General features: G+C 42.1%; 7 protein-coding genes and 2 pseudogenes across 21 annotated transcripts; 5 read left to right on the top strand and 4 right to left on the bottom strand.

Annotated features, from left to right (window-relative positions):
* Positions 1–141,682: 141,682 nt before the first annotated feature.
* CD109 (CD109 molecule) lies at positions 141,683–261,744 on the bottom strand. The gene is made up of 33 exons (XM_077811619.1): positions 261,644–261,744; positions 253,822–253,982; positions 223,993–224,021; positions 217,884–218,114; positions 217,641–217,766; positions 202,405–202,444; positions 201,265–201,349; positions 197,111–197,207; positions 195,700–195,838; positions 195,187–195,296; positions 192,719–192,958; positions 191,015–191,116; positions 190,851–190,913; positions 189,435–189,611; positions 186,071–186,223; positions 185,259–185,333; positions 184,629–184,689; positions 182,641–182,773; positions 179,820–179,937; positions 178,148–178,261; positions 177,342–177,560; positions 175,619–175,763; positions 174,561–174,737; positions 171,310–171,391; positions 166,577–166,805; positions 165,767–165,932; positions 164,794–164,984; positions 159,667–159,822; positions 159,513–159,578; positions 152,091–152,233; positions 146,354–146,510; positions 145,832–145,934; positions 141,683–141,888 (listed from the first exon to the last, which is right to left on the bottom strand). The coding sequence occupies exons 1-33, from the start codon at positions 261,742–261,744 to the stop codon at positions 141,683–141,685; spliced, it is 4,395 nt and encodes a 1,464-aa protein (XP_077667745.1).
* Positions 261,745–314,424: 52,680 nt separating this feature from the next.
* Positions 314,425–355,567, top strand: SLC17A5 (solute carrier family 17 member 5). 3 transcript variants are annotated; one of them, XR_013345582.1, is made up of 12 exons: positions 314,425–314,584; positions 325,647–325,843; positions 327,377–327,610; positions 328,258–328,345; positions 330,085–330,171; positions 331,920–332,038; positions 335,146–335,304; positions 341,398–341,530; positions 345,563–345,710; positions 350,957–351,260; positions 351,744–351,834; positions 353,867–353,913. XR_013345582.1 is itself a non-coding variant. In XM_077812696.1 (11 exons), the coding sequence occupies exons 1-11, from the start codon at positions 314,500–314,502 to the stop codon at positions 354,002–354,004; spliced, it is 1,479 nt and encodes a 492-aa protein (XP_077668822.1). In that variant the 5' UTR covers positions 314,425–314,499; the 3' UTR covers positions 354,005–355,567. The 3 variants fall into 3 exon arrangements, 2 of the variants coding, with proteins under 2 accessions (XP_077668822.1, XP_077668823.1); XM_077812696.1 differs by lacking the exon at positions 350,957–351,260 and having other exon boundaries at positions 353,867–355,567; XM_077812697.1 differs by lacking the exons at positions 351,744–351,834; positions 353,867–353,913 and having other exon boundaries at positions 350,957–351,731.
* Positions 355,568–417,239: 61,672 nt separating this feature from the next.
* EEF1A1 (eukaryotic translation elongation factor 1 alpha 1) lies at positions 417,240–421,827 on the top strand. The gene is made up of 8 exons (XM_077812695.1): positions 417,240–417,388; positions 418,150–418,339; positions 419,209–419,388; positions 419,486–419,782; positions 420,018–420,168; positions 420,405–420,661; positions 420,843–421,077; positions 421,426–421,827. The coding sequence occupies exons 2-8, from the start codon at positions 418,196–418,198 to the stop codon at positions 421,548–421,550; spliced, it is 1,389 nt and encodes a 462-aa protein (XP_077668821.1). The 5' UTR covers positions 417,240–417,388; positions 418,150–418,195; the 3' UTR covers positions 421,551–421,827.
* Positions 421,828–431,541: 9,714 nt separating this feature from the next.
* Positions 431,542–443,253, bottom strand: MTO1 (mitochondrial tRNA translation optimization 1). Of its 5 annotated transcripts, none has more exons than XM_077812694.1 (12): positions 442,986–443,253; positions 441,452–441,651; positions 440,462–440,579; positions 439,063–439,352; positions 438,391–438,503; positions 438,042–438,232; positions 437,603–437,733; positions 435,467–435,671; positions 435,215–435,386; positions 434,345–434,463; positions 433,643–433,800; positions 431,542–433,384 (listed from the first exon to the last, which is right to left on the bottom strand). In XM_077812694.1, exons 2-12 carry the CDS (start codon positions 441,644–441,646, stop codon positions 433,199–433,201), a joined length of 1,878 nt encoding a protein of 625 aa, XP_077668820.1. In that variant the 5' UTR covers positions 441,647–441,651; positions 442,986–443,253; the 3' UTR covers positions 431,542–433,198. The 5 variants fall into 5 exon arrangements, with proteins under 5 accessions (XP_077668820.1, XP_077668817.1, XP_077668818.1 ...); XM_077812691.1 differs by having other exon boundaries at positions 442,752–443,122; XM_077812692.1 differs by lacking the exon at positions 442,986–443,253 and adding an exon at positions 441,775–442,650.
* A 12,571-nt stretch (positions 443,254–455,824) lies between these two features.
* CGAS (cyclic GMP-AMP synthase) lies at positions 455,825–478,622 on the top strand. Its single transcript, XM_077811618.1, has 5 exons — positions 455,825–456,546; positions 470,423–470,645; positions 473,593–473,847; positions 476,079–476,181; positions 478,219–478,622. The coding sequence occupies exons 1-5, from the start codon at positions 455,887–455,889 to the stop codon at positions 478,571–478,573; spliced, it is 1,596 nt and encodes a 531-aa protein (XP_077667744.1). The 5' UTR covers positions 455,825–455,886; the 3' UTR covers positions 478,574–478,622.
* A 1,876-nt stretch (positions 478,623–480,498) lies between these two features.
* Positions 480,499–544,769, bottom strand: DDX43 (DEAD-box helicase 43). Of its 5 annotated transcripts, none has more exons than XM_077812687.1 (17): positions 544,345–544,769; positions 542,737–542,792; positions 539,695–539,827; positions 537,266–537,418; positions 535,984–536,065; positions 533,990–534,146; positions 533,782–533,900; positions 533,328–533,438; positions 530,671–530,812; positions 525,517–525,617; positions 512,396–512,483; positions 509,687–509,814; positions 500,017–500,130; positions 499,120–499,254; positions 494,673–494,760; positions 481,378–481,515; positions 480,499–481,023 (listed from the first exon to the last, which is right to left on the bottom strand). In XM_077812687.1, exons 1-16 carry the CDS (start codon positions 544,724–544,726, stop codon positions 481,402–481,404), a joined length of 2,103 nt encoding a protein of 700 aa, XP_077668813.1. In that variant the 5' UTR covers positions 544,727–544,769; the 3' UTR covers positions 480,499–481,023; positions 481,378–481,401. The 5 variants fall into 5 exon arrangements, 3 of the variants coding, with proteins under 3 accessions (XP_077668813.1, XP_077668814.1, XP_077668815.1); XM_077812688.1 differs by having other exon boundaries at positions 537,266–537,415; XR_013345580.1 differs by lacking the exon at positions 494,673–494,760.
* A 9,616-nt stretch (positions 544,770–554,385) lies between these two features.
* KCNQ5 (potassium voltage-gated channel subfamily Q member 5) lies at positions 554,386–1,070,342 on the bottom strand. 5 transcript variants are annotated; one of them, XM_077811612.1, is made up of 15 exons: positions 1,069,981–1,070,342; positions 693,655–693,745; positions 664,853–664,979; positions 620,644–620,819; positions 619,226–619,351; positions 606,266–606,376; positions 601,600–601,695; positions 595,693–595,787; positions 593,505–593,531; positions 590,159–590,215; positions 584,167–584,387; positions 575,939–576,047; positions 557,259–557,390; positions 555,787–555,913; positions 554,386–555,333 (listed from the first exon to the last, which is right to left on the bottom strand). In XM_077811612.1, the coding sequence occupies exons 1-15, from the start codon at positions 1,070,340–1,070,342 to the stop codon at positions 554,386–554,388; spliced, it is 2,805 nt and encodes a 934-aa protein (XP_077667738.1). The 5 variants fall into 5 exon arrangements, with proteins under 5 accessions (XP_077667738.1, XP_077667739.1, XP_077667740.1 ...); XM_077811613.1 differs by lacking the exon at positions 590,159–590,215; XM_077811614.1 differs by lacking the exon at positions 593,505–593,531.
* Positions 658,302–658,867, top strand: LOC144261867 (mpv17-like protein 2 pseudogene; annotated as a pseudogene).
* Positions 910,955–911,880, top strand: LOC144263353 (18S ribosomal RNA; annotated as a pseudogene).
* Positions 1,070,343–1,153,433: the final 83,091 nt, after the last annotated feature.

Raw genomic sequence — 1,153,433 nt, 5'->3', positions numbered from 1 at the left:
CCATTGAGTTCAATGGAATTGCTCACATTGATGTTGTTGGGTTTTGCATCAAACACTCAATGAATGAGCTGAGGGGGAAATTTTTATGTTTCCATTACACAAGAAAAGTGTGCACAGGAAAAAAAATGGTTACATTAGAACGAGAAGAGTGTCAGGCAGAAGTGAACAAGTCACAACCAATCTACTACACCTCACCTATGAAAGGATAAGAGACAGTGGTGCTTGCAGCACAGTATGGCGTAATGGCAGCCTCAGGAATATCTCTTTCCACCTGTGACATTATTGACATGAACAGTGACCGTATAGATCATTGTTGCAACCAAGGTCCTATAGTTGCACCAAATCTGGTACAAAGGAGGTCCAGTAAAGTGTCTATGAAAAGGTTGCAATTTGCTCATTATGATTACACTATCTGTATGCATGTATCATTTTTATATTTGAAGTTATAAATATTGGCTATGTACTTGTATCTCAATGTGTTTGATTCTAAGTAGCACCAGTGAAGCATTTGGCCAGCTTATTGAGAAGGGACTCTTCAGATTAAGTGCCCAATCAAGAAACACTTGTATATTGACGTAGGTCTGGGGCTTGGTCCTGTGGGATCAGGAGAACCTTTTTTCTTTTACTGGGGTGCTGTTTTCATAAGCATTCCTCCCCATAAGGAGTGGTGCTGGTGGTGTACTGGGAAACTGGAGTGTCTAAGGGAATTGCTTGTATGACTTCAGGTTAGCCAGTGGGGTAAAACTGAAGTCCTCTCTGTTAGGTTGGTTTGGTGTGCCTTTGTACTAAAGGACACCCAGCTTTGGGCTGGGACTGCCCTGCTCTAAGCAATTTGTCCGGAATTGATACTCTAGTGTCCTGCCAGAGGCTGCATCGTTACACCACCATGTCCCCCTCTAATATTACAGGGTACTCCATTTTCTCCCTTATTCTCTGAGTCACCCTTTGCTTAATAATGTCAAATGAGCAACTAATTGGGGCAAATGCTGGCAGCAGCAGTAGTACTGCTGTCTGACAAAAGGGTAAAAGGTTCAGTGAAAACATCTGCAAGTAGTTGATGCAGTGAAGGAAACAGTGAAAAAGTCTCCCTCACATTGGATTTGCAGTTATATTCTGAACTGTGTGAATGTAATCGCATAACAAATGAGTACTTCTATGCCAAACAGTGCTATTGACTTCAGTGGGGCTGACACATGCAACTGAAAGCATGATTTGGCACAGTGCATGTGATTGCTATAGATAGTTTGCACCATGATACTTTCTTTTGCTATGTCTGGATTCATTCTCGAGTGTTCTTCTAAGTGGCAAGAAAATTTAAATGATAGCAAAACCGGAATAATTTGCTCTCTCCCCAGACCTGAACATACAGTCTATTCAAAGTGTAAATAATAATGTAAAGCAAGAGCAGATCCGTTCTTCCCTTCTTCAAAGCCACTGACCTCAATGACATTGAAGCTTCTTCAACTGAATTTGGCCTCAGATCCCTACGAATGCACAAACACAGTGACTTCTCAAAATTCAGTTTCCTTTTTTATTCTCAAATCATTTGGTATAACAGGTTCGTAAACTTCACTCACAATTCACATGATCAGTTCTCATCTAAGGTAGGACTTACAGAATAGAACACACCATCAAACATTTTTAATTAATTGTTTTTTTATAATCAGATCAGAATTTACTAGTTTGTGAACTGCTCTGAATATTTACTCTTGAGCTGCTGTCCATGTCATGTGATTGGTCACTTCATTCCGATGCCATTTTTGTCTGTGCCCTGATTGGTTGAACTTACCTTTCATAAGTGATAGGAGTCACTTTTTCTGTCCATGAGTTGCCCATAAATAGATCAAGCTTTTCAATAATTTGTCCTATGTTTGTAGTTCAGGAAATCTTGTGTGTATAATAAAAAGAACTTCCCAAAATGTCCATGAAAGCACTTCCATAACAAATAGTATCACAAGGAGTTATTTTTGCTAGTAACCATGACACTTTGGCTTTCCACAAACATTCCTGTGAGTAAACACTTGCCCATCTCAATGTTTGTGAATAGGCGAATAAAAGGGGTCACAAAAGCAGCAATTGGAATCAGTGGGTTCTAACTGCAAGTATATTCATAAATTCTTTATTGTGGTATACGCACTGTACTAGTCACTCTCTTGATCTTTCCTCTTGATTCCTGTATGAGCAGCCTCTCATATCCACCTCTTCTGTTACGCTGTCTCATAATTGCTGATCACATGGGTAAGAATGTAAGTAAAACACATTTCCAAACAGGGGGCATTCACCTCTTAATCCTTAGCTCTCACTGAGAGCTGATAAAGACCTTTGTGTTCACTTAAGGCAAACAGCATCCAAACTGCACAAATGAAGAGTGATTATTTTCTTGCCTTTCAGAAAAGAGACAAAAAAAGTTATACATTTTGATTTATGAAATTTTGACGCATATACCAAAAAAAAAAAATCAAATTTCCTCTAGAGAGAGCACATTTTGTTACAGTGGTGCTAATCCCTGGAATTCATTGCCTAAAGTTGTTAGAGATTTTAATCTGTTTCTGGTTTTAAATCTTATTTGAAGTTTAATTTTTTGGATGTGCCTTTTTATAAATATCTGTCTGTTTGTACTTGCTTCTAAGGTTACCTGTACTTTATTTTTAAATGAAGATTAAGATTAAGCATTTGATGTCTGATTCAAAAGCCATTGACGTTAATGGAAAGATACCTGCTGACTTAATTGGGCTTTAGATCAAAGCTCTAAAGAGGTTTCTCCTTGAAAGTCACAATGGGCCAGACCCTCAACTGGTGTAAATCATCATTGATTTAAGTGGAGCTACACTGATTCATGCCAGTTGAAGATCTGACCCTATATTTCAAAATTTATTTTTTCCATCATTTAAATCAATGGCATTGCACAGAGATTTTAATCTTAAATATTTTTTACATTGTGAATGGAACTGTCTCCAACAATGAATGAAAAAATCATCAAGACCTGCCAACAGTATGGGTTTTCAGACCCAACAAGCATCTGAGGGGAAAACCCCATGGATAGGTTGCTCTTCCCTGTATTCCACCTCACCTTCTGTGAAAAAGCAGACAATCAGAGCTACTCTGTGTGCTGAAGAAACAGTCCTTGTAGCCATCTGAGGAGCAACTGCTCCTCCTGGCTGTGTAACCATTGATCCATCTTTGAGTACTGCATCCACAAGCCACCCTCCTTGAGGCCTGGGAACAGCATGAAATGAAGAAAACAGCCTCCTAGGGGTGAGGGAGAGGGAGGAAGAAAAAAGAATCTCCAGGAGCTGCCCGGGGCCTCCTAAAGATAAATTTGTGCAGGGAGGGGAACGGGGTTAGAATGTTCCATAGTTCAGGTTGCAGTGGAATTTGGATTATAAACTTAAATTTGGCAAGCTTCCAATAATTATAAAAAAAATCTTGTCTCTACCTCAAAATTTGGTAAGGAAGAGGCAGCACATTCAGGGGAGCAGGCGGAGTGGAGGTGAGCGATGGTGGAGGGGAGAGCAGGAAGTAACGGGGGGAGGTAGAGGAACCGCTCCCCACCCCAGCTCACCTCCGCTCCACCACCACCACCTCCCCTGACCGCATGGCAATGTGTATACAGGAAGTTGGAGGTGGGCAAGACAGGAGTCTCTCGGGTGACTGGCAGATAGGGAGGACAGCATTCCTAGAGCTAGCTGACATCTGAAATCTAACTTTCTTCTCAAATAAAAGGAAATTGAAACCACTCAAGAATCTGAAATATGAATACTGCTAGAGGTTACCAAGCCAGGGCTGCAACATGCAGAATCACCAGCAAAACACTAAAGTATGCATCATAAATTAATCCCACTGACTTCAAGATACATTGACTTCAAGGAGTGAGCCCTCAATTCCTTTCTAGTTTCAATTTTTAATTCAAAAAGACATTTCTTATTCAAAAGTAACATATTCACCTTCATCTCCTGGTTTTTGCACCAAATCAGCATTTTACATTTTCCTGGATTATTCCAATCATTAATGTTCCAACTAAATATTATTCATGCAAGGTTTTTTGGCAATAAAATTTTATGCATGGCTTGTGTCTGGAATTTTTAATTTTAGATATAGTACCACGAAGAAGACATGAAAGATTTTTTAATATTAGAAAGGAGCAAGAGGGGTTGTGTTAGTCTCATCTCTACAGAAGCTGTAGATGGGAGGCAACAATGTCACAATCTCCTTAGAATGGGGAAATACAGATGGGAAACAATTGAAAGACAAAACTTTTATCTCTGCATAAAACAAAATCCCTCACACTCTGATGTGCAGCATTTAACAGAAGGTACCATGGGGCAAGCTTCTCAAGTGTGAACGGTATATCTACATCTTTTTTCAACCACCTACCCTTTACAGTTTACCTTTGAAACACTGTTTACTCTGCAGTTACAATTACTCTGCTTTATATTTTGACTCAGCAAGTAGCACATCCAAGAAAACAATAATGGGATCGATATGATGATTATGAGAAGACTGTCCAATATTTTGTGAGACTCCCTGTTTCTTAATCATAAATCTGTATATATCCCTAGATGTCGTAGGAATGGACAGCTGTACTGACTCAGAGAAAATAACACTGTGTTTGTGTCAAAACCTAATAAATCACCAAAGAATTTTTGGAAGATTCCGAGTAATATAATACTAAATACCAAAATATTGAATAGAACTACTGCTAAGACATTTGGAGTCTAACTCCAGTAAGTATTGAGCAGCTAAAATTCTAAGCACCACCTCGCAAAGTTACCTCAGGCTGTTCAACCCTAAACTTCCAAGACTTACTGAGACTGTATTGAAAAAAATGATATTTTGCATTTTCATATAGTTCCACTGATGTCATATATCTGTATTTTTATTCTCCACACGTCACTGTTAGTAAAGATATTTGCATGAAAAACAGAATAATCTTTGCTTTTAAGGACTCATCTGCTTCACCTACCCTTCTCCCCACACCAACACCCCGTCCCCAACCTTAAGTCATCTTCCTCTGTTTAGGATAACAACATTTGTTATACTAGTTATTACTGCAATAAAAGAATCACAAACAGAGGAATATGACTTCATCTTGCAGTAGACCTGTAGTCTAAAGACTTCACCACACAGCTGGCAGAGCAAGGGTTAAACTAACCCACTCTCTGCCCAGAGAACCTTTAACAGGTGTCTGCCTGCAGGCAGTTCAATTAAGGGTGTGGGGAGAAGGGTGAGTATGTTCCTGGATTCAGCTGTGGCTAATTGTGCTTTTGGGGAGGAAACCCAGGAGCTATAAAAAGCAGACTTTAGGAAGCTGTTTTTTCTGTGGGTGTACACTGATTTAAGAGCTAGAATTTCTCTGGGATGGGAGGGGACCAGTTTTAGGAAGGTTGTTATACATCTATAAACTTGAAGATGCTGTGTTTATTTAAACAAGACCACTGATTCCAGAATTGTGGGTTACTTCTTTTGCATTTGGTCTCTCCTTCCCTGATCTGTCACAGTGTTTTGAAAGTGAGATATACCTGGTGCTTTCCTATCCCCATACTAGAAAGAGTGAGTGGAAATTTATACGAATTACAAGAATATCCAGAACTGTTACAGTTAATCTTTTAAAAACAAAAGATGTTGAAAGGGATGTAAAACCTTGTGTTTCAGGACTTAACACATTTTTTACTAAGAGTGATTAGAATGAGACCTTTTTGGTTCGGGGGGGTTATCCTACGTCTGCCTATGGTGGGGTTCTTGTACTTTCCTCTAAAGCATCTAGAACTTCTCACTAGTACAGAAGGGTTATTGGGATAGATATAACACAGGTCTGATCCAGTGTGGCAATTTAGTCTACCTATGCCTCAGTTCCTCACCTGTAAAATGGAGATAAATACTTCCCTACAACACAAGGGTGGTGTGAGGATAAAATCAATTAATGATTGTAAGGTGCTCTGATCCTATCATGATGAGGGCTAAGGTGCTCTGATCCTATCATGATGAGTATCATAAATACTTAGACAAACAGAATTTATATGAACAGAAAATGGCAAATATTGACCTTGCTGCCATCAGTGGTTCACGCAAAATTAATCTCAGATCTCTCATCCCACAGCAAAACACTTATAAAGAGGTTAGTCCCTGTTACCCATGGGGTTGGAGTGTTACAAGTTAATGCAAGCGACATTCATTTTGCCTCTGTCACTCCCTGCACTCTACAACAGTTCTTGATTTCCTTAGCCACTTAGTACAATCAGTTATTTTATTGACATTAAAAGCTTCTGTGGATTAGTTGATTTGTGTAGTTGATGAAATGACACTCCAGCATAGCAGTACATGCTTTAAAAGCAGTCAGTAAAGTGTGCCACAAAAGTAGTCTGAAGCCCAAGCCTTTCACATCTACAATATGACACATTTAACTGCAGTTTAGTCCCTAGTATACGGATAAGTGGATTTCCTTTCCATACGCTGTTTTATGTGGCCTTGATTTAGGACCCAAGTATTGGCTGTCCTCAGGAATGCAAACTGTACTGTAACGTATGCAATGTAATCTGCGCTCCTTAGATTCATCATAAAATACATCCTTCTGGGTTTGGTAAGATTAATATGCACCATGATAATTAATTGGAGCAGAGTGCGGCATACAGAGAAGTGTATGAGATTCAGTCCCCAGGCCACCCAGAGCAGCTAGATTGTCTCACAATGTAATAGGTTGCAAATCATTTTGCATTAGTGCTTTTGTAGCTATTGCAGAAGCCACAAATCAGATTACTTCCCAGTTTTGCAGCATGATGCCATAATTAAGAGTCTACACCTTGTACATTGTGAATGGCATGCCATTAAAATAAGTGACTTCAAGTAAGCGGTGTTTTGAGTTTTATCTAGGGGAATGTGTGCCACCTGTACTACAAAAACTGCTACATAAATGGAAGGGAACATCTATGGGGTTTGTACGTTTATTATTTCTTCATGTATTTACTCTACAATAGATCCTGGAGACCACAACTGAGATCAGGTTGTGATAAAATTCACAAGACACTCAGGATTTCCAAACATCTTAATTATGCCTGTGAGGAGTTTGAAAACTCGTCAGTAATAAAGAAGGGCCCACTGCAGTGCATTGGGTAGTATCCCTTTAAACAAATAGTCTGTAAACCCTCTGGTAGTGCTCATGATCTATGTTGAAGCCACCAGAACCCTGCCAGAGTAGCAGTGTATATATGTAGGTGGGCCCAAGTCGTATATAGTTTGCAAAAATGGTTATTTGGACCCTGCTGTGCCCATGTAGTTTCTTTCATATTATGTTTGTAGTGCAAAGAGCAAAAGGAACACATTCACCCCTCCATAATAGCGACTCTAACCCATGGCATTGGTTCATTAACACATTTTTGGATCAGGGTAATCCCTGTGGTCCAGATCCTCAGAGGTATTTAGGCACCTAACTCCCATTGACCCGGGTTTGAATCTGCCTGAGCAGCTCTAGTAACTACATAGGTTCTGGGCTAGCACACGAGCTGCTATTACTTTAAGAGAGTGAGCTAAGTAGAAAAATGTGTTTAATATTTACTCTTACAGGTATTGTAACTATCTTCGTCCGAAGGATACCAACATTATTCAGTGAACATTCACACAACCCATAAATATAAGTAATATTTAAAAACAAGATTTAAAAAAGTGTGCGTTCCGGGAACACTTGGAAGGTTTAACCTTGAGAATTAAATCAAAGGAAAGCAGATTTGCTAATGAGCCATAGCACTTTTACTGCTCTTGAAAAGAAACCAGTTATCAGTTGCAGCTACTAACAGATGGCTTTGATCAAAACTTTTATTAACATTTTGAAAGGTAATGAGTTACGAGTTTAATCTCACAAGCTGAGTGAGCCCATTTCCCCTCATTGTTGAGACTTTTTAATGGCATGATCTGTTTAGAAAACATTGTTTTCCATTTATTGGTTTACAATTATTTTACATAAAGAAATTTCCAGAAAGGATTGTTTTACTCCAAGCAGCTGAGTAAAAAAATGTGGGTAAATACAACAGCCAGAGAAACTTAGAGCGATTGGTAGTTACAAAACAGTTACCCTCACTTACTCTAGTATGCTTTTTAAATTCATACTGCCATCACTACAAATACTTTAATTCTAATCCCAAACTGTATGCTAATGGTTGGCGATACAATACTTATTTGAACATATTTAAAACTGTATACTGCCAACAAAATATCAAAACAGCTTATATGCTGATGACAACTTTTCTCCTGTCATTTCCTTCTGTTAAGATAATATCTGTCAGTCCCTATCTTTTTTGGAGTAAACTAGGAAGAAAATTAGAGGAGAATCTTCACCTGTCTGACTAACATTGTCACTGTGCACGCTTCTAAGATAGTGTGACTTCAAAGGCTATCTAAGGTTTTATTTTATTTTTATTATTTATTATTTATTATTTATATTTTATTATTTATTTTATCTAAAGGTTTTATTTCTTTGGCAACTCCAAAACCATTGACAATGCTTGTAATCTTTTCCCACTTTCTTTTTTCCTGAAATCATTAGTGCTGCTATTTTTGTTTGTGTTTTTGGAAATATTTTTCATAACCATGTTGATTTATTTTTTAAAATATATAAACTGTTTTCCTCTCCTATCTAGTCGGTGGGTGCATACAAAGGGCTACTGGGAAAACCTATGTTCAGTGGACGACATAGAATATGGAGGTTCAAGCTAAAAGGACAATGAACTTTCTCTTTTTACCTTTCCTGAGACGTATCAATACTATGTTGATTAATGTTTACAGTTGATAAATGAAGTGTTGCGAGAATTTAGAATAAGAATGTTAGAGCCTTGGGTATTAAAAAGATTGTTGTAACGTGTATTGTTCTGACCTTAAAGGCAGATTCTGCCACCCTTACTACTCCCCTTGAGTAGTATCTTACTCCACAGACAGTCCCATTGGCTTTACTGAAACTATCCATGGGCTAGGAGGGTGCTGAAGAATTTGTCTCTTTGTTTTGACTTAGAAGAACTGGATGTAATAGGTTTGCATCCTGACTCCAGCTGGAAGGAGGGTCATGGAATACCTGGAGAGACCTCTAAAATCATGAGATTGGCTAACAAATGAGATTTAAAATAAAAAAATGTTGAGAGCTTTTGTATTTACCTTCTGATTTTTGAACCTTCAGGTTGCACTCAGGTCACAGTAAGGCTTTCCTCCACAACCATGAGGGCTGTAAACTTCCTCTTTTCATGAAAGCTGAGAACCTCACATGATTCCTGGAGATAGTGCTTTAAGAAACACAGCAAATATCATAAGACTCAAGAAAAACATTGTGAATTGGCAACACTGCTCACCTTTCCTGCAGACCACCTCTGCAGTGAGGAACCCTCCTTTAGGCAGGGTCTTGGGGCAGCCAGGGGAGAAGCTGGTGGTGTAATTGCACTGAGAAAGAATGACTCTAGGGCTCCAGTACCTGTAAAGAGGCATAGTATCTACATGCAGATGGATCTCACTTACAGCAGATTCTGTGGAATCCACAGGGTTTATGGCCTAGACCAGTGGTTCTCAACCTTTCCTGATGACTGTACCCCTTTCTGATTTGTCTTCAGTGCCCCCGGTTTCACCTCACTTAAGAACTAGTTGTTTACAAAATCAGACATAAAAATTCAAAAATGTCACAGCCCACTATTACTGAAAAATTGCTGACTTTCTCATTTTTACCATATCATTCTAAAATAAACCCACTAGCATATAAATATTGTACTTACATTTCCGTGTGACATGGAGCCTTTTTTTCACTTGTGAGCCTTGTCTGAAGCCCAAACCCTGTCACTGGGCTGAAGCATGTAACTTAGCTTTGCGGGGGGCCCTGTGGTGGGGAGCCCCAGACAACTGCCCTACTTGCCACTTCTTAACGCCAACCCTGCATTTGCAACCCCCCTAAACCCATCCCATGACCACCTGAGGGGCTGCAAGCCCCAGATCGAGAAACACTGATCTAGATTAGTTGAATACACCCTAGAGGACCTCTGAGTACCCCCAGGGGTACGCATACCCCTGGTTCAGAGCCAATGGCCTCGACCACTAACTCATTTGGGTGAGGGAGGAACCCTCTAACAGAAAAATCACAGAAGTGCAGGGATGGAAGGGATGACAAGAGGTCATCTAGGCTATCCCCACACACTGAGGGAAGATTAAGTATGCCTGTGGTAGTATACAGAGGTTTCTTCCATGCTTTCTGGGATTTTCTCCCCTAAATGACCCTTTTCTGAGAGGTTTTTACCATGCTGAGATGGGAAGAACTAGCCCCTAAGATATTAATTAACTGTAAAAAAAAATACAGAAAAAGCAAAGTTAAAGGGAATGGGAGGGCATAGCACAGTGTATAGAAATATAGATCTATACTGCACTATAAATCAAATTGTACCCAAATTGCTAAATATTCCATAATAAACCAGCTTTCTGAGACCAATGTATCTTTTCCCCTACATACCACACATTATTCATTTTCCCTTTGCACTTCTGGACTGTTTTTCTCCAGACAAGAGGTCCTTTGCATCCCTGCCTAGCTAAATGCTGCTCTTGCTTTTTCTAAAGCCAGCAGAAGATGCTTTACTCTTCCAACAGATGTTTCAGGGTTTACAGTTAGAAATGTATGTGGTCTCCAAGATAACATGCCACAATCTCAGCATCTAGACAGCCAACTTGTGGGGACCGTCATTTAACAGCTCTTGGATGGGCTGTCTAATTTATCTCCATAAGACCTTTGTTCTGATTAGCTAGTGATGTAGATCTGAAGCAAAAGTAAAATATTTAAATTGTATTAAGAACTAAAACTGTCTCATTATTATTCTAAATGATAAAGAAAAATATTTGGTAATTAGTTAGACGAGTGCAGAGAAACTGGAGTCTTCAGAGCTGCTTGGTCCATCAGGGAGGGGTGTGCAAAGAGACACTGATAGGACAGAGAGTAGGTAAATCAAGGGGTTGTAGAACACTTCTGGTACTAAATGACCCCCCCTCCCTCTAAAACAGACCTTGCTGTGGGCTCTCAGAAATGGTAAGGGGCCTGAGACACCAGCAAACAGTCTTTTGTGTTCTGTATTCATGTGACCCGAAAAGTTAAAATATTAAGATCTGTAGAATTTGCAAAGTTTAACGAACAGTCCAAAAAGCCCCATTATCTTGTGCAAGAGATTGTACCACTTTTTATTTTTAACTACACTCATAAGGCTTCCTGAAGAGGGCTGCCTCTCAGTAGGTGTGTTCCGATACTCCCTTTAAGATATTTTGGAACTCCCACTTGTAGGCCCTTTGGAGGGACTAAATATGAAAGGCAATGTATTAGGGTAAAAATCTCTGTGTATGCACAGCACATGCATACTTTAAAAAGCACAGCTATGTCATTGCCTCTAAGATGTATTAGTACGTTACCTGTTGCAGAAGTTGCCTAACTTTTTCATAATGTGGACCCCCATTTTAATAAAGAGATTGTTACCAATTTAGATCATGCAGTCCACCTCACCTCCCATTTGTGGCAAACCCCCAGGGTGACTCTAGCATATGCTGATCTGAACATGTGAGATCAGGAAAGAATTGTTGTATTTTTTCCTGTATTTAATGCAATGTGTTATGTCCTTCTTGAAAAAAGGAAATCACACTGTATGGCTTTTGGTTTTCTTTGTTCTTTCCCCCGTCCATCTATTCTGTTCTTCTCTCTCCTTCAGCTTCCTGAATGTGCATCCTACCAGTTGCTCCCCGTCTCAGCAACTTCCCAAGCCTGACATTTGCTCTCCTGCCACTTCAACTTGCTTCCTGGGACATGTTACCCAGCCATCTGGTTTTCTTCTTACTGCTGCTCCCTGGACATATTGCCTTATGCTTTGCTTCTCGTGATGTTTGCCCCCACCTGCACTCCCACTTATGACCGGTAGCTCCAGTCCCTCACAGTTCCCTTTCTTCCTCATCTTATGTAGCAATGGCCTTGGTAAAGGCAGTTAGATCTGCTCATCCATTTTGTTCCCAATGCTCTAGGCTCTTCTTTGCAATGAAGAGCCTAGACACCGGCAGCCACATCTGGAAATCAGAAAAGTCAACTATGGGGCCAGCCAGCGAAATACCATTAGTAAAGTTTGGGAACTCCTCACCTAGGTCATTGCCACTTAGACCCAGATCCAGCAAAAAGACTTATACTTAACATTGAAGCATGTGAGTTGTTCCATTGAGTTGGGGCTCTTGTGCAACTAATAATTTGCTTAAAGTTGAGCACATGCATAAATCTTTGCAAGATTGGGGCCATAAATATTACTCCGTCATGAGGGGGAGTTTTTCTCCCCATCCCCAGGACAGTGACTTTATAAGGTACAGATATAGATAGCTCTACTTTCGTTACACAGTAGTACAGGACCAGAAAGCCCATTATTCTTTGTCTTGGACCAGTCTGGTATCAGCTCTGCCACTTCTAGCCTGACAGCCTGATATCCATCTCTAAGAGATATTTAATGTGGGCCATAATCATAGGGGTATATCAGAAAATTATCCCAATCACAGGCACAATATGGGGCTCTCTTAGCAGGGAAACTTCCTGTCTCAGCAGACAGAGCTAAGCATTTGAAAGGAGGCTATTTAGCATCCCCTAGGCCCAAGGACTTTCTCCTGTTTCCTAAACAATCTCCAGCAGGATGGGGGAATGCTAAAGTTTACCAACACCTATTGTGTGTGTTTCCCTTCAGAGGACTACTTGAGAAAGAGAGGGGCTGTCTGGGACAATAGTGAACTGGAAAAACCCTTTATACTTGAAAAATAGAAGCCTGAGTTATGTGTGGAAGAACCCTGTGGCAGAGTAGGGAGAGGCTATTGACCAGATGGGATGGACAGTGAAGGGGATGGACCAAGAGATGGAAGATTTTCTTGATTCTGTAACTAAGCTAAGAGGAAACCACTGAATTCTTTAACTAACCTGGCAGCGCACTGAATATCTAAATGAGGTATGTTATGCAACCCAATTATTTTGTTCTACAATTTTATCTTTATATAAATCAACCTTCTTGTTTAGAAGACAAATGGGTTATTTCACATAGACCATCTGTAATAGTTCTCAACGTACCCAGGACTGTGAATCCCCTCATTACTCCCTGCCTCTACCAAGAGGTAGTCTTTACAATAGGTGCATCCCATCCTGAGTCCCTTTGAAGCATTTCTTTGTGATATTCAGCTCTTGACATTGGCTACTCACAGAAGTCCCAGATCTTCTGTCCCGAAAGGAGCAATGTACCCCCAGTTTACCAGTTTTATCTTAAATCACCGCTCCTGTATAACACAAAACACTTGTAATTAAAAAAAGAAATTTTATATAAGATGGAATGGAGAGTTAACTAGAAAAAAGAGAGAGTTGTGGAAACAATGGTTACAATACAAAATTAAAACTTGAACCATAGAATCACAGAGTTAGAAGGGACCACAAGGGGTCATCTAGTCTTACCCCCTGCCAAGATTCAGGATTTGTTGTGTCTAAGCCATCCAAGACAGATGGCTATCCAGTGTCCCTTTGAAAACCTCCATCGAAGGAGCTTCCACAATCTCCATAGAAGATCTGTTCTATTGTCCTACTGTTCCTAAAGTTCGAAAGTTTTTCCTGAGATTTAATCGAAATCTGCTCTGCTGTAGTTTGAACCTATTGCTTCTAGTCCTGATCTCTGTGGCAAGAAAGAACAATTTTTCTCCATCTTTTTTATGGTAGTCTTTCTAGTATTTGAAGACTATCATGTCTCCCTTCAATCTCCTCTTTTCCAAACTAAACATACCAAGTTCCTTCAGCCTTTGCTCATATAGCTTGCATTCCATCCTTTTGATCATCTTTGTTGCTCACCTCTAGATCCTTTCCAGTTTCTCTACATCCTTTATATATATTGGTGACCAAAATTGGACACAGTGTTCCACCTCTGAGGCCTAACCAGCACTGAATAGGGTGGTATTATCACCTCCAGTTACTTGCATGATATGCCTTTGTTAATGCAACTTAAAATTGCATTTGCTTTTTTTGCAACAGCATCGCATTGCTGACTCATGTTGAGGTTATGATCCACCACAACTCCCAGATCCTTCTCAGCAGTGCTGCTGCTAAGCCAGTCATCCCCCATTCTGTATTTGTGCATTTGGTTTTTCTTCCCTAAGTTATAGGACCTTACATTTGTCTTTGCTGGATTTCATTTCGTTGTCTATAGCCCAGTTCTCCAACTCATCAAGATCCCTCAAAATTTTAGCTCTACCCTCCAAAGTGTTGACAACCACCCACCCCCCAGATTTGTGCTATCTGCAAATTTGATCAGTAAGCTCTCTATTCCTATATCCAGGTCATTAATGAAGATTTTAAACAACAGTGGACCCAGAACAGATCCCTGTCAGAATCCCACTTGAGATCTCCCTCCAATCTGACATCATTCCATTAATAGTTACTCTTTGTTTGCAATTGTATAACCAATTATATATCCACTTAATGGTAGTTCCACCAAGCCTGAATTTCTCGAGCTTACTTATCAGAATGTCATGTCAGAAGCCTTGCTGAAGTCCAGATATATTCTGTCCACTGCATTTCCCCATCCACCAAACCAGTTATCCTGTCAAAGAAGGAAATCAAGCTGGTTTGGCATCATTTATTCTTGGTAAATCCATGAACCTGGGTCTACACTTCATAATTACCTTTCCTACCTAATTAATTATGGTGTTCCTTCCCCCCAGCCCCCCCTACCCCCCAAAAAAATCGGTCTGTTGCAGAGCTGGCTGGCTTCACAGGAAACAGGATCCAATTTTTTTCATGAGAATACCCTCTCTTCAAGTTGTCTCCTCAGTGAAAGGTGCCTTTCCTCACCCTGTATAATACTGAAACGGCCTTTTGACTTTATTCAAAGGCAGGGTAATTCTCTGTCTGTTATGTTCTTTTTTTACCTCCAAGAGATTTTGATTGCTCACAGGTGTCTCTGATGTTCTTCCATAGAAAGTCTTGGGATGGAGCAAGGCTAGATAATTGAGCTGTGAATTGCATCCTCAGTTATCCAGGGTGGGGTGACAACTCCCTCCGGCTTGAATGGAACACCACTGAGACATGTTCTCCGATGGTGACTAATTTTAGTCCAAGTCCATAAAGCATACTTTCCTTATAAATATAGTATTTCTTAAATATTATCTATGCATACATCCTTCAATTATTATGAATTTTGACAAGTTATGAGCTTTCTGTAGATACCTTTCACATGACTCTTTGTGGAGAAATACCCTGAAAGACATGTGTAGTGAGTTTATCAGGTTTGAGGTGTGAGTTGTTTGCAAAGAACAGGGAATATAAGATTATGAGAATGGCCATATTGGGTCTTCTGATAGTGGCTGGTGGCGATGCTTCAGAAGGAATGAACAGAACAGGGCAATTCAGTCCCAGCTTCTGGCAGTCAGACGTTTAGGGACACCCAGCACATGAGGTTGCATCCCTGACCATCTTGGCCAGTAGCCATTGATGGACCTATCATCCATTAACTTATCTAATTAGTTTTTGAACCCAGATATACTTTTGGCCTTCACAGCATCTCCTGGCAATGAGTTCCTCAGATTGACTGTGCATTGTGTAAGGAAGTACTTCCTGCTCTTTGTTTTAAACCTGCTGCCTATTATTTTCATCAGGTGACCCTAGGTCTTATATTATGTGAAGGGCTAAATAATACTTCACTATTCACTTTCTCCACACCATTCATGGTTTTATATAATTTTCCCCCCTTAGTCATCTCTTTTCTAAGATCAACAGTCCCAGTCTTTTAATCTCTCCTGATACAGAAGCTGTTTCATCATCCTAATAATTTTTAAAAAAAGAAAAGGAGTACTTGTGGCACCTTAGAGACTAACCAATTTATTTGAGCATAAGCTTTTGTGAGCTACAGCTCACGTCATCGGTTGCATCCGATGAAGTGAGCTGTAGCTCACGAAAGCTTATGCTCAAATAAATTGGTTAGTCTCTAAGGTGCCACAAGTACTCCTTTTCTTTTTGTGAATACAGACTAACACGGCTGCTACTCTGAAACCTAATAATTTTTGTTGCCCTTCTCTGTACCTTTTCCATTTCTAATATATCTTTTTGGAGATGAGTGGTGGGATGGAGATACTGCACACAATATTAAAGTTGTGGGTGTACCATGGCTTTAGATAGTGACATCATGATATTTTGTCTTATTGTCTATACCTATCCTAATAGTTCCTGACAATGTTAGCTTTTTTGACTGCTCCTGCACATGGAGCAGATGTTTTCAGAGAACTGTCCATTTGTTCCCTAGTCACCCAGTTTAGTGAGATCCCTTTTTACCTCTCCACAGTCAGCTTTGGAGTTAGCTATCTTCAATTTTCTATTATCTGCAAAATTTGCCACCTAACTGTTCACCCCCATTGCCAATGAGCCTCTATGTCACACCAGCCCCCCTCCAAAAAAGAAGTATCCTTCAATCTTCAGAGAGGTGGTGAAGTGAGGGATTTCTGGAGCCTCAATTCCCACTTGAGGGGCAAAGACACAGATATCCTCTCCCCTTAAGATATGCCACCAGTGAGTTACTGTCAGGCAAACAAACAAGGATCATGGAGGAGGTGAGAGTTGGCCTGGCTGCACTTGACCATCAATTTAAAATCTTCTTGTGCCATTGGAGAGGGGAAAAAACATAAATTAAATTGTCCCCCTAATCCCAGAACGAATTGTCAGTTTCTGCTAAGCATTAAACTGTCTATCTTTTTAGCTTATTAAATTCCACACATCCTACATTTCTATGATTCTGTGAATGTTAACTTTCATTTATTTGTTACTTGTGTTCATCTAGTACTGGCAATCCTTTTTGACCCTATTCTGTACATTAACCCTTACTGAAAGCTCAGAGACATGTTTAAAAGGTGTTTTTTTTTAACAAACATACATTAAGTACAGCTATTTGAAAAGCCTTGTCAGGAAAATTTGATTGTTATTGCAGACAGACAGGAATTACCCTTCTCCAGACCATGAAACGTACAAGCACTACTTGTTCCAAAGGGAAAATGTCCCTCTGCTCATGGGCTCTGGTCTAAGAGGTGAACCACTTGGTAATAGCAAATTCAATGTAATTAAATTTAACATCCTCATAGGGGGAACATACCAAAGAAGCCCACCACAGTAGCATTTAACTTCAAAAAGGGGAACTACACAACAATGGGGAGGCTAGGTAAACGGAAATTAAAAGGAACAGTTACGAGAGTGAAATGCCTGCAGGCTGCTTGGAAACTTTTTAAAAATACTATAATAGAGGCTCAAACTAGATGTATATCCCAAATAAAAAAGAACAGTAGGAGAACCAAAAAATGCCACCATGGCTAAACAACAGAATAAATGAGGCAGATAGAGGAAGAAAATCCTGTTTAAAAATCCATCCTTTAAAAATTGGAAGTCAAATCCTAGTGAGAAAAATAGAAGGGAACATAAACTCCGGCAAGTTAATTAAAAGTATAATTAGTCAGGCCAAAAAAGAATCTGAAGAGCAACAAGTAAAAGACGCAAAAACTAACGGCAAAATATTTTAAGCACACCAGAAGAGGAAAGCCTGCCAAACAATCAGTGGGGCCACTGGACCAACAAGATGGTAAAGGAGCAGTCATGGAAGACAAGGCAGTTGTAAAGAAGCTAAATGAATTATTTTCATTGGTCTTCATTGCAGAGGATGCAAGAGAGATTCCTACACCGCAGCCATTCTTTTAAGCGACAAGTCTAAGGAACTGTCCTAGACTGAGGTGTCAGTAGAGAAGGTTTTGGACCAAACTAATAAATTAAACAGTAATAAGTCACCATGTCCAAATGCAATTCACCCAAGAGTTCTGAAGGAATTCAAACATTAAACTGCAGAACTACTAACTGTGGCATGTAACCTATCGCTTAAATCAGTCTCTGTACCAGATGAGCTAGCTAATGTAACACTAATTTTTTTTAAAGGCTCCAGGGGCAATCCTGGCAGTTGCAAGCTGTTTGCAGCCCCTACAACAAAGGTCTATAGTTCGAGTTTTTTTAACTTTTTATAAAGGCAAAATTACAACAAAATATTAACATTAAACTGTACATTACTTACTCAGGATCAGGCTAATATTCAAAGAATCTGTCTGAAGATTTTGGCTTGCTGGCTGGGGAGCCCTCTTCTGAGTATGCTAGAAAGTGTGACCAAATTTACTCTGTGGCTTTGAGTTTAAACCAATCCCAAGCACAAAGCAAAACAGGGATGCAAACCCAAAAGAAATTAAGGAATGTTCACATGGACTTCTGTTTAATTGAATTAGCCTATAATTGTGGTATGTTACACAACCAAAATTATTAAAGCTAGTTCGCCTACAGACTTTATTCATCTGCCTTTGCCTCAAAAAGTACAAAGAAAGAGATTATGGCAAATTTTTCTTTTTATATGATTAATTAACTAACTTAAAGCTGTCACCTGCATTATTTAGCCATCAGCAAACAGAAAGCACTGAACTTCACCCAGCTTTACTATAGTGTATAGGAAAAGAGATGTGTCCCTTTAATAGTTGTTGAGTCCTCAAGTGGTGATCTGTTTTGAAAACATCAGCAACCAGGCAAAGAAGCAGGTTGTATATAGTTAAGCCTTGCGTATTTGTGTATAGTTAATAAACATTGCTATTTGAAACCCAGCTTTGCCTGCCTGGTTTCTTCATGCTTTTCCTGTTATGTAAAGAGCAAAAATTCAACATATTTTGAGATTACTTTATAGTAGAAAGAGATACGCAGGGAACCCTTATAAATAAAACACTATATTTTATTCCTCCACAAGAAGAGTGTGATATAAAAGTCCAGCATTACGCGTTAAGAAAAATGGGTGCAATTTTCACTAAGGTTACAGAACCTTTAGGGTCATGAATGAGAAGGATCTCAGTTTGCTGAAGTCTGAAGAAATTCTTTCCATACTCTCAAGTGTGGGTTTGGTAATTCTTTGCAAATGGTTTGTGCAAATTCTTTAGACGCTCAGATCATCTCATAGCATTACAATCCATGACAGTTTATGCAAAAAGTAAAACTCCAGTTCCTCTTAATATAAACATTTTACACAAGAGAGGGAATGTCCTATGTATGTTGTTAACCTCTCTTCTCTCTCTGCACCACTGCCTTCCTCATGTTTAATTTTGACTTTCACGTTTTCTGTCTGAAAACAGCCAGCCTCATTTATCATTTTGATTAACAGTGACTTTGTGAGTTATCAAAGATCTCTTCACTTCAGAGCAACAACATATTAGCCTAGAAGTGCCACATGTGAGTAATGCATAGTTGATTAATATTGTGTTAGCCATAGTTCTGAGAAGGCTCCAGTTTACTGCTAGTAAATTACATTTCAAGTAAATTGGCTCATGGGATTAAAAAAAAATAGTTTGGTGAATGGAAATAACACAGCTGCTGGTAATATCTGATGGATGTGATATAAAATTTTAACTGTTTATAGGATATGTGGTATCAATTGAAATGCTAAAAACAAACTAGTTCATGATTATCATTTGCCAATTCTATCTTAAATTCTCATTAAAATAAGTCTGAAGCATCATGTATCCCACAGTGACATATGTCACTACAGTCATCTTAGCTTTTCACTGAGTAGAGAGTATAGATATACACTGAGTGCTGTAGTGCATAGATAAATACTGTAGGGGGATTACCCTGAGGGTTGAAAAAACAGTAATCAAAACGAATGTAGGAAACTACAGGCTGACAGTATTAGTGTTCGCTGAAAGTCACTTTTCAACTCACAGAGAAAAAGCTTCTTAAAAATAGAAGCAAAAACTGAAGAAGAGGAGAGAAAGAAGCCTAAGAATGGCCAAACTGTGTCAGCCCAGTGGTCCACTGTGATGGGGTGGTGCTCTCAACACCATAGCCCTCCCTCTGGCTACATACCTAAGTCTCCTACACAACTAGTTGTGCAATTATGCATTTCAAAATATGGGCTAATAGGACTGATATACTCACTGTACTGAAGTAGCAGGAAGACATTTTGGTCCAGATTCTTGGTTGCCTTCTGGTCCTTTTGCAGAATCTGAATAGTGCAAAGTAACTAGAAAGTCATCTTTTCTACTCAGCTAAGAATTTGCCCAGTATAGGGTGCCCTCATTTGGCAAAGAACCAGCATACCAAGCTCCTGCACCACCCATCCATTTGGCTTTGCAAAAGAAGTTGCCAAGGTGCCAAGAACTCAGAGCTCTGTACTAAGTCACTGCAGCTACTCCACACCTCTGAAAACTCAGGCCATGACTTTCTTATTGTGTTTTCCACCATTGTGTTTTCCAGCTTATCTTTCAGGAAGATACATACTTGTACTGGGACTGATTTTCAGAGGTGCTGATTGCATACACCTCTCTGAGGTCAGCTGGCAATGCAGGTGCTCAGAACTTAATGAAAATCAGGCCTATAACAGGCTCAGACACCTTCTCGGCACCCCCTGATGGCAAAAGGTCACTCTGCAGCACTCTGCCTGTTACCTCCTTCAATGGCCCTTTAAGAACTGCACACTGCCACTCCAAAGATAGTTTAAAACATTTCCCTCCTGGGGTCCAATTTATTTAGGCATTACACAACCTGGCCCTCCAGCTCCCAGGTCTAGCTCAGTCTCAATCTCTCTCTGGGCTAGAAGTCAAAGAGGGATCTTCTAGAATCTTCATCTTGATAGAGGAAACTTTGAAGCCCATCTGTAAGAAACCCACTTGAAACCTACATTTTAAATTTAATATTTGGGTCTCTATTCCCATGTTAGCTATTCCCCTCACAATCTGGGATACAGCTGACTTTAAAAAGTAAGTGCCCAAGAACAAATTATTGGACTTCAGACATCCCAGTTGTCCTACAATCCACAAAATTTTGATATGTTAAGCATGATTAATAGCTTCCACAAAGAGGTTTCCTGAGCCCCTATAAAAGGTCTAGTTTCCTGAGTTGATGATTACATATCAAACAGGATTTTATTTGTTGTAGTTAAAGAAAACTATGATGGTCCCACATTGCAATTTTGGAACCAATATTTTAGAGAATACTTCCCTATTTTGTAAACGAAGTGGTGGCTAAAACAATTTTTGAATTGTTCTGTGTATCCCAGGAGTCCATCTAGTACTAATTGCCCTCACAGAGGACTGGGCCAATATGATACTTATCATGATGACACAATACAGCAACAAATTCAAACAAAATATTACACTTAGCCAGCAGAGTCACATAATTTTCAACCCCAGTGCCGTTGGGATGCCATTATGTAACACTTATTAACTGGATGAGATATCAAGGATTATCAGTGAGCTTTATTATTTCTTCATTGAAATTGTTCAGATTCTTTCATTGCCAGAACGAGATGCTGAACTTAATCTTGTGGGATTATTTTTATGTGATTTGTCTCTGCACCTTGTTTATAACTCCAAAGACCTCAGCAAGGTAGCTATATGCTTAATTGCTTCCCATGTAAGGACATTTCCTTAGGAAAAGGACAAGATAAGTATTTACCTAGAGAGAGGAGGTGAGAATTTATCTCTTTCTCCATTGCCATCACTCTCAGATAAATACACACACAGGGCTTCTGCTGAGGTTCCTTTTGCTGCCCGGATTGTACAACCAGCCCTTTTCTTCAACCCCAACATCTGTGCTCAGGTTGTTGCCCTTTGCTGTAGCCTCTTTTCCCTTATCAATGGAAAATTGTACTGTAGGTAAGCGGTCACTTACTCCTCATTTCTTTGTTGTCATATGATTACAACCCAGTCATACACGAAGGCACAAAACTGCCAGCTAAATCAGAAATGTGTCTATAAAGGGATAATAGATATATTTTTAAAAGACTATGTATGGGGGGAGTACAAAACCGTGTAAAAGTTCATTTTAAAAGGACTTGTCATCTCTATAGTTTCCAGAAATCTGAGGGCCAAGTTCTTAGCAGAGCTCTGTTGAAGCCAAATGGCTTTGTAAGCTTAAATAACTTGCTCTGTAGTTGATGTTTGCTCCCGTGAAGGTTTTTCCTACACTAGTCTACTCTGGTGGTGTAACATTAGGCTTATGGAATAGAATCAAACTAAAGTTCATTGATTTGTAGTCTGCACAAAACAACGAGGGATTGCATTATAAAAAATAAATTATATTATAATAACTGAAAGTGAGAGAAGCAAAGTTCATGCAAATCTTTCCTTTTCATTGTTCTGAACTGTATAGCAATCCAAAAAAATAAAATGTGATAATCCCAGCCAATTCCAGACTCAAAGAGGGTAAAGACTTCCATAACTAGAGAAAATACAATGCAGCCAACACTTTTACTGTATCACATGGTCCGTGGTTTGTTAGAGACCTGCTTGCCCTTTCAGACTCCTAGAGACATTTCTATGAAAATACCTTACTCTCAGGAGTTATCATAGGTGATACACATCCTAGGGTCACTTTGCTTGGGGACACTTTCAACTACTCTCGCACATGTATGTTCTCAATTTTTGACTCACATTCTGAGGGGGACTTAATCATACAGGACATAAGGGATTCATGGTCAGTCCCATCATCTGCAAATGATTCATTTTAGGATCCTCTCAGATGAATGGCACTATAAAAAGTGAGATTTGTTGTAATTATTGGAATTTACATGTAACTTTTACTATTTATTATTTGCTAATGGTAAAGTAAAAATAGTAAGAGTAATTTTCACAAAAGCATTTGACACTGTGCTATTTAATGAAAGGGGATGCAGTCATGAGCAGCAAGCCAACTTTCATCACACTTTAGTAATGAAAAGTACAAGAGTATTTACGAGTGCTGTTGATTCTTATGAGATCAGGGACTATACAAAGAGCTCATTTTGTATTTTTCTCTGCAATATATTGCACCAATTAATATACTGCAAATGGCCATTTAAAATCTTAGATTATAATTGCATTTTTATTGCTCTCAGTTTTACTTGTTTACACTTAAAATGAAATGTTATCAAATGGTTATTTTAAAATAAGATTCCTGCTCTGCGTTTTGTTTTGTTATTAATACATGTTTTGTACTAAATGTGTAACTCTTCTGTGGTTTTAAAGATCCAACTGTGATCTCTTTGTTTTTCTTATTTGTTTAATCTCAGTTACAAAGAACTGCAATTAATTTTAAACGTAATGAGGAAATAAAATAAAACTGGCAACACAATTGATTTTAACAACTACAATGTCCAGAGCTCTCTCCCCTTCCTTTGAGCCTCAACCTGAGTTTTCCCAAGGTAAATTAGCCATCTGTTCAATGGGATTTCTTATCATCATGCTGGCATTTTTTGCCTTTAGTTTAAAAGATTGTATTGTGTCCTGCTGTGTGATTTATGATTGAAACAATTTGCCTGTAGCTATTATTGTTCTAGGGCAAAAACGTTTAGTTTAGTAACATGTAGTTTTTCGTTGGAGGCTGAAACTTTGGAAAGTCCTTAGCTTTAAGTATGTTGAATGTGAGATTTATGAGAAGTTGAGTAAGAATGTACAGCAAATTGTACTGGCTTTTCTAATATTATGGGTTCAAATGCTTTTGTCATGCTATTTTAAAATGAAGAACAATTCTCATATGGTATCATCCCCTACAGTCAGAATTCAAAATGACATATAAAGTACTGCAAGAAACTTTTTGTGATGCTTTGGAGCTTCATTGTGAAGAAGTCTTACTGATTCAAGCAGCAACATATTGTTGAAAAGCTTCAGAAAAGAGGGACTATCTTTTGAGACAGTCCTGTTTTTATTAGTGGATATTTATGTGCATTAGGCATTATGGGATTTGTCTGTATAAATCCCCATAAATGGAGATAACAAATGGATGAACAAATCCTGTGGTCCACCCCCATCCATTTGTTGCATTCATTTGGTGCATCTTGTCATGTACTTAGATTGTAGTCACTTTGGGGCAGGGACTGCCTTTTTCTTACATGAATACATATGTAGCACAGTAGCGCCTCAATCAGAGAGTAGGTTTGTTAGGTGTTACTGCAATACAAATAATTAGTAACAAATCAGTTCTTATAAAAGAAGCACTGCTTGAACCTTCATCCAACACTCCAACCAAACCACAGCAAAACTTTTCTGAGATTCCATGTAGCTTGATTAAATTTATTTTTCTTTTACCCGCCTCAGAATTTGTTGGGGTTTTTTTTTGTGGGTTTTTTTTTTTTTTTTGAGGGTGGGGAGGGCTAGAAATGGCAGTACAGAAATATAAGAATTCTCATGAGGGAGTCTGAACTCGTGATCTTGCCAGCCTACTTTCTAAAACCACAAGCTTCAGATAGTCATCCAAACCTTTTGGATACCCTTTTGACATGATCAAAATGGAACAGTCTAGGCCAAATCCTAACATAGTGTAGAGCAGCTTAGTTACATTTGCTTCTGGCCAATTTACACTGATTGAGGAGCTGGCTCACTATTCACAGTGAGGATGTGCAAGGTATTTATACAGGATAATACCATTACTGTTGTTTTGTTGTCTGTTTATACAGCACTTAGCACAAAGGGGTACTCATCCGTGACTAGGGCTCCTAGGCAATCCAATAATACAAATAATTATTAATAACTATACAATATTTCTGTAATACCCTACGTGATCCTACTTTATACAGCCTAACACCTTAGTATTTTGACCACTACATATCATTCAGTATATGTCTTCATGACTCAAATCTTTCTCCTGCATTGAAAAACTGGTTAGAAAATTATTGTTGAAAATAATTTTGACGAAACAAAGAAAAGATGGACAATGGTTTTTGTTGTGATTTGGATTGTTTGGGGGTTTGTTCGTTTGTTTGTTTAATTTTATGAAAAATATTTTCCATTTTAGCCCATCTCTGCTGAACAGGAATGGTGCATCTTGTCATGTACTTAGATTGTAGTCTTCACAGGCCACTTCAGTGACTATTGTGTCACACTTCAGGTGCATTTATAAGTCTGTGTCTTGAATCCTGCATGATATTGATGACCTAGAAAGGGAAAGATCTTCATTATCATCAACATATAAAATATCCTGTTTATTTAGGAAGTTTTTAAAAGGTTTATAGGTCATGGCCATATAAACATCAGAAATAAAATATTGTTCTAACTTATTTAAAAATCTAAAGCAACTTTGGCCCTCTCTCCCTTTGTAGCAGTATGTTCAAGTTAGGCATTGTGTTTCTCAACTTTCTAGCACTGTCATTCTACACAGAAAGGTTACTGTAATAGAAGAGATGGCTTCTAGTCAACTAGGAAACAAAAAATTATATGTAATTTATATCAATCTTTGCAGACACCTTTCCGACCACAGAAATGTCTGTATTTGACACAGGGGGGAAAGGATTTGGATAGACAAATTACCGCAGAGGAATGGGCTGTTATGTGAAAAAGAGGACCAGCAATAGTACAATAAAAGAAAATGTCTTTGATACTCTTTCAATGGTACCTCATACCTGGTACCAATGGTACCTCTGGTTAAAAAATACACATAAACCAAATGGGAATAAGTGTTGGAGAAATTGTGATGAAAAGAGGAGATTTTGTTTAACCACCTTTGGAAAGGCAGAGCCTCCCCTTATGAGTCCTGTTAACTCAGATTCCTCCATCAACACAAGAGAAAAATACCCCTTTCCTGGGAGATCTGAATACAACTACATTGTTACCACATTATTACAATTGCCATTTTAAGAAATGAGAAAGTTCTTGGAAATTGCATATTGTAAAATTGGCAATGACTACAGGTTTTCAAATATGGAGGAATATGCCAGGCCACTCTTAGAAGACACTCTAAAAAACATTTAAGATGATTTAAGATATGGCAGATGCCTTAGAGATGATTTTTAAAGCATTGCCTGGATTAACAGCTGAGTTCATTTGATTGTTATCTGTTTAAAAGCTTAAATAAATTTGTAATTCAATTTCACATCTATGCAGTTTCTTTGTTTTCAGAAATTTTATATGATGTATCACAAAACACTTTACTAACAGATAGAAACTAATGTGGTAACCAAGCATTTGCAGATAATCTTATATAATTAGGGAAGTCAAATATAATTTGAGAACTCCCATGTTTTTCTCTTTGAATTCCTTGGCAGTTCTGTTGGTTAGAGCTAATTACCATCTGTACTAACGTGTACTGCGGTGTAACTGCAAGGATATTTTAGCTCCCTTACTCTTGCAGGACAATATATGTTTCTTTTCATCAGTTTTCAAGGACTCTCCCTTCAAATGAATGGAAAACAGGGATGTATCTGAGGAACAGCAAATGCAATCGCAAAAAAAAAGCATGTTTCTTGAAGATATCTATAGCAGATAGAAGAAATGTGTTTTTTCCATTGTGTCTGATTGTGTTTGGGAGAGACTGATAATGTCCTGAATGAACTTTATTAATGTAGCTAAACTTTATTGCATTATGATTGACATTATCGAGGTCCACTGTATTAAAGTGAAATTGTGTATGTGTTACTGTGGAATTGTATGTCTGTACCTTCTCTAGGACATTGTGGGCTTGTCTACGTTTGAAACACGACAGTGACACAGCTGCAACTGTAGCATTTTCAGTGTAGACACTATCAATGCCAATAGGAGGAGTTCCCTCTAGTAAATCTACCTCCCCTCTAAGCAGTAGCTAGGTCAACAGAAGAATTCTTCCACTGATCTACACTGGGAGTTAGGTCAGCTTAACTACATCATGCGATTTTTCACGCCCCCAAGTGACATAGCTGGATGACCTAACTTTTTAGTGTAGGCCAGGCCTGACTAATGCACTCTCTGGAAGGTATAAGGAATTTCAAAGGACTTTAGTACCTGGGGAATGCAAATGACCGACTTCAAATCCTCCCTTTTCAAGCAATAGCCTGTGGAGGAAAATCCACTGTCTATTAATTACCTGCTCCTTGAAACTCCAGCTCAGAGACCCCTGAACTGTATAAAGGGTGAACTAAATGTGTTATGAGGGTACTTGTTCTGAGCTGAAGCTGTTATGAACTTGTAACCATAAGGAATCCCCTTGGGTGGGAATGTTGAAGGACTGCCCCTGCCAGAATCCATGTTAGGGCGGGGGCTAACTCTGGTAAGCTTATTAGCAAGTATGTAGTTTCTTCTATTGTTTTTCATGTTTTCTATGTAATGCTTTTTACCTTAAGACTAAAATAAGCTTCATAGGAAGTGCTGGGTGGTAACTTATATCTGTAGCAATTGCACCTATTAACTGTCTCTAAAGAGAAAGTAAGCAGGTTCTGCTTGGGCAGCCTGTCTTTTGCTGGGAATAACACAGGATGGGCAGGGAACTGTGCATCCTAGAAATATCCAGATCAGAAGGGAAAGGGACATGTGTCCCCAACCTTGGAGGGGCAACAGCGGGGGAGGGGGCGTGGAAGCCTGAGTGTGCGTGCCCTTGCTGGACCACTGAGGGAAAATACAGTTTCCCAGAACTGTGACTATGTCAAGTTAAGTACAGGTTTCAGAGTAGCAGCCGTGTTAGTCTGTATTAAGTACAGTACATCCTCCTTTGTGGATTTAAATATGAGCTCTGTAAAAACTGTGGCCATTCCAGCCCAGTAGTCTAATGTTATTACGGTTTGCCGCATTCCTATGTGAGAGAGAAGGAGGTTCATTTTTCAGTTGCTGCCTGACTCTCTCCCTGCATCAAATGGGTTTGGAAGCTCCACAAAAGCAGGAGGGGTGGATGTGAGGTAATCAATTCCTGTACAGCGTGAATACTTTGGTCATGTTAACAGTGGTACTTTCAAATAATAGGACTCAGAGAGCTACTCAACCAAATGTATGGTCTCCACAGCAAAGTGCCTTCAGAGGATAAAATGCATGGTGATATTCAGACATGGTCTTTCATCAATAATGATGTTAAATGCGCTCTTTTCATTTGAAGAAGTCATGCAGAGATCACCTTAAATAATATTAATCATCCTCTGGCATTGCAGCAGGTTATCTTCATACATTATGTATACTCAGGGCCAAATTCACTGTTGATGTAACAGGATACACCTCCACTGAATTCAGTGACACACCAGCAGTGAATTTGCCGCTTGGTAGTTATTAACGAATGCATTGCACTATTAGTACTCTAAATATTTCTCTCTCCACCTACAGAAACTGTAGGATGACTAGGTATATCAGCATTTTGAAACTCTGTAGGTTTTTTGGGTTATGGAGTAGTTGGATAATTTACTCTATATAACTACAGTCAGCCTGTGGAACTCTTTGCCAGAGGATGTTGTGAAGGCCAAGACTACAACATGGTTGAAAAAAGAACTAGATAAATTCACGGAGGAAGGTTCATCAGTGGCTATTAGCTATTGTCCCTATCCTCTGTTTGCCAGAAGCTGGGCATGGACGATGGATCACTTATGTTCTTATATGTCATGCTGCCATGGCTTAGCACTCAGGTGATGAGTAACAGTAGCATATGGGCTGAAAATATCCTTGCTTTTCTCAGTTTCTCTCCCTGCCTTAATTGTAATCTACCATATTTAATATATTCTAATAGTGTGTGTTTTTCCACAGTGTCCTGAGCTTTTACTGTCATATTCAGAAACCTGTATAGATTTTATCCTTTGTGTCCTCTCCCCTGATTTGCTATAACTGAAGATGTGCCATCAAGGATGTCTCATATAGTGTAAGCAGTTTCTCTTGAGTGATAGGGTGGAGAGTACCACAAAGAGAAGCTAAGTGATGCTGGCAATAGGTACCACAAATGAGAATAGATTCTTATACCATAAAACACAGTCATAGAGTTTAAGGCCAGAAGGAAGCAGCAGATCATCTAGTCTGACCTTCTGTGTATCACATGCCCTAATACCACCCAGCACCTACACACTAAACCTGACAACTGAAATGAGACCAAAGTATTACAGCCCCCAGGAGATTGTGCCACAGCAGAGAATAGGAGGGACCAAGGTGCCCCAGTGCCCAAGGCCCCCACAATGGCAGGGAAATGATTAAGTGAGAGATACCTAGATAATCCTGGCAAGTGACTTGGACCTACACGCTGCAGAGGAAGGCAAAAAATCCCTGAGGTCTCTGCCAATCTGACCCCACATCAGTTAGACCCTGAGCACATGAGAAGAACCAGCCAACCAAACACCTGAGAGACAGAATGCTTGGTGCCTCCTCAGAGCCCCTGGTCCACCCCATCAATGTCCCATCTCCAGCCGTAGCCATCTTCAATGCTTCAGAGAAAGGAGACAAAAAAATACATTGGGCAGAGGAGGGAACCCCTTCTTGACCCCTGCAGATGGCTGGCTGTGAAACCCTGAAGCACAAGTTTTTAGGACCATAAGACATAAACCAGAAGTGAGTCCCAGGACTGTACAACCCTGCCCCCTGCCATCACAAGCAACCCCATTATACAATCACGATCAGAAATTTGTCCATCTCTCTCTTAAATTGAATTAAGTTGTTTGCCCCCCCCCCCCCAACTCCTGGTGTAAGGCTGTTCCAGAACCTCACTCATCTGCTAGTTAGAAACCATCTTCTAATTTCCAGCATAAATTTGTTCATGGAGGGATGGATGAATGAGCCAATCAGATACAATAATAAACCACCTCAGCTTTTTACCTCATCTTTTAATCCTGAGGAAGAAATCAATACATTTTACCACTTATATGTGGGAGTTAGTTGCCTAAATGCCTTTAAAAATCTAGCCATAAATGGCTAAATCCTGGTGCTAATGAAACCAGTGGCAGATCAGACTAGGATATGATCCAAAGAAGCCACCAGCTCTATGAAAAGCAGGCCTATGAAAAGACAGAGACTTCATATCCTACTGTCATTATATGGTAGCCAAAAATAAGAAGATTAACCTTATGAAAAGTGTTTTCCCCACCTTCACCCCCACATTTTCAGTCATCAACCAAATAACCACATCCCTTGCGGACCTAAACAATATTTAAGAAGTGGCTGCCCATCCACTTGTGTCTTATTTAGTTGCTATCCTGGTACTGGCCAAATGTTTTTCTTAGGCTAACAGTATGGGGCAGGCTTTTCTTTTATGAAGGTGTTGCTTTCTACTGTGTTATTTTCCTCACTGGTGACTGCAAAACTGTGATGCACACTTGATGCTTTTAATTATTTGATTTAAATTAAATGACCACAAAGATCATTGCCAGGATGACTACCACTGATAGTTACACTATTTCTTGGCTTAGTGTCTGCAGAGGAACAGATGCCACAATAATAGACATGCTATAAAATGATTGATACATAATCATTTAGAATGGGAAGTTAACATCGTTACAAAATGTTATAAAAAATAACCACTGTATTTTCCCAGTAGCTATTGTTTTAACACAAGTATCTAGTCTAATTTTTTAAGTCAACAGAAAATGACAATATTACTAAAATTCAAACTTATCCAGATGCGGTGCGATACTCCTGGGATGCTGGAGCAGAGCTGTAAATCAATTCTGTTGCTTGCTTGTCTGGAATCAATCTGATTATCTCTAGTAGTTTTAAAATTCAAGAAAGGAGATAGAAATACTATATTTATGTGAAACAGTCTTAGTGTGAACATGATGCTTTGTCTGCTATACCAGAAGCCAGAGATGTGACGGAGATTTAAATTCCCTCCCATACTCTTCCACGTGCGCTCCAGCTCACCCAAAGTAAAACATAGGAGGGAAAGAGTCTTGTGGTTGAAATAATAACTAGCACACTACATACATAAAGAGAGTCACAAGCTATTTACATACACATTTTCTATGGTCTTGCTAATGAGAAGAAGCCTGTGGCTATTTATACCAGATCAATGACAGATTAAATTTTTCAACCTTAGGCAAAGACTAATTCTCTATTGACTGGTACCTTCTCTAGTCATTTACACCTGTGTATTTTGAGTGTTAATTGCTGATCAATGTGGTAACATCTCACACATCATTTACACTCACTTTGCACAGAAGTATATGACTACACAAGGTGTGCAGCAGTGGAGAATCTGTTGCCTTCTGGCTTGCACCATCTTTGTCCAGGAAGCAAAGCCGTTGACCCTGATCCAGCCCCTGTAGGCTCCCTAGATATCTGGCACTACATTCAGAAATGTAGCAATAGTTCCCACTTATGCCATTTCAGAATGCCATGCAGTGACCCATATCAAATTAAATCAAAACTAGAACAAGTATATGAAAGATTGTCTGTTTATTTCTTCTGTCTCTCTCTCTTTTGGACTGCTGGATATTGTTCCTCACTTACTGTTGCCTTGGCCCAACAAACTCCTCAGTTAATATGACCCTTCACTAGCTGGCTGTCCTAGCCACTTCTTATCCCATCTCATTCTACCCCTACTGTTTAGCCTGCAGCCTAGCTCAAGATCACTGGAAGCAACTTGCAAAAACAGATTTCAGAAAAGCAATTTGTTTACCTTACAGTTCATACCTTGACAAGTGTCTCTTCACTGGCTGCTGCTTTTATTCATTTTGTTGTTTTTATTTTATTTTTTTGCCTGTGTTTTGAATTGTTCAGCTACTATATTATACAGGCTACTAAAATTGTATCCTTGTCATTCCTTCGGAGGAGTACAATAGTCTCCTATTAAAGGTTAAAGTCAAAGTGTTAGAAGATTCCTGGTTCTCCCATAAACACTGTTCTCCCTCTACATCCTGGGATATCACTTGAGCTCTTGGTGTCTCCATTTCCCCAGCTGCAGAAGTAATGATAATGAAACTTACCTACCACACAGGTGTGTTGTGAGTCTTAATAAATTAATGTTTGAAAAACATTTTGGAGATCCTTTAATGGAAGGCACTGGAGAAGTGCCATGTGTTTATATGTATATACCGGTTACTGGTTACAAATAAATAAAGCTTTTCTTTGGCTGTTTTTTGAGTGTGAGTCCGCACTTCCCCTAAAAAGAGAAAGCACGTAGGTAGATTGGAGAGAGTGAGTGCGTAAAAGATGCTATCATGTTTAATTTATACAGCATATTTGGATTCTATTCCTGTTGATCAAGAAATGTATTTAAGGCAGTCAAGAAAAGGTTTCCAAATAGCTTCATCTTTTAATGTGTTCTGCAATTTGCATGAATTTCTTGTATGCAGCTGTTTCCTCTAGTGATCTATTCAGTCTCAGTGGGTGGTGTTTGTATTTCCAAGGCCACGCTACTGACAGAAGCCTTGCATTGTCTCACTGAACTTAGTGCCTGCAATGGACATGGTTATGGCAATCCAAGTTGCTTCAAATATACACAGAATGTTATTAAACAATGCACAAAGCCACGCAGAATATCAGTCTTAGATAAGTGTGAATGCACCATCAGTCAGAAAGACATAATATAATAACATTCATTTTCAAAATAATATAATAACATTTTATATTTATAGAACCTCTTCCAAACAGGAGAGTCATAATGTTTCACAAACTACATGCAAAGACTGCCACTGAACTTTTAAGGTCTTTCTCTTCCATGCCTGTCAATGCTTTTTCCAAAGTCAGATACCCTATTCCCAAACCTCCTCATGTAACTAGAGGACAAAGCTTTAACATAATCCAATGCCTAGAGCTGATGTCAGAAAAATTCAAACTGAAATAAGACTTCACAGTGCGATGCTGTAGCTAAGGGCTAATGTGATCCCTATGAATATCAAGTAGGAGTAGGGATGTGGAGTTACCTCTGTATATAGCATTGATGAAACCTTTGCATTGCTAAGTACCACACTTAAGAAGGAAAACTCAAATGCACAAATGGGAATAGCTGGCTAGGCGGTAGAACTGCTGAAAAGAACCTGGGGGCATAGCAGATCACAACTGAATATGAGCCAACAATATGATGCAGTTGCAAATAAAGCTAATATCATTCTGGGATATATTACCAGGAATGTCATATGTAAGATGTGATAAATATGACAATATCCTGGATAAGCCTTATTGAATTCAATTAAATGTTATTGAATTAATTTTAATACCTTTGAAGCCCATTGTATTCAAAATGCAATTGTTAGTGTTATTGTGAAGTTGCTTGTTTCTTGGAGGAGGGATGATAACGTAATTCCTCTTGTTTATCATCCATCTGAAGCTTTGCTCTAGGGAAGGGCCTTATTGTCTGTCTGATTACTCACTCACGGTCTCTTCAAAGGTTCAAACTGGATTCTCTAGAGACCAACAGACAAAGAAAGGACATTGGGATAAATCACCTGAGTTTATCTGACTCAGGCCTTCCTCCTGATCCATCAACTGTACAGGACCTCCAAAGTCCCACAATCCTTAGGGAAGGGTTGGAAGGATTTAGACTACTGAGGCCCCATAGGGTGTATGATACTTCTGATCTGAAGCTGTTATGAATTTTTGACCACAAAAGAGACCACTTTCTGGGGTTTGATAGGTTAATCATCTGCCAGAGTGCCTGGTGCAGCTGGGGTGACCTCTGGTAAGCTTATTAGCATATGAGCAGGTTCTTTTATTGTTTTTAAGGTTTTTTCTGTAGTTCTTTTACCTCAAGAATAAAATAGGTTTGCTTAGAAAGTGTGATAACGTATAACTGTAGCAATTACAATGTGTACCATCTCTGAGGAGAGAAGCGAAGCAGGTCTGCTTAAGCAGGCTGTCTTTTGCTAGGAATAACATAGTAAAGTCAGGGAACTGGTCAGTCTGGAAATACTCCAAACACATGGGAGAGAGAGACGAGTCTCTACCCAACAAAAGCTACAGCTAGGAAGCTGGAAACCTGAGAGTGAGTGCCCTTGCTGGACCATAGAGAGAGAATACAGGCACAGTTGCCCTAAACTGTGACATAAGACATGTGCGGTAATTGTCTCACTCTACATGACACTAGTAAGGTCTGAGCTGGAGTACTGTGTCCAGTTTTGGCCACCACACTTTAGAAAAGATATAGACGAATTGGAGAAAGCCCAGAGGAGAGCAACAAAAATGATAAAAGGTTTAGAAAACCTGACACATGAGGAAAGTTTAAAAAACTGGGCATGTTTAGTCCTGAGAAAAGAAGACTGAGGGTGGGAGGACCTGATAACAGCTTTCCAATATGTTAAGGGGTGTTTTAAAGAGGATGGTGATGTATTGTTTTCCGTGTCCACTGAAAATAGGATAAGAAGCTATCCACTTAATCAGCTGCAAAGGAGATTTAGGTTAGATATTAGGAAAAGCTTTCTAATTATAGGGATAGTTAAGTACTTGAATAGGCTTCCAAGGAAATTGTGGAATCACCATCGATGGAGGTTTTTAAGAACAGGTTAGAGAAACACCTGTTAGGGATGGTGTAGGTATATTGGTCCTGCCTCTGCACAGGGTGTTGGAGTAGATGAACTCTCAAGGTCCCTTCCAGCCCTACAGTTCTATGATTATATGTTTACTGGAATAGTGTGGCCATTCCTGGTGTCCATATTTTAAAAAGGACATTGATAAATTGGAAAGGGTACATCAAAGAGATATAAATAGGATTCAAGGTCTGGAAAATGTATCTTAGAATGAGAGACATAAGAAGCTAATCTATTTAGCCTGTCCAATAAAAAGACTAAGAGGTGACTTGATCATGGTCCATATGTGTCTACATGGGGACACTTTTTCTGACAGCAGAGAGCTATTTAATCTGGCAGACAAAAGCATAAGAAGATCCAGTGCTTGAATGGCTGGAAACTATTTATTTTCTGTACTGATTGTGAGTCTAAATTGTTATTTTACATTAAGAAAACCAACAATGAAAGCAGAAAGTCTCCCCTCTGTGTTATAGGCCGCATCAGAAATGAATGGAAAATGCCAGCTGCCTCCAGCAAAGAACAGACTTCTAGACATAGAATCATAGAATCATAGAATATCAGGGTTGGAAGGGACCCCTGAAGGTCATCTAGTCCAACCCCCTGCTCGAAGCAGGACCAATTCCCAGTTAAATCATCCCAGCCAGGGCTTTGTCAAGCCTGACCTTAAAAACTTCCAAGGAAGGAGATTCCACCACCTCCCTAGGCAACGCATTCCAGTGTTTCACCACCCTCTTAGTGAAAAAGTTTTTCCTAATATCTAATCTAAACCTCCCCCACTGCAACTTGAGGCTATTACTCCTCGTTCTGTCATCTGCTACCATTGAGAACAGTCTAGAGCCATCCTCTTTGGAACCCCCTTTCAGGTAGTTGAAAGCAGCTATCAAATCCCCCCTCATTCTTCTCTTCTGCAGGCTAAACAATCCCAGCTCCCTCAGCCTCTCCTCATAAGTCATGTGTTCCAGACCCCTAATCATTTTTGTTGCCCTTCGCTGGACTCTCTCCAATTTATCCACATCCTTCTTGTAGTGTGGGGCCCAAAACTGGACACAGTACTCCAGATGAGGCCTCACCAATGTCGAATAGAGGGGGACGATCACGTCCCTCGATCTGCTCGCTATGCCCCTACGTATACATCCCAAAATGCCATTGGCCTTCTTGGCAACAAGGGCACACTGCTGACTCATATCCAGCTTCTCGTCCACTGTCACCCCTGGGTCCTTTTCCGCAGAACTGCTGCCTAGCCATTCGGTCCCTAGTCTGTAGCGGTGCATTGGATTCTTCCGTCCTAAGTGCAGGACCCTGCACTTATCCTTATTGAACCTCATCAGATTTCTTTTGGCCCAATCCTCCAATTTGTCTAGGTCCTTCTGTATCCTATCCCTCCCCTCCAGCGTATCTACCACTCCTCCCAGTTTAGTATCGTCCGCAAATTTGCTGAGAGTGCAATCCACACCATCCTCCAGATCATTTATGAAGATATTGAACAAAACCGGCCCCAGGACCGACCCCTGGGGCACTCCACTTGACACCGGCTGCCAACTAGACATGGAGCCATTGATCACTACCCGTTGAGCCCGACAATCTAGCCAGCTTTCTACCCACCCTATAGTGCATTCATCCAGCCCATACTTCCTTAACTTGCTGACAAGAATACTGTGGGAGACCGTGTCAAAAGCTTTGCTAAAGTCAAGAAACAATACATCCACTGCTTTCCCTTCATCCACAGAACCAGTAATCTCATGATAAAAGGCGATTAGATTAGTCAGGCATGACCTTCCCTTGGTGAATCCATGCTGGCTCTTCCTGATCACTTTCCTCTCATGCAAGTACTTCAAGATTGATTCTTTGAGGACCTGCTCCATGATTTTTCCAGGGACTGAGGTGAGGCTGACTGGCCTGTAGTTCCCAGGATCCTCCTTCTTCCCTTTTTTAAAGATTGGCACTACATTAGCCTTTTTCCAGTCATCCGGGACTTCCCCGGTTCGCCACGAGTTTTCAAAGATAATGGCCAATGGCTCTGCAATCACAGCCGCCAATTCCTTCAGCACTCTCGGATGCAACTCGTCCGGCCCCATGGACTTGTGCACGTCCAGCTTTTCTAAATAGTCCCTAACCACCTCTATCTCCACAGAGGGCTGGCCATCTCTTCCCCATTTTGTGATGCCCAGCGTAGCAGTCTGGGAGCTGACCTTGTTAGTGAAAACAGAGGCAAAAAAAGCATTGAGTACATTAGCTTTTTCCACATCCTCTGTCACTAGGTTGCCTCCCTTATTCAGTAAGGGTCCCACACTTTCCTTGGCTTTCTTCTTGTTGCCAACATACCTGAAGAAACCCTTCTTGTTACTCTTGACATCTCTCGCTAGCTGCAGCTCCAGGTGCGATTTGGCCCTCCTGATTTCATTCCTACATGCCCGAGCAATATTTTTATACTCTTCCCTGGTCATATGTCCAACCTTCCACTTCTTGTAAGCTTCTTTTTTATGTTTAAGATCCGCTAGGATTTCACCGTTAAGCCAAGCCAGTCGCCTGCCATATTTACTATTCTTTCGACTCATCGGGATGGTTTGTCCCTGTAACCTCAACAGGGATTCCTTGAAATACAGCCAGCTCTCCTGGACTCCTTTCCCCTTCAAGTTAGTCCCCCAGGGGATCCTGGCCATCCGTTCCCTGAGGGAGTCGAAGTCTGCTTTCCTGAAGTCCAGGGTCCGTATCCTGCTGCTTACCTTTCTTCCCTGCGTCAGGATCCTGAACTCAACCAACTCATGGTCACTGCCTCCCAGATTCCCATCCACTTTTGCTTCCCCCACTAATTCTACCTGGTTTGTGAGCAGCAGGTCAAGAAAAGCGCCCCCCCTAGTTGGCTCCTCTAGCACTTGCACCAGGAAATTGTCCCCTACGCTTTCCAAAAACTTCCTGGATTGTCTATGCACCGCAGTATTGCTCTCCCAGCAGATATCAGGAAAATTAAAGTCACCCATGAGAATCAGGGCATGCGATCTAGTAGCTTCCGTGAGCTGCCAGAAGAAAGCCTCATCTACCTCATCCCCCTGGTCCGGTGGTCTATAGCAGACTCCCACCACTACATCACTCTTGTTGCACACACTTCTAAACTTAATCCAGAGACACTCAGGTTTTTCTACAGTTTCGTACCGGAGCTCTGAGCAGTCATACTGCTCCCTTACATACAGTGCTACTCCCCCACCTTTTCTGCCCTGCCTGTCCTTCCTGAACAGTTTATAACCATCCATGACAGTACTCCAGTCATGTGAGTTATCCCACCAAGTCTCTGTGATTCCAATCACATCATAGTTCCTTGACATTACCAGGACCTCCAGTTCTCCCTGCTTGTTTCCAAGGCTTTGTGCATTTGTATATAAGCACTTGAGATAACCTGTTGATCGCCCCTCATTCCCAGTATGAGGCAGGAGCCCTCCCCTCACAGACATTTCTGCCTGTGCTTCCTCCCGGTATCCCTCTTTCCCACTTACCTCAGGGCTTTGGTCTCCTTCCCCCGGTGAACCTAGTTTAAAGCCCTCCTCACTAGGTTAGCCAGCCTGCTGGCAAAGATGCTCTTCCCTCTCTTCGTAAGATGGAGCCCGTCTCTGCCCAGCACTCCTCCTTCATGGAACACCATCCCATGGTCAAAGAATCCAAAGCCTTCTCTCCGACACCACCTGCGTAGCCATTCGTTGACTTCCACGATTCGACGGTCCCTACCCAGGCCTTTTCCTTCCACGGGGAGGATGGACGAGAACACCACTTGCGCCTCAAACTCCTTTATCCTTCTTCCCAGAGCCACGTAGTCCGCAGTGATCTGCTCAAGGTCATTCTTGGCAGTATCATTGGTGCCCACGTGGAGAAGCAGGAAGGGGTAGCGATCCGAGGGCTTGATGAGTCTCGGCAGTCTCTCCGTCACATCGCGAATCTTAGCCCCCGGCAAGCAGCAGACTTCTCGGTTTTCCCTGTCAGGGCGGCAGATAGATGACTCAGTCCCCCGGAGGAGAGAGTCCCCGACCACCACCACCCGCCTTCTCCTCTTGGGAGTGGTGGTCGTGGAACCCCCAACCTCAGACATTTAAAGATAGATAAATTATAACCACTACACACACCATTAGTTGCCTTATATTTTTGAAATCTGTACACAGGGATGTTACAGGGGTCCAGGAGGGTAATGTGTCCACAGGTATGTTTGATTCTTGACCAGTTCTACTAATTTGAATTTCTATATGTGCCTAGGGCCTGATCCAAAGACCATTGAAATATATCCTTGGATTTCATTGGCCTTTGGATCAGGACCTAGGCATATAGATATCTAAATTGTTAGTCGCAGACCTGATTTAGACATACCTCTGAATGCTTCAGAGGGTTTTTGATCAAGCGTCTAGTCACAATTTAGATTTCTGCTGGTGGTAAAGTTGCTCCCTAGTAGAGGCTCCACCTAGCCACAATGCAGCTGTGACCTTGCCCACTTTTTACTAAAACACCCAGTTTCAACAATAAAGTCTGGGGTTGTGATACTGCTACAAACCTCTGTGTCATCTGTCAGGTTCTGGGAACCCCTTGATCTAAAATAACAACCCTCTACTGCTTAATTTAGAGGAACACGTTTGTTAGTTTGGAGATAGTATTGGACTCTTAAACCTCTTATATGGGCCAACCACTAGCAGGGGGACAAAGACAGTTGGGAAGTATGTTCTCCTTCCTTACAACGCAACTCCCTTTCCACAATAGTTACACAGTAACAGAACCGAAGCTATGTAGAGAGTGGGGGCATTTCTCACTTCATTTTCTCCCTTTGCACACAACAGATCCTCTTCTACCCACAAGGTGTCAGGGAACTGGGCTCTGTTCTTTTTTAATCTGTATTTGACCTTCATTTCCCTTTTGTCTAATTAGAGAATCGTGCTGCCTTTACTAAAAATGCTCTTCTTACTTGGTTAAGACTAGATACCACAGTTTCAGGGGGACAACACTTTAAGTGTTTTATGCAACCCCTATTAAAAGTTGGCTAAAAGAAAATCTATAACCTGGAGTCCCCTCTAAGTTAAGCTTTTTTTAGTCTCAGCTTTTAAAACATAGTTTGGTTTTGGACATTATATCGCTAATGTAGCATTTAAAACACTGCCACTAAAGAATTTTTATAGTTCTAAATTAGAGATGCAACTACAAAAAGTAAGAAACAAAGAGTACTACTCAGAAAACCTTACAAGCAAAAATGTGTAAGCTGATGTAGAGCTGTGACTACAAGCAGTGAAAATGCAAATACTTATCTTTCTCGGGGATTTGCTTGAAAAGATACTTTCACTTAGGCTCTATCCTGCAAAGAGTTAGGGTTTGTCTACATGAGAAAAAGCTCTCAGTAGCTGGTGCGTACTAGCTACTCCACACTAACTCCCTGTGGAGATACTTTTCTGTGTACTAAAAGCTCGTCTACATGGTGAATTAATCCACACAAGGGGTGTAAATTCTAGGGCACACTAGCATGTCGCTGTGATGTTAACTGATTAAACTATGACCATGTAGAGCATTGTTGCTACCGCTGTTATATAATTGCAACTGATCTTGTGCAAAATGTGGCATGAAAGATGTCTATGCAAAGGTTATGATTTGCTGAATATGGTTATGCTATTTGTATACATGTATCATCTTTGTAGATGAAGTTAGGAGTATTAACTATGTGCCTGTATTTCTAAGGTGTTTGCTTCTGGGTAGCACCAACAAGGTGTTTAGCCAGCACATTGTGAAGGAACTATTCAAATAGATAGGTCCATTAAAGAACTTAACTCACAATGGAAGATGCCTATCTACTCTTAATGGAATTTCCTGCTATGACTAAGCGAAGTCATGCATGGACATGTAACTTGCTCCTGTGACTCCAAACTCCATCTTTTACCTGTAATTTTCCACTAGCTGTGCTGAGGGCTTTGTTTGAAACAATGGATTTCCCTCCACATGGCAGAAGCTATAAAAAGCGCTGGAAATACCTTCATTTTGCCTCTTTCCTACTCAAGCCCCTTTCCTGCTCAAACCTCTGGACTATGGACTTATACTAATGGGAACATTCTAACCAAGGGACTGAGGACCTTCCAATGATTTGGAAACAACTAGAGACTTGACTTAAGCCAGCAGTTTATTCCATCACTGCTATAAGCCTTAACCAAGAACTCTGCATGTTCACTGTATGTATCTGATTCCTTTAAACAATTTTAACTCTCACCTTTCTTTCTTTTTATAAATAAACCTTTAGATTTTAGATACTAACGGATTGGCAACAGCATGATTATTGGGTAAGATCTAAGCTGTATATTGACCTGGGTGCGTGGCTGGTCCTTTGGGACAGAAGAACCTTTTATTTGATGAAATTGGTTTTAAAGAACCACTCATCTTTAAGTCTCGTGTTTTTGGTGGTGATGCAAGGACTGCAATACCTAAGGAAACTGCTCTTTTGACTTCTTGTTAGCCAGTGTGGTGAAACAGAGGTTTCCTTTTGTTGCTGGTTTGGTATATCTTAAGGAAGAACAACTGCCAGTTTGGGGGTGTGTCTGCCCTATTTCTCAGCAGTTTGTCCTGAATTTGGTATTCTCAGTTGTGACCCATGGAGGCATGGTGACAGTCACATACTAACTTGCCCATGTGGAGCCTTCTGGCATGCACTAGGGAACTTTAATGTGCACGAGGAAACTTTTAGTGTATACCAGCAGGGTCCACAAAAGCTGTTCAGTGCACGGTATGCTAGCGTACGCTAGAATTTACACCCGGGCGGTGCAGATCAATACACCATGTAGACAAACCCTGAAAGTGCCTTAGGGTGCCTCTGCCTGTGGCGCCGAGTCTCAGAGCCTGCGTCAATTGGCTCAGGTTTGCAGGACTTGGGGTGCAAGGGTAAAAATAGCAGTGTCGCCATTACAGCGTTTCAGAGCCTGGGCTCCAGCCCGAGCCCAAACATCTGTGCTGCAGATTTTAGCCCAGCCCAAGCCCATGAGCCCAAGTCAGCTGATCAGGGCCAGCTTCAGCCCTGTCATGGGTCCTTTACTGCAGTGTAGGTGTACCCATGGTGCACTTCCAAAATGCAGTAAGCTAAATCATAGCAGGGCACTACTAGTGCGCAGTAGAAGTGTCCACACAAGGAGCTGGTGTGGAGTAGCTGGTACACTTTAAATTCCTGCCCTAGCTTACTGCGAACTAACTTCCCTGGGTAGAAAAGCCCTTACAAAGGTGCTTAGCTTTTTATGCACTGTGAGGAGTCCCACTCACTGTGTGATGGTAAGAGTGTGTTTAATTTCCTTTCTCAGGGGAAGAACAGGCAAATTGAGAAAATCACTAGTATTTTTTCCATATCGTCTACCATGGGCATGACATGTTCCCATATTAACAACAGGTGAAAAAAATTCAAGGTGCACTAACAGTGGCATCCAACTTCTAAACAAAAGGAGCTGGAGCAGATCCTCAGCTGGAGTAAGCTGGAACAGCTCTATTGAAGTCATTGGAGCTGTGCTGATTTACACCAGCCGAGGATTTGGAGAACTATGTAGAGCAAACACAAAGATAAGTGCCATGATAGTATGTATGTAGGGGAAGAGTCCTCAGAGGCTTTCTGCTTCTCTCTGAACAATTCTCTTCCTATTCAAAGAGACAAAATGCTCCTTCTTACTTTAGTAAAATGACTCTATTTTGGAATTGCTTCTCTATAGTAAACTCTTACAAATCCTCCACCCTGTGGCTGTTATCTGGTGTGTGGGTTCCTGGCTCAACAGAGCAGAAAATAAACCAAGTCAATTAGGAAAATCACTAATACATAGTAAAACTGCCAAGAGAATTGTTTTGTGAGTTCTGTGTAGTGAAGTCTGATAGTGGAACCCATATACTTTAAGGAATTTGGTCAGTTCTGTTGTTCAGGTTTTTGGCACAGCTCTGCATCAACTGTGCTTAAAGCACTTTAGGACAGCCATAATACGTTTCCTAGTACAGTAAAATGCAGCAGAGTACATGTTATCATCATTTGTTTGGAAATAACAAAGGGCCAAATCAGCTTTCAGCTACATGAGTACAAATCTGAAGTAACTCCTTTGACATCCAACTCTGCTCTCAGATTGGCATTGTGTAGTTCTCATTTATTTAATCTCATAATTTATTCAAGTGAAAGGCTGAAACATTTTCATAGCAAACATTTTAATTTACATCAGCTGTGCTGTCAACCCTAATGAGTACATAGTCAGCCCTGCAAACTTTCCACGTTTCTGGTAAATGATCAATAAGTTTGCAGATTTCAGACCCACTCAAATCTGGCACCAGCTTTATCCTCTGGAGAGCCCCCATAAAGCTCCAATAGATCCATATCTCCTACTTAAGGCCAGAGCTCCTACTTAAGGCTCAGCAAAGAGCACCTTTACCCAGAGGCATGTGACTGGGGGGCCTTTGATGAAAATGTTACATCAAAAATTCCTGTTGATTATTTTTGTAATATTTAAATATGTTGCCATCTTTAAAGTAATTTTCAGTGACAGAGGGGTCTTTGAAGTTACAACACATGACACTTGAAACTCTCCAAGTAGAGCTGGTCCTGTACTACACCCTTGGTCCAAGAGCTCTTCTAAAAACTGGTCATTCATATTTGTCCCTTATGAGGAAATATTTGCTGCTTATCCAAATCATGGAATAGTTATCTTAACCAATTTGAATAGTATTCTTCTCCGCTTCTGGATTAACACCAAGTTCCCACAGATCAAGGCCTTCTGGTGGTCTGAATTTATGAAACTGTAGTAGTAAAGTGCATGTTAAGCATGATGGTATAATTGCCTAATTGTTCAAAAGCTGGGGATAACATGCATCCTATTTATTTTTTGGTCGAACTCTGCTGAGCTGCTGTTTATCTTAGTGCTCACAGACCACAAACTCTCAAAACAACAGGCCCAGCTGCTTAATGTCAGTAATGACCTTCCATTGGTCCCAAATGCGTTCCGGAACCCGAAAGGCTGTGGGTCATAGAATGTCATCCTTTGGAGGTTTAGTAAACATCAGCTGTCTGTATTAAACTTTAAAGTTCCACTGATCTGTTGGAGGTGGATGAATAATTCCATGAATCCCAGCCCAAATGTTTTATTTAGATGTCTTTGAGTGATTCTCAGTCCCTTGCTGTCCATGAAAAACATCAGAGCCCTGTGTGGGGAAGTGGTGGGAGAACATTGAGAAGCATTATCCAAAGCTTCTCCCAGCTGGAAACACATTTTCAGTGGCCAACACACTGCCAGACCATGATCATTTCAGCAGAGAGCAAACTATGAATCTTACATTTTTGTTATTTTTAATCCCATCGCTCACTTTCAAAATAGGTGGAGATGTACTTACTGATATTCTGTTCAAATCCAAATAGGGGAAGCATGTCAGTCTTCAAGTGAATTTTTTCCAAGATTTCACTTTTGTCAGAAAGGGGGAGATTTTTCATTTTATTAAATTTTACTAGGATGTTCTGCTAGTGCGGAGTATATTAAATCCCAAAGTGCCATTTCAGTAGTAGTATTGTGACACAAGATGGGCATTCACAACTAACATAGTCATTACATTTCTCTCAATGAAAACTGAAGCAAACCTATTGCTTGCAAAGGATGAAACAATAAAATATAAACCAACTTCTTGGGCACTTGCAGGAATTACATGCTGCCAGAACCAGGGTAGAAGCTGCACCTCTGCAGTTCATGTGGCTTCCGCTGATGATTTACAATTACTTGTTGCAACTTGCTTACCAAAATGATACAGCAGCTATTGAGTCTGGATTTCCATTAGCCACTTCAACTGTCTATATGACTCCATTCCTATAGAGGGAGTACTCGGCTGAGGTATTAGTTCTCTGACTCCACATACCATGCGTAAGAATTTCATTCTTCACAAGAAGTCGGTTGGCTCCCACTTGTTTGGAAAGCCTTTTCCATATGTACTGCAGAGTCCAAATTTCAACATGGGATGCCTAAATCAGAGCCCCTAACTCCACATACTTCTTGAAATGACACTGACATGCCCAGATACACACCATACAGGCTAACGTAAGCAGTCACATTTGAAAATTAAGCTCATAACATAAAGCAATAAGTCTTCAAAGTAAAAGTAATATAGCTCTGTCACTAAAATTGTTATAGAATGCCAGAAGCTGAAAGCTCTTCTATTCCAAGGGCAATATTTTACACAGTTATTGCTCAACAAAAAAAGTCAGTTGTTTTATCACACTTATCTAAACATAGGAGGGAAAGGTGGTGTAGTGAGGCGGTGTGGTTCCCCGCCGCCCCGGAGAGAGATGAGTCCCTCCAGACACCAGAGTGAGCGGAGCCAGGGAGCTCTGAGCACATCCCCCCAGAGGGTCAGGAGTGGCACAGGAAGTATAAAGGCCCGACCCCAGAGCTCACTAGGAGAGCAGCCACCAGGGAGGCCAGATGCTGTCGGCCTAGCTCGCAATTGGGAAACCCCAGCGGCCTGCAGTAAACCCAAAGGCTGGACCGATCTGCTTTGCGCCAGCTACCGGAGGAGTTGCCGAGCCTGCCCCACGCCAGCTGTCTCGAGGAGTTGCTGAGCCTGCCCTTCGCCAGCTATGCCGAGGAACCCATGGTGCTGGACCCCCCTGAGGACACCAACCTGACCCAGGTACCTCAAGAGGGGGAGTCTGGAAGTAGCCCAGGGGCAGCCGACCCTAGTCTGGCTGCAGCACTGCCAGAGCCCACGTCAGTGTGTTGCGGCCAGGATCCCCACTGACACAGTAGCAGGTCTTCTGCCGCTGCTAGGGCCCCGGGCTGGGACGCAGTGGAGTGGGAGGCCTGCGTCCCCCCTGCCACCCAACTCGCGGATGGCAGTCTCCCCCTCTCCTGGGCCCTTCGGAGCCAAGGGCCTGGGCTTACTGCTTATATACTCAAAAAGAAAAGGGGGACTTGTGGCACCTTAGAGACTAACGAATTTATTTGAGCATAAGCTTTCGTGAGCTACAGCGCACTTCATCAGATGCATCCGATGAAGCATCCGATGAAATGAGCTGTAGTTCACGAAAGCTTATGCTCAAATAAATTCGTTAGCATCCGATGAAATGAGCTGTCGCTCACAAAAGCTTATGCTCAAATAAATTCGTTAGTCTCTAAGGTGCCACAAGTCCCCCTTTTCTTTTGATGGATACAGACTAACACAGCTGCTACTCTGAAACCTGCTTATATACTGTTATTGCTCAGCTCCTGGCTGAGCACCTGACTCACCATTGCCCTGCCCTGACCTAGGACCTGGGCTTATTGTGTTTATTTCTGCCCTCACAAAGGCCGCAGAGGAAGACTCCCGTGACTGAACTAATTCCCCACAAGACATTTTCCCAAGTTTAGTGAGGCAGTGTGGTTCCCCGCCACCCCTGAGAGAGAGAAGCCCTGGCTAACCTCTCTACAGATGGTAATAGTAAATGTTAAAACAGGTCTACTGAATGGAATGTGCCACTGCAACACGGTATCTTAGCAAATTATAAAATGTATAAAGCTTAGTATGTGCAATAATCTACCGATTTGCCAGGCAATAAAACAAAAGTATAACAATTTTTTAAATATGACTTTACCCAGAAAGTTTAGAGGGAAAAATGAACTCTGGGATCTGGTGTGTGTATGTCGGTGTATGCGAGAGATGGAGAAGATTGGGGCTGTCACATTTAGAGAGGAGATGAATGAAAGAGGACAAGCTAGAAATATACAAAGTAATTCAAAGGCATGGAGCAGATGTTCCCAAACTGTGATGTGCAAAGCACATGCTGGTAGTCCATGGAGAACTGGCTGATCACGTGATGCTGGCTCCCACTTATTTCAAGTTCCTATACTGCATTAAAGAGAGTTAGAGATACATTAAGAGTACATTTTTCAAAAATGCCAACATGATTTAGGAGCCTAAATCCCATTGAAAGTCAATGGCTTCTCAGACCGTTCATCCATTGCAGCCTTTGTCTGCACCCCTGTACCAATACTGAGGTCATGGGGATGTAGGTTCCAGAAACTCTTTAACCTTTAGTTCCTCTCCTTTCGAGGTTAGGGAGTTCTCGTGGTCTCAGGGATATCTGCATAAAATTACTGAGGCAACAGTAATTTTAATAAAAGCAAGATTTATTAAAAACAGAGAGAAAATGTAATTAAAGCAAAAGAAAGTTTACTTAATATAGCTAGATTTACACTTTTCAAAAGTTAAATTAATAAGGCATTGATTTGCAATAGAGAAAACAGAACAGTGAAGAACTTACAGCTCATGAAATCAATCCCCCTCTAAATGGCTATGGTGGTTTGGCCATGTCATCAGGCTATTCTGAGGCAGAAGCACAAGGTATGCTTCAGTTGGATTCCATCTGGAGGGAAGAGAAGGCATGAAGGACAAAGACACACCTATTGCAGGACATGGAAAGGATACTATCCTTATGGAGAAACCTTATGATGGAGTCAAATGTCTTCCTCTGGACAGACACCAGTGGAAAAAACTGGTTACCTCATGTACCACTGGGCACGGGAGATTTAAAGTCTAAACCAATTGGGCAGCAGTAGTGTCCCTAGTCTCTGTTTGCCAGAAGCTGGGAATGGGCGACAGGGGTGGATCACTTGATGATTACCTGTTCTGTTCATTCCCTCTGAAGCAGCTGGTATTGGCTAATGTCGGAAGCCAGGATACTGGGCTAGCTGGACCATTGGTCTGACCCAGTGTGGCTGTTCTTATGGTCAACCTGTCAGCACCACATTGTGTCTATAAACAACTCTACTAGCAGTATCTAGAGATTGCCTGTAATCAAGCCCCACAATACATGGCTACTACCCCGGCTTTCCAACCAGTTTTCCCCAGTTACCTACACACATAATAGGGTTTGACTTCCTGCTTTCTCTAAGAAATGGGCCACTGAGGATACAAAAACCCTTTAACAATTATTAATAGCCATCTTTAAAAGGTTTAAAGGCTTAGCTCAAGTACCACCTTTCATGGATCATGTTGGCTTTTAGATTCATTCAGGCCTCTTATTAAAACAAGAAAAATGCCCATCTAATATTTAAATAATTTTAATTGACTCGTGGGTCTCATTGCTACAAGATAGCCCTGAGGCCAAGAACTGCTGCTTATTTTGATTATTATTCTTGTTGCACCCAGAGACCCTAATCACTTTCTGGCCCTGTGCAAGATTCCATACGGACATAGAAATAGTCATTACCTCAGCCCTCAAAAAGCTTGAAATACACACAGACACACAGAGGTACTGTATGCAGGTCAGAATAAAACTCCTGATTTTTTTAATTGATAGAGTAAGAGAATACTATAGGTTCTCACATGTTGTTTCTGTTGTTGCCTGGGTGCTTAAGAAGAATGTTGACTACTTTTAGATGCACCAAAAATATGAAAATAGGAGTGGCTGGATTACCAAACTGCACAAAAATGTCTAGCTGGTTCATCTTTCTCCCCAAAGGGCTCTTACTTCCAGCATTTTTATACTACTTTCTTTAATACATTACTTAAAGATGAATGTCTGAAGACATGGAATTTTACAGGATCTGAGAGTCAGATCAGGTTGTGATGTTTGTTTAGGAAAGGAAATGATCCCCAGCTGTGTCTGATATTTTGAATGCTCTGAGTAAAATTTTCTCTGATCCACAGTGCAGGCTTGTATTAAATATTCTGCAAACTGAATTCCCAATGACGTCAACTGAAGACCTGTACCCAGAAGAAGAGTGAAACACACAATAGAGGTCTGCAGTGGAGGGGAAAGATCCTCAGTGTAGATAATGGAATTTAGTGCTATTTTGTTTGAAGGTCTTGTAATAATACCTCCACAGCATGCCTCTAGCCAAAACAGCGATGTATTTTCATTAGAAATGGACACAAACCACAAAACTTGGACCCTGATTTCAAACACCCCAAAGCTTGAATGCAATCAGATTTGGGGCAATGGTTATTTTTAGACTGTTTTTTTGTTTTTTTTTTTCATTTTACTGTTCCAGTACTTGGCCTCTCTGGAGCAGAGACTGCCCCTCATACTGATTGTGTGTGATGGTTTTGCAATGTATAAATCCAAATCCCTTTTTATTTTTGCCCTCCAGAATGTGACCTACTTCCATTCCATAATAGCCCCTCACAATTAAATTAGATTGCCTCTGTTTGATTTCTTCCTTCTCTGATAGTCTGCATCTTTTAATGTTGTGTATGAGATTTGATATCCAACCCTCCCAACTCTTCTTTCTTTTCCAAATTCATTCCCTAATAAAAATCCGCATCAGTAAATCAGAGAGTTGTATCCTCTTCTCTTTATGGAGATTCCATCCAGGTTTATAAACCTTAATCTGGACTCTACCTGTAGTAGTAGAAAGTTTCGCAAAAACCATTGAGACTTATTGAGGGGAAAGGAAATGTGACAATGCCATTGGTGTTTTGATGTACACTCTTTTGTTACCTGCAGGCCTTTGTAAACCATGCAGTAATCCTTGATGTAACTCAGACTCAGAATAGTGTACTGTGAGTACTGTTCTCACTTGAGTGGACATAGAATCCTACAATCATGGAAGATTAGGGTTGGAAGAGACCTCAGAAGGTCATCTAATCCAACCCCCTGCTCAAAGCAGGACCAACCCCAACTAAATCATCCCAGCCAGGGCTCTGTCAAGCCGGGCCTTAAAAACCTCTAAGGATGAAGATTCCACCACCTCCCTAGGTAACCCATTCCAGTGCTTCACCACCCTCCTAGTGAAATAATGTTTCCTAATATCCAACCTAAACCTCCCACACTATAACTTGAGACCATTCTTGCTTCTTGTTCTGTCATCTGCCAACACTTTGAACAGCCTAGCTCCATCCTCTTTGAAACCCCCCTTCATGTAGTTGAAGGCTGCTATCAAATCCCCCCTCACTCTTCTCTTCTGAAGACTAAATAAGCCCAGTTCCCTCAGCCTCTCCTCTTAAATCATGTGCCCCAGCCCCCTAATCATTTTTGTTGCCCTCCCTTGTTAGAGAGCTTATTCCTTCACTCTCCCACTTCCCTGGTCCTTCTCACATGAACAGAGAGCAACAATACCCGAAGTCCGAAGGTGCAAACAATTCGATGTTTATTGGGGTGAACTTCCAGCAAGCTTAAATACAAGTTCCTTTTCCTTATTTCTGAATCCCAACTTACTTCCTGTTTGCCCCTAATTTATATAGTAATATTCTTAGCTATACCTTAATCAATCATTCTACTAAAATTTAACTAACCAATCCTAACATATTGTAACATGATTATGTAACCAATTATATCCCACCACCTTAATTAGTTTACACCCAGCAAAATTAATTATACAGAAGACAGGAACAATCACAGAACCAGACAGAGATTATACAGACAAACAATAGCAAAGTGGGAACTATAATGGCAAGACAATACAGAAGTGAGGATTTCACATCCCAGCTATTGATAAGTGAGTTCTTGCCAGACAGGATGCTATCAAACTAAGTTTCCTTTTACATTTTCTAGGCACTTCCCTTTCTCTGGAGGTGATAGGAACACAATCCTGTCCTGATAGTGCCTAACAGCCCAATAGCACCTTATTTCAATGTGACTAGTTTGGAATGTGAGGATGTGACCGGTCGCTTCCCAGCTTATGGCTGCCTCTGCTGCTTAGTCAAAGGCCTTAGCCTAAGAACAGGGCCTCAGACTGTCACAGTAAGAGAAGGACCTTACATTGGCAGACAGTGATTTTGATTCTTTCTTTTATACCTCTAACTAGCCAAGTGATAAGAATACACCTAAATTCTTAGAATATAGGCCTTTACAGACAGGCCTGAATATCTATATCCTAACACTCCACCCCTTTTTTTTTCTTTTTCTTTTGGGATCCTCCTGCCCAGGTATCCCTGGAAAAGCACAGGACATATGGCGACACATTTCCTGATAGGGCCAGGCATCAAGGTGGAAGGTGTCGATGCTCCATCTGTCCCACTGCCCCTTGTGTAGTACCATGCCCTGCACCTTCTCTCGTACGGGCATACTACACCTATTCCAATTAGTGTCCCAGACTTCCCAGTATAGTGGGCCCGAGAAGGTTGGGTCCGGGTTGTCTAGTACACATAGGTGGGGGGGGAGGGGCTTACTACATTACTTATAGGTTATAATTAGTGGCTGTTCTCTAGGGGGTTGTGCCCCCCTTGATCGTTTCCATATGCAATGTAACACACATATAGTTAACAATACACTAGCTGCTATGATAATCCACAGCAACACCGAGAGTCCTGACCACTGCAGTATGGTCCAACATCCTGGCCACCACCAAAAACACTGCTTCTCCTCCTTTGATAAGGTTAAAATTTTGTCAGCGCCATCCTGTAGTGTGTATTGTAAGTGTGTCCAACTGTTGGCGCTTGCAGCAAGTTGCTCTTGTAATCTTTGTGTACTTTTGTCCATATTGTGTGTCCATTGAATATCCACAGTGAAATTTGGTATTGTCCAAACCAATTCAACTACTTGGTACGGCATGGGGTAGTAGGTGCCGGTTCGATTGTTTACAACGATGAAGTCCACTGATCCATTGGTACACCATAGTCCAGGTGGCAGTGTATAGAAGTTTATAATTTGGTCATACACTGGAAGGATTTTGCCTCCCAGTGTTATGTTGCAGGATTGCATACATTCCCAACAGAATACACCGTACCCCATATACATTACCCCTAAATGCCCCCCCTTTGCAATAGGCCATTGATCCTGTTCCTCCATAGTCATAGGAGAGGGGCACATCCATATTCCTCCTCTGGATATACAACTGCTTAATGTGATGACAGTCCAATTTACACCATTCCAGCCCCCCCACCTATTCCCTAGTGGCTCCCAACGTGCTCCCCCTTCCCTACTAACTCCCATAGGGTTCAAGGGAGGTTCAACCTTATTTGCATTTCCTTCCCATGGTATCATAGTAACAATTACACAAGAACTGTCCCCACAGGTCGGGGATGTTATTTTCCAGGTAGATGGGTATGTTTTTGCAATTGTGGATAGATATGGGCTAGCCTCCCGATTTAATACTGAAGGCCATTGTTCTGACCAAGCATCTCTCATAATATCCATTAACATTATTAACTGAGCATTTTGAATACCTACGCACACTTCTCCCCATGTTAGTCTTCTGAATCCATCCTCTACCCATGTCAACAGGTCCCCTGCCCAATGAGTTAACTGCAAGTTTACCTCTACTGCTGTCCTCCACCCTGTGGCAACTGCTGATAGTTGCTGTGCCATTAATTCATTAATTTGTTGTTGAAATTTCACATTTTGGCTTACTAATTGTTTGGTTACCCACTCGTCCCCCAGATTCCATGTATCCAGCATAGTGTTCCCCGCTGCCCACAACCCCCTTTTCCGACGACGATTCCAGGTGTGTCCCCTCACCCATGCATTGAATTGTTGTTTCAATCCTTTTATGTACATACTACAATTAGGATGGATTTGGTCCACCCACCATTCCTTGGGGCGTACCACCCATGTAATAGAGTGAAAGGACACGTTAAAAAGTGCTGGCTGCACCTGCTCCCACAATGGCTCCCATACATTTGCTCGTCGGGGAATATTCTTGGCTCCAGGCTGTGGCCACTTTAAATTTGGATTCTTCCAACTTGGCATCCATATCACCTGTAGGGTTACATTCTGTAAAATAGTTAACTCATCATACACCCAGCGTCCCAAAGGGGATTTTACGCCTAATGTAATATGTACATAACAATCACACCTTCGGGGATTATCTTCCATGGAAGTACCATTGTGGTTACATATGGTAACATCACACCCTAAATGTGGGGCCCTATTTTCCCAAGAGGGTTCATTTGCTCCAGGAGACCAGAGGGTTATATTCTTTGGACCCTCTGTAACAAACCACATAGCTGGGTAACTGTGTTTTCCACTATCGTTAATCATGGCAGCACCCAGGGAGTACCATGCGATATTTCCTGATAAATTTGATATTCTCCACCTGGTTGGGATTCCCCCATCTAATCCATAAACCATATACCAACACTGCCAAATTCCTGTTGGAGTATTAGTGGTACATCTTTCTATGGGGAGATTCTCATAGTCTTCATTAGCTTTATTACCACAGGTTGCATGTGTAGCCGTCCATGTGTTTCCTCCTTTTGACACTTCACATCGTGGGATCTGAATAGAATTTGTAAATGTGACAATTGTGATTAGCACTAGTAATTGTTCCATCCAGGGCCAGGGAATTTTCATCCTTTTCTCCTTTTTGAATTAACCTGTAATACACACATAACAAAATTTACACGTCCCCTTTCCCAAACCCCTGTTTGTACCTTTTTATTTGCGTGCAGTGGACCCACTCCCGTCCTCCATTCTCTGTACCCAGTAATAGCAGACTGGGCCCTAATTGGTCAAGGACAAGATAGGGGCCCTTCCATTTAGGAGCTGGGAATGGATGGTGTTGACCTGGAATCTTGTACATCACTAGATCTCCCACCATGGGTAGATTACGCTCCCCAGGCAGGTCATACCATGCTTTAACTCTTGCTGCTCCTTGCTCGTCTTGCCAGGCCACCGCCTGCTGTACTTGTTTTACATGGTCAATTAAAGTTAAAATCCATTCTTGTGTTAAGCCATGTGTAGTGACTTCCCCAGGTACTGGGGTAAGTAGATTTTCCCACCGTTCCATAGGCCTTCCCATGAGAGCTTCATATGGAGAAAATCCTGTGCCCTTTGATTCTCGGGCCCTTATTCTCATTAAGACAAAGGGCAGTAACTGTGACCAGTTTTTTCCTCCGACTTCCACTCCCTTTCTTAGCTCACTTTTAATGGTGCGGTTCATGCGTTCCACCTGCCCCGCAGCCTGGGGGTGATAAGCAATATGGAACAACTGTGTGATTCCAGTGAGGGCTGATAGCTCCCCTAACAGATCTGACCGAAAAGCAGCTCCTTGGTCTGAGTCAATCACCTTCGGAACCCCCCAGCGAGTGAATACCTCATTTACCAGTATTGCAGCAGTTACCCGGACAGTTTGATACTTTGTGGGGAAAGCTTCCACCCACCGGCTGAAAGCATCCACTACCACCAACATGAATCGGTTTTTCCTGTGATCTGGTGGTAGGGGTCCTGTGTAATCAATTTGTATTCTTTCCCATGGTCCCCTTGGGGCTTGTCTCATTAATTCTCCCCTTAGCACCTTGTGAGGTGGGCTGTGCCTGGCACAGTCCAAACAACGTTCCAGATGTGATTTTAAATCAGCTGCCATTCCTGGCCACCAGCACAACCTTTTTAAAGTTCCCAGTGCCTCCTCAAACCCGGGATGTCCCCCTGCCAAGCTCCCATGCACCCAGCTTAAGAAAGCCGTCCGACTTCCCTGAGGGCACAACATTACCGGTCCCTCAGTTGTTAAGACACACCAAATCCCTTCCATTAGTTCCACCTTTGGCACATGCCTGTCCCCAAGTTTCATGATGCCTTCCAGTCCTGGGTCAGATTCCTGTAACTCTCGAATTCGCCCTCCCCGATCTGTATCCACCCCGCTTCTTGTTAACACTGTGACAGGCACACTCTCTTCTGGCTCCCAGGGCCATGGGGGTGCCTCTGTTGCAGCCCGCTTGGCCTCTACATCGGCCAGATTATTCCCTTTGCTTAGGGGTCCTGTTTTCTTGTGTGCCTTTACCTTTACCACATTGATCCGTGTAAAACAGTGACTCAGCTTCTCCACTCGCTTCCACCAGATAGCATGCTTGATTGTGGAGCCGTCTGTTGCCCTGAAATGATTATCTGCCCACCATCTCAGCATTAATGTGGCACCACGAAATACATAATCTGAATCTACCACCACCCAACATTCTGGCTCAAATTTGGGATCCACTTCATTTAAAGCTGTTAGCAAGGCTGCCAGTTCTGCCTCCTGAGCTGACTTTGCTTCTAGTGAGAAACCAATGGTGCTGACTGACTCATTGCCTCTGATTCCCACAACAGCTAAGCCTGCAGTTTTCCGTCCCCCTTGATACATACAACTTCCATCCAAAAACCATACCAGTGTCCCCTCCTTTACCTGATTGGGGTTAGCCGCCCGAAACACCTGATGTTGGGTTTTACCTGGGCTGGCTTCACATTGGTGTGGGGTGCCAGCCAGATGTAATCCAGCTACCCAGACTATGGGTTCCTTTAACACCTCTGCTTTAATGTTTTCTGCCTGTAGAGCCAGCAACCATTTAGCAATACGCTGCCCACTCACTTGTCCCTGTAAGATAGTGTGCATGTTTAACAGCCGCAGGGGGTCATGATGAGATCGGACTATGACTTTCTGCATTCCCGTAAGGTATTTAAATTTCCCTACCCCCCAGTAGGAGCACAACAGCACCTTTTCACACCACCCATACTTCAATTCCACAGCACTCAAAAGTCGAGAGGCAAAGGCCACAGGTCGGTCCTTTGCTCCATACTCCTGTGTTAATGCACAACCAATGGTAGTGTCTGATACCAAAGGATACAGATAAAAGAATTTCTCCCCATCTGGGGAGGCCAGCACTGGAGCACTGGCCAGGTTTTCCTTTAGCACTCTCACTGCCTCAGTACACTCTTCTGACCACTCCCAAGTTGAGGCTCGGGTTAGGTCAAATAGAGGCTGGGCTATTTCTGCATAATTGGCCACAAAATCCCTGCAAAATCCAGTTAGACCCAGAAAACTTTGCAAGCTTTTAACATCCGTAGGCAGTGGCAGGGACTGGATCAGTTGCACCCGTCCCTTATCGATTTCCCTTCCCATCTGAGACACTTCCACTCCTAAGTAGGTCACTCTTGTCTGTCCCATCTGAGCCTTTTTCCCATTGACCTTCAATCCTGCTCTTGCCAAAGCTTGCAGGACCTGCTCGGTTAGTTCCCTGTCTTCTTCCTCTGTCCCTGACATTAGCAACAGGTCGTCTACATATTGTATGCACCTTGCTGAATCCACCCCCTCCAGAGCCTGTCTCATGTATCTGTGAAAAATTGCAGGGGAGTCCCTATATCCCTGGGGTAGGACTGTCCAGCAGAACTGTCTGCCCTCCCATGTGAATGCAGTTTTATACTGACATGAGGTAGCTAGTGGCAGAGACCAAAACCCATTAGCTATGTCCAAAACAGTGAAAATTCGGAATTGGGGTCCAATACGGGCCAACATTTCAGGGTACGCTGCCACCACTGAGGCTGGTGAATTAGCCAGAGCATTTAGTGCCCTGTAATCCACAGTGAGACGCCAGGTACCGTTTGGCTTCCTCACGGGCCACACAGCAGCATTACAAGGGGATGCAACTGCCCGAATCAGTCCCCTCTGTTCCAACTCCCCAATAGTTGCCCCCACCTCTGCCAATGCCTCCCGAGGAATAGGGTACTGTTTCTGTGGGGGAGGGTCCCCTCCCTCCATCAGTACCTCCATGCTGCCCCTCCCACAATCCAGGTTATCCTTCGCCCACACAGGGATGTGTTCCCACCCAGCCGGGGGTGGTGGGAGGGCATGTGCCGCCTTAATGGTCATAGTGGCTATCCCCATGGGAATGGTAAAGCCCTGACCGTCCTGCGTTTGCCCCAGTAAACACACCCAATTGGCTAAATCCAGTACGAGTCCCAGTTTGTGTAAATCTCCTGCCCCCAACAGATTAAGCATATCATTACAACCCCACATAATCTCCCCTTCCCCCCAGATTCCTTTGATTTGTCCCCGCCTCAGGGTTAACTGTGTCTCCCCTCCCGTTGCCCCTACAATTGTCACAGTCCCTTCTGAGGGTCTCCCCTGCCCCCATGTGGTTAAACTGATGGCTGCTCCAGTGTCTATCAAAAAATCCCTCATGGGACTCCCTTCGATTGCCCCCTGGAGCGTAGGGCGACCAGACGCATCCCGTCCTAAACTGAGAACATGGACAGGACGCCTCCCAGGGCACCCCTAAGTTGCAGCACCCACCTCTGTCCCTCCCACTGGTTCATGAGGGGACCGGGGGTCCTGGCACCGAACGCATTCCTGTCTCCATGCAAAATTGTGTGTCTGACATTTCAGGCAGTCCCAGTCCCTTGGCCTCCGGGACCACTTTCCCCCTGATCTGGTAAGATCGTGGGTAGTCAGTTTAGCCTGCAGTCTCTGGATCTGTTGCTCTATAGCTGCCCGCTCGTCCCTGACTAGCCCCCCAAAGCCACGAACTCTCCCTCTACCTCCTCCTCTCCAGGCTGACCCACTCCTTTCCACCTTGTATTGATCCCCCGCAGTAATAGCATGGACTGGCTCTTCCCCCTGATGCATCTGCCTCCACACATCTGCCTGTTCCAGAAACTGGGGTAGCTGATTGGGAGCAAGTTCAGGGTGCTGCAACCTTAAATGCCCCACGAACTGCGGATTGCTCAGCTCCAACCATTTCTCCAGCAATTCCACACCCCTACCCTGCTCCATACCCCCACCAGGTCCCGGTGCCCCTGCCTGTGGCAGCACCCATGGACCATCCAGGGGATCCACCCAACACCGTGCCCATGCCTGTATGCGATTAAGTGTATCCCGCCCTGTTTCCCCAGGGATTCGCTTCATCTTATTCATCCCTGCAGTACGAGAGTACACCCCAAACAAGTGTTTTGCCACCTGTCCGGGGATTAGAAATGGGTGTGCCACTCCTGCCACATCGATTCCCAAGGTACCTCGTCCCAAAAGACTACGCCATAAGATCACCTGGTCCTCACGAGTTAGACCCTCCATCTCCCTGCCCACCTCCACTAGCCACAGTACAAACTGATCCCAATCATTCCGGGGTACCTTTCCCAAACGGCCCAGTACTGCCTCCCGGTCCTTCAGGGACAAGGGGCGGATTTCTGCCTGTTCTACTACTTGTGGGGCATGGTCCCCCCACCCTGCAACCGGGGCCACTATTCCTGCCTCCTGCAGTTCCTCCCGGGTAGCCTCTCTCGCAGGGGCGGTAACTGTGGATCGCCGGCTTACAACATCCACCGGCAGTGGTGGGTACAGTGTTTTTTCAGGGTAGGGTGGTGGAGGTGTCTCCTTCAGTTCCATTAGTGGGGCGGATGGTTTGGGGTCCCTAAGTCCATTGCCCCCATGTTTACAATGATACAATTCCTCCTCTAAGTCTCCTACTCTCCCCAGCAGTTCATCCCTCTCTCTCCGGATTGCCTCACAAGACTCCTCTGTCCGTGCAGCATCCCTTGCCTTCAAATCCGCTACCTCTACTGCTAACACAGATTTTTCTGTTAAAATCCGTTGCTGATCCACAATCCCCTCCAAATCCTTAATGTGTTGGAGGAGATCAGCTTCCCTTTTTACCCAGTATGCCATCCCAGCACACAAACCTTGTAATACCATTCCCTTTTTCCTACACTCCTTTCCCTTGGGGTCTCCCAAAACCTCTCCCATCTCCTTCTCAATCTCATCCCAGGTGAGCCCCTGCACCTGGTATGGGCCCTGATTCTTTCTTATCCATTTGTTCAAAAAATCCGTTACCCCAGCTTGCCAGAACCCGCAACTACCATCATGAGAGTTCGCCATACCCCCTCCAAGCAGCTGCGCGGACTGTTGGGGAGGGGGACTTACAGGCTGCCACTCACCTATCCAATGTGATGTATCCGAGTCACGGCACCAAGATGTTAGAGAGCTTATTCCTTCACTCTCCCACTTCCCTGGTCCTTCTCACATGAACAGAGAGCAACAATACCCGAAGTCCGAAGGTGCAAACAATTCGATGTTTATTGGGGTGAACTTCCAGCAAGCTTAAATACAAGTTCCTTTTCCTTATTTCTGAATCCCAACTTACTTCCTGTTTGCCCCTAATTTATATAGTAATATTCTTAGCTATACCTTAACCAATCATTCTACTAAAATTTAACTAACCAATCCTAACATATTGTAACATGATTATGTAACCAATTATATCCCACCACCTTAATTAGTTTACACCCAGCAAAATTAATTATACAGAAGACAGGAACAATCACAGAACCAGACAGAGATTATACAGACAAACAATAGCAAAGTGGGAACTATAATGGCAAGACAATACAGAAGTGAGGATTTCACATCCCAGCTATTGATAAGTGAGTTCTTGCCAGACAGGATGCTATCAAACTAAGTTTCCTTTTACATTTTCTAGGCACTTCCCTTTCTCTGGAGGTGATAGGAATACAATCCTGTCCTGATAGTGCCTAACAGCCCAATAGCACCTTATTTCAATGTGACTAGTTTGGAATGTGAGGATGTGACCGGTCGCTTCCCAGCTTATGGCTGCCTCTGCTGCTTAGCCAAAGGCCTTAGCCTAAGAACAGGGCCTCAGACTGTCACAGTAAGAGAAGGCCCTTACATTGGCAGACAGTGATTTTGATTCTTTCTTTTATACCTCTAACTAGCCAAGTGATAAGAATACACCTAAATTCTTAAAGTACAGGCCTTTACAGACAGGCCTGAATATCTATATCCTAACCCCCCTTCATGTAGTTGAAGGCTGCTATCAAATCCCCCCTCACTCTTCTCTTCTGAAGACTAAATAAGCCCAGTTCCCTCAGCCTCTCCTCTTAAGTCATGTGCCCCAGCCCCCTAATCAATTTTGTTGCCCTCCCTCCACTGGACTCTCTCCAATTTGTCCACATCTTTTCTGTAGTGGGGGGTCCAAAACTGGACACAATACTCCAGATGTGGTCTCACCAGTGCCGAACAGAGGGGAATAATCACTTCCCTCAATCTGCTGGCAATGCTCCTTCTAATGAAGCCCAATATGCCATTAGTCTTCCTGGCAACAAGGGCGCACTGTTGACTCATTTCCAAAATAGGCAAACTTTAAGATCCAGCTGCGAATATATGTAGAGATACCATTTTATGTCCTCACTTACTGTTTTCTCTAAGTGCCACGGTCTCGTTCAATTCGGAAGCAGTTATAGAAAATAGACTCAGCATGGGAATTCAAAACGACTGCTACAGTTTACTGATGGTACATGCTCAGCAGGTAATGCCATAATGTTGATAGATTGTTTCATTTGCTTTGAAATAGGGCAGTGAGGAGAGATCCTGTAAACCTTGCTTTGAGAAACTGACATGCTCACATGCCATGGCCATGCCAGTCACATGATCACCAGTGGCAACACAAGCACACCTGTGCAACACAGAAACGCAGCTGGAAGGCTGAAGATACCCAGTGCAGATTGGCAGGCTGAACCAGCTCCCGAAGTACTCAGCATCATTAGGGTACTCAGTACTCAGCATCATCCTTTCACCCCAACTACAGAGAGATCCCTTCTTTGCACCCATTGCAGCACTCACTGAAATCAATGGAAAGACTATCACAGAATTTACTGGATGGGAATCAGGCCCAGACAGCCAGACTGCCAGAGCTGAATCACTGGTTGCTGAATTGCTGGAGTTCATCCAAGAAGGGATGGCCACTAACAGCACCATACCAGCTGCTCCAGTCACTGCACAGAATTCTCTTTCAAAAGGGACAGGTAGCATGTACAAGTACAAAAGCATGAGAGAAAAAGAGTTGTAAATTTTGAAACATATTTCCTGTACCCAGCAAGCTTTTAAAAGCCTGCAGAAGTAGAAACTGTTGTCATTCTAGAGAAATATGCCTCGTACAATCCTGACACACAAGAATTTACACCATCTGTTGCTTCTGTACACGTCAGAAAAGGTGACAGCCAGTCAATGCGAAGCACTGGCTAAAAACCCTAACCAACAAAACGAAATGTAGAGGAGTGGACTGCATCATCATAGTGCCACTGGTAGGTCACTACATTTCAGCATTATTCACTCTCAGGAGCAAATTAATATAAACTCCATACCCCCATCCAAGCATGTGCTAGAGTTTGTAAAGTCAGCTATCAGCACATCTAATTATCTTTGAACAGCATCCTGGAACAAGAGTGCTCTGCAGCTCACCCCAACACATTGATAAAGCAGCATTGGTGTTTGGGCTTAATTTTACTGCTTATAACTCAATCCTTGAAATGTTATCAACCATTGACTGCCACATAGACTGTCAATGTGAAGAGCTCGGCTATAGTAATAATGCCTCTGCACAGTGATGTATGTCATAGGGCTACACATTTATCAGACATGATTCTCGTTTTGGTTCATCATATATTAACGTGGAGAGTCTTAGGCTCCGCAGGTACTAACAAACATTCTCAACGTGGCCTCAACCACTTTCCATCTGTTGTTTTTGGTCCTGTGAGCATTATTCCTGGTGTCAGTGGAACCCATGAATGTGTTGGTTATCAGCAGTTAATTTTAACTGCTCAGTATTATATGCCTCTCTCTTTAATTCCTCCCTGCTGTTTAGTGTGAACAGCACTAGCATCCTCACTGGTTTCTGAAGGTCAGGAGAACTGAGAGGGACAGCTGGAGGGACATTGCCCAGCCTAGGCTGCTGTCTACATGGAGATCCAGAAAGTGATCCTATTATAGTGCTGTTTCTTCACAACCACAGAAGCAGTGAAGAGTCACCCCTAGATTGTTTCATCACATCCCCATTTCCAGAGAAAGCTTGTCCAGTGTTCGGGGAATTTATGTGGGATTGTAAATTACCTTCCATAACTAAATGTGAGAGCATACAAATCTCTCTCTCTCTTTTTTTTTTTTTTTTGGTGCTTACAGGTTCCTGATATAAAATGAGCTGGTGCTTTATCCCCTGAGTCTGACTGAAAATAAATCATTCCAAGATACTGTTATACACCTCGTGAAATTTATTGTTATTTGAAGAAAAATGGGTGGTATTTCACTTATACTGAGAATTGTTTTAAGGGAGTATACACTGTCCAGACTGATCAGTAACACCTGAGTTCCTGTGAGCATTGGAAAAAAACGGTGCACATTTGCTATCCCTCTCTATTCCACTGAGCTACAGAAACCAGCATATAACTTTTACATGCATACAGTGGAGATTATCTATGTGAAATTCAATTGCTCCTGTAATAGGCTTCCGACACACACTGAATATTGGCTTTCTAGGATGCATTAGACAAAGGGCGATGGGTCCTTATTAGGAAATGTGTGGGTACTGATTCAAGGACTGTTTATGAACATATATTACAAAATGTACAGAAATATATTTTAAAAGTACTGCTCTAGCATATGGAAGTGTAAATGAGTGAGGACAATTAAATGAAGCATTAACCACCTTGTGCAGCAGAAAGTGACATGTATATAGCCTTTATGGCTTTGTACAGACCACAACAGAAAATTTATTTTCATAAGAAATACAGAGAAGTAATATGTCGGTATGCACATAAGCTCACTAGCATTAAACTGGATAAACAATATACAGACTAAATGAACTGTGGAGCTATTTTGCACATTTCACAGATTTAAAAGTACTTCATAAGTAACATCAAATGCTAGTTAACAGATCCATTCCCAGGAGTTTTATATATTGATTCATATGTTTCATTTACTTAGTAGTTCATTAGCACATTGCTTACACGGAACAGAATGATACAATAAATGTTTTGTACAAAGTTGGTATGGTGTTTGTTATCCTTTTCCCCTCCCCCCCCCCCCAAAATAATTTAACTGCTGTCATTTACATACTATAAAAACTTCACAGTAGATACCTCTGTCTTACTGCACAATTTACCCAATGCAGTTAGAAGTGTGGTCAGTAAAATTCTAAATTCAGAATGCCAGGAAGATCAGATAAACTTGATTACTGGCAATCTTAATATGATAAAATTATTCATATATTTTCTAAAATCTGCTTCGCTCTAACTCATTATTAAAAATAATTCTGCAATGTGTTTGGAAAATGGTAAACATAATCATGTTAACACAATCGATTTAGCTGTACATCTCATACTGTTACCCTATTTCATTTCATCCATAAGTAAAATGATATCAATGAATGGCTTGTATTATGAATGTAAACATGATGCTTCCCCATAACAGCCTTTTCTTGGGATCAAAACATTAATATGACATTTTCCCCACTGTGGCCATGATTTGGGGGAAATCAATACAAATAAAATATCATTTTGGCCACTGGGATTTGAATATGAAATATTGTGCTGACAACATGAATGACTGGGGATTGCAATGGAGGCTTTTGATGCAAGTGGGCTCTTCAAAACAAGCTTCGGAATTCTTGTTCTGCTCATTGAACATAGATTTCTTTTAAATAAAGAAAAGCTACATAAAACACTGAAACCATCAGCAGCTATAATTTGAAGCCACTCTGCACCATTCTAGCTGGTGGTCTTATGTTTGTAAATATTGCAGAATGCAACAGGTGTACTTGAATCATACACAGAAGAATCTTTCCATGGAAGAGAAGAAAATAAATCAATTTTGATTCTTACAAACTTCTACTTAGGATACCACTGTCCTCCTTCACTAATTTCCTGTTGCCTCAGTGCGACTCTAGGTATTGATCTTGGATACATCCACACCTTCCTCATCTGTCCACAGCATTGGCTAGTCTATCCAGACTGCCACATAGTCAGCCAACAGATTCAACACCAAAACTTTGGAATTTGCTCTCACTTGTGTCTAACTGCTGTGCTGGTGTATTTTACGTTTTCCTGCTGCAGCTCAAGTACCCTGATTGGCCCCAATTTGTCTGTGTTTACCAGGAACAAGCAGTCCAGTGGAATGAGTTCAGAGAAATGAACAGTGTGAGTAAAGAGAAAAGTCAATGAGTGTAGAGAATGTCAAAGTTATTCTTTTGCTCCAAGTGGAGGAGCACTCGAACAATTTTTAAGATGAGGCTGCTGAAAGCCATTGAACAAAACTCTAACCCCTGTATAGGTTGGAAGACATGACTTTGGTTGCTATTATTACTTCAAGCCTGGGGGATTTGCCGTACCCCCACACTCCGAGTTCCAGCACCCCAGAAATCTAACCCCTTGTTCCATATTCCATGATAAACTCATTTAGATACTAAGTTACTTGGAAAAAAATTCTCCCTACTAAGTCAAGAGCTGGTGGTAGTGACAGCCACACACATTTTAAAAAGCATACTTAAGAATTTCATGGCCCTAAAAATATCACATTTAAGTTAGAAAATATGGTCACCTTAAGCGGAGAGAGTTTTATGCCACCTTTCTAAACCCTTTGAGTGAAATCTTGGCCCTACTAAATCCGGGTCTCATTGATGGCAACAAGTTCATTGACTACTAAAGTCAATGAACTTGTTGCCATCAATGAGACCCGGATTTCCTCCCGATCCTTGCAGCCAGGCCCAGCAGCACAAGTCAGAGCAGCCAAAGCAAGGGCTGAGCTATGCATATGAGCTTGTAGGAGCAGAGCCTAGAGTTCATCCCTGATGAAATGTTGGAAAAAGGAAAACGTTGAACACAAACGTTTACATCTATGGAGACTCATATTTTTATCATAAATTCTATTAAGACTATTAAAAAAAAAACACTTACTAGTGAGCATACCGCTTACTACCATGAATAACCCCAGTGGTAATATTTGCAGTAAAAAGCCCTACATTTAGACATGAAAGAAGAGTGATACCCAAGGAGGGACAAGAGGGTACTAAAAAGGAGGATGAGTGCTATACTAAAAGCAAATGTGTGAACGTATAAAGATAATAAGAATGGCCATGTCTCCATAAATTTACCTGGTAATCTCCCTCTACAATTGTCAGATAGTTATGAAAACCAACACAGGGAAAGATGAGCAGAGTTATGTGGAGCAATATAATGCCTAGATTAAGCCTTAAGGTTTTACAAGATCATAAATTCCTAGGAACGCTTGTGCTCCCAAGTGGTAATCTGTATACTGTTACTAGAGGCTTGGCACATTTTGACACTCTGTTTACATCAGATATGCAACAATCAATTTGGTTTCCTTTATAAAAATCTGAAAATGAACATGATTTAGCCTTGATTGGTCCAGTTACTTTCTTAAGAAAATTGAGTAACCCAATCATGTAATATAATAAAAGGAATTGGAATGGAAGTCTTTGCTGAGTAAACAATCATCAGAGAATAATAGCAGTCATTTATCAGATATAATGTCAAAATCACAATAAACTATAGATCTTCTATTGCCATAACTCCTGCTCTCAGCCCAACCCCTTCATAGCATATTTCTCCATTTGATTCCCATAATATGTTTTTCAGAGAATTACAGCAGAAATTTACACAGGAAGGTTCACCAGGTCAGATCTATCATCATTATTAAACATAATCCTGACCCTCTTGTAGTATCTTCCATAACCTCTCTATCTCCGCAGCCCACAGTATCAACCATTTACATGTCTAATTGCAAAAATACGCTATCTTAATGGTGGTCAGCAAATCGGTCATTTAGTAGTGGCGAGATGCAGTTTGTTTATGATTTTAAAAAATGTAGAATGCACACATGAAGCCTCTATGATATAGTATCCTGGTGTTGGAGGAGTGGTTCTTCAATGGGGCTGGAGGCTTTTATAGGTGGCCTCTCAATTCATTTGCAGTCTCTGGTCCAGTAGGGGCCAGTTTCAGGTCCAACAAATGTGCAGCTGGCAGGAGTGTGAGGCAGAGAGGGGCAGATGAAGTGAAAGCAGTCAGGCTGCTGCTGCAGGCTGTGAGACGATATCTCCCTGCTCATACTTCTGGAGCAGCTACTTTCACGATCGCAAGTGGGCTAAGAGGAGGAAGAACAGAGGAGCCCTAATCTCCTGTCTGCTACTTGGCTGCAATAGAACACTCTTCAACTGTGTGGCAGGAACAAGTAAATCTCAGACTCAAGTTTATTGTCTGATCTGAATGGAGTTCAATTATTCCCCGAGTAACAATACATATCAGCGTGCTCACAGGGTGCCCAGCCATTTGATGGCATCATCATCAGCCAGGTGGGAAGTCAGTAGCCTGCTTTTGAAATAAGTCAGTGGGCAATCAACAATGATATGCAACATAGTCTGAAGTTGAGCAAAGCTGCATTGTGGGTCATTAGAAAAATCCCGTTCTAATGAGAGACTGGCAACATAGTTGCCCTGTCCTGTTCAAAATTGGTTCAGAGGTGACCACAGGAGCCTTGGCAAATCAAAACCTTGTGGACAGATGGTTGGGTCAGTGGTGAGAGAGTGATAAATGACTGTCATCACTGATGACTCGTGCCAATCAGATTCCACCGTCACTTCCTGTGGTGGCATAAATGACCATAAAGGGTGTCTAGAAGACAGGCCAGCTGGCAGGTGGTTGAAGAGGTCTGCATACAAAAGCAGGTCACTATTCTCATGGATCTTGGCTGGCAGCATGACAGCAGTTTTCTACAAAATGTAAAGATGGCAGCTGTCTTTTTGGATTTGACCACCGTGTATGACACAGTTTGGCACAGAGGCTTTTTGTTTAAACTCTCTCGAGTTGGCCCATGTTGGGTGGTCAAGGTAGTAGAGCTCTTTTTCCAAAACCAGCGGTTTAGAGTACATGTAGGAAACTGGTGTAGCTCTCAGAAGTTTCAGATCTATGGCCTTCCTCAAGGCTCAGTTCTTTCACCGATTACTGTTTAATGTGTACCTCAACAACCCGACAGCTTTCATGCAAGTTTATCTGTGCCAATGACATCGGCTGCAGCTACCAAGCTTGGTCCTTCTCAGAAATTGACAAGGCCTTGAATGATGATATGAAGCTCATGGCAGACTACTGTTGTCAAAGGCACCTTCAACCAAGCTTTTCCAAGATGGTTTCTAGTAACAACCAAGATTATTCAGTGGCTTTACCTGCATTCTCACTGATAAATTGTCCTAGGCCAAGAAGGAACCCATTATTCCATCATTGCTTTTGAGGTTGATCAGTTACAAATATTTATTTAATGTGTTTGCAGGAACCCATTTTCCAAAAGATACCCCAAGTTACAATGAGTGGTCATTCTAACAGCAGAATGAACACGGACGTCATTTCTTATAATTTTCATCTGTGTTCACCCTTATTTGGGTTTCCCCTTTCATCTGCTTGGTCATTCCATACAACTAAGACAGTTCTTTATCGTATTGCCAGATTGCCTTCAGCTTGTTTATCTTAATCTTGATAACTTTCATTTTATTTTTGGATTACTCAACTATAGTCTCCAAGATGTAAACTAGTTATTAAGCTCTGGATGGGGCATGATGGTATGAAGCAGAGTAACAGACAGAATGCTGTTCAATTATATTCCGGAGAAACACTTATTAAAAAGACAGAAAAAACTTTGTTTAGATATTTTTCTCCCAGTTTGCTGCTAGCAAGTTCCAAAACTTAACTATATCCAAATAAATACAAGTTAGAATTCAGAGGAAAGCACAAAGTATATAGGGCCTGACCTAAAGTCCATTGAAATCAATAAGGGTCTTTCCACTGACTTAAGATCTGGCCCATAGTCCCTGTAGTTCTTCAGGTGCCAGCTAAGTTTCTGAATTTAGATCATTCAAATCTTTCATATCATCATCCTTTATCATACAGGAAAAAGCCCTTTCATTAAAAAAGTCATTTCTCCAACATTTTAGCCTTTTACTTCAAATAAAATAATAGCTCTCTTTCCTTAAAGCCTCACTGAGAAATCTGACAGATTTGTTTTGAAACTTATTGCCATACTTGCTTTATCTTTAACTAAACTTTTAAGCTCTTGTGATGCTTAAACAGCCAGGGCCAATGGTGAACTCTATTCTAGAAATTCTGATAACACACTCTATGTGACTCAGTTGCCATCTTGCTAACACACTGGAGATTGAACTGGGTACCTCCAGAGCTAAAAGCATGAATTACCACAGCTTGAGCTAAAGAGTCATAGAAGATTGATAGCCTCTGAGGACTGAGCACAGAGGAGAAGGCATTACACACTGACCAGTGGGTTACGTAGAGCTGAACTTGTGTTGCCTTTTCTACTTTTAAAAAAACCTGTTGTGGAGATTGGGGAGATTTACTAAGTTATTTTGAAATGAATCTCACTCAAATAGAGCACTTCAGAGAAAGGGAAATTGACCAAATTCCATACTATACTGGAGTACTTAGGGCAGAAAGAAAGGGAAGAATACCTAGTGCTGGGCACGAAACAATTTTCCTATTTCATGACATATCAGAAAAAAAGCCCTGTCCTGAATTGGGACAAAAAGTAAAAATTTCATGAACCAAAACTCGAGGAAAAAAATGGTTTGGGTCAGTCAAAACCTTTTGTTTCAATAATTTGAAACATTTTGTTTCAATTTCAACCATTTTAATTAATTATGTTTTGCTATAATTAGCTTATATTTCTAAATAAAAAGTCATTTTGAACGGGAAGCCAGAATTTTGCATTTTTAAAACTTAAAAAAAAATGTTTTCACAATTTGCAAAACTTATTTTCAAATGTTTGTATTCCTCAATAAAAAACAGTTTTGATGAATAAGCATTTACAAAGAAAACAAAAGTTTTGACAAAAAATTGCTAACCAGCTCTAAAAATAACATGAAGAGAAACAATGGATGGAAGGCAAAAAAGACCATATGGGCAGCTACACATCTTGGAGTTAGTATGTGGGAGGCTACAGGGCAGGAGACAGAAACTATTAAGGAAGTTGAGAGGTGAGGTGACAAAAGTCAGACAAACAGAAGGTGGAGAAAATCTATTGTCACAGAAACAGCATTTGCCAGTGTCTTAAAAATAACTTATTTAGACTCAGAAAGAATGTATAGAGAAGAGCTGGTTTTCCCAATTGAATTTACAAAAAAATAAAAATGAAAAAAATGGAGGGGAAAAGTTGTATTATGGATTTGTCTCTATTTTTTTTAATTAAAATGCCAGGTTCTGCACTCAGTTATGTACTATAAAACCAGAATAACTGCACTGAATTCAATGGAGTTATTCTGGATTTACAACAGGATTTATGAGAACAGAATTTGAGTGATTCTACAAGTTAGAAGACTAGGTTTCTTGTTCGTTTCTATTCTGTTCTATTCAAATTCTTATACCATGCTTAGTGTCTGAGCCCCTTCCAGAAGTGCATTAAACTCTGTAACTGGAATTTGTCATGTGATTCCCTTTCTGCCTTTTTCTCTTCAACAGCAAAATTATGTACATATTATTATTATTATATATTATCTGTGAATTTAAATCGTACCTACAGGAAAACTGGACCTTTTTTGCTTAGTCCAATAATCTTTCAGTTTAAAAGGCAAGAGGCATTTCTCATGTGTTTGAAAAGAACTGCATTTTGAGCTACTCTGGATTTATACTTATGAAACTGGGTGAAATTTGATCCTTTACAGTCAGAATTTTAATTCTGTTGGCAGTGCCCAACTGGATGAAAATTGATATAATTTTTGACAAAGTAACAAGCGGCCTGTTTTCAATTGCTGAGAAGAGTCTTACCTTATAGCCATTCAAGCTGATAAGCTAAGAAAAATGGTGGCAATGTCCTTTTAAAAATAAAATCAGTGGTCACCATGACTTCCTCAGTTTATCAAACAAAGACCCGTTGGAAAGACACAAATCTGAACACTTGCCTGGGTAATGTGTTCATGATTTCCAGGGTAGTAATGGACTGAATAAGTAATTTTTCAAATTACAAGCTATAGTTACGCTTACTTTGTGGAAGTTACCACAGAAAAGCATACTATGATGAGAAACACCAATTCTTATAACTACACAGTAATCACAATCATTGCTGCTCGTATCATAGGTTACATTCCTATTCAGAAATTTAAATTATAGTAGAGATGAGTTTCATGTCAACATATGCAGACATTTTTCCCATGAGTAATAATTGCTGTAGCAACAATGAACCACAATTGGTATAAATATCTTTTGATGCTTGTTTCAAAGCACCAAGGACAAAGATTTGGATTAATGAGAACGAAAGATGGTCAACTGTTTACCTCTTTCGTAAAGGAGCCTCTCAATGCTTTCTCAGCTAATCGGTATCATTGGCATTTATCTGGCGCTACTATTTGTCAAATGTCTTTTTTAGGACTCAAGTGATGATCCCAGAGTTACACTGGCAAAACTTGTCATGCTGATCACTCTCAAATCCCAGTGAGGTCAAAAGTTGCACCTTCCAGCACTGGTACATGAAACAAAGAGGGTGACAGTCACCAAAAGTGGGAATGAGGCCGGACCCTCAAAAAGCCCTTTTAAAGAGACTGGTCAGGATGGACAGACTAGGTCTCTTTTCGTTCCCTCAGTGAGTCATTTAAAAATCACACATTTCCTCTCTCCAATTAATCACTGCTTCAGTGACTGATCTGAGAGAGAAACATATGTGTGAAATCATTAATATCTATAAGAAATTAGATGGAGGGAAATTCAAACTTGGGGCCAAAGCATCTTGTCAATGTTTCTAAATGAGTGAGATGGAAAGATAAGGGAACTGAAAAATAGCTCATTTTAAGCAGAGCAACCTTTATGAAATATTTGGGTTTGAAGGCAAACTAAAAAACTTCAGTGCAAGAAATTTAGTGAACCTGAAGGCTTTCAAATGTCTCATCATGTTGTTATAATGCTGTTAAAATTAGCTTGTCCATGGGGAAAAAGTCTACAAAGTAAGAGAGTTCTGCCTATAACTATGCTATATGGACTACCTGTCTTCTATAAAAAAAAATGGTATGTACCCGTCTCTCTGAACTTAGACTTTGGTGAACCCCAAATAAGAATATTGACAGACGTATGAATTGGGCTGTGAGTTGTCTCCTGTTCTGTCTCTCTACCACCCTTCCCTGAGTAGGGAAGTCAGGTCAGCTTTGGCATTGCCTTGTACATGTGGAGCCAAAATTACGAGGCCCCAAGCAGCCATTTGTGTTGCTTACAAATAAGGCAGTCATGATCCATTTGTACTTGGCCTCAGCTCAGCATCTTCTAAGAGAACCATTCATAGTTTTTCTTTGTAGCCTATGGCAATGATTTATGTTAAATGACAACATGTGGGAAGATGCTGAGAAGTGAGGGGTGCACGCTGTTTTCGGCTCTGCCCATGGAAGCTGGTAGCTTTACATGTCTTCAGGGGTTGCCCAGAGCTGCTGAAATGTTGCCAGTTTCTGGGGTAACAACCAGAAATTCTTCAACATTATCTCTTAGGAAAGAGGAAATTGTTTACAAGAGGCCAAGTGATCTACTTCATTACACAATTCAGCCTCTGTCGGTTATCATCTATAAATAAATCATGTAGGGAAATGCTCTTAGCAGTCAGATACAATGAGCCCATTCAAATATGCTGTGTCATTTTTGCCAGACACCATACTGTGCTGCAAGGAGCTGGAGAAAAGTTCTGTTTGTACTGAGCAGAAACAGCATAGTGTATTTGTGAGTCTAAATGTACCCTTGAACTGTAACTAAACTCCATAACTGATAGTCTGTCCACAAGGCAGCAATATATACAAATGATGGTGCAGAGGCATAGGGTGATTATAAGACTTTAATTCCATTGAGGTTCAGCCAATGAATTAAACTAAAAAGGCAAAATGTTGGTAATACGTACACTATGAAACCGTCAGAATGTATAGCGGGTTCATGGAGGTTAGGTCCATCAATGGCCATTCTTATATTCCAATCACTATAAGTTATAATCATGGTCTCATGGATGTAATGTACGTTTTTTGAACACCCATGCAAAAATTTGGGCCACCAGTTTTAAGTTAGATGAATGAAGTTTAATACATTCTATATGGTTTTCAAATTTTTAGCACTTGCACACTATAATGCAAACACCTCCATTTTTAAAAATCAAATTTAGCAGCCAATTAGCCCTTAATGAGAATCAAATCTTCTCCCTGTTTTTAAAAAGCCATTTAAAATAATGACTTTATGCTGACACACATTTTATAATTCTGCTCTGGGAAAATACATTATGTAACATTCCATTTGAATTTTTGTGGTTGTCGGAGACAGAATGTCAGATTGAAAATATAGCCTCTGAGAAAATCTATCTGGGTGGCTATTAAATTCAACTCTGCCGCAGAGAGTTTATTCACAGATGCCATTTTGAAGCCCATATTCTCAACTGGTGATAATCAATGACTTTGTATTGTCCCATCTTTTATATTTATTTTATTAAGTGTCAAATGTTGGAAAATTCACTATTCTGTCATTGACATTTAACAGGGGATAGGCCATTAAATCTTGAGACCTTTCTATGTTTTGTAAAGTATACTATAGTCTCTCATGAGTTTACGGTAAAATTCTCATTCACCTTAGTGGTAGACAAGATAGGGCAAGAATGAACACTTTTGAAAATCTCACCCTATAAGTTTTAATCATAGTGAGCACCGCTCAGGAATTTTGCCCAACAGTTAATAACTCTTCTTGGCTTTGTAATGTTTTAATGTAAGCACTTTTTAAAAAAATTGTTGTCTATGCCCCCGGCTGAAGTACACCAGCCAAGGATCTTTATCATGCATTGGGAACGGAAGTAGATTAATGGTCATTCTAGTTTCTTACAGAAGACAAAAGTTCAGATGCTCAGCTGGTGTAAATTAGCATAGCTCCACTGCAGTCAAGTGCCAGTAAACACAATAGATCTATGACCAAATCTGGGAGAAGCCATGACTTACGTGCTGTTCTGTTTAACACATGTGACCCATTTCATATTGGTGAGCAGGACACTTACTGATGAGCCTTTTCCTTATGTGTCACTTGATCGTCTTTGTGCCTACTGCTATCGTGTTTCAGGCTTCTTTTTTTTTTAAAAAGCTGTAAATAGCCCGATTTAATAAAGGGCAGTGAATCTTATAGCTGTCTTGAACTGTATCCAACTCAGAAAAGCAACTTAGGACTTCTGAAAACTTTTAATCTGCTCCAATCAAACCATGTGTTATGACATCATCTGAAAGCCTAAAATATTGTTACTTCACTGTAACTCACGCCAAACTATGTCCGGCTACTAATCCATTTAGCATTCAGGCTCCTAACACTTGTCTGAACCAACAAATCCATAAATGTCTTATGTAAAGGAATATCATTGGATCAGGGCCGGCTCTAGGATTTTTGCCGCCCCAAGCAAAAAAATGTTTGGCCGCCCCCGCTTTTTTTTTCGTGCCCCCCACCCCCAGCTCCACCCCAACTCCACCCCTTCCCAACCCCTTCCCCAAATCCCTGGCCCCATCTCCTCCCTCGGGCGTGCCGCATTTCCCCCCCGATTGGTTCCTGCGGCTCCCCCCCCGCAACACCCCGCCCTAGCTCTCCTCCGCTCTGCCTGCTCCCCTGAACTCGCCGCCGCTCCGCTTCTCCCCCCTCCCTCTCAGGCGCGCGTTCAGGGGAGCAGGTGGAGCGGAGGTGAGCAAAGATGGGGGGGGCAGGAAGTAAGGGGGGGGTAGAGGAAACACTCCCCACCCCAGCTCACCTCCACTCCACCGCCGCCGCCTCCCCCGAGCGCGCCGCCACTCCGCTTCCCTTCCCTCCCAGGCTTGCCGCGCCAAACAGCTGTTTCGCACGCTGCACACCTGGGAGGGACGGGGGAGAAGCGGAGCAGCGGAGGCAGAGCAGAGATGGGCTGGGGCACATTTCTAGGGGCGGCATGGCCGGCGCCAGAATGCCGCCCCTAGAAATGTGCCATCCCTAGCACCTGCTTGTTTTGCTTGTGCCTAGAGCCGGTCCTGATCATTGGGGAAATCGGTTCTGTCCTTGGAGTCTCATCACAATCCTCCTACACTACTGGCCAGCTAAGGCCACTACTAAAAAGATTACCTCAGGCTATCACATTTTATTCACCCAGAATAAAACATTTTTGTGTTAACTGGGACAGATCAAAGCCTTGATTCTTCACTCCATCCAGGCTCTGCTCAAAGAAAGGGGACCTGCAAATAGCTTGCTGCAGCTCAGTGACTGAGGGCTGCCCTAGCCCCAGCATGGGTTAGAGCTGCTCCTTCCCCTTATCAGGAGCAGGAGAGCTGTTGACAAGTAAGTAGCAACGCTGCCCCTGCAAGTTCTCCACCAGCAAGAGTTCCTCTGCTCAGGGGACAAGTCTCCACCAGCTGTCTCTAGACAGTGCAATGACACTTTTCACTGCTTACATAGAGCAAATGGCCTCAGTGGAGCAGAGAATCTTTCCTCAGTACTTTTACAAAGTGAGCAGCACAAATGCTTGGCTAAGCGTTTCCCCCTCCTTACTACCCACTCTGCTTATGGTTTTGTTTCCTTCCATATTGTGCAGTGAGGAGCCCTTGTATCTAACTTACAAATGATGATGGTGTTGGTAGGCATGGCCAAATCTCAGAAAGGTTGGGTTCAGTTTGTTTAAGCATCCAAAAGTTGCAATTAATTTTGGATAAGAATCGGGACTGTCCAAACTGCTAGAAACTGTGAAATTAGACTAGAAATCTCTCAGGAACGTTCTTTCTCATAGAATCTTTTAGCTTTTCAAGCTCTGGCTATGTATTTTTACCTAATGATGAAAAATGATTTTTACAGAAATGAAAAGCACCCCTAGGAGACATTTCACAACCTTAAAGTTTGGTTTAAGTTAAATCTAAGTGTGTGAAGGTCTCAGAAAGGTCTTTTATTTTTTTCAGAATAGGTTTGTCTGGCCTTTGCTGCAGGAATCCTATTTTAGGATCTCCTGGACAAACAGACAGAACTAGGTAGATAACACTGAAATTGACACTCTTTTAGACACATGCAAAGGGTCACGAAGAACAAGATACTTAACAGCTAAAGGACATAGGTCTTGCCACACACAGAAGAGGACAAAATGGTTCTTAGTTATACACATTAAACAGGTCTTTATTCAAGCATACATTTCTGTACTTGACTTCAGTGGAGCTACTCACATGCTTGAAGTTAAGCATGTGCTTATGCTGGATTGGGACCTTAATGCTATACCTAACAAATCATGAAGTCAATATTTGTTTACAAAACCACAGAAGTAAGATTTTTTTAGATAGAGGGTACAAGATTACATTCTTAATTACAGGAGAAAATAAGGGTCGAGCATAAGACAAGAGACAAAGAAATGGGAAATACTAGATGGACCTTGAAATATTCTTTTAATCCATTGATATTCACTTTGTTTTATATTTGTTTCATTACTTGCACGTGTTATGTCTACAAGGATCTCCTAATGCATGAAATGCTGTGCTGTGTTTTGTCTTCTAAAAGTGGCAGATCTTGCACTGAATATCTTGAGATGTGAGTTTTACTTAGTACAGTTCATGCAGTAATATTCTTTTCAAACTGACAGCAATCCAGCCGTAGCTTTAGGCAGCAGTAGCTTTTAGTGTTGTTGCCAGCAATGTATTCACTGCCTTTGCCAGCTCCAACTTTTAAATACTGCAGCATTGTTTAGGGTGCAAAAATAGTATTTACTGGGCAATTTTAATTGAAAAGAGCAGCCTATAATCAATAGAGGTTGCATTTATTGCAACCATATCCCTTATTTATTAATATGCAGCTTTTCAGCCTCCTGCTAACATCTCTTATTATTTTTCATCATTAGGTAAAAATGGAAATAAGTATTTATTAAACACTCTAAAACTGGCAGGCATGATAAATCAGTACCGTAACAACACATTATTGCTTATGCCTGTTTAAAAGTCCTGGATGAGCTATTGTATTTGGATAGTGAATATTATGACATAACTTTCCGCATACCAGTGTTCTGCCACTACACTCAATATCCCATAATCAAACACACTGTGGTACATCATACAAGTACTGATGATTGAATACGTTGAGACATTGTGTCTCTGAAAGCAGAGTGTAATATTGAAATTGTAATATGTATGTAATATGTAATTTTTGTAATCATCTACCCAGTAAATTTACTTCAGATTGTTCTCAATGGAAGTCAGATAAATAGAACTAGTAACTACCAGATGACACTTTCTGGATACTTTCCTTGTAGCTATTCAGAATCATGCACTCCTGGCTTTCAATTTTTGTCATGAGACTTGAGTCAATCAATGAATACTGAAAATGAAGCTGCATCCCACACTAACAAATCAAATCAGCAGCATTTATTGTGACTTGTTTAAATCAGCAGTGTTGAAACTGTCATTTTAGTGGGGGTGATATAATTTGGTAATGGCATTGGCAGGGCGTATGGTGGCTAACAGCTGGGGCCTAGATCTTTGCTGTGGCAGAGCTATGCTCTCAAGGCTTCTATTGCAGGGTTTCTGACACTCTAGAGAGTGAAAGAGCACTGCTCAATCAGATCAGTCTCAGGGGGCTGAATGCCAAATTGTATTTACTTATGTGGGACTAAAATTTAAATTAATAATGTCTTTTTGCATCAGATCAGATTTATTATTTTGTCTGCCATCGATTTAGCTAAATTCCTCTTATTTCAGGCAGAAACTTGGTTCTGCTTGCAAGAGACTTAATAGAAGAAGTAGAAAAGCTACTTTTGTCTCTTCTGTACAAAGTTCCTTATGATTAAAAACCTTTTGTTTTCATGTGGACAAGTTTTATTGGTTGTCTAGTGGATTGAGCAGAGAAGGGGGAATCAGAGATTCTGGGATCTGAGCCTAGCTTGCTTTGTGATGTTAGGCAAGATGCTTCTTGTGCCTATTTTCCCATCTTTAAAACGGGAGTGAACTGTTACCTAACCGCCTTCACATATATATAGACAGACTTAATTAATGTTTGTATAGTTCTTTGAGATTGTCAAATAAAAGAGAAAATAAAAATTAGTGCTAAACACCATTCTATCTTTTAATTCTTCTACCATGTCCCAAAAACTCCATCCTTTGAAGATGGTTTCTTATAAGCTAAAGATAAATGTAAGTGGGGGAATAGACCCTCTATTGTGGGGAACTTTCCTGGCTTCTGCACTACCCCGGTGAAGTGGGCTAGCGAAAGGATCCGAGTCCCCCTCGGTCTCCCCAGCTGCTCACCGCATCCAGCTCCCGACTGCTCCAGCCCCAGCTCCACCACTCTGTCTCAGCACTGCTGCTGCTGCTGCTCTGCCTCCAGCTCCCTGGGCTGCTTCTTTGGCCCCTCTGCCTCTAGTTGCTACAGCTCTGCTCCCAGGACGGGTCTGCTCTGCAGGCTGCTTCTGTGACTCTGCTCCCAGCACTGACCTGCTTCCTGGGCTGCTTTTCTGGCCCGTCTGGCTCTGGTTGCTGCAGCTCTCCTCCCAGGGCAAGTCTGCTTTCTCTGGGCTGTGCCTCTGGCTTTGGGGCTGCAGCTCTGCTCCCAGGACAGGGTCTGCTCTCTCTGGATCTGGCCCAGCTCTGCTCCCCAGCTTAGCTTGGGCCCCTGCTTTCTCCTTAGCTCGGCCCCACTCTGACCCAGGCAATTCCAGCTCACACAGAGGATGGGACCTCCCTGGCCTCCTGACTCCCTGATTAGCCTGCCCGCCCTATCATTCAGGCTGACCTGGAGCATTGGCCTCTCCCCATTGTTCCTGGGGACTGTCAGTCTCAGGGTCCTGATTCCCCATCGACCCTTCCCCTTTGAGTACTGGGAGCTAGCAACTAAAACACCCCCACTGAATGGTAGTAAGGGGGCAACAGTCCCCTTACATTAAGCAACGGAGGTGAAAAGATTTTGCTCATATCCCTGGAGTAGATGCACTAGTCTAGGAAGCAGGAAATCTAAGGTAGTACTAGCTGAATGAAATTCAGGGAAACTGAGATTTTGAATCTAACAAGCCATTTGTGAACCAGTCCCTGGCTTTGCAAATACACCATGTTGGGTATTTGAAAATACTGAATAAATAAGACAACTGAAGAACTGGCAGTCTGCAAGTCATTGTGTAGCATCCGATATTGATATTCAGTTTGTGAGTTAGAAGTTGGTCATTTTCTTGTTTTTAACTAGTTTACTAAAACTCTTTAAAAATAAAGTAACAAATTACAAATGGCATACAATGAATAATGCACTTCTAATAGAAACCTGCAAAACCTTAATCAGTATCAGTGGCCATTCAAGTATTTGCAAATTCAGAAAACTCTGACTTCATGAACACCAGTGAATCAAATCTGAGCTGTTTTTTCATTAATATATTTGTGATTCAATTTTTGACATTACTTAACCATCCCTGCCCTGGCCTGGATTCCCCTGCATCAGTGACATGATCTAAGCCACTGCACAGTTCCGAAATATATTCCATAGCTTAGAAAAAATGCCTATAATTATTACAGTTAACCCAGGAAGACTAGCATAAGGTCTGTGAAGTAACCTTATACAGTCAATGTTATTAAAATCTTCTTCTGCACTGTGGTGTGTGAAGCATAAACTATACTTAAAATGGAGAATGCTATTAATAATGTGGTTAATTTAGCTACCTCAGGTAATAAATATCAAGATTTTAATGGGACCCTCCGTATTTGGATAGCGTTTTATAATAAAATGGCTAACAATCTGACTGTGTGCCCAGTGGAGTCAATGGAAACGTTCCCGTTAACTTTAATGGTGCAAGATCAGGCCCTAAAATGTCAACAATTCTTTGTCTTGAAAAACATTTTTATCTAGGACATCGAGATATTTGGGAGCGGAAGGGCAAAATGTCTTGCATGATTGTCATAGGCTGTGTCAATTTGTTTTAAAATATTTTGTATCAAAAAAGCTTCTGTTTGTGGAATTCATTGTGGTTTAGATCTCATGTAAGACAGGACCATATGTCAAATAGAAAACACATGCTGCTTGTATTATAAAAGTGAATAATTCAAAGGGTTTTCAGTAAATGTGCAATTTTTAAATGTTTCCCTTAATCTCTGGTAATTTAGATAAAACAGCAGAACATTTTTGCAGACACCAGGGGAGTCACTGATGGTGAATGATTTTTCTTTGAAAAATAAATGGCAATAAGAAACAACAAATTCAGTTACAATAGGGATGAGCATTTGTCAGACTCATTGATTCCGACGTCTTACTAGACATATCAGCCTCCTTACCTTGTGTGAGAAATTTGCTCAGAGAGAAATTCTCTGATTCAGCACCTTACTATTTCTTTCCATAGCTGGAATTAGGTGGAAGCACTGAAAGATGTACTTTTTTTTTTTTTAAGCCATGAACATTTCTTCTTAGATTTCACCCCATTGCCTTTTCCCAGAATGTGTGATATAGCTGTCACAACCCTTCTGTAGTAATCAGAGGACATAGGGACATACAGATATTGGCCAAATGAAGTAACCGCAATGGCCGTTTGCCAGATGGCTGATTGATGTAGCAAGTCTGCAGAAAAAAGTGCAAATCGAAGCCAACCTGACTTCCATATTAAGAGTAAAGGACAGCTGAGGGATAAACACCTGGGGTTGTGTTTGGTGTTCAGCCTTCACTTGACCACCCCTGTAAGGTCTTGTAAGTTCAAAATTCCTTTTCCTTTTCAGGGATGAGATTTCTACTTTTCCTCTTGGATAAGCAAACCGGTCTGTAATATTTGTATTTAGAATCATGCAGCTAGACAAATTTAGGGGGACTGTGATTGTTTAGTCACGCTAATATTTTTATTGAAAAAGAATGAAGTTTAAATGAAGAGTCCAAGCTTAGGTTAATGGTTACATGTACATACATGGAACTTAATGGAAATTCAGTTGTCACAAATTCTAAGGTGTTCTGAGTAGCCAGGCCATAATAAAGGAGAATCAATCTCCACCTGATTCACCTCTTCAGGATCAGGATATAAAGACCATATATATATATATAACTGAACACAGTCAGAAAAATAGCCCTAATATCTGCATCTGATTTAAAGGTTACTCCCACCACTGCTCCATTTTGCTTTGTGGTGCATAAAAGCAACATCAGCCAAATCATTTACACTCAATTTCTTGTAAATCCCAATTATTCAAGTCACTTATTTACTGTTATATAGTTTCCATTCTGACACATTGTTAAAATACATAAATCCAGAGCATAAAGTACATGTATAAATGTATATCTCATACAAATCCTGAATAAATACTTGCCTCTAACCAACAAATTGGCAGATCAGCATTAAGCAAGCTGCCACTGAAAATATACATTGAAAAATAAAATATAACTGAGCTCTTCTCCCCAGCCCTATAAATTACATGAACATCAGGGCTGGAGACAACTTCCAATCCTCATAAAGATCATTTTTAAAGGCTTCAGACAAGCAGTAATGTATGGGAACAGTCAGGGAGCCAGATCTTCAGCTGTTGTAAATTCAGCTGGCTTAACTTAAGGTCAGACTAGATGATCTAATGGTCCCTTCTGGCCCTAGCTGTATGAAATGAAATCTCTGAAATTCCATGGAGGATCTCCTGCAGCTGGGGATTTAGCCTATGGTGTTCTTTATAATATCAGGAGAGAGAGATTTTCAATTAGGGGCAAGGGCTGCACTGGTTATACTGTATGTCTAAAGAGACAAGGAACCTCTGCTGAAACAGCTCCTGAAAGCCTTCCCCAAGAGTCAACACTAGTGGACTCTAAAAACATGGGGTGGAATTGTGCCCATGGTTATTGAGGCACTTTTGAAAGTCCCACCCATGATCAGTTCTGAATGCATCAGTCTAAAATGAGTGGTTGGTGAACGTGCATAAGAGGTTGTTATGAACTGAGGCTTGAGAAATATCAGCGCAGATCTCACAGCTCTACCTCAGAGGCAAGACACTAGTGCCTCACAGCCATTTTTAGCAACAGAAATAGGGCCCACACCTTTTTTCAGTGTTGATGAGATGTTTTATTACACTTAGAACCCACTGCACAGGTCTCTGATCATTTGGACATGTATCCAATGCTATCTGTCTCTCTAGTATACTATATTTGGCATCAATATTTTAGGCAGCCTCCAAAGTGAGTAGAGAAAGTGATTTTGTGTTGGTCTTGTGCTTCCAACTCATAAGCGGATCAGCCCAGGGGGCAACATGTTTGGTACTAGTTAGAGCAACAGAACATGTTATTAAATCACTGGTCCCAAGAAAACACCAAGACTCAATGTTTGGCACAACAGAATCCAGACTGATTATTTTATTGTCATTTGAGTTAGCGCACCAGGGATCTAGCAGGCACAGTCTACTAGAGTAAGATGATAGGACAGCCTGAATGCAGTGTTCAGGCAAAGCTTATATGGTAAGAGCAGTAGTGTATATGACAGAGAGGAGTGAACTTTGAAGAACAATTAAGAAATAAAATCTCTTCTGCCAGATAACATCTGTTTCAGTATCTGAAATTTAAGTCAATAGTGTCACCTACTGACCAAATAGCAAAGGATTTTTTTTAATGTAGCAATATAGCTGTGTAGTGTATGTCTAAAGAAATATCCTTTCTGTAGTATGGGACATTCCCACCCATCCTCTCGCTCTGTTGCCTCAAGTTATTATTGGTAGCAATTATTTTCTAAACTGATCTCCCACAGGTGTCATTCTTTTAACAATATTTACTATATGTGATTAAGACATAAAATAGAAAACCAGAACAGTTTCACAGCATGTCAGAAAAATTTCCCCTTGGTATTGAGACATTTTACATAAGCCATTTGAACATGTATCGGTTTATCTTGCGGTTAACCTGGAAACTGTCAAAAAATCAAGAAGAAATTCCTAAACCTAAAGGAAACTCCCAGACTCTGTAATTCTCTCACCTTTACAGGCAGTTCTCTTTTCTGTAATGTTAGGTTTGGCTGCTGTAAACTACCAGAAAGGGGTCAGTAAATTAAGGAAACGTTTTATGGAAAATCCTTGGAAAAGTGTATTTTGTGCATTTGGCCAGCACAGCTTCATCACTCTGTAAGCTGCATAAGGGAACCAATTTGGTGCTTGCTTGCTTATATTTGTGGTTCTTTGGGCTTTCACCCAGTCTTGCAATGAAACCTAGCTAGCTTCAAGACTGAGCTTGATAAATTTATGGAGGGGATGGTATGATGGGACTGCGTACAATGGCATGTGGCCCATCAGCGACTGCCAGTAGCAAAAACCCACAATGGCCAGAGATGGAGCACTAGATGGGGAGGGCTATCAGTTACTACAGAGAATTCTTTCCCAGGTATCTGCCTGGGGGTCTTGCCCACATGCTCAGGGTCTAACTGATCATTATATTTGGAATTTTCCCCCAGGTCAGACTGGCAGAGACCCTGGAAGTTTTTCGCCTTCCCCTGCAGCATGGGGCACATGTCACTTGCATGTTTAAACTAGTGCAAATGGTGAATTCTCTGTAATGTGAAGTCTTTAAACCATGATTTGAGGACTTCAGTAACTCAGCCAAAGGTTAGGGATCTATTACAGGAGTGGGTGGATGAGGTTCTGTGGCCTGCAATGTGTAGGAGGTCAGACTAGATGATTACTATGGTTCCTTCTGACCCTAAAGTCTATGAGTCTATGAGAGCTGAAAATTGCAATATTGAAGCTTGGTGACTGGTACAGATGAGAAGATAACATAAATTGGTTAGTCTCTAAGGTGCCACAAGTACTCCTTTTCTTTTTGCGAATACAGACTAACACAGCTGTTACTCTGAAACACTGAGTAATAAGTAAGTTGTTTAATAAAGTCTGGAAATCTAATTATATTATAAAGATGCATCATAATATCCTTAAATATGGAAAAAGCAGCAAAAAGAAAACAATTTGCAGTTTTGCAAAATATTGTGGTTTCACCTCCAAATAGTTCATCAGCTTAACGAAAGTGATATGCATTCTTTATGTGTGGGGCAAATAAGCATCGCTGAAAAAAATGTCTTTGTGAAAATGTTACCATGTTCAAAGGAAGAAGCCATTGTTGCTGGCAGAAATTCTAAGACTTCATAGTTCTGAATTCTGACAAAACACAATTTTTCAAAGAGAGGGCAAATTTAATTTTGCTTGGATCTAATTATCAAAAGAGCCCAATTTAGCCTTTCATTAACTTCTTTCAATATCTTATGCGGAATGAGTCAGTTTTAGGCTACGTCTACACTTTGAGCTAGAGGTGTGATTCCCAGCTTTTCTACACATGCTCACATTTCTACACATAGCTCAGCATTTCTCAAACTGGAGTCAGCGGGCCCCTAGGGGTCCCCATGGCTTCTGAAGCCAAATCAGGAGATTTTAGGTGCTAAAAGTCTGATGGCACAGTGGGGCTAAGGCAGGCTCCCGGCCTGCCCTGGCTCTGAACTGCTCCCGGAAGCGGCCAGCACGTCCCTGTGGCCCCGGGGTGGGGGGTGGGGGTGTCCACGGGCTGCCTCAGCCCTGAGCGCCAACTCCACAGTTCCCATTGGCCAATGGGAGCTGTGGGGGCAATGCCTTCGGGCAGGGGCAGCGCACGGAGACCCCCTGACCCCACCTCCACCTAGGAGCCACTGCCAGAGAGACGTATTGGTCGCTTTCAGAAGCTGCCCAAGGTAAGTGCCGCCCAGCCAGTGCCCGCACCCCTCACCACCTCCCGCACCCCAACCCCCTGCCCCAGCCCTGCCCCCCGCACACCCAAACTCCTTCCCAGAGCCCACACCCCCTCCTGCTCACCAACCCCCTGCCCCAGCCTGGTGAAAGTGAGTGAGGGTGGGGGAGAGTGAGCGACGGAGGGAGGGGGGATGGAGTGAGTGGGGGGCAGGAAGAGGTGGGATAGGGTGGGGCCTTCGGGGAAGGGGTAGAGTGGGGGAAGGGCCTAAATCAAAATGGGGGTCCTTGGGTTGCTAAAATTTGAGAATCGCTGCTCAATGAGAGCTAGTGCGAGGATAGATAGTGGTATAGCCAAGGTAACATGGGTAGTGGTGGCACAGCTTAGCCATGCTCAGAACAAACCCACCTCAGTCCCATGGATATGTACTCACTGCTCATGCTGCCATGGCTATACTCCTATTTATAATCACATTAGCTGTCACTGAGCTAGTGAGAGTACATGTCTACCAACAGATCGAGGGATGTGATTGTTCCCCTCTATTCGACATTGGTGAGGCCTCATCTGGAGTTCTGTGTCCAGTTTTGGGCCCCACACTACAAGAAGGACGTGGAAAAATTGGAAAACGTCCAGCGGAGGGCAACAAAAATGATTAGGGGACTGGAACACATGACTTATGAGGCGAGGCGGAGGGAACTGGGATTGTTTAGTCTGTGGAAGAGAAGAATGAGGAGGGATTTGATAGCTGCTTTCAACTACCTGAAAGGGAGTTCCAAAGAGGATGGATCTCGACTGTTCTCAGTGGTAGCAGATGACAGGACAAGGAGTAATGGTCTCAAGTTGCAGTGGGGGAGGTTTAGGTTGGATATTAGGAAAAACTTTTTCACTAGGAGAGTGGTGAAACACTGGAATGCGTTGCCTAGGGAGGTGGTGGAATCTCCTTCCTTAGAAGTTTTTACGGTCAGGCTTGACAAAGCCCTGGCTGGGATGATTTAGTTGGCCTGGCTGGGGATTGGTCCTGCTTTGAGCAGGGGGTTGGACTAGAAGACCTCCTGAGGTCCCTTCCAACCCTGATATTCTATGATTCTATGAGAATCACACCACTAGTTCATCGTGTAGACTAGCCTTAGACCAAGTTCCTAGTGGACAAATGTCCATGCTACAGAAACCACCACCATTTCTATTACTTTCAATTCCATACTGACAGTCTCAATAGAGAAAAAGATTGAATGGACATGAAAATTGAACTGCCCTCTCCCCTTTATATAAATGAGTTTTCTTAGGGTTGAGGCATCCTGGTGAGGAAGCTTAATCTGTCACTTGATCTCAGGAGTGTCTGTTTTGTACATTTCACAACCGGTCAGGGACACAGTCTAGTCCTGTCAAAGTCAGTGGCAAAATTCCCATTGACTCCAGTGAGGCCACAATATAGTCATATTTCACAGTTCCTCAGTCCCTCATAATGGAGAAGAGACAAGACTCCAGAGCAGTAAACACAATGGCTCTCCTTAATTTAGGACACTGGACACACAGAGTCTGCAGTTCCTTGGCTCTGAACTGAAGACTCAGGAATGCAGTTTATGCAAGAATCCTGACCCAGATTAAGTAATCATGGACTGGATTGCTCACTGTGTTACACACATGAAAAATGAAAAAAACCTCAGTTTATATTCAGTGCATTAAGCAGGATATATCTAGGAAATTTACTGCACACAAAGCCATCAGCTTACTGCATGGAGCCAGCTGGTATCATGCTCCATTTTGTTACTTGTGGAATTAGTTTAGTCTAATTTCGGCCACCAAAATTTGAAACTTGTTGGATTTGGTGCTCTGGAAACTGAGAAATGAGTAAGTACTGATTAAAGCTAGGCAAAGCACAAGCTAATATTATTCAAGCTTCCCTACTCTGTTCTAAGGTGCTGATATTTGCATCTTCTTTTCTGGATCATTTTGGAGATAAGCAGTTGCTGAACTCTGGTGAATCTCAGCATTTGTTAAAAATTCATTCCATTTAATACCTAGCATTTTCCTGAGGCATTTGTTTTGAAAGCATTTAGACATCTGTCTATACCTTTAGTGGATTTCCAGCTTTCAGGGTACAAATAATTAGTTGAAGATTTGTAGTTTGGCCTTTAAATTGTAGATTTTAAGCTGGTAACTGCAACTGCTGTCTTTCTAGTTCATTTCATTATTTCCTTCCGGATACCCCCAATGGCTTGCACCATTACCACCAGAGTATGTGAACTGACTCATTTCTGGTGTTCCTTTGCCTGCTAAGGTAATGCTTGAGTTGGGAGTTGCTGGAGTTTTTTTTTCACAACTAGTTATTGACCCCTGTTTTGTTTCATGTTGGACAGTCGCTCATTCTTTGCTCGCATGTTGGTTGAACTGTCACTTAGAAGAGCTATGTTGTCAGCAAAATTTAAATATTTTAGTGTACTGCTGAGCCATGTGATGCCTGCTTTTCATCCATCTACACTTTTTCTCATAATGAAGTCATGGCAATGTGAAAGAATGCATCCTTGTTTGACAACAGTGTCTATATTAAACCATTTGCTGACGTCTGCATTCAATTTAACTGTGCAAGCTGCATCTTGATATAAAGCTTTGATGATGTTAATTATTTTTGTTGCCATACCGTAACATTTCAAAATGTTCCAGAGTGAATTGTGTTGGAGGCTGTCAAATGCTTTCTTAAAATCAATGATGTTTATGAAGAGTGTTTTTTGCTATTAGACCTTCTATTTCATGATTATTCTTAGGCTGGAAACCTGGACGGCACACAATCTTCCTGATCAAAATCCAACCTGCTTTTCCCTTAGCTTCACCCCAACTGCTTCCTTTATTCTCTATAAGATGATACTGCAGAAAACTTTGCTGATCACTGAAAGAAGTGTATCATTTGCCATTTATTGAAGTTGCTTAGGTCACCTTGCTTTTGTATTTTGACTACAATGCCATTTTCCCATTGCCCAGGGGGCTTCTCCTGTCTCATATTTTGTTGAAGAGTTTGGTGATTGAATTGATGCTCTGATGATCACAAGCTTCCAACACTTCCTGGGTGACTTGTTCACCTACAGCTTTCCCAGCTGTTTTATTATATCTTTCACTTTGTGATGTGAGATGTTACAATAGGGTATGTCTCCACTATGGAAACTACACCAGCACAGCTATCCCACAAGGCCCTGTTGTGTAGATGCAGCCTACACTAACACAAGGGGTTTTTCTGATGGTGTAAGAACACAACCACCCCTCATAATGTTGGTTACATCTTCTAAATCAACTCACTAAATCAACCGCCAGTGGATCGATCTCAGAGCATCGATCCCAGCTGTCGTGTAGATGTAGCCATTGACAGAAGCACTCTTCCATTGACATAGGTGCATCTACACTGCTGAGTGTGTCAGCATGGCTAGTCAGTCAGGTGTGGTTTTTCAAACCCCAGAGCAATGTAGCTATGCCACTATAACTTTCAAGTGTTGACCAAGCCTAATTTTGAGAGTTTTTTACCTTTGTCAAAGTCATTAGTTTCTTGGGATGCTCTATTTAGCTCCTCTTAAAAGTGCTTCTGTCCATCACTCTCTTTGTTCTTTTTTCTGTTGTTTAGATCTTTGCTTGTTTATCCTAACAGATCCTTTGGCTGGTGCAAACTTGCCAGTTAGAACCTTGTTGATTTGATAACATGTTTTACTATCACCTCTTTCAGCAGCCACTTCAGCTTCTTTGACGATGTTATCCATGTATTTCTGTGTCTCTTCTCACTCTGCTTTTTACTGGCTTGTCCTTTATTTTATATCAATTTTTGCTGCTTTTTCTGGAGGTGTTTTTGGAGAGCTGATGTTTGATTTGGCTTGTTTCCTTTTTTTCACACAGTTCCACATACCTTCATTTATCCAGAATTTAGGTTTTCTTGTCTGGAAGCCAACTACAGTTATTGCTGCATCTATGATACTGTCACATAGAAAGGACCATGCCATATCAATGTTGACTTCTTGTGGTGGATCTAATCTGTTCCTCTGTTTAGTTTGAAATTCCTGTTATAAAGTCTTGTCTGTTAGCTTTTTGCTGGCAATTTTCTTGGTGCTCTGGGGGCTTTTGTTTTTCTTAAGTTTGACCTTCAATCATACATATATTGTGGTCATTTCCAATGTCAGCTTCTCCTTATGCTTTGACGTCCTAGAGAGTTGATCTAAATGTTCTTTCAAGCTTAAGCAGGCTCAACCTCAATGATAATTCAGGGATGAATCTTCACATCCTGCCAAGCCACAGTCCAGTATGTTGACATACTCTTTGTCAGAACAGCTATCTTGTTGTGTTTCTATAACATCACCTTTTTTTCGAGAATAGGTTGTTGACCTATCACTCAACCCCCAACCTGAGGGAGCAGTGGGCTTCTTTTTGTCTGATCCTACTCTTTGACCTGTCCAAATTCGTTGATCCTACCAAGAGTTAAAACTCCTTTTGACATAGTTTTCAGGGTCATTGAAGCATACAAGTATTCCCACCATGTCAAGGGGGAGTCCACATGAAAGAGGTCAGCACAATATGTAATAAAACCAACAGACAGAATAGGGTTATATTTATAGCATGTCTACTAGCTGGTTTCCCCAGGGAAGTGAAAATCAATGTATGATTAAGCGGGGAAATAATGTATTATAATAAAGTTTTCTAGAAAAAGGTCATTTTTTTCTAATTCCCAACCCCAGAGCCAAATCTATTAATAATTATTTAGATGGCAGCAATATATTTTTGAACAAGACATTGAAGAACCCAGTGTGCTTTTGTCAAGAAATTCTGATCCCAGATGACTCCACATCCAAAGCCTAACCTTGCTGGCTGACTAAAGGGAAACTTGCTTCCAGATGTAGCAGAAACTTCTGAAGCCAAAGCTGCTATAAGCTTCCAACTCATTGAGGTCTGATCCCACAGACATAAGGAGTGAAAGTTTTCTGGTGTTATGGTCATGCAACAGAATAAGGACACATGTACAGTAGATTTTTTCCCACCGTACAGTACACAATATTTAGCTGCTTGAACATTCTAATTCTCTGTTTCAAGAACTGAGAAATATAGTCAACAGCAACCACCAGTCAAATGTTCATGGGCCCTAAACAACTAATAACCTCTTTTCGTGAGTTACAATACATATGAGCTGCTGCAATTATAGGGAAAATGCCATGTGGGGGGAGACACTGATGGCTTGTAGGTAAGTGGTAGTTTAGAACAAATTAAATTATGGCAGCTTCCAAGTGGAAATACCTCCCTTTTAAATACAAATATGTTCTATCTTATAATAACTGGAGAAGACCAAGGTCTTCCAGTGAACATCATGTGTTAAATCTCGATAGGCAGTTTTATCTAATTTCTTTTGATCTCTGCTGTCTGGAACACAGTACACCTGTGAAATACACCCTATGTGCAAAGCAAGACTCATAAAGGAAAGACAAATATGTCTAGAATTAGTACTCACAAGTTACAACATGTGTTTAGCTAGTTCTTTCTTCTGAGCCATTGCTGCTGCCTTCTTTAAGCTCCATCTTAGTGAGCTGTGTGTAGAAGGCTCCTTGCATTTCATTACTAAAAAATTTATTTTCAATGAGTTGCTGTCTGCACAGAGAAGCTCAGTCTATTAACTGGCTCAAAGTGTATGATCTGCCTCTTTACACAACCTCCTTTGTGCCAACCAAATCTCTTGGCAATAGGGAAGCAATTTAATGTGCATAGAATAGTCACAGTAGCTTGCTGTGGCTTCAGCAATAGTAATTTCTTGGGCTTCTGTGGTTATCTGCATGCCCTGGGGTCACATAATCAGTGCCCCCATCCTTTGTACACCTACCTCCCAGATACTTCAATAATATGAAGAATGACAGAATGTCTGACAAATCTAAGGACCTGAAATGCATTCCCTCTGCAGATTAAAGGTATATCTTTACATGGTTATGGATTTGCACTGGCCTTCCCTGTAAGGGGATTTCAGGCCGGCTGAAGTCCAAACATTCTTTTTGCAGGCCAAATTTGCACCCACAAAATTTGTGCCTGCATTTCCACTTTTGAAAAATAAATTGAAATCTCAGATATGAGTTTCTGCACCTCTGATTTCCTGGTTTGAAGCTGCAATCAGGCACCTAAAGGTACAAATACTCAGATGTGCACCTGCAATTCAAAGGAAAAATTCATGGCTCAAATTGAAGATACAGAAAGGGATCCCTCCTCCTAAAAATGTACCAGCCATCTTTGTAGTCTATTAACACTGTGTTTTCTGTGAATAGGACTGAATCTTGATTGACTATAGGGAACTTGCCTGGACCATGATGACTGGACTGGACCTTACACAACTACCTATGTGTTCTACACTGAACATTTTCACTCGGCTTATGTAGCTCAGAAATGTTAAAAGCTGAGTTGTCCTTGGTGGGATATGAATTTGTGCTGCCATGGAGCCTACATAGATGGAAATTTTATGCATATACTTACAGAAAATCCACTGGACCTATATGTTGTAATGGATTATTTTTATTAGTGTCACAGATAGTTACATGCATATGTGGAATGGAATCTAGACACAAAAATACTTTAAGGCTCTACATCACCAAGGAAAGCATGTAAATAGTCCCATTGAAATAATGAGGTTAAAGTTAGTAATGTACTTAACTACCTTGCTGAACTGGGACCTAAATGATCTATTCCGTAATGTCCAGTACAAGGAGGTAAAAGCTCCCTACATTTTTCTTTGAATACAAAGGGTGCTGCTGGCAAACACAAGTGAGAAACAAATGAAATAAACTGTGGGGGAAATTAACATATCTAGCCAGACAGAAAGTATACCGACAGTTAGAGGCATAGGGCTAATTCTCTACTAGTCTATGTAGGTAAGTCAATGGATCTATGCCAATTAACAGCAACAGAGAATTCAGTCCCAAATGTAATTACTGGCAAGAATATAATTTTCCACACACATTTCCCACTAATGCGTTTTTTGTATTTGCTACGGGCATCTACAAGTCAAATAAAACCACTGACAAGTACAAGATCATCTCAAAATACTCCCCTTAAATGGTTTGTTTCACAGACTATACCATCAGAGACAAGGTAGGTGAGGTAATTTTTTTTTTTTTTTTTGGGACCAACTTCTATTGATGAGCGAGTCAAGCTTTTGCTAACTAATAGAAGGTGATCCAATAAACGATATTACCTCACCCACCTTGTCTCTCTAATATCCTGGGACCAACATAGTTACAACAACAGAGCATACAGAGTATATCATCGTCATTCAACTGCTGATTTGAGAAAGAATGAAGATTCATTCCAAGTATGTCAAAATCTTCGAACAGTTTTATAAGGTACACGTGTACCTCCTCTAAAAAAGATCCTGTGCAAATTCCTTCTCTCTGTGATTAGAGAAGAAGTAATATCATAAACTGCTTTTGTTAAAACCTCCTTGTATACTAGTAAGACATTTATTTAAAAGTTGTTGAAGATCTGGTGAATTGAAGGTCAGTCTGGGGCTAGATGTAGTAGTGGAAAAATATCTGGCTGGCATATTCCATAGAATGTGTTGCAATCGCTTTGAAAAACTCTGGAAAGCTAGAGCTGAGGAATTTTATAGAAATTAAGGCATTATTGGCAGCATTTGTGACTGAAGACAGCTCAAGTGGACATATCCCCATTCTGGAAAACTCCTGATGAAAGTCCTGGGTTTTCTTTTTTTCATTATATGGCAAAATGCTGACACCTAGTGGATATGATACTCCTAGGGGAAATTGTGATGAAATCTGGCCAATATTTTCCATCTCAACTCTTTTTCAATGGAAAATTGGATTTTTAACTAAACAAAAAAAAATTATGGAAATTATCTACTTTCCTACTTTTTTGGTCAGAAAACCAAAAATCCTAGCATGAATTTTTTTTTTCAGTTTTCATACAAATTTTTCAGTTTTTGATTGAAAGCCAAACAGCTTTTCCTTTTCATTTCTTCAACAAAGGATGTTTTTTTTTCATTTTTGTCAAATTTTTCTATGGAAAAAGCTCCATTTTGCAACCAGCTATACTAGTGACATTCACACCTTATAGCTTTCTGTTACCGCTTCTCTTTTGTAAACCAGTCTCATTATCCTATGTAAGCTCAATGGGAGTTCAGCTAATGATAGTTAACCTCCGCTCTGAACAGAGATTGCCTGATGATGGATGGCAGTGCTAACCATTGTTTGTCTTTGCTTAGGTAAACCATGGCTAGCATCAGTTCAATTAAACCACTTGCTGAGTGGTGCGATTTCCAATATAGAGATTTCAGCAGGTTTGTGAGCTTAATTACAGTAGTTAATGTAAAACACTATTGTCCAAGTCCTGATCAGCAGCACACATCTTGAGTTAACCATTGTACACTGTTGTGTCCTGCAGGGGCAGGAGGGAAGGACTTCTCCTTCTACCCAGATTGCAGAGCAGTTGAGGCATTCCACATTCTGCTGGGATCCTCATGCCCTGGTCCAGCTCCATCATTATCATCACCCTGTGTGCCAATGTCTAGGGGCCTCCCTTATTTGGACTCACACAACACTCCACCTTCAAACAAGCTTTTCTTCCTACCCAATGTGTCTTCCAATAGTAGTGTTAAAGTGACAGACCCTAAAATCTATCGTTTTCTGTTTAACGTCCCCTCATCAGCTGGGTCTCTCTTTTGAGACCCAAGAAAAACATATTAAAATAAAAATTCCCAACGTCTATTGCCAGCCTGCTCACAGCTGCACATTTCCTTCCCAGGCACTGTGTCTCCCTTTGAGCCATGATTTAATAAATCCATTTCTAATTAAAGTCATCTTTTCCTTTTGCTCTCCCCTTCTGAGCTGCACATTCCCATCCCTAGGGGTGATAAATGCATTTGCTTTACAAAGTGCTCTTGTCTTCCTCCACCTTCCTCTTCCAGCTGCAGTTTCCCACTAGTGATTTTCCTAGTCACAAAAAGATTGAAAGGAAAAATCCAACCACTCCCTGTGTTTCTGAGCCAAATGCCACTTTCTGTGCTCTTTTTACACGACGGCTTTAAACCCAGACCATCCCAGAGAGTGATTATGTCAGCCATGTCTTTCTCCCGCACCTGACTACAATAATCTGAGAGAAGAAGCAAAGCAAGCTGGACATGAGCCTAATGTGCACAGCAAGGGATAAACCCTCATTTTTCATGTGAGACTACAATGACTTTTATGTGCTAGTGTTCACATTTCCTGTAAACTGTTCAGTGCAACTACACATTAGAGACAGGCTTTCAGGCTGAATTCCACTGGCCTACAACTACGTCTGTGAAATTCACACAGTAATCCAAACTGTGGGGCCATTTAGCCAAGCCCTGAGCATTAAATTGTTGTCCTGTATGTTTTTATGTTGTTGTATCTGATCTGAGGGGTTTAGTAGGAAGTTCAGTCATGCTGGTGATGCTGAAGTTGTTAATTGCAGTAAAAACTTTTGATATCTATAAGCCTTACTTAGCATACATATTCCTTGTTGAGTTACAGTATGGAATCTACAGCCTTGTTCACAGTGGGATTAGAAGAACCATGCTAACTGTAACTATGTTAAAACATGGTTGCTGCTAGCTGGATTCTGACATGGTTTCCCTGAGGTCTGTGGACAAGAATTAGTAGGGGGGAGAGGCATTCTTATGAAAATGTAAAACCGCACATAAGTCTAGGCTTAAGAAAGGAAGCAGACTCTATAGTGGTTCAGGTCCAGGAATGAGAGTTAGGGAATTAAGGTTCGAGTATTGGCTCGATCACACAATTTGCTGTGTGACCTTAGGTAAGTCATTCATTTCTGTGCCTCAGTTTCTCAGATGGGGACAATACCACTTTAATGAATTAAGCCAAAACTGTGGCAAAGAGTTAATGCTGGTGAAACACTGTGAGGCTTCATAGAAGTGCAAATTAGTAGGAGTAGTCTGTGCATAGTTTTATAACACAATTAAAGGAAGGACAATCCCTGTCCACACTCTGGTCAGAGAAACCTACAAGCCACAATGGTGTTTACACATGGTTGTAGCTAGTTTTGTACTGATCTGGGTGAACAGGATGTACAGGAAAGCCCTGATTCATCAATTCTTTTTTGCCCTCTGCAACTTTCAGTTTGACTCCTATAGTATCTCTATTTTAAACGAGTAACATAGTTACAGTATGGATTATAAAAAGGATCTTACATCCCATTACTCATCTGCCCAGTAAATCTGAGCAATAGAGGTGTACTCAGATATTATGGTGTATAAAATCCCAGAGTGAATAATTTGTAACGTATAATTTATATTATGAATTTAGCTTCTCTTTGAGGCTGTGGAATATCACTAAGCACATCATGTTTTCTTCAAAAAATATTATTTTTCAAATTTATTCAACTAATATTTGACACTTGACAGCATGATTCTGGATATTTTGAATTCAAGATTAATTTTGGTGGCCAGATAAGTCATTATGTGATATTGTTTCTGTTCCCTGATTTTAGGTGAGCACAGAAACAAATTCGTTGGTAAACAAATACATGAACATTTACCACAGTATAACTCAGTAATTCAAATGTTTCTGGAAAGTGAATCCAAAAGAAACTTATGCATGGCCAAATTGAATTCACTTAAAATTTGAGTAAATATTCACAGAAAGTATTCGCAAAAAGAAAAGGAGTACTTGTGGCACCTTAGAGACTAACAAATTTATTTGAGCATAAGCTACAGCTCACTTCATCGGATGCATACAGAAAGTAGTGTGGATCATTCACTCTTCTCTCCTGCAAGCCATACCATGTGATATTTTTCAATGCCTGTTGTGCATCTGTTGCTTAACTTATTTGAACCCAGGGAAAAAAAGGTTGGGGACCAATTCTCCACACCCCTGTAGCTGAGGAGAATTTGGCTGTGGTAAAGCTGCTAAACTGAAGAAAGGGTTGCAATGAGCTAGGCAGGAGGGCTACCAGGTGCTTAGCCCCTAACTCAGAGTAACTGAAAGGAAGCCACAAGTGAACAAGATCTGGATCCTAAGTTTATTTGAAAATGTAAGTAAATATGATAGAAAGACCAGTTTTTTCATATGATGTCCCACACACATTGGGGACACCTTAGTTTTCTTGGCTTTTCATTATGTGACTCATTTGTCCTGTTCATTCCAGGCATAGTATTATACCAGTTCGAATTTGCACCTATTATTATTACCAGCAATTATGTTATAATGAAAAATACTAGTGGTCCTAAAAACCTTGGTCACAAATATCCTTTAAATGTACCAGACCTAGCATTCTCTTGGACGAAGTCAGTGAATGTCTAAAACTGATCAGTACAGGCTGGAAAGCTCTCCAGCATTCCAGGCCACCCGCTATACCAGACAGTCCATTTGCACTTAAATTTTCATCTTTGGAATTTCACTGTAGCCTTCAGAGTAGGAAGCTTGCATTTCATTGTATTGAAAGACAGATTGTCTTTGCTGTTTGGCTCCCATCCCTACAACAGCAGGGTATTCTAATTATTTCTGCAGACAGAGAGCAAAAATATTTTGCCATCACTGGAGGCCTTATTAAAACTGACTGATGGGTAGTACACAGGTTAAGTGAGGCTACTGTCTGTGTGCTCTTTTCCTCTCTCACAGTGCTAAATGTGAACATTCTGAGGACACATTTGTAAAGAGAGCTTAGTGCAGAAATCAATGTCATACCAAGACTTGCAGATTAGAAGCTAATAGGGACCTTTAAATGGTGTGAATAACAGCCATCACTTCGGACTGTTTTGATTGCTGTAAATCCATACCATTTAACCAATGGGCAGTGTGCCAGGTGACCACAAGCCCAAAGGCAAATGTTGTAGATGCTTAAACACAAGCCCCTTTATTACTTTATAAGTTTCCAATAATCACTCCCACAGGGATCAGACGGGAAAGGGTCTTTCTAAAGGCTTGGAAAAAGAAAGAGGGCAAATACCCTGGATACACAAATGTTGCAGTTGGTACCGTTTCTTGCTAAATCCCTGAGAAAATAGTCAATGCAAATAAGAGAGATCAAGGAGATGGGGAATCCAGCATTATTGCTTTGAAAATACCAAACACAGGAAGTATATTTTTAGTTTTGCCTAGAATTAGTTACTCCTCCATAACGCTTAACACTAAAAATAGGTGCCCTATTTATGAACAAATTTATAGGCAAAAAGTAGGAAAATTCTTTCAGTTGCTTTTTGTTAAAGCAAAATACCCAAAAAGAAGTGTGATTTGCATGGTATTTGGTCATACATGTAGACCCCATGGCACATTATACATGTAGTACCTAATTATTAATTTTAAAGTGCCTGTAAAAATTATACTAAGAGCAATTTTTTTAATTTATTTATTTTTTTAACTTACAAAGGGCTAATCTGGCTACACAACATTTGATGTCCCTACATCCTATTGACATGGAAAAGAAATCCTCTGTTGACTAAAATTCCGGACTAAGCAGATGTGTCGTGGCCGAATGCTGTAAAACTCTGGCTTTGGCCACACCTTAAGTGGGATCAAGTTCCAAAGAAGAGAGCTGTCTGCCAGGAATAGCACCCAACACCTAGAGTTCAACTCTGGGGACAGATAGCTAAAGCGCACCAGCCAAGTGCAACAGCTGCAAAAGGAGAGGCAATTGCAGGAACTGCTGAGTCCCAAGGTATTTAGGCTTTTATAAAGCACCATTATTACCTTAAATATCACCTAGAAAAGAAAAGGCAGCCAGGGAGAGACTGGAGTACAGGTGTTATATGCTCACATCTCCCTGCCCTACTTACCAAGCAGCAACTGGGGTTATGAGATAGCTTTGAGCAGGCAATATAATCTAAGAATGTTAGATTTCAAACAGAAAGTGACTGGCAACCCCTGTCTCCACTGAGGGCATATGTCAGAACCACCGCTGCAGGTCACTCGTTTTTTACTCATGGTAAGGGCTACAGATTCTATTGCCGCTCATTTGGAGCAACCTACACTGCTCACTTGTGGCTTTGCTACTCATAATTAAAGGGTGGGATGTGCTTTTCATATATGTTATGTTGCTGTGTTCACCCACAAGAGCTTAGGTACTAATTCGTGCAGTCCTTTCTCAGGCAAAACCCACATTAGCTTAAAAAATGTGGATCCTAATCAATATCAAATCTCTCAGGGTTTGCTCATCACTACCATTCTCCCTGGATGTATACATATAGGGAGCAATCAAGATTCCATTGAAGTCAATGCGACTTTTGCCATTGACTTCAACAGAGCCAGGCTTTCTCCCATCATTCCTGAGATTCAGAGGTGCAGAGAACTGCAACTCCCAATGGCTTCAACTGTTTATGGGGTCACTGGGAAGATTAGCGAGGATGCATGGTGTGAACTGACTTCAATATGCTGATTACCAACTCCTCCATATCTGTATCTCCTCTGACCTGGCGGGAACTGTCAATTGCATGACTCCATGTGTAGGCACATGGATGTGGGTGAACCGGCTGAGACTAGCTGATGTTGGTTGGTTGCAGGGTTATTGTGGTTATTTCTGCCATTTTTATTACAGGTGTTTGCCCATCCTTTGATGATTGGGTTTGCAGTCTAGGGGGTCTGGTTAGACCTCTGGCTGCTACTAGGTGATCAAGTAACAGCTACAACCAAATATTTTTTTTCCCCTGTGGATGGCTAGGAGGTTGAACCCACTTCTTTTGGATGTGGATCTGGCAACTGTCCTTTGTGCCTTTGTCATTTGGAGATTAGGCTACTGCAATGTTCTCCACTTAGGGCTCCATTTTAAACGGACTCAGAGACTGCAGCTGATGCAGAATTCAGCATCCTGCTTCTTCAGCAGTGCTTCTCTCCTGGAACATACCAAACCTGTGCTCTACAATCTGCACTGGCTGCCTGTTGGTTTCTTGACTGATGTTAAGCTGCCCCACTTTCATGTACCAATGGGGCTTCTGAGCAGGCACCGCTGCTAATGCCAACTCTGGCAGTATGTCATGGGGAGAAAGGCAATATCTTGGTTAGGTATGTTCCAGGCCATATTGGTCCCAAGACTCATTTCCCCCCCAAGTCTATAACAGTCCAAATTGTTAGCTTCTGAGATTCACTGCAAGGCTCAGCTTTCTTCCTTGCCTATGAGGAGACGGGTATGGGATAGGACTGTTTAGTGGTAGTGGGGGACTCTTGGAGTTGTGTGGCATGAATTCATTTCAGCCATATTTATGCTGTTGCTGAATATTTGAGTTGATCTGGGGGAATAATGGGCCTGTGTATTTTAGTATATTTTGGTGTTAGTCAAGGGCCCTCAGCATTAGATGGGTGCTCTCTTCTCAGAGTTTGTATAAATCCAAATAAATAAGGTGAAAATGGAGATGTGGGTTCTCAGCACTTCTGATGGTTTCTCCTTCACTGGTAATTTTAAAACCAAGTTTGGATCATTTAAAAAAAGATATGATCTAGTTCAAACAGGAATTATTTTGAGGTAGTTCTATGGTCTGAGTCACACAGGAGGTCAGATTAGATGATCAGTATGGTCACTTATGGCTTTGAAATATATGCAAATCAGGCTTCTGCTCTTGCTGCTTATTGGTGTTCGTAAATATTACATGTCCACACTGGGCCAGTTATGCCCTCAAATAGGCACATACAACTCCCATGTGTTCTAATGGGAGTTGCTTGAATGTATCCACAGTCGGGATTTTGGACCCATTAAGAGTAACATACACACTGAGGATGAACAACTGGCCCTTTTGAAGTCAATGGCTAAACATCCACTGACTGCAATGGGGTTGGGATTTCACATAAAAAGTTGTTTATTTAAAAAAGCTACATTAATAGGAAGTCACTTGTTCAAATGAAGCTTTGTAATTTTTTCTACTTCATTAAATGTATTAGCAGTTTAGTTGCAATGCTAAACCTACATAACTTCAGATACTTAAACCAAGAAAAGAATGCATTTTTAATTATCACTGTCAAATAATGGCATAATAGATATAAATGGTAAGAATCAAGTATTAAAGCTATACATGCAACAACCAGATAGAACAGTGCAGGGAATAAAGCAGAGGGAAAATATTTCATGGGGTGGATGGTACTTACTCATTCTTCAAAAATGTCTTATGTTTTTAATTTGTGGACTATCTTTATTAATAATCATGTTTATTTAAAACATCTTTAAAAATATAAAATGCCATTTCAATGGAAAAAACTACTAGAGTTCTGTTGGAATCTTTCCATTAATGTTTCAGCTTTAAAGTCTGCAGCCGACTGGGAAGAAGGGAAATTAGTAAAACTGAAATGCACTCACAACAGGTGAGGAAAAAATGGAGCAACGCAGCTCCAACTCCCTGTCCACTAACCAATGCCAGGAAAAGATAGATCGGTATTACAGCATGCCCTTAAGGTCGATACACATGGGCTATCTTGGAGCAAGGAGGGGAGTTGCATAATCGAGGGCCTCTCATGGAAAATGCCCTTTCTGAAACCTTGTCTCTTTTAAAACAACAGGGCTCCAGCTCCAACACCTTAATTGATTACAACTGCAGCAATACGGCACCAGGAGAGAGAGAGAGTCATTCAGGTAGGAAGATTCTATTTAGGACATTATGGAGCAAATCCAACAACGCTGTCCTTCACTCAGAAACGAAAAGGCAGCCAATACAGTCGTCAAACCACCAGTGTATTGTGCTCTGTTAAGACATTTCAGTTAACAAGCATGCAGCCACATTCTGCAGCAGCCTTCTCAATAGCTATAAGGTGCAGTTCCATATAAAGTTCATTTGCAGTAATCTAATCTGGTGGTATTGAAAAGGAAAAGTACAGTCACATCCGAAAACAAAGGGCAGAACTTGCTGGCTAGCAGTAAACAGAAATGAGCAATCCTGACCACCAGAGCTGTCTAGTCATCTTTCTGCAGCTCTGCACCCAACACGACCCCCACTTGCTAACTTGTAAAGCAATTGGTAGGTGACCATTCTTTCTCAGAGTGGCTGATAAATTGCTGTGATCTCTTCAGGTTGCTTCCCTCAACCTATCAACAGCTTCTCAGTCTTATCCTGATTAAGGGCAAGTTTGTCCCTTTCCCTTAAGCCGGTGCAAAACCCCTTGCTAGGCCTGCCTGGATTGCCTTGGGGCCACCACAAGTTCCTTTCTGACTCCTAGATGAAGTCCATGGGAGCTGCAGGTGCTCAGCACCCCTGAAATTCTGGTCTTGAATTCTGGGCATGCAAAATGAGTGGGCACTGTAAACTTAGCGAGAGATTTAAAAGGCACCAACGGGAGGCACACAGCTCCCACTGAAAGCCAGCAGGGCATCTAACTCCCATTTAAAAAAGGAGTACTTGTGGCACCTTAGAGACTAACCAATTTATTTGAGCATAAGCTTTTGTGAGCTACAGCTCACTTCATCGGAGCTGTAGCTCACGAAAGCTTATGCTCAAATAAATTGGTTAGTCTCTAAGGTGCCACAAGTACTCCTTTTCTTTTTGCGAATACAGACTAACACGGCTGCTACTCTGAAATCTAACTCCCATTTGTAACTTACAGTATTTCTACACTTACCGTGGATCGATGTTCTGGCGATCGATCCACCGGAGGTCGATTTAGCGGGTCTAGTGAAGACCTGTTAAATCGACCAAAGATTGCTCTCCCATCAACTCCAGTACTCTACTGGAACAAGAAGCATAAGGTAAGTCAACAGGAGAGTTTCTCCCGTCAACCCAGCGTGGTGTAGACACCGCAATAAGTCAACCCAAGCTACATCGACTCCAGCTACATTAGTCACGTAGCTGGAGTTACGTAACTTAGGTTGATTTAGCCCCATAGTGTAGAGCTTCCCTTAATCTCCCCTTTAAGCCTTGATCTTTCTCCTTTGCTTTCCCCCTTTGTAAAGTGGGGTAAAAACACTCATTAGCCCCATGGGGATTTTGTGGTGATTAATGTTTGAAAAGCCCTGAATAGCTGCTAAGTATTAGAATAAGTGGCGTAAACAGTAGTACAATGTGGGAGAGAAAATTATTGAAGAACATTTTTCAAAATTGGCAACTATGAACCATTATCTGGGCTCCTTTCCTTCTACAGAGAATGCTGGTGACAACACAACAATCCACAGCTCCTCTTTCTATAAAATGAGTCATATGAGCTGTGGGATGGAGGAGAAACAAAGAATCATCTTGTTGACCTTCCCAAAATCCTAAAGTCGCATCTCTGCATTGCAGTCTGATCTCAGTGTACAGAAGCTGTTTTTGTTGGTGGAGAAGGAAAGTATTTCATCGGCCTACCCCAAAAATGCTAAGACTGGCTATGCCTAAAGATCATGAATCAAGAAATACAAATTTGAAGATGACAAAATGAGGAAGACCAAAGAAAGGTGAAAACTGTATCCAAATGGATCAAAATAAAATGGAGATATGGGCCACCAAACAAATTATTACAATACAGTAGTTTTATTGCGCATAGAATCTTTCACATTCACTGTATTCCAGAATCATTTACCCAGTTAAATAACTACACCAAGAGAGATAAATAAAAGTGTGTTTTCAGATTATATTTTAAAGGAGACAGGGTCCACATTGTGAAATTGACAGAAAAGAGAGAAAGGGAAAGAAAAAAAATACAAAATGCTGGAGGTAGGCCAGAATATTTGTTCTTAAAAATAACTCTGACCATGTAGGGTAGATTCAAGAAATAACTAATTCCTTTGAGGAAAAGCATAATTTCTGAACAGTGACATTTGTTTGATGCCAATATGTTCTCACAAAGAAGTGGTAGAAGCCCCAATACTTAGTCATTTAAAGCTAGACAGGACAAAGCACTGCAGAATATAGGAGGGAGCAATCGTCTGCTGGCCTCCTCAAAGCTAAGAATATACACCCAGTTGTTACTGAAGGAGACACTGAAAAGACTGGCAGAGAACAGGAACTGAGAAGATAAAAGTGTTGAAGGAAACAGTGTATAAGGAAATATTATAGGGAATAAATAGATGCTTCCTGGAGCAATGGAGAGTAGATGGCAATAATATTCTGGTTGTGTCAGTACACAGAGAATAGCTACAAAAGAGGAGAGGGAGAAATTGCCCTCTTTAAGATAAAATTAATTTAACCTAAGTACTCTGGCTTTATGTGGATGAAGAGTGTGGGAGGTGAAGAGATGGTGGATGGATGAAGAGTGAAGAGGTGGTGGCAATGAAACCCACCCTTGGCTCACCGAAGAGGGGCTCTGATTTTCATTCTGAAATGTATTAACAAGCACTTAGAACATTCATCAGCTGTCTTTTATCTTTAGATTATTTACAAGTCCGTAGATCGAAAGGTCTGTTAGAAATGGGCCAGTGGCCTCAAGCAAAACTGGTGCTTTTCAATCTTGTAGGTGTCATACTTACGTAGTAGCTAGTAAATGTATTTCCACACAAGGGGAATTAGAGCCTTGTATTAACCTTCACTCCCCCAGGAATCAACACACCAATATTTCTCCCTCAATCTGAAGCTTATAAACGTCTCTCTTCCACAACTCGTATATAATATATTTTTGACAAGAACGTGACAGCATTTGTGGTTCTAACTATTGTGTGCATTGTAATGCAATTCCAATATTAAATGCAATAAGAGATCTAAAAGGAAGAAAAAAGCTCCCTTTCTAACCACGGCAGATTGCTGCTGTCTTCCACCTGGCTGACTGGTGGCTTTTTAAATTTTTATATGAGGACAATGTAAGGGTTTGTCCAGCAATTCTTAAGCAATAAAAGGCCAAAGTGAGAGAAATGAACCTTTGGTTCCATGCCAGCCCTGTATTGTCTCCACAGCAACCCAAGCTAGTCTAGCTACTCAGTAATTCAGCAAAGAAAAGTTACCACCTTTACAGAATGAAAATTGTAACATCTTCATGAAGACCTAATGCTTTATCATCTTGCTACTCTAGATGGGTAGCATGACACCAACGAGGCAGGAAAAAATGATAAACATGTATATAGACCTAGAGGGCAGCACAACAGCTGTCTTCTACATCCAGCACATCACTGAACCAGCCTGCAAATATTTCAGATTGTTCTGCAGTGGCACAGATCAAAAGTTTACTCTACAAGAGTCCCACCCTGCAAGGTTCTGAGTTCTCGTAACTCCAGTTGATGTTGCTTGCAGTTGGGGGTGCTCAGCACCTTTCAGAATCAAACCTTCAGGTACAGTAGCATTTAGCTGCACCTTCCCTTGGAGGAAGTACTGTTTGCTTGGTTACAGGACAAATGCGGAAGGTCTGATATTTAACATGCTGGGACCAGTTGATCTGTTGTGCAAGTTTTATGGCTAGATGCTCTTTAAAAAAAAATTTGTGAGGCAAAGACTTCTGTTGTGAGGGTAGTGATAAATTTCAAATTCGGTAAGAAAAAGTAAGAAAGAGGGTGGTTGGCTGAAATAACATAGTAGTGTTAACAGTTTAGTTTGTGCTTCAAAGCTACAAACCACTTCTATAATCAAATCTGTGTACAGAAGCCTGAAATACAATCATCGGCATTCAAGCATGATATTTGCTGCCACTGCCATTATATTTAAATGTTCTTGATTACTTCATGGTTGCCTTGACCAAAAGAAGTGAGTTGCTAGCTTTTATTTTCCAGTACATAACTATCCTGTCTGAGTCTATGTTTTAATCTATAGGCACCTCACAATGGCATGTGCATTGTCAGCACTTAACAAATGATAAATAATGATGCAGGGATAAGTGAGAGATTCTGCTTTGCCTAAGAAAATACAAGCTGGAGCCAAATTTCCTTAGCTAACTCCTTAGGACCTGCCTTGAGACATGAACCAAGGAAACTTAACATGTCCATGAGTCATTGGCTTGGGTGTCTGCTGCATGGCACAAGGGAATTCACTGTCTGGGTATAAGGGCACAAAACTAATCCAGCAAACAAGTAGCTGATTCTTCTGCAGCAACCTTATTGACAATTGTCTTTCATCAGAATCTACAATTTTACCTGAATTCAAGTGCTTGCTCTTGCAATCTTAACGTGATACTTGTGTTAATCTTTTTTAATTTAATTTCCTTGAGGTTTTTAAGGCCAAAAGAAAAGCTGTTGCTAACCATGAAGCGCCACTTCCAAGCTTTATCGGCTTTGCTACCAGAGCTCATTAGATCTTTGAACTAGATAGTTAATGGTGATAACCAACTAAAACTTAGGGCCAGCTCCACAGTTGCTGTGAATTGGCATAGCACCATTAACTTGAATCAGTGGTGCTATGTCGGTGAGGGGTTCACTGGTGCTAATTACATAGGCACAGAGGGCCTGATCCTGAGAACAAATGAGCACCATCAATGCCTTTGGCACTGTGGGCTTTGGGGATTTTGACATCTCCAAAATCAGAGAGCTTCTATGTAAGCAATTATCAAGATATTTCATTCCTTCCCATATGTGTGAAGCACAAATTTTCACATATCTCTCTGGTGTCTGATATTATAGAACTCACTTTTGTGCTGTGGAACTAGTGTCACAAAGAGGGAGCCAGAAAATTACCGGATGTGATTTGTACAGAGTAGTTAGTCTGCATATGTGATATCATCCTACTCTTTGGGGCAACTACTTGTTTATTGTTCCTAGTTAGGTGCCCAGACACCAACTACACTTTTTTATTGGTCATTTCTTCTTACTGAATATTTTTGAAAACATCCTATTTTCTTTTCTTTATTCTCCTGCACCCTCAGGTGCACAGGGTGTCCACCAGATTCTGCAACTTATTTCGGTCTTGTGCTGGCCTATTCAGGCTTCTGAATGTCATGCTGATGGAATTAGCTTGTTTCTCTAGGTTGCTCACTAGGTTCTCTTTTCAGGTGATGTCCATATTATCCTTTGATGTGGAAGTCAGGTTGGTAGCATCGTTAAAACACGTCATAAATATTCTGATCATTATCTTCTTACCATATCTGCTGCTTTAGGTTGGTTTGCTCTCCTTAGAATTTCTGATGTTCCAAGAAACCCTTTCCAGTGAACTCTGAAGATCTTTTGCAGATACTTATTTTGGAATTAGTTAATCATCTAATCAATTTCTGTTATAGATTTCTATAACTTTGCTCTATGAAAGACAGATATGACACCAGTGTTAAAAATTCATTGTTTTTTGTCAGTGACAATCATGCTACTTTTCCAAATCTTTTCAAGTTTATGAAAGTTATTTGCTGCTTTTAGAGTAGCAGCCGTGTTAGTCTGTATTCGCAAAAAGAAAAGGAGTACTTGTGGCACCTTAGAGACTAACTTAGTCTCTAAGGTGCCACAAGTACTCCTTTTCTTTTTGCATGCTTTTTGCTCGGCATCTAGCATGGTGTCACTGTCAGTGCACATTTCACTCCCTAGGTAGGTAAAATAATGTACTTCTTCTAGTATTTCTCCATCTACTCTTATGGTTGCTTTGAAGACATTGATAGCTACATATTTTGTCTTCCCTTTGTTAATGAACAAACTTCTTTTGTGGTGCCTGCCAAAAACTGAGTCTTTTCTTCCACTAACTGATGTGTTGAACTAAGCAGGACAATGTCATAACCAAAAATGAGGTCATCAGATTTTGATTTATCATTTTCCATAAAATTCTTTCATTGCTCTCTGCAGTTTCTTTCCTCATTACATGGTCAATAAACAGTGCAAACAATAGAGGGGACATAATACATCCTTGTCCTACTCCAATGTCACTACAAACCATTGGCTGATGGTGTCACCGTCTCTGACTGAATGTTTAGCATTATCCTGTAGAAAACATCTTGATAGACTATTATTGGCATGTTTTTCCTCATTAGCCATCTCCCATTGAGGTATATTCACAAACAAGTCATAGTTATCTCAGGCTGCAAGTGATTTTTTTTAAAGAATACCCAATAAGAAGATACAAATAATACTAAAGAATAATATCCTCTCCTATGTAACCCCCTGCAAAATTATGAATATAACATATCTTTTGTTGTCATCATCTTATGCACACTGCTTATTATACCTCTTCCCCTACTCTGTGTTTATCCTGTCTATTTAGATTGTAAGCTCTTTGGGGCTGGGACCATTTACTACTCTGTGTTTGTACAGTACATAGCACAATGGGACCCCATTCTTAAAGGGTCTTTAGGCATCACTGTAATAAGCATGGTTAATGTAATAGACTAGGAACATCTTGCAGAATGACAGGACATATGCAGGGGACAACTGTCTAGCTTAGGTTTCACTTTATCACTGTACTACTGCTGAACACATCCAAGATCTATAACACATTGTCCAGAGTGAAATCTGCTCATCACCTTTCCCAAGTTCTAGGCCTTTCTTCTAGGCCTTTGTTTAATCTCCCCATGTTGTTATTTCCCCGTCTTCCACTGAAGTCAGTAAGCCTACTCATTTGTTTAGCATTACGCAAAGGGGTAGGCCTTTGATGTATTGGGGCAGAGTGCTCATCACAAAACACTATCTCCACATCAGATAAAGAAATTTCTTCAATTTCAGCCGGCAGAGAAGTGGGAGGAATGTGGTCCTTTCCATATATGGGGATAAATCAAATTTATCTATAATCACTTGCATAAAAGTCCATTGTTTTGAAGATTATATCCTTTATCTGTTTTCTTGTTTTTCCAGAAGGTTAATGTAATGTTTACAGAAGACAGCTTCTCTTCACTCCCCTCAGGGAGGGTCCCTCCTTTAGATACTATTTAAAATATTGGTGAAAACTAGAGAGGTGCTGTAAATTTAAGATCCAGATCTGAATGCAAACCTATCCAAAGCTTGGAGCCTAGATTTCTGTTTGGGCCAATCCTGAGTTAAAACAAAAAAATATTTCTAAACATTTGAAAAAAAAAGATGGTCTTCTGGTCAAGACACTGCATAGTGAATCTGCGAGATGGGTTCAATTCCCAGCTGTGACCTTGGGCAAATCACTTAAGCTGTGTCTGTCTATACTGGGGTATTTTGCAGTGGTGCAAACCCCCAGTGTATATGTACTGTACCAATGTAAAAAGTAACTTGCACTGATGCAGCTTTACCCTGGTTTGAAACCAAAAGCCCAAAGGTAGAGAAAGCCTTAACCTCTCTGTCCTTTAGTTCCCAATAGTCAAAATATTCCCTTTCTCCCACGCTTTGACTGTCTTGTCTCTTAAGAGTCAGGGACTGTCTCTTGCTATGCCTACCATAATGGAGCTCTGACCTCAACTGGGGGCTCAAAGAACTTCCATAATAAAAATAACCCATGTCCTTCTTTTCTCACAGACGCATCAGAGGGGTTGAGAGGCACTTAAAGAGGCCCCCCGCCCCACCCAAAGGGTCAACCCAAACTTCCTCAAGATGCTTCAAAACTGAATTAATATTGGATTTAAGAGTTTTATTAACAGAGGATGTGGAAAAAGCTAATGTACTCAATGCTTTTTTTGCCTCTGTCTTCACGAACAAGGTCAGCTCCCAGACTGCTGCGCTGGGCAACACAGCATGGGGAGTAGGTGGCCAGCCCTCTGTGGAGAAAGGTGGTTAGGGACTATTTAGAAAAGTTTGACGTGCACAAGTCCATGGGGCCGGATGCGTTGCATCCGAGAATGCTAAAGGAGTTGGTGGCTATGATTGCAGGGCCATTGGCCATTATCTTTGAAAACTCATGGCAATCGGGGGAAGTCCCAGACGACTGGAAAAAGGCTAATGCCCATCTTTAAAAAAGGGAAGAAGGAGGATCCTGGGAACTACAGACCAGTAAGCCTCACCTCAGTCCCCAGAAAAATAATGGAGCAGGTCCTCAAGGAATCAATCCTGAAGCACTTACACGAGAGGAAAGTGATCAGGAACAGTCAGCATGGATTCACCAAGGGAAGGTCATGCCTGACTAATCTAATCGCCTTCTATGATGAGATTACTGGTTCTGTGGATGAAGGGAAAGCAGTGGATGTATTGTTTCTTGAGTTTAGCAAAGCTTTTGACATGGTCTCCCACAGTATTTTTGTCAGCAAGTTAAAGAAGTATGGGCTGGATGAGTGCACTATAAGGTGGGTAGAAAGTTGGCTAGATTGTCGGGCTCAATGGGTAGTGATCAATGGCTCAATGTCTAGATGGCAGCCGGTATCAAGTGGAGTGCCCCAAGGGTCAGTCCTGGGGCTGGTTTTGTTCAATATCTTCATAAATGATCTGGAGGATGGTGTGGATTGCACTCTCAGCAAATTTGCGGATGATACTAAACTAGGAGGAGTGGTAGATACGGTGGCAGGTAGGGATAGGATACAGAGGGACCTAGACAAATTGGAGGATTGGGCCAAAAAAAATCTGATGAGGTTCAACAAGGATAAGTGCAGGGTCCTGCACTTAGGATGGAAGAATCCAACGCACCGCTACAGACTAGGGACCGAATGGCTAGGCACCAGTTCTGCGGAAAAGGACCTAGGGGTGACAGTGGACGAGAAGCTGGATATGAGTCAACAGTGTGCCTTTGTTGCCAAGAAGGCCAATGGCATTTTGGGATGTATAAGTAGGGGCATAGCCAGCAGATCGAGGGACGTGATCGTTCCCCTCTATTCGACATTGGTGAGGCCTCATCTGGAGTACTGTGTCCAGTTTTGGGCCCCACACTACAGGAAGGATGTGGAAAAATTGGAGAGAGTCCAGCGAAGGGCAACAAAAATGATTAGGGGTCTGAAACACATGACTTATGAGGAGAGGCTGAGGGAACTGGGATTGTTTAGTCTGCAGAAGAGAAGAATGAGGGGGGATTTGATAGATGCTTTCAACTACCTGAAAGGGGGTTCCAAAGACGATGGCTCTAGACTGTTCTCAGTGGTAGCTGATGAGAGAACAAGGAGTAATGGTCTCAAGTTGCAGTGGGGGAGGTTTAGGTTGGATATTAGGAAAAACTTTTTCACTAGGAGGGTGGGGAAATACTGGAATGCGTTACCTAGGGAGGTGGTAGAATCTCCTTCCTTAGAAGTTTTTAAGGTCAGGCTTGACATAGCCCTGGCTGGGATGATTTAATTGGGGATTGGTCCTGCTTTGAGCAGGAGGTTGGACTAGATGACCTCCTGAGGTCCCTTCCAACCCTGATATTCTATGATTCTATGATTCAGGCCAGGATAATCATTTAGAAAAAATGATCACAGCTCAATGATTCTGGAATGTTTTAATCAAACCTGAACTTTATTATTAAAATTTCCAACCTTCAGCTGGATAAGCCAATAAAACCAAAGGTTCTACAATTTATGCATTTTCTGATATTTTCACTAACTTTATAACAATGTACAGCTTTTACAGAATGAAATCATTGTCATAAAGTACTATATGATGACACAACAAAGAAATGTAATGCAGTGAATTATTGTCAAAAGTGGAAATCTTTTTACACTAGTTACATTTGAAAGTTCAGGCTCAGCATCAAAGGTGGAGAGAGAGAGAGATCTGAAGCTCTAAAAATTCCCTCAGGAAATTGGCTGCATTTCACTAATACTAGGGACAAATCTGCCTAGACTGCACTAGGATCAGCTTTATTTACCTTGAGTCCAAATTAACAATCTGAATCCAATTTTGAAACCTCTCCCCCTGTCTAGTGTCACCGTGCATAATAAGCATTTGTCTAAACTGCAGGTGTAAAGTATGTACACTGCATGTGCATAACAAAATTACATAACGCATCTTGCTTATGTTTTCATTACAAATACACGCTCAGTTTGAATACTTGATCCATCAGTCTACCTAGTGACTTCATATGATAAACCAGCACTGTCTGAAATGGACATCAGAAAATAATACCTATTAATACCAGAACAATATTCTGTTCAGGACACCCAGACCTGTGAGCCACTGTGTGTTACCCAGCCTGAGCAAGAGAGAGCTTTGCTGGAGATTAGACAGTGTGTCAGCTCCCTGACACAACAATCTGACTACCTCACCAGCAAACTCCTCAAGACTCTGACAGTCTAAATCTTGTCTTGCAGGTAACAGTCAGCAAACCCCAGTTCCCAAGTTCCCCAGAGAGTTTCTCTTCAGCATCCAGTCCCTCTCACTATGACATTTCCAAAAATTATTAAGTTCACTGCCTCCAAAGAAACAGTGCACATTCAAACCTGTTAACTTAGCCAAAGACTCACACTTCACTTTACTATGCCACACTGATTTAGTTTTACTAAAAATAATCTTGTTAATGAAGACCAGAGATTTAAGTGGTACTGAGCAAGAGAAAAAGAGACAAGATATGGTTACAAACAAAACAAAACACTTTCTGGTGAGTGAAACTTAATTCTACCAACTTCTATTTTTGCCTAAAACAGTTTCTCACTTACAGAAAGTTATCAACAGCTCCTGCCAAGAGGATCCAACTTTCACAGACTCAGAGAGTGCTGTTCCCCATGTCCCACAAGACTAGAAAGTCTTTTTGCTCCCCCTATATTACCCAAAATTCATGGTCTTTGCCTCAAGAGCCAGGAAAGCAGCCTAGCCTGCAGTCTCTGACCGCAGAGTACTTACTAAGTTGTCTCCTCCGCTCATTAGCTCAATGGCTTTGTTTACCTTTTATGTAAATGTACTTTCATTGTCCTCTGCCTGTAATCAAGCCAGTCTGACAGGCAAATTCATATTCCTTTCTCGAGGCGTGGTCAGGCTGGATATACGCACTGCTTCCCAAACATATTTTAAGAACCTATTTCCAGCACACATCCATAACTCTTTATACCCAACCCAGACAATAATTTTCAGGACCAGTGTGTTATCAGTTTACAAATGATACCTTACAGGACACCTTATAGATACATATTATAACAACAGTGTGCTGTGGGTAACAAGGCTGTCAGACTTGGTATGTGTTACAGTATGGTGGGCCCTTTACCAGTTGCGACTAAGGGGCTCTTAGGGTCACAATCAGATACAATAAAAGCAGTTGATACAGAATTTTGAACAGTCAGTTTTACATAGAGCTTTCTTACTTATATCCAGATGTACTCTTTATCCAGACCCACACATTACCCAGTATAGTTGGCTGACAAAGATTTTCCCAGCCCCAAAACACACAGTTTCCCAAGCCCCTGCAATGAAGTCAATCTCCTGAAGGTATAAAACTGCTGGCATTAATACAGTAGTCGGCAGCATGTGTGCCTGGGAGCTCCTTGGAATTGACTCTGAATGGAGCTGCTTTACTAGCCCTCCCAATGCTTTGAAAAGTCAAGTATTAAACCACTGGAGGAAGTGTACAAAAATGACCGAAACTCGGAAACTTTAATGACATTCAGGTTTGATTCAGATGTTCCAATGTTATTAAATCCTGGAATCCTCTCTCTCTTTTTCCCCAAATAGTTCTCTTGGCCCTAGTCTGTTTCTGAATTACCTTTTGCATAGCAGAATGATGCCAAAAGCTAATGGTAATCCATTCTATATATGAGCTGCACACACAATATTTGCTGAACAGGAAACACAGCCAACAATTTGAGGGTGTTTTTAATTTCTTTCATTTCTTTGTTTTGTGTCTTGCTTTTCCACTGAACAGTTCTCCTCACAGAAGGTGGATCTGAAAAGGGAGGAGAGCTAAATGGAAGAGTAGCCATTTTATTTAATCAGCTTATTAAAAGGCACAATGAATACAGCTGCAGATCTTTTACCGTGTTATTAAATTAAAAGTATATTATTTTCCTTAGAAAAAATGAGTAAGATGAAACTTCTCCTATCGGGCAACATTCCTTTTTGAATATATATTTAATTATTATTTACAGAATTAATTCAGTTACGTGTGTAAGCGGGGGAATAGTCCCGCTCTTGTGGGGAACTTTCCTGGCTTCTGCACTACCCCGGTGAAGTGGGCTAGCGAAAGGATCTGAGTCCTCACTCCCACTTCCTTTACCCAGTGGCCTCCCTGCCCTTGAGGACTCCCCTTCCACTCTCCTGTCTGGCAGAGTCCTCGTAACCCTAACAAGGCTGGGCCCAGGATTCCTGGGGGGCTCGACCCCGAACCCTGCTGTGGTCACCTAGGACAGGGGCTAGGTTGTCCCTACTCCGGGATACTCTCTCTGCACTGGGCACTTCTCTGATCCACTGAGCATTACATACAAGTAAAAGCAAATGCAAGTTATTTAATCAACAATTAATTTTAAAAAGAATAAGGAAAAATGGGAACGGTTAAAGGAAACGCATCACCCCGCTCTGTGGCAGGGAACATCACAAACAGTGTCTCTGGAATGTCAGGGCAGTTCACAGTCTGTCCCTTGTAAGTCCCAGGCCTCCTTCTCAGGCCCTGGCTGTGCTGTAGGGATGCTGTGGGTTGGACACTTGCTCTGGTGGTGGCCACACGCTCTCAGGCTCTAGGTGGTAGGACCCTTCTTCCCAGTGTCGCCCCCGGCCTGTCGGGGTTACGATCCAAGCCTGGCCTGCAGAGCCCCTTGGCTGAGGCGTCTCCCTGTGCTGGGCCTGCTGCCCAGGGTCCCCCTTGGTCTCCCCAGCTGCTCATCGCACCCAGCTCCAGACTGCTCCAGCCCCAGCTCCAGCTCCACCACTCTGTCTCAGCACTGCTGCTGCTGCTGCTCTGCCTCCAGCTCCCTGGGCTGCTTCTTTGGCCGCTCTGGTTGCTGCAGCTCTGCTCCCAGGACGGGTCTGCTCTGCAGGCTGCTTCTGTGACTCTGCTCCCAGCACTGACCTGCTTCCTGGGCTGCTTTTCTGACCCCTCTGGCTCTGGTTGCTGCAGCTCTCCTCCCAGGGCACGTCTGCTTTCTCTGGGCTGTGCCTCTGGCTTTGGGGCTGCAGCTCTGCTCCCAGGACAGGGTCTGCTCTCTCTGGATCTGGCCCAGCTCTGCTCCCCAGCTTAGCTTCGGCCCCTGCTTTCTCCTTAGCTCGGCCCCACTCTGTCTGACCCAGGCAATTCCAGCTCACAGGGAGGATGGGACCTCCCCGGCCTCCTGACTCTCTGATTAGCCTGCCCGCCCTGTCATTCAGGCTGACCTGGAGCATTGGCCTCTCCCCATTGTTCCTGGGGACTGTCAGTCTCAGGGTCCTGGTTTCCCATAGACCCTTCCCCTTTTAGTACTGTGAGCTAGCAACTAAAACACCCCCACTGAATGTTAGTAAGGGGGCAACAGTCCCCTTGCACATGGACAAGTAATACAACAAAGGAAGAAAAGAATTTAAAAATAAACCACCTGACAGACTATAACCCAAACACTCACGACCATTTACAAACTTAAACCAGATTTAAGTCCAAGATGATTCCTTCCTGAGGGAAGATTCTCATCTTCTAAGGGCCCAATTCAAGTCAATTTGAATATTCTTCTATGCGTTTTTAAATACTGAGGGCCAGATTCATTCCAGTTGCTTTGCACTGCTGCAGCAATGCAAAGCAGCCATAGACCCAGTTTAACGAGGCAGTAAGAAAGGTTTATGAATGCATCACTCTGATGAATCTGGCCCTGAATTGTTATGTACTCTTGGAGCTTATGATAGACATGTTGCAGAACAACTGAATACCAAGACCCTAAACTAAAAAAGCACTTCAAAAATGTAACAGGCAAAATTACTGACAAGGCTTTTTAATAATTTACAAGCATGATGCTAAAGTTTGAGCAAAAAATTCCCTGAAATTTGGAGAAGATAAGATATGTTGACCTTAAAGGTCATGATGTTCCCCATTACTCTCCTGCTCAAATAAAAAAATAAAGGTTAATGAATAATTTAGGCTGGTAGACATGATACATACTACTGAATTTTGATACTGAAATATAAAGATGAGGAATTGTTGATTGTTAAAAATAAGGGTTTTGTTATTTTAATCTAACAGTTCATAATTATGGATAGTGAATGAGTTTGGAAGGGATAATACTTATGCCAGGCTTTGGCCTAGCTGTTGCCTGACATGAGTGTTCTCTTACCAATCTTTCTTTTTATATAGACTAATTTAAATAACGCTTAAAACCAACAGGACAGAGGTGATGTTTTGTTATTGTACTGGAGGATTGAGCTAAGAGGAAGTTAATTAGTATAATAAAGTACACAGCACATCATGCTAAAAATCCCCATATTGGTAAAAACAGGGGTAAGGTAACATGAAGACATAATGACATGAAAACAGTGTAGACAGCATATGGGAGTTTCAGGTTTCAGCTCTGTCCTTCACAGCAGAGCTGTGCGGGTTATTAACTGCTATCCATAAAGAGCTCTGAGATCCTTGGATAGGAGAGGCTCTGCCAGTGCGAAGCTCTGGGAGATGCTCAGTGTTATCATTCAGCCACCTAGCAGTAAATTAAAGTTTGCAAATTCGGACTGTACAGGTTATGTAACACGCAATGCTTAACATTGATTGGAAAAAGGCTAATGAATATGTAATATGAAAAGGTATAAAACCCAGAGAAGAAAGGGGCCAACTCAGAGAAATACCAGATCGGAAACTAAAGGAACAAGACTGAAGGACCCGATGAAAGATAAAAGCTGAACTGACCCTCATACAGTGAAGAAGAGCTTCCCCAGAACTTGGTAACCCTACCTGTTCCCTCCTATCTGTTATTGTCTGGTATAAATATATGTTCAGAAACTATGTAACAATGATTTTACAAATTTTAAAAATAAAGGTACCAATTAATTAAGCCCGAATTGGGTGGACTTGTAACTCTGTTTCCCACCAAAGGTACATACTAGAAATCAAAATGCATAATTTGACTGTCTCATTGTACTTATTGCATTGTTTCCTTATACTCCCCCATCAGTCTGCCTGTAGTCTCTAATCTTATGGGTAAGTCTTTACTAGCAACGGTAAAGCGCTGCCGCGGCAGCACTTTAACATGGCTGTGTAGTCGCAGCACCAGGGCTCGGAGAGAGCTCTCCCAGCGCTATCATAAAACCACCTCCATAAAGGGAATACCGACCAGCGCCTGTGCTCTGTCTGAAACTTGCAGGGCTCAGAGGGGTGTTTCTTTGGGTAGGGACCATCTTTTTGTTCTGTGTTTGTACAGCACCTAGCACTATGGGGATCCTGGTCCCTCACTGGGGCTCTTAGGTACTACTGTAATACAAATGAATAATAATAACTAATAATAATATAATGTATGGTACCACATTCTGAGATAGATAGAGCCCACGCAAGTGCCATTTGTCATTCACTCTACACCTACATATTAAGGACGTAGATGTGCAGTAAGATCAGAAACAGACCTGAGTGAGTGGAGAGATTCTATGACTGGAGTTAGACAAGGGTGTGTGTTATCACTAACCCTCTTTGCATTAATAACAGACTGGCTAAGGAAGCAACAAAAGACATCGTGTAAGGTGTAAAACAGGTTAGCAGAGATGAATTACATGACCTTGCCTTTGCTGAAGACATTGCTGGAATGATTGCTCATACATCAGAAGTAAAACAGGAAGCTGTGAAAATGGGATTGAAAGTAAATGAGAAAGTAAAAGAGATTAGGAAGGTAGGAAACTGGATAACCGATGCAAAGGCGTATGTGGATGCAAAAGAAATTGAACATGTAGAAGAGTTCTGCTAGTGATCACATTTGAAGGTGGCTGCAATAAAGATATTCATATAAGAGTAGGAAAAGCAGTTACCCCTTTTGGAAGATTGAACAACATCTGGTCAAGTAGAGATCTCCCCACCAAACTAAAGTCTCTGTACAATCCGGTTATACCATGTGATTGTACAGAGCATGCTGTTGTATGGAGCAGAGACTTGGCCATTGGCAGTGGCTAACAAAAAAGAAATTGGAGGCTGCTCATAACAGATGGTTGAGGACGATACTACACATTTCATGGAATAAGTGTGAGAGCGAGGGAAGTGACAGAGCAGAATATGATAGAAAATATCATCAAAGAAAGAAGGCTTAGGTGGTTTGGACATGTACACTGCATGGAAGATGGGAGACATGCTAAACAAACATTGTATTGGGTACCCAAGGGAGGAAAGAGACAGCAAGTAAGGCATGGAAAAGCTAGTAGAAGACAGTGACAGAGGATACTGAATGTGCTGGCATCACTTGGGAAGAAGTATCACAACTAGTGACTGTAATCAAATGAGGAACTAGAGTACCTGATGGGTCAGCAGCACAGGAGGAACTAAGGCTGATGCTGAAGCCGAAGCCTGAGCCCCGCTGCCTAGGGCTGAAGCCCTCAGGCTTCGGCTTTGAGCCCAGATGGTAGGGCTCTGGCTTCAGTTTCAGCCCTGGGCCACAGCAAGTCTAACACCAGCCCTGGTGACCCCCCGCAACCCACTTTGGGGTCCCAACCCAAAAGTTTGAGAACCCCTGGTCTAAGGTGCAGAAGTAGGGTCCAACAGTGGTAATGGTTCTTTTCAGAAAATCTGTACTAAAGACCATCTTGAAAGAGATTTCCAAAGGCACAAATGGCAATTGGATGCCCATTCACTTCCAGTGGTAGTGAGGGACCAAACTGCTGTTTGTGTCCTTGAAAATATCCTTCTTTAGAAGGTTTTATTGAAATACTAGGAGCACTTGCTGATATTGCTCTGCATTACCAGCTACCAACAGTATTTATAGCTGTACTTTAAAAGTACAAAACTATATATTTCAGTCCTGTCAATGTGACTTTTCAGACAGCTGAACCTCGGAAGCATTTCTTGAATTCAAGCATCTCCCTTTCTTTTCACTTGCCTGCAGGATAATTATTGAAAAACTGGTAGATCATTAGGAACTTGGGGAAAAATTGGTAAATTCCTGTGTGTAGTGGATTTGAGACTCTGTTGCTGGAGGAATTATGGATCCAACAAAAAGGAATCGTGAGGTCTGAGGATCTAAGTGAAATTTCACATCAAAGCGAAGAAACAACATGTTCAATCACTAACCACACCTGCACCTCTTCTTCTTGATCATCTGCATCATTCACAAAACATTGCAGTACACCAGTTTCATTTACTCAGCTGTAAGTCATAAAAGGGAAATCTAACATCATCTTTTATAAATGAAACCTTCTGCGTCCTTTATCTGCTGTGCTTAAATTCCCATATGTTGAGCTCATACAAACAACTAACTAACCACTCCAACTGTCCCCAGGTAATGGCCAGATAAAGTCAAGAACACTGCTCCACTGACTAAAATAGATTTGCATCGTGCTATTTGTTGGAATCAGGGGAAAGCTGACAAAAACTTTTGGAATCTGGCTGCCAGATTCTTTAAGGGCTCATTTTATGCTGGCCAACCTATATCAATAACTTATGTCTAAATTCTTGTATGGGCCATGATTATTGTCTAAACTTTTCAAACTTGAGCATGTAAAGTTAGACTGCTAAGCCTTGTTTAGGCAGCTGTGTAGCAGTGGGCTAACTTTCAAAGGAGCAGAACACATGTAGCTCTCACTGACTCCAGGATTTTCCGAAAAGGGGATCTGAAGTCAGGCTTCACGCATCTGAAAAATGTCAGTCTAAATTCTGAAGGATACATACCTAAATCAGGCGTTGTGCATCCAGGTGTTTGCTTCATGCACTCACATTTGGGAATGTCTGCCTCAGTTTAAAATGTTTCCCAGGACTAGCGAAGAAATCCCAAGGCTGTCTTTGTAGACACTCTTTACCTACAAAGTGGGCAGATTGCTATTTTTCCACAGATAATTAAAATGAATAACCAAACCTGATGTTTTTTAAAAACGTATGTATTCAAACATTCCCAGCTTTCAGAAGGCTAAAATGGCTCCAGGGCCGTAACTCATCTGGCATGTTCTCTAGCTTACGTTTCTTTCAAGGGCATCTGCATCCCAGAACAGTGAAAATAAAAAAAAGTAATTGATGCGTTCCCACACCTCATCAAAGCTCGTTGGAGCTTCAGCCATAATGTAGACCCCATGACCATCTGTCATTTCATTTCACTCATGTGGGCTCAGAACAATCTTAAGCGTACAGTCAGTGTTTATCCATGCAGCTGCAAGCTGTAGAACACAAAAACAACAAACTGCTGTGGTGATGTGAAAGCCTCACAGATATGGATATGTATTACTACTAGTAACTTGCAGAGGGCCCAAAGCTTTCCATACAGCTGTTGCTGTCAGTGTGTAAGTATGCTGATGTGCTCAGCAAGAGTGGCCTTTATTCTTAGATGCGGTTCAACACAGCCACAGAATATTCTAAATTGTATACTTCCTCTCTCTTTTGCATGATCTGGAAATGGCTTTTAACAGGAGCTGATTGTACACAGCCTCAGCAAGGTGCTGAGTATCCTCACTTCCCATTCTGATTTATGGACTGACTTTTTCAGAGACCCAGAACACTTTCAGAAGCTAAAGGGTTTACCTGGAGATGTTAGTCCAGGGACTCTATCCTTGCTCTGTCTCTCTCTAGCTTTTGCTTTATGAAATAAATGACCATTCATTCATCCTTAGGGGGTACACAGCAGCTGTCCTATTTGGTACATGATAAATGTTATTAATCTGTTCCTTGTAATTGCACTAGACCTTCTGACAAGGACTTCGGTAGATGAAGAAGCTGATGAACAATTTGATTAGGACCACTTTAGTACAGTTTTACCATTCATCCATTTTGTGTTTGAGCTGTGGATGGTTCTACTTTGAACAATTTGCACAATGGATTGTTGTGTGTCTTGGTTATCATTCATAATAGCTGTGGCAGAAAAATAAACCCACCTTCCCTGGATTATGGAATAAGAAATCGTCCTGTCAATTATTGTGAAATTGTTATGATAGGGCACCACATAATAATGTGAATTATGATCGAGCCCCTAGAGTACCATATCATATATGGACGGGGGATCTGTGCATAGTAATAGGATACTGTATTTTATTTATAAGTATAAAGCAAATTATACTGCCTAGACTTACACTGCATGCATCCTTAATGAAATGAATGTATGGTAAGACAAACCAAGCCCTGACTTCAGACACCTAATACTTTGGCTAAAATCTCCTTTCCAGTATGTTAGTACAATGCCACTGAGGTCAATGGGACTGTTCCAGGATAGTACAGTAGTTTTTTGTCCCATGTGTCTCATTTGCTACCACATCATCGGCTTTCTTCTTGGGAGAAATGTCTGCAGTGTCTGAGACTACAGTGTTGATTTCAAACATAATTGTAAGGCAATCAGTGGCTCATTCTTATTTGGGTGCTGTTATTTTAGGTTGTAGAATGCCATATGCAACATTTATTTGCATGTTTTATTGCCATTCTCATAATTAAAAGAAAAAGGTGACCTCTTGCCATGCAGCCATAGTACCCGTAATTAATGAGTGGCAAGGTAAGCCCTGGATATGTCCAACACAGAATGCATTCAGAGCTATTGTCTGAACCAAGAGGCAATTTGGAGCTGCCAAGCTGCACCTCCTGTCCCTTTTGTCTGTCTGACTCCCCCAACAACTCCCCCTTTTTAAACTACCAGAATTAATTTTGTTCTCAGGGGCCACTCTAGCTCTGAGCAAATAGGGGTGGCTGAGTCAAACCTGAGTGTCGCTGCAACCCCAATCATAACACCACTCACTCACATTTGGCTTGGGGGCCACCTCCTGTCATAATGGGGCCAGCCCAAACTTGGTACTGCAACATGGCACTTAGTCTCCCCACTTCTGTCATGACCATCAAACCATCAGAAGGCTCACCTCACCAGGCCACTCCTGAAAGTGCAACAGACCACCCTTCACCCCAGTTGAGAATCTCTATTCTAGAGCAGAGGGGCAGTACACTGACGTTTTGGCTGGGGTGGCAGGTTGTCTCGAGCAGCCCTTGCTTGTTTTTCTGTAATCCCAGGCTTTGGCCCTTTGGGACAAAACTAGTTTTGCAGGTTGACTGGGGAGGGGATAAAATCTTCAAAGCTAACAGCTCAGGCCAGTCTCCCCGTCCCAGCAGCTCATCATCTGATCTCAGCGTTTCCCCTCCCAACCAACAACTGACACCCAGCGTCTCCTTCCAATTTTCCTCACCAGCCTTGAGTCCCAGCTTCTCCCCCGGCTCCCAGTTCAAGTCTTCTTCCCCAATCATTCCCAGCCTTCTCAAAGAAACAGTCACCAGATACCCAGCATGGAAAATGTCAGGCCACATGTTTAAAGTTTGGCAAAGTTATAAACAACTGAAAACAGGGTCTTATAATAGGAAGTATAACGGGCAGCTTTAATAATGGGCAGTGTTATCAAATATCTACACTTAATAGGGACCACAGTAATGCTCTGTACTTCCACATTGTGGGCTGAATTCTGCCCTTGGACACATGATCAGTGCTAATGAATGCAGTATGGCTTGCACACAGATAGAGGACAGAATCTGACTTCATAGTACATCCGATGAAATGATAAAGTGGTAAAACATCAGAACAACAGCTTTGAAAAGCAGAAATCTGCTCTTACTTCATAAGAACATAATACCATACTGAGTCGGACAATGGTCTATCTTGCCAGTATTCTGTCTCCAACAGTGGCCCATACCAGAGCTTCATGGGGAGTGTACAGAATAGGGCTATTATGGGATGATCCACCCCATCTTACACTCCTAGCTTCTGTTAGCCAGAGGTTTAGGGTTGCCCCGAGCATGGGGATGCATCTCTAAACATCTCGGCTAATATACATTGATGGACTTATCCTCCCTGACTTTCTCCAGTTCCTTTCTGAACCCAGTTATACTTTTGGCCACCACAGCATCCCATGGCAATGAGTTCCACAGGTTAGTTGTGCGTTCTGTGAAAAAATACTTCCTCTTGTTTTTATTAAACCTTCTGCCTGTTAATTTCATCAGGTGACCTCTGTTTTTTGTATTCTGTGTTAGCATAAATAACACTTCCCTATTCACTTTTTCTCGCCATTCATGATTTTGTAGACTTCTATCATATCCCTATTTAGTTGTCTCTTTTCTAACCTGAACAGCCCTATCTTTTAGTGTTTCCTCATATGGACGCTGTTCCATACCTTTGATCATGTTTGTTGCCCTTCTCTGAACCTTTTCCAGTTCCACTATATTCTTTTTGAGATGGGATGAGCAGAATTGCATGCAGTATTCAAGGTGCGGATGTACCATGAATTTATCTAGTGTCATTGTGATATTTTCTGTCTTATTTTCTATCCCGTTCCTAATACTTCCTAACATACTGTTAGCCTTTTACACCACTGCTGCACACTGAGCAGAAGTTTTCAGAGAACTATCTATGATGACTCCTACATCTCTTGGGAGGTAATAGCTTATTTAAACCCATCATTGTATATGTATAACTGGGATTATTTTTTCCAGTATGCATTACTTTGCACTTATCAACATTGAATTTCATTTGCCATTTTTTTGCCCAGTCACCCAGTTTTGTGAGATCCCCTTGTAGCTCTTCACACCCTGCTTTGGACTTAGCTATCTTGAATAATTTTGTATTTGCAAACTTTTCCGCCTTACTGCTCACCCTCTTTTCAGATCATTAATGAAAATATTGAACAGCACTGGTCCCAGTACAGAGCCTGGGGGGACCCTGCTATTAACCACTCTCAATTTTGGAAACTGATCATTTATTCCTACTCTTTGTTTCCTATCTTGTAACCTGTTGCTGATCCATGAGAGGACCTTCCCTCCTATCCTAGCTACTTACTTTCCTTAAAAGCCTTTGATGAGGGACCTTGTCAAAGGCATTCTGAAAATCCAAGTACACTATGTTGACAGGATCACCCTTATTCACATGCTTCTTCACCCCCTCAAAGAATTTTAATAGATTGGTGAGGCCTGCTTCCCTTTACAAAAATCATGTTGACTTATCCCCGACAAATCATGTTTAATTATGTGTCTAATAGTTCTGTTCTTTACTATAGTTTCTACCAATTTTCTCACTACTGAATTTAGGCTCACCAACCTGTAATTGCCAGGATTGCCTCTGGAGCCCTTTTTAAAAATCAGCATTGCATTACCTACCTTCCAATCATCTGGTACAGAGGCTGTTTTCAGTGGTAGAATCATAGAATCATAGAATCATAGAATATCAGGGTTGGAAGGGACCCCTGAAGGTCATCTAGTCCAACCCCCTGCTCGAAGCAGGACCAATTCCCAGTTAAATCATCCCAGCCAGGGCTTTGTCAAGCCTGACCTTAAAAACTTCCAAGGAAGGAGATTCCACCACCTCCCTAGGCAACGCATTCCAGTGTTTCACCACCCTCTTAGTGAAAAAGTTTTTCCTAATATCCAATCTAAACCTCCCCCACTGCAACTTGAGGCCATTACTCCTCGTTCTGTCATCTGCTACCATTGAGAACAGTCTAGAGCCATCCTCTTTGGAACCCCCTTTCAGGTAGTTGAAAGCAGCTATCAAATCCCCCCTCATTCTTCTCTTCTGCAGGCTAAACAATCCCAGCTCCCTCAGCCTCTCCTCATAAGTCATGTGTTCTAGACCCCTAATCATTTTTGTTGCCCTTCGCTGGACTCTCTCCAATTTATCCACATCCTTCTTGTAGTGTGGGGCCCAAAACTGGACACAGTACTCCAGATGAGGCCTCACCAATGTCGAATAGAGGGGGACGATCACGTCCCTCGATCTGCTCGCTATGCCCCTACTTATACATCCCAAAATGCCATTGGCCTTCTTGGCAACAAGGGCACACTGCTGACTCATATCCAGCTTCTCGTCCACTGTCACCCCTAGGTCCTTTTCCGCAGAACTGCTGCCTAGCCATTCGGTCCCTAGTCTGTAGCGGTGCATTGGATTCTTCCGTCCTAAGTGCAGGACCCTGCACTTATCCTTATTGAACCTCATCAGATTTCTTTTGGCCCAATCCTCCAATTTGTCTAGGTCCTTCTGTATCCTATCCCTCCCCTCCAGCGTATCTACCACTCCCCCCAGTTTAGTATCGTCCGCAAATTTGCTGAGAGTGCAATCCACACCATCCTCCAGATCATTTATGAAGATATTGAACAAAACCGGCCCCAGGACCGACCCCTGGGGCACTCCACTTGACACCGGCTGCCAACTAGACATGGAGCCATTGATCACTACCCGTTGAGCCCGACAATCTAGCCAGCTTTCTACCCACCCTATAGTGCATTCATCCAGCCCATACTTCCTTAACTTGCTGACAAGAATACTGTGGGAGACCATGTCAAAAGCTTTGCTAAAGTCAAGAAACAATACATCCACTGCTTTCCCTTCATCCACAGAACCAGTAATCTCATGATAAAAGGCGATTAGATTAGTCAGGCATGACCTTCCCTTGGTGAATCCATGCTGGCTGTTCCTGATCACTTTCCTCTCATGCAAGTACTTCAAGATTGATTCTTTGAGGACCTGCTCCATGATTTTTCCAGGGACTGAGGTGAGGCTGACTGGCCTGTAGTTCCCAGGATCCTCCTTCTTCCCTTTTTTAAAGATTGGCACTACATTAGCCTTTTAGGCTTTTAGGCTAATTAGGTAGGTTGCATACTATGGTTAGTAGCTCTTTAATTTCATATTTGAGTTCCTTCAGAATTCCTGAGTGAATACCATTTGGTCCTGGTGACTTATTACTGTTTAGTTTATCAATGTGTTCTAAAAACTCTTCTATTGACCCATCAGATTGGAACAGTACTTCAGATTTGTTGTCCACAAAGAATAGATCTGATGAGGGTATCTCCCCCATATCCTCTGCAGTGAAAACTAATGCAAATAATTCATTTAACTTCTTTGCAATGGCCTTGTCTTCCCTGAGTGCTCCTTTAACATTTCATGGAAATGGGTGACTTAGTGACGACAAGCTTGTTTTTGATTATTGCCATTTGTGCACAGTATATACTGTATTATTTTTCTATTGTTGTATATACTAATCCTCCAGTTTTACTCTTGAAAAATAAATCTTAAAAAATCTTGAGTTGTTGGGGAGGAAGAACAAAAAGTGGGCGTGCAGAACGCTTACTAATGACAAAATTTGGCATGTAGCTGAAAGCCACTAATGAGAATACCCACTGTGCAGTCTGTCCGTATTCTGAGTGGTTAATTCTGCAGACTGTAATCTAACAGCACAAATATAACCAGCAAGGCCACAAGAGATCATTCAAACCTGTTTACAAGGGCATGATGGGGAATTGAACTTTACAACAGCCTACGATGAGATTTGGCTCGGCCCTAGATATAGCCTGAGAACGTGGCATCTGGTGTATGTTTATATAACTCAGAAAAAGGCTGCACACATTTAAATTGCACACAAATATTCATTAGGAATGGGTGAACATTGAAAGATTCAGAAATTCTGTTTGGTTCAGGTTATGCCCTCAGGCACATTTCTTATAAGATTTCTGATACGTTCCAGTCAGGCCTCCTCAGTAATGATTAGATCATTTTTCAATACTGTGAGACTCTTCGCAAACCCGTGTGTGGAAATCTGGTCCAATAATGATTTAAAGAACCAGAACTCATTTACCTTGGGAACCAGGGGCCTGATTCGCCTTTCATTTAAACCAGCTTTACCCTGGTGTAATTCCACTGACTTCAGAGGAGTTACTCAACACTTACATCAGTGCAAATCACAAGAGATTTAGGATTTGTATGTCTCCTTTAAATATAGCCTTATGTTTTGTTCCTGCAGCAAAGACCATTGCCATCTTCAATCTTTATAGGCTTAAACATATACCATACAGCTCTCAAACTTCCAAGACCCAAATGTATGATGCAATGAGAAACCCAATAAACTAATATGAGTGTTTCAGATATATGGGTTTGTTTTTTTAACAGACATAATACTTTCTATGATATCAGTTTCCAGAGAACACTGTTGATAGATCATACAACATATGCATGGGATAGAGACAAATATTGGTCTGCAGCCCAGGATTGGGAGTTGGGTTTTATTCCCAAATTGATACAGATTTGTGTGCCACCCTGTACAAATCATGTCACTTCTGTGTGCCTCATTTTCAGTGTCTTTAAATTGGGGACAATATACACAGTACAAACCATTAGAAACTGATCATTTGCCAACAGTTACCACAAAAGTATCATAGATATTTCCATTGTACGTTCAGGGAAACTGTAGTAATCTCAGAAATGTGGCACTCTAACTGTGGCTAATATTGATTTTTTAATGGTACTCCCAGAGTGCTTGAGAATTCAGGCAATAACATTTGTGGCATTTTGACATCTTAGAAGCACATTCAAATATGTGATCACCTACCAGATCAATATTCATAAGAGACACTCGTGTATCAGGCCCCAAACAGAAGAAAACTACGATAGAAAATACTTTATTGTTTGTTTCAGTCTATGGGTTGGTATACAGGAGTGAAATAGATGCTATCACGTCGCTCCTCAATAAATGAAAAAGAAGAAAACAGCATCTTTGGGGAGTAGCTGAGAAATAGGTACTCTGTCCTGGTGAGAAACAGAGAAGCCCTGAGACTGACCGCAAGAAGAAAGTAAATCTGAAAGATAAGTGCGGAATTACACTGATTTTTCTAGGCCTACATACTTAAACAAATTCCTTTACTCGACTAAACCAGAAAAATAATGTACTATATGAAAAGTGAATCTCATTAACTGATGAACCCCAGACATTTGGACAACTGATATCTGCTGAATTAAAAAACAGAAACAAAGCAACCCTGGAAACAAAGTTGACACATGAAGAGCAGCATTGGTGCTGTGTATTCATTAACATCACTGCACTTCCATTTTTTGTAATGTTATATGAATACTGTCACTGTTTGAAACGAAGAACTGAAAAAAGATTAAAAAATGGGGAAAAAATAAGTGGTGTATGTAGCTCTTTAACTATGATTTTTTTCAATGCATTGCCTCTAAATTTCTAAACCTATCCAAGTTAAAGGTGTCATTTTGTGATTCAGAGTTGATGCATCATATTACTGAAGCTACATACAGTGTACTCCGTCCTAGAACCTTACATTTATTCTTTTTTGTTTTATTGTTTCCTATATCCCATAATAAAATTAATTCAGACTGATAGCATGTGGCTGCTCTTTATGTACAGGAAAACACAGGAAAAACTCATAAAAAATCCAGCACCCATTTCTGACTGGAATGAGCAAAATGCTCAACGACATACTTATTCCTTGCAAAACTCTTTACAACTCACTGGTATGTTCAGTCAACCCTTAACATAATTTAATGTCATGCTAATGATAAAAAATTTTGCATGCTTTTTATTTTTCCAAGTTTCACTGAAATCCAATTAATCATAAACTAGAAGAAACAATAGTCTTAAGCTGGATGTGAAGAGGAAGATTCATTAATCATAATGATGCTCAGCTAAAAGTCAATCAACTCATTCCTCTTTAATAGAATTACCATTACAATGAATTTAAAATCATATCTGAAATCAAATTACAAAATATAAACTGAAAATTGCATGACAGCTCAGTTATACAGACTCTGAGAGTGTGTTTTCACTGCCCAAAAAAAAAAAAAGTCTGTTCTTAACTGGGGTTAGCTAACCTAAAGGTTCTCAACCAGGAGGTACATCATCTTATCTAGATATTTGCCTAGTTTTACAACAGGCTACATAAAAAGCCCTAGCAAAGTCAGTACGAACTAACATTTCATACAGACAATGGCTTGCTTATACTGCTCTATATAGTATACACTGAAATGTAAGTACAATATTTATATTCCAATTGATTTACTTTACAGCTGTATGGTAAAAATGAGAAAATAAGCAATTTTTCAGTAATAGGGTGCCATGACACCTTTTTATTTTTATGTTTGATTTTGTAAGCACGTGCTTTTTAAGTGAGATGAAGCTTGGGGATAGGCAAGACAAATCAGACTCCTGAAAGGTGTAGAGTCGTCTGGAAAGGTTGAGAGCCACTGAGCTATCCCACTTTAGCTAACTCAAGTTAAAATAGCAGTGAAAACAAAGTAACTCAGGATTTATTGCTGGTTAGCAGTTTGGGTTCAAGTTTATAAGGAAGCCTGAGGTTGAGCAGACAACCCAAGTTGCCACATCTTCACTGCTATTTTAAGCAGAGTTAGCTCACACTTTATTATGACAGACTACACCTTTATTATAGCAGTGAAGCCATCGCCTGATATTGAACCTGAGAACACAATGTACTCTAAAACTTATGGCTTCATTAATATCCTGCTGAGCTAGGGGTGGCTGCCATCTTTTTCCTCATGCAAAACCACAGAGATTTTTCAGTACATTACTTCCACATGTGCACATACTACTATCCTTTCCCTTTTAACCAGATTTTTAATAAGCATTTCTCAGTAAGATATCTATCCTCTTGCATCAAGTGTCTCTGAACCGGATCCTCCTTTCACACCAGCGCACACCAGAAGTACTGCAACTGAAGTCGGTGAAGCTCCACTGGTGTGAAGTTGTGAATCAGAACTAAATCAGGCCCTTTTTCTTAACTCCTTCATTTCTTGGTTACCAGATGCACAATGTTCCATTTTCCTCCTCAGCAGTTAATGCCCTTTCTGTCCTAAATAGCAATGACTATTCCAGGCCTATTTTCAGGGTAGATTATACCAAATCAAATTTATTTAGGTGATGACCACTCTCAGATCTGAAGATCTTTGTTCCTTTATCACCCAAATACAGACATGCCTGAAAATAGGCCTGGAATAGTCATTGGGTGTGAGGCATGTCTGTATTTGGGTGATAAAGGAACAAAGATCTTCAGACCTGAGAGTGGTCATCACCTAAATAAATTTGATTTGGTATAATCTGCAAGTTGTAACAGATGAAAAAGGTGTCATGCATCAAGAAGAATATTGATTGAGTGTAATTTTGGCAAGATGATGTTTTGGGATCTTCACCCACTATCCACTGTGGTAGTGATTTTCTTCATCTATAGGACAGACAGAAATCTGCCAAACTCCTCCATATATAGATGGTCACCCCGGGAACCGCTGAAGCACAATCAAGAAGTATCTTCTAAATAAAATCCATCACCTCTTCAGATGAATTTTATGCCTTATTTTCCATTTAAAAAAAAAGTGGGCTTACTTTGAGCACTGCTTAAAAGCAGCTGGTACCAAATGCCTCCTAGGAAGATGTAAAACTTCCATAATGGAAGCTAACATTATTCAGCGCTTGGAAGTTCCATCAAGGAGAATAGGCTAAATTATGTAAACATGTCTCCTCAGCATTAAATTAACAGCTGAGATATGTCTGTTAAATCCAAAGCTGACTGCAAAGAGTTACAAATAGATCTCAATTAATGGGGTAAAAAAATGGCAGATGAAATTCAATATTGATAAGCACAAAGTAATCCACATTGGAAAACATAATGCCAACTATATATTCAAAATGATGGGATCTAAATTAGCTGTTACCACTCAAGAAAGAGATCTCAGAGTCATCATGGATAGCTCCCTGAAAACATGCACTCAGTGTGCAGCAACAGTCAAAAAAGCTAACAAAGTGTTAGGAATCATTAGAAAAGGGACAGATAGCAAAATAGAAAATCTCATAATGCTACTCTGTAAAACCATAGTAAGCCCACATCTTGAAAACTGTGTGCAGTTCTGGTAGCCTCGTCTCAAAAAAGATATATTAGAATTGGAACAGGTTCAGAGAAGGGCAACAAAAATGATTAGGGTTATGGAACAGTTTCCATAAAAGAAGAGATTAAGAAGACTGGGGGCTGTTCATCTTAGAGAAGATCTAACTAAGTGGGGATATGATAGAGGTCTATCTATGCTGTGGAGAAAGTGAATAGAGAAATGTTATTTACCCCTTCACAAAACAAAAGAACTAAAGGTCACCCAATGAAATGTATAGGCAGCAGGTTTAAAACAAACATAAGGAAGCATTTCTTTACACAACACACCATCAACCCGTGGCACTTATTGCCAGGGGATATTGTGAAGGCCAAAAGTACACTGGGTTCAAAAAAGAATTATATAAGTTAATGGAAGATAGGTTCATCAATGGCTAGAGATGCAACCCCATTCTTTAGACTTCCTAGACTAAACCAGAAGATTGGACTAGATGACAGGGAATCACTCAAAATTACTGTGTTCTGTTCATTCCTTCTGAAGCATCTGGCACTGGCCACTGTCAGAGACAGAATACTGTGCTAGATGGACTATTGGTCTGACCTATTATGGTTGTTTTTTGTTCTAATAAATAAATGATAAGTCATGAGCATAGATGGCATAACGCACCCAGTCTACCCTTTTTAATAAACATGCAACAAAAAGGAATTCAGTAGAGATGGACAGATAGATGGAAGAGCAAAACATGGCCCATTTTTGGGGACATTTGAAGGGTCCTACAAACTTTTTCTTAATGTGGATCCCATTTAAACAGAGTGCTTATATTGTGGAATATTCATCTCACCTCCTATTCATGGCCATATAGACCATCTCCCCTCCAATTCGCAATCAGACAATCTTTGTGACAACTACAGTAACTGCTTATATGGAAAAATATTCCTCCCTCTTCTTCTGACACCACTGTTCATTCTGATACCAGTGTCACCTCTTTTGCTGAATGATAGCAGAGATCTGGGGACTTGCAAGTTGCTTTCTCAATGGAGGAGAAATCAGTGATGTTGAGTCTGGGAATATTCTTATGTGTACCTCCCTTTATTTATACACATACACCAGTCCTGTAATGAGATGGTCAAACAGCATGAAAGACAATCTGTTAGGAATTTCAGCCCAGCACCAGTGCCAGGCTCCCAGGAAGCAATTCTGCTTCAAGTTGGACTCTGATCAGAACCAAAGGCAGACAGCAAACACTCGTGCTGCTCACAGAACAACCTCTCTTCCCAGGCTGCCTAGTCTAGATAAAAATCTTGCATAATCCAAAACCAACCACAACACAGCATGGATGTCTTCCTGGGAGTCAAAATTGGCTCGCTTGTTAAGAAAAAGAACTGAGAAGACCATATGTAACAGCACCACCTGGTGATGCACGCAATAATAGTATGTAGAAATATTTATGCATTTTAAGCTATCTTTTCATGCAATTTAGCTAATGGAAATGAAGAAGAGAAGTCAGCACCATGTGACCAGCCAGCTGTCCAGGGAACATAGTTTCTCCAATCACAAATTCTTTCCATTCACCATTTTCTATGTTTCATTTAATGCATTTTGAAAGAGAATGGTATGGAAATCTCTGTAAAATTGAAAATGAAGGTTACCCGCAAAATATATAGGTATGTTGTTTTAAAGGTGAAAATGGCACCTTGATTTACTTGGAAAATAATAAGGTTTGCATAATGGAAGCCATCTCACGGTAGTAATGAAATCTAACCAAAACCCCACTCTGCTGCAGAACAACAATCTTGTGCAGTAACTATAGTGTTTCATTTTTAACACACGTCAGGCTTTAAACAGTTGAAACGTTTGCACTTTGTACATTTAAATGTCCAGAGTTAAAAATGACGCAAGGGCAACAGCTGCTGTTTCAGTCCTCTACTCCAGCCAAGCACAACAACCACTGTGTGAAAAGTAAAGTACTGTGCAGCACTACTCCTGTTCCCACTGAAGCCAATGGGAGGGATCAGGCCCACAATTTGGAACAAAGAGAAAACAAGCCAATAGACAAACAATAAAATGGAACATAGTGGTTTCTGAGGGGACCTACTGTGCTCACAGTAGAGATTTGAATTGGAATTTGGATTTATCAGGAGGAATTCCCTTTTCCTCTGCTGAATTTTTCCTCAGCCAAAGTCATTGCAACCTGATAGCGGTATGTTCTTTGCTGTAGTGTGATTGGCGTCCCTGTTGATTTTAGCTACAGAAATGCAATAACAACCTAAATCACTGCATAATCAAGGGCTGTGTGGTGTGCTGGTGAGCTGTGGTTGCATTTTCATGCAAAATAATAGAACTCCTAGTAATATGGAAGCAGCACGTCAGCTCAATATCAGCTATTTATAATCTTTCCATTTTCACAGTCAAGCTCCACTGGCAATTATGGCATAATCAGTCATTTATAATTATAATAATATCTTATATTTATATCATATGACTAATCCAAAGGATTGAAAACCAGGCTATCAATGTAAACTTTGTGTTGCCGGCTGTACCAGATAGGAGACTTGAGATGGTTTTAATCCGGCTGCAACTTTATTATTAGATGTCCGGGACTACCACAGATAAACCTGTACAGTGCAGGTAACTCCAAGTTCATTCAATAACTAGCCAGGGGGCTTCTTCCAGCCCCTTCCCCCCTGCATTTTTCCATCCATTTCCCCCAGCCAACCCATTGCTGGGACTTTACCATCCCCCGCAATGAGGGTTAAGGGGGGGCTATAAGGAAGGGGCGTTGGCTCCCTGCCATGCCAGTCATAGGAGCCCTAAGCACTAGCCCCATTCTGCTCCTTAAAACAACACCTCCTTTTTAAGTCCTTTGCCAAGCAATTTATCTGGTCAGTGTATCCCTTCCCAATGGTGTACCTCCCTGGGGCATCCTCCCCACACTTACATAACAAGTTGCGACACCATAGCCTAACTCCCTTTCCTACTCACCCTAACAACCCCCATGCTTCAGGGCACGGTGCAGTCATTTATGTTACTCGGAATCTGTTTTCTATATGTTTCATCCTTAAATGCAAGAAGTGACTACGTTCAAGGTAGCAAGAAACACTGTTACTGAGTGAGTAACACACTGAACTGTTTGTTCTCCTGGAATTCTTTCTTAGCTTTTTGTTGTCCACATTCTGAAATGTAAGCCATCCAGATTGAACGTATATGTTTTATTTGGTGTCTGCAAAACAAATGAAACTTTACTTTAAAAACCCCTGTTTGTACAGCACTGTGTCTCCAGCTTTTGCAAGGTGAAACCATCTTGAGGAAAATGATACCAGTCAGGCCCCTCCCCAGCCTGCCAGATGTTGTTATTTGCACCTAATTTCTAGTCTGCATTTGTCTAGATACATCTTCCAGCTACTGGCTCTTGTTATGCCCTTGTTTACTCGACTGAAGAGCCCTCATCTATCTGGAATCTTCTCCCCCCCGTAAGTACTTCTAGACTGTGTAACATATTACTGTTATCCCGCTCGTGGCTAAGCTAAATGAGTTTCTTAAGTTGCTCACTGTAATACCGGGCTTTTAGACTTCAAATCATTCTTGTAGCTCTTTCTTGACTTGTGTACCATTAGGTAACACCCTTTTTAAAGTGTGGATACCAGAACTGGACACAGTATTCCAGTAATGAGTTTCACTAATGCTGTATACAGTGTTAATACCATTTCCCTACTTCATTAATACAGTGAAATGGTATTAACACTGTATACAGCATTTATACGTCCAAGGATCATGTTTATACATCCAAGGATCGTGTTTGCTGTCTTAGCTACCACATGGCACTGGGAGCTCAGGTCTCAATTGGTTATCCATCTAAGGCTCTTCCACAAACACTGCTTCCCAAAATACAGTCCACATCCCAAAAGGGCTGGCCTACATTCAGTATGCCTAGATGTCTGGCCTTGCTTTTGGCTCTATTAAAACACATGTTCAAGTAAGCCCAATTTACCAAGCCATTCAGATTGCTCTGTAGACCAGACCTGACATTATTTATCACCCCACCCATTTTTGTGTCATCTGAAAATGCTACTGGACATGATTTTATATTTTTTTCCAAATCATTGATAAAGATTTTGAAGAGTGTTAGGCAAGAACAGATCTTTTCTGGACCCCACTTTCTTACAAGTGGGGGTGATCAGTGAAAGTGTTGACATTTAAAGTATCATTATTAACATATAAGTTAACCCCACTTGAAATGAATGGGCAGTTCAGATGCCAAAGTCATTGCTTCAAGCTCTCTCAAACTCAAGTAGACATCACTGTATCAGTTATATTCTGGTCATGTTTTGAAACATTTCTCTGCCCCCATAACAAAAAGTGACAATTTTTTTAAAAATAGAAGCAAAGACTCTGGAGAATATTAAAAAACACTGTCTACAGACCCCAGCTACTCTTTTACGCTAGGCACTTGGGGAAGATTGCTGGACAGGTTGTTTGAGAATTGGTTTGTCAGGGTAACTGCAGTGCAATGCAACTTTATAAGTAACCTGTCAAAAGATCTACACTACAGGATGCATGCCTTTCCAAAAAAAATCCCACCTAGGAGGTGCAGTGAAGTGGAATTATTTATTTATATTGGTGGAGCTTTCCTGGTTTAGTCTGTATATCTGTGTTCAATCCAGGTTATGAGAGCTGTATTGAGTTTTTAATAACGGTAAGAAAAAATTGTGGCCTAAAGGATATATATTGATATGCTACTTAACTTAACCTGGTCATACATCAGCTGAGAGTTTTGGTGATATACTACCATATGAAGCAATCTGTGGATTGCTTTCTCCTGTGCAAGTGCCCCTTATATTCAGTCACATTCTCTCTCCCTTGATGCACACTCAGTTCCAGGAAAAAAGTGACATATTACACCAGGAAAACGTTGTTTGATCTGAATATTCCAACCACAGATATTTAGAATTACACTTTCTGAAATAAACACAGCTCTCCACAAAGTATTCAATCATTGGTCTCAGATTCAACAGTTTAGAGCTGTGAGTTACTTTTAAAGCAGGCTGTGAAATCATATGAAAGTGTCAGATAATGGTACAGAGATACTGCCAGTAATGTGTCCTAATTCATGAAGTAGAGGCCCAGTAAATATGAGATTTACAGCCGTTTCATAAGATGTAAATTAATTAGCAGCTCTCCTCATTATAATGTACAGAACCAAAAATACACTCCCTCCAATACAAGGAAACACGTAAGTATATGCTTAATTTTAATAGGCTAGGAGGGGGAGCGGAGAGAGTGGCTGTTTACCAATGTGATGAACACATATTTCTGAAGAAAAACATACATTGTTTTCCATTTTTATCTTTCTAATTAGACTGGTATTTTTCTGAGCTGGAAAGTCCATTAAGAGGAAAGGGGACAAGCAAAACACAGACGGATTTAAAAACAGAAAGGGTAATTTATTATTGAATTGGAACCATATAAACAGGGTTAGTCACTCTGAGCCTTGTACAGATGCAGGCTTGTTTACAAACCCAGAGTGCTGGTTGAAAATATATCAAAAATGGCTGCAGAAAGCTGGCATGCTGGCTGAATAAAACAGGGCTTGTATTGGCTCCTGCAGCAATCACAGGCACTTATTTTAAACCATAAGCTCGTCAACAAAAACAAAGCCGAAGGGTCAGAATATGACTTGAAGGCACAGGCCTGCAAGGGGGATGGTGCAGTGATACCTTCTCACAGATCCTGATGGGGGGCAATGTGGGCAATAGCTCAAATGCACACAAGGGAATTAAAAGTGTGTGCAGCACACATCTCCCTTCTGCAGCCAGCCACCAATACTGGCCAGGCCAAAGGCTAAGCCTCCACACTCCCCTTACCTTCTCTGGGATGGTCAGAGTCCCAGTGCAATCCCTTTACTCAAAGGGACTTTAATTCTGCCTGGCTCCTTATACCCTCCTTCCCCACGTCTGCACTGTGCAATGGCCAGGCACATAACACACAATACTCCTTGTTCTGGAGCACCAAGCTGAGAAGTAACAGCTGCTCTAGATTTTTAGGACACCTTTCACAAATATAATTGCGCTTTACAATGGAAAGCAGTGAAGCCTAATGGTTAGAGTCTGATACAAGGCATCTGAGGTTCTATTTTGGCCCTGCCACTCTTTCTCTCTCTCTCTCTCTCTCTCACCTGGGTCATCTTTCTTTACCTCAGTTTGCCCATCTATGAAGTTATATGGCACAGGTATGAAATGAGGCGTAATAACAGAACTCCAGCTAGCTAGAATAAAAAATGCTTGAAGGCAAACTTGGAAGGAACTAAAAAAATCAACAATATAGATTTCATAGGTGAGTTAAACAAACTGAAGCCAAATGAGGAAAAAACTAGATTCCAAATGCAGCATGCTGTATGTAAAATACAAGATACAAATTAGAAACAAAATGTAAATTGCAAGCAGGAACACAAAGCAAGTTCTGTATATAAATAAATCTATTCCTCATTGCAACTGTTTGATCAAATGCTGGCTCTGGCCTGGACCAATGGAATCATACCCAAATATCATGGAATCAGAGGGACTGAGGAAAAAAAACTCATGGGCTATTCAGTCTTTCCTCCTGCAGAACTGTCCTCTATTGTCATAGACTTTAAGGACAGAAGGGACAGTTATGATCAGCTAAGTTGACTTGCTGCACAACCCAGGCCAGACAATTTCACTCAGTAATTTCTGCAGTATAAAAACATAGGCTTTGCCATTTTGGATCAGATTCAAGGTCCATGGAGCCCACTATCTCTGATAGTGGCCAGTACCAGATGCTTCAGAGGAAGGTACAGAAACAATCTTCCCCCGCATGTTAGATTTTCTCCTGATCTCTGTTAGTCAGAGATTGATTTGATGCATGAGGTTTAATATCCATTTAATAAAATTTGCTGTAATTAATTATGATTCACTTGATGGTATGATCAAACCCAGTAACGCGTGGTTGAATTAGAGCACATCTCTATGAAAGTCCTGCCTCAGTGTAGGGGGCTGGACTTGATGATTTCTCAAGGTCCCTTCCAGCCCTACATTTCTGTGATTCTATGAAAAATTCACTCTATTTTCTTAGTTCCTTTAAATGTGCATTTGACGGTTTTTTGATGTATAATCCATTTCACTGTTTTAGCCCCTATTTTGTGAGTCTTGCATACAGCAACTGGGGAAAGAAAAACATTAAATAAGAACATGCCCATTATGGCTGTTTTGATAGCTACAGCCTGTTTACATGGCTCAATTTTCCTGTTTCTGAAGGCTAAGGGGAAGATTTCCCTATGGTAGGCACTGTAGAAGACAGCCATAAGTCTGCCTCCTTAGATCCTCAGGTAAGCTCCGCTGTGAGGTCATACCATTGTCAAGGCAGGGGGTGGGAGGGACATGTCAAGGGCCAGGGCCACAGCATGCAGCTATGCAGAGATTGCAGGCAGCCCTCGGCCCAGAGGTCAATCCAGGGAGGCTGCCATAATTTATACTGTCCCTTAGGACTGTCTAAGCCAGGGATCTCAACCTCGAATCACCACAAGGGCCACATGAGGACTAGTACATTGGCCCGAGGGCCGCATCACTGACACCTTTTCATATAAAGGTACAAAAGCCTGCCCTGGCCCCACCCCCACTCCACCCCTTCCATGAGGCCCTGCCCCTGCCCTGCCTCTTCCCACCCCTTCCCCACCCTGATTCCAACCCCTTCCCCAAAGTCCCTGCCCCAACTCCGCCTCCTCCCTGCCCCTATTGCAACCCCTTCCCCAAATCCCCGCCCCTGCCCCGCCTCTTCTCCACCTCCTCCCCTGAGCACGTGGCTCCCTGCTCCTCCCCCCTCCCTCCTGGAAAGCACTAAGTGCCGCCAAACAGCTGTTTGGTGGGAGGAAGTGCCTGGAGATAGGCAGAGGAGCAGGGACGCGGTGTGCTGAGGGAGGAGGAGCGGGGTGGGGGGAGCTTGGCGGCCCACAGGAAATAACTCCGGGGAGGTGGAAGGGATGCGGGAAGCTTGGCAGGCCGCAGGAAATAACCCCGTGGGCTGCGTGTTTGAGACCCTTGGTCTAAGCTATACCGGGAGCCACTCCAGAGTTTGTCTACACTGCAATTAAATGCCCATGGGGTCCCAAAGCCCAGGCTCCAGCCTGAGCTGTAATGTCTATGCAGCAGTTTTACAGCCCCTCAAGCCCAAGTCTGCTGATGTGGGCCAGCCGCGGGTGTTTAATTGCAGTGTAGACACAACCTTTAAGTCAGTTTAGCTCTTCCACCCTCTTCATCCATCTTACAGGTGCAGCACGGAATCTTACCCAAACTACTTTGTGGTAGATGCAGGTCTGCAGATTCTAAGTTCCTGTGCCCACACAATACGTGTTGCTTGATAACAAGAAGATCAAATGCAGTACTAAAAGGAAAAGCTTTTGAATGCTAGTCTTTGGCTCTGAATAGAATGGCAACAAGTTGGAATCCAATGGTGTGTTGATGGCATAGGGTTAGCAATTGCCTTTAATTATATGTGCTCATCTCCCGTTGCACATAAACTGTAGTTAATCAGTTAGGTCTTTGTCCTACATGTTGCACTAGTCATTAGACTATTCTGTTCATGCTAGGATTAAAGCAGTACAACACAGACAGAGAACAAAATCAAAATTACAGGTACACAAACTAAAACAGGGAAAAGATGATTTGCAGAACATGCATTTTAACGCGTAAATACGGTATCCACTGTTTTTATTAGTAGTAAATAAACATTCCACAAATTTTAAGATCACTGTCTGCTAAAGTTCTCATTGACCTTAAAAATTACCACTGTTTACTTCCCAAAGTACAAGTAATGAGGAACATTTAGGCATTTGGGGGAGGGGGACTCAAAAGGCAGACATTTGGCATTAGAAAGATAGAAAAATACTGTAAAGACAATGGTTCTCTTGGGTTTGAGAAAAAAATATTTTTAGAAAACCGAAAACTATGAAACCATCTACCACTCTGGGGATGTTTCCCTCTGTTATAAGAAACAAATTTGTAAGCATAAGTTATGTGTTAAGGATAAGAACACAACTAAAAAACATATGGGGAAAGGATTAAGCACAGTATTTTAATTATTTTATTATTAATCTTCTCATAGTGGATGAAAATATCTTCAGCCCTGCAACATTTATACCCATGGAATGAAAATACAAGAAATAATTTAGACATATTCTGAGTTTCTCTAATCATCTACTGCCATCTGATGGTAAGTATGTTTTCCGTAAGTTGTTAATTATCCCAGTTAAAGCTCCAGGTAATATATTGTTTTAAAACCAGCACTGTATTTTTGAAAGCTTTGAACTGATCTGGTGGATTCATTGATTTTTACCTCCAGGACAGCTCAAGTTTAACAACTTGAAGTTTTAACTACTTTCAAAACTAAGGACTGCTTTCCAGCTGGTTGTAATTCCCCATGGGAAAAAAGTTTTCTAAAGCATGGGAAATCTGAAAAATCAGTTGAATTAATTCTATTATTATTTCATAAAATACTGTAGTACAGTGTAAGGATTGAATTGTGTTCCCTTGCTGCCAGCATAAGCCCCAGTCCTGCAATAAACTCTGCATGGGAAGATTTCTGCATCTACTCAAAGAAACAGTGTCATTCATGGGGCTCATTATTAGCACTTAGACCCACATGCAGTGAACTCCATATGGATCTGTTTCTGTTGAAGACAATGGCAACACTCCCACTAATTTCAGCGTGAGCATGATCACATCATTGTTGAATGATGTCACCCTAGCAGAATTTCTTTGGTTAGAATAACTAGGCAAACAACTTGTCAAAAATTAATGTAATCTTTAATAGAATTTCCAGTGGGCATCATAATTTGTATCTGAATAAAAATAAAGCAATTTTAATCTCTAAAATTCTTACTTAGACTAGTCTATATTTAATCCCATAACATTCACCATAAAGAACTTATACATTTCAAAAACCAATTGGCCGCAGTCTTTGCACAATAGTTTTAAAAAGCAAAGATTTTCTTTTAGAAATCTATGATTTGACTAGAAGTGAAAATATGCACATGACCTCAGTATAGATCAAAGCAGATACTTGCCCATATCTCAAAGCAACAAGAATTCTGGAACAATTGGCTATGGCCTCAATACCTAAATCAGTTGAGATGCAATAGACCAAGACTGATGTGCAGTAGCAAAGCTGGGAAGAAATGTATAGTACATCTGCCTATACTATGCTGCTCGTTAGCCAGTGCTTTTATAGTTCCTTATTTACATTAGCATCAAACTCACCTAAAATATTAAAAACCACAATAAAAATTGATTCATAAAAAATGCCTGACATGAGAGCTGAGCATTGTTCATTAAGATTTTGTGAAATTACCAAGAAATACAGAAACAAACGCATTATGTAAAGCTAAAGAGAATTCTTCATTCAGCATCTCTGGTTATATATATATATAGTACTCTGCAGTACAGTTACAAATTAACACTTTACACATCAGAAATCAAATAGTGACAACAAGAAAGAATAAGATATTTGGAATGGTCAGATACACTAAAGCTATCAGACTTCATTGCATAAAATAGTAATGCAACGATGTTGCAAAATGGCATACAAAATCGGAATAAACTTCCTCTAAGAAGTACTGTTGAAATCAAACATATGGAGCCTAATAGCTTTTTTTACCCAGGGGGAACTAACAAGAGAATGGATCAAGTAGACAATAACTGCTGTTGTATTCACATCCATAAATTACTGGGGACATACAGTCCTTGAAAACCTTGGAAGCAGGACTATGGGTAAGTGCTATGTAATTTAATATGGATTAAAACAATAGGCTTCTATAGAAAATATAAATCTGCAGAATTCAATTGACTAGCAAGTAAAATCCTTTCCATATGTTTTTGGACCATCCTATATAAATTCTTTAATAGGGATATAATTCTCTATTAAATTCTATAGCTTCAAAATGATTATACAAAGGTCATTGTTTTCTTTTAAATTCTATAGTACTTTTCCATAATGCTGTAGTTAATAATATTCTTCTACCATGTTCCAAAACAGGCAGGAGAAAAACATAAACACTGCCCTGTATAAAGGGAGAAAGTATCTATAGAAAATGTAATGGCCACATTAGAAAAGGATAAACTATTATGATGGCCAAATTAAGCACAATACAATAAGAGTGAATTTGACCTCTCTCCTCAGAGTTTGAGATGGAAAAGGGAGCAAAGTAGCCAATAACCTTAGTGACTTTAGCCTTTCATACAGTCAACCCTTTTCAAATTTAGCTCTCATTTTACAAATTCTGCAAATTAAAGCTATTAATATATTACATATTCTTAACAGACTATTCTTCCTACACTGTACTGTAGTTACACCGTATACACATACAGAGTCCCTGGACCTATTTAAATCCATTCAAGTCAATGAGTTATGCAACATGCTCCAGGAGTAGAATTTTGAAAAGTGTCTAAAAATGACTGAGGGTGCATAAACTCCATTTTCATAAGTCACTTAGGAGCCCAAGTCCCATTGGAAGTCAGTGATAGTTAGGTGATTTTCAAAATTGTACCTTTCAGCTAGATCTCTCTCTAAGATGTATCACGATGTTTGTATGGCGAAGTCTGACAAACTGTAGTCGCTGTAGTGGCAGGGGGGTCCTGGCTGGGAACCCTGGCAGTAACTGAACTGCCCCCGTGAGCAAACTTCACAGTCCATGTATAGTCATTATGAAGTACTCACAGCTAAGGGGAAACATTGCCCAGTTGACCCTACAATGATATAATCCAACATATACAAGCCTTCTATATGAGATACATACAAAATTTTAAACATATAGGTCCAAAATCTTCCCTCAGCTATCACCATGCAGCTTCATTGCTTAGAGTGAGATTGTATGGATGAAAGTGAGTGTAGAATTTGGCCCCAAATGTTTTAAATACATTGTATGGTCACTTCTGGGAGCTTCAAAGAATACTGAAACACAGAATGTTTTTCAAACGCACAGCAACCGTCAGACAACACACAACAGGACTCCTGTTCAAAAGCATTGTCTGAACAGTGCTCTTTAAGAGAGTCCACTACTGTGATTGCCTCAGCTACATCCACTGCAAATATAAAACACAAGATCAAAATTATCCCATGACTCTGATACAAAACTATAGGCATTAGCTATGAATAAAAAGCAATGTGGTGACATCATTCTTGTCAATGGAGTGTACAGATTAAAGATCCCTCAGAGTCAATATTCTGTTTTACATGGCAAGTTACGTGCTGTGCATGTTCATGCCCCATCAATATTCTTTAGTGCGGAGACAGATTTGGATTTTTTTTAATGATGTCCCTGCTGTACATAAAAAAGGACTGTTCATATACTGATCCTGACACTTTTCATGACAGGATGCACATGACTGATGCTTCTTAGTGTTGTTCATTAGACAGCCAAGAACTGTTTAAAACATGTGTAGTTTCTGAGAAAACAAAGTTAAGTGAACACTAATACAAGCTACACTGCAAAAAAATTAGACAAAAGCAATCTGAACCTGTGTTTCTGGAGAGTATTTGGGAAGCTACGATTCACTGCAAAAAATTCAGGGTTTTTTCCCCACCATCTACTGATAGAAAGTAGTAGTTCATCTCCAGTACTTTTCCACTGGAAAACAAGCCTCTTTCTCATAATATTAACCACATATCAATTTTCCTCTTGATAGCTTTATGTACAGAAGCCAAAAGTAGCGGGCTCTGTGTTCTGGAAATTTAGAATAAATCTGAGGAACATGACATGTCAACAGACCCAATGGCTGCCCACCAGAACCAGAGTGTGAGGTGAAAGAAGAAGTGTTCTTGAAGTTCACCGAGTCAGTATATTCCAATACAAAGTGAAAAAATAACTTCCACAGCATACACTATCTGTGACTGCCCATGCTCTATACTTGGGACCAAAGAGCGGACTGATAAACTGGACTTGGTAGGCACAGGAAGCGGAAGAATATTTATACTGGGGTCTTGATTTCCTATTAATTTTGGGTCCCACTAAAACAATGGAACTGCTCACAGATTCCAGACCTTTATTCAGGAGCATGGTATTGTACTCAGAAGGAGCCTCATTGATTTCAATGGGTAAGATACAAGTGAGACACAATCCAGCTCAGAGTAAAATACTATTCAATTACTCAGTGACCCGGATACAACACACATCAAAATCAATGGGAAGGCACACACTGACTACAATGAGCATTGGATCAGACCCAAAATGAGACCCCACATTTATGAAAAATTTTAAAAAACTCTCTCTCTCTGTGTATATATATATATATATACACACACACACACACGGTTTAGGCAATTTTTGTATATTCCTAAGCTACAATTTGATTTTAAAGAAAATCTCAGCAGGTAACACCCTGTGCAGAAAATCCTTATATCCCTCTACACAATGCGGCTCTGAACTAATCCCTTTTCTTTAAAAAATATTACAAAAATATATACATTTTAAGCAATAGCAATAGTTGGATGAAAACAATACTCAAGAAAATCAAAACGACTCTGTCAATTAATTACACACAGAGAGACTTAATACACAAGAGTGTGTATGAAGGGCAAATAATAGCCGTAACTTTAAAATTTTGTCTTGTCTCTATTTCTGTCACAACTGCAGTTGCTCTGTATTTATAATAACTGTTATCATTTTGGTTGCTTTAAAAAAACAGTCAAATTAAATACTATGGGCAATTTTGGTAAGGATGGGATGGGGGCATAACTACCCAACAAACAGGTGCTCACAGCAAAAGCAGAAACGGATCCTATCGTCCAACTCTGGCAGAACTTTCAAAGACTACACATTGAATTCTACCTGAGTATGGAGTGCAGATTTAGGCCTAAATGCAGGTCCATAATCTGGAATAAGGAGCTCCTACCCTCCCTCCCTGGAGTCCCAATCTAGTAAAGCACTGAAGCATAGGCTTATATGCTTAAAGATAAGCATATACACACACACACTCACTCACTCCACTTAATCTACTCCTACAAGCCCTTCCTGCAATCAATAATGGGAGTTATGGTTTGCAGGATCAGATACTAAAACTGTGCAGCAGCAGGTGTTTCTTTGCATAGCTGTTGCTGGCTAAGGATGCCTGTATCGTTAACATAAGGAACACAGGCCCGAGCACCCCTGTTCAGTCAGCCAATGCTTCCTGTAACAGAGGTCCTCCAGAGTGGCTTTTCTACAAGGCTCAAGGACACCAGAACTGGGTCAAGCCAACTTTGATCCTGGACTCCTGCTGCTACCCACAGGTTTGCCAGTCGGCACCTGGGTATCAATCACATTTCTTTGCCACTTCCCAGAGTTCAATGGCTAGATCATTCACTATGAGGAGAGAAGTTGTGTTTATTATTATTATTATTTAGGATATTCAGAAATAAAGTCCCGGGGTAGAGTCCCTGCTTGCCAAATTTCACTGTAAGAATCAAAGCCTTCTTTCAATGTAAAGAGTTTTTAAAATGTCTGAAACCTTTGAATAGCTTATTTTTAAAAAATATATAACTTACAAACTGGCAAAAGCTCTCTTCTTTGCCATGATAAAAAGATTTGATGGTTTCTTGATTATCAGCCATTTGTGAATGCATCATTTCCTGGCTCCCATAATGGCTTTGTAGATAGCTCCATTTACTTTTCCGATTGTCCAATCATGAACGTGTACAATGGAGTTCAGTATTAAGTAGCCTTAGGTGTGCAGAACAGAACTGAGCAGGGTACTGATACAAACCCACAGTTATGCTTACTGAAAGTCAAATCAAAGGGTAGATAATTTTTCTGAATAATTCCAGAAACTAACATTATTCCTTAATGTTTAACACCCATCCAAAAACAGTACGCAAAACAAAAATAATGCTGAAAGGAGAAAAAGAACATTTGGAAAATAGAAAGTTAGTCTTAATTGTTTTCTCACTTAATCTAATTCTGTATTTCTTTAGAAAATGTAAATAACTACAGCATGAAAAAAAGCATTTAAGAATTTGTTAAATTTGTCCAGTAGAAACACACAACATTTTTCTGACCCAGCGAGTTAGCCTATGGGCCCAATCCTGCTTCTACTGAACACAATGGGAGGCTAGTCTCTGATATCTCTGGGTGATGCTTCAGCCCTTATTAATATAAAACTTTCTTTGGGTGATTTATGGAAATCTCAGAAGTGCTACATAAACGTGTCTTCTTACACCATCCAACTCTGTAGCAAGCCTGCCTGGATCACAAACAATAAGCAGAACAGGGAAATAGCTGAAAAGTGCTGGTGCATTCCTGGAGAGCCATTACCGGAGTCCGTATCTCTTTTGCAAAGACTGCAGTCATTTTCACAGAAGACACAAGATGTCAAGCCTTGCATCACTTCTGAATTGTAGCTTCTCGTTGCTCTTCTCCCTGTCCAAAGAGGTTAGTAAGCATCAGCTTCTGATCTTAATGGAAATCATTGTCAAACAAACAAATATTTAGCCTGCATTTTCATAGCTGGTTGAGATATTTTGTTCAGGTTTCTTTCTTAAAATAAATACTTGGGATGAACCAAGCCACTGAAATGCTATGACTTCTAGTGGAATCTAGAATGCAAGAGGAAAACAATGTTTTTAATTCAAATCCATCACCACCAGTTGGCCAATGCTTCAGAAAAAAATAATAACTTACAGCTGTATATTGCAGCTACAAACAATAATAGCAAAGAGATTATTTAACTTCAGAGGGACCAAACACTAATGCAGACTGGGGCAAATACTGCAAAAATTCCTTGTATTTGCTCAAATTTAGACATGAATCTTTGCCCCTTTTTATGTTCACTTTCTGCCATCCCTGAAGTTTTTGCAATGTACTTGCACAAACCCTTACAAAAAGGTAGTTTGAACTGCACATGTTCAGGTATCCACAATCACAGAGAAAACTAGGGCTGATTGGAAATCTTCTGACTATTCTTCCATTGGAAAATGCCAATTTGTCAACACTGAAACATTCTGCCAGAACATGCTGATTCCTAAGCAACCCACCTAGCAGGCCACTGAGCTCACAAGCAGGAGCCCGGAAGCCCCGGGACCCCAGCTCCCAAGCTCCCTGGCTCCTTGGCAGCTCTCCTGCTGGGCTGCCAGGCTGCAACCCATGTGATGGGGAGCTTGGGAGCCAGGGTTCCCAGGCTCCTTTGAAGCCCACCAGAGCCAGGTCTCCCGGGGAGCCTGAGGCGCACATTTTGCCTTGGAGACAGAAAACCGTACCAGCTGTATGGTTCAGTAATTCTGAAATGAAATGCTGCAGGATTTCGTGTCTGCAAAAAATGTGATGGTTTTGTCTTTTCATCCCAATTCAGGATGGAAATTTTTCCAAAGCCTCAAAAAAAATTTTGCAGAAAGGAAATGTAATGTCATGGCCAGCTGTAGATAAAACATTGCTTGACACATCCAGAAGATAAGAGCTCTCCAAGTTCCTCATCAGAACCCTGGCATAGAGACAGTTAGTCAGATTAGACAAGGTTCTGCTCACACCCTTACAACCAACGTGCACATTCAACGTTTTTCTCTCAGCAACTGTGGGTGAGGATAGAAAATTCCAGAGCACTTAATGCACTAAAGCACCTGGCATATGTCATATGGGATGGAACTCTGCTTATTAACACAGCATGGGGAAAGATTCACAAAACCCCTTGCCAGAATCCTGGCACAGAGGCTATTGTACTGTCTATGATACCTGATTAATGAACACCATGGACAATATTACTTTGACTGTAATCACATGCACTGGCAAAATTGCTGCTTCACTAATTTATATTGGTGATTTCCTACACAGCACTCGGAATGGCCTGCTTCTAGAATAATATGCAAAGCAATCTTTTTCTTTGTTTAGGGTTAACACTGTGGAGTATTTGTGGTTTATACTGTAGTTTTTATACAACAGTACAAGATGTAATTGTACATTACACCTTCACTTTTTATGCCACTAAGTGATGCCTTGTTAAACAGTCAGTGTGTTCAAACCTAGAGGATAATAAGCAAAGTGATAGCCAACATGGACTTGTCAAGAACAAATCCTGGCAAACCAACCTAATTTCCTTCTTTGACAGGGTTAACACATAGGAGGGCAGCAGTAGACATGATACGTTTTGGTTTTGGCAAGGTTTTTGACATAGTCTCACATGACATTCACATAAGTAACCTAGGAAAATATGGTGTAGATGAAATCAGTATAAGGTGGATGCACAGCTGGCTGAAAGACCACACTCAAAGAGCAATTATCAGTGGTATGCTGTCTAACTGGGAAGTCATATCAAGTGGGGTCCTGCGGGGCTCTGGTCTGCAATATTTCCATTAACAACTCGGAGGACAGAATGGAGAGTATGTTCATGAAATTTGCAGATGACACCAAGAAGGGAGGGGTTGCAAGCACTTTAGAAAACAGGATTAGAATTCAAAATGATTTTCATAAATTGTAGAATTTGTCTGAAATCAGTAAATACAAGTGCAAAGCATTGCACTTAGGAAGGAAAATCAAATGCACAAATGTAAAATAAGGAATAACTGGCTAGGCAGCAGTTCTGCTGAAAAGGATAGGGAGGTGACAGTGGATCGCAAATTGAATATGTGTCAACTGTGTGATGTGTGGCAAAAAAGGCTAATGTTATTCTGGGATGTGTTAACAAGAATGATATCCATAAGACACAGAAGGTAATTGTTCCACTGAGCACTGGTGAGTCCTCAGCTGGAATACTGTGTCCAGTTTTGCGCACCACACTTTAAGAAAGATATGAACAAACTGGAGAGAGTCCAGAGGAGAGCAACCAAAAATATGAAAGTTTTAGAAAAATCTGACCTATGAGGAAAGGTTGAAAGAATTGGGTATGTTTAGTCTACAGAAGAGAAAGCTGAGATGGACATAACAGTATTCAAATATATAGAAGGTTGTTTTAAAGAGAACAGTGATCAATTGCTCTCCATGTTCACTAAGGGTAGATCAAGAAGTAATCAGCTTAGATTGCAGCAACAGAGACTTAGGTTAGATATTAGGGAAAACGTTCTGACTGTAAGGATAGTTAAGCACTGGAACAGGTTACCTAGAGAGGTTTTGGAATCACTGTTATTGGAGGGGTTTAAGAATAGGTTAGACAAACACCTGTCAGGGATGATCTAGATATACTTAATCCTTTCCCAGCATGGGTGGGAGAGTGGACTTGACATCCTGTTGAGTTCTCTTTCAGCCCTACATTTCTATAAGTCTACAATTTATTTATGCACTGTAAATTCAAAAATATTAAACATTCACTATGTCATTTTTGGAGATTAGCTCATCATCAGTGTTACACATAAAAGGCTAAATCCTGTAGAACTCAGTCAGTCCTGAAGGTTAATGGAAATTTCACCAAAGTAAGGACTGCAGGAGTTAGCCCACAGATTCCAGCTATTATGTATTCATGTCATGTACAAATTGTTACAATGAGTTAATTAACACCTTACGACTTAAACGCTCTTTAGATTGCCAGGATAAATTAATTACTTTTGCCACTTCCTCATTTTAATTTTGATCCCTAGGATTTGATTATATTTATTTAATATAGGCTGAATTAATTACCTCCATCCAGATAGAGTACTTTGTAAAAGAACACTCTGCCATGGAGTATTTGGATTTCCTCTGGGTCTACTAAGGGATGGACAATAAAAACTGTATACAACCCAAATCTTTATTAAAGTTTAGGTCAGTTTGTAATAGGAGGACCCAGCCCCCTGCCATTTTCTCTGGCTTATCTTAAGCTCTTCTCCCCACCCCCCCACCTCACCCCTCCACATGATTCCCCACAGCCTCCAACTTTACCCAAGGGTTTTATTCATTGCTGAATTTCGTCAAAACACATGCCACACCTAAAACAGAACCTGAGAAATATTTCTGCATGTACATCTTTTACACATAACTATTGAAATCAAAATACTGGCACCCTCTCCTCTAATGAACTCTGTATTTAAATAAGAAACAGATGGAAGGGCCACCTGAAGATAATCATTAACTTGGTAACTGAACCACACCAGAGTTCATACTTCATTTTGGTAGTTTTGGAAACACACTAGGCCAGATTCTCCAGATTCTGGTATAAATTGGCTTCAATAGGGTTATGCTGATCTACACCAGCTGAGAACTGCTCCATTAAGACTAAAAGAGTTAATAGTAATTCATTATAACTCTTGACACATTTGCAGATAACTGGAGAGTAACCTATAGCATTTGTAAAGTATCAAGTGGCTTTTCCTGGTCTTCACATCTTCTCTGCTTTCATGAATACAGTAATTGCATATTTTAGCTTGTGAATCACAGTGATCTATCAAGAATGACTAACACTTACTAGGTTCATAGTAATCCACTATAGTCACTGAGGCACTTTGAGTATTTGCTACTTTGAAGTCTCTCATAGCAGGAATATCCACACAAACCTGTGTTTCATTTAGCTAGAAAAATACAAAAAAAATACATTCAGAGAATTCTAGATAGGGTGTTGTGAGGGAAGGGATGGGGACTAGATGGTTGGCTAATGGTCTAAAAACTCACCTCTAAAGACCAGAGTCTGAATTTAGGTCATTAAACTGATCTCTTTAGTGGAAATTTAGCCAAATCACAGATCATTTAAGTAAGCAAACAATTTACTAAGGGCTCAATCCAGCAAACCCATACTGATCTAAGTAGTCCTTACCTACACATGCAGTCCCATTGACAACAGTGTTGTGAGTAATGGTTTAGCCATACTGACTCCCCAAAAGATGTAATTATGATTTTTATAAAAGTGTCCTTCTGAATTTGAATCAAATAGCTGGTGAGTTGAGGTTAGCACCTGCCATTACAAATGGATTTTCTTGTTTTTTCAACTTACAGAGTCTAAGTATAGGTTGACTTTCCCATTGTCCTTTTCCACCTTCTTAACGGGATCATCTAATGAAATGAAATCTGGTGATACAGAGAAGCCACTAAGTAAATCAACCTCCATGAGGGCCATACCACTCTTGGAAGATGCACCGGACCCCAAGTACCTTTTAAAAAAATGGAGACAGGAAAACTTTTAATAGAAATCAAATATTCTAACATTAAAATGAAATGCTCTGCTATTTATATTCCACATTATAATATAGAAAGTATAGAATTTGGGAAATGAAGGAAAGATGATATGTTTGAGGACAGATGTTGAATTTCTAAGGTTTTAAGCGAATCATTTAACATACTCTGAAAATTAACAATTTAGACAAACATTTATATCTCAATTCCCCCTAGCAACCTCAAACACATGGCCAAGGAGTAGATTAACCTCTGAGCAAAGAAAAGTATTGCAGTTATTTACCATTTGCAGGAGCCTAATTCTGATCCCACTGAAGCCAAAAGGAGTTTTGCCTTTGGCTGCAGTAAGAGTAGACATGGGCCCCAAAAATGCAGAGTAGTAATATAATTATCTGCAACTTTTAAAGGAGGCCTACAAGAAAAGCCAGACTGTACATTGCTAGGATTCTAAAACTATATCACTTGGTGCTACCATTTTCTGGTATTTTTGTGTAAATTTATAGATTGAAGAGTCTATTGAATTTACTCCCTATTTCTCCAATAAGGGTCCATAATTCACTTAATGGAATCACTTGATTACCTCTCCAACCTTCAATACAATTTTAAAATGTTCATTCCGTATTAGCCATCTGGTTTTGGAAAGAGAAAGTTTAGCAAGTTGAATTTTTCCATTTCCCCCTGAATATTGCTTATTATAGCATCTTCTGCCAGTTTGAGTATCACATGGTGGACGTGAAAACTTTTCTCTTCAGCAGAAGTGTAACATACCATGGTACACAATGAAACTATCAAAATATATGCAAAAAGAAAAGGAGTACTTGTGGCACCTTAGAGACTAACGAATTTATTTGAGCATGAGCTTTCGTGAGCTACAGCTCACTTCATCTGATGAAGTGAGCTGTAGCTCACGAAAGCTCATGCTCAAATAAATTCGTTAGTCTCTAAGGTGCCACAAGTACTCCTTTTCTTTTTGCGAATACAGACTAACACGGCTGTTACTCTGAAACCTATCAAAATATATGTATGGCTTTCTCTTCTACATGTAACACTTCCATGTCCAGCCAAGACTGCTTCTTTAAATAAAGTAGGTGGCACAGGCTGTTTCCTTGGCACTGAGGCTAAACCACCATTGTTACTGAGGATGGAACATGTCTCTAATCTGCATTTTGAATGCCTGACAGTAGTTGAAAGTAATTGAATAAACTATTTCTTTGTAGATTTGGATGGGTTTAAAAAAGGGGAAGACTTGCTTTTCACAAAGCAATGCTATTAAGCCTGACAGCATGGCTGATTGAACACAGATAGGACTTTGAAAGAAATACAGCACCACTGCTGACTTCGGTTGGCTTATGAGATTAGAAACAGAGGAAACCATCTGTTGGATGAGGCACTGTGCCAAAGTAGCTGCTATTGAAAACAAATAACTGAATTGGAACTGGATGTAATTAGGTCTGTGTTTATAATTACAGCTGAGAGGATATAGAAACATCCAAGCTATCTATCTAGCCTGGGTACCACTAAAATAACAATGGGCAACCCAAACTACCTGGTACTCCCCCCAAAAAAGTGAGTCAGATCTACCCCCTAACAATTACACATGTGCCTTCCTCCAAAAAAACAGAGAGAGGCAGGGGATAGTCCCAGCTATTGTCTCCTCTGTAACATGGGCCCTTAAAAACACACACACATATATACACAGCTAAGAAAATGGCAAGTGATAGAAGGAAAGAAGTGAAAAGAAAAACGTGTCTCTTAACTGAATTAAGGAGACCCTGGGCTGGAACTTTGGGTTATGTGATCATTCCTCCAGCAGTCTAGGAGCTGTAGCTCCCCTCTGCACCATGCAGCAGAGGGCAGCAAATGAGCACAGACATCAAGCATATGTAGCCAGTAAGCACAGAGGGCAGAGTGAGTAGAGCTAATGGAGCATGCCTTCCTATTCCTTAGAGACATCAGAAATCCCACTGCATGCAGAGGCAAGGCCATCCAGAATTAGCAACAACAGCACATGCTCCTCTACCAATCCTGCAAGTTTTCTAACTAAAAATCCATCACGCCGCTGTCACAGTTCAGGGCAGCTGCACCTGCATTCCCCTTATATGGTCCAACAAGGGCACCCAATCTCAGGCTTCCATCACCCCTCTTGAGTGGAGACACAGTTCTCTTTCCTTTTGGACCTGGGGATCTCCAGGCTGAACAGTTCCCTGCCATCACTGTGTTATTCCCAGCAGAGGCAGGCTGCCCAAGCAGGCCTGCTTGCTGTCTATTCAGGGATGGTTAACAGTGGGACTGCCCATAGTTATATTTACCACACAGCTTTTTCTATGCAGCCTATTTTATTCTTAAGGTCGAAGGACTATGCAGAAAAAATATTACAAACCATGAAAGAATCTACACGCATGCTAATAAAGTTTACCAGAGATCACCCCAGCACTAACATGGGCTCTGGCAGGAGCAGTCCTTCAACACCCCACCCGCAGGGTTTCCTTGTGTTACCAGTTCATCTCAGCTTCAGCTCTGAACAAGCACCCAGTCTTATGGAGCCTCAGTGGGCCCAGTCCTGCCAACCATTCCCTAAGGATTGGGGCCCTCTGTGGACCACGGGTCCTGTCCGTTTGCTGGATCAGGAAGAAGGCAATGAGCCTGTGTAAAACCAAGCTATTTATCCAAAAATTCTTTCTTTGTCTCTTGGTCCCTGGGAAATCTAGTTTGAATGAATATTTGGGCACCTCTCCAGAAGGTAGCTTCAAAGAGTCTGATAACTGAAAGAATTACATTAGCATCTCTCTCCTCCTTGAGGAGTTATATACAGTGCCACAATAACAGACACAGTAGCATTTTGAGTAAAATAGGCCCCAAAATTTTTGAACCTAATTCAATAAGCTTTAACTTAATTCAATAAAATGTATCTTAATTCTGTAAGGTTCATCCAGGAGGTTGCAGGATATTGTCAGCCTGGCACAGTTTCCACTAGGAGATTTTGTGAGACATAACAGGCTCAAAGGTCAACAGCATGCAGATGACACATGGTGGGCAAATGTTATTCTGTTAACCTAGTGCTTTTTTGCTCAAGAGCTGGCTGAAGCAATACAGAATTTCTGCTGGCTGGTATTGGAAAAAACTTTGAGGTGTTTGCAGCCATTGACCAAAGATGCACACCCATAACTACTCAAACCAGTCCACAGCTTAGGAATTCTCCTGAACTAACAACCTGCATCTTGCTATGATTTCTAGATTATGCTGAAATGGAAAATCACATCATGTTATATGGATTCCAAAATGACTAACAGTAAAATTATTTAGGCATTCAGTACACATGGCATGAACCGTGTCCCATTAATCAGAGAAAAAACATCTGATTATCAGATCCAGGCACATATCTGTTACTCTAAGGGTCAAATCCTGCCCAAGGTGCATTGGCCCAGAATCATCAGGACTCATGTGGACCACCTTAGGCTCCAGACTGATGGAGATTGGTCCTGAATGACCATGTACCATTCTGAAGTGGCTGCACAAAGAAAGATGTCAAAAGTGGCAGTGCCTTTCAGCATCCCAGAAGAGGAGAGAGATGGGGTCCTTCCAGGCTGTATCATTGGTCAAGAGCTCTGAATCAGATATCTCAGCCAGGGAAAGAAAATGGGGACATCCAGCTAAGATTACCCCCAAGCCCGTGGTGTAACTTAGCATAGAATATGTCGCTGAAGTGCCTACAATTTGTGCTGGAGTTCACTTCACAGAAAACTTTGAAAAACATTCTGTTTACAGACAGCTCTGCTTATACACTGCAGTGTCCCTGACCCCCTCCTGTATCACTGGGGTTATTACCAGAGACATATACATGTAATCAGGACTTTTGTTTCAAGATTTTATACGCTCGTGTTGGTTATTACCCAATGAAGTCAATCTTCTATGCACTGACCTCATATCTGGCTATATTTATATATATATATATATTTTATACATATATATATATACACACATACACACACACGTATTATTATCTGTATTATGGTGAAGCAAGAAGTTCCAACTGTGATCAGGGCCACATTGTGCTAGGCACTGTACAAACAGAGTAACACACAGACATTGTCCTGAAGAGTTTACAGTTAAAATAAATAACATACAAAGGGTGTACAGAGAAGGGGTATAAAAAATAAGCAGCGTGAACAATGTGATGGTTTGCAAAGGTCACGTTTGCATGGAAATGATTATAATGTCACAAGGGAGCTGCAATTTCAAGGGAGGAAATATTCAACAGGAACAGATAAGTGCTTAAAGATTGTTTTTCTCCCAGTGTCCTTGGTAGTAAAGCACAGAAAGAAGGGAAAAATGTAAATATATAATATACAAGTACAATGTCCTTCAGGGTTTTCTGTGAAGTATCCAGAGCTCTTTAACCACAACAGGATGTGTCTAATGAGAAAACTGCTACAGAAAGATTTTTCTTTAAATGTTTCCCTTTAATATATATATTCAGTGTCATGCCAAGTAACAAAGAAAGCCAGCAAAGGAATTAAGAACACAGTTCTCTTCTCTGACTGGATGGCTCAGAGGTAACTAATGAGATATGGCAGTTCTATGCCACCTGTTCACTGCTAACCCAAATATAAAAGCTAATAATATCCTATGGCTGTTCAGTGGCTTACAGGAAGTGATTCTGATGATCTCAGTCCACTTCTAGTGGACATGTATTCACATCACAAAAAACACTTTTCACAACTGGTACCCTTTGTTCCATGTTGGAATGAAAACAAAACCTTTTGATGTTTTTGCAAGAACAATGTCCATTTTCACACAGAAACCAGAGCACTTTTCAATATGGGAAATGGCAGGGGGCTGTGTGTGTGTCAGTCATGCTCTGCAGCCTGGTACTTAGGGCACTGGCCTGGGTTTAAGTCCTTGCTCTGTCTGACTCAGAGCAGACAGGTTTTTTCATTGCAGATCACTCTGAATCAGGCAGAGCAGGGACTTGAACTTGGGTCTCAGATATACCAGGCTACAGAATATGAGAGCCTTGTTCTCCCTACACCTAACAAAATTTTTCTCAAAACCAATCGCCACAAAATGTTTCAATTTCAACAAAACAGCATATTGTGACAAAATTTCATTCCGTCAAAAATGTTCTGCATCAGCTCTACTTATTCACAAATTGCTCGGAGATAAAACCTGCAGATATTCTATTGCTGAGCAGCACAGATAACCAGAAACCTTTGAAACTTCAAATGATATTATTGTGCATATAAACACTTCCATATATCTCTAACCTTTATGAAACCCTCATACTTCGAAAAAATGAGATGACAAATGGCAGCTTTGTTTTTTATAATTATGTTAATTAATAATCTGTTCAGATCTAATAAGATATCTCTTTGTTCATTTAAATATTTGCTTCTGAATTTAATAATTGGTCTCTTCTATGAAGTCATTAATTTGTTCTGTAGTAGATATAAATCTAAATCACAGGCATTAAAAAATACATACAGTACTTCACTCCTCTTAAATAGTATCAATACCGTACAGATCAAGAGAAGCAGCGAAGCACCAAATGAGTTACTTACCTTGTACATACATTTACGGTAAAATGGTTTATGTCATTTTTGTCATCTTTTACGACAACATCTAAGTCAAAAGCTTCTTGACTTTGGACAGATCTGCGCCTTCTACCAGTGACTGAATGTTTCACATTGTAAATAATGTTGAGCTATGAGAGTACAAACACAAAACATAGATGAAGTCTGTACAGCAAAAATGAGTTCAATAAGACGGTTGGCTTGATCTCAAAGTCTATAATGGTAGAACTCTAGAGAACAGATCATATTAAGTGTAGTGATTGTCTAAAATCTGGATTCTCAAAATTCTCTGTTTGTGGTCCAGTGTCAGCCATCAGTAGCCACTGAATACTTTTTGTTGACAGATCAGTATGTGATATTCAAAGGAATACAGGAAGTGTCAGAAAGCTACAAGTGCAACACTCTGATTGTCTTATGATACAGTGCCATCCACTAAGACCTTAGCAGGGCCTGACTGAGGAAAATGTGTGAGTTCTGTGAAATGCAGGAATTTTCTAACTAGCTTCTACCGTTTGATAATGTGCACTGCTGCAGATATTTCCTGTCAATTCTGAAATGCAATGAAAAAAACTCTGGACAATGACACTAATAGAGTTAGAAAGGAAAAACAGTCACATACCTGGGAATATGGAAGGAGAGCAAACAGGAATTTTTACTCACAAAGTAGTTTTATTTACGAAATTTACCTTGATCCTATGTGTGATATATTATAGCAATTCTACATTCAAAATAGATGATGGTTAGCATTTTACTCTAGGCTCAGTGTAATAGAGAGATGTATTTATTTAAACCTTAATAAGGACCAATTTATCACATCAGCTAGTTCATTAATAAAAAGACACCATGACAGTCATCAGCTAAACACAAATCAGAAATATCAGTAACTGATCTTTCACCTGCCAGTTCAACAAATGCAGGCCTCTGCCAGGTGAGCTACACAAGGAAATGTGACAGTGTGTCTAGCAGAGGACAGTGGTATACATATAAAAGAAGCCCATACACTGGACACCACTGCAGAGGATTCCTGATGTATTTAGTGTAGGAGATGTGCATCAGTAGCTTGAAACAGCTGGAGAAGGGTTGTAGAACAAGAATTTCTTCAGGAAGGTCTGACTAATCAGGTGATGATCTGATTATCACAACATTTTAGGAAAGTATAAATGTGAACAGCCAAACCAAAGATGCTGAGGTCAGGATTAAATGACCATGAGCACTTTCATGTGACAGTCATTAGAGAACATTCACCAAGGAAGGGAAGTGACTGGTGTGGTGTAGAGAACCAAACATGCCAGACACAAAGCATTTAGAAGTTGCTGAAAGTTAGACATAAATGTCAGATGCCTTAAGACTGAGAACCTTGCCATGTGATATTGATTTATAATGGCAATATCTTCCCACCGAAACACAGTACACCAGCGTGGTTGGCAGGACAAGGTATCTGGAAAGGGACCAGAGGAAGAGTTTATAATTCAGCACCTCAGGGAGAAAAGCACTTGGTACAATGAAAAGCTCAACTTTGAAATTCCTAGAACAACAAAAACAACTACAAGATGGTGAGAAAACTTTTACTATTAAGTGCTAATAAACATTGGTTTGACAGATTTGTGATTATACCCAACAAAAGGAAAGACTTGTCATTATACCCCACCTTCCTTTTAGATACAAACCGATACTCTCTCCCTGTCTTCTTAGCCTTCTAGATAAATCTCTGGGAACAGCAAAAAGAACTTTACTTTCTGCTTATTATATGAAAATAGCAGAGTTGGTTCATCTTTTCAAATACAACTAACTACCAACATCACTATATCCTTCACTACAACAGTACAATAGGAGAGGATGTAGGAAATTGTACTCCATTGCCATACAATCATTTAGCATGATGCCAGACAATGAAAGAAAAGATGTTATTCTAAATTCAAAGGTACCACAAAGCGTGGTACAAGTAAGTCAGCACAAATAGAGGGGCCTTTAATTTTCTGTGAGCTGCTTTTCCTGCTCTATCTTCTGACCCCTTCTTGTAAGTTACACCATGTACTCCAACTTACAGATGTTTACTCCTGTCACTCTGTATAGCACCTCTGAATTTAGCACTCAAGTACAGAGATGATTCAATAAAGACACCACAAAGATGGCAAAACACCACTGGCTCTGAAATGAAAACTTATCTTGAACAACAACGTATCCCTAGGCAACTGAACAAGTTCAGGAATAACACAGAGGATAGAGTGGTCAGTTTATTGGAGACATGTCGTAAGTTTGGTATAATCAAGCTGGAACCCATACAGCAATTTGTCATCACAGGAACAATGTTGTTTTAGCTTTTGCCAGGAAAAACAAATTCATGAGAATTTACCACCAGCACATGGACATCTGAAGCAACATACTGAACAGGTCAATTAGTAAACATTTTACTGGAATGAGTTACTGCTGCTAAGGTCTGACTTTCCCTTCCTCCCTTCTCATGGGTGAGGGGAGGTTCGCACAGAAATGGAAACAGTTCTTAATATAAAAAGGTTAACTGAAGCCACCTTCCTTGGTGCAGCCTAACTAAGTAGCAGAGAATCAGTTAAAGGCAGACTTGTCCACTCTTCTTATAACACAGGGGAATACCAGAGAGGGGCAGGGAGAGGAAATTGAAATTTAATATTTTGCATCCAAAAGAACTTTAAGAAAATAACTTCAATGGTATCATGTCCAAAAATATGTGAGTTATTTTGAAGGTCTCCATACAGCCAAGGACAACTTCCTCTCCCTTTCTTATTCTTAAACTATCACCATAACAAACATGTATTTGGCTGAGGGCATTTGTTGAAGGAAATATTTGCAGCATTTTCTCTCTTTTAATTATTATCCTTGGTGAAAACACGTTGGGAAAATGCACATCTTAGCCCAGATCCTCAGCTGGTGTAAATCACTGTGGCTCCATTTCAATGGAGATAGGCTGATTTACATCAACTGGGGATCTGGCCCTTTGTCCAAAAGGCTTAAGGAGAGGAAAGATACATTTCTTTAGGACACGGACACCGTCTGCCCAAACCAGGCCAGAGCTACCTTCCTTTTCAAATTATAGGGATGGACTAATCCTGCTCCTCTCCAAGCCAGGCCAATAGCTTGATGTGCAAGTTTATCAACTGCAAGACCAAGAGACTACAAGAAAAATGTTGGCCTCTGCAATTTTCATGGCAACCTAGAGAGTCTGGAGTAGAGGCAGCTGAAACTCATTTACAGTCCACTGAGACCAACGTCAGAGAAGGTTATAAAGTATCAAGCAGAGTCATCAAGAATTACACAGGTTTTTCTAAGAATCTATCTTGTGGAGAACTAAAGCTCTTCCAATAATGGCCAGTCCTTGAGATCCCAACAGGAGATGGTATGGGACTTTCTGGTATTTAAATGAATCAGTGTGTGACATGCTACATCTGGAGGTAAAGTCAGATCCGCGGAATAGAGTGTCTGACTACTGCACTCTGATAAGGTGTAGGACAGTGGAACCCAGCTGAAGAAATACAATCAAGCTGTCATATGCTATCTGATTTAGCAGACAAGATCCAGATCCTGCTTGCAGCTGGGGAAAAGTGAAATCTGATTTGAACAATATCAGAGCTCCTTCCTGAAAAGCAGCCCCACCAAGGAAAGCAGGAGGAAAGAGGTGGTCCCGCCTAGGAATAGTTTTATTGGATGAAATGCCTTACTCCAATGCCTTGTCTTTGCTCTGCCAAGCTGCAAGAAGGTAAGGATAAAATTGTGGCATCTCTGTCTCTAAGCTACAAGAAGAAATACAACCTAAGGCTGATTTAGATCAGTGGTTCTCAACCAGGGATCCAGGGCCCCCTGGGGAGCCATGAGCAGGTTTCAGGGGTCCGCCAAGCAGGGCCAGAGTTAGACTCACTGGGGCCCAGGGCAGAAAGCTAAAGTCCCACCACATGGGGCTGCAGCCCAGGCCCTGAGCCCCATCACCTGGGGCTGAAGCCAAAGCCTGAGCAACTTAGCTTCATGGGAACCCTGTGGCTTGGGGCCCCGGGCAATTGCCCTGCTTGCTACCTCCTAACGCTGGCCCTGGCTTTTACATGCAGAAAACCAGTTGTTGTGGCACAGGTGGGCCGTGGAGTTTTTATATCATGTTGGGGGGGCCTGAGAAAGAAAAAGGTTGAGAATCCCTGATCTAGATGAAGCAGATGAACTGGATCCAGCAATGTAGACCTTTGTACATCTGTTTGGTTTTTGAACCTTAGGTCTCGTGGTAGTCTATTAAAAATGTATATTATACAGTATTTCTCATTAAGTTCCCCTCCCCCAGCCCTTTTGATATGATGGATGAACAAATGTTGCCCCACTGAGATATTAATTCTCATCTTGGCCCACTGTGTGGAATCTAAAATTATTCTCTAACATATTGGAACTTTGTTGTAAACACAACTAGCATTTATGTCAATGCATAAAAAAGACTGATGATTTATGAGTCTGCAGGCATTGCAGCTTGATGCTGAATGAACAACATATATACCTTTAACTGCTGTTCATTGGTAATGTCCAGTCATGCAAATTTCTTTGTGAATGTCATTTATCCATATGTATATTTATCATTTTAAAGAACAAGCTCTCAGTTCTCTTTCCTGGTCTCCTAGATGTGTCAGGACATCAAAGAGAAGATCAAACAGATTATAAGAAACTGGAATTGGAATTTTGCTGACTTAAAACTTATGGCAAGGATAGATTAAGCTCTATTTTCCTGAGTAGGCATAGTAATGGTGGGAGCCTTTTAAAGCATTGTGGTAAAACAGCCTATAACTACCAGATATACAGTGATCTATATTTTTAAATAAAGAAGAATGAGCTTAATCCCCATGCTAGATAAGATCTAGCTTTTCCATACTGTCTACTAGAGGTTTCTTGCTTCTTCCTCTGAAGCATCTCGCAGTGACTACTGTCATATAGGATATTGGACTAGATGGACGGGAGGCCTGATTCAGAATGGCAATTCCTATATTCCTACTTTTCCCTACATAAATTGCCTCTGAAATTTCACTGAACATAATGAACAAGATTCCCTTCAGCAGCTGAGCTCTGCAAGCTAGGAAACTGAGAAGCATAAGGGAGCAAGTTACTGGTCCCTCTGAGGACCAATCAGTGCCAGCCCTAGTTTGAGACACAGCAGACAAAAGTTAAGTTAGGGCTGCCTGAATTCATACCATAAGGTCCTTTGGATCCCAGCAGAGGTGTGGCAAAGTGAAGTTCTGCTATACTTCTTTCACTTCTTTTCTTTCCCTCTTCCTCCCTGACATCAGTCAGCTCTGTGTTTTTGGGGAACCAGGACACAGTATCTAGCCTGTCTGATTTATGAAAGATACCTCCCCACCATCACCACCACCTATCTCTTCTTGAACCAAAACCGATCAGAGAAAAGGCTTGCAGAGAGCAGCGAAGAGCATTAGGAGACACACCTAGACCCCTCCTGACAAGGGTGACAAGATTAAGACATCTCCATTAGCATACAGAATGGAAAACAGAGACAACTCCCCTAGCCTCATCTGCATGAAAGATGGGACAGGGAGACATCTCAATTTGCATACAGAGTGGAGAACAGAGAACCACACTAAACTCTGAGATCAGAAAAGCAGGGAGGCACTGCATCATGGGAATCTCTGCTCCAGATGTTAATGAACCTACACCTGTACGCACCCAGCTCAGAAATTATCAGACCAATTCTAGTAATAAATCCTTGATTGATATCCAAAATACTGAAGCAGCCTAATTGCATTGTGAGCTCCCTGGAAGAAAACACCACCCATAAGCAAGAGTGATCAGCTCCTATTGTCTAGCCTAAAGAAAACCCCTAAGTCATCAGTTTACCCATAAACAAATCTAGTGTTCTCCCTTGAACCATTGTATTTTCTCTACAAAAACCCCTACCTATGCCCAAGTAAGTGTTCTGATGCTTAGATCTAAGCATCAGACAGGCTCTGCCTGTCTCCTGCCCTCAGGGCCCTGAGTTACCACCATCACCTGGGAACCCCGACCAGTTCAAGCTTCAGGGAATGGTGAGATCCCCTTCTTTCTCTCTCTCTCTGTTTTCCTTTCTACCTCAGGTATTAACCTTTAATAATGTATGTTTTGTTGGTTTAGGCTCTCCTTGTGTAGTTATCACTATCATTCAAAAAATAACTTTTATGGTTAAGCTGGTTGCTTCTCTCTCACTCTCTCTGAACTTTACTCTTTTGTGTTTTTAGCTTCCCCCATTTGCTCTGCAGCAGCGCTTCTTTTACCTAAACTAAAGATCCCTGTAGTGCTCAAAAATACTGTGGGGTTTACTCATCAAGTGGGTTACTACCAGTACAATTGTAACATGAAAGTGGGATAGGGATGTGTTAAACCTGTGGCACATCAGAGGGGGGCAGCTGAAAGTGCTGCTCAGCCCAGCCTGTTGAGACCAGGGGCACATATAAGGGTGACAGCTTGAAGGTGCTGTTTAACCCAGCCCATTGAGTACAGGGACATAGGAGGGGATCAGCCTGAGAGTCCTGATTGACCCGGTCTGCTCAGACTTGCTTGTTTGTGTGTGTGTGTGTGTATGTTCATCTAGTTCTAGGGCTGGAGGAACCCAGTCCTGGGGAACCGAGGTCCTGCAGGACAGCTCCATTGGGAGGGGACTTGCAGAAGGAAGGAGTTGAGCTCCATATGAACACAAGTACATTAACAGAATTACAGAAACCCCCCCAAAAGAGTAATCCTAATAAATGAGCATACCCCAAAGTAACGGGCACATCTGGTAACATCCCCCATATTTCCCTTATACTGGGGTACGGGTGGTTGGTGCAAAGCATTCCCTACTGGCAGATTGCAAGCAGATTCTGGCCTCTTTGTGTTGTCAGAGTAGCACAAAACAGCTACATCCTGCTTAAGAGAACTTGGCCTTCTTCCCTTTCTGCCCTAAACAGTATTTAAACAACTGTGACAGTTCAGAAGTGGGAAAGGTAATCTATACATTACTAAGAGTGTACCCATGTTCTGCACTGATTTACAACCTATCCAATCACACTGGCTTCAGTGATTGTGCAGGGGAAAAGTCTGCACAGAATTTGACCCACATCATTTTGGCAATTAGTAGAGTGCCTTGGAATTCATTTAAGGTGCTATATAAATACAAGTTGTGTGCAATCTTGTTTTGTGCAGTCATATGGTCCCAGGATATGAGAGAGACAAGGTGGGTGAAGTAATATCTTTTATAGAACCAACTTCTGTTGATGAGACAAGTATTACCTCACCTGCTTTGTCTCTTCTCATATAAATACAAGATTCTTCTTCTTATTGATCTAGTTTTATGAAATTTCCTATTAACATTCTTTCTTCAAAAACCACATTTAAAAAGGGATCTTAAAAAAAGGAGTAAGTATAAAATATCTTCCTGCGTACCTGAAAGATGGCAAACCCAACACCCTCTGCTGAAACTGAAATGGCCGTCGGTTGCATAGGTGAAATCTGAAAGAATGACATGGTGATTTAAACATATTCAAAATATCTTCAAGTGACAGGATTGATTAGAATTCTTCCTCATTTTCTACAATACCTCTTTGGTCTGAAGAAGAAAACGGTTTTGAGTATCAACGGAAAACGTTACTGGAGCTTCCGGACTAGGTCCAGTCACTGTTAGATCAATTCCTGTTTTTCTGGAAGTAATGAGAGCTGCGAATATACTCAAGGCTTGCAGGGCCACGACGGTGTCCTGTTGAGAGAAACAAATGCTTTTGTATTAAATATAATACAAGAAGTCTGCAAACTAGGTGAGCACCAGTATCTGTTAAACTTTGTCTATACACAAAAGTTGCATTAAATTAATGACAGGTTTCAGAGTAGCAGCCATGTTAGTCTGTATCCGCAAAAATTAAATGAGACCTCTTAGCATGGACACTCTTAACCTGATTTCAGAGTATATACATAAGGGTTGCATCAATTTAATAAAATAATCAGTTCTTAACTAATTCAGTAAGTCATATGTAGGCAAGGTCTTAGATAATTGGGGCTTCCTGACCCTTACTGTGCAGACTGCACTGTCCATCCAGCTGACAGTTTGGTAATGACAACCATTTCTGATGGAATATTACTACTGCTTCCTCCACAGATAAAATGAGATACTAGTGATAGTCACAATGGGCCACATGCCAAAGTCCTTACTCAGGGCCAGATCACCCTCTCCCATAGTAAACCCAGGAAAGAGGAAAGTCCTGTGAGGATTACCTCACAGTTACTGCCACATCATTTTGTCATGGAGGTTGGGATTTCCCCCCAACTCCAATCCCCTGAGATATGCAGATAGCCAGGATCATCCATGGAGAGATCCTGTATCTCTGCTCAGACTGTTGGTCCCTGGTGCTCCCCTGCCATGTTCTCTGGCATCACAGCTCTACTGAAAGGCTTCACTCCCATCAGAGCCAGGAGGTCATAGTAAAGGAAATGCAGCCCCAGATACTTCTGGAATTTTCTTCTGGGGCTGTCTCTGGACTGCAGCTTGATTTTTATTTGTAGATGCCATGGAGGTCTGTGGAGTTTTGAGCCAGGCTCACACTTTTATAAAGGCCTTGGCCAGTAGGAGGACAAGTTAAGGAGGAAAGGCAATGAGCCAGCCACAATGTGGCCTAACAAGAAATAACTGTAAATAGCAGACATTCTGCATCACTTTTCCACAGCAGCTCGATCACAGGAACAAAAAAGCTGTACCTTTGAGAAACTGCAGATGTTAAAAAAAAAAAAAAAAAAGTAAAAATAATTTTTTCCCAGTGTTACAGCCAACTTTTCAAAGAGGATTCCCCTCAGCTTCTATATCCAGCTACAGACCTTTTGTTCCCAACATTTTCTGCAATCATCTGAACCCACTAAACACAGTATGTGTTTGTACATCAGCATTCTGCAGGCACACAAATTCTCCTTTTTTGCAGGTGCAAAATATCAGGGTGTGCAAAATTGTAGCCCTAAATTAAAAGGCAGTTTTTGGACATTTGGACCTCTTGAGTTTAGTATGGGAGCTGAACAAGACAACGACTTAATCTGAGTCTTTACATTGTCAGAGAATGGATTAATCTTAAAGCATTAGCTATTCTCTTTGCAAATATTGCAACAATAACAGATTCATAAACTGTAATGTCCTGTTCTCATTATAATTGTGTCATGATTATCAGAATTTTAATAACTCATATTCTGAAAAGTATGGTGATGAGCTGTATTTCTTTGACCTTTTCATAATTCAGTTATTTGATTTATTGTTTATTCTTAGCTGTTGGTAATAGGAACACTGGGCCCTGCGGGTTTGGCACACAGAGGTTTTAATTATTCAATCTTAGGTCACCTTCTAGTAATAGGAAATTTGTTATATGACAGCAAACATTCATTAACAATGCAACTCTGACTGTGCCAGTCATAAATATAATAGTACTTGCTGACTAGTCAATCAAAAATCTCTATCTTTTTTTCTCCTCACTGTGTTCTCAAATTATCTACTTCACTGATTCCTTAAAATCTGGAAAATTCAGATTGAGTGGTGAAGTTGCCCAAGTTAACAGAAGACTGAATCACTAGCAGTTGGAATTCCAACCTGAGGACTTAGATGAAATGTTATGGTAGAGAAGATGCAAATTATGGACTACAGGGAGAAAATCAATGGTAGGTTGCAATGGGCAGACATTTCTCAGGAGAGGGCCAAGATTTACCCTACAAGAACACTGTCTGGTCTCTCATTCTTAAGAAGATGGTCCCTTTATAGTAGCAGAGCAATCAATAACAAAAAAATTGGATAACTGCCCCCACGCTACTCAAATTTCAGGTGTTTTGGACCTACTGATTAAAGGCCAGATCTTACAAGACCTGTATCATAACTGAAGTGAATGGAACTGTACATCGTATTAAGGACTAGAGGATCAAGCCCATAAACTCCATCCTGAATGCAACTGCAACACACTGGTAAACTAACAAGCTGTCATGTCAACATGGATAAACTGTTATTGTGGTGCCATGCAGATTGAACAACAAGGATATGAAATATTTGAGGTTACTTGTAAGCAAATGGCTAGGGAAAATAGTAGAAGAGAATATTAATTCCTTAATAGAATTTCAGCAATTCATATATCAAACTGGAGCATGATGTCCATGTGAGAGGTTATAAATATATTATTCTTTGGTTGAATTGAGCATTATTTCTTTATAATTGTCCACACTACTCTTTAAACATGCACACGCACACATAAATTAAAAACATTTTAAAATAAAACATTCTGATCATATTTTATATATTGCAAACATACAAATTAGAAAGTAGTTTATGATAGTTCAAGTTAGAAAAGTATGACACAGACAGCCAAGAGCTGTCTAACCTCACTGTTTGATAATGGCGCAAACTCCCCAATATGGAAATCTCTTACAAGTCAGGGAAAAACTCTAGCTAATATAAAATAATTCATTCTTTAAATGTAACAAATATGCTTTGGGGTCACACACAAAAGTTAAATAAGAGCAAGCTATAAAGACATTATTTTCTTTGGAGAAATGTCAAAATTAAAATAGATTAATCTAGCCTTTATTGTGAGAAACAGTGGATAAAGGGATGGATTAAATTCATTGGTGAGCTTCACCATGATGGTACTATAGTGACATGCTACTAGATTTTCAAACTCCAGAATAAAAATACCATCTGGAAAAAAATCTGAAAGCTATTTGCAACTGAGATATTGCTTTAATCAGTCTCTTCAATTAATAATAATAGAAGTAATGTATTACAAAGAACAACCTGGAATCCCAGGGAAACTGTACTGGTTTTACAAATTTATTCTTCATTTAACAGAACTAATATCTCTCAGATTACTGTCAACATTTGAACAATTGAATTGAATATGAAGCTTGGAAAAGACAATGAGAATGAGATAAGGCATTGTACTTGACTGAGACCACGTTTTACAATAAACAGCTAGCTTAAACTAATGCATTCTCAAGTACTATATAGATCCTGTTGGATACCAACACACAACTTGGGTGATGTGGTCTCAGTAAAATGATACCTGCGAGAGGTAGAGAAGGTCTTCCATATTTACTGGGGATTCAGAAATTCTGACAATACTGGGGATCTACTCCAGATGCCATTCAGAACAACTGTAATTTGACAACAACTGGCTATTCTTCATGACTATTCATTGACTCCAAAAACAGTAACAATTTTCAAAGAGAGTTTGGCAGATGCACTTGTGTGAAATGTCCCTTATTGTTGCTCGTAATTAATAAAAACAATAAAGGGCCAGACCATGTCACATTGATTTATACCTAAAGTGAGCCCTGCCAGTGCGGAAGGTAGGGTCAGCTGATTACCGGGCACCAGCTCCTCTGGCCTGTTTCCACAGATACCCTGTCCAAGGGTCCAAGCTCCCACACATAGAGCGGGGAAGACTAAGGGAGGAAGCATCAGGAGCAGGGCCAGGGTAGACATTCATCATTCTCCCACAAACCCTGGGGAATCTGCAGGCCAGCAAAAGCCACTGGATGCCATACTTTTCTGCAGCATCTCCATGCTGGGTACCCGTATTTTCAGGTATGTAGTGGGGCAGCCACAGGGAGAATCACACTGCCCAGAGCTGAAAGGAGGGGCACAACAGTCCTCAGAACCAGTGCAGAGCCAGTGCAGGGACGCTACATGCATGGCCCTGTGCATCCCCTGGATCTCCTGATAGCAGCAATATTCAAGGGCCAACCCCTTCTCACCGTACAGTGGGAAAATTTCACCTCTACCCCTAAGAGGAATGCAGAGGAAACCCTAGAAGGGGAGCCTCCATGGGCTCTCCCACACCTCCACGCAACTCTCCTCTGTGGCTTTCTCAGCAGAAGGAGTGACCTGGCCTAATAATGACCTCTTGCATTTAGAGAACATCTTCCAGCTGAGGGTCCCAAACACTTTAACTGAGGTCAGCCTCACAACAACCCTGTGAAATAGGGCAATACTACAGAGACCAAAAAAGAGAGATCTCAAAAATGTTACCAACAAAACAGGGTGCAGATATGGTGTGAGATGCAGAATGCAGCACAATATGCAATCATTTAATAAAATAACGGATTTTGTTTCAATATCATCCTCAATAGGAAAGATCTAAAAATGCAGGTGAGATTTTTTTTTTTAGCTGAAAATATCACTTCCTCCACTTAATTTCAGTTCTTGTTGCTTTCCTTTTAATATTCGCCCTTTAAAAATATTTGAACTGCTCTTCTTTTTCTTTGTTTAATATGTTTATTGGATAAAATATATAGTCTGTGTTTAAGACCTAATCCAGCAGAGAATTTAAGTATGTGCTTAATGAGAACTATTTGTTACAGAATAAGAAACAATCAATGTATGCTATAGAAACATTTAAAAAAATTAGAAGTGAAGGCCCAGCTGTTTGAAGGTATTTAGGTGTTGCCACACTCAGCATTGCAGTGCCTAACTGAGGAGCCTAAGACTCATTTTAAAAAGTGATTTAGGCACTTCAGTCTAAATCCCATTGACCATCATTGGCATTTAAGCCTCTAAGTGCCTATATCACTTTTGATAATCAGACTTAGGCATTACAGTGCTGAGTGCAACAACACCTAAAAACCTTTCAACATGTGGGCTAACACGTCGATTTGTAAAGTACATTTATATATAGCAAAGCATCAACAATGCTTCTAAAGGTGACGGTCTGACCTGAGTCGATGAATAACCTCCAAGATGGTTTCTTTGCTGGCTTAACCATTTCATAATAGGGATCCCCTCGGATAGTCTATCTTGCTGAAAGTGAGAGAGCAGAGCATAAGCTGAAAGCTCAATGTCTACGGAGCGTGGCTGCCATGAGTCAGACAGTTGAGGGGCTGGAGACGTCCAGAATCGAATATCTCCTGAAAGAGAGATCATCACTGATGTCAGAGCCGAAGACATGAATAAACGCTCAATAGCGGAGGAAAAACCTGCCTATTTATGTTTACCTATAGGATCCAGCAAAGCACTTCAGAACATGGTTCACATTAAGCATGTGTTTAAATGCTTGGCTGATTAGAGATGGACTTGGTCATGTGTTTAAACGCTTTACTGAACTGGGGCTGAACGCCAGAAACAAAACCCACCAGAGTTCACGCAATGACTCCTACTGACTTCAAGGGATTTTGGATCTGCCCTTTATGTATAATTATAGAAGGACCCAATTCAGAGAACACTTACTAAAGAGGCATAGTGCTCAGTACCAGAAAGAATCCCACTGAAGTGAATGGGACTGACCATAGTAGTAAGCATTACGCTTGGTAGTAAGAATTTGCTGGGCCAGGCTCCTTTAAGGCTTATCATCAGAATAATTGACCAGGCCTGACCCTGTTGAGCTAGCGAGATCTGATGGGCACTCATAACAAGGTGGGATGGCAGCAAGCTCATGTTTTGCAATAATATAATCACACTGCACACAAGTGAACACTGTCATTAAGGCTGAAACCCCACCTTTGTAACAGACCCTATTCACTTGCATATAGTTTTCATCAGGATTACTGCTCTTCAGGGTTCTATTCTATTCTAAATAGATCCCTATATAGCACTAACAACCAATGTCTGTATGCAACCAAACAGTGATTTCTTTTTTTTAAGTTGGAAGAAAATCCATTCATACTACTGCATAAAGAGCTTCTTACAGTACCTTGCTGCTCTGATCTCTGGTTTAGAACATCCAGGGCATCCTTTGCTTTTATACTCTTTGCCAATGACAATGCATATGTCACAAGTGTCAGCGTATAGTTATCTGAAATTCCTTCTTCTAATTTAGTTTCCAAGAAGTTTGCAGCATTTGCTACAGCAAGGGCATTCTGGGAATAAAGATTGTATTGAAAGATGTTAATTTAATACTACCAAGAATTTAAAAAAGCAGTTAACAAAAGAATGAATGTAGGCAACAGCAACATTAAATTGCAATATTAGAATTTATAAGAAATATGTATTAAGGAAGAGAAATAACATTTTTAATATAAAAGAAAATATAAAAAAATCTCTTTCAGAGTCACAGACATGGAGGCAGACATGGCAGAGTCACAGTCATAGAGGCATTAAGGCCTCAGCCAACAAAACACTTACTTAATTTGAAACATGTGAGCACTCCTGTTGAAGTCAATGGGACTGCTCAGACCCTTAAAGTTAAGCACATGCTTATCTGCTGTGCAGGATCTGGGGCCTCAGCTACAATATATTTGCCTCTTTTCCCCCCAACTTTGTTAAGCTTTTGGAAAGGCCCACTGAGACTAGATGTTCCTCAGTTTTAACACAACTCCTTACTACCAGTAGACAGGAAAGATGCCATCAGGCCAAAGTGTAGCAAAGTTTAACCCAGTCATGTGTTATTGTCCTTGTTATGATATCCCTCAACTTCTTTAAAAACTGCAAAATGATTAAGAATTATTGGGATAGTTTGGGAGGTATTTTATTAACTACAAGCAACACCAAAGTATTCTAATACCTCATCATTTTGGTAACCAAATAAAGTTGTCATAATGTAAGCTGTGAGAGTGATTGGGCTACTACTGCCTCCTTGAAGTTCACTGTGTATCACTCTTCCAGGTTCCCAGAATTCACCATTAGGCTTCTGATGTTTGACAATCCAATCAGCTGTTTTCTTCAGTACGTATGGATCAATATCTATGAATGGACGAGCTTGCAGGAAACATCGTAATACAAAAGCTGATAACCTTGGGGGAAAGGTTAACCAAATACAAAGAATTAATGATATATTACAGCTTCTTCTATTAAACATGTTTTATTATTCAGACTGCTGTAGTGCCCTAAGTGTGCTAAACACTTTCCAAATACAGAGGAAGACACATGCCCTGAAGAGTGAGCATTAATCGGCAAGGAACAGCTAAGAACCACTAACTGGCAAAGAAAATAGTTATTTTTCCTGTCCATAAAACAACCCTTTCTTTATATCTTCAGCATTTCAAACCTACATACAGATTAGAGGCTCCAATTCTGCCAGCACATGCTAACTTTTAGTCAGCTGTTGCTCATAAATTAAGTGTGTGTACATGTTTGCAGGATTGGGGCCTAAATTTGTCAAAGAACTTTATAACTATATTATATGAAGTAGAACAGCAATAAATGTGATTTTAACAAGACACACAGAATCATAACATCCCACAGAATCATAATGTCAGAACAACCCTCTGTGGCTTAACTGTGAATATTTTGAAACTTTTGATTGACCTCTTCTTATGCCGTATGTACATCCTAATACTGCACTATTTATGTACCAAGGTTCACAGTCTTGATAGCACCATGCAGAGAATCTTATTTTCTCCATTCTATCAATATTAAGCCTGATCCAAAGCTCACTGAAATCAGTGAAAAGACTCTGACTGACTTCAGAGAGTTTTGGATCAGGCCAGTAATTTAAATCATTCTTATTTAGATGAGTTAGATGAGCTGCATGGAGCAGTCACTATCTGTCTATCAAGGTACTTTTACAGGACCCATCATCATAGTATCCGAGCACTTCAAGAGGAAATTCAGTCCTTGAAGAGGGCTAGAACAAGCCCTATGTACCACTTCAATCCCACTTAAGACCTCAAGAGATAACTGGGATCTAAGTGGATGGGATAGGCTGCTGTTAGCAGCTATCAAGAGAGCATTTGGAAGTCAGCACCCTAGCAGGCAGGGTATGGTTAGAGCGGGAGTGGGTTTGGTAGGTGAGACGGATCACTCACACCTGTAGAGAATCTGATGAGCTAATGACGTATTTAGCTCCCCTGTTGGATAGCTTGGAGAAGACGACAAGCAGTATAAAAGGCTGAGCCATGGAGCAGGATAGAGAGAGGCTCTGACTCTATCTAAGTCCAACTGCTGCTTGTTGGTGGTATACCTGGAGCACAAGACAGAAAATAATAATTAAAAAAAAAAGACACCTAGTGGACTGTGTGTGCTGTTTAGTTTGTTCAGATGGGTTACCAGCCAGGGCTTCCAAGTGCTGAAGACACCTGTTTACAAGCAGGGTCTTGTCTGAGATCTGCTGGTCAGCCAGAGCCAGGAAGGTTGAGAGGCAGCCAATGTGAGGATAGGCTGAATCAGGGGGGGAAATGGAGGTGCTAATGCAGTGGCTCAGCAACAAAAGGAGAAGCAGAGGATGTGGCAGGCATTTCAGCAGACAAACCAACAAGCTCTGCTGGGATGGCAGGCGGAGCAACAGTGAGTGTTTCAGGTATAGCAACAGTTAGTACAAACTGTGACAAGTCCTGCCACAAGGTATGGAAATCAGTGGGCTGGGACCCTGTAAAATGGGCCCCAAGGATGATCCCAATGAAGTCTTACTGACTTCTGAAAGAACTGTTACTGGTGCAGCTGGGATAAAGGATTAAGGGCCTACAGTTAGCACCTTATCTGGCAGGAGAAGCCCAAGCCACTTATATGGCATTGGGCAAAGAGCAGGCCAAGAATTATGAGATATTATAAGCGATTATGCAGGATCAGGTAGACTTGTCAGCCGAAAGATACAGACAGAAATTTAGGATGGCCAGGTGGACTTATGAGGTAGGGCTCAGAACAGTCACTCAGAAGGCCAAGGGGGGGCAAGATATAGAAGTGGTAATGGAGGTGTGATATTAAAGCACTGGACTGGAGTGATCTGAAGCTCTCAGAAGGGAGTAAAAACAATTCCTGTAAGAGTTAGCCAAAGACAAGAGATGGGTATTATTGATTCAGCAGCTGATTGCTCGCTCCGGCAGAGCAGGCTAGTTAAATCACAGTGGGTTCGGGAGGGGAATGCTCTAGGCATAGAGTGCACGCATGAGGAGAAAAAAACTTATCTGGGGGTGCTAGTGCCATTAGAGGTACATGGGAAGTTCTGATGGAAAAGGGTCAGAGTAGGGGGAACTTTGCCCCATCCTGTGGTCCCAGGGATGCATTGGAACCCATTCCATTTAAGTAGGAGAAGAAAGGCCCAGGAGAAGGAACCTCATTGGATGGCAGGAAAAAGGGGACCCCAGGCCCACAAGGGTTTATAAGAGTAAACCTTAGATGGGAACCAACAAGCCAAGAAAATGGGACCAAGGTAGACAATACTGGGGTAGAGGAGAAGCAGGAAAAGGGGATGGAGGAGCAGAGGTCACCTGTACAAGGACAGGCCGAAGAAAGAGTGGGAGGTGAACCCAACATACCGCAGAGAAAGAGAAAACCCCTGAGAGTTTAACACCTCAGGGGGAGGAGAGGCCACCAGACAGTGGGGTGCTGGTGGGGCAGGATGACTGAGAATGCTCTACAAAGGATGGGACAGATCCAGGGCCAAAGTCTGTGGGTTTGTCCCTGTTGCGATGACCTGTGGGATGAAATGGAATTGTGGGGTACACCCCCACCTAAGGAGTTCTTATTCTGTGGATAGAGAATGACGAATCCTCACAGCTGACCCACAGAAAGTCACACTAAGAGAACTCCAGAGGCAATGAGGCAGAGGCAATCACCCCCATAAGGAAGATGAAACATGTCAGGGAGAAAACTGGAAAAGGGAGCCCTAACTAGGAGAAATAAAGGGGGAGGTATGTGACATGGTGCCATTAGCAGTTGGGTCACTTATAACAACCACTAGTATAATCAGAGTAGGAGCAGGTTTGGAAGGTGGAGAAGAAATCACTTGCACCTATGGAGAGCCTGATGAGCAAATGCGATAATTAGTTCACTGGCTGGATAGCTGGGAGAAGACAAGTAGTATAAAAGGCTGAGCCAGGGAGCTGGAACTGCTGCTATGTTGGTGGGACCTGGAACACAAGGCAGAAGACAATAATAGAGCCACTTGGTGAAGGTACCCTGGTGAACTGTGTGTGCTGTTCGGTTTGCCCAGAGGGCTTACCAGCTGGGGTCTCCGGGAGCTGACAGGGGGACCTGTTCAGAGTGGGGCATAGCCCTTGTGCTGGCCCTCTGCACAGGGTCTAATTTCACCCTCGGAGAGACTGTTCATCCAATGGGCCTTCAGTAAAGAAAGATTTAAAAGATGTTCAGAACTTTGATGACAAATAATCCTAAATGTATTTGAACAGCTTCAAGGCTGATGAGTGGCTCAACAGTACAGCTACAATTTATTTGCTGAGCATGGACAGAACAATGCTCAGAGCTATCCCTATTTTTTGTAATAGCATGAAATTATCTTTAACACCACAAGACTTTGGGAGGGATTCTCCCTCCTGCTCCAGTCCTCATACACTGCTGCAGGAGCAAACAGGGATCCTAAAAGCACTTCATCCTGCTGGGGTGACCCCCCCACACACACACACACACTCCCCCAAGCAAAGGCACTGTGAAGGACAGCAACAGGCTGCAGTGCCCCTCACAAGCCCTGGAGCAGCGATTCTCAACACGTGGGCCGCGGGCCGCATGTACCCAAATTAGCACACAACTGCAGCTCAGATGTGTGCTAAAGGCCACCAGGCCATGCAGAAGGGTCTGGGTTCCCAGCTGCCTGGCCACCCCGCCTGGCAGCCCACAACAATAAATAGGTTGAGAACCACGGCCCTAGAGTATGGCACGTATTGGGAATGGAAGAGGGTGGCACTATGGCACCCAGCATTACAGCCATTCTGAATAGTTGTGATGAGCAAGGAGCTCCTCAGTGTCAGCCCAGCCAGGTCTGCCATAATTTAAAATAGCTCCCTAAATTATGCTGGGAGTTTCTCTGACCCCAAAGCAGCCTGGAATTGAGAGGATGCAATGGTGGCTTAAAGGCTGAGGACACTGTGGGTTTCACAGCACAAAATTTCACCCTTTGTGTTGAGTCTAGCAACCAAATGTGCAGTGTACTTCATTGGTTCCATTATAAAAAGCTTTCTGTTCTAGTGAGCTATTCTCTGGGATAGAAGAATCACCTCCAAGCATTTAATTCAACAAATCCCATGCTGAAAGTGACTCACTACTCATCTTTTGTGAAGCTAAAAAACTCTGTCCTAATAATGGCCTTAGATCATCTAAGCTAAAAAGACAGTACATTCTGTGTAAGCTCAAAAGCTTGTCTCTTTCACCAGTAAAAGATATTACCTCACCCACCTTGTGTCTTAGAGAATCTTACAAGTTGGCCTAAAGACATACCGAAAACCAGACTGCAGCCATATCTGGGCATTTTTACCAGTTTCACAAACGTTTTAGTCCCAATGAATTATGCAAATATTTGACAAAATTCCAAACTGAATATTTTCTTTTTCTGGCAAAATTACTTACCACGTGCTCCCAGAGGAGTCACTGTTTCCAAAGGCACTGAAAGAGCCATCATCCCTTTGGTAGAGAAGCTCTCTTTGGTAGCCTGAAGAGACCAAAGCAAAGACAGGTATTGTATAAATTACACCTGAGTAGATCCAAACTGGAATTTCTTTCTGGGGGCTATGGGAAAGGAGCTTTCAGACAGTGGAGAAAGAGAAGTGAGATTGCTCCAGCAGAGTATATTTATGTAGATTTTAAATCTCATGTTTCAAAACATTTCTGCCAAATGTGCAGGAGTAAATATGAGTGAGAGAATTAAAAAAAACCCAAAAACTAGGTTGCAATAACATTAAGGATCTGTTTATGGAAACTGAGGTGCATAGCTCCCACTCCATCTTTAACCCTCCTGTCATCAAGGAACATCAGATCGGTACACAACTGTACATTTTCACATAACTCCACTGCTGCACTACCTATGCATAAGAATGAATTCAAGGCTCAGTGAGATGTACCAGCTTCTGAATAATAGGAAAAATGGAAAGCAGAAAGGAAAATATGTACCAGCTAGAAAGGCAGAAGATGCAGCGAAAAGTAGCTATGTTAGAGTTGCAACTGCTCGTCTCTGCCAAATTTAAAGGACCAGCTAGCTGTCAAAAAAGTTTGCTGGAAAAAGTTCCCCTGCAAGGGTGGCCCTCCAATGAGGTGGTTTAGCAGTGACCAGCCAGCCATGAAGAGAAGTGCATTAGAGCAGAGGTTCTCAATCTTTCCCTTTCTGAGGCCTCCGCAACATGCTATAAAATCTCTATGGCCCACCTGAGCCACAACAACTGTTTTTCTGCATATAAAAGCCACGGCCAGCGTTAGGGGGTAGCAAGCAGGGCAACTGCTTGGGGCCCCAAGCCCAGGGAGCCCTGCAAAGCTAAGGTGCTCAGGCTTTGGCTTCAGCCTCAGGTAGGGGCTCAGAGCCTCAGGCTTCAGCCCAGAGCGGGGAGGTTAGGCTTTCTGCCCTGGGCCCCACTGAGTCTAATGCGGTTCTGCTTGGCGGACCCCCTGAACACTGCTTGCAGCCCCCCCAGGAGGCCCCAGGACCTTGGTTGAGAACTGCTGCTTTAGAGGAAGGCTCTGGTTAAAAGATATCCCTAGGTTTTCCAAGATATTTCCTGGTGTTTGACACATATATGTCTTTTTGTTGATAATATGTATCTTTAAAAAAACCTCAGGTATAGTTTGATATCAACCACTTACTTAGTGTCCCATCACAACAACTAATAGCAGTACAACATCCTTTTCTTCATATTTTTAACTGCAGTGCAAAATCAGTTTACGTAGATTTTTTTTAAAATGAAACGAGTCTTTTAGTTGAACTGTTTTGCTTCTCCACTGACTCTTTAATGTCTCTGAAACCTTTCGTCTAGATTTCACATGCTAAGAACACTATGCAAAACCCCATCCTGACTGTCTGTAAGCCATATCAATAATAATAATATCTATTGATTAATAAATAGATTAATATTAAAGATTAATAAAAAAATGTTGAATTAATGGAAAAATGTTTTTGTCACTGCTGCAAATATCTTCCAGGGTTTTGCAAAGAATAAAATGGACTTGCACAGTTCTTTCAATGGCACTGTGACAATATATATTGTATACAGAGGTCTGGATACATACAGTAGTTTCGTTGAGATCCAACTATCAGCTTGAATACATGCTTGGTGAGCTAGTCAAGTATGATATAGTTAGAAAACTATAATACAGACAGCACAATTTTAATAACCAGAAAAGAAAACTACCATTATGGAATACTGCAGTGTTCTCCAGTGGTGTTTTACAAGCTTACAGATTACTTAAACATTACTGCTGTGTTTTGGATCACAGCCTGCCCACTGACTTACTGTATGACCTTCAGGATATCATTTAACCTCCATTATCCCATCTGTAAAATCTGTAAAATAACAGTGCCTCCTTTTCTCTTAACCCCCTCTGTGGACACTCTTATTCCACTATAAGAGTGCCTTTTTGGGGAGTTTTTTTAGAGCACTTCAGGAAATTGCTTACAAACTTGAGAATAGCTGTTAAAATAACAGCTGTCTCTCTTTTCCCCCTCTTCCCCTGCAACCAAACTATGTAGTAGAGCTGGTTGAAAATTTTCAGTGTAACTTTTGTTTGACAGAAAATTGGGTTTTTAAGAAAACAAAGTTTATTGTGAAAAGTGTACTTTCCATGGAAAACTTTCAACTTTTCATTGAAAAATCAAACACTGGAAAACGAAAGAATTTCGGCCAAAACCAAAAAAAAAAATTACATTTAGAAATGCCATCACGATGCCTTATGGGAGGTGTAGTACCTCATGCCCCCATTATCCTCTATAGGCCTGGTTCCCCAGGCAGACTACATCTCCCATGATGCACTACAGTGGCTAAACAAGAGAGGACACTGTGGTGCATCCTAGGAGCCGTAGCCTGACCCTTAGAGCAGAATGGAGCCATGAGGCACCCAGAGTATAACTTTCACTGCAGCAGCATTTCCAAATTAAAATTATTGGTTTTCAGCTAAAATTTTTCAGTTTTCGATTAAAAAAAACAAAAAAAAAGTCCATGAAAAATTTTGCTGAAAACAAAAAACAAACAAAAGACTGTCTTCATCTAAACTTTCTGCAGGAAAGAAAATTTCTGACAAGCTCTGCTGTGTAGCTCTGGGGTGACCAAAGTCTAATAATCAGGCCAAGAAGAACTCCTGGAAGCTACACCATTGAGAATATTTCTATTCGCAGGGCTATTTCTCCCTCTAGTGCCAGATCAGTCTAGGAAGCTAGGTCAAATTTAGACCTAGTATCTACTTTAGTCAAAGGAGTTCTCTTGGGGATTAATCTGGTTCATTGTGTTTTCTAACTAACTTGCAACCCTTTATGATGCAAGGAGCAGTCAGAAATATTCAGACTTGTGCTGTTTTATTGGCAAGAGATAACCAGCTCCAAGAATGATGATATGGATCACCTTTTACAGAACAATTTTACCCTGGAAAGTTACTTTATACAAATGGCATCTTCATACTCAGCAGATCTTACTTTAGAAACAAATGTAAAATTGTCTGACTTTTTAGTATTGTCAGCCCTGGAGAACCAACACAGCTACAAATAAGTGGGCTTCTCATCTAGCTCACACGTCATCAAAAGAATGGCGAATCAAATTCCAAATGCAGGGCCACAAATGAAGTATTTTCTGTGAGTATGATATTTTTTTTAAATCTAGGCTCTTCCCTGAAAGTTTACAGACCTTCTCTCATAAATGATGTAGCCTTCAGTTTAATATCTTCCTTCAATTGTCTTGTGTTAGTCAGGTATTCCAAAACATAAATATTAGGAGCAAAATTTATCATGTTCTGTTCACCACAGCCATAAGGCATCTTAATCAGTGATTCCAAGCCATTGATAGAAGGCCCAAGAATATCACCTGAAAGATAAAATTAAAGGTCAGTGCACATAAATGTATGCATACCACACAGAGGATGGGGTTACTTACACTGTGGAAGCATGTGATATGTTACACTTTTCATGTCCCCTTTAGCCATCTCATCTGCCCACTGCCCACTCACCTATCTGCCCAGGGACTTATTCTAAGATTTCAAGTTGCTCAGCAGTCACTGTTTTCAAAAACAAAACAGAACCTCCCATCCCGGGCCATGTTTCATTAATTGTACACATTTGCAATTTCTGTCCCAGAATTATACTGGCCTAGAGCTTCCTTATTAAAGGCTGAATCTCTAACCATATGAAAGAGACCCCTACATGATGAAAACACTAACTACCATAATATCCAAGTAAGATTCAAATTCCTCTGTCTTAAACAGTCTCCACAGAAACCTCATTCTTAGCCCAATGGATGATGGGAGAGGACTTTGGGAGTTAATCAGAGCAGTATCCATCCCAACAGTCTAACATTACATTAAGCCAATATGAGTATAAACACAGTGTCATTAAAACCACAAATCAGCAACCACCTGGGACCAAATCTTGTTCACTTTACTCACACTAACCTCCCCACTGATTTCAGTGAGATTAACCGTGTGAGGCAGGAGAGCAGACCTGGGCCCAAGAAAGAACTCTGCTATATGGAGAACCCGTCTGATAGTTTGGTAGGGGAATTGGGTAGACTGGCTTCTCAAAAGCAGTTGTCATGACACAGTGTTACACTGTACCACGTCTTGGAAGCTATGTGAGTTGACTGTAAATCCAACACAAGCCCAGCAGACAGTTTTATATTTACAGTGTGCAAAAGAGTAAGAGGTTGCTAGAAAATAAATGAAGGTGTAAATAGGATAAAATAATCCTTACCAATGACAGTGACTTGCACTCTTTCACTGCCACTTACTACATCAGGAGGGAAGGTGAAATCCAAAGTTTCTGATACAGTTGGTGGGTTATTCCCAGTCAAATCTAAAAGACGTGTCTGTGAATAAGACTGTTCCAGCCCCTCAGCCTATCAAAATAAGCAAAAAGGATCACTTTAATCTCCAACACTTTACATGCTGTCTTTAAATTTCTCTTTGTGCTAGTACAAAAGTGTTTGTCGGACTGCAAGATCTAAACTGCTGCTAACAAATGATTTCTGCTACTTGCTAACACAGCAAGAAGTAGAGTATTGACTCATCTGAGCTGATGCACATGTTTGTGTTTCTTTAAAACAGCAGGCACTTCTATCTGTAGTAATGGCTTATCAAGATGAATTGCTAAGAACAAACAATAATATACAGGGCCTGAGACAAAGTCCACTGAAGTCAGTGAGAATCTTTCCATTGACTTCAATGGGTTTTGGATCAGGACCATGGAGCAGAGCATTCTAAGACAAAGGTGTGTTCTTTCACACAACATGCAACACTGTAATGCTCAAAGAATGAAATTTTGTTCTCGGGGGAGAAATTCACCCCTGTGGAGAGGGCAAAGTGGTGGGAGGAAGGATAGTTTCAATGGTTAGGGAGATGGCCACAGACGCAGGTTCAAGTCTTTACTCCGCTACAGACTTCCTGTGTGACCTTGGGCAAGTTGTCTAGCCTCTCTGTGCCTCAGTTCCCCACCTGTAAAATGGGGATAATAATATTTCCCTACCTCTCAGGGTGTTGTGAAGATAAATACATTAAGGATTGTGAGGTGCTCAGACACGACAGTAATGGGGGCCATATAAGTACCTTCAGGTACGTCTACACTGCAGCTGCAAGCATGACTCCCAAACAGACTCGCACTACCTCTGCTCAAGCTGCCGCACTAAAAATGGCAATGTGCATGCTGCAGCATGACTGGTGTCACGCGCTAGAGACCAGAGCTTAGACCCAGGGGATCAGGCAGGCCCAGACTCAGGTGGCTAGTTCCAGCCACTGCCCATACTGGAACATCCACACTGCTATTTTTAGCATGCTAGTCTGCTTGAGCTAGCACGAGTCTGTCTATCTTGGCTGCATGGCTGGCTCCCAGCTGCAGTGTAGACATATCCTTAGACAGTGCCAGCACAAGTCTGTTTAGAGTATGATGTGTTTGTCCTCTATATCGGGGTAAATTTCACCCTTAGAGCCCAGGCCTGAAGCCTTACTACATTTCACTGAATTTAAAGGGACTACTCTTGCGAGTGAAAATAACTTGTTTGAGCAAGTGATATAGGATTGGGCACTTATACCTCACTTAAATAGAGTCACAGTGGTGTAAAACACACAGAATTTGGATGAGAATTTTAGTTCCTTTATTTTATTTATGAATAACTTTTTGGCTAACTTTCTCCCCCTCCCAGAATACAGAATTTGTCATGTTAAAGCTCTGTTGAAATAAAATCAACTGTGTCAAATTTAGCTATATTTTTGTTTATATTTCTTAAAAGGCAGTCTAAACCATGTTAAGGAAGGAGTTCTTTAAAAGATAAACTTTCTGATAACATTTACCCATTCTGAAAGCTTCAGGTCAAAACGCAGATGAATAAATATTCCATTGGTCTGCCTTTTCACAACATTCTCCTGTTTAAGGGGATACCATCTCTGAATGCTTGACATGACCTACGCCTTTGAATATTTACCTTCACTAAAACTTTCTGGAGGATGGCATCCGAAGCAGTGGGTGATATTGCTGCCACTTTAATAGGAATCTCTCCCAGCTGTTTTGGTTTGATTGGAAAATTAACAGTCTTTGCATCTTCACTTGGTACCAACACAGATTGCTGGTTTCCTGTAGCATTTATTTCATTGGATGTAATAAGAATTTCAAATGTGTCACTGAGGTCAAGAGTCACCATAACCTATAAAAAGACTGCAATTAATATTTTTAACTGGAAAAAGGGTGTTAATCTTAGGAACTCCCTTTTATAAACTGTCATTTTCTGTGTGTATTTAAAAATATGTCTTAGTTGTACCATTTATCACTGAAGAAACAGTAAGGATCTCAAGGAGATATGATCACTATAGTATGTATAAGCCTTGCAGTGTCTGGGCAACATCCAAGAATCAGAGCAAGAAAACATGGACAAGAGGAAAAGAAGAAAAAAAAAGAATTGGAAGTCGATGGGAGCTGAAGATATCCAGAACCTCACAGGGACTGCCATTCACCAAATGGAAGGGCTCAGGAAAACACTATATGTCATACCAGATCCAACCATCAAACCGAGTAGCCTATTTCTGGCCAATCCCATTCAGAGGAAGCCAAAGACAAACAGTCCATTTGACTAATTTGGGTGCAATGATTTACATGTAGGAAACTAGATTTTTCCTGACTCCTGCAGCATATAGTTCGTATATTAAAGAGTACCTCTAGAAGAGCTGACAAACTTCAGAGCGTAGCAAAATGGTAAGGAAAAATACTAGCAAAAAAGAGTTTGCCTATATTTACCTCAGTTGCTTCTTTCAAATAATTGAAGATGTTTACTTCCAAAATAAACTGCTCTCCTCTGGTAACCGAGTAAGGAAGGTTCAAGGAAATAAAAAAGGGTTGAAAAGCTTCTAACTGGAAAACAAAATCATTATACAACAGTGAACCCCGGTGGTCATATATTAGCTATTAAATTGGCTACAGAAAGTTTAGATTCAGATCTGTTCTAATTAGACTTTCCCATTGGTAAACCTGGACTAGAGAACAAATTTACTTATATTGGACAATTAACATTGGGTAATATGCAGGGTTTCTGATTTTTGGTTTTAACCAATAAAACAGCCAATAAAAAAATGAAAACAGTGTTTATCCAAAAAATCACCAGACAAACACCAGAAATAGTTACTTGTAGTTAACGGCTTGTCTATGTAGATCAGTAATGTGGACTAGAGAGGCATGATTTCTAAAACACACTAATGTGTTGCACATTAATTGGTCTGTGTGGATCATGCTGATGCACACTAAAGATTCTCTACTGAGCTTTAACATAGTGCTGTTTGAAACAGTGTGACACTACAGCACGCTAGGGAACATTACAAAAAGATTACTCAGTACAACACAAAGAGAGAGCCCCCAAAAACCCCAGTTTTTAGACATCTACATAGAACTGAAAAACTGCTAAAATAAGCCTCAAAAAATGAAATGAACAAACCGTGAAAAACAGAAGCCCTAGTAATATGATAGGACTGAAGCATGAGCCAAATCAACTATTAGTACAATAGCAAATGCCTTTTTCCGAGGACTCTCTGGGTATGTTTACACTGCAATAAAACACCTGTGGCTTCCCAATGTCAGCTAACTCGGGCTCCTGGGCTCATGTTGCAGGGCTATTAAATTGCAGTGTAGATGGTCAGGCTCAGGCTGGAGTCTTGGCTTGGACCAGCCACAGGTGTTTTACTGCAGTGTAGACATACCCTCTAGCCCTGTTCACACGGGAGTAGCTGGGTTCTTGGCATTTTCATATCTTAGGTGCCTAGAATGATTTAAAAGTCTAACTTCAGACATCCAGGTTTGAAAGCTTTGACCTTTCCCATCATTTGGGATCCTGTTAAATCATGACTTTCAACTGTTTTGGATGCTTAAGCAATGGATGATTTAAAAACTTGTCTCTACATGGCGCTATCTTCATGCCAATCGGGAAGAATATATTAGAAAGCAAAATAATGGGCTCATCTAATAATCTATTTTTTCTTCCTTATGTATTGCTTTCTGCAAGTGCTGTAATTTGGGTTTGTATTTTTAAGATTTATCTATATTAGGTATATTTTTGAAAATGCAACATTTTTTAACTAAAGCTGTGAAATAAAGAAACGAAAGGAGGCAGCAAGCAGATGCACATATAATCCAACAAAGACAGACGCCCAAAGGCACAGAATCACTGTATATCATTCTGCAGTATTGAAGTTATTTATGCGTACAGGAGAAGGAGGAATATGGTACCATAGATTTTAAAAGAGACCTCTCCACTGATTTCAGTGTGCAGCTCTGCTTAAAATTTGATTGTATTTAATGAGTCTTGTTTTCCTTATTAAAATAATCAGGTTGCTACTGTTCTTGTTACAATATAAAACTGAAAATAATAAACTGGGGTGTTACCACTAACATAAACTGGAACTATATTGTACTATGTTACCACAACAGGTGCAGTCGTAATTCCAAGTCCAAGGTTTTCAGATATTACAAAAGCACTGGCTACCCAAGAAGTGATGGTATCAGGTACTATAACTTCCATTGTTGTATCTCTGCTGGATCTAACAAGAGAAAAACACATCCGAATTTCAAAAGCATTAATTTAATGCTCAGTAAATAAAATGTTTAAGACAGATCATAAATGTAGTCTGAATTCTTAACTGGAAAGATTGTTGTTTACCTTTTCTTCTTCTCCAAACTTTCTGTAAAAATGTTTTTGTTAGGCCCCAAAGTAATAATTAAATGGTGAATTAAAAATTACTCACTTTAAGACAATAAATCCCTCCATATTCTATAGAAATACCCTCCAGATGTCAGCTGTTTTCCTAAAGCTCCTGATATTAATGCTTAGTTAAATGAGTGTCATGTATTGACGCACAGTACGGGTCAGATTGTGTCACCAATTTAGCAATTTTGGATCGTCTCATTGTTAAGACACCGGACTAGGGCCCAGTAAAGTAGGATTTAATTTCTGCATCTACCACAGATTTTAGTGTCATAGAATCATAGAAATGTAGAATATCACGGTTGGAAGGGACCTCCAGAGGTCATGCAGTCCAACCCCTGGCTCAAAGCAGGACCAATCCCCAACTAAATCATCCCAGCCAGGGCTTTGTCAAGCCTGACCTTAAAAACCTCTAAGGAAGGAGATTCCACTAGCTCCCTTGGTAACCCATTTCAGTGCTTCAGTTTTTCCTAATATCCAATCTAAACCTCCCCCACTGCAACTTGGGACCATTACTCCTTGTTCTGTCATCTGCTACCACTGAGAACAGTCTAGATCCATCCCCTTTGGAACCCCCTTTCAGGTAGTTGAAAGCAGCTATCAAATCCCCCCTCACACTTCTCTTCTGCAGACTAAACAAGCCAGTTCCCTCAGCCTCTCCTCATAAGTCATGTGTTCAAGTCCCCTAATCATTTCTGTTGCCCTTCGCTGGACGCTTTCCAATTTTTCCACATCCTTCTTGTAGTGTGGGGCCCAAAACTAGACACAGTACTCCAAATGAGGCCTCAACAATGCCGAATAGAGGGGAATGATCATGTCACTCGATTTGCTGGCAATGCTCCTACTTAAACAGCCCAAAATGCTGTTAGCCTTCTTGGAAACAAGGGCATACTGTTGACTCATATCCGGCTTCTCGTCCACTGTAATCGCTAGGTCTTTTCTGCAGAACTGCTGCCTAGCCACTCTGTCCCTAGTATGTAGCAGTGCATGGGATTCTTCTGTCCTAAATGCAGGACTCTGCACTTTTCCTTGTTGAATCTCATCAGATTACTTTTGGCCCAATCCTCTAATTTGTCTAGGTCCCTCTGTATCCTATCCCTACCCTCCAGCGTATCTACCTCTCCTCCCAGTTTAGTGTCATCTGCAAACTTACTGAGGGTGCAATCCATACCATCCTCCAGATCATTTATGAAGATATTGAACAAAACCGGCCTGAGGACCGACACTTGGGGCACTCCACTTGATACCGGCTGCCAACTAGACATGGAGCCATTGATCATTCCCCTTTGAGCCTGACAATCTAGCCAACTTTCTATCCACCTTATAGTCCATTCATCCAATCCATACTACTTTAACTTGCTGGCAAGAATACTGTGGAGACCATGTCAAAAGCTTTGCTAAAGTCAAGAAACAACACGTCCACTGCTTTCCCCTCATCCACAGAGCCAGTTATCTCATCATGGAAGGCAATTAGGTTAGTCAGGCATGATTTGCCCTTGGTGAATCCATGCTGAATGTTCCTGATCACTTTCCTCTCCTCTAAGTGCTTCAAAATTGATTCCTGGAGGACCTGCTCCATGATTTTTCCAGGGACTGGGGGGAGGTTGACTGGCCTGTAGTTCCCCAGACCCTCCTTCTTCCCTTCTTTAAAGATGGGCACTACATTAGCCTTTTTCCAGTCATCCGGGACCTCCCCTGATCGCCATGAGTTTTCAGAGATAATGGCCAACGGCTCTGCAATCACATCCGCCAACTCCTTTACCACCCTCGGATGCAGTGCATCTGGCCCCATGGACTTGTGCTCGTCCAGCTTTTCTAAATAGTCCTGAACCACTTCTTTCTCCACAGAGGGCTGGTCACCTCCTCCCCATGCTGTGCTACCCAGTGCAGTAGTCTGGGAGCTGACCTTGTTGGTAAAGACAGAGGCAAAAAATGCATTGAGTACATTAAGTGCAACTCCAAGTGTGATTTGGCCTTCCTGATTTAACTCCTGCATGCTTGAGCAATTATTTTTATACTCCTCCCTGGTCATTTGTCCAATCTTCCACTTCTTGTAAGCTTCTTTTTTGTGTTTAAGATCAGCAAGGATTTTACTGTTAAGCCAAGCTAGTCGCCTGCCATATTTACTATTCTTTCTACACATCAGGATGGTTTGTTCCTGCAACCTCAATAGGATTTTTTAAAATACAGTGTCACCAGAGGTAAATCATCAAATCTCCCTTTGCCTCATTTACCCATCTGTATAAGGGACCTAATACTACTTCCCTTTCCCCACCCTTTCTCTGTGTTGTTCATTTAGATTGTAAGCTCTTCAGGCAGAGATTGTCTCTTGAAATGTATTTGTACAATGCCTAGCACAGTGGACCTCCAAACTTAGTTACTGCCTCTAGGTGGTACTGTAATATAAATGGTAATAGGGATCAATGCAGAATACTATTTAAAAGGTACTAGTGCAACATGCCCCTGGAAAATAATTAAAGTATGTCAGAAATCCAGAGCAAGTAAGAGTAAAAATCTCTGTTTTTCTCTAAGTGTTTACCTAGTATTGGTGTCAATCCAAAGCCAAGTCTCCGGGAAATTTTTCCTTACATGTGGACTACTGAAAGCAGGAAATCCGCCTGCAGTACCTAGATAGTCATCAAAATCTGCACTATAGGGTATCATCTCATCATCTACAAAATTAAAAATATTGTCAAATATCAGAAAACTACGTAGCAAAACAAAATCAAATTAGCACCCTGTTTCATGAATAATTATTTACAAACCCACAAGAAGTTTGGTGACAGTACACATGGTATTTCTGAATTGAATTTAGTGTTATGGCACTGTTATTTTCACTTAAACACAAAAGCATTGCACACAAAATTTAAGTTTGACAGGTCTCTATGTCTATACAGCGTTTTGGAGCAAAAAGGAGCAAGCCTCCCAGCTAGGTTATCAGACTTAGGCTAGCAGGTCTTGTGCTACACTCTAAATGTAGCTGTATAGACAGGACTTTGAAGTTGCAACTCTGGCTGGAGCTCAGGCTCTGAAGGCTAGGGAGGAGGGTGGGCTTCAGACCTCAAGCTCCACCCAAACCACAACCTCAAAGCGCTGTTTAGAGCACTAGTGTGAGCCCCACTAGCCCAAGTCAATCAACCCAAGGTGGGGGCCTCACTCCCATTTGCTTCCAAATGCTGTGTAGACATACCCTAGATGGCCTCTTTAGGGGTATATACTCCATATAGTCTGAATATAACTATACTAGGGGTGCTGAGCCATTGCTGTTTAACTCAATGAGAGTTCAAAACACAAAGCACCTCTCAGGTCCAGTACCCTTTCAGCCACTTCGTGTCAGCAGTGGCATGGACAGAAACCATAGAGTCCATGGGGAAAAAATGCAAACTAGCCTAAGTCCCATTTTCAAAAGCACCTATGTTGATTAGGAGCCTAAGTCCCATCAATTGATTTAAGTTCTTATGAAAGTGTTACCCCATATTTATACCCAAGAATCTTAGGGTGCAGTCCTGCAAACACCTATTCATGAGGGTAGTCAGAGATTAATTCAGTGGGCCTTGTCACAGTGGTTAAGACTGCTCATGTGAGTAAGAATTTGCAGGATCGGACTCTTAAGGCTTAATCTTGTGACCAGAATCTGATTTAGCCGGGCTGGGTGCAGCATAAATGAAAGAAATTCTTCTCCCTAGATTGTAAAGTAGCTGCAGAGATGTTCCGCAGAGATTATTCAGTCATATGAAGTAAGGTCTTATGTACCCACACATATAAGACAGAGGGGGAAAGGATCTGTGTAGTAGCCCTGCAGGCTCAACGCAATGAGCTCATGCAGAGTGCAACTCACATTGCACACAAATCTAGTCACCCAAGCTGCACAGCTGAACCACATTGGTTCCGCTGCAAAGGGACCCTCTCCATCTGTGGAGGAAGGGTCTGTATTTGAAATATCTATTTCAGGAATTTGTCTTCAAGCCCCGATGGATCTTTTGTCACCTCAGACAACAATGTAATCCTGACAAATATGCAAAATACATGCTGTTAAAGAAAGTGATTCAAATAAAAGAAAAGGAGTACTTGTGGCACCTTAGAGACTAACCAATTTATTTGAGCATGAGCTTTCGTGAGCTACAGCTCACTTCATCAGATACATACCGTGGAAACTATTCTCTGTGTATATATAAAGTCTGCTGCAGTTTCCACGGTATGTATCTGATGAAGTGAGCTGTAGCTCACGAAAGCTCATGCTCAAATAAATTGGTTAGTCTCTAAGGTGCCACAAGTACTCCTTTTCTTTTTGCGAATACAGACTAACACGGCTGTTACTCTGAAACCTATCAAATAAAAGATAAAACCTGTAGGCCAAATTCTCCCATATTACAACATCTTACGTACAGGTAAATCTATGACTTCTGTGGCGTGACTCTGGGTTTTTCTTGGTGCAACCAACCAGAATTTGGCCCTGTTTGTTTATCTTTAACCCTCCTGGACCTAGCAGATAGCAATGGTTTGGTTATGCCAATTTTTATTACTTACAGAGAACATTATTCTTGTCTTCTGGAAGGTTTGCATCAGTCAATACCCAAAGGTTGCATTTCTGGATAAAAAAGACATACAATATATTTCAGTACAGGACATGTAAAGTACTCATTCTCTTATTTTTCCTTTCTTTCATTCTTTTTAAATGTCTTTCTTTCTTTTTTAAATTAAACTCAATTTAAAATAAAATGAAAGTCAATTTTTAGCAACTCAAATGCATGGCACAACAAATGCTATTTTCTGACTTTGAATCCTTACCACACCATCAGACGTCACTTAGGGTGGCATGATGTTTTGGCTTAAAGAAAAAAAGAATTAAGTACAAAGACTTCAGTGGACTGCTAGTTCATCTGCATGCTTTCATTTTGAAATGGGCACATAGTGATGAATTTCACTATTATCTATTAAAATTCTGTGAATACTTTCATTTTTAGACTTTTGTAAAGCAAAATTAAATTCTCCCCCAAAACAACTTGATGCTGTCTTGACAAACACAGTAGAAACTATGAAAACAGTGGATTGTCTGCAGTTTTCAAACTTTACAAGGAGTATTTAATATATTTTCCTTCTGCAGAGTATGTACAATTAAAGAGAAAAAAATCCAACTTCTAGATTTAAAAATGATACCTGAAAGACACTGAGAGGACTTCTGATTGCGTCAAAATATTGTACTGTGTTGTACAAATGTAGTTCATGGAGCACCTAAGAAAAGAAAAATAAAAGAATGCGAATTGTGAAAGCAGGGTGCAATTCTTTAAATAAAATGTACTATACAGGATGTTAATTTGCAGAGCTATCCCTCAAATAGTAGATCTCTTGCCTCTGGAAAATTGGAGTTACCATATGAATGGCGTTAGGCAATAATGGCTTACACCAGTGGTGGGCAACCTGTGGCCCATCAGGGTAAGCTGACTGCGGGCCGTAAGACATTTTGCAGACGTTGACCGTCCGCAGCCACAGCCCCCTGCAGCTCCCCGTGGCTGCGGTTCGCCGTTCCTGGCCAATGGGAGCTGTGGGAAGCGGTGGGCATGTGTGAAGAGCTTTCCTATGTTGTTTGTTTCTAAAAGAAAAATGATTTGACTGTGAGCAGTTTGATGGACAAAGTTCAGAAGTGTTGGAAAAAGATGAAATGCCGATTGGAATATTAGTCCGCTAGCATATCTAAGGAATGAAAATTTACAGGACAGAACAAGTATAATTCCAAATAAAGGGGCTCATCTTACAAACAGTATATTCCTAAGCAGCTCACTAATGTTGATAGACAACTTGAATGAGTAAGAACTGTTCACACAAATAAAGGTTGCAAGATCAGTCCCAAAGTTGCATTCTATACTTATCTATTTATATCTATATAAAATAAAACATAAAAACTGTTACATTTCCATAACCTTACACTTTTCAGAAATACACTGTATACAAAGCTTTTTTCTTTTACTTACACTGTCTTCTGTAATGTCACTACTTTCTCCAAGGAGCTTTGTACTTTTGTCAACAACTGAAAGTCCAATTACAGAACTGGGTTCAGTTACACTGATTTTAAGGGAGACTTTCTCAGATGGATTGACTTTATCTTTATTCCAAGATACTTTGATCTAAGAAAAAGAAGAAAATTATGATGGTTTAAATTACACATTAATATTTCAGGGTCAGCCAAGAGCTTTCAATCATGAGCTTTTTATTTTAATTAGTTGTGGCTGAGAATCTGGTTTGGCTGGGGAAGGCATGGTTCCCACCAACTCTTGGAAGGCGCTAAGGGTTTACATGCTGCTCCCTAAACCCTCAGATTCCTTCAATCTGTAGTTGGTAAGCGCCAGCACCCCCATGGACATCCTTTGTTTCTGTGATGGCCACTATCTTGGCCAATAACGAGTATTCAAGGGACCACTAGAGCTAAAAGGATGAGTCTGAACTAAAGTGCCAGATTCGGTAGCTGGAGCAGTCACACTCACATCCTCTGTGGGTTGGGCACAGAGGGGGTTGTGTAATACACTCTGACCAGTGGGTTACACTTTCAATCTGCAAACCAGCCCCACAGGTTCCAACTGGCCCTTCTACAGCTATCCCAGTATTTGCATAGGGGGTTGAGGAACAGATGGCCGTTCAGTACTCCTGTTTCAGATGAATAATTTTGCCCTTTTCTTCATTGGAGAACCAAATTTTACTCTAAACTCTTGACTGGAAAAATGCATTTAAGGAGAGAAACAGGTCTTCCCAGAACTACATTCACGGCGAAAAGTCTGGGCCAGTGGCAAACATACTATCAATGGCTAAGGTAAATGTGATTATCACCATAGGCGCCGACTCTGTGGATGCTCCGGGGCTGGAGCACCCATGGGGAAAAACTGGTGGGTGCTCTGCACCCACCGGCAGCTCACAGCCCGCCCCCCCACCCCAGCTCACCTCTGCCTCCACTCAACCTCCGCCTCCTCCCCTGAAGCATGCCTGCTTTTCCCCCTAGCTCCCAGCGCTTGCCGCCGCAAAACAGCTGTTTTGCGCAGCAAGCGCTGGGAGGGAGGGGGCAGGAGCAGGAATGTAGCGCACTCGGGGAGGAGGCGGGGAAGAGGTGGGGCCGGGGAGGGGATTTGGAGAAGGGGTCCAGTAGGGGCAAGGAGGGGGCGGAGTTGGGGCAGGGACTTTGGGGAAGAGGTTGGAATGGGGGCGGGGCAGGGGTAGAGTGGGGCGGGGGAGGTCAAGCACCTACCGGCGCGGGGAAAAGTTGGCGCCTATGATTATCACTGCTTATTATGCTGTAAATAAGACAACAGACTGATTCATGAAGAGAGATGGGTTTGGATTAAATGACATTTAAAACACTGTTGTCAAGTTATTTATTGAAATGAAATGCAAGAACAGGCTATAAATTACTCCCAGAAGTAACTGATCACGTTTCTGCTGCACTTAGGAAATTTCAATAGCTACGCCTCACAAAGAGAAGTAGAAATAGTTTGGAATTTTTGTAGCTTTGAAGAAGATCAATTATTTCATTATATCCCATTGGTTTCCAAATCTGAAGTTTTCAGTGGCTGAAACCATTAGGCTAATATTTAATTCCCATTAATTCATCTTCCCAATTTTCCATCATCTCTGTATTTAAGATTGCCTGGTTTTCTCATCTTTAAATTGCACTTTAATCAGATACTTCGATTTTGGCCTGTTCCCACAAACCCATGCTCACAAGACTAGTAAGGTTTGCAAGAACAGGCCCTATCTCTGTAATATAAATTATACTGTAATCTTCACTAGGAGCCTAATACAGCACCACTGAAGTCAATGGAAAGACTCCCATTGACGTCAATGGAGCTGGATAAGGCTCTATATGCTTTCTTGTTACAAATATCTTCTCCTGCTTCTGATCTTAAACTTCTGAGTTTTAGCTCTCAGCTACATTACCTTTCTTTATTGCTATTTTTAATTTATTGAACTTTTAAGGAAACAGATATGCAACACAGCAGGAATGTGTCACATGTAGGGTATGAACTGCAGCTTTCTGACTACCTTGCCACACAACTGCTTATAACGCCACAAACAATGCTCAGCTCCCAAGGATGGGATAGCATTGTGAAGAGAATGGAGAATAGCTAACCAATTCACAAGCACGAGCCAGATCAAGTTCCACCCGATTCCTGGTTCCAAATAAAACTGTTCAGCATATTCATAGGTTCCAAGGCCAGAAGGGACTATTGTGATCGTCTACAACACAGGGCACAGAACGTCCACAAAATAATTCCTAAGGCATATCTTTGAGAAAAACATCCAATCCTAATTTTAAAATTGCCAGTGATGGATAATCTATTATAACTCTTGATAAATTGTTCCAATGGTTAATGACCCTCACTGTTAAAAATATACACCTTATTTCAGATATGAATTTGTCTGGCTCCAACTTCCAGCCATTGGATTGTATCCCACCTTTATCTTCTACATTGAAGAGCCCATTAACAGATATTTGTTCCCCATGTAGGTACTTACAGATTGTAATTAAGTCACCCCTAAACCTTCTTTTTGTAAGCTAAATATATTGAGCTTCTATGAGGATTGTTTTCTAATCTTTTAATCATTCCCATAGCTCTTCTCTGACCCCTCTACAACATCCTTCTTGAATTCTGGACAACATAACTGGATGCAGTATTCTAGCAGTGGTTGCACCAATGCCAAATAGAGAGGTACAATATCCTCCCTACTCCTACTCAATTTCCCCTGTTCATGCATCCAAGGATCACATTAGCCCTTTTAGCCATAACGCGTTTGACTCCATTGAACAGGAGAAAAATTTCCACTGGCCAACCTTGTCCTAAATGCCACTTCTGTATTGCCACAAAGAGAACTGACTGTACTCATGATTCATGGAGGGAGGGGAAAACAGTCCCTCTATGCAGCCTTTCCACAGTTTGGTTCCTCTCCACACAGCAGAAACGTGTTCATTCCATTCTGTTTTCTACCTTCCGGATTCATAACATAGCTGGGAGTATTGCTCCTCTGAGAAGACAACACTTGTATGTTCTGAGTATGGCCCTTCTGAATCTTTCTCTAGTCCAGTTCTGGGGGAATCATAGTTGAAGCAACTCTCTCCTGGTTTACTATGATACCAGTATCTTCCCAATGTCTCCTCCAACAGTCTTTCACTTATGGCCTGAACCAACTGCCAATGAAGTCAGTGAGAGTTTTCCACTAAATTCAGCGAGCTTTGAATCAGGCCTACATTGAGGAGGACTTTTTTATCAGCAAATCTTCCATTCTGAACTATTACTTAGTATGTAAGACACATAAAGAAAGTCATCTCAAACTCAGTCTTTGATTTACTACCTTGTTTTCAAGAACAGGCTGAATTGGCAGAGTCAGGGCATCATTTACAACTTCCCCATTCTCATCAATATAAAAGATACTTATACATGCCACAGGAGCCCAGGAATTTTCTGGTTTTAAAGTGAACGTTGTTAAAACCTCTGTGCCTACAGCCACAATCTGTTCTTTAGCTACCACCTGAAAGGGAAAATAAAATGTCCAAGTTATAATAAGATACTATCTGTATTACAATCACAAATTGCCCCTAGTTTTGCAATAAATTTTAAAGACAGCTCATATTTTCTATGGAAGGTTATCTGTGCCCTTTTTTGGAGAAGGCCCGAGAAGGCTGGTTGGCTTTTGCGGGGGAATATGGAGGAGAGGGCAAATGGATTGTTTTAAATTAGAAACTCACGTCTTGACTAGCCTTTTTTTCTGGAAGACTCTCCGGACAACTGGGGAAATAATAGGATTATGACATTGCAGATATCAAGCAACTGAAATCTAATTGAGAAGGGAGGTAATTTTAACTAGACAGATTGAACATGGAGGGGGGGCTGTTTCTTTGTGACATCTAGCGCTAGTAGAAAATTTTCAAATGTTTTGAAAAAAGTGGGAGAAATTTTTAAAAAATTGTGACATTTCCCCCCTGTTTTTTGACCAACTCTTTTAACACCACAAACAGTTTCCCTATAAACATTTGGAGGAAAAGCGCTGTTTGTTAATGTTTCAACACCATTCTTCATTTCAGTGCTGGGAAAGCTCACCGAATATACATTTCAGACCTCCAACCCCAACAAAACCAACAAAAGACCATACTTAACACTCCTCTTATTCCTAAGACATAAAAAACAAGGAGAACCACCAGACTTCCAAACTGTTCATTTTTTTAAAAAAAGTAGCATTCTTTTACGTTATAAAAAAGGGCACAAATCTATTTTTTCTATTTCAGGTCAAATGTGAGATTCTAAGGTCACGCTTGGTCAGCTTGCTGTTAATAGAAATCAATGCATCTAACACCAAGCATCTTGATTATCAGGGGTTAGAATATGCTGTGACCCCATGTGGATTCTTGGGGTGGAAGGGTCGGAAATGCACCCCTGCCCAGTAGATGGGCACAATCTAATTGATGAGATCTGGCACTGCTACTAAGGCTCATCAGCTAACAGAGCTGGCCTGAAACAGAGGGGAACACACTCCTCCCTTTAAAAGAATGGCAGAGCAGCCTCTCCCATACAGCTCCAAGGAGGCAGACAGTGGGGCTCCCTCTGAGTAAGGACTGAGCAAATACAAAGGACTGGATCCATTGTTTTTACTGAGCAAATCAATAATAATCAAATCTCTCAAATACTTAACCACATTTTTTTACTCCTTTGAATTTATCTCAGGTTGGTAACAATCACCTCAAGTCATACACATGTAAAATTGGTAAGTTACCAGATAACTGATCTCCTTTATTAGCTTGTTGCTTGCAACACTCAGCTCAAAAGGAATCCCAACCTAGAGAAATAACATGATGATAGGAATAAATAGGTGTCCATGATGAATACCTGACAGAAATGTTTTATTGGCAAGTATAGCTTCATCTGAACATGTGTTACCTTTACATCTTGTCTTGGTTTTTTTATCTGGAGGTAAGTCATGCTGGGGGAGTTGAATACACCATGAATTGCTATGTTAGTTTCACTATTAAGAAAACTAGCCTGTAAGACAATACAAAAAAGGCTGTTACTAGAATTATAAAATTTATTTACTGCTCATGTATATACTATCATTATATACGGTATGATACAGACTGAAAATGTTATATATATTATATACATAATGGTTTCAACACAGTTAGGGTGGCCAGATTATCGAAGTGAAAAACCAAGACATGAGGCATGGGGATGGGTGAGTTCATGGCGAAGAGCATGGGCAGGAAGGTACACCTGGGACTGGCTTGGCAGATTAAAGAGAGGGCGTGAAGGTGCCTCTTCCCTTTCTGTAGCAGCTCAGCAGAGCTGGGCGCAGCTCTGAAGCAAGTTTACAAAACAGGGGGGAAAGATTTTTCGACAACCTTACTGCAAGCCAGGAATAACCTAAGAAACTGGGAGATTCCTGGTTTTGGGGGACAACATACCAGAGGTGGTGGGAAGGGGAAAGTGGCAACATGAGACTGGCCTGAGATGTGCTGATCCCTGATCCCCATACGTGCTGTCATTCTCACCAGTCCAGCTGCCCACAGTCTCTGACCAGGCAGTCAGCTTTTGCAAGGGGGTTACATAACACCTTTTTTTTTTTTTCACCAAAACTGCAGGGACCCTAGAAAGGCCCTTGAAAAAGGACATTCAGGACCATGTGGTTGCCATTCTCATAATACTCATGTATGGCATGTCACTTAAAGCAATGACTCAATAAGCAATTGAGTGCTGATCAGTTTTCAGGTTTTCTTAAAGCACTAACAGTAATAACATTAGTAATTCCTTGGTTGGTCATATCTCCCATTAGTTTATATCAACTACAGTTATTCTCATTGTAGCCTGTTTCCATTCAGTTCTACTGGTATAAAATCCAGAGTAACGCTACTGAAGCCAATAAAGTTATTCCAGATTTACAGTGGTATGATTTATAGCAGAACCTGGCCCCATGAATTTCATCTAGAAATGCAACAGCTGGTGAGATAGCTCAAACTCAAACCAGGTACAATCACAATTTTCCAAAGATCTCAGAAGCTTGTCACTACACACGGCCTTGACCTGAATATTAATCCCACTTCTTATTTTAACACCCTGTTCTCCCTTACCCTCCTCAGAGGGGATAGCATTCACTGTGCCCTTCATCAAGTGAGCTATGCAAACAAACAGACACGGAATCACCTGATGTACAAGTAGATTTATACCTTCCCTCTTCTTCCTCTAGGGCTAATCACCAATATCTTCAAGCTCCCACATGAAGACCAGAATTCTGACAGCACAGTCAAGTGGATAAGGCACTAACCTACACAACAGAAGACCTGGCTTCTATTTCTGGTTCTGCCACTGACCTAGTTGAGACACTGGGTGAGCCATTTCACCTTTCTGTGCCTCTATTTCCTTCCCCATCATTGTCTGTCTTGTATACTTAGTGTCAGGCACTCTCTCTCGCTGTGTATGTGGTGTCTAGGACAATAGCCTAGGTGCTACTGTAATACAAACAATAAATAATTGCTCCCCACACCAGCTGTTGCATAAGTCAGAGGCAATGTACTGTTGAAAAGCCACTATAGTCTCATTCTTTGAATTGTGCTGGATTAATGCTTTGAGTTTTCATGATGTAAACACTACCTTAATAAGCAGATTCATCGTATTAGTCAGAACCGGGACCTCAAGGTGAATGATTCCATTTTCTGGGACAGTGTAATTTAGGATATGCACTGTCTCATTTCTCTGCTGCACTGCTCCATTTTTGTACATAGAGAACACACCGTGGTGAGGAACAGTGTCTGACTGTTCTGCAGTGATTGTGACATAATTTTGTCTCTCTTCGGCAGTCAGCTGATTTTTGTCGGAACGTGTTACTTTTAGCTAATAACAAAAAACAAGGAAGTGTTCATAAGACAGGCCACAACATAAATCCAGGATTCATAAGATGTAACCATACATTCGTTTTTATGACATGATTATATTTTTTAAACAGCAGTTATCTTCAGGTTTGTAATATGTCTATCAGGACACCTCAACTCCATAACTCAAATTCCAGGTCTGAAACTTCACATAGGGAGTGTCCAGAGAAGAGCAACAAAAATGATAAAAGGTTGAGAATACCTGACCATGAGGAAAGGTTAAAAAAAACAGTCATGTTTAGTCTTGAGAAAAAAAAAGACTTAGAAGGGACCTGATAACAGTCTTCAAATATATTATAGGCTGCTATAAAGAGGACAGTGATCATTGTCCTCCATGTCCACTGAAGATAGGAAAAAAAGTAATGGGCTTAATCTGCAGCAAGGGAGATTTAGGTTAGATATTAGGAAACACTTCCAACTGTGAGGGTAGTTAAGCTCTGGAATAGGCTTCCAAGGGTGGTTTAGAATCCCCATCACTGGAGCGTTGTAAGAACAGTTTGGACAAACATCTATCAGGGATGAGTCTAGGTTTACTTGTTTCTGCCTCAGCACAGGGGGTTGGACTAAAAGACTTCTCTAGGTCCCTTCCGGTGTTTCTACGATTCTACAATACTGACTCTGACTGATAAATGGAATGGGAAGCAAGACAAAACAGGCACGATGGGAAACCTTCCCCTTTCCAACTGTGAAGATTACTAGTGTTCTTGTGAAACCACCGCAGCATCCCACAGCTAAGTATGCACATTGAGCCCCAGTAGCAACAAGCATTAGTCCAATGTCTAAGTCACATGTAGGAGGAACAGAACTGATTCAGACATGGGCTCATCAAAAAGCCAGAGGAAAAGAAACTGCACAAAATTTGCATCGAGTACCAAAATGAGCACCTCCCAGTACACAACTTCTCCATTTCAAATCCCTCAGTTACCTTCACATATTATATCAGTTCTCACATTCCATCAATCCCTTCACCCATAGCATATCCAGTCTTCTCTCCATCCCACACTCCATAAATTCATCCCCCCAACACATACAATTCATCTCTCTCCCTCCCTCCCTAATCTAAAAGCCTATCCCTCCCACTAGACTGTTAATTTTCCCTCACCCCTCAGTCCATTAATTTGCCTTCCTCTGTGTGTATCTCATATTCAGAGCTCCACTTATCAGTAGCTGCTCCTTTTGTGTGGATAGCTGACAATCCCTCTCTTCGCTTGTCAGCTGCTCAGCACTGGTACCAGCTTCATCCAATACCTCCCTCTGTGTCTTGCTTTGGAGGATAAAGTGTGTGAGGGCTGGGAGCAAGCTGAGAGGATGGTAAGGGAAGGGAGAAGAACCAAAAGCCAAAGACACCTGTTGTGAGGCCGTAATCTTCAGCTAAATGGTGAGGTTAGGCTGGTCTGCTGTGAATGCTCATATTAAGCACTTGCCATTTATCTTTCTGGATCCAAGTTTTACACAGCTTCAGCAAAAAAAAAATTCACTTGGCTCATTTCAACAAGCTTTAAAGTATTTCCCTTTCATGTGGTGCAATTGTGGTTGCCTGTTAAATGCTGACATTGTCATAGAGTAGAAACCCTTTTATCTGTCTAGAATTGGGAACATGAGATTTAGTTAGATGACAGGGCTTTAGATAAAAAGAAAAACACAAAGGACATAGCCCAATTTCAGAAACCAGGAGGTTTTTACATAAGGAGGTGTTTGGATAAATAAGTTTTATAAGATTCTATAAAACAGCTAAGTAATAAGCGTATGTTAGTAAAAACACGAGATTCATTAGCTAACAGAGTTATTTAAAAAATCCAGACTAGCTATAGAGTGTTCTGACTGAACAAAAATAGGTATCAAAATGGAAAATAATCAGCCCTGATGCAAATCCTAAAGACTCTGTGAAAAATTTCTTTTCCTCAAGAGCTCTCACCAACCATCTCCAAATATATTCCACGTACCTGAGGCAATGTCCATTCTACAACATTTCCCTATTATTTTATAATTTTCTAGAGCAAATGACACTCATGCTAAAATTGCTGGCATGAATACAATGAAATAAGAGGTGTCCTTAGAATAAATTTGTAAATTCCCCCTAACACTCAGCAGACATTTTTAGCTAAGCAGAACAATAAAAGGAACACTGATTATTTTTCTTACACAAGAACTATCTTGATGAACAAACCATAATTAAATAGAAGAACTTACAGTAGCTGTGAAGTTCAGAGAAGGCTTTAGAGCTCCAGCATAGTCAGAAAAGTCAATGATGTAGTCATTCTGCTTTGGAAATACAGTGGTGCTTGCATTCTGAGTGATTCCTGTTGGAGTAATCATGAGTGTTCAAAAGACATGATTTCATGTATAATCCTTCTGAAAGGCTTCTCCCAGCTCTTCACGATACTGAGAAAACTCTCTTTATTTAAAATATTAATTCCAATCACCCCCATTTCTACTGTTGTCACTATCCTTCCCACTGGGGACTCCAGTTTTCTGACAATCCAGGCATACGCACTGGTACCCTTTCCCTCAGCACCAGATCCCGGAGGCTGCACAGTACTTCCATGAGTTACACTGCTCCATTCCACACATTTGCCATCCTCCCTACTCTCTCCCATGATTTGAAGAGTACAGCTTTTCGAGCCCTTCTGCATATAAACAAACTGCTAGGATATGGCTTGATCATTTGTTTTCTATAGCAACATCACATTGCAAGTAACATACCTGTAAGTGATTCTGTAACTACAGCTATAATTTCTGTTGGCCCTCTGTAAACTATATCACGCTGATACCGTGCATGTTGGACAGTAGATAAGTTTTCAAACTCTAAGTAATTAAAAGTGAAGTTCACAGATCCATTTATCTATAACGAGAAAACAAAGATCTTAATTTGTTTGACTGGATTTTTTCCAATGGAGTCATCAAAACTCAAAGCACTTAAAATCAGAACAACTTTTTTTATCCATTATTTCTAGTTAAATTGGATAGTACCCTCAATAAAAAACTACAATTACAGTTCATGAATTAAGATATTAACAAATGACAAGTCCCTGCCCAAGAAGCTTAGAACTGGAGAATATGATCCTGTAAAAGGATGTGGTTAATTCTCCATCACTTGAAGTCTTTAAATCAAGATTGGATGTCTTTCTAAAATATATGACCAGCTCAGCCACAAGATATGGGCCTGATGCAAGAATTACTAGGTCAAATACTTGGCCCATGTTATACAAGAGGTCAGGCTAGATTATCATAATGGTCCCTTCTTGCCTTAAAATCTATGAATAAAGTGCTGAGCACCTACTGAGACATAGCATAGTGAGAGATTATAGTAAACAAAAAGTGAGGGGGGAAGGATAGCTCAGTGGTTTGAGCATTGGCCTGCTAAACCCAGGGTTGTGAGTTCAATCCTTGAGGGGGCCATTTGGGATCTGGGGCAAAAATTGGGGATTGGTCCTGCTTTGAGCAGGGGGTTGGACTAGATGACCTCCTGAGGTCCCTTCCAACCCTGATATTCTATGATTCTATGAGCAGAGATTAACAGAATGACAAAGGTTACAATGGTGAAAGACTGTGGGATATGCTTATTAGTTATTAATATCTGTATGATGGTAGTACCCAGTTGTACGATTATGACTGTGGCCCCAATGTGCTGGCTGCTGCACATAACATAATTGAGACAAGATACATATATCTTGTTAGTCCCATATAAGGGTGAGGGAGTTTCTGTTGGCTTTTTCTTTTCAATTTATTGAATGCATTAAAATGTTGGGAGAAAAACAAGCAGGTATGGGGACCAGCAATGGAAGAGTAACAGGAAGAAATGACTTTAGATGAAAGGTGTGAAGGAGAATGTGGATGATTGTCTCAGGGTCAGGAAAGATGCTTCAAGTACAGAGGGCAATATAAAAAAAGGCCTGGTGTGGTTTATGAGAAAAGAACAGGAGAATCAACAAAGAGCAGTGTGTGAGCAACACAATAGGAGGCAACAGGAGAAAGGATTCCCAGTGGGGACAGAATGTGTGTTGATAATTGCTGATGAGGGTTTATTCCAATAATTCATCTTGGCAGTGAAGTGGATGCAGAAGCAAAGTTCTTACGTTCATAAGAACTCTACAAATTGTCAACAAAGACTCACCTCCAATGTTTTAGTAACATTTTTCTTGCTCCCCCAATAGGACACAGGAATGCAAGTGACTGTTACACTTCCTCTCACTGGCTTTCCATAAGTATACCTGAAACATGACAAGAGAGATCATATGAACCATTATCACATGGCTTTGGATTTCTGAAGAATGTACAAGACCGAAGAATAAAGAAAAAAATGTACCTGAGGGCATTAAATAAAACTACAGCACATTTGTACTTTGAAATGATTAGAAGCTTTTAAAACTGGCATCAGTTGAAATTCATCAAGGGCATGAGCCCCAGATTGTGAGTGGGGGATGTGCACAGAAGTGGAAAGTACTGCCCTTTTCCCCCACAGCCACTTGGAAGTCCATTATTATTATAAAACACTATTCATACATAGCAAGGTGCTGGACAATCTGAGATCAATCAACATCAAAATAACTACAGAAAAACAATAATTGGTCAGACTTTTTACATTTTATCATTTCATAATAATTATGACATTAACCCACAAGAAATATGAAAATGTCAAACTTTTAAAATTCTATTGAACAAAATGTGAATGTTGCACAATTTTAGTGCAGTAGAGTTTAAAGGCTGTGAGGGAGGATCTTGTGTGCCCTTTGAGGATTGCACTAATCTTACTAGATGGAGCTAATACAGATGGAGACCCCAATTTATAAAATATGCCTGGAAAAGTAACCATAAAGTAATAAATTGATCTAGGATTCTTCCAAAAAAGTCCCCAGGCAAACATAATTAAAAACAGTAAACAAGTCTTTTCAATTTTAATCTGAAAGCTAGAACAAATTCAGGTTTTTGAATGTCATTGGGAAGCTTAGTTCAATTATCGTGAAGCACAGATACTAAACTGCTTTTCCGCAAATGCTTCCAGATTATGTTTAAGAAAAAACAATAGCTCATCAGACTCAGACCTCAAACAACAGCAAGGGAAATTAAAAAGAGCAAATCAAAGAGTGACTCTGGGCCAATATTGTTAGTAAGGCTGCAAGTAAGCACTTTTAGTATTGTACAATCAATAAGGAATTACACTGGCAACTGTTACAGAGATTTTAAAACAGAGACGCTGGGAAAATATCATCAAATATCCTAATTCCAGGAAAAACTTTCACAACAGTCTGCAGCAACTGCAGTCTTTTTAGAGGACAGGCTGGAAGACCTAAAAATACAAGTTACATTAATCAGCTATAATTAAGGCTAAGATTTTGTCATGATTATTTTTAGTTAAAGTCACAGACAGATCACAAGAAATAAACAAAAATTCAAGGAAGCCATGACCTCTCTGTGACTTCTACTGCTGAGGCTCCCTGGTTTCCCCCACCACTGTGGAAACTGGAAGCTGTTGGGGGGTGGGAGGAGGGCCTCCGCCCACAGCAGCTAGGAACTGCAGGGTGACCATATTTCCCAAAGAGAAAACGGGACACCCCCAGCTGCTTGCCCAAAGCATCCCCCTCGCAAGACTGTCACTCGTGGCTGAAACTCTGAGGAGGGCCCCCTCAGGAGTCTGTTCCTGTCGCTGGAACATTGCAGGGGGCCCCCTGTTGCTGCTGTCGCCTGCCGTTGGAGCCCTGCCAGAGCTGCTGCCAGCTCCACAGCCCTGCACAGATTCCATGACTTCCAAAGAGACCTCCGTAACATAAATGTACCCTTCGCTATAATCAAGCCTAGAAATGACAAAGTCATTGGGCAACACCATGCCTAACTAATCTAATTGCCTTCTATGATGAGATAACTGGCTCTGTGGATGAGGGGAAAGCAGTGGATGTGTTGTTTCTTGACGTTAGCAAAGCTTTTGACATGGTCTCCCACAGTATTCTTGCCAGCAAGTTAAAGTAGTATGGATTGGATGAATGGACTATAAGGTGGATAGAAAGTTGGCTAGATTGTCAGGCTCAAAGGGGAATGATCAATGGCTCCATGTCTAGTTGGCAGCCGGTATCAAGTGGAGTGCCCCAAGTGTCGGTCCTCAGGCCGGTTTTGTTCAATATCTTCATAAATGATCTGGAGGATGGTGTGGACTGCACCCTCAGCAAGTTTGCAGATGACACTAAACTGGGAGGAGAGGTAGATATGCTGGAGGGTAGGGATAGGATACAGAGGGACCTAGACAAATTAGAGGATTGAGCCAAAAGTAATCTGATGAGGTTCAACAAGGACAAGTGCAGAGTCCTGCACTTAGGACGGAAGAATCCAATGCACCGCTACAGACTAGGGACCAAATGGCTCGGCAGCAGTTCTGCAGAAAAGGACCTAGGGGTTACAGTGGACAAGAAGCTGGATATGAGTCAACAGTGTGCCCTTGTTTCCAAGAAGGCCAATGACATTTTGGGATGTGTACGTAGGGGTATTGCCAGCAGATCGAGGGACGTGATCGTTCCCCTCTATTCGACCTTGGTGAGGCCTCATCTGGAGTACTGTGTCCAGTTTTGGGCCCCACACTACAAGAAGGATGTGGAAAAATTGGAAAACATCCAGCGGAGGGCAACAAAAATGATTAAGGGGCTGAAGCACATGACTTATGAGGAGAGGCTGAAGGAACTGGGATTGTTTAGTCTGCGGAAGAGAAGAATGGGGGGGGATTTGATAGCTGCTTTCAACTACCTGAAAGGGGGTTCCAAAGACGATGGATCTAGACTGTTCTCAGTGGTAGCTGATGACAGAACAAGGAGTAATGGTCTCAAGTTGCAGTGGGAGAGGTAGATTGGATATTAGGAAAAACTTTTTCACTAGGAGGGTGGTGAAACACTGGAATGCATTACCTAGGGAGGTGGTGGAATCTCCTTCCTTAGATATTTTTAAGGTCAGGCTTGACAAAGCCCTGGCTGGGATGATTTAGTTGGGGTTTGGTCCTGCTTTGAGCAGGGGGTTGAACTAGATGACCTCCTGAGGTCCCTTCCAACCCTGATATTCTATGATTCTATGATTCTATCCCTGTGTCTTTCATATCTCAATCTGGTAATATTACAAAGATGATAAAAAGAAACTGACAAATCTGAAGACAGTGTAAATCTCAATGCTTTTTTATCCAGACAGTATACTTGAATTATCATAAAAATATCACTGGGGGAAAGCCATGCCCAGTATACAGCTAGGACCAATAAAACTTCAGAATTGCAAGGGATTCAAATTCACAGAATCCTCTGACATCCAAAACTGACTGCCTTGCAACCATCAGTCACAACTGTAACCATTCTATCACGGTTAAATGGAAGAGTTAAGTAAACTTATATACATAACACTGAACCCCAACTCACACTGGCAAATTCTAGACATCAAAGTATCTTAGCCATCTATCTTATGGGTTTCTAAGTCCACTCATCTCCATAGTATGCGAGTGTCTTCCATGTAACATAGATTGGCAACAGCAAAGTCCCTTGTAAACTTCATGGACTCTCTAGTTCATCTGCCTTTGGGAATTACAGAAAACTCTATTTGGGATGTTTTGGTATGAGGGTTTTTGAGAGGGATGGGAGGACTAGATCTTATTTTCACTCCCAGCCCAGTGACACTATCACAGATCAGTGAAAGAGCCTGTCACAGTGCATAACTGTCCTGGGCTGTCGAACAGTGGACTGTAACAGATTTAAAATAATGAATAACAACAACAAACACTGCTAAATGCTCTAAAGCAAATGAAAGAGAATCAGCTGCAATTAACAAATATTTATAAACCTTTAATAGTGACAATACCTAGCACTACTGTAGCAACATGCATCTAAGAATTTCAAAATGCTTTACAAATGTTTATTACATTTCAGTTCCTCCCTGATCACTTGCAATTTCAGTTCTCTTGAAATCCAGACTGAACTGTTTCAAATAAAATGGAGCTATACGTGAATATTATTCCTCCTTTAATCTCCTTTTCCCACCACTTTAGGAGAAGGAATCTGCCATTTTTAAAAGTAGATTCTAAATTCTCTGGTCATACACCATGTTTGTGCCACACTAAGCACACTCTCATGTTCAATAAATAATAATATCTAAATTAGAAATGGGATGAAACACTCATTTGTCACCTTTTAAAATCCATATTATGATTGATTTATAACTTTATAACTACTTTATAACATAAAGTAACATGAATATATATGAATTATATTAATCCAGTGAGAGAGTTGTGTAAATTTATGATTTACTTACTTTGCAGTGACAATACCAGTAAAGTCCTTGTCTTTCAAAGGATAATATAATGATGTTGTAAGAGTAACTTCAAATTTTGGTAACACTACAAAAAAATCAAAAGCTAACATTAAAACATATCAGAAGTATTAAATTCATACTCAGGAGAGCAAGTATCAATTTTTTAAGTAATAGGGGTATTTCAGTGTAATGATGATAGATTCTCCCATCAGTCTGATGGACGAGTGATTTCACTGTAATACAGATTGCATTACTACAGCTTCCTAAAGGACATCAGGTAGGACACGTATATTGAACCAAAATTGGTATGCATCTAAGGCTGATCCTGCACTGAGAACCACACACAGACTGCTGCACCCATACAGAGCCAAACTGACTTTGATAAGTCTCCAAGCAGACATGGAGGTCCATTTGTGCAGAGATACTTTCAGGACTGAGAACTAAGGTATCATTCCTTTCTCTCTCAGGTCAGACCTGAAAAAAAAAAACTACTCATCAATTCAGTCTTTACAGTACTATCAGTGAACTTAAAAGACTACACAGATGATAGGGTTTCATTTGCTCTAGTTCAGTTCACACTGATCATCATTTCAAAGTTAAGAATGCCTCCTCACGGCATATTAGCAGTGACTTCAGCTGGAGTTATTGCCTTTGTTCACAGCACAGAGCAGGAATCATGCATTCAGATAAGCAGGGAACATCCCGCACAATCTATATCCTCTAATTGCTGTTGGTGAGATACTGGCAAACTGAAGTCCTCACTATTTTTTCTACCACTTTTCCAATTTTTATCCAAAATATCATTGATTAAACTACTAAATGACATCCTGATCCTGCAAGTTGTGGGTCAGTTTCAGAGAGGTAGGAGATGCAAGTGGGGTTTCATGTTCATATGTCACCAAGTAATTGTTTATCTCCAAGTGTTTAATGCCAGATATTGATACCTGAAGAATAGAACGACACTCTTCCACAGGAATCAATTTGAAGTATGGGAATTATTGTGATGTGCACTTAAAAAAAGACACCCATCAATGTAGTATTTGAGCACCGTTGTCATCTTGACACAATACAATACTTTCCCATTCCCAGAAAAGAAGGATTACAATTTTCTGTCTCTGAGTGCACATGGACCACACTTACCATATTCCATCACAGTAAATCTTTGATAATGAGTTTGATCCTATAGAAAAACAAAACAAAGTATATAAAATTGTGCTTAGATTATTTGGTTCATTATATCTACTCTAGCCCAGTCCCACACTCATTCAAGTCAAAAAAAGCAAGATTTCAGCCTACAAGTTAAGTTATAGTCATTGAAATTGTGTCATTTTAAATAATGACATAACATAGAACCAGATATTGATTTATGTCAGTGAAGATAAGTATTATTTATTTATTTATCATAGAGAGACCACCAATCAAGAATCACAAGCTCCATTATGCTAGACGTCGTAAATACACACACTGAAAAGATGATCCCTGCCCCAAAGAGTTTATAATCTAAATCTAAGACAAGAGAGCAGAGGTATTCAAGTAATCTTAAAGTTCTTCATTAACTCAGTAAATCTGAAAGATTCTATTAGCCCTGTGTGTCCTGAACTGCTTAGTTTCCTTAATAAATACTACTACTTAGCTCTTATATAGCACTGTTCATATTTTAGATCACAAAGCACTTTACTAAATAGACCAGTATCATTTTACATCTCCACTGGCTTCAACGGAGATACATCAGGGCTGAACTTAGCTCAGTTACTTTTGTTTATTGGATTAAAACAAATGGATGGAAGAACTAAGTTTTCTGTACAATATATAAAATTGCTCAAGGCCTCTCCTTTCTATTTTCCGTCTTTCTAATTCCTTCTGTTGCTTCCTGATTTTCTCCAGGATCACAGTTTAAAAAAGTAACCCTTATGTGGCACATTTAGCTATGTGACTGTAATGTTTCGGTTTTCTGTGCACTGCACTTTTAAACTTCTATTCTGGTATTTAGAAATCAAAAGCCATTTTTGTTCTCAGAGACTAGGGCAGACTGTCCAAAGAGACACACAATCTGTGCTCTCCCTCTGAGACTTTACTTTTTATTTCATTTATTCTATTGTTCTCTTAATCTAAAATGAAAGTAATTGCAGCTGATAGTACAATGTCCGTTGCCTCTTTGCGCACATAACCCTTGATGGAACTTTTAACTTGTGCATTGTTACGCTAAAAGACACTGCCAACATTGCAATGGTCTGACTGCTGATTTACTGACGGTGACTTACAGTCTATAAAGTTCAGGATGACCTGCAAACAAACACGTGGAATAACATGATTAAACTTTCTTTCAAGACAGATGCATTAATCACTCATATTTCTGTTTGCTCCTTTCTAAACCATATGGGATATATTAATAAGCATTCTCTGATGATAAACAACAGATCAGTTAAAGAAACATTAAGACAATTGCTAAGTTAATATGTCTTGTATCCTGGATCACACTGATCATTCGGCTTTCCAGAGCCAATAAACAGATGCTATTGTGGAAAAGAGGCTTAAAACATGATGTGTGGAATGAAATATTCCTAATTTGTCTTATCTGAAGCAAAAGTATACCAACAAGCCATTGGTTAATATACACTTGTAATGCCAGAGATCATCTGAAAATGTAAAACAAATGTAGGTATTTGTTCTGTCCAACTAATTGTCCACGGCTTGGCTTTGATGGCTTTGAAGTAAGATTTCAAGAGAATGTTGTTGCCTTATATGAAATCTCAAGAGTCAGTCTCAAAGATTCTGAAGCTTAGTGGGAGTTGGAGCCTATCTGAATGGATTCCACAGCCCTTGTCATTTGGTGGAATCTAGAAGGGAAGGTCAGATCTGGACTGAATGGAGCTGTGGTCCCAACAACTATATGAGTTCCTGCATTCATCTAGAAGTAGTTCATTAAATCCTCACTGTCTGATAGAATATGGGTGAAGATATTGGGCCACAACGGAGTGGCCGCCCCTAAAAGTCTCAAATGCTAAGTAGGGCAGGGGAGGGGAGAATTAAAAGGCTCACCCCTAACAGTTTACAGGACTCCAGTGGAGAGTCCAGTGGAAAGTCTGAGCTGGGCTGGGTGGAAGGGGCCTGATTTAAAGGTCTTACATCCCTACTGCTTAATAGATTCCAGGTGAAATTATGTTATCTTATTGTTAATTTCTTTGTTAATAAAGCCAAGCCCCAGAAGGAGCAAGCTTCTGATGTATCTTTATATATAAATACTTACTTTTCCTAGCGAGTTATCTCTAGCACAAGGTAAACTCAGATTGTCTGAATTCTGAGCAATCAATCTGAAAGCAATGACCAGTGGAATAGCTGCCTTATACCTTACTAAGGACTTGGCTACACTTGCAAGTTACAGCGCAATAAAGGAGCCCCGGGCGCACTAGCTCACTACCCATCCACACTGGCAAGGGACGTAGATCGCTCTGACTCCGCGGCTACAGCGGTGCTGGTACTCCACCTCGGTGAGTGGAATAACATTTGCTGCGCCCCCACTGGAGAGCCATGGTGCCAGTGTGAATGAGGTGCTGCATTACTGCGCTCTGATCAGCCTCCAGAAATGTCCCATAATCCCATTAAGTCAAGTGGCCACTCTTGTCCCGTTAAGTCAAGTGGCCACTCTTGTCATTGTTTTTGAATCACTGCAGGAATGCGGATATGCCCTTTGAAAGCACCGTTTCTGACAGCCAGCTGCTTATCTGCTCAGAGACAAAGCAAGCCATTAGTGTGGAATGCTGTGTGTGAAAGAGAGAGGCGGGGGAGTGAGGGGGGTTTGCTGCTGTTTGAACTTACAAGACAGCATGCTGACATGCTCTCAGCCCCCCAAAAACCCATTCTCTCTCCCCTCACATACACACAACACACTCTCTGTCACACTCCACCCCACCTCCCCCATTTGAAAAGCATGTTGCAGTCACTCGCATGCTGGGATAGCTGCCCACAATGCACCACTCCCAATGCCGCTGCAAGTGCCGCAAATGTGGCTACGCCAGTGCACTTGAAGCTGTCAGTGTGGACAGACTGCAGTGCTTTCCCTACCATGCTCTCCGAAGGCTGGCTTACCTCAAAGCGCTCTACCTCTGCAAGTGTAGCCATGCCCTAACACTCCATGTATGTATCACGGCCTGCAATTTCCACAGTATTAGGTATCTTAAAGAAATGACAGATACTGCATTTTACTGTATGCCCGATGCTTATTAAAGACGTAAACCTATTCTAGGAATTAAATTAAATTTTACCCATACACAGTCCATTTTGCTGAGCTAAGCATTAGCAGTTCACTGCTTTTAAAGCCAGGAAAGGGGAGGTATTTTCCTTCTTGAAATAAGTTTTCTGTGCACCCCAATGCACCAGTCTGGGATTGAAAGAGTTACTTGTCCCCGCTAGCAGCAGAAGACATAGATTAAAGTGAGTTTAGAGCCTTTGGCAGCAATTTCTTTAAGTTGACAACTTCCCTGGCAGCAATATCAAAAAGTCAAAGATTCATAGAATCATGGAATGAAAAAGACCCTACTAGGTCATCTAGTCCATCTGTCTGTCAAAGTGGATTGTTCCCTAGTGTGCATTTACTAGTGATTTGTCCAATCTAGTTTTAAATATGCCATGCAAAGGGACTTCCATCACTTTCCTTAGGAAACTATTTCGTAAACTAATAAATCTTACTGTCAGGAAATTTTCCTCATAATCACATCCATTTTCTCTGAATCTCACTACCATACTCCTAGCTAAAACGCCTTAAACTATGCTAAATAATTCCTATTCCTTTTTGATGTTTATGCCCTTTAAATATATATTACTTAGTAAATGCAAGTATAATCCTTCTTTCCAACTCCAAACCTACTGACTAAAGGATTCCATCCAGCCCACTAGGGATATTTTTAACTCTTCTTTGAATTCCTTCCCATTTAATTTGTTTCTAGTAATCAAATGTACAAAAATAAACACAATATTCCAGGTGTATTCTCAGCATGGCTACAGAGAGAAATTATTTCTTCCCTGACCCAAAACTGCTTGCTTTGTGCATGCAACCCAAAACTACATTGGCTTTTTTTTTCCTACCATACCATATTCCAGGCTCATATCTTGTAAATTGTTCATGGCAAGGACTGTCTCTTTTGACATATATTTATAGTGTGCCTTGAACAATGGGGCCCTCGATTCTAAGCTCTATTATAATATAAATAAATAACAAAACAATCATAATGCACTACCAACTGTCACCCCTACTTCTCTTTCAGCATTACAACTTTCCAGATTTTTCCTTCTTCATTGCATAGCTGTGTTTTGCTGGAAAACATGCAAGCTGAAACATGTGGAGAAATATAATTCAAAGTTGAATTCCATTTTGTTATTCTCTGCCTGCAATAGGCTGGCAGTGTTAGCAAGTAATGACCTGGCTAAAGAGAGATTAAATAAAGTAGAGCTGACTGCTGCAGCTGATGCTAGCCTACCTGATACAAGGGTACACCCCTCGGATAGAAGAAGCTAGGGATTAGAAGAGATCTGTTTACTGGTAAGGCATTCTCTGTGGAATCCTAAGGAAAAGCTTCAGGCTGGAAGGGTTTCCTGTAATTACTGTGGGTTAAATCCTGGCTCCTCTGAAATCAATGGGAGTTTCGACACTCATTTCAATGGTGTCAGGATTTCACTCTGCATGTTGTGCACCAGAGTATAGTAGTGGTGACTTTACTTTGAGACTGTAGTAGCTGTGTTAAACCAGACTCAGGAGGGCTGAGATGTTTGGATTGGGGTAGGGAAATAGCACTTTACAGTTTACAATTTGTTTCTAAATATTAGTAGGTCCTTTTCTATTATCTGTAGTGTCTGCATCTCCTTTCAAGTCAGTAATAACTTCAAATGTCATTAACATTATGTCTGCTCACTCTTCTAGTTCATTCATATCTTATTTAATAGGACAGGACCTAACACAGAACTCTACAGTTCCCTGCTAATCACCTCCTTTCAACTCAGTATTTTGCTGTTTATCCTAATCCTTATTTTGTGGTCCCACAGCTCGTTTTCTATCTATTATAGAGTGCATATCTTATTTAGGTTGAAATAAGTGAGAACATGATTTCATAAGACAGTATTTCAAATGCTTTGCTGATATCAAAATATTACATCTATGGCTTTCCACTAAATTTTTATTCTGTTCCCATAAAAATTTGGTTGTTTTTTTTAATTCATGCTTCGTACTACTGTTCATGTTTGTGTTCCATTGTTTTCCTTGAGATAGAAGTTAGAATTGTGGGGAAATAAATGCCAAACATTCTTCTTTTTTTTTAAATTAGTGTAACATTTGCCTTTCTCCAATCTTCTGGTGCTCTGGTCACCATTTAAAACTTAGCATTTACCAAAAGTAAAAACTGAATTACTACAGTTATAATCCTGCTCGGAGTAACAATTGTTGTATGTCAGAAACCATTATGTGATAACACTTAGTAAATGTCCTGAGAATTTATAATCTAATTTGAGATAAGATGTAAGGAGAGTGTGATAGTAAGAGGGAAGGAGGAAGAGAAGTAAAGTACATGTGAGCTTTGCTCTGTTAGCAATTCTCAAACTGTAGTATGTGTAGCACTAGGAATGTGCAGCCCACAATGCGATGGTACAAGTGTCAATTAAAAGTATAGTGTCAAAACAAGAATCCATTAGAACTACATTGATTAAAATCATGAAGGTTGGGCACCGAGTAATTTTGACTCTTAGATACAGTAGGCTTGGTCTTGAAGTCTGAAAACCTCTATTCTAGGGGGTAATTTTTGTTAAGGGGAGGGGCAGCAGTGGTGGTAAACAACAACAATAATGCTGGCAGCTATAGCATGCAGATTCCCTCAGGCACCAGCCTGATCTGGACCTAGAGACTTTTGTTCTTCTGATTGTATGTTTGATGGCGCTGAGGTAAGGGCCTTATGAACTTCAATAAGATGCTCCTTCCCCAACCTAACACCTAAGAGAAAGGAAGAAAGCCTGCTTGCCTCCTAATGACAATAAGAGATCTAGGCTCTCTGCCAGGTGGAATCAGTTTGGAGGCCTTCTTAAATGGGACATGGATTATTATATTTTTTTAAATTTTGGTTTTGGCATTCCCCTTCCATATTCTTGTACAGATCCTTGACCCATACTACCTGAATGGGGCTGGGGAATAAAGATTAGTCTTTTCACACAGACCACTATCCACTAACTCAAGTAGCTATTGTGGCATCACACTCCCATCCCTCTTTCCTAAATCAAATGCAAATCAAACATTAACCAAAGATAATTAGAACAAAATAATAACGCTAATTAATAACATACACAGAAACATCTAGGATACCGGACATGGTAGAGGATCTGAACACCTATGAGAGAAGACAGGACTGCAGGACTAAAGTGAAATCTAAGTGATTAATTAATTTCTAAATAGATTTTGGCATGAAAAACTTAGAAGAAATGTAGGGAAATGTGAGTAATTTGACAGCAACGTAATATCTATCATAAGGGCTTCAGACTGTAGATACTGAAGCCAAATTAATGTAATTATACAAACTGTCAGGCATACAGGAGCCTACAACAAAACACAGCAGAATGCCTAGCTGTTCAAAAAGTTTTTTCAGTTGGAAAATGCCATTTCATAGCATTTGTGGCCAGAAGGGACCACCAGATTATCTAGTCTGCCCTCCTGTATATCAAGGTCACCAACACCACTCAGTACCAGCACACTAAACCCAGCAACCAAAATTAGACCAAAGTATTACAGCCCACAGGAAACCAGACTGTTATGTGCCACTGGCAAACAACAGAAGGGACTGAGGCCCCTACAATCGCTGGGGAAAGATTAAGTGAGATATTCCCAGATAATCCTGACAAGTGACACATTCCCCTGACAATGCAGGGGAATGGGGGAAAAAAACAATGTTCCTTCCCAAGCTCACATACAGGGATTAGTTAGGGACCCTGAGCATGTGAGTAAGAACCATCCACCCAAGCACCTAAGAGAATACTCAGAGACACCTCATAGCCCTGGCCTTAACCCTACCCAATGTCTTATCACCACCCCTGGCCATCCCTGATGCTTCAGAGGAAGGAGATAAAAAATAAACCCTCCCAGAATATACTGGGGGAGGGGGAGAAAGCCTTTTAAGACCCCTGCCAGTGGCCGACTGAAACCCTGAAGCATGAGGTTTAGGAACACAAAACATAATCCAGAAGTGAGCCCCAGGACTGCTAAGCTCTGTCCCTTACCATCACAAGCAACGTCATCATACAATTGCACTCATAAATCTGTCCAGCTCTCCCTTAAAACTAATTCAGTTGTTTGCCCCCACAACTCCTATTGGGAGGCTGTTGCAGAACCTCATCCCTCTCTCTGATGATTAGAAACCATCTTCTAATTTCCAGCCTGAATTTGTTCATGGCCAGTTTATATCCACTTATTCTTGTGCCAACATTGTCCTTTAGCCATATCCCCTCTCAGCCTTCTTTTTGCTTGACAAAACAAGCCAAGCTCTTCCAGTCTCCTCTCATAAGACAAGCCCTCCATTCCCCTGATCATCCTAGCTGCTCTTGTTCCAGTTTAAATTAATCTTTTTTGAACATGCATGCCCAGAATTGTACCTAGTACTCCAAACAAGGTCTACCAGTGCCTTGTACAATGGCATTAATGCTTCTCTATCTACCGGAAATGCCTCACCTGATACATCCTAGTATCACATTTGTCTTTTTCACAGCCACATCAGACTGGTGGCCTGTAGTCATCCTGTGATCAACCCACACACCCAGGTCTCTCTTCTCCACTGCCACCTGCAACTGATGAGCCCCCAGCTTGTGGCAGAAATTCTTATTATTAAACCCTAAGTGCATTACTTTGTACTTTTGTACTATTGAATTTCACCCCATTTCTGTGACTCCAGTCTTCAAGGTCATTCAGATCTTCCAGTATAATATTCTGATCCTCCTCTGTACTGATGATGCTTCCCAACTGTGTATCATGAGCAAACTTCATTAGCACACTCCTACTTTTTGTGCGATGGTCTTTGTCAAGGTTCCTCCCCCACTCTGAACTCTAGGGTACAGATGTGGGGACCTGCATGAAAAACCTCCTAAGCTTATCTTTACCAGCTTAGGTCAAAACTTCCCCAAGGTACAAAGTATTCCACCCGGGGTCCTTGGAATGGCCGCTACCACCACCAAACTAATACTGGTTACTGGGGAAGAGCTGTTTGGACGCGTCTTTCCCCCCAAAATGCTTCCCAAAACCTTGCACCCCACTTCCTGGACAAGGTTTGGTAAAAAAGCCTCACCAATTTGCCTAGGTGACTACAGACCCAGACCCTTGGATCTTAAGAACAATGAACAATCCTCCCAACACTTGCACCCCCCTTTCCTGGGAAATGTTGGATAAAAAGCCTCACCAATTTGCATAGGTGACCACAGACCCAAACCCTTGGATCTGAGAACAATGAAAAAGCATTCAGTTTTTTACAAGAAGACTTTTAATAGAAAATAGAAGTAAATAGAAATAAAGAAATCCCCCCTGTAAAATCAGGATGGTAGATATCTTACAGGGTAATTAGATTAAAAAAACATAGAGAACCCCTCTAGGCAAAACCTTAAGTTACAAAAAGATACACAGACAGAAATAGTTATTCTATTCAGCACAATTCTTTTCTCAGCCATTTAAAGAAATCATAATCTAACACATACCTAGCTAGATTACTTACTAAAAGTTCTAAGACTCCATTCCTGGTCTATCCCTGGCAAAGACCAGCATACAGACCGACACAGACCCTTTGTTTCTCTCCCTCCTCCCAGCTTTTGAAAGTATCTTGTCTCCTCATTGGTCATTTTGGTCAGGTGCCAGCGAGGTTACCTTTAGCTTCTTAACCCTTTACAGGTGAGAGGAACTTTCCCCTGGCCAGGAGGGATTTCAAAGGGGTTTACCCTTCCCTTTATATTTATGACAGTCTTTTAATAAAAATATTGACTTAGATTGGTCCCAAGATGGATCCTTGAGGAACTCCACTAGTAACCTTCCTCCAATGTGATAATTCACCTTTCAGCACAACCCGTTGCCTTCTCCCCTTTAGCCAGTTCCTTATTCACCTTACAATGCTTGTACTGATCCCCATCTTCCCTAATTTAATTAATAATTTCCCATGTGGTATTGTGTCAAATGCTTTACTGAAGTCCAAGTATATTAAATCTACTGCATGCAGTCCCCTTATCTAAAAAAATCAGTTATTTTCTCAAAGAAGGAAATCAAGTTAACCTGACATGATTTACCTCTAGTAAATCCATGTTGCATACATCACCTTTACCATTTACCTCTCTGAATTTAATTATTCATTCCTTCACAATTTATTCTAAAACCTTGCATACTGCTGAGGTCAGAATAATGGCTCTGTAATTGCCCGGGTCACTTTTCTTCTTTTTCTTAAATATAGGTACAATGTTAGTTATTCTCCAGTCATATGGTCCTACCCATGAATAGATAGATTTATTAAAAATCCTTGCTACCAGACTAGCAATCTTATGTACCAGTTCTTTCAGTATTCTGGGATAGAAATTACTCAACCCCGCAATTTGAGCGCATTGAACTGAAAGTTTTTCTTCCATCTTGAATGTGCTAATTTCCATTTCTAGACACCCATTCCACCAGCCGTACTGCCTTAATGCACATGTTCCATATTATCATCCTTACTGACTACCAAGGCAAAGTATTCATCTAGGTTTTGGGCCATACCTAGACTATCTTTAATCTCCTTCCCATCTACACTGCCCAATGGCCCATCCCCATCTTTCCATATTCTCTATTTACATAACTAAAAAAAGTACTATTTATTTTAATTTCCTTGGCAAGAGTTAATTCAGCTTGACTTCTAGCCTTTTTCACTTTATTCCTACATTTTGTAACCTACACAATGTAGCTTTTTTGTGAATCAACCCCTTTTTCCATTCCTCATAGGCACTCTGCTTACTCCTGTTAAAAATTTTTTAGGTGATTATTCATCCAGCTGGGTATGGAGCCCTTCCCTACAAATTTTTTCCTATTGCTGGGGGTGCAAATTTTCAGATAGTTTTTGTATAACTGATTTGAAGAAATTCCTAGCCTCCTCCACATTTAAGTCCTTGAACTTCAATCTAGTTGATTTCTTTAATTTCCCAAAGTCTGCCCTTTAGAAATCAAAAACCATAATTAACTAACTGGTTTTGATTACCCTTCCATTTAATTTAAACTCAATCATTTAATTGAAATTAAAAATTTCCATGGGAACGTGTTAATTTTGACAATATTTCATTTAGAAAAAATAGAAACTAAGTTTTTTTGATATGGTTGAAATGTTCTGTTTTGACCTTATTGGAATGGAATGTTTCAACTTTAACGAACACTTCATTTTGATTTTTTCTAAACAAAATTTCATCAGAATTGACAGGTTCCCACAGAAGCTCTGTTTCAATAAAAAAGCATTTTCTGCAGAAGAACACTGTTGAAAAATTTTCAGTCAGCACTATTAGTAAATGAATACAGAATACTACGAATTTGTATATTGTTTCCCCCTGTGGGAATAGAATGTACACTTAAAATTTTGTCTCTGCTGTCAAGGAGAAATAATGCTAAAGCCCTGTATTAGGGCAAAAAACATCATAGGACTTTTCTGTTGCAATGCCTGAAGCATGCAGATTTCAGTGCTTTTATCCTAGTTTTCTATTATGGCTTTTTCTTGGTTATACTGACATCTAGTGGGCAACATTTTTTTAAAAAACTCCACTTCTTTCGCATTGCAACTGACTATCCAGCTGATCTCTGTGTGTATATAATGTCTGCTGCAGTTTCCACGGTATGCATCCGATGAAGTGAGCTGTAGCTCACGAAAGCTCATGCTCAAATAAATTGCTTAGTCTCTAAGGTGCCACAAGTACTCCTTTTCTTTTTGCGAATACAGACTAACACGGCTGTTACTCTGAAACCTATCTAGACTGAGTGAATTTATAGTAACATTTTATGATTTTGTAAAAAATCATTTTTGTTTTTAATTATGAAGTACATATTCTCTTAAAGATGTACTGTAAAAGCTCCCAATCCTGCACTGGAAGCTGCTAGGGGATGAACCCCTGCAGTCATGCAGAGTCCTATTAATAGGGACCTATGAAAATCAAAATTTCATGGACTGTTCAGAAATAATGAAATTAGTCCAATACCATGATTATTCCAACAGCAGGGAGGCGGAAGCAGGCATCTCCATTTTCACCTGCCCGCTGAGGATGCAGCTACTTGTGGGTGGTTAGCTGGCCAGTCCCATCCCAGAGCAGTGGGGTATGGGGTGGTGATAGACTAAACCTACCCTGGGGAATAAGGTGCAGGCTGGGGAAAAAATGTCTCATCGATGGCCAGGGTGCTGAATGGCACCTGAATAAACATCGAGAACCAGCTCAGCACATAGATGACCCATATGGTGCTGGCCAGTCCAACGCAGCTCTGACCCAGGCCACAGGTCTGTGCAGCCAGCAGGGAGAAGAGGTAGCACTGACAACATAGAGATTAGGAGGCCTTGCCCAGTCCAGCCCACGGCAGACCCTGCAGGCCCAGGGAAGATGTAGCATTGCTGGCTGGTGAAGAGCTGAGACTATCAGCAGGGAGATGAGAGTATGAGCGGGCCTTGCCCCAGCAGAGGGCTCAGAGTGTGAGGGGGCCCTGCTCTGACAGGGGGATTGGAGTGGGGGGATGGATCCCAGTCTCAGCTCCTTGCCAATCAGATCCAAATATCAATCCAGATCTGAATGTTGCAAAAGGCCTTTATGTGTACAACAGGCCAAACTAAAACCCAAATCTGAATACCCTAGAACTCTGGGAAAGTTCTGATCATGCTCAGTATTCAGATCTTACCATTTGAGCCAATCTCTATATCCTGCAGCAACTAAGTTTTCCCTAATGGTACACATAAGTTCTGTGTAACCCTGCTTGGAAGGATAGCTGGTGCATTTGTATAACTTTACATATAAATAGATAAAACAATTTTTTTCTTTGAACACTTAGACGCAAGGGACCTCTTCTTCTTGAGGCAAATCCAGCTCCACCATCTGTAGCCAAATCAGTGCAGTTCCATTGCACTAGGGTGGAATCTCCATGGGAGCCATACAAAAGGTGTTCACCCTCTGCATAGTGTGGAACACAGCTCCATGCTGACTTGGGGCACAATACCACACAGGAGGCAGGTGGGAGCAGGACATTGGCTGGCCAGGGACAGAGTTGGAGCAGAGGGAAGCATGATAATCATCTTACATGTGAAAGCTGTTGACTCCAGGAAGAGAGAGGTGGCACAAATTTGGGGTGGCACAAATAAGTGTATAAGAACAATGGGGATGAGCAAGAGATTAAAGAGAATATTTAGCCTGAGTAACAGCAAAATTTTCCTAAGCAGTGAGACTTATCAGATTGTTCAATAGTCTGCAAGGAAAGTTGTGGATGCCTTGGATTTCAGGACTTCTAACAACAAACTGGACAAAGCACCAGAAAATATAGTACAGGGACCAATCCTGCATTAGCAGGGGTTGGTATGTTCCACAGACCTCTGATAATCCATGAAGCACTTGCTAGTGGTCTGCAGAAAGACAATCTCTGTATTTAAATGTGGTCCACACTATGAATACCTTTTGGAACTCCTGAATTAGATAGCTTCAAAGGTTTTTATCAAAGCTAACTTCTATGATTCTATAATTATAGGGATAACAGGTAAAATTTTCAAAAGATTTAGGAGCCTAAGTTCCACTGAAAGTCAATGGGACTTAAGCTCCTAAGTGACTTCGGCACTTTTGAAAATTTTACCCAAGAGGAACATCCAGAGTTACAGTAATAAAGATTTTTTTTTAAGGCCAGATTCCGATATCCTTACTCTGTTTGATTACTACCTTACTCCTGGAGTGATGCCATGGAAATAAATGAGAGCATTTCATGGAGCAAGGTGTTACTTAGCATAAGGGGGTCAGAATCTGGTCCCAAGAGTTTTGGAAAGGAAAATGAACTCTCTTGCTTCAGGGCATAAGCCAACTCCTAACTAATGGAGTCAAGAAGAAACTTTTCCTGGAGGCAAGTTACTCTACCATTGTCTTCTGCAGGGTTTCCTGCACAGTCCTCTGAAGCATATGCTATTAGCTGCTGTTAGAGACAAAATATTGGATGAGATAGTCCACTGGATGGATCCAGTATGATAATTCCCTTCTTCCTATACAAATTCAGAAGTATATTCATTGATATTTAGTGTTCTGAAAACATAAGACCTTCATCAACATAAGACATCTCCATAATATGTGAGCATGGGCTCCCTCACACAGAAATGCTGCAAAATATTCTATCATTGTACAGTGTGAAGCTCAAATCTGAGCATGCATGAGAGCCAGAAGGGAAAAGAGAATTATTATGGAAAATAATACACATGCTTGAATCTGAGGTTTGTGTTGTGTTGTCTCCAAGATACGAGCACAATGAGCTAAATGGCTCAGGCTTTACCAAGCCACAGCCAATGTCTTTCAAGACGGACCTGACATTTGGGGCTCACTGAAATTCCCCTTCTTGCTCAGGCTTATATAGTCCCTAAAGCTTATTTGGCTAAGCAAGTTGCATATGTTTTGTGCTAATTTGCTTTGTGAACTGCTGCCAGTCATTGGGATGACACTAAATAGTGTCCTAATTTTCTCTCTGCAGCAATATGTGATCTCATTCTCTTTTTCATATTGCGTTTGTATCCAGTGCCATGCTAAGCCCTATGTGTGAAGCTCCAAGCAGTATATGCTTTCCTTGAACTTTGCTGTAGATTCCTAAATTTCAAAACTTCAGGTTTTTGGGAACACTACATTTTTACTGAGATTTATTCATATCCTGTAATATGTGTTGGGTGGCTTACCAGTTGCAGAACGAGTTCTTATAATCTGACAAGAACTCACCTCCCCTGTATGGCTTTTCCTCTGTTCTCTTAGAGCTACCACATTAGTCAAAACAGAAGCTAAGGAATTTTTCTTTTTTCCTTCCCAATAAGGAGCTTTCCCAACTTTGTCTTTTATTTTCTCCCTCATAGACAGTTACAAACCAAAGGCCCAAACCCGAAATCATTGCTACCGAGAACAGTGCTTACAATCCTGATTTCAGTGGATCTACTAACAGTAGGGAACACCATACTCAGTAGTAAATGTTTGCAGAATCAGATCCTTAAATGTATCCATGACTGCTACTATTGCCCACTTTAGACTATATGAATCTCTAAACTTTTGTGAACAGCAAACTAAAACTAAAATTACGCACTTTTAAACCAGTCTTTAAACTTGAGCCCCCAACCCCCCACCCTGTCCAAAACTCATTTAGGTGAATGGGATTCTTTCTATTGACTTCATTGGGCTTTGGAGCAGGCCCTGAATTTGTATGTACACAAGCAATAATTTACATACCCAGATGGGAATTTGCAAGCACAAACTGGATAGGAAACATGAAGCTGAATTTCTGAGAGCCATATTAGAGGAAATTTTGGAAATGTGACTACAAAACTGTACACTTTTAGAGCAATCATTATTAACCTCTATGACATGTACATTTACAAAATATACATTACGTTTACTGGTATCCCATGGAATATTGTAAACAGTTAGAACCTATTATAAATTACAACTTACCAACTAACCAAAGTTTAGTGACACATTTTGTGATGCCTTATCATTGCTTTATTACTCACTTATTTGCTTTGTGCATAACTCAGTCATTTTTAATGGCTCTCCCAATCACTAGTGTAAATTACTGAGGTTCTGCTGAAATAAAACTATCCAGCCCTTTTTAAAATTACAGCTCCAGTGTTTGATTCTATGGCCTCTTTAGCCAGTGACTGGCTGCATACCGTGTTGACTTTTTGTAAACTTGCCTGTCATTAATAAATCTAAGTGTGCCTCTTCTCAAGACACCAGAATAGTCTGCTTGTAACCTTCCATGACTTTTTTCTTTCATGAAGGAACATTTATTAAAAAAAAATGTAAACAACATTTAAGTTGTAACGTTATCTGTCAAAACCAAAACTCAAAGCTCAGGATGAAATATGCACCTTAATTTAGAATGTCCAGAATTCTAGTTTGCTACAAAACCATATACTATTAAAACCTTTACCTAGGTTTTGTTAATTATCCCAGCCTATAGCCTCAGTCCTGCAATGAGCTCTGTACAGGCAGACCCACATTGACTTCAAGAGGGCTCAGCCTCATTGCAGGATCAGGGCTTATACTTGTTTCTGTTTTGTCTCATCATTGCAAATGTAGATTTCATTCTTAAACTGTGGGGAATTTCACTGTCTGGCAGGAGGAACTTACCTTCTATACAATTCAACAGTGTTAATACTCACATTGACTTGTACTTGTATTGACCAGTCTCCAAGTAGAGGGCTTGTTGATAATTGAAATCTTCTGGAAACCATACCCAAATCACCTTTCTCTGACAACCATTGCTGAATCAAATTCCCTCGAGGGTCCTAAAGTAAAACCCATGTTGCATGTTAAATGTGAGCATACTCAGGAGCATGACTTGACTGGAAATTCAAATGTCAAGCTGATTCCAGTTCATTGCTAGATTTCCAATGTGTACTCACCCGGATGTATATGCTTAGAGAAGTTTTGAAGGGTTTGAGATCAGGATCAACAGTGACAACCCGAAACTTCACTTCTTGGCCTGGTTTATATAGCGACTTGTCAGTCTGGATGAAGACAGAGATACTCTTGTGCTCAAATAACAGGCTGGTGCTGTTAGAGAATAACAGCCGGCCCTCGGCATGGCCTTTCACCAGTAACTCATAACTGCCAGCCCTGCTGTTCAAAGGCAGCTGAAAGAAAAAGAGTATCTCTGTTACAGTCTCATGTACTGCAGTTTGTAAACATGGAAGGTAAGCGTGTTTCATAAAGACATGTCATGTACACCCTGACACCTTTAGGAGCAGGTCAACTGACTTAGTTCACAAAAAGAGAAATATGTTTTCAGTGTGAAAACTGTCCCATTCTTGTGAATATGTACTTCTCTGAGAGGCCTCCTGTTTTCAAATAGTGCTTGCTAGGTACATTTCCACCCAGCTAGTTTGGCCTTTAAATATATCATTTTGGAGAAATCTGAAACAAATGGCTCACTCCAGCAGAAAGCAATCTCCTCAGTAAGTAGCTCTGCAGACTGCCTGGGATATACAGCCACTTGGACTACTTCTGATTGCACAGAGGTACTTTTCCCTTGTGAGCAAAATCCTGAAGTGATAGTGATGAGCAGCCTACCATTCCTCCCCATAGGGAGATCCTTAGCTGTTTGGATGCAGAGTTGATTGTTGGACTTCCATAACAAGCCAACCTATTTCCTGTGTAGTTTGGCCTGTTATGGAACCAACATCCATAATTTTCCATAGACATGCCCCAGCAGGCTGAAGAAACATTGCACTTGGTAGCTAGGAGTCTGACTCTAAAAGTGTCATTCCTTGCAATTACCCGCTAGTTGTCTGAGAACTTGCATTCAGATGTGCCTTTCTGAAACCTTTTCTTCTTATTCCTGCCTATAATCAGACTCAACCAAAATGCAAGCAGGAGGCTTTCTATGTATGTATATATATAGCTGGAGCACTGAGAAAAATTTATAGTTAAAGTTGCCTAAGCATTTCCACCTAACTCGCCCCACTCTCCTTTTTTTTAGTTCAATTGCTTAGCAATTTCCACAATTTTCACTTTGGGGGCTGAAATTTTCCCGACTTGGTCATTGTCTGCTAATGAATTTTCCTGGAAAGTTTGAACAAAAGGCCTGATAAGGAGAGTATGCCGGATTGGATGGGGGAGGAGGATTAGGCACTTAAATAGCATTGGGGAACTGGGCCATCACCCTGGGAAGAGTGCCTTTCAGGGAAAACTGGGTTTTATTTGGCCATGTTACAGTGGCTTAAAAGTTTGTATGTAGCGCACACACTATAATTTTTCTAATAATACTTTTCAAAATAATTATCCCCCTCCCCCCAATACTTTAAGGAAAAAACAATAATAAATGTAAATCTCCAGGCTCCGCCCCCCACTGGCCGCCATCATAGCTTTCTATGCAGGTTCAGAGCAGAAATCCTTTCAGCAGTACCTAGCAGATATGCATGTCCTATGCAGGGCCTGAGTAGTGTAGAGAGTCAGGTGGTACACAGGGGAGTTTCACCCTGAATGAGGCATTGCATAATGAGTGAGCCTCAGGTACTGTGAATCCTTGACCCATGCTAACCCAAATTCTGGGTCCTGTTGTGCCATCAGATTTTTAAACAAAACACCCAGATGATTTCTGGTTTAAAAAAAAAAAAAAACTTATGGTGTGACATGGCCTTTTGTTTGCAGTTAGAAAGGTGTAAATATGGAATCTGAAATCAAATCAGTTTAAACGCAATAGATTGACATTTTTCAGTAAAACATACAGGAAATTAAGTACACACCTCAAACTGGTAATGAGAATTGCATCTGTTAATTCACCAGGCCCAGCACTGAAAAATGTCGTACCATATTCTGTAAATAAACTCTCTCTTGCTTTTAAAATTTGTTTTAAGGTCATATGAGTGAATGGAATTTCCAGGGTGGGGAAAATGCCATACAATGACCATACAGATTAAATCGTATGTCTATACAGAATGTGTATCTATACGTGCATGCACACAGAAATCAATAATTTTTATTCTCCTTTATAAATTTTCTATTTATATAAGCAAGTAAAAAAAGTGAAAATCAGGAGTTCAGCATGAAGGAAAATATCTTAAAATATACAGTAGAACCTCAGAATTATGAACGTCTCAGGAATGGAGGTTGTTTGTAATTCTGAAATGTTGGTAACTCTAAACAAAACATTATGGTTGTTCTTTCAAAAGTTTACAACTGAACATTGACATAATACAGCTTTGAAACTTTACTACGCAGAAGAAAAATGCTGCTTTCCCCTTTTTTTTCAGTAGTTTACATTTAACACAGTACTGTACTGTATTTGCTTGCTCTCTCCGTCTCTTTCTGCTGTTGCTGCCTGGTTGTGTACTTCCAGTTCCAAATGAGGTGTGTGGTTGACTGGTCAGTTCGTAATTCTGGTGTTCGTAACTCCGAGGTTCTACTGTACTCTCTTTGCTCTCTCTAGTTATATCTTTGTTTCCTATGCCAAATGCACATTTATCACAGAAACCAAGATGATCATTCAAATGAGGACTTACCAGACTACATCTTTGAAAAGGAATGCCACACTAAACTTGGTGCTTTTTTTTTTTTAAACTGGAGTTTTTAGTAGACTCACTGCCAAGAACATATGATTCATGTCTTCTAAACCTCTCACACTTCATGGACAAATATTCTAGAAAATGTTAACTAAAGGGACACAGCCCCACTTATAACTTTTGTCAAAAAATTGGCTCAATATGTAAAAAAAAAATTAAGTTAAATATATGAACATTTTAATATATTTAATGATATGGTATTAATTGTGGAAACAGGCAAGATCCCCTAAGAAAAAGTCCAAGAAATATTCAGAGCATTCAAAACAATGGATAAAACAAATAAAGAGCTTGCTCCCTTTTATCATAGCAATTGAAAACATTTCTAACAATTATTATATGAGCACACTTGCAAGGATTTAGTTTGATTTTTTTTTTACTGAAAAATACACATTGTTTATTTGCAGTTCCCAAATACATTTTTCATAGATTTTATTATTATTAACAAAATGGATTACTCTATCACTTTTTGACTTCCCAATAATGCTAACACATCCTGAAAAAAAAAATCATTTTTTTCTTCCTGTCACTTCCCTGGCTATTTCATCCTTCTTGATGCTGATGTCAGAAGTTATCAGGCTTGTGAAGTCAGCAATAGGGAAATAAGGTAGCATAACTGTTTTGCTAAAAGTAACTTGAGTCCTTTGTCACATTTCTCAGCTGACAGAGACCACAAGCTCAGGAAGTCACTGCTAAAATAATGGTAGCCATTGACTCCAACTCCTCAGCTCCATAAAAAACTACTCTAAAAAGGGCATTTCCTGACCAAATGGGAGTTACTCAACTCTTGGGTGCTGTCCAATAGGAGCTTATTATGTGCTTTCCCACTTACACTCTCCATCTTTTTTTCATGATTCTCTCCTCCCTCAGCCATGACAAAAATCATTCTCGCTCACAAATGGTATTCTTGTCCTCACTTTCTTTTTCTTAACAATAACAGTAATAATAATAGCTGGGCTATGAATAAAAGAAGTACAGCTGTAAATCACATCAGTTACTGTCATGAGCTCTCACCTCAGCCCATGAAGTTACTGTTTCTTTCGGAAAATATGACAATCAAAAATAGTAACTCACAGTAACACATTATGTAGATTGTATTACCAGACAATTACACTGTAGATAATATGGTTGACTACTGTAGCCATGCTAATGAAAAAGAACATTCTCACCTTGAAAGAATGAATTAGTTATCATTAATGCTACAACTTAGTCACAGAGGTCACGGCAGTCACGGATTCTGTGACTTTACCAGACCTCTGTGACTTCTACACTTCAGGAGGCTGTGCGCCCCTGCCCTGCAACTGAGGCTAGCTGGAACCAGGACCCTGCAGCCCCAGCCTTGTGGCTTCTACCGGTGGCTGCAGCCAGGCCACAGCCGAGGCCATGCGCCCTAGCCCCACAGCTTCCACCAAGGGCTGCAGCTATGTGCCCCTGCCCGGCGGCTTCTGCCAAGACCGTGAGCCCTAGCCCCGTAGCGTCCCGGGCTTGGCGGGGTCTGCAGACACGGCCGTGTGCCTCAGCCCCGCACTTCCACCAGGGGCTGCAGCTGGGGCCGTGTGCCCTAGCCCCACAGAGTCCCGGGCTTGGTGGGGCTGCAGCCAGGGCCACACAGCCCTCTTGTGGCTTCCCAGGACTGTGCATCCCTCTCCGGCTGTGGCCAGGGCTTGGCGGGAGCTTCAGTCAGGTCTGCACACCTGTCCCACAGCTGCAGCCAGCTCTGGAGCGTGGGCTGTGTGCCCCGCGTGGCTGCATCCCCCGCTGCGGCCACTGGAGCCAGGTCAGCCTGTCAATCCCCCCATGGGACTCCAGTCCTCCCCCTATCTAGCCCTGCCCCCTGGTTATTTTTAGTAAAGTCATGAACAGGTCACAGGCTCCATGAATTTTTGTTTATTGCCCATGATCTGTCCGTGACTTTTACTAAAAATAACCAAGACAAAATCTTAGCCTTAGTTATCATAGCTTCAGATAGTAATTAAAGACACTATAAGCTGAACTCTACAGACTCCTTGGGTGTATCAGAGCCACCTTTAGATCTAACACTTCCTGGAACTGGCCAGTACACAGTTTCAGTCTTCATCACAAATTAGCACAGCCTCAGGGCTGCTCTAAATTGTGCAAGCTTGTACTAGTCCCCTAGAGGCCACTACGGTGGGTGGGGATCACCAGGAACTGAAGAATGCACTGGTCACACTCATATCTCCCCCAGCAAAGCCCAGGCTTCAGCAATACAGCTTGGAAGAGTGCCTTAGAGTTGCTGTAGGGATTTCCCCACCAGGAAAGAGTCCCACTGGCCTGTTAGGACAGCTTTAAGGCTGCTTTGTAGCACTGGAGCATCACAAATCCACCTCTTCATAGGCTAGAATCTGGCTCAAAATCAGTTTTCTTCTCTTTTTATGTGGTTATTCACTATGTATTAAAATACGTTAGTAACCACAGCAACTACCTCCTTTCAAAGCTTGTGGGAAATAATGGGATTTAAGATGGGAGTGGTTTGAGGAGATGTAATGGCTCTTTAAGAAGTGAGCCAATAATTCATAACAATTAACATAGCCAGTGAATTAAACTCTTTTCTGTTCATGAAGTATCCATGAATGGGCTTCAATTCTTAGTCTGTTTGCTGAATGAATGTTTTGTGCAAATATATTGCAACCTATGGATTTCTCACAATTCACAAACTGTTCACTGTGAGTGTTGCTTCAAATATTTGATATTTGCCAGTCACATTCAGTTGTTTTGATTGAGTATTCATGTTATTTGGGGTCTGAATATCAAAGATGCTTAGCATCTGCATCTCCAATTGACTTCATTTGGAGTTGCTGATGCTCAGAACCTTTGAAAACTAGCCCTTGGTAAAATGTGTTCCTTGATAGGATAGCATAGCTCTTAAAATCAGGTTTCCAATGTGAATACTTATGATTACAAATTCAGAATGCACTTTCCACCTCTCACACATTCTGCAATATCTGATTAACATATTGTTTGAAGTTGGAAAATTTGTTTGCTAGAGAATGTAATTCCAACAGAGTACTGTGTATGAACACAATCAATGTGAAATTGTTTAAAATTTTGATCTAATATTTGTGGATGGGGGTTTTGGCACTATTCACCTAGCATTCACAGTGTGTTGGGAAGAATGATGTCTACCAATCATAAATTAATCAGTGTAAATGCTGTTCAGATATTAGAGTCCTATGCCAGCTGATGCTGGGACTTGCCTTCTAAACCCCTCAATTATTCTATAACAAGCTACAAAAACATTTGGAATGGGATCTCCCTGGCTCACTGGTCAGCTGCGGCATCCACTCCATGAGTATCAAAATAATTTGCACCTTGCACAACACTAAAATATATCATGTCATCAACCTAAGTCAATAAAAGAAGCATTGAGAGACTGCAGTTATCCAACACAAACATTTGCTATGAAAGTCAGGTAGTACCAGAAAAGAATACTTACTGCTGGAAGAACAAGAGTTCCAAAGGAACCTAAATTAAGAAGGGAAGAGAAAAATAAAATAAAGTTCTGCCAGCAAGCCTCATTTTATCAAAAACATCAATATTAAAAAGATTGTAGCTCTTAGTGACTTGCATCCTCAGCAACAATTAACTAACAATCCTCACAGAGCATTCACTTTCCTGCAGTTCCTGACCCAGAATAGGTGGCATTCCAGGCTGAGGAGAAGGTGTGTCAGAGCTTGAAGGGGCAGAACCATAAAACCATGCACTGGCTAGTAAAGCAGCTCCTTGGGGGCCTATATCAACTATTGCAAGTTAGAACAGCTTTGTGCCAAGGCAAGTTCAGGCCCTGATAGGTCCCAGGACCAAGAGAGCAGAAAGGTGGCATATAATCCCATCTCTTCTCTCCAGATGTCTTGACCACTGCTCTAGCACACCAACAGCTATGGACTAATATTCTTTCTTCCAAATGCTTCATTCCTTCATTTAGTTCTTGTGTATCATTTTGGAAAATTTGAAAACTTGAACAGCTATTAGTAGGGACAGGCATAGGGTGGTCTAAGAGACACAGCACAAAATCTCACCCTTGGTGTTGTGCCAAATGTTTAGTGCACTTCATTAGTTTCATTATAAAAGTGTTTGAAATGCTTTCTATACTGGTGAGCTCTCTCTTGGATAGAAAAATCACCTCCAAGCATTTCATTCAACTGAACCCATAGTGAAACTAACTCACTACTCAAAGCTAAAGAGCTCTGTCCTAATAATGGCCTTAGATCATCTAAACTAATAAGACAGTGAGCTCCCTGTAAGCTCGAAAGCTTGTCTCTCCCACCAACAGAAGTTGGTTCAATAAAAGATATTACATCACCCACCTTGTCTCTCTAACAAAAAGCAAATCAGAGAAACCAACAAATAAAAAACAAACTGCCCAAAATGAGGAGTTAGCACTAGCAAAAATAAGCAAAGAAGCATGCCAGTTAAGGGCTAATACACAAAGGGAGGAGAGGGCAGGATGAGATTCCAACCCACACAAACTGTTAGGTAGCATCCCCCTCTAGCATACAGGAATGCACTCAGTGGTACACCAACCTAAGGGGGCATGGCCTGCAGATCAGAGAGCATCATCACCATCTAATGAGCATGCACCATGATCCTGCTCAGTGGAGCAGCAAAGTGACCCTTACAGAGCATCACCTTGGCCTGGGTCCCAGGGAATCCTGCTCTGTCTTGCAGTAGCAGGATTCCTGTGGAAGAGGGCGCAGCAGGAATACCCCTCTGCTCCCTCTTAAATTCAGCCATTGGTTTGGCCCTAAAGCAGTCACAGAGCTTATTGAATTCATCTGATGACAACAGAGCTCGCTATTCTCTCCCACATTATTATCATCATTTTGTAGTCTGATTACTGCATGGAAATACAGGAGAAAGAGGTCCATGGAAAGAGGTCCATCAGTGGCACTCCCTGTAACTTAATTATATGGCACAGGCAAGTCTGAGGAAAATGAGTACAGTTTTGCTTTACGTAATGTGAATACGGGGCTACCCACACAAAATTCTCTGAGGAGTCCTTGTGGCACCTTAGAGACTAACAAATTTATTTGGGCATAAGCTTTCGTGGGCTAAAACCCACTTCATCAGATGCATGGAGTGGAAAAAAACAGAAGGCAGGTATATATACACAGTACATGAAAAGATGGGAGTTGCCTTACCACGTAGGGAGTCAGTGCTAACAAGACAATTCAATTAAAGTGGAAGTGGGCTATTCTCAACAGTAGAATACCAAGAAAGGAAAAATCACTTGTTAGCACTTCCCACCTCTTCCAATCAGTTCCCCAAGAATGCAGTTTGACTCCAGTCTCATCACTTAGTTTCCTTTATCTGGCATGTAGCAGAGCTACTCTGAGCTGATGAGGCTAAAGCATGGGGCATCAGGGGGTAGGGCATACCACACATCCAAAGTTACACAGCAAACCTCTCCCTTCCATATACATTTACACATCTCATTGCATTAACTATACACTACATAACACATTTTGTGATTGGCTTGGTTACTTTGTCGGAACCAATCCCTGTACAGCATGCTCTGTACAGTTCTGCCTCTTAGCTTACTAATCCATTTACTTATCTTAGCACAAATATTCTGTTTTCAGCCTGCTAATTAATTTATCCCCCGTACTCCTGTCTTCCAAGAAATAAGGCCTCCCCCATGTTTAATTTAGTCAGCCTACATTCCTACCATGTGTAAGGCATAGTAAACACCACATTAATAGGTATTACATGCATGGTATTAATATAATATACATTACATACCTAAAGTGTTGGGAAGTTATACTAAATTAATGTATTATGCTCTTCCCACAGTTCCATTCACCATATCCCACTACACTTTGCAAAACTGAAGTCAGCTTTGGCATTAGAATCATAGAAGTGTAGAACTAGAAGGAACCTCGAGAGGTCATCTAGTCCAGGAAAGGAAGGAATGCCCAGTCAAAAAGGGACCCTGGTGGCTCTGGACGGCACTGCCGGCCAGGCCATTAAAAGTCCAGTCAGCGGCGCAGCAGGGGCCCGGGGCTAGGGCAGGCTCCCTACCTGCCCTGGCCCCTCACTGCTCCTAGAAGCAGCCACAGGTCCCTGCAGCCACTAGGCGGGGACAGCCAGGGGCTGGAAGGCTCCACACACTGCCCCCCGTACTAAGTACCACCCCCTCACACACACCCTACACCCCAACCCCCCTGGCCTAGCCCGGAGTCCCCTCCCGCACTCCAAACCCCTCATCCCTGGCCCCAGCCCCAGCTGGAGCTTTCACCTCCCCACACATCCCAACACCCTGGCCTAGCCCGGACCCACCTTCTTCACCCCAAACCCCTCATCCCTGGCCCAGCCTGAAGCCACTTTCTGCGTCCCAAATCCCTTATCCCTGGCCCCACCCCCAGCCGGAGCTTTCACCTCCCCACACACTGCAGTGTTTTCAATGTAGACATATCCTAAGTTGTAACATTAACATTGTAGCATTCTAAAACCTAGTGTCCTCAAGGCTTCTACTCTCAGCCAGGTGCTAGCCACACAGATCTGCCCTGCAGTGCTCTTTGTTTTCAATGTATGGTTGAGGAAGCCTGCATGAGGCTGTTTGCAGGGCCACACAAACTATGGAATATTAATCAACTGTTTCCTTTACTCTTATGCAGTGCTAAAGTAATGTCACCCCTTTGCTGAGAGGGAGAAGATGTTGAGTCTGCAGGTCATTTTCGAACAGGAGGAGAAATCACTGCTGTGGAGTCTGGGCATTTTCTTAGTGTAATTAGTTTTATTTGCACATTCTAAGGAATGGTAGGAGGGAGAACAGCAGAATAAATATAATGAATTTCAAGAAGCCAGATTTTAGCAAACTCATGGAGTTAAGTAGGTAAGATCCCATGGGAAGCAAGTCTAAGTAGAAAAATATTTGAAGACAGTTGGCAGTTTTTCAAAGAGACATTATTAAGAGCACAAGATCAAACTATCCCACTGCATAGGAAAGATAGGAAGATGGAAAGAGACCACCCTGGCTTAACCAGAAGATCTTCAATGATCTAAAAATAAAAGAAGAGTCCTACAAAAAGTGGAAACTAGGTCAAATCACAAAGGATTAATATAAACAAATAATACAAGTATTAGAAAGGCCAAGGCACAAAACAAGATGAAACTAGCTAGAGACATAAAGGGTAACTTGAAAACATTCTACAAATACATTAGAAGCAAGAGGACAAGGTAGGCCCATTACTCAATGGGGGAGGGGGGGAAAACAAAAACAAAAAATATGGAAATGGCAGAAGTGCTAAATGACTTCTTTGTTTCAGTTTTCATCAAGAAGGTTGGTGGTGATTGGACATCTAACATAGTGAATGCCGGTGAAAATGAGTTAGGATCAGAGGCTAAAATAGGGAAAGAACAAGTTAAAAATTACTTGGACATATTAGAGGTCTTCAAGTCACCAGGGCCTGATAAAATGCATCCTAGAATATTCAAGGAGCTGACTGAGGAGATATCTGAGCCATTAGTGATTATCTTTGAAAAGTCATGGAAGACTGGAAAAGGGAAAATATCATGCCAATCTATAAAAAGGGAAATAAGGACAACCCGGGAATTACAGACCAGTAATCTTAACTTCTGTATCCAGAAAGGTAATGGAGCAAATAAGATAAGTAACAGTCAGCACGGATCTGTCAAGAACAAATAGTGTCAAACCAACCTGATATCTTTCTTTGACAGGGTAACAAGCCTTGTAGATAGGGGGGAAATGGTAAACGTGGTATATTTTGATTTTAGTGAAGCTTTTGATACTGTCTCGCATGACCTTCTCATAAATAAACTAGGGAAATGCAAACTAGATGGAGCTACTATAAGGTGGGTGCATAACTGGTTGGAAAACAGTTCCCAGAGAGTAGTTATCAGTGGTTCACAGACATGCTGGAAGGGCATAACGAGTGGGGCCCTGCAGGGATCAGTTCTTGGTCCGTTTCTGTTCAATATCTTCATCAGTGATTTAGATAATGGCATAGAGAGTACACTTATAAAATCTGAGGATGATACCAAGCTGGAAGGGGTTGCAAGCGCTTTGGAGGATAGGATTATAATTCAAAATGATCTGGACAAACTGAAGAAATGGTCTGAAGAAAACAGGAGGAAATTTAATAAGAACAAATGCAAAGTACTCCACTTAGGAAGGAACAATCAGTTGCACACATACAGAATGGGAAATGACTGCCTAGGAAGAAGTACTGTAGAAAGGGATCTGGGGGTCATAGTGGTCCACAAGCTAAATATGAGTAAAGAGTGTAAAACTATTGTAAAAAAAGCGAACATCATTCTGGGATATATTAGCAGAAGTGTTCTGAGCAAGACACAAGAATTAATTCTTCCATTCTACTCCATGCTGATTAGGCATCAACTGGAATATTGTGTCCAATTCTGGGCACCACATTTCAGGAAAGATGTGGACAAATTGGAGAAAGTCCAGAGGAGAGCAACAAAAATTATTACAGAAAGAAAAGGAGTACTTGTGGCACATTAGAGACTAACCAATTTATTTGAGCATGCTCCTTTTCTTTTTGCGAATACAGACTAACATGGCTGTTACTCCAAAAATTATTACAGGTCTAGAAAACATGACCTATTAGGGAAGATTGAAAAAATTGGGCTTGTTTAGTCTGGAAAAGAGAAGACTGAGGGGGGACAGGATAACATTTTTCAAGTACATAAAAGGTTATTACAAGGAGGAGGGAGAAAAATTGTTGTTCTTAACCTCTAAGGATAGGACAAGAAACAATGGGCTTAAATTGCAGCAAGGGAGGTTTAGGTTGGACATTAGGAAAAAATTCCTAACTGTCAGGGTGGTTAAGCACTGGAATAAATTGCCTAGGGAGGTTGTGGAATCTCCATCCTTGGAGATTTTTAAGAGCATGTTGGACAAACACCTGTCAGGGATGGTCTAGATAATACTTAGTCCTGCCATGAGTGCAGGGGACTGGACTAGATGACCTCTCGAGGTCCCTTCCAGTCCTATGATTCACACCAGTCCTTGAACTGAGATTGCCTGCATGCTGTTAGTGACTATCTCCTCTTACAGAATTCTCAATCCAAACACTAATGCCCACTTATCAAGAAGTAACTCTGCACCAACTTGGAGAGATCAAGGCTGAGATCAAACTATCTTGCTGAGATCAAAAGACTCTACAACACAATATTAACACCAATACCATATTTCTTCAAAAACTGAAAATCCCTTATGTGTGACAGCACCTTCTAGTGACTCCCTCCATAACAATAAATTTAACTGCATCATATGAACCATCCTAATTGTTGTTTCTTCAGTGGATAATTTTTCCTTTATAAGTTAGCATTTTATAATGTGTACAAATATACTGAAATATTTTCACAGCCTGTCCAAGTCCATATCTGGTCTGACTCTGAATTCAATTGAATTTGCAACTCAGACAAAGTTTTAAATTTTCCAAGCAGTGCAACAGATTTAAAACCCGTTCAAATTAATGGAAGATGTGGGACTAAATATCCAGCACTACTTTGAAAATCCCAACCAAAAGTTCCTCCCAAAATAAGCATGCTCTCTCTCACTCATACTTTGCCCATACACATGCCTAGACACGCCCAAAGTCTTACATCTACCTACACTGTTCTTAGCAGGAGCAATGCCTGTTATTCAGACATCAGAGTAGGCTAAACCTCTATTAAGAAAAAAATCTAATTATCCCTGGAAATGATGTCTTTACATTTTCTAGATTTCTACTTTTTTCATTTCTGTATGTTTTCAAATGTAAGGCCCTTCCTCATCTCATCCAAGGTTGCAGTGGTTAGTCTAAAAAAGTAAATATTTACCTTATCAAGACATTGACCTTACTGCAATAAATTGAGATATCATCCTATTCCCATATCAACACTGCTTATGAAAGGAATAAAATCATATTAGAAATGAAGATCTATACAGTAAGGAAAAAAAATCCACAATCAAAAATATTCTCTACTTTTTTGTTATGCACCCATCTGTCGTATGGGCCCTGTCGAGGGCCTCGCAAACAATAGTGACATTGTCCTCACAACACCCAGTGAAGTATGAAAGTATTGTCTGAATTTTTACAGATGAGGAACTGAGGAACTCTTCTAAGACCACAAAGAAAGTCTGTGGCAAAGCCAGGAATTGAAGCCAACTCCTCCTGAGTTCCTAGCCCATCATCTTAACCATAAAATGTTCCCCTCTTGACAGGAAATTTCTACTGAAAACCAAATTCTAATCTGTGCAAAATTCTGCTTAGTACCTAATCTTTTACTTAATTTGATTGAAAAAGGTCAGGTAATCGCAATGTGACCACAGAGTGATCGTTTCCGGTTCCCAGCGTAAATCAGTTCGAAAACCATGGAAACGTGGGGAATTCAAAGAACATTGGTGCTAGTATTGATCCATTTTCATTATTTACTTCATGATTTTTCTTCAATTAAAGTCAGTGACAAATCTCTCACAGATTTCAATGGGAACAGGATCAGGCCCTTATGGACCTATCTACACATTCAAATCTAAGTTGTTCACAGATTGTGTTATAAAACGATAGTCCCCATCTGTGTTATAGATAGTCTTGCCTTGTAATTGGGACCAAAACATGTTACTAAATTGTGATACGCAGTTGTCTATAATATAATGCTGTAATATGGTTATAACACAGTTTAGTAATGTGTATGCAAGCAAGACTATTCCACTTTATAGTATGGTTGGGAGATTATATATGATAGGCTGCGATGGGCTGTACCAACTCTGCACTGGAGCCTCCAGGGGCAGACTAATCATTGTGGGCCCAGGTGGCCATGCCTCCTTTCCCCTGCTGCACATGCTCCAGGTGGAAAAGCCAGATAAAAGGAGGCTGCACAGCTCAGTTGGGGTGGAAATGGAGGAGGAAGGACGTACCATGCTGGTTCCTGCAACGCTCCTGGCAGTAGAGCCTGAAGACCCAGACTACACTCCAGGTGAGTCGCTGACTGCAGATACTGCCAGGGAAGCCAAGCCACTGCCTGCTGAGGAAGCTGCTGCCTGTTCTATGTCCCAGCCCAGAGTGTAGTAAGGCCGATAGACTGTTTGTTTGATTTGCCCCACCCAGGGGCCATAGAATGATTGATATTTAGCCCTGCCCAGTGGGCTAATTCCCCCAGGGCAACTGCCTGCCCCAGCCAGGAGGTTGCAGGCCATAGACTTTGTTTGCTTTGCCCCGCCCTCGGGCTGCAATCTGCTTGCCGTTTTGCCCCTCCCAGGGTGCTTATTCCCCAAGTGTTGCTGCCTGCCCCACCCAGGAGACTGCAGGGCTCCAGACTGGTTGTTTGTCTTGCCCCAGCCAAGAGGCTCCACGGCTCCCGACTGTTTGTTTTGCCCACCCAGAAACTACAGGCTATTTGTCTAAGTGACCCCGTCAGGGGCTGGGACCACTTGGCCGAAATCACCCGCTTAACGTGGGGACCCTGATGATGGGATGCACCAACCCCGCACTGGGCTGACGGGGACACCCTAGCTCGACACAGGGCACCCTGTCACATAGGCATATTCATTTAGAAGCACTGATAGACCTATTATAACCTGATCCATCAAACACAGTAAATTTCCCATTAAGGGCCATAAGAAGTGAATAGATTAAAGAGTGTCTCCCCTTTGTTATCAAAATTACGAAATATATATTTAATATATATTCTCTCCTCCCTTCTTTCAAAAGACCAATTACATGATTTTCATAACTCTGATATCCAGCAATCTAGGAAGCCCAGTTTCTAAGGTCATGGTTGAACTCATCCCCCATTACATTACAAAAAGCCTTGTGCATTCTCTTTATATACTAGATGGAAGTCCAGCTTTGAAAATAAACTCATGCAATATTTTAATACTTATATACATTTAAAGTCAAGACCTTGTTTGAGGGACCCTAATAATCTGGATGGACTGTTTGGAAACCAGACCATGAATCTGCCAAAAGAATGATGTTGATGTAACTAAACATAAGTTAGTTAATGTAACTAAAACTAATAAAGGCACAGTATGGTTTACATACCTATGTCAATACTTACTATTGTTATAAAGATAATGATGTGATCCATAGATGTATGGTACTAAAACAAGCTCCATTCATTAGAGAAAGTAGTTGTAATACTGTATAATTTTACTCAATTTATTTCTCAGGAGAATTAGTTCTATCAGACATAATATATTTCTGATTGATTTCAGTTAAAAATCAAATAGCCAGAATAATCCCATTAAAATACATTTCACATATTCTTACTCTTTTCATTTAAAAAGAAAGTGGAACACAGGAATTGCCACACTGGATCAGACCAGATATCCATCTAATCCAGTATCCTATCTGACAGTAGCTAGTACCAGATCTTTCAAAGGAAGATGTGAGAAACCCTGTAGTGGACAACTATAGAATAACCTGCCCAGGGCAAAAGTTTCTTCCTAATCTCCGTGAGTTAGTGGTTGGCATGAGCTCTGAAGCAGGAGGTTTATATCCATTTATTTTTAAAACATTTTCCTATATAATGTGACTATGAATGTTCTTGTGATCCATATAAGCATTCAATCGTTTTACAAATCCTGCTAGGCTCTTGGGCTCAATATTTATTGTAGCATTGAGTTCCATATTGTTTCTTTTATCAGCTTTAAATGTGTTGAAAATCAATTTCATTGGGCATCTGCTTGTTCTTTGTTATGAACACTGAAAACACAGCTTCATAAAACTGGCACTTCCTTCATAACATGTGCATCCTGTGTGTATTGAGTCATATGGGCTGATTTTAGTGACAAAAGTAAGTTTTTAGTACTTTTTTCCTATTAGCACTGCACAAGTTACATCACTTAAAAGAGAGGGAGAAATGGATAACATTTTCATGTACATCACCAACAGAATTGTTCACTAAATTCTATTCAGGTACACCTGTGTAAACTTATTAAAAGACAGTGGGTTTGAAGCAGTGTCACAAAGGCATAATTTTAGAACAGTGTTGTTGCATTGACATAGCTAATGGCTTAATTTGGCCTGAAGAACCTTTATTACCCGTGGTGATCATTCATGAGAAGGAAAAAAACGTAATTTGACTCTCAATTGTACTTGTTTCTTCTCCCTCCTGAAACATAAATTCAGGTCCTGAAGTCTTTACTCAGGCAAATCTGCTTCTGATATCAATAGGAGTTTTGCCAGAAGTAAGTACTTAAGGATTGTGCTTCCTTATATTTCAAAAACTAAGTTTTCTCCTTACTGAGCTCCTGGACAAAATGAAAAAAAACAATCAAATGTTCACCCAAGTCCAATATATTTTAAAAGATACAGCATTAATTCTCCTGATTCTTTTTTCTTTTTTTTTAATGAGGTAAAACCAGAATAACTCAGCTGACCTGGGATGGGCAAAGGAAAAACCCTACCTAGTATATGCCACCCATTAGAATTTAAACATGGGTTCAGCCACATGACTCATAACCACCAGGCCTTCTTGTAGAGAAACACATTCCAAAAGCCAAGTCTTCAGAAGCACCCAGGTTTTAATGGCAGCTGCTTATATACATCTGTGTGTAGAATTTGGCCTCAAGCAACTTAGAAGTTCTCTCAGTGTTGTGTTTGTTCTACCTTTAGAGTGACAACCTTTTTGGAGAGTGAATTTGTGTGGGGGGGTGGAGGGTGAGAAAACCTGGATTTGTGCTGGAAATGGCCTAACCTGACGATTACTTTAGATAAGCTATTACCAGCAGGACAGTGGGGTGGGAGGAGGTATTGTTTCATATTCTCTGTGTATATATAAAGTTTGCTGCAGTTTCCACGGTATGCATCTGATGAAGTGAGCTGTAGCTCACGAAAGCTCATGCTCAAATAAATTGGTTAGTCTCTAAGGTGCCACAAGTACTCCTTTTCTTTTTGCGAATACAGACTAACAGGGCTGTTACTCTGAAACCTTTTTTTCTTAATGTCTCTAGGAGTTCTCATCAGCTGAAAAGTAGTTTATGCAGCCGCTCCCCAGGCCTCTTAGTTTTCACAGCCACAGAGGCTTCAGGAGTTCCAGGCAATAAGCAAATAAATATTTTTCTTCTCTTTGGCAACCGACAAGCACAGCATTTTAGAATTCTGGCCCACCTCACCACAGCTGGAAGCTTGCCATTCTCCTTGATTGCCATATATGGGAGGAACTTCAGGGAGTCCTTCAAAGTACTTGACATGTGAGTGGGCAACCTCTCTTCTGATCAATGATATACTCCTCTTGAAAGCTTCTCTCTCTCACCAACAGGAGCTGGTCCAATAAAAGATATTACCTCATCCTCCTTGCCTCTCTGTTGATCTATTCCTGACATTAGCCATGGAACTCTATTAAGAGCAGTATAAGCTTATCTACAGGAAACCTGGTTCTCCCAGAGTGGCATAAGGAAAAGATTTCAGAGTAGCAGCCGTGTTAGTCTGTATTCGCAAAAAGAAAAGGAGTACTAGTGGCACCTTAGAGACTAACCAATTTATTTGAGCATAATGCAACCGATGAAGTGAGCTGTAGCTCACGAAAGCTTATGCTCAAATAAATTGGTTAGTTTCTAAGGTGCCACTAGTACTCCTTTTCTTTATAAGGAAAAGACTTATCAGTAAACCAAGAGGGGTTTTTTAAAAGGAACTCTGGTATTTGAGTGATGACTGAGGCAGGTTTTAGAACAACATATGTATTTAACTAACAAGAAGAAATAATTTATAAACAGCTGTAATGTAGCCTAGCTGTATCTTCTGTCTCCGTCCTTACAACTCATTCCTGTCTCTGTATGCGAGTGACTCATTGTGAGTTGACAGGTAGCATAGCATTGCCTGCAGTCAGCAAGGACAATGCTTCTCCGTAACATGCCCAAATACATCCATTATGATAGTAACTGCTTTGTATTTAGCACCTTTTACAAGAATCTCAAAGGGCTTTATAAACATAAATTAATTAAGCCTCATTATTACACCCACTTTACATATGTTTTACCTGAAATACAAGGTGGTAAGTGATTCACTGAGGGTCACATCAAGTCAGTGTCAGAGCTAGGAGCAGAAACTACAGTGGAGCCTTATCTACACTAAGGAATTTAAACGAATAAATCCTTACTGTTACTAACACCATTTCATCTGCACTGGTGTTGGCATTTTGAGAGCCCTACTGAAGATGGCTCCCCGGGTCCAGCACCTATTTTCATCACTATGTTGATTAGGCTCATTAAGCAGGTTTAACTGACTTGACCCTGGCAATCCATCCACACAATGCATTGTTAACAATGGTGCAACTGAACTGGGGTTAGCAACAGTGTGAGTTATTTTTGTAAAAGTTCTCTAGTGTATCCATTGCTTAGGAGTTCTTACTAGCAGGACCATTACCCTACTATCCATTGTTCCCCCCTACCATAAGGAATAAAACTGAAAATGTTAACTTCAAATTTTTCCAAGTCGAAACCATAAATAAACCATCTGTGGCATTAGGTCACATTTAGATTCTGATCACTGCATAATGATCTTGTTAGGAACTTAACACAGCCAAGTCTGAGATTTTACTTTTAAGTGTTAATGTGAGCTGCCTTGCCAGGAAGGTTTTCCCACATTCTCACTGCTCTAATAGTAATCCCTTCAAACTCCAGCCAAATTTCATCCTGAATGAGCTAAGGACTTTCTCAACTGAGATTATGATTCAAAAGTGCTTCTGTATGCTAGTATGCTGCTAAAACGTGTATCACACATTTTTTTCAAAGCTTTGCTTGTAGACAAAATTAATTAATTAACAAAATTCTGCAGACAGAGTAAACACCAATCCCGCAACCACTGCTTTGGTATGAAACTGCAATAGAATTTTGCTGCAGACACATAAGGTTGCTTTATTTCTGGCTTTAAAAGATTAGTGTGATTCCTCCAAGGGCTTGAACATTTTGGGCCAGATTCTCACCAGGTGTAAATCAGCATATTTCTAATAGAGCTATGCCAGTTAAAGACCTGGTCCTTTATGCAACTATGGAGCATGACTAGAGATATCGAGAGCATTTTCCATGGCCAAATCTTAAATCTCTTACTCAGTCAAACCTCAGATTGAAGCCAAGGAAAGTTCTGTAAAAGTAATAATGACTAAAAACTGAGGACCTTGTGCTGTAAACAGGGTGGAGCCAAAACTCCCGGACACCCAAACCTGTAAGGCAAAACAGTGCACATCACCACAAACGGTGGGCCTGATTCTCCAGTTCCTTGCACCTTGTGCAGTCACTTACACCTGTACAAGAGGTATATAAAATGCTACCATGCTGATGTACACAATGTACAAATGAGGCTGTGAAAAATCAGGCCCATTGTCTTTAGTAAGCGGTACAAGATCCCCCTCCCTTCCATGAGTTCTGAGGCATCAGCATTCAGGAGAGCCCCTGGCAGCATGTTCCCACACCAGCTGATACAAGATGGTAGGGAGGTTGGGGGCAAAGTGGAGGGGTGGCAATATGGAACAGAAAGGTCTACATGCAGCTGTCCCTTACTGCTGGCAGCTTTTAACACCCTACCATGTCTGTAGGGCAGAATGCAGTGGGCAACCTTCTTGTTCTTAGGAGGAGAATTAGGAAGAACCTCATGGGGTTTCTGTTAGAGCTGATGTAAAGTCATTTTTAGAGCACTTCAACAAGTTTTATTGGTCTGTGACAAATGCAGCGAATGAACGGGTGAGCTCTGCACTCTGATTACTTAGATGCCAACTAGTTCCCCAGAGAAAGATGATAAAAGTAATTACATAATCAGGCTGCTGAGCTGGGTAAGATAAAGAGCAAATTATCCCATCAGCCCAAAACTGACAAAGAGGCAGAAGAAATGCCAAGAGGAAGGGGCGGGGAAGGGGGAGGGAACAAGGCTAGCTGAGCTCAATCACACAGAGGCTTCACGGAAGGAAGACCTCTGTTCCCCTCAGGTCCTGACGGAGGGCCAAAATAAATGGTACTGTGAATGTACAACCAAGGGAATCTGCACAGTTTCCAGGGGGAAAGAAGACAGGAGCGGAGGTGCACCCTGTTGCATGGTCCTACCGAACCCAGGAGCCTATGTTACCTATTCTTGAGCCCCAACTACTGGCACTAGAGCTGGTTGGGAATTTTCTATCAGAATGTTTTTCTTATCAAAATTGTCCATGTTTCATTTCAGCTCAGTTCAGCATTAAACTCCATTTCTGGTGTCACATTGCTTCATGGGAGCTGTAGTTCAGGACTCCATTATCTCCTATGAGCCTGGCTCCCTGGCCAGACTACCTCTCCCAGGATACATCAGTCTTTCCTCTGACTGAGTGGTGTGCTGCATCGCCTGGTGGGTGCATCACGGGTGTATGGTCAATAGGGAAAATAGGGGCATCAGGCAACCCAAATTACAGCTCTCATGAGGCAATGCACCACAATAGGACACTACAGATTAGTGTTGAACTGACTTGAAACAAAGCATTTTAGGTCAGTTAACAAATGGAAGCAAAACATTATTATTTGGGAAAATCAAACTATTTTGTTTTGACTGAAAATGCCAAAAGAAAACATTTAATCATTTCTGAATGCAATTTTTTTTTATTTTTTGTTCCATGAAAAATTGATATTTTAACTTTTCGTCCCAATTTTGGATGAACACAAATGTTGAGATATCGACATTACCCCTGGGATGGAAATTCCCATTTTTGCTCACCTCTAACTGGCACCTTATACAGAGGCAACACATAACCCTTGGTAGTGGGGGGGCATGTGACCGCCCCACACGTCGCCTCTGGTTCTAGAACCCAGGAGGGTGTGGAGGAGCATTTGTGGGGGCAAGCTACACCAGAAAGCTGGGGCGGGCGACACCAGGCAGCTTGGACCAGCCCCATGCAGTGGGGCTCCGGGAGAGAGAGCCACCTCCATCCTGACTCACCTTAGAAGCTGCTGCTATATGGAAGGCAGGACAAGTCCAATGCAGTGCGAGGCCCTGAGCAGAGCCCCTGCTGTAGGAGTGGGAGAGTGGCCTCTGCCCTGGGAAAAGGCACGGGGCATTCACTCCAGGGAAGTCTGAAAAGTAGGCAGCAGGAAGTGCTGGCACTCCAGCAGCGGGGAAAGAAGCAGCCCCATGTAGCGGGGGGGGGACTTTGCCCACAGTCAGGCACCTGGCTGCTTTCTCCCTCCCTGCGCTGCACGGACACATGGTGAGAGCCGCCACCAGGGGAAATTACTAGCTACTCGCTGCTGGGCATCCTGGCAAGAGGCAACCCAAGTACTTGCCTATCCCCACTGCCCTATGGGGCAGACTGCAGAAATCTGTGACCTCACTGCCCCCCCCCCACCATGTTGCCTCTGCGTTATTAGTTACCTATTTACATATATATACAGATATAGAACACTCCTGTAACTATTTTGTCTCATCTAAAAGGGGGCATGGCGCCCTCATTAAGGATTTCATGATTTGGCCCAATGGAACAGAACTTCAGCTAGTATGAATCAGTGTACCACCGCTGAAGTGAATAGCTAACCTATATACCAGCTAACAAGCTGGCCTTATATTCATGTTAATTTGGAAGGTGTTGCTAAAAATAGTCTCTTCCTTCAACTTTCCCTACTAGCTGTCCTCATCTGTTCTTTATCCTGTTAGGGAAAGGAAAACTTAGGATGCCTGCAGGTTGAAATGATTGAAATTACTTCATTTCTTTCTTTTGGCAGCTGCGTTTACATATGCTTGTTCATGACATATTTACAGGTTTTTTCTTCAAAGTAATAGATGAAAACCCTTTTTCCTGAACAGCATGTTTCAAAGCAGCTTAATACCAGAGAAACCAAGAAAATTTGTTCTGCAAAGTTCTCCTGGTTTTTGTATTTCCACAAAACCTATATTACTGTTATTGTTACCTCGTTGAAAGAATCCTCATCAGTTGCTATGACAAAGATAAACAAGATTCCACAGCCTAAACAAAGAGCAGAGGCTAAAATATTCACAGAAAGGAAATTAATTTTCCACTGTGAAAGAAAACCTAGAAAATTATTTTTATATGTTGATTTTGTGGTTTTATTTAAAGTATGTTAAAATTCTTATTCTATATAGTAACTGAAATTGTACCAGGCTTATACAATATAACTATAGTGTTGTGTTTTCTGCCAATGGGGTTAAGTCATGGAAGAATTAACACACTGGACCCAAGCCCCAGAGGCTCCGCAAGGATAGTGCTTGGGGTCTACTACAGATCCCAGGATCTGATTTGGATATGGATAGAGACTTCTAATATGGAGACCATATCTTTAATATTTTTGATTAAATACATTCTATTAGGAATTGTGTAATTATGGGAAACTTTAATTTCCCAGGTATAGATTGGAGGACTGGTGCTACTAATAATGGCAGGCCCAGATATTCCTGGATGTGATACTTGACAGATTTCTTCACCAAATAGTCACCAACCAACAAGAGGTGATGCTATTTTAGATTTAGTATTGTTAAGTAGTGAGGATCTCATAGAAGAACTGGTTGTAGAGGACAGCCTTGGTTCGAGTGGTCATGAGCTAATTCATTTAAACTAAATAGAAGAATAAAGAAACAAAGGTCTGCAGTTAGGGTCCTTGATTTCAAAAGAGTAAACTTTAAAAAATTAAGGGGATTAGTCAGAGAAGTGGACTGGACTGAGGAACTCAAGGATCTAAATGTGAAGGAGGCTTGGAATTACTTTAAGTCAAAGTTGTAGAAGCTATCTGAAGCCTGCATCTCAAACAAGAGGGGCAAAAATGTAGGGAAGAGTTGCAGTCCGAACTGGATGAGCAAGCCTCTCCAACAGGTTATTAAGAGAAAGCAGAAAGCCTACAAGGAATGGAAGATAGGAAGGATCAGCAAAGGAAAGCTACCTCCTGGAAGTCAGAAAGTGTAGGGAAAAGGTAAGAATTTGCAGAAGTCAACCAAAGTTGGACCTTGCAAAGGAAATTAAAACCAACAGTAAAAGGTTTGATAGCCATATAAATAAAAAGAAAACAAGGAAAGAAGTGGGACCAGAAGAGAAGAATGAGGGGGGATTTGATAGCTGCTTTCAACTACCTGAGAGGTGGTTCCAGAGAGGATGGTTCTAGACTATTCTCAGTGGTGGAAGAGGACAGGACAAGGAGTAATGGTCTCAAGTTGCAGTGGGGGAGGTTTAGGTTGGATATTAGGAAAAACTTTTTCACTAGGAGGGTGGTGAAACACTGGAATGCGTTGCCTAGGGAGGTGGTGGAATCTCCTTCCTTAGAAGTTTTTAAGGTCAGGCTTGACAAAGCCCTGGCTGGGATGATTTAATTGGGGATCGGTCCTGCTTTTGAGCAGGGGGTTGGACTAGATGACCTCCTGAGGTCCCTTCCAACCCTGATATTCTATGATCCTATGATTCTATTCTATGACCACTAAACACTGAGGATGGGGTGGAGATTAAAGATCATCAAGGAATGGCCCAACGCCTACATGAATACTTTGCCTCCATTTTTAATAAGTGTAACGAGGAGCTTGGGGGTACAGGCAGAGTGGCTAATGGAAATGAGGATATCGAAGTAGAAATTACCACATCCGAAGTGGAAGTCAAACTCAAATAGCTTAATGGGACAAAACTGGGGGAGGGGAGGGGCAGATAATCTCAATCCAAGAATATTAAAGGAACTAGCACATGAAATTGCAAGCCCAGTACCAAGGATTTTTAAGGAATTTGTAAACTCGGGAGTTGTACCCTATGATTTGAGAATTGCTAATATAGTACCTATTTTTTAAGAAAGGGAAAAGAACTGATCTGGGAAAGTACAGGCCTGTTAGTTTGACCTCAACTATACACAAGGTATTGGAACAAATTTTGAAAGAGAAAATAGTTAAGGATTTAGAAGTAAACAATAACTGGGATAAAATACAACATGGTTTTACAAAAGTTAGATCATGCCAGACCAACCTGATCTCTTTCTGTGAGAAGATAACTGATTTTGTTTAGACAAAGGAAATGCAGTAGATCTAATCTACCTGCATTTCAGTAAGGCATTCGATACAGATCCATATGGGAAATTATTAGTTAAAATGGAGAAGATGGGGAATAATCTGAGACTTGAAAGATGGATAAGGAACTTGTTAAGGAGGAGACTACAGTGAGTCACATTGAAAGGTAAACTATCAGGCTGGAGGGAGGTTACGAGTGGAGTTCCTCAGGGATCGGTCTTCGGACCAATCTTATTTAACATTTTTATTCATGACCTTGGCACAAAAACTGTGAGTGTGCTAATAAAATTTGTGGATGACACAAAGTTGGGAGGTATTGCCAGTATCATACAAGAAGATCTGGATGACCTTGAAAACTGGAGTAATAGAAATTAGATGAAATTTAATAGTGCAAAGTGCAAAGTCATGCACATAGGGACTAACAAGAAGAATTTTTGCTATAAAATGGGAACTTATCAGTTGTAAATGACAGAGGAGGAGAAAGACCTGGATATATTGGTTGATCACAGGATGACTGTGAACTGCTAATGTGATACAGCTGTGAAAAAGGGCTAATGAGTCCTAGGATGCATGAGGCGAAATATTTCTAGTAGAAACAGTGAAGTGTTAGTAACATTATACAAGGAACGGTTGAGACCTCATCTGGAATACTGTGTGCAATTCTGGTCTCCCATGTTTAAGAAAGATTAATTCAAACTGGAACAAGTACAGAGAAGGGCTACAAGGATGATCAGAGAAATGGAATATCTCAAAGATCTTTGCTTGTTTAGCCTAACCAAAAGAAGGCTGAGGGGAGATATGATTGCTCTCTATAAATACATCAGACAGATAAATACCAGGGAGGGAGAACAGTTGTTTAATTTAAACACCAGTGTGAACACAAGAACAAATGGATATAAAGCCATCAACAAGTTTAGGCTTGAAATTAGACAAAGGTTTCTGACCATCAGAGGAGTGAAGTTCTGGAACAGCTTTCCAAGGGGAGCAGTGCAGGCAAAAAACCTAACTGGCTTCAAGATTGAGCTTGATAAGTTTATGGAGGGGATGGTATGATGAGATGCCTACAATGGCATATGGCCAATCTGTGACTGCTAGTAGCAAACATCCTCAGTGGCCAGGAATGGGGCACTAGACGGAGAGGGAGCTGAATTACTACAGAGATTCTTTCCCTGGCTGCCTAGTGCCTCTTCCTCCAAACTCTTCCCTCCTACCACCTGTGCTCCTCCCTCCAAGTTTCATGCAGGTTGCTGCAGGATTGGCCCTCCCTATGCATTACCTTCCTCCATATCCACATCCCACTGAAATAATGAAACTGTCAATTTACAGAGGATGGCCTATTGGCACCGGAAACTGTAGTTTCTTGACATTTGGACGTAGACTGAAAGAGATAGGAATCACCACAGCTCTCATCGCTTTCAAACCGGGGTGCAAAACTCACTTCCTTGACTCACTTTTCCGTCAATGACTAGACAAACATGTGCAAACTTGAACTCAGGCCTTATCTCCAAGGATTTCAGGCACTGGTGACCAGCCATCAGTTTAGCTACACTAGTGTGAACCCCCAGCATAGACAGGGAAAGATGCTATTTGCTGTTCATTGTACTGATGCAGTTATCACTGCTTGAAACTGGAATAAAATGCACGAGTACGAATTGCAGCTTAACCTGTTCAGGATTTGCTCTGGTGCAGCTACACAGGTGGCTGGCACTGATGGCTGTGATGGGTACATTTCCAGTCTAGACAAGTCAACTCAACTCACTCCTTAAAAACACAAAGCATCCAAATATTTATTCAAGTTTCCTCTTAAAGGTGGTGAGACAAGTGGTGTTTTTTTGTATTGGTCTTGTTGAATTATTTGGAAGGCCCTCAGACACTACAGAGGTGATGCCATATAATAATCTACAGATGGGTTTAAAAAAATACTGGGAACCCCTTACACAGGTCAACAAAGACTAAGCAATTTCCTGCCCACAGGAAACAAGCACCTCTCACACAACAGCATGACATATTCACAGCATATCTGTACCAAATGGGAAATGGGGGGAAGCAGTTAGGGATCACCCATTATATACCACATTTCCCCATGCAAATGCTTAATCTACATTGGAATGCATCATGGCTGAATCACTACCATCTCCTGATAGGCACACTTTAACCCTCCCTAAATAGGTCACATGGATGCCTCCACAAGTAAGGAGCCAATGGCAGTAGGGCATGGAAGTCAGCCATGCTGCCAAATGCTGGGTGTGCTTCTAGGAGTCTCACAAACGCATCAAGGACACCCATGTATGTTTGAAGTTCCCTAGGTTTTCTGATGACTTGCTAGCTGTCTAGGTATTTCTATAGCACCTAACACTTCAGGATGTAAGTGGACAGATCTGTCTCCTGCCTGTTTTGCCCAACCACTAATCCTGTACCTCCAGGGGAAATATACGGTGCAATTAATTTCAAGAAGCCACAGATTTTTCCATTGCAATATTGAGATGTGCTGGCAAAATCCCTATGCATCTCCTGCGGGAGTGCAAATGCACTCTGCTTCCAAGCAGTGTGTTTCTCAATAGACAGTAAAAGCAACTGTACATTCAGCACATGGCTGCAGAACCAGCTGCACAGCCTGCATGTGCTGCCTAGGGGATCTCGTCATGAGTCAGATAAAAAGGGAAGGTTTAGGCAGAAAAGAAGTTGCGTTTCCACATTCATGACTAGAACAAATGAGGGTGTAGCAGAAGTAGCAGGGATTAGCAGTAACTACTCCAGTCTCATAGTGTGAACAGGTTAGAAACAAGCTGACTTCAGAATTCTGCTATTTTCTCTCTCATTCGACAGAGCCATGAAGGACATCACACAGGATAATGATAGGATCCACTCTCTCCTCATCTGCATGGGCCAATGGCCAGTTTACTAGAATCAAACCGCTCAACTGTAGCAGCTCAGTCAAAATGCCCAAGTCTGTGAATATGCTGGGCCTGAAATATACAGCGTGGCTGATGTCAGCCCAGCGTGGGAAGTGTAGTAATTCCAGTGGGTATTGTGTGTTCGCCAAGGGTGGGTGTGGAGGTGGTGATGCTGGTTACAGAGCTACTGGAAAGCCCTAGAAATGAGTGCTGTGTAACACCCGTTACCATGCTAGTGGTTGTGCCACATCATCATCCCTTCTGCCATAGCTGACATCCTCTATAGCCGTGCTTCTCAAAGCCGGTCCACCGCTTGTTCAGGGAAAGCCCCTGGTGGGCCGGACCAGTTTGTTTACCTGCCGCGTCCGCAGGTTCGGCCGATCGCAGCTCCCACTGGCCACAGTTCACTGCTCCAGGCCAATGAGGGCTGCAGGAAGGGCGGCCAGCACGTCCCTTGGCCCTCACCGCTTCCCGCAGCCCCCATTGGCCTGGAGCGGCGAACCGCAGCCAGTGGGAGCCGCGATCAGCCGAACCTGCAGAAGCGGCAGGTAAACAAACCGGCCCGGCCCACCAGGGGCTGTCCCTGCACAAGCGGCGGAACAAGTTTGGGAACCACTGCTCTATAGCTATTCAGTTCCCTTTCCAATAGTCTGAGACAACATCCTAGTAACACTTGTAGGACTATATAACTGTTACCAAGGGTGTATGTTAGGCCAGGGAGTGAGGATAGGTTGCCAGCCTGGACAGAGTCATGTGTGATTGGATACTTCTCAGTCATATGCAGGTCTCTTCCCCTTGAAGCCCCAAACATCACCTTCTTAAGAATATACAGCTGCTGGCAGCCAATGGAAGTGAACAGACCTACACTAGTACCTCCTTGCAGGGAGAACTGTGGGAGGTTCAGCTCCCTGGGACTTCTGACTATTGGGACTCTACCAGACTTGCTGAGGACACAAGATGTCTGGACCATCAGAAGAGGTGAGATTTACCTTGGATTTATTTTGTTTAATGTTCACCTTTCTCCTTGAAGAGAAGTGGTCTGGCAGGGAGCAAACCAGGGAAGCAATGGTGCAGCACCTTGGGAGTGCATTAACTGTGTAATTATTGCAGCTGCTCAGTGCTGGAGTACACCAACCCCTTAGGTGCCAGTAGCATGCCAAGCGTACCATGACTTGGAGGCAAGCATTGTACATGCTTCAGCAGCTAGGCCTTGTAGGCAGCTAGCCCTGGTGGGTCCCAGTAACCACACAGACTTATGGCTAAGGGGAAGGTTATTTTATCAGGGCTGTCAAGAAATGTTGCAAATACCCTAGATACAGAGTTATAGTCCAAAGCGAGAAACAGTGGTTCTTATTTTAGCCCCTGGGCGATCCAGTCAAGGGTTAGGTCTCTTCAGGCCTGGTGCCTGGAGTGCCCTCTCCAATCTAGTCTCTGTTCAAACAGCGGCTTGCAGGTTTCCAGGCTAGATTCTGATAGTGTCTCTCACTGGGGTCCTTCTGCACTGACTAAGGGAAGATTAAAAAACCTGGGTATGTTTAGTTTTGAGAAAAGAAGACTGAGAAGGGGACCTAATAACAGGTTTCAAAGATGTTAAAGGCTGTTAAAAGAGGACAATGATCAATTGTTCTCCATGCCCACAGAAGGCAGAATAATAACTAATGGGCTGTAGCAAGAGAGATTTAGATTAGATATTAGGAAAATTTTTCTAACTATAAAGGATAGTTAAGTTCTGGAATAGATTATCAAGGGAGGTTGTGGAATCCCCCTCATTGCAAGTTTTAAAAAGAGGTTAAATACCTGTCAGGGATGGTCTAGGTATATTTGGTCCTGCCTCAGCACTAGGGGCTGAACTAGATGATCCCTTGAGGTCCCTTCCTGCCCTGCTTTCCTGTGATTCTAAGCTACCTTCCCTTTATTCATGACTGCATTGTAGAAGTTATTCTAATTGCACTGCACAGTTGGAGTATTGCACAGGAATGTTACCCGTCTTTCTGCAAAAAACTCATCACAGTTCATTATCATTTAGCTTTAGGTTGTTCAACAACTGTACAATCCCGTAATACTTTTTTTCGTAAAGAGTTGGAACTACTTCTCGCCTGTTCTATTTTTGTTTTAAACCACAGTCACTCAGAGAACTGAGGATGTATGAGTCTCACATCGCCCTACCCAGATGCCATTGCCTCTCAATTTCATAGCAACCACATTTCAGATTTTCAAGTATATCCTCTGCAACCATCAATGAATCACTTGGCACAGCTGAAGAATATTAGCTATACTGAAAAGAAACACTGTGATATGTTTATGTTAACACAAGGGATTCAGCATATCTAGTATTTTCATCCTTACTAAATTGTTCTTTCACAACTTACCATTCATCAGTATTTTCCACTGTTTCACGTCAGAGCCATATTGTTAAGTATGCAAAACAACTTCTGGCAAGAACTATTTTTCCAGTATTGACATGGATGACATTGTACTTGTCTGAGCTTGCTAGTCATTCTCACAGCCTCTGTCATGTTTAGCAAATATTCGTTTGGAAGATAATTTGTATAGCTCTCTAGTTCACAGTTAATTCTATTAACAGTTGTTTCTTTCACTACAGAGGAGATGTACAAACAATGCATATAAATTAATTTACTATTCCAAGAAATTTACAGTTAATGCATACAAATAATGAAAGCTGTTTTCAACCAGATTATAAGAATCACCACACTGGATCAGACCAGTGGTCCATCTAGCCCAGTATCCTGTCTTCCAACAGTTGACCGGTGCTAGATGCTCCAAGAGGGAACAAACAGAATCAGTCAATCTATTCAGTGATCCATCCTTTATCATCATCGTATCCCAGCTTCTGGCAGTCAGAGATTCAGGGACACTCAGAGTATGGGGTTGCATCCCTGACCATATTGGCTAATGTCCTCCAATGGACCTGTCCTCCATGAACTTATCTAATTAGTTTTTGAACCCAGCTACACTTTTGGCCTTCACAACATCCCCTGGCAACAAGTTCCATGGGTTGACTGTGTGTTGTGTGAAGTACTTCCTTTTGTTTGTTTTAAACCTATTGCTTATTAATTTCATTTGGTGACCCCCCTTGTTCTTGTGTCATGCGAAGAAGTAAATAACATTTACCTATTCACTTTCTCCACACCAGTCACAATTTTATACACCTCTATCATATCCCCCATTAGTCATCTCTTTTCTAAGTTGAACAGTCCCAGTCTTTTTAACCTCTCCCCATAGAGAAGCTGTTCCATACCCCCAAACTGTTTTTGTTGCCCTTCTCTGTACTTTTTCCAATTCTAATATATCTTTTTTGAGATGGGGCAACCAGTCGTGCATGTAGTATTCAACGTGTGGACATACCATGGATTTATACAGTGGCATTATGATATTTTCTGTCTTATTATCTATACCTTTTCTAATGGTTCCTAATATTGTTAGCTTTTTTGCTGCCGCTGCACACTGAGCCGATGTTTTCAGAGAACTATCCACAATGACTCCAAGATCTCTTTCTTGAACTGTAACATCTAATTTAGACCCCCAGTATTTTGTATGATCCTCTGTTGATAAAGCAACTCTACTTCATTTTGGCTCAAACAAATAAAGCTTAACCTAAGTCCTATTTTATGAATCAAAATGTTTTTTCAGTTTCCTTAAATTCTAACATATGTTATTATAAGTAAATGTATTTTTAAAATTGAATATTCTTTCTATACTTATGCTGTACATTGACTTTTTTCACATCATTCAGTATTGTACAGATAATGAAAACAGACTGTTGGTTTTCACTCTAGCTTAAAGTCAATTTCATAATCAAGCTCTGTTGTTTTAATTTAGATGGACTATAGGGGCCCTGGTGTTAGCATAAGCCAGCTATTGTCCAACACGAAAAATTGTTAAACAAGGTCCAGAATTTGATATACAGTGGCCTTGGGCTGCTTAGTACCATGGCAAACACACCATTAAGGTTTTTTTTTAATCTTTTATTAAAGATAAAGAAGGGGAAAACCAGTTGGCTGGAAACAGTGAACTGCAGCCACTGGGAGCTGCGGGGGGCCATGCCTGTGGATGGTCAACATAAACAAAATGCCAAGCGGCCCACCAGCAGATTACCCTGATGGGACTCATGTCAAAAGTTGCCAATCCCTGTTATAGGTGACCTCTTATTAACTTACATGTATTTGTTACAGTTAAGCTCACAATTTGTAGGCCCAATTATCACAACCGTTCTCATGCACTAGAACGTATTGCAATGTGTAGATGGCAAACCCTGCAAAGAGAATGTTTTTGTTTCCAGTTGACTTTTTATTTTCTTTTTCTTCTTCTTTAATTAATGGAAGCATTTCTGTTGAGCTTACATTTTGAAAAATTTATTTGGGTCAGTAAAACTCATTAGGCACGGCTATTGTTAGCATTCCCCTGGGATTTTTTCTTCCAACTGCATTTGTAAGTAAGCTTGGCAGGACTCAATTTCAATAACCTTTTGCCTGGTAAAGAATCAAATAAATGTTAACTACGAGGAAGGATATTGTTCTGCACATAAGACTGGATTTAGAGTCACTTTGAAACCACCCCAAATTCTCTTTTAACTTAAGCGCTGGAACAATGCCAGTTGCTCATTGTCTATGCATGACACAACTCCTGTCTTGACTAGACTTTCCAGATCTGTTTTGATGATCTGATGGCATATGGCAAACTCACGCTCTCCTTGTAACATTAGGGTGGGCTGCCTGGCTCATTGGACAGCTTTTACAGTGAAATATTACATGCTCTCCATTTCTCCTTTGAAAACCAAAGCATGTTCCTTTAATACTCTGGCTAGACGGCTATACTTTCCTCCATCAAGTGAGCTTTTCGCCAATTCAGCTGGATCTTTTTGACCCATCACTGGCTTCTCATGTATGGGAATAAAGACCATAATCAGAGACATTGGAGCTCTCTATCTATGGAGTTTAACCTGCATGTCTGTAGTCCCCATCATTGTCAGTGGCTCTCCCATGAATGTCAACAGAGCAATTCATGTAGATTGGAAGATACGTCTTTTCTGATATAAGCAATACTGACACTTCTATATTCACCTCCATTCAACTTGAAGGTTCTTCTAATAGTGGTGTTACCCAGAACCTGTAGCAAGGCCCTAATGTCATGAGGATGTGCATGGTCATATCTTCTCCAGAGCTATTCTTTCTATATTCTTCTTAGTTTTACTGCAGAAAATACAAGCTCCTTCTCTTCCCATGTCCCAGGGGCATGTTTTTGTCCTGTTTACTCATATACGTTTTTCCTCTAGACATGTGTTTCTACTTGCAGACATATTCAGTGTGTCCCTTTCTACCCCAATACCAGGAAGGTAGGTCTCCAAACCAAAGCATCACTTCTAAATAATCTCACTTGCTGCATCAGTGTCTGATATTTTGCTTCTGGTACATGAAGCCAGGCTCAGGTGAGCAGCACTTTTGTATTGTCTCTCTGCATGGATCACAGACCAGTGTGTCATCAGTATATGTCTGTTTCATTTGTTACATTACTTAGTAAGCAAGGCAAAGATGTGAACCTAGTCATACTGCCACAGTATTTATCTCATGACTCATCTCAAAACTCCATAAGGAATCAAAATTTTAATTATAACATATTTAAAACTACAAACCTGTCAACCGTTAGAGAATAGAGTTGTCTATTCTATTTCTTACATAAAGCAAGAGTTATGTTAAATAAGGAACAAATTCTCATGCCAACTGAGGCCCTGATTAAGCAAAGTACTTAGAAATATACTTATTAAGTTTATGCTTAAAGTTAAGCATATGCTTAAGTACCATGAGGCCCAAATCATTTGAGCACATGCTTAACTTTAAGCGTGTGCTTTGCTGAATAGGAAGTGATTACTCACACGTTTAAAGTTAAGCACATGCTTAAGTACCTTACTGAACTGGGGCCTTCAGATTACATTGCACTGATGAATACAAGGAGAACCACTCCCAGGTTGTGGGATACATATTATGGTCAATAGCTTCAGGTACCCCACCAAAACGTGTCCTGCCCATAAGTAACATATCAACAGCTGCCAGCCTATCACTGTAGGTAACAGCACCGTAGAAACAGTATATCTCAAAATGATGTCACCACATCAGCCAGTTGGCATGATCCAATGTGTCAACACCACTAACAGAAGCAACAATTTCAGGCCAGTATATTCAACCGTGACATAGTTTAACACAAGATTGTTTTGCTGTCCAGAGGGTAGTTGAAGAGGTTTAATCTGATAGGCTATTTTATCTCTGAGTCACAGTAGTTCCATACTAATAGTTAAGGCCCTACCAAATTTACAGCCATGAAAAAAATGTCACAGACCGTGAAATACGATCATTCCCCATGAAATCTGGCTATTGTGGGGGGGGGTCTACTGTTGGCTGGGCTCCAGCGGCTAGTCCTGGCCAGGCTGGGCAGGGACAGGATTTCCTCCTCCCCCAGCTGCAGGAAGCTCTGCGGATGTGCTGTCTTCAGAGCTGGGCTCCCAGTCAGCAGTTGTGGAGCTTCCTACTACAGCTTCCAGCGTGCTGCCCTTACTTCTGTGCTGCCTTCAAAGCTGAGCTGAAGTGAGAGCAGCCACTGAGCTTCCTGCAGCCAGGGGAGGCTCCTGGGGGTTGGGGGGGGGTCTGACCCAGCCCCAGGAACAGCCCCTGCAGGGGAAGAGGAAGTCCTGTCCCAACACAGCCCGGTTGGGACTAGCAGCTGGACCCCGGCGCACAGTAGGAGCCCCCAGCTTGAGCATCCCTAGCCCTGTCCCTCCCCAGCTCTGGGCCCAGTGGGAGGGGACCACAGCAGCCCCCTGACTATGGGATCCTGGGCAGTTGCCCATCTGTAAGGCTGACCCCACCCCCACCTCAAAAGCGACAACCCCGCATACCCTGCAACCCTCACTTCTGAGCTGATGCCCCCACTAGCAGCAATGCAGAAGTAAGGGTGGCAGTCCCACAACCCCCACCCCATCTCCCCCTTTTGGTCAGAACCCCCACAGTTACAACACTGTGAAATTTCAGATGTAAACATCTAAAAGCGTAAAATTGACTATTTTTAAAATCCTATGACTTTGAAATTGACCAAAATGGACCATGAATTTGGTACGGCCCTACTTATAGTCTTCGGTGCTACCAGGACAGAACTCCTCCAATTCCCAACAAGCCCTGCTCTGAGAGCAAGAGCCTGGTACAGCTTGCTTGCTTCTGGCCCTGCCACTTTCTCAACCCTTTATCTCCAGTGCCTGTTTTTTTGCCTTTCCATGTATCAAACAGAAAATCAGGAAAAGTATCATAAGTGTCCAACAAATCTTTTCTAAAAGCCATGTTAGCTTCACGTCCAACAATTTATAGCTGGATGAGGTCTCTGTTGAAGGTAGACAAATTCATACTTTCACTTGTGACCTCATAAATCATTACTGCACACTTATACGTTCCCTGAACTGATTTTTCCAGAGAAGAGAGGGGAGAAAATAGTCAGCCTCCTATTACCCAAACTGAAATATCCCACTGCCCATCATTATACTGTGTAGTTCTGTGTGATGATGTCACATGACAAAGTTTTACTCAGCATGGGTTCATATCTATATTATATTGTAGTGTGTGGGAAAGTTTTGAAATAAGAGGAGAATCAGTCACTATAATGAGGAAAATCAGGGCTATAGTTTTAAGCAAAATGATCTTGGGGAATGGTTTGGATGATTCAGGGACTTCATAGTGGAATGGGGCCTTCTATGTTTGTGGCAGCTATTCTCAGCCACCCTCTCATGGAATGAGTTTGGGGTGTTCAGCCTATTTTCTAGTGAATATGTGCTCTGTTCTACATCTCCAAGGTCCTGATCCAAAGTCCACTGAAATCAATGGGAGCCCTTCCACTGACTTCAATTAACTTTGGGATCTGGGCCCAAAGGTGGGCAATTTAACAATAACAATGCTCTTTTGGAGCAGATCCAAGGTATGAAGCACCTCAGTGCTCCAGCTATTCCTAGCTGCCAGACTTGCCAGCATTGGCTATAGCCACCTGAGCATACATTACAGCAGCTCTCAAACTACTCTAAACTTACAACATAAACAGGAGCAGTCATCAGCCAGCGCCAGAATTCAGGAGTCATAAAGGTGGCCTTCACCCCTTTAGCCATACAGCTCAGACTCTGGGCCATAGCCTCAAAACAAAGAGAAAAGGAGTACTTGTGGCACCTTAGAGACTAACCAATTTATTTGAGCATGAGCTTTCGTGAGCTACAGCTCACTTCATCGGATGCATACCGTGGAAACTGCAGCAGACTTTATATATACACAGAGAATATGAAACAATACCTCGTCTAACCTGATGATTACTTTAGATAAGCTATTACCAGCAGGACAGTGGGGTGGGACGAGGTATTGTTTCATATTCTCTGTGTATATATAAAGTCTGCTGCAGTTTCCACGGTATGCATCTGATGAAGTGAGCTGTAGCTCACGAAAGCTCATGCTCAAATAAATTGGTTAGTCTCTAAGGTGCCACAAGTACTCCTTTTCCTTTTGCAAATACAGACTAACACGGCTGTTACTCTAAAACAAAGAGAGACTTTCTCACTCAACTCTTCTGAGTGATAGCCACCTCATTATGTGATCAGGGCAGCCTCCTCCCCACACTGGCCCCACACTTTTTCTCAGTCTGCCTAATATATATAAAGCAATGGGGCTTGGTTGCTTTATGAGAGGCTTTGACACTTCATATGCTCCTGCCTGGTCTCTGAATCCTTCCAATAAATATAGGAAAGAGAGTGGGTTTCTGTACTGGACTCATGAGGTCCTAGTGTCCAGAGTCCTTTAAAGATCCACACAGGTACCATATAAAATGACACTCCCCTACTACACATATTATTTTCAAAGTGCTTATAATGAGTTAATGGGTGCACACACACACAAATCATTAACTATTCAGCAAACGGTTCCACCTTTAACTATATTTAGATGGAAATAGGATTTTTCTTCTTTGATTGACCATACTTGGTAAAACAAGTCCAATAAAATTCATGTTTTAATGTATTTTTAACAGCCCTGATATTTCGGGGAGGAGGGGAAGAATAATCTTCATGTAAATCTCTCTAGGCCAGTGATTCTCAACTGGGGGTATGTGTATCTCTGTGGTTATGCAGAGGTCTTCCAGGGGGTACACCAACTCATCGAGATATTTCCCTAGTGTTACAACAGGCTACATAAAAAGCACTAGCAAAGTTAGTACAAACTAAAATTTCATACAGACAAAATGAGAAAGTAAGCAATTTTTCAGTAATATTTCAGTAATACACTTTTGTATTTTTATGTCTGATTTTGTAAGCAAGTAGTTTTTAAGTGAGGTGAAACTTGGGGCATGCAAGAAAAAATCATCTTCCTGAAAGGGGTACAGTAGTCTGGAAAGGTTGAGACCCACTGCTCTAGGCTGTTCCTGCCAACTCACCTTTTTCAAAGGTAACTTCTCCATGTAGCACGGTATCATTCCCTCTGAGTACTTCACCTCTCACTGTGACTTGTGGAAGGCTGTCTGTCAGCAGAGCTACCCCGATTGTCACATTTGCACCAGGCCTAATGTTCCGGGGACCTGTCACCAGAAATGTGGGTCTGGAAAACATAAAAGGGGAAGAGGAGTAAATCAAATCCACTCATCACAGTCTGGTATTTAATAATCTTGTTTTACAAAAGGCAATAACTATGTTGGTGACAAATTCTATATTTCTGCTGTTACACACACACCCTATTGTTCTTATATACCAATGCTAGAAGTCTAAATAATCAGATGGGTGAACTAGAGTGCCTTGTATTAAATGAGGATATTGATATAACAGGCATCACAGAAACTCGGTGGAATGAGGATAGACAACGAGGCACAGTAATACCAGGATACAAAATATATTGGAAGGACAGAACAGGTCGTGCTGGTGGGGGAGTGGCACTATATGTGGGAAAAAAACATAGAATCAAATGAACTAAAAATCTTAAATGAACCAAACTGTACCATTGAATCTCTATAGTAATAGTAATTCCATGCTGGAATAATAAGAATATAGCAGTAGGGATGTATTACCAACCACCTGACCAGGATGGTGATAGTGACTGTGAAATGCTCAGTGAGATTAGAGAGGCTATTAAAATAAAAAACTCAATAATAATGAGGGATTTCAACTATCCCCATATTGACTGGGTACAAATCACCTCAGGACAGGATGCAGAGATAAAGTTTCTTGACAACTTAAATGACTGCTTCTTGGAGCAGCTAGTCCTGGAACCCCCAAGAGGAGAGGAAATTCTTGATTTAGTCCTAAGTGGAGCACTGAATCAGGTCCAAGAGGTGAATATAGCTGGACCCCTTGGTAATAGTGACCATAATATAATTAAATTTAAATTCCCTGTGGCGGGGAAAAGACCACAGCAGCCCAACACTGTAGCAGTTAATTTCAGAAAGGAGAACTACACAAAAATGAGGAGGTTTGTTAAACATAAATTAAAAGGTACGGCACCAAAAGTAAAATCCCTCCAAGCTGCGTGGAAACTTTTTAAATAGATTTTATTTAAATACATTTAATAGAGGCTCAACTTAAATGTATACCCCAAACTGAAAAACATAGTAAGAGAACCAAAAAAGAGCCACCATGGTGAAACAACAAAGTAAAAGAAGCAATGAGAGGCAAAAAGATATCCTTTAAAAAGTGGAAGTTAAATCCTAATGCGCCAACCAGTGACTCCGCCACAGAGGATTGCCCAAAAAAAAAGAAAGCTGGCATTCAATAAATTTTAAAGTTGTAAACTTTTAAAGTGCTGTGTGGCATTTTCCTTCCCTCCTCCACCACCCCTCCTGGGCTACCTTGGTAGTCATCCCCCTATTTGTGTGATGAATGAATAAAGAATGGATGAATGTGAAGCAACAATGACTTTATTGCTTCTGCAAGCAATGATTAAAGGGAAGAGGGGAGGGTGGTTAGCTTGCAGGGAAGTAGAGTGAACCAAGGGGCAGGGGGTTTCATCAAGGAGAAACAAACAGAACTTTCACACCGTAGCCTGGCCAGTCATGAAACTGGTTTTCAAAGCTTCTCTGATGCGTACCGCGCCCTCCTGTGCTCTTCTAACCGCCCTGGTGTCTGGCTGCCCGTAACCAGCAGCCAGGCGATTTGCCTCAACCTCCCACCCTGCCATAAACGTCTCCCCCTTACTCTCACAGATATTGTGGAGCACACAGCAAGCAGTAATAAGTAATAAGAGTGGGGTGGGAGGAGGTATTGTTTCATGGTCTCTGTGTATATAATGTCTTCTGCCGTTTCCACAATATGCATCCAATGAAGTGAGCTGTAGCTCACGAAAGCTCATGCTCAAATAAATTGGTTAGTCTCTAAGGTGCCACAATTACTCCTTTTCTTTTTGCGAATACAGACTAACACGGCTGTTACTCTGAAACCAGTAATAACAGTGGGAATATTGGTTTCGCTGAGGTCTGAGCGAGTCAGTAAACTGTGCCAGCGCGCCTTTAAACGTCCAAATGCACATTCTACCACCATTCTGCACTTGCTCAGCCTGTAGTTGAACAGCTCCTGACTACTGTCCAGGCTGCCTGTGTACGGCTTCATGAGCCATGGCATTAAGGGGTAGGCTGGGTCCCCAAGGATACATATAGGCATTTCAACGTCCCCAACAGTTATTTTCTGGTCTGGGAATAAAGTCCCTTCCTGCAGCTTTTGAAACAGAACAGAGTTCCTGAAGATGCGAGCGTCATGTACCTTTCCTGGCCATCCCACGTTGATGGTGAAACGTCCCTTGTGATCCACCAGAGCTTGCAGCACTACTGAAAAGTACCCCTTGTGGTTTATGTACTCGCCGGCTTGGTGCTCCGGTGCCAAGATAGGGATATGGGTTCCGTCTATGGCCCCACCACAGTTAGGGAATCCCATTGCAGCAAAGCCATCCACTATGACCTGCACATTTTCCAGGGTCACTACCTTGATATCAGCAGATCTTTGATTGCGTGGGCTACTTGAATCACAGCAGCACCAACAGTAGATTTGCCCACTCCAAATTGACTCCCAACTGACCGGTAGCTGTCTGGCTTTGCAATCTTCCACAGGGCTATCGCCACTCGCTTCTCAACTGTGAGGGCTGCTCTCATCTTGGTATTCATGCGCTTCAGGGCAGGGGAAAGCAAGTCACAAAGTTCCATGAAAGTGCCCTTACGCATGCAAAAGTTTCGCAGCCACTGAGAATCATCCCAGACCTGCAACACTATGCGGTCCCACCAGTCTGTGCTTATTTCCCGAGCCCAGAATCGGCGTTCCACAGCATGAACCTGCCCCATTAGCACCATGATGCATGCATTGGCAGGGCCCATGCTTTCAGAGAAATCTGTGTCCATGTTTTCATCACTCACGTTACCGCGCTGACGTCGCCTCCTCGCCCGGTATCGCTCTGCCAGGTTCTGGTGCTGCATATACTGCTGGATAATGTGTGTGGTGTTTAATGTGCTCCTAATTGCCAAAGTGAGCTGAGCAGCCTCCACGCTTGCCTTGGTATGGCGTCCGCACAGAAAAAAGGCGCGGAACGAATGTCTGCCGTTGCTCTGACGGAGGGAGGGGCGACTGACGACATGGCTTACAGGGTTGGCTTCAGGGAGCTAAAATCAACAAAGGGGGTGGCTTTACATCAAGGAGTATTTCAGGCAGGACTTCACGGAGGGTTCCAATAAGAAATGGTGCACCTAAGTTATTGTTTTTATTGGAACAAGGAGGTTAGTCTGGCCTCTGATTGATACGTGGCTAGATTTACCTCGCTGCACCTTCTCTGTGAGTGACTGCAGTGTGACCTAGAGGAATGAGTCCCCTAGACAGGGGTGTGGGGGGAAGCAAATGAGTACAAAACAAATCTGGTCTATTTCTTGTTTTGATCCACTCCATCTATCTTTTACATCTTTGGCTGGCAGCAGACGGTGCAGAAGGACTGCATGCCATCCACATCTCATGGCTGCCTGGCAGAAGATGATGCAATAGGACTGCTAGCAATCCTTATTGCCTGCCTGCTCACCATAACACGGTTCAATAGGACTGACTGCAGGACTAAAGAGAATGACCTGGTCAAGTCACTCCAAACTTAATCCCTGCGCCCATGTCTGTCCAGGCGCTCCCGGCCGACGTGGCCAGGAGCACCTCGGACATGACGATGATGGCTACCAGTCATATTGCACCGTCTGCTGCCAGAAGGCAATGGGTTGCTGCTACTGTGTAGCAATGCAGTACCGTGTCTGCCAGCATCCAGGAGACATACGGTGACGGTTACCTGAGCGGGCTCCATGCTTGCCGTGGTATGGCATCTGCACAGGTAACTCAGGAAAAAAGGCGCGAAACGATTGTCTGCCCTTGCTTTCACGGAGGGAAGGAGGGAACGGGGGCCTGACGATATGTACCCAGAACCACCCGCGACAATGTTTTAGCCCCATCAGGCATTGGGATCTCAACCCAGAATTCCAATGGGCAGCGGAGACTGCGGGAACTGTGGGATAGCTACTCACAATGCAACACTCCGGAAGTCGACGCTAGCCTCACTACTGTGGAAGCACTCTGCCGAGTTAATGCACTTAATGCACTTAGAGCATTTTCTGTGGGGACACACACACTCGAATATATAAAACCGATTTCTAAAAAACCGACTTCTATGAATTCGACCTGATTTCGTAGTGTAGACATACCCTAATGGAGCAATCAAGGACAATACGGCCATTGCAGAGAAACTAAATGAATTCTTTGCATCGGTCTTCACGGTTGAGGATGTGAAGGAGACTCCCAAATCTGAGCCATTCTTTTTAGGTGACAAATCTGAGGAACTGTCCCAGATTGAGGTGTCATTAGAGGAGGTTTGGGAACAAATTGATAAACTAAACAGTAATAAGTCACCAGGACCAGATGGTATTCACCCAAGAATTCTGAAGGCACTCAAATGTGAAATTGCAGGACTACTAACTGTCGTCTGTAACCTATCATTTAAATCAGCTTCTGTACCAAATGACTGGAGGATAACTAATGGGACGCCAATTTTTAAAAAGGGCTCCAGAGGTGACCCCGGCAACTACAGGGTGTTAAACCTGACTTCAGTACCGGGCAAACTGGTTGAAACTATAGTAAAGAACAAAACTGTCAGACACATAGATGAACATAATTTGTTGGGGAATAGTCAACATAGTTTTTGTACAGGGAAATCATGCCTCACCAATTTACTAGAATTCTTTGGGAAGTGGGGGTGGTCAAGAAGCACGTGGACAAGGGGAATCCAGTGGATACAGTGAATTTAGATTTTCAGAAAGCCTTTGACAAGGTCCCTCACCAAAGGCTCTTAAGAAAAGTAAGCAGTCATGGAATAAGAGGGAAGGTTCTCTCATGGATTGATAATTGGTTAAAAAATAGGAAACAAAGGGTAGGAATAAATGGTCAGTTTTCAGAATGGAAAGAGGTAACTAGTGGTGTCCCCAGGGTCTGTACTGGGCCCAGTCCTATCTAACATATTCATAAATGATCTGGAAAAGGGGGTAAATAGTGAGGTGGCAAAATCTGCAGATGATACAAAATTATTCAAGATAGTTAAGTCCCCGGCAGACTGCAAAGACCTACAAAAGGATCTCTCAAAACTGAGTGACTGAGCAACAAAATAGCAGATGAAATTCAATGTTGATAAATGTAAAGTAATGCACATTGGAAAACATAATCCCAACTACACATATAAAATGATGGGGTCTAAATTAGCTGTTACCACTCAAGAAAGAGATCTTGGAGTCATTGTGGATAGTTCTCTGAAAACATCCACTCAATGTGCAGCAGCAGTCAAAAAAGCAAACAGAATGTTGGAAATCATTAAGAAAGGGATAATAATAAGTTAGAAAATATCATATTGCCTCTATATAAATCCATGGTACACCCACATCTTGAATACTGCATGCAGATGTGGTCGCCCCATCTCAAAAAAGATACATTGGAATTGGAAAAGGTTTAGAAAAGGGCAACAAAAATTATTAGGGGTATGGAACGGCTGCCGTATGAGGAACAATTAATAAAACTGGGACTTTTCAGCTTGGAAAAGAGATGACTAAAGGGGAATATGATAGATGTCTATAAAATCACGACTGGTGTGGAGAAAGTAAATAAGGAACTGCTATTTACTCCTTCTCATAACACACGAACTAGGAGTCACCAAATGAAATTAATAGGCAGCAGGTTTAAAACAAACAAAGGAAGTATTTTTTCACACAACGCACAGTCAACCTGTGGAACTCCTTGCCAGAGGATGTTGTGAAGGCCAAGACTATAATAGGGTTCAAAAAAGATCTAGATAAATTAATGGAGGCTATTAGCCAGGATAGGGAAGGGATGGTGTCCCTAGCCTCTTTTGCCAGAAGCTGGGATTGAGCGACCGGGGATGGATCACTTGATGATTACATGTTCTGTTCATTTCCTCTGGGGCACTTGGCATTGATACTGGGCTAGACAGACCTTTGGTCTGACCCATTATGGCTATTCTTATGTTCACCCTACTGCATGATGAGTCAGAGGCTTATACAAACAATGTAGGCCAAAAGCCTAATGGGTAGAAATTGCCTCAAGTAAATTGTACTCCATTTTGCTAGCCTTGAATTAGTAAGAAGAAATAGTTCTGAGTTTATTCTTTGCTGGGTGTGTGTGTGTGTGTGTTACTAATTAACTGAAAAAAGACAACTGGGCTGGATGGTCAAGAGGGGAGTGGAGGAGTCAAGAGGCAACAACTTTATTAGATGGCAGATTGATGACCCTAAAGCAAAGGCATACACCCCAAGGACAAGATAAGGAGTTGAGCCAGAGGGACGAGATAAGAAACAGCTGCAGATACTCCTGGTAACAACTCAAAATAATGCTGATTAAGAACAACCTTGAATACCTCATGATTGACAGCTCTGGTGTGACACAGCAAGGTCCATAGGTTTGTATGGGAACTTATTATGATAAAAGAAGAGTGTGTTGCCATGGGACTTTGGGTTTGTTCTGCATCAACACTGGAGCTTTGAATGCATTTAACAGAGACCCAGCTCCCCTCCCTTGTGTGCAGTTTCAGCTGGGCACTGGAACTGACTGAGCAACACTAAGGACTGGTAACTTTTAGATCCACCTGCAGAACCTTGGGGGGGTGGGGGGGTGAATGGAAGCATATGCTGATATTAATGCTTAAATTGTACTCTCAGTAAACGCAGCGTATTGCCTTATCCCCTTTTAAAAGATTGTGTGTGCTGCTTATAAGCATAACAGCATTACTGTACAAGCCCAATCATTTCACCTCCCTCTAATAGAGGAAAATTACACTGAAGATACTTTATTGATAGGGTAGTGTCAGTGCCAATGTCCAGTTTAACTCATTCATTCTTTGCTACCTACCAAAATGGGAATCAAGTCCGGAAGCAAACTTACAAATTAATTTCTGGTAACACAGAAGTTACTCTTTGCAGGCAAACCTCAATGCCAGTGCAGAGACCCATTAATGTCAATGGAACCTTAGGCGGGCACAGGGGGTCCACCCGCACAAAGGAACCTGCAGGATCGGGGCCTGTTGTGCCTCATCTTCCTCCACCGACTTCAGTGGGAGGAGGCTAAGGCCCCAAGCTTAAAAAAATGCAACTTAAATCCCAAAGAAGCACCTAAAAGCTGTGGTTTGTCTGTGAAACTCCTAGAAAATAAACAAGAAAGAAAACAGGGGAAGCCGCACACCCATCTCAATGCTGCAGGCTCAGGTAATTTTGTGTCACAACAGATTTAGCATGGGAGAGGGCAAATCACAGTGAAACACAAGAGGAGATCCAAAAACGCATTCCCTATCTGGGAGGTTATTGAACATAAAGCACCCTTCCCTCGCACAGAAAAGCAGAGGGATTTCTCTGGTTCCTCCTACCCATGACTCACTGCCTATGGCGGGGGGGGGGACACATTAATGTTACACGCAGTGCATGTGAAATGCACCGTACAGCAGTCGGAGTGGGCAAGCAGCTGGCTATAAAGTTTGCTCCATTTATTTGCAGGGCTGTGATCACCCTGGGAGGGAACGTCTCGGCGGGCCCCAGCTGAGGCCAATGACTGGCCATCGCTTTCTGCGGCCCCGATCCTGCTCCACTGGAAACGGGAGGATCCGGCCGCCGCAGCACCGCGTTCAGGCCTGAGTGGGGCACCGCAGGCACGGCGCCTTGCCTCCAGCCAGCCCCCCTCTTCCCGCCCCCCGCGGCTCGCCCTCGTCCATACCCCGCCGCAGCGGCAGCCGACGCTGCCAGGAGCCACGAGACGAGATGAAGGAAGGAGAGCGGAGCGGAGCCGCTCGGTGCAGCCCGGCCTGGGAACAGCATCCTGCTCCGGGAGTGTGCAAAGCGGCTCGCGGGATGCTGCTTGCCTCCTCCCCTGGCTCCCGTCCCGCCGGAGCTGGCCGCAGGGCGGGGCGTGCCCGCTCGGGGAGTGAAAGAAGCTCCTTATTGCCGCCCCACCCCTCCCTCTCGCTTCACGCCGGGCTCTTCCCAACCTTCCTCCCTGCCGCGAGGGCTGCGGGCTCCAAAATAGACCGGCCCGCTCCCCCCGCCCTGACACGGCCTCTGGCCCTTCCCTGCCAGCAGGGGCGGCTGCAGAGCGCGGGGAAGGGATGTGGCGGCGTTTGAAGCCTGCCGGCCAAAGTGCGCTAGTCTCCATGAAGTGAGCTGTAACAGCTCAGGAAAGCTTATGCTCAAATAAATTGGTGAATCTCTAAGGTGCCACAAGTCCTCCTTTTCTTTTTTGCGAATATAGACTAACACGGCTGCTACTCTGAAACCCCACCAGGATGCCCCTGGTAGCCAGCCCCACCTCTCCACCTGTCTAAGCCCTGCCAGCCGCCCCCAGTTAAAGACGAGTTCAAGCTTGAAAGAAACTGGGCTGAGTGGAAAACATGCAATCATTGTCCTAGACTGTGAGTCAGACTTTCAGAGAGACGGCAACCAAATAGGCATCTCGCAGGGGCGTTTCCTACAGGCGTGTGTCAGATATAGATGAGATCTCTCTCTCTCTCCAGACAGGGCTATTCTAAGGGGCTGTGTTCTGATCTAGTTCCCACCTCTTGCCCTTCCTGAAACAAAAACAATATTGACGCTATTCTCGTACACCCCAGCCTGAATGTAAAAACCAAAAATAATCGTGATCGATGTGTTAAATAGACAACTGTGACTGGCAACTTCACTTGGCTTATTTGCGAAGCTGTGGATTGGGCTTGGCCCCAGTCAGGTTCAGCCCAGCGGCACTTGTCACGGGATTCAAGTGGGATCCAAAGTAATTGGAAGTCATCTTTCCACACTCCCACCCCCGCTCCTGGATCTGGCCATGGGGACAGTGGGGCCCTTTGCACAAATTAGAGCCACTTTAGGGCTAGTTTAACTTGTGCTGATTCACAGAATCATAGGACTGGAAGCGGTGGTGCAAGTAGGGCAGTACCCTCCAGTACGCAGTACCGGGAGGACATTTTTAGCGGGTATGGGATACCGGAAAGACTTGGGGCTAGCCCCCTTGCCCCCAAGAGGTGGAGCTAGGCTCTGCTCCTTAAAGGAGCAGAACATGGCTAGAGAGGGCATTTATTCTTTATATGACTTTAACAGCACAATACATACGCTAATAAACTTAAACAAAGGCTTTAAGTTTGTTAGCATATGTATTGTGCTGTTATTTGGTCAGGAGTTCTCAAGAGGGGAAGGGAGGGGGGACGGAAGATGTTTAAACAGTGTTTTTGATTCTGTTTCTCCCCATTGGTCTGAATTATCCGTGACATTCATACTGCATCATAGAATCATAGAATATCCGGGTTGGAAGGGGCCTCGGGAGGTCATCTAGTCCAACCCCCTGCTCAAAGCAGGGCCAATCCCCAATTTTTTCCCCAGATCCCTAAATGGTCCCCTCAAGGATTGAACTCACAACCCTGGGTTTAGCAGGCCAATGCTCAAACCACTGAGCTATCACATCAAATCCAAATCATTAGAGAAATGCCTCTGCTTGCACTGACCAGAGGATGTTTGGATTCTGATGTCAGCCCAGTTCTGCAGCCTGACAGGAATCAGGTGTTGTCCCCAGTGTACATAGAATTCTTCTTTGTTGCCAAACTAGTCTAACATGCATTTTGTTAACTGAAACTGAAGCAACAAAACAAAGAAAACAAATGCCTCATTTTCCAGCTTTGAGGGTGAGAGAACTAAAGTGAAAATTATAATGCCGGACATTGATGACCTTAAACTAGCTGCCTCAGGAATCTGCCAAGAACTTTGCTGAAAATAGTTTCCTCGTCTTAGCAATGGAGCTAAGACTTATCACACATCTGCCCACCTTTATTCAAATGAACCTCCTTCTGATCTGACAGCTCAGGCATTCTCAGTTTCATCCAGAACAATTTACAAACCTGTAACCTAATCCTGTAAACCCTTGATCAATCCCATTGAAGACAATGGGACTGTCTGTATGACTATGGACCATTTTTGTAGTAAGAGTTTCAGGAGTCTGTTCTGTTCCTATAAAGGAAGTTGAATCTCCCATTGAAATGCAATGTTTGGGTACTATACCATAATGCAGTTTAGAATACAGTTCTACTTAAAATTTGTCTTTTAATAAATCATATATATGCTGAAATGGCTCATCAACCAACTCCCATAGTCCATATAAACAGACAGAAATACTACATATGTGGGGGGAAAGTGAGTAGTTAAGCATGTTGATGTTTGTATATACAAACCCCCATTTCATCATTGTACTGGAAAATATAGTTAAACTTAATTTTCTATGGAATTTGAAGAAAGTTTAAGAGCACCAATTGTTGTCCGTGTCAATCAGTGTGTACCTGAAAAAATTACATGCCTTCTAAGAGAAAAGAATCATTCCACACTTACTGAAAAAAAAATTTCTTCCAACTGGTGTTCAGAAGAGTACTACAAGACACATACATAACCTCATGAGCAGAGGGCGGAGAGGATACCCTCCCACATTATGACCAGCAAAAATAAATAAATAATAAAATCTCTAGGAAACAAAGGTTCACAGATTTGCAAACGTAAAGACTTTTGTTATGCTTTAAACCACCTCAGCACACACCAGGTTTATGAACATTAAATAAGTTAACTGAAAAGGAACACTGAAGCCCATTAACCTGAATGTGTGCCAGCCAGTATGCCCTCACTGACTAAAGGCTCAGTCACACTTGAACAGCTAAAAATTAACCTTGCCCTTTTAGACTAAACAGAGTTATGTCACTGGCTCCAGCTCTGTTGTTACATAACAGATAACAAAACTCTAGTGGTGCATGGTGCTGGCACATAGGGTCTCAGGTATGTGGTGTGACTTTTCAGAATCTCTTTTGGGAATAGTCATGTACGTGAAATAGCTGGTACTTATGATTATGCTATTTTTATACGTGTAGTATCTTGGTATCTGAAGTTATGAATATTAGCTATGTTTATTACATGTTTGCTCCTGTGGTAATACCCACAAGGTATTTAGCCAGCACATGAAGGGACAAGTCAAGTTGAATGCCCCATTAACAATGGACCCTGGAAAAAGCCTATCTACACTTAATGGACTTTTCCTGTGAACATTCTAACAAGAATATGGGTGGAGGTGATGGACATGTAACTTGCCCATGTGACACCAAACACCATCTTTCACAGTGAGAACAGATTTCCCTTCACTTGGCAGAAGGTGGGGCCCTTGGCTGAAGTCACATGGAGGGTCACGTGGGGAGATCACATGCCCCCCCTTGTGTCCTTCCCATGAGTGCAGTACCAGCAAGAAATGATTTCTACTTGCACCACTGACTGGAAGGGACCTCGAGAGGTCATCTAGTCCAGTCCCGTGCACTCATGGGAGGACTAAGCATTATTAGACCATCCCTGACAGGTGTTTCTCTAACCTGCTCTTAAAACTCTCCAATGATGGAGATTCTACAACTTCCCTAGGCAATTTATTCCAGTGCTTCACCACACTGACAGGAAGTTTTTCCTGATGTCCAACCTAAACCTCTCTTGCTGCAAATTAAGCCCATTGCTTCTTGTCTTATCCTCAGAGGTTAAGAAGAACAATTTTTCTCCCTCCTTGTACCTTTTATGTACTTGAAAACTGTTGTTATGTCCCCCCTCAGTCTTCTCTTTTCCAGACTAAACAAATCCAGTTTTTTCAATCTTTCCTCGTAAGTCATGTTTTCTAGACCTTTAATTGTTTTTGTTGATCTCCTCTGGACTTTCTCCAGTTTGTCTACATCTTTTCTGAAATGTGGCACCCAGAAATGGACACAATGCTCTAGTTGAGGCCTAATCAGCACAGATTGGTAGCATTGGCCTGACCTGGTTGAACTCTAGGTATACTGCAATATAACTGTTAAATACAATAGTCCCTTATTTATTATTTTATCATCTGAGGACCTCTGGAGCACTGTTCTCTGCGCACACATTCTTCCTGGGGCACACACCTGCCATGTGTTCCTATACCAACTCTAAACTACAATGTTTCCACCAAGTTGAGGTGCCTACATAGGACAGCTTCATGGGCCCTTTGCACCACTCCATAATGGAGATGAAGATCTGGTCCACTGTAGTAATAATAATACCTAGCATTTTATACAGGGCTTTTCATCGGTAGACTTCAAAGCACTTTACAAAGGAGGTCACTATCATTATCTAAATTTTACAGATGGGGCAACTGTAGATAAGTAAGTTATCTTTCACCCATGGGTTTGCATTATTAAAAGTCAAACGTACTAGAGCTGCCCATCAGTAGCTGGGAATTGAAGGCCCTGGTTCAGCAGGAGACTTAAGCATGTGCCTAAGTTTAAGCAGTCCCATTGGGAGCTTTTCAATTGCTTATCTTTTATTTAGGCACCTAAATAAGGGCCTGATTTTCAAAAGTCCTCAGTCCCATTGTGCCACTGGCTTGGATTTTCAAAAAAACCTCAGTGCCTGACATGCTTGCTGGTTCTTTTGAAAACCTGGCTCCTGTTTTGGTGGCTAAATGGAGCAGAGTTCATTTGAAAATCTGTCCCTAAGCATAGTCTTCCACACAGATCAGCAATAAGTCGCAAACCTCCTGTGCATTCACTCCCTTATTTGCAAGTGCACATGGCAAAAATGATTCGGGATGCGTGGTGGAAAATGAGCAAGTCCAGGACACTAGGGCTTAACCACTGTCCCCTTTATGCTAATGAGGTACAAAACTATGTGTTCTGTTAGGCTTAACTTCTGCTGTGGGTAAGAGTAAGTTGCCAAGGTTTATCACAACAAATCTCAGAATGTGGCCACCATCTCTTGCTCGTGGCCACACTGACACTTTTTCCTAAAATACTTAATTAACTTTAGGAAAAACGAATATACATATCCAAATCATTGTCATTTATTTACGTAGGGTTTCTGGGGGGGGGTTGCGGACTCAGTAATAAAAATAATGCTGTGAAAAGTAACATTTGTATGTTTGTTAATATCACTTCACAGCACACTAAGTAGCTAGCTGGGAGTCTGTGATAAGTGATAACTGTAGGTTTGTTAATATCACTTATCGCAGCCTCCCAGTTAGCTACTAAGTGTGCTGTGAAAAGTAATACTTGCATCTTTGTTAATATCACTTTTCTCAGCAAGCCCCAGGACAAATTAAGCCTTGGATGGGGGGCTCTGAGGGGGATGCAGTGGGGGCCTGGCACGAAGGGAAGGGTGTGAGCCCCGCTGCCGCAGAGGTGGGGGTTGGCACCCAAAGTCCCGCTGCTGTAGCCTGCAGTCCAACCAACCCAGGGATGAAGCCTGAGCCCTACCACCCCACCGCCCCCAAAGGTGGATTGAGAACTCACCTTGCTGCTGCAGCATTGTGCCCCACCTATCTCCAGAGGCGGTGCAGGACGGTGCATCTAGGAGCAACCGGGAGGGCACGGCTGCAGGAGGCTGTCGTGGCTGCATAAAAAGCCCCTGGTGGACGCATTTGAGACTCACTAAATTAGAGCACTATCAGGTTCCTCTACACTCCCTCATCTGGCATGTCTATTTTTACCTTGCAGTTAGGTTTTGTTTAGACTAGGATTTAAAGGTGTGTTGTTGAATTGTATTATGCTTATACACTAGAGATTTAGGCTGATGTAAGGCAGCTTATGTAGACCTAACTCTGTTAAGTGTCTACATTACAACGTTGCTTTTGCCGGAGTAAGTTGCCCACTACACTGACCTAATAACTGCACCTCCATGACAGGAATAGTGCTTAGGTCGATGTAGTTAGGGCGATGCGCTGTCTGCATTACTTACATTGCCTGTTGGTAATGAAGTGTCTGCGTTACTTACTTTGCCCGTTGGCTGTCAGCACAGTTAAGTCGAGGGAAGCTCCTGCAGAGGATACACACCACCGACAGAGGGGGAATAGTGTGGACATGGCCTGTCTGGGCAGGTCTACACTCCAAACGTGCCCGGGCGCAGCTACACCGATGCAGTGGCACCACTGTAGTGCTTCTGGTGGTGCAGTTACACCGAAGTAAGTGTGTAGTGTAGACTTGGCTTCTGTGAGTACTTCTACTGTGCTAACAGTTCTCATGGCAATAATCCGATGTAACTGATTATAATGGTATTATTAAACTGCTAAGAGATTTGTGTTCACCCAAGAAAAATGTCTCAGCTGGGGGTATAGTTTCCAAGACCATAGAAATACCCATTTGGAAAAGTCTCAGTCTATAAGCCCATTTTAAATGCTTGGCTCCTAGCAACACCTTAGAGATTAATTTGTGCGTGCAACTAGAAGCTGGGCACTGCACAGCAAGTTACTGAGATCACTCTCTGAGGAAAGTTGTCCTGGGCCAGAACTCTGTCCTTTTAGAATAATTTTGAAAGCACAGAATGCAACATGAAAGGATTTAATAATCCTCAGATGCTTCAGCCCAACAAAGTGGACACACTGAGGGTTGCATTTGTGAGGTATAAGAAGTCATCACTGCATTCAGAGCAGTGGGATTGCCAGCCAGCAAAACCAGTGGAAAAATCCATTTCTGTTTGTTTTTGTGTTCTGGAGTTGGATACACACTGCAGACCTAAAGATTTACACACTGCTGATATATCCCTCATAGCGGACATTCCATATGTAACAGTTTCATTAGCCGCCAGCTGAACCATTTACTGTTACTCTTCCACATCCTCAAGAGCCTGAAACAAATTGTAGAAACTGAAAAACCTGTGGATTTAAATGAATACAGCTTGTGAACCAAATGCTGCTCACTTTCCTCAGGCAAGCAGTCCAATTGACATCAATGGCATGAGTAAGGTTTGTGAACATCAACAGCCATAATACTTGGTAATGCTGAATTGCTATGGTGCAAAGACTAGAATGGAGCTTCCAGATAGTATGGCAGGAACATCTATTCTTCTGTAAAATAGTAGAAGCTGAAATAAAAACAATTTAACTTTGAACACAGTACAGTAATTCTGAAAACATGTTTGCCACACCAGTTAGAATTTCTGGGGGAAATGCCAGCAAAAGTGAAATATTGTATGGATTCAAATGGTCAATACACTTGGCATAACTGCCAACTATCCTGATTTTATGAGGAAAAATTAACTTTGGAAGCTGAATTTAGGTTGATTAGGTATTAACCAAATTACTGACCCAGTAGAAGTATTGTGTTCTGTGTTCAAAGGTTTGGGTTCTATTAAAAGGAATGAGATAGATCAAGGAAGCTCTTGGCCTGTGCTATGTAGGAGGTCAGACTAGATGATCACAGTGGTCTCTTCTGGCCTTTTAATCTAGGAATATATTAAAACTATTCAGCAAAATAAAAGTTTAAAGTTCATTTTATTTGAGTTTACCATTTTATTCTGTTTGCAAAATATTTAATTGTTCCAACAATGGAATATTAAAACATATAAAAGTGTACTATTTTTACCAGGGTGAGATATTTTAAGAGATTTTACTAATGGCACAAGGTTGTCATAAAAAATTGCCCCATTGAAATTTATTCATGAAACAACAACAAAAAAAGTATTTGTTTATTTTTATTTCCTTTCAATTGTACTTTATAAAATTCCATTTATACCAAGTTATATTAACCTTTTCATTTTAGCTTAAGTTCTGTTCCCTTTGTTGTAGTGGTTTACATAAGATCATTTCTTCCCTCTTTTGTTGTGAACACAGTAGAAAGAGCCAAGAAAAGTCCACTTTCATTAAACTCTTTAGTGTGCATTAGTACTGATTCATCATAAAGAATGTGACTTCTCTGAGAATTCAATGATGTCAAACTTTATCCCACAATTAAAGTGTTCATTTAAACTTCAGTGTTAAAAAGGAACTTCGAAAGCCAATGTTTCCATAATGTCATAAAAGACATTATTACCTTTTGCAGTACATGCATTCATATGTTATTACTTCAGTTACAATTAAATACATTAAAAAACTGGTGGAAACATTTTTTATGAAAACATTTTTCTCTAACAATTACTTAGATTTGGAAGGATTAGATGTTTATCAGTAAATGTTGGTCAATGTCTATTTCACTGTTACACACAAACTGATGAAAAAATATTTCCATAATCAAAATTTACAGATAGTCAAAGAAACAAAAATGCTCTGGATAAGTTATTAGAATTTGATTTAAGGATATTCGCTGTGACTATTTTGACATGTGATGGTGACAACTTGTATTTCAATGGTTATAAAGCTTTAACTTTTTTGAATCTCAACATTTACTATTATTAAATAGTTTTTGTTGGACCCCTCTTTTGCCTGACCGCTCCGAAATTTCCTGCAATTGTAAAAATATTGATTGATAAAAATAGAAAAAATCCTTATAAACCTGTAATTATGCACAACTGTGAAAATTTAAATCAATAAAACTTGGAAAAATGCTTAAAAATAAATATATTATCTACCAAAATTATTTTAAAAAAATCAAATTCTGCCAAGCCTATTTATTAGATTATTTTATCCAGAAATATGGGAAGTTCTATAGCTCAATATGTCCTTATAACATAGTACAGCCAGGCGTAACTCGTTATCTAACTATTATATGTGATAGTTCTAAAGCACATACTACCTTACAAAATTAAGAAGGATCAGAGTCTTTAAAAAAATGATGCTATTACTCTCTATCATATTGAATGTCTGAATTTGGGTTTGAGGTTTATTCATTTATAATTAATAGGTGGGAGATGTCTTTCGGTTATTGTTCACAGGCACCATTCCTGGAGGAAAGGCTCTCCTGAAAAAGCAATCTAGACCTAATTACTGGCAAGCTCAGGCTTAATTTGATCTCTTCAGGCAAAAAGTTCCATAAACATAGGTCAGACATCCATGTGATAGTACCGATCACTTACAGTAGTTTTCATCCATAGATCTCAAAGCATTTTATAAAGGCAGGTAAGTATTAAGACCCACATTTCACAGATAGGTGAACTGAGGTAGAGAGGTTAATGCCAAAATTTTAAAATGTCTGTGAGTGCTAATAGTCATTTTGCTATTGCAGGCCAGCAGGACTGCAAGCAGGAAAGGGGCAGCTAGGGAATTCTGAAAGATGGTTACTGAGAGCACACAAGTTTTCTGAATGCCCTGGGGCTTGAACACACCAAAGCTGCAACTAAAAACCTGGGGCTGGTCCATGCCAGCTGCTTTGGGCTCATGGGGCCCTAGCTAAGGGGCTGTTTATTTGCGGTGTAGGCTCAGGCTGGAGCCCAGGCTCTCGGACCCTGCAACGTGGGAGGGTCCCAGAGCTCCGACTACACCCTGAACCTGAATGTTGACACTGCAATTAAATAGCCGGGAGCCCAAGTCAGCTGGCACAGGCCAGCTGCAGGTGTCTAATTGCAGTGTAAACATACTTCAAGTGTCTAGTTGGGGGTATAATCTAGGTGATAGGCAGCCAAACAGAATTTTCTAAATAAAGTGGTACAGGCTCAGCTGCCCAAAGCAGCAGGCCCTCACGGGTTGCTTGACAGTCTCTACATGCTTAATATAGACAGTTTTCAGGGAAATGATTCCCAGGCACATACACATGAGAGAAAGAGACAAACAGGATTTTCTGAAGGTTGCTAGAGTTGGTTTAGTGAAACATGGAGAGTCAGAGGAGTAGGATAGAGGTTGGCACCGGTCAGGAGATTCGGCTTCCCTGTCTGGACCCTTTATGGGCCATTAAAAGCCCATAAAGGATCAGGGGAGAATTGCCTGGCATAGGCACTGTGTTGGGCTGCCATACCAGGTGCAGCACAGACTCTGACATGCTGTGCTTTGACACCAGTAAGGGCTGACATTGTATCTAGCTCCCATTATACAAAAAATGACATAAAGCAGATCAATACCACCCCAATCCATAAACCCACTCCCCACATACATGCACGTAGTACTGCCTAGCACAACGAGGGTTATACTTGTACTGAACAAGTGCAACCCCTTCTATTAGTATCTGCATTTCCCCACCAAAATACATTTATTAGGTTCTGAAGAAGGGAGTCCCTGAATGGGAGGCTGTCTGAGAGAGGTGCTGACATTATATTTTAGTTTAGGTGGATCAGTTTGTAATAGCCTACATGACTCAAGCATCTTCTGATCAGATAGCTGAGAAAGCTCAGAACTCCAATGAAATTAACTGAGTTATAAAAACTCAGTTCCTGTAGGATTATTGGTATTACAAGCTTACAACATTTTTGACTTTGTAATTTTTCCCAAAACATCCACAATTAAATAAACAGACGTATGTGTCATTGTATTACCTCATAGCTTGATCCATGCAGATCAAGGGATACTATCCATATGTTATGCATTGGTGCATAACATAGGTAATTATGTTCTTCCACTCTCAAAGTGCCTAGTGTCTGGAGCAGAGAAAACAAAAGCCTAATAATTACTTCAGCCATTCAGATATTAATGTGGTCATTGTTGAATTTATTATTATTAAGATTAAAGTCTACTAGTACTGCCGTGAGCATAAGTAAAGCCAGTTGGGACATTGTAACATGGTGTATTCCAAAATAGTAAGGAACATAACTATAGACTCCAGAGGTCTGGTTCATCTAACCCCATTTCAGGAGGAAAGAAATACACATCATCTGTCTATATTCAATAGTAGCCACCATTTATCTGGACCATGAGTAATCTACAGGTAAAGAAGAAAGCAGAGGAAAGAAAAAGGTTAAGCTCCCAGACATGTGCCTAGAGGCCAGGTAAGCCAAAGAGAGTGAGCCCACATCCTGAAAGCAGGGTCTATAATGCCTCTGGAGTTTTCTGACACAGGAAATAGTAATCCACAGGTACTAAATCAACTCCAAATATTCTGCTCCTCTGACAGGGTTCCTTCCCCACTCTGAACTCTAGGGTACAGATGTGGGGACCCTCATGAAAGACCCCCTAGGCTTATTCTTACCAGCTTAGGTTAAAAACTTCCCCAAGGTACAAACTTTGCCTTGTCCTTGAACAGTATGCTGCCACCACCAAGCGTTTTAAACAAAGAACAGGGAAAGAGATCACTTGGAGACGTCTTCCCCCAAAATATCCCCCAAGCCCTACACACCCCCTTTCTTGGGGAGGCTTGAGAATAACATCCTAACCAATTGGTTACAAAATCATCAAAGACCCAAACCCCTGGATCTTGGAACAATGGAAAAATCAGGCAGGTTCCTAAAAGAAGAATTGTATTTAAAAAAAAAAAAAGGTAAAAATCATCTCTGTAAAATCAGGATGGAAAATACTTTACAGGGTATTCAGATTCAAAACACAGAGGATCCCCCTCTGGGCAAAACCTTAAAGTTACAGAAAACAGGAATAAACCTCCCTCTTAACACAGGGAAAATTCACATAAAACAAAAGATAAACTAATCCGCCTTGCCTGGCTTACCTATACTGGTTGCAATATTGGAGACTTGGATTAGGATGGGTTGGAGAAGATGGATTTCTGTCTGGCCCCTCTCAGTCCCAGGAGAGATCAACCACGTAAACAAAGAGCACAAAACAAAAGCCTTCCTTCCCCCAAGATTTGAAAGTATCTTGTCCCCTTATTGGTCCTTTGGGCCAGGTGCCAGCCAGGTTAGCTGAGCTTCTTAACCCTTTACAGGTAACAGGATGGTGCCTCTGGCCAGGAGGGATTTTATAGCACTGTATAAAGAAAGGTGGTTACCCTTACCTTTATATTAATGACATCCTCTATCAGGGCCGGTGCAAGGATGTTTTGCACCCTAGGAGAAACTTCCACCTTGCACCCCACCTCCACCCTTAAGCACCGCCCGCCCACCCTGAAGCGCCCCCCCCGCGGCAACTCCCCACCACCCCCCCTCCGCCCTGAAGCACCCCCACTGTGGCAGCTCCCCACTGCCTCCTCGCCCCTTGGGGAGCCATGCAGCAACTCCCCTCGGCCCGGGGAGCCATGCAGCAACTCCCCGCCCCAGCTCACCTCTGCTCCGCCTCCTCCCCGAGCACACCGCCGCTTCTCCCACCTCCCAGGCTTGTGGCGCCAATCAGCTGTTTGGCACGTAAGCCTGGGAGGGAGAGAAGCAGAGCGGGGCGGCATGCTCAGAGGAGGAGGCGGAGCAGAGGTGAGCTGGGGCAGGGAGCGGTTCCCCTGTGCGCCACCCAGCCCCCACCCCCCATTACTTAAGGCAGGCGGCCCTCCCCGTGCCCCTCTGCCCCAGCTCACCTCCACTCCACCGCCTCCCCAGAGCGCACTTTTGGCCGCCCCCAACCACTTGGTGCCCTAGGCGACCTCCTAGTTCGCCTAGTGGTTGCACCAGCCCTGTCCTCTATGATGTGTTACAACAGGATTCGGCAAGCCAGAGAAACAGAATCTATTATCTACCCAAGTTGGTCAAAGTGGCCATCACTCTGGAGTTCCTAACAATGGAACAGATATTTGCTGTTTGAATTGTGTGAATGGATTACCTACAATGACACTAGTGTAGAGCCTAGTTTATTTAGAAATTATATCCTTCAGTTGGTGACCTGGATTGTGATACATTTACTCCTGATCGAACCACCAAAATCTAACTCTTCTCTTAAAATGGACTGGCCCACCTGCTTTTCCTGTGGGCAGCAAGAGGTGATAATTAAATCTCAGAAAAGGCAAGGAAAATTAATGGTTACTTGTCTAGGGAGGTTTCTGACTAAAATAAATAGATATAGTTTGCTTTTTGTGACTGTGTCATTGGTTTCTGGGTGCAACAGCCATTTTGGACACAACAGGGACTGATATCATTCTGTAAGCGACACCTTAAGGGGCAGGAGCTGTATGGACACTTGCATGTCATTTACAAGATTGTCAAGATGAAAGGCCATATGAAATGGAAGGGAGTAGGTCACAACTGTGCCTGGATTCCTGATCACATCAGCCTGATTTACTATCACAACAGCCTGGCCTGGACACATACCATTGTCCCTTGATTACAGAGTATAGCTGTTTGGAAAATGAGGAGATTGTTTCACAAAAATAAATCAGCTTTTTGTTTAAAAATCAAAAACTCAAAATACCAACAAAGTTCAGTTTGGGGCAACCAATTTTCTGCCAAAAATGTTCAGTTTTCTGACAATAAATTGAAAGTTTTCTAAGGAAGCATATGCAGCAAAAAAAAAAAAAAATCATTACATTGAAAACCCAATAATTCACTGAAAAAGTTTCCACAGAAATTTTTCACCCAGCCCATTCCCAGAGCATCCAAGCAGGAGAAAAGCAGAAGAGTAACAGTCTGTTTCAGAGCAGTGTCAGCCCATCCCTTCCCATCTTGGCAGCTGGCCCTGGTATGTTTACTTGTGACTAGAATCTGGCTCTGCCCTTTGTGCAACACATTCCTCTGTGTGGATATGTGACCATGGCCTCCCTACTCAACAGCAGCTTTCTAATGGATTTGTGTCAGAGATTCACAGAGTTTAAGGCCAGAAGATGCCATTACATCATCTAGTCTAACCTGCTATGTAACACAGGATGTAGTGTTTCACGCAGTGTCCCCTGTATTGAGCCCAATAACTTGTGTTTGGCAAAAGCATATCTTCCAGAAATGCATCTAGTCTTGATCTGAAGACAACAAGAGATGGAGAATCCACTACTTCACTTGGTGGTTTGTCCCAGTGGTCAATTACCGTCACTGTTAAAATTGTGTGTCTTATTTCTAATTTGAATTGTCTGCTTTAACTTCCAGCTATTGGCTCTTCTTATGCTTTTCTCTGCTAGACTAAAGAGCCTTATGATGAGGTATCTACCCCACACATGTGAACAAAGGGTAAACAGAAGTAGAGAGCTTCTGGCCAGGCCTAATTAATGATGCAACCCATCTGGAAAGGAGCCAGGTGATATTATAAACAGAGGACATTGGGAGCAGAAGGGTGATGTAGAGAAGAACTTTGTAGTTGCTCTTCTAGGTTTAGTAAAAAGTAGTCCAGCGTGGTGACAGCAAGGAGTCTGATGGAGTGAGTCTTGACTGTCTGTCCTAGGTCCTTGGACTGGAACGCATTGTAGAGGGTGAGCCTGGGTTCCCCTACCAGCCATTGGTAAGGTGGCGTGAAGCCCCTGAGAAGGGGATATGGACTACTGGAAGCCCTGAGAAAGGGGTGTACAAAACCACTAAGCCCAGAATTGAGGGAGGCACACAGGATGCAGAGGTTGGCCATTTGTTTTGACTGGACTTTGTTACCCTGAAAGGTTGGGGCGGGGGGGTGAAGTGAGACCTGACTACAAGGATGAGTCTCAAGAAGAGGCAGATCACCTTGGGCTGGAGTGACCATCAGCAGGGGTTCCTAGAGAGGACAGTGATGCCACACCCAGCCATGAGGAGACACTCCAGCAGTGAGTCCACTCTTCTACAAGCTCTTTTGTACCCAATATGTTGTCCGCATAAAGATACTTATACACTATAATTATGTGTTCTCTCAATCTTCTTTTTGATAAACTAAACAGATTAAGTCTCTTACTGGAAGGCATTTTGTCTCGCCCTCAAATCATTTGTGTGGCTCTTTTCTGCATCCTCTCCAGCTTTTCAACATCCTTTTTAAAATGTGGACAGCAACACTATGTATTCCTGTAATGGTTTGTCGCCAGTGCTGTATACACTGGTAAAACCACCTTCCTGCTTCTACTCACTACTACCCTGTTTATCAATCCAAGTATCTCAGTAGCCCTTTTTGCCCAGCATTACACTGGGAGTTCATGTTCAATTGCTTCTCCAGGATTATACCTAAGTCCTTTTCAGAATTGCTGCTTTCCAGGATGCAGTCCCCCATTCTGTAGGTATGGCCTGCATTCATTGTTCCTAAAGATGTGACCTTGCATTTGGCTGTACTTATATGCATTTTGTTTGAATGGGTCCAGTTTACCAAGTGATTCAGATTACACTATATGACTGGCCTATCCGCATCATTCTTTATCATTTCATCAATCTTTGTGTCATCTGCAAATTTTATCAGCCATGATTTTGTATGCAAGACCATTGATTAAAACCTTGAATAGCATCAGGCCTAAAACCAATCCCTGGGGAACCCCACCATAAACACCCCCAATTAGTGATGATTCCCTATTGACAACTACTTTTTGAGATCTATCAATTAGTCAGTTCTTGATCCATTTAATAAGGGCTCTCTTGATATTGTATAGTGCTCGTTGTTTAATCAGAATACATGTGGTGCTAAGTCAAATGCCTTACAAACGTCTAAATACATTACATTTATGCAGTTACCTTTATCAACCAAAATTATAATCTCATCCAAAATATGAAATCAGGTTTGTTGGACAAGACCTATTTTCCATAAAACCATGTTGACTGGTATTATATTCCTGTCCTTTAATTCTTTATTGGCTGAATCTCTCATCAGCTTTCCAGTATTTTCCCTGGAATGGATGTCAGGCTAATTGGCCTATAATTACCCAGGTCATCCTGCTTTCCTTTTTTTTAATATTATTTCCTATTTTTAATATTTTAATATCACATTGTTAGCACTCTTCCCATCTTCTGGAATTTTCCTATTATTCCTAGAATTATTAAAAATTAATATCAGTGGGCCAGAAATCTCCTCAACCAACTCTTTTTAGGACCCATGGGTGCAAGTTATCTAGGCCTGTGGATTTTAAAATGTTTATCCTTGGCAGATGATATTTAACATCCTCCTTTGTTACTACAGGATTGTATAGTATTTCATCATCCTCATATGGTAAGAATGCATCATCCTGCTTCTCTCAAATGCAGAACAGAAATTTATTGACCACATCAGCCCTTTCTGCATCATTAACAATTTTGCCATCTCCAGCTAGTAAGGGGTCTATACCATTGTTATATTGATTTCTTTTGTTCCTGATACTCTTTGCCCCTCTATCCTTAGCCTTGCAAGCCATGGATTTCTGATTACCTTGGCTAGTATCCTGGGACCTGCTATGATTGTTTTATTACCCACTCCTGCCAGTTATCACATCCACAGATTTTGTCCTCAGCATATATTGTTGCACTTTCAAATTTAGAGTTTTGAAGCTGTTGCCCCAATGAGAGATAAACAGAACACAAACCTCTCACAAGGTTACTGAAGAAAATCCAAACATCAAATAAACAATATGTAGCATTGTTCATTATTAAATCCTGCATGGGAAACTTGAAGTGAGCTGTAGCTCACGAAAGCTTATGCTCAAATAAATTGGTTTGTCTCTAAGGTGCCACAAGTACTCCTTTTCTTTTTGCGAATACAGACTAACACGGCTGCTACTCTGAAACCTGTTTATATAACAGTAGAACATAAATGGGGAAAGGGAAAAGAAGAGTATGTTGTGTATTATATTTGAGCAACTTTTATCCAAATCTGACTTGTAAGGAGTCACTGAAGAGTCACATTCTAGTCAACTTCTCAGGGGAAAAAAAATCCTAAATGAAAAATTTAAAGCCGTGACCCACTATAGTAAAGACAGGAAAATTATTATTAATGAGAGTTTACAGCTACTGTGGGAGAATACTAATCCTATAAATTTACCTCAGAGTATAGCCAAGCAGGACAATATCGTCTTTGTGGCACAGGTCCACCAATGGCCTAAACCCTTTTGGGTTGGCCAACATGGCGAAAGAAAGAAAAGAGTCAAATACTATGCAAAAATTTCAGATTAGGAGTCAATGCTACTAAGTTCTACTACAGCAAAATCAATTTTGTTTCCCTGAAATCTAGAGGTGGGTGAAATTTTTCAGACAAATCATTTATTTGCCAAAATATGCAGCTTTGGTAGACCCAAAATTATTGGCAAATTTGACACTAATTTGCCAAATAGTTTCAGCCAAAAAAAAATTGGAGAAGAGGATGTCATTCACAAGGGGATTTTCCAGCTATTCAGAAAATGGCTGGAGGAGGTGAGCCATCTCCCAACTTTTAGCCCCGCAGTTAAGACATTCACCTTCAATGTAAGAGAAATGGGTTCAATTCCTACCTTTAGCTGATGTAGAACAGAGAGTGTAACATAGGTTTTCTGCCTCTCAAGTTAATGCCATAGCCACTGAGCTATAGGATATTCCAGGGCAGGGGCCTCTCAATTTCTGCTGTTGAAGCAATTTCACTTGGTATAAAATACCTGAATATTCACTGTAGTAGCAAGTGAGTGTAAATAACTCAACAGCCTGATGAGAAGGGCACTGAGTGGGGAGGCCCAAGTTCAAGTCCACTGGTGATTTAATTAATTATACATGGAACAGCTTTGCAAAAGTTGTTGGTCAATTTGCTGAAATATTCCAGAATGTTTCACTTTCAGTTTGACTGGAACCAAAAACTTTTTCAATTTTTTGCAGTTGCCAGCAAACCAAAAAATCAGTTCTTCGCTCTGCTCTACTACAATTAAATTGATTGCTCAAATACCTACTTGCTTATAAAAGAAAACTATGGGGCTGATTCTGCTCTCACATCTGTTTCATTGTAGTGTAACTCCACTTACTTCACTGGAGTTATTCGTGATTTACACTGGTGTAAGTGAAGTCAAAATCAGATCCACAGTCTCTCTCCCAAGGCACCTGTATTACAAAAGTGCCATCTTAAGTTGTATTACAAAAGTGCCATCTTAAGTTCTACAGGTATATATAGCAAATAAATAATCATCTAAACATAATTATCAGTGTAATAGTAAAAATTTTAAACAAAGGAAACTTAAGATAATGCAAATCTTATCAAGATATAAAAGAGTGGGAACAAAGCTAATGGCCCTCTGCTGGGGAGGGAAAGTTGTCTTTTCAAAGTGGGTTCGGCTCAGCACCTTTTGTGACTAGTTACCAACTCCCAGGAGTTGGATTTGGGTTTAGGCCTAGGCCTAGCCTGTGGTTGAGTTAGGTGACCAGATGTCACATTATAGCCTGTGCAGGGTCTTCCATAAGATGGAGTCTGCTCTCAGAACGAGAGGGAGCCCAGGGGCTAGGAAAGGTCCAAAACCTGGTATTTGACTGCCACAGTTTCCCTCAGAGTGGGCTCTGCAGACTGGAGAGAAACCTGGACCCTGATGATCTGAAACAAGGGGACGAAGGACAGAAATGTGTGGGAAATCTAGATGGTACCTGGAGTGAAGAAGGACTGGGGAAGAAGCTCTCTTTATCAGCTAGAGAGACAGACCTGGCTGGAACTACCTGCACTGAGGGGTGGAGCAAAAACATTTAGAAGGGAATTAGGAGCCCATGAGGGGCTTAGTGGACTGCTGACCAGTATAAGGAGGCTGGTAATCTCTAGTTCTGAGTTAAATTGTTCCCTTTGTTAGTAAAGCAAAGTCACTGCAAAGCACCAGTTGTGACCACTTTGTTTGCCTCTGGAAAGATGTCACCTGAGGCAGTGGCAGGCTCTGATGCCGGATGAAGTAATACTGAACCACAGGTCCTAAGTAAAAACATTCCCAGAAGAGTTCATGTATTAGGCTGTGTCAAAGACTAAACTTTCAAGCAGTGATTCTGAAATGGATTCGAACTTCCTCATGGTTGCCCAAAAAAATCTCTCCTTCTGGGTATGTCTACACTACGAAATTAGGTCGAATTTATAGAAGTCGGTTTTGTAGAAAGCGGTTTTATACAGTCGATTGTGTGTGTCCCCACACAAGTGCTCTAAGTGCATGTAGTCGGCGGAGTGTGTCCACAGTACAGAGGCAACCGTCGACTTCCGGAGCGTTGCACCATGGGTGGCTATCCCACAGTTCCCGCAGTCTCCGCCGCCCATCTGAATTCTGGGTAGAAATCCCAGTGCCTGATGGGGCTAAAACATTGTCGCGGGTGGTTCTGGGTACATATCGTCAGGCCCCCGTTCCCTCCCTCCCTCTGTGTAAGCAGGGTCAGATAATCGTTTTGCGCCTTTTTTCTTGAGTTACCTGTGCAGATGCCATACCGCGGCAAGCATGGAGCCCACTCAGCAAACCATCACCGTATGTCTCCTGAGTGCTGGCAGACGTGATACTGCATTGCTACACAGCAGCAGTTAATTGCCTTTTGGCAGCAGACAGTGCAGTATGACTGGTAGCCGTCATCGACGTAGTCCTGGGTACTCTTTTAATCTGGCTCCTGGGCAAATATGGGAGTGACTCAGCCAGGTCATTTCCCTTTTAAGTTTCGTCTTGTGGCGATTCAGTCCTACCGGCAGTGCACTGTCTTTTAAACTCCAGCCAGCAGAAGATGATGGCTAGTCGTCATACTGAACAGTCTTCTGCCGAGCACCCAGGAGATGATGACGGCTAGCAGTCGTACTGCACAGTCTGCTGCCAGCAAGATGTATAAAGATAGATGAAGTGGCTCAAAACAAGAAATAGACCAGATTTGTTTTGTATTCATTTTCTCCTCCTTCCCTCTGTGAAATCGATGGCCTGGCAAACCCAGTTTTGAGTTCTATCCTTGAGGTTTTGAGTTCTATCCTTGAGGGGGCCATTCAGTTTCTCACAAAGCCAACCCCTTTGTTGATTTTAATTCCCTGTAAGCCATGTCGTCAGTTGCTCCTCCCTCCATCAGGGCAACGGCAAACAATCGTTCCGCTCCTTTTTTCTGTGCAGACGCCATACCACGGCAAGCATGGAGCCCGCTCAGATCACTTTGGCAATTAGGAGTACATTAAACACCACGCGCATTATCCAGCAGTATATGCAGCACCGGAACCTGGCAAAGCGATACTGGGCGAGTAGGTGATGTCAGCGCGGTAACGTGAGTGATGAGGACATGGATACAGACTTCTCTCAAAGCAGGGACCCTGGCAATGTGGGCATCATGGTGCTAATGGGCCAGGTTCATATGGTGGAACGCCGATTCTGGGCCCGGGAAACAAGCACAGACTGGTGGGACCGCATAGTGTTGCAGGTCTGGGATGATTCCCAGTGGTTGCGAAACTTTCGCATGCGTAAGGGCACTTTTATGGAACTTTGTGACTTGCTTTCCCCTGACCTGAGGCGCAAGAATACCAAGATGAGAGCAGTCCTCACAGTTGAGAAGCGAGTTTCAATAGCCCTGTGGAAGCTTGCAACGCCAGACAGCTACCGGTCAGTCGGGAATCAATTTGGAGTGGGCAAATCTACTGTGGGGGCTGCTGTGATGCAAGTAGCCAACACAATCAAAGATCTGCTGATATCAAGGGTAGTGACCCTGGGAAATGTGCAGGTCATAGTGGATGGCTTTGCTGCAATGGGATTACCTAACTGTGGTGGGGCCAAAGACGGAACCCATATCCCTATCTTGGCACTGGAGCACCAAGCCGGCGAGTACATAAACCGCAAGGGGTACTTTTCAGTAGTGCTGCAAGCACTGGTGGATCACAAGGGACGTTTCACCAACATCAACGTGGGATGGCCGGGAAAGGTACATGACACTCGCATCTTCAGGAACTCTGTTCTGTTTCAAAAGCTGCAAGAAGGGACTTTATTCCCAGACCAGAAAATAACCATTGGGGACGTTGAAATGCCTATATGTATCCTTGGGGACCCAGCCTACACCTTAATGCCATGGCTCATGAAGCCATACACAGGCAGCCTGGACAGTAGTCAGGAGCTGTTCAACTACAGGCTGAGCAAGTGCAGAATGGTGGTAGAATGTGCATTTGGACGTTTAAAAGCATGCTGGCGCAGTTTACTGACTTGGTTAGACCTCAGCGAAACCAATATTCCCACTGTTATTACTGCTTGCTGTGCGCTCCATAATATCTGTGAGAGTAAGGGAGAGACGTTTATGGCAGGGTGGGAGGTTGAGGCAAATCGCCTGGCTGCTGGTTTTGCACAGCCAGACACCAGGGCGGTTAGAAGAGCACAGGAGGGCACAGTGTGCATCAGAGAAGCTTTGAAAACCAGTTTCATGACTGGCCAGGCTACGGTGTGAAAGTTCTGTTTGTTTCTCCATGATGAAACCCACCGCCCCTTGGATCACTCCATTTCCCTGTAAGCTAACCACCTTCCCCTCCTCCCTTCGATCACCACTGTCAGAGGCAATAAAGTCATTGTTGCTTCACATTCATGCATTCTTTATTCATTCATCACACAAATAGGGGGATAACTACCAAGGTAGCCCGGGAGGGGTGGTGGAGGAGAGAAGCACCAGGAGGGGTGGTGAAGGAGGGAAGGACAAGACCACACAGCACTTTAAAAGTTTAAAACTTTAAAACTTATTGAATGCCAGCCTTCTGTTGCTTGGGCAATCCTCTGGGGTGGAGTGGCCGGGTGGCCAGAGGCCCCCCCACCGCGTTCTTGGGCATCTGGGTGAGGAGGCTATGGAACTTGGGGAGGAGGGTGGTTGGTTACACAGGGGCTGTAGCGGCGGTCTGTGCTCCTGCTGCCTTTCCTGCAGCTCAATCATACGCTGGAGCATATCGGTTTGATCCTCCAGCAGCCTCAGCATTGAATCCTGCCTCCTCTCATCACGCTGCCACCGCATTTGAGCTTCAGCCCTCTCTTCAGCCCGCCACCTCTCCTCCCGGTCATATTGTGCTTTCCTACACTCTGACATTGTCTGCCTCCACGCAGTCATCTGTGCTATGTCAGCACGGGAGGACACCATGAGCTCAGAGAACATTTCATCACGAGTGCGTTTTTTTCGCCTTCTAATCTTCACTAGCCTCTGGGAAGGAGAAGATCCTGTGATCATTGAAACACATGCAGCTGGTGGAGAAAAAAAAGAGGCAGTGGTTTTTAAAAAGACACATTTTCTAGAACAATGGCTACACTCTTTCATGGTAAACCTTGCTGTTAACATTACATACACAGCACATGTGCTTTCATTCCAAGGTCGCATTTTGCCTTCCCCCACCACGTGGCTAGCCCCTCACCCCCCGCCTAACAGCGGGGAACATTTCTGTTCAGCCACAGGCAAACAGCCCAACAGGAATGGGCACCTCTGTATGTCCCCTTAAGAAAAGCACCCTATTTCAACCAGGTGACCATGAATTATATCACTCTCCTGAGGATAACACAGAGAGATAAAGAACGGATGTTGTTTGAATGCCAGAAAACATACACTGCAATGCTTTGTTCTACAATGATTCCCGAGTATGTGCTACTGGCCTGGTGTGGTAAAGTGTCCTACCATGGTGGGTGGAATAAGGCTGCCCTCCCCAGAAACCTTTTGCAAAGGCTTTGGGAGTACATCCAGGAGAACTGCAAATGCCAGGGCAAATTAATCATTAAACATGCTTGCTTTTAAACCATGTATAGTATTTTAAAAGGTACACTCACCAGAGGTCCCTTCTCCGCCTGGCGGGTCCGGGAGGCAGCCTTGGGTGGGTCCGGGGGGGACTGCCTCCAGGTCCAGGGTGAGAAACAGTTCCTGGCTGTCGGGAAAACTGGTTTCTCCACTTGCTTGCTGTGAGCTATCTACAACTTCATCATCATCATCTTCCTCGTCCCTAAAACCTGCTTCTGTGTTGCCTCCATCTCCATTGAAGGAGTCAAACAACATGGCTGGGGTCGTGGTGGCTGAACTCCCTAAAATGGCATGCAGCTCATCATAGAAGCGTCATGTTTGGGGCTCTGACCCGGAGAGGCCGTTTGCCTCTCTGGTTTTCTGGTAGGCTTGCCTCAGCTCCTTAATTTTCATGCGGCATTGCTTCAGGTCCCTATTATGGCCTCTGTCCTTCATGCCCTGGGAGATTTTGACAAATGTTTTGGCATTTCGAAAACTGGAACGGAGTTCTGATAGCACGGATTCCTCTCCGCATACAGTGATCAGATCCCGTACCTCCCGTTCGGTCCATGCTGGAGCTCTTTTGCGATTCTGGGACTCCATCATGGTCACCTCTGCTGATGAGCTCTGCATGGTCACCTCTGATGAGCTGCAGGTGACCATGCAAACAGGAAATTGAAATTCAAAAGTTCGCAGGCCTTTTCCTGTCTACCTGGCCAGTGCATCTAAGTTGAGAGTGCTGTCCAGAGCGGTCACAGTAGAGCACTCTGGGATAGCTCCCGGAGGCCAATATCTTCTAATTGCGTCCACAGTACCTCAAATTCGACCCGGCAAGGCCGATTTAAGCACTAATCCACTTGTCAGAGGTGGATTAAGGAAATCGATTTTAAGAGCCCTAAGTCGAAAAAAGGGCTTCATCGTGTGGATGGGTACAGGTTTACATCGATTTAACGCTGCTAAATTCGACCTAAACTCCTAGTGTAGACTAGGGCTCTGACTCTAATGTGGTCCAGTGGATAGAACACTGGACTGAAAGTCAAGAAGGGTGAGTTTTATCCAGAGGCTTGCTTTGTAACCTTGAGCAAGTCAGTTACTTATCTGTCTGTTTTCCCATCTGTAAAAAGGGGGTAATAACTGCCTACATTAGCAAAGTGGTTTGGAATCTATGGACAAAAAGTGCTATACAAGAGATAAATATTATTACTACCAGAAACCATGGTTAATTTCTGAGTGCAACATGCTAAACTGGAATTGTAAGTCTTGCCAGGGCCAATCAGAGGCGGGGCCAGAAGGGCCATTTGGCCTGGGCCTCAAGTTCCAAGGGGGCCTCAAATTTAGACACCTGTTAATTTTTTGGCATTTGATAAGTTTCGCAACTGATTTTTATGTGCATCCCTATCGGACCAAAATATGACATGATGATTTAACTGGGAATTGGTCCTGCTTCGAGCAGGGGGTTGGACTAGATGACCTTCAGGGGTCCCTTCCAACCCTGATATTCTATGATTCTATGATTCTATGACACACACTCTCAGTTTAGAGCTGCAAATTTAAGCAAATAAGAGATGTGATTTGGTAAAAGACATAATTTTGGGGTTAACTGATATAGATATTGTCATATTAAAGAGTTTAAAATCTTCATAAATATTAATAAAAATATATTGGTTCTGATGGCATAAGAATAGACCATGTGTCGTCATTTTTTATTTTCATTATGGCTAGGGACCTCAAAAGCTGGAAGTGGCCTGGGCCTCTCTGGACCTGTGAGCGGGCCTGAGACTTGCTTCTGTTGTAAAAGCCATTACATCTCTTGATTAAAAGTGCAGAATGTTCAGGGTAAATCCCAATTTTGAAATAAATCATCAAATGAGTAATCTCTTTTACAATTGAAAGATCATTGTTTCTGCTTGCTAGACTCTTGCAGATGATTATAGAATCTTCAGATCTGAAAACTTTCTCCCTGGAAGTCTCCTGGTAGAGATTAAAGAAAAAGGTTTCCATTCCTCCAGCCAGTTTGAGATCCTGACCACCACTGCACTAGGACTTCAAGTTTCCTGGATTCAGCATTGTCTAGGAGTGAAACAGTACTTAGATTCCTAATTCACAAGTTAATCCTTCATAAACAGCATTGTTTTGTCTTCGACATAGTTAGACGTGCCATCCTGGCCTGTGGGGCAGGTTTACAGCTGTTATCTTTTATTTATCCTCCTGTAGTCTCTGCAAAAAGGATTCTTCTTAGCAATAGCAGAAACAGAGTCTCACCTCTTCTGCAATGTGGCCATACTCTACATAACAGCTTTTTTGAGATCAAACAGAACTGTTTCTCAACTGAGAGAATTCAAAATAGCAACAGCCACTCCCACTGAAGATTCCACCTTCAGCAGAGCTGCATTTTTAGGAGCAAAATAAGTGTCCTTAAGTGGCAGCTGCAACTTCTTGTTGGGCATTTTCAGTCCTTGGCATCTTCATTTTCCTATCCCAGCTCCCATCAGGCTTTCCCAGCAAGAAGAAAGAGAAAATCTATTCAGATACCTTGTCAGGAGCTCAGCAGCACGTCAGTGCTCCAGAACTCTCAGGGCTGCCCCACCACCCCCACACTCTTCTTTAATTATAATACAATGTATTCTACTGAGATTTACTTGCAGTGACATGGGTGTTATGTGGTAGGTTCAGATAAGGCACTAATGCATTGAGATAGTTAGGAGATGCAGTGCTTCAGCGGTAACTCCTGAAGGTGTGGTGCTTCAGGTACCACAATGTCTCCAGGGACCCCAGGGGAGCACTGCTGCTGCACCATCTTGGAGAGGGTGCCGTGTATGTTCCCCTATCCCCCATCCCAGCATTGCTGACTGGGGTAAGGGCAGGGGGCTCTTTCCCAAGCTTTCTGACGCCCCAAGCAATGCCACTAACGTTACTGCCACTCCCTGCATGACAGGAATGCAAGGAGGGCCATTAAAATGAGCTGGAGAGAGAGTACATGAAGCACAAAAAAGGAGGCACACCATGATGGCCACATAACTTGTGAGACAGGCTTCCTTCTAATGAGCTTTTGGAAGGACCAGGTAACTCTGCCTCCGAACTTTATAGAAGACAGCATTGACCCAGAACCCGCAGGAGCCCTGTGCATCTGCGATCAAAGAGCAGAGAGAGTGGGTGTGGGGGCATCCTCTCCCTTCCCAGCCTAAATCCACAGGCAGCAAAATCTCTGGTGATAGGGAGCCCTGAGTCATCTGGAGCAGACAGAATGCCTCCAGACAGCTGGAAAACACATTGTACTGCCAGAGTCACATAAGCCAATTCTAACTTGGTCAGCATTACCTTACGCATGATTTAGTAATATTTTGTATGCTGCTTTCTGATGTGAGCAGGCTGCACTGGCCAATTGCTTTCAAACTCTGCTCTCCTTTTGATTGCCTCTGCTCTTCCTTCCCCTTAACCCCACCATCACTGTTGGAGCACAGGGACTGCTGGCACCTACATAGGGAACATGCCTCCTAACCAGGGCCGGATTTACACCTTACACACCCCTAGGCACAACATCTTCAGCGCCCCATCTCCCACGTTCCCATGCGGCCCCCCAGCAGCCCTGCATGACCCACTCTGCCTCCTAATCTAGCTCCAAGAAGGCTGCTGTGATTTTTTCACTTGAGGAAAAAATGCACCCCCTGGCTACCTGTTTGCCGCTGCCCACCACACAAGTCAGTCTCAGCCAGCTCAGGCTGTTCTGGCCCCACAGCAGCCTCTGGTTGGGAAAAAGGCAGAACTGCAGCACATTTTCTGCAGGGGAAAAAAAAAACTGCCTCCCTCAGACAAGAGTTCTATGCGTGCTGCAAATGTCACCTAATGGGACGAGGGCACAATGTGAGACAAGCAGCGTGTGCGGCATCTCGGGGGGGGGCGGGGGGCAGATCAGGAGGCTTCCTCCCTCACGAGAACTCCCACGCAGTGAGGCCAGCAGCCACAGGGCAACAAAATAGCCCCAAATACTGCAATTCGCAACTGCTAAAAAAAAAAAAAAAAAAAAAAAACACCCTGGCAACTGACAGCTAAAAATAGCCCAGTGGGGCTAGAATCACATACTTGGCAACTTTTGAGCACGCCGGCAACCCTAGGCATGTGCTTGCTGTGCCCACTTGGAAATTCAGCCCTGCTCATAACTGCTTTTCTTCTCCTAATTATCTTACTATCTTGACTCTTCTCCTCCCCACCCCCCAGGCTGTGCAAAAGAGGTAACTGTCTGTCTATTCTGCAAAACTGTATAATCGTCCTAACATGAGGTACATTTAAATAGTCTTACTAGCAGATATACTAATCTTTATTTGGTCTCATATCTTTAAACTATTTATCTTGTTCTTCTGAGATGTCTGGCTGTTTCCATTACTGAGAAGTCATAAGTTTTGTAACTTTATTCAAATACATAATGTTTTCCTGTTTTCCTTGATTAAATCTAACCACAAAAGTTAAGCTCTCTCTAAGGACATAGTAAACATGACTATTCTGTAATATGAGTTCCTGAAGATCAAAATAAAGAGACTTGTGGGTGCATGGAAAATCCTAAGAGACAGACCATTTTAAATCATGTCCTCATAAAACTCCAGAGCCTGAGAGAAAACTATTACAGTACTATATACAATTTGTGAATTAGATTGGCACTGTTTGTCCCTGATAAGACATCCTCCCTGGCCTGAAGTGGAAATTTTACCCATTTCCGCACCGTCTGTACAATGTACTGTAGTAAAAACAGGCAGTGCTTAAGATGCACTGGAAAACAGGAAAACAAGCACTCATCTGCCTATACAGATCAATGCAATGGAGCCTTGTTCATGATGTATAACTACACAGCTGCACAGAGCTCTTCTTAAGGTGAGACCAACAGGATACAAGACAACACAGCAACAATGTCACATGCTTTCTCCGGCCCAGGAAAGACTCAAATATGCAATCCTTCTTTCCAATTAGAACTTTAAATGAAACAATGCCACCTGCTGCTCTATCTAAGGTATGTCAATAAAGCGTCTTTTTATGTGGAAGTACAATGCAATTGTGGTAGGAAACCTTAAACATGAATGATGTTAAATAATCTTCACAGCATGACAAAGAAATAGACAGAAAAATGTGGAAACTAAAATATCTTGTGGCAACAATGGATCCAGGTGTACCTAACCAGGGATGACAGAAGACCTGAAGAAGAGCTCTATGTGGCTAAAAAGCCTGTCCCTCTCACCAACAGAAGTTGGTCCAATAAAAGATATCACCTCACCCACCTTGTCTCTCTAATATCCTGAGACTGACACGGCTACAACGACACTGCATATGTAACACCAGCAGACCCCCGGCAGGATTGAACTTGGGACCTCTGGAGCTAACTACATGAGTCTCTGCTACATGAGCTAAAAGCCAACTGCCTCTTAGCTAAGGCTGTCGAGCAGACTCATTTAACTCTCTCTAAGTGGTTTTGGTGCCACTAAATGGGACAGAACACCACACCCAGAAGGTGTGTGGGTTACACATACATGGGAGATAGATTTAGTCATGTTGCTTAATCCATTACTGGAGAGCAGTCACATGCTACGGTGATGAAGGCAGTATACCTCTACCCTGATATAACGCGGTCCTCGGGAGCCAAAAAAATCTTACTGCATTATAGGTGAAACTGCGTGTCAAGGTTCCTCCCCCACTCTGAACTCTAGGGTACAGATGTGGGGACCTGCATGAAAAACCTCCTAAGCTTATCTTTACCAGCTTAGGTCAAAAACTTCCCCAAGGTACAAAATATTCCCCCCGTTGTCCTTGGACTGGCCGCTACCACCACCAAACTAATACTGGTTACTGGGGAAGAGCTGTTGGACGCGTCCTTCCCCACAAAATACTTCCCAAAACCTTGCACCCCACTTCCTGGACAAGGTTTGGTAAAAAGCCTCACCAATTTGCCTAGGTGACTACAGACCCAGACCCTTGGATCTTAAGAACAATGAACAATCTTCCCAACACTTGCACCCCCCCTTTCCTGGGAAATGTTGGATAAAAAGCCTCACCAATTTGCATAGGTGACCACAGACCCAAACCCTTGGATCTGAGAACAATGAAAAAGCATTCAGTTTTCTTACAAGAAGACTTTTAATAAAATAGAAGTAAATAGAAATAAAGAAATCCCCCCTGTAAAATCAGGATGGTAGATATCTTACAGGGTAATTAGATTCAAAAACATAGAGAACCCCTCTAGGCAAAACCTTAAGTTACAAAAAAGATACACAGACAGAAAGAGTTATTCTATTCAGCACAATTCTTTTCTCAGCCATTTAAAGAAATCATAATCTAACACATACCTAGCTAGATTACTTACTAAAAGTTCTAAGACTCCATTCCTGGTCTATCCCCAGCAAAGACCAGCATACAGACAGACACAGACCCTTTGTTTCTCTCCCTCCTCCCAGCTTTTGAAAGTATCTTGTCTCCTCATTGGTCATTTTGGTCAGGTGCCAGCGAGGTTACCTTTAGCTTCTTAACCCTTTACAGGTGAGAGGAGCTTTCCCCTGGCCAGGAGGGATTTCAAAGGGGTTTACCCTTCCCTTTACCCTGTCTGTGTATCTTTTTTGTAACTTAAGGTTTTGCCTAGAGGGGTTCTCTATGTTTTTGAATCTAATTACCCTGTAAGATATCTACCATCCTGATTTTACAGGGGGGATTTCTTTATTTCTATTTACTTCTATTTTTTATTAAAAGTCTTCTTGTAAAAAAACTGAATGCTTTTTCATTGTTCTCAGATCCAAGGGTTTGGGTCTGTGGTCACCTATGCAAATTGGTGAGGCTTTTTATCCAACATTTCCCAGGAAAGGGAAGGACGCGTCCAAACAGCTCTTCCCCAGTAACCAGTATTAGTTTGGTGGTGGTAGCGGCCAGTCCAAGGACAACGGGGGGGAATATTTTGTACCTTGGGGAAGTTTTTGACCTAAGCTGGTAAAGATAAGCTTAGGAGGTTTTTCATGCAGGTCCCCACATCTGTACCCTAGAGTTCAGAGTGGGGGAGGAACCTTGACATGGTGGCATAGTGGTGGGATTAACCTGAAATCATTTTGAGATCCAGTTGAGATTTTTTGAACTAGAAATACAGATTTTAAAAAGGAAATTTTTTTTTCCTTTGGAAAGGAAGTCCAGAAAGCAGCTGAAACTGAAAGCTGAAACTGTGGCCAAGCAGAGACAAAAGGGGATTATCCTTGTGAATTGCAGGTTTTCTTTGCCTGGAGGCAGGGTACTTAACTCCTGCAGGGAAATTCACAGTCTTCCAACCCAGAGTTTTTTTTTCTTTTCTTCCTAAAAGTAAATAGGGGGTGTGTGTTCTACCCATTTGCTTTTCTTTGGGCTGGGTAAGCAGGTTTCCAAGTAGTTGGAGGTTTTTTGCTTTAATTTGGGCCCAGAGCAGAGACAAGGGAATTGTCTTTTTCTGTAGGCTGACAATCACTATCAGAGAATAGGTATTCTATTCCAGCACAGCAAAATTTTACAGCCAAGTTTTGTTTGTTTATTTCTAAACCTCGGGTGTAAAGTTAGTTAAAAACAGAGAGGTTAGAATGGCAAAATCCGCGGCTCGACTACAGCTCGAATTAGCCAAATTTCAGGCTGAGGAAAGACAAAGGGAACATGAAAGACAGATAGAACTCATGCGGCTGAAGAAGGAACAAGAAAGGGAGACAGCGAGAGAAGCAGAACAACACCAAGCGGCTGCTCACAGGAGAGCTATGGAAGCAAGGGACAAAGAACTGGAGGAGAAGGAAAAAGAGAGGAAGTATGTGGAGGAGATGGAGAAGATAAAGGCTCAGCAGAATATCCCAACAAACCCTAGTAATCCTTCTCCAGGTACCACTTCCCATCCCAGAAAGTTCCCCACCTACAAGGCAGGCGATGATACTGAGGCCTTCCTAGAAAACTTCGAAAGGGCCTGCCTTGGGTACAACATCTCTACTGACCAATACATGGTAGAGCTGAGGCCGCAGCTCAGTGGACCCTTAGCTGAGGTGGCAGCTGAAATGCCTAAAGAACACATGAACAAGTATGAACTGTTTAAATCCAAGGCAAGAGTCAGAATGGGGATAACACCCGAGCAGTCTCGTTGGAGGTTCAGAGCCCTAAGGTGGAAACCAGACATGTCATTTACCCGACATGCCTACCACATTGTGAAACATTGGGATGCCTGGATATCAGGAGCAAGTGTTGAATCTCCAGTAAATTTGCCCTTCCTAGTGCAAATGGAACAATTCTTAGAGGGTGTTCCTGAGGAAATAGAAAGATACATCCTAGATGGGAAACCCAAAACTGTAATTGAGGCAGGAGAGATTGGAGCCAGATGGGTGGAGGTGGCAGAGAAGAAGAAAACTGGTCACAGTTGGAGCGGAGACCAGAAGGGACCACCCCAGACCACACCCTATTACCGGGGGCCGCCCAAAGCCCCACCTACCTCCCAAAGAACCCTCTAGACCCCTTATCGTCCCACCACCCCGTTCTCCAGCAACCCTCCTCGCCCCAGTGACCCGTCAGCTGGACGATGTTTTAAGTGTAACGAGCTGGGGCATGTAAAGGCCAACTGCCCCAAGAACCCCAACAGATTACAGTTCATTGCACCGGAATCACACCAGAGGTCCACAGGCCCAGATACCTCCCAGATACCCTTGGAGCGGAGGGAAACTGTGAGTGTGGGCGGGAAGAAGGTCACCGCGTGGAGGGACACCGGAGCACAAGTGTCAGCTATCCATGCTTCCTTAGTGGACCCCAATTTAATCAACCCAGAGATCCAAGTGACGATTCAACCCTTCAAGTCCAACTCTTTCAATTTGCCTACAGCCAAGTTGCCTGTCCTGTACAAGGGCTGGTCAGGAACATGGACTTTTGCAGTCTATGATGATTATCCCATCCCCATGCTGTTGGGGGAAGACTTGGCCAATCATGTGAAGCAGGCCAAGAGGGTGGGAATGGTCACCCGCAGCCAGGCTAAACAAGCCGTGAGGCCTAGCTCTGTTCCGGAAACTTCTATCAGGACCCAGTCAGAGGTGATGGACCCGGACCCCAGGCCAATGTCTGCAACAGCAGTAGTGGATCCAGTCCCAGAGACCCAGACGGAACCAGTCCCAGAACCGGAACCAGCCAAACAACCAACACCAGACCCTGTGCCAGCACTGAATCCAGTACTTGCAACCTCAACACCAGAGGGCCCCACTGAACCTGAACTGGCAGCAGCCAATAACCCTACACAAGAGGCTCAGCCGGAGCCTGAATCCCAACATAGTGCACCAGCGGAGAGCGGTTCACAGTCAACAGAAACAGCTCCATCCCCTATATCGCTTCCAGAGGGACCAAGCCTAGGTCCACTATCCAATGAGGAACTGATGTCCCCAGCATCAAGGGAACAGTTCCAGACCGAACAGGAAGCAGATGAAAGCCTCCAGAGAGCTTGGACAGCGGCACAGAGCAACCCACCGCCTCTCAGCTCTTCTAATCGATCCAGGTTTGTTGTAGAAAGAGGACTTCTATACAAGGAAACTCTTTCTGGTGGACACCAGGAAGACTGGCATCCTCAGAGACAGTTGGTAGTTCCAACTAAATACTGGGCCAAGCTCTTGAGCTTAGCCCACGATCACCCTAGTGGCCATGCTGGGGTGAACAGGACCAAAGACTGTTTGGGGGGATCATTCCACTGGGAGGGAATGGGCAAGGATGTTTCTACCTATGTCCAGTCTTGTGAGGTGTGCCAAAGAGTGGGAAAACCCCAAGACCAGGTCAAAGCCCCTCTCCAGCCACTCCCCATCATTGAAGTTCCATTTCAGCGAGTAGCTGTGGATATTCTGGGTCCTTTTCCGAAAAAGACACCCAGAGGAAAGCAGTACATACTGACTTTCATGGATTTTGCCACCCGATGGCCGGAAGCAGTAGCTCTAAGCAACACCAGGGCTAAAAGTGTGTGCCAGGCACTAGCAGACATTTTTGCCCGGGTAGGTTGGCCCTCCGACATCCTCACAGATGCAGGGACTAATTTCCTGGCAGGAACTATGAAAAACCTTTGGGAAGCTCATGGGGTAAATCACTTGGTTGCCACTCCTTACCACCATCAAACAAATGGCATGGTGGAGAAGTTTAATGGAACTTTGGGGGCCATGATACGTAAATTTGTAAATGAGCACTCCAATGATTGGAACCTAGTGTTGCAGCAGTTGCTCTTTGCCTACAGAGCTGTACCACATCCCAGTTTAGGGTTTTCCCCATTTGAACTTGTATATGGCCGTGAGGTTAAGGGACCATTGCAGTTGGTGAAGCAGCAATGGGAGGGATTTACACCTTCTCCAGGAACTAACATTCTGGACTTTGTAACCAACCTACAAAACACCCTCCGAACCTCTTTAGCCCTTGCTAGAGAAAACTTACAGGATGCTCAAAAAGAGCAAAAAGCCTGGTATGATAAACATGCCAGAGAGCGTTCCTTCAAAGTAGGAGACCAGGTCATGGTCTTAAGGGCGCTCCAGGCCCATAAAATGGAAGCATCGTGGGAAGGGCCATTCACGGTGCAGGAGCGCCTGGGAGCTGTTAATTATCTCATAGCATTCCCCACCTCCAACCGAAAGCCTAAGGTGTACCATATTAATTCTCTAAAGCCCTTTTATTCCAGAGAATTAAAGGTTTGTCAGTTTACAGCCCAGGGAGGAGACGACGCTGAGTGGCCTGAAGGTGTCTACTACGAAGGGAAAAGTGCTGGTGGTGTGGAAGAGGTGAACCTCTCCATGACCCTTGGGCGTATGCAGCGACAGCAGATCCAGGAGCTGTGCACTAGCTACGCGCCAACGTTCTCAGCCACCCCAGGACTGACTGAACGGGCATACCACTCCATTGACACAGGTAATGCTCACCCAATTAGGGTCCAACCTTACCGGGTGTCTCCTCAAGCTAAAACTGCTATAGAACGGGAGATCCAGGATATGTTACAGATGGGTGTAATCCGCCCCTCTGAAAGTGCATGGGCATCTCCAGTGGTTCTAGTTCCCAAACCAGATGGGGAAATACGTTTTTGCGTGGACTACCGTAAGCTAAATGCTGTAACTCGCCCAGACAACCATCCATTGCCACGCACAGATGGACTATTAGAGAAACTGGGACGGGCCCAGTTCATCTCTACCTTGGACTTAACCAAGGGGTACTGGCAAGTACCGCTAGATGAATCTGCCAAGGAAAGGTCAGCCTTCATCACACATCTCGGGCTGTATGAATTTAATGTACTCCCTTTTGGGCTGCGAAATGCACCCGCCACTTTCCAAAGACTTGTAGATGGTCTCCTAACGGGATTAGGAGAATATGCAGTCGCCTACCTTGACGATGTGGCCATATTTTCGGATTCCTGGGCAGACCACCTGGAACATCTACACAAAGTCCTTGAGCGCATAAGGGAGGCAGGACTAACTGTTAAGGCTAAGAAGTGTCAAATAGGCCTAAACAGAGTGACTTACCTTGGACACCAGGTGGGTCAAGGAACTATCAGCCCCCTACAGGCCAAAGTGGATGCTATCCAAAAGTGGCCTGTCCCAAAGTCAAAGAAACAGGTTCAATCCTTCTTAGGCTTGGCCGGTTATTACAGACGATTTGTACCGCACTACAGCCAAATCGCTGCCCCACTGACAGACCTAACCAAAAAGAAACAGCCAAATGCTGTTCAGTGGACCGAAAAGTGTCAGAAGGCCTTTAACAAGCTTAAAGCAACACTCATGTCTGACCCTGTACTAAGGGCCCCAGACTTTGACAAACCGTTCCTAGTAACCACAGATGCGTCCGAGCGTGGTGTGGGAGCAGTTTTAATGCAGAAAGGACCTGATCAAGAATTCCACCCTGTAGTGTTTCTCAGCAAAAAACTGTCTGAGAGGGAAAGCAACTAGTCAGTCACTGAAAAAGAATGTTACGCCATTGTCTATGCTCTGGAAAAGCTACGCCCATATGTTTGGGGACGGCGTTTCCACCTGCAAACCGACCATGCTGCACTGAAGTGGCTTCACACCGTCAAGGAAACTAACAAAAAACTTCTTCGGTGGAGTTTAGCTCTCCAAGATTTTGATTTCGACATCCAACACATCTCAGGAGCTTCTAACAAAGTGGCTGATGCACTCTCCCGTGAAAGTTTCCCAGAATCAACTGGTTAAAATCGTCCTTGAGATGTGGAAAATATTGTTAGTCTTTATGTACTTGGTGGTATATTTAGAGATGCATGTGTCTTATTAACTCTGTTTTTCCTAGAGCTCCAGAAAGAAATCCCAGCCAGTGTTTCACCCTAGCTGAGATTTGGGGGGCGTGTCATAAATATAAAGGGAAGGGTAAACCCCTTTGAAATCCCTCCTGGCCAGGGGAAAGCTCCTCTCACCTGTAAAGGGTTAAGAAGCTAAAGGTAACCTCGCTGGCACCTGACCAAAATGACCAATGAGGAGACAAGATACTTTCAAAAGCTGGGAGGAGGGAGAGAAACAAAGGGTCTGTGTCGGTCTGTATGCTGGTCTTTGCCAGGGATAGACCAGGAATGGAGTCTTAGAACTTTTAGTAAGTAATCTAGCTAGGTATGTGTTAGATTATGATTTCTTTAAATGGCTGAGAAAAGAATTGTGCTGAATAGAATAACTCTTTCTGTCTGTGTATCTTTTTTGTAACTTAAGGTTTTGCCTAGAGGGGTTCTCTATGTTTTTGAATCTAATTACCCTGTAAGATATCTACCATCCTGATTTTACAGGGGGGATTTCTTTATTTCTATTTACTTCTATTTTTTATTAAAAGTCTTCTTGTAAAAAACTGAATGCTTTTTCATTGTTCTCAGATCCAAGGGTTTGGGTCTGTGGTCACCTATGCAAATTGGTGAGGCTTTTTATCCAACATTTCCCAGGAAAGGGGGGGTGCAAGTGTTGGGAGGATTGTTCATTGTTCTTAAGATCCAAGGGTCTGGGTCTGTAGTCACCTAGGCAAATTGATGAGGCTTTTTACCAAACCTTGTCCAGGAAGTGGGGTGCAAGGTTTTGGGAAGTATTTTGGGGGGAAGGACGCATCCAAACAGCTCTTCCCCAGTAACCAGTATTAGTTTGGTGGTGGTAGCGGCCAGTCCAAGGACAACGGGGGGAATATTTTGTACCTTGGGGAAGTTTTTGACCTAAGCTGGTAAAGATAAGCTTAGGAGGTTTTTCATGCAGGTCCCCACATCTGTACCCTAGAGTTCAGAGTGGGGGAGGAACCTTGACAGGGGTCATATAGCTGGGTCCTGGACCTTTTAGTGTTTTTTAGAACATTACCAATATTTTGAACTGCATCCAGAAGCAAATGGGTAGCCTTTACAAGTCACTGATATGGTGTGTTCATAACTTGTTCTTACTCAGGAGGTGAGCACTATACAGAAGTGCATACTAAGGCAACAATGTGGAATTGTCACAGGTTGCTGGCCCCTTTAAGGGGAGTCTGGGCTCAGTCTACCCACGTTGAGCTAACTTAAGGGGAAGGAGGTTATTTAGGCAGCTAATTGAGTAACAAGCTCCTGGACCTCCTAAAAGGCCATTGGGGCTCAGTTGGAGGGTGGTGCTGCTCCTCACAGAAAGAGAAGTTCTGTAAAGGAAGAGGAGCTCCAGAAACAAAAGGCTCCAAGGATGAGAACTGTGCAGCTCTTGAGCCCAAGGGGAAAGATGGGTTTTTTCTTCAAGTTTATCTGTATTTATTAAAGTACAACCTCAGCAGGGGAATTCTGTCTTACCCCAGGGTTGGGCAAACTTTTTGGCCTGAGGGCCACATCGGGGTGTGAAACTGTATGGAGGCCCAGGTTGGGAAGGCTGTGCCCCCCAAACAGCCTGGCCCCCGCCCCTATCGATCCCCACCCACTTCCTGCCCCGTGACTGCCCCCCTCAGAACCTCCAACCCATCCAACACTCCCGCCGCTCCTTGTCCCCTGACCACCCCCTCCTGGCACCCACCGCCCCAACTGCCCCCCGGACCCCACCCCCATCCAACTCCCCCTGCTCCCTGTCCCCTGACTGCCCCAACCCCTATCCACATCCCCATCCCCTGACAGGCCCCCCCAGGTCTTCCACACCTATCCAACCCCCCCTGTTCCTGTCCCCCCGACCCGTGTCCACACCCCCTCCCCCTGAGAGGCCCCCTGGGACCCCACCCACTATCCAACCCTCCCTGCTCCCTGTCCCCGGACTGCCCCGACCCCTATCCACACCCCCATTCCCTTACAGGCCCCCCCCCACCGTTCCCTGACCACCCCACCCCAGAACCTCTGCCCCATCCAACTGCCCCCTGCTCCCTATCCCCTGACTGCCCCCAGGGACCCCCTACCCAACCCCGCTGCCACGTGCACGCCACCACCACCCCCTTACCATGCCGCTCAGAGCGGCAGGAGTTCACAGCCCCACTGCCCTGACGGAGCCAACTGTGCTGTCCACGCAGCAGCGTGACTGCGGGGGAAGGGGACAGCACGGGTGGGGTTGGGTGCTAGCCTCCCCAGCCAGGAGCTCAAGGGCCGGGCAGGGCGGTCCCGCGGGCTGGATGTGGCCCGCGGGCCATAGTTTGCCCACCTTTGTCTTACAGGCTACTGGGCTGCATGGAGTCCCTTTTCTGAGAAGGCCCCTTGCAGCACTCTGTCATTAGAGGGTGCTACAGGTCAGGCATGCCTTGTGACAGGAACAATCAACAGTGTCTAATGCAGTAGTTCTCAAATGTTTGTACTGGTGACCCCCTTCACATAGCAAGCCTCTGAGTGTGACCCCCCCCTTATAAATTAAAAACACTTTTTTATATATTTAACCCCATTAGAAATGCTGGCTGCAAAGCGGAGTTTTGGGTGGAGGCTGACAGCTCGCGACTCCCCATGTAAAAACGTCGCAACCCCCTGAGCGGTCCCAACCCCCAGTTTGAGAACCCCAGTCTAATGCCTTGGTAGCATGGTGATTGGTCTCCCTAAATAAACTGACAGGAAGGATTCTACAACTATAGAAATATAATTGCTCTTCTTGTCCTAAGCACAAGATCTAGAACAAATCCCAAATCTATTTCTAGTTTGCTTCATGCTCTTGGACTACTCTAACACCAATGTGGAACAGAACTGTTGTTATTCCACTGACACCTGCAAGCTCAACTTCGTATGTGATGATGCAGTTGGCATTAATATCAGGATTGTTCTGATTTAACCCTGTACTTACTAGTGCTGCAGCTCTTCCAGGCAGCTATGTTTTACACAGCTATAAAGATAAGGGCATTGGGCAGCCAGGAGAGCAGGATGTTCTAAAAGGATTACCAGTGGGGTCATTAGTCTGACTCAGCAGCACTCCAGCCTTGCAAAGGGCACAGAAGAACAGATGTGATTTCATCAGCTTCCTCTTGCAATCTGCAGTCTTGTGTGATGTATTCAGCCACAGGTTTCTGAGCAAGCTTTTTTTTTGCTTCCAAAGGGGAGAAGTGGGGCTCAGGCACTTTCATGATCTCATGCTATTTTCTTATCCACTTGAAATTGTGCAACTATGGCGAGCAAAGTGACTTGCTCCAGTCAGATTTTTATAAAGCCTGAGAGGTTTTGGGCACAGTCCGCTAAAAGGTTTTTTGGGTTGTGTTGGTGTATGGTGTTTTTTGTCTACCCCTGAAATTTAAATCTTAATAGTCAGAGATTTTTTGTCAATAAGGATTACTCTCATATTTGCATACATATTTCAGTGTTCACAAAGATCCTAATTTTCTGAAGTGCTGATCACCCACAACTGCCATTGGGCTATAGCCCTGGAATAAATACACTGAAATCAATGGAATTGTGCAGGTTTATGTCATTGATGTATTTTGCCCATGGTCTTCAGTGGGAGCTGTGGAGGCTAAAAAATTTTCAGGATCAAGCCTACAGCTCTACAAAACAAAAGAAAGAAATGACAGCACGAGATTATGCCACCTTTACTCATGTGGAACAGTAATTTACAGTGTACATAGTCCGAGTGATTTCAGTGTGATTACTTGCATAAGGTACAACTCACTGAAAGTAAAGATGGCAGAATCTAGCCCTTAAATATAGAGAGCTGCTTTAAGTTGTTTGAACCAACACAGAGGAGCTTTACCTGCAACTATCTCTGGATAAGTGACATTATAGCAAGAAGCTACAACAGTGCACATGTTTTGTTTGCAGTTAGAGGCCCCAATCCTGTAAATCGCTGTGCTCGTTCAGATCCCTATGACAGAGTTCCATGACTTCAATGGCAACCCATGCGAGTGCTAGGTACATTCACAGACTAGAGACCATAGTACGGCTCATTAATTTAACACATCATTTTAAACAAAGCGTTCTTAAAACAGCTATTTTGGTTTGGGGGTTTTGCAGGATTTATATGTATATGGTTTGTTACTGAGGCTCAAGCTGCCAGCTGCAACAGGCAAATGTAATTGTTGGGCTATGGCCGTGGTCAATGACACGAGACCATCTAAGAAATGTGGAGAGACCAAACTGTCTGTCAGATGACATAAGGCAGATTTAAAGGGTGACATGTCTATGGCTCTCTGTGAGGACATTTTCACATGAGGTAATAGGATTGTAAGCAGTTGTTTAAAGATTGCTATTATAGGGCCCAGGCCCAGGCCCTTGGACTCAGGCAAAACTCCCATTTCACTGGGAGTTTTGGCTGGGTAAAGACTGTAGGGTCTGACCAAGAGCGAATAAATATTAAACCTGATCTAGAAATTGAATCTCTCAAATTGACCATCTTTCCTCTGCACAATAAAGATGTTTGAAATGTTTCTCACCTCTCCAGCCCTTAGTGCATAGGGCCTGGTCAGGAAGGAGAGAGAGAGAGAGGTGGGTCTCTACCCAGAAAGGCAACAGTTGGGGAGCTAGAAGCCAAGAGTTGGGTGCCCCTGCTTAATCACTGAGGTGAAATACAAGTGCAGTTGCCCTTAACTATGATATGTATGGTGTAAGTGTCAACAGCAGTAAAAGCAAGTACTGTGGAATAAAAAGCACAGAGAAAAAAGTCTGAATAGTCTTTCTGGGGAAAAGAATAGCAAAAAGAGAGACATGGAAAGATAACAGCTAACAGAATGTTAGCTAACAGAATGTTCGGAATCATTAGGAAAGGAATAAATAATAAGACAGAAAATATCATACTGCCTCTATATAAATTCATGGTAGGCCCACATCTTGAATACTGCGTGCAGATGTGGTTGCCCCATCTCAAAAAAGATATATTGGAATTTATTTGAGCATAAGCTTTCGTGAGCTACAGCTCACTTCATCGGATGCATACTGTGGAAACTGCAGAAGACATTATATACACAGAGACCATGAAACAATACCTCCTCCCACCCCACTCTCCTGCTGGTAATAGCTTATCTAAAGTGATCACTCATACTGTTTCCACAGTATGCATCCGATGAAGTGAGCTGTAGCTCACGAAAGCTTATGCTCAAATAAATTGGTTAGTCTCTAAGGTGCCACAAGTACTCCTTTTCTTTTTGCGAATACAGATTAACATGGCTGTTACTCTGAAACGTGTCATATTGGAATTGGAAAAAGTTCAGAAAAGGGCAATAAAAATTATTAGGGGCATGGAACAGGTTCCATATGAGGAGAGATTAATAACACTGAGACTTTTCAGCTTGGAAAAGAAACAACTAAGAGGGATATGATAGAGGTCTATAAAATCATGACTGGTGTGGAGAAAGTAAATAAGGAAGTGTTATTTACCCCTTCTCATAACACAAGAACTAGGGATCACCTAATGAAATTAATAGGCAGCAGGTTTAAAACAAACAAAAGGAAGTATTTCTTCACACAACACACAGTCACAGGAACTCTTTGCCAGAGGATGTTGGGAAGACCAAGACTATAACAGGGTTCAAAAAAGAACTGGATAAGTTCATGGAGGAAGGTCTATCAATGGCTATTAGCCAGGATGGGCAAGGATGGTGTCCTTAGCCTCTGTTTGCCAGAAGCTGAGAATGGGCGACAGGGAATGGATCACTTGATGATGATCTGTTCTGTTCATTCCCTGTGGGGGCACCTGGCATTGGCCACTGTCAGAAGACAGGATACTGGGCTAGATGGATCTTTGGTGTAACCCAGTATGGCCACACTTACGTTCTTATGAAGAGGGAATTCTGCTCACCTTGACTCTGTGTGTGGGGAACAAAAGGCCAGACCAATGGGGTGGGGATCAATACTCCTCCCCCAAACAACCTGAGGTTAGACCAACAGAGTCCCTGGGTGCTGACCTCAGGGGACATGGAGCAGAGAGAGGAATTTGGCTATGGGGGAGGCTTGAAGACTCTCCCTTGCCTGACTCTTCTGCTGTGAAAAGCAGTGCGTGGTTGAGAGCCGTTGCACAGGGAGGCAGCCCTGATATTTCTCCCTTTGGAACAAAGAATGGCTGCTTGTAATATTCCCGGGGGGAATGGGGAATCTCAATCCAGTTTTCAGGCGACAGACAGATTGAGGAACCACAGGATACCATACACACTGCCTAGAAAGGCAGGTGGAAGGTAGAAGTTGGAGAATCAAGTCTCAAGTTTACACCCTGAGGTTTTGGGTAACAAGGGTAAGAAGAGGCATGTGAAAGCTCAGCTCCATAGGTTCTAAAGAAGAACTTTTTTTACAGGATGTTTTTCAGACAATTCAGTACAGAGTTTTAAAGGCTTGCTAGCAGGAGATTTGTTTTCTGAACAGATGAAATGTGAAACTGTGAAAAGTAATGGCAAAATTGACATCCAGGGAATAAACCTGTCCAGGCAATAAGTCAGTGGTTCCCCTAGGATGCTGGTCACTTTTGTAGGGGCAGATGAGACAGACTGACAATATCCTGTAATATCTTGAACAAACTTATGGAATTAAGATACTGTACATTTTATTGAATTAGGGTTAATACCTTTGGGGTATGTTGTATTAAAAATGCAGTTGTGTGTATGTTGGTGCATTGTATGTAATGAACTTTCTCCATTATTAGCTTTTGCAGCCCCCCACTCCTGGAGGGAGATATGCATATATTAGCTCAAACTGGATTCTCCAGATACCAACAGACAAATAAAAGACTTTTGGATAAAAGCTTGGATTTTAAACTGACTTGGGGCCTTCTTCCTGATCCTGCAAACAGACAGGACACCCTAGTCCTCAGAGGGACCCACTCCTTTTGGGGAGGATTGAAAGGACTTGGCTTACTGAGGCCCCATAAGACTGTGAGCTTGTTCTGGGCAGAGGAAGATATAAAGAACCTTTCTCACTCAATTAGATCTTTCAGAGCTGAACAAGGCATCAGGTACCTCTACCATTGGGTTGCCAACCATGGGCAGCGGATATAATAGGCCAGGGGAGGCTAAGCCTCCCCGAACAGGATGCGGCACTCCTCCCTTTGGTGTGCCACTGTCGAAAGGGTGCCAAGGCTGTGGCCCCACCCAGGCTCCGCCTCGAGGTCCCACTCCTGGGTCCCGCTCTTACCCCGTGGCCCCACCCACGCTGCTCCTCTTCCCGTCCCTGCTCTGCCTCTTCCCCCAAGAGCCACTCCCCGCCCACCACTCGCACTTCGCCACCCCTTCCCCCCACAGCCCCACCCCCACCCCCCTCCTGCCCCCTGAGAGGCAGAGAGGCATAGGCATCGGAAGGGGAGGCTCGGGAAGGGTGAGCAGAGGCGGGCCTTGGGGCGGAGCAGGGGATGGGGCCACAGTCCAGGTGCTGGTGGGCCCACACACACTTCTAAGTGCTTCTGGCTCTCAGGCCCAGCCTCCCGAAATGTGGGAGTCATGCATCCACGTTGCCAACAAGAAGGGACGTCTTTATTTCTTCATCTCTGTACAACAAGATCGGGAGTGCAAAAAAGCAGCAAGAAATACACCCTGGTGAAGGTAGGCGAGTACTGCTTACTATTATTAATAATAATAATGAAGATAATAATAATTAATATTGGGAGGAGAGGTGAGGCGGGGCAGGAGTGCTAAGAAAACAGTCCTTTGTTTTTGAAATACCACGTTGAGAGTCCTATCTACGAAACACACTCCTTAGTGCAGCCAAACTCTGACTCAAAAGGTATGCGGGGGGGCTTAGTAGAGGCTACGGAGAGTCAGAAGAAGCTGCCACAGAAGGAGGAAGGTAAGAGTGCGACTTGCCTTTCCCCAAACCAATGGAAGGAGATTTCAGGCCACAGCAGGGCTGTGCTAAGGGAGGTTCAAACGGTTCCAGTGGAACAAGGCCTGGGCCCATACAGGACCCTTTTGGAGGGGAGGTTTATTTCTCGCTATTTCCTCCTGTCATGGGGCCCTAGCCTTCTCTATGTAATGCCACAAATGGAGCATTTGGGAGCTCCCACTTAGTGCCCTGAATGATGTATTCAGCAGCCTCTGCTTAGTGCTTTATAGATGTCATTGATATCCACCCCAAAACAGCGGAGTCTCTCTTTGCAGATGGGGCTACAGTGAGATTCAGTGGGGTTGAAGTCTCTCTGGGACGGGAGGCACAGTGACAGTGGGGATGGGGTAGGGTGACCAGACGTCCCGATAAAATTGGGATTGTCCCGATATTGAGCAGTTTGTCCCGCGTCCCGACCAAAGTATGGTCGGGACGCCATTTGTCCCAATATTTTGTTTCAGGTGCATCTTTTCTTCCCCCGCCCTTAGGCGGCGGTGACAGGCAGGGGGCGCGGCTTTTTAATTGTTACACTCACCCGACACATCCAGGTCTTCGGCGGCGTTTCAGCAGCGGGTCCTTCAGTCGCTGATGGACTTCGGTGGCATTTCGGCAGCGGGTACTTAAATCTTCGGCGGCAAGATTTATTTCCCACCACTGAACATGAGTGTAACAATTGAAAAGGCGCTCCTCCTGTGGCAGTCCCAATATTTTGTATTTAGCATCTGGTCACCCTCGGATGGGGAAGGGGGTCTCTCGGAGTCCCTGGGGCCTGTGCCAGGCAGGGTGACCAAGTGTCTGGTTTTCGACCGGAACACCTGATCAAAAAGGGATCCTGGTGCTCTGGTCAGCACCACTGATTGGGCCGTTGACTGTCCAGTTGGCGGTGCTGTGCAGCAGGGCTGGCAGGCTCCCTGCTAGCCTCCACGCCACACGGCTCCCGGGAAGCAGTCGGTATGTCCCGCCTCCAGCTCCTACACGTACTTGCAGCCATGGGGCTCTGCACGCTGCCCACGACCCAAGCACAGCTACCGCAGTTCCCATTGGCTGGGAACTGTGGCCAATGGGAGCTGCGGGGTGCCTGTGGATGGGGCAGCATGCAGAGCCACCTGGCCACGTCTCTGCGTAGGAGCCGAAGGGCAGACATGCTGACTGCTTCCAGAAGCTGCTTGAGGTAAGCGCCACCCGAAGCCTACACCCCTGACCCTCTGCTGGGTCCCAAGCCCATGCCCCAGCCCTGATCCCCCTCCTGCCCTCCGGTCAAGGTTCCTTCCTCACTCTGAACTCCAAGGTACAGATGTGGGAACCTGCAAGAAAGACCTCCTAAGCTTATTCTTACCAGCTTAGGTTAAAAACTTCCCCAAGGTACAAACTTTGCCTTGTCCTTGAACTGTATGCTGCCACCACCAAGCATTTTAAACAAAGAACAGGGAAAGAGCCCACTTGGAGATGTCTTCCCCCAAAATATCCCCCCAAGCCCTACACCCCCTTTCCTGGGGAAGGCTTGATAAAAATCCTCACCAATTTGCATAGGTGAACACAGACCCAAACCCTTGGATCTTAAGAACAATGAAAAATCAATCAGGTTCTTAAAAGAAAAATTTTAATAGAAGAAAAAGTAAAAGAATCACCTCTGTAAAATCGGGATGGTAAAAACCTTACAGGGTATTCAGATTTGAAACTCAGAGAATCTCTCTAGGCAAAACCTTAAGTTACAAAAAGACACAAAAACAGGAATATACATTCCATCCAGCACAGCTTATTTTACCAGCCATTAAACAAAAGGAAATCTAAAGCATTTCTAGCTAGATTACTTACTGCATTCCTGATCTGTTCCTGGCAAAAGCATCACACAGACAGACCAACCCTTTGCTCCCCCCACTCCAGATTTGAAAGTATCTTGTCCTCTCATTGGTCATTTTGGGTCAGGTGCCAGCGAGGTTACCTTAGCTTCTTAACCCTTTACAGGTGAAAGGGTTTTGCCTCTGGCCAGGAGGGATTTTATAGCACTGTATACAGAAAGGAGGTTACCCTTCCCTTTATATTTATGACACCTCCAAACACCTCAATACCAGCCCAGAGCACCCTCCTACACCCCAAACCCCTCATCCCAAGCCCCACCCCAAAGTCTGCACGCCCAGCCAGAGCCCTCAAACCCTCCCGCAGCTCAATCCCCTGCCCCAGCCCAGACCCCCCTCGAAACCCCTCGATCCCAGCACGGAACATTCCAAACCCCTCATCCCCAGCCCCACCCCAGAGCCTGCACTCCCAGCCAGAGCCCTCGCACCCCACAGCCTGCCCCTGCCCAGAGCCCTCTTCCACCCTCCAAACTGCTCGGTCCCAGTCCGGAGCACCCTCCTATATCCCAAATCCCTCATCCCTGGCTCCACACTAGAGTCCGCACCCCCAGCCAAGTGACGGGGGGGGGGGGGGATGGAGTGAGGGGGGGCCTTGGAGGAGGGGCAGAGCAGAGACCGGCAAGGGTGTTCAGTTTTGTGCGAGTAGAAAGTTGGCAAACCTAGTGCCAGTTAGGATGGCCAACACTGTGTTTCAAAAATAAGGGACTGTTTTCTTAGCACCCCTGCCCCACTCCTTCTTCCAATTCTATTATTATCATTATTATTAATAATAATACTAATAATAAATACTAAAAAGCAGTACTCACCTACATTCTCCAGGGTGTATTTCTTGCTGCTTTTTGCAGCACTCAGCAACTCCTGGTCTTGTTGTACGGTGATGAAGAAATAAGGGACATCCCTTGTAATTAAGGCTTGTTGTCTTTACTCTCCCAACTCTTTCCCTCTGTGCTGGCCTTGTCCATGCTCGCCTTGCTCAGGGCCTGGCTCAGAGATTGTCTCATGGTGCTGGGCAGCTGTCACAGGAGGTTTCAGAGTAACAGCCGTGTTAGTCTGTATTCGCAAAAAGAAAAGGAGTACTTGTGGCACCTTAGAGACTAACCAATTTATTTGAGCATGAGCTTTCGTGAGCCACAGCTCACCTAACCTGACGATTACTTTAGATAAGCTATTACCAGCAGGACAGTGGGGTGGGAGGAGGTATTGTTTCATATTCTCTGTGTATATATAAAGTCTGCTGCAGTTTCCACGGTATGCATCTGATGAAGTGAGCTGTGGCTCACGAAAGCTCATGCTCAAATAAATTGGTTAGTCTCTAAGGTGCCACAAGTACTCCTTTTCTTGTCACAGGAGGGTCAATGTCCCCTGCAGCTTCTACCGGCCCCTCTCCAGCTTCTGGGCTGCACTGTGCCCCACTCCGAGCTGCTACCTCTGCTGCTCCCCAGGCATCACCCATTCCATATGTGCTGAGGGATGGGCCAATGAGTGGGCGGTGGAGCAGGAGCCAAGGGAGTTGTATGAGGCAGCAGCTCTAGAAGAAGCTCTGTATGGGCTTCAGCAACCCTTCATGAGCTTAAAAAAAATAATTGGGGGGTCCACCACTCTCCTACACATGGCCTCCCCACTTTAAGCACTGGCTATAGCTCTCAGTTTCACAGAGATATTATGATCTTTCATCTGATTTCTCTCAGTTTCGAGGACTTATTAGTTAGTTCTTCCACATGCTACCACAGTCATTCCAAACCTCAGAATCATTTGTGAAGAACTTGGTAGGTGAATTCTTGTAGTCAACTGTGACTTCCACCCTGAGTGTCTACAAACACATGCACATGAGTGCTGCTCAAAAATGCAAGCTGCAGCAAGCCTGTGAAAAACAGGATCAGAAAAATGTGAGTGATCTACAAAGTTTCTTGAAACATGAGAAATGTGACCATGTTCCTAGTGAACAACCTGCAGATGGTTCTGCTACTCACACTTCTGAGCCTTCCTTAGCAAGAGAGGATGTTGATTTGGGTTTGCCAGTCTTGTTGGGTGCCGAAATCTGATTCTGGCACAGAGCTTGGTGCTGAATTGCTGGGTCCTGGCATCTCTGATTCCAGGACAGAGTTGTTTGTTGGGTGCTAGTGCAATTGTCATGGATGTGGATGCTGAAAATGGTTCAACTATTGAAAGTATGTGGCAGAATTTTTACTTTGACAAAGCAGATCTGGCTACCTGACCACAAATGATGGATTCTGTTTTCTGGTTTTTTGCTAGAAAACAATCTAAGGCTATGTCTACGACTTTCGTCGGTATAACTCATGTCACTTGGGGTGTGAAAAAAACATCCCCCTGAGCAACATACAAGTCACAGCAACAGAAGCACTGGTGTGGACAGCACTATGTTGGCAGCAGAGCGTCTCCCGCCGACATAGCTACTGCTGCTCGTTGAGGTGGTTTAATTATGTTGATGGGAGAGCTCTCTCCCATCAGCATAGAGCGGCTACACAAGAGATCTTACAGCGGTGCAGCTGCATTGGTACAGCTATGCCACTGTAAGCTCTCTAGTGCAGATATGGCCCTACTGTTAATTTAGAACAAGACTTTAGCCTCACAAATGCAACAGAAGGCAAGTATTAAAATCATGGTTCTTTGTCAAAATTCCTGATGGGGAGTTACGCCAGCGATCTTAGTTAAAATACAGTTCAGCTCTTGCCTCCATGTTCAGCTTAACTTGTTTGCTTTTCTATCCAAATTCCTGATCTGCCTTTGCAAACCATAACACTTGGGTCACTATCTCTTTCCACTTTTGTGTTGGCATACTTGCACATTAATGTTCAAGGGAACACATGGAGGCAATTGCTTGCAGGATGTAACTTGCATAATAATTGGAAAAGGGTTGCACAATTGACAGGTTTGCAAACCTGCTATCAGATGCAGAAGGACATGTGGTGCAATATTTTATATAATCACTTGGATATTTTGCTGTACTTAGGTGAGAGGTGGTTAGTTTGAAAGGTTCAGATGAGAAACGGCAATTCTCATAATGGTAATTTTTTTAGATTTATTTGAATTACTTGCAAGGTATAAAAAGATAGACTTGTCTACACTTACAGCACTGCAGCAGCACAGCTGCAGTACTTAGTGGAGAGGCTACCTACACCAACAGGGGAGTTTCTCCTGTCAGCACAGGTACTCCACCTCCCTGAGAGGCAGTAGCTATGTTGACTGGAGAACCCCTTCCGTCAACATAACACTATCTACACTGGGGGTTAGGTTGGTAAAACTACATCACTCAGGGGTGTAGATTTTCCACATCCCTGGGCAACGTAGTTATACCAATATATGTTTGTAATGTAGACCAAACCAGTATGTCTATACTTAAAACACTGCAGCTGCACCACTGTAGCGTTTTAAGTATAGACACTACTTATCCTGACTGGAGAGCACTTCTCCCATTAGAGTAGGTAAACCATCTCCCCCCGAGAGATGGTAACTAGGTCAACGGAAGAATTCTGTCTACACCGGGGGTTAGGTCAGTATAGCTGTGTCTCCTGGGGAGGTGGATTTTTCACACCCCTGAGCAACATAACTATACTGATGTAAATTCCTAGTATAGACCAGGCCATGCTGCGAGATCATGTGGAAGCTATTAAGGCTGGTACCACAAAGAGGTAATCATAAAAAGATTAGGGTTGGAAGGGACCTCAGGAGGTCATCTAGTCCAACCCCCTGCTCAAAGCAGGACCAACACCAACTAAATCATCCCAGCCAGGGCTTTGTCAAGCCAGGCCTTAAAAACCTTAGGAATGGAGATTCCACAACCTGCCTAACCCATTCCAGTGCTTCACCACCCTCCTCGTGAAATAATGTTTTCTAATACCCAACCTAAACCTCCTCCACTGCAACTGGAGATCATTACTCCTTGTTCTGTCATCTGCCACCACTGAGAACAGCTGAGCGCCATCCTCTTTGGAACCCCCCTTCAGGTAGTTGAAGGCTGCTATCAAATCTCCCCTCACTCTTCTCTTCTGCAGACTAAACAAGCCCAGTTCTCTCAGCCTCTCCTCGTAAGTCATGTGCCCCAGCCCCCTGATCATTTTTGTTACCTTCCGCTGGACTCTCTCCAATTTGTCCACATCCTTTCTGTAGTGGGGGGCTGTCATAAATATAAAGGGAAGGGTAAACCCCTTTGAAATCCCTCCTGGCCAGGGGAAAGCTCCTCTCACCTGTAAAGGGTTAAGAAGCTAAAGGTAACCTCGCTGGCACCTGACCAAAATGACCAATGAGGAGACAAGATACTTTCAAAAGCTGGGAGGAGGGAGAGAAACAAAGGGTCTGTGTCGGTCTGTATGCTGGTCTTTGCCAGGGATAGACCAGGAATGGAGTCTTAGAACTTTTAGTAAGTAATCTAGCTAGGTATGCGTTAGATTATGATTTCTTTAAATGGCTGAGAAAAGAATTGTGCTGAATAGAATAACTCTTTCTGTCTGTGTATCTTTTTTGTAACTTAAGGTTTTGCCTAGAGGGGTTCTCTATGTTTTTTTTATCTAATTACCCTGTAAGATATCTACCATCCTGATTTTACAGGGGGGATTTCTTTATTTCTATTTACTTCTATTTTCTATTAAAAGTCTTCTTGTAAAAACTGAATGCTTTTTCATTGTTCTCAGATCCAAGGGTTTGGGTCTGTGGTCACCTATGCAAATTGGTGAGGCTTTTTATCCAACATTTCCCAGGAAAGGGGGGTGCAAGTGTTGGGAGGATTGTTCATTGTTCTTAAGATCCAAGGGTCTGGGTCTGTAGTCACCTAGGCAAATTGGTGAGGCTTTTTACCAAACCTTGTCCAGGAAGTGGGGTGCAGGGTTTTGGGAAGTATTTTGGGGGGAAAGACGCGTCCAAACAGCTCTTCCCCAGTAACCAGTATTAGTTTGGTGGTGGTAGCGGCCAGTCCAAGGACAACGGGGGGGAATATTTTGTACCTTAGGGAAGTTTTTGACCTAAGCTGGTAAAGATAAGCTTAGGAGGTTTTTCATGCAGGTCCCCACATCTGTACCCTAGAGTTCAGAGTAGGGGAGGAACCTTGACAGGGGCCCAAACCTGGACGCAATACTCCAGATATGGCCTCACCAGTGCCAAATAGAGGGGAATGATCACTTCCTTTGATCTGCTGGCAATGCTCCTACTAATGCAGCCCAATATGCCATTGGCCTTCTTGGCAACAAGGGCACACTGCTGTCTCATGTCCAGCTTCTCATCCACTGTAATCCCCAGGTCCTTTTCTGCAGAACTGCAGCCTAAAGCTGTGCATGGAATTCTTCCGTCCTAAGTGCAGGACTCTGCACTTGTCCTTGTTGAACCTCATCAGATTTCTTTTGGCCCAATCCTCCAATTTGTCTAGGCCACTCTGGACCCTATCCCTACCCTCCAGCGTATCTACCCCTCTCCCCAGTTTAGTGTCATCCTCGAACTTGCTGAGGGTGCAATCTATCCCATCGTCCAGATCATTAATAAAGACGTTGAATAAAACCAGCCCCAGGACCGACCCCTGGGGCACTCCACTTGATACCAGCTGCCAACTAGACATCAAGCCATTGATCACTACCCGTTGAGCCCAGCAATCTAGCCAGCTTTATAGTCCATTCATCCAATCCATACTTTTTTAACTTGCTGGCAAGAATACTGTGGGGAGGTCATATGAAAAGCTTTGCTAAAGTCAAGATACCTTCCGTCCACCGCTTTCCCCATATCCACAGAGCCAGTTATCTCATCATAGAAGGCAATCAGGTTGGTCAGGCATGACTTGCCCTTGGTGAATCCATGTTGACTGTTCATGATCACCTTCCTCTCCTCCAAGTACTTCAAAATGGTTTCCTTGAGGACCTGCTCCATGATTTTTCCAGGGACTGAGGTGAGGCTGACCGGTCTGTAGTTCCCCGGTTCTCCTTCTTCCCTTTTTTAAAGATGGGCACTATATTTGCCTTTTTCCAATCGCCCGGGACCTCCACAAATCGCCACAAGTTTTCAAAGATAATGGCCAATGGCTCTGCAATCATATCAGCCAATTCCCTCAGCACCCTCAGATGCATTAGATCTGGACCCATGGACTTGTGCATGTCCAGCTTTTCTAAATAGTCCTTAACCTGTTCTTTCACTATTTAGGGCTGGTCACCTCCTCCCCATACTGTGTTGCCCAGGACAGCAGTGTGGGAGCTGACCTTGTCTGTGAAGACCAAAGTAAAAAAAGCATTAAATACTTCAGCTTTTTCCACATCATCTGTCACTAGGTTGTCTCCCCCGTTCATTAAGGGTCCCACACTTTCCCTGACCTTTTTCTTATTGCTAACATTGCTTTTTCTTATTGCTTATTGCTAATACCTGTAGAAACCCTTCTTGTTACCCTTCACTTCCCTAGCTAGCTGCAACTCCAGTTGTTTTTGGCCTTCCTGATTACACCCCTGCATGCTTGAGCAATATTTTTATACTCCTCCCTAGTCATCTGTCCAAGTTTCCACTTCTTCTAAACTTCCTTTTTGTGTTTAAGCTTACCGAAGATTTCTCTGTTAAGCCAAGCTGGTTGCCTGCCATATTTGCTAATCTTTCTGCACATCAGGATGGTTTGTTCCTGCACCCTCAATAAGGCTTCTTTAAAATACAGCCAGCTCTCCTGGACTCCTTTCCCCCTCATATTAGCCTCCCAGGGGATCCTGCCCATCAGTTCCCTGAGAGAGTCAAAGTCTGCTTTTCTGAAGTCCAGAGTCTGTATTTTGCTACTCTCCTTTCTTCCTTTTGTGAGGATCCTGAACTCAACCATCTCATGGTCACTGTTGCCCAGGTTGCCACCCACTTCTGCTTCCCCTACCAATTTTTCCCTGTTTGTAAGCAGCAGGTCAAGAGGAGAACAGCCCCTGGTTGGTTCCTCCAGTAGTTGCACCAGGACGTTGTCCCCAACACTCTCCAAAAACTTCCTGGATTGTCTGTGCACTGCTGTATTGCTCTCCCAGCAGATATCAGGGTGATTGAAGTCCTCCATTAAAACCAGGGCCTGTGTTCTGGAAACTTCAGTTAATTATCAGAAGAAAGCCTCATTTATCTCATCCTCCTGATCTGGTGTGGTGGTCTATAGCACCCACCCACCACGACATCACCCTTCCTGTTCTTGCTTCTAAACTTAACCAAAAGACTCTCAGCAGGCTTTTCTCCAGTTTCATACTGGAGCTCTGAGCAATCATACTGCTCACTTACACGCAGTGCAACTCCTCCACCTTTCCTCTCCTGCCTGTCCTTCCTGAACAGTTTGTACCCATCCATGACAGTGCTCCACTCATGTGAGCTACCCCACCAGTCTCTATTATTCCAATCACATCATAGTTCTTTGACTGTGTCAGGACTTCCAGTTCTTCCTGCTTGTTTCCTAGGCTTCTTGCGTTCAGGTACAGGCACCTAAGATAACTAGCCGATTGCCCTGTTTTCTCACTGTGAATCAGGAGGCCTCCCCTGTTGCACCCTCCTCCTTGTGTTTCTTCCCGGTGTCCCACTTCCCCACTTACCTCAGGGCTTAGGTCACCATCCCCTGGTGAACCTAGTTTAAAGCCCTCCTCACTAGGTTAGCAAGTCTGCCTGCAAAGATACTCTTCCCTCTCTTCATTAGGTGGCTCCCATCTCTTCCTAGCAATCCTTCTTCCCAGAACAACATCCCATGGTCTAGGAATCCAAAGTCCTCTTTCCGACACCACCTGCGTAACCACACATTTACCTCCACAATTTGACGCTCCCTAACTGTACTTATCAAACCTAATGCAAAATGAATTTATCAGTTTGAGCACAAGAAAAATATAACAGACTATTTTTGACAAAGTTGGGAAAGATAACTACTGCTAGCGTTTATTTTGCTGGAGGAAATGCTTCCCAGTAGCTGCTTAGTGGATATAAATTGTGGGAATTAAGTTCTGAATGAGAAGCATCTCTTCCAAGTAAGTTTTGTCTATTAGTTTTCACATGGTTGTCCTTTATTTCCTTCAGTTAGGCATTTTAGTTATTTATGAATCCAAAGCAATAAAATAGAGAAGTTAAATGTCTGTCTCCAACTGAACTCAGGTCTCAAAGTAGCAGCCGTGTTAGTCTGTATTTGCAAAATGAAAAGGAGTACTCAGGTCGGAGAAGCTGTGATCCGTGCCCACAGCTCAGAAGGGGCTGGGATTTGGGTCCCCCTGTGCATGTAAATAGAGGGGTGTCTTGGAAATTTCAGCCTAATCCCCCTCCCCAACACACACCACTTCCACGTGGGCCTGAAGAGGAGAGACTTGCAAACGGTAGGCGCAAGGTAGATGCAGGAAAATACTGCCCACGCCCAGAGGGAGAGACTGTGTGAGCCCCCACCCTCCAGCCCGAGTCGCTGCCAGCACCAAAGATGGCGGCTGAGGGCTAGCTCAGGGCCGGGCGGCGCCGCTAGGGAGGCAGCTTCCGCCCGGCGTCAGTCACGTGGCCGCCGCCCTCCCCTGGCTGTGCCGGGCTGGCTGCAGAGCCCTGGCCGGGGCTCGGGTCCACTTCGCGGTGGCTACGGGCGGGCTGGCGCTGGGCGCGATGCGGGCCCCGGCGGGCCGCGAGGCGGAGCCCGAAGACGCGGCGGACCGCACCCCGCTGCTGGGCGAGTCCCAGCCCGGCACAGGTGAGCGCCGGGATGGGCCAGCAGTTGCCCCGGGCGCAGCAGCGTGTGAGGCGGCCTCCCTCCGTTGCTATGGAGCGGGCGGGGGGCCGGGGCCGGGGCGCCCCGGCAAGGCTCTGGCAGCGGGAGCAGCTTGGCCCAGCGGGGCTGGGAGCCCAGCTCTCCTGGCAGGGACCGAGCCGGCCCTCGGAGTCCGCTGTGCCGGCCCCTGCCTGCCCTAGAGCCGCTGCCGGGGTGCCCTGTCCCCTCTCCCCGCCCCAGTGGGCGCCTCCTGGGGCATGGCGAGGCGCTGTGCCCGGCTCAGCTGTCTTTGCGGAGCGGGGCTCCTCGTCCACACCTTCCCTCAGCTACGCCGGTGATCACGGGGACGGCTGGCCATCCTGGATCACGCGGCGTCCCAGCAGACTGCTGCTAAAAGCCACTCTCAGGGAACTGAAATATCCCGCAGTGTCCCAAATCTTTGTAAAGGTTTGATCATTTCTCCACTCGGTATCTTAATCTTCATCTGAGTCTGTGGGCCTTTATGCACTATTAACTAGTTGCTATGGGAGCATTGTATTGTGAGCTGTGCATACAGGTGAAGAAAAAAATCAATAGGGCAGAGGAAACTCTAAAACACAGGTCATTTTAAAGAATGAGGTAGGAGAAATAAATCAGTTCTGACCTTTTGAGCAGCTTTCTCATTTTTATTTAAAATGATTATTACCATAGCACACTAGAGACTCTAGCCTTTGTGATATGCATTGTACGAGTATATGGTACAAAACAGTCTCTACCCCAAAGAGTATACAATCTTGGACCCTGATCCTGTAAAGACTTACATGTGTGCATAATTTTAAGTACAAGGGTGGCCCTGTTGATTTAAAGTTAAGCAAATGCACAAGTCTTTGCAGGATCAGGTTGTGACCTAAACACTAACTGGTGGGAAAAGCAAGCAAATGGATTTCAAGAGAAGAGGAGGTTAACAGAACTGGGGGAAAAGATTTTTCCGTTTGTTGGCAGTTTCAGAAAGTGGAAGAAAAATTGTTTGGGGTTGAAAAAATGTTTAGTTTTGACAAAAATCAGTGTTTCAGTTTTGAACATTTTAAAATATCTTTGATTTTAAAACTAAAGGATTTTTTTAAACAGTTATAGTAATACTAATACAACCACGTCTTTTAATAGCTGAACTGTGTAGACAACCCTGTAGATACAAAGTAGATGTATAGGTGGGGGCATTGGTTTGCTTACTAATAGAGACAAATGAGCAGTCCTAACACTTTTTTCTGCCTAAACTATTATCAGCTGACAGTGTTCCACAGGAGTCATGGTAGACATTAGTTGTAAGGAGGATTGGTAGTTGCTTTACAGCTTTTGGGGAACGGGGGGGGTGGTTCCACCCATAAGGGGCGTGTGGAAGAAGGCATGATGGCGTTCATGGGAGCACCAGACACTGTGGCTTTTTATTTGTCAGTTGTTAAAGCAATACATTCTTAAGTTTGCACAATGTGCCATACTCTAGTTTGAGTGGCTCACCTCACCCACAAGAACAAATGCAAGAGAACAACACGTCCTTAAACTGCAAAAGTACAGTGTCAGGGAACTTTCAGTACAGACTTTCTCTTAAAAAAAAGAAAGGGAGGGGAGGGGGCAGACTATTTACAGTTCTAACCGAAAGACAGGAAAGCATGTTTTTGAAAGCAACAGAAGTAGGAGCTGAAGGCACTGTTCAAGGTAAGGAAATGAACCTTGTATCTGACTGCGTTGGACCCTGCAGTGGCCTTCTTCCTCTTCATAATCATTTTAAAAGGTGGAAGGAGAGTGAGATGTATCTTAAAAAAGTAAGTCTTGAGCTTTCTGTGCTTTGAGTCAGGGTTCCCTCCCCACTCTGAATTCTGGGGTACAGATGTGGGGACTCGCATGCTTATTTCTACCAGCTTAGGTTAAAAACTTCCCCAAGACCTGAATCCTTCCTTGTCCTTGGATGGGTACTGCTGCCACCACCACCAAATGAGTTAGACAAAGATTCAGGAAAAGGACCACTTGAAGTTCCTGTTTCCCTAAAATACCCCCCTACCCCCGCAACTCCTTCGCCCCCTTTCCTGGGGAGGCTTGAGAATAATCTACCAACCAAATAGGTAAACCAGGTGAGCACAGACCAGACCCTTGGGTTTTTAGGACACTAAAATACAATCAAATTCTTAAAAAAACAGAACTTAATTATAAAGGAAAAAAAAGTAAAGAAGCACCTCTGTAAAATCAGGATGGAAGGTAACTTTACAGGGTAATCAGATTCAAAACACAGAGGATTCCCTTCTAGGCAAAACTTTAAAGTAACAAAAGACAGGGATAAACCTCCATCTTAGCACAGGGAAAATTCACAAGCTAAAACAAAAGATAATCTAACGCCTTTCCTTCCTATTACTTACAATTTGTAATCTTAGATGCTTAGTTCAGGTACGGCTTTAGGAGATGTATTTTCCCTGCCCTGGTTCCTCACTGACCCGGAGAGAGCATAAAGAAACACAAAACAAAAACCTTCCCGCACAGATTTGAAAGTATCTTCTCCCCTTATTGGTCCTTTTGGTCAGGTGCCAGCTAGGTTATCTGAGCTTCTTAACCCTTTACAGGTAAAGGAGGGATTTTATGCTACCCTTGTCTGTATGTTTATGACAGACTACCTGATCAAGCATTCTCAAATAATGCATCTACCTGTTGATCTATATGTTAAGCAAAATATATGGTGGAGTCATATGTTTATTAGGTTCCCTCACCTTAATTTCTTAGAGTTTTGTATAGTGCATTCATTTTCCAGACTTTATTTCTAAAGGAAGAGTAATAGAAATTCCAGTTAACCTATATTTCCAAGGGAGTGTTAGATCATAAAAATGTGAAGCTTCCATTACTATCATTTGTTTAACCTTTCTATTAACCATAATGTCCAAACAGATTTAGCCACAGTTGTACCCATTCTTTAGAAACCTTCATGATCAATCAATTTATATTAAGGACCTATTGCTTCCAAAGCAATTTGAGAGAGGATAAAGTTGCTTGACTAGTTTTGCACACTGAGGACTTCCTGAAGAATTATTTTTTAAGTCCCCAATACATCTCAATTATACTCCTTGATCTCACTTAAAAATGAGATGTGCCTCTTTCAAATACTGTTTAAAAATAAGATTTTCAGAATGATCACATCCTGGTAAAGATTGCCCTGTGTTTATCTTTTGCACTGAAGTTTTAGTTTTTTCTTTTGTATTTATATTTTTAATATATGCAGAAAAAAGAAGTGATCAGTATACCCCAGCACAGCATTTTGAGGTGGGGGTCACCAGTCTACACTTACATTTCATGTGCACTGTTGATAAAATCTCCATTAGCTCCAGACTTAGCCACCCATTGTCCTACAACCTTTTACAAATTCAGCATAATCCTTATTTATTTATTTAACTCCTTGAAACTTCTATCTATAAACGTTGGGCATCAGTTCACATTCCTCTAGCAAAGTAGCAATATATTTCCCTGGTGTGTTTCCAGGTTTCTTTGATGAGCCTGTCTTATAATACTAAACGCTTCCCAGGAAGCAGTGTACACTCTGGTATGTCTGCAGAGAAGATTATTTTCTCCTTGTGTCCTGCTCATTGTATAATTTTAGTTATTCACTACTGTAATCCATTGTTTTTGAGTAAGCAGGTGTGCAGTTCCTGTTCTTCCTCTATTACCTTTTTTTCTGCAAGTGTTGCTTTGAAGGTCTAGCCCAGGGGTGGGCAAACTTTTTAGCCCGAGGGCCACATCAGGGTTGCGAAACTGTATAGGGGACCGGATGGGGAAGGCTGTGCCTCCCCAAACAGTCTGGCCCCCAACCCCTCCCACTTCCTGCCCCCTGACTGCCCCCCCCAAGAACCCCCGACCCATCCAATCGCCCCTGCTCCTTGTCCCCTGACCGCCTCCTCCTGGAACCCCCACCCTTAACCGCCCCCTGAGATCCCAGCCCCTATCTAACCCCCCCCCAGCTCCCTGTCCCCTAACTGCTCCGATTGCTATCCACACCCTGCCCCCCGGTATCCCACCCCCTATCCAACCCCTCCTTTCCCCTGACTGCCCCGACCCCATCTACACCCCCCTGCTCCCCATCCCCTGACTGCACCCCCCACAATCTCCGCCCCATCCAACTGCCCCCTGGGACCTCCTGCCCCTTATCCAACCGTCCCACTCCACGCCCCCTCCTTACCATGCCTCTCAGAGCATCAGGAGCTCGCAGCCATGCCGCCCAGCCAGAGCCAGCCACGCTGCCTGGCAGGAGTGTCGAGCTGAGGCTGCAGGGGAGGGGCGACAGCAGGAGAGGGGCTTGGGTCTAGCCTCCCCGGATGAGAGCTCAAGGGCCTGGCAGGATGATCCCACGGACCATAGTTTGCCCACCTCTGATCTAGCCACACAACAGTTGATTTTTTTCGACTATTACCTCTCTTTCCCATTCTCTCTATGATTGATTAGTCCATGTTCTGGTCTAGTGGCCATGCTTTTGAATGTTAGTGATTTTGGAAGGAGACGTAAGTTCAACTTACTTTTAAAGATGTATATCTTAGAATTTATTCTTAACATTTATTCTACCCTGTATCAGATATGTTTTTAATTGGTCCATAATTCAGTCTTTCACAAATGTTGTCTCTTCTAGATTTCTTACCAAAAAATACTTGTTTGAATGTGTTTTCTTGTCCTGGGAATACTTTAAATTGTATTCATTCTTGTCTTTTATCTCAGCATTTTATCCACCAGCTCCCTAGGTAACCCATTCCAGTGCTTCACCACCCTCCTAGTGAAAAAGTTTTTCGTAATATCCAATCTAAACTTCCCCCACTGCAACCTAAGACCATTACTCCTTGTTCTGTCATCTGCTACCACTGAGAACAGTCTAGATCCATCCTCTTTGGAACCTCCTTTCAGGTCGTTGAAAGCAGCTATCAAATCCCCCGTCATTCTTCTCTTCTGCAGACTAAATAATCCCAGGTTTCAGAGTGGTAGCTGTGTTAGTCTGTATCAGCAAACAAAAAAACCCCAAAAAAACGAGGAGTACTTGTGGCACCTTAGAGACTAACAAATTTATTTGGGCATAAGCTTTCATGGGCTAAAACCCACTTCATTGGATGCACGCAGTGGAAAATACAGTAGGATCTTGGGAGACAGACTAGTCCTCGCTTACAAACAGCCCCCCAACCTGAAGCAAATGCTCACCAGCAGCCACACACCACACAACAAAAACACTAACCCAGGAACCTATCAACAAAGCCCAATGCCAACTCTGTCCACATATTTATTCAAGCGACACCATCATAGGACCTAATCACATTAGCCACGCCATCAGGGCTTCATTCACTTGCACATCTACCAATGTGATATATACCATCATGTGCCAGCAATGCCCCTCTGCCATGTACATTGGCCAAACCGGACAGTCTCTACGCAAAAGAATAAATGGACACAAATCTGACATCAGGAATCATAACATTCAAAAACCGGTAGGAGAACACTTCAACCTCTCTGGCCCCTCAGTAAAAGATTTAAGGGTGGCAATTTTGCAACAGAAAAGCTTCAGAAAGAGACTCCAACGAGAAACTGCTGAGCTTGAATTAATATGCAAACTAGATACCATTAACTTGGGTTTGAATAGAGACTGGTAGTGGCTGGGTCATTACACATATTGAATCTATTTCCTTAAGTATCTTCACACCTTCTTGTCAACTGTCTAAATGGGCCATCTTGATTATCACTACAAAAGCTTTTTTTTCTCCTGCTGATAATAGCTCATCTTAACTAATTAGCCTCTCACAGTTTGTATGGTAACTTCCAACTTATCTGTGTGTGTGTGTGTGTGTATATGTGTGTGTGTGTGTGTGTATATATATATATATATATATATATATATATGTTTCAGAGTAACAGCCGTGTTAGTCTGTATTCGCAAAAAGAAAAGGAGTACTGGTGGCACCTTAGAGACTAACCAATTTATTTGAGCATGAGCTTTCGTGAGCTACAGCTCACTTCATCAGATGCATACCGTGGAAACTGCAGCAGACTTTATATATACACAGAGAATATGAAACAATACCTCCTCCCACCCCACTGTCCTGCTGGTAATAGCTTATCTAAAGTAATCGTCAGGTTAGGCCATTTCCAGCACAAATCCAGGTTTTCTCACCCTCCACCCCCCCACACAAATTCACTTTCCTGCTGGTGATAGCCCATCCAAAGTGACAACTCTTTACACAATGTGCATGATAATGAAGTTAGGCCATTTCCTGCACAAATCCAGGTTCTCTCACTCCCTCACCCCCCTCCAAAAACCCACCCCCATACACACACAGACTCACTCTCCTGCTGGTAATAGCTCTGACCACTCTCCAAGTTTAAATCCAAGTTAAAACAGAACATCTGGGGGTGGGGGGGTAGGAAAAAACAAGAGGAAATAGGCTACCTTGCATAATGACTTAGCCACTCCCAGTCTCTATTTAAGCCTAAATTAATAGTATCCAATTTGCAAATGAATTCCAATTCAGCAGTTTCTCGCTGGAGTCTGGATTTGAAGTTTTTTTGTTTTAAGATAGTGACCTTCATGTCTGTGATTGCGTGACCAGAGAGATTGAAGTGTTCTCCGACTGGTTTATGAATGTTATAATTCTTGACGTCTGATTTGTGTCCATTTATTCTTTTACGTAGAGACTGTCCAGTTTGACCAATGTACATGGCAGAGGGGCATTGCTGGCACATGATGGCATAAATCACATTGGTGGATGTGCAGGTGAACGAGCCTCTGATAGTGTGGCTGATGTTATTAGGCCCTGTGATGGTGTCCCCTGAATAGATATGTGGGCACAATTGGCAACGGGCTTTGTTGCAAGGATAAGTTCCTGGGTTAGTGGTTCTGTTGTGTGGTATGTGGTTGTTGGTGAGTATTTGCTTCAGGTTGCGGGGCTGTCTGTAGGCAAGGACTGGCCTGTCTCCCAAGATTTGTGAGAGTGTTGGGTCATCCTTTAGGATAGGTTGTAGATCCTTTATAATGCGTTGGAGGGGTTTTAGTTGGGGGCTGAAGGTGACGGCTAGTGGCGTTCTGTTATTTTCTTTGTTAGGCCTGTCCTGTAGTAGGTAACTTCTGGGAACTCTTCTGGCTCTATCAATCTGTTTCTTTACTTCCGCAGGTGGGTATTGTAGTTGTAAGAAAGCTTGACAGAGATCTTGTAGGTGTTTGTCTCTGTCTGAGGGGTTGGAGCAAATGCGGTTGTATCGCAGAGCTTGGCTGTAGACGATGGATCGTGTGGTGTGGTCACTACATGTTCCATTCTATGCATCCGATGAAGTGGGCTGTAGCCCACGAAAGCTTATGCTGTAATAAATTTGTTAGTCTCTAAGGTGCCATAAGTACTCCTGTTCTTTTTTTAGTAGGAAGATATATAAACACAGAGACCATGAAAAAATTGGCTGTTGCCATAGCAATTGTAACGAGACCAATCAATTAAGGTGGGCTATTAGCAGCAGGAGAAATTCTGCTGCTGCTAATAGTCCACCTTAATTGATTGGTCTCATTACAGTTGGTATGGCAACTCCCATTTTTTCATGGTCTCTGTGTATATATATCTTCCTACTGTATTTTCCACTGTGTGTATCCGATGAAGTGGGTTTTAGCCCACGAAAGCTTATGCCCAAATAAATTTGTTAGTCTCTAAGGTGCCACAAGTACTCCTCATTTTAAATAATCCCAGTTCCCTCATCCTTTCCTCATAAGTCATGTGCTCCAGCCCCCTAATCATTTTTGTTGCCTTCAGCTGGATGCTTTCCAATTTTTCCACATCCTTCTTGTAGTGTGGGGCCCAAAACTGGACACAGTACTCCAGATGAGGCCTCAACAATGCCGAATAGAGGGGAATGATCACGTCCCTCGATCTGCTGGCAGTGCTCCTACGTATACAGCCCAAAATGCCGTTAGCCTTCTTGGCAACAAGGGCACACTGTTGACTCTCATCCAGCTTCTCATCCACTGTGACCCCTAGGTTCTTTTCTGCAGAATTGCTGTCTAGCCACTCGGTCCCTAGTCTGTAGCAGTACATGGGATTCTTCCGTCCTAAGTGCAAGTCTCTGCACTTGTCCTTGCTGAACCTCATCAAATTTATTTTGGCCTAGGGGTGCTGCTGATCTTTTTAAAATTTGTAAGCTACAAATGAAAAAAAAAAAAAAGTGGCAGGTCAGGGTGGTGGTGGGGAACCTGGAAGGGAAAAGAGGGGTTCTGGCTGATGGTTGTGGTGGGATTGCTGGGAAGAGAAGTGTTGGGGGGGGACCCCTGGATGGGGAAGAGAGGGATCAGGGTGAAGTGGGGCTTCTGGGAGAGGCCTGGCTTCTCAGGATCCTTTCTGGGGTTCAGCTCATCTTTGGCTCATTCTGCTACCTATAGGCAGTATTGGTGTCATGAACCATCAGAGCCATGGTGTCCTCTTCAGTGTCCTGGTATTTGGCCATCATGGTATCCAAGTCCACCAATCATCCCAGGGGGACAAGAACCAGCTTTCCTGCTCGCTTGGCTGCTGATGCCAAATGCTGGAATCGGTGTCTCAGCGTCAGTCCTTTGATTCAGCTCAAATTTATATCTAGATCCATCCCAGACTCAGTGCCCCTTTCCCTTAGGAGCTGGTAAAGTTCCTCTCTTAGCCCTACCTATTTTTCAAAAGGCAGCAAAGCATCTCTGGCTCAGATATCTAATGTACTTGCTGTTTTCTAAGTTGTATGGTCTCCAGAAAGTTCTGCTTTCATCAGGAACCCTTTCCACTAGAGCTGGGGAGCCAGCTGGACTTGGTCAAGTTCATTTCTAAGTCACGTTTCATAGATACACCCAGGCAATTAGCCTACTTAGCAAATGTTTCTCAGAACAAAATGAGAGAGTGAATATTAGATTTATTTTAAAAATCAAATTGCCATGTATCTTGAAATCAAATATTCTAGCTTTATTAGTATATATTTAATATAATAAAATATATTTCGTATAATATTTTAAAGTATTCAATCTAATAACTAATAATTGGAGACGTTCTCATGTTTATAACTGTATATCATTTGGTCTGTCTTCTCCTGGGGGAATTCTGCGCTGCCAACAAGTTAAAAATTCTGCACACTATTTTAAAACTCTGCATATTTTATTTGTCAAAATAACACAGTATAATCACACCAGTTTCAATTATTTTTAGTCATTTATTTCAAAATATCTGTCAGCAAGTATGTGTAGCAATACGGACAACAAAAAATTCAGGAAATTTTTTTTGACAAATAGATTCCTTATTAGGCATATTAATACACAACTCTGAGTAATAATTCATTTAAACCTCAATACAGAGCAGTATTTCCTGCACCCCTCAGAAGCAGTGCAAAGGGTTGGAGGAGCCAGGGATAACGAAGGAGCTGAGGGAGGGGGAAGTAAATTGCTGGGAGGGACCCTGGGGTGTGAACTTGTAGGGTTGTTGGGTATGGGTGGGAAAAATATGGAACAGGTTTTTATGGGGGGCGGGAAGGGATTGTTAGGGAGCTTCCTCCATGCTGGCTGACCCCTAGCCTCTCCCATTCAGTCAGGCACATCTGTCCCTGTCCCATGTGTCTTTGTACCACTTGTCCACCCACCCCCACTGAGACAGCCCCCCATCCCCATGTGTCTCTGTGCCCCTACTCAACCATCCCCCGTCCCTGTGTCCCTGTACCCCCTCCACTTCTCCCCATGTGTCTCTGTGCCCCCACTTAACCACTCTCCTGTCGTTATGTAGCTCTGCACCCCTTCCTCAGTCACCATATAGCCCTGCGCTTCCATTCCCATTCAGCCCCTGCACCAGTCTGTCCTCCCCTACTAGCCCTTGTAAGTCCCTGTCTGACACCCCCCAGCACCCAATGCTGTCTGTCTCCCCATAGCCCCCATCTCTTGACCTGGCCTGACAGAGCCTGCCTTCATCACAGCACCTTTCTCTTCCCTAGCTGGCCAGGAGCTGCTACTGTGTTCTATCACAACGCCCTCAGGTGGGCATAAGGCAGAACTGCATCAACATTTCAGCAGAAACTTTTTTTTGCACAAAAAAATAAAAATATGCATAGCTCATTAATTGTGTGTGCACGCAGTAGCTCAGAATTCTCCCAGGCGTATCTGTCTGGCTTAAGGAAGGTGAGTAGTCCCCAATTTCCATAGTGTACATAGCCAAAAAATTATTTTATCTGATGCTGGGTGTATAGGGGTTGCACAATTTGAGCTGCTGGAGATATCTCTCTAGATGTAAAGGAGAGGGTAAGATTTTTTTCCATGAGTGGCAATCAGATTTTTTCACTTTACTGATCCAAAAGATACATTTTTACTGCTCTTCAATCCGATCAGCATTGAGAACGTGAGCTGGACTTTCACGGGTCACATTTTCAATTCTGTTGACGATGCCATGTTCTCTACAGAATCTATATTAGTCCTCGTGAAAGGCAGAACCTGCTTGACTTCCAGATCCAAGGCTGAGTTCATTGGAGAGTTAGAAATCTCACCTTGTTACAGAGTAACATCTAGAGCAAAATTTGTCCTGGAAGCTATAGAGATGTGACAAACATGGAACCCCATGGTGGCCATTCTATAGCAGCACTACAGGAGTGTATCTTAAGTCACAAAGAGAAGCAGGATACTGCACACATTTTCAAGTATATAGCATACTTGCCACTAATCTTGGGGTTTTTTTTATTGTGAAGTTTCAGTTTGAATAACCATGTTTCAGAAGACCTCTTGAAACCTTTGTAACCATACTGCTAAATCCCCTTTGTAAAAACCTTGCACAACATTTACACTTGAGGATCAGCCCTTTGACCAATAGGTATATATGCTCTTATATATATGTGGGAGAGGTTTACATATCAGCAGGGAACTAGGTCAAAAACTTTTCTTCCCACTCAGTCACTCAATATCTAAAATATGTTTTTCAGGGTAAATAAACTTGTTTTCTCACTTCTTATATATAAATATCCAAGTTATCGTGACTAAAATGCTTTTTATCCTTTTTTGCAGCAAATAACTTTTAAAAATCTCTTATTGCAGTGCCTACATGCTGCTCTGCTCGCTACAATTTAGCATTACTGGCCTTTTTTGGATTCTTCCTGTTGTATGCATTACGTGTGAATCTAAGCGTTGCTCTTGTAGACATGGTAGAACCTAATACAAGTTTAGCGAAGAATACAACTTCCAAAGTGTGTCCAGAACATTCTTCTGCCCTAAACATACCTCGGAATACAACGGTAGGATTTAATATATGTTTTCTAAAATATGTGATGTTATTTTCAACAGCATGCTGCGATTGAGTTTGATGTTTCATGTTTAACTGCTCTATTAACAGTGGAGGAGCGGTGCACTGTTTTGCTTTTGTTTTTTTTAACCAGCAGACCTTCTCAGAATATAGATTGGCTCTCTTAGAACTATTCTGAGACCTTAGGTGACTAATGTTGTGCTGTCCTAAAGGACAGACTATATTACATCCATTCTAAACTATACTTAGCAAAATGGCTACACTGACCTTGTAGGTCTAATATGACTCACTCTGAATTGTGTGTGTGAAGTGGACATTTCTTGTTGTATCTGCGTCAGAGCAATTGAGAACTCAGTGTCTCTGCCATATTATTAAGCTACATCTGTTTTTCATAGTCTTGACTTTGTATGGAATTTTGTTTTAATGAAAGGGACAAGTTTCATTAGATCTTTACTGCATACATAATATTCTTTATCTCTTCACTTATGATCTCTCTCACAATTCTGATTGGTCCTTTATATCCATCCTCTTTCTTTGCTCCCCTCTCTCCGACCTTTGAAACTACCTTCCCTGATCTATTTCTAAAAATCACATTGACTTTTCCTTTCTGTTTCCTACTCTTTTCCATATCTCTGCTTTTTTTCCATTCTCCCCTGGAACACCAATTTTCCAAGCCGTCTCTCTTCACTGAACCTCTTCCTTGAAACTTTGTCATATTTCCTATGAGAAATGAGTTGATTTAAAAAAATAAAAAAAATTGAGAGCCCATGAAAATGTGTGCGTGTCTTAACTGACAACTATGCATCTTATTAGTGTAAAACTCATCCTGACTCACCTTTTTGACTCATTTAGGACTTGCTTATTGAGTCGTGACTGAATTTAGACCAGTAGCTGTTTGAGGCAGGGACCAGATCCCTCCTTGTTTCTTTGAAGTGCCTGGCGTACACTTGGATTCTCAGAAATAATTAATGATGATTCAGAACTTCTATGTCTCATGCTCTCCAAAACCACCACCTCTGCATCTGTCAGTGGCATTCCATCTCTTACCTTTATAATTGTAAAATTCACCTCTCTGGTCTCTTCTTTTACCGCTCTGTCCTCCAGTCTTCTACTAAGGTCATCTGCCGATCCCATTACTCTGATCTCTCGCGCACACACACTAGTGCAACCCTGTCTCTTCTTGAATTTAGTGGACTTGTAACATTCTCCTTTGCATAACCTTGCTGCTCCTGTATATGTTTGTCTGCTTTTCCATCTGCTGCTTGTCCTGCCCCATATAATCTTTTTGTCTCACTTCTATTTTCCTTTCCTTCTATCTCTTTGCATTTTGGCTTGCATCAGGGTATGCCTATTCCAAAAACTGTCTGCCTGAGTAAAGGCCAAGATGAAATGCAGTGAGACCTTCAAAGTTTAGTCATCAGGACTAAATAATGAGCCATGGTTTAATTACATTCTTTGCTGATATTAGGTATTGCATGATGCAGAAAGAGTGTTAGTTAAGCCCTTTTCTTTTTTCCTTCCTCAGGGGAAAAAGTATTCTTGGGATGCGGATACTCAAGGATGGATTCTTGGTTCCTTTTTCTATGGCTACATCATTACTCAGATTCCTGGTGGATATTTTGCACGTAAAATAGGAGGGAAGCTGTTGCTGGGGTTTGGCATCCTGGGTACCGCTGTCTTCACTCTGTTCACTCCCTTAGCGGCAGACTTGGGGGTTGGATACCTCATAGCAGTCAGAGCCTTGGAGGGACTCGGAGAGGTACACCAAATTGTCTTGTTTTACCCTTAATCCAAATTAGTCATTTCCTGTATCAAAATAGTATTGTTCTTCTAGCACAGCAGTTCTCAAACTGTGGGTTGGGACCCCATTTTAATGGGGTCCCCAGGGCTGGCGTTAGTCTTGCTGGGGGCTGGGGCTGAATCCCAAGCCCTGCTGCCCAGGACCAAAGCCCAAGAGCTTCAGGTTATAGGCCCCCTGCCTGGGGCTGAAACTCTTGGGATTTGGATTTGGCCCCACTGCCCAGGCGGTGGGGCTTGGGCAGACTTAGGCTTCGGTCCCCTCCTTCTGGGGTTGCGTAGTAATTTTTGATGGCAGAAGGGGGTTGCGGTACAATTAAGTTTGAGAACCCCTGCCTAGCATATGGGGAACCAAGAGTGAGTTATAAAGAGAGTTATTTTATTTGTACTTTTGCGTCCTCTTCGTGCACAAGGCATATTCACAAGCAAAAGCTTAATTCTGCTTAACTACCCGTGTGCATTTTTTGTCAAAACAGCTTCCTGTTGATTCATGAGACTAATAGGTTGTGCTGCTGTTCTGAAGTATATGATTTAATTGGCACATGAAAGTTTGAGTAGATAATTCTGGAATTACCATATATTTCAACAGAATAAAAAATTGTTTTCCAGGGTGTTACCTTTCCTGCTATGCATGCCATGTGGTCGTCTTGGGCTCCACCACTGGAACGCAGCAAGCTCCTTAGCATTTCATATGCAGGTGAAAGAGAATGAAATGTCCAGATTGGTAACAGGCTTATAAATGTTTAGTCTATTAACACTTTTAAAAACTATTCGTGTATCTAGTTAAAAACATAATTTACCCTCATTATGCAAGCTATTGTTTACTCTTTCGATGTCTGTTCTCAAATGTGTCTTCAGGATAATGACTTAAGAAAATAGCCCATAATAACAAGATAAAGACTCTCCTTACTATTTGCTCCACACATGAAAGTACAGTGCAGTACAACTTGTCTCTGTGGTCCTAAAACATTTGAACATACTTATGTTATATACGATGATGCAACAAATGGCTGAAAATTATGCTGCAGAGATGCTGTATAGTAAATAAACTAAAACATTCAGGAACCAAGGAGGAAAGATAGTCACAGGCAAGAGTAAAAAGAGAGAATTTTTGAGAGTCGATAGAGTCCAAAGAAGTTAACAAAGTTACAATGGCATAAGCAAGGTGTATAAGTGAGAGGAGAATCAGTCTATCAGTTGCAAACCCTGTTCAGTGGGCAGGAACGATGCTGGATAAGACACCTTATATGTAAATTCAGAGAACAATCTATTTTCTTCTTTGTTCATATTTTCATTCTTGGCAGTCCTGTGATTTTTGGGCTTATTTTCTTTTGTCAACACTTAATGTTAAAGTAAGATATAGTTCCCATTTAACTATCCATGGAATTATTATTTTGACGTGTGTTTTATGTGAATGTTGTATTTTGTTTAATTAGCCAATTTGTGGTTGAAGCTCCCAGTGTGAACATGATCTCTTAATATTGCCCTGTTTCAGCGAGAACACAGTTCGGACACCTTAAGCTGTTCTTACTTTTTGAACCTGTCTGACCAACAGATCAACACAATGATATCTGCTGGTTTCAGACTAGGTTTGGAAAGTGATCTTGTAAAATGACGTTTTGAGGTTCTGTACTGATTGTGTTTAAATGATTCCCAGGTTATATTTCCTTAGTTTACAAATACTATGATGGCTTTTTGCCCCCTAACTGCCGTCTCTTTGACCTGAATCTTGGATTGGAAAGTCAAGAAAGGTTCTTTCCTGCTCATGAAGCATCACCAGTAATAGCTTTGCACATGAAATTCTTCTGTTACCTACACAATCCTACTGAGGTTAATAGGATTTGCCTTGCATAACTGAGAGCAGAAGGTGGCCCTACAAATGGAACCTAGTTAACAGTTCTGGGAATACTATCCAGCTTTCACATTCATAGGCATGCAAAGGCAGCACAGCTATGAGCAGTTAAGAGCAGTAAAAACCGAGTGGGGGAATCAGTTGATGTGACTCAGAAGATTTGTAGGGAACAGATCTTTGACTAAGAAAAGTGCCCTTTTGTATGCTGTCACTTTTCAGAGTCAAACTATGTTTTTAATATGCCTCCATTTCACATTTGGAGCCCTCCAGTTTATCAGAGATCAGTAATAGGCCAAGAACTCACCTATATTTCTTACTCTTTCATAGATCTTTCATTGGTAGTGTTGAATGTTATGAGTCTTTACAATTCCATTTTTTCATTCTATTGAAGCAGTTACAGTAGCTGAAATGACCACCCTCTAGTGGTGGTGAAAATATTTATCTGCAAACTTCCTTTTGGTAAATCAGTGCAGCAACAACAAAATCTGACTGGTAATTCCAGCTGTTGTATGTTTTCTTGGATCAATCCATATGCCACTTACATGTGTATTTGGTAAATTGAAAAACAAACTGTTTTCTTCTAGGTGCACAGTTAGGAACAGTTGTGTCTCTTCCATTGTCTGGCTTAATTTGCTACTATGTGAACTGGATTTATGTATTCTACATATTTGGTAAGTATTTAGACTTTTTAAATTCCAAACATACTCCTCTAGTGAAGATTTCCTTTTCCATTTCTGTGACACCTCTTACCTTAGGATTACAAATAAGTGATCAAATACTTCTAAAGATGTGCTTGTCCATATTCTGAAGCTGCTGATGCAGTGACATTTTCCGTCATGGGAAATCTAGAGGCACTTCCCCTGCTTTACAAGAACAGTGATTCACAAGGACTTCCTGAGGGAAAATATAATTATATATATTATATATTTCCCAGGAGAAATATAAGGCTTATTGTTTCAAAACTTCTAAACGCATTTTTATTCTGATCCAGGCTTCCCAAAACATTAAAACATTGCTTCACTTGTTGCTTGATTCTTCAGAGAAACTGCCGCCTTTAATACAAGTAAATTCCTGTAGGAGGCTGTAAACTATGCCTTCACTATGCAAATTTGTCCTTAAATTGTGCTAAATGCTGTTACCCAACAAATAGTCTGAGGTCAATCAATTTAGAAAAACCTAAGACTTTAAGTTCTTGTTTGCTGTGTGAAATTGAGTTAACTTTGATCCCTGGAACATGGTCTTAGCTGAAGAGCTTCTCAAAAGTAACTTGCCTGTGTTCTTCATTTACAATGTGAAACTTTCAGTGTTTCGCTAGCAAAGCCACAGGAGTTGAGCTAGGGATTCACTAAAGAATGCCTTGAAAAGTGGGATGCAGTCGTCTTACTGAGAATCACGTCCTAAAAGCTGATAACAGCTCAGTGCACACACCTCAAGGAAAGAGAGAATGTATTTGAGATGACCACCACAGGTTCAACTGCTGCTTTCAACAACCCTTCGCCTGCATCTGTCCTACTTCCAAATCTACCTTATATTTGGGAGAGGAGACGAGGAATAAATTACGAAGTATTAAACAGCTCCTGATTTCATGTTTCTAAAAAAGACCACCAACCCTAACCTCCAAGCAAAACAAAACATGGATAAACTAGTGCAGTGGTTCTCAAACTTTTGTACTGGTGACCCCTTATAAATTAAAAATACTTTGTTATATATTTAATACCATTATAAATCCTGGGGTTTGGGGTGGAGACTCCCCAATGACAGCTCGCAACCCACCATGTAATAACCTCACAACCCCTGAAGGGTCCCGACCCCCAGTTTGAGAACCCCTGAACTAGTGGAAAGAGAAGACCATTTTTGTTATATAAAAACAAATACAATTGAGTGATCTGGTATTCCACCACAGAAACTGTTTTCCATAGTTTATAGTGTAGTATTTATTGCTGCTACTGCCAATTTTATTATTTAACATTTTTTAAAACAACCCTAGTTTACTATCACTTGGGCTTTTCAAAACTGTGCATCTTCTGTATTTTTTAGATTAAAATTTCTTATATATATATGTTACTTCCTTCCTGTGTCATCCAGATACCTTGTCCTGTAGCTGTTCCATGTAGTGGACTGACAACAGATTCATTATTTACCGTTATTGCAAATAAGGTCACTTTGAAGTTGTCTCCATACTAGGTCATTCATATGAATCCTTGCCCACACTAAATGTTAAGGTCCATTCTCCGTCCTCACCTACAGCTGAGGGACTGTTGGTATGAGGGTGGAGTTTGGCCCAGACAGTGTAATACCATTTTTATTTGCTTGAGAATCATTTCCCCACTTTGTGGTTCTAAGTGTTTGTATCTGTGTAGTACCTGAGGGCTTTCTTCAATTTAATGTGCAGCTTTTATTTATTTATTTTCAATGGAAGGTGCACTTGGAGTATTCTGGTTCCTCTTCTGGATCTGGTTGGTGAGTGATACTCCGGAAACTCACAGAAGAATCTCTCCCACTGAAAGGGAATATATACTTTCTTCCCTCAAAGATCAGGTATGTAGCTTTGTTGCAGCTTTTCTTATTTAAATAAGAACAGGAGCTACTGAGGGACAAGACCTGCCATAATGTTGAAGGAAAAATTGAAGTTTACATCAACATTCTTAATCTGAAGCAACTGAGTAAACGTTAATAAAAATAAAAAAAGTCAAATAAAACAAAGTATGTTAAGATGCTGGACTGTTAGATCAGTGAGAAACAATCATTAGTCATTAAAAGAGAGATACCTGGGGGGGAAAAAAAGCAAGTTTACCCTTGAATATGTTTAATCAAAAAGTAATGTGAATGCATGTTAATTTTTTAAATATCCCCAAAAAGTGAATGCAGTATGACAACATACACAGGTGCATGCCATCCAAATTTTCTAGCAACATGGGTCTCTGTTAATGCATTGATTTGCATTACAACATACCTTTTTCTGCCTGGACAGTGTAGGGTATGTATAATTTGTTACCCGAAATTGGGCCAGCTAATAAACTTAGGGAGGACTAGTGACCCACCAGAGTTTGGCAGAAAGCAGCACATTTATTATTCTGATAGCTAAGCTCAAAATAAAAGGGCGGGGGGGTGTCACACTCGTGTACTCTCTCTCCCAGGACAGGCATGGAACTGGAGATGTCAGGATCCTTCAAGGTAAGTGTTCCACAGTGCAGCAATGATTATTAACTACAAGACGTGCAAGCATTATCTGTTGAGAGTCTATGGTGCTCTCAACGCTCAAGATCTCAGAATAGGAGAGATTCAGTTCACATGTGTTTGAGGAGTGATTTTAAATCCCTAATTGTTGATAGCAGTAAGGAGGGAGTAATTAAGTTGTTGCAGGAGGACAAACATTCAGAAAAAAATTCTGATTCCAAAACTACTTGAAATCATTGTCCGTTTGCAACATACCAAATAGAGGAACATTTTTCCTTGTCCTATATGTTTTTAGTGCTTTTTCAATGAAGCCTGAACATGGAAAAAAATAAGAGTTTTGCCTGCTGTAACCATGCCTTTGTGGGTCAAAACTGAGAATACCAAATTCAGGACAAACTGCTGAGAAATAGGGCAGACACACCCCAAAACTGGTGGTTATTCTCCCATAAGATACACCAAACCAGCAACAAAAGTAAACTTCTGTTTCACCACACTGGCTAACAAGAAGTCAGAAAAGCAGTTTCCTTAGGCATGCCAGTCCTTGTATCACCACCAAAAACACTAGACTTAAAGATGACCTAAAACCAGTTTCATCAAATAAAAAGTTCTTCTGATCCCAAAGGACCAGCCACGCACCCAGGTCAATATATAACTCAGATCTTACCCAATAATCATGCTGTTGCCAATCCTTTAGTATCTAAAATCTACAGGTTTATTTATAAAAAGAAAGAAAGGTGAGAGTTAAAATTGGTTAAAGGAATCAAATACATACAATAATTTCAAAGTTCTTGGTTCAGGCTTATAGCAGTGATAGAATAAACTGCTGGCTTAAGTCAAGTCTCTGGTTGCTTCCAAATCATTGGAAGGACCTCAGTCCCTTGGTTAGAATGTTCCCATTTGTATAAGTCCATAGTCCAGAGGCTTGAGCAGGAAAGGGGCAAAATGGAGATGTTTTCAGCACCTTTTATGTCTTCTCTCAAGGAAAGGGAATCCCGTTGTTCTTACTGTGGAAAATTACAGGTAAAAGATGGAGTTTGGAGTCACATGAGTAAGTCAAATGTCCATGCATGACTTCGCTTAGTGATAGCGGGGAAAGTCCATTAGGAGTAGATAGACGTCTTCCATTGTAAGTTAAGTTTCAGAGTAACAGCCGTGTTAGTCTGTATTCGCAAAAAGAAAAGGAGTACTTGTGGCACCTTAGAGACTAACCAATTTATTTGAGCATGAGCTTTCGTGAGCTACAGCTCACTTCATCGGATGCATACCGTGGAAACTGCAGCAGACTTTATATATACACAGAGAATATGAAACAATACCTCCTCCCACCCCACTGTCCTGCTGGTAATAGCTTATCTAAAGTGATCATCAGGTTGGGCCATTTCCAGCACAAATCCAGGTTTTCTCACCCTCCACCCCCCCACACAAATTCACTCTCCTGCTGGTGATAGCCCATCCAAAGTGACAACTCTTTACACAATGTGCATGATAATCAAGTTGGGCCACATGCACATTGTGTAAAGAGTTGTCACTTTGGATGGGCTATCACCAGCAGGAGAGTGAATTTGTGGGGGGGGGTGGAGGGTGAGAAAACCTGGATTTGTGCTGGAAATGGCCCAACCTGATGATCACTTTAGATAAGCTATTACCAGCAGGACAGTGGGGTGGGAGGAGGTATTGTTTCATATTCTCTGTGTATATATAAAGTCTGCTGCAGTTTCCACGGTATGCATCCGATGAAGTGAGCTATAGCTCACGAAAGCTCATGCTCAAATAAATTGGTTAGTCTCTAAGGTGCCACAAGTACTCCTTTTCTTATTGTAAGTTAAGTGTTCTTTAATGGGCCATTCTACTTGAATAGTTCCTTCACAGTGTGCTGGCTAAACACCCTATTGGTGTTACCCAGAAGCAAACATCTTAGAAATACAGGTATGTAGTTAATATTACTAACTTCAGCTACAAAAACGATACATGCATACAAATAGCATAATCATATTCAGTGGATCATAATGTTTCCATAGACATCTTACATGCCACATTTTGTACAAGATCTGTTGCAATTGTATAACAGTGGTTGCAATTGTATAACAGTGGTAGCAACAATCTATGTGGTTATAGTTTAATCAGATAATGTTACACCTACATACCAAAGTAATTGAGGGAATAAACCCACTTTTTTATTATTGGTTTCAGTAGGGTTTCAGCTGCAATAGCTTTTTAAATATAAAGGCAAAAAATATGGCATAATAAGTGACTCCATAATAGATTTCTGACTTTCCATTTGCTTCCTAATTTGTCAAATTTTGTTTAGTTCAGTTACTATAATTAGCAATAAAGAACACACATCTAAGGAGTCAGGCTGACTTTGAATGTGCTCTTCAGAATGCAAAATAATCAGATTTAGGTAGGGTCAAAAGTCTAGAATAAATATTCCTAGGAGTTGTCCTGATTATTTCCCTCCATTTTCCTAGCTTTCTACTCAGAAGTCTGTACCATGGGAACCCATGCTGAAATCCCTTCCACTCTGGGCTATTGTTGTGGCACACTTTTCTTATAACTGGACTTTCTACACTCTTCTCACACTATTGCCTACGTACATGAAGGAGATCTTGCGGTTTGATGCACAAGAGGTGAGATAAAACAAAAATATTCCAATCCATTTCCTGTTATAGTTCATGACTTAGTTTTCCTCTGTGTAGTAGAGTGGTGATACAGTCCAGTGTTTAGAACAGGGTACTCAGTCGGGAAGCTTGGATTCTACCCCAGATTGTCATTGACATGTCATCGCTAGTCTCCACACACTGAATTTTTCCTTCTGATGTCCATTAAATCATTCCATAGCTACTAACATTGCTTAATTGCACTCTCTCTCCACTGTTCTTTTTGTTTTTGTTTGCATTCTGTCAAAGAATTTTTTTTTGTTTTGTTTTTTTTAAGAAAAGGACAAAGTAGGAGCACAGTGAAACAGGGAAGGGGAGCAAATAGAATTCCTGAATAAATACTTCTCTTGATTTCTTAGCCCCGACAGAGGAAGGAAGAATCAGTGTACTGAAAGTGACATGAATCTGAGGAAAAAGAGGAGGCTACAAGTGCAGTTAGAAAATAGTGAAGTATCAGCTAATAAAATGTATATCTCTGGGACTAAATGGTTACATCTGAGATCCAATCTATGCTGTAATATTTTCTGTGCCAAGGGACTTGGTTAAAGGGGCATCTCTAGGGCCCTACTAAATTCATGGCCATGGAAAACAGTGTCACGGACCATGGAATCTGGTTTCCCCCCCGTGAAATCTGGTCTCTTATATGCTTTTACCCTATACTATACAGATTTCACAGGGGGGACCAGTGTTTCTCATATTGGGGATCCTGACCCAAAAGAGAGAGTTGCAGGGAGGCCGCAGGGGTATTTCAGGGGGTTGCGATATTGCCACCCTTATTTCCGCACTGCCTTCAGAGCTGGGCTTCCAGCCAGCAGTCGCCACTCTCCAGCTGCCCAGCTCTGAAGGCAATGCTGCTGCCTTGTGGACCCCATAACATCTCTTTTTTTGGGTCAGGACCCTACAATTACAACACTGTGAAATTTCGGGTTTAAATAACTGAAATCATGACATTTACAATTTTTAAAATCCTATGACTGTGAAATTGACCAAAATGAACTGTGAATTTGGTAGGGCCCTAGGCACCTACTACCAAATCCCTTTTTCTGTTGGAATTTTTTACCTGTTACTAGAACATCTAAGATTACTGTAATTGAAAGATTAGTTGGGAAAATACATTTTCTCTGAATTCTTTTGAGCTTATTTTTGTTGTGTATTTGTTAGTGCTTTGTGTGCAGTCAGTTTCATAGGTTCCCCAGCATAGTCAGTTTCTCTTTGAGGTGGAATTGTTGGGTTTTTTTTTTTTTGGTTTGGTTAGGTGGCAGGTGTGTAGGTGTGTGTGGAAGAGGGGTTGATGGGTATTCCACCTGACAACAAAAAAAAGAGGGAGAGAAATGGTAAAACAAAAAAAGGGGGGGGGGGGTTGGTGTGCAGGTATAGCAAAAAGGGACTCGGTGCAGATGACAGGGTTCCAGATCCAGGGCGAGCCCGTCATCCCCCTGGCAGAGGGGAAAGCGTACCAGCACCTCAGCATGCCAACGGGTTTCCATGTCCAGCAGACACCCGAGGACACCATCCAGGAGATCTTACAGGATGCCGCCAAGATCGACACCACTTTGCTAGCACCGTGGCAGAAGATAAACGCCCTGAACACTTTCCTGATCCCCTGCATCTCATTCATCCTAAGGGGATCCATCGTGGCAAAGGTACCCCTCAACAAGGCAGCCAAGATCGTCCAGCAGCTGGTGAAAAAGTGGCTGTTCCTTCCCCAGAGAGCCAGCAACGAGCTGGTCTACATCGCCCACAGGCATGGTGGTGCCAATGTCCCCCATGTGACGTTGCGGTGATCACCCACGCCTTCCGCCTGCTGACGTGTCCCGACGCCATGGTAAGGACCATCACAGCAAACGCCCTCCATGACGCAACAAAGAAGCGGATCGGCAGAACCCCCTCCAACCAAGACACCGCCAACTTCCTGAGCGGTTCCCTGGATGGCGAATTCGGACGGGACGGGCGCGACATCGCTTCACTGTGGTCCCGCACTTGCAATGCCACGCGTCACCTGGGGAAGTGCATTGGCTGCCGCTGGGAGTGGTGCGAGGAGCGCCAGGAGCTGGGAGTCCTGGTGCTGCAGATCAGGTCTGACGACAACACCATCATCACCCAGAGCGCCAGGGGCATGCTGGAGAGGACCCTGAAGGCAGCCATCCACTCACTGTACATGGAAACCCTGAAGCGTAAACCGGACCAGGATAAAGCCTTTGAACTGACCAGCAAGTGGGATGCCAACAACCACGTGGCTTCACCCGTTTCGCCGACTAGCGGTTCATCCACCATGCCCGGCTCAACTGCGTCCCGCTCAACGCAGCCGTCCGCCATGGGAACCGAGACAAGTGTTGCAGGAAGTGCAGCTACTCCAGCGAGACCCTGCCCCACGTCCTGTGCAGCTGCAAGCCCCACTCCAGAGCCTGGCAGCTGTGCCACAACACCATCAAGAACCTCCTGGTGAAAGCCATCGCACTGCGCCTGGGGGAGGTTGCTGTGAACTGCGCCATCCTTGGTACTGACAGCCAGTTGTGACCTGACGTGGTAGTCCCCAACGAGGCCCAGAAAAAGATCATCCTTGTCGACATCACGGTCTCCTTTGAGAACAGGACCCCAGCCTTCTGCGAAGCCCGAGCTCGTAAGCTGGAAAAATACGCCCCCCCTTCCCTCCAGCCGACACCCTGAGAGCAAAGGGCTGCAAGATGCAGATGGATGCCCTGATTGTCACATTGGGCACTTGGGACCCCTGCAACGAGCGTGTGCTGCAGACCTGTGGGATCAGTCAATGCTACGCACGGCTCATGCGGCGCCTCATGGTCTCGGACACCATCCAATGGTCCAGGGACATCTACATCAAACACATCATCGGCCACCGACAGTATCAGGAGGTGTGAGCCGGTACGACATCGTGCATCAACTATGGGAAAGGGACTTAGAGACTTCTTCCGTTGGACCATGTGAACTGAAACCATAAACTCACTGAACATTAAATCCTACCAAATGAGGGTAAATCCATCCTCATCCTCGTATCCACTCATTATACTCCACACCTGAACATAGCCATTATATGGACAACGTACCCCCATATCTCAACGTCTGTACTTTGACCCATTAAACTTTTACCCCCAATCGGGGAGATTGCAGGTTATGTATTCCTTACGCCACCCGTTCCTAAACCGAATTTCGCACCCCTTGATAATCTGTACTTTATTCCCTGATAACCAGAAACTTCTATGCTTAAACTCTGTACCATTTTCTCTTTACTTCAACATCTTAATAAAATTATTAAATTTGAAACTGTTCATTCCTTCTGAAGCACCTGGCATTAGCCACTGTTAGAAGACAAGATACAAAGCTAGATGGACCATTAGTCTGACCCAGTATGGCTGTTCTTATAATCTTAAATTAGTAGTAACTCTTTTCTTTGAAATCTAGGCAACTTTTTTTAATCTGATGGGATCCCTTTTAAAACATGGTATTCCTTTTCCCCTTCTTCTCAGGAGAAGTAGAATACAAACCATTGTTGCAATGTAGGATTTAGTTGTGCTACAGCCCAGTTGAAGTCCAAAAATTAGCATAATTCAGGAATATAATGACAGGACATAAGATAAGATGATAAAGTAATTGAAATTATTTATCCTGAAAGGGGGAAACATGTTTATGCTGTGTAAATACCTAAATGAGGGTTATATGAGAGGGAAAACAGCATTAGACACATCTTAAAACAAGATTGACTGGCTGAAGTTGAACAAAAGGAAAATATAATTTAGATCAGTGGTTCTCAACCAGGGGTCCAGGACCCCTTGGGGGCTGCCAGGCAGGGCCAGTATTAGACTTGCTGGAGCCCAGGGTAGAAAGTCAAACCCCCACCGCATGGCACTGAAGCCCATGGCACTGAGCCCCGCTGCCTGGGGCTGAAGGCAAAGCCTGAGCAGCTTAGTTTTGCGGGGCCCCCTGTGGCGTGCGGCCCCATGCAATTGCCCTGCTTGCTACCCCCTAACATCGACCCTGGCTTTTATATGCAGAAAACGAGTTTTTATAGCGTGTTGTGGGGGGCCTCAGAAAGAAAAAGGCTGTGAACCCCTGATTTAGATTTAATTTATTTGTATTACTGTTGCACCTAAAGGTTCCAACTGTGATTGAGGCCTACTTTGTTTACAGAGGTGAAATTTTCAAAGCCACAAATGGGAGCCAAGCACCTTTGAAAAATCTCTCTCAGAATCCAAACAGATGAGACAGACCAAGGGAAACAGGTGAAGTGGCTTGCCCATATTCATGCAGCAGGTCAGTGACTGAGCTCAGCACCCAGGTGTCCTGATTCCTAGGCAGGTGCCCAAGCCACTTGACTGTGATGCTTATATTAAGAAGAAAGTTCCAGCATCACTGTTGAAACAGTTTGCCAGGAGAAGTAGGCAGGGAACCAATTCAGAGGTGCCCAAAGTTAAATAAGAGCTTGGAAAGCATAGCTTAGTGTCCTTCCTATTTAACAAAGGCGGTTGGATCAGAGGTCTCAGGAGCTGTTCAAGCAAGCCCATGACAGAGGTGTCTGCCACCACAACCTTGAATTTGGCTACTTTGTATAAAACTGTTGCTTAAACGTTAGCAAGTTTTACTGTGTGGAGTGCAGCTTTCCTGTATCCCTGGCATTTTTAAAGCAAATTGACTTCAGATTGCCACATGTTTGACATTTAAAAAAAAAAAAAAAAAAAGCTTGCATCAGAGTGTCATTTTAGCCTATTGCCGCACTTTCAGGTGGGAATTGCATTAACATTTAAAATGCAAAGCTGCTACATAGTGTCAACGCTATTCCCGTATCCGATTAATTGTCTGACTAGTTAAAAGGGAATTTGTTAAAATGCTGATTAGATATTTGAAAGGCACTTCAAAGGGGGATCTTTATTGCTGAGACTCTCTTAATTTTGGGTGTTTTTACTTATTGCTCTTCTTAAAAGCAGAAGTTTAAAAAATAATGGGCAGCATCTTTGAGTGTTGATTTGGAGGATGAGACTTTTGTGCTTTAGTTCTCAAATATAGCAATACGCTCTGATTTAAAATTAAATGTCATACAGAAGTTTTTCTTGTTCCCTGATTTATTTTACATTTAATGAGTAACATAACAATATTTCCACAGTATGCATCCGATGAAGTGAGCTGTAGCTCACGAAAGCTTATGCTCAAATAAATTGGTTAGTCTCTAAGGTGCCACAAGTACTCCTTTTCTTTTTGTACCCCATCCAGTGGACATCCAAACACTTCTTTAAGTAGGTCAGATACTTGCAAATTACCCTGCCCCTACAGATAATCAGCTGTCAAGTTAAATGAAAAGGCAAAAAAGTTGAGTTAATTTGGGACCCATATAACACAGTTCAGTAGTTTAGATTTCCTACATCAGATGAACCACTTGGAATAGTACAAGGGCATACTAAGGACCTAATCCTGCTTCTGTGGAAGTCAGTATCTGTGTGTTGCAGTTGGTTTAGTGGCAACACTGTAAGGGCATGTAGGGATGTAGGAATTGCCATACTGGATAAGAAACCCCACAAAAGGCAGATTTGGGATAATCTGACCCGCCCACATTAGGTCTCAACTGGATCTCTAATAGTTAGATATTGGATTACACTCTGAACCATGAGGTTTAATATCACTTTCAAAATGTTTGTTAGCCTTAAGAATTGTTACTTGGCCATTTGGTGTATGTTAACCTGACTATATAGAGGTTTTTCTTCTACTTTTCTCTTTTGTCCTTTAAATTGTTGGCTTTCATCTGACAATTATTTCCAAGCCCATTTTTGTTAAACGGAATATTTATCAGACTGACTTTATGTGATGGCCTCTGAGCAGTATTCATGCACTGGTACATTTTAAAATGTAATAAAATAATTGTGTAAAAAATGTAATGATCTGCCTACCTTATCACCAGATATCTGATTGTCTTATGAAAGAACAGATGGCTATCCTGTTGGCTTACTTGACATTTTTAGTAGAGCTAAAACTTCCTATCGCTGCAGCACAAGTGCTTTTTCAGAATATTTTATGTTTATTTCAGTATTTTAACTTAACCACCTTTTTTCTCCTCTCCAGAATGGATTGTTATCTGCACTGCCTTATTTTGGATGTTGGCTGTGTATAATCATGTCTGGTCAAATTGCTGATTACTTAAGGGAAAAACAGAACTTGTCCACTGTGTGCGTGCGCAAAACATTTACCCTAATAGGTAGGTAAATTAGGTGAATAATGTGCATGCTTTTTCTTCAGTTTAGAACACTTAATGGTGCCTAGTTAGGGATAACGCAGGCATCATGAGTTTGACTCCTTACAGATGGTCTGCTGTCAGTCCAAGTATATGTGTGTTTGGGGTGGGGTGCTGTTCGTCAGTGCTGGTGATTTCCGAGAGTTGCAGGACACATGCAGAAGTTGTACCAAAATGTATGTATGTGCTTGCTGGACAAAATATCAGTATTATACTATTTCTTAGGGTTCCTTTGGACCTATGTGTCTTTAGTTTGACTGGTTTGATATGCACTAATCATACATTGGCCATTTTAGCTTGGTTTGCCTTATCTTTTTCTGTCTAGCTTTAAAATAAAAATCCCTCTTCCTATTTTAAATTCCTACTCTGCTCTAAAAAGGTGAGCTGCAAATGTTTTTACAAATTCCTCCAACTACTGGATGTGCTTATTGTCCCCAGCAATGGATGGGTTAAGAAGTGTGTTTGGCACATTTTAAGTTTAGAAATCTTCTAAACAGTTGTCTGCCGCACTGTTGAGGATACATTATATATACATGACTGAAGAAATTAAATGTCAGACCTTTTTTTCTAATAATAAACCTGCTGTTTTTTTCCACTGATCTGCACTGAAATATCTTCTGGGAAAAAAGTTTATCGTTCCACTATGTTGTCCTCTAACAAGCAAAGATGAACATATCTATGTAAAGCAACTTTTGTCATCTGATTTCTCAGAAAAACAGATTCCGCTGGAGTAGAAATTTCTTTTACAGTGCTCGCATCAAAGGGTAAAATTTTCAAAGTCACCTAAGTGACTGAGGGAGTCATTAAAAGTCAGCGAGACTAAGGGCTTGTCTACACTGGCACTTTACAGCCCTGCAATTTTCTCGCTCAGAGCTGTGAAAAAACACCCCCCGAGCGCTGCAAGTTTCAGTGCTGTACAGTGCCCGTGTAGACAGTGCACCAGCACTGGGAGCTGTTCCCCTCCTGGAGGTGGGGATTTTTATAGCGCTGGGAGAGATCATTAATGAAGACAATCCCTTAACCCTGGTCTACAGTATGAACTTACGTCAGTATAACTACGTTGCTCCTGGGTATGCAAAATCCACACCCCTGAGTTATGCAGTTTCACTAACCGAACTCCTGGTTAGACAGCACTATGTTGATGGGAGGGCTTCTCCCATCGACGTAGCTACTGCCTCTCGGGAAGAGTGCCCATAGATAGTGTCGGAGAAAAACACAGTTCTCACTCTCAGGTTGGGTGCAGCAAGTCAGATACACTTTATTTTCTCAAGCAATTGCACAGAGGGAGAGAGTGCACTAAGACACAGGGTTTCCCCCACCTAGGCAGGTCTCTCTAAAGATAAACAATTAGAGCAAGCATTTATACCTTTATTACAGACAATAATGAGCAACAGCTGCATATTATTTATACATATTCCTTCATGATATCTTATTTTTCTCACCAATTTCTCTTATAGTCTACATTCTATTCTTATCTAATACAAGGTCACAACAGCCTCTCTCACAGTTCTTTTCCCACTCACTTCGCACAATCCCCACTTCTACAAATCTCGCGTTATTAAAGCTAGAGTTAGCCTGACTCCTACTCATTTCAGAGGCCTGCATCCAAATTCCCTTTATGTACTTCCACAGTAGCATCTTCACTAAGCTAAGCTGCAACGCTGCAGTGCTGTAAGTGTAGACGAGCCCGTAGACTCGTAAATTACTATCTGTAATTCAGTGCACCTTAGAATATGTTATGAAGTGGTTCTCACAGACTAATCTTGGTATCTTGCAGGTTGCAGTACCTGGCTGATTTTAGTCACCCATGCCCAAGAAAATCTGTAATTGTTGCAATTTTTGTACGTGCCTGTAAATTAGAGAGAAAACAGCTAATTAACGAAGCTGAGGAAGGGGTAAAAATTCTGACAGGACATTTTGAAATCCAGGCCAGCAAAACTCAAAATGAAAAATCCAGAAATACGCGTTTTAAAAAGAAATTCTCTGCTTTCCCTAAGACTCCTTAACAAGATACGTATGATGTCTTTTTCAAACCAAAAAGACGTCTTCATCCTTTTATGCAACCACATCTATCTGTGGTAAAGAGGACAAGGAAGTATTCATAGTTTCCAACTGTGTCAGCAGAGCATATGTTTTAACTTTTTTACAACTGATTGCCATCTTTTCAGTATCCAAGTGTTGTGGCATATCAGTACATTGACAAAACTCACATAAATCCAGAAACTTGTGATTTGGTTGCATGCTCCAGAAGTTACCTATTGTAAAGAGCCCATTGGAAAGAGCTGTGACAAAATACTGCATCAAAATGTTCTGAAGCTAACACTTTTGAGGAACATATGGGGTCACCATTTCAAACTGACTATCTAAAGTAATGTCTTGTAATAGCAAGCTGTTCCATCAGAGTGTATTTACAGATAGTATAATGTCTGAATCCCACTACAGAATTCATAATCTCTTGTTCCTCCTTGTTTCAGAGTAGCAGCCGTGTTAGTCTGTATTTGCAAAAAGAAAAGCAGGACTTGTGGCGCCTTAGAGACTAACAAATTTATTTGAGCATAAGCTTTCGTGAGTTACAGCTCACTTCATCGGTTCCTCCTTGGTATCTGATGGTTTGTAAAGCTCAGACTATTTTGACTAATTACACAGAGAGTTGCTTGAAGACCAGAAAGTATTTGCAGACGTTCCTTTGAATTTGAATGGTGGTTTGGTTCACTTATACCCACCCTTATTTCCTATTTGCAAATATTCATGCAAATAGATTTTTGGTCACTCAAATGGTTCTCGAATGGCTGTTCTCCACATGAAGACCTGTATTTGCATTTGAATGGGGATATTTGTGCCCAAACATCAGTATTCATTATTCACCTTTTGTTGTTCATTATTCTCCTGTCTTAAAAGGTTTGTCACCCCTGATGGAGCAGAAACAGTACCATGTGACTTAAGTGACCAATTCTGATAGTGGACAGTCAAACTAAACAGCTGACAAACACCCACAGGCTGAAAGTTGGTCAAATCATCTGTTTACACAATTACAAATAATGAATACATGCAGAAGTCAGGATCAGTTCATCAGAAGAAAAAAGTGTTCAATTTGGATAAAAAGAAAAGGAGTACTTGTGGCACCTTAGAGACTAACCAATTTATTTGAGCATGAGCTTTCGTGAGCTACAGCTCACTTCATCGGATGCATACCGTGGAAACTGCAGCAGACTTTATATATACACAGAGAATATGAAACAATACCTCCTCCCACCCCACTGTCCTGCTGGTAATAGCTTATCTAAAGTTATCATCAGGTTAGGCCATTTCCAGCACAAATCCAGGTTTTCTCACCCTCCACCCCCCCACACAAATTCACTCTCCTGCTGGTGATAGCCCATCCAAAGTGACAACTCTTTACACAATGTGCATGATAATCAAGTTAGGCCATTTCCTGCACAAATCCAGGTTCTCTCACTCCCTCACCCCCCTCCAAAAACCCACCCCCATACACACACAAACTCACTTTGCGAATACAGACTAACACGGCTGTTACTCTGAAACCTGTCAATTTGGATAACTTATTCATCACATATAATTCACACAGCTCTAGTCTTCCCCCATTTTATCTGCTGTTGCGGCCTCTGTTAATTTTATCATAGTACATACATAAAATTGACCTGATCTGATAAGACTAGGCTGATCAGTATCAGTTACTTTCTGATGACCTTTCATCCAATTAAAGCTTGCTCTCCTGTCTGCCACCGGTATGGACTTCAGTGGGCTCATGCAGCACAGACATCCTGGATTCTTTTCTAATGGAGCCATAAAATTGCAAATCTCCATTTTAATTTAAAAAGTACCATGCTATGTTTTGTGCACTAGGTGGCAGTAGTAATATAGAAAATACACCTAAATACATAACTTAGTTTTAGGTTCTTTGTATGATAAATAATGGTTAAGCATCTTTGTGGTGGTAAGTGTCTGGAGGTTTCTAAATGATGTTGTTGTTTTTAGGAATGATCGGGCCTGCAGTATTTTTAGTAGCAGCTGGATTCATAGGCTGTGACTACACATTGGCTGTTGCATTCCTAACCATATCAACAACACTAGGAGGCTTTTGTACATCTGGTTTTGGCATCAACCACCTGGACATAGCACCGTCGTAAGTATTGCTAAAGCTAGTTTTAATACAGATGACATTTTGATAACTTCAACATGAATTAACACTGTTCCATTTAGTGTTAAATGTTAACAATGGTGAAGCGTTATAACCTTTTAGAAAGGTTATTTGCATTTGAAAAACATGCTGTATAAATTGGTCAGATGTTACTTGTCATAAGCAGGCAGTATGTAGTCACTGGCTATGGGCAGATCAATCCTTATGTACAATCATTTTTCAGTAATGGTGTAATTTTTCAAAAGAGAAGGCTAGATTCTCATCTGTGTTTCTGTGCCTTGTACAAGACCAGAGCCCGGCAGATCTCTCTCTTTCCTGAAAGATTTATCTGTACTCTTTAGATGTCCACATAAATACAGAATAATGACCAGTTGGAGAACTATTCAGCTCTGAGTTTGATTTACCCTCATACACAGGACACTAGTGAAGTACAAGATTTCAACACTTATCAGGGCAGATTCTCTTCTGTGTAAGGCTCCTGGGCACAGAATGGGCTGCTCTAGCTTGTGCTAGCTGTCTGTGATCCCCCAGCTTCAAGGAGCTGTGGATTAATGGTTTGAGCACTGTACTGGGAGTCTGGTAGTTTTAGTTTCTATTCCCATGTCTGCCACAGGAACCATAGCCAGATTCTGGTCACTCTCCCACCCCAACCTTTATGCTGGTAGCCAGCCTCCCACCGCTCATTTAACAGTCAGCTCTATCAATTCTGTCCCCTCTGGGGATTCCCCACACTGGGGACTTGTGGGTGGTTTCTGCTTCCTTTGCACCATCTGATTATTTGCAGATGTCAGGAAGGAATTTCCTCTCTGACAGTCTACTGCACAGTTGTTGTTTTGTTTGGGGTTTTTTGTTTTGTGTTTGTTTCCCCATGCTTTTGCCTTCCTCTAACTTAGCAGCAGGGTGAGACTTAGATTCTGTTGGGGTCATCCTCAGCTATGCATGTTTATAAAGACTATATGCATGGAATCTATTGAAGGGTCATGGCTGATTCCAGTAGGCCGTATCGTCAGTCTTTAAGGTGGTATTACTTACTGTTGTTCTTCAAAGATGCAATTCACCTGTCTTCCCAAAGTGGAGAATTAATTGTCAGAGAGGTGGTCAAGATAAAAAAAAAAAAAAGAAATTCCTGAAATTTCCTTCTTTTTAAACAAAAGAGTAATCTAAGTGTTCAAAAGGAAATCAGGCGATGTGCAGGATTCTGGGCTACACGTTGAACTCCTCAAACCAGCTCCACAGTTTACCATTGGAGAAAGATTTCAGTGATGCTCTCTGCTTTCTTAAAAGTCAAAGATTTGGTATAAACCTCTTGGAGAGAAGTGAATTATAAACAAAGGAGATCTAGACTGAGGAGCACTCTCTTACACCACAATCTTTCTAGATGGCTGGCTGGCTCTCTAAATTAATAAATAAATAAATTAAATTAAAAATACACCAAAAAAACTACATTAAAAATATTAGGATTGCAAAGTAAGGCAATGACAGAATTAAGATTGCCTATACAGCCATAGTGCAGGCCCCTGGTATTATATGTGATCATGTCATTAAAGACTATACTATCTTTTCCACAGGACCCCTGCCTCATTAATTCCACAGAATGGACAGTGCTCACTTAATGAGCAGCTATTCAATATTTTGTTTTGTCCCCACTCTTCAGATCTCAGGCTTACATTCAGCACACCATTCAGACCCTGCTCCAAAGAGGAGAATTAATTTCCTCCTGGGCTTTTCTGTGGTGCTCATCACTATAGTTTCTGAGTTTTTCACATTCGCTAATTACTTTATCTTCACAACACTCCTGTGAGGTAAAGGCATGATATTACTCCATTTTAGAGATGGAGAACTGAGGCACAGAAAGATAGGGTCTAAAGTATTTAAAAAATGTGGGTACCCAATTAGAGAGACCTAAGATCTGATTTTTTCAAAGAATTTGTCATTTTATAGCTTTTTCTACATGGAGAGCACAATTCCTGTTGACTTCCATGTGAGTGCACAGCACTTCTGTAGATCAGACCCCAGGGATACCCAGAAAATAAGGAATTAAAATCACAGTGAGTGACAGTGTGGAAAGTTTAGCTTAAGTGACTTGCCCAGTATCACATAGGTACTCTGTGGCAGAGCAGGGATAGAATCCATGTATCCAGTGCAGCATTTAATTGCCTTAACCGTGAGCCATTCTTTCTGTTTCTGCAATCCCCTGCCTCAGTCACTACACACCTTCCAATTTCTGCAACAAGTGAGGCTGGGGTCCTGGAGACCAATCTCCTTCCCTACCCAACCCTGATTCATCCCCAGAGCAGGTCCATCCTGTGCAGTGAATAAGGCAGAAGTCCTTTGCAAAAAAATATTATGTAATCAGATAATGAAAGACTGTATTATAATGCATACACACAAGGGGGCCGAATTAAGGTTACATGGACATTCTTAATTCTGGCTTTGTCTAAGTTTTGAGTGTTTGACTTAGCAATTTAATGTTTTTAAACGTAGCTTTTGTATGTGTAACTTCCTAAGTTTTAAAAAAAAGCAAACGGGGAAAAAAACCCAAGTACCATCATATTGACCCCCACATGGGCCATCAGCAAGATTGGAACTGTTAGATCAATCACACAGGTATCTGCCACTTGAGCTAATGGCGTAACAAGGGGTAATAGTAGATTGTCATCCTTTGGATAACCAGCGCTAGAGGGGGATGTCAGTGGGTTTCACATATATTTTCTGGGAGTGGGGGAATTACCAGACTTAGGATACCTTGGGTTCCATTCTAGGCACAGTGGAGGGAGTGGTACTAATGGGTACAGAATCTTCTGTTCATTTTCCCCCAAGCATGACCCCTTTCACCCTATCCCATCCAACCTGTCCTGTCTCTTTCTACCCCTGAATTCTTGTCCCAACCTCACTTCCCCACCTAGCCAGCCCCAGTCTCCATTCCTTGGGCTTCTGTTCCCAGTCTTTTTGCCTAGCACATCCTATTCTCAGTTCTCTGGACTCTCCATTCCAAGTGTCCTTGCCCACTCAGTCCCACTTTTCCCCCTACTCCCCATCCTGCTGAGAATGCCCAGTGTAGATGGGAATCTTCAGGAAATTTAGCTGCTATCTAAGAAGCCTGTAGTGAGCACGTGAAAACTGCTCTTTTTACCCAAAGGTTATATTTGGGCAGATATTCCTAGAGGTGGCGAAATGATCATTCCAGAAGCAACGGCACCACCATCGCCGTGCTTTCTCTCTCTCTCGATCACATTTCAATACCCTACTCCAAAGCAGGGAAGTCTTAGCACTTTTCAAAGAAAAGGTTGCCAGAATTTTTTGACGTGCTCAAAATGAGACCCAGGAAAAATAAGTCATGCTTGGAAACAGCTGAACCATTTTGTCTGAAATCTTCCAAAAAAAACCTTCAGACTGAGGCAGACACCCACCATTGAAAGGGGAGAAAATGAATTGGGGCATTACTGTGGGCATATAAAAGAACATAGTGATGAGCTTGCTGGCTATTACCATAAGGGCCTTTTGCTATTCAAAAAATTGTAACATGCCACAGCAGGAATTTGTATAATAAATTTAAGTTGCAGGAACTGTTTCCTTAAATGAACAAAAATCTTCACATCCAAGTAGAAAACATGAATTATAATATAAAAATGTAGGTGTGTGTCTTCCCATTATGTTGTTAACATTTGAAATTATTGGGGAAGGGGCAAAATTATCTGTGTGGGGGGAAAATATATTCACTTCTGGCTTCTTCCCTGAAATGTTGGCTAATTCAGCCAATTACAGTAATATATTTCCTTAATGATGATGATTCTTAATATCTCACTCATCATAGATCCCTCATATTGTTCCCCTCGCTCTCTGATGTGCTGACCACATCATGTATCTTGCGTTGTCTTCTCATTCTGCCCCTTACTTAATCAGTGAGTTCACTGTATTCGTGCATCCCCTACTATGTTATAGAAGATCTTCGTCAATGTTTGGACTGTCTTGCTTTGCAGATTTGTCATATTTAGCTTTCTCTTTCATGCTGGATTCTTTACATTGTACAGAGAGTTGCACCATGGTTATCTGCATCAGACTGTGTGTTATCAAGTGCACAATCTATGTCAGAAATACTAAAAATGAAAGACAAGTAGCCAGGAATGAGCTGCAAATGTTTCTCTGGGGCCTAGATGAGCTTTGAAAGTGCATATTAATATTGTTGCAGTGCTTAAATGTTTTAAGGAAGAAATGCTGCATGTAGGTCCATTAAGGGCTTCATAGTGTTTTGGTATATACACTTATCTGCCCCTAGAGGCTTTTACACTTGGGCTCTATGAAGCTGAATGTCATATTAATTTTTATGCACTTTCAAGTTGCCAAAGGAGTATAAATACATACCTTGTTTAAAAGAAATAAGTATCACTGTAGTCAAAATTTCAAAGTTTAAAGTAAAATACAGTGCACTGCCTTAATAAGGCTTCGTGAGTGTGTTGACTTTAAATAAAAATCATCCAATAGGCTCGATGCTTGAATTTGTAGCTCCCTTGTAAATGCTTTATTCAGAGAACACACACACACACACACAGAGCTAATCCCATCTGATTGTACGCATAGGTGCTGGAACAAGGGTAGCAGAGGCTGGGGGGAGGTGCTGCACCTACCCCTCCACACCCACCCCCCAGCGTGAAGTGGTTTCCATTATATACAGAGTTTGGTTCAATGGCTGTCAGCACCCCCACTATAAAAATTGTTCCAAAACCTCTGATTGCAACATATGCATCATCGCCTTTTATCTGCAGTATGAGATTCCTTCTAGATTCTCCTATTTCAGTAAGTAAAATGCCAGGGCTGTGCATATCTCTTCAGGAAGGCTATAGGTTCCATGGAGTGAAATACTGAAGCCACCAGGAATTCTGCCATTGTACTCTGGGGGGCCAGGATTTCATCCCATTGTGTTAAACGGTGAGTTAAACCAATACAGCTATTAGGAATATCTCCTTTCCCTTTTATTAGCTCATGGCTGACCTCAGTTAGTGATTTTTATATGGCTTCTGGGGGCAGCAAATCCAGCCTGCAAATCTTGCCCTGTTACTCCTTTCTGCTTCTGCGATCCCTGGGCTCTGAACTGGAAGATTACAATTTTTAGTTCTAGTCTCACTTCTGCCACTGACTTGCTTTAATGTTCTGCACTGGTAGAGCATTTTGCAAGCATGGCATCCATATGCCTTGCAACATCCCTATAAGTGATAAATATATTCATTTTACAGCCACAGGGAGGAGAAACTCAGGCTCAAAGAGGTTAAGTGAGTTTCTCGAGATTACGGAGCAAGTCGTCATCTCAGACTGCTGCTGTGTGTGTTGAGAACAGCACACCTTGGGATCCCAGAGAGATCCAAATGTCTGCAAGTGGACCTGCAAAAGTGGGTGTGGCAACCAGAAACATGGGTGGTCTTAGTTAAACCCACCCGCCATTTGTGTGCTACAGCCACAACCCATACAAATCTGAAGGGAACAAATGGAGCATGTGTTCTAAAGCCCTGTGTTGGTGGAACTTATGCTGTGAAGTAAAAGGTAAATGGAGAAATCCTTAATGCCTCCTGTCTTATTAGCAATGGCATCTGCATCGTCTTTGTCTATCCCACACATCACCCTGTCATGCGCCACACACTACCCACCTCCACCTTCCATCCCCTTTTTCTCCTCACCTCTCCAATGGATCCATCCAAGGCAAATTGGTTGATGCTTACCAAAGAGGGCATAGTTTGCTGTAAGAGGCTGGGTGAGACTCTCGGCAGTTCGCTGGTTTTGGCCTAGCCGAAAGGTGGCAACCCTATAACATGAAGCATGTAAACCAGTAACTCATTTTAAGGTGACACTTAGTTGCTCTTAAAATAAATAAATGGGAGCCATTCCCACGCAAGTACTAACTTGTCTTGGCTTTTAGTTCATGTGATCTGACAAGACTACAGCTGAAGGTGGTTTGGCTCCTATATCAAGCAGTTTCACCAAATACGGGAATAAGTTAATAAGCAGTGTGAACAATTTCTTCTACAGATATGCTGGGATCCTGCTCGGAATCACAAATTCATTTGCAACTGTCCCAGGAATGGTGGGGCCAGTCATTGCAAAAAGCCTGACTCATCATGTAAGACTGTTTGTTTGTTTGTTTGTTTCACTGATAAAATTTCATATGCCCTCTTCTAATGGACATTCTCCATTCTGAGATGCTGTTTTATATAAGGATAAAACGTGATGTATATGCGAGTCTTACTCTTAAGTTGTGATAAAGCTCTATGCCCTGGATTTTATTTTGGTGGCTGTTATACTGGCAGTAAAATGTGAGGTTGCATTTCAAAGAGCCACATAGGGCTTTAGGTATTTGGCTGTCAGTGGCATAGGCCTTGCCTTCACTAAGAAAAAGAAAGGTGCGTATATTTTATCACGAGTTATCTAACACGTGAATGACTATCGTGGTAAAATCCTAGTGTGGACAAGGCCATTATAGTTTTAACACGTTAGCAGGTAAACACTGCCTTGGTTAGTTATGGAAGAATGATGGTGTTTGAATCCTGAATTAAAAACTTGTCAATTAAACAAGGAAAGAACTCCTTTCAATTGTATTTATTTGTAATGTGTGTCCTGGGATTTTAGTGTATAGTATAAAATACTATACAGTTCCTCAGAGACTTGAATTAGATACCCAGTCTGAGACTTTTTATTCCCAGCACTACTTAGTCATAAAATGAGAAACAGTGATATACAGTAAAAGCTATATCATCTGGCACTTTACCAGCCTGAAAGCTCTATAAACCGGCATTTCTGATCTTCATTGAAAGTCCGGTTTACGGTCCAGTTAGTGCAGAGCTGTAGGCTCCCAATCTGGCTTCGCGCAGCTCCCTGGAAGTGGCGACATGTCCCTGCTGCGGAGGCGTGGTTAGGTGGCTCTGCGCACTGACCTGGCTCCACAACTGCGGGGGCGGCACCTGCAGGCAGAGGCAACATGCTGAGCTGCCTAGTTGCACCTCCGCCTAGGAGTATAGGGACTTGTTGCTGCTGCTTGCGGGGAGCCGCCCAAGGTGAGCGCCGCCCTGATCCAGCACCCCAACTCCCTTCCCAGAGCCCCCTCCCACACCCAAACTCCCTCCCTCTTAGTTAACCGGAATTTTTCACTTACCAGCACCTCCCATTCCCCCAACATGCTGGATAACAAAGCTTTTACTGTACATAACCAAAATGCTTTTCTTTTAGAATTATTGATAGAATTATTTAAGAATACTTTAGGGAGGGCAAGTGGGATGAGTGACTTTGCTAGTACAATTGGTGAATTGAGTAACCTAGTAATAAATCGCTCCAACCGTTGCTTTGAAAAACACTGAAGTATTATTTAATGCTGTGGGTCCAAACAGATCAGCTTTGTCTGGACAGCTTAACAAAAATTCTCTTATACTGTTTAGTCTGGTGTTAATACAGTCTCGTTCAGCTACCCTTTTCCTTTCTTTACCAGTAAAGACACTTTGTAAGCTTGTTTGAATAGTCACCTGCAATTTAAAAAATGGCTTTTTAACCTTAAAATGTTTACATATATGTAAACCTCAGTATTTATTTTTATTTTTTTAGAAATGTATTAGCTAATGCCATTAATGCATCCTAGACTTTTTTTAGACTACAAACCTTCATCCTGGTTTCAGTGACATCCCTTCACTGCCAATAGTAAACTTCTCTGTGGGCCAAAATCAATCCAGGGCTGAAATGTTTATGTAAAACCCATGGCTGGAACAGTAATATAGTAACAAATAATCAAACTGATTACCCATAAAGCATAGGAAAGATTTGTGCTGCTCTGAAAACTGAGTAGTCCTTTCCATTAGGTTCATTCTCCATGCATTGGGTTAGCCCAAATACAATTTTGAGACAATATATTTGGACTTTCTCACTTTGTTAAATGACAAACTGGGTGGAACAGCCCTTATCACAATGTTAATTGCATGGTTTTAAAATGTATTTGACTTCTACTGCTATTTAAGTTGTCCTTTTGTATTTGTAATGCTTTTGATGTCAACGTGAAACTGCACTGTGTAGAATTTTCAATTGACAAGAAAGAGTGTGTCTTTTTAGCAACTTTTCATTCTAAGATATGACGCTGTAAACTCATTGCTTTTATTTTTTTCTCTTGGCAGAATACTGTGGGAGAATGGCAGACTGTTTTCTATATTGCTGCTTCTATTAACTTATTTGGAGCAATTTTCTTTGCATTATTTGGCAGTGGAGAAGTGCAGGACTGGGCACTCAATGGCCGCCACTTGCATAGAAACTGAAGGAGTTATTGAGATATCAAGGCTATACTGAATCACTGTACTAAAGTCATGTGACCTGAAAAGTGCCTTTCATATTGATGCCCAGAAAGCTACAAAAGCTTTTCAGTTTAACTATTTTATCTGTGTACTGTTTGTACTGGAAGTCACTTGACAATGCATGTATGTTATTTCTGTAACAAGAAACTACTTAGCTCTAGTAGAATAGCCTCATGCTAAGACTTTATCAGATACTTGATCTAAAACCTAGAATTTTAAATCAGTGTGCTGGGCACCATTTTCTGCCACCTCTTAATATTTTCTGAATTAAAACGGGTAGGAAGATGTCTTCTATCATTGACAGGGCGCAGGAGAGAGAAGGGATTGTATGTGGTGTTGGGAGGAGGAGGAATGGTATGTAATAAGGAACCTTTTTTTAATTTTTATGATGAAGTTAATATGCTTCTACCATTTTAATATCCAGGAACTTTCTGGTTTTCTAGAGGTTTTTATTATATTTTAATTTTTCTTTTTACCAATATTTTAATTGGTGTTATAGGGCTCTGTTTTACTACACACATTTCCCATATGTAAATGTTCCATGTTCAAGAACATGGCTTCACAATTAATACAGAGTAATTAGAGAGCAATTTAACAACAAGCAGCTTACATTTGAGACAGACACACAGAAGGAGTCCTTCTGCTCCCCCCTCAGTGGGGTAAGATATTGACATACCATACATTCAGTGTCCTATGCATCAACAAAGGAGTACGTTGCTATGGTTTGAATTCTAATGTGAAGATTGCACTAGAAACGGAATAGCTGGGTGTGTGTATTAAAATGATTTTCAATCTGGCAACCTCTTTTTTTTCTCCATGACAAAAAGCATTCAAAGCAAAGGAACTCTCAAATTCTTCTGCTAATGTTGTAAATTTGCCAGTAGAAATGTACTAAAATGAGGCCAGTGCAGAGATTAAGGATAATACTTTTTAGTTCTCTTCTATAGTTACTCTAGCCCTGTTCACAGGTTAAAAATCAGTGATATTGGGGAAAGAACCAGTGCAACTTCATTTTTGGAAGTTGCCCCAGGCGCTTGCTGTTCTGAGTCTGAGAGAATTGTGATGTTAGTACAGAATTCACACTTGGAGCATTCTTTTACTATAAATGTACACTTGGATGCTACACACCCGACTAAACCCAATTATGAGTGAAAATTGTAGTCTAGAAGGAATCGGTGATTGAAAATCAGAGGGACTCTACTTAGAGTATTCACCATGTAGAAAGGGAAAAAATCCCCTTTCCAAAGATTCCTGGATTGGAGCAGGTTGGCGAAGGACACTTTGCTTTCTTTTTTCCACCTACCACCAATACAAAAAGAGAAGCCTGGCCACACCTGCGTACTTGTGCTCCAGGGGAGTCTGGCTGACTTCATTTCTAGGAAATGGCTACTGCCTCTCTTTACCAGCTTTAAGAACCTTTGTGTTTTCACCTGCGTTGAAGTGTCATGTCTTACTATAGAAGTATGTTAAAGCTGTGCTGTATCATCAATTTGTTTCTACAATAAATGGTGCCAGATTCATATGGAATTTATATTTGCACATGTGACTATTATTGGAAATGATACAATTCTAATTTTTGGGAAGTGATCCTCCAGTTAAACAGAGAATGTACCAACTGTGGGTGATGGATGGATTAGGGGATTGTGAATGGGTTTCTGAATCCCTAACCACTGCAGCAGTCTCAAATCTAGCAGAGACAGGTGAGTACTGTCTGCATGAAAAGAGGTAGCTTCGTTTTGTGTTCACAAAGCAATTGGGCTTTTTACTGGTCTCGGCAAAAATGGTGCTAAATAGTCCAAAGAATTGTTTGGACATAGACTGAACTAGCCTCTTCCCCTACCACCTCGGGACCATGCTCCAGATCAGAGGTGCAGTAGGATGAGGAGAGGCTTGCATGGCCACTACTTTTTTTTTTTTTTTTTTTTTAAATTGACAACTGTTCTGTAGACAGAGCTTTAGATTCCAGTGTTGTCAGTCTGGCGTCTTGGTGACCACGAACATGGAATTTCCAGAAGAGAAATGGAATCAGAACATTATTTTGATTGTTTTTATCTGTGAGTTAAGACAGTAAACATTAAATAGATCCAATGTCACTGATTCTATTTGACAGGTTTCAGAATAGCAGCCGTGTTAGTCTGTGTCCGCAAAAAGAACAGGAGTACTCGTGGCATCAAATAAATTTATTTGAGCATAAGCTTTCGTGGGGTAAAACCCACTTCATCGGATGCACGCAGTGGAAAATACAGTAGGAAGATTTTATATACACAGAGAACATGAAACAATGGGTGTTACCATATACACAATAACAAGAGTGATCAGTTAAGGTGAGCTATTACCAGCAGGAGAGGAAAAAAACCTTTTGTAGTGATAATCAAGATGGGCCATTTCCCACAGTTGACAAGAATGTATGAGGAACAGTGGGGGGAATAAACATGGGGAAATAGTTTTACTTTGTGTAATGACACATCCACTCCCAGTCTTTATTCAAGTCTAATTTGATGGCGTCCAGTTTGAAAATTAATTCCAATTCAGCAGTCTCTCACTGGAGTCTGTTTTTGAAGTTTTTTTGTGGTAATATTGTGACTTTTAGGTCTGTAATCGAGTGACCAGAGAGATTGAAGTGTTCTCCGACTGGTTTTTGAATGTTATAATTCTTGACGTCTGATTTGTGACCATTTATTCTTTTACGTAGAGACTGTGCGGTTTGGCCAGTGTACATGGCAGGGGGGCATTGCTGGCACATGATGGAATATATTCTGTTTGACTTATCCAAGCCAGACTGAGGAGTCTTGGAATTTCTGGTTTTCATACCTATTTTGTTCTTTTAATATCATGCATAATTGACACAGGTGCTCTGTGTTCCATTAATTTTGAAGTGAAAAGCTTGGCTGGAAAGCAGGGACAGAAAAATTATAGTAGGTCCTCATGTTTATTTCTAGAAAGCAGACCAAGGCTAGCTGGGGTCCTTATTCTGAAGCAATCATAACATTTGATGATAGAGTTTGATCCACAAGGCGTTAAGCACTCTGGCCCCAATCCAGCAAAGCATTGCAACATATGCTTGACTTTATTTTGTAGGTTCAAACCCATAGAATAGAAAAACTATATTAAAATGTCAAAAATAATTTAAATAATTATTGCCCTTCTGCCTCTTTACCATGCTGCTGCTCGCTCTCCCTTCTCAATTTATCTGTTTACTTGCTTCCTTGTATTGTTTCAGAATGTTTTGGGTGCCCAGCTTGATACCTTAAAGGGTCTTGATTTTTCAGAAAGTGCTGGACACCCAATCAGGCCCTGTTAAGAAGTTTCAAGTTGAACACCCAAAATTAAGAATTAGTTTTAAAAACATTGTATTTTTTTTATATTTTATATTTATATTCATTTTCTTCCTTATCCTGCGTAACTGGTTCCTTACTTCATTTTGTCAACTTATATTAAAAATAGAAGTAATGGTGTTCTGTGCTTCCCTGAGTCACACCTTACTGCAGTCTTCCCCTAGTACCTAGTCACCAGGCTCTGAGCTGATCACTTTCCCAGGGGCTGAACTGTTACTGTTGAACACCCTCCCAGGCTGTAGCTCCTATTCTCAAAAGAGATTTTTTCCTTCCCATCCTGGAATAGTTTGTTTCCACCCTGTATAACTGGTAATTGAGTCTAATTGACATCTAACTATTTTCAGAATTTGTCATGAAGGGAATAAAATGTTAAGACCTGGATATTGTGACCTAAATCAGGCTACCTTTACATCTTAAATGTTCTTCCTCCATATAAACACTTCTGTACTGGAAAGGTCTACTGTCCACTACTATATCTTTCATGTGTCTCAGTCACATCTCCTATAAACAGCTGGTTGGTTGGCCAAGTCCTGTTTTGGGAGCAATAGGATAAACAGAAACGAGCTGCCTTTACAAAGAGAGTTTAATAGCCAGGCTACACTTGCAAGGTTATATCAATGATATACTATTTCTGCTGTACTGTGACCATGCTGACCAATACCAAATTGATAAGTGTTAAATAAATTAGAGCATTATGCTGCCAAGAAGCCAACACTCCATCAGTACCAAGTTTAGCAACAATGAATTAAATGGTCTAGGACAAAGCCTACTCACTTGGCAAAATATTCAAGTGGCGGAAACGGCCTTCTATAATGTCTTTCCTAACATGCGGATTAGTGATAGACATTTTTAAAACAATTCACAAGAGTCAGTATGTACTTCTCACCATCCCTGGAAACTTCCTGTCTTCTTCCCTTACCACCTCCAGTATCCTGTGCTGCAGAATATCACAATTGGGCTGCTTCAGGATGCTGGTCGCGCAAGGAGAGATTACAAAAGGGCATTTCTTTCCATGCCAGCCAGCCCATCCTTTTCCTTCCGATGTACAGCACCACTCAGAATTGTGCCTTAATGATCAAAGATCAGCTGCCCCAAAGGAAATCTTGGGAAATACTGCAAAGAGTTATCCAAAATCCAGATAAACATTTAAGAAAGTAAAGTTGGATAACTTAAAGTCAGTCTGCATGGTAATGAACGAGCAGGTGGTCCATGAAGGTATTTAGGCAGCTTAATCCTGTTTTTAGGCACCACTGCATGCCACAAAACTCTTGCTTGGCTGCTACCTCACCCTGTAAGTACCTAAATTCACTTGGCATCTAAGTTTTTGCAGTAAAAGTTCCCTAGGTGCGTATGTTTCAGTCTCTGGGCATTTGCACTGCTGCCAGGTGTCAGGGCACCTATCTCCCACCTAAGCTCTAGAGCGATTCACAAAGCAGGAAAGCTGGATGTTTGACTGCCTAACTTGCATGTGCGCCTGATCTGGGAGGCATGATCAGAGGCCAACTCTTGGATCAGGTCCCTCTGGTAAATTCACACAAAACAGCTGGGGGGCAGGAGAAGGAAGAGAACCTCCCTTGTAATCTTTAGCCTAGTGGACAGGGAATTCACCCGGGATGTGTGCCACACTCCTAACCACTAGGCTGCAGAGTCAGTCCAACTCTTTCTCTAGCTCAATTAATATGTTCAATATTAATATTCAATTAGTAAAAGTGGAACAACTTCAATGGGAGAGACTGAGGGAGCCCTACCTCAGAATATCCCATAGCCTAGTGATGAGAGCACTCACTTGAAAGATGGTCTATCCCTGTTCAAATCCCATCTCCCCGTCAGGGGGAGGGGGGGTTCTCAGACATTCTGGGTGAGTATCCTAGCCACTAAGCTAAAGATTACAAGGAGGGGCCTCCCCTACCCCTCTCAGCTCCCTGGTGGTTTTGTTCTGGGCCCTGCATGCAACTAGGCCACTGAATGCCGATCTTTTTTGGTTCCTGGATCGCAAGCTGAGCTTGGCATCTATCTCCATCAGAGGGACGGGGCTTAACACACCCCCCTCTGGTCACTGTCTCCCATTCGCTAATAGACCACGATCCACAAAGACAGCATGCTAAGCAGGGAGCTGCCTAAGACACCTAGGTCTCCCTATTCATTGTATAGGGTGCCTACGTGCCTAACAGACTTTGTGGGTCACAGTGATGCCCCTGTGGTGTTGTTGTTTCTAGGCGCCTAAAAGTTAGGTGTTGCCACACTGAACATCACAACACCTAAGTCCCTTTGAGGATCCCACCCACAGTGACTATCAATTCTTTCAGGTATACCTATTTAACCCACCAACAGCCTACCAGCTGCAAAGAAACTACTGCTTTGCATCTGAATTATTTTGGCCGCCTGTTTTATTTGGATGCTCCTGTACGCAGAGACCTTGTCTTCCTCTGGGTTTTGTACAGTACTGAACATGCTGTTCATTTTGAAATAAGTGCCTTTAATGCCAAAGTAACCCAAATTGCTTCTAAAGGAAATATATAATCTCTCTAGACATCCCTTACCCATCACCATTCGAGTGTAGCCACCAGAACAGTAGCTAGGGAAAGAGTTTCAGAATAACAGCCGTGTTAGTCTGTATTTGCAAAAGGAAAAGGAGTACTTGTGGCACTTTGGAGACTAACCAATTTATTTGAGCATAAGCTTTCGTGAGCTACAGCTCACTTCATCATGGCTGTTACTCTGAAACCTATCTCACTATAGAATTCTATTTTATTCCATAAGAGTATTTGCCTGTAAGGAAGAATGAAGATTCCTTCGTGATCCTAGTCCATCAGCAAACTAGTACATTGATATTGTAGACAGATATATGCACTTAGTACATTACATACAAACAAGCAAATAAATACGGACATAATCCACACTAAATTCAGTGCCAGTGCCAAGGCCCTCGGTGAGCGTTGTTTGAAGTAAACCACTTTAATGAGGGGCAAATGCAATCAGTTGCCTCTAGGCTGTTTTCTTCTCAGACTTCCTTCTTCTCTGGCTGTTTGATTCTTACAAGATGTTAATTTTTAACTCTATGACAAATCAGACCTAGATCAATTATTGGAGTTATAATTTTTTATTTAACGGAGAAGGCTAAGTAATGTCTCGTCATTTTAGTTTTAAATTAAATCTGGGAGTACTTTGTACATAGCACCATGTAAATCAGGAAAGTTAACCTCTTCCGTGACAATCAAAACAATCTTTGGTGTTAATAAACAATGTGTGGTATAGTAAATAGCCTGGTGACAGTAAGGCCTTGTCTACACTACCACTTTATGTCAGCAAAATCTTATGTCGCCCAGGGGGTGTGAAAAAAAAACAACGCCCCTCTGAGCAATGTAAGTTTTGCACAAGAGGCAGTGTGCACAGCACTATGTGGGTGGGAGAGCTTCTCCTGATGACATAGCTACCGCCACTCGTGGTGGTGGTTTTATGATGTCAGTGGGAGAGTTCTCTCCCAGAGTGGCTACACGAGCGATCTTATAGGGGCACCACTGCATCGATACAGCTGTGCTGCTGTAAGCTCGCTCGTGTAGACATGGCCTAAGAAAGCAATGACGTTCCAACTTAAGTCTGCCATGCACCCATTTGCTCTTCCTTCTGTGGCTTTTTAAAGTAAAGTGTTTTGTACAGTATGAGCCTACTGAGGCCGAACACCAGCTTGTAACGTTTTACAGAGACATCTCACTAGCTGAGTAGAATTAGGCCAGCACAGGTCGAGGCTGGGAGAATTCCAAGAAAAAGCCCCCGAAAGCTGTTCACAGTGGTGCGGCTGAGGCAGCATAGACAGTCCCTTCCCCGGGCAGTCTTGTTGTTTGTGTTTGCATGGTGCCTAACACAAAGGGGCCCAGGCACTATTGCAATACAACTGGTAAACAATAACATTATTGCTACGCTAGAGCATTAGTTCAAAGAAGAATGTGATGCTCAAACTGCCATCTCTAGGGTGTGATAGAAAGCCTTCAGCCAAAGCACCCGCAGCTGTTGCAAAGTCTCCTGTGCCTTTTGTTAAGACAGGGGCATAAATGCTGCGGTATATCTGAATCGCAGATATTCTGTAGGTCTCAGATTTCCCCTGTAGCTTCAGTTGTTGTTACACGTGTCTTCACTCTTTCCCTAAAAGAAAATGAGTACTTGTGGCACCTTAGAGACTAACCAATTTATTTTGAGCATAAGCGTTCATGAGCTACAGCTCACTTCATCGGATGCACATTCCCTGTCTCAAAGAGTTTACAGTTGGCAGTGGTGTTTTATACAACTTTAGGTACAGGACTGAAAGATGAAAAAATTAGCTCTTTACCATGTTTAAAACAATGGGTCAGATTTAATACAACACTCAGTAACCTCCTCCCTCTACCCCCCCTCACCCCGGCTTACACTCCTACACACCTGGCTAATTCAATCTTCAAAGGGTTGTAACTCGATACAATCAAATTTCATTGGGAGAATTAGTTTCATGGTGAATTTCAATTGTTTATCTCCAGCTATTTCAACAGAAGGGCTGCTTAAAAAAAAGTCATAAGAATTACTTTATAATGAGAAACATATTTCCCCCTTACTCTTCTGGAACTTAAAAATTGCTGAATAGTTTGCTTAAATTTTCACATAAGTGTATGCACACAAAAAATATTCACATTGGCAGTGTCCAAGCCTGGAAAACTTCAGCCTGAAATGTGAAAAATCAAGTAGGTGTGAGTTACTGAAAGGATTAATGCAAGCCTGTAACCTTAGCTTTAATGGTAGCTGCAGCTCTTATTAGATGTATGGGTGGGATTGGGCTGCTGGAATATGCCTAGCATCGGAGCTTGCTGTATCACCCCCAGAGCATCTCTGGAAATGAAGTGTGGTTTCAAAAGCCAGAATTTCCTTCCTACCCTCACCTTCCTCCACAGGATGGTGATTTGCTGCTGACTGGAACTGGGCAAAGGATACAAGTTCCGTTTTGAGAGAGGTTTTGAAATTTAGCTTAGCTTCAAATTGGAACAAAAACTAAAAATGTTTAAAATCTCGGCAAAGGAAATTTTAAAAAAATAGGTTTTGTTTTGATTTTGACTTTTTTTTTTAAGTCTGTTCTATATAATAGAAGTGACAATAAAACAATTGAGAAGTCATTCTAAAGCCCGACAAACCTTTTGTTCCAACAATGATGAAAGGGAACATTGTTGAAATTTGGGCGGGGGGGTTCCTGCCAAAATGAAATTCTGACCCAGGCAACCCAATGTCATGAAGGATTTCAGTTTTGGTAGAACTGCATTCCAATAGAATCTGGTTCCATCAAAGGTTTCAGCCAGCTCATCTGCTGATTGGCACCAGAAGCAAATCACTAACCTTCCCCTGCTGTCTCAGCTCCACTGGCCTGTGCCTGTTGGGCAGATCTAGGACTCTGCTCATTCCCCATCCCCCTCACACTCCTAGGGATTAGTCAGTGAATAGTGCCTACTTACCTCTGCAAGCCCAGCCCCAAAGTCTATGTGGGGTGTAAGGAGGAGCATGGGGGCTTACCCATCCATGTAAAGGTGTGAGGCCAAGGGACAATCCTGCTTTAAGTGATAAGCCAATGATTTCTAAATGTTTCCTTTCTTGCTGTGCTACAGTTCACATCCTAAAGGACAATGGGCAAATAATTGCTGCTATGGTGAACTCTGTTTATAAACTGCGGATTTAAAAGGGAAATGAAATGAAGCACATTTGAGCACTGGTTTGAATTCCAGGCCTCATTCTGCCATTCTTACTCAAAGCTGTCTAAGCGATCCAATGGTGCTTTTTTGGTTTTGTTTTGAAAGATTAAGCAAAAACACTTCAGCTATTTCAAGTAAAGGGGACTGGGAGTTAAAAAACAACCTCCTTTTTGCATTATTTAAAATGCATGCATCTTTTTTTGAACAGTTCTAAAGGAAAAATGGCTAGGAGTAGAAACTGAAATTTGGTACAGAAAGAACTCTTCAAATAAAATTTGGTTTTTATCTGACCATGGCCGAACCCTTTCAAAGTTACATGTGCAGTACACATTGCATAGGTTGTTTGTTTTTGTTTTTGCTTGGCTAGAAAAATACATAACATAAAAAAGAGTTACACTCACCAAAAGAAATATTTAGAGAGTAGGGCACTACTTGACATAATTAAGGTGGCCCAAATCAGCCCTTGGAGTAATGAGAAATTGGTTTTTTACCAGAATCCAATTTCCTCTTGGTTTACCTCAAGTCTATGTCACTCACCACTACTGTCAGTAAGTTTTTGTACATTTAGGCCCTGATCCGCCAATGGGCAGACCCTTATGTGCACCGAGTCCCATTAAAGCCAGTCTAGGTCTGCCAGTCCACATAATTGAGGGTTTAGACCAAAGGTGGGCAAACTATGGCCTGCGGGACCGTCCTGCCTGGCCCTTGAGCTCCAGGCCGGGGAGACTAACCCCCAGCCCCTCCCCAGCTGTGCCCCCCCCACCCCACAATCACACCGCCACGCGGGCAGCCCTCTGGGCAGCGTGGTTGGCTCCAGCTGAGTGGCGCGGCTCCCAGACGTGCTGCTCTGAGCAGCATGGTAAGGGGGCTGGATAAGGGGCAGGAGGTCCCGGGGGGCAGTCAGGGGACAGGGAGCAGGGGGCGGTTGGATAAAGGGTGGAGGTTTGGGGCGGGGGGGCGGTTCGATAGGGTGGAAGTTCTGTGGGGGGTGGGGAGCGGTCAGGGGACAGGAAACAAGGGGGATTGGATAGGTGTGGGAGTCCAGGGGAGCCTGTCAGGGGTGTGGATAGGGGTCGGGGCAGTCAGGGGACAGGGAGCAGGGAGGGTTGGATAGGGGGTAGGGTCCCGGGGGGGGCAGTTAGGGGCAGGGATCCTGGGAGGGGACAGTCAGGGGACAAAGAGCAGGGGGTGTTGGATGGGTGGAGGGTTCTGAGGGGGGCAGCTGGGGGCAGGAAGTGGGAGGGGGCGGGGCCCAGGCTGTTTGGGGAGGCACAGCCTTCCCTGCCCTGCCCTCTGTACAGTTTTGTAACCCCAATATGGCCCTCGGGCCAAAAAGTTTTCCCACCCCTGGTTTAGACTAAAAAGAGACTCTCACAGTCTGTAATTTGTTCTATAAATCGTTTGGAAATGTTCATGAAAATGAATAACTCACTGTCCAGAATATTTTTGTTAGTGTTTTTTGGCTTTTGTATCATGAAGTTTAGTTACATAATTTTTACATAATCTTTATTAATATTCCATTCATGGTTATACGAGCCTACAAAAAAACCCTGTTTCTGTTAAAAAAACCTCTATGGGTAAAGAGTGGGAGACTAAAATATGTCAACCAATCGCTGTCAGCTATATGATTACATAGCAGATGGGATTGCTGAATACTTCTGGTGGGGGAGCGGGGAAGTGAAGCACAGGAAATGTACAAGTGCCAGTAGAGAGTTGAAGAAACAGCAAAAAGAAAAGGAGGACTTGTGGCACCTTAGAGACTAACCAGTTTATTTGAGCATGAGCTTTCGTGAGCTACAGCTCACTTCATCGTATGCATACTGTGGAAAGTGTAGATCTTTTTATACACACAAAGCATGAAAAAATACCTCTCCCCACCCCACTCTCCTGCTGGTAATAGCTTATCTAAAGTGATCACTCTCCTTACAATGTGTATGATAATCAAGTTGGGCCATTTCCAGCACAAATCCACGGTTTAACAAGAACGTCTGGGGGGGGGGTAGGAAAAAACAAGGGGAAATAGGTTACCTTGCATAATGACTTAGCCACTCCCAGTCTCTATTCAAGCCTAAGTTAATTGTATCCAATTTGCAAATGAATTCCAATTCAGCAGTTTCTCGCTGGAGTCTGGATTTGAAGTTTTTTTGTTGTAATAATGCAACTTTCATGTCTGTAATCGCGTGACCAGAGAGATTGAAGTGTTCTCCGACTGGTTTATGAATGTTTTAATTCTTGACATCTGATTTGTGTCCATTTATTCTTTTACATAGAGACTGTCCAGTTTGACCAATGTACATGGCAGAGGGGCATTGCTGGCACATGATGGCATATATCACATTGGTGGATGTGCAGGTGAACGAGCCTCTGATAGTGTGGCTGATGTTATTAGGCCCTGTGATGGTGTCCCCTGAATAGATATGTGGGCACAGTTGGAAACGGGCTTTGTTGCAAGGATAGGTTCCTGGGTTAGTGGTTCTGTTGTGTGGTGTGTGGTTGCTGGTGAGTATTTGCTTCAGGTTGGGGGGCTGTCTGTAGGCAAGGACTGGCCTGTCTCCCAAGGGGTGGGGGGAGGTATTTTTTCGTGCTTTGTGTGTATAAAAAGATCTTCTACACTTTCCACAGTATGCATCCGATGAAGTGAGCTGTAGCTCACGAAAGCTTATGCTCAAATAAATTGGTTAGTCTCTAAGGTACCACAAGTACTCCTTTTCTTTTTGCGAATACAGACTAACACGGCTGTTACGAAGAAATAGCAGTAGAAAAGGGTCAAATGTAGAGAAATATTCACACGGGGTGATGGTAACCATCAAATGTATGGAAGTCTGCAGTGCTGTTGCAGTCGTGTTGGTCCCAGGATATTAGAGAGACAAGGTGGGTGAGGTAATATCTTTTAGTGGACCAACTTGTGTTGGTGAAAGAGACCAGCTTTCGAGCTTATGCTGACCTGAAGAAGAGCTCTGTGTAAGCTTGAAAGCTTGCCTCTCTCACCAACAGAAGTAGGTCCAATAAAAGTTATTACCTCACCCACCTTGCCTCTCTCAACTATGGAAGGACAGGTATGACTCAGTGGTTGCAAAGTGCTTTAAAGATCATCAGCTGTAGGTAAGTCAGTCTCTTTAGCTACTTGTGCAGCCTCCTCCCACACCTCAGAGCACTTCACAAAAAATAAGGGCATGGCTACACTGAACTGATACAGCTGCACCACTGTAAGCTCTCTAATGTAGCCGCTCTAAGCCAACGGAAGAGAGCTGTCCCATTGGCTTAACTACTCCAGCCCATGAGGAAAGGTCAAGTAGGAAATTATGGCAGAGCTGGAAATCAAGACCTCTCGAGTCCTAGGCCTTGTCTAAATAGGAAAGTTGCATCAGTTTAACTTAAATCAGTTTTTATTTGAATGTAATTTACTTGGTGCACACCTCTGCATCAGTTTCAAAGAGAGGCATTTTTGTTTTAGTTTAAGTCTGCTCCAAAGCAACATAAATTAAACTGCATAAGACTCTCTTAAACTGAAATAAGACTGTCCACAAAGGGGTTTGCACCAGTTTAATTAAATCAGTTTAAAATCATACATTAGCTTAAACCAGTGCAACCTTCTCATGTAGGCAAGCCCCTAGCCTGCTTGCTTAGCCATTGACTCCTATGGGGCTGCTCATATGGATGCATTTATTCACGTGGTTAAGTGCTTGCAAAATCAGAACTGTCAGGCTTTGCTCTTTATCAGGTTTCAGATAAAATATCACATACAACAATAATGTTGCCACTTCTTGCAGTTATATTGTAAGTATCATGATATTTGGTATTTTTCTGAAAGTCCCAGTACCTGGAATCCTTGGATTATCTGAGTATATCAGTTTTCATTTAAAAAAAAGTTTCTAGCCCTTGTGGTTGTGAAGGAAATAATTAATAATGATGATATAATATCCCCTAGCTCTTACAGAGTGCTGTTCATCAGTAGAGCTCAAAGCACTTTACTGAGGAGGTCCACCTCATGAAACACATTTTACAGATGGGGAAACAGAGGCACAGAGCACTGGGTGACTTGTCCAAGGTCACTCAGCAGGCCAGTAGAATAGAAACCGGGTGTTCTGAGTCCCTGTCCTGTTTTTATCACCTTAATGGTTCAAAAATCAAAGAAGCCAGAAAAATAAAAGGCCCAAATGTTTGCCTAAAAATCATGAGCTTTTTAAAACTATCTCATGGCTTTTGAATGTTTGCAGTACTGACAGCAATATCAATATCAGTAAGCAAGCTAGCAGTATGCTGCCAGAAACTGTTCCATTCCTTGCTCCTTGAAAAAAACATCTTGGTTTTATGAGAGTCATGGAGAGGCAAAAATGGCATAAAATGCTGTTAGCTCAGATTAAGACACAATCAAAACCAATATTTTTTGCGGACGTAGGCTACATTCTGCAGGTTCATCATTTTCATTCTACAAGTGCTTAGAGTACCTTCTTGTTGCAAACATAGAAAATCAATGCACATCAGTCTTGTTTCATCTCCATAAGAAGAGACTGAAACCACAAGGCCACTGAACAGTGGTGTTTCCCCCCACACTCCTTCACAGGGTGCTAACTTCAAAACTTCCTTTTGGCCATTGAAATGCCAACTCTGTTAAGCAAGTGGTCAAACCACCAACATCCAGTTTGAATCGCTCACTGACTTTTAATTATAAGGAGCAGCTGCCTTCACTTCTGACTGAGGACCTATTGGAAAAACACAAACATGCCAAACACGAGTCAAAACTAGGCCCTGCTGTCTGTTTCTGCTCCATGAAAGTACGTCATTTCTATCTAGGCTTCAAAGATGAACTATTTCAGAGCATGTGCAACTTTAGGCATGCTGAATAAACACACTTTTACAGGGGCAGATGTTTTTCTACGGAGAGCAAAACAATCCCTTTGCAAATCCCCCTGCCCACCCCCAGCCTGTTTGAACTCTTCTGAATCATAATGTATGATTCAGGAATCAAACAAGAGTGGGGGTTTTCCAGATATCACGGTTAATGTGCAGCTCCTGTTTCTCTCAGGAGAGTTCCGTTTGATTCATATCTTTTTAGCTGAGTCATGAGTCATAACTATGTAGTTGTATGTTTCTTTGTCTCAATGCACTAGGCAAGGAGGTTACTGTTTAGAGCCGCTGCCCCTGTTCGCGGAAAACACAAAGGAAGGGATTTAGAATGACTGAAAACACATTGCTGAGCTGGTGCATGCCTGTGGAACAATAGAAAGAGCTGGCAGGCCCCCCCATGCTATATAGAAAAGCTTGCAGTACATTCAGTGCCCCCTCCCCCTCCCTCAGAATGCCATTATGTTCTGAAAGACTCTCAGAGGCAAAGAAGAAGGTATACAGTGGAGTATTATAGGAATTTAAGGCACACAGTTATTCAAGGTGCAAAACACTTGGACCAAATTACAAGGGCTGTTAAAACACTGATCCATTAAAGGTTTCAGAGTAGCGGCCGTGTTAGTCTGTATTAAAGGATTTTTGGATCTGAGTCAAAATGAAACAGCAGAGCAGATAATACATTAGTTCAATAATAACAACGTATTATTAGTTGCAGCTCATGATGTGTATAGCACCATAATTTTGATTTCAGTGCTATCCTTAAAAGAATGTTCTTGATTTTGATTTCAGTGCACTTGATTTTGATTACAGTGCTATCCTTAAAAGAATGTTCAAGACCTTTCCAAACAGGTCTCAATCCTCTCCTTGGGAGGGCCCCTGCACCCACATGCAGCACACTGCATGATTAGCACCTTACACTGTTAGGTTTTAAAGCATAATGGCTTCAGGCTGAATTTTGACACCCCTTCCTTCAAAATCAAAGGGGAAAAGGCTATGTAAGACTTGACAAAAATCCTCGAGCTTGGCCTGCAAAGGGTTTGACTAAATGCTACTTGATTCTCTGAGCAAGGCGGTGACCAGGAATTTAGTGGTTGGTAAAGTATAACTCTTATTAATGGTGTGATAATAAAGCATGAATAGCCATGCTCTATGCTTATCTAGTCCTTTCTGTCTGCAGGTCTTAAAGCAAGTTACAAGCATCCAGTCTGACCTCACCTCTGTTAGGAAGGGAAGTATTAGGGTATGTCTACACTGCAATCTCACACCTGCCTGCTGACTCGGGCTTGGGTGAAGGGGCTGTTTAATTGCAGTGTAGATGTTTGGGCTCAGGCTGGAGCTTGGACTCCAGGACCCCGCAAGGAGTGAGGGTCCCCAAGCTTGGGCTGCAACTTGAGCAGGGGCAGGCTGGGAGTGGTGGCAGGGGATGGATCACTTGGTGATTGGTGATTGCCTGTTCAGTTCATTGCGGCTGGGGCACCTGGCATTAGCCGCTGTCAGAAGACAGGATACTGGGCTAGATGGACCTTTGGTCTGACCCAGTATGGCTACTCTTATGTTAATTAAAGAGCCCGTTAGCCCAAGCCCTGTGAGCCTGAGTCAACTGGCTGGCAAGGGCCAACTGCGGGTGTCTAACTGCATTGTAGGCATATCTTAACTAACAAGGCTGGCCTCTGGAGTTTGGGGTAGGCTAATATGATTATTTAATGCCCCTCTAAATGCAAACACAGCCCAACAAAATGGTGGATCAGTAGCTCCTGGTTCCTTAGCCCCAAAAGCTTTAGGAAGGACTGTGACCAGTTCCTGATTGTCAGGAGGCGTGTACATTTCCGATTTCAGCCATCAGTTCAGGTTCTGAAGATAGTCTGTGCAGTGAAAATGGTTAGAAGCCTTCCACCTTTTCAGAGCTATGCTAAGTATGGACACTAAAGAGCTCTACAGCTTGGAAAACCTGTGTACCACAAAGGCTGAATCCCAAAGCCATTTTACAGTGCTGAGGCACACAGACACAAAAGGACAGGCTTGAATCTAGGTCAGTGGCTGAGCTGGAAGTAGACCCCAGGTTCAAACCACCAAACTGTGGTGTCTCGCTGTCTCCCCAACAAAAATTGTGATAGTTTGCAATTCCATTTGAAGTGACAAAATTAAAATGACTTCACGCTCTTTGTAGTTGAGCAAAAGAAGATGCATTAGTGAAGATACTGGTATGATGTTGTTTTAAAAAAAAAAGAGAGAGAGAGAGAGAGAGAAATTGGCAGCTATTGAATCCCTAATATAGTCTAGTCCTGCCTGATACTTTGAAAAAGACAAATATTTAAGTATATGGAGCAACTCTTTGGCAAAAGGTATCTGTATAATGACTCTCACAGTTGCAGCTGAGAATTTTACTAGGTTTTCTTTTTTAAAGACAGGTTTATAAAGGCAATGTCCTGAGGGGCAGCCTCTGGAGCAGATTGCCTGCATGCTGGGTGCAGACTTCATCATTAAGTTCAGAGATTAAAGGCAAGGAGGTTTAGAAAAAGCCAGGTACAGTTGTGGTAGACTGAACTTTCTCATTAACAAGGAGGGAAAAAAGGATACTGGTGAGAGTGTGCGTTACACAGACTGTAGGCTGAATTGCTCCCAAAGTAGAAACCACCTACACAATGCATGATGACAGGTTTCAGAGTAGCAGCTGTGTTAGTCTGTATCCACAAAAAGAAAAGGAGTACTTGTGGCACCTTAGAGAGCAACATGCATGCATCCGATGAAGTGAGCTGTAGCTCACGAAAGCTTATGCTCTAATAAATTTGTTAGTCTCTAAGGTGCCACAAGTCCTCCGTCACAATGCATGATGAGTTTTTTGGGGAGTTTGTGTAGATTTCTGAATTCAAGAGCTGAGGAATGAGTTTCTCTTGTATATTTATCTCATTTCATCTTCTCTTGCTATCTAGTCCCTGTGATCAAACCTGCTGTCAGTCAATCCAGACAGAGCTACTAATTTGAGAAACTTCATGCCACCACACCTGCAGCTGGCTCTATATTTATATCTTCTCCCTTTGATCTCACATTCACCGAAATTAATGACTTTCTGGCAGCCCGTGCTTCCCGCATGCTCTGCGTTCTTTTTTTTTTCCTAATGGAAGAGACCGGTGTTCCGAAAGTCTGGTTATTCAGTTTTCTTAGCCAAATAGAAAAGGTTCTATCACTCGTAGCTTGTATGTACTTGACAAACGTGATAACCACTTCTGTGTTCCATATAGCCTACAAATTAACAAAAGAAGGCGAATGTTCTGCACTTCTACAAATGCTTCATTTATAACCTCAGCTGCTATACTATGGGGTCTGCTTATTTTATCCACTGGGAATTTTGATTATTGGAAGAGAAACAAGAATGGTGCAGTGCCCCTGTTAGACTTGCTGGACTAGTAAAGGGGTTCACTTTCCAAAGAAGGTGAGCTCTTTGGGGCAGAGCTGTGTGTGGACAGTGACTATTACTCAATTATAAATCATGATCCCATATTTCATTGCCAAGGTTTAGTCATATCGCTGGAAGCCTGCCCTGTGAGTGCCTGGGTAGATGAAGTGGAAGTGGTTCAGGTCTGTTGAGTGGATTGAGGTAGAAGAGCCTGCACGTGGAGAGCTACTGCCCACCTGCATGTCATAGAGTGGTGCCTCAGGGAAGATGGTCCTAAGAAAGTCTAACTTGGCGGAGCCACTAGCCAAATCCTCCAGACCCTGCTGTAGGGAGGGACGCTGTCTGCAGAGGCTATTGATGACAATGAGCTCTAGTAACTGCTATGGAGTTGCTTTGCTGGAGTTCCATGGCCCATCCAGAGTTCCCCTACACAAAAAATCAATTTATTCTGTCTTTGCCCAAGGAGAGATGATTTGGATGCAAGGTAGTGAGCACTTTGGTGACAACTTCTTGCTATATGGTACACTTGGCAATACAGTAGAGTCGTCTTAATTAACATACGCTGGTGGATGGTGAGTCAAGCCGCTGCCCTTTTTCATAAAGAGGTGGAAGGATTTTCTTGTCGTTAAAGCACTGGACTAGGTCTCAGGAGACCTGTGTTCAGTTCTGGTATTGTATGTCCTTAGTGTCTTTGTGCCTCCGTTTCCTGCCTGTAATATGAGAATAAATACATTAGTGTCTGGGAGATGCTCATATACCATGTTGATGGGCTGGAGGGGAGGTTTCTAAATAGAAGCCCTTAAATATAAAAAATATTTAAAAGGACATAAAAATTGTACTGCATAACATGCTGATATTATAATAGTCACTGCCTTTCACCTTGTTTATTCCTCTTATCTCTAGCAGCTTCTGTAGTAATATACAGAGTTTAGAAAGACATACTTCTTTAATAACTGGTTACGTGCCTCTTAACTCCTTGGCACTGGTTCAATGCATTCCTGTTAAGCAAAACTTGTGTTAATTCTGTATTGAATTAGCAGAAATTCTTGCTATTCGTTCTGTTGGAGAATTGATCAGTCTAAAGACAATGTCTGTCCCTGTTAAATGGATTATACTTCATTATCACATGCGCAGTTATTAGTCTCCATTAAGCAGAGATTTCAGTACAATCACATTCAACCAAACACTTTCAAATTGTGCACTGGTTTGGAGAGAGGTGTATTCAGAGCAGAGACTAGGAGCAAGAAATTTCTTAGTTCCAATCCCAGTTTTCACACTGATTTTGGGGCTTTGGTAGAGTCACTAGCCTCTCTGCCTTTTGTCTTCCCATATTTCAAAGAAGAATGGTTTGTGTCTACCTCACAGGCACCTGTAGATTTGAAGTTGAAAATAACACAGTGCTTCCATAGCACTTTACAAGCAGTAACAGTTAGTGTGAGGTAGATATCATTATCCTCATCTGAATCATAGAATCATAGAATCATAGAATATCAGGGTTGGAAGGGACCCCTGAAGGTCATCTAGTCCAACCCCCTGCTCGAAGCAGGACCAATTCCCAGTTAAATCATCCCAGCCAGGGCTTTGTCAAGCCTGACCTTAAAAACTTCCAAGGAAGGAGATTCCACCACCTCCCTAGGCAACGCATTCCAGTGTTTCACCACCCTCTTAATGAAAAAGTTTTTCCTAATATCCAATCTAAACCTCCCCCACTGCAACTTGAGACCATTACTCCTCGTTCTGTCATCTGCTACCATTGAGAACAGTCTAGAGCCATCCTCTTTGGAACCCCCTTTCAGGTAGTTGAAAGCAGCTATCAAATCCCCCCTCATTCTTCTCTTCTGCAGGCTAAACAATCCCAGCTCCCTCAGCCTCTCCTCATAAGTCATGTGTTCTAGACCCCTAATCATTTTTGTTGCCCTTCGCTGGACTCTCTCCAATTTATCCACATCCTTCTTGTAGTGTGGGGCCCAAAACTGGACACAGTACTCCAGATGAGGCCTCACCAATGTCGAATAGAGGGGGACAATCACGTCCCTCGATCTGCTCGCTATGCCCCTACTTATACATCCCAAAATGCCATTGGCCTTCTTGGCAACAAGGGCACACTGCTGACTCATATCCAGCTTCTCGTCCACTGTCACCCCTAGGTCCTTTTCCGCAGAACTGCTGCCTAGCCATTCGGTCCCTAGTCTGTAGCGGTGCATTGGATTCTTCCATCCTAAGTGCAGGACCCTGCACTTATCCTTATTGAACCTCATCAGATTTCTTTTGGCCCAATCCTCCAATTTGTCTAGGTCCTTCTGTATCCTATCCCTCCCCTCCAGCGTATCTACCACTCCTCCCAGTTTAGTATCATCCGCAAATTTGCTGAGAGTGCAATCCACACCATCCTCCAGATCATTTATGAAGATATTGAACAAAACCAGCCCCAGGACCGACCCCTGGGGCACTCCACTTGACACCGGCTGCCAACTAGACATGGAGCCATTGATCACTACCCGTTGAGCCCGACAATCTAGCCAGCTTTCTACCCACCCTATAGTGCATTCATCCAGCCCATACTTCCTTAACTTGCTGACAAGAATACTGTGGGAGACCGTGTCAAAAGCTTTGCTAAAGTCAAGAAACAATACATCCACTGCTTTCCCTTCATCCACAGAACCAGTAATCTCATGATAAAAGGCGATTAGATTAGTCAGGCATGACCTTCCCTTGGTGAATCCATGCTGGCTGTTCCTGATCACTTTCCTCTCATGCAAGTACTTCAAGATTGATTCTTTGAGGACCTGCTCCATGATTTTTCCAGGGACTGAGGTGAGGCTGACTGGCCTGTAGTTCCCAGGATCCTCCTTCTTCCCTTTTTTAAAGATTGGCACTACATTAGCCTTTTTCCAGTCATCCGGGACTTCCCCGGTTTGCCACGAGTTTTCAAAGATAATGGCCAATGGCTCTGCAATCACAGCCGCCAATTCCTTCAGCACTCTCGGATGCAACTCGTCTGGCCCCATGGACTTGTGCACGTCCAGCTTTTCTAAATAGTCCCTAACCACCTCTATCTCCACAGAGGGCTGGCCATCTCTTCCCCATTTTGTGATGCCCAGCGTAGCAGTCTGGGAGCTGACCTTGTCAGTGAAAACAGAGGCAAAAAAAGCATTGAGTACATTAGCTTTTTCCACATCCTCTGTCACTAGGTTGCCTCCCTCATTCAGTAAGGGGCCCACACTTTCCTTGGCTTTCTTCTTGTTGCCAACATACCTGAAGAAACCCTTCTTGTTACTCTTGACATCTCTCGCTAGCTGCAGCTCCAGGTGCGATTTGGCCCTCCTGATTTCATTCCTACATGCCCGAGCAATATTTTTATACTCTTCCCTGGTCATATGTCCAACCTTCCACTTCTTGTAAGCTTCTTACAAGCTTCTTTACTGAAGTGAAGATGGGTGGCTTGCCCAAGGACATTTAGGAAGTCTGTGGTCATCTGGAATAAGACCCTGGTTCTTACTGTTACCAGTCTTACAGTATTAATCACAAACACATCTTTCTACTCTATGGCTCACTCCCTCTCTGTGCTATGAAAAGCATTTCCTTTGTTCACACTGGGGAAAATTTGCAGGGATTTCCCACTGTAGCTAATACTGGTTCAACTCCACTGGAGTTGACAATTCTGGTAGCCCTTGCATAAATGGGCCACGAACTGCTGGCATTAGGGTGACCAGACAGCAAGTGTGAAACATCAGGAAAGGGTTTGGGGTGTGTTAGGCACTACATAAGACAGACCCCCAAATATCAGGACTGTCTCTATAAAATCGGGACATTTGGTCACCCTAACTGTCATTGTGTAAAGCACTAAGTCAGTTAGACCTGCGCTGAGCTCATTTAGATGACAGTGCTTGAAATGCCAGCATTTGTAATGTTGCTTACACTGGAGGAGCTGGAGTGGTATGAGTACGACTGTGAAATTATTGCAAAATTTCCCTGTAATAGACAAGGCTTTGAAGTGCCATGTGTTTTAATAGGGATTTTCACATTGTATTTTAAAGTAGTCCTGAAGCTGCTGGTGGTGGTTGTCCAGAGCCATCACTGCTATATTCTTCCATGCAGTGACTCTCCAGCTTATTTTAGGCACTATTGTTGGGCCTCAAAATGTAGCCATCTGGACAATGCATTCCAGTAAGGTAAGGAAACTAAAAATGGGGATAAGACTTACACAGCCAGCCACTGCTTGTGAAGTACATTGAATACTTTGCATAATGACAGGTTTCAGAGTAACAGCCATGTTAGTCTGTCTTTGCAAAAAGAAAAGGAGTACTTGTGGCACCTTAGAGACTAACCAATTTATTTGAGCATGAGCTTTCGTGAGCTACAGCTCACTTCATCGGATGCATGAAAATCCAGGTTTTCTCACCCACACCCCCATACACATACAAACTCACTCTCCTGCTGGTAATAGCTTATCTAAAGTGATCATTAAGATTTGTGCTGGAAATGGCCCACCTTGATTATCATGCACATTGTAGGGAGAGTTGTCACTTTTGATAAGCTATTACCAGCAGGAGAGTGAGTTTGTGTGTGTGGTTTTTGGAGGGGGGTGAGGGAGTGAGAGAACCTGGATTTGTGCTGGAAATGACCCACCTTGATTATCATACACATTGTAAAGAGAGTGGTCACTTTGGATGGGCTATTACCAGCAGGAGAGTGAGTTTGTGGGGGGGGAGGGGCGGAGGGTGAGAAAACCTGGATTTGTGCTGGAAATGGCCCAACTTGATGATCACTTTAGATAAGCTATTACCAGCAGGACAGTGGGGTGGGAGAGGGTATTGTTTCATGGTCTCTGTGTGTATATGAAGTCTACTGCAGTTTCCACGGTATGCATCCGATGAAGTGAACTGTAGCTCACGAAAGCTCATGCTCAAATAAATTGGTTAGTCTTTAAGGTGCCACAAGTACTCCTTTTCTTATTGAATACTTTGTATCCAAATTGTTTCCTTTTAGACCTCAGACAACAGCCCTTGCTATAAGACTTGCTATAACCATAGCAATCTGGTTATTGTCTAATTTTAGTATGTTCTTTGGTCAGTTTCATTGAGATTATTGCATGAGGTCTTCAGAGGTTAAGTGAACCTAAGGACAGTCTTAATCTTCATGTCTCAGAACTGATTGCCTTGTCCCCTCTTTCTTTCACTCTTCAAGCTCTGGTGTGTGTATGTTTGGGGATGGGGATAGAATTTCCTTGCCAAGATTCTCTATTGGCCTTGCATATCAACCTATCTCCTATGACTAATCATGGAGAAAGGAGAGACTTTCAAAAGAAAAGGGGATGTTGTGGTTGGGTAGTAGCTGATATAATTACTACCTTCTTCAAAGACAATGAATGTAATGCTTCATGGATACATAAATGATTAGCTCTGTCTCTTTGCGACCCCAAAGCCTATTGGTATTATTCTAGACTCTGTATACAGACACCTTATAGCCTGTGGGTAACACTTTCAAAAGCCCCTAAGTGAAATGTAGTGGGACTTAGGGCTAGATTCACAAAGGGGCTTATGCATTGCAAAGTTCAGCATTTAAAATGCTTAACTCTTAGGTGCCCTGCAGTCTAGTGAAATTCCTTCCTCAGAGCTAGGCGGGTTCCCCATGTGTTGTATGGGGAGAGTTAGAAGATCCCTGATTGACTGGCTGGAGGGTGGCACCTCTCAGCTGTAAACCATCTCCTGGAATTAGGCCACTAAGCCAGGTCAGCCCTTTCTTGTGAAAAACTGGAGTAAGAGCTGTCCCATAATGAACTCCAATATAGCCAGTAACCCAGTGGTTGGGGCACTCACCTGGCATGTAGGAGACCCAGATACAAATTCTGCTCCACCTGATTTGGAGCAAGGACTCAAACCCACCTCCCAGGTGAGTGCCCTAACCACAGCAGGGTATTAAATGTTGGGAAGTGGGAGGGAGGGGGGAATCTCTCCTGTTGAAGCTGCTCTACTTTGTATGAATAATTAAATATTCATTGGGCGGAGCGGGGGGAGTGAGCGACACTAGAGCCCAGTGATTAGGGCATGCCCCTGGGATGTGGAAAGTCAGGTTCAAATCCTTGCTCCAATATATATGTTATTAATGACAGAGTGGAACAGCTTCAACAGGAGAGTTTGAGAGGGCCACACCCCAGAATACCCAATTCCCTGGGCCGGGATTCTCAAAGGGATTTAAGCATCGCAATGCTCACCATTGCCAACCTAACTTTCCAGTGTAGACCAGCCTTTAAAATTAGATTGACCCAGTTATGTCACTCTGGGGTGTTAAAAATCCCTGAGTGACACAGTTAAGCCAACCACTGTCCCTGCGTGGATAGTGCTAGGTCAATGGAAGAATTCTGTCATCGACCTAGCTACCACCTCTCCGGGAGGTGGATTACCCATGCTGATGAGAGAGCAGCTCCCATCAGTGCAGATAGTGTCTACACTGACCTGCTACAGCAGGGCAGCAGCAGCTTTGAAATGCTATAGCAGAACATGTAGACAAGCCCTTAGGCACCTAGTCACCCAGTACAAAGCCTGGGTTAGTACCTGGACACCTTCCCACTCCTCACCCCCATTCAATGCCAGGGGCCGGGGAGGAGGGATAGGCATCTTAGAATGGAATTCACAAAAGCTAGCCTGCTAAGTGGCCAGCTGCATAAACTAACCAATAACAGATGCTGAGAAAAGAGGTCTGTCCTAAGCCCCACCCCTTTCAGGGTGTTAGGTGTCTCCTTCCAGATTGGATTTAGGCCTCTATCTCCACATGGGACCCACAGCCACTTTTGGGGTTTTTTGTCGAAGCTATTTCTTGCCAGATCAGTGGCCATGTGCACCGAACTCGACATAAAACAGCCCCCGGGGTGATGAGGGAGGAGAGGAAGAAGAGATGGTGGCACCAGAGCTATCCCTTTTAACCTTTAGCCCAGTGGCTAGGGAAATCACCCAGGATGAAGGAGATCCTGGCTCAATTTCCCCCCCTCTGCCTGAGGAGAAGAAGGGATTTGAACAGGGGTTTCCCATGTCTCAGATGAATACCCTAACCATTGGACATCACTATGATTATGTTGCATTTTGGCACCAATAAATTCAAAGGTCCAACTCTCTACTCCCTATCGTTACTTATTTGTGTTGTGGTAGAGCTTGTAAATCCCAGCCCCATTGTGCTAGGCACCGTAAAGGGATATAACAGAAGGTCCCTGCCTCAAAGAGGTAACAGTCAAAGGACAAGATGAGGGTGAGAGCACAGGGTAACAGTAAAGATTATGGTGCCTTGCACATTGTTCAGCCACTTACACTGTGAGAAGTGAGTGTAAAAACTATCAAATTAGAATCCTCAACTTGCATGTTGCACATCCACTTTGCACAGGTGAAATGACTGTGTAAGGTATGCCAGTGGGGGTTCAGTGATGAGTTGTTATAATTTTCAGACCTTAGAAAAAGTGAATACCTTTTTGCAAGGTACAAGTATTCAGTTATGAACCAGCCTGACTTTTTTACAGAAATATGTTTCTGTCTGACCTGTGGATCACAAGCGGTAATCAGGGGGGTGACATGCAGGTCAAATCATAAGAGTTCATTTTCACTTCAAAATCTCTGACACAAAAAGTGCTATGGAATTTGCAGATTTAGGTCCAAAGAAAGTGACATCAAAAAGTTTACTTTGGGGTACCTTGTACCCTTTACTGTATTGGTTTGTGATGAGGATTACTGGATTGTCTGCATATACTGTCAGAACAGCTCATTACATTGAATTTTTGGTCACTATGTTAACTTTAAGGTCAGGTCATGATTGGTGGGTAGGAAGATGGAGTGCTATCCCATAGGTTTGCTGGTCCATTCCAGTTTCTTTGGACTAAGTGATCTTGTGGTTTGGTTGCACAAGTGTTAATGGGGAAGCAAGCAGAGAGGTGGGGGAGGGGAGGGGACAGAATCACACATCACTCCTGCTTACAAAAAGCACATTTATCTATTATTGTGACACTCCTAGACTTTAAGGCCAGAAGGGACCATCACGATCATCTAGTTTGACCTCCTGCACATCACAGGCCACAAAACCTCACCTTCCCACTCCTACAAAAGACCCATAACCTCTGGCTGAGTTACTGAAGTCCTCAAATCATGGTTTAAAGCCTTAAAGCTACAGAGAACCCACCATTTCCACTAGTTTAAATCTGCAAGTGACCCACGCCTCATGCTGCAGCTGAAGGCGAAGGCAAAAAAACCCCAGGGTCTCTCCCAATCTGACCCAGAGGGAAATTCCTTCCTGACCAGAAATATGGCAGTCGGTTAGACCCTGAGCATTTTGGTGAGATCCACCAGCCAGCCACCAGGAAGTGAATTCTCTGTAGTAACTAGGAGCCCTCCCCATCTAGTGTCCCATCACCGGTTGTCAGGGATATTTGCTACTACCAATTGCAGATCATGCCACTGAAGGTTTCAGAGTAGCAGCCGTGTTAGTCTGTATCCGCAAAAAGAAAAGGAGTACTTGTGGCACCTTAGAGGCTAACAAATTTATTTGAGCATAAGCTTTCATGAGCTACAGCTCACTTCATCTGATGCATTCAGTGGAAAATTCAGTGGGGAGATTTTATATACACAGAGAACATGAAACAATGGGTGTTACCATACAGACTGTAAGGAGAGTGAACAGGTAAGGTGAGCTATTACCAGCAGGAGAGCGGGGGGGGAAGAGGGGGAAGGGGGCGGGGACTTTTTGTAGTGATAATCAAGGTGGGCCATTTCTAGCAGTTGACAAGAACGTGTGAGGGACAGTCGGGGGTGCGGGGGGGGGAATAAACATGGGGAAATAGTTTTACTTTGTATAATGACAGTCTTGTCACACCATCCCCTCCATAAATTTATCATGCTCAGTCTTGAAGCCAGTTAGGTTTTTTGCCTCCACCGCTCCCCTTGGAAGGCTGTTCCAGAATTTCATTACTCTGATGATTAGAAAACCTTTGTCTTATTTCAAGCGTAAACTTGTTGATGAACAGTTTATAGCCATTTGTTCTTGTGTCCACACTGACACTTAACTTAAATACAGGAACTCCTCACTTAACGTTGTAGTTATGTTCCTGAAAAATGCGACTTTAAGCGAAACGAGGTTAAGTGAATCCAATTTCCCCATAAGACAATGTAAATGAAGGGGTTAGGTTCCAGGGAAATTTTTTTCACCAGACAAAAGACTAATATATATATAATATATATAATAATATATATATTGTGACAGGGTCGGGCCAGATGGCTATAGGAGAGTAATAGAAGGCAGATATATTAGCCCCAGGCTAAGTAGGTCCCTTTTCCCTGGGTAAGGTAACAGGGAAGGTTCCAGAAAAATCAAGAACCTTCTGGAGACAATTAAGACAGGCTGATTAGAACACCTGCAGCCAATGAAGAAGCTGCTAGAATCAATTAAGGCAGGCTAATCAGGGCACCTGGGTTTCAAAAAGGAGCTCACTTCAGTTTGTGGTGTGCGTGTGAGGAGCTGGGAGCAAGAGGCACTAGGAGCTGAGAGTGAGAACGCGGACTGTTGGAGGACTGAGGTGTACAAGCATTACCAGACACCAGGAGGAAGGTCCTATGGTGAGGATAAAGAAGGTGTTGGGAGGAGCCCAGGGGGAAGTAGCCCAGGGAGTTGTAGCTGTCGTACAGCTGTTCCAGGAGAAACTCTAGACAGCTGCATTCCACAGGGCCCTGGGCTGGAACCCAGAATACAGGCAGGCCCAGGTTCCCCCCAAATCTTCCCAACTCCTGGTCAGACACAGGAGGAGTCGACCTGGACTGTAAATTCAGAAAAACGGCCAAGCTGAGGGCCGCTGTGAAGCACACACACAAAAAACACAGTGTACGTTTTGGTCAAACTGGACAGTCTCTACGTAAAAGAATAAATGGACACAAATCAGACATCAAGAATTATAACATTCAAAAACCAGTCGTAGAACACTTCAGTCTCTCTGGTTACTCGATTTGTGACCTAAAAGTGACTATTCTTCAACAAAAAAACTTCAAAACCAGACTCCAACGAGAGACTGCTGAATTGGAATTAATTTGCCAATTGGATACAATTAACTTAGGCTTGAATAGAGACTGGGAGTGGTTGAGTCATTATACAAAGTAAAAAGAAAAGGAGTCCTTGTGGCCCCTTAGAGACTAACCAATTTATCTGAGCATGAGCTTTCGTGAGCTACAGCCACAAGGACTCCTTTTCTTTTTGCGAATACAGACTAACACGGCTGCTACTCTGAAACCTATACAAAGTAAAACTATTTCCCCTTGTTTATTCCTCCCCCCCCCCCAAACTGTTCCTCAGATGTTCTTGTTAACTCCTGGAAATGTGCTAGAAATGGCCCACCTTGATTATCACTTCAAAAGGTTTTCTCTCCTCCCACCCCACTCTCCTGCTGGTAATAAAGCTCATCTTAAGTGATCACTCTCCTTATAATGTGTATGATAAACACACATTTTTTCATGGTCTGTGTGTATATAAATCTCCTCACTGTATTTTCCACTTTATGCATCCGATGAAGTGATAAATTGGTTAGTCTCTAAGGTGCCACAAGTCCTCCTTTTCTTTTCACTTAAAGTCGTCCAGGTTAATGTTGTTTTGTTACTGATCAGTTAGGTTTCAGAGTAACAGCCGTGTTAGTCTGTATTCGCAAAAAGAAAAGGAGTACTTGTGGCACCTTAGAGACTAACCAATTTATTTGAGCATGAGCTTTCGTGAGCTACAGCTCACTTCATCAGATGGCCTAACCTGATGATTACTTTAGATAAGCTATTACCAGCAGGACAGTGGGGTGGGAGGAGGTATTGTTTCATATTCTCTGTGTATATATAAAGTCTGCTGCAGTTTCCACGGTATGCATCTGATGAAGTGAGCTGTAGCTCACGAAAGCTCATGCTCAAATAAATTGGTTAGTCTCTAAGGTGCCACAAGTACTCCTTTTGATCAGTTAGGGAACATGCTCTTTTAAAGTTGTGCAATGCTCCCTTCTAAAGTCTTTTGGCAGCGGCCTGCTTTGTCCACTGCTTGCTGGAAGAGCAGCCTGTTGCAGCTAGTTGGTGGGTGGTTGGAACCAGGGTGGACCGGCAGCCCCCCTAGCAGCTCCCCTAAGTTCCCTGTGCAGCTGCTGCTCAGCAGGCTATCAATTGCCAGCAGTTCAGCTGTCCCTCCCACCACTGTCCTGTGCTGCTCCTGCCCTCTGCCTTGGAGCTGCTCCCCTAGCCTCCTGCTTGCTGTGGGTGAGGTGGGGGGTGGAGCGGTGGGGGGGCGGAAAGAAGAGGGGGGCTAATGTCAGGATGTCCCCCTCACCCCGCTCCTGCACCCCTTTTACGCCATCTTCCATAGAGCAGGAGGGACACAGGGATGGAGGGAGTGTTCTGGTCTCAGCTTGCTGATCTAATTAACAAGGCAGTGTACTTCTGACCCCACTCTTCATACTTAAAGGGAAAATGCGCATCTCTATCTCTCAAACACACACAGGGTGTGTGTCTCTGTCTCTGTCTGCCCTCCCTCCTTTTCTGCTGCCTTGTAGAGTATGAGAGTTAACCCTTGAGGGCTCAGCCAATTGCTAGTTCATCACTGAGCAGTAAGGCATTTCCTGGGAAATATCCCACCCTCTGACTCCTCCACCTGAACCAAGCATCACAATCATCATCACTGGTTTCAGAGTAGCAGCCGTGTTAGTCTCTATTAGCAAAAAGAAAAGGAGTACTCGTGGCACCTTAGAGACTAACCAATTTATTAGAGCACAAGCTTTTGTGAGCTACAGCTCACTTCATCAGATGCATACAGTGGAAAATATAGTGGGGAGATTTTATATACACAGAGAACATGAAACAAGGGTGTTACCATACAGACTGTAAGAAGGGTGATCAGGTAAGGTGAAAAGAAAAGGAGTACTTGTGGCACCTTAGAGACTAACCAATTTATTTGAGCATAAGCTTTCGTGAGCTACAGCTCACTTCATCGGATGCATACTGTGGAAAGGTAAGGTGAGGTATTACCAGCAGGAGAGCGGGGGAGAGGGGGAACCTTTTGTTGTGATAATCAAGGTGGGCCATTTCCAGCAGTTGAAAAGAACAGTAGGAGGGGAAATAAACAAGGAGAAATAGTTTTACTTTGTGTAATGACCCATCCACTCCCAGTCTTTATTCAAGCCTAAGTTAATTGTATCCAGTTTGCGAATTAATTCCAATTCAGCAGTCTCTTGTTGGAGTCCCGTTTTGGAAGTTTTTTTGTTGAAGAATTGCCACTTTTAGGTCTGTAATTGAGTGACCAAAGAGATTGAAGTGTTCTATGACTGATTTTTGAATGTTATAATTCTTGACATCTGATTTGTGTCCATTTATTCTTTTACATAGAGACTGTCCAGTTTGGCCAATGTACATGGCATAGGGGCATTGCTGGCACATGATGGCATATATCACATTGGGAGATGTGCAGGTGAACGAGCCTCTGATAGTGCGGCTGATGTGATTAGGCCCTATGATGGTGTCCCCTGAATAGATATGTGGGCACAGTTGGCAACGGGCTTTGTTGCAAGGATAGGTTCCTGGGTTAGTGGTTGTGGTGTGTGGTTGCTGGTGAGTATTTGCTTCAGGTTGGGGGGCTTTCTGTAGGCAATGACTGGCCTGTCTCCCAAGATTTGTGAGAGCGATGGGTCGTCCTTCAGGATAGGTTGTAGATCCTTGATAATGAGTTGGAGAGGTTTTAGTTGGGGGCTGAAGGTGACGGCTAGTGGCGTTCTTTTATTTTCTTTGTTAGGCCTGTCCTGTAGTAGGTGACTTCTGGGTACTCTTCTGGCTCTGTCAGTCTGTTTCTTCACTTCAGCAGGTGGGTATTGTAGTTGTAAGAATGCTTGATAGAGATCTTGTAGGTGTTTGTCTCTGTCTGAGGGGTTGGAGCAAATGCGGTTGTATCGTAGAGCTTGGCTGTAGACAATGGATCATGTGGTGTGGTCAGGGTGAAAGCTGGAGGCATGTAGGTAGGAATAGCGGTCAGTAGGTTTCAAGTATAGGGTGGTGTTTATGTGATCATCGCTTATTAGCACCGTAGTGTCCAGGAAGTGGATCTCTTGTGTGGACTGGTCCAGGCTGAGGTTGATGGTGGGTTGGAAATTGTTGAAATCATGGTGGAATTCCTCAAGGGCTTCTTTTCCATGGGTCCAGATGATGAAGATGTCATTAATATAGCGCAAGTAGAATAAGGGCATTAGGGGACGAGAGCTGAGGAAGCGCTGTTCTAAGTCAGCCATAAAAATGTTGGCATACTGTGCGGCCATGCAGGTACCCATAGCGGTGCCACTGATTTGAAGGTCTACATTGTCCCCAAATGTGAAATAGTTGTGGGTGAGGACAAAGTCACAAAGTTCAGCCACCAGGTTTGCCGTGACATTGTCGGGGATAGTGTTCCTGACGGCTTGTAGTCCATCTTTGTGTGGAATGTTGGTGTAGAGGGCTTCTACATCCATAGTGGCCAGGATGGTGTTTTCAGGAAGATCACCAATGCATTGTAGTTTCCTCAGGAAGTCAGTAGTGTCTCGAAGGTAGCTGGGAGTGTTGGTAGCGTAGGGCCTGAGGAGAGAGTCTACATAGCCAGACAATCCTGCTGTCAGGGTGCCAATGCCTGAGATGATGGGGCGCCCAGGATTTCCAGGTTTATGGATCTTGGGTAGCAGATAGAATACGCCAGGTCAGGGTTCCAGGGGTGTGTCTGTGCGGATTTGTTCTTGTGCTTTTTCAGGGAATTTCTTGAGCAAATGCTGTAGTTTCTTTTGGTAACCCTCAGTGGGATCAGAGGGTAATGGCTTGTAGAAAGTGGTGTTGGAGAGCTGCCGAGCAGCCTCTTGTTCATATTCCGACCTATTCATGATGACAACAGTACCCCCTTTGTCAGCCTTTTTGATTATGATGTCAGAGTTGTTTCTGAGGCTGTGGATGGCATTGTGTTCTGGATGGCTGAGGTTATGGGGCAAGTGATGCTGCTTTTCCACAGTTTCAGCCCGTGCATGTCGGAAGCACTCTATGTAGAAGTCCAGTCTGCTGTCTCGACCATCAGGAGGAGTCCACCTAGAATCATTCTTTTTGTAGTGTTGGTAGGTAGGTCTCTGTGGATTAGTATGTGTTGGAAATATTCCTTGAGTCGGAGACGTCGAAAATAGGATTCTAGGTCACCACAGAACTGTACCATGTTCATGGGGGTGGAGGGGCGGAAGGAGAGGCCCCGAGGTAGGACAGATTCTTCTGCTGAGCTAAGAGTGTAATCGGATAGATTAACAATATTGCTGGGTGGGTTAAGGGAACCATTGCTGTGGCCCCTTGTGGCATGTAGTAGTTTAGATAGTTTAGAGAAGCAAAGTGTGTGTTGTAAATGGCTTGTCTAGTTTTAGTAAAGTCCAGCCACGAGGAAGTTTGTGTGGAAGGTTGGTTTTTTATGAAAGTATCCAGTTTTGAGAGCTCATTCTTAATCTTTCCCTGTTTGCTGTAGAGGATGTTGATCAGGTGGTTCCACAGTTTCTTTGAGAGCGTGTGGCACAAGCTGTCAGCATAGTCTGTGTGGTATGTAGATTGTAACGGATTTTTTACCTTCAGTCCTTTTGGTACGATGTCCATCTGTTTGCATTTGGAAAGGAAGATGATGTCTGTCTGTATCTGTACGAGTTTTTTCATGAAGTTGATAGATTTCCACTCCATACGGCTAAATGCAGTGCCTTGCATAATGACAGGTTTCAGAATAGCAGCCGTGTTAGTCTGTATTCACAAAAAGAAAGGGAGTACTTGTGGCACCTTAGAGACTAACCAATTTATTTGAGCATAAGGTTTTTTAAATGAGCAGTTCCTGTAACTCCTCTCCCTCCCTGGCATCTGTCCCTCTGATGTATTTATAGAGAGCAATCATATCTTCCCTCAGGCTTTGTTTGGTTAAGCTAAACAAGCCAAACTCCATGAGTTTCCTCTCATAAGGTAGGTTTTGCATTTGTCTGCTCATCCTAGTAGCCCTTCTCTGCACCTGTCCCAGTTTGAAATAGTCTTTCTTAAACAAGGAGACCAGAGTTGCACACAGTATTCCAGATGAGGTCTCACCAGTGCCTTGTATAATGGTACTAAAAATTCCTTATCTCTACTGGAAATACCATGCCTGATGTATCCTAGGACTGCATTAGCCTTTTTCATGGTCGCATCACACTGGCGGTTCATAGTCATCCTGTGATCAACCAATACATCTAGGTCTTTCTACTCCTCTGTCACTTCCAACTGGTATGTCCCCAGTCTGTAGCAAAAATTCTTGTTGTTAATCCCTAAGGGCATGACTTTACACTATTAAATTTCATCCCATTTCTATTACTCCAGTTTTCAAGGTGTCCAGATCTTCTTGTATGATATTCTGATATTCCTCTGTATTAGCAATACCTCCCACCTTTGTTTCCTCCAAAAATTTTATTAGCACACGCCCGCTTTTTGTGCCAAGGTCATTAAGAAAAATGCTAAATAAGATTGTTCCCAAGACTGATCCTTGAGAAACTCCACTAGTAACCTCCTTCCAGCCTGGCAGTATGACCCACTGTAGTCGCCCCTTTAACCAGTTCCTTGTCCACCTTTCAATTCTCATATTAATCCCCATTTTATTCATTTTCACTAATAGTTTCCCATGTGAAACTTTATCAGATGCCTTACTGAAATCGAGTAGATCAGATCTACTGCATTTCCTTTGTCTGAAAAATCAGTTATCTTCTCAAAGAAAGAGATCAGGTTGGTCTGGCATGATCTATCTTTTGTAAAACCATGTTGCATTTTATTCCAATTCCCATTTTCCTCTGTCCTTAGTGACTTTTTCTTCCAAATTTGTTCTAAATTGAGGTTAATCTAACAGGACTGTAGTTCCCCAGATCACTTTTTTCCCCTTTCCCTTTGTCCGATGTTTTATAAGCAAAGAAGATGCATTTCTGCCCTGCAGAATTTACACAGTAAATTATATTCATTAAATTAAGTAGTTCACAATATGTAATCTGTTGCTAAGAGATCCCTTTTTGCAAACTATAAGAGTAACTGCAGGATCAATACAGTGGAAATTCAGCCAAACCTTTCACCCTTGAGACAGTCTTAGGGCTAGTCTATACTACACCAATGCAGCTGCGCCACTGTAGTGTGTCCGGTGAAGACGCTCTATGCCGACGGAAGATGGGACAGTGATGCTTAGGTCAGTGTAATTTACGTCACTCAGAAGGGTGGCTTATTGACACCCCTGAGTGACAGAGCATAACCTGTAGTGTAGACAAGCCCTTACTGTTTAAGAAAAAACACAAACAAAACACACCCCAAATAGCACTGTCACTTTTTACTTTTGTTAATTCTGCTCTCTTTCCTCTTTGTATTGGCTTACAGTTGCCACACTATACTAATCCTGGGAGATATAGCCAATGCCAAGACAAGTGACATTGGGTAATGTGTATACAACAGCTCCTGCCCCGTAGTTGAAAATAGGAATCACCTACTACAGCTTTTGTTGAATGTGGTGTCAATGGTTGGGGGAGAGGGTGATTGATAGATTTATTTCACCCCTATCAAAGGAATAGTATGTAAAACAATTTATAATTATCTTTGCAACTAGTTTCACCTCAAAAAATTAATCCTGAAAACACTCTACAGAGTACTTCATTGGGACGGTCTTTATTCTGAGCTATTGCTGGCCAACACTGCTTCCCAGAAAGTTTCCCCCCTCTTTATATGATGATGGCAAGTGAGAAACAGTTTCCACTTCTCTATCTTATTTAGGAGTTAAAGCATATCTAGGCTACCGTGACTCTCTGTACAGCACTATGAAGTAAATGTTTGTGAATGCAGAAAGTAGCCTACAAATTAAATATAAGCTATTTCCCTTCAGATCACCTTTGTGACTCTGAAATGTTGAATTTAGTGATGAAGTTGTCGGAGAAACCACAGTTCTCACTCTCAGGTTGGGTGCAGCAAGTCAGATACACTTTATTATCTCAAGCAATTGCACAGAGGGAGAGAGTGCACTAGGACACAGGGTTTCCCCCACCTAGGCAGGTCTCTCAAAAGGTAAACAATTAGAACAAGCATTTATACCTTTATTACAGACAATAATAAGCAACAGCTGCATATTGTTTATTCATATTCCTTCATGATATCTTATTTTTCTCACCAATTTCTCTTATAGTCTACATTCTATTCTTATCTAATACAAGGTCACAACAGCCTCTTTCACAGTTCTTTTTCTACTCGCTTTGCACTATCCCCGCTTCTCCAAATCTAGCGTTATTAAAGCTAGAGTTAGCCTGACTCCTGCTCATTTCAGAGGCCTGCATCCAAATTCCCTTTATCTACTTCCACAAAGTGTAAAGTATTTAAAATAGTATGTAGGGCAGCGGTTACCAACTGGTCAATCGCAATTGACTGGTCGATCCTAGAGGATCTCCCAGTTGATCACAATCTCCGGCAGTGCAGCAGGGCTGCTGCTAAGACAGGCTCCCTGCCTGCTCCAGCCCCTTGCCACTCCCAGAAGCAGCCAGCACGCCCGCGGCCCCAGGGATGGGGGACAGGGGTCTCCCTCTGCACGCAGCTCCTGCCTGCAAGCACTGCCCCCGCAGCTCCCATTGGCCGGGAATGGGAAGTTGTGCCCAATGGGAGATGCTGGAGCAGTGCTTGCAGAGAGGGGCCGCGTATGGAGCCATGGGCTGCTCGCCCCCTGCCGTAGGGGCATGTTGGCCCCTTCCGGGAGTGGCGTGGGACTGGAGTAGGAAGGGAGCCTGTCCTAGCGGCAGCCACGCTGCACCACTGACTGGGAGCCACCAGAGGTAAGTGCTACCCGGCAGGAGGCTGAACCCCAGCCCTAAGCCCCCTTATGGATCCAGCCCCCTGATTCCCCTCCTGCACCCTGAACCCCCTCCTGCACCCCAAGCCCCAGCCCTGATCCCTCTCCCAGAACCCTCACCCCCTCCTGCACCCCAACACTGCCCCAGCCCAGAGCCTCCTCCTGCACCCAAACTCCCTCCCAGAGCTTGCACCCCTCACCCCCTCCTGCACCCCACCCCCTGCCCCAGGCTGAGCCCAGTGCCCCCTCCCACACTGTGAACCCCTCGGCCCCAGCCCAGAGCCCGCACCCCTACCCAAACCCCAACCTCCTACCCCATCCCGGTGAAAGTGAGTGAGGATGGGGGAGAGTGAGTGACAGAGAGAGAGGGATGGAGTGAGTGGGGCAGGGCTTCGGGGAAGGGGCAGGGCCTCGGGAAAGGGGTGGGGTAGGATCTTGGGCGTTAAAAGGTTGGAGACCTCTGATGTAGGGTAATATTTTGTATCAAAGTATTCACTTGCTGTATCAGTTTTGTCCCCTTTTTCTGCACCAAAGAACCATTCTAATTTTAGTGCATATGTAATAGAAAAATAGTGCAATCTGTGGGTTTAATACTGAACTGTAAAACATGTCTAAAGTTTAAATTTTTTATGTTCCTAAATCAGTCTAGAGATTTGTGTAATTTAAAATTTCTAAACGTATTTGACACTTTGGTACATTGTACTTTTTTTAAAGTTTCAGTGTGCTCTGTGATCTTAAATAGAGCTGATCAGGAAATGTTGTTTCCTCCCTCCCGGCGCAAACAATTTTGACGAAAGCTTTATAAAAGAGTTTTTGCTGAAATTTTGTCAACATCTTGTTTTCATCCAAAAATGAAACATTTTTCAGCAAGCAAAACACTTTGGCCCATCTGGTAAAAGTTTTTGGTTTTACTCAAAACTTACAGCACAGAAGATGAAATTTTTCAGTTGCCATTCCTTTCAATGGAACCTCTAACCTCAAAAAAATAAATAAATAAAAAGTTCTGTTTTAATTAACAGGCGGTGGGAGCTTTGACTAAAAGAATTCAATCAGTGCTAATCCTAACTGTTTGCAGTCACCTTTAAAAATAATTGTGTTAGTACTGGAATAAAGTATTACTTTGATTACTAATTATTTGTACCTCGGTAGCTTCAATAATATGCATCAAGGAGCTTAAAGCTATGATCGCTTTATGACTTCAGCTGTCACTCTGCTGCAAAAAGTGTCACATTTGAGTATCCAGCAAGGATAGAACTTATAACCTCCTGCTGTACCTACAATTTACGCTAAAGTAGAGCCTTGATTCTACGTAGCAGTATTAGTACTATACACAGTGGAATAGTTCCAATTCCAGCCAGTAGAGGGTAATAACACATGACTCACTAGGCAGTTTATTATCAGCTGGCCTCTTTCTAAACCACTGTCCTTGGGCATGTTTGATTTGTGTAACGATTCCGTGTCTGTCATAGCACTGCTCATTTCTCCCACTTCCTCCTTCACCCAACTTCTAAATCCTCTCTATCTGTCACATTAGAGCTTGGCAGAGTCTGACGGTTTGGCATGTCAGTCTTGGCTGACATTCATTCTTGAATTCCGCTTGAATGCCATGGAGCTGACTCACATGATCTCACAGTTCAAAGTTTACTTTTTGCAACCTTTAATACAGGCTTTTAACTTCTGAAGTGCCATTCCTCCACGCAAACATGGCTGTTATTTTCCACAAGTATTAAAACCGAATAAACCAGGGAGGCAAGTAGTATATGTGAATCCACTCCCATGATGCTACATTATTTAACAGTTCAAAACACTTTGCCAGCAGCCATGTCTATTTACTACCTTCTGTGGGAAATCACACATGTTGTTGTGAACACATTTTTGATCCTCAGTCAGGAACATAGGAATTGCCAGATGAGTTATTATGTATTATTGTACTTTTCCATCTAGTCCAGTATCCCTTTCTTCAGAGTGATCAGTACCAGATGCTTCAGAGGAAGATGCAAAGAACTTCATAATAGACAATTGTGGAATAAGCTGCTCCTGGCACAGACTTTTCCTCATCTCCTCTCCCCCTTCTAAAGTACAGACCTAACCTTTCCTTTGCTAGAGCTTGGAACAGAATAACCGTGGTTCCCTTCCACAACTTAAGTTTTGTGTAGAGTCAATTTTTTTGATTCTGAATAGTGTTACATGCTGGGGAGATATTGCTGCTGCATTATATTGCCAAAAATGGGGTGCATGGGGGGGCAAGACAGCTTATACAGCAGCATCGGGTTCCTCTACACTATTAGTGACTTTCGTGTTGTTGCAGCATGTTATAAATTCATAGTTTTTAGGTCAGAAGGAGCTACTATGATCCTCTAGTCTAACGTCCTGCGGAATGCAGGCCTTTGAATTTCTCCCAGGAATTCCTGCTTCAAGCTCAATAACTTCCGGATGAACTATGGCATGACTTTTAGAAAGACATTCATTCCTGATTTAAAAACTCCAAGTGATGGAAAAGCTGCCACTTCCCCCCATAAGCTGTTGGAGTAGTTAATTACTCACTGTTAAAAACTTGGCCCTTATTTCAGGTTTGAACGATTCTAGCTTCTACTTCAAGTCATTGGATCTTCTTATCCTTTTGTCTCTAGATGAGATTCTTCTAGTATAGGATTCAGTCTGCCTGTGTAGGTCCCTATAGACCGTGGCCTGATCTACACCTAAAACTTAGGTCAACCTAGCTACGTCACTCAGGGCTGTGAAAAATTTTGCTGTGAAGCTGCAGTGTTATAGCTGTTCCTCTGTAGCATAGATGTACCCTATAATTGGGTTACCTCTTAACCTTCTCTTTAGTTAGCTAGATGGATTGAGCACCTCAAATCACTGTAAGGCATGTTTTCTAGACCTTGAACTGTTCCCACAATGGCTCTCTGAATTCTTTCCCATTTTCCAGCATCCTCCTAGATGTTTGCAAATGGCTTGATGTGGTAACCATGGTTACCAAAGTGATGCAGGTGGCAGGCAGGCAGTGGACATGCAACGGTATTCGACTGACAGATTGAATGTTACACAGTGCCACAGCCTCAAGACAGGCTGAATGAAGCTAAGAGGTAATACTGGAGTTGAGCAAGCTGCTTGGCATAGCATTTCCTTACCAGACTTTCCTGGAAGGAAAAGGTTAATCACTTGGTTAAATTATCACTAGGGCGGTCAGGTGATTAAAAAAATTAATTGCAATTAATCACACTGTTAAACAATAATAGAATACCATTTATTTAAGTATTTTTGGATGTTTTCTACATTTTTCAAATATATTGATTTCAATTACAACACAGCATACCAAGTGTACAGTGCTCACTTTCTATTTATTTTTAATACAAATATTTGCACTATAAAAAACCAAGAAATAGTATATTTCAGTTCACCTAATACAAGTACTGTAGTGCAATCTCTATCATGAAAGTTGAACTTACTAATGTTGAATTATGTACAAAAATATAACTGCATTCAAAAATAAAACAACGTAAAACTTTAGAGCCTACAAGTCCATTCAGTCCTACTTCAGCCAATTGCTCAGACAAACAAGTTTGATTACATTTGCAGGAGATAATGGTTCCTGCTTCTTGTTTACAATGTCACCTAAAAGTGAGAATAGGCGTTCTCCTGGCACTGTTGTAACTGGCGTTGCAAGACATTTACATGCCAGATGCACTAAAGATTCATATGTCCCTTCATGCTTCAACCACCATTCCAGAATCCCTGATGATGACATGTTCTGTTCGATAATAATCCAAAGCAGAGCAGACCAATGCATGTTCATTTTCATCATTTGAGTCAGATGCCACCAGCAGAAGGTTGATTTTCCTTTTTGGTGGTTCGGGTTCTGTAGTTTTCGCATCGGAATGTTGCTTTTTTAAGACTTCTGAAAGCATGCTCCAAACCCCATCCCTCTCAGATTTTGGAAGGCATTTCAGATTCTTAAACCTTGGGTCGACTGCTGTAGCTATTTTTAGAAATCTCACATTGGTACCTTCTTTGCGTTTTGTCAAATCTGCAGTGACAGTGTTTGTAAATCAAACAACATGCTGGGTCATCATCAGAGACTGCTATAACATGAAATATGTGGCAGAATGCGGGTAAAACAGAGCAGTGGCCATACAATTCTCCCCCAACGAGTTCAGTCACAAATTTAACTAACACACTACCTTTTTTTTTTTTTTAAATGAACATCATCAGCATGGAAGCATGTCCTCCAGAATGGTGGCCAAAGCATGAAGGAGCATATGAATGTTTAGCATATCTGTCACGTAAATACCTTGCAACACCAGCTACAAAAGTCCCATGCGAAAGCCTGTTCTCACTTTCAGGTGACATTGTAAATAAGAAGCAGCCAACAGTATCTCCCATAAATGTAAACAAACTTGTTTGTCTTAGTGATTGGCTGAACAAGAAGTAGGACTGAGTGGACCTGTATACTCTAAAGTTTTACATTGTTTTGTTTTAAGTGCAGTTATGTAACAAAAAAAAATCTACATTTGTAAGTTACACTTTCACGATAGAGATTGCACTACAGTAGTTGTATGAGGTGAATTGAAAAGTACTATTTCTTTTGTCTATCATTTTTACAGTGCAAATATTTGTAATAAAAAATAATATAAAGTGAGCACTGTACACTTTGTATTCTGTGTTGTAATAGAAATCAATATATTTGAAAATCTAGAAAAACATCCAAAAATATTTAATAAATTTCAATAGTATTGTATTGTTTAACAGTGTGATTAATCGCAATTAATTTTTTTAATAGCAGTTAATTTTTTTGAGTTAATCGCGTGAGTTCATTGCAATTAATCAACAGCCCTAATTATCACTTAACAGCATGAGAGGCAAGAGATTTAAACATTTTTTTTAAAATGCACTTCGGGGGTCAGAGAGTCCATTATTGAGAAAAATCAACCAGTCTGACTCCACCCAGCAGACTTCTGTACACGTTCACTGCAGTCTGTCATTGTGCACAGTGAATGCACGTATCTTTCTGATGAGTTCCTTGGACATGCTTTACAGTGAATAAGGGGTGCATGGGGTATCTGTATTTTGGGGTCCCTTTATGATTTCCATAGAAAGTGGTAAAATAAAATATCAATGTTTATTTCACCACAAAATGTATCCACCAGAATGAGACAGGAGAATGTTGTAACGTACACACACCAAAAATATTCAGGCAAAACCACAGAACAGTTTAACACTAACAAATTATACTGTAGTGGGTATTCCTCAACTTCCTCTCCTGTTTACCTGTCTCTGACATGCATTGTTGGTTGGTCACTGTTTGAATGCCTGGAGCCATGTCGTCAGCGGATTTAGCAATACTAAAGTAAATGAAGCTATGTCAGTTTATAGCAGCAGAAGATATGGTGGCTGGTCCGCTATGCTGGGAAATAAGAGGTTGTAGTAAAGTAACCTATAGCGATCCCTGGTCTCTTCCCCATTCTCTATCCTGCTCCAGAAGAGCAAGCGTACTAAAATGGCCACCTCTAGACAGGAATTCTATTTCCCATGCTGACTTGGGACGTGTAGTAGAGACAAGCTACGAGCAAGCCCTTTTTCCTTTTAAAATGGGAGTGGGCAAGCTGCCCACCCCACCCCCCATCCCGGCACTATTCTCTCCAGCATAGGTAAGCTATAGAAACATTGAAAGAAGTTCAGCATCAATGAGTGTCATTCCACACAAACACATTCCTTGCCCTATTTTTCCTAGTCACTGGCTTTTGATCAGACTGGGGGCATTTACCAGGGATTGACAGTCTAAGACGCTCCCATCAAGTAGCTTACACATAACCTATTTCCCTCTTCTAACTCTGTAATTCACAACTCACCAAAACACATCTTTGTAGGAGTAGTTCAGAAAAGAAAGGAGGACTTGGAAACAGCTGTTAATCTGGGAAGAGTTATGTGGGAAGCTTGTGCACACCTGCACATACTATCTGATTTAAACCAGTATTAGTCCACTTTCATGAATAAAACATTCACATATGTAGAATCCTGTTTATTGAGAAGTATAGACATTCTATGCCCTGCTGCTATGGCACTAATCAAGTCAGGATGCCTTGGTACAATAACTGCTGGGATTTATTAATAAGTTGCTCAGCTAGAGGCTGTTCTCACTGATCCAAAACTTCCCTGTGATTTGATAGTAGATATATAAGGTTTCAGACCTGGAATTCTTACTCCTGAGTTTTATGAGGGGGTAGAATGGTTAGCTTCTGTCTCTGACTAAAATGGACTTGCTGGTTGGCTTAACAGTTTAATAATGAAGAATAAATCACTCAACAACTGAGCTGAAAATCTCAAGAATCAATATAATGTATGGATCTTGTGTTTTCCCAAAGGACTAGGTAGTAAAGTCTCTTTTAAGTCTTCAGAAACAGGTTTTTTTCCCAATCTCTTTCACCTATATTATGGGCAGCTATCCCACAGAGCACCTCTTCCCATTCTGGCACTATGGCTTGTGGGAAGGGGACAGGGGTTGCGGGGCATTCTGGGTCCTATCCCAATGCCCCGTGATGCATTGGTTCGCATCCCAGCAATCCCTGTGCTTCCGTCCACATTTGGCGCCATCTTTCAATGTTTTTTGTACTGTGCGCTCTGTCTTCCCTTTCAGTCTGCGGGAATGGAGCCCGAACTGCTGAGGAGTATGCTGACGAGTCTTGCCAGTACGTCACGTTTGGCAGTCAAGTTATTCCTTATGATCCAAAGTGACAGCGAGGGCTCCGACAATGATATCGACTCGAGTAATGCATATGACATGAGTTTGCTTGTGGCATTCACGGACATGCTCACCACTATGGAACGCTGCTTTTGGGCTTGGGAAACAAGCACTGAATGGTGGGATCACATCGTCATGCAAGTCTGGGATGACAAGCAGTGGCTGCAGAATTTTCAGATGATAAAAGCCACTTTCATGGGACTGCACGAGGAGCTCGCCCCCACCCTGCAGCGCAAGGACACGAGATTGAGAGCTGCCCTGATGGTGGAGAAGCGGGTGGCTCTTGCAATCTGGAAGCTGACATCTCCAGACAGCTACCAGTCGGTCGCTAGCCAGTTTGGAGTGGGGAAGGTGACCGCTGGAATCGAGTTGATGCAAGTTTGCAGGGCCATTAATCGCATCCTGCCCAGAACCGTGACTCCGGGTAACGTGCATGACATTATGGCTGGCTTTGAACAAATGAGTTTCCCTAACTATGGAGGAGCGATAGATGGCACGCATTTTCCACATCTGGCACCAGCCCACCTAGCCTCTGAGTACATTAATCGGAAGGGGTATTTATTTCTCTATGGTTCTCCAGGCGCTTGTGGATCACGGTGGGCGTTTCATTGACATTAACGCAGGCTGGCCCAGAAAAGTACATGATGCATGCATCTTTCGGAACACTGGCCTGTTCAGGAAGCTGCGAGCTGGAACTTTTTTCCCAGACCAGAAGATCGCTGTAGGGGAAGTCAAAATGCCCATTGTGATCCTTGGAGACCCCGCTTACCCTTTAATGCCGTGGTTCATGAAACCCTACACAGGGAGCCTTGACAGCAGCGAGGGGCAGTTCAACAACAGGATGAGCTGGTGCAGAATGACTGTGGAGTGTGTTTTTGGCTGTTTAAAGGGTCGCTGGCGCTCTCTGTATGGGAAGCCGGACCTGGCCGATGACAGCATCCCCACAGTTATATCCACGTGCTGTACCCTCCATAACATTTGTGAAGGGAAGGGTGAATGATTCACTCAGGCATAGAACTCGGAGGTTCAACACCTGAAGGCTGAATTTGAACAGCCAGAGAGCAGGGCTATTAGAGGGGCCTAGCGCAGGGCTGCAAGGATTAAGGATGCCTTGAGGAAGCAATTTGAGGCTGAAAGCCACTAGTAATGTCTGGTGCCCTGCACAGGAGTGAAGTACAGTGGTTCCAATGTTAGTAGGAATCTGTGTTTGCTACGCTGACTTGCAGTGCCTGTTTCTTTCCTGGGCTAAGGTATCTTTTACTTAATGCAATAATAAAGAATGTTTTCAAAGCCAAAAAATCCAGTTATTGAAAAGAAAATTCATTTATTGAAAAGAAACACAACTGTTTGGGAAACAGAAAGGACAAGGGGGTGGGGTGGGGAATGGTACAATCACAGATTTGCATATGTCCTGTTATCATACTCAGCCTTCCTGTCTGGAGTGCTGTGCAATGAGTGCTGCACTTCAGGATGGCTATATACTGCATGGTGATGGGGGTTGAGTGCAGTGGGTAAGGGTCATAGTTTTCAGGGCTGGGTGGTGAAGCTACAGGTCTTGGAGGCAGCTGGTGGCAGTAAGAACCCGGATGTTGGGGAAAGTGGGTTGGAGGTGACATGGGGGCACAAGGGAAAGAGATTTGGGACAAGGACTGCAGGGGGGTCGGACATGGTAGTGTTCCGCCTGCATGACTATGAGCGCCTGGATTGAGTCCGCTTGGTGTTCCGTTATGCTTATCATCCGATCCGTGCTTTGCTGCCGGAGCACCGCGCTTTTGTGCTGCCGCTCCTCATTCTGCTGGCAGATCCTCCTTTCACTGTCCCGCCACTCCTGCACTTTTTGATTTTCATTATTGAATGCTGCATTACTTCATGCAACGTCTTCCTTGCTTTTACATGGCCTCTTTCTGATTCGTTGGAGTCTTTCAGCCAGTGATAACACAGATGGCTGAGATTTCAAGGTTGCATCTGTAAAGGCAAAATGCAACACTTAACAGAGGCAGCATTGTTCACACCAGACAGAGCAATGATTCCCCCGTTCTTAAGGGCAGCACAGTCTACACAATAGCATAATTTGCCTGTCCCAAAGCGAGCACACATAACCCACAGGACCCCAAAATGGTGAGTAAGCACAGGGTTAAGCGTGACTGATTGTTTCATGGCTGTACTGTCCTCTGGGTTTCTGTGCCTTGGGGAGAGCCAACAGTGGCAGGGGGCCCTATACTGAACACTGTCCCCACATTTTCCACAGGAGTTCATCCTGGAAGATATCTCACTGCTGAGGGTGACTTAGGACGCAAAGGAGGGTCTTCTATGGCAATGTGGCTTCTGCCCTGGCCCATATGCAGCTTGTCTGTGTACAGCAATGGTCCACCCGCCCCTTACGACACAGTGGCCCAGACAAGTTAGCCTTACAGGGACAAGGACCACAATGGCTCTTCCAAGAAACCTGCGCAAGCGCATTGCCCAAGTTCTGGATGAGACCTTTCAAGAGATCACAGAGACTGATTACCGTGATGTGAGAGAGCACATCAACACCCTATTCTGCGTCTAGGCATGCATGCAGCCCTAACCCTCCTCACCCCAAGAGTCAGCATGAAATAACTTCCTTCCAAAAATTAAAGCTGCTTACCGAGGACCTCCTCTGGTGTTTGTCCTTCCCCAAGCACCGGCCTCCGCGACTGGCTACCCTCCTCCTGGCTTGAGAACAGCTCCTGGCTGCATGTATCTAGTGATTCCGGGGTTTCTTCCTCCGCCTCAGCACCCTCGCTCCCACTTTGCTCCTCTTCCTCCTCCTGCCTTGTTGTCCATGGTGGTACTGGAAGTGGAGGTGGGGTCGCCCCCAAATATCGCGTCGAGCTCTTTGTAGAAACGGCAGGTCACAGGGGCAGCACCAAAATGGCTGTTTGCCTCGCGGGCTTTGTGGTAGGCATGCTGCAGCTCCTTCACTTTAATCCTACACTGCGGTGCGTCCCGGTCATGGCCCCTTTCCATCATGTCCCTTGATATCTGCCCGAAGGTATCGTAATTCCTACAGCTGGAGCGCAGCTGGGACTGGACAGCTTCCTCCCCCCAAACACTGATGAGGTCCAGCACCTCGCCATTGCTCCATACTGGGGATCGCCTGGCACGTGGAGGCATGGTCACCTGGAAAGATTTGCTGAGAGCACTCCACGCCTGGCTGAGCAAACAGGAAGGGGATTTTCAAAATTCCCAGAGAATTTAAAGGGTGGATCTGACGGTTGGTCACCTGAGGGCAGGGCAGTAGAATTCAAAGTGACGATCAGAGTGGCTAGAACAGGCATTGTGGGACACTTCTGGAGGCCGACCAGGGTGTCCACACTGGCGCTGTCGTGCTCCAGCAGGGGCGCAGCAAACGTTATTCCACTCGCCGAGGTGGAGTACCATCAGCGCTGTAGCTGCGGAGTCAGAGCGCTCTACGTGCCTTGCCAGTGTGGACGGGTAGTGAGCTAGCACGCCTGGGGCTCCTTTATGGTGCTGTAACTCGCAAGTGAAGCCAAGCCCTAAGTGCTTGTCTACACATGGAGTTATTCAGGAACAGCTATTTGTGTGGACAATCTTATTCCAGAACGAGAATACCTTGTACTTGTTTAGTTTAACCTACTTGCTTAGCGTATGTCTGCATTGGCAGAGTTACAGCGCCACTCAGAAAGCGCTGAAGGGAAATCACTGTTGTGAGTTCACACTGTCAGCTGTCTGCGCAATAGCGTGTTTGCACTTGCAGCGGTATTCAGAGCGGTGCACTCTGGGCAACTATCCCATAGAGCATCTCTTTCTCTTCTGCTGCTAAGAGTTGTGGGAAGGTGGAGGGGGTCACGGGGCATCCTCAGTCCTGTTGCAATGCCCTGTGATGCATTGCTTCGCATCCCAGCAATCCCTATGCTTCCGTCCGCATTTGGCACCATCTTTCAATGGTTTGTGTATTGCGCGCTCTGCCTCTTCGGTCTGCAGGAATGGATCCCGAACTGTTGACCAGTGTGCTGCTCGGTCTGACTAGCATGTCACGAGTGGCAGTGGAGTTATTCCTTAAACTACAAAGGCAAAAGGAGTTTGGCATTGATCTGGCCATGTGTAGTAGCTACAACGTGAGATTGCTTGTGGCATTCACAGAGGTGCTGACCACAGTGGAACGCAGCTTTTGGGCTCAGGAAACGAGCACTGAGTGGTGGGATCACATCGTCATGCACGTCTGGGATGACGAGCAGTGCCTGCAGAACTTTCAGATGAGGAAAGCCACATTCCTGGGACTGTGTGATGAGCTCGCCCCAGCCCTGTGATGCAAGACACGAGAATGAGAACTGCTGTGCCATTGGAGAAGCATGTGGTGATTGCACTGTGGAAGCTGGCTACTCCAGACTGCTACTCATCGGTTGCTAACCAGTTTGGAGTGGGGAAGTCGACTGTTGGACTCATGTTGACGGAAGTGTGCAGGGCCATGTATCGCATCCTGCTCTGAAAGACTGTCACTCCAGGCAATGTGCATAACATTGTGGCTGGCTTTGCACAAATGAGCTTCCCTAACTGCAGCGGGGCGATAGATGGCACGCACATTGCAATTCTGCCAGAGAGAGTTAGAATGGCTCTATTCCCAAGTGGTTGGGGTACTCACCTGAGAGACTGTAGATCTCTGTTCAGATCCCTTCTCCCACTCCAGAGTGGTGGGGATTTGAACTGGGGGTCTCCTGCATCCTGGGTGAGTGTCCTGACCAGTAGTTTTCAACCTTTTTACATTTGCAGACCCCTAAAAAAATTCACATGGAGGTGAGGACCCCTTTGGAAATTTTAGACAGAGTCTGTGGAGCCCCATGGTCTGTGGATTACGGGCTGAAAACCACTGGGCTAAACTAAAGGTTGTAAGGGAGGCTGCTGCTTCTCCAGCTGTTTGTTTGAGGCTCCACATGCAACTTAGCTAGCTGTCAATGCCTCTTCCCTTGGTTCATTGATCACAAACAGAGCTAGGTACCTATCTCTGTGAGGGGGTGGCGTTTAGCACAGACTCCTCTGGTCAGCATCTCCCATTGGCTAGCTTAGGCACCTCACCAATAACATACGAGCTTTGTGGATCGCATTTTAAGGTGTCCATCTCTCCCCATTCATTGTACAGGGAGACTAAGCACCTAACTTAGAATTTATGGACCACAATGCTGCTCTTGTGATGGTTTTTTTTTCTTCTCAATCTTGCAACACCTACCTTGAGTAATTACAAAGGTGTCTCATAAAGGAGCACGTAACTGGGGACAGGTACTTTTTAACTTCAAGTAGACTTGCCATGCAAATAACACATTTATCTGGGCTTTGGGCCCCTTCATGGTCTCTCAAATTGGATGCTGAAAAAATGAGACACCCAAAATTACTCAAAAAGAAAAGAAGTACTTGTGGCACCTTAGAGACTAACAATTTATTTGAGCATAAGCTTTCATTAGCTACAGCTCACTTCATCGGATGCATAAAGTGGAAAGTACAGTGAGCAGATTTTATATATACACACAGACCGTGAAAAAATATACATTGTAAGGAGAGTGATCACTTAAGATGAGCTATTACCAGCAGGAGAGTGGGGTGGGGGGAGAGAAAACCTTTTGAAGTGATAATCAAGGTGGGACATTTCCAGGAGTTAACAAAAACGTCAGAGGAACAGTATCACTCTTGGAAAGCTTGGGCCTTTGCCACTATCACTTTGCTTCCCCTTCTGAAATGTCTGGCAACAGAAGTGGAGGGAGTGGTGTGGGGAGAGGCCAAGAGCTTTAATGTATTAGGCACTGTGTGACGGAGCTGGGGTTAAATGTGAGGCTATCAACACACATTTTCATTCTGCTCCTAATAGATTTCCTGATTCTGGCATTGATAGACTGTATGGAAAATGAATTTACTAACCTCCTAAAGTACATAAATGTTCAGCTGATCTAGCAGTCTAGGCTTTTGTCTCCATGGCAGCCCTGGCAATCCCATTAGCATAATAAAATATCTGATCTTTAATTCTCTATGTCAACGACTTAACAGAAGCCGTTTATCTCAAGTAGAAACAGAACTGCTTCCTTCTTGACTTATTCAATCCACTTTTGTTTGTAACGTACCCTACCTCCACATCCCCAAAATGTCAGCACCTTGGTTTCAACTGTAAGACTTTCACTGTGACATAACCATAGGATGTAAAGGATCACCATTCTAACACATGCAATTCACATGCAGTCCCCAGTTCCTACACTCTATGTCATGAAACAGACTAATGCTGACTTTGTTTAGCAAGTGTGAATAATCTTCAAAACGTATGTGCAGAGTGACTCGGCAATAGTGCTTAAACATATACAGTAGAAGTGAAACATACACACTAAGATTTTTACCTGAGTTAGGAACTGTTTAAACACAGTTTGTGCCAAACCAGTTTCTTAACAGTTTGATTAGCCAATGTGGTTCTAGTTTCATGCATAATGTTTTAACTTGATTATGCTTTAGCCAAGCTTGCAAGGGCTGGGTTAACTGGAACCATATTCATTAGCCGCATTTAAATACAATGAAAAAGGCCCTCATCTGCACAGGCTATCTGCACATGTGACCTACAGCCATAATTTGAGAGATGCGGCATGGGTCAGTGGATATGGCATTGGACTAGCAGTCAGGAGATATGGATTGTCGTCCCAGCTCCACCACCAATCTGCTTTAGGACCTTCGATGAGTCGTTTTCTGTGCCTCTGTTTCCCCTTGTGTCCTTTTTCTTGTCTATTTAGATAGTTCCTGCCCTTACATATGTCGGAAGACTGGATACTGAGCTAGATGGACCTTTGGTCTGGCACAGTATAGCAGTTCTTATGAGTGCTCCAGCTGGAGGTGTGGGCTCTGGGGGGGATGGGAATGAAGTGTTTGGAGTGTGGGAGGGGGCACTGGGCTGGGGCCAAGGGGTTTGCATGGCAGGACGGGGTGTGGGCTCTGGGAGGGAGTTTGGTTGCGGGGGGTGGGGGGCCCTCGGGGCAGGGGGTTGGAGCATGGGAGGGGGTTCACTATGTGGGCTCCGGGTGGCACTTACCTCAGGCAGCTCCCGGAAGAGGCAACATGTCCCTCTGGTTCCTAGGTGCAGGGTTGGCCAGGGAGTTCTGCTCACTGCCCTATCCACAGGTGCTGCCCCCGCAGCTCCCATTGGCCAGGAACCACAGCTAATGGGAGCTGCAGCATTGGCACTTGGGGAAGCGCCTGTGCCATGGGCAGGGGCAGCGTATGGAGCCCCACGGCAGCCCCTGTGCCTACGAGTCGGAGGGACATGTTGCTGCCTCCAGGAGCCACGGAGAGCCAGCTGCTGTGGCCAACCGGACTTTTAATTGCCTGGTCAGAGGTGCTGACCGGAGCCCCCAAGGTCCCTTTCCGACTGGGCGTTTCAGTCAAGAACCGGATGCCTGGCAACCCTAGTGCTGCTAGATGACAAAGAATAGTCATATTAGTACCCATATTGTGTTATGACACACTCTGATCTTAGCTATGTGTATGGGGATGGGAGGAATACTGTATTATGTTGCAATTCTGTAGAGTCTTGCACTTCTGACCAGGCTGTACTGTGATTAGAGCATGATTTGGTCCAGTTCATTCAAGCAAGACCGAAGCATATTGTAAAACAGTGTGGGACTAACTGTGTTGTTACGTGTTTTCATGGGGGGGAGGGATAGCTCAGTGGTTTGAGCATTGGACTGCTAAACCCAGGGTTGTAAGTTCAATTCTTGAGGGGGCCATTTGGGATCTGGGGCAAAAATTGGGGATTGGTCCTGCTTTGAGCAGGGGGTTGGACTAGATGACCTCCTGAGGCCCCTTCCAACCCTCATATTCTATGATTCTATGAACATAGTAATGTCATTCTGTGAATAGGCAAGTTTGTCAGGGAAACTTCATAGTTATTTTCCAAAGATTTAACATTAGTTCTGCAGCTGTCAAAACTAACTGATTATATGCAGAGCTGGTAATGCTGTCCATAGTTAAGGTTGCCTGACACTTCCCACTATAAGATCCTGCTTTCAGTTGCCAAACTTTAACCATGAAACTTACTATACTGGCTATCTGTCTCAGACAGAAGCAGGGGTCCTGTGGAATAATAGTAAGTGATCATGTAATTAAAGGTTGTAGCATAATGCATACTCTCAAAAGGGCAGAATTAAGATTGCACAGGCTACTTTAATTCTGGCATTTCATTTCTAAGTGCTTTACTTTGCAACCATAACATTCTTTTCATGAACTTTTTCAATGCAATGTTAAAATATGGTTAAATTGTTCTGTATGTAATAGTACGGTTAGCTATTGTGGTAGATGCTCCCATATTTAACATTTGATTTACATGTGGTTATGGTAAATGGAAGATTGCTATAAGACATGGTTTTCTTATGACTCATTAAAAATTAGTCTCTGTTCAGTCCATTGTTCTGTGTTCAAGTAAATAGAAAAACATAGTTTATAGAAAGTCTGCTTTTCTTGTACGCTGCCAACATCTGAACGGATCTTTTGCCTCAAAGCATTATTAACTTTCATTGGCTCCAACAATATATTGGATAAAAAGAAGGAAATGGTTCTTCAAATATGTTTTGCTAAAGCATTAATATTTACAAATACATTAGAAGCAAGAGGAAAAACAAGGTAGGCCCATTACTCAATGAAGATGGAAAAATATGAACAGAAAACATAGCAACAGGTAAAGTGTGAAGTGCACCTTTTGTTTGTTTTCACCAAAAAGACAACTAACACGGTGAACATCAGTGTAAATGGGGTACGAAAACCCAGGGAATTATACACCACTCAGCTTAACTTCGGTACCCAGAAAGATAATGGAGCAAATAATCAAACGATAAATTTGTAAGTACCTAGAAGATATTATGGTGATAAATAACAGTATTCGTCAAGAACAAATCATGTCAAATCAACCTAATATCCTTCTTGGGTTATTTGGGGAATAAGCCTTGTGGATAGACGGGAAGCAGTAGATATAGCACATCTCATCTTTAGTAAGGTTTTTGATACTGTCTCTCAAGACCTTCTCATAAACAAAATAGGGAAATACAATCAATTGCACAAATACAAAATGGGAAATGACTGCTTAGGAAGGAGTACTGCAGAAAAGGATCTGGGGGCTATACTGCATGACAAACTAAATATGGATTAACAATGTAATACTGTTGCGAAAAATTACAAACACATTCAGGGTCATGTTAGCAGGAGTGTTGTAAGCAAGACACAAGAAGTAATTCTTTCACTCTACTCAGCACTGATAAGGCGTGGAGTACTTTGTCCAGCTCTGGGCACCACACTTTGAAAAAGATGTGGACAAAAGGGAGAAATTTCAGAGGGGAGCAAAAAAAATTATTAAAGATCTAGAAAATATAACCTACGAGGCAAAGCCATAACCAGGGCGGAGTGAGCAGGGCAGCCTCCCAGCACACAAAACCGACGGGGGGTGGAAAAATGGGGTGAGAGGCCAGCAATGTGGGGACCCATCTGGGGTCACATGCCCCCAGATATTTTGGTTGTGCCCCCCCCCCCCCCACACACACCCAGACATGCTGGGTGGCTCGCTATGGTGAGTCAGGGGGTGGAGGTTGCCCTCCCTCCCTGAGCACCTCCAGGAGGGGCTCCCCCACACCCCGCATGTTCCTCCGTACCCTCCCAGAAGCTTGCTCCCCACAGGTTTAAAACCTCCATGGGACGGTAATATGCCCCTCCCAGAACCTTTAAATTGTGCCCCTACCCCACTATCAACAGTTGTGTGTTGCCTCTGAACGGGATGATGAAAAAAATGGTAGTGGGTGCACGTACACTTGCTCACCTCAGGCTCTAAAATACCTCCTTTCATAGATTCATAGATATTAAGGTCAGAAGGGACCATTATGATCATCTAGTCTGACCTCCTGCACAACGCAGGCCACAGAATCTCACCCAGTTCTGCGATAAACCTCCCACCTATGTCTGAGCCATTGAAGTCCTCAAATCATGGTTTAAAGACTTCAAGGAGCAGAGAATCCTCCAGCAGGTGACCCGTGTCCCATGCTACTGAGGAAGGCAAAAAACCTCCATGGCCTCTGCCAATCTGCCCTGGAGGAAAATTCCTTCCCAACCCCAAATATGGCGATCAGCTGAACCCTGAGCATATGGGCAAGATTCACCAGCCAGATACCCAGGAAAGAATTCTCTGTAGTAACTCAGATCCCACCCCATCTAACACCCCATCACAGGCCATTGGGCCTATTTACCATGAATATTTAAAGATCAATTAATTACCAAAATCATGTTATCCCATCATACCATCTCCTCCATAAACTTACTGAGTTTAATAATAGTTACGGCTCTGCTACGAGGAAAGATTGAAAAAACTGGGTTTTCTTTAGTCTAGAGAAGAGAAAACTGAGGGAGACATGAAACAGTTTTCAAGTACATAAAAGGTTGTTATAAAGAGAAGGGTGATAAATTGTTCTCCTTAACCACTGAGGATAGGACAAGAAGCAATAGGCTTAAATTGTAGCAAGGGAGATTTAAGTTAGACATTAGGAAAAACGTCCTAACTGTCAGGTTAGTTAAGCACTGGAATAAATTGCCTTGGGAGGTTGTGGAGTCTCCATCATTGGAGATTTTTAAGAACTGGTTAGACAAACACCTGTCAGGGATGGCCTAGAATAATACTTAGTCCTGCCTCACTGCAGGGGACTGGACTAAATGACCTGTCAAGGTCCCTTGCAGTCCTATGTTTCTGTGATTAAGGGCCTGGTTTCTAGAGGCATTGGACATGTACAGTTTCCACAGACTTCAACAGGATTTACAAGAGCTCAGCACATCTGGAAATCTGACTCTAATTTTCTAGAAATTACTGTTTTCTTAGTATATCTATCAAGGATGAGCCCAAACTGGTGAATACCTATAGCATTGTTGGTACTGTACATGGCCAATGTATAAAATTATATGCACCAAAGCAAAGTTATTTAACCTTAAAGTGCTTTGGAAAAAAAATTGAGGACTTATTTGAAAATATTTTACAAAAATATTTTGAGGAGGCTTTATTGTGTGTTGCCTCCCAACTTTGCACCTAAAAATATATAAGTTGTTGGTTCTTTCCCATAAATATCACTCCACATTACTTCAACTCACTTGGCCTAGTCCTGGGTATTTCATCATAACTTGGGTGTGTCTGCCATTTTGACCGGATCTGCAACATCCCAGAAGTCATTTTAAAATGTAATTTCTAGTCCTTTGTTCAGAGAAAGGACCTTTAGATAAATCCTGTCCACGGTAGCACAATGCTAAACAGTTAACAAAATCATCTTAAAGTAGCTTAAAGTAGCTTAAATTATTTAACCATGTTAAATTAAACCAGTTGGCAGAAGCAAGTTCTCTTTATGTAATCTCTTGATACTTGCATAGCCCCAATGAGTCTATTAAAAGATCCATAGGTTTGATAAACACAGTTCATTAGAATGTGCAGTTTCCAAAGATAATGTACCTGTGAGGGACAAGAGGGAATGGTATAACAGTTCATCCATTTGTGTGAAGTTTGGAATTTTTCCTAGGAATGAACAAATTAAAATACATTTCTGACTTGAATATGCAGTATTAGTTATATTTTAATGCAAGCTTAGCCATTCTCAGTCTCTACTAACACTTACCCCCTCCTGTATGTAAATATTTTAGTTTAAGGGGAATCTCTGGCAATAGAGAGATTGGATAAATATAGTTCACTGAGGCCCTGAGCCTGTGAAGACTGTATTTGCCCTTATGCATGTGAATGGCCTTGTTAACTTCAAAGGGACTTGCCATGTGTAAAATTTAAGAGCATAAGTGTTTACTAGATGGACCCTAAACTTATGCCATTTTTACATATATGGTGGAATGGAGCATGGTAATTTTTTTGGTGGGGTGGGGGAGAGGAGTGCTGAGGATGACAGAATATGTGAATTCATCTTTATCTTCTGGTGTGTGTCTGATGATTTAATGTGTTTAGAGTTGGGGTGGATTTTATAGAAAATCAATTGCTTTATTTTACAATGACACGCATGAATTTAAAAGTGTAACTTCAGGAACTGGTCAGGGGGAGGGGGAAGACTAGCCTGATTTTAAATTTTAAGGTCAATCAAATATTTGATCTAAAGATATGCTGACAGCAGAGACAACCCATGCCTGCCAACAGTCGGGGGAGGGGGATAGAGTGAGGGTAGCTGGCTTCAGCAGTGTTACTGAACATGGTCAGTTCGTGTGAGCACGCTCACACCAAGCCAAGCAGCAAATCTGGGTGGGGGGGCACATAACACCCCTCCCCCCCCGCCGTCCATGACTCCTGCCGACGCGTCACCTCAGGTTGATAATGTCGTTTTAAATAAAAATGGTTGATCTGATAGGAAATGAAAGATCTCTTGTAAAATGTCAAATACTCCACAGGTTTCCAGAACACAGGAACATTTTCTAAGATGTATCTGTGTTCTCTTATACTGTGCACATGAGTTACCTTACACATGCACTCTCGCAGGTGCACAATGGAGGACTAACTGTTCTTGCAAAATAAAATCTCACTGCTTTGGAGATCAAGCTGGATTTAACAAAGTGATACTCCAAAATCTCTTCACTCTATCAAGGAATAAACTAGATGTTTAAAGACAGCCTGCCAAGAAAGTAATTCTACACATTCATCTCTTACTTAATAAACAAGGTTTAAAACTTTGCAGTAACTTTTACTAGTCAGGTTTATAGACAAAGGAATTAGTCTTGTCAACCCTTGCCCGTGTTAATCACTTAACATCTCATCCTGAGGCTATTTGCACACAGGAATAACCTCACTCATGTGAATAGTCCCATTGACTTCTGTGATGCTACTCATCTGCCTGAAACTACCAATTACAAATATATTTGCAGGATAGAGTCCTTAATAGGGAAGATCTGGTAGTGCTTTGGGCAATGGAAGATCCAAAGGTAGCAGAGAGACTTTAATAAGAGTGTCGGGGGAGAGAGAGAGGGATGGCAAAACCCACTTAATTGTTATCAGTTTCATAGCATGTCATGTGCAGTGCTGTAAGTGTGCAAGGTACTTTGGAGACATGCAATACAAGGTCCCTGTCCCAAAGAGCTAACATTCTAAAATAAAATATTTTCTGTAATTGAAATAATGCAGCTAACAAAAATGTAGAGAGGATGTTTTTGTGTTAGGGCACTGGACAGGGACTCCTGAGATGTGGGTTTGGTTTCTGACTCTGCCACAGGTTTCCTGTGTGATTGTGGGCAATTCACTTCATCTCTCTATTACGAAGATTAGGGGTAGTGTGAGAGGGGATGAACCATTAATGTTTGTGAGTGCACACCACAGTGATGTGGGCCATAGAAGTGCTTAGGTGGATTTTAGATCCATGTTGAGCAGGAGGCAAACATTTTTGGGTGCCTTAGACTGGACATATTGCATATCTGCCCACTATCTCCTTTCTGGGATGGTTGGATGTTTTATAGTTTGTATGTAGAAAACCACCTTCTGTGTAATTCTGTACTAGTAATTCTGTTCATACTAGTCTCAGTTAAATGATGCAAGATGAGAACTGCTCATCTCCACCTCTAGTCTTGCCCAAGCAATTGTCCATATGATGATGCTCCAGAACACAAAGGTCATCCAAAGCAGTGCTGTAATACATTGCATGTGTTGCTAAACCTTCTGCAGATGTCCCAGAGAGCGGCTTCAAAGCTACCTCTACAAAATGTGTTCTGCTGCTCATTCCAGAGCTTCAGCCAACGTTCAGAATTGGCTTGGTTTTAAAGTTCATTGATTTATCCACTGGCAGATTCAGAGTCACAAAAGAGCTATCAAAGCATCCCAGCCTTAACAACTTTATAGCTATGAAGATTATAATTCATTCTTTCCTTCCATTCTGGTATCCCATTTGGCCAGGAAAACATCCAGTAACATCCAGAGACCATAAGTATGCCTATCAAAACCTATGGGGTAACAATTGCTGGCTGCCCTTGTACACAAAGCAATTTCTGAGTCTTCTTCTACGTGTACATTGCCTTCTGTCGCCAATGTTTTATGAAATGGCCCTTTCTGTTTTGAGTGGCAGCTGCCCTTCTTAAATAGGGCATGATACAACTGCCATTCATGTAACTGGAGAGACTACTATTTACTCATTCAGGCAGGTCCATAGTTAAAAAGATATTTCTCATGAAGTCCACAGACCTTCAGCTGTATTGCAGAGGTTGTTGCTGTCTGCAGGAATATGACTTCTAGTTCAAAATGCCTTTATTGCTCCAAATACAACTGCCTTTATAATTTTGGTATAACACTTGGAGATGTTTGATTTATAAAGGGCTATAGAGAGAAATAAACCAGAGGTTTTTTGCCCAATGTGAAACAAAAGTTACTGATTATCCCTTGCAAGATTGAAAATGAAATGTTTGCAATCCAAATTCACACTTGCTTCAGATATTCTCGTTTGTGAAAATTTCTGCCAGCAAACTCACACTGGTTGACTTGAAGGGAAGATGCCAATTTCTACCTACAGTGTCCACTACAGGAGGAAAAGGGTTCCATTTTTGAAAGTAGATCACGTAAATCTTTTGCACCTGTTTAAAGATAATGCTTAGTTTCATTGTCAATTAGAATTTTTGTCGGTTGTCTTTTTAACTCGTGTTATCAGATGGATAGAGGGAACTGAAAGATCAGTCTATTGGAAACACTTTCCTATTTGTTTTTTATACTAAATTTACAAAAAAACTGTCTTTAAATCATCTTTAATAAAGCTTTTTCAGATTCCTTTGAAAGTAAAGTCTAGAAATGGTGTTCAACTTTCTGACCAACCATCACCCTCTCGACCCAGATTTCAACCTTTGCCTCTGTTAACAATAAAGTGTGTTATCTTTTGGCTTAGAAAAGGCACAGAATTTCATTTCAGGGACATGATCCATTTCTCTCTCCCAATATTACATGTGCTCTTAGATGATTATTTGATGTGACTGAATTTATTTTTTACCTCTGTGGTATGATATGTACTGTTAACATTCTGAGAAATAATTGAACTGTATTTAAATTATCCTGCTTTTCTTTGTATACATTTTTTTGAGAACATGGAAATTACCAACCTTTTACACTTCTCTTTCCCTCCTATAAATCAGTGAGTTAATTTAATATTATCTGAATCTGTCTTACAGGTTTTTATTTAGTGTGCTTTTGCCTTTCTTTCCTTCTTAGTTTAGTCAATTATGTACTATATTAAATAAAAATATTTTAAAATCATTTAACTTTTGGGAAAAGCATGCTTTCAAACTTTAAAAATTCCTTTAATTTTGGCCAGAACTGTGTAAAATATTTTTACACACACACACTGGATGCATTTAATTGGGGCAAACCCATCAAAAATTATGTGAACTTCACTTATATGTTAGAATCAAACTCTGGCCTGTAATCATTTCAATATTTTTTAAAAAATGAAACACTACAGTTTGCAGTGAGTTTCATGCTGGGTCTGTCTGAGTTGGAGAAACTTACAGTAAGGTTGGAGTGCAAAGATCTTTGCAGCACAATGCTACTCTACTGTTTTATAGCCCCAGTCCAGTAGGCACATGCTCATAAGAATATGAGCAGTGTCATTGACTTCAGTGGACATTACTCATGTACTTAGAGTCACACTTGCTTAAGTGCTTTGCTGCATTGGTGTGGGGCTTTTTGGTTGGTTGGTTGGTTGGTTGGTTGGTTTGGGGTTTTTTTGTGAATGAACTTCTAATATAGATGCTTAAAGTCACCTAAGAATAGTTATGGGTGTGGAACAGTGAGCGCTGCAATTAACTGCTCCCACCAAATGGGAAAATTGCTGAAAGTGGGTTGGGCATGTTTCTTTAAATAATTTCCCTCATCCCTATTGTGAATGCTGTATTAATTTTTCTACTAATTTTCCCTATTCTTTCTCCCCCAAATGGGAGCCAAAGGAAGCTGCAGCCACAAGGAATCACAGGCAGTTCAGCTCCATTGGAGTCGTGGAAGACTGCATTGTATTGGACATGAAGTGAAAGCTTTCTCACTGTGACCAGGGTCTCTAGACTGTGTGTATATGTATGTATATTTGTGTATGCACCACACTCAGAGACCGTAACACTTCAAGGCCTTCTCTGTACAGCATGAAGAAGGAAATAGGGCACAAGCTGTCCCCTTCTCCCTCATTTGCAGGTCACCTTTAAAAGTGACAAATAGAAAAATATTTGTTGTTGCCTTCAAGTAGCTTCTGTTCAAACTGAATTTCCCTCTCTTACATTGATATGAATCTTGGAATATTTCTGAGCTTTCTTATATTCCTTCTGATTTCTTACTCAGATTACTCAAGTGAATAGGCCAGAAAATAATTAAATCCATGTAAATCATGAAGGTTTTATCCCTAACAATATCCTCTTTTGTGAGCTGTTTTACACCCCACAGTTGACATAATTTGAGAACTAATTTGTCAGGGTTATCAATGCATTCAGTGGTTCTCTTGGCCAAGATAAATTTTTGACCTATAAATAGAATATACTATTAGTCCAGATTTTTGTAAATCTGATTTCTTGCATTTTAGTACATTTTAGACCAACGGTGGGCAACCTGCGGCCCGTCAGGGTAATCTGCTGGCAGACCACCAAACGGTTTGTTTACATTTGCACAGCTGCCCACAGCTCCCAGTGGCCACGGTTCACCATTCCCAGCCAATGGAAGCTGTGGGAAGCAGTGTCCAGAACATCCCTGCGGCCCACACCACTTCCCTAAGCTCCCATTGGCCGGGAATGGCTAACTGCGGCCACTGGGAGCTGTGGGCAGCCATGCAAATGTAAACAAACTGTCTGGTGGCCTGCCAGCAGATTACCCTGACGGGCTGCGTGCAGTCCACGGGCCGCAGGTTGCCCACCACTGTTTTAGACGCTCAAACATCTCAGCTCAGACTTTAAACTTTTTGTTTCTTATGCTTGTTTCTCTTATACTACTAAAGATTCAGCGGCAGTTGCAAAAAGGAGGGACAATAGACTACCTTAACAAATGCCCTTTGGAAGTTTGGCCTGTCTTGATGTAACTTTGAAGGTGTGTGTATAAAATGTCAATCACCTTTTGTATTTTTTTGTAACATTAGAAGAAACGTCCACTAAACTAAAACATACTGTACCCCTACAACTGCATCCACTGTGATAAGGCTGCTTTGATATTTGCCATTCCTGTGGGGTTCCTAAGATAATGAAGGCTTTTCTTAAATTCTGGTGTGTTGAGCAACTGCAGACAAATACAGGCTCATCAGGGTATGGATTGAACAACATTTTCCTATTTCCATGCTGAAGATTGTTGCATCTGTATTAAGGAGCACAATTGGTCTGTCTGAGGGCATTCTCTAGGGGGTTTGTTTATCTTACAGCACAGTGCTCCCTGTTCTGTAGAGAATATGGCAATGATCCAGTTTGCACAACTTGTGCCTTCTCAGTGGCACAAATATGTCAGGAGGTGGTGCATGTTTAATTTATATTGGATAAGCAAATCTGCCCCATCCTATGATCTTTTTACGAGAGGAGAGGGAGATTGCAGCAGTATCCTGCTGAGAGGAGCTCACGTTGATGTCTGTCTGGCTGAACAAACCCACCTATAATGCCCCTGTGTAGATGCAGCTTTGTCAACAGAAGAAGACTCCCACTGACACAGCTAACTTTGTTTAGAGAGGTGGTGTTCCTAGTACACTGACAGAAAGAGCCCTTCTGTTGGTATAGGCTGCATCTACATTATAGGGCTATGCCAATTATAGGCTCTGTAGTGTAGACATACCTTTAATCTTGTCCTAGGAAAAGAAATAAATCCTGATCCTTCTCAGAAGTTTTAGGTAGGGAAGTGCAGGACTGCTCGGGCGGAGGGAAAACAGGCTGCTTTTATGTCCCACCATGGAAACCAAGTGGCAGTTATTTGCTTCTGGAATGGAGTCAGGAAATCCTATCTACAAATAATCCAGATCAGCTGACCCCTTTTTCCTCTCCCAGCTTTCTGTAGCTCTTTTCACTGTTCACCCAAAGCAACTGGCAGGGGAATCAGAAGAGGGTTGAGAGAGGAAGTCTGGAAGGAGTAGTGGGGTGGGGAGTACGGAGGGCCAAGATGTTAGTGTCACAACAGGTGTTCCATCCCCCTTTTGGTGCCTAATGTCACACATCCCATATCAACCAACCTAGGAGACACTTTCTCTTGTTTTTTGTTGTTTTTCTTTTTTAATGTTAAGAATATGGGTGGAGGTGGCAGCAAAGGGGTCCCTTAAAATGAGATGATGTGTTTTGATAGTTCTTCATTTGTTTCAAAAGAAGGTGGTCACCTTAATTTCTCCTGCCTTCACACCCCAATGCTAAAGCAATGGCAAATCATTGACTGCTGCAACTGTCTTTCCTGAACAAATGTCACCTAGGAGTAAGAAACAATATGGGAAATTGAACAGAAGGGAGTAAAACAGTTCAGTTTCACTTAAAATGTGTTGATCAATATCTTCTTGTTCATTGCTGACACACTTCCTTATTAGGTTCCTGGTAGGGCCAGTCATGGAGAAATATTGCACAGTGTGTAAACTTTCTGTATCTTTTCATTAAAAATGTAAGACTTGCCATAATGGATCAGCTCAGAAGTCCATCTAGTCCACTGATAATGGCAAGTACCATCTACTTCAGAGGAAGGTGCAAGAAAGCCTGTGGTGGATAATTATGAAATAACCTGCCCACAGAAGTTTCTTTTTAGCACAATCAGTTAGTGGAGGAAGAAAGATTTTGAATGAGGGATTGTGAATATTTGAATGGCCAGACCCGAATGATTAGACTATAAGAATACTTTGCACTTACATTATATATAGTAGCATTTGACTAATGTTATCCCCATTATTTCAGATGAGGAAACTGACATGAAGAGATTGCAGAACGTGACTGGATGTTGCACAGTGAGCAGCTTGCAATAAACTGCTCCTAGAAGACCCAAAATCTAGCTAAGCTCACTCTCTGTGTTCATGGAACCTTCTATTTCCCACCTTTCATCTTTCTCAGCCATCTCTGCCATCAACCTGAATGCTGAGACACACAAGCCTTGTCTACACTGGCAAGTTTCTGCGCAGTAAAGCAGCTTTCTGCACTGTAACTCCCAAGGTGTACATGCTGCCAAGCCACTTAGTGTGCAGAAACCGTGCAGCTGAAGTGCTGTAAATAAAGCACCCCGATGAGAGGCATACAGTTTTCTCCGCCGGGGATACAGTGTTGCGGTGCCAGTGTAGACCCCCTAGTCGATGACAGCACTGCAATTGGCCTCCAGTAGGTGGAGCTCATATTAAGTGATCGCTCTCCTTACAATGTATATTTTTTCATGGTCTGTGTGTATATATAAAATCTCCTCACTGTACTTTCCACTTTATGCATCTGATGAAGTGAGCTGTAGCTCACGAAAGCTTATGCTCAAATAAATTGGTTAGTCTCTAAGGTGCCATAAGCCCTCCTTTTCTTGTTACTGCATGTGGTGCATGAAAAAAGCCCAGCTTGACCCTGAATGAGGGGAAACTGATAAGAAAAAAATCTCTTCATTTCTAAGAGCTTGTCTACACATGGAGTTGTTCAGAAATTACTATTTTGAAAGAGTAATTCCACACATGGACACTTGAATTTCTGAAATTCCAGTTTAGCTCAATTCATGCAGTAACCAGAAACAAGGCACACTTATTCTGGAGTAAGCGTGTGCATGCATGGATTTACTCAGAAATTGGGTTTTAAATTTACACCTTCCCTTAATCCAAATTAACGTTCAAATGTTGACAAGCCCTACAGTAAGCACATGTGATACAGAGAGACAATTAACATGGAACCTTAAAATGTCCTTTTATAGAAATGTTGTAGTAACCATGATGGACCCAGGATAGTAGAAATAAGAGGTAATATCTCTTATTGGACCAACTTCTGTTGGTAAGCATATGTAAGCTTGAAAGCTTGTCTCTCTTTCACCAACAGAATTTGATCCAATAAAATAAAATTACCTCACCCACCTTGTTTCTCCTTTTACAGAAATGCTTTTCAGAGGAGAATCACACTTTAAACTCAAGATAGCCCATTTAAAGCAAGTTGTTCACTGTCTTCCAGATGAGTAACATTCTGCTAGCACAGCCACAATGAACGACTGGGGACAAAAACAGTTACCGGTAAGTGAAGTGTGCCCGCCTGGCCTAGACTGAGGGTTACTCTCTGTGGGCCAAACAGCTGGCATTGGCTTAGAGAACAAAAATTCACCTCTTGCTCTCTGAGCACTTGGGAGAGGTCAGAGGGAGTTTGTGTGAGCTTGTGGGGGAGAAGAAGGTGTGTGTACACAGGTGCATAGGAGGCTAAAGGCATATGGTGTTTGCATCAGATGTGTAAAGAAAGAATGATAGAGATGCACAGGTGGTGGTGGAGGTGACTTGAAAACATGGGAGGAAATGACAGGATTGACAGGGACCAGGAATTATGTCTGGGATGGGAATGGGCGTGTGGGTATCTGAGGGCGTAGGGCAGTTTCGGGGGGATGGGGCAGTAGGTGGGAACTTAAGGAAGGTGGGAGATGAGGGGTAGGTTGTACATACACAAGCTGGGTAGGAGAAATGGAGAACGTTTTAAGGGGAAAGGCAGCATCTATGGTGACTAGAAAAGAGGACTGAGCTGCAAGCAAAAGGGTCCAGGAGTTTGTGTGGCGTGCGAAAGTGACAGGCTTGCTGAGGAAGGGGGTGGGGTGGGGGCAGGGAGCAGGGCTGGATGGGGAGAGGCAGAGTGCCCAGGGACTGGCTGGCTGTGTGTGAGGGACAGGCTGAGGTGAGGGTGTGCGGCTGTTTGGGGGAAGGGCAGTGTGGGGGAGGGGCAGCTATGTGGCTGTATGGAAGCGATGCGGGAGGGGCCGGCTGCAGGGGGGAGGGACAGGTTCAGGGGGCAGTGTGGGGGGGATGGGCCTATGGTGGCCACACGATGTGTGGCGATGTGGGGGAGGGCAGGGAGCAAGGGGAAGGGGGGGGGATGGGCAGAGGGGACAGGGGGCAGCGTATGGGGATCGGATGGGAGGGGCAGAGAGCTCTAGCTCTGCCCCCCCCCGGCGGTGACTCTGCCGCTGCCCCCGGCAGCCGGGGCTGGAGCGAGCGAGTGACACTCAGCGCTGGCGGGTCGGGAGGGGCGGCAGCGATTCAGGCGAAGGCCGGAGTCCGCTCCCTGGGCAGGCGGGAGGGGCCGTCCCCAAACTCCCCGAGGGGAGACCCAGCGGTGCAGCGCGAGGGATGGCCCCTCCTGCAGTCGGTAGCGGGGCTGCGGCCGGCAGCGCCTCCCCCGTTTCGGGGGCAGCAGAGCACTTTGTCCCCGCTCCCTGCCGGGCCCGACGCTAGGGGCGGTGGGAGCGGCGGGGAGGAGCGAGTTGAACGCTGGAGTGGTGACGTGTCCCGCACGCCCCGCCCCCGCGCAGGATATATAAGCGCAGCGGCTCACGTTGTCGGTCTTTTTCGCAACGGGTTTGCCGACGCCTCGCAGGTGAGAGCCGGCCGCGTGGTGCAGGCCCGCTGGGGGAGGGGCGGGCCCATGTGGCTGGAACAGTCGGGCCCGAGGGGCAGGGTGGGCGCGTGCGGCCCCGCGCGGAGAAGCTGCGGCGCGTGCGAGGGTCCGGGGCTGGCGGTGGGGAAGGGACACGAGGGGGGAGGGAGAGGGCCCCACAAAATGGCGACGTGTCCCTCGCGCTGCCTCTTGCGTGCGGGGTCTGGGCCCCGGGGGGGAGGGGCTGCTACATGAGGGGCCTTGGAACCCCCCCCCCCGGTGACTCTGGGGGGATTGTCCCTCCTCCCCTCGGCCTGGTGGCGCGGGCTGGCCGGCGGCGCGGCAATGGGGGGGTGGAGAATAGGGTCGCGCTCCCCGGTGCAGGGCCGCTCCCATTCCCCGCCGCCCGCTCAGCGAAGATGGCCGCTTCCTCTCTTCCCCTCCTCCCCGAGCGCCACAAAATGGTGGACGCGGCGGGCCGGGCGGAGTGTTAGTTACACAAAGGAGCCGGGCCTGGCCCCGGCTCTGCGCGCTCCGGCCGCATGGCAGCGCCTCGAGCCCGCGGGGGACCGAGCCGGCGGCGAGGGGGGCTCAAGCGCTTCTCGCGTGTGGAGCCCCCCCGCGGTGGGCGGAGCCGTGGCCCTCGAGTACCGCCTGGGCCTAGTCACGGCCTCGAGGCCGCCCCGCCCTGGGGCGGGCGCCTCCCCCCGTTAGCGAGGCTCTGGCCCGGGGTGATCCCTGCCATGTTTTCTCTTCTCTAGGTGTTGATTTTGTAACGAGCGAGCCGGACGCCGCGAGCCACCCATCATGGGCAAGGAGAAAACCCACATCAACATCGTCGTCATCGGCCATGTCGACTCCGGCAAGTCCACCACCACCGGGCACCTCATCTACAAGTGCGGGGGCATCGACAAGAGGACCATCGAGAAGTTCGAGAAGGAAGCTGCGGAGGTACCTTCGCTGGCCCAAAAGATTTAATTAGCCCAGTAGCCTGGTTTAAGTGCAAAATGGAGGCTCTGAGAGCAGCCTGGTTTGGTTACTCCAGGTCACTGTTGATGAAATAGCACCGTGCTCCTTAAGCAGCGCTTTTCAACTACTCTGCAGGCAGTAGATCTACACCCATCTGTCAGGACAGGGAGAAAATACCTGATTTATCCAGAGACTTCAATAACAGCAGGGATTTTCAGAGTTCTCAGCCTCTGAATGGGTGTTCAGTCGGACAGGCAATGCTAAACAGTTTTGTGTAAGCAGCTGCTGCATTCAGGTTTTTCGCTAATGGTAGAGGAATACATGGCTCTTCTTATATCAAGTTGAAAAACATTTGTTACTACCTGTGCCTGCTCCATATGTTCATCAGTGTACATTCATTTCTATGTAGTAGAAGAGACTACATTTCAAGTAAAAAAAAATATACTTTGAGTGACATTAATTATACTAGCTATAAAAATTGCCTGTGGGTGAATAGCACATCTTCTAGATGTGGAAGAGATTACAGTGGTATGAAAACAACTTGGAGCAGACACTTGATATGAGGGCTTGTATTTGTAAGGTCTAATGTTAAAAGATCTGTTAATATAATTAACAGACTGAAGGCTAAAGTGTCATTAGGTTAAATAACTGAGAAGAGATGGAATCTCTCACCAGTTGTGCCAAATGTGTTCAAGCCAAAGCTGTATTAGCATTACAGAAAACTAGCTGCAACAGAAGCCTTGTACTATTTTAGATATTTTCCTCTGTTCACTAACATACAAATTGTTTTAAACAGTCATTTAGAAAGCAGTGCAAAATATACTAATGTTACACTTTTTAACCATCTGTAGATGGGCAAAGGTTCCTTCAAATATGCCTGGGTTTTGGACAAGCTGAAGGCTGAGCGTGAGCGTGGTATCACAATTGACATTTCTTTGTGGAAATTTGAAACAAGCAAGTACTATGTCACCATCATTGATGCTCCTGGACACAGAGATTTCATCAAAAACATGATTACTGGCACCTCCCAAGTATGTAAACACTATGAATTCAGTGGAGGATTTTAGTGTTTTCTGACCTATATTTGTGGTCCATGCAAAAGAAACTAATGAATCTTTTTCCCCAAAGGCTGACTGTGCTGTCCTTATTGTTGCTGCTGGTGTTGGTGAGTTTGAAGCTGGTATCTCGAAGAACGGGCAGACTCGTGAACATGCCCTTCTGGCCTACACACTGGGTGTAAAACAGCTGATTGTTGGTGTGAACAAGATGGATTCCACTGAGGCACCGTACAGCCAGAAGAGATACGATGAAATTGTCAAAGAAGTCAGCACCTACATTAAGAAAATTGGCTACAACCCAGACACCGTAGCTTTTGTACCAATTTCTGGTTGGAACGGAGACAATATGTTGGAGCCTAGCTCTAACGTAAGTTTGTTTATCTTGTATATTAGAATTAAATTGGAGGGACTGCCAGAGTGAATTGTCTGGATTAAGAAACAATGCATTTGAGTGGAGTTTATAGCTGTTTAAAACTGGATCAGATGAGGTTTCGTGTTTCACAAACTACCTTAAGATATCAAGGAGGAAATGTATTTGTCCTTCCTATTTCTACATCACAGTATTTCTAAACGCAAGTTACATTTGTGCTGCTTTTTGTTAGATGCCCTGGTTTAAGGGATGGAAGGTTACTCGTAAGGATGGCAATGCCAGTGGAACTACCCTGCTAGAAGCTTTGGATAGTATACTGCCACCAACTCGTCCAACTGACAAGCCTCTGCGTTTGCCTCTGCAAGATGTCTACAAAATTGGTGGTAAGTATTTTGTGTGAATAGTTCTGTAACTTTTTCTCCATTAGTAAGCTTTTTAAAATATAACAATCAGATTGACCGTGATAGTCTATCCCTTTAAAAAGCAGAAATGCCAACATTTGCCAGAATGTTTTTCTTTAGCAGGAGAAAGGTATGACACTTAAAAACCCACCAGTTTGTATAAAACCTTAGTTAAATTGGAAGGAGTAAAAACCTAGAGTTGCTTCTTTTCTTTTCAGGTATTGGTACTGTTCCAGTTGGTCGTGTGGAAACTGGCATCCTGAAGCCAGGCATGGTGGTAACATTTGCACCTGTCAATGTAACAACTGAAGTAAAATCTGTTGAGATGCATCATGAAGCTTTGAGTGAAGCTCTGCCTGGTGACAATGTTGGCTTCAATGTCAAGAACGTGTCTGTGAAAGATGTTCGCCGTGGTAATGTTGCTGGTGACAGCAAGAATGACCCCCCAATGGAAGCTGCTGGCTTCACTGCCCAGGTACTTTTCAGAACCATTTGAAGATCTCTGAAACGTATTTATGGATTGATGCAAATATTGGTTCATCTTGTTTGGAGTGAATACTTTGAAATTTTCTCTAAAAGATAATTACTCTGTCTTTTTAACCAGCTTAACCCAACAAGTTATGCTGAGAGAGGTTACTTTTTTAATATACTTACAGGTCATCATCCTGAACCACCCAGGCCAAATTGGTGCTGGTTATGCCCCTGTGCTGGATTGCCACACTGCTCACATTGCTTGCAAATTTGCTGAACTGAAAGAGAAGATTGATCGTCGTTCTGGTAAGAAATTGGAAGATAGTCCTAAATTCCTGAAATCTGGAGATGCTGCCATCGTTGACATGGTCCCAGCCAAACCCATGTGTGTCGAGAGCTTCTCTGACTACCCTCCTCTGGGTAAGTGGTTTTCTAAAATGACTGCTTGTACATTCATGGTATGTTAGTGCCATGCTCTTTTAGAAATCTGTCCTAGCTTCTTGGGTGGTATCCACTTTACTTTGTTAGGTGTCATTGACACTTTAAGCTTGCTATAAATAAGAATTTGTGCAGTGCTCCATAACCCTTTTAAAATGGATGGAGGCCAAATTCCAGTTTACCTTCAGATACTTCCAATTTCATTTGCAGTTGGTTTTATTTTTACTTCCTGCCATATCATGAGTGGTATTGTCATACGCACTCTTAATGAGGCAACCTGTGTATCTGTATACTCCCATACAAAATTATAAAATATCATTTTGTTTCCAGGTCGTTTCGCTGTGCGTGACATGAGACAGACCGTTGCTGTTGGTGTCATCAAGGCAGTTGATAAGAAAGCTGCTGGAGCTGGCAAGGTCACAAAGTCCGCCCAGAAGGCTCAGAAGGCTAAATGAAAATTCTGTACATCAGCTGCCACCTCAGTCTTAATCGGTGGAAGAACGGTCTCAGAACTGTTTGTCTCAATTGGCCATTTAAGTTTAATAGTAAAAGACTGGTTAATGATTACAATGCATCGTAAAAGCATCAGAAGGAAAGGAATGTTTGTGGACCATTTGTTTCGTGGCAGTTTAAGTTATTAGTTTTTAAACCAGTAAATTTTTTTAATGGAAACAACTTGACCAAAAATCTGTCACAAAATTTGAGACCATTAAAAACAAAGTTTAATGCTAAGTTTGTGTGTTCTTTGGATTAATATTGACTCTATAGGAAAACTATATATCCAATTTATTAGAGTAAAATTCACCTTTAACTCACGCAAATATAAAATATTAATTGAATTGCAAAGCAGAAATAAAAATTAAGTCTCTTTTGAATGTCCTGAACGGTACAGGAGGATTCAGTTTCAAAATTTTGTATCCATTTTACACATACTTAAACAATTTCTCATTGACTGAAGATACCTGCTGCACTGCACAAATCAGATGCAGTAATGTATTGCAGAGTAGTGCATTCTACAATATGTTCAGTAAACAGATTTTTTTGGACTGAGGAAAGTGGGATGGACAGTTAACATCAAAGGGTAAATTTTTGTTTTGTCCATGTACCATTAGATTAGTTGGGACATCTTGCACACACTTGAGCTCAATTTCCACTTTGTTTTCTAGTTTTCTAGTTTGTCCATAAACTAAATGGATAGGTATGTAACAGTACATTCATGCATTTGCTTAGGTCATTTATTAATTTGAATTCTATGTATTCCAGATCATAATTCTGAAAGCTGCAGTGAACTTACCTAAATTCTGCTGCTGAAATCAGCCTGTGTAAAACTACTTGCAAAATCTTAGTCATGAATAAATGTGGAGAATAGAACTAGTATGCATTTTAGTCACACTGGTTTTAAAACTAAATAAGAACTTTCTTAAATGTTAGAAGGCACATCTATACTTAAATATGGCTGGGGCTCTGAAATCTTCACTGAAGCTTGAGAACTGCTTGCTTGTCTAGTTGAATGGGATATTAGACTGCCAAAGAAGCCAAATTTTAAACCTGGGGAAGAATTTCTTTGAAGTCCAAAGGGCTTGTTAACATAGTCTGGATCTGGCCCAGTTCTCTGTAAAAGCACACTGTAACAGAAGAAAAGGATTATTGGGGCTGTGATGGGTTCAGGAAAAATAACATTAACTTGGAGCTGTATAATCCATTCCCAGCAAGGTTCTTTTTGCTGTATGAAATACAAACCAATGAGATTTGAGTTACAATTAGTTTCACAGGGGCCTGTAAAGTATACAAATAGGGACAATGCAAGTTAATCGAGGTTTCAGTTGCACAATGATGCAAGATAATAAATCAGTCTTCCACATACATTCTTTCTACAGCCTCAACAAACAAGGTAGCAAAGATCACTAAACTTTGTGGCTGGTTAGTATTGCTTAAAAAAAAAAATTAGCACCAACTTTACAGTCAGACCAGTGCACCTCTATATTTTATCTGCAACAACCTTTTTTCCTTCACTTAAAGACCCCTTGAAATGTGGTAGGAAGGGCCACTGTAAATAGTGAAAGGCTGTTTTTCTGTATTGACTTCATTTTCCCCACCCATCCCTCATTAATCTAATTGTTAGATAAACAATTAGTTTCACACCTTAGATATATTTCCTGGATAATACCAAGCTCTTCATACCTTTTTGTCTTAACCCCATGCTTTCTGCCTAACATCAACTATGTTTCTACAGAGTCTTTACTCACCTCTGCAAGGTAGAGCTTCCCCACCCCAGTGCATTAATCTATTCCTTCAGGTAATATTTAAAAGGGAATAATGGAAGTATCTCAATTTTCAGTGTTGACTGAGTTTAAAGGTTAATGTAGCTATCACTAATAGCTGGAAGATCATTTGTTAAAATTATCACAAATGTAAAATTCTAGATAGTGTATACGTTTCCCATAAGCTGTGTGCAAATTCTGGCTAAAATAAAATTGTCCTCCAACCATGCCACTTCAGGAATTGTCACTAATTCAATAAAAGAAAAATACTGCTGCTGGTAGAAATAGGGTCCTGTTCAATTAGAATGAAAAGCCTAGTAAAACTACCACAGCTCCAGTGAGCTATCTTTAAAGTCTACTAAAGCATGTGAACTGAGGGAAGATCTTGCATATTCATATTACAAATTCCTATCAACTAGCCATCAGGGTGTAGCTGCTGGTTTTGCATTGATACCACTTTAGGACACAGTACAGATATAACATGTCACTTTGTTGTCCTGTCACCTTTCTCTGCATGTTGAAAGCTCCTTAGTTTCCACCAAGCTGAGTTTTCCATTACAAACCTTGCTCTTAAAATCTGCAGGGTACTGTCTTAAACTGAGTCCTTGCTGCATAGTGGCTTGGAAATGAGTTTGTGCAAAGGCGGTGATTCAACATCAGAAGTTTCTGTAGAGGCAAAAAGACTGCCAACAGATTTAGCTTGCAGCCTAGCACTTACTGGCAGATTAAATGTGGCTAGCTGATGAACAACTGGCAGAGAAGGAGGGCAGAAAGATGGACGCTTGCGGTGGAACTTTGTAGGATCCTATTTTCACATGGTCTGTAAATTCTGAAATAAAAGTCATTTCCCTCAAATAGAAAGAATGTTGCAGCATGTGAGAAATGCAAAGACTTGTGGGAGGAGAATTCAGAGATAAGTCTATGCCTGAGTTACTAAAACGTCACCTTTGATTATTAAAAGCAATTTACAGTTTAACTTTTCACCATTTATGCTGGGACTTTATTTTTGAGCACGTTCAGCTTTGACAGTGTAATTAGGCTAGTTTTGCTTTCTTGTTTTTATGATCTAATACACTGCTGTGGGGGATACTTTTCTAGAAATCTATGAACATATGTAAAAGCATATCTCTGATTTTATAAGCAAAATTTTGGGTTTAAACTACTTACGTCAACCCTCTAATAAATTCCATAGCTGAGAACTGCAACTGATCTCTGATTCTTTATTTTCCAAAATGTGTTCTTCCCAGCTGTCACACTGTCATTTAACTTAATATTCAAATTATCCCACAGTATTTGAGATTTGTTTGTGTGCAATGCTTTGATAACCCTACTTAAATCGTAAACATTATTACACTAGCCTATGGAGAAAGTGGTAAAATCCCACTGTCAAATTTATTTCAAATTGAAATGGTCAGAGTAGTAAATAACGCTTGGATACTGACCTACATTGGAAGAATGAAACTAGCGCTCAAGTTAGGAGAGCTAGTGCTCGTTCTAATTTCTGTTGCACATCCTAGATTTCTAGTTTTTAATAGAAAAACAAACATAAAAATGTAAATATTTTTTAAAAATCACCAAAGCTATGGATCAAGCATTGTGTTTAACCTCAGGCTGGTGCCTCCCTAATTACTGTAACCCGATGAAACAGTTTTAACGAATGTGGGCAGACGCACCAAAAATGAGAAAACAGGTCATTGTTAGAAAATTTGTGAGTGGACTGCTGCTCTCTTAAGGGTTCTTGAAATTTCTCTCCACTTATGGCAGGCAACTAGCAATGACCTTTGTTAGGGCTGACCTGCAGCTATTTAACTGAAGGTGTTACATGAAACAGATTTTTGTGAAAGGCTAAAGTACATCTGGTTTAAACTGAAAGAAGTTGAGTTTAACTCAGGAACAAGTCTGTGCTAAACTAAAATAAACCACTGTTAAACTGAAATAATCTTTTACCCAGGGATGAATTCCAGTTTAACCAAACCAGCATAATTAAAGTAGTGCAAGTTTGTGTATAGCTCACTGGTGGGCAACCTGCAGCCAGTCGGGGTAATCCACTGGCGGGCCATGAGACAGTTTATTTACATTGACTGTCCGCAGCTCCCCGTGACTGTTCGCAGCCAGTGGGCGCTGCGGGAAGTGGTGCAGGCTGGCTGCCGCGTTCCACAGCCCGCATTGGCCAGGAATGGTGAACCGTGGCCAATGGGAGCTACAGGCAGCCGTGCCTGTGGACCGTCAATGTAAACAAACTCTCGCAGCCTGCCAGCGGATTAGCCTGATGGGCCTCAGGTTGCCCACCACTGTTACAGGCAGAGGCTCAGATTAACTTTTTCCCAATATAGTTCTTACAGCAGAGGTTTTCTAAGTAACTGTGGGGCAGAGGGTCACAGCAAAAAGTTCGGGGTGGCGAGCGGTGACGCCAGGCAGCTTGGGGAGGGCCCACCACCTCCAACGCAACTCACCTCAGTGATAGAGGTGGCGCTGTGGGTCAGTGTCAGCAGCCGCCATGGCCACACTGTTGTTCACTCCTGGTAGCTTCTGCACCTAGTACTGGCTCTGCCTTAGGGCCCATCTCTCATGTGCCTGCCTCCACCCTGAAATCCAGAGGAGGGAGGGGTGGATATTGGGGGGGGGGGGGGGAGGGTGCTCAGCGCAAAACTTTGAAAGCGGCTTCCTTACCATAATAGGCTAGGCTACAGGATAAGCGCGCAAGTGTAAGATCCAAGTAAGATGGAGGGGAGATGTAAACTTCCAAAGGCCAGCTAACCTAGCTGCTGATGGGCTTGGCCATTAGCTGAGCATATAAAGGTGTGATCTTTTGCTGATGGATGGTAAATGAGGAAAGTTATATTCTTTGGCTATCCCTTGATGTGAGGATGATGTCTGCCAAGGGGTTCATTGGTGGGGGGGGGTCTTTGAGGAGCCCAATTCGTGCCCTGCAGCTTTTCCCACAGAAGTGATAGGTGTAAGCTTGGAGGAGACATACAGTAGTTGTTGGCTGGACTGTTGTGGCCTTTCTTTCCTCCTTTGTTGCTTCTCATGAGCATGTCTGTTCTCCTCAAAGTGAGCGGGTGGAAGCATTAACATGGGCGTGACCACTGGAGCCTTTTTGCCATCCAGTTAATTAAAAATCATTTTGCTGGGAAAGGTGACATCTGGTTTTCGCAGCCCCTTCCGGTCCTAACCTGGGCGTGTGTGTGGAGTGTTAACTGGGGTCCTGCTACTTGTGAGGCAGCCTGAGGCTGCCTCACAGAACCCCACAGTTAAGCGTTTGCCCTTTGGCTTGCATTCTGGGCTACTGAATAGAAGGAGGCCCTGTGAAACTGGGCCTACATCCCTGCAGGCAGCCAAGAAGCTGTAAGGATGACAAACCTTGCATAGGGTGAGGCAAGCCGCTTTGTCTGCGTGAGACTGGAGAGACTTTATAGGAGGAGCGAGAATAAGAAAAAGCTTGTCTTGAATCCTCTGTGAGTCAGACGATTGAAGCCCAGGGGCCTATCCATTACCAATGGCCTTGGGTTAACACAGGCTCAGACACATCACAGAGCCACTTCCCCATTGGTAAGACTGCCCTGGCCGGGGATGGACACACAGGAGGCGTCAAATGCAGGGCAAGGAAACTGATCTCAGGCCTGGAAAGAGAACCTCACGGCAAGCAGGCACAGCGCTGGATGGTGGCAAAAGGCTGGAGCCCTGCGAAAGGGAGGGGGTGAGATACGGTTCTGCCTCCTTGCGCAAAAAGCTGGCACCGTTAGTAGGTGATAAAAGGACTACACTGTGATCTCTTCACCTTTGCCACGCCTCATTCTGCGTGTCTAGGATGCTGCCTCTCAGCCCTCACTGTGCTCTGGCACTGAGACATATATGAGGGCTGTGACATGTGTCTCCACCATGCAGGCAGAGGCAGAGTAAGGTTTCCTGGGGCCCTGGGCCAGAGCAAGTGTGAAGGGGGGGGCTACCCCCTTTCCACCCCTTCTGCCTGCAGCCCCCCCCAGCTCCACCCCTTTCTGCCCCCTTCCCCCTGGCTCACCCCTGTTCCACCCCGAGTTCCCCCCTCATTCTCACCCTCCCCATCCCACAATCCCTTTTGTGCCTTCCTGCCCCCCCCGGCAGCCCCAAGACCAAAGAAGTTCCTCCAGTCCCAGGGCTGCAGTGTGGAGTCAGGCGTGGGAGGGGTCTTCCCCTGCCCCCCCCTCCATGCTTCTGGGGGAACCAGGGTCAGGGCACTGGGGCTTCTCGCATCCCCCACAACTGTCTGGCGCTTCTGCCGGAGAGTGGGTCGGGGCGCTGGGGCTTCTTCCCCCATGCTGTGGCTTCTGCCAGGGTCTGAGGCTGGGGTTAGGGGGGGAAAGAGGCTTGCCCCGCTTGGTGCTGGTAGCGGGGTCAGTTGGCAGGGGCCCCTGGGCATCAGGCTGATTGGCGCAGTAGTTAATCCTCCACTGCATTCAGGAGGCATAAGAACTAACAAGAAGCCTGTTGCTTGGCTAAGCTGCGCCAGTTAGACGTTGCCTTCTCAAAAGGCCAGTGATTGCTTTCTGAATGATCTTGCCCACCTTGTTCCTCACCCTCACTGCCACCTCTGCTTTAAACAAACTAATCAATGCCAAGGAGTCTTGCTGTAATGATCTTGCTGTTCCCGCCTGCATTTCTGAATAGCTATCATCTGATGCTACCCAGTTCCCCAATTCCTGTTTTTAAATCCTGGTCTTTAATTATTAAAATATTTATCCCAAATAATCCATTTTCACAGCCTCCAGTCCCTGCTTATAATGCATTTGTTTAACCAAAGTTTTCTTAGCAAGCCCATAGGAGGGTGACATGGTTAAAACAATGTTAAAAAATAAATCACTTCGAAGCTATTGCTCCTGCTCGGACAGCAAAGTGGTTATTCAGCTCCACCCAGTGGCACATCTCAGAGCTTTGTGAAACAGACACTTGCTTACAGCGTATTGCTGCAGAACAAAGGGTGGCCAGCACCTTGCAGCGAGAATGCATTCGCTAGCCATGTGTGTAATAAAACGTGGAATGCAGAATAGCAGCTTCTCCTTCTGCTATCTTACCGCCATTTCGGAGCAAACTAACCCAAAAGCACACAGCTGGGCCAAAAGACTCCATATGTATAATTTCTAGCAGTTGGGCACTTAAATCAGTAGTGACCTTTGGAAATCTTGGCTAACATCTCTAGCTTAGAAGTTTCTTCACCCTTCCCTATAAGAACTAATGATTATATATAAAGTGCTGAATTGACACAGCTAGTATTTAAATACTCTGGTGCTAGATAGCTCCAGCACTGTTTCTCCCTCTCTTTTGCTAATCACCATAGTAGTTGTATGCTGTTTACATGCTAAAATTGACTAAACAAATCTGGCCTTCATAGGCTTAATTTTATTGCTAGTGTCTTCCCCGACCTTCCTGATGCGCCTTTATTGCAACTGGCAGAGAAGTTCCATGGCTTAGGGCTTGTCCTCAAAAAGGCCATTCTCCCAGGCATCAGTAGTTTTAGCCAGGGGACACTCAGTTATAGCTGCCAGGCTAGAGTAAGAGGTGGGGCTCTGAGACAACTCAGGACTGGCTCATTGAGGGTGTTAAAGCTCAGAGGCAGGATATTGAAATGGATCTGAAATTGAATAGGGAGCCAGTACTGACCAAATGTAATACAGGGCATGCTACATTCGCTTCTCCCCCACCTGAGTCATCCCACACAGCTTCTGCATGGCTTTCCCTCTCCCCCCATTAGAGCATGCTGCAGCAGTGTAGACAGGAAGAGAGAAAACAGCCTTGTTGAAAGGGCAGCATCTCCTTCATAGCTGAACTATTGTTTCAACAGTTACAGGCATGACAAAACATCAAAGCTGTGCACGACCTTCATTGCCAGATCACCTTGATAGGCCACAGTACTTGCCAGTTTGTCGATGTCTCCCCCCTTTCTTTTACCATCAAACTATCCCAGATTCAGTTTGGGGCAACATCTTGCCTGGAAGTTCCAATTTTCTTCTGCAAAACTGAATTGTCTGCATTCCATAAGAAACTCTAGGAGCTCCGTGCTGTAGCATTATAGTCCATCTCACCTCTTTTGTTCCTGAGCTATTTTACTGGCAAACATTCATGTTTGCCTTTGTAGCAGAAGTTTGCCCTTAATATGTACTCTATTGAAGGAAGGGAATACAAAGGATTCTCTTACTGAATGACTCCTAACAAGAAAGAACTCAGACAAGCAAATGTCTGCCAGGAACAACAAAAAAGAGAAAGAGGGTGAAGATATCAACAGGAGTTCCTTTGAACTTTAAAATAGCTCTAACTAAATTGCTGATTAAAAAGAGTAGTAACAGGGAACTGACGTGTTCCTTCCCCAACGAACCACAGAACAGCAAAACCCAGCTGGTGTAAATCGGTATAGTGCCAATGAAGTCAACAACAAAGCCCTTTGGTTTCATGTCAATCTAGTTTCTGGTCAATTTCTGTAAGTGCTTAGAGTACAGTATGCAACTTACACAACAAAAGGTTAAAACTCAAAGACTCTCAAATGAGACTGAAACTAGTATTATAACAATGAAGTTCAAAGAGATACATGCCAGGATTATGCACTGAACAGCAGTCTTACAAGCAGGGGTGCAGAAACCTCTGAACCTTCCAAACCATTGAGAACCAAAGGCCAGTCTACAGTTTGGCTGTCCAAAATACTAACCCACATAAGCTGACAGCCTACAAACCCTACTCGTGCACGCCTGGGCCCTGACTTGGCTCTTACTGTAAATGGAGAGGACAAGGATCTGCTCTGACATGACTGACTGACTGCTGGAAGGGAAACAAACATTCCCTGCAATGTTAGATCAAGAGCCACTCTACACTGGCTTAGGAAAAGCATTTAGAAAGTGTGTTTATAGTTTAATGCAAAATGATTTACTAGATTCAGATTCTGTATAAAAATACTCAACTGCAGAGCACCCAGGTTTCCACCCAATCCTAGTGCAGACAGGATTCAAGTCTCTTCACTCCCTATTTTTGTGACACAGTATAAGGGATATTCCTAGTACCTAGAACCCATTTCCAATGTAATTTCATTCTATTACTAAACATATGGTTTAGTGTCGACAATAGCACAGTGTCGACAACAGCAGATCTTTGATTGCTGGTTTTCTAACGAAGGTTGCCTGCTCACCTCGCTTCCAAATTCTGCCTTTGATTCCATGCACACAGCCCCCTCTGTGACCCCAGTTGTCATGCATTAATTAATGTGTAGATTATAGTCAGTCACTATTTCTGGTGTATTCTCTGGCACTGTGTAGACACTACTTCATTTAAATCAGTGAGTGGTTGGGTATTTTGTCACCTCTCTCTTAAGTACTTCTGTGCCCCCCTTCATTACCATAATTGCAGAGCACCTCACAGTCTTTAGCTAACTTCACAACACTTCTGTGACATAGATAATTACTGTAATCCCCAGGTCCTTTTCAACCAGTCGGTCCCCAGCCTGTAGCAGTGCATAGTGAGAGACAATCTCTACTCTGAACTGTTTACAGGTTAAGTATAAAACACAATCTCAGTCTGCAGTGGGATCTGAACCCTTATAAAACTCATACAAGCCCCTGGGCCAGACAAAGATGCAATATTTGTTTTTTCATATGTTTGTTTGCATTTGTTCACATTTAATCTTTTTAAAAGCTACAGTAAGTTTGACGGAAATGTCAATCTCAGCTTTTAAGTGAGGTACAGCTATGATGTACTTTATTACAAGCTACTATTTTGAGTTGTTAATATCAGAGTAAAACATTTGGGATGCAGACTGACTATCCCACTGCTGGATAGCTGGAGTTTAGAGGAGGCCTAGGAGTTTCTTCATATTACCTAGGATTGTGCATCTTACCTTTTTCCACCTCCTTGTGGCAACTGAGAGGGGTGAGTTTCCTTCCAAGAGCTGACAGAGCACTGGATATTGGGGATAGTTAGGCAAGCCTGCTCACTCACTGCTTTCATACTTGAAAAGAAATGCCATTTCAGACTTCTCCTCTTACCCACAGGAACAGATATCCTGGTTAATTCCAAGGGTTGATAATCAATCCCTAAGATAATTGCTTAAAATTCAGGATTTTTTTTTGGAAAAGGCACAATCTTTTTAACATGGAGCTTTTTTAACCCTCCAGCCAGAAATGTCCTGCAAAGTCAGTTCCATCATAGAATATATACCCGTGTTAACTGTTTTTTGTTAGAGAATATTTATGCTCTTCCAAGACTTGTATGGTAAAACAGCTAACTGGACTGGCATACAGGAAATCATTGTTTACATTCAGTTCTTCTCACATGCTTCTCTATAGCACTATCATTCTGTATTATATTTCATGTATAATGGGTATTTTAAGCTATGTTTATCCATTAGAAGTATGTGTTGCAGCATTCTAAAACTAAAACAACATTATAAATATATTCTCCATTCCCAGCATTTAGTTTTTGCAATAAGTAAGTGATCTACCTCTTTGTTTTCAAACAGGCAAAAAGACACATTTATGCTATTGTTTTGACATCAGTGAATTCAGGCTTATGCCAGAGAACTGGCAACTCCACTCAGTTTCCCGAGAAGCTGAGCACAGATAAAAGAGCAGTCACTCCAAAGCTGTTCCTCATGTGGCTTAGAAATGTAGTTCTGCTCTGAAAGATGCCTGCAAAAATGGCACTAGGGATTGTGCGTTTGTCTCATATTTACAAAGTAAAAAGATGTTTTCTCTCCTAAATGCCAGCCCTGCAAACTCAACCTAGGGGCAGAGTAAACCTGGGTTCTTTCTTTCTCATGCCTGCCCACCAGTATTAAAAGTCAAATCAGTCCTTCAGTGATGCCCATGCAAACTCATTGTCTAGCTGGGTTGTACAGGTGTAACTGACAGGAAATTAATAGACAGCTCGGTTGATGGTGCATAAGAAGAAATAGACTCCAGGTCCCACAGCCTTAGCTCTGTTGTCTCTGTGGGACTAACAAGGGTAGAGTGCTTATTTTTGTCACTAAAATGAGCAAGATTGTTGAGTGAAGGTGCCATTCTGCAGTATTGCTTTTCTGAGTAATAATAATAATTGAGTACAACCAAACATTAAATCTTCCCATCCTACTGTGTTCTGGGGTAACCATTTCTCAAGCTATATGCTGGGTATGAGTTAATGGCTTCTGGAAAATAAATAAATGATCCTAAAGTTTCATCTAAATTGAAAGTTAACTTTTCTTCATGATCAGATTGGAAGCCAGCCCTCCCAATTGAGTTACCTTCCAAAATTAATTTTAAAATTTGATGCGCAGGGGGTTGCATCTTAACATTACCCTGAGCCCATTAAAGAGTTACTATAAGGTAAGTATTTATAAATTCTTTCCATAAGCAGGAATGTTTCCAGCTGGCTGAAATCACATTAAAACAAAAGCAGCGCCAGCCACTGCAGAGTTGGGGACAAATCCAAGTCCTACTGAAGACAATAAGCAGAGAGTTACTGGGCTTTTGGCTTTCTAGTTTTCACTAGCATCTCATGCTGCTCACTGCTCAACAGGGCGATATGTTCCTCCTTAGTCAACACCTTGGGTAGAAGGTATGTTTTTTCAGCAATGCTTTTTAATAGGTGTTTGGTTGACCGATATCCCCACCATCATTTTATTTTAACTCAAGAGGAGCATGACACACTGATGAGCTACTTAGACTCCTGGTCACTCTACAAAAGCTCACGGGTATGCTGACTTCAGATTAAACTGATGAAATAAGCCACAGGAAACAGCTACAATGGTTTTTGGCTTTAGGTGTGGCATACTCATCTGTATACTGTCTAATGACTGTACTCTCCTTCATGAAGGCATTTTAACAAAGCCATTTTCTGGTTCCTCCTCATGAAGCACAGCTCAAACTTGAGTTCTGAAATTTACTCTTCCCAAGCGTATTTCCCTCTGGTAAGGGTCTGCCAATCCTAGAGTGCTCTATGTGCTCTGTCCTTTGCCGATTGGTCTTCACAAATCTCAGCAGGTTAACAATGGCAGCTGGTGTAATCCCAGGAATGCGGCTGACTGCTCCGATCTGTCAACAGAAACAGTAACAGATCAACTGGAGAACACCCGGTCTCTGAAGCTTTCCAGTGAGCCTTATTCCAGACAATGATGTCCAACTCCAAAACAGAGACATGACACACACCGAGTGTTTAGTCCTCCCCTTCCTCGCCAGCATATACACATTTAGACACCCATACAAAGAATCCCTTGGACAGATATGGAAGCATTTGGTGCTTAGATGGGATTCCATCACTGTTCCAACCCCATCCCTAACCCAGTGCCTCACCGTCTGGGGGCGGTTGGAGTCTAGTTTCTCTCGCACTTCCTGGGACAACGATGCATCAATGGCAAAGTAATCTAGGTCCTCCGGCAGCTGGAGAGCTTCATCTCGGCGTACTTCCTCTATTTCCTGCTGCTGGCTGGCTACATGCCACTCATAAACCGCTGCAGTGGGAGTTGTGGGGGGCACAGAGAAAATAATAAAGATACAATACATTTACAGCACAGGCGCTCTTGTCCCCAGAACTAGGACTTCTGGGTGGGATTTTCAAAAGTACCTAAGAGAATTAAGCCTCTAACTGCCAGGGAATAGGGAGTTTAACACCTGTAGGTGCTTTGGAAAGTTTCACCAACTCAGCTTGCAATGGGAATGAATAAACACAGACAATGTTCCTCTCCCCTGAGGAGAGGCTGGTCCTCTGGGGCAGCTTACAAGCCATTGGTGGAGTGGTATAGTGGGAAAAAACAGGACAGAATGAACAATGAGACAATTCCTCTCGTACCCCAAAAGGAGGAGAATAGGGGCCTCTCCAGGGGAGGGCTGGGGGCCAGAGATGAATGGGTCTGGTGCTCTGGGGACAATAATTCTTTCCCCACTCAAGTCCATGCAGAGATGACTGGGGTTTCTGGTCTGTGCTCATTCACCACTGAATGAGCTCTAAAGCCATTGAGCAGATCTGATTACGGAGGACTAGCAGACTCCTAATACCTTCTATTTTCAGCCTCTCTGCCAGTTCTCTGCATTCAGCAAACTTTCTCAGGGGTTCTGGGATAGCTCTTGCCAAAAGCTCCATGGTGACCTCTGGATATTGAAGGATGTCCAGGGCACTGTGAAAACAAGAACACGGTAGCAAGGCCAGCGAATTACCCAGAACAGGTTAATAGCTGTTCCTAGCGAGAGCCACTGTATTTAGCTTTTGGAAGGACAGTTCAGAGATGAATGATCACAGAACCTATCCCCTTTTCCTGCCACCATCAGATGAGTAAGGGAGAGCAGCTCTTTGCTGAGAGGAGGGCACATTTGGGTAGGCAAATAGGGAGAAGGTGGCTACATAATGGCATCTGAGGAACCTTGAAACTGGAAAGCACCTAGCGAGGGAGTTTTCAGGTATTGACCTGAAAAACAACAAAAGGGAAGGTAAAGAGAGGAGAGACTAGGAGAGATGGAGGGACTAGGGCCACCGTGACCAAGGACTGCTACCATCTGGCCTAGGTGAAATGAGTTGGTGGTCTCAGTCTAGTTCCTAGGTCCACATCGTCCAACCATTACCTCCCTCGTCAGCAGTCTCAGTAGACGCACCATGGGCTGACCAGCACTAAAGCGTGGAGTACCTTCACACAACCAGGGAATAGTCGCTCCAGAGCAGGACTGAGGCACGTTGCACAGAAAGTGCCACTTTGCCGCAGCCAGTGCTATACCTCTTCCATGGCTAAGACAGGCTGTCAGTTTGCCACCACACCACCTCCTCAGAATTAGATTTACTAACGGAGTTTTAGAAAGCAGAGAAGAGAAAAAGAAAGGCGTCTTCTGCAGAAGTACACACTGGACAGACAAGAAACGATCAGCTGTAGCCTTTACCTGGCAAGTGAGCTTCGATTGGTGCTTATGGGAGCCTCTGGAACCAGCCTCGACCACTTGGTGGCAGTGAACTGAAGAGATTTTAGCACTGCTATTGCCTCCTCTATAGCAGCCTTCATCTGAGATGCTTGTGCATATCGCTGTTGGGACACACAGCCAGCTTCCTCAAAACCTTCAGAGAGAGAGCACGTGTGAGCAAGAGAGGGTGCACAGACAGGGCTGTGAACATCACCAGGAGAAGCGACTGCCTACCTCGGAGGGTGAGCCTGCTGTCTGCGTTATCGGGCCGCAGAGACATGCGGAATTCCACTCGGCTGGTGAACATGCGGTATGGTTCATTGGTGCCTAGGGTGGTGAGGTCATCAATCAAGACTCCGATGTAGCCCTCTGTGCGGCTAATGATAAAAGGGGGCTTGCCACTGACACGCAGGCCAGCGTTGATCCCAGCAATCACTCCCTGACAGAGAGCACAAATGGTCATAGGAGCTGCTGCGAAACCAGCACAATGGTACTTTCCTGATCTACACATGTGGCCAAATACAAGCCATTAGGTCTGTGTAGCACACTCCATGTCACATGAGGTGTGTGATGGTCTGTGATGCTTTAACAGCCCTAGTGGTTTAATTCCCACACTGGGAAAGAAGAGGCTCTCCACATCCCTTCCAGAGCTCTGAGGATCCCCTCCTTGTTCTCCCCCAGCTAAAAGCATGTGTCTTGGCGACTATCTTTCAGCCTGAATGCCAGGCAGACTGCTTGGAGCTAGTCATCATTGCTACTTAATCAATTCAGAGGGGCTCACGGGTGAGCAACATAAGCCTATCCTGCCTGTATGTCCGTCTGTCCCCTGAGAAGCATTTTTTTTCTGCAGCTGTTCCAGCTGCTTTAGTCCTTGCTACCAATAATCATACCAGGGCACCAGGAAACTATCCTCTTGGGCTGACTTTAGGATTCCTTGGTATTTTTAAAAACAAAGTTGTAGGAAAGCGGTTCCTGAGAATAGCAGGGCCTTTGCTGCTGAATGCTCTGACGGCCGTGTGCACATAATCCCAGATCATATCCACAACTCAGGCAGTGCCCAGTGGGAACAGTGCCGAGTGGGAACAGCACTGGGATCGCTTGCAGGAGGAAGGAGAAGAGCGATAAAGCAGCCACTGTCTGACATAGTAACTATATGGTTTGCAGTGCTGTTCGGTACCACTAGTTTGTGGGGTTTTTTACTGTCAGTGCTTCTCCTCTCACTGTCCAGTACTGCAGTTGCTGATTGGGGTTAGAATTCTAAGACACCTTCAGTCAATGCAGCCATTGGAGACTTTTCACATGTGCTCCCAGTCATGCCCATCAGGAGTGCAATCTCCACACTGCCCATTTGGCTGTGTCTACACTAACAGACTTTGTAGCTGTAATGCATCACTGGTGCGACTCCAGCAGTGGTAATCAAGATAGAAGCCAAAATGCAGGCAGGATGCAGGCGGACTGTGGGCATGGCTACACTTGCAAGTTAGAGAGCATTAAAACAGCCCCAGGCACCCTAATTGCCGACCTGTCCACAGTGGCAAGGCACTTAAAGCGCCTGGACTGTGCAGCTGGAGCGCTCCCGGTAATCCACCTCCATGAGAAGCATAAAGCTTGCTGTGCCCCGGCTGAAACGCCCGGGCGTCAGTGTGAACGAGGTGCTGCATTACTGCACTGTGACTGGCCTCCAGAAACGTCCCATAATCCCCTTAAGTCAAGTGGCCACGCTTGTCATTGTTTTGGAATCGGCTATAGGAATGCGGATATGCCCTTTCCAAGCTCCATTTCCGACAGCCGGCTGCTTATCCACTCTGGGACAAAGCAACCATTACTGTGGAATGCTGCTTGCTGTGAGTGTGTGAGAGAGAGGCGGGGGGTCTGAACTTACAAGACAGCATGCTGACATGCTCTCAGCCCCCCAAAACAAACTCTCTCTCCCCCCACATACACACAACACACACCCTGTCACACTCCATCCCACCCCACCCCCATTTGAAAAGCAAGTTGCAGCCACTTGCATGCTGGGATAGCTACCACAATGCACTGCTCTCTGTGGTGTTGCAAGAGCTGCTAATGTGGCCATGCTAGTGCGCTTGCAACTGACAGTGTGAACACACGGGAGCGCTTTCCCTACTGCGCTGTCCGAGGGCTGGTTTAACTCTCAGTACTCTACATCTGCAAGTGTAGCCATGCCCTGTGACAAGTGTTGGATGACACAGCGGCAAAGCTGTTCCCGTCTGCACTACACTGCTACGGCCATTGGGGGCTGCACTGGAGGAGAATTACATCTACCAGGCTTGCTAGTTCAGAGGAGGCCTTTCAGGTTATATCCATTCCCCTTTTGAGCGTGGAGCATGCACTTCCAGATCTGCTCACCTGGGCTGCAGCTTCTTCATAGCCCGTGGTGCCATTTATCTGTCCTGCAAAGAAGAGTCGCTGAACAAGACGAGACTCAAGGGAAGCACTGAGCTGACGGGGGTCCAGAAAGTCATACTGAACCCCATAGCCTATTACAAGCAAACCAGACAGACAAAATCAGTCAGTCATCAGGGGAAGAAATTCAAACACCCCTGCCCTATTCCACAGAATAAAGGTGTCAGAATTCCCACTGACAGCCCAGCATGATATAACACCTCCCCACTCACCCCCAAGTGCAAGGGCATGTAGGTTTTTTCACACCCTCAGCCTCTGGATACAGTAGGGGTCACATTTCCAGATGCCTTTGTAATGTAGACTCCCCTCCACCCCCTTCAGTGGAAAGGTGGCCTGGAAAGGGCCAGGTCACAGTGATTGGAGTGATCTGGCCCTCACTCACCTGGCTGCATCATCTTGGCTTTCTCCAAGCCACGGATGCACGCAATCACCTGCTCCTGGAGCTCCGGCGGCAGAGTCATTGACATCCCTTGGGGGTAGATGACATTGGAATCCAGACCCTCAGGCTCCAGCCACAGCTGATGAATGCGGTTTGGAAAGCGCAGAACTTTGGATTCAAGCGAGGGACAGTATCTGGAACAGGGAATAGCCATCACAACAAGGGCACTGACATGGAGAGAAGCAATCTCTCAGAACAGCCCTCCCCGAAGCTACACAAGGGAGACCCAGAGGGCTTCAGATACGCTGTCAGATCACTACAGAAAGATCTCTCCAGGATGCCCCATACTCACCGGGGCCCTCTTGTTGTCTCCCGTACATGGTTGTTCAGGTGAAGGCTATCATGGATGATTTGCTCCACTTTGGCATTGGTGAGAGTCCGGTAGCATGAGAGCTGATCTTCTGGCTGACAGAGGTCAAAAATCATTTGGATTTAATCCAACAATGCTACTTTGCACTTATTTAGCCCTTTTTTCTAAAGACCTCAAAATGCTCTACGAACATAATAGCATTGAAAGGGGGGTAGCGTTGTCATCCCCGTTGCACAGATGTTCAGTGATGTTAAATAACAAGCTGAAGAGTAAGTCAGCGGCAGCGAGTAGTATAACCCTGGGAGCCTTGAAACCATGTTCTCTGCTCTAATCAATACACTACCCAATTACAGAACAGATATCCCAAGGAAGGTGATGGATATGGGGTGGAGGTCCATGGCATTCCAGCTGGCCTTACCCTTCCTATCTAAGAGCTGATGCCTCAGAGAAGCAGAATTCTGAGCTATCAAGGTGAGGTAGCTGGACACCCTCTGATTGCATGGGTCAAACACTGACAAGACCACTTCCTCAGCCAGCAGACCCCACCCACACACACTGCCTTGATGGTGCTGATCACAGCAGTATAGGGATCACCCTGAGAGCACGTTCCCAGCTCACCCCAACTGCATGTGTATTATCAGCATTCCATCCCACCTTGATCCACACAGCCTCACTGAGGAAGCTGAATGGCACAGGAGGGTTGTCAGCCATGTGCCTCTCCAGAACGCTGAAGTCAATAGAGTCTTTGGCCAGTCGAGGTGGGGTCCCAGTCTTCAGCCTCCCCACAGCAAATCCCAGTTTCTCCAAGGTCTGAGCCAGCCCAATGGAGGGCCGATCCCCTAATCGCCCAGCGGGATGCATCTTTAATCCGATGAAGACCACCCCCCTCAGAAACGTGCCTGTAGTCAAGATGACACTCCCAGCGTGGACTCTGCTTCCATCCCCTGGAATAGAGTCAGTTTATAGAAATAAGCACATTTCATATTAACAAGCCCTTGATGTTTCTGGTGCTGTTACCTAGCACCAGCCCACATTCTCCACTGAATTTGCGTGCGCCTCTTGTCAATACAGAGAAAACTCATGGAGACACAAAACCAGGCGCAGTTTAACATTCCCAGTACTCTGTCTCATCCTCATCTGAGGGGACAAGAGCGAGTGCCAGTGACCAGAACAAAGCCCAATAAGTTGCGGACCCAAATTTCAATGACTCTACCCCTCTCCTTCCGCACCAAGGACTGATGACAAAGACAGCTGGAGGGTCCTTGAGTGCTTAGAATTTCTTTCTGATGGGAAGAAAATTTTATCCACAGATTTTAGGCCCTCATCAGTAAAGTGACAGAGGAAATACAAGAACTTACAAACATGAAAGTTAAAGTAAAAGGTCTCAACAGTGCAAAGCTGCTTATTTTCATGTTACTACGGGGGAAAGGTGTTGGTCTGGCAGCAATGGTGGCTGAAGTTCTTCTACCGAGATAGGATGACAACCAGGTAGCCACGAAATAAGAATTATGAATAATTCCTTCTACACTTCTCTCATGGCTGATGGTTACCCTGAAAAGCTCACTTCTAGGGACCAGTTCCATGCATTTCTTCATCTTGATGAGATTGTCAGCAAGGGAGTCAGTTGGTGCTACGTGTGATGGTGATGTCTGTAATGTGGATAACACTCACTAGACAAAGTACTAAGAAAAATATACTCTTTTTCACAAGTCAAACACTTATTAGAGGAAAAGGAGTTTGTCTTTGGCACACCTGATTAACCCAACAAAATCTTCTCATATAGCCTGGGACATATTCTGAATGACTGGTCTCAGATAAACCTTTGTAAATCTGTTCCCCAAATCACCCAGTTCTCACACCCACCACTGTGATGGCTGGTTTGTTTCGCTCATACTCAACCTAAACCAGATTAATGAAAGACTCCTTATCCTTTTACCAGTCCAGCCTTTAAGCATAAGTCAACTTGAGGAACCAGACATGTTTACTCTCATAGTCCCACTTAGGACCAAGACATAACCAACCCAGTGAAGCACCTTGAGCTTCCAGTATGTACCTAGAATGACCCCACTGACTTGGCATTTCCCAGGACGGTCTGGCTCTGGTTCCATCAGGAGAAGATCCTCCACGGATGCCTCATGAACAGTCAGCAGTGGAGTGTTAAGGATTTCTTTCTGCCATGAAAGAAGGAAGCATTGAGTATCCATACATCACTAAGATGGGCCTGCTCTCCCCTCAAAATAACATCTCAGAACCTCTTCCCCAAAACATTCAGCAACAGCCTCCCTCCTGGATACACAGAGCTTCCTTTCTTTCACCCCATTGCTTTCCCACTCTGTCATCAGGTCATTTCACTGTACTTGTGATCTAACTCGCTGCCCAGGACATCCAATTACTGCACTGTTTGGGATTTATTAAATGGAAATGAAGCACTAATAGATTTTAAAGCCAGAAGGAACAATTAGATCTACTCTGATCCCCTGTACAACACAGGTCAGTTACCCCGTATTGAGCTCAATAACTTGTGTTTGACAAAAGTATCTTGCAGAAAGGCTTCCAGTCTTGAAGACTTAAGAGATGGAGAATCCACCATTTCCCATTCCCTAGTGGTTAATCATGTTCACTGTTAAAAACCTGCGCCTTATTTCCAAACTGGTTTCAGTTTCCAGCCATTGGTTCTTGTCATGTCTTTCTCCGATAGATTAAAGAGCCCTTTAGTACCTAGTATTTTCTCTCCACAGAGCTACTTATATACCATAATTAAATTGCCTCTAGATTGTTTTTGATAAGCTAAACAAATTGAGCTTTTTCAGTCTCACATTGTAAGACACTGTTTCTAGCCTCAAATGAGTTTTGTCTTCAATCTGCACCATCTCAATTTTTCAACATCCTTTAAAAAATGTGGACACCAGAACCATCGTGGGCTATTTGTTTCTCTAATTAGACCCAGGTTTTACTTCTCTCCCATTTCCCTTGACCCAGTCAGAAATTCCACATCCCATTTTACCCCATTACTTCTCTTCTCCCCCTGCCATGTCATTCTCACCTGCATGTTTTCTTTATAGAGTTTCCTATCAATCTGGGCTCGGAGACCCCACACAGCAGGCCCCTTACACCGGTTTAGCACCTTGTAATGAACTCCAGACTGATCACAGATCCGAGCACACAGCCCGTCTAGGGCATCTACCTCCCTCATGAGATGCCCCTTTCCAATGCCACCGAAGGAAGGGTTACATGACATTTGCCCTGGATAAAACACAAGAGAGCCTTTTTTCATCAGCTAATGGCAGCCTTGCATTTTCTGAACCCTAGCATTTATTACTACTGTTTAACAAGAAGGCAGCTCAAGGCCACAGTATCATAACTCACCATTAGACCGGGATCTTGGCTCCTAGCCTCATACTCAGTCTACACGTCTATGCTGCTTCTCATGAGACATCACAGAAACTACTAAAAGGTTAGTTACATAACACGGTATGGCCATAGAATCCACTGGGTTCTGTCACACATGCAAAGCTACTAGGGGAAACAGACTGTGTGTGCCACAAGTATGCTGGTGAAGCTCAGCTGTTTCTCATACACATCATAGCAAGACAATGTAGTCACTCAAGCTTCAAGCAAAGGACAGTATTTCAATGACAGCTAGCCAGTTAGACACTCAACTTGATGTCTGGTCTACACTACAGCTTTACACTGGTAGAACTGTTTCGCTCAGGGGTGTGAAAATCCACACCCCATGTGCAATGTTGTTATACCAACCTCCCTCCCCTGGGCCGGTGTAGACAGCGCTGTCAGCGGAATGCTTCCCTTGTTCGCATAACTGCTGCCTCTTGGGGAGCTAAATTATCTATGCCGACGGGAGAGCTCTCTTCCGTCAGAGTAGGAGTGTCTTCATATTAGCGTTACAGTGGCACAGCTGCACTGATGCAGCTGTGCCAGTGCAGTGTTTTAAGTGTAGACCTGTCCGTCCCTAAGACGGAAGTAATTCTAGTTGTGTGAAGGACGGAAGAGGGACATCTCAGAGCGAGGAAAAGCCTCTACCTTTTGTGATTATGGCCACATCTACGTTATGGGTGCTACAGCGCTGTAGCTATGCCATTATAGCAGCACAGAGTAGACACATCCTAGACCGATAAAAGGAGTTTTTCCAATGCTGTACGAACTCCACCTCCCAAACAGTGGTAGCTAGTTTATGGAAGCATTCTTCCTTCCACCTTGGAGCGTCGCGGGGGGGGGGGGGGGGGCAGGAGGGCATAGATCAGCCTAGCTACTGCACTCAGGGTGTGAATTTTCCACCCCCCAAGCGATGCAGCTATGTCGATCTAAGTTTTACGTGTAAACCAGACCTAGGGCTTGCAATAGACGAGTCCTGCCGGACCCTAGACGTGCTCAGCTCTCCCGCAGCACCGGTGGCCAGGAACGCTCTCCCCGGCTCGGTGGCCGTGACCCTTTAGGCTCCCTACGATCAGCCTGGGGCTGTGAGTCTCTCTGCGCCGGGCGCTGCCCGGGAGCCCACGCGACGCGCAGAGGGGGTCACAGCGCAGCGCGGGCGGCTGACGGGCTCCGGGGGACGCGGTTACCGATGGTGTCGGCCTTGTGCGTGACGAGCAGTGTCCGGACCCCGCTCCGAGCCGCCGCCGCCGCCGCCTCCGTCCCGGCATGGCCCCCGCCGATCACGACGACATCCCAGCGAGGCGCGGTGCCATCGCTCCGCGCGCGGCGGCGCCAGGGCAGCGGGGCGGGCGGCAGCGCGCGGCGGCGGCGCGGAGCAGGAACATGGGGGCGGCAAGGAGACCTCGGCAGGAGGGGCGGGACTTCCCCGCAGTCACGCCGCGGGCTGGGAGGCGGCAGGCCCCGGGGTCAGCGGAAGAGCGAACCGCGGATCCGGCATTCCACGCTCCCTCTGGGCGCCGCCATGGCTGCGCTCCCCGGACCCCGCCCGTGGAAGGTGGCTGACACCGAGAGGGCGGAGCAGGAAGTAGGCACCATCGCGGCGGCCGAGGCGCAACAAGCGCGTCTCGTCTGCCTTGGAGGACCGAAGGAAGCGGCAGCGCGCTCTCCCCCGCCCGCGGAATTTCCGAGGCTGCGCGTCACGTGCCCCGCCCCGGCTGCGTGCGGCCCCGCAGAGGGCGAAGAGCCGAGCCCCGCCCCACGCCACGCGGTGGCTGCCCGGCTGGCCGTAAGTGGCGTCAGTGGCCGGTCTTCGCTGCTGCCCCGTCGCGAGTTGCCAGCCTGAGGCCCAGGGGTAGCTATTGGGGCGGGGCTGGGGGGCGCCCGCCCCGCGCTGCCCCCGCGGGAGGTGTTACATGGGCGCACAGACAGAGCCAGGTGGTTTTGCAGTTTGGAAAAGCGCTGTACAGCATTCAGCTGCGGGGCTGCTCTCTGCCGAGTCCGGAGGGAAGCTGCTGCTGTGTTCTTTGCTGGCCTCTTTCCCGAGCAGATTAGAAATCGTGGGGCCTACAGCAGGCAAGAACTTAGTGTATGCCAGGTAGCAGCCATGTTAGTCTGTATTCGCAAAAAGAAAAGTAGTATTTGTGGCACCTTAGAGACTAACCAATTTATTTGAGCGTAAGCTTTCGTGAGCTACAGCTCACTTCATCGGATGCATACTGTGGAAACTGCAGAGGACATTATATACACAGAGACCATGAAACAATACCTCCTCCCACCCCACTCTCCTGCTGGTAATAGCTTATCTAAAGTGATCACTCTCCTTACAATGTGTATGATAATCAAGTTGGGCCATTTCCAGCACAAATCCAGGTTTTCTCACCCTCCACTCCCCCCACAAACTCACTCTCCTGCTGGAAATAGCTTATCCAAGGTGACCACTCTCCTTACAATGTGTATGAAAATCAAGGTGGGGCATTTCCAGCACAAATCCAGGTTTTCTCGCCCCCCCCCCCCCCGACAAACTCACTCTCCTGCTGGTAATAGCTCATCCAAACTGACCACTCTCCTTACAATGTGTATGATAATCAAGGTGGGCCATTTCCAGCATAAATCCAAGTTTAACCAGAACGTCGGGGGGAGAGGGAAAAAAAAGGGGAAATAGGCTACCTTGCATAATAACTTAGCCACTCCCAGTCTCTATTTAAGCCTAAATTAATAGTATCCAATTTGCAAATGAATTCCAATTCAGCAGTTTCTCGCTGGAGTCTGGATTTGAAGTTTTTTTGTTGTAAGATAGCGACCTTCATGTCTGTAATTGCGTGACCAGAGAGATTGAAGTGTTCTCCGACTGGTTTATGAATGTTATAATTCTTGACATCTGATTTGTGTCCATTTATTCTTTTACATAGAGACTGTCCAGTTTGACCAATGTACATGGCAGAGGGGCATTGCTGGCACATGATGGCATATATCACATTGGTGGATGTGCAGGTGAACGAGCCTCTGATAGTGTGACTGATGTTATTAGGCCCCTGTGATAGTGTCCCCTGAATAGATATGTGGGCACAGTTGGCAACGGGCTTTGTTGCAAGGATAGGTTCCTGGGTTAGTGATTCTGTTGTGTGGTATGTGGTTGTTAGTGAGTATTTGCTTCAGGTTGGGGGGGCTGTCTGTAGGCAAGGACTGGCCTGTCTCCCAAGATTTGTGAGAGTGTTGGGTCATCCTTCAGGATAGGTTGTAGATCCTTAATAATGCATTGGAGGGGTTTTAGTTGGGGGCTGAAGGTGACGGCTAGTGGCGTTCTGTTATTTTTCTTTGTTAGGCTTGTCCTGTAGTAGGAGACTTCTGGGAACTCTTCTGGCTCTATCAATCTGTTTCTTCACTTCCGCAGGTGGGTATTGTAGTTGTAAGAATGCTTGATAGAGATCTTGTAGGTGTTTGTCTCTGTCTGAGGGGTTGGAGCAAATGCGGTTGTATCGCAGAGCTTGGCTGTAGACGATGGATCGTGTGGTGTGGTCAGGGTGAAAGCTGGAGGCATGTAGGTAGGATTAGTGGTCAGTAGGTTTCCGGTATAGGGTGATGTTTATGTGACCATTGTTTATTAGCACTGTAGTGTCCAGGAATTGGATCTCTTGTGTGGACTGGACCAGGCTGAGGTTGATGGTGGGATGGAAATTGTTGAAATCATGGTGGATTTCCTCAAGGGCTTCTTTTCCATGGGTCCAGATGATGAAGATGTCATCAATATAGCACGAGTAGGGGCGTTAGGGGACAAGAGCTGAGGAAGCGTTGTTCTAAGTCAGCCATAAAAATGTTGGCATACTGTTGGACCATGCACGTACCCATAGCAGTGCCGCTGATTTGAAGGTATACATTGTCCCCAAATGTAAAATAGTTATGGGTAAGGACTAAGTCACAAAGTTCAGCCACCAGGTTAGCCGTGACATTATCGGGGATAGTGTTCTTGACGGCTTGTAGTCCATCTTTGTATGGAATGTTGGTGTAGAGGGCTTCTACATCCATAGTGGCCAGGATGGTGTTATCAGGAAGATCACCGATGGATTGTATCCTGCTGTCAGGGTGCCAATGCCTGAGATGATGGGGTGCCCAGGATTTCCAGGTTTATGGATCTGAGGTAGTAGATAGAATATCCCAGGTTGGGGTTCCAGGGGTGTGTCTGTGCGGATTTGATCTTGTTTGTGTGTGTGGTTTTTGGAAAAAAAAAAAGGGGGGCGGGTGAGAAAAACTGGATTTTTGCTGGAAATGGCCCACCTTGATTATCATACACATTGTAAAGAGAGTGGTCACTTTGGATGGGCTATTACCAGCAGGAGAGTGAGTTTGTGGTGGCGGGTGAGAAAACCTGGATTTGTGCTGGAAATGGCCCAACTTGATTATCATACACATTGTAAGGAGAGTGATCACTTTAGATAAGCTATTACCAGCAGGAGAATGGGGTGGGAGGAGGTATTGTTTCATGGTCTCTGTGTATATAATGTCTTCTGCAGTTTCCACAGTATGCATCCGATGAAGTGAGCTGTAGCTCACGAAAACTTATGCTCAAATAAATTGGTTAGTCTCTAAGGTGCCACAAGTACTCCTTTTCTTTTAGTGTATGCAAAACACTGAACGTAGCATAAAGCCTTGCAAATGGGATTTGCAGTATTTATGAATGCAAGCTATTAGGCAGAAACTCCACCATTGCTCCTCACACAGCCTCACCTGCCCTGTGGTCACTATTAGGCATAGCGATCATGTTTCCAGAACAAAATTTGCACTTCTCTACTTCAGCACAAACAGATGAGTATATTGCCTTCTGATCCTAGACGTTTTCTCAGGCCTTCTCCTCACTGTGGCCTAGTGTACGCTGTGGAGTTATGTCCACATAAGGCAGCTTATGTTGAGCTAACAACATCTGTATCTACACTACCAGGTCCCACCACAGTAACTTGCCTGCTACATCGAATTAATTACTCCACCTTCATAAGAGGTGTAGTGCTTAATTTGATGTTGTTAGGTTGACTTAGAAGCAGTATACTCACTGCATTGCTTATGTCGACCTAACTGGCCTCCAGGAAGTGTCCCACAATGCTCCGCAGTGACCACTCTGGTAAACGTTTTCAACTCCGCTGTACAGCAGCCAGGTACACAGGAGACACCTCCCTGTTAAAGGACCGGGAACTTGTAAATTTCCAAGAGCTCGCCTGCCCAACTGATCATGGTGTAAATGTGCTGTTGCCTGGAGTACACAAGAAGTGGCGGATCTTCTTAGTCTGTGGGGAGAAGAGGCTCTGCAGGCACAGCTCCGATCCAGCCGTAGAAATGCAGACATCTACGAGCAGATTGCACAGGGCACGGGGGAGAAGGGCTACACCAGAGACATGTAGCAGTGCCATGTGAAAATCAAGGAACTGCAGCAGGCGTACCAGAAGGCAAGGGTGGTGGACAGTTGCGCTTATAAGGCCTCAACTGGTATTATGTCCAGTTCTGGGCACCACATGTCAGGAAAGATGTGAACATATTGGAGAAAATCCAAAGAGAATAACAAAAATGATGAAAGGTCAAGAAAATATAACCTATGAGGAAAGACTGAAAAAATTGGGATTGTTTAGTCTGGAGAAGACTGAGGTGTGGGGGAGGGGACATGATAACAGTTTTCCAGTACGTAAAATATTGTTATAAAGAGGAACGTGATCAATTGTTTTCCTTATCCACTGAGGACAGGACAAGAAGTAGTGGGTTTAAATTGCAGCAAGGGAGATTTAGGCCTTGTCTACATTGTCACTTTTCAGTGCTGAAACTTTCTCGCTCAGGACGGTAAAAAAACACCCCTAAGCAATGCAAGTTTCAGCGCTGGTAGCTACTCCCCTTGTGGGGGTGGGTTTTTTTACAGCGCTGGGAGATCTCTCTCCCAGCACTGGTGTCGCGACTACACAGCTACGTTAAAGCACTGCCGCGGTGCCTTAATGTTGGTAGTGAAGACATACCCTTAGATTAGACATTTGGGAAACTGTCCTAACAGTAAGGGTAAGTAAGCACTGGAACAAATTACCTCAGGAGGTTGTGGAATCTCTGTCACTATAGTCTTTTAAGAACAGGTTAGACAAATACCTGTCAGGGATGGCTTAGATCAGTGGTCACCAACCAGTCGATCACGACCAACTGGTCGATCCTGGAGACTCTCCCAGTCAATCATGATCTCCTGCCAGTAAAAGTCCGGCGACGCAGCAGCGCTAAGGCAGGCTCCCTGCTTGCCCCAGTCCCATGCTGCTCCTGGAAGCGGCCAGCACACTCCTATGGCCCCGGGGATGGGGGTGGGGGGCAGGGGTCTCCACGCGCTGCTCCTGCCTGCTAGCACCGCCCCTGCAGCTCCCATTGGTTGGGAACGGGGAACTGTGGCCAATTGGAGCTGCGGAGGTGGTGCCGGCAAAGAGGCGGCAGCATGCAGAGTCACATCCCACCCCTGGGGACCGTAGGGGCATGTTGGCCCTTTCAGGAGTGGCATGGGGCCAGGCAGGCAGGGAGCCTGCCTTAACCCTGCTGCGCCACCGCCTGGGAGCCACCCGCAGTAGGTGCCACCCGGCAGGAGCCTGCACCCCAACCCCCAAGTCCCCTCCTGGAGCCAGCACCCCATACCCCTCCTGCACCCCAAGCCCCTGCCCCAGCCCTGAGCTCCCCCCCAGAGCCAGCACCCTGTACCCCCTCCTGCACCCCAGCACTCTACCCCAGCCCAGAGCCCCCTCCTGCACCCAACTCTCTCCCAGAGCCCGCACCCTGAGCCCCCTCTTGCACCCCAACTCCCTGCCCCAGGCTCAGCCCAGAGTCTCCATCCACACTTCTAACCCCTCAGCCCCAGCCCAGAGCCCGCACACCCTCCAGAACCCCAATCCCTTGCCCAAGCCCACTGAAAGTGAGTGAGGGTGGGGGAGAGCAAGCAATGGAGGGGGTGGGGGGGAAATGGAGTGAGTGGGGTGGGGCCTCAGGGAAGGGGCGGGGTAGATCCTGGGTTGCCCTTAAATTCAAAAAGTGATATTGTGCGTAAAAAGGTTGGAGACCACTGGCTTAGATAATACTTAGTCCTGCCTCAGTGCAGAGGACTGGATTAAATGACCTGTCAAGGTCCCTTCCAGTCCTATAATTCTATGATTCTACGAGTGCTCCATTACTTCATGACTTCTCTTTGGACTTCAAAAGTGGGCTACACTTGGGCTATATACAATTTTAAAAATGTTCAACACAGGTAAAAGGCCTGATGATTAATAGTGTGTTGGGGAAGAACTCCTGCAATCTTCTATGGTTGCCTTGACTGACTTTGTCAAAAATAAGGCCACTTTTGGATCATATTAAAGAAGTTCTGTATTAAAATCACAAATGAGTTTCATTCCCATAGTTTAAATTCCAGGGTATTACTAATTAAGAGGTCTCTTGGGTTTTGGTACTGTTTTTCTCCCTCTCTGTGCGAAACTTGCAAGCTGCTAATTGTGTTAGTCCATCCTAAGACAGAGTCTGTTCTCAAAGCAATTCTTTGTAACAACAGAAACAGCGCACAGAGACTCCCCTTTTGTTGTAGTTATCTCGCTTTGTTAACAAATATGATTAAAATAGAGATAGAGGATGTGTGTGGATGGATGCTTGGTGTGGATAATAACGGAATGATCAGGAAGGTGCCATTCTAAGAATCCAGTGTCCATCGTCCGAAGAAGGCATCAAGTGGAAACTGTTATACCAATAAAATAAAAACCACCAGGATCTTATTAAAGGGGAAAAGGCAAAATGTCACATTTATTGTGAATACAGAAAGAATCATAGTAAGCAGTTAGTTATAGCTATAACATTCCATTCAATTTCATATTTATTCACACATTCATTCATACGCACACACACACACAGGTTCTGCAAGGTTGTTATCATATTTACCAGCCTTAGAGTTGCTCATGCCAAGCCACTGGCCAGGTGGCCTGGACATGAGGAGGGAGCAGGGCCTTGTCAGATGCACATCTGATGCTCCTGGAAGTTGGTTTGAAGAATCAGACCCCAAAGTTCTCACTTTCTAGAGTCCATTTTTATAGGAATTTCTTCCTGTGCCAGTCTATGGGAATTGCTTCATTATGCTGTTGCTGAATCAATCAACAGATGGCACATTCTTGATCGCTCTGTGTTGTTCTCCCATCCTTGAGGCTGTTGGGTGGATTCCAGTCTGCCCTCCAGGGGTCCTCTGATTTTTTCCACTTGATGCCTTCTTCAGCCAATGGACACTGGATTCTTAGGCTGGCACCTCCCTGATCATTCAGTTATTATCCACACCAAGCATCCATCCACATCCATCCTCTATCTCTATTTTAATCACAATTGTTAACAAAGCGAGATGAATACAACAAAGGGTGGGGAGTCTCTGGGTGCCGTTTCTGTTGTTACAGAGTATTGCTTTGAGTCTCTCTCTGTGCGAGTAGTTGTTGTTACAAAGAATTGCTTTGAGAACAGACTCTGTCTTAGAATGTACTAACACAATTATTAGCTTGCAAGTTTCACACAGAGAGGGAGAGAAACAGTACCAAAAACCAAGAGACCTCTTAATTAGTAATACCCTGGAATTTAAACTATGGGGAATCAAACTCCGATCATTTGATTGGACAATTTAGTCCAATTTGCTAAAAGAACAAAAGGGGGTTCTATTGGAACTTAACTGCCTCAAATGTATAAAGGGAATATAAGATATAAGACTTAGAACAACGCTTCCTCAGCTCTTGTCCCCTAACGCCCCTGCTCTACTTGCGCTATATTGATGACATCTTCATCATCTGGACCCATGGAAAAGAAGCCCTTGAGGAATTCCACCATGATTTCAACAATTTCCATCCCACCATCAACCTCAGCTGGTCCAGTCCACACAAGAGATCCACTTCCTGGACACTACAGTGCTAATAAACGATGGTCACATAAACACCACCGGAAACCTACTGACCGCTATTCCTACCTACATGCCGCCAGCTTTCACCCTGACCACACCACACGATCCATCGTCTACAGCCAAGCTCTGCGATACAACTGCATTTCCTCCAACCCCTCAGACAGAGACAGACACCTACAAGAGCTCTATCAAGCATTCTTACAACTACAATACCCCCTGCGGAAGTGAAGAAACAGATTGATAGAACCCAGAAGAGTTCCCAGAAGTCTCCTACTACAGGACAGGCCTAACAAAGAAAATAACAGAACGCCACTAGCCGTCACCTTCAGCCCCCAACTAAAACCCCTCCAATGCATTATTAAGGATCTACAACCTATCCTGAAGATTGACCCAACACTCTCACAAATCTTGGGAGACAGGCCAGTCCTTGCCTACAGATGGCCCCCCCAACCTGAAGCAAATACTCACCAGCAACCACATACCACACAACAGAACCACTAACCCAGGAACCTATCCTTGCAACAAAGCCCGTTGCCAACTGTGCCCACATATCTATTCAGGGGACACCATCATAGGGCCTAATCACATCTGCCACACTATCAGAGGCTCGTTCACCTGCACATCCACCAATGTGATATATGCCATCATTGCCAGCAATGCCCCTCTGCCATGTACATTGGTCAAACTGGACAGTCTCTACGTAAAAGAATAAATGGACACAAATCAGATGTCAAGAATTATAACATTCATAAACCAGTCGGAGAACACTTCAATCTCTCTGGTCACGCGATTACAGACATGAAAGTTGCGATATTACAACAAAAAAACTTCAAATCCAGACTCCAGCGAGAAACTGTTGAATTGGAATTCATTTGCAAATTTGATACAATTAACTTAGGCTTGAATAGAGACTGGGAGTGGCTAAGTCATTATGCAAGGTAACCTATTTCTCCTTGTTTTTTCCTCCCCCCCCCCATTCTTGTTAAACCCTGGATTTATGCTGGAAATGGCCCACCTTGATTATCATACACATTATAAGAGAGTGGTCACTTTAGATAAGCTATTACCAGCCGGAGAGTGGGTTTGTGTGTGTGTGGGGGGGGGGGGCGGGGGGTGAGAAAACATGGATTTGTGCTGGAAATGGCCCAACTTGATTATCATACACATTGTAAGTAGAGTGATCACTTTAGATAATCTATTAGCAGCAGGAGAGTGGGGTGGGAGGAGGTATTTTTTCATGCTTTGTGTGTATATAAAAAGATCTTCTACACTTTCCACAGTATGCATCCGATGAAGTGAGCTGTAGCTCACGAAAGCTTATGCTCAAATAAATTGGTTAGTCTCTAAGGTGCCACAAGTACTGCTTTTCTTTTTGCGAATACAGACTAACACGGCTGTTACTCTGAAACCTATGGAAGGAATATGCATTTGCCCCAGAACATGTGCAGTGTATATTGTGCAGTGTATATTGGGGCAAAAGAAATGCAAACATACCATGCTACCTAATTAAAATGCTATTAGGGCTCCAAAGGGAGCCACAATAGGTTGGGTTTTCTTTTCAGATTGCTATGTGTTTTGGAAGCAGAAGTTAAAAGTTATCAAAACTCTGGTGAAAGTTGATTGTGTCCCTTTTAAGATAGAGTCTCTGAGCTGCTGATGGCTTTAAATCCAAAAGCAGGAAGCGTCTGTGAAAATGCAAATTACCTAAATGATAAAGGAAGGAAAGAACTAGCAGCACAAAGGTGCTGCAGATAAAGGACATACCTGGTCAGCAAACAAATTGTCTAAATAAAAGGCATGGGATCACAAGATAACTTTAATAAATTTAATGATAATAAGTACCCCTGTAACAATGTATAGTGTGTATGATTTTTGGAAAAATCCTTTAAGGTCATATGGTAATGATGCTTCTCAGTTATTACCTGTAAATAAACTTAAAGCTTAACACAGCAGGAAAAACATTATAAACTTGGTCTGCTGTATAAGAAGGAAAACTGAGGTACCCCACCTCAGGGATTTAATGACTAAACAGTGGCATAATTTCCCCATAACCCTTAAAAGATAGAAGCCATTGAAACCTGGCCTGCCTATAGAACAAACACAGGAAAATATGGGGGTAATTCCTCTGTTTTGCCTGCAATCAGCAAGGGTATTTGTAAAAGAAATATTTTAAGCAATAATCTGCCACCCCAAAAGGGATACAAACATGTTCTTTTTATCTTTCAGAAAATCAGGAAAAGCTGATGCCAGCTGAAGAGCAACCCAATACCATGAATCTACTGTCACAATAGAAATTGTGTTTTGTGTTCTATGTTTTGTCTTGTTGCTAGCACTGTTGTGTGTTTAAAAAAAAATACTGCAGACCTGCAGGTAATTAAGAATAAATTAAGCTCTCCGTCCCAGCTACAGGACAGCCTAATACAAAAACAAAGAAAGAGATCATTGTTTGACACTTATCAATATGAATGGATGTAATACGTTTCCAGTATTGTAAAACCAGACTTGTTAATGGGAGAAATTGTTGTCAAAATTGCACACCAACAGTTCCTGGAGGCAAAGGTATGGAAGGTTAGCCCACTCCCCATATTACACATGGGATCCTTCTGGCTACCCCAGACCTCTCGTTGGAGTCGGTTTTTGAAGTTTTTTTATTGAAGAATTGCCACTTTTAGGTCTGCAATCGAGTGACCAAAGAGATTGAAGTGTCGTCCGACTGGTTTTTGAATGAGAGACTGCTGAATTGGAATTAATTTGTAAACTGGATACAATTAACTTAGGCTTGAATAAAGACTGGGAGTGGATGTGTCATTACACAAAGTAAAACTATTTCCCCATGTTTATCTCTCCCCCCCCCCACTGTTCCTCACACATTCTTGTCAACTGCTGGAAATGGCCCACCTTGATTATCACTACAAAAGGTCGTGTTCTTCCCCCCCCCCCCCCCCCCCCCCCCCCCCCCGCTCTCCTGCTGGTAATAGCTCACCTTACCTGATCACTCTTGTTACAGTGTGTATGGTAACACCCATTGTTTCATGTTCTCTGTGTATATAAAATCTCCCCACTGTATTTTCCACTGCATGCATCCGATGAAGCTGTAGCTCACGAAAGCTTATGCTCAAATAAATTTGTTAGTCTCTGAGGTGCCACAAGTACTCCTTTTCTTTTTGCGGCTGCTACTCTGAAACCTGTCAATGTTTTCAATGACATTTGTTATTTAAAAAAACCAACAATTAAATAGCACAATGGTATCCATCTGCACAATGATAACAAAGGTAAATGATGAAGTGCCAAGAGGAATAAAAATAACATTTAAAAAAGTAAATAATGTAAAGGTGTGAAACTCCATTTATCATGGATGGCAAGAAAAATACAGTCCAGTTCAGGCAATGAGAAGAGCAGCTAAGACAAACTGGCTATGAGTCTTTATGCAGAGGTATAAAGTGATAAGGGATTCTTTTAAACACTAAAAACATTTCTGAATCAAGTCTCCTTTAGCAGCTCAGCACAACCCACAGGGAAGAGGGGTCTTGTCTAGATCCTTGGATGCACTGTGCCGCTAACAAAACAGCCCTGGGAAATGGGTGCTGGGTGCGTGGAGAAGAAAAGCCCTTCAGCCCCCCAACACCCTATTTTGGCAGTCAGTGCATGTGGCACACGCTGTATGAGGTGACTGTTACTCAGTGGCAGATTAGCCACTGGGCCAATGGGGCCATGCCCAGGGGCCTCAGCCAACTGGAGGGCCCTGGAAAAAAGGGTGCTCCCGCTCTGCCTGATGCTCCTGCAGGGGAGTGCGGCAAGACCCCGCGCCCTGTCCCTGCTCCCTGCCAGGAGCACGGGGGGACTGCCGACAGAAGGGGGGAGGGGCCCCCACTTGGTCTGGCCTAGGGCCCCACAAAACAGTAATTGGCCTCAACCCTGGTCTGGACCAGGCTCCTCCCTGATTTGGCCCCTCTCCTGCCTCTACCTGTTTGACCCTCCTGTGCAGTCAGTATCCCCGCTGCACAGGCTTTGTCCCACAGCCAACGCTGATGAGCCACAGTTTTTAACGTTACACCGCTTGCCTTCCAGGGCAGAGGGGGGTGAGGGGCTCTGGAGTTGCCAATTTTCTATTTTCAGAAATGCAAACACCCTGGTTCCACACCTTCTCTGGGGCCCTATTCCTGTTCACTCCATCCCCCCTCCCTCCATTGCTCGCTCTCCTCAACCCTTGCTCATTTTCACGGGACTGGGGTAGGGGGTTGGGGTGTGAGGGTTATAGCTGGGGATGTGGGCTCCGGGGTGGGGCCGGAGATGCAGGGTTTGGGGTGTAGGAGGGGGCTCTGGCCTGGGGCCAAGGGGTTTGGAATGCGAAGGGGCTCCAGGCAGGGGCAGGGAGTTGAGGTGTAGAAGGGGGTATGGGCTCTGGGCTGGGGGTGCAGGCTCTGGGATGGGGCTGGGGATGAGGGGTTTGCAGTGCAAGAGGGGGCTTAGGGTGCAGGAGTAGGTTCCCGGCTGGGGCAGGGGGTTGCGGCATGGGAAGGGTTCAGGGTGTGGGCTCCCAGAAAGCGGCCTCCAGGTTGCTGTGGCTCCTAGGCTGAGGCGCAGCCAGGCGGCTTTGTGCGCTGCCCCTGCCTGCAGGCGCTGCCCCCGCAGCTCCCATTGACCACGGTTGGCAGCCAATGGGAGCTGCAGAGCCTGCGCTGGGTGTGTGTGTGTGTGTGTGTGTGTGTGTGTGTGAGCAGCCCAGAGTCCCCCTGGCCACCCCTAAGCCTAGGAGCCAGAGGGAGATGCCAGTAGCTTTCTGGGAGCCGGGCAGGGACCTGCCTGCCCTGCTAGGAGAGGCCGACCGGACGTTTAACTGCCCGGTCAACAATGCTGACTGGAGCCGCCAGAGTTGGCTGACCCGCTGCCTTGGGCTCCGCTGTGCCCTGGCCGCCCGCGTTTACCTAACGCCCCTCACAACACTGCGCCCCGCGGCCGGCCTCGCTGCTCATGCGCCCGGGAAAGCCCGGCCGGTTGTGGCGTGGGCGGTGCCGCTGTCCCCAGCAGCCAGCGGCGGGAACAGGGTCGTGCCCCGCGCTGAGTTTCGTTTCTCCAGCGGCGCGCCCCGGCCCCGGAAGGGAACTTGCCTGAGCCTGGGCTCGCGCTTGGCGCCTCAGAGCGCGGAGCCAGGCGGGCGCGGAGGCGGTGCGCGCTGAGCCATGGGGGACCAGTGCGCCGGGGCCAGGCGAGTGAGAGGCTCGAGAAAGGCGGCGAGTCAGAGCAGCGCTCCTGAGCCCCCTCGGAGCCAGCGCGCCCAGCCCCCTGCCCGGGGCGGGGGGCGAGCTGGGGCGGGGGGCGGGGACGCTCGGCCTCCTGGTGAGCATGCCAAAACCCCTAACCCCAGAGACGCCCCTCCGCCCGTTGACCCGCAGGGCGCCACATCTGCCAGATCCCGCGCAGCGAAGGGACCTGCCCTCAGCGAGATGGGATGTGTCCCCAAAGGGAAGGGCTCTGCCCTGGGAGAGGGTATCGCTATCCCCAGTAGGCAGGGAGCCGTCCCCCCTAGGAAGGGCTCTGCCCGCAGACAGACGGGCGCTGCCCCTAAAACAAAAGCGTCCGCCCCCCGAGAGCCGCCCGCTGTAGCTGCCGCCTGCTGCAGGGGGGCAGAGAGCGGCGTCGGTGCCAAGTCAGGTGGAGTGGGAGCCCGGCCGCTCCGGGATGTGCTGAAGACACTGAGCCTGGGCCGGCAGGACACGTCGGAGGCCTCGGAGCGTGTGAACCAGCTCATCCGCGCGCTGCTGTCAGCGATCAGAGCCCGGGAGGGCAGTTTCAGCTCAGTCGAGATTCTGGGCACCGGTAGCTACTACGAGCATGTCAAGGTGAGGAGAAACGGGCAGGGGCTTAAGCACTTCATCGCCAGCGGACACGATTAATGTAGGACCTAGCACAGGGGCGGCAAACTTTTTGGCCAGAGGGCCATATCTGGGTGAGGAAATTGCATGCAGGGCCATGAATGTAGGGCTGGGGCAGGGGGTTGGGTTGTGGGAGGGAGTGCAGAGTGTGTGTTTGGGGGTGCAGTGTGCAGGAACGGGCTCAGAGCAAGGGCTTGGGGCAGAGGAGGGGTGCGGGGTGTATGAGGGGGCTCAGGGTGCAGGGAGGAGTGCTGGAGCGTGCCCAGGGCAGGGGGTTGGGGTGCAGGGTGGGGCTCAGGGCATGGGGTTGGGGGGCAGTAGGGGACTCAGGGCAGGAAGTTAGGGTGCAGGGTGCAGAAGGGGTTTGGGGTGTGGGCTCCGGCCCAGCACTGCTTACCTGGAGTGGCTCCGGGGTTGCAGCGACATACCCCATTCTTGGCCACTGAGAACTGCAGGGAGAGGTACCTGCAGGTGAGGGCAGCGTGCGGAGCCCTCTGTTCCCCTCCTCCAGGGGCCGCAGGGACGTGGTGCCGGCTGCTTCTGGGAGTGGCGCAGGGCCTGCGGTGCCAGAGGGCTGGCAATCCTGTGGGCCGGATCCAAAGCCGTGACAGGCCGGGTCCGGCCCATGGGCCATACTTTGTCCACCCCTGACCTAGCATGACTAGGGCACTTCCAGTTGCGTGCATCCGATGAAGTGAGCTGTAGCTCACGAAAGCTTATGCGCAAATAAATTTGTTAGTCTCTAACGTGCCACAAGTCCTCCTTTTCTTTTTGCGGATACAGATTAACATGGTTGCTACTCTGAAACCTTCCAGTTGTGATGTGACTCATAATCTTCTGCCACCTCCAGCCTCCCTCCCTGGAACAGATTTTCAGATACGCTTCAGGGTCCTTTTCTGTCCCTGATTCTTACTTAAAATTGTCTCCATTCAAATTGTCCCAGCATGGCACAGCCCTTGCTTCTGTTGCAGCAGCTTCTGAAACTATAGTGGCTCAGGTTTCAGAGTAACAGCCGTGTTAGTCTGTATTCGCAAAAAGAAAAGGAGTACTTGTGGCACCTTAGAGACTAACCAATTTATTTGAGCATAAGCTTTCGTGAGCTACAGCTCACTTCATCTGATGCATACTGTGGAAAGTGTAGAAGATCATTTTATATACACACAAAGCATGAAAAAATACCTCCTCCCACCCCACTCTCCTGCTCAAGCGCTCTTTGTGCCTTTCAGGTACAGCACATTATCTTACAGGGACACTTTCACTGCACTCTCTTTCCCATAATGGCTAATTATATTCCTTCTAGCTATGCATTTTATATTGGTGACCATAACCATAGATTTGAGTACTCCCACGTTCCTAGCAGGTTTCATGAAATCTGTTTTGTCTCCCTTTGGGGTTACAGGGATAGTGGGGGCCAGAACCGCCCGGGTGGGGCAATTTTCCCCAGGGCAATATACTATACTATAGTATTGCAACTTTTTTTTTATGGAAGGGGCCCGTGAAATTGCTTTACCCCAGGCCTCCTGAATCCTCTGGGCAGCACACGTGGGGGCTAGTTGGGAGGGAGGGAGATTGATGTTGTAAAAACAGTTTTGTTATAGGGGTAGGGAGGCTTTCCTCCTTAATAAAATTTTCCAGATTTTACATAAGATATTCAAACTGGTTTACTCTAATTTCTTCAGGAAGTTTGTTGAATTAGTTCCTGTTGATTAAGAGACAGCTCCAGATCTCATACAGTTTGTGCTCTGCATTAATAGTTCTAGAGGAACACAGTTGTCCTGATGGTTCACATAGATGAAGATAATGTAGCTGAGACCTGCTCCATTAGTCCATTTAGACTGGGAGCAGGTGGAAAAACTGGAGCACAGGCTTGATTTGCTCATGGTACCTAAGACACGCAGGCAGCGGATAGCTGTGGTTTGCCCTAGCTGAAGCCTTTACATTGTTCTGATGTTCAACTATAGATACAGTCAGTTACAATTATCCAGGTTGCAGGTAATAGGGGTATTGATCATTGTGGATAGTCTTTATATATGAGAAAGCCTGCGTGGTGGGGACAGGAAGAGTAAACTCTAACATGTCAAGATGGATCGTTCATGGCTGGGGATAACAAGTTTTAACACAGTCTGAGCTGACGCTAGTTATCCCTTAATTCTTCTGGCACATACCACAAACAGCCTGTGCGTGTATCCAAATGGTTTAGTCCTGTCTAAATAAAAAGCATGCTCTTACAACATCCAGAGTATGGAGTCTCATTTGTCTTGGGGTGGAGTGAATTTCAGAAGACCATGAGATAAACAGATTACATGGAGGTCAGAGAACATAAGAACAGCCATACTGGGTCAGACCAAAGGTCCATCTAGTCTAGTATCCTGTCTTCCTACAGTAGCCAATGCCAGGTGCCCCAGAGGGAATGAACAGAACAGGTTATAACCAAGTGATCCATCCCCTGTCACCCATTCCCAGCTTCTGGCAAACAGAGGCTAGGGCTACCATCCCTGCCCATCCTGGCTAATAACCATTGATAGACCTATCTCCATGAACTTATCTAGTTCTTTTTTGAACCCTGTTATAGTCTTGACCTTCACAACATCCTCGGCAAAGAGTTCCAAGGTTGACTGTGCGTTGTGTGAAGAAATACTTCCTTTTGTTTGTTTTAAATCCGCTGCCTATTGATTTCATTTGGTGACCCCTAGTTCTTGTGTTATGAAAAGGAGTAAATAATACTTCCTTATTTACTTTCTCCACACCAGTCATGATTTTACAGACCTTTATATCCCCCTTTAGTCATCTCTTTTCCAAGCTGAAAAGTCCCAGTCTTATTAATCTCTCCTTATACGGAAACTGTTCCTTACCCCTAATCATTTATGTTGCCCTTTTCTGAACCTTTTCCAATTCCAATATATTTTTTTTGAGACGGAGCGACCACATCTGATCTGCACACAGTATTCAAATTGTGAGCGTATCATGGATTTAGATAGAGGCAATATGATACTCTCTCTTTCTTAATGATTCCCAACATTCTGTTTGCCTTTTTTTTTTAAACTGCTGCTGCACATTGAGTGGATGTTTTCAGAGAACTATCCCCAATGATTTCAAGATCTCTTTCTTGAATGGTAACAGCCAATTTAGACCCCATCATTTTTTATGTATATTTGGGATTATGTTTTCCAATGTGCATGAAGGTTCTGAACTTCAGTCTCTTATCTAGCAGCCTAAATTTGGACGCCAGGACCTCTCGCCTATCCTTCCCTATGTCATTGGTACCTACATGTACCATGACCGCTGGCTTCTCCCCAGCACTACACATAAGTCTATCTAGATGTCTTGAGAGAGCCGCAACTTTCACACCAGGCAGGCAAATCGCCATGCGGTTCTCCCAGTCATCAAAAACCCAGCTATGTTTTTAAATGATCGAATCCCCCATAACTTACCTGTCTCTTCCTAATAACTGGAGTTCCCTCCTCCAGAGAGGTATCCTCAGTGTGAGAGGATACCATATCATCATCTGGAAAGAGGGTCCCAACTTGGGGTGAGGCCTAAAGGTGACTGTCCTGTTGGAAAATTGTACATGATAGGTCCTCTCAGAGCCTGAATCTACTCAATTTTTCTAGTCAATGTGATCATAGAATCATAGAATATCAGGGTTGGAAGGGACCTCAGGAGGTCATCTAGTCCAACCCCCTGCTCAAAGCAGGACCAATCCCCAATTAAATCATCCCAGCCAGGGCTTTGTCATGCCTGACCTTAAAAACTTCTAAGGAAGGAGATTCTACCACCTCCCTAGGTAACGCATTCCAGTGTTTCACCACCCTCCTAGTGAAAATTTTTTTCCTAATATCCAACCTAAACCTCCCCCACTGCAACTTGAGACCATTACTCCTTGTCCTGTCCTCTTCTACCACTGAGAATAGTCTAGAACCATCCTCTCTGGAACCACCTCTCAGGTAGTTGAAAGCAGCTATCAAATCCCCCCTCATTCTTCTCTTCTGCAGACTAAACAATCCCAGTTCCCTCAGCCTCTCCTCATAAGTCATGTGTTCCAGACCCCTAATCATTTTTGTTGCCCTTCGCTGGAGTCTCTCCAATTTATCCACATCCTTCTTGTAGTGTGGGGCCCAAAACTGGACACCGTACTCCAGATGAGGCCTCACCAATGTCGAATAGAGGGGGACGATCACGTCCCTCGATCTGCTCGCTATGCCCCTACTTATACATCCCAAAATGCCATTGGCCTTCTTGGCAACAAGGGCACACTGCTGACTCATATCCAGCTTCTCGTCCACTGTCTCCCCTAGGTCCTTTTCCGCAGAACTGCTGCCTAGCCATTCGGTCCCTAGTCTGTAGCTGTGCATTGGGTTCTTCCGTCCTAAGTGCAGGACCCTGCACTTATCCTTATTGAACCTCATCAGATTTCTTTTGGCCCAATCCTCCAATTTGTCTAGGTCCCTCTGTATCCTATCCCTGCCCTCCAGCGTATCCACCACTCCTCCCAGTTTAGTATCATCCGCAAATTTGCTGAGAGTGCAATCCACACCATCCTCCAGATCATTTATGAAGATATTGAACAAAACCGGCCCCAGGACCGACCCCTGGGGCACTCCACTTGACACCGGCTGCCAACTAGACATGGAGCCATTGATCACTACCCGTTGAGCCCGACAATCTAGCCAACTTTCTACCCACCTTATAGTGCAATCATCCAGCCCATACTTCTTTAACTTGCTGACAAGAATACTATGGGAGACCATGTCAAAAGCTTTGCTAAAGTCAAGAAACAATACATCCATTGCTTTCCCTTCATCCACATAACCAGTAATCTCATCATAGAAGGCGATTAGATTAGTCAGGCATGACCTTCCCTTGGTGAATCCATGCTGACTGTTCCTGATCACTTTCCTCTCATGTAAGTGCTTCAGGATTGATTCTTTGAGGACCTGCTCCATGATTTTTCCGGGGACTGAAGTGAGGCTGACTGGCCTGTAGTTCCCAGGATCCTCCTTCTTCCCTTTTTTAAAGATTGGCACTACATTAGCCTTTTTCCAGTCATCCGGGACTTCCCCCATTCGCCACGAGTTTTCAAACATAATGGCCAATGGCTCTGCAATCACAGCCACCAATTCCTTTAGCACTCTCGGATGCAACTCGTCCGGCCCCATGGACTTGTGCACGTCCAGCTTTTCTAAATAGTCCCTAACCACCTCTTTCTCCACAGAGGGCTGGCCATCCATTCCCCATGTTGTGATGCCCAGCTCAGCAGTCTGGGAGCTGACCTTGTTAGTGAAGACAGAGGCAAAAAAAGCATTGAGTACATTAGCTCAATTAGTGATGGCCATAAGGAAGGCAGTTTTCACTGACAAATGATAGAAAAGAGGTGGCTGGGAGTTCAAATGCCCCTTCCCAAAAAAATCAGGCTTGACAGCACCAGATTAAGGGCCCACAAAAAAGAGGATTCCCAAACTGGGAGGAAGCTCCTTAAGGAACTTTGATCCCAGAGGGTTTAAGAAGACTGCATATTCCTGGACTGGAGGGTGATGAGAGGATATTGCCATCAGGTGCACCTGTATTGAGAGGCTGCAGTGTTTTAAGGACAATAGATAGTATCTGCTATGGACTACGTGGCCCATACTGAAAACTTTCTCCATTTGGCTCCGTAGATTAGTCTGAGTGGTGGCTTTCTGCTGTGCAGTAAGATGTTCAGCATTGCACTAGGGCAGTTCAACTCTGTAGATCAGGGGTGTCATAACCATAGGGGTAGCCTAAATTCCTCCTTACCTGTAAGGGGTTAAGAAGCTCAAGTAACCTGGTTGGCACCTGACCAAAGGAACCAATGGGGACAAAAGATACTTTCAAATCTGGGGCGGGAGAAGAGGTTTTGTTTTGGGTTCTTTGTTTTTCTGTGCCGTTCGCTCTTGGGACTAAGAGGGACTGAACATCAATCCATGTTCTCCAGAACTTCCTGAACAAGTCTCTCATATTTCGAACTTGTAAGTAACAGCCAGGCAAGGCGTATTAGTTTACCTTTGTATTCTCAACTTGTGAATTTTCCCTTTGCTAGAGGGAGGTTTATCCCTGTTTTGTTGTAACTTTGAAACTAAGGCTAGAGGGGGTTCCTCTGTGCTCTTTGAATTTTCTGCTACTCTGTAAGGTTAACTACCAACCGAAGTTTACAGAGGTGATTCTTTTACCTTTTTCTCTTTTAATAAAATCCTTTTTAAGAATGTGACTGATTTTTCCATTGTTCCAAGACCCAGGGGTTTGGTTCTTTGATCATTTTGTAACCAATTGGTTAGGATGTTATTCTCAATCCTCCCCAGGAAAGGGGGTATATAGGCTTGGGGGAATACTTTGGGGGAATAGGACTCCAAGTGATCCTTTCACTGATTGTTAAATCACTTGGTGGTGGCAGCGATCCCAAGGCAAGAAGGGAATCTGTGCCTTGGGGAAGTTTTAACCTAAGCTTAGGGGGTCTTTCATGTGGGTCCCCACATCTGTACCCCAGAGTTCAGAGTGGGGAAGGAACCCTGACATGGTGGCAGAGTGGTGGGATCATTTTTGAACCCAGAAGCACAGCAGGATTTTAAAAGGACTAATTTTTCTTTCCTTTTGGCTGCTTGGAAGCAGGTTTTTGCTGAGAGCAGTTAAGAGTTTTTTTTCTCTGCCTGAAGGCAGAGGGGTCAAGTTACAGTAGCAAAGGAATTCACAAGCTGGGGTTTTTTTTTCTTTCTAACTCTCGGGTATAGCTAGGTTAAACACAAAAAGGCTAGGATTGTGACAGAAAGTGATGTCCAGAAAAAACTGGAATTAGCCAGATTCAAAGCACAAGAGAAAGAAAAGGAACATAAGAGACTGATCGAATTAAAACAACTCGAGAAAGAAGCTGCTGAAAGAGAAGAGAAAGCCAAAGAGGCTGCCCACAAGAGAGCTATGGAGGAGAAAGAAAAAAAGAGAGGAAGCATGCTGAGGAGGAGAGGGAAAAAGAGAGGAAGCATGCACTGGTGTTAGAGATGGCAAGGGCTAAGCAGAATATACCAGACAACCCTAGCAATCCTTCTCCACGTACCTCTTCCCATCCCAGAAAGTTCCCCATCTACAAGGCAGGCGATGATACCGAGGCCTTCTTAGAAAGTTCCGAAAGGGCCTGCCTTGGGTACAGCATCTCTACAGATCAGTACATGGTAGAGCTGAGACCGCAGCTCAGTGGACCCTTAGCTGAGGTGGTGGTTGAAATGCCTAAGGAACACATGAACAGTTATGAACTTTTTAAAAACAAGGCCAGAATCAGAATGGGGCTAACACCCGAGCATGCCCGTCGGCGGTTCAGAGCCCTAAGGTGGAAACCAGACGTGTCATTTACCAGACATGCCTACCACATTGTGAAACATTGGGATGCCTGGACATCAGGAGCAAATGTTAAATCTCCAGAAGAGTTGCCCTTCCTAATGCAAATGGAGCAGTTCTTAGAGGGTGTTCCTGAGGAAATATAAAGGTACATCCTAGATGGGAAGCCAAAATTGTTGTCGAGGCAGGGGAGATTGGAGCCAAATGGGTGGAGGTGGCAGAAAAGAAAAAAACTAGTAGCAGTTGGAGCGAATATTAGAAGGGGCAACCCGAAACAAATCCTTGTCATCGGGGGCAACCCAAGGCCCCACCTACATCCCAAGAAAAAACCCAGACAGCTTATTGTCCCACTACACCATTCTCCAGCAACCCACCTCGCCCCAGTGACCAGTCAGCTGGGCGATGTTTTAAATGTAATGAGCTGGGGCATGTGAAGGCCAACTGCCCCAAGAACTCCAATATACTGCAGTTCATAACACCGGAGTCACACCCAAGGTCCTCAGGCCCAGATGCCTCCCAGGTACCCTCAGAGCAAAGGAAAACTGTGAGTGTGGGCGGGAAGAAGGTTACAGCATGGAGGGACACTGGAGCACAGGTGTCAGCTCTCCACCAATTCTTAGTGGACCCCAAATTCATCAACCCAGAGGCCCAAGTGGCGATTCAACCATTCATGTCAAAATCTTTAAACTTACCTACAGCTGAGTTGCCTGTCCAGTACGTGGGCTGGTCAAGAATGTGGACTTTTGCAGTCTATGATGTTTATCCCATTCCCATGCTGCAGGGGGAAGATTTGGCCAACCATGTGAAGCTAGCCAAGAGGGTGGGAATGGTCACCCGCAGCCAGAATAAGCAAGCTTTCACACCTCTCCCTGTTCCTGAGCCTTCCACCAAGGCCCCGTCTGTGTTACCAGAGACCCAGACAGAGGTGATGGAACCGGATCCCCTGCCAACGACTGCAACAGCCATAGTGGATCCAGTCCCAGAGACCCAGCCAAAGCTAGTCTCAGAAGCAGAACTGGCAAAGCAAGCAGCACCAGAACCGTTGCCAGCACTGAGTCTAGCGCTGGCAAACCCATCTACAACTTCAACACCAGAGGACACCACCGAGCCTGCACTGGCAGCAGCACCAGATAACCCTACACAAGAGGCTCAGCCAGAGCCTGAAATACCACATAGTGCACCAGCGGAGAGCAATTCACAGTCAACGGAAACAGCCCCATCACCTGCATCGCTTCCAGAGGGACCGAGCCCAGGTCCACAATCCAGTGAGGAACTGATGTCTCCAGAATCAAGGGAACAGTTCCAGGCTGAACAGGAAGCAGATGAAAGCCTCCAGGGAGCTTGGACGGCAGCACGGAGCAACCCACTGCCTCTCAACTCTTCTAATTGATCCCGGTTTGTTGTAGAAAGAGGACTTTTATACAAGGAAACTTTCTGGTGGGCACCAGGAAGACTGGCATCCTCAGAGACAATTGGTAGTTCCACCTAAGTACCAGGAAAAGCTCTTGAGCTTAGCCCTCAATCATCCTAGTGGCCATGCTGGGGTGAACAGGACCAAAGACCGTTTGGGAAGGTCATTCCACTGGGAGGGAATGGGCCAGGATGTTTCTACCTATGTCCCGTCTTGTGGTGTGTGCCAAAGGGTGGGAAAACCCCAAGACCAGGTCAAAGCCCCTCTCCAGCCACTCCCTATAATTGAGGTCCCATTTCAGCGAGTAGCTGTGGATATTCTGGGTCCTTTCCCAAAGAAGACACCCAGAGGAAAGCAGTATATACTGACTTTCATGGATTTTGCTACCCAAGGGCTGGAAGCAGTAGCTCTAAACAACACCAGGGCTAAAAGCGTGTGCCAGGCACTAACAGACATTTTTGCCAGGGTAGGTTGGCCCTCCGACATCCTTATGGATTCGGGAACTAATTTCCTGGCAGGGACCATGAAAAGCCTGTGGGAAGTTCATGAGGTGAACCACTTGGTTGTCATCCCTTACCACCACCAAACAAATGGCCTGGTGGAGAAGTTTAATGGAACTTTGGGGGCCATGATACGTAAATTCGTAAATGAGCACTCCAATGATTGGGACCTAGTGTTACAGCAGTTGCTCTTTGCCTGCAGGGCTGTACCACATCCCAATTTAGGGTTTTCACCATTTGAACTTGTGTAAGGCCGCAAGGTTAAGGGGCCATTACAGTTGGTGAAGCAGCAGTGGGAGGGTTTTACGCCTTCTCCAGGAACTAACATTCTGGACTTTGTAACCAACCAACAAAACACCCTTCGAACCTCTTTAGGCCTTGCTAAAGAAAACCTAAAAGATGCTCAGGAAGAGCAAAAGGCCTGGTATGATAAACATGCCAGAGAGCTGTCCTTTAAAGTAGGCGACCAGGTCGTGGTCTTGAAGGCGCTTCAGGCCCGTAAGATGGAAGCATCATGGGAAGAGCCATTTACGGTCCAAGAGCACCTGGGAGCTGTCAACTATCTCATAGCATCCGCCACCTCAACCCTTGAGTGTACCATGTTAATTCTCTAAAACCCTTCTATTCCAGAGAATTGAAGGTTTGTCAGTTTACAGCCCAGGGAGGAGATGACGCTGAGTGGCCTGAAGGTGTCTACTACGAAGGGAAAAGTGACAGGGGCGTGGAAGAGGTAAACCTCTCACTGACACTTGGATGCATGCAGCGCCAGCAAATCAAGGAGCTGTGAACTAGCTTCACGATGATGTTCTCAGCCACCCCAGGACGGACACAACGGGCCTACTACTCCATTGACACAGGTAATGCTCGCTCAAGTAGAGCCCAGACTTACCAGGTGGCACCTCAAACCAAAGCTGCTATAGAACAGGAGATCCAGGACATGCTACAGATAGGTGTAATCAGCCCCTCTAACAGTGCATGAGCATCTCAAGTACTTCTAGTCTCCAAACCGGATGGGGAAATACGCTTTTGCGTGGACTACTGTAAGCTAAATGCTGTAACTCGCCCAGACAACTAGCTAATGCCACACACAGATGAGCTATTGGAGAAACTGGGATGTGTCCAGTTCATCTCTACCTTAGACTTAGCCAAGGGGTACTGGCAAGTACCGCTAGATGAATCCGCCAAGGAAGGATCAGCCTTCATCACCCATGTAGGGCTGAATGAATTTAATGTGCTCCCTTTCGGGCTGCGAAATGCACCTGCCACCTTCCAGAAACTTCTAGATAGTCTCCTAGCGGGATTGGGAGAATCTGCAGTTGCCTATCTGGACGATGCGGCCATATTTTCTGATTCATGTGAAGAACACCTGGAGCATCTCCAGAAAGTCTTTGAGAGCATAAGAGAGGCAGGGCTATCTGTTAAGGCTAAAAAATGTCAAATTGGCCTAAACAGAGTAACTTACTTTGGACACCAGGTGGGTCAAGGAACTATCAATCCCCTACAGGCCAAAGTGAATGCTATCCAAAAGTGGCCTGTCCCAAAGTCAAAGAAACAGGTCCAATCCTTCTTAGGCTTGGCCAGGTATTACAGACGATTTGTACCGCAATACAGCCAAATCGCCGCCCCACTGATAGACCTAACCAGAAAGAACCAGCCAAATGCAGTTCAGTGGACTGAGGAGTGTCAGAAGGCCTTTAACCAGCTTTAAGCGACACTCATGTCTGACCCTGTACTAAGGGTCCCAGACTTTGACAAACCGTTCCTAGTAACCGCAGGTGTGGGAGCAGTTTTAATGCAGGAAGAACAGGATCAAGAATTCCACCCCGTCATGTTTCTCAGCAAGAAACTGTCTGAGAGGGAAAGCCACTGGTCAATCAGCGAAAAGGAATGCTACGCTATTGTGTACGCGCTGGAAAAGCTACGCCCATACATTTGGGAACGGCGTTTCCAACTATAAACTGACGATGCTGCGCTGAAGTGGCTTCACACCGTCCAGGACAATAACAAAAAACTTCTTCGGTGGAGTTAAGCTCTCCAAGATTTTGATTTTGAAAAACAACATATTCCAGGGACATCTAACAAAGTAGCTGATGCACTCTCCCGTGAAAGTTTCCCAGAATCAGCTGGTTAAATTGTTCTTGAAATGTGGGACATAGTGTTAGTTTTTATATAATCAGTAGTATGTCTATAGGTGCATGGGTCTTATCAACTCTGTTTTCTCCTAGAGCTCCAGGAAGAAATCACAGCCAGTGTGGTACCGGCTGTCCGACACCATCTGTGATTTGTGGGGTGTGTCATAACCATAGGGGTAGCCTAAATTCCTCCTTACCTGTAAGAGGTTAAGAATCACAAGGTTGGCACCTGACCAAAGGAACCAATGGGGATAAAAGATACTTTCAAATCTGGTTTGGGGGAGGGAAGAGATTTTATTTGGGGTTCTTTGTTTTCCTGTGCTGTTTGCTCCTGGGACTAAGAGGGACCGGACATCAATCCATGTTCTCCAAATCTTTCTGAACAAGTCTCTCATATTTCAAACTTGTAAGTAACAGCCAGGCAAGGCGTATTAGTTTACCTTTGTTTTCTCAACTTGTGAATTTTCCCTTTGCTAGAGGGAGGTTTATCCCTGTTTTGTTGTAACTTTGAAACTAAGGCTAGAGGGGGTTCCTCTGTGCTCTTTGAATTTTCTGTTACTCTGTAAGGTTAACTACCAACCGAAGTTTACAGAGGTGATTCTTTTACCTTTTTCTCTTTTAATAAAATCCTTCTTTTTAAGAACGTGACTGATTTTTCCATTGTTCCAAGACCCAGGGGTTTGGTTCTTTGATCATTTTGTAACCAATTGGTTAGGATATTATTCTCAAGCCTCCCCAGGAAAGGGGGTGTATAGGCTTGGGGGAATATTTTGGGGGAATAGGACTCCAAATGATCCTTTCCCTGATAGTTTGTTGAATCACTTGGTGGTGGCAGCGATCCCAAGGCAAGAAGGGAATCTGTGCCTTGGGGAAGTTTTAACCTAAGCTGGTAAGAATAAGCTTAGGGGGTCTTTCATGTGGGTCCCCACATCTGTACCCCAGAGTGGGGAAGGAACCCCGACAAGGGGGTCTCAAACTCAATTTACCTTAGGGCCAGTGCCAGTCCTCAAATTCTCCCAGCAGGCCAATAATGTCACTCATACTGCCCAGAACCCACTCCCCAAAACTCCGCCCTCTCCAATCTCTGCCCCCCTATCTGCGTAAGGCTTTGGGAGGGAGTTTGGGTGAGGGAGGCGGTCTGGGTTAAGGGATTGTTGTGCAGGCTCTGGGAGGGAGTTTGGGTAGGGGAGGAGGTCTGGGGTGCAGGCTCCTGGATGGAGTTTGCGTGCTGGGTGCAGGCTCTGGGCTGGAGCAGAGGGTGAGGGTGCACGAGGAGGGGGTAGGGTTGCAGGCTCTGGGCAGGGGGAGGGATGCAGGCTCTGGGAGGGAGTTTGGGGGCAGGAGAGGGTGTATGGGAAGGGGAATGGGGTGCAAGCTCTAGGAGGGAGTTTGGGGCAGAAGGGTGTGGGGAGGGGGTGCAGGCTCTGGCAGGGAATTTGGGGATGGGAGGGGGTATATGAGGAGGGGATCAGGGGGTGCAGCGCTTACCTGGGGCTCCAAGGCGGGGTGGGCCGGGGGCCTCCACGCGCTGCTGCCCCCCAGGCACAGCCCTCACAGCTTCCCATTGGCCACAGGGGTGCTCGGGATGGGGGCAGCACGTGGAGGCACAGCTCCGCCCCACCCTGGGGCTGACAGACACATGGAGCGAGCGTGCAGAAAGCCGCTCAACTCTGCTACACTGCCTGTGGCTAGTGCTTGGGCCATTGTAAATAGCCCGGGGGACGCGCGGGAGCAGCAGGCAGGGCTAAGAGAGAGACCCGGCCCCAGAATTCCTGGAGCCCTGCGAGCCACATGGGGGAGGTTTTCGGGCTGCAGATGGCCCACGGGCCGGGAGTTTGAGACCCCTGCTGTGGATGTTATCAGAATTCAAGAAGAATGTTGATATATTGAAGAGGTTTCAGAGGAGAACCATGGGAATGATTAAAGGATTAGAAGAACATGCCTCAGCGATTGAGCTTGATGGATCTATTTATCTTAACAAAGCAAAGGTTTAGAGGTGACTTGATTACAGCCTATCAGTACCTATGTGAGGAACAATTACTACTAACTTCAATAAGAGGGAGGGAGAATTGAGCAGCATAATTTGGGTCTCTCTTCTTGCTGCACTTAGGCCTTTTATATCGATGTTGTGTAAGATGTTCCAGTTTCACTTTATGAAATGTATTGCTTACCCCACTCTAACAGAATGATTAAATCACTTCTAATCTACAGCCATCCAAAAATAAAACTTCCAGTAAGAGTTGATAAGAGTATCTGCTTGACAGGGTTGTATTGTCTTTCTCCTGTTGAGGGTTCCCTGGTCTTAATTTACTGCAAATTACCATACATTTGTTCCCCTCATCACTGCACATGGAAGTGGATGGGAGAATAAAGTTCATAGAGGTATTTATAATGGAAATGCAGGCTAAAACTTTACCTGTAATAACAAAACTCAGTAAGCATTGTATTTCTATGATTCACAGATTTCTGCACCAAATGAGTTCGATATCATGTTTACAATGCCAGCTCCTAGAGTTGAACTGGAACAATGTGATGGCTCTGGTGCCTTTTATTATGTGAGACTTAAAAGAAATCCTCAAGGAAACGATCTGGACAAATTTATACAGGAAGATGGAACATTAGCAGCCTGTAAGATGCTTTTTGCCCTGAGGAACATTATTAAAGAAATTGTAAAGAGCATGACAAGTAAGTATTCAGTGGATAATATTTTCACTTACAGGTATTACTGTTCACATTAATCTCTGTACATATAAATCACTGTAAGTAGTGTTGTACATACAACTTATGTTCCTGTCAGCAGTGCCTTCATAGATGTGTGCACAAAATGCTAGAAAAACCTATATATATATATATGAGCTTTTTCTTGTTGCAAGAGCAACAAGAGAAGAGCAACCACAGACATACAGGGCCTGATTCACTCCACAGAGTGTGCAGTGGAAGGGTTCTGCCTGACTCCGTTCTTATGCAGCAAGCTGTTTTTGCAAATTGAAATGAAGGACATTCAGGGTACGGTCTAAAGCCGTGTATACACCTGCCACCTGACTCATTCATCGTGACCTTGTGCAAAGGTCTTGGTGTTGAGCCTCCAGGAAAAGAGACTAAAAGGTAGCTATATATTTTTCCCTTCATTTTTGCTGTTCCTCCCGAGCTTCAAAAGTTTAATAAGAATTTTTAACTAATGCTTCTGTGGCAGACCACTCATTCCTTATCTTGTCTCAATGAAATAGTTCTTTTTAAAAGTATGTTGTCCTAACTAGCTGTACAGAAAATACAGTTTCTAGGTATAACTTGGACTGTAACAATTGTATTAACTCAAGAAGACTTTCTTTAGAATATTCTTTGTATAGGACAACTCCTCAACAGAGTCTGCTTAACGAGCTCTGGAAATGTGGAGACTTAAAAATAAGTGTTTCAGATCTAATATTTCCCCCAAATACAGTCAGTCTCTTAGGGATAAAACAAATTAGAGTTTAATTCAGGCCAGTCACATTATGAAAACAGATGGCTTAAACAAGTTTGCAGAAGTATTTGAAAAAATCCTTATCCCATATACTGACTCAATTTCTTCTGCTTTATACCAAGCGTTCTTACATTTTTACTGGAAGTAAGCTTTCTGTAGTTTCTAAACTTATCCTGTCCCTCTTAAAACAAAGCAGTTTTTTCTTCCAGCAAGGTGCTAGAAACATTAAACTTATAAGTCTGTAAAATAACTCCAGAGACTGATTGTTGTAGCGCTGAAATGACTGATACGGTTTTTGACGTCTGAGGTTCTTTTACGTCAGCATTAAACTGTTCAAATAACCTTGTCCCTAATGGACCAGGTCAGTGAATGTGGATCTTGTGAAAAATTCAGTGTCTTGCTTTTCAGTGTAGTATTTTTTGCTCAAGAATATGGTGCTATAATCAGGGGTGATACTCACATGGAAAAGAGGGGTGAATCTATGTTGAATTATGGTGTGTAGACCAAGATATAAAGTAAGCACTATACATAATGGAATGCCCATTGATGTCAGCAGGGGGGTTATGCAGAAATTAGGGAAGAATAGGACCTTCATTCATTAAATATTTTATTTGTGTAACCCCTTGTAGTTTAGAGAGCATGGTCCCTTTAAATCTTTTTCCTATTGGGGAGGGGGAGCAGTGAGAGAAAGGAGGGAAACTTTGGGGTGTGGCTCTGGAGCCCAGGGAGAGAAGGGCTGCAGCTGGGAGGCCCTGGACAAAGTGAAGGGGAGAGAACCTGCCTGAAGCCTGGGAAGTACAGGGTGGCCAATCGGGGACACCCCAGGACAGGAGCCAGGAGGAGCACTGTGCCAGGGAGGAATTGCCCAAGAAGGACAGGCTGGAACTGGACCCAGTATCACTGCTGCCCAGGGCTGCATGGGGCTGAGAGTACTGGGGCTTGTGACTCTGCATTGGGAATAAGGAGGGAGGCTGCTAGTTAGTTAGGTGGGGAGGTTGTTGCTCTGTGTGGCTTTGCAGGGAGCGGCAGAAGAGGGTACCGGAGGGGTCTGTTGGGGAAAGTTCACTGGCGCCGAAGATGACCAGGAGCACCCAAGACTCGCCATTGAACTGGAACTCTGCAGAGGACTCCTGAGCTCTATGTGCAGACACATTCCTCAGTGTCTGCCCTTTCAGATTGTGCTACCACTGGGCCTGCGGGGCCTTGGTTTGGATGCAACCCTTTTCTACTGCTCCTCCTACATTTTCCCTTGTTGTTTTTCTCCTCTCATCCCTCTGTAAATAAATATCTCCCTTTGCTATATCCATTGTACTTTTCCTGTGGGGGTGTGTGTGTTCACTCTGGGGGGTTTGGAACAGGTGCCTCTGGGGTGGAAGGAATTGTCCTGCTGCATTCCTGCGTGCGCCGTCTCTTGGCCAGAGCTGCCTGCAGAGCAGACTCCATCTTGGCCACGAGGGCACTAAAGTTAAATTTGACAATTTATTTCCAAAACAAATGTAACACTAACAATATACTCTACGTGAGAAAATACAGTCCCCTTTAGCTAACAGGTATGTGTGTTGAAAATTGTGAACATAACAACTAACATTTACAATATTAAATATAAAAATACATTGGGTTCTATGGGTCTACTGTATTCATACAAAAATATTCCTAAACACCACAAGAACGTTCCACTTTTAGAATCAGTACTCACTGCAAATACAAGATCTCTCCAAAACACCTTAATTTCAGTTATATTAGAAAGGCACTTTCTTTTCATTACATGGTAGCATATTAATGCAGCTAGTCAAATACTGAAATCTTATGTTAAAATTTTACATAAGCTACTTACAAAAATGGCTTGGTTATTTGTTCTCAATGGGGGAAACCCGTAATTATTTGTCCCTCATGGAGTTTTAAGTAGTTTCATGCATCTTCCTTTGTTTACTTGGTCAATTTTCTGCACATACCTTAAAAAAAAATGAACTATTTGCATTATACAAACTGATTTAAAAATACTTAGTCTCTTCATATATTCTCTAATAGTCAATTACTGAAGCTTTGTATATGACATGATTTAGCTGCAAATTCTAATTAAATAAACAAAAAACATTCAAAAATGGTTTCCTCCAATATTAAAAAGTTCAGCTTATTAAAGAAAAGTTGTTACTTTTTTTTTTTTTTTTATAGGAACGGAAATGAAAGTGACTGTGGATAAAAAAAAGGCTGGAAGCCCTGCAATAACACTTCGCATTGGGAATCCTCCAATGGAGATATCAGTGGATATAATCCTGGCTTTGGAAGTTCGGATTCAGAGCTGGCCTGCTTGTACACAGGATGGCCTAAAAATTGAAAAATGGCTAGGAAGGAAAGTCAAACAAGAATATAAATGGAAGCCAATATACCTAGTACCCAAACATGCCAAGGATGGAAGAGTGCTAAAAGGTATTGTTTTTATTTTGAATACAAACTAACTTTTTTTTTCTTTTTCTTTTTTTTTTTTTTTTTTTATTAAATGTGAGAGGGGTCTTCTGCTCAACTAGTAATTACCCAACTGTTATAAGGGGAAACTACGTATTACTTTGTTTGTCAGCAGGGCATGCAGTATTCTCCTCTTAACAGAGGGGTAGCCGTGTTAGTCTGTATCCACAAAAACAACGAGGAGTCCGGTGGCACCTTAAAGACTAACAGAGTTATTTGCGCATAAGCTCTCGTGGGTAAAAAACCCACTTCTTCAGATGACTGAAGTGAAAATTATAGATACAGGCATAAATATATATATAGGCACATGAAGAGAAGGGAGTTACCTTACAAGTGGAGAACCAGTGTTGTAAACCAATACATAAAAAGATAAATGGATACAAATCAGACATCAGGAATGGGAATATACAAAAGCCAGTAGGAGAACACTTCAATCTCCCTGGACATTCAGTAACAGATTTAAAAGTAGCCATCCTTCAACAAAAAACTTCAGTAACAGACTTCAAAGAGAAACTGCAGAGCTACAATTCATTTGCAAACTTAACACCATCAATTTGGGCTTAAATAGGTATTGGGAGTGGCTGGCTCACCACAAAAGCAATTTTCCCTCTCTTGGTATTGATACCTCCTCATCAATTATTGGGAGTAGATCACACCCACCCTGACTGAATTGGCCTTCAACATTGGTTCTCCACTTGTAAGGTAACTCCCTTCTCTTCATGTGCCAATATATATTTATGCCTGTATTCATAATTTTCACTTTTACCCATGAAATCTTATGCCCAAATAAATGTTAGTCTTTAAGGTGCCACCGGACTCCTTGTTATTCTTCTCTTAGTCTGTCTTGTCCGTGGCTACATCTGGATCAGAGCCATCATCTAAGAAAACCCTATCTTTGAATTATTAAACTTGTGCTATTATTTGTATTGTGGAGGCTCTGTACAAAGACAGTTTCTACCCTGAAGCTCTTACATCAACGTGTCTGACATTGAAGTAATTTGAGATAGACCCTCCCATATTGGAACATTGTGGTACTTACCAACCATGGCCATGAAGAGGTATTTTTGCCACCTTTTTCGATTATACAATAGAAACCTATTGAGAATGAAAGAAAGTATGCTTTTGCACAAATAGAACATCAAAATGAGTTTCTGTATGTGAAGTTGAGTGATTTAGTCTACACAAAAATACATCTAAAACCTCAATGTTTTGCATTGTCAGGGCAATTTACTAGATTTCCCCATCAAGTTCAGGTCTTCATAAGTGCACCATTACCATTATTTTTATTTAACTTGGCTGTCACAATCATCTGGGGGAAACTGACATTTTTTCTACTATATTTCAGCAAAAGAAAGTGTTATGCTAAAGAAAGGCTTTGCTACAGAATTTATTTTTTAAAAAGCTCAGTACAGATTTCACCTAATGCTATTTGAGAGTAGTATTACCTTGTCATGTTGATCTCCTGTAATAGGAAAATTAAATTTAAAACAGTGACTATGTGCTTCATGGCGCAGAAAGCTGATCGATAACTGGGTGGGAAGCATATAGCCATGTGTTGGTGCTATAAAAATAATGTGGCTTAAGCCTATTTAATTCTTCATGGGTGTTAATTTACTCAAACTGAATGCCTTGCCTTGGGTGGATAACAGGGTACTATTGCGAGAGTAACAGAGGCGTACTCCTAAAACAAGATCATGTCAGAATCAATAGACAGTGGAAGAAGTCTTAAAAATAAAGTTATGCCAAACACTACCGCAATTGGCTTATCCCAAAACAAAAAATTGTTTTAAGATTGAAAGTACATTTCAAGTAATTTTAAAGATGGAAGACTTCCTGGGGTGTTGTAATTATCCCAAAACCATGCATTGTAAACCCAGGAAATTAAGAGTTAAATTTACACTTCAAGAAAATCCAAACATATTTAGGTATGGAAATGCAGTTAAGGTATCCAGACAACCATAACTCTGTCTTGTAGGAACATCATGAAAAAAAACATACCATTAGGGGATTTTAGCATTTTGTGGATTAGATTATTAAACTGATATTTTTAAAGTAAAAAAAAAAAAGTTGCAGACATGTCCAAATAAATTCACTTCAGGATGACTTTTCTTTAGCTACAGAAACTGTGTAAGACTCATATTCTAAATGTGTAAAAGTGTTAATAAAATGTTTGTATTCTTTTAATACATATTTAGAAGACACCTGGCGACTCTCTTTCTCACACATTGAAAAGGACATGATAAAGAACCATGGCAACACAAAGACATGTTGTGAATCTAAGGGAGTGAAGTGTTGTAGGTTAGTACTTCGTATGTCTTTTTTAAAGTCTCTTTTAGCCACTATATCAATCTAGCAAGTGTGTTCGTTCTTTCCAAATTTAGAATTTAATCTGTGGTGTGAGAGAACAAGAACCCATACTCAGGAATGATAGTGAGCCTCTATGAAGCCTTTTTATTTGAAAAACACTTCATGCAGATCACCTAATCCTCACAACACCCTTCTGTTGTAGGCAAATAAATACAATCTTGTGCAGTGCTGACTATGTCTGGCTTCCATTGAAGTCTAAGGAAGATGGGGGAATACTACATCACAAATGCACTTCCCATTTTTGCATTATAAAGCAAACAGATGAAATCTGTCAAAAAAAACAAAACAATCCCTCCCCACACTTCCTAAGTCTGATAAAAAAAAGTTAGCCCCAGTGTGTTAGATTGGGAAGTCTATTGGCTCAGCCATTAGGATCTTCACCACTGTGGACAAGAAGCTGGATATTAGTCAAACAGTGTGCCCTTGTTGCCAAGTAGGCTAACGGTATTTTGGGCTGTATAAGTAGTGGCATTGCCAGCAGATGGAGGGACATGATCGTTCCCCTCTATTCGACATTGGTGAGGTCTCATGTGGAGTACTGTGTCCAGTTTTGGGCGCCACACTACAAGAAGGATGTGGAAAAATTGGGGAGTCCCATGGAGGGCAACAAAAATGATTAAGGGTCTGGAGCACATGACTTATGAGGAGAGGCTGAAGGAACTGGGATTGTTTAGTCTGCAGAAGAGAAGAATGAGGGGGGATCTGATAGTTGCTTTCAACTACCTGAAGGGGGGTTCCAGATAGGATGGATCTAGACTGTTTCAGTGGTACAGATGACAGAACAAGGAATAATGGTCTCAAGTTGCAGTGGGGGAGGTTTAGGTTGGATGTTAGGAAAAACTTTTTCACTGGGAGGCTGGTGAAGCACTGGAATGCGTTACTAGGGTGGTGGCAGAATCTCCTTCTTGATAGGTTTTCAAGGTCAGACTTGACAAAGCCCAGGCTGGATGATTTAGTTGGGGATTGGGCCTGCTTTGAGCAGGGGGTTGGGCTAGAAGACCTCCTGAGGTCCCTTCCAATCCTGATGTTCTATGATTCACTATATATACTAGATATTGGACACTAAATAAGTTAGCTATTTGAGGCAATTCATTAATTAGTATGTTGGGGGTGGGGGGGGGAAGGGGAAAATACATGAAGATCCATTTGGTGTTTTAAACAGTATAATTTAAGGAATTGATTTTTGACAGATAATCCATTTTGCATTCTGTAGTTTTACAAATCATGAACCCTTCTGAATTTCATTAATAATTCTAAGCATAGGAAGAGAGAAAACAGAGTCATCAAGTAGGTGTGCATATAAAGACAAAGCTAACTCCTTGAGAGTCTACTTCATGTTGGTCAGTTCTCTAGATTTGACATACAAGACATCAAATTATTAGGAGAATCATTTTATTTTTGGCTACAACAGTAATTTCAAAAATTGTTTTATGGACTGGGCCAGATCCACTATTGTTGGTGCAACCACATGTAAATTGCACCTTCCCATACCCATTGGCTCCTTCTGTCCGAGGGAAGGCAGTGGTATATCAGTTTGTCAGAAAAGGACAGCTTTAATTTGCAGCAGTCTCCAAAACTGCCCACTGGTGGTAACTGCTGTGGGGAGTGCACTAAATGAAGCATATGACTGGCCAACACTACTCAGTTTCTGGGTTATGATGGCTCTCAGTGGAAGGAAATTTCTATTATAATGCATCACTGAAACTTCCCTTGGACGCAGTACTTCAATCTTGGGAGCCCTGTGGAAAAGCTAATGTAATCCTGGGATGAATCTGGCCTACAAAAATGCAATGGGTTTTCATACTTCATAGGAAAATATTATTGGCAAGATTCTTTATCCCACTGGTTAGGAATCAGCATCAAATGCCTCACAAAAGCAAAATATTCTGTACTTTAACAACATTTCCAGAAACACTTATTTAGCATACATAAGGCATTTCCCAGTAATATCATCTTATTGTTCAACAGGAAAAACTGTCTGAAACTTCTGAAGCATCTTCTGGATCAGCTTAAAACAAAACATGGAAACAGACGGGGGCTGGACAAATTCTGTTCCTACCATGCCAAAACTGCCTTTTTCCAAGCATGTGTCCTTTGGCCAGATGACAAACAATGGCTGTTCACAGACCTTGAGAGCTGTTTTCAAAATTTTTTGGATTACTTTCTGGATTGCCTCAACAACGCATACCTTCCACACTTCTTTATTCCTACACATAACCTTTTTAGTAGGCAACTGATTGATAAGGCAAGCAGTGATTTCCTTTCAAAGGAAATTAAATATGAAATAAACAATAGATTTCCAATATTTGAACTGCAGAATTAAGGAAATATTCTATTGTGTTTTTTAAAATTTTCATTTATATTTTATAAATCAGAATATCTAATAAAGAATCAACATTTGAAGTTATTCCTTGGGAATTTCTGGTGCTATGAAAAGTGGTGGTAAAGTAATCATGGACAATAAATGAGACTTGCACATTTAAATTAAATTATGCGACTTAGTGGTAGAGGAGAAGGGACAACAGGACAAGTTTTTCACAATTTCAAGTCTGATTGGTGCCAGACTACTTTCAGTGGGGGGCGAGGGGCACGGCAGGAGAACTAGCTATAATCCATACTTTCCTGCTCTCACTTCTATGCGCTTGTCTACACAGTGCAGCAATGCATACTATGGGGATGTGATTTCTCAAGTGCACTTCCATGTTACACATTAACTAGTCTGCATAGTCCCTGCTGGTGTACAATAAAAGCTCCCTCATGTACTTTAACACAATACAGTTCTACACTACAAGTGCTAGGGAGCTTTTAGTGTGCACCAACAGGGTCTACGTGGACCAGTTAGTGCGCAAAACAGTGCGTGTTACAAATTACGCCCACTGCAATGCACAGTGCCACACACTATAGACAAGCTCTATGCTTCTAAGAAGGCAGCAGTGATTCAGTAGTAAAAATAAAATATTGATTTGATGCAGAACAATGACAGGCAAACAAATTTACAGACAAATGGCCATATTATACTCCTAGTTATACTGGTGCAGTTCTGAAGTCAATGGAGTTGCACCAGTATAAACAGAACAGATTATTAAGGCTGCCTTTATGTGAAGGACAATCATCAGTGGCTGACAGAAGTTGGTTACTGACTTTGATATAGACTCCCCCAACTAACTGCTTTTATCTATTTATGTATTTTCAGAGATGTTCCAAAGATTTGCTGCCATAACACTTTGCAAGTACAAAGGACTATAACTATTAAGTATAATTATATAACATGGAGTTGATGGAAACACAGTGTTTGAGGTCAGAAAGTGGAAGAATGCAGGCCGATCCTGATAGCACTGATGAACACTAGTAACACAGCAATCTAGTGACAAAAGCAGTTAGCAATGCTAGTGCTATCATAGTACAACAGTAACTACAGCCACTTTATATTTTGGAATCCAGTGCAAAGACATATGCACCCAAGTGCTAAACACATTTACATCCTGTAGTTTGATTGCATGTTGTATGTACCCATGTGGCTTTGGCATTTGCAACCCATGAATAGGGCTGTGTGTAGGAGGTATAAATGTTTTACAGCCACATAAATATGAGTATAGGACACAGATGTGGAAATGACCTCCTGGGTCATTGAGTCCAATCTCCCCACTAATAAGTTTCATCTTAAAACTTGCTAGGTTGTTTGCCCCCACTACTCTTACCAGAAGGCTGATCCTGTACCTCATTCCTCTGATGGTTAGAAACCTTCTAATTTCCAATCTGTTTTTATCCATGGCCAGTTTGTACCCACTTGTTCTTGTGCCAACATTGTCCATCAGCTTAAATAGCTCTTCTCCCTCACTGCTGAGTATCCTCCATATGTATTTACAGACAACAATCATAACTTACCTCTATATTTATCCCGAAGAGGCAACACTGCATAATAGCTTGCAAAAAACCAAAATCATAGTTCTGATTTTCTTTCATCCATTACTTTGCTCACGTTGAGGTATTTGTTGGATACTTGAGTACTGAATATTCCAAAACAGAAATGTGCTTAAGGATAATTATACTTTTTACTGATCCTGCTTTTAAGTGATAACGACTATAGTTGCACTTTAATTTTTGGATGTCAGAATACAAGCAGCCACAACAACAGACTTTATCTATTACATCTACTCAGACAGAACTTAACTTGATTCTTCTTTCTTGGAGACTCCTTGAAACAAGAGCACATAAGAAAGGTACAGCCAGTGGAAAAGCTATTACATTTTCAAGTTTTTTATTTAGCAAATGCAAAAATCTTACAGCATTTGAAAACTTCAGTGCTGTACAAAACTGTATTCCTTTATTCTCTTAAAAAAAGGTCAAAAACATCAAAATAAATACGAAAGGTGAAATCTTAGCTCAACTGAAGTCAACAGGAGTTTTGTATATAAGTATATAAGCTTAATGTAAAAGAAAATAAGAGGCCCAGAAGAATCAAATTAAAAAAAAAGATTTGGGCCTCACAAAATTTGTGTACTGTTAATCATTTGGTTAGGTTTCCATCCACTCAGTATGACAGACTTGATGAAATATTAGTTCAGAGATTTATTCAGCTATTACTGTAAGCATATGCTTCATTTTCCAACAATGAAAGAAGACACCCATCAGTATTCCATGCCTTATCTGTCCCAAACTAGAGATGTAACATCCTCCTTGCACTCCGCTGACATAAATGGTGGTAACATCAGGCATGTAAGTTATTTTGGAACAATGCTGACAAGCGTTGGGTGTATGCGCCAATCTGATTCCCTGAAAATATAAGGGAAAAGTTAATTTTTAAAATTCTTGTATATTAAAAAATTCTGCAGTTTGTCAAATTAAAAGCAGAATCTTAATTTTCTCCGGCATTTTTACAATTTTAAAAAATTATGTCATTGCAATGACTAACCTTGACATACACTTCCCCCCCTTAAGCGTGGATTAAAGAATAATGGAGAGTGACGTCTAAACATAGCAACACATCATTAAATGTAAGGAGAACCAGATTTTCAAAAAGTCCACAGACCTAATTCGTGTGTACAAGACAAGACAAAAGTACATATACTTGAAAAAACTAGCCCTAAATTCAAATCTATCTGACTATTATTATAAGAATTTACTTACGTTGTTTAAATATCTCTCAGGCGATTAAAAACCTTTCTGGGACTTTCCACGAGGTCTTCCTAAATCCTTTTCGATTTCTTTTTTCATCTGAAATTGCTTGAATCTTTCTGCCATTGAAATAAGCTCTTCAGGAACTGCCTGATAATTAGAAAGGTATGTTATGGAGAAAGTTTATTCTAAGTGATTCTCTAAGCTTTTCAGTCATATGCCCATGAGGTCAACAAATAAGTATTTATCCAGAATGTTTTCTATTACTCTTATGACTTTGCAGCTGAATACTTTATCAGCACACCAACAAGAAAAAGCCAAGGGAAGATATCTTTTTACCTAAAAAAATTAGGAAAAATCTTGTGCAGCTTGAGTGATAAATTCTTTGCTGCTTTGTCATTAGATTTCTAGTATACGTAGATAAACCAATACAATATTGTCAACTAAAAAATCCTATGATGTATTTCAAAGACTTCTGCCTTTGAGTTAAACGCCTCAGAAAAAGTTATGGGAAAAGGACATAAAATTCAAGTAGATTAAAATCTGGCACTAAATCTACTTGAATTTTATGCTGTTTACTCCATTTCTGCACCCAAACTTTACACCTTCAATCTGGTTAGCTAAATTCCTTATCTGCTCATGTTTAGTTCTTAAAATGTTGTTTTTAAAGTGACTGGAATTCTCTTAGGATTTTTCATCCAAGTAAGCCTTAGTATCAGACCACCAAGTTAGAGTTCACTGAACTTTGGTTATGAAAAGACCAAGAATTCAAGTGGTTAAGAAAGAAACACCACAGTTAAGTATTTTTGTTTAGTGAAGATCAACCACCTCATTCTGATGCAATTGCAGGATAGAAGAAATCTTAGCTTTCCTATCCACAATACATTTTGCCCTACATGAATGAAAATGGTTCACATATTTGATGGAGTTTTTCTGTCAGAAAAAGGCAAGTCTGGCTAAACTAAAATGCTTTGTAAAACAGTGTCAATTTCACTAAAATTTTGTTTGTGAGAAAAAAAGGGAAAAGTTCTAATCATCTCTGAGCGTCCCATTTCAATATCTTCAGAATATGAAATGGCTGATTTTTCCTTTTCAAGTGGACATTGTTTTTAAGGGTTTTTTTTGTTTGTTTTAAGATATGGAAGACACCATTGTAGAGGGGAAGGAGGGCACGTAGTGAAATATATATACCACCACATCTCGAAGAACTCAAGTTTCTATAAGGTGACTCTTCTTTGAGCACTCCATATATATATTCCACTCTTGGTGGCTCAAAACAGTGAACTGAAGACAGACAGGTGCTTGGAGTCTACTTAAAGAAACATAACACTGCTCTGCCAGAAGCAACATCAGATAAAATGGTTACCTACCTTCATGCTCAAATAAATTTGTTAGTCTCTAAGGTGCCAAAAGTACTCCTTTTCTTTTTACCTACCTTCTGTAACTGTTCTTTGAGATGTGTTGTTCATGTCCATTCCGTTCTAAGTGTGCGCACGCCCACGTGCACAGCTGTTGGAGACTTCTGCCTTAGCAGTATCCATAGGGTTGGCTATGGCACCCTCTGGAGTGCCACACGCATGTGCCGGTATATCAGGCGCCGCCGGCCCTACGCCCTCTCAGTTCTTTCTTGCCAGCAACTCCAACAGAGGGGCAGGAGGGCAGGTAATGGAATGGACATGAGCAACACATCTTGAAGAACAACAGTTATGAAAGGTGGGTAACTGTTTTTTCTTCAAGTGCTTGTTCATGTTGATTCCATTCTAGGTGAGCAGAAGAAGGGAACAGGACACCAAGGGCTCGAAGGGGGCTTTCATGAGCCATGCAAGCACCAGATTCAGGTCCCATAGAGGGATTGGGTCCTGGATTTGGAGATAGAGCCGCTCCAGACCTTTTAAGAACCGGCCCATCATGTTATGAGCGAAGACTGACCTGCCCTGGAACAGAGGGTGAAAGGCTGATATGGTGGCCAAATGGACCTTAATTGATGAAAGGGACAAGCCCTGGAGTGTGAGATGCATAAGATAGTCAGGATCGACTGTAGCAAGGCCTGCTCAGGCCTAACCCTGTGGGCCGAAACCCAGCACGTAAATCGTTCCATTAGGCCAGGTAGGTTGCTCTAGTGGAGGGCTTTCTACTACCCAGTAGGATCTGCTGGACATGGGCCAACCACTCCTGCTCTTCAGCAGTTAACCATGCAGCAACCAAGCTGTTAGGTGCAGCAGTGGTAGATTTGGGTGCAGGAGCCTGCTGTGCTTCTGGGACAGGAGATCCGGCCAGAGGGGCAACTGCATCAGGGTTGTTACCAACAGGTCCATCAGCGTGCCAAACCAGTGTTGGTGAGGCCAAGCCGGGGCTATCATGATTACCTTGGCTTCGTCCTGCTTGATCTTCGTGAGGACTTTGTGCAGCAACAGCACCGGTGGGAAAGCGTACATCAGAGTCCCCAACCACGGGAGTAGGAAGGTTTCTGACAAGGAGCTCCTTTCGTTCCCCCGAAATGAGCAGAACAGATGACATTTCCTATTCTGGTGAGTCGCGAACAAATCCATTCGGGGAGATCCCCACTTTTGAAAAATCCCATTGACCACCTTGGGGTGGAATGCCCATCCATAGTGAGACAAGAAGGCTCTGCTGAGGCGAGCTGCTAATATGTTCCTGGTTCCAGGGAGGTGTGCTGCCATCAGATGAATGGCATGCTGCACACAGAAGTCCCAAAGCCGGAGGGCTTCCAGGCAGAGGGCTGATGACCTGGCTCCACCTTGCCTGTTGATATAAAACACTGTGGTGGTGTTGTTCGTCAGGACTTGAACCACTCTGCCTTTTAAGTGGGGCCGAAAAGACTGACAGGCCAAGTGAAGTCAAAAGGGAAAGAAACAGCTGACCACTTGCGAGGCAAGGGAGAGCAGCACTCTGACCAACCATCACAGGCAGTAAGAAGGAACTGAGAGGGCATAGGGCCAGCGGCACCTGATATACCGATGCATAAGCATGGCACTCCAGAGGGCACCACAACCAACCCTATGGATACCGCTAAGGCAAAAGTCTCCAACAACTGTGCACATGGACACGCACACACCTACAACGGAATAGACATCAGCAAGCAGTTGAAGAATATGGTTAAAATATGGTGTAAGGAAAGTCACTAGCAAAATGAATCATTTGCTTCAAATGAAAATCTAAGACTACTTTATGCAAAAATATAGGGATAGGAGCTAAAGGTGATTTTGAGTGGAATATTATATAATGAGGCCTGCATAAGTGCCTGTATTTTCCCAATTCTTTGAGCTGATGTAACTACTATGAAGATGGTTGTTTTCCTGGACATGTGTAGTCAGGAACAAGTTGTCTGGGGGCACAAACAAGGAGTCCTATTAAACCCGCTAGGGACAACATCAATATTCCAGGAAGGAGGAGGAACTCTGAGAAGGGGAAAGAAACATGATCCACTGCAAGGTGGGAGAAAACTGTGGTCCTGAATGTTTGAGTGGGAGAACATATGTTGATATGGCTGCCAAATGAACATGAATGAAACTAACAGGCAGTCCCAAACTCATTAAATTCAGCAAGTAGTTCAGGTAGCTGAAAATTGTGTCTTAATAGGAAATAAATGGCACTGCTCAGCCCAAATAATGAATTTCTTCCACTTGGTTGTGTATGTTGAGCTGGTGGAATCATTTTTACTTTGAATTAAAGCGTTCTGAACATCCAGAGACCAGAGTCCATGGGGCCGGATGCACTGCATCCGAGAGTGCTAAAGGAGTTGGCGGATGTGATTGTACAGCCATTGGCCATTATCTTTGAAAACTCATGAAGATCGGAGGAGGTCCTGGTGACTGGAAAAAGGCTAATGTAGTGCCCATCTTTAAAAAAGGGAAGGAGGAGGATCTGGGGAACTACAGGCCAGTCAGCCTCACCTCAGTCCCTGGAAAAATCATGGAGCAGGTCCTCAAGGAATCAGTTCTGAAGCACTTAGAGGAGAGGAAAGTGATCAAGATCAGTCAGCATGGATTCACCAAAGGCAAGTCATGCCTGACTAATCTAATTGCCTTCTATGATGAGCTAACTGGCTCTGTGGATGAGGGGAAAGCAGTGTTATTCCTTGACTTTAGCAAGGCCTTTGACATGGTCTCCCACAGTATTCTTGCCAGCAAGTTAAAGAAGTATGGGCTGGATGAATGGACGATAAGGCGGATAGAAAGCTGGCTAGATTGTCGGGCTCAATGGGTAGTGATCAATGGTTCCATGTCTAGTTGGCAGCCGGTATCAAGTGGAGTGCCCCAAGGGTCGGTCCTGGGGCTAGTTTTGTTCAGTATCTTCATTAATGATCTGGAGGATGGCATGGATTGCACCTTCAGCAAGTTTGCAGATGACACTAAACTGGGAGGAGAGGTAGATATGCTGGAGGGTAGGGACAGGATACAGAGGGACCTAGAAAAATTAGAGGATTGGGCCAAAAGAAATCTGAGGAGGTTCAACAAGGACAAGTGCAGAGTCCTGCACTTAGGACGGAAGAATCCCATGCACCGCTACAGACTAGGGACCGAATGGCTAGACAGCAGTTCTGCAGAAAAGGTTACAGTGGCAAGAAGCTGGATATGAGTCAACAGTATGCCCTTGTTGCCAAGAAGGCCAATGGCATTTTGGGCTGTGTAAGTAGGGGCATTGCTAGGAGATTGAGGGACGTGATCGTTCCCCTCTATTCGACATTGGTGAGGCCTCATCTGGAGTAGCGTGTCCAGTTTTGGGCCCCACACTACAAGAAGGATGTGAAAAAATTGGAAAACGTCCAGCGGAGGGCAACAAAAATGATTAGGGGCCTGGAACACACGAATTATGAGGAGAGGCTGAGGGAACTGGGATTGTTTAGTCTGAGGAAGAGAAGAACGAGGGGGGATCTGATAGCTGCTTTCAACTACCTGAAAGGGGGTTCCAAAGAGGATGGATCTGGACTGTTCTCAGTGGTAGCAAATGACAGAACTAGGAGTAATGGTCTCAAGTTGCAGTGGGGGAGGTTTAGGTTGGATATTAGGAAAAACTTTTTCACTAGGAGGGTGGTGAAGCACTGGAATGCGTTACCTAGGGAGGTGGTGAAATCTCCTTCCTTTGAGGTTTTTAAGATCAGGCTTGACAAAGCCCTGGCTGGGATGATTTAGTTGGGGACTGGTCCTGCTTTGAGCAGGGCGCTGGACTCGATGATCTCCTGAGGTCCCTTCCAATCCTGATATTCTATGATCTCTCTGTGTCCTTTATCCAGCTAACATCTCAACTGTGAGGTGGAGGGAGGCTGGATCCAGAAGCAGGAAGTTTCCATTATCCTGAGAGATTAAGTCCAACAGAAAAGGTGGTAAGGATTTTGGAGGGTGAGCTGATAAGACTGAGATCTGAATATTAAAAACTGTCTTGGCCAGACGGGTGCTATCAGTAAGGCTGTGAGTCTGTCACGGAGGTGATGAATTCTGTAACTTTCTGGGATCCGTGACTTCTGCAACCGCCAGTGCCACTGACCCCAGGGCCACTTGAGCAGCTCAGGTGGCCCCCGACCCTCCCCCCCCAGAGCACCCAAGATTTAGTGAGGGATATATAGCACAAGTCTGGCCTGGTCACGGGTCGTGAATTTTTGTTTAGTGCTTATAACCTGTCCATAACTTTTACTAAAAATACCCATGACTAAATCTTAGTCTTCGCTATCAGATCTATGGGATCTTTCTCAATACCATCTGAATCATCATCATTCTGGAGACCACAGATTGAAGAATGTGTCTGACAAGAAACCTTGTACTTAGGCCTCCCCTCAAACAGAATCCAAGACACTTCTCATTAGTGACTTTCGAAAACAGGTTTACTGACAGTTGACACCATCCTTGAAAGATGTCTTAGATCAGGGGTCTCAAAGTCCCAGCCTGAGGGCCATCTTTGGTCCGAGAACTGCCCCACTGCGGCCTGTGCAAGAGAGATGCAGGCAGACATACTAGCGGCAATCTCAACTACAGGCACCGCCCCCGGAGATCCCATTGGCTGGGGGAGAGGGACAGAGATACCATCACTGGTTGCCGGGCACAGTCAGCCCTGGAGGAATCATCGTTAGTTGCCGGGCAGAGTCAGCCATGGAGACAGCATTACTTCCCCCTCCACCACACAATGAATACAAGTCAACACACCAAACACAACTAGCTGATGCGCACCTTGCTGCAATCCTGAACGTTTCAACTGCTCAGTCACTGAAGCCAAACATCAACAAACTCACAGAACTGAAGCACTGCCAGGTGGCTGGCCAACACTAAAAACTCTCTGGGAGGTGAAAAATTGTATAAAGTTGTATGACAGTTTAATTATTTCTAAGAAATTCGAAATAAAAAATACAATATAAACATTTTCTTTTCTGAACACCATCTTCAGTGACATTATTGGTCCCCTGGGAGGATTTGAGGACTGGCACTAGCCCTAAGGTAAACTGAGTTTGAGACCTCTGTCTTAGATAATGGAGTCTGACTGTCCACTAAATTGCTGGAGAATTGCCCAATTAGATCTTTCACGGCATCTTACAGGAGGTATAGGGCTCTGGAAGAATCTATTCCAGAATCAAACTAACAGTCTCCTGCCATAGGGGCTATAACTGGGCTCCTTCCAGCCTGTTTATATAAAACATGTCAGTCATGTGGGTCAGTCATTTTCTATATGGTCAGTCCCTGAATCATTGGTAGCAATATAGTCAGACTTGGCGAATTACCCTGAGTTCTAATATATTTACTTGCACTAGTTTTCTCATGGGTCCACAGACTTGCATTTGATGGTGGTTTGGATGTGCTCCCCATTCCAGGAGAGAGGCATCTGACACTCAGGTATTGGTGGGGAGAATGCTCCCCTCCTCACCTTTGCATTTGATTGGGACCCTCCAACTGAACAAGGGAATATTGGAAGAGAGTTGCACTAACATACCTATGTAATGTCTGCTTAGCAGGTAGTCAGATTTCAGCCAGCCTTGCATGCAGTGATCACTTTTTGAATTTAAGGGCAACCTCCTGCCCCTTCCCCAAAGTCCTGCCCCACTCACTCCAATCCCCCCGCCTCTGTCAGTCGCTCCCCCTCACCCTCATTCACTTTCATCGGGCTGAAGTAGGGGTTTGGGAGGGGGTGCGGGCTGCGGCCAAGGGGTTCACAGTGTGGGAGGGGGCTCTGGGCGGGAGTTTGGGTGCAGGAGGGAGCTCCGGGCTGGGACAGGAAGTTGGTGTGCAGGAGGAGGTGTGGGCGCTGGATCTGGGTGGGAGGTCAGGACTGGGGCAGAGTGTTGGTGAAGAAGGGGATCTGGGGTGCTGGCTCCAGGAGGGGGCTCAGGGAGTGGGGTGTGACCTTCCGCCAGGCAGCACTTGCCTCCGGCAGCTCCCGGTTGGCAGCACAGCATGTCTGCCACTAAGGCAGGCTTCCTGCCTACCCCGGCCCCACGCCGCTCCCGGAAGGGGCCAAAGTGCCCTAGCAGCTCCTGAAAGCAGGGAGGGCGGGTGGCATGTGGCTCTATGCGCTGCCCCTCCCTGCAAGCACTGCTCCCTCAGCTCCCTTTGGCCACAGCTCCCTGTTCCCGGCCAATGGGAGCTGTGGGGGCGGTGTTTGCAGGCAGGAGCAGTGTGCAGAGGGAGATCCCTTCCCCTCTGCCCCCGGGGCTCACTGTCCACTTCTGGGAGCGGCATGGGGCTGGGGCAGGCAGGGAGTCTATCTTAGTGGCAGCCCCATTGCACCGCCGGAGATCACGATCAACTGGAAGATCCTCTAGGATCGACCGGTTGGTAACCACTGTCTTAGACAATCGACTGAATTGACCAATTATGAATGTGAACCTTCAACCAAAGAGACTGCACTATACTGCAAACTTCTGAAAATACTTTCCTCTGTCCACCAGCATCATCTCTGTTCTGCCCAGGTTCAGCTTCATCCAGGTATTCCTCATCCAAGCACTGAGCCATCTTGGTTGTAGTGGTATGTTTATGTTGTGAAAGATAAGTAGAGCGGTGTTTCATCTGAATATTGCTGGCACTTAAGTTGATGTCTGACCAGTTCACCTACTAGAAAAATGTAGATGATGAAAAGGACAGGAGAGAGCACTGATCCTTGTAGAACCCTATAAGTGAGGGGGTTAGTGGTGGAGAAGCATCACTACTTCTTGGGTGTGTCCCTCCAGGAAGGACTCAAACCATCTTAGTGCATTATCCTGGACTCCTGCCACGACTCTCAGGTGAGACAGCAGTATCTCATGATCAACAGTGTCAAATGCTGTAGAGAGGTCCAGGATGAGAATGCATGTCTGTCCACTGACAGCAGATCATCCATTAGTGCCAATAAGTTTGAGTTTCATGTCTTGGCCTTAATCCACACGGATGTATCTAAAATGTTAGCTTCGGTCAAATGAGCTTGTAGTTGGCCTTTTGCCAGCTTCTCTATGAGCTTGCTCTCAAATGGGAGGTTTGACACTTGGTGATATTTGGCAAGGACTGAAGTATCTAGAGTGGGTTTCTTCAGTGTTGGTCTGATTATTGTGTGTTTGAAAGAAGAGTATCTCTGAATGAGGTGTTCGCACTTTTAGACAAGAGTGGTACCAGCTGTTCATGACTCTTTCTCAAGGCTAGGAGGCTGGCATTCACAAATCTTGAGTTGGGACTTCTCCAGGGTACCTAGAACTTCCTGAAGAGTGAGTGTAATGAACTCTGGGAATGTAGCTGGGATGTTTGTTGGCGGACGGGTGCAGGCAGAGTGAATCCATGCTGTTTGAGAAGGCTTCCTAAATGTGAGAGATCTTTTCTGGAAATTCAGATGATAGTTCTTTGCAACAATTGTTGCTTGGCTCTGATGCAGACAGTAGGCATTTAGGATTGATGAAGTGATTTACCATCTTGGGGTAGGGTTTGGAAGCCTCAATGGAGGCTGATATGAAGGTTCTTTTGGCCTCTAATATAGCCTCAACATAAGCTTTAAGAATTTGTTATATTTCATCCCGTTGGAATCAGCCTTTGTTTTCCACCATCAGTGCTCAAGTTTCTGCCTCTTTCTCTTCATCCAGTACAGGGTGTCTGAAAACCCAGGAACATCTGTGTGGGCCAGTGTGTCAATGGTCGAGACCAGAATAGAATAGTAATGATTAAGACTAATATATTGTCACAGTTATTTTTAGTAAAAGTCATGGACAGGTCATGGGGAATAAACAAACATTTATGGGAGCCTGTGGCCTGTCCCTGACTTTTACTAAAAATAAATGGGGGGGGACAGGGCTAGGTAAGGGGGAGGAATGACAGCTGAAGTTCCATTGGGGGGAGGGAGGGAAGACTGACAGGCAGAGCCTCCTGCCATGGTGGGGAGCACAGCCCCAGCGGGGGGGCAAAGAGGCCCCCGCTCAAGCTGGCTGTAAGCCGCGGGGCAGGGGCACACCGTCCTGGTTCCAGCCCCAGTTGCAGTGCAGGGGCGCGCAGTCCCGCCTCCAGCCCTGGCTTCAGCCCCTGACAGTTGATGCCGAAGAAGTCATGGAATCCATAGCTGCTGTGACTAAATTTTAGCCTTAGTAATGATTCATCAAATCCTCAATTCCTCATCCTGTGCCTGGGGTGCTGTTGCCCCTCACCAAGCTTTATAACATAGGTCCCTAAAATGTGGGGTGTGCCCCCTTAGGGGGGAATGGAGGAATGTTTGGGGGGGAATGGAGGGGCCCAGGCCAGCTCCCATGAGAGGCGGGGTGAGAGCACCACCCAGCCCTGTTCCATACCCCCAACTCTGCTCAGACTCCAGCTGTAACCCTGGCTCCACTCCCAGCACCAGCCTTGGCCCCTCAACCACAGCCGGCCCCGCTTCCAGCCCCCAGCTGCAGGTCTATTCTTGGCCCCAGTCCCACCCTCTAGCCACTGCTCAGTTCTCAGCCCCAAATCCACCCCAGCTGCAGCGTCAGCCCCCTTACTCCTGTCTGCACCCCCCCTTGAGAGCTGTGGTCTTGCTCCTGGCCCCTGGAAGGGTGTAGATAGGGGTAAGGGGGGCATGACAATGACAAGTTTGGGGACTACTGCTTTAGAATTTGGAGTCCACAAGACTCTGGTCGAATCAGGATCATTTCTCTTTCTTATTGCCTGGATGCTGGAAAGTCCCTGACCATGGCCTTAATCAGGTGATGCTCTGTCCAAGATTGTGGCTGAACTGTAATGTCCTTTATATCCAGGACGAAGATCAGGTTCAGGATATGTAGAGGCTGAAGGTCTCCTTTTCTGGAAGATGTCTCTTCCTCCAAGGTTCCAAGCATCTTTGCCTGAAAAAGGCTCAGTCATGATCTTTGAGTGGTATAAGATTGAGGTCTTCTCTGTTTCCTCTAGCTGCTGGTGTATATACGCCTAGCAACTGGAGCCTGGGCTGGGATTCTAAAATGCAGAGCACCAGCTGCATTTGTGATGAAGGGTGCAGAGTCTTTGAAAGGGAGATCTTTAATTGCTGTCTGCACCTCCCCAACCATGCAATGTTAAAGACCATAGCTAGGATTCTATCCTTATGGTGTCAGAAGTTGCCATATATCTAGCCGTTGTATTGGAGGCATCTAAAGTGTCCTGGGAAGAGGTTAGTGCTACCAACTGCCCCCCCCAAAATTTTTCTCTTTCACTTTTTCTTGCTCTCCTGAAGAACGTTATTAGCAAAGTCTAAGACCTTGGACCAGTTCAAGTAATTGTATCTTACTGACAAAGGGTAATAGCAATTTTTAATTGCAGGCTAACTGATCAGTAATTAGAGACACTTTAGCCTCCTGCCTTTTGGTGTAATTTTTGGTTGCAACTTTTTATTATTTCTCTCATTGGCCACCATGACAAGAAAGTGAACCTGGTACACAAGGTATTATGGATACAATCTTCCTTCTGAAAGTATCTAATACAGTTTATCTGCCTTCTTAGATGTCAGTGCAACTGATGCTTGAATATCCCAGATATCCTCTGCCAGTTCCAACAAGGCTTCATTGATAGGTAATCCCTAGCGACTACGCATGGAGTATATCTAAGAGCTTGCAGGAGTTCTCCGGTACTACCTCCACAGGAGTTTCTATTCAAATTCTATACGGTGGACCAATTCCTGTGACTTTTGTAATTGGTTGAAAAGGAGCTGAAGGAACCATTGCCTCATCTTGTGATGAAGAAGCAGCGGCCACAGACGGACTGAACACCCATGGAAGGATGCTTTTCTTTTGATATCTTTGGTAGGTGTGCTCAGTGTGTTGCAGTGCAGTTTGAGAAACAATACCTTAAGACGGTACAGGAGAAATGGACCTAATTCTGGAGCAGGTGCAGATGCAGGTTGTCCCAATTGTTGTAATCCCCAGGCATTCCAGTAGGGCCAGCAGTCTGTTATAGAGGAAAACACCCAGAGCCAAGGTGGATGTCACCAAAAAAAGACTGCCTGTCTCTGTAAACCCTAGATCTTGACAGAGGCTCTCAAATCTGAGTTTTAAGGGTCATATGAATATGACATCAGGGAATAATCAGTATATTATTTTTTACTTTGATTTGAATCAGATAAAGAGACGAAGCACTCCTCATCCAGAAGAAGGGTTTGGGGGTCTTAGGATCCACACCCAAATGTGGCTCAACCTGTGTTGAAGAGGTACTCAGAACCACAGCAGTAGTGGTAGCTGGCACTGTAGAGGAGACTTTCAGGACCAAGGACAGCAACAGTGACTCTGGTTCAGCTGATACTTGACGTCTCCCACTACTGCAAATGATCTCAGTTCAAAAAACATTGCCTTGAGAAGTAGAGAAGGGGTTTATAGCACCAGAGTGAACTCTGCTGATGTGATTGGTACCAAATGAATCATCAGTACTGCAGTCTCTGTACCACTCAAAGATGGTGCCAAGGGTCCAGCGCTGCTCCCTTGGGGGTCCAGCGCTGCTCCCTTGGGGGTCCAGCGCTGCTCCCTTGGGGGTCCAGCGCTGCTCCCTTGGGGGTCCAGCGCTGCTCCCTTGGGGGTCCAGCGCTGCTCCCTTGGGGGTCCAGCGCTGCTCCCTTGGGGGTCCAGCGCTGCTCCCTTGGGGGTCCAGCGCTGCTCCCTTGGGGGTCCAGCGCTGCTCCCTTGGGGGTCCAGCAGTACCTGATCCAGGCAATGAAGCCCCCTTAGACTGGGAGTAGTAAGGCAATTTCAACCACTTTACTCAGGTCTGCAGCAGGTGATCTACCTTTATGCTTCCCAGAGAAGTGATCCTTTCTACCCCATCCAAAGTTTACTTGGGGATCTAAACAATCCTACCAGAGTCCACAGCCAGGATTCTCTTGGAGGATGGGGCTCAACTATTGATCTAAAGCATTACTAGAGCACTTCTGGACCTAGGGTGAGCTTTTTGGGGGTGGAGGGGGCAGAGAGGTTTCTTTGCTTGCACAGATCTAAGGCAGGCTACAAAGTAGTCTAAAAGGAAGTTTGAGGTGAGCCTCTCTCAACTTCTGGTCCTTTTTGAAGAAGACTACAGATGGAAAACTTATCAGGTCTATGTCCTTTCTCTGAGACAAAATAAGCATTTTGTGTGGCCATCACTAAGCAGCATGCGGGAGGAGGGGCAGGTTTTAAAGTCAGGAGACTTAGTTCAGTTATGAGTAATTCCCTGTACCAAGGGAAAATATTTTCCCTTGAAGAAGAAAAATAATTATACCTAATATTCCTCACTGTACTATAATCCTAATTCTTGAACACATATTTACAAGTACCTACAAGGAAAACAGTTTACACGAACGCATTGAGGCCTGGACACTGCCAAGGTTTTGTCTCAGAGCCACAAGTAATAAGAAGGAAATTAGGGACAGCTGAGCCCGCTCCACCCTTTCAGCTTGCGAACTGAACAGAAGGACAGTCAGGGTGACTGCATGGCCCCAGTGGATGCTGCTGGCCAAAAGACAGGACACATGCATACCCAGAGTGGATTACATATGGACAATCATGTCAACAAATGCTTTTTGGAAAACCCAGTCCACTCTCTTGTACAGTCCTTTTTCACTGCTCAGCTGAAGGGCTTAATTGAAGTTAGGCAGACTCTACCATACTGAATGGCAACAGCCTGTCTTCTGGCTTCTCTTTTTACAACTGTGGTAAAGTACCACTGCCAGAATGTCCAATTTGAGGATTTTTTTTTTTTTTTTGGAAGGCTGGAGGGCCCAAGCTCCCAATTTTCCCAGTGAAACTACAGTCGATACAGTTAAGAATGGGCTTCTCAGTAAGCTTCTCCCCCATGCTAAAATACCATTTCAAATGGTATTTAGTGACATTTAAACAATTGAGAACTATGTACACCTTGCCCTGCTAAGGTAAATATTCTTACTTGATTTGCTCTTTCAAGAATGCTGATCAGCTCAGATGCAATCCTCCAGTCATTCCTAGTGACAAGCGTTACAGCCTCCCCTGTGCGTCTAAGAGAAAAATACATTCTTACTCTTCAAGAGAGGAGAAAACTACATTGTTGGACACTTCCTACCGACATAGGCATAAGAAGCTAAACTTGTCCAAGGAGAGGAGAAAGTCAGAGTACTGAGATTTCAGAAATAACGTTGCAATTTATAAATTAAGTTTTCATTAACAGAACTGGTGGAAAAAGCTAGACTCCTCAATGGTGTTGCTTTTACTATGTAAACTGATTTATTGCTGCCCTATTAACATCTTTAGGCCTGGTACTTAATTCATTCTTGTTAAATGAGTTTTCTACAATTCATTTCTGAATATGGTAGGTCCATACCTACAATGGATCACTTTGAAAAAGGTTAGCATTTAGTACAACACTAACAAACAGTAATCTGAACTCTTCCAGAAAACTAAACATTGAGCACATTAAGCCAAACTCAGAAAAGCACAAAATGGACCCACAAGTGGTTGGGTGAATGCACACATTGCAAAAGCAGCCTGCGTGTTTGTATTCGGTCTAGCCTGAAACGATCTCTTCTCTTCTCCTAACGAATTATTCTAGTCAGAAGTAGGAATAATCTATTAGGGAAAATATGTTTAGTGACAATCGCAGGGGTGAAACATGGTAATAAACCATAAACAGGGGTACTACAACCCAGCCTCTGTCCTGCTCCCGTCAGAGCTATTAATTGATAGAGTACCCTCTCTACTGGCCTGAAGCCAAAGAAGAGAGCAGACAACTTCTCTAAGCAATTTACAATAGCTTCAAGGCACTACCAGTGATTGGTGCCTTCTCATGCTGCTGGTCACTGGTTTTCAGAATTTGGCCCATGTGTCTCCTGTATGTTTTTTCCCTCACAGAATAGAAATCTTGTGCACAAAAATTCTAAGCAGACATTTACTGTCACACTGCCTGGGCTAGGAAGAGACTGGACTTCGCTCTGCTTCACCTGTTGATCCTAGAAAATGTTTTCTAGCTTTATAGTTACTCCTCTCCAGCAACTGTAATGTATTGGTACATTTTTTTGAAAAAAAGTCTGCAGCTATGCAATCAGATTTGACAATATGTGGCTGAATCCTCTGTCCAGCTTCTAGACTTTCAAACCTCTTTAGATTTCTTGGATTTGGCTGTACAGAGCAGAAATATATATACATTTAAAGAGCTCACTGCTAAGTCTCATCCACATTAGGCATAAATGAGTTATCAGACGTTTTACATTCTTATGTATTGTCCATAAGAAAAATTTGCAAGACGACCAATGCTGCATTAAATGTTCCCTAGACACTCTTACTACTAACCACTTATGTGTTTCATCTGTAGATCTAACAGCAGTCTACATAACCAGATAGATCACCATTTTACAAATGGGAAAATGGAGGCACAAAGGTTAAGTGACTTGCCCTAAGTTAAGGAGCAACTGAAATTCAGAAATCTGGTCCCATGATTCTTAGTAGAGTGTTTTTTCTGACACTGAAATACTGTAACCACATACATCAATAGCTTAAAAGCAGTGCAATTTCCATATATAAAGAGATACAGATATGGAATATATATTTATTTTATAAGAACAAATCTGTACAATACATTAAAATGAACTCCCTAGAATAAAATCCAAGATACATACTAATATAGAAGCATTAGGAAAACGCCTATCAACAAAGCTCCATCCCATTAGAGGCTCAGTACAGCGTTCTTAGGCAACCTGCATATGTCTTATGTTGCCTCAGTAAAGCATCTTCATTAGCAGTTGCTGTTCCTTTTTGTTAAATCGGAAGTTCCCAAACTGTGGATCACAACCCCAAGTGGAGTAACTCCATCAGCAGACGAGGTTGCGGCAATCCCAAGTATGCAGAGGTTGTAGTTTTGCAAAATGGCACCCTCCGCACAGCAAGACCCATACATACAATGATCATGCCGCATAGAGGATATTTTTAGCTCCGCAAAATGGCATCATCCATAGTGTGACCTCACACACTCTGTATGTGTGTAAGGTCACACTGTGTGGAGAGTGCCATTTTGCAGAGCTAAACAACATCCTCTATGTGGTGTGACCTTGCATGTATAGTGTGCATGAGGTCACGCTGCACGGAGGATGCCATTTTTAAATGGCATCCTCCGTGCTGTCTGGGAAAGCAATACACGTGAAAAGGAGGTCATGTAATGGGAACTGCTGAGTTCATTCTTATATAATGGAATCATTTGTCCATCTTCTAGACTTTTAAGCCTCTTTAGGCTCCTTGGATTTGGCTGTACGCAGCACCTGTTCAACTGTTCCCCCAAACTGGCTGCCACAATGAGGGTCACCACCCCGGGGAGCGGGGGGGGGTCGGTTGGTGCGTGTGTGTCTCCCTCCCCGTCTCCCCCTTCATTATTATTTGATTAAGGCAGAATGGGAACAGGTTTAGAACCCATTGTACTGCCAGTGACTGTCATGAAACTGGAGCACAATGGCTACAACTACCAGCAAGAAGTTCAGAAATAATTATGTTCTCAAATTCCGTCTCCCAGTTTACTATGGAGACAAATACTTACTCTGTAATCTTTCATTTTACTCCTGGGGGAATGCTGAACCAAAAAATTAAAAATTCTACACTGAAATATTTGAAAATTCTGTAAAATTATATAATCATGCCAGTTTCAATTTTGGTAATTTGTTTCAAAATATTTGTCAGCAAGTATGTCTGTAACAATACAAAGCAAAAAAAAAAAAAAAATCCTGGTAATTTTTTTTGACAGATTCCTTACTAGGCATATTAATACAGAACTTTGTATAATTCATTTAAATTACAATACAGAACTGTATTTCCTGCACCTGTGAAAAGCAGTGCAAAGGCTTGGGGGAGTCAGAAGTAACGGAGGACTTGAGGGAGAGGGAAGGAGCCTAGGAGTGAACCTGGAGGGTGTTGGGTGTGGCTGGCAGGTTTTTCTTTGGGGTGGTGTGTGGGATTGTTAGGGTGTTGGAAAGCCTCCCTCATGCAGACCCTGGCTGACCCCAAGCCTCTCCCATTCAGTCAGGCATGTGTGCTTCTGTTCCTCCACCCCTACTCCAGTCTCTGCAACTGCCCTTCCCCATCCCCAGGCTCAATACTCTCACCCCACTAGCTCCTGAGCCCATGCTCCAGTCTGTCCCTCCCACTAGCCATTCTGAACCCCAGTCTGTGATTCCCCAGCAGCTCTGTGCGCCCCACTCTGCCCTAACCTGGCTCCACAGGCTGGGTGCTGTGATGAACTTCCACTCCTGGGGGAATTCTGCAGCACTGGGAACAGAATTTTGTATTTTCCCACGTAAAATACATTTTACCTAAGAAATGCTGCAGTTCTGCTTTTTGTCCACCAGAGGCAGCTGTGGCACTAGAACAGCCAGCATGAATGCAGCTGGCTGTTCTCTTCCCACAGCCGCCTCTGGTGGGAAAAAGGCGGAACTGCAGGATTTGGGCAAAATGTTTTTTTTAGCGAGAAAATAAAAAAATATGCCAGATAGAGGAATTCTGCACATCCGCAGATGCGCAGAATTCCCCCAGGAGTATCATTTGCAGTAAGAACAACTGACACCTTAATTTTAAGCATACTTCAAAATCACAATTATATCTTTAATGGAGAGAGAGTTTCCCTATGAACTTAAGTTATTACACTGTAGTGATTAAATGGCACTTGTTTTACAGGCACTATGGGCACACTTTCTATGGATCAAGGCTAAGAAGAAGTCAGAAACTAGCTGCAGTCTTTATATGACAAACACCATGTATCACCAGATGCTGACAGAAGGCTATATAGAAACTGTTTTTTCATCATCTTATTTGTTTTGTTACATTTCTGGAGTTAATTTGGCATTCAAACCTCTCTTTGAAGCCAACAAGCTGCATGACTGTAGTAAGGTGAAACTCTGGACATTTCAACTGTGCTTGTTGATTGAATTCCTAGGGAGCTGACTGAGAATTTTATACAGTAGTTTATAATGTAAAATAGATTTAAGACAAGGAAATATTAATCTAGAACATCTTCCAAAATATGACTACTCAGGTTTAAACCCATTTTCATTTTTTGTTCACAACCCAAGTAATTACCAACCTCACGCCAAAACCCTGATGTGCCTTTTGCTAATTGATTTCAAAACACACAATGCCAGAGATGGAACATTAATATTTGAAATGTATCTTGGTATACACATCATACTCTGGAAGCATCATTTACTGTTGATCTCACATTGCATCAGCAGTAAGATTTATATTATCTGTTGCTCTAACATCTTAGAAATCATATATTAAAAATATACATTAAATAAAAATGTGAGTAATCCTAAGTAGCAAGCTTTACTGTCATTTTTAAAAGATGAAAGAGAATTCAGTTTATATGTAGAAAAACCACTTACCCTGCTCGTCCAGTACGACCTACTCTATGAACGTACTCTTCAATGTTCCGAGGGAAATCAAAATTGAAAACATGAGTAATATCTTGTACATCAAGCCCACGGGATGCTAAATCTGTAGCTATCAATATTCTCACTCTTCCTGCAATAAGCATGTATGGAAAATATACATTGGTCTTTTATCTTGCTAATGTACAATACACAATCTATCCACCTTCAATGCTTATATGGCTCTCATTATCCTAGTATTGGAGTACCACACAATCTAGTGTACTTAGCCTCTCAGCACCAAGTGATGAAAGTAATTCCTATTGCTGCCATTTTACAGATGGGGAGCTGAGGCACAGAAAGACTTGCCCAAAGTCACACAAGAAATCTAGTTGATTAGCAAATTGAACCCAGATCTTCTAAGTCTCAAGTTAGCATCCCAATGACTGAACTAGCCTTCATCTTAATGCCATTCTCCTTAGCAGGACACAATCATGGACCAGGTGGGTTTTACTACACAAAAACCATCACCCAACAACAAACATTTCATACTCATATAGCCTTCATTCTAACAAAATAGAGTTTTGTTTTTTTAAATTCCAAAATATAAGAGAGAAGTCAGCAGTAGTTTAAACTATCATTTCATTTTCACTCATGGTCATTTCAATTTTTAATGGATAAAGCAACAACTTATCTTCTCTTCCTTACCACATTTTTCTAGTGCTAGTATTTGGTACATTAATACAATTAAAAATATTCTGAGTCTTACTCCCACACATTTAACATTGAAGTTATTTTACTTTTAACTGCTCTGTGTTACAAAAACCATTATGCTACTGGTGTGGATATTAAGTTTTTAGAAGTACAGACTGAAATTGCCAGGCTCAAGAGAATAGCATTCAAGGGCAATACTTGCCTTTCTTGAAGTCATCCAAAGCTTGTTCTCGATCACACTGTTCTCTGTTGCCATGAAGAGACTGAACTGGAATTCCTTGGAGACTAAAATCACTTGATAAGTCATCAGCTCTAAAGTTAGATAAAGGGACCTTTAAATACTTTAAAATGTATGAGGAATGAACCACTAGCAAATAGTTATGAACAGAAGCATTCCTATCTTAGACAAAAGTCTGCTCTAGTTAAGAAGAGACTTATTGTGACAGTACCGGAAATGAGCACCCCTAAGCAAATATGCATTTGATGAACTCTTTCAAATGTCAATATCATTCAAGTCAGAGATGTTGCCTAAGTTTTGAGGGGCAGCCTGGGAGACAAACTAGAGTATGACTGTAGATACTTGTACGGTCCCTATCATAGTAGCATTTGAAAGCCTCCCATGTATTTATGGATTTATCCTTAAAATACCCTTGGAAGACAGAAAAGAACTGCATCTATTTTACAGGGGCAGAACTGAACAACAGAGATTTAGGGACTACATAGGAAGCCTGTTGCAGAACCACAACAGAACTCCAATTCAGTGGCTTACCCACAAGACTATCCTTCCTTGGGATCACCTTTAGAGAATGTGTGGAAAGAAAAAACTAATGAAGTCTACTTCACACCTTTAGTAGCTCAAGAGCATACTAAAACCAAGCAGATACAATTTCAAGATTTCTCTCATTTTTGGCATGCATGCAGACCATTTAATGGATTCCCTTACCCTTTAATGGTAGAAAATGCTTCTTTGGGCCAGAGTGTACACTAATATTCTTTCTACAATGTACTTCATGCACACGTATTGTGAAGGTCTTTTGCTACTTTCAGCTTCAGCTTACTATCTTGTTAAATATTGGAAATGTTTCAAAGTATTTAGAATATTTTTAACAGAAGCTACCTTTTTTCTCTGTACTTGAAGGATAACCATTGGGATATTCCTCATGGGGATCAAACAGTTTCATATTTCCAATAACTCAACTCCAAGTGAACATAGTTAAGAGAACTCACTGGCAAGGGGTGTTTTCCCTACCAGTCCAGGAGAGGAACTCTACTTCAACGGCACGTACATTAAGAAAGTGTTCTATTACTGAAAAATCTGTTTTATGTACATTCATCCCACATAAATCAACTGGATAGATTTCACTAACTTAAATCCAGGAAGGAGGCAGGTGCAGAGGCTTTTTCCCAAACAGAAAGTCCTGGTCAGAGAACATATCTCACCCCAAAATACCTTCCCACAGAATTCAGGAAAAACAATACTTTTAATCTTATTACAAGTCATTATCTATGAACTGAAAGTGCTGTATGCACTGCCGCACACCTTTATACAGAAAGTAAACAGAAACCACAGGCTTCTACTTATAACAGAACTTGCTTTCAATGAAGTGGTTTCAACTCTAAAATGCTACCTACTAAGGAAGAGCTCTAACTGATACTATATCTTTTACTCAGGATACTTCCCTATCAATTAATTAAAACAGAGCAAAGACTATGTGCAAGTGAAATGTTTTCTACTTCTAAATGAACATATATTGAGGAAAGCTCATGCCCCATTTTTACTTCCTTCAGTCAACATTCTACATTATGTATTGTTTTACAATAAATGTTGTGCTAAACCCAATTTAAAGAAAATTCATATAGTCTTTTCTTTTGAAAAGGACTCACATCTCTAGCTTGTTTCAAGACAAGAAACTGCACTTCTGGTGTGCAGAACTGAACAGCTTCTGAACAAGGTAAATCTGCCCCAAGAAAACTAGTTATGACTAAGGTTAAGATTTTGTCATGGTTATTTTTAGTAAAAGTCACGGACAGGTCGCGAGCAGTAAACAAAAATTCACGGAAGCCCATGATCTGTTTGACTTTTACTAAAAATAATTGGGGGGTGGTGGGGGGGGGGGGGGAGGGGGACTGATTGAAGCCTAAGGAGAGGGCAGGAAAATGAGAGCCTGAGCCCTGCCGCAGGGGTGGCTGAGAGCTGCAGGGGCCTCTGCCCCTGGCGGCTGAGAGCTTCCCTTGCTGGCTGACAGCTCCAGCCCACTGCCTTGGGCTGTGGCAGAAAATGTCATGGATGTCTCTGGAAGTCACAGAATCTGTGACAATCTTAGCCTTAGTTATGATATTCAGCATCTTCATATAAAGAAAAGGAGTACTTGTGGCTCCTTAGAGAATAAATTGGTTAGTCTCTAAGGTGCCATAAGTACTCCTTTTCTTTTTGCGAATACAGACTAATACGGCTGTTACTCTGAAACCCATCTTCATATAATATGCCCTCAGAAAAAATCTCATACTGTTATAGTTGGATAAAAAGGTTTGGCATGTCTACATTCAATATTGACTCTACTGTACATCAGTCAAGGGAGAAAGTAGAGTCTTATAATAGTAAATATGACTACATTAACAGATTATCCTAAAAAGGGAAATCAGATTTTTAACGTATTTAAAAGTGATACTTTAGTAATATGCAAGCAAAATTGTGATAACATACAAAAAACAAAACAAAAAATATCCTAACAGACTAAAAGTATTGGAAATAATTTAAGATTTTATTATTATTTTAAGAGGTATATCAATTTGAAATCTATTTTTAATTAAACAAATTGGAAGTAGTTTCAACTATTATGCCAGGCAGAGTCCAGTCAATTAGTAGTTTAACCACCACATATTCTGATGCCTGAAAATATTCCTCTCCCCTATTATTTTGTAAAAGATTTAGCTTAATAGGAAACTGACCAGAGCCATTTTTCCTGTATCTAGAAAATGCTGCCAATGCACATAACATGAAGAGAAACATTTTTCATTCATTTTGTTATAGTAGTCTTGGGTGTTACTTGCTAGAGCAGGTAAATAGTTCCATACATTGTCATGTTCTGGGGTGCAACCCTGACCAGTGATGGGTTGTGTCATCACTTGCCCTGAAAACATGAGTGCCTTAAAACGCTCCACAGCTGTACCTCCCTTATCTGGACACTCATGCACAGCATACAAGCATGCTATGAGTGTCTGCATGATAAGCCACCCTGGTTTAGCTGCTCTGACTCCAGCAGTCCACTTGTTATACCAGTCACACTCCAGCCTCCATGAGCCTTGGTTATGATTGGAAAAATGATCCCAACACTCCCCAGTGCTGAATTTTCCCAAAACCACGTGCTTTGCAATGTCCAACCCTTTCCTGGACCATTCAGAAAAAACAAGGTTTGATTGGTCTTGTAGAGAAACAAACCGCACAGCTCAGTACTTTAACTTGAGTTAACAATCACTTTAATTCAAACAGCACTGGGTTGATTTAAGTAAAATAAGTTTATTAACAAAAGGAGATAGGATTTTGAGTGAGTCCAGGTACAAAGGATAGAGTTAGAAATGATTGCAAGCAAATAAGAGACTAGATGCTAAGAGTTAACAAAACTACATCTTGGTAAAAGGTAAAAGTTTTACCACATTACCTTCTTGCAAGATGGCTGACCACCCATCTGATTAGGATCTTCCTCAAAGTACTTAGTTCCTGTATCTTCCTAAGGTAAAAGATACCTTGGGGCTTTTTGCCTCTCTGTTTTATAATACTGTGAACCTCTGAAATGGATTCTTCTGAAGAAAATTCCATGCTAGTTTCTTTCCCTGCTTGTGTTTGCTAAAATGCAAATGAATGGCCACTTGACATGTGATTGCTAATTGATTCTGATGACACCTGGTTGGAAGTGTGGGCCTGTCTTTTGTCTGGGAGAAACCTGTTTACCCACTCCCAGAATTGTCTAGTAAACACATTTTAGTTCCACATTTCCATTGTCCCTTGGGCATTTACCATATGTACACCAGACAAGGATAGTAATTATCAGTGTGTTAGGTTTTCCAACGATACCTTACATGACACATCAGATACAGTTTATGACATTAATGAACTGGGGCCCACTGAACTGGTTAGGACAGCTGAAACTCACTACCAGATACCAGAGAGCCCCCTGCCCTCTTAGGGCTAGTCTACACTAACAATGCTAAAGCACTGCCACCGCTCTAAAAACCCCACCTCCACGAGAGGTGCAGCTCCCAGCGCTGGTGCACTGTTTACACTGGCGCTTTACAGCACTGAAACTTGCTGTGCTCAGGGGGGTGTTTTTTTCACACCCCTGAGTGAGAAAGTTGCAGTGCTGTGAATTGCCAGTGCAGACAAGCCCTTACATTGGGATGCTGTTAGAGCCACATACATGTGTAACTTAAGCTGCCTGTATTCATCACATTCTCAACACTTATTCTTTGTACCTTTACTTTAAAGAAGGATTCTACTGAGTTTTGTTTATTCAGCTTTTATAAAGAAATGTATTCCTATTATCTGTATTATTGTAGGGCTTAGAAGCCTCAGTCATCAGAGGTAATCGTACTTCAATAACAATTTGCTATGCAAACCTGGAGGCAGAAGAATAAACAACCTTCTTTCAAAACAGGTCTAGTTTCTTTCTGTGTTGGTCAAATAACAGAGGCAGTTGGAACTGCTCTGCCCTATGTGTCCTTGGGGGAATTTGTTTAGATTGCAAAGATCCAGGATGGGATGCCAGCTGCCTGACTTCTTCTGAATCCAGAAACAGTGGGAGTAGAAACCCTGTCCCATGTGCTGGGGAGGGACCTGTGCTATGGCTCCCAGGTGCAGAAGAGGACTTATTTTTCCCTGTAGAATAGACTTGTGAGAGGGGTCCCTGAAGAGGGAAGGAGGTAGGACGGGACAGATAGGAAGGGGATGGATATCCTTCCTTGACTATCTCTAGAACCCACTTGTCTGAGGTGATGAGACTACGATGGGAAAAATGGAGCTAGTCAGTCGCCAAACTTTTGGAACAGCAGACATGGTGGGGATGACTGGAACAACGGAAAGCTTCTCAGGGCCTTGACCACACCTTCAAAATTGTTGCTTTGGTACTGGTGCATCAAATGAACTCTGATGGAAGAATGTGCAAGGCCTTGGTCCTTCAGATGAAGCAGATAATCCAAAATCAACTGGACTGAAGAATACAAGGGGGAAATGCCCTGTTCAGCTGCCCAGTGGGAAAATCGCACAGGCTACCGCTGGGTGGAGCACCCACTCGTGGTGAGAGGAGAAGTCCCTGCTTACCTGATCCGCTAACGTCTTCTTGACCCCCGGGAGGTGACATGCTTCTAGATGGATTCTGTGGCGGATGCAGAAGTCCCAAAGACGGAGTGCCTCTTGGCATAGGACCGAGGATTGAGTTCCTCCGTCTGTTGATATAGAATATTGAGGCTGTGTTGTCTGTTAAGATTCTGACCACTCCGCCCAACAGGTGAGGAAGGAAGACTGTGCATGCCCTGAGCTCTCTGATGTTTATGTGTAAAGTCATCTCTTCCGGGGACCACGTACCCAGGCTCTGGAGATCATCGAGGTGTGCCCCCAAACCGAGATCCAAGGCGTCCGAGACCAACTTAACTGAGTGGAAAGTGCTGTTGAAGGGGTCTCCTTCCAGGACATTCTGGGGGTTGGACCACCATCAGAGTGAGGTGAATATCGTTGCGGGAATGGTGACGACCTTTTCCAGGTGTTGCCTGGACTGGGAGTAGACAGTCGCCAGCCATTGCTGCAGGAGTTGCATCCGGAGCCTGACATGGTGCACTACATATGTACATGCCACCGTGTGACCTAGGAGGTGCAGGCAAACCCTGGCCATGGTCAGGGGAAACGCGGAGACTTCTGCGATGAGATCCGCTAATGCCCTGAACCTCTCCAGTGGCAGGAACGCTCTACCAGAGGTTGAGTCGAGCACCACTCCAATGAACTCTATCCTCTGTACGGGAACTAAATGTGGATTTTGTGTCATTCACCAACAGGCTGAGGTGATGTCACATGGCCAGCAGCACCGTGACGTCCCCAAGGACCTGGAGTTGCCTTTGACTAGCCAGTCATCAAGTTATGGGTAGATCTGGATATCTCTGAGGTAAGCTGCCACCACCAGCATGCACTTGGTAAATACCCGTGGTGCTGTTGCTAGGCCAAACCGAAGGACCTCAAACTGATAGTGGTTGGGACCTATCGTGAACCGGAGAAAGCATCTATGGTCTCTCCGAAGCTCTGGATACTGAACGGGAGTCCTGGGAGGGCTGAGTCAACCCCCATGGGTTCCATGGGTACCATGATGCTGGCCACGGAATCTGAGACCACAGAGCTAGCTTTGATGTCATCCCGTAGCCTGCAACATCGGTGCCAGAGCTTGTCCTGCAGCTAGGGAACCTCGTTCCAAACCCAAGCTAGAGTCAGAGTCTCTCTGCCCTTGTCCGAGGTCCGGAGACCAGATGGAGCTGTGAAGCTTCTGCCTGTCACGGTCAGAAGCGTGTTGGCTGCAAGAGGGCAGCCGCTGGCAAGACATCCCCCACGATGGGGAGCGTTGCCATAGGAGAGACGACTGTGGTGGTCCAAACACGGGTTTACCCAGTCACTGGGACCCTGCAGGGGCTGGAGTGGGCGGCACCGGGAAGGACATAATCTCTTGTGCTGCTTGTAGGACCTCCGGCATGGACAGCACCCATAGCAGACAAGGACCTCTGTTACTATCCAGGAAGTGGGCTGGGTTACACCGCGTGACCTTAGCTGGGGCCAGAGATCCCAAAGGGGGTGAAGAGGTGCCCGAGACAGTGTCTTGGTCCACCCCAGATTTATTCTTTCCCTTGCAGGAAGCTGGAGACCTTCCTCACCCTGTCTTCTTGGCTGTGGACTGGTGTCTGCTTGCAGACTGTACCGGTGGGGCACTGCGCACTGAATTCATGGTGCTAAGCACTGAATCAGAGAGCTGCTCTGGCATCGGGGTAAGGGCAAGCTAATGTCATGCTCCTTCTTCGTCTTGGGCTTGAAGGACTTGCAAATTCTGCACTTATCACTAATGTGATCTTCGCCCAACCATTGAAAACAACTTATGTGGATTGCTAATGGGCATGGGCCTTTTACAGTGATCACAGGGCTTAAAACCTAGGGACCAGGTCATGCCCCATCCTCAGGCGAAGTCCCATTCGGGACCTACTAAGTCTCCAAATAGCAGAAAAGAAACTAAAACTAGAGGGAAACTATATACAATATACAAGAGGTAAACGAATTCGAATGAATAAGCAGCAACAGCTCTAGCTGAAGTAGCAACAGTTCCATGCACTGTCACTGGCAGCAAAAAGAAACTGAGGGGGGTGGGCAGGCGGCATCCTATATGCCATGGCATAAGCGCACCACTCCACGGAAGCCAGAGCCAGTCCCCTACGGATACTGCTGAGGGAAAAACTTCCGGCACTGGTGCATGTGGCGAGCACACATCCCTAAGCTGAAAGGACGTGAGCAATCACTCAAAGAACCACCTTAGGAAAAGTGGGCTCTGCTAGCGGATCCTGTCCTAGACCAAAGACAGTAGAGAAGGAACTGGGGGCGATCGGACCTTACAGAGCTATATGTACATTCTGCGTACAGTGTCAGAGAGGGGACGTGTGCATGTGCTGGTGAAGAGCTCTGATCCCAGTCACAGGGGGTGCTGCCACACTTACAGTGGAGCACTCAAAGGGACATCACTTGAAGAACTCATTTTTCTCTTGTTCCATTAGCTATGATCACTTTTTTTGAATTACCAGTTCACTACAACATTCCTTTGATCGTTACATGCCAAAATGTTCATAAGTAACTATTCTGTAGTTTCTAAAGTTTTAATGGAATTTTACTAAGAAGAGATGTTTGCAGCACTGTCAAACTTTTAGGCATTGAGTTAGGAGGGCCAGGTTGTGTTTTCTCTTATATTACAACCACTACGAGAGATCCTGGAACGGGACGAGTGCAAAACACACCCACACTCAAGTCTCTTTGCAGTCTTGACTCTGCTCTTTTAGGAGTGGCAGAGATAGAGGCCAGGATCTGCCACAGATCATTGGCCATCTTAAAGATTCCCTCATTAAGGGGCACAATTTATCTGCCAAGAATCACAGGGTATAAGATGCCAGTTTCCATGATTTTTCTTGGACAATTGCTAAAGGAATCTCTAAAAGGTGTCTGCCATTAGTTTCAAGATACCTAGAAAGGCCTCCAAGTCACCATCATCAGACAGTACAACTTCATCTAGCAAATTACCATAGATGCATGAGGAATTGAATATTCCTCCTGATCATCACCACCACTCTGCATGAATCATAGAATATCAGGGTTGGAAGGGGGATCATCTAGTCCAACCCCCTGCTCAAAGCAGGACCAATCCCCAATTTTTTTTTGCCCCAGATCCCTAAATGGCCCTCTCACGGATTGAACTCACAACCCTGGGTTTAGCAGGCCAATGCTCAAACCACTGAGCTATCCCTCCCCCCAGTTTGAGAGCCGCAACCTGCTGAGGGGTCCACATCATTCTTGGAGACCTAGCCAGAGTGGTCAATTTACGCCCAGATGAAGTGGGGGAAAAAAATCTAACAGGTCCTGGAAATTGAGCTCAAGGATTCCAGGGTGGCCAATAAGGCCAGGTCTGCACACCATAGGGATATGGTACATAAGGCCAAGATGAAAGAATCCAGACAGTTTGGACCCAGACCAATTTGTGTCTTACTGTAGGTAGAAGAGTGTCCTGAGATCCCCTTCTATGGCTCCCACTTATAGATTGTGTTGACTCAGAGAGAAGGGTTCCTACTATCCCCTGAAAAGGAAGAAGTAGAAGAGTAAACTTCTTTGAGAAGAGGCTGATTGCTGAAAAAGTTAGGTTGAGATGATGTTCCATGAAATATGGATACCAGTGACTACGTAGGTTAATTTAGCACACTTTTTGTCTTTGGTACCCTTGGTTCCACTACTGATATAGGTCTTGCAGATATTATCAGTCTCATGTTGAGAAGAGGAGCTTCTGGTTCAGGTGTAATTAGCCAAGTTTCTAGAAGATGTAAAAGTAAATGGTTCCAAGGTTGTATGCATCAAGGAAGGTGTTGCCAAAGGCAACAGTACTGCAGGGATAAGTGCCAATGAGGGGCTCATCTCTCACTCTGTTGCAATGTCATCAGTGTTGATGTAGCTGGCGCTGATACAGAAGGATTGGTAACCAAACTCAACTGGCACGTGACTGCCAGTGCCAAAGAAAGTGTATCAGGTGGGACAGCTGAACCATAGTGCACATCAGGCTTTGAAGGGAGTACTGAGGCACAGTCACAAATATGACTCTTCAACTTCCTTTTTGACAGTATTGGGGAAGATGATCAAGTTGGAAACTGTTTTCCTGTCTCACAAGAATTTTCGAAAATGTTTCCCATCCAAAATGGGACAGTCAAAATCTCAAATTTTCATGAACTGATAGCCCAATAAATAAATAAAAATTCAGATCAGGTCAATCAAAATGTTTCATTTCAATAATTTCAAAACATCTCATTTGTCTTTAATTTTAACATTTTTAGTATAGAAAATCTTAAAACCCATTTTAAGTTAAACAGTGCAGTCACATTCCAATGCATATTAGTTTTATGATACTAGAGAACTTGCATAAAATGTAATGGTCATGTACAGTGCTGGGGAAATACAGTACGTCAATATAAACACTAGAATGTGGTTGAAAGTAATTAAGAGTGTCCTAGTTAGTAACTTTGATCTGAGAATAACTGATTAATTTCTAAATGAGTTGATAGCAAACTAGACAAATGTAATATTGGTTAAACAATTACATACGTAAGTTTCTTTCCCACAAATATGATGACTTTATCTTTAGGCTTCATAGTATCAATGAAGTAGCGTGTGAAAGCTCTCTTTTCTTCTTCTGGGATAATAATAACTTTCTGCTCAACTGTATTTACTGCCTGTGAAATATGAAAAAATGATGTTAAGTAAAAAGAAATTCATTCTCACATTACAATACCTCAGGCCACAGACTTCAAAACTGATATACTTGATTGTGTCAATAAATGGTATCAGGAGAGAATCTTAAATATTCACTTCATAGGAAAATAGACTGTGTCAAACTCTAGAAAGATAAGTTTGCTATTTTTCTCTGAGCAGAACTGGGAAGAAACAAATTAACTAAGCTTCAGAGGGCAGGCACATGCTACTGAGCCAGTTACAGCCATGGGCCCTGTAAAACTAGGAGCTGTAGTTGCAGATCTTCACCCTAGTCATGTACCCTACAGGAAATTTCATATAGGGAATTCCTGCTCCTTCAGCAAAAGACCAGACAGGAGAGACACAGGGTAAAGGAAGGACCCTGGAGGGATATCTCTGCATTTATCAGAAAGAAGGCCCAGAATAGGAGACATCTGCAAAGAGCAGGAGCTGGCTGTTATGAAGCCTCAGCTACGGAAGGTTGTGAATCCCTAAGACAAAGGCTAAGTGAACACCCTGAGGAGCTTTGAGATCTTTTTGGTGCTTTGTTTTAAGTCTTTTTCTAAGTTAAGAAAAGTCCTGAGCAGAGGAACTGAAATAGTGAAGTTGTCTGGAGCATGATCTCATTGGGCTAGTGGATTAGTCCACAGGTTTACAGTCACTTAAACTCTGTGCTTCAGTTCTCTGTTTGTAAACTGGCATTGATAATACTTTCTCCTTTCTCTCTATTAGCTCTTTGGATTCTAAGCTCTTTGAAGCAGGGACTTTTCTTACTATGTATTTGCATAGTGACTAGCACATGCAAGTCCCAATCTAGTTTGGGTGCCAGTAGGCATGACATACTAATTAACAACAACAACTATGACAGAGGATGGGGAAAGGCGAACAGACTGGAAGGTAGCCAGGTGGTAATACAAAATTCACTTACTTTATTATAAAGGTTTATTGACAATCCTTTTTTTTTCTTCCCTTTTACTCTATGACTGTGCTATTATGATATTTACATGGTAACTAGAGAGCAAAATCTGCTAAACTGAGATCAGATATTGAGCTGCCTTTGTTGAACTTCTAAAAGAAGAAAGGGGGCTTCAATCATTAAAACAAAGTTGGCAGACCACTGAGGAAGACAGCTTTTTTGCATTGTAAAAGGAAGAGGGCTGAAAAAACTGCCTGGAAGCAGGAGGGAACTAGTGGAACCACATAAAGAACTGAACCAAGTCTTGTTCTGATGGATAAAATATCCAGATCCTGCCTAGGGTCTGATCTACAGAAGGTAAAGCTCATTGTCAGAATAACAAATCTGGTTGTGAAAGAAATACTAATTTCTTTATGGCACGACTGCATGCAGGCTGAAGCAGGGGTGAAACAGCATATGCACTATTTGAAAGTTTGATAAATTTCAGAACACCCATGCTGTTTAAAATTGTGAGTAAAATGCGTTTGAACAAATTTCTCATTAGTTATAGTGAAGTTATAAAACAGGAGTAAAAAGAACCCAAACATTTGCTGCTACATTTCAGTACAATGTTATTTCAATCTATAACCAGTCAGTCCAAAAATTAAAAATGCATCGTAGAAGCTCTTGGAAGATATAGCAACTATATGAGAGCTAATGACTCCTTTGGCATCAGGAAACAATGGGATTTATTTATTTATTTTTAAAGGCATCCAGTTGAGGCTTTCAATACTGGGGAAATAGTAGTACATCTTTCCCTCTTGCTTTTTGGCAGGGGCAGAGGGTAACTTTACATTTAGGGAGGTGGTATATGAATTTCTTCCTTGTTCTCCCAAATCAAACCTTGAATACATTTCACCCCAACCTAATATCTGATGCTACATCCAAATACATCTAAATACTCCAGTTTGATGTTTCTGCTAAAATGATAAGTTGACTTTTACATTCAGTTGACTTTTACATTTGTTAGGTTTCAAAGTCAATATAAAAATAGAGATAAGGGGGGAACTTTACACCTCTGAGAACTATGACAGGTTGTCTGTATACGCCAAGCAATACGTTTACATCTGTTTCACATTTTAAAGGTTATTTTTGTAACCAAAAGAGCTCAAATTTTTTTTTAAACACAAAAACTTCAATTCTGGATGAAAATTATATAGCATAATCAAAAAGGGCAATTACATAGCAATGTGTGGCTACATAATATTATACATGGGCCCTTGGCCATTAGGTAGATTTGGATGAAATATTTACTATTGAAGCTTATGGGTGGAGAAATACATTATTATTAACCAAATCAATGCTTCAGAGACTTCATAAAATTTATTTAATCATTTGTCCATTACCAAAGCTGAGACTAAATGCTCTTTGGCATGTCTCATTATATTTTTATCACAAAGTTCTTTTCTATTTACAGTTCTAAGATACATTCTGGGCTTTTACTGAAGCTTTTAAAATACCACTGATTTCTGCTTACTTGGAGCATGTTGTGAAAGACCAGACTGGATTATGCTTTTAACTAAATAAAGTATTATTTGAATGTTCCAAAACATTCAAAGTTATGTGCAACTACAAGGAGTAATGTGATTTTAAAAAAACCAACCTACCGCTAAATCAAGAGTGCCAACATATACGATCATAGGATCTTTCAAATACGATTTGGCAAGGCGGCGAACACCATCTGGCCAAGTAGCACTGGTGGGAGAGAAGAAAAACACATTTTAAAAGGCAAGAGGTCTCCAATACGTCTCTCATCCATCCCACACCCCAATACATTCCAGCAAGGTCTTACACCCACAATAGCTGTCATGCATATGTACTAACCTTAACAAGAAAAATTGGAATTGCTCATTTATGAGCATAAATTCAATCCACTTGGTATTACTGAAACCTGGTGGCATGATTTATACAACTGAAATGTTAAAAATCAATGGTTATAACTTATTTAGGAAGGACTGGAAGGGGAAAAGGAGAGGATGAGTGACACTCTGTCAAAAACGGCATTACCTGTTTCCGAGTTACTGATAACTCGGAAGAAAGTTATCTTGAAGGCTTCTGGATCAATGTCCTAACAGACAAAACACAAGATGGGGTACTAGCTGGTGTCTGCTACAGACCACAAAAATCACACTAGTGAAAATGAACACTTCCTTACATGCTTATCTACAATGTGCAGGAAAAAAAACATTTTGTGATCATGAGGGACTTCAATTTGAGTGACATATGCTGGAGGTCTCGTACTGCCAGAACTAAAACATTCTTGGAATTTCTAAACATTATAGATGATAGTGGATAACAGTGCCTTGGCTGTCTGTCCAGGCTCCTGTGTGGCGGCAGAGATGTTGGCTGTCTGTCCTAGGACTCCTCTGAGTCGGACAACGGTTCTGTCTGAAATAGCAGGCCCCAATCCGATGAATGGGGAAGGTGTACAACAAGAGCAGCAGTTCATCCTCAGGTGTAGGGATGTCTTGGAGAATAGACAGGCCCGAGAGAAGCAAGACTGTAGGTGACATAAATATAAAGGGAAGGCTAACCACCTTTAAATCCCTCCTGGCCAGAGGAAAAACCTTTTCACCTACAAAGGGTTAAGAAGCTAAAGATAACCTCGCTGGCACCTGACCAAAATGACCAATGAGGAGACAAGATACTTTCAAAGCTAGAGTGGTGGGGGGAACAAAGGGTTCTCTGTCTGTGTGTTGTCTTTTGCCGGGACCAGAGCAGGAATGAAGGTCAGAACTCCTGTGAAGGCTTAATAAGCAATCTAGTTAGATATGCATTAGATTCTGTTTTGTTTAAATGGCTGAGAAAATAAGCTGTGCTGAACAGACTGTATATTCCTGTTTTTGTGTCTTTTTGTAACTTAAGGTTTTGCCTAGAGGGATTCTCTATGTTTTGAATCTGATTACCCTGTAAGGTATTTACCATCCTGATTTTACAGAGGTGATTCTTACACTTTTTCTTCTATTAAAATTCTTCTTTTAAGAACCTGATTGCTTTTCCTTGTTCTTAAGATCCAAGGGTTTGGGACTGTGTTCACCTATGCAAACTGGTGAGGATTTTTATCAAGCCTTCCGCAGGAAAGGGGGTGTAGGGCTTGGGGGGGATTTTGGGGGGAAAAGAAGTTTCCAAGCGGGCTCTTTCCCAGTTATATTTTGTTAGACGCTTGGTGGTGGCAGCAATAAAGTCCAGGGACAAAAGGTAAAATAGTTTGTACCTTGGGGAAGTTTTAACCTAAGCTGGTAAAAATAGGCTTAGGGGGTTTTTCATGCAGGTTCCCTCATCTGTACCCTAGAGTTCAGAGCGGGGAAGGAACTTTGACAGTAGGTATGGCAGGAACATCCTCTGGTGTCAGGAACATCTCCATACATCCTGGAGTCTGTGGGTGCTCACTGAGACTCCAGAGGTACCTGGTTCAGTAGTCAGAGCCAACTGGTTTGCATTTTGGTGAGGCGGCAGCAACAGAGCATCCAGAACTGCAGTCGTAGAGGGAAGCTCTACGTGTCACCAGGTGGTAGGGATGGATCCCGCTTCTTCTTTACCTTACTCTTCAGCTGGGGGACCTTTGGTGGTGGTTCTGCTGGATCCACAAGCAACATCTTACCCAACCTGGCATGGCTCAGAGAGGGAATGTGTCTATATAAGTAGTCTGACGCGGGGATCTGCTCTTACGCCTATGAGCGTTTATTACGCTTGTTGTGGGCCTTCGATGCTGGCAGCTTCGTACCATAGCTCATGCTCAGAGGGACTCTACTGATCAGTAGAGACTGCTATACTGTGGGAGTGTGTGTGGGGTATCTCCCTGGCCAGGATCAGAGTGCATCCAGGGCCTTACTGCCTCTTCCTAAGGAACCTGTGGAGTTGGAGCTCACAGGTCTATAGTTCTGAGTGCGAAGGACTTACAGATGCTGCACTTCACCAAGATGTGCAGCTCACCCAGGCAGTATAGGCACCGTTGATGGTCAATGCTGATGAAAAAGGAATGAATGCAGAAGACAGTTCTTGATGCCTGGGATCCTGGGCATGGTCACTGGATAGCAAGGGGCTGTCCCCCTGAACTGGGGAGGGTTTACACTAAACTATGAAAAACAATCTATTTACACAAGTATACAACAACTCTCTTATCGAAATAAGAGTGAAGGAGGAATAGGGGTTTTGACTCAGGCCATGAAATGGTAAGAGGGAACTGGAGTGACATCGACCCGCACCACCCCATATACCCTCTGTCGGGAGCACAAGGAGACATACTGAGCATGTACAGGTCAACGGACGTTGCTTGGAGAAAACTTCCCGACTCAGCACATGCATCTATGTGTGGAATACACATGGGACCATCACTGGAAGAACAGATCATTCTGAACCAACCTTGGAAGCAGAGGAGGCACAACCTTGTGTGATCAGTTGCAAAGGTGCAAGCTGCCATGGATCTGCAGAGCTGAAGACAGTTCTTAATTGAGGTCCAAGAGCTCTCCTGAATTGCATGTACCAGACCTGACAGAGTCTAAGATATGGTAGGCCCTGGCTATCAGTGATGCCCCTATAAACTGTATCTTCCGTACAAGGGGTTAACATGGATTTTTTACCTTTTTACCTTTTTTAAGATCCAACTCCTGGTACAGAGCAAAGGCTGTCTGGGTGGAAGACAGGACTGCTTTGTAGGAATGTTCCTTAAGTAGTTAGTTGTGAAGGTACAGGAAGACTAGGATCACTTCTTGTTTCAGGTAAGGACCTTTGAGAACACCCTTAAGGTTAAAGAAAGGCTGAAGGGAAGCACTTGGTATTGGAAATGATCCTGGCCTATAGTGACATGTAGGTATTTCCTGCAGGATGGGTGTATCTTTATTTGGAAATAGGAATATTGTAGGTTGAGGGCTGAAAACCAATCCGCTTCCTCCAGTGAAGGATTTATAGCTGCCAGAGTCGTCATTATAAGCTTGAGACTTTACAAACTTGTCCTAGATACAAGATCAGTCTCCACACTGTCCTTTGGCACAAGGAAATATCTTGAGTAAAACCCTTTGCCCTTGTGAGGAGTAGGACCAGTTCTAACATTCTTAATCATAGAGAATATTTACTTTTCATCTCAAAGGCTTAGGAGAGGGGTCCGTTATGAGGAAGAGAGAAGGGGTCCGGAAGGGAGAGACTGATGTGAAATGGATGGTATAGCCTGTTGTGACCTCTATGACCCACTTGTCTGTAGTGATCCCACGCCAATCATGTTGGAAATGGGAAAAGGGGTCTTCAAAGGTGGGGAGGTGAGCAAATGGACAGCTGTAAAACCAGAGATGTGGGAGGATATGAACCTTGACCAACCCATCAACACTGCTGCTTTGAAGAGGACTGGGTTGTTGTAGAGGGCAGATGAGTGGCCCTTTCTCTCTCTCTCAGGAATGTATGTCTTTTTCTAGGGGTTTTGGTGGATCTTTGGAATTCAGAGAATTTAGCAGAATGCAATCTCTGGGCAGCTGGTGACCTACTAAATCTCTTATCATAGGTATGTATACGTCCAGGGATCTCAAAGGAGCCCTAGAGTCCTTCAGCGCGTATAAGGACTTGTCGATAGTCTTGGAGAAAAACTTCCAACCGTCAAAGGGGAAATCCTCAATAGCGTTCTGTACTTCCCTTGGAAACCCCAAGAGTTGGGGTTATGATGCCCTTAGCATAACAGCAGCTGTGGAGATGTACCTGGCAGCAGCGTCTACAGCATCCAAGGATACCCGAAGAGCAGTTCTGGCCAATAACTGGTACTCTGAAGTGATGGACTGGAATTGCTCCCTCTGTTCCTGTAGCAGATGTTCAATAAAGGCAGTTAAATCTACTATAGTTTGTAAAATTATATTTGACCATGATCCTGATAGTCCAGTCTTCACGTCTGTCTAGAAAAGTCCAGTCTTTAGTTTATCATATGGGATAGAAGTGGACAAGTGTTGCTTACCCACTCATTTACCATAGAAAAAACCCAGAGAGTCTTTAGGGGGAACCATTTACATGTTGGTGGAACAGTATTCGAATTGGCTAAGATAGTGTAATGCCTCATTAATGGATAAGGCCATCCTGGAGTTGTTGCTGACTGCAGGAGATCCAACAGTTTATGCTGTGAATCCTTGACTTCTGAGTGGAATGTGAAGAGTGTCAGCTACCCACTTTATGAGGTCTTGAAATTGACAGAAGAAGCCATCAGCTATGGAAGGTGGTGGAGGCATAACCACCTCGACTGGAGATGAGGATGAAGTGTGTTTGGTGGTTGGTCTCCTGCTCCTCAAACATCTCCTGTGAGGGACTGGTGGTGTCACTGACCGAGAAGGATCACAGGCAGGAAGCACAAAGTCTGAAGCCTGGAGACGTGGGCACAGTCTGGCACCCAAATGAAGCATAGGAGGGGGGAGGGGTTGTTCCCCCAGGAGACTAAACTATTAAACTCTTTACAATTAGATGATTCTTGTTCTGTAGAATGAAGTCAAAGCTGTGGACACTAAAGGTTCCAACCTGAACCATGCAGTGATGAGAAGGAATTGGAGAGGTGGTCAGACCATCCTGTCCTTTACCCCCACTGTTGCAGGAATGAGGGGAGCAAGGATGCCAGTGCAGACCAATGAATGCTACTTTCAAATTCTCTGGCTCCGGACGTATGGTGTGCATACGTAACCCACAGCAGAATACAATAGGGACCATCACTTGAAGATCAAGGTTGATTTTTAAGAAATCTTGGACACCAGGGAATTTCCAGAAGACTGGAAGAAATGTTGTGCCACTTTTTTTTTTTTAAAAAGGTAAATGGGATGACCCAGGTAATTGTAGGCCTGTCAGCCCGACAATGACCCCAGATAAGACAATGGAGCAGCTGATATGGGACTCAATTAGAAACAATAAAAGGAGGGTAATATAATTAATGCCAATCAACAACGGTTTATGAAAGCTAGATCCTGTCAAACTAACCTGATTTTGTTGTTGTTGAGAATACAAGTTTGATAAAGGTAATATCGTTGACATAATATACTTAAGATTCTGTAAGGCATTTGACTTGGTACCATATGACATTTTGCTTAAAAACTAGAAAGACAAAATTAACACTGCACACATGAAATGGATTAAAAGCTGGCTGATAGGTCTCAAAATGTAATTATGAAAGGGAAACTGGGTGTGTTTCTGGTGGAGACCCAAAGGGGATCCCATGCTTGGTCCTATGCTATAACTCTTTTGTCAATGACTGGCAAGAAAAAATCATCATTGATAACATTTACAGATGACACGAACTGGGGGAGTGGTAAATAACTAATCACAGAATCATAGAATATTGGGGTTGGAAGGGACCTCAGGAGGTCATCTAGTCCAACCCCCTGCTCAAAGCAGGACCGATCCCCGACTAAATCATCCCAACCAGGGCTTTGTCAAGCCTGACCTTAAAAACTTCTAGGAAAGGAGATTCCACCACCTCCCTAGGTAACGCATTCCAGTGTTTCACCATCCTCATAGTGAAAAAGATTTTCCTAATATCCAACCTAAATCTCCTGCACTGCAACTTGAGACCATTATTCCTTGTTCCGTCATCTGCTACCACTGAGAACAGTCTAGAGCCATCCTCTTTGGAACCCCCTTTCAGGTAGTTGAAAGCAGCTATCAAATCACCCCTCATTCTTCTCTTCCGCAGACTAAACAATCCCAGTTCCCTCAGCCTCTCCTCATAAGTCATGTGTTCCAGTCCCCTAATCATTTTTGTTGCCCTGCGCTGGACTTTCCAATTTTTCCACATCCTTCTTGTAGTGTGGGGCCAAAAACTGGACACAGTACTCCAGATGAGGCCTCACCAATGTCGAATAGAGGGGAACGATCACGTCCCTCAATCTCCTGGCAATGCCCCTACTTATACATCCCAAAATGCCATTGGCTTTCTTGGCAACAAGGGCACACTGTTGATTCATATCCAACTTCTCGCCCACTGTAACCCCAGGTCCTTTTCTGCAGAACTGCTGCCAAGCCATTCGGTCCCTAGTCTGTAGCGGTGCATTGGATTCTTCCGTCCTACGTGCAGGACTCTGCAATTGTCCTTTTTGAACCTCATCAGATTTCTTTTTGCCCAATCCTCCAATAATAAGATAGGTCACTGATAAAGAGAGATCCGGATCTCTTGGAAAGCTGGGATCAAGCAAACAGATTAATGTTTGAATGTGGCTTAATGCAAATGTATACATCCAGGAACAAAGAATGTAGGCTGTACTTACAGGATGGGGAATTTTATCCTGGAGTCAGTAATTCCGAAAAAGACTGGAGTTCTTGGTGGATAATCAGTTGAACATGAGCTCCCAGTGCAATGATGTGACTAAAGGGCTAATGCAATACTGGATGCATAAAGAATGGAATCTTGAATAGGATGGAGAAGTTATTTTACCTCTATGTTTGGTACTGGTGCGACCGCTGCTGAAACAGTGTGTCCAGTTCTGGTACCCACAATTCAAAAAGGATATTGACAAATTGGAGAGGGTTCAAAGAGCTATGAGAATGATTAAGGAATTAGAAAACATACTTTACAGTGGCAGACTAAGAACATAAGAATGGCCATACTGGGTCAGACCAATGGTCCATCTATTCCAATATCCGGTCTTCCAGCAGTGGCCAATGCCAGGTGCTTCAGAAGGAATTAACAGAACACGTAATCATCAAGTGATCCATCCCTTGTCATCCACTCCCAGCTTCCAGCAGACACCAGAGACACAATGCATAACCATCCATGACCATCTTGGCTAACAGCCATTAACAGACCTATCCTCCATGAATTTGTCTAATTCTTTGAACCACATTACACTTTTGGCCTTCACAACATCCCCTAGCAATGAGTTCCACAGGTTGACTGGCCATCGTGTGAAGTACTTGTTCCTTTTGTTTTAAACATGTTGCTTATTAATTTCATTGGGTGACCCGTTTCTTGTTTACTGCTTCACGTAAGACAACATTCTTATTCACTTTCTCCACGCCATTCACGATTTTATAGACCTCTATCATATCCCCTCTGTTGTCTTTTTTCCAAACTGAAAAGTCCCAGTCTTTTTACTCTCTCTTCATACGGAAGCGGTTCCATACCCTTCATCATTTTTGTTGCCCTTCTCTGTACCTTGTCCAATTCTAAAATATATTTTTTGAGATGGGGTGACTAGAATCAAGGAGCTTAATCAATTTAAGATTAACAAAAAGAAGATTAAAGGGTGATTTGACTACAGTCTACATAGGGAACAAATATTTAATATTGGTCTCCTCAATCTAACAGAGAAAGGTACAACATGATCCAATGGCTGGAAGCTTAAGCTAGACAAATTCAGACTGGAAAGAAGATGTACATTTTTCACAGTGAGAGTTATTAATCATTGGATCAATTTAGCAAAGGTCATGGTAGATTCTCCATTACTGACAATTTTTAAATTAAGATTTAATCTCTCTAAAAGGTATGCTTTAGGAATTATTTTGGGACAGGTATAGAGCCAGTGTTATTCATAAGGTCAAACGAGATGATCACAGTGTTTCCTTCTGGCTTATCACTTCATCTATGAACTGCAAGTATGTTTTTTAGTAGTATAACTACACACTTGCCTGTACTCTTAGCAAGAAACATGTGTTCTGAATTTTGCCTGTGTCCACTAGTAGGCCCAGCACTTTGGCTATGACTGAGCAGTGCACAACAGAGCTCCAGGGGGAGAAGAGGGGTCAGTCTGTAAAAGTGGCTCTGAACTCCCAAATCCTTAGCCAAATTTGCACTTTTCTGGGCACCCAGAATAAATCAGAGCACCTGAGGATTATACTGAAGTACACATATTGTACACAGTGTGGTAATTGTGTTTGTTCCAGAATATTGGAGACACAAGATAGGTGAGGTAATATCTGAAGAGCACCTCTGTGTAAGCTTGTTGCTCTCACCAACAGAAGTTGGTCCAATAATAGATATTACCTCATCCATCTTGTCTCTCTAAAGTATAAAGGCTGTTAACAGCCTTAAGGTGTTATTACAGTATCTGAAGATCTCTGAGGCAAAGAAAAATCCCAGCCATGTCCCCATTCTCCCTTTCACAAATCTTGGCTAGCCACAGACAGTGGGATAACACAGAAGCAGTCACGCTGGCTCTACATCAGAGGATTCTCCTACACTAGGGTTATCTTCCTGTGGCTAGTTATGGTGTGGCATGCATTGGCAAGAATTCACAGAACCAGGGGTTTGGTGGTTAGAGACTGAAAGGTTCATAGACTGATATTCATATTAATGTAAATATATAAAATAAGATTTATACTAACACTTGAGAGACAAAATAATTCACTCTGATGTATTTTGAACTATATCCCTGATAATCCTGGATCCTGTTAGGAAATGTATTATGTACTATGCAATCAGCAATCATAAACCTCTTTACATCTGCAAAGTCATCTTAAAACATTAAATATTTTCAAACACCTCTGAAGTACAGATTTTAGAATGCAGGTGGGGAAACAGACAGAGGCTGCAAAAGTTCATTCTATTATATAAATATGCTAAAGTTGTAATGAAGTATAGTTAATACCCTTGCTCCAAACCTCTCTTGGGCACACATGATTTGAATCTTTGCCCACAACTTCAAGAAATGAAGTAAAATTTCACTCTAAAACCATATTCCAATCTATATGAAAAGGTTACTAACCTGTACAGTAACTGGAATTAGAGATATTTTGTCCCTGGGGTGCTCCATTTTGACCTTGTGCTTTCAATCAGATTTCTGTCAGCAGTCTGTGGGGCTTCGCCCACACCCTACTCATCCTTATGCTCAGGACTGAGAGTATATAGGGAGAGACAGACTTGCCATTTCTCCAATTCATTCTCAGTCATGAATTCCAGCAGCAAGAACTCCAAATAGAGGGGAAGGGGAGTGCAAGTAGTGGAGCACCCATAGGGACAAAACATCTAGAACAGGGCGGGCAAACTTTTTGGCCTGAGGGCCGCATCAGGTTTCAGAAATTGTATGGAGGGCCGGTTAGGGGAGGCTGTGTCTCCCCAAACAGCCAGTCAAGGCCCAGCCCCGGCCCGCTATCCGACCCCCTCTGCTTTTCGCCTCCTGCCCCATACAACCCCCTGGGTTCCCTAACGGCCCCCCCCCAGGACTCCTACCCCATCCACCACTCCTGCACTGTGTCCCCTGCCCGGCCCTGGACCCCTCGCCCCTAACTGCCCTCTGCTGCCCCATCCAACCCCCCTCTCCTTCCTGACTGCCCCCCCCCGGATCCCTGCCCAATCCAACCCCCCCTTCTCCCTGACCACCCCGGACTCCCCACCCCTAACTGCCCCATCCAACCCTTCCCCTTCCTGATTCCCCCCCAAGGACCCCTGCTCCAACCAACCACCCCATCCAACCTCCCCTGACTGCCCCCGGAACCCCCACCCTTGACTGCCCCCCGCCACCCCATCCAACCCCTCCTCTCCTTCCTGGCTGCCCCCAGAACCCCTGCCCCCATTCAACCCCCCCATTCTCCACCCTCTGACCTCCCCAACCCCATCAACAAATTTTGATATCCCAAATTTTTTATGCAAAAACTGGATTCTTGGATCACTTTTAGAAATTCATTCAGTACTTAATACCAGAATTCTAGAATGGTCTCAACAACAAGGTTAAGAGGACATTCATTTAATTACCTATTGATAAACCTGCGGAACACAAAAGTACCAAGCACATATTTGCTGCAGACTGTCAGTTCCTATTCAATGTGATGTCCTCGTACACACTCTCTTAAGGATATCACAGTCTCAATTGAAGACTGCTGGAAAGGCGAGTCTGTGTATAGGAAAATCCAGTTTCTTCAATGACACTTACTACTTTATACCGGGGTGGACAAACTGTGGCCTCTGGGACAGATACAGCCAGCAGGCCATTTTAATCTGGCCCTCAAACTCCCACTGGGGAGCTCGGTCAGGGGCTGCTCCACATGGCTCCCAGAAGCAGCAGCATGGCCCCTCTCTGGCTCCTACGCGTAGGGGCAGCCATGGGGGTTCCACTCTGCACCCTGCCCCAAGAGCTGTCGCAGCAGCTTACATTGGCCAGGAACCGCAGCCAATGGGAGCTGCGGGGGCGGTGCCTGCAGATGGGGCAGCGTGCAGAACTGTCTGGTTGTGCCTTTGCATAGGACCCGGAAAAGGGACATGCCGCTGCTTCCAGGAGCCGCTTGAGGTAAACACCACCTGAAGCCTGCACCCCTTCCCGCACCCCAGCCCTGATCCCTCTCCCGCCCTCTGAACCTATCGGTCCCAGGACGGAGCACCCTCCTACACCCCAAACTCCTCATCCCCAGCCCTACCCCAGAGTCCACAGCCAGAGCCCTCCACCCCAAAACCAATTTTGTGAGTATTCATGGCCCGCCATACAACTTTTATTCCCAGATGTGGCCCTCAGGCCAAAAAGTTTGCACACCCCTGCTTTATATCCTAAGGCTGTAGTGCACAACTTCTGGGTAAGCAGTCCAATGTTTTCTGTGGCCCTCTGGTGGTATTTCAGTTCTGCAGAATTTAAATTTTACTTAAGAATGGTTTCTTCCACATGACTGCAAAGAAAAACTTTGCTAATCAAAAGGTTTTCTTCAGATAGCATATACTCTAGGTGAAAACAAATGCTTTAACACAAGTGTAAACTACCTTCATTTCTCTCACCAGGTAGTCACTCCAGCATGTAACATTAACAGTTTAAACAAAATTTAGTTTACTCCCAACTCATCCTAGCTGAAATATCCAAGCAAATTGGATATAACTGAAAACTAGTCGAGACCCAGTGGATGCGTTGTGCAATGTAGGGAACATCCATGTTATTGTCAAGTTTGTGCTCTCTCTGGTGTTCAGCAACATAGCAAGAGCAGACTCAGGGCATAAGAAGCAGAGAATAGAAAGCTCTTGTTGCTAGCTAAGATGATCTGCGATTCCAGCAGCAATGGGAGTAAGAACAGTCACCATCATCTCTGCCATCCCTACCATCTCATGGGACCTAGGCCTTCATCACCCTGATACTGAGAGATGTCCTGACCAGACCAGGACAGAGAGGACTCAGGTATCACCACCATCTCTACTGAATCCAGCTGAATCCCAACCACTACCTGGAATGAAATGAAGATAGACTTTAACAGCAATGGCAGCTCTAGTTCATCTCAGCTAACTTTTTCTTTTCTCCAAAAGTACAGTTACCACCATCCAAGAGACTATCAAACAAGGAGTTGTTTTCCTTCTAAAACTCTCTCCAGCTAAAGGGAAAAAGGATGTTAAAATAAAAGCCTTAATGTTTTACATTTCAATTACATTAACTGTTTTTCTTTCTTTTCTGTATCTTTAATATAAGGTTGAAAAGATTTTTAATGGTGTTTGTGCCATGGTACTAAGCAGACTCAGGTCTCTGTATACCAAACCCCACTGTTTAGTGTTGGATAGTGACAGGGTTATGTTAACACCTTTGGCCCATTTATTCCATCTCACTCAATACCAGAGTTCTCAAAAAGTGAGTGACAGTTCTATTTAGAGTGCAAGGATCAAAAATCTTTAAAGTTTGAGCTTTGGCTAAGAGACTTTCAAGGTAAACAAGACTTGTAAGTTACTTGCAGACGCATTTTTCACCTGACCCCAAAGAGATGTCAGATTCAGTTAGAACCAACTGATTTACTAAGCTTCAGTCCAAATGTCATGAAGGAAACAATGAATTTCTATAAATTCTTTCCACGTGACTTAGTTAGTTATACAAAAGAGCTTCTCTGAAGTACTTATTTATGAAAAAGATCTATGCACTGGAACAAATCAAAACGCCACACACTGAACAATGGTAAGTCTCCATTTCATCGTGTGCACAACCACTTCTAAGTCAGACATCAAGAATTTGGTTTCAAAGCAGTGCCAGTCTTCCCGTTGATATGCCTTCCCCTGAAGCCCCCAAAGTATACATTCAGTTATGCAGTGCATACTTTCAGCATTATTATTTTTTACTGACTAAATCCTATGTAAAATTATTTACAGCTTTTGGAATCTTGTTAGGTTACCATGAAGTCCTCTGTGTTACAAAGATTCCGCATCAGTGCCCTCCATGATAAAATATTTTCTTTCTGAAGTCAAATATTGGAGAAGAATGAGACTTACCACTGAAGACCATTGGGATAGCTAAGGGGTAAGGGAGACTGATATAAGCAGAGTGCATACTCGTATACACACAGAGCAGCAGCTGGCAATCTGCAGTGGATATGTGCATCACAAGCTTGCGAAAACAAACAGATAAAAAATTAAAATTTCACATTACTGGTGTACTGAATGTCTCTCCTAGCCTACCTGGAGACATACAGAACATAATTAATTAGTTAAAAAAATCCAAATGTGCAGGCTTTCTTTAAATACCCTCAAATTCTTCAGTCCAAGATTTATCACTGATTAAGTTGGACAGACAGGCCTATGGGAGTTCTTCAATCTATTAAGTCTGAAGTCTAAGACGCAAGTAGTTACCAATTATTATCCAACTAGTCAATATCCAAGAGTATCTGAAAATTCTCATGAAACTGAATTCAATAAAAAGTAACCTATTTGACATCAAGAGGATAAATCAAAATGATTATAGCAGGTATCCACTGTCCCATAAAGATGAGCACAGTAATTATTTAGGAGCTTTATATTAAAAAGAGCTAACATGAACCGTTAAAACTAAGTATAACTATACATGTTTACAATGACACCAACCTTAATTCTAAACTACTGAAAACATTTACATACCTAGTCATGACTGTTTGTCTGTCAGGGCGTACATCTAGTAAGATCTTCATTATTTGAGGTTCAAATCCCATATCCAACATCCTATCAGCTTCATCTAAAACCTGTGCAAAACAAGGTTAGTGCCTATGATTCTTCAGTTAAGTTTTCAGCAAGACACTACACCACAGACTTTCCTTAAGAGGTACAGTATTTCTCACTCAATCCTTAAAACCCATTTTAGAATCTACTTATTTCCATTCCAGAAACTATTAACTCCTTTTCGAGTTTTCACCTTCTAAATTGTTTCTGGTGCTACTCCTTGATGAGGCAGCAAACCTGGTATATTTCTAGACAGGAAAATTCTCTGAGAAAAATGCTTTTAACCATACCCCCAAGACCAAAGCCAGAGAACACCAGGATTTTGAATAGTTTTCACTTGCCTATATTTCCCTCCTCCCCCCAGTTTGTTTGGCATATAAATTCAAACAGAAGTTTTGATTATGTAACAGAAAACAGTAAAAACAACAACCCTGCAACTATTTCAATCAAGAGGGCTTCTTCAGAAACTTTAAAGTGAAGTTTCCTATTTTACTTGTTAGAGCTTTTCTATGCCAGTACAGAAATACTAATTTTGTCCTTCACAACGAGCAGAAAGACATATCACAACATTTGCAAGGGGCCTATCAGTTCTCAGAGCTCAGCCTTCTCTTAACCACTAGGTAAAGTGCACTTGACCACTGCTTGATCCTTCCTAGTACTCCTGAAAAATTAATAGTCTTTGAGGCCTAAGTCTCTGAGTCAGAACTCATAATGGCCAAACAATGGTCAAACCATGTCATCTGCAATGAGTCAAGGCTACAAAGTAATATCCTAATTACAGTGAAAGAATGGTACTTGGAGCTGGAAGTTAGGTGTGATTCCTCACAGAAAAACAAAGAGGCCTTACACCTTGGACATATGGCTAGCTGACCATTGTTTGAGCCCTAGAGATCTTCTGCCACACACAAGTGAAACTGATGATCCTACACAGGGCAATGTGGTAAGTACTCATTGGATATCTTTGACTTTCAAAGACTTGGAAAGCTTTTATAATCTCCTGGCCCTTAACCATCTAATCTGCTCTGGAAACAGAGACCTGATAGGTTTTTTAAGTGTTGCACTGAACTAAGATCCTTTAGGGATACACCCCCTACCATGGGAATTGGAATTAGTTTGACCAACTGAGAAGTGACTTCATCTACCTAACAACTTGCTTTTAAAATACCTTCCTTGGAAAGAGGTCACAAGATTTTCAATTCATTGGAATGGTTTTGTAATCTGAGTCCCACTCATGATCCACTCCATTCTGACATGTAGCACAAGTGTGAGAATTTCAGAATCCTATACAAAATTTAAAAATATTAAGCCAACCAGAACCAGGTCCACTGGACTTTCCTCCTTTAATTTTCAGGTTTGAGTTATAGGGTCAGTTATATAGGTTAAAAAAAAAAATTAAGGCCAAATTCTGTCTTCTCTTATACTGGAAGATCAGAGATTTTCTGGCCATCCCCTTGATTATCCTCATCCCTGTTTTCTCCTTTTTGGACATCCTAGTCCAGTTGTGACTCATCAAAACTGCAGTGCCATTGGAATCCCCTGAAACGTAAGTATGAACATAATAATCCCTCATCTGAGGGGCTGAGGAAGGGAATTCAATCTTCTGATTAACGCTTCACGTCCAAAAGACTTAATTAAGGTTGTTCTTCGTTAATTATACACTCCATCGGAATATGTAAAGGCTAGAACCTCTATTGTGGGTTACAGAGAGCAGCTAGCGCTTTGTATATGAGAGTGTCCTTCCTGATAGGACAGACGGTACTTCCTTGGCTAGGAAACGAACTATTCCGGTAGCTGGAGGAAGGGGAGAGAACATATGAAAAGCCATACTGGATCAGACCAGTGGTCTGTCTAAGGTCAATATCCGATCTCCCAGATAGGATAACCAGCCCCCTGTTAATGTTTCTTCCAAACCCCCAACAGTTGGATACCTGTTTATTCCCTTAAGTGATATTAAATCTTATCCTTAACAAAACTTTAATATTCACTACACCACCTTCTGGACATTCTTTCTATCCATAGAAAGGTCCACTCCTTTTTTGAATACAACAAAGATCTTTGTCGAAGTTATACCTTGTGGTAAAGAGTTCACAGGCCAGTTGGGCACTGTGTGAGAAGTCTCAACTTTTATCAGTTTTAAATGTGGCTCTTCTATTTTACTATGTTTCCTTGTTCTTGTATTCTGAGAGAGGGTAAATAGGAGAACTTGAATTGAACAGGGAAGGTAACTAACTAATCTGTATACTTTTGTGTCCTCTTTTTGTCTTCTCTCTATAGGTTTCTTTGATGTTCCTAATCATTCTCATCATAGGTCTCTAAATTAGGAAGGAGGGGGAGGCACTGATTGGTGGGGCTGCTAGTGGGTGGGAGGCGCTGCGGAGCTGCTGACATATCACTGTCTCTCTTTTGCAATGTACATTGGTAAATTCTGGCTCCTGCTCAGGCTGGCTACCCCTGCTCTTACACATAGTGGGGTGGGGAGGGGGCGAAGAGGGAGAGAAGAGGACAAATACACAGGTGAAAATTTTAAAACAAGATCTCAGTTTTGGGTCCAACTTTAGACACTTATGGACTGGAGTAGAGGGTGTGCAGCACTTCCGGGGGGAAAAACAAAAGTCAATCTACTGGTACCTAAAAAAAGTTGATCACTTTCAAAATTCAGTCCTCTGTGCATGTCTCCCATCTACTGGAAAAGTGGAACTATACCTAAGTGTCTGGACTAACAACTGAAGTTCAAGAGAACCATTTTCTCCCTTTGTATGCGATTCAGAAAGATCATGGTTAGGGCCCTTTGGTTAACATGTAACGTAATTATCGAGCTATTTTCAGCACGTATAGCCTTTTGTTCTATTTCTAGCCAGCACCACATCCTTTATTTTCTAATGACAGCAAAAGTGCATGAGACTGAATATAATATTTAGCTGCTAGTGCACTAAAAACTAGCAATTCTTTTCTTTACTACAGAAAGGAGAGAGGAAAAAAAAAACAAACAAAAATTAAACAAAAACCTTCTCCAGTACGACTTTTCTTCCCCCAAGCAGGCACCTTCGTTCCTAACTTACAATCAAATAAGGCTACTCTCTAGTTCCACTACTATTCTCTTTCTTAGCTGGTCAAAATCCTGGTGATGCTCATCTCTCTCTTTGCTGTCTATTACCATCCTTACATATTTGGGGTCTGCAAGTCCACTATTATTTCTAAAACTGGAGTATAGGCAAGTACTGGCATCAGGGGAGGCATGCTATGATACTTTACCAGGTGCTCAGGACTGGATCTTCTTACCAGTCCTAGTTTACTCATTAAAGTATTTCATAGGATTCACCTGAGAAAGGGCCAGTTTAAACTGCTATCCCCCCTAGTGATTAACCAGTGTCCTCAGGGTTAAAAGGCCACTGACAATTGGTAAACCTGAGAGAACAGAGTACCTATAGGAGTGGTTCTTAACCTGCAGCCCAATCAGCACACAGCTGCGGCCCATGTGACATCCTCAAGGCCATGTGTGGATGCGGCCCACGTAACAGAGAGAGCTGCATTTGCGGCCCACAATGGTAAATAGGTTGAGAACCACTGACCTATAGTATTAAAAAGATGACTGTACAAAAAAGTAAAGGGTAATAAGGACATTATGCACTGAAGTAATCTAACCAATTTCTTACTTAACTTAACACATACCACACAACAGAACCACTAACACAGGAACTTATCCTTGCAACAAAGCCCGTTGCCAATTGTGCCCACATATCTATTCAGGGGACACCATCACAGGGCCTAATAACATCAGCCACACTATCAGAGGCTCGTTCACCTGCACATCCACCAATGTGATATATGCCATCATGTGCCAACAATTCCCCTCTGCCATGTATATTGGTCAGACTGGACAGTCTCTACGTAAAAGAATAAATGGACACAAATCAGATGTCAAGAATTATAACATTCATAAACCAGTCGGAGAACACTTCAATCTCTCTGGTCACGCAATCACAGACATGAAGGTCGCTATCTTAAAACAAAAAAACTTCAAATCCAGACTCCAGTGAGAAACTGCTGAATTGGAATTCATTTGCAAATTGGATACTATTAATTTAGGCTTAAATAGAGACTGGGAGTGGCTAAGTCATTATGCAAGGTAGCCTATTTCCCCCTGTTTTTTCCTACCCCCCCCCCAGATGTTCTGGTTTAACTTGGATTTAAACTTGGAGAGTGGTCAGTTTGGATGAGCTATTACCAGCAGGAGAGTGAGTTTGTGTGTGTGGTTTTTGGGAGGGGGGTGAGGGGGTGAGAGAACCTGGATTTGTGCAGGAAATGGCCCAACTTGATTATCATGCACATTGTGTAAAGAGTTTTCACTTTGGATGGGCTATCACCAGCAGGAGAGTGAATTTGTGTGGGGGGGTGGAGGGTGAGAAAACCTGGATTTGTGCTGGAAATGGCCCAACCTGATGATCACTTTAGATAAGCTATTACCAGCAGGACAGTGGGGTGGGAGGAGGTATTGTTTCATATTCTCTGTGTGTATATAAAGTCTGCTGCAGTTTCCACGGTATGCATCCGATGAAGTGAGCTGTAGCTCACGAAAGCTCATGCTCAAATAAATTGGTTAGTCTCTAAGGTGCCACAAGTACTCCTTTTCTTTTTGCGAATACAGACTAACACGGCTGTTACTCTGAAACCTTACTTAACTTTATGTCCTGAAGTCAGACTGGTAGCTTACTACTTGTAAAAAATGGCCAGGAAGACTTACGGCTTTCAGTACATGATACTATTACATCACAATAGCTATCTAAAGAAAGTTTTTCTTCAAGTGACCTTTAGAAACGTGAGCCACAAGCTATTTTCCATTTTATGAAAACTGATTACATGTACCAGGAGTCTAGTTATCCCAGGGTGGTGTCAGTGTCTTCAGCAGAGATACTCAGTTTACAGTACTAAGATTTTCAGATTTTAGCCTTAAAAAAACACCTCAATTCAATTAAAATTTAATTAAAAAAACAAACCAAAAAACAAACCAAAGACTTGCTTCAGATTAATCCACTTCTACCTCAATAAGTGCATTACTTTTCAATGTTGACTACTTGCCAAGTAGGTTATGCTCTTCAGATTTATGAAGTTGTTCATTTGAAGGTCATTCAGTCTACCAGGAGTAGCAATAACAATATCCACACCTTTGGTAACCATGTTTATCTGTCCTTTTCGGTCCCCACCACCATATATGCAAATACTAAAAAAAAAAAAAAAAAAAAAAAGTTTTCCAGAAGTTGAGTATAGTTCAATTAAAATCAATCTTTCAAAATTGAAAACAATACCATCACCATTGTCCAATAATATTTGAAGAGGTTTTTTGTATGAAGCTATCAAGAGGAAAGATTACAGTCACAGAATAGATCAAAAAGCACAAATGATTGATTTACATTTTCTACTTTAAATGAATATTTGTTATTTTACATTATCTGCCACAATTAATGTTTTTTAAGTTCAGATACACTAAGCAGGACAATAACAATAAAATTGTCACTGAGAAGCTGACTACATTAAACCACATCACTAACAATTTGTCACTGAATGTGCTGCTTCAGTTTCTCATCTCATATCCAGACAAGCATAAAGAGAAGCCGAATGATTTGTTAAAAGTACAGATAAAAAAACACCAAGAGGTAGCGGTAGGCCAAACTAATGACAAAAGCCCACGGAGTAGGTATGAAAAAGGATTTTAGGCATGAGCACAAGTTATGTGACCACCTATTACAGTACATAGAAGCATTATCAGAGAAGGAAATATGTGACATTTAAAAAGTTAACCTAGCAGTGAACAAGGGAATTAGAATTCTTCGGGTACCACAGCACCTTAGCATTCACACATTTCAACATGTGAGAAGACATTCTGAAGTAAACTGCAATAAAGAAGAACTACTGACGGAATGTGGAGCATGCACAATATCCTATTTTATAAGAATTTTGTGAAGAATAAACGAAATAATTATAATTTTGTTTAATTTCTGGAGGAACAGATGGTGGAGCCTGACTGTCAATTGAGAACTACTAAGAGGTACAAAGACGGTCAAGAGAGAATAACTGATAGCAAGCTGAAGCCACAGACTGGATAAAGGAAGAAAATTAAGAAAGATGGAGAAATATGGCCTCAAAGACTCGAGCCAGAAGGAAAAGCCGTAAATATAAAAGGTACAAATTAAGGACCTCTTTAGACTTTACACCAATAACAAAATATCTTGCTCTTGGAATACACAGGAGAAAGAGGGTTAATCAATGGGAAGCTCAATTATTGACCAAAGGGAGCCCAGAGGAAAAGACAAGTAGTCCTATTTAGTGACTTCATAATGAAAAATATAGTAGATATAGAATCATAGAAGATTAGGGTTGGAAGAGACCTCAGGAGGTCATCTAGTCCAACACCCTGCTCAAAGCAGGACCAACCCCAACTAAATCAACCCAGCCAGAGCTTTGTCAAATCAGGCCTTAAAAACCTCTACGGATGGAGATTCCACCACTTCCCTCCCTAGCTAACTCATTCCAGTGCTTCACCACTCTCCTAGTGAAATAGTTTTTCCTCATATCCAACCTAGACCTCCTCCACTGCAACTTGAGACCATTGCTCCTTGTTGTGCCATCTGCCACCACTGAGAACAGCCTAACTCCATCCTCTTTGGAACCCCACTTTAGGTAGTTGAAGGGTGCTATCAAATCCTCCCTCACTCTTGTTTTCTACAGACTAACTAAGCTGAGTTGCCTCAGCTTCTCCTCATAAGTCATGTGCCCCAGCCCCCTAATCATTTCCAGTGCCCTCCGCTGGACTCTCTCCAATTGGTCCACATCCTTTCTGTAGTGGGGGGACCAAAACTGGATACAATACTCCAGATGTGGCCTCACCAATGCCAAATAGAGGGGAATAATCACTTTTCTCGATCTGCTGCTCCTACTAATGCAACCCAATATGCTGTTAGCCTTTTTGGCAACCAGGGCACACTGACTCATATCCAGATTCTTGTCCATTGTAATCCCCAGGTCCTTTTCTGCAGAACTGCCACTTAACCAGTCGGTCCCCAGCCTGTAGCAGTGCACGGGATTCTTCTGTCCTAAATGCAGGACTCTGCACTTGTCCTTGTTGAACCTCAGATTTCTTTTGGCCCAATCCTCCAATTTGTCTAGGTCACTCTGGATCCTATCCTTCCCCTCCAGCGTATCTACCTCTCCCCCCAGCTTAGTGTCATCCACGGAGTTGCTGACGGTGCAATCCATCCCATCATCCAGATAATTAATGAAGATGTTGCACAAAACCGGCTCCGGGACTGACCCTTGGGGCACTCTGTTTGATACCAACTAGACATCGAGCCATTGATCACTACCTGTTGAGCCTGATTATCTAGCCAATCCATTCATCCAATCGATACTTCTTTAACTTGTCGACAAGAATACTGTTGGAGACCGTATCAAAAGCTTTGCTTAAACCAAAGTATATCACATCCATCGCTTTCCCCTCAGAGCCAGTTATTTCATCATAGAAGGCAATCTATGGCCCAAACAAAGTGAACAGCACGTATGCTGCCTTCTTTTGACAGAACAAATAGAATACCAGATATCTTAAAGGCTACAAGATAATTAAATTTTTTTGTATTTGTTATAACGCTTTAGCTTTTAAGTGACAGGACTTTGCTGTAATACAAGACTTCTGCCAACACTTGTGTCTTTAATATTAAGAAACTGGTGAGAATAAAGATTACCTTTTAATTCCTTTGTACGTATACTTTGAGCACTCTGCTTCCACTTGAAGAGCTAGTTCTCGAGTGGGAGCGAGGACTAACATACCTGGCCCACCACGCTGATCTTTTGGGCTTTAAGAAAGAATTAAACAAAATTTAAATAAATGCTTTATATAGTAGTTCCATGAAGATACAGAAACATGATATTGAGTACACCCACATTAGATATTAAAATATTTTAATGTAATATTGCTCTAGAGTTTCTCAATATACTGCCACATTGTGTTATCCAGACAGATCAGGGCTAACAGTTTCTTGAACCAATACAGTTAATTTTAGAACTATTGATTGGACTCTTTTTCAAGTTGTGTTTTAATGCCAATTAAGAGTTTAAAAACCAAACAAAAAAAACCCCACACCAAAACTTAGCGAGGCAATACAAAACTCAAAAAGTTTCACTCCATCAAGCCCTTACATTGGTTGTGAATCCAAATGAATGAATCCAGGCATTAAATAAGCTAATGTCTTCCCAGTACCAGTCTGTGCTATGCCAATGAGATCAATTCCTTGAAGTATGATTGGCCAAGCCTGTGACTGAAATAAATCAATGTAAGTGCTTAACATATGGACTGCAAATTTCTCTTTAAAATATAAAACTTACCAGAACCGATAGCACACAGTACCTGAATTGGTGTAGGATTCTCAAAGCCAACTTTTCTGATATTTGCCATAACATCAGGATAATATTTAAATGCATCTTCAAATTTACAAACAGGATTGGGAACATGGCGCTTCTCACCTTCTTTCAAGTCATCACAAATGATATTATTATTTTCTTTTCTGTATAGAATTTAAAAATATTAATGCAGTAACTTGAAAAATCAAATAATTTTAAAAGCAAAACAGAAGAATATTCTAGAAATTGAGAAAAACTGTGTTGTCTATAAGAAATGAGTACAGGTTTCTTGGGAAAAAGAGAGCCATGACCACTCTTATGTTCACAAAGGTTGTTACTTGGGAGACACCCTTCCACATCCTTCAGCTCCCACTTTTAGTTACTCCCCTCCACAATTAGATGCTCTAAATGGATAATGACTATACACCCTAGCCATACATCTGACCTTGACTGCACTCTACCTGAATGAACTATATATTTGCTGAGAATATTCGTGTCCTATTGTAATCCAAAAGTCATTGGAGAGTGCCACTGACTAGTTTTAAATGGCATCCTATCTAGGCCTTCACCAGAAAAGTGGTTGTGACAGCGTGGGACCATAGCACTCCATATGAACAAAACAACCACAAAGGTCACAAATTTAGAGTAAAACAAAAACATAATAGAACAACCTATGCCATATTAACAAACAGGAAGGACTAAGGTTTCTACAGATATGCAACCTACTTTAACAGGCTTTACAGCACACTTAAGCACTGAGATATATAAAACCATTATTTTTAAAAGAAATATGTATCAATGGTTTGTCTTGCCTAATGCTCAACCCATGTTGGATAAAAATCCACGATTTAATTTAAAAAATTGGATATTTTTAAAATTTAAATTAAATAAAGGGTTTTTTTAAATAAAAGAAACCTAACTACAATTTTAATTTTAAATTACAACCTATGCTAAGGCCTAAACTTACTATGAGGTATTAAAATAATTTAAAATTAAACAAAAAGCATTAAGCAGTTCATTTGCTGCCAAGTTTTAAAGAAAATCAAACCCCTGACTGGTGGAAGGGACTGGCTAAGCACCTGCTTCCAGAGCTTGATGACATTCTAAATCAGCTTTTGACAGCAGTAACCTCTTCTGCATGTGCTGAGAGACAGTTTTCTTAATTTCAGTCCAGTTCAGTTCAATGAGCTAAGTAAAGAACCCAACTGGGAGTTGAAAAATAGGAAAGTTTGCTTTTGACTTCCAATCTATGAATAAAAGCTATGTGTGAGAGAATGAGATCTACTAATTCTAAAATTTTTGAAGGACCTGGTGATCAGAGACAATTAGTTCAATTCACTAACTACAGATAATACTTTTGTTTAATAAATGAGTTTTAAATTCAAAACATGTCTTGATGAACTTTTTCTTACATATCAAACATATTTAAGGTAGTTTTATTTAATAAAAAGATAAAAAATTGTTTTTGTGCATTTTAATTGAATAATAATTTCCAGCCAAACAGAGCTTGACACAAATTAGTAAAAAAATTAATCCAGTAAATAAAAAACCTCATCTGTCATTGTCCAACATAATAAGTGTAAAAATTAAGAATAAGAATAAATGTAAGAAGCTATATAATTGCTTAAGTGCGTAAAGATATACTGTTTCCTCCTGATTAGCAAAAAGCAGCACCAAATTTAGCAAAAATATATTTTAATGGTTACCAACCAACGAGAACTGATCTTTCTTCATGAAAATAACTGATGCGCACAAACAATGCAAAACATAATGAAAACTGATATTTAAATCAAGGATTCCTGCTTGCTGATTTAAATCATGATTAAAATTGATGACTTAAATCGCTTTGATTTAAAAATCAATCCACCCTGGCTCCAGCCCAAATAAAAATCAACAAAACTGTGAATAAAAAGAAAACGTTAAGATTTATACAATCCCTGTGTAACAATCATTTCACCATTCCAATTCCAAAACAAGCAGTTACTTATACAAACATCTTACCGCCACTTCTCCACTTCTTCTTGTGGCATGGAAGCAATCTTGGGTGATTCTTTGTAAAATTTTCTCTCAATTGGAGGCAAATCTTAAACAATTAGGAAAAAAAGCAACCTGTTAAAAAAAATTAAATTTTCCAAATTGGTGAGAGATGTGCTTATTCAGAATTACAACATATAGTTTAAAAAGAAACAGTTACTGGTACAAGTCGGCCAAAATTATGATCAAGATTTAAGATGGAAGAGCCCACAACCTACATAACATTGTGAATCCTCACATCACTCCCTACTACGAAAATTATTATAAGTAATGTGAGGATTCCTTGTTGGAAGCATGTAAACAACAAAGCTGAGGAAGAGATAAAACCCAATATTATTAAAGTATTTGCTAAATAAACCACCTCACCAAATTTTTAGTCTAGCTAATCGGAATTATTCCTCTAACAGAGATAATATGATGCAGACAGTTATACTTTAGAAAATTACAATGCTTAAGCATTGTTATAATGTTATATTTGTAATTTGTATATAATAATGTATATAATAATGTAATTTGTATATTTGTATATAATAATGTTATATATAAATAATGTTATATTTAATTGAATCTAAAGAAAGTGAGAGTCTACCGGGAATTAATAATTCAGACAGTGAAAAATACACATTCATTTCAACACAGACACATGATCTAAAATTTTTCTATTCTGCATTTTAAAAATCTGTAACAGGCTACCAAGACTTTATATTTAAAATCATAGAATCACAGAATCATAGAATATCAGGGTTGGAAGAGACCTCAGGAGGTCATCTAGTCCAACCCCCTGCTCAAAGCAGGACCTATCCCCAATTAAATCATCCCAGCCAGGGCTTTGTCAAGCCTGACCTTAAAAACTTCTAAGGAAGGAGATTCCACCACCTCCCTAGGTAACGCATTCCAGTGTTTCACCACCCTCCTAGTGAAAAAGTTTTTCCTAATATCCAACCTAAATCTCCCGCACTGCAACTTGAGACCATTACTCCTTTTCCTGTCATCCGCTACCACTGAGAACAGTCTAGATCCATCCTCTTTGGAACCACCTTTCAGGTAGTTGAAAGCAGATATCAAATCCCCCCTCATTCTTCTCTTCTGTAGACTAAACAATCCCAGTTCCCTCAGCCTCTCCTCATAAGTCATGTGTTCCAGTCCCCTAATCATTTTTGTTGCCCTCCGCTGGACTCTCTCCAATTTTTCCACATCCTTCTTGTAGTGTGATAAGCACACCACACTTTTTCAAAGCCTGTATACTAACCTGCCCACTTCATAGCTTCATATTTAGCTTTATTTTCTCGAAGAGATGCCCAGTTAATTACTGATTTCTGTGGGCCATTTCCAGACTTGACAAGATCATGATGGCTTTCAGTGGAATAACTAGAGCCAAAATCCTGGTGTTGGAGGGAACCTGCTGGGAAACAGTAGCTTTGCTTTATTTTTAACAAACAAAACCTTTCCCATTTTGAATTCCAAGGAGATGTTATGTTTAAATAGAAAGTTCTTTCTTGGGACTTATCGTTAGAAGCCTGGTTTGATCATAGAATACCAGGGTTGGAAGGGACCTCAGGAGGTCATCTAATCCAACCCCCCGCTTAAAGCAAGAGCAATCCCCAATTTTTGCCCTGATCCCAAATGGCCCCCTCAAGGATTGAACTCCCAACCCGGGGTTTAGCAGGCCAATGCTCAAACCACTGAGCTATCCCTCCCCCTGAGGGAGAGCTGATCTTCAGATCCAATCTTATTATAGACCAGAAAAATCTATAAAACCTGTGTGGATGCACTGTTGTGAAAAGGAGAGAACAAAAAGTGCTTCCAGCAATTTCTGGCTACTTAGGAGTAGTACTGACAGGTTCTAAAGCAGGAGTCTCAAAGTCCTGGCTCGCGGGCCATCTGCAGCCTGAGAACCTCCCTGCAGAAACTTTTAAAAAAGTTCTTTCATCTGGCCCTCATGACTGCTGGCTGGGGGATGGGGTGAGAGCGGGGAGGAGAGATTCACATGCCCCTCTCCCCAGCATTGCTCCATCCTGCTGCTCCTGGGACCCTCCCAGGGGTTGCACTCGGCAACGTGTCATTCACCTCGGGCAGCTCGGCTCCCTGCAAGTGGTTCCCAATCTCTGCTGTTGCGGGAGAGGAGAGACCCATGCAGCCACATGGCCTGATGTCTGCTGCAGGCACCGTCTCCCCCCCGCACCTCCCATTGGCTGAGGGAGAGAGACAGAAGTACCATCACTAGTTGCTGGGCAGAGTCAGCCACAGAGGCAGCGTCACTAGTCGCCAGGCAGAGTCAGCCGGGCCGGCCTGAGGCCAAGAGAGCAAGGGAAAAGGGTGGGAAACGGGCTGGGAGGTGGTGTGAACACCAACTTCAGTGACATTATTGGCCCACTGGGAGGATTTGAGGACTGGCACTGGCCCTAAGTTAAATTGAGTTTGAGACCCCTGTTCTAAAGGGAACTCCAAGCAGCTCTCTCAACTAGAAGGAAGGTTTGCTGTGATATGGGTTCTTCAGGGACTGGGTGTAAACTGGGGGAAAATGGGAGGTAAATTCTCAGAGCCCCAAGGATCAAGCACAAAACTATTTTCAACAACTGTAAGGAGAGAAGAGGTATTTCTATAGCACAAGATGGTAATATAACAGTTAAATCACACATACCAAGCGTACAGATAGTACAGTAAATTTAAAAGATTCATTAAATTAGGATCTCTCAGAAAGAAACTTTAACCATGACACAAAGGCAATACATACTACATGTGATGACAGTGATTAAGTGAGTCCCAATGATAACCTGGGACAGCACAGGAGAAAATGTAGTGGTGTGCCTCATTCTTATGCTACTCTGGGCTGTTTGTGCATCTGAACAGCAGCTTTCAGTTCCCCCTTAGTTATGATACATTCAGAAAGTATATTAAGAAATCCACTATTGAGTATTCCTAGCTGCAGCTTTGCTCCTTCCTCAAAGATACCTGCTAGTCCACCATGCTAGGCATCTCACAGCTGCCCCTGCCACCACAGTGGTACACTCCATGCGCCATTCCTCCTCTCTTGGAAATGTGGAACCTAACTCTCAGTTCTGAGTTTAATTCCTTTCTTCCCTTTTAGTGCCTCAGTCCAGATCTGAAGACATACATGGTCCTTGCCCCCAAGTGCTTTCAATACAAATAGACCAAACAAATAATAACAGACAACATAAGCAAAATGTTAGAACAGAAATTGTAGTAATTGCTTATGTATCCCTACAACATATACAGTAACAATATTCACTGCATTCCACACTTCACTGTGTGGAAACTTAACAGACCTCTTACTCTCTTCATGGGAAAAATAAACTTCTGTTAAGCATCAGTGAACAGGCAAATTATAGGGTATGTTGAGGTCAGAGCTGTAGTTCAATAAAGTGAGTAACATGATGTATATTGTTTTGACGCATTTGCAGGCACATGGGATGTACCTGCAGAGGGCACTAAGTTTGTCAGTGCAAGTGGTACATGTATCCTCTTCTATTTCTTTGTTTTTAAGGATTTGAGTGTGGTATTCTCCTAAAGCAATTTTAACTGTTTTTTAACAAGAGTTCTCTCTCTGTGGTACAGCATATATACAGAGGCATATTGTACATGTTAAAATGTTAAGAACAAGTCAAATGTTATAAGAGGACACAAGTCCCAACAATTCCCCCACTGTAAATTTCTTACCTTTCTCAGTCCTGTCTCCAGGGTAATTTTGGCCATACCTCTTAACAAGATCATCTATCAACATTTTGGCTTTGTTCTGTGTATCATTACTACCAAAAATCTTTACTTCAGCTTCATATGCTCCCCTTATAACCTAAATTTAGAAAGCCTAATTAAATTTTTATATAGCACAAGCTTCATATACTAGAATATACACAGGTATCCCACTCCTTGATTTCTTCTTTATGCAGTCTCATAATTTCTCTGCCTAACACAAGCCCTACAGTGAGCTACCCAAAAGGACTTATACATCATAATACCTAATTTTGGGGCACCTAGAAAAGTCACAAGAACACTGCAATCCACAAAGCCACCGTTAAGTGCATCAGCTTTCCTATACAATGAATGGGGAGAGCTAAACGCCTAAGAGTATGTAGACACTTAAGGCAGTAAGAAAAGGAGTACTTGTGGCATCTTAGAGACTAACAAATTTATTTGAGCATAAGCTTTTGTGAGCTACTAAATTTGTTAGTCTCTAAGGTGCCACAAGTACCCTTTTCTTTTTACGAATACAGACTAACACGGCTGCTACTTTGAAACTTAAGGCAGTGGTTCCCAAACCGGTGTTCGTGAACCCATGGGGGTTCACGAAATCTTACAGGGAGTTTTTGGGAAAAAATTCCCTAATGGCGGACAGAGCTGCCCCTAGGGACTCCAGGCAACACAGGGCCAGCAGCCCAGAGCCCCTGGACTTCCAAGAGCTAAGCAGATCAAAGCAAGCATATTTATCACACTGAGGAGATTCAAACTTCAAGACTCCTTATAAGAAATGGAAAGGGAGGTGGATATTTTTTGCCGTTTTTAAAATTAAATAGGCAGCTAGTACTATTTTTAAAATTATTATGAAGAACAAGTTTAAGCTTTGTTGTAAAGTGCGCTGTTTGCCTGGACTGCTCAAGACCTGAATGCTCATGGAGGAAGAACAATTTGAATTGGCTTCTTAAATACCTTCATGCTGTTTCACATCTGATACTCCTTGATGAAACACAGGAGCCTTGTCTTATAACAGGCTTATTCAAAGTGATACAAGCTACGAAAGTGAGATCTTGGAAGAGTGTTACCGCTTTCATAATGTAATAATAATTATTAATAAATAGTGTGTAATAAGCATGTCATAAAACATATTTCCAAGATCACTGCTTTTAGAATTTATATTTAGGTAAAGGAGAAAAATCCTTGAAAATATTCATTTTTAGGAGGGGGTTCGCGAGACTTGACATTTTAGTGAAAGGGGTTCACAGTTTATTAAAGTTTGGGGAACCACTGACTTAAGGATATGTCTACATATGTTTGAGGGGGAGGGATAGCTCAGTGGTTTGAGCATTGGCCTGCTAAACCCAGGGTTGCGAATTCAATCCGTGAGGCGGCCATTTAGGGATCTGGGGCAAAAATTAGGGATTGGTCCTGCTTTGAGCAGGTGGTTGGACCAGATGACCTCCTGAGGTTGCTTCCAATCCTGATATTCTATGATTCTATGAGACATCGGGGGTTAGGTCGATATAACTGCCCTGCAGCCTTAGCTCGGTATACCTATAACCTGGTCTACACGGTTACACTATACTGTTAGATCAATGCAAGGCAGCTTACATTGGCCTACTTGTGCATGCACCTACACTCAAGCTCTCTCAGAGAACTCTCCCACTGGCTTAATAACACCATCTCCACAAAAGACAATAGGTATGTCAGTGGGAGAAGCTCTCCTGCCAACATAGTTTTGTCTACACGGGGCGGGGGGGGGGGGGTGTTAAGGCTGGTACAACTACATTGCTCAGGGATGTGGATTTTTCACACCCAAGTGACATAATTATACCGAAGTATGTAGACCAAGCCTAGGTGCCTGCCTTGTGCCATAAACAAAAACAGGATAACGAGTGACCGGACCCAGGGTCTTTCACCTCCCAGGTTGGTGCCCTAACCACCAGCCTACAGAGTCATTCTGACTCTCTGGCCCTATGTCTGTAACTTTTTAACCACAGTGGAACAGCCATTGGATGAGGGACAGAAAGATGGAATGTCTCTGTAGTCTGGTGGTTAGAACACGCACCTGGAAGGTGGAAGACCCAGAGTCCAGTCCCCTTGCTCTAAGCACTTTTGTTATTTATCCATTGAAACAGCTCCAGTAAGTCCCACATCAGAATATCCCATAGCTCAGTGGTTAAAGCACTTCCCTGAGAGGTCAAAGACCCCTGTTCAAATCCTTTCTCCACCTCTAGCAGAGAGGGAAGAACTGAAGCTTTGCCTCCCACGTTCCATGCAAGTGCCCTAACCACTGGGCGAAAAGTTATAAGGTGGCACCACTACCCTCTATTCCGTCTCCCAACTAATTTTAAATGGAACCTGATCCAGTACGCAGCCTCTAAGCATGTCTACTGGATATGGCCTTGCACTCAGCTTAGGCAGCCTGAATGCCTATCTGAATCACTCTGGGGCTTAAGTGGGAAACAGGCATCTAGACACCTAGAGGGAGGCAGCAGTATGCATGTCCAGAGCATGAAATATAGGCACCTAGGGAGCTTTTACACTGAAAACTTAAGTGCCAAGTGAGTTTAGGCACCTACAGGATTTGGTGGGAGTTCTGTGGATTGCCGTGCAGACAAATCTAGCATTTAGGTGCTTAAATCTGGGGTTTAGGCTGGCACCTAAGTATCTTTTTGGCTCTGAGCCCTTGTGTTACATTAAAAAAAAAGAAAAAAAAAAAAAAGGAAATTTTGTATGTTCTTACCATTTTTTTTAAAAAGAAAACTCTACATCACCAAACTGTTCTGTTACACCCCAAGCAAACTGTATGTTCACATCTTAGTTCTGCTTAGTTACTCTCCATGCGTACAGGGAATAGGAGTAATATAAAGGCATCACATGCAACCTCAAGATAAAGAAATGACAGATGAAAGGAGAGACTCTCTCATATCAGGGAGCAATCACTAGGATATATAGAAGGAGAAATGGCAAGACCTGGAGAGAGTACTGAGCAATAAGCTCTTGTCAAAATGTAGTGCACTTTACCTGTATTTTAGAACCTGAAGAATCCTCAAGTTCTCTAATTTTAGTTCCAGCCCGACCTGTTACAAAATGCAAATTTGTAGATATTATACAAATCTTGACCACAGATCAACTTGCGCCAAGAATCGGAAATAAACTACTGTTGATTATTACTTTATCATTCATTAGACTGTCATCAAATAAGAAATCCTTTAATTTCTTCAAAAAGGGTAGAGCATTTAACAAGAAACCGCAGAAAAAAAATAGGTAGCTTATTTGTGATCATTCAAAATCAAGACAGAAAAAAGTGCGGGGGGGGGGGGGGGGAGGGAAGGGAGGAGAACCCACTGAGAAATCATGGTACCAGGGAGACACTTCAGGGTCCTTCCCTGGCCAGCAAAATTTTGTCCCCATCTTCCGCTCTTCTAGCTAAAAGGCACGCTCACACAGCCACTGGGCTGGCCAACAGAGCCTGAGCAAGCCTTTTGTGGTGAACCCCTCCCAGGCAGCAGAGGTGAAAGTGGGTCGGTACGGTGTACCATAAGAAGCGGCTGCCAGTACCGGGGCCGTACACAGCCAATGATAAAGGGCTGGCGTGGCAGCGCTTTAACGTTGCTGCCCTTTCCTCCCCCTGGGCCACTGAGGGGGTGCAAAAGGGGCAGCTGCCCTGGGCCCAGCAATTTAAAAGGGTCCGGGACTCCTGGCCACCACCACCGTGGCAGCAGACGGAGCCCCAGGCCCTTTAAATCACTGCTAGAGCCCCAGTTGGCACTGAAGGGCTGGCTGGGGGAGGCTGACACCAAGCCCTGCTCTTTCCGCCCAAGCCCCCGTACTGATAAGACTTCTAAGTTACTTTCACCCCTGCCAGGCAAGCAAGCCATCTTCCCCTCAAGGTGATCAAATGGGAAATCAGGCAAGCAGCTGCCATGCACTCAGCCTGGTCTCCCCAGGCTACCATGCATTCATCGGGAAGAGAGGCAACGCAGAATGTATGTGGCCCCCTGCCTCAGCAGGGACAAGGGCCAACTAGAGATCTAAGAGGCCAAGCAGGTATCACACCCAGCCCCCATCAACACCCTCTGCCTCTGCAGCCCACTAAATGCCTTGAGCTCGTCTGGCTGGGGTGGAGATTGGGAGGGCATACGGCGCATACCCCACCGCAATCAAAGGCAACACATGGGTGAGTATGCAGGGTTATGTCCCCCTTCTCCAGGTTTCTGCCTTCCATTTAGCACAGAGGTTTTCAAACTGTGTGCGAACGCAGGAACACTGAGCCAGTCCTGCACAGCGGGTCTCAGCGAGGTGAGGGTGCTTCTCCCTCCTCAAGCCCTGCCACATGAGACTGGCCTGAGCCGCCTGCCTTCGCCACTCGCCCCCCCCCCCACGCCTTCAATGTTCCTCCATGCGCCCTGGGGGGGGGGGACACCCCACAATTTGAAAACCTCTATACTAAATGGGAGACAAATCAGGGGAGGGAGCACAAGTCCCACACGTTGCCTCTGTCCCCTGCATATACAGAAATCAAACTATGCCTATGTCACCCACCACCCTGGCACGCCTCCTAGGCTCGCCCTGCTCGGGAAGGACTCGGGTCTACCAGCGCCAGGCACTCGGGCACGGCCCGGTAGTTACCTATGACGGTCCCGATCATGGCGTTGTCCAGGTGGAAGCAGAGCGGCACCCCCAAGTTCCGATCCCTGGGGGGGCCGCGGGGCCGATATTCCAGGGGGCCCGACAGCCAGGGCTCCCGGGGTGCCTGTAACGGGAGCGGCCGCGAACCCTCCAGCCTCCCCCAGCCGCCCTGGGAGCCGCTGCCCCTCCGGGCCGGCCTCTTCTCCTGGCCCTTAGCACAGGGCCCGGCGGCTCCGCTTCGCCCTCTGCCACCCACCGGGGGCGCTGGGCTCCTCCGGCCCTGGGCGGGGGCCACCGCCGGTTGCCACTCCGGCAGCGGGGGGCCTGGCGGCCGGCTCCCGGGGCGGAACTCCTCGTCGCTGTCCGCTTCCCAGTCCGACATGGCAGTACCAGGGACCCCCCGAACCAGAACGGTCCTGTCCGGCTCGCGCCGCCTGGCGCGTGCTCTCCAACTGTCAACACGCGCGCGTGTAGAGCCCCTCCCAACAGCTTTAGGCCGGGAAGCGCTCTGATTGGCCACAGCATTTCGCCTCTACGAAATGATTGGCTGGTTTGCCTGGGCCTCTGAGTGATTGTCCATTGGCCTCTGGAAGCAACGGGCATTCCGCAGCGGGGGGGCACGCCCTGGGGCGGGGCTCAGCTCGCCCCCCCGCCTCAGCGCGTCACTCCTGCGGGTTTTGCCTTCCAGTGAGACACCCTCAGGCAGGGAGCCCGGAACGTCCCAGCAGCCTGCGAGGGGGGTGACGCTGACCGCGGGCTAAGGAGAGGGCGCATCCCCGTGGGCCAGGTGCGACTGGCAGCCGAGCGAGCCCCTGCTGCTCACCCCACATGCTCATCGCATTTGAGGAGTTGGGTCTGCGCCACCCAGTCTCTAACTATGGAGCGTCACGTACAGGCCGTGTCGTCGCCAAGCAGCAAACCTGCATCGCGCCTGAAGAGCAATGTGCATGCCCCATGGCTGCTGGAGGGGAAATTGCTCTGTTCCGTGTCGTGTCAGGTGTTAATTAATGGGAGTCCCATTTGTGCAACAGCCACTGTTTGTGACATCCCCACAGAACATGCTGTGTGGTAGGTCACTAAGCAAGGTACACTGCATGTTCATTTAATGTGTGGGTCTGTACATGCTGCCAGTATAGTGGTGCATCTGTTATTTGAAATGAATTGGGTGGCATCAGCCCAATTCTCAATTGGGAAGTGTCCCCACAAAAACAACCAGCTACATTCCTATGCCAAAAAACCTCTACTGCTGTAACTACTAACTTTTGGTCAGATTTGAACTTCTGTTTGGCACAGCAGAGAAGTGGGGGACATTAGGGAGCAGTTTAAATACATATTTTTATCCTAATGCCTCAGTGAGATCCTATTCCATACTCAGGCTCCTGGGCACTACAGTAATACAAATAAATAAATAATGTATTCCTTGCTTGAACCTACCTTTAGGGTCTGATTTACCCTTATCCATATTCAGTGCTTCTTACTCATGGCACTAGGCTCATCAGGGTTGACAAAATCCAGTCTCACATATGTCCAGGGCAAATATGTCCCAGGTGAGTGCTGTTGCTTTCTGCTGAACAAAAGCTTTCATTAAGAAAAAAAGTACGTTTGTAGCTTGAATGATTGCCGTTAGCTTTCCAAATGCAAACAAGGCTAAGTCTATGCAGTGCTGTCTTCCTAAATCCTCAGACAGATTCACTCATCTCTGCTGCCACACTTGGAGCTTCCACCAGTGGCAATACAGTGAAAACCAGCCAGTTTTGATTGTTTTCACTGCTGATCTTCAGATTCCTGTGGGCAGCAGAGAAACTGAGAAGAATTAGATAAATGTTATTCTGTTGCACCTGGGGAAGGCTATGATCAACAGCAACTTCAAGCACTGAATCTATTTCCCTGTCAGGGCTGGGGAGAAGGTAGAATGGCAGAAATACTCTTGTTGCACCACCCAGAAAGCTAAGAGAGGAGTAGAGTAGAAAGAAACAAACACCCATCACTACAGACAGGAGGCCTGGGAAGATGTAAAGTAGTCTTCACAGCAACTGGGATGCTCTAGGAGGAAAGAACCACAGAGAGAATCTCCCTCTCCAAGCTGAAGATGGCTGCGGGGAGAGGTTGTCTTCAAATGTATGAGACACCTACTAGCTACTCCTCCAGAGCCTCTCTGTCACCTGTTTCGTCCGTCTCCCAGGTGCTCCCCAGAGTTCTCTCTAAACACGCCACATAGGAGGAAGATTCTCTAGTTCCCATCCCTCTTCTTAGAAGCAGTAGTTAAAAGTAGCAGCAGCCTTTAGCACTGGAAATAGAGTTTGACAGGAGGGCAGGATCAGAAAAGAGCTGAGCAGACATCCACAGAATGGTGAGGAGGATTATGGAGCAGCAAGGAAGAAGTTACTCACTTTGTGCAGTAACACTGGGTCTTTGATATGTGTGTCCCTACGGGTGCCATGGCCCACCCTCCTCCCCTATATACTCCTGGGGGAATACTGCATGCATAATTAATGAGCTCTTCAGATTTCCAATTTTTTTTGCAGAAAAAAGCTTCTGCCAAATGTTGCTGCAATTCTGCCTTTTGCCCACCAGAGGGTGCTGTGGCGCAAGAACAGCAGCAGCTCTCAGCAGAAAATAACTTCTGCAGTTCCACCTTTTGCTCACCAGAGGGTGCTGTGGTGATAGAACAAAGCTGCAGCTAAAGAAGAGAAAGGCTGCCTTCTTCACAGTGCCTGTGGCCATGTCAGGAGACGGGCTATGAGGAGACAGCATACAGTGCTCGGGGGCAGGTCAGATGGGCTCATAAGGGCTAGTGGGGGAGTACAGACTGGGGCAGGCACTGAATGGGAGTGGAGACACAGGGCCACAGAGGAGGGAGGTGCAGAGACACATGGGGACGGGGGAGGGTGTACAGGGAGACATAGAGATGGGGGAGTGGCTGGGTGGAGGCACAGAGACACATGGGGACAGGGGCAGATGTGCCTGACTGAATGGGGTCAGCCAGGGTCTGCATGGGGGAAGCTCCCTAACAATCGCTTCCCACCCACCAAAAAAACCTGTTCCGTACTTTTCCCACCCATACCCATCAACCTTCCAAGTTCACGCGCAGGCTCCTTCCCAGCAATTTACTTCCCTCTCCCTTAGCTCCTCCGTTACCCTTGACTCCCCCAAGCCTTTGCACTGTTTCTGAGGGGTGTGGGAAATATGGTTCTGTATTGTAGTTTAAATGAAGTATTACTCAGAGTTCTGTATTAATATGCCCAATAAGGAATTTATTTGTCAAAAAACATTTCCTGAATCTTTTTTGTTGTCTGTATTGTTACAGACATACTTGCTGACAGGTATTTTGAAATAAATTACCAAAAATAATTGAAATTGGTGTGATTATATTGTGTTATTTTGACAAATAAAATATGCACAATTTTGCAGAATTTTAAAATATTGTGCGCATAATTTTTAATTTTTTGGCACAGAATTCCACCAGAAGTACCTATACTTCAGAGTTCTAGTAGTTGATTCTGTGTTAGAGAAGGAGCTGAGGAAGGATTGCCTGCGGATGCTGGCTAGCCTCATGGCAGGCGGGGAGCAATGCACAGGCTAGACTGATACAGCTACCAAAGTTCTCTGATTAGCAGCACAGGGATGCAGGAATAGGGAGCGGAGAACTAGACTTGGGGAGAGGAGCCCAGAAATGGATTAGTGAAAGGAAGGGAACAGAGAACTGAATAGACTTGGGGATGGAGGTAGACCTGATTACTTTTGTCAGGCTGCTGAATTTTTAGTCAGACTAGTATGTTTTAATAGGAATTTTGGAGGGTTGTCTTAATCTTAAATTATAACCCTGATACTTTCACATTAATGTAATGAAGATTTTGATTTGGCCCATTGTTCTAAAGCAGACATAGTATTACAAACCTTTCAGTCAACAGTGCAAATCTGCTAAGTATTTGAGGGTTTAAATGTGCCTTGTAGACACAGCCCTGCACTAGAGGCAGAATGGAGCAGCATTGCCCCAAAGGGCATTCTGAGCTCCCTGGCATGAAGGGGAAAATTGGTATGCAGCTATTTATGGGTGCAGGTTACTATCCTTGTATAGCCAGCCTGATCTACAGCAAGTGCTGCATGAGGGAAGCAATTTACCCTGCTTCTTCTGCCCCCTCCCAACCTCCTTTGGGGCACCATGTGCCTTGCTGTATAAACTGTGTGTATCTCCTTGCACATTCCCCCTTTCCCCTGTGTACCTACATAAGGTTGAGACAGAATCTAATCCTAAGGGGAAAGACTATGGTAAAAGATACTGTTCTTCTGAAAGTTCATGATTTAGGAGTATAAATGAAAGGTATGCAGGGGAGGCAACTTGGCCCTTATATTTTTATACTTATCATAAAGGACTTTACTTCAAGTTTTGTAGTCACCGTGTTACAGTAAAAATCACTAACTAATTTCATAAAATATAGGAGGAAATTGATTCATTTAAATTAATACTCTTCATGAAATTATGGAACAATTATGCAAAGAAAAATAGTAAAATATCTGCAGCTGGATTCTCCCTTCCCTTGTACCTTGTGTAGTCATTGATATCTGTGCGAAGTGGGTATAAAATGCTACCAAATCAGAATGATAATGTTTTCTGCTCCCTTTGCACAGATGTTAATGATTACGCAAAATACCACACAGGGGAGAATCAGGCCCCATATATTTATATACTTAGTCTCCAAGTCTGAAAATTGACTTCAGTAGGGTTCCACATGGGAGTAGGATTCACCCATGTCAGTTTCTGTGGGCAGAACAGAAGTCCTGATCCAGGCCATATAAATTGATAGCACAGCACTAGATGCAGTTCTGCTGGTGGCCTCCTCCTAAAAATCCTGCTTCCTGGCGTGTTTAGTCCCACCCAGGTGTATAAGAACTATGGTTTCCCCTCTCCTCAAAAATCCCTGGTTGATCACTGGTCAAAATGAAAACTGAGTACAGCAACTTCTGTTTGAAATGCCTTAGCACTGCTCTTAATAGCTTCCAAAATCACTTTCATAGAGGGTTTGTATTCTGTGAAGGTGAAGCGGGTTTAGGTAAACCATCATTAGAAATCATTAGAAGGTGTTACACTGGCCTATGTTGTATGGACTTTTTGGTCAAATAAACTTGTTTTGTGATACCTTGGTCAAGTTGAATCAAAGCCATATGAAACGTTAAAGAAAAAAATGAGCACATCATGGGAATTTTTCAGGTGCACAATTCGCTCAGTCCTGCCTGAGCTGTAGTTCTCTTGCAGCCCATTGGACGTCTTTACTAAAACAAAAAACAAAACAAAACAAAAAAATCAACCACAAACAAAAAAAACTTCAAGTATACACAGTAGCTACTTTAATAAACCATGTAAGTTCGGAGATGGTTGGGACGCTGTTGGCATGAAGTTACAATTAACATTGTATTATAATGTAATGGCTAAAGCCATTGCAGCATCAGTGGAAGTGTCCCTTATACTTTCCATAACCGTTATAAAACTGATATTTTAACACCGCTCCCTCCCATATTGGCTAGCAGAAATGTCTCAGAACACATTCAATAGCAGATGATGTTTGGTGCCTGTGGAAGTGTCCCATATGTATCTGAATTAATGGCAACCCCTCATATGCTTCCTTTGACATTCCACGGGTTGGTTTAGATTTAAAAACCGATTCACCTTTTTGGATAATTATAGCAATTTATTTGATGTTGCAATTCATTTGAACTAAATTGATTAACATGCTTGGAAAAAAATGTGAAGCAGAAATATGACGGCCAAATTCTCTTTGGACGTACACCTCCTTCAATCCTTCTGAACTCCATGGGATTGCACAAGGTATGAGTCAGAACAAAAATTGTCCCAGTGGGACAAGTTTACTCCTGGTGTAGGCAGGTGTAATCCCATTGAGATCAATGGAGTTGAGCCTCATTACACCAAAGAAGGCTGAATTTGGCCCACCTATGCTGTCCTTTGAAGTCAGTGGAGCCACACAGGGATGAATTTGTCCTCAGATGTTTAATCACTTTTTTCATTCCTTTGCTCTACATTTTATTTTTCTGCTTTGTTCTGTTTTCTTACTGACCTACTTTTCTCTGTGCTTTTTAAAAATTTCCCTTCTCTTCATTCCTTTTTATCTTACTATTTTGTGCGTTACTTTTTATATAGTCAATGTGACATATGGGTTAATTCAGCTAAGCATTAGTTTCCTCAGGAAATAACTGGAATATTATCATTTTCACTTTATACAGATGCCCAACAAAATAAGGGTTTGAATCTGGACTCCTGACTCAGGCAGAGCTCTTGCTGAAGTCCATGGAATTTTTGCTTGAGTAAGAACTGCAGGCCCAGACCCATAAATCGTACTGTATATCAGGTGTTCCTCAATACAGCAATAATTCAGTATGACTTGACTTATCACAGAAGAGTAGGTGAATTACCTATCAGCAGACTGTAATGAGAGCAGTCATTTAAGCAGGATTATCTCAAAAAAACATGTAACAGCTGTGGGCATGTGAATAAAAGTGTATGATCTTTGCAATCTTGAACCCTAGGCTAAAACACTATATCCATACTGAAATAAAAAGTATAGATCACATAAGCCAGGAGTATATAGAGTTTGTAAAACAAATAATCATCAAAAACTATTCTTTTAAGTTCTCTCTTCAATCAGGTACAACAAACATGCTGATCAGAAAACAGTTATTTGTGTAAGGCCCAGTCCTTAAACCCTTACTTAGAGCCAGATTCTGTCCTGTTTGACACCCTGCACAATCCTCCAATGGAGTGTATATTAGGGCAGAATTTGGTCCTTATTGCCTACTCATGTAAAACTCTTATTGACTAAAATGAGAGCTTTGACTTAGTAAGTAGTTCAGGACACGACCCTTAAGGCCAAATGCTGTTCCCACTGACATCAATAAATTATTGATACTGATTTCGGTGGGAGCAGGCTTAGTCCTTATAGTGTAATTAAAGGTATACTGTGGACACAGGAAACTCCTGGTGAAGAAAGGTCAGAACAGCTCACTTTGTAAAAACACATAATAAACCCTCTCCAGATCTCCACAGATTCATTAATTATTCTCGCAATTTTCCATCAATATAATGTTAAGAAAATTCCTATATGATAAGAACTGTAGCTACAAAAAGAAGGATGTAACGGTGACAATAAAAAAAAATCAGTAATTTCAACTTAAAAAAAGATAAGGTCTTCCTGATTTATCCGATCTTTGTGAAGACATTCACATAGAATCATAGAATATCAGAGTTGGAAGGGACCTCGGAGGTTATCTAGTCCAACCCCCTGCCCGGAGCAGGACCAATCCCAACTAAATTTTCATATATAATTTATAGAATTCATTTATGTGCACAGAATTGTATTAAATAAATTAATTTAAAATGAGGAGAACTCAGGTATGTAATTTAAGCCAAAAATATCAAGTTCAGCAAGTAAAAATCAAGATCCTGATTCTGCAACTGCATCTGTGCAGGCAGAGCCTGTACCCATGTGGAACCTCACTGATTTCACAGTAAGGCTCAATGTGGATGCAAAGGTCTGCTCAAGCAGATGCAGTTGCAAGATCAGGGCCCAATTCAGGATGCTGTTTTGTTCACATTTAATGAAAAAGGGGAGGCGAGTCTAATTACTGACACATTTGTTAGCTGTCCTGTGCCCAAGCTCTTGCCCCTACATCAGACCTAAGTACAGATTTACATCTACAACATTATGAGATTTTATATAAATGGCAAGAAAGGCACCATAAAAAATTAGGAAAAAAGAAAAGAAAATCCTAAAAATTATATTGTTTTTAGATATTGTACAATACTTTAAATTTACAGATTTGGCTGGACAAACTGCAGACATTCAAATAAGTCAATATTTAAATGTTCTCAGATGTTGAAAAACCTATTTATCATCACAAAAATATCTTCGCAATTCGGCTTTAATATGATCAGGCTGCACATGAAGGATGTAGTAAAGGATGAATGCGATGGCAAATCAGTGATAGCTAATTGTGCTTCAAGACATCTTTCAGAATTTACCACGTGAGCTTTGTTCTGGCACAAGCCATAGAATGCAGCTTATCATCCATAGATCCTGTATCACTGACACAATATATACACTTTACAGTATGCATGTACTTTCACATAATAAGGTTATCATGTAACATCCAGGAATACTTTTGTAAAAGAAATATGGAGGCAGAAATTACAGTGGATTCATAGTAAACAGTTCAAGTCCTTCACAATACAATCTACAGCATTTAGCCATGATTAAGACTGCTGTGACATTTTTGATGTGTAATAAATCCTCAGCAGGGCTGGGCTTTGATGAAACAGTGCTCTGAGTGAGCTGGAACTGGCACTCCCATACATTTGGAGTTCTTGTTGCTAGAGGTGGCCAGGCCCAGAACAGGTTGCCCATGAGTCAGTGGTACATGTTGGCTGTAATTTGGGGGGATACAACAAATAGAAATCTTGTTCAGTGCGGAAGGGTGGAGGCTCCTACAGGGTTCCATGGCAAAGCCCTAGTAAGGACCAATAGGTAGGCACTAGTACTGCTACTGCACCTCTGCAGAAGTGAAACGTAGAAAGGCTATGAGAGCAAGAGGAGGTCTCAGGGGAGAATGCTCAATATGCTGCATGTTTTGAATCCCCAAACTAGGTGGGAGGTGGTATGGGGAAGGAATCTGAGGGTCCTTTCCTGGCACCTTTGTAAAATGGCATTATAGAGCTAATAAGAATGTGACTCCTTTCCCTCTCTCCTCCTCGTCCCCTCGTTTTTAAAAATTCGGTCTTCTTCAATTTGGGCAATTCAGCCGTTTGTCTCTATTACCTCTCCCATTTCCTTACATGGCTTTTTGGAAGAAACACTAGCTGTCTGGGACCAACAGGCTGGAATTTTAAAGACCTTTTTCACTGTCCCTGCCTCCCTGCTGTTATTTTTCATTTTTTCCCCATCCCCTTTTTTCCCACCCCTTTTTTTCTTCTCCAAATTCATATTTTCCTTTGCTTATCGTATTGTCTCTCTTTTCCCCCTCTTCACCCCTTCTGTAGTCTCTCTCTCTTCCCTTATCCCCTTTGTTTTTCCCTCTGCTTTCAATACCCCATATGTTACCACGTTCACTTCCTTCACAGACTTCTGACACAGTATCATGGAGTATCAGGGTGCAATTGTGAAGCATGGTGCCACCTTCAGGGCAGAAAGAAGAACTGCCTCTACAATAAAGGTAACGCCCTCTCCTCTCCTGCTGATTCTACTTCCAGAATGCTTCAGATCCTCGGGAAGGGCACATCAGTGATATCAGCAAGTTTGGGGTAAGGAAAGCTGCCCCTGAATTTTTGGTGCAGTAGTCCAGATTATCCATCTCTAATGCCAGCCCTTATCCTTTGAATTTATACATTTCATAGCAAGAGAAGGTTCTTATCATAAAGAACAACCTGAAAGTGGTGTGCAAAGTACTTTGCCACAGCACTAAATCACCAAAAATGTTACAGAAATTAACATTCTAAAGCTGAGAGTGTTAAAATCACTGATTAATGATGAGTTAATGTGTATATCTTGCAACTAGCAGCCATTTCTAGTCCCATATTACTAGTTTCCTTGGTACCTTGCTAGCAGCTGTAGATAATATTTTTGTTGTAAACATAAACTATTGTCTAATTCAGGACATATATATTTTTAATTAATCCAGAAGCAAAGTGCTTTAAATCTTACAATTTTTACTTCTGTACTGTAGAAACAACACTATTTCTAAATGCTCAGACCTTTGCTTTCTGACACAGTCTGCAGTATTAACTTTGTAGATTACTCATTATTTACACCTACTGTACTACATAAAAGTGATGTACATTAGGTATAAATTTGAATTTTAGCTGTCACTTAAGCATGCATTTTCATGCAACTAGAAGATATGGGCTCATACAACTGCCTTTCAGATTCTTCCTGATTCTTACTATTTTATTTTATTAAAAAGGCTTTCAAAAGAGTTCATGCTATGATATGTATGACTAAAGGAATTACTCAGCCAATGAAGAAAACCCATAAATTGTTATTTAAGTTTGACATGAGGCAAGCTGAGTGCATCTGTACTGTCCCCTGGCTTGCAAATGCTTTGAGATGATCTTGATATTCCAGTCCTTAGAGAGTCAGTAGAGAGAGTTGTTTCCACTAATGAGCGAGAGATGCTTTCAAAAGCCTCTGTTTTTGTCTCTGCTTCCAACTCTTCATCTGTTATAAATAATTTTGACTCCCTCCATTTGGAGTACACTTCTTGGCTCCCTCTTGAGCCACTGGAGTCATTCCCAGCAATCTGTACATTCAGTTCTTCAGATGATTGTATAAGATTTTGTACAGATAAAGATTTTCCTAAATCCATTTGCACTACTGGTTTAACTGGGACCAAGGGTTCCCCTTCTGTATCAAGGCTTTTTCTCCATGAAAGATCCTTTGTCACTTTGTGCTGTGCAACTTTTCCATTATCCTTTAAAGCAACAAGGCAAGCGGTGACATCAGAAATATTTTCCTGTGTGGTCGCAGGAGTAATATGAAGAGGCTCAGGCCAGTTGGCATGCTTGACTGAGGAGAAAGGTGGTATTTGTAACGTTGTTGGTGTTGTTGGCTTAGTTGCCTGGTTTATTTGGTTTGATGTATTATTAGTTATTACTGTTGCAGGTCCATCATTTGGCACCTGTGTTGCTTGACTATGCATAGTTGGACTAAAAGCATAGTAAGCCTGAGTGCTAAATTCATTTGGTGTCAGTATAAGCTGTAGGCCACGAGGCATGTTGGCACTAGCTGATCTGGATACACATCCACTAGTTTGTGCAGAACTAGATAAATCTTTGCTGTCTACAGGACTTTGATAATCAGAGGTCTGGTCGCATTCAAAAGATGGCATTTGAAATGAAGCCAAAGTAAGCGCTGATGCAGATCCTTTCCTTAAGACCTGTTGATAAATATCTAACAGGCTGTCCAGCTTTGACTCTATGGATTGTACCTGCAGATTGGGGAAAAAAGGTTAAAGTAAGTTCAAAATATTATTTAAAAATATTTGCCTCCCTAGAGCCTCTCTAGAATCTAAGCAAAGAGAAAATGTAAAAGATAATAGGAACAATCTGCATATAAAGGAAATGTGTGTTTCTCTGTATAAAAATGCTACTCATCAAAAAAAGAAAGCTATTAAAAGCAGTGTATTTACAGATGCTTCATGATTAAGTTAATATTTTAGCTATTAAATGGTGCAGATTTCAGTAGTGTATGTGTCTCCATTTCTGTATACAAAACACATTTAATGTAATATAATTTGTGTGTGTTTTACTTCAACATTTAGAATAGTGCAGACACCAGATAAAGTTATTTTACTAAATTGTTGTAAATTGAAAAATCCATTATTAATTATAGAAAGTTATAAGCAATAAAACAAAATCATGGTCTCATACAGTCACTTTACCTGCTTCTCCACCTTGACTACACGCCCTAACATACTAAGGTCATCAGTTGTTTCATTCTCTGCAGTATTCTTTTCTCGATTTTTCTTATCTGTTGTGATTTGTCCTTTTCCAAGAATCTGGTCAACGCTGTGAAAGAAATTGGAGACTATAATGATTCCTGAAAATGGTGAAATTGTGGAAGTATCCACTGTTCACATCTATTGAAAATTACAATTACAACTACTATTTAACAGTTTCTGAAAAATGCCTAAGAAAAAGGATGGATTTATTTTTGTTAAAATAATAGTAATCAAAGTTCACAAAAATACTATAAAAGAGTGTGGAATGATGTTTAAAGCATCTGGGGAGAGCAAAATGTGAAGTTAAATGGCAATGAAGTTATATTTACTGTTAGTTGTGAGATCTGTTACACATATAAATAAATGATAATAGATACATATTTGTGAGGGATAGTTTAGTCTCAAGCTATTGGCTCAGTCCTCCAAACACTTACTACTGGGTACATTGCTCACTACCATTCGTGGTCCGATTGATCAAATATGAACAAAAGTGTTTAAAGGATGGGGCCCAACATTTATATCTCATGCTTAGTATTATCTGTATTAAACCAGCACAACACAGAATTTTTAAAAAAATCAGTAGGTGTTGAGAGTGATATGGAGAGATTTATTGTAATGTGTGCTCTTACTCTAAACTAGTGACACGAAGCAGGGGACAGTTGCTTAAGAGAAGGTTTAAAAAAAGTAATGTTCAGCAATAAGGGCGATAGGCTCTGAATTATATATATATATAATTATATATATAGTGCTCACTGAAATAAATCAATATCTCTGATAACTAATACACAGTATTGAGCCCTCCGGGTGTTCTTCAGATGTCATTTCATAGTGGCCAACCGGCATACAGTATATAGGAGCCAGAGGTGGAGGGAATTGCAAAACTCTGCATTGGAAAGGCTGAGCACAAACAGAGAGCTTGGGCTTCTAAATCTGGGAAATGCTTCCCAAATGCAAATATAAGGAGGGATATATATGTATCATGGACGTGTCAGTTTATTACTGTATAGAGTCCAGAATATTAAAATATAGGATCCGGACCATTGTGGTGCTATGGGTCCTCAGCTTCTGTTAACTTCAGTGAGAATATAAGGGATTGGAAAACAGTTTTCAAACAGTCACTGTATTAAATATTCCATCAGTTTGAGTGCACTTAAAAAAAGGGGGGGGGGGCGCTAAGTTTTTAAATTTTCTGGGCCCAATTTACATCCACATTTTTTCCACCCACAATTTAATTGCAGGGCTAACTGCATTCACAGAAAGGAAGACCAAGCTGCAGTAGAGGTGAAACTTGGGCCAAAAAAAAATTGGTAATATAAAAGACACACAATTCTTCTGGTGCTAAATGACAAAATAGCTCAAGGTATTTTTATACAGGAAGGATCTTCAATGATGAAGGATTATTTTTTCCTTACCGGGACTGAAGACTTTTTATTCTGCACAACATATCAAGGTGACCAGCTGAATACTGTTCAATTACATCTTTTACATCATATGGACGTAATGTCTCTTTAAACTTTCTCTTTGCAACATGAAATTTCATGATTCTGTGGAAGAAACATTTTTCCAGATTAATCCTTATACATTTTTGTAAAACAATAAAGGCATCAATACTGAGTCAAATGTCTATCTTTTCATAATACTGACAGCTTAGTGTTACATCAGCTAAATTAAACTAAGGCCTTGTCTACACTACAAAGTTTTGTCAACAAAATGCAGCTTTTTTCAACAAAACAGTGAATATGTACACACTGCGATGGGACTTTTGGTGGCAAAAATGCCGTGTTTTGGTGGCAAAATACAACCACCCCAATGAGAGACATAAGTCTTTTTCCTCTAAATTTTTGCCAACAAAATGCCAGTGTAGACACCACACTTGATTTTATTTCTTTAATTGGCCTCCAGGAGGTGTCCCACAAAGCTCATCGTGATCATTCTGGTCAGCAGTTTGAACTCTACTGCCCTGCAGTCAGATAACAGCCATCCGCCCCTCCCCCTTAGAAGCCCCCGGAATTTTTGAAATTCCATTTCCTGTTTGCTTGGCATGGAGAGGTCTCATTGCATCCTCCCAGGCGACCATGGCAAGTAACTGCAGCAAACGCTCTCCTTCTTGGACCAGTGCTGGATCCTCTCAGTATATGAGGAGAGGAGGCTGTGCAGTCCCAGCTGCACTTGAGTCGTAGGAATTGGAATACCTACAGGCACATTTCTCGAGGCTTGTGCGAAAAGGGCTGTGATCGGGATGCGCTGCAGTGCAGAACGAAGATAAAAGAGCTGAGGCAGGCATACCATAAGGCGAGGGAGACAAACGATCGTTCCAATGCTGCACCTAAGATGTACTGGTTCTATAAGGAGCTGAACGCTATCCTCGGTGGTGACCGCACCTCGACTGCCAAGAGCCCCGTGGGTACTTCGGTGGGCCTGGAGGCAGTGGAAAGAGGACCTAATCCGAAGGACAAAGTCATTGATGAAGAGGTGGAGTTAGACAATGATGTGGAGCTCCTGGCAGGGTCACCCAGTGAGGCAGGCATCCAGGAACTGTTCACCACTCCAAAGGTGTCTAGCCAGTCTCAGCAGTTGCTCTCCGGCGAGCAAGAAGCAGGAGAGGAGACATCTGGTAAGTGGCTGTGGTTTGTGTAATGTGGAGGTGGGTTCAGGGTATAGAAATGTAGAAGGCTGGCTGTGTTTCTGTGAGATGGACATTTCTCTGTGTAGCTAATCAGTATGGCGGAACAGGGTGTTGATGCACGCCGAGATCTCACAGGAATCCTCCAGAGAGATCTCCAGGAAAGTTTTCTAGAGGAACTTCATAATCCTCTGCGGAAGGTTCCTTGGCAGAGAAACTTTGTTCCTTTCCCATTGTAGGAAACTTTCCCGTGCGATTCAGCAATCACTTGTGCAGGGACCAAAGCGGCACACAGACAAGCAACATAGGGAGTAGGGCGGAAGCCACAAGCATGTAGTAGATGTACCCTCATGTGATGGGATGGACTAGGTCCAAAGGCCCCTTGCTAGAGGCCTCACAGTTCTACCACACTCATTCCAAGGAAGGAGCAGTAGAGAGGTCCTCCAAGCAGGCTAGAGTAGCTGCAGGGGAAGCAGCCAATCAGGGCCCCGGAGGGCCATATAAAAGGAGCTGCAGAGCAGAGCAGTAATCAGTTACTGCTTGGAGCAGGAGAAAAAAGGACTGCAGGCCTGGATGCCTGGAAGAGCAGTAGGGCTACGGATGGTTTGCTAGCAGAGACCAGGGGAGCATTGAGGGAGCTCCTGGCTGGTTGTTGGGACTGAGTAGGCACTGAGCCTGGGGAGAGCTGCAGGAAGATAGTGTCTCCAGTGAGGAAGCCCTGGAAATACAGTCCCATACCAGGGCTGGACTACTTAGAGACCAAAGCGCAGGGAGGTCTAGAGAGAGAGGGGGGTACTGAGATAGGCCCCAGTGGACTGTATACCCTGGAAGGAGTTTGTGCTAGTTAATATGCAGACAATGTGACTCAGCTGGAGCACTGTGTTACTGATAAACCTGCCTGAGAACCACCAAAAGGAGTCACTCCTCCTATGCAGAGAAAAGGGAACACAAGGAGTGGTGGAAGCTGAAAGGCAGGCCAGAAAAGAAAATCAGGAGTTTGTTAAGGACACTACTGAGCGGTTGATTAAAGTAATTCAGGAGCAAATGCAGAAGCTGAAGTCCTTAATAATGCTGCAGACTGAGGAGATCAGTACCCGCCCTCCCCTGCAGCACATTCAGAACTCTCTTCTATGCCCCCCCCAAACTCCGCCCACACAGTCCACTTTCTGGAACTTCTCTGTTTCCCCTTTATTCCACCCCCTCAGACAACTTTCTTAATGATAGCTGGACCTACACACAGCTCTGAAAATCTGCCCTTCCCTGGTACCTTCTTTCCCACCAAGCATCTTTGGGTGTTTTGGATGCGTTGTTTCTTGTCCAATAAAAGCAAAGTTTTTGAGTGGTAACTCATCTTCACGATGTGGAGTGGAGCCCGCGGAGCAGCTCCGGAGCAGTAGAGCTGCAGGTTTTTGCCTGGAGCTGGAGTGGAGCCGGAGCACAGCTCCAAAGCCCTGCTCATCTTTATTTGTTTTCTGCAAATTGAGATAGCAAGCAATACCAATACATCACACAAACAGTTTATTCATGTGCTTGCTGGAAAGTAAGGCCCCAGATATCACTATTACTTCCTAGGAAAACTACATGTAATGTAACATTGCAGCACCAATCACAGAGATAGACATTACTGGTTCTCATTTTCAAAGTGTTGCCTCAAAGCCTCCCTGATTCGAATTGGCCCCTTCTAGCTCCTCTGATAGCCCTTGTATCTGGCTGCTCAAAATCAGCAGCCAAGCGCTCTACCTCCACACTCCACTCAAACCTTTCACCACTCAAAGCTTCACAAAGATTATGCAATGTACAATATGCGGCTATCACCATGGGAATATTATTCTCATTAAGGTCTAATCTGCCATAAAGGCATCGCCAGTGCACCTTTAATCTGCCAGAGGCACATTCCACTGTCATCCAGCATCTACTCAGCCTGTTGTTGAACTGCTCCTTACTGCTGTCCAGGTTTTCCGTGTAAGGTTCATGAGCCACAGCTGTAAGGAGTACACTGGATCTCCTAGGATCACTGTAATCTTCTGGTTTGGAAAGAAAGTCCCCACTTGTACCTTTCTATACAGGCCAGTGTTCCTGAGGATGCGTGCATCATGCACCTTCCCGGACCATCCCACGTTGATGTCAGTGAAACGCCCACGGTGAGCCACAAGTGCCTGCAACACTATGGAGAAGTACCCCTTTCCTATTGATGTACTCCTTCGCAAGGTGGTCTAGTGCCAAAATTTTGCCATCCATCGCCCCTCCACAGTTAGGGAAACCCATTTCTGCAAAGCTGTCCACTATTTCACATACATTTCCCAGAGTCACGGTCCTTCATAGCAGGATTCAATTAATTACTCTGCACACTTGCATTAACGCAGCCCCAACAGTCGACTTCCCAACTCCAAATTTATTCGCAGCCGACTGCAGTCATCAGCTTCCACACAGTGATTGCTACACACTTCTCTATCAATAGGGCAGCTCTCATTATGGTGTCCTTGTCCCGTAGTGCTGGGGCGAGCTCTGCACACAGTTCCAGGAAGGTGGCTTTCCACATCCGAAAGTTCTGAAGCCACTGCTCATTATCCCACACGTGCATGATGATACGATCCCACCATTCAATGCTTGTTTCCCAAGCCCAAAAGTGATGGTCTACCCTATGCAGCTGTTCTGTGAATGCCAAAAGCAATCTAAAGTTGCTCCTAGCCATATCACATAGCATGTCACACAACTGGGAGCTTCTTCAGTTAGGAACTTTGTGATTAACTGCACTGCCATCTGCAATGTCTTCATGACAGCTAACAGAGAATAGGAGAGCAGTGCAGGATCCATCCCGTCTCACAAAGATACCTGGGTGCACAGCAAAGAAGGGCCGTTGAAAAATGCCGCAAAAGAAAGCTGGAAGCCCATGGAGTGCTGGGACAGAAAGCAATGCATCACGGGACATTGAGCCCAGTTCTAAGATGTGCTGCAATCCGCTCCGCCTTCCCACAACACCTAGTGACAGAAGGTGTCGAGCTGGACTGTGGGATAGGTACCCACAGTCCATTGCTCACATTGTCGATGATAGTGCCCCAACTGTGGACGCGCTCTGCCGACAGAAGGAGCGAGTGTGAACACGACACTCTGATTTTTATTATGCAGATTTTTGAGTGTCGACATCACTTTTGTCGTCAAAGCTTGGTAGTGTAGACAAGGCCTAAGCTAAGCTGATGATATTTTCTTCTGAACTCTTGAGTTACACTCAGCAAAACCCTTCTTTTTCAAGGTGATTTGTGGAGTTTATAAGCACAATTCCACTGAAGTCAGCATTTTGCAAGTTTAGAATTGTCATCTTAAAGACATGTTACATGGGATTTTAAATAGCTTGTTTAAAGTTATAAATGTGTGCCCATCAAAGTGTTCTCTTCTGTTAGGTGCAAATTCAGCAAGGTACTTAAACATGGTGACTAGTCTCATTGAGGTCAATGAGGCTGCTCAGATCCTCAAAGTTAGGCTTGTGCTTCAGCAACTTCTTGTACCAGGATCTTAATGTTGAGGGAATTTTCATAGCTAAATCTCAACAAGTCATAAGTTTTGTTTTGTTGCTAGATTGGTTCCTTTCAAAGCTTCCCATTTTGTTAGCAAATGCCCTCCTAGTTATATGTGTATAATTTTAATCTAACGCACTCCAGTGCTGAATAACTTAAATGATAAAAATTGCCATGCTAATTGTACTCTCCTTTATATAAACAAATCTGTGAACATTAAAGGGTGTGCTTTTATTTTCTACTGAGAAAATAGTAGAGTATATCCATCTATATCTAGGTAGCTATACCTAGACATATATGCAGTGTAGTTCTAATCAAGTTGGTCCCAGTATATGAGAGAGACAAGGTGGGTGAGGTAATATCTTTTACTGGACCAACTTCTGTTGGTGAGAGAGACAAGCTTTCGAGCCACAGTGGAGAAATCTCTGTATGGTTCGAATGCCTGTCTCTCTCACCAACACAAGTTGATCCAATAAAATACATTGCCTCACCTGCCTTGTCTCTCTAATACCTAAAGATAAATATACAGCTGTGGATGGCTGTATGAATGACAATTTGAATCAAACCAAACAATTTTGCATGCAGTTTAAAGGCCTTGATTCTGCTCCCACTGAAGTCAGCAGCAAACTTCCCACTGATTTTAGTGGGAGGAGGATAAAAACATAATAATTAATTTAAAGTATTCACTTTATTGTGTTCCTTATAAGTACAGTACCACACATCCCATTTTGTAAGTATCTTTAATTGTGCATCCAATTTGTTTCTCATTAATTTTTCATTTGTTGATTAACAGTGTCTCATCATGCAGGCCAGTATTCTCCTTTTTTAATTCTTCTTTTGCTGCTTTGGGACCAAACACTACAGTCCAGAGATTTGACTGAGGCACAGTTCTCATTCAGGTACAATTATGACATTTTCCCAAAGGAAATCAGTGGGAGTTATGGTTGAATAAAGATTGTGGGATGTGACTGTTGGATTTTACCGCAAAGCAATCAAAGGTGCCATTCAATAGCAAATAATTAATGATGAAACATAAATTTCACATAAAGACCATTTTGCACAATTTTGTGTAATTTGTGTGGCAATCAGATGTTCAATGGGTACTTTTTAAGAACAGGAAACTTTGTGTTAAGCCATAAATGTGAAGAAATACAGGCCAAAGATTTTGAATATATCTTTAGGTGCCTAAATAAAAGTGATCAGATTTTTCAAAGGTGATGTGAGCTCCTGTAACTTCCACTGATTTAAATAGGAGTTGTGGAAGCTCAGCATATTTGGGAGTCTGAGAAGTTTGGCCATACTGCTTTGTGTTGAAGAGAGGTAAAAGGAAGATACTAGTCATAACTTGGAAAGATCTACACTCTAGTGCAAGTAAGCAGGTAGGGAGCACAAAACTGTTGGCCCATCTGTAGAATGTGCACAATCACCAACAGTGTTGCCTAGTGGTCAGGTGGGGTTTTAGCAGGGCATCTCCCCATTGAAACCACAGTCAGGTCCTTCAGTGCCCTGGCCCCAATGATTTCCAGTCCTCCCCTTTAGCCCTGAGATTTTTTGAGGGTTGGGCCCTTGAATAGTCAATGCCTTTTTCAGCTGGTCTCTCATCTAGATGAAGATTCCTAGTGTTGTAGTGTTCTCTTGAGATGGGTGGGGCTCCTGGGCCTGCTCTCTCCACCAGGCTCCAATCCGGGGTGCTAAACTGCTCCCCAGGGACAACTTCCTGTCCCTAGCCGCTTTTAGCTCCCCAGAATAAATTACTCCAATCAAGTTTCAGAGTAACAGCCATGTTAGTCTGTATTCACAAAAAGAAAAGGAGTACTTGTGGCACCTTAGAGAAACCAATTTATCGAGCACAAGCTTTCGTGAGCTACAGCTCAGTTCATCGGATGCATACTGTGGAAAATACAGAAGATGTTTTTATACACACAAACCATGAAAAAATGGGTGTTTATCACTACAAAAGGTTTTCTCTCCCCCCACCCCACTCTCCTGCTGGTAATAGCTTATCTAAAGTGATCACTCTCCTTACAATGTGTATTATAATCAAGGTAGGCCATTTCCAGCACAAATCCTGGTTTTCTCCCCACCCTCTCCAACAAACCACTCTCCTGTTGGTAATAGCTTATCTAAAGTGATCACTCTCCTTACAATGTGTATGATAATCAAGGTGGGCCATTTCCAGCACAAATCCAGGGTTTAACAAAAACGTCTGAGGAATGAGGGGGGGGGGTAGGAAAAAACAAGGGGAAATAGGTTACCTTGCATAATGACTTAGCCACTCCCAGTCTCTATTCAAGCCTAAGTTAATTGTATCCAATTTGCAAATGAATTCCAATTGAGCAGTCTCTCGCTGGAGTCTGGTTTTGAAGTTTTTCTGTTGTAATATCGCAACTTTCATGTCTGTAATCGCGTGACCAGAGAGATTGAAGTGTTCTCCGACTGGTTTATGAATGTTATAATTCTTGACATCTGATTTGTGTCCATTTATTCTTTTACATAGAGACTGTCGAGTTTGACCAATGTACGTGGCAGAGGGGCATTGCTGGCACATGATGGCATATATCACATTGGTGGATGTGCAGGTGAACGAGCCTCTGATAGTGTGGCTGATGTTATTAGGCCCTGTGATGGTGTCCCCTGAATAGATATGTGGGCACAGTTGGCAACGGGCTTTGTTGCAAGGATAGGTTCCTGGGTTAGAGGTTCTGTTGTGTGGTATGTGGTTGCTGGTGAGTATTTGCTTCAGGTTGGGGGGCTGTCTGTAGGCAAGGACTGGCCTGTCTCCCAAGATTTGTGAGAGTGTTGGGTCATCCTTCAGGATAGGTTGTAGATCCTTGATAATGTGTTGGAGGGGTTTTAGTTGGGGGTTGAAGGTGACGGCTAGTGGCGTTCTGTTATTTTCTTTGTTAGGCCTGTCCTGTAGTAGGTGACTTCTGGCAACTCTTCTGGCTCTATCAATCTGTTTCTTCACTTCCGCAGGTGGGTATTGTAGTTGTAAGAATGCTTGATAGAGATCTTGTAGGTGTTCGTCTCTGTCTGAGGGGTTGGAGCAAATGCGGTTGTATCGCAGAGCTTGGCTGTAGACGATGGATCGCGTGGTGTGGTCAGGGTGAAAGCTGGAGGCATGTAGGTAGGAATAGCGGTCAGTAGGTTTCCGGTATAGGGTGGTGTTTATGTGACCATTGTTTATTAGCACTGTAGTGTCCAGAAAGTGGATCTCTTGTGTGGACTGGACCAGGCTGAGGTTGATGGTGGGATGGAAATTGTTGAAATCATGGTGGAATTCCTCAAGGGCTTCTTTTCCATGGGTCCAGATGATGAAGATGTCATCAATATAGCGCAAGTAGAGTAGGGGCGTTAGGGGACAAGAGCTGAGGAAGCGTTGTTCTAAGTCAGCCATAAAAATGTTGGCATGCTGTGGGGCCATGCGGGTACCCATAGCAGTGCCGCTGATTTGAAGGTCTACATTGTCCCCAAATGTAAAATAGTTATGGGTGAGGACAAAGTCACAAAGTTCAGCCACCAGGTTAGCTGTGACATTATCGGGGATACTGTTCCTGACGGCTTGTAGTCCATCTTTGTGTGGAATGTTGGTGTAGAGGGCTTCTACATCCATAGTGGCCAGGATGGTGTTATCAGGAAGATCACCGATGGATTGTAGTTTCCTCAGGAAGTCAGTGGTGTCTCGAAGGTAGCTGGGAGTGTTGGTAGCGTAGGGCCTGAGGAGGGAGTCTACATACCCAGACAATCCTGCTGTCAGGGTGCCAATGCCTGAGATGATGGGGCGCCCAGGATTTCCAGGTTTATGGATCTTGGGTAGTAGATAGAATATCCCAGGTTGGGGTTCCCGGGGTGTGTCTGTGCGGATTTGTTCTTGTGCTTTTTCAGGGAGTTTCTTGAGCAAATGCTGTAGTTTCTTTTGGTAACTCTCAGTGGGATCAGAGGGTAATGGCTTGTAGAAAGTGGTGTTGGAGAGCTGCCGAGCAGCCTCTTGTTCATATTCCGACCTATTCATGATGACAACAGCACCTCCTTTGTCAGCCTTTTTGATTTTGATGTCAGAGTTGTTTCTGAGGCTGTGGATGGCATTGTGTTCTGCACGGCTGAGGTTGTGGGGCAAGTGATGCTGCTTTTCCACAATTTCAGCCCGTGCACATCGGCAGAAGCACTCTATGTAGAAGTCCAGTCTACTGTCTCGACCTTCAGGAGGAGTCCACCTAGAATCCTTCTTTTTGTAGTGTTGGCAGGGAGACCTCTGGGGATTAGTATGTTGTTCAGAGGTATTTTGGAAATATTCCTTGAGTCGGAGACGTCGAAAATAGGATTCTAGGTCACCACAGAACTGTATCATGTTTATGGGGGTGGAGGGGCAGAAGGAGAGGCTCCGAGATAGGACAGCTGCTTCTGCTGGGCTAAGAGTGTAGTTGGATAGGTTAACAATATTGCTGGGTGGGTTGAGGGAACCATTGCTGTGGCCCCTTGTGGCATGTAGTAGTTTAGAAAGTTTAGTGTCCTTTTTCTTTTGTAGAGAAGCAAAGTGTGTGTTGTAAATGGCTTGTCTAGTTTTAATAAAGTCCAGCCATGAGGAAGTTTGTGTGGAAGGTTGGTTTTTTATGAGAGTATCCATTTTTGAGAGCTCATTCTTTATTTTTCCCTGTTTGCCATAGAGGATGTTGATCAGGTGGTTCCACAGTTTCTTTGAGAGCATGTGGCACAAGCTGTCAGCATAGTCTGTGTGGTATGTAGATTGTAACGGATTTTTTACCTTCAGTCCTTTTGGTACGATGTCCATTTGTTTGCATTTGGAAAGGAAGATGATGTCTGTCTGTATCTGTACAAGTTTTTTCATGCAGTTGATAGATTTCCACTCCATACGGCTAAATGCAGTGCCTTGCATAATGACAGGTTTCAGAGTAACAACCGTGTTAGCCGGTATTTGCAAAAAGAAAAGGAGTACTTGTGGCACCTTAAAGACTAACCAATTTATTTGAGCATAAGCTTTCGTGAGCTACAGCTCACTTCATCGGATGCATACTGTGGAAAATACAGAAGATGTTTTTATACACACAAACCATGAAAAAATGGGTGTTTATCACTACAAAAGGTTTTCTCTCCCCCCACCCCACTCTCCTGCTGGTAATAGCTTATCTAAAGTGATCACTCTCCTTACAATGTGTATGATAATCAAGGTGGGCCATTTCCAGCACAAATCCAGGTTTTCTCCCCACCCTCCTCAACAAACCCACTCTCCTGTTGGTTGTGCTGGAAATGGCCCACCTTGATTATCATACACATTGTAAGGAGAGTGATCACTTTAGATAAGCTATTACCAACAGGAGAGTGGGTTTGATGGGGAGGGTGGGGAGAAAACCTGGATTTGTACTGGAAATGGCCCACCTTGATTATCATACACATTGTACGGAGAGTGATCACTTTAGATAAGCTATTACCAGCAGGAGAGTAGGGTGGGGGGAGAGAAAACCTTTTGTAGTGATAAACACCCTTTTTTTCATGGTTTGTGTGTATAAAAACATCTTCTGTATTTTCCACAGTATGCATCCAATGAAGTGAGCTGTAGCTCACGAAAGCTTATGCTCAAATAAATTGGTTAGTCTCTAAGGTACCACAAGTACTCCTTTTCTTATTCCAATGAAGTCTCTGACCTGCTCGCTCAGTCACTTGCCTCTTCTATGTGGGTTTGCATAGGTCTGTGTTGTCAAGTCTCAGGCAATGGGCTCCTGGGCAGTACCTTCTCGTCCATGCAGTTGTCTGCTCCCTTCCACTGCCCTGCTCTGAAGAGCTCTTCTCCCCTTTTTAAAGCTCTGCCTTCAGCTTGTGCAGGCCCTGCAGGTGTGGCTGTGAAGGGCCGCCTCACAAACCCCTTACTCACCAGTGTGGGGTTTATATATCCCATCACACCATCCTTAATCCTAATATTTCATGCTATAACATTAGCTAATTCAATTTTTATTATACTACATAATTAACCTGTAAGACAGCCAACAAGAAGATAAAAAGCCATGGTTATCACTCTTTGATAACTAGAGATTAGTATTACTTTAAATGGAATTACATGAAAACTGTACTTTGTATTATTTATTTACCACATTATTATAAAAAGTATGCAGTCAGAGTTGAAATTTATAATGGACCCCTTTTGATTATGTATAAACCTGTTATTTGAAGTAGTATCGATCTTTTCCCACAAGGCTTAGTTTCTTGATTTGTCGCATTCTTGTAAGTTTGAAGTTAAATGGTGAATTCAGATAAGGTGGAGTGTCACTGATATAATGGATGAAGCATAATCTTTGTCATAGAGTCTAGAAACGGAAGAGACTTATTAGAACAACTCTTCCATCTCCTTGCCAGTTCAGGATTAATCTCTATTGTGCACAGTGGAAATGTAGTTTTTAATATGCAAAGGGACAAACTTCCATTGCTTCCACTGGGAGACTAATTCCACAAGCTAATATATCTCACTGTCATTTCTAACATGGAGGAACCTGAAGCAGGGAAAATGTTGGAAATGGAATTTTTTCCCATAGTTGTCAAATGACTCCAATATGTTCTATTCCTAAAAGTCTGATAGAACATCTAATCCCCATGTATTCCATTCTTTGTTCAGGTTATGAAGAAAACATTAAAGTGACTTGTTCCAAAACAACTTGCATTATAAAGGTGGTTTATTTAGGAGAAAATATAGTTGTTCTTTTTTTCTTTCTTCTTTCTTTTGGTTGCCTTACATAATTGCCATGCACACTTCTCATGAAGTGCAATATGAGACTAAACAGGAAGTGTGGAGCAAGGGAAGTAGTATGTTATATGGGAAAATAATCCAGTTTCCTACTACGGGGATGGCATGTACAAGAAAATTGAGGCAGAAGGTCAGTTTTCATTATCGGGCCATAAACCTGGTTAATCAGCATACACAAAAATCTGAACTGTAGATCAGCAGCTTGTCTGGAAGCAGTAAGTTGTTATATAGACCAGGGCTTTGGTTATTCAAGGATGTTTTAACATTTTTGCTTGCTTGACCAAGGGACTATGTTGTTTTGGAACTCAGGATAATCCTGGCTATTTGGGGAGAATCTCTTTTAATGTATCTATGTTTCCTAATGTAATAAGGGTCTTTTTTCTTGCGTCCTCTGAACCTAGGAGTCTTCTCAGCCTAAAGGTTTTTCATTGGCTTCAGTTGGAACAGAATTAGGCTCACACTCATTGCTTTGAAAAATTCTACCCTTGATGACTGTTCCCATTTCTTTCGGACATGAAGTTGTATAGTAATTGCACCTGCTCTTAATGGGTCAATTTCAGTAGAGTCCTGTTCTCAAAAATTCAGTATTTAGGGCCTGGATCCAGAGCTCATTGAAGTCAATGGTAATTTTCCCACTAATTTCAATGGGCTTTGGATCAGGCCCTTATTCCCTTGTGCCTCAGATGTGTGAAGTTTTCTTCTGAATTCCAAGAATACATGTAAAATATCCTACAGGAGGGAGGAGGGGAAGGAGATATATGAGCTATACAAATGATAAAGAAGTAAAAAGAATGATGTTATTAAAACCTGTCAGTTACTATGTAACATAAAAACGCAGGGATTATTTAAATGATGGAATTGAGGGGTTCCTTTGGAGTTGTTAAATTCTATTTAATCAGTAATTCTCAATTAAAAAATAAGTCAATCTGTTTTTTTTAAAAGTCCTGAAATAACTATTTATATAATAGATTTTAATAAACGTAAACACCCATTATTGTTAATGATAGCAATTTTATGGACTTTTTTCAAAATAAAAGAATTATGTCACAAATCCAAAAACTTTGAATTTACCTTGTATTTGTTAGTTTTAAAAATCAAAATGTTAAACTATTTTTGTGTGTTCACATGTGGTACAAACTAAGGGTCTGATACTGCAAACACTTACACATTGGGTGACTTTACTTGCATGTAATGGCACTACTCCCACAAGTCAAGTTACTCATATGCTAAAGTATTTGAAGAATTGGGCCTTAAAACACACAACAGGGCACACTAGTAAGTACAGCTTAGTGCTTGTTTTCTATTTGTACCACAAGAGGGCAAAAAAGACTCACCATAAACCTTGACTGTATGTAAACTGAGTAGACCAGTTTACATACAGTCAAGCATACATACTAAGCAGAAAGTAAAACAAACAAAAACGAACAAAACAGTGCAGTCCCCTGTCTAGTTGAAAGGCTAATTATTTTTTCTCAGAGTCACTGTATTAAATATAACAGGGTCATTTTAATATAATTTAAATATACTGAGATGAATGATATCCTGTATACTAAACTAATCTAATAAAACAATTGGTGTAAGGCAACTTTACCATAAGAATTATTTGTAAATAATGGCCCAGTTCATCATCCAGCAGAAAGCAGAAGCTAAATTATTTTGTATTGAATTGAGCTCCAAATGATTTCAGACACTTTTGTATGACACTACGTCATTTACACCCCAAGAATCTCTACACGACTTGCTCTGCATCTTTACTGAGGCTAAACTCCTCCTGAAGCTCAGACAAGTTTTGCATGAGCAAGGCCCAAACAGAACAATATTAGCACCATCACCTCACATCAATAACATCAAATGCAAGAGCAGAAAAAATCAGGATTACAGGGACATGAAGATTATTCTTGTACAAAGTTTTGCTTCCCATTTGTTTTGTATTTCTTTCCCTTCATTTTCCTCCCCATTCATGCTGCCAGTTATAGTGTTATGTACAAGTATGCTTGTCATTAGTAGAGCCTACAAATCTGCAGATATCCACAGACAATTTTTGCAGATTGGCTGCAGATACAAATTTTGTATCCACGCAAGGCTCTAGTCATTGTGCTCTTTACTGAGTCTGGGGCTGAGCAAATGCATCGTCAGTTCTTTTAGTGATTCTGATGCTCTTACGTCATTATTTTTTAAAATGTTTAAATTGCCATAGCACCAAGAAGCCTCAAAAAGGACTGGAGCCCTTGACATCATGACATAGTCCCTGCTTTGAAGATTACAGTCCAGGAAGATTGCTTTCCTCTACAAGACTACCACAACTACACTGCTGAGTGTGAAAACATGCCCCACCACTTCCAGCAATTCAGCAGCCCCATGATGCTTGCCCAGGATGCTGGCTGTACCACAGTGCTCTTCTACCCTGCTGGTTCCATGACTTTTTTCCCCCATCCCTGGCCTCAGCAACCCCTCCTGGTTTTCTGCCTGCAGAAGGGGTCAGGAACTAGTAGCAGGGAGGCAGATCATGTGGGAAGTGCAAGCCACGGAAGGAGGGGTGTTCAAGGTGTAGGTAGATTGAGGCAACACTGACTCCTCCCTAGAATACTAACCTGCTCTATCCCCAGCAGCCAGAAATCATCTTTTCTCCCAGGCAGTCTTTTTATATATGCCTAAACAGTCTGGCTGAGACTCTAGAACAGGGGTGGGCAAAATTTCTGGCCTGAGGGCCACATCGGGGTCCCGAAACTGTATGGAGGGCTGGGTAGGGAAGGCTGTGCCTCCCCAAACAGCCTGGTCCCTGCCCCCTATCCGCCCCCTCCCATTTCCTATCCCCTGACTGCCCCCCTCAGAATCCACGACCCCTTCAACCTCCCCTGCTCCTTGTCCCCTGACCGCCCGCTCCTGGGACCCTCCTGCTCCTAACCGCTCCCCCCGGACCCCACCCGCTATCCAATCTCCCCCCCTTTCCCTGTCCCCTGACTGTCCCACCCCTAACCACACCCCCACCCCCTGATAGGCCCCCCAGGACTCCCATGCCTATCCAATCCCCCCTGTTCCCAGTCCCCTGACCACCGCCCCCCAGAACCTCTGCCCCATCCAACCGCTCCGTGTCCCCTGACTGCCCCCTGGGATCTCCTGACCCTTATCCAACCCCCCTGCTCCCTGGCCCCTTACCATGCTGCTCAGAGCACCAGGACTGGCAGCTGTGCTGCCCGGCCAGAGCCAGCCACGCAGCCTAGAGCACCGGGGCAAGCCGGTGGCTCTTGCAGCCGCGATGCCCAGAAGGACCTCGCAGTCCCGCCACCCAGAGTGCTTGCAGCACGGCGAGCTGAGGAGCGGGACAGCAGTGGAGGGGCTGGGGGCTAGCCCCCCGGGCCAGCAGCTCAAGGGCTGGGCAGGACGGTCTTGGACAGACGGCCCACATGTGGCCTGAGGGCCATAGTTTGCCCACCTCTGCTCTAGAACCATGTAGGGGTGGGGGAAATAGTATGTTATGGGTTAAAATATATAGGAATCTGAAGCAGAACACCATAAGACAAAGTTCTAATGGATAGTAAAAGAGAAATACATTTCAAACTATAGCATAGATGGAGTTTAAAGAAAATGAAATTAAACCAAATTCATAAACGGGTAAGCATAAAATTAAAGAATTAAAGTTAGCTTACAATTGATTAAGGATCAATATGTGTGTTTGTAAAGAAGGCCCCAATCAGGAAGTAAAAGAAGACCATGAGAATAATAAATAGCATTACTTGTAGTGTGGGAAGGCTGTGTGGTTTCAAAAGTAGCTAATAAAATAAAGAACTGCAGTAACAAGACAAAGAATGTCTTAAAAGAAACATGCCCAAATCTTCTCACTGTTCTGCTGGTCAACAAGGAATGGGAGAGAAGATAAGAAATGAAAGATCTTGGGAAGAAAGGAGGTTGTAAATCTTATCGAGATTAAGACTGGAAATAAGGGTGAATTGTCTCAAACTGGTTTTTAGCTGAAGTCAGTAATTAGCAATGACATCATGTGTTTGTTTAAGGGTATAAAAAGTAAATTCTTAAAGGGATCATTGCTAATACCTGCCTGATTATGCTGGAGTCGACCAATATGGATCTGAGCACCCTTAGGGTTAGCCAGTTTGTAAGTATCTTGATCAAATGCCTATAAATGTTTTGTTGCTACTTATTAATTAGGCTTTTCAGGCATGTTTAGAATAATTGCATAAAGTATCCATTGGATTTAATAAAGGAATTTATTGTTAAATTGGTGTTTGGTGATTTCCCATATTAATATTAATTATTTCAAATATAATTAATAATTCCAACAGATGGAGTTTAAAGAAAATTAAACCAAATTCATCCTGCTTTTTTCCATCTAATATATATCCCTATGCTTTCATTACATAACTAATCAGCTCTAGAATTTACAAGTTTGCATGACGTTTAGCTACATTATTTGGATTTCATATTAACACCAAATGAAAATGTATGTATGAAAACATAAAGCAGTTAGAGATAGAAAAGACCTCCTAGGTCAGCTAGTTTACTTCACTGCCACACTACATAGTTATTCTCTACTGTGTACTTCTTAGCGCTGATTTTATAAGTTCTAAGAAATGTAGGAATCCCACCATTTCCACTGGGACAATATTACATAGCCTAGTTGCTCTCATTGTCAGGAAACGATCAGATATGTTGTACTATACGGTAAAAATTTGTATTAGTTTCTCCTTTTGACTCTATTTTACATGCTTGGTAAATGTGAGTTAATGGCCATAGCTAAAAACTGCAGTGCTTTCTGTCAAGCCTGCAGGTCTCTCAGTGCAGGATACTAATGGCTAATTGCTGTCCAGGGATCCAGGACTGGTTCAAATAATAACGCCCATCCTGCCACCACAGAGGGGACTAGTATACCATGCACAGGTTGAAATATTAGTTATATGTGTAATACTCTTGCCCTGCTGATGCTTGGTATGGATTATCAGCTGCTTCGTGCTGACTGAGAGCTCCATGGTGAGAGCTTGATCCTCTGGGGAATCAAGACACTGATTCCTTTATTTTGGCCCTGACTGAGGCACGTGGCACCATTTCTCTTAATTCACTATTGCCCTAACACTCTCCTCAAACACATACAACCATTATGGAGAACTTTCACGGTCTTCCCATGTAACTCCCTCCCTCAGCTGGCCTGGCACAGGAGCTTGGAAGAGGTGGGGCAGAGGAAGCCGTGGCCCTTGTAGCCAGAAAGTTCAAGCATATGACTTTCAAGAGAGCCCGGTTTGCTTGAACTGTTATTGAACAGATCCACTGAGAGAGTCTTCAGTCTCCCTTGCTACTTGGAGGCAGTCAGACCTGTGAGCAATGGGCGCAGGCTAAGAGCCTTTCGCTGAAGAACACATTGGTTCTTTCCGTCTCCAGAGATGCAGCTGCCATTGCCTCTGCAGCACGCCAGCACTACCTCTCCCATTTTGATAAAACTTCCGGAGGATTTTAAAACAAATTTAACTTTTTTGTCATTTTGCAGCAGTTTGGGCACAGACGTGAGGTGTGACTTTGTCTTTCTGAGGATAGCCTTTTGAAACACAGCAGTGGCTCTCTTCTGCTGCCAGAGGTACGTTCTTCTCTAAAGTGATAGATTCTGCCATGAAGATGCACAAGACGGGAGCTGTGGGAGCACTCATTCAGGGATGTGATTGCCCCCATGTATTCAGATGTACTTAGATAATAGAGATGGGTCAGTCACACACTGGAAGGTTAGTGTGATATACAGGTTTGTCCCACTATAGAAATTCTTTTCTACTAATACCACATGAAATAATACAATCTGTAGGAAAAATACTTCCAATTTCCAAAATATCTGAAAAGTATTCATGTAACTATTGCAACTTGCTGATGACAGAGTGAGTGAAATAAAATCAATTATGGTATCCTGCTTAATTTTTGTCCACTTCTTACATTGGCTGAAGCATGTTTTATAGCAAATTATAAGCTCTGTGCATTGTTCAGAAACACTGCAGTCAGTTCATGATAGCATTTCTCCCAATAATTCATCTTTCAGTGGCAGTGCTTGTCTATAAAAATTGATTTGATAAAGGAAGTATGAAGTTCTGTGTGAATGTAACAGTACTCATAGCTGGGGAATCTGCAGTGATTGAATTTCTGGATCTAAATGCATGAGTCTCTCTACTGCTTGAGTGAAAGGATCAGGCCTATTAGTTTGAAGACTCTAAATCTCATACATGGTCCAGCTACTCGAGGAGGCCAAAGGCCCACACTTAGTTAACATGGGTTATATACGTTTCTTTAGGGCCAGTTTCTGATACTATTACTGAAATTAATAGGACTACCTGAGAAGTAAGGTGTGAGCATGATATCAAAATGTGGCCACTGGTGTTTAGGTCAGTTTCTTTTCTTCCCAAACTCACCATTATATGAACATATTTCCCTTTCAGTAATTTTGTGCAGCTTGCCACTTTGATAAAGGAGACAGAAACTGAGATTAGTTTAAAACTGTTGGAGTCATAACTAGATCAATGAATTATCATTGACAAGGCTCTCCTTAGCTGCAGGAATATAGCTGTTCTGAACTCACCAGAAGAAACTTATACCATAAAAAATATGCTACTGCAGAAGATTTGGGAGTAAGCAAATTCAATACACAATGTCAATTTGACAGTGAGTATTAGAGACACAAGGTGGATGAGGTAATATATTTTATTGGACCAACTTCCCTTAGTGGAATAAACAAGCTTTCGAGCTACACAAAACTCTTCTTTTCTGTTAGCTCGAAACCTTGTCTCTCTCACCAACAGAAGTTCATCCAATGAAATATATTATGTCACCCACCCTTGACTCTCTCATATTCTGGGACCAACAGAGCTACAACACTGCAAAAACTTTTCCAGGCCTGGTGACATACATGCAGTAAATCTGCATCTGTATGTTGAGTGTATTTTGAATTACAGAACATATATTGTAAATCAAGCTTCACTTTCTCTTTCTTTTCCCATTCAAATGAGACCCATATTATATAATATGTTTTTGAAATGTTGAAAAGAGGATAACTTAGAGCTATGGAAATATTTTAGCTTCTTGTAGGCATACTGCTGAATAGCAGTGGGGAGAGAAATTATACTAGCATGTTTACTACTGATGTAAAAACATAGCCATACAATAATTTCAACAGTCAATATTAGAGCTCTCCAAATATTTCTTCACTAAGTATTTTTCACCCACCTGATAGCTCTAATGATGGTTTTAAGTGCTGGTGTGAGATCTTCTACTGATACATCACATTGGCATCCTCTCTCAACATAAACATCGTCTGTTCCAAGAGTGGTGTCAGCTACAGGATACATTTGCAAGCTAAATAACAAGCACTTCAAGACAATACCCTTGTACATTTAGGTAGCTTTTCTCTCATGCTGTCTATATTGGGAAATAAAACTACATTAAGGAAACCAAGTTCTGCTGTCTAGTCTCAACCTAAAAGCAAAGAGGAAAACAGATTTTTAGTAATTAGAGACAGAAAAAGGCCTGAGACCTATTAGATCATCAGTTGATCTCCCTGCTAGTGCAGGATTGTATAGTCCAAAATAGATACTGTAATATCAATTCCTTTTGAATGCAGGTCTGCGTGGCATCTGAGTATATCACATCATGTTCTCTACTTTAGAAAGAAGCAACAAGGTAATAGAAACCGTGGCAGAACCACAATATAGATAAAAGACACCGATATTGTAATGAATAATTATTAGTTATTATTTATATAGCACCATAAATTTACATAGTATTTAACAGAAAAATAAAGGATTTGGTCCCTGTTCCAAAGAGCACATTTATTCTGTGTGAGGACAGCTGAATGACCAAATACTCCAGGTAAAAACTGTGTTTAACAGAAGAAAGATATAGGAAGAAATACATCCCAGTTCAGATGGCCCACATAAGCCTTCTGCCTCTAAGCCACTTAAGCATTGCCTTTGCCTGCCATAGTGGGAGCTGAGGAAGCTCTCTATACTAGCCAGTCTTATGATTTAGAAGAAATCTGCTTATTTTATTCATAAAATATTTATGCCCGTCCCCTCCCTAATGAAAGCTTGGATGCCTGACAAAATTATTAATTAGTTTTAACTATGTAATTATCCTATATTAAGTTCACCAAAGCTACTAATAATTAAAATAATAACTGAAAACAATACATAATGCTGAACTTTCCAGGTGTTTCACACTTCTGTCCCTGATTTAGTCTTTCCAATAACTTCCCCCATTTCTGGAATCTCCTGGCTTATCCCTAAATACCATACTAAATAAGTCTTCCTTTATTCTAGTGGTATTTTCACTAAAAATCTGATTCTTCTTACTTACACTGGTGTAAATCAGGAGTAACGGTTGAAGTCAATAAAATTACAACTGTATAAAACCAGTGAAAGAGGAGATTCTGGCTTCTGCAGTTTAAAATAAAGTGCATTTCTAAATGGCGGCCTCTATTATACAATTCTTGGACCTTGTTCTAAGTGTAGCTTAATCCATGAAAGAGCTCCTTTAGTGGAACATTGCAAAGAAAAATCTGCATAAATCTGGTGTTGAATGAGACTCATGCAATCTGTGAAGTTCTCCAGCCAGTTCACAGACACAAATATCTTCAAAATATATTTATAGATACACAACAAAAAGTTCTTGTAAGTTTAAGCCAACATGCAAAAGAGGCACTTTTCTTAATAAACTGCCTTCTTTCTTTCTAATATTTCCGTTGGCATGAGTTTCCATCAGCATGGTAGGATCTCAATACAATATGTCAATAATGCTGTGAGGAAAAGCTATAAAACTTATTTGATTTATATGAGAAATGTGCATATTTCTTTATAATACTTAGAGACTTGGAAACGCCACCCACCCACATCAATGGGTAGGAGAAATTGATGGGGCTGTTGGTGAAAGGAAAACAGTCACAGTAGCAAGGGAGGGAGACGTTTGCCAATGGACAATAGGTAGCTCCTCCCCCGGGAGTCTCTGGCACCCATTGGCCAATTGGGGGAGAAGGGTGCTGATTGGCTAGCATTCCCAGCTCCCAGGATTTAGCCAGTGCAGGGGCCTTTTGGAGCTTTTTTTGGCTCTGTTCCAGCTGCCCAGCTTACCCACCTGAACTAAGAATGGGAACCTGGCCTGACAGATACTGCAGGTCTAACCAATCGCCTATTTACAGGATCAGGAGGGAATTTTTTCTCCCATGGACCAACTGGCAAAGGACCAGGAAGTTTTTTGCCTTCCTCACAGCACCTTCAACCCACAGTGGTCTGAGTAGGAACACACTTAGTACCTAACTAAGGTACTTGGGTGGTGGAGTTTATTCGTCAGAAATTGCCGCTGGTTTCCAGTGCAGTTAAGAGAATAAAATGAATGGTTCCCAGAGGTAAAAGACCTGGGATTTTGGTGATGAGCCTTGGGCTCATGTGATAGGGTGAGTCCTTGAGGCCTTCATGGGCAGAGGTCAGACCTTGTAGCACTTGCGGACTGAGGTCCCACCCTGCTGCACCCTCTGTCCCCTTTGCGGGGGTAGGGGTGGAAGAGGGTGCTAGGACTCAGAGCTGAGTCCTGGGGTGTAAACTGAGGAGAGCCACCCGTGTTTGAGTTATATGTTAAGTAGCCCTGTAAACCTGATGCTAGTTACGGGTTATATGGTAACAAGCCCTGTAAGCCTGGGCCAGTTAATGGGTTCTCTGGTAAGGAGTTCTGTAATCCCCACATTGGAACCAATTAAGTGTCTGGTATAGGAGAATATAGGTGATGGACAGGTATAGCCCCTCCCTCGTGTTAAAGTTTAACAAAATTGTAATCCCATGCATATGTCTGTCCTCATTTTGCTGCTGTGTCCAAAAAGAGTTTGGGGAGCATGTATTAAGAAGAATTTGGAAAATTTTCCAATTTGCATTCCCGATGAAATAAACGTTTATGCTCTGATTAACTTTCCAGTGGAATTTTATGGACATGTATGCATTCCATTTATGAATTTCATTGCCATTTATGATTATGCAGAGATATATGGGATAAAATTATGTTGTGAAATCCCACAAATAACAAATAGAAATGCATGAGTTCATAACTGTATGTCATATGGTTTGGTGCACAAGTTATGCCTTGGTTTTGATTTATATTTTCCAAAGGCCATATGTGTATTCAGTTTGTTTAGCAATGTACTTTGGCTACAGTAAAACTGACATTGCTTCAGTGCTTAACTCCAGCAGACAGTTCACAGCTGTGAATCCTAGTAGAGGGAGGTACCTACTCGTAAATGCCTAACTCCCTTTGAGGGGAGGGGCTTAGGCAATATTTCTTTAAGATAAGAAGCCTCATTTTTATTGGTTATCAAATAATTAATGCGTGATCCTAAAATTCAAAATTCTGCGTGTATAATGAACATTGCATAAAGATTCCCATCTAATAATTATCAGTTAGCTTTAGTTGCTCTTAAACTTCCGAAAAACGCTCTGTCGAAATACTGGCAATATTTCATGGAATGGCTCCCGATACTTAATTAAAAAGGAGTTTCTCCACGTTGAGTGATGATAGCAGAATCAGAAGTTTTTCTAAAAACAGTTAATTATATACACCATAATTCTACAGTTAAAATTGCTGATCACATCATAACAGTGAATCACTAACTGATCTGTTATTAACTCGCCATAAAAGGAGAGTAAGAAAGAAGGATGATTTTGTTTTGATGCTTTTTAACTTTTAAAATTCGAAACTTTTAAAAATCTCTATCTAACTGATATGTATCAATATAGCTTTTCACACAAACATATCTCATACCTATGTAAACAGCACACATGTTAAAGTATAGCCATGTAAGAAAGTGCAGGCTATGTGATAAAGTGAAGAGCTATGGGGGAAATATCCTGTATCTTTGACTGCATCATTTGTTGTACTCTGCCCACAAAACCGCTCTGAAATTCCAAACCCCTTGTCCTTGGGGGTGGGGACAGAGATCACCACTGGAGAGTCTTCAGCCCAAATGCCCAGTTTTGGTCAGGGTTAGCAGCAGCAATGACTTCACCCCCGCAAGCACTCACCCCACTAGGGCCAGCTTCATCCTGGGCTTGGCTCCCTCTCCCTTTCTATTAAAAAAGCAGAGACTCCCGCTGCTGAGTAATGGTAATGAGGGTACTTGGCTTTAAATGCAGAAGGTTATGAAGGACAGTACCAACAACATTTTTTAAAATTCTAAAGCATTCCTAAAATAGTACTGTATTTGGCATACGCAGAATACATGCCGTGTAGTGTGGTATAATGGCTTAATTGGCACTCAGTTCATGGCTTCACCACTCATGAGTGTGTGGTCATCTGAAATTCATTTACGTAAAACCTCTGTACTACACAACATTGCATTTGCGCTCTCTCTCTCTCAGAGCCCAATTGTGCAACCCTTACTCATACTACTAAGCAGTCCCTTTGAAGTCATTGAGTAACTCAGCTAGATGAGTAAATTTTGCACAATCAGACCCTCAATATGTATTGTAGAGATACACATTGAATGACAGAATCATAGGGCTAGACCATCAGTTGATGTAAATTGAAATAACTATCAAAACCAATGGAGCTACGCTGATTAACAGCAGAAGAAGATCTGGCGCATAGAATTCAAATTAGAATGGTGGATTATGTTTGAGAAGATCTTACTAATTCAATACAGTGTAAACTATATGAAAATGACAGGAGATACATTATCAGTTTAAACAATCACAGAAATATTACCCTATCGACTGACATCAATTAACATATTGCTAACAGCACTACAGCTTTTTATCCCAAGGTATTAGCTCATACAAATCCAGTAAGGAGACTAAAGACACCAAATGGCTTAACTCTTAACCAGTAATTGCTAACTAATGAGGGCTTAAAAACAACTAAACTAAGGACCTGCCCCTGATCAAATGAACTCTAGATGAGGGCAAGATCTGTGTGTTATTGAAAGAAAAAGCTGTCATTTTTACGATACATAAATTTTATGGTAATAACTAAGTATATGGGGGATGAAGTATACATTTGCATTCTTTCCATGATTTTTATGATCTACTCACCCTGAGGATTCAATGTAAGTACTCTCAGGGGAATAGAAGGGCAGAGAGTTCATGTGAGTTTATAACTTTCTGCCGTTAAGTTTAGAGATAAGAATAGAAATCAACTATTTCCTTGGAGAGGCCTTTTCAATTAATCAAATGAAATACGTCTGTAATTTCTCAAGTGTTGAACACTTTGATGTTTTATTCAATAAACTGCACAACGTCTTTAGGTTATAGAGAATGCTAAATATCTCCTGCAAAGGCTCGAAAGAATAAAATGGTGGAATACAATGTAACAGGGTGTGTTGGTCCTTATAGATGGCTACACCCTGTGCCCTACTTTCATCTCAGAATGGGAGAAAGGGTGATTTAGAACAACCCCTGCTGAGAAGGCAGTAGGGAGAAGGGGAATAAGTTCTGTTCCTCAGAAACCAGAGACGCAGCAAGACCTGGAGTAGGGCCTTCCACCAGGACTGCTGGGGAAGCAGCCCTGGAGAGTCTGTGGAAAGGGTCTATGAAGAGACAGGAAACACAGGGAAGGGTAAGTTGTTCAAGGCCTGATGAGGCAGGAGAGAAAAGAACTTCCCATTCCTTTGCAGGATAAAATTTTCAGTAGAATCAGAGACTGTTTGTGAGTCCTGCACTAAGGGGATGAAGATTCAGATGTGTGGGAAAGCAAGTGAAGGAAAGGCCTGAAGCAATGCACTAGTGGAGTGGGCTGGAGGCCTGTTGCTAGCTCCTGCCTTTAGCTAGAGATGACAGGCTAGAGCTTGCAAGAAAAGGTGGGAGGAAGCCCTTTTCACTCTCCTGTGTTAAGGATGGAAGAGCAAGGTAGGAAAGGACTATTGAGTTGTTTGGTCCTGGAAGGATGAAGAAATTCCTTAGCCTGGGGAGGTCAGTCAATCACTGGTACCTGCCTTACATCAAAAGAGATGAAACGTGATACAAGAAATGGACCACTGAGCTCCTACACTAATAGGTGGCAAAAGGCCTGGCTCAAGGAGGGTCAAATATGTGTGGTGTTTTGTGTTTGGATGTTTGTTTATCCCAGAAAGGGAGGATTTTTGCTTTGGTTGGAGGGCCAAAGTACCACAATCACCCAGCCAAATAGCCAGTGGAAGATTATCATAAGGAAGAAAACTGAGGTAGTGACCTGACACCTGGGAGATAAGAATACATTACTACAACAAATAAAATGCTGTAGTTCCATTCAGTGAGAAGAAAAAATGCTCTAAGCTAAATATGCAGTCTATTGAACATCCACCTTGAGACAGCATTTAATAACTGTAGAATCGATAGCATGTGAGGAAAAATTTTGAATACACCAAGGTTGGTACTACATATCTGAGGGATAAAAGCGAGGCTGCAGAATGTACTGTGTAAGTGTTGCCTATAAGTAGTAAGCAAGCTGGACATTAGTTTGATGACACTGATCCCAGAGGCTGCTGGACTAAGTCCTACAGTGGAAACTTTACCAAAGAGCTGGAGTCACTTAAAGCTGTTGTTCCTTCTGTCACAGAAGAGAAATGGACATATCTGTTGGCTTTTGTACATAATGGTGGCTGTGCAGCTGGAAACTGCTGACATGCATACAATCTGCGGTTACTCTGAGGAAATGGAAAGTATTTAAGTGTATTGTAAAGAATTATAAACTATATTTAGTTTTTATGAGTATTGATTCCTGCAGATGCAATTCATGGCATCTTTTCCCTAAAAACAAAGACTGCACGGTAAGTTCCTACTTATTTTGATGATGCTTCAAGACTATAAGTTACAGTATGTCTAGGGGAAAATATATGGCAATGTTTGCATAGTTTGTTTGATGAGCATGGGAGCTGGTAAAAAGGAAATGAATTCCTCAGTGTGATGGGGCTAGAGAATGAAAGATAGGAGTATAAAATAAGGGGTAAATATTAAAAGGAATATTCCAATTGTGCTCAGCAAATTGCATTGGTTGTCAGTTTATGTTGAGGTGCAGGTCATGGTATTGATTTTTTTTACCTATAAAGACCTTACTGGTTTGTATCTTACAGACCACTTTCTGTTCCATTGTTCTATCATAGCCGTTGAGATCAGCCATGGGTGCTCAACCCCTAAGCTGAAAGTCTCAAGATTTGTACATCTGAGGATTCTCAGAGGAGGATCCTAGACTCTGGATTGCTGATCTGCAGATGGTCTGCTTGTTTTGTTTTCAGCCCTTCAGGGAATGTTGCTAACCCTGATTATTTAGTGAGGCATTTCCTGAATAGGTACGTTGAGTAGGAGGCTCTTAGTTGTGGTCTACAGTGTATTTCAGTTCTATGTATGTGCTAATATGTGCTCTTAAAGGGATGCAGATAGCTAAATCACGCTCTTGTCTGATTTTTTTTTATTATCCACAATTATTAGAAGTTGCATACATGATTACTGTCATGAAAAGAGATTAGCGACGTCTCTATTTTTGTCAATTGGTTTCCTTTTTGCAGTTGACAGCACTTTGTGTACAGTCAATTTTGCTGCTTCCCTTGTATTCCCATATCCTATTGTTTATATGTGGGCCTTCAGGGGGAAGTCAAATCTTTATATAATAGGAAAATGTGATTGTATAAACCTAAAATTGCCAGGGAACACTCAGGCAACTGTAATACCAAAAACTACTTTTAACTCACTTTTTGAAATTGACTATATTTCAAGTTGAACTTTGATAGGTTACAAGTTCCCTGGCTCTCCCTATTCTTGGCTGCCACTAGGCTCCCTGGCTATCTTAGTCCTCTAGCATTGCAGCTGGTCTCCACATCCTTGGTTATCCCTGACTAGAGGGGCCACTGGGTCCCTGTTGATGCGACATCATGGAGGAAGATCTTTGATGAAGTGAGGGTTACATTTGTGAAAAAACAGGATTTTTGTGAAAGTGCTTAGCTGGTTGAAGGAGAAGGGGAGAGGCATAACCTCAGGTCCTATGGCTCTCCTATACCTTCCGTAAAACAGGAGCCAATGTGGACAAAACTTGGAATCTCCATTCTGTCCGAAATTCTGATACTTCACGACGTCCTTACACAAAACCATGATCTTGTTTATCTATTACCTTTTAAGGTTGGTCTACGCATAATTTGCTTAAGATAAAACCATAAAAATAAGGAAACGAAAAGTTAAAGCATCTACTAGTACATCTCCCTCCTCTGCCCAGTGGCACAAACTCACCACTAGCACCACCACCAAGCAGCACACCACAGAAAAAGCACTACAGCTTGAACTCTAACCTAGTTGGGAAGCCAGCTTTCCAGTACCCCCCTTCTCCAAACTCGAGTATCTGCAGTGGTTTCCTAGAACCGTGGAGAACGGGTGGTCGTGGAAGTCTGGCCGCTTTGTGGCAAAGGGGAGATAGGGACAAGGTATAATGGAAAATATGCATGAAAAATATCTTACCGTCTGCCACTGGTTTTGGCTGAGAACTCTTCAGACGCAGTGAAGGTCTGAAACGGGTTCGGTCATTGAAGCTCCAGCTCTTTTGCACTTTGGTTGGGCTGCTCTCTGCAGTAACATCAGTACCTGGTGACCGTCGATCTCCAACTGATGCTTGCCTGTTCTTAATACTCTGGCCTCTTGGGCTAGCCATCCGTACCCGCTCTTTAAAACTTAACTTCTGGCTGTGAAAGAGAGAAATATATATTATTTCATATTTAATTCATTCCAATTTCCTTTGTTATGTGATAGACATGTAGATATATTTATTTCCAGCAACTAAACTAAAGAAAGCACAATGTAGATTTTTAACCAGTGTTTCACTTTCATGGAATATATTCATTCATTGGGATAATGCTCATTTGAAATAAGTATAATTCTATAAAGACATTATCATTGAGAGTGTATAGTGATTGCAGTGATAGTGTATAGTAAATCTAACAAAATGTAATCCAGTAATAATGGTTTAACCTTACAGACATACTTTTAAGGTTAGGACTTAAATTTTAGATGATTACAAATATATTTCCATGTAAGACAGCCCAGCTCAGTGCATTTCTGATCATCTCTACAGATAAACAAGACAAATTGTTCTATTATTTCTGCATGCCATGTAGTTTTTGTTTTTTAAACAGGCAAGATTAATGTTATTGTTAAGTTCATGCATTTTCAAGACATGACATTTTCCAACATTTCATACATATTATTAATGATCACATAAATTTAAAATTCTTTGTTACAGCATTCATTTGGACAAGACAAAAACCAAAATGAACAACCTCTCCCTCTCTCCCCCCCCCCAGAAATGTTATTGATGTGATGGCTGATTCACAAAAATGTGATATTATACTGTATGTTTAATAAAGTAATTTCCTGTCTTTGAGCTGGGAACTGACCAGCTGGAACAGCCACTAGCTGATGGTACTTCAGGACCAGTCAGCTGAAATAGCCTGGCCATGATAGTGATTGTGACTGCTTGATCTAAGATGGCCTGTACATTGGGAGAGCTACAGGAAGAATGCTTTTCTTCATACACCTGTGACTTTTCCCTTCTACTTACTCATGGGTAAGATTTTGGGCGCCCCTAATTTACAGAATGTACTTTCCAGCTTTGTTCATGTTTGTATATGCTATGTAATGTACTTGATTTGCTCACTCTGGCTGTTTTCATGTAACACTTTTCCATATTTATTTATAATTTGCACTATTCATTGTCACTATTTTACAGACACAAAATATGGGACACAAATAGGAGACGGAATGGAGTAATCCACTTTGAACCTGTGTATGCAGTTTGGAGGCATGAAGATGTGTTGTATCTACATGATTAAGTTCAATAATCTATACAAGGGGAAAATTTTCCTGCACAATGATCCTATTCGTGCAAGGGAAGGGGTTGACAGACACAATTGTATTGTGGCTATATAACAAATGTGGGAATTTTCTGTAATATTTTTATGAACTATGTATGTGTCCCCATCTGACTTTCTATTGTTACCCATTGGATATAGAGGGGTTAAATTGCTTTTCCTGGAATTGAGCAGGAGGTATGACGTGTTTGGGCTGTGTAGCTGTCTGAGGTAGTAGGAATGTGCCATTAGGAACTAGGCTGGAATCAACCCAGATGAATGGAAGATCCTCCTGAGGTAAGGGAATCTCAACAACCAAAGATTAACTCCTACCTGCAGAAGTAGCTGAACGTGTGAACACAGCATGGCTGTGTCTGGAGAACAAAGACACAAAGGTGTTAGGTGTTTATGTGAAGAAAAGCAGGGTTCACAGACACAGGGAAGCTCACTGGGGACTGAGAGACAAAGGGAACGGGGCAGAGGAGATGGGAAGAAACCTTAGGGAAATAGGGCGTGGCAAAATCTTGTCTCCCCGCAGTGTGAAACCTGTCCTAATTCTGCCTCTCTCAGGGAAAACCAGACTTTCAGCCTCTGTATTCCAGGTCACTAATAAATTGTTACTTTATTTTGAAAAATCTGCCTAGTGCTGTTGCAGATATTTACTGAAGAGCACTGTGCCCTGAAGCAGGGGGAAAGTATCTTGCAGGAGCCTGGCTCGGCTGGATTGCTGCAGGCAGCCATTGAGATACAGGGATTGATGGGGCTTGAAGGCCTAGTTTTGGAGTTGTGGAGGCCACTGGCCTGTCCGTGTGGAACAATAGGGATCCTTGGAGTCCAGCACACTAATGGGATATTCCTCAGGAGACCAGTTAAAGGCTGAAGCATAGACTAGACCCTGTGAATCCATGACAGGCCACACTTAGGAGAGCCTCTTGTGAATTTATTGACTCTAGCAAAAGGGACAGGGTGTTCCAGTGGCAATAAACCTTTTTGGGGGTCATGGCAAAGACTATCTGCTTGTTGTTCATGACACTGAGATGCAGCCTGTTCTGCTTCCCTCGTGGTCCCTGTATTTTACTGTAAGACACTAAAAAGAAGCGTTTTGAACAGAAATGTATTTTGCAACTGAAAAGAAATATTAAATTGTACTGTTCCATGTCTACCTGCTTAACAAACTATATTCTGAAAAGACAGAGTTCTCATATGTAACTATATGAAATGGAATCACATGATCTTCTGAGGTTATGACATTTTCAGATAATCATACACTCTTTGTCCATGCATCATACTATGTCTCATACAGCTGAGACTGACTGAGAGGCAGTAGGCGGCAAGCAAAGCACATGCTGAGCGGCTTATAATGAGGTCAGTTTCAAGAATGCTATAAAGATCTTCATTAGACAAATATGGCATCTTATATCCCTTTAAAGAATACTTGTTTCTGTAATTTCTCAATCTAATCCCTTTCTCCCCTTGCCCAAAGTAAGCAATTTTTGAAACAAACATGGGATGATACTGGAAATGTCATCTCTTTCCATTGCAAAATATTAATCACACCTGGAACACTAAATCCTGTAGTGTACTGAATACAAAAGACCCTCAGAACCTATAATCTGAAAGAAAAGCAAGCTCTAAGGTTTGTTTTACAGTAACAGTTACAGTTCAAGGCTCAGTTCAACTCTCAGTAACTTTTGTTTATAATCTGTCATGAGAATGTACTCTAGGAGGCAGTCATTTAATAGTCACACTACAATGTATTCACACTAGCGTGCATGAATTACATAATGCAAATGTATTTGTTATTATGGGTACTATATCTATACATGTGCTCTCCATATACTGTATTTGCTGTACCGGTAAAAAAAATTAATTATTATTCAAGCACAAAAATCAAATGATTATTTTCTAGAGAAATCCTATAAAGTAAAAACTTTCTGGAGATGTCACTTTGTCTTACATTAATTTAACCAATTGGAAAATTGATAAGGTAGCCATAACAAGGATTGATAAGGACTATATTTTATTACCCCGGTAAATGCAACCAAAAATAAAATTAGATGAAAAGTACGTATTACTGCTGCTAAATCAACTCATTTGTACTAATATAAATCTCTTTTCTCTCATCTTTCAAACAGATGTCATGGATGTAGTGCTTTGAATGAAAGCCATCCTGTTGATGTCCAGTAGAGACAAACATGACATCATGAAATTGGATGGGGTAGACTGTGGCGTGTGCTCACACATTGCTGTGGACTTGTCAGTGTTCTGGGATTAACGCTTGAGGGCCCTCTTAGCCGCCACGCAAGGGTTCTTGTAACTCCAACCTGAATGCTGACCCAGAAGGCAAAAGCTTTAAGGCACTGATTCAGGGAAGCAAAACGGTTAAGTGCTTTCCTGAAGAGGTGTGGTCTTTTGAATCAGGGCCCAAGTGTACAGAACCTGAATGAGCCCCACTATCCCTACCGTATAGCAATTTTGTTCTTTTTTGGGGGATGACTCTGTTCTTTGTTGCTTATATTTTATCTGTTTAATCTTTTATGCCTTTCTATTTCTTGACTTTGACAATGATAATCTTCTTGGACTTACTGTGTTCTTTTGCTGCCTGTTGCAGAATTCTGTATATTTCTATAGCTATAGTGCTGGAGCTTTAAAGTCTTGTAGGGCAAGCCTACACTACAGCGCTACATCGGTGCAGCTGCACTATGCAGCTTCACCATGGTATCGTGTCTGTTGAAGATGTGCTATGCTGACGGCACCTCGGCGAGAAGCATAAGCTGTGTTGGCGGGAGAGTGTCTCCCGCCGACATAGTGCTGGTATGGACAGCGCAAAACTTGCATTGCTCAGGAGGAGGGACTTTTTCATACCTCTGAGTGACATAAATTAGATTGACTCAGGGCTAGTCTTCACTATGGAGAGATCAACACTGCTGCTATCGATGCAGCGGGTGTTGATTTAGCGAGTCTAGTGAAGACCCGCTAAATCGACAGCAGATCACTCTTCGGTCGACCCCGGTACTCCAGCTCCCCAAGAAGATTAAGGTAAGTCGACCGGAGAGTGTCTCCCGTCAACGCAGCGCCATGAAGGCATTGGGGTAAGTCGACCTAAGCTATGTTGACTCCAGCTACGTTATTCATGTAGCTGGAATAGCACAACTTAGGTCAACTTACCCCTGCAGTGAAGACAAGCCCTTAAGCAGTAATGTAGACCTGCCCTAAGAGTAGGGATCAGTTACAACTGGAACCTTTGGAAAAAAAGAAAATGACTTCTCTTTAATTTTTGTACTCTGAAGGCATTAGTTATAACATCTCACCCACTTAGTCCTCCACCCCGCTAGTCAACATACACATGAACTGTTCTCTTGCACAGAGCTTTGTACTCCTTTTAGTTTTTCCCAAATTCTTTATTTTCTATCCTTCACTTATGAAGGAACTGCTGGGGGGGACACACTAGGGGTCACTGTGGCTTCACTGGAGGGGTAGTGAGCAATATTCTCTAGTGGACCAAATTATTTTAGGAGCCCGATTACTCCAACTGGGTGCACATGACACCTATTGAAATCACACTGAGTCACACACATGTATTTGATAATCCAGTCCTAGAAGTTTAAGATGTAAAACTTCTCCACCAGCCTCATGCTAGAAGTGTGAACCCAAGAATGGTGATGTTATATCTCGCACCTTCTATGAGCGTAGGCAAGAATTACAAGGAAGTAATTTTAGTTTAGATTTCAATGTAGTAATGGAATTTTAAAAGAATACATTTGAAGCGTTTTGTGAATGGTGTTGAAAAATAGTGCATTTATTTCAAATTAGTCTCTGGACAAATAGAAACTATATTTTTGCTCACTTTATAATTTCAGTCTGGGATTATAATGACTTTTTGAAATCACTAAAAAAAACTTTAAAAAAATTGATGTAGCAAGTTTTTGGCATAGAGTAGAGGATTCTCCCCTGAGATTCATAAGCTAGAAATTACCATGTTTGGCAAGAGATAGAAAGGTCAACAGAGTCCAGCTGAAGCAAACCATTGTTTTAGCGTGCAGTCCTCTACACTGTAGATAATGCAGTGATTCAGGCACTGTCTCCAAGGGAATACTTCTCAGTAGCAACCGTAAACTTAAGTTATTGAAATAACCTAGCATGAGATACCTTAGTCTTTCCCACTAATTAACATTTATTTGACATGGGAACACAGCCTCCGCTGTTGCAATAATCCTCTTGGATTTAGGAAAATGTAGTTATCCAAATAGCCAAGAACTGTTTTAGCTCTTTATAGGATCAAACATTCCAAAAGTTCAAGTCTCAGGCGGAAGAGGGTACCCAGGCTTAGAAAAGCCAGTGCGTGCTGCACTCTGCAGTTGTCAATTGCATGGATTTTGAGGTGCTGACACAGTATATTATAATATACAACACTTTATTGCCATTATATTAATACAGCACTGCAGGCAACAAGCAACAGGGAAAATTACAAGCACTTAAAAAAATCAAGAAAGGACCCTAGGAGAAGTAAGAAATTGTAAAGCACTAAGAAGGGGAAGTAAACTGATCATGCACCTGATGTTAGTGGCATTCTCAAATATCATGTGAATAGATAGGATGCTGGATACCTATGTTTCCGAGAGCTGTACATCCTGAAGAGCTTCTGTTTATTACTACAAAGCTTACTAGGAGTGAGGGGAAATAGAGGATTGTATTACTAAGCATTCCACTACTAGGAAAGGAGTTAGGTTTTCCATATAAGCCAAGACAGGTTCCAGATTACTGACAATTCTTTTTTCACAATGGTGGAGGCAAAGATAATAAACAAGGTAATCATTTAATTTTAAATCTGCTATGAGAAACAAATACAATATTGTATATGGAGATTCCAAAATATAATACATTTGAAAGAACCAATCAAAATGAGTAGAATAATAGGTCTTTTCTTGAACTCCTATGCAGGCAAAACTCCCATGGCCTGTAATAGAGAGTGTTGCTAGAGTAATGGATGGACGATCAGGCCCACGATTTAGTACTTCTATTTAAAAGGATAATAAAAAAACTACACTATTTGGGTGAAATTTACTTTCTTGCAGAGAGAATCATCCCAAGGCCTATGCACAACTTGAGGCTCCTGGAAGGTCTGAATATAGATAGGGCTTAAGTGAAATGTTCTGCACCGACCTTGTGCTGGTCCTCTGCACGGGGGTGAATTTCACTCATGATGAATAAATTGTTAAATATATATATGAATGCAGTGTATAGGAATTCAGATTTAAAATGGCTTGCAGAATTCGAACAATGATTTACAGAATAATCTATTTTACACCAAAGAAAATACTAGAAAAATACAGTCTAATTTTATAAAAGAGAAAAAACAAAACAGCACCTCTACATAATATTTAGAAATACTAAATATAAACTGTTGTGCATTTTGTTAGCAAAATTAATGTTCATGTATAGCTCAAAGGCTCAGTTCTATCCTCCAAACACAGAGTGACAACTTAGCCACACTCTGAAAGGTTCTAGGTCCAAATAGGAGTTAATGAATAAAAAATGTTATAATATGTCCAAAATTCATTTCTATAGGCAAGAAATTAAAATAATTTCCAGATAAATGGATAAACATTTCTTGTTTGTTTTATTAAAACAGAATTAAGAAGAAAAACCATGTTCACAAAGCAATTCAATGCACTGCGAATACAAACACATTTTAATATAAAGACACCATTTATTTAGTTCACATAGCATCACATGCAAGTCACTAAGCATCACAGTAAAAAGAAGTTAAAGACTAGAAAATAGTTAACTCTAGAAAGTGCATTGCAGAACATTGCATTTACATATTTAATGCAAAAGACTACATTCATTACATATTTTTTAACTGATGTAAACATACAGCCATACAACACTGTAGGAACTATTAACAGCCACTGACAACAACACAATACTTAACTTCACTTAAAAAGGCAATGAATGGTCAGCAGGTTTACACTGAAGTCAAAGATATCAGTTAAAAATTAAAAATGATTGATAATCTTTAAAACTTTTCAATTGTATTTCTTTTTCCTTGGGAAAATTCAATTTTAACATGCTATTGTGTATAAGCTGTTGTAAAGTGTTTTAATGCCATGCAAAAAAGTGCATTTTGATTCCTACTCAATATACAGCAACAACAGAAAAGATTGGTTGAGATTTTCAAAGGGGATATGGCCACACATCTTCCATTAGTATTAATTCAATGAAAAGTCATTGAAGATATATGGTTAAATCCCCTAGACTACTTTAAAATATGAACCATTATCTTAATCATAGGATATACTATCATCTTGATGTTCAGGGATTTATATGAGTAATTTCTATTTATGGTAAAGGGAACTGTGTGTATAAAGGCTCACCTGTCAAGGTGGGAATTATTCCCTTCTCTTTTGTCTAAATCATTCTTTTTGAGAAAATAATGTAAGGGGATAAGTAATCGTAGAATCATAGAATATCAGGGTTGGAAGGGACCTCAGAAGGTCATCTAGTCCAACCCCCTGCTCAAAGCAATGACCAATCACATCTACAAACAGCTTTTTATAAAATCTGAAATCAGTTTTTGAGCACTGTTGTTAAAAGAAAAAGGAAGTATGAATAGTATTTGAAAGTTTTGATCACGTGTTATACTGTTCAGTGTAAAATGAGTAAATTGGTAGCAGGCTCAATGAGGGAATATATTTATATATGAAAAGACACAAGTTTGACAACAATATCAAACTGGTTATATGTGAAAGACAGACTAAATAAAGTGGATGTAATGGATATCTTAGAATGGATCTAGGAACCTCAAGAGGTATGTGTGTAACGTTAATAGGAGTTACATGCACATCAAGAGAAGAATAAGAATACCGTAGCTTCAAAAGCGAGAAGGACAAGTGGCAAGTTGCAGGCCCGCTAGGGAGATGTAAACAAGTTCACCTAACTTTCATGTTTTAGACTGTTGGGATGTCCAAACTCCACAAATGTGGCTCCATAGCCTGTAAGTGTTACAGGACTGTAATATGTCCCATATACAGCTGCACTTGTGGGCTGGTTTGGCTCTGGACTATATTTTATTTCTTTTAAAAAATGTTTTTGGGTGTCATGCAGGTGGTGAGATAAGCTCCACCATTCCTTCCTTGATCACTTTTGTACTGGAGAATTGACTCCTGAACACTAGTTTTTGGGATGGTGTAGTTCAGTGGTTCTCAACCTATTTACCATTGTGAGCCACATATGTGGCCTGCAATGTGTTATGTGGGCCACAGTCAATACTACCTCTATGGCCCTGAGGATGTCACATGGGCCACAACTCTGTGCTGACTGGGCCACAGGTTGAGAACCACTGGTGTAGTTACTCTTCCAGCCACCTGGCCCTCTTCTGACTCTGCTCTCTGGATCTGAGCTGTCAGTAAGGGGAAGAGCAGTATTTACAGGCTGTGTCTTCTGACTGACATACAACTAAGCCAGGGAAGATCCCTCCTTGGTGTTAGAAAGACGATGGATTCTCTGAAATTAGAAGGCCAGATTCAAAGACGCAGCTACAACCTCCACCAAAATCAATGGGAGTTGTGCCCATCTATCTTATGGCAGAATCTGGCACACAGACTCTGAACTGGAGAGAATGCTTAAGTCATTATTCTGCAGTAACTAGAGCTGGGATCTTCCCTCAGAATAAGGGTGTGCTCTGTGGCTATGAAGATTAGTAGTCCCCTAGATTTTCCCATGGGAAAACGGAGACAAAAAGGCAAATTTCTGCTAAATTAAGCTGCTAATGTAGGACAAATAAAAATGAGATTTCAGACAATAGTAATAAAAATTTACAGAAATGATTTTCCAACTATTACAACTCCGTGTTAGCCAATCTATTTTGAACCTACTGTACAAAAGACATTCAAAACCCCGTTATAAAATTTGGAGATTTAAAAATATATAACAAATAGAGAAACGACAAACCTGTTAGATGTTTCCCCTTGTTCTTTCCTTCAGGTGTCAGGGTATGGGGAGAAAAAACAACTTTGTTATGCAGATAGTAATTATTAATACTCAGTCACAGATGGTGTTAGATAAATGCTAAATTGTAAATGGATGTGTTAATTAAATTAATGTGAAATACACAGGTTATAGTGCAAGCACAAAACATTCAAGCAACATTCAGAACTACAATATTTCTGAAAAATAAACTTCTCAGTCACCTTAATACATGCATAACTTGCTGAATACATACCACTGCAGACTGAGTTGGCAAAGCACTTACTTAGGCAAAATGCATTGGTGACACATATATAACAGAAAGCTGTAGACTTTTTATTTGATAAAGTTATCTGCAGTAATGAAACATGTTTGATTTAATTAGGACTGTGATAGCACAGCAATGGATTTCTTTAAAATAATGATTATTAGGCTTTATTTTTCTTGGGCTATAATTGTATTCTAGACTATTTCAGATAGGATATAGCTTATTTATATAGCTTCATATTAATTCATGTATGCAAAAGTTGCCCTATACCTGAATATCTATTTGTCTCAAACAAAATTATTAAAATCAATATTTGTGAACTCTTTGATAACTTTTAATCTGAAAGCTACTTTTAGTTTGAAGTATTCAGGATGAATACTTGTGGTAATAGATCACTTATGGCTCAGTTCTTCTAAACTCTTTGAAATTCACAGATCAGCTTTCTGTAGTCAGCCAACCCTTTTTGGCTAAATTTATCCGGCACATAATCTCCTCTTTACGGTTGCGTGGGTGTTCATCACACGTTTGAGATGAACAGCTGGTCTCTTGCACTGGCCATAATAACAACAATAATAATAATACTTAGGACTTCTATTACACCTTTCATGCAAGGCTATCACTGTGTACCTTTCAAAGCTGTACTTAGTACTCTCCACTCCAAAGTATATGCCCCACATTTGGGGCAGTGACATACTGCCTTGTGTTAAATTTTTTCAGAGCTACGGAACAATCTTGGACCATTCCTCTTAAAGGGTGAATTTCTGCCAAAGCACTGAGAATTTTCATCCAGGTTATGACATCAGTGTACTCTCTATTGGCCAAATTCTTACATTAGAGGTACAATACATGGTTTTATTCTATTGATTACATGTGTGTATATCCGAAGACATAATATCCCCTAACTAAACTCTTAGTGTATCTGAAGTTATAACTAAAGGCTACATTCCCAAGAGGTGGAATGTCATAAAGTTCTTTGCCACTTTGGAAACACAGATGTTTCTAAAGCCTCCTAGTGCAATGTAGAATAATACTGCCCATGAGAATAAAGAGCAGTCACTGCATTAATTATATTGCCTATGCTCCCCTACAGAGGATTTGCCACTGGAAAAGTAAACATGCTGATTTAAAAAGATTAATAAGGATAACAAAGAGAAATTTAAATTTCTACTCAGAGAAATGTAGTTTATGTATAAAGCAATGTAATTAGAGAAACAGGAAATGCTTGTAGTGGATAAATGATTACATGAGCTTCCAAATACATCTGATTCTGGTCTCAAAAATTCTATGGGCCTGATCCACAGCTGGTGTGGCACAGCTCCATTGACTTAAGTGGAGCTAACCTGATTTACACCAGTTGAGGAGCTGGTACATAATCCCAAATTCCAAGATCAAGGGTAGCTATTAGTTCTTCAGTCAATCAGTAAGCACCATTCACTGAGTTATGAAGAAAGCATGTTGTGTGGAAACCAATAGGTATGAGCCCTATAAATAGTAACACGTCTTTACTACAGTAAATAGGATGAATTAGTGTGACTTGGAAATGGAGGCTCTGATTATCAATGTGTGTTTTGCATACAGTTAAAACATAGCTAGTACGGTGCATGGATACGAGTAAAATATTAACCTTCACAGCTGAGGGTTTGTGAGAAAATGCTTTGAATACTTTAGTGCAATAATATTTCATAGATAAATGGAAATGGATTCTATTTATCCTCACTGTGTCTGGAGTCTCTATAATACTGGCCAGATTTGTTAGTTGAGACCTTAATGAAAGGAATTAGTGAGAGAGAGAGAGAGACAGAGAGAGAGACAGAGAGAGAGAGAGACAAACCAAACAGAAATACTAATTTTCTATAAGCTTGAACAGACATCAAGAACAGCACCAGCTGCCATATTTGTACCTACTTTGTAGGGCTGCAGGTATGCAAGGCCTTCAAATGAGGCTTCCAGGTAGCAATGGAAACCGATTTCTCATCAGCCGCATAACTACGCCATACACACTACGTGCAGGATATATGATAAAAAGAAAAACAAGGCAAGAGGGAGCAGGGGATGAAACAAAAATTGAAAAGCAGATTAGTAAACCAATACAAGTCATGGCTTTTTTTTATCATTCATAGCACTGATACATGCCTGAGGGGTGGAAGAATACTTTCATAATATCGCCAGGTGGCTGTCAGGTTTGTTCGGCTGGAATCAGTGGAATAAAACCGCCAAGCAGCCTGGTATGAGGAAACAATAGAAAAGCACAAAGGAACCAACAATATATGAAATGAAAATGCCACCATATTGATTATGGAAAGTCTGGACTTTGTTCAAACCAAGAACATTACCTGTTAGGCTGTCTAAATAAACATTAATACCAACAAAATCTAGCAAAAATTGCTAATCAGGACATGGTGAAATATGGCTAATAATCTCTGGGTAAATATCACAATACAGCCAGTAAACAGAAGGTGCATAGTAAGCAGTGCAGTGATTTATTTGTAAAAATCCCACAGGAGAAACTTTCACAAAGTTGCAGACTGAAGTAAGAAGGGTGTAAGAATTAGAGCTCACCAAATACATTTTTTTTTTTTTTGGTTTGGGACCAAACTGAAAAATGAGGAAAAAATTGTTTCAGGTTCAAAAATTCATGTAGTTTTTTCAGTTTTTCTCACCAAAACAACCCCCCCCAGAATCATTCAACCTGATATTTTTTTGGGGGGAGGGGCGAAGGGAATGTTTTGTTTTGGGTGTTTTTTAACCTTTAAAATGTTTTTAAACAAACCTAGTTAAATACAGAAATGAAACCTTGTTTCAAAATTAAAAGTCAAAATGTTTTGTTTTGAAAATATCAAAATGAACCACTGAGACTTTTTCCAATTTTTTTCATTTTTCATTCCGCTGAAACTATTTGCCCAATTCAATCCAAATGTGCGAATAGTTTGGTTTGATTTTTCACTGAAAAATATTCACCCAGCTCTAGTCATAATATAGTTTGCAAATGATAATGAAAACCAACCACAAAAAAATTAGAGGAAAGGTAGAATATTCTCCTTGGCTCAGGCATTTTTGACGATATAAAGCTACGAAACAAATAATTTGGTTGGTGGAAAGCAAATATACAGTACCAAAAGTATTTTCAACTTTTAGATTTATAATTGGACAAAAATGGTGAGCCAGATCTTCATCTGGTATAAGGTGTTGTAGTTAAATTGTAGCTATATTGGCTTCACCAACTAACACAAGCTGAGGATCTAGCCAGTTAGGTTAAAAGGTTTCCTGGACATTGTTCCATCATTTCCAATATGTACCGTCATGCCATACTAATATGGGCCAGGTCTTCGCTGACATCAATGGAGAGACACCAATTTACACCAGCTTAGAATCTATGTCTATATAGTCCTTTCAATGCCCTTTGCCTGGACATATTTAGTACCAACTGGAGTGAAAGAATAGAAATATTAAGCCTGATTCTCCACTATTCTACATCCCAGCTAGTGATTTACATCTGTGTGAAGAGAATGCAAAATAGGTGTAACATGCTACCATTCTCCCTTGGTAGCATTTCACACCTGCTTTGCATATGTGTAAATTGCTACATCGGGGCATGACAGTGGAGGATCTGAATGCTAATTCCAATGCCATCACACTTGAAAAATCAGGGCTCTTGAAACTAACAACAGGTTTTGCAGTTATTCAGTTGCAGATGTGCATTTTTTATTGCTACTGAATGTGTGAAAAAATAAACAGAGCTTTTGAATACCTTATTATTAAGTCTGCGATTCTCTCAAGGAGGATGCGGAAGTCACGGCCATAAGAAGTGGGAGGACCATGACCCCCGGAAACCTGCCCTATTCTGGCACCCCTGACTTATATGCTGCAATCAAGTCACTTGTCAGTCTTCTTTTTGATAAACTAAACGAGACTGAGTCTCTTACTGTAAAGCATTATCTCCAGTGCTTGAATAATTTTTATGACTCTTTTCCTCATGCTCTGCAATTTATCAGTATCCTTGTTAAAATGTGGACACCAGAACTGGATGCATTATTCCAGTACCATTCTCACCATTACTGTATACAGAGGTAATATCCAAGGACCACATTATCCCTTTTTACTATAGCATCACACTGGGTTACTTGTTCACTAAGTCCTTTTCAGAGTCACTGCTTTCCGGGATACAGTCCCCATTCTACAGATATGGCCTGCATTTATTCTTCATAGATGAATATTTGCATTTGGCTGCATTAAAACACATTTTGTTTGAATGGGCCCATTTTACCAAACTACGCTATATGACTTCCTCTTCCTCATCAATATTTACCACTCTGCCAACCTTTGTGTCATCCACTAATCTTATCTGCTGTAATTTTATATTTACGTCCAGATCATTGATGAAAATGTTGAATAGTGTCAGGCCTAGTGCTGATCCCTGTGGAACGGCTCTAGAAATATCCGCATTCTCCACTGACAACTACTTTTTGAGATCCGTCAGCTAGCCAGTTCTTAATCCATTTAACGGGTGCCTTATTGATACTGTACAGTGCTAATCCTTTAATTAGAATATCATTGTGTTAGGAGCAGCAGGTCCAGAACCTGAGCCTGCAGGCTCCCAGGACAGCAACTGTCCCTATGCCACCAGCTAGCAGCAGAAATATTTGGCAGGTCATGAGTCAGAGGCACCCACACACATAGGCACCGACTTTGTGTGTGCTCTGAGGCTCAACCACCCACGGATAAAAAAAATAGGGGGTGCTCAGCACCCATGGACTGTGCCCCACCTGTGCTGTGCCTCTTCCAGCCCCCACTCTGCCTCTTGCCCCAAGGTCTGCACCACTCACTCTTCTCTGTCCCCTCCCCCATCACTCACCCTTCAGGCAGGAGGGGGCAGAAAGGAGTGAGCGGTGGGTGGGGGGGCCTCGGGGGAGGGGGCAGAGGAGTGGGTGGGAAGCGCTCAGGGGAAGGGGCAGAGAGGAGCAAGTGGCAGGTAGGAGGGTCTTGGGGGTGGACAGAAGTCAGCGGTGGGCAGGCGGGGTCTCGGGGCAGAGAGAAGTGAGTGGTGCGCGGGGGAGGAGCCTTGGGGTGGGGGCAGAGAGGAGTGGACAGTAGGCACTCGGGGAGCGGGTGGAGTGGGCAAGGGAAGAGGCAGAGTGGGGTGGGGCCTTGGGGGAAGAGGCCGAGTGTGGAGGGAAAAGCTGGGGTGGACCTCCCACCGGGAAAAACAAAAGTCAACTCATGAGCCCACACACACCATATGACATGCAGCCCCTGGAGGTCCTGATTGACATAACGTTCCCTAACCAAACTCTTAGTGTATCTGAAGTTATGACTAGGAGGCCCAGGTTCCCCTACCAGCCACTGCGGAAGAGGCACAGACCTGGCAATGGAGAGTGGACTGCCTGGGACAGTTTGCTTCTAAAGACTGTGATACACTGGAAGGGAGAAACATGCATAGTGACTTGGCTGGAGGGCTAAGTCATGAAGGAGCACCTGGCATTGCAGAGACAGGTGGACAGACCGCCAGAGGAGGGCGCAGCACCTGAAAGGAGCTAATCCCCAGAGCGGCAGGAGAAGGCGGTGAGTGGACCCCATGGCAGATGCTTACAAGCAACATGCGGATCACTGGAGACAGCATGGCCCGGAATTCAAGGTAGGCCAGAAGGTTTGGCTCACAACCAAACATCTCCACACCAGACCACCCCATAAACTAGATCACTGATATCTTGGACCATTTCAGATCCGACAACTAATTAACTCTGCCACCGTTAAACTCTGCCTGCCTAGGTGACTCAAAATACACCCTGTTTTCCAATCTCTCTTTTGAAGCCATTCACAGAATGGCCCATTTCTGGGCCGAACGCAACCACCTCTGCCACCCATTCATGTCCAGCACCATGAAGAACACCTAGTCCCGACCATACTGGATTCCAGGATCAAGCTGGGTACTTTGTGAACTGGGAGGCATATGGCCCCAAGGAGCAGTCCTGGGAACCAGCCCACCATGTACAAGCTTCCAACTTATAGAGGCTTTCCACAGAGGCAATCCCCAAAAAGCCTGGGCAGGTGATACTACAGATTTGCTCTTGGGCAGGGACGTGATTTTAAGAGCAGCAGGTCTAGAACCTAGGCTTGCAAATTCCCTGGGCAGCAACCATTTCCTTGCCACCATGTAACAGCTCTGGTAGTGAAAACACTCAGCAGGTCATGAGCCTCATGGACACACACACATCACAGGACATCCCCCCCCACAGAGGGTATGATTGGAAGGACATTCCCAATTGGTCCAGACATACTAAATAACATCTGCTGGGGTTGATTCAGTAAGTTTGTCTCTGCAATTATGTAGAGCCAACTGCTGCTACAGACCCTGCTTCCTCATCCTGCTTCTGCTCCCTGATTCCTGACCTTGGCTTTTCCTCCTGGCTCTGATACCAGGTTTCTGGGTAGGCGTGTCTTCTGCTTCTGATCCCTGGTTCCTGATCTTGGCTTTACTTCCTACCTCTGATATCTGGTTTCTGACTTGGCTTTGTCCCCTCCTTCTGACTCCTGGTTCCTGACTTAGCCTCCACTCCTGATGCTGACCCCTAGCTCCTAACCTTAGATTCCCTCCCGACTCCGATTCCTGATGTCTGACACTGATTCTAGCCACTAGGCTGTCCGTCCATGACCTGGCCCTGACACATCAGTACTAAGTCAGATGCCTTACAAAAGTTTAAGTATATTACTTCTATGCAGTTACCTTGATCAACCAAACTTGTAATCTCATCAAAGAATGCAATCAGAATGTATATATCTTGGAGAGTTTCACTCATCCTACAGCAGGTGCAAAAGGAATGACAAAGTACTTATTTATGCTGTCAATTAATAATTTATTAACTGCCTGAACATTCCAAAGATATCTTTGTCATCGTCTTGAGCTTAGTGAAACAATGTTATATGAACTGCTCAGGTTCTTTGTTTTCACTTGCCACACCAGTATGAAAAAAGACAATATATGGCACACATTTAAAAGAGTTGGTTTCCAAAACAAGTAAATGAAGATGATATCTGTATTTCAGTCCAGTACATCAAATACAATAAAGTTCAGTAGGAAACCGATTTCATTCTTTCTTTTTTTTGTATGTTTAGAGCTAGAGACCTCTGGTATGAAAGTCATCAGCAAGCATTTCAATCCACTATGATCAGAAAGTTAAAATAATTGTACAAAATTACAGTTTAAATGATCAAATATACTAAAAAAAATTATTTACTTTTATCTCTTTTAAAACATTGATCTGCACCTTCACCTCAAGACAACAGGTGAAAAGATGCTCATCATTTCAAGACACTGAACTATTCAATTCCATATTTCCAGCTCCTAGATTGGGTGATATTGACAGCAATTCTCTGGACAGGAAACTCTACATTTTAAAGGAATGTATTACTCATCTCAGCACTGTGAACTCTCTAGTAGTGAAAAGTAATTGAATCTGGGCCAGAGTGCTGTGCTATCTCTTAATCCTGTCCTTTAGTGATCAAATCTGTTTTCCCAAGTAATTTATATAATCAAATGTCAAGCAGGACTGCACATAATTTGCATCTTTGCCTGGCCATTTTGGCATGGATATTAATCTGAAATTCAACAATGCATGAACCATGCATTGTAAAGCTGAATATAACATTATACAAATGCAAGGTGTTTACTGAACACAGTTCATTTTAACAAAATGTTCAACTTGTGGCAATTAAACAATATTTCTGCAGAACTTTGCATAATACAGGAGGTAATACAGGTTTACATAACAAGCACATAGAAATCTATTTTAATCCTCTCACTGTTTTTATATTTACCTGAATTAAACTGGCAGCTGGATTCCTTCTTTTCTCAAAATGTTTCTGACGGTGCTGTTCTTGTACTTTTAATGCAAAGCCTGAGCCAAGAATGCCCTAGAGTAAAATATAACACAAAAGTTTTTTATCATTAGGAAGGTAATTGTGAAAAATAGTTTAAATAGTCTGAAGTTATTTTGAGGATGAGAAAAAATAAAGCACCACTATTCACAATTGGAATTGTTTTGTCTGATTATTTCAAACAACCACATTTATTACAGTACAAAAGTTTCACAATAGACAATGTCCATTCACTGTAAGACATGAGAATCCCTACATAAGAAATAACATTTGCAGTGTTATGAATGGCTGCTCATCTAAACCATTCGATGCTATAGGCTATGGTGTGCTACTGATATTCCAAATAAGGTATCTGTGTAGGCAGCCAAACAATCATGTACATACTTCACTTATAGTCACAACCCTGTGTTGTAACTTTTGAATTTAGAAAATTCAAAAATAGCTTGCATACAGCAAGTTTTTCAGTTTAATTAATTAATCTGTAGTATTCATTCTGTGGGGTTTGCAGTGTTGCCAACTCTCATGATTTTGTCATGAGTCTCATGATAATTATTGTTTTCCTTAAAGCCCCAGCTCCTGGAATCAAGTGGATATGTGATGATTTCAGCCTTCATTCTTAATGAAAAAGTAAGTTTCTAGTTCTCGTGGCTGTGGAAAAAGCTTCAAAATATGAGCCCAGTGCACCCTAAAGGCTCAAAAAGCAGAAGGTAAATAAAAAGAACACAAAATCTATTATTTTTACATAATCTCATGATTATAAAGCCAGTCTTGTGATTTTTGGAGAGCCTGACTCATGATTTTTGAACATTTGGGGTTGGGAATACCGGGTTTGAAAGAAAGTTTATAATTAAATCTTTACCACTTTTGGCTTTTTACAGGGTAAGACTATTCATTCTTCTGCTGAACAGGCCAAAAGTGCAAAGATGCTTGCTTCCTAAGCTTCTGCAAGAGGTGTTATTCCGCTGAACAATTTTGCATTATAAGGAGGAAAGATACCACTTGACTCTTACGCAAGAAAAATAAAATAAAATCCATGAAAGATACACACATCTTAATATATTTCTCCATAGTCTGACTAAACACAAATGTTGCTCATGAAGAAAATGAATGGCTACATGGATATGACATGTGGAATACATTTTCTGATATTTACTTTAAGGCTATATTCATTTTTCATATACTCATCTTCATATATAAATATTCTATTCCCTAGTCATCTCTAGGAGTATGTTTTCTGCTAGGGATAATTATATAACACATTGATTCAAATACAGTGGGTACCATTGATGTCAACATTTGCCAACAGATATTCCACTGTAATATCTGAGATAATGAAGTATTGCTCTGTACTGTACAGTAACTCCTCACTTAAAGTTGTCCCGGTTAACGTTGTTTCATTGTTACGTCACTGATCAATTAGGAAACATGCTCGTTTAAAGTTGTGCAATGCTCCCTTATAACGTTGTTTGGCAGCTGCCTGCTTTGTCCACTGCTTGCAGGAAGAGCAGCCCGTTGCAGCTAGCTGGTGGGGGCTTGGAAACAGGGTGGACCAGCAGCCCTGCATCAGCTCCCCGCTCCCCTAAGTTCCCTGTGTGGCAGCCGCCCAGCAGGCTATCAATTGCCAGCAGTTCAGCTGTCCCTCCTGCCACTGCCATGTGCTGCTCCTGCCCTCTGCCTTGGAGCTGCTCCCCGAGCCTCCTGCTTGCTGTGCAGGGGTTGGGGAGAGAGGGAGGCTAAGGTCAGGGTGTCCCCCTCTCCCCCAGCTCCTGCACCCTGCTTACCACATCTTCCATAGAGCAGGGGGGACACATGACAGGGCTCAGGATGGAGGGAGCTTCCTGGCAGCAGCTGCGGTCTCAGCTTGCTGATTAACTTAACAAGGCAGTATACCTAAGAGTGGGGTCAGCGTACTTAAAGGGGAAATGCGCATCTCTCTCAAAAGACTCTCTCTCTCTATATATAATATAGTCTTTTGTCTGACCAAAAAAAAATGTCCCTGGAAACTAACCCCCCCCATTTACATTAATTCTTATGGGGAAATTGGATTCGCTTAACATCATTTCGCTTAAAGTCGCATTTTTCAGGAACATAACTACAACGTTAAGTGAGGAGTTACCGTATTTAAACAAAGAAAATAACTGTGGAATCACAGATGCTGCAATGTTGTTGGTAAATGCTGACTTTTTAATGTTGGTCAGTCTATATGGTTAAATATAAAAATATTCTAATTCCAATGAAAATAATTTTTTAAATGATCTATATGTTAGTGAATAAATAAATTTTTAAATATTGATGTTTCATATGTACAGTGACAGGTTTAATACAAGAGGAAGTAATGTGCCCTTTGGATTCAAGCTTATTAAATGCACCATTTGTATACACACGTTAAATGTTACGATATTTCTACCACTTCCAATACTCATTAGATTACTCTCATTTCCATTAAAGTCCCTTTAATGTCTGTAAATCTCATAAGCTGTCGTGTCTTTCTTATCAAGTAGTCATTTATAGGATAAAAATAGTTGTATTTTTTCATTTAATAGAATGAACTTCTATTACAATCAGGGGCCAGACACCCTTAGGGGAGAACGGGGGGGCTGAACCCCAAGAGTAAGTAATTGAATCAACTGGTTGTGCAATGTTATTGTGTATAAAAGAATGTCAAGCAAGGCCTTCTATGAAAACTTGTAATATTCTGAACTTGATTGTCATTGTGAGATATGCAAACAGACTGTGGTTATGAATTTATGTATTTCTGCAGCTATAAAACTGTGCTGATAATTTGTGCTGCAACATCCAGCTCTATCTAAAATTCTCTGTAATCTGAAGTCTTTAAATCATGATTTGAGGACTTCAGTAACTGAGCCGGAGGTTAGGGGTCTATTACAGAAGTGGGTGGGTGAGGTTCTGTGGCCTGCAACGTGCAGGAGGTCAGACTAGATCAGGGGTTCTCAAACTTCATTGCACCGTGGCCCCCTTCTGACAACAAAAATTATTACATGACCCCAGGAGGAGGGACCAAAGCCTGAGCCTGCCTAAGCCCCGCCACCTTCGGCGGAGGGCCAAAGCCCAAGCCCCACCACCTGGGCCAGTGGCGGCGGACAAAGCAGAAGCTCAAGGACTTCAGCCCCAGGTGTGGGGGCCTGTAACCTAAGCCCTGCTGCCCAGGGCTCTTCCCCTTAGACTTCGGCTTCAGCCCCAGATGGTGGGGCTCAGGCTTCAGCCCTGGGCCCTAGCAAATCTAATGCCAGCCCCGACGACCCCATTAAAACAGGATCACAAAGCACTTTGTGGTCCCAACCCACAGTTTAAGAACCGCTGGACTAGATGATCATGATGGTCCCTTCTGACCTTAAAGTCTATGAGTCTATCACAAGGTAGTAGTCAGCCAGGCAGGGGGAGGGCTGCCTCCCCACTGGATGAGACTAGCTCCAAGCACGGTACAACCCAGGAAAAGACAAATGATGGGCCAGTAGGGTTAATGGGAAAACATTAAGACATCCCAGCTCAAATTTTCCCACCTAAATAACTGAGAGTCGCCATGCAAGGAGAAAAGGGGGAAAAAGGGGGGGATTGGGGAGCCTTTAAAAAGGAGGCTTGAAACTCAAGTTTTTATGAAAAATGAGGGGCAGCATCTAAGCTGGAAGCTATATGTTAAATGCTGGATCTCCTCTATGACAGAGTCAAATATGAGTGAGCAAAGTACAAGCGTATGGTTTATTATTTTCTTTTTCTTATTTTGGGTTAAGGGAAATAGAACAAGACAAGAGGAAAACGAGCCAGTTCGAATCCTTGGACACAATGGATAAAAAGCAGCTTGGAGCCTGTGTGTGCAGTATGGTGTACAACTTCTGCCTGATTTCATGCATTCTACTGCAGTCAATTGATAGATCTTACATGGTCATTGTAGACCATCCACTAGCAATGTCCTAATTTTTCCAACTGCAATAAATCCGGAAGAACATATCTGCTCCATCATTTCAAAGCCCTGAGAGAAACATATTGCTAGGGTATGAGGCACGATTCACAGGCAGAGAGAGGAATTTCTGTCTTTCAAAATGCAACAGGAGTAAATCCTGGAAAAAAGATATTTTCCATTTTTGTTCAGGCCAAACCCCCATACAAATACAATGATAAGTCTTTGCAATGACACTTTCGTTTGGGCCATATCATCCCATCAGTTTTGATAGTGAATAAATTAAACTAATGTAGAATTCTGCTTCAAAACTGACCATACGGGCCTATACTTTTTTTAAACTGAATAATGTACAACTTAAACTCTGTGGTTAGGTAATAGATGGCCATATCTGACTTACTAGCTCATAAGTGAGTAACTGTGCAGTTTTAGAAACATTGGAGTCATAATAACCCAGTGTTCCAGGCTAACACCACAGAAAAAGGGGCTTTATGTAGATGATCCAACTGCATGATCAGATTTCCTTACTCTATGAAAAGGCACTTGAGAAAAGTTTTAACATTAGTGAAGGAGCTTTACATATTCAAACAATGACTCTTTATGCTGAAAGCTTCATGCAGCTTCTCACATCAGCCTTAGGAGTTATTGAGGTTCCTGTTGCCTTTTTTTTATTTTTGTAAAGATACTCACAGCAGGTAGTGCAAAGAAAGAAATTCCAAGTAGAGCAAACCCAGCAGAAAGCAGCCTTCCAAGCCAAGTAAGAGGAGTTTTGTCTCCATAGCCAATTGTTGTCAATGTGATCTAAAAAGCAATGAATAAATACCATGTGCAATAGAAGTACCTGAGAGAAAAGCTACAGATCAGATACACAGTATGCAAGAATTTTTCCAGTAAATAATCATTCACTAAGACACATGAAAATCTAAATGTATAACACAATCTTCTATTTTAGAACACATCTCTAAAGGAAAAACATTATTTAAATAAACGGATATGAATAACTTTGTAACAATGAACAGAGGTGATGTGGGGGGGCATGAGGGGTCATGTGCCCCCCCATATTTCTGCCTTCCATGAAGCACAGAGGTTTTCAAACTGGAGATCACCCCCCGTTCCCTCCAGTTTGCAAACCATCACCTCCTTCCAAGAGCCAGTGGATCGGAAGCTGGTGGGAGCCACCTGGCCTGCTTGTATTGGATCATATTAAAGAAGTTCTGTATTAAAATCACAAATGAGTTTGATTCCCCATAGTTTAAATTCCAGGGTATTACTAATTAAGAGGTCTCTTGGTTTTTGGTACTGTTTCTCTCTCTCTCTGTGTGAAACTTGCAAGCTGCTAATTGTGTTAGTACATCCTAAGACAGTCTGTTCTCAAAGCAATTCTTTGTAACAACAACCACTCACACAGAGAGAGACTCAAAGCAATACTCTGCAACAACAGAAACAGCACCCAGAGACTCCCCACCCTTTTGTTGTATTCATCTCACTTTGTTAACAATTGTGATTAAAATAGAGATAGAGGATGTATGTGGATGGATGCTTGGTGTGGATAATAACTGAATGATCAGGGAGGTGCCAGCCTAAGAATGCAGTGTCCATCGGCTGAAGAAGGCGTCAAGTGGAAATAACCAGAGGACCCCTGGAGGGCAGACTGGAATCCACCCAACAGCCTCAAGAATGGGAGAACCAAAGAACAAGATAACATCTGGCAGCACGGAGCCGTCAGGAATGTGCCATCTGCTGATTGATTCAGCAACAGCATGATGAAGCAATTCCCATAGACTGGCACAGGAAGAAATTCCTATAAAAATGGACTCTAGAAAGTGAGAACTTTGGGGTCTGATTCTGCAAACCAACTTCCAGGAGCATCAGATGAGCATCTGACAAGGCCCTGCTCCCTCCTCATGTCCAGGCCACCTGGCCAGTGGCTTGGCATGAGCAACTCTAAGGCTGGTAACTATGATAACAACCTTGCAGAACCTGTGTGTGTATGTGTCTGTGTGTGTATGAATGAATGTGTGAATAAATATGAAATTGAATGGAATGTTATAGCTATAACTAACTGCTTACTATGATTCTTTCTGTATTCACAATAAATGTGGTATTTTGCCTTTTCCCCTTTAATAAGATCCTGCTGGTTTTTATTTTATTGGTATAACATTTTGGTGGAGAATTGCAAAAGGGGGAATACTGGTAAAAAACCTCAGTTATTGTAAATATTGGTGTGCACACCGCCAGCTCTGTTGAGCTAGGCATTTCTATTGGGTCCATGAAGGTAGCAGGGGAAAGTGTGTAAATTAAACTAAGATTACTAAAATCAATCAGGTTAACCAGACCTGCTGGCCTCCGGGAAGGTAGCAGGGGAAATCTGGTTGACCAGACCTGCGGGCCTCCGGGAGGGTAGCAGGGGAAAGCGTATAGATTAAGCTACGATTACTAAACCTAAGTCCTATTGTTCACTGAGGTATCAGGGGCAGCAAGAAGGCCTAAGGGCCAGGCTAAGCTACTCGCTGGAATAAGGAGTAGCAGGTTCAGAGAATCTAGGCTGTGTCACTCGCTGACCTGTGCCAGGTGTGACGAGGAAATTTGATAAGCTATGATTTCAGAATCTAGGCTGGTTTCAGAGTAACAGCCGTGTTAGTCTGTCTTTGCAAAAAGAAAAGAAGTACTTGTGGCACCTTAGAGACTAACCAATTTATTTGAGCATGAGCTTTCGTGAGCTACAGCTCACTTCACTTGCTAAGTGATACCAGGAGTGACAAAGAGATTGAAATATCCATGTGAAGATGTTTAAAAGAAAACAGGGTAAGCCTGTACCAGAGGGAGGAATAGATTCAGAAGGAACTCCAACCTCACCTTTTGTTAAAAAAAAATTACACCTTTTAAACAAATCCTTCAAAAATTTGGGCACAGTCCTTGGACTAAACAAGCCCTAGCTGATGTCTGCACTATTTCGGAGCTAGAGGATAGATTGGCTCAGTATATCCTCATATACAAACCTTCTAGTGCTGCCAAAAGAGATGCAGCAGCAATTTGGTAGTTGTGGGAGGCACGTAAGGATTCTTACCTCCGCTTGTCTTCATGTAAAGAGGAAAAGGCACAAACGGAAAAGGGAGCAGACAATTGGAAGGTGCTGGCTACAAATACCCAAAGTCAGCTGAAAATAGTGAAAGAGGCACTCCAGGAATGCAAAAAGAGAGAAAGATTCCTGGCAGACCAAGCTAAAGCCTCTGAGAAAATTGAAAGAGAGTATCATGTGCTCCAAGGTCTGGTAAAGAAATTAACCTTGAAGCAGGGCAGAGCACCTGCAAATCATAGTTGTTGTGAATCACTAATTAAGAGTCTGAGACAAAAATTGGGCTTTGCCAGTAAACAGGTAGCAGCCATTACAGCGGGTGAAGGGGGAGAAGGTCCTATGTACGGCACCCCCAGGCATAATTACAAAGAGAAAAGAGAGTGAAAAAGTTAACTCTGCAGAGGCTGGAGGGAATTAAGCAGCTAAACTTTGTGAAAATGTTAAAAAGGAAAAATGTTAGAGAAAGAGCAGTCTTGGTTTCTTTGCAGCCATTCTGAAGGAAAAATGGGCCCTTTTCCAAAGGAATGTCTGTAAATTAGCCAGGCAAAAATAAACTATCTGATTAAAGGTTTCAGAGTAACAGCCATGTTAGTCTGTATTCGCAAAAAGAAAAGGAGTACTTGTGGCACCTTAGAGACTAACCAATTTATTTGAGCATGAGCTTTCGTGATCCGATGAAGTGAGCTGTAGCTCACGAAAGCTTATGCTCAAATAAATTGGTTAGTCTCTAAGGTGCCACAAGTACTCCTTTTCTTTTATCTGATTAAAATAATTTGACTGGACAATTTAGTCAAATTTGCTAAAAGAACAAAAGGGGATTCTATTGGAACTTAACTGCCTCAAATGTATAAAGGGAATGTAAGATGGAAAAAACAGAGTAGTGTGGAAGGGCTCTTAAGAAAAAGAAAATGTGTACGTATCTATCTGTGTGTGTGTAAATACAGAAAGTTCTAAGGACCACTTGGTTTTGTTTTTGTTTGAAATAATGCCAGTAAAAATCCATTTGACTCTTTAATTCAAAGTTGCAAAACTGAGACCTTTTTGCTAGACACAGATAATTAGTGTTGTTTGGCTTTGGGATTTGGCATTTAACCTTTAAAAGGTAACTCAATGCTTTACAAAATTGAAAATGTTTTTAAGTTGTGGCTGCAGCAGGGCAGTCAAAATCAGGAGAACAGGAAAAAAAAATCTGGATTCTTTTTGTTTGTTTGTTTTTGTAACAAAATACCAGATGAGAGCTGTAGTAAAAATACATAAATAAGAAATTAAAAAAGACAGTGCCCCTCTGAAGCAACTGCAGGGGTGAGGTGCACAAAACAAAAAGAAGCAATGTTAGAAACACTGAGTCTTAAAATGGCTCTGAGTAATCGGACTGTCACTTTGATGAAGGAACATGATAACTCTGTAAGCAAAAAAAAAAAAAAAGAAACAGTTACACCTTATGTAAAAATGGATATGGATAATGTTATAGTAGTTAAACTATGGGAGGAATGTGCATTTGCCCCAGAACATATGCAGGGTATATTGTAGAAGGGGCAAAAGAAATGCAAACATACCATGCTACTTAATTAAAATGCTATCAGGGCTCCAAAGGGAGCCACAATAGGTTGGGTTTTCTTTTTCAGATTGCTATGTGTTTTGGAAGCAGAATTAAAAAAATTATCAAAACTCTGGTGAAAGTTGATTGTGTCCCTTTTAAGATAGAGTCTCTGAGCTGCTGATGGCTTTAAATCCAAAAGCAGGAAGCGTCTGTGAAAATGCAAATTACCTAAATGATAAAGGAAGGAAAGAACTAGCAGCACAAAGGAGCTGCAGATAAAGGACACACCTGGTCAGCAAACAAATTGTCTAAATAAAAGGCATGGGATCACAAGATAACTTTATAAATTTAATGATAATAAGTACCCCTGTAACAATGTATAGTGTGTATGATTTTTGGAAAAATCCTTTAAGGTCATATGGTAATGATGCTTCTCAGCTATTACCTGTAGATAAACTTAAATCTTAACACAGCAGGAAAAACGTTATAAACTTGGTCTGCTGTATAAGAAGGAAAACTGAGGTACCCCACCTCAGGGATTTAATGACTAAACAGTGGCATAATTTCCCCATAACCCTTAAAAGATAGACGCCATTGAAACCTGGCCTGCCTATAGAACAAACACAGGAAAATATGGGGGTAATTCCTCTGTTTTGCCTGCAATAAGCAAGGGTATTGTAAAAGAAATATTTTAAGCAATAACCTGCCACCCCAAAAAGGGGTAGAAACATGTTCTTTTGTCTTTCAGAAAATCAGGAAAAGCTGATGCCAGCTGAAGAGCAACCCAATACCATGAATCTACTGTCACAATAGAAATTGTGGTTTGAGTTCTATGTTTTGTCTTGTCTTGTTGCTAGCACTGTTGTGTGTTTAAACAAAAATACTGCAGACCTGCAGGTAATTAAAAATAAATTAAGCTCTCCATCCCAGCTACAGGACAGCCTGATACAAAAACAAGTACATGCCAATGTAGACTTGGTCCAAATTGGTCTGGGTAACCTAAAAGCCCGATGGAATCTTTGGCAATGGCTTAATACTACCACATGGCTTATACATAAGAAAAAAATTAGAAATAGGAAACTACACAGCCATAGCTATGGGATGCACTGAAATGCAGATACTTGCCCTAGCTACTTTGGAACACGAAATGTTCTGGGTCATATTGGGAAATATTTAGGGTTTGATGCATTTGTTAAAACAAAGGAAGAGATCATTGTTTGACACTTATCAATATGAATGGATGCAATAAGTTTCCAGTATTGTAAAACCAGACTTGTTAATGGGAGAAATTGTTGACACAATTGCACACCAACAGTCCCTGGAGGCAAAAGTATTGAAGGTTAGCTCACTCCCCATATTATACATGGGATCCTTCTGGCTACCCTGGACTTTGAGCCAGTGGGCTGGGGAGGGAGGGAAGCTATTGGACAGTAGAGGTTGTACTGAATGGACTCCTCAAAAGTGGGTGTGCCTCACCTTGCCTGTTGCCCCAGAACCTTGTAGTAAAGATACCTCACTAGGATCATGTATGTGGGATGAATTGGAATCACAAACTCAAATTGCCTCACAGTACCTTCTCTTGAATAGAAGGTGACACTGTCGATTATAAATCTTAGTGTCAAAAGGGGGATTATGTTGGATCACATTAAAGAAGTTCTGTATTAAAATCACAAATGAGTTTGATTCCCCATAGTTTAAATTCCAGGGTATTACTAATTAAGAGGTCTCTTGGTTTTTGGTACTGTTTCTCTCCCTCTCTGTGTGAAACTTGCGAACTGCTAATTGTGTTAGTACATTCTAAGACAGAGTCTGTTCTCAAAGCAATTCTTTGTAACAACAACCACTCACACAGAGAGAGACTCAAAGCAATACTCTGTAACAACAGAAACAGCACCCAGAGACTCCCCACCCTTTTGTTGTATTCATCTCACTTTGTTAACAATTGTGATTAAAATAGAGATAGAGGATGTATGTGGATGGATGCTTGGTGTGGATAATAACTGAATGATCAGGGAGGTGCCAGCCTAAGAATGGAGTGTCCATCGGCTGAAGAAGGTGTCAAGTGGAAATAACCAGAGGACCCCCAGGACTGGAATCCACCCAACAGCCTCAAGAATGGGAGAACCGAAAAACAAGATAACATCTGGCAGCACAGAGCCATCACGAATGTGCCATCTGCTGATTGATTCAGCAATTCCCATAGACTGGCACAGGAAGAAATTCCTATAAAAATGGACTCTAGAAAGTGAGAACTTTGGGGTCTGATTCTGCAAACCAACTTCCAGGAGCATCAGATGAGCATCTGACAAGGCCCTGCTCCCTCCTCATGTCCAGGCCACCTGGCCAGTGGCTTGGCATGAGCAACTCTAAGGCTGATAACTATGATAACAACCTTGCAGAACCTGTGTGTGTGTGTGTGTGTGAATGAATGTGTGAATAAATATGAGATTGAATGGAATGTTATAGTTATAACTAACTGCTTACTATGATTCTTTCTGTATTCACAATAAATGTGGCATTTTGCCGTTTCCCCTTTGATAAGATCCTGCTGGTTTTTATTTTATTGGTATAAGACTTGGGCCTCTCCCGCAAAGGAGCCTGGCGCCAGCTGGTGATGCATTCTGGAGCGGACCCTGCCTGTGGAGCCTGGCTGCCATGACATGCTCCCTGAGGTGCTCGCTTGCCACAGCCCTGGCACTTCTCGTTCTGCTACTGCTGCTCAGCCCAGAGGCAATGCCTGGGGCAGCGTCCCCTGCCCCCATCAAGATTTATGCGTTGTCTCTGGCAATGAAGATGTTAGAAGTGGATCTGAGCAGGTGGAAATCATGCAAATGGCATTGCCATTTTTTTGTGCATATGTAATTGTACCATTCATTTAGTGTAACAATCAGGAGTACACTGCAGGAATTTGCAGAACAGACTACATGTGTGCCAAAGACTACAATGCAAAGATTTAATACTCCAGTGATGAAAAAGGAAGTATAAGTTCATAGATAAGGACAAGGTCAAAGGAAGTGCAGAAAGAAGTTATATTTTCTATGAACACATTTGGACAATTAGAGCTGAGTCATCTGTTGCAGTATAAAAACTCCAAGCACACAGGGTGAAAAGATGCACTAAAAACTAACTGCAACAAGGCTGTGTAAAAAAGCATCGGAGGTGTTTCTTCACTAGAAACATGGCAGGAGCATGGCTGCAGCGCTCAGTCAAGCTAAGTTTTTAGCGTAGACCTGGCCTTAGTGTCCCAATGACTTCAAAGGAATTTGTCACGTCAACACTGATCATTGGCTATAGCTTTTCTGAATGCAAAGATTACATAGGGAAAGTCAAAATTTAGGTAAAAACGTATATTATGGTTCCATGAGACTCAGCCCAGAGCCGACTGCACCTAGTTGTAGCACTCAGTTTTGGAGTGAGCTATCCTTGTTACACTAATGAAAGAAGTAGCTCAAATCATCAGGTAATATCAGCTCAGACATGTATGAAGATAGTATAAGTGAAGAAAGATGGCATTTGTAAAACACTCTTCAGAACTCCCCTTCACATGAAAGGGTAATCCGAGACAGTGTATATATGCAGAAAAAGTTGTATTGTAGAGACCAGGGTCGCTGCCATGTAGCACAAATACAGATCATGACAGTGCTCAGGATGTGCTGGAAGGCTCTGCCTATGTAAATCAGCTGCTACTACCTCTCACTGAACTCATGCCACCTCTCACTACAGTATAAAGAAAAGGAGTCCTTGTGGCACCTTAGAGACTAACCAATTTATTTGAGCATGAGCTTTCGTGAGCTACAGCTCACTTCATCAGATGCATACCGTGGAAATCTGATGAAGTGAGCTGTAGCTCACGAAAGCTCATGCTCAAATAAATTGGTTAGTCTCTAAGGTGCCACAAGGACTCCTTTTCTTTTTGCGAATACAGACTAACACGGCTGTTACTCTGAAACCTGTCACTACAGTATGTATCCCAAATGTTGCCCCACTGTCTAATGCAGTTTATTAAGATGTCTCAAAAGCAGAACAAGCCAAAAGTTTGTAGTATCTTAAGTATGGAGCATGAGGAACAGATTTGCACTGTGGGGCACACTATCAGGAAAAGATTGTTTAATACCCATCAGAGTTAATAGATCACAGAAATCATTTCCAGAAAAGACCTGTTGCTCACTCTGGGAAGTATTCATTCCAGTGCAGAATGTCTTGCGACAGCACCTCTGTATCAGGGGCTGTATGGGGGATGGGTTTCCACCATGCCAGGGAAATGGCCTCCATGCCAGCTCTCCATACCTTGTCACAAAAAGTTACTTTGGAGCTATGGCCAGAGGAGGGGTCACAGGTACCTATTTACAGTGTTCCAGTACCCCAGGAAACCAGCACGAAAGGGTTGTGGTGCTATTCCTGCCCACGGACTGGAATAAAACCCATGGCAAAGGAGTGTGAGAGAGGCTGCTACTGCACCCTGGGACTGGGTTGTGGTAAGGGGATTTTGCCTCCCTGGACTTTCCCTGCATAGAGGAATGAATACTGCAGCTGTAGGCAGGTAGAGTGACTTTCACCCACCTATGGACCAAGTGGGTTTATTAACTCCAAATGGAACACTGAACAGCTCACATCCACAACAGAACAAAGTTAATTTTAAAGGGTAAGATGGACACCAGTAGGCTAAATGCCAAGGATTCCAGAGCTTGCGATTAGTGGAAAGCTTGGACAAAAAGAACTATTTTACTTAATGTTCTAATATGGCCAAGTTCAGGCTTAGACAGTTGTCTGGCAGAAGTGAATTTCCAAGGAAAATGCCTGCTATTCTCTCAAAGGTCACTCTTGGGAAAGGTGGCCAAAGCAGTGCAGCTCAATGCAGTGGTCATCACTGGGCAAAGGTGGTGAAACAGTTTCCTAAGTAAATGGGATGTAAGCTATTTAGGGCTCGTAGATAGTAAGCAGTACCTTGACTGCTTCCATTGTTGAGGACAAAGCCCAGGTGTGATGTCTTAGAGAAAGGCAGGCTAGCTAAAAAGGAGGCAGTCATTCACTACACTAGCTGAAATAAATTTGCTCTAATAAATTTGTTAGTCTCTAAGGTGCCACAAGTACTCCTGTTCTTTTTGCAGATACAGACAAACAGGCTGCTACTCTGAAACCTGAAATATTCAAGTGGCTGTCAAGGCTAGCCTCTGGGAGAGTGACCCATAGTAATGTTAGCATGCCTGTGATGGGGTCTACCTCCAAAAGGAATGGCTTCTTGGCCTGACAAATGACTGTTGCCATATGGGAAGCCAGGAGCAGCTACGAGGCTTCTAACCCATTTTGACAAAAGCTCTGCAGATGTCTTCCACTGACAGAATGATTATTGACTTTGTTAATTCCTCAAAGTGCTTCCCCCTCTCAATCAGCATCAACCTCTTTTTTCAACACTGAGCCTAAATCAACTGGCTTTCATCAATTTTCCTGTCTCTGCCAGAAACTGGAGAATGAGGAGATGTCTCCAGTAGGGCTGTGGAAAAGGAGATGTCGGATTTAGTGTTGTCTGCATGTTAATGACATTGTAGGGTAACAATCTTCCCAAAAAGTTAGACAAACTTTGAGCCCTATGAATCTTCACACCTGAAAGCCCTCTGGAGAGAAGAGCAATCACTCAGCACAGAATTTATCTGAAGAAAAAACAGGACCATATTAAAGCAAGAGTCCCAAGGATAGGAGTTCCTTTCTGTTTAATTAACATTCCAATAGTTTGTTCTTTAATTAGATGCATTTATACATTCCTTAATAAATAATTCCCTTTTGAATCTCCACATACTATGAAGTTAATTGAAAGAATTAAATTTGTTCAAGTTCTGATAGTGTTGAATGAGAAACTTATCATCAGTATTTCATATCCATTGTAATAATATCATCCACGGTTAATTCATTTGGTATTCACATAGTTGTTGTAGATATTTCATTATTCTATCGTAATTACAATGTACTATTAGAAAAGGAAAAGTCAATATAACTGAGAGAAACTCTGAAAAGATGCCAGCTATACAAGTATCTTTTTTACACCATAATAAATTATGTTTTCAGGTAAAACAAATGACTATATATGATAATTGCAAAAAGCACACACTTTTGCATAGCACTGAAGTGCTAGGGACTTGAATAACAAATATTTAAGTCAAGGAATGCTCCCTCTTCCTGTTCCCACATTATATATGGTCTATTAAAATAATTATTTTATTTAATTAATTTGCCATCCTCTCCAAGTATTCTTGCTATTGGAGCCCTGCATGGCACCCATTGATCTTGTTTGTATGCAGTGTTGTTGTAGCCACGCTGGTCCCAGGATATTAGAGAAACTAGGTGGGTAAGGTCCTGAAGTCCTGAAGAAGAGCTCTGCGTAGTTCAAAAGCTTGTCTCTCTCACCAACAGAAGTTGGTCCAATAAAAGATATTACCTCATCCACCTTGCTTCTCTATTAATTTGGTTGGCATACATAAACCAAAACTGTGGGAGCTCCAGCCATAAGAAAATACACATTGATAGCATTTATGTTATGTTAGAGTTGCAGATTGGAAATCTAGATGTATTTAAACTAACAGATCATATCCTGCCTTTGATTTCAGTGAAAAACTCCCATTGACTTCAATAAGAGTATCACACATGGAATGATGGCAGGATATGGCCCTTAGATAATTTGATTGAATGAGTGTGCTAGTGTCAATTAATTACAGCATACTGGGTATGACGAGAAGGCATTACGAGTGTTTCTAGAAGCCTGGAACTTCAGAGGATGATTCATGGCTAGTCCCCCCTTTTTTTTAAACGGGAACATAACAAAACCATTCTGGGACTTGATGTATACAGTGGAATGTAAATTAGAATAATTGTTGCAAATAAACAAATCAATGAGACTAAGGGTTGACGCCCCCTAGAATGCCATGTGATCTGACCTTTTCAAAATCTGCATGTGGGTTATTCTGGCAATCAAAACAAGCAAGACTACATTTCCCACATACTGTTTTACAGATAATACAGAAATTATCATTATTAAGACGGAAACAACAAAAATAATGAATTAGGGGGATATGCTGATTTTCAGTAATTTTATGCACCTGAATATATTAAGAATTTAAATGTATTCAGGTTAATTAGAGAGTAAAAAAAATTGTTTTCAGGTTTTTGATTATAATTTGTTTTTCTGTTGATAGCAAGAAAAAATTCCTGTTTTCTCAATTTGCACAAATTATCTGACCTATGAGTCATACATTTTCATTTTCACTGTATGCAAAGTATTTTAAGCCACCATTTTATAAAATGATTGCTCCCTAGCAGGGCTTTTCCTTCTAAAATATCAAAAAGTGGAGACGAAAATTATAAAATTAAGCTCTTGTTCATGCAATTAGATCTGCTTGGATCTGTGGATTTGACTACAGGGTCAAGGCCTGACTCTGTCAAAGCCCCACTGTTCAACTACGAACTTGATCCTGCTATTGTGAAGCAGTCAAAACTCTTACTGACTTCAGGCCAGTCTGCTCTCAGTTACATTGCAGTAAACCCAGAGCAATTTACATTAGTGTAACTGAGAGCAGAGTTTGATATGATGGTTTAACTTTAAGTCAATTGGACTCTTACCTGCATTAGGATTAAAGGATCAAATATTAAATATTTTATGAGACATTTTTTCTTGACATTTTAAAACAAGTCTCATCAGGCAAAATACTTCTGTATTTTTTATAACTGTCGCTGTGCAACCAACAGATACTTTGGGTTCTGCATGTTCCCAGCTCACAATTCTACTCACTGATCGTTCAAAAATATAACCCTTACGGAGGAAGGGTAACCTATGGCCTAAGAATGAGTGAACTGGTTCAAATAAAAAGGTTTGGGAAACCTACCTTTCACCCAAAAAGTAAACAAACCCCCAAATGCACATTCTTTTTGGGTTCAGAAGTGTCTGTTTTTTGTTGTTTCTCTAAGCAAGTTCAGGTTTTGACTAGTCTGTGAGTCGAAGTACAAGAAAGACTTGGGTCCGGTTGAGCTCCTGTCAGCGCAACACCTGAGGTGGGGAAGTTACCTTTTTAGTCCTCTGATCATGGAGCATGCCAGAGGGTGGTTCAGCCCCCCAGACTTCCCTTAGTCAGCCTAAGCGATGCTCTAAGTTATAAAAAGAAAAGGAGGACTTGTGGCACCTTAGAGACTAATCAATTTATTTGAGCATAAGCTTTCGTGAGCTACAGCTCACTTCATCGGATGCATTCAGTGAAAAATAAGTTATGCATTCAGTGGAAAATAAGCTCTAAGTTATGTTGACACTAATGGCACCACTGACTGGCTGGGATTGCTGGAGCACAAGGTGTTCTACTATGGGAATAGGAGTGCTGCTTTATCCCCTGGAGGGGGATACACCTACAGGAGATGAATAAGCAGCTTTCCTATTAGGGCAGCCTTCCAGTTGTCTGAGCAGAACAGTGTAGTTGAGCATGGACCAAGGATCTATCTCACTATTTGCATAGTATTTCTATTCCCACTGAAAACAGAAAAACTCAGAATCTTGTGAGAAAGTTTGTTCTGGTGAGATTTTTAACCAGATTTCAAGATCAAAAAGTAGAATAAACGTCAAACATCTAGGACTGATTCTCCATTTTCTTATACCATGTATAGTTACTTAATCCCCAGTTTGGCAAAACACTTAAGCACATGATTACTTTTAAGCACATGAATAATCCTATCCCTTTCAGCGAAGCACACAAGCATGTTCTCAAGTCCCATGGACTTCAGCAATGCAGCTGCACTGAACTTTGAAGTTAAGCATGTGCTTAAATGTCTTGCTGAATCAGGGCTTTACATCTGTGTAAAGCGGGTGTAAAAATGCTACCAAATTAGGATGTAAGGGTAGCATTCACACTCATTTTTTCACAGATGCACATGCCCATTCAAGACACAAGCACTAGGATACTCAGGACCACTATAAGTTTATATCTTTTAATAAGTGCATTCATGTAATACAAAATATTCTACAGTATTAGTTAAATAGTTCAAATGATCATTCCATACTTACTGTGCCCCACCAGAGAGCATCTGCATATGTAGAAAACTGAGTATTTGCATCTTTTTCCACCAGATAGACAAGGAAAGAGGAAAAGATGAGTACTAAAAATCCTATGTACCAGGCTGTGATTAATTCCTAGATAAAAGAAAATAAATATCAACCTGTATTAAAAAGATTAAACATAGAGTGGAGTGGCATTTGAAGAAAAAATAATTAAACAGTCCATATTCTTTTGGCATTTTAGCAGTTAAAAATCAAATGCTTCTCAGTTCACATAAATTGTCTCCAAACAATGGGTAGAAGTAGAAGTGATTGGGAATTTTTCAACGGAATGTTGGATTCATCAAAATGAATGGTGATTCATCAAAAAGGTTTCTTGGGCCCAGGATGGGGAAAGCGCTAACACAGAACAGCCAACAGACTTGTGATTAGGGCACTTATCTGGGATGTGGGAGCCAGAGGCTGAAGCTCCTACTCAGTGTGATTTGGAGGAGAGACTTGAAGCTGGGTGTTCCACATCCCAGGTGAGGGCCCCAACCAGTGGGCTATGGTGTCATTCTTTCTCAGTCTTTCCTGTTGGAGCTGTTTCACTTAGTATAAATCATTTAATATTTGTTGTGCCAGAGGGATATTTTTCTTTCATTTACACTGTCTCTTTCTGAAGAGCTCATGCCTGTGATTGCATCAACAAACTGACTTCATGGTCATTAACTACACTACATGGACCTCAACGTTGTAAACAAGTATAGAGCTCAGGAGCTTTGCCTAAATGAAGGGAGTATGCAATGAAATGGCTAATGTGTGTACCTACCCCTTCCCTCTGCTAGCTGGTCACATATTCTGACATTTTTTCAAATATGCTACTCACTATCTAGTGATTGGCACCCAGAGATGATTATATGCTTTAATGCTACTGCAGCTATTTGGAGATTCTCTTTTACCTTATGTGGTAGTGCCTTGTATTCTGGAGTCAAATATCCACTACGGGGCTATTCTCTCGCGGGGTGGATCTCTTTCTCTCTCCTCTCTCTCATGTTTTTTCGCCAAAGGTTTTGAAAGGCTTCATTTTCATTCCAGTGTGGAATCTCATATTTTTTCATGAAAAAGAATTCTTGTTCTCTGGCCAGCCTGAACAATGGGCCTGATTTCCCAGTTCAGTTTGACACGTGTGTAACTCCACTGATTTCAATGGAATTACACCAGCATCCAACTGGTGGTGAATCAGGGCCAATATTTTTAGCATATTTTCAAAAACCTGAATGAACATGAAAAGATGTATTTTTGATAATGCATTACATAGCCAACATTACTTTAGGAAGTTTTAGGTATTCACTGGAATCTTATAGATATATGAGGTGATGTTGATTCATAGAGTTTTGTTGAATCCGACTGAAGAATTAAATAAAATGAACGGCCATGACAGTTACCTTGCTATGTGCATAAACTACTGAACCTAATAATTTCCAAGTCCCTCCTCTTCGGTCCATGCGCACCATTCGAAGGATCTGTAGGAAACGAAGACTTCTCAGTGCTGATGTTGCAAAAATGTTACCCTGAGTTTTTGCAGAAACAACCGCTATTGAAGCGATGAGAACAATGGTGTCTGAAAGAAATACATTACAGATATATTAATGTACATAAAGCAATCATGAACATAGACGTAATACGCTGAGTGAAGGGAGTTGTGCATAAAGAGGAGTCCTTACTCGTCTTCAATTCCCTGGGAATTTTGTCTGAGATAGGACTGTGGGATCGAGACTAGAGTCTAAAAAGTGCATAGAGACCCTTCAGGATGAAAATCATGAGCTACATTAGAAATGTTAAAAACATATACTGATAAGGCAGGCAGTACTGAAGGAACTAGTCGTCTTGTGGAAGGTATTTTCAAGCCCAATGTGTAGAACTGTATAAATCATCTCATGCTTTAAAACTGCACTACTGCTTTCCCCCATAGCAACATTCCTATGAAAAGGCATTAAAAAAGCCAGTAACAGAAAACAAAACCCTCTCAGTTTCATGAGTCAAATGGAGGTACGTAGACTTATAAATATACATTTTATTTTCCTATGTGTGCGAATACTATGTGATGCAATTGTGCAGTAATGAGCTTCTGGATACAAGCTTCCCTTATATACATTTTCCTGGGGGAAAAACAGAAATAAACTTGGTTGCATAAATGACCTCCTAAGCATTCATTTAGCTGGCAGTCTGGAAAGTTCCAGCACTCCGAGTGTTAATACTTTGCATGAGAGTTTGTTTCTTCACAACAAACATTGAAAATTTTTTGTTAAGTGTAGCGTGCTTGTTTATAACTCTTGGAGCCAGTGCCATGCTTAGGAGAGGATGAGGAGAAGAAACACTGTTCACGCAGAGACAGCTAGATGCATTATGGCCTGCAGTAGCTATGAGTAGTATGGAATAGAAAGGGGTAATTTTAAATTGTTGTATTCCAAGTAATTTTATTTAAAAAATTACTAAAAATATTTACCCCAGAAAAACAAGAAACGGGAGACTAGCTCTTACTAATTGCTTCTCTTGTCACCAAATCAGGGCTATGACTTCCACTGTTCTAGGCTATGTCTATACTATGAGCTAGGGATGTGATTCCCCTGTTTGCGTACACATATTCACACTAGCTCTCATTGAGCTAGTGCAGTTGCAGTGGTAGCAGCCGCGGAGGCACTTCAGAACCACCCCTCCCCGGAGTGACAGAAGTGACACCGACATACGTGACACTGCTTCTGCCGCTCGCGGAGGTGGTTTTATTAGGCTGAAGGGAGAGCTCTCTTCCGTCGGCACAGAGCGTCTTCACCAGACGCACTGCAGCGGCTCAGCTCTATTGGTATCGCTGCAGCGCGGTATGTACAGACATGGCCTTAGGTAACTTCCTCTCACTAATTCATGTTGAAGTCTTACGGAGGTTTTCCTTGGGTTGGTTTCTTCCTGAGCCTTCTCTGGTTTTCTTAGCTCTCTGTGGTAGTTTGCCTGTAGAGATGGACAGGATAAACTGATGAGTGCTGTGTGTTCGTTGAGCAGAGTAGCAGGGAGTATGTGTGTGAGGGGAGCTTACTTGAGAGTTTTTTATACTCTTCTCCTTCCTAGTTCCATGAAGTTACAAGAAAACACACCTCTTTCAGGCTTCTTTAAATTCAAGTTGATTGCTGTCCTTCTTTCACTGGCTCAGTATCATTGTGGGTTGTCTTTAGGTGCCTCTTCATCTTTAGAATATGCAGTTTGTTAATGCACATATGTGTTGGAGTTTTAATTCTTTCTTGATGATTGCATTTCCTGTGTCTTTGTGACAGAAGATTCTCAGAACATCTCTAAAGTTAGAGTTTTAACTCCTTCTTTTTATTCAATATATTTCTGAGATATTTCTTTAGTTTTACTAGACTTCAACAGGAAATGAAATTCTGTTTTCAAAAACACTAAACATTCTTGTTCTTTATAGAAAGTTTTTTAGTTCTCAAAACCATCTTTTTAAAATTAAGTCATTCTTAAGGAGAGTCTTCAGCCTAAATACAGGTTTCAGAGTAGCAGCCGTGTTAGTCTGTATTCGCAAAAAGAAAAGGAGTACTTGTGTTAGAGACTAACCAATTTATTTGAGCATAAGCTTTCGTGAGCTACAGCTCACTTCATCGGATTGAGCTGTAGCTCACGAAAGCTTATGCTCAAATAAATTGGTTAGTCTCTAAGGTGCCACAAGCACTCCTTTTCTTTCAGCTTAAATAGTTATTAAAGAAGGTGTTGATTCTACATGGCAATTTTTGGAAAGATGATTCTTGTCTTCCTGATTTGGATGAGGGAATTGCTTGAGCACTGCCAGTAAATAATGAATTCCCCAATAAATATAAATATCATATCCCTAAATGGCTTCTTACATTAGTAATAAGTTTAGCAAGCTCAGTAGATTCAGTGTTGGTACATAAAGCATTTTATCTTTTACATAGCAGTGACATTAGGAAATTATATTAGGAGTTTTGCATTAAGCTGACATATTTGCAAGTAAGCATTTCACAAAGGTATTTGCCATTTCAACGTTTAAGAAACAAAACGTTTAAAACATTTCCAGCTAACGTTTTCCTGGAGTTTCAAAGACACAAGCAGAGGTTATTGGGGGGGGTGGGGAAAGGGGAGGAAATGTGTGTGTGGGGAGGTGGTATAGCCCACCTTAACACCTGGATTTATTGCTCTGATAACACATTCCTACATTCCTTTTTGAGGTACCCCGCATAAGGAACATCCTCACATATTTTTTTTTTTTTGCACACAGTCAGGTTTTTTCCAAAAACATGAATGTTTTACATGGCTTGTTTTCTTGAGATAAGGATTACATTTGTCCCACACTGGTATCTTATATAAAGGGAGGTGCGCTGGCCTGGATAAAAAGAAAAGGAGTACTTGTGGCACCTTAGAGACTAATAAATTTATCGGATGCATTCAGTGGACTGTCCACTGAATGCATCCGATGAAGTGAGCTGTAGCTCACGAAAGCTTATGCTCAAATAAATTGGTTAGTCTCTAAGGTGCCCACAAGTACTCCTTTTCTTTTTGCGAATACAGACTAACACAGCTGCTACTCTGAAACCTGGCCTAGATAAGACACTCTTTTGGTTTGTTTGTCTATTGACCCACGCTCCTTAAAGTTACAATCTGTTTGTTATAGCAATTAAACTTCTATTAGATATTTTGTACAAAATAAAAATTTCAAAAACCAACACATCTTTCAACACAGCACAAAAGAAAAAAGAGTAAAAATTAAAGTAAGGTAAAGTTTAAAATGCAGCTTTCTGGAGTTTGTATAACACTCTTTGGGATAATCAACATGGTTTTATGGCTGAGAAGGGGTTATCTTCCTTGCATTTGCTCGTCCTCGGGAGATAGAAAGTAGAAACCTCCTTCAATTTCTTTAATCAGCCTGAACATTTTGTAACATAATTAACTAAAACATATACAGGTTTTGTTATATTCTCAAGCACCCTGGCTATAACATACTTGTAGCTATATCTTAATAATACCCAGTAAAGGTACAAACAGGTTTGCAATGACCTAATATTTTTAAAAAGTGATAATTTTATAACTATCATTTCTCTGTTGGTATTGATATTGAGGTCTCTCCACCAGAGGAAGAAACAGTACCTTCTGCAACATTGGGGCAGTTATACGCACCAGCGGTCCTTGCTACTTGTTTGTAAACAGTGTAGCTTGTACTCCCCCAAGCACAGCCTAGCAGCTCTTGTGTGGAGGGGTGAGCTTAGCCATGGTCACCCCATCACCTCATCTAGACATGACCCACAGGATATTGAGCAATGCTGCTAGCACTAGCAGTAGCTCCCTTGTGGGAAGGGAGCACAAGGCAGCAGTATAAGGGCTGCTTTCTATGCAGGTGTCAGCAATAGACGATCAGTGCTCTATCTGAACTACCCATATAATTCCCCTCAGGATGGAATCTAGTGCCTTATAGTCTTTAATGTATATAATTAGTCTCACAATACCTCTGTGAAATAGGGAAATGCTATTAGCCCCATGTTGCAAATGGGGAACTGAGACATAGAGAGGCTAAGTGACTTGCCAAAGGCCGAAGTTCCTAATAGAGTAGGGGATTGAAGCCATGTCTCCCCTGTCCTAGCTTAGTGTCCTAACCACTAGAGACCATCCTTCCCCTCATCCAGCCAACTCCCCCTTCCTTGCACCCCATTCCCTAATGCACCTGATCTGAAGCTGCCATAATTTGGTCCAGAGTATTTTGGTGTGGAACAGATAATTAAATGGTGAAAATGCAGTGAGCTATACGGCACTGACAGGAAAGAGGGGAGTTTAAAAATATTAAAAACACTGCTCCCAATAGGATTTGAACTCTGTATTGTACCTTTAAAGCATAAGGCAGACCCTATGTTACACAGACATTAGTTCACAGCCATGGGAATTTAGAGGTGTTATGATTGGCCAGAAGAGGTAGCCTGCATTAATTTAATACAGTCAAAATATACCTCAGGCCAGATTTTGCATTCTTTACTCAGGGAAAGCTAATGATTCTGGGAAGAAGAGACACAAAAGTGTGTGTCAGATTCAGAGCATTCTCTTCTCTACTTTCTGACCCAACAGAAGGCCCTCCCTGGTGGGGTCTGCAGATGAAAGGAATGGCTCCTATCAAAGGCATCATTCCCCAACTCCATAGGGATTCTCAGATTAAATTTATGTATAGGAATGTATGAATTCCATGCCAGTTCAAACAAGGAGTCTGTTTACCCCATATCCTATCTTTGCCTGTGACCAGTACCAGATGCTTCAGAGGAAGGAGTAAGAAACCCATAGTGGATAATTATGGAATAACGTGCCCATTGGGGAAGTTTCTTTCTCATCCCCCATTCACTTAGTGGCTGGCTTGTGCTATGAGGGTTTATATCCCTTCTGAAAAACATAAGAGTTTATGTGCCTTAAAAGAGGTTTTTTTATTTTTTTTTTTGTAGATTATCTAATTGCAGATATTCTCACGTATGGAATACCGATTTTTAAAAACCCTACTAAATTCTTTCCATCAGTGCCATCTTGTGGCAATGAATTCCACAGATTAATTATGACAGGTTTCAGAGTAGCAGCCGTGTTAGTCTGTATTCTCAAAAAGAAAAGAAGTACTTGTGGCACCTTAGAGTCTATCAAATTTATTTGAGCATAAGCTTTCGTGAGCTACAGCTCACTTCATCGGATGCATTCAGTGGAAAATACAGTGGGGAGATTTATATACATAGAGAACATGAAACAATGGGTGTTACCATACACACTGTAACCAGAGTGCTCACTTAAGGTGAGCTATTACCAGCAGGAGAGCGGGGGGGCGGGGGGAATAAACATGGGGAAATAGTTTTACTTTGTGTAATGACCCATCCACTCCCAGTCTCTATTCAAGCCTAAGTTAATTGTATCCAGTTTGCAAATTAATTCCAATTCAGCAGTCTCTCATTGGAGTCTGTTTTGGAAGTTTTTTTGTTGTAATATTTCCACTTTTAGGTCTGTAATCGAGTGAACAAAGAGATTGAAGTGTTCTCCAACTGGTTTTTGAATATTATAATTCTTGACGTCTGATTTGTGTCCATTTATTCTTTTACGTAGAGACTCTCCAGTTTGACCAATGTACATGGCAGAGGGGCATTGCTGGCACATGATGGCATATATCACATTGGTAGATGGCAGGTGAACAAGCCTCTGATAGTGTGGCTGATGTGATTAGGCCCTATGATGGTGTCCCCTGAATAGATATGTGGACACAGTTGGCAATGGGCTTTGTTGCAAGGATAGGTTCCAGGGTTAGTGGTTCTGTTGTGTGGTTGCTGGTGAGTATTTGCTTCAGGTTGGGGGGATGTCTGTAAGCAACGACTGGCCTGTCTCCCAAGATCTGTGAGAGTGATGGGTCATCCTCCAGGATAGGTTGTAGATCCTTGATGATGCGTTAGAGAGGTTTTAGTTGGGGCCTGAAGGTGATGGCTAGTAGCGTTCTGTTATTTTCTTTGTTGGGCCTATCCTGTAGTAGGTGACCTCTGGGTACTCTTCTGGCGCTGTCAATCAGGGGACACCATCATAGGGCCTAATCACATCAGCCACACTATCAGAGTGTGTACTCGTTCACCTGTACATCTACCAATGTGATATATGCCATCATGTGCCAGGCTGAGTTTGATGCTGTACTGCAGGAGCATCTAAGAAGCGTCACCACCCAAGAAATGTACACACACCACTACCTTGGAAAAACAATTCAAAATGAGATCATACAGTTACTGGCAACAAAAGTCAAACAGAAGATTGTGGCAGATCTGAAGTCAGCAAGATATAACTCTGTTATTCTGGGATTGGTCCTGATTTGAGAAGGGGATTGGACTAGATGACCTCCTGAGGTCCCTTCCAATCCTGATATTCTATGATTTTATGCACAACTGACATCAGCCATATGGAACAAATGACTTTAATGGTGCGTTTTGTTAACAACAACAGAACCTAGTGAAAATGTCCCTGCAATGGTGACTGTCAGAAAGCATTTTCTAGAATTTATTGACATTGATGATAGTACAGGAGCTGGTATGACAAATGTGCTTCTTAAAAAGCTGGAAGATACAGGAATTGCGATAGCTGACATGAGAGGTCAGGGCTATAATAATGGTGCCAACATGAGAGGAAAGAACAGAGGCGTGCAGACACAGATCCGAGAGTTAAATCCTCAAGCTTTTTTTGTCCCATGCAGTTCTCATTCATTGAACTTGTGGTCAGTGATGCAGCATCAGCTTCTAGTGAGGCTGCTGAATTTTTTAATGTAATTCTAAGCATCTATGTATTTTTCTCTGCATCAGCTCATCGATGGCAAATTTTGAAGCAACATCTGGGAACATCCTCTCTGACACTGAACCCACTGAGTGCCACACGATGGGAAAGTCGAATGGAGGCGATAAAGCCTATCAAACACCAAATTGGGAAGATAGATGATGCCATAGTTGCCATTATGGAGACAGGAACTGTTTGTGGGAGAACAGTGGCAGAGGGAAATGGAATCACCAGAAACATACATAACTTCAAATTTCTGTGTGGCTTAGTGTTGTGGCATGACATACTGTTTGAAATAAATGTTGTAAACAAGAAACTTCAATGTGTTGACCTTGATATATCTGGAGCAATGGAACAGCTGGACAAAGCAAAGTCATACTTACAGTCTTATCGGTCAGATGACGGATTTCAAAACATTCTGAAGAGTGCACAGAAGTTGGCAGAGGAACTTCACACTGAAGCTATTTTCCCACCCATTCAAGAATACAAGAGTCACCAAAGAAGAAGACATTTTGATTACGAGGCATGGGATAATCCCATAAGAGACCCCAAACAACAATTCAAAGTTCAATTCTTTAACTGGGTGCTAGACTGTACAATACAGTCAGGAGAGCTGGCTGTATTTTAAAGAAGCCTTGTTGAGGATGCAGGAACAAACCATCCTAATGTGCAGAAAGAACAGCAAATATGATAGGCGACCAGCTTGGCTTAACAGAGAAATCTTCAGTGAGCTTAAACACAAAAAGGAAGCTTACAAGAAGTGGAAACTTGGACAGATGACTAGGGAGGAATATAAAAATATTGCTCGAGCATGCAGGGGTGTAATCAGGAAGGCCAAAACACAACTGGAGTTGCAGCTAGCAAGGGATGTGAAAGGTAACAAGAAGGGTTTCTATATGTATGCTAGTAATAAGAAGGTCAGGAAAAGTGTGGGACCCTTCCTGAATGGGGAAGGCAACCTAGTGACAGATGATGTGGAAAAAGCTGAAGTACTCAGAGCTTTTTTTTGCCTCCGTTTTCACAGACAAGGTCAGCTCCCAGACTGTTGCACTGGGCAGAACAGTATGGGGAGGAGGTGAGCAGCCCTCAGTGGTGAAAGAACAGGTTAAGGACTATTTAGAAAAGCTGGACATGCACAAGCCCATGGGTCCGGATCTAATGCATCAGAGGGTGCTGAGGGAGTTGGCTGATGTGATTGCAGAGCCATTGGCCATAATCTTTGAAAACTCGTGGTGATCAGGGGAGGTCCTGGACCACAGGAAAAAGCCAAATGTAGTGCCCATCTTTAAACAAGGGAAGAAGGAGAATCCAGGGAACTACAGACTGGTCAGCCTCACCTCCAGTCCCTGAAAAAATCATGGAGCAGGTCCTTAAGGAAGTCATTTTGAAGCACTTGGAGGAGAGGAAGGTGATCAGGAACAGACAACATGGATTCACCAAGGGCAAGTCATGCCTGATTAACCTGATTGCCTTCTATAATGAGATAACTGGCTCTTTGGATATGGGGAAAGCGGTGGATGTGATATATCTTGACTTTAGCAAAGCTTTTGATATGGGTTCCCACAGTATTCTTGCCAGTAAGTTAAAAAAGTATGGATTGGATGAATGGACTATAAGGTGGATAGAAAGCTGGCTAATCATTAGGCTCAACTGGTAGTGATCAATGGCTTGATGTCTAGTTGGCAGCTGCTGACAAGTGGAGTGCCCCAGGGGTTGGTTCTGGGGCCAGTTTTGTTGAACATTTTCATTAATGATCTGGATAATGGGATGGACTGCACCCTCAGCAAGTTTGCGAATGACACTAAGATTGGGAGAGAGGTAGATATGCTGGAGAGTAGGGAAAGGCTCCAGAGTGACCTAGACAAATTGGAGGATTGGGCTAAAAGAAATCTGAGGAGGTTCAACAAGGGCAAGTGCAGAGTCCTGCACTTAGGACAGAAGAATCCCATGCACTGCTACAGGCTGGGACTGACTGACTAAGCAGCAGTTCTGCAGGAAAGGATCTGGGGATTACAGTGGATGGGAAGCTGGATATGAGTCAACAGCATGCCCTTATTGCCAAGAAGACTAATGGCATATTGGGCTGCATTAGTAGGAGCACTGCCCGCAGATCAAGTGCTCTCTGTTTGGCACTGGTGAGGCCACATCTGGAGTATTGCATCCAGTTTGGCTCCCACTAGAGAAAGGATGTGGACAAACTGGAGAGCCCAGTGGAAGGCAACGAAAATGATTAGGGGGCTGGGGCACATGACTTACAAGGAGAGGCTGAGGGAACTGGGCTTATTTACTTTGAAGAAGAGAAGAGTGACGGGGGATTTGATAGCAGCCTTCAACTATCTGAAGAGGGGTTCCAAAGAGGATGGAGCTAGGCTGTTCTCAGTGGTGACAGATGACAGAACAAGAAGCAATGGTCTCAAGTTGCAGTGCGGGAGGTCTAGGTTGGATATTAGGAAAAACTATTTCATGAGGAGGGTGGTGAAGCACTGGAATGGGTTACCTAGGGAGGTGGTGGAATCTCCATCCTTACAGGTTTTTAAGGCCCAGCTTGACAAAGCCCTGGCTGGGATGATTTAGCTGGGATTGGTGCTGCTTTGAGCAGGGCGTTGGACTAGATGACCTCCTGAGGTCTCTTCCAACCCTAATATTCTATGATTCTATGAAATGGCATAGAAATAAGTAAAATTACGAATAATAATCTCATTGTGATTCTGGGCAGGACAGTCAGATTTCAGTGAAATTAAATTCAAAATGAGCAACCAAATTGAAAACAGTGAGTAAATTCATACACAATTTGTCTTTTATTAGATCACATTCATGTACAAATTTCACTATGGGCATTTCTGCCATGAGAAGTCTCCATTATTACTTTGTCTAAAGACTGAGGCCATGTCTACACACAGATTTAACGTAAAGTGTGATTTTCAACCTACAGAGTTATACTGGTGAAAAAGGCTGTGTAGCCACTCCTATTTCAGTTTAACGAGGCTTAGTTTAGCCAAGGGCTTGGTCTATACTGAAAAGTTACAGCGGCATTGCTACATCAGTCAGGGGTGTGAAAAAACATGCACCGTTGATGCACATAATTATGTTGAGAAAACCCCCAGTATAGATGCAGTTATGTCGATGGAAGAATGCAACATAGTTAACATCATTCAGGGAGGTGGTATTGGCGTTCCTACACCGAAAGGAAAAACTCCTGTTGGTATAGGCTGTGTCTACACTAGGGCCCTTTGCCGACATAGCTAGGTTGTATAGTCTCTGTAGCATAGACATACACTTAATTAAGTTAATCAGGAACAGGTTTCAGAAATAAGTCAAATTAAAGTGAAATAAGAGTGTCCACACAGCTTTTTGCACTGGTTTAATTATCTCACCTTAAAAAAAATCACACCTTACGTTAACCTAGTACAATTTTATCATGTAGTCAAGATCTTAGTAGAACCCTTAAAACCTAAAGGCCTCATTCTCAACTCCAGTTTTGTACTCATGTCACTCCACTATTCCCATTTAAATAAGAGAAGTAATATTTTCTTGAATTGTTTTTTCTGTTCCACCTGGATTTTTTCTTCTTAAAAGATTTAACAAAGTTCTGCCAAGTTTTTCCTCCTATTCTCAGTGGTGAAACTTAGATCAGAAGGAAAAAACAGATAGAGGGTTGTGTTGCCTTGTGTCTTTTCGCTAGTTGCTTTAGGGATTATGGGTGAAATCCCAGCTCCTTTGAAGTCAATGGCAAAATTCCCATTTACTTCAATGGAGCTAAGATTTATCCTTACATCTTGCTCTGAAATACCAGAAAGGGTTGTAATTATATTGCTCCCTGGTTTACTATTAGGTACTTCCATTCTCTATAGTAACTACAGTTAACGTTTTACATAGATGGTATCCTTTATCTGCTTCCAGGAGTTTTTTTCACAAGGTTTCATTCCAGCCAATATCCTGCATATGTATTTGTTTATCCAAAACTTCAAGATGCCCCTCAAATATGATGATGGGATTAGCCAGCTTTTTAGAAAATGTTCCCATTTTACTTTCCCTGCACGTATTGTGTTCCCTTGTGAGCTCCAAGAGAGATTATAAATCTCCTAAAAACCCTTGTACAATGTTTACTTTTGAATACATCATTTCAAATTTAATTTCAAACAATGTGTTCTTCCATTTTGGAGGTAGAGACTCCAGTACAGATCTCATGGAAAAGTGAGCTGAAGTGAAGATAGATCTTAGGCTATGTCTACACTAGCGAGCTTACAGTGGCACAGCTGTACCAGTGAAGCTGTGACGGTCTAAGGTCACTTGTGTAGCCATGCTATGCAGACAGGAGAGACCTCTTCCGTCGACATAATAAAACCACCTCAATGAGTGGCGGTAGCTATATCAGCAGGAGAAGCTCTCCCGCCAACATAGCGCTGTGCACACTGCTACTTATGCTGGCAAAATTTATGATGCTCGTGGTTGTGTTTTGCTGACATAAGTGGTATGGTAGACATAGCCTTAGGCAGCGGAAACAGCAGCATGCTGTCAGTTGACAACCAGGACTAACACACTGGAGGCTGAAAAATACAACAGATAAACCCAGGAAACATGTGTGACTCAGCATACCTGGAATACTGTCACAAACTTCTAAAACAGAAACATGGAAGTAGAGATGAGTGATTGAGGTCCAGCAATGCCAACCACCTCCAAACACAGCAAATTACTCATGTGAGATATGCCAACCTGAATTTAACAGTCAAACAGATGTAAGCTGATTGCAGGCTGCCTTTTTCACAGTTCAGGCCAAAGCAAATTTTTACAGTTTATTTATAAACTCCAGTGAACCGGGGGTTTATAATAAAATGCTGTTGGCACACCTAAACTATAAGTGCTTCAAATGGTGACAATATAATAGTGGATTATTTAATACTAAAAGCTCCATAATAATAAAAAATGAGGTATTGCAAATCACCTTAATGGATTGGTTTACTTAGAAAGACTTTTTCATTGTAATGTCTCTATTATGAATGCTTTGGAGGCTGTGAGATTCTAAAAGCTTCAAAGGTATCATGTTGATGGGTGCAGTTTAAGAACCTGTCTAGAACAGGAAAATGGATGAATTCAATAATGTCTCCAGAGTGTAGAATAAAATAGCTGATATGCTACTAATGCGTTTTTTCTTTAAATACAAATTACAAGAGGTGTGTGAAAATGTGATCAGGAACTATGGATAATGATGGTCTCTCACCTGACTTGAGCATGCTTAAACTGTAGCACTGGTGTCAGTCATGTCTGTGTTATCTATGCTTGTTTGATACTACTCACATTTCAGGTATATCAGAAATTTAACGGATAGCTATTCTTATTGCCCATGTTCACCACTGATGTGTTAGAATATCTGATTCTTCCAAATCAAATGACATGGTGGACTGATATGAGTTTTGCTGTTATAGTTTGGCTACAATCTACCTTTACTTAAAACTCCTCTCACATCTCCAAAGTCCACAAGGTTGCATGGGGTTTTAATTTGGGGCAGAATCTGGTCTTTAGTTTTTCTAATCTTTCCTCACATGTTAATCCCTCTTCATCTTCGCTGCTCTTCTCGGAACTCCCTCCAATTTGTTTATGATAGATGCACAACCTTTTGGGGACCAATGGCCCCGATGACAAGTTGGCAGGGGACTGAGGGTTTCACTTCATTTGCATATACATGCATTTAGGGTTTTTATCAGACAAATGCACAATGTTTTTTCAAATACAGATTTAACAGAGCACTGTACATGAGCACAACACTTAAAATATATTTAATGAGCTAGATCCTAAGCTGCGGTAAAATAACTAATTTACACCATCATAGGAACTGGCCTAATGACTATAGGATATGTCTGGTTTTACCGCTGAGGTGGTCACGCTACCAGTATTTCAGAATGAAGTTTGAGTCGCTAAGCATGTGTTTTAGGGTATTCAGATTTTTAACAGAAGAGGTCTGTTCACATAGACACTTTAAAAATGCTTGCACAAATAGAAGCCTTTTGAAACAACCTTGTAAGTCACTGAATTCCAGCTGCATTTTGCTCTTTGCTTCTTTTGGCTAGCTAAAAAACAGGGCTTCAAAGCAGTTTAAAAAGTCATAACTTTTCAGTAGACGGCACAATGGTCTCATTATTCCTTGAAGAAAAGAAGTACTTGTGGCACCTTAGAGACTAACAAATTTATTTGAGCATAAGCTTTCGTGAGCTACAGCTCACTTCATCGGATGCATTCAGCTGTGCCACAAGTACTCCTTTTCTTTTTGCAAATACAGACTAACATGGCTGCTACTCTGAAACCTGTCATTATTCCTTGAGCGTTCCTTGGGAAGTCAAAAAATGGGAAACATCAAACCACGGCTGTCCATGAAAATGCTTTCAACTTCAAATAAGGGCCCCACTGACTGGTCCCCTTCACTGGCAGAAACATTAGTTTAAAAAGGGGAAGAGTAAAACCAATCACGATAATATATTGCCATGATTTAAAGAGAAGCAGATTCTGATGCTTTTATCACACTGGGCAGTACCTTACTCTGTGAATAGTCCCACTCATCTTAAATCAACGAGATGTCTCATACAGTAAGGATAGCAGAATCTGGTCCAATATTAGGCAGGAGTTCCTGGTAACATTCAATTGTTTTTTAAGCTCAAACGATGGAAGTTTTTCAATATTTTGAATCTTTAAAACTGTCCTAAACCTCACAAATTTTACAGGACTGAAAAAAATCTTGGTTCTCTAATTAAAGGCCACAGTCTGATATGCTTATGATGAACATAAGAACAGCCATCCTGGGTCAGACCAAAGGCATCCTGTCTTCTGACAGTGCACAATGCCAGGTGCTTCACCATACCTTACTCTGTAAGTAGTCCCACTGGAATGAGTAGAACTATTCGTGGAATACAGTGCTCCTCAATATGAGTTACAGTGACAGAATCTGGCCCAAATTGGATTTTTACAAATTAATTATGAGCGACATAGTCATTCAAGATCCTCTAGCACTGCCCAGTGAAATATGATATTCTCAAATATTAGTGTGTCATAACTACTTAGTTCAATGTCACCTGTCAAATGATACTATTTTAGAATGATTGTCCAATCTGAGAGTGAAGGGGGCTCAGCACTCCCAGGAAGTGCTCAGCAACCTGGCAGGATCAGGCACTAGTTTTGAAAAATAAAAACCAAGCACACTCAGATATCCTGATTTTGCATTTGCTAAAAATATCTGAACAGTACTTAGGCTCTAGAGTCCCAGCAAAAATTGCTTTCAGCAGTGTTTGCATACAGCATTTCTCCCGGCTAAGGAACCTGATCTCTCTGCTCAGATGCCAGACAGGTTATGATTAATCATCACCTCGTAGTAAAAGTAATTGGCAGGATCCCTTCAGGAAATTCTTTTGATACATGGTGCTGTTTGATATTCACAGATGTTGCCATCACTCTAGCCAAAAGGTCTCTGAGTTCTCAAGTATATCACACCCTCTGAATAGGAACCATATTAATTGTCTTTAAAAGAATCATTGGTTTAACTTGCTTTTACAGTCCCGTTCAAGGTGCAAAATAACATGGTATTTTCAGAAATAAGAAAGCAAAATGACTTAGACATCAAGATAATCCTCAGAGAGGAAAGTAAATGTTCACACCTGAACAGGTTTATTACTATTGAAAAACAGAACAATGGTGCTATGAGGTAGTGGATTACAGAAAAGGGATGGCATGTGAAAATGTATAACTATGATTGGGCACTGAAGATTCTCTTGTTAATCTTACTGATCCTGTTGCCTTGAGGGTGGCACCAGGTGGTCTTGAGGGTGCTACCAGGGTGGCAAATGACTACTTTAGTTACTGACTGCAGTTACTTGGAGGCCAATAAAAGTGATATTTGCACAGAACTCTGGACTTCCATACTCCTAAACTATGCAAAGCTGGCCTTTAGAAACTCCTGTGAAAATACCAAATAATACACGTTCTATCTGGAGTTCTCTTCTTCTTTTCCTTTCCTCATCATCAATGTATTTGGAATCATCTAAATAGATGATACTATGATCTCGAAGTTATTTTAAAAAGTCAGAGTGCTTCACTGAAAACACAGACTTGTTTGTTTTAGACTGGCAATTATTTGTAAGTAGCCAAGTCTGGTCTATTTGGAGAACTAGCTCATCAATGAGTACAGAAACTTATTTTTGGCAACGAGAAAATAGGAGAAAGTCAATAAAATGGAACATAAAAATAGTTTGGTCGAAAGTATCTTCATGCCATGACCAATAAAAATGCATGAAACAATAGGAATCTGATAAGATACCAGTCCAAGGGTTATAAAATTGCAAGTGTTTTGGGGATTAGTTACACTACAGTGCTGTGACCTCCAAATTCCCTCCATTGAGTTGGATGGAACCTGTGATAGGGTCCCAAGAGTGAGTTCAGAGATGTAAACATACTGTAAGGGGGACAACATCTGTTATAAAATAGTTTGATTTGCATTGTTGCAACTCAAGAGTACAAGTGAAGTTATACTCTAAAAAGTGACTGTGTAAAAATGGCACCTTGCTCAACAGCACCCTGTCTACCCCAGGGCTAGATTGTCACAGGGCAGATAGGGAGCACGCAAAGAATTTTCCTTTCCCTTCTCCTCCCTCTACTTTGTGCCATCCTCATGAGGGCATATTTACAAACCAGGGACAAACATAAGACAGAGTGGGTGGTGTAAATTGGGTGAAGTTATAGTGAGTGATGAAATATTATATGGTAGGGAATTGTCTGGATCCCTTAACTATTCCATTTAAAAAAAAAGAAGTATAGAATTTTTGTAAAGAAAAAGTAATATGGAGTGTCAGCTGAGCACTTTGCTCCCCCTTACACAGAGCAGAGAGGGGCAACTATGCCACCTCTGCCAGCTTCATATCAGTGGAAATTCCCCTTGCACAGTGAGAATTCTCATGTGGGAATCTTCAGATGGTTTATGTTTACTTTGCAACCCCACAAACAGCACAAAATGAATATGATGGACCAGAGAACCCAGCCAGCAAACTTTACCTGGCATCCACTGTGCCTGCCAGTCTGTTATGACCTTCCTCCATGCCTCCCCATACCTAGGGTTGCCATATTTCAGGTTCCCAAAAAGAGGACCTGGGGAAGGGGAACCTAGGGGGGAAAGGGAGCTGAAGGGGGAGTTAGGGTTTCCAGGCGCTGCTTTTTGAACGGAATGCCTGATCAAAAAGGGACCCTGGCGGCTCCGGTCAGCACCTCTGACCGGGCCGTTAAAAGTCCGGTCAGTGGCGCAGTTGGGCTAAGGCAGGCTCCCTACCTGCCATGGCTTCTCACAGCTCCCAGAAGCGACCAGCATGTCGCTGCAGCCCCTAGGCACAGGTGCAATCAAGGAAGCTCTGCGCGCTGCACCAGCCATGAGTGCCAACTCCGCAGCTCCCATTGGCCAGGAATTGCAGTCAATAGGAGTTGTGGGAGTGGTGTCTGTGGGTGCGGGCAGCGCGCATCACGCAGAGCTGCCTGGACACGCCTCCACCTAGGGGATGGTCATTGTGGCCACTTCCGCGGGTAGCGCGGAGCCAGGGCAGGCAGGGAGACAGCCTTAGCCCCGCTGCTCTGCCGATTGGGAGTGACCTGAGGTAAGCGCCGCCCGGCAGGAGCCCGCACCTCAAACCCTCTCCCATGCCCCGAACCACTGCCCCAGGTTGGAACCCTCTCCTGCACCCTAACACCCTTCCAGACCCTGCACCCCAACCCCATGCCCCAACTCAACTCCTACACGCTGAACCCCTCAGCTCCAGCCTGGAGCCCCCTCTTGAACCCCAAATCCCTCATCCCTGGCCCCACCCCAGAGCCTGCACCCCCAGTTAGAGCTCTCACCCCTTCCCGCCCCCACCCAGAGCCCCCTCTCACACCGTGAACTCCATATTTCTGGCCCCACCCTGGAGCGTGCACCCCCTCCTGCACCCCAACCCCCTGCCCCAGCCCAGAGCCCCCTCCCATGCCCTGAACCCCTCATTTCTGGCCCCCCCAGGGCCTGCACCTTCTCCTGCATCCGAACCGCTTGCCCCAGCCCAGTGAAAGTGAGTGAGGGTGGGGGAGAGCGAGCGATGGAGGAAGGGGGGATGAAGTGAGTGGGGAACGGGGCCTTAGGGAAGGGGCAGAGCAGGGGCGGGGCAAGTGTGTTCAGTTTTGTGCTATTAGAAAGTTGGCAACGCTAGGGGGAGTATCTGCAGCAGGGGTGCTCATTGGAGGTGGGGGCAATGTCGCTCGTTCTCTGTCACGGTGGCAGGGCTGCCGGCACAAGCCAAGGATGCAGCGACAGCCATCAGTCAGTGCCATGGGTGATGAGTGAACCCCCTTTTGGGGAGGCTAGCCCTGCACTCTACCACCTGAGGCCCCTCCCACCAGAGCTCCGAGTGCCCCCCCACCTGTGGCCTGAGGAGCCCCGCCCCGCCCACCCCAGACAGCCCTCCAAGCACCACTGCCAGCCCCTCCCCCAGTGCCAGGCCAGCCCTAGTGCCATGCTGTGCCACCAGCTGCAGCCCCCCCCCAGTGCCAGGCTGAGACGCCAGCCCCCTCCAGCACCAAGCCTAGCTGCCAGCCTGACCGCCCCCACACTTTGCTGGCCCCAGCGCCGCCCTGACCTCTTCCCCGGCACTGGCCCCAGCCCCACTCTTGAGCCCCCGCCAGCTTCAGGTAGAAGGGGAGGGAGGGCAAGGCATCAGGGCACAACATAGGCGGGGCCACATCCTGTGTCAGGTGAGGCTTAGCCTGCCCTGGCCTCTGATATCTGCCGCCCATGCTCAGCGCCTCCCTGTGGGACCTCCTCCCCAGGGCTGAGAGCTGGTGTCTGGGTGGGCAGGATCTGTCAGCTGTGGCTTGCAAGGGAATGGACCAATCAATTGCAGATGTAGGGGAGGAACCAATCGGGAAGTGGACCAATCAGGGATCTTTCTGAGCTGCAGCTCGTCTGCTCTGCAAAAACTGGGACATTTGCTGTTATTTGAAAAGCCCGTCTGGACGGAGAAAGCAGGTTCACAAAAGAGGCTCTGTCCAGGGAAACTCGGCATATGGTAACCCCACCCATATCCCTTGTATTCCTCTATTTCCCCCCTACTCTGCTGCAGCATCCTATATTTCTTCCAGTTTTCTGCACATCCTTCTCAATGCTCTCCCCCCCGCCCACTTTCTTGCCTCCCCCATAACTTCCCATTCTGAGACTGAAAGGCATGGCTTCCTACTACATGTTCCATATAGCCTCAGCATCCTATCCTGAAGGCCCTGTCTCCTCCTATCCTCTCCCAATTTTTTCTCCCTCTACATTCTCCCCCAGATTCCTACCTCATACTCATTTCTGAACGAGTGTGACTCAGGCCATAGTATTGATAACAGCAAATGGAGGACAGGGAGGTGAGATACAAACAAATACTGCCACTTGGGGATGTACACACACACATGCTTCTGTTCAGTACATTTCCACACCCTGGTCCAAAGTATGAGGAGATAGGACGTGGGATTTCTTCAGCCTTGTCCGAAAGAGGAAGAGAAACAAACAGTTCCTAGTTTCAGAGTAGCAGCTGTGTTAGTCTGTATCCGCAAAAAGAACAGGAGGACTTGTGGCACCTTAGAGACTAACAAATTTATTAGAGCATAAGCTTTCGTGGGCTACAGTCCACTTCACTAGATGCATGCAGTGGAAAATACAGTAGGACGATTTTATATACACAGAGAAAATGAAACAATGGGTATTACCATACACACTGTAACGAGAGTGATTATTTAAGGTGAGCTATTACCAGCAGGAGAGGAAAACAAAAACCTTTTGTAGGGATAATCAAGATGGGCCATTTCCAGCAGTTGACAAGAACGTGTGAGGAACAGTAGGGGGAAAAAATAAATGTTTTACTTTGTGTAATGTCACATCCACTCCAAGTCTTTATTCAAGCCTAATTTAATGGTATCCAGTTTGCAAATTAATTCCAATTCAGCAGTCTCTCTTTGGAGTCTGTTTTTGAAGTTTTTTTGTTGTAATATTGCGACTTTTAGGTCTGTAATCGAGTGACCAGAGAGATTGAAGTGTTCTCCGATTGGCTTTTGAATGTTATAATTCTTGACGTCTGATTTGTGTCCATTTATTCTTTTACGTGGAGACTGTCCAGTTTGGCCGATGTACATGGCAGAGGGGCATTGCTGGCACATGATGGCATATATTTACAATTTCCCAGTTCTTCCTAACTGCCTGGATTTGGAGTCATTTTCAGGTTGAGACGAAATAGAGCTTTCTTGTGTCTCCTCCATATCTCCTCCCTCTAATGAGCCCTTAGTTAATACCTGTCCTACATTTTAGAGTCTGGTTAGGCACACCCCATCACAAACTGATTACACTATATTATACAGTTGTTTTGGAGGGAAATACAGATAAAAATCAAAACAACCCTTTCCCCAACCTATAAGCCACTTCTCAGTAGGGACAACCAAGTAAAACAAGCTTGAACTATGCAGCCCAAGTCATTCAGGAGAAATTATGAGCCAAAACAGATTAGGAAAAATTTCAAAAAGTCAGTGACAGAAATGTTTTTAGACACCATAATTGATTGTTTCCAGGAAAAAAATTCTACCACTGGTTGAGTCAAAGCATATAAAACTTCAGGAGACTGATTTCTTTTTGGGAAAGTCAGGTGATTTCTTTTTGTTTTTTTAAAATCAAGTTTATAGTGTGAAGCTAATTTAATCCCTATATGGGGACCAGATTCTACAGCTCATTAATACGTGCATGAACTAATATTACATGCTTAGTATTCATTTGCATATAGCCATACACTGCTATGCCATATTGCCCAATTTTCTAATAATGACATTTTTACTTTTCACATAGCACACTCCAGAATATTTCCTCAGAGAAATGAGAATCACAATTGAAACATGAATGTTGAATTTTTATTTGCATGTACATGTTATTCTAGCCAAAAGTAAAGCCTGTAGTGGGAGCATTAAACATTGATTTATATTATTGGAATTTAGCTCTTTGGCCCTGGCTAGGCTGAATTATTTGTATGCGCTGAACAAGTCCATCAGCAAGTGTCAGGCCTAGAGGTCAAAGCAGGAGCCAGAGCTGAAGATCAAAACCAAAGTCAGAGTCTGAATGCCAGAATGAAGGCAGAATCAGAGCCAGGAATCAGAGCCAAAGCTCAGAATCAGATTATCTGCAGTCAGGGATGGCAGGAGCATGACTCAGAGAAGACTGGAACAATGCCAAGTGCAGGGCAAAGTTTAGGCTAGAGTACAAAAAAAGCAAGGCATGCAAGGGAGAGAGAATCCACAGTCTTATGCATTGAGGAGCCAGCAAGCTACTGCTGCTGTAGACCTCAAGAAGAGAAGGTTACTCACCTTGTACAGTAACTGAGGTTCTTCCAGATGTGTGTCCCTGTGGGTGCTCCACTCTAGGTGATGGTGAGTCCCTGCACCTTTGTTCGGAGAGTTTTGCAGCAGTGCCCGTACAGGTCGGGCACGCACAGTATCTGCCTCATGTGCCGTTGGTGCTTCAAGCAGCGCATGTGCAACCTGGAATCATCAGTTCCTTCTCTAGCGCAGGGGCTGCTTTGGACACTGATGGCCCTGGAAGAGGCCGGGGACCTCTGCCACTTCCTGGAGTTGGGGGAGGATCCCTGGCCGGGCTGGGGGCTCTGACCTCAGCAGTATGCCTGTAAAGCCCCAAAGTGGGTGCATGGCCTGACGTAGGTCCTTTGCCCAAAGCCCCATTGTCTTTTGGTACCAAAGGGTGCCTCTTCTTTTGCTGTTTCTTTGGAACTGGTGAGGAGGAATGGTGCTGGGCACAGCCTGGTGCTGGCGGTGGGGTCCACAGTGGAAAGCTCTGACACAGGGCGAAGTGCAGCCTCCATAAGGAGGGCCCTCAAGCAGATATCCCGCTCCTTCCGGGTACAAGGTCAAAAGTTTTTACAGATCCGACACTTATCTTTCCTATGGGATTCCCCCAAAGACTTAAGGCAGCTGTCATGGGGATCACTGATAGGCATCAGCCTGCTGCATGTTGAGCACGACTGAAAGCCTGGTGAACGGGGCGTGCACTCCTCGGAGACAAAGTCCCAGCCGGGACTGTAAGTACACTAACCTAACTCTTCTAAAGGCTAACTACCTACCTACAAACTATATACAGATAAGAGGAAAAAAAAGCTATAAAGAACTGCTAATGCTCTTGTGATCTGCAAAACAAGGTGCTCCAACCAACCGTCATGGGCGGTAAGAAGGAACTAAGAGGCCATAGGATTGGTGGCACCTAATATACCGACGCATGAACGCAACACTCAAGGGGGCATCGCAGCCAATCCTACTGATACCGCTAAGGTAGAAATCTCCAACAACTGTGCATGTGGATGTGTGCACACCTCGAATGGAATGGACATGAGCAACACATCTTGAAGAAGAATTTTTGTTTACTGCCCATGACCTGTCCATGACTTTTACTAAAAATACCCATGATTAAAATATAGCCTTAGTTATAGTAGATCACAAGCTAAATACAAGTCAACAGTGTAACACTGTTTAAAAAAAAAGCAAACATCATTCTGGGACATACTAGCAGGAAACATGTGGACAAATTGGAGAAAGTCCAGAGAAGAGCAACAAAATGATTAAAGGTTTAGAAAACATGACCTGTGAGGGAGATTGAAAAAAAATGGGTTTGTTTAGTCTGGAGAAGAGAAGACTGAGAGGGGGACATAACAGTTTTTAAGTACACCTCTACCCCGATATAATGTGACTCAATATAACACGAATTTGGATATAACGCGGTAAAGCAGCACTCCAGGGATCAAAGGAAGTTCGATATAATGCAGTTTCACCTATACCGCGGTAAGATTTTTTGGCTCCCGAGGACAGCGTTATATCGGGGTACAGGTGTACATAAAAGGTTGTTACAAGGAGGAGGGAGAAAAATTGTTCTCATTAACCTGTGAGCATAGGACAAGAAGCAATGGGTTTAAATTGCAGCAAGGGTGGTTTAGGTTGGACATTAGGAAAAAATTCCTGTCAGGGTAGTTAAACCCTGGAATAAATTGCCTAGGGAGGTTGTGGAATCTCCATCATTGAAGACTTTTAAGAGCAGGTTATACAAACACTTGTCAGCGATGGTCTAATTTAGTCCTGCCGTGGGTGCGGGGGACTGGATTTGATGACCTCTCAAGGTCCCTTCCAGTCTTACAATTCTATGCTTATGACATCAGGAAACAGAGCAATTATAACTGCAGGGCCTTATTCTTGATTGCAAGTATCTTTGCATCATTAATAGCCGACTCAAGACAGCCCTTACTCTTGCAAGCTTTCTCCAAAGTAAGCTTAGATTCAAGTAGAAGCTCTTCAAGGATTCATGCATTACTAGTCTTTTCCATTAATTGGTCTCTAAACATTTAAATTGATCAAATTCATATGCACCTACCATAACAGACCACTGTGCTTTAAGTAGTACTTTAATCTGGCTTCTGAGACAGCTGACAGAATCTATGGCTTTCAGCAGTAAATCTTTGGAATAGACTAAGAGTCTCTAACACAGAAACTGAAGAAGCCTATGTATCATTGCTATCTGGTAAAGTGTATAAAAAGCCTTCTGCAGCAAAGCAATGAAGCAAAGAAACAAGCCATGATTGCCTTGTAGCATCAGGTAGACTAGCACATAATTCTCAAAAAACTTTCATCTACATTTTAAAGGGAATTATTAATCTATTAGACAAGGAGAAAAACTAATGGGCAATGTAAATGTGCAGTATTGGCAGGCCACTTAACTGTATCTGCTGCCTTCTAGTGGGTGGTGTCAGAGCTGTTTACCTAAATCTCAGGGAAAAAGTGGATAGAGTACTACTGAGAAGTGTTTGAAACTGGCTAGTGGAAAGAAGACAAGGATGAAGAGACAGTGTTTCTCTTTCTCACACACACAGGATATACACGGAGACTCATGAGGTCAGGCAGAGGTGTAATGTATGCACTCTGGTTCCATACTCAGAAGTGGAATGGAGGTGTGTGCTAGGTTGTGTGCCTCCAAGATCTAGCTAGACTGAGGCGCTGGCAGCTGCAGTGGGGCAAACAGCTATCAAAACTTTCTCCTGAGTGAAAGCAGGGAGTGGTCCAAATGGGAGCCATTTCCCTCTGCTTTAGGGCTACTTTTGTGGAATATGACTAGGCACTGGCTAACATTGGATATGACTAAGCACTTGATGACCAAGAGAAGGCACTGGACACCAAGGACTTCTCACTGCTCAATATTAGTGGCACCTAGTGGCCGGATGTCCATTAGCTACAAAGCAGGTGGCTGGGTGTCCAGGAGGGAGGAGCAGTCAACTTCTCTGGCCTTACTACTGGCCATGCTACAAGCAATTCCTGTTCCCAGCTCCTCCATCATCCATGGTGGTGCGGCAGGCTGCCAGCAGGGCAGCCAGCTGAAGACTCATGTGACTTTGCATTCAAATTTGGGCAGGCTGAGCAAGGTCAATGAGTTTTAGGATAATGGTTATTTTACTGTTGGTGGATGTTAGTGTTGCAGCAGATTCATCCTGCTTCCCACCAGAATCTGTTTACCAAACCATTCTTGATTCTTATGACCCCAGTATGTTATGATTTCAAGAGGAATAAAGTAAAACTTTACAAGAAATATTAATGCTGTGATGTGCATAACTGAACTACACGGGCAGGGCCGGCTCTAGGTTTTTTGCCATCCCAAGGAAAAAATTTGCTGCCCCAAACTCCGAGAGCACAACTGTCCAAGCCAAAAAAAAAAAAAGAAGATGGCTGGAATGCCGCCCCTGGAATTGTGCCACCCCAAGCACATGCTTGCTTTGCTGGTGCCTAGAGCCAGTCCTGTACACGGGAAAGCTCAGTGCAAATATGCTGTGCCCTAAGTGAGCTTTTCATGACGGTTTCAGACAGAACACACAAAAGCAACCTCTCTTCTGAGAAAAGTGAGCCAGTCTGGTTTCTGTGAACTACCCATGCAGCCCCACCCAATCAGGGAACCAGAACTAATATCACATGACTTTTATTATCAGTTACAAGCAACTAACCCAGTTTGAAATCTAAAAAAGTGACGTGAAAATTTGTCACATGATTTTTGCATGAAAGAAAAGTACAAAATGTGATCAGGCAATTTAAAATTTAATAAAATTACATGCATTTGGTGGATATTCTATAACTTGAAATCAGGCAATTTTCATTGAAAAAAGATTTTGTTATGCATATTTCACCCAGTTTTAAATATTAATTTTTTAGAATTATTGTCAACTAGTGGAGATGGAAGCCTGCCTTTATCAACGATTTATACATTAATACTTCAGAGGATTAACAGCTAATTATCTTTATAATCTACTTTTAAAGCATCACCCCGCACATACAACATTATCTACCTTTTCAAAGGACACTGTTAACTAGGAGAATGAGTCACAGCACAGCTTTTACACTAAAAAATTGAGGCATGCAGGGGTAAATTTTCATAGCTGTGTGCAGTGATTTAGCTGCACGACTCCCATTGAAATTAATAAGAGTCACACTGTTAAATCTTCATGAATTGCTTTAAAAATTTACCACATAACATCAAACTAATGAAACTCTCAGAATGTATATCTAATGATAGGATTGGCTCTCTCAGATGAAATGGGACATCTCCTCACTTTAATAGGAATAATCTTTAACAAAACTAAGCTTTAGTGAAATGTACCTGATGATCAGAAACATGACACTCAGATACTTAAGATGTAAGATGTGAGTTCATTTTAAGAATGAGATTTATAGATTTTAAGGCAAAAAGAGACCACTGTGATCATCTAGTCTGAATTAATTCCTGTTTGAGTTAGAGCATATATTTTAAAAAAACATCCGATCTTGATGTAAAAATTGCCAATGGTGGAGAATCCACCACAACCCTTTGTTCCAGTGGCTAAATACCCTCCCTGTTAAAAATCTACACTTATTTCCAGTCTAACTTGGTTAGCTTCAACTTCCACCAATTGGATCTTGTTATACCTTTGTCTGCTAGACTGAAGATCCCATTATCAAATTTTTATTCCTCCTGTAGGTACTTAAGTTACCCCAACCTTCTCTTTGTTATGTTAAGTACACTGAGCTCCTTGACTCTTTCCCAATAAGGCATGTTTTTCAGTCGGTCAATCACTCTTGTGGCTCTTCTCTGAAACCTTGTCAATTTATTAACATCCTTCTTGAACTGTGGACACCAGAACTGGACAAAGTATTCCAGTAGCACTCACACTAGAGCCAATTAGAGGTAATATAACCTCCCTAGTCCTATTTGATATTCCCCTGTTTACACATCCAAGGATCACATTAGCCCTTTTGCTCACAATATTGCACTGGGAGCTCATGTTCAGGTGATTATCCACCATGAATCCCAAATCTGTTTCCCAGGATAGAGTCCCCGACTTGTATGGCCCAGATTCTTTTTGTCTAGAGTACTACTTTCCATTTGCCCATATTAAAAGGCATGTTGCTTTCTTGAGCCCCGTTTACCGAGTGATCACTCTGCATCAGTGACGTGGCCTCTTCATATTAACCACTTCCCCAATCGTTGTCATCTGCAAACTTGATTTTTATGTTTTCTTCCAGGTCATTGATAAAAATGTTATAGGGCCAAGAATTGTTGTATTAATTTAGATGGAATATATGGGCCAAAGTTGTTAACATAATCCAGTCATTGTCCAACCTAAAGCGTGGTCTACACTGTGTGGGGAAGGGGGCGGGGAATTGATCTAAATTACGCAACTTCAGCTACGTGAATACAGTAGCTGAAGTCGACATACTTAGATCTACTCACCGCGGTGTCTTCGCTGCGGTGAGTCAACTGCTGCTGCTCCCCCGTCGACTCCCCCTGCACCTCTCGTGTCAGTGGAGTACAGGAGTTGACGGCAGAGTGCTCCGGGGTCGATTTATCGCGTCTAGACTAGATGCGATAAATCAACCCCCGCTGGATCGATCGCCCGCCGATCTGGCGGGTAGTATAGACATACCCTTAGTGTTAAACAAGATCCGGAGTTTGGTATATAGAGACCTCAGACTGCTTTGTACCATGGCAGATACACCATTAAAATTTTTTAAACGTTTTAATAGATAGAAAAGAAGGAAAAAACAGTTAAAGCATTTGAAATGTATAGTATTAAACAAGGCTTTTATTTTAACATTTCTTGTTTCCTTTCCCTGATCTGTTTTTTATGGTTAATTCTTAGGTAGGCAAAAAGGCAAAGGTTATTGTGACATCTTATGAATTTTCACATACTTTTCACAGTTGAGCTTAAGGTAAATTTTTAGGTCCATTTATCACAAAAGACCCCACTAGAAACTCACCTGTTCAGTGATGATTTCCCATTTACAGTGATAGAGAGACCTACCGACCAGTAAGCCAGTTTTTAATCCATTTAATGGGTGCCATGTTAATTTTGTATCATTCTGTTTTTTCAATCAAGATATTGTGCAGTACTAAGTCAAATGCCGTAAAGAAGTCTAAGTATATTACATCAACACTATTAAATTTTTCAACCAAACTTGTAATCTCACCAAAAATGGTATCAAGTTAGTTTGACAGGATTTATTTTCCAAAACCCCATGCTGACTGGCGTTTATATATTGCCCTCCTTTAATTCTTTATTAATTGAGTCCCGTATCAGCCATTCCATTATTTTTCCTAGGATCAAAATCAGGGTGAAATGCCTGTAATTATATGGGTCATCTGTTCAATCTTTTTAAATGGAGTGAGTGAACTTCATATTGCTGGAATAGATTCTAAATATATTAAATGTCAAGAACTACTGGATTACAAACTTATTAAGACATAGAAAAATGGAGTAGGAAAATATGACCAGCCTTCAGTATGGAAGTTGGTTGGTAGTGCAATAAATGGGACTGGAGAGCAGGGAAGAGATTCAGGGAGCAGGTCTCTAGGGGACAGCAACGCTGGGGAAGAGGGGTGAAGGGGATGGTGTTTGAGGGAGCAGGTGTTTGGGGAGAGGGGAGAGGAGGTCTGGGGGCACAGGTGTCATTATATACTGTAGATATATACTATACAGAGAGAGACCCAATTGGAGGTTCCAACCTTTCTTCACCCAGGACTCCCAAACCACCTATTTCTTTTGTCTTAATCCACTCACCACAACTACAAAAGATTGTGGGTTTAGGGTATTAGCAAGAAGCTGTGGGTTATTTTTTTGTGGGGGTGCTAGGTGTGGGGTGTTGGGGCTGTGGATACTGGTCAGACTACTGTTGGGTTGGTCACAGAAACCAGTGAATGCTAGGGGTGCTGGCTGGGTAGTGGGGTTGCTAGGAGATAGTTAGTACCATGGCAGATACACCATTAAAGGAGGTGGTGGTTCTTGAATAGTGTTGTTGGTGAAGATGCTGTAGCTGGACTGGGGGACTGGTATGGAGTGAGGAATGGGGATTATTTTCCTCTCCTTGTTCACACAACTGTCAGCTGTGAGGCAGCACCACTTCAAGAAGCTGTGAAGATAGCTCCAGGGCCTCATGAAGTACCACTTACCTTACAACTGAGCACTGTGCTGGAGGGAAGCGTGGGGGAGAGAAGCCACTCTTTAAATGGGTGGGGCAGGGAAAAAGCAGAGAGCAGCAGCGGCAGTAGGGGGATGGAGATAAAAGATCATTTACTTCCTTTCCTAACCCTGGGTCCCATTTGGTTTTAGCAACCTCAGGATTTTGCTGCATTTTGATTCTCTACTAGGGGAGTGTGACCCAGTGGGGTCTCTCTTGCATCCACCTGCCTGTCATACCACACAGGTTAGGAAGCCCTGCTCTGAATGATCAAGAACTGTGCAGTGCAATGTTTGAATGTTAGGAGGATTTTTTGAAATGTAAGTCGAGGTCAAGGAAAAAAATAAGTGGTGATACTCTGCCAAGCCTTACACAGTTGACCCCACAATCAAATATCAGTCGCACAGGTTATGCAGATCTTTGAAATAAGACACAACCGACTTCCTCCAGAAACTCTGCAATATTAACAAACTCCCTCAGAATACAATTCTTGGCACCACAGATGTCACTTCCCTATACACCAACATCCCTTACATTGCTGCCTGCTTCAGATATCTACAAGATATTGGACAACACTTAGATATCCACCTCAAATACATCACCAAACTCATCCATTTCATCCTCACCCATAACATCCTCATATTCAGCAACAAACACTTTGTCCAAACCATTGGAACAGCCATAGATACTGAGGCTGGCATATTGGGGAACCATCCTCTTCATGGGCCACCTCAAAGAAGAATTTCTGGACAAATTCACCACAAAACCAATGACATATCTGAGACATATCGATGACATTTTCATCCTCTTGAAAGATGATCTAAATTCCCTTACAGATTTCCACCACAACTTCAACAACCACCACCCATCCAACAACCTCTCTCTAGAATAATGGTTCTCAAAGCCAGTCCACTGCTTGTTCGGGGAAAGCCCCTGGTGGGTTGGGCTGGTTTGTTTACCTGCTGTGTCCGCAGGTTCGGCCGATCGTGGCTCCCACTGGCCGCGATTCACTGCTCCAGGCCAATGGGGCTGCCGAAAGCAGTGTGGGCCGTGGGACGTGCTGGCCACTCTTCCCATCGCCCCCATTGGCCTGGAGCGGCAAACTGCAGCCAGTGGGAGCCGCACGCAATTGGCCGAACCTGTGGACATGGCAGATAAACAAACCGGCCCGGCCCACCAGGGGCTTTCCCTGAAAAAGCGGCGGACCGGCTTTGAGAACCACTGCTCTAGAACACTCCCACACCAGTATCAACTTCCTGGACACCATGCTCAGCTTCAACAACGGAACTCTACAGAAAACTATTTAAAAGAAGCCCATGGATCACCACACTTATCTTCACAGATTCAACAACCACCCCAAACATACCGAGAAATCTGTTATCTACAGGGCACTCAGCTGTATATGCTCCGAGGAGAAAGTTTGGGGTACGCACCTTAGCACACTTAAAACCACCTTCACCAAACAAGGACAATCCATCAGACAAGTAGATCACAAAATGGAATTGGCCAGCCAAATATCCTGAGAAAAACTGCTTCAACATGGAAAAAGAACCTTCCAACCACACACCTCTAGTTGTCACCCACCATCCCACACTGGAATCCATAAGGTGCATTATTAAACAATTGCAATGCATACACAATGGGGACCACATCCTGATAGAAATATTTCCTAAACCTCCTCTTCTGGCCTTCAAACAACAATGTTGCCAAGCTCATGATCAGAAGCAAGCTCCCCACAGACCAGGACATACCAAGTCAAAGCAGCATTGGACCCTGCCATAACAAAAGATGGAAAACCTTCAGAAATATCTCCACTACTATCATGATCAATATCCCACACAACACACCTTTCAAGATCTATGGGTCCTACACATGCCTGTCTCAACATGTGGTATACCTCATCCAATGCACTAACTTCCCAAATTACAACTAGGTGGGTGAAACAAGACAATCCCTATGCTCTTGAATGAACTCACACAGGAAAATGATAAGAGACAAAACCACCATATCACCCTTGGGCAAATACTTTCCACAAAACAATCATAGAATCATAGAATATCAGGGTTGGAAGGGACCTCAGGAGGTCATCTAGTCCAACCCCCTGCTCAAAGCAGGACCAATCCCCAATTAAATCATCCCAGCCAGGGCTTTGTCAAGACTGACCTTAAAAACTTCTAAGGAAGGAGATTCTACCACCTCCCTAGGTAACGCATTCCAGTGTTTCACCACCCTCCTAGCGAAAAAGTTTTTCCTAATATCCAACCTAAACCTCCTCCACTGCAACTTGAGACCATTACTCCTTGTCCTGTCCTCTTCTACCACTGAGAATAGTCTAGAACCATCCTCTCTGGAACCACCTCTCAGGTAGTTGAAAGCAGCTATCAAATCCCCCCTCATTCTTCTCTTCTGCAGACTAAACAATCCCAGTTCCCTCAGCCTCTCCTCATAAGTCATGTGTTCCAGACCCCTAATCATTTTTGTTGCCCTTTGCTGGACTCTCTCCAATTTATCCACATCCTTCTTGTAGTGTGGGGCCCAAAACTGGACACAGTACTCCAGATGAGGTCTCACCAATGTCGAATAGAGGGGAACGATCACGTCCCTCGATCTGCTCGCTATGCCCCTACTTATACATTCCAAAATGCCATTGGCCTTCTTGGCAACAAGGGCAGACTGTTGACTCATATCCAGCTTCTCGTCCACTGTCACCCCCAGGTCCTTTTCCGCAGAACTGCTGCCTACCCATTCGGTCCCTAGTCTGTAGCGGTGCATTGGATTCTTCCGTCCTAAGTGCAGGACCCTGCACTTATCCTTGTTGAACCTCATCAGATTTCTTTTGGCCCAATCCTCCAATTTGTCTAGGTCCCTCTGTATCCTATCCCTACCTGCCACCGTATCTACCACTCCTCCTAGTTTATTGTCATCTGCAAATTTGCTGAGAGTGCAATCCACACCATCCTCCAGATCATTTATGAAGTTATTGAACAAAACCGGCCCCAGGACCGACCCTTGGGGAACTCCACTTGATACCGGCTGCCAACTAGACATGGAGCCATTGATCACTACCCGTTGAGCCCGACAATCTAGCCAACTTTCTACCCACCTTATAGTGCATTCATCCAGCCCATACTTCTTTAACTTGCTGACAAGAAGGGGGACTGTGGGAGACCGTGTCGAAAGCTTTGCTAAAGTCAAGAAACAATACATCCACTGCTTTCCCTTCATCCACAGAACCAGTAATCTCATCATAGAAGGCGATTAGATTAGTCAAGCATGACCTTCCCTTGGTGAATCCATGCTGACTGTTCCTGATCACTTTCCTCTCATGTAAGTGCTTCAGGATAGATTCCTTGAGGACCTGCTCCATGATTTTTCCGGGGACTGAGGTGAGGCTGACTGGCCTGTAGTTCCCAGGATCCTCCTTCTTCCCTTTTTTAAAGACTGGCACTACATTAGCCTTTTTCCAGTCATCCGCGACTTCCCCCGTTCGCCACGAGTTTTCAAAGATAATGGCCAATGGCTCTGCAATCACAGCCGCCAATTCCTTTAGCACTCTCGGATGCAACGCATCCGGCCCCATGGACTTGTGCATGTGCAGCTTTTCTAAATAGTCCCTAACCACCTCTTTCTCCACAGATGGCTGGCCACCTACTCCCCATGCTGTGTTGCCCAGCGCAGCAGTCTGGGAGCTGACCTTGTTCGTGAAGACAGAGGCAAAGAAAGCATTGAGTGCATTAGCTTTTTCCACATCCTCTGTCACTAGGTTGCCTCCCTCATTCAGTAAGGGGCCCACACTTTCCTTGGCTTTCTTCTTGTTGCCAACATACCTGAAGAAACCCTTCTTGTTACTCTTAACATCTCTTGCTAGCTGCAGCTCCAGTTGTGATTTGGCCCTCCTGATTTCATTCCTACATGCCCGAGCAATATTTTTATACTCTTCCCTGGTCATCTGTCCAATCTTCCACTTCTTGTAAGCTTCTTTTTTATGTTTAACATCCGCAAGGATTTCACCGTTAAACCAAGCTGGTCGCCTGCCATATTTACTATTCTTTCGACACATCGGGACGGTTTGTCCTGTAACCTCAATAGGTATTCTTTGAAATACAGCCAGCTCTCCTGGACTCCTTTTCCCCTCATGTTATTCCCCCAGGGGATCCTACCCATCAGTTTCCTGAGGGAGTTGAAGTCTGCTTTCCTGAAGTCCAGGGTCCGTATTCTGCTACTTACTGGATCTGGATCTTACTGGATTAAAAACAAGATTTGGCAATCAGATTGGCCACACTGAACATAGCAATGGGCCAGGCCTGCATTTTAACATGCCATTAACAATTAAGGCTGCCAAGATATAACAGAAATCTTAATCACTTCTGAAAAACACATGCTATCTAAAAGAAATGAGAATGCATCTTTTCTAAATTACAACATGTGATCAAAATGAAACAGCAATTACAGACCAATACTAACACAACTGCATCACCTACCCTCATCCTAATATACCCTCTACCCTATACCACCTACCCTTGTCTACAGATGAACTTATTAGAAACAGTCTAGTCTTAGGCACAAATTATAATGAAGCCATGGCAGTAAACAAGCAAAATAAATAATAATAATAATCATAGCTACAAAAACTTAAAGCATCAGACAGAGTGGAAGATATACAGTACACACAAGATAGCTTCAAACATCCTAGGTTAAACCGAAAAATACCAAAACTGTCTGTAGGCAGAGAACAGCAAAAATGTATTTATTGGGAAAATAAATGAGGCAAATGCCCACCATCAGTGCAAAGGAGATTAATGTGATTACTGACACTAAAAATAAAAATCAAGACAGTTGCGAGGTAGTTATAGAGAGATCCTACAATATATACCAATCACATTTCTTCAAATAAGTTTGTCTATATCATCACCCACTGGGTTGGGGCTGTGACAATCAAAGAGGAAGAGCCGTTTGCACAACTGAACCTGCAAGCCACACCACACATAGTTCATATATCCAGATATCAGACTGACAATTCTCCTGTCTTCCATGTAATAAGCTTTAACAATTACCCTAATGTAATTCTAGACAGATTGCACAAACTCGGGTACAGAAACTCTAAACTAACATTCAACAATGGCACATATTGGCACCTTGAAGATCAATGCACTCTGGCATGCTCATAATGGGAAATGCCACAAATTGGACTTTAACATAAATTGCCACCAGGCGGTGCACCTTCGTCCACCAGAATCTAGTGAAAGGTTGGGCATTGCACAGTTAGGGCAATATAACAGTCAGTTGCAAAAGTATACAATAATATACATCTAGCAAAGGAACCAGTGGTGGATCAATATGGAAGGTTTTAAATGATTCAACTCTCTGCCTGAAGCATCTCGCTGGATATCATATAGAGTGGAAACTTGCACAGCAACCAATATTTGAAGCAATTTTTTTAAAAAATAAAAAAGCTAAAATGGGACTGACAATTATTTTGAGGTAGGAGCTATTTTACTACTTTGTGGACTCCATTCCGTTGACATATTTGGCATAATCATGCTCTAGATGAGTGACTAAAACATAAACATTAAATCCTAAATGTTCTGTAAGGGGCGGATGCTATTGTCAATGACTATTTAGGTTGGGGTATGGAAATATCTTATGAATTTCAACAGAGATCATGATTGTAATCCGATAACACAGCCCAACAGAGCAGAGTATGTAAATCTCAGATTGAATAAAGGAAGGTAGGAGGGAGGGAGAGGAACAGAGGCCAATTCTGTTAGCAATTTCATATACTGGAGACCACTAATAGCAGAAGGTTTAGAGCCAGTCCCTAAAAACATTTTAGCAATTTTGGACATGCCCTGTCTAAAAAGTGCACAAAGTGTACAGTATTCCTCAGGGCTGTCGACTATCTGTCCAATTCCTATCACCTCTTCTGCAAGGTCAATGAACCTCTTGATGTGTTGAAGGCTCAGGGATGCTACTGGGAATTCTAGCATCAAAATGTTTTCAAAGAGTTTCAAAGGTTAGTGACCAAACATCCAGCCCTAAAATATGATGGGAATGGAATCTGTAACTCAATTACAGGGTGAATATGGATTAAGAGTCTCCAGACTGCTAAATAGCCAGCCTGTGGCATTGGACTTTAGGACACTTTTTCTAGCAAAGGAAAATCTATGCTCAAATGTGTAAAGAATGTCTAGCTTTGTTTTTGCACGTACCAAGCCTGACTGATATAATCTGGTATGAGACCACACATGTGGACACAGTACATGATGCTTTGGAAATGATCTTCAATAGTTTCTGTTATTAGCTCCCAAAGGCCTTCAAAGAAAGTAATTAAAAATATCACTTGGATAGACAATGCAGAAAAGGATCTTTGACATTCATCATGGACTTTCTATTGCATACCTGTCCTCTGCTCTGTCCATTGGCTTCCCATTGAATATCTTTCAGGTGCTCAAAGGTCTGGTCCCAGCATATGTAAAAGATCACCTAATACTCTGACCCTGGTCCTAATCCCAACACCTCCACTCCTCAGGTGCAACAGAACTTTCTACCACAAGGGTAAACCTCATCTGTGCAGGAAACAATGCTTTCTTGGAGGCCAGTCCTAGAGTGGAACAAACTTCCACAGGTGCTAACTACCACTACAAACCTCACCACCTCCCACTTAAAGTGCAAAGTGTACTTCTTCAACCTTGCCTGCTCTAATATAAACACTCAGTAACTCTACCAAAACAAAACATGACACGAAAAATTTTCCCCAGAGAGAGAATGAGAGAGGGAAAATGAACCACATGTGACAGATGTTAATCACATCACTTAATGCACTACTGGAAGGTGCTGAGATACTGTGGTGATGAGGCTGCTATAAGAACATACACAGAGCAGAATCAGATCACCAAAAAGAAGTGACTACTGATATCTCAGCTTATGCCAAAAAGATGTAACCAGGAACTGGAGTGTATCAATCAAGCAGATTTCCTTTGAATGGTGGGTAAGTAGCTTCATAAAATAGAGGACCAGACTTTGTCATCCTTATTAACACACAGTAAGCAGGCCCTTAGTCTGCCAGTAGGCCCGCTACCTGCTGACTAGGTAGCTGCTTCACACACTCCAAAGAATTGTTCTGTCAGGACTGCCAGACATGAAGAGATGCCACTAAACATTTGTGAAAAAAGCCCTACAGGGTTTGGGACCTATTTACCTTAAAAAAACACAACTCTTCCTCTGCCCCTCACTGTGCCAACTGAGATCATCTGAGGCACTTTCTCTAACAGTCACTAATGGACAAATCCTGTTCATTTTGCTCAAGTGAGTAATCTGGTTGGCTATAATTAGACTACTCTCTGGAGTAAGGCGAACAGGGTTTGGCTCTGAATGTTGATTGAAGTTTATAACAGGGCATTTTTAGCAGCTGGGCCCCAACTGTGAAGATTGATCCTTCCAGACCTCCACTTTGCCAACCTTTAGAATGTAATGCAAGGCACATCACTTAGGTTAAGCATATACTTAACTATGGACCATAATTAGGTTCTTTATAGTTCAGGGAGTACAGGAAAGGGGTTATTTATACTGTTCATTGAGGGCAGTAGATTTACTGTCTAGTTGCATTTAATCTATGTAATGTGCCTAAATACTATGGTGATGGGCACATAACATATCATTTCATAAATAAATTAAACCCCCAACCAACCTTGCAACAACCTAGATGTAGATTTGTTTATAGTGGGCTGACAAAAATATCCTGTGATGGTAATTACTACTTTGATTAATGAGAAATAGATCCTGTAACACACAATAGCCACTGGTATCACTGAATGTTCCAAAGCAAGGTTTGCCAAGAATGACATCCAAGAGATGGATTATGGAGAATGGACTTAAGTTTCCCTGTTGGGAATCTGCACAGTTGAAACATCAGCAGAATTTGAACTTGTATAACTTTCATTGTACTATAGCTAGTCTAGTGATAAAGTAGGAGCAGCTATAAGGAAACTACTAATGGACTAACAGAGATGCATGAAAAGCATTACCCGACTGGAGAAATACACCATCAGAAAGCATGAACTCTCTTTATCTTCCCTTCCTGCTTGATGCCTCTGTTTAATGCTTAAATGCAAATTAAGCAGAGCACACCCCCCTTTGATTAGGACAGCCCTGTTTGCCTTCTGTTGGGGCAGGGCTGTGGGGTTTGGAACGTACACCATACAGGGCACTCTTATAACTTCACATACAATGTTACCACACATATTTTATCAGGACAATACTGACCAGCAAATTATGAGTTTTGAAATGATACCTTACAAGGCATCCTTTGTATAAAGATTATTACAATGGTGTGTAGGGTGTGAATACAGGAGTATATTCTGTCACAGTGGGCTCAAAACAAAACATTAGGTCAAAACATTCCCAAACAAGGGGCTGAAAACCCAGATTCAAATCTGGACTTTGCACAAGGTTGGGGCATTCAGATTCAATGGAAAACTCTACTACCACAACCATAGTTTCATAAGAACTACTGAGGAACAACTGTCCTTCAAGGCAGAGCTAGATAGATCACACACTGCAACTCCAGGTTCAGGGGCTGTTAGAGACACTGGTGACGGCTGGGGAGGAAGCTCAGTGGCTAGTAACACACAGTTGATGCAAAGGATGCCAGAATATAATTAACTTGCCAGTTGCACAATTCCCTGACTCTCGCCATCAGTAGAAAGAAGACACCTTGCGAACTGGGAGGGTAGTAAGATAGCCTACAAACTTAAAAACTTTATTGGTAACCAACTAAAAGCCTGAAACTATCATTCAGCTTTAGAAGGAGCACTATAATGAGAGTTCTGTACAAAAATTATATGAGAGTATACACCTAATTTGTAGACAGTCAGTTAATATGAACAGTACACTTACATGTACATTAAGTATTATTTTTGTGTATGCAAGTGTCATGCTGGATCATATTAAAGAAGTTCTGTATTAAAATCACAAATGAGTTTGATTCCCCATAGTTTAAATTCCAGGGTATTACTAACTAAAAGGTCTCTTGGTTTTTGGTCTTTTATTTTTACTGTTTCTCTCCCCCTCTGTGTGAAACTTGCAAGCTGCGAATTGTGTTAGTACATCCTAAGACAGAGTCTGTTCTCAAAGCAATACTTTGTAACAACAACAACTCACACAGAGAGAGGCTCAAAGCGATACTTTGTAACAACAGAAACAGCACACAGAGACTCCCTGCCCTTTCGTTGTATTCATCTCGCTTTGTTAACAATTGTGATTAAAATAGAGATAGAGGATGTATGTGGATGGATGCTTATAATAAATGAATGATCAGGGAATCCAGTGTCGATCAGCCGAAGAAGGTGTCAAGTGGAAACAACCAGAGGACCCCCGGAGGGCAGACTGGAATCCACCCAACAGCCTCAAGGGTGGGAGAACCGAAGAACAAGATAACATCTGGCAGCACGGAGCCGTCAGGAATGTGCCATTTGCTGATTGATTCAGCAATAGCATGATAAAGCAATTCCCATAGACTGGCATAGGAAGAAATTCCTATAAAAATGGACTCTAGAAAGTGAGAACTTTGGGGTCTGATTCTGCAAACCAACTTCCAGGCACATCAGATGTGCATCTGACAAGGCCCTGCTCCCTCCTCGTGTCCAGGTTACCTGCCGAGTGGCTTGGCATGAGCAACTCTAAGGCTGGTAACTATGATAACAACTTTGTAGAACCTGTGTGTGTGTGTTTGTATGAATGAATGTGTGAATAAATATGAAATTGAACGGAATGTTATAGCTATAACTAACTGCTTACTATGATTCTTTCTGCATTCACAATAAATGTGGCATTTTGCCTTATTCCCTTTAATAAGATCCTGCTAGTTTTTATTTTATTGGTATAACACAAGTTCAAGAATTAAATTTTCTCCCTGCTGTATGCAACAATTTACTGAGAGATGGTGGTGACATCATAATAAAGCACAAAAGCAAAAGTCTTAACTAGAACCTAATGATAAGTTTGTTAGTGGTGCCTTTTATTCATGGCTTTGATTAATTTTTTACAAGATCTAACATGGAGCAGTTTTCCAGCTACTTCAGCCTGTAATAAGACTCCAGAAAAGCAAAAGATGGTAATTCTCACAGGACAGACTTCTCAGGGTCTGGGAAAGGAAGGAGATGAGGGACCACCGCTGAACACCTTTGCCTGAGTTATCTGGTCAATATGGATTTATTGAAGAGTAAAAAAAAGAAGGAGAAAGATGTTTGGCTGGGATAGTCAGCTCTTTGCTGTCTTCTCATGCTACAGAAAGGCCCTTTTCAGTAACAAGTTCATTCTGGTTACAAACACAGTGAGTTGTGTCACACTACCGTGCCAGCAACTGCAGACATACTTCAGCAGACTTGGGAAATCAGGACAAACACCAAACCAAAGTGGGAGCTGATCTAGATAGCTTGTATGTTTGCTACTGGTGCATCCATCAGACCATTAATACTTTACTGGTACCTCTGGTTAGAAGGAGCATTGCAGATTTAAAGGATAAATAATGTCCTTACAAAAGTATCCATTGATAAGATGGTAGCTTCTCTAGTTAGGAGAGGGTAGTATTTCATGGGACTAGGCACACTGGAAGGCCAAGAAATGAAGGAAAACTGGTGGAAACTCAAGAAGTTTGGGAAATTGTAGAAGGCAGATCTCTGACTTTGGCCATAAGTTTGGGTGATTAATTTCTTGTTCCTCACTCCATGTAATCAAGTGATATATGTGACTATGGTTACACTGTGATGGAACACATAATTTTCACACCTCAAACACAGAAGCAAATGACCACAAACACTGGAGACAGATTCTAAGAGCAGTGATGGCTAGACCAATAATTAAAACACCCCAGTATCAGAGCGGCTTTATAGCCATGTGTTTCTGTAAGATGTCCATGAAAGTTCTTTAAAAATAATAATGTGGATGTATGAGGGTTTTCCATTCTAACCCTCTAATATGTGAGGTGGTATTCAAGATCTGACATTCCTAGCTAATCCTGTCTCCCAGAAGAAGGGAAATGGCTGGATCAATTGTAGATGTGTAGGAAATATCATATCGATCACAGTTTTTATTTCACTTTTAAACTTTTAAACTATTAAACTTTTCTGTAGACATGCCACTTGCACAATCCCTTAACAAATATTTTTCTGAATTTAGAGACAATTTCACAGTGTATCTGTATTTGCTATGATAAGGTGCTGATTGAGATTGTTATGTATGAACTGGGGGTACTAGGGCCGGAAAGGAAAATGTTGAAATAATTACGATAATTATCTACTCACTTTTCTTTTTCATCTGCTCTCACCTCATGACCTCCCCCATGCCATTCTTTTTCTTCTCTCATGCATCTGTAATCACTTTCTATCTCTCCTCTGATTCCTTTGCCTCTCTCTTCAGATATGCCCCCGCCCTATGCTAAAAAATCTTTTCTCAGTCCCTCCTGCCTTATCAGCTACTGTCTAATCTTTCTCTTCCCATTGACTTCCAAGTTCCTTGAGCATGTTGCCTAGTCCCACGATTGTGGCTTCTACATTGCTGACTCCTGGAGTCTTTTCAATCTGGCTTTCCCCTACTTCACTCCACTCAAATTGCATTAATGAAAGTCACCAGTCATCTCTTCCTGAACAAATCCAAGTGTGACTTCTTCATTCTCCTCTTTCTGTCTGTTGTTTTGAAACAATACACTTTGCCATCCTCATTGATTGTCCTCACTGGACTTTCAGGAACAATTACTCAACTCGATCTCCTACCTCTCATAGTGCTCCTTTAGTGTCCTCTTCCTGGGCAGTTCTACTTTCTTCTCTCTCCTCCTTTTCAGCCTGAATCAAAAGGGACATGTCCCTTCCTTTGTTCTCTCCAGACCTGGGTGACCTCATCAGCTGTCATGGCTTCAGCTATCATCTTTATACTCGCGAGTCACAAATCCATCCCTCCAGTTTGTCTCTGAAGCCGCCTCTGGCACATTTCTTCCTGGATATCCCAGCTCCACCTAAAACAGAACCCCCAAGTCCTCCTCCCCCTGTCACAATGGATAACTATCAGAGATGGGCAAATAATTGATTTTTCAAGATGAGGTAGATGTAGATTCAAATGGCTACTCTGAATCAGGCAGAGAGAAGATTTGAATCCATGTTTTCTACCTCCCAGGTGAGTGCCTTAATCACCAAGCTGGAGAGTTGTTCTCACGCTCTCTCTTTGACACAATGAATGTTTGGCTGTTTATTCAGATTAGAACAGCTGCAACAGGAGAGACTGAATGCAGAATAGCCTGCACCCTGGTGGTTAGGGCACTGCCTTGAAGGGTGGAGGCTGAGTTCAAGTCTCTGCTCTAATATTTATTCAAAGTGAAATGGTTTCAACAAGAGAGACTGAGAGCAACCCCCCCTCCACCCCGCCTGAATACCCTATAGGCTAGTGGTGGGGATGCTCATATGGGAGGAGTAGATCTGTGTTCAAGTTCCTGTTCCAGAATGGGGATTCAAACCCTGGGTCTTCCACATCCCAGGTGCCTTAATCTCTGTGTTAAAGGTTATAGGGAGAGATGGGGATGCTCACACTCTGAATCTGGCCCTGGAAAAGTTTTTCCCAGATGAAATTTATAGGATCAAATTTGCAAATAGTTTTGGATTGACTGAAACTGCATTTTTCAACAAGTAAACCATTTTTCCAAAAAACATTTCACCCAGCTCTAATAACTACACCATCCTTCCCTATGCTAGCTACAAAGCCAATGCCTTTTTAAAGGAAGAAGTGTATTTTTGCCATTCAAGTGCACTTTTTGTTTTGGGATGTCAATGAATTGCCTAACAGAACTGATAGTTTCTTGTTATTATTCTCATTTCTTGTTTTAAATATTGAAATAGCACCTACAAACCCCAGTCATGGACAAAACTCTATTGTGCTAAGTGCTGCACAAACACAGATTTGTTCCTTCTGACTTTTAATGAAATTTTGTAATTTTGCAGTGGCTCAGATTTTTCTGTTTTGTGGCTGCAACATCCTAGGGTAAGTGTGTCCTAGATATGCCCACATCTTGAATACTGCGTGCAGATCTGGTCCCCCATCTCAAAAAGAGATATATTGGAATTGAAAAAGGTACAGAAAAGGGCCAAAAAAAATGATCAGGGGTATGGAACAGCTTCCATATGAGGCGAGATTAATAAGACTGGGACTTTTCAGCTTGGAAAAGAGATGACTAAGGGAGGTATGATAGAAATCTATAAAATCATGACTAGTGTGGAGAAAGTAAATAAGGAAGTGTTATTTACTCCTCACAACCAAATGAAATTAATAGGCAGCAGGTTTAAAATGAACAAAAGGAAGTATTTCTTCACACACAACACAACTGTGGAATTCTTTGCCTGAAGGTGTTGTGAAGGCCAAGACTATAACAGGGTTCAAAGAAGAACTAGATAAATTAATGGAGGATAGGTCCACCAATAGCTATTAGCCAGGATGGGCAGGGATGGTGTCCTTAGCCTCTGTTTGCCAGAAGCTGGGAATGGGCAACAGGGGATGGATCACTTGATGATTATCTGTTCTGTTCATTCTCTCTGAAGCACCTGCCATTGGTCACCGCTGGAAGACAGGATACTGGGCTAGATGGATCTTTAGTCTGATCCAGTATGGCTTTGCATACTGGAGAATTTCAGAGAGCATTGCTCCCTCCTGAGGCATGCTGCTTTTTGGAAACTCTTCCAAGTCCTGTATGACTGTGCACTTCCTCCTACACAACCTTGCGCTTCAGTGACACAATCTGACCAGTCTGACTGCCTTAGTGAAGAGGATAAATTAAAGACCCATATAAATAGTACTGGAATCCAAATGATCATTTTTCTAAATAAAGGACAGATATGTCAAAATTAGGACACATCATATATTAAATCAACAGTCATTGGGGCCCAATAAAGAGAAGCTAGGAAGTGAGGGCCTTGATCCCTTCACCGCTGTGAGCCTCTACAGCACAGCATGGCAACATTCCTTTGCAGTCCTGAAATTCCAGCTTCAAATTGATATGCCTAGTACACGGGTCAGCGCTTGTGTGCTCTGTGGATGAGATACACTGGCCAAGTAGTAATTAGGTAAAATAAGGGATATCAGGCAGTTCTCAATCTAACACAAAATACATAGCCAGGATGAATAGCACAATTATATTTCCCATATCCTCTGAGACAGCGAATAGGGTGCAAAGCAGGCCAACATGTACTGATGTATCTTTTCTTACCAAGGAGCACACAGAGTTGTTTGTAAACTAACTTGTCAGACTTACTGACATCATAGGCTCATTATTGTAAGTATTGGCCTTTGGTTGTGAGTACTACACACTGACAGGTCATTAATGAAATCTAAACAAAAGAAAGACTCTCTGAACTTGACCTTTTTGGTAATCTGAACATTTATTATTTCTACCTCTTAGGCCAATGACCTAAGTAATTGTGTTTGACTGCAAAAGTAGTTAGATCTGCTGAGGATATACAGGCAAGTTAAATTAAGGGCAAACAGACCATGGCTGTAAAGATATCACTATTACATTGAAATGGGAAGTAGAATGAATGAACTGTAAATAAGGATTAAAAAACAAAAAGCCAAATCTAGTCATGGGATTTTAGAGGAACTCTACTTTGACTTTAATGGGGAGTTCAGCTAATAAAGCCATATGACTCACCATTATTAGTAGACCTATTAAAAACAATAGAAAAGAATGCTAGTTTTCAAGTGGTTCAAAAAGTAAAAATAAAATAACCCAAAAAGGAAAATTGCTAAGTATTTAGAGCAATACTGTCAGATAGTTTAGGCCCAACATTTAGAGTCCCCACCCAGGAAAAACATTTTACAAATGCTAACAAATAGAAAGGCATTCCTTACGTTTTTTTCCATTAGTTCATTTTTTAAATGCTGCAGCATGAGGCATGCAGCATGAGAATACTATAGACCAAGAGAAAAAGCAAAGATAGGAACAAATGGGGCCAGTTTAATAGTTAGAAACAAGTGAAGAGCAAGAAACAATCAGGGAAAACAGTGAAAAGTATATAACGATTGCTTAAAATTCTGGTCTAGATTGTGACTTAGCCCCATGCAATGGAGTCTATGTTGCAGTGTTGCTCCTAGAATGGCCCAGAAGGGAGACTGACTGCCAGAATGTGCTCCCTGATATGCTGGTGTAGATACACCGCCAGGGGTCAGAGTCAAAGCTGTATTCACTCCTCACTCCTTCCTGCTCATTGGCACGCAGGAGGGGACACAGCGGCACTGTGGAGCATGCTACCCACCAGGTACTGGAAGTTGCGTTATGGTACATGGGGTGCTTTATGCCCTTCTTACTCCCGTCGGCTAGTGCCCAGAATGGGCCATAATCTGGCCTTCTTTAATTATCGACAGGTTCGTAAGTAACACAGGTTTGGATGTGTAACTTTGAGCATGACTGTGTCCCTTAACTAACTTACTTTATGCAAGGAATTAACACCTCCAAAATGAAGTTAGTTAGCAGCAAAAGGCTTGCACACAGTAGGAGGAAAGAAAACTGAAGATAAACTGAAGCTGGATTGAACAAATTGTGGCTATCTCCAAACAAAGAGTTCTAGGACAGCAGCAAGTAATCTGGGATGTTAAACATGTTTCTGCTATTTAAATGTTTGACTTATTTTATCGTTAATAAACCACCTGTGCTGAACTGTCTGGTTCTGTTATCTGGAATTATGTACAGTAGAACCTTGATTATTAGAAAGAGTTGAGTGTACCAAAAACCTGCAAATACCCCTGGGTTTGATTAATCAGGGGAGTCATATGGCTGAATTCAGGGAGAGGGAATGTCTGAGGGGCTGGCTTCCCCAATGAAGGCTGCCTGGAGAAGACAGGAGAGAGTGGAGTTTCTACACACGAGTCCCTTCTGTCTCCTCTTCAGCCAGTTGCCTTGGGGAAACAGGTAACTTCCTCTCCCTGCTTTTCTCTTTAGCCAACTGTGCAGTAAGCCTCAGGGGACATGTTGTTCCCTAATTTCACATTAGATCTGGCTAACCATGGTTCGGATATGGGACTCAAAGTTCTACTGTATTTATTGGAAAAAAGCCCCTACAATTGATAATTATAGGACTTATTGTAAAGTGCTTAATAATGATGCTTTTATAGATGATACACCTCTGAGTAATGCAAAATGGTAGAAACCCACTGTGACCTTCTCTATACACTCCCAATCAACCTTTACCTGACACACCCATACTTACTTTGGTCAGTGTATTTGTAAGGAACCTGTAACGTGGCTAATATTGGCTGCTCTTGCAATCTAAACATCACAGCTTCAACAAAAGTGATTCTTTTGGGAATTCCACCTACTCATATTTCCCTCATTACAGCCCCACTGCAACTGAAGGACTTTTTTGGTGAGATTATTTGTTATTTGCATTGGGGCCTTTGGGTGCTACTGCAATCAGGTTGGGGACCCCTGGTGCCAGGTGTTGTACAAACACAGGCCGATATGTCTCCTGCCCCTAGGAGTTTATAATCTAATTTGAAATGAGTTGCAACAAGTGAGTGCAAATAGCAACTGGAGAGAACAAGGAGGTCAGAGGATGAGGGTAATGAAGCTGAGATCCTGCTGTTACACAGGTTCACTATTGCACCAACATGTTGGTTCCAAATCAGACATTTTTTTAAAGAATTACAGTAAAATCAAGTAAATAAACTGAATCTGTTATTATGTGTGCAAGAAATCAGCCAACCTGTGATGTCTAGGTTGTAACTTTTGGAATTTACATTGAAATTAATTGGGAAACTCACCTATTACACAGAATGGTTTCCTCGCAAATCGCAATCTTCCTTGCCATCCTCGGTAGCGACAACAGCAGCCAGCTGACCAGATACGAATGATATATTCCAAACCAAACACAACAATCATGACAAACTCCTGGAAAGGGAAAATAAGAGACATGTCTATTGCAGGCTCCAGAAACAAAATAGCAAGAAATACTTGACAATTATGCCTGACGAGTCAATTCATCTAATGCAACTGTATTCCTTTTCCTGAATCAAACCAAACTGGCTCTGTAGGGCATCAAAATACTAGGACTTGCATGTCCATACAGTAAATACAAACACCCAAAAGTGTCCCTATTAAGGGCACGGTCCTTATCTGTGCATCACTAAAAATCTTCTAAAGTCAGCTATTTAATGTGAAAGAATTAAGTGTCCAGTCCTGCACCATAAATGTCAATGGCAAAACTCTCAGTGACTTTCAAAGTTCCACAATCAGGCCCCAGGTGATTTTACAAGTTACGCAATAATATACATATTCAAAACTGGGCTCTTATTTTGAAAGCTTAGTATTCTGGCAGGTACATTCTCATTTTACTTCATGGTAATGATATGCATGTGAAATAATTTAGGCCACACATAGGAATTCAGGAAACACTGTTTTATTCTGTACCAGTCTGAGATAAAACCCCCATGTACTCATCTGGTGCAGCATGTGTTAGCAGTATTGTCCTTCTGATTTAGGGCTGGTTCCTGCTCTCATTAAAGTCAGGTAAGAGAAGTGACCATAACTGGCCAATGGCATACACAGTTTGTGTCCCAGTAAATGTATGCGCAAATTGTGTGTAAGTTTTCCACATAAAACTGTGTGTGTAAAACCTTTGAAAATCTGGCCTTGTTTTCTTTACTTTCAAGTTGAAATTGTCTTTCAATTGTCTACACCAGGGATTGGCAACCTTTGGCATGCGACTCATAAGGGATATCCGCTGGTGGGCCGGGACGGTTTGTTTACCTGTAGCGTCCGCAGGTTCGGCCAATCACAGTTCCCACTGGCCGCGGTTCACCGTTCCAGGCTAATGGGGGCTGCTGGAAGTGGCGGCCAACACATCCCTCGGCCCACAATGCTTCCCGCAGCCCCAATGGGCCTGGAATGGCAAACCGCAGCCAGTGAGAGCTGCAATCGGCCGAACCTGCAGACGCTGCAGGTAAACAAACCGTCCCAGCCCACCAGCAGATATCCCTGACGGGCCGGGTGCCAAAGGTTGCCGATCCCTGGTCTACACATTTCAAAAGTTTCAATCTATATTTGCGGCACATACGGCAGGCCAAATTCTGCTTTCAGTAAAATCAGTGAAGTCAATGGAGTTACAGCAGTTTAACTAAATAGAATTTAGCTCACTATTTCTTAAAGTGATTGGAATTCAAAGACATGATGTGAAATAGTGCATTGAATACAGGCATGGTATTATAATCTTCATTTAGATTTACTCCCAAAATGTCATTGATATGGTATACTGGTTTTAAAATGATTAAATGAGAGTTTGGTTAACTTGCAAATAGAAGAGAAAAGTACTTGATGGAACTTATTAAGCAGTTTATCAAGAAATGAAGGACGAAAATTATATTTTATTTGACAGGTGACAACATTTCTCTGTCCAGAATAAAGCTGTTCTATGTCAACCAATTAATTTGTTATCTTTACAGGATAAGGACTAGCATGGTACCAGTAAGTAAGCATTACAAATAAATTAAACAGAGGAATATTTGCAGGAAAAGGGTTGACCCACCTTTGATTTTTTTCCAGGAATCATTCATATGTTTTTGGTTTTTCTTTTCTTTTTTTTTTTACACAGTAAAAGCCTAAAACTCCTGAAAGCAAGTCAGTTGCAGACAGCACCTATGGTTAGCTCAGGGACTCATTTACATGAACTAATGGCATACATAGTTTTGTGGTGTGTAATAATGCCGACTTAACTTATAATTAATGGCCTTATATTCATATATTCTGTACTGTGTTTGCCTATTCTTACGTACAGCTTTTTCCAAACATGCAATCCCTTCCTAAAATGATGTGTCAGCTTGATTTAAATTTATCACATTTATTAAACTGTACTTATAAGCCCCTCTGGAAGCTTCCTTTTTCACCTTTGTAAATCCTTGTATTTAAATTCATAAATCACATATAAACCTAAGATGAGATGTCCTTATCCATAACACAGTAACAGAAAAGGCCTAGCATTGCTTTGTTTTAAAGAAAATCCAAAGAACAATTAACACGATAGGTTAGTGGGATTAATTATGCTATTTCAGCAAGCACTAAGGTAAGTCTATGGACAGAATTACTGCACAGTACTCTAGTGTATTTATGTTCCTTATTAATTTTCTTGCTTAATCAATTCATTAATTATATTGCAAAATACTTCCTTTTTCTAGTAATTCTCAATAGTGGTTTAGCATGTGGCAGATTCCCTATGGGTCAATTCCCTGTTGGCCAAGAATGAAAAAAGGAAATACAATCTGGTTGGAAAAACTAGAGAAATAGTATTTTAGTTATTTAGCTACCACTTTTATATTGTAAATGGCTAAATCTGGCTTACATATGGTCAGATGAGGTTTCCAACTTTTTGTGTGTTCATGGAAGGGATCTAGTCATTTTACACTTGATTTCCTTGGTGAAGTTTACTTTTTCTTTGGGAGTGGTGGAAGGTAGATCTCCAGTCACTGTCTTGATTCCCTTAAAAATCTCTTGCTTGTTAAAATCTAGTCACATTTTGAATGAATTACTACAAAACTAGTTTGTATGGCAAACGGGGTATGTATATGCATGGGAAGCACGCTGAAACTGTCATAATCTCTTCATCTCATGTACTGAATCTGATTCATACACATAGAAAGATGCTCTCCTTCATGGTCCAGGTCCCACTAATGCTTCTGAGCTAGAATAGGCAAGAATGAAATTCATTCATGAATACTATACAGAAGTATTATTTTACAGCATTAACCATTTGGCTGAAACTCACAGCATATATTGCTGATATAATGAATGAGAAAAAGTGTATTAAACTTTATGTAACTTCACACTGGTGTCTATTACTGCCCGTTTTGTCTAGAGTTCATTTACAATATTACCATTAGGAATTCCTGTTCTCAGTGTTTTTGTAGCTATAGTAAGTGGGGGGGAGGGTGGTAAGGGAATTCATTGTGTCTTGAAATCTTGTATGTGATTCAAGGTGTCCTGTGGTACAAGGTCTTTTCTGTCAGAAAGCACACTTTCTCTCTTTCACACACACATTTTGAAGAAAAAAAGTCCATTTGGGCATATTTAAGTCAAGAGAGTAAAAGAGATAAAGAATTTGCTTTCAGACATTCTTCGCAAGAGTATGAATTTTTTTAGATTGGATACGTAGATTGAAACACCTCAGTTTTATTCTGAGACATATCACCATTTGTAGCAGTATTGCCCGTTTAAGTATAGAGAATCTCTCTCAAGCCAGTAGAATTTTTCACAAATAAAATAAATTTTAAATGCGACCACTTGGCAAATGATCCTATTACCTTGCAGGATCAGGTCTCCAGTGGCCATTGCTTTAGCTAAATGACTGGAAGAGTCATATTTTTCAACCTATATTTCTGTCAGGGTTCCTTCCCCACTCTGAACTCTAGGATACAGATGTGGGGACCCGCATGAAAGACCCCCTAAGCTTATTCTTACCACCTTAGATTAAAAACTTCCCCAAGGTACAAACTTTGCCTTGTCCTTGAACAGTATGCTGCCACCACCAAGCGTTTTAAACAAAGAACAGGGAAAGAGACCACTTGGAGATGTCTTCCCCCAAAATATCCCCCCAAGCCCTACACACCCCCTTTCCTGAGGAGGCTTGAGAATAATGTCCTAACCAATTTGTTACAAAATCGTCAAAGACCCAAACCCCTGGATCTTGGAATAATGGAAAAATCAGTCAGGTTCTTAAAAGAAGGATTTTATTTAAAAAAAAGAAAGGTAAAAATCATCTCTGTAAAATCAGGATGGAAAATACTTTACAGGGATTCAAAACACAGAAGATCCCCCTCTGGGTAAAACCTTAAAGTTACAGAAAACAGGAATAAATCTCCCTCTTAACACAGGGAAAATTCACATAAAACAAAAGATAAACTAATCCACCTTGCCTGGCTTACCTATACTGGTTGCAATATTGGAGACTTGGATTAGGATGGGTGGGAGAAGATGGATTTCTGTCTGGCCTCTCTCAGTGCCAAGAGAGAACAACATGTAAACAAAGAGCACAAACAAAAGCCTCCTCCCCCGCTCCAAGATTTGAAAGTATCTTGTCCCCTTATTGGTCCTTTGGGTCAGGTACCCGCCAGGTTAGCTGAGCTTCTTAAGCCTTTACAGGTAACAGGATGGTGCCTCTGGCCAGGAGGGATCTTATAGCACTGTACACAGAAAGGTGGTTACCCTTCCCTTTATATTTATAACAATTTCTATATGAGATTTTTTTAAAAATCATCATTTAAAGGGTATAAGAAGCTCACAGGTCATAAGCTACACTTGAATAAATTTGAAATTTTGTATTAGACCACAGGACAGGAAAATCAGAGTCAAGAATGAAACCCAGTGCTTGTGCCAGTTATTACAGTTGGCACGAGCTACTACTGCTAGATGCCTCAAACCACTGGAAGACTTTAAACGCTACAGGTACTTCAATACCAAGGGAGCAACTGAGGGAGTTGGAGATAGAATTTCAGATTTCCATTTCCATTTTCTGTCCTACTGATGTCTAGGCAGGACTTCTGGGACCCAGTTACACTGCCCTTACTCCTCCCAAACCATTGACGTTAATTGTACTTTTGGCAAGAGAGAGCAGGATCAGACTCATATGGATACTTTACTAAATGTTTTTTATGTGTGGCTGCTCATCTATTTAGACACCGTTCACCTGGTTCTGATTTTCCTTACACCAGTGTGAGCCTAGATTAACTTCCCTGAGGTCAATGGAGTTACTCCTGTGTAAAACAAATCAAATTCAGGATTTTTATTTTATATATGAAAGCAGGTGAAGCTATGAGCCTACAGAAAATTCCTACTTACTACAAAAATGAGAACAAAATCCAGACTTTTAAATACTTTGAATATTGTTGGTTTTTTGTTTTGTCCCTCAGTGATGGAGACACAAGGACCAAACATAACTGGAAATATACATAATAATTTGGACAGTTATTGGATTCCTTATAGTGACTTCATATCATTTTAAAAGGTATTGTAAATATGTCATTCTAAGCAACACACACAGACATGTAAATCAGAATAAGACCACACTGTTCTTTAATCTGGCCTCTTTAAGGAACTCATCAGGGTAGACTTCACCCGTGACTACATATACACTACGAATGGTAGCCTTTTGTAGAGGGGGTGAGTAACCAAGCCCAAGTTTTCCCCAGTAATTGATAAAACAGATCATTTGAGTGGGAAAAAAGTCTTCACTACTTCCTGGAATGCTATTAATTCTGCTCAACAGGACACAATAGTATCAGCTCCATCTGAACTGACATTTTTTTACATTCAAAATTCCCATTAACATCAGTAGGAGATAAGAATGTGTGTTTCAGTCTTGCAGCCCTTGCGCATATATAATGTATCTGGCCCAGAAAAGCAGATCAAATATGAAATTAACAAAAGGTTTTATAGGGCTTCAGTAAACTGGGCTGATAATTAATGAACTCAAACAGGGTAACAACTCAAACAGGGTAACAGATATTGTTAGTGCTTTTTGTTTGTTTTCCTTTCTCTAATTAGGATTCAAACTGTACTTTGTTATTAAATTAGCATGCTTCTCAGACGCTTTTCTGTGATAAGAAATTTCCCTTAATATAACATTCAAATGGCTAAAAACTATTTTAATTTCTGCATTAATTAATATAATTATTCATTAAAATGCTAAATAACCTTGGGTTAATTTGCAGCATACCTGCTGTGGCCATCAGGTTCCCTTGGTTCCAGACCATTATTTTACAGAATCAGATGGTATTTAAGTAAAGAAAAAATGCTGATATTGTAAATTCTGGGTTATTTTTCCCAGTCATAAGAGAGTCATGGTTAATTAGTTACACTAGCTATTGCATACAAGAGATCTGCATACAAAACAATAGCTCTTCTCTTATTTTACTTATATTTTCTGTACTTAAAATAAAGTTTCATAATATTATGTAGAGCACTAAACTAAGATATTATTTGCAACGGAGCTTCTAATGGGTATAGGCCCTGTTTGTACAGAGCTCATTGTAGATTGGGGTCTCTGTGCCAATGGTTTTCAGGAACTTAGAAAGTGAACCAGAATCTATCAAAATAGTTCTGTGAAATAAACGTTAATAATAAACATCAGATAAAACCAGCATCTCTATATTAATGGAAACACATAGAGCCAGATTCTCAGTTGGTGTAAATCAGCTTAACTCCAGTGGGTCAGATGGAGCTATGCCAATTTACACCAGCTCTGGTCCAGAAAGTCTTGAAAACAAATGTATTTATTATTTTCAAGCTACCAGAAAAAGAAAGAACTAATTTTTCTCACATCTTCGATTCCTGATGACTTTGCATCAGCTTCTGCAATTTTAGTTTGGTAACCTGTAAAACTTCTATGACACATAAATGGCATCATCCAAATAATAATGGCTAGGTGCTAGCGTAATGCAAATAAAATAATAATAGTGCTTTATGATTCACAGTTTATGGGAAGTTGAAATGTTTGCTCACTCAATTAAAAGAAGAACATAACAGTTTATCTTGGTTTCAGGACCATGCCCTGCACCCCTTGTCAGGTAAAACTCTAGCAGTGGTTCTCAAACTGTGGATCAAGATCCCAAAGCGAATCATGGCCCCATTTTAGTGGGGTTGCCAGGGCTGGCTTAGATTTGCTAGGGCCTAGGGCCAAAGCCCAAGTACAGCCCGAGGGCTTCAGCCCTAGGCAGCAGGGCTCAGGTTACAGGCCCCCTGCCTGGGGCTGAAGACCTTGGGCTTTGGCCCCTGGGCCTGGGGCGGTGGGAATTTGGCTTTGCTCCCTCGCACCCAGGGTGGCAGGACTTGGTGGACTCAGGCTTCAGTCCCCCGTCCTGGGGTCCTGTAGTAATTTTTGTTGTCAGAATGGGTGGTGCAGTGCAATGAAGTTTGTAAACCCCTGCTCTACTGATTCCTGAGCGATGAGTACAGGATTGGGTCCTACAATTAATAGTTCTTGTTTTCAGAATGACATAAAATTGTGTCATTAATGCATTGCCCCCTGAATGCTGCGCTGCCCCATCTCTGAAAATCTGGGAGGCATTGTGCCTCAAACAATCCAAAGGCTTCCAGAGTTCCAGAGGATAACAGCTACTGCATCTCCCCTTTAAGGGGGTGCACTCTGCACTTCTCCTCTACAGCTGACTGCTTTAGGGATAAGTGGCAAATATGCCCCACATCCTCCTTGACCCTTCTGGATCAGCCACGTGCAACACTTTGACAAAGAAAAGTGTAAAGGTTCCAACTGTTACAATATGGCTCCACCCCCATAACTGCATTGACACCAGTCTGTTATGATTAGATCCAACCAATGAATCCCATGGGTTGCTATGCCACATGGGTTTGGGCAGTGCTTGCTCACTGTTCCTAGCTCTCAGGTGCACACCCAGGTGTAGACTGCACGAGTGACACCCTTCTTTAATTCAATTCTTTACAGTATAAAGCCTTACTTGTTTCCTTGTGAGTTGTTCTTTTACATATTCGTTATCCATTTATCTGTTCATAATATCCTAAAGTCTTTAGGTCTTGCATCTGTTTGTCACTCCATTTTCACAAATCAATAAGAGGAATTCAGGTAAAAAGCACTGTTTCTACTACTTTGTATTCAACACACGCTAAATTCCTGTGACAATGCCCGACATTTTCTATTAAAATGATTTCAGTGATTGTTAGGTACTTAGAAAATTAGAGATTTCATAGAAATTCAGGTTCAAGGCAAAAGTATGGCTGTGCTTCATGCTGAAACATTGGAAATTTTAACTATAAATACTAATTTTAATACATCAATTAATGGAATATCATAGAAACAGTTCCCCAATCCTCCCAGCCTAATACATTTTGATCTAAATGTACAACTCTTGTGCTATCAATTCTAATAACAGAAACTATATTGTGTTACTATATGGTTTTCTATGATATCATTTCCTCCTTTTGTTAACAATTGCTCAGTGATTAATATATACCCTATTTCTATAGAACAGGTACGGTAAATAAAGGATTAAATTTTTATGATGTTACACTATCTAATTACTCTTGTGAGAAAGGACTGTGTCTACCTCTGTTTTTTCAGCAGTTAGCACAAAGGATTCCCGATCGGGGTGAGCAGCTGGCAGTGCAACTAGAAATAATAACATCTCCTGTAATGCCAGCAAAAAACTGGACAATGGTTAGGGTGCTGCTTTGCTGAGACCACTGCCTAGCGTGCTCACGAGTATTGTGCGTCCCCATCTGTCTGTATCCATCTGTTGTGTTTTGTCTTATACTTAGATTGTAAGCTCTAAGGGGCAGGGGCCATCACTTTGTTTTTTTGTTTGTTCAGCACCTAGCATAATGGGTCCTGGTCCATGACTGGGTCTCGTAAGTGCTATAATAAATAACAAAATAAATAATAAACAATAATAATAATAAATGTAGCAAAAAAATTGAACTCCAGGGGTGAAATCCTGGCCCTGTGGATGTCAATGAAAAAAAATTCTGACAATTTCAGAATTTCACCTAAGAAGTCTCTTCATTCCTTAGTGGGAAGGAAACGAGTGGATGCAGACACAGGATATTACTGATTTATTTACAATATGTACATTTTTGAACAAATATATTAGGTGGCAAGAACACAGCATAGCTGTTGCTCACCAACTCAGTAAGGTGTTAAGCCCCAGTCACTTCAGTGAGGCTCTGGGAGGGTGTAAGGGTCTGCCCACCTGGAGCTGTTTGCAGGATGAGGCCAAATTCATGACATCACATCCACAAAGCATCAATGTAACCATTTAATGGTGATTAAAGAATTTTGGAGCCTATGCACTGTGGAAATTGGGAGCTCCCCACTTTCACTCATTTTTGGCCCAGCCGTCCCTCCGTCATGATGAAGGGGCTACTGAGCCAAACCTGAGCAGCACTCGACCTCGCTCCAGTTCTGCTCCAGCTGCTGCCAGCCCTGTATGGCATGAATAGGGGCTGTTCAGCAAAGTGCCTCCACCCCATACATTCCTCATCCTGCACACCTCCCTGAATGCTCATCCCACCCCACATATACCCCAACAACCCTCCACCAGCCGCCCTCTTACCCTGACGGCCCCCCTCACACACACACATCCCAGGAGCCCTGATGTACTTCTCATTCACAGAAGCTCCAAACATCTCAGCCCCATAGGCCACAGTCCCCAACATGCCCCACTCCCACCAACATCCTCCTCCTGCACAGTTCCCACAACTCCTCACCTTGCAGCCCCCCAACACTCCCCACTTAGCTTAGTTGTTTTTATGATGGGATCCTCAATGCCAGGCTCTCACCCACTGTCCCCGAGTCCTTCCTGGCTGCTCACCAGGACCCCACTCCTGGCTCAGCATTCCCAATGCCAGCTGCTCCTATCATCCGTCCTGTGCTCACATGGCATGGGCCAAATTTGAGTGAGTGGCACTGAAGATCATGAAGTTGAAGATTTACAATCCTGAGGCATATGAATTATTAGGAGCATATTCAGGAGCTAAAGATGCTACCTAGATCTTTCCATGAAGGTACAACCAATGAAAGGGTGACAACAGCTGATATTTGGATCCTGCTAAGCCTCTGATGAAAGAGGTCCATCTTCCACCTTCGGAGATTATGAATGAAAAAAAGTCTCTCTCTTTAAATTGACATACCAACTCAGCACTCTGATCTCTTCTGAGCCTGTTAATCTCATCTCATCCAAGTAAGTAAACAGCAACAAAAGGCAAAGAAAAAAGAAACCACAAAACAGCACCAAGAAGAAGCAGGGCCGGATTAATCTTTTGTAAATCCCAGCACCTGGACTGTGGCCCTGTCCCCTGCTCCAGCCGCACTCCGCCTGAGGCCCCGCCGCTGCTTGGCCTCTTCCCCACGAGGCCCTGCCCATGCTCTGCTCCAAGGCCTCACCCCCACGAGGCCTTTCCCCCCTTAAGCCCCACCCACTGTTTGCACAGAGGGGAGGGAGTGGAGAGGAGTGAGCAGCAAGCGGGGGCCTTGGGGAAGAGACCGAGTGGGGTGGGGTATCGGGGGTTGGGAGCAGGGCCACAGTCCAGGTGCCCGGGCCCCTTCTGAGTGTGGGGCCAGCACCAGAGCATCACTGGCACCATTGTAAACCTGGTACTGAGAAGAAACATTCTTCCAGGCCAACATTGCTTCTGCCACACGACACTACCAAAACTTCAGCACCATTGGTGACATGATGTTTGCAAAAGCATTGCAAAGGAATTACATTTAATCAGTTCTTGCAATAATTTTCATTGGATATTGAAACACTGTTAGGCACTTAAAACTTCTCATATTAGCACTAGATTGTACCGATTGCATTCTCCTGGAGAGGAAACAAACTAAACAGCGAACTAATGGGAATTACTTTGAATTTAAGATTCTTAGTATTCATTAATATGCCTGTCTCAAAACCATTCCTTAAAGCAGTGGTCCCCAATCTGTGGGGCACGCCCCCCAGAGGGGTGCACAGGAACATTCGGGGGGGGGGAGGGTATGGTGGGGCCTGTGCCAGGCCCCATGGGGGCAGGGGGAGGGAGTGCCACCCAGCCCAGCTCTGCCCCCAGCTCTGCTCTGGCCTGCCCCCAGCAGCAGCCCCACCTCCTAGCCGTGGCTCCACTCCCAGCCCTGGCCATGCCCCCAGCTACAGCCCTAGCATCTTCCCATGGCTTCTGGCCTGGCTCCATACCTGGCCACAGCCTTGGCTGCTGGCCTCAACTGCAGCCCAGCCCCAGTCCTGCCCTAAGCCTTGGCCCCCGGCCACAACTCTACTCCTAGCCCTGACCCCACTCCCAGCCCCGCCCCCAGCCTTGGCCCTCTTACCCCACCCACATTCCCCACTCCCGGGAACCACGGCTCCACTCCCATCCCTGGTTCCCAACCACAGCACCTGGGGGTGAGGCGCAGGAGGGCGCATACAGGGGTAAGGGAGATATGACATGAAAAGTTTGGGGACCACTGCCTTAAAGTGAGTTTGTGAGTAAGGCTCCATGGGATTAGAACCCAGATCTGTAGAGCCTATAATGGCTGATATTCTCACATTGCCACTGGAAGGGCAGGCATAGCCACATCCAGGGAACACTGCAGAGACTGGGCACTGCAGGAAGTACCGCCCAAAGGGTCCAGAATGACAGTACCCTGCAGCCTTCTGATTGGTCAAGTACCCTGGACTTCTGGCCTGCTGTGACTCCTGACCACATCTTGTCTTCTGATCTCCAGTCTACAACCCCAGCCTGACCCTGACTCTTGCCTCCAGATTCCAGCCTGGTACTACCTCTGGTCTCAAGTCTCCGCCACCAGCCAGACTCTGACCCTGACTCTTGCTTATTGAACCTAGGTCTAGTGATTCCTTTGACCTTTGCTCATGGACTAATGTCTTGTGGCTGTCCTTGACGTGTGGACACCAGCTCAGCTGTGAACACTAGGCCAGACCACCTATGTCCTGGTCCCTTATAGTGGGTGTATAAAAAACTATTTCATTTGAATGGCTTCTTTACGTACCTAAGTTTAATACTATTGTCACTTCATAGAACTTTGGGCTGGCCTACACTGAAAAGTTATACTGGCATAGTTACATCTCTCAGGATGTGAAAAATCCACACCCACGAGATGTAGTTAAACTGACCTAACCCCTAGTGCAGATAGCACTAGGTTGATGGAAGAATTCTTCAGTTGACCTAGCTACCCCCTCTTGGGGAGGTGGCTTACCTACAGCAACAGAAGAACCCCTTCCATTGCTATAGTAAGTGTCTACACTGAAGCACCACAGGGGTGCAGCTGCAGCTGTACCCTCTGTAGTGTTTTAAGTGCACCCATTGTCTTAGTTAAGTTTCTCATGGTTATGGAACTGCTATGTAATAATCTAGGACTACTGAGAGGGAATACACTCAGAGAAACCAAAGGGTGGGTGGTCAGATGTGCTGTTCACCCGGTAATTATCACAAATATCACTTACTGCGGTCCATTTATAAACTGCTTATGTTATCCTTGATAAAACAAACAAGATTCACCAACCCTTAAACAAAATTCCCTTGACCATCTATAAAATGTTTTAGTTAGCTATGATACACAGACAGATCTCACTACTGACTTTGGAAAATAATATACTTAAAGGAGTGTCCCCATTTCTTCTTTCTATAAACTATACATTTTTAGTTATTTCTGGAAAAAAATACCCAGCATCTGACACCTTAGGAACATCCCTTTCTATCCACAAGCATTACTCAAGACCATCTCCGTGCTAGTGTCAGGTTTCAGAGTAGCAGCCGTGTTAGTCTGTATCCGCAAAAAGAAAAGGAGGACTTGTGGCACCTTAGAGACTAACAAAATTTATTTGAGCATAAGCTTTCGTGAGCTACAGCTCACTCTGATGAGGTGAGCTGTAGCTCACAAAAGCTTATGCTCAAATAAATTTGTTAGTCTCTAAGGTGCCACAAGTCCTCCTTTTCTTTCTGTGCTCATGCTAAGCATCGGATTCTGCCCTGTTAAATAAAACAAAGCCAATTGCAGCCCCATTTCAAGTGCTTGAATGTTAAAAGACCCTCTGCTTTTGAGATGTGTGTCCTGAACTTCCTTTCAGATGAGAAAAATTGGTTAATTTTCCATTTAAGTGCTAGCTAATGTTATTGTGCTGATGTGGTCTCCTGTAATTATTTTAAATGTACTTCCCTTTACAGGACATTCTTCTCCATATCAGATATAATTTATTTTACCACTTTTTTATTGATTTCAGCTTTCCTTTTTTAAATAAAGAAGTTTATTTCAAATATTTATGAGCTGTATAATTTTAACACTTTTGCTACAATGTCCAATTTCCAGATTAACATCAATGGACACAGGTAATATAATGTGTGCACTGTACTATTCAAAGTGAAGTTATAACTTGGATAGTAAGTATGATCCCTGCATCAACTTTAGGAAGTAGCATTTTAGAAGTAGACAAATTACATACACACACAGAGTTTCAGAGCTAGAATGAATTCCATTCAACTGGTTTTTTTAATAGTGGGAGATGTAGAGTCATAAATCTGAAAAAACAGTCTGGAATAGACCTTATTAATGGGAAAAAAATTTGGAGACTTTTAATCGGCTCCCAGTTGAATACCTGATAAACATGTAAATAAATGCCAAAAATGTGCATCCATCAGTTATATAATAGACACGCTTCTTTTACAAGTTTATTTTTTCAAATCATGACTGAGATTTTGCATCTTGGTTTTGTGTTAATAGATGGATTATTTAAAGACAAATTACTTACCAAACAACTATTTCTAACATATTGCTATAATTTTATTAGCATAACATTTAAATCCCAGGTAGAGGCTCAGTTTCAGCTGTTATCTATATGTCTCTGAATATGTTCTCTACTGGATTTTTTATATCTCAATCTCTCTAATATTTTTGTGCTAATTAACTGAAATGGCGTAAGATCAGCTGGTAATGTGTCATAAATCATGTATCACACAAGAAGTAGACCCCCAAGTGCCAGTGATCTTGACTCAAGTAGAACTATACTGACGCCTAACACACATACTGTATTTTTTTTGTTTCTTTGACAATTTAATAACTGTTTTTACTACATTGTATTTGTATCAAGTATTTAGCCTGTGAACCAAATCATGATTTCTTGCAGCAGGCCTGAGATAAGGTTCCCCAGCAGTAATGAAGGAAGATCAGAATCCCTTCCTCCCTCCTCAAATCAGGGCACAGAGCACCAGACAACCCACTTCACAGCCACCATGGTTCCGGTATCCACTCTTGTCTGTGGTGGGTCCTGCTGGTACAATTGCATAGGGCCAGATACTTCAGTGATGAATGTCCTGTAAATGCCTATATCATTTTTAGCAACTTCTTTGCTACATAGACTGCATAGTCTGCTAGTCTGTTTTATTGATGGTATCTAGGACTGGACTTCTTTTGATGAAATTTGTAAGCTTCAGCTGAGTCCAGGAATTCCTTGTTCATGACCTGTAGTCCACTGTCTGTTATTACAATTCTTGGATTTCTATGATGAGCAACCATGAATTTAACATGCCAGATCATAGCTAAAGCTGCACCTTTCTGTGTCACTACTTATAGCAAGTTGCTAAAACAGTGCGTCATCATCATGTTTTTCCAGCAAAACACATCAATTCTGATTTTGTCCCATGCATTATCATATATTGTTTCCAATGTGCATTTCGGTATTTCAACTACGTCCACAGCTGCTCTCCATTCTATCAATATCACTGTTCCTCTCCGGCCAAAATACAATTTCTCCAGCTCCACTTTTGACTTAGTCATTCCTAGGTGCCCTTACTATATTCTTTACAACATTTTCCTTATCTCTGTGGGGACTACAGACCTGTCAATGCTACGAGTTTTCCCCACTGACTGTGGATTTCCCAACCTTCCTATGAGTCTGTGAGGAAAACCCATCAGTTTACAGGGAACTCCACTTCTGAGTGACTGTTTTTCACCATTATTCCACTTTGTAGAGAATTGCAACCAAAACGTACTCCTACACTGAGAGGCATCTCCTTCTCTCCACATGTGAAGCAGGCGTCTACCTCTCTCCTTCACCTTTCTGCACAAAGGGCTGGAGTGCTCAGCCTTTTGATCTTGGAGCTCTTGTGCTTCCTACCAGCCGGCGGGGGCGGGGGTGGGGGAGAAGAGGGAAAAGGACAGTGAAGAATCTCTGGAGCTGCTCCCATCCCCAGGTCTGAGGTCAAAGAAGAAAAAGAACTTCTAGAGCTGCAGACAGAGCCGCGATGTGCTGGAAGGCAGGGGCAAATGTAGGGTTGGATGTATGCAGAATGACTGATTGGGGGTGGGAGGCTGCAAAAGATGTAGGGCTGAAGGATGCAGAATTACTTGGCATTTGTGTGTTTTGGGAGGAGCTGGACCACCATCAGACACTACAGGATACAATTTAAGTAACTTTATGCAAATGCGAAAAACATATCTAAATTTATGCAAGTTTAAAATCTATTTACTTCCTCCTCCCCGATTTTGGTAGGTATGGGACTACTATTTTTGTACTGCTCATGATTACGCCTGAAATCACCAAAAGCTCCCTTTAATACTGGCAACATGCAGGTGGGAAGTGCTGATTTCTCCATCCATTATTTATCAGTTGTATTACTGCATATGGTGTGTCATCCTTAACTGTTTCACTTTCCAATTCATCCCATATTCCCAGTGACACAGCACATAATAGCTTTTATTATCTTTACATTTACTTATACTGCATGAAGAAGTGATCTGGAATATGTGAGAAATGCAACGGATGCTCTTATCAGTGCAATGTAATGATAAGATGATGTCCATCAGACCAAGATCATATCAGTAGATTCCAAGGCCAGAAGGGATCATTGTGATATCATAATTTCCTTCGTTCCAAAGTAATCTCAGTATCCTGGGAGGGACTCCTCCATGTCCTTTCCTTATGTAGTAAAAAATCAGTAGTTTATGTGTTTCAGCTTTGAAATTATGACCACAGAGAAAACCATGGTGCTTTGTACAGCCATATATGCAAGTTTGAGCTTTCTTTTATTATTTGTTTACACATTTTTTTTGCTGCAGTCAGAGCACTGAAGTCATATAGTACAGGCAGACAATCAGCCCTATGTGTCTGTAGCAATACAGCTCCCAACTCTCCTTTTGACGCATTTGTGGAGAGTCTGATCTCTTTTACTGTGTCCAAAAGAAACATGGCACTGATGGCATGGCCAGTACATGCTTCAAATCCTTTAAATTTCTTTCATGCTCTGGCATCCACAGTCCATTCTGTATCTTTGTGAAGAAGTTTACTTAAGCTGATTGTTTGAGCTGCACAGATAGGCCTGAATCAACGGACACAACCCACCATGCTTGCAATCTCTTTTTCTTAATCTTTGGGTCTCAGCATGTTTGGAATTGACTGGATCTTAGAAATATCAGACATATTTACTTTGTGGTTAATTTCTCTCCTAGCTCAGTGATTTCATTTGTTTTGAAAATGACATTTGCCTTGTTCAGTTTTAAGTTTTTATTCTTCCAGTGCTCTCTGCAATCATTCCTCATGTATATTAGCAGTGCTGCCCTAGACCAGAGTTTCCCAACCTGTGGGTCAGGACCCAAAATTGGGTCACCAAAATGTTTCAAAGGGTTCCATGGCAGCTCCTGTGGCTCCTGTCCCACGGAGCTGACTGGGCTCGCCTCCCTGGTTCAGGCCCTGTAATTTCTGGGGCCCCAGTACCACTCAGATTTGGCCCAACTGTCATGATGATGGGAGTCCAAGTAGGCCAAATTTGAATGAGTGGCACTGCAATCTCATGAGCCAGGACACAATTCCACTCACACAAATTTGGTCCAGCCGGGGGTCGGGGCCAAACCTGAGTAGCTCTGCAATCCTGGAAGTTGCAGTGCCTGGAGCTGAAAGCCAAGCTCAGCCAAGCCCATAGCTCAGGAGCTGCAAGAGCCACCGCTGTGAGGTGAGTGCTGGGCAGGACCAGACAACAAAACCATCCCAGACTATTTATTGGGTTATGACAGGCCATAAACATTTACATATGGGTCCTGAGCCCAAAATAGTTGAGAACCACTGCCCTAGACTATCATATTATTAATGTACATCTTGACCTCTGTGAGACTTTCTAGCATCTGGGAGTTGGGACACTGTCCAGTGAAATACTTCCGGTGCCAAACATATTCAGAAAGGCACTCTCAAGAAAGCAGTATTTGTCAAACAGTAAATTTACAGAGCAAGTATTGGAGCTCTCTCTATGCAAACTGCCAAAAACTGCTAATACATCTTGTTTGTTGAAGAATTTAGCTCCTGTAATCTCAAACACTTTTGTTACTTGTTGGCAAGAAGAAATGTTCCTTGGATATTTTTGTTCAACTCCTTGGGGTCAGTGAAAAGTCTGACTGCCCCTTTTTTCCTCTACAATAACTAAGGAATGAACCCAGTCTATTGGGTCTTCTACTCTATGAATGATGCCATCTGCTGTCATGTTTTGCAGCTATCGTCTCTTTTTCAACGCTTACGGAATACTATGAGTAGGGCCCTACCAAATTCATGGTCCATTTTGGTCAATTTCATGGTCATAGGATTTTAAAAATTGTAAATTTCATGATTTCACTTTTAAATCTGAAATTTCAAGGTGTTTAATTGTAGGGGTCCTGACCCAAAAAGGAGATGTTGGGGGTGGGGAGGGGTTGCAAGCCCATTGTGGTACTGCTACCCTTACTTCTGTGCTGCTGCTGGTGGTGGGGCTGCCTTCAGAGCTGGGCAGCTGGAGAGCGGCGGCTGCTGGCAGGGAGCACAGCTCTGAATGCAAAGCCACCACCAGCAGCAGCAGCAGTGCAGAAGTAAGGGAGGCAGGGTATGGTGTTGCCACCCTAACTTCTGTGCTGCTGGTGGTGTGATGCTTCCTTCAAGCTGGGTGTCCGGCCAGCAGCCACCGCTCTCCAGCTGCCCAGCTCTGAAGTCAGCGCAGAACTAAAGATGACAATACAGTGACCCCCCTAAAATAACTTTGTGACGCCCCCTGCTTGCAACTCCCTTTTGGGTCAGGACCCCCAATTTGAGAAACCTTGGTCTCTCCTGTGAAATCTATATAGTCTAGGGTAAAAGTAAAGAAAAGACCAGATTTCATGGTCTGCGACGTATTTTTCATGGCCACGAATTTGGTAGGGCCCTAACTATGAGTGTCATGTAAAACAGACTTTGCATCCCCTACCCCCCAAATGTATAGACATCCATGTCCTATGATCGTATTTTTATATAGATCAGCTCATTCATGCTTAGTTCAGGTCTGATACCATTATTCTGACACTCTATGGCATATACCCTTTTAATAAGGTCAGGTATTTTGTGTGTGATTTGTGTCCCTCAATGTGCTATATCATAACTTCTTGGTTGGCTTTTTTACCTCTGCACCCGAGTACCAGTTCACATTTTCTCTCAAGACTGGAATTTATTTCTCACTACATGATTTTAGTCAGATCCACTGATCTTTATAATCTCTTTGGATTGCTGTATTTCAGACATTTATGGCCTTGTCTATTTTGTAAGACACATATAGTTCATTTATGTATATTTTTATTAGCCATTCTTTTGGATTTACAGCTTATTTTTATTGATTTTGCTGCATTCTGTCTGTAACAATCTGTGTGTTTTCATGGTTTGTCTGTATATCTTTGCTATGTGGCTGGGCTTATTTTCATTTCTGCATGTTGTCCGGATGCTGGACTTTTTCTGTGCTCATACTAAACTTTCAAATAACTTATGTTGTGCCTTATTTGGCATGTTTTTGCTATTTTATTTTCTGTAGTCTTTTTTCTCACTGGCCAGGGGTCTGGAAGCTCCGGGTATATGGATATGGAAGCTCTGGGTCCTTGACCCTGGGACAGTCCTCATCTTGGGGCTGCTTCAGAGCTACCGAGTGAAATTGACATTCTTGTCAGTCTCACAAGAATGTCAATTTCACCCAGCAGCTGCCAGTTCTGGGGAGCAAATTTTCTTTCAGAAACACAATGCTGGTGTGTGTTGGTGTTTCTGAAATGAAGGTTTTTTTCAGAATCCCTGGTTCGTGAGAAAATTTGGATTTGTTCCAAATTGGAATGAACCCAAATTTCAGAGTGTTTGTGAGAAATGTCTGTATTTTGAAATTTGGGTTCATTCTGATTTGGAACAAACCCAAAATTTTTTACAAAGTAGAAATCCTGAGTTTTGGCCAGCTTTACTTAAAAGGGATTTTTTTTTTCAATTGTTAGTTTTAAAAGGTAACACCCTCTTATCCTCCAAGGGAATATTTATATCCAAGTTAGAACCCTTATATTTCCACCTCTACCACCTGATTCTGTCCCTTTCCATTACCACCTTAAATCCTCATATTATGGCCACCATCCGCCTGGACAAAGAAGGATAAGTCTCCCCTCAAAACCACTCCTTGAATGGCTAGAACATTTTCTGTTGCGTAACACGTGACAATCCCTTCATTCTCACGGACATGCATCTTGCCCACATAGCACTCCTACTCCTTCCTGATCTGGGAAGAAAGTGATTAAGAGTGTGACCAAGAACGGTATTCAGGACTCCAACAAGTCTGATTACTTTTTACTTTGTGCGTGAATAACACCTCCAAGTCCAAGTCCATACTGTGTTCTGTTTCTATCATCTATTTATTGTCAAATCATTGATTCCAACAGTACAAATGATGTCACTTGGCTTATCTTGGACTTGGTGGTGTTACATTTATTTAAGAAAAAACAGAGATTCCACTAGAAACAAGCAAGAGTGATGGAAACAAATGGTTACAATACAAAATAAAATCATAAAACGTAACTAGGGCCTACACTTATTGATAGTTACCAATAAAGTAGGTCCCCCACTTCCACACCAAAGTTCAGCCTGTTGTAGAGCTGGCTGGCTTCACAGGAGGCTGGATCCAATCTTTTATGAAACACTCCTACCCAGCAAGATGTCTCCTGAGGAGAAACGGATGCAGAGTGTCTTTCTCCACCCTGTGATAAACTGAATTAGGGAGGGGCAACAGATCCCTCCCACTTGAATGGCCCATCACTGAGACATATGATTCCCTGGTGACCAATTTCTACTCCAAGACCATAAGGCATAGTTTTCAACATAGTTACATAATTCCTTAAATATTACCTGTACACATCTTGCGATGATTCTGAGTAGGACTCCGTGTCTGTCAAAGAGGTCGCGGAAGTCACAGATTCCGTGACTTTCCACGACCTCTGTGACTTGTACAGTGGCCAGTGTGATGATGCCAGGGCCACCCAAGCTGCTCAGGTGGTCCCGGGGACCGCCCGAGCAGTGGCCAATGCGGCTGACCCTGGGGACAGCCTGAGCAGCTGCTGTTCGATTGTCCCCAGCAGCTGGTGCCACCAGCCTTGGGACACGGCCCCCACCCTAAGCTGCAGGCCTCCCAGGGCATGGCCATCCCCTGTCAACAGCTGCCCCGCTGGCTCCCCCTAGCAGTACTGCTCTCCCCTAAGATCTAGTCAGGGGTATTTATGGTATAAGTCATGGACAGGTCATGGGCCATGAATTTTTGCTTATTGTCCATAATTTTACTAAAAATACCCGTGACTAATCTTTGCCTTAATTATGAGTATTGATAAGTTACAAGCTTTCAGTAGAGACCTCGCAAGCTACCCTTTATGGAAAATATCATGAATGCAGCGTATTAAGTGTGGTGAGTTTGTCAGGACTGAGACAGCAGTTACTTGTAAAGAACAGTCAGAACCCTTTGCCAACTGACAGCAATGATGTTGCACCATCAACCTCCCCTTTTTTCTATTTTCTATATTTGGATTTATTTAATTATTCTTATTATTTATTAATTGCTGATTTTGCATCCCTTGTTATCCAGGTTGATAGTTTTTTCCTCAAAGCAGTCTTTTTGTCATGACTAAGGAACTGCGGCTTTTGGTGCATCTATTAGAGTGTCCTTAGGAAACTCCAAATTTTCATTTACACTTCTCTGTTTATTTTTCTCCTACTCTATATTGCGTCTAATTATTTTTAATGCTCATCCTCTTCGTAGTTTCCCATGATGGACAAACAACCTCTACTAGCCTCTAATAGTATAAGCCACAATATCAGAAGCATTTACTTGGCTTTCCTTCAGGACTGACATAAAGTGCCCTTGGTCTAAGAAGAAGGTGGCCTCAAACACAACCTGTATCTGCCAGCTTCCCTTTCATCTCTCGTGGAGCTATTTCTGCCCGGAGAATTTGTGTCTAGGACACAAAATCATTTTCTTAGGCCTCGAACTTACAAACACATAAGCACATGTGTATTCCCACTAAAATCAATGGGACTACTCACATTTGCAAAGTTATACACATACGTAAGTCTTTGCAGGAATGGTGTCTTAATTTGGGACTCTAATTCTAACATTGTATGATGTATAAATACATCTAATTTGTGGTAAATGCAAAATACAGACACTACTAGAAACAGATTCAAATTAATTTCTTATACAGATCCACCTGGAAAAAACAGATGGATATCACTGTAAGGTAAGGTATGACAAACAATGCAAAAGACAGGCCTAAGCTAGCATTTCTTGTACTGTAACTCTGAACTAAATTGATAGGAATTTTAAATGTGGAAGGAATACAGGAGAAGGCTTGTGATGTGCTATATATAAAAATCTTCGAAATATCCTAATAAAAAGTGTTAGTAAAAACAAACTTGGAAAAATTACCTACATTCCTCTTTAACAGATGCACTATTTCTGGACATAATTTCAGCCTTGCTAAAGTCAGAAGACTTTTCTATCTCACTAATGAGCATTATCAGGCTCTCTGCTGAGGGCAAGCTAAGTAAAGTAATTTCAGGATAGTGCAAGAAACCAAACACAAGACTCCTGGCTCTCCTGCCCATCTTTATCTTTGCCCTGTGGAATGATGCTTGTCTTTGTGAACATGTAAGAATGGGGAATTTTTTCTAGCCTTATGTGTAACATTTGACCTTCATTTAAAACTTCCAGTACACAAGTTATTATTGTAGAAGGAACACTGAGGAGGGATTATGACTCCAGCTCACAATTCTTCCCCTCCTCAGCTCTTACTTTGGTGGAGTAAATCACTTACTGTAGTTCTGAAGGGTAGGTAACTTCTCCATTTGTGCCTAGCGCATTCCAGTGACAGGAGTGTAATAGGGGTTGAGCCCTGGCTCTCTGCTGTGAAGGACTGTGGGTCTCAAGCCATGTCCCCTGGTCCCCAGGCAGTCCTCAAAGAGAAGTTACCAGCTCGCTGGCAGCAGCAGAGAGTTTGAGCTATTTCACCCTAGCTCACCAGAGGCACCACCCACTATTGGAGGAGATATCTGGCCCCCGTGATTGGTTCAAACTCACCATTTAAGCCAGAAGGAGTCACAGGAAGTTGTATGAGCAACTAGTTAATATCCTGGGCTAGTTACTACATTGGACCCTGACTTTCCACCCAAATCCTGAGCCCTGCCTTCCTGCCTTGTTCCAAACCTCTGTCTTGTTCCTAGTTCCTGCCCATCTGCCTTGCTCCAGATCCCTGCATCTGTACCCACACCCGTGGCTACTGACTCTGGCTTAGACCAGACTCTGTCTCTGGCTTTGAACCCTAGCTCTGGTTCCTGGTTTCCAACTCCTGCTCTGACCACCACTGCCCTGACCACTAAGTTTGACTGCCTACGTCACAATACACAACTGCTTCCTTTTGCACACTGGCTCTCGGGGGGGGCAGAGGAAGAGGGGGGCTGTGAAAGTGCAGAAGCTACATTCTACAGGGGACTAACAGCTGTGATCTATGTAGCAGTACTGCGCCCATGCAGGGAGGCAGGATGAGGCCCTGGCATGGCCACATTAGGGCTAGAGATGATTTTGCCTTATATAACAACAACAACAAAAGAATCAAACAATATGTACATATAGAATGAAAACACTAATACACAATGACTTATTTTATTATGCAAAGGAAACGTAATGGGAGCTAAGAGTTTAATATTCAGATTAAATATCACATTATGGTTTAATAATGGTTGGTGTATTAGCTATATACCACAGGTCACAGAAAGAAGATAAGTACAAGTAATGAATTCTATACTACAGCTTGTTATAAATGCTATTTCATCCAGAGGTGCACTGAGTGCAGTGGTCCTATATATATTTTTGTGCGTAGACACAGATTTACAATTTTTGCAACATTATTTTTCACTAAAACGTCTAAAACTATTTTTGTTGCTCTGATTGCTCAGTCCCTTTCGCTGATACTGGGGCTACTCTTGTAGGAAGGTGCTAATGAAAGTGAATAAGTAGAGCTGAGTGCAAATTGGAATATCCATTGCATGAGAAATTTTGATATTTCAACATTTGTTTTTGTCCAGAATTGGGATAAGAGTTGAAATATTAAAATTTTTGGCAGAATGAAACTTTCTAAAATTTCGATGTAGAAGTTATTAAACATTTCATTTTGACATTTTCAATCAAAACATTTTGATATTCTGGAATAGAAATATTTCATTTTGGTTTGTTGAACTAACCCAAAACATTTGGTTTCAAGTAAGTTCAACATTAAATTGCATTTCCTGATAATGCACATTGTCTCATAGGTAGTTGTAGTTCAGATGCCTGATGCCCCCATTGTCCCCTAGAGATTGGTCTCCCTGGCTGTACTATATCTCCCAGGATGCCCCCACAGCTTTGTGACTCCCATGATGCACCACACTGCTCAATTAGAGGGGAGACTGCATTGTATCATGGGAGATGTAGTCCAGCTGTAGAGTAGAAACTTCATTTTCAGCTAAAAAGTCATTCACAGAGAAAATCAACCACTAGCTCTACAAATACCGGTGACAAATCTTGCTGTGTGTTGTAAGATTTCTTAAAATATATAGAGTTAGGTCATGAGAGAAAACAGTTCTCTGTGCCAGATTTATTTTCTTGGCTAGCTTCCCCAAAAGGTTTGACTTTTGCCTTCCCATGCTCAGTTTTACTTCTTCAACTTGTTGGGGACACTGGGGCATGGCCACTAGGTAACTCGAGGGGATGGAAGACCACGAGTGTCGATGAAGCCCCCTCGCACTAGGCCCAGGTGTCCTTGGCCCCCCCTCCCGCCTGGAGGGACTCGCAGCAGCTCTGCGTACTAGGCCCAAGTGTCTTTGGCCCCCCTGCCTGGAGGCACACACAGCAGTTATGCTGAGAATCTGCAACAATATGCTGCAGAGTCAGACTGCCTGAAACTAAGCAAGGCCAAACAGGGCAGATATGGAAGAACAATGCTGAATAAAGCAGCTTTATGTATAGTTTAACAAATGATACAGAGAAGCAGGGAACTAGCTGGGAACTGGATTGGCTGGCTATATGGATACTTGGGGCAGCTTGCTATTGGATAAGTATGCTGGGAAAAAGGATGTATAAAAGCCTGTGTAACTTCCTGCTCTGTGTACAGGATTTGAGATTCAAATCTCCCTGTACCTATTTGAAGCTTCGAATAAACTTTTCTGCTTCTCCACCCCGTTGTGATTATTGGGTGTAGCACACCGGGTAACGAACCAACTCAAGCTGTTGTTCAGCCTCTCGGCACTGGGTGCCGGCAACAAACTTTTACTATTTGATACAGTGCCAGTAGTTGTTGTGCATGTAGAAGACGAGTAATACGCCAAGGATTATCTTCCTGCTGTGTTGGTTGGATTCTTAAATTGCCTGTGGCTTTTTTAATGTTGGAGGAGAATTTATTCTACTGTCTGTGTGGAATACATCAGTAGTCAGATCCGAGTGCCATAAACTGTGTGCAGAGAGATTAAAGGATGATTGTGATAAGGAGGTATAAGGAGATGTCTGATGCTTTCTTTTCCTTTGTTTAGGCTTATTATTTCCAGAAAGTGAAGTAAATAAGAGCTGTTTGGGGAGACTTGTGTATTTTAGATTTTCAATTCTCTTGAAAAATATGTGAAGCTTGATGTCAATGGAGATGTTTTAAATCTTCAACCCACCCAACCCAGCTGCTGTTTTCAGGAGTCCCAAGTTAAAAGAGAAAGAGAGAGAGAGAGAGAGAGAGAGTGTAAATGTATATAGCAATGTTTTTCTTGCTATTTCTTGTCTGTGACAGATGTCAACTTGCTCCTACCTCTGCCTAGCAGATAGTCACACCATCCCAGCCATGTAGGAGGAGTGGGAAAGAAGACAAGTCCCTCAGCATCTCTGGCCCTTGTAGTGAGGAGGTGGAGACTAGGGGCTTCTCTACTTCACCAAGTTTTGTTGACAAAACTTATGTCAACATCCCAAAGTCGACAAAACAAAAATCGCCAAAGGGTGTTCACGCTTGCTCCCTCGGTCGATAGATCATGCCCACATTGGGGACACCCTCATCGACAGGGTGAGCAATGCACCATGGGTATATATCCCACAGTGCAGTGTTGTGGGAAGGAAGAGCTGATCGCTGCACATCTTGGGATTCTCACACAGCCCCCTCAGAGGCCAAGAGCAGCATCATGAGTAGCTCTGCGAGATGTCCATGCTGAGGAATGGCATAGCAGTGTGTCCCAGTCTGCCTGCTGTTATGCCATTCCTCAGCCTGCAGGGCAGGACAGGAGCATTCCAATGATTTGCTCTTTTTTTGTTCCCCAAACGGAGAAGCACACATATACTTCCCAGAGCTTTGAAAGGGGAGGGGCATATACCTGCAGGGCATCAGAGATCAAAACACTGAGCAGAGCAATCAGGGAAGGCATTGTGGGATACTGGCGGAAGCCAGTTCTGTCAACAAAACCATCAGCAGTGTCTACACTGGCTCTTTGTTGACAATAAAGGGAGGGAAAAAAAGACAAAAGTCTTTCGTAGGGGTGGAAGTGTTTTGTCACCAAAACTGGGCATTTTTCGTGACAAAAGCCCCATTGTAGTGTGTATGCTCTTGCTGTTTTGTCGCCAAAAGGCAGTTTTTGGCGACAAAACTTGCCAGTGTAGAAAAGATTACCTACATTTACCTCTTCTCTTTCACCTTGCTAGTAGCAGCTAAAATAAATAAAACAAACAAAACAAAACAAAAAAACAGGTACCAGTGCAAGGCAGAATATGGCAAAAACCACAGATATGAGTGTGAGGAACATTATTGTTTTTGTTTTATGGTAGCAAATTAGGGTGGCTCTTCAATACCATCTGGAATAAGTCCATGAAGCAGTTTGTTCATGCAGTTCCAGCAGGCAGCTCCACAGAGTGTTGTACTTTACTTCATTAGAAAAGAAATATGGGATGGTGTATCTCTTCAGTACGAAAGAAACAGTTCTTTGATATTTAATATAACTGTCTGTGGTAAGTTGTGTAAGCGGAACATTTGCAAGAACTTTGTGAATCATTACAAGTAAAGGGGCTGTGAGAATTGGTGGCACTCAACACCACAATCAGTGTGTTTACGTAGTCAAAATGATTGCTGAAACATTAGTGTTGAATTGTAGTATTATTATGTCGTTGCAAATCTGCATTGCTAGACTTGCTACCTTTAACTAATGAGTCAGCAAATGAAGGAAAGAACATGTGGTCCAGCAAACAGGAATGAACTAGTTTAAGTTTCAGTTTGCTCCTGGACCTTATACTTTCTCCATTAGAGAGCCACAGCAGGCACTGTAAAAATTTCTCATCTCAGGACCTATTCTTGCTAACAGGTTCTACAAACACATAGGGATAGTCTATAGAAATGTTGGATCAGACTACTACAACTAGTATTAATGCCTCACAGATTAGCCATCCACTTCTATTAAGCTCATCACTCTAATTAATATACAGATGTCCTAATTTCTACATTCTGAATTGTTCAGGATCATACCAGAGACAGAGAGACTTGGTTAGACTCTAAAATCCAAAACAACAGGAGGGGTTGCAGGATTGGACAGTTACACAGTAGTCCAAATCAGTGAAGCTATAATGATTTACATCATTGAGGATCTGGCCTTATTGCTTAAATCTTATGAGCAGATCTCACTGCACCTGAACAGATCGCTGAGAGTAAATGTAGGACCCCAGAAAGGTGTTCTACAGTAACATTTCAGGGTGAACTCATTGCAAACAGAGACTGTTTTAAGAGTAGTTGAATAATTACATTAACAACATCAATTATAGGATGTCAAAACAAATTCATTACAATGGTGTTGCTCAAATCAGTAAATAAGGGAACAGGATCTGAATGCTATCATTATTAACTGATTTTTGAGGGTATCTGAAATCACTAAAGTAACTGCATTGGAAATTACCATGCATCAATTAGCCAGCCCACTCCTTAACTACTTAAGAATTGTTATGATGAGAATCAGTAATGGCACATACAGTGACTGCATCAAAAAGTCGACATTTGTCAACAGTTGCCATGCAGCGGAGCCTACCTAACATGCCGCAATATGTCTGTGTCCTTGGAATACAAAATAACCATCAATAACTGTGATGTCTGGTGACTTTTTAAATTAACACCAGTGTACCCCCACTGGCTATCATTGACCCAGCAAGAAGGGTTTAGAGGCCAGAAGGGAACATTGCGACAATCTAGTTTGCCTCCTGTATAACACAGGCCATAGAACTTTCTCAAAATGATGCTTGTTTAAAACAGGATATTTTTCTAAAAGATATGGTCTGTCTTGATTTAAAAATTGCCAGTAATGAAGAATCTACCACAACCCTTGATAAGTTGTTCCAATAGTTAATTACCCTCACTGTGAAAAATGTGCGCCTTATTTCCAGTCTGAATTTGTCTAGCATCTGCTTCCAACCACTAAATCTTGTTATATGTTTAACTGCTAGTTTGAAGAGCACTTTATGAATTATATGCTCCCCTGTAGGTTCTCACAGACTGTGATCAAGTCATCCCCTTAACCCTCTCTTCGTTAAGTGAAATAGATTTTGCTCTGTGTGTCTGTTTTCTAATCCTTTCATCATTCTTGTGGCTCTTCTCTGAACCCTCTCCAGTTTTATCAATATTCTTCTTGAACTGTGGACACCAGAACTGAACCCAACATTCCAGCAGCGGTCAAACTAGTGCCAAATACAGAGATAAAATAACCTCTCTACTTTTACAACAGGGTCACCTGTTTATGCATCCAATACACATATTAGACCTTTTGGCCATAGCATTGCACTGGGAGCCCAAGTTCAGCTGATTATCCACCATCACCCCCAAATCTTTTTCAAAATCATTGCTTTCCAGGAGAGAATCTCCCACCTTGTAAATGACAGGTTTCAGAGTAACAGCCGTGTTAATCTGTATTCGCAAAAAGAAAAGGAGTACTTGTGGCACCTTAGAGACTAACCAATTTATTTGAGCATAAGCTTTCGTGAGCTACATCCGATAAAGTGAGCTGTAGCTCACGAAAGCTTATGCTCAAATAAATTGGTTAGTCTCTAAGGTGCCACAAGTACTCCTTTTCTTTTCACCTTGTAAATGTGGCCTACAATCTTTGTCTGTAGATGTATAACTTTACATTTGGACATATTAAAACATTATTTGCTTGCACCAGTTTACCAATCATAATAACGTTAAGCAGTTTTCTAGATTAAATTCACTGTACCTAAATCACAAGCTAAAGGAAACAAGAGGAAAATATAGTAGAAAAACACTTAACGAGAAAGTCATGAAGCTACTCTCCCCTACCCTATCCTACCATTAAAAAATCAGTATTTACCAACAGTTAACACATTGGTTAACACACTGGTATCTAAAGTACCAAAATTATTTCCTGTTTAAGTATAAAGAAAGATTGTAGTAGCTCACTATCTCTTGTCACATACTGACTTTCAGTGACAAGAGTAGTATCAAAGGTTTTTCATGCTTTATCAGCCAAGCTGCAGAAGAACTATTAGTGAAGTATGGCAAGTCTCAAGAGGAGAAAAAAGATACAATCAAGTGTTTGTTAACACTTCCTTATGTAGAATAAGTCCCAAGGGAAACAGTGATCCTGTCAGGTTTTTGTTTATGATGGGCCTATTTTGATTCTTTCACCTTGTTGATGAAAAAAAATTTTAAAGCATAAATTACCTATCTCTGTCTAAAGTGAGATAGAGTTTAACATACTTAATGTGGCTGTGAAATTGTCTTGTATTCATAAATTAGACTTACCAGAATGAAGAGGCAACGAGAAGAAAGTTTTGCATGCTCAGGAATGGTAGAAAACACTGACAAAATCAAGCAACCAAATACAAGAAGAAAACTGAAAAAAAAAAGAATATTAAAGAATTAAGAACAGTGAATAAATATGTCCATCAATTCTGCATTTCACAAATAGGAGCATTTAATAAAATGGCACTATATTGTGTTAAGTAACAAAGGAATTTTGGTAGAATTATATACAGTATTTATAAATTTACAAGTTTCTAAACAGAAATATAAATAAAGGGTAATAGAATTAAAGGAAATAACACAAGAATCTTTCTCCATGAGATGCATGAGCTACCTCTTGGTGCTCCAATCTGGGAAATATATCCATTCTAAACTAGTGTCTAATGCTGGGTGATATTTTTTTGAACAAAATGTTTTTTAATGGGAAACCCCCCCACAGATTTGGGTTGCTCAAAATATTTTTAAAATGTGGGTTGAATTTGCCAAATTGTTCTGGTCGAAAAAAGTAATTCTGAAAAAGTCAAACATTTTGTTTCACCATTTTTGAACCTGAATATTTCCACTTTGATTCCAAATGAGTTTTTGTTTCAAATTTTACTTCCATTTTATTTTTATTTTTTGTAAGGTAAAAAAACACTCCCAAAAGAAACCAAACATTTTTTTGTTTGACCAAAACATTTTTTTCCAGTTCAGCCACTGTCTCAAAAAAAAAAAAAAAAAATCATTTATTCACACAGCTCTACTAGTCTTAGGGGTTTTGAAGAACGACCATCAATTAGGCTTTTCCATAATCTGAAAGATCCCTTGATATTTACTACAAGACTTCTCCAGTGCCACCTAAGGTAGGTCAAAGACAGCAAAGTCACAGACTCTGTGTCTCACTGCCATGTATGGCAATTGGGCACATCCCCTGATGCTATGACTGTAAGGTGTCATTTTGAAAATTATCACATTTTGAAAAGAGAAAATAAAACCTGATGCAAAATCCTCACTAAGTATTTTTCCAGTCAAAGAAAGGAAAGATCTATCTCGGCCACAAGCTGACTATTCAAGTTAGAGCTGAGTATTCACAGACCAAGATTCAAGGAAGGAAACTATTACATTTAATAGTATAACAAAATGATGGCAAAATTGCAGGGGAAATTTGGATTGCCATTTCCAAGACATGGATTTCTAGAGGACAAATAGGCAGCCCCTGCTTACTGCACATTATGAGATTTTGAACAGCAGTGTATTCTGAGATTTTTTTTATTGCAGATGACACAGATAAATGTAGAGTATATGTTTGAGTTATATGTCATATAAAATTAATGTATAAGAAGCTAATTATATATTACTTCTGAGCTAGTATGATCTTAATGATGCAGACAACTCTCTACAAAATGTATCCAAAGTATAACAATAAGATGACTTTCTGTAAACTGGTTGACTCACAAAAATAATTTGCTATATTTTTCTTTGCAATTGGCATTTTTAAGCAAAATGTTGTATTAGTATTTCTATAATGAAATTTTGTATTGCATTTTAAGTAGATATTGAATAAGAGTCAAATTCTGAAGTCCTTACTATGTTAATACTCAGATCCTATTCCATAAGAATTTCCATGGAGTTTTTCTGAATAAGGTCTGATTATTAACAGAGTAAGAACTTCAGGCTTTGGCTCTGTATAAGCAGAATAAATAACATAACTATGATTCATGGAGAGACAAGGTGGGTGAGGTAATATCTTTCATTGGACCAACTTCTCTGAGTGAGAGAGACAACAGAAGTTAGTCCAATAAAAGATATTACCTCACCCACCTTATCTCTCTAATATCCTGGGACAAACACAGCTACAACTACATTGTATATGACTGATGGAGTTCTATTGGATGTTCTGGGTACGTAACAAACCAGAAGAATAAAGTTCAAGTAGTTTGTGTAGCCCCACAATAGAATTTATAGGGTCAGATTCTCCCTCCAAGCAGTGTAATCGGGAATAACGTCATTGAAATCTTCCAGACATCTGTCTGTATAGATGTTTATATGGCATTGGCTATCATCTCTGTTGTATCTGCTCATCAGTTGAGTTACACTCACTGCATAAACCTCATGTGAGTGAGTGGAGAATCAAGTTCACAGCCTCCGCTTCAAAATTTGCCTAACTGTACATCTACGAATACGCCCTGGCTGTTGCTTTCTACATTTCTGTATTGTTTTTACTTCCCTTCCCTTCCCCTTGTTGGAACTGCACTTCTCCTTCACTTTGTTACAGTCTGTTACTGCTGCCCTCAGCTCCCCCTTCCTGTTGTCAACTTTCCACCTTTATTTTCGTCTTGTGGTCTACCTCTCCATTTCTATGTACATCTCCTCTTCTTAATGTTTGTTCATCACCAGAGCAGCCTTTGCTCCTTCTCTAGTGGCCTGGCCTTGCCTACTGATGCAGGTGCTGCTGGAGCAACTTTCCCCTTTTACTCTGATGACAGTTACTAGACATTTGGCAAGCAACAGGCTAAACTGTAGCTGTGAATTAGGAGTATTTTTCCACTATGCTTAGCACTGTAGTCCCCGTGTTATTCTATATTCACATATACTGAACATGTAATTTTCTGATCTTTTGCTGCAAATGGATGATTGTGACTTTTTGTTGTATTAAATGTTTTCGTTGAAAGCAACAGACCTCAAGTACAGATGCAATTCTAGAACATGATCCAAATGCAATACTGTAAAGACCTTTAGGACATTACTTTCTTAAATGACCAGTTTCCACTCTGTGTACTGTATGATTTTAAGCCTATCAGTTAAAACAAGGGAATCTAGATGAGTTACCAGATTGACAGGACTAGAAACACAAGCCCTCTATTTATACCCAGAACTAGTTCAGCACTGGTAAAAACATCAGTACAGTGTTCTGCAGATTGACCAATGTACCAGGGCCCAGCTGCCTCCCAAGCACCTCTTCATGGCCAGGGACGGCTCTGCTGCACCCTGCCTCAGTTTCCCCTCAGCCTCCTCAATAACTCACAAAACAGCCCTTCTTGGGGTCTGGTTTATTAAAATAAAGTTCAAAATAATTCACGCTGTCCTCAAAGTCCCAAAATAATTCAAGCAGCCTCTCCTACTTAGAGTCTGGCTCAGAGACATCAGCAGGCAAAACCTCCCCTCTGCTGCTCCCCTGTTGTTTCAGGGTCCCATAAAGAGCCCTGCTCCACTTCTTGCAAGCTTCTTACTATGGGTTTTTGTATCTACAGCTTTTTCTGGCTTCCAGGCCCAAAGTTTTCCCCCTGATCATGGGTCTCCTGAAGGAGCCTTTTGCTCATGGCAGCTCTCTCAGTCTCTGCCAAAATTTCCTCCCTCTATTTCCAGTTCCCTTCTGGCTCTTTATAGAGACCAGCAGCTCTCTATCAGGCCCCCTGTAGAGGCTGTTGGTGAGGCACAGATGGGCTGGACCAGTTCCCTCTTAAAGGGCCCAGTCCACCCTGTGACACCCAGCTTACGTGTTTTAATTTGTGATATCAATGAGAACGCATAGATAGTGCAAGGCACGGACAAATCAGTTACTCAAGCTGTAGCGCAAGGAAGATGTAATGATCATATACAGTTAAGGAAATTCTTGCATATTCCCAGGCGTGTTCCTTAAAACATACGGTACATGAAAGGGTTAGCATTGGCCCCAGGGACCTCTGCCAGGAATGATGAGGAAATTTATTCTCTGTGATCCTTACTTTGCTACTAAGCGTGCTAATTAGGCTGGTATTTTTGTTATGTGAACACCTGTTCTCTAAGGGCTTGTTTACATGGTGCAGCAATGTGCTCTGTAGGGATGTGATTTCTAAAGCGCACTAATGTGCTCTGCACTAATTGGTCCACGTTAACCCTGCTGGAGCACCCTAAAAGTTCCCTAATGCACTTTATCATAGTGCTGTTTGAAACAGTGCTTGATGCACACCCATCAATGCACAACATGCTAGTGCACTTTAGGAATCATACTCCTGTGCAGCTCACTACCCCATCACATAGACAAGCCCTAAAAATGCATCAGGACAACAGCTCACTTCATACAACCATAAACTGGCTACAGCCACTACAGCCATAATTTAAAATTACAGACATTTGGGCATGACGCATACTAGCACTTATACTGTTTTGCTAAGTGATCATCCTCAATAGTATCGATATCCCACTCTTCTGTGAACATTTGTCAATCACATTTGTACTACAGCACGCTGAAAAAGGACCCTGCATATGGATGCAGGGTTTCTTTGCTGACTCATCCTACTGTCAGGTGCTTTAACCCTGCGTGAAGATGCAGTGCAATTAATACTGAGTTAGACAGGCAGGAAGATTCAGGCAGTTTCCCCAGGCCATCAGGGGGCTTAAAGCCTCTCTCGGGGCAGAGAGAAACAGGGCCTGGGACAGAGGATGTTCTACTGGGAAAATGAGTGAACAACCAAGCTTAGCAGATAGCTGAGGTTTATATATTTTTTTAAATTGTTGTTTGAGTTACAAATAAACCAAACCAAAGGAAGAAAGTACATGTTTGTTTGGACTCTAGAGAGAATAGGCATAGGTATGCGCCTTTTTTGGACTATACAAGACATACTGGCATTCTAAAGTAATAGAGATGAAGGATATAAACCATAACGTCACACTGCATCTTTTCATATTGAAAATTGTTTTTAATTAACCACTTCACTGCTCTTCTGCTACACTGTGTCCTGTGTTTACTGATATTAAGAAAATCTGGTGTTCACGCATGACACATGCTGGAATTGTTTTCACATTTGTTAATCAAATCTGAGGAAACACCTTTTTATAGCATTTAATACACTCAATGAAAACAAATTCCACTCTGAAGATCAATTCCAGGAGGAACCTGCACATAAACTCTTTTCCGAAGTATAGAAAAAGCAAATATTTGAGAAGCAATAGAATTTTATGACATGCAGAAGGGCAAACTAGTCCATTTCACACCCTCAGCCAGCAGGCAGTTTTCCAGCCACCACACAAAACCCCCAAACCAATAACACATATATATTTCAACCTTCAGAGAGTGACGTTCAAGAGGCAAAAATCCACCACATGCCCCTCTTGCTGTCTTTATTTAGATAAATGTCCCATTGATATCAATGGAAGTTTTCCCTAAGTAAGCATATCAATGTGAACCCACTGTAATTACAGCCTGCAGCTGACAAGACTATTCTTTGAGCTGCGGAAGCACTGGTTCTCTTTGCTACTGTCTACACTTAAAAGCTGCAGCGGCTTCTCCTGTTGTAGGTACCTCCCCAAGAGACGGTAGCTATGTTGACAAGAGAAGCCCTCCCATTGACATAGCGTGATCTACACCAGGTGTTAGTTAGGTCAGTATAACTGTGTCTCTCAGGGGAATGGATTTTCTACAACCCTGAGAGATGTAGTAATATAAGTTGCTTACACTAAACCTAAGACATGTCAGGGAAGGCAAAATAAAATGGACTGAGGACTTATGGTAACAGGATGTGATCTCCATCTCCGGGCTCCGAGAGGGAGTTTGTGTGCAGGAGGGGGCTCAGAGCTTGGGCAAGGGCTTGGGGTGCAGGAGAGGACTCAGAGTGCAGGCTCCGGTGGACACTTATCTCAGGCAGCTCCCAGAAGCGGCCGGCATGTCTGGCTCCTAAGCGGAGGCGTGGCCAGGAGGCTCTCTGTGCTGTCTGCATCCACAGGCGCTGCCTCCGCAGCACCCATTGGACACGGTTCCTGGCTAATGGGAGCTGCGGAGCCAGCACTTGGGGTAGCGGCAGCACATGGAGCCCCAGTGGCCCCTGCGTCTAGGAGCCAGACATGCTGGCTGCTTCCAGGAGCCGTGCGGAGCCAGGGCAGGCAGGGAGCCTGCCTTATCCCTACTGTACTGCAGACTGGACTTTTATCAGCCTGTTCAGCAGTGCTGACCGGAGCCACCAGATTACCTTTTTGACCAAGCATTCTGGTCGAAAACTGGACATCTGGCAACCCAATCTTTGCTCCTGACTCAGCTGTGCACTGCTCTGTCTGTGGCTGACTTGCTACCAGGCTAATGTCCCTACATTCCCTGTGCCACTGGTGTCCACTAAACAGTCCCTCCAGGGAACCTGGGTCCTCTGGCTCCAGTTCCACTGACCATGATACATTACCTAGGTGAAACTTAGACAGAACATCCGATGAAGTCTTTGCAGTGTTCCCAACAACAGGAAACGGCAAAAGAGCAGCTTTAAGGCCAGGTAAGGTAGAAGTATTCAGAACACTGCAATAATCAGAATGTATAAGAACTTGTTTTCATTTACTATGCATTGATATACCCCATTTTTACATTGATGGATTAAGTACAGAATAATGGATCTGCATGAGGACTTGCACAATCATCTTGTACACCTTATATGATGAAAAAGGAACTTTCAAATGCCAGTATTTGAATTGTGTTCTGAAAAAATGGAGCTGGAATAGCGAGGTTTGTCTAGAGAATGCTATTGCAGGTGCAGGACAGACAGACCAAAATGCACTGTAATTATATTCAGCCTGTAGTGGTTCAATCTGAACCATATATTGATTCAAGCTGAAGGAAACAGATTGTCTAGTCTCTCATGCATTTACTTTTCAGACAGTAAAACATATGCCTTGGGCAGCAAGTTACCATAAAATTATTCAGCCACAGCTATAGTGTTGTATTTTATCAAAAGCAGCAACTTCCATTTTGTTTCAGCAGAATAAGTTTTGATGTAGACCCTTTCATTTTATTTCCTTTCTTCTGAAAGTACATACTAAATGGAAAAAGGGCCAACTTATGAACGTTAACAGAATCTCAAACGTGTTCATATTTGTTCAAGCCACCTCTCAAACTTTTTGTGTTGGCTAATTAGGAACCAGTAATTCGGCATTTATCTAATTTTCAATAGAGCTCTCTACTTTATCTTGACATTTTACTGGTGGTTTGTAAATCCAACCATGCTCAACTTAAAAATATGCTTAAAACATTAGCCAGGTATTATTATAAATGAAATAGGTACTCAGACCCTTAAAAGCTAATTCGCTATATAATTTAGTACTAAAATTAAAATAATCAGAAAATAAAACATCTGTAAACAGCTTTACTACCTCTTTTGTAAATAATAAAAATATATCTGTTAAAGTGACATAATTAGATAATTAGATCACCAAAGTTATGTTAAATTATTATTCAGGGTCTAATATAAACCCTATAAAAGTGGGGATACTCAGAATCATGGTTGTAACTATCTTTAAATCACTCTATTTTCTTAGGTGGTGCCGCATATTGTATGTGGTATGCAAGATGAACAAAAGTTTGAAAACTCCAGCAATTCTTAGCTTAAAAAAGTGTTAAATTCTGGTCTCAGTTGCATTAGTATAAATTCAGAGTTAATTCCATTATTCAGAGAATACACAAAAGTAATTTAGAGCAAAGTTTGAACCAGTGGATTGAAGAATGGAGTTTTGGCCCGAATTCTGAATGTCCTTTCTTTGAGGGTTTAAATGAGACCTTAAATTATCACCTGTAAATATATATATTTTAATTCCCTCTATCTTTGTAATATGTATTCAGTACCCAACTAGCCAGGAACCTATTAATTATTAGATACATTCTGTATATGATTCGGATTTTTAAATGTGGATACCTAGGACCTGATCCTGCAAAGTGCTGAGCTGAGGGCCTCCAATACCTGCTTCTACCAAAGTCAACAAAGGGTGCTGAGCGCTTCCGAGGAGGGGCTCAGCATCTTGCAGGAATTGACGTCCAAATGGCACGTTTAAAATATGGTTTGGTATTTGTTGGATGCACAAAACCCACACTTTCTGGCATCTGATGGATAACTACACATATCCATACCTCTTTAGTTACACAATAACTAATTTAGTGCATGCATATGTGGGTTTTGTTACACATGCAAATGGTATAATAGCAGATCAGACAACAGTGTTTGAATATATGGCCCTATAAGTTTGCCACATCCAACCCAGCTCCAATTATCACCTCATACACAGAGGTAACATGATGTAGTGAGGGATAAGCAAGACAACAGTAAGGGAAGATAAAGGCTGCACAGTTACTTAGCAAGGGCTTTGTTGAATGATGCACTCAAGATTGTGAGACTATTATTTTGGGGACTGGTTGGGAGATGGCATTACCAAATGGATATTCTAAATGGCTAATTTTATGTAGTTGTTGCTGCTGAACTTGATATTATGGGTCTAAAGTAGACATGGAACTGTCTTACTAGGGTATAAGGAAAATGCTCAGATAAATGCTTTTAGTTTTAATGCACTGTGTTGTTTTCAAATCAAAAGTAACTCGTGTCCAAGATATCAAATGGATGGGCAGCCTCTAAAATCAAGAATATTTTATAATTCCTTCTCAATCTGCTTTGTTGTAACCTAACAATCACTTTTTGAAATACTGGGAAAAAATGTAGGGCTACTGGGAGACAGTAAAGCAAAGGTGATACAATCAATCATAATGGAATTCATGAAGCCTAAATCTCTCTCTCCTGTGGTACACAACCAGCCATTCATTCTCCTTGAGCAAATAACCCATAGAAAGCATTGTATCCTCACTGCACGCCACAATGGAAAGAATATCCTTAAAAGTTAATTTATTAAAGATCCGTCTGGACTAGATGAAAAAAAAAGTAAGCAGAGAAAACAAACTAATTTGCAGCCTCTGACGTGTCATGGACTAGAACAATACACTCTTTCTGAAAAACTCATGAAAAGAAGTTTAATAAGTGATCACGGTATCAAGCAGCTTGAAAAACATGAGGATGTTGGACAACCAGCAGATGCAAGAAAATCAGCTTTAAATCATACATGGAGATCTCGGTGTCTACAATTCTGAAATTAAACATATAGGATGATCTCCCTCCACAATGAATGAGCATATCAGGATCCCTTTCACACAGCGAATAAAAACACTGGAAGGAAGGAAGTCATTAATATGTTTTATTTTTTTTTTCATTTGACCATTGGGTTTGGGACTGATGCCCACAAGAAGGTGGCAGCAGGGGGAATTTTAGTTTATGGCTTTAGTATATTGTGATGCTGAGAATAAGAAAGAAGAGCATTTTCAGGGCTAGAGCAGCGGATCATTTGTCAGAACAAATATCCCAGAGAACATGCCAGATGAAGAGTAAGAGATGGACAGACATGCAAATAGAACAGTGGGGAAGACATGGCTAAAATACAAATATTTGACTCCTAGTTTGATAAGCCAGTATCAGCAGAAAGTTCAACAGCTTTAACTTCTATATGATTTAAGGAAGGTTTCAGAGTAACAGCCGTGTTAGTCTGTCTTTGCAAAAAGAAAAGGAGTACTTGTGGCACCTTAGAGACTAACCAATTTATTTGAGCATGAGCTTTCGTGAGCTACACTTTTCATAAGGAATTCCATTTCTTTTCTGGCCTGAAATATCTCATTTTATATAGTCACAGGAGTGTGTACGCAAGCACAGACACAAGCATACAGCCCCTCACATGCACACCATTAAACTCCCCCAACTGGCTTGTGTATAGGAAAAATAATGCTCTCAGGCTGGGAGCCAAATTAGATCCTGGAGCAAATGTACACAGTCAACGTAGAGATGACGGGAGAATCTTAACAGTACCAGTGAGTCCCACTGCACTTTGTAATATCACTGACTAGTAAATTCCCTGAGGTCAGTTGAAAGAATGTCGCAAATAATGATATGGAATAACAAGCTCCAGGATATTCAGAAATAACTGAAAGTGAAAACATCAACTAGCACAGACCTGGGAGTGGGGAGATATTTACCCAGGTCCTATGGTATCTCCCTTAAAAAGTAATCTTTTCAATTTTTCTTTAAAAGAGATAATGCAACTGCTGACATGGTGGAAAATAATACAGTTTAACAGTTTTGATAATGCAAGCCATGTGGATTAAATTTTCCATCATTTATAGTTTCAATGTGACTTGTTTATGCAAGAAAATGAGATATGACAAAGGTTATGACAATTTGTTAAAATTGTTTGACAAGAGTTGTGTAGAGCATAAGCACTCTCCCATAGAAAAAGGCTCATAAATTTGTCCTGTAAACTTTCATTTAAAATGACTTGCTCTTTAACCTTTTCTAGGACTATAAGAGTGTAAAACATTAAGGACCTGATTCTGCACAGCCTCTCAGTATGGAAAGCCCACTGAGCTTGTGCATGGAAGGTCTATAGGATGGGACTCTTAACTCTCTTAAAATGTGAAAATACATATACTAGGGCACTCAAAATGGTTTTTGTGTGTGTTACGAAAAAAATAAAATTGTGACAAAACCCTATTTTAGAAGCTTGGTTTTCTGGTTAATTAACTGTAAACTTTTGTAGAAACACAGAACTTTTGAGAATATTAAACTTCTGCCAAAAAACGAGGTTTTGCTGCCGATTGAACTCATCACCATAAACTGATTTGAAAAGTTGTTTTTGTTTTGTTAGGCTCTGATATACAATTTTATTCAGACAATATTTCCTTGTTAATTTATATATTGTACATTCACTGCATCAGAACAGAACAACAATTCACATGATATGAAAGGGTTTAAATTAGCAGTGACACAAATGTTTGTAGACCTAAATCGATCTTCTTTGTTATATTTTTAGTGAGAAAATGAACAGTCAGTGTCTGCCAACTGACTGTGTTCCAGGATTATCTTATTGTATTTGGCCTACAGAGAGAAAGCAGTAAAGTGGCTAAAGCAGGAGAGCTCCTGAGACACCAAGTAAAGTGTTTGTGTTATTGGCAGCAGATTTCATAATCTGGTTCACTACAGAGAGAAAATAAAGCATCAATATAAATTTCTCCAGGGAACAGTAAGCGCAAACACCATTCTCTGTCAAACATGTATAATAGCTAAAAGAAACCCCGTTGGAATTAGCCTTTAATGGCATATGTTGCACATGTCCAAGTGTTTAACAAAACAATGAGAGAGCGTTTAAAGATTTCTTTGGATTGAGTCAAATGGTTTCATTTGAAACTGTTGTTTACAATCATCCCATTAGGATGCACTTGTTTGGAAGTGTGTGTTTTTCCTCCAGACTGTAGCTGCTTTCAAAAAGCCTAGTAAGAACAGGGGTGTTGTAATTTTTACATACTAGAATCAATGTCCATTTTCATTAGGAACCAGGTTTGATGGAACTCCATGTAACTTTGCACCCACTGCCTCCTAAAATCTATGGAAACTGCCAGATGTTTCACTGTACCACACCTAAAGAGAGGTGAATATGCAGCCAACATTTTCAAATGGAAGCTCCTAAAGTTAGGTACCAAAATCTATATTTAGCCTTGGTCTCCAAGGTGACCTGTGGGAGCTCAGTTCAAAAGGAAACCTCTGTTCTGTCTTTAAGGCTACGTAAGTGACAAAATATGGATTCAGGTATCTAAATTTAATTATCCAAGTTTGGAAATGTTGGCCTCAGTTCATTCACTAAAATGATTAGACACCTTTGGGTATGGCTGCCTAGACAGCTAACTCACTTTTAAAGTCCATAGGGATTTTTTCTTGCCTGGTGCTGCACCACTGTACCTTTTACCCCAGCCTCTCAGTGAGTAATTTTAATAGCCTTCATTGAGACATTTTTTGTGGAACGATTTTTCCATTTTCAGCTAACTCTACTAATGTTGTCCCTCAGCCTACTGTGAGGAGAAGAAGATTAAAAAACATGTACATTTTTTACTAGTTCATTCTAATTGTTTTTGTATACTGCAAATCATAAAAAGTAGATTGTCAGCTAAATTCACTTCTAGCTCAGAATGTCATACTTTACAATTTAATATGGAAATATGATCATGTTCCCTGTGACATTCTGGGGTGCAATTCAAAATAGTGAGGGGCTGTGTCACCGCCTGCCCTGTAACCCTGGGTGTCTCACAATGCTTTGCTGCTGTAGGTCCCAACCTGGGCTGCTCCCAACCAGCCTTCCAGCATGCAGGTCACACCCTGAATGTCTGTGTGTTAGACAGCCCTGATTCAGCCGCTCTGAACCCCGCAGCCACTCTACAGCCCCACTCTGGCTTCCAGCTCTACCTGTCTTCCCTCCACCCGTAGCCATTTCCACTCCAGCCTCCACAGCTCTGGATTTCTCACCATTGCCACTGCCTCTGCTGGATCGTCTGAGGAACCATCTGCTTGATCTCCTGCATGTGCCCCATAGGAGAAAGAGGGATCCCTTCTGGCCCCTAGGTTTGGAGCAGGTGCTCCATCCTGCCTCATGGCATATGTGGACAACATGGCCACTAGCTCCAATTGCTTATGATCAGCTGCTGACAGACAACACTGTGCTCACAGCTCTTCTAAATGCTGCTTCATGAGCTCAGCAACTGCTTCTTTGCTCCTCCTACCTTTTCTGCTTCTTACTCATTTGTACACTTTCTTTTCTTCTGTTTCCCTTGCCCAAAATAAACAAACAGAAAATAATCAAACTATAACCTTTCTTTGACTGTTCTCAGCCTTTGCACTTGAGAATCACTTAAAACTATTTCACCAGTGCTTAAAGGGTAAACTTCCATTAAAATAGCAAACTGTGTGTAAATCCTGCATAACGACACCACAGTCACGTTCTGGTCAGTTGGGGGTGCAATCCAGCCCTGTGAGGGGCTGTGCCTACCCTCTAACCTTGGGAGCCTCACAATGCTTTGCTGTTGTAGATCCCACCCTGGTTCACACACATGTAAGAGCTAGGAATATGTGTTAGAATTATAACTAAATACCTGTCGCATACATACATCATGCAAGAATATTAATGATCAGTGTGTTGTTATTTTTCAAAGGCATATTTTGTACAAAGATTATTACAGTAGTGTGTAGGGTGCGAATACCAGGGTGCATAGTGTCACAGTAACTATCATTGACAATTGTAAGCTTAAGGAGAAGAAACAAGAAGGGACCGAGGAACAATCACACTCACATTGATAATACATTATATTCATCAGAAGAGACAAAGCATTCTCTTCTGTGTAATTATAAGTCAAATCCTGACTCCAGTGAAGTTATTGGGAGTTTTGCCACTGACTTCGTGGAGCCAGGACTTCACCATATGTCTCTATTACCCCCATCGCATGATCCAGCAATGGCAGAGGGCCAAGCGGAGGTACTGAGACAGTGGTAGCTGCACAGAGTCAGGAAAGATGTTGACCTACATGAGACTTTTGGAGTGTCTCCCACTCAGCATGAATGGACACTGGAGGACCCTGAGTAGGCCGTGGAGGACCATGACATGTGGCTACTTGGAAGGAGACACAGATACATCTACTCCTTGGCTGTGAGATGTTTGGTGCCCTGAGTTGGTGTTTCAGGTGGCCAGGATGCTCGTGGCTGTGGATGGAGTCAAAGCAGACACCTCTTTTGCAACATTTCCAGTATTTGGCTTCTCCGATAGACCTACTACTAGCCCTAGGATTGAGGACCCCTTTTCCCTCTGCTGTCTATAGGGATGCAGCAGACTCTCGGTATCAGTTAAGGAGGGGTCAGAGGTCTTTATTACACACAAATCCCCATCCAGGTTTGAAGCACTACCAAGCTAGGATATTTCAAGTCTGAGCTGAAATGGTACAACAAAACCCTATCAAAACTAGTACATTTCAATTTTGTTTTTCACTTAATTTTAGTTAAGACTAGGAAGCCAACTGTATTGAAAACTGATTTTAAAAACCTGGTTCCTAGAGGAATCCTCATATGCTGAGTTTCTGCTTGGGGCAAAACAGAACTACTTTTGTGCTTTCTCCCGTACTGCCCCATATGCTTGGGAGAAAACCTACCTCATTATCCTCTTTCAAATTCCTCCTTAAATCTCTCTCCTGCCATGATGCCTACAAAAAATTTGACAACTGTTAGGCCACCCGTATGCTGAGATCACAGCCTCTCAGTATTGACCAATATTGTCTCATTGTGTCCTTGTACTCACTCACCTATATCTCCCTGTCATCTCTTGTCTTATACTTAGATTGTAAGTTCCATGGGGTAGGCACCACTTTTTTGTTCTGTTGTTCTGTGTTTGCCTAGCACAACTGGGTCCTGGTCCATGGCTAGGACTTCTAGGAGTTACAATAATTAATAATAATTAAGACAACATAAGATTCAGTGGGAAATACAGCCTAGTACAGGGATTCCACTTCATTGTTTTAGCCGAACAGTGTAACTTTAGTAACATATCTGAATACTAAGTAACAAATTTAACCAAACATTTTAGGACTTGTAACCAGAGTGTAACTGGTTTTAAGTTGTGTATTGTACCTCACTTTGCTTTATCCTGGTAAATGATTGCTGTAGCAGTGGTAGTATAAAACTGATACAACAATCACATTTAAAGTGACAAACACCAGTTAATCTGTGAACTTTATGCTGCTTTTACACTACAGCTTTACTAGGAAAGGGACAATCCATCGTCTTTTGAGTATATTAAAATACAGAATCCTATTTTTAAAACACTCTGCTCTGGAGAATGAGGATATAGGTGAAATTCTGTCCCGAACAAAACAATGTACATTGATTAATTATTTAAAAAATGTAAAGACAATAGCATTTTTTAAAAGGCCAGTACACTTTACAGCCCCACCATTCCTCTTGGCAGCAGCAGGAGCAATCTAAGCAGCCACAAAATTCAAGGATTGAAACTGGCCAGAATAAAGGCATAGTCTTTATAGAAGGATAAATGGTGAATGTAAATTTCTCTATTGTACCAGGATGCCTGTCTTCTTTCTCTAGCTTTATTTTTCTAATTTTAACAAATAGGTTCCAATCCTTGCTGCAAAATTACTACTGAGTAAATAGAAGTTTGGCCTGTGTTGGGAGTATTGAATTTGTCCATTAATGTTGCCAGTGCAAGGAAACTCTTGTTCTTAATTTGCATGAGTTCTCCACTAATTATCTGATAGCAAAAATGGATATAAATGGAATACAGAATAATTTTCCAATATACTAAATTATTAGTATTAAAAATCCAATGTCACACAGTCACTCAAGGTGTTTGGTTCTATTCCACAGCAGTAGTCTTGTCTTTTAGGAATCTAAATTGATTTTCTGCCGATTGAAATGTATAACCCCATCTATTGATGTTATACAGTAGCACTCACTTAAGAAGCTGTTATGGCAGAAGAATTTCAGACAGCAGAAGGAAACAGCTGCATCAAGTGCAATAGCATTATAGACTGTGTTCTCTGAATGGGTATGTATCTATGGGGAAAATTTACACCGGCTGAGGATCTGCCCCTACCAATATAGGCCTTGATCCAGCAGAACACATAAGCATGGGCTTAAAGCAGGGCCGGCCCACAACATTTTGGCACCTGAGGCGGGGAGCTCAAATGACGCCCCCATGCCCCCTTGCTTGGGCCAAAACTTTGAAAGGTCTCAATTCTGCCTTCTTCCCGTTCTACTCCTCTCATGGTACTGCTCTGCTACCTACCCCAGTAAAGGAGAACTAACAACTTAAAATGCCTTATTCAATAATTTTAAGTAACACTTAACTTTCAAATGCCTGAACAGCAAATGTAACTTTTCTTGTCTGCATACTGAACACTGGCATTTTTATCTGTTTGAATAATCAAAGTGGTGCTTTCCAGGCCTTCTTGGTTGCAAAGATTTGAACTGCTTCCTGCTGACTGTCCACAATCTGGGCCAGCTCATGCTCTATTGAGATGGTTGCAAGGCCAACCAGCCTCTCCTGTGTCATTGTGGAGCGTAGATGTGTTTTTATTAACTTCAGCTTGGAGAAGCTGCATTCTCCACTGGCAACTGTTACAGGAAGTGTTAGAAGTATGTGCAGAGCAACAAAAGCATTTGGAAAGAGGGTGGTCATCTTATTTGTGCACATATCCTCCAGAACAGCCTTTGGAGTTGATCCTGCTGAAATGTATCTTGACAGGGCTTTTGGTTCATCACCTAAATCACTTGCATCAATATCGCGCATGTCATTCTGTGTCAACACTGTCTCTAGTGCCCTGCATTGCTGGTGTAGGTCTTCTTCAGGTATAGTGAGGAGTTTTGGAATATCATACAACATCCCAAATATACAGCTGTGTTCCTTGAGCTGCATGAAACGTTCTTCAACTGACTGTATTGCACAATCTAGCACCTGGTTAAAGAATTCAATTTTGAATTGTTGTTTGGGGTCTCTTATGGGATTATCCCGTGCCTCATAATCAAAATGTCTTCTTCTTTGGTGACTCTTGTATTCTTGAATGGGTGGGAAAATAGCTTCAGAGTGAAGTTCCTCTGCCAACTTCTGTGCACTCTTCAGAATGTTTTGAAATCCCTCATCTGACTGGTAAGACTGTAGCTATGACTTTGCTTTGTCCAGTTGTTCCATTGCTCTAGATATATCAAGGGCAACACCTTGGAGTCTCTTGCTTACAGCATTTATTTCAAACAGTATGTCATGCCACAACACTAAGCCACACAGAAATGTGAAGTTATGTATGTTTCTGGTGATTCCATTTCCCTCTGCCACTGTTCTCCCATGAACAGTTCCTGTCATAGCATTATCCTCCATAATGGCAACTATGGCATCATCTATCTTCCCAATTTGGTGTTTGATAGGCTTTCTCGCCTCCACTCGACTTTTCCATCGTGTGGCACTCAGTGGGTTCAGTGTCAGAGAGGATATTCCCAGATGTTGCTTCAAAATTTGCCATCGATGAGTTGATGCAGAGAAAAATGCATAGATGCTTAGAATTACATTAAAAAATTCAGCAGCCTCACTGGAAGCTGATGCTGCATCACTGACCACCAAGTTCAATGAATGAGAACTGCATGGGACAAAAAAAGTTTGAGGGTTTAACTCTCGGATCCGTGTCTGCACTCCTCTGTCCTTTCCTCTCATGCTGGCACCATTATCGTAGCCCTGACTTCTCACGTCAGCTATCGCAATTCCCGTATCTTCCAGCTTTTTAAGAAGCACATTTGTCATACCAGCTCCTGTAGTATCATCAATGTCAATAAATTCTGGAAAATGCTCTCTGACAGTCACCATTGCAGGGACATTTTCACTAGGTTCTGTTGTTACAAAACACACCATTAAAGTAATTTCTTCCGTATGGCTGATGTCAGGTGTGCAGTCCAGAATAACAGAATAATATCTTGCTGACTTCAGAGCTGCCACAATCTTCTGTTTGACTTTTGTTGCCAGTAACTATATCATCTCATTTTGAATTGTTTTTCCAAGGTAGTGGTTTGTGTACATTTCTTGGGTGGTGACGCTTCTTAGATGCTCCTGGAGTACAGCATCAAACTCAGCCATCAGTTCCAGAATTTTAAGGAAGTTTCCATTGTTTGGCAAATACAGCTGATCTGAAGTGCCATGCAGTGCTAGGTTTTGCATAGCAAGCATTCTCACAATGACAATGAGCCTTTTCAGAACATTTTGCCAGTAAAGAGACTCTGATGCAATCTTCTCTTGATGCTGATCATCTATGGTGGCCTTTAACCTTACTTTCATCTCAAGCTCTTTCCACCTATGGAATGCTCTCTGGTGATTTGCTGCCTTCTCATGGCATGCCAGATCTCTAGCCAGATTTTTCCAATCCTTTGTTCCTGTAGAACCCAATATGGCTGGAATATTAGAATGGAAGAGTTTGCAACAAAAACAGGATGCAGCATTCTGGGTTTTGAGTACATAAGCCATGGCCTCTCTACTTTGTCACCATTGCGGATTTCAAGCCAGTAATGTGTTGGATGGAAACTTCTATTTTCATTGTCTTTGGGGAACATGAAATTTTTCACTTGCTGTGGCCCATGCAGTACAAGGAAGTCACTCAGGCTATTGCTCAAGTGGGTCCAAAGTCCTGGATCATCTAGACTTAAGGAACTAAACTCAGCAGCAGCTGTTTCTTGCGCCTCCACCACACTCTTCTCTGATCTACACTTTTCTTCAGGAATGTGCATGGTTACATCCATTTGAGATGGAGATATGGATGCTGCAGTAGCTGCCAGGTCACCTGCACTCTGACTAACTGGAAGATCAGGCACCTCCTCACCACTCACTTCCTCACTGGGGCCAGAAGGCTCACCGTGAACATTTGTGTCTATGTATCTCAGGAAAACTCCTTCCTGCTTAAATAGAAAAGCTTCCTTTGCTTGCTTGCTTTTTCTGAATGCTGCCCCAGAGGCATGTTTTCTTCTTTCAGTCATGATTGCTGTTCTGTGCCAGCTACAGTGCTCTCAACACTCAGTTGAAGGGGACAAATAAGCAGACTGGTACCAGGGCCTGAGTGAGGGAAGATATCAGCATCTTAAGGGCTTAACTGGCTCCTACTACTGCAGTTGACTGCCTGTTCTCCTCAAGTGGGTTCAGGGAAGCAGCCGGAAACAGGAAGCTCCCTGAGAAGCTGGTGTTAATCAGTCCAGGCTCCTGGGGATGCCAGAGAGGTACATAAGAGGCTCCTCCTCCTCTCTCTCCCTGCAGCTCCTGCTGCTTTCTGTTATTCCCTCTCACCTTTTCTCCTGCCTGCCTGTTTTGTCTCTTGTGCCCGCCTTCCTCCAGCACAGCACTCCACCATCTCTGTGCAGCTAGAGCAGAAAAAATACACATGCGCCGGCAGCAGACACAGTTTTCTACATTCTGGGTCCTAGTGGTGCCCCCCCACACTCTGGCATCTGAGGCGGCCGCCTCAGTTTGCCTCATAGTAAGGCCAGCCCTGGCTTAAAGTCATGTACATGCTTAAGTACTCTGCTGTATGGGGGACTTTATAACGCACTCAGTCACCACGGCATCTAACCTTGCCCTACAGTAAACATGCCCATTCTGTTGATAGTGTCATTAAGATATCTTTAGTTTTTTAAACACACTAAGTGATAAGACAGATGTGCTCACCACAACAGTATGGTGGGTCCTTGCCTAGCTGGCTGACAGAAAAGGCATTGTTAACCCTTTAAGGGTTCCCTGTGCAACTGATAGCAGAGGGAGAAGGAGGAGGAAAATGTCCCCGGATGGAGTGGGTAGGAGCAGGAAGTGGCTGGAACAGGTCAGTGGAGAAGGGCACTGCTCATTCTGCTGACCAGAAGAGTTGGAAGGAATTTATATCACGTGCAGCCCCAGAGAAGCCCTCTTTTACCTGGTTTGGGCTGGCAGCACCCACCCACCCACCCAATCTGAAAAAGGACCGAATTTCCTTATGACCTGCCATAGGCATTATGCTAGTTGTCCTTTGTCCCCTGGGGGTCTGGGAAGGAATTTTCCCCTCACTGTCTGATTGCCTGAGGTGGGATGTGTTTCGGACCCAGTGGGGTACGGCAGGGGTTAGGTTCTAACCTCACAACTTAGTATGTAAAACTCATGGCAGATTTCCAGAGCAGGTACTCGTTTGGAAGGGATACAGTTGTCAGATAAATGGACTGGAAAAGGATTTAAAGGAAAGTATTCCATAAAGAAACTGAGGAAGGGGGTGTCAGGGCTCCTATGTGGGGAGCTGACCTCCTTCCTTTTATTGCCCTCTTAACCCTCATACTAGGAGAGGGTGTTGGGGGCCCAGCAACAGCATGGCTGAGACAGGTTGAGTATTAGGTAGAAATGATGATGACTGCACTCTAAAATGTATAGACAGGCAATCCTAGATATATTAAGTGACTAAAGTTGTGGCATAATTTAAACCACATCCTTCTCTTTCTTCCGGTGTAGCAGGACACTTTCTATTTTGTCACTGCTGCAGGAAGCAGCCACAAGAGTGTAACCTGTATGGGCTTTTCAGAAAACGTTACTTTCTTTACCCTTTATGTTCATTAGCCAATTGTCATTGTTCATTCAGGAACAGACTTCACCTTCAGCCTCATTCTCCAGAGCAGAGAGTTATAAAAAGACTATTCTATATTTCAATACACTGTAATGAGTTTCTATTTCCCAGGGTCTTGGGAAGGGGGCTAAGATTTGTGCTGTAGGTCAATTTTTTTTGCTGGGGGGGGGGGAGCTGTTGGTGTTAGCTACTATTTTCAGGTGATTTGTGTTTCCTAATGCAAACCAATGGTGCTTAGACTGTTAGGTAGCATCTCTGGTAAAATCCTAGCCTAGTGGATAGGGACGGGACTGGAACCCGGACCTGGTTCTATCAGGGGCCTGGTGAGTGACCTTGGGCAAATCACTTTGCTGCTCTGTGCCTCAGTTTCCCCATCTGTAAAAAGGGAATAATGATACTTACCTCCATTCTAAAACATTTGGAGAATGAGTGATGACAGGTGTTATAAGAGCTAGATATTTATCATTGCAAAAGTTAAGGGGACTTTCAGCATTCATTAGGAGCAGGATTTTACCCCTTTTTGAGCATTTTTATCAATGCATAGAAGTTAATTATACCAAACAGAATCACTGCATGACAAGCAAATCAGTATTATACCTTCTCTTCTTTCAATTTAATATTACTTATGGTAAAAACAGAATAGAAGGAAGACAGCTAAGAAGTGAGACAAAAGGTCCTATTCTCTGGAATAGGTGTTATATTGCTTTTTCCATTATATAAAACTATCCAGGTGAGCTTAACAACTTTGTAAAGAAGTATTCACCACCGCCATCATCTTAATGTCTGAGCAAAATACAGAACAATTTAAGTGTCCTCAAGCTTCAAAATGATTATGGAAAATGATACAATCTTTAATGATTTTGTACTTGTCTGACAAAAACCCCACAATGTTGAGATATTTTAGGGCCCTTCGTTTTCAGTTTTTATTGTATTTAATTTTCCCCAGGAATTTATCAGTGTTTATAATTACAAAAACAAAAACAGGTGAAAATCAGTGCAAAAAACTATTATTAATTTTTCTCGGCTAATATCTGGGCTGATTTTGGTGGATGGAAAGACAGGGGGGAAGTATTCAGTAGATTAATGCTTTGAATTCCATTAATCCATGTGATTTGCTGCAGAACTAACAGAGAACTCAAAACACAATGCCACCTCTGAGTTTAAGAAAACAATATATCTCTAAGTCCCACATAAAACTTTTCATTTGCATAAACAGTTGACTGTTGTAACTCTAGAACTATTAGCCTATAAATATTTACATTTAATAATTGGGCCACACCATTTGCAGCGCACACACTCAACTTCATCCTTTTCTCCTGTTTCTCTTTTTTTTTAAACTTTCGATTACTTCTTTGTGTTCTGGAATGTATTCTGATACAGGTTTTTGTTTTCTTCCCATTTTAGTGTGTCAGATCTTTAAACTGTTATTTGCTAACAGCTTGAAATATGTACGTGGTAGACATGAGGTTCATCAGTTTGTTCAGATGCACAGACACTTCAGAGTTTGCGTGCGTGCCTGTTTACTGTGTGTATCTTCTAGATTTATACATCGCCATACTTCAACAGGCAGCTTTGCATATACACACAGACTAACGTATTATCATAATACATATATATCATGCCGTGTATTGTGTTTTCCTAATAAAACAATGGTTTTTTTTATATATTTAAATGATGCAAAAGTAGGGTGAAAATCAGAAAAAATTGAATAATACTTTTTATAATACCCGGGAATTTTTTGGTAAAAATCAGTTTAAACTGAAAATGAAGGGGCTTAAATATTTTACAGCACTCATTTTCCACAGTGAGTCATCCCCCCGCCACTCCCTGTTCAAAACTGCTCTCAAGCAGCTTGTAGAATCAGCAGTGTTCATAAAGCCCATCTACAGAAATGCTCTGTTTTCCAGGGACTTTCATTTTAAAATCTAGGCAATTTGGGGGGGGGGGGGGGAATACATTAATGTTCTTCCTTATTTTCTTCTACATTAGCCAATATAATCTAAAGTCCTGCCAGCATGCAACTGTGAAACGTTAATAAGCACAACCTCAAATATCTGTGTACTTGTTGCAGATTGCAATGTAGGACTGTAGCATCTTTTCTTTACACAGCAGGGACTGCATGTCAGGGATAAACTGCATGTTTATTTCCCACCCCCCCCCCCCACACACACACTGTTCCTCAAAAAGGACAGGAGGACTTGTGGCACCTTAGAGACTACAAGTTTATCTGAGCTTAGGTTTTCTTGAGCTATAGCTCACTTCATCGGATGCATCTCACGAAAGCTTATGCTCAAATAAATTGGTTAGTCTCTAAGGTGCCACAAGTACTCCTTTTCTTTTTGCGAATACAGACTAACACGGCTGTTACTCTGATAACTGCTTACTATGATTCTTTCTGTATTCATAATAAATGTGGTATTTTGCCTTTTCCCCTTTAATAAGATCCTGCTGGTTTTTATTTTATTGGTATAACATTTTGGTGGAGAATTGTGAAAGGGGGAATATTGGTAAAAAACCTCAGTTATTGTAAATATTGGTGTACACACCGCCAGCTCTATTGAGCTAGGCATTTCTATTAGGTTAACCAGACCCGCTGGCCTCCGGGAAGGTAGCAGGGAAGAACAGGTTAACCAGACCTGCTGGCCTCCGGGAAGGTAGCAGGGAAAAGTGTATAAATCAAGCTAAGGTTACTAAAAAAAAAAAAAAGAAACAGGTTAACTTGATCCTGCTGGCCTCCGAGAAGGTAGCAGGGAGAAACAGGTTAACCAGACCTGCTGGCCTCCGAGAAGGTAGAAGGGATAAACAGGTTAACTGGACCTGCTGGCCTCCGAGAAGGTAGCAGGGAAGAACAGGTTAACCGGACCTGCTGGCCTCCGAGAAGGTAGCAGAGAGAAATAGGTTAACCGGACCTGCTGACCTCCAGGAAGGTAGCAGGGGACCTGCGGCCTCTGGGAAGGTAGCAGGGGAAAAACACATAGATTAAGCTATGATTGCAGAATCTAGGCTGTGTCACTTGCTAAGTAATAATACCAGGAGTGACCAAGAGATTGAAATATCCATGTTAAGATGTTTAAAAGAAAACAGGGTAAGCCAGTACCAGAGGGAGGAATGGAGTCAGAAGGCACTCCAACCTCACCTTTTGTTAAAGAAATTACACCTTTTAAACAAATCCTTCAAAAATTTGGGCACAGTCCTTGGACTAAACAAGCCCTAGCTGATGTCTGCACTATTTCGGACCTAGAGGATAGATTGGCTCAGTATATCCTCATATAAACCTGCTAGTGCTGCCAAAAGACAGCAGCAATTTGGTTGTTGTGGGAGGCATGTAAGGATTCTTACCTCCGCTTGTCTTCATGTAAAGAGGAAAAGGCACAAACGGAAAAGGGAGCAGACAATTGGAAGATGCTGGCTTCAAATACCCAAAGCCAGCTGAAAATAGTGAAAGAGGCACTCCAGGAATACAAAAAGAGTGAAAAAGTTAACTCTGCAGAGGCTGGAGGGATGCAGGTAAAGGGGGAGAAGGTCCTATGTATGGCAACCCCAGGCATAATTACAAAGAGAAAAGAGAGTAAAAAAAAAAAGTTAACTCTGCAGAGGCTGGAGGGAATTAAGCAGCTAAACTTTGTGAAAATGTTAAAAGGAAAAATGTTAGAGAAAGAGCATTCTTGGTTTCTTTGCAGCCATTCTGAAGGAAAAATGGGCCCTTTTCCAAAGGAATGTCTGTAAATTAGTCAGGCAAAAATAAACTATCTGATTAAAATCATTTGACTGGACAATTTAGTCAAATTTGCTAAAAGAACAAAAGGGGGTTCTATTGGAACTTAACTGCCTCAAATGTATAAAGGGAATATAAGATGGAAAGAACAGAGCAGTGTGGAAGGGATGTTAAGGAAAAGAAAATGTGTATGTATCTATCTGTGTGTGTGTAAATACATAAAGTTCTAAGGACCACTTCGTTTTGTTTTTGTTTGAAATAATGCCCTTAAAAATCCGTTTGACTTTTTAATTCAAAGTTGCAAAACTGACAGACCTTTTTGCTAGACACAGGTAATTAGTGTTGTTTGGCTTTGGGATTTGGCATTTAACCCTTAAAAGGTAACTCAATGCTTTACAAAATTGAAAATGTTTTTAAGTTGTGGCTGCAGCAGGGCAGTCAAAATCAGGAGAATAGGAAAAAAAATCTGGATTCTTTTTGTTTGTTGGTTGGTTTTTGTTTGTTTGTTTTTGTAACAAAATAGCAGATGAGAGCTGTAGTAAAAAATAAATAATAAGAAATTAAAAAAAGACAGTCCCCCTCTGAAGCAACAGCAGGGGTGAGGTGCACAAAACAAAAAGAAGCAATGGTAGAAACACAGAGTCTTAAAATGGCTCTGAGTAATCAGACTGTCACTTTGATAAAGGTACATGAAAACTCTGTAAGCAAAAAAAAGAAACAGTTACACCTTATGTAAAAATGGATATGGATAATGTTATAGAAGTTAAACTATGGAAGGAGTGTGCATTTGCCCCAGAACATGTGCAGGGTATATTGTAGAAGGGGCAAAAGAAATGCAAACATACCATGCTACTTAATTAAAATGCTATTAGGGCTCCAAAGGGAGCCACAATAGGTTGGGTTTTCTTTTTTAGATTGCTGTGTGTTTTGGAAGCAGAAGTTAAAAAGTGATCAAAACTCTGGTGAAAGTTGATTGTGTCCCTTTTAAGATAGAATCTCTGAGCTGCTGATGGCTTTAAATCCAAAAGCAGGAAGCGTCTGTGAAAATGCAAATTACCTAAATGATAAAGGAAGGAAAGAACTAGCAGCACAAAGGAGCTGCAGATAAAGGACACACCTGGTCAGCAAACAAATTTCTAAATAAAAGGCATGGGATCACAATGTTCTTTTGTCTTTCAGAAAATCAGAAAAAGCTGATGCCAGCTGAAGAGCAACCCAATACCATGAATCTACTGTCACAACAGAAATTGTGTTTTGTGTTCTATGTGTTGTCTTGTGTTTTGTCTTGTTGCTAGCACTGTTGTGTGTTTAAAAAAAAATACTGAAGACCTGCAGGTACTTAAAAATAAATTAAGCTCTCTGTCCCAGCTACAGGACAGCCTGATACAAAAACAAGTACATGCCAATGTAGACTTGGTCCAAATTGGTCTGGGTAACCTAAAAGCCCGATGGAATCTCTGGCAATGGTTTAATATTACCACATGGCTTATGCATAAGAAAAAAAATTAGAAATAGGAAACTACACAGCCACAGCTATGGGATGCACTGAAATGCAGATACTTGCCCGAGCTACTTTGGGTCACATTGGGAAATATTAAGGGTTTGATGCATTTGTTAAAACAAAGAAAGAGATCATTGTTTGACACTTATCAATATGAATGGATGCAATAAGTTTCCAGTATTGTAAAACCAGACTTGTTAATGGTAGAAATTGTTGTCAAAATTGCACACCAACAGTCCCTGGAGGCAAAGGTATTGAAGGTTAGCTCACTCCCCATATTACACCATGGGATCCTTCTGGCTATCCTGGACCTCGAGCCAGTGGACTGGGAAGGGAGGGAAGCTATTGGACACTAGAGGTTGTACTGAATGGACTCCTCAAAAGTGGGTGTGTCTCACCTTGCCTGTTGGCCCAGAACTTTGTAGTAAAGATACATCACTAGGATCATGTATGTGGGTTGAACTGGAATCACAAACTCAAATTGCCTCACAGTACCTTCTCTTGAATAGGCTACACAGAAAGTGACACTGATGATTATAAATCTTAGTGTCAAAAGGGGGATTATGTTGGATCATATTAAAGAAGTTCTGTATTAAAATCACAAATGAGTTTGATTCCCCATAGTTTAAATTCCAGGGTATTACTAATTAAGAGGTCTCTTGATTTTTGGTACTGTTTCTCTCCCTCTATGTGTGAAACTTGCGAACTGCTAATTGTGTTAGTACATTCTAAGACAGAGTCTGTTCTCAAAGCAATTCTTTGTAACAACAACCACTCACACAGAGAGAGACTCAAAGCAATACTCTGTTAACAACAGAAACAGCACCCAGAGACTCCCCGCCCTTTTGTTGTATTCATCTCGCTTTGTTAACAATTGTGATTAAAATAGAGATAGAGGATGTATGTGGATGGATGCTTGGCGTGGATAATAACTGAATGATCAGGGAGGTGCCAGCCTAAGAATGCAGTGTCCATCGGCTGAAGAAGACGTCAAGTGGAAATAACCATAGACCCCGGGAGGGCAGACTTGAATCCACCCAACAGCCTTGTTGGGGACACTGGGCACTACACTAGGTAACTCGGGAGGGTGGAAGACCACGAGTGTCGAGGAAGCCCTCCTACTCTAGGCCCGGATAAACCAAGGTCCCTTTGCTTCTTGAATCCTCTGTGATCCTGCATAACACTAAGGAAGCTAGCACACAAACAGACTGGTTTGCACACGGCTCGCCAGCAAAGGCCAGCTTCGGCCTGGGAAACAGATAGATAAGGCAGAAATGCTTAGCAAAAACTAGGAACAAATAGGACCCAATAAGGCAAGGCTCGGGCAATGCTACTGAGGAAAAACACAACTGGCTGCTTTAGCTGATTGGCTATGGTATTGTACGGGGCAACAGGTAATTGGTTGCATAAGATTGTGTAGTGAAGTAGGAAAAGGTATAAAATGTATACTGGAATCTGCTGCACTGGGGCAGGATTTGAGACAGCTCAGTCTCCCTGCGCTCTATTTGGAGCTCCAAATAAATCTCTCTGCTTCTCCACCACGTTGTGTTTATTGGGTGACGCACACCGGGCAACGAACCCCTGCTGTTGTTTGCCTCTGGCACTGGGTGCCGGCAACAGCCTCAAGAATGGGAGAACCAAAGAACAAGATAACATCTGGCAGCACGGAGCCGTCAGGAATGTGCTATCTGCTGATTGATTCAGCAACAGCATGATGAAGCAATTCCCATCGACTGGCATAGGAAGAAATTCCTATAAAAATGGACTCTAGAAAGTGAGAACTTTGGGGTCTGATTCTGCAAACCAACTTCCAGGAGCATCAGATGAACATCTGACAAGGCCCTGCTCCCTCCTCATGTCCAGGCCACTGGCCAGTGGCTTGGCATGAGCAACTCTAAGGCTGGTAACTGTGATAACAACCTTGCAGAACCTGTGTGTGTGTGTTTGTATGAATGAATGCGTAAATAAATATGAGATTGAATGGAATGTTATAGCTATAACTAACTGATTACTATGATTCTTTCTGTATTCACAATAAATGTGGTATTTTGCCTTTTCCCCTTTAATAAGATCCTGCTGGTTTTTATTTTATTGGTATAACAAAGTCAGCTTCTGCTAGCATGTCTGGTTTCCTCATGCCAATGGTATACTTGCACATTCCTTTAGCAGCAATAATAGTTCTGTTCTGGTAATGAGTTATTTTATTAAATGCTGATTAGAGTAGCAAATAGGTTCTGGACCAGTTTGTAATAGAGTATCAAACTCATTGTGGTCACTTTAGATATTACGAGAGACTACCCTTTCCAGCTGTTTCCTTGAGCTTCTTAAACACCTTCAAGATGCAATTTGTGTCCTTTGGGACACTCTATGCACATGCTTTGATCTTCCAATATTTCACCTTGCAGCTGTTTGCACTGCCTGCCAGGAGCCTAGGACTACTGGTACTTAAGAATGAATGGAATATGAAAGAGTCACAATAGGTGCACCTTAGACACTAATAAATTTATTTGAGCATAAGCTTTCGTGAGCTATAGCTCACTTCATCGGATGCATTCAGTGGAAAATACAGTGGGGAGATTTATATACATAGAGAACATGAAACAATGGGTGTTACCATACACACTGTAATGAGAGTGATGACTTAAGGTGAGCTGTTACCAGCGGGGCGGGGGGCGGGGGGGGAGGAGAGGGACCTTTTGTAGTGATAATCAAGGTGGGCCATTTCCAGCAGTTGACAAGAATGTGTGAGGAACAGTTGGGGCTGGAGGGGCGAAATAAACAAGGGGAAACAGTTTTACTTTGTGTAATGACCCATCCACTCCCAGTCTCTATTCAAGCCTAAGTTAATTGTATCCACTTTGCAAATTAATTCCAATTCAGCAGTCTCTCGTTGGAGTCTGTTTTTGAAGTTTTTTTGTTGAAGAATTGCCACTCGAATGGTCTGTAATGGAGTGACCAAAGAGATTGAAGTGTTCTCCAACTGGTTTATGAATGTTATAATTCTTGACATCTGATTTGTGTCCATTTATTCTTTTACGTAGAGACTGTCCAGTTTGACCAATGTACATGGCAGAGGGGCATTGCTGGCACATGATGGCATATATCACATTGGTAGATGTGCAGGTGAACGAGCCTCTGATAGTGTGGCTGATGTGATTAGGCCCTATGATGGTGTCCCCTGAATAGATATGTGGACACAGTTGGCAACGGGCTTTGTTGCAAGGATAGGTTTCTGGGTTAGTGGTTCTGTTGCGTGGTGTGTGGTTGCTGGTGAGTATTTGCTTCAGGTTGGGGGGCTGTCTGTAAGCAAGGACTGGCCTGTCTCCCAAGATCTGTGAGAGTGATGGGTCGTCCTTCAGGATAGGTTGTAGATCCTTGATGATGCGTTGGAGAGGTTTTAGTTGGGGGCTGAAGGTGACGGCTAGTGGCGTTCTGTTATTTTGTTTGTTGGGCCTGTCCTGTAGTAGATGACTTCTGCGTACTCTTCTGGCTCTGTCAATCTGTTTCTTCACTTCAGCAGGTGGGTATTGTATTTGTAAGAATGCCTGATAGAGATCTTGTTGGTGTTTTTCTCTGTCTGAGGGGTTGGAGCAAATGTGGTTGTATCATAGAGCATGGCTGTAGACGATGGATCGTGTGGTGTGGTCTTGATAAAGCTGGAGGCATGTAGGTTAGGAATAGCGGTCAGTAGGTTTCTGGTATAGGGTGGTGTTTATGTGACCATCGCTTATTAGCACCGTAGTGTCCAGGAAGTGGATCTCTTGTGTGGACTGGTCCAAGCTGAGGTTCATGGTGGGATGGAAATTATTGAAATCATGGTGGAATTCCTCAAGGGCTTCTTTTCCATGGGTCCAGATGATGAAGATGTCATCAATGTAGCACAAGTAGAGTAGGGGCATTAGGGGACGAGAGTGAGTTGTAGCTCATGAAATTTTATGCTCAAGTAAATTTGTCAGTATCTAACGTGCCACAAGTACTCCGTTTTTTTTGCGAATACAGACTAACACAGCTGCTACTCTGAAACTTTTCAATTACCAAAGCCCAAAAATCTACAAAGGGTTTTGTAAAAAGAAAAGGAGTACTTGTGGCACCTTAGAGATGCATCCGATGAAGCGAGCTGTAGCTCACGAAAGCTTATGCTCTAATAAATTTGTTAGTCTCTAAGGTGCCACAAGTACTCTTTTTCTTTTTACGGATACAAACTAACACGGTTGCTACTCTGAAAGGGATTTGTAGCATCTAGCTTTGAGGCATTTATCAACCCACAGGGTGGACTGATTAAAATCAATTATTTTAATCATGATTTAAAAATGAACAAGCAGGAAACCTTGATTTAAATAATTGATTTTAATTGTTTCACATTTATACTTCAGTTATTTGCCTAAAGAAATATTGATTCCCTATTGGTAACCATTAAAACATATTGGGATAATTGGGGATTGGTCCATAATTGGGGATTGGTCCTGCTTTGAGCAGGGGGTTGGACTAGATGACTCCCCGAGGTCACTTCCAACCCTGATATTCTACAATTCTATGATATTGTTTTGCAAGTAAATATAGCTATTATACTAAATTTGGTGTGATTTTTCCAATCAGGAGGGCACATTATATCTATACAGTTTATTTAAGCAATTATATAGCTTGCCTTTTATTCACATTCTTAATTTTTACATTTTTATATTAGAAAATGGTGGATAAGTCATTTCTTGTTTACCAGGTGACTAACTTTTACTTGTGATTTATGTCAAGCTCTATTTGGAGGAAACTTCAAATTCAATTAAAATGCACAAAAACTGCATTTTAATTTCTTTAAGGTAGTTTTATTTCATAAATATGATGGAAATATACAAAAATAAATGCAAAACATGTTGTGCATTTGTGTAGCATGGTTAGAAAGGGTTAAACATCCTGCAAAATAAATAACACACAGAAGACATGTGGGGAGATAATGTTTGTGTTTATTTACATATGTATGAGTAGGGTCAAGAATGTAATCAACAGTCCCTGTCTATGCCATATTCTGATCCTTTGGAGGTCAAAAGAAGATCCTAGCATTTAATTGAATTGTAAACATGGGATATCTCGGTATTCATCTCTCTTTTAAATGTATAGCAAATAATCTGTGAATGGGGAGGACCAAGCAAATGACCTTATGTTAATTCATATAGCTAATTACTGCTGTTGGACCTCCTTCAAAAGTCATCCTAATTACTTTTTGTTCCCCAAGGAATTCCCAACTTGCCAAAGAGGACATGAAATTGTATAAAAGATCCTTGCGTCCTGATTCTGTCATCTCAGATCTGCTAAGGCTTCATCAGGGGAAGTTTGAGTCGCAAGACGGAGATCCCCATTATGCTGGTACGCCCTGAATATGATATTTAGACATTGGACTATGACCTATGAACTGAATTCTAAAGGAACTCTTTGCAACTACAAAGCTCACCATCTCTGCTGTGAATCTGAACCTCAATGAATTGAACTCATGTCTGTATGTATATTGATCTTTTAACCATACTCTCTCTTTTGTTTTTTAATAAATTTTAGTTTAGTTAACAAGAATTGACTGTAACGTGTATTTGGGTAAGATCTGAAACATTCATTAACCTGGGAGTAATGTGTCTGATCCTTTGGCATGGGTAGAACATTTTCTTGTATATGATGAAATAAAATTTTTAGAAATCATCATATTTGACATGGGTACCTGGATGGAGGAGTGAGGTTGGATCACTTTAAGGGAACTGTGTTGTTTGGACTTCTGAGTAACCAGTCAGGTAATAAAGAAGCTGTTTTATGCTGGCTTGGTAAATATATGCATTGCAATATCCACCAGCTTTTTTGGGTCTGGCTGTCCCATTCTTTGCAGTTCACCCTAACTGAGTGACCACAGCTGGCTCCCCACTAGGACACTGGTCACAGCATTTAAAACAAACAAATTTACTAAACAAAGGAAGTATTTTTAGTTAGTTAATTGAACTGATTGTTTCTGGTCATCATAGCCTTCAAGATTTTAGAGCTAGTAAATCTTTCCTTCTCACGCCTAGTTTTTATTAATAGATTGGAAGAGGAAAACCAGCTTTCCTGATTTTTCATCTCCCTATTGGCTTCTTTGAATGAAAAAGGGTCCTTGAAATGAGCTAGCTGAATAAACCAAAATGAGGATAATATTCATTGTGTACTTGCAGAAAAGGTTACTGCTCTCAAAAGCTGGTTTAACACTTCAACAAGCTCTGGTTCCATGTGCTTAGCCAGCAACAGCCACCAGTTCAGTGGTTTGGTTGTCTTAAAACATGACAACAAACATGTATTCCTTATTTTTTCTGTATTTTAATTATATTAATAGATTATAATAAAGTTAGGGAGTAGGCACCTAAGTCCTTCAGTTGGATCTATGCCCAAGTTTCTTTGGCTATGTCTACACTACAGCCTATGTTGGCAAAACTTATGTAGATCAGGGGTGTGATGTTCCACCCCTGGATTGACAAAAGTTACACCGACATAAACACTCATGGGCACAGTGCTATGTAGGTGGGAGAGCTTCTGCTGCCATAGCTTCTGCCGCTTGCGGAGGTGGGTTTTTTTATGCTGTCAGCGTAGAGCGTCTTCACCAGACGCGCTGCAGAAAGCGCAGCTGTATTGGTGCAGATGCACCACTGCAGGGTTGTACATACAGACATGTCCTCTCAGATGAGACCACAAAAACTTTGGTTCTGTCTACACTGCATGGAAATTAAAGAACTTGTGGGACATTTAATAAGAGTTGGAGGTTGTTCCAGTGAATTTGCTAAAGTTTCTGCTTCACCCATTGCTGTGCATAACACTATTTACTGGCTAGTTGCTGTCCCCTACCGCTCAATTTGAGGCTTTTCAGGGTGCTATATGTATATGGCTCCTGATTGTGCAGCCCTTCCTCATGAGAGTAGTCCTATTGAAGGCAATGGAACCACATGCATTTGTGAGGATTGTTTGTACGATGAAGTATTGTAGGAGGTGGGCCACAGCTGGTGTCATGTTTTGGGATCCTTTAGTAGACTCTTTATGCATGTCAACTCACTTTCCTGGTGCTACTGTAAACAAATAATGATACTTCAATATTTATAGAAAAATATACCATAAACTGATACCATCACAATCTGATATTTATTAACGTCTCTTTATGCTGTAGGGCTTGATTATGGATGCTCATTGCATGGGCTGACAAGGGGGCAGGGCACATGGAGCCTTTACCACTTTACATCATCCTGAACAGTGGGACTGCTCCCTTCTAGTGACCTGGCTGCAACAGCCACCCACAGGTTGTGTGAAGGAGTAAAGTACAGTTAGGCACCTAGGTGTTTTTTGAAAATCCCATTAGTCACCTATATGAATCTTTAGGTAACTAAATACCTTTAAAAATTTGACCCTTAAGTGACTTGCCCAAGGTTACTCTGGAAATCTGTGGCAGATCAGGGAATTGGACCCAGGTGTCTGAAGTTCTTGGCTAGTGCCCTAACCACTGGACCATCTCCCCCTGAGGGACAGTATTTCCATGTACGTGACCACTCACAACATGGGGCATCTGAGTTCAATGGCCATCTCCACCACAGATCTCCCGAGTTTTAGTCCAGTGCCTTAACCTCAAAACATTAAATCACCCAACCACAATGACTATGTCCCTTTCCACTCAAAACTGCCTTTTTTATTTGCTGACCACTACATTGACCTGGGTATGAGGTAGCTAGTGGCCACCTTGCCCCACAGCAGTCTGGTCCCCTGGTGGGCTCTCCAGGGCCAGGAACCTCCACCAGGTTTTTGCAGAGTAAACCTAGAATGAACTCTCGTCTACCCCAAGGGTTTTGAATCATGACAGACACAAATTTGGCACATTATTTTGGCCACCAGAAGGCCTCCATTTTTCTAATACTACAATGGAAAAAATTTGTGAAAATAGCACTGGATAAGAACGCAAAGTGCATCCCTAATGCACAATATGACCTACATGCATAAATGATAATTTCAAAAATATAGTGATATATTTTGCTTCTAAACAAATAAGAGAAAAATTTTCCTTCTGTTTTGGAAATAAACATCTCAAAAGTAGGGCACCTGTCAATAACTTTTTTGTATTCCTCTTAGTCATTGGATTATGCAAAAAACACAAAGAAAAAAGTTTCAATGCTTGGTAATGTCAAGGCAATGAGCCACACTCTCCATCAAATTGGGTCATGTACATAATAAAAAGAAAAGGAGTACTTGTGGCACCTTAGGGACTAACCAATTTATTTGAGCATAAGCTTTCGTGAGCTACAGCTCACTTCATCGGATGCATAAATTGGAAAGTACAGTGAGGAGATTTTATATACACACAGACCATGAAAAAATACACATTGTAAGGAGAGTGATCACTTAAGATGAGCTATTACCAGCAGGAGAGTGGGGTGGGGGGAGAGAAAACCTTTTGAAGTGATAATCAAGGTAGGCCATTTCCAGCACATTTCCAGGAGTTAACAAGAACGTCTGAGGAACGGGGGGGGGGGGGGGGGGGGTAAGGAAGGAATAAACAAGGGGAAATAGTTTTACTTAGTATAATGACTCAACCACTCCCAGTCTCTATTCAAGCCTAAGTTAATTGTATCCAATTTGCAAATTAATTCCAATTCAGCAGTCTCTCGTTGGAGTCTGTTTTCGAAGTTTTTTTGTTGAAGGATAGTCACTTTGAGATCAGAAATCGAGTGACCAGAGAGATTGAAGTGTTCTCCGACTGGTTTATGAATGTTATAATTCTTGACATCTGATTTGTGTCCATTTATTCTTTTACGTAGACTGTCCAGTTTGACCAATGTACATGGCAGAGGGGCATTGCTGGCACATGATGGCATATATCACATTGGTAGATGTGCAGGTGAACGAGCCTCTGATAGTGTGGCTGATGTGATTAGGCCCTATGATGGTGTCCCCTGAATAGATATGTGGGCACACTTGGCAACGGGCTTTGTTGCAAGGATAGGTTCCTGGGTTAGTGATTCTGTTGTGTGGTGTGTGGTTGCTGGTGAGTATTTGCTTCAGGTTGGAGGCTGTCTGTAGGCAAGGACTGGCCTGTCTCCCAAGATTTGTGAGAGTGATGGGTCGTCCTTCAGGATAGGTTGTAGATCCTTGATAATGCGTTGGAGAGGTTTTAGTTGGGGGCTGAAGGTGACCGCTAGTGGCGTGGCCGACGTGCACGGGCTAAAATTGTGGAAAAGCAGAATCACTTGCCCCATAACCTCAGCCGTGCAGAACACAATGCCATCCACAGCCTCAGAAACAACTCTCACATTGTAATCAAAAAGGCTGACAAAGGAGGTGCTGTTGTCATCATGAATAGGTCGGAATATGAACAAGAGGCTGCTCGGCAGCTCTCCAGCACCACTTTCTACAAGCCATTACCCTCTGATCCCACTGAGGGTTACCAAAAGAAACTACAGCATTTGCTCAAGAAACTCCCTGAAAAAGCACAAGAACAAATCCGCACAGACACACCCCTGGAACCCTGACCTGGGGTATTCTATCTACTACCCAAGATCCATAAACCTGGATATCCTGGACGCCCCATCGTCTCAGGCATTGGCACCCTGACAGCAGGATTGTCTGGCTATGTAGACTCCCTCCTCAGGCCGTACGCTACCAGCACTCCCAGCTATCTTCGAGACACCACTGACTTCCTGAGGAAACTACAATCCATCGGTGATCTTCCTGAAAACACCATCCTGGCCACTATGGATGTAGAAGCCCTCTACACCAACATTCCACACAAAGATGGACTACAAGCCGTCAGGAACACTATCCCCGATAATGTCACGGCAAACCTGGTGGCTGAACTTTGTGACTTTGTCCTCACCCATAACTATTTCACATTTGGGGACAATGTAGACCTTCAAATCAGCAGCACTGCTATGGGTACCCGCATGGCCCCACAGTATACCAACATTTTTATGGCTGACTTAGAACAACGCTTCCTCAGCTCTCATCCCCTAACGCTCCTACTCTACTTGCGCTATATTGATGACATCATCATCATCTGGACCCACGGAAAAGAAGCTCTTGAGGAATTCCACCATGATTTCAACAATTTCCATCCCACCATCAACCTCAGCCTGGTCCAGTCCACACAAGAGATCCACTTCCTGGACACTACAGTGCTAATAAACGATGGTCACATAAACACCACCCTATACCGGAAACCTACTGACCGCTATTCCTACCTACATGCCTCCAGCTTTCACCCTGACCACACCACAAGATCCATCGTCTACAGCCAAGCTCTGCGATACAACCACATTTGCTCCAACCCCTCAGACAGAAACACACACCTACAAGATCTCTATCAAGCATTCTTACAACTACAATACCCACCTGCTGAAGTGAAGAAACAGAGCCAGAAGAGCCAGAAGAGTACCCAGAAGTCATCTACTACAGGACAGGCCCAACAAAGAAAATAACAGAATGCCACTAGCCGTCACCTTCAGCCCCCAACTAAAACCTCTCCAACGCATTATCAAGGATCTATAACCTATCCTGAAGGATGATCCATCACTCTCACAAATCTTGGGAGACAGGCCAGTCCTTGCCTACAGACAGCCCCCAACCTGAAGCAAATACTCACCAGCAACCACACACCACACAACAGAACCACTAATCCAGGAACCTATCTTTGCAACAAAGCCCGTTGCCAACTGTGTCCACATATCTATTCAGGGAGACACCATCATAGGGCCTAATCACATCAGCCACACTATCAGAGGCTCGTTCACCTGCACATCTACCAATGTGATATATGCCATCATGTGCCAGCAATGCCCCTCTGCCGTGTACATTGGTCAAACTGGACAGTCTACGTAAAAGAATAAATGGACACAAATCAGATGTCAAGAATTATAACATTCATAAACCAGTCGGAGAACACTTCAATCTCTCTGGTCACTCGATTTCTGATCTCAGAGTGACTATCCTTCAACAAAAAAACTTCGAAAACAGACTCCAACGAGAGACTGTTGAATTGGAATTAATTTGCAAACTGAATACAATTAACTTAGGTTAGAATAGAGACTGGGAGTGGTTGAGTCATATACTAAGTAAAACTATTTCCCCTTGTTTATTCCTCCCCCCCGCCACTGTTCCTCAGACGTTCATGAAAGCTTATGCTCAAATAAATTGGTTAGTCTCTAAGGTGCCACAAATACTCCTTTTCTTTTTGCGAATACAGACTAACAGGGCTGCTACTCTGAAATAAGACGTTCTTGTTAACTCCTGGAAATGTGCTGGAGATGGCCCACCTTGGTTATCACTTCAAAAGGTTTTCTCTCCCCCCCACCCCACTCTCCTGCTGGCAATAGCTCATCTTAAGTGATCACTCTCCTTACAATGTGTATTTTTTCATTGTCTGTGTGTATATAAAATCTCCTCACTGTACTTTCCACTTTATGCATCCGATGAAGTGAGCTGTAGCTCACGAAAGCTTATGCTCAAATAAATTGGTTAGTCTCTAAGGTGCCACAAGTACTCCTTTTCTTTTTGCGAATACAGACTAACACAGCTGCTACTCTGAAACCTGTACATAATAAATAAATACATACATACATAAACAAAGAAACTAATAAATAAAAGTGCCTGAAGGCTTATAGGTATCTTAACAAAAGCAGATTATATCAATGTTATAAGCAGCCTAGGCAAAAGGCCTATACAAATCCCACACACATAGTCCACATTAGACAAAGCCATTATTATTAAGTCATTATCATGATTCTCCATATTGTATATATTCCCCATGCTCTCTGTATAATGGGAACGCATTATGTTTTGTGGCTATGGCTTCATGGCTTTGATGTGTCTTTAGGTTAAACGTAAGCACATTCTGTTGTTGTCAAGCAATAGCAAAATAGCTGCAGGGTGTAATACAATAAAAACGTCAAAATTTAACCCAATCTGAAAGAATATAGTCAACTAAAGGAGGGAGGAAAATGACAAACTTTGGATTATACTTTCTAAGTATACAGCTTCCAGACTATGTCATTTGCCACAATCAAAGGAAGTGAAGATCATTTTTTGTTGGTGCTTAGGGAAAATGAGGGGAAGTGTCCAATTCCTAGGAGGGCTACATGCAGTGCAAAATATCTAATAGAAATAGAGCTACCCAATCTGGTATTGTACAATGAAATTGGGTCATGATGTACAAAATAATGATACTTTCATCATGTTGAATTCTGTAGCCTGCTGAACATTTCCCTCATAAAAGATACTCAGCACCTTACCCCTTTGCAAGATCAAGTCTTTAGTTCCAATTTCTACATGTCCAGCTCTCACTGACGTCAACAGGAACTCAACATGCATATGTGCAAGTAGCCTTTGGACCCTGAGTTTGTGCAAAATACCTTAAAGAGCTTGCTTTAAAAAAATTTATTCATTTACGCATGGAAGTCATAGTGTGGATGAAATACATTTAAACAATATCATAAATGTAAATTGTACTTGAGAAAACTGTAACCGTGCAGCACTAGAGTCCATAAAGATAAAGCTCATGTTTTCATAACACTTAAATTCAGCTACGTTTAGTCGAAGCTGTTTGCATATTTTGCATTAGTATCACCAAAAACTCTATCCCTCATTTATAATTACCACAGTTTGGAAACCATGCTTACATAGCTGAGGCAATAATCACCACAAAAGGAAAACTGAAAATCAGAGATTTTGTAACATCTGGATAAACAAGCGATCAGTTTGGATTTTGTAACTCATCAGCTGCTGGATGCATTTCGTTTTTGACTGAAGCAACAGCCATGTTTCCAGAAATGACACAGCATGGTCCATACTAAAGTAGGTCCTTGAATATTTTCCTATGAAGATACTGTAAGTGTTATGTATTAGTTAATCAACCAGAAATACCCTTTCCACTTACTCATGCTAGAAGAGTTACAGGAAAACTTAACCTTTTAGGCCCACGCAACCTCTTCCTTTAAAGATTATTTTCCTATTAAGCACAGACACGTGTCGTAGTTTCAGGGTAGCTGCACTTCTAACCCCCTTTGTGAATGCTCAGGGGATGTCCCCTTAGGTTTTAGGCCTCTAGCAGTCATCTCACTTTGGAAAGGAACCAAATCCCCCTCCCTCCATACCAGTGGTTTAGGCTGCAGCTCCCCTGCACTTCACTGTGATCATCCCAGCAGGTCTGACCCAGCTCAGGACCCACAGTTTCACTTTATTTCTCGGGGGATAAAGAGGGTGGTTTACCAGTGACCAAATAGCCTTCACAAAGCATATCACATTCATTTTAAGATGAAAGCATTACATATAAATAAAACAGCCAAAGCACTAGAAGCATAATTAAGCTTACCAGAAGTCCCACATTCTTCCTGTGAAGACCCTGGGGGATTCCAGACCCTTCAGCAGACGTTGTCCTCTAGGTTAAAGGTTCATGTCTGTTGACTGGACAGAATGAGAGCCTCTCAGTGCGTTTGGCTGACCCTTTGTATAGCCTTTTGGGCCACTGGTTCTCAGGACTCCTGAGACAGGTAAAACCAGCCAATGCCCCTTTCCCCCAGGGTGAAGCTTTAAAGACTCCGTATCCACATAATGAGCATTGGGATTTAGCATTAGTCATCCCCTCATCCCACATGCAACAGGAGACCCACCCAGTGAGCTAGGAACACACAACACTTATTGGTAAAAAAGTTTATGAATAGTCTGCAGGCCCATAGCATCTGGCACATCTGAATATACTAGACTGAAGTTTTCATGCTTCCAAAGCCTGACTCACAAAAGTTACAGATAACCTTTATAAAGTTGATCCAATAATCTCAGACAGATGCCTGTGATGGTCAGATCCATCACAGCATGGATTCCTCAGTGCTCATCCCCTTTTCAATCCTACTGGTGTCACATGGAAAGGAATACCTTTTGTGGTCTGCATATAAGCAAATCCATCCCTATGCAGTATTATGGTACACAGAACCTGGGTGTGCAGCTTTGCTTATATGCTCTGCTTGCTAGGGTGCACAGAAAGGCAAGGTGATATATATTTAGGGTGAAACTGTGTCCCATTTAAGTCAATGGAAGTTTTGCCATTTACTTCAATGGGACCAGCACTTCACCCTTAACATTTATTTTTTCCGTGAAGCAAATTTGGTGTTTGTGAAAGGTGCTGGATTTACAGCCAGAGGTCAGATCAAGTGAAGACAGTAGTAGTGTAAGCTTCTCCTTACTGTTGCCATTGTTGTACTGTAATGTTTGGAGTTTCAATTAAAACTGGAACTCCTGGAGACATGCGAGAATCTCAGATTTCATTAAAAAAAGAAAGGCAGTTTCTAGCCTTCCTGGCTGCTAAGAAAAGCTTAATATTATGAGTCCTAAAAGCTCAAAACCCAAAAGGCAAATAAAAAGAACCTCAAAATTTTAATTTGTTAAATCTCATGATTTTAAGACAATCCCATCATTTTATAGGTGTGACCCATGATTTTTTGAACACTTGGGTTTGGGAATCCTGTGTGTTTCAACCTTTTCCTGGTTATATCACATCTAGTCAGTGAGCAGCTAATTCCTCCTCTGGGCTCATTCAATCCTTGACCTTTCTATAGGCTATTTCTTATGGCATTCAATTTTCCCTCAGTCCTTACTCAAGCAATCTCGCATTGATTTCATATGAGATATTGCCTGAGTCAGAACTGCGTGAAAACTGAATTAGGCTGTCAAAATTTGACTTTATATTATTTTCAGGATAACATTATTCCCCACTAACTGGTTACAAATGAACAGCAGGGGAATCTTCACCTTCAATCCCACACAGAAAATTTCACATAAGGCATGTGAGATTTGGGCTTTAAAAAGTTGCCAGTGTTCCTTCAGTTTTGAAAAACTTTTACATTTCTTTGGAATACGGGTTCAGGAAGTCTTATACATATCCATAGGCTAAGCACAAGAGGAATTTTAAATCATGAAACGTTACAAAATTCTATACTTCGTGGCATCTCACATCCTCTGGCCTGCAGCTGTAGGCTAGTGTACACTAGCATATTTTCAAAACTGTCAGCAAATTCAAAAAGGGGCACAAAATATTGTTTTCATTTTTCTTTCAGTATTGGATGATGAAAACTTGCTACTGAGAGACAGAGTTTAGTAACAACGACCATTCTCCAGGCCAAACTCCACTGCCCCATTGTTGGGATGTTATTCCTGTAATTACAGGTTTCAGAGTAGCACACATGTTAGTCTGTATCTGCAAAAAGAAAAGGAGGACTTGTGGCACCTTAGAGACTTAGAGAGGATGAATACGATGAAGTGAGCTGTAGCTCACGAAAGCTTATGCTCTAATAAATTTGTTAGTCTCTAAGGTGCCACAAGTACTCCTTTTCTTATTCCTGTAATTGTATTGTTTTCTGCATAGAGTTGGCGTTATTTGCTTTTTTAATAATGAAAAATGGAATCATCAGCAATCTTAAAAAATATATACCTTTGTGGCTTTCCACCTCACCTTCCACACTTTTTCTGTTTCTTTTGTGAAGCCACTGGGCTGCAAGATCAATTTAGGGAAAAAAAATCCATAAGTGCACCTTTACTGGCTTCAGTTCTTACTTTGAGAACAGCAGAGTAAAGCCCTTTACTTGTAAAAACAAAGATATAATTTTTCCTTTTCTCTGTAGTGATATTATTTAATCACTTCTGCCTTTCGTGTCTCTTTTCTATGTGCAGATCGCCATGGAAACTAGGCACCACATCATAAAATCTTATGCAAAAGATCTCTAGACTGGAGCTGCCATGTAGCTTCTTCAATCATTCCCAGATAATGTGAGCTGTAATTGTATTGGCTTCTGCATAGAGCTGGAGTTATCTGATTTTTTAATAATGAAAAACTGAATCATCAACAATCTTGACCCAACCTGGAAGTGAAAAAAAGGAGAGATCAGGGGCCAGATCTTTATCCAAGAGGAACAAATGCAAACATTTGGCTAGACAAATACGGAAGGAGGCATTTCACACCACTGTTGTTCCTTGTGAGTCCAGAAGAAGTGATGAGACCAAAAGGAACCAAAGACTATATACTACACACCATGATGATCAGAGAGCAAATGCCTTCCACAGATGGGGAACAGTCTCAGCCTGCTCCTCCAAATGTTTCCTTCTTCCTGTTAGCATGCCTGTTGTGTTAGTTGGGATGAACAACACAGGTAATGAGTTAAAGATAGCTCAGGACTAATCAACTTTTGTTTAGAAGGGAAGCAACTTCCTCAGTAACATTTCTATTCTCTTCTGAGAATTCTCTGCAGTTTGAAATACCAAGTACTTGTGTACACAGGCCCCATCTATGTAAGGAAACCTCTAAAGTCAGGGGAAGTTCTGTGCAGAGAGAACTTGCCGAACCAGACTTTATAACAGAAACCAAACGTCCTATTATGATGATTGCATAACATGTTAAAGAACTAAAGGAAACATTTTCAAAGCCAAAAAGGTCAAATTTTTAAAGATATTTAGGTGCCTAAAGATGCAGATAAGCACCTAATGGGATTTTGAAAATCCTGCTTGGCACCTATTTACATCTTTATGCACGTAAATACCTTTAAATATTTGGCTCTCAATAACTTTATCGGAGCCTGAGTCCCATTGACTATGAAGTCACATGGGCACTTTTGAAAATTTTACCCTTGAACACAACATGCTGGGTTGTAAGAATATTCAAATATATATTCATTATTTAACTAACATTTTGAACCATTGATACACCATTGACACTGGTATCAGTGATATACCATTGACACTGGTCTGAAGTCAAGTGACCATAACCTTAAAGAAGGGCAGTAAAATGTATTGCTCAGTGTATCTTTTCAGTGTTAAGAAATGGAATTTTTATGTCAAATTATTGAAGAGAAGCTAGGCATTGGATTTTAAACTCATTGGCATGGGGACTATTTCTTTACATACAATTGTAAAATGCTTCACACGTCATAGGCACTATGGAACTCTGTACAGACCGGACATCTTAGACAAGATATTCAAGATTAACAGCCAATCAGAAAACTCTAATTGTATCCAGAATCCTAAAGCATTTAATAGTGCTAATTAGAAAATGGGCCACAGAAATGCATTTATCTTACTGGCTCCTACCCAAGCTATTAAGAGAGTAAAACAGTGCAGGTGGGAAATTGGCCTGATTTGCCAGAACATTGTGACTATTATCTTGGAGAGGAAATTTGCATGGCAACACTCAAAATTTTAAAAGTACTGATAAGCTGGAGATGGCTTGCAGGGGGATAGTGCAAGTCCCTTTGTTAACTGAGACATCAGTTAGGCCATGTAAAGAACCACCTCAGTTTTCACTTAAAAAAAAAAAAGGGCCCTGGCACATATCCTGACAAAGACAGCCTAAAAACTTAAACTGAAGGAAACTGATGCGAACACATCATGTGGCCCTGATCCTAACTTGGGCCCTAGGTTGCTAGTTTGATAAAACAATACATAATAGTAACAGGTGCATAATGTACAATTAAAAAAACCCCCAAAACATTAGACTACCACAGGATCTGCCTTTTAGTCTAACAGCAGTTCTCAAGTCTGGGAAACTCAAGTCAAGTTGGTCTCACTCAGTTAACCTGACATATGATAACACATATCAAAGTCACATGTTATCTGCCTAGAATATGGTGATATCGCCAAGTATCACACACTACAGGTAATAAAAAAAATTATTTTACAGAGCTCCAGAATATGCTTCCAGAATACAAGAGGACATGATCCCAGTGCTGAAGAGCTTGTAAAACTAATTTCAGACATGAGACAATTGGACATAGGCACAGAATGACAGAGGGACTGAAAGAGATGAATTAAACGAAGATTATTCAGTAACTCAGCAAAAGTTAGTGCCTAGCATTATGAATAATGACTTTAAAATAAAATTAATGGAGGACAAATGGAGCATCAAGGCTGGCAATACCGGCAGGGTGGAGAGAGAGGGGTGATGAGGTGACTATGGAATAGAGAGACTGAGTTATGTAGTGTTTTGAAGGAGAGAACAAAAGGTTTTATCTTGATTTCTGGTGAAGGGTGAGCAAGTGGAAGGTTTCTAAGATGAGGGTGGATGGTCTCAGCACCTATATTTGTCTTTTATTTTGTATAGCAGGGGACAATGTGAGTGTCAGGGAGGCCAGAGAGGAGGAGGTTGCAGAAATGAAGACAGCAAGAGAATGAGTCTCTGGATGAGAGCTATAACAGAAAGGAAAGCTTGATGGTTCTTTAACATCCTGGGAAGGCTTTGTAGATGTTGAAGTACTGTAGAATAGGGGCACTGTAAGGCCTAGAACAGTAGAATGATGTCCTCTTGCTGATCTGTGCTACTCAGAAAGTAAGCAGCTGCATGAAGAGTTGGAATTTTCTTGTGGCCTCCGTTTTCTTCCCCAGGCAAAGGCATTACATTAGTCAAGCTTGGAGGCTATGATCCCGTTAATCACTATGACTAAGTCCTTACTGATGGGAGGGAGTGCAGCCTCTTGCCCAGCTAAAAAAGATAACATTTCTGGCTACTGTTCTGAGGGCATTCAGGAGCAGCAAGGTGTCCTGTAAGACTCCAAAACTGCACACCATCTTCACAGCTGGATGGTAGGTACCTTTGAGAGAAATCATGGTTATGCCTTCAGTCTGGACTCCTCCAGGCAACATCTTTTTTGTCCTGTCTGGTTTAAAACCATTTGTTCTTTATCTAGGTTCTTATTTCAGGCACCAGAGGAGCTGCGAGATGGTGCGATCTGCATTTGATGAGAGAGCAGGAGAGTGTTTATTGTGATGCTGGCACTGGAGACCACAGACAAGATCAAACCTAATGAAACTCCACAGGTGAGAACTCTGGGAGCAGAAGCTTATCATGACACTATCTGGCCTCGCAGAAAGGAACATACTTAGGCCTGGTCTATACTTAAGGCCTCTCTCTACTCCCCTCAGGTTGGTCATAATCAACAGTGTCAAAAGCAGCCGGCAGACGTGCTTCTTTGTAAATAAGTTGGCTGTCCCTTGTGTGCCCCCTTCCCCGGTGGCCAGTGAGCCCTCTCCTCTGCTCTGCTCTTTTTTCTCCCTCTTCCAGGTCCTTTTACACAGACTCCAAACACTTTGCTCAGCCAGTCACAACACCCTTATGGGCATCTGGATTTATTCAGACAAAATACACTTAAAAGTAAAACGCAAAGTCCCAAAAATCTGTACCTGGGATCCTGGGTGAGTGAAAAGGTGCCAGCTCAGGTACCTTCCATTAGCTCTAGCTAATTCAGACCGCAGGTGCCTGAATTCTAAATAGGTTATGAATGTCTTAAGATGTCATTCACATTCTTAGGTCTTTCCATTGGCTTCCGTCTTATACTTACATAATCAGAATAATATACTGTAGTTGACCCCCTAGCACACTTTCCAGAGTCAGATCCCTGACTTGCTTCAGCTCTCTTTATAAGGAACTAGCTGGTTGAAGTGTCTCTTGTTGGCTCATTTAGCAAGCCTGCTCGAGGCTTCAAGTCTCCTGCAGGCAGCTCCTTCACTCCCTTTGCTCTTTCATACCTGCACTGACATTTGTCTATTGTCCATGACTGAGAGGAGATCATCCAACAATACAATAAAAATCAAGTGTGTGTGATTAAATAACTAGGGATGTGATGAACAAACTTGTTTCATTGATTCATGGTGTATTGCATCAGCATATTTTATTATTGTATTTTTCGCTAAGAAACGGAGTTTAAGCAAAGTGCAGTGCAGACAGTTAGAGTGGGTGTTTTTCTCTGGCACGTGGATAGGTCTCTGATATTTGGATTATGTTCCTGGTTGGTGTTTATGTATCTAATTGAGATATACTGTTGAAATTACCCATAAAACATAATAGACCAAATACTGATGATTATTGACTTTTGACAGACTTCAGAATGAGAGAAATTATTTTATAATAATTAAAGAAGTTGGCTAAAAGGTAAAAAAAAAAGAAAAGAAAAGATATATTATGAAACAATTGCTTGTTAAAATAAGCTAACCTAATTTTTATAGCTACTCAAGTGTTCAAATCATAGCCAAATTTCCATGATGCTACTGACTTAAATGCCTTTGAAGATGCACGCCAAAAGACTTTTCATATCCAAACAAAGAAAACAAAAGCGGATCTTTTCCATGAGTTAAATACAAATCCTAAGTTAACAGGATCCAGATAAAAGATAATAACAGCTGACGAGATTAATAAACTACACCAGCACACACACTACATTGGCAGCAGGTTTCTATCAGCTTTAATTCTCAGACTTGCCCTTCACTTTCAAGCTTCATGTAGTTGTATAAAACAGATGTCAGACATGATTTTACTGCACTAGTGGAGCCAACCATCCAAACCTTCTCTCTGTACTAAGCCTTTTTGGAGAGCCAGTACTTTTTAATAAGGCACATTTTGCGGTACATAGTTGTCATGGTAGATTCGAGCCAACAAAATACTCTGGTCAAAGCTGTTCTCTCAACAATCAAAGCTGTTCTCATCAAGGTGATTACCTCAAAAGTGTATTTACATTTGAAAACAAATAGTTCATTCATGGAGCGTGCAAAAAGGTTTTAATAACTGTAATTGAAAAAAGCTTGAGAACATGATGACCCGAATGTTCATATGCCATCCCAAGTGGATTCTTATCCACAATAAAGGGGAAAAAAACCCTTTCTTAGCCATTTTTTCCAATGGAGCAGCTGTGAAATGTTTTTGCCTATCTTAACTGGTTACTGTAGAACTGCTGCTCTTTTCCCGTCAGCATCAGCTTGTTAAACAAGTACATGTAAGATCTAAACTGCCAGATAATAGGTGTAAAAAGTAAACCCACTGTCAATAAAACTACTTCCTTTAAACACACACAACCTAATTGCTATTGATAATTAAAGCACTTCTCACTTATGCAGCCCTTATCACAGATGGATCTCAAATAGCCCTGTATGAAACTTTCAAAATTAAATTCCAAGTTTCTCCCTATCAGCCACCCTGGTAAAGGTTCACGCAAAACATTTAGATGATTTTACACTCATGTTTTTGGTGTCGCTAGATTCCATACACAGGAAGGAGAAAGAACTAGGCCCCTAGACTGTCCTCTCAGAGGCAAAAAAGTCCTTTCCGTCCTTTCTCCCAGACTCATTGTATCTTACCTCAATGGACTAATGCTGAATACTAGTCTCACGTTCCAAAAAAGTAACAAATAAGATGGTAGTGTGGTACAATTAATATCGAATCACATTTACCACATTGCATTTTGTGTAAATACAGTACATGAAACATAATACAGAGGCCTAAGTAGTTTATTGCTCTGCATTCAAGGCACATAATCCCTTTGGAAAAAATATTGACCTTTCACTTAACCCTCTCACTCCATCTGCAGCTACTGCTTTAGCCAACTGTACTGAACTGAGAATTGTCATTTGAATAGAAAATGTGCATTGTATGACTGAGATTATATTTGCTTTCCAAAGTAGTATGTCAATTCAAGTCCTACGTACACATTCAGTAGGGTCCAGTCTAGGTCTCACCAAGTAAATTGCAAAATTCCCGACTTCAGTGAGAGCAAAATTGGGCCACTTATGTCAATGATGCATAATGCAGAATTCAACATTGAATCTTTGCTATTTATTTTATAGTATATAATCATGCACTTTCTATTATATAAAATTGGACATTTATTGCAATTCCAGTATGGTACTCATTTTTAATTTTAGAGGATAATATCTAGAATTTTTTGCTATGTTCAGCAGAATGGAGATTTTTATCTAAGGGACTATGCCCAATTTTAACAAGGAATCAAAGTGGTAAGCTTAACTGCTAATGCACAAGCCAACAATACTCAGCTTACAGCTCTCATCTCTTTAATAATGGTGATAGTGTCTCAGCAACTTGAACAAACAAAAACATAAAGTATATGTTTGTTCCAAGGTACCCTCACTATTTTATCATGAAAATAACAGTGTAGCATTTATCCTTACATTTGATAAGTAAGATGTAGAATATTCGCATGCTGGTCGAGTTAGGTAACAGTTATTGCTGACTATAGGTTTATTTAGTATATTTCAATTTTTAATGGTGTAAGCAAAATGTAGTTATGTACTGGGATAAAAATGTATCTACTGTGTGAACAAAATTAAAAGAAAAAAACCCATCTTTACAAATATAAGTTGTGGAGCTGCCCAGTACATTGACATCTCCTGAGGTCTCCACTGCACGGTCAACTACTCTTAATTTTTGGCTCCATCAGATTCCCTGTCCATTACAACAAAACAAGGAATTAATCTGTCTCTAGAATTAACTTCCCTTTCTCCCCCCAAATGTCAGTGCGTGGGGGACTATCTTCCCCAAATTTCTGAAAAAGAGTGCAGAAGAGGGTCTCTTCCACATTGCTGTTCTGGTGCTACTGTTTCCTACTTTCCCTTCTCCTCTTATAACTTGCTAGTTGCTGAGGGACAAATGAGAAAAGACACCAATTTAAATAAATCCTGGCCAAAATTACAATATAAATATATATTTTTACAAGTTACAATCTAAAGGCAATGCCCCCTGAAATGGTGAAAGAAAAGAGCAGGGGAGGGAGATGAGGAGAAGTGACAGTGGCATAGTACCCTGACCATCTTTTAATATTCCAACACTGAATATTTAAGGCTTATATCAGCCCTCTGAATTCCAAGGCAGTAATGGCCCTTAATCCCAAACTTTAAGGAGGCCTGTAAAGCTTTTACACTGAATTAAACAAACCTTAAACTGAGAGTTTGGATGTCAGCATGCCAAGGTAGTTTGATACCTAATCTAGAAAGGACATCTTCCAATCACTGTGGAATTAGGAGAGCTAACTCCACCATACAATTCAATGCCTACCCAGGAAACTAATCTAACCCTTGCTGTCACCACACGTGCTCTATATGATTAACAGAAAGGATATGAAACAGTGAATGGCTCCAATGTCAGACCCACATCCCCCTTACATCTTCTCTTTCTGGCTCACCTATGGAATCATCCAGCGTCATTCCCATGAGACAAGCTCCTGACTTCTGCATGAATACTCAAATTCTCAACTTTAATTTTGCATTAACCAAGTTTTTGCCAAAGAAATTACTGCACATGATATATCTAAAATATTAAGAACATTTCCAAAGCAGATCAATTTGTCAATGAATATATGAATGAATGATACAGAAAGTAGTTAATGGAAAGAAAGAGAGATGAAAACTAAATAACGTAGCAAATCAACTCTGGGCCCGGAGTTAGTCTATTTTAGACTTTTAAATGAATATATAATTTATGAAATGATCTTATTGAAGTGGAAGAGGAATCTCTATTGGGAGTCCTACTAAGCCCGTTACAATGTGTTTTGTTACACTGGTGCCTATAAATCAGGGATCGGAAACCTTTGGCATGCGGTCCATCAGGGAAATCTGCTGGCAGGCTGGGACGGTTTATTTACCTGCAGCGTCTGCAGGTTCAGCCGATCGCAGCTCGCACTGGCTGTGGTTTGCCGTTTCAGGCCAATGGGGGCTGCGGGAAGTGGCATGGGCCGAGGGATGTGCTGGCCGCTGCTTTCTGCAGCCCCCGTTGGCGTGGAGCGGCGAATCGTGGCCAGTGGGGGCTGCAATCAGCCGAACCTGTGGACACTGCAGGTAAACAAACTGCCCCAGCCTGCCAGCAGATTTCCCTGCCAAAGGTGCCAAAGGTTGCTGATCCCTGCTATAAATCCTGAAAGATCACAATAAGACACTAAAAGGATTGGTGAGTAATCCTCAACCCAGATTTATTAAAATAGAGTTTTCTGCAACTATTCAGAAAATATTTTGAGAGCTGCGAAGTAATAAATAAGAGTATTCAAAGGAATGGTAATGTGATAGATGTCACACTGTTGCAACAAAAGCAAACATCATTCTGGGATGTATTAGCAGGAGTGTTGTAAGCAGGACATTAAAAGTAATTTTTCCATTCTACTCCCCATCGATTAGGCCTCAACTGGAGTATCATGTCCAGTTCTGGATGCCACATTTCAAGAAAGATGTAGACAAATTGGAGAAAGTCCAGAGAAGAGCAACAAAAATGATTAAAGGTCTAGAAAACATGACCTATGAGGTAAGATTGAAAAAATTGGGTTTGTTTAGTCTGAAGGAGAGAAGACTGAGAGTCATGGGTGACTGGTATCCCCCCATTCTGGGGGCACCAGCTAAATGGGATGACACATGACCTCCCCATGTGTTTCTTCCTCACTCTCTGCATGCGACATTACCTCTGTGAGTGTGTGTGGGGGGGGGTTGGGGGGGGTGGGGAGATTCTGTCCTCCCGCTGCCCATCTCCCTCCGCCCACCCCCAGCACGCTTGGCTGCTCTTCCTGGCAGCCAGACCCAGATAGGGAATGGGACAGAGCTGCTCCTGGACGCTGCCTGGTGCAGTGCAGCAGCTACCTGGGAGAGCGCCTGGCTACAAGGCTGGCGGGCTGCCTCCCACCCAGGCTTGGCTTCTGGGACAATGGCTGAGCGAGTCAGAGCTCCCCACCCCCGGGCATGCTCTGTGCACAGCAGCAGCTGGCTCCGAGAGAGTCTGGCTGGGAGGGAGCAGCAGCGGCAGCCAGCTCCCTGCCTAGGGTTGACTTCTGGGGACAAGAACAGGAGTACTTGTGGCACCTTAGAGACTAACAAATTTATTTGAGCATAAGCTTTCGTGAGCTACAACTCACTTCATCGGATGCATGCAGAGGAAAATACAGTGGGGAGATTTTATATACACAGAGAACATGAAACAGTGGGTGTTACCATACATACTGTACCGAGAGTGATCAGTTAAGGTGAGCTATTACCAGCAGGAGAGAAAAAAAACCTTTTGAAGTGATAATCAAGGTGGGCAATTTCCAGCAGTTGACAAGAACGTGTGAGGAACAGTAGGGGGGGAAAATAAACATGGGGAAATAGTTTTACTTTGTATAATGACACATCCATTCCCAGTCTTTATTCAAGCCTAATTTGATGGTGTCCATTTGCAAATTAATTCCAATTCAGCAGTCTCTCGTTGGAGTCTGTTTTTGAAGTCTTTTTGTTGTAATATTGAGACTTTTAATCTGTCTGTAATCGAGTCTGTAATCGAGTGACCAGAGAGATTGAAGTGTTCTCCGACTTGTTTTTGAATGTTATAATTCTTGACATCTGATTTGTGTCCACTTATTCTTTTACATAGAGACTGTCCAGTTTGGCAATGTACATGGCAGAGGGGCATTGCTGGCACATGATGGCATATATCACATTGGTAGATGTGCAGGTGAACGAGCCTCTGATAGTGTGGCTGATGTGATTAGGCCCTATGATGGTGTCCCCTGAATAGATATGTGGACACAGTTGGCAACGGGCTTTGTTGCAAGGATAGGTTCCTGGGTTAGTGTTTTTGTTGTGTGGTGTGTGGTTGCTGGTGAGTATTTGCTTCAGGTTGGGGGGCTGTCTGTAAGCAAGGTCTGGCCTGTCTACCAAGATCTGTGAGAATGATATCGTCCTTCAGGATATGTTGTAGATCCTTGATGATGCTTTGGAGAGGTTTTAGTTGGAGGCTGAAGGTGATGACTAGTGGCATTCTGTTATTTTCTTTGTTGGGCCTGTCCTGTAGAAGGTGACTTCTGGGTACTCTTCTGGCTCTGTCAATCTGTTTCTTCACTTCAGCAGGTGGGTATTGTAGTTGTAAGAACGCTTGATAGAAATCTTGTAGGTGTTTGTCTCTGTCTGAGGGGTTGGAGCTAATGCGGTTGCATTGTAGAGCTTGGCTGTAGACAATGGATCGTGTGGTGTGGTCTGGGTGAAAGCTGGAGGTAAGTATAGTGGTCAGTAGGTTTTCAGTATAGGATGGTGTTTATGTGACCATTGCTTATTAGCACCATAGTATCCAGGAAGTGGATCTCTTGTGTGGACTGGTCCAGGCTGAGGTTGATGGTGGGATGGAAATTGTTGAAATCATGGTGGAATTCCTCAAGGGCTTCTTTTCCATGGGTCCAGATGATGAAGATGTCATCACTGTAGCGCAAGTAGAGTAGGGGCATTAGGGGACGAGAGCTGAGGAAGCATTGTTCTAAATCAGCCATAAAAATGTTGGCATACTGTGGGGCCATGCGGGTACCCATAGCAGTGCTGCTGATTTGAAGGTCTACATTGTCCCCAAATGTGAAATAGTTATGGGTGAGGACAAAGTCACAAAGTTCAGCCACCAGGTTTGCTGTGACATTATCGGGGATAGTGTTCCTGACGGCTTGTAGTCCATCTTTGTGTGGAATGTTGGTGTAGAGGGCTTCTACATCCATAGTGGCTAGGATGGTGTTTTCAGGAAGATCACTGATGGATTGCAGTTTCCTCAGGAAGTCAGTGGTGTCTCGAAGATAGCTAGGAGCGCGGGTAGCATAGGGCCGGAGGAGGGAGTCTACATAGCCAGATATTCCTGCTGTCAGGGTGCCAATGCCTGAGATGATGGGGCGTCCAGGATTTCCAGGTTTATGGATCTTGGGTAGCAGATAGAATACCCCTGGTTGGGGTTCTGGGGGTGTGTCTGTGTGGGGACAGGAGCTGACTACGAGCCTGCCGGGGGAGCGGTAGGGGGCTCTGGCTCACTCAGCTGCTATCCCCAGAAGCTGAGCCTGGTCCGGGGGCAGCCTGCTGCTGCCCCAGCCAGGCGCTCTTCCAGTCAGCCACTGTGCTGCACCGGGCAGCGTCCCAGGTGGTGTGGCCCTGCCCCTTCTCCTCTGGCTCTGCTCGGGGAGTGGGGGCGCTTCTGCCCCTCAGACGAGTTGCCTATGCTGAGAGGGGTCATGATAACAGTTTTCAAGTACATAAAAGGTTGTTACAAGAAGGAGGGAAAATGTTCCTCTTAACCTCTGAGGATAGGATAAGAAGCAATGGGCTTAAATTACAGCAAAGGCAGTTTAGGTTGAACATTAGGAAAAACTTCCTGTCAGGGTGGTTAAGCATTGGAATAAATTACCAAGGGAGGTTGTGGAATCTCCATCACTAGAGATTTTTAAAAACAGGTTAGATAGACAAACACCTGTCAGGGATGGTCTAGATCAGGGATGGGCAAACTATGGGCTGGGGACCACATCCAGCCCTCCAGCCAGTTTAAACTGGCCCTCGAGCTCCTGCTGGGGAGTGGGATCTGGGGCTTGCCCTGCTCCCGCACTCCAGCCGGGGAGCAGGGCCGGAGGCTGCTCTGCATGCATGTGCCAAGGCTCCTGGAATCAGCAGCATGTCCCCCCTCCGGCTCCTATGTTTAGGGGCAGCCAGGGGGATCCCTGTGCTGCCCCCACCCCAAGCACCACCCCGCAGCTCCGACTGGCCAGGAACTGTGGCTAATGGGAGCTGCAGGGGCGGACAGGGCAGAGTGCAGAGCCTCCTGGCTGCACCTCCGCATAGGAACTGAAGGAGGGACATGATGCTGCTTCCAGGAGCTGCTTCAGGTAAGCACTGTCCGGAGCCTGCATCCCTGACCTCCTCCCACACCCCAACCCCCGTCCCATCCCGGAGCCTACTCCCGCACCCTGAACTCATTTCTGGTCCCACCCCAGAGCCCTCACCCCCTCCTGCACCCCAACCCCAATTTTGTGAGCATTTATGGCCCACCATACAATTTCCATACCAAGATGTAGCCCTCAGGCCAAAAAGTTTGCCGACCCCTGCTCTAGATAATACTTAGTCCCACCATGAGTGCAAGGGACTGGACTAGGTGACCTCTCAAGGTCCCTTCCAGTCCTAAGATTCTATGATTCGATTATTCATTTCTTGAAGACTTACTTTACATAATTACAGGTGTTACTACAAAGTATTAATAAGACTTCTATTTGTTTGTTTACTTCAAAGAACTGGAAAATTGTTGCTAAATTCTATAATAATGTTGTTGGAAGATTGTTGACAACTAATAAAAAAAAGTCAGTCTGACACTTCATTTATTTTAGCTAACCCATTTCTTATGTTGACATTCTCCATTCCAGTTAATGGTTTTCATTAACAGGCAGGCTAACTTTAGAACAGCATGTGCTTTCTCTTTATTAAATTGTACTATTTCAGTTAATATTTAAAACCTATTTTTCTTTCAATTAACTCTTGATTATTTCATTTAAGAGGTTGTTTAAATAAGTCTCTGAAATCTTAGAAACATTGAATCATAGAAATGTAGGACTGGAAGGGACCTCTATTTACATCACATAATCCTGTCCCCTGCATTGAAGGGGACTAAGTATTATCTAGAACTCCCCCGACAGGTGTTTGTCTAACCTGTTCTTAAAAACCTCTAATGACGGGAGTTTCCGCAACCTCCCAGGTAATTTGTTCCAGTACTTAACTCTAGGAAGATTTTCCTAATGTCTAAACTAAATCTTCCTTGCTGCAATTTCAGCCCATTACTTCTTCTCCTGTCCTCAGTGGTTAAGGAGAACAATTTATCACCCTCCTCTTTATAACAAGATTTTACGTACTTGAAGACTGTTATCATGTGCCCTCTCAGTCTTCTCTTCTCCAGAGTAAGCAAACACAGTTTTTTCAATCTTTCCATGTAGGTAATGTTTTTTAGACCTTTAATTATTTTTGTTACTCTCCTCTGGACTTTCTCCAATTTGTCCACATTGTTCCCGAAGAGTGGTGCCCAGAACTAGACACAGTACTCCAGTGTAGGCCTTTTGAGTACTGAATAGAATGGAAGAATTACTTCTTATGTCTTGCTTACAACACTCCTGTTAACACATACCAGAATGATATTCACTTTTTTTTGCAACAGTATTACATTGTTGAGTCATGTTTAGTTTGTGATCCACTATAATCCCCAAATTTTCCACAGTACTCCTTCCTAGGCAGTTATTTCTCATTTTGTACTTGTGCAATTGATTTTTCCTTTCTAAGTTGAGTACTTTGCATTTGTACTTATTGAATTTCATTCTATTTATTTCAAACCATTTCTCCAGTTTGTCCAGAACATTTTGAATTGTAATCCTGTCCTCCAAAGAGCTTGTCAGATCTGTTTTAAACTTTAATAGAGATTAATCTTTTTTAGAAATTTAATTTGAATGAGACATTACTGGATTTTGGTAAAGAACACAATTTAGGAACCTCTATCAATACAGGTTACAAAGCAGATCAGACTTTACTTGAATGGGCCAGTAGAAAAACTGTAGATTTTACTCTATACTTGTTTTGTTCTAATCCTGAACTTTGCCATGTCTTACAGGTAGAACTGACTGAGTGAAGTATTTCGTCCAAACATTTTTTTTGGGGGGGAGGTAAAAATGCAGATTTGGCATCACTTAGCAAATTAATGTAGATTTGGCTAAATTGTTCACGTCGAACGCTCCCTCTCACAATTCCAAAAAAATCAATGTTTCACTTTGACATTTTCAAAATGAAGTGTTTTGAAATTCTTATTTGAAATGAAATTCCTTCAATTTTATAAATTTGTTAAATGTTAAAAATACTCAATTGAAAAAAACATTTCATTTCAGGTCCACCGATACTTTTGATTCACCAAAAGTTTCGGAAAATTTCTTTTTTTGGGTTGAACTGAAGTAATAACAACACCTTATTTGAATGTCCACAAACAAACAAATTAGTTGTTAATGCCTGGATCTAGCATGCTTACTAAGAAGGCTCATATTCTGCTGTAATAAGTTGGAAACCAAATGAGATATCAAGTAGGTCAGATTCCCTGAATATATGGGGGCAGATGATTCAGCATTTCTAGTGAAGAGAAGGTGCATTGTTAGTGTACAAACATTTTGGTATTTCAGTCTCTTTCCAACAATACAACACAGTAGTATTAATAGTTTGTATTATTGTAGCACCTAGGGGCCACAGTCATAGACCAAGACTGTATTGTGCTAGGCGCTGTACAAACACTGGAAAAAATGACTGACATCCCAGTAACACCTGCCTGATAACTCCCTTGAGAGTGTGAACAGCAGCAGAGAGAGCAAACAATCTCTCTTGAACTTGAATTGGTCCAATTACTCTAACTTTGCTCTTGGGGACTAATGTTCTCTTACTCTTTAGGGTGGCTCTGGATTCCCCAAAAGAGTTTGAGACCCAATTGTCATAAAGGAAATGAGAGACAAGATGGGTGAGGTAACATCTTTTGTTGGACCAACTTCTGTTGGTGAGAAAGATAAGCTTTCAACCTCTGGGTGGGCTCAACAGCTTGTCTCTCTCACCAACAGAAGTTGATCCAATAAAAAATATTACCTCACCCACCTTGTCTCTTTAATATCCTCGGACCAACACAGCTACTATGCTGCATACATAAAGAAAACAAGGCTTATTAGAACAACCCTGAGAAAAAATCATATCAGAATTAATGTAAATGGTGCTTTCAGAGTAACAGCCGTGTTAGTCTGTATTCGCAAAAAGAAAAGGAGTACTTGTGGCACCTTAGAGACTAACCAATTTATTTGAGCATGAGCTTTCGTGAGCTACAGCTCACTTCATCGGATGCATACCGTGGAAACTGCAGCAGATATTATATACACACAGAGATCATGAAACAGTACCTCCTCCTGGGGTGGGAGGAGGTACTGTTTCATGATCTCTGTGTGTATATAATATCTGCTGCAGTTTCCACGGTATGCATCCGATGAAGTGAGCTGTAGCTCACGAAAGCTCATGCTCAAATAAATTGGTTAGTCTCTAAGGTGCCACAAGTACTCCTTTTCTTTTTGTAAATGGTGGGAAAGCCTAACTTATCTATTCTTCACTGAGTAAGCTTATAATTACATCACAGAGAAAACAGAATATGAAAAATGTTCACATTAGCATTTGGGCTGGTCAGTCTGTCTATCAATCAGATTTCCAGGGACTCAGAGCGTCAACCCCGAGCCAATTACTCTTGTTATACTCTCACAGACTTTGTCTTCACTACTTCAAACGGAGCATGTGTGTGTGGTTTTCTTTACAGCAAGGTAACAAATGCACAATCATTATCTCCATGTAAAATCCTATATATCCTACATGGAGATAAGCATTTGTGTTTACTCTGAAGTAGCTAGGCATATAACCCCACCAATGGTTGACCTCAACCAGTTCCTTCAGTATCTTGTCTCCAGTTTGTTTTTACAGTGGGGACTGCTAATGCACACTAGTTATCCTTCAATAAAAAACATTTTGTCAGTGAATACAACCCCATAAATGTATTCTAATCCTTGAAAGTTCAGATGTTTTGACAGGAACAGAAAAACCCTCTTTTTCACCTCTTTGCAAAGGTGCATACGAGAACATTTTGGTCTACTGTCCATTCAAGTTTCATCCAATATTGTAAGGGGCCCTTTATCGTGAAGGAAATTGTGTGTCATCCATCCCTTGTCCCTTGCAAGAACAATAGTTTCTTCTCCATATTTTCTAACAACCTTTTGATTTGGTCTGGTTCAAACTAAAGTTCGTTTACTTATCTTTTTCTTTTTAATCCCAGCATACATTAACATTCCTCTTCCCTCATCCCAGAGGATCTCTGTGTTCCTTGGCTGAGATGCCTGTGAATGCTAATTAGGCTTCAAATGATCTTTCTCAAAGTGAGACGTGAAGTAATTTATTTCTTTTTCTGAGACAGGTAAATTTAAAGGGACAACATTTAAATACCTCCACCTTATCCATGTGTAATCTACATTAAATGGAAATTCTTTCCAGATGGTATCCTTTTTAATAAAGACAGAGATTGAAGCAGTCTTTGCAAAAAGCAGAGAAGGCTCCTAAGAAGAAGAGAATTCTTATGCAGCTACTATTATGGAACTCCTCTGTTAATGGCTCAGAGTTGTTTATGTGCTCTGAGCCCCGACAGTTGCGAGACTTCGGAACACTGCTAGGCAGTTTGTCCTTTAGCAGCTCTACACTTAATTAGACCATGACATCTCATAAAATACAAACCAGAGCACTTTCCAATTCAGAACACTTTTACTGATTATATGCCCCCCCCATAATTTTCTCAATTCTATATATAGTGTAATACTTTTTCCCTATTAGAACAAACCAAAACCTGCACCAAAGGCCTATTTTAAGTTATTTAGCAGTAATTTGAGGTTTATTATATACAGTTATGAAACAATGAAGAGAATGTTTATCATAGAAATTAAAGTAGTAAAAAGCCTTTATTGAATAAGCTAATAATTAAGATGATTTCAAAGTAGCTAAACAAAAATAAACATAAATGTACCCCCAGAACAAATCCTGCCTACTTGTGGAAGACCACGTCTAAGTCTGAAAGTTATCATTTTTTCATCAAGCAAATGCCCCATTAGAAAATAATCTGTCATCTCCACAGTCACTTTGATTAGGAGATTCTTCTTTTTGCATGATCTGTTTAGTATTTTTGCCTGGGGGAGAAATCATAAAATACCTATGGGACTGAGCTAATAAAGAATTAAATTTATACTCAATAGTCCTGAAACCTTGAAGATTTGTGCACATGCTTAACTTTACACACTGAATAGTTCTACTGAAGTGAACAGCACTACTCACTGTGCATAATGTTGAACATATGAGATGTAGTTCTTTGCAGGACCAGAGCCCATGAAAGGTATGCAGGATATTTAAGAGTCAAGACAGATGGGACAATAACTATGAAACAGCCCAATTGTGATGCATGGCTAGAAAGGGTTAAACAGCCTGCAAAATAAATAATCCACAGAAGACATGTGGGGAGGTAATGTTTGCATTTTGTGTATTTACATATGTATGAGTAGGGTCAACAATGTAATCAGCAGTCCTGGTCTATGCTGTATTCTGATAATTCAGAGGTCAAAAGAACATCCTAACACGTAAATGAATTGTAAACACCAGATAGCTCAGTATTCATCTCTCTTTGAAATGTACTGTGAATGGTGGAGGAACAAGCAAATTGCCTTATGTTTATTCGTATAGCGAAGTACCAGTGATGGACCTCCTTCAAAGTCATCCTAATTACTTTTTGTTCCCTGAGGAATTCCAACTTGTCAGAAGACATGAAATTGTATAAAAAATCCTTGTGTCCTGATTCTGTCGTCTCAGATCTGCTTAGCCTTCATCGGGGATGTTTGAGTTGCAAGACTGAGGCCCGAGTTATGCTGGTACGGCCTGAATATATTTGGACATTGGACTATGACCTATGAACTGAATTCTAAAGGAACTCTTTGCAACTACAAAGCTCACCATCTCTGCTGTGAATCTGAACCTCAATGAATTGAACTCATGTCTGTATGTATATTGATCTTTTAACCATACTCTCTCTTTTATTTTTTAATAAATTTTAGTTTAGTTAATAAGAATTGGCTGTAGCATGTATTTGGGTAAGATCTGAAACATTCATTAAACTAAGAGGTAATGTATGCGATCCTTTGGGATTGGTAGAATCTTTTATTTTATATGATGAAATAAGATTTTCAGAAATCATCATATTTGACATGGGTCCCTGAATGGAGGCCTGAGGCTGGATCACTTTAAGGGAACTGTGTTGTTTGCACCTCTGAGTAACCAGTAAGGTAATAAAGAAGCTGTTTTATGCTGGCTTGGTGAATCTAAGTATTGGAATACTCACCAGCTTTATGAGGATTGTCTGTCCCATTCTTTTCAGTTCACCCTAACTGAGTGACCACAGCTGGCTCCTCACTAGGACCCAGGTCACACCAATTAATACAACCATTTCTTTGATGCTGGTTTTAAAATAACTCCTTTGCCAGCCATTTAGAGTATCATATATAAGAAGTTTATCCAATACTAATTTTATCCTAAAGCAGCTGAAGGGAAGGGTCTCTATCAATCCTCATATGGTTGTACTTGAGAATATTAGTAGTAAGCAAACCAAGGTTAACTAATTAATATTAATTAGAGCAGGATACAATAAACCACACCACCTGAAGATTATAGGACAAATTGGACCTTGGTAAAAGTATCACCTGCTTGCATTAGGGCTGAATTTGGACCTATTTGTGAATCAATATAAAGCTGCCCAGAAGTTTAGCAAATACTTTCATATGCCTGCCTCATAATATTAATGTATGAAACCATTTGGAAAGAATGGGATAGACTTCTTGGATTTAAATCCCACTAAATATAGAAAATATCATTTCATTCTTTAATGGAACTCTGTTCAAAACAAGTCCTGTGTCTGGGCCTGATCCTGTAACCTTCACTCATATAAAATAGTTCCATTAGGTTAACGAACTATTTGAATGAATAAGGCTTTGCTGGGTAAAGGCTCAAATTATTACATATGCCTATAAAACTTGATACTCATATATGTATATAGTAAGCAGGCTTCATCTACTACTGGGATAATTATTTCACCCAACTAGCAGCTATTTTGCTTTTTATTGTCACAAATTAAAGTAAATTTAAAAATGATTAAATAAACTATAATCCATATTATATTTCAGATGTTTGTTGAATTTCAAAACATTAGGGGATTGAACCAGACCTATCATTTATTTTAATGAATATGGATTAGATCTTGAACTTTTGATATATTTGTAAAATTTCACTCTATTTCTTTAAACATTTAACTGACTTTTTAGGAACAATAGTCAGTTGCTGGCCCTGCAGAATGTATAAATCAGAGCAGAATTTGTTCCAACTTGCCGTATTTAGTTCAAGACCCTATCCTGCTCCCAATTATGGCAAACTTGCATTGACTTCAATGACAAGAAAATCAGCACCTTAGTAGCTAGTTAATATAAAACCCAGCAAAACAATGAATGAAATGATATGGTTAAGATTTTATTATATAAAAGTAACTCAAAATTATGGCATGTTCAATAACTATAACATTATCCCCACTAGTCTCGCACAGACAACAGAAGTTTTTTATTGTATTACTATATACGGTTACTTTTTATGCTGAGTAGGCCCAAGTCACTGTCAAATTTTTCATAGATTCTACAAAAGTACATTTTCCAAGTTCCAAGGTATTAGATAAAATGCCTCCACCCCCCCCAGGAAATCAACTGGAGCTTTATTTCGTTACCTATGTAATTGTGTCCATGCATCATCCTGTTACTGCTTAGATTAGATTAATGGACCTTTTCCAGTTTTTTGTGATCCCATGTTAACTATCCCAGTGCCACACTATAATAATCTCTTCTACTTTGAAAAAGATGTTATAAAAGTAGCTGGGTGGGGCTCCACACTTACATTTCTGTTTCCAAATCCAAGGTGCTCTGTTATTTCTAAATGCCATGGCTGTAACTGGAATCTGGCCTCAGAGTTAAGATGGGTTCCTTTCATCTTGTAGGTCAGCACCGCTAACACCAAGTTATGGCCTTTGCAGCCCTATTATCCAACTGGCAGGAATGCAGCAAACCGGTCTCTTGATAATGCACAAAATAGAACAGAATCACCAGTTTGCTTGCTCTTAGCTATGCTGGCAGTAAAAACTTATTTGTCAGTACAGTGAGCAGATGGGTCTCTGAATACACAAATGGATTTACTTGTTGAGTAAGAAGGTGCCAATTTTATGTTATCATAGTAGAACTGCTCTCTAGGTGTTCAAATTATCCCTAATGTAATTTCACACTGGTGAGGAATCTGGCCCAAGCTCCTTAGACTACGTAGTCCTATTAAAGGCCTTGCAATTCTCCTTAAAATGTAAATTTTTGAAAGAGCTGCTGATTTAACTTACCACCTATTTGAGCACCATAGATATTGGGAGGTGTTGATGACATTTTGTAACCAGGATAGTGACAGGTTTCAGAGTAACAGCCATGTTAGTCTGTATTCGCAAAAAGAAAAGGAGTACTTGTGGCACCTTAGAGACTAACCAATTTATTTGAGCATAAGCTGGCCCAACTTGATTAACATACACGTTGTAAGGAGAGTGATCACTTTAGATAAGCTATTACCAGCAGGAGAGTGGGGTGGGAGGAGGTATTTTTTCATGCTTTGTGTGTATATAAAAAGATCTTCTACACTTTCCACAGTATGCATCCGATGAAGTGAGCTGTAGCTCACGAAAGCTTATGCTCAAATAAATTGGTTAGTCTCTAAGGTGCCACAGGATAGTGAGATAGCTTGGTACTACGTGGGAACTACAATGCTCAAAACCACTGTTTCTCTCTCTTTCTCCACCTCATCTTTCCTTTCCTTGCTCCCATCTTCTCTGTAATACACTTCCTTTCTCACAACTACAGGTTAGAATACTTGACTCTTATATTTGAGCAGTAAATACATAGTCCTATTATGACTGCTTCACGAATTTTGTTAAGAGTTTTTTTTTTGTTTCTAAAAAAGAAATTTTGTAGCTAAAAAATTCTCAAAGCATACTTGCCTTTATTAGCTCTGCCTTGAAATGAAGACATATTGATGTTCACAGGCCATTAAATCTCCCTCTTTCTCTGCTCACTACCTGGAGAGCACATTGATGCAGCATCCTGCTGGACAAGGTCTAAATATACCTATTCCATTGCTCTTCTTGAAAAAAATAATGCTTATGTATACATTTTTCAAAAAAATTACTTAGGTGCCTAAGGGCCAGATTTTTAACTGCATCTTTAGGTGTCAAAATATATTCAAGTGCCTAGCGGGATTTTAAAAAGCACCTAGGTCCTAAATCCCATTGATTTCAATAAATTGGCTGAAACTGTAACTATTGGCATCTCTAGGTGCCTAAATGCCTTTAAAAATCTGAGAGAGAAGGTGAGTGAGGTAATTTTTTATTGGACCAACTTCTGTTGGTGAGAGATACAAGCTTGTCTCTCTAATATCCTGGGGCCAACAAAGCTACAACTACACTACATTTAAAAATCTTGTCCTAGGTCCCAATTCTCTTTCAATAAGACATGGGGTCCTCTGGCACAACGGAACTCTCAACAATAAAGAGCAAAGCTCATTTGTGTGGGAGACAGAATGAACTCCCCCAGGATCCAAGGACCATCACAAACTTCACCACTTCCTACTTCCAGTGCAAGGCACATTTCTTTGACCTTGCCTGCTCTAATATGAACACATAGCAGCTGGTATATTTTTCAACATACAAAAATCCATGCCAAAACAAGACACACCACTGAACACGATTCTCTCTCTGGGGAGAGGATGAGAGAATAAATATGTAACATTGCTTAATGTACTACTGGAAGGTGCTTAGATACTACAGTAAACATGGTATAAAAACTTATACGGACTAGGATAAATTTTTCTCTCTTTATCTTGTATCTATAATGTGATTGAAATTATGCTCCATGACAGATAAGCACTCAGCAAATATGTTATTTCTGTGTTGTAATGTTAAAGGCAGCTCTGTGTAGCATTAGCAGGACACTGGATGTGAATTAAAATAAATAAATAAACAAATATATTTAAACACAACTTTATATTATATATATAAAAATTGTTAATCTTAAACTTCTCTCTGAAAAAATGAACAATTTTCATCTCAGTCAATCTTAATTGTACAGCAGCTCCCTTTAATACACATTTGAATTTTAGATAAATGACTAGCTAGTAACAAGTAAGTGCTTAAAGCAAATGGATTGCTCAATATTGTTTAATGACAAATGCTAAATAACAGATTAAAGTATTCGCCTTCTTATATATTTTATGATACACATTTTATAATATAACCAATAATTAAGTATGTAAGCTTCATATTTATGCAGAAAAAGGACAGAAAACTAAATATACATTGCATTGCTGATACATTAATATTGCTAATGGAACTTTAATATTTGCATTTCTTGACTTGTGTGAATATAAACTGTGCAATTATGTTGCACTGATCACTGGTGGAGAGTGCTGTGTATATCTGCCTAGGTTTATTTTAAAGAAAAAAAGGGGAAAAAGAGTCTGTGCTTGATAATTTAATATTTAAGTCATCCCAATTAAGGAATAAAGGGCACATCTAACTGAGGTGTTCAGGGTACTGGAAGGGTAGATTGCCACCTATAATGTTGCTTCTGATTGGCTAATATATAACTTTCTACAGGATAGGGCTGTAGCATGATAGGTAGGTGGTGGAATCTCCTTCCTTAGATATTTTTAAGGTCAGGCTTGACAAAGCCCTGGCTGGGATGCTTTAGTTGGGGATTGGTCCTGCTTTGAGCAAGGGGTTGGACTAGATGACCTCCTGAGGTCCCTTCCAACCCTGATATTCTATGAAGTATTTCTGTACAATGAGAAATGTTCTGAACGTATTTCTAAATGTAACATCAGAATTTGTAGGATACTTGGAGAAAAACAAAATAATCAAAGCCAGAATTTGTTTTTGCACCTGTGACTTCCTCCTGTTCTTGATGAGGGTCATATTCATGGAGGAATTTGTTGGGTGTGTTTCAGTGACATAATATTCCTCATTCAAATTATATCCTAGCAGCTTCCTGATAGTTGCAAGCTAGAGAAAGTCAATGTGAAGTTATGACACAATAGGGGTGGGACTATACTGAGCTTTGCTAAATTTTCAGCAGATACCGATGGAATACACGTAGAGTGATTCTCTTCCAACCCAACAAAGCAGGCATTTGCCTAACAAAGGAGGAGATTACCTATTGTACCTGGAGGTTCTTTAAGATGTATGGACCCTATTTAGATTCCAAATGTGGGTGCGCATGCATGCCATGTGCCGGAGCCATAACAGTTTTACAGTAGTAGTGTCCGTTGACCCTCATGGGCATCATGCGTCATCTTCATGCTCACTTCCAAGGTTAGAAAAGACCATGTGGGTCGATGCTGCTTCAGTATCTCTCTTACCAGCAAGCAATGGAGTCTGTACCACAGGGGATGGAGTGTGGGTAATGGAATCCAAATAGGGACCACACATCTCGAAGAACCTCCAGTTACAGTAAGAAACCTCCTCTTCTTTTTCAAATGACAGTCCCTATATGGATTGCAAATCCTGTGATTAGCAAGCAGTGTTTAGTGCACAGTTTGGTGTGAGCCCACCCCTCCAAACACACACCTCTTCAAAAGCACCCACGAGCAAAAACAAAAGTCAGGCACAGGGACACATAGGTGCTATGTCAGGAAATCCAGGTGGGTGCAGAGGCAAGTCGGGGGGCGAACAGAGAAACGGAGGAGGTCTGTGAATTGATATTGGTGAAGTCAAAAGGGGGCTATCAGTATAACTGCTGGGTAGGGACTTGTCCTCTGACACAAATTCCCAGATTGGTGAGGAGATCATGAAGGGTCTGGATAGCTGAAAGGAGGTAGTTGCGTGACATCACGACGAGGAGCCAGTCATCCAGGTAGGGAAACATGGAGTGGCCAAGGCATTGCATGTGGGCTGTGACGATGGAGAAGACATTTTTGAATACGTGGGGAGTGGTGGCGATACCGGAGGAGGACATGGAACTGATAATGGGAATGACCAACTGTAAAACGGAGAAATTTCCAAAAAGCCGGGTGAATGTTGATGTGGAAATATCCATCTTTCATATCAAGAGCTGTGAACCGGGCTCTGTGGGGGAGGGACATGATAATGAGGAGAGCATGACCATCTGGAACTTGAATTTTAGTGTGAACCTGTTGGGTAATTGGAGGTCCAGAATGGGCGGGTGGGGGGGGAGACTGCATCCTTTTTTCAGAATAAGGAAATACAAGGAATAAAAACCGCAGCCCTGGTAACAGAGGAGGACACACTCTATGGCACGCTTCTGGAAAAGGGTGTCTGCTTCTTCTCAGAAGAGATCTCAATGAAAGGGATCTCTATGCCCACCATGGGGTAGGTGACAAGGGGGAAACAAGAGGAATTCTGTAGAGTACCCCTGGTGAATGATGTCCAGTGTCCAATGGTCTGTGGTGATCTTTCCCCAATTGTGGGTGAACAGGGCAAGACAGCCCCCAGAGATGACATGGGACACTGTGGGAAGGGTAGGAGGAGGTTCACAGGTCTCAATGGGGGAGTCAAAATGGCTGTTTCGATTGACATGGCAGGGGGGTCAATGGGGTGAAAGTGGTAGTGGCGGAGTAACAGCATCACTGAGTGCGCTGACAAAACCAGGACAGCTCCTGTTGTCTTTGGAACTAGGGTTGGTAGGGGGTGTGGTGTGGTGAAACCTCTGCTGCTTCCAGGTTGGGGTATAAATGCCGAGCGACTACAGAGTGGTGTGAGAATCCTTGAGAGAATGGAGAGATTCATTTGTCTGGTCATTAAAGAGCTTTTGGTTGTAAAAGAAAGTGATCTGGACCTCCTTAGGGAACCCAGACAATTGGAGCCAAGAGTCTCTGTGGAGCATGACACCAGTCACCAGAGGATGCGATGTCGGCAGCGTCCACTGCTGGCTGGAGGTTCACCTTGGTGACCAGTTTTCCCTCATCCAGCAGCACCTGGAAGTCCTGTTATTTGTCTGACAGTAGAAAGGCCTGAAACTCTGTGAGCTTGGAGTATATATGAAAATCGTACTTCACCAAGAGGGCTTGGTAACTGGTGATATGGAACTGGAGTTCCACAGACAAATAAACTTTTCTCCCCAAAAGGTCCAGCTTCTTGACTGCTCTGTCCAGAGCTGTGGATTTAAGGTGTTGTTGGCGAGCGTGTTCAGTCGCTGTGTGAACCATGAGCGAGTTGTGGGATGGATGAAAAGGAAGTCCATACCATTAGACAGGACAAAGCATCACTGCTCTGCGCACTTAGGAGTAGGGGCACAGGAGTCTGGTGTATACCAGACCAACTGTGCTGATTGCAGGATGGCTGTATGGATAGGGAGGGCAGTCCAGGAAGGCCCTGGCAGTTGCAAAATATCTAGGAGCTGGTTTTGTGTGTCTTGTACTTCCTCCACTGTGAGGCTGGAGTCGAAGAGGAGGAGGGAAGAGGGAAGGCAGAATTAGTGCCTCGTCTGGCGATGATAAGGCCTCGGTGGGGACTGGCAGCACTGGCTGCACTATAGCCTTCTCTGATTCATCATAAACAGAAGGGGGGTGCAATGCGGGCAGAGGAGGGCTGGTAAGATGCCACTGCAGTACTCCACGGTCCCGGTAGGGGTCCCATGGAGGCCAATGGGGCCAAACGTACATGTCATCAGGAATTGGCACGCCCTGGGGATAGTGGAACCATGACTTGGCAGAAGGGTCATATGCCAGCGGATAGGGTGGCTGATGCCTGGGGTCTGGACTGTGAGACTGGACAAGTGAGAAGGAGGGGTCTGGCTCTGTAAAGCACTTGGACCTGGTGGATGGGTCTGGTAGGGCCGGTGCAGCCAGTGCGAGATGGGTGGAAGAAGCGCATCACTCGGGGAGGAGCAGGAAAAGTTCATCCACTGGAGAGGAAAGCACTGAGGTGGAGGGGTCCAGTGGTGTCAACTGTGCCGGCAGTGAAGATGATGATGGACTGGTGACCGCAGCTGAAGGCTGTACCATTGGATCGCAGGAGTACTTTGACTTATGCTCCATCTGTGGCTTCTTAGCAAGACTAAGAGCACTGAGGAACAGGGATTCCGACTCTGGCCATGCGACGGTAAGAGGGCAGTGGAATGGTGTCGACCTGCGAGGCCTCTTATAACCTCGAATGTCAGCATGTGGATGACGCATGACACATGTTCAGGTCAATGGCCACTACTGCTACAAAACCGTTCTGGCTCCAGCGCATGCACTCCCACGTTTGGAATCCATATAGGGACTATCACTCGAAGAAGACGACTCAGTTCTGCTTGCTGGGCTTTGGCCATTTTTTTCTGTAGCCTTGTTAAAAATGTGTAGACCTGATTCTGATATCACTTCGGCCAGCGTAAAATCGGGAGTAACTCATCAAAGTCAATCTTACACTGATGGGAGATCAGAATCAGGCCCTATCATGGGAATATTTTTTTACAGTTGAAAGAGTATATTCAATCTTCCATAACTTAAAACTAGTTGAAGGGACTCTGTGAAAACATTCCCAAAATATTTTTCAAAAATCTTTTTCTAAAAAACAAACAAACAAAAAAAACAAGCCTGAGAGGGGGTAACCAGTTTCTCAAAGACAAAGGACAAGCTGATGCCTCTAACCAAGTTGATTGGCAATCATTGGTCAAGTGGCCATTCTTTGGCAACAAGGTGGGGCAGGAACAGATCAATCTGCATTTTAGCAAGCAACATAGAACCTCTTTTACCACAAGACTCCATGTTTCCATTCTCAAAGCAAGGAACTTTATGTAGGGGCAACCCTCAGGAAAATGCATTTCAAAGGGTGACTGGACTATAAAAGTGAGGGGCAAAACACCCCAAGTTCTCTCTCTCTCTCTCTCTCTCTCCCTCTCTCTATTTTTCCACCTAAGATGACAAAGGAACCAGCCTTTTAACTTTGGGGGAGTTCCTGATCTGAGAATCTGGTCAGATATGTTGCCAGGTACCTGTGCAAAGGCTTTTACCTTGAACCAAGTCTAGCTGGTTTAATTTTAGCTACTAGACAGTGTTTTATCTTTTATATCTCGTTACAATTTCTGACTTTAATACTTTATACTTCTACTGACTTAAAATCTGTTTGTAGTTAAATAAACTTGTTTTATTTTATTTAATCAAAACTAATCCAGTGTTGTGTTTAAACTGAACTGTTGAATATTGACTCCTTACAGAGGCAACGGACCTCTAATACCTGAACTGTCCAGGAGAGGGCTGCACAGTGCAGAACACACGTTTTTGGGGAAAATTTAGGACTGGGAGTGTATAGTGATCTTCCTTCAGGTAGTAACCACAGCTGCTGGAGTCAGAATTGCTAGACTAGGGCTGTAGCTATATACAGACACTCAGGGTGTGACCTGCATGCTGTTTGGCTGTTTGTGAGCGGCCCAGGTAGGGAGCTACGACAGCAAAGCATTATGGAGCACCCCAGGTTGAAGGCATGCGGTGACACAACCCCTCACTGCTCTGGCTGCACCCCACAATGTGACAACATGAAAACAAGGTGTAGAATAGAAACTATTGAGCAACTTTAACCACCACAGTCAGTACTAAATTTACATTTTTACCTTCCTGCTGCTAGTAGTGCTGTTTACCTGAACAATTGTCACCTCTCTTAGTTTCTAGTTGATGTCCCTCATGCCATCACAAACGTATGTACTTCTTTTTATAATCTCAGAGAAAAGAAACGATGGCTTTGTGGTTAAAATAACTGGATTGCAACTCTGGTGATCTGAGTTCACCTTCTGACTGTCACAAGCTTCCTGTGTCACCTGGGATAAATCACTTTCCATGACTGAACTCTTAATCTGTAAAATGGGGGTAATATGAGGATAAACTCATGAGTGGCACTCGGACACTATGATGATCATATAAGTATATAGCTAGATAAGCTCCTTTAGTTCCGAAGAACACTAAAATGGGATAATTGCAGTGTCTCTACTGTTCAGATTGATTCATTCCACTTTCTTAACCTTGTATTAACACCACAGAACTTTCTTAATCAATAGGAAAAGTGATAACTAAAACTGTACATGCTTTTTCATCACTGGGAACACTTAAAGTAACAGGACAGATATACTCTAGATGTTTTTGCACAAGGGCCAATTCCACCTTTGACTATGTGAAAGCAGAGATCAATTTCACTAGACAGGGAATAAACTAGAGTCAATTATTACCCAGTATACTCAAATGAAAGAGGTCAGTAATCAAATATCAGGTCTTTGACTCCATGACCCAGCCAATAATGATCACTAAACAGCTATTAAAAATGTACCTTTGATCCAATTACCATCATCAGATGCATAAAGTTTGATTTTATTAAGGCACAGTATATTACAGCTTGAAACAAGCAGATATGATTTTAAACAAGCAAATAGCTGATTTACTCACTCACTTAACTGTATTCAATCATTTATGCAGTTGCTGGGAACATCTACCCAACTTCAAATTGAACTGAACAGAAGCACAAAACCTGAATCTCTGTACGTCATTTAAATGGCACACTCATTACCTTAAAAGCAATTAACATAAGCAGTATGTGTATTACCATGTAAAAACACACATGGCCAATTAGGTTACACTTAAATTGGACCATCTAACTTTATTTCAAATACCATTTGGCACCTGTTTCCCATATGTTGGCCAGATGTCTTCACTAGTGATTCTGCATATTATCACTGACATCAAAAAGCAGCTTAAAACCTCAGCCTTTACTGTTTAGAGAACAGTGAACATGTCCTTTAATGCTCTGTTTATTTTTGCATAAATGTAGAAAGCCAAGCATTATTAAAATGCAAAGCTCAAAAATTGGAGCTCAGGTTTCCTGGAACCTATTATAGCTTCTTCAATGCAGAGAAGGTTCTACCTATGGTGCTTGATTTTTATTGAACAATTTTCCTTTCACTATGACATGCCATTTCTCCCATGGCAATCAAGACTGAAAAGCTTGAATTTCTCCTAGTAGACAAGTTAGAGTTATCACCACTTCGTTCATGTGAATGTTATAAAGTCAAATTACTCTGCAGCACTCCCTTTTGCAATCCTGTTTAAATGTACCTGCCCTGAATTAAAAAAAAAAACTGGTTTGAATTAATCAGTGAGTGGATAATCCATGGCTTTTTTGTGGATGACAGGGCACAAACTGGATGGAGGCATCCTTTTCCAGAGGAGGGGAGGTCTGGTGCTGCTGCAGCAGGAGTAGCCCAAGATGGAGAGGAGCCATGCGGCTACTCAGTGTGAGTAAGGGTTATTTGGATTTTATGTTGAAGTGAATTTCACCCTGTGACGTTATTGACTTGAACTGGGACTGTATAGAACACTGTTGCAACCAAAGTCCTGTAGTGGCACCAAATCTTGTATAAAGGGGGTCAAAAGAGGTGTGTAAGACAAGGTTATGGTTTGGTGGTTATGATTATGCTGTCTATATGTGTGTATCATTTTTATAGTTAAAGTTATGATTATTGGCTCTATACTGTCTGTATTTCAAACTTGTGCTATGCTTCTGGGAAACATTCCAGACAAGTTGGTGTCAGCTCTGCCTAGCCTGCTTGATGGCCCGTTAAGGACCATCAGCTATTCAATTGACCCATTGAGAGAAGGCAGACTTGCCTTATGACTCAGCAAGGCATGCAGGGATATGCCTATGGACAGAACTTTGAGGTTTTTCCTGGCCACGTGCTGGACAGCTTGTCTTTGGAACAAAGAAAGACCACATGGCAAGAGAATATAAAAAGCTGCTGCAGCTCCTCCATCTGGTCTTCAATCCTGCTTCTTACCTCTGGAGGGACTTTGCTACACTGAAGCTTTGAACAAAGGACTGAATGACCCATCCCAGCTGTGGATGTTCTCCAGAGACTTGATTTGAACCTGCAGTTTATTCTATCACTGCTGCAAGCCTGAACCAAGAACGTTGCCCTTACTGTATGTAATTGATTCCATTTAACCAATTCTAGCTCTCATCTATATTTCTTTCCTTTTATGAATAAACCTTTAGATTCTAAAGGATTGGCAACAGTGTGATTTGTGGGTAAGATCTGATTTGTATATTGACCTGGGTCTGGGGCTTGATCCTTTGGGATCGAGAGAACCTTTTTTCTTTTACTGGGGTATTGGTTTTCATAACCATTTATCCCCATAATGAGTGGCACTGGTGGAGATATTGGGAAACTGGAGTGTCTAAGGAAATTGCTTGTGTGACTTGTGGTTAGCCAGTGGGGTGAGACCAAAGTCTGCTCTGTTTGGCTGGTTTGGGTTGCCTTAGAGGTGGAAAAACCCCAGCCTTGGGCTATGACTGCCCTGCTTTAAGCAATGTGTCCTGACTTGGCACTCTCAGTTGGGTCCCGCCAGAACCAGCATCGTTACACACCCAATCAGAGACACTCATTGGATCTTATTTTTCTTTTCAGGATGCTCATGAAGGATTTGAGGCAAGATCCTCAACTGATGTAAAGTGGCATATTCTGATGTCCATGGGGGCCATGCCAATTTACTCGAGCCAATCACCTGGCCCTTCATATTACAGCAGGCATCAAAATTTAAGTTTATTATCCAAATACTTCTAAAAAAAAAAATCAGATCACCTCTGGAAGAAAACAGGGTTTTAAGTGACTGAAATAAAAGGTCTGGGAACTTGGAACTAGTTTTTTGAGCCCTCACTCAGCTTGACATCAAACTCATCACTGAGGTTTTTTTATTGGCATACAATCAAACTATACTTGAGTTTATCAGGCTCAAGTGTAGGTGGTGGATACAGGCCATACCACACATCCAAAGCTACACAGAATCCCCCTTCCTTTATATACATTTACACATCCCATGGCATTCGCTATACATTGCATTATGTGTTTTGGGATTGGCTTGGTTACTTTGCAGGAACCAATCCCTGTACCGCGTGCTCTATCCATGTGCTGTCCACTTTTGACTTTACTCTTTACTTCATCTTTACACTCCCACCTTCTCTTGTCCATTGTTCTTATTAATTGTTCTTGTTCTTAGTAAATGGTTTCCTAGGTGTTCCCCTCTTATCTTAACTAGTTCTTTTATTTTACTGACCGATTGACCCGTGGGCCTCGAACCCAATCCACAGCAGCAGCCATGCTACAACTCTCCATTTGGCGGCCTGCAGACACGGGCTGACCCAGGACTCATGAAGCCCAGCCCCAGCTTGACATCCTATTGGCAGAGTCCCAGAGCAGCTGATTGGCCCGCTGGCCTTACGTAAGCCAGCAACAGGAACAGAAAGCTGTCCGAACAACTGGGATCCACCCTTCTCCCACCCCCTCAGCTTGACTTCCAGGCATCCCAACATGACTTGGCTCAGCTCGGTTCCTGACCTCTGATTTGTGGTTCTGATCTCCAGTTTGTCTCCTGCCTCTGATCCCTGGTACCCTGACCAGCCTGACTCTGGTTACAAACTTGTGGTTCTGATCCCAAGTTTGTCTCCTGCTTCTGATCTCCCGGTATCCTGAGTCAACTCCTGACTGTGGATTCTGGCTCTGACCACTAGGTCTTGCTGCCCACGACCCAGCCATGACATCTTGGGCAAGTCACCTAGTTTCTCTGTATCTGTTCCCTTCCTTAAAATGGGCATAATTACTGCATATGGATACTGTGAGGATAAATATAACACAAAAGACTGTGAGGTGCTCATCAGATATTTAAATAGCCCTCATTACCATAGTACCTTAGATCATACGTGTCTACATTTTAGCATGAAGCAGGGTCAACAAAGTAAACTGATGTACTTCAAGATACATGTACAAAAATAGTTCCCATGGATCTTCTATAAATAAGAGTCAGCCTAGTAAAGAACTTGTAAAGAACAGTAATTTGACTATTTTTACTCAAAAAAGCCCCTTTTACCTTAAGGGGGTCCTGTGCTACCACCCTTCAAAAGTTAACCTGGAAAAAGAGGATAGCCTCTATACAAATCTGATGGGCATGTTGGCAAGTCAACTATGGGCATTGGAACTATTAATGTATGTACATATGTAATTATGCATATGTGCATCTGATTTTGCATACATAAATCTGATGCAATGAGTTTCATGCAAGAGTTTCAAGTTTTCATGCAAGAGTTTCAAGTTTTGTGACTGTATTTTTTATTAGAAATTCCTTCTCCTCCTTCTCTCCTTTTTGCACAGCCTCTCCTAAGTAGGATGCAAATTCGATAATGCTTGAATTTCAGCCAAACTTTTGAACCCATAATATTCTAGGGCATAGGTAAATCCAGCACTCATAACCCTATATTTTATAGCGAAATATATATGAGAGGCAATTGGGTGGGGGTTGAGACCAGGTCATGTAATCCAAAATGCAAATATAACCAAAATTAGCTTGCAAAAGCACGATGTAAATAAGACAGACTTTTTGTAGAAACTTTCCTTAAACTCATTTGTCATAGCAGCAGTGCGTGAGAATCTCAGTGGGATTCTGGCCAGAGATTTCTGACACATATTACTACAGCAAGAATGCTTAGTTTGTAAGATGTTTAGCATTTTCCCAATGTAGCTAGCAGAGGTTCACAACATACTAAAGCAGCCATAAAATTCACTCACTGGCATGAGTCCCAGTGCTCTGCTCTTCCTAGAGCTTTTATTTCTTATGCTAGTGGTTTTTTTAAAAAATTTAAACTCTGAAGCAGTATGTTAATATTTCTCAAAAAAAATTAACCGCTACAGTTGATGAGAGCGCCCCTGGGGTACAGCATGTCCAGGCAGCTTTTTGGGGATGACAACAACCTCTTTGTGACCCCTCTACCCATGCCCAATTATGCTGCACCTATAAATGGACAGTACTGACAACAGAGTTGAGAGATGCACTCAGAATGTGATCCAATGAATTTACTGTGGTTAGTAGCTACGTTGTTGGTATCAGCTGATCCTTAAGCAAGATTATTTTTATTAATGTAATTTAAATGAGTCAATTGAAAGGATCATTAATCATGCTTTCCAAACTTGTATTGTGGCCATAGTTCATAATCATAGACTATGTCTATACTTAAAAACGCTACAGTGGTACAGTTCAGTGGAGACACTACAGCAACAGGAGGGGTTCTCCCATCACTGTAGTTATTTCACCTCCTGAGAGGCTGTAGCTAGGTTGACAGAAGAATTCTTCCTTTGACCTAGTGCTGTCTACACTGGTAGTTAGGTCGGCTTAACTACATCTCCAGGTTGGATTTTTCACAACCCTGAGAGATGTAGCTGTGCCAATGTAACTTTTCACTGTAGACTAGCCCATAGAGTTTAAGGCAAGAAGGTACCACCAGATCACCTGTTCTGACCTCCCGCACGTCACAGATCCCCAACACCACCATAACTTCTCATTAAAAGATTTTTCCTCAGGATTTAAAGTGAGCCAGCTTGAACACTGCTGGACTAATTCTTTTTATAAACAGTTTAGACGTTTGTTACTGCAGTTCAGATATTCATAAACTGATAGTTTTCTTGGTGTAATAAAATTAGTTAATCTTTTCAAGACAGCCCTATGTTCCAAAACAGTGGGATTGTGTACCCACTGTACTAAAAGGAAGACAGGATGTTATCTGCTTTTCTGGGTACTAAGAAGGAATTTGACAGTCACTTAAAAATAAAACCCCACCAGAACTACACTACTGAGGAATGCAGATGGATAAAATAGTATCTGATGCAGATGATGACTACACTTATGGTCGGTCTACAGCAGTGGTTCTCAAAGCCGGTCCGCAGCTTGTTCAGGGAAAGCCCCTGGCTGGTTGGACCGGTTTGTTATCTGCCGCATCTGCAGGTTCAGCCAATCGTGGCTCCCACTGGCTGCGGTTCCCACTGGCCCTTCCCACAGCCCCCATTGGCTTGAAGCGGCGAACTGCGGCCAGTGGGAGACACGATTGGCCGAACCTGCGGACACGGCAGGTAAACAAACTGGTCCGGCCCGCCAGGGGCTTTCCCTGAACAAACGGCGGACCAGCTTTGAGAATCACTGGTCTACACTACAGCTGTAAGTCAACCTAAGGTACGCTACTTCAGTTACTTAAGTTATGTAACTGAAGTCGACGTAACTTACATTGACTTAACAGCAGTGTCTACACCATGCTGTGTTGATGGGAGATGCTCTCCCGCCAACTTACCTTATTCTTCTCGGGAGCTGGGGTACAGAAATCAACAGGAGAGCACTCTGCCATCAACTTAGCGGGTCTTCACCAGACACACTAACTCAACACCGCTGCGTCGATCACAGCAGTGCTGATCTAGCCATAATGCTCTTACATATCAATCTGTCTTGTTTCTCCTTCCTGAATTTTTTATTGGTAAGGATATAGAATCTTGTTTTATTGGTAAGGATACAGAATCTTGTCTTTGCTTTAGCTGTTTATTCTTATCTCTTCTTAAACTAGACACAATTTGCTGTAATACTGTTGCTGCTTGCAGTGAAAAATTTATTACTGAAAGGACTTTGACTACTTCAAGTGAGGAATTAGCACTAGGAGCAAATGAACTCGTAAAGAAAATCTATCTCCATGAAAAGATGAGAAGGGGAAAAAATAACAACCCAAGAGGATAAAAATGGAAAATGCATGATGTAGAGCCAGAATTGTTTCTAAATGGAATGTTTTTGAAAATTTTTTCCATCAGGGAACAAGCTGCACTTTAAATATTTTGGCCTCGTGTGCTATAGAAAGAAGTCAAGGTTGGGTTACCCTTAAAAGCTCCCATGTCAAAAAATGAAATTAAAAATAGTGACTGGCAGTCACTACCTGTCTTGAAACCATCAAGATTCCTGCACTAAGTTTGATAATCATGCCTGATGGAGCTGGAAAGAACCAATATGTTAGTGTTCACTACACAGAGAAATGGCTGGAAAAAGGGCAGAGGATGGACCAAGTATGTGTTCAGGATCATTATTTTATATAGCCATATCATGCAAGTGAAAAATGTCCCATAGACAATAGTTGAAGAAAATTGAAACAAACAGTTTATATTGAACACATTGAACAGTGTGAGGATAATATGGGATGCAGATTTTTAATAGAAGGTTTCTAGTAACTTAAGGGTAGAGTTAGCGGAACTAAGGTGCTCTCCTAATCGATTAAGATTATAATTATCACAAAGGAAACAAATAGTGAGTGCTTTCAATGCCATGGGAAGCATAGCAGGTGTTTAATGTTTCCATTTGTACCTAGTATCTGCGAGCAAATGTTTTACAGTTATGCTGGGGAATATAGAGTTGATTTCGCTCTCATGGACTCTTCCCCAACAGTCTAAAGTAATTAGTATGTGGAATTTACTTCATTTGGATCAGCAATAGAACACAGACACGCAAGTATCTGGTGTACAGATGTTCTATTCTGTATTTGCCTGTGAGCCAGTACTAGCCCACATTTGGTCACAACTGTTATTGAGATGAAGAAAGGAGTTCATATGCACTCACTCCATTAATAGTCTGCCTCCTTTCTGGTGCCAGAGTCTCTATTATGACTTCACTTCCATACTCCTAATCACTCTCACTTTCTGCAGCCCACTCCAAGATGTGCATTGTTACTGTCCACTTATAGCAAAACTGTTAGGTAGGGTCCTACATAAATAACGGAGAGATACTGGTTTGACACAGATTTAAGGGTGTGATGACACTCTGATAAGTATACACAGGCTCAAGCTTTGATTAATGTTTTTTCTTTACATTGCACTGAGGATACATGTGCTTCTTTACATGTGCTCCTGATTCTGTGGATCCACGGTGACACATAGGCACCAACTTCCCCACTTTCCCCTGGGTGCTTGACCCCCCGTCTACCTCCAACCCTGCCCCCACTCCACCCCTTCCAGAGTCAGTGCCTATGTGGTGACAGGCCATGAATAATGATGTATGAAATGAAAAGCCACTGCCCATTCATAGAGACAGTACTGCTATCACTGCTGTTCTGTGCTATTTGTTGTGTACAGAGGACACAATGTCCAATTTCATTTAAAGGCACACAGGTAAGCAAGCAGAGCAACTCCCTTTCCACAGCATTTTTGTGTTTTTAAAGTTGTTTTTTTCTGTTTTTACTCAGCAATCTTCCCTCCACCAACCGCCAACGGTGGATAGCAAGCACTTCAAGGATACATGAGTATCTGCTTTCTTTTTCTACAGATACCGCTGCTGCATTATTACCACTCTGTTAAACCAGAGACAAACTGAAACTGTTTCCAAGAGTGTTGGGATGTCATTGAAGATTCAAGTCACAGTGGCCTGGGCATAGTCAAACAACTTGTGTGAACATACCCTGGTGGAATTTCGGTTCAGTGAGGTTTTCCTTATTTCAGAAATTAGTTCCCACTCTCTATAGCCTTCTCTACACTGGAGACACTTACCATGAGAAAAGCAAAAACAAAACAACCTCTCCCCCACACAAAAAATACCCCACCAAACCCAAGCCACTGGTCCTAGCATGTTAGTTAGTGCTTAGGAATTCAATCTTGTGATGTGTTGAAGACTCGTTCATCTTCATGAGACTATTGCCATGCTAAAGGTATGCCTGTGGATAGGTGCTTTGCTGGGTTAGGACCATAGTGTTATGATCAAGACCTAGCTGAGGAGGATGGATCCCTACCTGAAGTACTTCCAGAAAAGTCTGGTACCTCTGAAACTGAGGTATCCACTATTGTAGACCACGGTCTGGCAAACTAATCCAATTTTACTTTTTGTACCAGTTAAACCTGCTGAAAATGAGTCTAAATTGAGTCACTGAGTCTATCTAAAAGAGTCTGATCTACTGTAAGGATATCCTCGGGTCTACTGAACTGGTGTTACAACCTGTAGGAGTTTCCCCCCGCCCCTGTTCCCGTAGTGAACTTCCATAGTGTGGACAAGCCTAAAGATTAGCAAAATTAGCTTCTGAAATAAGGAGAAACTTTTACCAAGCCAATACTCCTCCAGGACATAGTCCCTTGAATTGTTTTATTATACCAAACTGTCAGGGCTGGGATGTAGGTGGCTGGCTGGAACCAAGGGTCAGAGTTGAGCCAAGGGTCTGAGTTGGAGTCTGACACCAGGAGCAAGTGTCAGGAAAGGGGGAACCAGGAGTCGGGCAAGAAGGAAGGGCCCAACGTAGCAGCCAGGTAGAGCCCCGTTGTGTGGATAACTTCCTGTGCCTCTCTTTAGGAAGCCCTGACCAATCATAGCTCATGGTGTTCCTCCAATCAAGCCTAAGGAAGCCCTCTGTGATGTAACTTCAGGTTTCACAGTCTCTCCTATTTAGTTGGTTAATAGCAAGTCACTGGGTAGGAGCAGGGTGGTGACAATCAACTGGGAACTCTGCAGACTCAGGTTCAAGAACTGCAGGGTCATGACACCAGCCACTGAGTAAGAACCCATCTCAGTTTTGAGCCCCCAATTTTAGAATTACCAGACTTTCTAAACTCCTCCAGCCAATCTCTAATTAGAATGTTGGCAAGTGTATTAAACTTCTAATAACAGAAATTACCTACAATAATTCATGAGGCTCTAAACTTCAGCTTACTGTTACATTTTATTCTCTATAACTTATCCTATCTTTGGCTGGTTTCAATTAGGCAATTAGAACACTTACATATTTGCTCACCGCAGTGAAGAATGACAGTAGGACCGTAAACTGCCAAAATCAAGGGGGAAAATGCTCAAGCAATACTTTCAAAACACAGAAGCCATCAGCAAAACTGCCAGAGAAGTAATGTTGAACTAGTGCATAATCTTTATGGAAAAACAAACTTGAGATCAAACATTGTTGTCATAAATGAAATACGGAAGAGAGCTGGGTGAAATTTTTTTGGCTGAACAGTAATTTCACTGAAATATTTCGTTTTGGGGCAACCAAAACTATTTGAGAATTGCATTCAGATTCCTCAAATAGGTTCAGCCAAATAAAAAATGAGAATAAAAAGCTGAAATGGTTTGTTTTGACTCTCTTGAATTTGTTTCAAAACAATGTTTCATTTACAAATTTAGCCAGTTTTGTTTATTGTTTTTTTTTTTTAAAAAGCAAACCATCACACACTGAAACAAAACACGGAATCGTTTTAGGTAGAAGATAATGTTTTGTTCAACCTGATTTTTGTTTGTTTGTTTCATTTTGGCCTCCAAACCAACAAAAAATAAATAAATCAATTATTCCCTTAGTTCTAGTCTAGAGTTTTCCCTTCACTTTCATTTGATTTAACCACATAGCAAAAATGGATGACAGGTGAGGGTTTGCCCACATGTTGGCAGCTATGAAGAAACCCTGATTTCAGTATGTCTATAAAAGAGGTACGTAGATAGCATGTAGAAGTCATGTTCAAAACATGACATATTCATTGTTCTTCTGGGAATACCTGCTATAAGAAATGTCTGAAATAATATTTAGCATTGATCAAAGGCTTCATATCTTTAAATTCTATAAGGATGTTGCAGCTGTTACTTCACCCAATCCCGCTGTGAGGCATCGCTTATCCTGTTTTAGAGATGAGGAAACTGAGATATGGAGAAATTAAGTGACTTGCCCAAGGCTACACACAGAATAAGGCTATGTCTACGCTGCAGCCACAGGTGTGATCTGTAGCTTGTGTAGATGTACCCATGCTAGCTCACTAAAAATGGCAGTAAGCAGAAGCCTTCCTGATGCCCCTGGCTCCATTCTCATTTGTGAAACCAGCCTTGTGGTCCTGTCCACTAAATTATCCTATGCATCTAGATCCTCTCCTGAAGGCAACAGACACAGTTCCAGACAGTTGGCAGAAAAGGAATAAAAGGGTTGGTTCAAAGACGCAAGCAAGTGCCAAACATTGGGTCCAGTTTGGGCACAGACACCTGGGTAAGGCAAATGGAGCCATGTTTGTTTATATAAGACCAGGGGGAAGGGGGAATGAAAATCAAGCAGCAGTTTGATAACACTAAAACTAAAATAGTGTAAGGGGACTGTTGCCCCCTTACTAACATTCAGTGGGTGTGTTTTGGTTGGCTAGCTCCCAGTACTAAAAGGGGAAGGGTCTATGGGAAACCAGGACCCTGAGACTGACAGTCCCCAGGAACAATGGGGAGAGGCCAATGCTCCAGGTCAGCCTGAATGACAGGGCGGGCAGGCTAATCAGAGAGTCAGGAGGCCAGGGAGGTCCCGTCCTCCCTGTGAGCTGGAATTGCCTGGGTCAGACAGAGTGGGGCCGAGCTAAGGAGAAAGCAGGGGCCCAAGCTAAGCTGGGGAGCAGAGCTGGGCCTGATCCAGAGGGCCCAGAAAAGCAGCCCAGAGAGCAGACCCTGTCCTGGGAGCAGAGCTGCAGCCCCAAAGCCAGAGGCACAGCCCAGAGAAAGCAGACGTGCCCTGGGAGGAGAGCTGCAGCAACCAGAGCCAGAGGGGCCAGAAAAGCAGCCCAGGAAGCAGGTCAGTGCTGGGAGCAGAGTCACAGAAGCAGCCTGCAGAGCAGACCCGTCCTGGGAGCAGAGCTGCAGCAACCAGAGCGGCCAAAGAAGCAGCCCAGGGAGCTGGAGGCAGAGCAGCAGCAGCAGCAGTGCTGAGACAGAGTGGTGGAGCTGGAGCTGGGGCTGGAGCAGTCTGGAGCTGGGTGCGATGAGCAGCTGGGGAGACCAAGGGGGACCCTGGGCAGCAGGCCCAGCATAGGGAGACGCCTCAGCCAAGGGGCTCTGCAGGCCAGGCTTGGATCGTAACCCCGACAGGCCGAGGGCGACACTGGGAAGAAGGGTCCTACCACCTAGAGCCTGAGAGCGTGTGGCCACCACCAGAGCAAGTGTCCAACCCACAGCATCCCTGCAGCACAGCCAGGGCCTGAGAAGGAGGCCTGGGACTTACAAGGAACAGACTGTGAACTGCCCTGACATTCCAGAGACACTGTTTGTGATGTTCCCTGCCACAGAGCGGGGTGATGCGTTTCTTTAACCGTTCCCATTTTTCCTTATTCTTTTTTAAAATTAATTGTTAATTAAATAACTTGCATTTGCTTTAACTGGTATGTAATGGTCAGTGGGTCAGAGAAGTGCCCAGTGCAGAGAGAGTACCCCGGAGTAGGGACACCCTAGCCCCTGTCCTAGGTGACCACAGCAGGGTTGGGGGTCGAGCCCCCCAGGAATCCTGGGCCCAGCCTTGTTGGGGATACGAGGACTCTGCCAGACAGGAGAGTGGAAGGGGAGTCTTCAAGGGCAGGGAGGCCACTGGGTAAAGGAAGTGGGAGCTCGGACTTAGATCCTTTCACTAGCCCACTTCACTGCGGTAGTGCAGAAGCCAGGAAAGTTCCCTACAACAGCGGGACTATTCCCCCGCTTACAATAGCATACAAATGCTTTTCCTTTATATCACTCAGAGAAATACCTGAATATCTGTTACTTAGAGGACAATTATTATACTGATCAGAATGGAAAACCAATCCTGATCACTTCACAGATGGATTACATAACCACACTTAAAAGTGGCAATTCTTCAACCAAAAAATATCAAAAACAGACTTCAACGAGAAACTGCAGAACTGGAATTAATCTGCAAACTGGATACCATCAAATTAGGCCTGAATAAAGACTGGGAGTGGATGGGTCTCTATAAAAAGTAATTTTCCCTCTGCCGATACTCACACCTTCTTGTCAACTGTTGGAAATGGGCAACATCCACCTTGATTGCATTGGCCTTCTTAACACTACAAAAGTACTTTCCCCTCTCTTGATATTCACCCCTTCTTGAGAATAGGCCACTTCCACCTTAATTGTTAGCACTGACCCCCCACTTGGTAAGGCAACTCCCATCTTTTCAGGTGCTGTAATATTTATACTACTTACTGTATTTTTCACTGCATGCATCTGATGAAGTGGGTTTTAGCCCACAAAAGCTTATGCCCAAATAAATTTTGTTAGTCTCTAAGGTGCCACAAGGTCTCCTCGTTGTTATAACCATTTAGTGTATATACAACAAATGCCATGAGCCCATATTCTCACATTCCATTAATCTGAGTGGACATTCCTCAGAGTATTACTGCAGGGAAATGAGACAACAAGGAAGGGGTTAACTAGGATTCTTCTATGAAGAGGCTTTTAACTAAATCTGTCAGATGCTTCCTCTTAAGAAGTTCCATTTAATTTGGTGCTTTCTTTTGATGTGTTAGGGATGAAACAGGGAGAGCTACGCAGAAAATGCTGGGTAGCTTGGCATTTGAGAAAAGTTTATGTTTTATTATATATACACACAATATATTGTTATTTGTGTCTGGTTTTTATTTCTAACTCAACCCGAGTTTTGTTTTGCTGGGATTGTTTTTGCTCACAGTTTTTATGATCTGGCTTCCTTTTGTTGGGGCAAGGGTAAGGAGGAAAAGTGACAGTGGTTAATGTAGTCATCAGTGCCGTTTTACACTCATGTTTCCTGTGATACCAGTCCTGGGCTAGTGCCAGGTTGCAGCTTGAAAAGTGTGCTGCCTTGTAGATTTCCTCACATAAGCCTTAACTGTCACTTTCTCTCAGCCACTGTCACTGAAAGTAACCAATCCTGGCAGAAGATCACAAACTGCACTTAAGCAAAAACTATTCTTTGTGCTTCCATTTTCCACAGTTCTGGCCAAGAAAAGAATTTGTGAACCTTCTTTCCTCCTCCTCCAGTTTTCTCCTTTTTTTCCCCCTTGTTTCTTCAGTGCTGTTGTATTAGTTCTATTTCCTTTCCCCAGCCTCACTCTGGATCATTTGATTTCACTCACATGTTGCCATGCCTCAAATGCCCCTATTGGTTTTCCTCCAGTAGTTACAATACCCATTAAGCCCCATCTATCTATAATCTTTTCTCTTACCCCTTTCTTACTAGTTACACTGATTTACTGTTATATATTATCAGAACTCATTATCTGTGCTGTTTATAGTCTCTGGATCCTCAGCTTACATTATCCCACTTGTTTTATTTTTAACATGAAACATTAAAAAATGCTGGCTTATATTTGAGTCCTTGATCATATTTTCCTGTGTAATAACTAACTCACATCTAGTACAGTCCCTACGATCCCCTGGTTAAAGTTACATTTTCTACACAGCACAGAAAGAATAGAAGATACATGTTTTCATGAATATAGCATCCATACATGTAATTCAAAATTTACCATTAGTTTGGTTTTAAAAGTAAAAAAGCAGTAGATATGTAAGATCGTGCTGAATTGATCTACGCCTACACTATACCATATCTAGTTACAGCAATAAATCCAAATTGTTCATCCTATTATTTAGTTGAATTTAGTGATGATAGCAATAAAACCCTTTCCCCATCCCCTTTGACTGCTGAAATCTGGATTATTTATTCCACATTAACCTGATGTTGTACTCTATTCACATGCACTTCAAATTCCCACAGAAGTTCTCTGAATTTCAAAAGCTCCAGTTACGTAGGCCTCCACAAGTGAGCCTTTTTAATTTCAGTGAGGACAATTTGAAAAGATTAAGTAAATCCAGCTGTGTGAAAGTATTCTTCAGGATTGCTTGAAATTCATCGTGAGGGATGCAAGATTTGAAATTTGGAAATGTGTAATTATAAGTAGTATGGTTCAGCTACTTATAAAACTTTTTATCAATGGGATAGCATTCTCTGATTACGATATGGGAACAAGTTAAACTTTGCTTTCAGTGACACTAGTGTAACTCCATTGAGTTCATAAATACTGAGTGTAAGCAAGAGTAGAGTTTGGCCTTGGACTTTGACTGGTCAGTTTTCTTTTCTAATACAAGAAAAAGCTCATCTCAGTGTCCAAAATGATATCCTGAAAATTGTATAATAATGCTATGGTGGAATAAGGGCCTGAAAAGGCAGAATCAGTGCCAGCATGCCATCAGCTTCAGCAGTGCTATAAAAATTAAACTCCGAGGCCAAGAACTATCATGATGTGATGCTTTAAATAGATTAGACAGAAAACTATTAAGGATACCTGTTAAAAATAACACTATAGTAACCTTCATATACACCATGGCTCTGAGGCTTCATATACACTGTAATCAATTCTCCCATAGCAGTGTATGCATATGTAACACTTGACAAGGAAAAAAGAAAAAGTTCATACTAACAACCTCACAAAGATTTTAGAAATACATAATAATAAATAAAGAGAAAGGAAAAAATCCAGCTATGGAAACAAAATATGCATAAAGTAGCTATACTTTAACATTTTCTGTCATAACCAGTTTAGTTTTGGAATGACAGGATTAGTTGCTAAGCACTCTGCATAAAAGGAACATGTACAACAACCACCATCATCTGCCAAGGTGGTTGGAAATGGCATGTTTTACAGACAATAACTGATTTAAGTCATCCACTCTGTGAAATAAGTAGGTAGCCATAGATCCATTTTACAGATGAGGAAACCGAGGCATGGAATGGTTAAAGTACTTGCTCAACGTGACACAGAAGATTGTGGCACAGATAGCTATAGAACCAATCAGTTTTCCTGACTTCTAGCCCTAGTGTCCTAATTACAAGAACATTCTTCCTTCCAGATAAATTATTATTCATGCATTATCTGGGATTAATACATAGGTATTACATAGGTAGAATGCCATCATGTTGGAACTGCTACCATGGGTTCTTTAGCTGGACTATCTTTCTCTGAGTAGACATTTCAACAGCATTGTACAATGACAATTACACTATTTTATTGTGGACTACAGCACTGCTTCCCTGCAGTTTTTTTTTTTACACTACTTTTGAGGTGAAAGGCGAGGGAGGCTATGAAGAAGAAGGAAGGGGACTAATGGATCATTAAATAAGAGTATGGACTTCAAAAACTTGAAACTTGCTCTTGAGACTCATAAAATACTCCACCTAACACTTAAAACACACTGCACTGTAGCTGCATGATTGACATTTCGAGAAGTTTAACTTTATTGTAAAATGTACAGCAGATTGTACAATGTATTGTTAATATCTTAGCAGCCAGAGTTTCTGCTACTTTGACATTTTCCTTCCTGTTAAAGCAAGAATAATAAAGCACGACTCTGATTCCTTCAACAAGTGCTCTCATATCCCATGAAACCATGCTATCAGTGACATCCTTATACATTATACATCAAACTCAGTGGCTATCATCACACTGTGCCTATCATTTCATGTAAAACAACAATCTGAACAAAGATGCATGCTCAGCTGCAACCTATTTAGCAGGAGTCTTCAGGCATTTCTCTGTCTCAAAGACCAATTATTTTCTCAAACAACTGAAAGCAGAGACACTTGTTTGTATAATTATATGAAATTTATTTTTGACTTCTTTAAAATAAGCCTCCCCTTTACACAAAGATCTGATAAAGATCACACAACACAATCAAATATTATCTTTCTTTGGCTTAATTGGAAACCTAGGGTGTTATCAGCAAAGAGTGAGAAAGCATGTAATGATTATTAGAACTAGTGGTAAAATAGCTCTTTCAGCATTTTAGCAATAAACTGGTTTTGTGATTTACTCTTTGAGGAAAATGAACAGCAACTTGAAAAATTAAGCACCCATGTATGAGGATCATAGAACAGTCTTAGATCAGAGCACTGCCTTGAATTTCTGTCCAAAAATGGCATTAATTCGTTGCAACCTTTCAGCAACAACTGCCAGCATAGCAACATGAAAAACATCAAGGTGAAATAAGTGGTACAGCCACAGTGTTCCTCAGTAGTCCTCAAACATGAAACGTCCTAGAAGAATAAACCAGGATTCATACTAAAATATTAATCTAATTCCCCTTCCTTTCCCCACTCCCCCAGTATCTCTAATTACTATTTATTCTATTTTCATTGTTTGTATTTATAAAAGAAGTACCTAATCCTCAGTGCAGATGCAGCTATGCTGACAGAATAACGCTTGCACTGATGTCGCTAACTTTGTTCGGGAAGTGGTGTTCCTACACTGACGGAAAAACCTGTGTCTATACTAGGGGTTATGCCACCTTAGCTATGGTGATACAGCTGATACAGCTTTGTTGGTACAGTCTCTGTAGCGTAGACACAGACTTAGCAGCCTCACTCATATACTTTAATTTCACACTTTTACTAAATATGGCTTAACTTTTCTGTCTGTCTCCTTTATAGACAAGCCCTTAGAAAAGTTGCTTATTGTTTGAATTCACCAAAAATAAAACCTGATTTCCATTAACTCCCTCTTCATCCTGTCAGCACTGAGGGTATGTCTACAGTACAAAATTATGTGGACCTAAATTTTGTCAACAAACAGCCACTGCAGAAATTAAATTGATTTTGAATGTCCACACTATGCTCCTTGTGTCGGCCGTGCACATCCTCACCGCAATTTAATGGTCAGTGTGGGCATTGTGGGATGGCTTCTGAAAGCCAGCAACGGTCGATATAAGCAATGCAGTGTCTACCTTGACACTGCATTGATCTAACTACGTCAACCTAAGTGCTACGCCTCTCGCAGAGGTGGAGTTATTAATTCGGCATAGTCACTTACAGAGTTAGATCGATGTCAGTTGCCTGCATTGACCTAACTCTGTAGTGTAGACCAGGGCTGAGAGAAAGAAACTGTAGAGGTCTCTGCAAAGCTGCATTTCTCTGTCCCTTCTGGCATGTCTGCGGGGGACGAGAGGAAGTTAGGGAAATTAAGACAAATTAACTAAAGATATGAAGTGAGAGCACATTACTTGAAACACATGATATCTCTGTGTACATGCTCTAATAATCTAAGCCACAGTGAACTAAGGCCACTTTTCTTTTGAATGAAAACATCCATGCAGGGGTTTAATGAGCTTTAACTAATGCACTTTCATGTCACTCCTTGAGTTAATTCATTTTAACTTCTCTGAGTGTGCTCCTGTAGACCAACCTTTTTTTTAGCACATTATCCTATCTCTAGCTACAAGTGATCATCAAGAATATCCAAACCACCACCTCAAAGTATTGTTCACAACTGGAAGATAATTAAACAGCTTAGAAACTTGAAATGGAAATCTTCACCAAATTTGGTTTCCTCTGTCAGATGTGGACACCTGCGGATACTCATGCACGTTAACGCACACCACTTTTTGCTAGCAATGTCCATGAACAAATGAACTGATATTCTTGATGATATTAGAGGAATTGGACTAAGGCCTTGGACTAAGGCCTTTACTCTCAGAAGTATATTGGGTAGGAGTGTGAAAAATCATCCTTAACTGACATTGCTATGCCAGCAAAAGCCACAATGTAGACACAGTCAGAGCAAAAAAGTCTTCTTGCTGGCATAGCTTATTTTGTTTGAAAGGTATAAGTTCTCTCTCCATTTGGAGCATTTGCTGGTACTGATCTGCCTGCATAGCTATACTGGCAAACACTTTCTAGTGTGGAGAAGGTCTAAATATAACAAAGAGGATTAAAATAGCCGTTTAAAATATAAGGGCCAGAATTTGGCATTTCAACCCATAGCAGCAGGGAGTGGAAGGGGTTGCACAGCAGTTGCTACAGGCAGTTGTAGAATGCTAAGGTGGTAGGCACAATGCTTCTGGGACTGTAGGAGAAGGATGCACAGAAGCAGCAAGTATTGAACCATTTTCAAACGGTGCATTGCTTGCGCCCACTTGCTCCGATCCCCAGGGTGCTAGTAGAAGGAAGCAAAGTTCATCCCCGTCCCTTCAGCCACATCTACTTTGAAATGAAGAGCACTTCTGGCCACACAAACCTCAGGAAGCACAAATATTTTGGCTCTCCACCTCTTCATCCCAATCCCTGCTCACCGCCACAGCACGGCCTCAATGTTTGCCTACATCTTTCTTAAAAAATAAAGAAAAAGATTGTGCCTGTCGCAGTTCAGGACAACTTCACCTGTATTCCCCCTCCATGGTCCTTTGAAGGCACCCCTCAACACTCCCAGCTCCACAGCCGCCACCTTTCTGTATCTCTATCTCCTAACCAGGGTTTTCCCAGGCTGTGCAATTCCCTACCTATTCAATGTTTTTCCCAGGAAGCTAGACTGCCTAAACAGGCCAGCATCTGTGCTTTGCTTTCTCTTTGAAGTTTTATGAACAGCATAATTGCCAGCAGTTATAAGTCATCACATAGCCCTTTATCAGCAAGTACAGTTATTCTCAAGGTGAAAGCATTCCAGAGAAAACATAAAAACAATAAAAGTTCCTATATGCATGCTAAAAGCTTAACAGAAGTCACCCATCAGTCTTGTGTGTCCTCAGGAAGCCAAAGTCCTTCCAACCCTCCCCAGGAAGGATTGAGGCCCCCCTTAAACAGAAGGTTCCACCTGTTTGTTGGATCACAAAGAAGACCCTGAATCAGTTTAGACTCAGGCTATTTATTCAAAAGTCCTTTCTTCATCTGTTGGTCTCTGGAGAATCCAGTTTGAATCAGTATATGTGAGCATCTCTCCAAGTGGTGGTAACTCTCTGGAGGTGTTACAACCTGAGTGAATTTGCCTAATCATCCCTCACTGTTCGTAATTCCTAGAGGAGCTGTGGTCACCTTCCCCCATGGAATTACATACCATCTCTAGTTCAGAATGTTACCTAAACTCAATACAGTAAGATCTCCCAAAGACATCACAGAAAATTGCCACAGTTGTCACAGTGCCATCCAGGCCATTTTTGCTCTGTTGCCAACACTCCTGCCTTGAAGTGCTATTGACTGAGCTCCACACACACAGTGCAGAGACTGATAGTTGGTGGAAGGCAGACAGATGGAAAATCCTACTGAACACTGAAGACTCCTTAGCCTATGGGAAGACTGGAAGCAAAATACCCACAGTTCATGACACACAAGCATTTACTATTGACTGGGTCATTTTTCAGTTACCACTTCATTCCATTTGACATGCTTTTAAAGTAGTTTCTGATAATTACCAGAACTTTTACAGTGTGCACTATGTTATTTTCCTGTCTCACTCACTAGAACTCTAGTTTTAATTTGTTACACAAAAAATTATTCAACATTTCTGAAAAACACCCTGAAGCTGTTTTACAAAGGAGGCACTTGCTGTTATATTACTGTAGCCTCCCTGAAAATATGCCACTTACACAACTTTGAATTTAAACCAAACACATAGCCCTTTGCTACAGTATTTTGGTTTCTCTTTCAAATATCTGATGAAACTGTTACATTAACTGATATGTTACAGTAATGGTATTTTCTTTTTGATGTTTTTTGTTTATCTAAAAGGTGTTTCATTGAATTATGTAGGATGCTGAAAACTACAAACAGAAGAGAACCGAGACAAACATGCAAGCTATAGGCTGAGATGAGAAAGGAACTTGGGGGCTAGAAGGAAGGAAGATGGGGGAAGAAGTTGGCTTGAGCCTGAGGCAAAAGCTGATTGGGATGGATGATGGAGGTGGAATGGTGTTCTGATGCATTCATGCGCATTGAGCTCTGATTCTCCAGTACAGGATTACAGTTGCCAGTTCAGAAGTTTGAATAGGATAAGTTATCTTTTGGCAGCTCCAGTTCCTCAGCCCCAGCAGTGATTGTAGATATTTATTTGGTTTGATTTGTCTTATTGTCTGTTTTGTCTCCTGCAGTGTCATCTCCCTCATGGTCTCTCATATTACCTCATCATCTCTCTCATTCTCACTCATTACTTGCTGTGCTGAAAGTCACAGGCACCTCTCTATTCCAATAGTCTCTTAATCACTGCTTTCACACATACAGAATATTCTTCCTTCCCTTATCATTCCCTACTTCTGTTCTAATAATATTTCCTTGTCTCTTCCCCTGTGCTCATTTACAGCAACAAACACTTTCACAATAGAGTATCAACTGGCCTCATAGATTCAGAGATTCTATACATTCCAAAGCCAGAAGGGTCCACTGTGATCATCTAATCTGACCTCCTGTAAAACACAGCCCATAGAATTTCCCTAAAAATGCCTAGAGCATAGCTTTTTGAAAAACATTCAATCTGGATTTTTAAAATGGTCACCAATGGAAAAATCTACCACTGTTGGTAAACTGTTCCAAAGGTAAAATTACCCTCACTGTCAAAAATTTACATCTTATTTCCAGTCTGAATTTGTCTAGCTTCAACTTCCAGACAATGGAAGCCTCTCCAATTTATCAATAGCCTTCTTGGATTGTGGACACTAGAACTGGACACAGTATTCCAGCCATGGTCGCACCAGTGCCAAATACAGAAGTAAAATAACCGCTCTATTCCTACTGTTTATGCATCCCAGGATCTCATTAATTTTTTTGGCCTTTTTTTGGCCACAGCATGACACTGGGAGCTAGTGGTCAGCTGATTATGAACCACAACCCCCAAATCTTTTTCACAGTCACTGATTTCCAGGATACAATTCCCCAGTTTGTAAGTATGGCCTTTGTTACTAGATGTATACATTTAGCTATATGTTTGCTTGCACCCAATTTACCAAGCAATCCAAATCACTTTGATTCAGTGACCAGTTTCCTTCATTATTTACCACTCTTCCAATTGTTGTGTCATCTGCAAACTTTATCAGTGCTGACTTTATGTTTTCTTCCAGGTCATCGGCAAAGGTGTTAAAAAGCACAGGGACAATAACTGATCTCTGTGGAATCTCACTGGAGATAATTCCCCACTTACAATTACATCTTGAGACCTATCATTTAGCCAATTTTTATCTATGTAATGTGTTCCACATTTTTATCTATTTAATGTGTGAATTTTATATTGTTCTAGTTTTTTAATCAAAATATCATGTGGTACAAGTCAAAAGCCTTACAGAAGTCTAAGTATATTATGTCAACACTATTATCTTTATCAACCAAACTTGTAAGTTAATACAAATATCAAGTTAGTTTGACAGGATCTATTTTCCAGAAACCCATGTTGACTTGTATTAGTTACATTACCTTCCTTTCATTCTTTATTTATCAAGTCTCATATCAGCCACTCCATTATCTTGCTACAGATTGATATCAGGCTGACAAGCTTATAATTACCCATGTCGTCCTATTTAGCTTTTTAAAAAATTGGTACACATTTAGCTTTCTTCTAGTTTTCTGAATTTCCCCAGTCCTCTAAGACTTATTGAAAATCAACATTAATGGTCCAGAATTTCTCCTCAGCCAGTTCTTTTAAAACTCTTGCATGTAAGTTATCTGGGCCTGCTGATTTTCAAATGTCTAACTTTAGCAGCTCTTGTTTAATATCCTCCAGATATGCTATTGCAATGGAAAGAGTGCTATCATTACTATATCAGCTGTTTTTCTCCAAATACAGAACAGAAATATTTATTGAACACTTCTGCCTTTTCTGCATTATTATTGATAATTCTACCACTTCCATCTATAATGGATCAATACCATTCTCAGGATTCTTTTATTCCTAATATATTTTAAAAACTCCTCCTTCTTGTCCTTAGCTCTTATGGCCAGAGAATTCTCCTTGTGACCTTTTGCTTTCCTTTTCAAATGTCTACAATTCCTAATTTCTGATTTATATTAATTACTATCAACTGCCCCTTTCTTCCATTTGTTAAACATTCTTTTTTTAATGTTTATAGCTACCTTCATTCCCCCCTAAACCAGGTTAGTTTTTTAACCAGCAAAGTGTTCTTCCTCTACTGTTTGTGAATTTTTGGACATCTACTCAGGTTCTTACATGATTACCAATTATCATTCATATCTTTCTGATAAAATTCTTCTTCCTGGCTGATCTGATGTGAAAATGTTCTGTTATTTCTTCTGACTAAACTTTTTGCTTCACTAGGTTTTAATTTTTATCCATCACCAGCAGTGGCTGTTCACAAAACATCTTCTTAAAGGAAACAGTTTATCTTGTAAACATTTCTTATTAAAATGTACCACCACTGTATAGCTGAGGTTAAAACTATATTCCTATTAAACACCAGACTTGCAAACCATGCTCTAACCTGTCCAAAAAGTAACTTCTACCCTTGATGTTTCATATGCTGCATGTCATCCTACTGTAGAATTTTCCTGGGAAGTGTGGGAAAAATAATCAGAAATGGCACCCTAATATAACGGAATTTAAAAAAGGTCCATTTCAATGACTTTTTCAAAGTTTTCTGAAAGTTTTCTTGGCTCATTATACTTTCAAAATAGCTTGGCCTACAATTTTTTTGTTTTTGTTTTTGTTTTGCTGAGGAGGGGAACCTTTTGGTATTTCTGATGGGCTACCTGAGGAATTATGAAGAACTTGGGGATCCATCACCCGCAATGAGGTAGGCAGGGAGGAGTTAACTAAGAGGTCATTAGAGCAGAGATATAAAGAACCCAGAGAGGAAACTGGTTAGGAAGCACAGAGGAACTGGAACCATTTTACCCAAAAGTATTACATCGCTTACAAGATTCTTTTATAATAACTATTGTCCCATCCCCCCTAGCTGAAGCAAGACAAACTCTGTTTCCTGTTTTGTTCTTTACAAGAAAAAGATCTTTACAGAGGTGCATGTACCTGAACTGGCAAGCTGAGATGTGTGTTTCTTTTTCTTTGTTTTTTACCCTTTTTGGTTACCTGAAGCTGAGTCCCGTGCCACATCTATACGCAGCTGTATGTACACCTATACATAGCAGCATTTCACCTTATTTTAAAACTTGCCATGGACTCCATGCTGCTGGGCTGAGATGGGGTGAAGGGGTGGGATGGTACTGAGAAAAAATGCAGAACGGCAAGAGTTTTGAACACCACGTACACATACACCACTGGTGAAATAATGCAGTGTCTTCTATGTTGTTAACAGAATTTTTGTACTCTTCGCTGCCCTTTTTATCAAGGATCTCTTATACATGCACTTTGCAGATTCCAGCTCTCTGTGACAACCAATGATTAAGAATGTGTCTACAATACGTCTTTGCTTAATAATTTACAGCCCTTAAGTAGAAATAGTCCACAACGCAAAAACCAAGCAAATCAGAAACAAGATTTCAAAAATATACACTAAGTATTCAACAAAAATAAAAATGTGACTCCATGGATAGAAACAGATTAATCCAGTAGGGGGAACTGACTTTATAATACTGAATCCATAATTTACAGGCAGTTGTGTGGTGGTATTTGGTGTTGTCCCTGAGGGTGTCGCCTGACGATAGACTGTCTGGTTTCCTACACACCATTACATTTGGCTCTTCTGTTTATTTCGAAGGAATTTGCCTCCTCGGTCTATTTAAAAATGAGGCCATCTGTGATTTCTGCGGGAAAGTACAGGCTGTTTTAATGTGTGTTTCCTGATGCAAACTAGCCTTGAAGCTACCTACATTCCACTCACAAAGCTAAACTCTTTTTGTAAACAAAACTCCTGTGTAGTGCGTACATGCATCTGAAGTGGCACTGGCCTTTTAAACATTTAAATTGGGCGATAAGGAGAGCAGAAGTGGCAAATATATATTTCAAGAGCATTATTTTTAATGGACTGGGACATTGTCACTAAACATGTCTCATTGGCACAAACCCATCCAGACCCTGTGGGTATGTATTTGGGTGCCTAGCCTGACCTGCTGCCCAGGCTGCCATAGCTACCCTACTATTTTTAGAGCTATTCAATGAGAGCTACCACAAGTATGTCCCCTCAAGCTGGGAATCACACACTCTCCCCAGCTCCAAGTGTAGACATACTCTCAGTGCTTACTACAATGGAGCCTGAACTCTGACTGGGACCTTTGGCCACTACTGCACACAAAACAATTGAGAATAATTAAAAAGCCCCACATCCATTTGCATAAACTCTCTTACACCTGGGAGGTTCTACTGTTCTCAGCCATGGAGAAGAGTTTTCTTTTTGGAATAAGGGTAGAAGAAAATAGGAACCAGGAAAGGTTGGCCTGACCTCTAGATAGCTCAAATCTGTCATGTAGCCAGGGCCCCTTGCCTTTAGAAGTTTACTATTTGCAAGGCTGCTATTAGGTCCTAATCCTACAAACAGTTGTTATTAGCATACTGTAATAAACCCATGGCTAATTCTAACTTCATGGATATTACTGTGCTGCACACAATGGCTATTCAGAACTTCACAGAGGCAGCAGAGATCAAACTCAGACCCTCCTGTGCTATAAGGCCTCTGCCACTTACCCTACAGGAAATGAGAATCTCTTTCAGCAGTTAGCCATATATGGCCTATGACACACAGTTGATCCACACTGATTTTACTCAGAAGACAGTGGGATACACACATAATAGTTATTTTACTACAGTACAGTATCAATTACACACATGAAGCCCTTGAAATTATGCTTGAATATTTTATCTGACATGCAACAGTAAAAGCACATACACCACAGAAAGCATCCAAACTGACTGGTGTATTGAGGAAAGAGAGAATTGCCTCAGGTGTGTGTTAAAATAATCAGAAAATTTCATCTTGACTACATTTTATTATTGTCTTTCATTAATTTAAAACTTTGCTTTACAAATCCATTTGCCTTTTTACATATCTATTCACTCTCGCCTATCTATTATGGCATATTTTATTTACGGCTAGTAGCCAGCTTTCATATGGTCTTTCACCAACACTGCTTTCATCACTGATTGCCAGGGCTCCCATTAGACTTTATGGTCATTGATTATCATTTCCATGACACATTCATTTTTCATACTCAAAGGGCTTGAGGTCTATATTTTCCCCTCAGACATTCTGGGTCAGATTCTCAGCTGATGTAAATTAATATATCTCCATTAAAATCAATGAAATTTACATCAGCTGAGCAAACAGCCCTAGATTTTCTAATTGCTTTTTTTAAATAGTGAAGATGATTATAAAAAATAAGTAGAATACACAAGTAGAATACAATCAAAGTCCCATGGCAGGTTTACATGAACCTCTAAAGGATTCATGAGGTTCCATTTGGATAAATATGAATGTCTATCTGGATTTTATCCAAACAAACTCAACTTCTAGAATCAGAGAGAACAAACATTTTTGATATATTATAGAACTTCTGCTTCAGACTGCAGCCAGAACCAGGAAGTGCAAGGATTACCAATAAAATGAAATAAAATACCTTTCTGAACCTCAAATTGGTTTGGTTAAGACTCAGACTGAGTATCAGATCAGTTCATATTTTACTTAGACCTGTTCATCGGTCCCTAATTTTCAGGTATTCAAGACTAAGACTAAGCAAAGGTCATAGTCAAGAGCTTAGAGAGAATTTTTGTTTTGGAAAAGTCAGAAGTGTCCAAATACAAAATTCTGTAATTTCTATCTGTAGTGGGATTCATATTTGTTTGTTTGATACTTTGATAAAAAAGGCTTTGAATTTCTCAGTTAGAGCTCAGCCATAGTAGTGCATTTATTAACTTAAACTAGAGGAAAAGGCACCTTTTTAAAAACACAGAGCCAATAATACACAGGAATTCCTGACAAGTGTGATGATTAAAATCTTCCATTGTTGTGTGCAGTGTTGTTGTAGCTGTGTTGGACCCAGGATATTAGAGAGACAAGAGGATGAGGTAATATGTTTTATTTATCAGTGTAAGCTTATTCAGGACCTGAAGAAGAGTGCTGTGTAAGCTGGAAAGCTTGTCTCTCTCACCAACAGAAGTTGGTCCAAAAAAGAGTCCCTCACCCACCTTGTCTCTGTGATTAAAATCTCTTATTCTGATAATTAAATAAACCATCAAGGAACCTTAATTTTAGACACTCTCAGCAAGATTCATCCGGAATAACTCCACTGACTTCCGACTACAATGGAGTTATATCAAATGTGTTCCCTAGTATCTATCAGATGGATAAATATTACTGAATGAAAACTGTATTATATCCCTACTTTTTTGGTTTATGCTGTTCTCCTTTCAGATTTTTACAGTGAGGAACTACTGAAAATTCTTTTAAGGGTTTGTATTATACATTTTCATTAGGTTCTACACTTACATGCTCAGTGATACTGAAAACAGCTTTAATCAGTAGAGATATAATTGTCAAAGCTGATGTCAGAACTGTGAGATTCTATTTTAACTGCAAGAGATGATCTGAGTTTTTCAGGTTCATTTAAATGTAATAAGCTAACATTGGTACTCATATTAAAATCTCTGGAAATGTAATTAAATGCTCAAATGACTACTAACATGATTAAAAAGAAAATGCAATAAGATTATTACTAAGCCTATTAAAGCCATTGCATGTGCTGTCCTGCTCAGTAATAAATCACATCTGATTTCTGGAAGCAGGATGACCATGTAAGCAGTTCTACTATTTCCCTGTGCAGCGTGAAAATAACGCTGGAATGGGGTTTCCATATAGATATAAATCTGAGTTTTTATTTTTCAATAGATACATCTATTTCACCTAGCCAATTTTTTCTGTTGCATATTCAATATGGATTATAATAAAAAGCAGTCTTTATAATAGACACAGCCCAATTAAATAATCATATCTGCTTATGCACAGAATATGGATTGACAGGCACAAAAGTGATATCTGAATTCATAGGACTTACCTTTCTTACTAATAATACTTTTAAAATCCCTTAATTGGAGGAGACTATGATATGAAAACTATTACTGACCCTTTATGGTATTATTTCAAATAACCAGATCAATGCATTTATCTAACTCCATGACTATTAATATTAATGAAACTGATTATTTTTCTCTTTACATTAATTCTATACAATATAAAGATACAGTAGACAGTACTAGAGTTGCCAGCTTTTGACTCGCACAATAGTGAACACACTTGCCCTGCCCCACCCTTCCTCCAAGGCCCCACCCTGGCACCACCCCTTCTCCAAGGCCCTGCTCCCATGCACTCCCCCGTCGCTTGCTCTCTCCACACTCACTCACTCGCTCATTTTCACCGGGCTGGCTCAGAGGGTTGGGGTCACTGTTCCCTTTAAGCTGTGCGCGTGCGCACAGATCTTAAACCCCACTCACATGGTGAAACACTGCACGCACAAAAATTTGCACAGAAGCACAATTTGCACAGAAGACATTTTTTGTGCACACGGACTGTCAAAAATTAGAGGGTACATTGTGGAGGGAGTGAGGGGTTTGCGGTGTAGGAGGGTGCTCTGGGCTTGGACCGAGGGATTCAGAGGGGGATCAGGGCTGGGGCAGGGGGTTGGGGCATGGAGGGGGAATGAGGGCTCCAGCTGGGGGTGTGGGCTCTGGAGTGGGGCTGGGTATAAGAGGTTTGGGGTGCAGGAGGAGGATCAGGGCTGGGGCAGGGGGTTGGGGCATGGGGGTGATGGTGTCAGGGGTGCAGGCTCCAGGTGGCACTTACCTCAAGCAGCTCCCAGAAGCAGCAGCATGTCCCCACTCCTGCTCCTAAGTGGAGGCGAGGCCAGGCAGCTCTGCGCACTGTCCTGACCGCAGGCACTGCCCCCACAGCTCCCATTGGCCATGGTTCCTTGCCAAGGGAAGCTGCGGAGCTAGCGCTTGGGGTGGGGGCAGTGCACAGAGCCCCCTGGCTGCCCCTACACCTAGAAGCCAGAGGGGGGACATGCTGCTGCTTCCGGGAGCTGCATGGAGCCAGGGCAGGCAGGGAGCCTACCTTAGCCCCACTGTGCCGCCAACTGGACTTTTAATGGCCCAGTCAGCGGTGCGGACCAGAGCCACCAGGGACCCTTTTCGACGGGGCATTCCAGTCGAAAACTGGACATCTGGCAACCCTAGACAGTACAGTAAAAAAACAAATGCAAGAATACAATCTATAGTCAACGTTTTATAACATATATTTTTATTTACAAGATGGGCCCAAATCTGAACTCTAGATCCAATAGTACCCAACTTTGAAAAAGTTTACATCCAGATGTGAACTTTGACACTTAGCTCTACCACTGCTATGACGGGCCCAGGTCCTGTGACCACTGAATTCAATGGTGTTTTGACATTGATTTCATTGGGAGCAAAATCAAGCCTAAGTAGTGTAGTGAGTTTGAATAACAACAGGGACCAGGATCTTCTGTGCCAGATGGCCTGCAGGTTCTCTTTTGCTCACTGGAATCCAGGGTTGTTGTTCCAGAACAAAGGGTCTTTTATTGTCACCTCTTCTAGAACCTCCTGAGCACCAGTCCCTCCCCACAAAGTTTTGTATAGATAGATAAACAATTTCAGTAGTCATGCTCAAGACAGGGAGTTTGACAGGGAGAAGCAAACTGATGAATACAAACAATATATCAACCCCACTCTTCTAACAGTCTAATGAGGAACTATATGCCATAGTTTGGGATATGCAGTACTGAATTAATCCCTATAAATGCATTATTTCTTTATTGGTGATTTTTATAAATAAAATAGGCCTGAATCAAACTGAAAGACCCAAGTATGACTGAGCTCTGATGTGTTCAAAATCCAGTTCTAGTTCCAAATGTTGCACCTGGAACCCATCTCTATTTATTAGCAGATTTCACTGTAATAAATATACCCCATGCTATCTTACACTGATATAGCACACCTCTCATCCAGAAGGATCCTACACCACTTCACAAATTATACAGGAATCACTTCACCCACCACTGGTGTGCAGCTAACTTTGCAGTGGGATGCAGGCAGCTGGATAATAGCATGAAGCAGCACTTCACAAACGTTGAGGACAGGAAATGGAAAAGATATCAAGTAGTTTGTCCGTAAATATTTGCAGTGACAAGACACCTTGTGAGAGTTTCACATTTGTGGCCCATTAGGACAGAAGTTTAGTGTTTCATGTGTCAAACTAATTCTTAGTAGTATTGTCTTAAAGGCCTTGTAGGAAAAAAAAAAGGTGTGAATATAAAGTTAGATGAACTGATTCTTACTTCAAATAATTTATAATAATAAACAGTATATTCAGTGCCTCCATTAATAAAGTTCAGGTCTTTGCCAGACTCCTAAGTCCTGACTTCAGTACTTTGCAGTCTGATTTCATTACTGTTGATAGTAATTACTATCTACGTAACACAAAACCATGAAGTGTCTTACTTCAGCTGCCTATAAATCAAAGGTGTTTATTTTGCTCCATAAAAAGTGTTAATCACCTTTTATGGAGCAAAATAAACACCTTTGATTTTAGAGCTCTACTCTAGGAATCTATATCATGGCAACACTGGAGCAACAAAGCTGTGTTTTTTGGAAGCTGCAAGTTAAGTTAGTGCATATTAAAGTAATAAAAAAGAAATGTTTTATCAGAAAAACAATTACATTGACAGTAACAAGCATTCCTCCTCCAAGGAAGCCTTTTACATGAAACCTCACAAATTCTTGCCACAGTCCACACACACTTTCCCTGACGTGACTCCAGACCTACAGAGGACTACCGATGAAATCCTCAATGCCAGCTAAGGCTCTGTGATGCCTCCAATCCTTTCAGCACAAGAAAAAGACGTTGTACATGGGCCCTGTAACTCTGTGTTGTAGAAGGATATAGTGTGGTATCAGCCACCACGTTGGCAAAAGTAATCATTTGAAGTTTCTAGTTCAATGTATTCATTGAACTCTTCAGCTATTATTATTTCAAAATCAGGTTATATTCCATCTTGGAAAAGTTCCTCACCACATACATTATCATTATGACTATTTGCTTACTCCAGAAGCCCCAATCACTGCAGCAGTTGAGGGGTGATTGTGTTAAGTTAATGCTCGCTACTTACAACCAAATCCCCTTGCTTATTAAATAAAAGAACCACACACACACACACACACACTTACTCAGAGGAGAAAAATAAATAATTTTTAAAGAGGCACGTGTTGTGTAATGTTCAGCAACCTTCCTTCAAATTCCCCATCAGGACTTTGGAATAACCAAGAAGAGATTGTCCCAAGTGAACCAATCCCAGATTATAGACTGAGCCCATTGAATGCTGAGGCAGTGCTTTTGGAGACTGGTCAGTGCTGAGTGGATAGTCACAGAATCCAGCCGTGATTAATTAGATCGGTAAATATGCACCTCACTATAAAGTTTCAGTGATTTAAGGAACTTTCTGGTAATTGTGGACATCAGATATTACAGCATGCACTGAGGAAAGTAGAAGAAACAAATGGAAAAAAACCTGTTTGTGAAGGAACGTGATGTAGCCAATTATTTGAATTAGCTGCCCAAGACAACCACTACCTGCATCCACACAAGTTAAAGCAAGAAAGGGTGATAGTAGTTTATACTAAACATGGAGGTAACTCATGAATCCTGGCAGTGATACATTTTTGAAAAGGGTTTTGCCACGTGAAGAGTGCTGATCTGAAGTAGAAAAACATGAGGGTGCACTTTGCTGACCTGGGATTATAATAAACTAGATAGGCCTATATGACTAAATATGACAGCCTGACACATCAGCTTCTAAACTGCCAATAGAAGTTCCTAGCCCCTCATCATCTACCAGAGCTTGCAATGTAGCTGGGTCCAAATGTGGCACAGACAGTCAGTGGGTCTCTAATGACCATTGCTCCTGCAGAACTACATCTCTCTCTACCTCTGAATTCCGGATATAAGCTACAGAAGAAAGAGGGATATAGCAAGGATTGCAGAGGAAGAAGCAGAATCTAAGGCAGGTCACACTCTTTCTGGAACATGACAGGGCCTTCCAGAGAGAAAGAGATGGGAAGGATAACAGCCAGCCTAACAGCACCTGGCTGAATCAAAGAATGTGAACAGGTAAGGTGTCACCTTCATTAACCATGCTATGTAAATAAGCTTAGAGCCTAGCTAACTATACTTCTCATACTGATGTATAACTACGCTTTGAACGTCCATGTAAGGACCTCATGACAAATGAATTTAGCTTTCTGTGAAATAGGCAAGTGTTATCCCTTTTTAACATATGAAGAGACTGAACCACAGCTAGGTTAAGTAAGTTGCCCAAGGCCAAAATAAAACTTGATAGTAAAGCCTGGGAGAGAATCCAGGACTTCTTACTCCTTTTTAACCACAAATGCAACCTTTTTTACATCCCACTAATCTTCCCTTGATTAGACTAAATGAACCCAGTTCTGATCTCATTCACGCTTGTTATACACCATTGCAACTCCATTAAATTCACCTGATTTACATCAGGATAAGTGAGATCAGACTTAGGCCCAATCTGTTTACAGGCACAAAACTTTTATTTTTAGGCTTTCCTTTTTCTTTTCAATCTATAGCTTTTGCTTTTATTTATGGTAACTGGAATTGCATTTGCTATTGTGGTTAGGGGTTAATCTTTGTGGGTACCTCAGAGAAATAAACTGAGGGAATAAAACTGCAATGGCTTGATCTTTGGGGTTTTACAATTTACCCCTCCAATAGAGCTCTCAGTTGGGTGAAGCACATGGACACATGGAGAGCCAAGATGACCTGACACTAGACAGGCTTACAATGTGTCACTGGCCTTTATAATGTGTCTGACAAAGATTCAAAAAGAAGCCAAAAAGAAAACAGCAAACGAGAAATCTTGGAGTAATGTGAGGGTTCATTTCTTTAACATAAAGGAAATTTTTTTTAACCTTAATTTCATGCATCAGCAATCAGTTTACAGTAACGTGTGTCATGGGTAGATTCCTCTAACATGAGTGACATATCTTGCAATGACACTTGGCTGAGAGATGTGCTACTAAGAGAGATACAGGGCAGAGATCTAAAAAATAATTTGAAAGTACAACAATAAAAGCAAGAAATGACCTACGAGGATTTTACCTTTACAGTCTATGTGTTAATGTGTCTTAGGTTAGAAATGAAATAAGTTTGTTTCTGTGGGACACCCAAAGCTATCAGCATAGCCGACAGTCTATGAGCAGAGAATGTACTATGCTTGAATAAATTTGTGTGTTTCTGTAATCAAGTATATTTAGAAGCATTATGTGAGAAAAATACATTTGTGGATTTACTTTATAACTCACTGATAAACTGCCTGCTGGTGCTCAAAGTCCCTGCTTTCATTATTCAATTATTTAAATGTACATGCACACTAAATATTGAGAGATTTACTATGTTTATTAAAGAAAAAATGTCCCAGATCAGACCCTACTTCATTACAAAAAAAGAAGAAAAAAAAAAAAGAAAAAGAAAAGGACACATCTGTTCTGCAGTTTTTGCTACCAGTTTGAAAATGAAGGTATCATAGCACATACTGAGGAAGAGACTATCTAATCACAACAATTCAGGACACAGTTCCTATTGTAGAACAGGACTTAAATTTCAAGGGAATTTAAGGAAATGCAGCTGTCTTATTTTTAACAAATTTATTAGTGGAGGAAAGATGGTCCAAAGAGGAATTAGAATAGCAGCCGTGTTAGTCTGTATCCGCAAAAAGACCAGGGGTACTCGTGGCACCTTAGAGACTAACAAATTTATTTGAGCATAAGAATTGTGATCTTGTGGTTAAGGTCCTGGACTGGGACCCTTGAGTGCTGGTTTCATTTCCTGGCTATGACAATTTACACTCACTGATAAGCCTTCTCTCTCTCTGCCTCAGTTCCACACCTAGAAAATGGGGATAACAACATCTTCTTAGCACACCAGGGTAATGTGATGTTAAAGTCCTTGATGTTTATGAAGTGCTCAGATATTATGGTAATAGGGGTCAGATGGTTAATAAAAAAAGAAAAAGACACTAAGAAGGGAAGGGAGTTCCCTCGTGCAAAATATTTGTCGTTCAAAATATGAGAAAAGTCCACAGAGACCCACACTTAATTGGGCTTCTATAAAGATCCTCCTTTAATGGCGCGCAGGCATATTCTTATTAGTATGACCACAAAATGAGTCAATGTTCCTGCTTATTATGAAAAACATCCTACTTGTACAGTTACTGTCTCCTTCTCCCTGCCCTCTCCTACATACCTACTCCCATCACTATTTCTTTCATCCACCTGTTGCGTTTTGTCCAATTAGACTGAAATAACTCATTATGTAGTAGCATAATGGTCATATTACTTGTTTGTTCAGAGACTAGCACAGCAAGGCTATGATCTTTGATTAAGACAAATAAATAGCTTAATAAATAATAATATAACAGAAAAATTTTAGGATGTTGAATATTTGTAAACTTCTCCCCTACACTTCTCCCCTGAACCTTTTCCAATTCCAATATATCTTTTTTGAGATGGGGCGATCACATCAGCACGCAGTTTTCAAGATGTGGGCGTACCATGGATTTATATAGACGCAATATGATATTTTCTGTCTTATTATCTATCCCTTTCTTAATGATTCCCAACATTCTGTTTGCTTTTTTGATTGCCGTGAACAGAATGTTGGGAATCATTAAGAAAGGGATCGATTAACCTGGCTAACTCTCAAGAGCAACACAGACTGAACAAAGATGTCTGGAAACACCGTATGTGGCAGTGAAAATAATTATTTTTCCTCAACACCTTAATGTAGGTGAGGGCCACCTGTGAATGAAAGAACAAGTGCAGGCTATGAACAATCTTATTGTCTGGCAACCTGAGAAAACCAAAACCACAAGTTTATTTACTGACCATCCAACAAGCTGATGATGTGTATTTTAAACTCCTGGCTACATTGATGGACTGGGCAAGGCGGGAACTTTCAAACCCCCACTGCAATGTGAGACATAGACTCTCAAAGATAGTGGCAATGTGAGGCAGTGAGCCCTGAAATGAGAGACAGTCTATAGGATGCCATTTCTCCCACACCATCTCTAGTGTTGTCTCCTTCCCTCCCCCACCGTGTCTCACCTTTCCCTTTTTTCTTCCTTCATCTTTCTCATTAATATTCTTCCCCTACCCCTATCTTTCCTTCCTCTCTCCACTGGGGACAGTGGCTGCTCTCATCATGTGAAGATGATGGGAGTAGGAAGAGCACTGAGTAAACACGCAAGGCAAGTGCTGGAAAAGCAGCACCAGCCAGTTAACCTAATATTTGCAGCAGGAGCACAAGAAATAAGTTGTATAGCAAATGCAGTCAGCTGGGATTAGCATACAGCAGCTGCAACAGGCAAACATCACTAGCCATAGAGGACTACCGAGAACAGCGAATATGTTCTTAATACAGTCTGAAATACGGGATATTTTACACAATGGGTGACAGCTGAGAGGTATGCTTAGCATAGGTTCTACTGCTATTAAAACCCTCAACAGCAAACTTACTTCCAGTAAAAAAATAAGTTTTTAAAAAAACATCTGTTTAAAAACTTATTTTTTAAATCATTGGATTATATGCAGATCTGTCTGTTTCAATCAGCTATTACTATTACTACTCTCTTCGCAGTATAAAGTATAATAAAGAAATGCCGCTGTCAATATTAATGATTATTTTCCTTCTGTTTTTCTTGAACCTATGTTATTCAGACCTTGCAATATGATTGGGGAGTTGGGTATCCCAAGTGATATTGTGATTACTTAGCAGTGGCAGGAACTGACTTAAAAGAAGTCATGGAAGTTTTACCTTGTGGAGGCATTTGGATGTACTTTTTAATATAGTGAACTGCTCAGATTCTTCAATAAGTTCCACAGAAATTCCAATCAATAATCACCATCATGATGCTCTTAGTCTCTAAAATGCTTAGTGTCCTGAGAATAATTCTTAACTTTAGATTTATAACCTGCAGCGCAATATCTCTTAGCTCTACCTCAGCGTCGAAGGAACTGCATTGATCTTTCTCTCCTTCTCTATAAAACATAATAGTAAAAGCGGTTATATACTATACATAGAGAGGGCCTGAACCAGGCAGTTTGGTTCACCCAGGAAAAGTCCATTTCTAACGGGTCCAGCTTCTAATCTCCTGGGCTCCCAAGGGGCTCCTGAGCTCTCTGCCTCTCTTGGAACAACTGCTGTTTTGCTTGTTTGACACTCGGGCTTTCAGTGCACAGGATCAACATACACTATTAGATAAACTGCTATGTTTTTAAACAGGGGTTATAGTTAGAAAGGAGACGATGGAAAAATACTGTACATTTGGGTCAATAGCTTCTGTCAAACCTTTGTTGCATCCTTTTTTCTCAACAGACCTGCTCCCTCTGTACAGTCAGAGTGACATCCTCACTAACTCAAGTCCTGTTTTACTCTTCTCACTGCTGCATAGCCAATACAGGCATGGGACAGAGAGCTGAATTCTATCAGGATACACATCATCAAGAGAAGTTACATTTCTTTTTATCAGAGTTCCAAATTGCCAGGCCAAATTCTGTCCTCTCTTACTCCCATGAACTCCCATTGACCTTATAAGTCAAGGGTTCAAAGATGTTGGAGAAGTTGATGGGTTCTGGTAATAGAAAAGATCCAGCTTGACTTTCAGATTCTAGGTCATATGTGTACGGCTGGCAGTTAGAAATAAACATCTTTTGCACGTAAATTGAACAAGTCTGATATGATTGATTGATAATACATATAGAATTCCCCAAACCTATTTTACAGTCATTTTTAAGACTAGAAATGCACATTAAACCATTTTTGTTCCTAAATCAGCAATTAGAAAGACTGAAATAATCATAAAAAGAAAAGGAGTACTTGTGGCACCTTAGAGACTAACCAATTTATTTGAGCATGAGCTTTCGTGAGCTACAGCTCACTTCATCGGATGCATACTGTGGAAACTGCAGAAGACATTATATGCACAGAGACCATAAAACAATACCTCCTCCCACCCCACTCTCCTGCTGGTAATAGCTTATCTAAAGTGATCATCAAGTTGGGCCATTTCCAGCACAAATCCAGGTTTTCTCACCCCCCTACCCCCCTTCAAAAACCACACACACAAACTCACTCTCCTGCTGGTAATAGCTTATCCAAAGTGACCACTCTCCTCACAATGTGTATGAAAATCAAGTTGGGCCATTTCCAGCACAAATCCAGGTTTTCTCACCCCCCCACCCCCCTCCAAAAACCACACACACAAACTCACTCTCCTGCTGGTAATAGCTTATCCAAAGCGACCACTCTCCCTACAATGTGCATGATAATCAAGGTGGGCCATTTCCAGCGTAAATCCAAGTTTAACCAGAACGTCGGGGGGGGGGGGGGAGAAAAAAACAAGGGGAAATAGGCTACCTTGCATAATGACTTAGCCACTCCCAGTCTCTATTTAAGCCTAAATTAATAGTATCCAATTTGCAAATGAATTCCAATTCAGCAGTTCTTGCTGGAGTCTGGATTTGAAGTTTTTTTGTTGTAAGATAGCGACCTTCATGTCTGTGATTGCGTGACCAGAGAGATTGAAGTGTTCTCCGACTGGTTTATGAATGTTATAATTCTTGACATCTGATTTGTGTCCATTTATTCTTTTACGTAGAGACTGTCCAGTTTGACCAATGTACATGGCAGAGGGGCATTGCTGGCACATGATGGCATATATCACATTGGTGGATGTGCAGGTGAACGAGCCTCTGATAGTGTGGCTTATGTTATTAGGCCCTTTGATGGTGTCCCCTGAATAGATATGTGGGCACAGTTGGCAACGGGCTTTGTTGCAAGGATAGGTTCCTGGGTTAGTGGTTCTGTTGTGTGGTATGTGGTTGCTGGTGAGTATTTGCTTCAGGTTGGGGGGCTGTCTTTAGGCAAGAACTGGCCTGTCTCCCAAGATTTGTGAGTGTGTTGGGTCATCCTTCAGGATAGGTTGTAGATCCTTAATAATGCGTTGGAGGGGTTTTAGTTGGGGGCTGAAGGTGACGGCTAGTGGCGTTCTGTTATTTTCTTTGTTAGGCCTGTCCTGTAGTAGGTGACTTCTGGGAACTCTTCTGGCTCTATCAATCTGTTTCTTCACTTCCGCAGGTGGGTATTGTAGTTGTAAGAATGCTTGATAGAGATCTTGTAGGTGTTTGTCTCTGTCTGAGGGGTTGGAGCAAATGCGGTTGTATCGCAGAGCTTGGCTGTAGACGATGGATCGTGTGGTGTGGTCAGGGTGAAAGCTGGAGGCATGTAGGTAGGAATAGCGGTCAATAGGTTTCTGGTATAGAGTGGTGTTTATGTGACCATTGTTTATTAGCACTGTAGTGTCCAGGAAGCGGATCTCTTGTGTGGACTGGACCAGGCTGAGGTTAATGGTGGGATGGAAATTGTTGAAATCATGGTGGAATTCCTCAAGGGCTACTTTTCCATGGGTCCAGATGATGAAGATGTCATCAATATAGCGCAAGTAGAGTAGGGGCGTTAGGGGACGAGAGCTGAGGAAGCATTGTTCTAAGTCAGCCATAAAAATGTTGGCATACTGTGGGGCCATGCGGGTACCCATAGCAGTGCCGCTATTACCAGCAGGAGAGTGGGGTGGGAGGAGGTATTGTTTTATGGTCTCTGTGCATATAATGTCTTCTGCAGTTTCCACAGTATGCATCAGATGAAGTGAGCTGTAGCTCACGAAAGCTTATGCTCAAATAAATTGGTTAGTCTCTAAGGTGCCACAAGTACTCCTTTTCTTTTTGCGAATACAGACTAACACGACTGTTACTCTGAAACCTGAAATAATCATAAGATTCTTTCTCTTTTTTGGCTTGCTACTGATGACCATAATAGGATTGCACAGGGTAAAAGGGAAGAAGATTCTGATATTTTATGTTGGAAATGCAACTACATGAGAAACTGCTATGGGAGTGAGCTAGGACGAGAAAACGCATGAGGATGAAGTCGTGCAGAAAAGAATATTAAAAGTATAGTAAAAAGTGTGTGTGTGTGGGGGGGGAATTTCCCACTCATTTATTTCAGTGGTTGCACTTAAGCTTTGTGTTTACCAGCAAAAATATACCAAAATAATTCAGTCCTAAAAAAGACTACCCACAAACCCACTGTATTATGTGTTATATTTCACAGTCAGCAGCCCAGGAGTCATAAAACTGCACAGAAGCACTCCCTTTTGTTATTAATTAATCATCAGATAATGGATTTTTGACAAACAGTGAACTTAGCACACAGGCAAGACACTGGGCAAGACACTTACTACATTTGTTTCCTTCTATACCTCCCTTGTTTAAAAATACACTAACTACTGAAATCCCAGCACTACTCTGGTAAGCTTTATTTCTAAAATCAGAAAACTGAGTCAAGCTGCGAGTTAAGCTCCAGTCCAGGGGTCAGCAACCTTTCAGAAGTGGTGTGCCGAGTCTTCATTTTATGCACCCTAATTTAAAGTTTCACGTGCCAGTAATACATTTTAATGTTTTTAGAAGGTCTCTTTCTGTAAGTCTATAATATATAACTACACTAGTGTTGTATGTAAAGTAAACAAGGTTTTAAAAATGTTTAAGTAGCTTCATTTAAAATTAAATTAAAATGCAGAGCCCCCCGGACCAGTGGCCAGGACCTGGGCAGCGTGAGTACCACTGAAAATCAGCTCTCGTGCCGCTTTTGGCACGCGTGCCATAGGTTGCCTACCCCTGCTCTAGTACATGTCACTCGAGGCTACTTATCCTTTCTCTGACATGGCCTACTAGGGATCCTGTGAGGGATGGAAATAATTAGTTGTTTGCCAATGTTTAATATGTGATCATTCTGTAAAACCACAAAAAGTAATGTGTGGTTTTGTTCATACAAGATATTTATGTAGAATACTGAGTGAAGTACTACAGTGTTATTTTTTATTTAAGGACAGATGTTCTCTTAGATTAGGATATATGGTTGATTTCAGGCCTAATCCAATGCCCATTACAGTCAGTGGGAATCTTTCTATTGACTTCAATGGACATTTGAATGGTCTCCTGGCAACAGCACTAGTACTGTGAATCTCCAAGAGCCAGAGCACAGAGAAGAGAACCTGTATTATTTTTAAAATAGAAAATAATTATTCTAGATTTGGTTTTAAGTTCACTGTTGTTTGAAATTTATTTCTGCTTTGCCTTCTGAGTAAATGGCTGTTACGGCTGAACAAAATGGATTTTGTCTTCTTTATATTGTATATATAAAAAAAAAACAGCCTCAGAGAGAAATCTTTTAAAGTACAATTTGAAAGTAACCCCAGGTATGAGTGGAAACCTCCAACCAAACAGTGCAAGGGAAAAACCCACGTATTATAATTACGGGAAACCCACGTATTATAATTACGGGAATGAAGATTTAGTGTATCTGTAAACATGCATATGACAGAATTACTGCCATAGTTACTGCTGCAGTAGCATGCCCTTGATTCCTGCCTCATCAACTACTTTCAAAATGCTTCTGAAAACCTTTTGCCTCCCTTTCTTTTAGTTTTAACTTATCTCATTCTCTTCACTGGTTGTATAGAAAAAGGTACACAACAGAAAGGTATACTATAGTCCTTATTGGTTATTGTTGGTTTTAAAAGTGCCTTTGCTTTTAGTGAAACATTAACAAAATAAAATTCATTAATGTCTGTTTATGTGGTTCTTGATGGAAGATTTGTACTTTTCCTCTTGTGGGTTGTTTTTATTACTATTGGTTTTTGCTGTTTTTTTTAAACCAGGTTCATGAATTTGTGCACACATTTTGAACACATTTAGTGAGGAATCTAATGATCTTAACACAATTTGATCAACATTAATAAGTTAAGCCTCACAAGTATGACTCTCATTTTGCAAATGGGGAAACTGAGACAAAAAGAGGTTAATCTAGTTGCTGAATTCCCACAGCAAGAAAGAAGTAGAGCCAGAAATAGATCCCAGATCTTTTGACTTCCTCTGCTGTGTTTTAACCATTAAACCAGCTTTCCAGCTTCCATTTGATTGAGATACTTCACGTTCAAGTGCAGAAAAAGCAACACAGTCCCATCACTTTTGTTTTTCTAGAGTGTAAGCTCCTTGGGGCAGGGACGGTTACTTTTTGTGTGTTTGTGCAATGAGGTTCTGAATCTGATCTCAGTTAGAGCTTCTGGGCACTACTTTAATACAAATAACAACAATCATGCTTCATATCTGTAATGTGAAATGAATTAAAGTACAAAATAGTTAAAAGCACTCTGATTTCTTGCTCAGTGGGAGCTCACTCAAAAAAAGGCAAGTGTTGCTAAAGTTAACCTGATAGCCCCTTTTACAGACAATCTAAGATTACTGCAGGAGTGGTCACTGGCATGAATTTAAAGGATTTTTAAGAAATTTGAGTGAAGTCCTGGCCCCATCGAAGTCAATGGCAAAACTCCCATTGACTTCACTGAGGCCAAGATTTCATCCTTTTTAGTGACTGTGGCATACAGAGTATGTGACCTGAGTATTCTCCTGCATTAAGAGATAAGATAATCTACAGTCTATCATTATTCCCAGAGTTTTTATGGTAAAAATGGTAAATCAACACATGCAATTCTCTTAGAGATTATTTGAAAATATTATTAGCTGCCTTTTCAGCTCAGCACTCTCAGGCACAAATAATAGCAACTGCAATTTTGCAGCTGCAATTCATTGTGGGCACAAAACAGTGCTTGCATGTATATGTTCCTGTAAATGATGGCGCTGATCCTGCAATGAGTTGGTTAAAGGTAGGCCCCTGTGCTCACATGACATGCATTGCAGACTCGAGGCCTATGAGTGCAAAACCAAAAATGTTTTTAAAAAGTCAGCAGAAGATTCTCTGCTAGGGTTGCCAGGTGTCTAGTTTTTGACTGGCTAGTCTGGTCGAAAATGGGACCTAGCAGTGTCTGATCAGATCTACTGACCAGATACCCAAAGTCCAATTACTGCAGGCAAGGAGGTGCCAAGTCATCACCCACATGAGCCCCTACTCAGACGGGGCTGCCTCCTACCTGCATCAGGCAACTGCAGCTCCCAGCCCCGGCTCCTCAGGTGAGTCCCTCCTGACCCATCCCAACATTATTCAGACAAGAAACAAAGGAAAACAACAACAAGCATTCTAAAATATTTAATATACTAAATGATCACCTCCCCCTGAATCATTAAATGTGTGATTATATGTTATTTAGATGTACATAAGAACGGCCATACTGGGTCAGACCAAAGGTCCATCTAGCCCAGTATCCTGTCTTCCGACAGTGGCCAATGCCAGGTGCCCCAGAGGGAATGAACAGAACAGGTAATAACCAAGTGATTCATCCCCTGTTACCCATTCCCAGCATCTGGCAAACAGAGGCTAGGGACACCATCCCTGCCAATCCTGGCTAATAGCCATTGATGGACCTGTCCTCCATGAATTTATCTAGTTCTTTTATTAATCCTCTTAGAGTCTTGGCCTTCACAACATCCTCTGGCAAAGAGTGCCACAGGTTGACTGTACATTGTGTGAAGAAATACTTAATTTTGTTTGTTTTAAACCTGCTGCCTATTAATTTCATTTGGTGACCCCTGGTTCTTGTGTTTTGAGGAGTAAATAACACTTCCTTATTTACTTTCTACACACCATGATGATTTTATAGACCTCTATCATATCCCCACTTAGTTGTCTTTTCCAAGCTGAAAAGTTCCAATCTTATTGATCTCGCCTCATATGGAAGCTGTTCTATACCCCCAATCATTTTGGTTGCCCTTTTCTGTATCTTTTTCAATTCCAATGCAACTTTTCTGAGACGGGTCAACCACTTCTGCACGCAGTATTTAAGATGTGGGCATGCCATGGATTTATATAGAGGCAATATGGTATTTTCTCTCTTATTATCTATCACCTTCAATGATTCTGAACATTATTTTTTGACTGTAGCATCTAGCACAATGGCATTACTGTAATACAAATAATAGCTAAAATACATATTACCAGATGTAGGGTAAAAGTTGCAAAAGCACCTAACTGACGTAGGGGTCTAAGCCCTATTTTAAAAAATTACGTAGGCACATAGATGATTTTTATGGGACTTAGACTCCTAAGTGCCTAAATCACTTTTAAAATGGAGGGTTGGCACCTATATCACTTTAAAATGTACCCATCTAGTAAACTATTACTGAGTGTAATCCCAGCACTATGAATACCTAGTAGCAAGTGTTTTACTCTGTCCTCTCTCAGGTAAATTACTGTGGACTTGCAGGCAAGTTTGATCTGCATAAACACAAAATAAATCCTGAGTAAGAACCTCAGGATTTGGAATGCTGGTTTACTACTTTTCCCCCCAATTAGTTAAAAATAGTTTAGAGATCAAGGAGAAATCTCTGCTCCACAGTTCTGTGTTCAGAACTCCCACTGATTTCAATAGGAGTTGCATGCATATATCTCAGGGCAGAATATGACCTCATTATGTATATAATTTTTTGGATAACAAAATCATTACATCCAAGGTCATCAGTTAAGTTTATATCAAGAACATTTTGTAACAGTATGGTTAACAAGGAATTGAACATTATGCTGGACCTCAGATAAATCTCCAACTTTTGTTGACAGGTTGTTAAATGAGTTGGGATTGTTAATCCTAACAGATAGGTCTGCTTATTTTTCAAAATAAATTGTTAATATTCTGGTGAATATAAAATCTGTGTATTGAGTTCATAAAGAGGAGACAGAAAAGATGGAAAAAATATTGTCAAGAATTTAGTATTTTAACCTTTATCATGATGTGTACAAGTCATATATTATAAAGATTCTGAAATTAACAAAAGGTGCTATGTATATTTACCTACTTTTGCTTGATGTTTGCAAGTCTACAATTGTGGCTATATGGAAAATGCAAAGAAAGGACTTAGTCTTGGTTTCCTTTTTCAGACAAAATTTCTAATAAATAAATTTAGATTTTTATATGAGTAAAGTAAGGATGCAGGACTGGGCCCTAAAATTATAAAAATATTCTGAATTAAATTACACTCCACAAAACAGCTAGACAGAATTTGGTCCATTAACATCTATTGCTTTTTGGCAAGTTTTTATCCTTATATTGTCAGCATTTAAAGTGAATGATTATGTAATGAAAATCTTGTATAAAAATTCAAAAAAAGGATCAAAAATGCTTGTTCCAAGATAAAACCCATTTAAAAAATTATCAGAATGCATTTCATTTCAAAGGCTAGAAAGCCAAAGATATATCAGGGATCCATTTGTATGGTTAATGTACTTATGAACCTTAGCAAACATTATGGTAATTATTTATCTTGATTTATATTTTTTTGTAACAGTAGCCAAATATAAATACTTGCATATTACAGAGAACTGGCTTAACTCAGAATTTCCTGTATGTGGAAAATTTCGAAATTTCAGGATTTGGTTTTGGTCTGATTTGGAAGGAAACCAAATTCTTTGAAATTTCCCATGAATTGGAGATTCTGAAAAAACACAGTTTTGAAACACTGAAACATGGCTTTTCCCAATGAAATACATTTCCTGGGATGCCTGGCAGCTGCTTTTTGGAACTGACATGATTCTTGTCAGTTTCACTGCTGCTCACCACTGAATAGCAGCTATGAAACTGACCAGAATGGGACTCTCAGGGTTTCCAGCCCCAGGCCAAAGAGCCTAGAAGTCCTAGAGACTTGGAGCAGTCTGCATAGCAGGAGTGCCCCAGAACCATGGATGTTGGTACCTGGAGTCTCCAGCAGTCCACCAAGTGAGCTGGAACCAGGTAGGCTTCCATCAGACTCCTGCCTGTCGTTTACTGAAAGTTCGTCAAACCCAACATGTTTCTGCAAAACATTTCAGGTTTGACAAATCAGCATTTTCTGATTAAATCCTGTTTAGTCGGAAAATTCCCAATCACCTCTAATGTTTGACTGGAACAAGAGTTCTCACACTTGTTACAATGTGAGCCACATTTTAATAAAGAGATTACTTTGTGGGCACCTCCCCTCTCATTCATGATCCTGTATACTATGTCCCCTCTCTCTAGCAGTCAAATACCATGCCTCTAGCAGTTGTTTTCATCAGAAGGTAATATTAGGAAAGTATTTAATGTATTTCAAGTGTCTTTTAATATGATTTAACAGCTGGAAACAAGGAGGAGACTTCACACCATCTGACCAGACAATTCTCCAAGAACCACACGCAAGTGCTTTGTGGACCCCTGGTCACCTGCAGCCTATAGTTTAGGAGCCATTTAATGAAAGCATTCGTACATTTTGCACCTCCAGATAACCTGGCAGCGTTATAAAATGCCTAGAATAAACAAAGAACTTTTAGTGCAAGAGGGACCCATGGCATATTTTTACTATTTCATTTTTTAAAACATTTTCTACCAGAAAGTAATTCTACTCTCTACTGGTAACATTTTTCATCTCATGACAAACAGCAAACTATAAATCTTTTATCAGAGAAAACTTTTAACTGAGCCACAGTTTGAATGAAAAATAATTCACATTTGTAATATAATTTAGTGAAGCCAACAGAATTGTGATGAAGTGGCTTCATTATGAAAAGGAACAAGTAATTGGATTCGATTTTCAGCACAATAAACACAGTGCAGCCTCTCAGAAAATGCGGTGCATAGATCAGCACTGTTGCTGTCTCCACCCATTCACAATAAGCCAAGAGACTACATATTCAAGATATAAGATTTAAATGAATAACAGAATTAGCTGGGCTGTTTTGTTTGGTAAAGATGAAGATAAAGATACTTGTGAACTCAGATGCCCCTGATACGGCATTTTGTGTCTGTGGTACTAGTAAGGCTATAATTCATAATTAATCTGTGGAATTCATTGCCACATGATATAACTGAGGCTAAGAGCTTCACAGGAGTCAAAAAAAGGCTTCAGCATTTATGAGGGTACTGATAACATCCACAGTTAAATTGAGCAGAATAAACCTTTTTTTAGAAAGGATACCAACCCTCTTGTTTCAGGGCAGAAGCTTACCACTCATCAGTGAGATTTTAAAAAAAATCCCTGTGGGCAAGTTATTTCTGAGCTGTCCACTACAAGATTTTCTGCACCTTCCTCTGAAGCATCAGGTACTGGCCACTGTGAGAGACAGGATAATGAACCAATAGGGCAACTTCTGTATGTAGCATAGGAACATTCATAGAATCATAGAATATCAGGGTTGGAAGGGACCCCAGAAGGTCATCTAGTCCAACCCCCTGCTCGAAGCAGGACCAATTCCCAGTTAAATCATCCCAGTCAGGGCTTTGTCAAGCCTGACCTTAAAAACCTCTAAGGAAGGAGATTCTACCACCTCCCTAGGTAACGCATTCCAGTGTTTCACCACCCTCATAGTGAAAAAGTTTTTCCTAATATCCAATCTAAACCTCCCCCACTGCAACTTCTCTGCATGATTTTACAAACAAAATAATTTAAAATAGACATGCATCCGATGAAGTGAGCTATAGCTCATGAAAGCTTATGCTCAAATAGATTTGTTAGTCTCTAAGGTGCCACAAGTCCTCTTTTTCTTTTTACTATAAACATGGTATTTGCTGCATTGGCAACAATTTTGCTACTTTGATTATCCTATAAAACACAAAAGTAAAGAAGGTTGCTCAGGAGGGAAGCCAGGAAATTCATTAGTTTTGCCACAGAAAGATAAATGAATAAGTGTCTCAGCGTATTTGGCACTGTTTTTGCCCACCCCATAACAAAATGGGGATAACAGTTTAGCTGAAAGTTGTAATTTGCACGAACAACAAAACGTGGCTTCCTATGAAATCCTCAAAGCTCGTATTATGTTATTAAAATCAGAGCAGTGGTGTTGCTCTTTTTGGTCTCTATTGCTAGCTTGGAAAACTGAGAAACAATTTAGTCAGTAAATGTTACTTTGTTTTGTAAACTAAATGCATTTTAAAATCTGGATAATAATCCTTTGCAATAAGTCCTTCTATTTTAAGACATTTCCATGGAATATTGTTCCCTGTCATTGAAATGCATTTATTTTGTAATAAGAAACAACTACTGATTCATGTCTTCATTACAGACAGAACAGATAAAAAATTTATAACTGTATGAACTGAGAGAAAGCTGAGCTTCTCCTCAGGAAGATCAAAAAATACATTAACTCGATATTACTTAGACTAAGCATGATGAATGTTTCCTAATATAAATTCACCATGCTATAGTAAATTAAGGCAATGAGAAACATAAGAGAAGTAGAGAAAATGGAGGATGAATAGGAAGGGAGCAATTCACTTGTCACTAGATCATAAAGATCTTCCTTACTAATATTAAGCAATCCATATGTATAGTCCATAAGAGTACTACTTCTTTTGGGCTGATTTTCAGAGGGGTTTGCTCTCTCAGATCCATTGTCTGCAATAGGAGTTGTGGGGATTCAGCACAAGACATTAGCTGTTTTAGTACTTTTAATGCATAGACACCATAGAGCTTTACAAAGGAGGGTACAGTAATCTATCTCAGGATATGTCTACACTGCAATGAAAAACCCATGGCACCAAGTTTCAGAACCTAGGGCAGCTGATTGGGGTCATGGGGCATGGGCTGTGAAGCTAAAAATAGCAATGTAGGTATTCAGGGTCAGGCTGGAGACCGGGATCTGAGACCCAGCCTGAGCCCAAAAGAGTATACTGCAATTTTATATCCCCACAGCCTGAGCTCCACAAGCCCAAGTCAGCTGACCTGGGACAGCCATAGCCATGCTGCAGGTCTTTTATTGCTGTGTAGACATGCCTTTAAGGCCTCTATACAGTTCCCTATCACCATAGTATCCGAGCATCTTCTATGTAAAAGCCGTAGTGGATTTAATTAAGTCTCTGGCACTCTGTCCTTTGTGGGATAAGAGCTCTGCTTGGGGTAGGGATTTTTTGTTGTTGATTTTATCCTCCCTCCCCACTAATTTATGATTTTTTGAAGGTTGATTTGTTTCATGGATGGATTTTTCAGTAATTATCATTCCTCTTTTATTACAAGTGAGAAAACAGAGAAAGAGAAAAAGTAAGTGACTTAACCCAGGCCATACAGTGACCCTATTGGATGAGCCAAGACTAGAACCCAAGTTTCCTAACTACTTGTCCTATGAAATATCCCTTAGAGAACTGGTTCCAGATGCAAATATTTCAAAGGTACATTTGGAAAGCTCAGCACAGACCTCCCAGCCAGAGCGGAGCAAAGAAGATATTTTTCTGTTCACTGGCAATTCTGAAAACATTAGAAAAAAAGTTTGGTTCAGGTTGAAACCAAAAATGACCCCCCCCGCCCCCCCCCAAAAAAATTTCCAATGAATCAACAAGTCAAAAAGAATGAACTGGAGAAGAAGCTCCTTTACAAGCTGTAGCCCAGTGGTTAGGGCACTTTCTGGGCTTATAGGAAACTGAGGTTCAGTTCTCACTCTACTAGAAATGGAGGAGGGGTTCGAATTTAGATCTCCCACATTGCAAGAAAGGGCCCTAGCCACTGGGCTATGGGATATTCTGGTATGCGGCTTTCTCAATCTCTCCTTTTGAAACTGTTCAATCCATAGGCGCTGACTCTGTGGGGACTTTGGGGCTGGAGTGCTGAGCACTCACCGGCAGCCCCCTATGAGAACTTCCCCCTCCCCCCAGTGCCTCCTGCTCACCAGCAGGTCCCATCGATCAGCGCCTGCCACTCCCTCCCCATGCCTCCCAGCTGCCACAATCAGCTGTTTCGTGTCATGCAGGAAGCTCTTGGGGGAAGGAGAGAGGAACGAGTGTGCGGCACGCTCGGTGGGAGGGGGAAGAATGGGGAGGGAAGAGGTGGGGTGGGGGTGGAGCGGGGTCAGGAAGAGGCAGGGTAGGGGCAGGGCAGGGCAGGGGTGGAAAGAGGAAGGTGGGAGTAGGGCCTTGGGGGAAGGGGTGAAGTGGGAGCAGGGCCTGGGGCAGATCCGGGGGTCGAGCACCCTCCAGCACTTTGGGAAGTCAGCACCTGTGGTTCAACCTTTATACAAAGTTGAAGAGTTTCAAAAACAGAGACTAAGAAAAATGTCTCCAAATCATTTCCTGGCCCAATAGCTAGACACTCTCCTGCAACGTGGGAGACCCAAACTCAAATCCCTTTGCCACATCAGGCAGAGGTAGGAACTGAACTTGAGTCTCCCATAAATCAGATGAGCTCCCTAAGCACTGGAGCTAAAAGATCCTAGGGGAAGGCCACTTCTCTCTCTCCCCCTCATTTGTGAATCCAGTCCTCCTTTGCTTTTGGTAATTGTTTAAAATTAAACTGAAAAATGTCAAGTCAGTCAAAACAAAATATTGTTTCAACATTTCCAAAATGTTTTGATATTTTGGTTCAGTCAAACAGTGGAAACTATTCAGTGAATTTGACATGAATTTGCAAATAGTTTTGGATTAAAAAAAACTGCATTTTCAGCAAATAAACTATTCACCAAAAAAAAAAAAAAATCATTAGACTCTCCTATCTCTAACCGCCGATGGATACTCTTTCTAGCCAACATACAATTAAAATGTGATAAGAATGGCCTGGGCTTGTAACAGTAAGGATTTGTATATAGATTCCGCATCGTCCATCCATGGAGGATAAAATAAACTTATTAATGTCAAACCATGTAAGTCACAGAGATGACTATCTACCTACCACCCACCCACAGAGGACAAATCAGTTTACAAAATATTAGGGCTGTAAAGCGATTAAAAAAAGTAATTGCGATTAATCGCACTGTTAAGCAATAATAAAATACCCTTTATTTAAATATTTTGGGATGTTTTCTACATTTTTAAATATATTGATTTCAATTAAAATACAGAGTATAAAGTGTACAGTGCTCACTTTATATTTATTTTTGATTACAGGTATTTGCACTGTAAGAAAACAAAAGAAATAGTATTTTTCAATTCACCTAATACAAGTACTGTCATGCAATCTCTTTATCATGAAAGTTGAATTTACAAATGTACAAAAAATTACATTCAAAAATAAAACAATATAAAATTTTAGAGCCTGCAAGTCCACTCAGTCCTACTCCTTGTTCAGTCAATTGCTCAGATAAAAGTTTGTTTACATTTGCAGGAGATAATGCTGCCTGCTTCTTGTTTACAATGTCACCTGAAAGTGAGAATGTTCTCATGGCACTGTTGTAGCTGGCGTCGCAAGATATTTATGTGCCAGATGTGCTAAAGATTCATATGTCTCTTCATGGTTCAACTACCATTCCAGGAGACACACATTGTTGCTGATGATGGGTTCTGCTCGATAACAATCCAAAGAAGTGCGGACTGATGCATGTTCATTTTCATTATCTGAGTCAGATGCCACCAGCAGAAGGTTGATTTTCTTTTTTGGTGTTTCAGGTTCTGTAGTTTCCACATCTGAGTGTTGCTATTTTAAGACTTCTGAAAGCATGTTTCACACCTCATCCCTCTTAGATTTTGGAAGGCACTTCAGATTCTTAAACCTTGGGTCGAGTGCTGTAGTTATCTTTAGAAATCTCACACTGGTACCTTCTTTGTGTTTGTCAATTTGCAGTGAAAGTGTTCTTAAAATGAACAACATGTGCTGGGTCATCATCCGAGACTGCTATAACATGAAATATATGGCAGAATGAGGGTAAAACAGAGCAAGGGACTTACAATTCTCCTGCAAGCAGTTCAGTCACAAATTAATTAACACATTTTTTTAACAAGCGTCATCAGTATGGAAGCATGTCCTCTGGAATGGTGGCCAAAGCATGAAGGAGTATATGAATGTTTAGCATTTCTGACAAGTAAATATCTTGCAGTACCAGCTCCAAAAGTGCCATACAAATGCCTGTTCTCACTTTCTGGTGACTTTGTAAATAAGAAGAGGGCAGCATTATCTCCTGTAAATGTAAACAAAGTTCTTTGTCTTAGAGATTGGCTGAATAAGAAGTAGGACTGAGTGGACTTGAAGACTGAAGTTTTACACTGTTTTGTTTTTGAGTGCAACAAAAAACCAAAATATAACAAAAAAAATCTACATTTGTAAGTTGCACTTTCACAACAAAGAGATTGCACTTGTATGAGATGAACTGAAAAATATAATTTCTTTTGTCTATCATTTTTACAGTGCAAATATTTGTAATATAAAATAATATACACTGATTTCAATTACAACACAGAATACAAAATTATATGAAAATGTAGAAAAATATCCAAAATATGCAACAAATTTCAACTGGTAATCTATTATTGGTGCAATTAAAACTGTTATTAATCACAATTACTTTTTTTAATCACGATTAATTTTTTTTGAGTTAATCGCGTAAGTTAACTGCAATTAATCGACAGCCCTACAAAATATATTAATGAACCACTGCAGACAAGATGTCAAGCAAAGAGAATAAGAAAGTGAGATGCTGTACTGGATCATGCATGCTCAGCATGCAGGTTCGATGGGACCAGGAGCAGTGGAGACACCCTCAGCAGAGATGGGCTGATGAGAGCTCAGGTAGGCGCAGGTAGGATGGTGGTGTTTCTTATGCTCCAGCTTCTCCCTCCTCCCCTTTCCTTTCAGCATGTGTGTGTGTGGGGAGGAAGAGCTGCTTCTTTCTCTTTTTCCATTCCCCACCTTTGTGCTGCACTAGTGGAATATTGGAGGGGGACAGACTATTGGCCAGACTGGTGCCAGTTCGGTTGAGCTGTGTGGTGCAGAGCCCTGTAGGGGAAGCCAGCAGATCTCTCTGGATGCCACCACAGACCTCAGAAGGGAGGGTTCTGTACTTGAAGACAGGAAAAAGTACCCCCCAGTGATGTGAGGATGAGTAGATCTCCTCTAAGGGAGGCACTGAAGTGTATGGCACTCCCAGTACTGGCATCTGTACGGGTACTTGTAGGTACTCTGGCACCAATGACTATTCTGGTTCTCTCCTGGACTCATCCTCTGTGATACGTATCAATGCCAAGGGGTGCAATACTGGGGTTGGAGCTGGTGGTGTCCTTTATGCTGCAGCCTGTTCGTTCTCCCCAGGCCCTGATGGTGTGGGCAGGTTGGCGGATCTATCTCTACAGGATTTATGTTGTCTGACCTTATCAGAGGATGCTGAACTCCTCCTGGAGTCTCTGCCTCTGTGTTCAGAGCAGCCTCTTTCAGTGCCAGACTTCAACACCACAGCTCAGTCTAGGGTCCCTGTTTTGGGGGTGGGGCAAGTGGGTATTTTGGGAGACCTGGATATCACTATTAAAAAAAAAAATTCCAAGACTTCACAGGATAGTTAGACAACTTGAAAATCTTGGATTTTAAAAGCTTAAAGAAGCAAAATTTGGCTACCATGTCAGTATTTTTCTGAGATTTATAATTTATATAAAAGAAGAGGAGACTTGCCAATCTGCTGCTCTCCCACTGCTTCGCACTGGATAACTTTCTATGAATTTGGACCTTTCTAAAAATAATTTGGAGCCCCCTGAAGTTCCACTGGAGGGCGGCAAACATCCACTTTGCTCTCTTAGCAACGCTGGGCCTGCCAGAGGAGTCGGTGCCAGTTTCAGCAGTGCTGGGTCTTTTCTCAGCAACATCTTCTCCGCCCCAGTATTCGCTGTCTAGTTTGTCTGATAAACGGGACACTGGATGATTCTGACCTGTTCACTAGCAAGATCCTAGATTGTTCCAGAAGATGGCGCTACAGTCTGGCATCTCACAACTGACAAGTCCTAGTGGAATATGATACGGACCCCAAACGTGTTCGATTTACGTGGCTCTCCGGGGCAGAAGAGGTGCCTGTTGTATTCATCTTTTGAGGGGATTAGACAATCACAGGATGCACAGAGCTTGAAGTCTGCAGTCTTTGAGTCTGCCATGTTACAGAGCCCTATATCAGGGAATCTAACCATCGATGCTCAGTCCAGACAGGCAGGTATAATCATAGGGGTCATAAATCAAGATAATCAGAAGAGTTCTGAAAGGATTTAGCAGATTTGCAGATGGTCTACCTAAAGCTTAAGAACTGGTCCGACACTCACTGGACTATGTCTCTCGGTCACAGGTGGTAAGAAGGAACTGAGGGAGGTTTACAGCAGCTATGCTGTATGGGAATCCAAGGAGACACAGGGCTCATGTGCAGGCCTGATTGACACTACTATTCAAAAGAACCTGATCTCACATGCATGAGGTACATGCATACATTCAGTGGGATCCATACTGATACCTATTCAAAGGGCAACCTTGTTTATACTTCTTGGCCAAATATTTCACGGCTAGCTGCATATAGACTTTCAATGTTGGTGCATCGGCTCAGTGCTGACTCAGAAGAATGCCACCAAATTGCACGTGGTTGGCAACCTTCCTGGTGGATTTTTAGTCCTCTCATCTTCATAGTCATCATTCATTGCCCAGCGCAGATGCAGCTGAAAAGTTGAATTAAATGCATATGTGTTTGTCCTTAGTAGTAAAAGAAAACAGACCAGAATTAAGGGGTGGGTGTAAAACTGATGGCTGCTATTTGCCTCAAAATTTCAAAATCTCTGTTCAGGTGAAAGAAGGTCTCTAGTAGGACTGGATAAGAGCAGGGGATTGCGGTATTGAAATGTTTGTGACCCCTGACCGTTAAAGACGATTTATAAGTTCCAGAAAAAGAATTCTACTGACAGTCTTCAGACGTATCTTTTAACAACCTATCATTTTCAGAAATTCATATTTCTAATTATTTGGCTTGTTTGGTTTTGGTTTTGTGCCTGCAATCCATACCATTTGAATATCTAAGTACCTAATTATGGCTGTAGTTATTTGCCGTTTTATGGACACAAAAGTAAAAAGATGAGATGAGATGTTTGGAATCTGGTCTTTCAGCACCTATACATCAATAAGCTAAGTCATGAAAGCAATTCTGTGTTCACTCTAGCAATAATATAGTCACGTCTGGTTCACTACCCTGTCACCTCTGAGATGTGTGTGTCTCTTGGATTTGTAGCACATCTATTGAGACAATCTTAAGGCAACTCTCACAAACTTCTTTCCCAGATGCCCCAATCCTACATCTGTTCCATGCTCACCCTTATAAAACAGCTAGAAATGAGGCCTGTGAGTCAAACACTCTCCTGTTTCTCCCAAATAATGAGCAAATGGATCAATTTGTAATAGACATGCTTGCTACTGAGCGTTCACGTGATGAAGTGCTGAGTGAAATCCCTGAAAGAACACTCTCATAACAACAGACAGGATGGGATTTATTTATACTGTGCTTACTGGGAAACAAAATAAATATATGCAATAAGCCAATCACACAACAAATGTATTACTAGCAAAGAGCCAAAAGGTTTTGGTAATGTGACAGGAAGCTTGCTTACTGAAGGAGGCGGCAATGACACTTTACTACCATGTACAGCCCAATCTCTCTGAAATCTCATTTAGCAGGTCCTGGCCTCTGCAGAATGATGAGAAACAACAAGAACGTGGTTCTCTCTAAACCCTCAGACCTTCTCAGTTTCCAACTGTTTCTCTAAGAAGCTCCAGTCAAGTCAGGTGACACTAGTTTAATTTAACATAATCCCCAGGTGCTGGGAGAAAAATGTCACTGGTTCTATGGAAGACTTTTCATTCTTGATGTGAATGAAGAAGTCCCCTTTCTGGAGCCTCTCTCTCTCTCTCTTCTCAGCACTTGAATTCATGTGACTAGCATCCAATATGTGAGCCCTTATCCCATGGCCAGTTACTGTTTAATCCTTTTCTTCCAGTGTTACATGTAGATTTCCAGATTCATGGAATGCTGAAATAATGATGATAAAGCCCAGTGAAATCTTACTCGGCACAACGAAAGAGACGACTAAGAAAAGAAGAGACCACAAAAGGCTCCTCATGTTTGGGGAATTCACCAGTTCTGACGTACTCAATGAAATTCTGTACAGGGTTAGCATTCTCAACAGTCACATGTTCCCTGCAGTAGGTATGAACTAGGTCTGAGGTTCAGAAGGAAATTCCTAAAATGTACAAAAATCAAGGAATGGGGTTGCTGGTGATGCTAACCCTGCAACAGTTCTTTTGATGGCTTTGCTGCCATCCCAATGAGCACTATGAACCATGCCAACCCTCCTTCTTCCTTTTCTGCTCTTCCTCCCCGATCAGGCTTAAGTACTCAGCCACTTAGGAAAATGTGCCCCAGAATCTTGTATGGTACATATATTTAGCATATACGTGCATACGCACTATGGAGCTGGAGATATGGATTACTGGGATTCAAAGGACACTGAGGATGAATAGTTTAAACAGAATTTTATCCACAAGATTTCGGTCTTACAATAATTATAACTGAATATATTCTTTTATATTGAACTTTCCTTCCGTGTAATAATTGTAATGCAGCAAGTTCTAGTTTTTGCCATAATATTTTTGTGAAAAGGAGGTATGAGTCAGAAGCCATTCTTTCTGTTAATTACGCTGCCCTAGCATGCTGTTAGTGCTCACTCAGGGTCTTTTTCTTTAAGAAAACGCAGTGCTGCTTAAAATAGTGCTGCCAAGATTCCAGGGGGGAAAAAGCAATTGGGCTCCTTTTTAATATTATATTTTTTTATAATTTTTTGATTGTGCAAAAACAATTAACATATTTATGAACCAAATTTGCTTGGAGAAGCTTTGGATCTGCCTAATTGAGCAAAATCTAATGGCTAACGTCGCAACCTTCTGCTCTGGCTGTTCTACCTGCAATGGATCCATCACAGTACTTATTTGAAATGGCCAGTAGTTTGGAGGACACCTCTCTGGGACAGTCTTCTGACTTTGAATTGAAATGACAATCTGGCTTCCCGAGGCTCTGGGAGCTCCTATGTCCTACCTGGTCAGCTAATAGATTAGTTTCTTGTGAGTCATGTGTCTCTGAGGGATCTTCTGAATGGACACTATATACTTGTAAATGTGATGCAGTCAAACAGAATGATAGTTATTGTGTTTATTGACTCTGTTTATATAATCCAAAATTATACAGTATATGAAAGAAGAAACACACAGAAACGATATCACTAAAAACAGTAATAGAATGATTTATGCTACTGGGAAGCTTTGTTACAGAGAAAGATAAAAATAACCTTAAGGACTGTAACAGGGCCTTAGAGCTCTCCCAGTGTGCATGCTATGGGCACTTTGCCTATAGGGGCCGTGCAAGAACTCAGTAATGTAAAACTAGAATGTATTTGCATTAGTGTTAGATACATTGAGAAGAAACTTCCCTATGAGACATTTTTGGGTCAGTTTTATCATTTAAATCCTGATCCCCTGCCTTCCTATGGAGAAGTCAGAGAAAGAAGAGTTTACTGCAGTTCTGTGCAGACATCAGTTAGTTCATTTCCAAGTAACTCACCTTTGTGTGTGTGTGTATTATATATATATTAGAAATCCAAATGTCAAACCATGTGATCTTGAGACTGTAGCATCCATTCTCATCCCTTAGATTTTTCCCCACTGTTGTTAAGGGAGTGTTAGCTCTCACCTCCCATTGTTCCGCCAACGAGGAGTGCTTCAGTTACTAAGTAAATATACAGCTGTGCCAAGATACAACCTCCTCTTCCCACATAGATCATATGCATAAAGCAGAAACTTAAATCTGTAGTTAACTCAGGATCCACCCTCTGATTCATAGACTCCAAGTAATGTCAACCTGTTTAGTTCTCAAAAGGAATACAAAATTCAACTCACACGGGAGAATCACCATGCACCAGTATCAAATTAAATCATTAAAATGTACTCTCATTCTACTTAAAAATATGTACATGTTTCAGGTGCATTTTGTGAAGGCTTGTTTCCTAAAGAAAATAAACAATAATGGAATGAAACCTACATGAATAATGTTAAATATTAATAGAATCTGAAAGCAAATAATCCAACAGGGATTATGTATGTTGTTTTACTGTATATCATTTCTTGCAATAAATAAATAAAACCATTATGGGAATGATGTCTTGATGAAAAGTGTATAATAATTCTACTATAATTAATGGGAGTTATGTATGGGGCTCAAGAGCATGATATGCATACCCACAATTTGATGTTCATTGTGATTTATGCATTTTAGTTAAATTTAGATATTTCAGTTAACAATTTCACAATGCCACTGTTCATTTTCATATCATTTCAGTTGGAGCTGATAGTTCCACTGAAGGAAGAAGTGTCTGAAGTCAGCCCTTTGATTATAGTAAAAGACAGAGAGAGAGAGAGAGAAAGGTGCACAGTCCAAGTGGCAATGCAATACTTCTAGATGACAGGTGTGGGAATACCAAAGGACACTCATGTGACACCTATGCTGACTTGGAATGCAGAAACAGTCTGGAAATGTTACATTACAAAGCAAGCTTCCGTTAATAAGCTAATATTTCTTGCCTTGTTATTCCCAGTGGTGGAAACGATTGTGTCTGGCCTCTATGTGGTTTAGCTCTTTCCTCCTGTGACTCCATGTAGGGGGGGAACAATTTAGCCAAAAGAATTAAAGTGACAGATAATTATCCCATTCTGATGCTTTCATGGTTTCTGCAGCCTAACATGATTCATATTCAGAAATCAATTATTTGCATCCCTGGAGTTCTGTGATGAAATCTTAAATTACTACCGAGCATCATCCACAATTTTGCCAAAGCTCCTTTCCACATTATTCAGTCCTGCAACCTCAGTTCTCTTGACATCTCAGAAAGCGTTCACCTTTAACGACTAACATACTAAGCTCATATAACTGTAATAACACTCCCCTTGTTTCCGCTAATTTTGCCACTTGGGGGCTGATCCTGCATTACTTAGACACACTAAATTTCCTTGGTTTCATTTTTAGCGCAAGCCGAATTTCAGCTGAATTTCTACTGACAAAATCCAAAGGATGACGATGGAAATCTGTTTCATGATTTCTAACCCCATTCACCCAAAGCCTGTGTAAACTCCAGGGGCTGCTTCGTGTATGTTGCGTATGTACAGTTTTTTTAAAGAATATTTACATTGCAAAGTTTAAAAATCTGTTTAAGTCAACTCTGTGTAAAAATAAAATGAAGAGAGTGATGCAGTTTCCCCGAGGCCTTTCTTAAACGATACATTTTGTTTCAAAATACAGAAAACTGTTTCCCAATTTTGCTGAAACCTGTAAATACTTTTTAAAGGTTCATATAAACAACATGTTCTTCTGTTCTGCAAATTAGCTGTTATTTTTAGATGTGCTCTGTCCACCTAGGGAGTTTACCATAAGAGCTGAATTCCATTTGATACGTAGTAAAACCTTAAAGGCCACGTAGAAAACTAAGCTGCTGACAGTGCTCATTCTATTTTCACTGCTATTCCCCAGATGCACAGTTTACACTCACTGAATCGGTCTATTCCAACCACTTGCAGTTACAATAATTTTAGAGTTGTGGAAACAAGTGTGTGATGATAGACAAAAGTGACAGTCTGTGATGTACACAGAACATTAAAAGAGAATCTAATGTGTCTTTCTTGCTCAACATTATGTGCCAGGATTTGAATAAATCATACAATAATCTGATGAGAGGACTGAAATTAGCAGCTGAGTGCTAGTTCATGCTGCTAATTGGTGACATATATTAAAGAGGCATAGCATTATACTGAAGAGGAAATGTCAGTAAACTAACAATTTGAGATGTAAACTGACAACCCTACAGCACTTATACTTAGCAATCCATATTTCGCTTGAACACTCTGGTTACCCTCTCCAGACCTGATGAAGAGCTCTGTGAAACTTGAAAGCTTCTCCTTTCCACCAACAGAAGTTGGTCCAGTAAAAGATATTACCTCACTCACCTTGCCTCTCAAATAAAAATATTGTAATTTCATTGTCAGCTATCAGAAATGAACAAGATTTCCATGAAGTTTTGACTTTTTTCCCAAAAATGTTCATTGTTTTCATTTGCTGTTGGTTAAGCACACATACAAATGATGTTAGTTCTCACGTATTATTTTTGCTGAAATGATTGAGCCACAAAGACCCTTCAGATTTGGGGTATCTGAGATGGACAGTTTGGTTAATTCTAATTTTATTAAAGTCCGACCTCCCCTAAAAAATTTACACAGACCAAGGCAAACAAGAAATAAATTGGACTGAATCCACTTCAAAGGACCATTCCTATTACAGTGCACCTGATTCACAATTCAGGGTCACAATTCTGACTGCAGATGAAGGAAAATGTCAGCAGACCACTTGAGATTGCAGGGTCGAGTACAGCAGAAATTAGACAAGATTAGAGAAACAATCCCCTAGCTAAGTGGCTTCAGAGGACAGTGCCTACTGGAAGATAAACTGATTCATGTCAGCTACAGAAGGAGCCCCTGGTGTGGTCCTGCATTTGTTGTGTGGAGCTGTCCAATATTGTGGTTAACAAATAGGCACAGATAAAGTTAATAAAAGCAGAACAAGAGGAGGAAAAGAGACACAGTTGTAAAGGTCTAGTGAAAATATAGCTGTCCTAACACTATCTCAATGTGAACTACTGAAGGTTATTGGATTTGATTGACAGGAGGGGTGGGTAGCCTAAAAAAAAACAAAAAAAAAAACAACACTCCCAAGGGGTGTATTGAAAACTGCTCTGTGTAAAACTGGTACTGAATGCTACTAACATAGAGGTCAGAGCAAACAAACTAAGTTATAGAGTAGTAGCCGTGTTAGTTTGTATCAGCAAAAACAACGAGGAGTCCTTGTGGCACCTTAGAGACTAACACATTTATTTGGGCATAAGCTTTTGTGGGCTAAAACCCACTTTATCAGATGCATGGACTGAAAAATACAGTAAGAAGGTATAAATATTATAGCACATGAAAAGATGGGAGTTGCCTTACCAAGTGAGTGGGGGCGGGGTCAGAGCTAATGAGGCCAATTCAATTAAGGTAGAGGTGGCCTATTCTCTACAGTTGACAAGAAGGTGTAAGTATCAGCAGAGGGAAAATTACTTTTTGTAATAACATAACTAAGTTATGTTACAGCTGAAAAACAAGAATTGGGAAAGCCCATCAGTGCATCATTGTCAAAATTAGAATGGGGCAACAATTATTTTCTAAAATACTGCCAGTATGGCAACAGCAAGGTGAAAAGGATTTGTTACTTTTAGCAGGGACTATGGAATCAATACAAGAAAATGTCCTTAGCATTAGCCCGCACACAGGCCCAGGAAATAAGTCAGCAATTGGTTACTCAAGTAATTCATGAAGGAATGCAAGGAAGACTACCATTAGAAATAAAAAAATTGCTGTGGGAAAATTTCACTGAGGGAGAAAGACAATTGGTATCCTGGTGGAAACTAGTAAATTTTACCTTTATAAGGATCAATGACTATTCAAGCATATGTTATAACTGTCTACCCTAGCCACGCCCTTAACATATACCCATTACTACTTATAGGGATCCAGGTAACCAACAATTTAGTAATGCATTCGGTAGTCCACCATACATGGACATATATCAAGAACTGTGATGGGGCAAGGCCAGATGGCTATAGAAAAGTAGTGAGAGATAGATATATTAGCCCCAGGCTAAACAAATCCCTGGTACCAAGATAAGTAAATGGCAGCTGCTCAAGGTCAATTAAGACATCTGGGGCCAATTAAGATCTTTCCAGAAGACAGGGAAGATAGCTAGGTTGATTGGGAAGCCAACAGGGGCTGGGTGAAACTAGTTAAAAGCCTACCAGTTAGTCAGTTGGGCGTGCATGTCAGGAGCTGTAGGAGGAAGCTGCACTGTTGGAGGAATTGAGCAGTACAAACCACTTCAGGCACAAGGAAGGAGGCTCTGAGGTAACAGTGAAGTAGATATTGAGGAAGGGGAGGGCTGCTGTGGGGAAGTGGCCCAGGGAATTGTGCACGTCCTATTTCCAAAAGGTCAGCTACCATAGCTGCTACTATTAGGGTCCCTGGGCTGGAGCCAGGAGTAGAGGGTGGGCCCAGGCTTCCCCCCTCCCCTCCCCAATTAATCACTGAGACTGGGAGACAACAGAGACTGTGCAAGGGAGGATTGCTTCTCCTCACCTCCCTTGCTGGCTTATGATGAAAATGGCTCGGTAGGCTGTGACCCTTGCCTCTAGAGAAGAGCTACATGGAGGGTCACAGTGAGCCTCTGAGGCTAGCAAAATCCACCAGGAAGCGTGGGACCCACGGAGACAAGGACAGAGCTTTGTCACAGAACATAAACAGTGGAAAACCATAGATGTATCCCAATGTATAGCTCATGAAGATTTAGGATATGTATGTGAGGACCAAAATTTGCAAACAAGGGATGAATGTTTTTACATTAAAATTAAGGGTACTCAAAGGTACATGTTTAATGTGTTTATAGGACAACAATCAACGGTAATCTATGCAGGTAAAGCTTATGTATGTGTTAGATCTCATTGTCCACAGGTCATTGTAAATAAAAATGAGGTATACCTTATGACATATTTAATTTACAAATGTTTTTGTAATGTTAGTAATGTTAAGGGTTGCGATTTTGAATATTATGTATCCCTTTGGAGTGTAGAACACTTACAGTATAATGTTCATGTGATTTATGACATACGACCTGTTAATGTAGGTATAAATACGAGTTTAGTCCGACATTTGTTAATTCACCCTATGCTGCAAGATCGTTTGTAATGCATAAAATGCACTGAAGAACAAATTCGCATATAAGTTCAGCACAACAACCAACAGGTGACTAAAGTTTTAAAAAACATAGCTAAAATTAGATATCACTCCTGGTGGGAAACTTTGCTGGGGTGTTCACCTACAGCATCTGGAGTTTTAATATGATTCACCCCATTGTGGTGATAATTGGAATCCAATTGGATTTGCTTTCCGGTATGGTGGTATTGGTGGTGTGGGTAAAAAGAACTGCTTGGAAGATACAAATGGACAACATGAGAGCTCAGCTGATACCGCTGCTAACTATACCTGGGAAACATACCCAAATAATATAGCATGGGTATCCTGTGGTGGCAATGACTGCTTTGGTGAAAGTGTCATCAAGGAGGGGCGGGTAGGCCTGATATTTAACTCACACCCATACTAAACCAGCCTCGGGGGACACTCACAGATTTCACCACTAAAATTAAGAAAAAAATGCTCCACTGCTGCCAAGGTGCCCCCATGTCAGGTATGCCACTAACAAGAGTTATAACACCAGGTTGTAAAGTAGAGACACCCAGGCACTGGGAAGTTTAGGGAGGAAACAAAAAGACCCCCAAAATTAGTAAAATAGGTAAGATAAGCTCTGACCAGTGAATTCATGCTGACCATCTGCACAAACAAACAAGGTCATAAATAAGTTACAATTTGGGCATCAGAGATAAAATGTAAAAAGAGTTGAGCAGGGAGGAGAAAACATAGGTGCAAGTGCGTGATTGGTCAAAATTTGTTAGCTAGAGGTACTGAATAATGTTATAGGGTTAGTGAAGTTAAAGGAGGGAGCTAGTTTTACCTATATAACGTAACAAAAAAAACAATGCTCTTTGGGAACCACCTCCAGATTGGAAGTTAACATCAAGCTGCAAGAACTCTGACCTCTCTGCATGATTGTGACATCCAGAGGCATCACCGGAACCCCCAGATGAGAAGATTCTGACTGGCCATCGGGTGAAATTTGTCTGTATATTCGGAGTGGTGAGCATAAGAGATTTGCTTGGTATACGTATTCTATGTGTTTTGCTAATAGATAGATGTTTAGAGCACAGCTGTGTAAGGGCTCTCTCACTGGAAATAGGTCCCACAGACCCGTAAAGCCCTGAGCCCCGAGGGAAAGGGCAGGTACTTAAACTGACCAGGTTTCTTCTGAGCCCTGTAGGTAAGGATAGGTGCCTTACACCCTGAGCCCTCAGAAGGAAAGGGTGGGTGTGCCTAAATTGATTGGGTCACACCTTGAGCCGTCGGTAGGGTATAGACGGGGTGCCCTGGATTTTTTGCGAGTAACACCACCATGAGGAGAGTCTAATCTTTACTCTCTGTCACCAAATTCTGCCCAATGACAAGACCCAGAGTGTCCACATGTGTTTTTGAAGTCTGAAAGCACCTGGGATAGGTTAATGGTGATAACCATGGGATCTGAAGCAATCCTAGGAAAGCTATTGCCAGCATGGATGTTGAAGTCATCCAGAACTATAATCTGGCTCAGCTCAGGTGGCTGGACTAGATGACCGCTTCAGGACCCTTCCTGCCCTCCATTTTTACGATAATCAACATCAATCAACCAGTCTATTATCTGACTAAAGCTAGCCTAAGGGGTTGTTTTATAATAGAAAGATGTACAGTAGGTGCTCCACAAGGAGCTTATCTGAAGGAGATAACACACACACTAGGAAGCCCCTTGATGGCTTTCTTCTGTCCATCCAGATAGATTTGCTAAAATAGGTTAATATAACAGGTATTTATAAAACTGATATAATCAATAGATTGGTACTGAAGCCTTTGCACAAAACTCTTTTGTGTTACTGTTGCTGAAAGAAGGGAGTGTAATTCTGAAACAAGAGAAATATGGTGTTTATAATAGAACCTATGGTAATGTAATGTTCTAGCTAATTGTCACAATTGTCTGGGAACACTTTCTTCCACCTTACTTCCCATACAGCACAAACACAGCCTGTCATCCGCATGTTTTAAAGTTAACTGCAATGAGAATCACTGCTACCAATTATCCTTAGCAGGAAATGCAACAGTTTTTCCAGTTCTTAATCTTTTAAAACAGACTCCTTCAGATGTATTCTATTCCAAAATCTGGAATCTTAATGGTAACACCAATGTTAAATTTACAGCAAGTTTGATGCAAAAATGTGGTGTATTTAAAATGTAAACATATTAAGATGCATTATCTTAAGATATGTGGCTAATATGTATGCTACATACTTTGGAATTGTAGTTTAAAGGGCTTATTGTAGATGGTAATCTGCGAGATACTTTATTCTCTGCAATAGTACTCAGGGGAATTTTTACATTCCACTCTGGTTTGCTATTTTATGCTCATGATTTAAGTACTCAAGCTAATAACAATAATATATATGTTGTCTGCAGTGACACATGCTTGGGAGAACAGAAAGAACTGTTCTTTTTATTGTTTTGAATTCAGCCAAACCTCATAGCTTTAAAGGAGAGATTTCTGAATTTCTTGGCCATTAAGAACTTTATAGCTGGGTACTTTTCTATTTTTCTGCAGCTTTACAATAGAGTCCAAAAGGCAACAAAAAGTATTCAATATCGAATTAAAAACAAAGAACTAATTCTGCCAACAATGTCAAACTTAACTATGGAACAACTTGCTCTTTTTTAAAAAAACTGAAAATTTTAGAACTGACTAAATAAATCACTGTAAATATTTTTTATTTTTTAATTCTGTGGACTGAGTTTGAACAGTTTGATATGAGTATTAAATACTTCACATTTGACAGTGCCATCTAGGTGAGATGTGGTAAGTCAGTGAGGCACCTTTTACTGTTCCTGCTCCTTGACTGGAGGAGAATAACTGTTATAGAACCACAAAAAAGCCAGTTACTTAAGTACATGCCTGAGTTTAAGCACTGATTTCATGTGCTTTGCAATTAGAGTAATCATGTGCTTAAAATCAGGCATGTGCTTTAGTACATGGCTGAACCGAGTGTTCAATAAACCTCTGGGACTTGAATTTCTGAGGTGGAAGCAAAAGATATAAGGACGAGGGAATTTTCAAAAATGTTACTCTTTTGCCTTTGTGGGCCACATAGGCTTCACCAGAAAATTATTTAAAATATTAAACTCCTCTAAAGCTTACTCAGTGGGTGCAGACTAGTTTAAATCAAACTTGCTCTCACCATATTAACAAAAAATAATTGTGTGTACGCAGAGTTCTAACTGAGAAGGGCAAGATCAGTTTCTTGTTTGGCTTATTTAAAGCAAGGTACATAAGCATGTGTTTAAAGTTAGGCATATGTGTCAGTACCTTGTGGAACTGGGCTCTAGAGAGGTGAAAGGTGATCGTGGTAATCCTATCCAAAAACCACTTGTACCAATTGTACTTTTGTAAAAAGAGAACCATGTTACAGAGTGTGAATATTACTGAGCTTCCTGAAAACGCACCAAACATGCACTGTAAAAAATGGATTAAATTTAATTACAAAACTATAAGAGCCCCATCCTTTCTTTGTGAGTAATCTTTGGAATTAATTGAGAAACTTAACAGTAACAAGTCACGGGGACCAGATGGCATTCACCCAAGAGTTCTGAAAGAACTCAAATGTGAAATTGCAGAACTATTAACTATGGTTTGTAACCTGTCCTTTAAATCAGCTACTGTACCCAATGACTGGAAGGTAGCTAATGTAATTCCAATATTTAAGAAGGGCTCTAGAGGTGATCCTGGCAATTACAGACCGGTAAGTCAAACGTCAGTACCAGGCAAATTAGTTGAAACAATAGTAAAGAATAAAATTGTCAGACACATAGAACACCATAAATTGTTGCGCAAAAGTCAACATGGTTTCTGTAAAGGGAGATCATGTCTTACCAATCTATTAGAATTCTTTGAAGGGGTCAACAAACATGTGGACAAGGGGAAACCAGTGGACATGGTATACTTAGAGTTCCAGAAAGCCTTTGACAAGGTCCCTCACCAAAGGCTCTTACGTAAATTAAGTTGTCATGGGATAAGAGGGAAGATCCTTTCATGGACTGAGAACTGGTTAAAAGATAGGGAACAAAAGGTAGAATAAATGGTAAATTTTCAGAATGGAGAGGTGTAACTAGTGGTGTTCCCCAAGGGTCAGTCCTAGGACCAATCCTATTCAACTTATTCATAAGTGATCTGGAGAAAGGGGTAAACAGTGAGGTGGCAAAGTTTGCAGATGATACTAAACTGCTCAAGATAGTTAAGACCAAAGCAGACTGTGAAGAACTTCAAAAAGATCTCACAAAACTAAGTGATTGGGCAACAAAATGGCAAATGAAATTTAATGTGGATAAATGTAAAGTAATGCACACTGGAAAAAATAACCCCAACTATACATACAATACGATGGGGGCTAATTTAGCTACAACTAATCAGGAGAAAGATCATGGAGTCATCGTGGATAGTTCTCTGAAGACGTCCACGCAGTGTGCAGCGGCAGTCAAAAAAAGCAAACAGGATGTTAGGAGTCATTAAAACAGGGATAGAGAATAAGATGGAGAATATCTTATTGCCCTTATATAAATCCATGGTCAGCCCACATCTTGAATACTGCGTACAGATGTGGTCCCCTCATCTCAAAAAAGATATACTGGCATTAGAAAAGGCCAAGTAAAATGATTATGGGTTTGGAACGGGTCCCATATGAGGAGAGATTAAAGAGGCTAGGACTTTTCAGCTTGGAAAAGAAGAGACTAAGGGGCGCTATGATAGAGGTATATAAAATCATGAGTGGTGTGGAGAAAGTGAATAAGGAAAAGTTATTTACTTGTTCCCGTAATGTAAGAACTAGGGGCCACCAAATGAAATTAATGGGCAGCAGGTTTAAAACAAATACAAGGAAGTTCTTCTTCACTCAGCGCACAGTCAACCTGTGGAACTCCTTGCCTGAGGAGGTTGTGAAGGCTAGGACTATAACAGGGTTTAAAAGAGAACTGGATAAATTCATGGAGGTTAAGCCCATTAATGGCTATTAGCCAGGATGGGTAAGGAACAGTGTCCCTAGCCTCTGTTTGTCAGAGGGTGGAGATGGATGGCAGGAGAGAGATCACTTGATCATTACCTGTTAGGTTCACTCCCTCTGGGGCACGTGGCATTGGCCACTGTCGGCAGACAGGACACTGGGTTGGATGAACCTTTGGTCTGACTCAGTATGGCCATTCTTACGTTCTTATGTTCGGTAACGAGAGCAGTGCCACCTGCTAATCATGATTATTACAGCTCTTTATCATAAGACTGCTCTAAAATGTAATGGACATTTATTGACTTTTAAATATAAAAATAGACTTTAAATTACTGACTCTAAGGATTTGAAAAAAAAATTCTTTAGTGCTAACAAATTACCAATTCACATGACTAATGTCTCAAAGCACAATTCTAACCGCTCTTATTTCCTTCACAACAGCCAGTACAGTAGGAGACATGTTTGTTCAGAAACAGTAAGGTTAATTTAGTCTCTTTACTGCTGTGCAAAGTATAATTTCTGTGTAGATTGATATAGACTCGTGCCTCAGCTCATCCTACCAAAGGTTTGATTTCCTGTCATTGTGGCACTTGCATTTATAATATGGGCCTGATTCCACTCCCACTGAAGGGAATGGAAATCTTGCCAGTGACATTCAGTGGGAGCTGTATCAAGCCCATAGTTTACTGTATTTAAATGTTTTATTAGAAGTCTTCTGAGAGTTTGTCAAGCAAAAATAATTTCTAGTGTACTGGGATGGCTTTCTTAATTCTTCATGGAGCTGTAGTTTTGCAAAGGAAACATGTTTCTTTAATTGTTCAAACTAATGAAAGCACTGCAAGCAGAATACAAGATAAACTAGGACCATATCTACAGCTAGTATCAATTGCTACCATTTACACCAGCTGACAATCTGGCCCTTTATATATTTAGATGTGTCAGAGGCATGATGCAATTTAGGACAAGGTTAAGAATATCTTTCCTACACATAGCAGATTTCCTTATAATTAATGTTACCTTTATAATGATGTTAATTCTGTTAATCTTAGCAATCCTTTTCTATAGGTGGGATTTATAAGCTAAAAAATTACTTAGCTAAATCACAGTTATTAAAATATTGAATTGGAAATTTGGGAAAAACACAGACCCCAAAGGATTTTATTGGTAAACCAAGTCACCATGTTATCTAGGAAGAAAGGCCTTTCTTATTCCCTTTATATTGCCTTGGTTTTTAGCAATATCTTCCATTCTGCTTACATAGCTAAGTTCAAAATTGTATGCAGGGGATGGCTGAGGGGGAGAGAGAAAACGTCGTATCGTAGAAGAGTCTGGCACTCCAGCTCTATGAGCCTAGGATACCTGCAATCATTTCAGCCTCTGCCAGCATGACTCACTTGATTTGCTCAGTCTGTTTCTCTGGTCATTCACATTAAACTAAAAAGAGCTGTGTTGGCTTTGAACTAAACAAATTGAGCTCTTACACTGATGAGCTCACCAGAAAAGCTCTCCAAGCCAGTAAACTTCAATGCTTTGCACAGAGATATTATAAGGCCATTCTTAAAATGTCTCATTTGCCACTCTAGAACAACAAATTGAGTGGAAATCCTGCGCACTTCTCTTTGGACATAGACAAAGCTTTGGCATCTAACACGGAAGACAAGTGGTTTTATGATACTTAATATGAAAAATTAAGCAGAAAAGGACTGTTCCAATCTGATCAAAAGAAAATGTGGGTTTTTTTTGAGATACGTTATGATGTGAGCCAAGCATGTGAGGTCAGACGCTGCTCAATAGGATAGGGATTGGAGGAGAGCAGAATCAGATATTTCACTATTTGAACTGTAAATTTGGGATTATTAGTCTGCTCTTGCTTAGGTTAAATTTGCCATTTTAATTTATATTTTTGAGACCCGCTGAGAAAAAAACCCATCCATATACATAGTAAGAAACAACAATTTACATGAGTAAAATAGATTGTATATAGTCAAGAGACCAAGATTTTTAAAAATACTAGGGATTTGAGGTGACTCAGTTTTGGGGTCCTCAACTTGTGATATGTTGAAGGGCTCTGATTTTCAGAAAAGCACTGAACGTGTAAATGCTAAAAATCAGACCCAATAAGGAATTTCAAGTTCGTCACCCCTAAAATGAAGCATCCATTATTTCTGTACACATAGCTACACATATACTACTAAAAAAACCAGGAGTACTTCTTGAGCAGATGGTGTAGTTTCTTTTAGTAATCCTCAGTGGGATCAGAGGAGAACGGCCTATAGAACGGCCGAGCAGCCTCTTGTTCATATTGCAACTTATTCATAATGACGACAGCACCTCCTTTGTCAGCCTTTTTGATTATGATGTCAGAGTTGTTCCTGAGGCTGTTGATGGCGTTGTGTTCAGCACGGCTGAGGTTATGGGGCAAGTGATGCTGCTTTTCCACAATTTCAGCCCGTGCACGTCGACGGAAGAAAACTATGTAGAAGTCCAGTCTGTTGTTTCGACCTTCAGGAGGAGTCCAAGCAGAATCCTTCTTTTTGTAGTGTTGGTAGGAAGTATTCTGTGGGTTAGTATGTTGTTCAGAGGTGTGTTGGAAATATTCTTTGAGTCGGAGACATCAGAAGTACGATTCTAGGTCACCACAGAACTGTATCATGTTCGTGGGCCTGGAGGGACAAAAGGAGAGGCCTCAAGATAGGACAGACTCTTCTGCCAGGCTAAGAGTATAGCTGGAAAGATTAACAATATTGTTGGGTGAGTTAAGGGAACTACTGTTGTGGCTCCTTGTGGCATGTAGCAGTTTAGATAATTTAGTGTCCTTTTTCCTTTGTAAAGAAGCAAAGTTTGCGTTGTAAATGGATTGTCTAGTTTTTGTAAAATCTATCCATGAGGAAGTTTGTGTGGAAGGTTGGTTTTTTTATGAGAGTATCCAGTTTTGAGAGCTCATTCTTAATCTTTCCCCGTTTGTTGTAGAGGATGTTGATCCGGTGGTTTCGCAGTTTCTTTGAGAGTGTGTGGCACAATCTCTCAGCATAGTCTGTGTGATATGTAGATTGTAATGGATTTTTTACCTTAAGTCCTTTTGGTATGATGTCCATCTGTTTGCATTTGGAAAGGATGATGATGTCTGTCTGTATCTGTACGAGTTTTTTCACGAAGTTGATGGATTTTCATTCCATATGGCTACATTCAGTGCCTTGCATAATGACAGGTTTCAGAGTAGTAGTCGTGTTAGTCTGTATCCACAAAAAGATACAGAAACAGAAAAGATACTCTGAAACCTGTCATATATTACTAAAATTACCAGCTGAGCTGTGTCAGAGAACAGAGATGTCCATTACAATGTTTTGGCTTATCTGCTTATATTCCAGTACAGACAAGTTATTTGACCCACCTCAGTGGTATACTTAGAATGTATGTGTTTTACATTTGTAACTCTTAGTATTTTCTTAAAGAAGGAGGTCAGCCAGTTCCCACAGTTTGAAAATTAACTTCAATGCTCTACTGGTAACAGCCATAATTGAAAGTGCCAGCAATAAAGATTTCAGTAAAGTTTATTTGTGTGATCTCTCTCTCTATGTAATATATAAATTAAATTAATATGTATACATTTAGAAGAGTGTTATCTTGCTAGTATCCTCCTATTGGTGGCATTGTTTTTACCCTTACAATTATAAAAGACAAGAAAATGAGACTTTGATTGAAAAATAGTATTTCTACCTTTAGTGAGATTTGTGGTAAAGAGATAAATTAGAACTTTTAAGAGAAAAGGTCACCTTTGAATACAATACATGCTATTAATTCAGTAATGAGAAGCTGCTAGTTCTTAACTGTGTGTTTTTGTGGTGTAACAAATGGCTCCAGACAACTAAGGATAGGAGGTGGGCTGTGTGTGTGTGTGTGGGGGGGGAGCCGCGGGAAGAGGTGTGCTAAATATTCCTGCTGAATTTAAACACAAGAGTAAAGATTCCTGTTTGTTTGCATAATTTTTCAGTGATGCTGTCCCAACTGGCTATTTGCTCCAAGTTGGGGCACAGCTGTGACCGTAACTAATCAGAAAATGGCTTTGCACAAACACCGTACTCAAATTGTACTATAGTAGGAGTTATGCATGTGAATCACAGGGATAACAGATTCCTACGAAGGGATATCAGGAACAATTTGATATTGTGGCCACCCTACAGGGCTGGTTTTCCAGCTCTTTCTCTTACCTCAACTTCTGAATCAAAGTGGCGAATTTACTCTTCTGCTCTGCTCTTCCAGAAAACCCTGCGCATGTAGTGGGGAGGGGGAGAATCTTGTTTTGCATAAATGACCTATAAAATAGGTGGACTCCCTAATGGTGTTCCCTCTTCATTCATCATTAATTCTAATCTAATTTACTACCATAATGAAAATTCTAGTGATAATCTTAATGAATTTTCTCTGCAATGCCTGAGGCTACACAATGCTCTACAATAATATGAAATAACATGTTCAATAGAATCTCACAAATCAAGCTGTCAATGAATACAATATTACAAATTACTTAATGAGACACCACTGAAAACACATCCAGTTTGTTTTAGACTGTTATTTAAAAGCCAAGAGCAAATTCACCTCCTAGACATCAGAAGTCAATGTATTAGAGAAAAGGGAATATAATACAGGAGACCTTGCCAATGAGTCACTCTAACTTTGGGAATAAAGAAAGCATAAAAGGCAAGCAGGTCACTCTGGATATGATCCATAATGAAATCAGGAGTCAAACGGTAAAAAGCCTTAAATGTTAGGAGTAAAATTTTAAAGCCAGTTCTTTATTTCACAGGCAGATGGCATTAACTGAGACTAAAAATAGGGCAATATGATCATATTTTTGTGTCTGGGGCTTTCAAACTGACATCTGAAACCTATTAGTCAATTAGTTAGATGGGTCTGTTAAAAGGCCATTATAACTTTATAGTTTCACAGCTGAGAAAACATAAAAACAAAAACCATTTTCTACATCAAGTAGCAAAATAAAGTACCCAATTCAGCAGTATTTCTTAGATTATAATTTGATGTTTTTACTGCAGCTGGAAAATGATATAAAGTTAAAGTGAACTTGGAATCTGATTAAAATACCAAGATTCCTGGCTACCCTTACACATTCCACTTAACAACTATCAAACTAAAATAGCATCTCTGGAACCTTCTTTGAGTTACATGTTAATGAAAGTTACACTTACAACACTGAGGGAAAATATAGCTCAGTTTGGTTTTGAGCTAATTAACCATAATGATGCTACAAGTCCAGTTGGGCAAACCGATTCAGAGATAAGGAGATCTGCCTTGAAACCTTCCTTCTGTCATTCAACTCTGTATTGTTGTTGTACACTTTCTAAAGCAGTGGTAGAACAAAAAGAATACTGCAAGAAAACTGATGCTTAAGCTTTGCTTTGAAATAAAATGACGAAGCTGTCAACTTTGCTGAAGATGTGGTTCACAAAAATTATAAACCCAAGCTATATCTTGATGATTTAGTCTTGTTTGCTAAGAGGAGGAGAAACAAAGTCTTAAGGTACTGGGTCTGGAATGAACATTGTTGTTTCCTACAAGATTATTTAGACCTGGGCTTCATCTTCATTAAGGCAGAGCAAGTCACTGGGATCAATACCCACCTGCTGAAGTGAAGAAAAAAATTGACAGAGCCAGAAGAGTACCCAGAAGTCACCTACTACAGGACAGGCCCAACAAAGATAATAACAGAACACCACAAGCCATCTCCTTCAGCCCCCAACTAAAACCTCTCCAATGCATCATCAAGGATCTACATCCTGAAGGATGACCCATCACTTTCACAAATCTTGGGAGACAGGCCAGTCCTTGTCTATAGACAGCCCCCCAACCGGAAGCAAACACTCACAGCCACCACACAACAGAACCACTAACCCAGGAACCTATCCTTGCAACAAAGCCCATTGCCAACTGTGCCCACATATCTATTCAGGGGACACCATCATAGGGCCTAATCACATCAGCCACACTATCAGAGGCTCGTTCACCTGCACATCTACCAATGTGATATATGCCATCATGTGCCAACAATTCCCCTCTGCCATGTATATTGGTCAGATTGGACAGTCTCTACGTAAAAGAATAAATGGACACAAATCAGATGTCAAGAATTATAACATTCATAAACCAGTCGGAGAACACTTCAATCTCTCTGGTCACGCAATTACAGACATGAAGGTCGCTATCTTACAACAAAAAGACTTCAAAAACAGACTCCAACGAGAGACTGCTGAATTGGAATTAATTTGCAAACTGGATACAATTAACTTAGGCTTGAATAGAGACTGGGAGTGGATGTGTCATTACACAAAATAAAACTATTTCCCCATGTTTATGCCCCCGCCCCCCACCGCTCCTCAGACGTTCCTGTTAACTGCTGGCAATGGCCCACCTTGATTATCTGTATAAAAGGTTTTCTTTCCCCTCCCCTCCCCCCCGCTCTCCTGCTGGTAATAGCTCATCTTAAGTGATCACTCTCCTTACAATGTGTATGATAACACCCATTTTTTCATGTTCTGTGTGTATATAAATCTCCTCACTGTATTTTCCACTGAATGCATCCGATTAAGTGAGCTGTGGCTCACGAAAACTTATGCTCAAATAAATTGGTTAGTCTCTAAGGTGCCACTAGTACTCCTTTTCTTTTTGCGAATACAAACTAACACGGTTGCTACTCTGAAATCTGCTTCCTGAGGATATGTCCTAGGTACATTACTGCCTAGGAACTGATGGCTTTTGCTTTTGAGTCTTCATATTTGTGTATTTAGGGGCTGATCCACTGCTTGCTCAAGTCAATGGGAGTCTTCCTATTGACTTCAATGGACTTTGGATCAGGCCCTTTGTTAGGGCTATTTATTTAATGCAGCATACAGTCTATTCAGATGATATTCTTTCATGTGTTTCCAAAACTGTGGGTATGATTCAATCCGTGTAATGTATTTGACCTTCTGTTGCTCAAAATACTGTCCACCTGCTGGATGTTGCCACAGCATCTGACTTAACATTGAAGTATTTTGGTGGGAGGCCAGTCTGTAGCAAACAGTCCATCTGGCCACGCTGTACTTGGTGGAGAATGCTGGGTCAGTTCTGGGAAGTTATTGTTGTTATTTAAGGCAGTGGTTCTCAAAGCCAGTCCGCCGCTTGTTCAGGGAAAGCCCCTGACGGGTCGGACCGGTTTGTTTACCTGCTGCATCCGCAGGTTTGGCTGATCACGGCTCCCACTGGCTGCGGTTCGCCGCTCCAGGCCAATGGGGGCTGCGGGAAGCAGTGCAGGCCAAGGGACGTGCCAGCTGCCATTCCCACAGGCCCCATTGGCTTGGAGCGGCGAACCACGGCCAGTGGGAGCCGTGATTGGCCAAACCTGCAGACGTGGCAGGTAAACAAACCGGTCTGGCCCGCCAGGGGCTTTCCCTGAACAAGCCGGCGGAACGGCTTTGAGAACCACTGATTTAAGGTATTTCTTGTCTTATAGAATTCATATGCATAGGTCCAAATAAGTTATTTTTTGCTATCATTTATTATATATTCCAAAAAATACTCATCTCCCCAACATCTGGGCACCATTGCATGAATTAAAAGTGCATCAATTTTGCCAAGGATGAGGAACAAAACAGCCATCCCTTTCCCAACAGATTAGAGCTGCTTACTTGTGTGGAACCCAAGTTGAAGAAATTTGTTTCCTAGGACACAAAATATCTTGTTCATTCGGTTCTTGTTTAAGATTTGGTCGCACTAAAATCTTCACAGAACTCCGAAGAATCACAGCATCGCTTTCACTTCCACTGGCTGCTTGCTCCTCTTTTTAGATTTATGCTCGACTTCTAGGTCAGAGCCGAAACAATTTCTTTCCAGATTTTAGAAAGAGTAAAATTACAGTAATCTAATTGCATTACTACCTCACTGAGAAATTGTGCCTTTTTTGCAGGAATTCAAAGGTAATATATTGAAGTTATTTTAAATATGTTCATTTGAGTTCTCTTTTTCCTTCACGTTTTCCTAGTTTTGCAAGGCGTGGTAGCAGCTGGTCATTAAAATAGCGAAGCTGCTACGAAACAATGTATAAAAACATGACTTGGAATGTCTGCATTCCGAAAAAAAAGTATAGGCACTGGCAGCCTCTGATGAATTATAAATTAAAAAGATATTGATATTTCTATTTCGGTAATCTAGAGAGGAGCGATTCGCTACACCCAAAGCTATTTAAAAGAAATAATGTTCTAAACCAAATAAATAAATCATCAGTGTAACTGTAACTATGCTAAACGACATAACAAAGCTAAATACTTTTAACAATCACATTGCTATAGCCCAATTTATGGTTTAGTGATACCTATTTAACAGAAGCTCTGTTTTTATTACGTTACCTACAGTAAAGCTGTATTTGGCCTTTCAACTAACTATCCCAGTAGTGTACACTAATAGCTCCCAATTTTTCTTCCTTTATGACAACTTAACTGCATCTATTAAGTCCTAACATCCATTTCCCTGGTGCTCATAATGCATGTACAATCAGCCCCTGTGTATCTGACAGCAGTTCTCATACTCTCCTGGACAAAGAGAGAATATATTTTTTAAGGTTGTTACAAAAACAGCCTTCCTCAACCTGTCTAGGCATAAGACTGTTTGTTCCTTTCAAATCCATAGAAGAAAAAATACATGTTCTGCTACTATAAAGTGTACAGGTTGCTGAATTATACTCATTTAACTTACTAACTACAAATGAACAAGGAACATATTTGCTCAGCTTATTAGGACTGGTGATATACAAAGCTGTTAGACTCTAAGGAGAGCCAACTACTCCCACTCACTGTGAAATTCTATTCTAATTAACACACTAAACAAACAACAAGCTATGCCACAGAGTTGACTTTCCTTAATTACAACTGCTGGCCATGTGATTGTTACAGCACATTGTCATCTTTTGAGGAAAGGTCTCATTTAGTTAAAATTAGAAAACAATGACAATGTACATAACATTTAAAATCATACAAAAATAATTCTACAATATGTAGAACACCAACCTACACTACCTTCTACAGCAGCTTACAGTTACATTTTTATTTTGACTGCTTGTACAATACTTTTAGAATTATATGTGAAATTATACACACACAAATCATTTTGCAAAGTCAAGCACTCAAAAGTTAGGAAATGCTGGAATGAAGGTTGCCTGTGCAATCATACTTCAATCCTCTTTTGTGTGTGCATTATGGTACATGATCACATACTATTTTTTCCACAGGACCCCTGCTTTAATCAGGGCTCAGGAAAGATGGTGCTCACTTAATGATCAGCTGTTCAATATTTTGGTTTCTTCCCATGGTTCAGTGTGTGGCCCCAAGCCATCTTTACTGCACAGTACTCAAACGCTGCTCTGAAGACAGAATTATTAGTTTCATCATGGGCTTTTCTATGGCTGTCATCACTAGAGTATCTGAGTGCTTCATAAACATTAGAATCATAGAATATCAGGGTTGGAAGGGACCTCAGGAGGTCATCTAGACCAACCCCCTGCTCAAAGCAGGACCAATCCCCAACTAAATCATCCCAGCCAGGGCTTTGCCAAGCCTGACCTTAAAAACATCTAAGGAAGGAGATTCTACCACCTCCCTAGGTAACACATTCCAATGCTTCACCACCCTCCTAGTGAAAAAGTTTTTCCGAATATCCAACTTAAACCTCCCCCACTGCAACTTGAGACCATTACTCCTAGTTCTGTCATCTGCTACCACTGAGAACAGTCTAGATCCGTCCTCTTTGGAACCCCCTTTCAGGTAGTTGAAAGCAGCTATCAAATCCCCCCTCATTCTTCTCTTCTGCAGACTAAACAATCCCAGTTCCCTCAGCCTCTCCTCATAATTCGTGTGTTCCAGTCCCCTAATCATTTTTGTTGCCCTCCACTGGACATTTTCCAATTTTTCCACATCCTTCTTGTAGTGTGGGGCCCAAAACTGGACACAGTACTCCAGATGAGGCCTCACCAAGGTCGAATAGAAGGGAATGATCACGTCCCTCGATCTGCTGGCAATGCCCCTACGTACACATCCCAAAATGCCATTGGTCTTCTTGGCAACAAGGGCACACTGTTGACTCATATCCAGCTTCTCATCCACTGTAACCCCTAGGTCCTTTTCTGCAGAACTGCTGCCGAGCCATTCGGTCCCTAGTCTGTAGCGGTGCATGGGATTCTTCCGTCCTAAGTGCAGGACTCTGCACTTGTCCTTGTTGAACCTCATCAGATTTCTTTTGGCCCAATCCTCTAATTTGTCTAGGTCCCTCTGTATCCTATCCCTACCCTCCAGTGTATCAACCTCTCCTCCCAGTTTAGTGTCATCTGCAAACTTGCTGAGGGTGCAATCCACACCATCCTCCAGATCATTAATGAAGATATTTTACAAAACCAGCCCCAGGACCAACCCTTGGGGCACTCCACTCCACTGCCAACTAGACATGGAGCCATTGATCACTACCCATTGAGCCACACAATCTAGCCAGCTTTCTATCCACCTTATAGTCCATTCATCCAGCCCATACTTCTTTAACTTGCTAGGCAAGAATACTGTGGGAGACCGTGTCAAAAGCTTTGCTAAAGTCAAGGAACAACACGTCCACTGCTTTCCCCTCATCCACAGAGCCAGTTAATCTCATCATAGAAGGCAATTAGATTAATCAGGCATGACCTTCCCTTGGTGAATCTATGCTATCACTTTCCTCTCCTATAAGTGCTTCAGAATTGATTCCTTGAGGACATGCTCCATGATTTTTCCAGGCACTGAGGTGAGGCTGACTGGCCTGTAGTTCCCAGGATCCTCCTTCTTCCCTTTTTTAAAGATTGGCACTACATTAGCCTTTTTCCAGTCGTCCGGGACCTCCCCCGATCACCATGAGTTTTCAAAGATAATGGCCAACGGCTCTGCAATCACATCCGCCAACTCCTTTCGCACTCTCGGATGCAGCGCATCTGGACCCATGGACTTGTGCTTGTCAAGCTTTTCTAAATAGTTCCGAACCACTTCTTTCTCCACAGAGGGCTGGTCACCTCCCCATGCTGTGCTGCCCAGTGCAGCAGTCTGGAGCTGACCTTGGTCGTGAAGACAGAGGCAAAAAAAGCATTGAGTACATTCGCTTTTTCCACATCCTCTGTCACTAGGTTGCCTCCCTCATTCAGTAAGGTGCCCACACTTTTCTTGACTTTCTTCTTGTTGCTAACATACCTGAAGAAACCCTTCTTGTTACTCTTAACATCTCTTGCTAGCTGCAACTCCAGGTGTGATTTGGCCTTCCCGATTTCACTCCTGCATACCTGAGCAATATTTTTATACTCATCCCTGGTCATTTGTCCAATCTTCCATTTCTTGTAAGCTTTTTTTTTGTGTTTAAGATCAGCAAGGATTTCACTGTTAAAGCCAAGCTGGTCACCTGCCATATTTACTGTTCTTTCTACACATCGGGATGTTTTGTCCCTGTAACCTCAATAAGGATTCTTTAAAATACCGCCAGCTCTCCTGGACTCCTTTCCCTCTCATGTTATTCTCCCAGAGGATCCTGCCCATCAGTTCTCTGAGGTTGTCCAAGTCTGCTTTTCTGAAGTCCAGGGTCCGTATTCTGCTGCTCTCCTTTCTTCCTTGTGTTAGGACCCTGAACTTGACCATCTCATGGTCACTGCCTCCCAGGTTCCCATCCACTTTTGCTTCCCCTACTAATTCTTTCCGGTTTGTGAGCAGCAGGTCAAGAAGAGCTCTGCCCCTAGTTGGTTCCTCCAGCACTTGCACCAGGAAATTGTCCCCTACACTTTTCAAAAACTTCCTGGATTGTCTGTGTACCGCTGTATTGCTCTCCCAGCAGACAACAGGATGATTAAGGTCTCCCATGAGAACCAGGGCCTGCGATCTACTAAAAATCCTTACAGTGAAATCCTTGCGATCTATTAGTTGCCGGAAGAAAGCCTCGTCCACCTCATCCCCCTGGTCCGGTGGTCTATAGCAAAAAGAAAAGGAGTACTTGTGGCACCTTACAGACTAACCAATTTATTTGAGCATAAGCTTTCGTGAGCTACAGCTCACTTCATCGGATGCATACTGTGGAAAGTGTAGAAGATCTTTTTATACACACAAAGCATGAAAAAATACCTCCCTCCACCCCACTCTCCTGCTGTTAATAGCTTATCTAAAGTGACCACTCTCCTTACAATGTGCATCAAGGTGGGCCATTTCCAGCACAAATCCAGGGTTTAATAAGAGCGTCTGGGGGGGGGGTAGGAAAAACAAGGGGAAATAGGTTACCTTGCATAATGACTTAGCCACTCCCAGTCTCTATTCAAGCCTAAGTTAACTGTATCCAATTTGCAAATGAATTCCAATTCAACAGTTTCTCGCTGGAGTCTGGATTTGAAGTTCTTTTGTTGTAATATTGCAACTTTCATGTCTTTAATCACGTGACCAGAGAGATTGAAGTGTTCTCCGACTGGTTTATGAATCTTATAATTCTTGATATCTGATTTGTATCCATTTATTCTTTTAAGTAGAGACTATCCAGTTTGACCAATGTACATGGCAGAGAGGCATTGCTGGCACATGATGGCATACATCACATCGGTGGATGTGCAGGTGAACGAGCCTCTGATAGCGTGGCTGATGTTATTAGGCCCTGTGATGGTGTCCCCTGAATAGATATGTGGGCACAGTTGGCAACGGGCTTTGTTGCAAGGATAGGTTCCTGGGTTAGCGGTTCTGTTGTGTGGTATGTGGTTGCTGGTGAGTATTTGCTTCAGGGTGGGGGGCTGTCTGTAGGCAAGGACTGGCCTGTCTCCCAAGATTTGTGAGAGTGTTGGGTCATCCTTCAGGATAGGTTGTAGATCCTTAATAATGCGTTGGAGGGGTTTTAGTTGGGGGCTGAAGGTGACGGCTAGTGGCGTTCTGTTATTTTCTTTGTTAGGCCTGTCCTGTAGTAGGTGACTTCTGGGAACTCTTCTGGATCTATCAATCTGTTTCTTCACTTCCGCAAGTGGGTATTGTAGTTGTAAGAATGCTTGATAGAGATCTTGTAGGTGTTTGTCTCTGTCTGAGGGGTTGGAGCAAATGTGGTTGTATCGCAGAGCTTGGCTGTAGACGATGGATCGTGTGGTGTGGTCAGGGTGAAAGCTGGAGGCATGTAGGTAGGAATAGCGGTCAGTAGGTTTCCGGTATAGGGTGGTGTTTATGTGACCATCATTTATTAGCACCGTAGTGTCCAGGAATTGGATCTCTTGTGTGGACTGGACCAGGCTGAGGTTGATGGTGGGATGGAAATTGCTGAAATCATGGTGGAATTCCACAAGGGCTTCTTTTCCATGGGTCCAGATGATGAAGATGTCATCAATATAGCGCAAGTAGAGTAGGGGCTTTAGGGGACGAGAGCTGAGGAAGCGTTGTTCTAAGTCAGCCATAAAAATGTTGGCATACTGTGGGGCCATGCGGGTACCCATCGCAGTGCCACTGATTTGAAGGTCTACATTGTCCCCAAATGTGAAATAGTTGTGGGTGAGGACAAAGTCACAAAGTTCAGCCACCAGGTTAGCCGTGACATTATCGGGGATAGTGTTCTTGATGGCTTGTAGTCCATCTTTGTGTGGAATGTTGGTGTAGAGGGCTTCTACATCCATAGTGGCCAGGATGGTGTTATCAGGAAGATCACCGATGGATTGTAGTTTCCTCAGGAAGTCAGTGGTGTCTCTAAAGTAGCTGGGCGTACTGGTAGCGTAGGGCCTGAGGAGGGAGTCTACATAGCCAGACAATCCTGCTGTCAGGGTGCCAATGCCTGAGATGATGGGGTGCCCAGGATTTCCAGGTTTATGGATCTTGGGTAGTAGATAGAATATCCCAGGTCGGGGTTCCCGGGGTGTGTCTGTGCGGATTTGATCTTGTGCTTTTTCAGGGAGTTTCTTGAGCAAATGCTGTAGTTTCTTTTGGTAACTCTCAGTGGGATCAAAGGGTAATGGCTTGTAGAAAGTGGTGTTGGAGAGCTGCCGAGCAGCCTCTTGTTCATATTCCGACCTATTCATGATGACAACAGCACCTCCTTTGTCAGCCTTTTTGATTATGATGTCAGAGTTGTTTCTGAGGCAGTGGATGGCATTGTGTTCTGCACGGCTGAGATTGTGGGGCAAGTGATGCTGCTTTTCCACAATTTCAGCCCGTGCACGTCAGCGGAAGCACTCTGTGTAGAAGTCCAGTCTGCTGTTTCGACCTTTAGGAGGAGTCCACCTAGAATCCTTCTTTTTCTGGTGTTGGTAGGGAGATCTCTGTGGATTAGTATGTTGTTCAGAGGTATGTTGGAAATATTCCTTGAGTCGGAGACGTCGAAAATAGGATTCTAGGTCACCACAGAACTGTATCATGTTTGTGGGGGTGGAGGGGCAGAAGGAGAGGCCCCGAGATAGGACAGCTGCTTCTGCTGGGCTGAGAGTATAGCTGGATAGGTTAACAATATTGCTGGGTGGGTTGAGGGAACCATTGCTGTGGCCCCTTGTGGCATGTAGTAGTTTAGAAAGTTTAGTGTCCTTTTTCTTTTGTAGAGAAGCAAAGTGTGTGTTGTAAATGGCTTGTCTAGTTTTAGCGAAGTCCAGCCACGAGGAAGTTTGTGTGGAAGGTTGTTTTTTTATGAGAGTATCCATTTTTGAGAGCTCATTCTTAATCTTTCCCTGTTTGCTGTAGTGGATGTTGATCAGGTGGTTCCGCAGACTCCCACCACGACATCACCCTTGTTGCTCACACTTCTTCTAAACTTAATCCAGAGACTCTCAAGTTTTTCTGCAGTTTCATACCGGAGCTCTGTGCAGTCATACTGCTCTCTTACATACAGTGCAACTCCCCCACCTTTTCTGCCCTGAATTAATAGATAGAATTAATCTATCTTCAAAGCACCCCTATGAGATGAGTGGGTATTATTCCCACTTTATAAATGGGAACCTGAGGCACAGAGATTAAGGTCAAAAGATTCTACTGATTTTGCGTGCCCAATCTGAAGGAAGGCAAACAAGACCAACCTCGCCTCAGCCAATCTGACCGTGAGGGAAAAATTCCTTCCCAGCTTCCCTACAAAGGAGTGCTATGTCGGCAGTGGATCTTGATGAAACCTGGAATTTTAACTACTTCCATGGGTGGGAGTTGCTAGCCTGGTCCAGATTAAAGAGGGCTTTCCTGGAACTGCCCTGGTTGTATTTATACCACCCCCTTCTTCCAGTCTCCTGTCCCTCCCAATCAGCCTGGTCAGGCTGACTGCTTCCTGTCGGGGAAGCGGGGGAGGTTCTTTAAGGGGTAACCACCCCTTTCCTTCCAGCCTGCTGGAAAAGCCAGGCTTGCAATTAAAGGAGCAACTCAACTTCTCCATTAAGGTAGACAAAGGGCCCCTACTGCATAATTTGAGGTGAGGACATGATTTTTTTTGTAATTATAGAGCCATATCTGGAATCATATTACTGTCATTTTAAAATCCATCATTTAAAAAACAAAATAATAGGAAAATAAACTATAAACTCTGGCAAGTAAGTCCTTTAACATATCACCTTCTGACATCAATCACATTTTAAAATCATTTAAAAATTTTCACAGTTCCAAGCAGGTGGAGACCAGGAGCAAGATTCACTGTCTGAGTTCTACCAGCTTTCATTGTGCGAAACCTATTTGAGAATGGAGCTTGTAACCAAGACTGACACATTGAAGCCTGCTGCTGTGACATTCACTAGGTCACAAAATCATCTAAACATAACCAGTGCCACCATAAGCCATGATGTGTGCAGATCTGGCAAAAAAGTTCCACCAAATTTTTTTGGCGGAAAATGCAGATTTGGTAATACCAAAATGTTTCATGGGTTGGTTTTGCCAAGTTGTTTTTGTGTTGGGAAATTTTTTTTGGAAAATAGAAACATTTTGTTCTGACATTTTGAAAATGAAACATTTTAGTTTTAAGTAATGTTTTGTTTCAAAATTTTGATTAATTTTATTTCTACAAAGTTTAAAATATGCTCTAAGCAAAACATTCTGTTTCAGGACTGAATGAAATGTTTCATTTGACCTGAAACAATTTTTTTCCCTTCAACTTTTCAATTCACCAAAATTTTATTTTCAGGTTGACCCAAAATTATTTTTTTCCAGAATCCCCAGTGAACCAAAAAATGAGTTATTCACGCAGCTCCAAATGCATGATTAAATATATTGGGCTATTTTGTGCCACTGATAATTAAGGCCCCAGTAAGAGATTCATACTTACTGTCAGCCTGAACAGATTTCATTACAGGATGGATGCCTAAATTTGCTGCCCTTTTGGTACTTCTGTCCCTATTTTTAGCAACAAAGAAACTTAAGTGAATTACCAGAAGAAAGTAATCTCGGCGTCTAAATGCATGTTCCTTTGAAAACTTAACTGATATAAGTTGTCCTGTTGATTTAGTACTACTCACAGAAGCAAAATTTTACTGGCTCATAACCTGTGATGGCATTAAATGAATTTGCAAAGACAAACCTTATACTAGGGAAACATATATAGTTTATAAATGATTGATAGAGGTTATTAGAATGTTACAGATATGAGGAGCGTAATGTATGAGCCATAAGCACATCAGCTCCTACTGGACTCTATAATTATGTATACAACTTTTAACAATTATTAAACTATTTATTAATCATTTAATAATCCTTTATAAATGGTCTATAATATTAAGTAAAATTCAACATTTCAGGTAGCATAAAAAACCCTTCTGTGCAGGGCTCTCCATTCTAGGGATGTATGGACTAAGTATAATTGAAGAATACAGCTGGAGAAGGAAAAGCTGCTCCAACGTAAGGACATCTCACAGACCATACATTCAAGTAATGACACTGAGATGATGAATCATTACTACTGGGGATTCCTCTAACTTTACCATCTCATGATTTTGACATAAATAATATTTGACAATAATATCAAACAACTAGGAAGGCATAGGATTAATCTGCCCATACGGGAAAAACTTTAAATTAGGGTTTGGATTATAGCGTAAGATTCTTGTTAGCCAATTCTCTATGATGATTGAGAACATGACTGTGCAGATTAAGTAGAAGTGTACGCTCTCCTAAATTGCTTGAAGCAGTGAGTACTGAAAACTCAAATCTGTTTTGAATAATGCAAATTTGAGATAGAGCTATGAACCTTTGACCCTGGTTAAGATTTTTAGATTATTTCTCGTTTCTAGAGAAACAATTGCATCTTTTCCCTCCTTTGAATCCAACCTCAAAAGTTTTCACCTATCTTGATGATGTAGTGATTTTTTGGTTTGTAAGAAAAGACAGTATTATCTGAGGCCTGATCTACACAACAAACTTAGGTCAACATCAGCTGCGTTAAGTTGATCTAATAAATGTATGTGTCTACACTACTGAATCCCTTCCACCAACCTAAGTGGCCTGTAAAGTTGACTTCTGTACTCCATCTCTGTGAGAGGCATAGCACTTGATTCGACATCCACGGGTTGACATGGGGTAGTGGAGACACTGCATTGTGTAAGTTGAATGAACTGGTCTCCAGGAGGTGTCTCCCAGTGCTCTGCTGTGACTGCTCTGGAGAGCACTTTCAACTCCATTGCAAGTCAGCCAAGTACACAGGAAACAGCCACTCCCCTGTTAAAGCCCCGGGAACTTTTGAATTTTCATTTTCTGTTTGATCAGCGTGGAGAGCTTGCCAGCACAGCTGATCACGGAGATTCAAGGCCGCAAATGCACTCCAGCATGGAGTACATAGGAGGTGGTAGATCTTATTGCTGTGTGGGCAGAAGAGTCTGTGCTAGCAGAGCGCCAATCCAGCAGAAAAAACGCTGACTTTAATGCCAAGATTGCATGGGGCCTGGGGAAGAAGAACTACACAGGGACAGTGCTGCGTGAAAATAAAGGAGCTTTGGAAATAAAGGAAAATAAAGAAGACAAGGGAGGTGAACAGTCGTTCTAGTTCTGCCCCACAGACATGCCGCTTTTATGAGGAGCTGCATGTGATTCTCGGCGGTGACCACACCAGTACCACAAAATGCTTCATGGATACCTTCCAGGAGCCCCAGGCAACCTCAGGCAACAACCAAGAGGACACTGTTGATGAAGAGGAGGAAGAGGAAAACGTGAGGCAGGCAAGTGGAGGATCCATTCTCCCTGACAGCCAAGAACTGTTTTTAACCCTGGAGCCCATCCCTTCACAGGACCAGCTGGTAGAGGAGCGTGATGCTGGAAAAGGCATCTCTGGTGAGTACACATTTCCAACCAAACTGTACGGATTACATGCTACTATTTTTTATGGTTAATCTGAACAAAAAAGTAGGTGTAATGGGTATCAATGGCCACTCCAGCTACACAAAGGGTGCTCACTGAGAAAGACTGTTTATGTGCATGGGGATGGCCCTCGAATCCTCCATGGAGATCTCTAGGAAGCTTTCATGGAGGGACTCTGCCATCCTTTGCAGAAGGTTTCTGGGAAGGCTGCCTTATTTCGTCCACCGCGGTAGGATAATTTCCCCTGCTACTCCAGTATTAACTCTGCTGGCATCACTGCAGCACACGGCATTGCAGAATAAGGACCAGGGCTGTAGCCAGACGCTTGCAGCATCTGCTCCCTTGCTGCCTCTGTTACCCTCAGGGGAGTGATATGGCACAGGGCCACCTAGGGGAAACAGAGGAAGTTTTCAATGCTAGCCCTTAAACCACAAACAATTCAACAAGTAATCCACCCCCTATTTGGTGAAATCTTGGTTACACAACCACGCTTTCCCAAACGTGCCATGGTTGTGGTTAGAAGGTATCACCATGTACTGCAAGCAGCATTAAAAAAAAAAAAGGGAAGGGAGGCGGCTTGCTGTTTATCTCCCTTCCCCCCCAACCTGGTGCCACTTTTGTAAAAAACAACCTATTTGGAGGACTTTACACTGTCCTCAAGCACCATCCAGCTTGCTGGGGAAAGGGGGCTGTTCTCAAGTTTCAACCTGTGATCCCAAGGATGTCTTCACAAAAGCAGCAGCACAAGACCTCTTGCCCATGCCTCGTGGCCTTACTCACCGTGGCTGGAGCAGCAAACTGACTCTTACAATAGCCAGCCATTGTGATTATGTTGTGACTTGCAGTGAAGTGTATTGAGGGGTGTCTTTTTTATAAAAAAAATTAACCTTGCACCAGAATGTATGCACTGCCAATGCTTCCCTTGTGCTTTGCATTCCTTGCAGCTGAAACCTTGCATCCTGAACACTGGGACAGAGACTTTCCCAGATTAGAAGGCGGAAAAAGACTTGGGAGGACATGTTAAATGAGTTAATGGCGCGCCTCCGAGCATGACAAGATGGAGCTCAGAGCATGGAAGATTACACTGTCTGAGAACTGGGACATGGACAGGGTGGACAGGAAAGCATGCAGGGAACAAGAGCGTGGCATGCAGGAAGAAATGCTGCAGATTATGAAGGAGCAATCTGACACATTGAGGCATCTGGTTGAGGTTCAAGAAAGGCAGCTGGATACTGGAGTCCCTCTGCAGCCGAGGCTGAACCTGCTGCCATCATCGCCCAGTTCTCAATCCTCCTCCCCCAAAAGTCCTATGAGGCAGTAGCGGGGAAGGGTGCGGGTGGTTTGGTATCCCTCGCACTCAACACCAGGGGAGGGTACAAGGACCAGAAGGCGCCCATTCCCACACCTTTGATTGTTATTGCAGTGCATCTGTAAGCAAGCTGTCCTTGTTTCTCTCCCCACTGTGTTATCAGCCTTTTTGCCCCAGGTTATCTTACTTTTCTTTGCTGTCTCCGTGTTTATGTGCCTAATAAAACTTAATGGATTGTGTTTATTCATTCAACACATGGTAGTTGGTGGGGGTGGAGTTTATAGGGGGGAAAATGCAATGGAAGGGACAGTTTGGTAAGGAACACCACAAATAAGTGTCACATTACTCTGGCGCATTGCTGAAACTGATTTTCAAAGCCTCACAGAGATGCAGAGCCCTTCAATTGCCCCGGTGTCTGGCTGCTAGGTAATCTGCCTCAGCCCCGCCACCCTGGCGGAAACTTTTCTCCCTTTGTTTCACAGATATTATGGAGCACACAGCAGTCAGCAGTAACAATGGGGATATTGCTTTCACTGAGGTGTAACCTAGTAGCAAACAATGCCAGCAACATTTTAAACATCCAAAGGCACATTCCGCCACCATTCTGCATGTCTCAGCCTATGGTTGAACCAGTCTTTACTGCTGTTCAGGCTCCCTGTGTACAGCTCCATGAGCCATGGGACCAAGGGGTAGGCTGGGTCTCCCAGGATCGCAAGTGGCATTTCAACATCACCAATGGTTATTTTGCAGTCTGGAAAGAAAGCGGCTGTTTGCAGCTTTCTGAACAGACTGGAGTTCCTAAAGATGCGCGTCATGCACCTTTCCCGACCATCCCGCATTGATGTCAGTGAAACAGCCCCTGTGATCCACCAGCGCTTGCAACACCTTTGAGAAGTGGCCCTTTTGATTTATATACTCTTTGGCAAGGTGTTCTGGTGCCAAGATAGGGATATGTGTTCCGTCCATTGCCCCTCCCACTTACGAACCCCATCGCCCAAAAACCACCCACTATGTCCTGCACATTGCCCAGAGTCACTACCCTTCTTAGCAGAAGTCTGTTGATGGCCTTGCAAACTTGGATCACAACAGATCTGATGGTAGATTTACCCGCTCCAAATTGATTCCCCACTGACCAGTAGCAAGCTGGCATTGCAAGCTTCCACAGAACTATCACACTTGCTTCTCCACTGTCAGAGCAGCTCTCATTTTAGTATTGCTGCACTTCAGGGCTGGGGAAAGCTCTTCACACAGTTCCTGGAAAGTGGCCTTATGCTTTCAAAAGTTCTGCAGCCACTGCTCGTTATCCCATAGCTGCATAATGATGGAGTCCCAACAGTCCGTGCTTGTTTGCTGGGTCCAGAAACAGCGCTCAACCGTGTCAAGGTGATGCGTGACTGTTGCCAGCAACGGCGAATTCTTCTGTTGTATATCTTCCAGCAGGGCTGTTTGCATGGCATCACATTGTTCCATGAGGTAGCTGCTGTATTGGCTGTGGAAATACTCAGGATAAGGCAGGAGGTGTTTGCAATGCTCACAACAACAGTGTACCACTGAGCAGGGTCCATATTTTTCATGCTATGGCATCTGTGCGCATAACCCAGGCTTACGAAAAAAGGTGCAAAAAAGGCTTGGTTTGTTTGTCATTGATTTCAGGGAGGGAGGGAAGGAGGAAGGAGAGAGTGAGGTAAGTGCGTCATGGGAGGCTAACGACACGTTACCATAACCATGCTGTGGCAAATTTCAAGAATGATTATGATGGGTCTTACGCTTCCTCTTCTGGGTGGGGGGGGTTGTGGTGCAGTTTCCTGCCCCTGAACTAGGGTATCTACTGTCCCACTAGTAATCCAGAGAAGCGTAGTGGAGAGGGAGGGACCCGGGCCACCCTCTACTCCGGGTCCAGCCCAGGGGCCCTAGGGATAGTGGTAAACCACTTGAACTAGTGCTTCCTTCCCCTGGGCTACTTCCCTCACCTGCTCTTCAGCTTGTGGGGCTTCCTGCCTTCTCTCTCTGCACAAGCCGGGTGTCCCTTTACCTAGGGTCTTGGTCTTCTAGCCAACCACGGCACTTCTCCAAACTCTCCTCAACTTCAACTCCTTCAAACTGCTCTCTGCTCCAACTCAAAACCACTCTGCTCCAACTCCTTCCCCTGGCTGATTGAAGCAGGGGGGGTTTATTAGGTGACTAGCTTCAGGTGCTCCAATTGGCTTCAGGTGCTTTTAATTAATCTATAGAAACCTTTCTTCCCTCTACAGGGAATAAGGCTTCTCCTCATCCTGGGACTTACATATCTCTCGTATATCACTCTCCTGCTGCTGTCTGGCCATGGTGTATCACACTCCCACATCGGTGTTTTGGTCCCATAAGGCACTGCAAGCCCAACCCAAAATTCTACTCAGCTACGTGCACTGTGGGATAGCTACCCACAGTGCAGTGCTCCATGCGTCGATGCAAGCCCTGCTAGTGAGGATGCACTCCACCAACACGAGTGTAGTGTGCACGCAAGATCGACTTGCTTGAATCGGAGGCTCGATGTCGACTTACATGAAGTCGACTTAACTTTGTAGTGTAGATATGGCCTGAGTAATAGAAATCATGATAAATTCTCCTTCAGATAAATAGCTTTTAAGACAACTGATCTCCCAGAACAGGACCTCTGTCTAGTTCACATTCCAAGGGCTTGTCTACACTGAAATTCTTCAGTCAACCTAGCTGCTGCCTATCGGGGAGGTTGATTAACTACAGCGATGGGAGAACCTATGGTGATTTATCTGAATTCTCAGATGATCTGCTCTCAGTCTTCTGAGCTACTCCAATGCACCTACCAAAAATGGTTTCTCTCTTCCAGAAATGCTGGAGTGGCTAGTGTGCATGATTTTGCAGTGCAGGTATGTATGGTACTGCTATTATTTAAGCTGGGGTTAATATTACTCTGATTATTAATTTTAATATGGTGATAAATATATTGAGCTAGATCTTCAACTGTTGTAAATCTGAGCAGCCCCATCTAGCCCACCATATTTTCTACAGACATTATACCTACTGTCTATTTCTATAGCTGTGTGGTGGAGGAATTCACCAGCGAGGATGAAAGGAGCTCAAAAGGAAAAAGCTTTTAAAGGATTAATATAGGAGGATAACCTGATTTTTAAAACCCTGCACTGAAATCTCACAGGAAACCCCAAAGAGAAATATAGAACAATCAACTGCAGGGTACATTGTACAGCACATAAAAAGATACCTTGGTACCCTTACCTTGAGACATATTTCTGTTACCAATCTGCCTGAGGCATCAGGTGATCAGGCTGAGGCCACAGGATCGTTTGGGGAGGGGGCAGGGAGATGAGGAAACACACCAAGTGTCTAAGTTTTAAAGCTTTATTGATAAAATAATAAAATAACAGCGAAGAGTGATGGGTTTTCCCCATGTCACTCAGAGGAAGGAAGAAAGCGCTAGTGCGCCAAGCCCTTACCCACTTTCATACTCACACACGCTCTACCTGAGGCTGGCCAAGCCTGGGTGTAACGTAAGAAGACAATGGGGAAGGGTGGACAGGAGTTCTGGCCTGGGCCCAGGTCATCTGGTGTCCGCTGTGATCTCCGAATTGCTCCAGCTCTCAGGAGGGTTTTAAGTCCTGGGCTCCTATGGGGGTATTCCATTCCACAACCTCTGTTCCTGGTGCTCTTCGTGCCAGTCTAAACCGGTTTTCTGTGGTCTCCTCAACTTTTCCAAAACACACCGGCTAGACTCTGTTGTCCTCTTTGTTTTCCTCTGTGTTGGCCTTCACTTGCCTCTCTTGTTATGGGCTGGCTCTGCAGGTCTGTTCAGTTGATCTTCCTTTCTCATGGCTTGCCGGTGGATTCCAGGCCCTGCTCTTTCTTGGCAGGCAGCAGAGTGTCAGATGTGCGCTGTGTCCTTGAGCTGGCTGGAGTCAGCATCTTATCTTTGGGCCTAGCAGGAGCATGGAGTTAACCCATTCTCTGCTCTCTTCTGTCTTCCCCCCACCCCGGCCTCTCACGCCCTGCAAAGGAATCCTCTATTCCACACTCACTCACACCTTTGACCCTTCCCAAAATATCCTGCAATGCTTGCAACAGTGTTAGCAATACACAATGCTGATCTGCCTTCCCCAGGGGACCCCTTGAAGGAGGGGGCCATCAGGGTGTGACAACCTCAGGGGAGTGGTTTGGTTTTTGTGTCTTTGCATTTAACTATTCTGGGTTTCCTCTGCATCCAGGATAATCCAGCAGTATGTGCTGGGTGACACCATCTCTGCCCACATATACAGATTTGGTAATGCTGCTGATTTATGCCTTCTCACAGCACAGAAATGCAGGAATGCAATATTGCAGCTTCACATTGACATAAATGGTGAAATGAGCAAATAGTTTGTCAGTTTTTGTTTTATTTGTCTGTTCTAACTCATTTGTTTTTTTGTGTGTTGTCATGACTGGCAATCGGGGGGGGGGGCAGGCAGGAAGCAGCATGGAAAAATGGAGGAGATAGATTAGCAGAAGATAATGGGAAGTGAAGAAAATGGTCTCCAGGACCAAGGCAAGGTGGTTCAGACTAGAATTCTAGAACAGAACTCAGCACTAAGACTCTGGTCCTGCAAGTGATGCTGCATAGCTAGACCTATGTGGAGTCCCACCAGGTGCCTATCTGCACCTTTAGGCTGTGTTACAACCTTTGAAAATCTCACCCTTAGACTCCAAAATGCCTACTTTTTTTTGGAAGGGGTAATGATTATATGGATTTTCATTACATAAACATTGTAAGATAAACTAAACCACTTTTTTGAAGGAGTTTTGATTCATAAACCGACACCTGACTTATTTCTGCCCTTCCTTCCCCCACCAATTTTAAACAAGTCACCAGCCAATGATTCCCATGGTAGAGCTATATTGTGATGAAATCTATTTTCAGTATGGGTGCCAAACTGCTGCTTCTAGAAACAAGGAGTCCCACTAATTGCAAGGACAAAACCTCCTGGAACAGATAGTGGAAAAGGTTTGACCCAATTTTATTAACATAGCTGAGACCGAGAACTTTTCCATTCCTGTGGAAGAAGTTTTTATAGGATGCATTTACTCCTCAAACATTAGTGATCAATTCATAAAAGTATTTTCTTCTTTTTTAAATGTAAAATTTTCACATCATTATATTTCAATCTCATTTCAATATATTATGCTGAGCAGATAACATTTCTTTGAGTTCAGTGTTGATTTTCAGTGCTCTCAGGCTGGTTTTTATTATATAAATATGTTGTCACTCATCTGTACATTTCATATCTAGCCTCAGAGTTACTGACTAAGATATATAGTCTGAATCCACTGGTAAGGTAAAGCATTTAAGATTACATACTAATTACTGTATATTGATTATTACAGATGGACTGATAGGTTGAGTTTGTCAATTTTTTTCATCGCTGTTACCTAAATATCAACATTTTAAATTAATATTTCCATATTATTTTAAGTATTGCGTTCACTTTTATTTCCCACGAGGAGGGAATTTTTTCTTTGGGGAAAAAATATGTATGACGCTTGTCAAAAATCTGCTCAGTCTTCAGGATTGGTGACCAGTATTTTTATATTGGTCCAAATCTGCTCTCCCGTTCAGTGAATCCAGAGTAATTCCAATGAAGTTGATGTGCTTGATTCATCCCCTTGAGGTTGAGGAAAATGTAAATTACACACCCTTTCAATCCAGAGTTGAAGGTTATTCATGGTTTTACCTTTCAGATGAGGATTTTTTTTTAAAAATGTCCTCAGCATTTGCAATCATGAAGTACCCCATGTTAGTAAGAGTACTACAGAAGTGTTTACCGTAATGATCTGGACAAATTTAAAAATAGGTCTCTGCATACCTATGTTTCAACTGTAGTTTAAATTGGAGATGAGATTCTTCTTTTTACGTCCGACACTCTTCGTTGTATAGCATATTAAACAGTTGCCATTTTGGGTGACTGCATTTTGATGGTGGGTGAATTGATCCTTGTGCATACAGTATAGTAGCTAGTACAGTGCTTTGGGATCCTGTGGACTGAAAGGTGTTTTATAAACTAGCAACCACAAATTTCAGGAAAAGATATGAGCTAAAACTTTGAAAAGTGCCTAGAGGCCAGATTTTCAAAGGTGTTTTGACATCTACAGATTCAGACAGGTGCTTAGTGGGATTTATAAAAGCACCTAAGCAGGTTAGGCACCTAGCTGCCATTGTTAGATACCTAACCTGCTGAGGCATTTTAGAAAATCCCTCTAGGCACCTATCTGAATCTTTAGGAAATGAAATACTTTTGAAAATCTGGTCCTTAGGATCCGAAGTGCCTAAATCCTGTTTGAAAATGTCAATTAGTTACTTTTGAAAATTTTATCCCTTATCCTTTCACAATACTGCATTCTGCTCAATTGGAGAGTTATCTTACAGTAAGAGGAAAAATACGTCTCTTTTTCTGTCTCTCTACTGTTTTACAGTCACATGGAAGAGTCTTGGCTTTCTTTGTTTGTGTTTTGACCATTGTTTGGGGTTATAAAAGTAATATCTTCCATTGAAAATAATGGGGATTTTGCTTCAGTAATCAGTGATGTAAAATAGCCCACAACATGTAACAGAGAACTATATCCTTGCTATAGATTTTTATAGGATGGGTAGAAAAATAAATGTATCAAAAGGATACCAGACCTTAGTCAGTTTTGTAGGCTTCCAGGTTAATTTCAATAAAACAATGTTGTTTTACTATTCAAATTTACAATGCATTTTCAAAAGGAACTGAGAGTTGATGTGCTGAGTGCGTGGTATGCCTCCAAACTCCCACATCATATAGGAGAGCCCTATCATTCTGAAGCTAGACAAAGTCAGGCTGGTAATAAGACATACATTTTTAACAGTGAGGGTAATTAACTATTGAAATAATTTACCACGGGTTGTGGTGGATTCTCCATCACTGGCAATTTTTAAATCAAGATTGATTTTTAAAAGACAGATATGCTCTATTCAAAGGGAATTATTTATGGGGAGGTCTATGTGTAATACAGGAGGTCACACTAGATGATCACAATGGTCCATTCTGGCTTTGGAATTTATAAATCTATGAATCTTTTATTTAAAATGCTAAGGACCATCTGACCTTGGTATATGGAAACATGAGGCCTAAGGGTATAGCTATCTGGATCTTCAAGCCTCTATGATTATATTAAGGTATCTTCTTTGATATGTCACTCCTTTGATATAGGACTCCTACACTGAGTATGTGGTAAATATAACTTACGATAAAACCTACCAGAAGCAGGAAAATTCTGCAAATCAACGGTGGGAGGGAAAAGGCTATGGATGTATATGTATATAATGAAGCAGTTCTTAAAAGATAACATCACAATTTTTAAACACACAAATAAATCTACTACTGACTTCAATAGAAGTTAGGTGCACATAATGGCTGCAAGAGTTATCTTGTACATTATTTGAGTGAGCAACACATTACACTAAAGTGGCCGGGGGACAAATTATATATGAAGTAGTGGTTGCCAATGCAGTTAGCTGCAGTGGCTTTAAAGTCAGCCACATGCAACTGAACTGAGTATTAATTGGGTAGCAAGTGGACAGAAATACAAAAGCCCAGAGAGTTCTAAAGCCCAGAGAGTTCTAAAGGGGAATGACGGAGAAAGGAGCAGAAGGAACGATGAACTCTGTGACGCACAGTAAACATATTTATCTCTATTTATCAGTGTTCTTGGCTTTGTTACAACTGGTTACTACACAGCAGCCATTAACCCTCCATATTGCATAGCAGTACTGAAAAACAGCTGAACTGTAAATGCTCAGATACTATGGTGATGAGCACGGTATAAGAACCTCTATAGAAAAAGACAAGACTAGAATTCTAGTAAACAGGAGGAGCTACTATCATAACTGTTGGGCATGTGAATTATAGGAATGAGAAAGCACTCTGCATCATGTTATACAGCCCATCCACTCACCACTACAGTTCCTCCTGCACATTCTGCCGTCACTGCTGTGCATCAGCTTCCCACATTCTGGACTGAAGAGTAGTCTGTGGTATATGCTTGTTCATTCTGCACTGCACTATAGGAGGGCTGTAGACAAAGGGAAGCCTAAATACTGAGTATTGCCAGGAAATAGTATTTTATCCAAAGAGAAAATGCAATGAGAAATGGTTGGTTTTGTCATTGTGCAGTGTTATTTAGGAGGGTTTTTCAGCAATGAGCTTTGAGCTGCCAAGTATGGTTATGTTATGCCAAATATGGTTATGTTCAAAATTCCATCTTATCTCCTAACTCGTAATTTGCTTCACACATAAAGTACAGCATGGGGTTGGCACATCTGGTGCTTAGTAATTTTTTTTTTTAATCCCATAAAATAACTTGTGTTTGCAATTGTTGGCTGGAATATAAATCGTCTTGGAAGGATTAGATTTTTATCAGTAATCGATGATAAACATCGATTTCATTGCACACACACAAACCAACAAAAAACTATTTCCATCGAAAATAACCTACATTTACATATAGGCAAAGTAAGAAGAATGATGTGTGAGAATTTATTAGAGGTTGATTAAAGGCTATTTACCTTGTGTACTTGGACATGTGACACTGCCAATCTGTATTTTAATGATTACAAAGCTTTAACTTTGCGAATCTCAACATCTACTGTAATTAAATAATTATTCTTACACCCCCCCATAATTTTCCTCAAGTCCGAAAATTCAAATATACAACAATAGAAATAAATGTTTAAAAATAACCACCTTTATTTTTATATCCATCAAAACTATAAAAAATAATCAAATTCTGCCAAGATTAAACATAAAGGATTTTTAAAATGTAGAGTATAATATGTGTTTATGTGTGTGTATAACACACACACAGGAAAAAAAACCCTGCCTACTCAGTCCAAACTCCTGGTTGGGTTCACAAACCCCTTTAGACTTAGATTAGAGGGGTGGAGGGGCTTCTGATTAACTCATCCTGACAGTTATGTTAATTGAAGGGTGCATTCACACCCATCTTAAAAAGGTTGTGATTCATGCAGTCACCAGTACCTTTCAGCATAACAGTGTCATGGACACAGACAGACAGGCTTTCCTTTCCTCCCAAAGCTCTTCAACTCTTAAAAATGCAGTCCCCTCTGGAGAAGTCAGCTGGCACGCAGAACTCTGCGCAACAGTGGGTAGTTTTGGAAAACTTGTCCAAGAACACTGAGACAAAGCCATAAAGTGCCATGAGATCTAGAATGTCCTCAGAGTAGGTAGCAGCTCAGTTTCTGCTTTATAGATGAACCATAATTATTTTTTCATTGTTTCACTCTTGTACTGTTTCTTTTAATTGTTATGTGCTTAAATGTAATAGCTCCTCCCTCTCCATACTTCTTCACATAAACACAGAAATATAATCTCATATGGATCAACAAAAACCCCAACCAAACAAAAACCACATGCAGCATTTAAGACACATATACTATTAATCCATACTATGAAATGATCTTATCATGTTAACTCTCATAACTCTTCCTGCTAAAATATAAGTGGAACATTAATTTAGGGTCAGGCTGCTACATACAGAGGCGAAAACCGCAAAGGGGACAAGAAACTCTACAGTGCCCTACCCATGAAATTTCCTTTTAACCATTTCATCAGGAGTTTTGGGGATGTGAAGACAGTTCAGTTCTCAAAGCCAATGGATGTCCTGGGATCCATCTGACTCTCTCAACAACCATCAAATGCCAGGGCCATCTGAGCAGAGGTCCTAGGGAGGCCAGGCTGGCCAGGCCATGGAGACATTTTATTACAGGGCTGTAATGAGATACCAGGAACCACCTCCTTCTCAGAGGTTATGAATCATAACAGTTTATGAGATGCAAATCTCATAGTACTGATTTGTCTTTGAAGGTCTGGTTGGGACAATGTCACAGACAGCAGCTCTCTCCCTCACCAGTCTTCTAATTGGTAAAATCCTCTACCATAGGAATTTTATTAATATTTTAAAATATACAAAGGTATTTCAGTTTATTCTTTTCCTTTTAAAACAAGAATAATTTAGGCTTGTGCTAACATGGACAATCAGCTGCTCTTTTAAAGATTACAGATAGACTAGAAGGAAATACCACATACGCCCACACACAGGTCCAACTCCGTTCACATCAGTGCTGTCCCACACACTTTAAAATGGATTTAGTCACATTTTCCATTGACGAGTTTTCAAACACAGGCTTAATTCAAAATGATTCAGCTTTTCAGATATTTTTCTCTGCAGGATTTTTCATAACACATTCACTTGTAACCTTTGAAGTGAAAAGGCTGATACAAATGCACTAATTTTCACTACTTAATAATCCATTAACAGTGACTGGTGCCTAAATTTAGAATATGATAATTATCTGGTTTTCTCTATGGCTTTAAAAAGGCTAATTATAATAAGAGAGCTAATAAATATCTAGTCTTAGAGGAAAAAATGACCCCTGACTAAACATTTCCCTAATGCTGTATGTAATACGTATACATGCGACCAATGTATCAGTTTCATTAAGCCACTGTCATATAGGTTATTTTTGCTCATTTCTGTAACAAAGCTGGCCACAACTGCATCAGAAAATCGTCTGCTTCGTGTCAATTTACATTCATTCACAAACTGCAGTTAAACAATTCACTGACATCCTAGTAGCACTTTTATATTTACGAACGTTATTTTGTAAAATGAACGTACACATTTCTCAGCAGAGAGTTACTGACATTCAAAGACAACTTGATTGAAGTTAACTTGATTGTAAGCGGTCCTGAAGTTGTCTTTAACTTTGGTATTGTTGCAGAAGAATGACATTACCTATTAAATGACCTGCTCTTGTTATTTAGTAAATTAAAAAAAAAGGGTTAAGGACAAAGCCTGTAGAATATTTTTGGTTTTATTTTCAAGCCTCAAATAAAGTAGTAAAATGCCGAGAACAAACATATTTTAAAAAAACTAAAAGAAGTAACTTGGCAATGTCCTTTAAAAATGAAACATTTAAAAATTTAATGCAAGAAACTTTTTTCTACTTTTAATTTATTGTTCCGGAAAGCTGCCTATATTGAGTCAGCTGCTTCCTAAGAAGCCACTAATTGCTAAACAGAAAGGTCATGTTCTGTTGCACAGTACACCCCCCACTAGTCAGAAAAGCCAGCAACTTAATGTTATGATTCATAATCAGCAAGTAGAGATAATTACAAAGGAATTATGAAAGCTTTTTTCCTAAAAGCTAGTTTAAGTGAACTAGCCGCTGATTCCCAAGTTGCTGCCCACAGACAGCCTTTGAAACAATAGCCCTGTCCTAAACAGAGGACAGATACATAGAACAACATACTTAAAACTGTCTACATCCCACTACCAACTTTTTGGAAAAATTAAGATTAATCCAATGAAAAGCACAGCTTACTTTTTATGCCAAAACATGTGAAACATCTTAATATTTTAAAATAGAACACAGGAATACTGACTGCAAATTCAACTTGATTTTCAAACAAATCACCATGTAGCATTTACAGAAAGCTGTTTCTTTGATTGTGCTTTCAGCCTATAATGCTTAGTGGTTGACCTCACGTGTTTAATTCTTAAAAGAAAACATTTTTTTTCCATTTTACATATTTGTGTGCCCTTGAACTGCTGAACTGGCATATCACATTGGCACTGCAGTCCAGAGAGTCATTCAAAATCAGATTGGTGTCTCTATTCCAGAGGAAGAGCAGAATGAATAATGGTACCTTGGTGGAAAACATGGTGAGAAGATGAAGTCACCCAGCAATAACAGTTTGCCAGAAATAAATAAAGGAGCAGAAAGAACAAAACATTTATTTGCAATATAATTAAAGTTGTACTGATAGTGCCACAAGGCCATATTGTAAAATACCGCCAAGCCAGAGTTTCACTTTGTAGGTGCAATTTGTATGAGCAAGGGTTATTCAGGAGTAGAACTGTTCGTTAAACTTTAATAATTCCTCACACTCATTCTTAAGTAACAATTGTTATTTCTTTGACTGTGAAGACATTTATTCTCATCTTAGTGTGTGGGAAGCTCAGCATATCAATCACGTTCTACTCAAAGCCCAAAGAGGACCCACCCGAGCAAGCACATCAATTCTCTGTACTTAACTGACTAAATATCACCACCACAAAACACACACTGCTCAGCCCACAGTTTCATACAAGGAAGGATAAAATGAGCTAAATCTGTGTAGTCTGGGTAAACAACTAAGAAAGGATATATTAACAACGACAAGTATTTGACATGTGCCCATTAAAAAGGGAGAACAATTGGTTAGGGACGTGCAAAGGGTAACAGTAATAAGGTGAAATCAAGAACAGGTAAATAAATAAAATTAGGATGACTAACAGGAAAATCTACCAAACTGTGGAACAGCATCCCGAGAGAAGTGGTGGTGGTGGCAGGAGGGTATTGCTTGTAAGAGTTAAAACAAGATTTGAGAAAACAGTGGAAAATGGGCTTGGGCAAACAGGTGTGTGAGTGAGGAGACTCAGAAGTAGAGATGGTCAAACATTGGAATTAATGTTCCACAGGAAATTCTGGGGGGAAAAATCATTCCTTTTAAGAAGGAAGAGTATACATTTCTAAATTGCCTATGGAAGAGAAAATCCAAACATTTGTTCTGAAATAATCAAAATGTTTCATTCATAACATTTTGCAATGAAATTGAGCCCGGGAGCCCAAGCTTTTCTGGGTGCCCCTGTAGATAGCTGCCCTGATCCTGTGGTGATCTGGCCCTTCTGTTACTCAGCCTTCCAGCCAGGTCATGTGTTCCAGTCCACTCCTTTTGGGGTATGCAGAAGAAGTCCAATAATGTGGAAGTCTTTTGATGTCTGCCAGGTCTTTGGGGTTTAGTCCTCAGCTCAGGGTCTAGACTTTCAGAGTCTGCCCCAACTAGGTTCCCTGCTGACGGATAGGCTTCTATCATTGTCTCCTCTTTAAAGGTTGGTAGGGGAGCCTGGGCCCACGCTCTCCACCAGGCCCCTATCCAGGGCCCAAGGGAGCACCTTGGAGTCCTATGCACCTGCCTCCCTGGATCATTTCCTACAAGAGCCTACTTTTCCCACAGGCTATGTTAAAGAATTGAACACAAAAGCAATCTTTGGGGACAATCCCCAGTCCCTCCTTTGCAGGCTTGGTAGGGTCACTATTGATAGGTCTCAGGCGGACAAAGCTCCTGTAGTACTGCTTCCCAAGAGGACAGATCTGCACTCTTCTACTATCTGCCTCAACTGAGCTGGCCTGCTCTCCTTTTAGACTCCTCCTCCAAGCCAGGCATGCTTTGCAGGTATGGCAGGACAGGGCTGCCTGGCTCAGAGCAGGTGCTTAGCCTCTTCCTTCCTGGGGTGGGGTTTGTATGCCCTATCACAGTCCCATTGAAGTCAAATCATAGAATCATAGAATATCAGGGTTGGAAGGGACCCCTGAAGGTCATCTAGTCCAACCCCCTGCTCGAAGCAGGACCAATTCCCAGTTAAATCATCCCAGCCAGGGCTTTGTCAAGCCTGACCTTAAAAACCTCTAAGGAAGGAGATTCTACCACCTCCCTAGGTAACGCATTCCAGTGTTTCACCACCCTCTTAATGAAAAAGTTTTTCCTAATATCCAATCTAAACCTCCCCCACTGCAACTTGAGACCATTACTCCTCGTTCTGTCATCTGCTACCATTGAGAACAGTCTAGAGCCATCCTCTTTGGAACCCCCTTTCAGGTAGTTGAAAGCAGCTATCAAATCCCCCCTCATTCTTCTCTTCTGCAGGCTAAACAATCCCAGCTCCCTCAGCCTCTCCTCATAAGTCATGTGTTCTAGACCCCTAATCATTTTTGTTGCCCTTCGCTGGACTCTCTCCAATTTATCCACATCCTTCTTGTAGTGTGGGGCCCAAAACTGGACACAGTACTCCAGATGAGGCCTCACCAATGTCGAATAGAGGGGAACGATCACGTCCCTCGATCTGCTCGCTATGCCCCTACTTATACATCCCAAAATGCCATTGGCCTTCTTGGCAACAAGGGCACACTGCTGACTCATATCCAGCTTCTCGTCCACTGTCACCCCTAGGTCCTTTTCCGTAGAACTGCTGCCTAGCCATTCGGTCCCTAGTCTGTAGCGGTGCATTGGATTCTTCCATCCTAAGTGCAGGACCCTGCACTTATCCTTATTGAACCTCATCAGATGTCTTTTGGCCCAATCCTCCAATTTGTCTAGGTCCTTCTGTATCCTATCCCTCCCCTCCAGCGTATCTACCACTCTTCCCAGTTTAGTATCATCCGCAAATTTGCTGAGAGTGCAATCCACACCATCCTCCAGATCATTTATGAAGATATTGAACAAAACCGGCCCCAGGACCGACCCTTGGGGCACTCCACTTGATACCGGCTGCCAACTAGACATGGAGCCATTGATCACTACCCGTTGAGCCCGACAATCTAGCCAGCTTTCTACCCACCTTATAGTGCATTCATCCAGCCCATACTTCCTTAACTTGCTGACAAGAATACTGTGGGAGACCGTGTCAAAAGCTTTGCTAAAGTCAAGAAACAATACATCCACTGCTTTCCCTTCATCCACAGAACCAGTAATCTCATCATAAAAGGCGATTAGATTAGTCAGGCATGACCTTCCCTTGGTGAATCCATGCTGGCTGTTCCTGATCACTTTCCTCTCATGCAAGTGCATCAGGATTGATTCTTTGAGGACCTGCTCCATGATTTTTCCAGGGACTGAGGTGAATGCTAAATTATGGTGCAATAAATGCATAAACAGCATTGCAGACTTAAAGTTTACAGATTATTTAGCTTTCTAAAGTATATTTCAAAAGAAGCTGACTACATACAGAATACAATTCATTCAAGTGCTCACAGACAGATATTTTTCATTTAGTGAATTGTAATAACTAATTTGCAACTCCTACATTAGTTAAACTTAGGCTCTCCAAAGGATGCTCTGTTCATGCATATGAAACATACAGAAGTATAGGGTCACCTTTATAAAGACATTTACCTGAGATACTGTAATTATATTATTTCTCACTCAGATGCCAGTGTGTTAACTGTCAGTAGGCGTTGCCTTTTTCCTGGTTACCGTTGCTACCTCTGCAAGTCCTTTCTTAAGGGAGGAAGGGGAAGTTCCATTACCTGGACATTTAAAACAAGACTGAACAACAATAAATATATTCTTGGGAACAGTCCTGCATGGCGAGGGGAGCACAGCTGATGATTTGACTTGATATATTTACCTCTACATTCTATAATCTACAGCTCTCAGTGCAGTTGGTTAGCTCTTTTCAACATTCCTATTTTCTTCTTCTCCTAAAGGTCACTGCTCTCTCAGTTGCCTCATTGCCCAGAACATCAATAGCGAAAAGTGTATTACTAATTACTTGTTGTTTCTGATGTAAATGAAGAGCAGCAGGAATTAAAAGACTCTCCTGAGAAGAGATACTTATTGTACTGTATAATAAATTAACCCCCTATCTTGAAAGGGCAAACTACACTTTAAGCCCTGACAAATACACACATATACACATCTACAGAAATTCACAAATTGTTTCACAGAATGAATCCTTCATATGTGTTAGTACGAATCACTCTATTCATAAATCACACAACTTTCTTGGGTCAATTATAGTAAGTTTTTACATTGTTTACTATCTATTTTTCCTCTTCCTCTTAGATACAAGCAAGGAGGAGAACCAGCAGAATGTGGCCAGTGAGCTTTCCATAGACCAGCAAGTGCTACCTGGACCACCAACAATCCACACATCATCCCACTTCAGGAACTTCTGATCTAATATGTTTCCGCAAAATTTTCATAGATTATAAGGCCAGCAGGGACCATTGTGATAATGCAGCCTGACTTCCTGTATAATACAGGCCATAGGATTCCACAGAATTAACTCCTGTTTGAACCAGAGCATATCTTTTGAAAAACATCCAATCTTGATTTAAAGATTTCCAGTGATGGAAATTCCACCACATCTGTTGGTAAATTGTTCCAGTGGTCAATTACACTGACTTTTTAGAATTTGCACCTTATTTGTAGGCTGAATTTGTCTAGCTTCAATTTCCAGCCCTTCTAGCTTCACTCTCTGTCATGGTTACCGGGCTCACTGCATCTCTGTCCCCTCCTTATCTCTTTGAGTTTCATCCCAGGCCCTTGGCTGTCACCTCTCTTGGGCTGGAATCACACAATCTCCCCGTTAGACCGGAACCTGGCTTCAGTCCCCTGTGATGAACTGTGATTACCATAGCAGGTCTGACTTGGACTTAGATCCTGCAAATCTGTTCCCTGTCTGAGCAACAACAATGGTAACCAGTAACTAGAGAGCCTTTTAAAGCAGAGTATTATTTATTAGAACAGCATTTCAGAGAACACATATCTTAAAAACAATAAATCAGTCTGTACACATGCCTGCTTTTCCCTAAAGCTTAACATTCCCTGGAACGGGGAAGGCCAAGCTCCTCCAGACTCCTCTGCAGCATCTCTCTTCTCCATCAGACTCTCTCTCTCTCTCTCTCTCTCTCTCTCCAGCTTCTGACAATTGACACCTTTCCACCTTCTTCCTCTGACAGTTTAGTATTCTTTTGATCTCCAGGCTTGCAGCTGTTGGAGACAGAATACAGGATCCCTGAAGCTAAAGTGTGTGCCATTTTCTTTCAAGTGTGTGCCTGCATGCCATTACCTGGGAAGCCATTGTTTTGCCTTTATGCACAGACCCCACTGAATTAAAGGATTATAGGCATATAATAAAACATTGCACTACCCCCAATATAATATATAAGTTAGATCTATACACAATCATACATGAAATTCTAATAACCCACCACAGTTACACAGTAACTTTACCTCACTGATGAGGTCACATAATTACATCTCAGCAGTCACAGATTATTACATAGCAGTTCCATGACCATCACACCTTCTCTTTGACAACTACATAGACTGAGATCCTTGAGTCTGCCACAATACGGCATGTTTTCTAATTCTTTAATCAATCTCATGGCTCTTCTCTGTACTCTCTCCAATTTACAAATATCCTTCTTGAACTGTGTGCACCAGAAATGGACAAAGTATTCCAGCAGCCATCACACCACTGCCAAATACAGAGGTAATGTAGGTTTCAGAGTAGCAGCCATGTTAGTCTGTATTCGCAAAAAGAAAAGGAGTACTTGTGGCACCTTAGAGACTAACCAATTTATTTGAGCATAAGCTTTCGTGAGCTACAGCTCACTTCATCGGATGCATAAAAGTGAAAAATGCAGTGAGGAGATTTTTATACACACAGACCATGAAAAAAATGGGTGTTTATCATTTCAAAAGGTTTTCTCTCCCCCCACCCCACTCTCCTACTGGTAATAGCTTATCTAAAGTGATCACTCTCATTACAATGACAGGTTTCAGAGTAACAGCCATGTTAGTCTGCATTCTCAAAAAGAAAAGGAGTACTTGTGGCACCTTAGAGACTAACCAATTTATCTGAGCATAAACTTTCGTGAGCTACAGCTCACTTCATCAGATGTAGCTCACAAAAGCTTATGCTCAAATAAATTGGTTAGTCTCTAAGGTGCCACAAGTACTCCTTTTCTCCTTACAATGTGTATGATAATCAAGGTGGGCCATTTCCAGCATAAATCCAGGGTTTAACAAGGACGTTTGAGGAACGGGGATGGGGGTAGGAAAAAAACAAGGGGAAATAGGTTACCTTGCATAATGACTTAGCCACTCCCAGTCTCTATTCAAGCCTAAGTTAATTGTATCCAATTTGCAAATGAATTCCAATTCAGCAGTTTCTTGCTGGAGTCTGGTTTTGAAGTTTTTCTATTGTAATATCGCAACTTTCATGTCTGTAATCGTGTGACCAGAGAGATTGAAGTGTTCTCCAACTGGTTCATGAATGTTATAATTCTTGACATCTGATTTGTGTCCATTTATTTTTTTTACGCAGAGACTGTCCAGTTTGACCAATGTACATGGCAGAGGGTCATTGCTGGCACATGATGGCATATATCACATTGGTAGACGTGCAGGTGAACGAGTCTCTGATAGTGTGGCTGATGTGATTAGGCCCTGTGATGGTGTCCCCTGAATAGATATGTGGGCACAGTTGGCAACGGGCTTTGTTGCAAGGATAGGTTCCTAGGTTAGTGGTTCTGTTGTGTGGTATGTAGTTGCTGGTGAGTATTTGCTTCCGGTTGGGGGGCTGTCTGTAGGCAAGGACTGGCCTGTCTCCCAAGATTTGTGAGAGTGTTGGGTCATCCTTCAGGATAGGTTGTAGATCCTTGATAATGAGTTGGAGGGGTTTTAGTTGGGGGTTGAAGGTGACGGCTAGTGGCGTTCTGTTATTTTCTTTGTTAGGCCTGTCCTGTAGTAGGTGACTTCTGGGTACTCTTCTGGCTCTGTCAATCTGTTTCTTCACTTCAGCAGGTGGGTATTGTAGTTGTAAGAATGCTTGATAGAGGTAATGTAACCTCTCTACTCCTACTTGATAGTCCCCATTTTATACAGCCAAGGATCATATTAGCCCTTTTGGTCACAGCGTACAATACAACACTACCACTTTGATAAAATACCAACCAAATCACACCCCCACCCTTTTTCACAGCTGTGCAAATGAGACAAAGAAATTCAGTTAAGTATTAATGGCCCTACGGATATGAGCTTCTTTTTATTTTTGTCTTAGACTTTACGAGTCAAGAGCTAAAACTATTTTACAGACGCTGTACCAAAGAATAAAATGTGCAAATGTTTGTATAAAATACGGTTTCAGATTATTCTATTGAAGAAATATAATGGTGTAGAACTAGGCTAACCAGTTACTTTCTAAAAAATCAGTATAGAAAATAATGCTTCAACTTTCACCTGCAAACTGTGTTGAGGGATTTCAAATACAAGAGCTTTACAAAGTAAATCTAGAGTGAAAAAAATTTTTTTTAATAAATCCTGTGCTAAATGAATACCATTAGGTAAAATATATTTAAAAAACAAAACATTTACTTACCTGTGTTACCGACACCTTTGATTATTAAAACTAAAAGAATTTTATGAGTCTTAGTTACTTTTCACTATTTATGCTGTTTGAGTTCTCTTTTAATTTCTCTCTTTTGGTCAATGAAAATAGTAATTTTTAATCAGTTTGTAATCAGTGTTCATGCACAAGTACAATGCTACCATGTTAAATTTGCAAAAACACTGTAGGGGTATATTTGAATATAGTTTTCACTGGAATTATTTTTTTAAAACATGGAAGCATTCTTAGGTTTGTAAAGCTTTGTATACAAAACCTGAACTTTGGGTCATATTTTGCTTAAAGGTTTCCCTTTAAGTTAACTGATTTTTTCCATCTCCATTCTCCCCATTAATTGTAATTGCCTATTAAAAGGAATTTGAATCCTAACACAGTGAAATCTATTTAAATATAGATCCCTTCCAAGTTAAATTAAACTCTTGCTCTCATGAGGAATACTGACAGATTATATATTTATGTCTCAACTCCCATTAAGCTTCCATTCCATTTAGAAATTTTCAATTTCATCTAACAGGCAGGCAAAGATCAATATGCTAAATGAAACTGTATTTGATACCCACTGATGCCTGGGGATTTTATTTGTCCATGTGCTATATAGATACTCATGCAGCGATAGTTACCAGCAGTACATGAAGGAGCCAATAAACTATCTCAGGTTTATGTAACAGTAATTTAAATATACTTTGTCTAAAATATTACCTAGATTCACCAAATTAACATCTTCTCCCTGGACCTTCCTGCCTCAGTAACCAAGCTTGGCCCAAAGGGTTTAGGTGGGAGGGAAGGAAGGCTACATTCCACAGACACAGTTGCAGTCCTAAGGCTATAACTATCCCCTGCTGCTTCTCCCCTCTGCTCCATTTACAGGAGTCAAAGGCTGCTGGTGGGGTAACAGGTACACTGGTCCTGCCCAGCTCTTCCCCCAGCCAACCCCTGCTTACCTGAGAACCACACAGGGAGACCTACAGTGCACAGGCTCCCCAAATCCTAACTCAAACTGCAGCACAGTTCTGCTGTTTCTTGGGCACAACATAGTGGAGGAAGGGAATGGGAGTTGACCCCATATGCATAGTGGCAACACTTGGCTACCAGATTCATGGCTACCAGAACTTAACTAAATCCCAGTAGCTATTTTCTTTTCCTCTCAGTTATTCTGATCAGTCAGGCAGCTGGAAACCAATAGAAAATGTGCACTTCAGCTAACCATTCCTCTTCCCTGACTTTTCCAGGTAAGGCAACAAAATTTTCTCTCTCCAGGTAACAGATTCACACCTTTATGAGAGGGAATGCTTAATTTGCTCATCAATAAAGACTCCAGCTGCTAAAATTCTGGAGTGCTGCTACAGTGAGCTGCAATCTCTGTATCTCAGAAGCGTTACTTAGCTGGGAGAGCTTCAAGAAAAAAACAGTGAGAGTGATGATTTTAGCAGTGTTGAGGGTTCAGCAGGATTTAGTCACAAAAATTAGCTTGGACTATGCTGCTGGGGACTGTGTTTGCAATGAGCTGAAAGAAAAAGGTCATGACCACTGTGTTCATTTACTATCACAATTAAAAAAAACCCACCAACAAGAGACAACATTCTATGGGAAAGGAGGAAGAAAAGAAAGAACAGGATTTTCTTTTCTATCTTGAAAATTTGATTTCTACAAGAGTCACCAATATTCTGAAAGCCCTTGGGGTTCTGTATATAGCTCTGTCCTAAAACATATAAGATTTCCAGAGCTAAGATTGCTAAGGAAATATTCAATGCATTAGAGCAAGAGAGTGTTGCAGGGAGGGACAGAAGAACATGAAAATGTCTGATCAGCTGACTGGTGGAGACACGATACTTACCATTAACAACTCAGCATGTGCCAATGGTTACTACACAGGGTGTCATTGAAATTACCAGGTTTATACTTGCATTTAAAATAAGAGCTTTCTATGTCAGGTGGTAATAGCTGGTGAATGGTTTTTTAATGATTTCTACTGCACCACATGAATTCAGAAGGAAAAGAAGAAACTCTGGTGCCTAGCTTATAGGAAATATTCAAAGAAATCCCATTTTCAATGTTGTAACAACATTTAACTTCCTCTCCTTTCCCTTCTCTCCCATTGGCTTCCACTCTCCTCTCTTTTTCTCCATTATACATTTGTTTTCTGTACTGGAATGTACCGCTGCATGACTGAGTCAGAGTTTGGTGTAAGTGGACCATTGGAGTTAGTATTCTATGATTAACACTGGTTTCTCTATGATAAGTAAAGCTGGTGAATACATATTCGTTCTTTATTTTCCTAGGCCAAGGATGGATAGCTCAGCAAACTAATAACTTTGCAGCTTTTTGGTCGCGGAGGAACTGAAATATTCAAAATCCCTGGCACAAGACCAAATGAAGAACCTGCCATAGAAAGAAAAGACTAAAAGACTGTGAGCATACAACCGTATGCAGCTGTCATCCATCAGAATAATTAATATTCATGTCATCAAAACAAGATCAAAACATTAGTAGCCTGATCAAGTTGTACCTCCATTAATACTGGGTTTGTTACTAGTGTGTAATATCTGACTAGCAATACGCCAGCAGATAACAGACATACGAAAGTTGTGAACTTGTGGCATCTCTATCATAAATGATTGGGAAGAAGAAATAAAGAGCACATTATGAATTTCACAGATTATACTAAATTGGGGGTGTTGTGAAGAGCAGCAAGGACAGAGAAATAACAAAGCGAGCAAGAGACATTGGAGACATCAGCAGAAAGCAACAAAATGGTGATTGACATTGAGAAAGGCAAGTTAAGATGGAAAATTACAACACATATTTTACAAGAAGACAGAACCAGTACTTTGAAAGTAGCAATGTCAAATAGATTTGGGGTGACAGTGGACAGCAAAGTGAAGTGTTATATGGCATAAAATAAAACAAAATCTCATCAGTCTGAGGCTAAATTGCAGACCAGTGCAAAGACCAGTGAGGTGATGATGCCTCTGTATACAAAGCTGGTGAGATAAATTGTTGGATGCTGGAATACTGTGTTCACCTCTAAGCACAATAATACAATAAAGCAGTGCACAAATTGCAGGGCATTCAGAGGAAAAACAACAAATATGATCAAGTGTCTGGGGAGAATGCTTACAAGGAAGGATAAAATGAGCTAAATCTGTTTAGTCTGGCTAAACAACTAAGAGATGATATATTAACAGCAGCAAGTATTTGATGCGTGAACATTAAAAAGGGAGAACAATTGTTTAGGGAGGTGCAAAGGGTAATAGTAATAAGATCCAAGCAAGAACGGGTAAATAAATACATTTAAGATGACTATCAGGAGAACAGTGAAATCTACCGAATGGTGGAATAGCATCCCAAGAGAAGTGGTGGGCGGGGGGGAGGGGTCCATTGCCTGTAAGATTTAAAACAAGACCTGAGAAAGCAGTGGGGAATGCACCCCAAGCAAGCAGGTAGGTGAGTGTGGAGACTCAGAAGTAGAGCTGGTTGAATGTAGAAATTTCTGATTCACAGGAAATTCTGGGGGAAAAATAAATCATCCCTTTTAAGAAGGAAGAGTATAAAAATGCCCATAGAAGAGAAAATCTAAACATTTGTTTTGGAATAATCAAAATGTTTCATTAAGAAAACTGCAATGAAATTGAGCCTGGGAGCCCAAGCTCCGAGGCTTCCAATTTCCCATCAGCCCTAATTGACTGATGAGGAGCCAGGAGCACCCTTCAAGATTCCTGCCTCCACAGCAAAGAGCCTGGAAGCCACAACAGCCCCAGGATTTCCAGGCTCCCATCTCCACAGCAGGAAGCCTGGAAGCTCTGGAATCCCCAGGGTCTACAACTCTCAGGGTAGTCCCCAACAGCCAGCAAGGAAAGCTGGCTGGTTTCTAATGAGGGTTTGCTGAAATCTAAACGTTTCTCCACAACAGTTTGGTTTTGATGAATTGGTATTTTCCAATGAAAACCTGTTTCATTCAAAAATTCTCTACCAGCTCTATTTAAAAGGTCTTTTCTGTTTTTAATTTCTATAACTACCTGCTGTATTACAGGCAGAGATTGTACTTTGTTCTCAGAATTAAGCTATAAGATACTTGATCTCAAATGGATGGCCCTTGCTCCTGAGAAATATAGGGCATGCATCATATGCCTCATTTTATCACCTATCTGGGAGTGTGCAGCTACTGCATATGAATCTATACAAGCTAAAACCAGTTTCCCAATGACAGTTCTGTTTTCTATGTCAATAATTAGACAGTACTTGTTCATTAGCTTTTTAACAAATACTTCACATTTCCTAAGCTTCTCCAGCAGAAAAGGACACTAAAGAAAAAATGCTAAATAATAAAATTATTATTAACAGAGGAAGAGAGGGAGAAACAAATCATTTTTCCAGTTTTTTCCCCTCTGTAACAATATTATGACTTCCAATAAGAAATGCACACTTCACCTCTCATGCTCAAGGTGCTCAAATAATTGCATATATCAAATAATGAGATCTTTGTCCTTCCCTTCCCTTGAAGGAGGAGGTATACAATTGCCTTAAAAAAATTCTATAAACAATCCCATTTCTTCTTCCTTTCACAAAGAAATACAAGATGTTGCTAAAGTGGGGTTGTCATAAATATAAAGGGAAGGGTAAACCCCTTTAAAATCCCGCCTGGCCAGAGTAAAACTCCTCTCACCTATAAAGGGTTAAGAAGCTAACGGTAACCTCGCTGGCACCTGACCAAAATGATCAATGAGGAGACAAGATACTTTCAAAAGCTGGGAGGAGGGAGAGAAACAAAGGGTCTGTGTGTCTGTCTTTATGCTATTTCGGCCGGGGATAGACCAGGAATGGAGTCTTAGAACTTTCAGTAAGTAATCTACCTAGGTACGTGTTAGATTATGATTTCTTTAAATGGCTGAGAAAAGAATTGTGCTGAATAGAATAACTATTTCTGTCTGTGTATCTTTTTTGTAACTTAAGTTTTGCCTAGAGGGATTCTCTACGTTTTGAATCTAATTACCCTGTAAGGCATCCTGATTTTACAGAGGTGATTTCTTTACTTCTATTTACTTCTATTTCTATTAAAAGTCTTCTTGTAAGAAAACTGAATGCTTTTTCATTGTTCTCAGATCCAAGGGTTTGGGTCTGTGGTCACCTATGCAAATTGGTGAGGCTTTTTATCCAACATTTCCCAAGAAAGGGGGGGTGCAAGTGTTGGGAGGATTGTTCATTGTTCTTAAGATCCAAGGGTCTGGGTCTGTAGTCACCTAGGCAAATTGGTGAGGCTTTTTACCAAACCTTGTCCAGGAAGTGGGGTGCAAGGTTTTGGGAAGTATTTTGGGGGGAAAGACGTTTCCAAACAGCTCTTCCCCAGTAACCAGTATTTGTTTGGTGGTGGTAGCGGCCAATCCAAGGACAAAGGGTGGAATATTTTGTACCTTGGGGAAGTTTTGACCTAAACTGGTAAAGATAAGCTTAGGAGGTTTTTCATGCAGGTCCCCACATCTGTACCCTAGAGTTCAGAGTGGGGGAGGAACCTTGATAGGGGTCACTTGCAGTATTTGGATTATTGTACTAAATGCAATGGTTTGACACAGGTCTCTGGGGCTCTTAACTAACAGATCATCTCTGAATACGACACTGTGTGCATGAAATTGTCCCCTTAAGTAACAAGGGAATTGCAGCAACTTTACGACTCTAGGGCTCTGACCTGCAACATATTGAGTACTTTGGCCCCAAACCAGCAGCGCACATAAATGTAAGCTTAATTGTGCCATCAAATTTTCATACATAATGTGACTACACACATGGTTAAAGTTAAGCACGTGGATAAGCACTTTACTGAACTGGGGCCAGTGTGTTCAGCATTTTGCAGGATAAAACCTAAAGTTTATAAGATGAGTTTCAAGTGAAGTAGGTAACATGATACAGATATTATCTGCTTCAGAGCAGATTCTGCAGTGTGATATATTCATGGTTATACTTTAGGATGTGACCTCTAGTTCAAATGTTACTGCTGTTAAACTGGGAATCATTCAAAAAAGGAGATGTGAGGTGTTTTTTTTCTTAATTCAATAGTGATTTACTCTATAGCAAATATAGTGAAACAAGTGCCAATAGTAATACCATAGATCAGTGGTCACCAACCAGTTGATCGTGAGGATCTCCTAGTCAATTGCGATCTCCGGCAGCACAGCAGGGCTGCCTCTAAGACAGGCTCCTTACCTGTCCTGGAAGCAATCAGCAGGATGGAGGGGCAGGGATCTCCCTCCACGGCCTGCTCCTGCCTGCAAGCACCGCCCCTGCAGCTCCCATTGGCCGGGAATGGGGAGTTGTGGTCAATGGGAGCTGAGGGGGCAGTGCTTGCAGAGAGGGGCAGTGCGTGGAGCCACGTGCTGGCCCCCCAGCCTCCCTGGGGCCGCAGAGGTGCATTGGCCCCTTCTGGAAGCGGCATGAGGCCGGGGTAGGCAGGGAGCCTGTCTTAGCAGCAGCCACTCTGCGCCGCCAACCGGGAGCCGCCAGAGGTAAGTGCTGCCCAGTGGGAGGCCACACCCCAACCCCCAGCTCTGAGCCCCCTCCCAGAGCCAGCACCCCGAACCTCCTTCTGCACCCCAGCCCTGATCTCCATCCCCTCCTGCACCCCAACACTCTGCCCCAGCCTAGAGCCCCCTCCTGCACCCAAACTCCCTCCCAGAGCTTGCACCCCTCACCACCTCCTGCACCCCAACCCCTGCTCCAGGCTCAGCCCAGAGCCCCCTCCCACACTGTGAACCCCTTGGCCCCAGCCCAGAGCCTGCACCCCCTCCCAAACCCTAACTCCCTACCCCAACTCAGTGAAAGTGAGTGAGGGTGAGGGAGAGCAAGTGACAGAGAGAGGGGGGATGGAGTGAGTGGGACGGGGCATCGGGGAAGGGGCGAGGGCTCGGGGAAGGAATGGGGTAGATCCTGGGTTGCCCTTAAATTCAAAAAGTGATCTTGGGTGTAAAAAGGTTGGAGACCACCGCCATATACCGACTCAGTTCATCAGCAGGTTCTGTACTCAGTTACAAATTAGTAATCCTAGGACCTAAAATAGTCATGTCGAACTCTTAGGGCCAGACCCTGAGCTGTGGCTGATGAGCATGTAGTGCAGCACAGGACAGGTACACAAAGGTGCCATTTCCGCCCTACAGTCTTCAGCCAGCTCAGCACTGATTTGGGTCCTTGATGAGATTAGATCATCCTGCAAGCTGTTGTAAATTGCACTGACTGCCAGTAGGCCCCAAGAGGTCGAGGACATCCAGGTCACACCCCCTTCTACCAGCCATACCTCCTGTACCAGGGGCCTGGGACACAATAGTATAGGAGTCACTGTAGTTGCTCTGTGCTACTGAGAACTCTTCTATTCAAGCAGCTCAGTAAACTGACTGTAGGAGAACCATGCATTGCTAAAGTGGTGCAAAATGGATGCAGAGCATCTGTGATTATGGCTTTAGCATTAACAGACGTTTGCATACATGATAATAATAATTAAAAAACCCAACAAAAACTAAGAAAAATTTAAACAGGAAACAGAGTTTCTAAAATAGGGAAAAATTAAAGTTTCTGAATAATGAAATCAGATTATGTTGACATGTCGTGAGTCTCAATCCGAAAAACTGATAGAGACGTGTATCTAGAAATACTCCTACCCATAACTGGTTTGAAAATCATTACCTAACTCCAGTTTCACAGGAGCAACAGATTAAAGAGAGAGTTCAAGAGGGTCATGCACTATTAGAGCATAGGACTAAGATCTGGGGACTCCTACGCATAGCTCTAACACTAATTAGTTCTGTGATCTTGGGAAGATCACCTAACTTCTCTGCTTCAACCTCTCCTCCATAAAATGAGGATAAACAGTCCTTAGCTACCTGCCTCTCAGTGGTGATGTGAAGATTAATTAGTTTATGTGAGCAAAGTGACCTGAAGATGATACATGCTATATATCTTAAGTGCTATACAGTGTAATTATTTTTAAAACTAAAGAAGAATCATTAGGTGCCATTTTTGTTTAAAGATAGTAAAAGTTGTGTAGAAATGTCTTTGAATAGTCATGGACAAATTAAACATATGGTTGAAACAATATGTGACACAAAAACAGGTTTTTAAAAGCACCTAAACAACAAAGGAACACAAGTCTCATTGATTTCCAGTCAAATTTGTGCTGCTAAATCACTTAGGCACATTTGAAAATCTCACCCATTAAGTATAAAAAAGGGGTCATTATCATATCATCACAGATTTAGATTCATTTCCAGTCCTCAGATGAAAATTTCTGTGTCAGTGATCTCTCAGTGTTCATACATATTTTAAATTTGGCTAGTTACTGGGAATCACCAGTGATTCTGGATTAGTGAAAGCGAACTTGTCCATTGCTTTCTATAATTGTATAATAAATTTCCATTTTGTAGAGCCTACAGGAACAAGTCTGCCCATCAGGAAAGAAAAAGCTTATGTCCAGCTAGTTGCTACAAGCATTAACCTTTAAAAAAAATAACATATAGCACAAAGATAATAGATGAACTAGCTGCCCATAAAGGTTGAAGAATTTCCCTCATAAGTCACTAAGCTTCATTTTTAAGTTACTATTTACAAACATGCAACTCGAGGCAAAATACAAGAATTGATCAAACGGTGTTGGATTTCTCCCTTTTCTTTTATTTCTTCCTCCCACGTCTTGTCAGAATGAAGAATGCAGAACAAATACCCAGCATGTTACACATTCAGTTTCAATTTAACATCGTCGAGGGAGTGGAATATGTTACATTCAGTGTAATAAAAAGATGGAAGGCAAGAGAGGGAAAGAAACTTGAATGTATGAAGAGTGATTCTCTCTCCCATGGCCTATAGCATTTTTAGTGTTTTTCCCATTATGGGATGACATACAACCTCAGCTTTAATTGAAAATGTATAAAATAGATGTTCTAACATTTAAGTACTCCTTGTCCAATGTCAAGAATATATAAGTAGATGGTATTAACAACTAGTAACAATGTTCAATCAATCAAGTTCTGTTTACAATAACATTACATCGAGCAGCCGGTGTTACAGAACAAGAAAACAATAATGTAACATGCCAAATTCTTCTGAGAGTAAACATATACAAGGGAGTTATATAGAGCAAATCATTTAACTACTGTAGAATAAGTTATAATGATATGTAAGCTTCAGATATACTTCTAGTAAACATTTATTGCATATAGTGCATAATGAAGTAGTGCTCTAAGGTTTTTACTGGAATGCTATTTCTCCAGACATTCAAAGATCATTAACCATCACAACAGAGGCAAACAGCAAATGTGACATATACCTATAAAAATACCACTTACCAGCTGTTCTCTGGAAGAGGTATGTTGTGTTCATTGGCGTCATTAGTGTATGTGAAATTTTCCAGCTGTTCATAATGAAAAGGGCTGAACATCGGGATTTTGTTGAGGGAGAAAGCGCGAGAGAAAACAAATAAAAACAAAACAAACAAAACAACCCAAACCCAGTATCACTCGGTGTCATAATGGCAGCAGAGGGTACCCCACATGTTACTGTTTGTCTGAGCAGAAAAGTGCATCTCCATGTTTCTGTAAACTATGGTGAATGTTCAATTAAGAGCCATGTCCACACGTTTTTCTACCTGGCTTTGGCCAGTCCTTATCAGATGGCTTTCTAACCATTTACATGTTTACATGACCTGAAGATGTTACAAATGGCACATTTACATGTAACATGTAATGGCATGATTTTCTGCCACCAGTGTCCTTATGCTATTTGTTAATGTGGCACAGGTTCATGGCATGGGACATGTCTCTTACCGTCAAGCATTTTGTCTGCAGCATGCATGCCTGAGCAGAAAAATCAACGTGTGACATGCTTTGCAATTCACTAACGGTGGCATGCCACATGTTACAAAATGCTGCAGTCCCCTCACATATTGCTGTATGAGCAATTGCCATTCAGCTGTGTTCTCACAGGTGAGGGTCTGAAACAGTAAAATGAAAAGAAGAACATTTCTAATTTACATCAATAGCCTGAGCTACATAATTGGAATGAGTTTGCTTATAAAATGAAAATTAGCATTATTACAGCTATCACAAGGAATAAAATCTCTATACATGCAAGCATGTCATTCATTCATTTATTTATTTATGGATCTACAGAGTCCTCTAGTATGTGCCACAAATCCATGTGGTGTCCCCGAGTGAGGGATTTTATATTTAGATCTCTGGTAGGATGCAAGATGTGTAAAATCACAACTAGGCAGAGAGCTTTCTACTAATGGAGACTGCTTTGTATGGGTCATTCCAGCAAGTGTATGAAGTATCTTGAACTAAGGAAACATCTGGCATGCAGCTAACCCCTTGTGTTTGATGGACTGATATGCAGGACTTGAAACTTTCCACTTTTTGAGAAGATACTTCACTTCTTTCATTCAAGCACTGCCATTTTCAGACATATTGGGTGAAATAATGGCCCTATTGAAGTCAAAGGGGAGGTTGCCATTTACTTCAGTTGGGCCACAATTTCACCCAATGTACCTTAATTTCCTTTGACACTAATTTCACATTTATGTGAGTGGAAGGAGAGTGGAAGGAAGGGGGTAGAGCTGTGTTCCCTTGCTGATACTTGGAGGAAGCGGCAGGCCTTCTCCTCCAGTCAAACTCCATTTTTTGGAGAGGGAGTAGAATTAGCAAATGATATAATGATCATATCCCATGAAATAAGAATGAGATGTATTTTTTATCCCCATGATTACAGCCGTTGGTTCAATAATGACATACAGGTACATATATTTTTGTCCATGCTCTCTATGTTATTAGCACCATGGCCAAGTTACTTAAAGGTTTTACATGATTTTATAAGAATCACATTTCTTATGCTATGCCATTTATAACAAAAGTAAACTAGCCATTTGAAGTAAAAAATGTGTGAGGAGGGGCAGATTAGGTGGAAGTGGAGAGTCAAGAAGATTTTAAGGCACATATGCTCATTAAAAATGAATGTACAAAATTGTTCACTGATGCAAATAATAGTTTACAATTTATTTTCTGTATAATAAAGTTATTGATTTATGGGGAATGGCTTTTTTTTTTTAATACTACCTATAGTAAATACATCAAAACTTGATTTTTCATAGAAAACCAAATACAGTACTTCCATCAGTATTTAGATATCACAATATGACCTCTCCTGAATGTTTGTTTCACGCTGGGTCTTTAGGGATCGATTATATTGTCATGCCAAATATACAGACTAACCCAAATGGATGAGTTTGTATCAGCAAAACTAAATCCGAAGTGCTATGCATCAGATTCCAGAAGACTGTGACTTGGAACATCATGCTGAAGTGCTGCCAGCCGAGAGTCTGGGCTCTATGAGCCAATCCTCAGAGCTCTTTTGACAGAAGAGGGCCAGCTACAAGGGGAAGTAGTTAGTCAAGACTGGCCCATGCTCCAGGAGCCTGTGGGGAGAAGTCTGGCTGCATCCCCTTTTTTGACTCCTGCTGTCCGTCATCGGAGCATAAGTTTCACTGGGAAGGCAATTCAACATGTCATGTTTACACAACGTTTATATTGCAACATATTGCAACCAAGTATGGGTTCAGGATTCACTGATTTTGTAGCTAATTTCCAAACATGAAAAAGTCTGGGTTTACCCACACCTATTCTTTATTCATTATTCTGTCTCTTACACACTCTCCCATTGGGTGTATATCTACAAACCTTTCTATGCTGCAGTTATATTTTCCTGTTTTCTGGAGTAAAGAAAAATGATGAAAATGCAGGATTGCAGTGATAGTGTCTATTAAGATGCTGTACGTCTTGTCAGTTATCTGAGCTGATGTTTGCAGTAGATAAAACAACAACTGTCTGTTGTAGCTGGCTGTCCAAAAACAACAACAAAAAATTAAAAGCACAGAACTGTTTTGTTCAATTAGGCAAGTGTCCTATCATCTGGCATTAATTACATTAAACAGTAATAAAAATGGTCTCAAACTGTGAAAAAGGAAAGAGTTCCCCCAAAACCTGTAGTAAGCAAACAAATTGGGGTGTAGGAAAAAACCCTCCCACTTCCAAAAATCTCCGCAGCTATTTATCTTGTGTCTTGAAATGACCATACCAGAAGGCTGAGATAAGCAGAAAGCTTCCTGCTTAATAATAATTATGCTAGATAGTGGGTCACTATGTCTCCCAAGGAAATTGAATCACCCATTACCTCCATCAGCAGATGGAGTGAGAAGAACATCAATCATGCATTTTCTAGAAACTCTAGGCCGACAGAATCAGCATTTTTCTTTTATACATGATAAGGCAAATTACCATTTCCTGCAAATGGACAATAAAAGAATTAACTCTTAGACAACTGAAACTCAGTAAAGAGGGCAAGTTCAATCGTCAGCCTTTTGGGACTCAAGGTATCCTACTGATTAATTCACAATTACTGTAGCTAGTATGATTACATGATCAGAAGCTTGCACTCGTTAAAAAGTGATGAAGTCAGCTGTTTATACATTTATCATATATCTACTTGATATTTCTTGCATGTCTTCTTTCTTACCTCTAAGTGTTTGCAGTTCAAATGGAATAATTAGGAGGCATCTAATAAAATATAATTTGCTAAGGGTTAAAAACAAGGACACATTTAGGTTTCCTAGAACAACAAAAACAATGTGTAACAGATCATCTTGTAAAGCAGTCCCTGCTGACAAAAAATTGCTTATTTCAATTTAAGAATAGACTTGTAAGCACAGTTAAGGGAAAATCATTCAGGACAGCAAAAAAGATGCCGTTGAAGAGTAAAATCACTAAAAGTCAGGAGTTTTAGTTGTGATAAATCTGTGCATTTTAATTGTAAAAATAGCATTTTATTTGTAAAAACAGAGGTTAATGTGATTTTGGATGGTATAATAGTCTCTATTAAATGTTAATAGCTTAGAAACCTGTGGGAATTTTTCATTGTAATTTAGGGAAATGTATAGCTTTCCGTGATAGAAGCTGAAATGATTTTTATGCAAAGTAACTTACAGCAGTAATAGCTGAATCTATTCTTCTTGCTTTGGAATGTACAGCACTGGAAGGCTGTATGCTCTGAGATCAGAAGAAAGCTTGAGTCTTGCCTATTCCCCTGGAAAGGGGGCAGTGGGGACACCTTAGAACATCAGCTTGTGGAGATGCAAAGTATCCCACACTCCTGAATCACACTGCCTCTGTGCTCCTGGGAGCTTTAGGTGGCATTCTGTATCTGCCTCCCTGAGGCTGAATGTTCCTGGTATCTATGTGGAGTCACATCACCTCAATGCAGGGCTCTACCTTACAAATATGAGTGAATTCTTAATGGTCTTCCAGACATTTTAATGCTTAGGATTTTTTGTAATTATCTTCTTGACACATAGTTTAATTAAAGTTTAATATTTAATCACTGAAACAACCCTAACTTTACATTAAAGTTTTTTTTTGGTGTGGAGGAAAATTTAAAAAAAAAAAAAAGTGAGTATTAAAAAGACTTCCTGAGATTTTTAAGTTAAAAAGTGGCAGCTGCAGAACAAGGTCAGAACTAGGGGAGTTGAATCTAAGGAGAGGAAATGGGAGAGCATAAGTGTGCAGAGGAGAACAGGAAAGTCAGGGGGAGATAGAGGAGGGAAAATAATCACAAAGAGGTGGAGGAAGACAAGAGTGAGGTACGAGAGGTGGAGAAGGTGCGAGAAGATGGAAGATAGAGGGTGTAGTGACAGGAGAAGGAAGTGAAGGGAAGATTAAAATCCATACACTAAAACAAGTATCCTTTGCAAACAAATTCTATCTGGGATTGCTAGAGAATTCACAATCCACACGTAGTATATAAATGTCACCAGAAAATCATCATAGCTTTGTAATGCATAGCTTCTTCTCATTTATCCTGTTGTCCTAGTGAAATCCAAGATCAAACTCTGCCCTGAATCCCAACTGATGCAGAACTTCTGTGGCTTCAAAAAAGTTGCATGGGATGTAAGTCAGGGCAAAATTTGGTCCTGAATATTAATTTATTATTTATACGGATTTCCCAAAAAGGATCTATCTGCAAGTCTAGGTGCCATATCCTATTCATAAAAACACTCAAAAATTCCCATTACAACCCTGTGCCCCAGACAAAATAGAGCTATGTGAGTTATAGACATACATACATGCAGAGGATGCATTATAAAGGTCCCTATGAAGAAAGATTCGATTTGCAGGGCACATTTTAAGGGGTTCAGCGGGCGATGCACGTTTACGGGCACTAGAAGGGAAAGTTGATGGCAGAAGAACACAAGGCAGAAAAAGGAAAATCTTGGATGGATGACGTGATATCCTGGGTATATCAAAAGGATGGTTCATCCACAAAGAAATTAGCAGAGGATCATACGGAATGGTCTACCACGGTTGCAAACCTCCAGTTATGGAGATCCACGTAGGAAGAAGATCAAGTAACAGCTTCTGAAGAAAATTAGATTTAGGGTGAAAAATCACCTACATATTCTTCCATCAGGGTGTTCAGTAAAGAATGCCACCTGGTACCACATTATTCAAATACCTAGAAATACATTAAGGCTTTAAGAGGGCAGACATGTAGAAATTCAATCTCTTCTACAAAGGTTTCACTGAAGGTATGTGACAAGCAGCTTTTTACGAGTTATTCAACGACAAATCAGGATTAGTATGTATCTCTAAGACACAGAGAAGCAGTGAATTGAAAGAATCTACTGATACTACACATCCACTCTTTGTAATCCAGGGTCTTTGCAAAAGCTTATCTGGCTGAGAACAATCTCATTACAGCCCGCTGAATAGATCCAGTATTAGTATTAGCCCTTCTGGCACTTTAATCCTATTACAGTACCTGCTTGTGCATATAATATTTGTACCTCTAGAATAAAATTGCAGCTCATTACTGTGTTATCTCCATTTACTATTGTTCTGTGTCTCGATTAACTTCTTCTGACACTTAAGGCAGATGTACATACATGTAATTCTGGTCTTAATGTAGAAAGAAAAATATTTTGATCCAGCAAATGTAAAGGAGATATCTTGCCTATCATCTCAGCAGGTGACTGTTCAGTTAGACCACAACTGTTGCTACAACTCCTGTCATGCACTCAGTGACAACCAAACAAAGATAGGAGTTAATTAGTTAGGTTCTCCATGCCCCTTATCCTTACTATATTTGCAGAGCCTCTATAAAACACATTAACTCACCAAGAATGTTAGACTTAGCAGCAGGTGGAATCTTTGCCTTTAAAATTCAAAAAAACTCTTATCTTAAAAAGAAAAAAAGAGTACTACACAACATCTGTGAGAGGTAGGGAAGTGTACAGATTGAGAACTGAGGCAAAGACAGATAAGTGACTTGACTATGGTCAAACAGGAAAGCTGTGGCAGATCTAAGAATTGCATCCAGATTTCCGGAGTCCCAGTCCAATGCAATAACCACAAAACATTTCTTTCCTCTCCCACCAATCCCAGTTCTTCTCTCTCCTCCCGATCTGCTCTGGAAGGGCATAGTACTACCTGCATTGCAGTTGTATCTGTGTAGCCTGCTCAGCATAAATAGTTATGAAATATCTGAAGGGAGTTTAGACCTCATTTGCATGAGCTTCTAATCCCTTCAGCAGCTCTATGGGTCTCAGCTATGGATTTACTCCAGCAGTTCTCGAACTGTGGGTCAGGATCCCAAAGTGGGTCACGATCCCCTTTGAATGGGGTTGCCAGGACTGGCTTAGACTTGATGGGGTCGGGGGCTGAAGCCAATGCCCCACTGCCCAGGGCCAGGGCCAGGGCCAAAGCCAAAGTCCAAGGGCTTCAGCCCTGGGTGGCAGGGATCAGGTTGCAGGTCCCCTGCCTGGGGCTGAAGCCCTTGAGCTTCAGCTTTGGCTCCCCTGCCCAGAGTGGTGGGGTTGGGGTGGACACAGGTTTCGGTTCCCCCTCCTGGGGTTGTGAAGTAATTTTTGTTGTCAGAGGGGGCTGCGGTGCCATGAAGTTTGAGAACCCCTGATCTACTGCATGCTGCTTCCATATGAGCTGATGACCTCAGAATCAGTTAGGCTGGTGTGAAGTCTCCATATTCAGGAGTATAAGAGTCATGCGTCTCTTATTCCTACAAAAGAAAGGTGTCAGGATTTTGCCCTTATTGAATAATTAATAGTTATTGGAAGTTTTAACAATGACATAGTAATGTGAAATTTAGCGAGGCTATATGGGAGGGACTGGATGAGCATGTGAATGTTGGCTGGGAGTGATTAGTGCATTCATTCAAAATGTTTCTTTCCTAAAATCAGATTCATTTTTTGGAATAAAAATTCAGATCTTAATTCCGATGAAACATTTTAACTACTATGGAGAATGGTAGAAATGTAGGGCTGGAAGGGACCTAAAAAAGTAGGGTCCAGCCCCTGTGCAGTGGCAGGACCAAGTAAAGTTAGACCATCTATGACAGGTATTTGTCCAACCTGTTTTTAAAAACCTCCCTTGATGTGGATTCCACAACCTCCCTTGGAAGCATATTACAGAGCTTAACTATACTTGTAGTTGAAATTTTTTTCTAATATCAAATCTAAATCTCCTTTGCTGCAGATTTCAGTGGATATGGAGAATAACTGATCATTGTTCTCTTTATGACACCCCTAACATATTTGAAGACAGTAATCAGGTCTCCCTCAGTCTTCCTTTCTCAAGACTAAACTTGCCCAGCTTTTCTAACCTACCTCATAGCTCAGGTTTTTCTAAACCTTTAGACTCTCTTCAATTTGTCCACATCTTTCCTAGTGTGGTGTCCAGAACTGGACACAATACTCCAGCTGAGGCCTCACCATTGCTGTTTATAAGTGGTTGGTTGGAATGGAAAAGGTCTCACATAGGACACTGCTGTTAATATACGCAGAATTATATTAGCCTTTTTCCCAGCTGCATCACATTGTTGACTCATATTCAATTTGTGATCCACTAGAACCCCCAAGTCTTTTTCTGCAGTACTACTACCATGATAGTTATTCACCATTTTATAGTTGGGCATTTGATGTTTCCTTCCTAACTGTAATACTTTGCATTCGTCTTTATTTCATTTCATCTTGCTGATTTCAGACCAATTTTCCAATTTGTCAAGGTCCTTTTGAATTCTAATCCTGTCCTTCAAAGTGCTTGCAATCCCTCCCAGATTGGTGTCATCTGCAAATTTTATAGGCATGCTCTCCACTTCTCTACCCAAGTAATTAATGAAAATATTGAATAGTACCAGAGCCAGGACTGACCCCCTGTGACACGTCCCTAGCTACACCCTCCTAGTCTGATAATAACCATTGATAAATAATGATGATAAAATTATTGCTCCATCTTCTAAAGTCCAGCGGTGCGTCAAAAGAGAACCTGAAAACCATGGGCCTGATTCTCGTTTACACTAAGGTCACTTCACACAACTATGGCAGCATAATGGGGCCTTGAAATAGGTGTAAATATAATTTACTTCTACTTTAAAGCTGTTTTATACCACTAGGGTGGAGTAAAGTGACCCTAGTGCAATTGAGAATCAGGCCCTCTGTGTGTTAACTGCTCATTCTTCAGGTCCATCCATCAGATTCAGAACAAACATTTCCATAATGCTGAAAAGTGACCACTTTCATAATTAAGGAAAACCCACTTATGGAAGAGTAGAAGCCTGTGCTTTTTCTATACCTACAGCATGAGTTTTCTGGTGGATACTAATTTAGCTGGATGCTGCCCAGGCATGATTAACAATATATGTACCAATATATGGGCACATGCCCATATTAATGTATTACTAGAATGAAAAGCTAAGGAGACCAACTAACACAATTAAGGAAAAATACTAGACTGAGACAAACGTTTCTGTAAACAGGAACAGAATAATGCCAAAAGCCACACCTATCAGAACTGACCAGGTTATCATTCCAGCCCGAGAATTCTCTCACACACACTAATGGCAAGAAGAGAAAGGGTTTTGTATCAGAAAGCGTTCATAATGTTTCTCCCTATGCTGCATACGTGTACTGTTCCCTTAACCAAAGAGTCACCCTAACTTCTGACTGCTATGGAAAAACTAACAGGTATTTTATTTATTAATCTGTTTAATTTTTTTCCTACTCTAAGTCTCAAGAAATCAAGCCTCAAATGTTCCTGCCCTGTTCTTATTCCCCAACAGACACCATCGTATGACATTATTTACATTACCATGATGCCCTGCTGGAACATGATTCTCGTCTGGAAGTCTGGGCTGTTTTATTATATTTTACAAAGTTTTAAAATGATTTTATATTTCACAGTATAGGAAATCTATTTTTTAATTTCTTTTTGAATATGTGCTTCATAGGGTAAGCTGTGCTAACAGTTTCATAAAGTAGTTTAAACGGCTGATCTACCATGTGTCTGCAGTCTAGCTTTTGCTGCATCTTAAAGCACTACAAATATTTCTTTGTCAATAGAATAGAACAGCTGCTATATAATTTAAGATTGAATTTATCAAACTACATAAACTATACTATATGAATATGCTTGCAATATTTACATATTATGTACATTACTTCCATATCATTATAGTATTTACCGATCATATTTATGTCAGACCTTACATCTTCATTCATTTAGCAGTACCTCTAATTCATTTTGGATTAATTTAAAGCATTTCACTCTTGAGATTAAGTATTTTGTTATGCATTCCAAGGAAATTTTTAATATGCAACTCATTTAAATCATCACAACAAGAGAATCACAAGCCATGTGGATAACATACATTATACATAAATAGAAATAACATAGGTGTGTATAGATTCATTTTAGAATTAATTTATTTTGATGTGCCTCATTTCTGGGCACATTACATAGATTAAATGTAGCATTTCTTTAAATTAAGACATCACATATCAATTCAACCAACCACTTATAAACAAAGCAAGTGTTTGACCAAAAGAATGGGTCTTGCCTCATATTGTGAAGATCAATACAAACTGAGACCACTCGATAACAAAAGCTAGCACATAATATGATGACCACTTATTGGTGGGTGGAGGTGATATTGGAAGCAAAACATACTAGTGCTCCAGGATAAGCACTGGCTTCCAATACATTTCTAAGTTTCAGGTGTTGGTTTTAACCTATAAAATCCTAAACAGTTTTGTGTCTCATTACCTGAGGAATTGCTTCTCTTCCCTGGCCAGACTGCTACAACTGAGATTGGTGGAAGCTCTCATGCTCCCTCATTAGGAACGGTAGCATGCTGGTGGGATGACATTATTCATGAGGGGATCTCAACTTTTACAATTACGCTTCTACTTGGGATACCAGAGCCTGGATTTGTTAACCTTTCAGGTGTGCTGCAAAGCTCATCTTTTCCCAGGCCTTTGGAAAGAGAGTGGTCTGAGCCCTACTGGAGGTTGGGTTTATTTTTCTCATATTAGCAGATGGATATTTATTGAAGTTGGTGAAAAAAAAATCCTACAGAATAGCTTTCCATCAGAAAACGCTGAATCAGTGAAAAGTTGAAGTGCTTCTTTTCAACTTTTTCATTTTTACTTTTATGCTTATGTAAGTAAGTAAAAAAAAAACCTTATTGTAATGAAGTGCTTTAGCCCTATGGAAACACAATATTTCAATATAGTCATTTTAATATTTCTAAAACAACATTTTTTCAGAACTTTCATTCTGTGGGAAATTTCACATGGAATGAAGTTTTGACCAGTTCTAATATTTATGTAAGTGTCCAAGTGGGATAAGCAGTCCGTGATATTGTATTTTGTATGGTGTATTTTAACATATGAGTATCCAGGACACAAGATGAACACCTAACAGATGAGTTTTATACATTTAAATAAATATTTAATGAATAGATATTTTGAAATATACCATGTGTGGAGTCTCAGCTTTCTTAAAGGTCATCTCTAACTTGTGAAAATATTTCTTACATCACTCTTCGCTCTATCTTGTAGTCTTTTTCTCATACTCCACCACTCCCCACACTTACATATAACACCTTTCTTTTCAAATCTGCCATGAAATAAAGTCACTGGCGAACTTATTCTCGCATTTACACTAATGCAGACCCTTTGACTAGAATGGCGCTACCCCAGTGTAACTTATGGTTGAATTTAACCCATTAATTACCTGCTTAGTTAGGGACAATCTAATGAGGTGCCTATTCCAGAGCAAGTGGAACCCAGCAACTACACTCTGATTACTCTACTACTGTAACAAGTGCTAAAGAACATAAAACAATCTGGACAGATTAAATAATAACAGCAGCCTCTAAAATCAAATAAATTCACAAATCCTCAAATCAAGATAAAAAGCTTAAGGACAAATTCTCTTTTGGAAATGCAAAACCTGATGAAAATTTAATTCATGCTTATTGCATAGCTTCACAGGTGTAAATCTAAACTGAGATTCTGTTGTGTAGCATGTACAAAGTAACACAGGTGGGTAGGCTGGAACAGTTTGGGTAATGGGCTACTACTTCTGCACATCCCATTTTACAGAGGAAAATAACTCACTTCCCCAGTAATCAGATCTCGCAGGCACCTAAACTCACAGACATCAAAGCAGAGCTAGCGAAAACTAAAATTTTCATTTCATGTTTTCATTCTGAATTGAAAGAAAACACACACACAAAAACTGAAATTTTCCATGATGTGAACTTTAAAAAAAAAATGGTTCGAGTGTTCTGTTTAGATCAAAACAAATTGTTTTGTTCTGAATCGGACTTTTTATATGATAAGTTATAATGTAAACACATTTCAAAACAAGAAGTTTTTATTTCTAAACAAAAAAATCAAAATGTTCCATGCAAATAATGTAAACCTCAACACTGGGTTCAATTTTTTTTCTGAAACGAAATGTTGTTGAAATTGCAACATTGCTGCAGAAAGTTTCCATTTTGATAAAATTTCCAATGCAAACACATTATTGGAAAAATTTTGACCATCTCTACAAAATAGGTACCATGCGTACTGCTCAGACTAAAACACCATAGGACTAGAGCGGGTCAAAAGTTAGAATTTCTGTTCCATGGACAATTCTGAAATTCTCAAAAAACAAAAACAAATACAAACAAACAATTGTTCCATTCTGGAAGAAAAAGTAGAAATTTCCTTTCTGACGAATTGGCATTTTCCAATGAAAAAATGTTTCATCGGAAAATTGCCTGATCAGCTCTACAAAGGACCTTATTCTGGAGAAATGTATTTAATATAAAAATACAGAAAATAAATATTGTCTACTTGAAATGCATTGTCTATTGAAAATGCATTAAACATACAGAATTGGAACCTCATAATATGTAAAACATGCAAAATATATTGAGCATACATGAATTATGTATTTCAGTAACATATCTTGTAGGGTATATTAACTTGGAATAATACAATACTGAGAGATCAAAGAGGCCTCTGCAGTGGAAAGCTAGAGAGTAGGAGTTATTGGCACACACTTTCCCTTCTGGTGTGCGGACCCTGTAGTCAACCTGCAGGCCCAAAAGTGGCAGATATTGACCATCAGATGACCACAGAGGGAAGAGTAGTGCTGATTTAGCATGTACCCTCAGAAGCCTCTGGCAGTGTGGTCCAATTGCTCACGTTACCACAGGATAGGGTTGCCAACTGCTTACTCACGCAAAACTGAACACCCTTTCCCTGCCCCATAGCCGAGGTCCTACCCCTGCCCCATCCCTTCTCCAAGGCCCCACTCCACGCTCACTCCACTCCCACCCTGCGTCGCTCGCTCTCCCAAAGCTCACTCGCTCATTTTCACTGGGCTGGGGCAGGGGATTGGGGTGAGGGAGGGTGTATGGACTGGGGTTGTGGGCTTTGGGGTGGGGCCAGAAATGAGGGTTTCAAGGTATGGGAGGGGGCTCCGGGCTTGTGCAGGGTGTTGGGGTGTAGGAGGGATGAGGGCTCCAGGCTGGGGATGAGGGATTTGGAGTGTGGGAGGGGGCTCTGGGCTGGGGTTTGGCTGTATGGGGGGATGAGGGCTCCGGCTGGGGGTGCAGACTCTGGGGTGGGGCTGGGGATGAGGGGTTTGGGGTGCAGGGGGTGCTCCGGGCTGGGACCGAGGGGTTCAGAGGGTGGGATCAGGGATGGGGTTGGGTGTGAGAGGGGGTGAGGGGTGCAGGCTCCTGGTGGACCTTTCCTCAGGCAGCTCCTGGAAGCAGCGGCATGTTCCCCCTCCGGCTCCTATGCAGAGGCGTGGCCAGGTGGCTCTGTGCATTGTCCCATCCACAGATGCCTCCCCCACAGCTCCCACTGGCCCAGTTTCCGGCCAGTGGGAGCTGCAGAGCCAGTGCTTGGGGTGGGGGCAGCAATTAGAGCCCCTGGCTCCCCCTACACATAGGTGCCAGAGGGGCGTCTCGGCATGCTGCTACTTCTGGAAGCCGTGCAGAGCCATGGCAGACAGGGAGCCTGCCTTAGCCCCGCTATGCTGCCCACTGGACTTTTAACAGCCCGATCATCGGTGCTGACCAGAGTCACTAAGGTCCCTTTTTGACCGGGTGTTCCAGTCGAAAACCAGACACCTGCAACCCTACCACATGACAGGCTTAGTGGGACTTTTTCCCTGAAACATCCTCTTTTTGACCAGTTATTTATTCATTTCCTACTATCCCCTTGAGTAGCAAGTGGAGTTATTATGGATACAGTCCATGAAGAGTGCTAGGTATGTAACAGATAAGTGAGCGTAGGCAGTCCCTGCCTTAAGGAGCTCATAATATAAACAACTCTGAGCAACAATGCAATGGAATACAAACAAGCAGCTGAGCAGATAGTGATATTCAGTACTCTCTTGATTGGACCGTATTTTTTGTTTTAAAATACTCTCATCACTTCTGTTGCATTCTAGCTCTCTGTCTGTTGATTTTCTTTTTAGACTTCAAGATTCCTGAGGCAGAGACCTTGGATGAAATCCTGGCCCCATTTGAAATTAACTGCTTTTTTTCTAGGAACCCAAAATATTAAAAATAAGATTATTTTGTGTTCTACCGCAATGCAGTGTCACAATTCTATCTACAAAAGTATTTACAATGACCCTTATGACCATAAAGCAAGTACTTTCCAAAGTATTTTGTCCCCTAGTTACATTTGTGAAAGATGGCAAAATCATAGCTGGAGTCCCTTTTTTCTTTTTCCAACCCTGTTTTTCTTTCTAAGATGGAACTTTTAATAAATTGCTTAGTGTCATAGTAGAAGGTATCTGATAGAAGCATAGACCATTCCTGCAAAACACAAGCTTTAACATATTTAAAGCCACTAAATTTTGTTCTCGTATGTCCACTCTCGATTCCTTATATGCATAGTAATTTTCTGTTCCATATTTTGTACTTTTTGCAAGCGTAATAACTTCTTTTCACATCACTGAAAGTTTCACATACAAAACGACTGCAGAATATACAAAATGCATATGCCAATATGAGACCTGCAATTCAAATCTGAGAGGAAATATTGTCCTTAAAGATTTCACCAGGGCTGGCCCACAACGTTTTAGCACCTGAGGCGGGGAGCTCAAATGATGCCCCCATGCCCCCTTGCTTGGGCCAAAACTTTGAAAGGTCTCAATTCTGCCTTCTTCCCATTCTACTCCTCCCATGGTACTGCTCTGCTACCTACCCCAATAAAGGAGAATTAACAACTTAAAATGCCTTGTTCAATAATTTTAAGTAACACTTAACTTTCAAACGCCTGAACAGCAAATGTAACTTTTTTGCCTGCATACTAAACACTGGCATTTTTATCTGTTTGAATAATCAAAGTGGTGCATTCCGTGTCCTTTTGGTTGCAAAGATTTGAACTGCTTCCTGGAGGTCCACAGTCTGGGCCAGCTCATGCTCTATTGAGATGGTTGCAAGGCCAACCAGCCTCTCCTGTGTCATTATGGAGCATACATGTGTTTTTATTAACTTCAGCTCGGAGAAGCTGAGCTCTCCACTGGCAACTCTTACAGGAAGTGTTAGAAGTATGCGCAGAGCAACACAAACATTTGGAAAGAGGGTGGTCATCTTATTTGTGCACATATATTCCAGAACAGCCTTTGGAGTTGATCCTGCTGAAATGCATCTTGAAAGGGCTTTCAGTTCAACGCCTAAATCACTCGCATCAATATCACACATGTCATTCTGTGTCAACACTGTCTCTAGTGCCCTGCATTGCTGGTGTAGGTCTTCTTCAGGTATAGTGAGGAGTTTTGGAATATCATACAACATCCCAAATATACAGCTGTGTTCCTTGAGCTGCATGAAACGTTCTTCAACTGACTGTATTGCACAATCTAGCACCTGGTTAAAGAATTCAACTTTGAATTGTTGTTTGGGGTCTCTTATGGGATTATCTCGTGCCTCGTAATCAAAATGTCTTCTTCTTCGGTGACTCTTGTATTCTTGAATGGGTGGGAAAACAGCTTCAGTGTGAAGTTCCTCTGCCAACTTCTTCAGAAAGTTTTGAAATCCCTCATCTGACCGGTAAGACTGTAAGTATGCCTTTGCTTTGTCCAGTTGTTCCATTGCTCCAGATATATCATGGTCAACACCTTGGAATCTCTTGCTTACAACATTTATTTCAAAAAGTATCTCATGCCACAACACTAAACCACACCGAAATTTGAAGTTATGTATGTTTCTGGTGATTCCATTTCCCTCTGCCACTGTTCTCCCACAAACAGTTCCTGTCTTAGCATTATCCTCCATAATGGCAACTATGACATCATCTATCTTCCCAATTTGGTGTTTGATAGGCTTTATCGCCTCCACTCGACTTTCCCATCGTGTGGCACTCAGTGGGTTCAGTGTCAGAGAGGATGTTCCCAGATGTTGCTTCAAAATTTGCCATTGAAAAGTTGATGCAGAGAAAAATGCATAGACGCTTAGAATTACATTAAAAAATTCAGCAGCCTCACTAGAAGCTGATTCTGCATCACTGACCACCAAATTCAATGAATAAGAACTGCATGGGACAAAAAGAGCTTGAGAGTTTAACTCTCGGATCCGTGTCTTCACTCCTCTGTTCTTTCCTCTTATGTTGGCACCATTATCATAGCCCTGACCTCTCATGTCAGCTATCGCAATTCCCGTATCTTCCAGCTTTTTAAGAAGCACATTTGTCATACCAGCTCCTGTAGTATCATCAATGTCAATAAACTCTGGAAAATGCTCTCTGACAGTCACCATTGCAGGGACATTTTCACTAGGTTCTGTTGTTACAAAACACACCATTAAAGTCATTTCTTCCGTATGGCTGATGTCAGTTGTGCATAAAATCATAGAACATCAGGGTTGGAAGGGACCTCAGGAGGTCATCTAGTCCAACCCCCTCCTCAAACTCTTCTTAGATGCTCCTGGAGTACAGCATCAAACTCAGCCATCAGCTCCACAATTTTAAGGAAGTTTCCGTTGTTTGGCACATACAGTTGATCTGAAGTGCCACGCAGTGGAAGGTTTTGGGTAGCAAGCATTCTCACAATGGCAATGAGCCTTTTCAGAACATTTTGCCAGTAAAAGAGACTCTGATCCAATCTTCTCTTGATGCTGATCATCTATGATGGCCTTTAACCTTAGTCTGATCTCAAGCTCTTTCCACCTATGGAATGCTCTCTAGTGATTTGCTGCCTTCTCATGGTATGCCAGATTTCTAGCCAGATTTTTTCCAGTTCTTTGTTCCTGTAGAACCCAATGTGGCTGGAACATTAGACTGGAAGAGTCTGCAACAAAAACAGGATGCAGCATTCTGGGGTTTTGAGTACATAAGCCATGGCCTCTCCGCTTTGTCACCATTGGGGATTTCATGCCAGTAATGTGTTGGATGGAAACTTCTATTTTCATTGTCTTTGGGGAACATGAAGTTTTTCACTTGCTGTGGCCCATGCAGTACAAGGAAGTCCCTCAGGCTATTGCTCAAGTGGGTCCAAAGTCCTGGATCATCTGGACTTAAGGAACTAAACTCAGCAGCAGCTGTTTCTTGCGCCTCCACCACACTGTTCTCTGATCTACACTTTTCTTCAGGAATGTGCATGGTTACATCCATTTGAGATGGAGATATGGATGCTGCAGTTGCTGCCAGGTCACCTGCACTCTGACTAACTGGAAGATCAGGCACCTCCTCACCACTCACACCCTCACTGGGGCCGGAAGTCTCATGGGCCCGGAAGGCTCACCGTGAACATTTGTGTCTATGTATCACAGGAGAGCTCCTTTCTGCTTAAATAGAAAAGCTTCCTTCGCTTGCTTGCTTTTTCTGAATGCTGCCCCAGAGGAGCGTTTTCTTCTTTCACTCATGATTGCTAGCTATAGTGGCTCTCAACACTCAGTTGAAGGGGACAAATAAGCAGACTGGTAGCAGGGCCTGAGTGAGGGAAGATATCAGCATCTTAAGGGCTTAACTGGCTCCTACTACTGCAGTTGACTGCCTGTTCTCCTCAAGTGGGTTCAGGGAAGCAGCTGGAAACAGGAAGCTCCCTGAGAAGCTGGTGTTAATCAGTCCAGGCTCCTGGGAGTGCTAGAGAGGTACATAAGAGGCTCCTCCTCCTCTCTCTCCCTGCAGCTCCTGCTGCTTTCTGTTATTCCCTTTCACCTTTTCTCCTGCCTGCCTATTTTGTCTCTTGTGCCCACCTTCCTGCAGCACAGCACTCCACCATCTCTGTGCATCTAGAGCAGAGAGAATACACATGCACCAGCAGTAGACACAATTTTCTACACTCTGGGTCCTAGTGGCACACCCCCTCTCCCCAATAGTCTGGCAGCTGCCCCAGTTCACCTCATGGTAAGGCCAGCCTTGATGTTCACTAGTATTTAAACTTTATGAAGAGAACCATAAAATTTTGACAAAATATTTGACAAAACGGCTTTACAATTTGTTTTAATATTTTAATGTAATAAAATCACCCCTAAAAAGCATAACACTGCACTTTGAGGGGCAGAGCATGTCAAACTAGCTCCCTAGATTTCAGTGCAGCTACATTAATTTATACCATATTAGAATTTGGTCCAGAGTGTTTTCTTTAAAGTCAGCATAAAACACATATAAAGAAACCCAGGATAAAGCAGTTGATGTGTGAAATCAGAAATGGGAAGTGAGTTTCTCTCAGACTGGCTAATCTAACATTTTCATAGAACACGTAAACTGCAGTCTAAGAAATCTTTGACTATTTTCTCTCTTAGGTTTTACTAATAACTCCAATCACTGTAGTCTCTAAGTGCCGATTTTCTTTACTGTGATTGAGGAAGACATCATTTTATATAGTCTTATAAGTATATTGTACTACAATGTGTATGCTCCTAGCAGATTATTTCCTGCATTTGCTAAAATTTGTGACTTTTGTCAAAATGTATTAAATATTCAGAAGTAACCAAAAAAACAAAACCAAAAACAGTTTAAAGCATTTGGGAGTGAAATTCTACTCTTGCACATGCACATAGGGCTCCTATTAAAATAAATGGAATTCTCGGTCAACTACAATGGGACTACTCACATGCTTAAAGTTAGCCATGTAGTGAAGTGCTGGATTGGGGCCTATACTCTTATAGTTTTATATGTTGCGTCCATTAATTAGAAATGATAGGAACAGTGGTCTTTTTGTACATATTACAACCTGCTGATTTTTTTTATAAAGTAATGTAGAGGATAGAAATTTAAATGCACAAAACTAAAGAATTGTGAGAGTTACAGTTCGATATTAAGGCCTAGCAGCTGACGTTGCAGAAAAGCAAAAAAATCTAAACAACACTGATGGATTTTCCTGTGTGAATGTCCTTGCTATCGCTCTCCAAGCTGAGATACTACTGATATTTCTATGGCACTTTTACGTCATTCAAGTTTTTCAAACTTGAAAACACTTCAGCTCCTTGTTGCTTTCTAAAAGAAATTACAGAATACGCTGAATTGCCTTTCAGCTTTAAAGCTAAAATAAAAATTCTCCACTATTCATTATTACAACCACAATAAACTTATTCATTCAAATCACTTAACCTCCTTTTTTCAAACCAGCCTATAAAACCAAATTCCCAAAAGCAGTTTCTAAATTGTGCCCCAATTTTGCACACTCAAGTTGCAAGAGTAAGTTAATTGCACACAAAGATTTTTAAATACAAGCACATGTGAATGTAAACCACGTAGTTAGATGTTTAACTACATGTTCTGGTCATGCAAATCTGAGCGTTCAGGCACACAAAAACTTGTGCCCACACACCCAACAGAGAGAAAGCGTGGGGTGGGGGAGAAGGAGCACGCAATCCTCAGCATCTCTCTCTGATCCAGTCAACCAGGCTGGATGAATGCCCATCTATGGGAGAGTTCTCTCATGATGTATTCTCTCATGTGTGCTCTTCCTCATATGGTAACTGGTCACACAGACAGACATGGAGGCCAGCTTATATTTTAACCCAGTACAGTGCAAACTTTTCACACACAGAATTCATATCACAGCATGTTTTATTATCAACAAAAATATTTTGAAAAAGTCTAAGTGAAAGTAACCTGTGCCAGACTCAATATTGTTTGAGGGAAGCACATTATCCTGCCTGGTGCGGAACATCTCAAAATGCCAGCTTTTCTGCTTATTCAAAAACACAGCACTTATGAACTGATCTTCAACAGAGCAGAATCAGTGGGAAATTGTTAGCGTTTTGCCAAGAAAACAATGTTTTGCCTGTGGGATAGAACGGCTACAGTAGCACAGTGTCGTTTCAGTGAACTTTAGCCTAGCAGTGCATCTGTGAATGATTTCTTTATGCAAGACTCTCACATCAATGTGTGCTTGAAGGGAACACTTTGTTTTGGGAGATTCTAGTCCCAGGCGCCTCTATACTCCCTTAGTTTATAAAAATAAAAGTTAACTTAAAAATGTATTAGAGAAATAAAATTACATCCAAATAAAATGTATTCATTCCTGGTCAAAAGACACAGAACTGTTTCTAGTTAGAGGTTTCTGGAAGAAGATAAGAGAAGCTGAGGACTTAGAAGCAAAAATTTTTAAAGGGTATATAGTGCACAAAGGTGTTCTCATATACTGTAGATTCCTTTGATTTGGGCTGGATGTCTTGTAGAAATTATGCACTGTTTTATATCAGAACTGCATTTAGGTTTATGCTACAGTTAGCACTCGGTCAGTCCCTAAAATTTAGTTTGTTCAATAACCGGGAATAAAAAGCATTGTACAGTACCGCACTTGTACCTCCTTCCAAATAAAATACACTAAATCCACCTGCACAGTGTGCTAGCATAGAACACTTTATAAACAGATGATAGGACCAAATTTTGACTTAGTGTAAGTGTGCCAGGATCTTTGGGTTCTCAAATCTGAATGTCTCGCATCATGGCCTATCAGGTTTTTAATTAACATGGTCTATCGTGAATATGGCCTATCATTAGGGCCCTACCAAATTCAGGACCATGAAGAACGTGTCACGGATCGTGAAATCTGGTCTTGTGTGTGGCTTTTACTCTATGTTATACATATTTCACAGGGGAGACCAGCATTTCTCAAACTGGGGGTCCTGACCCAAAAGGGAATTGGAGGGGGTCACAAGGTTATTTTAGAGGAGATCATGGTATTGCCACCCTTACTTCTGCACTAATGCCTTCAGAGCTGGGCAGCCGAAGAATGGCGGCTGCTGACTGAGGGCCGAGCTGTACAGGCAACAGCACAGAAGTAAGGGTGGCAACACCATACCAGGCCATCCTTACTTCTGCACTGCTGCTGGCGGTGGCTTTGCCTTCAGAGCTGGGCTCCCTGCCAGCAGCCACCGCTCTCCAGCTGCCCAGCTCTGAAGGTAGTACAGAAGTAAGGGTAGCAGTACCACAACCCCCGCCTACAATAACCTGGTGACTCCCACAACTCCTTTTTGGGTCAGGACCCCTACAATAACAACAATGTGAAATTTCAGATTTAAGTAGCTGAAATCATGAAATTTACTATTTTTAAAATCCTATGACCGTGAAATTAACCAAAATGGACCGTGAATTTGGTAGGGCCCTACCTATCATGTTTTAAATTAATAGAAAATTTCTTAACTCTTTGATATTTCATCTGCTAAGCGTAGCTCAGTAAGATCTGAAAATGTTTCAACAATCATTGTGCATCCAGATTTGTGCAAGTGCAGAAAATTGCAGAAAATCACCATAAATAGAATATGAAAGTACAGTCTATGCAAATGTAATGCTGACAGACCCCGGTTATCGTCGTGCGGGATCGAACCCCAGACTTCTGGAGCTTAGTGCATGAGCCTCTACCGTATGAGGTAAAAGCCAACTGGCTGTTCGCTAATGCTCTCTCTTTCTCTCTCTCTTCTAGTGGTCTCGGTGCCACTAGATGAGACAGAACACTACACCCAGGAGGTGTATGGGTTATACAAACAATTACGGAGTCCATTTAATCTCTCTCTCAACATGGAGTTAAAAGGATTTTCATCATCAGGCAGGAAAGGTATACAGAATGTAGAGCTTTCTTCATTGAATAGCAACCTTCTAATATAAGACAATGGCCACAGGAGGTAAAGTGTAATTGCTATTCCAATGCCTATCAATTTAACCGCAATGTACAATTTAACCTCCCAAAAACAATTTATGTTTTTTTATATTAGATATTAATGTAGACATCTTAAAAATGATTTTAGAAAGGCGGCACTTGTCTTCCTTTAAAGATGAGAACCATTTGTTCTAATAGTATCCCTATCAGAAGCACTCTGATCATGATTACTTTTGTGGCAGTATTGGTTTAATGACCTGAAGCGCTGTTAGTTAATCTTGAGATGGTATTAAAATAAAATTGCAAATACTAAATTTTTTTCACTAAGTCAAACAGAATATTTTATGTTTAATGAACTCTGCAATATAATAAAATGCATTGAACTTTTTTATTTCTATTATTAAGGATTGTTTGAGATAGGATTCTGAACTCCTTTTAATGGCATCTAGCAACAATAACTGCTACAAAATGAAAGCCAAAACCACATTCTAAAGTGTAAATTGCTCCAAGGGCCTAGCATGCCACGTGCATGCAAATCTCCCATCAATTTCATTGGGAGCTGTGAGTGCACAAGGAATGTAAGTTTGGGCTCACCACTGTTACAAAAAACAAGTGACACAAATTAGAGTTTTACAGATAACTTAGCAGAAAGAGTAGTGGAACTTCAGTTATATATAATTAAAAATGGAATTAATTACCTATTAAAAAGCATTTTACTTTTAACGTAAATTTTAATTTTTCTGTGTCCTGCCTATTTTCATGAAGCTCACTCATCATTTGCTTATGATAAGTGTTTTATTGATATACAGCATGTTCTGTATATTTCAAGCTCCTTAAGAAATACTGTATGAGTTAGGAAATCTATTAAGCTGTGAAGCCCAAGGAATTTTAAATATTGTCTGCTTGATTTTTTCAGAAGGCTGTATAATCCACCATATGTGTTTTTCACAGTATGGTAATATGGTCATAGGATTTGTTTTAGTCAAAGACCAGCAAACTCAAATATTTCACTCTTTTCATTATTATTTGTGAATAGCAAATCAATCATTTCAACCTAAACAATTTCCTACTGGGATTTATTCAAAATAAATACTGTTGTTTTCTTCAGGGTTGTCTGCTTAGATAATAGTAATTAATAAATGATTTTTCATAAAACACATTATAATTAATAATTAAAGTATTCAGTTCTTATTATCATAGTCTTGGTAACTTGCTTATCTCTTGATTTCCTTGGTGTGATTTCTATTGCATTTCCTAGCTGTAAGAGAAAAGTTCTGCTTCTAATAGCCTCAAAGGATAAAAAATGCATCCAAAGCAAGTATACTTTTATTTCTTTTGCATTTCTAAGAACAACCCAATAAATGTAATCTCCATGACTACTGGCTCAGGAAAGCTCTGTGTATTCCTTAGGCTATTAATTTGTGAGTTTGTATCTGAATATGAAGGGGAAAATGCTCATCTTTAACACCCACCAAGAACAAATTAGGCATTTTACAATATCCCCTTCTGTGTTATCCCAGCATCTCTCCTTTGTCTGATTATGTCTAACCCAGTGCCGTCTGTGGAGACCTCCTACAAAGTTTCCCAGAAGGCAGTGTCATCAGGAAGAATGAGTATGGGATTGGGAATCAGGAGGTCCTCCTTTCTAATCCTGGCTCTTCTACTACTTGCTGTGTGGCCTTGAAAAAAGCCCTTTGTCCTTTCTTTAACAGTTTTTCCGTATGAAAAATGGGGATTATACAATTTACATCACAGGGCTATTGTGAGGATTAGTTAATGACTATACAGTGCTTTAAACATGTAAAACACTATATAATTGCTAACTATTATTATAAACATGGAGTATAGGGGCTTTCTGAAGCAGAAAGGCTAGCGGTAGGACCATGCTTCGCAGCAGTCCCTAGGTAATTAAGGAAAAACAGGTTTCAGAGTAGCAGCCGTGTTAGTCTGTATCCGCAAAAAGAAAAGGAGTACTTGTGGCACCTTAGAGACGGATCCGCTGAAGTGAGCTGTAGCTCATGAAAGCTTATGCTCAAATAAATTGGTTAGTCTCTAAGGTGCCACAAGTACTTCTTTTATTTTTAAGGAAAAACAGCTGATGAAAGGACTCTGAGTCTGTTATCCTGACTGCCCAGGTGAATTACTCCAGCCTCCCACAGAATTAATTCTCTCTTGCCTCACAGCCAAAGACAGAGAGGTTTGACAGTCCTGCGGATAGAGAGTAGAGCAGCACAGGACATTGAGAACTCATATGTATGCATTTTTAAACTCCCAAGTGACAGTTAACTTGTGACTACAGAGCTGGTTTAATATTTTGTGGGCTTCTTTAGTATTCCCTTGAAAAGGATAATCTTGTCAGGAGTCTGGATCTGAGAGCCTTCTAGGGCTTCTATATTGTGGCTATTTTCAGCAGAATTGGGCCCTTCCAACTGAAAAACAGACAGCATTTTTTAAAACTTCCAAAACCCTTGATTTGGCAGAGATCTTGTGTACTGACTTCAGCCTGGAGCCTATATTTATGGGTGAGTTGTAAACCTCTGAAGAAAATACAGAGATATATTCTTACCTTATCAAAACTGTAGGGAGAAGGTAGAATACCAATTTATTAGCTGCACACCCAGATGCAATCATTTTAAAAAGTAAATGCTGTATAAGAGACATCATTTTATGTTAATGCTAAAAATTGTCAGCATTTATGCCTGAGAAAGGAAAGGCACAAAGTACAAAAATTTGTTATTGCCTATGCATGCTGTTTGATAAAGAAATGCCATGGAATAATTATTTTTCCTGGTCTGAATACTTAAAATAACAGTCTCTATTTCACTTCAAAACTTTGCTGTATGAATTTAAAACAAGTGCTTAGTCTTAAAAATATCTGCTACAAACTAAGCCACTTTGAAAAACCACTAATTAAAAGGCATTATTTCAGTAAAGGGTATTCCACAAGAGTATTTAACTAAAACAAACGGGGAAAAATGGTTACTCACAGTCTTATAACTGTTGTTCTTCTAGATGTGTTGCTCATATCCATTCCAATTAGGTGTGTGCGCGCCACGTGCACAACTGTGGGAAAGTTTTTCCCCTAGCAACACCCTCAGGTTGGCTGTGGAGCCCCCTGGAGTGGCGCCTTCATGGTGCTCAATATATGACCCTGCCAACCCAGCACCTCCTCAGTTCCTTCCTGCCTTCTTGTTACTCCAACAGAGGGGAAGACAGGTGGGTTTGGAATGGACATGAGCAACACATCTCGAAGAACAACAGTTACGAGAAGGTGAGTAACCGTTTTTTCATCTTTGAGTGATTGCTCATGTCGATTCCAATTAGATGACTCCCAAGCCCCACCTTGGCGGCGGGGTCGAAGTATGGCATCGCTGATTGGAGCACCACTCTGACGAAAGCTGCATCATCTCTGGCATGCTGGATGATGACATAATGAGAGATGAATGTATGTACCAAGGTCCAAGTTGCTGCCCTGCAGATTTCTTGTATCGGGACCTAGGCCAGGAACGCCGTCGATGAGGCCTGAGCCCTCGTGGAGTGTGCCGTAAGAGCCAGGGCAGGTGTTCTGGCCAGCTCGTAGCACATGTGGATGCATGACATGATCCTGGAAAATATTCTTTGAGATGAGACCGGGAGTCCTTTCATCAGGTTTGCCACCACCACAAACAGCTGGTTCGACTGCCTGAATGGCTTAGTGTGCTCAATGCAGAAGGCTAGCGCCTGCCGAACTTCCAGAGAGTGCAGCCTCTGCTCACGGCTACTGGCATGAGGCTTAGGATAAAACACTGGGCACTTCCTGTTGCATCGAATGACAAACAGGTCAATCAGGGGGAAACCCACATCTTTGGAAGATGAAGTGTATGACATCCAGCTGGATGGACCACTCATGATCGTGGAAGGACCTGCTGAGGTGGTCCGCCAGTGCGTTCTGAACTCCTGGTAGATAGGATGCTTCCAGGTGAATGGAGTGAGCTATGCATGGTTTGTTGAACCTCGGGAGGGAGTCCTGAGGCCTGCAGGCATGAGCTATGCCTCCTGGCAATACCAGAGGACAAGGTGCACGCCACTGAGTCCGCAGCATCCAGTGAGACTTGTAAAGAGGTCTGTGCTACCACCTTGCCCTCCTCCACTATTGCTCCAAACTCCTCCCTGGACTCTGTTGGCACCAGCTCCTTAAACTTGAGCATCGAGTTCCAGGAGTTGAAGCTGTCTCTATTCAGAATTGCCTGCTGATTGGCAATCCTGAGTTGCAACCGCTCAATGGAATACACTTTGCGCCCAAATAAATCTAGGTGCTTTGGCGTCCTTGGACTTAGGCGCTGGGGCTTGTTGTCCCTGCCTCTCCTTTCCATTTACTGCAACCACCACTAATGAGCAAGGCTGCAGGTGAGTGAAGAGGTATTCGTATCCCTTAGATGGGACAAAATACTTCCTCTCCACATGCTTCACGGTGTGAGGGATGAAGGCTGCAGTTTGCCACATGGTCTTAGCATTGGCCTGTATAGTCTTGATGAGGGGTAGAGCCACCCTCGATGTGCCTTCCAGGGCCAGGATGTTGACCATCATACCCCCCGACTCCACTGCCTCTTCGGCCTGCAGGACCATATTTCGCGCTGCCCCGCAAAGGAGGTCCTGGTGGGCATGGCTGTCCATGGGAGGTAGTCCAGAGACAGAGGAGCCTGCAACCGCCTCATCCAGGGAGGATGATGAGGAGACTAATGAGAGAACAGGGTCCTCCAGGGACTTCCTGTCCCTCCTTTCTGTCAGGGCCAACCACACCTGGATCAGGCTCAGGAACTGGCGTTGGTTCCAGGGGAGGTAGTGCAACCGGGTACCTCCTCGGCACCCCTAGGGGTGTGGCGACTGGCTGATGCCTCTGGCACCCATGGTACAGAGGCAGCTGAATGGAGACCTTTGGATTGGGCGCCCTGGGCTTGGTGGTACGCCCACGGGGTCCAAAATGGCCACTGCTCTGGTCCCTGCCACTGTGCAGGCCATGGCCCTGCACCCACCTCAGGCCTTTCATGGCCTGACCAGTGCCTGCCCTGGTCTGAGTATCTAGACCCCGTCTCCGAGTCCAAAAACAGGGTCCAAGACCGCGATGGCCAGGGCGGTGCTGAGCAGAGCTGGAGTGGGGAGCGGTGCAAGGATCTGGAGTGGTGCGGTGATCTGGAGCAGTACTGAGATCGGGGTCTGTGCGGGGATGCTGACCAGCGCCGGGATGACTGGTACTGGCCGCGGGAGCTGCTGCACAATGGGATCAGGGTGAGGATTGGTGTTGCGATCAGGAGCGCTGGCACCACCTGGAACGGTGCCGTGAGTCTGACCAGTGCTGCGAGTCCAACTGGTGCCATGATTGCGAGTAGCGCTGAGACTTCGAGCAGTGCCGGGACTCCGAGCGGTGCTCAGGGATGAAGCATTGCCAGTTTGCCTCAAGACAGTGAGATACCAGTGTGGTACGGGAGGCTTGGCTCGAAGGACCAGCGACCACGATACCGTCATGGTGATGAGGTCCCTCACAGCCTCAATAGTGTCCAGGGTGGATGGCAATTCCACCTCCTCAATGACCTGGCTCGGGGATTCCAATGGCAACGGACTTGACAGTCCCTCTTGCGGGGCTGAAGTCGACAGTGCCAATTCCAAAGTCTTTGGCCCTGGGTGCTCCTCTCTGGGATGCGCCCCATTAGCCGGCTCCAAAGGGGTGGGTCTCTGAGTCAGAGATCCACTCCTCCCCTGCTTCTGGTGCCGCTTCTGCATCGGGGAATGGGACTGGTGCTGGGTCGATCCTGCCAGTTTTGGCGTTGGGGAGTGGTGGTGCTGCAGTCTCTCCCAGAGTCCTTCCGCAATGCCATTTCTACCTCTGCTGCTGGGGTGCTGCTTACCAATGAGTTTGGTGCTGGGTCTTGCCACGCCGATGCAGGTTGCGGTCTAAGAAGCTCCCTGAGGTGAAAGTCTTGCTCCTTTTTTGTTCTGGGGCAAAGCCTGCACTTATGCTCTTGGTGTGCAGGTCCAACAAAGAAAATAACAGAATGCCACTAGCCATCACCTTCAGGCCCCAACTAAAACCTCTCCAAAGCATCATCAAGGATCTACAACCTATCCTGAAGGACGACCCATCACTCTCACAGATCTTGGGAGACAGGCCAGTCCTTGCTTACAGACAGCCCCCTAGCCTGAAGCAAATACTCACCAGCAACCACACACCACACAACAAAAACACGAACCCAGGAACTATCCTTGCAACAAAGCCCGTTGCCAACTGTGTCCACATATCTATGCAGGGGACACCATCACAGGGCCTAATCACATCAGCCACACTATCATGTGCCAGCAATGCCCCTCTGCCACGTACTTTGGCCAAACTGGACAGTCTCTATGTAAAAGAATAAACGGACACAAATCAGACAATCAAGAATTGTAACATTCAAAAACCAGTCGGAGAACACTTCAATCTCTTTGGTCACTTGATTACAGATCTAAAAGTGGCTATTCTTCAACAAAAAAACTTCCAAAACAGACTCCAACGAGAGACTGCTGAATTGGAATTATTTGCAAACTGGATACAATTAACTTAGGCTTGAATAAAGACTGGGAGTGGATGGGTCATTACACAAAGTAAAATTATTTCCCCATGTTTATTCCTCTCCCACCCCCGCCACACTATTCCTCACACGTTCTTGTCAACTGCTGGAAATGGCCCACCTTTATTATCACTAGAAAAGGTTTCCTCCTCACCCCCGCTCTCCTGCTAGTAATAGCTCACCTTACCTGATTACTCTCATTACAGTGTGTATGGTAACACCCTTTGTTTCATGTTCTCTATGTATATAAATCTCCCCACTGTATTTTCCACTGAATGCATCCGATGAAGTGAGCTGTAGCTTACGAAAGCTTATGCTCAAATAAATTTGTTAGTCTCTATGGTGCCACAAGTCCTCCTTTTCTTTTTGTGAATAGAGACTAACACGGCTGATACTCTGAAACCTGTCATAATCTTTTAATTATTCAGGACATTAATATCCACACTGGCTCTTTTGCCATAGAGATCATGATGCCATACTCTAGAATAAAATATATTTAGTCTCATTCACATCAAAAAGTAATTATAGATAACTCACAATTTTGTAATAAATGTACAGCTTTGCAAGATATAATTTTTTAAACCTATAATACATAACTTTTCTTTGATTGAAAGGTTTTTAACACTAATTAAGCTTTATTTCTCTAACCAGCTTCTTTCTAACTTGGTACTTCTGACATCCCAATTTCTCACGTATTTCCCTTTATGAAGTACTAATGCATTTGGCCTGGGGAAGCTATTGGTTTTCAAAGACAACCTGTGTTGCAACTCAAATTCTACTTGGGGTTTTTGAAGTAAAAGGTAAACCATAACATATATAGTTAAAATTTGACCTTGTCCATTGGAGAAAATATTCCAATATTTGGAATACCACAATCTCCACCAATACCTGAATGCATGTTCACTTTTGGATCAAGTTATGTGAAATCTCATTAAATATTTTAAGTTAATGGTCTAAATAGTGTCACAAAACACAGCCCAGAATAAGAGGCAATGCATTCCTGTGCTGCCCCAGGAGCATCCTAGGGAAGGAAATGTGGTCCAGGGGCCACAGCTATCTCCCTGCTCTTCCTTGTCTACAGGAGTTGTAATTTGCTGCTGGCCTATCCAGCACAAACTCAGGCTCACCGGCCAGTGCTTTGGGAGGTAAATCCCAAAATTCCAGGTTTCAGAGTAGCAGCCGTGTTAGTCTGTATCTGCAAAAAGAAAAGGAGTACTTGTGGCACCTTAGAGACTAACACATTTATTTGAGCATAAGCTTTCATGAGTGATGAAGTGAGCTGTAGCTCATGAAAGCTTATGCTCAAATAAATGTGTTAATCTCTAAGGTGCCACAAGTACTCCTTTTCTTTTTCCAAAAAATCCACTCATTTCCTGATGACCTGCTTTGGTGGAGAAGTAGCAAATGAGCAGCACCCAATCAACCCTGCAGACTTGGAATCAAGCCTGGGTAATCTGCCCAAAGCTGTTAGGTTATTTCTTCTTCCGCTTTATACCTCTACATAAGCACATAGGCCAAGGTGTAATCTAACCCAATGTGTCATGACTAGAGCTGGTTGGAAAATTGGTCCTTCTCCCTCGCCCCATGGAAAATTTTGATTTTTCAGTGAAAATTTTAATACTGAAAAATTTTAGCTGAAAACCTAAATATTTAGATTCAGAAATGCTGCCCTAGTGCCTCATGGGTGTTATAGCCCAGGTGCCTCATGCTCCCATTCTCCTCTGTAGGCTGGGTTCACTGGTCAGACTACATCTCTGGGTGCATCATGGTCTCCCCTCTTGAAGAGGAGACATCATGTATCATGGAAGTCCCTGACCAGAGTGCATCATGGGAGATGTAGTCTGGCCAGGGAGTTTTGGTCCAATGGGAACATGGGGCCAATCAACTCCCACGGAACACTGTGGCAGCATATCCAAATCAAAATGTTTCAGGTTTTGGCTGAAATGCTTTGGTCCTTTGAGCGTTTGGTTTTTCAATGGAAAAATATAAAAAAATTCCACAGAAAACAGATATTTTTGCAAAAACTTTTGGTTAACTGAAAACCCAATTTTTGTCAATAGACTTGTGAAGTTATTTTCAGATTTTTAAAGGTCTAATGAACAGAACACCATTACTTTCACTTTCTAATTTATAACACTTGCCAACATAACTGTAACCTGCTTTATTCTAAACCCTGTAATAATTACTTACTAAACTATATGCCAGGTTTCAGAGTAACAGCCGCATTAGTCTGCATTCACAAAAAGAAAAGGAGTACTTGTGGCAACTTAGAGACTAACCAATTTATTTGAGCATAAGCTTTCATGAGCTACAGCTCACTTCTGTAGCTCACGAAAGCTTATGCTCAAACTATATGCATCATCCAACCTCACTGTTGCTTTCAAATAAAAAGTAAAATAATATTGATTTAAGTTTTGTGCTTCATGCACCATTTTTAAATGGTTACTGTATCTCATGTTGCAAATGGTTTGAGGTTTGTCACCACTCCATTCATGGCTTCTTCTGCAGTTTGTGGAGAAGAGTATAGAGATTGCCAGAATAACTGCTCCAGGCCTCTGGCTGCATTCCCATTTCAATCAAATTAGCAGCTGTTCCTCTTGATTGTTTTACCCCGAGATGAGTTGTTGAATTATCCTGTTTCTAATTTCCCATTCCAATAAAAAAGAGAGACGAGAGAGAGAGAGAACAGTATAATTTAAAAGACTCTCCTGTTGCTCCATAATTGTAATCATAGTTGATATGGCACATTTCAATTTGATTTCAGGCATGGTCACTGAATGGCTATGGCTCCTGGAAAAGATTACAATAACGTTGTTGATTCTGGGGCCTTTTTAATATTTTAGGCTAGATTCTGCAAGCCTTGCTCATATAAATTAGCAATGAAACTACTCATCTGAGTAAACACTACTCAGCTCAAGTAAGGTTACAGAATTTGGCACTTATTTTGTTACATTTATTGGTTGCATTTATCTAATGTCTAGTTGTAGACATTAGATTGATTGAAACACAAAGTCCTTGCTTGGTTTAATCCTAATTTGAACACCTACAGTTTATTATTTATTTCCTTGCACATGATTATAACATATAAAGATTTCTCACACTATATTCAGGCCCCTATTATTTTACAGGTGTTCTGCAAATGATTTCACTGGCTTCCCTTTTTGAAAAAGTGCTCACTGAATTATCATTAATCTGTTGACAACTTTCAGGCCCACTTTGCCTTGCAAGCAAATTCCATTTAGTACATTAGATTTGCAGATTGGAAGTAACAAGGACAAATTCTCTGCTACCGCAAGACAATTTACCTCATTAAAATTACACAATCAGATAATTTAGCCCATATTTTTTGTTTTAACTCAGTACTCTATTCAGAAGTTAGATAACAGAAGCAGCAGAATTCAGGCATGTTGCCACTATTCTTGATTATAGGCAGAGCTGGCAACACTGCCTATTGTTAAGGTTGCCTGACATTTTCCATTATAAGACCCTGTTTTCAGTTGCTTATGCTTTCCCATACTTTAATTGTTTTTGTTGAAATTTTCCATGCCTGGTGTCTGCTCCATGCTGAATTGTTTTGAAAAATGTTCAAAACAGTTCAGCCATTTCCAAGAACAAGGCTAGGGAAAAATACACTGTTTTGACAACATTAAAAACTGGTGGTGACTTTTTCTTTGAACAGCTCTAGTACCTCTCTGCTTTGGAGCAGGGACTTAAGATTTGGTAGGGGGTGGCCTTTGTGTCAGAGATGTGTCTTTTGCTGTCTGTGTGACAATCTACACAAATCTGGGCAAGTTAAAAGCCTTTGACAAATAACACTTCACACATGATGAGTAGAGACTTCTTAGATTTTAGCAGGTAAATTCCCCAAAACAGCATCACACTAATCATGCTTCCAAGTGGTGCAGAGCAGGATTTTCCCTGAAATTGGAGGGCTGCACTGCTGCTGGCTGTGCCAGGCCCAGGTACTTGAACTGAGAGCAATGTGCCTCTCTCTCCTTTTAGGGTATGTCTACACTGCAAAAAGAAAGAAGGGTTATCCGTATAAGCGCTTCAAAGATAACCTGAAGAGTAGTCTTCAGTGGACTTGCATCCGTCTCAAAGAACTTGAATAAATGGCTCAGAACAGGACTCACTGACGGTCTCTGACAAGATCAGCATAAAACAGGTTCGAGTGGGATCGGAGAAATCGTCTCCAGGATGCACGTGAAAGCACCACGGAGCTGCATCACAGATACGGACTTCCCATGCCCTCAACTCTGTGCATCAGGGTTCGGACTTCAGAGTCATATGCACAGCTGAAGATGATAATTGCAACAATAGCAGCAATGGACTACCAACACCCCCTCCACACACAGTAATTAAAAACCTACAGCTGCTTTATCCTCTGATTTAAGCTCTTCTTCTATGTATTGATTCATGATGCTATCAGCATTTCAGTTCTTAAATCCCATCTATGTATCTGAGCTGTAAATAATACTTCAGTACCATTTTGTGAAGAAGGTTTGAGTGGATGATGATAAAAGATGTTGTGTTGTTGTTATGAATCTAGTTAACCGAAGGACATTCTGAAAAACACTGGAAATGTGCAAACCATCGAAAGAGAATATGACAACAGATGAGTGTGTGTGGGAGAAAGAAGAAAAATAGGTTCTTGAACCTGTAATTGTGACTCCTACACTGTTTCTTTCAATTGTCTGTAGTGATAATGTTCATAATACCTCATCCCAGCAAGGCCCACATATCCTCAGTGTGGGTAAATATTAAGCTTGTTTTCTGTGGCAAACAAAACAGTACAATGTTTATACAAGATTATACAAGATTTAATATGGTATGGTCTGTTGTTTTCCTAGGTCCAGAACGCATGAGGTGGTTTCTGAGAGAAAAACAAGCTGTTCATTTGTACTGAAAAAATCCATTATAAGTACATAATAAAAATGAGGTATGCATACATTAGCAGTTATGCTTGTATCTGCAGCCTGCTTTCAGTGCACTCTTATTACAAAAGGCAAATAAAAATGCAAAATTTCAGCTAATTCTAAATAGTTTGTAACTGATGCTATTGTGTAACTGATGGATGTAACGGCTATATTATGTAATATTGTGTACTCAGGTCTGTAGCTGAAAGGAGCTCCAGGAACGTACATTCTGCACCCTATTTTTATTCCATGTATAGATGAACCTAACGATAAAAACAATTAATATTCACATCAATAGTCCCATTGACTTCAATGAGACAATTACTGTGCTTAAAGCTAAGCATGTACACTTGTGGTAAGAGGACAGGTCTTAAATATGGTACTGAATTAGCTTTCATTTACTCCAACCCTGCGGGCTTGTCTTCACGACCGGGGAGATTGATGCTGCTGCAATTGATGCAGATGGTGTCAATTTCGCAGGTATAGTGAAGACCCACTAAATTGATGGCAGAGCACTCTCTGGTCAACTCCGGCACTCTAGCTCCCCAAGAAGAGTAAGGTAAATCAACGAGAGAGCGTCTCCCATCAACGCAGCGCAGTGAAGACACCTGGGTAAGTCGACGTAAGCAGTAATTTAGGTCAATTTACCCCGGTAGTGAAGACAATAAGAAATTATAATCCAAATAAAAGGTGCACTTTTATATATGAACAAAATACCATTGTATAAAATTGTCCAAACTATGCACAGTTGGAAAAGCTGCTAGCCCTACTGTTTATTTTCTTCTGAAGCTTAAGGCACTGTTCACTACCAGGTGCCGGTATAATCAACGGTATAATGTAGCATGCCATCTCCTATGGGTGGTGCAGATCTGATGTAATACACAACGTAGAGTATGGGAGATGTGATGATTTGGAGGATCTGTCTGTACCACTTATGAATGCTGCCCCATTTATGTGTACCGATAATGGCTTAGAAGCCTGGAAATACTTCTCTGCCAGACCATAGACAATATCAAATCATCAAGAATTATCATCACCTGAATAGGCCTTACCTAAGAGAACAAAATAGTAACTGCATCCTAAGGGATTCCAGTTCCACAAGCAACACAACGAACATGACAAAGCAGGGTTTTCAAGAGGACTCACAGGGAGAGGATTCTTAGAGAGCCCTATAGGAAGTTAGGGCAGGAGAGGGGAAGGGATAGGACACAGAGGTCACAGAAGGCAAGCTGAGGAAAGAAGTTATGTGTTTCAGAACTCAAGCCATGCACTGCAATGGTCGATCCCTGGATGACCCTAGACCACCCTAACCCTTGCACAAAGAATGCTCTGTAGGGTGAGGAAACTAATATAGGGAAATGTGTGTATGGATCTGTGTATTTCTTATGTGATTAAGTAAAGATCAATACGGGTGTAAGAATTTTGTGCAAAGTATTTTTGTGTTTATGTTACACATGTCATGTGGTCCCTTGGAGTGGTAAACAAGAAGGCTCAAACCTTTGGATGGAGTTCTGTGAGAAGGTGTGTATAATGTACTGGAGTTTCTTGGGGGTCAATGCTGGTCCTGGGGGCCTGTGGGGCTCTATTTCTGTGAAGGGGTAACAGAATGAGGATCAATGCCCAGGAAATGATCCAGAAAGACCAAAGGAGGAAATAATACTGCAACCTACTGAGATCTAAGGTATTTTCAAGCACACGGGGATTCAGTGTCTGGGGATTCAGCAATCTGGAGAGTGGCCAAGAGGGGGTGCTAGACTTGGTCTGTGACAGAAGGATCTCAAGGATTTCCATTTATGTGTCACAACTAAGTATTACCCCATAATACTTACTTTAGATTAAAAGTGTCAATCTCGGATATGTATCAATGTATTAGGTCCTGTATTAAATTTTTTGCATTGCTGGTGCTGTCTGCACCCATTGCTACTAACATTTGAAAGCAATTATGAAGGCCTTTTGAAGGAAATCTGCATAAAGTCAAATAGACTGTACATATATTTTAGAGTGATTGTGGAAAAAATTGTAACATTTTTTCTAAAAATAGAAAAACTGCACCTTTTCAAAAAGAGATTGCTGGCATAAATGTTAGCTTCTTGTATACAACAGTAATGATCAATGTCCATCTATAGTGCAGTACCACTTTACTCTGCCACCAGAGTTGCGGAGTGCAGGAAGATAATTCCACACTCTTCATTTTGGGAAACAAAAAGCTGATTATTATTACAGATCATTTTTCCATTATATGAAGGAAGTGTAATTCAATCAGTGACATATTGTTAAAACAGCATAATTATTATTCTGTTAACCCAAGTAAAGTAGCCACAAAACAGGCAATAACACAAAAGTAGCAATGAAGATTTTTTAAATTCATCAAACCACTTTGTACCCCAAAGATAGTACAATATTTGACAAAATGGAGGAGGGTCTGGGTTTTTGGTCAGTGGCTCTATATAATATATAAAAGGATTATACCCCCATGTACATTTACCTCCCCTCATAAGAATGTAAATTGCATTAGTGTCAATGGGTTATGTCTGTCTTTGCAGAGAGTTATCCAGCATGTCCCCTTACTTAATCATTTCCAGGCTGGTTGATCCTGCCAGTAGCACACATTTTTCTCAAAGATTAAGCCATGCATGTCTAAGTACACATGGCCTATACAGTGAAACTGCAAATGGCTCATTAAATCAGTTATGGTCCTTTGGTTGCTTCAACCCTTACTTGGATAACTGTGGTAATTCTAGAGCTAATACATGCCGATGAGTGCTGACCTCCAGGGATGCATACATTTATCAGACCAAAACCAACCCAGGCTCGCCTGGCTGCTTTGGTGACTCTAGATAACCTTGGGCCGATCACACGCCCTCGTGGCCTCTAAGATGTATTCAAATGTCTGCCCTATCAACTTTCGATGTTACTTCCTGTGCCTACCATGGTGCTCACGGGTAATGGGGAATCAGGGTTTGATTCCGGAGAAGGAGCCTGAGAAACGGATACCACATCCAAGCAAGGCAGCAGGTGCGCAAATTACCCACTCCCAACCTGGGGAGGTAGTGACGAAAAATGACAATACAAGACTCTTTCGAGGCCCTGTAATTGGAATGAGTACACTTTAAATCCTTTAACAAGGATCCATTGGAGGGCAAGTCTGGAGCCAGCAGCTGAGGTAATTCCAACTCCAATAGCGTATATTAAAGTTGTTGCAGTTAAAAAGCTCGTAGTTGGATCTTGGGATTGAGCTGGCAGTCCGCCGCGAGGCGAGCTACCGCCTGTCCCAGCCCCTGCCTCTTGGCGCTCCCTTGATGCTCTTAACTGAGTGTCCTGGGGGTCCAAAGCGTTTACTTTGAAAAAATTAGTGTGTTCAAAACAGGCTGGTCGAAGAAGACCTAAAGAAGAGCTTTATGTGAGCTCGAAACCTTGTTTCTCACCAACAACACAAGTTGGTCCAACAAAAGATATTACCTCTCCCACCTTGACTTACTAATTCTGTTTAGCATATCTGACCATCATGCAATATTGGAATGTTGTAGCCACATCAGTTCCAGGATATTAGAGAGAGTAAGCCTAAAAGCTTCTCTCACCAACAGAAGTTGGTCCAATAAAATATATTACCTCACCCTCTTTGTCCATCGTATAATATGCAGTCTGGGCAACTATACACATGCCTTACTGAATCATTTAGCAAGAGGTGTCCAAAAACAAACTGAAGATAAAGAGAGGAAGAACACAGATGGTATTTTGCTTCCACATAATTGCAAGATATTCATTTTATGCAATTATTATTATGTACTAATCAAACTGTTATGGAAACCAACTACTGTACCATCCATGAGTGTCATATCCCCTTAATAAAAAGGAATATTAAAACATAAGGCATGCAAAATATATCGATACAGGGACAGATAAATTCCCCAGGGCACAAGCTGTGGCTGCAGAACATAACACCCATAGAAGTGGCTCTGCTCATGAGGGGATTCACTCTTCAGGAGGTTGAGCAACCATAGTCACCACTTTAGGAGGGCAGCTTTAAAGCTCTGGCCTCAACTGTATAGGAGCACCCATGCCTGTCAAATGGCCTTCAATTTGAGGGCTATCACCCATTTTAGTCCTACAGTTACCAATGTTCTACACAAACTTAGTCTCCCCCCTCACTTTTATAATTTCTCTTTGCATCAGAAATAGGAAGCCTGCCTTAGGCTCACGCCCCCCCCGCTGACCGGGAGCCATCCGAGGTAAGCCCACGCCCCAACCTCACACCCCCAATCCCTGTCCCAGCCCTGAGCCCCCCCAAGCACAGAGCCCCTTCCTGCACCCCAAATCCCTGACCCCACTCCAGAGCCTGCACCCCCAAGCCCAGAACCCTGACCCCCTCCTGCACCCCAACCCCCTGCCCTAGCCTTGAGCCCCCCCAAACTGAAGCCCCCTTCTACACCTCAAACCCCTCACCCCTGCATCCCAACCCTCTGCCCCAGTCCTGAGCCCCTCCCACACTGCAAACCCCTCATCTCCAGCTCTGTTGAGTCGCGGTCATCGACAATTTTCTTCAACTGGGTCGCCAGAAAAAAAGTTTGAAAACCACTGGTATAGAGAACAGGCGCTATACCTATAGCCACATGCCACAGTGAAAGACTCTGGCAAGCAGGGAGGCAGCGGAGCACTACACTGCGACAAATAGCAGTGGAGACATGGAAGGCACTGCTTGGGCATGTAGAGAGGATGTAGGATATATATTCTGGGTGTTCAGGCATGTAGGGCACTCAACTCTACTCACCTAAGCCCTTCCTCACCATCTACACTGCTACTAATACCTTTGCTAGCAGGACGTGCAGTGTCTGTCCATTACATGCTGCTGGAAGTGTAGGTGTACCTTAGACACTACAGGGAGAGGTACTGGAGATAAAAGTCAGATAGACATACTGCTCAGGAGATTTTTTTAGTTTCAGTTTCTATTAAGTAAAGTGTTCTTTTTCTTTTCTTTTTTTTCTTCTTTCAGAGAAATTTGGTCGTGGCGTAGGAATGCCATCTTTTAATTCAAAAAGCAAAACCAGCCTCCTCATACAAGATGACAGAGTTGTATAGCAGGGCAAGTTTAAACAATAACTTGTGCAAGTGCCTCCTGCCAAAGGCTTTGAACAGGAATTCTGGCTATGCTATCTTTGGGCTTAGGGCTATTTTTGGAGAATTTAAAAGCTTCTAGAGCTTCCGTGATTTTAATTCATATACAGGAAATTTATTTGGAATTTTTTTTAATACTGATTTGAGTTCATCTTCAACTAGTTGTTTTTAAATATTAAATCAAAAATTTCTCTACCAATCCAAGCACTGAGTAGCAGTTGTACCTATCTCTTTAGTTAGTTCTAATTACTAGCAACTAGGAGGTTCTTCAAAGCACTATATTTTCTACTTCCCTGGAGTGGGACTTATAAATAACTCCTCCTAACACCTCTCCTTCCACCACAGAGGAAACTCATGGATCCAGTTTCCTTGGCTGGATTTCAGCAATCTGTTTAATAGATTGATATGATATAGCCACTGCAAATAACCAGTAACAATGCTCTTTCAGGATAGAGCTGGCCGGAAAATGTATATCCCCTTCCATGAAAAAGCTCACATTTCTGGGGAAAAAAATTCATCCCAAACTGGGATGACCTGCCAAAAATCACAAACTTTTTTGGTGGGAAGATTTTTCTAGAAAAGTCCCATTTTGGAAGAACCAAAATGAATTGTTTTCACTTCACTGGCTGCCTAAGAATTAGGAGTGTGTCTAATGTTAACTGCCTCTCTTCCTCCTTTCCCATGGAATAACATAGCAAGGTCAGAAGGCACCATTGTGATCACCTAGTCTGACTTCTATATAACACAGAACTTCCCCAAAATAATGTATTTTGAAATAGAGCATATCTTTAAAAAAAATCTCATCTTGATTTAAAAATTGTCAGTGACTGGGAATCACCACAACACCTGGTAAACTGTGCCAATGGTTAATTACCTTCACCCTTAAAAATGTACACCTATTTCCAGTCTGAATTTGTCAAGCTTCAGTTTCTGGATCCTGTTACACTTTTTTCTGCTAGATTGAAGAACTGATTATCAAATATTTGCCCTCATGCAGATACTTACAGACTGTGATCAAGTCATCCGTAACATTTTCTTTGTTAACCCAAACAGACTGAGGTCCTTGAATCTATGACTATAAGGCATTTTTTTCTAATAATTCTTGCAGTCTTCTCTGAACCTGCTCTCCAATTATCAATATCCTTCCTGAATTGTGGACACCAGAACTGAGACACAGTATTCTGGCAGCAGTTGAACCAATGGCAAATATAGAGGTAAAATAACCTCTACTCCTATATGAGATTGCCTTGTTTATGCATCCAAGTAACCCATTTGCCCTGTTGGCCACAGCACATCACTGAAAGTTCATGTTCAGATGATTATCCACCATGAACCCCAAATATTCAGAATCACTGTTTCCCTCAGGATGGAATCTACCATTTTTGTAAGTATGGCCTACATTCTTTGTTCCAGGTATATACATTTACGTTTAGCTGTATTAAAACATATATTGTTTGCTTGCACCTATGGAATGGTGGACTGTATCTTGGCAGACAGTGACTCTGAATAATGACAGGTTTCAGAGTAGCAGCTGTGTTAGTCTGTATTTGCAAAAAGAAAAAGGAGATGAATCAGATGCATCAGATGAAGTGAGCTGTAGCTCACGAAAGCTTATGCTCAAATAAATTGGTTAGTCTCTAAGGTGCCACAAGTACTCCTTTTCTTTTAGTGACTCTGAACAGGATTTAGGGGTCATAATGGACAAGCAACTCAACATGAGTTCCCAGTGTGATATTGTGGCAAAAAGTGCAATGCATAAAGGTGGTCAAAAGTTTTCCAAAGGAACAGTTCTCCCCAAGAAAATGGTGATTGATGGAATTGAATCTTTCTGCGAGAACGCATGGATTCTGACTAAACTTTCAGGGACAACATGGTTCCTTGGGCTTCCCAGCTAGCCAACTCCCTTGATTTTGTTATTTTATTTTTATTTTATATTTTTATTACTTTTGTATTTTTTTACATTATACCGACTACTATAAGAAATTACCAATTACAAAGAAATCACTAAACCAAATACCTGCTATCAATTAGAATAACAATTACAAATGATCAGTTAGAATACCATTTGAGCAAACCAACCACCAATTACCAGACAAGTTAGGGCACCAATTACAAAACAATTATCAACTAGACTACCAAGTACCAATTAGAATATCACTTACCAATTAGAATACCAATTAGCAATTTATAAAATATAAAAATAAAAATATATTTTAATTTATAATATACAAGTTTAAACATTTCAACTATGTCATTTCAGAATAGATTTGTAATGTTTTGAATATATATTATAGTTGACAAAACATTTTCATTTTGACTAATAAGGAATATCATTTCAATATATTTAAAAAAAAATCAGAATTTCATTCTGTAGGAAAGTTTTACTTTTCATTCCAATTTTGGATTAAAATAATTATGATTCCAGAATTTCCCATGGAATGGAAATTCCATGTTTCAGCCAGCTCTAGAATAAATGGGGATAGTGAATAGGAATAAGGTGATGGTTTTACCTCTGTATATGGAATTGGTGAAACCAATACTGGAATACTATGTACAAGTCTAGTCTCCACATTTTTAAAAGGATATTGATATTTGATATTGATATCAAACACAAGTTATTAGGCTCAATACAGAGCTAACTGGGTTAAATTTAATGGGCTATTGATATACAGGAAATCAGATTAGATGATCAAACGGTCCCTTCTGGCCTTAAACCTTCTGAATTATCTCCTACACAAGAATTAGTCACATAAGGGTTTTGCTAGATGGAATTTCCTTGGAATAATTTTTTGAAGATGTGGAGAGTTACCTGTTCACAGAATGAACAGGGGAGGTTCTGCCACGCCTATCTCTCCCAAAGAAGTAGATCTTTGGGGATCTGCTCAGGTCAGGGACCTATGATGTTTTCATGCTCTCTTTCCACTTTTAAAAATGCCTCTTTTCATCATTGTTCTCAGTCAGGTCTTCTCTTAAGTACCAGAGGTTTATATTCTCCTCATATAGCCTTTTATTATTTTTCTATGATTCTTTACCTGACAGGTTCTGAGTCACATCTTTCCACTTATGTTGGCTTGCTATGATTAAGCCTGACTCCGTCATACTCTTAAGCACCAACATGAAGCAAATTTTTGTTTTACCATACCATTACAGTTCATTATCTTCTGTTTTTACATTAATCAATATACATTGTTTTACTCTGCAACCTCTGAGGTCTGTAAGATTAAAGGAAAGCGAAGTGGCCCTGGCTCCTTGACAATAGGACAGCTATCAAAGTATCCTATGGTTGTTTGCCATGGACCTTCCCCAGGGAATCCCCTTGTCGCACTGTCCGCTGCAGACCTCAGACCTGGCAATTCTGTTCCCTCTGAGTCTGAAATGAATATTTTTCTCTTGAAAGGGCAACCTTGATGTTCCTTCTCTCCAGTGGTGGCATTTGTCCCATGGTGCAAAGCTCTATCCTGGGACCCCTGCCAATGTTACTGCTCCCCATGCAGGGCAGTGTTTGTGTCCCTGAGTTGTCACGCTGGGCCCGGTTTGCATTTCACTTTGTCATCACAAGAACAAGTAACTGAGTCACCAAGTCAGGTGGTACCCTCACTGCCTTGGGGTGCCCTCCGATTGCATGGATTGCAGGGCTTCTCTCCCCTTCGGCAGGCTATTGCTCTCAGGCATAAGAGAGAAAGGTCATCTCTTCATCAGTTCATCACCCTTTGCTTCTTCCTTTCACATCCTGTTGTCCTCCAAACTATTCTGTTCTCCTGCAGAATACTGACATTTATGGCAGAAATTAAGAGGTGCTTCTAACTGCAGCTCCTGTCTACAGGCCAGGATATTAGCCCCTTCCTGTCCCACAAAGTGTAAAGTTTATACAACCCATTACAGAGCCCTATGTATTAATTCACAGATCAGAGGGATGGGTCAGAGGTCTGAGTGCTAGCTTGGAACCTTGGAGACCTGCGTTTAATTCCCTGCTCTGAAATAGATTCCCTGTTCAACCTTGGTCAAGTCTGTAAAATGGGTATCTCATAGGGGGTTTGTTGTGAGGAAAGAAAGATTGTGGGGATCTTAGATACTATACTAGTGGGGATCATATCAGTACCTAAGATATCTAGGGGGAAACCCTGCCCTCATTAAAATCAATGTGAGTTTTTCACCCTAATGTTTATAAAGAAGGGGAATAAGATAGAATGATATGTTATTGTCATTCTTCAAGTTCCTCCTAACAATTTGTCCAGAAATAATCCCACTGCTTGGAACAGTAAATTATTCTTCAAGTAGGCAAATTAAACTCTTGTACCCAAGATCCTCACACCTTTCCTTGCATATGCTATCCTCTCACATCTAACACATTTCACAAGGTCCATGAAAGTGCACCATCTCAATGATAAAACAATTTTGATATTTTTATATTATCAGAGTAAGAACTGTGCTATGGCAACTTCGTTTTAATTTCTCAAATAACCCACAGGTTTCAGAGTAGCAGCCGTGTTAGTCTGTATCCACAAAAAGAAAAGGAGAACTTGTGGCACCTTAGAGACTAACAAATTTATTTGAGCATAAGCTTTCGTGAGCTACAGCTCACTTCATCGGATGCATGTAGTGGAAAATACAGTGGGGAGATTTTATATACACAGAGAACATGAAACAATAGGTGTTACCATACAGACTCATCCCCTAATGTCCCTACTCTACTTGCACTACATTGATGGCATCTTCATCATCTGGACCCATGGAAAAGAAGCCCTTGAGGAATTCCACCATGATTTCAACAATTTCCATCCTACCATCAACCTCAGCCTGGACCAGTCCACACAAGAGATCCATTTCCTGGATACTACGGTGCTAGTAAGCGATGGTCACATACACACCACCCTATACCAGAAACCTACTGACCGCTATGCTTACCTACATGCCTCCAGCTTTCATCCAGACCACACCACACGATACATTGTCTGCAGCAAAGCTCTACGATACTACCCCTCAGACAGAGACAAACACCTACAAGATCTCTATCAAGCATTCTTACAACTACAATACCCACCTGCTCAAGTGAAGAAACAAAATGACAGAGCCAGAAGAGTACCCAGAAGTTTCCTCCTACAGGACAGGCCCAACAAAGAAAATAACAGAACACCACTAGCCGTCACCTTCAGGCCCCAACTAAAACCTCTCCAAAGCATCATCAAGGATCTACAACCTATCCTGAAGGATGACCCATCACTCTCACAGATCTTGGGAGACAGGCCAGTCCTTGCTTACAGACAGCTCCCCGCCCTGAAGCAAATACTCACCAGCAACCACACACCACACAACAAAAACAAGAACCCAGGAACCTATCCTTGCAACAAAGCCTGTTGCCAACTGTGTCCACATATCTATTCAGGGGACACCATCATGGGGCCTAATCACATCAGCCCACACTATCAGAGGCTCATTCACCTGCACATCTACCAATGTGATATATGCCATCATGTGCCAGCAATGTCCCTCTGCTATGTACCTTGGCCAAACTGGACAGTCTCTACATAAAAGAATAAAAGGACACAAATCAGACGTCAAGAATTGTAACATTCAAAAACCAGTCGGAGAATATTTCAATCTCTTTGGTCACTCGATTACAGACCGAAAAGTGGCTATTCTTCAACAAAAAAACTTCCAAAACAGACTCCAACGAGAGACTGCTGAATTGGAATTAATTTGCAAACTGGATACAATTAATTTAGGCTTGAATAAAGACTGGGAGGAGATGGGTCATTTCAAAAAGTAAAACTATTTCCCCATGTTTATTTCCACACACCCCACCCCCCCGGCCACACTGTTCCTCACATGTTCTTGTCAACTGCTGGAAATGGTCCACCTTGATTATCACTACAAAAGGTTTAACCCCTCCCCCCCGCCCCCCCGGCTCTCCTGCTGGTAATAGCTCATCTTACCTGATCACTCTTGTTACAGTCTGTATGGTAACACCCATTGTTTCATGTTCTTTGTGTATATAAAACCTCCCCACTGTATTTTCCACTGCATGCATCCGATGACGTAAGCTGTAGCTCACAAAAGCTTATGCTCAAATAAATTTGTTAATCGCTAAGGTGCGACAGGTACTCCTTTTCTTTTTGTGAATACAGACTAACACGGCTACTTCTCTGAAACCTGTCATATTCCAGTTTGAATTTTTCTATTTTCAGCTTCCATCCCCAATGCTGCCCTTAATGCCACATAGATGGAATGACTCAGGGAGCTTTAGCTGGCTGTGAAGCAATTCCCGATCCCTGCCCCCAGCAGAGCAGACAGAAGCAGGGCTAGAATTATCTTGTAAATATAAAAATGTTTCAAATGGACCTTTGGTTTGTAAGTAAATGAACTACTTTGAGAAACCTCCGTTTTTAATATGGTCTGTATTATGGCATGGCAAATCATGGCATTCTAGTACTTTTTTCCTTTCAAGTCCCAAGATTTTACATGCTTAAGTAAAAGTCAAATAAACTGGTAGAGCGGATCAGCTGGCTGTGAATTTTATTTCTATGCAATGGGGTTACAATATGAAAAACATCTATTTATGTAACAGATAGAAAAAGCCCAAAGTGCAGACCAAGATCCAACCCAGCTCTGTGACCAATGGACAAAGCACTTTTCCTCCCCCCAAAAAACACTTCCACCTACAATATCAAAGAGGTTTTCTAACAGCATTTCCCATAATGCCCTAATCCCCAGCGAAAATGACAGGGCCTCCAGGCCTCAGCAGCGCTGCAGTATTTACTTCTGAACACCCATGAGAGGTCCACATATAGAGTAACTCCCTGGTTACCACCAATCAGGTTGGGCTTCTGCACCTCGTCACAGACCCAAATTTTACTCTGCATGTAACCCTATATCCACCTCCCTATCTCAATTTGCCAGCATCCACCCTTTCTTCATTTAAATCCCTCCTGAACACCTACTACCATACAAAGGTCCACACACACACACATCTTGACACCATCACCATGAAATTATAAAAAACAAAGAACAAAGTTATTTTCATTCTTTGTCTCCAGTAAGTTTAGCTAATCATTGAATTTAACACTATAAGATCGCCAGGCCAGGAGCTGTGATCCCAGTTCATCTCAGGGTCAGTGCTGCGCTGAGCAAAATGCGCAATGCTATTTCAACAGTACCTTAATGATTTAGAACTATGGCTGTGCCGAATATTCATGCTGATTCACAAACACTGATTTTTCAAAACCCTAGTTTTAGTTAATAAAATCCAGTTGAAAGAGCTTTACTATTTGACAAAACTGAGGTTTGGATTCAAAGTTCATTGTTCTTGTGGATTTCAACCCATGCTCGAGAAATTTCAGTGAAAATGGACTTGAAGTTATCACAAGCAAGGAAGAGACTCCTCACAAATAGCTTTCTCCTTCCCCAATGTTTGAGGAGGAAGGAGTTACTTAGGAATTCACTGTGGAAGTAGAGAGGGTTCACTGTTGAAGTAGTGTGGAGGATGAGTGGGAATGGTTTTCAAGGAGTTCGTCTCAGATGTTTGAATTCAGCAAACTGAAACTTGCAAGCAATCTTGGGACCCCAGAAGAGTTCTCTGGGCTGTTGATGTAATTTTTAAATAAATATTGGAAAATTGGGGAAGTTCCAGAAGACTGGAAGAAAGCTGGTATTGTGGAAATATTTCAAAAGAATAAACAGGATCACACAGGTAATTATAGGCCTCTTAGCCTGATATGGATCCCAGGAAAAATGATGGGGCAGCTGATTTAGAACTCAATTAATGAATTATGAATGTATACAACAATAACTAATGACAGTCAACATGGTTTCATGGAAACTAAGCCCTGCCAAATAAACTTGATTTTACTCTTTGATGAGATTATCTTTATCAACCAAACTTGTTAACTGTTCTGATGTTTTTAAAAGTTCACACCAGTTTATAAGATTCAAGTCAGGGTCACTGCTCTATTTAACACACTGCACTTTTATATATAATATATATAATGAAAACAAGAATGTATTATCAAATAACAGAGAATCAGGCGATAGTAAGAATATTGGAAACAAATTGTTGCACATAAAACAAAATCATAACATGCTTTCCAGAGCCTAAACGTAACTCACAAAGTATTCCCCTATCTCCTACAAGATAGCTTACCCCAAGTCCTTTCCCGAGGATTTTCAACCAGATGGGCTGAAATCCTCCCCTTCATAAGATCAAGCCTGCTGGCAAGTTTGTCTTCACAGACTGAAGAAAAACTGGTGATTAATCTGTGCCCCAAATATAGTTCCAAAAGTTCATTGTCTTACTCGTAAACAGGATAACCCCTACTGTTTTTGTTTTTTCCTGCAGTCCCCACAATCTATTTATTAGCACTTTGCTCAGACTGTAAATGGGCATCCACTGTGAACTATACAATATTCAATTTGCACATGACCAGCCACAGAGATAGATAAGTGTCTCTCCTCCCCCAACAGGAGTATGTGTATCATCTTTAGGTGACCTGCCTTAACTCTCAGACCTAAACAACATATTGAGAGAAGAGTTCATTTTCTTCCACAATATTTTTTTATTATACATAACTCTTCACATATTTTCTGCACCTACATCTTGCAATGATTACAACTACTGGCGTAACACAGGCGTTCACTAGAGAGACCTTGCATGACATACTTTTGTGGACTAGTATGTAGATACCAGACCTGTATTTCAAGGAATCCCTGTTGAGGTTACAGGGACAAACCATCCTGATGAGTCGAAAGAATAGTAAATATGGCAGGCGACCAGCTTGGCTTAACAGTGAAATCCTAGCGGATCTTAAACATAAAAAAGAAGCTCACAAGAAGTGGAAGGTTGGACATATGACCAGGGAAGAGTATAAAAATATTGCTCGGGCATGTAGGAATGAAATCAGGAGGGCCAAATCGCACCTGGAGCTAGCAAGAGATGTCAAGAGTAACAAGAAGGGTTTCTTCAGGTATGTTGGCAACAAGAAGAAAGCCAAGGAAAGTGTGGGCCCCTTAATGAATGAGGGAGGCCCTAGTGACAGAGGATGTGGAAAAAGCTAATGTGCTCAATGCTTTTTTTGCCTCTGTCTTCACTAACAAGGACAGCTCCCAGACTGCTGCGCTGGGCATCACAACATGGGGAGTAGATGGCCAGCCCTCTGTGGAGAAAGAGGTGGTTAGGGACTATTTAGAAAAGCTGGACGTGCATAAATCCATGGGGCCGGACGAGTTGCATCCGAGAGTGCTAAAGGAGTTGGCGGCTGTGATTGCAGAGCCATTGGCCATTATCTTTGAAAACTTGTGGCGAACGGGGGAAGTCCCAGATGACTGGAAAAAGGCTAATGTAGTGCCCATCTTTAAAAAAGGGAAGAAGGAGGATCCTGGGAACTACAGGCCAGTCAGCCTCACCTCAGTCCCTGGAAAAATCATGGAGCAGGTCCTCAAGGAATCAATCCTGAAGCACTTACATGAGAGGAAAGTGATCAGGAACAGTCAGCATGGATTCACCAAGGGAACGTCATGCCTGACTAATCTAAAATCGCCTTCTATGATGAGATTACTGCTTCTGTGGATGAAGGGAAAGCAGTGGATGCATTGTTTCTTGACTTTAGCAAAGCTTTTGACACTGTCTCCCACAGTATTCTTGTCAGCAAGTTAAAGAAGTACGGGCTGGATGAATGCACTATAAGGTGGGTAGAAAGTTGGCTAGATTGTCGGGCTCAACCGGTAGTGATCAATGGCTCCATGTCTAGTTGGCAGCCGGTGTCAAGTGGAGTGCCCCAGGGGTTGATCCTGGGGCCGGTTTTGTTCAATATCTTCATAAATGATCTGGAGGATGGTGTGGATTGCACTCTCAGCAAATTTGCGGATGATACTAAACTGGGAGGAGTGGTTGATACACTGGAGGGCAGGGATAGGATACAGAGGGACCTAGACAAATTGGAGGATTGGGCCAAAAGAAATCTGATGAGGTTCAATAAGGATAAGTGCAGGGTCCTGCACTTAGGACAGAAGAACCCAATGCACAGCTACAGACTAGGGACCGAATGGCTAGGCAGCAGTTCTGCGGAAAAGGAACTAGGGGTGACAGTGGACGAGAAGCTGGATATGAGTCAGCAGTGTGCCCTTGTTGCCAAGAAGGCCAATGGCATTTTGGGATGTATAAGTAGGGGCATAGCCAGCAGATCGAGGGACGTGATCGTTCCCCTCTATTCGACATTGGTGAGGCCTCATCTGGAGTACTGTGTCCAGTTTTGGGCCCCACACTACAAGAAGGATGTGGATAAATTGGAGAGAGTCCAGCGAAGGAGGGCAACAAAAATGATTAGGGGTCTGGAACACATGACTTATGAGGAGAGGCTGAGGGAACTGGGATTGTTTAGTCTGCAAAAGAGAAGAATGAGAGGGGATTTGATAGCTGCTTTCAACTACCTGAGAGGTGGTTCCAGAGAGGATAGTTCTAGACTATTCTCAGTGGTAGAAGATGACAGAACAAGGAGTAATGGTCTCAAGTTGCAGTGGGGGAGGTTTAGGTTGGATATTAGGAAAAACTTCTTCACTAGGAGGGTGGTGAAACCCTGGAATGCATTACCTAGGGAGTTGGTAGAATCTCCTTCCTTAGAAGTTTTTAAGGTCAGGCTTGACAAAGCCCTGGCTGGGATGATTTAATTGGGGATTGGTCCTGCTTTGAGCAGGGGGTTGGACTAGATGACCTCCTGAGGTCCCTTCCAACCCTGATATTCTATGATTCTATGACCTAGGGGATTGCTGTAACACTTAGGTATTCCTGTATCCTCTGCCAATTGACATCAAGAGTCCTTGGGTCACAGAGTTACAAAACAAACCAAAGCAGCAGCATTTCTCCTTCCCTCTTCCCTAACCACATCCCAACATTCAGCCTACCCAATATGGATTAAAACTTGCCATGCTTTCCCCCAAAAAGAAATCTCACCCCCACCTGTCTCGCACCTCCTCCAGTGTATTGTCCAAGAGATCATTTTAAAGTTGCTTCTAAGATGTTTCTTATAAATCTGGTCTTGGAATCATCTTTTCTTTTTCTGAATTAGTTATATTTGTATTCATATATTCATGCCTTTTAGGACGAAATGCTATCTGAACTAAAACATACCATACATGTAGAACAGCTGAGCTAGAAAAAGGATAGCTAAGCCACATAAGGATAAGAGGCACAAGTTTCTACAATGAGCAAACTGCACATATTGATGTAAACGGTTACACAAAAAAGATTTAAAAATACTAAATCAGAATTCTTCACTCACTTATAAGGGTGGTAGAAATTTACTCCTACTCTACACTCATTTTGCCTAAGTGAATATGCAAATGAATATTTTCCACTACCTTGCATATTGTATGCATAGTTATTTACATCTGTAAAGTGGGCGTGAAATTATTAACAATCAGAATGATAACATTAAGAATGAGGAGTACTTGTGGCACCTTAGAGACTAACAAATTTATTTGAGCATAAGCTTTTGTGGGCTAAAGCCCACTTCATCTGATGCAACGTTGTAATCCACTTTCTACTGACTTGCATAATCATAAGCAAGATGAAGGTAGAGGAGAATCAGGCCCATTGTTATCTTTTATTAACAGTCATGAGAGCACAGAGATAATACTTGTACCACCAAGAGTACGTATTTTCCCAAGAATGTCCATTCCCTTTCCCACATAGGGACAATACAAGTTTAAAGAATAGCAATTAATTGCTTTCAAGATTCTGATGCAGGCAACATGTCATGACAATCAAACAACACGATGTTCTGTCTTGTTTTGCCATCAGAAAGTTAACATTTTTGTTATATGCAGCGAAATGGGGATAAGAAAGGTGATTAACAAATTAAAGGGCCATGTAACTGGGTCTGCTGCCTCCTTAGTGATCCCTCTTGGCTAGAGGTCACACTGCAGCACCCTGCCTCTGTTTCCCACTCTTTAGGGCCCTTTACACAGACTCCACACACATTTTCTGTGGTCATAATACTCCTTTTCTTAGGAGGTTTATTCACAGAAAATAAACTCAAAATAAAACTCGAAGTCCCACAAGTCCAACAAATAAATGTTTCTTTTCCTTGTCCCATGCCTCTCTGTCTGGAGAGCTTTTAAGTTCCTTCTGTTTGTCCCCTGGCTTGCTCAGGGCCTCTGAGTTTATGAATTTAAGCCAGAACTTTGCTAGATACTAAAATTCATGGACTGAATAGAGACACTGGATTTATGGCTTATTATAACAATCTATAACCCACTAAGCCCCTCCCCCCAGATTTTTGTTATCCTTTTCCCACTATGACTGGAGAATGGTTAAATAGGCCACTTCATTGTGAATGGTCTCTTGAAATGTGTGTTAACTACTTATGCTAAACAATCTGTTCCGCCTTGTATTTAGCTCTGAGTATATTTCCCAGACCAGAAGAGCTCTGTGTAAGCTTGTCTCTCTCAACCACAGAAGCTGGTCTAATAAAAGATATTGGCCTGATCTACACTCAGAATTTACATCATTGTAGCTACATCTCTCAGGGTTATGAAAAATACACACCCCTGGGAGATGTAGCTATAGTGACCTAACCCCTGGTGTAGACAGCACTAGATCAATGGAACAATTCTTCCATCATCTTTACACTACAAAATTAAGTCAACCTAAGTTATGTCGACGTACAGCCGCTGCAGTAATGAATTACTTTTCTATATCGACACTACACTCTTCTTATTGGCGGTGTCCATCCTCACTAGCAGTGCTTGCACTGATGCAGAAAGCAGTGCACTGTGGGTAGCTATCCCCTTGTGCAACTCACCACCATCTAGCAGAGGGTGTTTTGGAAAGGGTTTGCAAAACCTCATGGGGGCAAAAGAGTTGGGCAGGGGTGACTCGGAACATGGTTTCAACATCCCATTATGCAGTTTTCTCCATCCCATAATATGATCTGCATTGCCTACAAGAGTACACACTCAGTGTCATACCACATGTCCCAGAGTTTTCCAGCTGATTATTATGTATTTACATATCACCAGTTGAAAGAAAAACCCAGGAAAGTTTTTTTTGGTCAGATGAAGGACTTATTTGAATGCGGTAAAAGTTTATTGCTAACCCTGGATAGAAGAGCTCCTTTAATAACACATTACTTTAGAAAACAAGGCAATGTACAGTTTACAACCAACGGTAAGACAGAATGTATGGACTTTAATGTGGCTCAGCTGTCTGTCTCTTCTTCAGGCTAAACTGACACTACCAACCACAGCTCTAGTTCTCGCATAAATCATTGCTTCTGATGAGCAAAACACAGCATCACAGAAGACAAGTGGGGAATTATTTTTGGTTTGGATATAAGTATTCATTCAATGTAAATGCCGCTGTACTGAAGGACAACACAAGCCAGAGCTTCCCCTACTACATTTTAGTTAAATGTGCAGTGAAGAGAAAGTTACTCATCTTGTGCAGTAACACCGGTTCTTCGAGATGTGTCCCCCTCTAGGTCCTCAACTTAGGTCCGTTTGAATCCCTGCACTGCCAATCAGAGAACTTTGGTAGCAGTGTCTGTTTGGCCTGCTCATGCACCGTCCCGGGCTCATGCTCTGCCATGAGGCTAACCAGCACGTGTGGGTGAACCCACCCCCCCTCCGTTCCTTTTCTACCACAGAGTCCCTGACAAGAACTCTGAAGTAGAGAGGAGGAGGGTGGGTTGTGGAGCACCCACAGGGACACCCATCTCGAAGAACCATCGTTACTGCACAAGGTGAGTAACTTCCTCTTCTTCTTCTTCGAATAGTGTACCTGGGGGACAGGAAGGGGCAGTGCAGGGGTGGGGGCTTGAGGGAAGAGGTGGAGTGAGGGCAGGGCAGGGGGCTGAGCACATCCAGGGAAGATTGAAAGCCGGTGCCTGTGACAAGAGTAGAAACCTCACAGATATTGATGTACAGTTTCTATGGTACCTGGACGGAGATGGTGATCTACTTCCTGTCATAATAAACTGTCGTGAGCAGAGTTCCGGAAGAGGGAAGGGGAATGGTGTTGGGGGCGGAGGGAGTTGAAGTGGATAGAGTAGCCATTGTGGATGATTTCCAGAACCCATGAGTCAGATGTTATTCATTCCCGGTTGTTGGGGCACAAAGCAAGGTGGTACCCAAATGGGCGTGACGGGTTGGTCAGCTGCAGTTGGTGTTGAGGGCAGTGGTTTGTCAGCACCCTGACCAAGATGTCAAAACTCATGTTTTGATGGTTGTGACAAGGAAGACTGGGGGCCTGATGGCTTCCGTTTGGAAAATCTGGATTTTTTCCTGAGAGGCTCATAATAGCACTGATTTGAAAAATGCAGAGTGTGGGATTTATGTTGAGGTTGTGGACTAAATTTTCTCTTTTTGTCTAGGTGTATAAATCCCTAATGACGAGAGAGTGGCCCTGGAGTCTTTAAGCATATGGAGAGACTAGTCAGTCTTCATGGTGAACAACTTGGTGCCTTAGAAGGGAAGGTTCTCTACTGTCGTCTGCACTTCCTTAGGGAAGCCAGAGGTGCAACCAGAACATTCGCCACATAAGCACCACTGTAGAGATGGACTGGGCTGCTGTGTTGGCTGGATTAAGCGATGACTGGAGTGCTGTCTTGGCCACTAGCTGTCCCTCACTAACAATAGCTCAAAACTGTTCACAGTGCAACTCTGGGAGCTGATCAATAAAAGTGTTAAACTTGGTGTAATTGATGTAGTCATATTTTGCTGTCAGAGCTTAATAGTTTGCATCTCTGAACTGCAGAGTGGCGGAGGAATAGATTCTCCTGAATAAATTGAGGCACTTCCAATCCTTATCATAGGAGGTGGACCTCACTTGTTGTTGGCCATCGCTGTATCCCTAACTGGGATGTAATATTTCTTATCGTCTCAATTGCAGGTAGGTGTGACTGATGCCGGGTTTCCATATAATCTTGGCTGGGTTCAGAAGAGCCTCGTTGGGGAGGGCTATTCTGGAGGAAGACGAGTGCAAGATGTCCAAGAGTTTACGATGTGTGTCTTTTAGCTCCTCAAGGGGTACCCGCAGCATGTTTGCCACTTTTTTAGCTAGATCTTGAAATAGCCTGAAGTCATCGGCTAGGGATGGCGAAGAGGGCATCACTGTCTCCTCTAGGGAGGAGGAAGAGATATTGGTCTGTGGTGTAACTTCCTCCTAGAATCTGCCCTCCTGTTTCTCCATGATCTCCTCTGGAGGTTCAGAGGCTCTGAATGCCGTGGGTGAGGGAGAGTGCCTCAAGGACTCATGGTGGGTCACGCTGGATGCTTGGGAGGCATGGAGTCTGTACGCTGCCCAGGGATCCCAGTAGGGTCACTGGGGCAGTGGAAGAAGTCCTAACGGTGGCAGCCATAGTTGGCCATACCACAGTGGTTGAGGAGCAGGCGGAAGGTATGACTGAGGGGTCCGCTATCAACCTGGGCCATTATAAGGAGCATGAAAGAAGTGGTGAGAAATGACCTCCTCCTGCTCGCTACCTGATTCACCACTGGAGAATGGAGGTGCACGACATGGTGCTTATCATAAATATAAAGGGAAGGGTAAACCCCTTTAAAATCCCTCCTGGCCAGAGAAAAAATCTTCTCACCTGTAAAGGGTTAAGAAGCTAAAGGTAACCTCGCTGGCACCTGACCAAAATGATCAATGAGGAGACAAGATACTTTCAAAAGCTGGGAGGAGGGAGAGAAACAAAGGGTCTGTGTCTGTCTGCTTTTGCCGGGGATAGAACAGGAATGGAGTCTTAGAACTTTTAGTAAGTAATCTAGCTAGGTATGTGTTAGATTATGATTTCTCTAAATGGCTGAGAAAAGAACTGTGCTGAATAGAATGACTATTCTTGTCTGTGTGTCTTTTTTGTAACTTAAGGTTTTGCTTAGAGGGATTCTCTGTGTTTTGAATCTAATTACCTTGTAAAGTATCTACCATCCTGATTTTACAGAGGTGATTCCTTTACTTCTATTAAAAGTCTTCTTGTAAGAAAACTGAATGCTTTTTCATTGTTCAAAGGGTTTGGGTCTGTGGTCACCTATGCAAATTGGTGAGGATTTTTACCAAACCTTCCCCAGGAAGTGGGGTGCAAGTGTTGGGAGGATTTTGGGGGGAAAGACGTGTCCAAACTACATTTCCCAGTAAACCCAGTTAAAGTTTGGTGGTGGCAGTGGAAATTCCAAGGGCAAAGGGTAAAATTAATTTGTACCTTGGGGAAGTTTTAACCTAAGCTGGTAAAAGTAAGCTTAGGAGGTTTTCATGCAGGTCCCCACATCTGTACCCTAGAGTTCAGAGTGGGGAAGGAACCTTGACAGTGCTGGTGAAGATTCACATGTCCGAAGTAAACTCAGTATTGGATCCCCAATACCGAGAAACAGAGACTTTGGTATGTCAGATACCATGAGATATCTAGAGTGTCTGAATTCCTACAGTGCCGACCTAACCAGTACTGATGGTGGTTGTTTATGGGCCAGCAGTATGGAAGGGATCAGGGATCTTGGCCATCCCAAGCACTCCAAGGTTGGATGGCTCACTGTTGACAGTGCAGATGGAACTGCTTGTACCAGCAGCATCTTTTTAGAGGTGGTATAATCTCTGTCCTTGCCTTTATTAGTCATTAACGTTGCTTCTGTGCCTTTGACCATCAGGTCTTTAGGTGCCTTAATGGTACGTGCTGCTTCAGACCCTCATGAGCTCCGAGTACTGTGTTTGGACTGTCTCGGTACTGACAGTACTGATGATACCGAATGTGCTGGTGATCTTTTTTGGCTAGCTCGGGGCTCACTCTGGGGAATCACAGCTCTGTTTTTTGAAGCCTTATGTGAGGGGTCTGCTGCTGTTTTTTTTTTTTTAAACCCAGGTCCTTAGATGTTGAGGGTTGTGGGAAAGATTTGTGCTGTCTGGATGACTCCTGGTGCAGGTCCAGGGAAGGCTGAAGAGCTGCCTTCATGAAGAGGAGTTTTTGTCTCAGTTCCCTGTCCTTCCAAGATCTGGGCTTGAATTGTTGGCAAAGACCACACTTATGGGGAATGCGGCTTTCCCGGAGGCAGTGGATACAGCGGGAATGCTTATCTGCTACAGGGACGGCTTCCTTGCATGAGAGGCGCTTTTAAAGTCCGGTGAACCAAACATACACCATGCTGGGACAATCCCAGGCAAAGGGAAAAATAAAAAGTTGGGGGGGTTGTGTGTGGGGGGGGTAGAATATAAAGAAAGCTCTACAACTAAGGGCTTGTCTACACTGTCAATTAACAGAGCTGCAACTTTCTCACTCAGGGGTGTGAAAAAACACCCCCCTGGGTGCAGCAAGTTGCAGCGTTGTAAAGTGCCAGTGTAAACAGTGCCCTAGTGCTGGAAACCATGCTCCCAATGCTGCGAGCTATCCCCCTCATTGGGGTGGTTCTTTTAGAGCACAGGGAGAGCTCTCTCAGCGCTGCCCCACAACCACACAAGACACATTAAAGCCCTGCCGCAGCAGTGCTTTAGCATTGCCAGTGTAGACTAGCCCTAAGAGAAAAGGATTAACTAACTACTGACGTGCTAAGAGAGAGAGAACGATCCGATGAACAGACTGCTAATAGCTCCATCTCTAGCCAAGGGTGGCTGAGAAGGAACTGAGGAGGGTTTGCCTGCGCATGCTGGTTAGCCTCATGGAAGTCCACGAGGAGGGGACAGCACTTGTGTGGGCCGAACAGACACTGCTACCAAAGTTCTCTGATCGGCAGTGCAAGGGCGCAAACACACCTGCAGTGGAGCACCCATGGGGACACTACTCAAAGAAGAATCCTTTGGCTACTGCTGGACCATTCTCTTATACCAGAGTGTTTAAATGAGATTTCACTAAAGTCAACAGAACCATAGTTAATGCCCGGTGAGAAAGGGCTGCTGCTAGGACAGAGCAGATATGTTTGACAGATGAAAGTAGGTAGAGGGTCAACTATATTTCTATGTCATTTGTACAGATATTGTATTTTATGCAAAGAATAAGAAGTGTGCAAGAACACTCAGATAATACAACACAATATGAACATTTTTTTCTAGTGGTTTTCAATTTTTAAAAGAAAAATCTTAACCAAGATGAAAACAATGTTTTCCTTTTACTGAGATTTTTCATCCCGAATTATCTCCCCTGTGAATTAAAGGCATGTTTTTTTTCTGCTGTCAGAAACTAAGAGCATAATAATTTTTTTAATACACTTGCCATAGAGGGTAGGCATTCACTTTCAAAAGAACATGGAAAGAATCTTATGAAAATGCACTTGGCTTCTGAATTGTTAAATATGCTGTAAAAGAGCATTCAATCTGCAGTTGCTGATGACATTCTATTATCTATATAAATCAAAATTGAACCTTAACTCTTTGCAAACCTCTCAAATGCACTATTCTTTTTTATTATCTTCTATCCTAGTACTTTGCATCCCCTTTCAAATGAGTCCAGATAATTCAAAGACTTTAATTAATAGTTAAATGAGTTTGAAAAAGCATGTTTTACTTGTATTTCTTGTAATGCCCTAAGTATGTTAATGGTTCTATTGATATATAATCAGGGCCCTACCAAATTCACGGTATGAAAAATGCATCATGGACCAAGAAATCTGATCTTCCCCAGTGACATCTGGTCTTTTGTGTGCTTTTACCCTATACTATACAGATTTCACAGAGGAGACCAGCGTTTCTCCAACTGGGAGTCCTGATACAAAAGGGAGTTGCAGGAGGGGTCGCAAGTTATTTTAGGGGGGTCATGGTATTGCCACCCTTACTTTTGCACTGCCTTCAGAGCTCGGCAGCCGGAGAGTAGAGGCTGTTGGCTGGGTGCCCAGCTCTGAAGGCAACACCCTGCCAGCAGCAGTGCAGAAGTTAAGGGTGGCAATACCATACAATGCCACCCTTACTTCTGCGCTGCTGCCTTCAGAGCTGGAGAGTGGCGGCTGCTGACTAAGAGGCGAGTTGTGCAGGCAGCAGCGCAGAAGTAAGGGTGGCAATACCATAGCAGACCATCCTTACTTCTGTGCTGCTGCTGGCGGTGGCTCTGCCTTCAGAGCTGGGCTCCCTGCCAGCACCTGCAGCTCTCCAGCTGCTCAGCTCTGAAGGCAGTGCTACCCCCAGCAGCAGTGCAGAAGTTAGGGAAGCAGTACCACAAACCCCCCTACAATAACATTGCGACCCCCCAACAACTCCTTTTTGGGTCAGGACCCCAACAATTACACCACCTTGAAATTTCAGATTTAAATAACTGAAAACATGAAATTTACAATTTTTAAAATCCTATGATAGTGAAATTGACCAAAATGAACCATGAATTTGGTAGGGCCCTATATATAATTAGATATAATGTACAGAATAACTTAATAGCCTTAATAGTTAGAATAATTTCAGAGATAAGTAGAATGGGGGTTAATAAAAAATGTATTTAAAAGCTGGGAGTATCCTATTAAATCATTTAAATGTTAAAGTACACTGGCTAAATGCATGAAATTATGAATTAATGCTACAAAAACAAACTATGTAAAACATTAGTCAAAATCAATACATTATTTACATTAGAAGCAGATTTTATTAATGGACTTTCCAGTCTTGGTATAATTAAGCAAAGGCTGACTTACTGAACTGTAAAACTACACTCCAGTCATTTAGCTATATAACTCAACTTTAATTTGACAGGGCAGCAAAACAGTATGACTATTATCCATTTAGAGGGTTATTTTTTTTCTGTTCATATCATCATTCAGTTATGTTAAAGACCCAGAAAAATACTTACAGCTTTAAATTTTTGTCTTTTGTATCAAAACAATGCATATCAAGAAGATGGTTAAGTAAGATGACATATTTTAACAGTAAAAGTGTGCTATCAATTGACTTGGGAAACTCTGAAATCTGGAAATGCACATCCACTTATTCTTCCAGAAGAAACTTTCATTTAATGCATGTTTACCAGACATTTTTCCCTCAAAGAAGCAAAATATATGACTTAGAGCAGGGTTTCCTAACCCCTGGGTCAGGACCCAAAATGTTTCAAATGGTTGCGCGGCAGATCCTAGAATCATAGAATATCAGGGTTGGAAGGGACCCCTGAAGGTCATCTAGTCCAACCCCCCTGCTCGAAGCAGGACCAATTCCCAGTTAAATCATCCCAGCCAGGGCTTTGACCTTAAAAACCTCTAAGGACGGAGATTCTACTACCTCCCTAGGTAACGCATTCCAGTGTTTCACCACCCTCTTAGTGAAAAAGTTTTTCCTAATATCCAATCTAAACCTCCCCCACTGCAACTTGAGACCATTACTCCTCGTTCTGTCATCTGCTACCATTGAGAACAGTCTAGAGCCATCCTCTTTGGAACCCCCTTTCAGGTAGTTGAAAGCAGCTATCAAATCCCACCTCATTCTTCTCTTCTGCAGACTAAACAATCCCAGTTCCCTCAGCCTCTCCTCATAACTCATGTGTTCCAGACCCCTAATCATTTTTGTTGCCCTTCACTGGACTCTCTCCAATTTATCCACATCCTTCTTGTAGTGTGGGGCCCAAAACTGGACACAGTACTCCAGATGAGGCCTCACCAATGTCGAATAGAGGGGGACGATCACGTCCCTCGATCTGCTGGCTATGCCCCTACTTATACATCCCAAAATGCCATTGGCCTTCTTGGCAACAAGGGCACACTGCTGACTCATATCCAGCTTCTCGTCCACTGTCACCCCTAGTTCCTTTTCCGCAGAACTGCTGCCTAGCCATTCGGTCCCTAGTCTGTAGCTGTGCATTGGGTTCTTCCGTCCTAAGTGCAGGACCCTGCACTTATCCTTATTGAACCTCCTCAGATTTCTTTTGGCCCAATCCTCCAATTTGTCTAGGTCCCTCTGTATCCTATCCCTGCCCTCCAGCGTATCTACCACTCCTCCCAGTTTAGTATCATCCGCAAATTTGCTGAGAGTGCAATCCACACCATCCTCCAGATCATTTATGAAGATATTGAACAAAACCGGCCCCAGGACCGACCCTTGGGGCACTCCACTTGACACCGGCTGCCAACTAGACATGGAGCCATTGATCACTACCCGTTGAGCCCGACAATCTAGCCAGCTTTCTACCCAGCTTATAGTGCATTCATCCAGCCCATACTTCCTTAACTTGCTGACAAGAATACTGTGGGAGACCGTGTCAAAAGCTTTGCTAAAGTCAAGAAACAATACATCCACTCCTTTCCCTTCATCCACAGAACCAGTAATCTCATCATAAAAGGCGATTAGATTAGTCAGGCATGACCTTCCCTTGGTGAATCCATGCTGGCTGTTCCTGATCACTTTCCTCTCATGCAAGTTCTTCAGGATTGATCCTGTGGCTCCTGTCCCATGGGGCAGGCTGGGCTCGCCTCCCTGCTCCAGGCACTGCAACCTCTGGGGTCCCAGAGCCACTCATGTTTGGCCCAACCATCATGACGATGGGAGTTCAAGTAAGCAAAATATGAGTGAGTGGCACCGCAACCCCATGAGCCAGGTCACAACTCCACTCACACAAATTTGGTCCAGTCAAGAGGATGGGGCCAAATCTGAACAGTGCTGCATTCCCGGAGGTTGCAATGCCCAGAGTGAGAGCCAAGCCCAGCCATCCCCACACCACGAGCTGCAATAGGGCAAGTGGGGTGAGTGCTGGGAAGGACCCAACCCCCCCAGGGGCAGGATCCAACTGTAACCACCCCAGTGTAGGGCCATAACCAGGGCGGGATGAGCAGGGCAGCTGCCCAGGTCACAAAGCCGCAGGGCAGCTCGGGCCGACGATGTCAGGTGCCTTGGGCCAGCTCCGCACAGCAGGGCAGCAGGACTCACTGGAGCTCAGTTGGGCTACCCCACGTGGCAGGGCTTGGTCAAGCCAGCCCCACATGGCAGGGCTGGGTCTGGGAGGGAGCTCCATCTTCATCTCCTGACTCACCTCAGCAGGCCACCCAGCCCATCTGAGTGGTGGGGGTGGGAAGAGAAAACATCTGGAGGGCGAGACATGACCCTGCATGCTGCCCCTGGTAGGGGGCGCTAATATGCTTGCTCGCCCCAGGCACTAAAATGCCTAGTTATGCTCTCCCCAGGGCCTGTACCCCCAGACTATTTACTGGGTTGTAACAGGCCACAAACATTTACAAATGGGTCCTGAGCCCAAAAAAGTTGAGAGCCAGTGACTTAGAGCATAACAAATTTTGACACCAATAGTACCTTTGTGTGACATCGTTTTATAAAATAATGATTACAGGCATATTACTTAGACTTAACAAGATTGTTTAGCCTATTAAAACTAATACCAAGAACTAAATTCTGCCAAAGGTGGGGCTGACTGTGGCTACCTCTGGAGCTTGTCAGTTCTGCTGTGAGCCAGAGCAGATCACGATAAAGTAACACAAGATGCTTCCTTCACTGCATCAGCAGAAGTAAAAGTTCCTAGATCACTGCACTAGCCTAGGAGTGCAACAGCCTGCTGTACCCCAAGGAAGACAAGGAAAACAGAATCCTGCTCTGTGCTTGTCAAAACTGCGATTACCAACAGGATGCCGACAACAGCTGCATCTACATCAATAAGATCACCCATGAAGTGGATGAACTGACACAAATCATTGTGGACATTTCCCAGGACCCAACTTTGCCCCAGACAGAGGATCACCCATGTCAGAAGTGTGGGCACAAAGAAGCAGTATTCTTCCAGTATCGCAGCGCAAGGGCTGAGGATGCCATGAGGCTGTATTACGTGTGCACCGCCCCGCACTGCGGCCACCGCTGGACTGAATAATGGGGCAGCTGTTTGAGACCTGAAATCACCCCTGGCTCCTGGTTATCAGAAACATTTGGGCTCTGTTCCCTTCTTGGAATAGCCTCTGCTCCTGGTTCTGCCCTGGGGTCATCTAACCACTGTATTTTTGTTAATAAAAAGGTTTTATTTTTCAAGTAAAAAAAAAAACAACAACCCTGGGATTGACTATTGCTGTACCACAAATAGTACACTATTACAAAGTCATTAAAATGTAGTGGATGTGTTTTTCATATTCAGTTGGGGGTAAAATCCTCAGCCTCTCTCTGGTCTTTATTTTTGCTGAGTAAAAGGGCCAGAGTGGTATAAAGAGCCCCATAAGCCCTAGTTCCCCTAGTGCATGCATTGTGGAAGGCACCCATAAGGCTACCGCCAGAGGATCACCTTTCAAGCCCAACCTATGGGGTAGGGCTGGGAGGAGTGTGTTAAGATTGGGGCTTCAGCATGCAGCTGTAGGATGACTCTGCGCAGCACTGGTAGTCATAGGTCAGTCACAAGAGGCTACCTTAATTTAGGCCTTGTTTACATACCATTACACTAGATTTAACCTAACACGTTAATTTAAACAGATATAGTTAAACCAATATAAACTCCTGTGTGGCATTCTTATTTCAGGTGATGAGTGGCTTTGGGACGTAAGCTTAAGTCAATGGGGGAAAGACTAGATTTAAACCAGAAAAAAAATATCTCTAACGCTGAAATAAGAATATCCACACAGGGGGTTGCACCCGTTTAACTAAATTATTTTTTAAACTGATGTAAGTTAAACCAGTGCAACAAGGCTTTAGACAGGTCTCCAGGAGGGCTGTCCATAGCTCTATGGGCACCCTGAGAATGCCTGCTCTTGATCCAATACCAAAAGTACAAATAAACCAACAAGGGCTGTCAATTGCAGTTAACTCAAGTGATTAACTCAAAACAAATTAACTCAATTTAGATCAATAATCACAATTAATTACAGTTTTAATCACACTGTTAATCAATAATAGAATACCAATTGAAATTATAAATTTTTAGATGGTTTTCTCCATTTTCAAATATATTGATTTCAACTACAACACAGAATACAAAGTGTACAGTGCTCATTTTATATTATTTTTATTACAAATATTTGCACTGTAAAAAAGATAAAAGAAATATTTTTCAATTCAATTCATACAAATAGTGTAGTGCAATCTATCGTGAAAGTGCAATTTACAAAAAGTAGAGGGTTTTTTGTTACATATCTGCACTCAAAAACAAAATAATGTAAAAAAGTATGTAAAAATAATTCTACATTTGTAGGTTGCATTTTCACAAGAGGTTGCATTACAGTATTTGTATGAGGTGAATTGAAAAATATTTCTTTTATCTTTTTTACAGTGCAAATATTTGTAATAAAAATAATATAAAATGAGCACTGTACACTTTGTATTCTGTGTTGTAGTTGAAATCAATATATTTGAAAATGGAGGAAACCGTCTAAAAATTTATAATTTCAATTGGTATTCTATTATTAACAGTGTGATTAAAACTGTGATTGTGATTTTTTTAATCTTGTAATTTAATCATCATTAATTTTTTAAAATCTTTCGACATCCCTAAAACCAACACATTATTTTCTTATAGAATCTACAGAAATTCATACTCTTAAAGTGTACAACTAAGAACAGAAAATAAAATTAGAAACCCTCCTCTGCTGCAAAAATCCAAAAAATTGTGGAGGAGAAAGGGAAATCCCTGCAAAGATTGCTCAAAATACCAGGAAATTCCTATTACCCTAGAGTAGGACATATTTGCTAAACCCCAGTTTAGGTTTTTACTAAAAAGTTTGTTTTGTTTTCAAAATATTACATATTGAGGCTCTCAGCCATGCAGACTTTCAAAGTGTCCAATTATTTCTCTCTACAAATGACTGTGGTAATTTGATAACTTCCTAACCTCAAGATTTCTCCTAACTTCTCTTTCAATTCTGATAGTCTATTTCAATGAATAGCCACTTATCCCTTATGCTATGCCAGGTTACTATCTTTCCCTTCAGTCTCTTAAATAGAGTAGGAAAGACAGTAATCAATAAAGGATAACTTCTCACTCAGTTTACCTTAATGGGGGAAGAAATATTCTAAGTTTTAAAGTGTTTTAAAAAGTATATGCAATTTTAGACAAGCAACTGTAAAGACCCTTGGGGTTTTTCACCTTCCTCTGCAGCATGGGGCATGGGTCACTGGCTGGTTTGAACAAGAGTAAATGGTGCATTTTCTGTAACTTGAAGTCTTTAAATAATGATTTGAGGACTTCAGTAATTGATTCAGAGGTTATCGGTCTTTTACAAGACTGAGTGGGTGTGGTTTTTGTGGCCTGCAATGTGCAGGAGGTCAGACTAGATGATCACAGTGGTCCCTTCTGGCCTTAAAGTCTATGAGATCCTGATATTGTAGGGCTTGTGAATACAGTAGAAACTCAGAGTTATGAGCTGACCAGTCATTTCAAACCAGAAGTACATAATCAGGCAGCAGTAGCGGACAAAAAAACAAAAACAAAACAAAAACAAAAAACCCCAAGAACAGCAAATACAGTACAGTTAAATGTAAACCACTAAAAAGTAAAGGGAATGTTAAAAAAAAATGACAAGGAAACTTTCTGTGCTTGTTTCATTTAAATTAAGATGGTTAAAAGCAGCATTTTTCTTCTGCATAATAAAGTTTCAAAGCTGTATTAAGTCAATGTTCAGCTGTAAACTTTTGAAAGAACCACCATAATGTTTTGTTCAGAATTATGAACATTTCAGAGTTATGAACAACCTCCATTCCTGAGGGGTTCATAACTCTGAGGTTCTACTTTGCATACAAAAATACTGTTAAGAACCCAAAGAGTGTGGTGAAACTGTACAGTGTGTTAAATGCACATTCTAAAGACTGGTAAGTGATGTTACATGCATCAAAAACATGATGGATTCAATATGAATGAAAAGATAGATTAATAACGTGTCTTTCTTGATGATCATTTTAAATAAAAGTTTGATAATTCTGTAGATAGTATTTGTTGCTTAAGTTTTATCAGCCCAGAACTGGTAATAAACAGCTGTCTGAGAACATAAATGATAAGATGAAGTGGCAGCAATGGATATTTCTCTGATATTAAATAGTACATTAGTTACTATAGTAAAATCTTCTGAAACATTGTTAACTAAACAAGGAGATACAAATGGAAAAATGGGGGTTGAAAGAATATGACAGTTCCAGGTCTTGATGCTCTCTGCATTTGATTGTATTTTCATTGCTTCTGTTTTAGAGTCTCTGCACTTGAATATTGTTCCTGTGATCTGGGCTCTAGTTATGTTGCTTTATCTGTGATATGGAATCAAGCAGACAAGTGATATGGAATCAAGCAGTTATAGTTATTGTTGAGATGCAGGTTGACTTTTTCCATTACAACTTTGCAGCCTGCTATCTTCAACCCCTGTAGATGTCTGAAGGACTTTCTCTTAAATATTGGATAGGTTATTGGAAGATAATTAGCAGGTTGAGGTGTCCTGGAACACTTTGTATCTTTTGCATTTTGAAGAATTTAGTTACTCTGTAAGCATTGTGTTGGATAGGGTGGGAAGTCTGGGTACATGTTGTACTAGAACAAAGGTCTATCTTAGTTCTCTTGTTACTGCCTTTATTGACAATATATCTTACAGATGCTAAATTTTAGAATAATATGTCCAGCAATTCTTTAAAGATTGTCCTTTTAAAATTACGTAAAATAATCCAAATGCAATAAAGCAAAGAAGTGAAACATATAAACAGCAATGATGGAGGGCAATGAGTGAGGCCAATATCTTATCCCAGCTTGCACATCTGTGATGATCTGGTAGCCAAGGGAAAATTGAGTAAAATAATTTTTATCTAACTTGATTTATAGCCAGAACAGGCAACTTTAAAAATAGATGACATTTTACCTAGCATACAAGTTAACCTGAGCTACCTGAAGGAACAAGAAGCTCAGATAATAATGAAAATTAGCTAGACCAGATGCAGCGAAAAGTTGCGTGTCTTGAGAAAAAACTGAAGCAAATGAAACAATAGCCCATTGTTTGGCCATCTTCAAAAGACTACCGGTAATAAAACTGTTGATTTCCCTCCCTAAGTAGCTGCCTAAACTTCTTCAAGCCATGGAATTATTGAAAATGTAGGTCTCATTGTTCTCTTGGATCTTCATCTAGATTAGGAGAAAATACTTGAACTGTAAAAATTCATGTGCACAGCTTTACAGATAAAATCCTCATGTAGCTAGCATATACAACCATTCTAGAAGCTGTGAACAAAAGTGGTAACCTAAAGATTTAGAATAATCATTTCTGTTTTTCAGTACTTTTCTATAGATTTCCAATGGCAAATAAGACATTTGATGAGTTACCGGGATGCCATTATGCATTTCTACATTAAGTTAAGCAAAAGAGTGATTGTAGATGGATGAAATTAGAATTAGTCTCGAATTAAGCAGAAGTCTAACTGATGTTTAAATTGATATTTCATGCTGTTATTTTGAGGTAATGAGTTATAAAAACATAGCTACATCGATAGAAAGAAAATGTTATTAGGAACTGTATGTCAGCTCCTACATTCCAGTGTGGGAGAAATCTCAATTATGGATTCTAGTTTAAATGTGTTTGCTTTGGAGTTTCTAAGCACATTAAACCTTCTAGAAAAGAGTTATACTTGTCTCTCTCCATACTGGGAATATAGCCAGAAGAAGATGGGTAATATTTTGATTACCCATCTAGAAAAAAAAAATCAATGGGCCACAGAGAGCTAGGGATCTGTATGTTAATTTGACTTATTCTTCTGGGGCTTAAATTTTCTGAAGGGCTATGTCACATTTAAAAATAAAGCAAAGGGCACCATTACCACAACTGTTTTCTGATTCCTCAATCGGTTTAAAAAACAGGAATATCTGTGACAATGAAGCGGTCATCCTACATCAAAACCAAAAGGACAAAAAGGAACATTTCTCTTTCCTACTCTCCCTACACTCCCAAGAGATTATCAGCTAATTGGAAAGGGTCAAAGCAAAACCTTTTAGCTTGGCCAAATAGGAGAGAAAATGGCAAAAAAGGTACCAAGGAAGGAGAGGGAAAGTGCCAAGTGTGCATTAGTAATGTAAATGTATTTCTTAAATATGCCAATTTTGAAACTGCACACATGAAAAACCATTCCCCCCCCATTGTATATCTCGGAAGAAAACCAAAGTGTGTATGAGAGTACCCTGAAGATTATTTTTGACTATTAACATAAATATTACTGTTTTGTGGCAAACGTATGTGCAAACAAAGCAACACTTTACAAAATGCTGCTAAACTGTAACATTTGATGGTGGGCCTGTGTTGAATTGACAGTTCTGAAGAATGAAGTCTCCTATTTATGTACTGAATATGTACATCAGAGGCAGCATTCTTGAAAGCTTTCCAGTAACACACTATGAATATGTCTCAAACCAAACCTGGAGGTCCATTATGTAGCCAGAGAGGTCACTTGTCCTCTCTGCTCATACTGCAAAGAATGACATTTTTGGTGGAGACACTTGTCTACTCTTAACAATGGACAGCATCAGTTCATTCCATGTAGGGCACTGGATACCCATGAGATGGTAATACATTTTCAGTTGCTACCACCAACCCAGTGGTTAAAATATGTCAGTGGAAGATCAAACATTCTTTCTAAGCTCACAGGCCAAGCAACTGAATTGGCCTGTTAAAACAGCGGTGCTTCCGACTGAGTAGAAAAGAATTTTCTAAATTATATTTTTTAACATCCTGCCACTTCAAGTCATATTGATGACTACTTTTTCCCCTAGATTTTTTTTTTTGCACTTTTAATATTTATTAATCATCAGGAAGCCTAACAGAAGGCAACCTTTAAAAAATACTGTCTAAACACATATGTTAATGAGATAGTACCCAAGAGAGTCTGATGATACTTTATAGATTCATTCAACAACAAACTGAAAGCTTACAACATTTCAATAGCTACAGCAGTAATACCCCAAATGAAAGTGTCATCATACAAACATTCACTGCCACCTCCATAAACCACCAATGTTATATTTAGTTGTAAATCTTTGTAAGAACTCCGGGTTAGATTGTGCCCTCCTACCCTAAAAAAAGACAAATGGGAGCTGAAACTCCCACACAGTTTTCTCCAAATTCTGCCACAGGATGGGACATAGGTAGGCTACCCTTTCCCCCAGGTTCAGCTCAAACCCAAGGATCTCACGGGATCCACTTGACACCAGGAGCATATGCATGGAGACCATGTATACAGGTCTCTGCCACAGACGGCCTCAGGACTTCTATGAAGTGGCCACAGAAACAGTCTTCTGAAGAGTTCCCTCTGAACATCATCCACCCATCTGAGGATCGCTCCTCCTGTTCCTGTCCCTCTTCCTGGTACATCGCAGTGGAGGACGTGTGCAGTGGAGAGTCCAGGGAAGAAGAATGCAACAGAGGTAATTGAGGTCTTCCTCCTTTCTCCTCCCACCCTTGCAGGGTGGATTGGCAAATTCCATACAAATATAGTGGGAACATTATTCCCACCACTTATACCTTGTCCTATTTTCCAAAACTTCTCAATAGCATTCCTACCATAAAAAATGTTACAGATTTAATAGTAAGCATGTCACCAAGTGATGTTGTCTAGTTTTTTGTTTTGTTTGTTCGTTTTGCTATGCAGATTGCAATGTCATGGAATTAGGATTCAGATATTCTTTGTTTTTGGTATGAATGAGTGAGTGACACACACAAATATAATTGATAAAAGGAGTCCCCTATCAGCAGACAGCACTATCTTCAATTAACAATATTAATAATTACATGTTGGCATCATCTACCACAAATCCAATGCATTAGTTAGTAATTCTGTAATTTCATTTACACTTTTAACAAGTGACTAAGTAACTAACATTTTTAACTGCTGACCAATGCTGTATTTTTGATGGTACTACATGGCTTTTTAAACTACAGACATGCTAGAGAAAGTGCTTACTTATATAAAACACTATTCCATAGTTCATAGAAACAATCTCAACAAGTTTAGGGAAAAACGGAATAGGATTTGAACAGAGATGGGTTTAAACCACAAAGATAAACCATATGACCTTCCAAGTTTGTGAGATGTGGGATGAAAACCAAGACCCAAGCTGAATTTTACAATTAAATTCTAATTCCTGGACTGACCCAGAACCCAAAGTCAGAATGTCCGTTAATTGACTCAGACATTACCTAACTTAGTTTCTGGAAGTAAATGAACAAAGCAGGTGTTAAATTACGTCCAATTTCAGCCGAGTTCAAAGTGAAGCAAGCAAGATGATATACTCTAATCTGTACTGGCAGATTTTTTCTAGCTCTTTCAATTTGCACTGAAAATGTGGAAATAATACAAGAGAGTGTTAAATGCAGCAAGCGCTATTTCCTTTTAATGACAGCAGCACTATTCATTCTGTTGTGCTTGAGAACTCTCAAATTTTTATTATTAACTCCAGGATGGGAGTTTAATACCCAAGACCAGACTGAGACGTGGTGCTACATGTATGTCCATGTAATGTCTGGAGAAAGATTTTTAGTGAGGCATTCCAGCCCACATAATTGGCCACTCCAATAATTTGACACTAGTTCTGTGTACTGCAGTGTAGGTGGCTTTGGCTCAGAGAATAAGAGGGCTAGGTGAGTACTGCAAAGAATGGATTCGAAGTTTTTTAAATTCACTTCAGTCAAGTTTTTCCCCCTTTGTGTTCTCTGCAAACATTCCAGCAATTGTGTGGATCTGGCACAAATATTAGCGGAAAGTGTATTTTACATTTGCATGCAAAAATATTAGTATCAGAGGGGCTTGTGTGCTCATTTAGTTGATTGATGGGAACAATACCATATCACACATCTAACCTAGCACAAATAATTGGCACAGTTCAAACAGTGAATACTCTCAATAAACTATTCACAGTCAATACAGAGGTTTAAAAATGAACTGCCAAAGAAAAAGTTCAAACAACATACATAAATATATAAAATGTCAGGAAATAATGATCTGTTCCTAGTAATTCCACAGGCTGAAAAAGAGACAAATCTAATCAAATAGTTACAAAATATTCACTCAACTCTAAAAAACGTATCACTTGCTTCCAGGTCTACTTGTGCTTTAGACTGGTGAACCACACAGATTTCTAGGGGAAGATGGTTGATTGATACATAGGCAACTGTTCCGAACTGAGTCAGCTGTGGGCTTGGCTTTGGAGGAGACTGCCACTCATCTGCCTTCTCAATCAGAGGAAGAGGTCTACAAATTAATCCGTCGCAAAACAAAGTTTCTGCTGGAAAAATGAGACTCGAGAGAATGAAGTGGTAAAGGAGCCTCTAGCATTCCACCTTCCGTAAACTACCTGAAACTCATGATTTACATCAATACAATGTGGCAAATGTGAAAGTAAATGTAAACCACATAGGTAAATCCTAATTCAAATCACTTATCTCCCCTTCATTGAAGAAACTTATAAAAAAGTATTTTCAGAAACAGCTGTTCGATTTCAAGCTGAATAACAATAACTAGTAAGTATTTGTAAAAGGGATTTACTGTATTTTCCAATAAAACTTGTCTTATTAAAACAGGAGCATGATTCCATCTAACATGAATATTTGAAATGTAAGATACTATTGGGAAATATGAAATGTATCAATGAGTCATTTTGTTTTAGTTTATATGTCAAGAGTTCCTTAATTGCAGTTTAGATGCACTTTGTGACAGACTGACAATGTCCTGTACACAGTGTTGCTGTAGCTGAGTCAGTCCCAGGATATGAGAGAGACAAGGTATTTTTTATTGGGCCAACTTCTACTGGTGAGAGACACAAGTTTGAGCTTACACAGCGCTCTTCCTCAGGTCTGGGAAATTTAGGCCACACTACATCCTTCAGTATAACTACGTTGCTCATGGATGTGAAAAATCCAGTGTAAAAGGCTGAGCCAGGGCTCTCAGCTCTATACAGCTCCCTGCTGGGAACCCAGGTGCCCGCCTGGGCTTCCTGTCTCCAGTGGGGAGATCCACGTCTAGAGTCATGCTTGTGGCAGGGAACCAGGAGCCAGGAACCGGGAGCCTCAGTGCAGCCGGGCTCCCAGTGGGGAGCCTGGGAGGCAGCCCAAGCCGGGAGTCTGTGTGGCAGCCTGGGTTGGAGCAGAGATTTGGCAGCAGCCCAGCTAGGGAACCAGGATGTCTTGTCCAGCAGAGCTGTGAAATTGACAAGACAGCCAATAGTTGATGGAAGAAACACAGTATCTACCCAGACCAGGGGTGTGCGCAGGAATTTAAATTTGTATACTTTTGGAGGGGCACGTTAAACACACACAAATGAAAGGTTTGTGTGACCTGCCCCCCTCTGGCGGAGACACCCGGCAGCGAGGAGGCAGCAGCTTCCTATGGCAGTGGCACTCTCTGTGTCCCTGCAGCCTGGGGAAGGGAGGAAGCAGCAAGGCGGCTGGCTCTCTGTGGAGTTCCTCCTCCCCTAACCCCTACAGCTGCAGCCTGCTGCTTCTCCTTCCCTGCTGCTGGAGTCCCAGCACTGCTGCCTGCTCTGTAGAGGCCCACTGAGGTGAGTCACAGGCTGGAGGCATAGGCAACAGGTGGGACTCCAGCAGCAGGCAAGGAGAAGCAGCAGGCTGCAGCTGTGGGACTGGGGGGAGGAGGAGCTCAGTCAGCAGCCAGCCGCCCTGCTGCTTCCTCCCTCCCTGGGCTGACTTAGGAAAGGGCCTACTTTTCAGAAATGTTGTACACTCACCCTCTGAAAATCAGGCCCCTTTGAGGAGTTTCAAGCTGGGTCCCCAAAAACTGAAGGCCCCAAAAGCACAAGTCACTTTTGAAAATCTTGCTGTTTTGAACAATAAAATAATTCAAACAATTTGGAACCTTTGGCAATAACATCAGATGGGCTATAGACAAAATTCTGCTCCTAATCTGAGCCTGTGCAATTCTATTGACTTCTATGGTATTGCACAGGTATACCATGAAAGCAGAATTTGGTCCTATTTTTAACTGTACTTCCTATGGGCTTGATCCAACTCTCACTGCAGTAAACTGAACGGCTTCTGGGGGGCTCCAAAGTTGTAAAAAATCACAAGTCCTGCTAGATTTAGTAGGAATATGTATGATACTTTTTATTGTTATTTCAATATTTTAAAAAATTATAAAGAAAAACAAGTCCAACATTGTCTTAACGGGCTGAAGATACTTTGTATTTAATATCTAATGTTTGATATTACTGTTTTTCTTCTATAAAGCTATTGAATACTTCCAAATTTGGGTTTAAAAATAACTGCTCTTCAACCATAATAAAAAATATTTGGAATCCTGTGATTAATTATACCTCGTCTGAGAAATGCCACTGAGTGAAAAATGAGAGAAGCAATTATCAAGAACCTTTTATTAATGGGGGGTAATTTTAGGTTTCCTAATATCTAATCTAATTAAATAGTGTTTCTTAACTACAATTAAATACACACTTTCTTCTGTCACACATCAGAGTCCTTTCAGAAATACACAAAGTTATTTTTTTATAAATACATCAAATGCTGCTCATGCAATCACTGCTTTCTGTAGTTGCTAATTTTAGAATATGAAAATTGCAGAAGAATATTTGGGACAGTGTGAATCTTCTGAGCATTGTGGCATCCTCCTAGTATATTCAAAACACAATAAAAAACTGGAGAAATATTGTGGCAAAATGGGAAAAATAGTAGCAATTTGAAAGTTACTTGCAGAGTGAAAGGTGGAATAGGGGATTTAAAAAACATGAAAACTTCCCAGGCTAAGAAGTCAGCCATGATCAAGACTTTTGAAAAGTAGCTCCCCCAAAATAACAGATGACCCTGTACTGTATTTTTATTTCTGTCTTTAAAACTGCCTCTAAGTCCCAAAAACATAATATCATATTGAAAGCAAAATTACTTCAATAATACAATTATAGTATCCTTCTGCTATACTAAATTCATTAAAAAGCACTTCATATCTAATGTCACTTGTTTTGTCACAGTAACCAATATTTCAACAGAAAAGCCTTACTCATTTGAAAGACAGCACTGACCCCTTAAAACATGGCTGACTATAACCAGGCAGATCCACTTAATTCTGTATTTTTAGAAAAAAACAACTTATTTTAGTGCTTAGATCAGCCCTTCCTGCAAGAAACATCCATAGAAGAGGCTCTGCAGAGATGGCAAATCCCATAAAACTCTCCTAGTTGAGCATTTCTTAGGATTGTTCTGCCACAGGACTGGTATTTGATACCTCCTCTTTTGTGGAACACCAGAGGTTACACTGCTATGCCCCACAGAACCTGGAAAGAGAGCGGAATCAGCAGGAGCAAGAGCCCCCCATGCAAACGCCAAGTGCCCTATTTTGCTCCATAATAATGTACCTGCCCTGGAGCTACATTATTTCCTAAATCATAAAAGAATCATAGCATAGAATCATAGAAGATTAGTGTTGGAAGAGACCTCAGGAGGTCATCTAGTCCAACCCCCTGCTCAAAGCAGGACCAACCCCAACTAAACCATCCCAGCCAAGGCTTTGTCAAGCTAGGCCTTAAAAACTTCTAAGGATGGAGATTCCACCACCTCCCTAGGTAACCCATTCCAGTGTGTCACCACGCTCCTAGTGAAATAGTTTTTCCTAATATCCAACCTAGACCTCACCCACTGCAACTTGAGAGCATTGCTCCTTGTTCTGTCAGCCTGTTCTCAGTGATGGCAGATATCTCCATCCTCTTTGGAACCCTCCCACCCCCCTTTCAGGTAGTTGAAGGCTTCTATCAAATCCCACCTCACTCTTCTCTTCTGCAGACTAAATAAGCCCAGTTCCCTCAGCCTCTCCTCATAAATCATGTGCCCCAGCCCCCTAATAATTTTTTTTGCCCTCCACTGGGCTCTCTACAATTTGTCCACATCCTTTCTGTAGTGGGGGGCCCAAAACTGGACGCAGTACTCCAGATGTGGCCTCACCAGTGCCGAATAGAAAGGAATAATCATTTCCCTCGATCTGCTGGCAATTCTCCTACTAATGCAGCCCAATACGGCATTAGCCTTCTTGGCAACAAGGGCACACTGTTGACTCATATCCAGCTTCTCGTCCACTGTAATCCCCAGGTCCTTTCCTTCAGAACTGCCGCTTAGCCAGTCGGTCCCCAGCCTGTAGCAGTGCATGGGATTCTTCCGTCCTAAGTGCAGGACTCTGCACGTCTCCTTGTTGAACCTCATCAGATTTCTTTTTGCCCAATCTTCCAAATTGTCTTGGTCACTCTGGACCCTATCCCTACCCTCCAGCGTATCTACCTCTCCCCCAAGCTTAGTGTCATCCACAAACTTGCTGAGGGTGCAATCCATCCCATCATCCAGATCATTAATGAAGATGTTGAACAAAACCGGCCCCAGGACCGACTCCTGTGGCACTCTGCTTGATATTGGCTGCCAACTAGACATCGAGCCATTGATCACTACCCATTGGGCCTGACGATCTATCTAGTTTTCTATCCACCTTATAGCCCATTCAGCCAATTCATACTACTTTAACTTGCTGGCAAGAATACTACGGGAGACCATATCAAAAGCTTTGCTAAAGTCAAGGTATATCACATGCACCGCTTTCCCCATATCCACAGAGCCAGTTATCCCATCATAGAAGGCAATCAGGTTCGTCAGGCATGACTTGCCCTTGGTGAATCCATGTTGCCGGTTCCTGATCACCTTCCTCTCCTCCAAGTACTTCAAAATTGATTCCTTGAGAACCTGCTCCACGATTTTTCCAGGGACTCTGCCTCTGCTCCCAGAACTGCACTGTTAAGGAAGTTTCCCAAGCACAGAAGCGCTTTGGAAGCATCCCTATAGTAGCACAGTGCACTAACTCTTGGATGACCTTTAACCCCGGTCTTCTGTACGTCTATGTGGCAGAGGAGGAGTGCCTTGCCTCCCACATAATCCTTGTGCTCACCCTAGCCCCCAACAGGCACCTTCCTCTGGTGTAGATCTCCAACTCCTCAAAGCCCAAGGCAAACGGGGAGGCTGAAGGTGCTGCAGAGGCAGCAGAGCCCCACCATGCAGGAAGGGGAAGATTCACACAGAATGGTTTTTCCTTTGAATGCACCTGATGAAGTGAGCTGTAGCTCACGAAAGCTTATGCTCAAATAAATTGGTTAGTCTCTAAGGTGCCACAAGTCCTCCTTTTCTTTTTCCTTGCCCTGATATACACCAAACAAATTCACCCATTATTAGCATTATCAGCATGCAAGACAGAACAGGGTGGCAGGGCTGACATGCTGTAGGGATGGAACATTTCTTGACTCATTACATACATAGCAGGATGTGAAAATGAAGGTTTACTATTGACATTATAAGCATAACGCCAAGCAGACTGAAGGAAAAACCATTACTTTTGGCTTGGGCGAGAGGTGTTATTTTAGCACTTTGCTCCTTTTAAAGGAACAAAGCTCTGCTGACGTTTACTTATATTCACATAGATTAAAAATGTATTAAGATTTTATTAACATTATTACTTTAGGTAACTTTAATATTATTTAATGAGGAATGTGAATTATACATTTTTGCCACATTTCTGTTAATCCAGCATTTTACTGCATAACCTTCTGTGAAAGATTTATCAAGAAAATGTGGAGTTCAGCTCCATGATCAAGTTTTCAGAAGTGCTGTAGATGAAATAATGTTTGCAATAGCATCTACAGTCACAGTTTCATTATTAATAGCCTTTTAAGACTTGCCACTGGAAATACACAGATGAAAATGCCCCTCTTACGCTGAAGTTAAGAGATTGGCCCTCTCCGGAGAATTATAAAAATTAACATACTTCTTTGTTCCCCTCTCCCTTCTCTTACACCATTCTCTGTTTACATTCATAACTTCAAATAGCTTTCAAGGAATGGATGGCTCCCAGGATTTGCACCACTGCTTCTTTTCAATTCTAGTCTATTCGGGTTATTCACCATTAAGTTCTTATGCCACATCCATCACTCTAGTATTTTTTTTTTAAACTTCTGGTTCGATTCAAATCTATCCATGTTGATAATGTCTAAAAATTATCATCTGATAGTGAAACCATACAATGAGTTTATTGCCTCAATCCAGTTCCTACTCCAAATATATCCACAAAACACACTGTTGGGGACAGTTATCTGAACCAGAATAATATATAATAATCAAATTGAACCAAATTCACCACTGGTGTAAAAGCAGATGCCACTCCAGTGACATCACTGACATCAGTGGACCTGCCACTGGTGAATTTGGTCCTTCATTGGCAGTCTCAGCAGAGGCAGATGTGGTCACTGTAGTACAGGAATGATGCATGCTGTGGGATCAGCCTGTGGGAAGATATTGATGTTGATGTGAATGCTGTGTGAAGAATTTGCAACAAAACCTGAAAACCTCAGAATAGGAAACTTGTACATTCCATTCCAATTTCACAAAAATTATCTGAAAACAGAATCATTAGAAATTAAAATGGACACATTTTTCACTCAATTTATTCTATTTTCAAGAATGAACCACAACATTTAAAAATTTCATCTGGACAAAGCTGAATCTGTATATTGAAACAAGCAAACATCTAAATGTTCATGTTAAAATATGAAAACCCCTTTTCCCATGAAGTTTCAAGGAAAAACGTCACTGTGTAAGCATAAAATCACCCAAAATGAAATTGCAGAACTTCTTTGCTATGATAACATTTCCAATAAAAATGACCGTTCCATAATTTTACACAACCCTACAAACTATCTTATTATAGCCGTGCTGCAGACAAAGTCAGAACTGTAGTCTCCATAGCTGTCACTGTAATTCCTTTTGTGAATACAATACAATTCAGACAAAATTATGGCAAGTGCAGATTCTCAATCTGTAAATTAGGGGCCTGATCCTGAGATTCATAGATATTTAGGTCAGAAGAGACCATTATGTTCATCTAGTCTGACCTCCTGCACAACGCAGGCCACAGAATTTCACCCACCACTCCTGCAAAAAACCTCACACCTATATCTGTGCTATTGAAGTCCTCAAATCGTAGTTTAAAAACTTCAAGGAGCAGAGAATCCTCCAGCAAGTGACCCGTGCCCCATGCTACAGAGGAAGGCGAAAAACCTCCAGGGCCTCTTCCAATCTGTCCTGGAGGAAAATTCCCAACCCCAAATATGGCGATCAGCTAAACCCTGAGCATATGGGCAAGATTCATCAGCCAGATCCTACAGAAAATTCTTTCCCGGGTAACTCAGATCCCACCCCAACTAATATCCCATCACAGGCCATTGGGCCTATTTACCATGAATATTTAATTACCAAAACCATATTATCCCATCATACCATCTCCTCCATAAACTTATCGAGTTTAATCTTAAAGCCAGATAGATCTTTTGCCCCCACTGCTTCCCTTGGAAGGCTATTTCAAAACTTCACTCCTCTGATGGTTAGAAACCTTCGTCTAATTTCTAGTCTAAATTTCCTGGTGGCCAGTTTATACCCATTTGTTCTTGTGTCCACATTGGTACTGAGCTTAAATAATTCCTCTCCCTCTCTAGTATTTATCCCTCTGATATATTTATAGAGAGCAATCGTATCTCCCCTCAACCTTCTTTTAGTTAGGCTAAACAAGCCAAGCTCCTTGAGTCTCCTTTCATAAGACAAGTTTTCCATTCCTCGGATCATCCTAGTAGCCCTTCTCTGTACCTGTTCCAGTTTGAATTCATCCTTCTTAAACATGGGAGACCAGAACTGCACACAGTATTCCAAGTGAGGTCTCACCAGTGCCTTGTATAACGGTACTAAAACCTCCTTATCCCTACTGGAAATACCTCTCCTGATGCATCCCAAGATTGCATTAGCTCTTTTCACGGCCATATCACATTGGCAGCTCATAGTCATCCTATGATCAACCAATAACCAAGGTCCTTTTCCTCCTCCGTTACTTCTAATTGATGCGTCCCTAGCTTATAACTAAAATTCTTGTTATTAATCCCTAAATGCATGACCTTACATTTCTCACTATTAAATTTCATCCTATTACTATTACTCCAGTTTACAAGGTCATCCAGAGCCTCCTGTAGGATATCCCTGTTCTTCTCTAAATTGGCAATACCTCCCAGCTTTGTATCATCCGCAAACTTTATTAGTACACTCCCACTTTTTGTGCCGAGGTCAGTAGTAAAAAGATTAAATAAGATTGGTCCCAAAACCGATCCTTGAGGAACTCTACTGGTAACCTCTCTCCAGCCTGACAGTTCACCTTTCAGTAGGACCCGTTGTAGTCTCCCCTTTAACCAATTCCTTATCCACCTTTCAATTTTCCTATTGATCCCATCTTATCCAATTTAACTAATAATTCCCCATGTGGCACGGTATCAAATGCCTTACTGAAATCTAGGTAAATTAGATCCACTGCGTTTCCTTTGTCTAAAAAATCTGTTACTTTCTCAAAGAAGGAGATCAGGTTGGTTTGGCATGATCTACCTTTTGTAAAACCATGTTGTATTTTGTCCGATTTACTATTGACTTCAATGTCCTTAACTACCTTCTCCTTCAAAATTTTTTCCAAGACCTTGCATACTACAGATGTCAAACTAACAGGCCTATAATTACCCGGATCAGATGTACTAAGCACTGCAAGTTCCTATATACCTGAGCTCTTGTGGTAAGATAAGGTTATACAGTGACCAGAGTTGACAGCCAAACATTTCTCCATGCTTTATCTGCCTTGCACGGCTCCAATGGTGCACAGCTCCCCAAGTATTCCACTTGTGAAAGGACAATGGCTAGGTAACATGGAGCTGACATAACAGCTCCTTTGCCATCCCTCTCTTGACCCTGGGAGTATGGGGAATGGCTGGGGAAAGTGATCATCGGGTTTTGGAGGGAGGGAGTGATCATCGGGTTTTGCCGAAGCTCCTGTGGACTCTGAGCAGCCCACCCTGAAGCTGTCCAGAGTTGTGCTGGGAGGTGAGACCAGTGTTGGGCCAGCTCAGGACTGGAGGGTATAGAGATGACTTAAGCCACTTCTGAACTGCCCCTGCTTCCTCAAGCTGTGTCAATATGCTCTGGTGTGGTCCAGGATCTGGCTCATCAGGTTTCTTGCCATTTCCATTTGGAACTCTAATAAAGTATTATTCAAAGTTGTCTCCTTCTTAAGGAGAGAAAAAAATTAATTATCAAACAGGATTCAGATTTTTAAAAGCCACACCTACCAATAAATACCCTCAGATTATGTTTCAGACAGCATTGAGAGCTCTGGGGTACAAAAGAAAATTTAAAAGAAAACTGATGATATTGGCTTCCAAGAGAGTGATACTTTTCAAACATTTCCTGCTACTGTAAGATTTGTGCTTTTTGCCATTAGGTTTTTATTTTTTTAAATGCAGTAAAAACAATTCCTGGATCAATTCACCCTGAAAGTTGCATTGTTCCCCTCAGAAATGTCACAATAGTGAGGTTACATTTCAAGTCAAAGCACTCTATAGCCAAATATTTGAGAAAATTGGAAAAATGTACCCCGACATAACTGACTACTGAAATCTACCAGTGATTCTACAGGGTCAGTCTAAAGAAAAAATATTTCTGGAGGATATTCTAAAAAATCCAGATTGGTAAATCCTGCACAGATTTAAATAATCAGCAGTGTTTAAGTTACTAGTAGTGAGCAGTTTGCTTATTATTAACTCTTAAACACTTAAAGTACAATAGTGTCTAGAGGCTACTATCAGGATTCAGGAGTCATTGTGCTGGGTGCTGATGAGAGGCAGGGAAATTAAAGTGATCCTCCATATACAGAAATGGACTACTTCACAATGGGACGCAGATGAAGGAAGCGGAAAATACTGTAAATGTTCCACATCCGTTCCTTGCTTTTTGTTGTAAGAAAACTAGAAGAAAAAGAACCAAAGCAAAGAGAAAAGAGAAAATAGCCACAAGAAATTACAGCAAAAATGGCACTGGGATCACAGAACGACAATCTGAAGAAATACCAGTCAGCACCAGAAAATTGTCATCAGGCAACTATGTTTTATTGAACATCATGCTTCAGTCCATAGCTGTCTTCAGCATTGTTTTACTTGGAGCATCAATATAGTTCTTGTATGCATTACTATTGCAGAGTTATCTGTCAATCAAACAACTCTAAAAATAAAGGCCATTATGATTAAATACATTTACTGACTATATTCTGCAAAATTCTAAACAGGCACCTATGTTTAATCTCAGCAAATCAAGACATTTCTCGACCACCATACAGATAGAAATTTGGGAGATCTCTCTGAAGTAATGCTTATATCAGTACTCTAAGATCAATACATAAGATATGAAGATGTCCCTAAAAAAAAATGGTGGTCCCTGTTTTCCTACCCAAAAAAAAGTAATAAAAACATAAGGCTCAAATGTTGTGGAGTCCTTTTCTCCTTTTATAAAATATTCTCTCAGGAGAGTCCATGCCACTTAATCATTGTTCTCCTTTACCGTCTTGAAAGGTGAAGGTGATTTCCAGTGGTATAATCACAGATGTTTTGGTATCACTGAGGCTCATAGGAACCAGTAAACTTCTGAAGGTGAAAGGTGAAGGTGAAAACTTTGGGCTGGTGTAGAAAAAAGTATATTTTTCATGTAATCTGTCTTACTATATTTTAACTGGCAATGTAATTTTGTCTGCAAGAATTAAACCATGAATTACTGGTTATTAGGAGTGTCATCTACTAAAGAGAAGTAAAAACTCATGGATCAGGAAGAACTACTTTTGATTTTTCAGTTCATTTTATTGGGAAACTAGTTCCTATTGTTGGCTGCTGAGTCTTTTCATATTAGGTATGGAATTGGCCCTCAAATTTAGATGCTTACCAGCATTAGATTCTGGCTTGTAAATCAGTTTCTTAAAACCATTTTAAGGGGATATGGTTACACTCTCAGTCTGGGAACAACTATTGATAACTCCAGCCTTTTAGTGTCATATTTTTGATAAACCCATGCTCCTCCATTTTTTCTGCATGCTACATTCAGACCAATTGTATATATTTTTTACTCCATGCAGTTCCCTCAGTGGGAGTGCTGGGTTTAGTAACAACGCAGGAGGACCAGGCTCCCCAACAGTAAAAGCTTACTGCTTATGATAGTAAGCACATCCATATAACTAATATATGAGGGAAACCGTTTAAAAAGGTGTATTGCTAGAATTATTTGTGTTTTATGGACTCAATCCTGCATGGTGCTCAGCAGCTTTTTTCTGCAGTATAATCTAAGGTTGTATAGGAAACTCCAGTTTGTTTAATACCATGTATTATTTGACAAATTATATATAAAGAGAGACAATATTTAAAGGCGTGTGAACAAAGCAATAGAGGTGAAGTTGAGCATTCACCTGTAGTTTTTGGATGGTACTGAATTTTGAGCAACTGATTTCTCTGAACATTGAGGAAACACTAATTCTATTTGCTTGCATTCCACTGCCTTCTTTCTGGAGACTGGTGGCACTATTATAAGATTGTCCCTGTGATTTACTGGCTTCATATATGTCAATATTAGGCCTTGTCTACACTACACAGTTTTGTCAACAAAAGTCAGCTTTCACTGACAAAACAGTGGAGGTGTACACACTACAATGCTCCTCCCACGGATTTAACTCTCCTGCTACACTGACAAAATAAAACCACCTCAATGAGAGGCGCAGAGCTTTTGCAGCAAAGTTAGATTGATACAGTATCAGTGTAGACACTGCGCTTGGTTATGCTCCCGTAAGTGGTGTCCCACAATGCCCATCCTGACCGTTCTGGTCAACATTTCAAACTCTGCAGCCCGGCAGCCAGGTACAAAGACATCTGCCCCTCCCACTCGAAAGGGCCGGGAATTTTTGAAATTCCACTTCCTGTTTACTCAGGGTTGACTGTTTACATCACATCTTTCCAGCTGACCATGGCAGCTTCATGCACTTAAACGATCTCCGTGTGGAGTACACCAGAGTTGTTGGATCTGCTGGCACTGTGGGGAGAGGAGGCTGTGCAGTCCCAGCTCCACTCCAGATGTAGGAACTTCAATACCTTATCTCATGGCATATTTGATAAGGGCTACAAACTGGACACGCATCAGTACTGTGCGAAGCTCAAGGAGTTAAGGCAGGCATACCAGAAGGCAAGGAAGTTAAACGGTCACTCTGGTGCTGCGTCGAAGACCTGACACTTCTCTAAGGAGCTGGAAGCCATCCGCAGTGGCGACCTCACTTTCACTACCAAGAGCCCCATGGATACATCTGGGGGCTGTAGACAGTGAACAGCAGACTCAACCCTGATGATGAAGTGTGGATGAGGAAATGGAGTTGGAGGATGAGATGACACGGGTGACAGGGTTGTCCGGTACCATGGTGAGCCAGGACCTCTTCTCAACCCCAGAGGGTTCAAGCCAGTCCCAGGATTCCAGCTCTGGCACTCATGACGCAGGAGAGGGGAGCTCTAGAAAATGATCTTTTTGAGTTGATGCTGCTCTGTTACATGAGGTAGAGCTGTCCTTTGCTTCATTATACGCTAGAAGTGGGTTAAAGGATAGAAATGTACAAGACTAGCTGTGTTTGCATCTGCTTCACATTCCCCTATGCAGCAGGGGCCTTGTGGAAAAGAGTGTTAAAGGACACCAAGATTTCACGGAGATCTCTAGGAAACTTTCCTAGAGGTACTTGCCAATCCTCTGCCAAAGCTTCCTTGGCAGAGCTGCTTTGTTCCTTCCCCTGCTGTAGGAAACTTTCCCACACCAATCGGCAATCGCTTATGCAGGGACCAAAGTGGCACACAGGTGAGCAACATAAGGACCTGGTCTAAAGCCGCACACGTTCAGGAGATGCATCCTTGCATACCCTCAAGAGTAAGATATTGGCTTCAGTGACCCCTGCCTGTGAAAAATGGTGGAAGAATTTACAATGTTGTCGCTTATTGCTTGCGGTGATCTCCTTAAAAAAACCACCTAGATCTTTTGCCCCATCCTGAAAGCTCCATCCTCACCCCTGACTGAATTCACCACGTTCAGTGCGAACTCTGTGCTTCACAGTGAGAAAGAAGTGCATCTTACTCTTAGGATTCAATGCTGTGAGTGCACTAACAATCATGGCTTTGTTTATCATTTGTTGTGCTTCTGCAGTTGTGGGGAACCCCCTACACATCAGCAGAGCACCTCTGCCAGATAAGGAAGTGACTCAGGAAGAGCAAGGAGGACACGAACAAGAACATAGGGCACAGAGAGAGACAATTAATGAAAAATTAAAAATAGATAGCCAGGAGAGGAAGCAGGGCCAGGAGCAGATGCTAAAAGTGATGGAGGAGCAAACAGAGATGTTGAAGTCCCTAATTGTGCTGCAGGCAGAACACATGCATGCTCGACCCCACCTTCCAGCCCGTACAGAACTGCTTGCCATGCGCTCCCCAAACTCCACCCACACATTCCTTGCATTTTCCAGGCCCGTTGCAGTACCCTGTTCACTCCACCCCTTTGGACAGGTTACCCAATGATAGCTGGACTTACACACAGCTATGGGAGCCTTTCAAGAATCTTCTGGTCTGGAAAACAAGTCCCTGCTTGCAGCTTTCTGTACAGGCCAGTGTTCCTCAAGCTGCGTGTGTCACGCACCTGCCCTGACCACCCAGCGTTGACATCAGTGAAATGACCCCAGTGATCCACAAGCGTCTGCAAGACCAAAGAGAAGCACCCCTTTCTAGTGATGTACTCCATCGCAAGATAGTCCAAAGCCAAAATACGTATATGCATGCCATATATCGCCCCGCTGAAGTTAGGGAATCCCTTTGCCGCAAGGCCATCCAATATTTCACACACATTTCCAAGAGTAACCATCCTTCATAGTAGGATGCGATTAATGCCCCTGCACACTTGCGTGAACGCAACCCCCACAGTGAACTTCCCAACTCCAAACTGATTTGTGACTGACCAGTAGAAGTCTGGACTTGCCAGCTTCCATACAGTGATCACCATGCACTTCTTCACTGAGAGGGTAGCTCTCAATTTGGTGTCCTTGCACTGCAAGGCAAGGGAGAGCGTCGCACACAGTTCCAGGAAGATGGCTTTCCGAATCCGAAAGTTCTGCAGCCATCATCACAGACTTGTATAATGATGCGATCCCATAACTCAGTGCTTGTTTCCCAATCCGAAAATCAATGGTCCACTGTGTGCAGCTGCTCTGTGAATGCTAAAAGTAATCTGGAATTGTTTCTTTCCATGGCACACAGCAGCTCATGAAATACTGCATGATCAGTCACATTGTATTCATAACACTTATCACAAGACTATCAATTCAAGATCCATGCTTTCAGGCAGAGATGGCGGATGCACAGTTTACAGGGCTCTTGAAAAATGTTACAAAACATAGTCGGAATCCCATGGAATGAATGGACAGAAAATACTGCATCATGGGACACTGAGCCTGCAGCCATGATGCACTGCGATCCATTCCCCATTCCCACAACTTCTAGCCACAGAAGGTGGCAAGTTGCACAGTAGGATAGCTACCCATAGTGCACTGCTCTCTCTGTTGATCCAAGAGCACAAACTGTGGACACGCTCCGCTGACACAAGGAGTGTTGTGTGAACATGCACAAGCGATTTAATTACAGCAGTTTATGATCCTCTGCATAACTTGTGGCAACTTAACCGTGTAGTGTACACATAGTCTTACTGTGTATAAGAAACGAGATCCAGCAGAAGAGATGTTAAAGAACAATATTTCTGCCTGGAAACGGAAGGAGCTGTTGAAGCACTCTCTTTGGAGAAAGTATTTAAACTACAACAAAGAGAAATAAAATCAGAAAGCTGATTTTACTATGTCAGAATTACATAAATATCCCTTAATGAAAGACTCCAGAGCAGACACTTCAAAGACGTGTTGTGCCAAGTACTTTTCTAGGCTTTGAAAACAAATTAAAAATAACTAAGCTTGTGTGCTTTTGAATAATGATGTAGCAATTTACATACTTGCCAACACTGGAAAGCTATAAATAGGGATAGTTTGGGAGAAAAAAACAGATTAGCACGTTTAAGGCCCAATCCTGCATTCATTAGTTGGTTATGCTTTTTCTTCCAGTTTGAACAATCCTAACATTGAGCCCCTATAATAAGTAGTGTATAATACAGTAAAGGTACAACAACACAATTTATTGGTCATCAGCAGCTGACTGAAAAGCCAATTAAAATTAAAACTTTATTTTCAAAATGTATTTATGTCATTTCATTTCCATTCAAGAAATAGTAACTGTTCTGTCTTTCTGGATAACCTTGAATTGTTACACAGTCTCTGTAGACTAACCTGAACATTTGCCCATAATAATACAACAAATCCATTATATTTGTACACTTTTTCTTTCAACATTCAAATGGAACTAGAGATAGATGCTAATGAACAAAACAGAGATATTCAGTTTCAAAGATAGTGATTTTTTTTTCTGCAATTTCTGACGATTCAGCTGGATCTCTTAAAACGTAATGACAAAATGGTGTCTATCAGAAAATAAAGTCAGTTTTCTTGTAACCATTTTCCCTTAACTGAAGCCTGTTGACAGCACTAAACAGTTGTTATACTGTTGTTACATTGCTGTGTCTTCTGTCGTTTTGGGCACCAATGACAGTCATTCCCCATGAGAGGCACACAGGAGAGAGCTACACCTAAAAAGCGGCGGTGATGCAGCTGCGCTGCTGTCGCGCTTTAGCGAAGACACTGCTACGCCAATGAGAGGCTTAAGGTCTGTATAATTACGTCACTCCGGGATGTGGATTTTTCATACCCCTAGGCGATGCAGACGTACTGATGTAAACGTATAGAGTAGACCTGACCAAACATATAGAGTAACTGTGTGGAACGTATAATTGAAATGATGACTAAGGTTTCTGAAAATGCCTTAGCAATAAGACAGCGCAATATTTTTCTCAATTAGCAGTCCTGAAGGCAATAAGCTAGATTCCCATGTCACTTGCACCAGTGTAAATCAGGAGTGTCTGTACTGAAATGGGTGACAGTGTAAAAAAACTGTGAGAAACAGATTTATCCATAAGTCAGTGGAAGTTCAAACTTCTGCACATTGCCCCATTCCTTGTGTCAATCCTAACCTAGCTGGACCAACTCTAGGTGTGAACGGGGAATTCAGTCTTCATGCCTAGTCTTTAGCCTCTCTGTTGAGACAGCTAACAACAATTATTATAGTGGTGTTTTCTGTCATGTGGATATCTGTCCTCAAGGAACAAAACTGAGGCCAACAAATCACTTAATACAGACCACCATATACCCGAAATATGATGATTACTTTCCATTACTATAGGCCTGGGTAGTACTTGAATCAGTGACACGAAGAAGAAATTATCTTTCTCTCATTAACAGTTCTCTGGCCTATCAAGTGCTGTAATTCTTCCTTTATAGCGCAGAAAATAATATCATTAGGATCACCTGGGTAGTCTGGCACCATTTAATATTAAGAACAAAAATTCCCAGGTTTTCTGGAAACTACATTAAATAGCTAATTATGCAGAATATTCACTTTTTGACTCCTAAGCTTAATGGGACTGGCATATTTTTCACTGAGTGAAAAATTAACCCTGCACATGAAATATCAAAATTGACATTAACAGAAAAAAGATACGGGATACTGAATTACAATATATTATACTATTGTACTGCAATTTTCTCTCAGAATAATGAATAATTGCTGGAACTCTGCATATCTTTTGATGCACACATTTCCATTCAATTAAAACTATCTGTCTTACTTTAAGTATCATATTTCTTTGATGACATTCTGTAAAAGCTAAGGATGCCATCTTAAAATAAAATTCAACCTCACCACATTTGCTCTGACAAGGCTATAGCATTTCTAACAAAGTCACCCTACAGGGCATAAGCTCACAGTTCCATTTATCTCATTGCATACAACCCCCTTTATTTGCAATTTATTTTGATGTAAAGAATGCCTTGCTAGAAAGTGCAGACTGTAGGTATTACTATCTCTGCATTAGTAGCTCTATTTATAATTTATCACTGCACGGTGCAGTCTGCACCTCTGATACAAGAGGAATGTTATTCTCGGTGTAATATTGGCCACATCCCTTTGAAACCATAGTGCACTTCAGAGTTCTTTCATGGACAGTAGAATTTCAGAATTAAATACAAACTGTTGTTGATCAGACTCCTCTTTCCTCTCTAAAAAGAAGGTGCTATTTGTTTTTCTTTTTCAAAAGTCACTTTAACCCCTGCACCCAAACTAACACTATCATGATGAGCACTGCATGGATACTCCTAATCATAGCACTTCCTAGGGATGTGAAAGGAGCGCGGTTGCACATGGCACCCTAGGACATGAATCTAATACCTGAAAGAAGTGGCAAGAGACAACAGTAAGGAAGGACTACAGTATCCATGCAATGGTAGAGTCTAAGGCTCTCCTCCTTCCTTGGCTACTCCCCCATTATTTCCTGTGCGCTGCCACACAAATTGCTTCCACAGAACTGAGTTCAAGGCATGTAGGGGTTTACCCCTCAGTGTGTCCCTCCCATATGCAGCCTTCCTCTCTTGCGTGGTAAAACCACAGGGTTCCCCCACCAATCAGCCTTCTGCATCCTGGAAGAAAGATAGGATTTGAATCTTATTCAATAAATAGTGGATCTCAGAATAAGTATATGATGTCATCTCTTGTAGCCTTTTATAATTATGAATGGTAGATTGGCATACTGTATTTTTAAGATCTGTTTAACATTTACATGTCATTTATTATTCATCCACACTAATCCTACAGCATAGCTAAATCTGGTCTTAAACTACCAAACTACACAATACTGTGCCCTTACCCACTTTTTTTCTGACAATAAAAAAATAAAAATAGCACAACACAAATGCATTTCTACAACAATTTTGAAAGAAAAATCTGTGGAAATATTATTACCTGCTCTTGAAAGGTTACATTTAATAAAATGCAATTTCTCCCTCTTAAATACCTTCCAAAAGTTACAATTTTCTGGAAAATGTCAAGAGCGCAGGGGCAGAGCCAAGATGCAAATGTTTGAATTCCAACAGCTGCAGAATCATAAAATAGATCCTTATTAAAGGTCCCCACCCAATTCTTTTCTAAAGTGTCAAAAATATCATGAAAGTGGAGTAGACATATTCTTATGGATTCTGTTCACAAAATGAGATTGCCAGAAAATAAACACTTTAGATCTCCCAAGTTATGATACATAGAGATATCCAATAACAGAACACCCACTGACAGTCAGACCAAAAGCTACTGTAGCCACTGAGCCATGCAGTTCTGCTACACCTGATCAATCCAGCCCCTTCTCAAACTTTACAAAACAAAAAACAAACAAAAAGCTCCTCCAAACTATCCCATTCTTTAAAAAGTGCAAGCTTCTAAGGACTTTTATGCTATTCATAACAGCAGTACCAGACTATCTTGAAGCAAACATGTAAAATAACAGCACACTGCTGAGTCCATCAATACCTCTCCATCAACCACAGAGACTGATGCAGAGCAACACAAACCATTCACCATGTAGGGTTTGAGTGTACTGCTTCTAGCCTGGGGAACAAGAGACTGACCTTGGGGTGCAGGAAAAAATAGAAATCAAATCCATCTCTCTCATATGGTAAAGGAAAGCACTACCCACAGGACCACCAGCCTCTCCTTCAACTCTTAATTAGGAAAAAAAAACCCAGCATGCTATTTGGACTTTCTAAGGGAAAATAGTTACCTCTCTCAGAGATTTTCCTGTTTAAACATGCAGCAAAATAAAGTCAATGATAAACACTATGATTTCCATAACATATTAAATATGTCCTTGAATTTAAGCCATGGCAATGTAAGAGGAAATATAGTTATTCCTAATGGCAATATTTAGATTGAGTAAAACTCATGAAGATGTGAAATCCTTCCTTAATATAGATCTGCAACTGTGCATTTAATAAATAACTGTAGAGGAAAAAGATCAACAAATAACACATCCATTAACTTATGGGTCCCTTGACTTATTCAGTAATTTGACAAATTGATCCACAGCAGTTAATGAGGATGGAGGCAACATGTGTGCATGGGAACTTTTACTTCAGAGCTCTTTTTGTCTAAGAATATAAGCTACTTCCATCCCAAACATAAAAATTTGTGTTATTACAAGTCCTACATATTCTGAGCAAATGCTATTATATGAAATTATTCTGACTCACAATATCTGAATCACCACCTCAGCAGCAAGGTTAAGACAGCCTTCATTCCAATTCTCAAAAAAACCACACTAACACTAATAGTTAAAGTCAGGAGTTTGTTGCACTAGTAGCAGAAGAAAGATCCATAGCTCTAAATCTACTATAAAATGTGTGAGAAAATGTGTTTACAGCACAGTAGCAGTGGCTTTTTAATTATAGCAAGTTAGTTATTTGTGGTTAAAAAGACAAAGCTGTAGTGTATTTCTGGGTAGCTTGCTTCAGGTAAGTTAAGGAGTATTTATTTGATTACACAAATTAAAACTTCTTCCATTCTTTGTCTGCATGATCCTGCTACTTGTCACGTAAAATTAGGTTCAATGCAATTGAATTTTCAAAACTTCTAATGAAGAAAAGTGCAGATACACACCATAAATTGAGAGAGAATGTAATTATTGTTTTTCTCCTCAAGATTGATTGGTTCCAGACTTCCAAATCTAGTTCATAAAACGGATTTCCTGCAAAAATTGAGATGGAAAATAAGAAATTCAGATTCACTTTTCCTTGTTTATTAATTTTGTGTGTGTTTCTTTTTAAGAAAGGAAAGGAAACTGCAGAACTACTAGACAGTATATTTACCCAGTCCTGTGAAAAAACTGTAACATCCTATAAAATATTTACTGTAAAATAATTGCACACCCAAATGGTTCATTTTCACTGCTACAACCAGAAGACAATTCTTTTAATGACAGTTAAAAACTATAAAGGAGTAACATTGAGCTGCCTTTAAGCCAGGGGTGGGCAAACTATGGCCCGCATCCGGCCCATCAGACCTTTTAATCCATCCCTTGAGCTCTAGCCAGGGAGCAGGGTCAGGAGCTTGCCCCACTCCACACGTGCCGTGGCTCTGCGCAGCTCCTGGAAGCAGCAGCATGTCCCTCCTCCAGCTCCTATGCATAAGCCCACCAGTGGGCTCCGCACTCTGCCCCCACCCCAAGTGCCAGCTCTGCAGCTCCCATTGGAACCGCGGCCAATGGGAGCTGCAGGGATGGCACCTGCAGACAGGTCAGCATGCAGAGCCACCTGGCTGGTGCCACGCCTCCACATAGGAGGCGGAGGGGGGACATTCCGCTGCTTCCGGGAGCTGCTTGAGGTAAGCGCCACCCAGGGCCTTCACCCCGACCTCCTCCCATGCCCAACCCCCGCCCCAGCCTTATTCCCCCTCCTGCGCTCTGAACCCCTCAGTCCCAGTCCGCAGTACCCTCCTTCACCCCAAACCCCTCATTCCCAGCCCCACCCCAGAGCCCGCACCAACAGCCAGAGCCCTCACCCCCCCACACACACTCCAAACCCCTCAGCCTCAGCCTGGAGCCCACTCCCCCACTTCCCAATCCCCTGCCCCGGCCCAGAGCCCCCTCCTGCACTCTAAACCCCTCATTTCTGGCCCCACCCAGAACCCGCACCCCCAGCCCATATCCCCTCCCACACCCCAACCCCCTGCTTCAGCCCAGAGCCCCCTCTCATACTCTGAATCCCTCTACTCCACCCCCAGTCCGCAGCCCCCACCTGCACCCCAAACCCCGCATCCCTGGCCCCACCCCAGAGCCCACACCTCCAGCCGGAACCCTCACCCCCTCCCGCATCCCAACCCCCTGCCCCAGCCCAGAGCCCCTTCCAGCACCCTGAACTCCTCATTTCTGGCCCCACCCCAAAGCCCGCACCCCCAGCCAGAGCCCTCACCCCCTCCCACACCCCAATCCCCAATTTCGCGAGCATTCATGGCCCGCCATACAATTTCCATACCCATATGTGGCCCTAAGACCAAAAAGCTGTGTTAGAGAAATTATTGTATCATTAGAAGAGTGTGAAGCAGCATCTGATTCTCAAGTAAGAGACAGCTTGCTATAAAAGATACAAACCAAGAAAAGGCAAATCAAAATGATTAATTCACCCTGGAAGCCCATTACCACAATTTAGAATCAATAAAAGAAGCAAACACCATTATTTGGATGTACTTATAGAAACATGAAGTGTATAGTTATTCTCCTCCTTTACACTGCATTAGTGAAGACACTAGATGGGTAGTGAAAAACTCAGCTACCTGAAGCTATCCTCCAAAAATGCCCAGATTTTTTTTTAAGTATATCAGGTGCCTGGACACCCTGAGCCTCTTGATTCCTTCAGAGGGAAGCTGTCTTTAGGGGCTGTTTCAGGGGCCCCCCAAAGAGCTGGGATCACAAAGTCTGTCTCCTGGCCCTTCTCTGTCACTGCTGCCAGCCCTGCCGGTGCTGCCTCCCAAATCTCCCTGCCACACACTGGGGCTGTAGGGCATTCTGCCACCAAATTACCCCATAAATTCTGCTCTGAGACTGACAGAAAGGGTGGTGAGATGTTCTGCTCACATGTCTAGTCCCTATGGTCTCAGCTAAGTTTCTCCAGTTTATGGCTGAAGCCTAGTGGAGACAACAGAAAGTAGGAGCAAGGTTCTCACCACTGCGCCAGCCCCTTTATACAGGGTAAAAGGGCTGGAGTGGCATAAAGAGGTACCAAAAGCCCCATAACCACAGACACTATGGTAGGAGGGGCAGCTACTAAGACTGTCACTCAAGGACCCCCCTCACAAGCCCCAGTGTATGGGAGGAAGGGGGGCAAGGGCCAAGTGAGGTCTGTTGGAGCAGGGCTGCAGCAGGTAGGAGATTCCTGGCAGTGCTGCTGCCCATAGGACAACTTGGGGAGGCTGCTATGACTTAGACAGGCCTACCATCTCTTAAAGGCATACCACGGAATCTCACCCCAGTAGTATTTGTGGGTACCCTCACCCCCACTGCCTGTTTAAGTCTCCTTGTTCCCCTGGGAGAGGAAAACTCCCAGGTGGGATCCCAGGAGACAGCAGAGACATTGGGAGTCTTCCAGGGAAAATAAAGTGATTTAACAGGCACAGCTGCATCCCAGGGTCTAGCTCAGTTGTACCCAGGACTGAACCTGAGGAGAGGGCACTGATGGCACTCTTTTGCCACCTTCGCACTTCCCTGACCCTAGGGGCCCCTACAGGCATACGTTTGAACAGCCTTGGGGCTTTGCTCCCTGCAGTGGCCCCTAGAGGCTGTTCCACTGCTCCAAGACCACGAGTGCACAATGCTCCAGCCACACCTCTGGACATGCCACTGCAATGGAGCCCGGAGTAGGTACCATAGAACTTGCTACACAAGGTCCATGCTGCCCAGGGATCCCTAAGCAAAAAGAACCCTCCATTTGTAAGTCAACTTTCCTAGTCTTTTTCACCACAGCGCAGAAGAACTGCAGCTGGAGCTTCTCTGTCATTTCTCACTCATTGGACCAGGAAGAGGGTTTGTGAGAACTAATGGAAGAGAGGTTTTTTAACAACAACAAAATCTACCTAGTCACCCCACCTAGCTTTCCCACGGTCATCTTTGATCCAAAGAATCTGAAGAGAAGTAGCAGAATGAGATCAGGGACATGACTGATTGATTTTAGCATCCAAGCTTTGAGACCAATCCAAAAGGTTTGGGGTTACTTATGTTTGCAATAAGTTCTGTATTTTCTGCTTACAGTACAGGTAAATACTGAAGTGATCTTAAGGCATGTATTTAATCATAGGTTTCAGAGTAGCAGCCATGTTAGTCTGTATTCGCAAAAAGAAAAGGAGTACTTGTGGCACCTTAGAGACTAACCAATTTATTTGAGCATAAGCTTTCGTGATAGAATGCATCCGATGAAGTGAGCTGTAGCTCACGAAAGCTTATGTTCAAATAAATTGGTTAGTCTCTAAGGTGCCACATGTACTCCTTTTCTTTTTGTATTTAATCATAATCATTACTACTGTCAAAAATTAGTAAAAACTTCATAATTTGTATTTGAATATAGAAAGAGGGTTTCCATTTATATAGTATGACATTACCTGTGATAAATGCATAATATCTTAGGAATCTCTCTACAACATTTACTTCCCTTAAGCCCAGGTAAGCAAATAACTCACTCTACCCATCTGTTTCTGCTATCTCCTCTATTTCACATTAGGTGAAAGATTCCTTTTTCCCCAATTTCTATTTTCTTCCATCTTGGAAGACCAATATTCCAAATTAAGCCTAAATTGCTGAACTGATTTTTAGGAGAGCGTATTTTTGCTCTCCTTCAACATACACGTCTCAAAACAAAAGATAACTTAGTCATTTTTGACTAGCCATGCAAGTGACGAGCACAAACAAAAGAAAAAGCACTCTGCCCCAAAGTATAATGTATTTTTCCTGTTATTCATGCATATTCACAAACAGAATATGAACATATGGATCAAACAGTAAATGGTATATGTAGAATATATATATGCATTACACTTCAAATTAGAAAGTAGTTTACAAACCATATCAGCACTTTTTTTTAACCAGAGGGACTTTACAACACCTTTTAGTGCTTCACTGGAACAAAAAACCAAACGCTGAGTGCAACACAAAAAACGTAAGTTACGGAAAAGAAATATAGGGAAAAACAAGGAGATACGCTTATTTAGAACTGTTAGTTTATATATTTAATGGTCCACTCAACCCTGGGCTGTGATAACAATTGTTGTCACTTTAACCTACATTCTGCTCCACACATTGTCATGCACTGTCCTCTAGAATTCCATGAATTTGGAAGCTCTTTGTGTCTTCTGTGGTACTCGGTCATGAGGAAATGGTCTGGTGAGCTACTGTAAATTCATTGCTTTTTTATGTTATTTCTGAGTGATTAGAATGATCTGTAAGTAGTATTTTAAGGCAATTTTGTAATTCTTCCCTTCAGCTGTACACCCCTAAAGCGGCACTGTTTATTATAATGAATTAATTATATTATATAATATGTTAATGAAAGCCGCTGTTCACAACAGGTCAAGTGAGAGGAGAATCAGGCTTTTTCTGTTTTTCTCCTGTGTGCCTCTACTCTTCCTTTTTGAGATAGTAAGATGTTTGGGAAAGACAGAAATAGCAAGGTCCACTAGAGGTTTGGGGCCACCATACAGTGCATATGAAATGTGCTTCTGAAAGAGAGAAAACAAAAAGACTAACAGAAAGGGTGAGTAATAGAGTGGAATAAGATAAGGGTGAATCACTATCCAGTTTTTTGTTGCCTGTGCATGAAGCAACATCACTAAAAGATGTTCTGCTTATGAGGACTGGTGTAAGATGGATGCATAAAAGTTACAATGAACAAAACTGAAAATTACTATTATTCTGGCATAAAAAAACCCCAGGTACTAACCAATTCTCACTCTCTGATCTGAAATACTGTACTATACACTGTACGAGGTAAACCTGTTATTCTTTGACCAGGCCCTGAAATCCATTTTTCAGCTATCATCTGGTTAAAAAAATAATAATAGTTCTTCATGACCAGAATGAAAAGAAACAACATTGACTGGTAGGATAGTGTTTTATACAATAAGCTTTAACTTTTTTTGTACAAACTGTAAAATCAAGAGTACATTCCAGTATTTCACTCTTAAAGTTTTATCTGGCTCACTGAATATATTTAGCCCACTCTCTTTACTATTCTTTTCTTCTTAACCACACTTTTTCCTTTCTTTTGTTTTCCTTTTCTTATTTTTTAAATCTTATTCCTGAAGTGTTGGTTTTAGAATAATTTTATTTACCAATATCTGTGATGGCAACATTCCATTTCGTTTGCAGTCTGAGACCTTGGTCTTCCTGCACATGATTGGCGTGGGAGGAATCAAAATGTTATTTTGAACTGTCTTAACATTATCAGTTATTTGCCCAGTGACAGAAATTAGCTAGTCTTGCAAAGGACTGTTGACATACATCAGCTGCAATCTGAAATTGAAATGGCAGTACAAACAGCAATGAACTTGTCAGCCTCATTTTTCCATTACTCAACCAGAAAGACATCTGCCTTGTGGCTTAAAAAAATAACATATACTAGTTTGTATATAGAAGGTAATTATTAGTCTAATGTATTTTGCATTATAATAGTAGCAATTTCTTTGGTATTTGTATCCAAATTCCTTAAATATATCATCCAGATCATAAATACCATAATCATCTCTGTATACATACATAGTTTCATAGATTCTCAGAGCCCGAGTCAGTTGACTTAGGCTGGCGCTACGAGGTTAAAAATTACAGCATAGATCGGGGTGGGCAAACTACAGCCTGTGGGGCCCCGGCGAAGGGGGCAGAGGGCTCCATGTGTTGCCCTTGCCTCCAGGCACGGCCCCCCACAGATCCCATTGGCCGGAAATAGGAAACCGCGGCCAATGGGAGCTTCAGGTAGGTACCTGGAGGCGTGGCAAGGGCAGAACACAAAGCCCTGTGCCCACCCCCACCCCCGGGCTGCGAAGGGACATGGTTCCGGCCACTTCCCGGCGTGGCGTGGCGCCAGGGGAGGCATGCACCTAGAGCCCGAACTGCTCCTGCACCCCACCCCCCAACTCCCTGCTCTGAGCCCCCTGCTGCACCCCAACTCCCTGCCCGAGCCCCCTGCTGCACCCTGCACCCGCATGCACCCCAAACCACTGCCACACCCCTCTTGTACCCCAACCCCCTGCCCTGAGCTCCCTGCCGCACCCTGCACCCCTCCTGTACCCCAACTCCCTGTCCTGAGCCCTGTCGCATCCTGCACCCCAAACCCCTGCCCTGAGCTGTCTCCCGCAGTCTGCACCCCTCCTGCACCCCTGCCCTGAGCCCTCTCCTGCACTCCACACCCCTCCTGCACCCCAACCCCTTTTGAGCCCCCTCATATGCCCCATACCCCTCCTCTTCCCCAATCACATGCCCTGAGCACGTTCCTGCACCCCCCATCCCCTCCCACACCCCGCACTCCCTCCCACACCCCAACCCCCTGCCCTGGCCCTGCATACAATTTCCCCATCCAGATGTGGCCCTCGGCCCAAAAAGTTTGTCCACCCCTGGCATAGACATTCACACTTGGCCTGGAGCCCGGGTTGTGAAACCCACCCCCATCGCAGGGTTTCAAAACCTGGGCTTCTGCTTGAGTATGAGCCCAAACGACTACACTGCAATTTTTAGCCCTGCAGCTGGAGCCCTGCAGCCTGAGTCAGCTGACCAGGGTCAGCCATGGCCACGTTTCAGGTCTTTTATTACAGTGTGGACATATCCATAGTGACCACCTGGTAGTGACTGGTTGGAACTTTCATTATAACCCACTGTTTTCAAATGCACATAACTTTCTCATATAGGCAACATTTGGGCTCAGATTTTCCATGCTTGGTTTGGTCCCCAAAATGAACTTTCCCTGGAAAATCTCATAAAAATTCATTCATACGTATTTTCTATTTTCAAAGATCTAAGATACTTCTAAACAAAGTCAGAATTGATTCACTGACTTTGATGGAGGTGCTGTCTAAGAATGGACTCCAACAATAGGTTCAATATTTTTCAATTATTAGAAACTACACATTCAATAGCAAAGTTTATCAAATGCAGTGCTGCAGTTTCCAGGGTAGTTATCTTTTTGATGGGACGGTGAGGACTACAAGGTGGCAAATTACTGACTGGATAGAGCAGAACTGTGCTGAAAACTTTTAGAGAGACAAGGTGGGTGAGGTAATATCTTTTATTGGACCAACTCCTGTTAGTGAAAGAGACCAGAGCTCTTTTTCAGGTCTGGGAAAGGTAATCAGAGTGTCATAGCTCAACAAAAAAGGTGGACCAGATTGTTAGGCATAAGGAGTTGACACATGTTGCAAGAAGCCATGCAAAATGAAGTAGGCAGTCATAAGACAAAGGAGAGTTAGGGCATGTCTACACCACTGCTCTCCAACCAACATAGTGCTGTGCACACGAGCGCTTATGTCGGTGTAACTTAGGTTGCTCGAGTGGTGGTTTATTCACACCCCTGAGTGACATAATTTCTGCTGACTTAAATTGTAGTGTAGACGTAGCCTTAGTGGTTTTATAGGTCATTGTAATGAGATAGAAAACCAATATCCCTATTGAGTCCCTGATTTTTGGGGTCTAGCAGAGTTATGAATTTAAGCTCCTAAACCCATCTTTTGAAGGTACGGTGTAGGTTTTCTTTGAGGACAAGGACTGAGAGGTCAGATATGGCATGATCACTCTGTGTAAAATGTTTGCCCCCCAGGTAGGTTTGCCAACTTTCTAATTCAAGAAAACTGAACACTTTTGCCTTGCTCACTGCCCCACCCCTTCCTGAGGCCCCACCCCCGCTCACTCCATTTCCCCTCCCTCGCTCACATGTTCATTTTCACTGCAAGGCCCAAACAGGCATATTTATTGTTTTGACAGATGTATGATGCTAATTTCAGGTTTTATTTGTTACAGGTGTGGGAGTCAGTTTTGAGCTGGCAGCAGAATAGTCAAAAAGGGGAATTTTAAAAAAAATGAATTTTCAAAAAGATTTTCATGATTCTTTCCCTCCCTTCTTCCCATTTTTCATAACCAGTTCCATGTTTTTTGTTCATTAAAATTATTGTAATTTTATGTGTGGAATTAGGACCACACATTATCACAGCTGCAATGGGTCCATTAAAGGCCCACTCCTGAAGCCCAAATACGAATCCATAGAGCACAACCACAGAAATGCACACCTGTCCATATACCTATATAAATAAATCTGTAGAATCTGACTCCCATATCTACATGCAGATACACGTGTATTCCTGTGTACACATCTAGCATACACTAACACATATTTCCATATTTTTTATTATTACAATTGTTGTTTAGTGCCTAGAGACTCCAACTAAGATCAGGCTCCAGGGTGATAGGTACTGGATATACACATAAAAAGAGAGAGTCTGCAAAAAAGAGTTTATACTGTAGCTAGACAAAAGTGAGAAGAAATGTATGATACATTGGCTCTTCTGCAATTACTAGTCAACATACATGTTTTAAGAAATAATACATTTCTTTTTGAGTTCCCTTCTCTTTCAAAAATTTGTTATGAAAAGAATACACACATATTTTATGTCATCAATTTTTGTGTGTGCAAGCCAGCAAAAGGCATTAAAGTCAAAGGGTTAGGCTGCAAATTTTATTCTCACAGGTATACACATACGTGGCAATACATGCACCTCCCTACACAAAGGCACACAGTCTCTTACACACATACAATGCATGCATACTCACACTTTCCTACACAGAAACAGCCAGCCACAAAGGGAAGAGGGTGGGCTGGAGGGGAAAAGGGGTGTGTGTGTGTGAGTGTGAGTGTGAGTGTGAGTGTGAGTGTGAGAGTGAGTGTGAGAGTGAGTGTGTGTGTGTGTGTGTGAGAGGAGAGAAGAGAGATGGGGAGGGAAAGAGGCCAAGCCTGAGAGCAGGGTGGGGGTGAGAAGGGTCAGTGAAGGCGAGAGGAAGGGTGGGGGGTATGTAGGGTGGATGGGGATTCAGAGGGAGGCAGAAGGCTACAGGTGTATGAAGATGTGGGGGGCACAAGGGTATATAGGGCCATAATGGGAGTGCAGCAGTGTATGGAGGTGAATGGGGTGCTGGGCTGTCATAAATATAAAGGGAAGGGTAACCACCTTTCTGTATACAGTGCTATAAAATCCCTCCTGGCCAGAGGCAACATCCTGCTACCTGTAAAGGGTTAAGAAGCTCAGCTAACCTGGCTGGCACCTGGCCCAAAGGACCAATAAGGGGACAAGATACTTTCAAATCTTGGGGTAGGGGGAAAGGCTTTTGTTTTGTGCTCTTTATGTGTTGTTTTTTGGGACTGAGAGAGGCCAGACAGAAATCCGTCTTCTCCAACCTATCCTAATCCAAGTCTTTAATATTGCAACCAGTATAGGTAAGTATAGGTAAGGCAAATTAGTTTATCTTTTGTTTTATGTGAATTTTTCTTGTGCTAAGAGGGAGGTTTATTCCTGTTTTCTGTAACTTTAAGGTTTTGCCCAGAGGGGGATTTTCTGTGTTTTGAATTTAAATACCCTGTAAAGTATTTTCCATCCTGATTTTACAGAGATGATTTTTACCTTTCTTTTCTTTTATTTAATAAAATCCTTCTTTTAAGAACCTGACTGATTTTTCCATTGTTCCAAGATCCAGGCTCTTGTAACAAATTGGTTAGGATATTATTCTCAAGCCTCCCCAGGAAAGGGGGTGTGTATGGGGGGATATTTTGGGGTAAGATGTCTCCAAGCGGTCTCTTTCCCTGTTCTTTGTTTAAAATGCTTGGTGGTGGCAGCATACTGTTCAAGGACAAGGCAAAGTTTGTACCTTGGGGAAGTTTTTAACCTAAGCTAGTAAGAATAAGCTTAGGGGGTCTTTCATGTGGGTCCCCACATCTGTACCCTAGAGTTCAGAGTCAGGAAGGAACCCTGACATGGGCTCTGGGGGGTAAGGACATGTGGGTGACAGCTCAGGGAGGTGGAGAGGATGGGTGGGACTCCCCTCCCCCAGCTTTCCCTACACATAGGAGCCGGAGGGGGGACATGCTGGCTGCTTCCTGGGAGTGGCAAGGCGGCTAGAAGGGAATCTGCCAGCCCCGCTGCATGGTGCCCACAACCGGACAGTCAATGGCCCGGTCAGGAGAGCTGCCAGGATTCCTCTTCAACTGGGTGCTCCGGTTGACAACCGGACACCTAGTCATCCTACCCCCAGGTGAAAGGGCATTTTTGTCTTTTGTACCTTTTTATGTGACTGGAAATAAAAGGACTTTGGAAAGAAGCCTTTCTGGTGAAATAAACTGCATTCTCAGAATGGCTTCCTGTCCAAAACAAGTATTCTTAAACTATTGGACCTGTGCTCAATGCCTGTTTTATTTATACTGAAAAGAACCCACAAAAGAAGGGGGAAGGAGAGAATCTGCTATTGTGTAAGGTTTATTGGATTGGAACTTTCTGAAAATTTAAGTATTCACATTAGTAAGGCATAATCAATTTAATGCCTGCAAAGGCTCTCTAGTCAGTCCTCTTTTCCCTTCAAAGGGTCCTAGTAGGATACTTGGTAAAAACTACATGTGTCGAAGTGATTACTATACCAATTGTTACTATATTGCTCTTGCCAACAAAATTCCACTTCAAGTAAAGGGAGGGGGAAAAACCCTTCACTTATTTCATATCATAAATGGAAACATCCTCTAATTAACGTTTTCTTTTCACTACATGGTTACTGTGTTGCTGGAAAACTAAAAAGACTGTCCACGTGCACTACTTGCAAATTTCCAAAATTCCACAGACTGTTATTTCCATTTTTTTAATACTAAAAACAAACATAATAAAATGTTACATTCTAGCTTACTTTCACATCAACTTTTTATGGTTCATTTTGCATTAATAAATGTATAAGCATTCAGCTAGTAACTCAACAAACAAAGTGTGGCCAGAAGAAAGTTATAAAAAGATGTCTATACTGTAAGTGGCTCATCAGTAAAGCTTCTACTGTTTACCTACCAATTTAATGAAGTTACCCATATATGAACATTAAGTCATGGCTTTAACGATCCGTCAAGTTTAATCTCTTGCAGAACTACTATATGTAAAACTCAGGATATTAAAAAATTGGTCACTAAATGAGAAAAAATTACATGAAACCTTAATTGATTCAGCTGTATTTCCAAGTGCTATGTAAAAGTGTGCACCAAGGTTGTTCAATAATCTAGATGAACTCTTGAACTGCAAGAAACTTTAGCTCAAATCGATGCCCACTGTATCCTGTCTTATGTAATGTATCATGAAGTTAATATATAATTTAATTCAAGCAGATTCAGGGTTACAAAAGGAAAGGAACCTGAGCATTCTCAAATAATTTCTTTTAATTGTAGTTTATTTACAAAGTAATCTGAAGTTTTTACTATGTCCTGGATGGTTCTAAACATTTCTTATGATCTAAATTTCTTTTCTCATATTCTCATACAATTATGGTTTCCTCCCCTATTAGAGCTAGAAATCCAATATAAAAAAAATGGCAACAATGATCACTTAAAAAAATGTCTGCTGAAGCAACCAATTAGCATGAGAAAGGTACCTGTAATTTTCCCCTTATTGTCCTGCTCACGTACTTCTTTATAGTGGTGTAAGAATAATTCATAAAGTTGTAACACCGACAGTTGTTGGCAGGCAGACTCGAATCTGGAGCCTCTGGAGCTTAGTATATGAGTCTCTACCACATGAGCTAAAAGCCATATGGCCCTTAGCTAAGGCTGTAGAGCAGACTTATTCATCTCTCCCTCTCTCTCTCTAAGTGGTCTCAGTGCCAGTAGATGGGAAAGAACACCACACCCAGGAGCTGTGTGGGTTACAAAAGGCACACCAAATGCTAGCATAGGCCAAGGCTACATGCAGAAATGGTGGTTCTTGAATATATTCCATGAACACTCCTTGCATGATGTGGATGCAATCTTTGAGTTACAAAAGGAGGTGTTAAATGCATTGATACTGAATCAGTTCTGGGCTTCTTTGTGATTAAAGACTGCTACAGGGGTCGGTCCTGGGGCCGGTTTTGTTCAATATCTTCATAAATGATCTGGAGGATGGTGTGGATTGCACTCTCAGCAAATTTGCGGACGATACTAAACTGGGAGGTGTGGTAGATACGCTGGAGGGGAGGGATAGGATACAGAAGGACCTAGACAAATTGGAGGATTGGGCCAAAAGAAATCTGATGAGGTTCAATAAGGATAAGTGCAGGGTCCTGCACTTAGGACGGAAGAATCCAATGCACCGCTACAGACTAGGGACCGAATGGCTAGGCAGCAGTTCTGCGGAAAAGGACCTAGGGGTGACAGTGGACGAGAAGCTGGATATGAGTCAGCAATGTGCCCTTGTTGCCAAGAAGGCCAATGGCATTTTGGGATGTATAAGTAGGGGCATAGCGAGCAGATCGAGGGACGTGATCGTCCCCCTCTATTCGACATTGGTGAGGCCTCATCTGGAGTACTGTGTCCAGTTTTGGGCCCCACACTACAAGAAGGATGTGGATAAATTGGAGAGAGTCCAGCGAAGGGCAACAAAAATGATTAGGGGTCTAGAACACATGACTTATGAGGAGAGGCTGAGGGAGCTGGGATTGTTTAGCCTGCAGAAGAGAAGAATGAGGGGGGATTTGATAGCTGCTTTCAACTACCTGAAAGGGGGTTCCAAAGAGGATGGCTCTAGACTGTTCTCAATGGTAGCAGATGACAGAACGAGGAGTAATGGTCTCAAGTTGCAGTGGGGGAGGTTTAGATTGGATATTAGGAAAAACTTTTTCACTAAGAGGGTGGTGAAACACTGGAATGCGTTGCCTAGGGAGGTGGTGGAATCTCCTTCCTTGGAAGTTTTTAAGGTCAGGCTTGACAAAGCCCTGGCTGGGATGATTTAACTGGGAATTGGTCCTGCTTCGAGCAGGGGGTTGGACTAGATGACCTTCAGGGGTCCCTTCCAACCCTGATATTCTATGATTCTATGATTCTATGACTTTGTCACAAGTGGGAAAAAGTAACCTTGGAATAATACAGTTCAGTTTTGTAACATCACACCAGAAGTTACACTTGACATTAAAGCCATAAATTAAAAAAACAAGTCTGTGATATTATAAGAGATTAAAAATCCTTTAAAATGACACAAAGATTGGTAGGGTGCTAAAGAATCATATAGACTGATCTGGATTGCTTGGTAACTGGGGCCAATCAAACAAAATGTGTCTCAATACAGCCAAATGCAAAGTCATACAGCTAGGAACAAGGAACACAGGCCATACCAGCAGGGTATCCTGGGAAGCAGTGACACTGAAAAAAATTTAGGGATCATAGTGGAAAACAAACTGAACATGAGCAAAAAGGGCTAATGTGATCCTTGTATGTATAAACAGATAATTATGAGTAGGAGTAGGGAGGTGAATTTATCTCAGTATACGGCATTGGTGAGATTGATGCTGGCATACTGTGTCCAGTTCTGATGTACATATTCTTTAAAAGATGTTGCAAAATATGAGAGAGTACAGAAAAAAGGCACAAAAACTATTTGAGGGCTGGAGAAAATTCCTTGCAATGATAGATTTAAAGAGCTTGATCCTTTTATAGTTTATCAAAAAGATTATGGTGTACAATTACCTTCACCAGGAGAAAATAGGTACTATTGGGCTCTCTAATCCAGTGGAGAATAGCATAACAAGAATCAATGCTGGAATCTGAAGCCAGACACATTTAAATTAGAAATAAGGCACAATTTTTTAAGAGCGAGGGTGATTAACCATGGGAACAAACAACTAAGGAAAGTGATGAATTCTCCATCTCTTGACATCTTCAGATCTTTATCTTTCTGGAAGATAAGCTTAAGCCAAACACCAGGATTCACAAAGATGTAAATGGGTAAAATTTAATAGTCTATGATCTATGGGAGGTCAGACAAGATCTCTAACCATCCCTTCTGGTCTTAAATTCTATTAATCTATGGAAATAGTATATTCTGAGTATAACAGAGATATGCTGATTACTTTGATATAATGACAGGTTTCAGAGTAACAGCCGTGTTAGTCTGTATTCACAAAAAGAAAAGGAGTACTTGTGGCACCTTAGAGACTAACCAATTTATTTGAGCATAAGCTTTCATAAGCTACAGCTCACTTCATCGGATGCGCATCTGATGAAGTGAGCTGTAGCTCACGAAAGCTTATTCTCAAATAAATTGGTTAGTCTCTAAGGCGCCACAAGTACTCCTTTTCTTTTTACTTTGATATAAGAATCTTCAAGCTTGTTTATTCAAAAATTCACATTAAAAATGATTGCCTAACAGGTGAAAGTGTTGTTTCTTTAAGAGGCCAGAAAATGACCAAAAAATGGCATTCTGACTGTATTCTCACAGCAGTTCAGTATAGAAAAAAAATAGCTAGCTTCATCTCCTTTGTACTTAAATCATTTTTATGACCATTCACAATAATCACCTATTGTTCTAAATGGTAATGGATTTGATTAAGGGTATCAGACATGAAAGAAGTGGCGAGTGACTAATTTTACTGAACCCAAACTTCAAAGCTAAACCATTTACAGTTTCCATTTTATCTGCAGATTACAGTGTGATGTGAAAAAAGGTTTAACTCCTTCAAAAATATCATACATTTCTCCTCTATAGGTGGTCAAACTAGATAATCATAATGGTCCCTTCTGGCCTTGAAATCTATGAATCTTCCATTAGCCAGAAACAAGAGACTCAGCATTATAAGAACAAGACTATGGAGGATATGTCGGACTCCTTTTACTCCTAAAGAAGAATGAAAAACTGGCCTAATTTCTGCCATTAAAACACTTCAAGATGAGATGAGGAATCCTGTCTGAGAGCAGGAAAGACATCCAAACTGCGGGAGTTTGGATTTCCAAATAAATAAGGAAGAGAATGCTGCATAAACTGTTTCAAGATCTAGGGTCAGCAGTCTCCATAGAAGTGTCCTTCTGGGAAGGAAAGAGGAATTAGTTGGAATTTAGTTGTGAAATCCACCAACTAAAAATTTTAATTGAGTGTTCTATATAAGTGACCTGATTTTCAGAAAAGTCACAATTTCTGTTAACTCCAGCAGGAGCTGTGTGTGCTCAGCATCAGCAGTCTGTCCACTCTTTTAGGTGCTTAAGTATGGATGTAGGTGCTTAGCTTTAGGTATCTAAATTTGAAAGTTTTGGCCATAAGGATTTTATTGGTCAACTGTGCAATAGTTTTCATTTGAGTTCTCTTGATAACTGGAGACAGAAGAAAGCACTGCTTGTAATTGCTGCTCTTTGAGTGTCCAGGGACAGAAATGAATCCAGTGTGACTTCAAGACTATAAATTTTAACCATGAGACATAAGAGGACCTTAATGGAAAGTGATGGTGGATTTCACCATTTCCTCAAAGCTTTTTCTTCTTCCAATTAACATCACTTCAGTTATTTCCTAAGGTCAAATTTGAAGCAGCTGTTCTCTGTGCACTGAAATATCTGGGAGACAACACTATATCCGCAGCATGAGAAAGATGCATCGAACTGTGTAGCATCAGCATATTGCATACACATAGCAGCAAGCATAGCCTTGTCCCACAATGTCCCCAAGAGGTTGTAGGTAGATTGTTGAACATGTGTTTTGACAGAGGACTGATTCCTGTGGCCTGTTATGCAAGTTTGAGAATACCTTTGATGAAGGTTACTAGTGTCTGACTCTATGAACTTTACTATGTTATATTATGAATCAAGGTGTTTAGACAAATTAGTTTTAGATCTGTTCAATGGAGACGCTGTAGACCCACAGTTATTAAGATACTTTAGGACAAATACTGTGATTAGTTGCATATCAAATGTGCTTATAATAACTGACCAGAATATTTTAACCATTTATTAACACATTATAATTTTGAAGAATGGCCAAAGAATATATTTTACTGGTCTGTATTTAAATGAACTGAAAAATAAAGATTTCTTCAAATATCTGTCAAACTAGTCAAAAGGTTCTGAGAGAAACCTGTTACAGTATGTGATCTTGGCTTACAATTGTACTGGACAAATCCATGTAGGACATCTTGTTTTAGTGGAATTTATACTTTGTTCCTGCACAACAAAAAGGACATTTTTAAATGCTGTAGTAGATTAAATCTCAGTAGAGGCAGCTGGACCAGGGCAAGCAATAGTCATTCTGTCTCTGCTGTGTGTGGAGACCAACCACTGAGATCAGGGGAAAGAAAAGCACACTTTTAGCAAGCCTTGAATACTGTAGCTCCTGTCCCTCAACCTCCTCTCTCAATGACATGTTTGTTAGCTACCACAATTAATCTCATTAGTGCACTTTTGGATGAAGAAGTGTTTCTGTTCTCAACTAAAAACTGTAAAATAGTTCATAGATTCATAGATACTAAGGTCAGAAGGGACCATTATGATCATCTCGTCTGACCTCCTGCACAACGCAGGCCACAGAATCTCACCCACCCTCTCCTGCGAAAAACCTCTCACCTATGTCTGAGCTACTGAAGTCCTCAAATCGTGGTTTAAAGACTTCAAGGAGCAGAGAATCCTCCAGCAAGTGACCCATGCCCCATGCTACAGAGGAAGGCGAAAAACTTCCAGGGCCTCTTCCAATCTGCCCTGGAGGAAAATTCCTTTCCGACCCCAAATATGGGATCAGCTGAAACCCTGAGCATATGGGCAAGATTCACCAGCCAGATACCCAGGAAAGAATTTTCTGTAGTAACTCAGATCCCACCCCTTGTTTCACCCCTTCCCTGTGTGGTCCCCACACTTGTCCCCACTCCGAGCCGATGCTCTATCCTGCTTGTGCAGATCATATTAGAAGCGCCTCCAGGCAGGGACCTTGCTTTGTTCCTGTCTGTGCTGCTCTGTATGTCGCCCTAGATAAACGCCACTGTGCCGGGAAGAAATTAGTCAGCAAATCATTGTGAGCTGAGAGATTTCAGGCAGCCAAATCCTGCACCCCCAAACCCCCTTCTCACCTTGGAGCCATCAATCCATGGCCATCTCCTTTCCCTGCCCCATTCCCTTCTCAGGAGCAGGTGCCTTCTCCCCACCCCTAGCCAGCAGTAATGCCTCTTGGGACTGCCCGAACCTGCCCCTCAGCCGCATCCCAGAGACGCAGACAAACACGGCTTTGGCGTTCAGTTCTCAGCACGTGCCCTGCACCCAGAGTCCTCCCGGAACAGGCTCAGCTTTGTACCCGCTCCTGCCCTCAGAACGTCCATGGCATAACCTCGACAAGGGCGCCAGGACGTAACCCACGGGCCCTGTGCAGCGTCGGAGCCTTTCACAGCCATGTGTGGGCACGTTTCCGTGTGCGCTTGGGCTGTGCACGGCAGGGCTGCTTTACCCTCTCGCTCAGCCAGAGTAAGTATCAGCTCCTGGCCCCACAGCGCAGGGCGGTCTCCGTCGGCCTTAGCAGTCCCTCTTGCTGAGGGCTATCTCCGGGCTGCAGGCCCCCTCTGGCTAAAAGTGGCTCAGGACACTTGCCTTCCAGAAAACCTGAATTAGAGAAAGATGCGGTGCTGGTGTCTGTAGGCATCAGAACTGATAGAATAAAATAATTACAGAAGGTCGTGAAATGTTACAAAATCCTTTTTTTCCAAATTTGAAAAATTTGAAATTTTAAACAATTTAAAAAAATTCCACCAACTATAGAATTTTCATTTTTTAATTACAAAATTTTGCCATTTTTGATTTCAGCTAGCTTTGATAAGAATGTGCTTCCTACAAATTCTCTGCCAGTAAAACTGTACAATGAACACAATATTGTACCAGTGAGAACCCAGAACTAGGTAACTGTTTAAGGACACCACAAAATAGCCATCAAAACCACAGAAACAAACACTGTGGCACTGTCAATGGCTGTGGTAAAAGTCCTAGATGCTGATGAAATCTGCATTGCTTTTGGCTATGGGGCAAAACAAAAAACAGACTCCTTGCAGCCCACAAAAACTCCCCAAATTAGTGGAACCTATTTTCCAGATAGGTGATCAGTTCAGGAAGCATATTAAGAGGCTAAAGCAGGGGTAGGGAACCTGCGACCCACAGGTTGGATCCATCCCATTGCTTAATTTCATCTGGCCGGTGGCAATTCTTGGCACCTCCCTCCGCGGGGCTGCAGCCATGAGGACTAGCTTGCCCCGCCACAGGCAGGAAGCCCCGAGCCTAGGCGCCCTCCTATGGGGCTGAAGCTCTGAGCCTAGGTGCCCCCTCCCCCGTGGGGCCAGAGCCACAAGTGCTGGCTTGTCCCACCGCAGGCAGGAAGCCCTGACCCTCAGCCCCCCCACCCCCCTCACCCAGCAGGTGGGTGAGTTGAATGTTTTATATTTCTCTCTCTCTCTCTCAAAAAAAAAATCTAATTTGAGTTGCTTTTTCTTCTGTGACCCCCACAATTAATTTTTTCTGTGGGTCAATGGCCTGTGATAGAAAAAAAGGTTTCCCATCCCTGGGCTAAAGAGTGATTACAGGAAGAGCAGGGATAAGAACCTCACTTCAGGCAACTCGCCAACAACATGCCTATTTTATGATAGCTATTACTGGTTTCTGGGCACTGCGCTCACCATGGAGCCACCCTGTGCTTCATGACATGCTTAGCTGGGACAGTGCCCTGCTGGCTCTTGAATCCAGCCTGGAGACTGATTCCCAAGTTTAAAATTCTCTTTTAATATACAGTAGAACCTCAGAGTTATGAATACCTCAGGAATGGCGGTTGTTCTTAACTCTGAAATGTTGGTAACTCTGAACAAAACATTATGGTTCTTTCAAAAGTTCACAACTGAACATTGACTTAATACAGCTTTGGAACTTTACTATGCAGAAGAAAAATGCTGCTTTCCTTTTTTTTTTTTTTTAGTAGTTTACATTTAACATAGTACTGTACTGTATTTGCTTTTTTTCCCCCATCTCTGTTGCTGCCTGATTATGCACTTCCTGTTCCAAATGAGACGTGTGGTTGACTGGTCAGTATGTAACTCTGGTGTTTGTAATTCTGAGGTTCTACTGCACTACACAAGTCATTGTACCAGCTTGGTTTCCTTTATTTACTAATCCTCTTGTAACCTATGTACCAAATTGTTCACTGAGGTCATATGAAATTTCCAGACTTCTAGTGATCAATGCAATATCTTCAGGTTCAGGGCTTTTAGCTGTAATCTTTCCTTGTCAATTCATGATGTTGATGTGAGTTATCCTAGTAAAATTTAGCTCAAATTATATTTAATAAATTAATAAATTATCACAAGTATAACTAACATTTCATTTCAGAGTGGCAGCCATATTAGTCTATATCAGCAAAAAAAAAAAAAAAAAAAAAAAAAAAGAGGCGTACTTGTGGCACCTTAGAGACTAACAAATTTATTTGGGCATAAGCTTTTGTGGGCTAAAACCCACTTCATCAGATGCATGCAGTGGAAAATACAGTAGGAAGATATATATACACAGAGAACATGCAAAAATGGGTGTTGCCATGCCAACTGTAACGAAACTAATCAATTAAGGTGGGCTATTATCAGCAGGAGAAAAAAACGTTTGTAGTGATAATCACGATGGCCCATTTCAAAACAGTTGATGAGAAGTTGTGAGTAACAGTAGGGGAAAAATTAGCATGGGAAATAGTTTTTACTTTGTGTAATGACTCACCCACTCCCAGTCTTTATTCAAGCCTAATTTAATGGTGTCCAGTTTGCAAATTAATTCCAATTCAGCAGTTTCGCGTTGGAGTCTGTTTTTGAAGTTTTTTTGTTGAAGAATTGCCACTTTTAGGTCTGAAATTGAGTGACCAGGGAGGTTGAAGTGTTCTCCAACTGGTTTTTGAATGTTATAATTTTTGACATCTGATTTGCGTCCATTTATTCTTTTGCGTAGAGACTGTCCGGTTTGGCCAATGTACATGGCAGAGGGACATTGCTGGCACATGATGGCATATATCATATTGGTAGATGTGCAGGTGAACGAGCCTCTGATGTGGCTGACGTGATTAGGTCCTATGATGGTGTCCCTTGAATAGATATGTGGACAGAGTTGGCAACGGGCTTTGTTGCCAGGATAGGTTCCTGGGTTTGTGTTTTTGTTGTGTGGTGTGTGGTTGCTGGTGAGTATTTGCTTCAGGTTGGAGGGCTGTCTGTAAGCGAGGACTGGCCTGTCTCCCACTCACTGTGAGAGTGAGTGATTGTCTTTCAGGATAGGTTGTAGATCCTTGATGATGTGCTGGAGAGGTTTTAGTTGGGGGCTGCAGGTGACAGCTAGGGGCGTTCTGTTACTTTCTTTGTTGGGCCTGTCCTGGAGTAGGTAACTTCTGGGTATTCTTCAGGCTCTGTCAATCTATTTCTTCACTTCAGCAGGTGTGTATTTTACATTTCATTGTAAAATATCTAACAATTCATGACACGTATGGTGTGAAATCTCTATTAATATGGTAAGTGTATTTTAAAGACTTCTTCAGGGTTTGGTATGAAATATCAAACCCTTGCATTGCAAATTAAAACACTATGGTCTGTCAAAATAACTCAATTTCTTTCACAACTAATTATTTTCAATTCACTCCAATAATAAATGTAGATTACCCAGTACACCCTATCTTTGCTTTCAAAAATCAACCTCCATTGCAGTCAAGTGTTTCAAAGAAAAACAACCATCTAGAGATTTTAAAAAATAGAAGCATGGCAGAAAAATATATAAATGGAGCATGTATGCTGATGGCACTCGCATTATACCAAAAAATCCTACCAACTCAGTCAATCTGCTTCTATGGCTAATTGATAGATTTGGTATGCTGTCAGGATATCAAGTAAACTGGGACAACTCTCACTTAATGGATGTCTCAAAAAAATACAGACCACCATTACCAGCAATTCCAGTTAAAAGATTGTAAATAAATCACTTAGCTAGAAATGAAAATATGCATAGCTAAAAAAATTCAGAATTTCAATTATAATATAAGACAACCAGCAAAGGCTGCAGAAAGATAGCAACAGCTCCCTCTGTCCCTACTAAACTGAATCAAAATCTCCAGAGTGACTATAAATCCCAGGATTACCTATTTGTTAAGAATGAATATTCTAAGGCTGATAGTCTCTTTAATAACCTAAACAAATTTTAAATACAACTTCTATAGGATAAAAAAACCCCTCATACAGCTTGGCATCTCCCATGAATCTCTGAAAAGATCCTGTCTATCTGGTAGTATTGCCCTCTGCATCTCTATTTGTATTATCTAGATTTTCATGTATGCCTAGTCACTACATAGTTAACCGCTCCAGAATTTGACAGTCTTCCTTTATGACTTATTTTAGGCCTTGATCTTGCAAAGCTCTATGTATGCACATAATTTTACACACAGGCAACAATCCCACTTTAACCAATAGGACTGCTCCCTCTGTGTAAAGTAAAACACATGCTTAAATCTCAGCAGGATTCGGATCATAGACATTGGTTTACTAGCTTTTCTTTGTGCTTTAAACATTTATCCTTACTTCAACTGTTTTTCTCTAAGATAGAGGCAAATAAAATGGTCTTACATTCAATTTGAAGTACTTTGTAAAACTTTAAAGCATTTATCAAAACTACTTTTATCAGTTCCCCACTGAGTTCTATCTGAAATAATCCCTTAATCTCACTTACTGTAAGACTGCAGGATGTTATGAAAATATTTAACCATGACAGAGGATCACGTATACAAGAACAAAATAACTTTCTTCCCATTCCTGCATACTAGATATAATATCCCACATGGTCCCAATACAGCTTTCTTCCCTGACTTGGCAATGTATACTATGCTTTGTTGTTATCTGGCGGGAAAATTAAAGTGTGCATGGCTATCTACCACAGTGAAGGACTATCTGAAAACCATTGCCAGTGCAGGTCACGTTGCAGGAAATACCCATATACGTGAATGAACACCATTAAAAGCCAGCCCGCAGAGAAAAATAGGAAACAGAATTAAACCTCATTCTGAAAGGATATTTTCTGTGTAATCACACTCCTATGTTTTGGTGGTATTACTGAATGATTCAGTTAATTTATTACCTTCAGCTATGGGAATATTAATAACATACAGTAAGTAAAGGCAACTCTCAGATTCTACATGTTACTTTTGGAAAAATTTAACTAACTACGCTATTTTATTACTCTGACCTCCTAATGGATCTCCTGTTTACTCATAGGCACTTTTCTCAAATATCAATATTACAGAAAACATCCTTCTGAGAGAAGTGGATTTGCTTTAGGTCTCTCCTAAAATCTGTCAATTGCATTCCTTGCCACTACTAGACTATCTGAGCTGAGCATGCAGCCTCCTTAGTATTCCCAGCTCTTTACTTTGGGAGCTCAAACTGTCTAAGTTTAGTATTGGATTCCCATGTGACAATGAATTGTGGTTTCACCAGACTACTGAAACACCTGAAATTTTATTTGTTATTATTTCTATTGTAAATGATTGATTTCAGGAAATCCCCAATACTTGCAATGTTAGTAGCATTATAAAAAAGTATTACATTGATTTTCACTGCAAACTCTAAAGGACAAAATACATTTAATTTCTAAAATTAGGTGTTTAGATTCTGAAATTACTTTTTGATAAAAAACAGAAAACAAAAAAAAGGAGTCAGAAATCTTCTTTAATGTTGTGTGTTTTCATTAAAGTAGTAATGTGGGCAGTAGAAATTTAGAAAATAGTCTATACCTACTAAATTATTACTTGACCACCTGTGATTTGTCTATAGTTAAAATACACAATTTAGCACAGATATCATCTAGACTATTCTCAGTGATAGCAGATGACAGGACAAGGAGTAATGGTCTCAAGTTGCAGTGGGGGAGGTTTAGGTTGGATATTAGGAAAAACTTTTTCACTATGAGGATGGTGAAACACTGGAATGCATTACCTAGGGAGGTGGTGGAATCCCCTTCCTTAGAAGTTTTTAAGGTCAGGCTTGACAAAGCCCTGGCTGGGATGATTTAGTTGGGATTGGTCCTGCTCTGGGCAGGGGGTTGGACTAGATGGCCTCCAGAGGTCCCTTCCAACTCTGTTATTCTATGATTCATGTTGTAAAAACGCTCGCCTAGGGAGTCAAGTCCATTAACTTTACTTTGCTGTCAGTATGTAATACAAGTTTACCTGATGCACATGTTAAAACAAAATGATCACATCCAGGAAAATAGGTTCTGATATACTTGACAAGTTAAAGAATCCTAATGCAGTGTAGTATTACATAGAGCAGGGGTGGCCAAACTTACTGACCCTCCAAGCTGCATACAACTAACCTCAAAAGTTCGAGAGCCAGAGCACACCTGCCAGGGCTCAGGATTTCAGGCACATCCCGTGGAGCTGAAGCCCCAAGACCCCCCTCCCTGCTGGGCAGAAGCCCGTACACCACCACCCTGGTACAAGGCAGAGGTCCCAAGCTCCCCCTTCCCAGTCTAGTAGGTGGAGAATGGGGGGGTGCTCCTTCAACCACCCTTTAATGGTAAAAGAGCCACAGTTTGGCCACTGCTGCCATTGCCCATCCTGTGAAAAGTAATCAGAACTGCATTTCAGAGAGGAATTTAATAGTACCATGTATTGCATGGTTTTTCTATATGTTTATATGTTGGTCAGGAAGACATAAGGAAGGATCTGGTTTGTCCAAAAAAGTTCCTGATGCATTATTAGTGATGTGTGAAATCCACTTTTTTGGTGTTTGTCAGAATACCAAAGAGTAGCCGCTAGTATTTGCCAGATAATTTAAATAGTTAATATCCAGGGAACCCTAAAAGGACTTGCAATAGCAGTGTAATTTTGAGAATGAGTAACCAGTGTGCATAAGCCAGTAAGTAGGGCTATGCCTATAAAAATACAGCAAAGAACTTCACAGTGCAAGTATTATCAGCGGATTACATGAGCCACTCAGATGTCTTGCCGTTTTCGCCCCAAAACCTGGTAACTTTCTCTCTATACCACAATTAAACATCATCGGAGCCCAAGTCCTGCCAGCCCAAGCCAGCTGACAAGGGCCAGCTATGGGTATAGACATACCCAGAAACATCTGCTACACACTACTGACTTAACACATCCCCTGGGTGAGAAGAACTGGTGGACACCCGAGGTCCAGGAAGCAGCTGCAGTCTTTTTAATCAGGGCCTGAAGACGACCAGTAAAGCAGGAACTCAATCTCCCCCAACAGCCAGGGACAGAGAGAAGCCAAAGGAAGCAGAGTTCACATAACATCAGTGAAGTAAGGGAATGATTTATCCATGGGAGGTATCTGCACCCTATTGTTTTGTCTCATGAGTTTCTCAGCCTTTGGAACCACATACAGACTTTTAGAAAGCTTCTTTAATTAGAGCGTGGGATTAGGTGGTAAAATGTATTTGTTCACTTGTTCATATCTAGGGGTGGGGGAAGCTATTAAACTTTTGCCCCTTCAACTCCTGATTATTAATTATTATTTTCAGGTGGGTACAGAACATTCAGGAGTGAAAAGGCTATTGGATTGGTAGCAACAGCTGGGAGGCAATTGGAGGAAGAAGCAGGATGCACCAGGAGACACAAAGGATTCCTAAGAAGGCCAAGTAGGAGGCAGATGGGGAGGAAGGGAGAATGGAGGGCCGAATTTTATGAATGGGGGTAGGGCAGGAACTTCACTCGGTAGCCCATCAAGGGGAGTTCCTGAAATGTACATGAGAAAGCCGAGGCAGACCAACTTGCCCAAGAGCACAGCAGAAATCTGTGCCCCAGACTGGACTGGGATTCAAGAGTTCCTGGTTCTTAGTTCTGAGCTCAAGCTACTGAGTTCACAGAATATAATTATCCAGATTGGGATCTGAACCGCAAAACTGGAGCTACACTCGTGAAAAGTGCCACACGTGGTCAGGAACTTGTCTCAGTGCTGCCTCGTAGGAAAGAGAGCCACCGACTGAATAACCAGCAGCAGGTACCCTTTTGAGTTTTGCCCTACATGATTTTCCTATGAAGACCTCCTACCATGACTTGTGAGATCTCAGCAGATCACAGTTCAAGGTGGTCTGAATTCTGGCATAAGTAAAGCAGTATACGCCCTGGGATTTGGCAATATCATTGTAGCTGTAAATCCTGAGACCTATAATGGAAGCAATTAATAGTGTTCTGTTCCACTTGGTTAGCAGAGCTCAGGTGCTTTGTTTAGGTGACAGGGTAGTTTTTTCCAGGGAGGGCAATGGTTGCTACATTAAACATTCTTTTTACCCAATCCAACAAGTAGTCCTGATGCAAGTCTTGGGTCTCTTCAGGCCAGAAAAAGAACAATACTGTACTTGTAGAAAACTACAGGGTAGGGCTAAAAGAAGAAAAAGAATGCTTCTCCCACCTCCAAACAGGAATATGCACAGTATGTGCTGAAGAACTTCCGCATTGCATGAAATCTAACTTTCTTTCTTCTGCCTACTATACAATCAGAGAAGTGTAGGACTGGAAGAGCCCTCAATAGGTCATCTAGTCCAGTACCCTGCACTCAAGGCAGGACTATGTAATAAAGTTAGTGAGCCAAATTCACCTCCCAGATATACACGTGTAAATCAAGAGTAATGACATTGCTACTAATGGAGCTACTCACATGTTATACCAGGTTAACAGAGTATAATTTGCCTAATTGTTTGGTTTTTTTTTTGGAAAAGAAAGACAACTGATAATGATCAGATCTTACATTCTCACACATGTAATATTAACACTTAGTTTTTATAAAAGCTTCACTAATTAACTGAGCCACCTACAGGTTCATCAGTACTATTTCCTGCAGCACCTAGCTTGTTCCTTGGTTTCTCATCAAAGTCTCCAATCAAAGTACTGAACAGGGTCAAATCTAATTAATTTGTAGGAATTGACTGTGTCACAGAACAAAGTAGTATGGCTACTGGCTATAGGATGATGCTCCTTTTCAAATATCTTCTAAAATAGAGTTGATGCTACCAGAAACCTCAACCAGTTACAAAATACAGAATAGCATACTATTGTAGCATAAAATGAATTACTAAAGCATAATTATTATGCAAACATCTTAATGGCATTACACACACAGCTAGCAGAAAGAAAAGGAGCATTTTGCAATATAAATCCAATTTACTTTGAAACAGTAAAGAGCTTGAGCCACACACCCTTGTTTCCAGCCATAAGGTACACCATCCTCTGCAAGCAAGTCCTAAAAGAGTATTTAGTAGAAACAATGTTTTCCCACATAACAGTTTGTAATGCAAAGGAAGCCAACAAGACAGGTTAATACAGATGCACGCTAACATCTGCATTGTATGATACAGGAGGTGGCAAGGAGAAATTTGTTCAGCAGCGGATTATATAGTTACTTAAAACATATCCGTATGTGCTATAGGTTATTGCAGGACTAGAGACTGCCAGAAATATTGTGTCCTTTACAGTTAATTTTTTAAAAAATAAGGAAACAAATTGTTCTGGAGCAAAGGGCTGAAACCAACAAAATTACAAGACACAAATGATGCCATAAAGTTTTATCAGAAGAACACAGCAAGGTTTGCCTTGAGAATTACGCAGAAACATCTTTACGCTGTTCTTGAAGCAGATGAAGAAAATTCAGAAAATCTGATTCAATTATCACATTATTACTGGCACCAAAATTTGCTATGATGGTTATAAGGCTATTAGTACAAATGAACCAAAGTGACAGTGTTTGGATCCAGGAAGGAAGAGATCTGGATTAGGTTTAGGCTAGGGTTTCAATTTTGGATGTTGAGGCAGAACTAAGGATAGAACAGGGTTTGATGGCTTCAAAATATTGTATCAAGGTCTAGTCCCGTCCCCCCCAAAATGGAAATAGTACAGTTCAGCTGCTCAAGGTTGGGGCAGAACTTGAAGCAGGGGGTTCACCGTGGATACACAACCTCGGCATAGTACAGATATCATCTCCACAGAGACTACTGCAGTTTATGTTTACATAGCCTGGCCCAAGCCTTTTCCCAGCTCAGCTACTCAGACCAGGCCTGCACTGAAGACACCTCTGTAAATGAATGCTGAGAGTGAACACACACACTTCTTCATCAGTACTTGTTTGATCTTGCTGTCTGCATACCTTGTTCATGTGTGGGCAATGCTTTACACTCTCCTTTGCATTGCTTTGTAGTTTAGATCTACACGAGGCTGAAAAATTATTAGGGTTTTCTGGGTTTTTTTTTTTTTTTTTTTTTTTGGCAGTTTTGGCATCCTCTCTCAGACACAGGATATGCTGTCTTGCCTCTGCATGTAGGTATGTGATTTCCCCACACCTGCATTTTGTGTTGCTTGCTCTCAGTTGTGCTGTATGTTTTTATATGCATTATTGACAACCTTTCTGTACAGTGATCTCAATTTCTGATGCATGTGCTTAGGAGAGTGGTATAGTTTAGCTCAAGTCAAGCAGTTTTTTCCAGAGTCCTTTCTGGATCCTCTAATGCTCTCCTTCATAGCCTAATAAATGTACAGTTTGCACAATCTATTATTTTACCTTCTGATCACATCATGGCTAGCTCTACTAGACACATGTGATATACACAGATCCATTTTCAGCCAGGATTTGTTTTGATTGTTGGAACACAAGTCCAAATTATCCATTTTTCTTAGAAATCAAATAGGTAGTGAACACATTTAATTCCTTTTTCCAGAGCATTTTTATCATCATGGAAGGTATAGTCTGGTAAAACGTTAAACATGCAATTTATTTTCTACATACAGAAACGAGTTAAGGATTGCCGAGTCTCCAGGCTGGTCTACACTGAAAAGTTACACCAACAAAGCTTTGTCTTTCAGGGATGTGAAAAATCCACACTCCTGAGACATGCAGTTAAGCTGAACTAACCGCTGAGGTAGTTAACGCTAAATTGACAGAAGAATTCTTCGATTGACCTCACCACTGCCTCTTGGGGAGGTGGATAGAAGAAAATTCTATTTTCTAGAATTATCTACATTTTATTCCTGGAGTATTTTGACAATACAGAACATGGTTCCATTTGTATTGTCATTTGAAACATACGGTGAACTTATAAAAAGATTAAAGGGAAGTCTGGGGTATCTTCTCCTGCTGGGACATTACTTTGAAAATATCCATCCCAAGGTACAATCTAGTAGTGCATTCCAAAAGCAAAAATATTGCTCGTCAAAAAGTCAAAGGGTAAATCATTTTTTACTGCAATGATTATACAGTATCCAGATGGGGTAAATTCCATCAGAGGCCAGGGAACTAAGTTCTACTCTTCCTTCAGCTTGGTGGTGACATTTAACAACAGGTTCCAAGAGCCTTTTCCAGCACATCACCACTACTGCTCCTGTTTTTGTGCTAATATTAAATAGGGATTAGAAGTAAAGTTGCTACTATTTCCTGTCTCTCACTCACCTCCAGTGTGCTGGACAAGGTGGATTTAATTTAAATCAAATTGATTTAAATCATGAGTCAGGAAGACTCGATTTAATCACGGTTTTCTACATAAAAGTGCATTCTTGTTGCTTGTTATAACCTTAATACATATTCTTCACAACTCAGACACAGATGTAGGCTTCATTTTTAGAAGGTACACACTATACATTTTTAAACAGTAATTTATTTTGAAAACTTTTCAGATAAGTTTTACAGCTATATCAGAAAATGAATGATTATTTGGTTATTTAATTTACCAAAGGTAACTGAAGCAGATATTTATGAAGTCATTGGGAAGTGAACTATCCAAATCAATAGGTTAATCATTAATATTTGGAGGATTTTCTTGCCATGCTGTATTAGGAGGAGAACATCATCAGGCAGACATTTAAATTGTTTTATTTAACTAAAACAACAACGTTAGAGTATTCTGGATTTTTTTCTTCAACAGCAAACATAATATTTTAACAAAAAAGTGTATGTCCCTCGCTTCTCACATTTATCTCCAGACTTCTTCTCCTTGTCCAGATCTATTCCAACCCCCAAATCTTCTATTCATTGAACTTTTTGAAGCTTTGCACTTTTAGAGAGAGGTAAAGGATTGAGTCTGTGTGCACAAATTTGCAGAGGGACAAGAGAGTTGAGGTCTGTTATTTCTCACCTCTATATATTATTTATTTATTTATTTTAAAACATTTTTGCTGTTAATAAGCATGTTACCTCTGGAGACACAAATCCACAGTTTGAGAACTGCAAAACTAAGCATCTCTGATGGTATCTTCTAGACTGATCACTGAGTCCCATTGGGTAGATAGAAAGATTAACCTAAATAACCTATACAAAAGCTTGTGGAACCCCATAAGATTGGGTTCCTAATCCATGAACTATTGGAACTCATTTACAAAACTTTTCTTAAACATTACATGAATATATACAATAGAATTAAATTTATAATTCCTATTTCATGATGCAATATCTTTGAGCTATAACGTATCTTAATTAAAACTATCTTTAGATATGTTTTTTGAGGAGAAAACCTTATAACAAAAAATTCCCATTAAAATAAAAAAATCTGATTTTTTAAATTTCTTTTTAAAAAAGCATTGATTTTTATCCACCCTGGTGCTGGATGACTTTATAGCTCATCAGCGATACCAACTCTCATGATTTGTTCACAAGTGATGGGATTTTGGCCTGGGCTGGAGCCCCTCTGGCAGTGACTGAGAAATGCCAGCCCTCTAACAAATTTGAACCCTGCCTGGGGGAAAACCTCACTGACTGATGCCTACCTGGCCCGCCTCCTGGAGTTGAGCAACCAATCAGAGCTGCTACAGGAAGGGCTCTCTCCTGCTCCCTACCCTCCTGTGAGCAACAGGGACAGCGAAGTTCCTCTTCTCTCCTGCAACACTAGGCCTGGCAAAGGAGGTGAGGAACCCAAAGAAGAGCAGAGGTGAGGCTGGGGGTAGAACTGATAATGTACTGGGAGAGGGGGCAGGATTGATATGGGGGTTGGAAGAAGAATTAATTGCTGGGCAGGAGACAAGCAGCTGTGGGGGTGAGAGTTCCTGCAGCAGATGCCAAAAATCATCTTATCCAATACATTTGGGAGAGTGAGCAACACTGACTGCCACACACAAAGGGGATAGGCAGGGGTAGCTCAAAAATTAAAAGGCAGATCAGAAAACACAACATAATCTCATGATTTTGGGGTCCAGACTCATGATTTTGGGGTCTGACCCCAAAAATATTTATCCATAATGAAAATGCTTGTGTGCTTAAAATTAAGCACGTTCATTAGTATATGCAGGATCAGGACCTAAATATTCTTAGGCTAATGCAAATAGGTTTTTTGCCAGTTAATTCAGACTTTAGGAAATGAAAAAAGTGTTACAATAGCAATCAAGTTATTACAGGGAGTGTGGCTGACATTTCAGCATCCTGTAACATTAGACACATATGCAGATTATCTTCTCTTTAGCAATACCATAAAGCAACAGCTTTGTAACTTGATAATTAACAACTTGATGTGAAAGTAAAAAACACAACGTAACCTTCATATTGCAATCAGGCAAATCTCAATGAACAGATGGCACAGGTTTTTTCTACACAGATTATACTTCTGCCAAAAACCAGACAAAGCAAGCACATTATATAGCCGAGTTCCACTCTCTCAGCATGCACAGAATAGTTTTTCAGAAAGTGATGGGTGACTAAAGAAAGATGTTAAGGATGAAATAGGTATTCCAGCTAAACTAAAATGTCATTGCCATGATGTTACAATAAAACGAATACATTAAAGGACCACATGATTGGTGATATGAAGGCAGCTGGGAGATTAAGGGAGTTAAAGCAGCTGAGTTTGCCAGCAGAGGAACGCAATGAGGTAGGAGTGAGTGCTTTCCCCCCCACGCCTTTCCTTAATTTGCAGGTACTCTACAAGGAAGAGCCCACAATGGGAAAAAAGCAGTGTGTAGCCAACACCACTGCTAGCTCTTTCTCTGTCTGCACCTGTGTCCCCCACCAGAAAGGCATCCTGACCCTGGAGACTTCCACCCAGGTCTTGTACTTGACTTGCTGGAAATGTGGCCTGCATGTCCCCGCTGACAAAAGCCAGGCAGGGGGAACTACTCAGTCTAAGAGGTGTCTGTTGGTCAAGACCCTTGGGAAGCAGATAAGAGAGCTGCAGGAGGCGGCGGCTCATCTGCATAGCACCCAGGAGCATAAGGGACATAATCAACAGGACACATGTGGAAACATCTGGCACAGAGGATGCAAGCCAATTACAGATGGCTACAGCAGCACCAGAGGAGGAAAGAGAACTGGCTGCTCTAAGGGGAAGAGACTGGCTGCTGGCCGTCTTGGGCAGTAGACAGAGCTCCTTCCCCCAGGTCACCCCTCCATCACCATCAAGAATGGTATGCTGTACTGGCAACAGGTGATGAGGAGCAGCGCTCAGTTCCTCAAGAGGAAGAATCACCTGCCCCCACATCTGGGAGGCTCACAGTAACCACACCCAAGAGGAGAAGTTGTAGGGTGGTAGTGGTGGTCAGTGACTGTCATCTGTGGGGGGAGGAGGCATCCATCTGCCAACTTGACACGATGTCCCAGGAGGCATGCTGCCTGCCTGGAACCCATGTCCAACAAATACAGAGAGGGTCCAACCCTCTGACCACTATCTCATGCTGCTCATCGTGGGCACTAGTGATACTACCTGATCAGATCAGCAGTGACTACAGAGCTCTGGGAGCAAGGTTGTGTTCTCATCCATCCTCCCAGCTGAGAGTAAGAGCCCAGGTAGGGGCATGTGCAACCTGGAGATGAATGCATAGTTGCATATATGGTGTCAATCGGCTTTCTCGACCATGGCATGCTGTTCCAGGAAGGAGGTCTGCTTGAAGTGATGTGGTCCATCTGACCAAGACAGTAAACAGCCTCTTCGCTCATCAGCTCACCAACCTAGCGAGGAGGGCTATAAACTAGATTCATAGAGGCAAATGACAAAAGCCCAGAGGCAAGCATAAAAAAGGCAACCTGTGTTGGAGGGGGGAACATGGAAAATTACAGTAGGGTCATAGGAGCAACAAGAGGGAAATCAGTGGCAGTATCTGCTCAACAACTTAATGTTTTGCATTTGTTTATAGGGGTATAGGAGAATAAACAGGAAGAACTGACAGTATTAGTATATAAGCTAAATTATGACCTAATTGGCATCACAGAGACTTGGTGGGATAAATCTTATGACTGGAACACTTGTATAAAGGGGTATAGCTTGTTCAGGAAGGACAGTCAGAAAAAAGAGTGGAGGTTGTTGTATTATACATTAAGTATATATGCACTTGGTCTGAGAAGAAGGTGAGAAGTAGACCAGTTAAAAGTCTCTGGGTAAAGATAAAAGGGGGGAGGGAAAAGGTCACATCATGGTAGGAGTCTACTATAAAACACTAAATCGGGAAGAGGTGGAGGATGAGGCATTTCTAGAACAAACAAAAATATCCCAAACACAACACCTAGTAGTAATGGGGTACTTGGACTACCCAGACATCTGTTGGAAAAATAATACAGCAAAAGACAAAGTTTCCATTAAGTTCTTGGAATGCACAGGGGGAAAGCTTTTGTTCCAGGAAGTGGAGGAAGTAACGGGGGACAGCCATTTTAGACTTGTTTCAGACCAACAGGGAAGAATGGGTTGAGAATCTGAAAGTAGAAGACATTTGGGTGAAAGTGATCATGAAATGATAAATTTTATGATTCTAAGGAAAGGAAGGAGTGAGAGCAGCAGAATAAAGATAATGGATTTCAAAAGGGATGACAAACTCACAGAGCTGGTAGGTAAGGTCCCACAAAAAGAAAATCTAAGAGATACAGGAGTTCAGGAGAGCTGGCAGTTTCTCCAGGGGACAATATTAAAGGCACAACTACATACTATGCTGATGCAAAGGAAATATAAGAAGGATAGTAAGAGGCCAATATGGCTCTATCAAGAGTTCTTTAATGACCTGAAAATCAAAAGGGAATCCTGCAAAGAGTGGAAATGTGGACAAATTGCTAAGGAAGCACGTAGGGATGAAATCAGAAAGGCGAAGGCACAAAATGCGTTACACCTAGCAGAGACATACAAGGCAATAAGAAGAGGTTCGTTAAGTACATCAAGAGCAAGAGAAAGATGAAGGAAACTGTAGGTCCTCTACTTAACAGGAAAGGAGAGCTAATAACTCATGGTATAAAGAGGGCTGAGGTTTTTAATGCATGTTTTCATAGAATCATAGACTATCAGGGTTGGAAAGAACCTCAGGAGGTCATCTAGTCCAACTCCTTGCTCAAAGCAGGACCAATCCCCAATTTTTGCCCCAGATCCCTAAATGGCCCCCTCAAGGATTGAACTCACAACCCTGGGTTTAGCAGGCCAATGCTCAAACCTGCTTCAGTCTTCACTAAAAATGGTTAATGGTGACAAAACACTCAATACAATTAACAACAACAACAGTGGGGAAGGAATGCAAGCCAAAGTAGGGAAAGAACAGGAGAAAGAAGATTTAGATAAGTTAGATGTATTCAAGTTGTCAGGGCCTCATGAAATTCATCCCAGGGTCTTCAGGAACTAGCTGAAGCAATCTCAGAACTGCTAGCAATTATCTTTGTGAACTCATGGAGGATGGGTGAGGTCCTAGGGACTGGAGAGGGGCAAACATAGTATCTGTCTTTCAAAAGGAATACAAAGAGGACCTTGGGAATTATAGACCCGTTAGCATAACATCAATATCTGGAAAGAGCCTAGAACAAACTAGTAAACAATCAATTTTCAACCTCCTAGAGGATAATAGGGTTATAAAGAACAGACAGCATGGATTTGTAAAGAACAAATCATGCCAAACCAATCTAATTTCTTTTTCAGACAGTTTACTGGTCTAGCAGATAGGGGATGGGAGGGAAGAAGTAGAGATGATAGACCTTGATTTTAGAAAGCTTTTGACACAGTCTCACACGACATTCTCCTAAACAAACTTGGGAATTGTGGTCTAGATAAAATTACTAGAAAGGTTGGTGCACGACTCGTTGAAAGATCATACTCAAAGAGTTCAATGGTTCTCTGTCAAACTGGTAGGGCATATCTAGCGGGATACTGCGGTGTTCAGTTCCGGGTTCAGTACACTGAATATTTTCATTCGTGACTTGGATAATAGCGTAGAGAGTATTCTTATAAAATCTGTGGATGACAACAAGCTCTGCAGTGTTGCAAGGACATTGGTGGACAGGATTAAAATTCAAAATAACCTTGACAAATTGGAAAGCTGGTCTAAAATGAAGAAGATGAAATTCAATAAAGACAAGTGCAAAGTACAACACTTAGGAAGGAAAAATCAAATGCACAACTACAAAACAGGGAATAACTGGCTAGGCAGTAATGCTGCTGAAAAGGAGGTTATAGTGGATCATGACTTGAATATGAGTCAACAGTGTGATGTGGTTATGAAAAAAGCCTAAGGTCATTCTGGGATGTATTAACAGGTGTATCATATGTGAGAAATGGGAGGTAATTATGCTGCTCTACTTGACACTGTTGAGACCTCAACTGGAGTACAGTGTCCAGTTCTGAGAACCACATTTTACAAAAGATGTGAACAAGTTGGAAAGAGTCCAAAGGAGAGCAACAAAAATGATGAAGGTTTAGAAAACCTAACCTACAAGGAAAGGTTAAAAAAACCTTTTATTTAGAAAAGATGACTCCAGGGGGACCTGATAGTCTTCAAATATATTAAGGGTCGTGCCTGCCGCTTCTGGGAGTAGCGCAGGGCCAGGGCAGGCAGGGGGCCTGCCTTAGTCCCGCTGCACCAGCGACCAGGAGCTGCCTGAGGTAAGTGCCTCCCGGCCGGAGCCTACACCCCTCACCCCCTCCTGCACCCAAGCTCCCTCCCAGAGCCCGCACTGCTCACCCCTCCTGCACCCCAATCCTGTGCCCCAGCCCTGAGCCCCCTTCCAGCACCCAAACTCCCTCCCAGAGCTTGCACCCTGCACCCCCTCCTACCCCAGGCTCATCCCGGAGCCCTCTCCCACACTCCAAACCCCTCGGCCCCAGGCCAGAGCCCACGTCCCCTCCTGCACCGCGACCCCTGCCCCAGCCCGGTGAAAGTGAGCGAGGGTGGGGGAGAGCGAGCAACAGAGGGAGGGGGGATGGAGTGAGTGGGGCGTGGCCTTAGAGATGAGGCGGAGTCTCGGGGAACAGACAGGGCAGGGGCGGGGCAAAGTGTTTGCATTTGTGTGATTAGATAGTTGGCAGCCCTACAGCCAAAATGTATTATCAAAATCAGTAAGACAACAGGCCTTATAGTTATAATTTTCACCAGATATATATTGCATTATAAATATATTAAAAACTTTTATGATTACGTGAAATTGCAATCCATTACAAACCCTTGACAATCCCATTAGAACAAGGACAGTCCCACCAAACAGGGGAATCCTGTTAAATCTTGTATAGTTCAAGAGTTTGCTTAATGTGTAGTAGAATAACACTAAGTTAAAAATGTCTCATTGCAGAAAGACACTGTGCAACTATTCTGTTTTTCTCATTTTTAAATGCATGATATTTTGGTAGATTATTTAATGAGATGACCATACATTTGATAAATCTATGTGTTGTCTGGGAAATTTGTTTTATTAGATCACTATTTTCCAAGGTAAGATCAAAATTTGCTGAAAGTGGAAAAGTAGAGACTTCTGAAAACAATTAATAATTTGGCATCTGGAATTTAAGAAGGTGAAGACTGAATTTTGAAATCCTGACTTGGAAAAGGCACTTTTATGTTAGAAGTGTGCACCTGTAAAGTAGTTTTTAATTAACATAAAAATAAATCAGATTTTTAGCATATATAAAAAATCCATTTCTGAAGTACTTAAGACTCCAAATACAGTACAAATACAGTAGTTCCATTTGTATTACACAAACTATTGAAAAATTCTGAATGGTTCCAATAATTTTAGATCATTCTGCTCAGCAAGCCCAGAACATTGACTATTTACAAACCACTATCAAGGATTAGACACATTCTAGTCATTTAAAATTTTGTTTTATCATTGCAAATGATTTTATCACCTGGGTGGATAAGTTTGTGTGTTCAAGGATAATTTAAAATGTCAATGGATTTTAAAAAAAATGTATTGACAGCTGTCAATCCTGGGGAAAGTCTCATTGAAGCACTGCATGTTGTACTTGTCTCAGGCTCAGTCTGATCTCTTCTGGCAAGGAGTTCAGAGCTGTGGTCCTGCCTCTGAGAATGCTTTGCCCCAGATAACCTGAACCTGGTTGTCTCCAGCTGCATTGTACTATGTGGAGCATAGGAGAGGTGGGATTTCGAGGTAATCAGGTCCAAACCTGTTAAGAGTTATCAATTCAGACCAGAATTTTGAATTATGTTTTGAAATGAATGGATAGCTAGTGAAATTCACAGAACGAAATTTCAGTATATTCACATCAGCCTTCGTTGCCTTTGAGAAGCGCTCATCCCATAATGCATGATATCTCTTAAAGATTACTTACGCTATGCTGGTGATTTCACAACAACCATGGAAGTCCACAGGAGCATGCAGTTGAGGTTTGGAAGTGTTAGCAGGTAAAGCTTTTTATCACCCCTCTTAACCTGTTGGGTTCATTCAGTCCATAGTGTTACAGCAGAAGGAATTTTGTGCAAACAACTTGCAGGTCATCTTTAATTATATGGCATCTAGGGATGGCCTTCCATATTGCCTTAAGATTCAGAGTTTAGAAGCATAACTGACATGCCTTTCACTGTTACCAGACTGTCATTTATTGTTTTACTCCATGGCTGACATACAACAGATGGCTTTTTCTTTGAGTTGTCACCTTGCTAATAGGAATGGCTGACAGGCTGGCAGTCTTATTTAGTGATTGTATGTTATATCTGTTTCTGTATTAGAAAGCACCAATGAATTGACTGAACACTTAATATTATATCAGTTTTCATAGATAAGGCCAGAAGGGTCCACTGTGATCACCTAGTCTGACCGCCTCCATATTTTCTCTTAATGTAATTCCCATTTGAACTAGAGATTATTTTTTAGAAAAACATCCAATCTTGATTTAGAAATGGTCAGTTATGGAGAATCCACCACAACTCTTGGTAAGTTGTTCCAGTGGTTAATTACCCTGACGGTAAAAATTTTACTCCTCTTTTTCTGTCTGATTTTGTCTGGCTTCAACTTCCAGTCATTGAATCATGTTTATACCTTTCCCCGCTAGACTGAAAAACCAATTATTAATTTTTTATTCCCCATGTAGGTACTTAGTGATTGCAATCAAATCACCCTTTAACCTTCTCTTTGATAAGCGAAACAGATTGAGCTCCTCACTACAAGGCATGCTTTCCAACCCTTTAATAATTCTTGTGGCTCTTCTCTGAAACCTTGCTCAATCATCAACATCCTTCTTTTCATAAAAGTTATAAAGTTCATAGCTTCAAGCAGTGGCCTGAGACTAATCAACTGTCTCTACCACAGAAAACTGTCGTTTAGTAGTTAAGCAAACACACACAACGTTTATGACAAATGTGTCTTACCTAACATTTTCCAAAATAAGATATATACATTCACAGCTAAACATGTACCTGAACAACCCTCCAATATAATTCAAAATTGCTATGCAGAATGTATCACTATAGGAAGCACTACCCTTACAAACAGTATTTCTGTGTCTTCATAATGGAATCGATGCAAAGCTTAACGAAGCCACTGAAAAATGCCTACTGACTTCAGTGGGCTTTGGATCACTCTTATATTAAACCAAGCTGATTGCTCAATGTGGTGAATCACTAACGGAGAAATGTGCCACAGTTCCAGATATATTTCCTATAGCAACATCATGTAAGAAACAGTCCTTGGATCACATATGTATCTAACTGTAGGTATGGCATGTGTAGTGTATCCATTGATGTTTATTTTTGGTTAACTAAAAATAATTTTTAACATGCCAAGCTAATTTGTAATATACCAGCAGCTTTTCTCTCTTTTGATATTAAATTATGCTTGTCTCATGATTCCTTTCCTGTTGCCCAGACATATGACAGTTCTGCACATATTAATCATTTTATCACTGAACCACAAATAAGAGCTTTCCCACACACAAAAATTAGCTATTCTGTTTTGAAAGGGGATTAAGCTTGCTTTCTGATTTTTTTTACCCATTGAAATGTAGAGCTTTTCGTGGTATAAATTTTAGGTGCAGAATTTTTTTCTGTCATTTATACAAACTACTAATAAACTTAACCTAAAAATTCTGAGTGACCACAATGACACCTCTCAGTGACAGCTGACCCTATCAACTGCAAGCTCACAGAAGCTAAATTGATTGTAACCTCAACACTCATTTCTACTACAGAAGCTAAAAGAACTACTGCAGGAAAGGTTTCCTTTCTCTCGCCAAACTTCCACAGCCTTGTTTAGTACCCAGACAGAGAAACCGTGTTGGCATTACTCACTGGAGCAGGTCTTGAACAGTAGGGCCAAGACAGCAAAGTGCCTAGCAACAGATTTGCACCTAGAATCTGTATGCCAGCCAGTTACTATCCATGTACTGACAATAATCCTTTCTGAATTCTGGGTCCTTAATAATCTTGGGTTTCGCTCCCTTGATATTTCACATTTATCCAACTCCCTGCTCTGCAATTTAGCTCTTTATTTAGCTCACAAAGTAGGCATTATACTAAGTAGGTAGAGTATTCATCTTTTAGCGTCAGTGCCAGTTGCCCTTGGCAACCACCACTTGAAGGGAAACCTTATTTTCATCTGGTAACTCGAAATAGGCCTGAAGGGTCAACTGCAAAGCAGTAGCAAAATGCAGGTCTTAAGTTTTCAAAATGTTCAATACACAACCTACTTTCATTTGTACAATTTAATGGACAAAGCAAGATATGTATTTTTGAGTACTTTTTACGTCACATGACTGAAAAAAAAATCTGTTCCTAAGCAAAAGTTACACGAAAAGGCTACTTTTTGGTTTATGAACATGAATTTTTACAGGCACCAAGCCAACATGGAAAGATCTGGGGAGAAAGATCCTTGAAATCTTTACACAAAATGTATTATGGGCCCAATTCTGTCACCCTCATTCACAATGAGCAGTGTCTAGCCCCACAATACACCTACTGAAATAAAACATGATTGTTCACAGAGTAAGGCACATAATTAACAGCGAAAGAATCTGGCCATATATTAGAGTTCTTCTATCCTAGGGCTAATGAAGAAATACAAATGCAATATCCTGCATTTTCTGGCTAACTTTGAAGTTTACTACTGTTTATATTGTTAAAGGTATATTGTAAAATATACAGGGTGTGTGACACAGCAGCATTGCCGTTTGAACCTTCACTTTTGCTTTTCCTGATTCAGGGCTAGATTGAGCCACTAGGTTCAACCCATACTAAGGAGCAGCATATGGCTGCGCAGCCACAGGACGAGCTCTGTGAAGAAACAGAGAGTGAGGCACTATTCTGCCCTGCTATCCCTCGTGCCAGGAGGGGGTTACTTAGGGCATGTCTACACTGCAAAATTACATCGACCTAACTTACGTCGGCATACAGCTGCCACAGCAACTACATCACAGTGCGTATCTACACTTTGCTTCTTTTGTCAGCAGTGCACGTCCTCACCAGGAACGCTTGTACCAACTGTACTGTCAGTGTCGGGTATTGTGGGAAGGCTTCTGAAAGCCAGTAAGTGTCAATGTAAGAAACACAATGTCTACACTGACACTGCGTTGACCTAACTACATCAACAGTGACTCTATGACTCTCGTGAAGGTGGAGTTATTAAGTCAGCGTAGCGGAGCAGTTACATCAGCAGGAGTGAAATTTTAGCGTAGACGCTTACATAGTTAGGTTGACGTAAGCTGCCTTGCATCAACCTAAGTCTCGAGCACAGACCAAGCCTTAAGGCTTGTTGTCTTCACATACAGTGTGACAGCAGTGCCGCTGAAGCAGGAGAGCTTCTCCCATCGGCATAGTTAATCCACTTCCACAAGAGGTGGTACCTGTGTCGATGGGAGAAGCTTTCCCATCAACATAGCGCTGTCTACATGGTGGGTTAGGTCCAGGTGCGGCTCTACCAATTTTGCCATCTCAAGCAGTCGCCGCCGAATTACCGCCACGCCCGGAAGAGCAGCGGAGCTGCCACCCAAAAGCCACCGTGGCGGAGCTGCCGCCGAATTGCTGCCACAGGACACAGACTGCCGCCCCAAGCACCTGCTTGGAAAGCTGGTGCCTGGAGCCAGCCCTGGTTATGTCAGTATACTTACGTTGTTCAGAGGGGTGGATTTTTCACACCCCTGAGTGACATAGGTATACCGATATAGGTTGTAGTGTAGACCTGGCCTTATTTCACACCTTCTAGCAATCCAGCTCACTCTCCTCCCCACTGTACATTGGACCAAATGCTCCAAAGCTCTTCCCATTCCCCCTGCCTACACACTAATTTGCAGACAGACTATTGGGCCAAATGTCTCTGCTCTCCCCTGCCATGCCCACAGCTGAAGTCAGAATGTGAGTAGCCTTTGCTTGGCTCAGTAAGAGGTATAAGGGACGCGTTACTTTCCTTCCTTCCTTCCCTGTGTGGCTGAGCAAATGCCGGGGAAGATTTAGCCCTATGTGATTTTAACTGTGCAACCTGAATGTTATTAAAAATAAAACTGTGTTATTGCAACAATCTGCTTGCAAAAGCGGATATAATAAATTAACCAACATGTTCTATTCATTTGCCATATTAAATTAATTATCTGGGGAATTACTATTCTCTGTGAAAAGAGGAACATAAAAGTAGGCAATGACAATGTATTGTGACAAAGTTCCTCCTCTGCTTTGGTACGTCCTGCACTTTTTTGAGGGATTTGCTCACCTCAGAGGTTCACAGCAGCCCTCAGTTTGGCCACTTCTGCTAGAGGCTCAAACCTGCCGTTCACTCAGCTAACCTCATCACTGGCCAGCATGGGGGAAACGGAGAACAATCTCCGCAGTCTCTGTTGTGCCACATAGTCATTCGGAGACAGGCCAGATCCCTTTCCAAATTAGACCTTCCCTTCCGGTGCTGCTCACAGACCAGGTCAACTCCTCCTGTGTCCGATCAGGAGTCGGGGGGATGGGGAGGAACCCAGGCTCGCCCTCTACACTGGGTTCCAGCCCAGGGCCTTGGGGATAGCAGCTGTCTACGTCTCCTGTATCAGCTGCGTGACAGCTACTGCTACAACTCCCTGAGCTACTTCCCCATGGCCTCCTCCCAGCACCTTCTTTATCCTCACCACAGGATCTTCCTCCCGAGGCCATATCAGGCTTGTACTCCTCAATCCTCCAGCAGCACGCCTTCTCACTCCCTGCATGCCCTCCACTAACTGATGGGAGGTCCTTTTTAAACCAGGTGTCCAGATTAGTCTGCCTGCCATAATTGGCTCCAGGTATCTTAATTGGCTTGCCTGTCTTAATTGGTTCTAGCAGGTTCCTGATTGCTCTAGTGCAGCCCCTGCTCTGGTCACTCCGGGAACAGAAAACTATTCATCCAGTGGCCAGTATATTTGCCTTCTACCAGACTCCTGTACCCCACTGGCCTGGGTCTGTCACAGTATGGATAGTTAACAGTTCAGAGGTACTTTTTAAAATGTTGTATCTGAATATGTTCTCAATAACTAAGTCTTAATTTTAATCTAAACTTCAACTGCACAGTGCCATATTTTAAAAACCATATAATCAGAGACCCTGGGGAGGCAGGAGAGAAAAGTATCAACTGTTATATAGCAAAATCATACATTCTATTCCAAAATCTGGGAATTAAGATACATTTGTCTTTAAAAATTGCATGTGTAACATAATGAATATGGCTCAATGTTGTTCTTATTATAGTGTCCAAATTATATCTGAAGTATTTTTGGGGTACATTCTAAATATTTTGCATCGACAAACTGTCTTTGTGACTTGAAGCAGAATAAACATCAAAATAAATGTTAGTCCTATCTTCCCAGCTTTTCTGTGTCAGACTGCAGGTCAAAAAGGAATAAGACACTGCCCTGAGGTTCAGAGCTGCATGCCCTGCAGATCACAGCTGCGATGTATGCACAGAAAGTGCAGATTGCACAAAAAGGAGAGCGAAAAGTGCGAAACAGAACATGAGTTACCATCAGGGCTGTATACACCATGTGGCTATCAGTTGGGTTTTACCGTCTGCCATATGCATGGCTGCTTCGAGAACTTTTTTAGCACTTTCCATCCTAATTTTATAAGGTCACAGTGCCGTCCTTCTGACTCTGCTTGGACTACACTTGCTGCTCCATTACACAATATCTGAGTTAATAAAATCCTATTAATAAACCTGTTCCTACATTTTGAACCCTTCTATTTTCTTCAAATGTAAGTTAAATTATTTTGTTGTTCTAAGAAAATACAAGTAAATTATGGGTACATTCTTTTCTTTTAATTCAATAGGACCCCACAAAAATGACTTCTGACTCTCATTGGTACACTATATACAGGTTAGCTAGAGACTACACTTAATGTACATAGCTCTCACTTTGGGGGAAGGGTGAGTACAGGGTTGTGAATTATTTTTGGGGGGGGGACAAACTGGAACATTTTAAGATTTATGTTTTAACTAGTTGATTTTGGCTGCGTTGGTAAACTTATTCTGGTGGATTTGTAATTTTGTATTGATTGCATTTTTAAGGATTTGTCAAAAAAAGCTATTGGGCAAGGGACAGAGGATTTTTATTACTGTTATATTAATCTACATAAATATATATATATACACACAAACACACACACACACCTGTGTGTGTCATATAGTTATTAACTAGCTTGTCCTGAGGGAAAGTTTTATTGGTTGAGAAGGGCTGTAATTACAGACTATGCATGCATAGGTCAATGCTTCTCAGCAAGAAACATTAAATAACTCTAGATGCTGGAGAAATACAGCTTTTGACCTTACACCTTACCCCACATTCAAGGTGTATGACACCAATTCAGGGCTTGATCCTGCTTTCATTAGAGTTTTGGCATTGATTTCAATGGAAGCAGAATCAGATCATATCTACACACCATGTTGTACATTACTGTTTTCATAAGCAAGTCATAGAGGATATGTGACATTTTTATTTTCATGATTTTTCCCCCTCAAGGTTTTTAGTACCCCAATTAGTAAGCTGTATTTCTAGCAAATTGTGATTTGCAGTAAGTAATTGCAGTGTAGTGTTGTTTTTCCTATTGCCACTCACTAAACATGCACTTTAAAAACTAAATAAAAAAAATCCATACACACATTTTTTCTTGTTTGTGCCAGGAAGAGTGAAAAAGACAAGGAAGAAAACAAAAGTAACAACGTATTTCGTAATAACATTTCCATTTTTGTTGTAAACTGAAAAGGATTTACTACAAACATGTTATTTTCTTAGATGCTTATTGATTAACAGCATAAAGCTATTTTTAAGCATCTATATACATTTGACCACTGATTATTTATCTTGTACGAATAATTATCCATTTCATCATAATGAAGATATCACTGTTACTTTACAAACCTCTTTGTAAGTCTCATTACAGGTGCAAGGCAAGGCCCAAAACTGATACTTTTAACCTTGTATCATAAATTTGATTCAATTTTAATGAGACATTATACCTAAGACAAGATCCCCCTGTCCTCACCAACCCCATCAACACTTCCTAAAAGACAGATCTAAAGGTCATTATCTTGAAGTCATTATCAGAGTTGCTGAAAATGGAGTCACAGGTAACTAACTCACTCCATTCTGTGAATAGGATATTGTGACAGGGTCGGGCCAGATGGCTACAGGAGAGTAATAGAAGGCAGATATATTAGCCCTAGGTTAAATAGGTCCCTTTTCCCTGGGTAAGGTAACAGGGAAGGTTCCAGAACAATCAGGAACTTTCTGGAAACAATTAAGGCAGACAGGCTGATTAGAACACCTGTAGCCAATCAAGAAGCTGCTAGAATCAATTAAGACAGGCAGGCTAATCAGGGCACCTGGGTTTTAAAAAGGAGATCACTTCAGTTTGTGGAGTGCGTGCGAGGAGCTGGGAGCAAGAAGCTGAGAGTGAGAAGGTGTACTACTGGAAAACTGAGAAGTAGAAGCATTATCAGACATCAGGAGGAAGGTCCTGTGGGGAGAATAAAGAAGGTGTTGGGAGGAGGCCATGGGGAAGTAGCTCAGGGAGTTGTAGCTGTCACGCAGCTATTACAGGAGCCACTGTAGACAGCTGCAATCCACAGGGCCCTGCGCTGGAACCCAGAGTAGAGGGCAGGCCCGGGTTCCCCCCCATCTCCCTACTTGATACCGGAGGAGTTGAACTGGACTGTGGGTTCCACCAGAGGGGAAGGTCTCTGGCCTGTTCCCCGATCCACTAGGTGGATCAGCAGAGACTGCGGGGATTGTTCTTCTTCCTTTCCCCATGCTGACCAGTGATGAGGCTAACTGAGTGAACAGCCGATTTGACCCAGGAATGTGGCCAAACTGAGGGCTGCCGTGAACCTCTGAGGCGAGAAAATCCACCAATAAGCACAGGATCCACCAAGGCAGAGGAGGAACTTTGTCACAATATGAAATAGAACACGTTTTATATAAATATTTTTAGGGAATATACAGAAGATCCAAATTCTGGCTACAGATCCATGCATGGAGCTCCCATTTAAGTCAGTGGGAGACCAACATGTAGGGCCAAAATTTGTCCCTAAGAATTTTATTATTAAAAGAGTATGCTGCTCTTCCTCATCTGTCCTAGTAAGATCCATTTTCTACAGGCATCAGACACATGCATTTGATTTCTGTGCAATGACCTGCTGCTTCCACTTTTAAAAACATTTTTTAGATGCTGGTATTGCCATTGCTTTAAAACCTGTTTATAGTATCCATGTGAATTACTATTGAAACGCCAGCCTGCTAAAGGAAGGAACAAATAGGCAAATAAATTGTACCTGAACCCTCGTTGTCTTCCGTTCCTCATCATAAGGAAGTCAACCCCATTTCCATGCGTACATTTGAACTGTGTAACAGAGAGGGCAACATCCATTACCTTTGTCATTTGTATTGTGAGTGGAATGAAAACATGGAGACATGGAAATTATTCCTATCCTCTTGTTCGGATTTACCATTTTCAGAAGAAGTCTGAAGTTTAAAATCAAAGAAAAAAAAGCTGCCAAAAGCTTGACTTATACTAAGGCATAACAGATTTTGTTTCTGGCATTGTTCAATCAGCTACCTTAGGGGAAAGCCACTCAGAAAGTGTTTTGACACCATGTTCACTGCCCACGGCCTTAACCAAAAGGCTTATTCCTAGTTGCCAAGTTTGCTATAGTGCAAAGTGCTAAAATTAATGTCAGGTAACATTTGTCCACATTTTGATGCTGTAAAGCACTTTGCAAACGCTACACATTCCATCTGTCCTGGTATTTATAAGTTTGCCCATCATCACAATATCTGAGTGCTTTCCATAAGGAATAATCACAAAAATCTCTCTTCCCATCCTGCTGGCAGGAATAAGCTTAAAATTGTTAGGTTTATTTTTTGCTATATATATATACACAGAGAGAGAGAGAGAGAGAGAGACTTGAATGCTGACTTGTTTGAGAGGGTCATTGTGGTTAAACTAAGTGGAAGAGATGAGGTTTTCATTTCATTCTGACCATTGTGGTTATTCCTATTTCATCTGGCATTGAGTTCCACAGTCTTGGTTTGTCTCCTGCATAATATCTACTTACTGGGGATAAGAGTCTTCCCTGTTTTTACAGAATTATATTCCAGTGGAATATAAGAGGTCACCACCAAAGGAAGAGAGGCAATCTCACAGGAAGTTAAGCCAACACCATAAAGGACTATGGAAATCAGCATAATGACCTTCAACCAGACTCTGTTCAATGGGGATCCTACATAAGGGGATCCGGAGTATGTACTCCCAGAAACATCTATTAGCAATGAGACGCTGCACTCAGGCGAATTTGTTTTGTCATTTGAAATTTGTTGAAAGGGCTCGAAAAAGTCCATTTTTGAGAAAAGGTCAACACTTCAAAAAATTCAAAACAGGGGTAATCTCTTTGCCCAGTTTTATTTCCTGCTTGTGATAAAGTATTGTCAGCATGCCATCAGGACACTGGTTGTAGACAGATAACATGCTTCTTTTATCTTCTACTTCATAGAATCATAGAATATCAGGGTTGGAAGGGACCTCAGGAGGTCATCTAGTCCAACCCCCTGATCAAAGCAGGACCAATCCCCAACTAAATCATACCAGCCAGGGCTTTGTCAAGCCTGACCTTAAAAACTTCTAAGGAAGGAGATTCTGCCACCTCCCTAGGTAGCATTCCAGTGCTTCACCACCCTCCTAGTGAAAAAGTTTTTCCGAATATCCAACCTAAACCTCCCCCACTGCAACTTGAGAGCATTACTCCGCGTTCTGTCATCTGCTACCACTGAGAACAGTCCAGATCCATCCTCTTTGGAACCCCCTTTCAGGTAGTTGAAAGCAGCTATCAAATCCCCCCTCATTCTTCTCTTCCGCAGACTAAACAATCCCAGTTCCCTCAGCCTTGCCTCATAAGTCATGTGTTCCAGTCCCCTAATCATTTTTGTTGCCCTCCGCTGGACATTTTCCAATTTTTCCACATCCTTCTTGTAGTGTGGGGCCCAAAACTGGACACACTACTCCAGATGAGGCCTCACCAATGTCGAATAGAGGGGAACGATCACGTCCCTCGATCTGCTGGCTATGCCCCTACTTATACATCCCAAATGCCATTGGCCTTCCTGGCAACAAGGGCACACTGTTGACTCATATCCAGCTTCTCGTCCACTGTAACCCCTAGTTCCTTTTCCGCAGAACTGCTGCCTAGCCATTCGGTCCCTAGTCTGTAGCGGTGCATGGGATTCTTCTGTCTTAAGTGCAGGACTCTGCACTTGTCCTTGCTGAACCTCCTCAGATTTCTTTTGGCCCAATCCTCTAATTTGTCTCGGTCCCTCTGTATCCTATCCCTACCCTCCAGCGTATCTACCTCTCCTCCCAGTTTAGTGTCAGTTCAGGTACACCTTTGTTTCTGATATTATCCCCACCTGCCCAGGTAACCACCTCTGGTTTTTCTCTGGCTGATTTTTTTTTTAAATTAAATTGTATTGAACACTAAACTTGACAGCCCATTAATAGGGATTTGCTCAGCAAGGCTTTTGTGGTGTTCCTAGCTGTCTTTGTCTTTTTTTTAACCTTCCGCTGCTTGCTTGCAGGGAACTAGTTGGCTATCGAACCAGTGTTTGAGCCATTTCCCCTTAGTGCTGGAAGTTTTCATGTGTGAAATCTTCTATACCTCAGAAATTTGGGTCAGGCATGTATTAAGTCATAATTTTGATTTAAAATTTCCCTTCCATCAAGAACAATACATAAAGATGCACAATTTAAAGCCTCAGAGGAAGACTAATGGCATGGCATTACCAGGCATTCTTCCCCCTTCATTCATTCATCACCAAGAAATAAGTTCTGTGAGACACTGCATAGGGCAGCCTGGTTTTTCCAACCCTGGCACCAGCTTCACAGGCTGTTGTAAGACTGCAGAGGTATTCCCTCCGCCTATTTTTCTCTAGGATCAAAGTTACAATTCCAAGAAACTATTCATCTTTTTGCTACATAGACTGTCCACAATTTCACAAAAAATGTCTTTTTTCCGTAAACATCGCCAAAAAAACATCTTACTCAGTTGATTGTAAGCAGAATACTGTGTATCAAAAGCTCTGTTATATCACTGACAGCAATGGCAATAATTATCCTCTACTCCCAAAATGTAACTCACAGAGATATATAGCATCAATCAGGCCTGCAAAAATGAAGGTGAACAGGACAGCTTACTCAATTCTGCAAGACAGTTACTACATGTTTTACAGTTCTAAATCTATCTTAATTTGACAAAACTGACTGGAATATTTTAGAAACACAGTATGAAAAAAGGACCAACCAATCAATAAATAAAAGCCCTTCACCCTCACTGCAACGTTGCACAACAAAATAAATTTTTGAAGGTGGGGAGTGCTCTACCTTAGAAACTTTGAATAAAGCTAGAGGCAAGATAACTGGACATTAGATTGAACCAATAATTTAATATAATGTAGCAAATTTCATGTTCCCACGTAAAGGATCAGGATGCTACTGAATTGTGAATGGTAACAAGTCTAACAAAGAACCTCTGCTCAATACTTTAGAGAACTATGGATTGCAACAATTCAATGTCTTTGGGACACTCAAGGCTTTTGACCCAAAATCTTGATTTACTTTGTAAGTAGTGATAGAGACTTTTTCCAAGATTTGAACCATTTCAGTCACTTTAATGTGTTGTACAAATACATACAAATACACCTCCTTTTCTCCAGAGGAGCTTACACTCTAAATGAAGTCAAAGACCAATCTACAATTTAAGATATCTGTGGGAAATAAAAGAAAGCAAAATAATATAATACTGTATTTGTCCTCTGTTTTTATATTTGCATAGCACACAGTACAACAGAGCCCTGACTGGGGCCTCAGAACACAACTGTAATATAAATAATTAATAATAATGGATTTGGGGGAAATGGGATCACTTTCAGCAATCTGACCTATTTCTAAGTTACCAAGTTATCTCTTATTTGTTTTTACATCAGATTCATGCGGTCTTTGTTACTGCAGTGGAAAGTGATATTGTTTGTTCTTTAGTTTTCATTTGACCAAGGAAAAAACAAAATCCAACAACACAGTATCCTTGTTACTGCTTGCTCTGAAGGCAACATGTAGTTAAGATGTGGACAATGTACTCCCCACTCAAGTTGTTTTGGTTTTAATACTTAATTTGTGTGTAATGGAAAAACTACACAACATAGTAAAGGAATAATCTGGTGAGTTTTTTGAACTCATAGGACATTGTTTTTTGATAATTTGCCAACTAGTGCAGGAGATTTATTATGCAAAGAGTATGCCAAAATGGCAAAAGCCTTCTCACTCAGCAAGACTGTGAAAGAATCATTTTGTAGGATCAGTGTTACCGGCACTTCTATTGTATGTTAGGACTCTCTTTTGACATGTCTGTCTCCTGGAAATTTCCATCTCTTTACATTTCTGTGGTATAGAATATATTGTGAAGTCTTGTCTGTGCTGGCCACTGAATCATTTTGATTCATGTGAATAGGTTTAATTTATTATTTAATGTTAATACATTTATTGTTTGTGGTCAACACATTTTAAAATCTTTCTCTAGAGACTACGTGCAGTACCTCTAGCTATTATCATTACCAAAATAATATATATATATTCTGTTATTAGGTTCACCGTTGTCACTATTATTTTGAAGCATAATATCAGCTTAACATTTTAAGTTAAATTTGAAAAATTCAAGCTATTTTTTAATACCAAAGCATTCAGTGTAAACTAGACAGGAAACATTCTCTGTAGAAGAACATAACATTTTTTGGGTTCTGTCTCAACATTTTACTTGTTTAAAAAAAAAAACTACATCACCTTTGTAAAATTAAAATATATAACAACTTATAGCATATATAAAAATAAAAAAAGACATCCAGGACCAAAATTTGCTGTTGACTAGATTCATATAACTGAAGGCAGACTTTGATGCACTGTATTGTTGTTGAAATATCTGATTAAATAGATATGATATAGGAAAAAAGATAGCTTTTGAAACTTGGACATTGACTGAGATTTTGTTCTCAAAGATTTTAACCCTTTCTGATACACAATTTATAGCCAATGTCCCTAGTAATACCCCTTAGATCAGGGATTCCCAACCTGAGGTATGCAACCCCTGGCGGTACGCAAGACATCTCTGGGGGTTTGCAGGAGATATTGTGTAACAGTGGATTTTATTATTAATAATTTTATTTAATGCATTTTCATAATAGGCTACTCAATTGAAGCTTTATAACTCTGTGGGAATTTGTTATATAAAATACGTTAGTTAATTTACTTCAAGATGTTCCAATGAGAACACAGATACACAGAGATGCTGACTCACAGACCCCTCACCTCCAATCACTGTGCAGCGCGAGTTCAATTGCCCAGCAACTGTCCAGTCTAACTGAGCTCCGAACTTAGTCAGGTTTTTTTTTCTATTGTATATATCACACTATATCTGTATTTAACAGTGAAGTATGGACAGATGGTTAAATACAGGTAGTGTTAATAAGAACACACAAAGTATCAGTGATAAGAAGGATGGGGTATGCACACAGCTGGTCGATCTGAAAGGGGATGACAATAAGAAACGTCTGGAAGCCTCTGCCTTAGATGGTGCATTTCTACCCCATCTAATCTCCTACTGCAGGTTAACATGAAAACATATTTGGTTTTCCATGTTTTTATATAATATTTCCCCATCTTCTGCAGGTAAGAATGTACCTGATTTGAAATAGTAAATGTACATGAAACAAAGACTGTTATCATGGATGCATTTTAAAATAAAATATTGTATACTTACTTTCACCTATGTACTACATAAAATTGCTGGTTATGATATATTAAGATTTTGTACTATTGATATATTCAGTGGTGACAGGTCCTTAATTTGATTACTAATGTTCTTCTAAATTATTCCATTTGATCAGAATCTGAAAATAACTGCACCAATTAAGAGTTCAAAATCCAGGGTACTTGGTGATATGAGCCACAAATAACATTCGGTATAATGCTGTTTTGTCTTGATAAGTTGAATTGGCCAAGTCAAAGCATACTGCCTTCCAAATATGCATCTCCCCAGATAAGATACATTTTTACACTAGCACTGAAGCTATCGTCTGTTCTATTTATTTATTTTGGAGGCTCTATTTTGTGCCACTATATAGGTCATCAGTTTTTATTTTTTTAAAAAGCTTATTTTCAGGGTTTATTTATTGGCTGGCTGTTCAAAACTGAACACCCCCCTAAAAGAGTTAAACTCAAATCTAGATTTTTTTTTAATTTTTTTTTAAATTTAAACCTTTCAAGCCCTTTAGAGATTGACAACATACAGTAAACACATAGTGCCACATTTTTAGAGATCTCGTTTTGTGTGTGCAAAATCATCTCTGTGTGAAAACACAGTTTACATCCGCAAACTGGATTTGCTACCAGGTCTGCACACAGTTCCAACTGCATACAAAATTCTATTATTTATTTGTACAAATGAATGTCAGTACAAATTTGGCAGCTGGTTTGAGGCAATATAAATCCCTATATACATATATTAGGCTCACATTATAAAACTATGCTAGTATTCTAAGGAATAAATTATATTACTGTCAACATGAGAAGTTGCCTAGTTTGAAGTTTTTTATGGGGTGGGGGCGACATCAAAATGGCTTTTTTTAAAGGAAAATTTACAGTGTTGGAGCTTTTAGTAACTTAAAATTTGTGTGTCAATTTGCATGATAAACTAATTATTCTGAGATACTACAGTCTATCAACCCAATGACAAGGCTTTAATAGAGCACCTAAACAAAGATTTATTTTTAATACCTAGTCTCTCACCAGGGACTTTCTTTGCAGCAGAGAAAAGGAACAAAAAAGAGAAGCCTTTTGCAGAGGGTAAGGGTTTACAACATAGAAAACTGTACTAGTTTAATCTAAAATGTGAATTTAAACTGATTCCATTAAATTTCTGTGTGGATGCTATATTAGTTGTCCACACAGGGGTGTGCACTCTCTTATTCTCGTTTAAGAGTAGTTTAATTCGACAGGGAACAGGTTAATCGGGGTTCTCAAAGTGGAGGTCAGGACCCCTCAGGGGGTCACGAGGTTATTACATGGGGGGTCACGAGCTGTCAAACTCCACCCCAAACCCCAAAGATTAGGACTTTTCAAGTTGGAAAAGAGACAACTAAGAGGGAATATGATAGACATCTATAAAATCTTGACTGGTGTGGAGAAAGTAAATAAGGAAGTGTTATTTACTCCTTCACATAACACAAGAACTAGAGGTCACCCAATGAAATTAATAGGCAGCAGATTTAAAAGCAAACAGAAGGAAATACTTTTTCACACAACACACAGTCAACCTGTGGAATTCGTTGCCAGGGAATATTGTGAAGGTCAAAATTATAACAGGATTCAAAAAAGAACTAGGTAAGTTCATGGAAGATAGGTCCATCAATTGCTATTATCCAGGATGGTAAGAGATGCAACACTATGTTCTGAATGTCCCTAGCCTCTGTTTGCCAGAAGCTGGGAATGGACGGGATAGGATGGATCACTCAATGAATGCCTGTTATGTTCATTCCCTCTGAAGCACTTGTTGGAAGCATTGGCCACTGTCGGAAGACAGAATACTGGGCTAGATGGACTATTGGTCTGACCCAGTATGGCCATTCTTATGTTTATACAAAACCAAAAAGTAATCTCGGTCCAGGGGAAAAAAAATCAGAAAAGCTGACATGAGCAGAAGGGAGGTAGTGAAACTTGGATCAGTGTGTTTCAATCAGCAAGGGGTTGGAGCAATGGATTCCAGCTGAAAAAGATCTGGTCTACACTAGGAAATTAGGTCAGTATAACTACGTCACTCAGGGGTGTGAAAAATCCACACCCCTGAGTAACACATTTAAACCGACCATAGGTGCTGGAACTAGAAGTGCTATCACACACCTTGGCTTGAAGTGGTTTCCATCATATACAGGGTTTACAATTTGGTTTAATTGATCTCAGCACGCCCACTATACAAATTGCTCCAGAATCTCTAAAACTGACCTAACCCCCATACAGACAGAGCCGCCACTTAAGGAGGTGGATTACCTACACCGACACGAGAACCCCTCCTATCGGCGCGGGTAACATCTTCACTGAAGCCCTGCAGCTGCATCGCTGCAGTATTTTAAATGTATACAAGCCCTGGCTCTTACCTCTCAGCTACCTGTCTGAGTGCTAATGGACAAGTCAAGTCATGACCCAAGTTACAATTACTTGCCCCCAGCTCAGCAACTCAACAGTCCCATGCTCTCTCTCTTAGTAAGAGGAGTTCAGTTCCCACAACAGTGCAATGGAGGACAGTAGGCCAAGGATATTGTAAGATCAAGCCATAGTTTGGGGAAAAGGGAGTCTTAAAGCCTGGGCCCAGGCTTACAGTTATGGGAGAATGGGGAAAACGGCAGTTCAGCAAATTTGCAACTGTTGTTCACTATGTCATAAGTGCTGGCATATATGCAAGTGTGCAACAAGATAGTATTTTTAGAGAGAGAAAAGCTAAGCAACTAAAATGGAAAGATGGTTCATTATCTCCCAATTATTTCTGGTTTGGATGGAAAGCCTGGGTGGAGGGTGAAACTTCCCCAGGGGAAGGCTAGCTCCTTGTCCCACCTCTTCTGCCCACAGCCCCCCACCCCCACACACACACACTGTCCCAGACTCTGCTCCCGCCTGCCGCTGACTCGCCGCTCACCTCTTCACCCCCACACAAGATTCCCCCCTCCACTCACCTCCTCCCCTGCCCACCTGCTGCTCACCTCCTCACCCCCCCGCCAGACCCCTTCCCCACCCGCCACGAGACTGCCCCCACCTGCCACACAGCTGGTTTACAGCTCAGCTCCTCACCCTGCTGCTGCCGCCACCCCTCCCCCCCCCACGAAACCCTTCCCCCTTTTCACCTTAAAACACTAATAACATTCCCCAAGGGAACTGAACAGGCAATAGCTATAGATCAATTGCCAGATGGATTCTCTTCTGTGTGGCAGGGAGTTCGGAGTCTACTGTATAGAGAGAGACGAAAAGCCAGGTTACCTGCAGCAAGCCGAAGCCTAATCTCTCCTCTTGAAAAAGTGTTTGTCATTGACAGCCTGCTGCATTAAGGCAGTAGTTTAATAACCTTTCACACACAATTTCGTGCCAGACTCGTTTACTTAAACTGGGTTTGAATAAAACAACTAGATCAAGATATAAACTCACTGGCTATGTCAGCTCCTCCTTGAGCGAGGTTAGTCAAAAATACTTCTGCTGGGTACAGAGCATAACTGATGGTTCATTTGGAAACAGTTTTTAACCCCAATAACACATTCTCCTACAATATAAAACCCAGCTGAATGTGGCCAAAAGCTTCCTGGGCATTGGCAAATGCCTATTAAATGGCTTCATTACCACCTTAATGGCCCTTTAACAGTTTCAGTGATCTCTGCTACTAGGTCTCTGGAAGGCTTTTTCACGTGTGTAAAGTTAACTCAGAGATCCCCTCCCCTTGTCTCCGCATTCCGTGCCTGTGGCTGGCATCCTCACATACCTCGCGCCCCTTGGGGAGCCAGCAGCTGTGGGAACCTCTGAAGGGGGTGGGGTGGACGAAAGGAGGAAGACTCTCCAGGCAGCAGCAGCAGCTGACTGTGGGAGCCTCCGAGAAGGGTCAGAGCAGGGAGGGGAAGAGGCAGGGGGGAGGGGCACCACGGCTCAGGTGCCAGGCAGTAGGGGCGGCTGTGCTAGGGCAGGAACAGCTCCCCCTTGCCTATTATACCCGCCACCCATGATGGAAAGCTATCTTTCCCATCGTGGACTAGAAACCAAATTCACCTATGGAGTTCCTTTGTGTAGTACAATGTAGGCACTAGTACATGAGAATGTGCACCAGGACAAGGGGCAGGTCAGTGGCCAACTAGATGATCCCTTAGGTGATACCAAAAGGAGAAAGGCCCCTTTCCTCTCACTTAAATTGAAAAGGCTACCTGCCCTTCACCTTCTATTTCATTACCTCTTGTGTCAGTCATTCTTTCTGTGTTTATGGCAGAGTCTTAGCATTCAGGAGTTTTGTTGCTGTATTGTCCCCATTATGCATTATTGAATATTTTCTGTTTTCTCTGGCTGTGCAATCCACATGTTTTCCATTATTAGATGGCTGCAAAACAATATCTTTCAGTGTTCAGTTATTGTATCTGTAGAACGACATATACCCTATTTCTTCTCTACCTGTTACTCTGCAAATTTATTTTTAAGTGTAGCTCTGTATTTTAAGTGGGACGTGTAAACACCATCTGTTGTTGTTTTATTTATTGTGTGCATAGTCATCTAGCCAAGCGATGGCATCTTCAGTGGCATGATGCATCATCGTCCGTGTTGCGCCGCAGCTACACAAAGGTCTGTCATGAAGGCCCCAGAGATACTGGTTGGCTGCACAGAGACCTTGCCCGGTCTGGAACCTGTTCAACAGGGACCGTTGGCGATGGGGCAGGTCAAAACCAAGCAGGAAAATTGTGGATCAGCAACGAGGGACTGGTTGGGGATTATAACAGATATCCATTCTCAACATCTTGGTGTGGCGGATGAGACCATAATGGGCGATGTGACAGCAAATGCGCAGAGGGTGGTTTTAAAAGGTCATTGTGCAGTGGCAGGCTTGCGTTGTTAATCTGTTATTAAGGTTGTGTGTCACTTCCCATTATAAGACCCTGTTTTCAGTTGCTTATAACTAAGGCTACAATTTAGTCATGGGTATTTTTAGTAAAAGTCATGAATCATAGAATATTAGGGTTGGAAGAGACCTCAGGAGATCATCTAGTCCAATCCCCTGCTCAAAGCAGGACCAGGTCATGGGCAATAACCAAAAAGTCACAGCCCATGACTTATCCATGATTTTACTACAAATACCCCTAACTAGAGGAGAGGAGAAGGGGAGGTCCCAGGGCCCCACTGCTGCCGCTGCTCTGGAAGGGGGACAGTCCAGGGCCCCATCGCTGCTGCTCTCAGACCACTGCTCGGGAGCAGTGTCTGGGACCAGCTGCCTGGGGCTGCCCGAGGAGCTGCCAGTGCGGCTGACTCTGGAGCACCCCAGCGGGCCCTGGAGTCAGCCACACCAGCTGCTGCAGATTTCATGGAGGTCCTAGAAAGTCACAGGATCTGTGACTTCCGTGAAAGACTCACAGCCTTACTTATAACTTTGCCAACTTTGCTTTGGAGTAGGGACCTGAAATTTGGCATAGGGTGGCCTGTGTGACAGGGATAATGCCTTTTACAGTCCCCATAAAAATTTGCCCAATTTTGACTAAGTAGACTTGCTACCGAGCCACAGCTCAATTCCCCAGTGACTCCATCCACACTGAGCATGTGGAAAAAATAACATATGGTCATGTAATTAAAGACTAACATAATGCATCCACAGGACGTGGGAAATAAAGGTTACACAGGCAACATTAATTCTGACAGTTCCTAATTTTTGAGTGCTTGACTTTGTTAAAAGACCATTATTCAGGTTGCATAGTTTCTTTTGGCGTGATTTTTAAACACGTCTAACTGTATTTTATATAATTACACAATAAACCTTAATGACTATTACTGTCCTTTTGGGAAGTATTCATGCTTCACTAAAAGTTAAAAGGATATTATATAACAAAAATGCACACTCAAGTTATGTTAAAGTTTTGATTTAAAGCCACAAAAACAAAGAAATTCAGGTTCACAGTTTAAACTTTGTGCTACATTTAGCATACCCCGAGTGATTCCCTGCACACTTTTGTAACCAATGTTAGAGTGCCCTTTAATAATTATTAATATGGTATCTGGACCTGTCACTTTTGTGTTGTTTCTGTTCCATTCTGAAATTTACATTACACCCAATCAGTCTGTTTGGGTGGCAGAACCTAGCCACATGGGGAAAGAGGGAGGAAGCCCTTGCTAATAGTCTCCCAACTGCTTACAGACCAAGTGGCCTTATTGGCTCTATCTTATTCTTGCGTGGAGCACTGAAGCCAGTTTGAACAGGATGGGTCAGAGAGTACCAGACAGAGTCCCCACAGACAAAGGAGCATCTGGTTTTGCTAAGAGAACTTAAGTTGGTTCAATCCTGTTTCTCTATCTTAGGAGGAAAGCCTGTTTAATTTAGTTAGTGGTTAAGTGTAAGATTACATGAGACTAAATATGCATGTTGGCTGTTTGTTTTAAAGTTCTTTATTCCAAATGCTAAATAAAAATACTTCATGTTAAGAAGGGGGTTGGTCAATCTCATTTGTCACAGATTCCTGAAGGGAAGAAATGTAGGTGCCTGAAATCTTGTCAGACCGTAGAGTGATAGGCAGTTGTTACACATAAGGTAGTGTATCCAGGTCCTGATCTGAGAGATGAATAATCACAAGATTACATACTGAGACGGGTCAGGGCTTCTCATCTGAGGGGGCACATTCAGAGAGACCAAAAAGGGGCACCAAGCTAACACCATAACTTTGTATATCAGATTTATTGGCATATGTGCCAACATAGACACGTACAACTGCAATGCATCCAAACTCCTAGCGTTCCATTTAATAACTTACCACAGTATTGTCCACCTCCAAAGGGTTAAAAAGAACCAAACACCTTTAAAAGCTATTTAAAGCAAAAATGGATTTTAGTCAAAATATTTAGGTGTGAGCAATATTTCATAACCAAGGGATAAACTTCGAGACAGGGCTTTAAAAATAAAACTGCTGACAAGTCCTCAAGTATGGAAATGAAAGACACAAAAAAGGGGCATAATCCAGCTTCCTTGATGCAATAGAACCGTATCTGTAATTTTTCTACAGCACTGCATATCTCTGGGGCAATGTCCTTTGACTTGGAATTCCATGCTTCGCCAACTCCTATTGGCCAATGCAGTGCAACCGCACTTTTGAGAAAGGATTAGTGCTAGTCAAACTACAATATGTCCAGCCTGCAGGAGAGAGTGGATGCAAGCTCTTTGCACGCTACCTTCTTTACACACTCATTCAGGGCCCCTTATGTGTGGTAACATTTCATCACAATGGAGTGTATTAGGTTTCAGCCACTCCTGCTATTAGGCTATGTCTACACTACAAAATAAGTCGACCTATGTTAGGTCGACTTCAGCCCCCACAGTAATTAATGCGGGGGCGGATGTCCATGCTACCTTTCTATCAGTGGTGTGTCCCCTCATCAGGAGCGCTTCCACCAACTGAAGAGGAGCAGTGTGGGTAACTCCATGCAGCTCTCCCCCAGGAACCCAGATGCTGCTCCCTGAAGCTTCTTGCCTTCCCACGCCCAGCTGGGAGCTGGGGGTGGGGGTGGGGGTGTGAGAGCTGCCTCGGGCTTCTCGTCTCAGGCACGGAGATCCACACCAGAAGTCTGGTCGGAGCAGTGATCCGGGGGGGGGGGGGGGGGTGTGTGTGCAGGCAGAAGGGCTCTCAGTGGGGACCTCAGGTGGCAGCCCAAACCAGGACCCTGGGCAGCCCAGCTTGGAGCAGAGACTGCACAGCACTCAATGTACAAAATTCAGTGTCTACCCAGACACTGCGTCGCTCTAAATCCACTGACATAAGCCCTATGCCTCTATGGTGTGGCTGGGGCCGCTCCGGCCAGCCGGCCCGGGTTTAACGATTAAGGTGAGGTAACCGGTAAGACTAATGCTTACTGGTTAACTGTTTAATATTTTACATCCCCACTATAAGGAAAAGGAAATTAAACAAACCTGTTAAACTTAATGCTGCACATTGACAGGTAAATTGGACCATATGCATAGCAAGGAACATTAGAGTTATGAAACTAAAGTATTTAAAATGTACAGAAATGAACAGTTAAAAGAAAGTATGAGAATTTCTGAATGACACCGTTCATACAATCTCATAAATAAATATGCACATCTACCCTTAATTTAAGGGTAACCACATTTGTCTCTCTTTCCCCTGTACATTTCTATGTTTGCTAATACGGAAGAATGAGAGGGTAACCCTACAGGGAAACAAAAAATGGCCTACTGGCAGCATAACCTCTTTCACTGATTTGTCACCTGATGAATAAGCCTAGCCTTTAGTCATCAGTATTAAAGCAAGACTCAGCTCTCACAGGTTTTCCCACAGATTTATTTTCCCCAATTCATCAGCTAGAGAGCATGATGCTTTCCCTAAGCTTTCAATTTATTGTCAGATGTCTCTCAATAGAGCTTTCCAAGTAACGCTCTTCTCATTTACAGTAATTACATTTTAAAGACCTACTTTAGTTTCATTTACCCTGCAATCATAAAGGAGATTTTAAAATTCTATGCCCGTATAACCTCACAGAGCTAGGATTTCCAGTATGTTTGTATTTATCTTTAGCATAAGCATATAATTCAGCTCATTCTTTACATGACTGACCATTTAAAAATCCAATCGTTGTATCCCTGTATTTAATTATCAAATATTTATAAAATTCCTAAACAAACTCCTGTACAATTTGAGAAACCCATGGCAACCCAAAAGCCTAGAATGTCTGTATCTTTACCAATTTGAAGATAATGACAACATTGCAACATAAGGAAATCACAGTATTGTATGTGAGTAAATTTACCATCCCAAAGGAAACTTCTGCAATGCTTCTCTGAGTTAAAAGTTGCAAAGGATTAGGGAAAAATTCTGCAAATCCATACTCGCATGAATAGATAGTCCTTATTCACATGACTTATTTATTCATTGACTTCAATGGGACACCTCCTGTAGTAAAGTCTATTTGTGTGAGTAGGGGTTAAGCAGTCTGGGCAATTATCTATCATACAAAATCTTCTAAACAAAAATATTTATTAGAAACTGCACAATGAAAACAAACACCATGTAACTCAAATATTAATAATAAATTAAATGAAATTATTTTAAACAGTTTTAGTGCTGTTTTTAACCTCCACACCAACAAAAATATATTCACTTCAGTTTTACAGAGATTTACTATACTGTGTTTTAGTAATGTTTTATGCCAGTTCTTAGTACTAACTTTTGCTTTGTATTGAAAAGTTTGATCAAGGTTGAAATGAAACAATTAATTCTTCTTCCAGCTGTGATTCTAGAAGATACAACAGGCTTGTAACTACTAGCACATTAAACACATATTTGTCTCAGTTACACAAGAAAATTAAACACAAATGTTCTACAGTTAAAAAAAAGATTAGAACCAATACAAACACAAATGTCTTCCTTTCATCTAATTTACTATTATGTTTATGTTAAAAGAACAAACAAAATTACTTACTAGTATCTTAAATTCAACTATATGTGATTTTATCTCCCAAAATTCACTAAGGTCTAAATTCCATGGGAGCTCACTTATTGATTCATGTTAGGAACAAGTAATCTTTCTCAACAATTCATGTCTACTATTTCTTCCTTGCAGCTCTCAATACCTTCACCTGGTCTGCTTTGTTAATTGAAATCGGACTTCTGATTCATGTGCAAAATAATACCAATGGTACTAAATTAAGTTTTTGTTCAATTTATAAAATTCATGTCAAATTATTGTTCTGTAGTATGCTCTCACACCTGCTAATAAAGGTTTACAATTGGAAATTATCTGAATTATTATTCTTCAATGTTTATATGAAATTTGTCATTTCAAATTAATATTTTGTTATATACACAAAGATGTAAAATATTATAAAATGTAAACCATCTTATCTGAGAACCCTTGTTTATTGATACTATAGCTGAAAATTTTTGCACAGAATTTCCTGCCTTGAATACTACTCATTCATGAATACATATCATTCAGAAACTGTAAGAACTGATCTACTGAGTGCCACAGAACAACAGAAACTGTATCAGAGTATATAATTTGGATCTTAGTAGAAACAGAACCACAACCGACTTTAGTGAAAATTGAGACAGACACGTATATGTTTGGTAGATATAGTTGTTAGCTATGGCAACTGAAAGTTTAGCTCACAGATCTGACTAACCTTACTAGCCCATCCACTATGTATTTATATTTGAGATGCAACCCATACAAATAAGTCCCCAAATCCCTTGCTTTGCCAGATGCCACAGGAACTCATAAGGTGACATCAACACATTAGCTCCAGGATCAGAGCATCGTACAAAGCAAAGCACTTGGGTTTATGCAGTCAGAAAACAATTTCACAGGCTCTGGTAGCCAACCACAAAGTATGGGCTGTATGGAAAAAGCCAATCAAAAAAAAGAAGCAACAAGCTACAAGCCACAAACTAGCCAACAAAGCAACTCACAAGCAAATTAAGCCAAAAACCTATAAAGAACAAGGGAATATTCTTATTCTTACATGGTAAAATCCTGTAGTTGTTAATAAAGGGAAAGTTTCAAGAAGCCAGCTCTATGGGAATACAAAAACCAGTAAATTTAAAAAAAAAATGTACAGAATGATGCACTCTGGATTCCCAGAACAAAAAATTATTCATACTGATTGAGCCACAGATGTCACCATATTAAAAACACACCAACCAGGAAACACAGCAGCAAACAGCAAATTAACAAACGGAAGCAGTAAACGGGTAAACGGAAGCAGTAAAGAAAAGTAAGGAGTAAGAATGGTAGTTTCATTCTTCAATGGTTTAAAAGAGCAAGTAAATCACATTATTAGTAATAACTTGACAGTATTCCTTTAATCTTGTTCATTCATATACACAGGATGAAAGTGTGCATCGTCTGAACAGAACTTGTACTCTTTAAAAAACTTTCACTACTGACCCTTCAGAGTCATCTATATTTTAAAATGTCTGGCTCCAAATATGCATAAGACAGCATGGGTTAATAAAGTTTAATTATGCAGGAAGGAAGGAGCATCTTTGTAATTCTCAAAGATGAACATAATACCCTGTGGTGAAATGGCTCTATCTGATCTCTAACGATAAAATCCTTCAGACATAACTCATTATGGTAAAGATGCAGACAATCCTAAAACAGCTATAAAATACAGAAATCAAACAACATGTCTCAAGTCATCACTTAACTCTAGGACCAGATCCTGTATGCTTTTACAGTGTTGTGACTTCCTTTTGTGAGGAGGAAAAATTCTGTGCACGGTAGAAAGTTCCAACTACATTCTATCTCCTTGCTGAAAAACAGCAAGATGCATATCTGGCAATGGAAAGAGGTCCAAGAGACAGTGGGAAGTATTTGTAGGAAGGGAAGCGGGCACAACCCTATTCATGTGACATGTTTTGCATCGAGCCTCATCCTATGGACTGCAGGTAAGCACACAAAGAAAAGGAGTACTTGTGGCACATTAGAGACTAACCAATTTATTTGAGCATAAGCTTTCGTGAGCTACAGTTCACTTCATCAGATGCATTCAGTGGAAAATACTATGAGGAGATTTATATACACACAGAACATGAAAAAATGGGTGTTATCATACACACTAAAAGGAGAGTGATTACTTAAGATGAGCTATTACCAGCAGGAGAGCGGGGGGAGGGAGGGAGGGGAGGAGAAAACCTTTTGTAGTGATAATCAAGGTGGGCCATTTCCAGCAGTTAACAAGTCTGAGGAACAGTGGGGTGTTGCGGGGGGGAGGGAATAAACATGGGGAAATAGTTTTACTCTGTGTAATGATCCATCCACTCCCTGTCTCTATTCAAGCCTAAGTTAATTGTATCCAGTTTGCAAATTAATTCCAATTCAGCAGTCTCTCATTGGAGTCTCTTTTTGAAGTCTTTTTGTTATAATATTGCAACTTTTAGGTCTGTAATCGAGTGACCAGAGAGATTGAAGTGTTCTCCAATTGGTTTATGAACATTATAATTCTTGACATCTGATTTGTGTCCATTTATTCTTTTACATAGAGACTGTCCAGTGTGACCAATATACATGGCAGAGGGGCATTGCTGGCACATGATGGCATATATCACATTGGTAGATGTGCAGGTGAACGAGCCTCTGATAGTGTGGCTGATGTGATTAGGCCTTATGATGGTGTCCCTGAATAGATATGTGGGCACAGTTGGCAACGGGCTTTGTTGCAAGGATAGGTTCCTAGATTAGTGGTTCTATTGTGTGCTGTGTGGTTGCCGGTGAGTATTTGCTTCAGGTTGGGGGGCTGTCTGTAGGCAAGGACTGGCCTGTCTCCCAAGATTTGTGAGAGTGCTGGGTCATCCTTCAGGATAGGTTGTAGATCCTTGATGATGCGTTGGAGAGGTTTTAGTTGGGGGCTGAAGGTGATGGCTAGTGGTGTTCTATTATTTTCTTTGTTGGGCCTGTACTGTAGTAGGTGACTTCTGGGTACTCTTCTGGCTCTGTCAATGTGTTTCTTCACTTGACCAGGTGGGTATTGTAGTTGTAAGAATGCTTGATAGAGATCTTGTAGGTGTTTGTCTCTGTCTGAGGGATTGTATCGTAGAGCTTGGCTGTAGATGATGGATCGTGTGGTGTGGTCAGGGTAAAGCTGGAGGCATGTAGGTAGGAATAGCAGTCAGTAGGTTTCCGGTATAGGGTGATGTTTATGTGACCATCACTTATTAGCACGTAGTGTCCAGGAAGTGGATCTCTTGTGTGGACTGGTCCAGGCTGAGGTTGATGGTGGGATGGAAATTGTTGAAATCATGGTGGAATTCCTCAAGGGCTTCTTTTCCATGGGTCCAGATGATGAAGATGTCATCAATATAGCGCAAGTAGAGTAGGGGCGTTAGGGGACGAGAGCTGAGGAAGCATTGTTCTAAGTCAGCCATAAAAATGTTGGCATACTGTGGGGCCATGCGGGTACCCATAGCAGCGCCGCTGATTTGAAGGTATACATTGTCCCCAAATGTGAAATAGTTATGGGTAAGGACAAAGTCACAAAGTTCAGCCACCAGGTTTTGTAGACATTATCGGGGATAGTGTTCCTGACGGCTTGTAGTCCATCTTTGTGTGGAATGTTGGTGTAGAGGGCTTCTACATCCATAGTGGCCATGATGGTGTTTTCAGGAAGATCACTGATGGATTGTAGTTTCCTCAGGAAGTCAGTGGTGTCTCGAAGATAGCTGGGAGTGCTGGTAGCGTAGGGCCTGAGGAGGGAGTCCACATAGCCAGACAATCCTGCTGTCAGGGTGCTGTCGGTAAGCACATGGACACTTTTGGGTAATTTTAATAAATCACTCTTCTTTCTCCCTGCCACACAGTTATATTTATGAAATTACTGTTTCAGTAGGGTGTAAAATAAGTTATGATGAGATACTGCTCAGGTAACCTACAAAAGATAACATCTCAAACTGGAAAAAAACCTACACCAGAATATGTGATTGTGACAAACGTCTAGATTTTCTCTTTTAAATTTTGAACACTGGTCAAACACAATCCCATTTTTCAAGGTTAGAGAATTGCTCCAGGTTCCAAAGTGGCCTCTTCAAAATATAGTGGGGCAGGCCAGGGAACGATCCTCTCACAAACAGTTTTCATCAGCCAATAGAACTGTCCGTGTGCAAGGAAGATCACATGCCACAACCTTTTAAGTAGTACTGCAGTAATGACATTCCCCCAGAGACTCTGCTCCAAGCACAATGCCACTGGGAGCTCCAGCTAGGACAGGGCACCCCCATGCCTCATGCTATTGAGAGCTGGGTCAGAAAGGCACAATTTATTCTAAAATGATGCAGCTTTCTCACTGAGATGGCAGTTAGCAGTTCTAATTTTAATCTTGCTTACACCTGTATTGCACTGTGTAACTGTACTGCACCACTGATTTCAATACAACTATTCCTTATAAATAAGTTGCTATAGAAAACGATAAGTGTGAAAATACTAGGCCTTACTCTACTAACACTTGGGCCCAGTAGTTTCACACTTATCGTTTCCTACAGCAACTGTAACTCACCCATGTTGCATATAAAATTATCATGCACACCAGTACAAATATATATTACAGCAGCCTTGCAAGTTTCTACTCACTATAGGCAAGTTTTTCTTTTTGGGTGGGGGTTGGTGGGTTTTTTGGGACAGGTGGTAGTTTTATGAGAATCAGTTTACTCTGTTCTACATGGGGTCTTTTGCTGCCTTTATCACTATACAATCCCAAGAACCTTCCGGTCGTGCATTAAGTGATATAGTATTTGTCATGTACACGTAAGGGGACTGTTGCCTCCTTACTAACATTCAGTGGGGGTATTTTGGTTGACTAGCTCCAAGTACTAAAAGGGAAAGGGTCTATGGGAAACCAGGACCCTGAGACTGATAGTCCCCAGGAACAATGGGGAGAGGCCAACGCTCCAGGTCAGCCTGAATGACAGGGTGAGCATGCTAATCAGAGAGTCAGCAGGCCACGGAGGTCCCGTCCTCCGTGTGAGCAGAATTTGCCTGGGTCAGACAGAGTGGGGCCGAGCTAAGGAGAAAGCAGGGGCCCAAGCTAAGCTGGGGAGCAGAACTGTGCCAGATCCAGAGAGAGCAGACCCTGTCCTGGGAGCAGAGCTGCAGCCTCAAAGCTAGAGGCACAGCCCAGAGAGAGCAGACTTGTCCTGGGAGCAGAGCTGCAGCAACCAGAGGCAGAGGGGCCAAAGAAGCAGCCCAGGGAGCTGGAGGCAGAGCAGCAGCAGCGCAGAGACAGAGTGGTGCAGCTGGGGCTGGAGCAGTCCTGAGGTGGCTGTGGTGAGCAGCTGGGGAGACCGAGGGGGACTCTGGGCAGCGGGCCCAGCACAGGGAGATGCCTTAGCCAAGAGGCTCTGCGGGCCAGGCTTGGATTGTAACTCCAACACGGCAGGGGCGACACTGGCAAGAAGGGTCCTACCACTTAGAGCCTGAGAGCGTGTGGCCACCACCAGAGCAAGTGTCCAACCCACAGCATCCCTACAGCACAGCCAGGGCCTGAGAAGGAGGCCTGGGACCTACAAGGAACAGACTGTGAACTGCCCGGACATTCCAGAGATACAGTTTGTGATGTTCCCTGCCACAGAGCGGGTTGATGTGTTTCCTTTAACCTTTCCCATTTTCCCTTATTCTTTTTAAAATTAATTGTTGATTAAATAACTTGCATTTGCTTTAAATTGTATGTAATGATCAGTGGGTCAGAGAAGTGCCCAGTGCAGAGAGAGTACCCCGGAGTGGGGACACCCTAGCCCCTGTCCTAGGCGACCACAGCAGGGTTGGGGGTTGAGCCCCTCAGGAATCCTGGGCCCAGCCTTGTTGGGGTTATGAGGACTCTGCCAGACAGGAGAGTGGAAGGGGAGTCCTCAGATCCTTTCGCTAGCTCACTTCACCGGGGTAGTGTAGAAGCCAGGAAAGTTCCCCACAAGAGCGGGACTATTCCCCCGCTTACATACAGTTTGATCTGTCTCTGATCCTGTCCACAGAATGTGAATTGTGTGTGCAGTGTTGCATTGTGTGTGTGTTTGTGGTCTTTTTGTTTTAAATAGGTACAGCCTTTATATTATTTAGTGGAACCACATTATTTTCTGTTAAGGAAAAAATGAGGACACTGTACAATGTATAGTATTTCTCTATAAGTGCCATATTTCTGGATGTTTATTGTAACCACAAAGGGTAACATTAGCAAGATCACGACACTTTATTTTGCTTTTCTGCACTGTCTTATTTATATAGTATCCTTGGGTTAGCACTTCTCAGTAACTCAGTAAGTTTAACAGTGTTTAACAGTAATTAGAAGCAGTCGTTTTTACTGTATAAAGAAGGATGTCAGCACTACTTTTGTGAATCTGGCAGTACTCTACTTCTGGTAGCATGTTTGCACAGCTGCACAGAACCCTGTCTGAAAAAATAAAACAAGAGTTTTGAAAAACAAAGCAAGTCCCACTAATATTATCTAATATCTGTTAATATACATTTTATGCTCTCCTTTTCATTCTAAACGACAAAAACATTACAGGTTTATTAATCATCTAAAACTAGCTGCTGAGGTTCTTTTGTCTGAAGTGTTACTGTAAATCCTAACTTGATTTACAGTATTTCAAAAATATTTTAATACCCCATTAGTTAGCAAAAGGCACTGTGCGACTCTTAAATCCTCACTACCTAATTTGGAGTTCGACATTATATTTATGATGATCAAACAATACAGTTTAAAAAAAACTAGAACAATCTCGGTAGCTTCTGCAAACTCTGACTCCAACAAAAGATAAGGAGATAAACTCAAATACAACAAACATATTGGGATCTCCTCCATTATTTTCCTACCTCTACTCAGTTCTCAGATGCATCTGCAGTAGGTGCCTGGAATTCAATGTGTGCCTATAATGGTGTGAGTTTCTTTGGGACAGTTAGAAATTTATGAGGATGGTGCCCATGGCACTGGTAGCTTAAAGCTGGGATTACACAGCCCTGGTCATTGTCTACTAGTGCTACAGGGAGCCTGAAGAGAGGGGGGAAGGAGAAGACAAAAAATGTAGCGAGAAAAGACATTAGGTTACAGATGGGAGAAAAAGGGCATCAGTTAGTCAATAGACAATGCGGGGGGGGGGGGTGGTGTGAGAGAGTGACCAAAAGGAAAGGAAATAATAGCTGAAAAGGACACAGACATATATACATACACTGAGAAGAGGAAGAAAAAAAATCATTACTGCCAAGAGGAATCATTCTTGAAAAACAATTACATTCAAAGTAATTTGACAGGACAAGGATACGAGAGGTTGTTGTAGGACAGCAGATAACTAAGCATACAAAATTTGCTTTAGAAAGAAGTAAGCAGCTGCAATGAACACCAGAGTGGATACAACAGTTCCAAGTGCAAATATACCTATCTACCCCATAATGTAGTCTCATTTGGGGCATAAGTAGTATAATGCTGGTCCTGCTACTAGGACTAGCAAAGACATCAGAGACTGACTTTATTGCTATCAAGAAATAGCTTTTATCATGAAATGTGCATATTTGGGTGAGGTTACAGGAAGAGGCCCATACCAGCAAGTAAAGAAGTTCAAATGCAGAATGCTGAACAGCTGTATTATGGAATGCTGATCACCATTTAGAGTTACTCAAGTTGTTGTTGTTGTTTTTAAAAAAAGCTATTTGCCAACCATTACCAAACAAATATTTCTCCCAAATGCAAGACGTTGTCTGCCCATGACTTACATATCTACTACCTTAAAAAAAGAAAGAAGATTCTCTACTTTAGTACCAATTCTAGCTGCTATATTTATATTATACTTAATATTTTTATTCATACTAGCTTTCTCTTTCTTACTGGTATTTTTCACATTTTGACATATTTTGAGGTTTGAGTCAGATTTGTGATCTCAGTTCAAAACTTCTTTAACTGATTTTAGTCATTACTTAAGTGAAGAATTTAAATCCATTTCAACTTTCTGGGATTCTCTTGACTATTCTGAAATAATTTCTTTCGTCCAGTGTGCCAGAAGACCAATACAGCCAAAAGAGATAAATCTGAAAATTTGCTATAAATTCAACACGAGTAGATTTTGGACATAACAAAATGCAGTGCATGGTATCACATTATTTTATTTTTCTTCTAAGACTACCTAATACTGCTCCATATAAACATATGAATTATGACAGGCTATCCAGCCATCTTTAAATGAGTGCTTTGCATTTGATATCTAGCTATAGAAGGAGTCCAGGAGAGTTGGCTGTATTTCAAGGAATCCCTGTTGAGGTTACAGGGACAAACCATCCCGATGTGTCAAAAGAATAGTAAATATGGCAGGCGACCAGCTTGGCTTAACGCTGAAATCCTAGCGGATCTTAAGCATAAAAAAGAAGCTTACAAGAAGTGGACATATGACCAGGGAAGAGTATAAAAATATTGCTCGGGCATGTAGGAATGAAATTAAGAGGGCCAAATCGCACCTGGAGCTGCAGCTAGCGAGAGATGTTAAGGGTAATAAGAAGGGTTTCTTCAGGTATGTTGGCAACAAGAAGAAAGCCAAGAAAAGTGTGGGCCCCTTAATGAATGAGGGAGGCAACCTAGTGACAGAGGATGTGGAAAAAGCTAATGTACTCAATGCTTTTTTTGCCTCTGTCTTCACGAACAAGGTCAGCTCCCAGACTGCTGTGCTGGGCATCACAACATGGGGAATAGATGGCCAGCCCTCTGTGGAGAAAGAGGTGGTTAGGGACTATTTAGAAAAGCTGGACGTACACAAGTCCATGGGGCCGGACGAGTTGCATCTGAGAGTGCTAAAGGAACTGGCGGCTGTGATTGCAGAGCCATTGGCCATTATCTTTGAAAACGATCGGGGGAAGTCCCGGATGACTGGAAAAAGGCTAATGTAGTGCCCATCTTTAAAAAAGGGAAGAAGGAGGATCCTGGGAACTACAGGCCAGTCAGCCTCACCTCAGTCCCTGGAAAAATCATGGAGCGGGTCCTCAAGGAATCAATCCTGAAGCACTTACACGAGAGGAAAGTGATCAGGAACAGTCAGCATGGATTCACCAAGGGAAGGTCATGCCTGACTAATCTAATCGTCTTCTATGATGAGATTACTGGTTCTGTGGATGAAGGGAAAGCAGTGGATGTATTGTATCTTGACTTTAGCAAAGCTTTTGACACAGTCTCCCACAGTATTCTTGTCAGCAAGTTAAAGAAGTATGGGCTGGATGAATGCACTATAAGGTGGGTAGAAAGTTGGCTAGATTGTCGGGCTCAACGGGTAGTGATCAACGGCTCCATGTCTAGTTGGCAGCCGGTGTCAAGTGGAGTGCCCCAGGGGTCGGTCCTGGGGCCGGTTTTGTTCAATATCTTCATAAATGATCTGGAGGATGGTGTGGATTGCACTCTCAGCAAATTTGCGGATGATACTAAACTGGGAGGAGTGGTAGATACGCTGGAGGGCAGGGATAGGATACAGAGGGACCTAGACAAATTGGAGGATTGGGCCAAAAGAAATCTGAGGAGGTTCAATAAGGATAAGTGCAGGCTCCTGCACTTAGGACGGAAGAACCCAATGCACAGCTACAGACTAGGGACCGAATGGCTAGGCAGCAGTTCTGCGGAAAAGGAACTAGGGGCGACAGTGGACGAGAAGCTGGATATGAGTCAGCAGTGTGCCCTTGTTGCCAAGAAGGCCAATGGCATTTTGGGATGTATAAGTAGGGGCATAGCGAGCAGATCGAGGGACGTGATCGTCCCCCTCTATTCGACATTGGTGAGGCCTCATCTGGAGTACTGTGTCCAGTTTTGGGCCCCACACTACAAGAAGGATGTGGATAAATTGGAGAGAGTCCAGCGAAGGGCAACAAAAATGATTAGGGGTCTGGAACACATGACTTATGAGGAGAGGCTGAGGGAACTGGGATTGTTTAGTCTGCAGAAGAGAAGAATGAGGTGGGATTTGATAGCTGCTTTCAACTACCTGAGAGGTAGTTCCAGAGAGGATGGTTCTAGACTATTCTCAGTGGTGGAAGAGGACAGGACAAGGAGTAATGGTCTCAAGTTGCAGTGGGGGAGGTTTAGGTTGGATATTAGGAAAAACTTTTTCACTAGGAGGGTGGTGAAATACTGGAATGCGTTGCGTAGGGAGGTGGTGGAATCTCCTTCCTTAGAAGTTTTTAAGGTCAGGCTTGACAAAGCCCTGGCTGGGATGATTTAATTGGGGATGGGTCCTGCTTTTGAGCAGGGGTTGGACTAGATGACCTCCTGAGGTCCCTTCCAACCCTGATATTCTATGATTCTATGCATTGGAAACAAATGGGTTATGGACCAATATTATGCAACAGTCTCTCTGCACTCATAAAAACAACAAGGAGCCTGGTGGCGCCTTAAAGACTAACAGATTTATTTATTTATTTATTATGCATTCTTCCATGCATCTGTAGAAGTGGGTTTTTTACCCACGAAAGCTTATGCCCAAATAAATCTGTTAGTCTTTAAGACGCCACCAGATTCCTCATTGTTTTTGTGGTTACAAACTAACACAGCTACCCATCCGATACGCTGCACTCATAATGGACTTCACAACACACCGAAACCTCACAAGCAAATTTGCTAATTTGAATTCATAATCCCCACTGATGAACATGCCAGAAACTAAGCTTCCTCTGCAAAAAGTGTTCCTCCTGCCGATTTATGCTTTGCAGATATTCATAAAGAATTCCAAGAATGCATGCATACATGATCTAGTGCATAAGTGGCACCTGCAGCATTCTCTTAACTGATTTACTTTAGGTTTCAGAGTAACAGCCATGTGGTGCATCCGATGAAGTGAGCTGTAGCTCACGAAAGCTTATGCTCAAATAAATTGGTTAGTCTCTAAGATGCCACAAGTACTCCTTTTCTTTTTGATTTACTTTAGTACATTTGAGAGCAAAAACATTCTATCAATGAGATTTAATTCTCATGTATAAAAAATTGCCCCCCCCCAAACCTTATGGCAATTATTCTTATGCAAGGGACTAGAAATTCCATCAGTTTCAACATAACGAAACATCATTCTTCTGTTGGAGGCCAGAATTCAATCCACTAAATCCACAGCTCCCGTATCATTCACATGGATCTCTGAGATCTACTTGAGCTCAGAACCATTTGCTCAAAAGTCCATTGCTTACATAATACTCTCTCAGCCCCATTTGGTTCTCTGTGGTCCCTTGAAGGAGTCGTGATCCCAGGGAAGCCTCCAATTGCATCCCTACAGAATCATTCCCAATGGAGGAAGAAAAGTATTCCAGAGCACCAAAAGGAAACCCATCAACCCAATAATATCAGTTACTGAAGACTAGTTCTGAACTAGTTTTTATTGTTTGGTCTAGGAGTTTGAAGAGCAGCCAGCCTTTCACCTTTGTCTCCTCCTAAACCACAGATCTGGATACCCACAGAGGAGCTACTACCAGATCTACAGAAGGTTTTCCAAAGTGGGGGACAAACTTTCTTGTGTGGGTGAGACAGGGCAAGGAAGAGGAGCAGCAGGAATGGGAAAATTACGTAATCTTGGATTCATCCTGACTACACAATGTAAATTTTCTTCTATGACTAAAGTAGCAGAAACTAACCTTTCTTCTCTGCTCCCGGCCTCAGGAGAGGTTCGTCTATCTTTCTTTTGTATTCGGTTTTAATTTAGGCTTGGGCATATCCTTTAGTTGGGAAGCCCAGTGGTTCCCGCACAGCTGGATGCCATCTTGCTGTTTTCCTACCTCTCGCTGACAGATTCCTTTCTGAGTTGCTATCCCCTCTCAAGCTAGCAACACTGAACAAAGGCAGCTGAACACCCACAAAACAGCAGAATCCCCTGATGAGTAATGGAGTGCTAATAAGTTCTGCATGATCTCTTTCTGGGCTTTTCTGGAACAAAGCAGAGCCAGCAAATCTTCCAACTGGCCACTCTCTCAGTAGGGACTGGAGAGAGCCAAAAATTGTGTAATCAAGAGTTTCATGTGGTACTGCACATCAAAAGTAAAATCAAAATAAACTATTAGAGTGAAAAGCAACTGGTTTTCAATATTATAACAATGCTATGACAAACAGTAATTTTAGTAATATGCACTTTTTTATATACTACTCTGTTCAGGTTCTTATATTGCCCTCATCAGCACAGTATCTGGGTGCCTTCCAGTAGCCCATTAAGTGATGTGATTAACATCCATTATGTGTGGTTCATTCGGTCTCTTGAATTCTGCTGAGGGAGAAAATAGTGTACGCAGGTAGGTAATGTTTTGTTTGGTGGGGGGGTTTTGGGTTGTGTTTGTTATTAATTATAAATTATCTGTATAAGGTGTTACGTTTATTTTAGAGCAGGCAAGATTGAAGACATGTGCCTTGCAATGGAGTAGATGATGAGGCTTCTGGTGGTTTTTAATTCCTGTAGGACCTTGTTCCACATTCTCTTACTGGGCCCCAAGAAAGCTCTTGTCTCTTACACAAATAAGCTTTACCTTTGTGGTAGAAAGCTCCATTATGCCAGAGGAGTGAAGTTGTTGAAAACAGTCTTTATTCTAAAGCAGGATATATAAAAGATCCTGGTAATCTTTTACATATCCTGGGCCCATGCCACTGAGTGCCTTGAAGATAAAAAAAAACTGAGTCTATATTCTATGGAAAGCCAGCAAAAAGTGTAGAGGACAGGTCTTATGCCCTTGTAGTGGCGCACATTGCTGAGGAGACATGCTGCTGTGTTCTGTACTTGTTGGAGTTCCCTAAGGACTGATGGCTTTATGCACAGGTATATTGCATTGCTGAAGTCCAGACAGGATGTGACAAAGGCATGCATTATAATTTACTGAGGCCAGGTCATCATCCACCAGGAGTCTCCCTAGCCGAGCATGGATGGATAGTAGAAAGTGTTATTCGTGGATGCTGCTATATGAAAGTTTAGCATCCATGAAGAATCCAAGAAAACTCTATTGACTGAACTGAATTTTTGTTGGTGTGAGCCATCAACCAAAGGAGACTGCACTGCAGCTCCAAACTCTCCAAAGTGCTTTCCTCTGCCAACCAGCAGTAACTCCATCTTCTTCAGATTCAATCCAGCTGTTGTCCATCCATGCACTGATTTTGTCCAAGAACTGATTCATCTTGCTGACAGTGGTGTTGTCATATGTAGTGAAGGATAAGTAGAACGATGTGTCATCTACATAATCCTTGGCACTTCAATCCAAGTCGTCTCATCTTTTCTCCTAATGGCTGCATGTAGATGTTGAGTAGGACTGGATAGAGAATTGATCCTTGGGGTACTCTACAAATGAAGGGTCTAGTGGTAGATGTGCAGTTTCCTCATTAACACCATCGGAGTATATCCCTTCAAGAAAGGGCTCAAACCATTTTAGCATATTCCCATGGACACTTACCACCTCTCAGATGCGACATCAATATCTCATAGTCAACACTTTTGAATGCTAAAGAAAGGTGCAGGAGGAGGAGCATGAATGGATGTCTCCCCTGCATCCAATGGCAGTTAGTGGTGCTGGAACATTTACAATGAAGGAGCTGAAAGCCAGTGGTCCCCAAACTTTCTACTTTGCACCCCCTTTACCTCTGTCTGTGCCCCCTCTTCCCAGAGCTAGGGCCAGGACTGGTCTCTTCTGCTGCTTGATTGTGTACCTCCGATTCCAAATGAGGTGTGTGGTTGACTGGTCAGTTTGTAACTTTGGTGTTTGTAACTCTGAGGTTCTACTGGACTGAGAATTAAGCTACCCAATGCTTGTTTTAATAGAATATTCATATTCTAAAAGGCAATATGCTATTTTAATATGTATCCAGAGTACCGGAAAGAATGTCATCACATAATGGTGGTTCCAACATAGCTCCTTCAAGAAACGGCATCATCCACATCCAAAATAAAGAATATAAGACCCAATCTTTCATCTTCTATTCATGGGAGCCTTCCCATTGACTTGAATGGGCTTTTGATAGAGACCACAAGCCTTACTGAAGAAAGTAGTCCTATGGACTAAAAATAATCTAAAATGCAAGAATTACATTAAAGACTTCAATGGAACTACTCATATGAGGAACATTTACATGGTTGGCCACTGACTTTTGTGCCCTGAGCACTCCTATGTTTCAAAACGGATAAAAAACACAGTAAGGTTTTGTGTATTAGAATAAAATAGATTTGTGGGATCAATAATGTTTTATAATACAAATACCTATAATCTTTCATAAATTATGCATTTAATATATGATTTCTCATCAGTTTTTTTTAAAAAATGCAATTCTGAAATGGATTCTTTTCCTATTTTGTCTCATTTAAAACTTGCATCAGAACCAAAATAGAATTGCTTTGTTTAAAATTAAAATCCCTCATTACATTTTTCTTTAGTCTTCTCCACAACAAAATGAAAATGGATTTTCTTTTGAATGCACACTCTTCACTAAGACTCTGATCCTGCAAACACTAATGCACATGGTTAACTAATATATGGTAGTAAAATTAAGCACATGTGTAAGTGTTTGCAAGATGAGGGCCTACCTAGCACATTCAACACAGGAATGCACCTTTCCATCTTCTTATATAGCTCACTTGTCTCCAAAATTTTCTTTCTGAATAAAAAGTAGAAAGTATGGACTTACATTGTGCATCATTGTGATGGGGTGTATGCTCCACACTGGCCGGAGAAGATAAATTAGGCCAGGCGAGCCTAACTGACCAATTAAGCAGCCAGTAGAGGAGAGAGAGTTATGCTACAAGGAGGCCACTAATTAGAGGCAGACACAGCTGGGCAGGAACAAGAGAGGCCTATAAAAAGCCCAGGAGCTGCAAGTGTGAGGAGGGGCTGCAGGGAAGGAGTCCACAGTCACTCCCTGAGGGGACGGAGAGTGGGTTGGCTGGCAAACCCAAAGAGAGAGGGGAACCAGTCAGATACGAAAAAGCCAAGGAAACAACAGCAAGTACAGGCCTTGGCTGCATGTTATAGGGGCCCTCGGCTGGAACCCAGTGTAGAGGGCGGGTAGGGTGTTGGCAGCATCAGCTGGACAACTGATCCAGAAGGACTGTGATTTCCCCAGAAGCGGAGGAACACAACAGCCTGTCTGGAGGGCCAACCCACAAACCGGAAGCTGCCACTCCAAGAAGGAGAGAGGGGCTGCAGACAGTAGGGTGACCAGGTGTCCGGTTTTTCGACCGGAACACCAGGTTGAAAAAGGATCCTGGCAGCTCTGATCAGCACCGCCAACTGGACCGTTAAAGGTCTGGTCAGTGGTGCTGCAGCGCTAAGGCAGGCTCGTCCCTACCTGTCCTGAGGCACCGCGCTGCACCACGGAAGTGGCCAGCAGATCCGTCTCCTAGGCAGGGGGGGCCATGGGGTTCCGCATGCTGCCCCCACTCCGAGCACTGGCTCTGCACTCCCATTGGCCAGGAGGGAGCGGTGCCTGCAGGCAAGAGCAGTGCACACAGAGCCTCCTGTCCCTCTCCCCTCCCCGGCCTCATTCCAGAGCCCTCACCACCCCTGCACCTCAACGCCCTGCCTTAGCCCAGAGCCTCCTCCCACATCCTGAACCCTTCATCCCTGGCCCCACTCCAGAGCCCTCACCCCATGCCACACCCCAACTCCCTGTCTCAACCTGCAGCCCCCTCACACACTCCGAATCCTTCGGCCCCAGCCTGGAGCCCCCTCCTGCACCCCAAACCCCTCATCCTCGGCCCCACCCCAAAGCCCTCACCCTCTCCCGCACCCCAAAGCCCCTGCCCCAGCCCAGTGAAAGTGAGTGAGGGTGGGAGACAGCGAGCCACTGACGGAGGGGGAATGGAGAGAGCAGGGGCAGGACCTCAGGGAAGGGGCAGGGCTAGGGTGTTTGGTTTTGTGCAATTAGAAAATTGGCAACCCTAGGAGACAGAGAAGATGACGGGTAGAGAGACTGCTGAGGAGGGCAAAGCCCTTGGCTGAACTGATCCCCATGATGGCCAGGAGGAGGTGCCACTGTGGTGAGGAAATCCTGTCATAATCCGGAATAATCAACTACTTTTTCATAACTACAACCCTTACTATCTGTTCTTAACTTATTTTAGAATTGCACAAAAATTAAAAACTGTATTTAAAATGTTAATATTTGGTTCATACCTGAAATGTTTTTACTATTTCAGAAAATATTTTATATTACATTTAAAGGAGATAGTGAATACTTCTAACATTAAATGCAAGTTTAATTTCTACAAGTTTTTATTTATAATATATTTGTAAAGGAGGCTTCTTAAAATACTCTAACCAAGATACCAACTAAATTTTCAAATATCACTACCTCACCCCCCTTATCACTTCTATTTAGCATCTTTGGAAACAAACATTATTTGCATTTTTGCTGGCACTTACACAGTGACTGGTCTCTCTAACTTGTGGAAAAATGGCTTTGTTCCCATTTCTAATTTCAGAGTAACTGATGATGTCTGGGTTATGAACCATATCCTATTGAGTGCCAGCAAAAACGTAAATTGGAATAAAAGGTTTTGTAAAAAAACCCCTACAATAATATTTTTAATAGAAATCAGTTGACATTCTGCTGTTATGCTAGAGTGTCTATAACACTACAAATTTTCTTAGACATGAAAAAGGGGTGAAGATTTAAACTGCTTTGCCCACTTTCAGTTGATGCAGATTTAGCACTCACTTTAGCTTTTCAGAATTTGTTTACATCCTTCAAGCAATCATCAATGTTTAAATGATTATCTTAATTAAAATTAATGCTTTCTCATTACTTTATTCACTTTAATACCCCAAAAGGGCTTGTTAAAAGGCCATAGTAACCAGTAGAAAACAAGGAGGAGGAAAATGTATGCAAACTAAAGACACAAGTTGGGGTTTTCTCTCAGGCATAATGAGGATGTGAGCTTGTTTTTGCTTTTTATTGTAAATTGGATCAAACTGCTAGAACTGCGGACCTCTGATTGTGCAAACAACAAATATAGCATGTGTCTTGCCAATACAAGCTTCCATACAGCACCCTCCCAATAACCTCAGCTCTATCCTGGCCCTAGAATGACCATTTGTAAGATGAAAAGCTATTTTAGTCTCCATGTAAATTGAGTTCTTAGCCTCTCTCCTTAGATATCAGCAATAGTGCCCAGGAGTGACAACTATGGGGGATTTTTTTTTTTTTTTTTGTGATGTAGACATCTGTCCAAAGGCAGAAATCATCCAACTCTAAGAGGCAAACACGCCACCATCATATAGTAACAACTTTCAGTCACTGCATGGGCTGGATTCCAACAAGCAGCCCAGAGATGAAAAGCTTCTTAGTCACATCACCAATTCTCTCAGCCACCCAGCACCTGCACCCACACACTTTCAGTTATGTATGTGATTGGGGCGTGATCCAGCAAAGCACTTAAGTATGTGCTAACTTTAAGCATCTTAACAGTCCTGCGGAAGTCAATGGAAATATCCATGTGCTTAAATACTCTGCTAGGCTGAGGCCTAAGTTACATACAGGCAGAATGACTGTGCACATACACTCAATTACTGTAGTCATGGAAGCCAGGAAGACTGCATATCGAACATGTTAAGTACAATGCATTCAGAAACACTCAGCCACTGTGGGTGCTCCATTGAACATTTATAAATCTGGATGCTCTGAATTTTTAAAGGCGCCCTCCCATCACTAGTATTTATATGTATTTTTGTAATACTAAATGCTGATTTTGCGCATGCTGTCCTATGTATTTCTGAAGTATTGATGGTGGATTTTTTCACCTGGTAGCCCTATAAGCAAGACAGAAATTCCCTTCCCCTTTTTGTAAATTATTAAAATTGCAAATTAGCAGGAGAAAATGGAACATTAAAATTTTTTTTTAAGTACATAATTTTCCTGTAACCCAGGGATTCAAAACCAAATCTCTGGTTTGGCCCATCTCTACCTCCAATGTCTCATAATAAAGGAGATTTATTTCAAATAATTTGTAAAGCCCTGCTGAAAGTCTCATGAAAAGACATTACCACCTACCGTTGTGCAGAGAATGATACATTTTCTTTATACAGGGCTATATACAAAAGCACTCGAAGCAATTTACCATAAAACATGCAGATTAAATATGACAAACGTCCACCAGCAAAACAATTTCACTCAGTATAAAGCATAGTCAGTTTGCAAACATTAATCACTCAAACATTTATTCTATACAAAATTACAAGAAGGCACAATGCACGTTCTAGACTAACTAAAACTTCATTTAAAAAAATTTCAGTAATGAATGCACACAAAATTAAGAAGCTTCTGTTTTCATTAGGCTGGGTCTTAATGTTCCGGAGAAAATTTTTACCCAGTCTTTGTTCTACTGTTTTTAGCTCTTTTATTTAATAGTGGGGGGGTGGAAAAGAGCCACGGTAAAGTTAGAAAATACCTGTTAATTTATGTAGCACATCCAGTGTAAGGTAGTTCCTTACTGCATAGATTCAGCAAAGCACTGGAGAGTAATTTTAAATGTTTCAAATTGTGGGGCTTCTACCAAGCTTTTTCAGAGCAGGGACTTCACTAAACTGTTTTTGGGAGGCACAGGGGCTCCCATTCCTGTAGTTCATCCATCATCCTACAGGTCTGAGCTCACCCAATAGCAGCTACAGAGTGCACTATGCTCTGCATTCTTGGCTGCTTCCCTATGTTCACTCACTTCCTGCTCCTAGCAGGCACACAGTTTATTTAGAGAATTTTCCCCAGATAACACTTCTAAATGTTGACAACTATGCACACGACATCATCATCACATAACATCAGCACTTCTCCAGGATGGGAAGAGGGAGTGATTTCTCATCTCTCTATCCCCACCTCTCCTTTGACTGCTGGGGTAGAACAAAAAAGAGGGGGGGGAACTTAGAATCATAGAATCATAGACTATCAGGGTTGGAAGGGACCTCAGGAGGTCATCTAGTCCAACCCCCTGCTCAAAGCAGGACCAATCCCCAATTTTTGCCCCATATCCATAAATGGCCCCCTCAAGGATTGAACTCACAACCCTGGGTTTAGCAGGCCAAAGCTCAAACCACTGAGCTATCACTCCCACCTTGGGGGGTGGGAAAGGAGAGAGAACAATGCTGTATCCTATACAGTAAATCTTCTATTTCATCCAAAATTTCAGTTGGATGAAACCTAAATGACAAGCTGATTCTAAAATACTCTAATTTGCACCATGTTTTAGACTGTAAACTCTTTGGGGTCAGGATCTCCTTTTCTTTATAACGGATCATGCACAAGTATGGTACAAGAGAAATAATGCCACCTTTGCCACCCTTTTAGGTCCTTACTCAGCACTCCTTACTCGGGCAAAACTAAGTGAATTCTCAGTAGCGCCGTACAGACTCTGACTATCACCTCAAAGCTCAGTGACATGATGCCTCCACTATACAGTTTGAATCTTATTTGCCTTTTTAATGCTATTATCACATTTCTAACTCCTATCTAGTGCTTTTTATAGGGGAGGGGGAGGAGACACTAAATCTTCACTCCACTGTGATAGGGACCACTCGGAGGGCCATCCAGCCCAGTGGTTAGTGCACCCAACTTCCAGCCCATTGCCTCTGTTATGGAAGTAGGGGTATCTGTTCCTGACCCTAAGCCAGGGACCTTCAAATTTCCACCTACATCTGGGTCTAGGCCCTTAGAAAGGTGTGGTAGAGGGATCCCGACTCTCCCTCTCCACTGGGTGCCAACCCAGGGCCCTGTGGAAAGCAACATCAGCAGGGTCCTCTCTGTAGAGAGTCTGACTTGCTTCCCTGAGCTACTTCCTACCTATAGATCCCTTCAGTTTCAGGCATGGCCTCTACAGTCCAAACAATCAATTACCATATAACAAGAGTGTCCAAAGGAGCAGAGCCTTCCAGACCTGCAAGTTTGCAAATGGGGTATGGTTGGAGAAGCCTCTACCTGTGGGCCTTACCTGCTGTGTGTTCCCTGTTCGGCTCAACCTTCTGCCTGGCTTCCTGGAGAAGGATTCCTCTCTCCCACAGCCTGTCCACAACCCTTTGCCTTGGCTTCTTTTAACCAGCTCATCTAGCCACAGCATGCTCAGTAGGTCTGGGGCAAGGAGCTACCTGGACCCAGTATTGCCTTTTAGCCCCTTCAGGCCCAAACTGGGGGTTGTATACCTCTTCCCACCCACCATCTTACCTTTTTCTTTTTTATAACTCTGACTCTAAACATAAAGAATCAGATTTCAAGGATGGTGGAGCTGATCCTGGTTTAACTGTAAGATCCAAAAATAAAAACAAATATCATAAAAACATAAGAAAGAAGCTTACAAGAAGTGGAAGATTCGACAAATGACCAGGGAAGAGTATAAAAATGTTGCTCGGGCATGTAGAAATGAAATCAGGAGGGCCAAATCGCCCCTGACGCTGCAGCTTGCAAGAGATGTTAAGAGTAACAAGAAGGGTTTCTTCAGGTATGTTGGCAACAAGAAGAAAGCCAAGGAAAGTGTGGGCCCCTTACTGAATGAGGGAGGCAACCTAGTGACAGAGGATGTGGAAAAAGCTAATGTACTCAATGCTTTTTTTGCCTCTGCCTTCACGAACAAGGTCAGCTCCCAGACTGCTGCACTGGGCAACACAGCATGGGGAGTAGGTGGCCAGCCTTCTGTGGAGAAAGAAGTGGTTAGGGACTATTTAGAAAAGCTGGACGTGCACAAGTCCATGGGGCCAGATGCGTTGCATCGGAAGTGCTAAAGGAGTTGGCAGCTGTGATTGCAGAGCCATTGGCCGTTATCTTTGAAAACTCATGGCGATCGGGGAAAGTCCCAGACGACTGGAAAAAGGCTAATGTAGTGCCAATCTTTAAAAAAGGGAAGAAGGAGGATCCTGGGAACTACAGGCCAGTCAGCCTCACCTCAGTCCCTGGAAAAATCATGGAGCGGGTCCTCAAGGAATCAATCCTGAAGCACTTACACGAGAGGAAAGTGATCAGGAACAGTCAGCATGGATTCACCAAGGGAAGGTCATGCCTGACTAATCTAATCGCCTTCTATGATGAGATTACTGGTTCTGTGGATGAAGGGAAAGCAGTGGATGTATTGTTTCTTGACTTTAGCAAAGCTTTTGACAGGGTCTCCCACAGTATTCTTGTCAGCAAGTTAAAGAAGTATGGGCTGGATGAATGCACTATAAGGTGGGTAGAAAGTTGGCTAGATTGTCAGGCTCAAAGGGTAGTGATCAAAGGCTCCATGTCTAGATGGCAGCCGGTGTCAAGTGGAGTGCCCCAAGGGTCGGTCCTGGGGCCGGTTTTGTTCAATATCTTCATAAATGATCTGGAGGATGGTGTGGATTGCACTCTCAGCAAATTTGCGGATGATACTAAACTAGGAGGAGTGGTAGATACAGTGGCAGGTAGGGATAGGATACAGAGGGACCTAGACAAATTGGAGGATTAGGCCAAAAGAAATCTGAGGAGGTTCAACAAGGATAAGTGCAGGCTCCTGCACTTAGGACGGAAGAATCCAATGCACCGCTACAGACTAGGGACCGAATGGCTAGGCAGCAGTTCTACGGAAAAGGACCTAGGGGTGACAGTGGACGAGAAGCTGGATATGAGTCAACAGTGTGCCCTTGTTGCCAAGAAGGCCAATGGCATTTTGGGCTCTATAAGTAGGGGCATAGCCAGCAGATCGAGGGACGTGATCGTTCCCCTCTGTTCGACATTGGTGAGGCCTCACCTGGAGTACTGTGTCCAGTTTTGGGCCCCAGACTACAAGAAGGATGTGAAAAATTGGAGAGAGTCCAGCGAAGGGCAACAAAAATGATTAGGGGTCTGGAACACATGACTTATGAGGAGAGGCTGAGGGAACTGGGATTGTTTAGCCTGCAGAAGAGAAGAATGAGGGGGGATTTGATAGCTGCTTTCAACTACCTGAGAGGTGGTTCCAAAGAGGATGGTTCTAGACTATTCTCAGTGGTAGAAGATGACAGGACAAGGAGTAATGGTCTCAAGTTGCAGTGGGGGAGGTTTAGGTTGGATATTAGGAAAAACTTTTTCACTAGGAGGGTGGTGAAACACTGGAATGTGTTACCTAGGCAGGTGGTAGAATCTCCTTCCTTAAAAGTTTTTAAGGTCAGGCTTGACAAAGCCCTGGCTGGGATGATTTAATTGGGGATTAGTCCTGCTTTGAGCAGGGGGTTGGACTAGATGACCTCCTGAGGTCCCTTCCAACCCTGATATTCTATGATTCTACGATCATGTTCACCTTGCTCTGCTACTTTGTGTGCATGTGTTTGGTTTATTAAGAAATGGGATGATGGGAAGAGAATAGCAGGTCTTATATTTAAGTTACAACGGCTGGCATGATAAAGATCTCATTTACCTGCTCACTGGATACAACTATTAACCTGCATACTGCATCAGTAAGAGGTCCTTTACAAACAGAACAACACTATTTGTCTTGCATGGGATTTTCAAAGACACTGCATAGTAACAGGTGAATTTCAATGGGAGTTGGGTGCTTTTTTAAAAATCCCAACCTCTGTGAGACCCACCAAAGAGGAATCCAGAAATGTCAGCGCTGAGACATAGCACTAGTTTCTGATCTTTGATTTATATTGATATATATATTTATAAATATATTGTATACAAAATAGAGGTCCAAAGCATCCTTAAAACAGCTAGAGATAGCCATCTGAGAATTACCTGTGTGTTGGGGGATGCTCCACTAATGGAAATTTGGCAAATAGCTCCTCAGCCACCTTTCTGTCACCCTACATAAGGGGAGGAAGGGGGATCTGTCAGGGGCATTCCTGTAGCTGGGAGGGGAGGAGGTGTAACAAAGTTAAGCTCCCCCCATGCCTGATTTTCCCATGGCTTAAGGTCCCTGATCTCTTCCACTGAAGTTTTAACTTATACTAGCGCTGGGGGGCAGAGGACCAGAGACCTCCAAGCAGTCCTGTGGTCCCCTCATGTCTGAGCAGAGCTCAGAGATAACAGACAATCAAGCCTAGATGCTCTGCAAAGACCAAATGAACCAGTTTTACTGGGTCAGTCCCAGTTTTTAAATATGATCTTCCTGGAACTTCTGCAGAGGTACTTGAAACATCAAAGACTTCTTTTCAATCAAAACATTTGGGTTTTTACATAACTACAAAACGTTTGTTCAAGATTAGAGCTGCCCAGTAAACAGAATTTCCATTCTATGAAAAATGTCTCATTTTCAAATATTGTTCTATACCAGAACAAGACAAAAGTTGAAAATGTATTTTTCCCCCATGGGACTGAAATACCAAAATACCGTGTTTTGGAAACATCAAACAAAATATCTTCACTGAAGCCCCTGCTTCTTGCCTGTTGGGATGCCCAGCTCACAGGATGGCAGACTACCCTATCTTCCCTTCTGACCACGTAGCAGGTCACCTTGCTGTCCAGGAGCCTGGGCAATCCATGCAGACAGAGGGAGGGGCAGGGAGCCCAGAAAGTTGGACAGCCTGGAAGCCCTTCAACCAGGCAGGCTGGAAGCTAAATAAATAAATTTGGGGAGGATTTTTTGGGGGAAAGACGTTTCCAAGCAGGCTCTTTCCCCGTTATATATTTGTTAGACACTTGATGGTGGCAGCAATAAAGTCCAAGGGCAAAAGGTAAAACAGTTTGTACCTTGGGGAAGTTCAACCTAAGCTGGGAAAAATAAGCTTAGGGGGTTTTCATGCAGGTCCCCACATCTGTACCCTAGAGTTCAGAGTGGGGAAGGAACCTTGACATATGGTTACCCTAAATGTCTCAGAAAAATGCATGCCAAACAGGTAGCACAACTTACAGTAAACAATGATCTTGTGTTAGTTCTGTCTGTACAGCTTTGGGCAAGGTTTCCGTAACCATGCTTACCACATGCCTATGTTCATGAACAAAACAAATAAACTGGAGTTAACTGGGTCCTAAATGCAGCTTTAACTTGATCCACAGATATTCACTGTGTTTAATTTTGTCTTGTATTACAACATTTTGCAGTTACGGTTGCAGCAATCATTCCAACTCTCATAAAGGGGAAAGCATATCACAAGCTTGATTTTTGACTGTTACTTCATGCCTTAGACCAAAGAAAGAGAGACAAAAAAGTAAGCAATACGAGAGTGTAACATTAACTTCTCTTCACAGAGGGACATGCCTCATTCATTTATGTTCTTTCAAATATGGAGTTCTAAAATGTTTAAATAAACTAAAGAAATATTTCTAACTCACAATAGAAACTTTTTGTTTTGAAAGTAATCAAAGTATAACTCAAAGTCTGTTTCATCTTACAGTGTATTAACCACAGGTTAAAAATACTTGCCTATCTGTATGAATGACATTCATATATCCAAATCTGTGCCGAGAATATCAAATATCCACAGAATTTCCCCAAATGTTGGATTTTGTATTTGGATCTTTAAGTTTCCATTAAAGATGTTTAAAAAGGTAGAAAGATTCTAATGAATATAAAAAGAGTTATGTGCACTGTTTATTTCCATATTAAGTAAGAGAACATGTTGAACTCAGGAAATACTACTCAGATATGTTAAGTTTCAAGGAATCTGCAAATACTGTAACTAATACATGCAGGGCTAAATATCTCATTTTTAGTCAAACCATCCCTTTTTCTAGGATCTATTCTAAGCCACCTTTAATAGGAAAGCAATAACCAGGGGCTGCCAGTACGGAAGTCTGCTGCTAGCTTAGAAGTTTGCAGTTGCATGTTATCCCACTATTTAGTGATATGTTTGTGAGGATGAGAGATCAGAATGGAGCCCTTTGTAACAGAATAGAGCCCTTCATAACAACAAAAACAAAAGCTAGCCTTTTCTCGTTTTTGTGCAGTGCAAGCTGTGTTGCACACTGCAGCCAGCCAACATGAAGGATGATTAATAAGTACAGTATATTGAGCACACTGATTTGAACCTTGTCTCCCTAAGAGAGAAAAACAGTAAACGGTGAAATATAAATTTAAAATACTAACAAAAAACACACTCAGCCAGACCCCAACAGATGCCAAACACTTGTTGAACATCTGAAACTCCTATTGACTTCAACACTTCTCTGGATTTGGCCCTGAGAGAAAAATCAACCGAAATTAAAATTTCCCTTCTGGGAAAGAATAGGTGTGTATGGGCTGAATGTGCCTGTCACAAGTGCCTCTTTCATAACTTGTGCTGCTCTTAAGCAGTGCTTACCAATAGTTGCAGTCTCTTTTTCTCCTCTCTTGAATTACTTAAAATATTCTTAATGCAGTTTTGTGCTGCCTGGTCCCCTTTTCAGGCTAAGTAGCTGTGTTGTTGCTGCAGAAATGGAAGTAATATGACCACCCACATCCTGAGAATCAGCCTCCTTTTGTGAATTCTATTCTGAAATGGCAAACTAGAACAAGAATGCAGCAAGGAAACTGGGCTGGAAATCTCTTGAACATAGGTTCTCTAGCAAGATTAATCAGTGTTTTCTAATGTTGGTTTGGTTGTGTGTGAGAGTGTGTGAAGGGGGGAAAGGATAGAAAATAGGTTGAGAGTACAACTGGTCAGGGGTTTTTTGACTAAATGTTTTTTCATTAGAAAAATGTCAGTTCATTAAAATTGATTTTTTGGGGAGTCATTTTCAACAAAATTTCTCAACTCAAAAGTATGTGGAAAAATGTTTCGAAGTTGTTGAAACTTTTTGCATTGCCATTTTGAAAAGTCCATTTTGAAGTTACTTTTATTTAGAAATTAGGGAATTTTTTTTAATGTTAAAAATTGAAACAAAACATTTTGATTGACCTGAGCCATTTCCCACCCACCTCCCACCCATTCCCCTGTTGGCAAAAATTTTGAAGATTTTGACCTTTTGCACCGATTCAGGATGTGAGAAAGTTTCAACGAAATCTCAAAATTTTTTGCTGGGCAGGAAAATCATTTCCTGGCTAGCTCTAGTTAAGAATAGCCTCTTTTACACTATTTATCTTTAATACTGAAACCCACTTTTGGCAAATACTTATTAGGGGGATAAACTTGTGTATACACTAATAATTGCTTCAACAGGTCCATACTGCACTGCCTACATTCACATAATGAGTAGTGTGCATGTGTTCACTATGAAAAGCAGGGAGTAAATGAGAGAAATGAAAGGAAGGTTAAAAGAAATATTAAAGTTTCAAAATAAATACAGCAAGAAATGTTCATTTGATTCATTTCTTATATCAATACTGTAAAGAAAACCCCATATTTGGAAAAGTTTTGGGATGTTTTATAATACAATTAATAGAAAAATGTCCTCCCCTTTAAAAAGAAGGGAAATACCACAGATATTTCCCAGAATTCCAGCTGTCAGCTATAGGTTTGCATTCTCTTGTGTCTGCAGTGTTTCTTCATTTTCCTTTCTAGGTAACTTAAAGATGTATTCCTTGGTATTTAGCAGATATTACGAAGTGCTTTTTACTTTTAAAAATTTTTTATTTAACTAGGTACTGTACTTCATTTTCATATAATAGGAAACTTACCGTTTATGTTGCAGAATCATGCAATGTTAAGACAGACAGGGCTTTATATTGACAATTTCACATGCAGACAAGTTTTAGTGAGGAAAAAGGAATCTCCACCAATTAAAGAGCCCAGATTCACACACCATCCCAATATAAAAGTAAATTGTTTTTCAAAATAGAGGGGAGAGAGAATAATGCGTGAGAAAGTGCTGAGAGAAATTCCAAACCTAACAGTTATCTAATCAAACATAATATTTACACCTCCATAAACAGCAGAAGAGACTATACAAATTAGTAACAAATTCTTACTAAAAGGTCAGGTTTAATGGAACAATAGGAGGCCAAGCAAAGGATAAGAATTTAAGACTGAGCTCCATACTTCCCACTCCCTAACGTTCTGAACTGCCTTGACAGACACTGGTGGGAAACATGCCCAGCCTCTTTAATCCAAAGTTGGAGTTGCTGCAATGCATCAGTTCTGAAAGTAGGGGAAAGGGAAAATAATAGGAGATCTCACAAAACAATTCTGGAAAGTATTAAAAAGAGACTTCTTGGTTTATGATAACCTATAAAAATTTTGTTGTTTGCATAATTAAATATATTTTTAACAACTTTAAGTTCTTCAGCTGCCTGGTCTTCCAATAGACAAATGTGAAGGATGTTTACTGTATACAAGCATGTCATGTTATGTGAAAATAAATAAATTTCTACTCTATTTATTGCATTTTGAGGGAACAAAATATTATAACACACTTCTATAGTCAATCAATCCCTTGATTATTATCCAAGATTAATTTGGTCCATTATGTATGCAAAAGTGATTGTGTACTTAAGAGAGTTTAATGCAGTTACCAATGAATCCAATATAATCTTTGTCAAGAAGGGAAAATGTAAGATCATATAATTCCACTCTGTGCAGAATATTTTATTCTAACTTCTATAGTCAAATAAATCTATTTCCATATCCAGCTGATGAGTTCAAATCCAGTTATTAAAGACAGAAAATTGTTACCATTTTTGACTGCACTGTGGCTCACCATGGGACATGAATTGATGCCTTTGGTCCTGTTCCCAATGGACATCAGAAACCTAACACAAATGTCACTAATTAGCACACAATATATAGTTCTGTTTATTTCACCTCTAGAGGCCTCAGGAGAGGGCTAGAGAACAATGGCAAACCAATTTATGGAATTTTATAATGTATGCAGATACGTATATTGTATCTGATATGTAGTTACATAGGATACAGATTTCCAGAAACATCCATCAAGTACATTCCATAGGAACTAAATGCATGATAAAAAGGTTAAAGAGAAAAAATCTTCTCTGATCATTTAGAAATAGGGAGCTGCAGGAAAATGCATTAATCTCTAGTTAACTTTAGCATAGGTTCATCGTAATGAAAAATACACTATACAATGGAAAATTAGACATGACTGTATCTTCTCTGAAGTTATTTTAGGACTAGAAATATATCAATTGTATTTCTTGCATTTTGTTTGGCTGGAAAGTTGTTTAGAATGTGATGCTGCAGGGCTGCATTTAATTATGTTGAGGGTATCCAGAAATAGATGTACATGACTCAGAGTTTTTGTGTACTCAACCAGACAATCAGATCACAAAATAGACAACAGCTACAGTTAAATTAAGCAAAAAGACACCAGTTGGAATATTTATCAGCACACCTTCATGCAAGGAAGAAGTCCTGACCAGGAAGCATAAGTTTACAATAGTAATTCTATTCATTAATGTTATGAATATCTTCACAAATCACTACTTGGGACTCATTTTATTCAGTCAGAAAACGTGCCACACTTCATAATAATGGATCAAGCATAAAGTGAGGATAAAGGCTTTGTTTCACAATCTTAATAAATATCATTATCATTGGTGGCTAAAGTGAGAGACCTACTATATAGTCTGTTATAATCAATCACATTTTTAACCCTATAAATACTTCATTTTGACAAAATACCTGTTGAGAATAATAATATAATTATAACAACAGTTAAGATTTTTAAAAACATAGCTACAAAAGAGGGCAAGGGTGTTGGGGGGGGGGGTGGAAATAATACATGGTAATCTAAAGGTATCATTAACATGAATTTGGGAAGGTTGCTTGCTTATTAGTGGGAAAGCCATAAACTAATTATGCAGGTCATTCCGAACTACAGCTGATAAACTCTTTAGACCTCATCATAATATATTTTGCTTATGCTACATAAAGAGAGACAAATTCCATGCTGACTCTTAAGTATGACTTAAAATTATTTATGTAGATTGTAAAAGATTTAAATAAGTGCAGACTATGGCCCTGAATATTTTTAAAAACTACATTTTATTTATTGGCACTATATCACATCCACCTACCTGTAAAACCAAGTTGTTTTAAGTACTATCTTCAGGTCTTGCCGTGATAGTAATATATAACTTCTAAAAATGATCTCACAAATTTAAAACATGTCAGACTGGATGCCTCCCAAACTGCCAAAGCTAAATACAAATACTCTCTAACATTAGATATTTTTTTCCTTTGAAGAGCTGGGAATTCAGGATAAGTGTTTCTAGTTCTAATTTTTGAACAAAATGGAAAACCTTAAACATTTCAAGGTTCAGGACTCAATATTGCCTATCCTATGCCTTGAATAGGAATGATTTTCAGGGAGGAAAACTACCTTTACAGGGACAAAGAAAATATTTTGTTGCCCAAGAGCCAAGTTCTTTTCTTTTTTTCTTTTTTTTTTCATTTTTATTGTTTGTTTTTGTACTTTGGTTTTGATTTTTTGGTTGTTTGTTTTCTGGTTGGTGGGTTGGATTTGGGTTAGTTTGGCTTAAATGGTGGCTGAGAAGTTTGGAATGTTAAAAATAACTGTGGCTACGATGAATCATTGGGCAGAGTGCAGGTATTCAGTGTTGCACAAGAAAAACAGTTTATCACATAACCCTGTAGTTTACTGCATAGCTGTAAAAGCAAATGATATTCATGCAATAGATTCCTAACTACATAGGTGTTTATGCCCTTACATGTTATGCACCTATTGGGGGTTGCCATTTAAAAAAAAAAAAACAAAAGAGCATTTACCAAAAGTTACCAAATGGAATCTGAATTTACTACAATATTCCTCTATGCTTAGATCAAAAGATAGCAGTAACCAAGTGGTAACCCTTGGCAAATGCTAAGATTTTTATTGATTTCAAATATATATGTTATACTTAAGTGGCTAGTGAGAATGTGTACCAAGAACAAGAACAATGTGTCTGTGTTTCTTAATACCTGTGCTACTAACAGTTGAAAAAGATTCTCCTTGAGGTCAAATGTCAGGAACCAGTACTGTTGCAGCTGGAAGATCCGAGTTCTATCCTCACTACAGCCACAAAGTTCCAAAAGCACAGAGATAACTATTCTGTGTAGCCACAGAGTTGTGATATTGGTTTCAGCAGAAGCAAGACTTGAACTAGTGCAGACATCATAGTATTAAAGAAAAGATTTGTTTAGTCTGAGAGAGTGTAAGTAATTATCTCATGTGTACCGCTACCAGCTACTGAATGGAATCAGAGCTGCTCAACTGGGTGTCATATTGCTAACAACAAAAAGTAGGTTATTTTAGTTCATGTAATAGGGGCCTGGATTTGAATATGGAAGATTTGAATTCTAATCTCACTGTGAGTTACTAGTGGCCCCACTGTGCACTTGCTCTTATTACAGAATTTTGATAACAGAGGGTTCTTCAGTCTAACACACAAAGGTATAGTAACATCCAACGGGTAGAAGTTGAGGATAGACAAATTCAGACTAGAAATAGGTCACAATTTTTTAACAGTAAGGGTAATCAACCATTGGAACAATTCACCATCACAAGAAATTTATAAAGCAAGAGTGGATGTTTTTCTAAAAGTTATGCTTTAGGTCAGCCACAGCTACAAGACTTGAAGCAAGAATTAATTCAGTGAAGTTCTATGGCCTGTGTTATACAGGAGGCCAGACTAGATGATCTTGGTAGTCACTTCTGGCCTTAAAGTGTATGACTTATGGTACTAATTGCACTCACATTTTAAATAGTCTAACAGCTGTATGCAACAGGCGAATGTTGACTATATTAAAACTTCATGCTTTTTAGAGCAACTCAGTTGAATAGCAATTCTACTACATACATTTAAATAAACTATCCAGGCATGCATATCACTAGTAAATTCACTACTGAAAAGTTTGTGATATACAATGCACACATTAACATTTTCAAGCATTCATACTGTAACTTTCATATTGCCTAGCCAAAGTTTACAAACTTCTAAGTGTATATTACTGTATATAATCTCAAGTTTAAAGATTCAGACTTTAACTGTTTCTCTTCCTGTGCTCCCAAAGTCAATGGATTTGTGTCCATTTAAAATCAGGCTAACCATGGCTCAGTATTTCTAAAAATCCTTTCTCCTCCTCCCTCAAACAACCCCTCCCACCCCCATCTGAGTAGCTTAGTAGCTCTAGTAGCTTGACTGGAAATGCCATTCTACGCATCAACAGATAACTATGTGGAGAGGGGTCCCTTCAAAAACTCACAGAAGAATGTATCACTGTTCAACTAACAGCAACATACCAGTTAAAGCAACACAACTTTAAAAACTGAGCTCGTATCTTTACGTTTGGTACACTCATTCATTATGGGTCACTGAGGAAAAATTCCCAATTCATAACCTGATGTATTCATCAACCATTTTTACTAAATTTCAGCTATGCCAGCTTCAGGGTGGGTGGAGGAACTCATCATATGGCAAGTTCTCAGCACACTGCAGGATTAGGAAGTGAACACTTTGACTTAATGATGGGATAAGAGAGAAGGTACTCATGCATCAGTAGCTGGTTGAAAGATAGGAAACAAAGGGTAGGAACAAATGGTCAGTTTTCACCATGGAGAGAGGTAAATAGCTGAGTCCCCTCAAGATGTGTACTAGGACCTGTGCTGTTCAACATATTCATAAATGATCTGGAAAAGGGGGTAAATAGAGAGGGGGAAACAATTGCAGACGATACAGAATTACACAAAATAGTTAAGTCCAAAGAGTTACAAAGGGATTAAACTGGGTGACTGGGCAACAAAATGGCAGATGAAATTCAATGTTGATAAGTGCACAAAGTAATGCACATTGGAAAAAATAACCCCAATTGTATATGCAAAATGATGGGTTCTAAATTACGTGTTAGGACTCAAGAAAGAGATCTTGGAGTCTTTGTGGACAGTCTCTGGAAAATATCAGCTCAACGTGCAGCAGTAGTGAAAAAAGCTAAGAGAATGTTAGGAATCATTAGCAAAGGGATAGATAATAAGACAGAACATATCATAATGCCTCTATATAAAACTATGGCATGCCCACACCTTGAATACTGTGTGCAGTTCAGGTTGCCCCATCTCAAAAAAGGTATATTAGAATTGGAAAAAGTAGGGCAAAGAAGGGCAACAAAAATTATTAGCGGTATGGAACAGCTTCAGTCTGAGGTGAGATTAAAAAGACAGACTGTTCCATTTAGGAAAGAAACAACTAAGGGTGACAATACAATAGAGGTCTATAAAACCATAAATGGTGTGGAGAAAATGAATAGGGAAGCGCTATTTACCCTTTCACATAACACAAGAACCAGGGGTCATCCAGTGAAATTAATAGGCAGCACGTTTAAGCAAACAAAAGGAAGTATTTCTTCACACAATGCAGTCAACCCGTGGAACCCGTTGCCATGGGCTGCTGTGAAGGCCAAAAGTATAACTGGGAGGGTTCAAAAAGAATTAGATAAGTTGATGTAGGATAGGTCCATCAGTGGCTATTCGACAAGATGGTCAGGGATGCTCCCCATACTCTGGGTGTTCCTAAACCTCCAACTGCCAGAAGTGTCTGGCACTGGCCACCGTCAAAGACAGGGTACTGGGCTAAATGTTCCATTTGCATGACCCACTATGGCTGTTCTTATGTTTATATGTCACCAATACAAAAATAAAGGCCTCAGGCCAAATTCAGGTCCTATATGATTTTTGGGCTCAGACAAACATATGTGAGTGCTGCAAAAGCAACATGTAAAAAGAGCTCATATTCAAACTTGGTGATAGATCCCTAAATAGATTATTCCTGCAGGGGCAGAATTATTTTGTATGAGATATGGGATGAGTAAGATAGCAGATCTCCAAAGCAAAAATATGTTGTCCATGACATTTTACCCCCAAATGCCTCCTCTGCACCTTTGATGGTGGGGTTTGAAGGAGCTCAATTACACTTCTTGGTTACTTCCTTTCATGTCTATAAAAATAGAGATGATATATTTAGGAATTTAGGAATTTTTAGAAAACATGATGATGTTGAAATATTTTCATTGCAACAGCTTAGTCATTATTAATTAGTGACATAAAGCACTCAAGAAAAAGAGAGATAAGATAGTAAACTCTCTGGAGTAGGGACTATCTACATTTTAGATAAACTGTAACAAGTGCGGAACCAGCCACAAATGACAGAGATTAGGAGAGATTAAGGGTGAGGAGTAAAGGTACTGACAATGATATCAGCAATTGTGATTACAAGAAAAATCAAATAAATTGATATAGCCTTGTTGAAGAGCAGTAGACCTATGTACATAGTATTTTTCTTCAAAATATGTGTTTTCATAAAATATTTACTATATTCTTGCTAATTTGCTTATTTGTTGACTGTCTGAGGGGTTTCTTTTAAACAGGGTATTAATTTTAACGAGTAGCTAAGCTTCAACCACTAACAGTCTGACTGTCTGACATTCATTGCATTAGATAAAACATTTCATTATTTTACATTTATATTTCATAATCAGAATTCATTTTCAGTATTTATCATGAAAAACTATGCTATTAGACACTGAATCGCATTAGTGCTGGAACATAATACATGAACAGCTTTCAAACTAAACTGAAATATCAAAGAGTTTCTTGAAAAACTGATTTATTTACAATTGGTTTTAGATTAGGAACATATCCAGGTTTCCATGCCTTAGAAAGAACTATCTGTTCCATTGTTCCATTTATGGATAAAATGTTATGTAGTAAATAACTTGTAAGATATTTAGTGCACAGTATTTTGGAAACTCTAGGTTCCTTTTGTAACAGTAAATTTAATTATTTTTTAAAAAAATAATAATTTTATTTATTGCTGCCTCCTGAAGTAAAAATCTAAAGATACAATCTAAGGTGTATTCTGGCACCTTTTGATTGCCTTTTTAAGAAATGCAGTGGACCTGAAGTTTATGTAGCACAAGTGAAACTGAAATAGGCAGCAATGGATGACACACTGCTGGCAAAAATCCAATCAGAATTTGTTTTAAACTACTTTTGCATACACTCAGAACCCTCAGTAAATCCAAGAATTAAAAAATGCTTTACCTCACTTATTATATCATAATAATTTATGATAACTTATTATATCAGTGGAAGTTTTATTCTGAGTCAGGATTTAGTCCAATACCAAAAGCCAGTAAATGTCCTTAAGATTTGGCATGCTACTAATACACAGTAAATATCTTTCGATCCAAAAATATATTTACTATTAATATCTGAATCAAACAAACATTAAATCATACTCTTTCAATTGAAATATGCTGCAGAAACCATAATAAAAATGTATGTGCATTAATTTGCTGGTATTCCATATTCTTTTCCATAGCTATGGTCAAGCTATGCCTCCTGCTCAGAAGCTGAGCCACCTGAGAATATCATGTAAAATCACTGGTGTTTTACCATTATGTTCTGTTATTCCTTTTGTAGAATATTTCTCCTTTTTCTAAGTGCTGAAGAAAGGTGCTGGTGATTCAGTAGACAGCACATTTTAATGCCAGTATTAAACAGAGCCACATATTCTTTTTCTGCAAATGCCCAAATAGCTCACTACTCACGTAAACCTAAATACACTTACATGCCACCGACAGCCATTTATAATGCCAAAATAATGCAAACTCCACTATCCTGACATTATTACAACCTTCCAGGATATGAAATACTGTAACGAGAGGTCTACTCGTCACCTCTATCCTGTGATGGGGTGTACTGTTCACTTGGGGCCCTGGAAAGTCACGAGGGTGGTCTCACCAGGAAGCCCTGAGGTTCCAGTCCAGGGTTCTATGAGAGGAGACAAGGGTTAACTGGCAGGGCACAGAAGCAGATGAGGCTCATTAGCCTCTTAGCTATCGAGCATGGCAGTGGTTCTCAACCAGAGGTCTGGGGGACCACGAGCAGGTTTCAGGGGGTTAACCACACAGGGCCGGCATTAGATTTGCATGGCACACATAAAAGAAAGAGGAAGTTTGTTGCTGGGGGTAGAACAGCCAAGCAGCCATGTTAAGGGAAATCAGATGTCCACAGATGACTTTGTTAAAACTTGAGGAGGGACCACAGACTTCATTTAAAGCCTGTTAAGAGGGGGTTGAAATGTTTCTACTTCTCTTTCATGAAGGATGAAGAAGTTAGAGGAATCTGATTGTAACAAACACAGGAATAGGGGGCATAGGCTATATGATTTATCTTTCCTGAAGAAAAGGAGGAACTCAAGACCTTACATTGTTTTGCCCTGAAACAAGGCAGTTGAGACTCTTGTTTGCCTTGGCCTTGGTGAGGGGAACCTTGAGATTAGACAGGGTAAGACCTCAAAATAACTTTTCTTTTCTCTTGATTTGCCACAGTTCCTTCAGCTGAATGTCCACACATTCCCATCTCCCTCAGATCGTTCCATAGTGCACTAAATTGGCAATGAAAACACACAATTACATAAACTGTAAATAAAACAAACAAATGGATGTGTGAAACAGATATTCTAAGTCTATATTAATAAGCACAATGTAGTGGTGTTACGATGCAGAACTGGACCAATAGATTGAGCATGCCTTGCCTACAAAAGTTTGTTTGTTGTTGTGTTTTGGGGATTTTTTTAAATAAAAGAATCCCTTCTCATCTATAGGCTAGTTGGGAAAGTGTGTAAAATACAGTCTTTGATTTATGGAGACCTGAGTTCCAAATCTATCCTAGGTCACAATACTAAGTAAGTAATACAAGTAAAAAAATATAATCTCTTCTTAATCTATTTCTTACCACCACAGATCTACTATACGGCTTTGAAAAATTGGCAGTGTGCCTCACAGAGGGCAAAATTTAGTTCGGCACCTGCAGATCACTTTCCTCCAGGAGCAATGACCAGTTGTACGCAGTGACCAAACAACCTTATTAAACCATGTATTGTTTATTTAGCACCAAAGCAAGAAAAATACCTTAAAATAATAAACAGGCTATATGGATTGCTAGGCTTCCTTGAGGATTACCATCCCCTGGAATTTTGGGAAGGCCCCAGCTGCTTCAGACACTCCTCCAGGACCTGTGTCTGCGTCCTTGTCAGTCTGTTCTCCACAGAACAGCTTGCTGACAACTTCCCCCACCTCCCTTGATCTGTGGGAATCCAGTCTTAGAAGGTCAGGTGACAGCAACAGTTAAAAGGTCATTTTACCACCTAGGCCCATCCAGACAACTTTCTCTTTCGGGTTCAGATCTTGCTTCCATCATCCATACCTTTGTCTCTTCAAGGTTTGATTATTTCAATGCATTCCACATGGGGCTACATCTTGAATCAATTTGGAAGCTGGAACTGGTGCAGAAAGGCGGCCACCCACTTGGTAAGCAGGGCATCCTACAGAGAGCACATGTTCTAAGGGCAGGCTGTAAAGCTTATTTGTTTCATCTAGACTTTGAGGAAAATCTAAGGAGGCTGAAGTGCAGGCAGATACATAGGGATGTTAGTATTTGGTTACAGGCTGCTGCTCAATAGAACCGGTAAGTTGACTGTATGGCATATTATATTGCATTTTGGTTTTGTAATTTCAAATGACCAGCAAGCCACTTAGATCATGTGAATGGGTGGTATTTTATTATTTATTCTAACTTGAAATAAAATTAAATGAATGAATAAATATCCATCTTATTGCAAACAAAAACTTTAAGCTTTTTTTTTCTGGTAGGGCTGGAAGAGAGATATTTGTGCATTTACTTCTCCTTAGTGGTGCTCAGATACCATAGTGATCTGTGACTTTAAAAAAACCTACAGAAGTTAAAATTAAGGTACTAGAAGAATTTAGATTTGGACTAGTAGTTCTGACTATCTGACTTAGGCAGGGAACTTACCAAACTATCTTATCTAACCCATTAGTACTCTAGTTTGAGTATTTGAACTGTATAATTGCCATCTTTTTCATTCTCTTGAACCAGGAAAGAATGTTTCCCTCTTGCTTTCATCATCTGTGAGAATCAGCACTGATGTGTTGATACAATATGACATCAAGTATGGTTACACTAAAGTCATTAAAAGACAATGAAAGCCTTGAAATCGAAATTTTCATGTCTTTACGTTTCAAACTGGTTTCAGAGTAGCAGCCGTGTTAGTCTGTATCCGCAAAAAGAAAAAGGAGGACTTGTGGCACCTTAGAGACTAACAAATTTATTTGAGCATAGGCTTTCGTGAGCTACAGCTCAGAAGTGAGCTGTAGCTCACGAAAGCCTATGCTCAAATAAATTTGTTAGTCTCTAAGGTGCCACAAGTCCTCCTTTTCTTATTTCAGACTGGGTATCACAAGATGATGTGCTTGATCAGGCAGATGATGGATACCATAGAAAACAGGAGAATCCTGCCTGAATTGTAAAGGTGGGCAGGTACAGAACTGCCTTTCTTCTTTCTAATGGGATGAAGAGCGTGATTCATTTGTTAATTTTTACTCCATACGAGCTTTGAAAAAAGGCTAACTGTCTTGTAATTATTCGTTATAGAACATTGTAAAGTGTGTGTAAAATCACAACAAAACAACTAACTTAAAAAGAATCTACAGGTGCTCAGCACCTCTGAAAATCATGTAATCGTTTAGAAAAGCATTTAGGTAACATGTTGAAGTCCTTATTCAAGAATGCACTTACAGATATGCTTAAGTGTTTTACTGAATAAGGGCCTACTAGGAGTATTCAAATATGAATTTAGGTTCTAACTTAGGCACGAAGTTTGAAAATGTTGGCCATACTGTACTCAGGCAGTTAGCACCAGCAAATAGTCAACCTCTTATCAGAAATTTGACAAAATTGCTTGACCATACATCTAATCTGTGAGAGAACCTTTGGACTGCCAGTTAAGGGAGTTAAGAAGCTTGTTCTGACCTCAGCTAGGCAACTTCTTTATGATCATTTTGCAATTGACGAAGGAACTCTGGCTTAGGTGCTGAATTTGCTTTCTTAACTGAACTGTGGTGGTAATCCCATAGGCAATCTATATTTCTTATCGGATAGGTTATCTAGACAGACATACTAGCATTAATACTCAAGAAAATAATATGGAGAATCAGTTTGTTGCTTATTACAATCACCTGCACAAGGGAAAGATTTCCCCTCTGAAAAGTAAAGATTTGATATTGTAAAGAGAGACGTTTGTCTTGTTTAGAAAAATGGGATACTGAAACTGGGTCTGCTGTATTTATATGGTATAGGTTTGCCATTAGATAATATTGGGGTTTTTTAAAGCTCAGCTCTTTTACCCACATATGAAGGGCCCAGTTCTGTTCCCATTAATAGCAAAACTCCCTTAATTTCAGTGGAGCAGAATCAGGCCCCAAACCTACAGTAATGGAAACATGAACCTGAGTAAAATCAGGACATGATTAAACTTTAGGCATCTAGTATATCTCCCATCTTAGTCAGGGGTCACTAAAATACAGCAAGATACTACCCATTAAGCCCCAGAGAGCTAATATTTGAAGATTTATTGTGACATTTTGGTGGCTTATATTATTTAAAAGGAAATTACTCGGCTTGTTTTCAATGTGTTTGTTTATAAAAAACAAGGTATGTTACTTACTTTAATAATAAACTAAGTATCTTCATTATAGTGACATTCTTGTGGAAAAATTCACTGACTTCATATATACTAGAAAATATATTAATTACGATTAGTATTATTAAAACAAATACTGAGTGCAGTAATGATTGAATATTGAACATAAAATGCCACCAATTTAATTATGTTAGACATAATTCTCATTGCATTACTATTGGAAAAAATAATACTTAACAGTAATTTAATGCTGATGCATATTAATAAACTAGTCCTATTTTTCCACTGTTAGGTTGAAGGTACACCAGGACATAGTGATAATCCTGTTCAAATAATCCTATTCAAATAGAGGATTTACATTTCCAGTATATTTATCCTATTAAAAAAATTGTTTTTAAGCTCACAAAGAATTACAAAACTGATCAGTCAAAATGTGTCACACAAATGCTGTCCCATAACTGAGCCAAAACCTCTCTGGCCTCTGCAGCCACCACAGCTGCTCCTTCTTCCAAGCTGTAATCAGCATCCCATGCTACACTAGGCATTCATGGCTGTCCTTTCCTCATGGATCATATATTTCATTCCACACAGCCTTTACCAAATACAGCATTTGGAATCTTAGAAAATATTGAGCTTTCTTGATATAAGAGACCTCATGTGGGTGTGGGTTTTTCTCTGGCGGATTGGATGTCAGTCAGAGATAAATTTTAAAAAGCCCAGATTCTTTCATAAACAGGGAGACAAAAAGAGGGCACATCATGCTCAAAATTCACACATTAAGAAAAATGGACCTAGGATTGACCAGAGGAAAATGGAGGTGGGACTCCTTGCAACACAATGCCAATGTATACTTTCACAGAGGGTATCGGGGGTGGGGGGAGGAGAAGGACTCCTCCTGGCAAAATAGTAATCATAAGATAAGGCCTGACCCACTTCTCAGTAAATGGAGATGGGAGACAGACTGTACTTCCAGGCATTACCTTCACTTTAAAAATCTATTCCAAACAATGGCCCAGAACACTGTCTTTTCTCCTGCGGTCATGCAGGGTTCATAATTCCTTCAGGGTACACACCCATGTGAGGGAACGAACAGGATGCAGCTCATCTGCAGTCTTTCAGGTCCAGGACTCTCAGTAACTCTTTCCTGAGGAATGTTTTTTGTTCTTTTTTTCCCTACAGGGTGGGGAGAAGTTCTGCTTTTTGTGGCAACCCAGTGTTTCCCCTGGACAGATCATCTGCTGTGGAGCCAGCATCTGCAGCCTTATGGAGCTTACATAGCTCATAGAGCTGAATATATAACATGTGGGATCGGGCCCATACTAAGCTGGATCAGACCCAAAGAGACTGAATGAAGGCAAGTGAAAGTCACTTGTATTTATTCTCTGGATGTGTAAGTAATAAGAACATTCATTACATAACATCTTGAAAATTCCAGAATCTTCAGTAGCTCTCCAGCAAAAGTGTTGCCCATGGAACACCATAGGGGAGAGCGGGAATGAAGCATTGTTGTCTGCTCCTTCTCTTCCACCATCATAGGTAATAAATGATACAAAGGCAATTTTTAATTGCTGTGGTATTGCTGTTGGTGTGCCACTGTTTAAGTTGGATGAATATTTAACATATAAATTACACTATACATCCTAGTACTGAAAATAAATTTGCCCAGGTATGTGCATTCATGCTTATGTATAGTTTGTTCCCAGCACAATATATCCATGGCAGATTTATGCTGAAATGCCTCTACATTTTTATTGTTATATAGAAGGAAAAAAAAAATCTCTGTCTTGCATTTAGCTGAAAGTTATACGACAGGTCATAGAGATTCCATTGTTTTCCTCCTCAGGACCCAATAGAATTGAGTTTTGCATAAATTTGCATTGCTTTACAAATGCAAACCCTGATCCTGGAAGTGGACTGAAACAAGCTCCAGAGGATTGCCACATATGTTCATTGTATGCCCTGAAGTACACCTCTGATTGCTGATACAACAATATTTGTATCACTTCAACATAAGGCAACACCACAGTTAATCCAAACACTGTGCCTCCCTAGAGCCTTCAAAATCAGAAAAAAGGAAACGAGAACTCCAACAAGTAAAACAGAAATGAGAAGGGGAGAAAAAGAAATAAAATACTATTTACCAGATTTTGTGACTAGTTCATCAGAGAAATGATACAGCCAAAGAGTTGGAGAAGTGCATAATGTCTAATTCCAAAACATATTAGGCCATATCATGCCATCAGTGTATAATCAGAATGGGGAGTTCTGCCTAAATATCAATGGCATGATATTTGACATTTGATCAATGTCATTAGCTACAGAAATCACTACTCAATAGACATCTGAGAAAAATATTCAAACAACAAATATGTTTGGAGAACAAAGCTGGAAGAACAGAATTCCTGGTAAAATTATCACTCGCCAGAAATGGGGGGTTCACGGTGTAGGAGGGGATTCGGGGCTGGGGGGTTGGGGTGTGGGTTCCAAGAGGGAGTTTGGGTGCAAGAGGGGGCCCAAGGCTGGGGTAGGGGGTGCGGTGCAGGCTCTGTGAGGGAGTGGATTGTGGGCTCCAGGAGGGAGTTTGGGTGCAGGAAGGGGCTCAAGGCTGGGATACAGGCTTAGGGCATGGAAGGGGGGTTCAGGGTGCAGACTCCAGTTGGCGCTTACCTCAGGCAACTCCTGGGAAGCGGCTAGCATGTTCCTCTGACTTCTAGGCACAGGGACAGCCACGGGGGCTCTGTGTGCTGCCCCCGTAGCTCCCATTGGCCATGGTTCCTGGCCACTGGGAGCTGCAGAGCTGGCACTTGGGGAGGGGGCAGCGTGTGGATTCCCCATGGTCGCCCCTATGCCTAGGAGCAGGAGGGACATGTCACTGCTACTGGGAGCCGCACGGAGCCAGGTAGGGAGCCTGCACCAACCAGACTTTCAATGGCCCGGTCAGCAGTGCTGACCGGAGCCGCCAGGGTCCCTTTTCGACCAGGTGTTCCGGAAAAAAAAAAATGGACACCTGGCAACCCTACTGCCATATCACAAGCAAGTTAATAAGAAATGGAATATTTGCATCTCAACAGATTAAACAATGTTAACAAATTAAAAAATATACACAAATAATTGTATCATACCCATAATTATATCAAAGGGCAAAGCTTCCCCCCCCACTCCAGCTGCTCATCAGAAAGATAACTAAACACACACACACACACACACACACTCTTACACTTCTGAAATTCATAGAGAGATTATGGAGAGATTTCCAAATATTTCTGGTAAAGACATTCAGATATGTAACCCATATATAAAAATAGATATAGGAAATGTTCTCAAAAGGCACAAATTACATTTAGGCACTCATTTACTTTCAATGGCAGTTAGGAGCTTTTGAAAAATCTCCCCCACAGAAACTTCATGTGTTGGATTATATTTATTGTCGCTGATAATCATTAAATCAGTACTCAATAGTCGCCTTAACAAAAACAAGCAGATAATATGTTATGAAGACAGGTTTGAGCAATATTCAGGCTTTAATGTTGGAAGCACTTACAGTAGTGTACCACGCAAACAACAGTTCACTGTATTTCTACACAAATGGATACAAAAAAAAGAATCAGCATTTTAGGGGCTCTCTGAGAAAACAATTTTAGAAAAGTTAGTATTGTTAATGTATTTGCATGTTAAATATTAGCACGAACACAAATGACTAGGTGGTGTGATATGAAGATTTTACCAGCATGAGTTTACGAGGCCAGCCTCGTTACTCACAATTGGTATTGGACATTCTGATTTTATCCGTGTTCATATCTGAACTATTCCTAAACCATTAAGAGTTGAAGATTAGGGAAAATTGCCTTTCGAATGGCCCAGACTTACAATACAGATTTTACCTAGAACTTCCATGTCATGAAGTACCAATAAAATGCACACAGGTAATATGTAAGTAAAGGAACATGTAATTTGTGGGTCTGATCTGGCAAACCCTTACTACCCACTATAATCCTATTTAAGTGACTGTCTCTGCCCAATAACAAACACTAAATCCAGAGGTCACAGGATGGTACCCTTTCTGTGTAAAATTACAAAACTCTAGGAATGAAACACAAATAACCAAACTCATTGATTTCTAAAATTTAACTTACTATACCTGTTCCTCAATGGCTAGCTCCCTTTACTCCTTTATTTACAATGGCAAAAGTTTTTCCATTTTGAATAAATTGGACAATATTACAGATTAAACCCAGATCTAAAGTCCTTCTGCATGGAAAAACTCCATGAAAGTTCCACTCCAGGACTGGTTGCTGATTAGATAATGCCACTTATAAATACTGCAACTCCCCACCCCAACCAACCAAACTTCGAATTCTAAAAATTAAGAAAACCGAAAATTTGGGGGAGGAAATAAAATTTGTGATTATGTCATCATGCAGATCAGAGTGATATTTACATCCAGTGTTATATTCTCATGAAAATAAGGTTTAACAATTTATAGCCCCTAACTATAACATCAATAATAGACTCTGTGGTAATGTAGATATGCATTAACAAAGCTCAGAAATGGCATCTCAACAAGTAAATAACTTGATTGTTACACATTTTTTTCAAAAGATTTGTCATTTTTAACATTACAATATCTGTGTAGAAAATCTGCCAAGATGAAGTTATGTTCAATCAGATGGTTGCAAAAGATGCATCTGAAACACTGAAAATTGTATATATTTTTAAAATTGTATATATTCTTTTAATCTCAATAGATAAAAATAATTTATACAGAAAAAATGCATCCAAAGTAATGAGCTCTTTGCCAAATTTTCACCCAATGGAGCTTCAAATGGCCAAGTTAAAAAGCTCATTAAAATGGGAGTGAAAATAGAAACACTGACAAATCCTTGAACTAGTGGTACTACTAGGTGTACTATACACTACTATAGTACAATAGTGTTTCCAAAATGCTTCACACAGCTTTGATCAGATAAAAAGATACTTTGTTGGCATTTCCAGTTGCCAGAATTGCCATTTGTAATTAAAAACTAAAATTGGCACTCATTCTATGCAGGCAATTATCTAAAGGCATCTGGCAATATTCCTTGTTTACAGTGTTGCTGTGTCATGACTTCACTCAGTTTGGAAATTCATTTTTTTATAGGTTTAATACTGTGAACTTTATTTTAATCTTGGATTTTATTTAATAATTATCATTATGCTACCAAATTAAACAGAAGAGTCTCAAAGTAGGATTTCTTGGTATTTACATGATGACTGCAATAAGAAGTGTCCTAAAAAGTGATTTTCAGAGTATTGGTAAAGTACTGTCTATGCCAGAATATGTCCTAGGGTAAGAGATTCCTATTAAAAACACAAATAGCAAAGTGTACACAATAAGTGAACAAAAATAACAAAAGTTCAGTCTACCACAGTCGATTTTCATAATGAACCATTTAGAGGGGAATAAGTAGTTCTACTTAGTTGACAGCAATCTTTCACTAAATGAAATGTCACTTCAGACCTGTTTCTGTTGTTTTTTGTCGACAGCAATTTTGGTCTACTAAGTAAATCTATCCCTGAAGTACCTCATTAATCACAGTGCAGTGGTTCTTGGCAAGATACTCTATATGGCTATAAAAACTGTTATTAAAGAAGGATTTGGGGATTCCCATGCTGGTGTGATACAAAGCATTACTTGATCATAGGTTACCAAAGACAGCTTTTAACAAATAGTTGCTTTATTACTGAAAGTGTTACAACTGACATTTGCTCACTATACATAATCATCTTTTCAATGAAATTCCTGGAACTACCATTCAAAGAATAGTAACCTTGCATTTGCTCTATCCTGTGCAGTATGTTAGTTTTCTATGATTAAAGATAGTGACCCACGCTCACACACAATTTATAATATCAAAGATAAATTTTCTGTACTTTTTCAAATGTAAAGCACAATATTTTAAGAAAAAACATTTCTTTGACTAGTCTTAACATCAGTCATAGTTCATCTGGTTTACTGCAGCTTTCTGGGGTTAGGACTATGGTGTATTGCAACGACTTCTTCACAAACTCTGTCTTTAGACTGAATGATCTTTGGTGTAGGGAAATGTATTTGGATGCAGACAGAATACATAATAATAAAAAAGGACTAATATTGAACTAATTTGTTTTGGAAACCCTGGGGATACTTTAAAGGGGTTGCTTAAGGTAGGGTTTTAAAGCCTACATCACATAAGCAACACCCTGTCTTACGGAGCCAATTCAAGATACACCTGAATTCTCTTTGGAGGATAACATCTAGAATCACAAGAAACATTTTAGTCACATCCTCTACTAAACCCATGTACACTGCGCACACATCCAAAAGAGAAGAGTAACTTACTAGTACAAGTTGAAATGACATTAACATTCAAGAGACAACATAAATTAAGACTACATAACAAGATAACAATTTACTAAGTGCTTCCTAAATAATGCCCAACTATATGAGAAATAGTAAGGAACTTCTTGGAAGTCTCAGAGTAATTTATCATGATCATTACTAAAAGGAATTAGTTTGGAATTAATCCTAAACATTGAATATTTCAATAAAAATATAACAGTAACACTATGTCCATTAACTACTGCTGCTATGGAACTCAACTGGAAATACATATGCAATTTGCATGAATACTAAATGAGTTCATAATGATCAAAGCGATTATTTATAATACCTAATGAATTCATAATGATGGAAACAACACACTGCAGGATGCAAATGAGAAAATGGCCAATAATAATTAAATGGAGTAAACATCTTAAACTACATCAGTCCTGGTTTGTAAGAAGCAAAAACTTGGATATTTAAGTGCAGGGGTAATATTAAAGAGAACTGACTAGAACCTAGTTCATGCGTAGCTCATGAACCATCTCTGCATCCTGGCCTTTTACAATCGCCCCACCGTCCTTTTCAAGTTATTGCAGCCAAGAATTCCAATTCCCAAGCAACAGATACAACCGCATCTGCAAGCAGATGCTCGGTGCTTCCTACCTCTAACATGAACAGACACCTGCAAACTTACATTTCAGAACAGATCGAAAACGGTCGAAAAGCTGTGCACCAACACTCTGCCCTCTTTCCCTCCCTTAGCTCTGCTTTTTGTTTAGTTTCTGGGAAGAAGCACTTATAAAAGTGTCTAAAAATAACCAAAGGGACGAAACTGTAGTAAGAGCCTGGCTACACGAGCGAGTGAACGGACGCGGTGGGAAAACAGTATTAAAACCCTTTCAGCAGGGGAAGGATTTAAAGGCCCGAAGGGGAAAGTCCACATTTGCTTCCAATCAATTCCTCGTTGGGCATTTTCCGCTTCATGGTCAGGTCTAGGCTGCCTCTCTTTTCCCACCTTCCCATAGCGCCACGAGCGAGCCCAGATCAGCCTTTGCCTGCTGGCTGCCGGGGCCAACCGTCCGAGTGACAAAGAGCCATGCGGCTGGCCCGGGCAGCCCTGCCCCAGCACAGTCCCTTGCAGAAATGACCGCCAACGCGCGGGCCTTTCCCCGAGGGCTACGCGCTTCCCCCGGCACAGCAGAGCTCCCCGTCTCCCATGGCAGTGGCTCCCTTTGCCGGTTGCTGTCACCGCGTTTAAACGGAGTGGCGAGCTGCGGGGGGGGGGGGCGGTTGCAGCGTGCACAGACCACCCCAAACGCTGACGTTTCTGAGTCACTTTTTGGCGGGTTTTTGGGGAGCGCCACTCCCTCTCTCCCGCCCTCCACTGGGGGCTGTCACCGGCCGACAAGCCCCGCTCTCCAACCTGGACTTTCCCTCGCTTTGCCTCCCACCCCTGGAGAAGCGCTGCAGGCGAGCCACAGCCGTGCGCTTCCCTCCGCGCTCCTGGAAGATGCTCAAGGAGCCGGGGCGGGGCCGTGCCACCGCTCATGCCTCCTCGCTGCTGCGCGCCTCGCCCCACACCCCCTGCCTGGGCGAGCAGGCGCCGGGCTGGCGGGGACAGGTGCGGGCCGGCGGGGGGGTACTCACACGAACGCGTGGTAGATGAACGCCCAGCTGCGGGGTCTCTCCAGCACGTTGTACAGATAGTTTTGCAGCCTCCGGTACTTGACGTTCCTCCGGCAGCTCTGGCTGCTGTTGTACGACAGCGGCTTCCCCAGCAGACTCATCCGGGCTCCCCCTGGCTTTCCTCGCCGGTTCTCCCGCGAGCCGCCGCGGCCGATGGCGCTGCCGGTGCCCAGCAGGAGCAAGCCGTCCCCTCTGGGGGCCGAGTTCAGGAGCACCCTGCTGCGGCCGGACTCCACATCCTTCATGCCGCTGCCCGCGCGGCTGCTCTTCAGCCAGAGCCCGGCGGAGCTGCCCTCGTCTCCTCCGCTGTGCTTGCGGGGCATGGCATCACCACGGGCGCTGAGAGCGGGGCAAGAGCAGCACCGGAACAGGGCCCGGGCAGCCGCCGTGCGATCAGCTTCCCCAGGGGCGGGAGGGAAGCGGCCTGCGGAGCAGGGGAGAAGGCAGAAGTGAGAGAGGGGCACAGTGTCCAAACGATTCCCCCGGAGGAGGGAAACAAAGCGGAGCGGGCAAGGGGGAGCCGTGTGGGCCACTTTGATCGAGCAGGGTCCTTTCTCCTGAGCTTCTGGCAGGAAAGGAGCCCAGCGGTCCCCAAACACCCCGACTCGCCCCTCGGGTCCCCCAGACAAAGGGTGGGACTCCTGAGCAGCTCCCCAAGCCTGGTGGTGCCCGCACCTTCCCGTGAAAGGCAGGAGTGGCTTCCTCGGCCCCTTCAGCCTTCTTTAAAAAAAACCACAACAACTTTGAAATAATATGGTCTCTCAGCGAGCGAGCCGGCCAACAGGGGATCAAGCCGTGAAGGGGAAATGCATCTCTTGGGAGAAGCTCTCTTAGTTTATTAGGATGTAGGGAAGTGAGGAAAAAATATAAAGCCAGGGCAGCTTTAGGGGGGAAATTAACATAGAAGGCGCCTGTCCTTGGCTTGGCCAGTACATTTTGCTCTGACGGGCACCTCAGTCGACCTAACAAGCTGTTGCTCTAATTTCAAATGCATGAGAAAGTCAGCAAGTAATTGTACATCCCTTGAAAAAAATGCTCCAAAGTGTGACCACTTTTCAATGGTAAACAACACCATGCCCGGGCAATGACAGTGGTGATGAAAACAGCAAACGGCTGATTACACGCAGCTCCTGGAGATTATACACATTGTCGGGAAATGTCCATTTAAATCCGCCAAAGTAATAAAACGGTTGAAGTCCCACTAGCGGCAGCTCCTGTGAGACTATGGAGGAGAGAGCTGTCAGCTGGAGCAGCCTCCCTTCGTAGGTACCCAACAGCTTTTCAGATTTCCCTCCTCCGCCCAATCGTATAGCGTGGCACGATGTATACAGTAAACAGCTACACAAACAGAAATGTGGATCAGGTTTGAAGTCTCAAATAATCCCCCACGTTGCAGATCCTAATAAACGGCCCTGGCGGGTCCTCGCTGATTGGGGCGCTGGGCATTAACAGATAGGGAAGAGAGTCAATCCAAGCCCAAAGGGAAAGAAAGTCCTTCTCTCTCGTGCTTGCAAACTCCCAGCAAGTGCCAGGGATTCGCACCCGCGAAGGAAAGGATGGTCAGTCAGCAGGCGAAGATATTGCTGGGCGGCGCTTGGTGTCCGAGCGGAACGGAAGAAAACAAAGCTCCCCCTTGCTGAGGGTGGGCGTTTGGCTCCTTGCCTCTCCCAGCGTATCAAGGTGAGTGTGCAGAAAACCACACCCGCAGCTACCCCGCGTCCCTCTCCTCTGAGGCGCGCCACTCACACCGAGGCAGGCGGCTGCGCAAGCGGGATTTATCTAATTATTATTTATTAGCTGTGCTCTCGGCGGCAGCGCCCGCGGCTCCCTCCTGAGCTGTCTCTTGCGGGAGCGTCTCTCGCCCAGACATACACACGCGCGCTCTGGGGAAGGGCTGGAGCAACGTGCGCTCGGCAGGAGCCCCACGTGACTCCCCCCAGCACTCCACCGCCACCCACCCTCTTGAACACACCGGCCGGCGAGGAGAGTCGCTCCGGGCGGGCGGTCACCTGACCCCGGCCGCCACAACTCGCCCAGGGCGAGAGAAGTGGGGAATCCGCACGCCGAGAGGGGTCAGGGCTGGTCATCCTGGCTACACGCTAGATCAGCGTGGATTTGCAAGAGCCCCAGGGCACTGCTTGGCCTCTCTCTCTCTACAGCAGCACATGTATTGCTGTAGTAAACCAGAAGACATTACTCATTTCCTCTTAACCCGAGCCTGCTGCTGCTTTGCATACTGCAGCTAAAACTCATCAGCGTATCCATTTCCTAAAGTCAACTGTTCACCGCCCGCCCTCCACACACGCAGGCTGTTTTGAAAATAAATAGTTCCCAAAAGGGCACCGTGACACGTGCCTGAAGAATGGGCACAGGGCTTTCTGCCTACTTCCAGTCTAACTGGAGCCGCCTCTGGCTTACAGTGCTTCCACCCCTTTAGCGTTTAGTTAAGTCTCAAACCTGTTCAAATCCTTAACCTCCATAACCTTCTTTTAGTGCTTTGATTGGCACTTTGTTCATGTCACTGACTATTAATTGCGATAGTTGTGTTGATTTTCTGCTTGTGGGACTGTTCTGTTAACTCTGTATTAAGAAAAATGCTAACAAAAATAAGTTCATGCATTCCCGTGTAAGTCTCGCTCCTAAATTAAGAAATGTTTAATCAAGCGTCTCCTGAAAGCAGTCTCTCTGGAGTCTAATTGTTTAGGGCTAATTTTCAAACTAGTTTGGGAACTCTAAAATTAGGCCCTTACTGACTTGTTCCCCATACTGTTAAAGCCTATGTGCATGTGAGAACAATTAACTAATGTCAAAGCAATTAAAAGATCATTGAGGGATTGCTCCTGCAGTCTTTACTTAAGCAAACCTTCTGTTAAAAGGTATTAGTTATGACCAGCTTCCTTGGATGTTACCTTACTTTTCTAAAGAAGATGCAGCATATTAAACAAATCATTTCACATGTGCAGGATAAAATAACAGGAAGCTAGACAGAGCATTTATGCTCTGCACCATCACATTAATTATAAAGCAGGTGGGGCTTGATTACTTGTCCACTAGGTGTTGTGGTGTTTTGCAATAAGTGTAGTTTAGTAATTAATATGAAAAATTAATTCATACTGAGATAATGAAAAACTTCTGCTGTCTATTACAACCAGGAAACTCGGAAACACAGATACTGATATTTCAAGAATACAGTTGTTTTCAGTTGATCAAATATTTCAAAGAAAATCAAAATGTAAGATCTAGGAGGCCAGTTTAAAGTTTGAGCGTTTGGGGTTGTTGTTTTTTTAACTGTTTAGAAGATTACAGCAAAATGGATGCTAAAATAAATTATGAGAAATTTAAGGTTAAAGTTAAGAACAGGCAACTAACAAATATTTTATTTAGTGTTACAAAATGTCTCCAAAGCTCTTTAATCAGAGAACTTGATCTGCTTCATTTCTTCACTAGATTTCCTCTTGTAAGCAAACAGGAACTTTAAAAAACACAAGTGAGACATAGTGGAAACACAGATCTTGAGAGGGGAGCGGGAACAGTATACACTGAAATACAACACACACACACACACACAGAAATGAAAACAAATGTTAAAAAGTTTCTGTAACTTATTAATTGCAAGTTCATTTCACTCCTCTCTATTTGAATTGTAAATTGAGCTCAATAAGTTCTGCATTTACTAATTATTTGCACTCCCCCTTTGCATTGATGCAAGTGTTTAAGTCAATATTTCATTTTCGTCTTTCATCCCCCTTGTGCCTTTTAGCAATGGGTATGTAAAATAAGTGTTAAGTTACTAAAGACCTGATCCTGTAAACGCTTACGCATAACTTCATACATGTTATAAGTCTCTTTGACTCACATTAGTAAAGTGTTGGCAGGGTTGGTCCCTAAATTCTAGAAAGTCTCAGTGTACAGTCACATCTCTGCAGGAACAGGGGGTGGGATCCACAAAGGGAATTAGGTGTTGTGACTCTGAACGTCCTAGAAAATTACAGGAACAACACTGCAATCCACAAAGCCTAAATTAGACAGCTAGGCTCCTATATAAGGAATGGGGAAAGATAGGTGCCTTAGACTGAGATTCACAAAGCCAACATGATAGGTAGGGAAGCAGTTTAAGATAGCCCATGTGAGTTGCCACTGAGAGGATTGTGTGCTAAGCCTCACCCCCTCACAGAGTTTGGACCCTAAATTCAGGTTGCAGGGAGGGGCCTATTGGTGCTTGTGAGCACAAAATGGGGAAGGTAGGTGGCCTAAAACCCAAATTGCATGACCTGAACCAAGATAGCCAAGGGAAAAATTATACCTCTCTTGTAAAGGTTAGCCAGTGGCTAGGAGACTCACTAGGACATGGGAGACCTGTGGTTCAAGTCCTACTCCTCCTCCTGAGGGAGGGGACAAGGGATTTGAGCAGGGATCTGTCACCAGTCAGGTGGGTACCCTAACCACTGTGCTATGGAATGTTCTGATGTAGGGCTCCCCCAATCTCTCCTATTGACATTGTTCTAATTTAAATAATTGAGTATTAGTTGCGCCAGGGAAGAAGTTAGATTGACTCTGTAGCCTAGAAGAAAAGGAGTACTTGTGGCACCTTAGAGACTAACCAATTTATTTGAGCATGAGCTTTCGTGAGCTACAGCTCACTTCATCTGAGAGGTAGCAGCTTCCTGTTCAAATCTCTTCTCCCGCTCAGGAGAAGGGGGGACTTGAACAGGGCGGCTCCTACAGCCTGGGTGAGTACTAGGCTAATGGTTATAAAGAGAGGTGGTCTTCTTCTCCCTGCCCCCTCCCCTCAGTTGTTTTGTGGGAACTTGAGTATGGTGCCCAATTCGATAGATGGCCTCTGAGCACACCTACCAAATCAAGCCTCCCACATGACTTAAGCATCTTAGCACCTATCTTCCCCAGTTTGTGAATCGCTCAGGGGGTTAGGCCAGGTCCTTGTATACTTCAGTATAACTTATGTCACTCAGGGGTCTGAATAAACCACCCCCCGAGCAATGTAAGTTACACCGACCTAAGTGCTGGTGTGGACAACTTCTCCTGCCAACATAACTGCCTCTGGTGGAGGTGGATTTATTATGCCAACAGGAGAAAGTAGAGTGTCTTCAGTGTCTTCATGCTACAGCATCTGGTCATTTGTGCCAATGTAGCACTTTTAGTGTAGACTAACCCTTAGGCAGGGAATAAGTGTCTAGATGCCTACAGTGAGGCTGCAGCCACAGGTACTGATTTTCTAATGTGCCGGGGAGTACTCCCCCCCAGGCCCTGCCCCCACTCCACCCATTTCCCCATTGTCCCACCCTACCCTGCCCCACCCTCTTCCCCAAGAGCACCCTGCTCTCACTCCTTCCCCCCCACCCAGCGCCTTCTGCACATCGCTGAACAGCTGATCATCACTGTGTGGGAGGCGCTGGGGGAGGGGGAGGTGCTGATGGGGGGGGGTGTCTGGTGGTGGCTGCTGAGCACCCACCATTTTTTTTCTGTGGGTACTCCAGCACCTATGGCTGCAGCGTATACCTCCAGAGACAGTAAGTTAGGCACTGAGTAAATTTAGATGCCTACAGGGTTAGACAGCAGCCAAATGGGTATATTGCTGATAGCAGTGGTCCCTAACAATGGTGCTTCAGTACCTTTGTGGATTGCACCCAATGTCCACCACATAGATCCCATTGCATCACTGTTTGTCCTTGGAGATAAATTCTGTTTTGGAGGTGCTTAATTTTACTTCTGTGATTATTTGGATTGATTTCATTGAGACTAGTTACAGCAGTAGTATTAAGCATGTGCATAAGTATTTGCAGGATCCGGGCTTAAGAATTGGGGAAATAAAGTAAAACTGTTAAAGTTAGCAGACCCAATGTCCTGTACTTGATGAACTTTTTGTGAGCCAGTAGGAAATATTGTAATAATTCTGTGCCCCCTAGTGGTACTGAAAATTATGTATTATATAAGAAATAGTTGGGAAACACCAAAAAGATAGGCCAGTTTTTCAAGTGAAGTCACACAAGCATAGTAAGTCAAGCACACAAATGCAGTATGGTACGGATGAGTTGAATATTTTATTTGCATTTTATGATAACAATCCTGCTTTGCCAGTATTCTTATTTGATCTAATAATGCTTTGAGAAAAAGCACATAGGACAAAAAGACAATTATTACTTAATCTGATTCTTCCTTATCTATGTGATGGACAATATGGGCATTCAGGGCATGACATGTGGATGACTCCAGGAAGAGGGACTGCTAAGCAGAGATGGGGGCCACCCATGGAGGCAGTGGAAGAGCATATTTGGACACAAACTGGCTAACCTAGTGAGGCAGGCTTTAAACTAGGTTTGAAGGGGGCAGGTGACAAAAGCCCACAGGTAAGTCAAAAACATGGAGACCTGGGAGAAGGGTCAGAATTTGGCAGGGAGCATGGACTGGGGGAGAATTTATGAGGAGCAGGGATAAGGGAGAGAGAAGACCTAACAGGGGTGGGGGTGGGGATCAAATCAGTGTCTTAGATGTCTGTATACTAATGTGAGAAGTATGGGGAATAAGCAGGAAGAACTCAAAATGCTAGTAAATAAACACAACTGTGTCATAGTTGGCATCACAGAGACTTGGTGGGATAATACTCATGACTGGAATATTGGTATAGAAGGGTACAGCTTGCTCAGAAAGGACAGGCGGGGAAAAATGGAAGTGGTGTTGCCTTATATATTAAAAATATAGACACTTGAACTGAGGTTGAGATGGAAATAGGAGACAGACTTGTTGAAAGTCTCTGGGTAAGGATAAAAGGGGTAAAAAAACAAGGGTAATGTCATGGTAGGGGTCTACTGCAGACCACCTAACCAGGAAGAAGAGGTGAATGAGGCTTTTTTTAAACAACTAACAAAATCATCCAAAGCACAGGACTTGGTGGTGATGGGGAACTTCAACTACATAGACATCTGTTGGGAAAATAACACAGCAGGGCACAGATTATCCAACAAGCTCTTGGAATGTATTGGAGACAATTTTTTTATTTCAGAGGTGGAGAAAGCTATTAGGGGAGAGGTTCTCTAGATTTGATTTTGACAAATAGGGAGGAACTGGTTGAGAATTTGAAAGTGAAAAGTAGCTTGGGTGAAAGTGATCATGAAATGGTAGAGTTCATGATTCTAAGGAATGGTAGAAGGGAGAACAGCAAAATGAAGGCAATGGGTTTCAAGAAAGCAGACTGTAGCAAACTCAGGGAGTTCGTAGGCAGGATCCCATGGGAAGCAAGTCTAAGGGGAAAAACAATTGAAAACAGTTGGCAGTTTTTCAGAGAGACATTATTAAGGGCACAAGAGCAAACGATCCCACTGCATAGGAAAGATAGGAAGTATGGCAAGAGACCATGCTGGCGGAACCAGGAGATCTTCAATGATCTTAAAAAAAAGAGAGTCCTACAAAAGGTAGAAACTAGGTTAAATTATAAAGGATGAATATAAACAAATAACACAAGAATGTAGGGACAAAATTAGAAAGGCCAAGGCACAAAACGAGATCAAACTAGCTGGAGTCATAAAGAATAACAAGAAAACATTCTACAAATAGGTTAGAAGAAAAAGGAAGATCAAGGACAGGGTAGGCCTGTTACTCAACGAGTGAGGGGGAAAAATAATAACCAAAAATGTGGAAATGGCAGAGGTGCTTAATGACTTCTTTGTTTAAGTTTTCACCAAGAAGGTTGGTGGCGATTAGACATCTAACATAGTGAATGACAGTGAAAATGAGGTAGGATCAGAGGCTAAAATAGGGAAAGAACAAGTTAAAAATTACTTAGACAAAGTTAGATGTCTTCAAGTCACCAGGGCCTGATGAAATGCATCCTAGAATACTCAAGGAGCGGACTGAGGAGATATGAGCGATTAGCGATTATCTTTGAAAAGTCATGGAAGACAGGAGAGATTCCAGAAAACTGGAAAAGGGCAAATATAGTGCCAATCTATAGAAAGGGAAATAAGGACAACCTGGGTAATTACAGCCCAGTCAGCTTAATTTCTGTCCCCGGAAAGATAATGGAGCAAATAATTAAGCAATCAATTTGCAAACATCTAGAAGATAATAAGGTGATAAGTAACAGCATGGATTTGTCAAGAACAAATCATGTCAAACCAACCTGATTGCTCTCTTTGACAGGGTTACAAGCCTCGTGGATGGGATGGGGTGGGTGGGGGCAGAGAAGTGATAGATGTGGTGTGTCTTGACTTTAGTAAAGCTTTTGATACTGTTTCGCATGACCTTCTCATAAACAAACTAGGGAAATGCAACCTAGAGGGAGCTACTGTAAGTGGGTGCAAAACTGGTTGGAAAACTGTTCCCAGAGAGTAGTTATCAGTGGTTCACAGTCATGCTGGAAGGGCATAATGAGTGGGGTCCCACAGGGATCGGTTCTGGGTCTGGTTCTGTTCAATATCTTCATCAATGATTTAAATAATGGCATAGAGAGTACACTTATAAATACAATAAGATAATCTTTCAAAATTATAAACTCATGTTTTTTTGACCACCTTGCATTTTCCCAACTATGTACAGCCTATGTTACAGATCTTGGTCTGTGGAAGGGTACAATTTAAACATTTACATTTTTTTATAATAAAAGGATCATATTATATGGACTAGTTGTGCTTCCAATTACAAGATAGTAAGTAACTAAGAGTAAAGGTATGTTAATTATATAGCATATTGTCTTAATTAATTGGTATTTCTGGATTCCATTTGGATAAAAGAGTAAAATTATTTTCCTCAGCAACAAAGTAGTACCCTTCATTCCAGTAGGATCCACTTCCACAGGGATTTATAAATACTTCATGAGAGACATTATTCACTATCAACAACTTCAGGCACAAATGTGAAGTGCTAGAAGTTGAGGAAGTTATCTTTCACTTGGGCAAGGAGAGGTATGTGTTAAACTTGCAGATAAATATTTTAACAAGAATACCAAAAAGGAGCTGATCCAGCCACAGGGCCTCAACACAAGTAATACGAATGATTAAGCAAGTCAAATACATTTATTCATCTCTGAATATTGGTGCCATCATAGCAGGACTTTTGGAAGCCTTCCCTATCCATTGCTATCTTAGAAAACTCTGCAGCTGACCACCTGGTGAACTGCCCTCTATTCATCTCCTTGCTGGTCATCCCCTGCTAATCTGACCTGCCACTATTCCTTCCATAATAACGTTTTCAAGGATATTCCATCTTTATGCCTAATGTGACCAAAGTACACTAGTTTGCACCTGTTGATTTCTGACATTAGGGTGTGCTTCTTTCCAATAATATTTCTAACATATTCATCTTCTTTTCCATACAGGAGATGCGCAAGAGTCTTTGCCACCACCACGTCTCAAAGGCTTCTTTTTTTTTGTCCAAAGCGTTAATTTCTCATGATTCACACCCATAAATCACTTAATCCAAAATAAAGCTTTTCACCAATTGAATCTTCATACATTTTCAGGTGCTATTGTTCTCATAAAGGAGACCATAGCTGAGCAAGCCATTCCTACTCTTCTTCCAATGTCTTTGGAACAGCCTTTGTGGTTGGATATGTCTGATCCCAGATAACTGAATTCTTCTACTGCCTCTATTGTTTGACCATTAATCATGGTGTCCACTTATCTGATTTTTTCTCAGCTGGCCACTCCTTCTCACGCTTTATTTCTCTGTGGAATGAGACATGTCAGCAGGCAGGCCTCCTTCCCTGAGGACGAAGTTGTGGCCCAAAGCATCCAAGTATTCAGACTACTGTGATAATCTTGTACAAAATATGCCTTGTGAGGTATCATTTTAAAAACTAATAACTCGCAGGTCAACAATATCATGGTGACATGTATGTAGCAACATTATATGTCAAGTTATGCATTCCCCCTGTATGATTGTGATGGGGTCTCCGGGGTGCAACTTGGACTGTGGGACCACTGAGCCCTCCAAAACCCACCAGCCTGGGGTAGCCTTCACGCTGTGATGCTAATGCCAAGTTACAAGCCTCTGACAGCCACTGCACTTACAGACATCCACAGGCAGGGACACACCCAACTGACTTACATGAATGATTTCCCAGTCACTCATGAACCATCAATAGAGACGCTCCAGCCAATTGCCCTCAGCTCCCCAGCCTTGCACCCCAGAACTGTACCAGCTTGAAATGGTCAGAAGCCTGGTCAGTCTAAGTTCAATACCTAGTTCGCTACTCAAACAAAAAAGTAGTGGACATGCAACAGCCCTTATTAACCTGAGCTGAGATTTCCCAAGCAATTCAACCAAAACACACTGTTTTAGGTAAAATATAAAACAGATTTATTAACTACAGAAAGATAGATTTTAAGTGAGTATAAGTGGTTGGCATAAAGGTCAGAGATAGTTACCTTAAGAAAATGAAAAGTAAACACACATTTAAATCCTAAACTTTTAGTCTAAGCAAGAGTTGAATCAAACAATGTTTCACCCTGACAGATGGCACAGGCAGGTTACAGTTCCTCAATACACAGGCTGGGACTACCTACCAACCTGGGACCACCCTTCCCCAGTTCAAAGTCTTTGTCTTCCAGATGTTTTTCCAGGTGTTGAGATGGGGGGAGCCAAGTGATGATGTCACTTCCCCTCTTTTATACTTTCTTCCAGCTTGCTGGAAAGATCCTTGCTGCAAAGGGAGGATCAGGTAGCCCCTGTTGGTCAAGCAGTCTTCATTGCATATGTGTCTTCTCTTGGGAGTCTCTGGGATAGTGGTTTCTTTTCTTGATGGTTGTTCATGAGCCGTTAATGAACATCTGGCTATTGATGGCTACTCCTTTGTTGTAACTGAAAGGTTGGTTGTGGCTGTTCCCAACCTCACAACATATTTCAGTAACACGAATAGCAATACTTATTAACATCACATACAACGATAGTACATAAAATCCAACAGGATATTAATGTTCAACAGGGCAAGACTTTTAAAATGATACCTCACAAGATATACTTTGTACAAAACATATCATAATCATATCACCATGGTGAATATGGAGTTCCAGGGTGCTACTTCGAGGTGGAGAGTGTTACAATGATGTTACTAGAACATGTTCAGGACCAAATGGCACTGTCTAAGTAAAAGTGTTAAATAAGTGTGTCCTTAACAAAGGAATGTGGGCTTACCTCAATTTATATAGAAGCAGTAAATGGGACCATCAGGACAGCAGGGGGAGAACAATTTGCATTATAGCAAACCCCAGCAGGGGACAACACCAACAGCATGGAGCTTCCTTCACCACCAGATTCCATGTCTCCTTCCTCAGTTTGAATAAACTTTACGCTGTGGGGTAAACTCCAGAAGAATCCATTTGAAAAAGGTTCACTGAACTATGAAAGAAAGGGGCAGAAAACCCCAAGTTATCTCTTTCACCTAAAACAACAAAAGAACCAGCACTGTGGCCTTCTGGAGGAGATCCAGGGCCCAGGGAGGGGGGGCATTCAGTCATTTTTCTGGAAGGACTGTGGGTGAGAAAAGCCATCTTGGACAAATTCTGTATCTTGCTAGGTTAAGATTTTAATCACTAGAAAGTGTTTTTCCACTATTTTTTGTTTGTGATCATTTCAGTCACATTTAAAACCTTGTTTTCTTTTGTTAAGAAACTGTTTATTTTTAATTTAAACTGTGTTGTGTTTGAATTAAAGCATTACTAAACTCACGGTAAAGTGGTACTGTGTACATTGTGTCTTTAGAGGAGCAAATGATCTGTATTATTTCTCTGAGTGGTCCAGGACAGGGCTGGACACTTCAGAGCACATAGTTTGGGAAAACTCTGGGATGGAAGTGTGTTGGGATCACCTTGCTGGTTGTAACCAAGGATGGTGGAAGTCGCTGTGGGGCTGCAGACAGGGTGCTTGGGTCAGAGCTGCTGAACCAGGGCTTGCTACATAGCACACAGACACTCAGGATGTGACCTGTATTCTTGTTGCTGACTGAGAGCCTCCCAGGCAGAGAGCTACAGTCGCAAACTATTGTGAGGAACTCAGGGTAAGAGGTGACACTCACTAATATGGATTGCACCCCAAAGTGTGACAGAGGTCTCACTCATATTATGAGGGAAGAGATTGGTAATCAGACATCCTCTTTTCCAGGACTCAACCTAGTTGATTGGGAGAGAGAGGAGCCTTGTCCCACTTGACACTACAAGGCGCCTGGTTCTGGTCCATTAAAGAAAAAGTCCCCTGTAAACACCCAGACACTAACAGTCAGCCTGAGACCACTTTATCCCCGCATGTGTTCCAAATCACCTGGTCAAAGTTTTACTGGCCATAGTGCCTGCTCACACTTAAAGGGGACCACTTTGTTACAATTATTATGAAGATGCTGAGCATCATAATACCTAACTTTTAAGTGACTAGAAAAATCACTGAAACAACACTGGGATCCACAAAGCAGAAATGTTAAATAAATATTTCTGTATTTGGGGAAAAAAAACAGATGATACAGTCTCATCATATGGTGATGATGATGCTCTTTCCATTCTGCTAGTATCTCTGGAGGATGTTAAACAGAAACTACTAAAATCAGACATTATTGAAGCAGCAGGTCCAGATAACTAGCATTCAAGAGATTTAAAAGAGCTGTCTGAAGAGTTTGCTAGACCATTAATGTTGATTTTCAATAAGAGGTTCCTGAAGACTGGAAGAAAGCCAATATTTTGTTCATTTTCAAAAAAAGGTAAATGAGATGACCCAGGTGATTATAGGCCTGTCAGCCTGACATTGATCTCAGATAATAGAGCAGCAGATATGAGACTCAGTTAATAAAGAATCAAAGGAGGATAATGTAATGTAAATCAACATGAGTTTATGGAAAATAGATCCCATCAAACTAACTTGACTTTTTTTTTTTTTATGAAAGTAGAGGTTTGGTTGATAAAGGTAACAGTGTTGACATAATATACTTACACTTCTGTTAGGTATTTTATTTAGTAGCACACAACTTTTTGTTGGGTTAATTTAACATTTTTATCAAGGACCTGGAAGAAAACATAAAATCATCACTGTTAAAGTTTGTAAATGACAACAATTGGGGGAGTAATAAATAATAAAGAGAACAGAATGCTAGGTGGGGAGTCACTTAAGCTACCCTATGGGAGATGCTGGTGAGAGGGGTGTGTGCTAAGCCCCTCCCCTATCATGGAGTTGGGAGCCTAAGTCGAGGCTGCAGGGAGCTGCCTATCTCTGCTTGTGACCCAGAGCTGGGAACTCCTTTCCTGGAGTCAGATGGCTTAGGTGCCTAAGTAGCTTCCTGTGAGAATAAGGCACTTACCTCACTCCACACATAACAGCTAGAGCAGGAGGTGCACAACTAGCAACTTTTATCCCCATGATCAGAGCATTCATCCAGGATGTGGGAGACACATGTTCAATCCCCCCCTCTGCCTGAGGGGAAGAAAGGATTTCATAGAAACATAGACTTTAAGGTCAGAAGGGACCATTATGATAGTCTAGTCTGACCTCCTGCACAACGCAGGCCACAGAATCTCACCCACCCAGTCCTGTGATAAACCTCCCACCTATGTCTGAGCTATTGAAGTCCTCAAATCGTGGTTTAAAGACTTCAAGATGCAGAGAATCCTCCAGCAAGTGTCCTGTGCCCCACGCTGCAGAGGAAGGCGAAAAACCCTCAGGGCCTCTGCCAATCTGCCCTGGGGAAAATTCCTTCCCGACCCCAAATGTGGCAATCAGCTAAACCCTGAGCATGTGGGCAAGACTCACCAGCCAGACACCCAGGAAAGAATTCTCTGTAGTAACTCAGGTCCCACTCCATCTAACATCCCATCACAGGCCATTGGGCATATCTGCTGCTAATAATCGAAGATCAATTAATTGCCAAAATTAGGCTATCCCATCATATCATCTCCTCCATAAACTTATCAAGCTTTGTCTTGAAGCCAGATATGTCTTTTGCCCCCACTGCTTCCTTTGGAAGGCTGTTCCAGAACTTCACTCCTCTGATGGTTAGAAACCTTCGTCTAACTTCAAGTCTAAACTTCCTGATGGCCAGTTTATATCCATTTGTTCTTGTGTCCACATTGGTACTGAGCTTAAATAATTCCTCTCCCTCCATGGTATTTATCCCTCTTATATATTTATAGATAGCAATCATATCTCCTCTCAGCCTTCTTTTAGTTAGGCTAAACAAGCCAAGCTCATTGAGTCTCCTTTCATAAGACAGGTTTTCCATTCCTCAGATCATCCTAGTAGCCCTTCTCTGTCCCTGTTCCAGTTTGAATTCATCCTTCTTAAACGTGGGATACCAGAACTGCACACAATATTCCAGATGAGGTCTCACCAGTGCCTTGTATAACGGTACTAACACCTCCTTATCTCTACTGGAAATACCTCGCTTGATGCATCCCAAGACCGCATTAGCTTTTTTGATGATCCTGTGATTGACTATTACTCTGAGGTCCTTCTCCTCCTCTGTTACTTCCAAGTAATGCGTCCCCAGTTTATAACAGAAATTCTTGTTATTAATCCCTAAATGCATGACCTTGCACTTTTCACTATTAAATTTCATCCTATTACTATTACTCCAGTTTACAAGGTCATCCAGATCTTCCTGTATGATATCCCGGTCCTTCTCTGTATTGGCAATACCTCCCAGCTTTGTGTCATCCGCAAACTTTATTAGCACATTCCAGCTTTTTGTGCCAAGGTCAGTAATAAAAAGATTAAATAAGATTGGTCCCAAAACCGATCCCTGAGGAACTCCACTAGTAACCTCCTTCCAGTCTGCCAGTTCACCTTTCAGTGTGACCCGCTGTAGTCTCCCCTTTAACCAGTTCCTTATCCACCTTTCAATTTTCATATTGACCCCCATCTTTTTCAATTTAGCTAATTATTCTCCATGTGGAACTGTATCAAATGTCTTACTGAAATCGAGGTAAATTAGATCTACTGCGTTCCCTTTGTCTAAAAAATCTGTTACTTTCTCAAAGAAGGCGATCAGGTTGGTTTGACACGATCTACCTTTTGTAAAGCCATGTTGTATTTTGTCCCAATTACCATTGACCTCAATGTCCTTAACTACTTTCTCCTTCAAAATTTTTTCCAAGACCTTGCATACTACAGATGTCAAACTGACAGGACTGTAGTTACCCAGATCACTTTCTTTTACTTTTCCTAAAAATAGGAACTATGTTAGCAATTCTCCAGTCATACGGTACAACCCCTGAGTTTACAGATTGATTAAAAATTCTTGCTAATGGGCTTGCAATTTCATGTGCCAGTTCCTTTAATATTCTTGGATGAAGATTATCCAGGCCTCCTGATTTAGTGCCATTAAGATGTTCGAGTTTGGCTTCTACCATGGTTGTGGTAATATCTACCTCCATATCCTCATTCCCATTTGTCATCCTACCATTATCCCTAAGCTCCTCATTAGCCTCGTTAAAGACTGAGGCAAAGTATTTGTTTAGATATTGGGCCATGCCTAGATTATCCTTAACCTCCACTCTATCCTCAGTGTTAAGTGGTCCCACTTCTTCTCCAACACATCTCAGGAGAGTGCTCTGACCACTGAGTTTGGGATAGTCTGATCTGGGGATACTCTCACTCTCTCCTGTTGCAGCTCTTCCATCATGGTAACTAATTAAATAGTGACTGGAGTAGGGGGACTGAACCGGACCACTGGTCTTCCCCCTCCTATGTGGGTGTCCTAATCACCAGACTATAGTCACTCTTGTTCAGGCCAAGTGACTATTTAAGTAAGTATTATACACAGTGGAACAGCTTCAGCAGGATAGACTGAGGAAAACCCATATCAGAATATCCCATAGCTCAGCGGTTAGAGAAATTGCCTGAGAGATGGGAGACCCCTATTCAAATCTTTCCTTTCCCTCAGACAGAGAGGAAAATTGAACAGGTGTCTCCCACATGCTGGGTGGGCACTCTAGCCACTGGGCTAAAAATTATAAGTAGGCACCACCACCACTTTGAATAGGACTCAATCTGGCAAGCATGCTTAGAGGCAACCTGTTGTATTTGGCTCCTGCAGGTGTGATAGGTGGAGGAGTATCTATATTTCCCCAGTTCAGGGATCACACTGGTGTTTAGGAAGAAGATAGACACCGAAATGCCTCCAGTGAGAAAGTAGTGATCCTGCCCAGAAGCAGAAACATAGCTAAGGAAATTTTACAGAGGAAATTTAGGTGCCAAGGGGGAGTTTAGGTTTGCAAAGGTTAGGTGGCAGCCAAATAGGAGTCTTGAGGATCACAGCAGAGCCTAAAACTGGGACTTAAATACTTAAATCCAAGATTTACACACCTTTGAGGATCTGGGCCCAACTCACCATTTTACTGCATTCAAAAATACTTTTGCTAAGAGTTGCTGGCAAACGTTTCTAAGCTCATGAAGTTAATATTTAAATTAATAAGACAGTGTAATCCTCCTCATTTCAGTCGAGTTACACCCTTGTAAAACTGTATTTCCAAAGTATTATAAAAAGTTTCAGAGGTAAAGATTAATTCACTATTCTCAAAATTATGAATATCAGCTATTCATGTTGCATTTGAGCCCTATTCTAATGCTTCATTATTATTGTACTACATTGAAAGTGGCTGAGTGAGTCTGTTAATCAAGCAATTAATATATTCTACAGCCATATGCTAATATAGAAATTGTGAAACAAGTGCTTTGCAGTTGGTCCTTTAACAAATAATAAAATCAAAATACTTAGCTTTTCTGTAGCACATTTCCCTTTCACAGAGCTTTCCAATATTAATTATCCTTTGGGAATTTCAACAAGCTATGTCTCCCTGTATTCCCTAAGTAATATATTGCAGCCCATTCATCACAGAATACTGGATCAAAATACTAAAATTCTGACAGTTTATATTTTTATAAAAGATAACAAAGACTACTTTCTGTAAGTCCTTTTCATTTCAAATTCCCTTTGAAACCAATGAGACCTATACATCTAGGGCCCACTATTTCCCATTGACTTCAATAACTCATACCCTCTGGGAAGGGTAGGTGGTGAAAGTGTGGGAGATAATAAGACCCTTGGAAGGCTTACATCTCATTGGATGAGGAATTGACCTCAGCAACAGCTGTTGTGTGCTTAGTACTTTTGAAAAGGATATGACTTCTTTGGGTGCCTCACCTGTAACAGAGCATGGGTAGCTTAAGGCTGACTCACCTCTCTGTGCGCTTTTTAAGGGTCCCCACATGGTCCAAATTGACAAGGTAATTAATTAAGCACCAGGTGATTAACCAATTAAGGTGATTCATCTGGTTAACTAAAGGCAAGAGGGCTAGGAAGGGATGAGAGCGTGGAAGGCTAGAGGGAAGGGCTGAGAAGCCCAGGATTTCATGGAAATGAGAGCTCTTATTACTCCTCCTGCAGTGTCTGGAGTGAAGGGAAAAGCTGTATACTATGGAGAACAAGCACTTGTATAGCATGTTGTAAATAAAGCACCATGGTTTTGAAATTGCTACAGGAGCATGTGAGCACAGTTTGCAACAAGGAGTGCAGGAGGAGGGAACCCTCCTCTGTGATAGTGCATAAATGTTTCTATAGGAACCTAACTTTAGTTGCCTATTTTTGAAAATCTCATACTCAAGCTCTTTTGTTTAAAACTCATCCTATCAGGAGGATATGAACAGTCAGGAGAGAAGACAAAGCAAGGGGCAAGAGGAGTACAGAAGTAACAGTAATGCTGTGACAACAGCAACAACGAGACAGAAATCTGTAACAGACAAATACAAATAATAAGAACTGGGCATAAGTTACTAATAGAGAAAAGATTTTATTCAGAAAGGAGGCTTAAAGGGCTTTCCTACAGTTTTATACCTAAGAGACTTGATAGCTCTTTTATTAAAAATATAGCAATAGCTATAAAGAGGAAGGCAGCTGTTACTTTTATTATGTTTCCATATACACCATAGTCTGAGCACAACTTATTAGCCAAAAAGGGTTTTTAAATATCCTAGGAGGTTGGAGAGAGGGAAATGGGTGCTGCTTCCTGAAGTGGCAGAGGCCAGAGTTACCTGACAGGAGGACATAAGGTGCCAACCAGAGAAGCAAATACCTGAGAAACAAGATAGATAGGTCTGTGAAATGAACACCTAGTGACCTGCCTTATGATACAACAGCTTCAGTAGATAAGTTTGACTAGCCAATGCATCTGAGAGAAGAATATATCTGAGTGAGGAGGAGGCCACTCAGCTCCATCACTTATGATATCCTGTCCACTAAGACAAAAGCAGAGACTATCGAGCCTGAGCTATGTTAAGTAAACACCCGGCACTTAACACAATCAATCTTATCCATATTGTTCCTCATCTGAGTAAAAGCAAAATGATTAAACTGTCAGATGAAGTTTTCTAAAACACTGTATACAGTAAAAAGAAAAGGAGGACTTGTGGCACCTTAGACACTAACAAATTTATTTGAGCATAAGCTTTCGTGAGCTACAGCTCACTTCATTGGATGCATTCAGTGGAAAATACAGTGGGGAGATTTATATACACAGAGAACATGAAACAATGGGTGTTACCATACACACTGTAACAAGAGTGATCAGGTAAGGTGAGCTATTACCAGCAGGTGAACGGGGCAGGTGGGTGGGGGGGGGGAACCTTTTGTAGTGATAATCAAGGTGGGCCATTTCCAGCAGTTGACAAGAACGTCTGAGGAACAATGCGCGGGCCGGGGGAGCCGTAGGGGAATAAACATGGGGAAATAATTTTACTTTGTGTATTGACCCATCCACTCCCAGTCTTTATTCAAGCCTAATGTAATGGCATCCAGTTTGCAAATTAATTCCAATTCAGCAGTCTCTCGTTGGAGTCTGTTTTTAAATTTTTTTGTTGAAGAATTGCCACTTTTAGGTCTGTAATCGAGCGACCAAAGAGATTGAAGTGTTCTCCGACTGGTTTTTTAATGTTATAATTCTTTCTTTTTGAGGATACAGACTAACACGGCTGCTACTCTGAAAACTGTATACAGTGGCAATGTTGTGGTACCAATAGCACATACTAATGGTGATTATTAAGATCTTTTAAATTAGCCACTTATTTGATGGTTGTTTATTTTATTTTCTTATTGGCCCATTGGATGTGTTTGCACAATATAATTATCCACCACAGGGGTAAACACATTTTTCCACCTGTGGACAGGCAGGGAGAAAAAGAACCAGAGTCATGCTGGACAGATGTAGTCACATCACTTAATGTATTTCTAGAAAGTGTTTTGACAGCACAGTGATGGGTGCTAGACAGTGGTGCAAGTAGAAATGATTTCTTGCCAGTACTGGACTCATGGGAGGGAGGAAGGGAGGGCACGTGACTTCCCCACAGATGCAGTTGTAAAATAATGCTTTGGGCCCCTGGTGCCACCTATAGTTCCAGGTGTCCTTGAGGATCCAGCAGCACCCCAAATTGAAAACTTAAATGAAAGAAGGATAGGAAGGACAATCATCCCACTTTCCCTTAACACGCTATCAGTGCCTCCTTTATGTCCAAACTAAGCTTCTGCCAGCTTGCCTTTATCTAAGTATTGTTCTCCACCAGGCACAAGGAAAGCAAAGATGCTGCACCATCTGGGTTTGATGGAAAAGAGGTATAGAACTGTGTGTGCCACATACATCTTGATAGAACTACAGCCCAAATTGTTTTATTATTTTCCTTTGATTTGATTTTACAATCAAAATCAACCTGGCAGAACATGCAGGAGAACTGTCTCTGGCCAGATAAGCAATTGATCAAAATCACATTCTCTGATCTCTTGGGGGCCAAATCCTGTTCCCATTAATAGCAAAACTCCCTTTGATCTCAAGTTCAATGGGAACAGGCTTTGACATTTGGAGAGGAAAGAACAAAACCACTCAAGCAAGGGCTATGTTGCTTATACCAGAGGTATCAAAGGCTGCTGACTCATGTGAGAAAGTCAGCAGACATCTGATCTTTGTCCATTGCAAGGGAGAAATCAGCAATCAGTGAGGCTAGAACAGTCTCTGTACCATATCCAGCTCTGTACCATATCCAGTAAAGTCCATCTGCAAAGGATCAAGGAAATCTGAAGGCTCCAGAGTTACCTTAAAGTCCTCAGTCTTGGTTAGAATGCTCCCATTAGTATATGTTCATAGTCCAGAGGCTGGAGCAGGAAAGAGGCCAGAGCAGGAGAGAGGCAAAATGGATATTTTTCCAGGCCAGGGCCTCTTAGCTTCTGCCAAGTAAAGGGAAATCTGTTCTTACTGTGAAAGATGGTGTTTGGAGTCACATGGGCAAGTTACATCACCCCCACCCATATTCCAGTTAGAACATTCACAAAAAGTCCAATAAGTGTAGACAGTGTTTTCCAGGTTCCACTGTGAGCTAAGTGTTCCTTCATGGGTCATTCAACCTCACTTGTTCCTTCACGTGCTGGCTAAATACCTTGTGGACATTTCCACAGGAGCAAACATGTAGTAAACATAGCTAATATTCATAACTGCAGACACCAAGATGAATATACATGCATAACAATAGCATAATCATAAGTACTAGTTATTTCACCTACATGAATATTCCCAAAAGAGATTCTGAAAAATCACACCACATACCCGAGACCCTATGTGCTAGCACCATGCTGTACTGGAGTTTTGTTATCTGTTATGTAACAACAGAGATAGAGCTAGTGACATAACTCGGTTTAGCTTAAAAAGGCAAGGTTAATTTTTGGCTGTTCAGGTGTAACTGCACCTTTAGTCAGTGAGGGCATACTGGCTGGCACACATTCAGGTTAATGGGCTTCAGTGTTCCTTTGCAGTTAACTTTTTAATGTTCATAAACCTGGTATGTGTTGAGGTGGTTTAAAGCATAACACAGGGTTTTAGGTTTGCAAATCTGTGAACCTCTGCCTCTTTGAGATTTTTTTATTATTAATTATTATTATTATTTTGCTGGTCATAATGTGGGAGGGTAGCCTCTTCGCCTTCTGCTCATGAGGTTATGTATGTGTCTTGTAGTACTCTTCTGAACACCAGTTGGAAGGAATTTTTTTTTTTCCAGTGAGTGTGGACTGATTCTTTTCTCTTAGAAGACATGTAATTTTTTCAGGTTCACACTGATTAACACAGAAGACAATTGGGAGTGTTAAACTTTCTTCAAATTCCATAGAAAATTAAGTTCAGCTATATTTTCCAGTACAGTGATGAAATGGGTATTTGTATATACAAACATCAACGTTCTTAACTACTCACTTTCCCCCACATATGTAGTATTTCAATTTGTTTATATGGAATATGGGAGTTGGGTGAGGAGCAATTTCAGCATATATATGACTTATTAAAAAACAAATTTTAAATAGAACTGTATTCTAAACTGCATTATGGTATTGTACTCAAACATTGCATTTCAATGGGAGATTCAATTTCCTTTATAGGAGCAGAACAGATTCCTGAAACTCTTACCACAAAAGGGGTCCGTAGACATGCAAATAGTCCCATTGTCTTCAATGGGATTGATCAAATGATTAAGGGTTTACAGGATTAGGTTCCAAGTTTGTAAATTGTTCTGGATGAAACTGACAATGCTGAATCCTGAGCTGTCAGATGAGAAGGAGGTTCATTCGAAAAAACGTGGGCAGATGTGTGATAAGTCTTAGCTCTGTTGCTAAGATGAGGAACATATTTTCAGCAAAGTTCTTGGCAGATTTCTGAGGCCACTGGTTTAAGGTCATCAGTGTCCAGCTTCATAATCTTCTCTTATAGATCTCTCACCCACAAAGCTGGAAAATGAGGCATTTGTTTTCTTTGTTTTGTTGCTCCAGTTCCAGTTATCAAAATGCATGTCAGACTAGTTTGGCAACAAAGAAGAATTCTATGTACACTGGGGACAACACCTGATACCTGCGAGGCTGCAGAACTGGGCTGACATCAGAATCCAAACATCCTCTGATCAGTGCAAGCAGAGGCATTCCTTTAATGATTTGGACTCCATGTGATGCAGTATGAATGTCATGGATAATTCAGACCCAGGGGCGGCGAGTTATATTCCCTTGTGGTGCCCAGGCTCCAGCAATATTCAGGGCTGGTGGCCCTTCTCCACCAGTGTTTAGAGCTGGGTCTCGCCCCCAGCCCTGCCTGGAGCAGCCCCTGGACTGTTGCCCCCCCGGAGCGTTCCTCCCCCCGGGAGCACCCCTCCCTGAGTGAAAGCAGCAGGGCTCTCCCTGGCTGGCAGCTAGAGCACAAGAGCAAGGCTGGCAGCAGGCTGAGGCAGCTGCTGCTGCTACTGCACCTTGGGAGGGGGAGGCGGCGCACACGTGCTTGGCGGCCCTCCCCTCCCCCGGCACCAGACAGCGAGGTGGCTTTCAGGGGGAGACATCTGGAGTGGACCTCCTTGAATTACCTGAGCAGCTGCTGGGGCTTTGGTGAGTGTTTGACCCTGTGATCTGTTCCCCCAGCCACTACTCTTGCAAACACTGGGCAAGGGGTAGCCCCATCCCCCACCGCCAGTGAGGCTATGGCGATGGGCAGCAGGGGAGGAAGGAAGCCACATGTGATGGCAGTCCCCTCCCACCCCAGCACCCACCAACCCCTTCCAGAGCCCACACCCCCTCTCCAGCCCCAAAACTCCCTCCCAGAACCTGCACCCCCAGCCCCTTCCCACACACCCCCTCCTGCACCCAAACTCCCTCCTACACCCCCACCCCTTACCCCAGCCCAGAGCCTATAACCAAACTCCATTCCAGAGCCTGCATCCCCTCCCTCCACAGCCCCTCCCATCCCCAAACTCCCTCCCAGAGCCTGCACCCAGCACCCAAACTCCATCCCAGAGCCCAACCTCTCAACTGTCTTCCACCTCAATTCCCTGCCCCCACCCAGGGCCTGCACCCCAGATCTCCTTCCCGCACCCAAACTCCCTCACAGAGCCTTGGGGTGGGGGGGGGGCAGGCTCTGAGCGTTCTGGGCACCACCAAAATTTCTACAAACCTGCCGCCCCTGCCAATGGGGAGAAACAGAATAAAACACACTGTTTAAACACCTTCCCCCGCCCCGCCCCACCCCTTGAGGGCTCCTGACCAATTTAACAGCACAATACATAAGCTAACAAACTTAAACAAAGCCTTTAAGTTTGTTAGCATATGTATCACACTGTTAAAGCCATATAAAGAATAAATGCCCTCCCTAGCCGCCTTCTGCTCCTTTAAGGAGCTGAGCGCTGCCCCCCTGCCCCAAGTCTTTCCGGTAACAGACCCCCTAAAAATCTCTTGCCAGGACTGTGTACTGGAGAGTACCACCCTACTTGCACTACTGGTGGGCACTATAAAACCCTGAAGAGAACAGAACAGACTACTAGGCAATTAGCAGAGAAGAGAGTGGACTCAGATAAAGTGAGGATCTGAGTTGTGAGAGGAGTCTCAGGGATGTGTAGGTGTGTGTGTCTAATCTCAGAGAAAGAAGTCTATACCTCTGTATGGGATGGAGGGTGTATGTGAGGGGAAGTGATGAGTATACTCACATGGATTTAGAAGAGTATATGTGCATATGTCTGTGGATAATAAGAAAAAAGGGGGGGGGAAATGTATGGGTAAATAAAGAGAAGAGTAGAGAGACAAGGAAGATATAAGGATGAGGGGTGCATAGCGAGTGGCCCAGAGAAAGAGTGAGGTATGTGAGTGTGCAGTGAGAAAAGGAAGCTGTGGGGGCACAGAAAGAGTGCATGGTAGGAGAAAAATGGAGAAAGGCGGCATATATGGCATGGCCCAGAGACAGATGGGAAGGTGTGAGAGAGAGACCCAAAGAAAGGTGGAGGAGGAGCACAGAGTTAGATGAGGAAGTTGTGTGTGAGGGGAAAGGACGATAAGACACAAAAGGGAAGGTAAGTGTATCGTAGGTCAGAGAGCGAGAGGTGTGTACATGCAGGGGGAGCCCAGAGACACAGGAGGAGTGGCAAAATGTGTATTTGTAGAAGTAACTGCTCTCTGCATCTTCTAAAGGGGGCAATGCATACTCATGGGGAAAGAAGCTAATAGAGTGTTATGCCCTGATGCACAGCAATCTCCCTCCCAATGAAGCAAGACATGCAGGAAGACTGTCAATTTAAACATGTAATAACCATGGACCAGTTAGTCAGCTACAGTCTGACCAAAACATTATAACAGTCTGAATAGCAGATACATAGCAGCAGGCCCTGAGTAGCTGCACAGATCCAATGGGACAACCACATATCCCCCCACCCCCCCGGCTGAGAAACAGGTACACTGGGTTCAGGGAGCAGGAGGAAGGCAACACATACAATCACAATTTTCTTCCCCTCTCCCCAAAAAGTTCAGTGGTAGCTGGCCAGAGGCACCATGGGATCCCAGGGCTGTAAATTAGACCCCCGATGGGGGGTGGATGCTGTTGCCGTGGCACATCTTCCCCTGTTGGCCACGGACATGCTCCACAGTTCGAGCGTCCACTTCTACCTGCAGAACACATACTCGCCATACTCCAAACCCTGCAGCCCGCAAGATTGTGCCATGAGTGTCTAAACCACTTCCAGACTCATGCCTAACGTACACACTTTGTTCTGCATAAAATGCATGGAGTCTTGCACGGATATATTCGTTGAAACTCACATAATTCACTCACATCTGTGAGCTCCAAGGATGGTGAAGGGGGAGGATGAGCCTTTTTCGTCAGCATAGACAACGCGGTCCTCATAGGCCATCTGAAGAGCTGATGGAATAGGGTTTCTCCAGCACTTTCATAAGGTGTATTCCAGATATCATATAAACCATGATTTAATGCAATAAGGAAGGATGTATGTTGATGTTCCTTTAATATGTGAGCTACACAATTTTTTTGAGTCCCATGCAGTCTCTCTATTATCCCATTTCTTTGGAGATGGGACACAGCAGATTTATAGTGTACTGTACCAATACTTGTCGGAAAGTCATCAAACTCTCGATACAAGAGGTACATTACCTAAATCAAGGCTCTCTGGTAGGCCAAACATAGCAAATAAGGTGAGCAGACAAGAAATGAGCTCCACTGAGGTGCCTTGTGAAATTATGAATGCAATGAGATAACGTGAGTAATCGTCTAAGACACTCAACAGCGTGTAGCTGTGCAGTGCAATCAAGGGACAGTAGTATCCACTGCAATTCTCTGGCATGGTCTGTCTACAGCTACTACTTTCAAAGGGGTCAGAAGAGCAGTAGTTCTATGCATTGTGCAGGCCAGGCATGTCTTCACACAATACTCAGTGTCTGAGTGCAGCCTTGGCCACCAAGCAATGACACAGCTTCCCCCCCCTCCAAAAAAAAAAAAATAGGAACAGGAACACTGGGTTCAGGAAGCAGGAAACAAAACCAGCGAGCAGAAAGACAATACATACACACACATGCACACCCCTCCCCTCCCCCAGTCATCACATGGGGACATAGCTGGATCAATTCCACTGGCAGAGGTGCCCTTAAGGCTAGCACCATTGTAAAAGCAATCTCTGGGAGTGGCATAGGAGTCATGCAGTTGTATTCTGCCTTCCCTGTACATATTTCAGTTTTGTGGGCTTTGCAGGCCAATGCTGCTTCTTTTCTCCACCCCTACTTTGTGGAGCTGCAAACCCCTTCCTTCCATATCAGATGGTTTGAACCTGGTAGACTTTTTGCAACAGTTCCCCCATCATGCTGTCTGGAGTGGTTCATGACTATGAGTGCTGACTTCATGGCAGACTGTCAAAAAGCAGGGCACCCCAAACTGGTGATATGTTCTGTAATTAGATTTCACCAACTCAGTAACAAATGTTAACTCCTAAAGCACTATAACAGTCTTACCATGGAGTCACAGACAGTACCCTTGGGCATTCCCATCTATCTTGGCACTCAGGCAAGATGGAATTAGTGATAGTTGGTTGCTATATGTGCCGAAGATCACAAAAGGTTCAGGTTGCTTCCAGTCCCAAGAGACTATTTGCAGAGTCATTGGTTTCAATAGGACTACTCACAGCGTAATGAACTACTCACCCTCAGAGAGTATAGCCCTACCTGATAGTAGGTTTTTAATGAAAATAAAGAGTTATCATTAACAACTTCCAGAATGGGTCCTCAATAGGGTTGTAAACCTGGACTTGAGTGCCACAAAAAACATCTCCATCATTTAAGCTAAAAGAACTGCTGGTAGCAGGAGTAGGTTCTTATTCTCTGTGTAGACTAGCCACTAGAGGGGGATGTGGCATATATAGCTAATGGGTTACATAGCCAATTATCTTGTCACTGGAATGGTGAGAGGAGAAGTGAGGCATTTAGAAGTGCCCAGTTCCCATATGGTTTTCCATATTGTGCAGATTATATACTGGAATTCCTATACATTTCACAAAAAATGATGTCTTAGAAGATAATTATAGAGAATGATAAAAACAACAAACTTATCTCCAGCTGCTTCATAATTCAGCTGGAAGTAGTTATCAGCATAATTCCACATTCCTTGAGTTGAACCCTGATAGCAAAATAATTTTGCTCAAAATGCTTCCATGGCGCAGAAATGAGAAATGGCTGAAATCTTGCAGATGAACGTTTTGGAACATTTCACAAAACACATTGTCTGGGTACATAGACGTACAACTCAGTTATGATGTCTGATTGAAGAAGCCATTCTTTCCATTTATTGTGTCTCTCCCTATTTAAATTCATATAGATAAGAATCCCTCTTTTTTTCCAAAGGGAATCTGTATGTTACTCCTCATCATCCTCTAGGGCCAAAGCATACATATTCCATTTAAAATGTAAAACAAACAGTGGATTAATTATTTATTGAAGACCTAGCCCTAGACTCATTTTACACTGCTATGAATCCAGGGTAACACCACTGGTGCAAGTGAGCTGAGAATTTTTTCTATTATGTTCCTCCTTATCAGTGTAACCTTTCACACAGTGTAACCTTTCACATTAGTATTGTTTTCAGCTGCTGAAAAGACCGTCTAAAACTAGACCATCCAGTTGTGTTTTGGTTTGCGGTGCTCATGTGCCCACATCTGTCTCTCTGCTCTGTTGATCTATAGCATTTTCTACTTCTAGAAGTGTAGCAACACATACCAGAATCAAGTTCTTCAAGTACCTAAGGCAGGAGGATTTTCTATAATTCAGTACCCACTCAGTTGATAAGATTGGCAAGGTCCAGCAGAGCAGAGGGTGCAATTGCAAGAAAAGCCAAAGACCTAAATCAGCTATTCACAGACTGCCACTGTGGAGAAAGTTGAAATGTTGTTTCAGCCCTCAGTCGGGAAAGGCAATAGGTTCTTCAAAACTGGAAGAAAATTAAAAATATAGTTTTCAGACTGGCTGAAGATCTCAATTCACACCTCACCCCCTCCCCTCCAATTGTGTAATGTAAAATGACTTAAACAGTACCTAGGCATTTTGCTGGGCCTCTGCGCCGTGCTGAATTTCACCTTTTGTGAGCATTAACCAGACACAAACATGACAAGTTATTGACTACTCTGGAATTCCCAGTTCTTAACATCTTCTCTTAGAGGAAGATTCTTAAAATCTTGTCCATTGCCTTAGATAACGAGAGCAAGCATTGGCAGCCAGTTTCAGGATTTTCAGTAACCAAAGTATTTCTGTAGTAAATATAGAAAAGTATGAATTACTACTGGAGATACTGAATAACCATGCCTAATTATCATAGGTAAAACTTGCTGTTTGAAGAGCCACCACTGTTTGTCTTGTTTAGATTGTAAACTCTTTGGGACAGGGCCTGTCTTTTTCCTTGACAGTTGGCTTGCAGGGCAGCTGGGGTCAGTCGGGCTAGCTCCATGTGGCAGGGGTCAGGGAGGGAGAGCCAACTCCACCCCCTAACTCACTTCAGTGGCCACCCAGCCTGTCTGGGTTGGTGGGGGGCAACCAAAAATTCGGGGGGAGGGAGGGAATGTGACCCTGCATGCCTCCTCACTCCACCAATGCATTGCCTCTGGTAGGTGGCACAAATATACTTGCTCATCCCAGGCACTAAAATGCCTAGTTACAGATTTGGAAATTCTCCTGTGGAAACTGAGGCAGTATTTAGGGACTGTGCAACCATTGCAATGGTAATGTACAGGCTGGGGGTGGCCATGTAGGAGACAGGGAGCACAATCACTGCTGCTTTGCGGCTGTGGAAAAGTATTTGGTTCTTGCTTCCCCTCATACCTGCAGTGATCCCTTGCACATATTTAGGGCTTCTGTTTTTAGGTTTTAACTGATGAAAACTGATAAAACACTCCCAGGAAAGAAAAGGGCATACACAGAACAATAATATGGACTACAGGGGTGTACTTTTCTACACTGCACTAATGTATTGCACATTAGCCATCAGTGTAGACCTTGCTAGTGAGCACTAAAGATTCCCTAGTGAGCTTTAATATAGTGCTGTTTGAAACAGTACTGCTTTAAAAGCGCACTAGGGAATGTTACAAAGAGATTATTCATTACAGTGTATATAAAGTCTAACATCTTTCCTGCATGGATCTGAGACACAGACTCTTTATAGATGGCACATTAAACAGCTAGAGCAATTTCACATGCACTCCCTCCACTCAACAATGAGCATTCATTGGCAAGACAAAGTGACCAATATTAAGGTTCTTGAGAGAGCAAACACAACCAGCATCAAGGAAATGCTACTGAGAGCACAACTTAGGTGGACCAGACATGTCAGAATGGAAGACCACTGCCTCCCAAAACAGATCCTCTATGGGGAGCTGAGGCAAGCCAAAAGAAAGAAGGGTCATCTATATAAGCACTTCAAAGATAACCTGAAGAGCAGTCTTCAGTGGGCTGGCATCAATCTCAAAGAACTTGAGCAAATGGCTCAGACCAGGACTCACTGGTGGTCTCCTACAAAGTCAGCATGCAACATGTTTGAGTGGGATCGACAAAATCATCTCCAGGCTGCACGTGAAAGATGCCACAGAGCAGCAACAAACACAATAGATATGGACCTCCCATGCCCTCAGGGTGGCCAACTGTGCATCAGGATTTGGACTTCAGAGTCATATGTGCAGCCAAAGATGATAATTGCAACAATATCAGCAGCAATGGACTGACAACATATACAAAGAGAAAGCCTCAGCCCCCCCTGATTTTTGGACGTCTACATAAAACTCAAAAATAGCCAAAAATAGATGCAGAAAAACAGAAGCCTACAGATAGTACATTTATTTATGCTGAATGCTGAGGTCCAGGATTTGGCCTTAAGGGATTTGGTCACTGTAATAAAGGTGTCACAGGTATGCTGTTAAGATTTCCTGACTCTATTTGAGTCAGGATTACACACGGTTATACCCCTATCTTTGGCAGGGGGCAGTATCCAGTGGCTACTATTATAGTCAGTAGTAGAGCAGGAATGCCGAGTCATTACTATGCTGCTTTAACTGCTAGCGCCTCCAGTGACATGAAGAAAAAAAAAACAAACAAACCCAACAACAACAACAGAGACATACGTCAATTAAGGACGAGAAAGATACAAAAAGAAAAACAATACAAGTATCTGATCAACAATCTCAAATGCATTATTTTGCCTGAACATGCATTTTGGTCACAAGTACAGAATTATGTAATGGTGGGAAGAAAATATCATTAACTATTTTTAGATTATTGCATTGTGAATGGGATAGCTACACAAACTCAATTTTAAAGAATCATGAGTGAAATTCTGGCCCTAGTGAAGTCAATGGAAGTTTTGTCACTGAGTTCTATGAAGCCTAGCTTTCACACAGTTTTTAAGATTATTAAATTTTGGGACTGTCAGACTGTGCACCGACATGCACGTGCGCCTTTATTAGCTGTCAGTGTCAAAAACTCTTTGCTCCCCACATTCAACCTCACATTAAAAATACTAGTAATGGATAAATATCGGATATTGTAGGAAGCAAATTCATCTCTGGTTTAAGTAGGTACAACCTCGGAAAAGGCAATGTGGTTGTACGGGGGCTGATTTCAGCCATAGGCATCTTTTCACAAAGGTTTGAGAAGAGCAGTGGCAGACAGTGCTATAGCCACAAAATGTTGTGAAGGGTAACAAAAGGCAGAGGGGAAAGTAAGCCGGTCCAGTATGCCTTACCAGCAAGAGCTCACAGTGGGCAGCTTTCCCGGGCCACCAATTTAAAAGGGCCCTGGGCTCCAGGCAGCAACAGCCAGAGCCTTGGGCCCTTTAAATCGCTGCTGGAGCCCCAGGGTCACGGCAGCCGCCAGGATCAATCTTAAATCTTCAGCGGCGATTTAAAGGGCCCGGAGCTCCTGGCAGCAGTGGGAGCCTCGGGCCCTTTAAATCTGCACCAGAGCCCCAGTCCAGGAGCCCCAGGGTCACGGTTTTAAAGGCCCGGGGATTTAAAGTCCCTGCCTCTTCTGGTTGAGGCCCCGCCCCCTGCTCAGGACCCTGGCCCTTCGTACTAGTAAGTCCTTTAAGTTATTTTCACCCCTGACAAAAGGAGGCCAGCTCTGTGAGGTATTTGAATATCTGCATACTTAAGAGCACTCCTTTAGACAACATGAAGGATGCTTGCATAATTGAGTGGCAAGCTAAGATCCCTCCACTGGGAGAAGAGTCAGAGTATACAGAAGGACATTAGTTTATTGATCTTTTAGATTTGTATGATCCAAGTCAGTGGAACAACAAGGCAGGAAAAGTATAGGACTTTTTCTTCTTACTTTAAGTGGTGAGGAGCTAGTCAGATTGCTTTCTGAAGAGGTGAGCACTTGCAGTGCTGATGATGGCAACGTCAGAAGAACAGTCTGTGGCAAATTGCTGGCACTACTTTGATGGATCTTGCGCTTTTTCTTCTTGGGGAGGGTTCAGGGCACCATTTCTTGCCCCTGAACTTAGGTATTAACTGCCCCACTAGTGTCCTAGAGGAGGGGAGTGGAGAGGGATGGACCCAGGCCCACCCTCTACTACGGGTCCCAGCACAGGGGTCCTAGGGATAGCGGTAAACCGCTTGAACTAGTGGTTTCTTCCCCTGGACTACTTCCCTCTCCTGCCCTTCAGCTTGTGGGGCTTCCTGCCCTCCCTCTGCACAAACCAGGTGTCCCTTTACCTAGGGTCTTGGTCTTCTTAGCTCACCGCAGCACTTCTCCTCTGCTTCCCTCCAAACTGCTCTCTGCTCCAACACCAATCCACTCTGCTTCAACTCCTCCAAACTGCTCTCTGCTTCAACTCCTTCCCTTGTCTGATTGCAACAGGGGGGTTTTATCAGGGCTCAAATTGGCTTCAGGTGATTTAACTGGCTTCAGGTGCTTTAATCAATCTATAGCAAAGTTTCTTCCCTCTAGTGGGAATAAGGCTCTTTTCTAACACTCTTCTGCTGCCCTCTGGCCATGCTGTATCACAAGTCATATTCAGGACTATTCCTGGGGAATTCCATGCCGAAAAAAATAAAAAATTCTGTGCACAATATTTTAAAATTCTGCAAAATTCTGCATATTTTATTTGTCACCATAACACAATATAATCATGCAGGTTTCAATTATTTTGGTAATTTATTTAAAAATTCCTGTCAGGAATTATGTCTGTAACAATACAGATAAGAAAAAAGATTCAGGAAATGTTTTTTGACTAATAGATTCCTTACGAGGCATATTAATACAGAATGTTGAGTAATAATTCATTTAATCTACACAACAGAAACATATTTCCTGCTCCCCTCAGAAGCACTGCAAAGGCTTGGGGGAGTCAGGGGTAATGGAGGAGCTGAGGGAGTGGGAAGTAATTTGCTGGGAAGGAGCCTGGGAGTAAACCTGAAGGGTTGTTGGGTGTGGGTTGGAGAAGTATGAACAGTTTTATTTTGGGGGGAGAGGGATTGTTAGGGAGTTGGGGAGCCTCCCCCATGAAGACTCTGGCTGACCCCATTCAATCAGGCACATCTGCTCCTGTCCCAGTGTGTCCCTGAACCTCTACTCCTCATTCAGCCAGGCATATCTGCACATCTCCCCATGTGGTCCTGAACCCCTACTTCTCCCTGTTCCCATGTGTCCCTATACCCTCATTTAGCCAGGCATAGCTGTCCCTGTCCCCATGTGTCCCTACACTCTCACTCCCTGTGTCCCCATTTGTCCCTGTTTGCCCACTCCCATTCAGCCCCTGGCTCAATGTTGTCACCCTACTAGCTCCTGTGCCCCTGCTCCAGTCTGTTCACCCCCTTAATAGTCTGTGTGGCCCCCAGTAGCCCCGTGTGTTCCACTCTGTCCATCCCCCCACATTCCGGGCCTCCTCACCTGGCATCATGGGCAGGGTGCTGTGAGGAAGGCAGTGTCTGCCCTCTTCCTCTCCATAGCTGGCTGCTGTGGCCTGTGAGCCTACTGCCCTCTCTTCTGGTGCCACATCAGCCCCTGGTTGGTGAAAGGTGTAATTGCAGCTTCCCTTTGCCTCCCCATCAGAATCAATTATTCTGTGGTGAAAAAAAATCTGGAGGGGACATTAATTCTGTGTTTGTGCAGTGGCACAGAATTCTCCCAGGAGTACAGGATTCTGAGCAGCATTGATTCAGCTTACAGAGCAAAGATTTTATTTTCTTAGCTTGCCAAATATTGCATTAATTTCATATACTGTTTCTGGCTCAAGAGACCGTTCAAAGGTGTTTTGGTTTAATGCACTACTTTAGTTACAAGAAATATTTTCCACAATGTTCTATTACCTCCTCTTGCATAATTTTTTGAAAACTATGTGATTTGCAATGGAAAAAAATTTACAGCATACTGCATGTTATGTTACACAACTCTTCGGGAACTAACTAGTCTGTCTGTCAAGACTTTGGAAATGCAACTTTAAAATTAGCTATTGTTGAGGAAGGGCAGAAGTGATAGAACAAACAGTCGTACTGTGGAAGGGTAAAGGGGACAATACTGGGGATAACAACTTTCTCTTAATTTAGAACTTCAAACTGTGAGACTATCATAAGTTTAAAATCCTATGATACTGTATATCTGAGACATTGTACATTAAAAATACCGCAGCCTTTAAGTTATTCTTTATACAATACAATAAGTGGGATCAATTGTGTATGGATCCTGCCTCATGCAGTTTACATAGTATAGCTGAAACATATAGGTATCATGTCAAAGTTCCAGGAATTTTAGGCCCAACACTGGTCTCACTGAAGTCAGTAGGAGTTATGTCAGTGACTTCAATGGGAACAGAATCAGATCTTATATTACTGAATTATTTCTTTCATGCAGTTCTTTAGACTCATGCTATGCTAAGACTTGCCATTTTTGCAAACGTCCTTTAAAAACTAAGAACTACAATAGCCAAATTTATTCAGCAGGTGGCACTAAGAACATTCAGCAACCAGCCAAGGAAACATCTTCTTTATTTATCTTTGGTGTGCAATAGTGCACCCCATTGTACTGCAGCAGTGGCCACTCTGGCTGCATTTTTGGCAACTTGTTTACAGAAAAATGTAACCTCCAGGAAATCACTTCCTCAACAGGGACTGTCTGACTTTTTGTGCAGTACCCTTGAGCTCCCTTCCCACACCTGAGGAAACTGAGGATCAGACAAGGATAATAAAATAAATAAGACTCAACCATCAATGACAACACAAGCCTTTCAAATGAAACTTTCCAACTGACTGATCAAAGAATAAATCCAGGGTGGATTATCATATTAAGAATTTGTGCTGTTTATCATTTTTATTATATTCACACATAGAATTTGGTTCTTTTAATAAATGTGCTCTTGTTTAGGGATGCACTCAATCAGGAAAAAAATATAAATAGTATTCCCATATCCATATGTTCCCTGGGAAGTCCATTCCTTTAATTGCCATCACTACTGCTTTTGGACTGTGTTTCACTTATGGTATTTACACATTACATTAACATGGTCTTGTTATATTTGGACAATATAATTTAGCACTGTGATTAAATACTTGTGTACCAACTCCTACAATGTTTTCAAAATGTTTTTTGAACACAGAATATCTCTAGAGATGAAGGGTATAAAAATACACACTTATAAAAGAGTATAAAATTATGAAATTACTGAAATTATGTTAAAGCAATTACTTCTGTAATTACTGACAGGATGATTCCTATATAATTGAATGTTGAAAGTGTTATCAGTTGTGTTTTTTGGAAGGAAATAAATTTCATTTCTACTATGATATATTTATACGTTAAATTTACACACCACTGGCCTTATATTGGTAAATGGTATGTGCAATAGCTTTGTTTCCATATTTTCCTGTTTTGGGTATTACATGTCCTTTGGATGCCATTTTTTGTATTATATTCTAAGGCTGTTTTAAAATATTTAAGTTTTATTCAACTGGGTTTTTAAATAGTTTCTTAACATGGTTTTATACGAAGAGGATTAATGTTTATGGATAGAATTGCAGAATGGAGATTAGTTGAGTACCAACTTAAATAAACTAAGGTAGTTAGGACTTGACACAGTGAGCCAAATTCAATTCCCAGCTGTGTCCCTATTAACTTCAGTGGAATTACATCAGGATGACTATGACTCATTTTCTTTCAGCTAAGGTTTCTGTACGGCATGTATGCCCCTAATGAATGAGACAGGGAATAGGTGAAAAATAGACCACCTCAGTTGCCATTTTTTTTAATTAAGTCTGTCTCTATTTATTTGCTAGTGACTGTTTTTATCAGCTCGTATCCTTTCTATTTATTTGTTTTCCTTTGTATCTTTACATGTTTCCTTCAAATTTTGCAGTTTGTCCCAGGAAGCAGAGTAGCTGACATTTAGAACTCTTTTGTAGAGGTACTGTCATATATTGGCTCATTGCTCTCACGTGGGACTTCGATTTTTTTTTTTTTTGAAGAAAATACAAAAGGTCTTGCAGTGTTGGGCTTTAAGCAGCTAGAGACCAATACATTTTTCACCATGAGATGACATGTTTTTCTCTATTGACAAGAGCTTCAGAAGCAGGTCTCCTGAGCGTGGAGAGGAGTACTGATAATGATCTGTATCAGGAAACAAAAGGAAGGCGTGTTGGTGGGAAAGTGATGCAGGTTTGCTAGTTCTGCATGTAGCTCCCAACTACATAAAAAAAATATGTACTGTAGCAGCAGTTACCATGACTGCACTATTCTGTTTATTTCTCACAAGGTTCAGTAACACTTCACTTTTCTTTTCTATATTGTATACTGACTTCCTATTTGAAAATAATTCATAGAATTTCTGGTTCATTGCTGTGTCCTCTCAAATTGATTATTGTAATGTTTTATTTATTAGCATGCAAACTCCTACAAGAGAAGTTTAAATAAATACAGCAGAGCAGTAAAATTCTGACAGGTGTTAGGCTATGCAATCACAAGACCCCACATCTTTTATAGGGTGCATTGGTCATCAGTCACATTTTTGCAGTAGGTCATGTGCTTATGCTGCCTTAAAAAAGTTTTCATGGATAAAGCTACCTTTTGATTCCTTAGTCTCCTAATGTCAACTACAGTTAAATTGATTCAAGTCTCCTTGGATCTTTGCTCTGAACATATGTCACTTTGGCTAGCCTTTTTTATCGATTGTCTTTGTGTAAATCAATGGAAGTTAAGAGCCTAAATAGCTCTGAGGAACTGGGCCTCATTGCTCAAGTCTTGTCTACATGCAGATTTGCACCAGATCAACTTTAGATGTTATTTTAAACTGATTTAACACATATCTGCACTGCAACTGAAAGTATGATTGCAGCATGTGTAAACATAGCTGGGTTAGATTTAATCTTGCTAGCGTGAGTATCAGTTGCTGTGAAGCCAAGGCAGCATGGGCTGTCCAAGTAGAACCCTGCAAGACACAAAATTTGTATCCACATCCAATCCACGATCCTCGGTCCATGGATATCCGCATCCACAGATGCAAATATCCTCAGATATAATGCAGACATTCGCAGATTTGCAGGGATCTATGTACAAGCCCAACCAGGATCTGAGGTACTTACTCAGGAAGTTAGCTCATGCTGAAGCTTGATCTGATGAGGCTTCACAGCAAGGTACTCATGCTAGCTAGATTTAAGCTAGTTTGGGCACATCTACATGTGTTGCAGTCACACCTCTGGCTCCAGTGTAGATATACCCTTAGCTAAACTGATGCATATAGTTGGTTAGACACTTTGGTTTAAACCAAGCTTTTAGGGTTTAGTTTAAGTTGATTAGGAACGGGATTAAACTTAATCAAAATAAACCACTCAAGACAAAATGAGAGTGTTTACACAGTGGATTAGTTCAACTACCTGAAGGGGGGTTCCCAAAGAGGATGGAGCTAGGCTGTTCTCAGTGGTGGCAGATGACAGAACAAGGAGCAATGGTCTCAGTTGCAGTGGGGGAGGTCTTGGTTGGATATTAGGAAAAACTATTTCACTAGGAGAGTGGTGAAGCACTGGAATGGCTTACCTAACCCTAAGGTGGAATCTCCATCCTTAGAAATTTTTAAGGCCTGTCTTGACAAAACCCTGGCTGGGATGATTTAGTTGGAGTTGGTCCTGCTTTGAATAGGGCATTGGACTAGATGACCTCCTGAGGTCTCTTCCAACCCTAAAACAAAAACAAAACAAAAAACTAAACCCATCCAAGTTTGTGTGTAGACAACCCCTTCTTAAATTACTGAATTCTCAGGTACATTTAGGTTCCTTTATGCTGCCAGAATGGTGTAAAGGGGCCTAAATGTAACTAAAAATTAAGGCCCAAATGAATTATATTCACTTGAAATATATTAGCACATTCGCTTAACCGTCTCATATAAAAAGCCTTGTCTACACAAGTCAGGTTTTGTTGACAAAACAGTAGATGTATACACACTGTAATGAGCCTTCTGTCGACAAAACTCTCCTGCTTTGCTGACAAAATAAAATCACCTTTATGAGAGGTGTCAAGCTTTTTGTGGCAAAGTTATATCAACAAAATGTTAGTGTAGACACTGCGCTTGGTTAGGTCACTGAATATGGCCTTCAGGAGGTGTCCCACAATGCTCATCCTGACCGCTGTGGTCAGCAGTTTGAATTCCATTGTCCTGCACCCAGGTACACAGGCATCTGCCCCTCACCCTTTAAAGGCCCAGGAATTTTTGAAATTCCACTTCCTGTTTGCTTGGCTTGACCATGGCAGCTCCATAAAGCAAATGCTCTCCCACGTGGAGCACATGTGAATTGGTGGATCTGTTGGCACTGTCAGGAGAGGAGGCTGTGCAGTCCTAACTCTGCTCCAGCCACAGGATTTCTTGTGGTTTGTTGCATAAGGGCTATGAACGGGACGCGCATCAGTGCCGTGTGCAGATAAAGGAGCCGAGGAAGGCATACCAGAAGGCCAGGGAGGCAAACTGTCGCTCTAGTGCGGTGTCGAAGATCTGCCGCTTCTATAAGGAGTTGTATGCCATCTTCAGCAGTGACCCCACCTCCATTGCCAAGAACCTTGTGGATACTTTGGCGGGGCTGGAAATGGCGGATTGTGGACTCAACCCTGTAGACGATGTCGTGGATGAGGAGGATGAGTTGGAGGGCGATGTGGAGCACATGTCAAGGTCATCTGGTAGAACAGCAAGGCAGGAACTCTTTTCCACTCCAGAAGGGTTTATTCAGTCCCAGAAGTCTGTATCAGGTGTGCATGATGCAGGACAGGAGAGCTCTGGTAAGTGATCTTTTTGAGTTGATGCTACTTGGTTATATGAGGTAGAGCCATCTTTTGATTTGTATATTCTAGAAGTGGGTGAAGGGATACAAAATGTACAAGACTAGCTGTGTTTCTGTGCACTCCATATTCCCCGGGCAGCTAAGCAGTGTGGCAGAACAGTGTGTTAATGTACACCGAGATTTCATGAGAATTCTCCACAAAGCTCTCTAGGAAGCTTTCCTGAAGGTACATGCCAATCCTCTGTCAACAGTTCCTTGGCAGACCTGCTTTGTTTGTTCCCCCATTGTAGGAAACTTTCCCATGCCAATCAGCAATCACTTGCACAGGGACCAAAATGGCACACAGGCGAATAGCATAGGGTCTGGGTCTGAAACTTCACGTTTGTAGGAGATGCATTCTTGCATCCTTGCTTACCCCCAGGAGTGAGATCTCTGCTTCAGTGACCCGTGCCTTTGGAAAATGATAGCAGAATTTACAATATTGTCCCTGGTTGCCTGCAGTGATCCTCTTAAAAACCATCTAGATCCTTTGCCCCATCTTGAGCGCCTAGCCCTCCTTTCCCAGGCCTAACTCACCATCTTTAGGGTATTCACTGAAATGTGTGCTTGCCAAGGGAAAGTGAGAAAGTGATTTGCATGTAAAAAGAGGTGTATTTTACTATAATGATTCAATGTTGTGCATGGACTAACAATAATGCTTCTGTTTATTGTTTTTTGTGCCTATGCAGATGTGGCCTTCAGGGGAACCCCCTACACACTGGCAGAGCACCTCTGCCAGATAAGGAAGTGACCAAGGTGGAGCAAGGAGGACATGTTCCAAGAGGTGCTCCAATCCTCAGAGGCCAGAAAAAAGAGAGCGTAGGGAGTGGACAGAAACCCTGAAGGAAAAATTTAAAATAGACAGGCAGGACAGAAAAGGGATTGAGGAGCGTATTCTAAAGGGCCAGGAGCGGATAATAAAAGTGATGGAGGAGCAAACAGAGATGCTGAAGTCCTTTAATCATGCTCCAGGCAGAATACGTGTGCTCACCTCCCCCTTCCCCACAGCTAGTACAGAACTGCTTTCCATGCCCTCCCAAACTCCTCCTATGCATTCCTTGCAACTTCCTGGAATGCCTCAGGCCAGTATCCCATTCACTCCACCAAATTTGGGCAGCTTCCAAAGTGATAGCTGGACCTACACACAGCTGTGAGAGCCTACATGCCCTGCACTCTTATCTCTCTTCCTACCAAGCTTTGTGTGTGTGTGTGTGTGTGTGTTGTTAATCAGTATTTAATTAAAAAAACCCTCTAATGATACACAATCTTTATTTATTTCCTGAACATGGTGGTTGCTACTGGTAGAAATACATAGTGGCAATTAGATCACTTGCTGACTAACAAATCCCAGTCAGGAATCATTACAATTTTCAATCAAGGCGGCAAGTTAACAAAGCATGGCAGAGTGCTGTATAGAAAGACACATTACTGGTGCTCATTGTCAAACTGTTGCCTCAAAACCTCCCTGATTTGAATAGCCTCACACTGTGCCCCTTTTATAGCTCTGGTATCTGGCTGCTCAAAATCAGCCACCAGGCGATATACCCCAGAGGAAACTTTTCATCCTTAGCCTCACAAATGTTATGGAGCGCACAGCAGGCTGCTATGACCATGGGTATATTTTCCACATTTAGGTCTAACCTGCCACAAAGGCAGTGCCCAGGTGCTTTTAATCTTCCAAAGGCACATTCTATGGTCATTCTGTACCTGCTTAGCCTATTGAAGCACTCCTTGCTGCTGTCCAGGTTTCCCGTGTAAGGCTTCATGAGCCATGGGAGTAAGGGGTATGCTGGGTCTCCCAGGATCACTGTGGGCCTTTCAACATCCCCCACTGGAATCTTCTGGTGTGTAAAGGAAGCCTCTGCTTGCGGCTTTCTGTACAGGCCAGTGTTCCTCAAGATGCATGAATCATGTGCCTTCCCTAACCACCCAGCATTGATGTAAGTGAAATGACCCTGGTGATCCACAAGCACATGCAATACCATGCAGAAGAACCCCTCTCTATTGATATACTCCATTACAATACGGTTCAGGGCCAAAATTGGACAATGTGTGCCATCTATCACCCCGCCGCAGTTAGGGAATCCCATTGTTGCAAAGCCAGCCACTATTTCACGGACATTGCCAAGACTCAGTCCTTCATAGCAGGATACGATTAATGGTCCTGCACAATTGCATTAACACAGCCCCAATGGTGGACTTCTCAACTCTAAACTTATTTATGAGTGACCAGTAGCAATCTGCAGTTGCCATGTACTTCTCCACCAAGAGGGCAGCTCTCATTTAGGTGTTCTTGCATTGCAGGGCTCGAGTGAGTCCGCACACAGTTCCAGAAAGGTGGCTTTCCACATCTGAAAGTTCTGCAGCACCTGCTCATCATCCCAGACCTGCATAACGATGCAATCCCATCACTCAATGCTTGTTTCCCCAAGCCCAACAGAGACAGACCACTGTGTACAGCTGCTCTGTGAATACAAAAAGTAATCTGGTGTTGTTTCTTTCCATGGTACACAGCATGTTAGGCAACTCTGATTCCTGTTCAGATTGGGAGTTCATGATATACTGCATGACCATCTGCGATGTGTTCATAATAGTGACCGTATCAATAGAGAGTAGTTCAGGATCCATCCCTTCAGTAAACAGGGGCCATTGGAAAATGCTGTGAAACACAGTCAGAAACTCATGGAATGATGGGATGGAAAAAACTTCATTGTAGGATGTTAAGCCTGCACCCATGATGCACTGTGATCCATTCCGCCTTCCCACAACTCCTAGCTGCAGAAGGTGTTGAGTAGTACAGTGGGATCGCTACCCACAGTGCACTGCTCTCACTGTTGATACTAGAGCACCAAGAGTGGACACGCTCTGCCGACAGATGGAGCATTGTGTGAACATGCGCAAGCAAAGTAATTATACCGGTTTTTGATTGTCGGAGTAACTTGTGTCGACAAAACTGTGTAGTGTAGGCAAGCCCAACAGTGCACAGGAAATCATCCATCCATTTGTGATCGTCACACAGTCTCTGTAACCATGGACAATATCATCCCTAAGGAACCAGAAGGAACACAGTACACAGCATGGACACACTCACTTTTGGGGCACGTCTATGAGAAACAACTGCTGAGCCATTGTGGAACAGATACTTGCACATATTTCCTCATGTTTCCCCGGTGGAACAACTTTTCTTGTCTCCTGGAACCATTAGTTCAGCTCCTTGTTATAGAGCTTTGAAATCAGGTTTCAAAAATCCTCATTAGCATATTCAATTTTAACTGTCAGTCGGAGAGGTAAGTATACTTATAACTCCTGCCCCACCTATATAAGTAATGGTACTTCCATATAATAACGACTTTCAGTTTGTTACAACACTCACTGAAGTTCCTCCTCATAAACATAGGATTCAAAGACCATGGATCCATTTCTATGGATTATTTTGGTTTTTAGTAAAGGGTTTATCTGTTTAGGTTCAATACAGAACTTCATGCCAACTACCTTTGTCACCTTTCCAAAGGGCCTCAGCCTGGCCTCCATTTGTGCACACGTAATTTTGTATGTGCAAATACATTTTAGGCATGGATACCAGTGCACACAGTAGATAGATTCTAAAATCTGCATGAACCTACATGTGCAAGTGGCAGTGTTTAGATGCACACTTTTCTTATACAGGCACTTTTTAAAAAAAATCCTTCAGCGAGCATGAGTACCGCCTGACCAGCCTTTCAGACTCCTACCGTCTTCCACAATCGAGTTAATATGGGACGATAGAGACGCCGACTTTCCACATTTCCTGGCAGAAAGTGATCAAGTGTCCAGATCACATTTTTTATGCATGGTACAATGCAATTAGAATATGTCATTTGATTCCCTCTTATCACACATTATATGTAATCAAGAGATGTATGTTACTTCAATCAGTAATTCAGTGATAGTTTAATATTTTACTCAGTTTTGCAAAAGAAGGGAGCAGGAATTCTAAACAAGTGAAATTGAAGTACAGGAAATAAAGAGGAACAGGTCTTAGATGGCTCTGGGTGGAGCAAAAAGATATGGACAACCAACCAGCTTTTTCTGCTCCTCTCCCCAACTTTGTGCACTTGCTCAGAGGACAGCAACACTTCCGGAGTAGAAAGACTGGGTGTATATTAGTGCTTCTAATTGGAAGTGTCCTCAAACCCTTTCTGCATCATTTCACCCATGTGTAGTAAGTCTGAGAGCAGAGGTCAGTACCTGTATAGTCGGCTGCAAACATATTTCCCTCAGTGCTCCACAGACAGAATGCCCCTGGGGATGGGAGCTGGTATGGTGCCCATTCACAGGCACCACCATGCCTTGTAAAGGCACACAGAGCAGAAAATGATTAAGCTGGAGTATAAGCAGTATTCTACTATGATATGAAAACATTAGTTTATGACAACAGTTACTACTTAGTTCTGCCGAAGAGTAGCTCTTCTCTATAGCATGTTTAACACCATTTAATGACGCAGGTTTTACAAAGTTGTAATAAAAGTAATGAAGAGAGGTTTGCATTGCTATTAAACAGTTTTATATTAGGTCAGTAAACGCTCTGTATTGGAAAAAACATGTATCTAAGCTAATTATTGGAAGGGATAAGTTATTGTTTTGGGTATTGTTTCAATTTTTTCTGCACACTCTTAGTTCTGTCTACTGTTATTAACTGCTCTATTTGGCATGGCATAGATGTAAAAATTATATCAATAATTCTAGAGAAACTTTTAAAAGAAATTTAGTTAACTATGTAATGTAATCTTTTGGTCTGTCTTATTCAATATCTATAGCATATTTTAATAAAGCCCATCAAGCTTTGAGAGTTACCTGGAAAAATATCAATACTTTGCTTACAGGGGCTCAAATTTGCATGCCTCAAACTTCCTTAGATGTCAGGGAGGCCCTGAATATGCAAAGAATGAAGGACTTTGTCCAAACTTGCCTTAATGACTCAACTTGCAGAGGAATAAGTTACCTTGGGAGAGATCAAGATTTGGTACAGGGGAACAGTAGAACTGTACTCCTTTGACCGGGGAGTGGCAAGAGGTGCTCAGGTGATGGTGAAGTCATGGAGGAATGATGATTTGCAAATGTAACTGCTATTGACTTCCTTTGGCAGTGCACTGCAGCTACAGAGTGTGTACTATAGTGATGATCTTGTTGCTAAGGCACTGGCTTGGCAGAAGATCAGGGTTCTCTTTGTAACTCTGCCATAGACTTCCTGTCGGACTCTGGCCAAGTCACATGATATCTCTGTGCTCAGTTCCTCATCTGTAAAATGGGGATGATACTTCCCCACTTTCCAGGGTTGGTGAGAGGATAAATTTTTCAGTGCAAGACAAGTGCCATCATGTTTAGCACCATACCTAAGCCGATAAATAACTAAATCCACTCAAGCAATTACTCAAGGGACCAACAAAACCTGATTGCTTACTGGAGGTGGTGTTCTACTCAAGGTGGAGCAGAATTCTATTCATTGCACTGGAAGTCAGGCTTATAATATAAAATGTTGCCTAATAGTGTGACATTTTCCATAGGCTTCACTGCATAATATACTGAGATTCAATGCAAAAATCTCTATTAATGCTCCATTGACAATAAGAATTTAAAACCACAAAAGGAAGTGGATTCAGAGTTCCGGTTCTCATAGCTAATACAACTCTTTTCCACTGAAAATTTGTAACATTTTGTATTGACATAGAACGCTGTTAACCGTATGCTACTACACACATGCAATCAAAGTGACTCAGTTACCATGCCAATAATTAAATTTTCCCAGCATTTAAAATCTCAGTCATTAACTGCATTAACAACATTTATTGCATTGATACTTTTTTAAAAAAAGTTACCAAATGAAACGTTATTCCATTTTAAAGATAAATAGAAAAAAGATCGATAAATATGTGGACTGGACACACATTAAAACAAAACTATGCTGTTTGCTCCTTTCAGTGGGTGATGCTAGAGTCTGATGTGCAGCATTCCAGATAAAGGTCCACTTGATAAATATTAATCTGTCCTGTAAATGAATCTTGATGGTCCCATCAGCTAAAGAAATGATCTGCTTATTGTCTAATTTAATATAACAAACGGGTAGTTAATATGAGGGCTCCGTGCATAGGGAAAGTCAGGATTGGAGGTTTCACTGCTAATGTGGATCCTTCTATTCCACACCTCTAATCCCTCCCCACCAGCCAGGAAACACATTAGTGCTCTGGGGCTGTAGTTGTAAGCAGCAGGGTGCTTCTCTAGCCACTCCATAGCCTGGGGGAAGGATTATTTTCCTCATGTCCCCTGCAGAGCTACCAGCACACAGCCCAATATTCAGCCTGTGCACTGGATTTCAGGATCTGGGCCATAATACAGAAAAGCACTAGATATATGTAGAGAGACAAGACATTGTGCACCATGGTATCTAGCTGCTAAGAAGGCGAGGTACCAATGTCAGTCAGTGGGCTCCAACTATCAACATTTTGGGTAGCCATTGAACATGCTAGCCCACTGTATCACAGATACACAAGGCTAATATTTTCCAGCATGGATGACTAAAATTAAGTCAAATACGTTCAAATTTAAACACATAAGATTGATTTTCATTCACTTTAGGGGGAGGTGGTAGGTACTCAACTCCTCTGATAATCCAGCCAAATGAAAAAATGGATTTGGATACCCTAGTTTGAAACATTTGGCCAATGTTCATTGGGACAGTACTGGAAACAAAAAGTACTGATTTAAGCAAAATATGGTAGGAAGTGAGCTATTATTTTAATTACAAGTCGTCATAGCTACAGTTTATTTTTAAAATACATAGTGCCTTTATTTTAAATCTCATTCTTATTTTTGCTTTTCCAGTATCCTGCCATTCTCTATTCTTCTACTGTACTAGTAGTTATGCTTAAGAGAAATTTCAATTTAGAGAGGTCTGGACACAAATCCAAATAGTGAAGTGGGTTAAAATACCCCATCTTTTCACCTCTGCAGATCTTGATTCAAATCCCTTGTTTGCATAACCACAAGAAAATTATTTTGTTGTTTGTATCCTACTCCCCATATATCAACATAAACAAACAAACCTAGAACTGGCCACACTTAGGCATAGTTTGCAACCGATCCTCCAGATTGGCTGATAAAGAATTGGGATGGCTGTGTTAGACAAGCCACAAACACCTTCTGCTGCAAACACAACAAAGTTGAATGGAGTGTGTGGAGATCATGCCTGGCAGCAGCCTGTTCTAAATTGGTTGCCTGAGTCAACCACCAGGATTCCTTATCTTTCTTACACAATGACTAGATGACAAACCTATTGTCTTTGCTTTTGCTATCAACAAACTTGTGTTTGGAGACTTACCTTATAACTAGTTCCCACCCCAATGCGAGTCTCCTCACTGATCATGGATGATACTTAAAGAGCGGAGGCCTCAGCACCGAGCTAGCAGTGATCAGCACTGATGACCTGAAACGACATCATTCCTTGTCAGATGACAGGGGCATGAGCCCTCAGTCTCTAATGCTTTGATGGCCTTAAGCAGTTCAGAACAAAAAGCTGTCTGATAGTGTGGTTGTAATAAGAGCTTTTGGTTGAATTGGACTAATGTCAGCCCACCTTTGTCAGCAAAAGCCAATGGTCAGTGTCAAGTTCAGTACCCCTTCAGCGAACTCAGACATCCATGACTGTTGACCACCAAGTCCCTGACCATTACCATCGGGCAGCCTCCAGCTCCAGGTTATGGCTAGCACCAGACCGGACATCAAGCAGGTGGCCAATGTCAGATATTTGGGAAACATCATAGATGAAAGATGTGGACATTCATATAGCTGCAGCTTCTGCTGCCGCCATGTTTCAGGCCTTTCAGCGGCCTCTGTGGGGATGTTGTGACATCAAGCCTGCTATGAAGCCATGGATGTATATGGTTGTATCAATTCTATTGTATGGAAGTGAAACACTGGTGCTGAGGAAGGTTGCAGAGCACCCACTGATGTTTTCAATTCTTGTCATCCTTGTCAGCTACTCTATATCAAATGGCAGGACAAGATCAGAAATAAGAATATTTGAAGCCAAATCCAGCAACTGCCTCTAGATCTGGTTTCTGAGGCTTTCTTGGAATGAACATATTAGAATGGCAAACCAATGAATTCTGAAGCAGGTATACCAAGGAAAGCCATGTGACACTCAATCTGCAAGGAAACCATGTCCCTCTGGGAAGTGCTGATGAGGAGGAGGAGGAGGAAGAAGCAGTGGCACGGAATGAGCCTCTCTCACTTTCTCTGCTCCAGTAAAACTTGAAATTGGAGAAGAATGATTACTGCAAATCAGGATTCAATTTCACTGGCAGAACTATGTGTGGAAAATTGCTCAACAGCTGGTTCAGGACAATGCTATTACAACAGGCAAACTACCAGTATGAAAGTATTTATTGGCTTATTATTTCAATTTGCTCCCCATTCTCTCTCAAACCAGACAAACTTTCAAACCAGTAAAAGCATGTTAAGTGCACCAAAGCATGTTAAGTGCACACACACAAAAGAGAGCGACACACCATTTCATATGCTCTGTAAATGTTTTTTGTTTTGGTGCATAAAGGTTACATGAGTTATTGATGTGAGATCCTGGTTCTTGCCTATGTACATGTATTATTATAAATAATGTCAGAAAAATGTTTACTTAGCCAGCTTATTGGGAGAAATAGAGAAAGGAAAGAAATTGGCCACGTGCTTCATAATAAACAGAAACTAAGGAAAACATGGGAGTTATCTCAATTTGTTTATATTTTTTTTATTAATACATTTTAAATCATTCTGTGTTTTCCACTGGTCAGAATAAGAAGTGTCTCCAAGCTGATGTTCAGCCTGAGTCTGTTATTTTGGAACAAAAGCAGAAAGACTCACATTTCAAGCCATCACTATGTAGTTCTGGGTACCAGCAATGGGACTCCTGGAGCATATTGAGAAAACAAAGGGCTATTTGGTCTTTACTCAGACAAAACTCACACTGTCTTATTTACAATAAAAATTCCCAGACCTATCCATGCCATACATACTAGGTGCACACAAACAAATGCATACATTGGCTGAGCACTAACATCTTAATACTCAGATGTCAAAAATCAACTGCATGCACTGATATTGCTACTCAAAAAGTGCATTTGCACAAACTGAAAATTTAGCCCTCCAGAGTCTAGCTGGTAAAATATAAAATTACTGTAAGGAATAACTTAATAAACTACAATACATTATAAACATTTTGAGGAGCTTTGTGGACCCATATTCATACAAGCTAGTAAAATCAAGTTGGTGTGGAGGTACAGTATTGTATTCATTGTTGATAAAGATCATGAAGCATCTTCCATAGGAAGGCAGGATGCCAGCTTCTCTCAAATAAGTGGCCATCTATATCCATACTGAAGAGACTATCTTGACACTGATAATTTCACCAGTTGCCATCTGCCTCAAGTGTTCCTTTCTGGGGCAAGTTGGGAACCCTCACACTCCTTTTATCCATATCAGTCTGGTTTTAGGCCTAAATATGCAAGTCTGCATTCAGTTTTGTTGACTGAAAATGTACTTTTACTGATGGACAAAGATCATGGTCAAGATTTTAAAAAGTAACTAGTGATTTGGGGTGCCTAATTCAAGACATTTTCAGACAGCTGATTTTCAGAAAGTTCTGAGTACCTGCTCTCTGAAAATCAAGCACTTTTAAAAGGTATCTTAAGGTGGGTACCAGAAAAGAGATGCACTCAAAATTACTAGCCACTTTGGAAAATATTGGCTCAACTGCCTATGCTAGGGTCTGCCTGCAACTTTTGATGCCATTAACCATGAGCCTGGTTGGGATAGTCAGGATTGCTCAAGTAGTTCTTTTCTTTTAGAAAGATCAGAGTAGGTCTTGTTAAACAATTGTTCATTAGCTCCTAACGTCTTGGTCATATGTCTTCCTCAGGATTTTATGTTATCACCCCCCCCCATTCAGTGTGAGTGTGAGGCTGGGTGGAAAAGCTAGGAAGAAGACTTAGAAGCTCTTAGTATATGGAAGACATGCAAGTCTAGTTCCCCTTTTCATCAACACAGAAGATGCCATTTCTCTGATGACCCAGTGCTTGCTTGGCAGAATGACTTGGGTTATTATGAGCTGGTTAAAACTCAAATCCAGGGAACACAAAAATGTTGAAACAGAAAAAGTCACAACTTTTCCTTTTCCCGTCTCTGAAATGAAACGTCAGTGAATTGGACACAGTTTTGATGTCACTGCATTTTCCACCAGAAATCTGTTCTACTGAAGTTTTTCTAATCAAAATTACTAAAAAATGGTCTTAGTTAAAACAAAAAAGAGCATTTTCTGTTGTCTCATGGTACAGTAACACTCAGCTAAGTGGAACAGTGGGGAATAATATTGTATAGGTTCCAAAATCTAGTTCCCTGATAATCATTTTATAGTGAGACAGAGTCAGGCCAGATGGCTACAAGAGAGTGGTCAAAGGTAGATGCATTAGTTCCAGGTTAAGCAGGTCCCTTTTCCCTGGGTAAGATAACATGGACTATTCCAGAACACTCAGGAACTTTCTAGAACTAATTAAGGCAGGCAGGCTAATTAAGACACCTGTAGCCAACTGGAAAGCTCTAGAATTAATTAAGGCTAATCCAGACACCTGGTTTAAAAAGGCTGTCATTCCAGTTAGTGAGGTGTGTGCATAAGGAGCTGGGAGTGAGAGGACGTGCTGCTGGAGGACTGAGGAGTACAAGGATTAACAGACATCAGGAGGAAGGTCCTGTGGTGAGGACAAAGAAGGTGTTGGGAGGAAGCCAGGGGAAGTAGCCTAGGGAATTGTAGCTGTCGTGCGGCTGTTCCAGAAGGCACTCTAGACAGCTGCAGTCCACAGGGCCCTGGGCTGGAACCTGGGGTAGAGGGTGGGCCCGGGTTCCCCCCAAACCTCCCAACTCCTGACCCAACACAGGAGCTTCCACCAGAGGGGAAGGTCTCTGAGCTGGTCCCCGACCCACATGGTGGATGAGCAGAAACTGCAGGGATTGTTCTTACTCTTTTTTTCCCCATGCTGGCCAGTGATGAGGTTACTGAGTGAACGGCAGATTTGAGCCATGAAAGTGACCAAACTGAGGGCTGCCGTGAATCTCTGAGGTGAGCAAAACCTGCCAATAAGCGCAGGACCCACCAAGGTAGAGGAGGAACTTTGTCACAATAAACATCATTTACTGATTTTTCAAAGACAAACGCTAGATACCCGTATCACTCTTCAATAGTGGCTAACCCGGTAGGTAACCTCTAGAAATATATCTGCTTTTCCCATTGTTTAGAAAGCAAACTATCTTCCTCAGAGGAATATAGATCAATTACATTATTTCTTCCTTACCAGAGTACAGCTCAGTTACTGATCCTGCAAACAGTGACATATATAAGTATTTCCACTGACTTTAATGGAACTACTCAAATGTCTAGATTTATACACATGTGTAAGTATTTGCAGAATAGGGACCTTAGTGATGGAAGGATTCTGAAATGCATTTGCTTCTGAATTCGGACAGCTTCTCTAAACAGGAACACTCAAGAAAATCTGAATTAATTGAAGGGGTAAATTTGAAGTGGATTTGTTCAACTGCATTAAATTCCTGTGTGGATGCTTTCGGTATGGATTAATTCACTTATCTCCAGTTGGATTCATAAACCCTCTTTTAGAGCCATGAACCCTCTCCTAGAGTTCAGCACCTAAAGTAGGTCAGCCCTTTAAAAAAAACCAAAAAAACAAAACAAAAACAGTAATGCCACCCTCCCCTTATAACATTTAGCCCAGTAGTTAAGACACTCATCTGAGCTGTGGGAGGCTGGAGTTGAATTTCTTCTACCTGATGTGGAGGAGACATTTGGAATGCATGCTACAGTATTGGGCCCAAAAGATGATATGGGGGAACACCTAGTTTGTGAATCCCACCTGAGGAGGCAGCTGGATGTGCACCCAGCTGCCCAAATATAGGTGCCTAGGGGACATTAACAGCAGAAACGTACTGTATGTCTACACAGCAAAACAAAAACAACCCCTCTACCCCAGCAGTGAGCCTCAGAGCCTGGGTCATCTGACTCGGGCTCCCACTGCAGTGTTAAAAATAACAGTGTAGACCTTTGGGCTTGGCCTGGAACCTGGGCTCTGAAACCTGGCAACGAGGGACTGTCTTGGACTTGGGCTCCAGTGCAAGCCTGAATGCCTACATTGCTCCTTTTAGTCCCTGAGCACCAACCCCGTGAGACCAAGTCAGTTGACCCAGCTCTGAGACACACTGCCTCAGGTCTCTTTTTGTTGTGTAGATGAACCCTTATGTGCCTAGAGACTTTCAGGGAGTACAGGATTAGGCAGCAGTTGAGTAGGGATTTTGGAATGCCAGACTAAATGTTGAATTTAGGCCTCTGTAGTGGATGTTAGGTGCCAAAATCCTCATTGTGAATCCATCCAGAGTGCCTGAGTGTAGCAGGCAATTACCTCACCTGGATTCTCTTTCTCCATTTAAAGTTAAAAACAACCTTACACAGAGAGACAGCTATTACCTGTAGTGATTTAGAAACACAGCCAGTTGCCAAATGTAGTGTCAGGTTGCACTAGGTGATCTGCTAATTAGGTCCACTATGAAAATTGCTTTTCAAATTTAATTTTAAAATTAGGGAATGAAGATTAGTTATGGCATCCACATGCCTAAATGTGAAAAAAATTAGAAGACAAACAAACCAACCTGTAGACTCAACTTACTGGAGAACAAAGAAATGTACTGTTTAATTTGACATGATGCAGCTGTGATATAAATTGGAACTGGACACTATTTAGGCTCCCAAAGGATGCAAGGAACTCAGCAAAATAATAACTGATTCAAAAATGCCCTAGTAGTTAGGCTTATTATGCAGGTTTCTTTCTGTGCTAAGAAATGAATGCAATCAAAACAAAAAGGGGGGGAAAAATAAAAAGAACAAAACCCAAACCCTCTGGTAATTTCTGTACGTTCGGTGAGAAGGAGCCATTGATTTTAGTACAATTACTTGAGACAGTAAGCACAATTTTTCATAATATTTCAGCGGTTATTTGCAAGAAAAGAGATTTTGTAGTCCCCTCAAGCATTTTTTCAGATAATTTGATTTGAGACTCAAGTCTGAAGTAAGGAGCTAGTCTGGTCTTGAAACTGAAGCCTGGGTCATCCCATGCCATAAAATAAATAATTAAATAAACCAAAGTTTAAGTCAGAAATTAAAAAAAAATCCCAAACCTAGCCATATATTGAAATGAAAACTGAACACTTTCTTCATTGTCCAAGGCAAAAACTACAACACAGGCTCAATTAGGCACCCTAGGAAGGGTTTCCCTGCAACAGTCTCAAGTATCATGGCTTTGCCAACTACATCAAGGAAGGCATTAAGGATTGTAACATGGTAGACACTAGGAGCAATTCCAGAATCCTCACAATCTAAATAAGAATAATCAAGACAAAGTTAGTAATCCATATAAACCACTGAAAACAGATTGGCCTTCTCTCCCATTACCCACAACTTCTCTCCTGACTAGATATGTCATTTATTTCTATAGCCACCACACAATGTTAGATTATAATAGTATAATAGATACTGTGGGTGAGGCACTTGTGGAATAGTCATCTGATGAAGACACATACCTTCTTTCTGATGCAAAAGACAGAGACACTTTTCACTCTACTGGAACAGAGTTCTGTTCTCTGCTTCTTCAGCAAAGACCAGTTAGGAATCCCTCAGAATGCCTCCAGAACAATTCTTGGTAACTCTTCACACAGTCAGCATTGACTGGTGACTTCTGAAAGGCAAACTGGCTAGAATTCACTGTGGCAGTTAAGGCCACCATTAACATAATTCCACTGAGGCCCAAAAATTTCAGTTGTTTTGCCTGGCTCATCTGAATATCCACAAGAAAAAACAGTTCCTGCAGCAATCAAAATGGATACACCCCATGCTGGAAATCCAGAAACAGAAAGTCTATTAAAGGAGCACCAAACGTCTGGTGACTCAAACACGGCAACATCCCTACTAGCATCACTGAATTTAGAGCAATGTCAAAGATGGATCCACATAGTTGAAATTCTGGACTTCGCTCTCTTCAGCCACAAAGCGTGGGTATTATTGCATTAGTTTGGGGCTGCAAACCCAGTGAAAACATCAAAATCCTGACGTCTCAGCTGATGTGATTGCAAGAATGCCTTAAAAGCACCAGCAAAAACTCCTTGTGAACTTAAAAGCGCAAAGTGTGCAGAGCACTCCAACAAATAATCAGCTCAGTATCTGCCTCGTCCTCCCTATAGTTGCCCTTCCCTGTTGAGAAGGCAAACAAGGCCTTCTCACTCATGAAAGCTGAGAAAGCTGAAGGACCTTATTGGGTCTTTCTAGAATTTCTTAAATACCTTGGAGTCAAGGGACAGAAATGGCTGGTGGCACTTATCTCTAATATCCTTTCCACAGGGTTCATCTCAAGGATCTGGTGTGAGGCTATGGTCATTGCCACTGCCAGGCCTGGGAAGCCAACGAGTAATTCCTCATTGTTATGCCCCATATCACTCTTCTGCACATCATGCAAACTCATGGAGAGAATATTATTGGGAAGTATTGTGTTCCTTGTACAAACAATGTTACAGAATGAACAAATGGGTTTCTGACCAGGCTGCAGCTGCACCAACCAACTATTAGCCTAAACAGTACACAATGCAGCAAAAGCTGAAGACGGGCAGCTTTCTTAGATTTACCTGCTGCCTACAGCATACCAGCCTACAGCAGGTATGGAAGAATGTCCTTCTCCTGATAGCCAGCAAAATTATTCCATGCAATGAAACAACGAAATTCTTCCTGAAATTTTGACCAGTTCTGGGTTTAGCATTTTCCTTCGTAACCAGGTCAGCAGGTCAAGTACTCTCAGTGAGGCCTATCACACAACACCAGCAGCAAGCGTCTCTGCATCAACAACAGTAGCCGCAATTCATTCAAGGGCTGACCACCCAACACTAAGGGCAGCAACAACACCTGGTCCAGGAGAATGGCAGCTCTCTTACAGTCTTCCAGGAGCTACTACTAACTTAGGGCCAGAGTCTTCAGGGTGGGGTTCCGATACCAGGGATCCAGTGAAGCTGATGAAGATGGGCCTAGAAGATGACTCTAAAGCCTTCTTGGTGACATTTGAGCATGCGGCCACTCTGGTGGCATAGCTGCTGGATCACTGGGCCACACTCGCAGACCACTATCTGACACGATTGGCCCAGGCAGCCTGTAGGTGCTAGATCCCATGGATGCTCTAGGTTAACAGAAAGTCAAGACAGCCATTTTAGACTATTTTTATATCTCCCTGGAGACGTATAGGCAGTGCTTACAGAGAGAAAGACACCCACTGCGGGGCCAAGTGCCTCAACGGTTATTGCTTTACTGGCTAACCCTGGAAAAGTGAACTGGGGTGCAGGTGGTGGAGAATATTGTTCTTGAGCAATATATTCATGTTCTCCCAGTCAGTGGCTGGGAGTAGGTACAGAGATGCTGACCAGGCAGAGACAGAAGGCCTCATGGAAAATTGCCTGGCAGCCGAAGGGGTGCCTCCCACCCAGACTTCCACATTCAGTGATGGCCTAACCTCAGGACCCCCATCCTTGGAAGGCTGAGTGCAGCGGAGGGAATGGGGCACAGGAGATTGTCAGCTGTAGTGAGGCCCAAGTCACTTGCGTGGCAGACACAATAAGCCTGAGCAAGAAGGCCCCAAGATTGTTAAACTCTGATACACCCCAGAATAGCAGTCCCCAAATACAAGAAAATCAAAGCAAGAGACACAGGTAGGTGGTCAATCAAAACATGTAATAATCTTGAACAAGTTAAGTCAGCAACACAATCTGAAACCCCCCCCCACAAAAAAACAAACAAAAAAACCCCAACACACATAACAGCCCAAATGGCAGGTATGTAGTAGCAGGCCCTGAATAACTGCACACAACCAATGCTATGTACATACTCACACAGGAACACGAAGCAATAAGCAGGAAAGGTTCCCCCCCAAAAGTCATAATAATTTCCCCTATTTTCCCCAAAAGCTCAGTGGTACCTGGCTGGAGACACCAGGTGATCCCAGGGTGGTCAGTTTGGGGTGGATGCTGTTGCTGTGGTGCAACTTCACCAATTGGCCAGATGATGTCATCATATACAGAAGGAGTGTCCTCTTCCCTATCTGTTCCCCTTTCTTTAAGCAGTATATGTCAGCGGTTAACAACATGTTCTCTCTGTAGTAAACATACTTGCCACACTCTGTACCCTGCAGCCCACTAGCTCATGCCACGAGTATCGAAAATTATTCCAGACCCTTGCCTAACGTACACCGCTTGTCCAGCACAGAATGCATGGACACACTGCTCCAAAAATCACATATTTGCTAGTTGCATCGGTTGGCTGCAAGGATGGCAAAGGATTGGGGTGAACCTCTTCTGTCAGCATAGCTAGTTAGGTTGGCTGAAGAGGGTTTCCCCAGTACTTTCATGAGATGTACTCCGAATATTATATATAAACTATGACTCAATGTAACGGGAAGGGTTTATCTTGATATTCCTCCAGTATATGCAAAACCATGCTCTGAAGTGTTTTTGCCAGAAGCTGGGAATGGATCACTTGATGACTACCCTGTTCTGTTCATTTCCTCTGAAGCACCTGGCATTGTCCACTGTTGGAAGACAGGATACTGGGCTAGATGGACCATGAGTCTGATCCAGTATGGGCATTCTTATTTGAGCTGCAGTCTGCTTCAGAATCCCATGCAGTCTCTCCGCCATCCTGTTGCCTTGGGGATAGTACAGAGCAGATTTATAATGAACTGTACCAATATTGTCAGAAAGTCTTCAAACTCTCTTGATACAAAAGTTGTCCCATTATCTGAAACAAGGCTGTCTGGTAGGCCAAACATCACAAATAAAAGGGTTAGGCAAGAAATGAACTCCACTGAGGTTCCATGTGAAATTATGAATGCAAAGGGGTAACGTGAGTAATAGTCTGAAACTAGTGTGTAGCCATGCAGTGCAGTTGAGGGTTTAGTAATTGCCACTGCAACTCTCTGCCATTGTTTGTCTATGACTACCAGTTTCAAAGGGACTGGAGGAGTAGTAGTTCTATGCACTACGCAGGCTGAGCCTGCCCTTACATGACACTTAGACACGAAAGGCAGCCATGCATGCCAATCACAACTACACAGGAGTTTCTTCATCTTCGTAACTCCCAAACACCTTTTATGAGCCACATCCTGGACTGTTTGTTGCAGCACTGTGGGAACAATCACCCTGGCTCCTCTGCCTAAGATGTATTGAGTAGCACGTGTCTTCACTGTGAGCTTGGAACGAATTTTCTAGAATGTAGACAAAGTTCTCTTAAAGACTGGGGTCGTCTAATCCACTTGCACAGCAAGTATCATGTTGGATAATTCAGCATCGTGAAGAGTGGTGTTTATGATTCATGCTCTCCCGATACTGGGGGGGGCTCAGTCTAAAGGGGAGGACATGTGACCACCCCATGTGTCTCCTCTGCCCAGTGTTGCCCCCCCGGCTCCCTGTGCCCAGTCCAGGGCCGCCACACTCTCCCCACCAGAGTTACCTGTAGGGTGGGGGTGAGAGAGCTCTGTCCTTCTCCCACTGCGCTTCCCCCTAGGTACGTTCAGTCCCTGCCCCTGGCAGGTGCCCCTGGGCAGGGAGCGGGATGGAGTCACTTCTTATGCCAGCTGAAGCTCACCGCTCCAGGTTGCTGCTCTGTGCAGTGCAGCAGCTGCCTGAGAGAGAGTCCGGATGGGGAGATGGAGGCAGTGGCTTGCCCCCAGTTGCTGGGGACAGGGGCTGCATGAGCTGGAAACATGCTGGGGAGGAGACTCACTTCGGCTCGCTTGGCCCTTGTTCCCCACAGCCAGGCTTGGGCGGGAGACAGCCAGGCTCTTGAAGGCAGCTGCTGCACTGCACAGAACAGCAACCTGGAGTGGCCAGTTTGAGAAGTGGCTGGTCTTGCCCCTTCTGCTTCCTGCCTGGGCCTGACTACCAGGGACAGAGGCTGAGTGTGCCGGGGGGCAGGAGAAGAACAGAGCCACTCTCCCTTACCCCGGCAGACTAAGCAGAAATCGGCGGGGGGGGGGGCACTTGACCCAGCATTCCCTCCCTATGCATTGCCTACGGTGGAGTCAGTAGTCCACTTTAATTCAATTGGGATATCTTTCAGTAAAAAGCATTTGATGTACTCTGCCATTTCTGCATACAAGGGCGCCAACCCAGCACAAGTTCTCAAAGGATCATTGGCAAATAAATTACATGTTCCTTCGATATGTACCACATTGAAGTCACACTGCTACAACTGAATAAGCAAATGCTACAGCCTCACACTGAGCAGGTCAATGGCTTTATGATAGAGGCCAAAAATAAGCAAATGATCAGTTTCTAATGTAAAATGGCTTCCCACTATGTAGACTTTGGAATGTACAATAGCAAAAACCACTGCCAAGAATTCTAGCTCAATCTGGGAATACTTTGCTTCCAACAGGGTGAGCGTACAGGATGCAAATACAACCGGCCATCCTTCCTAGAGCGGAACTGTGCCCAGGCCTCAATTGCATTCATTGGTCTGAATCACTGTTGGCTTCCTTGGATCAAAATAAGCACAGGATTGGACCTGACACAAGGCTTGATGCAGGATTTCAAAACCCTGCTTTGCCTCTTTAGTTCAAGCCAACTGGCCCTTCGTTAAATCCCACAGCGGCTTGGCAAGGATAGTAAAATGGGCAGGTCATGGCCACCTAAATATTGAACGAGGCCAAGGAATGGATGTAAACTGCTATGATCAGTGGGTAATGGTAGCGAAACAACAGCTTGTAGCTGTTCAGGTGTCAGTTTCACATAACTGACCAACAGAGAATGCCCTAGAAACTCTACAGCATCTTTGACAAAACCATACTTGACCTCATTCAACTTTGTGCCAGCTTGTTAGAGTTGGGTTAGCATCTGGTCCAGAATAGCATTATGCTCAGGAAGGGTCTTAGTAAAGATGAGAATGTCATCCAAATAGAAACATATGCCTTGGATATTATCCAGGAGCTGAGAGAACTCTCTGAAATACTCAAGGAGCAGAAACTAAACCAAAAGGGAGTTGTGTGTGCTGAAAGTTAATACCTGTGACTGAAAATTTGCAGTTATTTGCCAATAAACAGATTGGTAATCCAAAAATAGAGAAAATCTGGGATCTACTTACTTGGAATCATCACCTCTTTGAAGCTGGCAATTGAAACTGATCATGTTTCACACGTTTATTAAGTGCCCTAGAATCTGGGTGCATTCTTCTTGTATATAATCACTGTGTGTGGGCCCTGTCCATAGGCCCCTCCACCTCTCAGGTGATACCTTTATCTTTCATGTGTGGCAATTCTGCTTGGAGCTTATCCATAAGTGCAGGAGGAACAGGACATGCAGGCAATGTAAAGAGCTTGGCATTTGAATGCCACTGCAGAGAGTGCAATATCTCAGGGACAGAACACGATCACTGTTGGAGACACCATGGTGTCTCTGAGTTCATGCAGAAGCAGCACTGATCATAGGACAATAATGGAATAGCATTCACAGCAGTACCTGTCACAATATAAAACTTAGCTGTCAAGGCCGTGCCTTTGTAAAGCACAGAGCATACAGCTTCACCCACTGTCTGCAAAGCATACAAATCCCAAACTTTTATAACCACTATAGTTGTCCAAATGTCCAGATTAACAACTAACCCAGAAGGGGGAGATGGTTAACTTCAGCACCCATATTCACCATGCACTTCAGCAGTGCACCATCAATTTCTACAATATGGGATACCAGCTTCAGCGCTTTGTCACATGAGAAGAGCGTACTAAAGGAAACATCAGGGTCCCTGGTAGATGTCTCATGTGGCTCCACATTTACGGTACACAATTCTGGCCTCCCATCATTGTGAACCAGCGTACCGTGGCAGGCTAACTAAAAGTGTCCTTCCTTCCCACAAGCCCGAAACATAGCAGTTCTAGCCAGGCAGGCAGGCAAATTGACCAAGTGACCTGGACTACCTACCACAGCGGAAACAGTGAGGAGCTGGCAACTTCTGCTCCTGAGGTTGTGGAACGGGAGTAGGTAGCATTGTATGACTGAGTGATGGAAGCAGGAGGAGCAGCTGAGGATTTAAGGGTAGGCACAAAGGTAGCAGCAGTCTGAGACATAGAACCCCTTTGAGTCATTTGAGAGGGTTCAGACTGACTCTTAGCAACTGCAGCATCAAAAGTTAGAGTTCTAGCATCTTCAGTCAATAACCATTCACCCAGCTGGTCATTGGCTATGCCAACAACAAAAATATCCTTGAGCATGATCATCAGAACATTCCCAAATTTACAGTCCTGGGCCAACCACTGCAAATGACATGCATACTCCCGTATAGTTTCCTTGAGCTGCTGGCAGCTTCAAAAAACATTTTCCTGTTTAGCAGAACAGAATGTTCAGTCCCAAAATACTCACTGCGATGCTGCACAGCCACATCAAAGGAGGACTTGGGCTCTAGGAGTCCATCTTAAATATCAATTCCAGTCAAATAGCCAAAGGATGTGCAGGCAGCATGGGTTGCAGAATAGAAGCATTCATTACCATAACGGGATGTTCTGATGCATCCCAGAACAGCAATCCCCAAACACAAGGAAATCAAAGCAAAACATGCAGGTAGGTGGTCAATCAAATACACGTAATAACCATGAACCAGTTAAGTCAGCAACAGTCTGAACAAAACGTAACAATCCAGATGACAGGTATGTAGCAGCAGGCCCCATTGTGACAAAGTTCCTCCTCTGCCTTGGTGGGTTCTGCACTTTCTGGTGGATTTTCTTGCCTCAGAAGTTTACGGCAGTCCTCAGTTTGGCTCCTTTTGTTAGTGGCACAAACCTGCCGTTCACTCGGCTAACCTCATCACTGGCCAGCATGGGGAAAAGGAGGAGAACAATCCCCGCAGTCTCTGCTGGCCCACCTAATGGGTCGGGGGACAGGCCAGAGACCTTTCCCTCTGTGGGACCCACAGTCCAGATCAATTCCTCTTATATCAGATAGGGAGTTAGGGGGAATCGGGGCCTGCCCTCTACTCCGGGTTCCAGCCCAGGGCCCTGTGGATTGCAGCTGTCTATAGTGTTTTCTGTAAGAGCTGTGTGACAGCTTCAACTCCCTGGGCTACTTTCCCATGGCCTTCTCCCAACACCTTATTTGTCCTTATCACAGACCTTCCTCCTGATGTTTGATAATGCTTGTACTTCTCAGTCCTCCAGGAGTACGCCTACTCACTCTCAGCTTCTTGCGCGCCTCTTGCTTCCAGTTCCTCGCATGCACCTCACTAACTGAAGTGAAGTCCTTTTTAAAACTAGGTGCCCTGATTAGCCCGCCTGTCCTAATTGATTCTGGTAGCTTCTCAGTTGGCTCCAGGTGTCCTAATTAGCCTGCCTTAATTGGTTCCAGCAACTTCCTGATTGTTCTGAAACAGCTCATTATCTTAATCAGAGAAAAGGAATCTGCTTAATCTGGGGCTAATATATCTACCTTCTGTCACTCTCCTATAGCTATCTGGCCTGACCCTGACCCTGTCACACCACAGACACACAATGCTATGTACACACACACAGAGAAAATGGAACATTGAGTTCAGGAATCAGGAAACAAACAAGAACAGGGAGCAGGAAGCAAAAAGCAGGAAAGCCAACCTCATCACAATCATCACAAGGACACAGAGGCTTAGGGAGCTGACAAGCACTAAAGCTAATGATCCCCAAGCCATGATACCCCCAGTGGAGAGGAGACGGACAGCGGTCTTACCTGCAGGCAATTTCTTCAAGTGTGGGCAGCTCAGTCACTTTTGACACAACCGTCCTTTATGGATTGTAGGTACTGCCAACATTGCTGGTTTTAAGCCATATGAAAAAAGGCCTAATATATAGCACTGGGATGCTCCTCCCCCTGAAGCTCCTGGGACAACACAGCTCCCAATTTGCCCTCCACAGCATTGATTTTTCAAAATAAATACTTTTGAGAACTCTGGCCTATACAGGATCATTTCCTCACACAGGCACTGCTTTAATGACCTGAAAGCTCTTTCCCAAACATTGAATCAGCTGGTCTTTCTTGGGGTGTTGTCTTTGGTCAGGTCTGTGAGGGGGGCTGCTACCATGGAAAATCTCAGTACAAAGTGGCGATAATACTCTGTGAGCCCCATGAAATTATGCAACCATTTTTTCATTGTTGGAGCATGGCAGGCTTTCAAGGCCTGCACTTTGTCTGTGAGCAGCCAAATTTTGCCCTCTCCTAATGTGTACCCAAAATAGGTATCAGAGTAGCAGCCGTGTTAGTCGGTATTCGCAAAAAGAAAAGGAGTTTTGGAAAAAGAAAAGGAGTACTTGTGGCACCTTAGAGACTAACAAATTTATTTGAGCATAAGCTTAAGTCATCCGATGAAGTGAGCTGTAGCTCATGAAAGCTTATGCTCAAATAAATTTGTTAGTCTCTAAGGTGCCACAAGTACTCCTTTTCTTTTTCAAAAATAGGTAGTGTCCTCCTTTCTGATTTTGTATTTTGACATCAGTCTTGCTTCTCCCAGCAACTGGAGGACATCCAATACATGACTAAAGTGGATCTCCCAGTCTTAGCTATCAATAATGGCATCATCTACTTAAGCAGTGGCATATGCACCATGGGTCTGTAGGAATTGGTCCATCAGTCATTGGAAGGTTATGGGTACCTCAGGTAGGCCAAAAGGCATCATATGAAGATGATATAATCTAAATAGCATGGCAAAAGCCATCTTCTCACAGGATACTTATGTGTGTGGAATCTGCCACTACCCCTTTGTCAGGTCTGGCATAATAATCTATATGGCTTCCCGCAGCCAGTCAATTAGTTCATCCACCCAGGGCATTAAATATGCTTTGAATTTGGAAATGGCATTTACTTTTTGAAATTTGATACAAAACCTGGTGGTCCCATCTGATTTAGGAACTAACACAATGGGGCTGCACCACTCATGGTAGAATTATTGAATAACACGCAGCTCTAGCATGGTATGGAGTTCTTGCTTTGCCACTTCATGCATTTTCTGGAGAAGTGGATGAGGGTTGCTCTGGCTCTGTCTGAATGTGGTGCTGTGTTAAGCAAGTCTGGTCCACGTAGAGAACACCATTGTAAGGGAATCACAATCTACAATTACCATTATATAGAGGTATCCAACTGCATATTTCTCAAGAAGCCCTGCAGAGTCCACTCCTATCTTCTTGAAGAGGTTATCCACCAACAGGAAGGGAACTAAAGGAGTCTTTGCAACTCCATTTGGGATAACACATTGGCACTCAGGACAAGAGGCACAAAAGTCTGCTACCTCTTTGTATATTCTAGTCCAAAAAAACTGGCTCAAGATTTTCGGTTCCTCCTTACTGAAATGCCCTGCAAATGGGATGATGACACGTGCCAACCTCAGAATTCCCTGCCAGTCTCCTTAGGCCTGTCCCAGGCAGCAGAGACAGCCCAATAGTCTTTAGGTCCTCTAAGCCTGTCTCAGAGAACACAGACTGCCCAATATTCCTTTTTGTGGTAAAGCAAAGATAGTCCCGAAAACAAGCTCACTAGTCCTGGTGCCAGGCCTACCTATCTTCCTCTGGAGGACTCTGGTAGTCAGCAGTCTCTGCAGAATTTCAAGGCTGGTCCTTTCCCAGGCAATAGGAGATCTGTACTCCTCCCTGGTCAGCCCACTACTGAGCTGTTCTCTTCCCTGTTTAATTGCCCCTTCATTACCTGACAGTGAGTGCAGGTGTAGCGGGGCAGGGCTGAGTTGGCCACAGCAGCTTGTTAACCCTTGCTGGGTCAGTGTGGGGTTGTTATACCCTTTCACAGTACCATAAACATTTAAGTCTTTTAAAAGATTCTCTAACTTAGGCAGTTTTTCAATGGTAATTAAATATTTAGATGTATAAAAAGATTTCAAACTAAATATGCAGGTTCTGTAGGGCACAGGCGTACATAATTTTTTTTTCTGGATCATGAGTAACATGCAGGTGTTGAGAGCAAGGTAGCACTATGACTTTGTAGAATACCCTTTACCTTTAAGTGTTTTTTTGGTTCATCTTCAAGGCTATATCTATGCTACAAACTGGTGGCCTGATTCCCCTAGTCACATACACGTATTTGTGCTAACTTTCATCGAGTGACAAAATCTGGAGACAATTTGATACATGATTTGGTAGTCTCTGCTCAAGAAAGCTCCAGGATTGCAATAGCAGACTGAGATTGGTCAAGGCTCAGGTTTGTTTCTTAGCCTTAGCGGTTAGCTTGCCTCACATAGTGTCTTTCCTTCACTTGCTTAACACAGTGTACTTTCCTCCACTTCCACAGTTTCGGTTCTTCTACTCTAAACAAGCAAAAAGGCCCCAATGCTGCAAACATTTAGGCATTAGTAATTTTACACATGGGTACTCCCATGGAGTCAGTAGGACTATTCATTTGTGTAAAATTATGCAAGGACATGTCTGCAATATCAGGGCCTTAGTGAACCTGATAGGTACTTCCACTCTCTTTCCCAAGCACTGTATCCCCTGTTGATGGCCTGTTCTTGGAGAGCTAAATGCTAAAGACCCTGAGTCTACCCTTAAGCTGCTACAGCAACACAGCTGCAGTGCTTCAGTGTAGACACTCACAACAGCGAAAAGAAGGGTTTTTCCATTTCTATAGTTAATCCACCTCCCTGAGAGGTGATAGGTAGGTTGATGCTGAAGTTCTTCCTTTGACCTAGTGCTTTCTACACTGGGGGCTAGCCCGACTGATGTAGATCAGTTGACCAAAGTCCCTCCTCCCACATCCATAAGACTGTACTGAGAAGCAGTCTCAGCAGAATGAAAAACAATCTTAATGTTTAATAATAACCTGCAGGAGTGGGAAGAAAGGAAAATCTAATGAACATCTTAAATATCTGTATACTAATGTAAGCAGTATGGGAAATAAACAGGAAGAACTAGAAATACTAGTGAATAATCACAGTTGTGACATAATTGGCATCTCAGAGACTTGGTGGGATAATTCACGTGACTGGACTATTGATATAGAAGGGTACATTTTGTTCAGGAAGGACAGGCAGGGAAAAAAGGGAGGTGTTGCCTTGTATACCAAAGATGTGCACACTTTTCCTGAGGTCAAGATAGAAGAGAGAGGCAGATTTGTTCAAAGTCTCTGGGTAAGGATAAAAGGTAAAAATCAAGGGTGATGTCATGGTAGGGGTCCACTATAGACTACCTAAGCGGAAGAAGAGGTGGATAAGGCTTTTTTAAGCAACTAACAAAATCATCCAAAGCACAGGACTTGGTGGTGATAGGGGACTTCAACTACCCAGACATTGGTTTAGATAATAATAGAGCAGGGCACAGATTGTCCAACAAGTTCTTGGAATGCAGTGTAGACAACTTTTTATTGCAGAAGGTGGATAAAACAACCAGAGGAGAGGATGTTCTAAGAACATAAGAACTGCCTTAATGGGTCAGACCTATGGTCCATCCAGCCCAGTAGCCTGTCTACCAACAGTGGCAAGTGCCAGGTGCTTCAAAGGGAATGAACAGAACAGGACAATCCTCAAGTGACCAATCCCCTGTCCTCCACTCCCAGTTTTTGGCAATCAGAGACTAGGGACACTCAGAGCATAGGGTGCATCCCTGACTATCCTGGCTAATAGACATTGATGGACCTATTCTCCAAGAACTTACCTAATTTGATTCTGACAAATAGGGAGGAACTGATTGAGAATTTGAAGGTGGAAGGCAGCTTGGGTGAAAAGTGATTATGAAATAGAGTTCACGATTCTAAGGAACGATAGGAAGGAAAACAGAAGAATAAAGACAATGGACTTCAATAAGGCAGACTTTAGAAAATTCAGAGAATTGGTAGGTGGGAAGCAAGTCTAAGGGAAAAATGAGTCCAGGAGAGTGGGCAGTTTTTTAAAGAGACATTATTGATGGTGCAAGAGCAAACTATCCCACTGCATAGGAAAGACAGGAAGTATAATAAGATATCACCTTGGCTTAACCAGGAGGTCTTCAATGACCTGAAACTCAAAAAAGAGTCATACAAGAAGTGGAAACTAGGTCAAATTACAAAGGATGAATATTAAAAGAAAACCACACACAAGCACGTAGGAACAAAACTAGAAAGGCCAAGGCAAAAAATTAGTTTAAACTAGCTACGGATATAAAGGGTAACAAGAAAACATTTTACGAACACACTAGAAGCACAAGAAAGACCAGGGACAGAATAGGCCCCTTATTCAAGGAGAGGGGATAGACAATAGCAAAAAATGCAGCAGTGGCTGAAGTGTTAAATGTCTTTTTTTTGGTTTTAGTTTTCACGAAAAAGTTTAGCAGTAATTGGACAACTAATATAACCAATATCAATATAAATGGGGTAGGATCTGAGAATAAAATAGGGAAAGAACAAATTAAGAATTACTTAGATAAGTTAGAAGTCTTCAAGTCGGCAGGGCCAAACAAAATACATCCTAGAACAATTAAGGAACTGGCTGAAGAGATCTCTGAGCCATTAGCGATCATCTTTGAGAACTCATGCAGGACAGGAAAGATACCAGAGGGCTGGAAAAGGGCAAATATAGTACCTAACTATAAAAAGGGGAATAAGAACAACCCAGGGAATTATAGACCTCTCAGCTTAACTTCACTACCTGGAAAGATAATGGAGCAAACAATCAATTTGTAAGCAACTAGAAGATATTAAGATAAGTAACAGAGAATATGATTTCGTCCAGAACAAATCATGTCAAAACAGACTAATAGCCTTCCTTGACAAGGTATCAAGCCTTGTTGATAGGGCAGGAAGCAGAAGATGTGGTATATCTTGACTTTAGTGAGTCTTTTGATAGTTTCTCACATGACCTTCTCATATGCAAACTGGGGCAATATAGCCTAGACCAGGGGCTCTCTACCTTTTCCTTTCTGAGGCCCCACCAACATGCTATCAAAACTCCATGGCCCACCTGTGCCACAACAACTGTTTTTCTGCATATAAAAGCCAGGGCCAGCATTAGGGGGTAGCAAACAGGGCAATTGCCCAGGGACCCACACCACAAGGGGCCCTATGAAACTAAGTTGCTCAGGCTTCAGCTTCAGCCCTGGGAGACAGGGCTTGAGGCAGTGGGGCTTGGGCTTTCTGCCCCAGGCCCCAGTGAGTCTTATGATAGCCCTGTTTGGCAGACCCCCTGAAACCTGCTCACAGGCCCCCCAGATCTCAGATCCCTGGTTAAGAACTGTTGGCCTAGATTAATCTACTATACAGTGGGTGTACAACTTGTTGGAGAACCATATGCAGAAAGTAGTTAATGGTTTACCACTAAGCTGGAATGGCATATCAAGTAGGGTCCTGCAGGGATCTGTCCTGGGGCCGGTTCTAGTCAATATCTTCATCAGTGATTTGGACAATGGCATAGAGAATATACTTATAAAGCTTGTGGACGATAGCTAGTTGGGAGGGGTTGCAAGCGCTTTGGAGGACAGGGTTAGAATTCAAAATGGTCTTGACAAACTGGAGAAATGGTCTGAAATAAATAGGAAGAAATTCAATAAGGACAAATGCAATATACTACACTTAGGAAAGCATAATCAATTGCACAAATAGAAAATGAGAAATGATTGCCTAGGAAGGAGTACTGAAGATCAGGGGGTTATAATGGATCACAGCTAAATATGAGTGAACACTGTAACACTGTTGCAAAAACACAAATATCATTCTGGGATGCATTAGCAGGAGAGTTGTAAGTAAGATACGAGAAATAATTCTTCCACTCTACTCAGAAATGATACGGCCTTTCCTGGTGTACTGTGTCGAGTTGTGGTCACCACACATTGGGAAAGATGTGGACAAATTGGAGAAAGTCCAGAGACGAGCAACAAAAATGATGAAAGGTTTAGAAAACTTGACCTATGAGGAAAGACTGAAAAAAGTGTGTTTGTTTAACCTGGAGAAGAGAACATTGAGAGGGGAGGGGCACAATAACAAGTATGTAAAAGGTTGTTATAAAGAGGAGGGTGAAATTGTTCTCCAGAACCACTGATGACAAGACAAGAAGCAATGCGCTTAAATTGCAGGAAGGGTTAATAATGTAGCTGCAGTCGACCCACTTAGATCTACTTACTATGGTGTCTTCACTGCGGTAAGTTGACTGCTGATGCTCCCCCATTGACTCCACCTGCGCCTCTCGCTCCGGTGGAGTAGCGGAGTCAACAGGAGAGCGCTTGGCGGTCAATTTATCGCTTCTTCACTAGATGCGATAAATCGACCCCTGCTGGATTGATCGCTCCGGAGGTAAGTGTAGATAGGAAGTTTTCCTAATGTCTAGCCTAACTGTAAGGGATGTTAAGCACTGGAACAAATTACTTAGGGAAGTTGTGGAATTGTTGTCATGGAGGTTTTAAGAACAGGTTAGACCAGGGATTCTCAAACTTCATTGCACTGTGACCCACTTCTGACAACATCCCTGATCACGTTGGCTCATAGCCATTGATAGACCTATCTTCCATGAATTTATCTAATTCTTTTTTAAATTCAGTTATAGTTTGGCCCTCACAACATCCCCTGACAAGGAGGTCCACAGGCTAACTGGCTGTTGTGTGATGTAGTACTCTCTTTTGTTTATTTTAAACCTACTACCTAATCATTTTGTTGGCTGACTTTTGGTTCTTGTGTTGTGTGAAGGGGCAAATAACACTTCCTTATTCACTTTCTCCCCACCATTCATTATTTTATAGACTGTCCCAGGAGTCGGCAACCTTTGGCACGTGGCCCATCAGGGTAATCCGCTGGCGGACCGTGAGACATTTTGTTTACTCCATAGGCATAGCCCCCCCATAGCTCCCAGTGGCTGTGGCTTGCAGTGACTGAAAGCAGCAAGTCACTCACACCTTTTCAGAAAATAAATGTCAGAATGTGAACAAGAAAAGGCTAAGCCTATAGGGCTTGTTCTACTGAATAATTTCTCTTGAAATAAATCTTCATATGCTGCTAATTCAGTTATAAAGTTTGTCATTCAGGTAACTTGTACAGATATAATTCTACGTGGGTGATTTTTTAAGGAAATTTCCATGGTTTTCCTGGAAAATGGAATTTTATTCACAGAAAGTATTTGGTCTGTTCATAGCTCCAAGTATATTTATTATGGTAATGAGAGCAGTTGTTCATCTCCTAAATTCTCTGGGAGGGAAAATGTGTTTTTACTTAGATGGTATCTTGATTGCTGCAGTCAGAGTTAAATACTAAAGCTGCATATCTCAGCCACAGAGAATCTGTTAATAGTTTTGGGCTTCTTGTCAAGAAAAACTATTCTATTCTAACACCCACTTCCAGGTTAGATAGCATGGGTTTCATAGTAACCAGCACAGCTCTTACCCAAAACACCATACAGTATAAGAGGGAATTAATAACTAAAGTTTCAGGAAGAGATGTCTGTCCCTTTATTGCTTAAAATAAAAGTGTTTCATGCAAGTTTCTCTGTAGTCCCCTCCTTTCTTTATTTTGTCAAAGTTGTTTCAGTGAAAGTGATCATTGAAATTTCATGAAAACTTCAGAAAGTTTAAACCAGCCCCATAGATATATTTAGTGAGGCATCTTCCAGTTCTCATTGCACACTTCACTTCAGTAACTTGGTTACTGAGAAAGTAAGAGCAGGACAGTAAGATCACAAGGTGAAAATGAACTTTTGTAAAGGGAGTATGGCTGTTTGGTTACATACTTCTGTTCTGTATCTTTGTTCATTTCCTTCCCTTGGTATAGAGCTTTCTATTTATTGTAGCTGAATCTCTCCATTGTTTCATGTGGTCCACATTCCCTGGTTTCTCCAGGTCACTTTGCGGTTTGGCCTTGCCTGCCAATTTGTTTGTTTTCTTCTCCAATTTGGAGTCTTCTGCAAGTTTGATCATGATTAGTGTACACCAAAGAAATGCTTGAAAGAGCCACACTAATGAGATGATGCATGGGGGGGGGGGAAAGAAGGGGCATGACCCCCCATATTTCTGCCTCCCATTTAGCACAGGTTTTCAATCTGTGGCTGCACTCCCCTACAAAGACACACCCCACAGTTTGAAAACTATCTCCTCCTGTCTGGAGTTGGTGGATAAGAAGCTGGTGGGAGCCACCCAGCCTACTTAGGCCCCTGGTTCTCCGCTCTGTGGAAGTTGGGGCGCTGGTTGCCCAAAAGCCCTCCCTGCCCTGATTTTTGAGCCATGTCACCTCTGTATGGCGAGGTGCTCCCCAGGCAGGGTGGGTGGCATAGCTCCGAGCTCATCCCGGATGTGCTTTTGCCTCTTTCTTGAAGCATCCCTTGCCTGTGGAGCCCAGCTGCCAGGAGATGCTCACTGAGGCACTCACTACTGCCCTGGTGCTCCTGGCTCTGCTGCTGCTCCTCAGCCCAGAGGCTATGCGTGGGTCAGTCATGGGTCCCCCCCTAGAGTTACATGTCATCTCTGTCTGGACTAGATTACAATTAGCGGGAAACATCACTGTTTGAAGACTGACAGAGGCTTCACCATTATGACAGAAGCAGCAGTGCTTCACAGTCTACTAGGGGATGTCCATACTGCATCATAAGCCCATGCTTAAACTTGGGATCAAGCCTAACCTTCCCTTGTGTCTACTCTGCAATTGTGCTAACCAGGGCTCGGACTAAGGGTCCCAGGACTCTGCAGGGTCTGAGCATGAGTCAAGCTGGGATCCAGGGTTCAAACCCTATTGCTTTGGAGCATAGATACAGCCCTGCTTGATTCATGTCCCAGTAGTCTTCCCAAAGCATCCCACAATTCCATGGGACAACTTCCTTAGTCCTTTCTGTTCCAACAATCTCCAATCTACTCTTGAAAATGGAAGCCATCCCCCTCCTTGGCAAACAGAGCAGCTCAGGTCAGCGTTAACCCATTCTCTTCTGATCACTGATCTGCAAACACACTGTCAAAGAGCCTCCTGGGTTTGCAATGGAGACAGAACCGAACAAGACTTTGGCAAAGGAAGCTACTTCCTGGTCATGGGAGCATAGCCAGATTTTCTTGAATCTTTGGTGTGAGACCAATAAAACTATGGACTTGAGCAAAAGCACCAGGAACAACCACCCACATGTACCAGTAGCTAGCAGAAAAGCTGGCAGCTCTGCAGACTTCCCAGACAGTGCAGGAAGTGTATTAAGAGTCTGAAGAGAAAGTACCAGAAGACTAGGAACAAGAATTACAGCTCAGGCAACTCGCCAACATACCCATTTTATGACGATTTTGACCGGGTTCTTGGCACTGCATGCAACACGGAGCCACCTGTGCTTCATGACAACATGCTCAGCCGGGATGGTGCCCTGCTGGCCTCTGAATCCAGCCTGGGGACTGATGGGGGCCAGAAGCAGGCTCCCAGGGAGGAGCATGAAGTGACTCGGTTTATGAAACTGATCCCTGAGCGGACTGTGAATCAGAAACAGCGGCAAATTCTCAGCCCCTACTTGGAAGAGCTGTTTGATCAGCCCCCACCCCCCGAGAAGCAGCCCACTGCCAAGACTGCAGCAAAACATGGTGGAGACAGAAGCCACCTCGGAAGCAGATTGGTGTATGACTACAATTTACAGTTTATTATTACAGTAATAGGAAGAATTTCTGCTGTAAGCAGGAATGCAAAAATGCTAAGCCCTGGCTACCAGCGTATAGACACTAATGGCTGATTGTATCACAGCGCCTTGGCATCACCCCTCCCTTTCTCCCCCACCATGTGAAGTTCAACATGGTGATCTGGAATTTCAAACATTCCTACACAGATGTCAAAGGTTATTTTAACTGTAAAGTCACAGATATTTGCTAGGGGCATTCATGTTTTCCTTTTAGGAATAAGAAATTTGCCACTCTGTAATCACTCCTTCTAGGTCTATGCAGCTGCCTGTAAACAGTGAACAGTGTGTGTGTTTGGTGAACGGTCTTCTATTTTCAAATCTAGTCCATTTCAGTTAGAGGTAATCCATTCAGTCTGCAGGTCACAAAAATCATTTCCCCAAAGTATGAGCAGGGTGTCAGTCCCCCCCCCCCCAAGAACTGTGTTGGGTGGAGGAAAGCAGCAGATTTCAGGGAGTTTGCGTGCAGCAATAATAGGGAAAGCCATGTGTGAACTAACACAGCATCATCATGTTAATTCCCCCATGGATTCTGTCCCAATCCTGATTGCTAATAGCTGCAAACTTTTCTTGAAACAGGAAGTCCAGATAGCCAGTTACACTGCAGGGAAGGGCATATTTTCCAGGGCCTCCAACCCTGCCTGTATGGGTGACTAGTCCACTCTACTCACAAATGTGCTGTTGGGTCACTATATGTTTGACTATATCAGCTGCATACACTGCAGGTTTCCCTCCAGCCACCAAGAACAGTTAGGTCTTCCAAAATGGGACAGGGCTGAAATGACAGGAAAAGCCTTTTGCACTGAGGGTGCTATCTATACACCGTGCTCTATATGGCAATAAGTTATGAAGTGTTTATGAAACAGAAAAAAGGTTATGTTTTAACCTCAGCACTTCTGTGACTGTGATTAACAAGTTTGTGTCCAGAGACAGTGTGAGGTCTAAAACACCCCCTTCACAATACGTGTTGGTTCACTTTAGAAATGTTCCATTTTTTGTCCGAGATTCCACAATAATTAATTCTTTGCTCCTCCACTGAGCTAGTTTAGACAATAACCCTCAACCTCTACTGCCTGCTGTTCTTCAGGTACTCGATCCCTGACCCAACATACCCTCATGGACTGTTCTAAATGAAGTGTTTCTGTGATGAAGTTATGGTTGATGTTCTTGAGAGGGTAGACCAGCAGATCCAGTACCAGAAGGAGGAACAAAAGACTGGAACGATTGCCTACTGACAGGCAGGGAGAAAACACTGAGGCTCGCTGCCCAGGTGGAGGACAGGTTTCAATGAGGGAACAGGCACTTGCAAAGCAGTTCCTGGTACAGGAACGGCAGCTAAGGGAAGAGGACAGAGCTCAGAGAACTGTTTCAGCAACTCCTGTTCATAATGGCTGCAAGAGAACCGTCTCCTGCTTCCTGTCCAACACTATGACAGGATCACCCTGCAATATACCTTCAGTCCAGCAGTAGCATGGACAATACCATATAGGGGAAACCCAAGCATTCAGGACTCATGACTAATTGGGCAGGACAACTGAACCCCCTATACAGCCTTCATTCTTCCACCCCACTCCTGTGGAAATAACCTTCCCCTTCCCAAGTGAGGAGAGAAGAATGTGCAGCCAGGGGACATATAGCGGTGGGGGTATTAACTATTGTGTTGGGTATTAGCTATTTCCTGCCCGTTTTTGTGGGTGTGTGGTTTTGTCATACAGGTGGCCTGCCCAAGAATGTGACTGTTGTGCTATTTTAATAGCAGTTTACAAATAAAGCATGTTATGTTTTCAAGAAAGTTTATTTGATGTGATGCAGTAACAATAATCATGATTTGAGATAATAAAGCTAAACACATGCTCAGGAGCAATTATGCCTTAGTAGGCAAATGGTATTCCTCTAATTAACTAGGTACAGCAATTCACATTTCAGTAATTTCCAGCTGTAATTATTGGCATGGCAATCAAACCCAAACTTCTTGCAAGCACTGCCCCACCCCCTAAAAAAAATTAGTGAGCCACTTCTCCCCTCCCACAAGCACATTCATACCGGTACTATTCCCCGTCTTCCATTGGGCCATACAAGTCCATAATGTGAGAACACAAAGCATCCCTGACTTCTGCTGCCAAGATGCAACCAGCTCCCTCAGTGGTAGCTGCATTTTCTGCCTGAGGGTACCGATCCAGAGTCCCCTTGCTGGCCTAGGGGCATTAGGGGGGAAAATGGCTCACCCCTGGCTTCACAAAGGTTGTGAAGAGCTCAGCAAGCCACAGTAATGCAGACAGCATTGATGACACTGGCATCCAAACAGATCTGTAGACATCTCCAAGGTGATTTTAATCTGCCAAAAGCACATCGAACTATTCTACACCTTTTGAAAGGGTGTAATTAAACCTTCTTTTGCCAGGGCCTCTGAAAATCAGGGTACAGTTTCATGAGCCAAGGCAAAAGGGAGTACGTGGGGTCTCCCAGAATAAGAGTGGGGACAGTAACACTATTTATGTCAATGTCATTTGATGGGAATAGTGTCTCAACCTGTCCATGAATGCAGACTCCCAAGTGGTGAACACTCTGGCATCATGAACTTTTTCAGTACAGCCCACACTGAGATTCATAAATCTGCCTCTCTGGTCTATGAGGGCCTCCTCTAACAGGAGAGTGGTACCCTTTGCATTTTATGTGCTCCTTGAGGAGGGCAAACTATGGGCACATGAGTCCCATCAATGGCCCCAGCGCAGTTAGGAAACCCCATTCTTTCATAGTCAGCAATTACCTCTAGAATATCTTTAATGCATACCACCTTGGGCTAAACCGCACACCTGATTGCCTCAGATACTTCTGCCACCATTTTACCCACAGTTGACTTTCTAACCAGAAACTGGTTGGCAACGAACCTGTAGTAGTCCAGACGGTTATAGCAACCCACTTTGGGGCCAGTAAGAGTAACCTCAGTTGTGTCTCTTTATGCTGGCCGGCAGGAGGGAGGCAAAGCTGCTCACAGAGCTCCAGAAATGTGGTTCTCTTCATGTGAAAGTTTGGGACTCATTGCTGGTCATCCCAGGTCTGTATGAGGATGTGGTCCCACCACTCTTGCTTGCGACACTGCCCCAGAAGCAGCGGTCCATGTAATGGGCATTGGTAGCTTTGCCAATTGTACTGAACAGCGTTTGCCAGGGCGAGTCTGCCATGCCAGGGTACTCCTCCTCCTTTGCTGCCTCCTCCTCCTGCCTCCGTGTCAGGAAATCTGTCACGGAAATGCCCGCCGTGACTGGCGGATGCCCAGTCAGTTTCCTGACACAGCTGTGACAGTGCTAGCAAGAGAAGAGCTTTCAAAGGTGCCTTCTCCGTGTTGCTGGCTCCACCGGCTGGGAGCACACATACTGTTAGGAGAGAGGGGAGATCAGGAGTAAATCCAGAGAATCAGGAATATGGTGGGATTAGAAGCATTCCCAGTTCTCTGGAATTACTCCTGATTTCCCCACCTCTTCTTGTAGTCCAGAGTAATATTTCCAGAGTTACTAGGCCAGAATCATACCTATTAACATGACTACACAAGGTCTGGATGACCACGTTGTACGTGCCTGTCATGGTTATGCTGCATCAACAGATTAAGGGAAGCAGAAATCTGCCATGCAAACGCCAAGTCAGTCTGCATTGAAAACTCTGATGACTGTCTGCTTTAAAAGGACATGTGAACACTCGATGGTGGGGGGAGAGGGGAAGTAATTCCCGCCAAACAAACAGAATTAAATCTTAATTTCAAAAGGTGACCGGTTTTACTTTAGGCATATTAGGTCAAATGATGGGCTTGATAAACAGTTTCAGAGTTTAGAATAGCTTTATTTCAAATTATAACTATGTATGTCCAAAAAGAAAAGGAGTACTTGTGGCACCTTAGAGACTAACCAATTTATTTGATTTGGTTAGTCTAAGGTGCCACAAGTACTCCTTTTCTTTTTGTGAATACAGACTAACACAGCTGTTACTCTGAAACCTGTCATTATGTATGTCCAGAGATGGTCCTGAACCACGACTGAGCCCTGTGGAAGGGATAATATAAAAAAGTCTTCTCAAATTATTGTATCATTAGTGGCCAAGGTAAGGCAATAAGGATACTTCTTCTGGCATAATTCCTACCTCCAACCTACTACTTACCCAGTAGGAGGAAGAGGGAGTGACACAGGAAGATCACCAAAAGGCCAGATTCCAAAACAGAGAGACAACAGAGCAATCTAGGTAGTACAGGAAGTTCTCTTTTACCACTCTTTACTGCATTAATGTAGCTTCATATTTGTAGTCTTTCTACAATTTATCACAAAAAGGACCCCAAAGAAATGACTTGTTTCCAAAAATAATGAAGAACAAATGGAAAATTAAATCTGAAGTGACACAAATTGTAGCTTAACAAATGTGACGACCCAGATAAATATTCCTAATACTAAAATATTCCTAATACTAAAATAGATTTTTTAAATGGCTTCAATATCTATGCCCCTGATTCTTTCACTTGGGTTAAGCTGTATGTGCTTTGAGTGAAATCGTGGCCCTATTGAAGTCACTCTCTTTGCCATCAACTTCAACAGAGCCAGGATTTCACCCTTTGACTTCAATGAAATTACAAAATGTGTGTAAAATTAAGTATGTGCATAAGTCTTTGCAGGATTGGAGCAGGGTTAACCTAAGGTGTTTTTCTGCTCAGGGCAGAAAAGGTTTTCAGCTCCACTTTCCCCAAAAAGGCTTAAAAAAAGTTGTCAAGCAAAACGGTTGCGCCATAAACCAGAAATGGGGATTTGCATCTGGGGGAACCAAGGATTTGGCACCCTCAAATGTTGGTGCCCAGGACAGCCATCCTGTTTATCCCTAAGGCTGGCCCTAGATTAGAGGCTATAATTGATCTGAGCAGTATCACAAAGCCAAGACATTCATAGAATCAGTGAAAGTTTAACAATACAGGAATTCCACTGATATCAGTAAGGATTGTAAAGGTGGAGAGAATGTTACATATAATTGCAGCTTAATATTTTATATAACAAGAGAAAATTCCAATACAAAATAATTCCTCCACAGACAGGAATTTCTTATGGTTTAAAACGAAAAAGTTTCAACAAGATTACAGTGATAAATATACAGAGGAACACATTTATATTAAAGTCATAAATAAGACTCACTAACAGCTAGAAATGACAGAAAATAGTGCTTTAAGTTAAAAAAACTTTATACTCATAGCAGTCTGTGTACTTATGTAATACAAAACATTTTCATAGTTCAATAAAAATTAATGAAAATCATTAAAAATGTCATGTGATAGGATTTTTTTTAAAGTCTAGAACATTCAACAAAACAAACAGATTAATAATTATCTACATACAAGGTTTATCATGCATTTAGTATGGCACTATATTTGATTTTGTCCTGGCTTCCAAATATCCATAATTTTGAAGGTCTTGGAACATTAACTATTTGGTCCATAGAAACATTACAAATAAGACCCAAAAAATGGAGGGGTTGAACTTTTGTTCTCTTAACAAGTCAAATACAAATTAAATTAGGTTATTTATGCCCAAGAATAGAGTGGATTCTGCATGGCACAGTGGTTTTAACAGATTTAAACATACAAAAAACACAGGGCCAGATTCACAGCTTCACCCTCAAGCTACAAAGGATTTGGAAAAGCTCACTGCAAATTTCTATATGTCATGGCTTCATATTAGATTTGTAGCTAGTCGTCCATTAATCTGTATCATCTCCAGAAAAGCAATGGAAGGCAGTGTCATCTAGTGTTTGGAACACAATACCAGGACTCAAGAAAGCTGAGTTCTATTCCCAGCTCTGCCACTGGTTTGCTGTGTGAGCTGGGCAAGTCAACTGCCCTGCATGTGTCTCACTTTCTCCATCTGTAATACTGGCAAAGTGTTCCTAGATTTTAGGATGGAAAATGCTATTATGAATATTAGTAATAATAATAATAATAATGATGTATTCTCACATAGCTTTGTATCACTCCAGCGGGCAAACCCTCAACTCAAAACCTTGTGAACAAATGCAAAGTGGATTATAAGTATTGCATTCTTCAAATGTGAGGACTGCATACAAATTATTAATGTAAATATTAAATGCATGACCCATTAAAAAGCATTCTTCTAGCAGCTGCCAATTCAATATTTGGGGTCCCAAGAGCCAACAGCATACAGATTGTATGAAAACTAAAACATTAATAATGTGGTGCTAAAGGCATGGTGCTTAGTGGATTTGCCATGTGGCCTAGTGGCTAGATCAATGGACTAGTACACAGGAGACTGGGCTCTATTCCCAGCTCTGCCACTGAGATTCAGGGTGAGCTTGGACAAGTCACTTCATGCCCTTTTTCTCAGTTTCCTCATCTGTGAAACAGCAATAGGGATACTTGCCTCCTACATAAAGTGCTTTGAGATCAACTGAAGCACTGTAAGAGCTATATATTTATATTAATAAAGCAGATCTATTTACAGCAATGTCTATGATAGACCAGGGTTTAATTGTATTTTTTTTATTTGATGGATGAGGAACATATTCTTTAAGCAGCTTATTCTTTGGCTGGCCTGAGAATCTACTTTATTTCCATTTTGCTGCACCTGAATTTAAAGTTTATTGAAATGTCATATACAAGGTACATTACTATATCAGGTACATGGTAATGCTCGAACAATTAAGGTTGTAAACATTTTCACTAAAGAGCAACCCTGTTTCAAATACAAACCACAACTTTCCATAGGATTCTGAAATTTTGGGCTGAAGTTATTCATGCTTGGTCTCTGTCAAAGACTGTCACTTTCGAGAAAGTCTGAGCTATAATAGCAGATTTTGAACTCAGCAAAACAAAAAAAAAAAACTTTACACCCAGCACATTGTCAGTGTGCAAAGGGCCCTACATATGAGCTGGAGACTGTTTTGCACATTGCCTGTGTCAGTGTATAGGAGGCATGAAAGCCCCGTAAACCATCTGGGAGAGAAATCTTTTGGTGCAGGCAGTGGGCAAACTTACAAACTAAAAAGAGAAAGCAGATGAATTGAGGAAGGGGATACAATATAAAAGCAAAGTGATCATGATGGTGGCCAGCATATGCATGTGGCTAGTTCCAGGTCTTTAAGTTTAAATTATTATAAAAATTTAATTTTAAGGCAAGTGATCTCCACCCTGCCCCCATCCCAGACCTTACATGCTACTTGGCTGGAGGAAACCATCACGCTGCAACATGGGAATAGATGGGGCCCCAGAGAGGGGTGAGTGAGATCTGCTGAGGACTGGTGTGGAGGGCAAGCCTGGGACTGGCAAGTTACTGTCAGTAAGTTGTGAAACCCCAGTTTCCTCACTTTCTTGCACCAACCTATTTTTCCCAGCTCCTCATGCTCTTTCCTCCTATTTGTTCGTGGGAGAGGGAGACTAGCTGAGTGGGGACTATCCTGAGCAGATTTGGTGAATTCTACACTGAACCTGGGCCCAGAGAGCTACAAAAGATGGTTGGGGAGGCCTCACTTTGTTGGCCAGGCAAACCAAGGGCTCAATCTGGCCCTGAGTTTGCAAGGGATTCAGCCAGTTAAGAGCTGGAATCATAGAGGTAAATTCAGCCCTGGAGTAAGCACACAACTCCTACTGACTTCAGTGGAAGTTCTACCTGGTTACTCTCCAAGGCCAAATTTGGGCCAGGGAGTAAAATATAAATATAATTGAGGATGAGTTAATAAAAGTTTTTGAATACCCATTAAATAATGCTCCTTTACTGCAAAAGACAGTAATCCCAGGGTTTCTAAAATTAACGAGGGTAATGTTTCCTTCTGTCCTCATCTGACTTCTAGAATAATCTCATCTCACATTACTGATGAATCCTGAAATGCTGGGACTGTTCCTCTTGTGTATATCCTTTACAGATCATTTCTAAAGATACACACTGTATCTTGAGTTCTGCCAGGATCTACTATGCTTATCTGTTCATTCCTTTCACTCTTCAATGTGCAAGATATCCCCATGGCAATATGAAGGTATCTATCTAGTCAGAAAATTGTTTTATTTCACTTAAATGGCTACTGTAGGCTCAGGTTTATTCTGACTTTTGCTCCTGGTGAGAATAAAAACAAACACTTTCCTAAAATACTCTGATTTCAATTTATATTTTTAAGGGTGTCTAGCACTGATCTCACAGAACTCTTGTGTCACAGGACTGGAAAAGGAGAGATTTTATTCCATCTCATTTTCTGAAACTAATCTGCTCTCTTCACTTGTCTACTGGATTTTTAAAACCTTTGCATGCCTCCATTTCTACCAGACCTGACCCCTTGCCAGGCCAACCAGACTTACTACGAAATAAGGTTTCCTGTCACATTAAGGTACAGCTGTCATCTTTCCTTAACCCTCAGTGCTGTAAACAAGAAGTTGCTGGCAAAGGATCATAAACAGAACTATAATCTATGTTCCTCAATTTTCCACATGTCTGGCCAAGAAAGGTATCTCTCCATGACATCATTCCAGCTCATCCATTTCCCTGTCTCTTCAGCCCTACAAAGCTTATCCTCCTTTTTATTTCTTCTGCATCCATTTTCCTTACATCCCTTTGAATAATTTCTCTGTGCCGCTTTGGTTACCGTAGCCCAGCAATGAGTCATGGAAACTCCTTAAGACTTGTCTCCTTCTATTTATTCTACCAGCCATATCCTGTTATTTGTCTGCCTCTCAACTGTTCTTGTAACTGGACACTTTCTGCTTGCCTTTACAATATTATTTTACTTGCCGAACTTTCTCATTTTGGAACATGCAATCCCATCACTACTCCTGTGTTTTTCCTGTCCTTAATTCTCCAGTCTGTGCTGACAAAAAGAAACTATACAAAGAGATATTAACAAAAAAGCGTCTACCTGCAGTAGTGTAACAGTAACTGAGTTAGTTTGAACTGGCCTCCAAGTAGTGTGTTAACTCCTAATTATTAGCCCCTGACTTGTCTCCCTTCTGTGTCACCAACACTGAAATCGCATATCCTGAAGGGCTGCAAAGGCGTTTTAATTTAGTCCCAAACTGACATTACCATGATTTCTGTTTACCTTGAAAACTCATTATATCTAGCTTCCTCATCTGGAATCTGTATCATTGCATCCTGCCAACTCAGAAGCCAAAATAAGGGTTGAATTCGGGAGATCCTGCTTTCCCCTGTAAAGAAAGAATTAAAAAAAATTGGAAGGGAGGAGAGAAGGTGCTGAATGTTAGGTACCCAGGTTTGAAATTTGGGCTTTTACTCTGAGTCAGTAATATCCTAAACAGACAGAACTTTAAGAATTTCTTTCTGTTGCAGAATGTGAGGTTTGTTCTAGTTCTTGACACGGTAATCACAAAATAGGATAGTATTGGCAATTACAACTGGTGGTAAGATTTTGAAGTGATACATGTGGCATATACACATTATTCCCATTAGAGACAAGGAAAGTTGTATGTCTGTGTATTCAAGGGCAGAATGTAGCCCCCACTGAAATTTAAACATGCTAAGTACAAAATTGATAGTTGAAAAATATTCTGAATTGTACGTTCGTGATTTTGAACTAGATGTCAAAAGAAAGCCACAAATTAGTCCAAAAACCAATTTCTTATCTTTACTATTTATATATGGTACATTACAAAGTCTGTCTTTAGGTCTAGGGTAAAGTTTTCAAAAGTGCCTATGTTTTTTTTTTTTAAATGGAAGACTCATAAGTGCCCATGTCTTATATTTTTAGAGGTATTTAGGTATACATCTAAGTACTCAGTGGGCTTTTCAAAAGCACTTAGGTGCTTAACTCCTATTGAAACAACGAGGAGACAGGTAGCACCTTAAAGACCAACAGATTTTGGCATAAGCTTTCATGGGTAAAAAATGCATCTGAAGAAGTGGGTTTTTTTAACCCCAAAAAATCTTATGCCCAAATAAATTTGTTAGTCTTTAAGGTGCCACCGGACTCCTCATTGTTTTTGTGGGTACAGACTAACACGGCTACCCCTCTGATACTTAACTCCTATTGAAATATTTTTGGACAATTTTTTTTTAAAGGTACAGTTTGCAGCCACTAAATGTGCACCCATAATGGATAGGCCAATACAAATCTCTCTACTGTTCATGTCTGCAATCAGGCAGTTAACACTGCAAGTTTTCAGATTAGCATCCACAACTAATTCTTGTGGGTGCAAAGCAAATATGCAATTATTGGGGGGTGGAGGACAGGGATTTTCAAATTGGACCAGGAAAAAAGAAGGATCGGATCTTTGACATATGCCTGTGTAGGAACGCTTAGAAAAGGGAAATCTTGAGTAGAAGTAGAGAGCTTATTTTACCTCTGTATTTGGCACTGGAATACTGTGTCCAGTTCTGGTATCCATAATTGAAGAAGGATATTGATGAATTGGAGAGGGTACAGAGAAGAGCCACAAGAATGATTAAAGGATTAATCATGCCTTATACTAAGTGATAGAATCAAGGAACTAAATCCATTTAGCTCAACATGATTATTAAAAAATATGGGGGCACTTATAGTGTAATGATCTCTTCAATCTAACAGAGATATAAAATATGATCCAATGGCTGGAAGCTGAAGCTAGAAAAATTCAGACTGGAAAGAAGGTCCATACTTTTCACTGCCAGAGTAAGTTGGAGCCACTTACCACGGTGGATTCTCCATCACTGAATTTTAAAATCAAGATTGGATGTTTTTCTAAAAAGCTATGCTCTAGGAATTATTTTGCAGAAATTCTATGGCCTGTGTTACACAGGAGGTTAGACAGATTATGACAATGGTCTCTTCTGGCTTTGGAATCTATAAGATCTACCCCAAAGGCATTGTAGTTTGTGAATTCCAAGAGACTAGGCTCTCTTTCCTTTTTTTTTTTTTAAACTTTAGAAAAAAAATAAATTTAGATAGTTTTTCTAAATTGTTGCCTTCCTTAAGACATTTTCTGTCAATTAGTAAGCTAAGCTCTAGGAAAACTATAATTTTATCGATTTCAGAGTAGCAGCCTTGTTAGTCTGTATTCACAAAAAGAAAAGGAGTACTTGTGGCACCTTAGAGACTAACCAATTTATTTGAGCACGAGCTGTAGCTCACAAAAGCTTATGCTCAAATAAATTGGTTAGTCTCTAAGGTGCCACAAGTACTCCTTTTCTTTTTGTAATTTTATAGGCAAGCTTGAAGGCTCTTTATTGCTGTGGTCACTTTAATACCCAGGATAACACTTTTGCTGTCTAAAGACCTACTCTCCAGCTGCTTTCAGGATATCATCAGTCCTGGCATTTACTACCACTCTCTTGCTACTGGTATAGTACAGCATGTGCATAGCATTAATCTCTGCTGATTTCAGGGCCAAAGTGAGTGCAGAGAACAGAAGCAGCAGCCTGACAAAAGCAAAAAAAGAAATTGGTGCTTTCCTTTGGTGGCTATGAAACAAAATGTTGCTTAAAAACCACACACACACACACAAAATGGGCAGGGACACTGGCACAAATTCTATGTTCTTTATATGGCTCCACCAGTTCTACCACCAGCTTTAGAACCTGTGTTTTTGAAATGGCATCTTTGTAATGCCCATTAACCTCAAGGAGCTAGGACAGCAAACAGAAAATTAGAAATTAGCCCTTTCTCCCCAAACCCCAGGGAAGTTTTTTCCCCCCAGTAATAAATGAACAATTTAAAATCTGGCCCAAAGTTAGCACCAATTGTTTGAATGTAAAGGCCATTGTGAGGGTGGTTTTCAAATGCACCAGCTGCCAATTATCTCCAAATGATTATTTACCAGCTGGGAATTAGCAGACTGTATCATGTTCTGGTCACACCCTTTCCCCACTCTGAAAGGCCTGTCTATGAGATTTGCAGCCAGTCTCTAACTCACCTGGGTCATTCAGAGAATCTTTCGTAAGTATTCAAGAGCATGCTCTGTTATCATAGGCTTGGAAACATACATCAAAGAAGATTGTCTTGCATATTAGATGAAAGTATTACTACATGTAAAGATATTGAAGGCTTTATCTTTGTTTATTAGTTACAGACTGTTTACCAGTTACTAAAACAACTTATGCAGCACGTTATTGGACTTCTAGAGGCATTGGCCATGACTCCTTTATGCTTTCATATCTGAATTTAGACTCCAAATCTAACACAATAGCTCTTCAGAGGACAGTTTAATTTCTCACAATTTGTTAAAATATTTACCAACTTTTTCAGAGAAATTTTAAAGTAATCTTTTGGGATTTTTGACCCTAATGGTCTCAAGTTGTTTCATTTTCCTTTAGCTAAAGAAAATGAAATAGGTTTGTTTGTGTTGGGTTCTCCCCCACCCAAGCAGTTTTAAAATTATAAACACATGGACACAAAAAGAATAACTCCCTTAATTTGTCTCAACCAAAGTTAGCTGCACAAAAGAAAAGATGAAATTGGCGAACATCCACCAGCTACTTCCATTCTCCATTGCCGTTTTCCTGGCTCCCTGACAACTCCACTTGTCCTATGAGGAAGTGGGACTGTTCTTAATACTGTATGGGTGCCTCAGTTTCTCCTATGCATTTCTTAAGTCTCTAGGTGGTGGGATAAGGGGGTGTAATTGTTGCAGAGAAAGGGGCCAGTGTATATAAATAGCTGACACTGTCTCCTGGCAACTGATGGCCTGGACCCTTCCCCCCTGCAAGGTGATAGCTAAAGGGTTGGAGAACAAAGGAATCCGGTGCCCTCCTGGCCCGGGAAAGGGACAAAGACCAGAGGAGGAGGGGGAGTCAGATTGGGGCTGGCTGGGGACATAGAGTGAAGTGCAGACATGGTTGTCTGGCTCACTGCCTCCCAAAATGGACCCAGCTGAGGAGTCCTGTTCTCTGTACCTACAAGCTCCGTTTTAGACAGTGTTCCTGTCATCTAATAAACCTCTGTTTTATGGGCTGGCTGAGAGTCACGTCTGACTGCGAAGTTGCGGTGCAGGACCCCCTGGCTTCCCCAGCGCCCCACCTGGGTGGACTCACTGTGGGAAGCGCATGGAGGGGCAGAGGATGCTGAATGCTCCAAGGTCAGACCCAGGAAGGTGGAAGGTGTTTGCCCTGCAGACAGTCTGCTCACGGAGAGGAGACTTCAGAGTCCTGACTGGCTTCGTAGGTTCTAGAACATCGCCCGGGGACTCTGGGACACCTGCATCTACAGCTCTTCACAGCCTCTCATCCCCGCCCCACCAACCTCCCTGGGGTGCATTAAGGTTGGGCAGTAGGTGTCCCACTAGCACAGACTAGCTGCAATGTGTTGGACTGGAGCTCTATTTTGACGAGCCTTAAGCGGTTCACAAGTACAGAAGCTGTCTCCCTGCTGGAATCACATCGGCTTCTCAGGCAATTTTGCCTGCAGCCTTCCCTTTTTCCCTTCCTCCAGTTCAAAATAGGGATGAGAGTAGACTGGAACATTTGCATCCATGATTGCATGAGAAGGGATTTTGATTTTCAGGCAGCTTTTCACTCTGGCAAACCTCCTGCCATTCTCTAAGGGGGATGGGCATGGGGTGCTTGCCTTCATCCAACAGACCTTACCAGGTCCTTCAGACTGGGACTTTAACTGCTCAGACTTAATATGTCCCAGGAGACTGGGACATGAATGAGCCTGGCATAGTGGAGAGGAGGTGTACACATTTCTCAGGGAGCAGAGCTGTTAATGTTGTGAATTTTAATAAAGGCAAGACCTTAAGCTGAAAGACAATGATTGCCTCTTTGCTGTTCTAGGTGAAGAAATGGGCACTCCAAATCAACAGGTGCTCTTCTACCTCAAAGTTTATTGCCTTTCATGTGGTGTATGAAGGGAGGTACTAGGGTGGAGAAAGTGGAGAACCACTGCAGCAAAAAGACTTGCAGAATATTTTCTAGTGTGACCCATCGGCTGCCAGCTGTATTCCCTGCATCACTTGGTAAAAGGGAGAGAGGGAGAGTGCGGAACGACTCTGGGTAACTTTTTGTTCCAGCGCCATTTTTCCCTTTTTTTTTTTTTAAATTCACATATAGACCTGCATTGTCTGACCATCTTCACAACATCAAGCACTTCTGGGTGCTTGTTCTGCTGGGCCGAAGGAGTGATTAGGAAAAGGCAATTGTTCTTTTTTAAAAAAGAATGAAAT

This window comes from Eretmochelys imbricata, chromosome 3, assembly GCF_965152235.1.
Source record: "Eretmochelys imbricata isolate rEreImb1 chromosome 3, rEreImb1.hap1, whole genome shotgun sequence".
Lineage (NCBI taxonomy): Eukaryota > Metazoa > Chordata > Testudines > Cheloniidae > Eretmochelys > Eretmochelys imbricata.
The sequence above is the reverse complement of the archived record's forward strand: the minus strand, read 5'-3'. Positions and strand labels throughout refer to the sequence as shown.

Excerpts from the sequence above, each read along its gene's own strand:
- KCNQ5 (XM_077811612.1), bottom strand. The coding sequence starts at position 1,070,342 with ATGCCCCGCAAGCACAGCGGAGGAGACGAGGGCAGCTCCGCCGGGCTC. Across the intron at positions 601,696-606,265 it reads CTTTCTTTGCACTACCTGCT|GGCATTCTTGGCTCAGGCTT; the intron begins GTGAGTATCTTT and ends ATTTTACTCTAG. Across the intron at positions 584,388-590,158 it reads TACAGCTCTCGGAAACATAG|CCAGAAGTTAAGTTTTAAAG; the intron begins GTATCCAGCATC and ends TCTCTTTCACAG.
- CD109 (XM_077811619.1), bottom strand. The coding sequence starts at position 261,744 with ATGCTGTTCCCAGGCCGGGCTGCACCGAGCGGCTCCGCTCCGCTCTCC. Across the intron at positions 184,690-185,258 it reads GTCCTCTCAGTGTCTTTCAG|AAATGCAACCTTTGGGTATT; the intron begins GTATCATTTTTA and ends TTTTTTATCCAG. Across the intron at positions 178,262-179,819 it reads TTACGACTGCACCTGTTGTG|TTAGAAGCTTTTCAACCCTT; the intron begins GTAACATAGTAC and ends TTTGTTTTCCAG.
- CGAS (XM_077811618.1), top strand. The coding sequence starts at position 455,887 with ATGGGGGACCAGTGCGCCGGGGCCAGGCGAGTGAGAGGCTCGAGAAAG. Across the intron at positions 456,547-470,422 it reads GCTACTACGAGCATGTCAAG|ATTTCTGCACCAAATGAGTT; the intron begins GTGAGGAGAAAC and ends TATGATTCACAG. Across the intron at positions 470,646-473,592 it reads AATTGTAAAGAGCATGACAA|GAACGGAAATGAAAGTGACT; the intron begins GTAAGTATTCAG and ends TTTTTTTTATAG.
- EEF1A1 (XM_077812695.1), top strand. The coding sequence starts at position 418,196 with ATGGGCAAGGAGAAAACCCACATCAACATCGTCGTCATCGGCCATGTC. Across the intron at positions 418,340-419,208 it reads TCGAGAAGGAAGCTGCGGAG|ATGGGCAAAGGTTCCTTCAA; the intron begins GTACCTTCGCTG and ends AACCATCTGTAG. Across the intron at positions 420,169-420,404 it reads AGATGTCTACAAAATTGGTG|GTATTGGTACTGTTCCAGTT; the intron begins GTAAGTATTTTG and ends TTTTCTTTTCAG.
- SLC17A5 (XM_077812696.1), top strand. The coding sequence starts at position 314,500 with ATGCGGGCCCCGGCGGGCCGCGAGGCGGAGCCCGAAGACGCGGCGGAC. Across the intron at positions 330,172-331,919 it reads TTATGTATTCTACATATTTG|GTGCACTTGGAGTATTCTGG; the intron begins GTAAGTATTTAG and ends TTTCAATGGAAG. Across the intron at positions 351,835-353,866 it reads CAAAAAGCCTGACTCATCAT|AATACTGTGGGAGAATGGCA; the intron begins GTAAGACTGTTT and ends TTCTCTTGGCAG.
- MTO1 (XM_077812690.1), bottom strand. The coding sequence starts at position 441,682 with ATGAAAAAAGGCTCTCTTGTGTTTTATCCAGGGCAAATGTCATGTAAC. Across the intron at positions 433,801-434,344 it reads AGAGAGGCTGAAAATAGAAG|CGGTTTATGAGTGGCATGTA; the intron begins GTATTAGGAGTC and ends CTCCCACTGCAG. Across the intron at positions 433,385-433,642 it reads ACTCCAACCGCCCCCAGACG|ATCGGAGCAGTCAGCCGCAT; the intron begins GTGAGGCACTGG and ends TTCTGTTGACAG.
- DDX43 (XM_077812687.1), bottom strand. The coding sequence starts at position 544,726 with ATGTCGGACTGGGAAGCGGACAGCGACGAGGAGTTCCGCCCCGGGAGC. Across the intron at positions 533,901-533,989 it reads AGAATCCTACACCAATTCAG|TCACAGGCTTGGCCAATCAT; the intron begins GTACTGTGTGCT and ends GATTTATTTCAG. Across the intron at positions 525,618-530,670 it reads TGAAGAGCATAACCTACTTG|GTTTTAGATGAAGCTGATAG; the intron begins GCAAGTAGTCAA and ends TGTTTTGCACAG.